We start from the raw sequence: 1,153,433 nt of genomic DNA on the forward strand, positions 1-1,153,433 counted from the left end.
ATGGACCGAAGTAAGGCAAGCTTGCAATTTAACAGAATTCTTGAAACGCGATTGGAAGGTTTTTGATTGCATGGGTTTCGGTAAGTACTTTTTTGCAATTTTGAAGTTGTGTTTATGTTTCATACATTTTAACATCTTCCATTGGAGAACGGGATTTTCTAGAGGCATTTCACATTCAAAAAAATCTTTCTGTTATAGTAAACGATCCTGATTCCAATCCATCTTCGCCTTCGGCCTTTAAAGAAATCATGTTTTAGTTCTGGTTTCACCAACAGATGGCGCCACTTGCTTATTATTTCTTATCTTCTTATCTTATTTATTATCTTGTTCATTTGCGGTTTTGCAGCTGAGGATGGTGGTTCGGTAAAACCATCGAAACTAATCCTGTGAAAATTTGGAAAATATAATGCTGATTTTTGTTGTTTGACTTCTGAATTAGTATTTATTCGGCGTGTTATTGTGTCTTAATCATTTTACCAGTTATCAACAGTCCAGTACTTTTAACTGCAAATCCACTAAAGCTGTTGTGGCGATGGTAATAAGAAGTACTTTGTCAGCCATCCAGTGCTTTTAATTTCAAATGATTAAAGCTGTCGTAGCTCATGTTCTCAACATATACTTGACAAAAGTCCTTCAAAAATATGTTTTCTATTCTGAGAATTTATTCTGAATTGTACTGCTGCTATGAATACAGCTACGCCAATGGTAATGGCTATGGTAAAGCACACGAGGGTTATCTGCCTAAAAGGACGGATAGCTTCGTTTTAAGGAACACTGACTCGTATTCGCGTTATAAATGGGGGATGGAATCACAAAAAGCAACCTTGCAGACAGGACTTTCTTCTGGATTCAAACTCGAGACTAACTACCAGCACTCAGCAACCCGGACATTGGTGATCAAACTTCTGCTGCTGTATTGAGCCTGATTGTTTAAATGATTCACCCACGTTCAGTTGAAGAAAACATTGCTTGACATTTCCAGTAACCTCGTTAATTAATGAAAGATTTCAGTTTTTCTTTCGAAACATCAAGCAAGATTCAGTGATGCTCTTGACATTTCCCCATGCGCCTTTTAGGGATGGGTTCAAAAATGTAGCGAAAGAGTATTTTTGTACTCATACGCAGTTGAAAAGCGCATGTTAATGTATCTTTTTCTAATTTTATTTCTTTCTATTATAACTATTTTCGCTTCCTTAATATACATATCTTCGAAAGATAGTATTACAGCTTTTGAAAGCAAAATTCTGTGGAGTATTCTTGGTGGTATAAATGAAAATAATATTTGGAGGAGGAGATATAATCCATTGGAAGCCGAAAGCGGGGCGGGTAGGACCGCAGTGCAGATGGGATGATTCAGTGGAGTCGAATTTTCTAGCAATTAATGAGAGGAACTGGAGACCAAAGGTAACAAAAAGGCCACCGTGGAGAGATCTTCAAAGGGAGGATAAAATATGCCTATTACAATAGTGATACTTAGTGTGAAAAGCCATAGTGTGAAATCACTCTCACGTTCTTGTTACAAGATGAGCCAGTGCTATCAAACACATATTTATCATGTAGCAATACCATGAGCTAATATATATCGCATTAAATAAGAACAAAAGTTAAACTTCTCACTGCCAAAGAGAAAAACTAACATATGTCATTAAATTATAATATGGCAGGATTACCTGCTGTTTGTATATGTCTGTACACGAATAATCTGGCTACTCTTTTCTTTACATTAAGAAAGGAATTTCGCGTAACCTGGCTTTTGCTAGGATATGGTTGCTTAAACCAAGTCTTTCACTTCTAATTAGTCTAGATGTTTATTTGTAGATTAGAACGTCATTTTAATGGCAAATCATTTGTGTATTTTATACTGTTCGATGCTGTCATTTGTCCATTTATTTATTTTTGTAGTATTTTGATTATTTTAAATAAAAAAAAATCTAACCTGTGTTAAATTGTTGTCAAATGATTCTCTTTAGAAAACAAACAGAATAAATTGGTAAAAATAAAAGCTTATATTATTGTGACACACAGAAACACAGCCTTGAAAATCTCTGACTCCAAACCAAGTTTAGGAATCAACTCACCATAAAGACCAACACGTTTTAAAGCATAAAGAGCTATTTGAAGAATTTTTTTTTTTAGGTCCATAGAATCTGGTCTCTTGATCCATAACCATCCTACTCTAAATCGCCAAATCTAAAGCTTGAGAGATACCTATGGTGTTGAATAATCTGGAATTTTTGCCATTTCGTGAAGAAACTCCTCAGTAGATTCATTAGTATTAATATTTGGAATTTACCAGAACAGGATTCTTGAAACTTAGGACTATTACGCATATCTTTTACGTGCATTTTCTGGTTAAATGCTCCTGCATTTCTTGCGTTTTCATTCTGCGTGCCAGCACCACCACCTATTAGGTATTGCTTTCAAAATGGTAATAGCAGCAATGTTAAAAACGTAACTCCCCCCCCGGTCTGATAATTGCTGACTCATATTATTTACTTTATGTAATTTAAGCGAAGATAAAAGTTTAAAAATGAAGTTTCGAATTTTATTTTGCTTAAAACGATTGAATTTTATTTTGCTTAAAAAATAATATTGCTATCAAAAATCATAAGTACGAAAATGAGCGATTTCAATTTTTTATTAAAAGAATATTGCCCATGGATGGCACAGAAGAAAGTGTTATTCGAAATAGCTCCACCTTAATTATTTCAGATAAAGAAGGTTCTGTCGTATGAGCTGCAGAAACATTTGTCGCACTATGACTCGAGCTTTCGCCAGTCTTGTCTGCAATATTAACACTGATCCTTAAAATATTTCATTTCTTCCACCACCTGTATGAAGTATGAATCATGTCGTGACACTTCCATCCAGGTAATGTGATAAGATTCCCAGTTGGGCTGCTATGTAGCGTTTTACCACTTATTCTAGTTCTAGTGCTTTTAACTACAAATGCATTAAAGATGTTGTGGTGACGGAAATAAACATCATTTTACCAATTCAGAAGTCAAACAACAAAAATCAGCGTTATATTTTCAAAATTTTTACAGGAGTAGTTTCGATGGTTTTACCGAACCACCATCCTCAGCTGCAAAACCGCAAATGAACAAGATAGGAAATAATGATTAGATAAGATAAGAAAGCCTGGACAAGAATAAGAAAGTGGCGCCATCTGTTGGTGAAACCAGGAACTAAAACATAATTTCTTTAAAGGCCGAAGGCAAAGATGGATTGGAATTAGGATCGTTAACTAGAACAGAAAGATTTTTTTGAATGTGAAATGCCTCTAGAAAATCCAGTTCTCCAATGGAAGATGTTTTTTGATTAATTTTGGCAGCAAAAAAATTGAAAGTGTGATTTTCGGACCAACAATGTTGAGCAACAGAAGACTTCTCTGTTTCCTTTTTTCTTACATATACCTCATGTTCCTTGACGAGAAATTTTAAGGCTCTCCTAGTTTGGCCAATGTAAATCAAACCACACTGGCAAGGAATCCTATAAATACCCCAAGAATTCATATCCGGAATGGGGTTCTTGAGTATGGAACTCGGAATTTTATTGATGGGAGAATAAACAACCCGAAAGTTAAATTTCTGCCAAATATGTGCTACTTTATAGCTAATTGATGGAAAGAAGTGAATGACAACAGAATTTTTATAATCTCCTAAAACAAGAGTGTGTCTTTTAGTGTGTTGAGACAAGAATTCTTTAACTGCTTGATTAATATGTTGGGTGAAAATCCCCTGTCAATAGCTATTGCTTTCAAATAATTTAGTTCTTCATCAAGGGCTAGTTTGGAGGAGCAAACTTGAAGAGCACGGAAAACATAGGAATAAAATGAAGCTAACTTTTGTTTAGTCGGATGACATGATTTGGAAGTGTGGTGGAAGGCAGACCGATGAAGGTTTACGGTAAACCATAGTACTGAAGTTGGATGTGTTACGTGTGACCAGAATCACGAGAAACGGGAGAGAATTGCAAGTCTCAAGTTCAAAAGTGAACTGAATAGCACGATCAATAGAATTCATTGTTGAAAGATCTTTACTTAAATCATCTTTATTACCTTCAAACAGGGTGAAAGTATCGTCTACGTAGCGGAACCATGCCGGGAAGTTTAAAGTTTCAAACAATTTTGATTCATAATAATGCATGTAGATATCAGCCAGGATGGGACAGAGGGGGCTTCCCATGGCTAATTCCTCAGTTTGCTTGTAATATTTATTTTGGAAAACAAAATGTGTTTGTTTCAAACAGAGTTGAGTGAGAGAAATTAGCTCATCAATTTCGATGCAAGAGAAATGAAATTCGCGAAGTCTGGTTTCTAGACATCTTAATGCACCCTCCACTGGAACATTGGTGAATAATGATTTTACATCAAAAGAAACCATGAGTAAATTTCTAGGAGAAATGTTTCTAACCTTTTTTACAAACTCTATTGAATTTTTTATTGTGTAAATTTTATTGTCTAATAGAGTTGAAAATCTAGAAACTAAATATTTAGCTAAGGGATACGAGGCAGTACCTAAATGTGATACAATAGGGAGGAAAGGAATACCACTTTTATGAATTTTGGGAATTTGTGCCATATAATCTGGCACAATTCGCAACAGATGGGATAAGCGAATGTTTTAAGTTGCTTGAAATGATTTGTGAAGATTTGATCGCAGTTTTTATTTTTGGCAAGTCCGAAGGTGAAGGATCTTTAGGGATCGGATTATACGGTCCTTCGTTTAAGAGTTTAGTGACACCATCGATGTAAGTGTTCTTATCCATGACGACTATCTGGCCACCTTTGTCGGCCTTTGAAATGATAATATCCGGGTTAGAATGAATTTCGCGCATTGTAGCTCTTTCTCTCGCAGTTAGATTTGGTTTCAAAGGTTTATTATTGAATTTCACATTATGAGCGATAAGATGCCTAATGATTTCTTTCTGTGAATCTGAAACCTTACTGAACTTGAAAGCTTTTTCGCTTGGACCCAAAATCTTTGGAATCGAGGGTTTACAGGTTTGTGAGAAGTTAAAATTATATTTTAGAATTCTCTCTTGCTTTTCTGAAAGACTAACATTAGAAAGATTAACTATTGGCTTGATGTTTACAATGGGAAAACTTTTTGAACTACTTGAACTGGAAGACTGTAAAAGAAGTTTTTCGAATTTAACTGCAAGGGTGTTTTTATGAGGTTAACTGCATTCTCCATTCTAGACCAAGACTTTTGTTCAAGGGCAGTGAATTTTGGATATGAATTAGCGAGTTCCAGATGAAGCTTATAGTTCATGTTCAATTTTGGAAAGTTGTTCACGTGTATCCCTTATGATGGACCGAAGTAAGGCAAGCTTGCAATTTAACAGAATTCTTGAAACGCGATTGGAAGGTTTTTGATTGCATGGGTTTCGGTAAGTACTTTTTTGCAATTTTGAAGTTGTGTTTATGTTTCATATATTTTAACATCTTCCAATGGAGAACGGGATTTTCTAGAGGCATTTCACATTCAAAAAAATCTTTCTGTTCTAGTAAACGATCCTAATTTCAATCCATCTTCGCCTTCGGCCTTTAAAGAAATCATGTTTTAGTTCTGGTTTCACCAACAGATGGCGCCACTTGCTTATTATTTCTTATCTTCTTATCTTATTTATTATCTTGTTCATTTGCGGTTTTGCAGCTGAGGATGGTGGTTCGGTAAAACCATCGAAACTAATCCTGTGAAAATTTGGAAAATATAATGCTGATTTTTGTTGTTTGACTTCTGAATTAGTATTTATTCGGCGTGTTATTGTGTCTTAATCATTTTACCAGTTATCAACAGTCCAGTACTTTTAACTGCAAATCCACTAAAGCTGTTGTGGCGATGGTAATAAGAAGTACTTTGTCAGCCATCCAGTGCTTTTAATTTCAAATGATTAAAGCTGTCGTAGCTCATGTTCTCAACATATACTTGACAAAAGTCCTTCAAAAATATGTTTTCTATTCTGAGAATTTATTCTGAATTGTACTGCTGCTATGAATACAGCTACGCCAATGGTAATGGCTATGGTAAAGCACACGAGGGTTATCTGCCTAAAAGGACGGATAGCTTCGTTTTAAGGAACACTGACTCGTATTCGCGTTATAAATGGGGGATGGAATCACAAAAAGCAACCTTGCAGACAGGACTTTCTTCTGGATTCAAACTCGAGACTAACTACCAGCACTCAGCAACCCGGACATTGGTGAGCAAACTTCTGCTGCTGTATTGAGCCTGATTGTTTAAATGATTCACCCACGTTCAGTTGAAGAAAACATTGCTTGACATTTCCAGTAACCTCGTTAATTAATGAAAGATTTCAGTTTTTCTTTCGAAACATCAAGCAAGATTCAGTGATGCTCTTGACATTTCCCCATGCGCCTTTTAGGGATGGGTTCAAAAATGTAGCGAAAGAGTATTTTTGTACTCATACGCAGTTGAAAAGCGCATGTTAATGTATCTTTTTCTAATTTTATTTCTTTCTATTATAACTATTTTCGCTTCCTTAATATACATATCTTCGAAAGATAGTATTACAGCTTTTGAAAGCAAAATTCTGGGGAGTATTCTTGGTGGTATAAATGAAAATAATATTTGGAGGAGGAGATATAATCCATTGGAAGCCGAAAGCGGGGCGGGTAGGACCGCAGTGCAGATGGGATGATTCAGTGGAGTCGAATTTTCTAGCAATTAATGAGAGGAACTGGAGACCAAAGGTAACAAAAAGGCCACCGTGGAGAGATCTTCAAAGGGAGGCATTGGCCCATAGGCTCTCTAGCCGCCTATAATGACGACTGTACATGTATTAGTCTTATAACAAGAGAAAGAGAAAAAATATTTGTTAACAGAATATTTTCTTTAGATAAAAAAATTTATGTAGCCATTCTTTGAAAATATATGAGACATACGTATTTTCGGTTTGAAATGCTTATTAAACAGATTGTCCATATTTAAAAGAAAGCAAAGGCAAGTTTTATTCCTTTTTTCGCACATGCATGGAAATCGAAGCTTAATTTAGAAGTCAAACAATCCCTGTTATATATAGGTTATTCCGTATGTTGTTCTTTGTTGCTCTGTCAAGAGATTTATTTTTCTTCAAACAAGATTCGAAAGTTTAGGAATAAGTCTCTCGTAACTAATCTTAAATTCGCAACTTTTGACTGCATTTTTTGGTACTTAGTTATTGTTGGAACCAGCTTGGTAGAAATCGCCAAAGTTTCAGAATGCGCAAACTCTAGCTACCATCCGCATGACAACTCTTCAATTTTAGCAAGAAACTTCGCCATTTTCGTATGTGTTATTTTTGTTGTAGTCCAAGTTCCAATGGTTTTTGTAGGCAATTCGTGACTATATTTTGTTGTAAACTCTCTATTTTAAACAGAGTTTTTGTGGGATTTGCTTTCAGTAGAAGAAACTGATGTAAAATTCCTGCAGAAACAAAATATTTTCCCACAAAATCGCTAAAGAAATAATTCTTATAATCTCTTCTCGGAGAGAATACCATGAATTTCCGCTAAACACAAATTTACGTTTATTGATCTTCTTTGGAGTAAAATATGTAGTTGAAAAACAAAATATATGTGTATTAATATGTATGTATGTAATATTTTTTTACAACAAAACGTCATTGTTCTTTTTCTCAAATAAAATTCGCCAAACTTAGTTAATACGTTGATAACCATTTTTGGGGGGATGACTAGGTTCTTTATCGCGTATTACTGCTGCAACTTTAATCCTACGCTCGCTATAACATTTATGATGTACTGAGAAAGATGATAGATATAAAGATGACACAGTTAATTTAAAGAAAAATTATGCTTCTTTCATATAAATTTTATCGCGAAGGTACTGTAAAAGCACTCTAAATCCATTTCTTCAACGTATCACATAAGAAATAATAATAATAAAAAAAAATCTCTGTTTTTTTCAAGGTTTTCTTTTAACTACGTGCTTTCAATATCTCGTGATTTACTTTTAAATAATAAACTTTTGCTACTGTTTCTTACAGATTTCAGGCTGAGAGCTGGTCTAGTATATAAGGCCACTGAATATTCGCAGTGCATACTGGGTACAGTGAATTGGCTGGCTGCATGGGGTTTCTGTCGTTTTTCTCGTGTATAATGGGAATGTAAGCGTCGTCTTCTCAGAAAAACCTCCACAAAGACGTCTCAGATGAGAGCCCTACTTTAATTCGTAATGTAATCATATTATGTTGGGATGATTACTATTTTCGATGCTACATTTTACATCGAAAAATATGTCCAGATAATATGCTACCTTTCACTATCGCCTCGTTGCATTATGTTTCATTTTTATTTACATTGTATTTCATTTTATGTTACAGTCCTTCACCTTCAACATGGACCTACAAAAATTTGATTAATAAATTACTGTAAAACTTTAGAGGTTGCTTGACACGTTCCTTAATAAACTAGTTCCCATTTATGTTACATTTGAAGGAAAAATCCAAATTTTATGAAACCAATCCATTAGCAACCCAAACCAGAGACAAACTACCAGTATTCATGACTTCAGCTATTAATTCCCTGATGGGTAGTAGCAACTACAAGCAAAACTTTTGTTTAAAGTGTTACTTATTGGAGATACTTCTCTCTTGTTGTTTCATGTTATCTCACTTGTCTGACAGTAACATCGCATCAAGCCCATGAATTTATATCGCAACAAGGAGCGCAGGATTAAGTCTCACTGGAATAGGCTTTACGCACTTTACAGGTAATACTATGACTTTGCAGATTCTTCTTTAATTCCCAGAGTTGTTTAATTAATTAAAAATTGTAATAATTATTGATATGTCTACCGGGGTTTGAGTCCTCGCGGCATAGAACTGGTTGCATAAGCATTTTCGTGATTTTCCACACGTTCAAAGTAAATATCGGCAAATTCCCATTACACGCTGATCTGTGAAAGCGCTTATATATCCATTATTTGGTTAGCGATAATCATATACTTATCACAATCTAATCAGTGATAGCAGAAAATGCTTTCCTGTTAGATTTTTCCTAGTTAACTGAGTTACTGCAACAATAGCGCAAATTGTTTGCACGAAAGGGGAAATCATAAAAAACTTTTCTCACAAACTAAAAGCTGCAAGCTGCAAAAACCTCAGTGCACTTGTATTTTTATTGATCTTAAATCTAAAGCTCATGTTTGCGTGATATAAGAAAGTCACGCACGCTTAGCCGCTGATGTAAGTTTACCGTAGACACTTTTTTGTAGGGAAAGCATACTGTAGGGTGAATAAACTCCAGGTCGGTTACTGTATTAATCTAAAAGACATAAGACATGCTGCTTTAAATATTTTTGCCATGTTCAATCTTTCCGTTAAAAGTACTGAGTGAAATCAAGAGACTTTGTGATTCAGTTCAGATTTAGCTAAATGCTATTTTTCTTACTTATTCGGGAATAAATCTATTTGGTTTTCTATTTGCTTAATTTACGCTGCTATATTAAGCCACATTCGCATTCAAATGCATTCTTTTTTAAAGCACAAGCATTTAAAAAGAAGTATATATATACAAACACAAATAATTTAAAGTAAAATCATTCTGTTTACAGAATCTCAATAGAATAGCTTTTTGTTATTCTTCAGAACTACATCTGTGCAGTGAAACTCTGTTCTTAACGTTGACACATCAGTGGAAGAATACATAAGACCGCTTAATACTGGCAATTTGATCCTGATCCGGGTGCAAATCCCAGCGAACGGTCTGGCTGTATGAACTCTTTCTTGGTTTTCCCTGTTTAACGTGCATACACAAGTTTTCCTCACGAAGTTCTCCACGAGTGCCTTTTCTCCCTTAAGAAAGAGCCCTATTATATTTTTACATAATCCAATCAAATTCAATTCTTACTTTAATATATTTTATAATTTCCAGCATTGCAAGTCATAATTGTGAGGTCCACAAATTTAGCTGTTTAAAAAGTATTATAATTTTTTCCCTCCCACTTCTCTTTTGAATTAACAAAATTCCCCAGCTTCACATTTTTTTAAATCGATGTAGTTTCTATAAATCCAAATTTTCTTGTGTAATTTGGCTAAAAATTTATCAGTAACTCCAGCACTCCACAAGGGAACGATGACCTTCAGTTTCTTAAAGAGTAAAAGTCACAATAACACAACCGTTTCGTAATTATCCAAGAAAATACAAAAATTTTTAATACAAAGGGATTTGAATCCCGAAGGACTATTAGTTTCGTTTTGGCATTTTGCGTCGGACTCATAAATGTCGGTTCACTTTTCAAACTGTAGCCACAAAATGTTAGAGTCCTGCATTATATTTGAAGAAATTAAATAATGAAAAATCTGCATAAATGTATGTATATTTCTCGTATTGTGATAAAACAACGGTACATAGAGTCATCGAATTTTGAATAACGTAATCCTCCAATGAATATGAGCATGTGGAAGACCAAATTTGAAATTTGAAATTTGTTTTATGATCGATTTCCTATTTTTTAAAACTTTGACGAATTTTTGATTAACAAACTCAAGGATTTCAAAGCGAGCAATGGCAACGTTGTGCAGAAAAAACATTTTTATCTCCAGCGCGTGAGTCTCTGTATCGGAAATTCTAAAGATATGCTCGTTTTAAAACTATTTTGCGATATTGCTGTTGCACTGGATCTTATGGTTTAAGTGCGAGGAACATGATATTTAGTAAAGAAAGGTAACACACAAAATGTTAAAAAACGCCCCTTTGGACGTAATTTAAAATCTGAAACATTTCAGATTTTTATAAAATTTAATAAATTTTGGATTAACAAAATAGACGATTTGAAAGCGAACACTGTTCAAAATAAACCATTTTTATTTTTTATTTTTTTGAAATTAGAGCTTTATTTGGATTTTAAAAATCTCTAATTTTTCTTTGGTTGCTGTATTAGAAAATTTGGTACTATTCCGTTATAAGGGCCGTAACAAATCGCCAAACTACTGTTGATGCCAATGCTGCCAAAAATAATTACGGTAACTCTAACGTAAGGAAGGAAACATAATACTAGTAAATAACTAAGATTATTGTTTTAGTTTAGATGAAAGGTTAATTTCAAGTAAATGCATTTTTTTTTTTGTTATTATAATTTATAAACAAAAGGCTAAACATAACTGAAATTAAAAGGGCTTTTATGTCTTCCAACATACCAGAGAATATTTCAGTTTTTTGTGCAAGTGTCTGTACATAAACTCGGACAAATAATGATCGAAATGCTGTTGAGCAGTGCGACTTTTATTACGCCATTTAGCACTGCCTCACAGCCGCTCTACTATTTGTCTATGACACTCCCTTTCGATGTCCACAAAAAATAATAGTTGTGATTGACAGTAAAATGTTCAAAACAGGCATTTTGCGGTTTATCCAACTTGTATGATTTCCAGCAGTCAGTATAAATTAATACTTCCTTCTGCGATATTTTCTTTTAAGACGTTCGATAAAGTTTTCGCCGATCGTTCTGGAACAGAGATTAAGAAACATTCAATCGATTCTCTGCATAATCCGCCGAAAACACATAGTGGCGGAAGAACACGTCCAACGTGATTCTTTCTTCTACTGAAAAGGCTTTCGTTTACTTCAATAGTTTTGCCCCATCCGCCGATTTTCAAGTTAGGCTGAGTAAATAAAGTTACGGGACACACCTCACGCATGTAACTGTTCCAGTTTACAGTTGTATTGTGGAGTTCACAAATTTCAATAGATGTCATCTCCTGATACCAAAAATAGGTGAACTAAACGGTTGTAAGGAAGGGGATTTTCGATCCTTCGAACCAATTTCGACTTAATCCTTTCTTCTCATTACAGGTTTCTTTCCTGCGCCGCCATTTCGCTACTGAGCTACCGCTAAAGCATAATTTTATCTCGTGGTTGTTCGAACATAATTTTCTATTATGAACGATGCCTGTTCTTTGAAAAAATTCTATTGCAGACTTTTCGTCATTGGGCAATTCTCAAATTGTTAAATCCATAGCGTCATTAGAAAAAAAATTAAAAATTAAAGTAGTATTTCAATGGCGACTTATAAATATAGAACTGTCTAAATTTACGCACATCGGCACGTTCACTAGATTTCGTTATGTTTTTCCCTTTGTTGTTGACAACATTACCTATCGCAGCTTCGGATATCGAAAAACCATGGCTTTCACAACGTTTTTTAATAGCTAGATACGAATAATTTCCTACGAAAAGAACACAAACGTAGCCTTCCATCCATCACCTCTTTAATTTTGCTTTTCCTTTCTCTCATTTTGCATGAAAACAAAACTGTCAAGTAGCAGACGATAATTTATACTTTCAAAAACACACTTGCAGTTAAAAAAATTTCCAAGCAAGACTTTTTTTTTCAGCGCAAAGCAAAATCGTCTAAAAAATGTGCGAACAGCCTCTGTATAACTTATTTCACTTTCTGCTCACTCAACCTCAACTACCCACATAGGTTTATTCCATGATTACTTCAGTAAAGCAATAACGATATGAAATAAAAGGAAACAAGAAAAAATAAACGCAGGAAATGTAGAACGTTATTTCAGTACCGACAATATGCATAATTCTCTGTTCTAATGATTTCTAGAACAATAAACGAGAAAGACTAACTGCTTCACCCACAAAACATTTTAATAGCTTCAATATCTTCATTCCCTGTGATCAAAACAAAACTTAATGAGGTACAATACTTGATGAGTTCTGCAACTTTCGTTAAGTGTCTAGTTCCTTCTACGAACTCCTTCTCTTGGAAGTCTTTTCCATTTATAGCATCAGTTATTAGTTTTTGTGTTATTTGTGGCCTTTTCATTTTTGCCAATATCGAATTTAAGCTGCTCAGGAAAAGTAAATGTAGGGATTAAATACAAAACTAAAAAATTTTCGTTTAGTACGAAATCAAAGTGTTTTTAGTCTCAGATTCCCCAATGTAATATTTCGCCTTTGTGATGTGGAAGGGTAATAACGTAAAAATTGCAATTCGAAAACTTCAGATACTTTCAGATTTGCTGAGAGATTAAACGTATTTTTGAAGAAAATAAGTTATACTTTACTACAAGCTTTTCTTATGTATAAAATAAAGACTGCACTTTAAACTTTTTATTTATAATCATAGTACATTATACATAACAAAGCACTGTAATGCTAACATTGTTCTATTTTTTATATGTGTATCCAAAAGTGTTGTCATTCACAAGTTAATAAATACTAAATGTTGCCATTTATAAATTACTAAGTATTAAACTGTAATCAAATCATTAAATAATTTGTGCATTGTGCATTTCTAAAACATATATATATATATATATTAAATTTCTGTAAATATTTAAATTCATTTGCTTGTATCCTTGCCTTTTTATTGTTGTAAAACTGTGACATTATTATTTATAATAAATTGACAGTTACTTTCTTCTTATTTGAAGTGATTCGGCCACAAACCTGTAACAGTATATTGCAGCAATAAATGAGTTAAGTTATGAGTTCAAAACCAATGATTTAGGAATTGTGATCAATACAAAAAGCACTCATAAAATGTTACGAACGTATCAAAATATATTCCCTCAAGTTTTAACATTTTGCTTCAAACCTTGGCTTCTGTCCACAACTTGACCAAGAAAATTAATAAATTCGATATTTATTATTTTATAGATTACAATATCGTTAACAAAAAATAAATAATAAAAAAAAAAGAAGTCCTATATTGTATTTAATACTGCAGAATATGAATGTGAAACCACTTTGTTAAATGGTCAGAAAGGAAAAAAGATCTTCACAAAAGCTATATTGAATATTCAAAAGAGCTATATTAAAGCAATGAAAACTAAAATAATATATAAAAAGATAAAAAATATGAAGGGTTTCAGATTTTAAATTACGTCCAAAGGGGCGTTTCTTTAACATTTTGTCTGAGTTTGTTAATCAAAAATTCGTTAAAGATTTACAAAATATCAAATCGATAATAAAACGAATTCCAAATTTGGGCTTCCACATACTCATATTCGCAGTAAGATTAAGTCATTCAAAATTCGATGGATCTATGTACCGATGTTTTATCACAATGCGAGAAATATACATATATTTAAGGAAATTTTTCATTATTTAATTTCTTCAAATATAATGCAGGACTCTAATAGTTGGTGGCAACAGCTTGAAAAGTGAAATGGACATTTATAGCGAATCAACGTAAAACAAAAACAATAGACCTTCAGAGATAAAGCCCCTTTCGACTAATAAATGCAGAATGCGATCATATGATACGAATATGTGGCACAATATCAGCTAAATATATCAAAGTGAAATAAAATATTTGGGAGTTCATTGTCCATTAGAGCATCATCATGTGCTCTAGGCACTATAATAAAGCATCTGTAATCCCATTAAGGTGAGTTTACCATCAAAATACTCTCTCTAGCAATAAACTGCAACTGTTCAAATCTGCAATGGGATTTGTGAAGGAAGAGATAGTTCATTTCACTCGTCATTCAATGCCTATTTGCAAAATTTCAACTTTCAAATTTCGCTGCCTTAGTTGTAAAAAAAAAAAAAAAAAAAAAAAAAAAAATTAGCTAATAGATAATTATATCTTGGAACCTGCAGCTTCAATCGTACCACTGTCACAGCAAGATGGTCATGTAAGAAATTATAACAGCTAAACAGCAAATAAAAATTACAGAATTGGATATGTATCCGCTTAACTAGAGATCTGCTCGTGCATTTATCACATGGCAACTTGTTCCCTGAATTAGTTCTCTGAGATGCATACTAACAGTCAGAACTGAATGAAGAATTCAAGAATTTAGTTCAATACTCACAGAGTACATATTCCACCATGCCTGGCTGAGCGGTAAGAGAGTTAAAACACTAGTAGTTCATCTTCCTTTCCTTTTAGGGTTAAAATTTTCTCGTGTGCTTAGTCAAAAATTTACATAAGCTGTTATCTCGTTTTCTGTTTAGTACTGCTTTTACACTTACTATATTTTCATAAAATCTTTACAAGGCATAAAAGTGGGTTTCATATTATTATTATCTTATGGTTTCAGGCAGAACTGATAAGGAACATTTAGAGATGTTAATCTAGTCCTTACCCGGCTGGACGTACATCCAGTCTGGGCCTACTCATATAAAACGGATTGTAAAGGGCCGTTCCCACTGGGGTGTATTGAGCTAACGGAGTCAGTTCCATGTGTCAACTAGCTCCACTATGCCTGCAGTTCCAGATTTTTCAACTTGCTCCCTAATGGGAAAAAACTGGTTTTGGAGATGGGTCAGCTATGTCATTTGTCTCTATTGGCTCAGATAAACCCCAGTGGGAATGGCCCTTAAAAGATTGCAAATGGCTCAGAACTGTGTTCAGAGTCAGATTACAAACTATCCCTGGCATGTCAGGCGAGGGGGGGGGACATTTATGAAGACTCTCAATATCCAAGTTTTGTAATATTGTATAACTTGCTCCATACCCTAAACATTCTGCCTCTATAATCTTACTATTTGCCAGCCATTGTACATTCTACACCTGACTTTACTATTTGGCAGCCACTGTATTTCTATATTGTTAAGTGTCTCTGCATTGATATTTTGCATTAACATTTGAAAAGAAGCAAAAGTTCGTCCTTTTTTTGTTTCAATTTTTAGTATCAGCTCAACAACTCACTAAATCTTACCTTTGAACTGGAATCAATCATGCGAAATCTATTGTTTAAAAAAATATATATTATGTAAAATTATATAACTATATCTCTCATCAGTGTGATTACAAGAAATTATCAAGTTACTATTGCAAATTGATTGGAAAGCCTAATTTTTTAGTTTGATAGGGGGTAGGGCTCTGTAGCCTAGGTGTGTACACCACTATACTCATGGTGGTTACATTCTGCTAAATGCGAATTTTTGAAAACTTCTGTGAAATACCTGGTCTAATGAATTATAAAAACATGGACTCTATTCCAAATGAGTTTAAAGTAAGAACTATTGCAGAAAGACCCAAGAAATGTGGATGAATTCCACTGTTTTATTGGCTTAGTGATAAATTACACAAAATTTTTGCTAGTACCATAACCCTGTAAAAATTACTAGAAAGACAACTCTGGAAGTGGAGAGATCAAAATAAAGGAGAGGGGGAACTCTTTGCAAAGTAACAAATATTATAAAGTTAGTCTTTATTAATGCATTTTGATAATGAGAAAGAACTGACATTTGCTTCTAATGCAAGTCCACGTGGACAATATTTTCTTTCTATTTGTTCTTTAAAAGACAGTTTTTTCCATTCCTGTTGCAACTGCTTCTGCTCGAGTTCTTTCTTGTTGAGCTCATTTTTATGATTTTGCATATATTCATAGTTTAACTTCCAAGTGCAAGGTTTACCTCGACACAAAACTGTAAATAACGAAAATTCCTAAATGTCGAAGGTCTTGTCTGCAATACAAACTGGTTATAATTTTTGCCATAGTGAACTTACTGTTGTTGTCAGGCTTTATTAACATGAATTACTAAACAATGAAAAATACTGTTAAAGAGTTCATATTCTGTATCAAAGGTTAGTTCTGGACACCTGAAATTCATTCATATTTAAATGTTCACAATTTGAGACTCTTTTGGCAGCTGCACTGGAAAAATGAAATGCTGATAATCCAAAAAAGTTCTAAAATGAAATTCAGTATATTTTAACTTTCTTATATGAATGCTGCACAAAACTGATATTATTAAATTCACTAAATTTTACTTATGTACTCAAAGAGCTTATCTACCTGAAGTGAAAACACCCTATTATTTATCCTGTTCATCCTCAATTCTTCAAAAAGTTCTTTCATTTTCATCCTCAATTCCTTTTTCCTGCTACATTCAATTACAAAGACTTTGCATACAGTGACCATTTCAGGAAGAAAACCCCCTTTCTTTGTTTCTTCTTAAATATATAAAGATCCATTTTTCTATTAGAATTGAATTTTGAATTAGCAATAAGCTCTCAGCTTGATTAAGACTTGAATGAGATTTCTTGCACCTAAATTAATAAGTGTTAATTTTTTCTTCAACTATTGATCTAAAAAAAAGTTATCCCCTTTTTTTACACAGGACGGACTGATAACTGAGAGTTCAATGCACATAAATCTTGAAATTAAATGGCTGCATTTGGCAAAACATGATTTAGTTTTGCAATACGTTCCCATGAAAATACTAATGAAAGATTAAGTCTGCACATAAATACATGGAATATTTTATATTGTAATTTACTACAATCAATGTTACTAAATTGAACTTTTACTCAATGGACTGTAAAAAAAATCAAGAACCCTTCCATTCAAGTGTTAAAACACTTTTTTATAAAATTATTTTTAAATACCTCATAAATGGAAATACATATTATCTATATAAGAAACTAATGCCACAACCCTTTTATGAAAATCCTGTATAATCATGAAACAAAAATTTATAGATATTTCTATTTTGTAATTACTACCCCTGGAATAAAAACCTTTCCTCAGGCAGGAAAAGGATATGCTGAATGTCAACAATAACAACAGTCAAAGAAATAAGTAATTCTTTACAATTTATTCAAATTCCTAGTATACTTACATAACTTACATCACATCACTTAAAAAATAAAAGTAAAAATTTGTTAATAAATGTAAAAACATTTTTCACATTTTACTTTTGTTATACCATACAAATCTTGGGTGAGGCAGCAATATTATACAGCATTATTTCTTTGCAAAACCAGTCTATAATAACAATAACAATAATTATACATTTTTAAACATACACTATCTTGTTTGCAAAGAATTATGCAAGCAGTATTTTTTACATTCACAGCACAAGGGGAGCTTTGCGTAACGTGAAAAATAGTCACACGAGATAAAACTTCACTCACTTTTTGTGCACATACAAACAAAAGAAAAACTTGAGGTCATTTATTTATCAAAACTAGGCACATCATATGTATATAATCACTAATTATCTTTTGTCACAATTAGTCTTCCTTTGATGCTTTACACAGCAGTTCTTGCTGATCAGTGCAGTTGACATCACAAAGGAAAAAATCAAAGAACTGCACCATCTGTCATGTATTTACTCAGCGATATGTAAAAGCACAGTTCAGGCAAAACTGCAGAGTTAAAACTATTCAGAGTAATTTTTTTTCCTAGTCTGAAAACATTTAACTACAGCTTTTATGCAAAAAGACTAGATGAAAAATTATTCTCGTGTTTTTGCTTTAATTTTTGCAAGTTCATAGCAGTATAAACAGCAGATAGTATGTAGAGTACAAACTCTTCAAAGACAGAAAACCTTATATGGAAAACGCAATGCTTGGAAAAACCAATTTTTAAAAAAAAATTATTAAAAAACTAATATGGCATGTTATTTCCCTTACCATTATTGTGATACTCCTGTTAAAATAATTAATACAAATCTTTTAAGATATTCCAACAGTATAATGATTGTAATTAAATCTTATTGCAAAGGTCAAAGATTGTATTTCACATTCACACTATTATTCCTTAAATTTAGACACATTCAAAAGAAATCAGTCATAAAACTGGTTAAAATATAAATGTAGTATCAAAAAAGTTTAGATAATTATATTACTTAAACACAGATACAGTCATATTGCAAATCAAATATACATATCAAAATCTGACACAGTCATCTCTCTTATATTTCAACTGATTTCTTTTATTAACATACTGTGATTTTGATAATAACAGCTTCTAAGCAACATTGAAATTCAACATAACACGTTTCAAATCCCCTCTGTTCTAAAATTTCTGTTAGTTACACCATGTTATATTTGATACATAAATAAATTCATTTGTTTTAGTAAAATAAATTCAAATTTTATACCTCCATGGCCTTATGATACATATACACAATCCCCTTTAATAAAATAGTAAGTTATCAAATAATGAAATAAATAAATAAATGAGTAAGTATAAACATTTCTCTTTACAAAAACTGCAAATAATTAAATTTTACAGCAGTTATTATATATGCATCACACAAATACAGAATAAAAAATTCCATTATATGAATTCATAACCAAAGATTAATCTAGAAGAATAATAAAACAACATAATCACAAAGGAAACTTTGTAAATTATTTCATATGTATACATTCTTTTAAAAAGTTAAATCAAAATTCCACACTTAATTTTATACATTTTAAAAATTATACTTTAAGAATTTTAAAGGCAGTAATCAAAAATATTTTTAAATTATGTAAAATTAATGCTCTAAAAAACTGTACACGAGACTACTTCAAGTTCTGTAAACCATCATTTCATAAAATGGAGAAAACACACATACAAAGATTTTTTGAGATCTATCAAGACATTTAAGTTTCCCTACTTTACTAGAAATACCTGAAAATAGAAATAGTACTATGTATGTCCATTCATGGACTCTGAAGCACCTATAAATTCATACGGCACTTGAAAAGTAATTTTTTAAGCAGAAGGAAGAAGTAAATATTCCTTGTTTTTAACAGTTAAATGAACTTTTAAATGATTGGGATAACAACCTTATATACTACTTTTCAAATATTCTCCTTCATTTATGAAAATAAAAATCAGCAAATTTCACACATTTCAGCTCAAGAAACATAATTTAGGATTAAAATTATCAGAAAACAGCCTGCTATTGCTCTAAAGTGCTATTTAAACTTTAAACAGTACTTCAACACAACAACATAAAAAGTACTTATTGAATTTAGTATAATTGAACGCTCAATGTAATGGAGTCAAACAGAGGAAGGATTCAGCCAGTTCATGGAAATTTAGTCTTAAAAGTGAATGATACTTATTTAGCTAATCTATCATTATGTAGTAACGGAGTTTGTAACATATTTTAGCAATGAATTGGTTCTTCTACACTTAAATCCCACCACTGAATTAAAATTGGAGGGAAAAAAGAATGAGGGGAAACAGAAACCCATTTATTTAGTACAGTACATAGCAAATTTATAGTGAACATATTTCATGAAATAATACAGTTCATCACTGATTTGATAATTAAAATTTATGTAAGAAAAATTCACTATACAGAACTTTATTTAATAACAATCCTATTAATGAAAATAGGAAGCTCTATTTAACAGATCTAAAAAGACTTCTGAATGGCTGCAATATATGAGAAATATACCAGAGATAATGAAAGTTTAATTTAAATTATATAAGCTAAGAAAATAAGGATCTTGATACTTTGATTTCTCTTAATATGCAATACATCTTAATTCACACCTTGATGATAGAAACTCTTAACCCTCTAAACAATCAAACTGTATATATATATATATATATATATATATATATATATATATATATACATACATTAAAATATTAGTTACATCTTTAAATGCACATAAGTGCATCTTAAAATGTGTCCAATTATAGTACCATATATGTTAGGGAAAAAAAGTACAAACTGGAAAGGTCATTTCAAAATTTCAACCAAGAAAATGTCACTTAGTCATTGCTTTTATTAAAAATTTAAGGGTTCAAGGCCAAACTCTTGGCTGCTTGAAGGGTTAATATGTTTTTAAAATCATGTGTGTAAAACATACCAGACCAGTTTAAAAAGTTTCAGCCTCACACTTAAATGGTACAGTACTAATAACTAAAAATTCTCGCATACTTAATAGTTCTCAAAATAGTAATAATTAACTCAAGGGTTTAACAGAATATAGAGGCTTGTTGCCATTATACCACTCTCTCTCTCTCTTTATTTATTTCTACTCAGCATACCTTATGCTGAACAACTGAAATGACATAATACAGAATTCTTAACTCTAGGTATATAAAAAAAAAAGAGAGGAAAAACTATACATGCACTGTACAAAATCATATCAATGATTTATATATTTAGACATGATTTTCATTTACAAGGAGAAACCATTTTTCTTAGATATTTTAGCAATGTTCATTTGGTTTTAAGAAGGATTTTTGAATCCCAACATTCATTTTTTCTTTAAAAAAAAATGATATTTTGTTTACTGCCTGACTTTTAAATCTCTGCACACTTATAATGCTCCATTAAAACAATTATCACAACAGTTCTCTCTTATTCCAAGGCAAGACAAATCTTCCACACTTTTTACTACATATAAATCAGCTAACATTTAACCTTCACTATTATTAAGGAAACAAACTGTATACATGAGATAGTAAAGCCAAAATTGAAAAGAGAAAAGCTTGATTAATAATTTAAGCCAACATTCAATCCCTACAAGAAAACTAAAAATGGTTGAGATGATGAATATGAGAAAAGGGAAAAATTACTGCAAGTTATATGTCACTGAAATAATATTAATTTCCTTGCATAAATAATATGCAAAACCTCTGTTATGATTAAAAAGTGCCAAAAGCACATATATATACAATAATATACCCTTGAAAGAGACGTTTAACAAAAATCCTTCTTTTGTGCTCAAAATTTTAGCATGTAAAATATTTTTAATTACAAAATACTTAAGAATTTCCCTCTCTAAAACATTTTATTTCAAAAGTTATTTTCACTATTAAAAAAAAAAAAAATCACTTTAGTATTACCTGCATCTGAAAATTCAGACATACAACCCATTTGAGTACCTCAGGCATACAAGACCTAGTTGTAACAATTACTTACATACAGAGGACAAAAATTTATATTTCATTTAAGTTTGGTTTAAGGAGATCACTGGTATACAACATATTAACATATCCTGTCTCAGCAGCAAAATCAACCAATCTTCTAAAACACGATTTCAAATTTTACATTAGAAAATAAAACACTCACTTTCATTCATTCAACATATTTAATACATTACTGAAAAATTTATTAAAAATATCTGTACCCAAAATCCAACTCTTCAGCTAAGCAGTCTTTCCTGCCTAACCTAGCACAAGACTAACGATTATAAAATGCAATTAAATACAAATAACAAATTAGTCTATGTACAAGAAAAGAGAATTCTGGCTAATAATTACAATAATAATTTCTCATAAAAAAGTTGGCACCAAATGGTTATAAATCTGACACGCAAATTCCTTGACTTAAATTTGTTTTTCACATCTAACACAACAGATCAATAAGCATATAACCATTAAAACACATAATTGTGTGTTATCATAAAAGTTAAATTTTAAATTGCTCAATATCTTGATAAGTTATAGATGTTTCCATGAACAAAATAAACTAAAGTTGAAATATGTTAAAAAAGGGCATAAAAATATTTCTAATGTAAAAAAAAAAAAAAACATTAATACACACAAAAGGGGGGGAGAACTGGCATGTGCAACTTCTAATTTGGATTCTTTTTTGGTATTCAATAAACTAAACTATCAAAGAGGTAAGTGAGAAAATACTACACTATTTCCCCTTTACTCTTTGTTTTGGTTGAGAAAGAAGAAATATCACTTCCTTCATATTAATGCAACTTTCTTGTGTTGTTCATGATTCTGAAAAAGTTTGCCAATTCATTTTAAAAAGACTACCTTGACTACACTAAAACAAATGCTAAATTAAAAAAATTTTGTGCACAGCAAAACTAAAGTCATATTAGGCATTAATTTCTAATGAAGCTTAAAACTTAACTTAATTTCTAATGACTGTAATATTTACCATAATAGGAGACACTTAAAACACTACAGTGCCAATAATCACTATATATTACTTAAGATTCCTTGACAGAAATTTACTTAAAACTTTCCAAGTGGCATGGGTAGTTTGAACAAGTTCAAATATTTACCTTCAATTTATATTACCTTAAAAAATATTTTGCTAATTAATGGTTTAGCTACCATTTTATGAAATTTTAGGCTATAAAGAGTAAATTTATACTACAATGCAATAACTGCTACCTAAGGATTCATACCCATGCCAATAAAAAGCTTACAATGCTTACGTAAAGTTTTCTCAACTACACAACACAAGGAAATAAACTGCAGCAACACTTAGTTAAAGTAATTACATTTTATGAAAACTTCAAAAGTACAAATCAACTATTACAATTTTTAAAAGTCTTATAGAAAGGAGGAAAATATTAATAAATTTTTTAAAATTTTATTAATTCCTATTAATATTCATTTCCAAAATTATTTTAATAATGAATGTTAAGAGGCCATCTTGATAAGAAGCAGCACAATATTACTGGTTATAGCAATGAATCACAGATTTCTTGAAGAGAAATTAAGTTTCTCTCAACAAAAAATTTCAGTATTACATAAAATTATATAAAAATTTCAACAATGAAACAGCCATGAACTGTAGATATGATATTTTAATGCCACACCTTACATCTTGCACAGAGCACATCTTAATTTAAAAACTTGTAACATAAAGTGACTTTAGTGCAGCATTACCTCTTAACCTGCATATCCCTACACCAATACTTAAATTCATACCTTTAAATAATTACAGACTTTTTGCAAGGATAAAAGTAGAATGTCTTTTCCACTGTAGGAATACATTTCAAGAAAAATACATGATGAAAATAATACTGAAAATATTCAAAACCAAATCAAATTATTACATTTATTTTACCTGACTAACTATGAATTCTGCAATTAAAAATACATTATATTACCATGTAAATTAGTATTATCCTGTTAATGCAAAAGAAATGGCAACTGGTATTTACAGTTTAATTGCACATTTTAGAAATTTTTATCCATAAAATATTTTGCTGGAAACATATAAAAATACTTTGCACTATATACTTTTCCAGTTATGAAAAGGAAAAGTTTTATTGAGTTAATTCCCAATGCAAAACTGAAAAATCACAAAAGTTACATTCCTTTGCACTTAAATTGGTAAACATATACCTTTTATAAACTTTTTTTTTTTTTTTTTTTTACAAACATATCAAAGGATACAGAATAAATAAAAATGTCCTGAACATATAAACACCTATTTTAATTATACATTAGCCAAAAAAAATATATATACAGAGTAAGAAAGTTATTCTAGTACCTTTTTTCAAAATGTTATATGCTAATGGTAAAACATAACTTTTCAAGAACAAGAGTAAGCTGCACAATGGAAATTTCCTTTAAATCACTGTTTTGTAGTTTAAATCTATGCAAAATGCTTAACAGTATTCAAACCCATAAAAAATGACCAAATGACTTTAATTCATATATGAGAACTATACAAGATTTTGAGTCAAAACATTTTTAATGAACCTAATGAAAAGGAAGCTAAGTTCATGCAATGGAAGCTTGTCCTTTCAACTGGCATCACCTAGAACAGCAATACAAAATTTCTATTCTTCAAACTCTTCAGTGGAGCTCAGTGCATGAAACAACCATGCCTTTTAATTTTAAGCACAGATTGAACTGGCCCCTCAAATAGAAAAATTCTTGTACAAATTTCAATATTTTCTTTTCAATTTTAACTATTCAGCAGTCCCCGAAAGCACAGGTCATCTCTGAGAATTTGGTTCTTGACCAGTTATACCTGCACGGGGAGTAGATCGGGTCCGTGATCGCATACACGGCATGGCGGACGGTAGAGGTACAGCAGCATGAGATGCAGCCACCATTGCTGCTGCAGATGCTGCAGGGGCAGGACCCCCACTTGCAGAAATAGCTTGTGTCATGTTCGCAGAAGCAGCTAGGTGGTGTGGTAAAGATCTACCAGTGGCTGGGCTGGCAGAATCTGGAGCTCCTCGCAAGCGACTACTGCTAGCTGTCGTGGGAGCTGGAAGTGCACCACGAGAGGTAGTACTCGTATGTTGATGATGTCGATCACGGCGATCTCTTTCCTCCTGCATTTCCTGTTTATTACGGTTACCACCCTAAAAATAAAAATATTTAAAATTTACTCTGTAAATATTTGCTTATATCATGTGCAGACTGACAAAAAGTTTTAAAAGATTTTGCATCATATTTAAGAAATAACAGTTCAATATAAAATTTGTAGATACAAATATATACTGTTATCCCAAATTTTATATTATTTGTTTTCATTAATTTTAAGTCATTAAAACAATTTCCAGGTTATTAAAGCAAATTACAAAAAGCAAGATACTTCAAAGGACATGATAAAAGAGGCAACGGCATTCAGCTACATTACAAAATAAAAATTATGGCCCAGGAACAGATTATTTTTAGCACTGCGCACAGATTCATTTTTATTCTTGGCCTTTAAAATTATGGCCAGAACTCCTAGAACAAAGAATTTTACTACAGCTGCAACAAGAAATTGATGAAAGCCTTTTTATGAGTGCTAAACAGGCCAATTTAATACAATATTTTAGCCTTATTACATCACCATATTTCTCATATCCTTAACAGAATGTATTTCATTAAATATGTTTAATAACATTTGATTTTACACAGTTAAAGGAGCCTAGTTTAACAAGTTAAAAATTTTACTAACTCAAAATTGTACGATAACAATAATTTTAATACTTTAAAACTTTTTTTTATAAAAATCCAAATATAGCCAATATTTAAGTTTCTCAACCTACCATGCTTTATAAAATATCACATTTGGTACTTACACGCGCATAACATCTGCACTTTAGTTTGATGTAACCCTGATTGATTTTTCATAAGCTACTTCCTTTTTTTTATGAACAATGATATAAAATTGTTATTGCTGCATTTTTGCCTTGTATTAAAAAAAGGGGAGGGGGAAGGTAAAGGAGATTAAAAATTTGGTCTTTTTACAGAACAGCAAGCAATGGATTATTCTCAAAGCTATATAATCCTATCGCAAAAAGTGCTTTTTTATGAATATTATGTGGTCGGCTAAATATGGCCAACAAAGCAATAACAATACGGAGAAATCACAAGTGGGAAGTTTATGCTCATAATATTCTACTTCCAGTAAACTGGAGAGCCTAACATAACAGTAGAAATTGACAAAAGCCCTTTTATGAAGTGTTAAAACGGAAGGGATCATAAATATTTATTTTTTACCAAAATAAAAAAAGCTTTCAGAATTCAGGAACAACTGGCGCAACTTTGGCAGAATATATATTACTTTTAGAGTTGATGGCAGCCAATTTCTGCAGCAGACCAGATAATATGTATGTGTATTATATATTAACTGTCTTTGTATATTTGCTGATAACATCTGAATGTAAGAAACAAGCTACACTAAATTTTAAATTTCAGGAAAACAAATTTAAACTGCCAGCTTCATATGATGGTTTTAAATACCTCATTATTGTTTCATGAAAAGGCAAAATAAAAATCCTCACACTAAATTCTCATTGAAATATTTAACACAGACACTCTCTTATGAACATTTGCAGATATGAATTATGTTCTCCAAGAGCGGGAAAAGATTCTGTAAAACCTAGATCCAAATTCTGAGGTGTTTGGTAAAGTGTATTGTGCACCATGCTATATAGTGCTATCGTCTTATTTACGATGAAAGCAAACAAAAACGAATTCAAACAAGTTTGAAAATTTACATGCTGACTTCTTCCACTTCTCATACAGGCTCCTCATTCTAATGTCATCTTTACTTGCTGACAAGTCAGCACAGGAAGATCCAGATACAGACTCACTCCCACCCATATAAGGATCTACTTGCCTCATCCTCACTTACCTCAAAAACTACAATTTAAAGTACATATTACATATAATAAAGTAATTATTTATTTATACTATATTGCATTTAAAATATATTTTTTTAGTGTTTTCAAGTATTTATAGCTCTTATTTCATAAACATTATTAACAGATATGTGTAACCAACCTAATAACATTTTATGAACTAATTCATGGCACAAATGTTCATTTGCAACTAACTCATTTGTAAAGCTGAGAAAAAGCCTATAATTTCGTATCTCTATTAGAGTACACAATAATTAATATAACAAATTAAACCAACACATAAAATATGCATTAACTTAAACAAAATTATAGATACGAAGGGGAAAAAATGCAACTTTATAAACAAAGAGAGAATTATGCATAGAGATAAAAACTTACAAATTTAAGCATATTCCAATCAAAAACATAATCATATGTAAATCCCTGTCGATGGAATAAATTCCTCAAAAGCTGCCGCAAGTATGAGTAATCGGGTTTTTCTTCAAACCGTAGAGATCTGCAGTAATTTAGGTAAGTGGCAAATTCCGCTAAAATATAAAGAATGAAAATCAAAAGGGAAACATGAAACAAGCATCATAAACAAATAAATAACCGAGCACATATAAAATTTCTCACCCACACAAGATAAATTATAAAAATTTGGGTGTAAATAAGCAAAGAACAGTAAACGCTAGAAATAGTTTAAGCTATATAACATATTTAGGAATAAATTACAGGACAAAAATAATTTTTTCTAACATATTTTCATTTCTTTACAAATAATGCTTTGAATTTATATGGATATTTTTTGGCCAAAATGGCATTATATCCATAGGATTTGAGAAGCATGTAGATTTGGTATTCTACATATATTTTCTGCTTGAAACGGCTCTTTGTGCACCTGGATTTTAATTATATACACAGAATGCGAAAGGCACTCTGTTCTGGACTCGCAGGCATCCTGATTGCTCTTTAAATGCACAAGTGCATGTTAATAAATGTTATGAGAGATCCCTTCCCTGAGAATCTTTCTTTAAACATGTACACAGTATTTATTACTGATAAGCATTGTTGGATATTTCCCCCCCATCAAGCATTTGCTGTTTGGATTTGCAATCCAGTTTTTAATCAAGAATTATAACTTGCATATGTGAAATAATTTTGTTCTGAGCCTTGAAAATCTTTAAACAAATTATTTAAATCTTTATGTGAAGAACTTTCGGGTCAAGGGTACCATTTATACTGTGATATATTTTCACGTCTTCATCATTGGTGGATGAACTCTTTAGATTTGGAACAAATACTTGTGGGACTGTACTGAGAAGAAATGGAAATATTGGAAATATTCTGCCACCTAAAATGAAAATTGGTGAGATGTTGGTTTTGCAGAAAAAACTAAATGTAACTACTTTTAAAGATAGAGGGGAAGTACTTTGTTACAATGAAAGTTCTACGAAAGTTCGATGCTTCGTCTTGCAAAAATCCTCTAAAGTAAATGACGTATTATGAATGTAAGGACTGTAACATATGACTGTGCCAACTTCTGTTAATCATAATAAAAATAGACTTTAAGTAAAATGTTTGCTGTGACTTGTATAATATCAAAAGTCACGAAAACAGAAGTAAAATACTGAAAAATAATTAATGTGCTATATTAAAAATATTTAAATACACAATATAAGTAAGAAACATGCAAGTTAAAAATATATAAAGCATATAGACTCTACAGAAAATTACTAAACAACATGTTCATGTTTCCAACACTTTGTGGATTTAGTAGCAAAAAACCCCCAGCCCTGGAGATATCTTCACAAAAGTAACAGTTGGCTCCAGCAGCATACGTACTGTTGCACCTTTCATCCTGAAAGGGTTTTACACTAGAATGGTTAAACTGTTATTATGGTTAATCCAAAATAACAGTAGAAGATACTGCCTTCTTTACGAAACATGGACTATAATTTTGTTCATAATAATTAATGTACTCCCCGCTTTAGATAAAAATGTTTCCTGTCTAATACCAGATCAAATTCAGTTGTTTTATGAATCCCACTGAAAAAACCCCCCAGTGATGTGCATTGCTATGGCTCATTGCAAATATAAGGTTTAACTGAAGATTTATTTTTCACACCTCATTCTTACACAATTGCAATGACTTTACATTTGTATTGGGTCATCCTATTTCTGCTGTTTTTTTTATAAATACAGATGAAGCAGTACAAAAACAATCTTCCACCACATAAGCATCATGTTATTGTATGACTTTTTGTCATCTTTCATGCAGTTCATTTGTAAATAAGTTAGAGATGCTTCCAGAGAATCTCCAAAGAAGTGAACGCTAGGTTGTTCAAAGAATTCCGAGGTGACACGTGAAAGACTGCACTTCAAAAATTGGTCAGTTCTGAGCATATGTTTTATCATAATCAATTCACTCAATAGCTTCAATTCACCCTAGAGCTTTCAATACTACTTGCGCATCTCACTTGCATCATTTCAAAAAAATTCAGAGCTATTACTTGCACACATGTTAAGACTTTGAAATGAAATACAGCTGCAGTTGTTTTCAGTCCGATATAGAACATCGCATACTTATAAAAATAAATAAAATAACAAGAACCATATAGCTTGACAGAAGGTTATTAGGTACTAAAATAAGTTGGCACAATCAGCTGACAAACAAACTTGGGGACTGGAAGGGGGAACTTGTACTACTAGGATAACAATTATATTAAATTTCTATACAATACAAATCTCAGTATTGTTCTGTTATCAGAATTGGACTCAGAAATGTATGCATGTACAGATGTATGTGTTCATGTATGCATGTATATATGTAAGCACGGATGCCTGTTCGTACACATATATGCATTTCTGAATCCAACCCCGATAACAGAACAGTACCCAATTTTCTCTTAGAAATACAGAAAAGCAGAATATATTTACCAATAATTTCAAGGGAGAGAAAATTAATGATAAATCTAATTTAATCATAAAAATTCATTATACTTACACTGATTAATTACTTTGCAGTTAGTAGTGTTACACTGCGATTGGCCTATGGTAGGTACTTTTCCCTGTTTTATTTAATTATCCAAGTATTTCTCCTCCTATCAGCATGCATGTCTCGTAAAGTAATTGTGACTTTTCTTTAGATATTATCACACATTATGACCAGTTTCACATAGCTTTCCTGGTAGTATGATTAAATACTGTTTAAAATAATTCATGGCATCTTCTTCTGTTCATGATAAATCTTGGATTTTTAACTTCCCTGCCCCACAAGCATAATGAAAAAATGCAAATATCACACCAATTTCGTAGAGAAAGTAAACGTACTGATTTATTCAACGATTCAATTATGTATTTAATCATTGGCATAAAATTTCCAATTGTGAGAACATTTAAAGGGATGGCATAATATTCTAGTTCTATGCCAATGATTAGGTAAATGCACAGATTTCCAGTGGCCCTTTCATGTTTAGTTTGCCTCATGAAAAACTGCTCGAATTTAATTTCCTTTTGTGTATTCAAGAGATGATGTAACATGGGATTTGGCATTAACAGAAACCAACAAAGCTATCATTAGTTTCAACATGAAATTTTACCACACTGTTGTAAAAGCAGTGAAAAAATGACATCTGAAATAAGTTAAACAATGATGATGCACCATTTCAAACTGCTAGGGCAATACATATTCGCAAATATCAGTAAAATACAATATATTGACAAAAACTCAATGTTCAGATTTCCTTATAGGAAATATTTTCTTAATAATAATGAATCATTATGAAGAATTAAATTACAGAGGAATTACATTAACAGAAAAGAAAAATAGTTCAGCTAATGAGAAACCTGAAGGCACACTTACATGGGAATGTTCTACATAGTTCTTCAATAGGCGTGGACATCTTTTTCTCACTTATTCTTTCATACTTCTGCCGTTTTGTTGCTGCTCTTAGACCTTGCCATGGTAAGCTGCCTCTATTAAAGTACATCAAGACATAGCCTAAAGATTCCAAGTCATCCCGCCGACTTTGTTCTAAAACCAAAAACATACCATAGTGAGGAACAGACATTCATACAAATTAAATAATAAAATGTCATTGGTCAATATGAGCAAGTTATTTTATAATTATATCTTTTAAAATAAATTTCAATGTGAAAGATGCCTCACACATACAAATTAGCTAAAATAATTTTTTTTTATTATGTTTTAATGTTGCATTTTTTACACATATTTTAAAATTTTAGTTTTTGAAGTTCATATTTTTATAACACAGTTTAAATCCTTATCACGCAATTTCTTTGTGAATGAATTTTGGAAACAGATGAAATACCAATTTCCATAACATCCTTGAGACTGAAAATTTATAAACATACTTTTGACTTAAGTATATTTTAATAACTAAATAATAATTAAAAAACTTAACACAGCATTACTTTAATTTTAACCAAATATAACACTGGGTTTTCCGAAGTAAAAATGAATTTATTCTCCTGTTCGAATTTTAAATTATTCAGAAATAAGAATTTCTCATGCTTCACACTTGTTAATAAAAACTAAACACAATGTGAAACTTGAATTTTTATTGATGAAAATTTTTTTTCTCTTCCCACTTCGCCTATCAAAACTCGAAGTATAATTGCACAATGAAATACAAAAACAAATATTTAAATCCGACAGTGTTCACAAAATTCCTTCATCATTACGCATCTACATTCTAAATTATTACATGCATATTTTTCTATATAATGTAAAAAATTAAACATGAATGTATGTACTTTTCTAGGGCATTAAAATGCTTATGTAATTTTATCTTAAAACATTATTTGCATTATTTTACATGTCAAGAGACAAACTTGAGATGGGGAACAGCTCTGTAAATGCATGATAATTAACACATCTTAGGTGGCTGTTTTCTCATCAAATTCTATATATAGCTGGCAATTTTTGTAACTATTGTGCAAAATTATCTTTGTTTCATGGCAAAACCAGGAGATTCTCCCGGATGTTTCTACTTATAATGTAAAATAAAGGTAAAAGAATTTTCTTTTTCATGAAAATAAAAGTCTTCATTAAGAATGAGTGCCAGATCTTCCATAACTGACGAAGTCCATCTCTTATCATTAATTTTGGATAAAACGGTGTTTTTGTACATGAATCTGTACAATAGTCATCTTTTCAGTCCTTACAATACTTCTCCCAAAAGAAAAATAAGGCCAAAAAATTTTCTTCACATGTCTTGTATTGTAATTCCATCTGAGGATCTTTTTGGGAGCTATGAATTTTTCAACATTTTGTCATACAAAGAATGAGGGGGGGGGGGAATAATGAATAAATAAAGCTACCCCAGGCACTAAACTATCCAGAACATTTTCTGTACTTATTTCGGAGCAACCTAAAAACTCTTCTAAGACTGGTGGACTTGTCTACTGATTGACAACATGACCATTTTCCTTCAGAATCATCCAAATCCAGGCTTCAAATTCTTGGTCAGACAGAAGTCCTAGGACATCGTACAATTTTACCATCACTAGAATCATCATTAATAAGGTCATTTGCAAAGGAAATAATTCCGCAAACTATCTGTACATAATTCTTCATCATCACATTATATTTCTGTCTATTCTTGGCAATTTATTGTAAAAAAAATCACTGTCACCAAAAAACCCACTAAAAATTCTTAGAAAACAAATTTTGTTATCTCCTGCACTTTAATAAGAATTTGCACAAAACGAGTTTAGATGTTTCCAATATTTCACAAGAAAAAATTCCAAAATTTGCTGAGTCTCAAAAACGTCCTTTTAGTAGTATTACATATTAATAAAATTAAAAGTAAGAAAAACTATAAGTGATAGTTAGCTACCCAACAAAAACTGGAAAGCTATGAAGTGAAAACCAATTTTTTTAGAGCTCACATTTCTAAATTTTCATAATTGGATGATCTTATTATGGGGAAAAAATCATGATCATATGTTGTGTAGCAAATTAACGTAATTAATCTAATTACAGCTAGCAAAATTTAATGTATTAATTACTCTAAATTTTACGCTAAACAACATGTATTTGTTCAATTAATTATTGGTATTGTTTGGTCATTAGCTAGAGTTATTCATTCTGGCTTGCATTCGAGATTGATTACTCACACAATGGATCTTGGTAAATTTTTACTTAATAAACTAGGATTTTCAAGACTTAAATTAAGTTTAACCCTTAGAATTTAATATCAATAGATGCAGAAAAATTAGCACTTTAATTTGGGTCTACTTTCATAATTCTACCTTTAATCAATTTTGAGTTATAACCATTTATTTAACGAAAACTGTTTTTCTTTAACAAAAAAGGGGGAAAGAAGCATTACAAAAGTTCACTTTCAACGAAAAAAATGTACGTTCTTTGGACTTGAAAAGCCATTTCCGGCCAGGGGAGTTTTATGGTTGCCATTCTGGGTCTCTTCACCTGTACAGGCTTGATCTTGTTTTGGTGTGATAATTAAGTTCTGGTTTAGTTCAATTCTCGGAAAAAAGTCGAAATTTTGAATTGTTTAAGGCGGGAGTTTTCAACAACTGATTTATTCACCTATTCGGGCAGGGGTTTATTTAAGGTGGCCGTCCCGTCATATCTAAAAGGAGTTGTTTTCGTGGAAATCTGCCCTTCTTGCATCACTTACACTTTTGGAAGAGCTGCTTTGCTTGACCTCTGTTCGCCGGAGGCTTACTATATGGATGCTGACTGTTTGCTGGGTTTTCGTGGCTTAGGCCCGAAAACTTTATGGCGTTTTTCAATGGCGGTAATTTCTCATAATAAATGCTACAATGCTTCTTAAACTTTAAGCATGCATCCACTATGTCTCCGAAATTAATCTACTGAAAGCGGAATGTTTTTGGCTCAATATGTTTTCCAACTTTAAACTACGTTACGAGACATCGAGGCTCTTCTTCACCTAGCTATATTATGTCTCTTCTAACATTTCTCCTACCCATGATCTCCAAGGAAAAACCCCAGCTGTTTGTGCAATCTGTTCTCACGAGGGATTCATCGTTCATCAAATTTTGGCTGCTCCTGTTGTATCCCGTGATCCAGAAGTGAATGTCAGGTATTCGCGCAAATTCTAATGCTGATGTGACCCGAGAGATTTCTCCAGCCTTTGTTTGTTCCTGCTAACAACATTAGTAATTGACCTTCCGAAGACCGGTTGGACCGTTTATGTTATTTTCAACTCAACTAGAATTCCCGTGCGCTATGGCTGATGATGGAGCTCCTGACTATGGACGGATCGTGGAAGATAAGTCTCCTTTCCTTTAAATTCATTTTCAACTTAAATTGATTACCTAAGTACTTGGTTGAGGGACAAATAGTTATCCTTGCCTTAAAATTTTTAGATGTTTCGTGCCTTTTTAAGAAAGACACTGAAACACAAGAAATTTAATTTTCCTAATTGACTAACCCAACTCAAAATTTAATAAGTCATTGCATTGTGTTTGATGTTTACTGGATTAACCCCTAATCTGTAGCCTGGTGAATGCATGGAGAAAGATAAAATAAAATCATACAATTAGATCTTCCAGTAAAAAAGAATGATTAACATAGGATATTTTTTAAACCTTGATTTTGCACTATTTCTATTCAGTTTACGTTTTCATATCTATTATAGTCTATTCGTAATTTGCATAGATTTTTGTTTTAACAAAGGTTAGTTGATAATGTTATGGTATAACAAATGTAATTTCAACAATATTGCACATATAAAAGTAATTAACCAAAAGAAAGAACAATGTTAACAAATTTCTAGGAGTAAACAAACTTAGAATTAACATTAACAAATTCTTGCCTACGGAATGTTTTCTTAAGTCATCTGAGACACTAAACGATTAACCTTAAATTAAATTAACTTTACAAATAAATAAATAAATAAAAAAAATAACTTTAACAATCTATTTAAGAACTCCCTTTTATTTTCCAATAGGTTCTAAGTTATCCGCTTGTACTAAAAAAAATGTTAAGGCAAGGATAACTATTTTTCCCTTATCCAAGTAATTAGTTAATCAAATTAAGTTGAAAATGAATTTAAAGGAAAGGAGACTTAGGAGCTCCATCTTCAGCCATAGCGCACGAGAATTCTAGTTGAGTTGAAAATAATATAAACAGTGATACCGGTCTTCGGAAGGTCAATTAGTAATGTCATTAGCAGGAACAAACAAAGGCTGGAGAAATATCTCGGGTAACATCAGCATTAGAATTTGCGGGAATACCTGACATTCACTTCCGGATCAGGGGATACAACAGGAGCAGCCAAAATTCAATGAACAATGAAGCCCTCATGAGAACAGATTGCGCAAACAGCTGGGGGTCTTTCCTTGGAGATCGTGGGTAGGAGAAATGTTAGAAGAAACATAACATAGCTAGCTAGGTGAAAAAGAGCCTCGATGTCTGATAACGTAGTTTAAAGTTGAAAAACATATTGAGCCAAAAACATTCCGGTTTCAGTAGATTAATTTCGGAGACATAGTGGATTAGAGCTTAGCCGATAATAATGAGTGGATGCATGCTTAAAGTTTAAGAAGCACTGTAGCATTTATTATGAGAAATTACTGCCATTGGGAAACGTCATAAAGTTTTCGGGCCTAAGCCACAAAAATCCAGCAAACAGTCGGCATCCATATATATAGTAAGCCTCCGGTGAACAGAAGTCAAGTAAAGTAGCTCTTCCAAAAGTGTAAGTGACGCAAGGAGTCAAGGGCAAGAAAAGAAGGGTGGATCCCCGCAAAAACAATCCCTTTTAGATATGATGGGACGGCCACCTTAAATAAACCCCTGCCCGAATAGGTGAATAAATCAGTTGTTGAAAACTCCCGCCTTAAACAATTCAAAATTTCGACTTTTTTCCGAGAATTGAACTAAACCAGAACTTAATTATCACACCAAAACAAGATCAAGCCTGTACAGGTGAAGAGACCCAGAATGGCAACCATAAAACTCCCCTGGCCGGAAATGGCTTTTCAAGTCCAAAGAACGTACATTTTTTTCGTTGAAAGTGAACTTTTGTAATGCTTCTTTCCCCCTTTTTTGTTAAAGAAAAACAGTTTTCGTTAAATAAATGGTTATAACTCAAAATTGATTAAAGGTAGGATTATGAAAGTAGACCCAAATTAAAGTGCTAATTTTTCTGCATCTATTGATATTAAATTCTAAGGGTTAAACTTAATTTAAGTCTTGAAAATCCTAGTTTATTACGTGAAAATTTACAAGATTCATTGTGTGAGTAATCAATCTCGAATGCAAGCCAGAATGAATAACACTAGCTAAAAAATTATTGTACAAGTTCAGATAAATAATTGACCAAACAATACCAATAATTAATTGAACAAATACATGTTGTGTAGCAAAAAATTTAGAATAATTAATACATTAAATTTTGCTAACTGTAATTAGATTAATTATGTTAATTTGCTACACAACAATATTTATGAGATACAATACACAGCATATTTTAAAAATTGCCAAATGCATTAAACATCTTCGAATTCGATTCATATATGTTTGATTAGAAAACTAACTTCTACAGAATACAGAAGCATACTGTAAGACAGATTAAATTACAGCATTCTGAACTACAGATTCTAATTGTAGATTTTTCATACAAATATAAATTCTGTTTTCTGTTTTTGATAACACTAAAAATATATATATATATAAATTCTGAATTTTTCTAGAAAGACCTTACAGCCTTCAAAATAAACTATTTAGAGCAGGTAGGAAGGAAACAGCAAAACTGATAATTCGACATACTTGAAACTTTGATATTGCCATGCTATTACACATGTACATGCTATTACACACAATAAATACTATTATATAAAAATTTTATATAATACCTGGAGCACAAAATTTATACCTATATCCACATTAATTCTGCATACATGTTTAAAAGTTGAAAAATACTAAAAAACTATACACAAATGACATGAAACTTTCTCACAAAATGAGTTTGGATGATTACTTACTTCTGTACCAACTTTTTTTTTTTTTTTAAAAAAAAGAATTGTACAGGAAACAAATATTTATTATTATACACTGCTACTGTGTTTTTCACAGCAAATTAAGAAATTTATTTTAATGCTTTGGTTGCCTCATTTTGAGTGATTATTACTTTACTTTTTGTAAGCTAACATAGACAGTTTACTCCTATTGCCACTTTTAAATAATTTTTCCGTAATACTCACATCTTCAATCCATTTAATAATTTTATTTTTTGAAAATGTGATTAGCAAACTATTCCAAAAACACCACTCAGTAATACACAGTGATTTACCACAGAACTATGAATATTTTCATAATATTTTGTGCTGAGAACTTAGCACATTATTGATTCAGCACATGTAAGACCCTCAGGCAAGCAGAATTTAGGAATTTATACATGCACAATAGATTACCAGACCTTCATTGTAATCTACAGAGAAATGACAAATCACATTTTATTAACACAGAATTAAAAAAAAAAAGAACGGGATTAAATACATAGGTTGCAACATTTTCAATAACAATATGTTGCATATTAGATTTTATATTGCACCTAAAGGGACTTTTTTTTAACGTTTTGTGTTACCTTTATTTACTAAATATCATGTTCTTTGTACTTAAACCATAAAATTCAATTGAACAGCAATATTGCAAAGTAATTTTAAATTGAGCATATCCGATACAGTCTCGTACAATGGAGACAATCTCCCCGTACAGCGCTGCCACTATTCACTTGGAAATCTTGAGTTTTTAATCAAAAATTCGTTGAAGTGTTACAAAATACGAAATCTATAATAAAACAAATTTCGTATTAGAGCTTCCACATGTCCATAGTAACGCAAGAAACATACATACATTTATGCAGATTAGTCATTTTTAACTTCTTTAAATATAACACAGGCTCTAATATTTGGTGGGAACAATTTGAAAAGTAAACTATCAATGGAAAATGCCAAAACGAAATTAATAGCCCTTCTGGGCAAAAGCAACCCCTTCGGCTAAAAAGCAACAGAATTAAAAAAATTCCACAGAAACTAATATATATTTCTTTCACAAAACTTAAACTGAAGAATAACAAAACAAGAGCAAGATATGATAGCGACTCTAGCAAAATGCATTCAGCTACATTTCAAATGAACCTCCAAAAACTGCAAAGAATCCTTACTTAGTACAAAATTCATAGCTACTGACCCTGAAATCTGAAGAAACTGGGAGTTTTCATGCTGTGTGCGATGTCATTTCAAAGACTCTCTAAATTAACTTAAATCCACTTGTTAATGCATGATTCAGGTTAATAAATTATTTACAAAACGAGTCTCATTATAAAATATATTAATAAGATATTTTAAAAGCTGTTCCCTGGCTTACTTTATTTTTTTATATCCTTATACTTTTATACTGAGGAAATCTTGAGTCTGAAAGAAAGCTTGAATTTACCAAAGCATTTTTAAAATGATAAAAATAACAGAAATAATTAATGCACATAATATTTGTGTGGATAAATTTTATAATGTACCATATATTGAAGTAAAACAAAATTAAATACAAATATTTACTGATTTTAAAGTTCCTCGAATCTTAAAATTCTACAAATGTTTACAGTTGATTTAGACAATTCAGATCAAATGAAATTTTAACATGAAAAATTTAATAAAAGAAAGATTACAATATGTGTTAAGAAAAAAAAAAAATAATAATACAACTCAGATGAAATAAAATTTAATAGGAAAAATAATTCTGAAATTCACTAGAAGTGGAGGAACACATTTGTACAATTTCATTAATTCCAGGCAAACATTTTCCTTAGTAAAAGTTAAAAACCAGGAGATTTGCTGATATACAGGAAGTATCCCAATATAACCAGGAGAGCTAGTAGCTTATGCAATGTAATCTTTCTCCGATCGCAATTTGAACTTGGTAGTTTAAAAACCAGCTACACTTGTTTGGTGCTGTAAAGTATGAGCATAATTTAAAATACTTTTACATAAATAACATCCAATAATCCAATATTTCTTTTCAAAGTTATAGAGATTAGAAATATAGTATATCAAGAGCTGTTTTTGCAACTGAATCCAACACATGCAATGGAATTGTAACATAGACATAAATAAATTTAGACAATGCAAAATTCCACTATTTGAACATATCATGTTAAGGAATCTTTTTGCATCTTACAATGATATAAAAACTGGAAATAGAGATTAGAAATATAGTATATCAAGAGCTGTTTTTGCAACTGAATCCAACACATGCAATGGAATTGTAACATAGACATAAATAAATTTAGACAATGCAAAATTCCACTATTTGAACATATCATGTTAAGGAATCTTTTTGCATCTTACAATGATATAAAAACTGGATTCACGTTTTAATTCGTAATTTAGGTTTTGAATTCAAAAAATTAGACTAAAAATTACCACACTAAACTCAATTTTTTTTTATCAATCCAATTCCCCCGGGCATTTTGTTTTTTGCAATTTAAAAGAATTTATATCAAACACACTACGTCATGTCTTTCATATGCGGACAATATTGATCAACTTCTGCAATGCATCCTGCATCAAGGAAATGGCCAGCCATTAAGAGTAAAAACATACTGACATCATATCATACGAATGCAAACAATTTTTCTTTTATGCTTACTGTATTTTGCATTGGTTGTGAAGAAAATAAAAAAATACATCTTCAATCTCATTTAATCAAATAAATTCAAAGAAAAAAATATTGCTATAGCAATTAACAACATCTATATTTTGTAACTCTGCATTACCATACCTGCCAACCTCTAAAGATAAAAATTCAGAAGATTTCTCCAAAATTCAGAAGAATACAAAGAATTAATATTAAAAAAATAACAATTTATACAAATAGAAAAAAGAAAATTGTGCTTACATTAGTAAATTTCAATTAAGTAGTAACTAAAAAATTTATTAGGAAACATAAAACAAGAACTTAATGTTACACAAAAAAATTATTGCAATGAATTTAGAGTGCATTTTTTGGCTTTAGCCAAAAATTCTTTGGAAAATTTCCTGTCATAACAATTAGTTTCCTCGTAACATTTGGCAATTAAAATGTTTTCTAGAGTTTTTGGTGAAATTGAAGAACGAAACATAGTTTTGTTTTTCTTCACAACACTGAAGACTCTCTCGCACTCAGCATTACTGTGTGCAATTACGAGAATAGCACATAAAACTCTAGCTAGTCTATCATATTTTGCTGTTCCATAAACTCTTTTTAAGGTACCAACGAGGACATCAAGCCTATCTTCTCCAGAACTGGCAAAGTCTTCAAACTGTGCAGCAGAAAATTGGTTCTGTAGTTCATCTAAAGCATCATTACGGCATTCATTTTCTTTAATTGTTAACAAAAATGGAAATTTATAAATAAAAAACCGAATCTTTTCAAAAGTTATTTCATTTGAAGGATTCTTTAATTGTTGGAAATTCGGCTTTGTAGGCAGGCTGAAAATATTGAGAATACGTTTTTTTTTTTTTAAAACTCATTTCGCAACAGCGACATATTAAGAAAATTCGTAGCACGTGCAAACAAAATAAATAAATAAAAAGAATGCGACAATCCACGCTCGCTGAGTAATTCCCTTGCTGCTGAAGCGAACGCGAAAAAAAATAATCTGGCGCCCACAAAGAAAAGAGTGGGAGAAACAAGTTCAGCGCATTGGATTGGCTGGTTAAGCGGTGAGTTGGGAGAAACCGCAGGTTACCGGATTCGAAGTAGTCGGTAAAACACGATGCAATTGGCGAAAAATTCTAAAATTTCGACAAAAATCACTAAAAACACTTGAAAAGAAAAAAAACGTAAAAAATGGATTACGATCATAAAATCGTAAAAACAAACGCATTTTCGTAAAAATTACGAAAAATTCATAAAAGTTGGCAGGTATGCATTACACACAGTAAGACCCAAAAATTAATTTCATTTAGAAGCTTCCAGTAATCTATTTTACCCGACAGTCAAATTTTTTCTTTAAGTATTAAAAATAAAGACAAAACAATTGTTTAGTAAAACATACTTAATTAAAGATCTTAATTTGATGATACTAACCAATTCCTAGATGTGTATTTATACTTGCATATCTTGCTGTGCCTGTGAGATTTTTATTTTCTCTGTAAGGAATATGCAGATGTGTACGAGAATCACGGTACTTTTTTGCTAGTCCAAAGTCTATTATGTACACTAAATTGCCTTTTTGGCCAAGTCCCATTAAAAAATTGTCAGGCTTTATGTCTCTATGGATAAAGTTTTTGCTATGAATATATTCTATTCTACTGACCTGAAAGCAAAAAACACAATGTTATAGAACATGTCAAAAAATTACACTTCAAATGAAAACACATCATAGTTTTCTCAAATTACTATTAAACAAATGTACTGAATTAAATTACACACAATGAAATAATATTACATGATATACAAGGTAACCAAAAAGATTCTTGCCATTTCTGATATGGAATGAAGTGGTTAGGACGGGAGTCCGGACATTGACCAAGAGTATAAAAATGCATTGCATCGGTACTTCAAACATAACTCGCACAGCGACTGATTGAAATGGACTCTTTATGCATCGCTCAAAGACGCTCGTTCAGAGTTGTTTGCTGTATGATTTTAAAGTAGGCCTGTCAGCAGCAGAATCAAGTAGCCAAGTTCGCCAGGCTTTTGATGGATGATGCCGTTAACGAACGAACCGCTAGGCAACGGTTCCAGAAATTCACATCATAGGATATGTCTCTTAGTGATGCACCACACAGCAGTCGGCCACAAACTCTGGACGATTGAGGCCCTGAGAGCAGCCATACAGAGTAACAGCAGCCAAACATGTGATGAGCTTGCTGCACACTTCTGATGAAACGATCAGACTCTATTTGCACCACATAGGAAAGGCATACAAGCTGAGCATGTGGGTACCCCACTCGCTGTCCAATGCACACAAGCAACAAAGAGTCACTGCCTGTTTGTCATTGCTTACTCGGTACCGCAATGCATCCATATTTGATCGAATACTCGCCAGTGATGACGAATGTGTCCAGTATGACACACCCAGGCGTTCCAGACATTGGTTGTCACCACGGGGCACTGTGCCTCGCACTGCAAGACCTTCCCTCTACTCATGCAAGATCATGCTCGTATCTGGTGGAATAGTCGCCAAGTGGTGCACTATGAGCTCCTGCCACTGGGCCAAACCATCATGGCAGGCATGTACTCGTAGCAGTTGGAACGTGTGCATCAGACACTGATTCATAAAGAGCCAGCACAGGTCAATCATAGGGGTGTACTCCTCCATGATAATGTGAGGCCGCATGTGGCTCAGGAGGCCAGGGATACTATTCAGCAAATGGGTTGGGAGACACTACCTCATCCACCATACTCCCCAGACCTCGTGCCAACAGACAACCATCTTTTCCATTCCCTGAGCAACTATTTTCGTGGAAATCCTTCAACAACCGGCCAGACCCCAAAAAGGCCCTCACAGATCTATTTGTGCCCATGACTCCCGAGTTTTACCGCAATGGCATCACACAGCTAGCTACTCATTGGCAAAAGGCACTGGATGCCGATGGTGATTATTATTTGTTTTATGACTTTTTCTTTCTGACCTTCCAAAACTGCAAGAATTTTTTTGGTTACCTTGTAATATTATATAAATTCTGTATGTCTGTCCCTTTCATTTAAGAAAATCGGTGCAACCTAGAGTTGCCAAATTTTGTACACACATTATTATGCACCTAAACACATGTGCTCTCACTCTAAATCCAAATCTTGAAATTGTTTTGTGCAAAATGAAATTTTCATCAACCAACTCAGTAATGTAAAAGCAATGTGCCACTGCAAGAGAAATACAAATTTCAAAATCAATGTAAACTTTTTTATACGTCAAAACTCCCCCCCCCCCAGTTTCAGCTCATTAGAGTTCAAATGTACATTTTATTAATAGATTTAATATGTTTAAGAAATTAGTTAAATTTTACCATATATCATGAAAAAGCATTAATATGCCTAAACAAATGAGCTTTTAACAATGGACGTAAAATACTTTTTTAGCTTCAATAATAGCTTAAACAGATATTAATTCACTTTTAAATTTTAAACCACTACTATCATAATCATAATGCCAAATTCATTTACATAGACATTTTAACATCAAACTGTATTGCATTACCAATATACGACTAATATCATTATACATCATTTCATTAATTTAGGACAAATTATTTATCCTGATGATATCAATGTAAACAAGCAAAACTGAAATTTTCAATATTTAAAAATTATAAAAACATTTAATTTTAAAAGTTTACACAGAATTAAATGAAATGGAAACATATTAAATGAAGCAATGAACTGCAAGTATAGGTAGCCAGTTCACCTATACTTTAATCACTGTACGCAATTCATACACTTTTCTGGTGCTTTAGCATAAACTTTTAGTTTAAAAACAAAAATTTTTAAAAGCATTATGTAAATGTTAAAAAATGCAGACAAATACTTACTAACTGATCAGCTAATAATAATACCGTCTTTAAACTAAATTTCCGGTTGCAGAAATTAAATAAATCTTCCAAACTTGGTCCCAGAAGCTCCATAACCATCACATTATAATCTCCTTCAGAGCCACACCATTTGATGGTTGGTATTCCAACTGCAAAGTCAAAATTACTTGATTTAATTATTACATTTACATTACTAAATAAATTACAAACATACTAAATTAATGGAAATACTGGATTAAGCTGCTGAATTATAACCCCTTTTTTTGGGGGGGGGCATTGAGAAAAAATTAAAAACACGAGCTTGCTTACATGACAGCTGAAATACCAGAAAATTCCTCCAAACATCATCAGCTGTTACATAATACTTTTCGTCATGTTATTAAAAGTAATGCAAAATTACATGATATATAGTAAACGTGATTCAGTTGGCTACTGATTACACAGCAAAGGGTTACTGTTCTCTTATCAGAGACTGAATCCAGAAATATATGTATGGATGTATGTGTTCATGTATACAAGTAGGCACAAATGTGTGTGACACATGCACATACATTCATACATTTCTGAATCCGATCCCAATAACAGAACAGTACCTAGTTAAGTATATAAAAGGCTATTTGCATCCAGTAAACCTTCATAAAAAAGATTCTTAAGCAGATTTTTAATGTAGCACAGTAAAAGAATAAACGAGAAGAGAAGGAACACAGACAGCCTGCAACACCATACTCTCTATTTTTGCTGCTTAACTATGTAGAAGTTACAAATATTTTATCAGCACAAACAATGATCTTCAGTTTCATGGCATACTAGATACTTTACATAAAATTCTGGTAATATTACATTTAAGGAATTACATGAAAACACACCCATTTAATTACAACCTTAACATAAACTTAGAACCAACAATCTTTTTTTTTGTTTTAGATTTAAGTTGCCAATGAAATAATAGCTCCATTTTTTGATAACCCTATGGACCTAACAATTTGGAAGTTGCCCAAGGATACAAAATCTACAAAGACATTTTTCAAAGAAATTGCATCATTTATGATAGAAAATTATGCTCAAAGAATCCCGAAATGAGACTGTGTTTTATCAGTAACTCAACAGTAAAATGGTGCTGCAGGAAAGAATCTTGTAATGAGAAGAAAGGATAAAAAACACAAAACTGGTTCAAAGGATCAAAAATCCTCTTTCTTACAGACATAAAGTTCATCCACTTTTGGTGTAAGGAGATGAACTCTATTGAATTTTTTTAATTCCAGCTGAAGTTGAACCACAATACAACTCTGCGGCAGTCATAGTCACAACGTTGAAAATCAACAGATACGTGAAGATTATTGAAGTTCATTTGAAGAAAGAACAATGCTTTTTTGTCGCTGTTATAAATCCAATCAGCAAAAACTTTATTAAATGTTATAAAGGAAAATATCACATAAAGAAGAATTATATCAAGTACTGCAAAGTAGTGAGATATTTGAGAGACGCCGGCTTTGAACATTTTAAACCACAAATATAACTTTGTGGATTCTGAAAATGGCTGTTGTAAACAAAAACACAGCAGCTGTGGGACTGCTAAATGGTGTAATAAATGACATCAGGAAACTGCTGAACAGTACCCTTATTCTTATTTGTCCGAATGTGGAGATGTTTAAGCACACATACGAAAAAAAATTACACGCAAGATTTAGAAACAGAAAACATTATAGGCATTGCATTTACTTTCACTTATGTTTAGCCACTTTATGGATTGTGATAAAAATTTAATATATGAAATTAACATTTTACATAAATTAAAATAATACAGTTATTTACTATTACGCTCCCTTTCCTTCTCTAGTTAAGGTTACCAAAATTATTTTTAGAATCACTGGTGTCAACAATAGTTTGGCAATTTTTGTACGGTCCTGGCAATGGAACTATACCAAAATTTTGGAGCTATAAAAAAAAAAAAAAAATTACTTAAGAAAAAGTATTATTTACATAATCATCACATCATGGAATCTTTTCCTTGCTAGTTGTATATTAATATTTTCAATATTAAAATATCCTGATATGACATGACCACCACAAAAATAAATGCGATAGAATTCTTTTATATACAGGGTGTATCAGTACAGCAGTGACAAACTTTTAGGGGAGATAGAGCAGATCTAGATAATAGGAAATCACATAGCAATGCATGGTCAGAAATGCTTTCCTGGCGTGGTAGTGACGACACAAAAATCAAGAAACAAAGGACACGAACGAGGGTGAGAAAACATGTTTATTATTCGGAATACAGCAAAAACAAAGAAAAAACAACATAAAGAGACAATGATCATCATCAAAGAAGGTGTTTGAAGTTGGTATCTGCTGTATTAGCATAATAAAACATATTTTGTCTCACTGTTTGTGTCCTTTTTTTACATTTTGTGTCGTCACTAATGTACCAAGAAAGTGTTTCCTTCCATGCATTGCTATATGATTTCTCATCATCTAGGTATAGTCTCTCCTGAAATTTGTCACCACTCTACTCGTACACCCTGTATAATGAACAACATACTATTTTAATATAATATACAAATTTCAATAATGCAGCATGCAATGTACCACTTTCAGTTAGTTATTTTAAATGGCATCATTAAAATAGTTGTTTTAATAGTTTTCTTCCCCATCATTTTATTTACACATTCAGATATGAAAGCTATCGAACTTTTAATTTTATGAAGCTTACTGAATTATAAAGCAACTGAAATTTGGAGAACTACACTATAAATGCATTCTCACAAAATAAAAGTGGTGACTGTTTCTGGCCATGCTGACCAAATATGACTGAATGATTAAAAAGGGGCTTGCTCCTGCTTTGTTTTGCATAATTGGAAGGAACTTAAATTTAATGGAATTAATAGGATTGCTGGAATCATTTCCATTTATGCATTTTTAACTACTTGTACTCATTTTAATATTTAAAAATACTGTTTTAGTGGCATCATTCGAGATATAAATAAATGAAAGCAATAGTTCACATACCTAAATTTCTTAGTCCAAACATTTTAGCATTACACATATTCAGTATCTAATAGAACTAGTAAATTTCAATTAAAACCAGAAAAGCATATACTGACTTTTACTATTGTGGCAATTACTTAAAAATAGCTATAAACTTACCGAAGCGTCATAAATACATGCTTCAGTAAGTTTGTAGATATTAAGTTATTTATAAAAAAATTATATAGTAATAGATTCACCCACATCTAGTTTTAACTTTTCCTACAAAATAATTTATTCACTAAAGACAAATGAATTCCACTGCTACTATAAAACCCAAGAATTTCTTAAAATGAAATTTGGGAATTATTCTTTCAAATTAAACAGCACTTGCAGGCAATATCACCACAGCACAAACAAGAATTACACCACCTTCATGTATAAAGTTTTATTTAGCCACCCAGATGCTATAGTGGTTATGGAAGACTACTGCAATACCGAAGGGCCCGGGTTCAAATCGTGGAGAAGGCATAGCTGTAACTATATGTCCCCTTCAAGGGAAGCAACAGTGGCCAATGCTGAATAGGTAAGTGCCTGCCAAATGTATATGCATAAAAATCTCCCTATTCCCCCCCCACAATTTGATCCTTATCAGGATAGGGAGATTCTAACAACCATTTTTTCAAACCTTGAATCCAAACTACATTAGTCTATAGCTACCAATGATATCAAGTGATTTTAGTATTCAAAGCTGATATCCATTTATGCCATCTAAAAATACCATTTCTAAAGGTAAGGTTCCTCATATCAGAGGTTTTACTGAATTTGCGACATAAAAATAGCAAACTGAATTGAAATCAATTACCCCCCCCCAAAAAAAATGTTCTTTTCAATATGAATTTTGTGTTTCCAACACCAAACAATCCTCAAAACTTTGATGCCATATTTTGAATATCTGTTTGATGTTATCCAAAACTGGAATTATTTCTAACTTAGATTCTGAAAGGCCAGAACTTCAATATGATTAAGCAGAAAAAAGATATCGATAATGTATTCAAGGTTGTAAAAATGTTCATTAATTTAAAACATTATTTTATACAGAACTTCATTGAAATTTAACAAATGGTAGCCAAATTCTATGGAAACTATTTGGCTTAAAAATGAAATTGAATATTCAGTATCCAACCAATCTGACATTTGTTACAACTCTAGTTTCATTCAAACTAGACTCCCTGTATGCTTTAAAACATTTTGTAAAACTTCACAGAAAAAATATGTGCAAGGGGGAAAAAAACAAAACACAGCTGATTGCACCCCTTGGCGGTACATGGATACGGACGGAGTTCGTGCAATTCTTTGATTTGTTATTTTGGCATGCAAGGGCAATTTAGCGCCCAAAATTGCCACTACACAAAGCCCCCCCCCCAAAAAGACAAAGAATTGCACAAAAATGGCATTGTGCACTTCCTTGACTTTATCCATGTACACATTGACCTATTTTCACTTAAAACAAATATCAAAGAATTGCACAAACTATGGATTGTGCACTCTCTAGACTTTGACCATGTACACTTCAAACTATATTATTCACTTAAAAAGTCAGAAGAGCAGCCAACAAATATATATATATATATATATATATATATAATCTTAATAAACTACATTTTAAATAAAGCAATGAAATAACATAAAGGAAATTCATCTTTGCACTACACAAAGGAAATATCCACTTACGTTATTTACGAATTAACACGTCTTCAGTCAAACACAATTCCTTAACAGCATTCAAAAACTTCCTAAAATTATCTGAACTAGAATCTATATAACGACGTCGCCACATAAACTCACAAAATAAGAGTAAAAAATATCCCCCATAGTGTCGTTCGACTGTATGCATTTTCTTCCTACAAACAGGACACCTAATAATGTCTATTAAGTAAACATTTACACACCAGTTGAATAATGCTCTTTTCCTCCTCCTTTCCAAATCATACAGAAACTTTAATCTTACCACATTCAGCCATTTTACCGTCTAAACCACAAAACAAGCAATCTACTTCTTAACCAACACACACAAGCCCTTACGAATTTACAGCAATCATGCAACCGATTATGTCATAATAGGGTTTCCATAACATTCAACTACTCAGGCTACCATAAATAAAACAACTTCACAATAATACAAGGGGTACCTTTCTCTCTACTCTAACCAATGACAAATTTTTATGAGCTAAAAGTACACTTATAATTACTATACTTTCATGCGTTAAAACAGACTGCAGTGAAAATGGTAGACTGGCACTGCATTTAGCTATCAAAAATGAGAAACTTAATAATGGTTAGTGATGCTTACTGCCGAAAGGGCCTGGATGTTTGAAAATGTATAATACTATGTAGCAAGGTAGTACTCGATGTACATGGAGAGCAAGAGGGATCTCTCGAGTGGTTGCTGATAGGAAAGAGGGGTGAGAGACACCCCAGACCCCATGGCAGTATTCTCTCTCTAAATTGAGATGAAGCTGTACAGTTAGTGCGGTGGGACTACACTTGCATAACCAATGGCGAAATTCTGGTATCTCGTCTATTCGTATATTTACCTACATTTGACAATTGAAATTTGCCCCTTAAAGATTAGGCAATATTTAAATTGCTGGCAGGAGGCGAAGAGAATTGGCATGCCAGCATTTTACACATTAGTATGCGTTATTTAATATTACAAATAGAAAAGTGGTTTGGATTTATGGCAAAGGCTTGTGAATTGACCATTTTAATAAGGAGAGAACTTTGAGAACTTTCCCGGTGGCCAATATTTCTGAGACTATAATTCAGTAACAGTATTCAGTACTACTGGCAGTTTTATTCCCTATGAAAGCCACCTCTAGAAGAGACCAATGCTGTATCTCATTTGACATAGGTATCAGTATAATTAATCTTTTTAAGCATTTAATTAAATCATACTTTAATTGATTAGAGTGCACAGTAAAGCACACAAGGGCTAATTACTTAAATAGAGAGATGACTTTATGAAGGACTTTTAAATGGAAATTGCACATATTCACACAGAAAAAGACAAAACTTCATGCAGCCAACCTGCTTAAAGGTAATACAAACTCAAGTCAAACTGCCAGTCAGTAGCAATTTCACTGGTCAGCCATATTGAATGGACTCAGATTTTCTTCTATTCTACAGTATGGGAAAATGAATTACGACAGAAAAAGTTCTTTAATTGAAATAATGGTTTAGTGTACTTCCGTAACATTTAAGTATCAACGAAAATTCAGTTGATACAAAGCACATAATGTTGCCTGAATTTAGCATAGGTACTTTTTTGAATTTCTGAATGAAATCCCTATAATTCTATTTACAATTTAACAAACCCAATGAAAGCAGCATAATTCACATAAGAAACACACATCGGCATGAACTGAGAAAATGAAAAATGTTCAGTTTCTTGAAATGTACCAAGCTTACAGAATTAACATTTCAAATCAATAATCCGAATTTCGTGAGTTACAACACTTAACACTGTAGAGTATTTAATGTTAGCCATAAGGAGACTGACAATATACTATCACATATTTCATGTATTATATAATAATATCACTTTAAATAGAAGTTTCCCTTATAAATAAACAATCTTAGTGAAAGAGAAGGGGGAAATGCAATGCATTTCAGATTATTCATAACAGTTAATGCAAAAATAGCCAGAAACCCTGATAATTTCAAAATGGTACAAAACAAATGACACTTCAGAAGTTTCAAAGGAACATAGCACAACATTTAAAACTAGATTTATTTTAGACAAAGAAAATTAAGATTCCCCCCCCTCCAATTTCATACTCATTTTTACCAAGATCCCACATTTCTCTTTCTTCTTCCAACAATTTATTGAAAGAATTTTTAAGACTGAAAATCTAAATGTCACTATCTCACAAAGACACTAGTCACAAACATTCATGCAGGATTCAGGAGCCATCAACCTTCTGTAGTTACCATACAATCCATTAAGAAAATAATAAAATTTTCAATCTTATTTTACCTCTGAAAAAAATCTACTGAAAGCTCCCCTCTACTATAATTTTGATGAAGGTAAGGATGTCAATTAAGACACATTGGCATTCATTCCAACAATATGGCAAACACCGCATAAAAAAATGATTAAAATTCATCTAAAAAATATATTCACCCTTGCAGCCTAATAATTTGTCTACACAATGTAAAGCTGCCATTTCTTCATACTTCCTCTTTCAATTTCACTTTCTTCAATGGTTCTTCCTGAATCACAAAACTCGGAGTGCTCTGGCATGATTTAGTCTTTCACCATCCTTGTTACTCTACAGCCACTCTTAAATGGTGTCTTCATTTTGAAAATCTTCAGCACTAGAAATTATTTCATCTATGCAGATACCATTCTCTCTTAAATAATTAACTTTTATATATATATATATATATACATAAGGGATTAACTTAACTCAAAGTCTTGGGAAAGAAATTTATTATAGCATAAATTATGGGTTCCTTCAAAGAACTTACATGGGTAAAAGTATATTTTAGGGTACCCCTTGGCGATTTTTGGTGGTACATAGATACCGAGTTTGTGCAATTCTTTGACTTATTATTTTGGCTTGCATAATGGCAATTTTTGTGACAAAAATTACCGCTATATAAAGCCAAAAACACATTGATCCATTTTCATTAAAAAAAATTCCCGAATATCACAAAAATGGCACTGCACACTTCCTTGAATTTATCCATGCACACGTCGACCTATTTTCACTTTAAAAAAAATCCAAGAATTGCAAACTTGCATTGCACACTCCCTTCACTTTGTACATGTACACATTGATATATTTTCACTTAAAAAGTCAAAGAAGCACCCAATTCTACAATACAGGAAAACAAAAAATACAGTCTCAATAAACTACATTTTACATCAAACAATAACATAAAAAAGGAAAAACATGTTATACATTTAAGCACTACAAAAAGCAAATATCCACTTACCCTATTTAGAAGTTCCTTTGTTTTCAGTCTGTGGCACACAAAATTCCTTAACAGCATCCAAAAACTTCCTAAAATTATCTAAACTTTAATCCATATACTGGCATTGCCACACCTGAACCTTTCTTCCTACAAACCCATCCAAATCCATCAAAACAGTTTTTACGTTTGACTAGACACATATCCTTCCTACATACAGGACACTTATAATGGCTATTAAGTAAACCTTCATTTAGACACCAGTCAATTAACGCTCTTTTCCCTTTTCATTCCAAATCGTACAGAAACTTCAAATTAATCTTATTACATTCAGACATTCTACCGTCTAAACAATAAAACTACCACAAAAGTGCTTACAAAACATCCCACGATTCAAAATTTCCCAGAATCATGCACCCAATTATGTCACAATAGGGTTTCCATAACATTCAACAGCCTAATCTTTGGAATATGGTAACAGGTAGTTTGGCAACATTTTGGTAAAGCGATAAAGGTTAATAGGAGTGTACATGGATAAAGTCAAGAGTGCGCGCACTGCCATTTTTGTGCAATTCTGGGATGTTTTTTTAAGTGAAAATAGGTCGACGTGTACATGGATACCGTGTATGTACAATTCTTAAAAATGCGGCAAGCAGTTTGCGATTCTGCACTTTCTCCCAATTTCGCAACTAATCTTTGTCATGATTAAGCACTTTTGTTCCATAAAAGTTCTAGCATAAGCGTAATTCGGTTAGCAGATTGCTGGAAAAAAATGTTGAGTTAAAAACAAACAAGGACAACTATAAAAGTCTGATATTACACACATGACATTTAATTTGAAACACTGATAATTTATGGCAAAATATATGCATCACCCAATAAAAAGATATTCTTAAATACTATAAACTACAAAAGTCTGAAATGGCTTTCATAGTTTACAGTCAATCATATTATCAATTAAATGGCATGTGACAATGCAACAGCTATTTAAACTACCCATATGCCAAGAAGAGACATTAAAATAAAAGAATCTACATTTAATTATTACATCAAATTAATGTATGATTGTAATCAATGTGAAACACTTATAAACATCTCTTTACTCTTAGATTTTATAAAGCTGAATGATTCAATTTATATGTGATTAACCATACTTTGCATTCTACATAAAATTTTTTGGAATGTAAGAATTCCTATTAAACTATTTTGATAAAATTAAATCAGTAACTCATAAGCATACCTCCACCCTGCATCATTCTGTAGAATTTGCTTTCTATATGTAGTTGTGGATGTTTAGTTTTCACACATTCCAACTTGATTGCAACTTCTTCACCAGTAGTGATATTAGTCCCTTTAATTAAAAGAGAAATATAGGTATATCATGATAGTAAGTAAGCATTACTTATATATTTCAAAATTCCACAGAGTACTTAATATTAGAAATAATGTTAACTTAAAAAAAAAAAAAAAAAAAAAAAAAAAAAAAAAAAAAAAAAGCAGCTAAAAATTTTAAGTTTACAATGATTTCTAGTCATGCCATTATTTAAAAACTAGAAACATAAGGTATAACGTGTATGAAACATCTGTACTATACATAAAACATGGTTATAATTACATAGAAAATTTAACTTCGAAGTAAAGCATACAATAATACACACAAAAACAAATTTCTTCGAATATATAAAAACGACATTTAATCATTCCATTATCTGAAATGTTACTATTTACATGTAGAAACATTTCATAAATATTACAATGATGATAACTATGCACAAAATATTCTACTGTTATTTGAATAATAACGCTATTTCATCATCAAGCCTTTCTATTACGAAAGAATGAATTTCTTCGTCTAAAAAAAAGGTTTTCATATAGAATCTATTCAGGACTTTAAATTAAACGGTCAACGTCAGCAAAATACCGAAACAGCGAAAGATGATCCATTCAAATGCCTTTTCAGTTAAGGACCCAAAATAGAATACACGGTCAATTTCAGCTGAAATATTGCGAAATAACAAGTACGTTTTAGAATTATAACTCATACTTAATTCTTTAAGAATCTCGAATTTGAGCAAGTCTTTTCAACACAGAATTTATATCATAAAGTTCAATTTTTAAAGTTTACTGAACACTTTTAAGTAACAAATCCTCTTTGTGTGAAAATTTAAGAAACTCACCCATATATATATCACCAAACGATCCACTTCCTATTTTGCGACCAAGACGGTATTTATTTCCTACTCGCAACTCCATGTTTTCCAATTGAGGAAAACAGAAGCACTTGCAAGGGAAGTAAAGCTAGTACAAAATTTCACTCAGATTCCAGGGTGGGCAGTATTCGCCATCTTGAAACTGAAAAGGCTGAACGACAACAATGAACGATATTTGTCAACTTCCACTAATTTTTCCCGTAACTGCTGCATTAGGAATTAGGAAAAGAAGCAGTTATAATGTTTTTATTGATATTCAAAAAGACAGAGATTATACTTCTGTGTTAACATAGTGATGATTTTTTCAAGATTAATTGGATTTTTAAATTGCATTGACCACAAACATTACAGCAGTCATTCTGCGCAGGCGCAATAGCTGCTGCAGTTACCCGGATAAAAATAAGAATTGTAACATTTTCAGCTGTTGATGACCTATCATAATTTGTCATCTGGACTCCTGTAAAAGGGGGAAATATTGTCCTTCATTTACCGCAATGGAATATTTTGAGATTTCGAGTTTCAAATACATGCAGTATGAGTCATATGAGTTTACCAAAACTGATCATTTGCAGGCGATATTATGACATTGTTTAGAGTAAAATAATCCAACTATTTTACAAAATATATAAAAATAAAATGATATATAAGTACCAAATGAGTATTAAAGTTCTTGCATTCCTTAAATGTTAAATCATTTTTCAGTGCGTATTAAATTTTTTCACGGAATCGGGCTCACGTACGTTTTGTCAAGAGACAATGTATGTAATCATTTAAATAAAAAAAATATAAATCCTTTACATATATTTCTTAATTTTCATATGTTTTGTTTCCATTTCGCAAATGAAAATTAAATATCCGTTACTTGGGAATTTATCCATTATTTTTTGTTCTTTTAAGTTGGCATTACTATGATGACACAGTTTGTTTATTTACGGATACACTGAAGCATGGAATCTGCTCATAATGATTTTTTAACTCAGTACAAAGCAATCTCCGCGAAGTTGAAAAAGTAAGTTTAAGTATGTGTTTTAAGAATGGCAGGGAAGAATATTTATCAAGTAGCTTTTCAGTTACGGGCGATATTTTTGTTAGGAATATAACATGTCACAAAATATAGCGCTAATTAAATAAAAACGCTCGAACCTATAATGATGTACATAGCAAGTGAGGAAGATTTATAAAAAGGTTAAACATTATTTAAACCATTCCTAATATTTGTTATTTATTGGAAGTTTAAGAGAGTTATAATTTTTCATATTGTAGAAGTTTTAACCTCTCTCATCAAAGATAATTATGTAATTACGCTTCCATATTTTTTCCCCCTTGCATTTTTAGAAGATATATCGGCACTTTTGGTGGAAAATGTCGCCAAAGGCCGTAGGCTATCCGAAACGTGCTTTTATGGCAACTGGTACTATACCACTCATACTGAAAATGAAGAATGTCGAAAAAGAAAATTTATAGATCTACCATCTCTGGAAAAGCTGGCCCCAGTTATCAGAAAACTGCCGCCATAAATAATACAGATTTAGTATCGTATGTGTTACAGTATTAAATGTCTGAAGAGCTAATATCCTATACAGAAATTTTACAGGTTTCTCTGAATCCATTAAGATGGAGTGAATAAGCCCAGTGAACATTGCTACTTGCATTTGTGTTAATTTTTGGAAGGCAAAGCCCACCATTGGCCAAGCTGTAAAGTCACTAAACACAGGTAGTTCAGTCGGATACGAATCCCAGCAATGGGCTGGCTGTGTGAGCATTTTCATGGTTTTACGATGTGTAGCGTGTATATGAGCCAATTCCTTTTGAAAGTTTTCTACAAAGGCATCCTTCTCTTTTGGTAGATAGCCCTCAAGTACTTTACCATAATCTAATAAACCAAACCAAACCCTTTCTGGCAGTTATGTCGAAATATGCTGGCTGATGAACAGTTTCACAGTTTTATTCTTGTAAATATGAATTGTTCCTCTGCAGATCTTTCATGAAAGCATGCCTTACCTTGCCAGATAGCTTGTAATAAAATAACCTATCTACTAGTTTCCACACAATTAACAGTGTTCTTATCCCTCAATATATAAATAGAATTAGGGCATTCGAGTTATGGAGAGCATTTAAATTTTAGTAAATGATAAAATTTCATGCATCAGGGAATCAGAATGTAGAATGTTTAAAACCCTTCCTTAATGAATAGGGACAGCTGTGATCCAAATGGAGACAAATGAAACAAATTAAGATTAGTGTAATTATTACAAGTCATATAATTATTTTAATTTTAGTGAAATATATTCTTAAGAGTTATGTTAGTATTATGTAGATCAAAGGAAATGTGCATTTTCTAATTTTGAAAAATTAAAAAATATTCTGGTGCTTCCTTATTAATGTGGTTATTGTACTTAGTTGTCAATATTTGCAAGCTTAATCACTTAGTCTGTAATGTGCAAATTTCAAATACAACCAAAGTTAAAGTGCAGGATTGCCCACTTATTTGTTTGGCGCTTTTTACAAGAAGAATTGGATTTTTGTTAATTTTCTTTAACTTTTTTAAGTGAAAATAGGTTGATGTGTACATGGATAACGAGTATATGCAATTCTTAAAAACCTGCCAAGCAGTGGGTGATTCTGACACTTTCCTCCAAAGTTTAATATTGTGCCAAATATCAAAAACTTTAATGTATGTAGATTTCAGGGTATTTCTTCTGTTTTATGTATTTCTTTCGAGCACTCACTTCATTCACTTATTCTTTAAGACTGCTTGTCGTAATCCCATGCTATTAGAATTTTATGAAAATCTCCAGTGTCGTGCTACCCCACCTTGTGTCTCATCTCATGTCTAATAAAAAAATTTTTCTTGAAATAAATATCAAATTAAGATTGAATTTTGCTCATGTTAAAAATTTTGATAATTCAATATCTGCTTCATACAGTAAAGCAGGTGATGTATTATATTGGTGTCATTTTAAAGAAGTATTGAAGTGAGGAGAAAAAGATAAAGGTATGTATTAGCATTTTTTTAATATGGTTTTGGGCTAAATTAGGCAGCAATAAATAATGAGAATTTTAGGATTACTTTATTGAGGAAAAGGAAGTTATATTTTGCAGTGTATAATGTAGAGATAGTTGGTGGAAGCATTATAATATTCATCCATTGCCCTAATACTATAGTAGATGCTTTAGCATGCAATTTTAATGCACCTTAGTTAAATCGTATAAAGCCATTTTTAAGCAGAAAGTGCTGTAATGTATAAATTGACCTTATTGATAGCAAAGAAATCAATTTTTTTCTCATGCATTATATAATTAAATGTAAATTCTGAATTACATTCTGTAAAACAGCTATGCTTAAATTCACAAAATATTACATGATGCATGTATAAGTGCTGCAAAAAATGTCTTAATTCATTTAAAATTTTCTCCTTGAGTATTTGTGATACTTTCTTTCTTCCAGTTTTAGTGAGAAGTGTTTAAGGTACTATTCTCTGAGGACCATAAAAAAATTGCCAAACTATTGTTGATGCTAATGCTGCTAAAAATAATTGCGGCAACCCTAATGCAAGAAAGGAAGTATAATAGTAAATAAATATCTAAGATTATTGTTTTAATTTAGATGAAAGGTTAATTTCATATAATACTTTTTTATTATTATAATTTATATAAAAAAATTAAACATAACTGAATGGAAGCATAAGAGTAAATAACTATTTCAGATCATTGTTATAATTTATATAAAAAAGTCTAAACATAACTGAATGGATTTCTACATTGCTATTTCGCCACCGAGTTATCGCTAAAGTATAATTTCGTCTTGTTGGTTGATCAAACATAATTTTCTATAATGAATGATGCCTTTTCTTTGAAAAAATTTTATTGCAGACTTTTTGTCGTGGGCAATTCCCAAATTGTTAAATCCATAAGATATCAAAAGAGGATTTAAAATCAAAAAGGGATTTAAAACTAGTATTTCAATGTCATCTGAAGAAATGTAGAGCTAACTAAACTTACGCAATTTGAAATCAGTGTGCATGCTAGATTTGGCACGCTGTTAAATGGGTGCATTTCCTAGATTTAGCACTTTTGCACATACATTTTCGCTGCAATTTTTATGGTCTTCAAAATGGAATAGTACCATGTTTAATTTCATAAAAAGACTGGGTATTTTCCAATTATCTGCACTCCCAATTAAAAGTCATGAGCTAATTGGCAACTTTGGAGATAAATTTTTGTTTGGATGATCATTTCTATTTCATTAATGCATCCAGTGCCACATTTTTCTTTCTTCCTATACAAGATGTAAATTTCTAGGTCTTTTGTGCTGTTCTCCATGTATGCTCAGTGATGTGTTTTCGCTGGAACAAAAAATCATATAATTGCTCTAACTTAGCATCATCCACAATCTCAGTACAAAAATCCTAAAATGAGAAGGAAAAAAAGAGGTGCATGATGATTTTAAGTGAGCCATGTTGCATATATATATATGCAGAAATATATTTGTATATATATGCAGAAAGCTAAGTTTGTAATTTCTGTGAAAATGCTGAAAGTTGCTGTATGTGGTCTGCCTCTATGCTGAAATGCTGATAGGTGAGCTCATAATGTACAGTCACGCTGGCGAAAATATCTGGGGAAGTGGAAAGAGGATGCTATGCCATACATGGGTTGCAACATAAAAACGTTTTGGTGATTTGGTGCATTGCTCGTCAGTGTATACACAAGCTACGTATAAGCTACACAAGCTATAGCTTAGAGCCCCACCCCCAAATTAAAATATCGTATAAATAGTATTAAAATATTGTTACAAAATGTATAGGCATGGTAGGATAGCTTCTTTGCAAAGCAGGTTTAGGGTTGCCATAAAATGGCAAGGGAAGGCAGGGTTGCCACATTTGGTGATAAATTATGCATTTGGCGACAAAATTGGCGATATACCATGGACGGATGGAGAACCTTCTGTAACGAATTCTTACTGGTTTAGCCCAGATTGTCTCGAACACAAGCCGAAAGCTATATAAACCCTGCTGGTCCACAGTCAGTTAGTCTCATTTTCTATTTACCGATTCGGAGCTGTGACGGCAAGCGTGTAGGACGTACTGAAGTTACTCTCCCGATTCTTGCAGATCTGTCCCAGTCCAGTAGGCAGACAGAGATTGCACAAAACTAATCCTTTCTTACCTTTGGGTAAATAAAATGTCCTTTTTTAGGACAGTCGGCGACACAGATGAAGACATTACGGACCCGGACCAACGGACCTATGATTTTACGGATACGGAATTCTCAGAAAAATCTTCAAATAGCAAGCAGAAATCTCCTTTAAAGATGAATGACTTTTTAATCCCGCCCGAACCGAAAAAGCATAAGAAAAAGAAAACATCGCACGAAGGGAAAAAAGAAGAACCATCACAGGAGAGAAGCATGACTCAATATACGGAAAATTTTAAACCCATCGAAATTGCAAAGCATAAAAGCGACATACATGAACTAGGAACTGAGGAAAAAATTTTTGAAATAATAAAAGAACACGGACCTAGCAAAATTATTGAATTACTTTCGAACAAGCGCGGGAAAACTCCCGAAACCCAGACGGAAGCATGGATCTCCCCCAAGAAAACTGCGAAGATCCCGAAAGAAACTACGCCTATGGATATCATCATGGAAAATAGATTTAAGAAATTAGAAGATAATGAAAATAGCATGGAGAACACCAGCGATACGAAAATTCCACCACCAATTGTATTTACACAAAAAGAAGTAAATTGGATGGAGATAAGAGAACTACTTTTAACGGTATGCACGGAAGAATTCGAAGCTGAAACGAAAATGCAATCCATTTATGTTAACATTAAAACTCCCAACGAATACAGAGCTGCCATACGCCTACTCCAATCTAGGAATATACCGTTTCACACATACAGACTCGAAAGTGAAAAACCCCTGAAAGTAATACTAAAAAATCTACCGGCTAGCATGAAAGAAGAACTCATCAAAGACGATCTTGAAAGACGTAAATTTCCAGTCTTGAAGGTAAAACAATTCACGCGCAGTCCAAAATTTAACCTCCAAAGATTACCCATTTTCTTAATTGAGCTGAAGAAAAACAAAGCAGGATATGCCATTTATTATCTTGACAATATGTTCAATATGAACGTAAAAATTGAAAAATACCAACCAAAGAAAAGAATCATTCAATGCTTTCGCTGCCAGGAATATGGGCATTCCCAGCATTTATGCACGAAACCAGAACGATGTTGTAAGTGCGGAGCACATCATCGAAGTAAACTTTGTCCATTAAAACCGGAAGAAAAGCCTACATGTATTTTTTGCTCGAATCAACATGTATCCTCGTATCGTGGATGTGAGGTTTATAAGAAAAAATATGAAAAGAAAAAACCTATACCAAGCGCACCGAAATTCAGCCATAACAACGAAGATTTTCCTCCTCTCCCGACAACATCAAGAGCAGAAAATGGAAACACGCAAAACGCTGAATCCAGTCGAAATTGAAGTAAAAATATCCAACCTCCACCTGAAGATCTAAAAGAAGCAATTGAATGGATCCCAAAATTAATAACCTACTAAATAATATCATCAATCATATACGAAAAATAAGAACAGCGAAGAATGCTGCAGAAAAATTTATGTTAGGATTCCAGGCAGTTATGTCGCTTATTAAGTTCGCTGAGGACTCTAATTAATGATTTCAAGTATCACAAATGAAGCTATTATCTGAAATATTAAGTATGAACTTTTTATCTTAACCTTAGGCTTCTTTTTCAAGCAGCAACCGGTGAGTCAGCACTTGGGTGGGTGACCACCCTCGTGACTGGCCTCGACGAATGACGACCCAGGAAGGCGAGCGAAGAAATTCAGGAGTCAATGATGAAACGTTTCGCCGCTCGGACAGCCACTGCTCATTTTGTTTTCGCCAAAAATTGCAGGATTTAATCCTTTTGAATTTTTCGCCTCAGTGCGGGTGCGTTTTGCACCACTATTCTCTCTATCTAACCGGCCGTATGGCATGACCAAAACAGATTGGATAAAGGCTCTTTGTAGCCAAGGCCATTTTTGTAAAAGTTACAGATCAGATCAGATCAGTCAGTTAGTTTGTGCCTCATCTAGAGTGCAAGATAGTGTTTCTCATCTAGTCAATCCTTGTGGTCTCGATCAAGTTGACAGCCAGGCAGCGAGTGCATCAAAGAGTCTCTTATTGTATTGCGGTTATTGCATCGTCGAGAGAGTGTGTTAAGTTCCGGAAACGACTGAACTGAAGAGTCAGGAGCTGTGCTCTGTGTCATCGAGTGTATCGTGAGCTGTAGCGTGGAGAGTTTTGAGAGTACGTGGAATTCTGAGAACAACCGAGCAGAGTCGGGAGCTGTACTCTGGTGCTTTGCAGTGAAGCTGTCTCCACCATTATTGCCTGACGGTATGAAGGCTTTGTCGCTGAACTTGTCAGCGTGTTTATAACATTTCAACAACTGTAAAAGTGATTTTGGAGCTGTCCTGATTAATATTGGTAAATAAAGCGTGTTTCGATATTCCATCAAGTGCTGTCGTTGTTATTCACTCCAAATCCACGATGTAACAACTGGTGTCAGAAGAAAATAATGTAACAATTGGTGTCAGAAGTGGGATTTGTGAGTGAATTCTAGTGATCCGCTTGCAGAGGAAAGCCATGGCGGAGGAAACAAAGGCTCTAATGGACTTCTTAGCCAAGATCAAAGCTGGAGAGGAAGAGATGAAAGCCGAACTGAAAGAAATAAAAGCCAGATATGTCGAGATAAAAGCCGAATATGCTGAGATATGAAGAGATGACAGCTGAGATCAAAGCCACACTGGAAGAGATGAAAGCGGGACTGGAAGATAAGAAAGTCCGGCAAGAAGAAATAAATGTCAGCCAAGAAAAGAATTCGATATAGAATACGTTCATATTGAACATATTGTCAAGATAATAAATGGCATATCCTGCTTTGTTTTTCTTCAGCTCAAAGGAGCAACCCCAACAGGTGAAAGTGGAGCTTACAGAAGAAACTGGAGTCGTAAAAGACGATGTGGAGATGAGAGAAATGGCTTCCGAAGAATCAAAGGATGAAGAAATGAAGGAACTAACTAACGAACTGTATGGAAAAGATCAAGAAATGATGGATGAAGCATCTAATGGGATTAACGAAAAAGAACAAAAACATGAAGAAATAAAAGACAGGAAAGAAGCTTTTGATTAAGTGAAAGCTTGAAGTGGAAGAAAGTGAAAATGCGACTGTTAAGTTCTTTGAAACTGATAATGAAGTTATGAAAATGCAGTCAGCAAGTGTTGAACCATTTGAAAGTTCATGGGATGCTGAGATTGAATAAGCTGATGTACAGCTGAAGCAGTGTGCTCCTGTATTGCAAGAAAATTCATCCACCTCATAAACTGTGTGTGCATCTCATAGTGCTGATTGGGCAGACACGGATTTGATTCTAAACCTGGATACTCCTGTTTGTAAAGGATCAGATTCTATTCATGACCCTGGTGCATAGATCGAAACTGGTTTTCAGGAAATAGAGGTAAATAAGCATGTGCCATCTGCTAAAAATACCAAGGGGAACTATACACAGGCTATGAATGATCTACAGAATGGTGAACGAACTGTTTTAGATCTTCCAGTGGATGGAAAGTCTGAAAGGACTGAAATTTTAGACTGTAATATGCAAAACAGAAATATATCTGAGAACTGCAGTGGAAAAGTATTTGACCCGGGTACAACTTAATTGCAAAGACTAAGACTGAAATTTTTTTTGAACTTTAATTTGTATAATTTGAAATTGTTATGTGTTTAATTTGTGCATAGTGTAAATATTTGTTTCTTTATGTTATTTATTTATACCTTATGCTTGTTTTATTATGTTTTGTTTGTATCGAATTAGGCTTCTGACCAAGGGTCATGTTCTTGCCTGGGACATGCAGTCCTTGGGAGGGGGCAGTGTTAGCAAATGCACAGGCGCACTCGATGACACACAGAGCACAGCTCCTGACTCTTCAGTTCAGTCGTTTCCGGAACTTAACACACTCTCTCGACGATGCACTAACCACAATACACTAAGAGACACTTTGATGCACTCGCTGCCCGGCTGTCAACTTGATCGAGACCGCAAGGACTGACTAGATGAGACACACTATCTCGCACTCTAGACGAGGCACACACTAACTGACTGTGGACCAGCAGGATTTATATAGCTTTCGGCTTGTGTTCGAGACAATCTGAGCTAAATCAGTAAGAATTCATTACAGAAGGTTCTCCATCCGTCCATGGTATATCGCCAAATGGGTAATTTATCACCAAATGGGGCAACCCTGCCTTCCCTTGCCATTTTATGACAACCCTAAACCTGCTTTGCGAAGAAGCTATCCTACCATGCCTATACATTTTGTAACAATATTTTAATACTATTTATACTATATTTTAATTTGGGGGTGGGGCTCTAAGCTATAGCTTGTGTAGCTTATACGTAGCTTGTGTATACGCTGATAAGCAATGCAACCAAATCACCAAAACGTTTTTATGTTGCAACCCATGTATGGCATAGCATCCTCTTTCCACTTCCCCAGATATTTTCGCCAGTGTGACTGTACATTATGAGCTCACCTATCAGCATTTCAGCATAGAGGCAGACAACATAGAGCAACTTTCAGCATTTTCACAGAAATTACAAACTTAGCTTTCTGCATATATATGCATGTATATTTCTGCATATATATATATGCAACATGGCTCACTTAAAATCATCATGCACCTCTTTTTTCCTTCTCATTTTAGGATTTTTGTACTGAGATTGTGGATGATGCTAAGTTAGAGCAATTATATGATCTTTATAGCTTCCCCGCAAAGCAGGTTTAGTGTTGCCATAAATTGTCAAGGAAGGCAGGGTTGCTACATTTGGTGAGAAAGCGTCCATTTGGCGACATGCCATGGATGGATGGAGAACCTTTTGGAATGAATTTTTACCGGTTTAGCCCAGAATGTTCTCAAACACGAGGCAAAAAGCTATATAAACCCTGCTGGTACTTGGAGAGTTAGTATTGAGTGTGTGCCTTGTCTAGCGAGCTGATAGTCAGTCATTGAGCGAGTGTCTCGAAGTCTAGCTCCAAGTTGGTCGGTTCTGGAACTAGGATGCAATAACAGTAGGCTGCCCAATTTTAGCTCTGTCTTTCAGTTTCTAGCTGATCGTCACTTGATCATCGATTCGGAGGGAAGATGTGGTGTGCGAATGTTGATGTGAAAGTGATTGCTCCTGCCACCAGATCCGGTCTGAACACGTGCTATTGAATGCAGCCATGTGCTACATCCAATGCTATATTTTGCTTATCCATTACCATTGCATGATAGCTTAGTTATCACTATAAATTGCTATTATTTTTAGCTTAGTAATTATTATTATTTTTTAAATATTTAATTATTTTTCCTGTATTGATCGTACAACTCACATAGTCATCCCAAGCTCTCGCTATCAGTGTGAGAGGCAGGAGCCATGTGTGTTTTCACCTTGCCCATCGATCTCCCAGGACACCGAGTGGGTCCGGTTACGGGGCGCAGTCTGCTTGCGAATTCTCGGGCACTGGATTTTTTGGTTTGATTAGGATCATGGACAAACTTCAGGTAATTTTCCAGCAAATTATTGCTGAATTTGAAAATGAACAAAAGTTAGGAGAGCTTAATAGCAGAAAGCGTAAAGAATTTAATTTCTTTATACAAATTACAAAACTGGCTTCGAAACACTCTTAAAAGAGTTAAAGGCTGAAGAAAATGTTACAAATAACAAGGGGAATTTTAATTCAATGGTTTCACGTGCAGTCACAAATAATCAAACTGTTGACAAAATTGGAATATGCACATGCACAATAGAGGTAAACAGTGACAATGAGCACTCTAGGAGCCCAATTAAATTTAACGAAAACATGGATAAAAACTCAGACAACGATATTATTCTAGACAAAGATGTAAGCTCAGAAGAGGAATTTTACTCAAAGCCTAGATGCGACCAAACAGTCAGGAGCAGGATTAAAAATAAAAATAATGCTAAAAGACAAAAGACTGAAAATACTATTCAAATGACCAATAAAACTCAAATTTCCATAGCTACCACTGAGCGGGTAAAAATTAACACAAATCTCATGACAAACACCTGTCAAGTTGATAACACTATGGATGCCAGCACTAATGATCAAACAATAAATCAAAATCCAAAAGAAAGTCAACAAAAAAATCGAGCAAGAATTTTCTAAGAAAAATAAAATCCCATCCATCATCATTACAGTTGGCAGTAAGGGATGGAATTATGTCAGAAATAAATTTAAGGAAAACAATATTGAATTCTTGCTACATACCATACCAAATGGTGTTAAGATTTTCATTAAAAAAGCCGATCAATATAGGTTAGACATAAAACTCTTCAAAGAAGGTGATATAGAACATCATTGTTTTATACAGTCCCAGGATAAGGATTTGAAAGTCGTTGTTAGGGGCTTACTGAGAGACGACGACCCCCAGGAAATTAAGGAGGAATTTGAAGCTAGAAACTATAAAATAACTTTGGTTAAACAAATGTCATGACGGAGAAATGGGGAAGTTAACAAACTGCCCTTATTTCTAGTTTCCCTACCTAAGGCAGCAAAATCTGCCAAAATTTCAATGAAAAATACCTACTGGACTTAAGTGTTAAGGTGGAGCAATACAGAGGGTGGGCAGGACCCCTGCAGTGTTACAGATGCCAGGGGTTCCACCATACCCAAAGCCGTTGTAACCACTCCCCAAAATGTGTTAGATGCGGCAAAAGCCATTTCTCATATGAATGCAAAAATAAAAACAAAGATACGCTGCCACGTTGTACCAAATTGCAACTTAGATCACACCTCCAATTTTAGGGGATGTGAAAAGTTCCCAAAGAAATCTAATAAAGACAAACCTAAGACCTACCCCGGTCGTATTGTAGAGAATAAATCCTTTGCTCAAGCTTTAACTACAGGACTCTACACAGACACCATTAGCAAAGCGAAAAAAGTTTTTGCAGATTTAGCGGAGCTAGTCTCTGAAAATAAAAGCTCCGACTTTCTCCTCTCACAGCAAGTAAGACTAATCCAAAGCCAAGTTAAAGACAAACCTACTACTGAACCCAATAATGAACAAACACACCAGTAACAAGTCTCCTGTTGTATTAATGTTCTGGAATGCTTGCTGCGTTCAAAATAAAATAATGGAGTTACAAAATTTTCTTATTAATCACGATGTTGATGTTGCGATAATCATGGAAACTCATGCAGCACCTAGTAGGAATATCAATATCACAAACTACTGCACGTACAGGTACGATAGAATTAGTCACAAAGGTGTGGGGGGGTCACTATTTATGTCCGCCATACCCTTCAGTCCTGTTTAATCAGAGAAAATAGAGGTAACAGTTATGAAACTGTTACTGTCGCAGTTCAGCTTCCCTTCTATGGCACTATTTACTTCACCTCTGTTTACAATCCACCAAATTCTCGACTTAATGATAATATTATTTCTTACTTCTGCCCAATGGACAAGCCGTTTATCACAACAGGTGACTTAAACACTAAGAATACAGAGTGGGCTGCTGTCTTACGAATAAAAATGAAAAGGCACTTTTAAGTTTATATCTCAAATAATCCAGGGGCAATCAATGCACCTGCAGAGTATACCTATAGACCTAGCAACCCACGAAGAGCTGACATTTTGGACATCATACTTACTAACATTTCAATTCCCATGGCCTTTGAGGTCATGCACGAACTCATGTCGAACCACATTGCAGTTGTTGTGATGCTTGGTACCTCTAAGGTATACAATAATGAAGAAATCAAGATCACAAATTGGGATCTCTACAAGGAGATGCTCCAGAACAACTCCCCAGCCCTTGGAAGTTTAAAATCTAGGAAAGACTTTGACACGGCTATTAACAATCTAAGTGACTGCATCAGCAATGCGATCAATAGCGCCTCACACTATATCACTAAAGAAAATATGTGAACAGGTTGCCCAAGGACATTAGAAATCTAATCACAGAGTGCAATCGACTGTGCAAAAGATGGCACTTTACTTGGAGTCCTAGCATTAAAAACAGAGCTGAATAGACTAAACCAAGGGTATTAAGAAATGGATTGAACAATTTAGAAATGATACCTGGGAAGAAAAAATTTTGAGCTTAATCCCTATGGATAGTTCCCTGTGGGCTTTCATAAAGAATTTAAAACGTAAGCCGAACAGCACGCGGCCCATTTTTACAGATGACAAAATAGCTTTTACTAACAAAGATAAAGCTGAAGTACTGGCCGATTATTTAGAGCAGCAGTTTATGCCAAATCGGATTTCATGTGACCTGGATTTCGTCTATGAAGTCTGCCATAAGGTAAAAGACTGGCTAAATGCACTCACCATTAGGAAGCAGATTAAGTTATGCCTTGCCTTTAGAAATCAAGGACTTAATCAAGAAGCTAAAAACACGGAAAGCACCCAGGCATGATGCTATAAGCAACGTTGCTATCAAGAAAATGCCTATGAATGTAGTCACGAAGTTCACTAGCATCATAAATGCATCTCTCAGTATTAGCTATTTCCCCAATGCCTGGAAGCAAGCAAAAATTATACTATTACCAAAACCTGGAAAAGATGCCACCAGGCCTGAGGGCTACAGGCCTATAAGTCTGCTCTCAGGTCTGGGGAAAATTTATGAATGAATCATTCTGAACAGGCTCAGGCCCTTCCACGACATGCTACCGCCTGAACAATTCGTATTCTGGATTAACTTATGCACCAAAAAACAATTTATTCGACTTGTGGAGCTTTGTGCAGATGCTCTGCACCATAGGCAGAATATTGCCATCCTCATGCTGGACGTGGCGAAAGCCTTTGACCGCGTCTGGCATGAGGGACTTATTTACAAGATGATAAACTTGTAAATAAGCCCCTCATGATATTGATAGAGAGATTATTGAAAAAATTGTCTCTTTCATTAACAATCAAAGTTTCGTGGTCTCCATTGGAAAGGATACTACTAATATTCGAAAGATTAATGCTGGGGTCCCCCAGGGGTCCATTTTAGGACCCATTTTGTATCTTCTATATGTTGCTGATTTTCCCCTGACACACCTGGACCGAAATAACTTCGTAGACTGTTCCGCAAATGACACAGCTCTAGCTGTGAGGTCTGCTAACGCCAACCACACAGTAAAGAAACTACAAGACATTATGCCAGAAATTGAAAGTTGGTGCACCAAGTGGAGAATATCAATCATTGCCCCAAAATCCTAGTTGCTTTTAGTTAGAAGGAAACACACTCCGACTCAGTTCAAGAGAAAACTCTACTTCTAATACTAAATCAGAAGTCAAACAACAAAAATCAGCGTTAATTTACAAAATTTTCACAGGACTAGTTTCGATGGTTTTACCGAACCATCATCTTCAGCTGCAAAACCGCAAATGAACAAGATAGGAAATAATGTTTAGATAAGATAAGATGTTATTGTGTCTTAAATATAATGTTATTGTGTCTTAAAACTCTACTTGTTTAACGAAGTGGTCCCACAATTGTCAAATGCAAAATACCTTGGGGTTACACTTAATGAGAAACTGGCCTGGTAAAACCATATCACAAATGTCAGAAAAAAGGCCTTCACAGTAATAAATAGCTTAAAGCCCCTGTTGAACAAATATTCTAGATTAGACCTACACAGAAAACGGCTTGTTTACATCATGAGCATAAGGCTGATTATAACTTATGCATCACCCGCCTGGAATACGGCCAACAAGAATGACTTACATAAGCTGTAGCTGCTGCAAAATAAGATTCTTAGACTGATCTCAAATACTCACTATTTTGTAAGTAATGCCATGTTACATAAGGACCTGGAGTTAAGTATCATAGAAGAACATCTTCATAAGCTGAATAGAAGTTTTTACCAAAAGGCCATTAACCGTGCACATCTGTCAAATCTGAACATGCTCAATTATATGATTCTGGTGGAGGACTGTAATACAGTCAAAAGTCGTTAATTCGGACACCCATAATCCGGACCTCAAAGCTACAAACTTTCTGCGCATGCGTCGCTTTGACGTAAGAACTCCTCACAGCGTAAGAACTTTACGGCTGCGAATATGCGTGTGCGCGTGCACAAAATACGTTTACGAATGTGCGTTTAATGTATAACGGACGGTATAAGCTAAGCTAAAATTATCTAATTCGGTTAATGTTACAGATTGCATTGTTCCTTAATCTTCGAATTGGATTTGGCTTATTATTTTTTGTCGACTGTTAGAGCAATTTTATAAAAGTAAGCTTGAACTTTCGATTATGTTAAATAGAATTTATGATATATATTTACTAATATGTAAAGGATCTACAAAGTGAAAGCATGTTTCGAAATCCATTAAACAAAAAGTGGAATTGCTGCAAAAAATGGATAAAAGCATATCCTTTGTTTATCTAAACTTTAATGTTTATTTATCTAAACTTATAATTATTAACTTATAATATTATAATATTATAATGACTTTGTAACTAAACAAGAAATTATATCTGTTTATAGAATTAAGGAGAATGTATTATCACATAAAAAATGAAGCAACTTAAACAACTTACATTGAAAGAAATGTTTAATAAAGTAAACAAATAAATATTAAGCTTTTTTTTTTTTTTTTTTTTTGTAAATTTTGATACCCTTTAGATCATAATTGTTCTTTATTTCATAAATTACGGTTTTATATTTTTAATTTTATAATTTCTGCATGCCATCTTACCAGATTTAAACTGATGATCTATAATACGGAAATATAGATAATCCGGAATCGCCGAAGTCCCGACGAGTCCGGATTAACAACTTTTGACTGTATTAGACCGTTAGCGGCTCAACTCACCAAAGACTCAAATTTTCCTACTTTGGATTACTGGTGCGTAGCTACATGTACATAGTGTATATATTGCACATAGACTTGTTATTGTAAAGTACTATTCTATTTTTCTTTTTTGTTTTCATATTTGCTTTCCTTTCTCACACAGAATTATGATGTTATTCTCACCACATTTTATCTGTTTATGTTCGCTGGATTTTCGACCGCACGATGTACCGGTCCCCTTTTACCTACCTCCTCATTACCTACGTGTTTAATGTACATGAAGTCTAACGTGATGCACCCATGTGGCAATAAATTGATTGAGCTGGAGTAACCGCACTTCGGTATTCCGGCAATACCTAATCAGTCAGTCAGTTAGTGTGTGCCTCGTCTAGAGTGCGAAATAGTGCGTCTCATCTAGTCAGTCCGGGCAGAGCCGATCAAGTTGACAGCCGGGCAGCAAGTGCCGAGTGGGTCGTCGAGTGCATCGAAGAGTCTCTTAGTGTATTGCGGTTAGTGCATAGTCAAGAGAATGTGTTAAGCTCTGGAAATGACTGAACCGAACAGTCGGGAGCTGTGCTCTGTGTGTCGTCAAGTGCATTGCGAGTTGTAGTGTGGAGAATCTCCGAGAACGACCAAGCAGAGTCGGGAGCTGTACTCTGGTGCTTTGCAGTGAAGCTGTCTTCACCATTTTTGCCTGACAGTGTGAAGGTTGTGTTGCTGAACGTGTCAGCGTGTCAGTTCGACAACTGTAAAAGTGATTTTGGAGCTGTCCTAACTAATATTGGTAAATAAAGCGTGTTTCGATATTCCATTAAGTTTTGTCATCGTTATTCCAAATCCACACGAACCCTGTACGAACGTGATAGAAGGAAATAATGTAACAACTGGTGTCAGAAGAAAACAACATAACAATATATTATAACAGACTTAGAAAGGGCCCCATATTTCAGATAGCTTAGGGTTTTATCAAATCTGAATCTGGCTCTTGTGAGTGTTTTGTGATGATGAAAATAATCAGAAAATTCCATTGATTCTAACAACATATCTTGCTTTTATTCCCTTTTAATTTATTTAATCTGAAAAAAAAAATGAGATTGTATACTTGGAATAAAAAAAAACTAGGATTAATGAGCAGTCGACCAAAAAGACCGTTAGCTGCTAATGGTCTATGTAGATTTTGTGTTAAAATTTAACATTTTTCTGTGAAATTCATATTCCACTGTAGTAAATAAAACTTATTCCACTAAAGTAAATTTATGAAGTTCCACTATAGTAAATAATTTAATGTTGTGTTTAGTGACAGATATGTAGCAGATGGAGAGTATACAGTATAAGTGAATAGTATAATGTTTAATTTGATTACTTAGATGTAATTACATAGATGAGACTTACTTAGATTATAAGATGAGTGATGAACACATATTATGAACAAATTACTATGAGTAATAGTCATATGTAAATGTAAGATCATGTGAACAAATTAAGATAGACAGTTCTTGTGCTACTGAGCAATAGGTTGTAGTGTTTTCTTTCCAGTGCCGTGGCCATCGAGTCCACTTCCCATTATGTTCATCCACCTGCACTTGGGATTTATGATCTGTTGCATTGCTACATAATAATGTACTGCAGTTTGGCACTCCGATTAAATTCCTACTATCACGTTTGTCATTTACCACCACAGTAGCATTCTGTGCTACACTATTAGAGAATAACACTTAGTCTAGTTTCCCACTAAAGATTTAACATGCTTTCACTGCATATTCTTTTCAGTATTGGACATATGTAAAGGGAATGCAAATTTCCTGACAAATACAATGCACAAATGTGAATTTCAAGTTAGATAATCTAGTTTTACCTTTAAAAAAATATTTAAATTTAACTTCCCTTTTACAGAGGCTTAGAAAGTTTTAGATAATAACATAGTGTTGTCTAAAATTACATAATGTGCTTTTTGTGTATTAATTTTTAGCGTAATATAATTAAAATCTATCAAAGAAAGTAATGGTAAGTAGATCTCAATTTATAGTTCAATGCAATGCATCCATTTTTATAATAAACTTACAAAAAATAATTAGATTGAGCTTGAGAAATGATGGCTGTTTGAAGTATCGTATATCGTAAGATTTTAAGATATTTGTACACATATATTATAGCAAGAATTTCAGTGGCAGTTCACATCATTTTACAATTGTGTAATTCAGCGCTTCAAAAACATTCTTCATTTATGGCCCTTTTTTATCCTTGAGAGTTTTTTGTGAATGATGTAAAGTATCCTTAACATTTTTCAGTGTTGAACAGCATTTTAATTTTTTGTCTCTTCACATAAACACATGATGCTGAATTGCAGAACATTTAAAACTCTTTTAAAAATGGTGGGAGACTTAGTTCGAGCTCCAGTTAAGGATTTTAGTAGAAACTCTTATAAATTTGAATCACTCAATAACTTGACGTTACTTTTTGAGGTTATATGGCAGATGGATTAATGTTAGTAATGTCAAGTTGTGTAATTTTTTTAAATTCATGTATCTGGGGTCGCAACCCACAGCTTAAGAAAGAAACCCTGGTCTAATCTAAAATAATTTATATGTGAATATTATCATATTTCTTTCAAACATTAAGTTTTCATTTAATTTTGTGAAGAAATATTCGAAGTTGATAAGGACTAAACAATTATGTGTAACTTACATAACAGTTAAAAAAATAATAAAACTATAAATTAAATTGAAAAGATCTGATATGGATTTTATCCATTTGCTAGTGTATATTAAAAAAATTCCCATCATTGTAATACAACACAGCATAAATGAGGAAAAAATGAATGAATTATTTATTAACTACAAACAAAATCTTTTTACAAAAATTATTATCATTTATTTCTGTTCACCTAACTTTTGAGTCACTAACTTTTTTCAATTATAATAAACAATTTATCAAAAATTTTAGTTCATTTTGATTATCTGCACCTCCCTGAGAATTATTCAAAAAGCAATGCATTATGTCGCCAAAGTAGGTAACCCACCAGGTCCTCAAAATGTATTTGTGTTGTGACTGAGGTATATGTGGGGAGGCAGCAGACCATGGATTTGGCATTCATTTATTCTGGTGTTTGTTTTTGTTGTATTGAGAATTTTTTTTCCTTGTAAATAATCATAATGCATCTGTGAGCATTGTATTTCTTCAGAAATATGACATTTTACCCAAGAGTAAAGAACACAAAAATAAATGTGAAAAATAGTAGAATGCTGAATTTTTGCAATCCTCTTATTTTTTTAATTTTTTTTAATATAGAAACACAGTTTGCTATATGTATGAGAAGAACAACAGCATGTGCATTTAAAGCAAAAACAGATTGTTGTATACATAACGGTGAAAAATATACAAAAGGATTTTTTAAAGAAGGTTAATATTTTATTACAGTTCCCTTTTCCCCCCCCCCTTTTTCTTTCTTTCTCTTTTTATTTTACTGATTCACTCTTCTTTTAGAGAATTCTTAATTTGCCAATATTTTCAGAATGGCTCTTGCCTCACATATTAGTTTGATGAAAAATTAGTCATGAATGAGTCGTCAACTTTTCAGACAGGGACCCAGATAATTAAAATACCTAATTTTCTCATCCTTATTTTCCAAATCTAGTTAATATTTTAGAACAGTAATTGCAATTTTATTAATTGAATTTTGTATGAAAAGTAAATTTCAATGTGTATTTTTTAATAAAATGCTGTACTGTAATTTTATTAATTTAATTGTATATTATTTTGCTACTTTCTTAGTAAAATGTGTTTCCCCCCCTCTAAATTTATAGTTCTATGAAATTCTAATTCAAAATTCTTCATTTATAGGCGATTTTTACGAAAACCGAATATTGCTGAAGCAAGTGCACAATTTGGTGAGTTTGAATTTACTCTGTTTTTCTTTGTATTTTGATTTTTTTTTTTTTTTTTTAAATAAATTATTCAGATTACTGATATCTAATTTCAGCTAAGCTTGCAAAAGATTTGGAAAACAGGGAGTGTCCACATTATGCTGCATTTTGTTGTCTTGCTGTAGCAAGGTAATAATTGGATATTATTAAAGTAATTTATTGTTAATTTAAATTAAATAGAAACTGACATATAGAGGACTACTTTAGTTGTGTATTGATGAAAAATTTGAATAATGGATTTAGAATTAAGTAATTGTTTACATGCCTAAAATTAGCTTTCTTAATCATTTTTTAAATTTATTTGTAGTTAAGTCATATATTAGAGTAAAATGTTATAATTAAAATGTTTCTTAATTTTCTTTCTTTTAACTTAACCCCTTCAGGGGATCATCTTGATGAGACGGGTGTCACGATCCTGGAGCCCCAGTGATCTATCCTCTTTTCCGTCTCCTCTCCTCTTAACTGGAACTTTTTCCCTTCCCTTCTCCCTTGTGGTTTCTCTCTACGGAGTTTGGGGCTCGTCACGAGAAACTGGAACAACCCTTGCGTCCAATTTTCAAATGGCGAGAAAACTGCCCACGTGTTTGCCGTGCGTGGAGACCCGTGTCGCTGGAAAGGAGGGTCCTGGTAGTTGAGGGGCGAGGTACTGTCCCCAACACACTACTTTGGCCTCTGCTTCAGCTAAACGGGAGGCACCTTAGTCGTCCTCACGGGTGTCAATCGGCTGGTCACTAGTCCTTGTGTCAGTGGCTTGAGATCAAGCTCTCGGGAGTACCTGCTTTCGGGAAAGCCGACTGTGGGGCTTCAGTTTGCGTATAGGTCCGGCTAGCCCTAACACAGGAATCTGTGTTCCCTTGTTGGGCTCCGTGGTGGGCGGGGCCGTCGGACCCGAATCTTTTCTTATTTCAATATGGCTAATTCTCAAATTTTTCTGATCAAAGACTTCGAAGTCACTCAAGTCACTCATTCTAGTTCTGAAACGTCTACAGCTAAACCAGTCACTCAACCTAGTTCTGAAACATCTACTGCTAAATCAGACACTCAACCTATTTCTGAAACGTCTACTGCTAAACCAGTCACTCAACCTAGTTCTGAAAAGTCTACTGCAAAAAAATTACGTACAGATACAAATGAAAAAAATCCTAACAATAGTCCCCGTTTCCTAGTCATCTCTAGTCCTTCTGGCGAAATGCATAAGATGTCTCCTTTCGTGATTAACAAATACATCCAGTCTTGTATTGGTGAACCGAGAAATATAAAGCGTCTCCGCTCCGGAGACTTGCTTATTGATACAAACTCAGCCACCCAGTCTGCTTCTTTACTTCAGATAACTAAACTTGGGCAAGCGAATGTCAATGTAACACCACATAAGTCACTGAACTATTGTCGGGGTGTAATCTCAGAATTCGACCTTCTGTATGTTTCTGAAGAAGAGATCGCTTCTGAGTTATCCGAACAAAATGTCTGCGGTGTAAGGCAGATCAAGATGCGTAAAGAAGGTAAGTTGATAGACACGAAACACGTGATCCTTACCTTCAACACGCCTGATCTGCCTAAGAATATTAAGGCCGGATATCTAAATATTCCTGTAAGACCTTATATTCCAAACCCTATGCGATGTTTCCAATGCCAGCATTTCGGCCATTCTAAGACGTCTTGTCGTGGCAGCCTCACATGCGCCCGATGCTCACAGATTGGCCACGATTCCGAAAATTCTACCGCTGCGCCTTCGTGTATAAATTGCAAGGGTCAGCACCCAGCATTTTCACGCCTGTTCCCAAAATGGAAATCCAAAAAAGAAGTACAGACTCTTAAAGTTACCAGGAACATCTCATATGCTGAAGCCAGAAAACTAGTTCAAAGCACACAGCTCCAATCAAACAAATCTTATGCCAGTGCAGTTAAAACAACACGTAGCATTGCCACCCAAACATCAATAGGCACGCAGACTAAACCAAATAAAACCCAACCGACTACATCCACCAAGAAAACAGAAAAGTCAACTCATTTAATACAAAATAAAGAAACAGTCATTCAAAGTAAACCCAAAACTGCCACTAAAAAAGTATCAAATAAAAATAGAAGTTCCAGCAATAGCTCTTTTGACGAAATGATTTCTGAATCTGCGGATTCAGACACTATGGAAGTAGAGGAGGGTCTAGAATTTCCCAGGCATCTACTTCCACGAAAAACCAAACAAGAGCACAGAAAGAACAAAAACCAGACTTAATGGCCACCCTCGTCTCATGGAACTGTCGCGGTTTCCACCGAAATTTGCTCGACATCAAAGCCATAATTAATGCTTATCATCCTGTATGTTTCGCAGTACAGGAAACAAATCTAAAACCAGAACAACAGGCAAAACTTCGGAGGTTTTCCTTCGTCAGGAAAGATAACCTTGCAGGTGAGCGTGCCAGTGGAGGTGTAGGTCTCCTCACCTCACTGGATTATCCCTCAAATGTGCTTTCTTTGATGACATCCCTCCAAGTTGTCGCTACTCAAACAAATTTTGATATTGTTGTTGCAGTTGTTTCTCTGTATTTGCCTCCAAATGAGCATATTGATCAGCAAGATTTAAATGGTCTTCTAGAGCAGCTGCCTGAGCCTTTCATCATAATAGGAGATTTTAACGGCCATAGTCCGCTCTGGGGTAGTAAAGATACAAATTGCCGAGGAAGACAAATTGAGCAGATGATCGAAGATCATAGCCTTTGTCTCCTGAATAATGGGCAGGATACTTACTTCCATGAGCCTTCAAGGACATTCCACGCTCTCAACCTTGCCATCTGTTCACCGTCTCTGTTGCCATTTTGCACTTTTAGTGTCGGAAATGACCTGTACAACAGCGATCATTATCCCATTTTTGTATCTCTTGCACGAAGAGGAGCAAACCCCATGTCGAGACTCCCTCGGTTTATACTGGACAGGGCAGACTGGGAAATCTTCTCTTCCTCCGCAGAGCTCACAGAGGAAATGGTAGAAGATGTGCATATCGATGACGCTGTGGAAGCTGTTACTAATACTATTATTCAGGCAGCTATGCTTTCGATTCCTAGAACATCAGGAAAAATACTAAAATATTCGAAACCGTGGTGGAATCGCGACTGTCATGAAGCACTGAAAAAACAGAAAAAAGCATGGGGTATTTTTCGTAGATATCCGACTCTGCGAAACCTCATAGCCTTTAAAAGAGCCAAAGCAAATGCACGAAAAATAAGAAGGCAGAGCCAGAGGGATTCCTGGATTTCATATGTGTCCTCAATAACATCCTCTACACCTAGTAAGCGGGTTTGGGAAAGAGTTCGAAAAGCATGCGGAATGTATAAAGACCACTCACTTTCCTTTCTGGAAAAAGATGGCCGAGTGATTAGCTCCGTAGAAGAAATTGCAAATACTATTGGTGAGACATTTGCTGCCTTCTCTTCCAGCAGAAACTATTCACCTGCATTTCTCTCTATCAAGCAGCACTCTGAAATAAATCCCACCGCATTCAACTCTACCAAATCTGAGTCTTACAATAGAGCATTTACAATGCTGGAATTAAAGAGAGCTTTATTGCAGACACATAAGTCTTCTCCGGGTTTTGATGGCATAAATTATGAAATGCTAAAGCATCTGTCCTATAAGTCACTGACTGCCCTTCTCGCTCTTTATAATAGAGTGTGGAAGGAGCGTATTTTTCCCAGTGCATGGAGGAGAGCTGTTGTCATTCCTATTGCTAAGCCAGGGAAGGATCCAAGGAATCCTGCCAACTATCGGCCAATTGCACTTACCAGTTGCGTATGCAAACTGTTTGAAAAGATGGTAAACAGCCGCCTAGTCTACTTCTTGGAAAAGAATAATATTATATCGCCTTATCAAAGTGGTTTTCGAAAAGGGAGAACAACCGTAGATAACATGCTCCTCTTAGAGACATCTATTTGAAAAGCATTTGTAAGAAGAAGCCACCTTGTCTCGATATTCTTCGACATTGAAAAAGCTTATGATAAGGCATGGAGATACGGTATACTCCGGGATCTTCACGAGAGTAGCTTGCGCGGCAACCTACCAATTTTCATTCAGAACTTCTTGAACACTAGAACTTTTCAAGTAAGAATTGGCTCTGTTTTTTCGGATGTTTTTCAACAGAAAGAGGGTGTGCCTCAAGGCTGTGTGCTTAGTGTAACCCTGTTTAGTTTAAAAATAAACTCAGTACTAAAAGAACTTCCTTCCACCATCTTGGGATCTCTATATGTTGATGATCTGCAGATTAGCTGTCGAGGGGCAGACATGAGATACGTAGAGAGGCAGTTGCAGATAGCTCTGAATAAGATCCAAGAATGGTTAAACAAACAGGGATTTACTTTTTCCAAACAAAAAACTGTGTGTGTGCACTTTTGTAGGAAGCGAGGTCTCCATCCTGAACCTGAGTTATATCTCAATGGTTCAATTATTCCAGTTGCGCCCGAAGTAAAATTTTTAGGAGTGACGTTCGACCAGAAATTGACTTTCCTTCCTCATGTTTTAAACCTGAGAAAGAAGTGTCTAAAAACACTAAATATCTTAAAAGTGTTGGCGAACACCTCCTGGGGTGCAGAGCGTTGCTCCATGCTTCGCATTTACAGAGCCCTGGTTCGCTCTAGACTGGACTATGGCTCAGTTGTTTACAGATCCGCTCGGTCATCAGTTTTGTTAAAACTCGATCCTGTTCACCATCAAGCTCTGCGGATTTGTTCAGGAGCTTTCAGAACTTCTCCTGTCCAGAGCCTGTATGTTGACTCTAACGAACCATCACTTTATCTGAGGCGTGAGCAATTGTCCCTATTGCAATATTTTAATATTCTATCACAACCTGAACATCCCAATAAACTGTACTTATTTGATGATGTGTGTAACACTTTATTTGAAACACGTCCATCCTGTGTTCCTACCTTTCCTTTAAGAGTTCGCCCTATCATTGAGGAACTTTCCCTCTCTGATATGCGCCCCCAAGCAGTACAGAATTTTGAATTCCCACCTTGGGGAAATGCACGGATTCAGCTTCTTGATGTTTTCAAGCATCACGTCAAGGCAAGCACCAATGACATCATTTATAGACAACTCTTCGCTGAGCACAGGCACAAATATAGCAGTTATCTTCCAGTTTATACAGATGGATCCAAGTCAACAGATCATGTCGGGATGGCATTTCTAATTGAAGACCACATGGAGGGCAGACGCTTGCACCATGCCTCCTCTGTCTTAACATCTGAATTAACTGCAATATATTATTGTCTTTTGTACATCTCTAGGCTCTGCCACAAAAAGTTTATAGTTTATACAGACTCCTATAGTGCACTGAAATCTTTAGAAGCTTTTTCTAACACTCAAAACCCAGTCATAGTGGATGTTCTCAAGATACATATAAACCTTACGAGTCGTGGATATGAAATTCTGTACTGCTGGGTTCCCGGTCATGTGGGAATTAAAGGGAATAAGCTGGCAGATATCACAGCCAAATCTGCTGTTGAACTGTCCAATCGCCTCATCCCTTTTGGAGACATCTGTGGTGTTGTAAAAAAGAAGATACGAAAAAAATGGCAGCAATTTTGGGATGTTCAGCGTCAAAACAAGTTAAGACATGTAAAGCCTAGAATTGAGCATTGGGATTTTGCTGGAAATCGTAAAGAAGAAGTTCTTTTGACTCACCTCAGAATTGGTCACACAAGAGTGACACATGGCTACCTTTTAAAAGCAGAGAATGAGCCTGTTTGTTCAAATTGTAATGTTTGTCTATCTGTCCGTCATATTTTAATTGAGTGTCCATATTTTAATAATCTTCGTCAGAAGTATTTTAATAGCTGTGACTTACCTCTCGACCGTTTAATCAGAAGGGAGGTGAATTGTAACTTATTTTATTATTTAAAAGAGACTGGCTTTTATCACCTAATGTAATTTGTTTTGAAAATTGTGTCTTGAATTTTAAATGTGTGGTTTTAACTTGTTTTTATATGACTTCATCCTCTGGATTTGACACATTTGTCTACTTGTTTTTATTTATTGTATTTTAATTTCATTAATTGTGCTCACCTCATCTCGCGTTTGGCGCACTATAATCAACTTTGGTTTTGCACCATAATCTCTCACTCACTCTTTTAACTTAACTGTAACTGTTTGTGTAGTTAACCTTGATCTCCAAATTACAGTGAACCTGTGTATTGTAATTACCTCTAAAAATGATCAGTATTTCAAGATTATTAATAAATTATAATATTCTTGAATAATATATAAAGAATATTATAATTTATTAATATTCTTTTCAAAAAAGACTATTTTCTAACTTGACAACTATTAAATACCCAACTGGAATAGAAATATGTCAAAGTAAAATTAAGTAAAAAATTACTTAAGGTTGGATTAAAGTTTGTGCTACTAAAAAAGAAGGACATATGTCTAGTTGTTCTTGAAATCAATAGAGTTTTTTCAAAATCCATGCCAAACCTAGGTTGCCTTTTTTTATTACATTATTTTAAATTACAAAAACTTTTATTTATGGCCACCAAAAATGCCGTAAGTCATAATTACGATATCAGCCTAACATATTTCCAACTACTAATTAAATTAAGAAATGTATTTTTAACAGAAAAAAATACTTTCAAAGTTTTTTTTTTTTTTTTTTTTTTTTTTTTTAATGCATTTCTGAAGCATAAATTTCATTTGCATCTCAGCTTAGTGTAACTTATTTTCTAGACTGATTTCTGACACAGTACACTTTAAACGGTTCATTTTATTTCTGAACGGTTAATGGTAATTTTCTATTTCCTGTCTATGCAAACTACTGTGATTAATTGATTGAAAAAATTAATAAATGATAACGATTTCAAGCCAATAACATTGATGAGGCAGTTCTTTCGTATTGCTTGATATCTACCTAAACCATTGACATTTAAATGCTGAGGGTACTAAAAGGGTATAGCAGAGATAAGCAATTAATTTCATCTGGAAGTTTAAAAATATGTATGTCTAAACTGAAAATGCAGTGATATGCAAATCAAAAATCCTAGATTTTGGAAGTAACTTTTTATAAGTTGTAAATTCTGGTAAACAAAGTGATTAGGTTGTGATCTCATTGTTTTAACTTAACTAATATAAGTTCCCAAGTTCCCTTACATGATTTGTAAGGAAATATTAAAGTGGTTGATTTATTCATAAAGTTTAAACTGCTATAGAAAAGAAGTGATTAACTGGTAAGAAAAATGAAAGTAGGCAAATTTCATTGCATGAGTAATGACTGTTTGTCAAATTATTAAGTCATCGTAATTTAAAATTTTTGCAATTTTTGGTTTTGGTTTTAGTTATAAGATCAGTTTTCTGTGTTTTAAAATATTATTCATTTAGTATACTTGAGGAAATTTATAAAATCAGTCTTTTCGTAAAATCTTTCATTTTATTATAATATTCTTTGTGATTAATTTGTAATTGTTTTATGTTATGTCATCATCATCATCCATGGCACGACAGCCCAGGTTAGGCCAAGGCCTTCTGTACTAGATGTTTCCAATCATCTCTACTAGCATCCCAAATCCCCCAATCTTAGTTTTAAGGACTAAACAGTCTTCCTCTACAGCATTTATCCAAGTGTAGGTCTTCCTTTTCTTCTTGTGTTACTTAGTCTAACTGAAATATTTCTTTTAGTAAGTTACTGTCATTCATACGGATAACATGCCCAGCCCAGATGAGGCGGCTTATTTTAATGTAATCAACCACATCTGGCTCTTTAAATATTTGGTATAATTTAGTGTTGCATCTTATACGCTAGGTACCATTTTCCAGAATTCTCCAAAAACACTTTTCAAGACCTTGTGTTCAAAAGTACCCAAGATCCCTTTCTCCTTCATGGTCATAGTCCAGGTCTTCAAAGCATGTAAGCACAGGACAAATTAGGGTAGAGTGATAGCTTTGTCTTTCCATATAAAAAGCTAAATAAAAGTGTTAATCCATAAAAAACTTTATTAGCTGCAACAGTAGGTCAGATAGGATTAAAATTGTTTTTGTTAAGCATCAATCCCAGATATATGAAATTTGTAAGCATTTTATGATATATAGTAGGGATGGGCAAACTTTTTCAGTTGTGGGCCAAAAATCGAAAAAAAAACTTTGGCGGGCCAAGATAAATTTTCTAAAATTTTAAAAACAATATACAAGTATTACAATTTAAATATGTTAAGGGGATGAATGAAATTGCAATTTCATTTTTAAAAGTTCCTTATATCGAGTTTCTAAGTGAGATGTACTGATTTTAAGGAACGAGGCAAATGCTCATCTGTCAGTCTGCTTCTGAAATAATTCTTTCTAAGTTTCTTAGTTGAAGACACTTGTTCACATATATAAGAGGATGCAAACATAGCCCTGATTTTCTTGGCGTGAGATATTAAATTTGGGAAACTTACTTTCGATAATGATTTATAAAACTCTAACTTTGGCACATTAAGAAACAACTGCTTGAGATGATTGTTAGATTGCAACTCAATTAATTAAAGCTGCAAATCTGACCTCACTGCTTCACAGTTTACATTGAAAGGCATGGTAAAAATATCCAATTCTGTTTGAATGGCACTGAAGTCTTGAAATCTTTATTCTATCCGCGGGCCGGATAGAAACTTCCTGCGGGCCATAGTTTGCCGATTCCTCTTATACAGCATTATTATAAATGTATTCTTAATATAGCATTATTAATAAACTAATCCACCACATTTAATTATTTTCCTTTTGACATATTCCAAGGCCTTTGAATAAAATAAATTCAATTACTTGCATATTAAAGAAAACACCTTGATACAATTGGCAGACTTGTTATAGGTGAAAAGGTAGAAGTTACTTATTGGGTCCAAGTTGGTTGCTTTTGCACCTTTTTTTGGCATACTTTAAAAGTTTAAAATACTTTTAATAATTAAATAAGAATTACATGATTTATTAAAAAAATAAAACACATTCTTATCCAATTCTTTCTGTAATTTTTTTCCCTTTATTCTTCTTCCCAAGTACACAGCGATCTGTTTTTGCTTAAGAAAGATGTCAGAAAATTGTGAAAATTTGGCTTTATGCAAAACTTAACAACAGTGGCTATCTAGGAAATGCATTTCCATGTTGTACCCTTTAGAAAATTTCCAGCAAGATTATGTATTCCTGCAGAAATTTCACTGCAGTTTCATCATTGCTAACAAATTCCATAAGCTTGTTATATGCCTTTTTCGGAAAAGACACATAATTAAATTTTCCTCACTACCTAACCTAGACAAAAAATTGCGTTGTGTATTAGCCGTAAAGACCATAAATCTGTAAACTGGTGGGTGTCAGTAGTAAAGTAAAATAAAACATACCATTCATTTCATTCAAATATAAAAATATGAATTTATTTTATTTTTTCCTCAAAGTAGTATTGCATCCAATAGGTTAAAATCTTAGAGCATAATATGGCTATTATAATCAGTTAAAGAAAAAAAAAATTACCCTTCCCGGGGAGATAAAAAAAAAAGAAAAGCAATTAACAATTTTCCTTGACAAACAGTGTAACCATTTTTTATTTTAAACACTAGTTATTAACACTGGTATTAAAGAACACTTTCAGATTTCAAAACAAAAGTACTTAATTATTGCAAATTTTCCAATTAACACAATAACACTAGGATTACTGGGATTAAATTAGATTTTACAAAACTAAAGAAAGCAAATCATCTTGATTATAACATTATAATAATGCTAGGATGACAGGGCAAACATTGGAGTACAAACATTTGTTTTTTCCCTTTTTTCTTAAGCAGAAAATCATTCTAATGAAAAATTACAAGAACTATTAATTGCACACAACCGGTTCGGATGTAAGTTAATTAACTTTTTATTGCACAGTTTTAAATTATTTAATTATCATCAAGAAGAAAACAACTTTAACAAATTCTCTAGGAGTAAACAAAATTAGAATTTACGTTAACAAATTCTTGCCAACAGAATTAAGGAATGTTTTCTCAAGCCGTCTGAGAAACTAAACAATTAATCTTAACAAAATTAAATTAACCTAATTAATCAATTATCTTTAATTAAAATCAATTTACTTTAACAATCTATTTAAGAACTCCCTTTTATTTTCCAATAGGTTCTAAGTTACTACTCCGCTTGTACTTAAAAAAAATTCTAAAACATGGAGAACTATTATTCCGTCAACCAATTACTTAGCTAATCAAATTAAGTTGAAAATTAATTTAAAGAAAAACAGACTTATCTTCCATGATCCGTCCAAAGTCAGGAGCTCCCTCATCAGCTATAGCGCATGGGAATTCTAGTTAAGTTGAAAATAACATGAACAGTCCAAAAGTTCTTCGGAATGTCGATTACTAATGTCTTTTAAGCAGGAACAGTTCTATGGTCTTAAAGCAGGAACAATAAAAGGCTGGAGAATGACTCGGTGTCACAAGTTCAACTTAAATTAAGGCACAGAAATCCTAGTTTATTACGTTAAAATTTACCCCATTCCATTGTGTGTTTCAGCGCATTTGCAAGTAATGAGTGAAAGAAGTTACCAATCTTTCGTACAAAAATTCCCATTTAAAATTAAACCAAACAGTACAATTAATTAATTGAAATACACATTGTGTAGCATAAATTTAAAATATTTAATAAATTAAATTTTGATAAGCAGTAATTAAATAAATCGAAGATTTTCCTACAAGCTCATAGTTAAAAACTAAGTTTAAGGCAAAAATGTCATGACTTGTTTATAATAAGCGTTTGAACTCGGAGTATGACAAAAAGAATGTGTACAAAAATGGTAGCATTGCTTGATTGTTATGAGCATGGTTGCCAGCACAATGATTACCAGAGTTTGGTACAATCTGAAAATTTGACGAAATTTGTCGGTGGTTGAATTAAAGCGTAATTACTTAAGCCCATTATGCAAATTAATAATCTCCATCATTGATAGTCATATACTCCAAAATTACCGTTTCTGCAGAAGAATAAAATTTTATGGAATTGGAGCTGCTGTTCTTAGAGATAATATTATATTAGATTCCTTAGAGATTGTATTATATGTATATATTTAGTGTTTTTATTATCAGTATAATACAGGGTGTCTGAATCAAATGTATCTATTTTGAACAGTCTATTAAAAAACAAAGTTTTAGTGCTATGAGGTCATTATTGGCCACGTGTGGGAGTTGACTTCGTAGAATTTGGTGACAATATTTTTTTCTTGTGCTTTTGCTGAGCCGACAAACAGAAACATGAAGAAAGAGAAGGCACAAATTGTTTTCTGGTATGCAGAGCTAAATCCATAGTAAAAGTGCAAAAAATGTTTCAAGCAGTTTATAAAAAAAATCCACTCCAAGCTAAGAGCATAAAAAAGTGGCCTAAAACATTTCTCAAAATGGGAAGTGTCTGGAAAAGATCCAGGGGTGATCGGCTTTCACATTCCGATTCACATGAGGAAGAAGTTCGACAAGCTTTCGTTCGGAGCTTGTCAGTCGATCAGGCAGGCAGCTTCTGAATTATATGTGCCACGATCAACTATTCATGATGTGCTGCATCAAAAATTGAGGTTGCATGCATCTAAAATGCAGATTGTGCAGAAACTGCAACCAAATGATGGGCTGCAGCAAGCAGCATTTGCTGTGGAGATGTTATCTCGCATCAAAAATGAACGCAGTTTTCTAAACTACATCTTTTTTTCAGACAAAGCTACATTTCATGTTAGCGACAACATTAATAAGCATAAATGCAGAATTTGGGGCTCAGAAAATTCCCATTCACTACACAAATTGGAATGGAGCAGCCCAAAAATCAATATTTGGTGTGCTCTATCACATGATATATGATATAGTCATAGGACCATTTTTCTTTGCTGAGACGTCTGTGATGGCAAACATTTACTTGGACATGTTACAAATTTACACAATACTCCAAATGCAACATTTACAACCCGCTGTTATCTTCCAACAAGATGAAGCCCCTCCTTACTGGGGCAAGCATGTTAGTGCATGTTTACTAGATATAACTTTTCCTAACCGATGGATAGGACACGGTGGCCCAAATGCCTGGCCACCAACATCTCTTGACGTGACACCTCTCGGTTTCTTCTTTTGGAGCTATGGGGAAGACAGTCTACTCGGGGAACATCCATGACCTTTGAGCCTCCATAACCGCGGCTATTGCTACTGTGACTCCAGAAATGCTACACCGGACATGGCTGGAACTGGAGTACCGGTTGGACATTCTCAGGGCTACTAAGGGAGCTCACATGGAATTGTACTGATTGTTTAATGAAAACTTTCTGAGTATTGTTATCTAATTTTATAGTTTTCTTATGCTTTTAAACTTTCTGTTAAGTAGAGCGACCTCTCCAAATTAGGTACATTTGATTCAGACACCCCGTATATTATAACAAATGCTGAATCACCATGTAAATTATTTTTAAATTTTAGATGTGAACGTTCAGATGGAAATGCTATTTTTGAATCACAGAATTTACTGCATGCTGCAAGGCTGTTTTTGGAAGCTGAGCAGCTTAATCATGAGCTGCTTTGTCCTTCATATAGTGAACATCTGCAAGCAGCTCTTAGTGCGTATGGTGATTGTGTCAAAGTGTATCTTGACAGTCAGCAACATGCTCTGGCTGCAGCTCTGTTATTAGAAGTCGGACAGTCATTAAAGCAACTTGGTCGGATCAGTCAAGCTATATCATATTTTATAAGAGCTGCTGAATTGCATCGTTCAGTATGTTAGCTTCACAGTTTTTTTCTTTTAAATTTTTTACTTTGAATAAGCACTTTAATTTTTGTTGTTTTTAAATTTGTATAAAATCAGAGAAGCATGCAGTTTATTTTTTATAAGAATATAAAGATATTTTAAGTGCATTTGAAACTGAGCCTCAAAGTTGTTTATTTAGAATCTTAGTTGTTCTTTGCTTAAAAAGAGAAAGATTTTATAATTTCTATTAAGGCAGTGTTTTTCAAATTTCTCTCATATGTGTATCTTATTAAATGAGAACATTATTACATGTCAGTTATATATATGTTATAACTATTTTACATTTTATGACACTGAATTTTTAACAAAAAGTACAGTTATTTAAAAAATAATTTTACAAGAAATTTTCTAAGAATATCAAGCGTATTAACTGCAACAACAAGTCTCTTTATTTCAGGTAGGATGTATAATGTATTGTCTAAGCATACAATGCATGTATTGTATCAACACATATTTAGGTACAATAAATTAAATCATAAACTATTTATATAGGTGCTCTTATTATGGCATACTGCTGAAGCACTTTGCTTTAATGCAGAAGCTGTGCTCTGTAATGGAACTTGTAATGGATTTTAACTTTGTTTCAAGAAATTCCAAATAAATATAAATATTATACATATAAATAAAATATAAATTTAAACAAATTTAAATTCTTAATAAATATGTATAAAAGTAAAAAAGTAAAAAAGCAAATTTAAATTCAAAAAAGGAAAAAAGCCAAAATAATTTAAAATAATTTAAAAATATGCAAACATGTAAAAGATTTAATTCTTGAACTAATCTACAATATCATTTAAATTCAGAAGCATAAACAAATCAAGTGCAATATCTATCCATGAAAATAAATCTACTAATTTAATAAATTAAAATGCAGACTCCAACACTAATTTAGTAGGTAAGTTAGAATTAAAACTTACTATTTACTTGCTTTAAGTAATTTTTTAAAAATTTTTTATGTAGTATCTAAGTATTTTCTAAATATGAAATTATATTTTTAAATATATATTTATTTTAAAAATTGTGAATTAGTTCTTTTTGTTTCTTTTTGTTTTTTATTTCTTATTGGTTTTTATGGATTATGTATAGTTCTTTTATAGTTTCTTTTTATTGATATGCATATTCGTGTAGGGGAAGTTTCTGTAGACAAGGATTTCTAAAATACATTGGTTTCTAGACTTTTTTATTATTTTATAAAAAATTAATTAAAAAAAAATTTAATTTTTTAAGAAAAAGTTTAATTCTTGACTTTACTTGCTTGTTTCTCAAAAGACTTAATTAGTATTTTCCTTTTTGAACTTTAATTCTTAAATGTTAATACTTAAATGTTAATTTCTAAAGTACCACTTTATTGGAATTACTTTTGGTTTTGACTTTTACCCTTGCCTGCATGAATGACGAAACACGAATTGAATGATTGGAGACTTAGGTTTGGAGGCAACTTCCCCTTGATAAGTCTGTCTCCTGCCTACTCTATGATCATTCACATATGCATTTTTTAAAAAAAATTGTTTAATTTAATTTTAATTTATTAAATTATTAGATTTATTTTCATGGATAGATTTTGCACTTGATTTGCTTATGCTTCTGAATTTAAATGATATTGTAGATTAGTTCGAGAATTAAATCTTTTACGTGTTTGCATATTTTTAAATTATTTTAAATTATTTTGGCTTTTTTCCTTTTTTGAATTTAAATTTGCTTTTTTACTTTTTTACTTTTATATGTATTTATTAAGAATTTAAATTTGTTTAAATTTAAATTTCATTCCTTGCAGCAATCGCGCAAAGAATATTTAATTAAATATGTATTTAAACTTAATTTTTTAATTAAACTCAATTTATTCTTATAAATAAAATATTATGTATGTGTTAAATATTCTTTTGAAGTGCATAAAAGATTTAATATCAGTATGCAAAAATTTTTTAATGTTTGTAGTTTCATTTTGCTGATATAATTACCAAAGGTATTTAGATTTTTTAATATACATATAATTAAGTTAAAAAAATGCATATTTATTTCCTGAGTTTGCTAATATTTGAATTGAGATTTTATCAAGAAGGTTTTGCATTTCATTTTTACATATGTTCCTGATCCTTTACACTGTAGCTATTATTAGCATGAATTTTGCTACTTATAAGATTTTAAAACTACTTCCTGCTGTGATTGATGAATGCAGTGTTCTATTCAGTAGGTTTTTCACAGATGATCCATTTTGTTTTAGAAGCAGTCCTCTTTCAATGTTAATACTAAATAAGGAAGCATAAAATGGCATTTGATACACTTTATTGGGTTATATTTTTACCTATGTTGAATTTTAGATTGCTTTGTTTCTTAAGATGTGATCTATAAATTTTAAGGTCATATGCAACTGCAATCTTAAATTTATGAAGTGCCATTAAAAAAAATAGCTTCTTATAATTTTGATTGATTTCCAACCTTGCTGTAATTTTATACAGTTTTTGAAACATTTTATTTATTTATTTATTTTGAATTTACATCAGTGTCTGAAATTTAATGTTTCACATTATTACTTGCTTTGGTTATTTAGATGCTTTTATGAAGGATTTTTCAACTCTGGATTAATTTTTATGAGTTAAAGATTTAATTAAATCCTATGAAAACAATATCTGAAGTAGGTATAAGGATAAAAAAGCATTATTATTCATTGACATTTATTGTACATAATCTGAGTAGCATGTATAGTGTTTCCACTTTATTGAAAAAGCAATGTCTTAATTTAGTTAAATCAAATCAATATTTTTAGTAAGTTTTTTTTAATTGTGTTTACATTTTATGCGACTGATAGATTTTTCCCCTTCTTCCATTTAGTGTGCTTTAGATTATTTGAATGACCTTAAAGAAATCAGTGACTGTCGAATACGATTAGGTAAAATCTTAAGATGCATTTATTACTAAATAATGTTTCATTTTTTCTTGACTAGAAGTTTTGGTTTATGAATTTAAAAATTCAGTATTAAGTATAATTCTGAACTAGAACGTAGTGAAACCTTTCATGGCAATAGCTTTCTAAGGAAGACTACCTCTGACCACCAGTATTTCTGAAAATATTATAAGATAATCAAATTCAGCATCATCAATGGTCATGTTCTAAGGCAATAACCTGTATAGAAATACCAAAGTAATATAGAATTTATATAGAACTAGCAGCTTTGCTGCCAGCCTTCGTCTGGCTTTTAAATGTACTGGAAAAATGGCTGAAGGAAACACCAAACGTTAAATTTAAAACTGCGTAGAATTTTACTCTGCAGAGCAACTTTATAAAAAAAAGTTATTATGTATAACAAAATTCAATGAAATAAGCAATATCCCTTAATACAAATATTAATTATCCTAACAAATAAATTAACCAACTTCCCTTTGAAAAATCTTAAGAGCTGAAATGGTATAAAGGAAGTTAAGAACTTTGTTTCCTAAAAAAATCACTCAAAACTTTTCAGTATCTTAAAAACAGTGAAATGAGCAATAAATAACATAAAAGAATAAAAAAAAATCTGAAAAGCAAAGTATAATTAATGATGTTTTATCTTATATTTTCAAGAGAAAAAAAATTGCAATGAAATAAGCTATATCCCTTAATACAAATATTAATTATCCTAATAAAAAATTCACCAACTTGCCGTTGAAGAAAAAAATCATGCAAAACTTTTCAATATATTACAAACAGTGAAATAAGGAAAAAAATAACATGAAAGCAACTCAAAAAAAGCATAAAATTCCACACAGAAGTTTACTCTGTAGAACACTTTATAAAAAAAAATCAATAAAAATATATTATATATATATATAAATGATAATGAAATATGCCAATCTCTTAAAAACAGTGACATAAGAAATATGATGAAAAATTGTTGCCAAACCCATATTTCTAAAAGAATGAAACTATTCAAAATGATGCGATTTCATCAAAAATCTATCAACAACAATAATAAAGGAAAATTGTTGCCAAAATCACATTTTTAAAGATGTGAGAAGTGAACTCGGAAGCTTCATTTAAAAATTTTTTTAAAAATACAAAATATTATCATTTTTCCAAATTTCTTTTTGTAAAAGCAGTCGCAAAGATGAAAGTTTAACGTATCCAAAAATCAAAGAAAAATAAACTGAAAATAACCTTTTTAAAAATAAACTTTTATTTTTATAAATAATAAAGAAAAATAACCTTTTTAAAAATAAACTTTTTTAGAAAAAATCCCGTTGAAAAGGTATTAAGCTCACTTAGTTAAATTAATTCATATTTAATTGATTTATTGAAACACAAAATTTATTTTAAGTTCATAAAATAGCTAAGTACCTACGTTTCATGGCGATGAGAAAATGGAGTGTGTAGAGTAAAATCTCACTTTCCTATAGCCTATTATGTCTCAAAATGACGCAATTTCGTCACAAAACATAAAGTAAAAAAAATTCTAATTCAAATTTCGAAAAAATCGCTTCGAAGTGCACTGGCTCTTGTCTAGATGCACCTATGTACAAAATTTCGCAGCCGTGGGTCTATTAGCTTACGCGCAGCGCAAACGAAAGACACACACACATACACCCACAGACAGACTCTTTCTTTTATTATATGTAAAGATGGTATATATTAATTTATTATTAGAATTGTATAGAATGGTACTTTATATATTTGATTAAGTCAAACACTGACCCTAGGAAATCAAAAAATTGAAATAAATGAAAAGGGAAAATTTATGAATTGAGGATAAAGAATAAATTTTACATCATTTAATTGTTCAGTTGCTGGCATCAAATGATTTAGATTTATCATCACTTTATTCTCTGCTGTTGTCTTACTGAAGATTTTTGTTTGTGCTTTCAAGTGTGTTCAAATGATTTTTTAGTATACCAGTGATGACTTTTCTAGAAATAATTATATTCTATGCATCGTCAGCATTTGAAATAAACTAGAATGCATCATAGTTTTGAAATCAAAAGCATTTGTTCTTTTCTGAAGAGTTAGCTCAAGTACTTTTTTTTAACTTGTCCTTGAATAACATTTTGAAGCAATCATTAAGGAACTGAGGTAATTCCATCTGGAATAATAGTTATCCAAATTTTCTCTATACTGCTGGTGTATGATCTAAATAAGATTCCAAGGCAAGAAGACTTGAAAACAAGGTTTCAGAATGACATTGCTACACCAGCTGAACCCATTTTATTACGATGTCTCAGTAACCCACCCACTTTCATTTGTTTTTGATGATGCTTTTATCATGCTTTCCAGAAATATCCCTGAATTTTGTGCAGTCTTGTATTTGAATGCAATGAATGGAGACAATTTAGGTCCTTCATCAGTGCATGTGAACATAACATTCATGTGCAGTTTTTACTTCTCATCTATATAATTTTAAATCTTTCCCCCTTTTTTTTTATTCTTTTTTATAATTTGCTGGCATGTCGTATTATACCAAAGTTTGGTCATCATTTCTTATCTGAACAAGGAGATAAATCTCTTCAGTGTTCTACTTTATTATGAAGTCCTAAAATTCTACCAATTTCTTCTTACAATTTCCTGGCTACTTCTGTGAAATCGATATATGGTTAAGATATGACGCTAAAACTTTTGAGTCGTAATGCTGAGTTTAATCCAGAGCTCACTTTAAAATTGTTAATTTTCTGTTTTCAAACAATTTTTTAACTTTAATTTGAATTATTTTGGCATCCATAAGTAGATATTTCTTATGACACTTGAAACAACTTTCACTGCATAGTGTAAACCATGTTTTGATCACAGGTTGTTTCTCTTTTGCATGTAAATATGGTTTTTCTCTTTCTTCACCATCTGATAGTATTACTATAATTCCATAAAATTTTTGCACAGCCAGATTTGATGTCTTCTATTTAACAAAATTACTTTGTTTTAAAATTCGTAGTATAATGACATTATACTCCCAATTACATGAATGTCTTGTTATAGAACAACAGCAAAAATTCTCAGTTAATAATACAAAATTGGTTATTCAACTTTTACATACTCAACAGTGCATACAAAAGTTCATGAAAACTTTTCTGCAAGACCTGTGATCATATTTTTTTGTTTTCTTTTTTTAAATTTTTCATATGCATTGTTAAATTGTGCCACCTACTTTACGGACTGTATTAATGATACCAGTTGTAGGCAAAGGGCACTTTTTGAACCATGAAAAAGTTAAAAAAAAAAAAAAATGAATAATAAATAAATAAAAGAAAAAGAAAATCTGAAAGGTTTCAGATTTTACATATAGTACCTTTTTTTAACATTTTGTGTGTTACCTTTATTTATTAAATATCATTTCTTTGCATTTAAATCATAAAATTCAGTTCAAGAATAATATCACAAAATAATTTTAAATTGAGCATATCTTTAGAATTTCCGATACAGTCTCAAGCACTGGAGATAAAAATGTTTCTTCTGTACAACTTTGCTATTAGTCGCTTTGAAATCCTTAAGTTTGCTAATCAAAAATTCATTAAAGTTTTACAAAATATGAAATCAATAATAAAACAAATTTCAGATTTGGGCTTCCAGATGCCCATATTCGCAGTAGGATTACGTCATTCAAAATTGGATGTCTCTAGGTACTGTTGTTTTATCACAATCCAAAAAACATACATACATTTATGCAGATTCTTCACTGTTTAATTTCTTTAAATATAACACAAGGGGATAATATTTGGTGGCAACAGTTTGAAAAGTGAAGCAGACAAAATCACAAAACGAAAACAGTAGTCCCTCAGGGACAAAACCCTCTTTGGACTAAAAAGCAGCAACAAAAAAAAAAGTTCAATTTGTAATCAGACAAATTTAATAGTCATTTTAGAGAAGTTTCACTGTATTAATGAAATATTTTTGTGAAATTCATTGCTGGGTAAGCATATAAATACATATCAGTCAATGAAATATTTATATTCTTTTGAATGTAAACACACTATATTGTGGAGTAATTTTAGTAGTACTTTTAGTAATTGTTATGTTTAGCTATCTGCCATATTCAGTAATTGATCATGAATTGTTATATTTAGAGATCTGTTATGTTCAATAAAAATAAAAATAAAATTAATATTCACCATGTCAAAATTGATATTCCTTCACTGAAGAACTTGAAATTTATGTTTTTATGTTTTGCACTTTTGAAAGTTTAAATAAAATGGGAACAGCATGGGAAGGTTAAAGGGATTGATGATTAAATATTTTGACCCAAGAGTACCTAAGTAGTTAAAATCATTGACTGTGGATAAGTTGCATCTAAGGTTCAATTACTAGTAACAGAATGTGGTACCTTTTTGCACATTTTTGTGAGTATATAAACCAATTTCATATCAATGCAAGTCTTTTTTTTTAATGCTTTTTTTATAATGCTTTCATCGTGTGGAGAACTTTTGAACATTTTGTTATTAATTATTGTATCCACCAAGCCTCCCCCTTTTTTAAAATAAATTTGCTGGTGGTGGATTCAGTTTCAATAACTGTCTTATGAGCTTAAAATGGCTTAGAAAGTGGAAGTAGTTCATTTAGTATTTTTTGATTTTGCTGTGAGCATCTAAATTAGCAAACTATTTCATTTAATTTTTCATTTTTATAGTGGGCTATTCATTTTTTCTTCATCATATTGCAAGTTAGAAATTCTTAAGAGGTTTGTTGTAGTTTTTAAAATGTAAGTTTTTTAACATTTATTTTCTGTTAGGCTCTTTATTTTTCCCCTAAGTTTATGCTATCACTTAAGTAATTTTTCTGAAATAGTTAACATATTATTATCTTTTGTCAGCTTCAAGATTTGATTATTGCTTGACAATGTTCAAATTCTCTTTCTTTAATATTTAAACTTTAAAAAAATTGTACAAGTTAAATTACTAATTAATATTACTTTTTGTGTGCATGTCATGTGTTTGTTTTAAGTGCTCGTTCAGTATATCAGAAACACAAATTTAAAAGAATTATATTAACATGCACACATATTAAAAAACACTAAAAAAGGACTTATTTAAGCGTGTCACCTGTGGCCAAGCGATATAGTCTTTGAACACTAGTAATTAATTCTAGGGTTTGAATCCTGGCAAATGGGCTGGCTACATGAGCACTTTCATGGTTTTTCCCTTGCATAACATGTATATAAACCAGTTTCCCTTAGAAAGCCTGTCACAAAGGCATCCCTACTCTTAGGCAGATAGCCCTAGTGTGCTGTGCTGTAACCTAATAAACCAAACCAAATCAACCTACTTAAGCACATAAAAAAAATTCCTGTTTATAAAGAGGTGGAAATATAAAATTATGTGCTTAAGTAGGTCAAGGTTAAAATTGTAATAATTAATTTTTGAAGGCAAAGAAAAAGTCAAAGGAAATTTGCAGAAATTAAAAAATAGTAACTGAAAACAGCAACTAATGTAAAACAATTCAATGGGAAAAAATGAAAAAAAAGAAAAAGAAAAAAATTTTAATAAAATAAATGCATAAGTGGCTACAATGAAATATTAAGCTGCAAAGAAATATAAAGAAAATTTGCTATTTTTGCCTTTGTAATTAGATGCAGAAAAACAATCAACAGAATCCAAAGTTGTGTTTCTGACATAGTAAAAAGAAATACCTGAAATTTTTAATAAAAGTATAAATTAAAATTGATAAAATTTAGAATTACTCATTTCAAAATTATTATTTTTATAGTTTTGAATAATATTATAATTATTCAATTTATATAATTATTCATATATAAAAAGCAAGAGAAAGAAGGAATAAATGTTTTTATTGATTTGATTTCATATAACTGTTCTTTCTTATTTAAATATTATTTATTTGTTTATTGATTTAAGAAGATATGAAATTTTTCTGGTTTATTTTTTGACTATGGCTATTTTCATATTTATTAACATGCTTGGATTAGTTTTAAAGCAAATAGCTATTAAATTTATATCTAATATGACTCTTATATAATAAAATTTTAAACTTTCCTTTTCATTCTAATATCAGAAATATGGCATTACTGAATTTTTCTACTATTCATTCTTTCTTCTCATATGAAGGGAATGGAAAAGATAAGTTAATTGTGTTTTTTATTCCTTCCCAAATATCCCATTAGCAGCCAAATGATAAAACTGCATAACATTGATAGTTTTACCAAATTTTAAATCTGTGCATATGGGCTGTTGTATGGGAGTTTTGTAGTTTTCGTTATGTTTAATGTGAATCTGAGTCAGTTCTTCTAAAACATTCTTCCTCAAAACTTCTTTCCTAACGCAGATAGCCATCAAATGTTATACTGTAATCTAAATAATCCTAATTCCAAACTTCTCAGATATTTTTCTGTTATTCTACTATACATTTGCATTTGGACTGTGTTCTCTCTTTTTGTTTGTTTTAATGCAGTTATTACATTTTCCATATTTTACTTCATTATGGCTTTTTTACTGTAATTTATATTGCTGTTTGGCATATTTGTTATTTTGTATTTTATTATTTTTCTTTAGCAGTATTGGCATTTTAGAATTTTTAGTATTACTTTTATTTTCTTTAATACATAATTAAAGATTAATTAAATTTGTGTATGTTTTTAATGTATAATTTTATTTTTAATCATTATTTAATAATTGTATAGGTGACTATGATGGAGCTTTAACAGTTCTGACTGAAATGCAGGTTATCGCTGAAAAAAGAGGTAAGAAGAAATTTAAATTTGTAGTATGTAGGGCATCCAGAAAGTATGTTTCCCTATTAAAAAAAAAGAATTTGCACTTTCAGGAACATATTTATTGGCAACAAGTACAGCAATGTTTTAGCTATTTTTCACATAATCATCACCAGAATTGAGACATTTGTTGTATCCTGAGATCATGTTTTGTATCCCTCTGTCATAGAACTCTGCCACCTCTGAATGGAACCAGTGTATGACAGACGTCTTCAGCTCTTCGTCGTTGCCAAAATGCTCACCAGAGGACAGGAATTTCTTGCATTTGAAGTGCAAGAAAACGTGAAAATCGCTGGGAAGATCAAGGCTGTAGGGTGGATGATCAAAAAACTCTCAGCCAAATTCCGTCGAAACAGCTGCTGTGCATCGAGCCGTATGTGGACAAGCATTGTCATAGAGGAGCAGAACACCTGTAGTAAGCATTCTACGCCTCTTGTTTTGAATGGCATGTTGCAATTTTCGCAGTGTTTCACAGTAACGGTCAGTGTTTACTGTTTCACCACGTGGAAAGAACTCAATGAGCAGAATGCTCTTCCTGTCCCAGAACACCGTGCACATCACTTTCCATACCGACAGCGTTTGTTTGAATTTTGTCCTGACCGGAGATCAACTATGCCACCAATGCATTGGTTGCTACTTGGTTTCCAGGGTGAAGTGCAAAATGCAAGTCTCATCGCCCGTGGCGATCCTGTCGAGGAACTCGTCGCCGTCATTTTGATACCGTTGCAAAAATGTCAGTGCTGCTCCTAAGCGTTCAATTTTGTGTTCGGGTGTCAGGTTTTTCGGCATCCACCTGGCACAGAATTTTTTTAACAGCAGGTGCTTAGTGATAATCTCATGCAACAAGGATCATGATATCTGCAGAAAATGGCTGCTTAGCTATGTAATCATGAAGCGATGCTTCTCCAACACACGCTGCCACACAAACTCAACAAGATCATCATTGATGAGGGACGGTTGCCCACTGCACTCTTCATCATGGACACTTTGATGACCTTTCGAAACCTGCCTACACCAACAACGCACCATCTGCTTACTCATGATGTCATCATGGACACTTTGATGACCTTTTGAAACCTGCCTACACCAGCAACTGACCATCTACTTACTCATGATGCCATAGACCTGACAGAGCTGACAATGAATTTCAATTGGCACAATGCTTTGTGCATTCAAGAACTTTATCACCGACCAAACCTCGCAGGTGGCGGGAGAAGGAATAAGAGCTTCCATTTTGGACCACTGCTACCATGCTACTGGCACAAGGCAGGACCTGTCTGGCTGACATATGATTGATATGTCATAGATCTGTTACGCATGCGCAAATGACACAGCTAATTATGTTTACTTTAAAGGGGAAAACATCGGGAAACTTACTTTCTGGATGTGCCTCGTATATTATATAATTACTGTATATTAATATATCATGATACATAAATTATTTTATATAATTATATAGAATATTTTAATTATGTATATATATTGCAAAAGTTATATATATACATATTTCCTTTTTCCTGAACTTTTTGGCCAAACTAGCAAGTTTGACATTTCGCCATTTTGTTCATCTTCTTAGTAAAATCTTCTCAGTAGTCATTTTGGAAAGCATTACCTTCTGATAAAGCAATTTTTGACCCTCAAATTCCGACATCCTTTTCTTCAAGAGCTCATTATTGGCATCCCAGAACGATTAAAAGAACACATAAGCTTTTCTACTCAGGTGACTATTCGTTTAAAAATGACTGTATTTACTTCTGATAACCTTTCTTCTCTGTAAAAACATGGCAAATTTTCGCAGCGGATCTTCGCAAATCATTCTTGCAAAGCCGCGCTTGTTTTTAGTAAGGTTTTTTGACTTGCTCTGTTCTTTATTTCAGATGATCTTTTAATATTTAGCAATTTGCTTTTTCAATTGCACATGTAATTCTTGTTCAATTTAAAATTTACACCTTTTCTAAAAAGTTTTTTTTCTTCTGAAAATATTGAGATACTCCTTTTTTAGTTGTACACAAGATTGTCTCAATAATTTTCAATTGCTGAGACTAATTTGAAATTTTGTACTTTTTTACATTGTATGACATTTTCGTATTATTTTTACAGTAATTTTCATCTTTTATAGAAAATTTCTTTTAAAGTCATTCTTGTATAACTTGTTTTTTAAAAAATCTTTCAAAATTCATTTTTTGTGTTAGACAACTAAAACTATTACGAAAAAGCAACAATGCAATGAGACTCTTAATTCTACTAATTCTATGACTATGTTCTACACTTCTCAGTCAATTAGTCGGAACGAAACTTGTTTTAGCTATCTAGTTGATCAACCTGGTATGGAGCTTCAAAACACTTTTCGCTTGACAAGTTCTGTTATGAAGCTCCAAACAAGGGAGATTAACCCATGTAATTGTGATTTCTTACTTTTTCTTTTTCTTTTTATACTTAACACATTAGATTAACTATTTGTTTTAGTGTTCTTGTTTTTTACCTTACTGCTATAATGTATTACAAAAAACTTTATGGAATTCATGTCTTCTTGCTGATTGGTTGGATACTCATCTAGACTTTTATGATTCATTTTAAATTTAGCAGCACTTAGCGCTAAGTTCTAACTTTTAGTACAACTGTGCTTACTTCACACTTGGTTGACTACTTCTTATTCTACTTGCATGTTATACACTCATGCTAGAAAAAGAGGAAAAAACACTAAAAGGAAAGAAACAAATCTAAAAAGAGAACATAAAACATACAATTTACACATGAGGTAGAGTTGCATCACTGAATGCAAATAGGCAACCAAAATTAGCATAAAAGGCAATCCTGCAATCACATCACACCACCTTAAAATAGGACATGCCTGACCTATGCGTCACTTTACAAACAGTGATAGTTCATTCTAATCTGAGGTAGCCCAAGCAGAAAGCATGAGCCGAAGACACCTTTTACATGATGAAATGTGTTGGAGGGCTGTTGGAATGTTGCAAGCTAGTGCAAGACAATCCACTGTTGAAAGAGAGAAAATCCGTATCCCACCAAACTGTGTCACATTAACTGCATGAAGGTGGACTGTATCTTTGGTGACATGTGGTTTGTGTCCCTTTTCCCCCATTGCACGTCAAAAAATGGTTGAATTGGGCCTGTGAACATTCCAGTTGGACACCAGAAAAGTGGGGCAACATGCTGAGTCTCAAGTTAACCTCTAGAAGCATTTCCGAAAGACAATGATATGGTGAGAGCCAGGGACACACTATTGGGGGCCAAGCATCATTGAAAGAGGCCATTACAGAGGAGGAGGCTTACTTGTCTGGGCTGGGATAGCAACGAATGGCTGCCCCGATCTCTGTGTAATTCCTGGTGGTTCTGGCACAGCCGCCCGATATCACAACGAAATTATACACCCTTTTGTGTGTCTCTTATTCCAACAATATGTACGAATGTGATATTTATGGACAATAATGCCTGCCCGCATAGAGCTTGAGTGCTGCAGAAATTATCTGGAGAATGACACCATTCCACATCTACAGTGGCCTGCTAGATCTCAGGACCTGAACTGCATAGAGCACATGTGAGACGCATTGGGACGACAGATAACAGGTAGCAGCATGCCGCCAAGCACCTTCTTTAAGCTTTGACATACATTACTACCAGAGTGGGTGCTATTACCATAACAAGCGATCAACAAGACTATTGCTAGCTTGCCTCACCATTGTCAAGCTTGCATTTCACCTAGAGGGTATCATACCTGTTATTAGCATGATGTTTCCATTGCACATTCTTTTGATCCATTTAGTCTTTTGCAAAGTGATGTTCGTAATACATGTGTGTGTCTTTTCTTTATTGTTCGTTATATGGTCTAGTAATGCCACAATCTCTTGGATTAGCTTTATAAGTATCCATAAAATAGTTTTCTGTTCGCTTGTTTTGCTTTTGTTGCCTATTTTTTTAGCACGAATGTATTACAGGATGTAAAATTGTCAGCTATTCTAACTGAAAGGCAGGTTATGTGTATTATTAAATAATGAAGTATTTGTATGCATGTTCCTTTATGGACAATGCCTGCCCGCATAGAGCTTGAGTGCTGCAGAAATTACATGAAAAACAGCACTTAGAGTCAATAAATTCTGAACACACTTAGTATTTCATGTGCATCTCAAAGCTCAAATTTTGAATTAAAAAAAAAAATATTTTACATTTCTTTTGAGCATAATGGAATCTTGACTAACAAACTGAGCGATTTTAAAGCAATGATTTCCCATTACCTGAAATAAAATATTTTTATTGTCTATGCACCAGTGTTTTGCCTTGCAGCAAAATGTAAGTTATTTGAATTGGCTTTCAAATTTAGTCTTTCTGTTGTTGATTAACAAAGTAAGCAATTTAAAAGCAATGATTCTTCATCTCCATAATTAATTAATTAGCTAATTAATTCTCCATTAATTACTTAGCTGGACCCATGAATCATGAGTAGTGACAGAATGTATAATTATTTTTCATATTTTATTTAGGTTTTGTTTATTTTTCTTCAGTTATTCATCCCTTTTCATAAGAGAATAGAGGTATAAAAGATTTCATTTTTGCAATAGTGGAAAAAAATAATTTTTTCTCTCTCTTTCTTTTCCGCGTCTATTATGAAAGTAAATGGTTTGCTAAAAATTGAATACTACTTTAAAGGGAAATCTCTTTCATCTTAAAGAATTCTCTGACTTTGATTATCTTTGGTAATAAAATTTTGCATTTAGTATTTAAAATAACCTAGTAATTTATGCAATGAATTATTGGTATTTAGGTGTAAAAGAAAATGGTGAACGTATTGGTGCTTTCACATCAATTTTAAATAATGTAGAAATTTCAAGGATCTTGCTGCTATTATTACTGAAGGTAAAAACTGAATACTTAATACTTAATACTATATAAGTATTTACTGAATACTTAATACTATATAAGTGAAGTTAATTTAATTGAAATGTTTTAAGATGTTTAGACAAATAAAAATTAGAGCTTATTTTCTATTTGCCTTTCTTTTTATTTATTTAACTTTACATTTATGTAATTAATTATAATAACTGCTGACTTATTTAATTAACTATTTGTTTATTTATTAACTGTTATAAGGGATATTTGTTTATACATTTCTTTTTGTTAAAATGATGCAGAATCTCAAAATTGTTATTGAAAAATTCATTTTTATTTGATTTATAATTTTATATATAATAATACTAGTGGAGAATGATTAATAATTTCAGTTAAACTGGCAAATCCATTAATTTTATAAATAACTACAAATAAAAATCATTCTAGTGAATATATCGGGTCAGTCCATAAGTTTGTGCACATTAAGAGTAAGCGTGGAATTCACTATGACGCATTTACTAAAACAATACAATTTTGAACCTGTTGAAACTTGTCATCGTTTGACTCAAACACATTTTAGTACCCATAGAAGATGAATATGGATATTCAGTACAAACGTGCTGTGCTACATTTTTTATTTTTGTGTGGTGAATCTGCCAGGTTTCCAGCGATAAAAATTAATAGTGTACGTGCTGAACACACTATCAGTGTAAGGACTGCCCAGAAATGGTTTAAAAAATTTAAAGTTGGAAAAAGCAGCATTGATGATGAAACCTGGTCAGGACTTTTGAACTGTTAGAACCAAATCAAGTGATTAATTCAGAATTTTATAGTGAACAACTTTGCCGTCTAAACTCAGAATTGATCAAAAAATGCCCACGATTGATGAATATCAAGAAAGTGTTGTTTCATCATGATAACACTAGACCGCATACGGCTCGAACAACGCTGCAAAAAATTAGTGAATTTAATTGGGAGCTTTTGCAACATCGTGCTTACTCCCAGATATTGCTCCAAGTGATTTTCACTTATTCCATGCCTTACAAAATTTTTTACTGGGAAAAAAATTAAATTCTAAAAGGATGAACAATGAACTTTTAAAATGAATGAATGATGAACTTCTAAACAAGGAACTTTCAAGTTGTTTTTGCATCAAAACCAGTCTTTCTACAGCAATGGCATAAAAAAGCTGCCTGTAAGATGGCGAGACATTGTAGTTAATGGAGGAAAATATATAATTGATTAAAATGTTAAATTTTATTTTTTTATATTTAAAATTTTACCAAAAAAGTGCACGAATTTATGGACTAGCCCAGTACTTTTCAGAACATGATTCAAGGTATTTGTAATGCTAGTTTGTAATAATGATAATATATTCTGTGATTTGAAACTTAGTTATTTATGTTTGAAATAATACTTTTTTGTGCATTTTTTTAAAACTTTTTATGAAGATCTAATTTTGAATTTTTAAAATAAAAATTTTGCATTTTGTCACTTGACTGTGAAAGTTGGCGCTTGTTGACCATAAAAGGTGGCCGAGACCCGCCTCAAACTTGCACCAATCATTTCAGCACAATTATATGATACAGATGACTCATGTTTAGTTAAATAATCACAGATCACTCTTAATTTATTAATATAATCAACAGATACAAATTACTATTGCAGCTTGTAAATGTCTCAAATAAGTATGAGCCCAAGCTTTGAAATTATCTGTTAAACAAATTGATTAAATTTTGTGCTAATCATTCCAGGAACCAAAAATCCATAATGGCATTTAAAACAGCAACAAAATATTATCTTCTTTGTGAACTTGGTGCCGCATAATTTGATTAAATCTGAAGTTGTACTATTCGACTCTGCAGTATTTTTTATTGTGTCATTTTCCCAAATCCCAGAGTCTTTCAGTATTTTCAGCATGTGTACTAGTATTAGGATCTACAAAATTATATTAATGATTAACTTTAAAATATTCAAATTCTGCTACTCAAATTTCATAAGTTTGTAGGCCTTCCAAAACAATTATCGATAAAAATGAAGCAGCTCATATATTTCCACTCTGGCATATCAAGAATTAATCAGAGTTATGTAAAATGAAAGCAAAGATCTTACGTGTAGGCAGTGATGTCAAGTTTCTCCATTTTTGATGAAAAATCTCATTGTTTGGGTACAATGTTTATTTGCTTAAATCAGGGTTTCTTAAACTTTTTGGTGTGGGGACCCCATAATATTTATGAAAATTTTGTGGGACCCTCCCCCATAAGTATTGCGCAAATCCGACATGCGTGTGAATGAAACTATCAGTTTCTTAACTTCTACTGTAACTATTGCAGTTTTAGGTCATTAACTTTAATTTTTAAATTAAAATGAATGTTTCTATTAAAAAAAAAATATGTTGAAACATTTTGATTTTTTCTTTGTCTGTATTGTCTTATCTTTATCTATTTTCAGATACATTATGTAAAAATGTTTGGTAATTGTGAAATAATGATAAATTAAAGAAATATCAAAATTGCTAAAATTTTTCCAACCTCCTACTGCAGGTCCCCACAACCCTAGTTGGGGTCACAACCCACAGTTTAGGAAACTCTGATTTAAATGGTCAATGCAATGTAAGAAGCAAAATATTAGTTTATTTTTTATTATAATTGTAATTTGTTTAACGAAATTACAAGGTCATGCCTTTCAGATATATTCTTTTTTCAAATATGTAAAAATTTTTTTTTTTTTTTTTTTTTGTGAAATGTAAGAAAGATTGAACATAAACCTAGTAATAATATATCAAAAATTTTAAATATATTGTAAAATTTTAATTTTAATAATTTAATGGCTTGGCATGCTTTATAATATGGCACTTCTTTCACTGAAGTTCATGATGTAAAATGTGCTGTTAAATGTGTTGCATTTTTTGTAATTTCTACTTAATCTTTATATATATATATATATATATATATATATATATATTGACTTTATATATTATTTGCTTTATTTATTTAAAGTGCTTTCAAAAATTCAGTAACAGTGTTGATAAGAGCAGTGGTCTCAAATTGGCAATCTGCAGGCTGCATGCAGCCTCCAAAGCAGTTTTAAGCTGCCCGTGAATACATTTCAATTATGTATTTGTTATAACACAGTGTTGCAAAAATTTAAAGATTTTAGTCATTTCAAGTCCAAGTTTATATGAATTTCATAATCATTAAAAAGTAAAGTGAATAATGCTCTAGAAAATCTGTAAATTAAGCTAATTCATTTACAGATATAAATCGTTTTTAAAAAATTTGTAGGTTCAGATTTGTCTAACTATTATTCTTACTTTTTTTTTAATATAAAAATGAGTGTGCACAGTTATGAATTTTTTGCATTGAGAATAAATGCTTTGTTTGGGAATACATTTATATGTGAACAGTTTTTTCCCTTTATTTTGACAGTTAAAAATTAATAAGAAAGGAACTGATTGACTATATCTTTAGTCTATACATCTATATCTATAGTCTGTGATGAAAAGGATTTCTAGAAATTTTTCTCCAGTAAATGGGCATCATACAAACAAATTTTGTATTTACATGCAAAATTTATAATTATTTACTTACAAACGTGTGTATTTTAATTTATGTATGGAGGAAAACTTTAATAAATAAGAAAAATTGTCATTATTTATTTTCAAATTTTTTCCCCACTTGGAAAGTTTTCATAATTTTTTTAATTTGAATTTGAATTAAAGTAGGTTATTTAATGATTAAATATACTATACTTATTTGAATCAAATATTAGTCTGAAGTTGTTGCTTTTGCTCTGGTTTCTGATGAAGTCAGACAAGATCCAAAAGACCTGCAAACCTGCTTGACCTAAGAAAGTCGAGCACAAGGAGGGTATTGAAGTAAATATCCTCCCCAGACAGGCCCAAGCAACTTAATATGTGCTCTGCAGATGCCTGATGTTCTCAGCACTTGGTGCATGTGGCAAAGATTTTCATACCCTCCTTGAAAGAGAGGCTTATAATATGACCATTGGCAATACGTGAGAGCACAGTTCGGGAGCACCTGTCGCATTCAAGGGTTAGAGTCCAACCAGGCTTGCCTCCCAGGTACCAGAGATGGGTGGGACAGCACCAACTACTCCAACATAATTTGTGATGCTTTCAGAGAAAATAAGATTTGAAAACAGCTGAGGGAAACAGATTTGAAACAGAGGAGGGATTTAAAAAGCCACAGCCCTCCTTTGCTAGTTTGTCTTCCATTTCGTTGCCATAAAGATCCACGTGGGATGGGATCCACTGAAAATAGATATGATGCTGAGAAAGTAGGTGTAGTTTTTGTAGGACAGAGATACTAGTCTTATCGCCCTTGTAAATCCAGTTACTAAGATATTGGAGTGAGCTTTGACTATCACAGCAGTCGCCAACCGCTGGTCCGTGAAAACATTTTGATAGTCCACAGAAAAATTGGAACGTTATTTATATTTTTATGAAGATTAAGTTTAAAAAATGACGAGTAACAAAACCTGTAATGGAATTGCAGTTTCAGTTTGAGACCTCTGGATAAGAGAATAAAACAAAAATGAGTGTTTTTTAACAATTTACTAAAAGCTAATGGAATTTAGGATGAGATCTTCTTATGTTCGTAATATCAAACAGCAGGAAAGAAAGCCATAGCATTTAATTTCTGGGTCTGGTATTTCCAAAAGTATTTAATACTTGACAGATACTTAAAAAAAGGGGGTAACTGAGTTCAAACATTTGGATATTGTGTTATGTAAATGGTTCAAGAGATTTTAAAGCCATAACAGGACTTTTGATATTAAAAGCTAAGCAATTTTACCTTAAAATAAATTTGATAAAAGATAGCAGTGTATTGGAAGGTTTGTTGAAGAAGGGATGATTTTCCATTTAATATAAAACATGACATGTATACATTAGATCAGGGGTTTCCAACCTTTTTGTCCCTAAGAGCACATTCTAGAATATCTGTTGGAAGGCTGGCACTTTTATTGTGATCACACAGCGGTGGGCACACGTTAAACAATCAGCGGGTGCCATAGTGCGTGCAGGCATAGGGTTGGGGAACCCCTGTATTAAATATTTCATGAGATCTAAAATGTAATGATTCCACATGTAAATAGTATGATCTAATAATAGAAGATAAGCTATCAACTTGTATTTTCAAATGTATAATGCGAATGAGACTTATCATTATGGTGGTGTTTTCCAAATTCTACATTAAAAATGCTTGAAAAGAAATGTACAAAAGGTTTTAAAATTAATGAAGACAGGTTGAGTTATTTCATTCTGTGGAAAGGCTTCTGGAAACTGAAACCTTTTGTTACTGGGAAATATAAAATGCCTGAACCATTCAAGACATTGATTTGCCTGTAATCTCAATCAAATGCCTGCGTGACTGCAGAGTTATTGAAAGTGTGGTTTCTAGCACTTTTTATTTGCATTTGAAAGTAATTTTGAAAAGCTTAGCCTTTTGAAAAACTCTAAAGCCATTCTATTTTTGGATAATTTTAGAACATGTATTATGATCTCTGAATTTGTATCAGGATAGACCAATGAGTTAAGGAGTCATTCAGAATTTTAAATATAAATATAAGGATTTATTTGGGCAAAATTTATTAAACTCCAGCTGCTGCATTAAAGAATTCTGAGTTCAATATCAAAGATGCAGTTTTAAGTGATGCAAGCCTGAAAACATGTGAAGAGTACAGCATTATAGAATGCTTAATGATGGTATCGTTTTATTAAAGAAGCTAAAAATATTGATGATTGACTGATCAACTGCTCTGAATTTTGAAAAGAGTTGAAAGGTCTTCCTTTTAATGCTCTGTTAATTATGTTTTCAGAAAATGAGATCATCAGATGGACTAAAAAAATGAGCATTTGTGCAAAAGGTATGTAATGATATCATAACAGAGTTGAATCCACAAACAGTAGAAAAAAATGAAAATCCAACCATGATTACTTGATATTAGGCTGGTGAAACATTAAATACATTTGTGAATTTGCTGACGATATAAAAAATAAAATAATGGAGGGGGAAAATTAATATTCTTTTCTACAGGGAGGAAGAATAGGATTGTGTGATGGAGCTGACAGACAAATTTTGTTAGGAAAAAATTTCATGCACTCCCAATAATGATGATTTCAAAGTGAAAAGTGATTAGATGTAATTTGAACAATGAATAAATTTATTTGTTAATAAGCTTTTCTCTTTAAATATGTTTGCAAAAATAGTGCCCAATAAACTGACATATTTAATAATCCGGCATCTCTAAAGTTTAAACGTGCTAGATTATTGAGCTTTTGCTGTATAAAAATTTGATTGCATTTTCACTGTTCTTTTATATCACTTTGCTATGTATAATGACCCAGCTCGAAAATACATAATATTTATAAAGTATATTATGGTATATATGGGTACAATATTTATAAAGTTTGTGATTATTTCATATCAGTTTAAAAACTGTCGTTTCCTCTATTTGTTACTCTGAATTACTTACTGTTTAACTGAATGAACTGTAGCTTCACAATCTTAATTGCTCAGCAGGCCATTTTTAGCAAGTAAAAGTTTTGTGTGATTGCTAAGACATAATTAATTTTCCATACGTATGTTAAATATGTTGAGTTTCATATTTAGCCTCTGTACACAAGTTATACAAATCTGTTCCATCAATTTTTAAGTGTTTAGCATTTTTTTAAATATAAATTTACCAAAATAAATATCTGAAATAGAACATAAATGTTATGCAATTCTTCTTTCATGTTAGTAGAGACAATTCCACTAATTTATTTAGTAATAATCCTGTTGCATATTTATAGTCATGGATTTTTCATAAGTGTTGAATGTTATTATTATTTTTTTAAGTTGTGCATTGTTCTATAAATTATTAATTTGCTTTTCATATTCATTTTTATGAATGAAACTTTTCACTAATCAATTTTATTCTGGATGAATAACGTTATCAAAACATATCACAGGCTTAGCGAAAAATAAATAATTTTGATGATTTCTAGCTAAATTTTTAGAAGTACTAGAATTTCAGAATAATTTTTCTGAAAACTACATTGTGTAGCTTTTAGAGTTCATCTGAAGTAATGATTTTTCTGAGAAAATTTTTGAATTTTTTTATTTGAAATAATAAGTAAATCAAATAAAGTATTTATTGAGTAAATTTTAATTTGCCTTTTATTTTTAAATATTGCTATACTTTTCTGTTTTGAGTGTTATTAAGGAAATGAAAGATGAAAATTTTAGTTTTTATTTAATTTGTCATTTACATTAACATTAAAGTACATTTTCAAAATCTAAATGTGTGTCTCTTCCATGGTACTGTAGCATTCAAGTTTTTAATGTATATTTCAAACTCAAAACTATAAAATATAATCAATTAATCTTTTCCACCAAGTTTCTATGTAATTTTGTCCTTTTTCACAACTTATCATTTATGGCATAAATTCACGTTTGTTAACTGTGTTATTATTTAAAAATAAGCAAAAGGAGTATCTCATCTTATATTTCTGGTATAAAATTATAATTTTCTTTGCAGCCACCTGAATTCAAATTAAGGCCTGAACATGCAAAATTACTTGAACAGTATTCTGATATTGACAGAGATCCTGGTAAGTTTATTTTAATTTGTCAAGTAGATTATATCTATTATTTCTTATTAAAATGTAATTGAGCGTGCATGGTGGAAACCCAGGAAATGGGTTCATTTTTAAACTAGATTTTGAAAATATGAAAGAACTTTGCTCTCTTTTTCTTTTTTAATATGTTGTTCAAATTATAAATATAGATAATAATTTGTTTCCTTTATATTTTGTCATTTTTTATTGTGAAAAACTATAACTTTCTTCTTTTCCTTTCCCCTCCCCTTTTTTTTTCTTTTTTAATTACCTTGGAACCGATCTAATAGGAATATGAAATTATAAACATTGCGTAAGGTTTCTTTTAGCAAAGTCACTGAAGAAACAAAGTCACTAAAGCAAAATACTAAAATACTTAGTGACTTTAGCAAACTAAGCTTTGCAACAACAAAGGTAACGCCTTCTTTTATTATTGCGAATTAAATCATGCTTAATCCATTCTGGAATTTATTCGAGGAAATAAGTGTTTCAGATTTACTTCATAATCTGTAATATAGATATTTTGAGTTTTTATGTATTTTTGCTTTGTTAGGAATTGAGAACTGAATTAATTGAATGAGAAATACTGAATTGTCTGTGAAAAACTGTTTCTTTTTTGTTTTGTTTGCTTAATTTCTTTTATACATCAGTTTAGATTTATTGTAGTATTTAAATAGAACTTGTGGCAATGATTAGATAATTCTCCCAGTGATATAAATTTATATGCATTCTGAGTTATAATATGTTAATAATATCTCCATCCCAAATGAAAAATGTGTTAAATATTTAGGTGTTTATCGCAATCAAAAACTAACCTTCAAAAACTGTATCAAAAATATCTGATCAAAGATAAAAAAGCCAACCAATAATAGGCAGTATCTATGCACTCATAGGGAGAAATTCTAATCTTAGTCTCGCTACAAAAAGAGTTATATATCTACAAGCTGTCCGCCCGCCGCGAAAAAATACAAAGAATTCAAAACAAGGCCATCCGAATAATTACAAATGCACCTTGATTCGTATGAAACAGCACTCTTCACAATGACTTAAAAATTAAACCCACGGATTCTGAAATTCTAAAAGCTTCTCATAACTTTTTTACGAAATGTACAGTCACCCTAAGAATATCATCAAAAAACTAGGAAATTATGATTTCACAATTGAACAATGTCACAAGAGTCCTTGCACTATTCACCATAATAGTTGGTGGTAATGTATATATTTTTGTTTTCTTCTTATTTAGCCAAGATTTTACTTCATTTTCTTTACTTGTAGTTTTACTCATCAAATTACAAAGTGCTATGGACTTTGTTCCTGCCAAAGCAGGTACACTTTGTGTGTAAATAGTTTTTAACCCTTGTGAAACGTGTTTCAATGTACTGCAAATTGAGTTTTTCATCATTTTACTTCATGCCAATTTTTGCTTATCAGAAGAATAATTTTTATGAAATTTTAAAAATGCCTTACAATACATCCTGCAAGAGATAGGGCCACCAGAGCTCCAGTCAACTAAAATGCTTTTCATCCCTACTAATAGATGACGCCACACGAGCACCTCATTTGTTCAAAGTTTACTTATTCTACAGACGGCGGCACCGGAGGCTCCGTCGCTAGTAATGTCTGAGTTCTAGCACAGCATGTGCACAAGTACTTCCATATTATTGAGTACAACTTATTCGATTCTTCGCGCATTTAAATGTCGAGTATATTTTTAAAGGCCGTTAATGGCCGATTGCCTCTTACTAAGTGATAAGACATAGACATATACATAGACATAGTTATAATATGGAAGAAATGTAACGCTGTTAAGTGAACGTAGCGCCAAAGTGTTGCTATGGTAAACAAATATAGTGAATTTTAAAAGAGTGCATTTTTTCTATAGTGGTTTATTCGCTATTGACGAAGTAGATTTAATTAAATTCAATAAGTTTAAATGAAATGCAAGAAAAAATGCGTATAATTTAATATTCCGTGCAAGGAAGTCATGTGGTGTACACATCAGATTTTTTTTAATACATAAATCTGAAGTCCTTCACATTGAGAATGTTGAAAAGTAAAAAGTTATTTCTGATATGTGAAATAAAAGTCATTGCTAGTAAAAATATAGACTTATCCAAAAGCAGACATAGTTTTGTATTTCCAGAATTATATTAGAGAAGTTTCTCAAGTTCTTGTGAGTGGAAGAATTGCATTTTTATTTCAGTAATTGTGTATTGCATTCTGACAAACATATATTGCTGTGTTATCCATATACATGGAACAATTTTGAATGGAATGTGACTATTTTGTTTAAAAACGAAAGGCAATCATGATAATCACATAATAATTTATTTACACATTGTTCTGTAAAGACATCAGAAAAATTAAATGTATATATTATACAAAATAAAATTTTTTGTGTACTGATCCTTCAACATGTCTAACTAGCTTGAGATTAAGGCTGTAAATATAAATGGTTTTCACACATTTTTTAGAATGATAAAGAATTTAAAAAAAATTTTTTTTTGAATAAAAATTTCTGGCAACAGCTTTTGTTTGAAATGAGAAATATCATCTGCTACTTTTAAATTTATTCTTCTTTCAAAATGCATATTGTATAAGATAGCATTGATTGCTATTGATATGGCTTTGGCATGTGTTTTAGATTGGCATTTATCCAGAGAAATCTGGATCCTTATGGACAGCAGTAGTATTATCCAATACCTAAATAATTAGAGAGGTATTACAGACGTGAAAGGAATTAAATTTATTGGGAAAACTTACGACCTTGCCTAATTCTTCTGTCTTCCATCTACAATGGATACCATCTGATATAAATATAATATATAATTATATAGGTGACAGATTAGCAAAGGTGGGTACTTCTTCAGTTTTATGCTTAACCTTTGACCTCTTTTGAGCTCTACTCGAGAAGAAATGCTTTGGTTTACATTTCTTGGAGACAACTACCTACACATTCATGGCATCATAGTGCATGTCCTGGTACTGCTATTTGCTTCAGGAATGATGGTAAAGGACCAAATGGCTCCGGCTTGGTTGACTTCAGGATACTTAAGAACTGTTAGATTTTTCTGTGGTTTCGGCTTGGTTGATTTCAGGACATTTAAGGACTCATATATTTTTCCGTGGTATTAAAACAGTCTCATTTTGTACCAAGTGAAATAACCATGAAACCACTGCACATCTACTTAATTGTATTGCCTTGCCTAACATCTACTTAGTTGTACTGCTTGAGGACCTGCTCATGAGACTTAATTTGGTGTTGGAAGTTATAAAGCTAAATGTACTTATGGGTCTGATTTGATTCAGATTAGATGGATTAGTAAGCTGAAGAAGAAGAAATGTCACGTGTTAACAAGCTGTGAATTGAAAGATATGTTTTTGCACTTTCTGAAGAAAAATATGGATATTTCATAATTAAAAAATGTTGTGAAATGCATGGTGTTAAAATTTCTAAGTGCAAAATAAGCAACATTTTTAATAAGAAAGGGAAAACTATGAATCATTACTTCTCCATAGAAAGGAGATTCCAAGCAAAATACCTGAAAAAGATATATACTGCTTTTAATTCTATTCTATTTGATATTAAATTCTATTTGACATAATCGAAAGTTCGAGCTTACTTTTATAAAATTGCTCTAACAGTCTGCAAAAAATAATAAGCCAGATCCAAGTTGAAGATTAAGGAACAACGCAATCTGCAACATTAACTGAATTAGATAATTTTAGCTTAGCTTATACCGTCCGTTATACATTAAATGCGCATGCGTAAACGTATTATGCGCATGCGCACACACATATTCGCAGCCGTAAAGGTCTTACACGCACGCTTAAACGCCTATGCGCATGCGTCAACGCGACGCATGCGCAGAAAGTTTGTAGCTTTGAGATCCGGATTATGGGTGTCCGAATTAACGACTTTTGACTGTACACGAAATTCAAAATAGTCATCTTCGGTACTGATGTGTGTTTCCACAAGTGCGAACTACAAAATGATACTATTAAAAGTACTTGATCTTAAATAAAGGATAACAGCTAAACGTAATGGTTTGTGAATGGAGATATTAAAAATATACTAGCATTTTATATTGTTCTAAATTAGTAAGCATTTATGCAGTATTTGCTTGTTTTAGGATTTTATATATTTTTGTAATGTTGTGCCTTAGAATTATAGCTTGTGAAAAATTTTTCAAAGATTATCATTGATTACAGCTCAAGGACATGGCAACAAAAGGCAGGGGAGATATTTCAAAAGCTTGCAATGGTATAAAAAATTAAACTACAATTTGCACTTTGTCCCTCTGAACACAAAACATTTACAAGAATTTAGAATATCCCCATACTTTCGTAACAAAATGAGTAAAAGTTTTCAAAGTTGTCCCAATCTGCAATGCTCTAAGAGTGTTTTACATACCAATTTTAAAAAGTAAATTTTTATCCAAGTTGCTCTGATAGATACCTTTTCTTGACAATTTTTGTATGTTTCCTAATTTTAGCTATTGTCCAATATTGGAAAGCATGACCTTTGTTGGCACATTGCCTAAACCCATGGACCAGTTCAGAAGTGTTATTGATAGAAGAATAAGAGAAGTTTGGAGAGCTGCCCACCTGATTATGAAATTTTTAACCCCTTGCCATTGTTACCTGAATCCAGTTTGGGCTACCCAGTCGCACCTAGTTGGGAATGCTCAAACTGACTTGGGCAAGACAAAATCAGTGTTTTTATTCTGTGAAGTCAAAAATGAGTGCATTTTCGTTTTTTCAAATGCTTAATATAGTGAAATTCACTGTTTTGTCAATCGATGATGATACTTATTTCACATTTATTTGAAAGTTGGATAGGAGTAGCTGTAAAGGCACTCATTGGGAGTGAAAGAGTAAAAAATATTTTCCATTTTTGACACATTTTTCTGAAATGTACTCCACGTATAAGTGATTAAATAAAGAAAAAGTAAAAAATAATAAAAATAATACAAAATAAAAAGGGAAATAAAAAAATGAAGATATTACATAATGTCCCATTTGTTAAGTATATAAATTCATATCATGTAAGTGTATTTTGGCTCATGGTCATAACTGTCATAGAAAGATAGTATTTATTTTTTCTTAAGCACTTGTTTTCTTCTACTTCCTGTGTTTTGATATTTATTATTTTCTTGGACATTGTTCACATATCAGTAGCTTTCATTCTAATATAAAAAATTATTTATGTATAAAATTGTTTGTTAATACAAAAATTAATTTATTGCAGATGTTTTATTTCAGAAAATTTAAAAAGAATTAGCCTGTCATGTATTTCTTAATCCTGTATTAATTTATTTCTATTTTGTTGCAGTTGATTATATTGAAGATGATCTTTATCTATTATTACAGTCTCTTATGGTAAGTCATTGTTCACATCTATCTATAAAAGATAAAATTATAATTAAGATGTGGCTGTTCTTCTTTGATGTTATTTATAAACAGAGTAATAATTTTGCAACAACAGAAGTTCCATGATTACTTTTGCAGATTTTAGAGGATTCTGTGAGACTCACTATAAAATACGAGGGTTGGAACTTTAATAGTGGCAACACAGCTGAAAAAACGCTACGTAACAAAACCAAAGAATATCGCGTATACCACACGTGAACTACATACCTACCTTACCTCTCAGCAAAAAGAATGAATCGTCCTGCCTACGTCACGCGCATGCAGAGTGACGCGAAGAACGGATCCTTGTATTATCTCGCGGTCTAAAGTAAGTGTTGTCAGGATGTTTTCAAAACAAGAATAATGATGTTGGATAAAAATTGAATGTGCCAGAGGTCGTACAGCATGACAGTGTCATCAAGGGCTTCAAGAGGCTTGCGGGGAATCTGCATTGCCTTACAGAACCGTAGCAAGATGGGTGAAAGCATTCAATGAAGGATGCCAAAACGTGGCAGACATGCTGCGGCCAGGTCATCCGAGTGTCAGCGATGCAGACGTGCAAGCTGTTGCCGCACTAATGGACAGTGATTGCTGCCAAACGATTCGTCAGCTGGCCGGACAAACAGGATTAGTGCATACAACTGTGCTGCACATTCTGAAGGAACGCCTGTCCATGAGAAAAATTGCTTCACGATGGGTTCCACATCAATTGACGGAAATGCAGAAATGGCTACGATACGATGCTGCCCAAACCCACCTGGAGTGCTATGAGCGCGAAGGAGATGCTTTTTTACACTGTATCATTACGCTGATGAGACTTGGGCCCAATCGTACCACCCAGAACTGAAACGCCAATCAAATGAATGACGTCATCACGGGTCACCACGACGTTCAAAATTTCGTCAGAACCCCAGCAATGTGAAAGTTATGGTGATTCTCGTGTACGACTGTGATGGTGTCATCCTAACGTATACCGCTGCCCCACAGCAGACCGTCACTGCGCAGTATTACTGCTCATTTTTGGAGCACAATCTCCAACCAGCTTTGAGAAAAAAACGGCGACACTTTCTGCAGAACGCTCCTCTCATTTTGCATGACAATGCTCGGCCGCATGCAGCGTAAGCTGTGACTGATTTGTTCAAGCGATGGGGCTGGGAAGTGCTTTACCATCCACCATACTCCCCAGATCTGAGCCCTTGTGACTATGACTTAATTCCTAAGATGATGGAACCACTTCGTGGAACTCGCTTCCAAACTGTTCCTGAGATTCTTGCGGCAGTAGACCAGTCCATTCAAACTATCAACAAAACAGGCGCTGCTACAGGTATTCTGCGACTTCCACATCGTTGGAAACGGGTTGTACACAATGCTGGCGACTATATTGAAGGACTGTAAAACATGGTGACATGAATCACTTTTGTATTCCTTGTAAATAAATAGTTGCCACTATTAAAGTTCCAACCCTCGTATATTTGTGAATTCTAAATTTTTTTTATGTTATTTCTTTTTAAATTTTTGTTTTGACAGTTATTTTTTATACTTAAACAATTTGCATACTACCTTACTTCAGAATATGCATGAAAAATACAGTAAATTTGATCCTATTTCAAATCTAGATCGACCATTGATTCTTAAATTATTATTTGCCAGTTTTTCTAAACTTTTGGAAGATAGCAAAAGATTATTTTTGAAAGTTAGACAAAGTCATTTTTCTTTGTCTTTTAATAATTCTAAACAGTTTTGATGCCAAATGATTTCTTTTTCTAAATTAAAAAGAATTAATGAAGAAAATGTCTATATTCAGTATAATGTATTCAAATGCTGTTGATCAAAATGAAAGTCTTCATGTCATATAACAGCTTGATTACATTACCAGAATTTGCCTGTTTATAAATATCAGTTTTAATCAAAAATGTTTACAGAAACTTCCCCAAGTTATATATCAAATGAGGAGTGTATTGAATGACCATTCATACCATAAATTTGTTTGTAAAATGTTACTAGTTGTGCCATTCATATCTCCTAACAACATTCGTGAAATAAGAGCTATAAATACTATCAAATAAGCAGTTAAAAATGCTAACAATAATAAAGTAATACATTTTAGTATTATAAATATAAAATTTAAATAACTAATGAAATACTTTACTGTACAGTGTGGATTGTAATTTTGGATTGTCATTTTTGAGGCATGTGAGGATGATGCGAGGGGAGGAGAAGACTAATGACAGGTAAAGGGCGCATTTGTGATGAGAAGTGGAAGGAGTTTGATCTGTTAGATAGGCCAGCAACATTGATTTTTGAAGAAAGAAAATAAGTGTCCAAGTAGATTTTCTTGTTCTTCTGTCATAAATCAGATGATGGTAGTATATAACATCATGTGCAGCAGAGTTTATTTTAACCAACCATTGGGTCTTGATTTTCTAAAGAGTGAGGTCTTCAGTCTTGGAAAATGCTGTTGCCATTTGTATCTAATTTTGTATTGCTGTGATGTATTTGTTAACTTTCTTTTCTACTCCAAACAAATTTTATTCTTTGAGAACAAGTTTGTGCACTTCTGTAAAATTTCATAAGTGCAGAGTGTCTATGGTATAATGCTTATTTAATTAGTTTTGTATTATTTATGTCTGTTTTTGCTACATAGAAGATAGATTTTTCTTTTCTTTTTTGTGGGAGGGAGGCAGAAGGAATGATAGTTCAAATCCTATTTGTGGTCAATAAAATTATTGTTTTAGATATTAGGCAATGAAATGTTGTAATTTATTCTGTGACTGACCATTTCATGAATTTTGCATTTTTTCTAATGATAAAAATGTTGCCTTATTTTTAAATATTCTTAATAAATATAGCTTTAACTTAATTATAATGTTACTGAGGAAACCATGTGTATAATTACAGATTGCTGTTAAAGAAAGGGATGAATCTGCATTGTTACACCTAGAAAGAGATTTATGGTAATTTTTTTTAATTGTTTCCAACATTATAGGCTTTTATTTGGAGAAAATTGTGGAAATTATTACCAATATATGTATAGAGGAGATCTTGCAGATTATTTAAAATCTGAGTTACCAGTGCCAGATGTAATTTTGCATTTCTTGTGAAATATAGTCATTTTTAAAATGTTCTAAATTTAAAAAAAGAAAGAAAAAAATTGTTCTTATAAATATTCTTCTTGCTTTTTTCCTGAAAGTGAATTAAATGTAATTTACTATTTTTTTGTGGCTGTGGAAAACGGTTATGTTTAATAAAATTTGTATGATGGGAGATTTAGGTAATAGCCCAAATTAAAGTGCAAAAATGAAAAATAAATTCATATTACTGCTGAAAAATATTCATTATATAGGACATTTAAATAATTTTTTTTAGTCACAATATATTACTATAGTATTTGTATAAAAGTTCATTATTTACAGAATATAATGCATTTTCTGTTAGTATGTGTTATATTTGTCAATCGCTAGTTTTAAACTAGAACTGTATAAGGTTTATTCAAATGAAAAATTAATGAGTTATACAAATCATTTTATGATCAGGATATTCAAAAATGCACACCATAGTGATTAAGATATTTTCTTCACTGGAGAGCCAGCTTTCTGTTTTCTTATTCATATAAGATGGTTGCCTTGTAATGAATACCTTGCATGTAAGTTTTTTTTTTTTTTTTTTCCTCAAAAGGAAAACAAAAAGTGAGTTCTGTTAATTATTATTATGCAATATCTTAATTCTGGATTATAGGAAATATCTCAGTAGTTGCCAGCAAATTGTCTTCTGTCAGCTTTAGCATTGATATGAACATTATCATGAAACAATGATGTTTGATGTTCCTTTACTTAAACCTTACTAACGTCTTGTTCAGCACTGCAAACTGTAAGCTTTTAATCTTTTACAAGTTGTTGAATTTCAGCTCAGAATGGCTTTGTTATAGATTTTAGTTCCTTTTTTATTATGCTTCTAATTTGAAATGCCATTTAGCTTTAAAGTGCCAAGCACCAAAATTACTTTGGGTGTTTTTGCGTCGATCATTCTACAACAGTAGCATCTTTTTCTAAATTTCATAATGCTTTAATTTAGTTCTTTTTTAATTTTGTGTTAATATAAAGACTCTTATTATGCAGTAGAACTTGTAATATTATTATAACGAATGATATTTTCATGAAATTAAATAGAAATAGTTCAAAAACCTACTTTTTACTAATTAAAATTTTACTCTTATATAAATCAAACATGTTTCTAGATTTATCCTTGATCAGGTATCTTTCATTTGTTAGGTGTGTGTATGAATGAGGCATCATAAATTTAATTATAAACTTAATTTTTTTAAAAGAAGTTATCTTTATTTTTATTTAAAAATAATGTAGCATTCAGCAGAATATTTTATTGGTATTATGTGAAGCATCAGGGAAGAGGAGGATCTTTATAAAGCAGGAACAAAATTATAACAATAGCTAAAGCATCCCATAATAGTAACCAAAATGAGATTAAAGAATTTGCATCAGTGCTGTAATGCATTATTTGAATGCAAATTATTGAACATGAAGTGTAGATTATTTGCTTAAATCCAATAAAAAATTGCATTGTTCAGATTATGGCAGAGTAGGCTAGAGCTGTCTGTCTAAGGGAAGAAATGTCTTCATAGAGGATTTGCTAACAGTCCAATATAGAAAACATATCATAATGAAATATATATATATATATTTCATGATAACTCAACCCTCAGATCAACAGAAAAACAAAGTAAACCAGAGTAATCATTAAGAATATTAAGCAAACAAAATGCATTCTGGATACTGTCTTACCCTAATAACACTAGCATAGCTAAAATCAGTGAACCTTGATAATATCATTTGGTTTATTATTTTCTAGCAGAAGGAGCTAAATGTATGGATATTTTTTAGTTTTCCCCATGGGCCATATAAATATTAACTAGTTTCAAATACACTGTAACATTTTTAGATAACAAGAAAAATTGAGATTTGCCTCTCCTGTAAACTGCTTCACTTTAGTAACTTTAGCAACTAAGTATATTATAAAATTTATGTCTGTAATATATTTATTACTGTAGTAGATATAATGGCTAAAAATAAAAATAAATCTAGAATAATATTTTAACCTAAACAACAACAACAACAAAAGATCTGTTCGACATTCCAAGCGGATAAGATTATTGAATATTATTAGATTACCTTTGTTCAGTCATCTTATCCACTTGGAATGTAGTAAAAAATTTTTGTTTCAACTTGGAATGAAGAACATATTTTTTAAAAATTCAAATCAGGACAAGGATTTGGTATCCTATAATGAGATAATTTGATTGCATAAGTATTTTATACATTTTCCTGTAAGCAACATAAATATAAATTGGTTTACTTTAATAAAAGCTATCAGCAAAAGGGTATCTTTTGAAGTAGATAAATGTAACATTCTTTGCCATATTAAATTACATGCTTATCTATGATATCATTATTTCTTCATGATGCAATCTTATTTTCTTTATATCAAATGATCTGTAAGTGTTTTATCACTAGGGCTTTATAAATTATATGCAAAACAGCGATTTCTTTTCTTTTTTTCTACCCAGTTGTGTAATTATTGTAAGCATGGCCAGTGCAGGATTTACGTATAAGCCACACACGCCCCCCCCCCAAAAAAAATTAAAATATAGTAATAGTATAAGATTTTTATAAAGGGCTCCATATCTCAAATAGCTTAGGTTCTTTATCAAGTCTAAATCCAGCTCTGAACATGGATATAGTTCAATAAATGTTACTTTTTAGTTTGTATTCATGCATTTTAAACAATATAAATCTTGACAGAAATGTACTTGCTTTATTGTACATTCTATAACTTCAGAGGAACTATTACACTGAACAGTAATAGTTCCTCTAAATGTAGGTTTTTTATAATGATGCTGTAATTTTAGTTATAAAATGAGAGTTCCGTTTTAGTACGTGAGTTCAATAATGTTAGTTTGTTTTGGATACTTATATCTCAGCCCCAATGTTTAAATTGAATTCTTTATGCAAATTGCTTTTTGTTATGCAATGCGATTTATCTATGAAATATTGATGTTCAGTATTTGGTCTAGTTTTTGTATGTAGTCTGCTCTCTACCCCCAATTTTAATTAATTTTTTACCATTTATATTTTTATAACTAGAAAATTCCATTCTAAAATTTATGATGTGAAATATATCTTTTTCAGTTTGGGCTTTAAGAAAATTTGTGATTAAAAATACTGCAATAGTTCTGTATTTCGAAATATATTTTAAGTCCTTCTCTAAGTTTTAGTGATGTGTGCTATTTTGTCCCACAAATACTTACGATTTATATTTTTTTAACAATGTATAGAATGCTATTCATCATAAATCATTCTTCCATTCCTAATTTAAGACATTTTCCATTTAATTTCACTGTTTATTATTTGGCTTACTTGTTTTATGTTTGTTGTTGTTTGTTACTTTATTTATTAGGAAAAAAAAAAAAAAAAACCACAGCAATACTACCAATATAAAAATTAAAAAAATAGTGTAAGCAATAAATAGAATACATGTATTCAGTGTAATTGTTAATGCCATTTGCTGCTTCAAAATCCATTCTCTATTAATTACTTTAAAAAACGATTCACTTTCTTTAGAAATCGCCCACACTTGTTTAAATCCTGGTAACTTTTTTACATTGATCAAGTTTGATTTATTTCTAGATTTTGTAAGTCTGTCTTTACTTAAATAACAATTGTTGTTACTAGCAGAATGATTGTCAGGTAAGACTGTTCCATTATCACTGCTGTGATTATTCATCTCATCAATTTTATCACTACATTTCTCTTCATTGCTGTCAACATTTCAGTTGTATTCCCTCTCCTCATTGGTACTGATCTTATCTCATGGATATCTTATCTTAACTTATCTGAAGGGTATCTATATTTCATCTTCATTTAAGTATTTTTTATACTTACACATTATTTAAAATTACAACTCTAATAAAACAAATCACAGTAAAGATAATGCAAGCATTATGGAGAAAATAGAGTTACACAACAATTAGTCATTACTTTATTTCATACTTGCTACTGGTTAAACAAACTGAGCTAACAGTTCATCTGTAAAAGTCATATTCAAGGTTAAATAAAGGAATAAAAGCGCTAGTTGACACTTCCTGTGTTCAATACACTAATCATGTTCTAAAACTGAGGCTAGGCAGAAAAGTGTGATTGTACATTTTCCAACAGGGTGTCATATGTTAGTGTAAAGATTAATAAATGAGATTTAAACCCCCTTTTGTCATGTGTATGTGTTGTGTATAGTTGTTATGTGTATGTGTTGTGTATAGTTGTTATGTGTATGTGTTGTGTATAGTTTTGTTATGTGTATGTGTATAGTTGTTATGTGTATGTGTTGTGTGGATAGGCATACCTTGTTTTATTGCATTTTGCAGGTATTGCACTTTTTTACATATTAAAGATTTATGACATCCCTGCATTTAGTCAATTATTTGGTGCTATTTTGTCAGCTGCATTTACTCCTTTCCAATCTCAGTCACATTTTGGTCATTATCACCATTTCAAATTTTATTATTATGCTGAAAGCGGACCAAATAATAATCATACAACCACCTGTAGGTGCTCAATGACAATTTCTCATTGATTATTATCATCAAGATTCAGAGACTGTTATTCAATTCTGTCTGTTATTAAAATCATGCATTTTATGAATTTCCATTCTTCAGATTATTGCAGTATTTTTGTAAATTTCATATATGTATTATATTGGTTTCTGATGCATAGTTTCAACATTTAGATTTAGATTTCCTTTTCATTAATATTACATTGAAATTATAACTATTACAGTTGCCTTAATTGAAAAAAAAAATGTAATGTTATCTCTCATTTTAAATTAAAAATTTGCAGTGGTTAGTCTTGGAGAGAAAGTATGAAGAATGTGATAGTCAATTGAAAGCATCTTGCATCAGAGAGAGTTACATTGTGAATACAAGCTTTTGAAATAAATTCATATGATAGCCTGTAATGCTCCATAACTATTGGCACAAAGTTTATTATTCACTTTTATGTACTTCAGTAAACTCAGGGGTAAGAAAATGATAGATCCTTTACTGATTTATAGATTATAGATTTATAACAGTAAAAATAGCATTTTATGTACTGGATGACTAAGAAATTCAGTTATATAATTTTATTCAATGGACGTTATCTAAATCCATTAATATAACTAGGTGGGCCTGTTTGTAATTTAGAGGAAATCTTTTTGTCATGTGCACATGGTTTCTGATCCTTAGAATATTTAATTAAATTTAGAAATCTCAAAAGAAATATATGATCTCGTATCTTTGAATCTATTAATTAACAGAAGGTTCTGCTCAGATCTTAGTTTTTGGTTCCCTTCTACATGCAGGAGTTTTATTCAATACTGCCATCTGCATTCATTCTTTCTTTTATGCTGATAGCAAATTATTCTTATAAATTTAGCATATTGATCATATGTTTTAAAAAAACAGAATTTGATAAAAAAAAAGTTATTTCCAGTTTTCGAGATATTGTTGTTATAATCTTTTTCCCCCACATGCATTGCTTTCTTAAGCATTAACATTGAATTAATTGAAAATAACGTTGAATTGAAAATAAACTACATATATTTTTTTTTTTTCAGGCCTCGTTTAACGCCTCTTCAGAATGATATATTAAGTAAAATTCTTGCTCAATATAGGGACTACTCTGTGAGCCTTCCATATAAATGAAAATTAGATCTTCACAGATACATATTTAACAATGAACACCTTCAATTCCCCGTGGAACATTCAAAGTGAAAAATTTGAAGAATTAGTTATGTCAAGTGTTTTGAGAACAAGTGCACATTTTAAACTAGATTTATGATTATCATATAAAAATTAGAAATTTTTGTGCATTCAGTGAATGAGTAATTTGTCATCAAAATTAATAACAAATGAAAAAATTTTCTCATATTTTATATTAAATATTTCATATAGATAAATGTTATAATTCTATTAAAATCACCTTTTAGGTAATGTATTAAAATTCTTTGTTAAGTGTGAGTGATAATTGAAAGCAAGAAGTCTGTTCAGTAGTTGATGAAATCACTTCCTGTTTGGAAAATTAAAAAGCAATCTTTAAAACAGTATTGTGTTTTCTGATTACTGTTACTGATTTTTCTGGGGCCTTCTATAGACAAAAGATTGCTTGCTTTTGTTAAACATTCTGCCTGATATCTTTATTAATTCACTCTTGAGAATTTAAAAACAAAAATTAAGGAGCACAATGATTGAAAAAATATTGTTGAATGTGGAACTTAAGGTAAATAAGCTGCAATTTTTTAATGTCAGTTTTTATGTCAAATCAGAAGACTTAGCCAGAAATCAGTAAGAGAAGCACACCATCTTGAATTTTAAGATTAGATGAAATTCAGCCTTAGGTTGGCATTCATTTTAGATAAATAGTATGGACATTTTAAGATAATATGATAGTATGCCTGGAGAATAATTTTACCTCATGGAAAAGAAAGACCTGTGTCAAATTATTTCATAGTGTAATAATAATTACTAATAACTCTTTAAAATTAATGCCAGTCTGAAACTGAATTTTGTCTAAATTTAAAGCAATAAAATAATTTGTTAACCTTTTTCTATGGTACTGTAGTATGTAGCTCGGTGGTTTTCAACCTATTTTGCCCTACACACCTCACCATTGCCAGAAGATTATTCCTCTTCTCTTCCTTTCCAAAACTTGAAAAATACATGCATATTTATTTTGATTTAGATTGTTTTTTAATGTGTTTTATAAATTAAACAACAAAAAGTACAGGAAATGTTGATAAACACTGAAAATTGAATAAAACTGGTGTTTTACATTCATAAACTAAAATACTTAAAAGCTGAATAAAAGGCTGGCCACATACCTCTCTCCAAATCTATGGTATTCCCTCCCAAAGGGAAAATCCCCCTTCTGTAGATGAATGCTAATGATAGAAGTAAGGTAATAAAATACATAATATTATATTGTGTTATTGTGTAAATTGAATAAAATTAGCTTTTAATAGTATATTCACACAAGGTGATATCCCTGAAGATGTGTTTCTGGTGTTTAGATACATGAGAGAAAATGTGTACTTTTTAATATTATAACCCTCTGATTCTCTGATGGAGCACTCAGAAGTTCTATATCAATCTTTGAAAATCTGTATGTTCACTTAAAGTAACTATCACTTAAAGTAACAATAATATAACTTTACTCTTTAGTATTTATAAGGAGAATATAGGATGTCAAATTTACGAAAAAGTTTGCATCTACCAGTTTTCCTCAATGTGCAGCTAATAATTCTTTAAAATTAATGAAAAATCTCAGGATTAAGTTTTGCCATTATTTTTATGTAATAAAATATTTAAAATCTTAAAACTAATTTTTAATAAATTTTAAGCAATTAAAACTTACATCTTTTGTTCCCTATCATTGATTTTTTGGTTTTTGATTTTCGATAGCCATTTTGTTTGGGCCCAGCAGAGGCTGAGAGGTAAAGTCACTGGGATTTTGACCTTGGTTTGATTCCTGGTAAATGGGCTGGATGCACGGTTCATTGTTTTCCTCATGTGTAACATAGATATGAGCCAGTTTCTCTTAGAAAATCCTCCACAAAAAGCATCCCTTTCCTTAAACAAACAGCCCTCGTGTGTTTTGACATAATCAAAATAAACCAAACAACCCTAAGCCATTTGGTTGCTTATTATACCTTTCTTTCTTCAGCAAATAATTTTGGACAATTTGAAAGTATTCAGATCAAAATTTCATTTTAGATTATCCCAGGAAATTTAGTAAGTGTCTGTTATTAAGTATTTAGTGTTAAATATTAGATTCTTCAAAAACAATAAATCTCTTTAGCATACTGTATTTAGCAGTTTTTTTAATATAAACATACTAGCATAATAATATATGCAACTGATAGATTTTTGTGAGCAATAGTTTGAATTAAATTATCAGCTAAACTTGAATTGCAGTCTTCTTGAAGTTGCACTGCAGTTCTTAAAAAATTGCATCAAGAAGTAATGTAGTCAAGTAAAGTTTTAATTAAATAAACTGTAATAATAATTTTAATATTCTTTGTAATTTTTGTATGTATTAGTACTTACAAGCTATGTATGTATATGTAAATATCCATTTATTCTATTTTATTGGCATGAATCAACAGTATTTTTCACAACATTAATAAATTTTTGTTAAATCTTTCAGCTGTTGATCTTTTCCCTATTTATTTATTTTTATTAAATAATGTGAGTGTAAGAAAACACATGATCATCTTCTTCAACTGCAACTTTACAGTTTCATTTGAAGAAGGCAGTCTTCTTTGAATCACTGAAAGTGCTTCTAATATCAAAATAAAATTTACATCAATTAATAATGCGTTTTCTTACACTCCGTTTTACTTAGCTTGTCATTCTTTCCCATTTCCTGATATGTATAAAATATTTTTTATCACACTGTTATGGAATCTATTCTATTATTTTCTTTTTATCTATTAAAATTAATCTATTAAATTATTTTATTCTATATTTTGTTTAAGCATTATTTTCTGGTACTATATTATGGGTATATGATTTCCTCCCTAATTACTATGACTTTTGTTGAAAATTTGAATTTTCTTCATCATTTGCATATCTATGAGATCTGTAAAATGTATCCAACCTTCGGCTGGAAAAAATATATTACTTACATGATAGTACTGGGACTTTAATCCCCTTCAAAGTAGGCACCTTGTGCCTCCACACAAGTAGCGCCCCCCCCATTTTTTCCATGGCTGAAAACACTTCTGGAAGGCTTCTTTTGTATTGAAGTTGAGCTTTGCCACTGTGTTATGCATTATCTCTTCTCCACTGTGAAAACTGGATCCTTTTAATGTGATTTTCAGTTATGGAAACAACCAGAAGTCACAAGGAGCCATGTCTGGAGAGTAGGGAGCTTGGCAAAGGACTGGAATTCCTTGTTTTGCCAAGAAAGTCTGTCTCAGGTGTGATGATTGAGATGGAGCATTGTCGTGATGCAACTGTCAGTTTTTCGCTGTCCTGAGGTCTGGTCTTTTGCACCAAATTACATCATGGAGCCATGCTTTTTTCGGCCTTGGGGATCCAGGATGTTTCCATTGTGACAACTGTGCTTTTGTTTCTGGTTGTACTTGTACACCCATGAGACTCATCTCCAGTTATCATGGTATTCAAGAACTCAGGTTCAATGTCAGTAGTGCACAGCAGCTCTTGTGCAACTTCAAGGCGGAGTTCTTTCCTGTTTCATCGACAAAAGCTTGGGCACAAATTTTGAAGTCACTCTGTGCATGTTCGGATCATCATGCTAAATTGTATGTTTAGAATCTTTACTGATCTCAACATCTTTGGCAATCTCTCGTATGGTCAAATGACGATCTCCCATTATTAGATTTCCTCTCAACAACAGTTGCATTCTGAGTAGTTTTGGGACTTCCTGAATGATGATTATTCACCACTGATGTATGGGCAATTTTGGATCGGTTTAGCCACTCCTTAATTTGTGTTACTTCCATAGCATTGTCTCCAAACCCTTGCAGAATCTTAGAAATTGTTTTGCTTTTAGAATCACCAAGCTTTTCACAAAGTTTGATGGAGTACTGTTGTTCAACTTTTTTAGTCATTTTAAGAGGGAAAAAAAAAAAAAAAATCCAGCGAACACTTATAAGAGCATTTCACTCAGCGGCCAGCAGGCAATGATGATTTTGACTGACTGACTGGAACACTGAGAAATTCAAGCATGTTGCATTAAGCTGTCTTCCACAGTGCACAGTGACAACAGCGTAGCTTCACTACTTTGTGCGGGAAAATTCAAGGTTAGATACTTTTTATACAGACCTTGTATATTTTTGTATGCATACTGTCAATTCCTCTGTTATATAATATATACCGTCAAAAGTCGTTAATCCGGACTCGTCGGGACTTCGGCGATTCCTGATTATCGATTTTTCCGGATTATAGATCATCAGTTTAAATCGCGTAAGATGGCATGCAGAAATTCTAAAATTAAAAATATGAAACCATAATTTATGAAATAAAGAACAATTATGATCTAAAGGGTATAAAAATTTACAAAAAAGCTTAATATTTATTTGTTTACTTTATTAAACATTTCTTTCAATGTAAGTTGTTTAAGTAAGAGGTCTTACGCGCACGCGTAAACGCCTATGCGCTTGTGTCAACGCGGCGCATGCGCAGAAAGTTTTTAGCTTTGAGGTCCGGATTATAGATCATTCCGAATTATGGGTGTCCGAATCAACGACTTTTGACTGTATTTATAAATAATGAAGGATGAAAATTATTGTTTACTCTTTATATTGATTTCTTTTGTAGTTCAATAAAATAGAATAATTAATTGTTCACAATCTATTTACTGTAATTATGATATCTGATAAAATGTAGAAGAGTTGTTACTCAGTTTTAAGTTACCATATTTCCCAACGTATAAGACACACATTTTTCTTTCGAAATTTCGTGTCTAAGAACTGGGTGCATCTTATAAAAGTGTGACATTGGTCATTTAAGACAAGACTATCTATAATAAAGATGAACTGATGTAATGCATTTGGGAAAATTGCGCTGGGCTAATTGTATACTTTACGGCAGTGGCCTGAAACTCAAATTGTGCTCAACCTAAAAACACAGCTGATGGGCTAGCTTTTTTTTAAAGCAAAATTAAAATTTTTCATAAGTAAATAAATAAATAAAAAACTAAATTGTAAATTTTGCTTATTAAATATTTATTAAAATATACATAAGCAGTCATAATAACAGTAAGGAAAAAATTTCAAATTTAAACTTCTTTTCAGTCTGAAATCTGAAGTTTGGTACTTGCAAGACATTCTTATTGGTTGCAACTTAATATATGCTATATGGTATAGCACGTGGCAGTTCTGACAGTGATGCCGACTTGTTTATTGAATAAACATTAATTTCAATAGCTTTATGTAATATTTTTCTTCTGTTCAACTGCAATCGAGCAGGTTAATAAAAATCAGTGTGTCAACCAAATAATTCTTTATTTTTTTTTTAATTTTATGGTCCCAGAATCAAATGTGTCTTATATAAGAGGAAACATGATAATAATTTTAGCTATGAATACTTAATTAACCTAACTGGTTATAAAAGTTATTAAATGCTTTAAAACTGATTGGAATAATATGTGAAAGAAAAAATAGTCATGCAGTTGAAATATATATCGACATTGCTATACTATTGTTTTATATAATAGGTACAATGTAATTTTATGTATCTGACTTTTTAGGGTTATGTGTATGTGAGGGTGATGTGTATGTGAATTTACTTTGTGTAGTTATTTTGAATGGGTAATGCAGTGTAATTTGCTTGTAAATAAGATGAGAATTTATTATTGTAAAATTGTGTTTCTGTGCAACAGATTATGCATATAGATGAGTCCAGTGACAGATGAAAAGAATAATGTAGTACTAGCACCAGGAAAACAGTTTATTCAAATTTTTGACATATTTTGCATCTTATTAAGTCTAACACATTGAGTTATATAAGATGATTCTATATTGTTTTTACAAATTAAGATGGGTGATAGTACTCATCCAGATGAGCAATAATTACCGTAGAACATAGGGTCGCATTCCACTCTGAGAGGCAGAAAAGAGGGATATTAGAATTACAATCCGAACTTACAACAGTTTTGGGAGAGGGAATGAATGAGATCAAAAGTTGCACAATCAGTCTAGTGAAAAACTCACACAGACTGCACAAAATGAATAAAGCCAAAAGCTTGGCGTTCGGGTATTAATTCGAGCTCAGACTTTGATGGCAAACACTCGAATGCACGTCTTTGGTTTTCAAGGTCTCAATCTTGCAAACGATTGCAACACATTAATTATCTAATCAAGAGCTGAATATTATCAACTAACTCCAACTTCTGCTGTATGCTGAGATTAGATGAAAAGTTCATGCTATGTTCTGGCTGTCAGAACTTCGTGTCCCATAGAAGGGCACTTCAAGTAGAATGAGCACAGCACAGTAAGTATAAGAGGGTAGGATAGAAGATGACAAAAAGGAAAAAAAAACTGCTACCTTGATTCCCTAATAGGTAATTTCCCCCAATAATTTAAATAATTAACTTGTTGCAATCGTTTGCGAGGTTGAGACCGTGCCAACCAAAGTTATGTATTTGAGTGTTTGCCATAAAAGTCTGAGCTCGAATTATCTCTCAAACGCCAAGTTTTTGGTTATATCCGTTTTGTGCAGTCTGTGTATGTTTTTCACTAAACTGATTGTGCAACTTCTGGACTTGTTTATTCGCTCTTCCACACTGTTGTAAGTTCTGGTTGGAATTCTAACATTCCTCTTTTCTGCCTCTCAAAGTGGAATATGACCTTATGTTCTGTGGTAATTATTGCTCATCTGAATGAGTACTATCACCCTTCTTAATTTATAAAAACAATTTTGAATCACCCTGTATAGCTTCCCCTTTCATCTGGCCCTGGGTATGCCAAATTATTTATTAATGAAACATTCCATTTGTTTATCCTGTTTTTTTGTACATTTTGTATAGATGGGAATTACTATAATAAAATGTATGAAAGTCAGATGTACTTGCCACTGGTCTGAAGATCATAAATCCAATGTTGTGTTCTCCCATCAAGTTTTTTTGGCAAGGAAATGAGAATAATTACCGACATAGCTGCTGTGCATTTACCTGTAAGCACCATGTCAGCCAAATGCATTCAGCTCTATTTCTAATAGTTCTTTGCTATTATATAATAATTTTCCGTTAATCAGGTTGTTGAAAAGAGAACATAACTTTCAGAAGGGCTGGAGTTTTTTTCCACTTAAATGCTGTAAATTTTGTTGTTGCCATAAACTTGATCAAATATTTAAATATGTTCTAAAATGTTCGAAAGGAAAAATGAAATAAATATAACAGTGTATATTTATTTAATTTATATAAATAAAATAACATTGAAATATAATAAAATAAACTATATACTAAATAAAAAATAGTATAAAATATAAGTGTAATTAATGCCTAAAAAATAACAGTGTAATTAATGCCTAAGTTGTAAATATTGTTGGTTAACAGATGATTTCGAGAGCTAAACATGATGCGTAACTAAATAAAAGAATAGGAAAATACGTGTGAAATATGTATAAAAATATGAATTTGCAGGTGAGTAAACAGTAAACCACATTTTAGCTATGTTTCTGAATTGTGCAACAAATAATCATAATTAAACCTAGAATATTTAATTATAGTAAATAGATGGGAATTCTAAAATGATTGAAATAGTTAGTTTTTGTATAACCTTATTTAATCTGAGGAAGCAAAAATTGGAACCAGCTGAAAAAAAGGAAAAATAGATTGGATTTAGCAAAAATTTGGGGAGGAGGGATGGAAGATATGCAGCACGAAAATCATTATAAATGAGGAAGGAATTTTATTTAATTTAGCTGACAGTGTTAATTTCAATGTTAGTATTAACATTTATTATTTACAACAAAACAAAAAAAAAAAAAAAAAAAACATTGGCCAACTGTGAAAGAGGAATGATCAAAAAGCCATTTCATTGATATTTATAAATGCATTGCTAACTAAAAGATTAATAAGATAAATAAAAAAACACTGAAAATACACAATTGCTGTGATTTAAAAAACAAAAAGTTTATAAAGTATTTCTCTCACCTTTTTAGTATGCCTTCGTAGTGTAATGGTCAGCACGCTCGCCTCGTATTTGAGAGGTCCGTGGTTCGAGTCTCGGCAAGGGCATTGCTCATTTTCATCTCTCCTGCTTAAAAAAATACCTAAGGTCTCTACAGTGGCGCCCGAACTAAAAGGGTGGTGATGATGGTTCTCCACCATCAGGATTTGGCGATTGGGTCCCCTAATTCAACACTTGCCCTTTAAAAGGGAGAAGTATATAAGGTAATTATCCCGTCTTCTTAGCATGCTTTTGTGGTGTAGTGGTCAGCATACTCGGCGTGTATTCGAAAGGTCCGTGGTTCGAGTCCCGGCAAGGGCATTGCTCATTTTTCATCTCTCCTGCTTCGAAAAAACCTAATGTCTCTACAAATTTATTTAAGAATAAAAGCGGGGAAACTAAAGATTTGCAAGGGTTGATTTGCAAGTTATCGAAACACATGATCTGTGGTTTTAAACCGAGGGGGGATAACGAAATAATATATAGGAAGAAATTATATTGAAATGACGGCTTGTATTAAAGAACAGAAGTAAATATTAATCCCAAAAATAAGAAATTAAGAAATACTTATTAATTAAAAAAGAAATTTAGAATAATTAAGATACATACCAGCCAATTCTAATGTAATATACACAGGGTGTATCAGTACAGCATTGACAAACTCTCAGGAGAGACAGAGTACACCTAGGCGATGGGAAATCACATAGCAGTGCATGGCCGGAAACTTTCCTGGCGCGATAGTGACGACACAAAAGTCAAGAAAGAAAGAAAACGAAGAGGGTGAGAAAACATGTTTATTATTCGGAGTACAGCAAAAACAAAGAAAAAACAACATAAAGAGACAACGATGGTCATCGAAGAAAACAATGTTCGTAAGTTGTAACAAAATCCAATGGGAAAGAAATGGTGGTCAGATGACTGACCCACCTGCCAAGGACAGTGATGTTATTCACATTGTGACCTGGGATCTCACTATGTGAATAGAGTGAAAACTTCTATCATTCTTAGTTCTTGCTAGGACTTGGGAGCAAAAGAAGTGTAGCTTTGTACTTGTGTATTATTTTTACATATGTTATCTATCATGACTTCAAAGAGGAAAAGATTAACATTAAAACAATACGTTGATCTCATTCATGTAACAGAAATTGAAAAGCTTAGTTTGAGAGATTTAGTGGAAAATTTTGAGGTAAATGAAAACCAAGTAAGTCATGCTGTAAAGTCTAAAGGATAGAGAAGAAATAAATATTAATTGAAATGAACCTTCTAAGACTGTTTTCCAATTTAGAAGAACTGAAACATGTGAAACTGATACAGTAGTGTTCAGTCGGTTTTGTTCTTTAAGAGCATGCAATATTTCTGTAAGTGGAGTATTACTACAAGAAAAAGAAGTTTCAGAAAGTCTGGGACTACATAACTTCAAAGCATCAAATGATTGGTTAGAAAATTTAAACAAAGACATGAAATTACTTTTAAGACTATCTGTGGTGAACAAAAATCAGTAGATATACAACATGTAACAAATTGGATAAAAAGGCTAAATGAAATTTGTGAAAGATATCAGGCTAAAAACATCTACAATGCTGATGAACCTGGATCATTTCATCGAATCTCGCCTAATAAAACTCTATACTTCAAAGGAAAAAAGTACTGTGTAAAAGCTCCAAGGAACGTCTCACTGTGCAACTTTGTTGTAGCATGGAAGAAGCGTGAACAACTGCATGTAATTGGAAAGAAAAAAAAAAAAAAAAGGGTGCTTCAAACACATCGATTCAAAAGCTTTGGCCCATTGGCATGACAATAAAAAGTCATTGATGACGCAAAGCATAATGTCAGAATAGTTGATTGCTCTTGATGCAACCATGTCTAAAAATAATTGAATAGTAGCAGACTACTATTTCTTGTGAATTTGCCAGCCCACTCACCAAACGTGAAACTGAAATTAATGTTTTTCTCATCTAATGCTAGATCAGTATTACAGCTTTTGTACTAAGGTATAATTAAAAGCTTCGAGGTTCATTAAAGAAAACTGTTTTTACGGCTTGTTCTTTGTCAAGCTGCTTGCGGAAGCAGCGATCAGCTTGCAAAGTACGTGATGTATTGAATGTCATTCAGTGGATAACATAGGCTGTTAAATCCGTATCACAAGATTATGTTCTGCAGTGTTTTAAGAAAGCAGACTTTGCAATTCCAATTTTGAGTGTCCTCAGTGAGAACGGCTACTGATGATAATGAATTGTTTGAACTTGTCAAAATCAGTGGCAGCGCTCAAATAAAAGTATATTTAGAAATCGAAGACACCCATAGCGACATGAAAGTTTTTATTTTAACTGTAGTTGATGATGTGAATTGTAACAAAAATAACTTGTAAAACAGTAAGGAAGACGAAGAAAAAAGGGGAGAAGCGTGACATAAAAAAAACTATGTAGATGAATCAAAATACACTTCCCAATTAAAAAATTCATAATAACTGTTGGTGACAGTGGAAGACTTATCAGTGATTTTGAAACCCGCGTGGAAAAAATGCTTGCAATGTTGACTTTCAAACTAGCCGGATTATTTTCAATAAATTTTTGTAAGTACAAAACTCTATTGTTCATTTCATACAGTTTTTTCAATAATTAAACTTTCTTTTTCATTAACTTCAAATTCAGATAGACATGTGTGACTATGTTGCGTATTTATATCATTTGATACCACCTGAATTTTTGATTTAATTACATTTTTTTAGTATGTATGTACCCTTTGACGAAGGTATACCTCTATTTAAAAAACAAAATGTCTGGTGCAGTGGGTGTTCCCTACTGAGAGGTAATATTTACAACGTGAAACATATTTGATTTTCAGGGTCACTTTAGACCTCGTGAGATCGATTTTTCCTTACTTCCTTTCAAATTTTGGCCGTTTTTAAATATCAGTCAAATGGGCTGGGGGAAGGCAGTATTTTTTCGCGATATCGTTCATTCTTTCATATTTTTTTTTCCCCCCTCCAAAATGTTAACAGTATTTAACTTTTCATAAACTGGAAAAGAAGCAGCATTTTTCTTCAAGACCACGGACTTCTGCGTAATGAGCGTAAGTGAAGAAATGTCCACTAAATTATTGGATGTAGCGTATTTGGAGATGCAAGTAAAAAACTGCAGTATGTTCGTGCCGATAATTTTTTTCATGATTCCGGTATTCCTTTTTTTTTTTTACTGTTTTGCGTTTCATATACTTTTGGGCTGAAGAACATGGTGCAATGAATTGTTAAATATGAGTGAAAATTAGAAAGTATCAATATTTGATTCTAGAATAGCGGAATTAGGGCCTTCACCAAGATAAATAAAATTTTCAACGTAAACTGCGGTTTTTCATATTTTTTGAGGTTCTAATAGTATTTCTGGTTTTCGCCAAAATAATTTTAAACATCCCCCAAAGAACTTGCAATGCGTAGCAGCATCACATGTTCGGGGTTCGATCTTCGGGCTGGGAAGGTTGCTTCTGCCTTTCATCCCTTGAGTGGGTCGCTAAATTGAGTGCCAAGTTCTCTTGGGGACTAAACACCGGGGATTCTGCTACAAGCTGACCACTTATCCAGGGTATATGCTCATGGACCTTGAGGCCACGGTCAAGAAAGTAGATATTAGGGCACTGTAGGCCATATCTTACTAAGGGATGTGCTCCATTTAGTTTAGTTTAGCACTTGCGATGGCCGCTTAACAAGGAAGTACCCAGAAAATTGATCTATATAAAGATATATAAAGATTATCAGTTAAAAATCAAAATGCAACAGACAGCCGGCTGTGCAATATAAGGCAGAATGAATATTGGTCAGATAGTCGGGAGTGTAGAGTAGCATAAAACTAGCAAAGTTCGGTTATTAATATCTCTTAAAATAAATATGTTGGAGCAGCGTTTTGATTATGAACTTAGCGTGCCAAAAGGCAGGCACAAGTATTGCTTATTGAAATCAGTATATAACTATTTTTTGATGCCTCAAATAGTAAAGTTAGATTCTTCCTTATAATTACGTCTCCAACTATGTAAAGGGCGTCAAGATTTTCGATAAATTGCGAATGCAAACTATTTTCGAATGGCAGCAGTCTTAACGAAGATTATTTATATTAGTTTGCTTATTACGAAAACTCTGAGTAAACCACGTATTATTTCAATTTTTTTTTTTTTTTTTTTTTTTTTTTTTTCCCCAGCTCACGATCACTCATAATTCTCTAGTCACGAGAAAAGCTCTAAGTATTTCACGTGTTGACGTCTTTTTTTTTGCGGGGGGAGGAATGTTTTACTGCGAAGTGAGGAAGATACGACATGTTTCATCCAAGAAAAACACACTTTAATCTCTCATTTTTTAGTATACGAAAATGGCCTTAAATAAGCCTTCATGGAAATACAACTCTTGATTGGAATAGTTATATGAGAGAGGGGTATTCCTTACATGTAACCCGACAACAAAATAAGTGAATATGTGGCCCTGAAAAATTTGTGAACGTAAATGAAAATGTGTTCGTACGAGAAAGAAACAAAGCCGGCAAGGCTTTTGCGCAGTACTGGATATTTATTTGGTGGGCTATGTGAAGAAATTGCTCAGTTTCTTCTCGCTCAACTTACAAAGCCACACTCATGACAAAAATCGTCAACCCTGGTATGTGAGGTGGAAATGTGCTTAAGACACACCTTTGGCTTTTAAAATCGCGACCCACATATGTCATATTACTTAAAGTAACAATAAGGATGTGGGTTAAAGCACCTTTCAGCCTACAGGTTCAAAAGGGATTGACGATTTTTCAGTTTTTAAGGTTCAGTCATATAAAACAAAGGAACTGGAAAAAGCAGGTTAGAAACATTTTATTTAGAACGATAAATTTCATTTTGTTGATCCAGGAGCTAATACATAAAATGTTGAAAGAAGATAATCAGTCATTGAAAAAAATAAATCACAAAAGAAATTGTATTTGCTATGAAAGAGTTACGAGATTATTGTATTTCTAACTTAATCATCACACATACATAACCTCAGACCGTGGCTATCTGAGTTTTGCTGTGTTTGTAGCTTAACGTTTTTCCCGACCTGTTCTGTTACCAATGTATTTTATAATTCAGGCTGGCTGCCAATTATTACCAATCCATGAGGCATGGGAAATTGCTAGATCTCTTAGGTCTTGCCGTTTGACGAGGTATAAAGTTTTCAAGTTAGCATTTAAATTAAAGCTATATAGAATGCTTAGCTAATTTTTGAAATTTATTTGCGTAAATCTTGTATTAAGTATTGAAACACAGACTTCAGGTTTTTTTCATAATATATTATTTTTTCTTTATTTTAGATCTTGCTTATTGCGAAATAAATATCATCAAAATAATCTGTGTAGTAAAATAGTTTATTCCAAAAGTGTTAATAACTCTCGCATAATTATTCGGACAATCGAAAGTTTTGTTGAAATGTTTTGGAAGTTGTTAAATGAAAGTATAACAAATTACCAAATAAAAATGAATTTATTTAAAGATGTATCTAATTAAAAAGTTTAAATAATTTTTTAAATGATACTCGCTACACTGATTAACATCATTATATATTTTTTCTTTTTTAAATAACTATTTTAAAGGCTGTAATCCGTTATCTTATAAGAAGTTTTCCAGTTTTACATCATGCCAATTGCGTTGCTGTTTGGTGTAATATTAATGCCACATATTCACTAAACAATTTCAAAAAAAAAAAAAAAAAAAGAAGTAATTACTGAAGAAGGAATCCATTAAAGAAAACAGATAAAATAAAATAAAGAGGCGAATTGCGCTGCTGGAAATAGTTTCAGTGGAAGCTCTTACTGTTCGAAGGAAGGAAATTCACGAAAAACATCATTTCTAAAAATTTGAATTAATGAGTTACGGCTTTATCGTATCGCTTCCGTTACTTGACTTATTTTTTGAAAAAATAATTAGACTTTTTGTCTCGTAATTTGAAACCAATTAAACTTTTTATCTTGTGCAAGCTTTGCATCAATTTTATTAATAGCTTTTAAGCTTACGATGAAATGCTGTTTTTAAGAATTACTGCAGTTCTTGCGCTGCATTCAATAGTTTTAAATATTTTAAGTTTTAAGTTTTCCTTTTGTATACCATGTCGTAGCCACTACGACATTTATTTCCTTAGATAATGGTCCTAGACATTTATTCCTAATTATATAGCTCCTGAACAATAAGATGCAGCTGGCGATAATTATGCTTGCCAATATTATGCCGATGCGTAATTATTAATGTTAAATCGTTACTGTAATATATCTCCATTGCATAGCATATTGATTTTCATGTTTTTACTTCCTTGCACGAAATATAGGAAGTATTATCATTGCGAAAAATTTCGGGTATCGTATTTTAACGAAAATATCCATTTTGACTGCTCTCAAGCGATGGTTTTGCACGTCGGCTGTATGTACGAATAAAGGACTTTTTCCCCAAACGGATTGTAAATCTGTTTTAAAATGGATTCAAAAGAGATTTTTTTCACGACGTCTGTACGAACGTACGTACGTATGTATCTCGCATAACTCAAAAACAATAACCTGTAGAACGTTGAAATTTTGTAAATGGAAAGTGCTATAACATGCAATTGTGCACCTTCGTTTTTCGATGCAATAGGTCTCACCAAACGTATATGGAATTTTTGCTGGGAGTTGTCTACTAAGAAAAAAAGAGTTAATAAAAAATATAAAGTTAAACAAGAAGATGAATGTTATAAATAATGTTGATATAAATCAGGTACTGACTGATCATGGGCTTTTCCCGGCTTATTTTAATCGGTTCCATCTACAGAATAATGATAAATGCTTAATTTGTGATAAGTTTGGGAACGCCAGGCACTTCGTCGATGAATGTACGCTTACCCGGAGTGCAATAGAGAAATATAGAAAGAATTTATAAAGATTTTAAAAGAAACTATTCAAATTTGAAAGATTTTGCAGATAAAATAATGAAGATTATAAATACGAACAAAAATGGAATTAGAATTCGGCACTGATATTCAAATTTTGGACTTTTATATGTTTTTTCTTATACTTGTTTTTTTTCTGGCCAGTCCCACTTTTTGATCATACGTCCGGCTTGTACCGACTAGGATGGTCGGGGATGTGCCCTTATAATAATAATAATATAATATATTGCCGCTTTGTTACCCAGTTCGGTGAGCTAATTTTTTTTTTCCTTATTTATTGCCAAATTGGGCGTTTTTGGCTTTAAAAATTACTGAAATAAGCCGTTCTTATGTTCCGGAATCTTTTTTTATGCTTTTACTTAATCTGCATGAAAAAGTTGCAGAATAATCAACAATTTAAAAAGTGCCGCTAACCCTAACAAGGTCGCCATTTATTTACATTTGAAACTGTAAGTAGAATAGTGAATTACGTCAGTTGGTGCACTAGCTAGAGTGTTTTTTGCACAGTATGACCAAAAGTTATCTTTCAGTTTTGTGTACCGAAAATTTTGTCTTCCTGCCCGCTGAAAGAATTGCTTGTTTTTAAGTAGAAACTTTAATTTCAATTATAAAAATAGTTTTTTTTGAACTGTTTTTAATTGTATTTGGTGCTTTGGGTTTCTCTGTACTTTACAATTTCTGTAATTTTTAATGAAGATTGAGTTTTTATGTATTTTTGCCTTGCTGCGGAGTGAGAACTGAATTGATTGAATTAGAAATCTATCTCTAATTAAATTCGAGGAAATAAGTTTAAATGAAATGCAGCAAAAAATGTGTATAATTTAATAAACCATACGTTATGTGGTGCCATCAGATTTTTTTCTACAACATACAGAGTTTTCATCCAAAATTAATGAACCAAGTGAAAACGTGATGGCGTTTAAGGGAAGCTTTAAACTTAAATTTTAAAGAAGTAAGAATAATTGATAAGATATGAGCATTTTAAGAAAAAAAGAAGTTTTTAACTGCGCATGCTCGAAATATATAAACAGTTTCCATTCGTAATTGGACAGCCAACTATAATCGTTTATTTTAAAATGGGAACTTTAAGGTTTATTCCGCCTCCCGACTTGCCTCGCAACCGTACAGACGACAGCTGAAGCAGACGATTTGTATCCGCCTAATATTTTTCTTAAATTTTATTTTCGCTTAACATGTTTCGCTTCATGATAAACATGTGAATGAAAGCTGAGTTTAACTGCAGTCTTTGATGCGGTCGTCCTTTACGATCACTAATGGAGATGGATAGTTACGGTCTTGAAGTGCCTATTTTAAAGTAACAGACTATAGTGTGTAAGACAGTTTATATAAACATTCCAGGCGAATATCGTGAAAATTCAAAAAGGTATCGTCGATATAGTGTGAGTTATTCCTGCAGTTACTTTCTAGATGATAAGGGGTTTTCCAAGTTTGTTGAAAATTCTGCATGTTATAAGGGGGGGGGATTGCAAAAGAATTAGAATTTTTAAAGGAAAACTTTATATTTTCGTTAATATAACGTGTTATTTTTACAAAAAAGTGTACGAACATTGCAGATTTTGTAAAAGTTACAGAAAATTGTCTGGTTTTTATTGTATTGATTAATTGAAAATATTTTTTCCCTTAATAATTTTGTTGTTAGGCCCTCTAAGTTCTTTCGTGACTGAAGTTTCGTTTTTAAGGTGTGAGTTCAAGTGTATTATTCGCATGGCTGCAGTTACGGTATAGTCTGTAAAGCATTTCTTAATAAATTCGAAAAAATATCTAGAATCTAAAATGTCCGGTGATGCATATAGCCAAAATAGCATATAGCATATTGTATAGCATAGCATATAGCATATTGTATAGCATAGCATATAGCATATTGTATAGCATATTGTATACCATAGCATATAGCATATATCGGTATATTTATTGTTTTCATAATTTTTGAATGTAATCACTAGCAAAATGGCACTTGGAAATCTTGTCTTATTACGCCTACTTTGATTAGTTATCCAAACTGTTTGCTAATTATAAGTTTTTTGAATAGTAAAAATTAAAAGATATTTTGGAATTTCGTACTGTTTAAAGTCTCTTCATTTGCCTTTTTGTTTGCTTGACATTTCCTGATTTTTTCAGCACTTGATACTCTTTTGATATTAAAAAGAATGTATGAACAATTTAAACAGTATTCTTCAGTATTCCATACTATAATGCAAGTATCTCTGATACGAAACAAAGCATATTACGTTCATAAATATTTATAAAATCTGCGCAGACGATATTTTAAAAATAATTCCCGTCATTTATTAATCTCTCTTTCGAAACACGATCCAATTAAAGTTGCATTAACAATGCGGAAACAATTTAATTAATTTTTCTCACATTTATGAATTTAATGATAACGAATATTTGAAGATTTTCTGTTTATTGAATATATTGTTTACGAATATTTGAAAATTTTCTGTTTATTTAATATATTGTTTTAAAATACCTTCCAGTCTCGAATTTTTCAGGAACACATTTAATTAAAAATAAGTACGGTAAAGAATTAATGAAAAACTTATATATAGAAAAGTATTCTTTGTTTCTCATTTATTATTCTTAATTTAAATAAGAAAGATTTGGTGTGTAGTTAATACATGTATTTATTATTATTATTATTATTATTATTATTATTATTATTATTATTGCTATTCTAATTTTACTAGACTGAGAATTCTAAAACATGATCCTTAATAAGAGTAGTTGTATACAATATGTTCTTAAATTTTTATTTTGAGAATTCGTAAGTTATAAAAAATAGTTCGTAGTTACAAATGATTCGTTTTCGACACTTTGTTTTGATATTATGGACTCTTTTCAAATGATAGTAGAAAATTTCTCGGAAAAAAAAAATTAAAGTAATTTCATTTAATCTTTAATCTCCAAATCTTCTTATGCCTTTTATTTTTCTTTTCAACTTTTTAAGTTGAAAAGTAAACTAATCATTAAAATTTTTGATTGAAGCCCTTGTAAATTAAAAGCTTGATCATAATTTATTCAAATTTAATTCTTTTTCTTTCGTCTTTCCCCCTTTTTCATTTTCTTGATGTGTGTATGCATGTCGGCAGTCAGCGTCGCTAACCGCTTGTCTCGCTGTATGACTTGCACAAGAGGAAAGTAGCACTATATTTGCTACACAGTGCCAACAATCTTTTGTCCTAAAGTCGTCAAAACATTGCTTATGATGCACAACCATTGCCGTATCACCGGCGTTGGTTGAGTGCATAACGTTTGTATGTAAGGTTGTATGCATTGCAGTCAGTTGTAGGCAATCGAATACGCGATGAATCAGTGAGCAGGTAGGCAATAACCTTGTTGACCCGGTTGTGCATGGTCAACAAAGTTACTGTTACCCCTAGTGCCATGACCTTGTTGCCGCAGACACATGTATCTGTATCTGCGACTGAAAACTTGAAGCAGTACGAAAGGAAAAGACCATGACCACTGATGTAGCGACTGAGTAGAATCACGGCAATGATTGATTGTAGGGCCATAGTCGTAAGTTCTCCCGCGCTCGCTGGTATTCTATTCATTCTGCCATTTATAATAACTGCCATTGAAATTTGTGACTCCAGAGAGAAAAGTGGGGCTGGAGAGAGAGGTACTGGAATGCATTGCAGTTACTAGCTGCCTTTGGGCTACGATACCCACTAACTCATTGCTCCCAAGTCCTACGTGACCTCTAATCCAGTAACGATTGACAAGGAAAGCTGCGTTGTACTTTATTCGTCTCTGGTTAACTGTGATAAGAAGTGACGTATGATGAGTATTACAAGATACTATTATTATCGAAGAGGTGCCTTTACAAAGATGCTGTAATTTGCATCGTCTAACAAAGGTGCAGCCTACTCCGACAGCGGTTTTGGTGCCTTCTGTATGGATGGCGGGCAAAGTTCGGTAATATTTGATTTGTATGTACTTTTAAACCTATGCAAGATGAACCTAAATGCCAATAGTTAGGAAAAAATCCACAACAGCTGAAAGTTTTCGGTGGTACATTGATGGTAATTAACTAACTCTACTTGGCTATAGGTATGACCGTTACACTGTATTTCGTGGTAGAGATGAAGCAGTTTCGCAATTATTGCCTCTTGTTATTATTTCATTCTTTTAGAAATGGGGTTTTGGCAACAGGTTTTCATTCAATGCTTTGTATACTGGACTACTGACTGTTGAAAATATGAGATACTAAAATATAATTGATTATACACGCAACACGCACGTCGCAATCTTATTCTGACGCGCATGTGTCTTGCGAGGCACAGCAGAAAGAATTTCTTTTTTTTCCCTCTCTCTCTTTATTAGCTAATGGCAAAGAAGTTTGTATATTTTGAATTACTCGTATGTCACCCATAAATCACAATGCCTTTCTGATGATCGTTTCATTCTTTTAGAAATGTGGTTTTAGCAACAGTTTTTCATCCATTGCTTTGGATACTGGACTGCTGACTGTTTTCTCTTGGAAATATAAGATTTATTGCTTATTTGATTGTATTTTTTATATTATATTTTAATTATATATAACTTAAATTATATAAAAAGTTTTGCATGGTTTTGTTCGGAAACAAAGTTCTTTACTTTCTTTATACCATTTGAATTCTTAAGAATTTGCAACGGGAAGCTGGTTAATTTATTTATTAGGATAATTAATATTTGTGTTAAGAATATTGCTTATTTTATTGTAATTTTTTTATAATACATTTTTATTTAAATTTCTGTTTTTTTTTTTTTTTTTTTTTTTTTTTATAACGTTGTTCTGCAGAATAAAATTCTGTGCAGTTTTTAAATTTAATGTTTGGTCTCTTTAGGCATTTTTCTTATACACTTAAAAGCCAGACGAAGGCTAGCCGCTTAGCAGCTACTATAAGAATAAAAAAACTGAGCTCATCGAGCCGGGTAACAGAGTGGGTATATATAAGTGAGTGTGTGTATATGTTTGGTTCAGCCGATTGCATTCAAAAAAGGTGTTGCACAGCTACATGTTATAGAAGTCCCATATACAAAATTTCAACGTTCTACGGCTAATCTAAAATGGCTACGTACAGACGTCACGCCAAAAAAAATTTAAAAAAGAAATCGAATGAAATGATAGGTAATAATAAATGAATATGAAGTAAAAATGCTATTTTTATTTCATATTTTGTAAAAACTTTTATTAACAAACTATGATTTGAAAGCGAGCAGTGGCAACACATTTCGTAATAAAGTAGTTTTTTTATCTCCAACTCACGAGACTGTTGCCACTCTGCAAAATGAGTGCGAAAATTAGCGTTTTCAGAGTTTTTATTTAATATCTCGGCTGATTAAAGTCGTACAAAGATGAGAATGATCGAAATGGCTTCCTACGAATTTTCGAAATCCTGAGGTACCTTTCTTGAAACTCAACTCGCTGCCGTTCCGAAGGAAATAATGTTACAAAAAAAAAAAAAAAAAAAAAAAAAAAACAGACATATATACGTGTATATATATAATATATACGAGATGAAACTAGTCAGTAAAGTTAGTACGATTTTTTACGTGTTCTTCACTAATTACTCAAATCCTGATAATTGCCTTTACCATTTTCAGAATTATTTCACGGATACGCATTCGGAAACATTATGCGTAGTGACATTAATGAGGGTTTTACCCAGTCTCGCAAAAGGTTAAGATCCGGGCTCTTAAGAACAACTCTCTCGACAAGAAGAAATCTCTCGCTATTACCCTTTCCATCCTAAAATATCGATCGCCTGAGAGCGCCTCTTGATGATGACGCCAGCTTTCTGAGTCCTGTGTCGTCAGCACAATTCATCGCACTCTCATAAGGATGGTTATGATGTGCTGTCATATTATGAAGCCGACGAAATTTCGAAAAATAAGAGGATCATTTACGACTGTTTGTCTGTGACATCTGGGATATCGTAATAATTCGTTAACAAAAGTATACTGCATTTCATAAACCAGAGTTTTATGAATAATTTTATGGTGAAATGGAATTTAATAAATATCTGCCACAAAATGGCTTGAAAATAATTTTGATTATGATATGCTTGAGAAGCTGAAAATATAAACAAAACAAGTCCCATTTTTTCGTCTTACACAATCCAAGAAATGCAGATAGGGTAGATAAACTATTTAAATTTGGATAAAAAGAAACAAACAAAAATTGAAAGCTTTTATATTACTCCCAAAGGGGCGTTTTTTGACGTTTTGTGTGTTACCTTTATTTATTAAATATCATGTTCTTCGCACTTGACCCATAAAATTCAATTCAACAGCAATATCGCAAAATAATTTTAAAGTGAGCATATCTTTAGAATTTCCGATACACAGTTTCGAGAGCTTGAGATAAAATGTTTTTTTTTTTTTTTTTCCTTACAGTGTTGCCATCGCTCGCTTTGAAATACTCGAGTTTCTTAATAAAAAATTCGTTAAAGTTTTACAAAACAAAACAAAAAGTAGATCATAAAACAAATACTAAATTCAAAATTCGGTCTTCATGATGGCGATGTTTGGATGGAGGATTACGTTATTCAAAATTTGATGGCTCTAGGTATCGTCTTTTTCACAATGCGAGAAACATACATATATTCATTCAGATTCTTCATCATTTAATTTCTTTAAATATATATATAATATAGGGCGATAATATTTGTTGGCAACAATTTAAAAACTGATTAGCCGTTTATAGTGCAACACCACAAAATGCCGTTTTGAGACGAATAGCCGTTCTGGGCTACCGCCCCTTTGGGCCAATAAGGTCAAAATAGATAATAAAAATAATTGTCAAGGGATAGAGAAATGTAGCCAAGTAAGGGATGACGTCACCAAACTTAAAACTAAGCAAGAATAAATAAATAAATAAAGTAACTTTAGTTTCGCGTAGGTTTTGAATAATTTTATCAACTTTGATGGCTGTTAGACACAGTTCCTTCTTCTTCAGGAGGGGGGGGGAATTCTACAGAATGTTTGTTTTTTCTTTCCCTTGCTCCTAAAAGAAATTTTCAAAATACCTACTAAGATAGCTATTTTTTTCTTTTTTTTTTTTAATCTGATCTCTAAGTATTAAAACTAAGGTTTCACCATTCGCAAATAACATACCGTACTATGAACATTTCGTAAATGAACTTTTACATTAAAGACATTTATAAACTGCCACATAAATCATAAATTTTTGAGTTTTTCTAATTAAAATGCTGTAAAAGTACCTATTTATATTTTTCTGGTTGCATTTAGATTAAAATAGTTAAATTTCAATGCAATTTCAAAGGCCATTTTTTATTATAGATTGATGTTATCTTTTGTTAATGTTATCAAATTATTCATGGAAGAACATGATCACATTAAGCGCCGCCTACAATTTTTTAGTAACTTTATGTAAATTTTAGTAACTTTATGTAAACTTTACTTGTTTGTGGCATCAGCAAACTGATCGAAATCTCTAAGCGACAAAGAACCTTGGAGACTGAAGAAATTTCATAATTTATCAGTCGATTTAAAATTCATTGCTTTTATTACCGCACGTTTATAAAGCTTTTCAGGCATTCTCATTATCTAATTCAAATGAAGATCTCTTCTAGCTCTCTCATGTGTGGAAAGCTTTAAACTTGTTCTAATATAAAAGAGAGATTTTTCCATATTTTAAAATCGATAGCCTAAACGCTTATTCTGTCACTATCAAATAACTGGAAAGACCAAAGCAAAAGCCTTTGTTTGACATCATTATTAAACGTCTAATTTTTCTGCGTTATGTAGCTTGAGAATATCGTCTGCTACCATTTTCATATTTATCGCGCACGCCGATTAGAAGAACAATATCCATCATATATATATATGTATTTCTTCACAGAAATTTCAAAAACTAAATTTCTATTGATTTATGTTCTTTAAAAGCATTTCAGTTTCATTTTCAACTGCGCTTCAGATTTCTAGAAAATTTACTTAGTACTATAATTAGAATTCCATGCCATATGGAACTTTAAAAAACATTCCAAACTTATTAACCAATTTCCTTCTCTGTTCTTAAATAACATAGGATTTGTAGGTATGTATATATGTATGTATGCATGTTCTGTGGAAAAACTGCAGCCTTAAAGAGCCACCATATTTTGAACACACAAACTCCTCCACTCGAACATGTGCACCTCGAAGCCGAAATTCTGAATTTATTTTTTTAATTCATTTCCCCCTGTTTTTTTTTTTTTTTTTTTTTTTTTTTTTTTTTCAAATTTAATGAACTTTTAATTAACAACGCCGTTCTTTGAAACCAGTGCGTTGCCATTCTGCAAAGCGTAAGATATTTATATTTAAAACTTCATCAAAAAACTTAATATAAAAATGTAAAAAGTGTGTTAACACTCGACAAAACGCAATGTATTTTCTTTCAAATTTAATAAAAGAACTCAGCAATTTGAAAGTAATATATTTCCACTCCCTGATGAAAATATTTTTACCGTCCATGTGGCAATGTGTTTATCGTTAAGTAAAGTGTAAAGTACTTAATTTTCCTTTCAGATTTATTCTGTTACTAATTAGCAAACTAAATGATTTAAAAGCGATAAAAGCGGATTCACGTAGTTCCCCGGAGACATAACCAATAATGTCATTTGACTGTTGTTGAAGATTGTTATAAACAACTGGACGGCTTCGAACGTAGTCGCATAGAGGGGATGCATGAAGCAGGTTGGTCATACACGATCACTAGGCCGCCACCTGCGACTTACGGACATGGTTATGAAAAGGTACTGGGAACAATGATTACTCCAAAATACTCATCAGCGAAATCAAGGCCGTGGAAGACGAAGCTGCATGAATGCAAGACAAGATCGCATGGTTATGCTATAGGCTTGAATAGCCGATGGCATCACTGTCTGGCCTGATCCATACGACCCATGGCTCCTTTCACCATCTTACGATACTTGGCTGAGGCGGAGTTGCGGTTTTTAACTCTTTCTTGCACGCTACCTTTTAAAGTTGGAATTTTGATTAAAAAATGTAGGCAGTCTAATTAGGCCTAGAGGAGTACACAAGTAAAATTTTGTGAAAATAGCACTTATCGTTTTAATTCTGTGGGTGTGCCCAAACTGGCACACTGATTGAATATAGCTTCGAAAAGTGTGCTGAAAAGAGCGTTGTTGTCAATGCACTGACCGATGAGATGCAGATAAACAAAGAATACAGACTCTCATTGTCCTAGATTATCGGTGAGCCAGGTCTGGGCGCACCTAGGGTTCGCCGTTTGATTTTAGGCAAGATTTCAAGATAAAAATTTAAAACTAATATAGAATAAGGATATTAGCATACAGCCAAAAAATAACATAGAAATTTCTTTTCAAACAATTCCTTTTATACCCTAAAAAAAATCTGGAAGATTTCTTTGAAAAATGAGGGTCTTAAAAGCTAAACATAGCTAATATATATGGACTGGTTTGTGTTGAGCTGTCATCTACTATAAATAAAGAAGGTTCAGAGTAACCCATAAATCCTTTTTCATTCAATTTTTCTGTGCATACAGAAGGAAATTTGTAGGTGTGTTCAGACCGGACACACTGTGCCGCAAAGGGTTAAGATGTCTGTCTTTTTACATTAACCCCATAACATTGAGAAAATCGTTTGGAATGACGTCGTATAGACGAATGGCATCGCATAATGTTCAACGATGAATCCCACTTAAGTTTGGAGCAGATGGCCATCGTTATCGTATGTAGAGAGGCCAGACCCAGTGGTCCCAATCAGCCGTGTTTTACAGAGGCACACAGCCATTCCCCTATTGTGATGATCGGAGTGCTATCTCTTACGATAGCAAGTCGACCGACTTCTGTCACCTTGCATACAACTCTAACAGCTTAACGATATGTTGATGGCATCCTGCGGCCGTTTGCGTTACCCTTTACGGTACAATATCCTGAAGATATTTTCCATCAGGATAATGCTAGATCACATACTACTTGCAAATCTCTAGACCAGCGATTCTCAACCGGTAGTACGCGTATCACTGGTGGTCCGCGAGAGAAAAATAGTTGGTACACAAAGAAACAAAGTAATTTTAACTATTAAATTGAAAAATTAAATACCCGAACATCCTGTTTAAGTTTCTTCTCTAACACTCGTAAACTTATGCGATGTGAGATTTGTTCAAGGTTAATAGCCGCTCATAGACTTTAGCAAAATAATCCGGTAACAAACATAGATTTCAAAATGAAAAAATGGATGGGATTGGATTGACTAAGAGGAGAAGTGATGGTTCACAGGTGATCCAGGACATTCTAATAGCACTACGAATATTGAAAGGAAAAGTAAAATTGTTTATAGAAAATATATAAAAGTTATTTATCATTTGAGTTTACTTGGAATGGAGATGAAATGGACCCTCAGCCTCTATGTGTTGTTTGCTGTGAATATCATCCAATCAAAGTATGAAACCATCGTTTCTTAGAAGACATCTTGAACCTAAGCATGCCAATTTAAAGGATAATTCTGAAGAGTATTTTAAGAGAAAATTATCGGAGTTCAAAAATAGCAAACAAATGGTGAAAGGTTTTGTTATTTCAAGTGAAAAAGCTTTGGAAGCTAGTTAGTTACCTAGTAAGCCTAAGAATTGCCAAGACTATTGAAGAAAACCAGCAGCTAAAAGTATAGCTTTAATATTATTCAACGAAAAAGCGGCTAATGAACTGAATAATATTTCGTTATTAAATGATACAGTAAATCAACCAACTCACGAAATGTAAAACCCCATGAAAGAGACACTTATTCAAAAAATAAAAACACAATAAGTATTTCGCATTGCAATTGGATGAAAGTACTGATATAACGAACTTTGTACAATTATTAGTTTACTTACGTTTCGAAGAAGATAAACGAATTGCCGAAGAGTATTTATTTTGTGAATCTCTTCTTGATATAGCAACTGCAAACGAACTTTCCAAAGTGATTGGCAATTTTATGTCTGAAAATTATATTCCTTGGAAGTGTATTCCCGTATGCAGTGACGGAGCTCGGGATTTAACAGGAAAACATTCCGGTGTTATTTCTCAAACAAAACAAAAACAAAAAAAAAAAAAAAAAAAAAATCTGAAATATTTCAGATTTTAAATTACGTCCAAAGGGGCGATTTTTAACATTTTGTGTGTTACCTTTCTTTATTAAATATCATGTTCCTCGCACTTAAACCATAAGATCCAGTGCAACAGCAATATCGCAAAATAGTTTTAAAACGAGCATATCTTTAGAATTTCCGATACAGAGACTCACGCGCTGGAGATAAAAATGTTTTTTCTGCACAACGTTGCCATGACTCGCTTTGAAATCCTTGAGTTTGTTAATCAAAAATTCGTCAAAGTTTTAAAAAATAGGAAATCGATAATAAAACAAATTTCAAATTTCAAATTTGGTCTTCCACATGCTCATATTCGTTGGAGGATTACGTTATTCGAAATTCGATGACTCTATGTACCGTTGTTTTATCACAATACGAGAAATATACATACATTTATGCAGATTTTTCATTATTTAATTTCTTCTAATATAATGCAGGACTCTAACATTTTGTGGCAACGGTTTGAAAAGTGAACCGACATTTATAAGTCCGACGCAAAATGCCAAAACGAAACTAATAGTCTTTCGGGATTCAAATCCCTTTGGACTAAAAAAAAATCGCACCGGAAACTAAATTTATTCACTGCTCCATTCAGTTTTAGTAGCCAAAACAATCCCCGAAAACCTGGAAATCGTTTTGAATCAAGCTGTTAAAATTGTTAATTTTATTAAAAGCCGAGCTTTAAATTCAAGAATATTTACGATTTTATGCCAATAGGTGGTCAGTGAATATGAAACGCTTTTGTTACATTCCGCAGTAAGGCTGTTTGTTATCCGTTATCCAGAAGCAAAGTTTTAAACCGTAAGTTTTGAACTTCTATCAGAAATTCAAATTTTCCTCCGTGATTCAAAATTTGAATTGCAAAATTGTTTCTGTAGTGAATTATGGTTGGAGTGGTTAGCATATTTAGCTGATATTTTTAAATGAATTTAGGAGTACAAGGATTAATTTGTTCACCATTCAAGATAAAATAAATGCAATGGTTTAAAAAAATAAATAAATAAATAAATAAATAAAAAAACCTCGAGCTAATAATCAAAGAATTGCATAATAATATTTTAAGCTTTTTCCACTTTTAGAAAGTTTTCTAACCGAAAATAATTTGAAAATAAAAGAAGAATTAGCCTCTGACATTAAAAATCATTGTTTTTCATTGATGTCCATTTCAACATGTATTTTCCCGAGGATAATGACAAAGAAAATTGGATTAGAAATCCATTTTGCTTAAATGTACCTGAAATTTCTATCTCGTGAAGAAAGAGAACAGCTGATAGATATTTTCTATGATCGAACTCTAACTGAAGATTTTAAAAATAACACACTTGTTAACTTTTAGCTGAACCGAAAAAAGAATTTAAAGGCATTTCAAATAAAGTTATTAAATTTTTATTGCCTTTATGCACAACCTATTTGTGTGAACAAGGATTTTCTTCCAAGTTATATTTGAAAATTACAGAACAAAATTAAAAGTGGATCTTAATTTACGGTTAAAACTAACTGAAATAAGACCAGGCAATAAAGAAATTGATCTCTCTTAAACAGACCTAAATTTCACACTAAATTTCAGGATTAAAGTATTATAACGTAAATTTTGATATTTAAAATTGTAACCAATTTTTAACATATTTTTATGTGTGCATATTTAATTCAAATAGCTAATAGGTTATGCAAATGGCAATATATATATATAATATTTCTATTGAGAAATTGAAAAACATTCATTGTAAAATGTACTGGTGGTACTAAAATTTTTCAATTTTTGTTTAAATGGCTCGCGTTAGTCCAAAGGTAGAGAACTGCTGCTCTAGACTATCTCTGAGCTGTCTGAACTTTTCCTTGCCCAGCAAAGTCACCTGACCTGTCGCCAATCGAGCATATATGGAATATGGAAGGCCGCCAGATTCGGGCACCCCAAAATGCCTCATCTGGAGCAACAATTGAAGAATTTCTGGCAGGTATTGCAGGAGAAAATAATCTTCATCACTCACTTTAACGTTTACAAGCAAGTATCTCCGCCAAGGAAGTTTTGCCAGTTACTAATTTGAACATTTAGTTGCAATTGCTAGCCACTGATGTGTCCTATTGCCTTGAATTTTTAATTATTTCATTACTGTACTTTATTAGTTTACACGTGTTTAATTTCAATAAAAAAAGTCACTTTTTTACTTCCTTGCATGAAGTAAAGGAAGTATAGTAATCGCGAAAAATTTCATTTATCATATTTCAACGATATCTACTTTGTCCGCTCTTGAATCTTTTTAGACGATTTTTTTGTGTGACATCTCTACGTATAGACAGCATAAAGGACCCTCTCTTCCCAAAAGGATAATAAAATGGATTTAAAAGTGATTCAAAAGGGATTTTTTTTTTTCGCAACATCTGTAGAACCTTGAAATTTTATATATGAGACTGCCATAACATCTAGTTGTGCATCTCTCCTTTTTTATTGTAATCGGCCTCACCAAACATGTGTCTACATCTATCTCTTACCTGTCTAGATGAGATATTTTTTTTTTTTTTCTTTTCCCTTTAGATGTTCGTAAATTGTGCATTTTTTGCTTTAAAAGTAATTGAATTATACTGTCCTTATGTTCCGGTTAAGGCTTTTTATGCCTTTAGTTAATCTGCATGCAATTGTTGTAGAATCATTAACAATTTAAAAGTTGTTTAAGCGGTGTGAAGTCTAACGCGCCGGCTCTTTGTTTGCATTTGAAACTCATAATTGCATTACTGAATTCAGTTGGTGCACAAACTTCAGTGTTTTTTAGCCCTACAGGACCAGAAGTTAATTTTAAATCTTTGTGCGTTGAAAATATCATCTTCTTGCACGTTGACCGAATTACTTGCTTTGACGCAGAAACACGAATTTTTATTTGTTTGGTTTGGTTTATGTTTTTTCAAAGTCTCGAGGGCTATCTGCCTAAGGGGAGACATGCCTTCGTGGAGGATTTTCTAAAAGGAACTGGTTCCTATACACGTTACACATGGGGAAAACAACGAAAACGCCCATGCAGCCAGCCCTTTCGCGGGATTCGAACCTGGGACCGAACTACCAGTGTTTAGCGATTTTGCCGCTCGGCCGCTGGTGGGCTCCGAATTTTAATTGCAAAAATTGTTTTCTGAACTGTTTTTGGTTTTACTGGTTTGGTTGGAACTTGTTTAGGTTTTTCTGTATTTTACAATTTTTAATGAAGATGTTTTGATTTCTTATGTATTTTTGCCTTGCCGCGAAGTGAGAACTGAATTGAGTGAATGAGAAATGATATTCTAGGAAATAAGTGTATAAATGAAGTGTAGCAAAAAATATGTATAATTTAATAGGCCGTACAAGGAAGTCATATCGTTTCCACGTCAGATTTTTATTTCTTTTTCATAAGAGATTGTCAACGACACAAATCGCCTCTAGTGTGCTGAGAAATAATAATAAATTGCGCAAATTTCATCGGTAAACAGTGATTATCTCCTCCTCGTATTGTATAACACAGCATCATAGAATTGCCTGTGTTTCGTCAGCTGAATGCGGTACGTTCTACAGCATGGCACTGTTCTCTTGTAGCGGGAAATTGGCAAAGAGCAACTCGACGTGGCAGATCACAAGTCATTTTGTTTTGAATTTCTGATCTAAAATAGATTTAACTCCAAATTAAAAACTGTTAATAAGGATTTTAAGTATTTGAATGAGTTAGAAAAATAATTATTTTTCCAGTTTTAAACTTAAGGTATGATTAAAACGGGTTAAACTGGTTTTTAAGGTCTCTGCGTATGCGTGACGATTTTTATGGCTGTTGTTGTTGCTCATATTAACTTGTAGTCAGCCCAAGCCCACGAAATTTCTCATGCCAAGGAGCGCAAGTTTACGCCTGTCGTTGGCAACAGCCTTGAGCAACCTATAGTGCGATTTAGCTCAGTTCCGCCCCCCCCCAATTTTGATGGAGAGCACCCCGGGGTGGGACGGGTCCGAGGGTCCCCCAACCCTGTACCCCTACCACCATCCTCTCGAGAGGACTTTCGGCTCGCCACATGTTTAGAGTGCTCCCATGCCGCACGGACACTTTCATTATTCTTAAATTTCCGGTTTTTTCAGTTGCCCACCAGTGGCCGAGCGGTAAAGTCGCTGAACACTGGTAGTTCGGTTCGAGTTTCGAATCCCGCGAACGAGCTGGCTGCATGGGCCTTTTTCGCGGTTTTCCCCATGTATAACGTGTATACGAGCCAGTTTCCCACGAAGGCATCCCTACCCTTAGGCAGATAGCCCTAGTGTGCTTTGCCGTGATTAAATAAACCAAACCAAGCCAAACCGGTTTTCCAGTTAAGGTTAAGACTAAGTTATTTAGGGTCAATACAACATAGTAGAATTACTTAAAATAACTGTTAGTCTAAAATTTAATATTTAGCTATCAGTACGTTTGAATTACAATTTATAACCAGTAGAATAGGTTTAATTTTGTTTGTTTACAGGTGCCAATTTTTAGACTTCAGATAGAAAGTAACTGTAAATTTGAATGTTTTCCTTTTTGCTATTATTATTAGCAAAAAGGAAATTATTTTATTTATTTTATGTATTTTTTGATACACAAAGAGGAAGATTTAAAATTTATTTTTTATTTTGTTTTGTTAAAAATGTTTTTACCCCAAAGGGCATTAGCCCAAAAGGGCTATTAATTTCGTTTAGGCATTTTGCGTCGAATCACTATAAACGGCCTATCACTTTTCAAATTGTTGCCACCAAATGTTAGGGCCCTGCATTATATTTAAAGAAATTAAATAATGAAGAATCTGCATTAAATGTATGTATGTTTCTCGCATTGTGATAAAGCAACGGTACCTAGAACCATCGAATTTTAATAACGTAATCCTCCTCCCGAATATGGGTATCTGGAAGCCTTAATTTGGAATTTGTTTTGTTATCTATTTCATATTTTGTGAAGCATTTATGAGTTTTTGATTAAGAAACTCAACAATTTCAAAGCGAGCAATGGCAACACTCTACGGGGGCGTGGAAAAAAAAAATCTCCAGCGCGCGAGACTGTGTATCGGAAATTCTAAAGATATTCTTTTTTAAATATTTTGTGATATTGCTGTTGAATTAAATTTTATGATTTAAATTTGAAGAACACGATATTTAATAAATAAAGGTAACACACAACACGTTAAAAAAAACCTTTGGGCGTAATATAAAATCTTAAAACTTTCAGATTTATTATTATTATTTATGCACCCAAAGGGGCAATTTGCCTTGAAGAACTATTAATTTCGTTTTGCATTTTGCGTCGAAACCCTTAAAAGACTGCATCACTTTCAAATCGTTGCCACAAATATTATCGCCCTGTATTATATTTGATTAGTTTGGTTTATTAGATTACGGCAAAGCACTCGAGGGCTATCTGCCTTGAGGGAGGGATGCCTTCGTGGAGGACGTTTTTAAGGGATTGGATTATTCAATTACGGCAAAGCACACGAGGGCTATCTGCCTAAAGGGAGGGATGCCTTCGTGGAGGACTTTCTAAGGGAAATTGGCTCGTATACACGTTACACATGTGGAAAACGACGAAAACACCCATGCAGCCAGCCCGTTCGCGGGATTCGAACCTCGGACCGAACTACCAGTGTTCAGCGACGTTACCGCTCGTCCGCTGGTGGGCTGTCTTTGTTTTGTTTTGTTTTATACGGGCGCAGCCCTTCCGCCTGGTTTGTTGAACCTTATGAAGAAAAGCAGGCGCAACCCTTCCAACAACAAATGACACGAGCCGGCCGTATCCAAATAAAAACAAAATCAATTTAGCAGCTTAACAAAAAGAAAAGAAAATTAAGTTAGTATACTAAAAAGAATAACACGGCACATAAAAACATTCAAGCTGTCCCTGCACCTTTGCATATAAAGTCTTTCTCTCCCTTTAAGGGTAGTTTCCATAAATTGAGCGCTTTCAGTACGCTGGTGGGCTGTATTATATTTGAAGAAATTAAATAATGAAGAATCTGAATAATTGTATGTGTTTCTCGCATTGTGATAAAAGAGCGGTATGTAGAGCCATCAAAGATTGAAGGACGTAATCCTACTGCGAATATGGGCATCTGGGAGCCCAAATTTGAAATTTAGAATTTGTTTTATTATCGATTTCATATTTTGTAAAACTTTAACGAATTTTTGATTAACAAACTCAAGGATTTCAAAGAGAGTAATGGCAACGTTGTACAGAATTTTTTTTTTTATCTCCAGCGTGTGAGACTGTGTATCGGAAATTCTAAAGATATGCTCAATTTAAGAAATGATTTTTAAGGTTTAAGTGCGAAGAACATATTATTTAATAAATAAAGATAGCCTATAAAATGTTAAAAAAAAAACGCTCCTTTGGACGTGATTTAAAATCTGAAACCTTTCAGATTTTCTTTTTATTATTATTATTATAGGTTTAATTTTGTTAGAAAGATGTTCTGGCTGCTTTGAAATCTAGCCTCCATGTAATCTGAGTTTTGAGATCATTGATAGAGGGAATATTACTATAACGAGAAAGTATCGTAAGCTGAATTATAAAGAAAAACAGAATCATTGCTGAATAATACGCAAAGTTAATTTTAGCAAAACTGGAGGCATTTTAAAATCAGCAGGCAGTTGTTTCAAAGAAAAGGAAAGAATTCAAATTTATCAGTTCGAAAATAGAGCAATTTCGTTTGTAATGCTTGTAATGCTTATATTTTCCTACTTAATAAAATGATAACGGGATTTCTATCTGTCAAGCATTTTACACAACAAACACTTGTAAAAAACAACATCGATAAAATGACAAAAGTTCACAGTATTATTATTTACACGCCCATCAAAGACATGCAAAAGAGTGTCCGATAACATTTCGAGTTCGAAAACTAGAAAAATAATGTCGGAATAGGGGTGAAAATGTCATAAAAACTAAAAGTTCTTTTGATATCAAATGACATACTTTACGTGACTGATAAACTGACAAGGTGAAAAACCGCACTTTATCTTCCTATGTATCTTCAACGAAATTTTGTTTTTGAAATATTCATGCATCGCAAATTCATCGTCTGCTTTGAAAATTTGATAAAAGTTGATTTTTCTCTGGATGTCGAAGTTGCAGGTACTGAAATCTGCAAATTGTGTGTTTTCTTGCTGTGCTGTTCGTTTGTTCTTTCATTTTTGAAGAATATATCCAGTAATACTTTCTTTTTGGTTATATTTAGTCATGGAATTTTATCAGATACATTGCTTTTTGTTATAAAGGAAGGAAAACAAACTATCATTACGCCTGTGTTACGTGACTTCCCGCTTTACATTGCGAGCGAAAAGTTCGCAACTAAATTAATCAAACATAATATATATATATATATATATAATTAAAAGTTAAGTTGTAAGAACAAACGAAAAAAGACCAATTTTGGTCAAAATTTTGCGCATTGTGCTGCAAAATTAAGATAGATATATATATGATATTTTAATGCGTAGTGGAAAGACAACAGATTCATCCGACACAATATGAATTATACGAATTCCCAGTCTTTATTTCCACGTATATAAAATCATCTCAGTAGATATTTATCCAACCATAATGAATTATAATCATTTCTTATGTACACAGATTGACAAAGGCGACATCATTTTAGACGGGCAAGCAGAGTAGCGGGGATAGTACCTTAGCAGTGGTGAAGCCAGGAAAAAAATAATGTAGTTTTTTATGTCAAACGTATTTATACTAAGTACATCCAGAAAGTACACGAAGCTATGGTTGGTTAATCTTAGGCTGTTATATAACAAATAAAAATTATCGTATTTAAATATGCTTGAAAACATATCCTGTCTACAAAATTGAACCGATGTGAATTACCGTGGAATAAAATGTTGTTTTGAAACGGCCACGTCTGATGTTACTGCTTTCTGTATCTAGTATATCTCTAACTACGCACCTAAAATACTACATATACGTGTGTACGTATATACATGTAAGCTAAATGTACGTAAACCAGCTTAATAATTTAATTTAATAATAATCTCTTAATTCTTGATTTTTAATCTGGGTATTTCCTCTTGTAAAGAAAATTAAAAACATTTATGGATGGCATCATTTCTAGATAAAGAGCTCCCAGAGCTTGCGTAACGCTTAATGCCGTAGTTGATTCGAAACCTAACTCTGAGAACTGAAATTTTTCTAACCTTCATCTTGGCGATCTTCCATATTCGATTTAACGCACGCTTCGCTTGTATCTCTGTTGCTGCTTGGATGCCATGTCGCTGCTGTCTTCCTATCGCAATAGTACATAAAATATAAATGTTCTGGAAATAGGCACGATTAAGAATGCTGAGTGAAACTGTGCATTCTTAATCATGCAAATGTGAATTTAAATAAAAATGTGAAATTAAATAAAAATGGAATTTAATCTACCTCGACTGCCAAGTTTCTTAATCATTACGAATTTTACATTTTAAGATTCTGCGCAATATTTTCCTTTTCAATATTCTACGTTCTTCGCCAAAAAACACTGCTTTTACGTTTTTTCGTCTTCAGGATATAACACAGTGAGAACCGACGTCAGTCTGTTGCAGCTTTGAAGCCCTTTTTGGGCCAATTTATTTGTGAATCCATATATCAAGAAATATATAGTAATCAAGCTTAGAAGTATTTCAATCTTCTCATAAAAATAATTACATACTATACATATAAGATAATCTGTATATATAAAGAAGAAAGTCTGTGTGTTTGTCTTCTAATAACTCAGTCACTACTATAGCTATCGTCACCAAATTTTCTACAGTTCTTTTCTGGGTCCTGAAAAGGGTCGACGTCCATTTTTTTCAAAAAAAAAGTAGCTAAAATCAGAGATATTAATTAAAAACTCGGAAAAACGATTATTTTCGCCCTCATTTTCCCGAGTGGCAAGTCTCGCAAGCTGGAGATGAAAATCTGCTTTATTTTGAAAGTTGCTGCCACTGCTCTCTTTCAAATTCCCGCTCACTTTCAGTGTTTGTTAATAAAAAATTTCTAAGTTTTACGAAGGAATAAAATTAGCATTGCCAAACATTAAATACATTATTCCCGATTCCAAAAATTCGTGGGAAGCCATTTCGACTATTCCCATCTTCGTACGACTTTAATCAGCCGAGATATTAATTAAAAACTCTGAAAACATTAATTTTCGCATTCATTTAGCCGAGTGGCAACAGTCTCGCGTGTTGGAGATAAAAATGCTTTATTTCGAAGAGTGTTCCTTCTGTTCGCTTTCAAATCGTACAATATGTTAATCAAAAACTTGTAAGTTTTGTAAGGATCTTAAGTTTTACTAACGTTTATTTTATTTTAAATCTTTACTATCACTTCTTATTTTCTACTTCCGGCCAGAATTATAAGCGTGAAGGAGTTTATGCAAAGTTGTCTGGCGAACGCCAAGTATTTAAGTGTGGCCTTTTTGCCAAGCAGAAGAGAGGAAGCCGTGAGTTCGAAGCAGGCCGCTTACCTTAGAAGTTACGCAGTTGCTACTTTGCCTTCCAGGCCAGAGGTTTTAATCCTCTTGATAAATTAAACGTATTGTAGTGTTCACAGTCTCTGTGCTACATACGCTTCCTGTTATTATAAGACCAATCTTATTCTAAAGTTAAATTAGAGTTTAGTTTTATTTTGATATCTTTTAAGTTAGACCCCGAGTGGAGGGTCATTGTATTCCGAAGTACGGAAGTCATTGTATATAAAGAAAAAAATAAAGGGTTTTGTATACCCTTCGTCTGTATCCTGTCTACTTACTACAATTAGTGAACATAGCTTTAGTAAGCTCTCTGTTCTAGTCAGGTCATTGTATGTTTCCGAAGAAGGTTAGAAGAAACATTGAACCTGATAGTTTTACAAAATCTATACATATAAAGAAGAATGTCTGTGGGTTTGTTTGTTTGCGTTATTGATTTCTGATCAATTATGATCCATTTTTTGCCACATTTAATCGACTAAATTGAATATATGTGAAATATTGGATGGAACTTGAGTGAGACAGAATGAGCTTATTTCTCTATCTAAATTTTTTAAGTGGCTTCCATATCGCATCAAACTGAAAAATCTATGACTGTGAATCGTATTTTTTGCATCGTTATTGAGAAGGATTATAGCGGTATCGTTCTCTCTGTTGTTAGATGCATTACTCCCAGTCTACTAACTTAATTGGCATTGGTTACTTCCGCTAGCACTTCATAAAAGAAGACAGAGATACTTACACATCATGGACTTTTACATGGAAAAGACTTTTACTTTTTGCCCTAAGAAATAAGTTTATTATAGATGAACATTTTTGTTGCATTATTGATAAATTGGTGCAGGAAGCGCTCCTGTTCCTTAAGAATTTTACATTTTTAAGATGTTGCTTAAAGCGACGATAGCAAACAACCATAGAGAGTGAATGTGATGTATTCAAGTTGAAATCCCCCTTCAGAATGATATAGTTTCAGTTCAGCTTTGCCCTCATTGAATAAGAAATTTATGTTCTAAAATTTGAAATCATCATCTGTTGAAGCGTTTATGTAAGCGTCATGGCATTATGCAAGAATCACGCGAGTAACATTAATTTTAAAATGACATATTTTAGAAAAATAGATGGAGGACTAAAAATATGTAAGAATTTTATTTTACCAATTTTTTTTAATATCACTTGCTAAAAAATGTAGGGTAAAATTATTTTTTTTTTGTTACTTCCTTGTACGAAGTAAAGGGAGTATTGCAATCGTAAAGTTTCGGTTATCAGATTTCAACATAAATATCCATTTTGCTTGTTCCTAAAACCATTTTTACTTTTTTTTTTTTTTTTTTTTTGAGTAACGTCTGTACGTACGAACAGAATAAAGGACTCATTATTCCAAAATGCAATTATAAATAATAATGAATAAAATGGATTAAAATTAATTTCTTCGTGATGTCTATACGTGACGCGCACATACTATATATCTCGCATAACTCGAAAATGATTAGCCGTAGAATGTTCAATTTTTTATATCGCATTCTATAACATCTAGTTTTGCATCTCTCTTTTTTGATCGGCAGAACCAAAGGTGTATATATATATATATATATATTTAATAAAAAAATATAAAGGAAAATTTTCCCCTAGGAAATGTGAAGTGATATTTAGAAAGCAAATGTGCACTATTATGGTAATTATTAATTGCAATTTGCAGATAAAGGCACTAGAATTGCCAATTAAATTGCAGAAAAAAGAACAGAATAAAATAAGAGACTTATTGCTGATTCCATAGAAAGGCCTGGATTCGAATCCCGGAGAAGGCAACGGAAGCCGCCTATTAGGTACCTCCAACAACAAAATGGCCACCACTCGTCTCGGGCATAGCCAATGCTGAATTGACAAGTTTATTTAAGATCTGCCATTAGATTAAAACTGTTTCGCCATTAGATCCCATTAGATCCGCCTAATCCCCATAATCCGCTTAATCGCCAATAGATCCCCATAATCCGCCTAATCGCCATTCGATTAAAAATGTTTCGAAAAGTTTTATACGCCACTTTTTCGAAAAATTTTATAGTTTCGAAAGTTTTTCGAAAAGTTTTATACGCCATTAGATCCCCATAATTCGCCTAATCGCCATTAGATCCATCTAATCTGCCATTAGATTAAAAATGTTTCGAAAAGTTTTATACACGTTATGAAAAAATAAAAGTACAAGAAGTTTGATTCTCACATGACAATAATTGACCGGGATATTCACTTTCAAAATTTGCAATTTTTGATGTCATTTTCTACTTACATTGAAAATTTGTCGAAATAGTGCAGGAATATATATATATATATAATTTCACAGGTAAGTACAAGGAAGTACCCACAACAGATTTTTTTCTGATGCTTTTCTTAAGCGATTCTGAGAAATATTCTCTGTTTAATATACATGGAAGAAGTACAAATAAATTTTTAAATAAGTGTATTTATTTTTTACTGTATTTTATGCAACATTTTGCATTCAACCTTCAATATGAACGGTGTTTCATGCATTAAATTTAACTCCAGCAGTCCTCTTATCTCAGCATACAAATTCTGGAAACATTCCAAATGTATGTATTCTGTTATTGAAATACATTGACTAAATCGCTTTAATACTTGTATTAAAGTTTTTAATCAAGAGTCATGTATCCTCATCAGTGTTTTAATCAAGTAATCATGCATTCACGTGTTTATTTATCAATCAAAGTGAACTCTTTATTTACCCCTCTTCCCTAAAAAAAGTTAAGCCTGACAACTGTAAGCTATACTGAAAACCTTGAAAGCAACATTTCGATTTGCATTTGCATTTGTTACAGCAACATGGCAACGTTCTTGCTGCGTATTTCAGCATGGCAACAAAGTTCTTCTGAGGGGAATCTATTAATGGGAAAATCAATATAATTTTCGATAATGATGGTACACGTGTATGTTATGCGCAAAATGTCTAATATTAGTTAATCTGACATAAATTACAGTACTAGAATAAAGTCTGCGGTTCCTTAAACAGTACAGTAATAATAACCAGAAACAGTGTCATCGTTTTTATTCTTTGTTTGTATACGTTTCTAGGCGAGATACGGAAGTGAGGATCACGCGATAAAAATTTCCCCATTAATGAGTGTGCGTTTATAAGGAAATCTTTTTCCTGTTGCAGCCCTTGAGTCACACACACCATGTGACAAAGTTTTGGGAGGGCGAGTTTTACCCTCGCGGAATGACAGCATAACAGAGCGACATCCTCGACAAAGACGAAAACAGGAAGAAAAGAATTCCAATTTCAGAACACTGAAAAATAGCACATCTGTTCTGCTGCAAAGCTAGGACAAAGACTGTGAAAGCAGATAAATCATTCAGATCGATACATCTCCTCTCAAAGCAAAAAAAAAAAAAAAAAAAAATATTGTATGTGGAAGAGAATTTTATGTTAAATTATCGAAAGTTTACAAAAACGATAACCTACATTTTTCCATGTGTAGGTTTCTTTCTGCATAAGAATATAAAATAAAAATATCTGATGTAGACACCACGACTTCTTTCTACGGCCTATTAAATTATACTCATTTTTGTTGCATTTCATTTCATTTATTAAATGAAATTAGTCATTTAATTATTTAATGAAATTTATTTCCTCGAATTTCATTAGAGATCTACTTCTCATTCAATTAAATCAATTCTCACTTTGCGGAAAGGCAAAAATACATAAAAACTCAAAGTATCTTCATTGAAAATGATAAAATACAGAAAAGCATAAAACATCAAATAAAGTTAAAAAAGAATTAAAAAAAGAGGAATTTTTATGATTAAAATTAGTTTCTGCGGGGGGGGGAAGGCAATTCAGCTAGCGGACACGAAGATAGGATTTTTCGGTGCACAAAATTTAAAATTTGTTTTTACACACTTGGCAAAAAAACACTTAAGTTGGTGCAGAAACTGACTGAATTCACTATTCTTCTAAGAGTTTCAAATGTAAACAAATGACGGCCTATTTAGCAACACTTTTAAATTGCTGATAATTCTACAACTATGCATACAGATTAAATAAAGGTATAAAGACCTTAACCGGAACACACTACTAACATAATTCAATCACTTTTAAAGCAAAAAAATGCACAATTTACCAACATATAAAAATTAAAGAAATGAGTTCATCGAGTGGGTAACAGAGTGGATATATTACATATATATACAGGGTTATCCAAATTAAACTTCACATTAAAATTTCATCACCTTATGACCCATACAACACTCTGCACAGGCCTTTGAGTTTATAACGTTGCGCGCCTCCAACTTGCACGCAACCAAGAGGTGACTGTGAAAACTTGTATAAAAGATAGAAGCTTGTGAAGGGTTTAAGTCCCTTTTTATTCAACGTAATAAATTACAATTGCGTTCTCTTGACGCTTACAGACGGTGCCAACTTGGCAGTCAAATAAAAATAATAACCTGAAAAGAAAATAAAGACAAGATTCTAACTACGAGGCTCTCTAAAATAACTAACTCACCGCGTTTTACAATACCGCTGCTAATTCAGCAGACTTGAAGCTCACTGGAACAATTTCCACTACTTCCCGCCAAGCACATAGGCCGCAACGCGGGGTTCTTCAATTCTCGCTAACTACCTCCGCGCTCGCTAAGTAAGAATATCACACACCGAACTCGTTTCCTTGCTATTTAACTCATACTACTTCCGCTGATAATTTGAATGCTTGCGCGTTCTACTCAAATTTACATATTCTGGCATTGGCAGTTCCAGGGGAAAGTAAGGCTTGACAGGAAAGATAGTTTAAACTTAAAATAAATGTTAGTTAAAATAAATATCAACCCTACATTTGCCGCTGCCAGAATTTGGAAAACTTGGAAGCAGGTCCTACAAACGACCTGTTGTAAGTTTATCTAATTCTGAACTAACTGGCGAGAACCTCGTTTACACAAAAAAAATCTTATGTAACAATTATACTACAATTCTGTTGATCTTATAAAGCTCTCTTCTTACAGCAACTTTTCCTGGACTTCATCAATCAATCTTGGTCTTTCCTTCCAGCATCTGGAAGGAATAAGTATCAGTATCTTTCTACATACATTATAATTTACACTTTCTTGACACAATAAATTTTTGTTTTTAAACGATTCGTTTCTCTTAGTTATTGCTTACTTCACATTCATTCAATTTTTCAAGCCTTAATTTAACTTTACCCTGGCTCTCCACCGTGTGTGGTGTCAAACGGGAATATTCGTGTTTTAGTCTTACAACACTTCCCCTAACCACCATGATTTGTTAGAATTCAACAACCAAATAGACACACCTTACTCGACATTCTACAACTCAATGAGCTACTTTAATATTCTTAAAATTTCAAATGTAGGTGGAGAACCCTACAAAACACATTCATTCTAACTTCCCCCTCATTCATCTTTAAACATGCAGGCTTTCACTCTAAAGCATGACTTTACCTACAATTTACTACTTAAATTTTGACTTCATTGCTTTTAAGCATTCACTTTTAGCATCTACAATTTTATGCTTCTAGACTAAATTCTACTTTTACATCACCTTCAAGAATTTACATACATTTACAAAAGTTTAATACATATGCTTTTTACAATTTACCATAAAATGAATAAGAGAAAATAAATTTTTACTTTACTCATTCTTCGCCAAGCTGGCGGCACTGAAAGTAAAATTCTTTTTAATACAAGAATACGAAGTTATTTTTATCTTCGGCCAAATTTTGGCTTTAACATAACAGAATTAGTCTTTCGACCAACAGAAAATGCTTGTTTTTAGCTTTTACACTTAAAGAAAATAATACTTTTGCCTTAGCTAAATAAAGTAAAACAAAACTAAGTCTCAACCGAGACATATTGACTTTCGTCAAAACATAGAACTTCGTACTTATGCATAACATTTCGGAACAATAGAGAAAAAAAATTTATAGAAGGTTTTAATTTATCTTTGAGTTTTCGATGCTTGAAACTCCGTCATCCGTTTTTGACAAAATTGATCCCAAGTTAGAGGTTTCATGGATGTCAATCTTCTCCTTATTGATCTCCGAGTGTCGTCCACGTTGCTTTTTCTTTTGCGTCCTCTACATGCTGGCCTCTTGACGGAGTAATCGTCTGGTTGTTGACCTTTCCGCTTCTGCCTGGGACGGCTGGTCCTGACGTCCTCCGGTCTGGAGTCCTTCTTGAATTTCTTCTGTTCCTCGTATTTTTGTGCCTCCTGCTGGCGTTTCAGTTTCCGAAACGGCGGCCTTGCTGGCACCTGACTCTGTGGCCGTGTGCGCGTTCGCCTTGATGTGTAATTTCTCCTGCTATCCTTTGTAGGTGGTGTTTTCCTCTTTACCACGGTTTCTTTACCCGGTTCATCTGTATTTTTGTTTTTCTTAAACGCCGGAGTTTGAAAATCATTTTTTCTTTTTGGTACCGACGTCCGGGTTGTAGAAGTGCTAGGTCTCTCTTCAGTTCTCCGTTTCTTGGGTGGTGGAATAGTTGTTGTAGTCTCTGACCCTTCTATTTCGTTTAGGCTTGAGTCCTGCAAGAAACTTTTAAGGATTTCAAAATCATTTGGATTATAGTATTTTTTCACCTGGTCGGGACTTGCTTTACAGATTTCCCCTCTGTCGTTCTTAAGATATAATACTACTCCTTTGATTTCCTGAATTACATAGGGGCCTTCACACTTTGGAGCTAGCTTTGCCATAAAATTGTCTGGGGCACTTGATAAAGAAAATTTCCGCTTCAATACTTTATCCCCAACTTTAAAATCTGCTTCACGGCGTTTTCTATCATAATATAACTTTTGTCTATTTCTTGCCGTATCCGAGGTTTTAAGCGCCTGATCAATCAACTTTTGCACATCTTGTTGTTTAAACTCCTGCTCTCTTTGTTGCACAAAGAATAATTTATCTAAAGGCGTAATTAACTTTCTGCCTAAAAATAATTCTGCTGGAGTTTTTCCCGTAGTATCATGATGTGCCGTTCTTAAAGCATAAGCTAATTCATTTATGTAGCCATCCCAGCGCTTGTGATGTGTGCTAACGTAACTGCGAATTATTTTTACAATGTTTTTATTAACTCTTTCTGCTATGTTAGCCTGTGGTCTATACGGAACCATTTTGATATGGCGTATGCCAAGTCCATTGCATATGTTTTCAAATATTTGACTAATGAATTGTTTTCCGTTATCGCTAATGACTTTTATCGGTGCACCGTATTTTAAAATGTATCTGTGTAAGAATGCATCTGCGACTGTTTTGGCTGACGCGCGTTTAAGTGGAACAATTTCTATCCATTTTGAAAAATGATCTACTATTACTAAAAGAAAACGATTTTTATTTAACTCGCTCTGGGGGAAGGGACCAAGGAGATCTATTCCTAAAATTTCATTCGGAAATGTAGCGCGAATGCTATTTAAGTACCCGGCCGGGCTGTAATTAATATCATTTATTAACTGACATTGATTGCAGGACCTGACATACGCCGTTACTGTTTTGTATAATTGCGGGAAATATACCGCCTCGCGTACCCTTTTTATAGTCTTTCTGACCCCGAGGTGGCCCGCTGTTTTTTTTTTTTTTTTTTCGTGCAACTCCCTCAAAATGCTTAATCGAAGCGAGGCTGGGATGACTGGCTTATACTCAAGATTTTCGTTTGTTGTTTTCGTATAGAATAATAAATTATCTATTATTTCATAGTTTTTTGCTCTATTTCTTATCGCCTCGATATCTGTGTGCTCAAAGCTTTCGGGGTCTTTCAAATAAGCATAGATATTTCCAAATTCAGGATCAGCTTTCAGTTCAGTAATAACCGTATCTCTAGAATCTAAAATTTTTGAAGTCAACACAGCGCATTTAAGTTCATTTCCTTCTTCGTCCAGTTTTATACGAGAAAGTGCGTCAGCTACATTGTTTTCCTTACCCGGTTTATATTTTATTGTGATATTATATTCTTGGAGTTTTAAAGCCCATCTTATTAACCTGGGCGTTAGGTTTTTTCCCGAGTAAAGTCTACCAACAGCCGCATGATCCGAAAAGACTGTTACTGGCGATTTGCCGAAATAAACTCGAAATTTGTGTACAGCCATTAATACGGCTAATGTTTCTCTTTCTGTAGCTGTATAATTCCTTTGTGTCTGATTCAATGTTTTACTAAAAAATGCCAGCGGATGGTTATTTTGCATAAGAACCGCACCCACCGCATAGTCTGACGCATCTGCTGCAATTTCCAGGTTTTCGTCCCCCTCAGGAAATTTTAAAACAGGGGCATTGATAAGCGCTTCTTTTAATCTTTCAAAAGCTGTGTTAGCTTCCGCTGTCCACGTAAATTTACTCTTTTTTCTTTTGATTACTAAGAGTGGTTCAACAATATTAGCGAAATCTTTTATGAAAGATCGATAGTAAGAACATAATCCAAGGAAAGACGAAAGTTTCTTGGCGGTGTTGGGCGGTGGGAAATTCTTAATAGCTTTTATTTTTGAATCTTGCGTTTCTATACCCTTTTGCGAAATTTTATAACCGAGATATTTAAGTTCTTTAGTTGCGAACTTGCATTTTGAGGCGTTAATTGTAAGACCGGCCTCTTTTAATAATTTAAAAACTTGTTCGAGGTCATTAATGTGTTGTTCCAACGTACTACTCGTTATAATTATATCATCTAGATAAATTAAAGTTGATTTTCCTAGGACAGGCTTTAGAACAATGTCCATAGCTCTCTGGAATGTTGATGGGGCCCCACACAACCCAAAGGGCATGCGTAAAAATGCATAAGTGCCCGATTTTGTTATAAACGCGGTTTTATGTATATCTTCGGGTCTCATAGCTATTTGATAGTAGCCAGACGTTAAGTCCAAAGTAGACATATATCTTGTCGATTTGATCTGTCTAATGATCTCGTCTATAACCGGCAAAGGGTAAACTGGAAATTTTGTAATACTATTTAGTTTTCTATAATCAATAGCAAACCTCCAAGCCCTTTTATCCGAAGGAGGAAACTCGTTCTTTTTCCTACATAGTACGACTGGACTCGCGTATTCACTATTTATGGGCGTTATTATTTTATTCTTTAACATCTCCTGAATATGTTCTTCGATGATTACGTCTTTTTGTTTGTCATAGCGGTAAGGTTTAGTCCTACAAGGTTTTTCGGCATTTAATTGAATCTTGTGAGTCACGATTTGACAGTTTCCTGGTTTTTCTGAAAACAAATGAGAAAAATTACTCACCACTTGCTGGATTGCTTTACTTTCCTGGTCATTCAGATGGCTAAGGTCCAATTCAGGTGTCTCCACAGGTTCCACCACCCTCTGGTCCATCTCCAATACCACGGAACTATCTTGAAAATTTAATTTGGCCCTCGCGGCCCTTAAAAAGTCCATACCTAAAATAAGAGAGTGTTGCAGGTGTTTCACCACAAAAATTAATACTTTGAGATTTTCCTCTTTTACCTGTAAGTTTAATGATACTTTCCCGATGCAGTGACATGTTTTTCCTTGCGCCGCTATAATTTCCGTATTTCTGGTTTTAAAGAGTCGTATCCTATAAAAATTCTTTTTGAAGAACTTTTCACTCATGAAATTTCCTTCTGCTCCTGTATCGATGAGGGCTTCTACTGGTACATCGCCAACCAGGACTTGTATAATTGGTAGCTGTGAGTTTTTTACGATGACTGTATTTAAATGTCTATTTGAGTGTTTTTTTAAAACTTCCGGGGTCTGGACCCTCCCTTTCACAGGCCCCTCTAGTCGTTTAAAGCTTTCCTTTCAATCTGTGTCTTCTGGGTACGCGGATGCTTATTTTCAAATTTTCTTTTTGGGCCTTGACCTTCGAGTTTCCATGCGTTAGCTTGATAGTTCTGCAGCGGCAGCGCCAAACAGGCGATACGGACTTAAAAACTGTACAGAAAAGCGCCAATTGGCGAAACAGTAAACCCGTTTGGCAAACCTACAGGCTGACGGAGAGAGAAGATTTTTCCCCGGCAGTCAAGTGGAACTACTTCAACAAATGTGTGCGTCTCTGTTTTCGCCGAGATATGTAATCTTGTGTACTCGCATCTGTACTGTGCTCTGAATTTCTTAAGCCGTTATAATGTACCCGGCAACTGTTACTTTTCCTTATTAAATTTGATTATTAATTGTAACATGTCTATCTTAACTAAGATTTCGGCTTTCCTAGTTAATGTTAGGGATATTTTCGTATGCACGTGTTACTCACACGTACATCATTGGTGACCCTGTCCCTCGCTCCTTCTGTTTCGATCCCTAATGACTATCTGTCTCAATCTTTGTTAAAAAACAAAAAATATGCCTTATTTTGATGTCAATGCTCTTCCTTATGACTGATAAAGGCTCAACCCTATTTATTTCCTCCTCATTTTATCGTACGGATTACACGTGGTTTATCACACTTAAGGAGGATTTACAGGTATGTGGTCAAATTATTTTAATTATCTGTGATTGGTCTTAATTATGTTTTTGTGATATGTTTTGCTCTAAAATTATAGTTTTAATTTAATTATTGATTGTTTAAAATTGATCTTTGGGTAATAGTTGTGCTCACACTTTTATTGAGATATTGAATGTCTTCATTATTTTATTCTAAATTGATACTGTTTTGATAAGGTATAGTGCAAAACATTAAGTTTACGATTTACGATATATTTATAATTGGCAATCATGCCAGGATCGGAAGGCCAAACCAACGAGGAATCGAATATGGCGGTTCAGGAGCCACAAATCTCACACGTGGCAGTTAAAATTCCCCCTTTATGGAAAAAAAAATGTTAAACTTTGGTTTATTCAAGTTGAAAGTAACTTTGCTTTAGCGAAGATTAGTAGCGATAGTATAAAATACAACCACGTGGTTTCTTCGATAGACCCTGAAACTCTTTCCGCAGTATCAGATATTTTATTTAATCCCCCAGCGACGGCTAAATATGATGCCCTTAAAGCTAGGTTAATAGTAGAATTCTCAGATTCGGAAAGCGAGCAAATACGCAGACTTATTTCTGAATTGCATTTAGGGGACGACAAACCATCTCACTTATTGAGAAAAATGAGAGAATTAGGTGGAAACTGTATAACTGACGAATTTTTAAAATCATTATGGCTGCAAAGGTTACCTTCCGAGGTGCATGCCATTTTATCAATAAGTTCGGAATCCTTAGACAATTTAGCAAAAATGGCTGATAAGATAGCTGAAGTGCGCACGCCAACGAACAACAGCGTGTTCGCGGTCCAGGCAGCTTCGGCGAGTTCCCCCAGAAACCCTAACGATTCTGGTGCCCCCCTCGAGGAGCTTAAGGCCTTAAGGAGTGAAATCTCTGCCCTAAGTAAACAAGTCGAGCGACTCTCCCGCGGAAAAACGAGGAATAATTTCCCCCGGGATCAACATAACAAAGCACGTAGATTTTCGCGTGGGCATTCCCGAGAGCGTGTGAACAATTATTGTTATTTTCATTCGCGATTCGGTAATAATGCACGAAAATGTCGAGCACCTTGTTCCTTTTCTCAGAACACTACGGCCCAGGAAAACTAGAAGTAGCGGCTGTCGATCGAAATTCATCGGCAGTCGCGCATTCATGTCGTTTACATGTTTACGATAACAGATTAAATTTAAACTTTTTAATTGATTCGGGCTCGGATGTTTCATGTGTGACACCGACTTCTAAGTTTAAGAAAATGCATCCTGATTCGCTTCAATTATTTGCCGCGAATAATTCCAGAATTTCTACGTATGGAACAAAATTGTTAACTGTGAATTTAGGACTTAGACGAAACTTTTCTTGGAAGTTTTTAATCGCCGATGTACCAGTGCCTATAATAGGAGCCGACTTTTTAAGGCATTTTGATCTTTTAATCGATTTAAAGCGAGGTAGGCTTATCGATAATACTACGAAATTAACTCGTATTGGTTCTCTTTTGGATTCCAAAAATTATTTTTCGGTAAAGTTAATATCTGGTGATTCACCATATCACAGAATTTTGAAAGACTTTCCGGAATTACTGAAGTTAAAATCCGATTCGGGTAGAGTAAAACATAGTACGGTTCATTACATCGAAACAAACGGTCCTCCTGTGCACAGTAAACCGCGTAGGTGAAGCCCTAAGTTATACGAAGCAGTAAAAAAAGAATTTCAATTTATGATAGATCAAGGTATTTGTAGACCATCAAAATCAGCATGGTCATCACCTCTTCATGTAGTTTCTAAAAGTTCGGGCGACATACGGCCAGTAGGAGACTACCGAAAACTAAACGCGTGCACCGAACCCGACAGATACCCTATCCCGCATTTACAAGACTTTAATAATACGCTTAGCGGAAAGACAATTTTTTCAAAAATTGATATCGTTCGGGCATATCATCATATACCAGTCCATCCAGATCATATACCGAAAACTGCAGTTTGCACCCCATTTGGTCTTTTCGAATTTCCGTTTTTAAATTTCGGACTGTGCGGAGCAGCTCAAACCTTTCAAAGGGTTATGAACGAAATTCTTGGAGATCTAAAATTCGCCTACGTCTACTTAGATGATATTTTGATATTTAGTGATACGGAAGATGAGCATAAATCTCACCTACGTACTGTTTTTGAAAGATTAACTTCATATGGATTGATAATTAACGCTTCGAAATGTGTTTTCGGCGTTCCGGAAATATCTTTTTTAGGCCATATAATCAATAAAGATGGTACCAAGCCTCTGACGAACAAAGTGGAACCGATACTTAACTACCCACTTCCTAAAACGGTAAAATATTTGCAGAGATTTTTAGGATTTTTAAATTTTTACCGTCGATTTTTACCCAATGTAGCCCAGAATCAAATACATTTAACTTCGTATTTAAAAGGGGCTAAGAAAAATGATAAGACAATCCTGAATTTGTCTGAGGAAGCGCGGAGTGAATTTTAAAAGTGCAAACAGCTAATCGCTAATGCTGTTCTTTTGGCACACCCGAAGAAAGATGCCCAGTTGGTTTTACAGGTTGATGCGTCAGACTTCGCGATCGGTGGAACGCTATCACAAATAGTTGATAGAAATTTACAGCCTCTCGCATTTTTCTCACGAAAGCTTTCGCAGGCGGAAAGGAACTATAGTGCGTATGATCGAGAGCTATTGGCAGCTTATGCTGCTATTAGGCATTTTAAACATATGTTGGAAGCACGGAACTTTTCTTTAATCACCGAACACAAACCGCTCACGTATGCATTCCGACAGCGTTTGGATAAGTGTTCACCTCGTCAGGCTAGGCAGTTAGACTTTATCTCACAATTCACCACTGAAATTCGCCATATAAAAGGTTCGGAGAATATCGCTGCCGACGTACTTTCGCGTATAGAAGCAATAAGCATGCCTAACCCTATCGACTATGAGGAAATCGCTAAAATGCAAGAAATCGACCCAGAATTACAAGCATTGCTTAAAGAGTCAAAAGTTCTACATCTCAAAAAAGTTACCTTACCGAATTGTAGCTTACCGATATATTGCGATGTGTCAACAGGTAACGCCCGTCCTTACATTCCTCCGGCATTCCGGGAGAAAGTTTTTGCCACCTTGCACAATTTGTCTCACCCCGGCATTCGCGCATCAACAAAGTTAGTATGTTCACGGTTTGTTTGGTCTTCCATCCGCAAAGATTGCGCGAAATGGGCACGGCAGTGCATTCCGTGCCAGAAAGCAAAAGTAAGCAGGCATACTAGAACCCCGTTAATGAAGTTTCCAGACCAACCACAGAGGTTTGATCACGTCCACCTTGATCTTGTTGGTCCCCTACCTCCTTCTCAAAATAATTATTACTGTCTAACTATGATAGATAGATTTACTAGATGGCCCGAAGCAGTACCCATACCAGACATAACAGCACGCACAGTAGCACAGGTTTTCTATGACCACTGGATTACTCGATTTGGTTGTCCGACTGTTATTACTACCGACCAAGGGCGACAGTTTGAAAGCGGCTTATTTTGAGCCCTTTCCCAATTATTGGGAATCAAGAGGATCAGGACGTCTCCGTACCACCCACAGGCGAATGGACTGATCGAGGAATTCCACCGTCCTTTGAAAGCTGCCTTAAAAGCGCACGATACCAGTGACTGGGTGGCTGCCCTTCCAACGCTGCTGATGGGTTTCCGCGCCGCTCTCAAAGAGGACATAGGAGCAACCACTTCTGAACTGGTGTATGGAAAGACTATCCGTCTCCCAGGAGAATTTTTCAATCCGACACCTCCGGATGCGTCCCCCAAACAGTTTGTGGAGGATTTAAAATCTCACTTTGCCAGTGTCCGCCCGACCACGACTTCTAGCCACGGCCAGCGAACATGTTTCATTCATCCACGCCTTCACAAGTCCACATATGTGTTTGTTCGACACGACGGAGTTAGAAAACCACTTCAAACTCCTTATGATGGACCATTTAAGGTGCTAGAAAGACGAGATAAAACGTTTGATCTCGAAATAAAAGGGACTAAGCAAACGATCTCCATAGATAGACTGAAACCCGCTTTTGTAACCATGGACTCTTCTCAAGTTGCTTCCAAGAGTGTGAAAAAAACTTCGGACAATTGTATCACCCGTTCTGGACGATTAATCCGACCCCCGCATCGGTATGTCACATTTCGTTGACACTGCGGAGAGAGTATGCAGCGGCAGCGCCAAACAGGCGATACGGACTTAAAAACTGTATAGAAAAGCGCCAATTGGCGAAACAGTAAACCCGTTTGGCAAACCTACACGCTGACGGAGAGAGAAGATTTTTCCCCGGCAGTCAAGTGGAACTACTTCAACAAATGTGTGCGTCTCTGTTTTCGCCGAGATATGTAATCTTGTGTACTCGCATCTGTACTGTGCTCTGAATTTCTTAAGCCGTTATAATGTACCCGGCAACTGTTACTTTTCCTTATTAAATTTGATTATTAATTGTAACATGTCTATCTTAACTAAGATTTCGGCTTTCCTAGTTAATGTTAGGGATATTTTCGTATGCACGTGTTACTCACACGTACATCAGTTCTTTCCCCCCATATGAGCGATTTCCATTTCTGGTTTCCTCCTTCCTTCGGGTATGTTGAGAATATGTTTCCCCTCTCGCTTTTTCCGCTATTCTGCGATTTTGAAACTTCACCGCCAATTCGAAAAATTCCTGCAGTGTGCTTGGGTTTCTAATTTCAAAGTAGTCTTGGACAGCGGGTAACAATCTTGGTAATATTATTTCAATTATCTCCGCATCGGGTTTTTTCCCATACAGCATATCCGTTACCTTGATTTTTCGTAAAATAAAGTCCGTCAATTCTGCTGTATCCCGTTGATAGAAACTATATAGCTCGGCTTCCAGCCGTGCGCGATCTTTCACTATGGGGAAGGCCTTTACTAACGATTTTTTGAAATTTTCAAATGTATACGTCGGGCTTCCAAATTCACCTAGTAGAAATTTGCCTATATTTTTCCACCATAGCGCGGCCTGTCCTCTTAGTGCTGACGTGGCGATTGCAACTTTTTGTCTTTCAGGCACAGGGTAGAACTGAAAGTGGTTTTCTATACCTTCGAGAAATACTGCCACCGAATTTTTTCCGTCGAAATGGACGTTTAGCTTGATTGATGCTCTCAAAGTCTGGACCAGGTATCCAAATCCTTCTAACTGAGTTGTCATTTCTTGGTGTTGTCCAGCGGCTTCCATACAATTTTCGGCCATTTCAGTTCGATAAGTGTTCGGGCGCCAATATAACGTTTCGCGCCTCCAACTTGCACGCAACCAAGAGGTGACTGTGAAAACTTGTATAAAAGATAGAAGCTTGTGAAGGGTTTAAGTCCCTTTTTATTCAACGTAATAAATTACAATTGCGTTCTCTTGACGCTTACAGACGGTGCCAACTTGGCAGTCAAATAAAAATAATAACCTGAAAAGAAAATAAAGACAAGATTCTAACTACGAGGCTCTCTAAAATAACTAACTCACCGCGTTTTACAATACCGCTGCTAATTCAGCAGACTTGAAGCTCACTGGAACAATTTCCACTACTTCCCGCCAAGCACATAGGCCGCAACGCGGGGTTCTTCAATTCTCGCTAACTACCTCCGCGCTCGCTAAGTAAGAATATCACACACCGAACTCGTTTCCTTGCTATTTAACTCATACTACTTCCGCTGATAATTTGAATGCTTGCGCGTTCTACTCAAATTTACATATTCTGGCATTGGCAGTTCCAGGGGAAAGTAAGGCTTGACAGGAAAGATAGTTTAAACTTAAAATAAATGTTAGTTAAAATAAATATAAACCCTACAAGTTGGGGAAAGTTTAATTTGGATAACCCTGTTTATAATTGGTTCAGCCAATTGCGACCAAAAAGGGAAGGGCACAACATATTATAGCATTCCCATATATAAAACGTTCTGAGATATTCGCTTTCGAGTTACGCGAGATATATACATACGTATTTGGGAAAAAAAAAGAGTTTTCTTCTGTCCGTACGGTGCAGAAGTCATGCAAAACTATCGTTCAGATGGATTCCAGAGCGGTCAAAATGGATATTTTCTTTGAAATATTACACCCGAATTTTTTTGTAGCTGCAATACTTCCTTTACTTCGTACAAGGAAGCAAAAAGAGAAAAGTATTTTTCATAACTTTAGGGGGTGAATGAGGATTTTTCACCATCAGAATTTGGCGACTGTGTCACCTAATCCCCAGTCGCCCTTTAACCCTTTCCGGCACACTACCTTTTAAAGTTGGAGTTTTTTGATAAAAAAAAAAAAAGTAGGCAGTCTAATTAGGCCTAGAGGAGCACACAAGTAAAGTTTTATGAATATAGCACTTACCTTTTAATTTTGTGGGTGTGCCCAAAGTCGGCACACTGATTGAATAGAGCTTCGAAAAGAGTGCTGAAACGAGCACTGTTGTCAATGAACTGACCGATGAGATGCGGAGAAACAAAAAATACAGACTTTCAGTTGTCCTAGATGATCGGTGAGCCCGGTCTGGGCACACCTAAAGTTTGCCGTTTGATTTTAGGCAAGATTTAAAGGTAAAAATTTAAAACTAATATAGAATAAGGAGATTAGCAAAGAGCCACAAAAATAACGTAGAAATTTCTTTTCAAACAATTCCTTTTATACCCTAAAAAAATCGGGAAGATTTCTTTAAAAAATGAGGGTCTTAAAAAACTAAACATGGCTAAAATATATGGACTGGTTTGTGTTGAGATGCCATCTACTATAAATAAAGAAGGTTCAGAGTAACCTATAAATCCTTTTTCATTCAATTTTTCTGTGCATACAGAAGGAAATTTTTAGGTGTGTCCAGACCGGACACACTGTGCCGCAAAGGGTTAAAAGGGGAGTATATAAGGGATTTTTGTTCGAATTTTTCAGCGGCATTATACAAAACACAATCACTGTGCAAAACTTGCTCCCGTTTAACAGGCAACGAATTGACTGGGCCTTGTCTACAAGTAGTTTAGTTTGTTTATCGTGGAGTGATGAAGAAGTTTTTAGACTAGAACGCAATTTCTACTGGAAATGCAAAAAAGAGGAAGCAAATGCGTGAGGTAACATCGGTAATGACAGATAATGTCATAACATTTAATAACTAATTTATCCAGAATAGTATAAAATTTAATTGCACACAATCTGGAATATATTAACCTTTTTAAATCACCAATTAAAAATAAATTGCTAAAGCTTAAAGAGAAATTGAGTATGTAGTCCCTTTATATGTATGTATTTTTTTTCCTGATCGAAATAACAACAATATTCTTTCTGTTAAGAAGTGTGTTCTTGTTTTGAGTTTTGAATGCTGCTTTAAAGCCGCGGAATGCCTTATTTAATTTACATAACTAAATAAATTAAAAATCTCTATAAATTAAACGATTTTTCTATCTTGAACAGGAAGCAGATATGAGAGAAGTTAAAAGGGTGTATGCAGATGCGCTCGTTTATCCCTAAAAAAAAGTAAACTGAAATAATTTTTCTGTTTTTTATTGCCCATTAATTTAGACCATTAAAGTAACAGGTATTAATGTCCATTAATTTCCGTAATCATATTGTTGCGGGTTACTTGTCGTTGATATCTCTCTAAATTCTCACTCCAGGTAAACAGGAAGAAATTAACATTTTATCATTAAAATTTACTAATACAGCGCAATAAATGACTGAGACTAGCTCATTGAGAACGCTGGTATTAGTCTTCCTCCTTCCAGCATGCCTTTGTGGTGTAACGGTTAGCAAACTCGGCGCGTATTTGAGAGGTCCAGGTTCGAGTCAACGCGAGGGCATTGCATATTTTTCAAGTTTCCTGCTTCCAAATAAACTAATAAATCTACAGTGGCGCCCAGCTGAAAGGTAGTGAAAGAGAATTTTTCACCATCAGAATTTGGCGACTATGTCAACTAATCCCCAGTCGCCCTTTAAAAGGGGCAGATTATAAGGTATTTTCTCCCTCCTTCCAGCATGTCCAGCATGTCGAGTCCTCACGAAGGCATTGTTCCTTTTTAATGTACACCTGCTTCAAAATAATCTAATATCTCTATTAAGCAATTCCTTTATTAGAGCACAGGAAACATTGTCATTTGCCAAAATTAGTTAGAGAGCAAACTCTGAACAGCAATTCACTTAATGCTGAACCTCACAGCTAACAGCTACAACAACTAGCTCATCCGAGCTCTCACAGCCGTATTTGTGTAATTTAACACGAGCATGGGCTTCTAGAAACTTCGGAAAGAATCGGTCCGCAAGGTCCATGAAAAAAGCATTCACACAATGGTCTAGTAGTCATTAATGTCACAGTGGAAAAGCCGTTAACGGAGCTCCCACCAATAGCACAGGGTTTAATCAGTAACCAATCAGAAAAGATAAAGTTGCGCATGCGTGAACGTGCAGCTGACTTATCAGAAACGTCAATCAAATATCAGTTCGTGCTTCCTTCAATGTGACCGGTCGGTTCTTATACTAAATTCAGCATAAAGTAGAACAGTTAGAACATTTAGACAAAATCGTTATGCCAGTTTCTGTGAGGGAACAAGGTCCGGTTCCTAGCAGTGAAATTTGGCTTATGCCGCTTGTGACAGCAAAGCCTTCGTGTGAACGCTTCAGGAGGAGCGTATTTGTTTATATTTAAGCGTTCTACTCTAGCTATTTTTATAATTTAAATGTTGCCACACTCAGAGCTGAATAATCAACAATTTCATATAAGAAACAAACAAAACATGTTGTCTCAAATGCAAAACAAACCCTTAAGGCAACAAATAAATAACAAAAATAAATCAATGCACAATACTACAACAATGCAATAACAATGATTTAAATATTTACAGATCTATAAAATAATATTTTGGGACACTCATAATCTCCTCTCAAGAGGTAAGACGATCAACAGGAAGACAATTTTCAGAACTTGTTTCGTCTAACAATCGGAGAGAGTGATAGAGTATTGCAAAGACATATCGAGGGTGCAAAGAGAAATGTTAAATAAATAACATCTGAAATCAAAAACGAATTAATTACTTCCTACGGTTGTCGGTTAAAAGCGCTAGAATATAAAAGAGGGAGGGGCAAAAAACGAAAGAAATATGGAAGCCTCTTGTGAAATTAAGTTATGTTACTCACATGAGTTTAAGAACATATGAAAACAACGAGGCTTCAAAATTAATACAAAAAATCATCCAACAAGAAAAGCAAGTAAAAAAAAAAAAAAAAAAAAACTTGTCAAGTACATACAGAAACGCAGTCTTGATTTATATCAACTGAAGATTTACAGCTTTAACGCTAGTTACTAAATTATCTAGATACCAATATAATCTTATTAGAACAAGAAATCCTGACAGATTTTTTCAAGGAGAGAAAAAGGAGTATCACAGAAAGAACAAATGAAAATATTTCCTATTTCGGGCAGAGATTGGGTGACAAGTTTTTTAGCACTAGAGGTATCATTAGATTCTCACATTTCTGTCCATCTTCAAATATTGCCATCATATATTATCGCCGCATATTATTTTTAAAGAAAGAATACAGCAATTATGAAATATATTTGGCAACACAAAAATAAAAGAATACTGTCACGAAACGTTATCCCCATGTAGTTTTTTAAAGAAACAATATAGTGAATTAAAAAGAATCATATGCAGTATTTAACACTCTATTGGGAATTCTAAGAATATGCTGTTTTTAAAGTGATTTTGCCATTAAATTTTAAGTAGAAAGGGATGTTTAATAAATATAATAAAAAAGACAAAAAAATTGTGCAATTCATCTTACTAAGAAAACTGAGGACTGATACGACGAAAATAATAATAATAAAGGTAGAAATATGTATGGAAGCACTTAACACTGTATTCAGAATTCTAAACATATACTACTTTTCAAAAAAATTGTTATTTTGCTGTTGAATTCTATATGACGTAAGTGTGAAGAAGATTATGTTTAATAATAAAGTTAAAAAGACAAAAAAGTCGTGTTAACACAGTCCAAAAACGGATTAGTAAACAAGCTCAGCGACAGCATAGCAAAACCTCAACAAATCCTCTGGTGCCAAGTAAAATCTGAATCCTTTAAGATATTTTTTGTAGGGGAGGGGGAGAGGGGATCATAGCGTTTGGTAACTGCGCAGGAAAGTACGTTATACGTTCACTCAGTCGAGAAGAATAGGAAAAAGTTTTTTTTTTTGATTACAAAGAGGAGTTTTGATGGCTCTTCAGAACATTGTTCCTTACGAAGAAGTATTCTATGGATCTGAAGCCAGCTATTCAGATGTTTTTATATCATCTGTTGCATCTCTTCCTTTAGTTTGTGATCCTGGCAGCAGCAATTCTAAAAATGTTTGACAAAATCCTCGCCTGTCTTCTACGAGGTGCTGTTGGCATTTGAAAATAGACTTCATTAAAGTATTGTAAACAAATTTCTTCGAAAGAAAAACAAATAGGATCGACGAAGAAATCAAACATCTGCGTAACAATGCTCTGATATACACCGGCTGTTCAATTTCAACCAATCATAATTTATTTTTTCAATAATTTATGGTAAGGTATGTAACTCTTTCATCGGTACTTTATCTACACAATACAGTTATATCTCTATTACAAAAAAATAAAAGAGTTTAATTATATGGACAGAATGAATAACAAAATGTAAACTCTTTAAACTGCCAATTTGGAGTATAGCGTTACACGGTTGGGTACGCTTCTTTGTATTCCTGCTACGCTTAGCCTATACGCTTCCAATAAAAAAGTGGCAAGCCCGAAGAAACGAAAAACAAGTTGTTGAGCGAAAGAAAAACTCGCATTCAAAAGCTATTTAGAAAAAATTTTGGATTGATCTTCGACCATCATTTGGCTATTTAAATGACGGAAACAGTACAACATGTATTTTGGCTAATCCTAAATTATTTTCGTAGATTACAAAGGTAGATGTTAACTGTCTAAAAATACATATAATTTTAATTGTTGCTTCATTAAAGTATCATAAAAAGTTAGCTTTGCTAAGTTTGAATGACATGCTCATCATAGTACATACTATATTGCAGATAAAATATAATTTAAAATAATTTTAATTCCATTTAATAAAATTTTTAAGGAACCGGCTAATTAAGACCGAGTTTTAGTGTTCCATACCCGAGAATGCAGCGTACTGAAATTTATTTGACTCTCAAAGGATTTTATTATTGTTAATGCATTATTTAAAAAGGAAAGAAACAAAATGTCAGTTCTATGAGAATTCTGTCAAATGTTTCGTTGATTTCTTATAATGGAATTCTTTGCCACCAGGAGGCGCCAGTTAAATTACTACTATCGAAGAACTATGCGCTACTTTAATTAAATTTTTCTTCTTTGTCGCGCAAATACTAGTTAACAATGAAATGTTGTCAGAATATAAAGTGCTTTATTTTCAAAAAGAGTTTAAAAGGAATTAGAAATTCTGTCGTTTATTCTTTCCGTGGCAAGATATAAATATGTTATTAACCAAAATCTTCGAAACTCTTTTTTTATTATCTAACTTGAACTGTTATTTGATAACGAAATCCTTTTAATAATAATAATAAAATTAAAGCAAAGAATGATTAAAATAAGTAAGTTTAATCAATGCTGAAAGTACAAGCGGCATAGAAACCAGGCTATAAAATGGAGAAATGTTCTGCATTCAATATACAGTTCGTGGAAGGATTAATTTTTACATTTGCAAAATAATTGGCACCCTTTTTTTTTTTTTTCTGTTAGCTTACACAAAATTATTAACAAAGTCTTAAATTTCATTAATAAAGATTTCCAAACAACGAAGAAAAAATGCGTATTTTCCGGATGTTTAATTTCGTCTTCATTCCTAAAATTTAATTTAAACATGAATTAATTCATTTTTATCAAAAAGGAAACGTTTTATTCGCTTTTATGCCATCTAAAGGCAGCGTATTTATAAATACAAAATATCAACGTTCTACGACTCCTAATATTTGAGTTATGCAAAGTACATTTATACGTACATACGTGTGTAAGTATGTACAGAAGTCACAAAAAAATAATCTCTTCTGAATCCATTTTAAATCCACTTTACAGAGCGTTTTGGGAATAAGTATCATTTATTTTGCCTTTACACGCAGTTGTCACGGAAAATATCGTTCAAAGGGATTCGAAAGGGGTCAAAATGGATATTTTAGTTGAAATATGATATCCAAAAATTTTCGCGATTGCAGTACCTCTTTTACTTCGTGTAAGGAAGTAAACAAGAGTGTCTTAGCAGGATTTCTATTTCAAAGTACATCTAAAAAATCAATTTACCATTCGTTCCAATACAAGACGCATTTATAGAGCTACAGAGTTGAATGGTTGATATACGGTATCTTAATAAAAAGGGATCTGAGACTAATGCCTTTTAAAAATAGAACATGGTTAAATGACCACAGCGCGCGCACATACACACATACAAATTGCGACACGGAAAGTGATTACTACATCTCAAAGCGTAATTTATTATTGAAAAGATATTTCTTTTAATGTAAAACATAACAAAAACATGTTTTTTAAAAAAGAAAATCTGAAAGGTTTCAGCTTTTAAATTAAGTCCAAAGGTTTTTTTTTTTTTTTCTTTTTTTTTAACATTTTGTGTATTACCTTTATTTATTAATTATCATATTCTTCGCACTTAAACCATAAAATTCAGTTCAAGAGCAATATCGCAAAATAATTTTAAATTCAGCATATCTTTAGAATTTCCGATACGCAGTCTCACACGCTGGAGATAAAAATGTTAATCAAAAATTCGTTAAAGTTTTACAAAATATGAAATCGATAATAAAACAAATAGGGCCTCGTTAGGCCTAGCGCCATTTAAACTTTAAATTGTTGATATTTCTATAATTGTTGCATTCAGGTTAACAGTAGGCATAAAAGCTTGAACCGGAACATAAAAGCAACATAATTCCATTATTGTTAAAACAAAAAATGCACAATTTACCAACGTATAAAAATAAAAAATAAAAAATTGAGCTAACGGAGCCGGGTAACAGAAGGGGAATGTATATATATATGTTTGCTGTGGTCGATTTCAAGAATAAGGGATACGCACAACTAGATGTTATAGCAGTTCCATATACGAAATTTCAGCGTTATATGGCTATTCGTTTTTCATTTATGCGATATATGTACAGACGATATACGATAGTTATGCGATGTACATACGGACCGATGTTACGGAACAGATTCTTTCTGAATCCATTTTACAGTCTTTCTGGGGAAAAAAGTTCTTTGTTCTATGCGTACGCAAAGGTGGCATGGAAAAACATCGTTGAAATGGATTCGAGAGGAGCGGCCGAAATGAATATTTCCGTTGAAATATGATACCCGAAATTTTTCTCGATTATTTCTTTACTTCGGACAAGGAAGTAAAAAGAAGATTAAATGTATTTTAGGCATTTATGTTCTTGAAAATGAAAAACCTGATGCACGCTAGCAGGCTATGGTAAGTGGGTTGATTCAATGCTAACACTTGTTTTGCGAGGTTGTCTAAGAAGTCTGCTAGTTTGAGATTCAGCCAGCTCTCAAAACATAAGAAGAACTCTGCAGGAAGAAAAATGAGTGCTTATGCCCAGATTCTTCATGTTGAGCAAGCCCTTCAAGGATCATTTGCACCAGGAAATCGATGGCTACACTTTAAAAAGAATGGAGAGTAATCTGTGTGGAAACTTTGCAAAGAGTAGCCGAAAGAGGTCGTTATTTCGGTGAAGAATTCATGGGGTAGAATCACTGATAGCTTTGTTACCAATGCACTATGGCTACATAGACAAGAAGTGGTAATTTAATCCGAGATCTATTACTAGACATGAAAGATTAGAGCAAATGGCTCGGCGAGAAAAGGAGTCGGAAGAAATCCGGGCCGAAAGTCGGTTTTGGAGATTTATGACGATGCTTTAGAAAAAGATGACCTGACTGGATTACATGAATCAATTCAGATTCTTGCACTTATATGTGAAAAAAACATTGATTGGCGTAAATGAATTAAATATAAGCTGTTGTGCATGAAAAGATAAGACATATCCCCAAAATTAGCCATAATGCCTCAAATGAAGCAAAGTTCACGCATGGTATTTGTCACTACGGTCAAAAGACTGAGATTACTTTTTAAACTACATCCTGCTTAACAATCGAGTTTAAATTTTGTACACACATTCTTTGTGGAAAACGATAAAATGTGGTAAAACAATCTTTTCAAAATCCAATTTAGATTTTTTTAACCTCAATGCTGAAAAGATTTTTTTGTACTTATCTTCGTTTAATGAATACACTAAAAATTTCGAAACTTTACTTTTTGCATCATCGGATAGAACGAAAAAAACTTTTAAATAAAATTTAGATGAGATCTTAACATGATTTCTGATGATTTTTTGGCAAAATTATTAGAGCATTTTTCGACCATTTGACGTAAATTTAATTATTTTATTTATTAAAACTAAAAAGATAAAAATAAATAAAAAGAAGAAAAAAAAAATCGGAAAGCTTTCAGATTTTATATTACGCCGAAAGGGGAGTTTTTGTAACCTTTTGTGTATTATCTTTATTTATTAAATGTTATGATCTTCGCACTTAAACCATACAAAATTCAATTTAACAGCAATATCACAAAATATTTAAAAAGAGCATATCTTTAGAATTTCCTATACACAAGTCTCGAGCGCTGGAGATAATTTTTTTTTTTCATACAGTATTGCCATTGCTCACTTTGAAATCGTTGAGTTCGTTAATCGTTAAATTTCGTTAAAGTTTTGCAAAATATGAAATAGATAATAAAATAAATTCCAAATTTGGACTTCCAGTTGCCCATATTCAAGTGGAAGACTACGTTATTCAAAATTTTATTTCTTTAGGTATAGTTTGTTTTTCATAATACGAGAAACATGCATACATTCACGCAGATTCTTCATTATTTAATTTCTTTAAATATAATGCAGAGCGACAAGCTTTGGTGGCAACAGTTTGAAAAATGAAACGTCGTTTATAGTGAACCAACACAAAATTCCAAAACGAAATTAATAGCTATTTGGACAAATTGCCCATTTGAGCTAAAAATAAAAAAATGTTTTTATAGAACAAGCTTTTATTTAAAACTCAATTAATTAATGAATTAAAAGTAGGAAAATAATGCATCGTATAATTTAATGGAAGCAAGAGATTAAATACAAAATTCACGTGCAGTTTTATTCACGAAAAATAAAAGTATGAGGGCTAAAATAACAGAACCTAATAATTGGATTGCATTGCCAAAATTATTAGCCATTAATTTTATAACTTTATAAAGGGCGGTAAGTTTCTATTGTTCTTTGTATAAAACTGTAGATAAAGAGAACTAAGCACTTATTTTTCCCTCTCAGAGGGAACCATTTGAAGACCCAACAGTATGAAAGGCGTTATTTGAAAGAGCCGGACACGTCGCTTGTAGCAATTTTCTTGGCCATACTGGATATATATTAGACTAGTAAAGAGAATTATTTAATCTCTTGTTTCATTAAACTATATGATAAACTATTTAATAAACTATTTTCTAGTAAGAACTACTTCTACTTTGTTCATAAATTATTTTGAGCATTAAATAAAAGAAACTTTATATTTTTTCTTTATTTTTTTAAACTTAAATCTAAACAAAAATAAGAAATTAAAAAAAATTAAATTAGAATAACTACACAACAGCTGTTCTCTCTCATTCGCAGTAGTACGCCGATTACCACTGTTTTGATAGTATATAAAACTATGATTAAAATTTGTGCTGAAGATTTCAAATTTAATTTTAAAAAAATCAGTATTCTCGTTCTGATTCATTACATTACCAATAAAATCAAGATTATAACTGCTCCCGCATAACATCATTCTCCTTTAACATCTTGTTTTATTACTGGAGGTAAATTCCATTTTTAAGATTCATCTTTGAGTCTTCTTTATACCATTATTTACTACTCGAACGAAAGATATTAAATTTGCTTTCTTCAACAAATATAACCATATTCCGATATTCAGATATCTTATTTCTTATAGGTTTTGAGAAGGAGAGTCGAAAAGGTTTCTGTTCTTCCCAATAACATAGAATCTTTTTTATATTCAGTGTATCGATTATTATTAGTACTCAGTGTTCTATATCTTAATGTTTCTGCTTGTAATAGTTTTGCATTCTACAAGGTAACCTTCCTTTTTTTCATCTCATTTTAATTTCTGTGATGATTTGAATAGCTTTTTATTATACATATAAAACTATTGAATGCTTTAATACAATCATTTTAAAAGGTTTTTTTGAAAGATTCCTCTTTTAAATGAAGATAAGGAACTGAGTTACAACCGTCTTCTGATGCTAGCTTTTTTAAAGCATCCAAAGAAACATTAAAATAACACAAATTTTAATAAAACTCTAAACTTGAAAGGAAGCGCCCTTTTAAATGTCATTATGGGGGCTGGTGCGCTTGTGGAGTGATTCTATCGTTCTGACTAGTAGTTAAATGGTTTGCATTTAGGTAAAGTTGCGTTTAAACTGAACATTGAATTAAAAATACACTTATTATAAATCTACGAGAAGCTCTATTAACAATATAATAATGAGAGTTGGCAATTAATATTATATGAATAGAGGCAATTGTTTGTATGGTAAGTTATGGTTTTCAATATGTGAACATCTTGCCAGAGATAAGAGTCTTAGACAGTTCTTAGTATTCGCTCTGTCTAGAGCATTTTTCGGGTTAAATAAATTGGCCATGCTTTTTAAATTTTTTTGGTTGTATTTTACGTCCTCAGATTTAGTTGAAAACGATATCAAGGAAGCTGTAGAATCTTCGATTGGCCACTCTCCTGAATTCGAGAAGCTTTGATGCAGATCACTAAAAGCTCCTGACCCTGGTCGTGAAATCATGGCGTTTGTTCCACTTATGCCGCGGTAACATGCGTTTCCCATGTTTTGTTCTGGCTGTGAATACAAATGAATACTGGAGCTGTTTCCCAGAGGACAACATTGGAGATGGAGAAGGAGTATGACTAGTTGTCACGTGATCCAAAGAATTCATCTCGTAAGAGGTATTAAGTTCGTGATACTGAAAATCAATGATTATGCACAAAACACAAGATAAAAAACACAAAATAATGATTAGATAAAATGCAAAAACATATATCCAAAGAACTATATACATATTTACAGAAGTCTAAGTTCAGAAACGTGCATATGAAGCGAATCAGAAAATAAATCCATGGCCACGTGGATGGTCACCCACCCAAGTGGGGCAGGCTCTGGCAGTTGCTGCTTGATTTGGTTCTTCGCTGCTAGATACACATAAACATATTTACAGTGTCAAGTGGAGAAACAAGTTATTGCTTTTGTAATGTCCGAGCATGTCGCCTCGCATCTCGTTACAATTCGAAGATTGCGGATTTGTGAGAAAAACAGGCACATGAATTTCTTATTTTTGGGGGGTTCGACGCATAGACTATGGAGGTGCTTCGGGAATCGCCCAAAAAAGAGATGATTCGAGGAAAAGGTTTAAATGAAATGCAGGAAAAAGGAGTCCTAAAATTTCTTACATCAGCGACAGCTCTTTTTGACTCTATCATCAAGTCAAAGTCTATTATCAAGTCAAGTATCATTAGTCATCAAGCTACGGCCTGAAGTCCAGGAGATCGGCAAGGTCTAAAAACAACTTGCGGCCTTAGTAAATTTTTTACTAATCAACGAGATATAAGATTTTTCATTTATCTTCTTTGTAACGAAAATGTTTTGCTCATTAACATAACAATTTAAGAGACGTAAATGAACACTTTAAAATGCGATAAAGTTCGGAAAAGTTGTACCACTCATTGTGTACACTAACAGACGTTATCTTTATGGATAAAGAAAACGAAAAACTGGCAATATGATGCTGCATACCTAACAATGACAAAATAGACAATGCAAAAATAGTCGCCCTGTTGTCAACAAACACAGAGAGACAACGTTAATGCAGCGAACTGTGATGCGTTTTTTGAGTAGCGAAGGTGTTAAACCTATTGAAAATTACCGTAGGGTGAAACGTAAGGTATACGTGTCCCAACAACAATCCGAGCGATATAGAAATTTGTAAAGCGTCGAACATTTCTGTGGACACGCTCATCCCACGGCAGGAAAAAACGCCCTGTATTACATTAAAAAAATTAAATAATGAATGAATCTGCATAAATGTATGTATGTTTTTCGCATTGTGATAAAACAACGGTACCTACAGCCATCCAATTTTGAATAACGTATTCATCCCTCTAACACGGGCATCTGGAAGACCAAATTTGAAATTTGGAATTTCTTTAATTAGCGATTTCGTATTTGTAAAATTATAACAAATTTTTGATCAACAGACTCAAACATTTCAAAGCGAGCAATGATAACGTTGTATAGAAAAAAAATTTTTATCTCCAGCGTGCGAGACTGTGTGTCGGATATGCTCATTTTAAAATTATTTGGCGATATTGCTGTTGAACTGAGTTTTATGGTTTGAGTACGTAGAACATCATATTAAATAAATAAATGTAACACACAAGATGTTAAAAAAACGCCCATTTGGACGTAATTTAATATCTGAAATTTTTCAGTTTTTTTAAAAATTTTCTTTGACAATTTTGATTTAAAATCCGTCATTCTTAGCGGCTCTACAATTTAATTTTTAGTTACATATGTCAAATAATACTACTAAAAATAACTCTGTAATTTTGGCTAAAGGTAAAATGAAAAAGCTATTTTTCTTTGCAATGTTATGTAAAGATTTACAAAAAAAAATTACGAAAATTATTTTTTTCTCTAAAAATTTACACACACACACAAAGAAAAAAAAAAAGATAAAGACTGATTTTTCTTTGAAAATTTTGATTTAAAATCCCTTTTCCTTAGCTGCTCCACAATTTTATTTTTAGTCATGTATGATCAATAATAGGACATAAAAAGACTATTTTTTCCTTGCGATTTTAGATGAGAGTTAAGTAAAAAGATTATGTTTTTCTTTGTAAACAATTTTGCTTTGCAACTAAGGTTTTGTTTGTTTGTTTTTTGTGAATTTTCTTTTACAAATTTTTGTAAATTATATGTTGAGGAATTTCTTTTACAAATTAACAAATTTCCTTCGTAAATTCATAAATCGTAAATTTTTTTCGTAAATTTCTTTTGCAAATTTACAACTTTCCTTCGTAAATTTACAGCTCTACAAAATTCTTTTACGCTGTAATTTTCCTTGTAAATTTTGTTTTGACAATTTTCCTTTAAAGTCCGCTTTTCTTGCCTTTTAGTTACATATAACCAGTAGTATTATGAAAACTAAAAAACGCTATTTTTTCTTGTAGCGCACTTAACTGAAACCGCGTAACTTATAAAGCTTTTATGTGTATTTTAAATTATAAATGAAAAAATTATCCTTTCTTAAATTTTATTTTTATAAATGTGGAAAGAAAGAATTAACTTACAGAAAGCTGAAAATAAATAACTGCTTCCTTTAATTAACATTTTACATGAAGCGAAATATAAAAAATAAAAACTCACATTGAAATATGGGATTTTCCAAAAGTTCAATGAAAGAAAAATATTGCTTAAAATGCATTATATTGCATTTTTTGGATTCACATATTCACGTAAAAAGATTATGCTGAGAATTAATAATTGCTTTGAAGAAATATAAAACCGCTAGCATTCGATATAAACCGCTTCACCGCTAGAATTTATTCAATTAAGTCTCTTGAATAGACGCTTGCAAGGAAAACAAAGATGAGAATAAGAAAAAGAATGAGAGAATTCTTCCGCATAATAAAAATAGATTAGATAAATACTAGGTTATAAAAAAAGGCAACAAGATTGCATTTTATTAATTTTCATTGCTTCCATTCGTTTCTGAACTTAAAAAAAAAGAGAGAGAAAAAACAATCTTTTACAAAGAGTACGCGAAATGTATTTCTATAGCATTTCCATGTATGTTTAAATCTGCAGGTTCAAAACGAAAGGGAAGGGGCCGAGGGAAACAATGGAATGCCCGAAGAGCAAAAATTTTAATAAAAATTGTGATTATAATAGTTTATTTTAAATGCATATTTTATGAAAATATAGCTCTTCTCAAATTCATTTCAGTTGCTTTAAATATTAATGTTTTTATTATCTAAGCTTATAGTTATAAAAAATTTGTTTTGTGGTTTTATTACATCATAAATTTTAATGTAGTATATTTCTTATATCTGCACAACCTATCTAAATTCATATATCGAAAATAACTTGTTTTGTTTCAATAACATCGTATTCCTCTGAATATAATAATGTACAATGATAAATACATATCAAATATAATAAAAGCACAAACCGGAGAAAATGTTTTATATCATACCATAACAAATATCAATATTGACGTAAAAGGACACCTAAAAGTAGAGCATGCTATAAATGGTATCGATATAAAAAGCGTAAATATTTAGTACTTTGGAAGTAACTTTTCTGATAAAAATATTTAAAAATAATATTAAAGGAAAAAGCAAGAAAATCTCAAAGGATTCATATTTTAAGGCAGCACCAGATGATATGTTATTGTTTTTTATGCTATTGTTAAGCAGAGCAGTTACCAATTTGCTCCTGAACTCATTTCTTCCAACATATTTCTTCTGGTTTTTTAACTCTGTTATTAAGCATCGCTTTCTTCATACATACGTGAGATGAAATTGAAGAAGCAGTCACAAAATGTTTAAAGATAGTATATCTTTAGAATTCCCGATAGATTGTTAGGGGTTGCCATACATTTTTTTTATATTCCTTGTATTATTTTCTTTGAAACCTAGCCGCTCTGTTGGCCAGCTACCTAAAAGTTTTACTTAAAAAAAAAAAAAGTAAATAATTATTTTAATGTGTCACCTAAAAATATTTAATGTATCTAAACGGATATCTCATGATTTTAAATGCATTTTTAGTGAAATCAGTCATATTAAAAAGTAGATAAAACGTTTTTAAGAACTGCGAACTTTTAAGATATTTAGTCCAAAGGAGCTTTGTCCCTGAGGGACTATTGTTTTCGTTTTGGCATTTTGCGTTGAAATCCTTAAAATGTTGTATCCTTTTTCCAACTGTTGCCACCAAATATTATCGTCCTGTATTATATTTAAAGAAATTCAATAGTGAAGAATCTGCATAAATGTATGCATGTTTCTCGCACTGTAATAAATCAACGGTACCTAGAGCCATCCAATTTTGAATGACGTAATCCTACTGCGAATATGGGCATCTGGAAGTCTAAATTTGAAAATTTGGAATTTATTTTATTATCGATTTCATATTTTGTAAAACTTTAACGAATTTCTGAGTAACAAACTCAAGGATTTCAAAGCGAGCAATGGCAACGCTGTACAGAAAAACATTTTTTATCTCCAGCGCGTGAGATTGTCTATCGGAAATTCTAAAGATAGGCTCAATTTAAAATTATTTTGCGATATTGCTCTTGAACTCAATTTTATGGTTTAAGTGCGAAGAACATGATATTTTATAACTAAAGGTAACACACAAAATGTTAAAAAAACGCCCCTTTGCACCTAATTTAAATCTTAAACTTTTCAGAATTTTTTAAAATATTTCTTTATATGAGAAGCTGATCTTCACAGTAAATAAAGCGGCAAGTGTAATAATACAGAAAATAAATTAAATTTTGACAGCAAGAAGATGCTGTTATGAAACCAAATTAGTTACGTGCATTTCATCAGGTGTCAATATCCACATTCACCTAAGTTGATGTTACCAGATGTTAGAAAAATTTCTTTTTCTCTTACCGTGTCAAACAAAATGCAAATTAATTTACAATAGTGTAAATTCAGAGATTTTTGTCAAAAGCATCCACCCGTTAGACCTTGAAATAACACTAAGCACGTAGTTTGTGATTAACATATTAATCAGCTGTTTATTTTGTGATAAAATGGTTGTGCGTCACTGGTGAATTGTTTCAAGCAACTTTCCGGAACAATAATATATTTGGTAAAGTGCGTCATCAGGAAACAGGAAAGTTCGTTTTTCCTGCCATACGTCAATCGATAAATCCTCCTCTCAGCTATTGCCTGACAATGCCTTTCATGTTATTTCCTTTATTCAGAGTCACCTCCAATTCTGTTAAAGACTTTTAGTATTTAGAACAGCGAAAGGGTGGGATACACTGAGGAAGGGTCGTATATGTTAAGAAGAGAGTTAATGTATCTAACTGATACGATTTAAAATACATTAATTTATATTATCTAATTGACATTTATGCTATGAATGTAGCAATAACAGGACACCGTATTATCTTCTCTAATTTAAAACAAGAATTTGTGTGTATGCATGTTGCTTACATTTATAAAAATCCCTGCGCTTGGAGCCACTAAATTTTGAATGCACACACTCCTTCCCACGAACATGTGCACTTCGCTAGCCGAATTTTGAATTTCCAGTTTGGTACTTCCTCATATAAAGTAAAGGAGTGTATAGTAATCACGAATCAATTCGGGTATCATATTTCCCCGAAAATATCCATTTTGACCGCTCTCGAACCCATTTAGGCGATTTCTATGACTGACATCTGTACGTAAGGACAGACTAAAAGACTATTGCTTTCCAAAACAAATGGATTTAAAATGATTCGGAAGAGATTTCTCCGTGACGACTCTACCTATCTGCGTATGTATACATCTCTCTAACTCAAAAATGATTGACCTCAAAAAACTGAAATTTTGTATATGGGACTGCTGTAACATCTAGTTGTGCATCTCTCTTTTTTTGTTGCAAATTGGTAGCACTAAAGTTATAAATATGTAAGATATAACAAAATACGATGGCTGCTATAATAAATAAATGGCGATCTCCAAAATATCTGTATTAAAAATTACGAAGTAAATTTTAAACACTTATTTCCTCGAAAAAATTCCAGAAAGGATTAAGCATGATTTAATTCGCAATAATAAATGAAGGCGTTATCTTTGTTATTGTGAAGCTAAGTTACTCTAGATTGGCAACAAATCAACTATTCTGCTGTTTCAAATGTAAAAAAGCAATGGCCGCCATCGAAAAAATTATTGGGCTTAGCGGCACTTAAACAACTTTAAAATTGTTGATAATTCTCAAAATATTGCATACAGATTTACTAAAGGCATAAAAACCTTAACCGGAAGATAAGAACAACATAATTCAATCATTTTTAAAGCAAAAAATGTACAATTAACAAACATATAAGAGTAAAGAAACTGAGATCACTGAGCCGGGTGACAGAGTGGATATATATATAAATATATTTATATACATTTGGTGCGGCCGATTGCAAAAAGTACGAGGTACACAATCGCCACGAAAAATTCTCTTCAGAATTCATTTTAAAGCAGTTTTATAATTTTTTTTTTTTTTTTTTTTTTTTTTTTTTTGAGGAAAAGAGTCTTTTATTCTGTCCTTACGTACAGATGTCACGCAAAAATATCGTTAAATTTCATTCGATAGAGGTCAAAATGGATATTTCCGTTGAAATATGCTGCCTGAAACTTTTCGCGATTACAATACTTCCTTTTTACTTCGTACAAGGAAGTAAAAATATCTTGTCTGCAAAAGGATGATTTTTGACATGTGCGAAAATAAAGATTGGTGATTTTTCAAAACCGAATTTTGTTGCCTTCATCTGTATGCCTTAACCATCAGGCATGACGGATATCGAAAGCTGCTAAAGTACCAGTGGCGCCTACACACTTAAAATACTATATTATATATATATATATCAACCTTTTTACCCGGCTCGGTGAGCTCTGTTTCTTTTTTATTGTTATATATTGGTAACTTGCGCATTTTTTTTTGTTCTTATATATTGGTAAATTGCTCATTTTTTGATTTAAAAGTGATTGAATTATGTTGTTCTTATGTTCGGTTAAGGTTCTTATGCCTTTAGGTAGTTTGTATGCTATAGTTGTAGAATTATCAACAATTTTAAAGTTTAAGTGGTACTACGCCTAACGAGGCCGCCATTCGTCGACAATTAAAACCCTTAGTAGAATAGTGATTTAAGTCAGTTGGTGCAACTTCAATGTCTTTATATCCATTGGGACCAAAGTTAGCTTTAAATTTTGCACCGAAAATTTTGTCTTCGTGCCTGTTGGCGTATTGCTTGTTTTGGTGTACCAATTCTAATTTTAATTGCAAAAATTGGCTTTTTATGTGTTGTTAACTGCATTTGGTATTTTAGATTTTTCTGTATTTTACAGTTTTTCTATGAAGATTCCTTAAGTTTTTTTTTAAATATTTTTGTCTTGCCGCGAAATGAGAACTGAATTGATTGAATGAGAAATATATCTGTAATGAAATTTGAGGGAATAAGTTTAAATGAATTGCAGCAAAAAATGGGTATAATTTAATAGGCCGTGCATGGAAGTCATGTGGTTATTCAGATTTTTTTTTTTTTTTTTTTTTTATCTGTATTTCATGCCAATTTAAAGAATTCTTCATGAATAATCTCAGTCATTTAAGAAAATTGTGTTGCCCTTCTGCAAAGCGTAATATATGTATGTTTCAAATTTAATCAGAAAACTCAGTGATATAAAATACGTATGTTGCCAATCGGCAAAACGTAGTATATTTGTCTTTCGAATTGGATCAATACACGTATCGATTTGAAAGAAATGTGTTGTTACTGATCGAATTAAAATAATTTTATCTTCCACGTGTCTTGTGGTGTCATTCATTAAAGTGTAATATAATTAACTTTTCTTTCAAATTTGTTTTGTTGTTAATTAAGTCTTAAATAATTAAATATTAAAATTTCTAGAATTTAGATTTCACGTATACATTCTTTTCCTTCTTTTTGCTTTTCTTTTTTTTTTTTTTTTTTTTTTTTTTTGTAATTTTATTCATTCCGAATTCCAAGAGTTACCTGATAACATGTAAGTCATGTATTTGACATCAACAGTGTTCTGAAAATTTTAAACCTAATATAGTTATTTGTTGAAAATATTTCCATTTTTCGCAGACGATACATTTGATGTTGTTGCAATATAATTTGAATTTTTCACTGCAGTTTCCATTTTTAATAAACATATTCAAGATTATTTTACTGCACTTTAGAAGTTTTTTGAAAAAAACCTTTTTTTTATTTTTCGCAAATGAAGCTGCATTAAACTTCGACTGTAATTAGAAAAGGAAATTCTAAAATTTGATTCCTTGTAAGATTGGAAAAATGCACTTTTGAAAGATTTAAATCATAAAATGAACTTCACTTCAGCAACAAAATCATTTTTCCATTTCACAGTTTCTATTAATCTTGTGTTAATGACTTGCCGGTCTCTAGCAGTTGTTTGCTTATAAGACTCTTTTTTTAGTGGAGGGGGGATTGCTTGGTTATCAAAACTGTACTCTCTAGTAATCAGAGAAATAATTTAGTAGCTGCAGAAAGTTTTGATTAAAAATGCAAAGAAATGATTATTTCTGTAGAAAACTTTCTCTTTTATTTCTTTCCTGTGATTCTACAACGGTAATAGCGGAACTTAGAATCAGCATTTTTAGCATTTTATAACACTGTAATATTCTCTGGAGTGAACAAGAATATAAGAATCACCAGCAAAGAGATGTTACCTTATCATCTTGATCCAGAAATATCAGTGAGCAGTCTGATAAAGCGAAAAAGAAAATAAATGGAAAAGAAAAGAAAATCTGAAACCTTCCAGATTTTTTTCTTTTTTTTTTTTTCTTTCTTCCCTCCCTCCCCCGGTCTGTTCTCAGTTCATCATATCAATGCTCAGGTTTCTTAGTAAGCTGGCTTTGGTCTTTTTATTAAAAAACATCACGTTCTTGGCGCTTATGCCCCAAAATATTCGATTCAACAGAAAATGCACGAAATAAGTATATATACATTTAAAAGCAGATTCTTCATTATTTAATTTTTTTTTAAATATAACGCAGGGTGGTGTTGCCACAATTTTAAAAGTGAAACGGACATTTATAGTGAAACAACGCAAGATGCCATATCGAGGCTAAAACCCCTCCTGGGTTAACTCGCCTTTGGGCTAATAAAAATGATAAATAAAATTAAATTGCAATCTAAAAATTTTAGTTACATAATAACACCTTAGAGAATTTGAAAATTTGAAAACTTAAGTAAAACTTATTTTAAAATGAAAAAGATTTTTAAATATTAGAAAATGCAAGCTAATCTTCGTATGCCGTTCCCTAAAACAATTTTAATATCTAAAGTATATTTATAGAGGCTGTTAGCACATATTTTAGACGATTTTCATTTTATTTACAGAAATATTTTACTGAAAACTTTTAGATTTTAAAGGTTTTTTTATAACCCTTAATCTTCACTATCTTTCTACACAGTAATTTCCAAACAATAAAGCTTTTTGTTTTATAGTAGCGGAACAGGTATTTTATCCAATTCATCTTAAACAGCTTTCCAAAGTCCAAGGAGTATTGTAGGTCGACATCTTGACAACCGCTTTTTAAAAGCCCCAAAGCGTAAAAATCCGTGGATGATAATCAGAAGATTTAGTAAAGATATGAATGAAGGGTATGACCTTGATACATGTTTTTTGTTTCATTTTTTTCCAGGAAATTAACAGTGGATTTTGATGTGCGGCTGCTTGTGTTGATACAGTTTTACTGATTGATGGCACTCTGGGTAAAGAGAAGGTATTTCATATTTGAAGATTGGGTATAAAATATGTTCCTGATAATATGTAGAGTTGACCTTAATGGTTTTCTGCATTCGATTTAATTTTTATTTGTCGTTATATCAAAAACCAGCAACAATCATAAATCACTTTTAAAAACTTTCTTTAGATACTTTGAACCGCGTTGCAAGATTTTTCACTTGTCTTTGGTGAAAATAAATGGGTCTCCTTTATTGCGGTCATTTAAATATACCTAATATTCATCTATTGTGACAACATTTCTCCATTTTTATTTGGATATATGTTTCATATAAAGAATTTTGCAGCTCGTTCTGAATTCGGCAATATGTCGTGTAGAAAGAAAAAGCACATTACGTTTTTTCAGCCTTTGAAGATCCAAATCAGCATTAATCACTTTGCTTATAGCGGACACTGAGCATTTTAATGATTATGCTATGAGGTATTTCTCTCGCTTTTTTAGTATGCCTTCGTGGTGTGGTGGTCTGTACGCTAGGCGCGTATTCCAGAGGTCCGTAGTTTGATTCCCGGCGAAGGCATTGCTCATTTTTCATCTTGCCTGGTTCCAAAAGTACCTGATGTCTCTACAGAGGAGCCCGAACTAAGAGGGTGGTGGATGATGATTTTCCACTCTCAGGAATTGGCGAATGGGTCCCCTAAAAACCCCAGTCGCCCTTTAAAGGGGGGAGTATATAAGGTATTTCGGTACTATTCGGTTTCGAGGGCCGTAAAAAATCTCCAAACTATTGTTAATGCCAATGCTGCCAAAAATAATTGCGGCAAGAAAGGAAGTATAATAGTAAATAACTATCTATGATTGATGTTTTAATTTAGATGAAAGGTTAATTTCATATAATACTTTTTTATTATTATAATTTATATGAAAAAGGCTAAACATGACTGAATGGAAGCAAAAGAGTAAATAACTATTTCAGATCATTATTATAATTTATTTATAATTTATATAAAAATTGCTAAACATAATTGAATGAATGCCTGCATCGCTATTTCGCTACCGACTTATCGCTAAAGCATAATTTCATCTCGTCGGTTGTTCAAACGTAATTTTCTATAATGAATGATGCCTTTTCTTTGAAAATATTCTCGGTAAAGTGCAGAATCGCTCATTTATTTGTTTGCCGCTTTTTACAAGTGTAAAAACAATTGGATTTTTGTCAATTTTCTTTTTACTTTTTAAGTGAAAATAGGTCGATGTGTACATAGATAAAGCCAAGGGTGTGCGCAGTGCCATTTTTGTGCAATTCTGGGATTTTTCTTTTAAGTGAAAATAGGTTGATGTGCACATGGATACCGAGTATGCGCAATTCTTAAAAACGCGTCAAACAGTGGGTAATTCTGCACTTTACCCAAACTTCTATTGCCGACTTTTCGTCATGGGCAATTCCCAAATTGTTAAATCCATAGGATATTAAAAAAGGATTTAAAATCCAAAAAGGATTTAAAAATTAAACTAGTATTGCAGTGGCGTCTTAAGAAATATAGAACTATATAAACTTACGCGATCTGAAATCAACGAGTACGCTAGATTTGGCGCGCTGTTAAATGGGCGCGTTTGCTAGATTTGGCGCTTTTGCGCATATAATTTCGCTGCAATATTTTACGGTCCTCAAAACGGAATAGTACCGGTATTTCTCCCGTCTTCTTAGCTTGCCTTCATGGTGTGTTGGTCAGCACGCTGGGCGCACATATTCTAGAGGTCCGTGGTTCGATTCCCGGCGAAGGCGTTGCTCATTTTTCATCTTTCTTTCTTAAAAAATACTCCTAATAGCTTTACAGTACAACTGTCGTTTGACTTCGCAGATTGTCCTTTAACATTAAAATTCTTACTCTTGCAACTTTCCAAACATACGATTTTGAACTTGGGTATGTATTTGGAACTATTTAATGTTACCACATGAAACCAAACGTTGACATTTTTCTCCTTTCTTGTTGACAGTATTACTTCTCGTAGCTTTAGATGGCCATGGTTAGACATGGCACCGATTAGTCATGGCTTTGAGCATGTTTTTTAATAACTAGGTACAAGAAATTTTTTTTGGAAAGAGCACAAACGTAGCCTACCATTTATTGCTTCTTGAAAAGCGTCATCTTACATAAAAACAAAGCTGTCAAGTACCAGACGATTATTTATACCTTCAAAAATATAGTTGCAGTTAAAAAAGGGACTTCTAAGTTTTATAGCGAAGCAAAATCGTTTGAAAAATGTGCGAACAGCTTCTGTATGTAACTCTCTCTCTCCCCTTTTTTTAAACTTCATAAATCTTAATTTATTAATCTTAGATTAAAATACTTTAAAATAAAAAATACACAAACGTTTTAAAAATTAAAAATGCGGTTTAAAGTCACTGAATATATTGCCGACGATAAAGATTTGCAGACGTTAGTGGATGAATATTTGAATAAGCAGTGAAGTTTTTTGAAATTACTGAGCAAAATTTAGCACTTAAATTTTAGCTAATTTTTTTTCTATCTTACATGAAAGATCAGTATTATTGAATGTTATTTAATTAGTGTATATTAGAAAATTTGACATTGTAATTCCTTTATATATTTTATTACAATATTCGCTACTTATCTTTGTAAGCAATTCCTAATTTTATTAATAAACTTTAGTAATTAGTGGATACAGTTCGGTATTGTTTTTTTAGCATATTCTAAAAGTTTTGAATAGAGTTAATTTCGTTACGCAAATCGATAATTTCAATCGGTGATTGTTGTTTTCTTTAAGACGACCAGACCCCACAGAAAACCAGAATTAACAGCAACAGTGGCTTGTCATCTTAGAGAGGTATTTTTCCCGCCTTCTTAGCATGCCTTCGTAGTGTAGTGGTCAGCACGCCCGACGCGAATTCTAGAGGTCCGTGGTTCGAGTCCCGGCGAGGGTATTGTTCATTTTTCACATCTCCTGCTTCAAAATAACAGAATGTCTCTACAGGTTCACTGTAGCTTAATTTAAATTTAGGTAACGATATATATGAAGAAAAATGGATTTTCTTAATTATACAGCATAAAATAATTTGAAGTAAAAAAATCTGATCTGTACACCACATGACTTCTTTGTACGGAATATTAAATTATACGCATTTTTTCTTGCATTTTATTTAAACTTATTGGATTGAATTAAACCTACTTCGCCGACGGCGCATAAACCACAATAGAATAAATGCATTCTTTAAAATTAACTTTGTTTACCATAGCGACACTCTGGCGCTAGGTTTACTTAACAGTATTATATTTCGTTCATATTATAACTCTGAATGCACAAAATTTATATCATTTAAAAAATTATCTAATCGTTGCCACATGTTCTATTCAAATACTATAATAAAGCTAGAACTATGTATAAAAGAAATTAAGCAAATAAAACAAAAAAAGAAACAGTTTTTCACAGACGATTGAGTATTTCTCATTCCATTAATTCAGTTCTCACTTCGCGACAAGGCAAAAATACATAAAAACTCAACATATCTGCATTAAAAATTACGAAGTAAATCTTAAACGCCTATTTCCTCGAAAAAATTCAAGAAAGGATTAAGCATGATTTAATTGGCAATAATAAATGAATGCGTTATCTTTGTTGTTGCGAAGCTAAGTTTCTCTAGATCGGCAACAAATCCACTAGTCTCCTGTTTCAAATGTAAACATCAATGGCCGCCATTAAAATAGGCTTAGCGGCACTTAAACAATTTTAAAATTGTTGATAATTCTAAAAATATTGCATACAGATTTACTTTATTTACTAAAGGCATAAAACCCTTAACCGGAAGATTAAAACAACATAATTCAATCATTTTTAAAGCAAAAAATGTATAATTTACAAACATATAAGAGGAAAGAAACTGAGATCACTGAGCCGGGTAACAGAGTGGATATATTTAGAAATATATTTATATACGTTTGGCGCGGCCGATTGAAACCAAAATACGAGGTGCACATCTATATATTATAGTAGTCTTATATACAAATTTTCAACGTTCTGAGGCTACTCGTTTTTGAGTTATGCGAGATACGTACGTACTCACGCACGTACATGCGTTCGTATAGACGCCACGAAAACTTCTCTTCAGAGTTCATTTTAAAGCAGTTTTTTAGTTTTTTTGGAGTAAAAGAGTCTTTTATTCTGTCCTTACGTACATATATCACGCAAAAACATCGTTAAATTGCATTCGAAAGCGGTCAAAGTGGATATTTTAGTTGAAATATGCTGCCTGAAGCTTTTCGCGATTACAATACTTCCTTTTTACTTCGTACAAGGAAGTAATAATAAAAAACTAAAGTGTTTTGCATTATCTTTAAGGTATTTTTTCTCTCCTTTCCGAATGCCTTCTTGTTGTGATTGCAAGCATGCTCGGCGTGTATTCAAGAGGTCCAGCGTTCGAGTCCCGGCAACAGCACTGCATATTTTCACGTCTTCAGTATCAAAACCCTAATGACTGTACAAATGGCGCCCGAATTAAAATTTGGTGGACGATAAGTCGTCACCAACCAGACGCGACTGAGTCCCCTAATCCCCAGTCGCCTTTTAAAAAAGGCGAGAATATAACTGTTTGCCTTCGTAGTGTATTTGGGAGCCTACTCGACGCGTATTAGAGAAATTCAGGGTTCGTTCCCCGGCCAGGGCAGTGCATATTTTTCAGGTCTCAGCATCAAAATCCCTAATGTCTCTACAAATCAACATTCTGTACACAATAAAAAAATCACTGAGCATCAAGAAGAAAAACATTATGTTATTTCAATGCTGTGTAAGGGGATATTTTGATGTTAGAATTTGAAGAAGATGAAAGAAAAGAAAGTAGTAATAACTTATGAGAAAGAAAAGTAAACAATCTTCATTTTCCTTCCTCCTTATGGAACAGCTTTTTACAAAAAGCTTAAAAATTATCTTTCTTATTTAATTTTTTTCCCCTTTTTGAAGGATTTTTAACCCAGTAATTAACTCATTAATTCTCTTTGCAAAGTATGTGGTAACATAATCTTACAAAATCACTTTAATAACTACTGGATCACGCTTTCCATTCATGTTAAAGTACTAGGGTGATGCTACAAATTCTTTTTCATTGCCCTAATTGAGAAGATGATGAGTTTGAATGTCACTCAGAGGGTACAGTTACCGTTAATCTGGATTAAAACTTTGAAATCTTTCCTGTTTCGAGTCCCGCTGACAGATGATGGGATTTATGTTTCACTAAAGACACTTCCTAAAGCCTTCTCAGATTTATTTGACGTTGCGAAAAGCCTGCCTGGAGTTAAAAGTTTGGCTTGGTACGCATTACCTTTTAGTGAGAGTTTTATAGGTAAAGTGCACTGGTATGATGCTATTAGTACTGTATTCCAGTGTGTATTTACGTGTTTATTGCGATACTGTACTAAATTTAGAGGGAAAATTTACAAGAATTATTTCGAAGTCTGTTGGCGCGTTATTAGTCCAAAGGGACAATTTGCCCTGAAGGACTATTAATTTCGTTTTGGCATTTTGCGTTGAAACCTTTAAAAGGCTGTATCAATTTTCAAATTGTTGCCACCATATATGATCGCCCTGTCTTATATTTAAAGAAATTAAATAATGAAGAATATGCATGAATGTATGTATGTTTCCCGCATTGTGACAAAAAGACGGTACTTAGAGCTATCAAAATTTGAATAACGTAATTTCCATAGAATATGGGCATGAGGAAGCCGTAATTTGAATTTGAAATTGATTTTATTATCGATTTCAGGTTTTGTAACATTTCAACAAATTTTTGATTAAGAAACTAAACGATTTCAAAGCGAGTAATAGAAACACTATACGGGAAAAAAAAAAAAAAAGAAAGAAAGAAAGAAAGAAAGAGAAAAAAAAAAAAAAAAAAAAACAATTTTATCTCCAGCGCGCGATTGTATCGGAAGTTCTAAAGATATGCTCATTTTAAAATTAATTTGCGATATTGATGTTGAATTCAATTTTATGGTTTAAGTGCGAAGAACGTGATATTTAATAAATAAAGGTAACCCACAAAACGTTAAGGCCCCCTTGGGCGTAATATAAAATCTATTAGAAGCTTTCAGATTTTTTTTTTATTTGAATAATTTCGAATACTTATTTCAAAGGATATTAGTGTATTTATTATTCGGAAGACGAATTACTATACCTTTCACTAATATACCTACTAAGTCTCGTGATGTATCATTCACGGATTTTTGCGCTTTTCAAAAGCGGATTGTTTAGACGTCGACTTAAATCCTCCTTGGACTTGGGAAAGCTGTTCAATAGGAATGGGATAAAATACCTTTTTTTGCTACTAAACTAGAAATATATCTCTAATGAAATTCGAGTAAATAAGTTTAAATGAAATGCAAAAATAAATGTGTATAATTTTATAATCCGTACAAGGAAGTCATGTGATATCCACATCAGATTGCTCTGTGTGTGTGTGTGTGCAGAGTGTATTATTATTTGAGGTGTGGTACTAGATTTTGAAATGTATTAGCGTATTATAATTCAAATTACTTCAAATCATTTTGAAATTTATAAATTTTCTGGTATTTATTTGACAGGAAACTTCATTAACAAAAACGATCGTAATTTATAACAAAGTTATGATATTTTTAAAATTTACATACACACTTAAAAATATGGTTGAAAATATAATTTCGGTAAAGACGTCTTAGTCGTCCATTTTTGCCACTTGTAAGTTCTTTAAATATAAAAATAAAACTGACAACTAATTAATAAACCTGACGAAGATTAATGAGTGACGACTGATATTTATAGGGATCGAATAGAACAATTAAATGGTATAACTAATTCTATTTTTTTGTGTATTAAATCCAAGTATCAATTAATTCTTTATATTTCATTTCTGTTATCTGAAGCATGGTTTTTCCTTGTCCAACCTCACGAACATAAATTTTATCATTTTCATATCATCATAGTATCTTGTCAGAGTAGATCATTATTTACGATGTTCGAAATCCCAGATGTCTGAAGTCTTGTCTCAATTATTTTTAATTAAATTTATTGGGTCATATAAAAAGTCTCCGCGCTTTTTTGGTATATTTTTGAACAAAAATTTTCTTTTTTAAAAATCAATTTTAATCAAATACATGTTGACGATTATTATCTACGATTTTTTGCCATTTTTCGGGTAGCTTCTTAATTCCATCGGTGTAGAACTTCTGTAGTTTATTGTCGAAAAACTTGGGCGAGTGATTTTTCAGCGGCTCTTCCATCGGCCAGTTTTTTTTTACCATCAAGAGAGTTTTGCAGAGACTGAAAAAAATGTAGGCAGACAATGCAAAGTTCGGACTGTATGGTGGATGCATCAAAACTTCCCAACCAAGTTCCGTCAATTTGTTTCAAGTCATCAAAGATGTGTGTGGCCGCGCATGGAACACAACTCCCTTTCTTTTGGCCAATTCCGGTCGCTCTTTCGGTATTGCTTCGTTCAAACGGTCCAGTAGTGCACAGTACAAAGCCGAATTGATGGTTTTGCCAGGTTGCAATTTATGTGGCACCTAAACATTGAGCTTCTTTTTGTAACCTGCTCTTTTCAAATGATTCCAAACATTCATGTGGTTGATGTTTAGTGTCTCTGCTATTTCCTGACAGCTTACGGGCCGGTCTTGCTCCATCAGTTGCAAAATTTCATCGACTTTTTCAGTGACTGGCCGACCAGAGTGAGGTGCATCTTTCATATCGAAATTTCCGGAACGGAATCGAGCAAACCACTCCTGGGGCCTTCGTTCACCCACAGCATTCTCACCATACACTTCATAAATTTTTCAGCATGTTTTTGCAGCCTTTTTACCTTTTTTATAGTAAAAACGCATCATATAACGCATTTCTTCAGATATTTCACTCATTTTCAAATCAATATAAAGTTTTACACAAGCAACGAATTAGAAAACTATTTTTGCAAACAGTGGAAGCTGAATGTCACCTTTTAAACACGTGTTCGTTTAAGACAATTGGGTGAGTGTTGCCGGATATATAAGCATCAACACCATCTAGTGGCAAAAAAAAAAGCGGAGACTTTATATGACCCAATATTTCCATGCTTTCAAAATACTCTCAAACATTTTTTTTTTTTTTTTTTTTTTTTCAAATTCGATCGTCATGTTTTAATTTTAGGTTTTTAAACTGTGATTATCTTCACTCATCTGCTCTTGAAATCCATCTTAAAAATCTTGAAATCCATCTTAGAAAGGCTTATTAACTGGGAAGTCAAACTGAAGATAAACCATCAGGAAATCATAGCCATATTCATCCGTACATGTTGAATGATCTTCCTTTTTTTATTTAGATGACCCAAGTAATGTGATTGTAACTATATTGTTGGGTAACAAGCAAGAATATAAGTTAGTTCATAAAAGCTTTCGTGAAAGCTTAATGCGATGAATCCATTTCAAATAGGAAAGTATTCCTTCTTGCACAACATTAAATCTACTGTCTTTCTTCTGAACTGTTTTTTTTTTCCAGTCGAACATTCACTAACACGGTTTTTATTTATTTCAAAAAGGGAAATTTATCTGACAGGCGCATTTTCATTAACCACGCAGACAACTGTTAGTTTTTCTGTGCCTTACAAGTAACTTTCATCACTAGATTCGTTAAAAAAAATTAGAGGCTACTGTCCACCACTTAAATCAAATCTTTGCTGCTTTTCGATTTTGAAATCACTTCTTCAGACATCGATTGCATAAATTCAAACAAAAATTTCCTTTTCAACTTGCATACGATACTTTAAAGGAAATAATGCTGAGATCTGTCTTTATTTATGATTTGGCAATTCAGTTCTGAAACTTTGCACATGCACTGAAATCCCGAAATTCTGTAATCCTCTATCTCTGTAGTCTTAAAACTGTAGACACTGCATCTTATTCACTGAATGCCGACACAAAACATTACATGGTTTTCATTTGACTAAAATCTTTTAAATTTTTCATCCGTTTACTTCTGATGCAGCAGCTCAATCCTGTGCCAGAAACTGCAAACTTGTCAGAGGCTCAAGAGGATGTAGCCGGCGTCGAGGTAGACATTGAGAAAAAATTTAATTCACATAAAATACGACATGATGTTTAGTTCATATTAGTGGCAATGAGGTCGCTGATAAACTGGCAAAAGAGGGTAGTGAAAGTGAAAAGGTCATTGGCTTCTCACTTACTTACCAAGAATTTTACTCAGATAAAAAATCTACATATAATATGGCGTATTCCACCTACGCACCAATGGTACACAGGAGCATTCCCTGGCTCCCTATTGGAAATCAAATGTGACCATGGCTTCCAGACTGCTCTGGCTAGACTAACAAGTGGGCACTTTAAATATTTTTCCTTTGACAGTGGCAGAAAAATTCACCCCGCTAGTACAAAATGCTCACACCGTCTAGCTTCACTGGATCACATACTGGGCTGCCACGAACTCTCTAAGGAGGACTTAACATCCGATCCATCTCACTGTTATTGATTTTTTGACGGTCAACAAACTTCTGGAACTGATCTGACATACGTCAGATCTTTCGAGGATAAGCAACAACAACACGACATGATGAGACCTAATCGTGTAAATTATATTCACATTATAAGATCTAATTAGCATAAAATACGATCGTATGACAGATTTCTGGCGGCTTCTTTTTATCCTTTCTGCTAGTTCTTTGTAGAAGGAGCTAATGTGCTAAGCTAAAAAAGTTACGGAGCCTGTAAGCAGTAAGTTTATTTAAATCACTAATATTTAAGGAACTCAGTCCATAAGAGTTCAATGTCAAACACTACACGGACTTCAGCCCAGCTGAGAACCTTCTTCTTAGGCAGGAGATGGGTCTCCAGTCAAAGTCTCCAAAGAAAGGTAGGATTAATTAATGAAATTTTAGATAACACATATAATAATCTGCACTATTAGTAATGAAGCTATTAAAATTTGCAGACATCAATCTCTCTGTAAGATAATTCTTATTTAAAGAACCAGCTTTTTATAATTTCAGCCCTTACTATAGATTCTTTTTTCCGTTTCATCAGCAGAATGCAGATTAGTTAGATAGTTTCAGATGTAAACAAATGGCGGTTCGTTAGGCTTCACTCACCGCTTTTAAGTTGTTGATAATTCTACAGCTATTGCATGCAGATTAAGTATAGGCAAAAATCCTTAACCGGAGCATAAAAACCATATAATAAAATCACTTTTAAAGCAAGAAATGCACAATTTACCAACGTATAGGAATAAAGAAACTGAGCTCACCAAACCAGGTAACAGAGGGGGAATATATATATATGATTGGTGCAACCGATTGTAACGGAAAAGGAAGATGCACAGATATAGCTGTCCCATATACAAAATTTCAGCGTTCTACGGCTACTCGTTCTTGAGTCATGCGAGATATATATATATATACGTACTTACAGACGTCAAGAGAAAAGCATTTCTTTTGAATGCATTTCAAATCCATTTTGCAAACTGTTTTGACAAAAACATTCATTTATTCTGTCCGTACGTACAGATATAACGCAACAACACTGTTCGAATAGTGTAGAGTCATTGGGTTATTTCGAAGCAAGAGAGATAAAAAAATGAGCAACGCCTTCGCCGGGACTCGAACCACGGACCTCTGAAATACGCGCCCAGCGTGCTGACCACTATACTACGAAGGCATACTAAGAGGAAGGGAGAAATGACTTATAATGGTTCCAAGAGCGGTCGAAATGAATATTTTCGTTGAAATACGACACCCGCAATTTTTGCGATTACAATACTTCCTTTACTTAGTACAAGAAAGTAAAACGGTTATTAAACGCAGGGCTGTGGAGTCGGAATCAAGGAGTCAGAATCGGAGTCGGGTAGATTTTTGGGTAAAAGGAGTCGGAGTTGGAGTCGCTAAAAAACACTTTCTCCGACTCCAGGTTTTGTTGAACAGTTTGGATTTGAAATGAAATTAAAGTGAATTGAAAAAAAATTAATGACAAACTGAGTTAATATTTTTATTTATAGACTATATTATAGACTATAAATAGTTATTTTCGATTTTATTGAGATATTAGTAAATAAATATAAGGTAGCAGGATGGATGTGATATATGCCATTATTGATTAAACTGATTCATTTAGTTACTAATCTCATTGGTGAATTGAGGTAAGTAGCAAGAACTCTCAAAATTGATGCCATTCTTAGGAAGCGAGCAGGAAAAGGAGCAACGCAATGGAGAAGTACATATTTTATGATATAGTGGTTGTTAGGATTAAGAAATTTTTTCAGAAGATGTAAATAATCCTAATATTTCACTAACAGAAAGACTATGGAATGATCTTGCAGAATTAGAAACTCTTCTTTCTATACCGTATATAGCGACTAAAAAGCTACAATCTGAAGAATTAACAAGAGGCAAGACTGGAAGAATGCGATGTTTGTTCTTTCTGAAATGGAGAGTTTATTGCAGAAGGAATCATTTCTTCAATGAAGAAAAGAGAAACTAGTTTGCTAGAAAATAAGATCGCGCTGTGTTCAATATATGTAGATCTAAAATGCCGAATTTTGTTGGATGACAAACAAATTAAAAAGGCAAAGAAAGCCATCTGTGAACTTTCATTAGGAATGAAATTATTCTCAGAACAACTGGAGTATTCAAATCAGGACAGTCAAACTGCAGATATTGCAACTGAGTCTCTATCATCTTCTTCGACTAATGAATTATATTTTGAGAAATATTTGGATAATATTGAAAAGGCTAAGGCAAAGCGAATGAAAGTAAAGAACCAAGAGCCTTTAGATATAAAAATGAAAAAATACAAACAAGATTTATACACGGCCTTTGAAGAAATAGATAAATATGATTGCTCTTGCAAGACACCTCTTTTAGAACTTACAAAAATCTATCCTGAAAAGTTAAAGGAACTAGCCGTAACAGTAACAGCTGTTCTTCCTGCTCAAGTCAGTGTATAAAGACTCTTCTCAATTCTGAAGTTTATCAAATCGGATCTATAGTCCTCTAACAAAGAAGATCTTGCCGAAGTTTTATTGTTTCTTAGAAATTACTAATGCCAGTTTTTCCATTTCATAATAAATGCTAATTAATATAAAAAATTTGCTATGCATCAATTTTTATCTGTAGCACCTACTATTTCTTTTATTAAAAAAATAAGTTGCACCCATTTTTATATGTTTACATATATATGAAGGATATATAGTCAGAGTCATTAAAATTTCAGGAGTCGGAGTCGGTCATTTTCCCTACCGACTCCACAGCGCTGATTAAACGACTTTATCGACTACGTCTTTCTACGTTTTTGTAATTTTTTTTCCTGTGCAGGTTTAAATTTATTTGTGTATTCCTCGACTAGTAGCGTACGTTTTAAATTGTAAATAGACTGAAGTTTAGTTGCATCAGCACAAGTTTCGGTTGATTCCTTTAGCACAAGAACGTGCACTTATGCTGTAAGTTCTGTTTAAATAAGAAGTTTTATCCAAGTCTCTGTAGTTATTTCAGATATAGCGATAACTCGCTTTACGTCTATTAGGATTTTGGACAATAGGACTGTTACTAGATCAAGTAAAATCTATAACTTTATAAATGGAAAAATCTTAAATATATTTTAAATGCCCCAACCACCACCTAATTACTATATTACTATAATCCTTATTTAAAAATTATATGTATATAGACAGATAGATATATAGCACCGTATAATCGCATTGTCTGTATTTTTATTTATCTGCTTGTCGTCAATCTCCAACATAGTAAAGAATAATTTATAACCAATTAAGTTATTCTGCCTAAGTCAATTAAGCTTAAAACATTCGAGGAGAATATTCATTCGATAAGGGTAGTGCTATCTGCACTGGTACCCTAACGGTACATTATTCGATCTGACAAAAGTTTTTTATCTTCTGCGCGCTAGCGCATTGCAGTAAAACGTAAGATATTGTTACGAATTTTCTACACAGGTGAATGATTTTAGTCACACATAGATAGTACATAGATAAATGATTATGTGAATTTGTTATATTTTTTTTTGTGTGTGTGTAATGTAACGCAAAAAATCTAACATGAGAAGCTATGCCGGTAAATTAAGAATAGAGAGGCAAGTCCATTTATCGTTGAATAAATGGGTATCACGGTAATTTGGCTATATTTCTCCAAGCTTACAACGGTTTTGGCAGCTTATTTTATCTCCAAATTTGGCCCAAAATCACCAAAATTGGTGACATTTTGGTCTTGTTCCTCTATTACCGTAATAGGTATTGTAATTGAATACATGTTATTGACCAGTATGTTAGCTGTAACCGTAATTCGACCTTCATATTGCTTTCCAATAATTTCGAGAAGCTGAAAGTACTAGAAATATCTCTGCGGCCGATTGAAAACTATATAAGGCCGGAGAGAGCGTCTGCTTTTAGTTGTTTAGTTATTGTTGTTGCGAGTTGTAAGTTCAGTGTGCGATCGGAGGTATTTCCCGATTAGATTTCTCTTTAGATGTGCTTTGCATTGCGTTGTGTTTAACGCTCTTAGTAGTTTGAAGCGTAACTATTGACTGCACTCTATGATACTGTGAACCTGTGATACCTCTGTGGGAAATTCCAGAACGTTCGGAATTCGAAAGTGTTTGATAAAATAAATTTTATTAACCTATCATCAGATCTATGGGCATTCAATCTATTACGAACCCGTATGGCCGCAACAATATTTAATTTTTCTTTAAGTTCAATCCGTCTTTTGGTGATTAACAAATCAAGCAGTTTAAAAGAAATAAACTCAATTCTTCATTTCTATTATTGTTAATAACTAACTGGACGCAAGTAATTGCAATAGTTGCAACAGTTAAAAATCATAATACATTTTTTAACCATTATTATTTCAGGAGTTGACTGCTCAGGCGGCTAGTTCCTAATAAAAGTGAAAATAGAAAAATATGCAAACTGACTTATTTCCAAAGGGAATGGAAAAGTACACATTTTTAAGAAATTCAAACAATAAGCAAACTTTCGGGATTTTTCCGTAAAAATCCTTTAAATTACTGGAAACATCCCATGATCCTTATTTTTAAATTGGGCATAAACTTGGATCTATTCTTTAGTATGATTCGTTCGCAATATATTTTTCTCTTTTTTCAATGTTTGTGTTTGCGCAATTCTCGTGGGAGGAACATTTGTTTGATTTTCTATTTCATTCTCGTTTACAGAAAGCCTCGTAGGCGGACTTACAAGAGTTCGTTTTGTTTTATTAAAAACAAATCGTGTTCCAGTTTGAGTTTACTTTGTAGGAGATTCAGCAACGTGAACCATTGTTATTGCATATACATTTATTAGTTTTGATAAAAATGGACTTTCCTTTTTTCTAAACCTTCTCATTTTTCTCGAATGTTTCAAATGAGAATAATTTAGAGTAAAATAAATTTGTTCAGCAATATAAGTTTCTAATCTGTCTTTAATGGAAAACAAAATTAAAAATACTACATTTAGAAGCACACATATATTTAGTAGGAAGACACAAATCTAATAAAAGAAATTCGTAATTAAAGTTCTTAAATCTTAGGACTAGTTTTGCAACATTATTTTCCAAAACATATTTGAGTAATAGTTCAGATTTCAATTAATAGTTCACAACTCTGGTGAGCCTTGGATAGTAGCCTTGACAAGGTCCACCAACAGCCGAACGGTAAAATCGCAGCCTTGACAAGGTACACTAACAGGCGAAAGGCAAAATCGCAGCCTTGACAAGTCCACTAACAGCCGAAAGGTAAAATCGCAGCTTTGACAAGGTCCACCAGCAGCCGAACGGTAAAATCGCAACCTTGACGAGCACCACCAACAGCCGAACGGCAAAATCGCAGCCTTGACAAGGTCCACTAACAGCCGAACGGTAAAATTGCAGCCTTGACAAGGTCCACTAACAGCCGAACGGTAAAATCGCTGAATACTGGTAGTTCGAACTGGGGTTCGAATTCTGGTGAACGGGCTGGCTTCTGGAGCGTTTACGGGGTTTTCTCATGAGTAACGTGTATACGAGTCAGTTTTCCTAACAAAGTAACATCAATAAACTTGCAGAGCTCTATTTATAGGCAACTGAAATAATGGATGTGAAGCATAAACCCTATAGCAAGAGTTATTTGAAATATCCAGTACCTATTAGTAACTGGTTATCAGACCTGTCGAGGGGGATTCGAGAGTTAGAGTTCTAGAATTTACAAGAAAATACGCCGTTTAAGTTACTTGAAGATTCCCGTAGATTCCGCTCACTCAGGACCTTTCAGGATATATAAGTGCGGTCCAGGTAGTTTTGAAACTGCAATAATCAAGTTAATTTTTTACGAATATTGTTACAGGGCTTGAAGGAAATTAATCTTTAGTTAAAACTTACTCTCCTGTCTCTCCTAATTTCAGCTTACAATTTCCCTACAAGAATGTGTTTTTAGAATCGCTTTTAATGCAAATGAATAAGAGCGGTATTTAAATCGAAGTTACATTGACTTTGTTAGAGAGCCAGAGATTCTGACTAGCGCGCGTACGACTTTTCGCTACACTCTCTCTAAGCTATTTCTACGCTCGGCCGTATTTCAGGCTTTGCCAGCTTAGTTGATAATTTATAGGCCAACTACTTAGAAATCTTGACAGCTTCGGCTATATTTTTTTTAGTTAAGTTTTATTTCTTATTTAGTTCAAGCCCAAGGGGAGGCTTTTCTGTACGTCCTGAGAATGGGACCGCATGTGAAAGTCTTATTTCGAGAAATAAAGAGCAATTAACCTTTCTTGAGTTTTACGAATTTGATTCTGAACTAAAGCAATTATTCGGTTAAGTGTTCACGAGGTTCTTACACACTCAGCTGTTATATAAAAGGCTGGAACCCTACAAGTTAAAAAATGTTTAACGAGGCTTATAAATTAGGATTTCAAAAATTCGAATGACGTAAAAGAAGCGAAGATTCAAATTTTTTAACCTCTAGCATTTTTAAAGAAAATCGCAGAAGTCGATTTAAACGTCCCTTGAATTTGAAATGTATTACAAATACAATGAATTACGTTTCGATAATTTGCTTTAATTTTTTTATATTTTTAAAGTATCTAAAGATTTAATCTAATAATTCTGCTTTTTCCTTAGCTATGATATCTAAAGATGGTGAATAAGAAAAAAGAAATAATAATTAAAAATGTTGCAAACTCGTAACTAGGTAGCGAGCAAATGATTGAATTTTGTAGCATATAAATTTAGTATAGCAATTCCTCGAAGTTATATTATTATTTTTCCTTTACTTTCGCTTCTAGTTTCATCAGCTCCCGCCAGGATTCAAATTAATTAATGTATTTAGGTGTAGAGTTCTTGATTTCGAAACAGAACTTTTGGCAACTATCGCTTTTCGGTTACTCTGTTATAACTTTCCGCTACTGAACTACTTTATTGGCTTTAACTTCGCTGGCCGTAACTGCTTCGTGAAATCTCGAAGCTCAAACCAAAGTGTTACTTTGTATTTAATATTTGAAGCTGATTTGAAGATTTGTTTGGAATTTTACACAAGCTGCGGAGTATGTTCTGTTATATCTTTTAAGTTTTGTGAAAGTCAAAATGACAAATAATACTTTTTTTTTCTTTCACCTGAATTTGTGGTTATTTATTTTAGAACGTAAGACGGAGCTCTAAGTCATCTGATTGTCTCTAAAGATCTAGGAGCTAACATTTATAGTATAGAACAGTTTAAGTAAAATTTCTTTCTAAGGCCGAAGACAAACATGGATACAAAGCGAATCAAGGCAAATGTTAACTTAGTGTAACTAAGACGAAGTAATTCAATGTTTAATTAGCGTAATCATTCGAAGTACTCGATATTATTAGTCCAAAGAGGCTTTGTCCCTAAAGGACTATAGTTTTCATTTTGCGATTTTGCGTCGTATCACTATAAATGTCCGTTTCACTTTTCAAACTGTTGCCACCAAATTTTAGAGTCCTGCATTATATTTGAAGAATTTATGTAATGAAAAATCTGCATAAATGTATGTATATTTCTCGCATTGTGATAAAACAACAGTACATACAGCCATCGAATTTTGAATGACGTAATCCTCCTAAGAATATGGGCATGTGGAAGACCAAATTTTAAATTTGGAATTTGTTTTATTATCGATTTCCTATTTTAAAAAACTTTAACGAATTTTTCATTAACAAACTCAAGGATTTCAAAGTGAGTAATGACAACACTCTATGGAAAAAAAAAACTTTTTTATGGATACACAGCGCGCGGAACTGTGTATTGGGAATTCTAAAGATATGCTCATTTTAAAATTATTTTGCGACATTGCTGTTGAACTGAATTTTATGGTTTAACTGCAAAGAACATGATATTTAATAAATAAAGGTAACACACAAAACGGTAAAAAAACGCCCCTTTGGACATAATTTAAAATCTGAAACCTTTCAGATTTTTTTTTATTTTGTTGTTATTGAAATATCGAACAGTTAAAAAGTACAATAATATACAAATTCTTTCCTAGACTGTCGAAAGAAATAGTGATAACGTAAATCGAGTAAAATTTTCCTCAGTTAATGAAAATTCGAACAAGTATTTTCATTAAATAAATAAAATAAATTATTAAAAAATATACTATTTTGTTAAAAGAGAGATTATACTGAAAACTTTGTTTCCAAGGCTATGAGTACAAACTTCCGCTACATCTGCACCTCTATGGTTTAATCATTTTCAAATAAAGTGCCATATGTCATCCATTAATACATACTTTTTATGGTACGATTCCGTAACTTTGAAGATGAACCGCTGCATGCTGTGAAAGGCAAGTCCCAAATTATAATTATTATGTTTTAAATGCACGAAAAAATATGCTGAGTCGTTAGGTTATATCGATGCTGGAACGTGAAAAAAGTACAATGCCCTCGCCGGGACTCGAACTCTAAACCTCTCTGTGCATCGAGTATGCTTCCACTTCCACCAGGAAGGCATGCGGAAAAGAAGGAGAAAATACATTATATAGTTCCTCTTTTAAAAGGGCGACTGGGGATGAAAGGACCCAAATCCTGCTGGTAACGAATTATCGTCCACCACATTTTAGCAATATCGCAAAATAATTTTAAATTGAGCATATCTTTAGAATTTCCGATACACTGTCTGGAGATTAATCACCCCCCCCCCGTACAGTGCTGCCGTTGCTTGCTTTAAAATCGTAGAGTTTCTTAATCGAAAATTCGTTAAAGTGTTACAAAATATGAAATCCATAATAAAAAAATTCCCAGATTCGTGCTTTCAGATGCACTTATGCGGTGGAGGATTACGTTATTTAAATTAGATGGCTCTATGTACCGTTGTTTTATCACAATGTTGTTTATCACAACACAAAAATACACACATTTATGCAGAATATTCATTATTTAATTTCTTTAAATATAACACAGGGCGATAATATATGGTGGCAACAGTTTGAAAAGTGAAACGGACATTCAGTGTGATTGGACGCAAAATCGCAAAACGAAAACAATAGTCCCTCAGGGACAAACACCCTTGCGGCTAAAACTTTCAATGTCGTGCAGTTAACTTTTATTCCCAGAAATGTTTTTGGCTTTAGTCAGATTCTTAATAAAACCGCAACTATGGCGTACTGAATGATACAAGGACTCTTCTAACTTTCATTTCGTTGCGTATATTTGGATTTAAAGCTGTAACATCTGTATATTTATGCATACACATGCAGTAAATAGATATATAAATATATACTATATGCATATATATAAAAAAATAAATAATAAAAAAACAAGACATAATACGGATATATGAAATATAAATTTTTTAAAAAATCTGAAAGGATTTTTAACAATCGTTTAAAGAATGGGTCTTTTAAAGTTTAATATGATTTATCAGTACAGATTATCGATAGAGATAGTCCAAATGGACTAGCGAAACATTTAATAGGATATTAGATGAATACGCATTTAGATTAACCTGGATTAGAGTAACGTTATATATCATCTGTATATTTGAAAAATGAAAAATATGTAACGTAATTCTGTGACAATACTTAATGTTTTTCTTTAGATCTATCATGAATTAAATGTATTTTTATTTAAATCAATCAGATTAAAAAGTAAAAGAAATAATATTTTTAAGAACTGCATCTGTTGTTTTTAAACAGTTTAGCTTCTAAATTTATAACAGACAGATTAAATAAGAAAGAGCAATGTTTTGCCGAATGGCAACAGGCTCGAATGAAAAGTGAATCAACATATTAAGCTGAAACAACGCAAAACTGGAATTTGAGACTAACAGTCCTTTTACGCTAATAACATGTGTGTATATGCAAAAATATTTTCTTCTTTGTATCTCTGCATTATACGAACTAAATATTAAAATATTTTAATTATTGTATATTTTAATTTAATAAAATCAAGTGTGAAAAGAATAATACTCTGGATTAAAACAGAAGTCATGGTATTCGTGTCGAAATTCAAATTAATTTCTGTCGGTTGCCTGATGCGTTGTTTCCTAGTTACACAATACATTTGACAGAACCAGTTATTAGGCGAATTTCGGGAGAGTTTGCGGGTAAACCAGTTCACATACTCAGCATTTAAAGTAATAACATAATTGAAACTTTCCATGATTGTTTAAACAACGTTAATGATATAACAGCACGCTATGATGATCCATAAACATTGTAATTTTTATGCTTATGCAACCGATAAAGCAAAATGTATTCTCTTTATTGAATGAATGTGATTTCCGTGCTCATTAATGCACTTCTGAAGCTTAAATTTGCATTTTCGTGGTCACTATTTTCCACATTAACTTTTTCTATATTATCAAAGAGTAGTTATAGTTCATAAATTAATTCACAAAAGTAGTTCACGTGTAATTCTTTAGAAATTAGCTTAGATAATGCTCAGAACACGAGACGCGAAAAATATGCAATGCTCTTACCGAGATCTGATCTCGTGACCTCTCTACTGCTAGCCGAATGTGCTTCCAATAACACTACGAAGGCACGCGGTATGAAAGGAGAAAATAAATTACAAGCTAAATATCAAGGATCAGTTTTGTATTTGAAACTCATTTTCAAGGAAAATTCTCCTTCCTTACCACGTGCCTTCCTGGTGTAATTGTAAGCATGTCCGACTAGCAATCGGGAGGACCAGATTTCAAATTCCGGGAAGGGCAATACACATTTTTCATGACTCTCGCTTCTACAATATTAATACATATACAGCATATACAGTACATAAAGTTTCGTAACATTATGTACGGTATGTACATAAAGTTCTAAACAGCATATACAGTACATGAAGTTTCATAACATTATGTAATGTTCAACGCAATATATACTGTTCATAAGTTTATATTCATATACAGTACATGAAGTTTTACGATATATTATGTACAATACGTACTTAAGTTCTAAAGAGCATACAATACACAAAGTTTTTATGTATATACAGAACATGAAATTTCATAACATTATGCACATTACGCACATAACAGTTCTATACGGCATATACAGTACATGAGGTTTCATAACATTATGTACAGTACGCATATAAAGTCCTATACGGTATATGCACTATATGAAGTTTCTGTACAAAATGTTCAACGCAACATATGCAGTACACAATGTTTTATGCATATACAGTACATGAAGTTTCATAACATTGTGTACAGTACGCACACAACATTTCTATATGGCATATACAATACATGATGTTTCATAACATTAGGTACAATATGTACATAAAAGTTCAGCCCATTATATACAGTATATAAAGTTTTTATACATATAAAGCAAACGAAGCTACATAACATTATGTACATTACGTACATGAAGTTCTAAACAGCATATACAATACATAAAGTTTTATACATATACAGTACATGTAGTTCCATAATATTATGTACAGTACGCACTAAATTCTATGTGGCATATACAGTACATGAAGTTTCATAACATTATGCACAATACGTACATAAAGTTCAATTGAATTGTATACAATGCAAAACGCTTTTACACATATACAGTACATGAAGTTTTATAACATTACGTTGAGCAAGTACAGAAAGTTCTACGCAGCTTATACTCTAAATCAAGCTTTTATGACTATTTACCTAATATGAGAGATAAGAAAACTTACTTTGGAATGAGGACAACGCTGTTATCTTGCAATGATTCAGTCTTTTCTAATGCATGTTGATTGCATCTTCTCTTACCTGGTATACTAAAATAAAAACATGCTATAAATCATGCAGAATGAAATTTTAAGATGTATCCGAAATATGAGTATTGTAAATTCACAAATATTTCAGAGCTGAATTCGTAGACGACGTAATCCTAAAATACCGGTACTGTGTTTTATGAAAGTTGTTAGATCTGTTAACTAAGGAGTACAGGATTATTATTCAACAACTGATAAAATATTCAAAGATACCAAGAAATATGTTCCATAGCGTAAATCGGTGATGACAACACTTTCTACTCTTTAAGTAACACTTTGCATTTTATTTCTTTGTAAGGAATATTCTCCTTCCTTAACGAATGCCATAGTTGTGTAATTGACAGCACGTCTGGTTAACACTAAGATGTCGGGAGTTCGAATCTCGGCAAAGACATTGCTGATTTTTCACGTTTCTTGCTCTGAAACAAATACAATAATTCTGCAAGTGACCCTGAACTAAAATGCGGTGATTTATAATTCGTCACTACTTGGATTTGGCACTTGCACCCCTTCCTACCAATCGCCCTTTATGCGGGTGAGAAGCTAAGGGATTTTTCTTTCGTTACCACGTGCCTTCATGGTGTAAGGAAAGCATCGGGAAGTCCGGAGTGCGAATCTTGATGAGGATATTGTTGACTTTTCCTGATTTCTGCTCCGAAATACATCTAACGAAAACATCTTTTCTACTTATTAATACTATTACAAAATATGCTAAAGATTATTGTCTTTCCGCAAATACTTGACATTCTAATGAAAATATGTGGAATTTCTTTGAAGTTTGCGCGTCATCAAAAATTGGGTTTGCATATTTAAGTTATTTCATTCCTTAATAAAGATACTCGATTTAAATATGTTAGATGACCTCTTATATTTAAAAATTAATGAAAAAATAGTTTGTGACAGACGGACAGAGTTGATGGAATATTACAATTCGCATTAAATTTTAAACTTCTCCAGAAATTAGGTGGAGAGCAAAGGGAAACAAAATAATTACTTCTCGCCATAATGGCACCAGGATAAATTCCTCGTACAGAAATCGATCCCAGAAACAGACAATTTGGCTGCCGCGTATACTAAATCATCATTTAACATAAATTAGTTAATGCGTTGCTTTCATGTGAATTAGCTAAAGTAGTTTTACGTATGGCATGCAAAGGTTGCAGTACGTATGTTTGATATTTAGCTGACTAAATCTATCCTGCCAAGCTTAAAACATATTGTTACAAGTTTGTATATAGAAAGATGATTTTAGTGCAATTATATGTGAAATTGATGTGTTTTTCTGAATAATGTCACATGAAAATCTAGAGAGACGAAGCTTGAGAGAAAAGCGAGACTACAAAGGCAAGTCTATTTAACAATGAGTAAATGGCTATCTCGCTAATTTGATAAGATATCGCCAAGCAGCCAACGGATTTGGCGACTAATATTTGGTCGCCAAATTTGGGGACAAATCGGCAAAAGCTACCAAAATTGGCGAACATTTGCCGACATTTGTGTACAGTCCCTGTATCACTGTAATATGTATTGCAATTGATTAACTGTGATTGATTTCATATGCAGCTGTAACCGTACCTGGTCTCACATGCATTCTAGTCATTTCGAGATGTACTAGACATTTTTCCGGCCTGGTGAAAACTATATAAGGCCGGGTGAAAACTATATAAGGCTGGAGAGAGCATCTACTCTCCGTTGTGAGTTATTGTTAGTTTAGTTTAGCGTTTAGTTCGGAGTATTGAGGTAACTGCGGGTTAGCTTCGCTCTCTAGATGCGTTGTGTTGTGTTTAACGTTCCTAGTAGTTTGAAGTGTAACTATTGATTGTACTCTGTAATACTAGGAAGAGTTGTAGAGTTGTGATGCTGTGAAGTGTTGTTGATTTGTGGGGAAAGTTTCAGAACTCTGAAGTATTTCTTTTGATAAAATAAATTTTATCAACGTATCATCGGACCTGCGTGCATTCAGTCTTATATAAACTCGTACCTACGCAACAATATATTACCTATTCCGCAGCATTATGAGGACAAAGTATTAAACGTTATGCGTTTCACTAGAACAATGAAAATACTGAGAAAGCATGCCTGAAAAATTCATTAAGTACTAGGTGGTCATAAAAAAACTCAGCCTGATATATATACTATATACTCAGTCTGATATATATACTATATACTCAGCCTGATATATATACTATAGCCTGATATATATACTATAGACTGATATATATACTATAGACTGATATATATACAGTCCGATATATATACCTAGCGACCTATCCTCTCAGCCAGGGTGTACAATATTTCAAGCTAGAGTCATCTCCCGTAACTTTTAAGTTTGAAGTTTTGCGCCACAACGATTTCCTGATCTCACTCCGATCGATTTCTGGTTCTAGGATTATCTAAAATCTAAGGTGTACACATCAAGTCCACGAGATTTGTCAAAATTGAAAGATACCATAAAATGCGAAGTTAAACATATTTCACCAGCGATTACGTTACGTTTGTAATAGTCTTTCACGTACAGTGCATTATCATCTGCGGCGGTGGCCGCGTTTAAAACTTGTAATTCCAATAACAGATTTTTTTCTTTTCTCTCCTAGGTTGTCACTGGTAGTTTACATTGTTTTTCTTTGCAAATATTGTGTGTATCTTCCAACGCCATTTGTAGTTTTTCAATGCGCTGATCAATTTGCGCAGAAAAGAAGTAGGTTTTTCCATTCAAAAGTTTCGAAATTTTTTCACCATAATAGTAACCATGAGGTTATCACAACCATGAGAGGTTGTGATTGTTGTAAATAATCACAACATCAAGCGCATACCTTTAAATAACAATATCTGAAATTTCATTTCGATTGGTTCAGAGGGATCAGAAAAAAATTCCCCGATATTTTATATTACCTCAAATGTTTTTATTTTACTCTCAAACTCTCCCGAAATTCGCCTAATAATTGGTTCTGTCAAATGTATCGTGTAACTAGGAAACAACGCTTTAGGCAACTGACAGAAATTAATTTGAATTTTGGCACGAATACCATGAATTATGTTTTAATCAAGAGAATTGTTCTTCAGGTGTGAACACTTGATTTTATTAAACTAAAATATACAATAATTAAAAAATTTTAACATTTAATTTGTGTAATGCAGAGATACAAGAAGTAAATATTTTTGCATGTACATACATATTATTAGGCCAAGAAGCTGTTAATCTCAAATCACAGTCTTGCCTTGTTTCAGCTTAATGTGTTGATTCACTTTTCATTCGAGTCTGTTGCTATTCGGCAAAACGTAAGATATTAATTTTTCCTATTTAATCTGTCTGTTATAAATTAAGAAGGTAAACTGTTTAAAAACAACAGATGCAGTTCTTAAAAATATTATTTATTTTACTTTTTAATCTGATTTATTTAAATAAAAATACATTTAATTCGTGACAGATCTAATTAAAAACATTGAATATTTTCATAGAATTACGTTATATATTTTTTCACTTTTTAAATACAGGAATGTACCGAATATACAGATGATATTCCTGTATTTACATGGATGATATTCCTGTATTTCCTGTATTTACATGGAGATGCATATGCTTAGTATTTGTGGTTTACCCTGTATAATACAAATAAAATAATATTCACACATATCATATTTGGAAAATAAAATTAGGGGGGGGTAAGTTAACATGAAGGCGTGTGAAATAATATCACATAAATATATATTTGGTTCATAGGGAAATTAAATTCATTAGTCATATCACCATATCAATAATTAATTAAATTCATTTGTCATATCAACTGACATATCAGCATAATTAAATTAGACAGTCACATCAACTGACGTATCGGCTTTATTAGCTTTAATACCATTTGTTGAATATTCTGTTCCAGAATTAATGTATATGACTATTAAAATACAAAGGTATGCAGTATGAAATCCTCGGTTGGTTACGGAAGAATAAATATATACATCCATTTATATATATTTACATCACCATTATAAATCAGCTAAACGAGCAGGTTATTTTAAATATATAAAATGCAGAAGTAGATTGAAAACTGTTATGTTTTAATACATAATTTTAACTAACCAAATCCCAGTTAACGAAACTGTAATTCTTACTAATATTATAAACCCGAATGTGAGTTTGTTTCTGTGATTATTAGTTTGGTACGCTTTCACGCTTTAATTACTTAACCGATCATCATGAATATTTCAAGAAATATTTTTGATATATTAGAAAAGGTTATAGGCTATAAAATATCTTCGTACGACTTTAATTAGCCTAGATATTAATTAAAAACTATGTTTTCCCTACATTTTTCACTTACTTTGTTGGGTTTTTCCCTATTAAAGGGATTTGGCTACGCGCCAATTATTTTTTTCACAAATATCTACGGAACGGCGGTTAGTTGACTTTTGAGACACATAATCCCTAATTTCTAAAATTCGTCAGAATCCATCGATACCATTCTCATCTTCGTATGACTTTAATCAGCTGAAATATTAATTAAAAACTCTGAAAACGCTAATTTGAATGAGACTCAATAGCGACATTAGGGATTTTTTATTAGGTCCTCCCGTGTGGGTCCAATACATTGGTGATATCGCACTTTTGAATGATAGGAACATTAGTGGCGGAACTGTTTTTTGTCGCTTAATCATTTCGAGCTTAATCGGAGATGAAACAATACTCCGCTTGCTATTGTTAACTCTTTGTTGACAGGCTGCGATTCGAAAGCGACGGAGGGGGGGGGTAGCTGGTATCCGGTCAACCGTTGGGTTGGCGAAAAGGTCCAAGTTCGACGAGCGGAAAATCATTTTAAAATTAATAACTTGATTTCTTATTAACTTACTTGAAACTATTATCAACATTTCGACTTTTGTGAAACATTTAATGTTTTTTTTTCCGTATTTTTTTAAGATCTATACATTCGTTTTATATATTTCTGTTATTATTGCTTGAAAAATTGCATTTACATTTTATATTTTTTACATTTTACTGAGTGCGATAACAACTATCTTATCATTTTAAGGCGCTCGAATGTTCTTTATTTTTAAAAATAACTCTTTGGTCAGGCGTAAATGCAAAATATCTGCGGCCTATAGGTATTGAAGAAAGGCAGTATTTACTGAAATCTTACACGGAGTGTATTTTTAAAATTCACGGGGAGTTGAAACTTATTTAAGGACATCAACACGAGCGAAACCGCGGGCGCAAAGCTAGTTTAGACATAAAGAAGAGTCTGCATGTATATTATTTAAAAATAGGAAAACTTTGCATAATACCTTTTAATTATTGAAACAGGTATTATAAGATTCTCAGAATTTGTTCGCAGTAGTAAGTTATATTTCATTAAATTAAATTTAATAATGTGAAATAAAATTTATAAGTGTGCTTAAAACACGAAAAATTACGTAAAGTTCTGGTTGTTTTCGTTCCGTAATTTTAAGCTTTCGTGTAAAACTATCTTTCCAGCAAGATCAGATGTATACACAGAAAGCCAACTTTCGTACAGTACCCTATCAAGATAATTAATTGCTATAAGTCTTGATTTAGTAACAAACTGTGCGTTTAATGTAGCGAATTTCCATAGTGCTTATAGTTTCATTTTAACTACAACCTATTTATCATTTGAGTTATGAATAATAGATGTATATATAATCTCCATATATAAGACTGCAAAACTATTTGTCTGCAGCAGAAATGGAAAATAACTGCAATATATTTGTTGAGTTTTGTAATCATTACTAACTTTTATTTTATTACTTTTGATGCTAAAAAACTGAACTTATATGTAATACAAAAGGAAAATTTGTTAACTGCTCTGTGTATAAGGATTTTGTCTCTGGAAGATTCGAAATTGAAATCTTCGTATGTAATTAAAATGCACCATTTTTCGAAAACTGGTCGTGACAGTGTCTAACCATGCTTATGGTTTAAGTTCTTTAATTCTTTCGCAACTACTAATCAACTAATTTATTCCAATATTGAAGATTTAGGATCAAAATTTTATTCATGTAAAAATTTCGAACTGATTGCTTCCAGACATCGTGGTAAAATTTTCGTTAAGTCCGGTTAAGATGGAAGCAATGGAAAAACATTAATTTTTTAATCCCGCTGATTAGTTTTTGGTTTGGAGAGGTAGAAGGAATATAGCGGGCTGCGACCAAATTAAAATTAATATGTTCTATTTACACCTGAAAAGAAAATCATAAAACATTTCAGCATGAATGAAATCAGTTCATTCTGTTCATTTCAAGTTTTCATGAAAAGATTATTTAAAATATTCTTAAGACTTTTGTTAAAAAATTTTAAATGGAAATATAATTCGCTTGTCAGTTTCATAAGATCTGATGAACTTCAGTTAATTCTACACAATTAGAACCTATAAACTGACGAACGAGCAGAACAAAGGAATCCAGAAGCAGCTTTAGAAAGTGTTGCCACTGTGCAAAATATAATATGTTTAATTTAACTTCTACGCACCCTAAGGCATAGAGAATTGTTAAAATATTGTCATTCTACAAAGCATAAGACCTTTAATTTTAAATTTAATCAATCTGTTATTGATTAACAAATTTAACGAATTAAAAGTAGTTTATTGCCGTTGTAAGAAACAAAAGAATTTCATCTTCCGCGCGTCTTCGCATATGTTCTGTTCTCAGAGTGTTGGCATTCCACAGCGCGAAAGATCTTTAATATATCTTTCTAATCAATCAGCTATTAAATAAGTAATTGAGCAATAAGCGCACTTATTTAACAATTTTGAGCTTTACTTTACTTTTTATTGAAGTAATTCTATTTGAATAATAAATGTAGCTAATTGCTAAAATTACTAAAATGCAACAATTACCAAAAGATGTTTTTAAGCTATGTAAGCTGTACCTTGTAGAAAACGTTTTCTTGCGAGCATTTGTAGATTTGTCATAATAAATTTTATTCTAACACCATACGTTGCACGACTGCGCAGAATCATTTATTTAAAAAAATGTACGCAGTTTTAACAGTTTAGATCTAAACAATTTTTTTTTTCTTCGTTTCGTTTTTTAGTCCAAAGGGATTTGAGTCCCGAAGGACTATTACTTTCCATTACTTTCGTTTTTACTAGTTATTTTCCATTACTTTCGTTTTGGCATTTTGCGTCGGACTCCTATAAATGTCGGTTCACTTTTCAAACTGTTTCCATAAAATGTTAGAGTCCTGCATTATATTTGAAGAAATTAAATAATAAAAAATCTGCATAAATGTATGTCTATTTCTCGCACTGTGATAAAACAAGGGTACATAGAGGCATCCAATTTTGAATGACGTAATCCTACTGCGAATATGGGCCTCTGAAATCCCAAATTTGAAATTTTGGATTTGTTTTATTATCGATTTCATATTTTGTAAAACTTTAACGAATTTTTGAGTAACAAACTCAATGACTTAAAAGCGAGCAATGGCAACACTCTACCGGGGAAAAAACCCTTTTTATTTGCAGCACGTCGAACTGTGTATCGGAAATTCTAAAGACTTACCCTTTTTAAAATTATTTTGCGACATTGCTATTGAACTAAAATTTATGGTTTAAGTGTAAAGAACATGCTATTTAATAAATAAAGGTAATACACAAAACGTTAAAAAAACGCCCCTTTGGACGTAATTTAAAATCTAAAATATTTCAGTTTTTTTTTTTTTTTTTTTTTTTTTTAAGTCCAAAGGGGTTTTGCCCCTGAAGGGCTATTGCTTTCGTTTGGCGATTTACATTGAATCACTATAAATGTCCTTTTCCCTATTCAAACTGTTGCCACCAAATGTTAGAGACTTGCATTATATTTGAAGAAATTAAATAATGAAAAATCTGCATAAATGTACGTCTATTTCTCGCATTGTGATAAACAACGGTACATAGAGCCATCGAATTTTGAATGACGTAATCTTCCTAGGAATATGAGCATGTGAAAGACCAAATTTGAAATTTGGAATTTGTTTTATTATCGATTTCCGATTTTGTAAAACTTTAACGAATTTTTGAGTAACAAACTCAATGATTTGAAGGCGAGCAATGGCAACGCTCTACGGCGGGAAAAAACTTTTTATCTCCAGCGGGCGCGAAACTGTGTATCTGAAATTCTAAAAATAGGCTCATTTTAAAATTATTTTGCGACATTGCTACTGAACTGAATTTTATGGTCTAAGTGCAAAGAACATGATATTTAATAAATAAAGGTAACTTTAAAAAAATGCCCCTTTGGACGTAATTTAAAATCTGAAACCTTTGAAATTTTTTTAGAACTAGTTTGTCCTACATATAAGTTATAACAATATACTGTTATGAATTTACAATGACTGTTGTTTGTTTTTGGAAGCTTGTATGTATTTCGTGATATTTATATGCAGAATCGTCTTTTAAACGTTTAAACACTGACTTCAAATTCTTTTCGAATCTATTGCTGTTTCTTTATTTTAAGCCTCGCTTTTTGCAAAAGAAATATCGTCGTCAAGATATTTTTTTATAATAAAGCAGTTGCTGCTGTGAGCGGTCTGTCAGACCGCGCGACATTCTCCATTAAATGTTTCCACCTCTTATAATAATTAATGGGTATTGCCATTCTTAGTACCTTCCTAAAACATTTGTCCAAGGTCACATACCAAGTTGCGTTTGGATAGCTCTATTTCTTCTTTTATTTTTTTTTAATTTCCCCCACTCAGCGGTCTGTGGGACCGATCACAGCAGATACGATTCAAATTTCGGCCGATAAAATTTACTTTTCGTTGTTGTTACATATTTCACTTTTTTATAAATTTTCTTGAAATTGCCTCAAATGCGTGCAGGAAACGTTATATATAGCTTACCGAAGACCAGTTTTAATAAATAGTTCGAAATTGGTCTAATTTAGAGTTCTCTGATGAAATTATTGAGAGCAACCACGACACAAGTTCAGAAATATATGCCGATGAAAATGAAAATCCATGTTCTCTTTCTGCAAGAGATTTTTTTATTGGAAAAAATGAATTCAAATAGTTTATTCAAGTGCCCAACAAAGGTGTTCGAACTCGTAGTCACAATACTATTCTTCGTTCAATCTATACAACTGCTCGTAGAACCCGACATTGGCCTATGGCAATATTCTTCAGAAACTTGGATATATGTGCGATAAATGCATTCGTATTATTTCAGTCTTATCCCATTGGCTCCGAAAATGAAACGAAAAGATTTCATTAGCAATTCAGTTGGTGCAGTCATGTAAAACGAAGTATAACTTCATCATTTTTACCTAAAGAACTCAAACTGAAAATTTCAAATAAGAAGAGTTTTCGGAATAAATGATGATGAAGGAAACACTGCGATTGAAGACGATAAATTAGATAAAAAAAGAACATGCTATATTTGTCCACAGAGGAAAAAAAAGGGAAAACAGCTTACAAACGTATAGAATGCAAAGAACCAGTATGTCTACAATGCAGTATAAAAGTATGTATAAAATGCAGCTCGAATTATAATTTTTAAAATAAATATTATTTTTCCATATTGTGATTAAAGCATTCTTATCGCAAATTTTAATGTAAAATAAAAATGTTGAATTTTAAAATTTACTTTTTCCATCCAGATTCGTAAGCGAAGGAATTATTATCATAGTATATATTTTATTCTAATGAACTGATTTAAGTATAAAAATTGCTTTATATCTTCATGAAAAAGTTAAATATATGAAAATAAATAACACTTATTTAAATAAGAAAAGTAAAACAATATCTTATTTTGTTTTTAGCAGAAGCGGTCTGAGAGACCGCTCACAGTAGTTATGCGACAATTTAAGTCACGGTAGTTAAAGGTTAAAAAGTTGCTAGTCAGTAACTCGCATAATAATTCCCACACTCGAAAGTTTTGTTGAGAAGGTTTTGCCGAGTATGTTCTTGTCATTACGTTTTACGCGAAGTTACATCCTCTGAATTATCGTCTGCATTTGTGAGTTATTATTTATTTACCAAACTATATTATCAACTCCATATCCTACAAGTTAATATCAAGGTTTTACAAATTAAAGACAAGATCTTTTAGAAATTTAATTAATAATCATTTTAAAGATAGTAAAAATGTTCTACATATTCAAAAATCCTTGACATAAAGTTTCAACTTTCTTCGACATCATAAAACTAAGGAAACTGCGTGGAACCGTTAAAAATCTGCTGAAGTTTGGACAGCATTCCAAGTTAACGCCAAGGAAACGGCAATATAACTTGCAGCAAATTTGAAAGAGGGTTTGTACTGAAAGGTAACCCTTAAACCATTTGGAGATTCATTAGGGCAAAATGAAAACAATAGGCGATCAGCTGAAATGAACGTTTTCGTCAAAAAGAAAACAAATAAAGTAGTATGTCTGGCGTTCACTAAATCATATGATCAATAGTATATGTGAGAAGAAAATAAACTCATTTCGCTAATATTGACAAATATTTGCGAATAAAAATGAAAACCACGTATGCCTGATAAGCCACTGTACATTTCTCTCTTGAATACTTAATACTCTCTTGCATACTAATTTCTCTTGATTATATTATCTTGCCTTTTAAAAAAATTAATGTTGTCTAATGTAATATTATGGGTACAGTTTCTGTTGAAAATGAAGGTATAAAGTTAAAAAATTACATTTCGCTAAAATTAAAATAAGTAAATAAATAAATAAAAATAAGATAAAAAAGGAGCTGATTTCCAAAAAAAAATGAGGCTAAGTAAATAAATAAAAAAAAGGCTTGGAAACTAATGTAAAAAAAAGGAAACACAGAAATTCACCAAATCGATGAACTTTGCCACAGCAGAGGAATCTTAGAATGACGCGTGGTACAAAAATTCCACAGAAAAATCGAAATATTCTCTTCCATAAACAGGCAGACGATCGTGATGGAAATGACGTCAGAGCCCGTGCAAACCATTTCGAGGGCACGGGGAGGTTGAAGGAATCATTTAAGCAACTCGTTCTTCGCGCTAATTTCCATTTCGCGAAAGTTCACGTCGGGCTTTTTAACAAGGATACAATTATTCTCAGTTACCGCTGTCTTCAATGGGCTCATAAATCAGCGAGTCATCTCGGATCCAGTCAACGTGCTTGTGGTATTTGCGACACAACTGAATTATTCATGCGTGTCATTATTTAGAAAGGGGCGTAACTTCGTAAAAGCGGGCGAATTCCTCTTACGGACAATGCCCATAAATTTACAATCACAAAAATAAATAAATGGAGACTGTTTACTTTATTTTTCGATGAAGTTTAATTGAAAAATATTAATTAGCATCTTATCGATAAATAAAAATTTAAAATGTGCAATACGTTTTACTTCTAATTATTCAATGCTTAAAATTCATTAGCTCTTAAAATTAGGATCTTTATTTCATGTGAGTCATATAAAGTTGCCATTTCATAAAATCAGAATTTACAAAGTAAATGAATAAAATTAGTTTCTCACTCAGAGCAATTACAATAGATATTCGAGCTCTCCTTCCCACAACGACCATTTTTCTGCATGGGCACCGTTCACTTTTTATAGTACCATACAAAGTTATAACATTCTTCGCTTCTGCTTCCATCGTTTCCCGAATTATCGTTTTATGGCATTAATAATTTTGTAAAGCATATTCCTGGCGCACTATTGTTCGGGAAAAACTTGTAAAGCGAAGAACTTATTTACTAGTATTAGCCTAAAGGGCGTTACCGTAGAAGGGTTATTAATTTCGTTTTGGCATTTTGTGGAGTTTCACTATAAACGGCGTTTCCCTTTTCAAATTATTGCCACCAAATATTTTCGCCCTGCATTATATTGAAAGAAATGTGTGTATGTTTCTCGCATTGTTATGAAACAACGGTACCTAGAACCATCCAATTTTGAATAACGTACGTCTCCACACGAATATGCGAATATGGGCGTCTAGAAACCCACATATAGAATTTATTTTCAGTTTGTTTTATGATCACTTATTTTATCACTTTTATGATCACATATTTCGTAAAGCATTTATGAGTTTTGATTTAAGAAATTCAACTATTTCAAAGCGAGCAATGGCAACACTGTGCGTAAAAACATTATCTCCGGCGCTCGAGGCTGTGTATCGAAAATTCTAAAAATATGTTCTTTTTAAATTATTTTGTAATATTGCTGTTGAATTGAATAATAGGGTTTAAGTGCGAAGAACATGATATTTAATAAATAAAGGTAACGCACAAAACGTTAGAAAAAGGCCCCTTTTGGGCGCAATATAAAATCTAAAAACTGTCAGATTTTCTTTTTCGTTAGCTTCTTTTTGCATTATAAATCTGGCAGCACAGTAATTCAACAACGCTTTATACGTGGTCCTCAGTTCCATGTTATTAACGTCAGTTTTCAAATATTATTCCAATAGTTAATTGCCTTAACTTTATTGCTGCTAATTTAGTCATTGCTGTTTCGTTTATTGCTTCCTTAGTTTCATCAGTTTACTTTTCATCAATTTATTCTTATCAGTTTATGGGCTTCAGTATTAGTTTATAGTATCGGTTTACAAACTATATGAAAAAAGAAGATAAAAAAGACAAGAGGTGGTGCCGATATTTATGAAACTTCAAAAAAAAGCTAAAGTTTATGTATACGCCAAGCGAAAGCCACCCGGAGAATGAAAACATTTCAAATCTCAAAATGCCGTACTTTGAAAGATTAAAAGAAGAGTCGAAATTCAGCTAAGAAGTAAAAGACATGCGATTTATTTTTCAGCCCAAAAGGACTATTAGTCTCGAAATGGCATTTTGTCTCAATCAATATTAATGCATCGTTTCAGGTTTCATTGGAGTCTGTTTCCATTTGGCAAAATGTAATGTTACGAATTTTGTACGTAGATAAATGATTTTAATGCAATTATATGTGAAACTGTCGTAATTTTCTGTGTAATGTAACATAAAAACACTTGAGAGACAAGCTATGAAAATTTAAAACGACGGTGGAATACGTGGATGTTAGAAGGTGAAAAACATTTACAAAAGGAAGCCAAAAATGTGTCATGCCAGTTTAAAAATAGTGTGTGAGTGGATAATAAAAGCATGGAATGGAATTAAACCCCACGTAATTTAAAAGTAATTAAAAAAGGTGCAGTATATCTAACAATCTAAATAGAAAAGAAGATAATTATCTGTTTACGGATATAAATAAACAACATTTAGGTACCTATAGAAATCTAATTTTTTTTATACTCATTCCTTATTTTTAAATCTACCACTTTTGACCCGACGTATAATGCGCACCCGTAAATTTATTACGTCAGGAAAACTGAATATCCATATGATGAACTGAGAAAAGACTGAAAAAATATAAAATTGTGGGTCAACACTTAGCACTGTATAGGAATTCTAAACATATGCTGCTTTTAAAATTTTGTGACTTTGTTGATTTTTATATAGCGTATGTGAAAAAAAAATGCTTAATAATTTATTATTAGCTTTTAAGCTAAAAAGACAAAAAATGTTTAGTGGTAGTGAGTGCAACAGTAGATTGCGAGCTCAGTGAGAGCAGAGAAAACCTTAAAACGCCCTTTCGGGCGACTGTTAAGATCTGAAACCTTTCAGAATTTTTTTTTTAGCGGACGTGAGTGCTACAGTAGACTGCGAGCTCAGAGCACAGAAAAACTTAAGAAGGTCTTTTGGGTAACCGTTAAAATCTGAAACCTTTCAGTTTTTTATTTATTTATTTATTTATTTATTTATTTGGTAAAGTAGTTTTTTAAATGTAGCGAAGGTAATAAATGTTTACAGCATGTTATTTAATTACAGTGTGCAATAGTGTTAATGCTTTATCGTTGTACGGCGACTCACAGTTTTTTCCCTTTATGTCAATGGAAAACCATTTTAGTGAAAGGATTGTTAAGTACTCTGAAATTAAATCAAGCAATACACATTGCAAGATTTGTTTCCCCAATTACCGGTTAGATACTATTTTCGCCCTGCTTTTAAACGTATATGTGTAGAGACATTAAGTTATTTGGAAGCAGGAGATGAGAAAAATGAGCAACGCCTTCGCTGGTAATCGAACCACGGACCTTTGGATACCGGCACAGTGTGCAGACCACCACACCACGAAGGCATGCTAAGAAGGCGGCAGATATACCTCATTTGTGAAACGGCTTTGTTAGCCATATTTGTTCAAGAGCGTCGAGGGTTTGAGTCAACACATAAAGGCGTACAGACTTCTGAATAATATGTAACATTTTAGTTTAACCTTTGTGTTCTGTTTACACCACAAGCCGCGAAGGCCTTCTGTCATCCCACGAGCCGTGTAAATTTGTTAAACAGCGAGGAACTAATAAAAAGGTTTGTTCTAAGCTTTCTTCTGAGTTTGATGTCGTTTCGCTGGAAAATAAGACGCATGGCTGTCTATATGGAAGCAGAAAATTAACCATTAAAACAGATATATTTCGTGCACATTATCACGAACATAGCTGGTAAGCTTTAGGTTTATCATCAGAGAATAATAACATTTATTTAGAACAGTAATAATTGCAGTTCTAATAAAAACCGAAACAGCAAACTCATAAAAATTATGCTTCTGGTTTAGCAGTTTAATAACAAAAAAAAAAAAAAAAAAAAAAAAAAAATCCGAAGGCCTTTCACACTTTATATTACTCCGAAAGGCCGTTTTTTTAATGTTCTGTGTGTTACCTTTAATTATTAAATATCATATTATTCGCACTTAAAAAACATAAAATTCAAATCAACAGCAGTATCACAAAATATTTAATAATAGCAAAACAGCACAGTTTTAGAATTTCCGATACACAGTCTCGCTCGCTGGAGATAAAAATGCTTTTTCCCGTGCAGTGTTCCCATTGCTCACTTTGAAATCGTTGAGTTTGTTAATCGAAATTCGTTAAAGTTTTACAAAATTTTAAATCGATAATAAAACAAACTCAAAATTCAAAATTCGGTCTTCCAAGTGCCCATATTCGATTGGAGGACTACGTTATTTAAGATTTAATGGCTCTAGGTACCGCTATTTCTTCACAATTCGAGAAGCATTCATTTATTCAAATTCTTCATTATTTAGTTTTTTTTAATATAATATATGGCGATAATATTTGGTAGCAACAGTTTGAAAAGTTTATTTTTTATTTTATACACTTATCGTTTTTAGATAATGAGAGTAACTTTCACATATGTATTAATTTTTTTAAGTGTGCTGTTACTGTACCGTGCTACCTCGCACTTTTCCTAATCAAAATAAAAAGTTGTTAGGTGTTTTCTTTTTAGCGCATCATCTACCAGGATTTAATCATAAAAGTTTCTGTCCTCAGGTAACATTATAAGGTATTTCTCCCGTCTTCCTAGCGTGCTTTCGTGATGTAGTGGTTCTGCACGCTGGACTGGTGTTCCAGAGGTCCGTGGTTCGATTCCTGGCGATGGCGTTGCTAATTTTTCATTTCTCCGGCTTCCAAAAAAAATCCTAATGTCTCTACAACATTACTGCTGCGCCAAAGAGTTGATTGTCCATATAATTCTTCCATGAATTGATTTTTTTCCTTCTAATCTGACAGGATTATTCCCTAAAAATTGTAGTTATCACATATAAGTTACACTGTTAATATATTATTCAACGAATTAATTTTAATTAATAATTAAGTAAATTAAGAAAGAAAACAGGGATACAAAAGAAAATTTATATCAATTTTATTTTGTTCAGAAAGATTATGCCTTTTTTCTCTTGAAAAAAGAGCGAGAAATGAATGGGCAGAGCGACATAATTACGATTCAATTGCTGGCTTTACTGCTGTTAAATTTTAATTTGTAGAAATTCTAGTAGATTTCCATCTTAGAACAACAATCTTTGAAATCGGGGTTACTCCATAAAAATGAAATTCTTTGTTACATTAAAAAATGAAAACTTTATTTCTAATTTCAAAGATTTTTATTCATTATTATGAATTTTGTAATCATTAGATTTCTGATAAAATACATTCGAAATAGTCAAATGACAGCTACGGTTTGAGGTACAAAATGGCGGATAAAATAACCTCGCATTTTATGCAACTCTAATTACTGCGTGATTGTCAAACGATAGCAACTAATGACCGTTTAGAAGTGGTGCCGCCAAAATATTTACAAGATTTCTGTGAATTTAGAGATAAAATTTTAAGTGCCATGTTACCAAAGGATGATTAAAATACGAGATCAATTGGATATTTTAAAATGGTTTTATTTTTAAATACGCAGTTTTTGTTCAAATTTTCGTTCATCTGTACAGATAATAACGGCTCATTCTCAAAGTGATGTAAAATTCTAATTTGTAAATATTCTATTCTATTCTGTTTAAAAATGGTCATTTTTAAACATGGAAAATAAATGCTATGATCTCAGGTGAAGTTTTTTTTATTATAAAGACAATATTTAGCTTAATCTGTTCAAACTTTTTTTTTTTTTTTTTTTTAAGCAAGAGACGTGAAAAATATGTATTGCCCTCGCCTGGATTCGAACCTGGATTAGAACTTAGAATGTACGCATGGCGAAGGCACGCTGGTAGAAAGGAGAAATACTTATCAGGGTTCCCAATGTGATACAAATAAGTTTTCTAGTTTTCATATTATCGTTATTATCGGCCCACCAGCGGCCGAGCGGTAAAGTCGCTAAACACTAGAAGTTCGATCCGAGGTTCGAATCCCGCGAACGGGCTGACTGCATGGGTGTTTTCGTGATTTTCCCCATGTGTAACGTGTATACGAGCCAGTTTCCCTTAGAAAGTCCTCCACGAAGGCATCCCTTCCCTTAGGCAGATAGTCCTAGTGTGCTTTGCCATAATTAAATACACCACGCTGTTATTATCACTATTATTATTCCCACACAGGCTACTAGCCTCGCTACTTACTTACAAATTTGGGCTTCCCCATGCCCATATTCGCAGGAGGATTACGTCATTCAAAATTGGATGGCTCTATCTACCGTTGTTTTATCATAACGCGAAAAATATACATACATTTATGCAGATTCTTCATTATTTAATTTCTTCAAATATAACGCAAGACTCTAACATTTGGTGGCAACAGTTTGAAAAATGAAACGGGCATTTATAGTGATTCAACGCAAAATCGCAAAACGAAAACAATAGTCCTTCAGGAAAAAAGCCCCTTTGGTCTAAAAAAAATTATGATGTCATTTTACTAAGAAAACTGAACATTGATGTGGTAAATTGAAAAAAGATTGAAATAAAAAATTAAAAAAGTGTATGCGCGTAACGCTTCATGTTACTTATACGCTCCATCGAGACTTAACGCTTAACGTTCTATCGAGAATAGTGAAGATATGCTGATTTAAAAAATTTTACGGTTTCTCTGTTGAATTTTATGTGGAGTGAGTGTGACGAAAATAATGCTGAATAAATAAAGTTTAAAAAAAAAGTTGTACAAGTATTATTAGTAAGAAAACTGAACACTTAAAATAAACCGAGGAAAGACAAAAAGGTGGTTAAGAAAAATAAAGGAGAGAAATCTGACGTTTTCTTACTTATTATGCTTTATATAATTATTTATTACATTTATTATTTATAAATTATATTTTTATAAAAAAAAATGACGTGCTTTCTAAGGCAGGGAGATTCAACCAGAGGAGAACTTCATAGTTTCGGGGGAGGGGAGAATGCGGTCGGCTTTTATTTACCATTAAGTATTTTGTTTCATTTCACGAATTACTTTTATTCAAGTTTTGGTATTTATCAATATTTTCTGTACCTTTTTTTTTTTTTTTTTTTTTTTTTGTTGTTGTTGTTTAATGTATAAGACACATTAAAATAGATCTGAAAGCTTTAACATTTTATATTACGCCCAAAGAAGCGTTTTTTTTTTTTTTAACGTTTTGAGTGTTACTTTATTTATTAAATATCATGTTCTTAACACTTAAACCATAAAATTCAATTCAATAGCAATATCCCAAAATGTTTAAAAACAACATATCTTTAAAATTTCCGATATGCAGTATCGTGCACTGGATATAAAAATGCTTTTTCCCGTATAGTGTTGCCATTGCTTGCTTTCAAATCTTTCAGTTTGTTAGTAAAAAATTCGTTAAAGTGTTATAAAATGCAAACCAGAAATGCGAAAGCATTATAAAATGCAAATTCCAAGTTCGGAATTCCAGGTGCCCATATTCGGTTGGAGGATTACGTAGTTTAAAATTTGGTATCTCAAAGTACCGTCGTTTTTATCACAAGACAAAAAACATACATACATTCATGCAGATTCTCCATTATTTAATTTCTTTAAATATTATGCAGGGCGATAATATTTAATGCCAATATTCTGAAAAGTGATTCGGACTTTTCGAGAGATTCAACGCAAAATGCCGTTTCGAGACTAATAGCCCTTCTGGGCTAACACTCCTTTGGGCTAGACGCAGTGATAATTCGCTTAACGTCTACCGAAAATGTTGATCACAAGTTATAACTGTGAAAGACTTTAAAACTTATAAAATGATATTACTTTTTTTTTTCTTAAGAGGAAATTTATATTATCCAAAAATCATTTAATTATTATAATAATTAACCCAAAGGAGCGTCAGACCAGAAGGACTATTAATCTCAAAACGGGATTTTCCGTTGAATCATTATAAAAGTTTGAATCACTTTTCAAACTGTTGCCACCAAATTTTATTGCCCTGTATTATAATTAAAGAAATTAAATAATGAAGAATTTGCATGAATGTATGCACGTTTTTCGCATTGTGAAAAACAACGGTACCTAGAGTTATTCCGAATAACGTAGTTCTCATATAGACACAAGAAAGCTAAATTTTAAATTTCGAATTTGCTTTATTATCTATTTAAAATTTTGTGAAGCATTTAAGAGTTTTTGATTAACAAAGTCAACGATCCCAAAGCGAGCAATGGCAACACTGTACGGAAAGAAACGTTTTTATTCTCCATCTCATTTGTCTTTTTCTTTGTTCATTTTTGCTGCAGATGCTGTAATTAAGCATTAGTGGGGAGATTATGGTGGAGTTGCTTTATCGACACTGTTGGGAACTTACTTTTTAACGACGATTAAATGAAATAGAAACTGCATGTTCAGTACCTTTCGACTGGGTATACATATATGTCATTCATAAGAAGTATTTAAAAAAAAGTGTGATTTTATTGTTCATCGTCTACTACAGTTTTTTTTAACTTAAAGTAAAACCCGTGACGCAAAAAATACAACAAGCCCTAAAGAAATGTGGTAGATAATTTCTGTATTTTATGTTTGTAAATACCAAAATACATAATATTGACCTTTATTATTGAGTTATAAACAGTCATCATCATTGTAACATTTATATTATAAGGTATTTCTCCCGCCTTCTTGGCATGCCTTCGTGGTGTGGTGGTCTGCACGCTGGGTGCGTATTCCAGAGGTCCGTGGTTGGATTTTCGGCGAAGGAGTTGCTCATTTTTCATCACTTCTGCTAAAAGAAATACCTAATGTCTCTACAATACAAAAGGCTTACATAATGCGCAGATGATTTACTTTGTAAAGGCTTTAGGTTATTTTGGTGACGTGACAAATGTTCAGTGCCCTCACCAAGACTAGAACCTTGGACCTCTCGAATAGGTGTCGATTATGCTTCCAATTACCCACCAATGCATGCGGAAAGGAGGGTGTATGGTGTATGGTGTATTTAATTATGGCAAAGCACATTAGGGATATCTGCCTAAGGGGAGGGATGCCTTCGTGGAGGACTTTCTAAGGGAAACAGGCTCGTATACACGTTACACATGGGGAAAACCACGAAAACACCCATGCAGCCAGCCCGTTCGCGGGATTCGAACCTCTCGGAAAGGAGGGAGAAAACACCTTATATACTCCTCCTTTTAAATGGGCGACTGGTGATTAAGGGAACCATTTGCCAAAACGGGTGGGGACGAATTGTCGTCCACCACCTTTTGTTTTTAGTTTGGGTGCCACTTGTAGAGTCATTAGAGTTTTTGACGCTGGATACGTGAAAAATGTACACCGCCTTCACTGGGATTCGAAGCCTGAACCTCTCGAATACGCGTCGGGTATGCTTCCGATTACACCATGAAGGCATGCGGAAAGAACGGAGAAAATACCTTATAGCATTTTTACAAACTGAGAAAAGAATGTGTCAGAGAATTCATCGGTGAACTGAAAGAAAAATTTTGCTCTAAAAAATGTGTGATAAATTTGTCATTTCAACAATTGCCTTTCTAAGTATAAATAAACTGAAAGTTTGAATCGCAATATAGTGTTTGAAAATAATGGAGTAATGCATTTAATAATAAATGTAATATTACGTAATAATATAAATTATTAACTCAATAATAAATGTCAATATTATGTATTTTGGTATTTACAAATACAAAAATGTATATGGTTTGATCATTTACAATAATAATATGATCATTTATAATAATAATATGATCATTTATAATAAAAATTACAAAGTTGCTCTAGAACAGGCTTAGTTATTACTAAGCCTGTTTGTTCTAGAGTAACTTTGTAATTTTTCCCTCATCGGGTTGTTTTGTTACCAGTCTTTCATTAGAAATTAATTCCATGTCTTGACAATTTTTAGTTTTTTGTTTATTTGCGCTTAGTTGAAGATGGCAGAAAACAGCTTTAATATGCTTCTAGAAGCCTTTGTCAAAATTTCAAGAAATTTTATAAGGTATTTCTCCCGCCTTCTTAGCATTCAATAATGCAGTAGTGTGCAAATTAATGTGAACACAGTTGATTTTTAGATATTTTTAATAAAATATTTAAAATTGTTACCATGTATTACATTTAGCATGAAATGTTACCACCTCTGATTTGTATGACTTGTTTGACACGTTTGGGAACGGATTTTATCAGGTTTTGGCACATTACCTTTTACTCATCTTCGTGAAGCCATACTTAGATTAAAGAAGAAATCATTCTTTTTTTACATGTACAGGGAATTTTCCTTATCCTTTCTTTGCCCGTCGATTGGATTAAGGTTCGGCGACTTTTCTGGCCAGTCTAAAAGCTTAACATCATTTTCTTCACCAACTTTTTTAATTTTTTCGACGGTGCAAGGTCTTGTTGTAAAAGGCCGTGTTCAGAGCTCCTTCAACTTAGGAATTATTTGTTTTTAACCCCTGAAATATATTTGTCGTAATTCATCATTCCATTGGCTTATAAACAGAAACGCATACACAAAACGTTTTCTTAACGCGGTATTTTACGCACTGGTTGATAAGTTTAAGAGACAGTTCCTAGCTATGTGATTTCCTGTCGCACGAGACTTTGCACGAGGAAATGGGTTTCATATGAAAACAAGAAGTTTTCTTCATTGTTTTCCACACCATTTTTAATATTTTCTTGTCCACGATAATCTTTTTTTGATCATTGGCTTAGCTAGGAGTTGTTTTTTAAAAAGGATGGACAAGCCTTACGACCAGCTTCTAGTAGACTACGACGAACAGCGGAGTCATGAACATGAATACCTGACTGTGGATAAATCTATCTGGAGGTCAAACTTGGTCAACCTAGGGTTTTTTTGAGTTCCTTTGTAAAAGAGTTATACCTGGCACTAGTTTTTCGCTTTCTCTCACACTTACCTTTCTGCTGGGGTGATAAACTGCTTGTCCCGTTAAACCATTTAATAATTTTGTTAACAGTAGCCAAGTTACATTACACACTTTAGCAATGTTCCTTTGTGTTATACAGCAGTGTACAGTGTTCTTCTCTGTTATTTAGCTGTGTGTTGTAGAAGAATGTTCACTTAATGCCACCGTGTTCTTTACTTTGGAATGAGGACTTTTAAAACTGAAAATACAGCTTTTTTAACATGGAATACAGCCTAAAAGAAACGAAAAAAACATCTGAAGAAAGCAATAATGAATCACTTAAAAGTATTACAGTACAAAATACACTCATGTCCATAAATTAAGGATAATTCGGAGTCACGCAGAAATCGAACTCTAAAATAAATATATCTTCTGTAAAATCACTACACACATCTTCAAGAATCATATGCAAATTTCAGGAAGTAACCAGATGACACCGATGCTACGTCACAATGACGAGAGTGTAAGAGAGTGATATATAAGGAACACAGGCAAAGAAGTAAAATTGTTCGCAGGCGCTTTATAAGCATTTCAGTGCAATAACCGAATAGTTATGACGCAAAGGACGCATTTGGATGATTTTTTACGTGGTAGAATTATCGGCCGTCTGGAATGTGGGCGTACCCAACTGGAAGTATCAGACGAACTTAGAATTGCCCCGAGTGTCATCTCCAGGCTTTGGAAACGATTTCAAGATGATGGTAATGTGAGTAGACGTTACAGCACAACGCCGAATGAGGACCGGTATTTGGCAGTTACTGCCAAAACGAAACAGGCGGAGCACAGCCTCAGACCTGTCTCGTCAGCTCTCTACAGCCACTTGTACGACAATTTCAAGGCAGACCGTGTACAGACGCTTAGGGCAGATTGGTCTATATGCTTGTAGACCTGTCAGATGCGTTCCACTTACTGCAACTCACTGTTGCCTGCGATTGGCCTGGAGTAGAGAGCATGCATTGTGAACACCGCAACAATGGGCTTGTGTGATGTTTTCCGACGAGTCCAGGTTTAGCTTGCAGTCTGATTCTCGCCGGACTTTCATATGGAGAGCTCCAGGTACCCGTTACCACTAAGAAAACATCATTGAACGACACCGTTACGGTGGTGCAGGAGTGCTGGTTTGGGGTGGAATTATTCTGGGTTCCAGAACTGACCTGCATGTTCAAATTGGAACCATGACAAGCCAAATCTATCGGGACGTCAATCTGGAACAACGTGTACGTTTGTTTCTGGGCGCCATGGGCACACAATTTCTGTTTATGGATGACAACGCCCGTCCTCACCGTGCAAACATCGTAAACGAATGCCTTCAGTGGGAAGATATCACCCGTATGGACTGGCCAGCATTCTCACCGGACTTCAATCCAGTAGAATACGTGTGGGACATGCTTGGCCGACGAGTTGCAGCCCGTCAACCTCTTCCTACATGTCTACCGGAACTTCGGAGAGTATTGCTTTTTGAATGGTGTAATATCACCCAAGGTCAGATCGATAATTTGATACTCAGCATGCCTAGGCATTGTACGGACTGTATTGCATCGTCTGGGAGACATACAATGTATTAACAATCATAACACCATGTAATATTGGTTTTTTGTAAATAGGTTTTTTTTTTTTTTTTTTTTTTTTTGTAATTTGTTCCAGGGAGAAAAATCGCTAATGTTTTTAATAATATCAAACATATAGCATCTTTTTTTGCTCTTTATCTTTTGTTTAATAAATAAGCTTTACAAATAAATCAAATTTACTTTGCTTCTAACTCTTCCTTTGCCTGATTTTGCATTATCCTTAATTTATGGACATGAGTGTAGTAAACAGAGGAGAGTAAAAATGATACAGTGCAAAAGAGTAAATAGGTGAGCGTAATCATAGTTAAATATCAGCTGTAAATTAGGCCTGCCAAACTTGGGAACTCAAATTATATGAAAATTCCCTCACGTGTGTACAAATAAATGTATACAAAATGCAGTAGTGGACAAACTCATGTTCACATTAATTTGCACTCTACTGTAATTCATCTCTCACTACTAACACTTCCACAGTAAGAACTGCAAACAAGAAAATGGATATATAAATAAATTTTATGCGTATAAATTTCATCACGAACAGGAAGTTTCTTTGATTAGTACTTTATCAGGTACACTTACTCTTCCAAGAAAAGGTTTCTCCACGTAGTTCACTTTCTCCTTCTTCACTAATACGTACTTTCTTTGATGCTTTATTTTGCACCGACGGTCCTGTAACACCTCCAACAGCAATTTCATTTCAGGTTCTTTCACTTTACATTTGGACTGCCTATTCTGACGGTCCAGCAGAATCAGTTTCATTTGAAGATCTTTTCTGGATAACACTATTCAAATCAGAGGCAATGAGATTTAATGAGTGACACTTGGTTTTGAGAATTTGCTGCTGTTATAAATTTCATTATTGTCCCTACTTTCACATTCAGTGTCACTAAACCATATTTCATCAGTCATTTCTACCAGTTGACTGTGTTGTTCCGCAATAAAAACTTTTTCACTACTTATTAGCCCAAAACGGACGTTAGTTTCGAAAGGGACATTAGTCTCGAAACGGCATTTTGCGTCGAATCACTATAGACGATTTATCACTTTTCATATTGTTGCCATGAAATATTATCACCCTGTATTATATTTAAAGAAATTAAATGATGAATAATCTGGTACAACTCAAAAAATGCGAATTTTGAGTTATGACTTTTCCCAAAATTGTAAAATTATTTTCTTTGTGGCAGCAGCAATGTGATATATTTTAATTTAATGACGTGCTAACAGATGACAGTGGATTCTATATTGCATTCTTTGTTTTCTCGGCTATATTGCAGTGGAAGATACCCATCAGTTTTTGTGAGACGACTTTACTGATGTAAGCTTCCCACAACTCAAACATGTCAAAATTATATGAAAGATACCAACTATGATGTGTGCACTTCGACAACATTTATATACTGGAAGTAGAAAAGTAATCACTAATTGTGTCTTCAGTAAAACTTCTTTTAAAGAAACAGATTTTAAAACTGTCAATTTGTAAACCTCCTGGCCGCCCGGTCGGTATGGTGGTCAGGGAAGCTGACTGCGATGCTGAAGGGCCTGGGTTCGAATCCCGGAGAAGCCATGCCTTCCCCTTCAGAGGAAAAGCGATGGTGGCCCACCTATTAGGTGCCTCCGTAATAAAGAGACCACCACATCCGGCGTTGTATAGATTAATGGACTGGGTTACATTTGTAATTGTTCACAATCTGCCATTGCCCCTCCCCTCCCAAAAAAGTATAAACCTTCTGACAGGAAAGGTTACAATCCTTACAGGAAGCAACACTGAGAAAAGTTTACAGGAAATGTCTTGAAATATCTAAGAAAAACAGTTTACAATCTACAACGTTTAATCGGTAACAATGCAATACCAAGCTATTATTCAGCATTTTACGGATAGAAATAGGTTCCGTTTTAAAAGTTATGTAAATATAGACTTTTCTTGGGAAAAACGTTCACTTTTCTTTGTATTGTGATTAGTGATGCAGAACTCAAATACTAAGAATGCCATTTTACAATTATGTAGTACATGTCATAATGTTGTAATATTGTTAATAAAATTTAATTTCATACAAGGAAGTAAAAAAAAAGCACTAATACAATTTTGTAAAACTTATTATTAAATGCTATTAATTTCATAACATTTTATAATTATTATTATTATTAACAGAACTTCTAATAAGCCTTTTAGAAATGCCTACTCCTTAATCTATCAATTAAGCATGTAATTTCTGCATTTCAAAACCAAGGAAAACTTTATCTCAAAACTTCACTTTTCAAGTTGGATCATTAACGCAGCCAGCCAATGAGCGATACTGGATGCTTGATAGTTTCAAATGAAAATAAGATCGGTGTTATTGAAAAGTTGTAGAGTCTCGTGTACTTAGGTAACAGCAAATGTACAAGAACTCTGAAGACTAACAGCGAATTTTCGCTATGTCTTGTAAGTTCTACATAGACAGGGAGGACGCTTTTATTTGGCTCAATTTAACAAGCGGCACCACTTCTGCTTACAAAAGCCAGCAATTATGGGCTAAATCAAAGGATATTATGAACTAAAACTAAGTAAGTTAGCTTAAAGGTTACACAAATGTAATAACGCGCAAGCTGGCTGTAACCTAAGATGTTCGTAACAAGCTAATGGCAAGAATAACGCAACGCCGCAGAATAGTACTCGCAAGAGAATTAACTTCGCAACGCGGCCTTAAGGCAGGCGGAATATGCTTTAATTCTACTTTCTAAAATCTTCCTTTGAATTTTGCTTTCTTTCTACCTGAAAGTTTTCAGATTTTATATTACGCCCAAAGCGGCGTTTATTTAACGTTTTGTCGTTACCTTTATTTGTTAAATATCATGTTCTTCGCACTTAAACCATAAAAGTCAATCCATCAGCAATATCACAAAGTATTTAAAAAGAGCCTATCTTTAGAATTTCCGATACACAGTCTGGCGTGCTGGAGACACATTTTTCCCTTACAGTGTTGCCATGGCTCGCTTTGAAATCCTTCAGTTTGTTAATCATAAATTCGTTAAAGTTTTACAAATATGAAACAGATAATAAAAAAAAAAAGTCCAATTTCCAAATTTGTATTTCCAGATGCCCATATTCGAGTCGAGGACTACGTTATTCAAAATTGCATGTCTCTAGGTAGCGTTGTTTTTTCACAGTGCGAGAAACAAACATACATTCATGCAGATTCTTCATTATTCGATTTCTTTAAACATAATGCAGGGCTGTAATATTTGGTGGGAACAATTTGAAAAGTGAAACGCCGTTTTAGAGTGATTCAACACAAAATGCCAAAAAGAAATTAATAGCCCTTCTGGGTAAATTGCCCCTTTGGGCTAAAAAAAAAAAGTGGAATTAGGGAAGATACGAAGATGATTAACATAAATAACTTTTTACAAACTAAACGTAAACTCTACAAAAATAATCCAAATTTACGTTAATAAACAGCGATACTCCTGCAGTGTAATTCTTATTATGAGTAATAATTTTTAACTTATTATGAGTAATAATTTTAAATAATAATTTTGTGAGAAGAGATCATCAGAAATGCAATGAAAGTTAATGAAGTAAATAATTCCCTATACTTTATGTTTCATTTGTTCCTTTTTTACACACTTTCAAAAATTTGTGAGTAAATTTTGCTAGGAATATAAATGAATATATTGTAAAACATTCCCAAATATAACGTCAACTTTGAGACTTATGAAAAAAAACTGAAACATTATAATAAGCAATCCTGTGAGGGTTACGATAATATTTCTCGATTATTTTCAAACTTCCCACTTTTAATGGGACGACAAAATTCAACAACAGATAATTCGTTTATTAGGTAATTTAAAACTGTCACCCATGTGAAATGTACTATTAATGGCTGCGGTAATGTTTACTTGCCTAATGGCGCAATATACATTCGTTAACATGGTTAAAACACAGCAATGCGATTAGAACGTTCTTCCAAACATTTATTGAGCATCGGAGACAAAAAGCAATTCCTTCCACGAAATTTGCTAAGCCATAAAATTATTGATCGAAGTTAGGTCATTAAGCTTCGTTATTATTTTAACGTCTTTTTCTTTACTCTGGTTAGGAGAAAACTATGTTTCGGAAATTTTAAAAGGCAAAAAATATATGCTTCCATTGAAAGAAGTTTGAAGACACTGGTTTAGTTTATTTGATTATGTCAATACACGCAACTGCTATCTGCCTGAGGTATGAGATGGTTTTGTGGAGGTCTTCCTAAAGAAAAATGGTTCATATACTCATTACACATGGGAAAAGCCACGAAATGCCCATGCATCAGCCAGTTCACCAGGATTCGAACCCCGGACCGAACTAACAGTGTTCAGCGGCTTTATTTCTCAGCTTCTGGTGAGCAACTAGACACATGGAGGTAGGAAGTAAGATGGAGTCGCCCTAAACAAGCTTCTCCGTACCCTGCTCTGAAGCACCGGCGATCCCTACGTGGTGACCAAAACATTGGGTCATTTACCATTGAGTTCTATGGGATTTGACGCATTCGGGTGTAAATATTTTGTAATTACGTCGTAAATATACATATAAATGTATATATTTTCTTTTTCTACAACACTTCAGAGTCCTAAGTATGTGAAAACAATTATATTTTTAAACAACATTTCATTCTGAATGGAATTAAATGCTATATTTTTCACAGGACAGTTTTCTCAGAATGGTTTAATTTGAATGAAATATTTTCTCAAGTTTTCGTTAATTACATTAGAAAAAAAAAATTAAGGTAATTCAATTTTATTCGGTTAAGGTACAAAAATTAAGATCAAAGTTTATTGTATTATTAATATTAAAATTATGCATTATTTCTTTTCTATTTATAGAGCTTCTTCCTAAAATACTTTCTTAAATATGACATGATTTGTTGGCTTCTGAGGCATCTTTTAAATCGAAAAATGTAAGTCAATTTATAATTAATGCTCCATTCGATTCATTTTAAATTAGAGAATTATTAGGAATTAGCGAAATACTTTAAATAAGTATTTAGCTAATTCCTAATAATTAAATAGGTATTAAATAGTACTTGACTTTCTCTGAACATTTCTGAAAGGGAATAAGTTTTTTTTTTAAAGTATTATTTAAAACTTGTAACTGAGTTATTATAAAATGTAAGGGGAATAATTCTTTTAATTATACTTATCAGATTTTTTTTTTTTTTTTTTTTTTTTTTTTTTACCCTTCATTCTAACAATACATATTCCAAAACTCTTTATTACGTTCTTAAGTGCGCATCTCATAGCATTTGCTTTACAATACCTTTTAACAGATTGCTTTCCAATACGAACAATTCTTGCTTAAATAGTTTTATAACGTATTTGTCAACAGGATTTCAATTTATGTTTACAATTCAATATTAAGGTTATTATATACTTAGATAACATTTATAATCATTATAAATTAGATACATTTAATAATTAGATTTCTTCACAGTACTTTCACAGTTGTTTATAAGTGAATAAATTTTTCATTTCAAATACATTTATAAATAATTTAATGAATATTTAAGTATTTTGTCAAAGGCAGATACATGCTTTTTGCAAGCACGTGCATAAATACCCATACATATTTCCTATTTTTCATTTCCGGCATGTGCAAATCTTTAATTTCTGTGCATTCACTATATTTTTCGTGTAAAGTAATTAACACTAATTTAGCATACACCCGAAAGTTTTACATAAAAATATATATGAATATAACTTGAATGAAAATTATAAGTATTAATTTTAATACCCACTCAAAGGTCAGTTTTTCTTCAAAATTCCTCCACGATGGCATCTCTCTCTTTAGGCAGATAGCTCTTGCATGCGTTACTCTATTTAATAAAAACTTAATCTTACCTATGTGCCTAATTACAAATATTTTAACATACATAATTTTATATTTATAAAACGTGTAAGCCCAAAGTGATTATTTCTCAGACATATAAAATTAAAACGATGGGTTTAAAATGAGCAGCAGTAAAGCCTCTCCTCTAAAAAATTTTAAAAGGTACATGTTACAATAATATATGGATGTGAAAAAAATTTGTTTTATTTAAAACATTTTGACGTTTGGAAAATAAAATAAAAGTAGCGAATACTCTATCAAGGGTATCGAAAGACGTATACAATTTCAAATGTACCGTAAGGTATTTTTCATTCTTTAAGCATAACATTTTTCTTAAAATCTATATTTTTGTAGTGCAACAGCTTATAACTTTATAAAACAAATTCATAATCAAAATCGCTGTTGTTAGTTATTAAAAAATAACCAAGATGTGATTTTTGCCTAAATGTCACTAAACTATACAAATTGCTATTGTCAATCACACTATGAATGTTTCTTTCATGCGAAAGTGTCCCTTTTTCGATTTCTATGGAAATGTCGTGTGTCGAAATACTATCAGAATCTTGTCAAACGAGCTTCTGAATGTAAACAAAGAACACCCCATCTGGTGACCCAAGCTTCAAAGCAGTGCTTCACTTTTAGCGCGGGTTGGCCCCTCCTCCCTTTCCTACCTCCATGACTAGACAGGGGGGAATTCACCCCTTGAAGCCCCTGAAACTATTAAACTTCCTCTTGGGAAATTTAATAGGGGAGGAATGCTGTCAGCCTTTTATTCTTCTGTTAATTATTTAGTTTTAGTTTATGAATATGAAAAACTACTTTTATTCAAATTTTGGAGCCCACCAGCGGCCCAGCGGTAAAGTCGCTGAACACTGGTAGTTCGGTCCGAGGTTCGAATCCCGCGAACGGGCTGGCTGCATGGGTGTTTTCGTGGTTTTACCCATGTGTAACGTGTATACGAGCCAGTTTCCCTTAGAAAGTCCTCCACGAAGGCATCCCTCCTCTTAGGCAGATAGCCCTCGAGGCTTTGCCATAATACACACACACACAAACACACACAAATTTTGGTGCTTCTCAACATTTTCTGTACTTTCTGTTTTTTAATTCATGAAACACGCTGAAAAATCATCTAAATCTAAACACATATATATGTATTTACCTTTCGAGGCTTGGAAAGGAGGGGGGTGATGGAAATAATCTTCTAGCAACGGTGAAAGGGCTGCATAAGGCAAAAAATGTTGAGAAACCCTGAGCTAGACATTTAAACACTCAATGAATGTAGGAAAAAACCATGGGTTAATGTGTTTAGACGTAAATAGCAGTAACCATTTTACGTCAGCATTACATATTGATCAACATATCGAGTTATGTAAAAACACACAGTAACGATTTTGCATGGAAATATGTTTAGCAATGCAGCCTCGAACAATGCAATGATTTTTTTAAAAAAAAAAGATTTTTTCTTCCGCTAAGAATGTAGTCAAAAATACTTATTTAGCCAGTAATGTATGCTTTTCTGTTACATTTGCGCTTTCTATATAAAATATAGGGCAATCTTTCTAAGCAGATATCCCGTGGTTCTAGACGATTTTAATTTTCTGAGGTGATGCTTATTTAAGTAAACTGAAATTGAATACTGATGTTTGTTTCTGTTTTCAAAAATGTTGATTGTTTTCAGAGGAGGTGGTTTCAAAGAGGTTCTTCCATAAAATGGTTACTGATTAACTGAAAGATTTTAATTCAAAAGAACTTAAACTAAATATCTTCAAGACACTTATTTTTTATTCGAAACGGCATTTTGCACTGAATCATTAAAAGATTTGCATCACTTTTCAAAATGTTGCCACCAACTATTATCGCCCTGTATTATATTTAAAGAAATTAAATAATGAAGAATCTGCATGATTCTAGCACTGTGAAAAAACAACGGTATCTAGAGCCATAAAATTTTGAATAACGTAGTTCTCCACCCAAGTATTACCATTTGGAAGCCCAAATCTGGAATTTCGAATTTGATTTATTGTCTATTTCCTATTTTGTAAAACTTTAACGATTTTTTGATTAACAAACTATGATTTCAAAGCCAGAAATGGCAATACTGTACGGAAAAAAAAAAGTTATCATAGGCTGCGAGACTGTCTATCGGAAATTCTAAAGATAATCTGTTTTTAAATATTTTTGGTTCAAATGCTTTCAAAACTTGTATATGCGTGTAAATGAAGAAAACGTCCCTTTGGGCGTAATATAAAATCTGGAAGCTTTAAAACCTTTTTTAATTGAATTTTTTATTTTCGTATTGTAATAGGAGGATCGGAAAGTAATGTAGTTTCTGCGCATGTCGACAACAACATGCTAAGGGCAGAATTGGAAGCAAATCCATGTCAAACACTCTTAACTAACCTTGGTCGACCATCCGAGAACATTTAAAGCAGAATAGAAAAATTTAAAGCCGAGAACATTAAAAGATCCGAGAACATTTAAAGCAGAAAAGAAGCAAAGCAGGTGTTTGAGTCCCCCATAATCTGTCCGAAAAGAACAAAGCCAACCTATCCATCACATGCAACGTATTGCTTCAAGGGCACCATACAGAACCGTTTTTTGATCGTTTGATTAGTGGAGACAAAAAAAAACGTCCTATAGGATAATCCAAAACGCAAGAGGCAGTTTTAATAGGGGTTACAAAGGGTTTACATCCCGAAAAGGCGCTTCTGGGTGTTGGATGAAGTATTCGCGGAATTGTTCATTTTGAATTGCTGAAACCTGGACAAACTGTTAATGCAGACCTTTATTGTGGATGGAGTGAACCAACCTTTAATCGAAAAATATCAATTGTCAACAGAAAAGGCATCATTCTGCAACACAACAATGCAATACCGCACTGTGCAAGACGAACACTGGAGAAAATTAATGAATTGGGGTGGGAGGTACTGCCATACTCACCCACCATACTCGGCCGATATTGCAGCATTGGATTTCCATTTATTCGGATCCCTACAATATTTGCTTAGTGGCAAAAAATTTGAAAATTTGAATGATGTCCAAAATGTCCTCTCGACATATTTTACTCAAAAATCAATTGATTTTTATCGGTCCGGGATTGAAAATCTGCACATTAGATGGCAAAAGGTTGTTGATCACGAGGGTGATTATATTATTCATAAAAAATAAAAACTTGTTAAAAATGTATTCGTGTGAATTTAATGTAAGAAAGCGACATTACTTTCCGGTCCCCTATTATTTATTTATTTATTTATTTGTCACCGAAGGAACAAATGATAGAATGGTGGCTTGTGAAATCAACGAATCATTGCTGTTATGCGGCATTTTCAATGGAATTTTTAAATTGTATCAGTCTGCTTTTTATTAGTGTAAATGAAGTAAGCTAACATACTTCTTAATGATATTTTTATTTTCTAACCGACCAAAGACCCTTAATAAAATATTCAACTCAATAGCCATTTCCAGGCAGCAACTTATAATAAGTGAATCCTCTCTGAGACAACCATTCATGTTTCAGAGGACTTAGGCCTCCTGTGGAGGTGGTAGTTTTAGAAACAATAATTATCAGTAACTATCAATATGCGTTATGAATCTGCGTATCTAATTCGAAGTTCTTGAAGTTTATTAAAGAAAAATATTGAAGCATAATATATCAGTTTATTAATACTGTAACATTAATATACTTATCAATTAATTGCAAAGATTGGCAGAAAATAATGTAATAAAAAATATTTCAAATTTAATTTTTTTAAATACTGTGAGTGGGTATAAAATAAGGAATACAGTGCTTTATGTTTTACAGTGGAAAACAAATGACAAATACTTTATATATTTAAACATTCTTTAGCTATTGCAACAGTACTTATAGCTGTATTCCTCCACTCTGCAAGTTAACAACTTTCTTCTATAAAACGCTCTGAACTTCCTAAAGTAAATCAATCATTTTATTTACCATATTAATAGCTTTGAGTGGCCATCCGTCTAATATGTATTATAAAACGAAAAGATATATAAAGATTTTGTTCAGTTTAGGTAGTAATTAATAATAACAGATAAGAAAATTTGCATTTATTGTTTTAAATTGCTTAATTTACGAATTAATATCGGGCAGATTAAATCGGAAACGTTAAATAACTTAGAAAACACATACCGGTGCGTGGAAGACAAAAATATTTTATTTTAAGAAGTGGCAACACATTTCTTTTAAATCGCCGAGTTTGTTGCCTAAATTTGAAAGATAAATATCTTACGCTTGACCGAGTGGCAGCAACCTGCTTTTAAATCGCTGAGTTTGTCAATCAACGTTCATTAATTTCGTGGAAAACGTAAATTACATTAAAAAAACCAATTCAAAATGCACATGTTCGTGTGTTCAAACTTTGGTGGCTCTAAGTGGTGCCATTTTCCCACAATGCAAGGGACAAATATATAAATATGCATTCGCACATACAAATATAAGAATTCTTTATTAACTCGTAATAGAAATTTAAGAATTATTTTACTTTTGAAATTTATAACTGATTATTAAATTAAGAAATTAATATAATTTAAGAATTGAATTAAGGTTTTGAAGTTTATAAACTTAAATATCTGTACACGAAGCAGTAATTGCATCAAATTCCGTTAGTTTTAGAAGCTTAGAAAACCAACAAGTCCTGTCTTTAACTATTTAAGACCAGAATACCTATTATTCATTGATTTATCTGACCTTAACTTTCGTTTTCGTTCTTCAAAGAAGGATGAAATTTTTTTGCTTAAAATAATACATGTAACATATTGAGGATTTTAGTTACAAAGGAATTCATTTATTAGAAGATATAGGTTTGTCTTAGATGCAAGAAAGTAAAAAGAAAAATTACGTATTTCTTTTATCAGTTTATCGACAAATGGAACCCTTTGTTGGAAGATAATCCTCACCCGAAGAGTTTATTCTGTTGTATTTCGCTTTGTGTTGTTGTCAGCTTGTTCTTTTGTTAAGTTCCTATATGGACAAAGCAGTGTTTACAGAAGTAAAGTTACGTCTTTATCACACAGAAATCGCAACCGTATCACATAGAAATGCAAACACCTTTTCTGCTCGTCTGAGACTATAAAAGAGACGGGAGAGTGGGTGGACAAAAATTAGGAAATAATTAGGGAAAAGCGTGTCATGTTGCTCCGCCCCCTTCTTCAAGAACCGAGACATTCGTTACGAATACAATTTGTCTACGTTTTATACATCAATACGGATATATGCGTTTCATGCAAAATGGTTTTAGTACATTATTAGCCCAGAAGGACTTTTAATTTCGTTTTGGCATTTCGTGTTCATTCGATCTAAACGGCGAATCACTATTTAAAATTGTTGCAACCAAATATTATATCCCTGTATTGTATTTAAAGAAATTAAATTATGAAGAATCTGCATAAATGTATGCATGTTTCTTGCATTGTGATAAAACAACAGTACCTAGAGACAGGAAATTTTGAATAACGTACTCCTCCATCAAATACGGGCATTTGGAAGCCCAAATTTCGAATTTGGAATTTGTTTTATTATCGATTGCATATTTTGTAAACCTTTAACGAATTTTTGATTAACAAACTCAACGATTTTAAAGCGAGCAATGGCAACACTACATGAAAAAAGAAAACATTTTTATCTCAAGCGCGCGAAGAGTGTGTATCCCAAATTCTAAAAATATGCTCTTTTAGATATTTCGAGATGTTGCTGTTGAATTGAATTTTGTGATATAAGTGCAAAAAAAAAATGATTTTTAATAAATAAAGGTAACATACAAAACGATTAAAAAACGCCCCTTTGGGCGTAGTATAAAATCTGAAAGCTTTCAGATTCTTTTCTTTTTTTTTCTTTCTTTTTTTTTTTTTTTTTTTTTACTTACTTTCATACCTAAAAGAGACTATTTAAGACCAGAATACCTATTATTCATTGATTTATCTGACCTTAACTTTCGTTTTCGTTCTTCAAAGAAGGATGAAATTTTTTTGCTTAAAATAATACATGTAACATATTGAGGATTTTAGTTACAAAACCATTTTCGTTTAGAGAAAAATGGTAAGTTTTACGTAATAATTTTTTATTTATTTACTTATTCCTCGTTTTAAACATTGAAATGAATTTTAGCAAGATTCATATGGGAATAACTAAAATTTAATAATTAAATTATTTTACTTTCTTTGAAAAAATGAAATGTCTAGACATTGTTGTGAGTTAAAGCGACACAGATGTCCTTTTGAATAACCCTCCAGATGACTAGCAAAAAATTGGTAATTTATTGCTATTAATAACACTATGCAGCAAAACAAATTGAAGGAGGGCACAAAGTTAAGGCAAATTCAGCTTAACACATGAGAAATATTGTAGATTACCGATATCATACAGTTAAGTCTTTGAAGTCTGGGAAGCAGCTCCGAGGTAACTGATTGGCTCTCGGAGTTGCCGGGATCGGTATCGTTTCTCTCGATACTGGTGTCGATTACTGTGAATTTTCGACAGAAAAATCCACATTTTTGCTCTAAGGCCACTCACGGTAGTTAGAAAAATACGGAAATGGTGCACAGGCACCATTCACCCGAAGGCGAGAAAAAGGCCCTTGGTGACAAAGTCAGGCGTTTAAAGGTGTAGAAAACTACGAAAGAAGTCCATACCGAGGCAGAAAAACGGAAACTGAAACGCGAGCCCGGGAAACCCGCAAACTTTGTCTTCGCTTGTCTGCGCCTGCGCGTTAAATTCGGTGAGGAAGTTACTTCTCCAGGCTCCTGGGCATCGCCCTATCCTCTGCTTATCACGTGAAAAATATTTTAGACATACCTTTTGTAGACTTAGCATTGCAATGATAAGCAGTTGAAGTTTTTAACCTATTTTAGTAGTAAAATCAATTATTGACAAGAGCGAAATAGTGTGGAGTAGAAAAAATCGAGAATTCCTTATGTGCTTGAACGCACGCGACAATTCTTTCTTCTATAACCTCGGAGAGTCACTTACACTGCTAGCTGCATACCAAGTCCGTGTACCAATGGGATACGAATTCTTCCTTCGGAAACGTAAAAAGTGAAGTCCTTCGTGTTCGTACAGTCTATTGCAGTAACATCAGATTTCCTCCTCCGTGGAACGGTATACACACCAGAGTACCTAGGGGAGTGACCTTAACCCCTAATCGAATAGAGTTGTACATTCCTTATTAATACCAAAAACATAAGCTCATTCCAAAATAATAATATCTTTTTTGGTAAAGAATAAATTAGCAAAAATAATATGTGAGCTGAAATAATGAGTGAAATGAACTTAGAGAGTAAGAAGTGTAATGGAGCTGTCGAGTAACATCAACAGCTGTTAGAAAACCTGCTTTTACTTTATCCGCTGGAGTTTTAGTTTCTTTAATTTTACCGATGTGTAAAATAGTGTTTCCACGTATTTTTTATATTTTTTATTTATTATTTTTTTCATATTGCAGCCACATCAAAGCTTCATTTAATTCTTCGGGTAGGGGCGGCTTGAATTTATTCTTAACGTTTTCTCTATATAGCGGATTTTGCTGCGTTTTTCTTTAGAATTTCGTCCATATCAGCAGCACAGAAAAGTCTTCTATGTTTAACACAGGAACTGCAGATACGGTCATGGGTTTCTCCTTTTCAGAACCACGGAACAAGACTGCCATGGGATATACAGGACTGGCTGTCCTCCTGGCAGCTTCGGGGAAAATCGTTCCTGTGGCTTCGAAAATCAGAACATCACAATCAGAATAAAAACTTTTCTTTGAAATCTGTAAAATTAATAACTCAGCTCTTTCTATGGGAACAATTACAACGACATGGTGTACATTTTAGTAACAAATACAGTGAAACAGGACAGGATGACCACCTCTAAAAGTGGGAAAGAGTTTACAAAAATTAAACAAAGAATAATATTAAACATAACCGGCAACCGTATTATCCGAGGTGATCATCCTCGCTGATGATTGAATGATTCAAATCGTTTGGAGCCGCGGAATCTTTGCGTGTTTTTCCTATAATATGACACCAACAGAAAAAAAACTGAGCGTATAATTTTTTTAATAATAAAATTATGCTTCAAACAAAAGCGTCTTTTGTTTACTGTCTTGTTATGCAATGATTTCAGAAAAATCTTGTTAGTTCAAAGGGGCTTTGTCCCTGAATGACTATTGTTTTCGTTTTGAAATTTTGCGTTGAGTCACTATAAATGTCCGTTTCACTTTTCAAACTGTTGCCATCAAATGTTAGAGTCCTGCATTATATTTGAAGAAATTAAATAATGAAAAATTTGCACAAATGTATGTCTATTACTCGCATTGTGATAAAACAATGGTACATAGCGCCATCGAATTTTGAATGAAGTATTCCTCCTACGAATATGGGCATGTGGAAGACCAAATTTAAATTTGGAATTTGTTTTACGATCGATTTCAATTTTTGTAAAACTTTAACGAATTTTTGATTAACAAACTCCAGGATTTCAAAGCGAGCCATGGCAACACGGCAACACTCTACGGGGTACCAAAAAAAAAAAAAAAAAAAAAAAATCTCCAGCGTGGCGGATCTGTGTATCGGAAATTCTAAAGATATGCTCATTTTAAAATTATTTTGCGACATTGCTATTGAACTCAATTTTATGGTTTAAGTGCGTAAAACATGATATTTAATAAATAAAGGTAACACACAAAACGTTAAAGGCTCGGTTAGACTGGTGCAATGCGAGTCTACTTCAGAATGAAACAGAACTTAATGTCTCTCAATATTAATGCGACAGATTCCACTGGTTTTAGCTAGAATGACAGTAATTACTCTGAATCCTGAGCTTTTATTCGGCGGTTACAGGAATAGATTATAGGAATATGGCAAGACACACGTGGACTATCTGTCTAAGGAGAAGAAATCCTTCGCGAAGGAATTCCTGAGGGAGACTAGCTCGTATTCCCCCTAAACATGGGGATCGCGAAAAACAAATCTGCAGTCAGACCGTTCGCCTAGGATTGAACCAGTGTTGACCTCCCGGTATTCAGCGGTCTTAAGCACTAGATCACTGATGAGTTTTTTATTTCTAAATGATGGTGTTGTGGGGATTTATTTAGTTTACTTAACAGTTCATTTATTTTGAAGTAAGCTTTCCTATCGCTCTTGCTATCAAACCACACCTTCTTGCCAGAATGTAAATGAATTAGCGCGCGTGTATTTAAATGAGGTAGAAAGAGGTTAGTATTGACGGGAAGGTTTTGGAAGGTGAATTTAGAGTTTTAGTGTTCTACCTGCCTAAAGGTCACATTGCTATCTTGGATTTACTAGCGATTAGATGTCTGTGGCGTTGAGCGTTTCTTGCCATACGGCTTGCTTACGCTGACTTTCACGAGTCAGAGCCTGCCTATGCATTCAGTAACCTGTGAAAAGCCATTAAATTAACTGAATTCTCTTATGCTTTAATTTATTTATTACTTCACTAGATACAACTCTATGAAGAAGGAATACTGTCATGGAGGAATAGAGTACTCCATAAAGAGCTTAACCACTGAGGAATGGCTCATATTCACGTCATGCATACATGAATGCAACGTTACATACTTCTACGTTGCACAAAAGATAAACAACAAAAATGCCTATGAAACAACCCCGCTTTTACTTCCTTGTACGAAGTAAAGGAAGCATTTATTATAAATTCGAAAAATTTTGATTATCATATTCCAATGAAAATATCAATTCCATTTTGAGCAATGTTTTTTCGTGACATCTGTTCGTACGAACTGAATAAAGGACTCCCTAAAATGGATTTAAAACGGATTCAGAAGAGATTTTTTTCGTAACGTCTATACGTACGTCTATACGTATATAAACCCTGCTGGTCCGCAGTCAGTTAGTGTGTAAATGCCTCGGCTAGCGAGCTGATAGTCAGTATCGAGTATGTGCCTCGTCTAGCGAGCTGATAGTCAGTCATTGAGAGTGTGTCAGTCCGTGCCGAGTTATCGAGTTAACAGCGGGCAGCGAGTGCCGAGTGGGTCGTCGAATGAACCGAAAGAGTCTCGTAGCGTATTGCGGTTAGTGAATTGCCGAGAGAGTGTGTTGAGCTCCGAGAACGACAGAACCGAAGAGTCGGGAGCTGTGCTCTGTGTGTCGTCGAGTGCATCGCGAGTTGTAGCGTGGAGACTCTCGAGAGTACGTGGAGTTCCGAGAACGACCAAGCAGAGTCGGGAGCTGTACTCTAGTGCTTTGCCGTGAAGCTGCCTCCACCGTGATAGCCTGATAACCTGGAGGCTGTGTGGCTGATCGTGTCAGCGTGTTTATAGTAGTTCATCGACGACTGTAAAACGTGTTTTGGAGCTGTCCTGACAATACTGGCCAATAAAGTTTGTTTCGATATTTCATCAAGTGTCATCTTTATTCACTCCAAATCCACACGAACCCCGTACGAACGTGAAGGAAGAAAATAACGTAACAACTGGTGTCAGAAAAGAAAAATGTAACAATATATACTCACTCTGCTGCTCGGATTGGTGAGCTCAGGTTTTTTATTATTGTATATTGCGCATTTTTTTGTTTGAAAAGTGATTGAATTTTATTGAGAGGTCAAAATTGATACTTTCATTGAAATGTGATCCAGTTAGTGTTTTGATGCGTTTAATTAATCTGCATGCAACATTTGTAGAATTATCGGCAATTTAAAAGTTAAGCCTAACGTTTAAGTTAAGCCTAACGCTATTTGTTTATATTTGAAACTCTTAGTACAATAGTAAATTAAGTCAATTTGTGCATCAACTTCTGTAGCTTTCTGATGAGTGGGACTAAAAGTAAATTTTGAATTTTGTGTACCAGAAAATCTGTCTTCCTGCTACCTAACCGAATTGCTTGTTTTTGCGTAGAAACATTAATTTTAATTTTTTTAAATTATTTTTAGCTGTATTTGGTGTTTTAGGTTTTTCTGTATTTTACAATTTTTAATGAGCATGATTTGAGTTTTTATGTATTTTTGCCTTGCTGCGAAGTGAGAACTGAATTAATTGAATGAGAAATTCATCTCTAATGAAATTCGAGTTAAATTAAATGCAGCAAAAAATGTGTATAATTTAATAGACCGTACAAGAAAGTCACGTGGTGTCCACATCATATATTTTGATGATTTGACTAAAGATGGATTCGGGCATCTTATCTATTCTGTCATTGGGGAGGTTAAGAATCACGAAGTATCATATGAAATCAAATTGAGGAGGCAGCTGTTCTTACGCTGCACAGATTATTCAAACACATTACAAAGAGATTTCAGCAGCTTGTTATTCATGATATTCCTTCTTTCAGGTAACATTTGAATAAAACATAGAACTGTCAATTAAATTGTGATCACTATAGCAGAAATTATAAAGAATTCCTCATTGAGAGACGATAAATATTTCAGAGTTTTATTTCTGTTACTTCTTGGTGAGGTGAAACAAACAGGTGGAAGTACAGTTTTGAATTTTTACAGTTTATTCTAAAGTATATTTTCCAGAGCGCATTTCCTGTAAGTAACGCTTGTCCTCACAACTGCTGTAAGTAGTACTTGTTATGAGAGGAATTTTTTCTAAATATAAATTAGTTCAGAAAGCGCCCAAGTCCTATGAATGAGTACTTTGCATTTAAGAAATCTTATTGTATTGTTTACGGAAAAGCAACTGGAGTAGCGAAGCAGACTTTTAGAGGTACTTAATGTATTATTGCATCCACCTTAATAAAATCGCCAAATTTTCAGAATTTCTCAAATTCTGGCAACCACGCTCATTGCAGTTCTTTAGGTAATCATATCCATTGTAAGTCGCAATCCAAAAATTCACCGAATCACCTTTTTCTTCTGTACAAATGCCAGATTGAACACTGGTAGTTTGCTCCAGGGTTCGAATTCCGGAGAACAAACTGACTGCATGGGAGTTTTCGTGGTTTTCGGAGCCAGTTTTCCTTAGAAAGGTCCTCCACGAAAGCATCCCTCCTCTTAGGGAGATAGTCCTCAAGTGATCTGCCCTAAACAAATAAACCAGACCAACCTTTTAGAAATATCATGGATGATTCTGCTAACAGAAAGGCAAGCGAAATAGCGCTTTACACCGTTGGAATTTTTATTCCCTGTATATGTTGCTTAGACTATATATATAGTATATTTATGTATTTGGAGTGCATTGAGAGAGGAGTCAAAAGCTTTGGTTACACTACTGGATGAATGTTTTTAAACTTTTGGTAAGACCTTTTTTCTGGGTTACTTTAAATCTTAAATGATAATTTTAATGTGGTAACCCTGCACGTGCTGGAAAGCAAATGCTCAAAAAGGAAAAGAAATAAAGTGGGGAGAAGAAAATACTTTTTCGGGAGAAAGAAACGGTTCTTCTTCGACTGCGCCTCGTGATGCAATCACTATTACGTCAAGGCCGACGGTATCGGCGAAAGATCTATGTCTAAGTGGCTTAAAAAATGCACGCCCACTTGGCAGGCGCGGAAGAATGCAAAAGTCGTTGGAGCGTTATTATTTCTTTCCCTGAGTTTGAATTCTGAGGCTGCATCGCCAAGAAATATGAAGTGTGTTTTCGACAGCAAGTGGAAATGTTTACATGCATCTTTCAACCTTACGGACAATATATTTGGTTAAAACCTGGATAGTTTTTTGCGATTCAGATTGGGGTCATGCAACAATTGATTATCGATTAACCTAGGTAATTCCTAAATTAACATCCACGGTAGTTAACGAAAAAAAAAAAAAAAAAAAAAGCATCAGTTAAGAGAAAAATAATAATAAATAAATAAAGTCTGAAAGGTTTCAGATTTTAAATTACCTCCAAAGGGGCGTTTTTTAACGCTTTGTGTGTTGCGGTTATTTATTAACCCTTAAATATCATGTTCTACGTATTCAAGCCATAAAATTCATTTCAACAGCAATATCGCAAAATAATTTTAAAATGAGCATATCTTTAAAATTTCTGATACAGAGTCTCGTGCGCTGGAGATAAAAATGATTTCCCCCCCCTGTAGCGTTGCCATTGTTCGCTTTGAAATCGTTTAAGTTTTTTTAATCAAAAATTCGTTGAAGTGTTACAAAACATGAAATCGAAAATCAAACAAATTTCAAATTCAAATTAGGGTTTTCTCGTTCCCATATTCTATGGAAGATTACGTTATTGAAATTTTGATGGCTCTAGGTACCTTTATTGTTTTATCACAGTGCGAGAAACATACATACATCCATGCGGATTCTTCATTATTTAATTTCTTTAAATATAATATAGGGTGATAATATTTGGTGGCAACAATTTGAAAAGTGAAACAAAGCTTATCGTGAATCGGCGCAAAATGCCAAAACGAAATTAATAGGCCCTCTGGGCAAATTGCCTCTTTCGACTAAAAAAAGAAGAAAGGAAAAGTAAGCCATATTATAACAAACAGAAAAATACTATTAACAATTTACCTGCGTTTTAAACAGTTTGATTTGGAGATTAATTTCATTTGGTTATATAAATTAAATCAGCATTGAAAACAAGAACACATTTTAAAACAAGAAGAAAAATTTTTGTCAACATTACTCTCTTATTTTGACAGGAATCTGTGGGAACCAGAAAACTAGTAGCTGTACTCTTATATATCTTAAAGATTCAGCAATGTATTTATCAGATGATTTAAGCATATTTATATATTATATATTCCTAAATATTATGGCATCGTGTGCTACCACTACTGTTATCCGACACATTTGTTTCTCCATTTTGCATGACTCTTATAAAATTTTTCCATATTCTACAGTAAACAAATTTAATTCTTTTTAAACAAGGCTTGAATAATCCTCTATCCGTGTAATTCACTCCATGTTAATATAGAATTAACTGTATTTTGAAATACATAAAATCCTGCGTTAATATTTCTGAGAATTATTAGCATCCTTTATTGGAAATTTTTAATGGAATAACTAACATAAAAATTCTGCAGATATAGTCCTTAGCGTATTCAATTCATGTATAAACCTAAATTTATGCTTTTCATATGCCTTTTACCCATAATAATTTGGCACGCCATAAAAAGGTGAAAAAAAAATTAGTACTCTAATAGCAGTGAATTAACTTTACACCGGTGCATTTCACATCGGATCAGATTTAAGAAGATTATTCTTTTTTCCCACCAGATGTCGCTACTTACCTTTTCAGAAAGCTAATCGTAGTTGAATTCAGAGAATTTACACAATAAACGTACTCAAAATTCAATTAACACAGTCGGTAAAGCAAAGAGTAAATTATTAAATTAAATAAAACACAATTTGAATGTATCTAATTACATATTTTTTTTAATGAAATGGGAAACTAGAAGGGAGAGCGTCGCCATAAGGGAACAGCTAGTTTAGCACAAAAAATCCTAGTTTGAATGAGAATTTTTTTTTTTTTTTTTTTTTTTTTTTTTTAGTGACAGCTTTAGCAACTGGATTTATTAGATTATCCCACAGTGCACTAGGGCTATTGTCCTAAGGGCAGGAATGCTTCCGAGGTTGGTTTTCCAAGGGAAAGCGGTTTGCCCATAATAATAAGTTCCACATGTGGAAAAACTTGAAAAATGCGGAAGACGTTCTCAGGAATTTGAACCCGCTCCGAATTCAATGTTCAGCATTCTTATCCACTAGACTAGAGTCTCTAGACTGCAAATGAAAATTTAAATAATACGTAATATTTCATCTAAATGATATTATGTCTCAGTATCATCAAATCGTAGCTTTATCAGCAATGAGTACCTATCAATTATTTACAGACTAACAGCTAAAAAATTCTGTAAAAAATGCTTCAGAAGAAACTCATTACATTGCATTAACTGACTGAGACAGTTTTTTGGTGCATGTTGTTGTTCTCTTCATCAATATTTAAGCACGTTGCTGTGGACATCGTTACGGCCTCTCCCGTCAATTGCATGCGATAATTTGATTACGCTGTTCTTCAAAGGGGAAAAAAATAGCGAGAAATTTGAGAAGCTTGTGCTTCCCAGTAAGCACAAACCGTTCAGCCAAATGTAACTGCGCTGTTTAATGCAAATCTTCTTTATTAACTTACTAATGGAAGTACCCGAAGCCAGTTAAGTTGGATTGAAAGTAATGTCTCTAACAACAGAGAGAACGATACACGGTAATCCTTCTTTAATAACGATGCAAAGAATATTAATTCATATTCACACATTACTGAATATGATGCAATATGAAACCTACATAACAAATGTCGATAGAAAAATTAACTAATTATCTCTCATTATATCAGTAATCATAGCATGAAGTTTTTAATGATTATAGTCTTTCTAATCAAATAGTCGAAAAATCTGAAGTTCCATCCTCTATTTCACCGGGCCCACCAGCGACCGAGCGGTAAAGTCGCTGAACACTGGTAGTTAGGTTCGAATCCCGCGAACGGGCTGGCTGCATGGGCGTTTTCGTGGTTTTCCTCATGTGTAAAGTGTATACGAGCCAGTTTCTCTTAGAAAGTCCTCCACGTAGGCATCCCTCCCCTTAGGCAGATATCCCTCGTGTGCTTTGCCATAATTAAATACACACACCACCTCTATTTCACCTATATTCAATTTAAGTCGATTAAATGTGGCAAAAAATTTATCATAAACCAATAACGCGAACAAACCAACAAACAGACATTCTTCTTTATAATGTACAGATTTCTTAAAACATGCAAATTTTTAATTAACAAACTCTACGATTTGAAAGCGAGGAGTATCAACAGCTTTTGGAATAAAGCATTTTTATCTCCAACGCCCGAGACTGTTGCCACTCGGAAAAATAAGTGCGAAAATGAGTGTTTTTAATTAATATCTCGGCTGATTAAAGTCGTACGAGGATGGGAACAGTCGAAATGGCTTCCGAAAATTTTTGGAATCGGGAATAATGTATTTAATGTTTAGCAATGCTATTTTTATTTCATCGTAAAACTTAGAAATTTTTTATTCTAGGATTTTTAATTCTAGGATCTGAAAGCGAGCAGTGGCAACAACTTTCGAAATAGAGCAGATTTTCAACTCAAGCATGCGAGACTGTTGCCACTCGGAAAAATGACTGCGAAAATGATCGTTTTTCCGAGTTTTTAATTAATATCTCTGATTTTAACTACTTCATTTTGGAAAAAAAGTGGACGTCGACCTTTTCCAAGCCCCAGAAAAGAATTGTAGAAAGTTTGGTGACGACAGCTGTAATAGTGACAGAGTTATTAGAGGACAAACAGACAAAAAATTTCTTCTTTATATGTATAGATAGCCATGTGAAAATAAGAAAGCTACTTTTTTTCAAAAATTAAGGAAAAAATCTTTTGTTCGCCATTTTAAATTAGAAAACTAATGATTGACCCTAATAGTGAAGTACTTTGAATAAGGTTGAATCTGATGCATTCAAGTCCCTTAAATCAGGGATAACGGAATTCTTAGATAGCCAAAAGACAACATATTTACAGCCAATGCCGTTTAAGATTCCACTTTCTCAAAACCGATTTTGCCTTTTACCGTAAGAGTTTTAGAAGTCGTTAAGTGGCGAGTGTGAAGAGCATTTCCATCGACATATTTACTACTATATAAAGAAAACACATTATTGAGAACGATGGAGTTATGGAATGCTAATGCACTCCTGTCGGACTTGAAGATGGGATGCATTTGAGGTAAATTATCGAAGAAAAGTGACTAAAATTTCATACATAAAAAATTGTCCTTCTTTGCACCTTTACATGTTAAACTAAAGTGCGTTACTAAACTAAACTAAAGTAAAGTAGCGAGTGGACGCTTCGCTGTAAGCCCGAGAAAGGGGCCAACTGGTTTGTTTTATTTTGAGTGAAATAAGAGGTAGTTAACTCTTCTTGAGTCTACGACTTCTGTTATTTGAACTAAGTCGCTTAACAGATCGCAGGGTTCCATGACATGTACTTAAGCAGAATCAGAATAAGGAGCTAAACAATATCCCAGAGTAAATTAATCAGCTCCATTTGCAGATTTTTGGGGCGTTACTTCCGTTCATTTTAATGGCAACGAAAGTAATGAAAAACTGGCCTAAAAATAATTAAATTCTTCGCGTTCTAGCCGTAGTAATTAATTTCATAATTACTACTAATTAACTTACTGAAATGGACTGTATAAAATTGCTTCGGTGACGCATGTTACCTGCGGGCTGGTAATATGAAATCACTGCTTTAAGGTACAATATGAATGTGTTTCATAGTGTGGTAAGTCTTCGCGTAAAAGTGATCAAAGCACTATATATTCAAATCAGGTACAATTTAAATGCAAATATGTTATCTCTGAGACTTGGATTGGTTTTGAAACCGCCGGGGGCAGGCTCGAGGCTAAACGTGCGACATGTTTAGTTTTATCGTTCTTGAAAAATTAAAACTCGCAAGAAAGCAATAAACTCATTTTTTCTCTGTAAATTGAATAAATAGGTGACATCTATGCACAAGCCGGGTTAAGTGTAGCTAAGTTTAAACAGCGCTTTTCTTTTGCTGTTTAATTGTATCTACTTACGTATTCAAGCGGCCTTTTTTTTCCAGTTCTTTAAATGTTTGGCAATACACCAAACAGATACTTAAACCGAGAACACTAGAAAAGTTGCCAGCAATTTTCGTTTCGCTTGTCAGTTATTCGGTTATTTATTGTTATGAACTTTCTGAATGACGACTTATTGCTGCGCCCTCGCAGCTTCTAGGAATTTTCTCTTGGAGAACTCCCGCATTTTTTCCCCATTTGAGGTTAATTACTACGAATATATAAAGGGGTGAGGAATATCACACATTCTTGTTCTTGCCTTTACGGTAGAGAAAGAATACAGCAATCGTCCTCTCACATATACGTTAGGGGCAACAGAGCTTAAACTGCGCCGGAATCTGCCCGAATCCAGATCCGTCATTTTTCAGTTTTTGAGGTAAACTGTAATTCTAGGCGGAACGCACCGGAACCCTGAATAGGAGAGAAACTATACCACAGTTTCAGCCAAAAATTCTTTTGATCTCGTGAAATGTTATTTCAAAAATTTTAGAGTCATTAAGATTTTTGAAGTAGGTAACACGAAAAATAAGCAATGCTCTCGCCAAGACTCGAACCTGGACTTTTCTAATACGCGCCGAGTATGCTACCGTTATACCACCGTTACACCATTAAACATCGAGGGCATGCAGAAAAAAAGGAAGAAAATATTTTATATACTTCTTTGTTAAATTATATACCCCTTTGTTTTCCTTTGTTGAATTGAGCGTGGCCTGTTATGACCATGAGACCAACTTGTTTGGTTAGGTGGATAGAGCTACGCCCACTTCTGATACCTTATATACTCCCCGGGGTGAGCCCGTTACAGTCATAAGACAGTCCTTGAGATGGTTGGGTGAACTGGGCTTCTCCCGATGCTGGTAACATAATATACTTTACCTTTTAAAGGACGACTGGGGATGAGGAGACCCAATCTCCAAATCCTGGTTGCGAAGAATCATGATCCACCACCTTTTAGTTCGGGCGCCACTGTATAGTCATTAGATTCTTTTGATGCAGAAGACGCGTAAAATATGCAATGGTCTCGCCGGGACTCGAACCTGAACCTTTCGTATACGCGCCGAGTGTGCTACCGTTACACCACGAAGACATGTAGAAAGGAGGGAGAAAATACCTATATAATAAGTAAATGTTAAAAATCGATTGTTGTTGTTGTTGTGTTGTCCATGTGATTCATGAAAGAATGGTTGCCAGAGCCTCAAGATGGCTGGACTTCTACTTCCACCTTGAGGAAGTTCACTTTGGGAAGGGGAAGGGTAGACCGAGGGTCTTTCATCCTTCTCTCCTAACCAAATTAGCTTCTGCGGTACCGAAGGGCTCGAGTTAGCCCTTCGGTACCGCAGAAGCTTAAAAATCGATTCCAGCTTTTGAATGAATACCTCTCTTTTTCTGGAAAATAAACTCTTGGACATCGGTTGAGATTTTAAAGACAGAATGCCCCACTCCGTGTCAAAACCTTATTTTTCAGAACGAACAAAGAATTCGTGATGTTTGAGAACGAGGAAAAAGTTTGTTTCCGACGGTACTGGAAATGAATTCCCTGGTCATGCTGTCATATCGGCTAATTCGGTACTAGTGGTTTCACTTATTCTTGGTTTGCGACAGAACGAGGAAAGGGAACCAGCTGAATATAGTGTAATACTGAGTTAAATGCTCAAGAATGTTCGCATGGAAAACTAATAAATAAAACGATGTAACCAAATATGGGGGATGAGGATTGGTCACTTGTACAGAACCTTTTGTTCTTAGCTTACAGATCAACTCTCGGATTCAAGGGCAATTTTTTTCCCCTTGCCACACTCTTCTTGAAAGCTAGAATTATACTGGATGACGATCGTACACAGAAATTACTAGAATCTTCTCTCTTTGTTTTACCTACGCTTCTCCGTTAAAATTTCCATACACATTCTCATACTGTTTCTAACGTTCTCTCTACTCTCATGTGACACTTTAATCATGTCACCTTTTCTCATAAGTGTGACAGAAAATAGAATGATTTTTGTGTCTATCATTCCTTGAAATAGTGCATTATACTGTATATTCAGAACATAAATTCAGCCGGAGCTCCAAAAGGATGAGGTTCGGTATTTTACTTTATTATTTAACTATTTAGCATTAATTTAATTTATTAATTTTTAAAAGTTTTCTACATTTTGTTGAATTTAAATTTGAATTATTTTATTATTATTCATTATTTTATTAATTACTTTGTTTATTTTTTTCTTCACCTTTCCTGACGGTCCTCCACAGGCTCCTTAATTTTAGACAAATAAATGTATGACTAGCAGTGTATGAATGCAGACATTGTATAAAATTCCTAGGCAGTATGTACTGCATTTGATGCCAAACATTGGACGTTAGAGTTTCTACAAAAATTTTCTAGTCATTCTATGTAATGCCAAAACACAAACCGCAAAGTATAAAATAATTCCAATAATGAGTTTAAAATGTTACGTCACAAGACATGCTATTTTCAATGCTCACCTCAGACTTAGAATTCCTCACCTGCATTTGTCTTTTTTGAGAAGAGAAGAAATCCGCTACTTTGAAACTGTAGCAAAGATTTCATCCTAGTACTGTGCTATATGAATATGAAAGAGCGAAGAGTGCAAGGCCAATTGCAACAACAATGTTTTTTTTTTTAACCGAAATTACCCACCAGAAGCTAGTGAAGAAAAGGCCAGGAATATGTTATGAAGAAACCATGGAGCTATTGAACGATGACATTGCGATGCTAGTGGAAAATTAACTGATTTATCTTATTAAAGAATTCGTTCATGCTATCGAGATCTACATCATGTCTTTTCAAAAAATGCCTTTTCCTCACTGTTTTTAATTAGTTTCCCTAAATAGCATTTGTCATTCTAATTAATGGCTAGATTATTTATATTCTACACTCATGTCCATAAATTAAGGATAATTCGGAGTCACGCGGAAATCGAACTCTAAAATAAATATATCACCTGTAAAATTATTACACACATCTTCAAGAATCATATGTAAATTTCAGGAAGTAACCAGATGACACCGATGCTACGTCACAATGACGAGAGTGTAAGAGAGTGATATATAAGGAATACAGGCAAAGGCGCAAAATTGTTCGCAGGCGCTTTATAAGCATTTCAGTGCAATAATGGAATATTTATGACACAAAGGACGCATTTGGATGATTTTTTACGTGGTAGAATTATTGGCCGTGTGGAATGTGGGCGTACCCAACTGGAAGTATCAGACGAACTTGGAACTGCCCAGAGTGTCATCTCCAGGCTTTGGCAACGATTCCAAGATGATGGTAATGTGAGTAGACGTTACAGCACAGGTCGCCCCAGAGTTACAACGCCGAATGAGGACCGGTATTTGGCAGTTACTGCCAAAAGAAACAGGCGGAGCACAGCCTCAGACCTGTCTCGTCAGCTCTCTTCAGCCACTGGTACGACAATTTCAAGGCAGACCGTGTACAGACGCTTAGGGCAGATTGGTCTATACGCTCCTAGATCTGTCAGATGCGTTCCACTTACTGCAACTCACTGTCGCCTGCGGTTAGCCTAGAGTAGAGAGCATGTATTGTGGACACCGCAACAGTGGGCTTGTGTGATGTTTTCCGACGAGTCCAGGTTTAGCTGGCGGTCTGATTCTCGTCGGACTTTCACATGGAGAGCTCCAGGTACCCGTTATCACCAAGAAAACATCATTGAACGACACCGTTACGATGGTGCAGGAGTGCTCGTTTGGGATGGAATTCTTCTGGGTTCCAGAACTGACCTGCATGTTCAAATTGGAACCATGACAAGCCAAATCTATCGGGACGTCATTCTGGAACAACATGTACGTTTGTTTCGGGACGCCATGGGCGCACAATTTGTGTTTATGGATGACAACGCCCTTCCTCACCGTGCAAACATCGTAAGCGAATGCCTTCAGTCGGAGGATATCACCCATATGAACTGGCCAGCATTCTCACCAGACTTGAATCCAGTAGAGCACATGTGGGACATGCTTGGCCGATGAGTTGCAGCCCGTCAACCTCCTTCTACATGTCTACCGGAACTTCGGAGAGCATTGCCTTTTGAGTGGTGTAATATCCACCAAGATCAGATCGATAATTTGATACTCAGCATGCCTAGGCGTTGTACGGACTGTATTGCATCGTCTGGGAGACATACAATGTATTAACAATCTTACCAACCATGTAATATTGGTTTTTTTGTAAATAGTTTTTTTTTTTTTTTTTTTTTTTTTAAATTTGCTCCAGGGAGAAAAAATCGCTAATTTTTTTAATAATATCAAACACATAGCATCTTTTTTTGCTCTTTATCTTTTGTTTAATAAGTAAGCTTTACAAATAAGTCAAATTTGTTTTGCTTCTAGCTCTTCCTTTGCCTGATTTCGCATTATCCTTAATTTATGGACATGAGTGTATATAATAGCTAGATTATTAATAGATATATACAATGCCTGAAAGTATTGCTACGAATTTTGTGCATAGACAGATGATTTTAGTGTAATTATATGTCCAATTTTTGTATTTTTCTGTGTAATATAACATGAAAAATCTAGAGAGAAATTCTGTGCTTAAAAAGTAAAAACACAGGGGTAATTCCATTTAACATTGAGTAAATGGGTTTTCGGTAATTTGGCGAGATATCCTCAAGCTGGAAAGGTTTCGGTGACTTATTTTGTTGCCGAAATTGACATTAAATCGCCAAAAGTAGCCTAACTTTGCGACAGCACATAAATTACTATTTGTAAATACTTATTTGTGATGATATCGTGCTGATTTGTGAAGGAGTTAACTTTCGCAATCTTGATCTATGTCTTGATTCTGTTTTTTAATTCTATACCTAATATACCTTGATCTATATACATCTCGTCTTTCTGCAGCATTATTAAATGGTTAAAGCAATGCGTTCATTCAAAGAGACATCAAACTCTGATTATCTGCGAAGTTGATTATTTGGATTACTGCAAAGCACGCGAGGGTTATGCTCCTAAGGGAGAGGATGCAACAAACCCGCAGAAGATGCGAGGTTGGTTAATTATAAAATTAAAGGGATCGAGTAATATAAATTACGGTTGATGGAATATTTGTCCAAGGAAAATTATGTGACTGAGTCACATCGGTCAATAAGCTTAAATGTGACTATAGCATCTTTGCGGATCTTTTATACGTGACTGTAGTATATTTATGCCTTTTCCCCTCTTCAGAAACTATAAAATTAACAAATTTGAAATTTTTATCATGAGTAATTATTAGTAATTATTAGCCCAAAAGGGCAATTTGCCTAGGAGGGCTATTAATTTCGTTTTGGCATTTTGCGTTGGTTCACTATAAACGACGTTTCACTTTTCAAATGGTTGCCACCAAATAATAGAGCCCTTCGTTATATTTAAAGAAATTAAATAATAAAAAATCTACAGGAATGTATATATATATATATGTTTCTGGAACTGTGAAGAAAACCCCCTAAAGAAATCAAATTTTGAATAGCGTAATCCTCTACTCGAATATGGGCATCTGGAAGCCAAAATTTGTAATTTGTAATTTGTTTTATTATCTATTTCATATAGTAGAATCCAGTAGATTAACTTCTGTCTGAAACTGGAGAAGCAGGAAACTACACAGGGAAGGGTTAAAGTACCCTTTATTAAATCTTTGAAAATTTACAATGCGTCAACTCGACGCTAACAAACTTTACCTCTGCTTGGGCGGTAATGTCAAGTAACTAAAGTAAAAATTTGAAGATGTTAACAAACGATAGAACTAGACTACAGAGCTCAGCGAAATTCCGTAACTTCGAAGCTAGTGGCAGCAAATAAATGCAATTAAGCCACTTGAACTAGCAATAAGCAAACGTACCTACGGCAGACGTTGCGGCTGGATCCTAATTCTTTCTCTTGCCGAAACTCGGCTTTCAAATACTTTCTACAAAGTAGAAATTTGCATTCCTTCACGCGCGCTACAACATTTAACTATTCTGGCAGTGACAATTAGGGAAATGAAGGCTTATAGGAAAAGTTTGAACTTAAACTTTAAATTGTTAGTTAAAATAAATATAAATCCCTACAGTATTCTATAAAACTTTAACGAATTTTTGATTAACAAACTCAACGATTTCAAAGTGAGCAATGGCAACACTGTACGACGTATGTATGTATCTCACATAACTCAAAAACGAGTAGCTGTTGAGTCAAAAGCGTTGTCAAAAACGGTGACAAAGAGAGTCAAAAACGTTGAAATTTTGCATATAGGACTACTATAACATATAGATGTGGACCTCATATTTTGGTTGCAATCGGCCGTACCAAAAAATTTTTAATTATACGTATATGCATTCTGTTACTCGGCTCAGTGATCTCAGTTTCTTTATTCTTATATGTTTGTAAATTGTGCATTTTTTGCTTTAAAAATGATTGAAGTTATGGCTAAGATTTTTCCGTCATTAGTTAACCTGCATGCAATAATTGTGGAATTGTCATCAATTTAAACGTTTTTTAGGTGCGGCTAAGCCTAATTTTTGATTATCATGGCAGCCATGTTCGTTTACTTTTGAAACTTAGCTGAATAGTGGATTTGTTGCCAATCTAGAGAAACTAAGCTTCGCAACAATAGAGTAACGTCTTCTCTGGAATTATGATTTAAGTTATTAGCTTGTTGGCGTACAAACTATAATTTTAATTGTAAAAAAAATTAATTGTTTTATCTGTACTGGGTGTTTTATGTTTTTCTATATTTTTCAAATTTTAATGAAAATATTTTGAATTTTTATGTGTTTTTGCCTTGCCGCGAAGCGAGAACTGAATTAATGAGTAGCGCGTGAGCATTAGATAACCGCCGCCGAATCGTCTGTGGAAAACTGTTTCTTTTTGTTTCATTTCTTTTATACATCGTTTGAGATTTATTATAGCATTTGAATAGAACTTGTGGTAATTCTTCAGATGACATAATTTTTGTGCACTCTGAGTTATACAATGAATGAGATGTTAAGTGAACGTAGCGCCGAAGTGTCGCTATGGTAAATAAATATTGTTGAACTTTAAGGAGTGCGTTTATTCTATTGTGGTTTATGCGGTATCCACGAAGTAGATTTAATTCAAAATTCCTTAACTTTTAATTCAATATGTTTAAATGAAATGCAGGAAAACTGCGTATAATTTCATATTCCGTGCAAGGAAGTCATGTGGTGCACACATCAAATTTTTTCCTTTTAACCATAGAAATGGAGTTGAAGCTAGATTACTCATGAGCTAGTTATGCACGAAACTTTTGAAAGCTGGTAAGAAATCCAAACTGATGGATGAATTTTAGTGAAAGCAATATTGACGGGTTCCGAAAACTGAAAATTATGACTTTGTTCTGTTAGATTCTGAGTTGCCCTACAATGCAATACTACTGCAGACTTTTCGATTTACCATACAACTATACTGTGCGATTCTGAATTTTAAAGGCCAACAGATTTGCACTATATACGAAACCCGCATTCGAATGGATGAGTTTTACCTATGTCCTATGAATGAAAGTTCGGTGGCAGGTTTAAAGGAAACTAGGAGTGCCATACTTTTTAAAGCATTTAGAAAGAAAATAGCTACTATTCTTTACAAAAATTGTACGGTGTATAAGGTATTTCTCCCGCCTTCCTAGCATGCCTTCGTGGTGTGGTGGTCTGCACTCTGGCCGCGTATTCCAGAGGTCCGTGGTTCGATTCCCGGCGAAGGCGGTGCTCATTTTTTGATCTCTCTGGCTTCCAAATAATTCTAATGTCTCGACAGATGAAGCCCTAAATACACTTAATCTAAATACGGGATTAATTGCTAAGTAAATTCCCTTGCTGTCTTTCAACTCAGAATCTAACAGAACAAGGTAGAAAATTAATAAAACATTTACATATACTTCTGTTTACTGTTATTATAAAACTAAAATCTTAATTAAGAACTCAACATCGACACGACGGTAAGTAGAATCTGTCGGTAAGTAGAGTTACAACGTCCTGTCTTAAGCTGTCAATATTCTTCTCTAAGCTTAGATCCTAAACACATTTACACTCTTTCGTAAAGCTGACGCGAAAAGAAGAATTTCAGAAAAATTCAGCATCAGAGATAATATATTAAATAAAAAAATCTAAAATTATTTTTTTTACCTCAGTATTTTAATGCTAGTAACGATGCATCTTTGATTTTCAAGGAGCAGCTGTTATGTTTTTGTAAGCTTTGTAACCAATAAACCATGTTAACGAAGTTGTAATTCAAGAGTGATCCCCCCTGGGGTCGATGAAATTTTAAAGGGTGTCAATGTAGATCAAGAGATCTGTTGGGGGTCAATAGCCTAATATGCTCCGGCAATTGATCGGCATATTCAAGATCCTATATATGAAATAAATATAAGGGAAAATATAAACTAAATTTGTTTAATATACTTTCAAAATCAATAATAATTTTTAAAATGGATTTTTTATGCAATAAATGCAATAGAGGAAAAGTATAAAGCTAGAACATACGAAAACATCATAAAAAATGAGAAGAGCACAAAACTAGAATGATTGGTAAATAAATAGCAAATGTGTTGAATATTTTTGAACGAGATGATTAAAAAATTAAATTAAGCAATTTTATACCAAATATTAAACACAAAATTGCATCAAATCATCAAGCGCAGCCCTCGCATTAATTAAATTCGAACTTTTGTGCAATTAGAATATGTAAATTGTTTTCTGGCAATGTATTTATATTTAAAAAATTTTTAAAAATAATAATACAAAAATAATTAAACATAAATCTAATAAACCATTTTTCCAGAACACTCATATACTTAATCTGCTCATCTAATTTTTACTTCCTTGTACGAAGTAAAGGAAGTATTGTAATCGCGAAAAATTCCAGGTATCGTATTTCGACTAAAATGTTCATTTTAAAGCATCTCAGCGATGTTTTCGCGTGACATCTGTACTAGGAACAGAATAAAGGACTCTTTTTCCCAAAACGGATTGTAAAATGGATTTGAAATATATTCAGAAGAGATTTTTTGTGACGTCTGTACGTACATACGTATGCATATATCTCGCATAACTCGAAAACGACTCGCCGTAGAACGTTGAAATTTTGTATATGGGGCTGCTACAACATGTAATTGCGCAACTCCCTTTATGGTTGCAATCGGTAGCACCAGAAGTATACACTGAAGTGACAAAAGTCATGGGATACCTCCTAATATTTTGTCGGTCCTCCTTTTGCCCGGCGAAGTGCAGCAACTCGACGTGGCATGGACTCATCAACAAGTCGTTGGAAGTCCCCTGCAGGAATATTGAGCCATGCTGCCTCTATAGACGTCCATAATTGTGAAAGTGTTGACGGTGCAGGGTTTTGAGCACGAACTGACCTCTCGATGATGTCCTATAAATGTTCGATGGGATTCATGTCGGGCGATCTAGGTGGCCAGATCATTCGCTGGAATTGTCCAGAATGTTCTTCTAACCAATCGCGAACAATTGTGGTCCGGTGACATGGCGCATTGTCATCCATAAAAATCCCATCGTTGTTTGAGTATGTGAAGTCCATGAATGGCGGTAAGTGATCTCCAAGTAGCTGAAGGTATCCATTTCCAGTCAATGATCGGTTCAGTTGCACCAGAGGACCGAGTCAATGCCATGTAAAAACAGCCCAGACCATTATGTAACCACCACCAGCTTGAACAGTGCCTTGTTGACAACTTGGGTCCATGGCTTCGTGGGGTCTGCGCCACACTCGAACCCTACCATCAGCTCTTACCAACTGAAATCGTGACTCATCTGACCAAGCCACGGTTTTCCATTCGTTTAGGGACCAACCGATATGCTCACGAGCCCACGAGAGTCGCTGCAGGCGATTTCGTGCTGTCAGTAAAGGCACTCGAGTCGGTCTTCTGCTGGCATAGCCCAAGGAAGACAAATTTCGCCGCACTGTCCTATCGGACACGTCCCTCGTACGTCCCACATTGATTTTTCTGCGGTTATTTGACGCAGTGTTGCTTGTCTGTGAACATTGACAACTCTACGCAGACGTCGCTGGTCTCGGTCGTTAAGTGCAGGTGGTCGGCCACAGCGCTGTCCATGGTGGGATGTTATGCCTGAAATTAGATACTCTCGGCACACTCTTGACACTGTGGATCTCGGAATGTTGAATTCTTTAACGATATCCGAAATGGAATGACCCATGCGTCTAGCTCCAACTACCATTCCGCGTTCAAAGTCTGTTAATTCTCGTCGTGCGCCCATAATCACGTCAAAGCCTCTTCACATGAATAACGTGAACACAAATGAAAGCCCTGCCAAAGCACTTCGCATTTATACATTTTCTACGCTATACTACTGCCATCTGTATATTGGCATATTGCTATCCCATGACTTTTGTCACTTCAGTGTGTGTGTATATATATATATATTGAGAGAGAGATGTATGCATGTATGCTTACTCTGTTACCCGTGAGCTCAGTTTTTTAAAATGTTTATATCTAGGTAAATTGTCCATTTTTTGCTTTCAAAGTGACTGAATTATGTTGTTCTTATGTTCCCGTCAAGGTTTTTATACCTTTAGTTAATCTGCATACAATTGTTGTAGAATTATCAACTAATTAAAAGTTATTTAAGTGCTACTAAGCTTAACGAGGCCGCCATTTGTTTACATTAGAAAATCTTTAGTAGAACAGTCAATTAAGTCAATTTCTGCACTTTCAGTGTCTTTTTGCCGAACCAAAATTAAATTTTCAGTTTCGTGCACCGAAAAATCTGCCTTCTTCCCCGCTGGCCGAATTACTTGTTTTTGCGCAGAAACTTTAATTATAATTGTAAACATTGTTTTCTAACTGTTTTAATTGTATTTTTTGTTTCATGTTTTTCTATATTTTACAATTTTGAGTTTTCTTTTGAATTTTTATGCAACTTTGCCTTGCCACGAAGTGAGAATTGAATTAATTGAATGAAAAATATCTCTCTAATGAAATTCAAGGAAACAAGTTTATATGAAATGCAGCAATAATTGTGTATAATTTAATAGGTCGTACAAAGAAGTCATTTACTGTCCACAACAGAGTTTGACCTTTTGTTAATCTACTCAAGCTAATTCTCATGCTTAATCTAGGGGTCAATGTAGAAAAAGGTTGGAAATCCCTACAAGGCAATAATTTTATGGTTGGGAAAAGTGTGCTATGGGTAATCTGCGACTGCAACATTTTGCAATCCCTGCTTTTATTTAAACAGTCTAAGCGATTTGAATTTAAATTTGGCCACATGATTCCTGAGCGATCAATATTCTTCTCTGCGTATTAGAAGAAATTCTTCTTATCAGCTTCCCCTCATTCTTTTGCATAGTTTCTGGATATATGAAAACATAAATTTTCGGAATATTAAACGATCTCAAAAGTAATTTCCAGCATATCTCATCTGAGATCCGGGTATAATGGGCCAGGCCTTTATTCACAGAAGTAATCAGAAAGATCAAATCTATCGACTTCTTTTTCTCCTCCAATAATCAACGCTGAATTTGATGGTAGAAAGGAAGTCCTTTGCTGAAGAAAAAGAACAGCTGGTGAAGAATACATTTAAGAAGAAAAATCGATTCTTAATTTAATGGGGACTTTTCCTTTCTCTCTCCTTTTCTTCTCCTGAGGAGACCTAGACTTACCCAAATAATGAATCAAAATATAAGCGCTTTTGGCTGTCCAAAAAGGCATAAATTTAGGAGAATTTTAAATTAATAACAGAAAAATTTAGAGACTAGCAAAATAATGTTTCCTCTTTTAACGTCTTATTTTGTTTTATGTTAACTTGTCTAACGTTAAGAAATGCAATCTTTATCAAGTATCTAATCATCAGTCAAACAACACACATAAATGTTTTTGTCCGACTTTTAAACGTACCCTTTTTTATAATATTGGAAATACGTTTAAATAATTCCTAAATCATACTGATTTGTATGAATTTTACTTGCCCCTCTTTCTTTTGAGACTAGCCGCTAGCGCAGTCGGCTGCTTAAAATAGTTATTATAAAAAAGAGATGACGTGTACTATGCAATGGATACCTGCACATGTTGGTATCGATGACAACGAGGCAGCCGATGAACTGGATAAAAAGGCAAGGAATCTCAACAACTCAATCACTGTCACTCTTGAAGATGCTAATGCCATTGCCATATATAGACTTAAATCTATTAAGAAAGAGCATCAGATATATGAGATCGATGCGAACAGAGAAATTACAAAGACTATTACCAGATTGAGAACCCACCATTTTAGAAGAATGAAAATAAATGAAGATGGTACCAGATCATATAGAACTTGTAGAAATTACCTCGGAATGGAGCTTTCTCCAGAACACATCTACACCTGTCCGGCAATACTTGCAACTCTGCAAGGCTTGAGGGAAGGGGATTTCCTTTCCAGGGAGAGCTGTGTATAGTGAAAAGTTTGTCCATGTATGAACCCATTTGACTTCTCAAAGGACACGACACCAACTAACCAGATGTTCGTGTGTTGTTGTTGTTGTGATTTACCTCATTTGTCTGACAGTAACATCAGAACAAGCCTACGAAATTCATCGTGGCAAGGAGTGCAAAATTGCGCCTGTCATTGACAACAGCCTTGAGCACCATATAGGTGACGGTACGACTTTGTCCGGTTTCGCCCCCCCCCAATTTAGATGGAGAGCACCCCAGCAGGACGGGTCCGATAGTCTCTCACCCCTCTTCTCCTACCACCAACCTCTTGAGAGGACTTGCTGCTCGTTGCATATTTAGAGTGCATTTATGCTGCACATACACTATACGTCTACAAACATCCATGCATTCTCCGGGATTCGAATTCGGGCACTTCGGAACAACAGTCAGCGTCACTAACCCCTAAACTAAAAACAGTACACAAATATTTAAAATAGCTCGAACTACTTAAAAATAGACAAAACAAACGAAATAAACAAATGGTATATTAAGTCAAAAAATAAGAATTAAAGAAGCAAAAGCTGTCTAAAACTTGAAAAGTGAATAAATTGTTAATAGTCGATGTACACAGTACAAAAAGAAGGGCTGGCTCTATATTACATAAAATTTCTTCTTTTTTGTGAGAATTGAAAATTTGGGAATTTGATTTTCAAAGGGGAAACTTATTAAGTTCAGGAATTTTTCTTGAAGGTAATCTGTATCATTGCAAACTTTTTTTATTCTAACAATTTGCGTATTAATAGTATAAAGTATACCTTTCTTGGAGATGTTGGAAGTCCAATTGATGAGTTTAATGGTATGAAAATTAAAAATCTCTTCTTTTGTCATAGAGTTTAATTCCTTTGTAGTTTTAAAATCTGTAAACCAAGGTAACTAATATCTTTTTATTGTAGGCTAGTTTTGTTAAGTTGTTAAGCGATTAGGATAGATATTTGCTTCTTCTATCTTATTAAAGTTATTGAATGCGATGATGTCATCGTCATGTCTGTAAATGTTTGAAAAATAAGTACGTTTTTCATTAGTAAGTGAACTTTGAAACTGATATTCTTGTGAGAAGAGAAAAAAATTATAAATTGCCTATGATGTACTCAATCCCATTGGAATGCCCTGTACTTACTTAAAGAAAATATTATTAAAATTGATGTAATTGCGAAGCAAAACAATCTTTATGTAGATTTTCCATTCTTCCTTGGAGACTATTGTAAGAATTAGTGTAAACAAATCTCGTAGAGTGAGCAAACTGTCAAATATTTTTTCTAACGGTAAAGTAGAACAAAGATTTTCGAAATCACGGCAGTTTTATGTTCCTAATATCTGAAAACTGGAGAGCTTAGATGATCGGTTTCTTGTTATTAGTAATCCAACTGAAATTGTGGCCTTGAAAATTAGTATTATTGATAATGCATGGAACTTGTTTTAGTCAATTTCTTTTTAAAACTTTTTGTACTGTTGGCAATGAATCTGAGCATGGCCGGGATTTTGTGAAATTAAAGTAGCAGATCTGTTGTAGTAGTTCTTAGTCGTAATTTTAAGTCGTCGATGCACAGGTTTCAAACATTTGGGGACAATTTGAGCACTTGTATTGATTTGTTGATAAGTATTAGTACTTAGGAGTTCTTGCTTTGATAAATTGTAGTAGAAGTCTTTCATAACATACTGAAGTTGTTGCTGGCTTTGTGCATTTTAGTAATAATGAATTTGTCACGTAACTGTATGATTTTAAGTTCTAAATCTTTCTTATTATGTATGTATTGAAGCTTGTGGGAAATAGAAATTAATAAATAATAAATTAAAGTTAAGAATTTCCTCTTTCCATTAAGGATAAATAGTGGACAAAATTTGTTTGGTAACTAGCGTTGACAATGAAAATGTTTAAATCATTATTGAATTCTTGAATGCAATATTTTTTGCTAACGTGAATGGAATGGTTCCTAGTTGCATTATTGTCGCCTTTTAGTTTACAAAAATGTAGGCTTCTAATACCGTACAATATGTTGACTACAAAGTTTCGTATTTTAACACTTGTCTGCATCGAAATAAAATTTGACTTTATAGTAAGTAACATACTGCTATAATAAGCAATATACTGCTTCCGCTCTTTCTCTCTCTCTCATAGTATGAATTTAATTTTATTCAAAACAAATCTTTTCTTTTAAACGGTAATATACTTTTTAATATGCTAGTATTATTTTATAATTTACAGTCTTTTAATAGAAAGAGATGCAGAAACAAATGCTGGAATTTAAAAAAAAATATTTCAGATTTGCTTTCACTCAAATATAAAATTTATCTGTTATTGACAGTAATTAGTATTTTTATTTATTTAATGCTAAAAGGTCGCTGACTATTTATTTGAAGTTTTTAAGATAAAAATGTATTTATACAGCTTTTTAGGAAACTAATAAATCTTCTCAGTAAATAAAACACTGGTGTTTCTATTCCACAGAATACTTTAATACTCGTAGTTCCTCTACCATAAATAATTACTTTATATCAAACGTATAAAGCAGCTTCATTCATTTAAACTCTTCTTGAATGATCCACTACAGCGTAACACTAAGTAAAAAAATCTGATATAAAATAAGCATGAAGCAGACAGACATAAAAAATATATAAACAATTTATATAACAAAAAATAGTGACTACAGAAATGTATTATATTTATGCATTGTTTCATACTGTTAAATTTTTAGACAGATGTCTAAAACTTTTTTTCAGAAAAGGAAAATTTATATCCAAGAGAGAATAAAAGAAACAATCGTCTGCTTTTAATCCACTTTCATGTTCTCATACAAATCTCCTTTCTTCCAGTAATATTTGGCATTCTTTAATATCGGAGATTTTTCTGCAAGTCTTCCGCTCACGTTAAATTCTTTGCTTTAGAAAACTTCTTTTTGGTTGTCATCTGCACCATATAAAAATAACAAAATGAATAATGGCAAAGAATTTTGATCGAGGAAAGCTATAAAAGAGGTTTTATTATAGCTATGAAATTATAATACAGTGGCGCAAATTATAGTTTTCTCGTCAGAAAAGTTAAAAAGTGTAATATCATTTTAATGTTATTTTGCGATGTAATCTTAAAGAGGAGCTACCGTAAGGAGAAGATATTATATGTTTATACTTATTCTGTCCGTCACTTATTAAGCAAAAATTAATTAGTCCGATTAAAAAATCGAAGCTAATATGCATTATAATAATTTCGTCAGCAAAAAAAAAAAAAAAAAAAAAAAAAAAAAAAAAAAAAAAAAAAATGTGGGGAGAAACTCAGAGAAAATTTAATTAATAAATTAATTTTTCACAGACTTTATTAAATAATTAATGTTTGAATTTCTTGAACAAAAAAATTTTGCTTTTTAAAAAATGACAGCTTCGCTCGTCCTTTTCATAGAAGCTAAAAGCACTTTGCAGATTTGCCATTTAACAAAACAAAGTTACTAGTTAAAATTTTTATTTGCTTCGTTTAAAAACGCGATGCAGCTGCTTTTATTAGGAAATTACCCAGTGCCAAAAAATTTTTAGAAAAATACAATAAGCTGGAACTTTCTATCATTTTGAATCGTTGATTAATTATGAACTTTTTTAATTTAAATTTTAATTAGCAAAAAAGCAGGAGATTAGCTAGAAGCTTTACAAGGGAGCAGCCAATAGAGTTTAATAAGTATTTTACCAAGCAATAAGCTGTAAACAGCCTTCATCTTTTTTAACAAAAACATCAGTAATATAGCGATAATTTTATTTGTCGTTATATCAAAAACCAGCAACAGTCGTAAATCACTTTGAAAATTCGTTGATTCTTTGAACTGCGATCTAAGATTTTTTTCCTCTTTGATGATAATAAATGGGTCTCTTTTATTTCGGTCATTTAAATATACCCAAGATTCATCTATTGTGACAACATTTTTCTATTTTTGTCCGAATAATTGTTTCTCATTGAAGAATTCTGCAACGCGTTTTGCTTTGGGCGATATATTGTTGACAAAGACGATGCACATTATGTTTTTTCGCCTCTTTAAGATTCATATCGACATTAATCACTTTGTTTACAGTTGGCACTGAGCATTTTAATGATTATTCAACTTTTCTTTGACTTCGCAGATTTTCTTTTAACATTAATGTGCGTACCATTGCGACATTCGAAACATTCGTTTTGTCCTTGGATATGTATTTGAAACAATTTTTTCCCTTGAAACCAAACTTTGACGTATTTTTTTCCTTTCTTATTGACAATACTAATTATCATTGCTTTAGATACAGAAAAACTCATGGCTTTCGTAGCATTTTTTAATAATTAAATACGAATAATTTTCTTCGAAAAGAGCACAAACATAGCTTTCCGTCCATTGATTCTTTAAAGGCGCCATTTTGCACGAAAACGTAATTATCAAATAGCAAACGATAACTTATACTTTCAAAAATATAGCTGCAGTTAAAAAAGATTTTCCAAGCAAGCGATTTGTTTTTTACAGCAAAGCAAATTCGTCTAAAAAATGTACGAACAGTCTCTGTACGTAAGGTAAGGGTGGCAATGTTTCCGATCCAAATTTTCGATAGTGAGTTTTCAGCGAATAAGCATAAATTACAGTTCCCACACATTTTTAGCATTTTTAAAATTATGTTTATGTGTGTGTATGTATGGAGCGATTTTTTTATCCTTGGTAACTTTTATAATAAACTTCTTAAAATTTCTACTTTTCAAGATTCAACTTTCTAAGCTGTGTGCATTCATATAAAGAGTTGATTAGATTTTTGATAAATTTGGACAACCGGAAGTAGTACTTTACTTGAAGTCTACAACAGTTTTCGATCGCCAACAAGAAGTGGTATTCTCCTTGTCGCCCACAACACCTTTTAATTAAAACCTATATTAAAACTAAAACAAAACTTTTCAGTTTTAATATTTAAGGCTTTTATATTTTATATCAATGAAGAACAAGGTCTCAGATTTTGGCCGAAATTGATAAACCAAAAGCAACACTTTACTTGAAGCTCTGGACAGCTATTCATGAAAAAAGATATTACGATATTATCCCAAATTTCTCAAATTTGTTATCTGAAACTCGTATATGATTGAGCACATTATATTAGATTTTGTCCATATAAAATTACGAATTTTGTATGTACGTAAATAATTTTTGTGAAATTATGTATGCGAAACTATGCATAGTGTAACATGCATAGTGCATAATGTAAGTCTGAAGAGATGCAGCTCTGCCAAAAAAATAAGATTACATGGATTGGTCTATTTAACATTGAGGTAAATGTCTATCTCGTTAAATTGACGAGATATCGTAAGGTTGGTGACTAATTTTTGTCGCCAAATTTAGGAAAAAAAATCATTAAAAGTCACCAAACTTGGCGACTATTTGGTAACATTTTGGTCCGGTCCCTGTACAACTGTAATTGATCCCTATATGTAACTATAACCGTATCAAAACCTCATTTGTAACCTTTTTGGTGACATTTTGGTTTACTATTTGGTGATATTTTGGTCCAACCCTGTATAACTGTAACTAGTACTGTAACTAAATAACTGTAATTTATTTCTATATGTAACTGTAACCGTATCAAGCCCTCATATGTAACTATATATGCTTTTCAGTAATTTTGAGAAAGGGAAGGTACCAGAGAAATACCGTATATGCTTTTCAGTAATTTTGAGAAAGGGAAGGTACCAGAGAGTTCCCTGCGGCCAGAGAAAACTATACAGTGGCTCCCAAAAGTGTTCGTACACTTATGATTTTCATTGAAATAAGGCTCTATCCATTAATTAAAAGTAAACTTTCTGAATCAGATTTTAATAATAAGAATCTATAATCTATTCGTAACAAAATTACATGAAATATTTTTAAAATAAGCGAAACTTTATTTTTAAGAAATTAATAATCAAAAAATGACAAACATTTTATCTCACAAAAGTCTTCTTACACTTCAAAAAAATCTTGACATATTAGTAGATACTTTCATTTTTCGTTAAATTAATATTTATTAGGATATCCTTTGGCATCCACAATAGCTTTTAAACGTCTGGGAATAGATTTTTTTAGTTTTTTTTTTTTTTTTTTTTCGTAATTTTTGTATCCATGTTCATCCATTCTTCCATCATGACGGTTTTGAGTTCGCTTTTCGTTTTGATGTCGTGCTTTCGTACTCTAACCTCCAGTTCTTTCCAAATGTGTTCTATGGGATTTAAATCTGGCGACTGAGGTGGTGTTTTTATATAGAGACACTACAAGCGAACGTTGAGAGAACTTAGAATCTTTATCATGATTAAAAATAAAGTTGTTTCCGATACCCAAATTTTGGGCTGATAATTTTAAATTGTCTCTTAAAATATGTAAATAAAGAGAATGATTCATTATGCCATCAATAAATACCAAATTACCTAGTCCTGATGCTGTCATACCCTCCCCCCCCACACACACACACAACACCTCCACCGCCATGTTCCAACTAAGTTCTTAGAATGAATTCCTCATTTTTTTTTCCTCCATACAGTTATTCGATCATCGGAACCAAAAATGTTCAGTTTTCTTTCGTCAGCAAATAGGATATTATTCCAGTACGTTTCGGAGGTATTTATCATTGATTTTGCGAATGAAGGCCTAAGCTTTCTGTTTTTCTCACTAACAAAATTCTCTTTTACGGGCAGAACGCCCATGTAATCCAGCTTCTGTGAGAACTCGTCGAACAGTTTAAGGTGAAATTGAAGTAGAAAATTTTGCATTAAATTCTGCAGAAACTTTTGCAGCACTCAAATGTGGGTTTTTCACAAATTTTCTAATAATAAATCTCTCATCACGTTTAGTTAATTTTCTCGGTCGACCTTTTCTTACCTTGTTTTCAATCCAATTTTCTTCTTTAAAGCGTTTTATCACATACTGCACAGTAAAATGGGATAAATTAACTAATTTAGCGATATTTCGAATTGATTTAAAACTACTGTGGTGAAAAATTATCAATTTTCGAATGCTGTTTGTAATTTCTTTACGACTGTGACCTATTTTTCAATAATGAATAGAATATTATGAAGTAAACAATAAAAAATTAAAGCAAACGATTTTTTAAATGCCACCACAAAGCAAAAATTAAAAAAAAAAGCGGCAAACGGTAATTCTAATTTTGATTTTATCCAAAAATATTTCAGTGTACGAAGACTTTTGTGAGATAAAATGTTTATCATTTTTTGATTATTAATTTCTTAAAAATAAAGTTTCGCTATATTTTAAAAATATTTCATGTAATTTTGTTACAAATAGATTATACATCTTATTAAAATCTCATTCAGAAAGTTACTTTTAATTAATGGATAGAGCCCTATTTCAATGAAAATCATAAGTGTACGAACACTTTTAGGAGCCACTGTGTAAGACAGAATAGGGCATCAGTAGTCAGTTGTTAGTTCAGCATTAAGTCGGGAGTATTGGGAGATCTTCGTGCGAGCTTCGCTCTTTAGATCCACTTTGTATTGCACTGAGCTTAACATTCTTCCTAGTTTGAAATGTAACTACTGATTTTACCCTGTAATACTGAAAAGAGTTGCATGAGTATTCTTTGTCGAAAGTTCCAGAACTGTAAAATGTTTCTTTTCGTAAAAATAAATTTCATGGAGCAATCACCTGTCCTGTTTGCATTCAATCTATTACGAACCCGTAGCCCAAAGGAGCGTTTTTTCAGCCCAAAGAGGCAGTTTTCCTAAAAGAGCTATTAATTTCGTTTTGGCATTCTGCGTCAAAAACTTTAAAAGTCTGTCTGAATCATTTTTCAAATTGTTGTCACCAAATATTATCTCCCTGTATTATATTTAAAGAAATTAAATAATGAAGAATCTGCATAATTGTATGTATGTTTCTCGCATTGTGATAAAACAACGGTACCTAGAGCCATCTAGTTTTGAATAACATAATCCTCCTCCGAATATGGCCATCTCGAAGCCCAAATTTGAAATTGGAATTTGTTTTATTATCTATTTCATACTTTGTAAAGAATTTATGAGTTTTTGATTAAGAAACTCAACGATTTCAAAGCGAGCAATGGCAACACTATATAGGAAAAAAAATATCTCCAGCACGCAAGACTGTGCATCCAAAATTCTAAAGATACACTCTAAATATTTTGTGATACAGCAGTTGAATTGAATTATATAGTTTAAGTTCGAAGAACATAATATTTTATAAATAAAGGTAACACACAAAACGTTAAAAAAATCCTTTGGGCGTAGTATAAAATCTGAAAGCTTTCAGTTTGTTTAGAATCAAAAGGTATTAGTTCTTATTTTTTTTTAAATTATTTTTACTTGCATTGTATCACAAAAATGAAGTCCACTTGTAATTTTTGTAAAAAAAAAAAAAAAAAAAAAAAAAAAAAAAAAAAAAAAAAAAAAAACAGTAAAAAAAAACTTTAGAATAAATTAAATTGAAATTTTAAAATTCGGTTTTTTTTTTATCAAAGTAAGCGTTAGCCCAGTGTTTGTTCTTTGTGCAGTTATTTTTTTCCTACTAATAAAACGTTATGCTCAAAATTTTTGTATTCAAGACGGGAAAATGATGTGACAAACATTCTGGGAGACAATTCATACTGCAAGCAAAATCGTCTGCAGTAAATGTAATCTCTGCATTTATGATATTATTTTGCATCGAAGAGCAATCGACAATATCTGGAAAACCATTTTCTTGAACTCTTCGATAAAAGTTTCTTATAATTTATGTTATTTTATTATTTCACTGTCATATCATCTTCAATAAAGCGTATGCAAATAGAAATTCGCCAGTTTATTCTGTTGTAATTACAAAATGCGAAATCCGTTGGAAAAATTGCTGAAATAGTTCATTTTCTAGAAAACCATTTCCTTGAACATTTCGATAAAGGTTTCTTAGAAATTATGATATTTTAATATTTCATTGTCATGCCATCTTCAGTAAAGCATAGGTACATAGAAATTCGCCATTTTTGCCTTTTAATTCGAAAAAGCGAAATCCGTCAGAATACGTCATTTTATTTAAAGAATTTATGGGTTTTTCATAAGATAAAATATTATTCAAAAGCAATTTAGGATTCAAAATGTAATTTAGGAAACCGTCCCAGATGTTCTGCGGAGTGGAATACGACATTGTCTAAAATAACTAAATATGAATTAATCGGTTTTAGATACAGTAAAATATTATTCGAAACACGATACATTTCAAACTGAAAGACGATTAGGAGACCATCCAAGATGTCCCATAAAACGAAATACGATATCGTCTAAATTAATTAAAATAATCGAAAATTTGCTATTCCCAAACATGAAGTATAGACTATTATTAATCATGTAATCTATTCATTAATTGAAAGAGTTTTAAAATGATCTTTCGATAAATCATTTAAAACAAATAATAATCCCTTTAAGTTAAGCTATAATTCATTTTCAATAACTAATTTAAAGTAATAATCTGATTAAGCTATAATTTAATTTCAATAACTAATTTGAAATAATAATCTGATTAAGCTATAATTTAATTTCAATAACTAATTTGAAATAATAATCTGATATTCTGTGTGTTATGGTCAAGTGGCAAGCTAAAATTCCTATGCCAGAGACAGAATAGAAAACCTCAGCATTTCTTCTTAAACTATGAGTAGTTCCTTAAACTATGAGTATGTTAAGTTCTATATAGTGAAATGGGGTAATAATTGAGGACAAATTCAATTTAATAGCTTTTTTCCAGTTTTAGGTCCCAAGCAAGAAAATATAGATTCTTAAATTTACAGTTGCAGTCGAAACCCGCTATAAAGAATACGGCTTATAACGAACGAAGCTTTCGGTCCCGTACAGTTTCGTATATACTTAATGTTATTTTATACTTCTATAGCGAAGGCATGAAAATCCGATATAAGGAACTATATCTTCGAACGAACCTTTTTTGGGTTTCTGTATTTTCTTATGATCTTAACGATTTCAAAGCGAGCAATGGCAACGTTGTACAGAAAAAAACATTTTTATCTCCAGCGCGCGAGACTGTGTAGCGGAAATTCTAAGAGATATGCTCAATTTAAAAGTGTTTTGCAATCTTGCTGTTGAATTGAATTTTATGGTTTAAGTGCGAAGACCATGATATTTAATAAATAAGGGTAACACACAAAATGTTAAAAAAAAAAAAAACGCCCCTTTGGACGTAATTTAAAATCTAAAACCTTTCAGATTATCTTTTTTTTTTTTTTTTTTTTTTTTTTTTTTTTTAACAACTGGATTTTTTAAAAAAATTTTCGACCATAAAAACATTGAAAAATGCTTTTGACTGCTTTAGCCCAATGAAAGTCACGCATTTTTATGCGGTCAGGGGCGCAAATCCTTTCGGCGTGTAATTTAATGTTTTAATTTCTTTCTATTTTCTCATCTCAGTAATTATATCCCAGAAGTTAGGAACAAGTATTTAAAACAAAACTACGTTAACTGAGCCAACGAAACTCGTACACAATAGAGTTAAGAATTAAGTAATTTGCTTAAACCGATATTTAGGTTCTTTCCCTAGCAACCGGTTAGATTGGTCGAAAAATAAGACAGGTGATTTGAAACAATTGGTTAATCTTTATATCTCTTCCAATCGATCATTTTATAATTTGTTTACTTTCTTTTTTCCCGTGTAAAAATAATCACAAACAATAACATCGAAATGAATTATCAATATCTATCACTTCACAGGTCATAGCTTTCTTTTTATTTATTTTTTTGTTCTTCTCGCAGTGAATGCAAACTTGAGAAACGTGATTGATACATTGCATCGGATTGGCATAATTTCTCTGAATGTTAAAGAGGTCATGGGAGGTCACGCAAGGGCTGAATCAGTATTGAACTCCTTAGCAATGTTTTGAGTTTATGTGGGTAAAACGTGCTCTGATATGGATGCAAAACTCACTGCACGAACCTTAATGGAAAACTTCATAGCATTTTTAAAGAATTTTATATTCAGATGTGAACAAACACTTGGACTTAAATAACATTAATAATATAATTATAGGCCTAAATTATCAATTACTTCAAAATGTGTATTTTCTTAACACATTACACCTCCCCTCCATTACAAAACATGAAAAATACATATGCATTTATTTAAATTTAGATTATTTTTAACGCGTTTATGAATTAAACAGAAAATTAGAGAAAATGTTAATAAATACCAATTTTGAATAAAAGAAATTTTTTTATTTAAAAAATAAAACTAAATACTTAAAAGGTAAGTAAAGGACTGATCGCACTCCCCCCCTAAAACTTTGAAATTCTCCCCCATTAGGAATTCCTCCCTGGTTGAAAATCCCTGTTTTAAACAAAAGAAGAAATATAGTATTTCAGTCTGAGTTCATTTATTTTCTTTTATACTCTAAAAACCAGTCATGTTAGACTCTTTTTTTTACTTATTACTCATGGATTATAATGAGAGAGAAATAATTTTTTTTAGACAGGAAAAAAAAAAAAAGATTAAATCATCGAATGACAGTACAGGAAAAAGGTCGAAAAAAAGCCTCTTTCCCTCTTCATTTTGTTAAAGAAAATAACGGAATAAAATGCTAGATTTGAGAAGAAGCTTTACATATGCAGTTAGCGTAACAGATGGTTTCGAATTTCGTCTGAGAGAACTCCTGAAGAAGCCTACATTAAATGACACACACAGAGCGAACATTTAAATTGAAGAAGCAAAATGCCTTTGTTAAAGACGGGTATTAGAAGTGCCTTTCTTGAGAATATATTCGAGAATATCTTGCTTAAAAGATATTCTCGTAGAATGGTGTCCCCTTTCCACCAATTATAACAAAAACGACTCAGAAACTCGAGTAAATCAGCATATGGCCTTCCCACAAAAGCCCCTACCCGGACTCATTATCACAGCCATCAGTCGTAGACATATGCTTCCAATTACAAATAAGTTCAAATTCCACAAAATTTCATACACTGACATTTTTAAATTAAAACAAGAAGAAAAAATCTGAATGGTTTCAGATTATAAATTACGTCCAAAGGGGTGTTTTTTTAATATTTTGTTTGTTACCTTTATTTATTAAATATCACGTTCTTCGCACTTAAACCATAAAATTAAATTCAAGAGCAATAACGCAAAATAGCTTTAAATTGAGCATATCTTTAGAATTTCCGATACAGAGTTTCTCGCGTTGGAGATAAAAAAAAGTTTCTTCTGTACAATGTTGCCATGGCTCGCTTTGAAATCCTTGAGTTTGTTAATCAAAAATTCGTTAAAGTTTTACAAAATATGAAATCGATAATAAAACAAATTCCAAATTTGGGCTTCCACAAGCCCTTATTCGCAGTAAGATTAAGTCATTCAAAATTCGATGGCTCTATGCACCATTGTTTTATCACAATGCGACCAATATGCATACATTTATGCAGAATATTCATTATTTAATTTCTTAAAATATAATGCAGGACTCTAACATTTGGTGGCAACAGTTTGAAAAGTGAAACGGACATTTATAGTGAACCAACACAAAATCGTAAAACGAAAACAATAGTCTTTCAGGGACAAAGCCCCTTTAGACTAAAAAAGAAAAAGAAAAAAAAAGAAAAATCTGAAACCTTTCAGATTTTAAATTACGTCTAAATGGGTATTCTTTGAACATTTTGTGTGTTATTTATTAAATATCATGTTCTTCGCACTTAAATCATAAAATTCAGTTCAACAGCAATATCGCAAAATAATGTTAAAATGAGCATATAATTTAGAATTTCCGATGCATAGTCTCCCGCGCTGGGGATAAAAATGGTTGTTTTTCTGTACAGTGTTGCCATTGCTCGCTTTGAAATAGTTTAGTTTGCTAATCAAAAATTCCTTGAAGTGTTACAAAATATGAAATCTCTACATCTAATAAAAGAAAGAGTCTGTCTGTGTGTGTCTTTCGCTCACGCTCCGCGTAACCTAATGGACCCAGGGCTACGAAATTTGGTACATAGGTGCATCTACACAAAAGCCAGTGCACCTCGAAGCGATTTTTTCAAAATTTGAATCAGATTTTTAAAATTTTTTTATTTTATCTTTTTTGATGAAATTGCGTCATTTTGAATGGTTTCGTTCTTTTAGAAATGGGGTTTCGGCAACAGTTTTTCATTCAATGTTTTGTATACTGAACTACTGACTGTTGAAAACCAGCACTGTTGCCACTTGGAAAAATGAGGGCGATAATTCTGTGCAGCTGTTAAATTTAATGTTTCTCATGGATACCGGAATTTGTTGAGAGAAAGCTACGGGAAGTTGATTAATATATTTATTAGGATAATTAATATTTGTATTAAGGCATATTGATTATTTCATTGTAATTTTTTCATATGTAATACATTTTTATTGAAATTTGTGTCTTTATTTATTTATTTATTTATTTATTTTTGATAAAGTTGTTTTGCAGAGTAAAATTTAAATGCAGTTTTTAAGTTTAATGTTTGGTGTTTCTTTTAGGCATTTTTCCGGTACATTTAAAAAGCCAGACAAAGGCTGGCCACCTAGCGGCTAGTCGATAATAAAACAAATTTCAAATTCAAATTAGGGCTTCCACATGCCCATATTCTCTTCTACTTAAGATTACGTTATTCAAATTTTGATGGCTCTAGGTGCCGTTTTTTTATCACAATGCGAGAAACATACATTCATGAAGATTCTCTATTATTTAAATTCTGTAAATATAAGACAGGGCGATAATATTTGGTGGCAACAATTTGAAAAGTGAAACAACGCTTATCGTGAGTCGACGCAAAATGACAAAACGAAATTAATAGTCCCTCTGAGCAAATTGCCCCATTGAACTAAAAATTGTAAAAATTACAAAAGCTATCATTTTTAGTCCAGAGGGGCGTTAGTACAGAAGGGTTGTTAGTCTAGAAACGGCATTTTGCGTCGAATCACTTTTCAAATTGTTGCCACCAAATATTATCGCTCTGCATCACATTTAAAGAAATTATAATAAAGAATCTGTGCGAATGTATGTATATTTTTCGCCCTGTGAAAAAGAACGGTACTTAGAGCCACCAAATTTTGAATAACATAGTCCTCCACCTGAACATGGACACCTGGAACCCCGAGTTTTGAATTTCGAATTTGCTATACAGTACAAAGTACGTAACTCGGAGTCGTCGGGACTTCGGCGATTTCGGATTTGGGATTTTTCCGGATATTAGATCATTAATTTAAATGTAGTAAGATGGCATGTAGAAATTATAAAATTAAAAATATGAAATCGTGATTCATGAAATAATGAAGTATTTATGATCAAAATCAAAATTTACAACAAAAAAAAAGCTTAATATTTATTTGTTTACTTTATTAAACATTTCTTTCAATGTAAGTTGTTTTTAAATTGTTTCGTTTTTTGTGCTAATACTTTTTTCTGTAGACAGACATAATCTATTGTTTACTTACATTGTTGAAGTCCTGTAACTGTTGTATCGAGAATTACGACTAACTTGTCAATCGAAATTTTCGCGCTTTGAGTAACTTCTCTGTCACTTTCTTCACTATCGTTCGCTGTATTTTCTGGATCTAGAACCATACTACAGATTTCGCATTCATTAATTGATTGATGATTGAGAACCATTATCATCACAATGAAATACTTCTTTTATATCATCTTCATTTATTACCGCTTCTCCACATTTCTTTACAAAATCCTTTAACTGGAAAATTTTACCTTCGTTTTGCGATATTCGAAAACCTTTAAAATTACCGGCTATCATCATCAAATTTAGCTATCCTTCACTATAAAATTTTTGGCAGGAGCTTGGCAGCTAACGACAAGTTGTTCCGTTAAATTTTATCGTGCTTCTATCCCGCACCTAGACAATTAAGCCTGAATTGTATTAGTTTAGTTATTTATTATACTTATGTCTATTTCTTGCACATGCTTAAGGCTTATCAGAGTTCTGAATAAATAAATTCCCACATATGCTTAAGCCTTTTTGAGGGCCGGCGCTACATATCTTACCGCTTGATGCAGTCTCTGTCTCTCTGTGAGTCCTAAATTCTGCGATCTGGTGAGGCCATACGAGCCCTGGCGCTGGTTCTGTGTTTATGTGAATAAAAAATCAGTTATTCTTAATTCAAATAGCCCTAAATGTAATCTTCGGGGGTCTATGAGTTTCATCAACAAAATCTATTTTTAGCCATATGGAAAAAAACATTTTTGATAAATGTTTCCTCGTCAACATATTTTAGCATATTTTATTGTTGTTTGACTTCTGAATTAATATTTTAGCGCATTTAACTTAAATCTGTAATCATTGCCAAGTGTAATGTCAGCATAAAAGGTTACCATACTCCTTTATTGTTCAATTACTAACATAAAAAAAAAAATGTTTAGGCATCGCTACATGAGTCATTACTTTTGATAAACATGCGGTGATGATAGGAAAGTATAATAAATAATGGTTCGGCAGGTTGGCGTCAGATCAACGATGTATCTATGTGGAATGTTTCGGTTTGAGATTTGTGCCAAGCAGATACGCAGCAACGGAGGCAAATTACTGATCGTACAAATTTATGCGAAAATGATTGTTTCTTCAATAACAAGGTATTTTATTTAGTGTCCAAGTGAAATTAAGAATCGGGACTCTCCAGATGTTTTATTATGCGCGGAGGGAGGAATCAAATGCTCATGCGTAAAGCCTAGGAGAAAAACGTTGTTGGTGGTTTTGAGGTCCGGATTTTAGATCATTCCGGATAATGGACGTCCAGATTTCGGACTTTGTACTGTACTATCTATAATATTCCATAAACCTGGGCAGACCCTCCTTCGCAATCCATGTATAAACCTTAGGTAAAAGAGAGTATAGCGAGTGAAAGAGCTAAAGCTTCTCGGCTTAATAATCGATGAAAAACTCTCCTAGCTCCTTCATCTGCGAGCATAACGCATTAAAGCCCATAGAGTAGGTTCTCGAATAAAGAACATGGGGGCTCCGGCCTCACATTCTAAAGAATCGTTTATTATGAAAATAGTTGAACAAAATTTTAATCCCTTTCTCAAAATTGCTTAATTTACTGTATTCCCAAATATTTGTTTTATTTTATTCAATGCACTTGTTTTCTTAATGAAATGTTTCTAGTATCGGAAGTAGCTGAGCAATTTTTTAAAGGTTAAAAAAAATTAAAGTATCCTGTGAATTCCGACAGTTGTTCCTAAAAAAAAAAAAAAAAAAAAAAAAAAAAAATCAGATCCGGAAGGAAAAAAAAAGTTTTGAAACAACTAGGGGAAAGGGGAACTACCCAATAACAAATTTAAGAGAAACGAGTTGCTAAAAGATTCATTGCTGTTCTCTCTGAAAGGGAAAAAAAAGCACTTTTCATCTCTTTGGTTTTTAAAAGCTCACGGGAGAAACATTTGCTGAAAGTATTAGTCTTTTAAAGCTGTGTGTATAAAAAAAGTGTCGTGCCAAATAATTACCTTCGTTAATTCTTTTACTTTAAAGAAAAAGACATAACAAAAGATTTGATTTCTTTTTTCCTGTAATCATTCATCAGAATCGCAATCGATTTATTAAACAATGAGATTGTAATTTGTGAATAATTTCAAACACAGGAAATTATTTACTGAAAATTACTATTTCCGTATAGAAGAACTGTTTAAAATAATAATAATAATCTGAAATCTTTCAGATTATTATAAACATGGGTGCATTCTAAATATGCGGCGAGCCGAAGAGAGGTTATGGTAGGAAAAGAGGGGTGGGAGACCCTTTGACTCATGGAGGTAGGAAGTAAGATGGAGTCGCCCTAAACAAGTTTCTCCGTACCCTGCTCTGAAGCACCGGCGATCCCTACGTGGTGACCAAAACATTGGGTCATTTACCATTGAGTTCTATGGGATTTGACGCGTTCGGGTGTAAATATTTTGTAATTACGTCGTTAATATACATATAAATGTATATATTTTCTTTTTCTACAACACTTCAGAGTCCTAAGTATGTGAAAACAATTATATTTTTAAACAACATTTCATTCTGAACGGAATTAAATGCTATATTTTTCACAGGACAGTTTTCTCAGAATGGTTTAATTTGAATGAAATATTTTCTCAAGTTTTCGTTAATTACATTAGAAAAAAAAATTAAGGTAATTCAATTTTATTCGGATAAGGTACAAAAATTAAGATCAAAGTTTATTGTATTATTAATATTAAAATTATGCATTATTTCTTTTCTATTTATAGAGCTTCTTCCTAAAATACTTTCTTAAATATGACATGATTTTTTGGCTTCTTTTAAATCGAAAAATGTAAGTCAATTTATAATTAATGCTCTATTCGGTTCATTTTAAATTAGAGAATTATTAGGAATTAGCGAAATACTTTAAATAAGTATTTCGCTAATTCCTAATAATTAAATAGGTATTAAATAGTATTTGACTTTCTCTGAACATTTCTGAAAGGGAATAAGTTTTTTTTTAAGTATTATTTAAAACTTGTAACTGAGTTATTATAAAATGTAAGGGGAATAATTCTTTAATTATACTTATCAGATTTTTTTTTTTTTTTTTTTTTAATTCCAAAACTCTTTATTACGTTCTTAAGTGCGCATCTCATAGCATTTGCTTTACAATACCTTTTAACAGATTGCTTTCCAATACGAACAATTCTTGCTTAAATAGTTTTATAACGTATTTGTCAACAGGATTTCAATTTGTGTTTACAATTCAATATTAAGGTTATTATATATTTAGATAACATTTATAATCATTATAAATTAGATACATTTAATCATTAGATTTCTTCACAGTACTTTCACAGTTGTTTATAAGTGAATAAATTCTTCATTTCAAATACATTTATAAATAATTTAATGAATATTTAAGTATTTTGTCAAAGGCAGATACATGCTTTTTGAAAGCACATGCATAAATACCCATACATATTTCCTATTTATCATTTCCGGCATGTGCAAATCTTTAATTTCTGTGCATTCACTATATTTTTCGTGTAAAGTAATTTACACTAATTTAGCATACACCCGAAAGTTTTACATAAAAAATATATATGAATATAATTTGAATGAAAATTATAAGTATTATTTTTAATACCCACTCAAAGGTCAGTTTTTCTTCAAAATTCCTCCACGATGGCATCTCTCTCTTTAGGCAGATAGCCCTTGCATGCGTTACTCTGTTTAATAAAAACTTAATCTGACCTATGTGTCTAATTACAAATATTTTAACATACATAATTTTATATTTACATTTAGCCATCAAGTTTCAAACTTTTCAAATCTTCTAGAAAATAAATTTTGGCAGATCTCTTTTAGCAATTTTCTTAAAATCTATATTTTTTGTAGTGCAACAGCTTAGAATTTTATAAAACAAATTCATAATCAAAATCGCTGTTGTTAGTTATCGAAAAATAACCAAGATGTGATTTTTGCGTAAATGTCAGTAAACTATACAAATTGCTATTATCCATCACACTATGAATGTTTCTTTCATGCGAGAGTGTCCCTTTTTCGATTTCTATGGAACTATCGTGTGTCGAAATACTATCAGAATCTTGTCAAGCGAGCTTCTGAACGTAAACAAAGAACACTCCGTCTGGTGACCCAAGCTTCAAAGCAGTGCTTCACTTCTAGCGCGGAATGGCCCCTCCTCCCTTTCCTACCTCCATGCTTGGACTCGCCCCCCCGGGGTGCTCTCCATCAGAATTGGGGGGGGGCGAAGCTGAGCTAAATCGCAAGGTGCTCAAGGCTGTTGCAAAACGACAGGTGTAAACTTGAGCTCCTTGCCATGAGGAGTTTCGTGAGCTTGGGTTGGCTATAGCTTTACAAGTCAGACAAGTGAGCATTAGCAACAATAACAACACTTAAAGTAGTACTATTTTATATCGATGACAAGAAAAGTATTTTATTTTGTTCAAAATAATTTACATTTGAAACATAAAATAAGGGTAGCAAATGCATTATAAAGGATGTCAAAATAAGCATACAAAATTTCCAGAGCATAACCCAGTTAAATATAAGGATACTGAATTTTAAAGTTTGTTAAAATGTGTTTTTGTTCTACACCGACAATTTAAAAGTACCTGACACCTTAACGAGGAAGTGCTAATATAATCTTATTCTATATGTTGTTTAAAAAAAAAAACATAGGGAAAGAAGAGTCTCTGAAAGCTCTTACGATGCTTAATTTAAAAAAAAAGTAGAAGAAATTTTATTTAAGATTTATCGACGGAAGTTTTTCCATATAGTTCTTTAGTACTTGCTATTTTTATGTGTTTAAGGCTGGTTCTTAATTTACTGCAAAATATGTACTCCACATTAAAGCTATGGTCGGTATACTTAAATATCTGGTTAAATCCTAAATTATGATAAACCATCAATGATTTTCCTTAAAATTGCCAGTTTAGCGATAAAAGATGCTAGAGCTATTTCCTTTTTTCTGTGAACTTACCTATTTCTTTACAAAATAATCATCGTCTGAAAAGAACTGCTTGCGTCATTTAAACTTCATTTTTTCGGAATGTCAATCAACAGAATTTTTTCAAATGTTTTCTGCATTCATATTTACAGCTTGGCTGTTTTTTTAAAGCGTTTTAATATTGACTTCTTAAGTAACAAACGCTTCATACTAAAATTCACTGTTGGCACATTTATTGAGCCTTTTTGTGGACTTCCCGTAAAAACAACGAAATACTTAAATACAGCAAATACAGTCATAGTTACATTTCATAATTACTTTCAGGAAGGAAGTTGACTAATTTCCTTGTTATTGATAAAACATTAAGAGCAATCTATCATAAATTTCACAAAAGTAATTTCGAAAGCTTGTTACAATGAAAATTTCAACATGCTGTCACGTGAAAAGTTTATTTTGTTGTTATGAATATTTTATAATCTTTAATCTTTTTTATTAAATCATGCAACTGTGAAAGATAAGGATTAATAGATAGGAGGAATTGTTTTAAATCACATTCTTGTATTTGAGAAAGTGAAAAAAAAAAAGGGGGGGGGAAGGAAAGAAAGAAAAGAAAAAAAAAAAAAAGAAACCTGCGAAAAAAAGAAGCAAGAAAAGAGGTTTGATAAAATTTTTATTTGAGAAAGCGAAAAAATTTTAATCTTTTTTTCGCTAATGACATGTATTTTTTGTTTACATACAGAGACAATTATGCTATTTCTATAATCGTAATCTAGGAACCTTTCTCCTGATTTCCTGAAAAATAACGAAAGCGAAAATATAATGATGTACAAAATTCGGTGAATTTGCATATTTTGGAGATTTTCTCGAAGCATTAAAGAGCGGAAAAGGCGCTAAATACTAGTAGTTTGACCTAAGTTCCAAACCAGGTGAACGGGCTGGCTGCCTGGGCGTTTTAGCGATTCTCTCCATGTGTAACGTGTATATGAACCAGTTTCCCTTAGAAAGGTTCTCCACGAAGACATCCCTTCCTTTAGAGAGCCGGCATAATCATACAAACATACTTTACCAGAGCATAAACATACTTTACCAAGTCATTTCATATAAAGATTGTTAAAACCGCATATAGTATTTTCCATGCGTCTTCCGCTCCCACTCCTCCGTCACTTTTGCAACATTTAGTGAAATTCAAATTCCCGGATTTAAAATGAGTTTTAATTCTCGCGTTAATTAATTAAACGTTGAATTACCAATGTTTCGATGATTTCAAATGAATTTAATTAAACATTGAACTACTAACATCGCTTTGATTTCAAGTTAATTTAATTAAACGTTGATCTACTAACAATTCGATGGTTTCAAACTAATTTAATTCAACGCTGAAAAGCAGCTTTGAAGCAGCGTTGTAATGCAGCATTTCGGTAACAGAGTGAGGAGAAGAAGGTTTGAGGATTGCAAGAAGGCAGTCTCAAATTCAGCTGTAGATTTCGTTGATTAGCGGAGATTTGATTAATGTTTGGATTCATTCTGAACGTTTTACATTGTCTGCATTAAATAACAAAATTGATAACAAACATATATTAAATCTTTTGGGTTCCTGAACAGATTTTGTTACATTTCCTGTTTCTCTTTCTCCACCTTTTTCGTAATGATAACCACTCCAGTGTTTTGACAGATAAAATTATTGTAATGTTTCTAACTATTTTGTCTATGCTTAACTTAGAAGTAACTTAAACCTTGATGTAGCGATTTATCACTAAGTCAAGCACGTAAATGAAAAGTCCAGAGAAGGGTTAAACTCACCCTTTATTATCTCAAACTAAGAACGCAGATGGGCCCTATCTCGGGTTGACAGAAATGTCTCCACTTGGGCTTTAATTCAAAATAAGAAAATTAGAAACTAATTAATTTCTTAACGTAGTTTGCCCTTAATTAAATTAACCGGCGAATATCAGCAGACACGTGCAATACGGTCGAGTGTAGTAAGCTTTAAGCAACGAAGTAACCTGACGGCAAACACGCGCCACTTAGTACTCCTCAGCTTTTCAGCTCAAGTAAGCGATACCTTTCTTTAAATACTCTTTCTACCTCATTTACATGCAACGGGATACTAAAATCTTATTTTGATAAGGAATAGTAAGGGAAAAACGAAAATCAATAAAGCATGCTTAAAAATTAAAATAACTGTTAGAAAGTTAAAATGACCTCTGTAGGTAAAATTAAAACATCCACTAAAGAAAATGCACCTACTTTAAAATTTCTGAAGTAGAGTCATCACATTTAAATTAAGCTCTTTCATTTTTCACACAAATCACAACACATACCAGGAATAATGAACTGTCAAAACACATTTTGTAGGCATCACACAGAGACTGACCTGGATTCACAGTGTAAGACTGCGGCAAATTTGCTTCAGTTTAATATTAAACATCGTTTCAACATCAAACGACGGATGACTAGCCTACAGAATGACATTACGCGGCGTTAATAATGTAGCTATATTCTTCTTTGTATTATTGGATGTAAATTAAAAAATCTGATGTGTACACCACATGACTTCCTTGTACCGAATATTAAATTATACGTAATTTTCCTGGATTTCATTTCAACATATTGATTTATCAGTTAACGAACATTGAATTAAATCTACTTAGTGGATAGCGCTTAAACCACAATACAATTCACGCACTCTTTAAAGTTCACTATATTTATTTACCATAAAGACACTTCGGCGCAGGGTTCAGTTAACAGCGTTACATCTCATTCATTTTATAACTCAGCGTGCACAAAAATTATATCATCTGAAGAATTACCACATGTTCTATTCAAATACTATAATAAATCTAAAACGATGTATAAAAGAAATTAAACAAATAAAAAAAAAACAGTTTTTCACAGACGATTCAGCACCGCTTGCTTACCTAATGCGCATGAGCTCCTGATTAATCCCGTTTTCATTTCGCGAAAAGGCAAAAATACATAATTCAAAATATTTTCCTTAAAAATTGAAAGATATAGAAAAACATAAAACACCAAGTACTGCTAAAACAATTTAAAAAAAAAAAAAAAAAAAAAAAAAAAAAAAAACAATTTTTAGAATTAAAATTACAGTTTCTACACAAAAATCTGCTGATAACTTAAATCATATTTCCAGAATGAATTACGCATAAGTTAATTCGCAATAATAAAAGAAGACGTTACTTTTCTGTTGTGAAGCTTAGTTTCTCTAGACTAGCAACAAATTCACTATTCTGCTAAGCTTCAAATATAAAGGCTGCTATGATAAACAAAATTAGGCTTAGTCCCCCTTAAAAAACTTATAATGATGATAATTCCACAATTATCGCATGCAGATTAACTAAAGGCATAACAACTTTAACCGAAAGATAAGAAAAACATAATTCAATCTCTTTTAAAGCAAAAAATGCACAATTTACAAACATATAAGAAACTGAGCTCATTGAGCCGAGTAACAGAGTGGATATATATAGTATACTTTTGGTGTAACCGATTGGTAACCAAAATGGAAGGTGCACATCTACATGTTAAAGCATGTTATGTACAAAATTTCAACGTTCTGAGGCTACTAGTTTTTAAATTATGCGAGATACATACATGCATACGTAAGTACGTACAGACTCCACGAAAACAATCTCTTCAAAATTCATTTTAAATAAGTTTTATAATTTTTTAGGGAAAAAGGGTCCTTTGTTCTGTCCTTACCCACAGATTTCACGCAAAAACATCGTTAAATTGCATTCGATAGTGGTCAAAATGGATACTTTCGTTGAAATATGATACTCGAAATTTTTCGCGATTACAATGCTTTCTTTTTACTTCGTACAAGGAAGTAAAAAGAGAACCATTATACGCTATTTATTATTTATTATCAGAACGTGTGTTTTTTTAGAAAAATGTATATAAAGCGTATAAAAATATATTCATAAATATGTCTTAATTTTTTATCGCCATATTAAATTTTCAAACTTACATCTCCAAATTTTGCTGCCCAAGCAATTATTTTATTCAACTTATTTATTCAACTTAACCCTGTCCCTTATTTTATTCAACTTAACCCTGTCCCTAAACCCATCCATCCTTGTAAAAAGAATTCACCTTCGAAGGCTTTCGCGTCGATTAAAATCGATTTCAAATAAATCGATTTGTAAAATTGATTCCTCATTTATCATCAGCACTCAACTACGCAGTATAAGAATATGTTATATGTGGGTCTTCCTGTCATTCTAAATTCGGATCGTGCAGAAAAGTGAATTTATTCATAGTACCTTTAGTACCAAACTAATTCAATTCCACAGAAATTTTATTTGCAAAGCATACATGCTCTCTTCCCTTAATCAACAGGTTAAGAAAGAGAGAACTGAAATTCAGGAATCATTAAAATGCATTTCCTGATTTGAAAATGGATTTTTGGTTATCTAAAAATTTTTAATATTACACTGTATCCCTCTTTCGAAAGCTAGATAAAATATATACAAATAAATTAAAATACAAAGAATTGTCCATGTGTTCGTGATGGCTTTCCTAAAAAATCTGGTGTGGATGGTACTAGGGGAAAAAAAACACACAAGAAAAACGTCCACAGGAATAATGCTCCCAAAATAATGCTCACAGGAAAAAAGCCCACGCAAAAATAAGCCCACATAGAAAAATATTCACATGGAAAATTGCTCACTTAGAAATATTCTCACATAGATATATGCTCACATGGAAATCAGCTCACTGCTGGACAGGGAAAATGCAACACCAAGAAGGAGTGGTCAGAAAGTGATGAAATTTGGAAAAAAGACAGAGACAGCAAGCAGCAATAAGTGATCTTTATTTCAAAATGATAGTCAGAATACAGAGCGAGAACGGCATCGGCTAAGTAGGATATAGGACCACCGCGGACAGCTATACACGAAGAAACATGTCTAGGCATAGACTCAACAAGAGTGCGAATGGTGTCCTGAGGAATGGCTCTCCATTCCCTTTCAACCATTTTCCACAGTTCGTCTTCTGAACGTGGCAGGGGCAGAGTCTGCAAACGGCGTCCAATCACATCCCACTCATGTTCGATTGGTGACAGGTCAGGAGAGTACGGTGGCCAGAGAAGCATCTGTATACCTTGCAGAGCATGTTGGCAGATGCGAGCACTGTGTGGTCGTGCGTTATCCTGCTGAAAAATTGCATTAGACAACCCTTGAAGCTAGGGGATTGCCACCGGCCATATCAAAGTATTGTTGGGCAGTCATAATGCCCTGAATACCAACTACAGGTGACCTGGAATCGTAGGCAATAGCTCTCCAAACCATTACGTTGTCACGCAGTGGGGCGTTCCACAGTTACTGCCGGATTAGATCTATCTCCACGTCGACGCCACACACGTATGCGGTGACTATCACTGGATAAACAGAAGCGTGACTCATCTGAGAACACGACGTTTCGCCATTCTGTCATCCACATCGCACCAGTCCGGCACCATTCTAAATTAGACTAGAAAAGAAACACGCTAATGTGACAATCAAAACCGTGAAAACAACCTTGTATTTAGCGTAAGTATATTGAAACACTCAATCGATTTCGAGGGCAGCTAAAGGTCCCTCCTTATCAGGAAAAAGAAATACCTAGAAAGAAGAAAAATAAAGGGGGGAAGGAGTCTCAGAAACACGTGGCACGTGGTCCTTATCAGCACTGCACGTGGTTATGACCGGATTTTTTAATTAGAGTTACACTGGCCGCCTACTTTTACTGAGCCAGGCTATCTGATCGAACATGTAACACAAAGGACAAGAAAATTAGCGAAGTTAAAAATAGGGAGCGAGGGGCAACTGCACCTTCACGCTCAAAATCTGAACTTCGAAGAATGGAAAGCAACCACTGAACGGATTTTTATACCCTCTGGTAGTACCAAACGCGAGGAGGTAAAGCCATCTATCGGCAAAAATAGTAACTGAATTAAGATAGTAGAATTTTAATGGCATTAGGAAGGACAGGATTGGACTTAAAATCATTAACTAAACATGCTAAATCTATTAATTAAACATGCTGAACATGCTTAATTAATTTCGACTTTGCGAAATTAACAAGTCTTCAATAATGTATCATAGTTGGACATTTAACCATAATTTTGACATTGGGTCTGCAAAAATTATCCAAAAGGCTTCTTCCATAGGTGAATTGGATTTTCTTGAGGTTTTTCATATTCACAAAGATTTAGCTGCTGACGTCACTCTGGCTGCACCTGCACCCCTCTTTCTTCCCACATTTCCTTGTTCCAACCATGTTCGCCATAGCCGATGCACCGTGCTCGCATCCATGTGGGTATCAGTTGCGATTAAAGACCAACCCGCCCTTCGCAGTCCAATCACTATACCCCTCGTAAAATCGTCTATCTGCTGGAAGTGCCTTCCTTGACGGCGGCCTGGCCATTCTCTCCTAGTACACGTGTCCTCCGGGAGAAAAACCAAGTTTCTTCGGTAATTTGTCTGGCAGAAATAACGACACTAATATTGCCCATTCTGCACGTTCCTTCCCTTATATCTTACTTCACGTGCGCCGGAGAGCTGTGCATTTCACATAATTCGCATAACTCAGTGACGTGCGTTTACTCTAAAATTTGCATAAATTTCTGACCACTCCTTCTTGGTGTTGCATTTTCAATGTCGAGCAGTGTAAAATGCGTAGAAATATCGTTACATTAATCAATCAATAATTAATAGATTTGAACATCGTACACCTACTTGAATTTTTTAAAGAAAAATTATTTGATCATTTGAAAAAATTATTGGACAAATGCTCATATTAACCTTTTCAGGGGCGGTATATAAAAGAATGAAAAATATAGTAAAATTTTTCATGTACTGTAATATTTTATACCACTGCCCCCTGTACGACATTTTTCCCCCTGTTAACTGCCAATAGTTTATTTATTTATTTTTTATTTACTCTATTTTTGTGCGCTTATTTCCATGTGAGCATATACGTATCTATGTGAGCTTTTTTCCGTGTGAGCATTTTTCAAAGTGAGGTTTTTTCTATGTGGGCGTTTTTCCTGCAAGCATTTATACCTGTGAGCATTATTCTGTGAGCATTTTTCCTATGGGCATTTTTCCAGTCACCGTTGTGGACACCTTATGACTTCCTTGTACGGACTCTTAAATTATACGCATTTTTTGCTGCATTTCGTTTAACCTTATTTCCTCGAATTTCATGATATATATTTCTTATTCAGTCATTTCAATTCTCACTTCGCGGCAAGGCAAAAATATATAAAAACTTAAAACATCTTCATTAAAAATTGTAAAATATAGAAAAACCTAAAACACCAAATGCAGTTAAAAACAGTTTAAAAAAAACATTTTTTTAAATTTAAAATTAGAGTTTCAACCCCAAAACGAGCCATTCGGCCAGGGGAAAGGAAGACAGATTTTTCGGAGCACAAAATTTTAAAAAAAAGTTTACTTTTGGTCCCACTCCAGGAAAAAAGGACAGAAGTTGGTGCACAAACTGACTTAATTCACTATTGTACTAAGAAGATTTTCTAAAGCAGCAGGCTTATCAGGTATTTGATTACATATGAGATAAACCATAAAATCCATGCAGCCAACCTGTTCACCTAGGTTCCGAGCCAGGAAAAACAACCAGTATTCGTCGAACTTAACCACTCGGTCATTGATGAAGCTTTTCAGCTATTAATACCCAATTATGAAATACATGCAATTATGCTTTTAAATATTTTCTTTTATTCTTCCGAAAGGTGTAATTGAGTCCAATTTGTCCCCTGCATTTTTGACCAAAGAACCATTCACGCACATCATGATGCAATGCTGATGGGCAGAATTCTTAAGTACTTCCTTAGTATACATTTTCCACCTTAGAAAGGACATTTGAATGAACAGTTTAGCTCTTTTACTTTTGGTGCGGTCAAACTCCTCCTTTGCCTGAATTTTCAAGGACGAGCTCTTTTCTATACTATTTGTTTATGATACTATACTGCTATGTTCAACACCGCCTAGCTGATGTATTGATTAGTCATGATTCACTCCATTCGAATCTCGGTGACAGCATGGATATTTGTAAGCGTATATTATCTGTGCGGCAAGGGGCTACTAGAAATGCATAGCGAGCCGAAAGTCCTCTCGAGAGGTTGAAGGTAGGATAAGAAGAGTGGAAGACTCTCAGATCATCCTGGGGTGTTCTCCCTCAAAACTGGAACGGGACTAAACAGTTAGTACGACGGACTTATACGACCAATGATGAATTTCTGGTGTCGCGCGCATTTCTACTTGTATTTGCACCAGAACAAAGCATGTGTTGTAAACAGTGGCAAGTTGCATTGACGACTTCGTGTAAGGATTGGTAACCGACTAAGTTGCTTTTTGTTTAGTACATTTGTTGAGGTTGCTTATTTCCTACTGCATTTTTGAACGTAAAATACGTTTATTACAAATTTCTGAAAAGCTCTATTGCAATATATAATAACATGCAATATATAATAACATGGATATAATAACATAAAATTTAAATTATTCTAAGTAAATTTATCGTCCTCGTTACGTGAGGATCGTGCTAACAACTAGTCTCTCCAGTCGAGAGTTCCAGAGCATTCTGGCGTGTGGTTCCTCTGGAAATAATCTGTAGACTGAATTAGTCAAGCCTCCTTAATTTTTCAGTTGTATTTTACATCCTCTTATTCGTTATATCTGGAACGATAACAGAGGAAAAACAAGATCATTGGTTCGTCAGCCTTCCTGAAATCGAGAGGATATGACGATAGACACAGTGCAGAACGCTAAAATCTCTCGACACTGGTCATGAAGCTATGTCTCTTGTACTGTCAACTGGAACGAGTTATTGCATCTGCGATGCCACACCATGTCATCTCACACATCGTAGCAGCTTGAAAACAGTGACTTGCAGGGCACCGCACACACGATTTTCTCATCTCTGTGTGGTCCACCGCACATGATTTCTAGCTTCTCCATAAAAAGCATAAGCCATCGTATACCGTTTTTAATTGCAACATATTACATGTATAGTATGAATTTTGTGTGCAGCTGTAATAAGAACTAGTAAGTTTTTCGAAGCCAGAAAATAGGAAGAATCAGTCCTACTCCCTCGCCGTTATTCGACCCACGGATCTCCAATTTGCTTGTAGTATGTCCTCTTATACTGCGAAAGTGCACAATTTGATAATTTCTGGCACTGTAATTGTAAAGAATTGTATGAAATTAACTTCCAAAGTTCTTGGTAGCTATATTTAATTTAAACTAAAACGCAACATTAATTCTTATAAGAAATACGGAATTACAAATCGTTACCACTTAGTGCATCAAGAAATCACCGACAGGAGAAACTAATTGATAATACTCGACGCCAGCCAGGAAATAAATGTCTAGACAAAGATCCGTATTTCAACTAAATTGAATTTCAACCCCAAATGTAGACACATATTCTCGTGGTGGTAAATAATTGCTCTAATTCACGTCTTTTGGGAAGGTTATGTATAAAATAAACTTGACAACCACTTAAGGTGCAATTTCCCTGTATTCTAATTTGATGTAAATGAAGAGAAGACATACAGAAAAGCTTTGCTCATGAAGATGGAATTAGTGCTTTAATTAAGAATAACTGTTTCAATCAATAAGAGCTGAGATTTAAAATGTTGATAAATTGATTTCTGCTTCAGTTCCGCTCAAATATTACTAACTTAAAGAATGATTTCATGTATTTTATTAGGAAATTGCCTTTTGCGGCAGGAAAATTGGATGTAGACAGGGTTTCTCCTTTGTGGTAAATTTCGGGGTTTTGAAAGAAAATGTTTGACCTCAGATTAGTATATTCAAACAGTAAAAAAAAGAATATGAATATAAAAAATCTGATGAGGACTCCACGTGACTTCCTTGTATGGCCTATTAAATTATACGCATATTTTGCTGTATTTCATTTAAAAATATCTCCTCGAATTTCGTTAGAGATATATTTTTTCATTCAATCAATTCAGTTCTTACTTCGTGGCAAGGCAAAAATACATAAAAACTGAAAACGTCTTCATTAAAAATTGTAAAATACAGAAAAATCTAAACTGCCCAAAACGGTTTAAAACAGTTAAATTTTTTTTTTCACGATTAAATTTAGAATTTCTGCGCAAAAACAAGCCATTAGGCAAGCAGGCAGAAAGACCTATTTTTCGGTGCACAAATCTGAAAATTTACTTTTGGCTCCACTCGGTAAAAAAAGAGACTGAAGTTGGTACACAAACTGACTTAATTCACTGTTCTACTAAGAGTTTCAAATGTAAACAAATGACGGCTTCGTTAGTAGCACTTCAACAACTTTTAAATTGTTTATAATTCCATAAGTATTGCATGTAGATTAACTAAAGGCATGACAATTTAATCGGAACATAAAAAAACATTCAATCACTTTTAAAGCAAAAAATGAGCAATTGAACAATATATAAGAATAAAAAAACAGCTCGCCGAGCCGGGTAACAGAGTGGGTATATACGTGCGTGTGTGTGTATATATATACATATATAATTACAAAACAATTTTTTAAAAACAAAATATAAACATGCCTAGTATTTTCGCGCACAACTACATGTTATACAAGTCCCGTATATAAAATTTCAACGTTCTGAGGTTACTCGTTAGAGTCATGCGAATACGTACGTACAGACGCCACGAAAAAATCTCTTCTGAATCCATTTTAAATCAGTGTTATAATTCGTTTGGGGAAAAATAATCCTACAGTCTGTCCTTACGTACAGATGTCACCCAAAAATATTGCTCAAATGGATTCGAGAGCGGTTGAAATCGATATTTTCATTCAAATATTATACCAGGAATTTTTTTGCGTTTACAATTCTTCCCTTACGTAGTATAGAGAAGCAAAAATGACTAAAAACATTAATCGCGGGCATCTTGCAAGAGTAATAAAACCCAAATGAAGTTTCCTCAATGTAATTATAAATACATAGCACTAAATAAATAGATATTATATGTTTGTTATATTCAAATACGAAATCTTGAATTTATGCACCTATTTTTGTAGTATTCTAAAATAATATATTTTCATTTTCGCATTCTACCGTATTATTTACCTGTAATTTAAAGAATAAAAAATTTCATATTATTATGTACAATAACATTAGACCGCTTGAATAAAAAATTCCATGTTATTACCCTGACTAAAAAAAATCTTAAGCCAAAATGGCATATTGACACATGATGAAAATGTGAATGGTTTGAGAAAGACTAAGAAATTCTGATTAGTTTGTAAGGTTCTAGCTGAATTGGTTGTCTTTGACAACTAGAAAATTTGACACGTGTGCAGCGACTAATCGCTTACTTCTAAGAATTTAATAGCAAGTCCAAAAAAGGGTTAAATTACCCTTTTATTTTGCTCAAGAATATTCACAGATGGTCCCTTTCGGGCTTACAGGAAGCCTCCACTTGGGCTTAAGCTAGAAAATAAGAAACTAATCTACAGCTAACTAACTAAACACTAGCCGAAGCTGCACAGAAATAACTAACAGGGTTGGCCCTCATTTAAAGCTCACCGGCGAATACTAGCAGGCACGTAACAATATGGCCGAACGTATTAACATTTGGCTTAAAGCAGCGACGTGGCCAAGAGGCAGAACGCGCTGTTCTAAGCTCTTCTGCCGAAGTAACCGAGACTTCTCCTTAAATACTGGTTCTACCTCATTTATATAAAACGCGATCCTGAAAACTCATTATGGCAGAGAATTGTAGGAGGAAAACAAAAAAATAAGGAAAGCAGTTCAAAATTAAAAATAACTATTAGGAAACTTACATAACCCGTACGAGATTATTATATTTCCTACGTGTGCAAATACCCTGTCAAAGTCTGCGAGAAAACTGTAATTTTTCTCATTTAGAAATACAAAATAATAATAATAATAAAGTTAGAATACTGACTAATTTTTTTTTCCTTAAATTCATGGCTTCAGTTGAATTTATGTCCCTTTGAGATAATATATGAATAAATTTTTCTAATAATAAGTTATATATATATATATGTGTGTGTGTGTGTGTGTATGTGTAAGATAAAAAATATATAACTATGAATTATGCATTAAATTAGCAATAGCCCCATAATTTTCCTCTTTAATTTGAGCACTCTTTCATCTATATTCTAAAAATAGTAATAGCTTTATCGAAGCGGCTTCCTATCTGAAAACTAATGTCGCATTATAGTATCTTAACCTTCTGCATTACAAATAGCTCTTAGCCAGTCAGACTAAAGAACAAATTTACTATAAATGCCACTGCAATCCAACTACGCTCTCTTTCGCCCTTCTTTCCTGCTCTAGCTTCACTCGCCGCTCGGGTCGCTGTATCGTCTATTGTTTGAAAATGGGCTAAATTATAAAACTATGAGGTGTGTACTGCACCCATAATTCTTTGTGAATCAAATCCGTCCTTTATTTAGTCAGAGCAAAATAGGATTGTCAAGAGTTATAATTGGATAACTTGGGAGCAACCTAAAACCTGGGGTCTTGTGGATCTAGACAATAAACAGGCAACTTGCGCAATGCTTCTTTATATGTATGCAAAAGACTAAATGCAATTTTTTACACATTCTTATTAGAAACTCGATGCTCTCTTTCAAAAGTTTCTCAGTCTTGTAAAATGCGTGCTAGTTGTTCTGACTTATCTTACTTGTCTAACAATCTTACTTGTCTTACTTGTCAGATTAAGTCCTCAGACCGTCGCAAGGATCGCAGGTTTGCTTCAGTCGTTGCTAGGGGTTTTGGGCACATAAATAAGTGACAGCAAGACTTTAGCCCAGTTTCTTCCCAATTTTGCCGGGAAATCTCTAGGGGGACAAGTCCAAAGGTCTTCTATCTCTCTTCACCTACCAACATGCCGCTCAAAAAGAAGGCTTTCGTCTCGCCGTGCATTTTAATTACTCTTATCCGGCGAACACGCTATGTACTTAAAAACATTCAAGCCTTCTGGCTTAGAATGCTTGTAACTGAACAGAGTCTTTCCCACATGAGGCTTAACGATACGGGAGTCAGCAACTCGGGTTTATTAATACGGAAAGCAGCATAGCTAGTCACTATACTGTCATAACTGGTAATATTCCTGATATGGTTACGCCTTCTGTGGTGTGAAATAGCATTAATACTTAACGACTCTCTGAAGAAGTTATTTGTATAGTTATCGCACTGACACTATTAACGCAATATACAGTCAAGTGAAAAATAAATCAGAAACAAGTTAGCCGCTGCTGATGGTTTTACAAAAGTTAAAAGGACACTGAAGAAGCACCGAAGCTCCCAACCAAGAGACAACAAGAGCAGTTTCCATAAAGATTAAATACGCCAATGCCTGAGGTGTTCAGTCTAGCAATCACTCAGTCCGCGTCAGACATGACAGTACCCTTAGAGTTCCTGCCGAGTCTAAACGGACTACCGAACAGAACGGTGGCTTAGGCTCCTTTCAGACAGTGGTATAAATGTCATAAAGGTATAACCATGTGGCATAAAATGCAAGAGTTCCGTTCACACCTGCGCGATAGGGTCTAAGCCGTAGGCAATCAATGAAGCTAAATTTGCACATGCTTGGATGTGTCTACAGCTTTCTTGTTCTGATTTCTCGCTCAATAAGTTTCGCACGTTCGCTCTGATTGGTAGACTTTTATACCAAGTCGGCACAAAGCTGAAAACTTCGAACTTTGCCAAGACCCCTAAACCAATTTTTGTGATACAGCAAGCAACCTATCTAGCAACAAAGATCGGCTTAAACCACTTATGACATTTATACCACCATCTGAACGGAGCCCTAGTTCTGTGATGGTAGCTCATCTCTCCCATAATTGGTCACTTTCAAGGTATGGACAGAAAAAATGACCAGCTCAGGGGTGCAGATGCCATAAAGCCGCATAAACAGGGGCACCCACTTATGTTGCCGCCTTTTCCCCGCGTCGATAAAGGATCCACGGAGGGAACTACACAAGGACAAGGCGATTTGCTTTGATGTTAAGATTACGATTATTTACAACAATAGCATAAATCTAAAATCAACAACACCTATATAGGATCTGATGTTATTAACTTATTGAAAACTTAGCAGACAAAGACACGACTTCTCGGTATGTCATTTACAGTTACTACAGATGACTTACAAATGTGAAACTGCAGGCTACGATAGCCTTCTAGTTAAGATTAACATCCTTGTTTTAAGCGATGACACCACCAGGATTCCAACTTCGGGTATTCCAACTGCTAGCTGGACGTAGTATCAATTACACTATATGTATCTTAAATTTAAATTAATAAACATAAGAATACATTCAATGCGAGTGGACTGTAGTTTGACTTTTATTTTAGCGATTTCAACTTTAGAACAACAACACAGCAAAAAGTAAAGCGAAAGTTACTATTAGCGTTTGCAAGAATGCAAAAACAAAATGCAAGCTACGTATGCGAACTGCGCGTTGCGAAATAAGATCTCACAGACAGGGCAGACGACTCTGGTGGCCGAAATACTATAAGAGAGCGCGCAAGGGAATGTGATGATTCTTTACTATAAACATTGTGATAACACATGCCATTCTTACAGTATGAGCATGAATGAAATTTCCTCTTTCGTCAAAACTAAGATCATCGCATTTGCCTTTATTTTACTCCTCTTACTCTTGCATTATGAGGACGCTTTAAGTATTTTGTTTCGGCGGCTTCAATGAAACTATCCAAAAACTGTTGATAAAGCTGATATTTTTGAGTATATTTGACGAGCTGATGGTCCATGATATATATATTAGTCCAAAGGGGCTTTGTCCTTGAAGGACTATTGTTTTCGTTTTGCGATTTTGCGTCGATTCACTACGAACGGCGAATCACTTTTCAAACTGTTGCCACAAAGTATTATCGCCCTATGTTATATTTCAAGAAATTAAATAATAAAAAATCTGCATAAATGTATGTATATTTTTCGCATTGCGATAAAACAACGGTACATATAGCCATCGAATTTTGAATGACGTAATCTTACTGCGAATATGGGCATGTGGAAGACCAAATTTGAAATTTGGAATTTGTTTTATTATCGATTTCATATTTTGTAAAACTTTAACGATTTTTTTATTAACAAACTCAAGGATTTCAAAGCGAGCAATGGCCACATTGCAAAGAAAAAACATTTTTGTCCCCAGCGCATGAGTGTCTGTATCGGAAATTCTAAAGATATCCTCATTTTAAAACTATTTTGCGATATTGCTGTTGAACTGAATTTATGGTTTAAGTGCGAAGAACGTAATTAAAATCGCGTAGATACGGAGTGTAATATACGTAATAAGTGGGTATATCTGGATATAATTAATACATACAAATAACTATCTTTTTTATGAAGCTGAACAAAATATATTGTGTTGCGTTAGAAGACTGCATACATCTTAAAAGTTCTCAACCACTGCATTATATATACATAGCATTGGTTTAGGGCTCATCTGGATATCGACCAACAACAACTTGTATAAGGATTTATTTAGTTTTTTTATTAAGTTTTAGCAACTTTTATAAGGATTTATTTAGTTCATGAATGGTGTTTTATCGTTATGGTCAGAACTGTCATCGATTTGTAAACTTCTTCCCGATAAGCTATCGAGTTCAAAATTTTGTACACGCAACCTTAGTAGATGACGACAGTGCAATGTGGTGAAGCGATACTTTCAGAATTTTATTTAGATTTTTTTTAATTTAATGTTAAAGCGATTTTCACATATATCTTCATTTAAAGAATAAACTAAAAATCTCAGAGCAGACAAAAAATTTCTAAATGGAGTTCATATGAAATTTTAACATAATTGTGAATTTTTTGGCAAAATCGCTGGATTTTTGTGGATCATCTGACGTAAACAATTGTTCGAAGTAAAAGAGACATTCTTTATTATTTTTGAATTGAGAAATTTTATTCACAACGGATCATGGAAACTAAACTGAGAAAATATTTTTTTAAAAGTAAAAAGGTTTTTTAAAATCAATTATTAAAAACTCACAAAATAATTAATAAACTAAAAGCAGAAGAATAATTTATAATGTAGCTGAATTGGAACACGGAATTAAACAATTCCTTTTGCAAAAGTACGCCTGCAATATAATTAATATCACGAATAATAAAAGCACAAGAATTTTGTCAAATGTATAAACCATTAACTTTTTACATTTATGAAGGGCATCTCACGCTTTTATTACTTGCGATATAAAATTACAGGTGACTTTTGTAAATATAATTATTTAACATCTTGTTCTTATTAAACTGTATGGTAATTTTTTTACTTTTTAAATTATTACACGAGTTTTAAACAAAAGCTTATTTTATAAAAACTTAATTTTTTTTATTTGCGAAACATTTTGCATTCTTACTTATTATGATTCATTTAAATTCACACACTGTGTTTCTAAACACAATATGTTTCAATTTATGACTGTTTTTTTAGGGAAACTATCAATTAAAACACATTCCATTATTATAAAAAAAATGCAGCTGAAAAATATTTGTTAGCCAGCAATTAAACGATTTCCTTTTCTTTTTCAAACAGAAGAACCCTTGAATCAATATAGCAAATACAAAGGTCGCTTGGCAGCGTCATGCAATGAATCAATCACCTTGCTTTTACAAAGCGATTCAAAAAGGCTTAGATCGCGAAGACCCCAATTTCTCCTGCGTCATCATCTCCTAAAAGAGCTCGAAGAGATATTTGCTAATGTTTAACGATGTAAGAAAGGCCAATGTTTACTTCTCTCCGCCATTTTTTTTACCAATCTTTTAAACTAATTGACATACATAAATATCGACCCCAATTACATAATCTACGCCACCAATAATTGATACAAAGGGGAATATTAAAAAAACGCAACATTGCCAAGCTCACGTAAAAGCAAAAGGTAAATAACAAAAAAGGAAAAACAAAAAGATAGCACCATCCATCAGGGGATAAAAGAGTAAAAAAGAAAAGAAGAAAAAACGTAAATTGTTTTTATTCCTCACCATCAAATCGTTCTTGTTTAGTCGTGATTAGTGGAGTTCAAAGTCCATACACCCCCTGCCTACTGCAGAGGTAAGACTTGCTTACTGATATTCTGGTATTTTTTCATCTAGTGACAGGTCGTCACGGGGGATGGCGTGTTTTTCATGTATTTGCGGTTTTTTCGGAAACCTGTGACACGTAGAAAGAAAAGGCAGGTGTCTATTTCTATTTTATTCGATTCAGTAGCTGCAGTGGAGGCTCGTCTGCTTTGACAGCTAAAAAATGGATAAAAAATACAAAGGGTTATTCTATTAAAATTACGGTTCAGAAAAAAAAAAAAAAAAGGAGAGAGATTTTATTGCAGTTTTATATTTATCTGTTTAATTTATTTTTTTTTTCCTTGTTGCGGGAAATTACGTATTTAAAATTCAGAAGCTAAGTTCTTCTCATTATCCGGGCTGCAGACATCTGCAACTTCTGTTATCCGGATCACTTCATATTCTTTCTGTGTCAAATACAATTCAACTGGTTGTTGACTCATTTACGTGTTTTAGATTTTTAATGTAATAAACAAGTTTAAAATTTATTACTACGCAGTATGTTATTAATTTTGTAATTTCACGTCAGTAACTAATTATATATATAAAAAAACCTTTTCAATGCAGTTTTAATCAAAATTTACTAAATGGAAAAAAGTAATTTTTTAACTGTCATAGTATTCTTGACTATGTGTTGCTAAAAATACAGTTGTGGAGTTACAAACAACGGCGAATTTTAAATAAAAATTTCCGACAATAAATTTCAGCCAATTAAATGTAATCGTTCTTATATTACATGTCATTTCTATATTATCACTTTTGTTCTGCCATTGTTATGTTTTTAATGCAATTCAGATATGAAACATTAAAACTGAAAATGTTCTTAATTTAACTCGGATATGGGAAAACACGATTTTAATTTTGATTACATATGATGGTAGCTAAAAAAATTATTCTTTTTACATTTTAGTTCATTTTATTTAAACCGTCTAATTCATAAAGGTCTTTATATAATTTTTATCTACAGAACATGAAAAATCCTTGAGTTTTTTAATCCAAAATTCATTAAAGTTCTACAAAATATGAAATTAAAAATGAAGAAATATGATTATGAAAATTATTAAATAGTTTTAATTCTATGAATTCTGTGTTCTCATTCTATGAAATTATTAAATAGTTTTAATAAGATAAACCATGAAATAAATGAATATCTGTTATTTAAATCAATCGATTCAAAAATAAAAAACGATTTGATAGGATGATGTCAAAGCACTGGAGGGCTCAGAGGCCTTCGAGGCGGGATGCCTTCGTTAAGAACTTTCCAAGGGAAACTGGCTTGTATAGACGTTACACATTGGGAAACACACGAAAGCGCTCCTGTTGCCAGCCTGTTCGCCAGAATTCGAATCCCGAAACTACCAGTGTTCTGCGGGTTTACTGCTCCGCCACTGGTAGGTCCCGAAATTTAAAAAAAAATCTTATGTGTGCCCCACATGACTTCCTTGTACGGAATATTAAATTATACGCACTTTTTCTTGTATTTCATTTAAACTTTATTGGACTGAATTAAATCTACTTCGTCGATAGCGCATAAACCACAATAGAATAAATGCACTTTTAAAAATTCACTATATTGTTTACCACAGCGACACTCTGTCGCTAGGTTCAATTAACAGCGTTACATCTCATTCATTTTATATCTAAAAATGCACAAAATTTATATCATCTGAAGAATTATTTATCATTGCCACATGTTCTATTCAAATACTATAATAAATCTAAAACGATGTATAAAAAAATAAAAAAAGAAAAGAAGCAGTTTTTCACAGACGATTCAGTATTTCTCATTCAATTAACTCAGTTCTCACTTAGCGACAAGGCAAAAATACATAAAACCTCAAAATATCTATATGACAAATTACGAAGAAAATCTTAAACACTTATTTCCTGGAATAAATTCCAGAACGGATTAAGCATGATTTAATTCGCAATAATAAATGAAGGCATTATCTTTGTTATTGCGAAGCTTATTTTCTCTAGATTGGCAACAAATCCACTATTCTGCTAAGTTTCAAATGGAAACAAACATGGTCACCATGATAAAAATACTTAGGCTTAGCCGCACACAAACAACTTTTAAATTGTTGATAATTCTACAAATGTTGCATTTAGATTTACTAAAGACATATAAACCTTAACCAGAAGATAAGAACAACATAATTCAATAATTTGCAAAGCAAAAAATGCACAATTTACAAACATATAAGAATAAAGAAACTGAGATTAATGAGCAGAGTAACAGAGTGGATATATATATGTAAATATATTCGGGAGCGGGAAGAGAAATGGCGTAGAAGTGTTGATCCACTATGACTAAGAAATTAAAGACAAAGGAGATTAAAATCTTCAGTTTTATTTTCAGCTCAGCAACATGTTGCGATTACACGCAAGTCGGCACATTAAATGTGCCTGTTCCAAAAGGCTTACATTTTTCATAGATTTGCAGCAAAAAAGGAGGAGCATACAGACTGCAGTCCAGCTAAGGCAAAGCGTAGAAAGCAAGTGCTATTTTCAGGGTGAAACCTTAATTCAGACTGAGTTAGTTTTGGTTCTCAATGCATTTTGATTGAACAGTTAATATTGCTGTAAAATTCCTATTGGCTGGTTGAGTTTTAGTTCCACGTACATCACCAGAATTACGTAAGAGTCATATGACATAGATTTTTCTCGAAATGGCGCAGTGCAAATAGATGTTGCTATTTTTTGATACAGAAGGGAAATTCACTTTTACGCTGCTAATTTAATATTTTACGTATTCCTTATTTTTCTTAAATATATATATATATACTTTTGGTGCTGCCGATTGCAACCAAAATACGAGAGTGCTCAACTACATGTTATAGCAGTCCTATATACAAACTTTCAACGTTCTGAGGCTACTCCTTTTCTGAGTTATGTGAGATACGTACGTAGGCACAGACGCCACGAAAAATTCTCTTCAGAATTCATTTTAAATCAGTTTTATAATTTTTCTGTGGGGGACGAAAAGTGTCCTTTATTTTGTCCTTACGTGAAGATGTCTCGCAAAAACATCGTTAAATTGCATTCGATAGCCGTCAAAATGGTTATTTTCGTTGAAATATGATACCCGAATTTTTCTCGATTACAATACTTCGTTTTAACTTCGTACAAGGAAGTAAAAACGAATATTAAGAAACGCATCTATTGCTTTCAAATACCTTATTTTGTTAATGCAGATCAGTTTCAAGGCTAAATGTTTTACATTTTGCAGAATGGTAACAAACTCGAATCAAATCTGAAACGAAGTATTTATACTGATTTCACGCAAAATCCCATTTCGAGACTAATATTCCCTTTTTGGCTAAAAATAGGAATATGATTAGTTGTTTAGTTTAAACCGTTTTTAAGTAGATATTAATTTGAGCATTTTATTTTTTAAATAGAAATGAGTTCCGTGTTAAAGCAAATAAAAGATAATAAAGGGATAAGATAAAAGGGTAAACTCTTATCTTATCCGAGTGTCAATAATAATGCATCATGATGCTCCAGGTGACACCCCAATGTTCGCTAATAACTAATTGGCTGTGGGTTCAGTTTACCTTTTGTAAGCATTTAATTGAACTTCTGCATTATAATATTATTTTATATATGTATTATGTTTTATATATTTATTTTATATGTATTAATATTATTTTATATATGTATGACATATAAAAATGCGATTATTTTTTTCAATAAAAGAATGTATACCGTTGTATCCTTTTTAACCTTTTGACTTCCTCGCACGAAGTAAAGGAAGTACTGTAATCGCGAAAAATTTCGGGTATTATATTTCAACAGAAAAATTAATTTTGATCGTTCCCAGATCCATTCGAACGATTTTTTCGACGTCTGCATGTACCGACGGAACAAAGGACTCTTTTTTTAAAAAACGGATTTTAAAATAGATTTAAAATGGATTCATAATATATTTTTTCGTCACGTCTGTACGTATGTACGGATATATGTATCATTGTAATCGGCAGAACTAAACATATATATATATATATAATAAGCAATATAGTATACATATATATATATATATATATATATTGGTTACTGTTAATGGATATTGGATTGATTTGTTCCCTTTCACAAGTCAATCAATCTACGGTCAATGACAGTAGCTACGTTTATAGTACTTTAAATTTTACCTTTTTAGAATTTTTACGGTTCAAAATATTATTTCTTTACAGTTTAAAAAGAAATTACTGCAATGAAAATCTAAATAACTTATGCTTAAAATACTGAGTAAATTCATCGCTTTTCTTTTTTCTTTTTTCATTTTTCTAATAATTCATCGCTTTAATAAAATTCTGTTCCTTGGAGATGATATACAGAAAACCTTTTCTATTAGTAAATTTTATATATATATATATATACTCACCCCTTACCCCGCTTAAAAGTTCTTACCCGGCCTTTAGTTTCACAACGGTTGGTCACAGTTATAAACTTTCAATTACAGAAGTATTTTAAATGACTATTATATTCATGTTTTTGACAATGTCAAATTTTTTTAAAAAAATTAATTTTCGACAAACATCTAAATCTAACTTTTAGTGCAGTCTCCCGAATACTATACATGTATCTGAGAAGGTTTAATACTCGATATGAAAAACAATCAAAATATGAAAAGTTCGATTCTCGTGTGATAAAAATTTATCTGGATGTTTAATTTCAAAATTTGCAGCTTTTGATGTCATTTTCAACTTGTCACTGAATCAATGAATTGAATCATTTTCACTGAATTTTCAAACGTTAACGGACTTTTCGATTACCCGGTATATGTCTACGACTAACAGTTGCGAAATTAAAGGAAATTAAAGGCCTCGCAAATATATGTGGACGCAGTGTGTATTTGGGAGATGGGATTAATTTGTATGGGAAGTATATAAACAAAAGTTTACTAGTCTTGAAAGCTGAATAACACTAAGAATTTTGGAAAACATTTGACTGCATAAACTATAGAACAACTGTACCATCCTTTCCACAACCGAATTAATTTAGTTTGTGACGAAATGAGAATATTCGTACTATCGTGGGAGAATTAGATGCTAAACGAATAATCTGTTTTCGAAAACAAACTTCTGCAGCGGATCCGAAATCTGCTCTTTATTTATCGTTAAATCGAACACTGGGAACAGAATGTACTTTGTTCACTTCTCTAAACACATCTTAAAACTCACGCGAAATCCTTGCAAATGCATTTTAGATACTTCAGCTCTCGTGAAGTATCCATTTTATGGCTTTTGATGGAAAAGATTCTTTTGTTTCTCTTAGGAGATTTTTGGAGAATGCGAGCAGATTTAAAGATCAGCAGGATATGAATGATAAAAAGGAACAAGAAGCAGAGCACTTCCCATTCATCCTCGACTGAGTAGGAATTTTGCATTTTATACAGGAGAAGAATTGAGCTGAATTCCATCATTTCCGCACAAAACAGACTGTGAATTTAAATTATATGGGAAAGTTATACAAGAAAAAGTAGTCATTAGATGAAACAAGTTCTTTTCAGATGGTACATATTGTTCTGTTCCAAGGTATTTAATATACAATAATTAGAAACATCTTTTATTGCTACAGTAATGGCAAGAAATAGTGGTTTTAATCCTTACAGTAATGTTCGGTAAAAAACAGAGCTTAGGTAAATAACAAATCACATAAACTAAAAGTTTTTTTTAAATTACATCAGTTAGAGATTTTGTTAAAATATAGAAAAAGATCTGATGACACCACATGACTAATGTGTACAGCTTTATTTTTTTATTATACGCAATTTTGCTGCATTTTATTTAAGCTTATTTCCTCGAATTTCAGTAAAAAATTATTTCTCATTCAATTAATTGGGTTATCACTTCACTTCAAGGCAAAAATACATAAAACCGCAAAATATCTTCATTAAAAATTTTTAAAATACTATATAAAAAATGAAATACCAAATGCAGTTAAAACATTTAAAAATCTGTTTTTACAATTAAAATTAGAGTTTATATGCGGAAACAAGCAATTCGACCAGCGGATAAAAAGGCATATTTTTCGGGGCACAAAACTGAAAGTTTACTTTTAGTCCCACTCGGCAAAAAGACACTGAAGATGCACAAACTGACTTAATTCAACTATTCTGCTAAGTTTCAAATGTAAACAAATATGGTTGCTAAGTTAGATTTATCAGCACTTAAACAATATTTAAATTTTTGATAATTCTACATTTATTGCATGTAGTTTAACTAAAGGCATAAAAACCTTAACCCGAACATAAGAACAATAAAATGCAATCATTTTTAAAGTATAAAATGCACAATTTATCAACATACAAGAATAAAAATTCTGAGATCACTGAGCCGAATAACGGAGTGGGTTATGTTACGATTCCAAATGTGTAGATGAAAACATTGGAACTTTTAACATCTTTCGATACTGCGTAGATGGCCGAGAAGACCGTAATCGCTTGAAGGTAGGGCCGAGTGGAAAAGCATGATGACGCATTTAGCACAACTGAAGTTTGAAGAATCTCAATCTTTATTTTTTTTTAACGTATATCAAATCATCCTTTTGCAGACAAGATACTTCTGATTTATAGTAGAATACAATAAGTTCCATTTTAAATGTACGACGTCATCTTAGGCAAATAAGCAACAGCTAGCGTGTTGCCATGCGCTAGCCACTGCGCCACCGGGCCTCAATGTTAATTTTTGAGGTCGCCAATTATTTTTTTTAAAGCATGTATCATATTTTGTTATATGTTACACACACACACACACACACACATATATATATATATACTTTTGGTGCAGCCGATTTCAACCGAAAAGGAAGGTACATGACTACATGTTGTAGTCGTCCTATATACTCGTACAAAATTTCAACGTTCTTGGAGCTACTCCTTTTTGAGTTACGTGAGATACATATGTAGGTACAGACGTCAAGAAAAGAAATCTCTTCTCAGTCCCTTTTGAATTAGTTTTATAATTCGTTTTGGTAAAAAGACTCCTTTATTCTGTCCTTACGTACAGATGTCACGCAGAAACATCGTTAAATTACATTCGATAGGGGTCAAAATGGATATTTTCGTTGAAATATGATACCTGAAATTTTTGCGCGATTACAGTTCTTCCTTTACGTCGTACGAGGAAATAAAAATATACTGATACGGATTTTGCATTTCGACAGCTATTTTCGGTAGAATTGTAATTAAAATTGTTTTATTGCCCCGTGCAATGTAGCACGTGACGAGTTTTAGGTGAAAGGTAGGCCGAAAAAGTAAAAATAGCGGAGAACGCGCATTTAACATTTAATAAATTAATATCTCGTAATTGTACTCTTTTGCTTTGCAGCAGAAACCTCGAGGAAATACCAAATAGTTCTCGTGCGTGATTAGAAAGCTTATAAAAGCCGGAGGAAAACATCTCAGTTTAGTTGTTTACTTAGTGCTGTTATGGATTGTAGCGAGTTCGCGGTGAGATCGGATTAGATTTCTCTTTGTTTTGAGTTGCGTTCTATTTGAAGTTTTAGTAGTTCAAAATGTAACTGCTGTGAGATGTTGTGATATGGTACGAATGTCTCTGAGGAAATATCTCAGGTTTTTTGTTTTATTTCCTGGGATAAGAAGAAATTTTATTAACTTTTATCGACTTGTGCATTCAATCTGTACGCACGCAGCAATACATTATTAAAATGTACGTATATTTCTATAAAATGGGTTACTGTACTACTATGAATTTATTCTCTACCTGAAAGACTGCTCTGGGAGCGTGTGCTTAAAATGAAGCATAATTAATGGTTTTTATGTAACGTCGAATGGTAATTCTTATGAGAACTAGAAATTTTTTATGATAAATGAAAGATCTTGTGACAGATGGAATGGCAGATATTTCCAGGTATGCTGATGATATGTGGCCTGCTCGCGTAACATAAAGCAATGAAAATGAAAACTGGGAAATGAAAGCTACGGAACATTTCTAACGTAAAATATTAAGGAACCAGTTTTCGTTGAATTAGCAACAAGCCTTTAAAAGCTTTCTGTTTCAAAAAGGCCTTAGAAACATGTTTCTAAACGCAGTAAAATAATGTTAGCCCGAAGGACTACTCGAAATGGCATTTTGCGTCTATTCACGATAAATGCTTGTACCACTTTTCAAATTAATGCCCCCAAATATTATCGCCCTGTATAATACTTATGAATGGTGTGTACGTTTGACGCATTGTAAAACATAACGGCACCTACAACGATCAAATTTTCAGTGACATAATTCACCACCCTAGTGTGAGCACCTGGAAGTCTGAATTTGGAATTTCGATTTTGGAATTTTTATTATCTATTTCATATTTTTTAATCTGTAACGAATTTTTTATTAACAAATTCAACAATTTCAAAGCGGTCAATAGCAACACTGTACGGAAAAAAAAAAAAAAAATTTATCTGCAGCGCCTGAGATTGTCATCAGAAATTCTAAACATATGCCATATAAAAATATTTTGAGCCCAAACGCTCTCGAAACGTACGTGTGTGTATAATTAACAGAAAACACCCTTTTGGATATATTATAAAAATCTGAAAGCTTTTTGGAAAATTTTATGGATGTAATATTAACATTATGCTCTACATGAGCTTAGCTTTTGGAATGCAGATGTTATACCCCAGGTTTCCACTAGCGCCAATTTGGCGACGTGAGAAATTAACTCAATCATACACCAGAGCCAAAACCGAGAAAAAAATGACGCGTTTTATCCCCTTGCAAAGTGCTCACTCGTTCCTTTGGCTATTCGCTAACCGTGACAGCATTTGCTATTTTCAAACATGCTTTTCACATGTTTACAGCGCACCATTTATAAGGTATTTTTCCCCCTTTCCTGACATGCCTTCGTGGTGCAGTGGTCTGCACGCTGGGGACGTAATCCAGAGGTCCGCGGTTCGATTCCCGGCGAAGGCGTTGCATATTTTTCACCTTGCCTGCTTCCAAATTACCTAATGTCTCTACACAGTTACCAATAAAGAGATGCGGTAGACTGCATATTTTTCTAAAGTCCAAGCGTAAAATGAATAAAGATTATGTTACTTATGCTCAATTAAGAATGCTGAAGATACTTTAATTCTCAACAGATGGACATAGTATCGCCATATTATTTTCATTTTGCCGTTGTGTAAATACGAGAGGCACTACGTATGACGTTACATAAAAATCATATCACAAGGATTAATTTCGAAGTGACGCACTTCAGAAAGATTAATTATAAGATTCGGTTTCGGTTACGAATTTCTAAAAAAAACGTTTCTTATACACGTTACATATGGGTAAAACTATGAAAACCCTATACAGCTAGTCGTTGTCGGGATTCGAACTTTGGACCAAACTACCAGTGTTCAGCGATTTTTCCGTTCGGCCGCTGTTGAACCGATTTATTGTCAAAGTTTTACTACTATTCTTAAAGCAAAAACGGGAAATAACCAAATCAAAAAAGAGATATAACGGACTATTGCAAACTAAAGATAGAATTTTATCTTACATATTTAGCAAAATGTCTTCAAATTCTTCGAAGACTATTTATTTAAGGGGACTCGTACACCTTAAACCCCTCATGATCTTCGAATATGTGACTGTTGCAAGAATTGGGATATTTTATTTCTTTTAAAAGCAATTACTTCCAACTTTTTACAGCTGACGACATAATATAGCTGCTTTGGAAACTAGTAACCAGAAAGTTTGTGTTGCCACAAATATTTTTGTAATTCAATCCTCTTTGTGACAAAATATTTCGCCGTGTTTCCACCTTGCGCGCATGATATTTAAAAAATGGCTAATGGTACATACTTGAAATTGCTATATTTATGTTATTTTTGGTGCGCTATTCTATATTTCAGTATCCAGCTATAAATTATAATCTTTAATTTGCATTCTTTTTTAATTGAATAATTTATTCTGTCACAATCATCATATATATTATTCCAAAATTCACTTTGAAATTACGGTTACAGCTAACATAGTGTTCAATTACATTTATTCGATTTAAAAACGAATTACTGAGATAAACTTTTATTCAATATTAAATGCACGTGCTCCTGTATTTTTAATTTTCCGACACAAATTTCTCTTAAAATCTGTCTCGCGCTGCTTTCTATGAGGAAATACAACAATTTTAATTATAATTCTATTAAAGCTAGCTATCTAAATACAGATTTCGTAACAATATTGATCATATTAAACTACATTTAGTAGTTATCCAATTCATACATGCATTCTTCTGACACTAAAAATACAACGTTTGTTGCCAATAGAGAATATAAAAATTTTCTAAGAAATGGAAATTATTTTTTAAAAAGGAAATATCGTCCATCCTGATTTTACATTTGATCTCAGTTGAACAACATTATAGAGTACTATGCTTAAATAAATATAATAGTTAAGGGGACTCATACACCTTAAACCCCTCATGATCTTCGAATATGTGACTTTTGCAAGAATTGGGATATTTTATTTATTTTTAAAGCAATTACTTCCAACTTTTTACAGCTGACTACATAATATAGCTGCTTTGGAAACTAGTAATCAGAAAGTTTGTGTTGCCACAAATATTTTTGTAATTTAATCCTCTTTGTGACAAAATATTTCGCCGTGTTTCCACCTTGCGCGCATGATATTTTAAAAATGGCTAATGGTACATACTTGAAATTGGATGGAATTCTTTATATGGGCACTATTTTCTAACGGAACCAACAATCTGATGAATATTTTAATATTGAAAAATTTTATGGGCGATAACATTAAAATTTTTTTTAATAAAATACATTTTATAAACTCAACTCAAAATAAAATAAAAATTTAACATGAAATTCTTAGAATTTTAGGTTCACAGTAGTTTCCAAATGTTATAAAAGCTATATATTAAATATGGAATTAAATTACGAAACAGAATGTTTTAAACTGTGCGCGCAAGTTGTAAACATGACGAAAAATGTTGTCACAAAAAATCTAAGGAAGAATTTATTTTTTGATCTAAACTTACTTACTTTACTGGAAATCATTTCTGAACCTGGAATTTGAAAAGTAGGCTATTTTGGATAAACCAACTGCTCGAATTTAATGTGCAAAGATGTATGTGTTTGAGTTTTACTATAACTATATTGTTTGTATAATTTCATTCTAAAACTATGCGCTGGATGTGTATGTTAATTCTGGATACAGAAAAGCAAGGATTTTTCTTACGAAAGAGGAATTGTAATTGAATTCGATGAATCCTCCTCCTGACGAAGTCATGTCGAAGTTAATTGGATTCCTTTTCACAAAAAGGACTAAATTATAAAAATATTTGTGGCAACACAAACTTTCTGATTCCTATTTCAGAAAGTAGCTATATTATGTAGTCAGCTGTAAAAAGATGGAAGTAATTGCTTTTAAAATAAATAAGTTATCCCAATTCTTGCAACAGTCACCTATTCGAACATCTTATGGGTTTTAAGGTGTATGAGTCCCCTTAAAGTCAAACGAAGAATAAACTCTTTTTAGTTTCGATATATATATCAAAAGGGCTTTATTTGGTTTAGTTGATTACGACAAAGCATACGAGGGCTGTTCGCCAAGGAGAGATGCCTTCGTGGAGGTCTTTTTAAGGGAAATTGGCGCATCTATACGCTAGACACAAAGAAAACCACAAAATTGCCCATACAGCCAGCCCGTTCTTCGGGATTCCAGCCCCAGACTGAACTACCAGCGTTCAGTGACGTTACCGCTCGATTGCTGGTGGGCCCATATATCTAACGAGAGAGTAAAAGTTTAGGTTAAGTTAGGTTAGCTTAAGCTATTTGAATGTAGCAAGGCAGATGAGGGCTATTTGCCTATGGAAATTGATACCTCTGCGGAGAACCTCCTGAAGAAGACTGGCTCATATTCACGTTGCACATAAGAAAACCCACAAAAAACCACCATACAACCAACCCGTTCACCTGAGTACGAAACCGTGTTGAACTACCAGTAGTCAGTGATCTTATAAACTCGGCACTGATAAAGCAAATGGGATTTTCAATCAAAGTTATTTTATCCGAAATAGCATACTTTGACACAAAGAAAGTGTTTTATATGTATATATTCGAATCTGCAGCAATTGCGCAGATCGTCTCTTATTATTTTTTAAACTTTGCTTTAACTATCTTTTAAGAAAACTCTGAAACTTAAAGAAAGAAATTTAGAACCAATTTTTCACAAAGACAAAAAATTAAATTTCAAATAAATTTCAAAAAATCCTATAAATGTAGAATTAGAATTCAGTAAGTGTTAAAAGAAAAATTAAAATAAATAAAGTATAAAAAAAAAAAAAAAAACCATGAAAGAAAAGGAATCCAATTAACTTCGACATGACTTCGTCAGGAGGAGGATTCATCGAATTCAATTACAATTCCTCTTTCGTAAGAAAAATCCTTGCTTTTCTGTATCCAGAATTAACATACACATCCAGCGCATAGTTTTAGAATGAAATTATACAAACAATATAGTTATAGTAAAACTCAAACACATACATCTTTGCACATTAAATTCGAGCAGTTGGTTTATCCAAAATAGCCTACTTTTCAAATTCCAGGTTCAGAAATGATTTCCAGTAAAGTAAGTAAGTTTAGATCAAAAAATAAGTTCTTCCTTAGATTACAATTCTCAACATATTATAAGCATTATAAAAGAGTATGGCTACCGGAAAAAACATTAAAAAAATCGGAATAAAATGCAGCAATAAAATAATTCATTGATAGCTTTGAAACAAATCGCTCCCTTAGACAGGACCGCACAGCTTATACAACGTCTATGTATGTATGAGAAAATGTTCCGAGAAAAGCATTTAAAATAAATATATAATAGATAAACAAATAAGAAAAATAAAAATTATGATAGAGTGCAAAAGAAAGATAACAATAACAGTCAATAAATAAAAATGGCAGACGAAAAAGAAAATAATAGCAGAAAATTGTATCGAAAGTGGCATGACAAATAAAAAATTCCTTAAAAAATAGTTGCAAAAGCTCAACGAGATATCACAAAAAATACACTAATGTTTGCGTGCACATGTGTCCTAACTTCGAAGTCACGAAACTGAAAACTCGTTGAGTTAAAAAAAAAAATTAAAAGTTTAGCATGAGCTTAGTTTTAGAAAACTTGCAGCTTTAAATTTAGTAATACAATAATTCTCATACGTCTTCTTATAGACTATGCTTCTTTTTCTTTTAAAATAATGAAAAACATTAAAAAAGTTAACACAGAAAGTGAATGTAAATGAAGCTAGCAAAAAATACGTATTCGTGACTTTGGCATGGAATCGATAATATATTTTACGATACAAAGCTCACACGAGCTAAGCTTCAAAGCGAGGAAAGGAAAGAAGAGTAAAAGTTTGTGAAATTTATTCACTGCTACATGATCTATGAATACACACTTTTCTAATAAAAATAAAGTGATAAAGTGGGACGATATTTTTCCTTCTCTTAGCGTGATTTATAACTTTATGAAAAAGTTTTGCTCGATATACTAGAAATATTGTTGCGTGTTGCATGATTCGCGTAGACTGAATAAATAGCTTTGAAGAAATCGAATCAAAGGAAAATTTAAATCTTTATAGTAACCTCAAAACAATAAACACAGTTGACAAGAAAACAGAACATATATAGGAAACAGAACATATCGAAAAGATAATGCTCATGGCATCTCCAATAATATCCATTTAGAAGTTTTTAAACACTCTGAAGAAGCTGCTATTGTTTTCATACACGAAATATGGTAAAATTAAAATTGTTGCCGATTCGTTGGCGAGAAATGTTTGTTGCAAGAATCTTTCGCAAATGATCCAAAGGAAAGAATACACAGCTCTAGTTTAACTAATTAATTTTTCTGTATTTTAAATAAATGCAAAAGTTTTAATGTGGCATAAATTTATAAAAAAATCATATTATGAGAAATTTTTTACCCTATTGTTTAGCACTGCTATTTTAAACAATTCCTTTGAAATATGTTATTTTAAATTCTTTATTACGAATTTCTTGAGATAAATTCTTAAGCTCGTTAGATCTGTACCTAACTATTTCAATAGTTTCGGATATTAAATTTGACTTAGATTTTAAGAGTTAAACTGGAATTTTCCTTTAACACTTTGTACTTTTTTACGATTTTTTACATTTTTAGCCCAAAGGGCATTAGCCCAAAAGGGCTATTAATTTCGTTTTGGCAATTTGAGTTGATTCACTGTAAACGGCGAATCACTTTTTAAATTGTTGCTACCAAATATTAGAGCCCTGTATTATATTTAAAGAAATTAAATAGTTAAGAATCTGCATAAATGTAAGTATGTTTCTTGCATTTTGATAAAACAACGGTACCTAGAGACTCCAATTTTGAATAATGTACCTCTCCACCCGATTATGGGCATCTGGAAACCAAAATTTAGAATTTGGAATTTGTTTTATTATCTATTTCATATTTTGTAAAGCATTTATGAATTTTTGATTAAGAAACTCCACGATTTCAAATGAGCAATGGCAACATTGTACGAAAAAAAAAAGTTTTTATCTTCGACGCGCGAGACTGCGTATCGGAAATTCTGAAGATATGCTCTTTTAAATATTTTATGAAATTGCTGTTGAATTCTAATTTATGTTTTAAGTGCGAAGGACATGATATTTAATAAATAAAGGTAACTCACAAAACGCCCCATTTAGCTTAATTATAGCTTTCAGATTTTATTTATTTTTATCTATTCGTTATCTCTTTCTTATTATTATTTGATACTGTTAATGCTACAAAATTTATAATAGTAAACTGTTTTTGAATTTCTATAATCTAAAATTTTCAGATTGCGCTCACCTCAGAGAAAGTATTATTTTTCTTCAATGCATAGTTTTAGAATAAAATAACACGAACAATATAATTATAGTAGAACTCAAACATATACATAGTATATAGGCCCATCAGCGACCGAGTGGTAAAATCGCTTAACACTGGTAGTTCCAACCTGGGTTCGAATCCAGCTCAATGGGCCAGTTGCGTGTTCGTTTTCGTGGTTTTTTCTATGTGTAACGTGTATACGAGTCCTCTACGAAGGCACCCATCCCTTTATCCATCCCCTTAACACAGATAGCTCTAGTGTGTTTAGCAATGATGTTAACTATCATTGCTAAAAGCATTGCTGACAGCCTGGAGTGACTTCTTTCCTTGGACACCTTGACGTCAACAGCCCGCTCTATATATATTAATTTACTTAATGTCTTGTATTTTTTTTTCTTGTTGTTTTTTGTTTTTGCTGTTTTTAATTATATTTAATATTGTGATTAATACAGAACTCATTTAATGTATTCAAAAATTTATAATGTATTTGATCATCTATACATCTGTACCTGATTATTATAGCACATCCTTAATAAGTGTATGCCTAACATGTACCATAATAGTGTTCCGCTTAGCCTCAGCAATCCCCACCATGCACCTTCTTTCCACGTTCTGGTCCTTATTTCAATGTTTCTCGTTTCGTGGCCAATCCCCGGAGGACACAGTACTAAGCTCTTTATTTATATTTATTCATGTATTTATTTTTAATGCCATCGACGGGATCCAACAGGCTGAAAAGCACCTAACCCAGTGGGCCAGTTGTTCCGTCGATTTTGAAAAGAAAGAATGTTTTGCGATAACCACAAAACCATACATATATACACATTATATTAGAGCAGCTCATATAAACGTTAATAAGCAACGTTATAAACTTTAAACATATAAACGAACTGTTTGAAGCTATGTTGTTGTGACTTATCTCAATTGTCTAATAGTAACATCAGTAAAATTCCAGGAACTTTATCGTGGAAAGGAGCGCAGAATAATGTTTGTCATGGCATGAGACATTAGTATTATGTTGAATATCATGTAGAGGACAGTATGAGTTTGTTCGGTTACATCCCAATTTTGATGGCGAATCCTTCGCAGACGGACGGAACATGGATCCAAGATCTCCTGTTGTTATTATCACCAAACCAGTCGAGAGGACTTTTGGCTCGCGATATATTTTAAGTGCCCCCATGTCACAAAGGCATACATTTAAGACAAACATTCAAAATTTGCATTCAAAGCCGATTCTGTAACAGGCCCATCGATACGGCAGTACAACCAACCACCGTACCGAGCAGTACAGTGGTTAGTGATGTTGGCTGCCGTATGGATGGTAGTGGTAAGTCACTCCATACTGGTAAATCAATATATATAATACTGGTAAGCTAACATGACCAGCGTTAATACTCAGCTAGTAATAAGTAGGGTGTTGCATTACCTAAAGATGTATGTTTTACGTTATTTGCTTATGAATGCATTTATGGTACGTAGGACCATCTGAACAGAGCTTTTCATTCCAAGCAATTTTGCGCCATTTTTAATATGTGACTTAAAGAATCCTTTTTCTTTATGAATTTTCGCCTTTAATGGTGACATTTAATTTTCAGACTAAGAATGCTTTTAATCTTTTAAAATTCCCGGCACTAATTTTAGAAATTTCTATTCCTAAAGAAGAAAGAACGTGCATAATATTTGTAAATAATTTTGTCAATCGGCGTGGAGTGGAACTGCTCCTTTGTAACATTAAGTTGTTATTGAAAGGTAACCAATAAATTTCTTTTTTGACATATTCTCAACTAGCTCAGTTTTAAATAACTAGAAATAACCAAATAGGGTCTATTCATGCAGCTAGTAATGTCTCAAATCAACAGTTCATTCAGAGCTTAAATTGCGCCGGAGCCCTGAACAAGAAGGCTCCTGCACTTCTTTAATGTAACTGAACTGCAATTTTAGCAGAAATATGATCTCGAAAATTTAATTTTTAATAACAAAATTATATTAAAAATCGGTTCTAACTTCTGAATGTATGCTTCTCTTTTCTTCGGAAGCAAACCCTTGGATGGAGGTCGAGACTTTTAAGGAAAAAAAAAGTCCCTACCTTCATTACATGTCAAAGGCTTATTCTCCAGAAAGTGCAATGAATTTATGACAGCGGGTAAATATTTTTTTTTTTCAAACGCTAGTGTCTTCCCACAAAAAAGAACACCTGTAGACTTTTTGGAACGATGTTACCAAGATAGGGAACAGAATTGCCAACTGTTACTCTTTTTTCAGCTAACTCTCTGAATCGGTGAAAATTTGTTCCCTGTCATATTCTGTTTGACAGCTAGAATTACACTGAGAGGAGTCATGGTCAGTAAACGTTGGATTCTTCTTTTTTTGTTTTCATAACTACATGTCATCCGTTAAAATTTTCTTTGTATTGTTTTACAGTTTATAGTTTATCAATTTGCATTTTCATTAGTGACACTTAAACCATTTTTACATTTTTCTTTGGTATGCTGAAAAAAGAATGGTCTTTATATCTATTACCCCTTGAAGTAGTAATACATTATACAGAGCTTAAATTAAACTTGAGATCGGTTGAGCTGTTTCTTATGTTTTGTGGGTGTCCGCCGATAACATCGCGGCAAAATCATCGCGGGCGAAAACGTCGCAGAGAAAACAACGCAAGGCGAAAACGTCGTGCTACAAAACATCGCAAAGAGAAAACATCGCAGTTCTAAAACATCGTGGTACAAAATATCGTCGTCGAAAATAAAGCGATTCAAAAACTTCGCAGTTTAAAAACATCTTCTTCGAAAATATCGCGGCAAAAAATAATGTATCAACAAATCATCGCAGGACGATAACATCGCAGACCTGCTTTTTTTCAGGCTTTAATTGTAAATGGATATTCCCATAATGATTTGTGAGCGCGAGATGGAAAGAAAGATAATTTTTACTTTCATATTTTTTATTAACTAATCAATTCTTGCTAAAAAAGTAAGAAGGAAACTTAATACTTAAGAATAAACTGAAGCAGAAGAAGAAATAATTTTCATTAAGAGTATTAGATTGACAAAAGTGAAGAAAAAATCTCATAATTAGCAATTTCTTATAGATAAGTTCATGCAGTTACGTAGCTTCCTTTGTCTAAACATTTTTAGATTATACTTTTAATGAACAATTACCAGTACAAACTTTATAAAAAAATGATTTATTAATGACCTTTGTTAGTTAACTATGTCAGTTTAAAATTATATTAAGTGCTATAAGTTGCCTTAATTTTCTATGCTTAAATTTCCTTCTTACTTTTTCAGCAAAAATTTATTAGTTAATAAAAAATATGAAAGTAAAGAATATCCTTCTTTCCATCTTGCGCTCACAAATCATTATGGAAATATCCATTTACAATTACTAAAGCCTGAAAAAAGCATGTCTGCGATGTTATCGTCATGCGATGATTTGTAGATACTTTATTTTTTACCACGATATTTTCGACGACGATGTTTTTAAACTGCGAAATTTTTTAACCGCTTTATTTTGGACGACGATATTTTGTATCACGATGTTTTAGAACTGCGATGTTTTCTCTTTGCGATGTTTTCTCCCACGATGTTTTGTATCACGACGTTTTCGCCTTGCGTTGTTTTCTCCGCGACGTTTACGTCCGCGATGTTTTCGGCTGTAACCGTTTTGTGTGAAATTGTTTAGTCCGGCCGAAACCCCAAATAAGTCAAATCTAGTGCTTTATTTTATTTTTTAATAATTTACTATTTATTTAATAACTTATTATATTTTCATTTATCTCTTTACATTTTATTAATTTTTACTATTAATTGTTTAATTCCTGTAATAATTAGTTATTTAATTTTAATAATTAGTTATTTAATCGTTTAATTATTAATTATTTTACTAGTCATTTTGTTTATGTATTTTTTGTTCTTCTTTCCTGCCAGTAATCCATAGAGCTCCGGCACTTCTAATTTTAGAAATTAAGTTCACTCATAAGTTCATTCCGATATAATTCGACGAAATTTTGTTGTTTTGATATATTTCCACGACTCATATTCGGTAAAAGTCAAATTTAAGCTTATGAAAAGAAAATTTTGCAGTAGATTTCAATAGAAAAGGTAGTATTTCTTTTAAATCTTATTGCTAGCCGATGAATGATGGTAAAATTGCACCAATTAGGATAATTTTTCAACCGGTTCTTCATTTTGGGATAAAATTTCACTAAAAAAAAAGGTTTTTTTTTTTTTTTTTTTTTTTTTGATTGATCATGTTTTTGGTATGGAAGAATTCTAAAATTTGTTTTAATTTCATACTTATTTTATCAGAACGGCAGCTTCAAAGCAAAACTCAGTTTTAAACGTCTATAATAATTTTTTTTGGACTGTAACAGAGAGTTCAGACTTTATTTTCACTGTTTTTCACATTCTTTTACAGACACCACTATTCTTTCTGAAAGATGTTCATTAATTAGCTTAGATTTAGCTTATTTAATTATGGCCACTCCAGAGCTACTTGCCTATGGGAAGGAATATCTTCGTGGAGGACGTTTTGAGGGAAATTGTCTGGTATCCGGGTTGCACATGGGGAAATTACAAAAACGGCCATGCAGCCAGCCCGTTCGCCAGGATTCGATTCCCAGCAACAGGATGGGATCCCCGAACTGCTATGGGATTTTTTTCTTCATGCGTATTTTGCATGTTTCGATTGGCTTGTGTCACCTGATACCAAGGCAGATAGTGGTTCGGGAGGTGAATTTTATTTTGTCAATTTCATTTTTCCACCTTCGCAGCACATTTCTGGTGCTTCATTCTTAAATTTGAAAGATCTACAATTTCCAACGACCACACTTGAATAAAGATTGTAATCACAATTAGTGTCGTAATGGAATACACCAAGATTAAAATAAACATGCAGTGTTCGTCTGGATCGAGCATTGCGAGCTCGAACGTTTTCCACTCTTGCTTCCCTTTTCTTGTCTCTTTCAGACGAATGGGCTTGAGGAGTGCATACTCGAAAATTCCCCAGTCTTGTTTCCAGTTGCTCGTTTGTTTCATACGAACGCGCTTGAGCATTGCGTACTCGAACGTTTCCCAGTCTTGCTTCCTGTGGCTCATTTGTTTCTGAAGCTCGTAATGCTTTTTTTTTTTTTTTTTTTTCGTGCTTAAGGTGTAGATCGAGCAATAGATTTTAATTTTCGTGGCATAATTGAATTCACAGCGAATGTAATGATTTGTGACATTTATTACAAATTTAGTTTCAAAAAGCAAAGAAAATGCGTGTGATTCAATAACACGCATGTTAATGCGCGAGAATTTAAATATTTTACGTTGAACGATAGATAATACGCTCTAAAATACTTTAATTTGGGCAATGGCGACACATTTATCTTATAGCCGAGTTTGTTTATTAAATTCGAGATAAACTAATATAATTGCGGTTTCCCTAGTGGCAGCACAATTGTTTTTATCGCCGAGATTTTTTGATTAAATTTGAAACATAGTGTTACGGATTTGGTATTTAAATAACTAACATTAGTTAAATTATAAATTAAATTGTTTTATTCCCCGTGCAGTGAAGCACGTGACGACTATTAAAAAAAGAAAGCTAAGCCGGAAAATTAAAAATACAAGAGCACGTGCATTTAACATTTAATAAATAAATATCTGTTTTTGATTTCGAGAAAGTTCCAGAAAGTTCTCGCGCGCGATTTAAAATATTATAAAAGGAGGAAAACCTCTCAGTTCGTAGTACTGTGATCTCACCACGCCCACTGCTGTGGTTCTACTCCTGATTACCTGCTGGACTGCGCACCCTATCTCAGTAACCTTACGCTACTATCCTGACCGAATGCATCATGCATGGACTTGAATGCTGGATGATTTTGTTTTCCAAGTACTAATTTCCCAATTTTCGTATATTCAGCTTGACTTCGCCACGGAATGATTGCACCTTGTTCTAATGTCACGTCTCCGGGCGAGGTGCAGTAGCACCTTAATGTTCTAAAAACTGTGAATGGCCTCCATAGGCTGCACAGATTGAACAGGTCAAAACTCAAAGTAGTTCTATACCTGAGGTGAATCAGAAATAAATAAATAAATTAGTTCGATAATAATAAATTTTGTTTATTTTTCATCGGAGTTGTGCATTCATTTCATAACGAACCCGTACGCCCGCAAAAATACTTATGCTTCGCAAAGGGAAAACGCGAAGCTTTTAAATCGCTGAATTTTCAATCAAAAGTTCGTTAAATTAGAGTAAAGTATATGTATATAAAGAGTGCGAACTCCATGGGATGGTTTTTGAAAAACCTTATGTAGACAGTGACCTTCCTCTTGTTTTGAAGGTCGAGTGGGGCAACTTTCGTAAAGATCGGAACTAAACTGTAGATTTATATTAAAGATAAACAAACGAACAATAATTTATATATATACATATGAAGAAAATAACTAGCCCGTTTACTGAGATTTCATCCTGGATGGAGTTACTAGTGTTTAACGATTCTCACTCACTCGGCCAGATTAAAGAAAAGTATGTGTTTATTTTTTTTACTTGGCTTGCTTTTATAAAATCAATAGACAATAATTAATAACATAAGTATAAAATGATAAAGTCTCACCTCTATAAGCATATTAACTAGAATAAAAAGACAAAAACCAATTGCTTACAGCTTTGTTAAATGAAAAGCGGTTTATTAAAGAGAAGAAAATTAAGCCTCTTCATTTCTCTTTCCCCCAAACTGCAATATTGGATTCATCCCCAACCTCAAACTATCGATTTTGTTGTAAATAGTTACTAGGTGTTTCAACTCTGTTTGGTCTGCAGCAAGTCTTAATGTTGTAAATCTCAGTCTGTAACTTCAGACTGGCTGTAAATAAATTTAGATTGTATTTTAGCTTTCCGACTGTATTTCTATTATATTCTAGTGGATGTAAAAACACATCAGCCGGAGTTAGTAACAGTCTAGCTGAAGCTTATCCAAGGAGGATTGAAGCTATGCAATCATTAAAAAATGTAAAAAGATCGTCTTTATAAACATTACAACCCAAAATTTTAGCAATTTCAAGCCCTTTTCTCTAGGCATAAAAAAAAATTCTGAAAGCTTTCATATTCATATAGACAGTCTCTCACGCTAGAAGTAAAATTGTTTTATTCCGTACAGTGTTGCTACTGCTCGCTTTGAAATCGTTGAATTGTTAATCGAAAATTCATTAAAGTAATACAAAGTATAAAATAGATAATAAAACAAATTCAAAATTTCAGGTTTCCAAGTGGCCATATTTGGAGGACTATGTTATTCAAAATATGATGGGTCTAGGTACCGTTGTTTTTTCACAGTGTGTGAAACATACGTACATTCGGGCAGATTTTTCATTATTTAAATAATAATATAATACAGGGCGATAATATTTGGTAGCAACAATTTAAAAAATGATTTAACACTTTTACTGATTCAATGCAAAATGGCTTTTCGACACTAACAGTCCTTCTGGGCTGAAATTAAAATATCTTAAAAAAATTGGTTATTATTAAAAGTAAAATAGCATTTGCTTTTAACAATACTTTCATATTTTAATTACTGTAAATTTAGTATATTATAAATACTACCATTTCATTATAATGGTTTGTCTATGATTTTAATATAAGGAAGATTACTGGTCACCGCTCCAGCTGGCCACCAACAGGAATATTAGCCATCAAAAATTTTTATAATGCTTTATATCATAATCTCTGCTACCTAAAAAAAAAAGAAAATTATAAATTAGAAGTCCCCGCATTATCGAATAGTTAAAGGCACTGAATACTGGTAGTTCGACCTAAATTCAAGCTCAAGCAAACCAGCTGGCTCTATGTATTTTTCTCATGTTGAATGTTAATAGGAGCCTGTTTCCCCTAAAACGTCGTCCATCAAGGCATCTCTTCCCTTAGGCAGATATCCCTGTTGTGCTTTTCTGTATTTAGATAACCTAACCTTATTAAATTAATCAAAGCAGCAACCCTATATTGGAATGAAATGCCATTAATTTCAAGACACAGATCTCTATTCTTCAAGAGCAAAAAAATCCGATGTGGACATCATATTGCTTCTTTGTACATCTATTAAATTAGAAACCTTTTTGCTGTCCTTCATTTAAATTTCCTTCAATTATTTTAATTTAATTGACGGATCCCTGCAGCCAAATCGAAAATAACATCAAAGCTTGCAAATTTTCAAATTAAATATCATTGACAAATTTTGTCTTGGAGCCAAATTTCTTGTATTTTTATTTTTTCTAACGAGTATAAAACTATCCCGAATATACTAAGTATAGGAAACGAGAGACAGCTTTAAATCTTCGTTATTTGCCCAAAATGAAATTTCCTAACTTGAAATTACCAAAATATGAATATTTTCGTCACTTAAATGTCTACACCCAACAAATGCGAAAATAAAGACCAGGTAAGGACTTTTAAGTTGGGTTACGGGGTACCGGCCAACGCCAAAAAAGGAGAGGTGCACAACTACATATTATACCAGTCTCATATACTACGTTCTACGGCCAATCGTTTTTGAATCATGCGAGATACATATGTGCGTACAGACGTCCCGAAAAAACCCATCTTGATTCTATTTTATAATCCGTTCTGGAATAAAGAGTCCTTTAGTCTGCTGATACCAACAGATGTCACGGGGAAAAAAAAAAAAAATCGTCAAACGGGAATGAATTCGAGAACGGTAAAAATGGATATTTCGGCTGAAATCTTTTCCTCTAAAACTGTCACGATTACAGTACTTTGTAAATGGAAGAAAACTCGTTTATACTCCTTTTGCGTTGATTCACGATAAGCGTTGTTTCACTTTTCAAATTGTTGCCACCGAATATTACCGCCTTTAAAAAGAAGAGAAAAGAAAAATATTTAAAGAAATTAAATAATGAAGAATCTACATGAATGTATGTATGTTTCTCGCATTGTGATAAAACAATGATACTTAGGGCCATCAAAATATGAATAGCGTAATCTTCCATAGAATATGGCCATGTGGATGCCCTAATTTGAAAATTTTAAATTTGTTTTATTATCGATTTCATATTTTGTAATTTGTATTTTCAAAGAATTTTTTATTAACTAACTAAATGATTTCAAAGCTAGCAATGACGATACTGTACGAAAAAAAAAATTATATCCAGCGCGCGAGACTGTGCATCGGCAATTCTAAAGATATGCTCAATTTAAAATTATTTTCCGATATTGATCTTAAACTGAATTTTATGGTTTAGGTGCGAAGAACATGATATTTAATAAATAAAGGTAACACACAAAACGTTAAAAAAAGTCCCTTTGGACGTAATTTAAAATCTGAAACCTTTCAGATTTCTTTTTTTAATTTATAATGTAATACGAAAATCTAAAAAGGCGATGCCTTGCCGGGAAAGTAAGAACACAGGGTACGTCTACTTAATATTGAGTGAATGGCTATCTTGCTAGTTTCGTGAGATACTGCCATGCTGGCAGCGGTTTTAGTGACTAAATTTGTCGCCAAATTTGGCAACTATTACGAGACATTTGGGTTCGGTCCCTGCAATACCGTAATATGTATTGCAACTGAATAACTGTAATTAATTTTATATGTAACTGTAACCATATCCGGCCCTCATATGCCTTCCATTAATTTCGAGAAATATTAGAAATATATCGGCGGCCGGTTGAAAACTATTAAGACTGAAGACAGCATCTACTCTCAGTTGTTAGTTCAAAGTCTTTTACGAAATATTGAAAAATTCCCGCGTTTGCTTCGCCTTATAGATGCGCTTTCCATTCCGTTGTGTTTAGCGTTCTTATTAATTTGGTGTGTAATTACTTATTATACTCAGTATCACAGAGTACGAGTGAAAGAAGAAGCCGTACGAGTATTTTTGTGGAAAGTTCCCGAAATTGTGGCGTTTTACTTTTCGTAAAAAAATTTATCATGCTATCATTCTGTTACGCAATCAATCTAGCATTCAATCTATAACGAACCTATACGCAGCCAAGCAATAAATGTATTTCCCTTAATTTATTAATTTTTTGTTAGTAATGAAATTAGACTTAAGTTTAACAAATGGTGAGATTCAAAAACCGATGTTTATTATGTTTGTGAAGGTTTATCTATTTATTTTTCACAAATAGTTAATTTTGTGTAAAGTAACTTTCCTGTCGCTCTCCATTTCACCCACACTTTTCATGCCAGAATGCAAATGAGATATCGAGAGTTTATTCAGAGTGGGAAGGGAGAAAAAAAATCCTATTTAAGCGAAGGTTTCACAAGTTGATTTCAGAGTGTGTATTGCCTATTTGATGCCACGTTATTACCGCGACTAAATAGCGGTTTGATTCTACGCCGCAGAGTGTTTCTAGCCACTAGGCTTGTCTCACCGGTTTTCTACAAACCAGAGCCTTCCTGCGCGTTACTTTATCTTGTGAGCCGTTAGGCTAATCTAACTACATTTAATTATATTTCAACATTGCTTGTTAAGTCAGGCTAGAAGTGTCGGCTTCTTTTTCTCACTTTGCCTGCCTACAGTTTAAGACAAGATTATTATTCCTCTCTAGTCTTTCTCATGAGTTGATGAGTCTAAACTCATGAGTTGATGCTACCAAAGAAAATGAAACTCAACATGTTCTTCGTATACAGACACAGATTCTTGAAACTTTCAGGATTTATTAAATTACTAAAAGAGATTCGGATTTTACGTAACACTAAGAAAATTTCAATAGTGAGTAGCATAACTAAGAAAATATGACTAAATTCTGCTAGGACATATAGTGTCAATCATGATGCGAGCACATTAAATAGCAATGATTCTTCTCTTCCCGTGTGATACATAAATGATGCTGCCTTGAAGAAATGATGTTAAAGTTGACAAAAAATTGGTTGGTTGATGTGATAAAACAACGGTACATAGAGTCATCGAATTTTGCATGACGTAATCCTACTGCGAACATGGGCATCTGAAAGCTCCAATTTGAAATTTGGAATTTGTTTTATTATCGGTTTCATATTTTGTAAAACTTTAAGGAAATTTTAATTAACAAACTCAATGATTTAAAAGCGAGCGATGGCAACACTCTACGGGGGAGAAAAACCTTTTTATCTGCAGAACGTGCAAAGAACATGATATTTAGTAAATAAAGGTAACACACAAAACTTTTTAAAAACGCCCCTTTGGACTAATTTAAAATCTGAAACCTCTCAGATTTTTAGTCCAAAGGGTCTTTGTTCCTGAAGGACTATTGTTATTACTTTATATGTATATCGAATATGTAGCCTAGTCTAGCGTCAATGAAGATTGTTCCTTGATCCGACGCAAAATATTGATTTCGTACTGTTTTATATAGAGTTTTTACTCTTAAATCCAATTCGTCTGAGAGATAACCATGCAAACTTATTCGTTATCCTGAAAAAAGTAATATTTTATTGAAATTTTATTTCATATGCATGCATTCGCAAACTCCAACGAGCCTGATGGAAGGAATAAATAAAGTTCTTTTTAAGTAGGCGGCGTAGAGAATTTAAATTCAAGTTTAACGAACAAAAGCTACAAATAAAAGAAAAAACTGACGAGAAAATGAACTACCGGAGAAAAAAATAGTACTTGCGAGAAGACCGTTAGCTCCAAGGCCATCAGGTTCTGTCTCGTACGTTATCAAACGCTTAGGCTTCTTGCGGCGAGGAAGCTCAGCTCCGTCGAATCACATTTTTCATTCTCCACTGTTAAAGAATGAAGAAAGAAGGAAGGGGGTGCCACTGCCTGTCGTTAGGCTGAAGGGCGTGACGCCTAAGACGAAGTCATCATCGAATATATTCGTCCGCACCTACCATTCTATCCACCACCGGACTCTGATCCAGGCTTATTTATTGTTAGGCGCCCTTAGAAACATAATCTTTAAGAGCAAGTCAAGTAAATAAACTCGATAATCTCGGCAGATAATAGAAAATGGAGAATATAATTGTGGTATAGACGGGGTCGAGAATAGAAACGGTGCAACCGATGTGGGAACGGGGCGGCATAATTTAAGGGGGCAAAATTTTTAAACTCGCAGAAAAACTAACCAGCAAAATTTAGGGATGGCAAAATTTTTAGAATGTAGGGATTTAGAGGCGACAAAATTTTTATAATATTTTGAGTATCGTCAGCAAAATTTAGGATCTGCAGAGATTGCGCCAGATAGCAAAATGTCTAGCACTGGCCAGTACAGATACAGAATGTTAAAAAAAAGAGCCCGAGCAAACTATTATGAAACAAAATTAAGCAATTATAATATTATTATGCATATTTTGTACTTTGACTTCCTGCAGCCGATGGCAGACCTACGGTCGAGTGGACTAATCTCGGCCAACAAACTGGCTGTTTCATTACCGTTTCCGATCGGAAAAGACATTTACCTATAAACATTCTTCCATGAACGCAATCCTCCTTTCACTCAGATAGCCTTCACTGCTTTTCTATAATCAGTTAAGGAAACGAATATAAAAAAATCTGATATGGACACCACGACTTCCTTGCAGGGCCTAACAAAATATACGCATTTTTTGATGCACTCCATTTAAACTTTTTTCTTCTAATTATTATAACTTAATTAACCGATTCCTCAAGGCAAGTTAAAAATGACACCAAAAATTGCAAAAATGTGAAATTTAATATTTTGGTCAGTTTTGTGTCGCACGGAAATCAAACTGCTTGCATTTTTATTGCTCGTTTTTTCATAATGAATATAAGACTTTGTCAAATATAAGTATAGGAATCAGGAAACCAGCCAAAACATGAATATGTTCATCATTTAAAACATTTCTGTAACTGGAAGTTTAAATATGGCTACCCTCAACGATTATATGACTACCCCAACAAAGGGCGGCTTGTATATGACTACCCCAACAAAGTATATGACTACCCAACAAAGGGCGGCTAAAGGGGTGAGTGTATATGTATATGTATACTTTTGGTATTGCCGATAACAATAAAAAAGGAAGATGCACAATTAGATGTTATAGCAGTCCTCTATATAAAATTTCATACGATTAACCGTTTTTCATTTATGCGAGACACATACGTACGTACGTATGTACAGACGTCAGGAAAAATTCCGTTTTCAATAAGTTTTGAATCCCTTTTACAACCAGTTTTGGAATATAGAGTCTTTTATATTGCTCGTACGTACAGACGTCACGCAAAAAAATAGTCAAAATGGATATTTCCATTAATATCTGATATCCGAAAATTTTCGCGATTACAAGACTTCCTTTTAGAACAATGAAGTAGAAAGGAAGGCGAACTTTACAGTTAGTACATTATAAAAACAGCCAACCAGGACGCCTATTTAGCTACATTGAAAATCACCTCTCTTTCTCTCAGCCGCTACTAAATCATTTACTATAAAAGTAAAACTTTGAAGTTGGAATTACGTATCTAGTATCCAATATTTAAGCTAATAAGGAACACAGACACCTTTTACAAGCATCCGATAAGCGATTTTATTATTACTCAAATCTAATCTGCTAATTTTAAAGTTTTTTACTGCATTTCTGTCCTTTAAAAAAATCTGCGAAAAATGTATATTCGTGAAGCGCAGGAAGATATACATGTATTAGTACTTAAAAATTACACATTTGTTTTTTATTACTTCCTTGTACGAAGTAAAAAGGAAGTATTGTAATGGCGAAAATCTTCAGGCATAATATTTTAACAAAAATATTCATTTTAACCGCTATCGAATGCAGTTTAACGATGTTTTTGCGTGACAGCTGTACCAAAGGACAGAATAAAAGACTCTCTTCCGCCCCAAAAAATTATAAAACTGATTTAAAATGAATTCTGAAGAGAATGTTTCGTGGCGTCTGTACGAACGTATGTACGTACGTACGTATCTCGCATAACTCAAAAGCGAGTAGCCTTAGAACGTTGAATTTTTGCATATAGGACTGATAATATGTACATGTGCACCTCGTATTTTGGTTGCAATAGGCCTCACAAAACGTATATAAATATATGTATATACATCCAATCTGTTAACCTGCTCAGTGATGTCAGTGTCTTTACTCTTATATGTTTGTAAGTTGTGCATTTTTTGCTTTAAAAATGATTGGATTATGTTGTTCTTAACTTCAGGTTAAGGTTTTTATGCCTTTAGGAAATCTGCAAGCAATATTTGTAGAATTATCAACACTTTAAAAGTTGTTAAAGTGCAGCTAAGCCTAAAATTTTTGCGAAGGCGATTCAGTGAGAATTGAATTAATTGAATGCGAAACACTGAATCGTCTGTTAAAAATGTTTCTTTTTTGTTTTGTTTGCTTGATTTCTTTTATACATCGTTTTAGATTTATTTTAGTATTTGAATACAACATGTGGCAACGATTAGATAATTGTTGAAATAGTATAAATTTGTATGCATTCTGAATATAAATTTATACTATTATTATTTTATACTATTGAATATAATATGAACGAAATGTAACTCTGTTAAGTGAACCTAGCGCCAGAGTGTGGCTATTGTAAACAAACATAGTGAATTTTAAAAAGTGCATTTATTCTGTTGTGGTTTATGCGCTATTGACGAAGTAGATTTAATTCATTCCAATAAAGTTTAAATGAAATGCCAGAAAAAATGCATATAATTTAATATTCCGTACAAGGAAGTCATGTAGTGTACACATCAGATTTTTTTTAATGCAATGAAGTATCTTTTATGCATTGCATTTATGCAAAATTTTTTTTTTCGATTTAGTAATGTGTCAGTATGACTAAAAAGATAAAACCAATAAATAAATAAAATAAAATAAATGTTTTCTGAAAACAAACTTTTATTTAAAACTCGTAATAACTAATAAACTAAAATAATAAAATAAATAAATAAGTAATATAAAACTCATAAAATAATTAATGACCTAAAAGCAGAAAAATAATTTATCACATAGCTTATCGGGAGCAAGAGATAAAATAATTCTCTTTCAAAAATTCATCTACAATTTTACATCACGAATATTGAAAGTTGGTTGTGGGCGCAACAACCCCAGGGTGCTGTTGTTGTGAATAATCTCGCTTGTCTGAAATCAGATCAAACCCTTGAAATTCATCGTGGCAAGGAGTTAAGATTGTGCCTGTCGCTGGCAAGAGCCCTTGGGCACAATGCAGGTGACAGTACGACTTTGCTTCATACCATTTCCAATTTTGAAGAACAGCACCCCTGGGGGACGGGTTTGAGGGTTTCCCACCCTTCTTCCCCTACCAGCAAACTATCAATCACCATTCCTGTTGGATGACCATAATAAAAGTAAAAAACAAAACTAGTGATCGAATGTCATTGTCAAGAATATAAGTAATTAACTTTATATATTTCTAACATATGTCCCATGTTTTTATTATTTGCTATATAAAATTGTAGATGAGTTTTGAATACAATTCCGATTTCGGGATCGTACGAAACCTCAGCGTTCTAGATAGATCTAATAATTCCGGAACTTCCCAAGGACGAAAAGACTGCAATAGAATATTTTGTCGAAGAAAAAGCATCACTCAATAGAAAATTGTGCCCGAAAAATCACGAGATGAAATTATGTTTTATCGATAACTTAACAACGAAATGGCGCCGAAGAAAAAACGTTTGGTTTGTTTATTTATGTCAAAGTACACCAAGGCTAACTACCTAAGGTACGGGATGCCTTCTCGGAGGGCTTTCTAATGGAAAATGGCTCGTAAACACGTTACACGGAATAACTACGAAAATGCCCATGCAGCCAGCCCATTCAACAGGATTTGAGCCTCGGACCTAGCTACCAGCGTTTAGAGACTTTAGTGCTCGGCCGCTAGTAGGCCGAATCCTGTAATGAGAAGAAAGGATTAAGAATAGAAAATTGGTGCGAAGGAATAAAAAAATCCCTTCCTTACAGACGTGAATTTCATCTAATTTTGGTGTCAGGAGATGAGATGTATTGAATTTTGTGAACTCCAACTGCATATAAAACCAGACTATAACTGTAATCTGGAATAGATAGATGTGAAAGGTGTGAGCCACAGCTTTAATTACTCGACCTAAGTTCAAAATCGGCAACTACTGAATCGGAATTATTGAAAATCGGCAATGAAAAAACTTTATTGAAGTAGATGAAAGCCTATTCACTCATAAAAGGAACAACGTTGGACGTGTTCTACCGCCTCAACGGATTTTCGTCGTACTGTGCAGGAAAAAAAAAAAAAATGAATGTTTTTTTAGTCGCTGTTCCAAATCGATTGGCAAGAACTTTTCGGAATGTCATAAACGAAAATAACAAAGAAAGCATTTTATACTGATTGCTGGAAAGCGTATAAGTTGGATGAACTGCAAGATACCGGCTTTGTGCATTTTATTGAAAAGCCACAAATATAATTTCGTAGATATATATTTATAATATATAAAATAATACACAAATATAATTTTAGTATACACAACGATACAGCGGTTGTGGAGCAATCCTAAATGGCATAGTAAATGCAATGAGGCAGTGATCCACAGTAACTCCATCCGTATTTGTCTGAATTTATGTGAACAATTTTGCACAAAAATAAATAAATAAATAAATAAATAATAATAAATAAATAAATAAATCTTAAAGGTTTCAGATTTTAAATTACGCCCAAAGGGGCTTTTTTAACATTTTGTGTGTTTCCTTTATTTATTAAATATCAAGTTCTACGTACTCAACCTATAAAATTCAGTTCAACAGCAAATATCGCAAAATAGAAGGTTTTTTTTTTTTTTTTTTTTTTTTTTTTGTTTTTTTGTTTTTGTGTGTGTGTGTGTGTGTGTGTATACAGTGTTGCCATTGCTTGCTTTGAAATCGTTAATTTTTTTAATCAAAAATTCGTTAAAGTGTTACAAAATATGAAATCGATAATAAAACAAATTTCAAATTCAAATGAGGGCTTCCACATTTTATATTCTATGGAAGATCACTTTCTTCAAATTTGGATGGCTCTGGGTACCGTTATTTTATTACAATGCGAGAAACATACATACATTTACATACATTTATGCAGATTCTTCATTATTTAATTCTTTAAATATAAGACAGGACGATAATATATGGTGGCAACAATTTGAAAAGTAATACAGCCTTTTAAAGTTTTCAACGCAAACTGCCAAAAAGAAATTAATATTCCTTCAAATTGCCTCTTTGGTCTAATAAATGTTCTCTGCATTACTGGAAGAAATCAAAAATTGTATGCCCCTCCTTAAATTTCAATTATGTTTGGCCTTTTTTTAATTTTATGGATGTAGTAAAAATGTAATACTGTAATCGTTCTTAAACAGGCACCAATTAATTTAATACAGCACAGGAACAGTAGCAAAGAAAATATACGTAAGAACAGAACATACACCAAAACGGAGTACCTAATATTTAGAATTAGCATTTAAAATTAACGTTAGAATTAAGGGTACATAATAATGGAGGACCTATCCTTATTGCGGATGGAGGGTCGACTGACTGTATAATGTATTCGTCCACTAGATGGCATTGGATAAAATTGTTCGGTTACAGCTAAATAGTTCGGCTGCAATAAATGAAATGAACCTTTTATCTAAATTAAAATAATATTCTTTGAAAGTTATTTATTATAATGCTTATTGCCTAGTGTTAAGCTCTCATTTGCGTCATCATTGGCATTAGCGTTTGGCGAAATTTCGGTCCCGATAACGGAACACAAATCTTGTAAAGAAAATTTTTTGTTATGAATTTTAAATAAAAACGTATTTTATAAAAACTTTTATTATGTTTTTTTTAAAACCTAAAATATTTCTTTAAGACGATGGTGTTTGTTCTAACAGATTCCTTCGATAAAAATGAAGAGATGAGGACCATTAAAGGAATCTTACAGCAATACTTCTAAAACTGACTAATAGGATTCTGAGGATCCTAAATGGTACCTTTCATGATGTAACCAAAAAATGGTATTCCACGAGGGAGGTTATTTGTCCAGTTTATTAGTTGTTCAGTGCATTGAAACACGATACTTGTTTATAAACAGTGAAGATAGTAATGATGGGTATTTTCGTTGTGACAAAAAAAGACTGTATAAGAAAAAAAAAAAAAAAAACTGTGAAAGGTTTCAGATTTTAAAGGTCTCCCCAAAGAGTTTGTTAAGGTTTTTTTTTATGTTTTCGCCGAGCTTCAGAGTGTACCAGTTTGCTGCTACCCTCACTCATAACAAGCCTTTTTTTTTTTTTTTTTTTTTGTCTTTTTAGCTTTATAATTAAGCATAATTTTCTTCGCATTTAAGCCAAATGCAAATCAAAAGCAAAATTACAAAAATATTTAAAAGCAGCATAACAGTATACGCTTAGAAATCCCGATACAGCGTTAAGAGTTGACATATTTTTTTTTTTTTTTTTTTTTTTTTTGTCAATCTTTTCTCACTTTATCATATCAATGTTCAATTTTCTAAGATGGCTTTACAAAAATTTTAACCCAAAGAAGCGTTAGCCCAGAAGGGCTATTAGTCTCGAAACGCCCATTTTGAATTGAATCACTAAAAGCGCTGAATCGCTTTTCAAAATGTTGCCAGTAAATATTGTCGCCCTGTCTTATATTTAAAGAAATTGAATAATGAAGAATCTGCATGAATGTATGCATGCTTTTTTCATTATGAAAAAACGACGGTACCTAGAACCATCAACGACTGAATAACGTAATCCTCCATCCTAGAGCACCTGAAAACCCGAATTTGAATTATCTGTTCTTCCCTTAAGTTAAAGCTCAAGTAGAGGCTTTCCTGTAAGCCCGAGAGAGGACATTTGTAGTATTTCTTTGAGTGAATAAAAGGGTTTGGGGATTATATTTTACAGTTCTAAGAATACCAGCGAAACGTTGCTAGACACTTCACTAAAGTTCTAGTAGTAAATTAACTTAGATCTTTATATAGTTATTGAAGTGTTATGTTAATTCCAATTTACCTTGCCTCTCAAAGAGTTCTCTTAAAGTGAATAAAAGCCGCGTGTAAAAGGTTTTTAATAAATTATTAAAAGAATTTTGCAATACATCACAAAGGAATTTTTCTTATTCCACGGGGAAATTTGTCAGTGGGCAAAAATTATATTGACAATATTCTGAAAAAAGATTTCTGAAACTGAAGACGTGGATTAACAGTTTTCTAGTTTCGTTTAAGTGACATGGCTGTAATAATTAATAACTTAACGCTAATTAATAACCTAGAAGTTATAGCTGTAAATAAGTAAGGAACATTTTTGTAATTAGAATCGCAATTTTTCTTTTATTAAATTTAAAAGAAATTAAAAATTTAGTATGAAATTTTAAGAAAAATGTCGAAAATTCTAATATACTAAAATCATTCATCTCAATTTTTTTACTAAAACGAATTTGACCATGGAATAGCCGAAACAAATGCCTTATCCGAAATCACTGTGCCTCGATTACTTTGGCAAAACGGCGCTCCTCTGCACGTCTTCCTGCCTAGAAATAAAGGAAACGTTAATAATCAAACTGCCTAGCTAGCGTAATTAATTCTTCCTCTTCCTGACGCTTACTCTAAATAGGAAGCATGCAATTTTTGACTCTCTTAATTTTTAACGTGGACCCGATGCTCCCGTAGCGTCCACGACTTGATATCACTTCAGTACGAAACCCCATTCATCCAAGAGTCTTGCTATAATCATGCTGAAAGTGACGCCCCCCCCCATTTACATATACATTTAAATTTTGAGAGCATTTAGGCTATAGTCTCTCTGGGTTAAAAATATTTAAAACAGTATATTTTAGAATTTCCGATAAACAGTCTCACGCGCTGGAGATAAAAATGTTATTTTCCGTACAGTGTCGCCATTGCTTGCTTTGAGTTTGTTAATCAAAAATTTGTTGAAATTTTACAAAATATGAAATAGATAATAGACAAATTGGAATTCAAAATTCTGGTTTCTTGGTGTCCGTGTCGGGTGGAGGACTACGTTATTCAGAATTTGATGTCTCTAGGTGGCGTTGTTTTTTAACAGTTACATACATTCATTATTTAATTTCTTATCTATAATACAGGGCGAAAATGTTTGGTGGCAACAATTTGAAAAGTGATACAGCTCTTCTAATGATTTGACGCAAAATGCCATTTCCTCTTCCTGAGACCCGGGCTAAACGCCTGTAATAGCCCAGGCGTCAAGTCTGGGCTATAAACGCCTGTTTGGGCTAAAAATCGTGAAAATTTCAGAATACTCAAAAATACGATAAAAGGTTTTTAAATATTAAAAAAGAGTGTTTGCAAATTTTTATAGTTCGGATCCTTTTGCTGTTTCGCAAAATATATGCATATTTATGCTTGTCTAAGTATTAAATGATATCGGAATATTGGGTTTCCTTATTCATCGATCATCCAACCGCAGTGCAAAATTTTAAAGCTGCACGAACTATGTTAATCGCTCTAGTGGGCCAATCAGTGGCCGAAAGGTAGAACCGCTAAGCACTGGTATTTCCAAACTGTGTTTAAATCCTGGTGAACATGTACGAACATGTGTAGTTTTGCCTTGTATAATATCAAAATGCCTGGCGAACATGTGTAGCCTGGCGAAACTGTACATGCCTACAAACTACACATACCTGGCGAACATTTGTAGTTTTGCCTTCTATAATATCAAAATGAGTCTGTTTCTCATAAAGAAACCTCCACAAAAACATCATCCTTTACTCAGAAAGCCCTAGAATATTTCGTCATAATCTAAGTAGTCCCCGCCAGCTGCCAAGCAATAATCTTTTTTAGCCCAGAAGGGATATTAATCTCGAAACGGCATTTTGCGTCGAATCAATAAACACGTTGAATCAGTTTTCAGATTGTTGCTCCCTGTAAAGAAATTTAAAGAAATTATACAACAAAGAATCTGCATGAATGTAAGTATGTTTCTCGCATTGTGAAAACACAGCGGTACCTGTGAAGGTAGCCATCACAGCGCTAACTATCAAATTTTGAATAACGTACTCCTTCACTCGGATATGGACACTTGGAAACCCGAAATTTTGAATTTCGAATTTTTTTTTTTTATGTGTTTCATATTTTATGAAACTTTAACGAATTTTTGATTAAAAAAACTTCAACGATTTCAAAGCGAGCAATGGCAACACTGTACAGAGTAAAATATTTTTATGTGGAGCGAGCGAGACTGTCTGTCGAAAATTCTAAAGATGTGGAGTTTTTAAATGCTTTTAGACCAAAGGGACGTTAGCCCTGTTGTATTGTGCATTAGCACGTAAGGCGTAATGAGTATATTTCGTGTATTTAGCGCAGTTTTAATCAAAGAATTATAAGTCAAAATAACTACGAAATCTTTATTTAACAAGTATGAGAATTCTGCTTAACTTAAGTAGAACACGAATTAAAGTAACAATCTTCACTGACATTAGAAATTGAAGTATTGAAAAGAATAACTGACATAGAATCATCATCAGGCTTATCTATTTAGGCAATAAAACAAAACAGGAGCATTACTTTGACACAGTACCTGGAAGAGAAAGCACTGACCGAATTAGATCTTTTGCCCAGGTACAAGTAGCTAAGGGAAGAATCAAATGCACACAACCTTCGCTTTCTCTTCCTAACATATATCTCGACGCACGTTCGTGTTTTACGCTTTTGAGTTTCATTATGCAAAAATACCTAAATTTATACTAACAAGTCCAAATGCTCTCGAAACGTGTGTCCGTGCGTAAATGAAAAGACGCCCCTTTGGATGTAATATGAAGTCTGAAAGCTTTCAGATTTGTTTTAATACTTAAGCCTTTTTTTTTAAACTTGCCTTGTTACATTGCCTTGTGTCTCTTGCCACAACATTGCCTTGTGTCTCTTCCGCGTGTATTCTATATATTGTTAACACTGTTAACAATACATAGCTTGCAAAAAATTACAGTTGTCTAAAGCAAATTAACTTTGAAGAAGTTTGTCCTGCTTGATCCCTTACGGTCTACGGCCTGAACAAGTTTGAAGAAACTTACATACTTCTTGATTAAGTAAGAAATTTTCCCTCCCTTGCCGCATGCCTTTGTGGCGTAAGTGGAATGCACGTGGGATTAGCAACCGAAAGCTCCGGAATTCGAACCCCGGCGAAGGTATAGCTAATCTTTTTGGCCTCGTTTCAAAAATTCTGAAAAAGACAGCCTCTTCAAGTGACTCCCGAACTATAATGTGGTTAAAGATTACATGTTTCCATCTGAATGTGGCGAGTGGGTTTCCCTCATTCCCAATCTCACTTTAAGTAGGGAAGAATATAAGGAATTTTCTCCTATCTGAGCGAGGAATATAAGGAATTTTCGCCTTCGTACGGCGTGATCCGGCTACGAATTGGGAGATTCGGAGTTCAAATCTAGAAGAGGGTATTGCTTATTTTTCAAGTTTCAGCTTCTATAAGTCTGCTGCATTCTACAAGTAGAACTCGAACAAAAAGTGTTGTCAACAATAATTGAAGGGCTTGCAACAAGAAGGACCCAGCTCTACATTTTTAAATTTTCGGAAAATTTTTAAAAAGTCATTTTTTAACTCATGTTCTAAACGTTTGTCCTCGTTAAAAGTGCTAGTAAATGGTTTTTTACGACTACTCCAATGCAAAGAATGATTTTTTTAACAAAAAAAAGACCCATGAACATAAAACTTACCGCAAAGTGGAGCTAAGCCCTCTTGCTGCAAGCCCTTCAATTTTCTAACACCGAAATCTGGTGTTTAAAGCATTAAATAATATAATGATTCTAAAACATCACAGATCTTTTATTACGAATTCTTTCGAAGTGTTTTAAATCTTTCGAATGTGTCGGTTTAGCTCCTTTCATTTTCCTTCACATATTTTATAAAACATATAATAAGATCAAATGTTTCATTATTAAACCATATCATTTCTAAAATAGCTGTTGATCTGTTCGCTGAACTTAAATATTAATAGTTAACATTATATTGGTGATTGCCAGGCTGTGTGATGTCCAGATTAATAAAATCTGAATATATTATACGAGAGCAAAATGCTTTTAAAAAAGAATGAAATTGCTTTCAAAAATAAAATATTAGCGTAATTTATACGAACCGACAATTATTTTACATTTCATTTGTCATATTCATTGCTGTGATTTTATAAACGAAAATTTCATTTCTTCTTCTTGTCACAGCTGAAAAGATTGCCTACATAAATATTTATACAGAACTAATTATTAATTAGCCAGCTTTCGATCATGAAGTAAACATTTGCGAGGCTGTTTTATTTATCTAATCTTGTATTTTAACTAATTCAGCTTTATGTTATTGATATTATACGCTATAATTCATTCATAGTGAATTATTATGCCAGCCCTTTGCAAATACTTCCAATAAAATACATCGTCTTCTCCCAGTTTAATCGAAAATAATATTGATAATAATCGAGATTGGGTGGCTTTAAATAGAAACACCGAAACGACGCTCCTTCGGACGTAATTTAAAAGCTGTAACCTTTCAGACTTTTTTTTTTTTTTTTTAATATTTTAGTGTAAATTTTATTGCAATGTATTTGATCGTGAATATTTATTTTGTGAATTTTTATTGTAAAAACTTCGATGGGTTAGATCGCAATCTCATATTTTCAGATTGAATTTCAATTGTATTTTTCATTATTACTTTTTATTTATTATGTGAAATTATTGCACATTTAATATTTCTGTTGTTATGCATTATATATCGCATTTAACTTTTGTTACTCTCTTGGTTATAAATTTACTGTTATTATATTGTTATTGCAATAGAACAGCCATTTTAACTGTTAATATTTATGAATATTGCATATTTATTTTACTGCTTGTTTTACTATTTTCATTACTGCGTATTTATATTGAGTTCAATGTTATTGTAATTACTGTGTATTCAATATCACTATCTAAGTATTGTTTTTATATTTATATTGCATATAAACGTAGCTTTTTTCTTCATAGTTGTTACTATATTTAAATTCATGCGTATTGAACAAATTTAATTTTTTAGTTTAAAAAATGGGCTGTTAAAAATAAATAATTTTAGGTTTCGAACTTTAAATTGAAAGTTTTTTTATATTATCCTAATATATATTTGTTATAATATCCTGATTTTTTAATTACATAACCCTGATTTGTTTTTAAATCAGACAGCAAAAAAAGCCTTTATTAGTTACTTAATTTATCATAAGACACATTCACAAATTTTCTTTTTGAGAATAAATCGAATCACTGACATTTTTACCGGGAACTAACACCAGTGACAATAAATCGGTTGGCTCAAATGCTTGCCAATTTTTTTTTTTTTTTTTTTTTTTTTTTTAATGGGCAACAAACGCGCTAACATGGCTAACCCGATATTTTGAAGCTGCGCTCTTATTCAAATTGTTGCCACTAAATATTATCGCCCTGCGTTATATTTAAAGAAATTAATTAAATTGTTAGGTGACTCCATATTTTGATCTTAATAGTGGCGAAAGCCTAAAGTAGTTCATACCAGCCATTTAAAAAAAAAAATTCTAAAAGCTTTCATATTTTAACGTTTTGTGTGTTATCATTATTTATTAAATATCATGTTCTTCACACTTAAACCATAAAATTCAATTCGCCAGAAGTATCCCAAAATATTTAAAAACAGCATATCTTTAGAATTTCTGATACACACTCTCGCGCGCTAGAGATAAAAAAATAATTTTTTTTCCCCAGTACAGTGTTACCATTCTCGCTTTGAAATCGTTGAGTTCGTTAATCAAAAATCAGTTAAAATTTTACAAAGTACGAAACAGACAATAAAACAAATTCCAGATTCCAAATTCGGGCTTATAGACTCCCATATTCGAGTGGAGGACTACGTTATTCAAAATTGGATGTCTCTAGGTGCCGTTTTTTCTCCACAATGCGAGAAACATACATACCTTCATATAGATTCTTCATTATTTCATTTCTTTAAATATAACGTAAAGCTCTAATATTTGGTGGCAACAATTTCAAAAGTGAAACGCCGTTTTATAGTGAAATACACAAAATGCCAAAACGAAATTAAGAGCCCTTCTGGGGAAACTGCCTTTTTCGGCTAAAAAAAAAATAATAATAATAATAATAAATAAATAAATAATAAAAATCTTTCGTCTTTACAGAATAAAGGTATAGCTGAGTGCGTTGATTCAGTTTGAAAGTCTTTCATTTTGCTAAATGGCAAGGAATTGGCATTTCGAAATTAAAGATGTTTTATTTCAAACAGTGGCAATATATGGCTTCTAAATTGCTGTATTGGTTAATCAAAAGTTCATTAGATTCACACAAACTATGAAATAAATAAAACATATCGAAACTGAAATTTCGGACTTCGAGATGCACATGTTCGGGTGGAAGAAAGGCAGGTTTAAATTTTAGTGGCTCTACGTGCGGTCGCTTTTTTCGAGTTCCGGAGGAAACCCATATAGATTCAGATTCTTCCTAATTTAAAAGCAGACATGAATTAACCAATTAACTGTTATTTATTTCACAAAACTCAATTTTAAAATCTGAATTTTGCCATTTGAAAAATTCAACAAATCATTGCTTATTTTTATTTCCTTGTAAGAAGTAAAAAGTATCATATTTCAACGAAAATATCCATTTTTAAGGGCTATCGAATACAATTTAACGATGTTGCGTGACATCTGCACGGAAGGACAGAATAAAGGACTCTTTTTTCCAAAAAAAATTATGAAACTGATTTAAAATGAATTCTGAAGAGAATTTGTGGCGTCTGTGCGTACGAACTGTACTACTGCTAAGATAACTATAATAACAGCTATTTAAAATTAATCAAAAAAAACAACCTTAAATTGGCATAGTTTTAAACGTGTATGGTTATATATGGCAAAATTTCTGCTAATCTAAGTTTGAGTTTCAGCCTAATTGTAAATTTTACATTAGCATATTTTTCTCCCGATTCATTATAATAACATATATTTTTTTTAAATAATTTTGTAACTTAGGCTTACATCAATATTTCATTTAAATAAATACATGTAAGATTGTTATCTTAATTTAGACAAAACAACTTTACTCACAGTACCTAAAATAATTATTTAATTTTTCAAAAGTGGGGGTTAAGGGGGCAGGTCTTCTTATGCCAATTACTTTATATTATACTTTATATATATTTTATCTTGAATGCTAAGCTAGCACAAAATCGAATCAATAATAACAGAGGATACAATAAAAATAACTGTAACAATAACTTAACAGAATTAGTTCTCATTTGAAATATGCTTTACGCTATTAACTTCTAAGATGCAATCTAGAAATATTTCAAATCAAAACATATTATATATACTTACTTTTTGTCTCTCATTTCCCTTGACCATTAAATAATTTGGTTTTAGTTTGTGACACAATTTAATTCTCTTTAATAATATCAACATTTAAAACAGTTCCATCTTCTAAAACAAATCCTTTATCTAAAAAGTGGTTTCTCAGTAATTTGAGCCCACCAGAGGCCGAGCGGTAAAGTCGCTGAACACTGGTAGTTCGGTCCGAGGTTCGAATCCCGCGAACGGGCTGGCTGCATCGGCGTTTTCGTGGTTTTCCCCATGTGTAACGTGTATACGAGCCAGTTTCCCTTAGAAAGTCCTCCACGAAGGCATCCCTCCCCTTAGGCAGATAGCCCTAGTGTGCTTTGTCATAATTAAATACACCAACACTCAGTAATTTGAGGCAGTGCGCTAAATCTGCAAAAACCCATATTTTTTTCGTTTGGAATACTGGATTTGGAAAATGAGAACTATTAATCGAAATCTGCAACTCTTTCCACAAAGTAGTAGATCCTCCTAAATCAGACACTATTGCTTTCACTTCTACTCTAGATGATTGAATATGTCTTATGAGTGAAAAAAGAAGTTCTTTCTTCATTGGAGTGTTAAAATCAAAAAATATTGATTGTTTCCACTGCGAAATGAGACCTCTGATTAAAACAAACTGCACTTTTTGAAAAGGACCGATTTTGGTCCAGTTTAGAGTCATAGCAGAGTTTAGAATCTATGTGCATTTCGTCGAAACTGAGAACGCATATTTTTTCTACAGAGTTCAAATATTGGCATCTTTCCTTCATTACAGCAAGAACATCACTCTGAATTCCTGGACTACATGAAAATTTAGCGCACCATCTCTTTAATGTGCTAGTGCTAGGTAAAGGAATTCCCATTTTTTCTTTCCAAAAATCGTAGCTTTTAGATGACAGAGCTCTTATGACAATGCAACGTGAAATATCTTCACTAGTCCACTGGATTTTTTCCTTCTTTTCTAGCAATGCGTTAATCTGCGTCTTTGTAAAAATATGCTTTAGACGTTTTTCCAAATTCTCCGCTCTGTTCTGTTTTTTCCTAAATTTCGCTGTTTGGAATTTTAATTTCTGAATTTCCTATACAAATTTCTTTCTAGATGTCGTCCACCTTCTTTGTCGCTGAGCAAACATTCTAAAATTTTTCTTTTCTCTATTTTTCAATATTTTATTACAATTTTCTAAGGATATTATTTTGTTCTTCAAATTATCAATACATTCTTGTTTATCTTTACACTTAGGGCACTCAGGGATATTGTCACATAGGGCATTGTCACTTGTGAGTTTTATTTCAAAATCATTCATATTTGATTTATTATTGTCAGCTTCAATTTCGTTCTCGGCCTCAAAATAAATTTTCTTTGGGCTTAATTCGTGTAGTCTTTCAAAAGCACTCTGCATTAGTTTTTTCAAATGTCTCCGATTTCTTGGTGTTATTTTGTTTACTGCACACGATAAATTTACTTTCGGCACAGCATTTCATTTCAACAGTTTCTTTTGCGACAATCCAAGCAAGCGATTTCTCATGTCATCTTCATAATCACTGCACAGAAAATGTTCGCTGCAAATTCTTGCGTTTTTCACATTAATAGAATCCTGTCTTCGACATTTATGTATCCATTCTTTCGTCAAAAGCAAATTGTCCTTGGGGAAAGCATGAAATACAATATCTCTTCCTTTCGTATTTCTATAAGTGTTACGGCACGTTGCTACAGCACAAGAAGCCATATTACATAAAGGATACTTTAAATATAGAATTTAAAAGGAAAACTGACTAAAACTATATATACAAAATTATTTTAAATATTTGCATTATTAGAAAACAAATATGTATGATTAAAATTAATTTGGGATATGCGATTTCCAGAAAATCGTCTCCCAAATGAATGAAACTACAGTTTTAAAGGCGCGAAATCAGAGCAGGTGCAACAGAGATACGTCAGATTACTTCCGGTTCCCCCCCCCCTCTATGAGACTCGCGTCGGCGAGGAGTCGAACAAAGGAATGACCTAGCCCTTCTATTTATCCCTGCGAACGTACCTCGCATTACTCAAAAACGAGTAGCCTCAGAACGTTGAAATTTTGTATGTAGGACTCCTATAACATGTAGATGTGCATCTCGTATTTTGGTTACAATCGGCCGCACCAAAAGTATATAAATATGTATATATATATCCACTCTGTTACTCGCTCAGTGAGCTCAGTTTCTTTATTCTTATATGTGCATTTGTTTCTGTAAAAATGATTGAATTATGTTGTTCTTATCTTCCGGTTAAAATTTTTATCCCTTTAGTAAATCTGCATACGATATCTGTAAACTTATTAACAATTTGAAAGATGTTTAAGTGCGGCTAAGCCTAATTATTTTACCGATAGCTGTCATATTTGTTTACATTTGAAACTTAGAAAAATAGTGGATTTGTTGCCAATTTAGGGAAACTAAGCTTCGCAACAACAAATATAACGCCTTCTTTTATTATTGCGAATTAAATCATGCTTAATCCATTCTGGAATTTATTCGAGAAAATAACTGTTTAAGCTTTACTTCATAATTTTTAATATAGATATTTTGAGATTTAAGTATTTTTGCCTTTTCGCGAAGCGAGAACTAAATTAATTGAACAAGAAATACTAAATCGTCTGTTTTTTTTTTTTTTTTGTTTGTTTGTTTGTTTGTTTGTTTGTTTTTATTTAACTTCTTTTATACATCGTTTTAGATTTATTATAATATTTGAATAGAACATATGGCAACGATTAGATAATTCTTCAGATGATACAAATTTTGTGCATTTTGAGTGATAAAATGAATGGAATGTAACGCTGTTAAGTAACCTAGAACCAGAGTTTCACTATGGTAAACAAATATAGTGAATTTTAAAAGCGTGCATTTATTCTATTGTGGTTTATGCACTATAGACGAAGTAGATTTAATTCAATCCAATAAGTTTAAACGAAATGCAAGAAAAAATGCGTATAATGTAATATTCCGTACAAGGAAGTCATGTGGTGTACATATCAGATTTTGTAATAACAGAAAGGCTTATGTTGAACTCGCATCATTATGTTGGACAATTCTCTTTTACATAGTTTCTCCTACCGCGCTTGGACTTGAAAAGAAAGAACCAGAACACGTGCTTCCTTCCAAAACAACTGACATCAGCACATCACTTCTAAAAAGCGATGTATAGGTACGACAGTTATTTTCATGACAAGGTTAACTTAACTTCTCCTAACTTATTCAAGCTGATTCCAGACATCAAATAAAAAGAATCAAACCACTTAAATACAACGGACAAGTACATCACAACCGTCACTTGTTTTGCATTTGAGGTCACACAAATAATCGCAACTGAAATGCTTTTTTTTTTTTTTTTTTCCTTCCTATATTTCCTACTCAATTAATCATGACAACAAAAAATAATCTAATTGTTCCTTTATCAGCTACAATAAAATATTTAAATTATAGCCTTAAAAATCTTGTGCACACATTTAAATCAGTTTACCGCTCTAAAAGAGTTAACCGGTTGTGCTTCCTGAAGAACCAGTTCTATTTTCTCACAAAGATAAAACAAAATCTTTGTGTAAGCCCAGCTAATACTTTCTTTCTGTTTTACTGCGAGGGTAAAAGACGTTACTCGAATCCTTCTTTATATGGAAAATAACAAAGAAAGGATTAAAAAAACATTAAAAGATTTGAATGCGTTTCCATGATGGGGTTTTGTGTTTGCATGCTAAAAGCCTACTCGGGGATTTTCCTTTCGTTTCGTAGGATTCTAATATTTTTCTTGAGTTAGTGGCTGATTCTTTTCATTCATATCCATTAATTTATTTATATATTCTATTTGAAAGGATTTCATGAACTAATTTATTCAAGAAAGTATAGCTAATGTAAGTCCAATTAAAGACAAATCTTCCAACCATACGCTCATTAACTTTATATTTTACTAAGAACATCTTTATTCTCACAGGGAACTAATACACTAATGGAAACATCTTTCAGCAGAATATACGTCTTACAAGAAACAAGATCATACTGATAAGAAATGAAGTATTCTTCTTTCATACTGCTGCATATCGAATTACAATCAAATATGAAGTTTTTTAGCTCTTACCCTATTTTGATATTGTCCTCGAATGGATGGATCAGTGCAATGGGATGAATACAGATAGAATAAATAACGGATTTTGAGGTAGATATTTACACGTTCCTTTACCTCTACCGTTAGATAAATTTCTGTTTTTAAGGTTACCTTAGAATGTAGTAACGTTTCTTCAGAAAACATTAATTATTAAACGCTGATTACTGCCTGTGCTTACAGGATTCGGGCCTAGAACAACCAAGAGGCCCTAAAAATAATCCTGTATGTCCTTATGACCCTATTTTTCTCTCATGAAAACAAAATAAGTGAGCAATGGAGGTTTCTGAAAATATTCCATGCAACAGATCCTAGACTGTTTTAATGGAGCCATATTTAAGATTAATAAACATTTTAATCATATGAAAAGTATGCCGGAAAAGTCAGTAGACAATTCTTCAGTGAAAAATAACGGAAAGAAATAAAAGTACCTGTTTATATCCAATGATATAAAGACATGATTATGAGTTTATGATGCCAACCGCTATATAACACATCTGAGACCCTGCCTGTTCGATATTAATTTTTACTTCTACGCAAGAGAAGGGCTGTTAAGGAACGAAAACATTAAGCCTAACGATTTTGAAGGCGTAATTAGGATAATTCTTGCTGTCAAATGTTATTTTAGCTATGTAAATAAAATTCACATATTTGTGTGAAAGTCACTAACCTCTAAATTTAATGGATTGAAGGAATATTACTTTCATTTAAAAAAACTCAGAGCAGCGTCGTTATAAACATAAAGAGACAAGAAAACATTATGCGCATTAGAGGAATTGAGCCTTGGAATGCATAACAATTCACTGCAATCTCATCTTTAGGAAAGTTATAACAGCCCTGATCAGCTTCGTTTGCAAAATTATCAGAATTTTCAATCTTTATTAGACATGGCATAACAAACTTGATATGGTTAAAGCTTAATGTTCTTTTACAAGTTCTCTGCTGTGCTTTGAAATTGACCATCTCAGAAGATCCTTATAATTCTGGAAAAAGAATTCGAAGTCAAGAATTAGTCAAAGAATCGACATCAACAACAGCAGTATTAAACCCGTGACAGAATTAAAATAGTTGGGCCTTAGGTGGGATCGAAGTTTGACTTGGATTTACCACATTAAGGAACTTCAGCAACGTACTAGCGCGAAAACACAGGAATTTCCAGAGAAACAATTGGGGACTAAACTCACACGTTCAAAAAACTCTCTACTCAGCTGTTATCGAAAAAATGGTTAATTATGCTGCTCCGGCCTGGGCCTAGCCTATGCAAAGGAGGAAAGTAAAACAGCTCAGCATCCAGCACCCACTTGCGCTTGAACATTGCAAAGTAGCTTCCCAGACGGTATCGCGGTTAGGGAAGCCTACTGCGTTATCGAGGGGCCTGGGTTTGAATCCCGGAGAAGGCACGGATGTTTATAAAAGTATAGTGTCTTTGCAGCAGGGGGCACTTGAAATATATGGCGAGCCGAAAGATCTCTCTAGGAGCTGCGGTAAAGCAAGGCCCTCGGACCTTTCCACTCTCCGGGGCGTTCTTCATCAAAACTGGGGTCAGAACCGAGAGAAGTCGTACTGTTATCTGTATGGTGTTCAAGGCTCGGTTACCTGTATGGTGCTCAATGGTGCTATTGCTAACGATAGCGCACATTTGCCTTCATTGCCAAGATGAAATTCGGGGACTTGCTCTGATGTTACTGTCAGATACGTGAGATAAGTCACAATACACAACAACAGTAAATATCGCAAAGTAATTTGAGTGTCTGAAATAATGTAATAATCATGTAAGTTATGTAATTATATGACAACAATGTTATTAGAATGCTATTTGATGTAGTATCTCCTAATGCTAAATATGCGGGGACGCGAGAGACTACCACCTAACCTCTTGGTAGAATTATCTCTCCGTTTTCCATCAATTGTTCTAAAAATCTATGACCAGATGAAAAGTAAGCTTTCTTTAGGGAAATAGAAAGGTGTTATTGTACCTTGTTCAAAGTTTAAATGCAGCCCTTTCTTCAATAAGAAACGACAGCTAATCCATAGTCTTATTCCAAATAAGCTATTTTGAACCAAAGTCTTTTAATTCAGAATAGGAAGTTAAGGACATTTTTTTGTCGTGACTGATAACCATGGCAACGACTGCTGTAGAAAAAATGTCGAATCCTGTAATTTGCTGAAATCTCCTATTTCTCTCTGCTTGGCTAAAATAATGCACTTTACAATCATTAATAAGGGAAGGGTCGATAAGACCTTGAACTGCCTATTTTAAAGTAACAAACTATAGTGAACTTCTATGAATAAAATAATGACTGCTGTCACAGAAATTCAATGCATTGAATATGTACAAAGCTGAATACAATAATAACTAAAATAATTACTAGTGCTCACAGGTCTGTTGATTACAGAACAAAATTTCTGCTTATTATAGTTAAAAAAAATCTGATGTGTGCACCACATGACTTCCTTATACGGAATATTAAATTATACGCATTTTTTTCTTGCATTTCATTTAAACTTATTGGATTGAATTAAATCTACTTCGTCGATAGTGCATAAACCACAATAGAATAAATGAACTCTTTAAAATTCAATATATTTGTTTACCATAGCGACACTCTGTGGTAAACAAATATATTGAATTTGAACTCCGGCCCTAGGTTCACTTAACAGCGTTACATTTAGTTCATATTATAACTCAGAATGCACAAAATTTATATCATTTGAAGAATTATCTAATCGTTGCTTGATGTTCTATTCAAATACTGTAATAAATCTGAAACGATATATAAGCAAACAAAACAAAAAAGAAACAGTTTTTCACAGACGATTCAGTATTTCTCATTCAATTAATTGCGTTCTCACTTCGCGACAAGGCAAAAATGCATTAAAACTCAAGATGTCTGCATTGAAAATTATGAAGTAAATCTTAAACACCTTTTTACTCGAATAAATTCCAGAATGGATTAAGCATGATTTAATTCGTAATAATAATAGAAGGCGTTATCTTTGTTATTGCGAAGTTTACTTTCTTTAGATTGGCAACAAATCTACTATTCTGCTGTTTGCAATGTCAACAAGCAACGGCCGCCATGGAAAAAATTATTAGGCTTAGCGGCACTTAAACAACTATTAAATTTTTGATAATTCTAAAAATATTGCTAACGGATTTACTAAAGGCATAAAAACCTTAACCGAAAGATAAGAACAACATAATTCAATCATTTTTAAAGCAAAAAATGCACAATTTACAAACATATAAGAATAATAAAACTGAGATCACTGAGCCGAGTAACAGGGTAGATATATATATACGTATATTTATATACTTTTGGTGCGGCCGATTGCAACCGAAATACGAGGTGCACATCTATATGTTATAGGAGTCTTATGTGCAAAATTTCAACGTTCTGAGGCTACTCGTTTCTGAGTTATGCGAGATACATACGTACGTACGTACACACAGACGCCACGACAAATTCTCTTTAGAATTCATTTTGAGTTATTTTTACAATTTTTTGGGGAAAAATAGTCCTTTATCCTCTCCTTACGTAGAGATGTCACGCAAAAACATCGTTAAATTGCATTCGCTAGCGATGAAAATGGATATTTGCGTTGAAATATGATGCCTGAAACTTTTCGCGATTGCAATACTTCCTTTTTATTTCGTACAAGGAAGTAAGAAGAAATGCATATAATTATTAGCAATTTAATGTAAGTAATTGTGTATAACCTAAAACTTTTTCAAACACCTTACTCTGAAAAAATAATTTACTATTTTAACTTTCACCAAATTCTAAAGAGCAAAAGGGTTAGGTGAAATCCTGCCAGTTTTTCAGTACGTTAAGTCATATATAATGAAAATCCTGGCAAATCTCCATCTGAATCTTGCTGACGCCTACGTTTTAAAGATCTTTGGTAGTACGACTGTAGCATGCCGCTGTATACACAAGATGGATTCGGTTTCAGTTTTGGGCAAAGATGTTAAAATAATATGCCCCGCAAATAACACTGCAAGATTTTGAATCCTCTTATTAGACGAGACTATTTAATATTGAGTATTATTGCAACAGTGGACGTACTCCTCGTTTGATGACCTACCACCATGATTAAAAGCAGAATATCTAATAACATTGCTTATTAAATCACACGAAAAGCAGTAATACTGAAGCTGTCCGCACATTTTACATTAAACATTGTAATGATTGTATTATTTGTACTGACTGCATTCTGTTTCACTGGTAACACCCGCAGAGTATTTCTGCGGGAAGTTCCAGAACTCTGAAATGCACTTTTTATAAAATAAATTTTATCAACCTATCATAGGATCTGTGTGCATTTGATTGTTACGAAACCGTACCCACACTACAATATGCTATTTGTAACTGAAATATATCTGACAAAACGCAGTGTTTAAACACTCAGTTAAAGTTAAATGCCTGAGTAGGCAAAAACTTCAAAAGAAAAAAGTCATTTTTACAGTTTGTCAAACCTAATTTTATAATGTTTAAAATAAAACTTTGGACAAAAATCTCGGAAATGGAAAATATTTCATAACTTCCAAAATTCCTATTTTTAGAAAGGACCGGATCTATAAGATTATTATTATTATTTAGAAGGATCCGTTATCTATAAGATTTGCTACCGCTTTTATAAAACCAGCTAAAAATAATTAAGAATTTGTTTATTTCGGTTTTTTCTGCATGAAATTATTTAATGGAATAACGAGAGAAATATGTGCAACGACAAACGAAAATAGTTGTAGAACTAGAGGAATAATGGAAATGAAGAGATGAACGAAATGTCGAAAACGAGATGGAAAGCCACGAACTTCCCATTAATGCTCAGAACGAACTGTAGTTCATCATTATCATATTGTTCCGTTTTTCTATTCTTCTGACACCAGTTGTTACGTTATTTTCTTCCTTCACGTTCGTACGGGTTCGTATAGATTTGGAGTGAATAACGACGACACTTGATGAAGTCTCGAAACACACTTTATTGGACACTATTGTCAGCACAGCTCCAACACCGTTTACACGGTCGTCGAAGAACTACAATCAACACTCTGGAACAATCAGCGACATAGCCTTCACACTGTCAGGCGATAGCGGTGGAGACGGCTTCACTGAAAAGCACCAGAGCACAGCTCCCGACTCTGCTGCGTCGTTCTCGGAACTCCACGTACTCTCGAGACTCTCCACGCGATGCACTCGACGATATACAAGATTATAGCTTTCGACTCAGCACAGTCTAAGACAAAATTCGACGATGCACTAAAAGACTCTCTCGATGCACTCGACGACCAACTCGGCGCTAGACTTCCAGACACTCGCTCAATGACTGACTATCAGCTCGCTAGACGAGGCACACACACTCGCCCTCTCAACGAGGTAAACTCTCTGACTGCGGACTAGCAGGGTTTATATAGCTTTCGGCTTGTGTTCGAGGACATTCTGGGTTAAACCGGTAAGAATTCATTCCAGAAAATTCTCCATCCGTCCATGGCATATCGCCAATTTTGTCGCCAAATGGGCGATTTCTCGCCAAATGTGGCAACCCTGCTTCCCTTGCCATTTTATGGCAATCCTAAAACTGCTTTGTGGAGAAGCCATCTTACTCCGCTTGTACATTTCGTAACAATATTATATATATTATATATATATGGGGAAGTTTTAAACTCGTTATGAAAAAATAAAAATAGAAGAAGTTTGACTCTACGACAAAAGTTGACAGGGATATTTAGTTTCAAAATTTGCAGTTTTTGATGTCATTTTCAACTTGCCTTGAGGGATCGGTTAATCGAGTCAGAATATCGAGGAGATAAGTTTAAATAAAGTGCAGTAACATATACATATATTTCTAATTTACTTATTTTGCAGCATATTGCGCAAAATGTTATCTAAACCAAATTGGTCATACATTATTGTATTAACTACCTTGCTTGTCATATTATATATATATAATTTAATAGGCCATACAAGGAAGTTATGTGATGATGACATCAGAGTTGTTTTTCAAGTCATACGCAACAAATACTAAACTATACCAAAGCCATTTCGCCTAAATACTAAACTATACCACGTTCGATTACTTAAACACTGTGGTTCCTTACATTCAAAGGGTTCTGTTCACTCTCTTAACTTCGATGAATAAATGCTCTTACACGATTTTTTATGAGTCATACAAAAGCCCTTCTTTATCCTTAAATTTGATGGTAATTCTAACGTCGAATACCTATCATAGCAATGCATAGCCCTTTGAGATATGGTAATATGTTAGGTAGTGTAGATGTTAACTTAAATACTTTTATGCCCTGTTAAATTTCAAAGTGTACAAGTGAAAAATTTTCTATTTCTACCAGCAGCAGAGTGAATAAGAACTACTGAACACCAGTACTTCGTTCAGTACCAAATGACTGAACAATTGGCTTCAGGGGCTTTTCGAAATTTTCTTCATGAGCAGCGTGAATATGGTAGTGTCGCTTAAATAGTCCTCCACAAAATTATCCTTTCTAAGACAAACAGCTATAAGTGCTTTGCCCAGACTTCAAGTAGCTTAACGTATAGAAATATACAGGTATGATAACGGCTTTGCGTTTTGATTGGAAGTTTACGTATTTTGCTTTTATTGGTGAATAATAACTTTTATTTTAATCCTTAACTAGAAAGATATTATGAAATGTTTCCCAATTAATGATAGAAATTATTAATTTCAGTCGAATATTAAGAAAGCACATAAACTGCTATTCTGTTTATTTTTATTTACTTTTTAAGGTAGAGATTTATGACTTCTTTCACGAACCTTTTAAACAATTAGACAGAAGTCGCACTGGATCAACTGAGTGCGATTATTTTGTGCTAGACAATAAAAATGCTATATTATATATTAGTGCTGATTTAATTAAAGGATATATTTTCAGGAATTTGGTTTATTTTAGTTAATGGAAAGCTTTTCCTCTCTTACTGCTTCAAGTTATTCATGGCCTTCTACGCAATACAAAAAGTAAAAGCACTTTTCGAGATAATATAACAAAACTGCACATTACAAAACAAATCATAAATTACAAATCAAAAGAGCGCCATACCAAATTCAGTGTTAAAATTTTACGCGAGGTTGCCTATCATATTTGTTCCAGACGACCGGGCTGGGCTTAGATGTGTAGGACTAGTTCCTAATACTTTTAAATTTTGTGTAGATAGCTGATCAATTTTTACTTACTTGTACGAAAGTACAAAGAGATATTGTAATCGTGAAAAATTTTAGGATATCATATTTCAATAAAAATATACATTTCAACCACTCTCGAATCCATTTGAACGACGTATTTGCGTAACATCTGTACGTAAGGACAGAATAAAGGTCTGTTTTTTTTTTAAAAAAAAGTATTGTAAAATGAATTTAAAATCGTTTCAGAAGAGTTTTTCCTTGACGTGTGTACGTACGTTCGTATCTCACATAACTGAAAAACGATTAGCTGTAGAACGTTGAAAGTTTGTATATGGGACTACTATAGCATGCAGTTGTATAATCCTCTTTTCCGCTGCAGTCGGCAGCACCAAACGTATATATGTGTGTGTGTATGTAATAAAAACAAAATTTAAAAGTACTGATGTAGGAACACTGAGACTAAGAAACGCAGAAATACCAGTGGCGTAGATACTAGATAGCTTAGAACTTATATCCATATTGAACAGAAAGAATTTCGATTGCGTAGAATGCTAATCCATAATGAATAGGAAACTTGGCAGTAGAGGCAGATTAAATTGCATTTTTACTTAAATTCACTTTTATGGCCTCGGTTTACTTGGCACTCTCATCTTGCCTATTTTTGAGAACATTTACAATGTTCAATACTGTTGCGGTAGGAAGAAAGCACGGCGAAATTAGGTCCAAGGAGCACAGAAGGTAAAAGCGAAGTACGCATTTATCCAATATGGCTATCTCTTAAGGTTTTGGTTTAGTTAGAAAGGTTTCAGTTCTCAGACTTTAGGTTCCGAAATAACTACATCACCAGCGTTACGCAAGCTCTGTGGTACAGATTAATCTAGAAATGGCGCAGTCCAGAAATGTTATTATTATTTTTAGAATTGTGAGACATAATACTCAAATTAAAAATGAGGAATTAAGAGACTATTATTAAACTAAATTATGAAGCCCATTTACATATTTTTTATCTTACAAAGATAAAATTATGTAAATATGTAAATTACTTATCCCTTCGAAGAAATAAATGCTTGGCGATAGAAAAGCTTTTTTAAAAGAAAGCATTAAAGCATTAACGAAACAAAGAAAATGCAATTTTGAAAAATAATAATAATAATAATCATAAAATTTTGATCTAAATAATTTTTTAAACAAAAGTCTTGTAGATGTCAGTTTTTCAATAGATGTACATTGAAAATCCTATTGAATATTTGAAACCTGCAAGTTCATATTTCTGTAAAAATGCTGTAAGTACTGTCCTAATTTTTTCAAAAAGTGACTGGAAGATTTCACTGCTCTTCAAAATTTATGCTTAAATATCATAATCGCAATATTTTGTAATCCTTAGGTTGAAAGTCTTTCGTAAAACTGTTGTTGTCAGTATAACACCAAAATTTTCTTTTACATGTTCATGAATTTTGTATTAAAATTAATTATTTAACACTTGTAAAAAAATTCCACATTTTATTAGTTGTAAATCAATGTAAAATGGAATTTAGAACGTAATACATAGAAAAGCAACAAAGTCAGTACAATAACAAAATAAACTTTGATGAAATTGTACAATTCCTCTACAATCAGTGTAAGAAATGCTTAAATAGTACAATAGCTTTGGTATGCTTAAATAGTACAATGGAAGCTAAAAATCATCCTTCCTGAATAAAGGTTATAATAAATAAATAACTTCTAGTATAGTATCAAAGTTTGAATTTATAAATTATGGCCACAAAAATTTTCATATTAGTTAATTGTTATAAAAAATTACCAAAATTAAAAATTTAATACTAATAACTTGTATATTCAAATCAAGTCTTTTAAACTTTGTAAATGAAATTCTACGCTGTCTTACAACAGTAATATGAACCATATAATTTTGTGAATATAAAATGAGAAGATAAATTCCACGATTATATCTACGTAGAGTTTTGCTCGCTTTTCTCCGCAACTTGCTTTCAGAATGAAAACGATCGTCGCTCCTCAAATTTTAGGAAGAAGGAAAACAAAACAAAAAAAAAAAAAAAAAAAAAAAAAAAACTGAAGGCTTTCAGATTTTATATTACATTCAAACTGCGTTTTTTTTCATTTACACATACATATACATTTGAAAAGCATTTGGGTTAAAAATGCATAAAAACAGCATATTTTTAGAATTTTCGATAGATTGTCTCGCGCGCTGTAGATAAAAATATTTTATTCCGTACAGTGTGTTGACACTGCTCGCTTTGAAATCATGGAATTTCTTAATCAAAAATTTGCTAAAGTTTTACAAAATATGAAACGCACAATAAAACAAATTCGAAATTCAAAATTCGGGCTTCCAGATGCCCATATTCGGGTGGAGGACTATGTTATTTAAAATTCGATGACTCAAGGTATCGTTGATTTTTCACAATACGACAAACATGCATACATTCATGCATATTCCTCATTATTTAATTTCTTTAAATATAATACAGGACGATAATATTTGGGGGCAACAATTTGAAAAGTGATTCGCCGTTTATACTGAACGATCCAAAATTCAATTTCAAGACTTAGAGGGCTTTAATCCATTCGGGCCAGCGCCCTCTGAGGCTAAAAAAAATGGTGCTGAAGAAGAGGATGGGTTGTCTGATGCAGATACTGGCTAACGTCTGACGAAATTATTCTTAATGGCTTCCTGCGCAAGTAAAGTCATCTTAGCGAAACTGAACAAATCTTGCAGTACGGTAACATTTGGAGTAAAGCTTAAAATAGAAACATGGAAAAAACATTTAATTCTTGGGGAAATTGATAATCCTGAAAGATAAAGATGAATAAATGCTAAAACATAATGAGACTGAGACTGAATTTTTTTGTAAAGAACGAATGACATAAACTGTGCCAACAAACAGGAAAAAAAAATCTAAATGACATGGTTTTGATGAAATTCACTATAAAGCAAAGGACAATTTTAATAATATGTGACTGAAAATACAACTATTGGTGGAACTACAAACAACAATTGATTTTAAATCACAGTTACCAAAAAGAAATTTAAGCACATCAAATATAATTATTCTTATGCGTATGTATGCATTATTTCTACACTGTCACTTGTATTTTACCTTGAAATACTTTTAATGATCTAATTCGTATATGGGAATCTCACGACATTATTTTTAATCACATATGACCGAAAGTATTATGTTAGCAAAAAAATTATTTTTTTACTTTCTAGTGCATTGGATTAAAACTGTGTCATTTTAAACAACCTCCAAAGTTCCATTATGTTAATTTAACAAATTATTACGATTTAGATCTTAACTGTCATTTCTCCTTTCCGTTTCCCTACCAGAATGCAAATCATTTTAAGAGTATTTAAGCTGAGATTTTTCGGATTGTTTGACAAAGCGTGTTTTTGCCCCTTGAGGCCACGTTGCTAATTTTTATTAGCTCTGCTACGATTGTAATTCTTCGCCGTGGCATTCTAGTTGCGGACATTAAACTCTTACGCCTGCGAGAAGTTGAGCCAACTTCGCGTTAAATCAGTTGTGTAATCTTGCGCTACTAGACTTAGTTTGAAATCTTGAAAATGAATATTACTTTAAATTTCGTTGCCACTAGTGGGGGGTTGATTTGTAAGCACGATTCGTGCGTTTATGTTCAAGTTCTGATTTAATAAAATGTCTTGTTTTTAATGCTCAAGTTCTGATTTAATAAAATGTCTTGTTTTTAATGTTCAAGTTCTGATTTAATAAAATGTCTTGCTTTTGATGTTCAAGTTCTGATTTAATAAAATGTCTTGTTTTAAATGTTCAAGTTCTGATTGAATAAAATGTCTGGTTTTAAATATTCAAGTATCGATTTAATAAAATGGCTTGTTTTTAATGTTCATGTTCTGATTGAATAAAATGTCTTGTTTTTAATGTTCAAGTTCTGATTTAATAAAATGTCTCGTTTTTAAACCTTCTTAAGACCTAAGAAGCTGCACCTCCCCTTCACTAATACTAACATCTCCGAGCATGCAACTGAATCCAAGATGCCAAACACGGGCTTCAGACATTTTTTAAAAACAAAAGAATATTTGTCACTTGATACGCCAGCCAACATGATCATAGGTCACAATTTACTCCAAGAAGGACGTAAGTTAATATTCATTACATTTTTCCAAGCAAAAAACAAAGTAAATACGACATCTTTCAGAGGGAATAGTTTCTGAAAATCATCACTTCTCTTTGCAATGTTCCCACACATCGACGAATGAAAAAGAGTTCAGTAGCTCATCTTTACCTTTTGGATAACGCTCTGGTTCGTTGATGAGATAAGGCTTGTTATGTGTGTCGGCAAAAAAATAACGAATGTATTTTCCAGATTTAAGTTCTCAGATTGTTAACCCACTACGCCACACAGAATTCAATTTCAGATTTAAATTTACACCTCCAAAAGGGTCATTATACAAGAGATTTTACTGTAAATATTACCGGCAAAGTTTGAAATCCGGCATTCCTAGAATGTAATGCCTAACAATGCCTAGGCATTAGGCATTGTTAGGGAAAGTATATAATAATTCTCATATTTCATACATTGCCTAAAATCCTCCAGCATTATGTACAATGCCTAGTGCCGGATTTCAAACTTTGCCGGTAACATAAACATGAATTTGGGTGAAAATATCCAAATGAAAAACACCTTTATCGAATTTTCAAAAATATTTCTGTTTAACAATTCGCTGCCACCGAATACACGCACGTGTCAAAATATTCACAGAAATCACTTCCACAGAAGAAAGCCAAAAATTAATTTCAAGAGTCTGAATAAAAGAACAGAGAAAACTTGTTAAATAAAACTATGTGATAATAAATACGACGACCATCTTGAAAACGAAATCTGGCAACTTTTACGAGAAGCATGGATTAAACTCTTCGCAGTGTAAACGATAAGTAACGCTTACACGCTTACAGTGAGATCTTTAAAAGCTATTGAAGGAGAAAGCTTAACCAAGTATAAATTATGAAAAGAGGGCTTAGCGTTGTTATTGAGCTCCTTAATTAGGCATCTTGTTGAGAATATCATATTAGCCTGCACTCGTTTAAATTTAATTAAGGAGCCCACTTCGAGTAAAAATAGAAGCTATTTTGCTCGGAATGCTCACAAAGATCGTATTTTTGATTTTGTGGAAAGCTCTAAGCAGCATTAAATTTCTTTTACAGTTCTTTCATTCTTAAATGAAAAGATTTTTGATAGCTACAGTCTGATTAAATGTATTTTGGGAAACTATGGCAATGAATTTTATTTCAGTATTTTCTAGGTAAAGGTTAAATAGCATTTTAATTAAATTAATTTTCCTTTCTCTTTGAATGAATGATGCATGAAAAAGGAAAACGCACATTTGCATTTGTATTCGGTACTTCCGCGAACATTAGAAGTCTCGGTTAATTAATCAGAGACAGACAAGTAGTTCGAGTGTGTTTTATTAGATTTCGAATTTAATTATTTGCTGTAATATAATTCGCTGCAAAGACGTACCGTATTTATTACGATATTTCTTCTCTTCGCCTCTTCTCCCCCCCCCGCCCAGCTATTTCGAACTTCTGACTGAATGTAGCAAAGCGCATTTAAAGTAAGGAAATAATACCAAAAAATCTGATATGGGCACCACATGCCTTCCTTAAACGACCTATTAAATTATACACATTTTTTGCTGCACTTCATTTAAATTTCCAGAAATTTCATCAGACATATATTTCTCATTCAGTCAATTCAGTTCTCACTGCGCTGCTAAGCAAAAATAGGTAAAAACTCAAACCATCTTCATTAAAAATTGTAAAATACAGAAAAACATGAAACATGAAATATAGTTAAAAACAGGTAACGAAAAAAAAAATTATTTTTTTAATACGATTAAAATTAGAGTTTCTACGCGAAGACAAGCAATTCGGCCAGTTGGCAGAAAGACAAAATTTTAGGTTCACCGAAATTTAAATTTTAACTGCTGGTCCTACTGAGCAAAACAACGGTGAAGTTGTTGCACCAATTGACTTAATTCACTTGTAGGGATTATTTTAATTTTCTAATAGTTATTTTTAATTTTGAAACCCTTTTCTTTAAATCCTTGCTTTCCACCTGCCAGAATGAGATTTCAGTATCGCGTTTTGTGTAAATGAAGAAGAACCAGTATATAATGGGAAGTTCAGTCACTTCTATAGAAAAGGTCTGAAGTTCTCGTAGAGCGTGTTCTGCCTTCGGGCCACGTCGTTGCTTTAAGCCTACCTTATTACGTACGGTCGTAGTCTTACTTGCCTGTTAGTATTCGCTGGCGAGGTTTAATTACGGGCCAACTCGATTAGTTATCTTTGTACAGTTACGGCTAAAGTTTAGTTAGCTTGAATTAGTTTAGTTTCCTATATTCTACCTTAAGTTAAAGCCCAAGTAGAGGCTTTCCTGTAAGTCCGAAAGGGGCCGTTAGTTAGCATTTCTTTCAATCAATAAAAAGATATTTTAGCCCTTAAAAAAACCTGCGAAACTTTACATTGACGCCTGAACAGAAAAGCTGGTGGACGATAACTAGTCACCACAAGGATTTGGTGGACCAGGATTTGGAAGCCCTAATCCCCAGTCGCCCTTTAAACGGGGGATTATTTTCTGTATTTTCTGCCTCCTTCCAGCATGTCTTCGTCGTGTAACGGTAGACTCGGCGAGGTCTAGGTTCGAGTCCCGGGGAGAGCATTGCTCATTTTTCACATCTCCAGCATAAAAAAAAACCTAGTGACTTTACATATTACACTACTAAGAGTTTCAAATGTAAACAAATGGCAATCTCGTTAGGCTTAGAACCACTTAAACTTTTAAATTAATGATAATTTTACAACTGTTGTTTGCAGATTAACTAAAGGCATAAAAACCCTAAACGGAACATAAGAGCAACATAACTTTTAAAGTAGAAAATCCACAATTTAGCAATATATAAGAATAAAATAATTAGCTCACCCAGCCGGATAACCGAGTGGCAATATTGTGGAAAACAACCATGCAACTGTAACTGAAAGTCATAACTTTCACGCGCCGGCTAGATGAGCGCACAGACAAGATGTTAATGATGGCAAAAGTAGACGTGTGAGAAAGTTGTGGCAAGGCTTCTTCTTTTCTTTTCTTATTATTTTTAATACGTGCAAATAAATCAAAGTTTAGTAATAACTCGATGTTTATTAGTGAAATTCTCCGTACAATATATTATATACAGCGTGTCCCGTAAATGTTGCGATAAAGTTCTGGGGGAGTTAGGGCACATTATAAGGATTAAGAATTGCATAGGAACCCATATCCAGAAATATCAGAGGTAAGTGTTAGCAGAGGTAGAAGATGGGAAAGGAAACAAGAGAGTGATTAATTTGAAACATTTATTCGACAATTTATGAATACAAATGGTGTACGACAGCTTGAATGTTTTGACAGATGCTCGATGTTTGCACCATCAGACACCAAATATGCGTGACACCGACGGAAAATTGATTGCTAGACATGTTCAAACACACCGGGAGTTTCTTTGATTGTAGCAGCTGCGTAGGCAAGTTTTGCCACGAGATCCGTTTCAGACAGGCTCGTGATACACGACACTTTTGATGGCTTACCACAAAAATAAATCAAGGCTCGATAAATCCGGTAAACGTGGGGACCAAGGAACCGGTCCACCACGCACAGTCCATCGATGTGGGAATGATCTGTTCAAATGGCTACTAACATCCTGTCCAACATGAGCAGGCGTCCCATCATGTTGGAGCCACATGTTCATAAGCTCTCCGTTCGTATAGCATTCCATTCTCGTGGTATGGCGGCCGCCCAAACGGTATAGAGTTAGGGGCTTTCGGGCTTAGCAGGGGTCAGTGTAAGAAAAGCAAGTGCCCACCGAAAAAAGAAAGAAAAAAAAAAAAAAAACTAAAAGTTTTCAAATTGTAAATTACGTCCGAAGGGGCGTTTTTTTTTTATTGTTTTGTGTGTTACCTTTATTTATTAAATATCATCTTCTTCGCACTTAAACCATAAAATTCAGTTCGACAGCAATGTCGTAAAATAATTTTGAAATGAGCATATGTTTAGAATTTTTATACAAAATTCCGCGCGCTGGAAATAAGTTTTTTTTTCCTCCTGTAGAGTGTAGCCATTGCTCGCTTTGAAATCTTTGAGTTTATTAATCAAAAATTTGTTAAAGTTTTACAAAATATGAAATAGATAATAAAACAAATTCCAAATTTCAAATTTAGGCTTTCAGACGCCCATATACGCAGTAGGATTACGTCATTCAAAATTGGATGGCTCTAGGTACCGTTGTTTTATCAGAATGCGAGAAACATACAAACATTTATGCAGATTCTTCATTATTTAATTTCTTCAAATATAATGCAGGACTCTAACATTTGGTGGCAACAATTTGAAAAGTGATACGCCGTTTATAGTGATTCGATGCAAAATCGCAAAATGAAAACAATAGTTTTTCAGGAACAAAGCCCCTTTGGACTAAAAAAATACATATATAAATAACTTTTACGCACGGGAATTAGTTTCTCGTATATGGACTATCATACGTTATGTTAAGAAAGTTATGCTCATTCTTACGTTGTTCTAAACAAGGATGTGATTCTTGCCCAGGCGCCTGATAAAACATGGGCTCAGTACCTGAGTCTTCGTATGGTGTCTACCGCTTGAACGTGGCAATCCTCACTTTCCACTAGCAGTCTCCTGTACAACACCCTCTAGCGGCGTACAATGACGTTTGTCAGCAGGGGTTCCTATGCAATTCTTAATCCTTATGATGTGTTCTAACTCCGCCAGAAGTTTGTCGCAACATTTATTAGACAACCTGTATATATGCTTTAAAATAAAAATTTTTGATACTATATACGCATATATACGGTTGGTGCGGCCAACTGCAACGAAAAAAGGAGGTACACAACTATATGTTATATCAGCAGTCCCATATAAGAAAATTTCAACGTTCTACAGCTACTAGTTTCTGAGTTATGTGAGATACATACATACGTACAGACGTCACGAAATAATCAGTTCTGAATCCATTTTAAATCCGTTTTAGAATCCGTTTTGGAAAAAGGAGTCCTTTATTCCATCACAACGTACAGATACCCTAAAAAATCATTCAAATGGATTCGAGAGATGCCAAAAATGATATTTTCTTTGAAATATGATACCTGAAATTTTTCGCTATTACAGTACTTCCTTTACTTCGTACAAAGAAGTAAAAACATTAACACTAGTTTATTTTGAAATATAGAGTAATATTTAAACCTTGTCCTCAGATCTGGTACATACCGCGTAGTCTTCTTCCTCGTTGTGTTTCAAAAGATAAAATTAGCAGAAAAAGAATGAGGAGAAAATATGAGATCAAATAAGGTAATATTTTAGATTTTTCACTTAAGCTATAAAACTATTCGCAAAAGTATTACTAAAATCCACGACACTAATAAATAAACAAAATTTCGTAGCATGTCGAAATGTCAATTAAAAGTGAATTTTGTAAAGACATTGATGACTTTAAGCCAAAATTATGTTGTTAAAACTTTATTTTAATTTAATATGCCTTCACTTTTAAGTAACTCGTCTTTCAGTTCTGTCATTTTAATCTAATGCACCATGGTTTCTATAAATAAATAAAGTTAGCAGTAAATTCACAGAAATGAGGTTAAATTTGTTTCTCTTATGTCAGCGGATTTTAGTTCCATGTTCTGCCCTTCATTTTACTCATTTATCTAACTCACTAACTGATTAAGCTAACTGAATTATTAAGTTCGGTTAGGTTGTTTGAATATGGTAAAGCACGCGTGAGCTATTTGTGTACTTAATAAGGACGCCTTCGTGGAAGACTTCATGAAGGAAACTGACTCGTATTCATGTGACACATGGATTCAACCACAAAAACCAACTAAGTAGCCAACCCTTCGCCTGGGTTCGAACCTGGCTAAAATTATAAGCCCTTAGCGGTCTTAAACATTCGGCCATTAATGGAACACTTCTAGCAAAATACTCGTATTTTCTTGCTTTTCGTGATTTATTTCACTCGTATTTTTAACTAAAAGAAATAAAATATATATATAAAAAATCTGAAAGGCTTCAGATAAAGTCCAAAGGGGAGTTTTTCTAACATTTTGTGTGTTATCTTTATATATTATATATCATGTTCTTCACACTTAAAGCATAAAATTCAGTTCAACAGCAATATCGCAAAATAATTTTTAAATATGCATGTGTTTAGAATTTCCGGTACAAAGTCTCGCGAGCTGGAGATAATTTTTTTTATTCCCTCGTACAGTGTTGCAATTGCTTACTTTGAAATCGTTGAGTTCCTTAATCAAAAATTCTTTAAAGTTTTACAAATATTAAATAGATAATAAAACAAATTCCAAGTTCGGACTTCCAGATTCCATATTCCAGTGGAGGACAACTTATTGAAAATTTGATGTCTCTATGTACAGTTGTTTTTTCGCAGCGCGAGAAACATACATACATTCATGCAGATTCTTCATTATTTAATTTCTTTAAATATAATGCGGGCTCTAATATTTGGTGGCAACAATTTTAAAAGTGAACCCATAGTTATAGTGAAACGCATCAAAATACCAAAACGAAATTAATAGCCCTTCTAGGCTGTAACTAATTAAATCAAATGAAATATTCAATGGACTCTGGAGCTCATAATTGGGAAAAAAAAAAAAAACTGAATTGAATTGAGTGAACTTTCGCGCTTCCGTGCTAATTAATTCAGAAGTAACCGGGAAGGGGAGGGAAGAAAACAGAAGAAATTACAAAAGAAAGCATATTACAAAATTACAAAATAGAGCATAAGAATTTCTGATAGACTGTTAGGGGTCGCCGTACATTTATTTATTTTTTTAAATATATTCGCAATATTATTTCTTTAAAAATTAGGCGCTCGAGCGGCCAGCCTCCTAAAACACATATCATAAAGAAAAAATAATGATTTTAATGAGTCCAGTTAGTGTCGTTTCATAAAAATATTTAATATTTCTAAATAAAAATATTTTTTGAGAACTGTATTTTACTCCTTTTCAGAGACTTGGTTTCCTACTCAAACAGAAGAATTAAATTTGAAAGTTAAATATCTTATGCTTTACTGAATAGCCAAAAGCTGATGCGTGGAGATAATAAGTATTGTATTTGAGGCAGTGGCAACACATTGTTTTTAAATAACCGAATTTGTGGATTAAAAGTGAAAGACAAGTATTATCTCATATTTTGCAGCATGGCAATAATCTGGCGTGCTGGAGATATTCACTAATTTATTTGAAATTGTTTTGCCACTTCTCTCTTTCAAACAGCTGAATTTATTAACCAAAAATTTGTTAAACTTGTACAGAATATGAAATAAATCAAAAACAAATTAAAAATTAAAAATTCGAACTTCGAGGTGCTTATATTCTGGTGCAAGACTACGAGTATTAAAAATTCGATGGCTCTAGGTTCTATCGTTCTTTCACAATGCGAGAAAAATACGTATCGTAATGCACGAGGTTCTTCGTTATTTTTTTTAAATAATACATCGTGATGACATTTGGTGGCAGCAATTTGAAAAGTGTTTCCGAAGCAATAGTGGTACAGATAAAAAGGGAATTTCGAAAGTCCTGGTGTTAAAAAAAAAAGGAGGTTTCAAAAAGTGGTCTTCTGTAAAACTGCGTTTACAGGGTATTTAAATGAACGACATAAAATAGTTGTTAAAAATTATATGTAATTAAAATTGCAATAAAATCTTAAAAGGTTAAAAATCTTAGAAGGTTTTTCCTGCTTTTTTTCCAAAAATTGTTGGTCATATTCCTTTTTAACACCTCAATACATAACGACATTTCGTGACCTGGCAAAATAAGAAGTCGTTGCCATTTGATGAGGTCTAAGATATTATAAAAATAAGTTTCTGAAACAAAGTGAATCATTTAAAATGCAGTTTTATCCTTAATTCGTAATAACGTTTTAAAAATTCTGCAAGCAGTTTTTTAAACACTTCGAAGAGATGCTTATTGTTTTCAGCAAGCTAATTTCGCATCGTGGCAAAATAAAATCTGTTGCCACTTGGAGAAAATATTTGTTACTGTGCGCAAACGATATAGAGAAATAATGCACAGTTATGTCTAGAATAATTAAGTCATTTTTATTAATAAATAAATCTATTAACTACCCATGTGCTCCTAATTTACGAACGAAATAATATCCTAGCAAATTTTTATATGCCATTAGACTTACCGATTTTGAACAACTCATTTTAAATACATGATGTTATGTTCAGTATTTTTTAATTTCTTTAGTTGTTAAACTGAAATCTGTATGCAAAGATCATATTGCGATTTCATTTTTATTCTTATTTATAAAATATCAAAGGTTTCCTATTGTGGAAAGAAATAAAATGCTCTCAATTTACATGTTCTGAAAAAATACATTTTTTTAAAACGTAAAAAATAAAAATTTTTAATGAATTTTTGAAGAAATGGATAACACTTCAGTCAGTTTTGAATAAAATTATTATATAGTGTGGTCTAAAAATTCGTAAAGATTTCAAAAATTTACTAAGAAAAATCAAAGGAAATGAATTGTTAAAAGAGAGATATTTTTGGCAGTGAGGTAAATGTTTAGTTTAGCTTTTCATCGACAGAGGGCGTAATGCCACATCACTTGGAATAATCCCAATTGTAATGCCACCGCATTATAGTTTATAATTCATCAATACATTTATCATACAATATTAAACAAATTCATTTGAATTTCCAAAATTCTGCAGAATCGCCAAGATACCGAAAACTGTAATTAAAACAAATATTTGCATTTTATTAAATTAAAGAAACCGAAACGACATTGTTACGTAAACGTGTTATATATGTAAGAACATGCAGTATTTTTAAATTCCGAAACGTAGCCTACTCTAAATGAACTATTGAATTATTTGTGCTTTCAGAAACCACGAATTTAACAATCCGTACAAATTCAATGGAGTATAACGACGGAACTAAAAGTCAGTTCTATGAGACGATAATTACAGAAAGTTCGCAATCAGATATTCCAACAGTTAGAACCACACTGCTTGATATTACTGAAAGAATTCAAAGCTTTTAAAAATTTTCACCCAATTGTAACATTTAAAACTAAATTAGCTAATAACAGAATAAAAAATATATTCGATTATAAACTAATTAACTAATAATAGAATTAGAATTTCATTGAATTTGACTTTAGCTTATGAAGAATTTGTATCATTCCGGAAAACATCGTGTTCTGAAGTCAGTAATAATTAGCAATAATATTATTATTAATTTTATACATTCTCTTAATTGTTAATACTTACATTACATGCCTTCTTTTCAAATTCAAATTTTGATGGCTCTAGGTACCGTTGTTTTATCACAATGGTGGCAAAGATTTAAAAACTGATACAGCCTTCTAAAGTTTTCGACGCAAAATGCCAAAACAAAATTAATAGCCCTTCAGGACAAATTACTCCTTTGGACTTAAAAAAGGAGCCTGACAACACGGTACTACGACTGAATCTGGCAACAGTGAAAATGCAAACATCGCAGAAAAAGAATAACAAAATTCGACAGAACAGCATAAAATTTAGACAGCTCACTGAACATTAGAATAAATTGCAATTTTAAATTTAAAAGAATATTGTAAAATTACGTAAATATTAGATCAAGCAATTCCCTTTTTCCTTCCCTAATGTACGTAGTATTCATTAGGAGAATATTTTAGAACAAATGCTTGGAATATTTCAAATGTTAAATGTTTTTATGCTTCAGAACTCGTATTTACTCACTAAGATGAATGCTTCAGTTCACTGTACAAATTTTTTAACATGACAGTATCATTAATTACGATCGGAAAAACTCTTGGAGTGAACAAAAGCGTTTAAAAACGTTTTATTTTCCAGTGCACAAAAGCATCTTATTCTTTAATAATTAAATATGGAATACAAAATATTGATCAGCTTTTTTTTCCTTCCTTCAGACCCCTTCAGCTATATTTATGTTATTTTTGGTGCGCTATTCTATATTTCAGTATCCAGCTATAAATTATAATCTTTAATTTGCATTCTTTTTTAATTGAATAATTTATTCTGTCACAATCATCATATATATTATTCCAAAATTCACTTTGAAATTACGGTTACAGCTAACATAGTGTTCAATTACATTTATTCGATTTAAAAACGAATTACTGAGATAAACTTTTATTCAATATTAAATGCACGTGCTCCTGTATTTTTAATTTTCCGACACAAATTTCTCTTAAAATCTGTCTCGCGCTGCTTTCTATGAGGAAATACAACAATTTTAATTATAATTCTATTAAAGCTAGCTATCTAAATACAGATTTCGTAACAATATTGATCATATTAAACTACATTTAGTAGTTATCCAATTCATACATGCATTCTTCTGACACTAAAAATACAACGTTTGTTGCCAATAGAGAATATAAAAATTTTCTAAGAAATGGAAATTATTTTTTAAAAAGGAAATATCGTCCATCCTGATTTTACATTTGATCTCAGTTGAACAACATTATAGAGTACTATGCTTAAATAAATATAATAGTTAAGGGGACTCATACACCTTAAACCCCTCATGATCTTCGAATATGTGACTTTTGCAAGAATTGGGATATTTTATTTATTTTTAAAGCAATTACTTCCAACTTCTTACAGCTGACTACATAATATAGCTGCTTTGGAAACTAGTAATCAGAAAGTTTGTGTTGCCACAAATATTTTTGTAATTTAATCCTCTTTGTGACAAAATATTTCGCCGTGTTTCCACCTTGCGCGCATGATATTTTAAAAATGGCTAATGGTACATACTTGAAATTGGATGGAATTCTTTATATGAGCACTATTTTCTAACTGAACCAACAATCTGATGAATATTTTAATATTGAAAAATTTTATGGGCGAAAACATTAAAAAATGTTTTAATAAAATACATTTTATAAACTCAACTCGAAATAAAATAAAAATTTAACATGAAATTTTTAGAATTTTAGGTTCACAGTAGTTTCCAAATGTTTTTAAAGCTATATACTGAATATAGAATCAAATTATGAAACAGAATGTTGTAAACTGTGCACGCAAGTTGGAAACATGACCAAAAATGTTGTCACAAAGCGGATTAAATTATAAAAATATTTGTGGCAACTCAAACTTTCTGATTACTATTTCAGAAAGCAGCTATATTATGTAGTCAGCTGTAAAAAGTTGGTAGTTAATTCCTTTTAAAATAAATAAGTTATCCCAACTCTCGCAACAGTCACCTATTCGAACATCTTATGGGTTTTAAGGGGTATGAGTCTCCTTAAATGAAATTTAAAAAATCTGATGTGTACACCACATGACTTCCTTGTACGAAATATTAAATTATACGCAATTTTATTGCATTTCATTTAAACTTATTGGATTGAATTAAATCTACTTCGCCGACAGCGCATAAACCACAACAGAATATATGCATTCTTTGAAATTCACTCTAGTATTTGTTTACCATAGCGACACACTGGCGCTAGCTTCACTTAACAGTATTAATAATTATATAACAGTTAACTTATATAATAATTATATAACGGAAACTAAATTAACTGTTATATAATCCAATAATTATATAACAGTTCACTTATATATTTCGTTCATATTATAACTCATAATGCACAAAATTTATATCATTTAAAGAATAGAATTATCTAATCGTTGCCACATGTTCTATTCAAATACTATAATAAAGCTAGAATGATGTATAAAAGAAATTAAGCAAACAAAACAAAACAGAAACAGTTTTTCACAGACGATTGAGTATTTCTCATTTAATTAATTCAGTTCTCACTTCGCGAGAAGGCAAAAATACATAAAAACTCAAAATATCTATATTAAAAATTACGAAGTAAATCTTAAACACTTATTTCCTCGAAAAAATTCCAGAAAGAATTAAGCATGATTTAATTGGCAATAATAAATGAATGCGTTATCTTTGTTGTTGCGAAACTAAGTTTCTTTAGATTGGCAACAAATCCACTAGTCTCCTGTTTCAAATGTAAACATCAATGGCCGCCATTAAAAAAAGGCTTAGCGGCACTTAGACAACTTTAAAATTGTTGATAATTCTAAAAATATTGCGTACAGATTTACTAAAGGCATAAAAACCTTAACCGGAAGATAAAAACAACATAATACAATCATTTTTAAAGCAAAAAATGTACAATTTACAAACATATAAGAGTAAAGAATCTGAGATCACTGAGCCGAGTAACAGAGTGGATATATATATAAATATATTTATATACGTTTGGTGCGGCCGATTGCAACCAAAATACGAGGTGCACATCTACATGTTATAGCAGTCCTATATACAAAATTTGAACTTTCTGAGGATACTCGTTTTTGAGTTATGCGAGGTACGTACGTACAAACGTTCGTACAGACGCCATGAAAAATTCTCTTCAGAATTCAGTTTAAAGCAGCTTTATAATTTTTTTGGAGGAAACGAGTCTTTTATTCTGTCCTTACGTACAGATATCACGCAAAAACATCGTTAAATTGCATTCGATAGCGGTCAAAATGGATATTTTCGTTGAAATATGCTGCCTGAAACTTTTCGCGATTACAATACTTCCTTTTTACTTCGTACAAGGAAGTGAAAATCAGTTCAATCTACACACTCAGTAATTCTTCACAATATAATCATAGTTAATAGTCAAAAACTTTTCATTCTAAGATAACGTACTCGTACTAATTCTTTATTTCGTACTTAATTCATAATTATTACTTATTTCGTGCTTATTATTATGTACTTATTACTTCCTCGTACGAAGTAAAGGAAGTATTGCAATCGTGAAAAATTTCAGGTACCATATTTCAACGAAAATATTTATTTTGATCGCTATCGAATGCAATTTCACGATGTTTTTGCGTTATATATGTACGTAAGGACAGAACAAAGGACCTTCTTTCCCCAAACGAATTATAAAACTGATTTAAAATGGATTCAGAAGAGATTTTTCCTTGGCGTCTGTACGTACGTACTTACGTAAAGAAATTTTCTTTAACAGCAAAAAAAAAAAAAGAAAAAAAAAAAAAAAAGAAAAAGAAAAATCACTTAATTTTTTAGAAGTCAGTTTTTTTATTGTACATTTTTCATAATAAAAAAGGTTAATATTATAAGCATTTTCTTTTTAAAAGTGTACACTCATTTTTGAGTTATGCGAGATACGTACATACATACGTACGTATCTCGCATAACTCAAAAATGAATAGCCTCAGAACGTTGAAGTTTTGGATGTAGAACTGGTATAACATGTAGATGTGCATCTCCCTTTTTGATTGCAATCGGCCGCACCAAAAGTATATACTAGATATCCACTCTGTTACTCGTCTCAGCTCAGTTTCTTTTTTCTTATAAGTTTAAATAAAATGCAGGGAAAATTGCGTATAATTTAATATTCCTTATAAGGAAGTCATGTGGTTTACACATTAGATATTTTTTATTTCGTACTTATAACTGAGCACTTATTTCTTAGTTATTTTTTATTCAGATTTCATAGATTCTTTTTCTTTCTCTCGTGTGTAAAAATAGTTTTAGAACCATTCGTTAACACATCATCATATTGTAAACTGTGGAAAATTATTCTCTCCAAGTTACTTATTTTATGACTATTCGTTGTCTTTTCTCTGAAATTTTTCGTTAAAATTGTCAAATTATGCTTCTTTGCTTTACCAAACATGAACATTTTTTAAAAAATTTTAACTTCATTCTCTTTAAAATAGCTAAATATTGGCGTTTAAAATTCTAACATATGTTATTACAATTCATAATGATTAAGCAAACGATTTACCAAATAAAATAATTCTTACGCTCAAATATAACAGTAATTCAAAAATTATTTTTCGTTCAAACAGTTTATCTACAGCTAATATAATCATCAAACAAATATAATTAATTTTCAGAACTTCTGCGCATCTGAAAATTCTTTATTTAGTAAGGCTTTGAACATAAAATAGTAATATCCTTTACTGTGCTTTAATGTATTAGCTATACTGTAATTACATTCCTGAAAATTTGTTAGCTTCTATCTTCTTAAATCAAACAATACTTCAGAAAATAACAACACTAAGATCACAGGAAAGGATAGAATATTTAATAAAGGTCATTTCTATCTTGTTAAATGTACTTTAAGCTATATTTAATCATCCAACCTACTCTCTTTTAAAATCAAAAAGGAATCTGTTGCCAAGGGAGAATATGAAAACTATTTAATAATAGAAATGCACTTTTAAAAAGAACATGCTTATAATACTAACGTTTTCTATTATTATGAAAAATGTACAGTAAAAAACTGAATTCTAAAAAATTAAGTGATTTTTTTTTTTTTTTCCTGTTAAAGAAGATTTCTGCTAAGCAAGTTTGCTCAAGGAAAGGCTTTTCCTGTAATCGAATCGAGAGCTTATTAATTTTGTAAATAACAAAATGCAAAATGGAGCTATTAAATTAATATCTTCTTCAGCAGAAATGTGTCTAATACAGAAATTCTTAGCCTTATTTGTGCAGGAACGTTTAGTATTATTATCTTAAAAATATAAATTAATAAAAAAAAAATATGAAAGTTTCAGATTTTACATTACGCCCAAAGGGGCTTTTTTTAACATTTTCTGTGTTATCTTTATTTATTAAATATCATGCTCTTCGCACTTAAAGCATAAAATTCAATTCAACAGCATTATGGAAAAATAATTTTAAATTGAGAATATCTTTAGAATTTCCGGTACACAGTCTCGCGCGCTGAAAATAATTTTTCCCTCTTGTCGCCATCGCTCGCTTTGAAATCGTTGAATTTCTTAATCAAAAACTCAGAAAATATGAATCAGATAATAAAGCAAATTCCAAATCTGGGCTTCCAGATGACCATATTCGGAGGAGAATTACGTTATTCAAAATTTGATGGCTCTGAGTCATTTTATCACAATGCGAGAAACATATGTACATTTATGCAGATTCTTTATTATTTAATTTCTTAAAATATAACACGGGGTGATAATATTTGGAGACAACAGTTTTAAAAATGAATCAACGCAGAAGGTGAATGGACGCAAAATACTAAAACGAAATTAATAGCCTTTATGAGCTAACTCTCCTTTGGGCTAAAAAAAAAAAAAAGAAAAGGCCCTTTTTTTTTTAACGTTTTGTGTGTTATCTTTATGTATTAAATATTATGTTCTTCGCACTTAAACTTCGCGAGGAAGATAAAAATGTCTAATTTCAGCAGTGGCAATGCATAGTTTGTTAATAGCTGAGTTTGTTAATTAAAAATTCATTAAATTTGCATAAAATATGAAAGAAATAAAAAAATTCGAGCTTCGATATGCACATGCTCGGTGATGGACTAAGTATTTACAAAATCTGGTAGCTCTAGTTACCGCCGTTTCTCCGTAATGCAAGAAACATACATACATACATATATGCATACATATTCTTCACCCTTTAATAATAGAGATAACAAAGAATAGGTTAAAAGGATACAAATGGTTAAAAATAAGCAAGAAACAACCTAGACTGGCGTAAATTTTGAATACAAGCAAACACTACACTGTAACAAGACCTGAAAGCTTTCAGATTTTTTAGGGGGCCCTTTTTCTTTTTCATTTACATACACATACATGTTTCGAGACATTTGGGATAATGTTCCTTTGGGCTAAAAAATAGGCAGTCTCGAGAGCAGGAGTTTTTTTTTTTTTTCCATTTCTCACTTTGAAATTGCTGAGTCTGTTAATCAAAAATTCATCAGAGTTTTACAAACTATGAAACAGATAATAAAACAAATTCGAAATTCAAAATTCGGGTGTCCAGGTGCCCATGTTCGCGTGGAGGATTACGTTATTCAAAATTGGATGGCTCTAGGTGCCTTTGTTTTTTCACAATGCGAGAAAAATACATGGATTCATGCCGATTCTTCATTATTTTATTTCTTTAAATATAATACAGGGCGATAATATTTGGTGGCAACTGTTTAAAATGTGATTCGCCGTTTATAGTGAAAGCCACAAAATGCCGTTTTGAGACTAATAGCCCTTCCGAGGTACCGCTCCTTGATGTCCTTTCTTTTGATGTCCGCTTCTTGATGATGTATTGATGTCGATGCGCTCCGATATAGGTCCTTCTTTTTCAGAAGGAAAAATATGTTGCCTGAGACTATCCATAATGAAAGTAAAATGGCGATCAAATAGCTAAATGGAATGTGCGGAGCAGACAAAAAAATGAGAAAAAATCTGTCGAAAATGCCGGTTAATCGCAAAAACTCTAATTGGGACAGAAACAATATAAAAAACACAAAGTAGGGAAAAAATAAAAAGTTAGCTTTTTTGCCTATTTTAAACTTTACACTGGCGTGTTTCTCTTCCAGTTAATTTGTTTGAGAATTTAAAACTTTTTGATGGAACCAAGATTTTTTGAACAGTCGACAATCAAAGCAGGTTTAGGCATCTTTGCAAAAGAAGCAAATAAATCCAATAACAGAATTCTTTTGATCTCTGAAAATATTGCTGAGCAAGCATGAGAGTTTATTAAGGAGTGCGAAAGAATGTTTAACTGCTAAACTGTGGAGTGGACTGGCTTATTTGATTAGGGAAAAAAAAAAAACACTCAAAGACCTAAACGGGGGGCTAAAAACGAGCCAAATGTTAAAAATGCAAGTCGAATGACGAAATTCACATTGCGTTTTCCATGTCTCAAAAGAGCGACTTAGGATATGTCTTAGATTTATATATAGCGTTATGAGAATTATAATTCAAGGAATGAGTAAAGAAGGATATAAAATAAAAAATTGAATATAAGCAGTAGAGTCGGGACTCGAACTTGCACTTCTCGAATACGCCCCGAGTGTGCTTCCAATTACATCGCGAAGGCATGCGGAAAGAAAGGAAAAAATACATGATAAAAAATTACACCAGTTATTTCAAAATGGAATATTATTCAATTCAAAACAGTTGTAACGGAGAAATAGACTATTTCGTTGGTCATGAGTTCCTTTTGAGATAAATTAAGGAATTGCGCAGCACTTCCTCGGAGATGATTATTATTTCAGAATTTGAGAAATGAGTTTAAAATTAATTTTAGCAATCCTGTTTTAACATTTATTGAATTTAAAAATCTTTGTGGATTAATTATAAAATCTATTAACAGTGATCGCCGGGCAGTTGGCGTTCTTCTTTAGGGTTGGTTATGTTGGTGTTTATGTTCGTGTTCGTGTTTGTATTTACGCCTTTCGTGATTGTTGTTATATGTGTTTTGTGTTGTATTGTCCTTTTTCTTATATTTTAGTTTTTTTATTAATACTCAATTATATTTGGTTATCTTTGTTTGCGGTTGGACCGGGTGGGACCCGTTACAGTCATAAGACCGTCCTTGAGACGGTTAGGTGGACAGCGCTTCTCCATATTCCATGTTCCACTTTATGCCGTGAGTAGCTAGCTACTAGCTGCGTTCTGGATCAATTCAAATAGGAGAAACCTGCAAGTAGAAGAAATACATAAACTAAAATACAATTCCTAAATAATATTTGAAGGGAAGAGCCAAAGCATAATTGTCTTGAGTAGAAAGAGGCGTCAGAAGTGTAGTCGTACAGAACTGAGTTTCTTCCAATATTGGTAACTTTATATACTCCCGCTTTCAAAGGTCATTAGGGGGCTCAATCGCCAAATCCTGGCGGGGTCGAATTATTGTCCACCACCTTTTAGTTCGGTGCCCACTGTAGCATCATTAGGATTTTTGAAGCAATGTCTTCGCTGGACTTGTCTAACTCGGACCTCTCAAATACGCGCCGAGTGTGTTACTGTTACACCAAGAAGGCATGCTGGAAGGGGGGAGAAAGTATCTTCTTATAAGGCAAGCAACAAAAATATGTTGACATGTAAATGAATGAAGTAAATTCAGAAGAATGGATAATCTTCAAGATTTAATCTAGACATTTCACTTGAAGACCTTTTTAGGCAGTTCCTTAGTTTCATGTGGAATGCTTGGAAACAAAGATCATAGGCGACGTAACAGAATATACGATGCGTCTGTCCTATTTGTGTTGAAAATGAGGAAAATCACGAGCCCATTCACCAGGATTCTAACCTGGGTCGAACTACTAGTGCTGAGCGGTCCTCATTACTCTATACAGGGTGAATCAAAACTTTCTGCAAAAATGTAGAAGAGGCTAAGCATATTTTATAACGGAATGTGTGTGCGGAAATGGCTCGTTGAAGTGGTAAATGAAAACATTCTGCTTGCGTAAATCGTTATTCCCCGTGCCAGTTTCTAGTGTTATGCATCGTGACATGAATTTTTAGCTCGTTGACATGCAAGTATGGGATAACGATTAAAACTGATCACTCAAAAAGAGGTGTGGAGAAAGATTCCCTAGTATTTTCTTTGACCAGCTGCATCGTTTCTGTTTCAATGACAAAATGCATGGAACGCTACATATCTGCTTTGGTGCATCGATACATACCGCTCGAAATTCGCCTGGGGAATGAAGATTTACGCCAACAACACGCTTTTGTTTGCAGCTTAATAATGCCCTTAAATAAGGAGCCATTTCCGCACATACGAGGGCTATCCAGAAAGTAGATCACGTTTTGGAATAAAAAAATAAACAAAGTATAGGAAACAAATTTTATTATATACAGATGAAAGCCACACTCAAATACTACTTTTCTACATAGTCACCATACAAATTAAGGCATTTATCGTAGCGATGTACGAGCTTGGAAATTCCTTCGTCGAAAAATTCGGCCGCCTGCGCCTTCAACCACTTCGTTACCTCTTCTTGCCTTCCATCCTGCACAAAACTTGTGGTAACCAAGCTTTTCGCTGATGATTTCGTGCAACAAATTTCGCGAAATTTGTGGAAAACTCAAAGAAAGTTCCGTTATTGTGAAATTTCGATTTCACGGACTTTAGCATCGACTTTTTCGAGAAGTTCGGTGGTCACTATGCTGAGTCTCCCACTTCGATCTTCGTCGTGAACATTGGTTCGGCCATTTTGAAATCTTATGACCCACTGACGCACTCCACCTTCAGTGATAATGTTGTCCCCATACACTTCACGAAGCTGCCGATAGATTTCTATCGGTTTACAGTTTTTTGCAGTCAGAAACCTTATTACTGAGCGCACCTCGCGGGATTTTCAATTAACGCAGACATTTCAAACCGTCACAGTATCTGAACGGAGCACAGCACGAACCTCTCACTAGCACGGCTAGATGCAGACTGAGCTGCGCAACGCTCTGACCCCAAGATGGCCGCGCTAGCCCCGCCCCTAGCGGACACAGACGGAAACGTAATCTACTTCCTGGATGGCCCTCGTATGTTCTACTACAGAATCTGCTCATTTCGATCCTTTGTACCTATCTGTCTTTACATTTTTGCTGCATACTTTTGAGTCATGCTGTGTAGTTAAGAAAATATGGCAAGCATGTCAACCACGAGTTCGATTTCTAATATCGTGAAACTTCACTCGAGGACTAAGATATTTATTGGTCCGTATGGAATAAAAAGTATGAAATATTTTTATTTTATTTGCGGTAATCTTTCACAAAAGGAGATAATAGTTTGTATTATAGATAACTCAACACTGAAGAACTTGCCATGCTGAAATTTTTCCCATGCAAGAAAGATAAATAAATACTTTACCTTGAAATTAGCCTGAGTAAGCATTTTTTTTTAAATATATCATTAAAATAAAACTAAGCAAGCGTGTTTCCTTCGATATCAAAGCTAACGATAAGCAGTACATTATCTTAATATGTTTTTACATGTCTCACTGGGTACATAAAAAAAGGTGCGACTTTGCCTTAATCTTTTAGGGAGGAAAGCGTTTAAAATATGTTATCTCTATTATTAAATAATTAAAAATATGTTTCTCTATCTATCTGTATTATGTATGTATGCATATATTCTAATCGCACTGTGTAAAAACAGTGGCATCAAGAGCCACCAAATTTTTAATACTCATAGAATACAATGTGCATCATTTTGAATACAGTGTGCATTCTGTGAACTTATGTGCACCTCAAAGCCTGAATTTTGAAGTTCGAATTTACTTTTTTTGTTTATTTTATGTTTTATTCGAAATGAATATAATTTTCATTAATAAAATAATCGATTGAAAAGCAATGTGTTTGTCATTAATAGAAATAAAATATTTTCATCATTCGCGAGCCAGTGCATTGTCATGAAGCGTAAGATCTTTCAAATTTAATCAACAAATTCAGCAAATGAAAATCTGCGCTCTGAAATTATGGAAGAAGATACTGTCTCTCTTTCACTCTCTATATATGTGTGTGCATTGAAAAGCAATGTATTGCTATTTCCAGAATTCAATTTAATTCGTGATATATCTAATTAAAAGTAATAAACTTTTTTTCGTAATTGCACTAGATGGATTCGTTATCAAAACCTCATATATTTCATCTTTTTTTTAGAAAAACTATTTTAGACGCCCAGCTGACAAAGCGGCTAATAATTATCTCGCTATGTATAACATTAATACAAATCAGGTTCCCTTAAAACATCCTCCAAGAAGGCAACTCTCCCTTTCGACAGGTAGTCTTCACGTGATTTGTCATAATCTTAATAATCCTACCCAAGCGTAAGAATACAAAATTCCAATTTCTGCAATATACTGGGAGCTCTTTGCTTATTCATTGTGCTTCTTTAATAAGGATAATAAAAAAAATCTGGACGCTTTCTGATTTTATCACGTTTCGAGAGCATTTGGGCTAAAAATATTTAAAAACAATATATATTTAGAATTTTCGATACACCAGTCTCGTTCGCTGCAAATAAAAGTGTTTTATTCCGTAGAGTGTTGTCAATGCTTGTTTTGAAATTGTTGAGTTTTCTAATAAAAAATTCATTAAAGTTTCACAAAATATGAAATAGATAAAAAAATTCGAAATTCAAAATTCGGACTTCCAGTTGCCAGTATTTGAGTGGAAGACTACATTATTCAAAATTTGAACGGCTCCAGGTACCGTCGTTTTTTCAGAATTCGAGAAACATACAGATTCTTCTTTATTTAGGCGACAAAAATGAGTCGTCAGTAACATGAAGAACAAAATTAAAGCAAATTAATACAAAAATAAAACAATAATCAGTAAATATTAAATAATAAATAACAGTTGATAACCCTTAGTCTCTGTAAAGGAGCAGCCAAAAGGATTATCAACATCAATATCCAGATGAATTGCAAAAGAAATTAATCAACGAAATTATTTTTTACACTTTAAGATAAAAGTCATTAAATGATAATATATTGCACAACATTTAAAAAAACCTTTTTTTTAAATGTTTAAAATGTAGTCGTCAAGATATAACCTGCTTCAGTATGACTGAAATGAATGTATGTATATAATGTATAAGGTATTTCTCCCGCCTTCTTAGCATGCCCTCGTGGTGTAATGGTCAGCAAACTCGGCGCGTATTCGAGAGGCCTGTGGTTCGAGTTGCGGCTAGGGAATTGCTCATTTTTCACGTCTCCATTTTCCAAATACCTAATGGCTCTACAAATGTACAAAAAATAATAATTCAAATAATAGGGTAAAGACAAAAAGTTAAAATTATGTAACAAGGGGAAAATTTCTTGTTTTAAAGTTTTTAAAAGGCTATTAACTTCGATAATCAATTAGGTATGATTGTGTATGTTACTAAGAATAAGATATCACTGGAAAAACCAAAATTACATAAAAGCAAAATTCGTTGGTTTTGCGAATGCGGAAACAGAAAACAATACAATGCTAAAAAAAGCAAACTGCAACTTAAATATCCAAATATATAGAGGAATATAGTAAATAGGGGAGTAAAATATATATATATGTATGTATTATTTACGTAATGCTATTTTGTAAATTAATCGATCGAATATTATTTAAATCTAAGAAATGCGAATCTGGGAAAGAGAAGAATTGCTTACGGAGACTTTTCTTATTGGTAGGTTTCAGTTTGAATGCTACGGCTTTTACGCACTAACGTAACCACAAATTTGCATAGACGCGTAATACTTAAGTTGGGAAGACACTGTATAAGAATTCTCGATATCCCATATATCAATACTTCTTCGGGAGCGACGTATTTTTGCTCTTGAAAAAGAGCAGCTTTTATCCTACCACTCTCGAAATCGACATATTTTCATTCATAATCTGAGACAGTCTAAGGTAGCACTTTTACTTAATTTTAAATAGGATACTTACGTAAATTAACCGTTCTTAAAAATGAATGACGTCCGAAGGATTAGTAATTCGAAAAAAACTAAGGCGCACACTGATTCTGAACTAAGTTTATGTTAAAAAAAATAAAAAATAAAAAAAAAAAAAAGTGAGCTTTAGAATCGAAGAAATAAGGCATGTACTGTAGTAGCCCGAATATAAGATGATGTTTTTCCCTTAAACGGCCCAGTGACCGAGTGGCTAAGGCCATCGAATGCTGATAGTTCTACTCGGCTTCGCACGCAGGCGAACAGGCTAGCTGCATGGTTGGTTTTCGTGGTTTTTTCTGTGTAATGCTTCCCCTGAAAAGCCCTCCACTCAGCTATCCATCCTCTTAAAGAGATAGCCATCGTGGGCTTTAACCTGAACATTAATTAACCTTCTAAAGCTATTAATCCAACCTTCCAAAATTACAATTAATCAATAAAAATTATACCAATAAGTTAGCTTGGTTACATTAATATTGGTTAATTACCATTAACCAATGAATTAACCATTAATCTAACCTTCTAAAAACTATATTCGGCTTATATTGCAACTTTACATTTAGAAAAATATATTATGATTATCGATCATTTATCAGTTATCATAATATATTTTTTATCTTAATAGATTTTATTTTGATAGCAAACATCTGTTTTTTACGTTTAGAAAGTTTTTACTATTTTTATCTTAATAGAAAACGCCTTTGCTTAATTTTCCAGAAAACATGTACTTTTACTTTTAGAAATTTTAAATCATTTTTATCTTAATAGAAAACATCTTTACTTAATTTTCCAGAAAACATGTATTTTTACTTTTAGAAATTTTTTACCATTCTTATCTTAATAGAAAACATCTTTACTTAATTTTCCAAGGCGTTCATGTGATTTATTTCTCAGAATATACCAAGGTCTTAAATACAGATAACTGCGCAATTTTTAGAACGTCTTACAAGTTAAAAAAAAAAAAAAAAAAAAAATGCTTGTATTTAAAGCATCTTCACATACTATCAGTCTGATATGTGTAAAATGAATAGGAAAAATATGAAGTTATCTTAACACAATAACGTTGTAGAGGAATTGACTGAATATGTTTTATTTTAAAGGAAGTGTGGTAAATTAATTCCTATCTTTTTTAAATACTCGACTCTGAATGTGAGATGGAGATGGTTTATTTTTCAGATGGTCATTTGAATGAATATAGTCATATGTTCTGACATTATAGTTCTCTTAAAATACTTTAAATATATCAAACGAAAAAATCTTTTACATTTAACAAATCTTTTAACACGCCTTTAAAAATATAACTTCATAAATGAGACTGCCTTTACAACGGCCTATGCGGATCTAACCACTGAGCGTAAATTGCTGCATTAAGGGCAGAGCTTCCATCCCTTCGTTCCCATCTAGCACCATCCCTAAACACGGAAGTTACCCAGATAGTTTCCCAGCTGCAGAGGACGTTTCATGGGTACAGCCTTCACCCTCGCTTAAAATCCGGCGCTTAAATTTATCAAACGCAAGCGAAATCGGCATTCTGTCATCTTCTCGAAAGCCAAAAAGAATCGTGGATAGCGGGAGGGAAAACTGCATATTCATTAAAATCTTTGTTCGCGGATATACATAATATCGATTCCTTCAAACTCACCTTGTGACCTGGATTCCAAGATGGCGGCATTCTTCAGAGTGTTTATTTAAAAGACTTGTGTCATCCTCAAAACAAAAAGGGGCACATAGCGATCGATCGTCTGCCACAGGGATATGGCAGGCGTCTAAATTCTTCCTTTCGAACTCCTAGTTGAGGATAAATACTTACACGTCGAAATCGTTTTGTTTGCGGATGCAAATATTTGACGGGAGGGTTTTTTTCTTGGCGACAGTTGGCTGCTTATTACAAGGCGAGAATCGATCGCCAACGGCTGCTCTTTCGCCAAAGCAATCGAAGAGCAAACGAAGCGGGAAGATTCCGAATATTCGAGGATGAGGAGCAACTGAATTTGCTCTGATGTGAGAAAGTATCTTCTAGATATCTTTAAGTGAGTATTTTTCTTAATCAGTAGTTTTTAACCCTTTGATTTAAATCACACTCAAGTGTGTGACAAGAGAGTTAAATCAATAAATACATAGTATCTTTCCTTACGATAACCATCAAGGTTTTGTAAAAAAATGTTTAAAAAAAAAAAAACCACAGTTCTTTTGAAGTAATTTATCAAACTAAATGATGTCACAATGATTATCATCCTTAATTTCAGATACACAATTGTATCGGCAGGAAATATAGGATGGTAACTTGTTGTCATTTTTGATAAAATTTTGGCTCGTTATTTTATCTCTCAGAAACCATGTGTTGCAGTTGCAGTGTTACTTCGCAATTATTTGGTTGGAGGGACGTGTACAGAACTTTATCCTGGCAATTTCCAAGAAATTTGAAGACCCTTAGTCTATGATATGCAGCTATGAGAAAACTTGCTCAAAAATGTGTTTTATTACGTATTTGAGCATTGTAAAATGAAATACTAGTTAAAATCTTTTAAACATTTAAGCAATCATTACAGTAGAGGAAAAGTTTAAAAAAATTAAATCTGTCTAACATTTTAATTAACTAAGATTACTACCGATTAATGAAGTAATTAAATTTACTAAATTTCATAAATGAGTAAAAGACTAAATATTATTAACCTTGTAAAGACGACTTGTTTATTAGTTTCAAAAATATTATTCAATTAATTACTGACTTAAATTTTAAAACATTTTCCCTTAAAAAAAGAGAGACAGAAAGCGAGAGAGAAAAAATGATTTTTTTTTGGGGGGGGGAAGAAGATCAAATTAGCAAATTTATCAAGAATTTCTTCATTATCTGAATATCCAACGAATCGATAGTAAAGAGTAACTTTATTAAAGCGGAATTTGACGGATAGAAACAGATTGGAAAGACGGAACAGAATAGAACAACGAAACTCAGATTTCGAATTCCTTAAATTTGATTTTAATCAATTAGGTACGGAAAACCTTCCTTTAATAGTAGCAACACAAGTAGGCAAAGCAAATAATACTTTATTGTATTTACAGAAATATTTTACCTACAATTTTTGTATTTTAATGTTCTATTTAATAACCTTTATTCTTCCCTGCCTTTCTACCAGATGATTTTGAAGACAGCCTTCTGTAGTATAGGAAGAGATATTTTATTCCTCTTGAACAGGTTTCTGGAGTCCAAGGAGGGTTGTTGCGCCACGTTTGGTCAGTCCTCTTTTTAAAAGTTCAAAAGCGCAAAAATCTGTAGGTGATCCATTAAAAGATTTAGCAGTGATATGAGTTGAGTGTATAGCCTTAATACCCGCTTCTTGTTCCATGTTTTCCAGAAAATTAACAGTGGAATTTGACGTCTGGCTACTTTCTTTGTCTTGATGCAGTTCTATCGATTGATGGCTCTGTGAGCGAAGAATAGTTATTCCATATTTGAAATTCGATTACAAAATATGTTCCTGATAACATGTGGAGCTGATCTTAACATATTCCTCCCCTCTTTTTCCTTTTAATTAGCTGTTATATGAAAAACCGGCAGCAATAGTAAATCCCTTTGAAAAACTTTTTATAGATACTTTGAACCATGATTTAAGATTTTTTTCTCCCCTTTGATGATAATAAATGGATCTCTTTTTATTTCAGTCATTTAATGCAGCCACGATTCCTCTATCGTGACAACATTTTTCCATTTTTGTTCGGATATATGTTTCACATAAAGAATTCTACAGCGTATTCTACGTTTGGCGGTATGTCGAGGAGAAAGACAATGCACAACGCGTTTTTTCACCTTTTTTAAGATTTAAATCAGCATAAATCATTTTGTTTACGGTTGGCAGTGAGCACTTTAAGGATTTTGCAACTGTCCTTTGACTTGGCGGATTTTCTTTTAACATTAAAGATCTTACCTTTGCAACATTCGAACCATTCCTTTTTTTTCCTTACATACGTATTTGGAACAATTTTTCCACATGAAGCCAAACCTGGACTTTTCTAACTTTCTAATTGGCAATATTACCTTAGTTTTAGATATTGAAAATCCAAGGCTTTCAAAATGTTTTTCAATAACTAGATTCGGATAATTTTCTTTGAAAAGAGCACAGGCATAGCCTTCCATCCATCGCTTCTTTAAAAGCGCCATTTTGCATGAAAACAAAACTGTCAGGTAGCAGACGGGTATTTATACCTTCAAAAATATAGTTGCAGTTAAAAAAAATTGCTAGCAGACGATTTTTTTATAGCAAAGCAAAATCGTCTGAAAAAAATGTGTGAACAACCTCTGTAAATCACGACACGCTTCAATGTCGTCAGGAGCAGTTACGAATATGTCCATTTCTCGGATCCATTTCTCTCTATATAATGGATATTCACTCTGAACTACCTAAAAATGTGTTCCAAGCATAGATCTTTCTGGTAAAATGTGACAGCTATCTCCGTTGACAAAAAAAATCATCCTGGAATTCAGAATCCGGGAAGAACGCATTGCAGTGAGATAAGTGTTTTTTTAAGAGACTGGTAGCAATCCTGCCTTTCCCCAACTTCCGAAGAAGGCCTGAACTGTTAATATACGTTTATGTAACTATTCTGCAAGTATTCCGTTCTCGGAATACGTATTCTCTTCCGGAAGTTATGCCATAAAAGGAACCTGACATTATGAAAAACCAAAAATTGATAAGCTTGACCATTTTTAAGTTATCAATGTAGTAGGGATTCAAAGAGATAAATATGCTTTATTAAAACCGGAGTTGAGTAATTTTACACTTTAAGGAACTCAAAGAGATAAATTTTACCTTAGGCAGTCAAACAATTCTACTCTTATATAAAGAATCTTATTTTAGGGTAATGGTAATCTTTTTCCATTTAGAAAGTCAAATAGCTTTGCCTTTTTTAGAGACCCGTGAACTCGTCTATTTCCATTAAACGCGCCCTTTAAGGTAGAAATTATTATATAGTTAACCATTTAGAAATCATGAAATTAAATAACTTATACGATGTAAATATTTACGAGATTCGAGAAGAAATTTATAAACATGTAATATTCTATCCTTTCTAAAATACTGGTGGATTATTTATATGGAAGCCGAAGAGAACAGTCTCAAGAACTTGAAATGTTTTCTATTAAAAACACTGACGAATTGGAAATATTTTAAGAAACTAAAAATCCTAATTCTGTTTTTGTTAAGAAAGGAAAATGTTTCGCTTTCTTTTTGCTCTTTCTTCCAGCGAATACGCAGAGTTCTGTGAAGTCCCTTCCTTCATATCCACAGACGTACAATCACTAAGTGTATGAATTTATTTTCAAAACTGTTATGTATGTACTTGCGATTATTCTCTCTCTCTCATGTATGAAACTATATATATGTAAGATAAAATGTATGAATCAGAATTATAATATAACTATAAACATTAATTCTTCCTCTGTATTCTAAAATCGTAATAACTTATCTGCATTGCGTCATTCAAATTAATCATGCGATCTTACGTAACCGGTAATACCAGATGCCTCTTGACGACCAGTCACCGAATTGTAAACCAAAACTTTTCTCTTCGCGTGCTTCCATCTTTCATAACTACGCACTTCAGCTTTTGCTCTCTACTGTCCTAAGATGTAATTTCGCTGGCTTGCTTTCTATCCCAACAATATCAAAAATGTAAATCTTCTGTGGAAAGGCACGACTAGAGTGCCAAGTGATTGTGGCCACAAATATCAGTTGCAAATAAAAATGGAATTAAAACTGCCTCGACCACCAAGTTCTTTAGATATTACCAAGTTAGCATTACTAGCATACTACGCAATCAAAATTCTTCTTCAATATGGGTCTAATCACTCATCTACAGTGTTACGTCATTTCCTTTTGCTTTTATTATGACATATATATATATATGTGTGTGTGTGTAAGATATAACAAAATACGATATCTGCTTTAAAAATAATTGGCGACCTCAAAATTAACGATTCTAGGTTTTACGCTCTCCCCCTAAATTCTCCCAAATTCGAGATCTTTTCATGTTACGTAACGCTTAATGCAGATACCTCTTATCCAACAAAATAATTGTAATCCAAAACTATTTAACTCGGAATTGAAACTTTTGACTCCCTCTCTCTTCCTTTGAATTGATGCGACCCTTTTCGCTTGCGCATTTCTCCTGGAAAGACGCTTCTCATCCACGTTGCTGCTTATTTACCTAAGATGACATCGTACATTAAAATCCGTGTACATGGAAATTATTGTATTCTCCCCATGATTAAAAAATATCTTGTCTGCAACAGGATGATTTTTGATATGTGCGAAAATAAAGATTGTTAATTTGTCGAAATCAAGTTTTGTTATCTTCATCTGTAGGCCATGACAAATATCGAAAGCTGCTAAAAGTACCAGTGGTTTCCACGCACTTAAAATATTACACACACACATATATATATAATGTATGTATATACTTGATGATGTAGTTTTTAGCGGAAGATGAAACCAATGCACATTTTAAAGTCATGATTGGCAAAAACTGCTGCGTAGATCTGACTGGAGAGAAAATCACAACCGGTCTGATGCTTAAAACACCGCTTTTACTTTGAACAAGAACAATTAATTATTTAGAAATACATTTTTGCTTAGATTGATACTACACTAGAGGTGCTAAACGCACCCCCACAATTGCGTATATATGCAGTTTACGTTCTACATAATAGAAAAAGAAGCTTAGCAAAGAGACGTGTCTTTCCTCGGCAGAGATATCGGCAAAAAAATGTGCGTATATGCTGTCTGGAGTATAGTTTCAGAGCGTTTTGTTTTAGTCCTGAGCACCACCTCAGCAAAACATTTTGCATTGAGGTTACTGCAGGGAAAGTGTGATGTAACATGGGCAATATGAAGCCTTGAAAAGGAGATGTATGCAACTAAAATTAAGAATTTAAAGGTCTTTCTAATTAAATTTAATTTGGCAATAAATTTTTATTTTATGTTTTGATATCTTACCTATATATATATAATAAGATGACTTGGAGTAAGCTGGAACAGATTGACGATGGTTCTCTGTTCTTATATCCAGGAGAGACCTTTACTGCGGTCTTCTCAGGTTTCAGGTTTGAGTTTAGAAAGATGACACTCGAAGGAGAGACTTGTAGACATATGTGGCCGAAATGAATATCACTTTTATTGGTGGATACGAACTAATTTTCAAAAACATATTTTACCATCACACATGATCATGGGCGCAATACGCACCCCACAATTTTATACAGAGTATCACATTTTAGATAATGTCCTAGGAACAGTTACTAGCACGACAAAGCAAAGGAGCGAATTAACAACTTGACTGCAGGAGAGCCGAAGCTAAAAGTGCGCAGTTATCCAATGTGGAGCCTCATCAAGAAAAGGTTTGGGTTTAGCTTAGAAAGGTTTCAATTCTCGAAACTGTGAGTTTAGGTTTCGAATTAGTTACGTCATCAGCTTACGCAAGTCATGCAAGATGGATTGATCTAGAAATGACGCAGTCCAGCAGAGTTATGATTTTTAGAATGGAGAGGGGGAATTACGGGGATAATTTTGATTTACATATTGTTTATCTTACATATACATATACAGAGAGAGAAAAGAAAAAGAGCGATGTTACGGTTAAAATATAAAATCCGTTGTTTTACAGGATACCTAATTATTTCAAGAAATAAATGATGAACTCAGTTAAAGTATGTCATAGATTTTAATTTCATGCTATTAAATTACTAATTCTAATTCCACACTAGTTATTTTATAGGAGAACGATCTTCACCACGTTAAAGTGGAAATAAGTGACATGATTCATCCCGCTTGTTAATATTACCGATGTGTAAGATGATTTTAATTAAAGTTTTAAATTCAGAAACCTGTAATGTGCGAACTATTGGTCAGAAATAGCACTCCATTTTGAACTCATATTAAAGTGTTATATAAAAGTAACGATATTGACTTTTTTTGTTGATTCATAAAAGTATATGGGGAAGTATACTTCATTATTTATCATCTCAGAATATGATAATGAGGTGCTGGTCGGAAAAGCAAGGTTAAATAATGCCATTAGTAATGTACGTATACTTTGTTTGCAGGAATGCAGTGACGTAATGAGTCGTCGATATATTATATATAGAAGACCATGTTTTGGAAGATAATGTGTAATATAGAAGATCTGCAGATTGTCTCTTAATGAACTTGAATGTTCGGGCGAAAACGCTAAACAATGCTTGAAAATTCAAGTTAAGAAAATGATTTTAATTTTAACAGATAAATCTTATTCTGAAGCCTTCGTCCACAAAGCCTCAAAATAAGGTTCATTTGAAATAAAAATACTCTTCTTAGCTTGAATTTTCAAACATTCTTTACAATTTTAGGCTTTAGAATAAGATTCTTATTACAGTCCGTATTACTTTACAGTCCGTTTCCCAGTACCTGAAGTTGACATAGGAGAGAGTAACGCCAGATCTATTTTAGTTATTACCATAAAAATAACCGATAAAGGTCTTTTTTTAACTAGAAACAAGAATCTGCCGTATAACCTAAAACAGCTATTTATTCGATTCCAGCTCAGCATTGAAAACTTAGAATGAAGAAGTGCGGGATATAGAAAAATAGCTCTGGTATGTTTCTGCTGCTGTAAGTCTAAATATCGGTCAGAGATCTAAAAAAAGTTCTCGTGAAACCAAGTGTATCAACAAAAACTGGATTTGTTTCATAACTTACTATGCAAATCCAAGTACCATTTTGGTAATTCTTATTGTAATAAATGATTTTATTGCGTCTTATAAGTAACATTTTGTTGGCTTTATAATGCAATTAAATTGTTCATTTTACACTTTACATTTTAATACATTTCTTAGTTTACAGAACTAACTAATTATTCTATGAAACAACTTTTTAAAGTGTATAATTATTACTTGATCTGTTATTTCATAAAGTAACCAAGTATTCTAAGACTTGCGAAACAGGAAATATTTTTTATATGTCTTGCAGTGAACATTAATATTTAATAACAAATGTTCTATCAATAGCATAAGTATTAAACTAATGTAATTGACAAATCTTAGACAACTGATAAATTATGAAACATTACTTTGTTAAGATATCATTAATCGTCAACTTTGTTATATATTCGGAAGGCGGGGGAATAATGGCTGAGCACTTCCTCACCTCCTGTATTTACTATTTGGAATTTGATATAAACTCACTTTTTTCCCTTTATAATCATTTTATATTTTTATAATTCATATTTTTTTATTATTAGCAATATTATTTCAAGTATAAGCATTTAAAAAATTTCAGAGCTTTAAAGTATAACCTTTTTTCAGATTGCACCATTTGTTGTCTTAGAGTAGTGGGCGCCATCAGAATTCCTCCAACTAGTAATGATACAATGCGCTTCAGGTTTACTGTACGAAGCTCTCTTATCTCTGGTAATCCCATATAATGGGGGGGGGGGGACAGATACATATATATATACATATATAGATAGATAGATCTGTATTAAGTAGTTATATCCCTCTGAGATTTCTGTCTCTTATTTTATCCGTGACACAAAGTTATGATTGCATTTATTTTAATTTCAAATGCAACAAAATATAAATATAATCTGAAGGGTTTCAGATTTTAACGGTCACCCAGAAGGGTTTGTTAAGGTTTCTTCACGCTCTCTCAGCGCTCGCAGTCTACTAGACTGCTGTTACACTCACTCCTGCTAACTCTCTCTCTCTCTTTTTTTTTTTTTTTTTTTTTTTTTTTTTTGTCTTTTTAGCTTTATTATTAAGAACTTCCGATAGACAGTCTCGTGCGCTCAATATAAAAATATTTTATTCCGTACAGTGTTGCCACTACTCTCTCTCATATCGTTGGTTTTGTTAATAAAAAATTTGTTAACGTTTTACAAAACATGAAATAGATAATAACATTAATTCGAAATTCAAAAATCCGGGCTTCATGTTCGAATGGAGTACTGCGTTATTTAAAACTGGATGTCTCTAGGTACCGTTGTTTCTTCGTAATGCGAGAAACATGCAGACATTTTTGTAAATTCTTCATTATTCAATTTCTTTAAATATAATACAGGGCGACAATATATGGTGGCAACGATTTTAAAAATAATGCAATGCATTTAAGTGTTTTGACGCAAAATGCCGTTTCGAGTCTAATATCCCATTCGGAATTAACGCCCCTTTTGGACTCTGAAAATTGACAACAAGTAAAATCTGTTTAAATATATTTAACTTTTTTTTACTAATTGTTAGTCGATAAGCCGAAATTGAAGGGAGCAAGGGTATTTGCCATGTAATCGAATATTTGAGTTAACGTGACTTTCAGCAAATCGCAGCTGACAGATATCTCGAAATCTATCGGGTATGCCTACATATGTAATTAACGAGTATATATTTATATTATATATAAATGTATTTAACAAAAGTTATTGAGCACATTAATGTTGAAAACTATTTTGTAGCATAATGAATGTTGTTAAAAATTAATTAAAAATAAAAAAAAATTCAAAATTTTAATCCCCTATTTATATTGTGAAGATGCTACTTTAAGTGATAAAATCATGTGATTCTAATGGAAAATAAGACACTCTATATTCATCCTGAAAGGGTGAGCGATAGTTATTTACTTGCATTAGTAATCTTTTTCATCCAAACAACAGAAATACTAAATAAAAATATTAATGAAAACAGTTTAACAGAAATGACAGTTGTAAAGGCGTTACTTTCAGTTTCTTAAAGAAAACATATTTTTTATCTTTTGGGATATAAAATGAAAACATAAAATAGCAAATCGCTTCGTTTTATCAGGTTAGAAATTAAAATATAGATTTCATGCTTAATTGCATGCCAAAGCAATAAGCCAGTTGCTTGTGGGCATGTCTAAATAACCCATGAAACCACAGGAGTGCAATTTATCTCACATTTACGGATTCTGCAGGAGTTTGGGCAGTGACCTCATGTTTTTTTACCTATTATCTCACTTTAGCTGGTGTAGAAAGAACTAAAAAGAAAATAATTGCAGCTTCATTCAAAAAAGTTTCCTTAGCTAAATAAATATTTTGAATTAAAGAATTGTGATTTATCCGAAAAAATTAATTGCAATAAATTCCTTTAGTGGGAAACATGACGTCTAACCGAGATAGTGGTAAGCAAAGCGACTGCCTTACCGAAGAGCCCGGATTCAAATCCCGCAGAAGTCATGGATGTTTATAAATGTACAGTGTCTCTGCGGCATGGAGGTACTGCGAGCGCAAGTCCTCTGGAGAGGTTGGTGGTAACGGAAGACGGTTGGGAGAGCGTTTGACCCCATCTCCTGAGATTCTCTTCCCCAAAACTGGGGTGGAACTTGGCAAAATCGTACTGTCACCTTTATGGTGCGCTAAGTGGTTGCCAACGACAGGAGTAATCTTGTACTCCTTGGCACAATGAAATTTGTGGACCTGATATCATGTTACTGTCGTTCGGGTGGGATAAGCCACAACATTGGGAAACATTGTGCGTACGACTTTTGGAAACAAGAAATGTGAGTCGAATCAACTGCTGGCTCCATGTGTCAACCATTATATAACAAGCGCCCGCATTAGTGGATTGCATTTGATGATTTGTTTACGGTAAAGCACGCTAAGGCTAAAGCGGATGAATGCCATCGTGGAGGACTTTCCAAAGAAAGCTACATCAGACTCACCGCCTATCCCTGATAAGCGGGAAATCGAAAAAATGCCTATAGAGACAGCCCATTCGTCGGAAACCGAATTCGAGTCAGTCTAGTACTGTTCAGCTACCACATCCCCTCGGTCACTGCTGTGCTTGCGCACAGGAGGAATGTTGTAACCTCTTGCGATATTTAGCTATATTTCCAAATTATAAAAGTACGAGCTTAGAAAAACTCATTCACTAAGCAAGAAGTCATAAATCTTTTCTAAGTTACTTAAAAACTGGAACTTCAGTGAAGTCTATCTAGAGTTAAGGTGAAAAAGCCGGTGGGACGGTGGTAGAGCCTTGAAGTTCCCCTCCCTGCAGCTGAGAAAGCTAGCTGCGTCAGATTTTATGGTTTTCTTATGCATAATATTAATACAGCTTTTTCAGAAATTCCTACCAGAGGGAAGATAGCTCTTGTAAGCTTAGTTGGGCCAGATTTTAGCAATCCAGTCCAGAATTCAATATAATTGATTCTCCATTTCCATTAATTTAAATAAATATAGAGTTACTTCACAGCAAAACATTATCTATCCGAATTTATTGGATCGGATAAATTTCAAATAAACAACGTAACTATTTTCGGTTAGTTAAAAATGGAAATGTTTTTCCAGTTTCAGAAATCCTCTCTTTATATACTGAGAAATCAATGGTTGGCCGGTGAACAAATACTCACAGAATGATAAAAATTCTCTGTGGGTATTCTGCAAAGTCTTTTCATAATTTATTGGAATCTTTCATGTTCCACTTTGTTTAGCTTTCTGTATAGCGTGGATTTTAACTGACATAATCCAGTGATAAACAGAGGTATCCGACGTCATTTTTTGAAGAGAGTTTTATTTCGCAATTCACTATTATTGCATAGGATATACTTACATTGTAAAATACAATTGCTTCTGAAGAATGCAACAGTGAAAAACGTTGTTGCTTTAAAAGTTATAGATGAATAGTTGTCAGACTCACTCATGCAGTGTTGTTTTTCATCTGCACATCGCTTTAAGCGGAGTTGTTTTATTTTATTTATTGCTTCTAGTATGAACACCTTTATGTATAATTTCGTTTCAAAATGGTGTAAGCTAGAATACAGTAGTCTAAGATGAAAGTGAAAACTTTGTATTCCTTTCCAAAACAAAATATAAAAAAACCCGACGTCATCAATTCTCTCGAGATAAAAGAGGTAAGGAAAAAAATTCACAAATAAATAGAATAAATTCAGTGTGAAAACGAGACGACTGAAGTACAATCGCTTGGGGAGTATACATTTCGTTCCGCAAAAAGGAACCACACGAAAGATTGCCTAGTGACTTCAAAACGTATCTTACCTATATTTTCCGCATATTATTTACCTCAAATTGTAAACATTTGCGTACACAACATTCGGCAAAAATATTAATTTATTAAAAATATATAATACGTAGTTCTATTGGTACAAATAATAGAGGCAAACTGAAGTGCCAATTTTTATAATATTATAGTTTAACAGTATTTTTATTGACTACAAAACTGTAATTTAATGCTCTTAAACTAATCATCACATCTGTAAAAATTAACTGCCATTTTTTTATGATTCCTTGTAATACTGTTATTGTAATTCCATTATGATTCCTGTTCCTTCAATGTGAATTTTCTATTCTTTACGAATATTGTGAATCATGCAAAAAATATTTATTTATTTTATGATACTTATTTGTGTCTTATAATTTATGGCAATGCTTGGAATGGCTATTTGAGGCTAACATGCAGTTAACCTGTTCGCCGGGATTCCAACCCAGGACCGAACTACCACTATTAATCCCGGAGAAGGCTTGGATTTAATAATTATGTACTGCATGTTTGACATGGGCTCTTTAAGAGCAGAAATGCTTTCGTGGAGGATTTTATAAGGAAACGTTTATATTTACATCACACATGAAAAAATCCGCATGTAGCCAACTCAGGATTTGAAAGCCGTCCCATATACAAAATTTTAACGTTCTGAGGCGACTCGTTTTTGAATTATGCGAGACACATGCATATGTGCGTGTGTAGAGGCGTCACAAAAAAAAAAAAAACCTCTTCTGAATCCATTTTAAATCCACTTTGCAATCCGTTTTGGGAAAAAGAGTCCTTTATTCCGCCCGTATGTACAGATGTCACGCAAGAAACATCTTTCAAATGGATTCGACAGCCATCAAAATGGATTTTCGCTGAAATATGATACCCGAAATTTTTCGCGATTACAATACTTCCTTTACATCGTACAAGGAAGTAAAAAGTGAAGTCGTTACTTCTTCGTGAATGGTAGGGAATAAATTTAAGCGGGAAACCAAAATGGTCGACTTTCTCTAGAATCATGCTTGATTTTCTGATAATTATTTATTTCCACTCCCTCGAGAAATTTTTGCAAAAGTTCTTGCAGGACTGTCACGCGGTCTTTTTTTTTTTTTTTTTTTTTTTTTTTTTTTTCCCTCCCAAGTGGGTTTTTTCCCATTCAAAACTGGAAGAGAACTGCGTAAATTCGTCCTATCCTCCAAGATGCCGAAGACCTAAAGCAACGTCAAGCGAAACCTTTGCCGCTTCGCTACAATTAAACTGGTGGATTTGATCCAAGGTTTAATTATTTCCTATAGGCCTTAGATATGTTTTGCTGAACTTTCATATCAGAAGTATTCAAAACAACAGCAAAAGATAGTAGAATGTGTGATGATTCACAAACAATCTTTTGGCGGCAACAAATTATCCTGATGTTCCTTTTAGCCAATATTTTGGGATGTACTAATTATTTTTTACTTCTTGTTACAAAAACTATATTTTGCAAACAACAAATGTATATAAATAAACAAATGAAAAATGTAACATTTTTTTTTTAAATAATTTTATAAATCAGTAAAATTTTTGGCTTTTCTCTGCTGTTTGTACAATAATTTTACATCCAATGGAAATATCCCATTCTTTTTATTGGAAACCTATCACCTTGTTTACAACACGAGTCAGTTTATAACGCGGGTTTAGCTCCTACTCATCTCCGGGATTAGAAAATCAAAGAATTTTTCTTTTAAAGTCATAAAATAAATTTTATCATGAATTCGATTTATTCGATTTAGAGTAGCGATTCAGTTTTTCAGCTACGTATTTTGTGCTACAAGCATTAGTTTTCGTAAAGAATTTCATTCTTTCATTTATCGCCTTTCTGTCACTCTTATGTTTTTAAAAAGTAAATTAAGAAAGATAAATATAGGTTAAGTAGAAACATTATGGAAAACCATACGAGAGCTATTTCTCTAGAAGTGTGTATTTAACTGTAATTTCGTGTTCATTATTCTCGGGAATTGAGATAAATTACTGTTGCAGTGATATATATAATTATATAATTATTATATAATTAGTGGTATATATAATTATTCTCGGCAATTGAGATAGATTACTGTTTCAGTGAAATATAATTTAAGCAAAAATACAGCTTTCGAATAAATAATAAAACAGATTCTTTTCATTTTAAAAAGTTAGCTTTTTAGTGTCCAATAATATGCGCTCCTTCTAATTTGAGGAATTTGATGTTTTATTTATGACGTTTTGTCTTACAAAAATACTGTCAAAAGTTACTTATGTTTGTTTACTGAAGAATGTTTAAAAGTTATTCTATTATATTTTTTGCTTGGTTTGTATGAGGTATTAATTTGTAATGTATTGATGTACAAGTTGCTCCCATAAAGTAACCAGACCATTTTATATAAATACGAAAAGGATTTCTAACCTCTAAATAAATGTATCTCCTTCAAAATAATCGCCGGAGGAGCCTACAAAATTTTTCCAACGTTTCTTCAGGTCATCGAATCACTGTTCAGTCATAACGTTTATGAATATGCAATACAAGTGAATTAATTTGTTAATGCGTAATTTTTATAAGCTGTATTGAGAAGTTCCCAAAAATGAGACAAGTAAGAACCGAAAAACATTTCCCCTCATAACGATTATGGTGGTTCTTTTATGTACTTGCATAGTAAAGGAATAATAATAAAGGAAAAACAAAAGAAATGCTATCTGATTTGCGTATTTAGACTCCAATTTAATAACTTCCAAATGTATAAACGACAAAGTCCAAAGAAGGGTTAAAGTACCTTTTTATTCACTAAAAGAAATGATCATAGTCGGCCCCTTCTCGGGCTTACAAGAAAGCCTCCACTTGGGCTTTAAATTAAAATATAAAATAAAAAACTAATCTAATGCTAAAGTAAACAACTGAGCCTATACGCAATTACCTAACGTACTTGGAGCTTGACTAAATTAACCGGCGAATATCACTACGCACGTACAATACGGCCAAGCGTAGTGAACTTAATAACGAAGTAACCTGACAGCAACCACGCGCCACCGAAGGGTTCCTAAGCTCTGCTGCCCCTGAAGTAAGCAAAACTTCCTAACCGGAATAGCGGTTAGCGACACTGACTGCCGAAGCGCCCGGGTTCGAATAAGTGTATAGTGCCTGTGCGGCAGGGAGGCACTATACACGAGTTTGCGGCGATCTGTAAGTCTTCTCGAGAGGTTGACGGTGGGGAGAGGGGGAAGAGACCCTCGGGCCTATCCCCTCTCCCGGGATGCTCTCCTTCAAAATTGGGGGCGGAACTGCGCAAAGTCGTACTGTCACCTGTATGGTGTTCAAGGTTATTGCCAACGATAGGTGTCATCTTGCCCTCCTTGCCACGATGAATTTCGTGGGCTTGTTCTGATGTTACTATCAGACAAAGTCAGTAGTAAACAATTGTAAAATCACAACAACAAAGTTATACTCTCTTTTACCACTTATCCCATATGAATACAACGTACATTTCTAGTCAAACTGTTCTTTTTTATTCTCTTACCGTGCTGTTTGCGATCCTTGTTTCTTAATTACTCGGCTACTCGTTAATGTCCAGCTATGCCTGCGTAGCTTATGAGAATCTGTACTCCACATCAGATGCCATCCAGCTAAACATCAAGATGTATGATGAAATGCTGAAGAAATAAATCATTACCGGACTGATTAGGATTATACAATGGAACATCAAGCCTTTTATTAGAGAAGCAGCATTTGCAAAACACTGGGAAGATAGGCATGCCTTGTTTAGTGTGCGCTTGTGATGATAGTATCTGTGCAATTATGGAAAATGGTAGACGGACGATAATTGTAGGATGGTATTTACAATGCGATAAAAAAGAACTTTGTCAAAGTGTCATTCAAGGGCCGGTGACGCATATTTTCCCATCTAGGGTAAGAGACCTTTCAATAACCTTTGTTGAAAAGTTTGCATTGTGAGCGCTGTCGTTATCGTGGTTTGCCATTTTAAATGGTTCAAGACCACGCTTATGTCTCGGGAAGAAACAGAGTGATCACTCGTTATAAGGCGAACAGTCCCGAATAGACTCCCGTTAAAAATAGATAAACCGAAGAGTTTGTCAATGAAGAAATTGACCTCAGTAAACTTGCAGATGGCAAAAATATTAAAGCATATTAAGAAAATCACAAAAATACAAAAATCTGAAAGTTTTCAGATTTTATATTACGCTCAAAGAGGCCTTTTTATTTATTTGTTTATTTTTAATGTTTTGGGTGTTATCTTCATTTATTATATATCATGTTCTTCGCACTTAAACCATAAAATTCAATTTAACAGCAATACCGCAAAATAATTTAAAAAGAGCATGTCTTCAGAATTTCCGATACACAGACTAGACTCGGGCGCTGGAGATGAAAATGTTTTTTTCTGTACAAACGTTGCCGTTCCTCGCTTTGAAATCCTTGAGTTTGTTAATCAAAAATTCGTTAAAGTCTTTCAAAATATGAAATCGATCATAAAACAAATTCCAAATTTCAAATTTGGGCTTCCACATGCCCATATTCGGGTGGAGGATTACGTTATTCAAAACTTGATTTCTGTAGTACCGTTGTTTTTATCACAGCGCGAGAAACATACATACATTCATGCAGATTCTTCATTAGTTAATTTCTTTAAATACATCGCAGAGCTCTATCAGTTGATGGCAACAATTTGAAAAGTGGTACCGCCTTTTTAAAGTTTTCTTCTTAAAATGCCAAAACAAAATTAATATCCCTTCTGGACTAAAAATAATAAATTAAGCTTTATTAAAAAATTAAGCTCCATTATAAAATACTTTTTTTAATTATTTATCTTAAAAAAAAAAGAAAATTCTAAAGAAACAGAAGGATCTAGCCCACTGTTTAACTAGTTTGTACTCGAGACCGTTGTTTAAGTTCTCTTGTAAATATTGTTGTTTCATGCCATTTAATAATTTATTTTCTTCATTTCTAATAATATTTATTTTTGGTTTCAATATTCATGTAGTTTATGTAACCAAATGAACTTATTCTATATCTTAAATTAATTGAAATGGAAATTTTCTGTTAATTATATCATATGTTTTTCATCTTTCCTGTGTTTTTGCTTCGGGATTAACCTTGATCTTGATGTGACCTTTGACGTCGTTTTCGGTATATCCCTGAAAATATGCAATATGCTGTAATTATGCAATATATGTAAGATAAAAATATGAAATATAAATTATAATTTAAAATAGCAATAGTCCTATAATGCTTAGTTTTAATTTGGTGTTACGTTGTACAGAATTTTTTTTTTTTTATCTCCAGCGCGTGAGACTGTGCATCGGAAACCCTAAAGGTGTGCTCAATTTAACATTATTTTGCGATATTGCTCTTGAACTTTAATTTTATGGTTTAAGTGCGAAGAACGTGATATTTAATAAATAAAGGTAATCCACAAAATGTTAAAAAAAACGCCCCTTTGGACGGAATTAAAAATCTGAAACCTTTCAGATTTTTTTATATTAATTTTTATTTTATTTTATTTTTTTAATATATATGTGTATGTGTGTTTATTCTTCTATTCGAAAGCTTATTGACGCATTTTTTCATTAGATGATGTTAAAAACTTCTTAAATTCTTTCGTCATTTGCATAAACTCAAGCCGAAAAGTTAACGCTTATTGCTAAAATTTGCATTAAATAGTACCTGTACACTGTGGCCCTCTTATATATATGCAAGCAAAGTACCTTCGGGTTACTGGAGGAAATGCACTCAAATTTTATGAACCATTCCGGAAAAAATTATCTGAAACTGTACTGGAGAGAGAAAGCTTTCGGAACTTAAGAGTATGATGATCCTTTCTAGGCTCGTGAATAGTAACGATAATGGCACCCTGCAGTTACTCAGTAATGGCACTGAATAACTGAAATGTGGCACTGTTCTCTCTAATTTACAGATGGGAATTCTGCGTAATCCCCCCTTTTTTTGGTACGCATTCGGACTCGGATATCTCTTATTAATCCCTTTAAAAGAAATTTCATAAATAATTTATGTGTGGTGGCTGTGCTATATAATTTATGCTATATAATTGATTTCAGTTGTTAGCCACTGTGTTAAAATAATAGTGGGAGAACCAGCTGTTGTAGTCTTGGGTTTAAATCCCAGAGAAGGCATGGATGTTTGTAAATGTATGTATAATAGGTTTGTGGCGTTGGGGGCCACTGAACATCCTGTAGAGCCGAAAGTTTTCTCAAGTGGTTGATGGTAAGGATAAAGGCATAGGAGATCCTCGGATTCATCCTCCTCCTGCGGATGCCTTCCTTCAAAACTTGGTCGGAGCTAACAAGCTCGTACTATCGTCTGCGTCCAAGGCCAGCCTAACAGTTATATCCTATTTCAGACTGTCCCAATTTTTTTTTTTTTTTTTTTTTTTTTTTTTTTTTTTTTTTAAATTTTAAATACCGTTTCATCCATTTTGATAGTATGGGGAGGTTCATTCACGGTCATTGAAAAATCCGAATGCGCGGTAGGAGGTCAGGAGACTGTGAACGTAGTTACGTGGCTTGGTTGTAAAAATTTATATCATTCTAATAAAAAATAAATATATAAATTAATATTTTTTTAATTTTTTTAATTATTTTGATATTTGCTGTTGTTGTTTAGCTGAATATGGCAAAGCATCTACCTACGGGGAGGAATGCCTTCATGGAGCACTTTCTACGGCTTCACTTTGGTTGAAAAATATATCCTCCTAAAGCTTAGTTTCCTACAACAGTAAAATGAAAAATCAATAGTCAATTCATTAAAAAGGAGTTATATATAACTGCATCTTGAGAGACAGATATTAATAGATAGCTAGATAGATAGTATAATGTAAAACTTAAGTTAAGGACTTTTAAAACAAAAATCAAGGGCTAAAACATTTTAACATTTTAAAATCTTTCCCATTGTTATATCTAAGAATTCCGAGTAAGTGTTTCAGTTATCTTTGATAGTTAAAAGTTACCCTAAAATTCCATTTTAATTAAGGGGGCTGTAGGGGTTTATTTTGATTTCCAAATAGTTATTTTTATTTTTGAATAAAAATTTCCTTTATATCCTTATTTTCTCACATACAATTCCCTGCCAGAATGCGTTTTCAGGATCGCGCTTTTTGTAAATGAGTTAGAACCAGTATTTAAGATGAAGCTATCTTGTATATATACAATACTTTTCAGATAATACTCATTTTGATACTGTTTTGGTATTTGAGAGTAATTATTATTTTATAGAGAGATTTTGTTAATTGGAGATTTTCATATATTTCTTAATTTTTTAAATAAATTTAAAAGTATACCTCATACAATTTTAACGTGTTTATTTAGAAGACGACTAATAAGTATTTTATTGATCTTAAATACAAAATATTCACTAAATTGCAGTGCATAGTGACAAACAATAATTATTTAGTGCATATTTTGCATTAAAGATTTTAATGCAAAATATGCACTAAATAATTTTAGTATAATTTTGTTCATCCAAAGCATAAAAGACTAAGTACTTTTCTCAATGGAAAATTATTTCATTGGATTAATTTTGTTATACTTAAAATTTTATTAGCTTTTTTTAAATATTTATTTGACAGTCCATTTCTTTCGAAGGTTTATACTTTCAAGACTATTTCCGAACACTTTTATTTATATTTAACTGCTTTGAAAAATTTATTTTGTTTACGTTTGACAGAACACATATTTATTTCTTCTCAGTCACGTTCAATAAATATATTCCCTTACCATCGACCGAGCGTTCTTTGTATCTTTTTCTAAAACTATTTCTCTTTTTAAGGAATTTTTTATTTGAGATATATGTTTCGTCTTTTCTAAAGAATATAATATTACGAAAACATTTTGTTTTCTGATCTATTTCAAATGCATTTATCTATTTGGAAATAAATTATTCTCATGAATGAGGCAATATTTTGTATCTGGTTGTAACGAAAGTTTTATGCCAAACAACGTTCTTTATAAAGTTAGGGAAAAAAAAACATGAAATCAGTACCTTTAGTGCGGATAGTAATAACCTCCCAAATCTATGACTTTCTGCCAACGTTCTGGTAGTTTTTCAAAGCCTTCGTCCCAGAAACTTGATGACCCCGAGTCCAAAAACAGATGAACCTCTTTTCGGGCGTCCTGTGCAGAATGGAAGATAGCACCAGCAAGATGTAGCCGCAGGTGTGAAAAAATCTGAAGGAGTGATGTCGGAGTTATAGGGTGGATGTGGCAAAAGATCCCATTCGAGTCCGTGCAGAGTCCAGCCGGTGAATTCAGACACCTGTGGTCTTGATGGAACATTACCTTTCTGCGCCGGAACTCAGTTCGACGCAACACGGACTACCATCTCGCTGTTCACCTTACTGGGGAGGATTTTACCTTTTTTCAGATATTACGGATAATACCACGGCAATCCTACCTGATACAAAACATAATCTTTTTGTTAGTCAAATTGCGCTTTGCGACGCTGCCGACGGGCTCACCGGGCGCAGACTAAGCCCCTTTTTTGTCCTGTGTTGTTGAAGTAAATCCACTTTTCATCACAAGTGACGATACGGTCCAGAATTTTGTCCTTGCGTTTATATTCGAGCGGATTAGTGCAAGCCCGAACACGTCTGTCCTTATCTGCCTGCTTGAGTCAGCTCATGCGGCACCCAGCGATTGAACTTGTACGTTAAGTTTATGTCATGCATAGCGAGACTAATGGACATAGAACTAACGTCTAACTCTTTAGCAAGCTCTCGAGTGGTTGCATACTGATCTTCCTCCACAAGTACAACATTAGTACCTAAAGCTGTAAACATCATTTGTTGAAATTCTGTAGCTGACGTTTTGCAAGAGAACTCGAAGTAAATAATGGTTCTAATCTAATGATAACGATATATTTTTACAAATTTCACAACACAATGTTCTAAAGCAAGTCTCTTTCTTTCAAATGCCAAAAATCGTTTAACAAAATATGACTAAACACCCGAACGCGAACTGTTTGCGCAGACGATATTTGGGGTGGCGGGAAACTTTCGTTGAAACTCGATATGTTTCTACTTTTTTTAACTCACTGTGGCTTCATTAAAAAAAGAGTATTTATTCGTTGATAATTACATAAAAATTCGACATATCTATACTTCACTAGCATAAGCATTGTCTAATCTCTTTGATCGGATTGAAACTAGAACAATTTTCTTGGGTTTTCATTCTAAAATTGACTTGTTTATATCGATACTAAGGCGAAAAGAATTCGTTACTTCGCTAACTTATAACTTTATAAACGAAGTTACTTCGCTAACTTCGTTTCAATAATGCAGTTGTCCATTATTGAAAGAATTGTATATTGTCGGAAATTAAATTGTTGTATACCAGCTACTTGCAAAGATTAAAATATTTTAATGTTCACTTCAAAAACTTTGAAAATCTGAATGTGCCAGCATGACTTATAGAGCCGGTGAACTGTGACATATCTAATGCTGCTATTATGATCCAAGAAAAGTTGATAGCACCAAATAAAGGATAAAACACAAATCTTATCCAAAACACACGGATATGCTAAGTTTTTAAATTTAAAAGTCATCCGAAGGATATATCTCCAAATGAAAATAGCTGCTGAGCCAACATTATTGATTTTTCCCTCTTCTTACCGAATAGAAGCAGGCTTTGGTCAAGTCAAACTACGGAAAACAAGAAAAGGTAGATTATTTTTAATTAAGAATTGAATTGATTGAATTTTTATTCATAGTTTAAAATTTAATTTTATTCTTTTAAAAAACTGCGTCAGTGTGTCAATCGTACACATTACATTAGTTAGAAACGAACTTAGTGCAATTAGAATCTATCATTTTGTTTCTGAAAACGTTTTTTAAAAGCCATAATAATAAAAAAAAGAAGCTTTGCACTTAAACCATAAAATTCAATTCAATAGCAATATCCCAAAATAATTTTTAAAAAGCATATCTTTAGAATTTCCGAATACATTTTTCGCGCGCCGAAGATAAAAATGTCCCCCCCCCCCTCTGCCGTAATGTATTAACATTGCTTGCTCTTAAATCATTGAATTTAGTCAAAAATTTGTTAAAGTTTTACGAAAGTAGATAACAAAACAAATTCCATATTTGGGCTTCCAGATGCCCCTATTGGAGTGGAGGACTGCGTTATTCAAAATTTGTCAATGTCTGTATGGGTACCATTGTTTTTTGACATTGCGAGAAACATACATACTTTCGTATAGATTCTTCATATTTAATTTCTTTAAATATAATGGAGGATTCTAATATTTTGTGGCAATAATTTGAAAAATGAAACGCCATTTATGGTGGACGACACGAAACGGTAAAACGAAATCAATAGCCCTTTCTGGGCTAATTACTCCTTTGGACTAAAAAAGAAAAGGAAACCCACCATTGGACAGAATGACTTGAAATTTGACATGACTGTGCATGAAGGAATGGGAATTTATCAGGCAAAAGAAAATAAAAATTAGTTTAAAATTTATCAGTAGTACTCATTATAGTAATACGCTAATTTAAAGACGTGACATGCGCGCCACATTCAAAATGGTTGAATTTCTTCATATTATATATATATATATATCACAAGAATCAAATTTGGGTTTAACAGTGTTTTGACAAAGAAGTAGGGTGACGCAGCATAAATGTGTTTATCAGTTTCTGTGGTAGACGACATCAAGGTCGTACTGAAACCAAGTGAATTCCAGTCGATGTTTAAATTTTGAGTCTTGTCAAACATTGACAAAGAACTCATTGTCTAGGGTAGAATCAGAGAAAAGGTTTTATGACTAAAAATATAGTCGGAAAGTTGAAGCAGATTTAAAAAAATAAAGTATTCTTCTCTAACGCCTCAATTCTTAAGCGCAGAGTTTCAGTTTTATTTATTTTTTTTTCTGATATTAGTAAGTTTTAAGAGGAGTTTTCCAGATTTCCTGTGCCGTTACATTAATCACAGTATAATGTACCCATGACATCTGTCATTTGTGCGAAATGTAAGAACTTTATGCCTCTCATCGCTTCATAGTTCTCAGAATAATAACGTTCGCTGAAACGTAAAATCTTTATTTTGTTTTTCAAATTTAACTAGTCTGTAATTGGTTTAATAAATGAACTATTTAAAAGCAATAAAATATTTTCTAGAAATATTTGCAGGGTTACGTTACAATGCATTTATCTTTCATCCACTGAGTAAGTGTGGTCATTGCGATAAATAGCTTTCTCTCACAGTGTTGCATTTCGACAAAATAATAAGAATCTTTCAAATTTATAAATGTTTAATAAAATGGTCAATTTCAGAGCAATAAAGACAGTTTTTCATAACTTAACTGTGTGTTTTATTTTAATGATATATCTAACTGATATACAAGTAATTCAGAATACATTTCATTTATAGCTCACTTATTTGAAACCTTTATGAGGATTTTCAATTTTAGTAGAATTAAAAAAGATATTTTTAAAGTCTATATTACGTACCTCAGTGGAGAATTTCTTTAATAATGTACCTTTGACATTTAAGATATTTAATTTGTAATATAATATATCATTTCATAATTATTAATGTTCACAGCTTTACTGTAATTAATTTAAAAGTGTTTTAATGACATTTCTTTATTAACATGCGTTATTACGCATAACGTAATAACGCATGTTAATAAAGAACCGTTTTTCTTTTTCATCTTCAATGATGACTTGAAAATTAACTTCCAGCTAAACACATCGAAATCACAGCTGACTCATTGCCGTTATAGTAGCCAGGGCAATGGGAGCTTGAAATGTGTTTCCAAATGCGCCATTGTCTACTCATTGATATATATCAAATTATAACCTGCATATTTTAAATTATCAGTTTCAATTCACAGTTGTTTGTTTTAAGTTATTCCATCCTTAATTTTTAAACAAATTTATGTCACTTTTTTTTTGCTTGATTTAAAATTAGTTTTCAAATAGCTCATTTTTTTAAAAAGAATATGCCCCTTTATGATGAAGGGAAGAATATTCATTAGCCAAAAAGGGGCGTTAGCCCAAATGGGTTATTAGTCTCCAAACGGGATTTTGGCGGTGTATCAGTTTAAATTTCTACATCACTTTTCAATTGTTGCCACGAAATATTATCGCCCTGTATTACATTTAAAGAAAATAAATAATGAAGTATCTGAATGTATGCATATATGTTTCTCGCACTGTGAAAAAACAACAGTACCTAGGGGCAAAATTTTAAATAGCGTAGTGCTCCACTCTAACATGTGCACTTGGAAGTCCGAATTTCGAATTTTCTATTTCCTATTTTGTAAAACCTTAAATGGATTTTTAAAAATCTCAAAGCTTTAAAAGCGAGCAGTATCAACACAGAAGAGATTAAAATATTGCTATTTCCAGCGCGCGAGGCTGTATATCGGAAATTCCAAAGATACGCTATTTTTAAATATTTTGTGATTCTGCTATTTAGCTGAATTTCATGTGGAGTAAATGCAGAAAACATATTTAATTAATAAATTTAACACAGAAAACATATTTAATTAATAAATTTAACACAGAAAAGATATTTAATTAATAAATTTAACACAGAAAACATTAATAATAAAAGGCAAAAAAAAGAGTTTTGCAAGGCATCTTAATAAGAAAACAGTACATTGATAAACTGAGAAAAGATTGAAATAAACAGAAAATTGTATGTCGACACTTAGCACATTATCGGGAATTCTAAACACATGCTGCTTTTAAAATTTCTGTAATTTTGCTGTTGAACTGTATGTGGCGTAGGTGCGAAAAAAATCATAAGCTAAAGAGATAAAAAAATGAAGCTATAAAAGCTAAAAGAAAAAAAATCGAAAAAGCTAAAAAGACAAAAAAGAAATGAGTTAACAGGAGTGAGTGCAACTGCGAGCTCAACGAGAGCGTCGAAGTTAAAATCTGAGTCCTTTCAGTTTCTTTTCGTCGTGTATATTTTATATTGCTATAATCGGCAGAAATGTTTCCTCTAGAAATATAGCTGTTTAATATTAAAAGTACGAAAAACTCTTTTTTAATGCGTAATCAGTTAGCAGGACTGAGTGAAAAGAAACTACTACTTCCCACTTTAAATGAATGTCTTATTAGCTAGCGTGATTGTTTTTCATGTTAAGCGAATTCTTCTTTGCGAAGGGAGAAGGACTGGCAACGTTTGTCAAATTAAAAAAAAATAGTTAATTCAGTAAAAACCTCTGATAACATTTTTAAAAAATAATTAGTGCAATTATGGGAATAAACTTGAATTTAATGAATTGGATGATGAAAAAGCGGAAAACTTTCTTCAATGCACAGCAATAATATTACGAATAATGGAAAAATTATTCCCAAGATGCATTGATATAATTGTTTATTTCATCATAATTGATACGCCAGTCTTTTTCTATTGTAATCGAATACTAAGTAATCTCACATTTGATCCCTACTCGCAATATTCTCCAAACTGTCCCTTTTCTATTTCCACATTTGAAAGCCAAAGCGAAGATTTTTGCCAGCCGAAAATGAAAACGAACAACTATGTTTTAATTAAGAGGCTTTCAAGGTGCATTCTAATCTCCATTAATGCAAGCTTTGGGATCGGTAAGGAAATGCAAAAGACTATTTTAAAGCTTGTCACATTTAATTCAGATAAGTTTTTAAAAGTTCATTCTCCTTGTCCTTTTTTTTTTTTTTTTTTTTTTTTTTTTTTTTTTTTTTTTTTCACGAATCTGGTGTAACTCTATTCGTGCAACAAGCATACATATGGTTAATTGATAAATTATGCCTATTAACATGCTGCTAGCATTAAATAATGCATATAATAAACAACAGTGTAGGCCGCCCAACCGGTATAGTGGTTAGCGTGCCGTTCGAATCCCGGTTAAGGCATGAGTGTTTGTAAATGCGTGGTGTCCGTGCGGCATAGGGGCACTGTAAATTTGCGGAGAACCGAATATTCTCTCGAGAGGTTATGGTAGGGAAAGAGAGGTGGGATACCCTCGGAACCGTCTCCCCGGGATGTTTATATAAAAGTGTGAATCTGGTATTTAATTCATAACGGGATCTATTAACTCGTGCTACTGTAAATTTTGTATTTAATTAATAATGTGCTCTGTTAACCCTTTTGCAAAGTAACGTCTTGAAACTGTTTAGTAAAATGAATCTTTAGTAATTTCCAACAAACAGGAAATTTAACTGCTAAGTAAGGCATAACAAATTGCTGTATTTAACATCCTAGCATCGAAACTGTATAGAATTATATGTAAAACTGTACATATATGTGGCACTGTAACCTTTTGGAGAATTGTTAAAAATGGCATCCTGCCTGCTAGCTGTAACCACGGATAGCAGATATTAGATGGTATCGATCAACATGATAATTACATCGAGAGACTCGTTAAGTCCTAGGGTCGGTGGTCATATGGGTAGTGATTCTGGGAATGCTCTCTATCAAAATTTGGGAGCGGAACTGAGATAAATCGCATTGTTACCTGTAAGGTGCTCTATTGCCACCGACAGGCGTAAACTTGCGCTCCTTGCCACGAGGAATTGCGTGGGCTTGGGCTGACTACGGGTCAGACAAGTGAGCATAAGCAGCAAGAACAATATAACACTGTAAAAAACAGCGTAACGTGTGTTGCACATTTACAGTGAACTTTCTGTGCTCTTCCTGTTCATATTGTCTGGAAAGAATTAAACATTTCTGACCACGAAACATGAAAAATCAATTTTGCCATCACCAGAATTCAAGACAGGAATCTTCCAACTTCACTAGCTTGTCAAGCTGACTATTTATGCCATGAGTACGCACGAAGGAATGCGAAAGCTGCTTAGTCATGGATTCTGACATCATGGACAATCATGGATTCTGACATCATGGAAAATCATGGATTCTGACATCATGGAAAATCATGGATTTTGACGTCTTAACATTGTCACCGATAGAATGTAAAGTAATAAAAAAATTGTCTATATATTTAAGATATTGAAAGAATGTTTAAGAAAGCAAAATTGTATTTCTTGCAAAGCACTGCATAATCAACAGCATGTCGCTATAAAGCTTGCTATATTTGTGCTGATAATCGGAAACCGTCTTGGGAGAGGGGTTGTTCTGCTCTTTTTCCCGTATTACGGCGATTCTTGTTTGCAATCCGTTTTTGTAATTTATAAACATTTTATTTCTTTAATTTTCAAATTTTTGAGGAGTTACGGTAAACCTCAGACCTGGGGAGCACAAGTTTACTTCTTAAGAACAAGTATCTGACATTAAACTAACCAGCTCAGAAAATGTACAAAAAAAAAAAAAAAAAAAGGGTACAACCCCCTTTTTATTAGGAATATAATTAAATATTAAAAGTAAAAAATCTTAAACAAAATAAAAATGGGGAAAAGGTTCGAAATTAAAATTTACATTTATATAAGCGAAGATAAATCGTGTGAAAAATAATCATTTACCAAGAAGGGAAAAAAATAGAAATATGGACTCATTAACTGAAATTATATAAAAATTATCGTTTCAATTTTTTTAAAACAGGTATGATTTATATGTTTATTTATATAAATGTAATTTAATATAAATTTCTGATAATTGCCCTGTATCTAATTGCCCTGAAAAATTTTATACTTTATGTACAGTATACAGCATAATCATAATACAAATATTAGTATACAACATAATAATACAAATATATGTATACAACATAATAATACAAATATATGTATACAACATAATTATAATACAAATATTAGTATTCAACATAATCATAATATAAATATTAGTATACAATATAATAATACAAATATTTGTATACAACATAATCATAATACAAATATTAGTATACAACATAATCATAATATAAATATTAGTATACAACATAATAATACAAATATTTGTATACGACATAATCATAATACAAATATTAGTATTCAACATAATCATAATACAAATATTAGTATTCAACATAATCATCATACAAATATTAGTATTCAACATAATTATGATATAAATATTAGTATACATTATAATAATACAAATATTTGCATACAACATAATCATAATACAAATATTAGTATACAATATAATTATAATGCAAATAATTGCATATAAATAATTAAAAGCTAACAATTAGATAAAGAAGATGAACAGAAGTTTTGGAAAAGATGGTTTCTTAGATTTATATTTCATTATTACTTTTTATTATTATTTTAAATTTTACAAATATAAGCACGTTTTCAGAAACAAATTACAAATTCTAATTGCAGAGAAGCTAAATTTTAATTAAAAGGTGACTGCACTTCATATATGTAAAAAAATTGTTTAATATTATAGTTGGCATAAAACTGATTAATTTTTAAATCACTTCGCTGAAATATATTCAAGATATTTCTTGCTTTTCGTTTAAATTTTTCGTTACTTGTATTTTTTACTGTGTGCTTTTGTTTTCTTGAGTTATACTTTTTAATATTGCACTCATTGCTACGCCTTAATTGTATGTTAATCGCATATTTTATTTTGTGTTCTTGTTTCCTTCAGTTACACTTTTTTACGTTGCACTTATTGCATAAAAATTTATGTATTTAAAAAATATGTTATTGATTTTTTAAATATATTAAACAATTTTAGTGTATTTCTCCCTTACATTTATTTCAGTTCGCCCTTGCTCTATCAATGAATAATTAATTATCAATTTTATTAATGAAATTTTACATATTCGGCTATGGTCATTGACTATCTTTAAAATGTTATCAACGCTCAGAGGTTTGTTTAATAATGACTCCTTTGGAAACCCTTGTTCTAAAATATGTTAATATTGGATTTTTTAGTCCAAAGGGTTTTCAAACTGTTACCACAAAGTATTATCGCCCTATGTTATATTTAAAGGAATTAAATAATGAAAAATCTGCTTAAATGTATGTAGTATATTGCTCGCATTGTGATAAAACAACGGTACCTAGAGCCATCGAAATTCGAATAACGTAATCTTACATAGAACATGGGCATGCGAAATCCCTAATTTGAAATTTCGAATTTGTTTTATGATCGATTTCCTATTTTGTAAAACTTTAACGAATTTTTGAATAACAAACTCAACGATTTCAAAGCGAGCAATGGCAACGTTGTACAGAAAAAAACATTTTTATCTCCAGCGCGCGAGTTTCTGTGTCGGAAATTCTAAAGATGTGCTCATTTTTAAACTATTTTGCGATATTGTTGTTGAACTGAATTTTATGGTTTAAAGTGCGAAGAACGTGATATTTAATAAATAAATGTAACACACAAAACGTTAAAAAAACGCACCACCCCTTTGAACGTAATTTAAAATCTGAAACATTTCAGATTTTCTTTCCCTCCCCTTGTGAAATTTCTATAAAACATTTCCGTGATGGGAAAATCATGTTTTTAGATTCTTATCTCGAAATGTAGTTCACCATCATTTTTGTAATGTTGTAAAAGTGATTGAAACTCCGAACGCTTTTTTTTTTTTTTTTTCTTTCTCTTTTTGCTTATAGTATATTACCATGACATTTAGAAAAGAAATGCTTAAAAATAAATGCTTTCCATTGTTCCTGGGAAAGGACCTTCGATTTCAAGATAACACACTCTTCGCTTAACATGAAACATTCCGTGGAAATTTTCTAGATCATATTTGGCTTTTTGTATCAGTACTCCTTATCAGCATGACTCAGAGCAGACAGAGAAAAGGGTACAGTCATCTTTCCACTTGGTTGTGATCTGGATAGTCCCCAGTGACTCACATTCGTGTGATTTCCCGTTGCTTGGAAGAAGCTTCGTCACCGACGCACTGCTTCTTACGTCACTGAGACTTACATGGAAGAAAAAAAAATTTTTTTTAAATACTTTTCCCTATTCTTCAAAGGAATTATATTAGTTTTGCTGTCTCATTATTTCCTTATATTCGTAGTGTGTCTGGTTCTCATTTAAAAAAAATCAACAACCAACATAAAAATGTGTCCATAATTATTCGTTATTAAAAGAAAACAAATAAAAAATACTCCAAATAGATTGTTAGAGGCTCACAGCGATCATTCTGCACGTGTACATTAATTGGAATAAAGCAAGGCACGACAGAGCGGTGCCCCTTTGTCGAGGCTTTCTTATGTTAAATTATTAAGTTAAATATGAGCAAAACCATAAAACCCCATGCAGCCAGGCCAATCGTCGAGATATGAACCCGGTTGAGTTACCAATGTTCACGGTTTTATCCGCTCGGCTACTTAACATGTGCATAATTATGGTGTTAAAAACGTTCTTTAATAGTTTATAACAAGCCGATATGCAGTGTTTTACAAGTGTGAGGCTTAAAATTTTATGTAGCCACATGCTGGTTACATCATGAAATACTGTGAGATGTGTTGTAAAATTTTCAAATTTAAACGTATGTTTTGAGATTTTTCAACAGTTTTCAATGCTAGGTTTGTACTACACAGAATTTTCTCGCAATAAAGACAGTGAAATTTGAGCAGAAAATCGGATTGGAGCATTTTAAATATGGTCTGCGTGTTATTCTTTCAATCTTAAGTAAACATTCGCAATGAGACTTCAGATTAATAGTTACGTGTTAACATAATAGTTATAATAAAACGTCTAAATTTCTATGTCAAAAGATTTCCTGTATTCAGTTAGATGCGTCATAATTAAAAAAGCCGCCTAACCGGTATAGCGGTTAGCGACGCTGGCTGCCGTACCGAAGGGGCGGGATTCGAATCCCGGAGAAGGCAGTGATGTTTGTAAATGTATAGAGTCTGTGCGGCGTAGGGGTACTCTAACTATGCGGCGAGCCAAAAGTCCTGTCGAGAGGTTGGTGATAGGAAAAGAGGAGTGAGAGACCCTCGGACTCGTCCTCTCCAATGGGGTGCTCTTTATCAAAATTGGGGGCGGAACTTAGCAAAGTCGTACTGTCACATGTCATCACCCAAAGCTCTTGCCAACGACAGGTGCAATCTTGCACTCCTTGCCACAATGATTTTCGTGGGCTTGTGCTGACGTTATTATCAGACAAGTGAGAAAAATCAAAACAACATAATTTTAAAAGAATGACTGTATTAATAGTTTAAATTTTCATAAAAGTTACTGCAATTTTGCATACATGCATTTATCTTAATTGTTTTCGTTTAGTTTGCCCTTTAGAATTTCATTCATACGCGGTACGCTGCTTCATGCCATAGAGTGTCAATCTAATAGCATTGCATCCATAGATGTTTTATTCCTCCTAGCCTAACACTCCTTTATCCCATCAATGGATCAAGGGATCGTAAAAACATTCCAAACTCTTTATTCCAGGCATGTTTATATGTCTGAAAGTAAAGCACTAGACGCAGGAAGAGCACCACACGATAATGGTATTTTAGGAGCTATAATGTTCTTGATAAATTGGAAAACCTTATCAGCTACTATACTTCTAAACTGTATAGCTAATCATCGCTGAGTTTACGTGGAAAAGTCAAGTCCAAAAAAGTGTTAAATTACCCTTTTACCCAACTCAAAAATGATTCACAGATGGCCCCTCTCGGGCTCACAAGAAGCCTCCATTTGTGCTTTAGAACTTAAGATAGAAAATAAGAAACTAATCTAATGCTAAGTAAAACTAGCCGAAGCATCCATAGAGAGACATAATTAATAGAGTCAGTTTGGAAATAGGGTCAGTTTGAATAAGTAGGCATCAGACCACATAGAAATAACTAACAGAGCTGGCCCTTATTCAAAGCTCACCGGCGAATACTAACAATCACGTAACAATACGGTCAAACGAGCCATGTGAATAGGAGGGACAAACTACCTTATATACTCCTCCCTTTTAAAGGTGATTGGGGCACCAAATCGCCAAATCCTGTGGTGACGAGTTATTGTGCACCACTTTTTAGTTCGAGTGTCACTGTAGACTCGTTAGAAATCTTTTCGATATCATGAAACTGAAGAAATGTGCAGAGCCCTCGCTGAGACTCGAACCTGGACCTCATGATTACTCTCCGAGTGTGCTACCGGTTATACCAGCACGAAGGCATACTGGAAGGCAGGCAAAAATACCTTATATACTACTCGTTTTAAAAGGCGACTGGGGATGGGGGAGGACCCACTCGCCAAATCCTGGTGGGACGAATTATTGTCTAAAACCTTTAAGGTCGAGCGCTATTGTAGAGGAATTAGAACTTTTTCTCCGATGTTCGGAAATTAAGGAAATGAGCAATACCCTACCCGGGACTCGAATCTGGACCTCTCGAACGTATGCCGAGTGTACCACCGTTACACCACGAAGGCATGAAGAAAGAATCGAGAAAATACCGTATAAATTATATAAAAATATATAACGGTATACTACTTTTATACTTTGGTAGATAACATGTAAAAGCATGTCTACCAACAGAAACTGAAACCAAGGAAATCATGCAAATTACAAAAGTAACTGGCTAGGAAATATTTTTAGATATAAAAGGAGAACAAGTCAAAGAATTAATCGAGAAACTATGAATGAAGAATTTGATGATATTATAACATCAGCTGACAATGAAAGCAAAAATAGTGAAGAAAACAAAGCGTCTTGTAACTTACAAGAAATTAAACCGAATTGTTAAAAAAAAGCGCAGGAAATATGGATTTTGCTATGGAGATTAATCAAAATGCAGGAAAGTTAGATCACTTTAAGAGAAGCTTAAAAACTTAACTAAAAAACTCTGGTCGTTAAACAAATGGTCTTTAAGTCTGGTGACTTTTGGCGATTTCTCCCCAACTTTTCTGATACGATTTTTCTTGTTCAAATTGTTGCTAACTTGGCGATATCTCGCCAAATTAGCAAGTACTCAATATTATATAGATTTGCCATTGTATATTTTTCGGCCAAGCATCGTTTCTCTCAGACTTTTCTTTTAACTCTATACAGAAAAATAGAACGATTTTACTCCAATTATTTATATATGTGTAAAATTCGTAAGAATACTTTATTAATTTGGACTGTACATGACACAGTCTTTCCTTGAAAAGTTGCCTTTGTGAAACACAGTTTTATCGCACACGCGATATATTAATGACATAACCCCTGGCGGTCTGCAAGGGTTTGCGTTATGTGTACCATCAGCGTCATAGGAAAACTATATGGTTTATATGTAGCTTGGATGATGCACTTCAGAAAGATTTATTATAGAAGTTTACCATTTTAGAGATGGAAAAGGGAAATAGCCAAAATAATAAAGGCAACTTAAAGGGCTTTACGAATTAAATTAAAAATTTTATTTCACACACACCAAAATCGTTCATAACATTTTTAGAATTCTCTCTAAAAATATATTCTCGAATTTTTAAGGTTAAAAATGTGATGCGAAAATCTATAGGCTTTTATTTGATTACTGTACCAATATTAACCATCATTTTAGTTGTACAGTTTTATCATCCTGATTTAGTTTTAATGGCATCTTTATTTTAAAAAATTAATTATTTCATTTTTAAAATCATAAAAATTCAAACTGAATAGTATTTAACATGAAAACGAAAATGACAGTACCCTTATTTCAGTGTCCATCTTTAATAATTAGCATTATTTTTTTAAAAACAATTTTAACATATATGCGGATTTCACTTTTCTCTTAAATAAAAATAAATAAATAAATAAACTGAAAGGTTTCAGATTTTGAATTACGTAAGAGCGTTTTTGTAACGTTTTGTGGGTTACCTTTATTTATTAAATATCATGTTCTTTGCACTTTAACCCTAAAATTCAGTTCAATGGCAATGTCACAAAATAATTTTAAAATCAGCCTATCTTTAGAATTTCCAATACACAGTTCCACACCCGCTGGAGATAAAACAGTTTTTTTTTTTTTTTTTTTTTTTTTTCGTAGAGTGTTGCCATTGCTCGCTTTGAAATCCTTGAGTTTGTTAATCAAATATTCGTTAACGTTATACAAAATAAGTAATCGATAATAAAACAAATTCCAAATTTCAAATTTGGTCTTCCCCATGCCCATATTCGTAGGAGAATTACGTTATTCAAAATTGGATGGCTCTATGTAAAAAAAACTTTTTTTCCCGCACAGTGTTGCTATTGCTCGTTTGAAATCGTTGAGTTCGCTAACCGAAAATTCGTTAAAGTTTTACAAAATATGTAATAGATAATAAAACAAATTCCAAATTTGGACTTCCAGATGACCATACTCAGGTGGAAACGTACGTTAGCTGAAGAGACGAAAAGAACTGGCAGGAACGAGTGCAACAGTCAGACTGGTAAACTGAAAGCTCAGAGAGAGCGTAGTGAAACCTTAATAAACCCTTTTGTGCTACCGTTTAAATCTAAAACTTTTCAGCTTTTTTTAAGCCAAAGGAATAATTTAACTCACTAGGGTTATTAGTTCCGTTTAGGTATTTTGCGTCGTCCACTATAAAACGGCGTTTCACTTTTCAAATTGTAGCCACCAAATATTAGAGCCCTGTCTTATATTTAAAGAAATTAAATAATGAAGAATCTGCATAAATGCATGTATGTTTCTCGCACTGTGAAAAAACAACGGTACCTAGAGACATCAAATTTTGAATAACGTAATCCTCCGTAGTTTGAATAACGTAAATATGGGCGTATGGAAACTAGAATTAGGTTTATTATCTAGTTCATATTTTGTAAAACCTTAATTTTTTATTAACAAACTCAACGATTTCAAAGCGAGCAACGGCAACACACTGTATGGAATAAAACATTTTTATCTCCAGCGCGCGAGACTGTGTTGGAAATTCTAAAAATAATATGCTGTTTTTAAATATTTTTGCGTTTAATATAATATCTGAAAGCTTTCAAATGTTTTAGTCCAAAGAGGCAATTTGCCCTGAAGGACTATTAATTTCGTTTGGGCATTTTGCGTTGAAAACTATAACTTTTCAAATTGTTGCCACCAAAAATTATCGCCCTGTATTATATTTAAAGACATTAAATAATGTAGAATCTTCATAAATACACGGATGTTTCTCGCATTGTGATAAAACACCGGCACACAGAGCCGTCAAAATTTGAATAACGTTATCTTCCATAGAAATGGGCATGTGAAAGCCCTAATTTGGATTTGAAATTTGTTTTATTATATCGATTTCCTATTTTATAACGCTTCACGAATTTTTGATTAAAAAACTGAACGATTTCAAAGCTAACAATGGCAACACAGTACGAAAAAAAAAAAAAAACATTTTTCTTTCCAGCGCGTGAGACTGTGTATCGGAAATTCTAAAGATTCCCTTTGGAAGTAATTTAAAAGAATTTTTCAGATTTTTTTATATTACTTTTTCCCCTACTAAATACAATACTGCGGTAAAAATAATTTTTCAATCAATGCTTAACATTCCAAATCTCGCAGTGTGTGATACTCAGCGAGGATGTGAAGCGATATATCAAAATTACTTTTAAAAACCCTTCGCACACTTTATGCTAAGTCTCATTTGTTTTTTCACTGCTATCTTAGTCTCATATCGCATAATTTTTATTTTTTTTTTAAATTTGTTATTAAATATAGGCTTGTGTTATTTCTAAAATCGGTTTTCGAAATAATAAATTCTTTTTCCCCTAGGTTTTTTTTATTAGTATTATATATTTTACAAATTTCAGAAAAGAAAGGGCTTAGTTGGAAGGAAAAACTTAATGATGAAATATTTGTTGGGAAATATTTTCTAAATAAACATTTTTCATCCAATTTGCTCTCCTATTTGAAGATCTGGGAACAAATTGCTTTCTTTTAAAGATTTGCTTCTGTGAATGCATAGACAATCCGCCCATAATAGGCTTTCCAGTTTCGCTTTAATATTAGAGAAAATAAGGAAATACTTTGTATAGCATCGAAAGAGTAGGTTGTTGAAGAAAATTTGGAGGGGATGACGACTAAGCTTCATGAAGTTCATTCATATGCGTAAAAAGGAATAAACTCAGTCAAACAAATAGAGTTTTATCTGAATATGATCATTCCATCGTAAGGAGCAAAAAATTCAAACAAGAACTTCATATGTACTAAACGTTCTTTACTACAAAATTTATATAAGGATTTCTCGTGAAATACAAGCGTGAGAAAATTAGTTTAAACTCACAAACATACATGTGTGTGTATATCTTTTATGCGCATGTGTATACAGAGATAGACAGATAATTACACATTATACATATCATGTGTATATATTATATATACTGACAGGAAAAGACTGATAGATAACTAACTTTTCTGCATGAAGGGATTTGAATATATTTTTATGAATTTTGTAGTGCCTAGCTCTCCTAAACATTAATCTTTAAATTAAGTAGCACCTTCTAGATAAAAGAAAATCTCAGTTGCAGGCTGGCTTTCGGAACCAGAAGCCGGATGTTCAGTAGAGCGAATTAACTCCTTTATAATCAGCGATTCTATTCCTATTAATATAGTTTTTTTCTTTATTTTATTTTTTTATTTTATTTTATTTTATTTTATTATTATTTTTTTTTATTTTTATTTTTATTTTTTTTTTTTTAAGTCCAAAGTTGTTTTTAGTTCCAAGGGTCAATTTGGATAGAAGGATTATTAATTTCTTTTTGCCATCTTGCCTTGATTCACTATAAACGGCGAATCACTTTTTAATTGTTGCCATCAAATATTATCGCCCTGTATTATATTTAAGTAAATTAAATAATGAAAAATCTGCATAAACGTATGTTTCTCGCATTGTGATAAAACAGCGGTACCTAGAGCCATCCAATTTTGAATAACGTACGTTTCCACCCGAATATGGGCATCTGGAAGCCCAAATTTGGAGTTTATAATTTGTTTTATTGTCTATTTCATATTTTGTAAAACTTTAACGAATTTTTGATTAACAAACTCAACGATTTCAAAGCGATCAGCGGCAACACTGTACGGTCAAAAAAGCATTTTATTTCCAACAGCGAGACTGTGTATCGGAAATTCTAAAGATATACTGATTTTAAAATTATTTTGCAATATTGCTGTTGAATTGAATTTTATGGTTTACGTGCGAAGAACATGATATTTAATAAATAAAGGTAATACACAAAACGTTAAAAAAAGTCCCTTTGGACGTAATATAAAATCTGAAAGCTTTCAGATTTTTTTTTTTTTTTTTTTTTTTTTTTTTTTTTTAAGTGCATATAATCTACTTAGTGCTTTGTAAATAAAAGGGAAGATTAATGTGGGTGGCGTCACGTACTGTATACAAGATAGAACACCGGCCACATACATTGGCGTACTAGGCGTCAGGATGCAAATCAAAACTGTACGTCTCAGCTAAAAATCTGGAAGTGGTTTAAGCTTACCTATTACTTTTAAAGCAACTCTGACTGCAAATTATAGTTACTAAACCTGTATAATGATATAAAATTAGAAGTTACTATAATAGTTTGAAGTAGTTGGTGTTATATTACAAAAGATGTAAGTCATAAAATGTTGGCGGTTAAGGATTTCGAAAAACAAGATTTGCTGCTTTTAGCTAAAGAATTAGGTCAGGATTCTAGTCAGTCTTACAGTCACGGAAATGAAAGATAAAATTATTAATTATAATGATCAAAAACTGAACCTAAATTCGTTAACACAGTGCTTATATCCATAATTGACAATAGAAAATCCTCTGAAGAATTACAAGCTCAAAATATGCAGCTAGAAAATTTTAAACTGGAAAAAGAACACGAAGCCTAAGACTTACAATTTCATCTAATTCTATCCTTTCGAAAAAAATATCGTTAGAAAACTTAAAGCATAAAAACTTTAATAATATCCGTTTTAACTCGCCCGGAAGCGGGAACAATTTATTTCTTCTCGATAGAACGAGCGTTAAGATTTAAAATGTGCAAGAAGAGTTCAAAGCCGAAATTTTGGAAAATCTATAAGGTATTTCTCCCACTTCCCTAGCGTGCCTTCGTGGTGTAACGGTAGCACGCTGGGCCGGTATTGCAGAGGTCCGTGGTTCGATTCCCGGCGAAGGCGGTTGCATATTTTTCATCTTTTCTGATTCCAATTAACCTAATGTCTCTACAAGTGGCGCCCGAACTAAAAGGGTTGTGGATGATGATTCTCCGCACGGATTTGGCGACTAGGTCCCCTAAAAACTCTAGTCGCCCTTTAAAAAAGGGAGTATATGAGGTATTTCTCCCACTTCCCTAGCGTGCCTTCGTGGTGTAACGGCAGCACGCTTGGCCGGTATTCCAGATATCCGTGGTTCGATTCCCGGCGAAGGCGTTGCTAATTTTTCAATCTCTCTTGCTTCCAAAAAATCCTAATGTCTCTAAAAAATCTTTCAGGTGGAAATGAAACTAACGTTTTAAAAAATACGATGGGGTAAAGAATAAAATATTAAAAGAATGTTAGCCAACTACTCAAGCATGTTTAGACATGTTTCAAAAGGCTAAACGTCAGCCAGGGGAAACACACACACACACTTTGCAGACCGGTTAACAGCACTGTGGAAATACTATTGCAAATTAAGAAATGCGAATGATCGAAATACAACTCATAAATAAATCGTAGCATATAAATTGATACAAACTCTTGATCATAACACAGCCATGCGTATAAATGTAAAATAAGGTGATAGTTAGTTGAAATCCGAGGAAATCGGAAAGAAATCCGTTCTTTGTTTGCAAAAGAAAAGCATTAAATGAGACTTGTAATTATTCTCAGGAAACGTCCAATATTGAAACCAAAAGTACTCGCTATGTACCCATCTAGTGAGAAAACCGGATAGTTTGTCGAAAAGTAGCAAAGTTAAAAAGGATTCTTACATTTGTGGAACTTTTAAAGATTGCCAGAAAAAAAAAATTAAACGCTAAAATCAAAATAAAACTAGTTCCGAAAGTAATGAATTACAGAAAAATACCGCTGCTCTTTACCAGATCAACACAGACAAGAAATAAGACAACATCGATAAGAAGCAAGTCAAAATTCAGCATTTTAACTTCCTTGACCGAAGTAAAGAAAGTATTGTAATCGCGAAAAATTTCGGGTGTTATATTTCAACGAAAATATCCATTTTAACCGCTCTTGAACCCATTTGAACAATCACGTATAATCCGCATCCGAATAATCGAGAGTACACTGCATTGAAATTCCGAGAGGAGTGGAAGTCTTACGGTACTTTAGAAGAAGTAAGAATTAATTTGAAACATTAAGAAAGAGAACTTTTTTCGAACTCGATCATAAGAATAAAGTAGTGGGAGATTCATTTCAGAAGCTAGGAGGGGGTGACCATAACTTTAGCAAAAGCAATAAATGTTAAAAAAATACCTCGTCCACATCAAATATTATTAAGTGTTTTCCTTTTTTTCTTTCTACATACGCGTTATAACGTTCGTTATTTAATAGGAAGTTGTAGCACTTCGTTTGCTTCAGTAGCAACCGCTTTCGAATAAGTATTTTACTCATTCTGTCTTCGCTATCCGGAGCTGTGGATGATTAAACATCCTTTTCCCGTTCACCTTAAATTTGAACATGGTGAATCGCCGTTCACTTAATCTATAAATTTCAAGGCTTTTGCAGCAACATCACATTATGCAGATATTTCGAAGAGCTTCAGTTTCATCATTTTGTTTTTAATCTTGGAGAAATTAAATCCGCTTTTTCAAAAATAATGCTAATCGATCTTCTGATGGCATCTCAACTTATTAGAAACTAACTTATTATCTAATACATTTATTCTGCAATGTTTCCAACGTTTCAGTTGGCTACATTTCAACAAAATTTAAGCGACATTGAGGCATGATTTATTTTAGCTTTCTGGCAGTATTTCCGAATGATAGCAGTGTTAACAACGTTTCTGTATTAAAGATTTGTAATACTGAACTTTAAAAGGTCTATTTTTCGGATTGTAAGTTGAAATGTTTCACTTAAAAATGTCGTCTGTAAATTATCTGGGGAAGTATACATACCTTGTACGAAGTAAAGGAAGTATTGTAATCACGAAAAATTCTGTGTATCATATTTCTACGCAAATATCCATTTTGACCGCTATCGAATCCAAATCAACAATGTTTTTGCGTTACATCTGTACGTAAGGACAGAATAAAAGACACCTTTCCCCCCAAATGAATTATAAAACTGATATAAAATTGATTCATAACAGACGTTTTCGTGGCGTCTGCAAGTACGAACGTACGTATGTATGTATATATCTCGCATAACTCTAAAACGAGTAACCTTAGAACGTTGAAATTTTGTATATAATACTGCTATAACATGTAGTTGAGCACCTCCTTTTTCGGTTGCAATCGGCTGCATTTCACATTTCACAACGGTCAGATTCATTAATTTTTTTCGTGCATTTGCAAGTCTTCCAGCACTAAAATATGGCAGTTTTATCGCGCTTATACAGTTTTTCCAGTTTTACTAAACAAATTTCTTATTATTTATGTAGTACTATGTTACAACATTTCTTGGAGCTACAGCTCCTGGTAACTTTTTAGCAAGGTTGATGCAATGTTCCTACCTACTACTATTCTTTCAAATCTTTTTGCAGCATTATGCGCAAAAGTTTTTGAGACCAGATAGGTCTTACGTCTAATTACCTGTTAGCTTTACATTTTCTTTTTCAATTATATATATATATAACCACTCTGTTACTCGACTCGGTGAGCTCAGTGTTTTTTAGTCCAAAGGGGCTTTGTCCCTGAAGGACTATTGTTTTCGCTTTTCGATTTGCGATTTCGTTTTGCGATTTTAATTTAAAGGTTAATATTAGTTACATCGATTACTTTGATATATACTGCGCCAAAAAAAGGGGGGAGACAGTTCTATATATCTCGTTCTACTCGGCCGATTGATGAAATTCAAACTGCGTTTTTCATGTCTCGAAAGCACGACTTAGGATATGTATTAGATTTATACACAGCATTGTTCTAATATAGCAGTTTTAACTGAAAATCGGACTTTTTCTGAAACGACATGCCAATTTTTTATATATTTCGATTCTACGGCTCAAATTATGCCAAACTGCCAAGTTTTGTAAAAAATCGCACGGGTAGCTTTTAAAAAATTAGCTCACAAAATTTTAGCTCCTGACTGTTAATTGAATTTGATGCATATTTATTAATATCTCTTTTTTATTAATCTTACATGATTCCTTCTTCAAGATTTCGAAATGTGGACTTAATCCAAATATAATTCGCACATTTTTATGACTTATTTTTTAAATTTGTATTTGTATATATTTTTTAAAATTTTTCGAAAAATGTTTGTATTATAACCTATAAAATTTTTACCGTCATCTTAAACAAGATGTATTTTTAGGCACACCTGCAAAACATTAGAGTTTTTAAAATTTCCTAAGATATACGTAAATTTACATATTGGACTGTTTTGAAATTTGACATATTCGTTACAAGCGATAATAGCGCCCAATATTATTTACGCACTTTGTTAAAATTATTTGAAAGTAATGAACGTGACCTTTTTTCCGCTCGTGTGCAATGATATAAAATGAAAGGAAAATAGGTTGCAATAAATTAAGAAGTTTGCCAGGTGAATTATTCTTGGCGCAAACTGAAAACATACGCCGATATAAAGTTTTAAATTTCTCCATAAATTTCGCACCAAATTTTACAAACATTAATATTTAGGCATAATTTGAGTCGTAAAATCGAAATATGAAAAAATTGCTATGTTATTTCAGAAAAAGTCCGATTTTGCGTCAAAATACTTATGTTAGAACAATGCTATATATAAATCTAATACATTTATTCTAAGTTGCGCTTTCAAACATGAAAAACGCACTTTGAATTTCGTCAATCGGCCCATTAGAATGAGAGATATAGAACTGTCCCTTTTTAGTTCAAAGGGGCTTTGTCCCTGAAGGACTATTGTTTTCGTTTTACGATTTTGCGTTGAATCACTTTTCAAACTGTCGCCACCAAATGTTAGAGTCCTGCATTATATTTGAAGAAATTAAATAATGAAAAATCTGCATAAATGTATGAATATTTCTCGCATTGTGATAAAACAACGGTACATGGAGTCATCGAATTTTGAATGACGTAATCCTCCTACGAATATGGGCATGTTAGACCAAATTTGAAATTTGGAATTTGTTTTATTATCGATTTCATATTTTGTAAAATTTTAACGAATTTTCGAGTAACAAACTCAACAATTTAAAAGCGAGCAATGGCAACACTCTACGGGGAGGGGGAACCATTTCATCTGCAGGACGGGGAACTGTGTATCGGAAATTCTAAAGACATGATGATTTTTAAATTATTTTGCGACATTGCTGTTGAGCTGAATTTTATGGTTTAAGTGCAAAGAACATGATATTTAATAAATAAAGGTAACCCACAAAACGTTAACAACAACAACAAAAAAACAAAAACAAAAAAAAAAAAAAAAAAAAACGCCCCTTTGGACGTAATTTAAAATCTGAAAACTTTCAGATTTTTTTCGCAGTGCACGTTCTTTAAACATTGAATCCTACTTCGTTTAAATACGATATACGTATATACTGTGTATCATAACATTCGAAACGTTGTCCTTTCAGTTTGGTTACTTCATTTCGCTGCTTTAGAGTGAATGGTCATAAAGAACAAACTTGCAACGATTTGAGATTCTCATACACGAAGTTTACTCTTTTGTTTCGTGTCCCGTTATTACGCCCGAGTTCCTTTAACTGCGATAACAAACAGATTACCGCTTTTCGTCATAAAGAGATCAGCATAATGAAACTGCCGTGAAAGATTACAGTGAACTTGTCATTAAATAATATGATGAATAGGAGTCCGGCATGGCAGATCTTTCATTTTTTCAATATATCACCATTGTACTTGGGTTGCTAATCCAAAATTTTCGGAAAGGGAAGAAAATGACACAGTCTCTAGTAAGGTGCAGGTAAGCATAAATATAGTATAAATCAAAAAGATCGTATGTAGTTGCCGAGTAAATTTATAAGCCAATTCAATATTTCAAGAATCTCCTTTCTTCTGTTTTTGTAATTTTTTTAATGAAAACGCTATTTTAAAAAGAATTTGAACATTTATGCTTATTTTATTCAGAAAACAGCCCATTTGCTGAGATTTAAGCTGCTTTCTCTTTTTACACGTCACAACTAGCCTAAATCATTATACAGGGTGACTCGAAAGTAAGTAACTAGTTTTATAAAATTCGACACTTTTTAAAAATCTCTGATCTTTACACCACATGACTTCCTTGTACGGAATATTAAATTATACGCAAAATTATTTTGCAATATTGCTGTTGAACTGAATTTTATGGTTTAAGTGCGAAGAACATGATATTTAATAAATAAAGTTAACACACGAAATGTTAAAAAACGCCTCTTTGAACGTAATTTAAAATCTGAAACCTTTCAGATTTTTTTTCTAAGTCCAAAGTGGCGTTATCCCGGAAGAGCTATTAGTCTCGAAACGCCATTTTGCGTCGAGTCACTGTAAACTGCTGTAATATTTTTCAAATTGTTGCCAACCAAATATTATCGCCGTGCATTTTATTTAAAGAAATCAAATAATGAAGAATTTGCATGAATGTATGTATGTTTCACGCACTGTGAAAAAACTGCGATACGTAGAACCATCAAATTTTTAATAATGTAGTTCTCCACCTGAATATGGGCACCTGTAACCCCGAATTTCGAATTAGTTTGATTATCTATATCATATTTTTCAAAACTTTAACGAATTTTGGATTAACAAATTCAACGATTTCAAAGCGAACAGTGGCAACACTGTATGGAAAACAAAATTTTTATCTCCAGCGCACGAGACTGTCTATTGGGAATTCTAGTTTTTAAATATTTTAGTCCAAAAGAGCGCTAGCCCAAATGCTCGCGAAATGAGTAACGAACAAAAACGCCCTTTTGTGTCTAACTTAATATCTGAAAAGCTTTCCGAATTTTTTTAGGAGGTAGGGGTCTGAGTGCATGATGAAATTCCTACTCTAAGGACAGAGACAAGAGGTAAAATTTAACTAAAACATGTATCAAAAGCTACGTCTTGTAATATGAATAAAAATTTTTAATAGCAGCCACCACTATCTGCAAGGGTCTTAGTAATTCACATATTTAAATATGTATGCCACAGAAGACAATTTTCAGCGACTAATCAAATAGATTCCAAATAACGTGGACTCTGGTCCTGTGCTGAAACAAATAAAAAAATCCATTCGCTAAAACATACGGGCCATAGGTGAGCTGAGTATACTGATTTTAGAGTACACATCTTTACAGGGTGATTGCCACAGCACTTTAAATTATAAATATGCTCACAGTTTACATATATTTAACCACATTTGCATTCTGATAGCGACTGACATAATGAATAAAAAGTTTATAAAAGAATAAACATAAAAATAAATTCTCAACTATAAACCCCTAGAGTTAATAATTCAGTACTTTTTTGATGGAATTGTTTAAAGGTAATTACAGAACTTGAGTGTATAAGACTCAAATTGAAATAAAAATGCTATAAAAAATTAATCTCCTTTATTTAACGCTTTAAACAGAACTTGTGAAGGGAAAAATGTTTTGAAGCCTTAAACCAAGCTGATTAATAAGTTCCGAAAAATTTTTCGTTCCTTTGAACCATTTCGAGACTTTAAACCGCTTTTTCATTACTTAAAATTTAAAAAGAAATCTTGAAGTAGTCTCAAATACTCAGATCTTTCCCCTACGTGCATTCGTACTCAAAGCAAACAAAAAATGTACAAAAGGTAAACATTCAATATTCTTGAAGCACATTTTCAAACCTAGAGTTGATTATAACTTCGTATCTTCTATATTGCTAACTACCAAACTAACGAAGTATGACTTAAAAAATAAATGCAGTATACATATTACTTCTCAATGGGTCCCCCATTTTTCGCCCAATTGTGAAGACCACCAGTGTATACCAACACATTCAACCAACACATCAAATCCTTCCCCCAATGGTCAGCCCAAGATGTCCGTAGACATTGGTCACTACTCAGGCCGAAAGCGGCGGTCATTTTATTATGGAGATACCTAATAGGTGGGCTACCGTTGCCTCCTGTGAAGGGACAAACAATTTACATCCACGCCTTCTCCAGGATTCGGACCCAGGCCCTTCAGTACGGCAGTCAGAGTCGCTAACCATTTTCCCGTCTGGGCCGCCTTCATTACAAATTAGATTGATTTATTTGACAATAGAATATAACACTAGAGCTATCTGTTTAAGCAAAGAGCTGCCTTCTTGAAGGATTTCTTACAGAAAGTGGCTGGTATTCACGTTACATATGGAGAAAAATGCTAAAATGTCCATGCAGCCAATTTATTCGTTGAATTTCGAAACCGGGTCGACTTACAACTGGTCTGTAGCTACTTGCCCGCTGCCCACTTTAACCACTTGCCCGCTGATAAGAACTTTCCGATAATTTTTTTATAACATAAAATTGCAAATAGTGTATATCATAACTGTTAACAATTTATTCAAGTATAATTTCAGTTTTAACTGAAACTAAATGTAGCAATTAGTTTTAATAGCGAATAAAACTAATAATAATGGAACTGAGAGCGAGCACTTGAATAACATAGTCCTCCACCCGAATATGGGCATCTGGAAACCCAAATTTTGAATTTCGAATTTGTTTTACTATCTATTTCATACTTTGTAAAACTTCAGCGAATTTTTGATTAACAGAGACAACGATTTCAAAGCGAGCAGTGGCAACACACTGTGCGGAATATTTTTATCTCCAGCACGCGAGGCTGTGTATGGGAAATTCTAAAGGTATGCTGTTTTTAAATATTTTTATCCCAAAGGGGCGTTAGCCCAAGAAAACATGTGCATATGTGTAAGTGAAAATAAAAACGCCTCTGTGGGCGCATTCTAAAATCTGAAAACTTTCAGTTTTATTAAAGTTATTTATTTTGCGAATTTCCTATTAATGTCAGGAATATCGGATTAAAAAGAGCTACCTTTATTCAAAATTAAATCTGTTTAGACAATGTATTGGCAGAAATATAACAGTAAAGCGTTGTTCGATATGTTTCAGAACTGTGTATAAAATGAACCTATAGTTCAAAATATTGTAAATTATTAGTTATGCGAGAAAGGTAATATAAAGACAGAAAAGATAAGTATTTCCGTAAGCTGCATTATTAATTAACATAACAAATTTGTAACTGCAAAAGAATGTTGATATCAACGGATTTTATGGAATAAATTGTATTAAATTTTCCTCGTGTGTGCTTAGTCACTTTTCTGGTTCATCAGCATCTCATTTATCTGATCTCCAGCATACTGTACACGTCAATATTTGACTTTCCCATCTTCTGCGGTGATAGCGTTTTCCAGACAGAGATGGTTGGCAGCGGCATCTCACACAACAACGAAAAATCTCTCATGTGAATTTTCGTCTGACATTTATTGATCGCGACTGGAGAACCTGTAGAATTTTGTTTCTTTCAAATAGCATAGGCAAATGGTTAAGCTTAAAAGGTTATCCATTTTCTCTAAAGCTTAACGGTACAAATAGCTTTGCAATCAAACATTGTAACAGAATTGGAGCTTAAATTTGTATTCAGTACGTAGTGTACAAATAATTAAGCATCATTAAGTTGCTGCAAAAAGTTCCTCAACTGAAAATTAAGAATGTCTGAAGTCACTGAAAAAGAATACTTGCAAAACGAAAAACACGTATTCCTTCAAAACTGTTAAACACTTCGATATGTTTTTGGTGATACAATACGGAAAAGCAACTAAGCTTTAATGGATGTATAATAAAAATATCATTGCGTTCTACGGGTTCGTGGATTAGGAGTAATTGCCGGTAGCACTGAATGAAGAATCAAAACACAATTTATTCGCTAACTTTACACAGAATAGGTCTAAAGACACGTTTAGAGTCATTGAAAAACTACGACAAACACGCTGAAACAATCAACAGCACAGCCTTCAGGCTATGAACGCAGCTACATGGCAAAGCACTAAAATGCAGCTCCCGACCCGGGCGATCGCTCTCGAGCTAATCTCTGAACTCAGCATACTCTTCTACTCCGCGTACAGGCAGGGTATATATATAGCTTTTGACCAACCTTCGAGAATATTCTGGAGAAAACCGCTAAGAATGCATTCTAGAATGCTCTAGTTCCGTTTATTTCCAATTTTGTTGCCAAGTGGGCGATGTCGAGCCAAATCTGACAACCCTGTCTTTTCCTGTTACTTTTTGGCAACCTTAACCCGGCTTTGCGGGGAATCTATATTACCCCAGCTGGGCATTTCGTAACAATATGAATAAAAGGTTCCTCAATCCATGAATTTAAGAAAAAAGAGCAAAGCAGTCTTTCTGTACCCAGAAGCCTCAATCTTATTGATCCTTGTATTTAAAGTTCCAAAAGGTGCCTGCTGTCCTATCCCGAAGGATCTATTTTGCTGGAATAAACCAAACATATTGTGTATAATAAGGCCTGCCGCAACTGCGGGAGTGAAATATAACCATCGCAATTCTAATTCTTTAATTCATAGAATTTGATCTATCGCACTAAATTCAATCAAATGTCGAACCATACTAAGGTAAAATGGTGGCTTCGGATATTTCTTAAATACTTTTAACATTGAATCATTTTGAAATCTTTAACAGTTTTTAAGTTTATACAGAGGCTGTTCGCACATTTTTCGGACGATTTTGCTTTGCTGTAAAAAAATATCTTCTGCTTAGAACTTCTTTTTTTAATTGCAGCTATATTTTAGAAAGTGTAAGTTATTGTCTGTTACTTGACAATTTTGTTTCCATGCAAAATGGTGCTTTTAATGGAACAATAGGCAAAAGGCTATGTTTATGTTCTTTTCCAAGAAAATTATTCATATCTAATTATTAAAAAACGTTGTGAAAGCCATGGGTTTTCGATATATAAGCTAGGATAGGTAATGTTATCTACAACAAAGGAATAAAACGACAAAATTTAGCTTCAAGCCTAAAAACTGTTCCAAAACCTTATCCAACGAAACGGAATGTTTCGAATGTTGCAAAAGTAAGATTTTTATTTTAAAAGAAAATCCACTAATTTAAAGGACATTAAACATTCAAATTAAATCATTAAAATGCTCAATGACAACTGTAAACAAAGTGATCAAAGTCATTAATGTTGATTTGAATCCTAATTTGATTTGACCAATGTAATTTTACGCGTTAGGACCTTTAAAATGCGGGTTGTCTTAAACGTCAACCTACAACCTCCTTACAATTTGAAAAGCTGTTCGAAAGCAATGCTATAAAATACTATAAAAGGCTTTACTGTCTTGGAAATTATGGTGTATAACGATAGTGAAACATAAGGGTTATTAAATAGAAAATTTAAAACATAAAAATGTAGGAAAAATATTTCTGTAATTACAATGAAAATCGTTTAAAAAATCTGATGTGTACACCACATGACTTCCTTGTACGGAATATTAAATTACACGCGTTGTTCTTGCATTTTATTTAAACTTTTTGGATTGAATTAATTCTAAATCTACTTCGTCGATAGCGCATAAACCACAATAGAATAAATGCCCTCTTTAAAATTCACTATATTTGTTTATACACAAAATTTATATCATCTAAAGAATTATCTAATTGTTGCCATATGTTCTATTCAAATACTATAATAAATCTAGAACAATGCATAAAAGAAGTTAAGCAAACAAAACAAAAAAGAAACAGTTTTTCACAGACGATTCAGTATCTCTCATTCAATTCATTCAGTTCTCCACTTCGCAGCAAGGCAAAAATACATATAAAAACTCAAAATATCTATATTAAAAATTACACAGTAAATCTTAAACACTTACTTCCTCGAAAAAATTCCAGAAAGGATTCAGCATGATTTAATTCGCAATAATCAATGAAGGCGTTATCTTTGTTGTTGCGAAGCTTAGTGTCTCTAGATTGGCAACAAATCTACTATTCTACTGTTTCAAATGTAAACAAATATGTCCGCCATGTTATTTAAATTTTAACCACACTTAAACAGCTTTTAAATTGTTGATAATTCTACAAATATTGCTTGTAGATTTCCTAAAAGCGTAAAAACCTTAACCGGAATATAAGAACAACATAATTGAATCATTTTTAAAGCAAAAAATGCACAATTTACAAACATATAAGAGTAAACAAACTGGGCTGAGCCGGGTAGCAGAGTGGATATATATATAAATATATTTATAGACGTTTGGCGCGGCCAATTGCAATCAAAATACGAGGTGCACATCTACATGTTATAGCAGTCCTATATACAAAATTTCAACGTTCTGAGGCTACTCGTTTTTGAGTTATGCGAGATACATAGATACGGACGTACGTACAGACACCACGAAAAATTCTTTTTAAGCAGTTTTATAATTTTTTTGGAGGAAAGGGGTCTTTTATTCTGTGTTTACGTACAGATATCACGCAAAAACATTGTTAAATTGTATTCGAGAGCTGTCAAAATGGATATTTTCGTTGAAATATGCTGCCTGAAACTTTTCGCGATTGCAATACTTACTTTTTACTTCGTACAAGGAAGTAAAAATGGTGCGAGAAGCCTCTGTATTTGGGGTTGGAAGGTTAATCCTAACAGAATACAGCAACTTATATATGCAAGGTTTTAAGAGACTATATAGTAAACGTGTAATCTTTTATACAATAGTATACGCTCGTTCATTGAACGCATGTTTGATTTATAGCTGAAGCTGAAGACAAAATTGCCTTTCATATCATTTATTCAGAAAGACAAAGCAGGTAATGGGTCTTAGCACTAAATCATACGAAAGGAGGTCAGAAGTGTCCATAATGTTCTCCTCTGGTTTACTTTAGACGGCTGTAGAAAATATGGTTTAGAATGGGGCGTATTGCAACATAATTTTACACCCCGGGTTAGAGAATTTACTCCAGTTTTCCAGGTTATAATACCGTGCCATAAAAGCGATTCAAATGAGTAATATTTGAAAGCGTAGCAACTGATGAACTTCCCTTCTACTTCACATGTAAGCGTAGTCATATATCGTAGATTAATTAATAATAAAAATGTGTACGTAAATGAAACTGGACCATATGGTTTAATATTAGAGGTAGAAGAATGGTTTGTTCTAAAGGAATTTTAGGTTATAAATGTTTCTCCTATGCTGTGTAAACACCTTCTAATCTAGCCGAAAGATAAGGACTTTAGCCACTTTAACTCAAAACCAACCAGCCCATCAAAGTCACAATTTGATGTATGGTAAAGTTATTTACAAATTCAATGTTAGTAATTCCAATATCTAGTGGTTTAGTACTCTGAAGTGCGTACTAATATTGAACGTATACGTTCATAATTGAACATTGCGGTTCCATTAAACATTATTGGCACAAAATAACATTTTGTTGAAAATTTTTTTCTCGTTGTTTGTTCTATGTGGTGCAGGATGCTGAGAACTGATTGATAAATTGTATTGATTGATAAATTGTGTTGTTTTTCAGCTATCTTTCTCAATTGTAATTCGATTGTATCTCACTCCAGTATCTACTACCATTGTAAGGATATATTTTAGTATAAACAATTATATTTAGTTTCTCTTTCCTTTCCCTCTTAATTACAGTTTCTTGCCGGAACATAAATTTTGTTATGACGTAGCATTCAAATTTAAACGTGTTTCAGAAGCAGTATTTAAGCTGCGCATCAAGAGTTCAAGAACAGTAGTAGCGGACTTAGTTCCGAGTTTATGCTGGGTGTTTGAATTTAGCTCTCTTAGCCGGTGTTAGACAACTTTCAGTTTAGACTGATATTCCTCGGCTCGGCTTTGCTGTGTGCAACCGATTTAGCGTTAGTTAAGCTAAGGAACCAGTCATCATTAGATATCTTAATTTAAGTAGTGATTTGTTACATTCTTAAAACCACTTCTTCAGCCTTTATTCTTCAAGACATGGCGAGAATTCGCTACTTCATCTTTTACATAGAGTCAAAGTTGTATGCTACCAAAGAATACCCAAAGACTCTATATCGTCAGTGAAATATTTTTCCCGAAGATGCCGAAATCAGTATTTTTTAGTGTCCAATCAAAATCCGTATAATGCCGAGATTACAATTCGAAAATGCATGGGACTGTTATAATAACTACTTTGCTATGTCTTATTCGGAAAAACTTTCAAACAACTCGAAAATTCGACTTTTTCTTGCACTGGTATTTTTTTCATTGCCGCACACTTCAAATCGAGAATGAGGTCCATGAAGAAAAGGTGGCTATTTATAGGGTAAAGTTGCGCAAACCCTACCCCCTGTGACAAAATAGGTGCAAACCATAGAACCTATAAAAAATAATAATTATATTAGTAATATGTATCTTATGTTGTCATTGCTGATGTTCATTACAATTAAAATTTCATACAGTCTACTGTCTTGGGTAAAATTTATGAACACGAACTTAATACGACTTAGGCAACCTATTGTATCAGACCGATATCTTAAGTCATACCATGTTAAAAATCGGACAGTTCAAATAAACCCTTCTTTTTCTCTTAATTTATTTAAACAGTTAATTACAACAATGAGCACAAAGATATTTTTTTCATTTTCTTGTCAACTCCAGCACGTAAATTCTTTGCATTTTAGTCTTTTGCTTTTTGTTTCCTTTCTTTCTTTCTTTTGGTTTCCTTTTTTGAGCCTAGAGGGGTGTTAGACCGAAAGGGCTATTAGTCTCAAAACGGCATTTTGCGTCGTTTCACTTTCTGCCTTGGTTCACTTTTCAAACTTTTGCCACCAAATATTATCGCCCTATATTATATTTAAAAAAACTAAATAATGATGAATCTGCATGAATGGTTCTAGCATTGGGAAAAGCAACGGTACCTTGAGCCATCCAATTTTGAATAACGTGTAGCCCTACAACAGAGCATAGGCATTTGGAGGCCCGAATTTTGAAATTGTTTTATTATCTACTTCAAATTTTATAAGACCTTACCGAATTTTTAAGAAACTCAACGATTTCAAAGAGAGCAATGGCAACACTGTAAAAAAAAAAAAAAAAAAAAAAAAAAAAAAAAAAAAAAATTATCTATCTCCAGCGTTTCAGACTATGTATCAGAAATTCTAAAGATATGCAGTTTTGCTATTTTTAAATATTTTTGGATATTTCTGTTGAATTGAATTTTATGTTGTTTAAGTGCGAAGAACATGACATTTAATAAATAAAGGTAACCCACAAAACGTTAAAATAAACCTCTTTTGGGTGTGATATAAAATCTGAAAGGTTTCAGATTTCTTTTTTTTTTTTTTTTTTAGCTGTCTCTATTTTTTTAAAACTTTAGTTGGAATAGATTATGAGTATAGACAATTAAAAATAATTTCATCCTTTAGTTTTCTTGAAAAATATATGCCTTATATGCCCTTTTGACGGAGTACAAAATATTTTTTTTTTCATTCAATAGTACAATCTTTATTAAAGCAAATAATAATAAGCGAAAACGGGAAATTACCCCTCTTGCCTGCATTACAGTAAATACTTATTTTGCCCATAGAAAAAAAGGCAATTAGTTATTTCGATTTTTCGTACGGTATTGAGTATTGTCCCATTGGCTCCAATTACTTCGAATTTCTCCTTCGACGAGACTTTCATGATACGGTTGGGAAAAGCTGAATGAGGCTTTTCAGTATTCCGTAATCTGTTCTCTGGAAGCGGTGGCTTTTTGTTTCTTCTTTGATCTGTAGAATTTTTGGGTTCTCTAATCACGCGTCATTGGACATTACATTAATTCAAGAGCCTCCTTTCCAGAACTTTATAACGTGCTCCAGAGTATTGTAACGCAGGTTGCTTCACATACAAGCTCATTATTAACTCTCTCATTGGTTATGTAGTAAAGTCGATTTCTTCTGTGTTTCTAGGTAATAAGTTTTATGTTTTAATGCAGACGATACTGAACATCACGTACGCGTAACACGATATTCATGTAACAGGCTTAAATACAGTAACGTGTAGTTAATAAATTCCGCACAGTAAAACATTATTAGTACTAAGTAAGGTAATAAAGAAGTATACTGTACCCTGCATTGTACATTTACACTTTGCTCTTTCTGTATGGATGAGATTATGTAAGAGATTTAGATATTTAAATTAATACTCTCAAGAGATGACAGAGTAATGAAACAAGTAATATAAAAAAAAAATTAAAGTCAATTCCTACGTAGGTCAACAAAGAAAAGTTTTATTTCAGTTTCTTGTTATTTAACATTATCAACATTTTTTCGCTTAGGCTACATTAATGGGACATTCCATCCGCTTCATCCAACTCTATAAAACTACAATTCTTTAATTCCATACACTTTAAAAATCTTTAGAACTCTGTCTTACCGTTGCCACTTATTTTTGTTAAATGTTACAATCCCATTTAACACTATTATTTATAAGTTGTTATAAAATTAATTTTTGCAGCACGTGAGAATTCATAATAAACGGTCAGTATTTGTAATAAGTCATAATATATGAAATAATATGTGAAATTTTAAATATGTGAAATTTTCTATTTTAATTATCTTTAATATCTAAGAAAAATGTGTTAACATCAAGTGTCTTCCATTACAAGTTAAAAAAATGTATTGGAGCTTGAGTGAAGATATAAAAAATATTTTATTAAAGACTGAAAATTTGAACAAAATCTAGGGAGAATGTAAGCTAATAGTAGGAACTCAAACATGTATTTTTATTCTGTAGATCCATCAAGAAGTTAAAGAACAATAACGTTTTTACTTTTTATCAAAAGATAGCCAAATCAATAATATACTGTGTTCGTTTTGGAACTAACTGTACTAACGGTGCTAGGTTTACAGTAGAGGAGAAATGTGTGCAAGTTTAATTGTTTAATTCTCAGTGGGGTTTCATTCCCCTCCAAAAGGTTAATTTTCCCAGAAGGGCTATTGATTTCGTTTTGGCATTTTGCGTCGTCCACTATAACACGAAGTTTCACTTTTCAAATTGTTGCCACCAAATATTAGAGCCCTGCATTATATTTAAAGAAATTAAATAAGGGAGAATCTGCAGGAATGTATATATGTTTCTCGCACTGTGAAAAAACAAGGGTATACCTAGAGCCATCCAATTTTGAATAACGTACGTCTCCGCCCGAATATGAGCATCTGGAAGCCCGAATTTATGCCCTTTTAAATATTTTAGGAATTAAGTTCGAAGAACATGATATTTAATAAATAAAGGTAACAGGCAAAACGTTAAAAATACGCCCCTTTGGGCGTAATATAAAATCTGAAAGCTTTCCTTTTTTTTTTTTTTTTTTTTTTTTTTTTTTAATTTGCGCTGTAACTTGAAATTTCAAATTACAATGCAAATTTCCATAGCACGTTAAGAGAGAATAATTTTTCGCTAGTACTGAAGCATTTACGCTTGTATTCGAAGTTACTGAATGATAACTATGTAAATGAAATTTTTTTCTCGGAAGCTAAGCTTTTAAATTTCCTGATTATTGCTAACGAAACGATAAAATAATAAGATTTTAGAATTCTTAAATAGAGGAGCAAAATAATTAGCAAGCAGACATTTAGTTTTTTAGCAAGAAACCAGAGATCCTTGAAGAAGTGAAATTGTCTGTGCTAGAAAGAAAAAAGCCTGTCGCGAATGCAAATAGAATATCTACTAATTAGTAAACCTCTGAAACTACTTTTTTAAAGAAAGGAATTTGTGTTCGGTAAGACTTGAATAAAACTAAGCACGATCTATCTAATGAAGAAATCGAATATATTTAATGAGAAGGAATCATTTTTTATAATCTTTTTCCAGATTCGTTGCTAATTGTCTGTGTCTGTTATGTTGTCGGTTAGTTGCTTTCGTACTAAACATGTTGTTACGAGATCTGAAGATTTTTCTCTTTCAGGAAGAGAAAGTTTAAAAGGTTTTTGATTGCCTTTCTCAAGCTATTAAGTACGAAGTCTTCTTCTAAACTTTTAAAAAATATTAGATATCGTACACATCGTTTTGCTAAAAGATCAAGTGTAAAATTAAAGCAACATTTAAAAGGTAGTGGGAAGATAGCAAATAGTTTTTGAACATATTCGATTGAAAGAAAACAGGAAATTCTATTGCAGAGTTATAAATCATCTGAGAAATGGAAAATAATGTTGTTTATAAAATCAGTGTCATCAATGCTGAACGCTTTTATTCATTTCATGAAATGTTTGCTGTTTTAGTTGAAAAGGGAAAACAATACACACTTTCATTTTTAGCCCTAATGGGCTTTAGCCCAGAAGCCACCTTATTATAATAATTTTACAATTACCAAATATTTTTACACAATGTATCTGGAAATAGATAAAGATAATACAATACAGACAAAGAGAAAAACGAAAACATTTCGATGAATTCTTTCGATTATATAAAGGCTCATTTTCCTTGTTTTGCATGTGACGCTGTGATTTCATCTGTTATTTAAAATTTTTCACATTGTTCTATGTCTTAAAATTAGAAATTAAAGTTAATGACCTAAACTGCAATAGTATATTACAATACAAGTAAAAAAATTGACAGTTTCACTTACGCGCGTGAACAGTGTCACTTATGCGTGTAACAGTTTCACTTACGCATGTGGACCTGCGCAATACTTATGGGGTCCCACAAAATTTTTGTAAACATTATGGGGTCCTGGGGGTAGCGAGAAAATCTCTGTGATAAAAAGGGATCACGATGGAAAAAAGTTTCAGAAACCCTGATCTATTCTATTAAAATCTGTTAGCGTCTGCTTTGTTTGTGGCATTATTTCCTCCGGTGCAGCAGGGAATTGAATTTTGAGGGAGGTACCCCCCCGCCCGGATTCCAAAAATTCCTGGACAGCCATTTCGACCATTCTCACCTTCGTACGACTTTAATTAGGGAAGATATTAATTAAAAACTCTGACTACGCTAATTTTCGTCCTCATTTTTTCGAATGGCAACAGTCTCGCACGCTCGGGATAAAAATCTGCTTTACTTCTAGAAGTGTTGCCGCTGCTCGCTTATAGAGTATCGTAGAGTTTGTTAATAAAATTTTCTGAGTTTCACAAAATATGAAATAAAAATAACATTACTAAACATTAAATATATTACTCCCGCTTTCAAAAATTCGTGGGAAGCAATTTCGAGTGTTCCCATCTTCGTACGACTTTATTCAGTCGAGAATTAAAAGCTCTGAAAAGGCTAATGTTCGCTTGTTCGCTCTCATTTTTTTCGAGTGGGCCCCACCAGCGGCCGAGCGGTAAAGTCGCTGAACACTGGTAGTTCGGTCCGAGGTTCGAATCCCGCGAAGGGGCTGGCTGCATGGACGTTTTCGTGGTTTTCCCCATATGTAACGTGTATACCAGCCAGTTTCCCTCAGAAAGTCTTCCACGAAGGCATCCCTCCCCTTAGGCAAATACCCCTCGAGGTTTTGCCATAATCACACACACACATTTTTTCGAGTGGCAACAGTTTCGTCCACTATAAAAATGCTTTACTTCGAAAAGTGTTTCCACAGCTCGTTTTCAAATTGTCGATTTTGTTAATCAAAAATTTGTAAGTTATATAAAATGGGAAATAAAACCTTGCCAAACATAAAACATATTATTATTATGTAAGCTCATAATAAAAAATATTACTTCAATATTATATAATATATTAAATAAGTAACTAAGTAATATAGTGTTTTTTTTTTTTTTTTTTTTTTTGTTGTTGTTGTTTGCTTAATTTCTTTTATACATCGAAATACATTTTATACAAATTATTTGAATAGAACATGTGGCAACGATTAGATAATTCTTAAGATGATCTAAATTTTGTGCATTCTGAGTTAATGGATGAAATGAAATGCTGTTAAGTGAATCTATTGCCAGATTGTCGCTGTGGTAAACAAATATAGTGAATTTTAAAGAATCCATTTATTGTATTGTGGTTTATGCGCTATCGACGAAGTAAATTTAATTCAATCCAATAGGTTTAAATAAAATGCAAGAAAAAATGCGTATAATTTAATATTCCGTACAAGGAAGTCATGTGGTGTACACATCAGACTTTTTTTTTTTTTTTTTTTAAAGTCGAAATGGGCAATTTGCTCTGAAGGACTATTAATTTCGTTTTGGCATTTTGCGTCGAAAACTTTAAAAGGCTGTATCACTTTTCAAATCGTTGCCACGATATATTATCGCCCTGTCTTATTTTTAAAGAAATTAAATAATGAAGAATCTGCATAAATGTAGGTATGTTTCTCGCATTTTGATAAAGCAACGGTACCTAGAGCCATCAAAATTTGAATAATGTAATCTTCCAAAGAATATGGACATGTGGAAGCCCTAATTTGAAATTTGTTTTATTACCAATTTCAGATTTTGTAAGACTTCAACGAATTTTTGATTAAAAAACTAAATGAAAGCGAGCAAAGGCAACTCAAAGCGAGCAAAGGGAACACTGAGCGGGGGGGGGGGGGAACATTTTTATCTACAGCGCGCGAGTTTCTGTATCGGTAATTTTTAAAGATATGCTCAATTTTAAAATTAATTTGCGATATTACTGTTTAACTGAATTTTATAGTTTGAGTATGTAGAACATAATATTTAATAAATAAAGGTAACACACAAAATGTTAAAAAAACGCCTTTTTGGTTTTAATTTAAAGTCTGAAACCTTTCAGGTATTTTTTTTTTTTTTTTTTCGAAGTGTACATTAATGTCTTTCGTAATCACTTAGATTTTCTTGAATCAAATAAAACCCTGGAGTTGAAAAGGAATTTAAATGTATACATGCTTCCAAAAATTTAAACTAAAAAAATATTTTTTCAGTGGAAAATTCATCCTTTTTTAGCACAAAGGGTCAATTTGCCCAGAAGAGCTATTACTTTCGTTTTGTCATTTTACATCAACCGCTATAAAACAGTGTTTCACCTTTCAAATTGTTGCCACCAAATATTTCAAATTGTTGCCACCAAATATAAGCCCAAAGAACATGATATTTAATAAATAAAGGTAACATAGAATCCATTAAAAAACGCCCCTTTTGGTGTAATATAAAATCTGAAAGCTTTCAGATTTTTTATTTATTTAATTATCGCAAATCTCGAAAATTTTCTGATTTATTAAACCTACGTTGTAGAGAAACCAGTTGTGTTTTGTATATGTTATATATAAAGTCAATTTTCATGATATCTTTAAGAGTTTGAAACAGAATATGCTGTGTGATAATACAAATCACCGAAAAGACATAAGTAAATGTGAATATTATATGTTGCGAAAAACCATGTAATATTATTTCCGTTAAGTGTGCTGTATTTATCTTAAAACGAGCCATTAAAAATCTAAACATGTATAAAATTTTAACTTTTTTTAATTACTTAAACTATTTCAGAGATTAAAAGCTTTTCACCTCTTTTAGCCCCACTGATATCCTCCCCCCTCCTATAAAACATACTACAGATTCAACTACAGATTCAAACTCAATTAAAAGAGGCGTAATTTTGCTCTAAAGGAGAAAAATTATTCTTTTAAAATTAACCGTTAAACATAAAAACAACTTCTATTTTAAATTAAAAAATAAATAAAAAGATTCTTCGATTCTAAAATGAAAAAATTCTTTCTTAGCGAACAAAAGAATTTAGACAGAGGGAAAAATTATGAATTATTTTATTTCTTGTTTAATTACAAATTCATTGTTATATATCCTTTCCCATTGCTTATGACTTACTTTATTTTAATATTAAGAAAAGGAAACATTCGAATCGTATTATTATTATTTTTTTTTTTTAAGAAAAAAGTTCATTCTCGCCGATAGAATCAACGAGGATTTTAATATTTTTATACCTTCATTCTGTATTGGCAACAGTAGTAAAGTTTATATATCTTTGGAATGCATTTAATTTCGCTCTCATATGTTCACTCTCGCTGTTGGAATGCGTGACGAGTTTAGAATTCTTTGTTTCATTGTAGTTACGTTTGCAACTGTAATTAAATTTAAATATCGTTAAATGCATGTAATTTAATTCCTTCTTTAGTATATCGTGGTTATATTTTGTAACCGCATTTATTACAGAATGCACGCATAATGTTTATTGCCGGTTTTATTTTTCTCATTGTATAAATATTGCATTTCAAAATATATTTCTTCCTTTTGTTAATCTGAATTCCTATTATTTGCATGGAATCAGAAGTCAGCAATAAGCATATTTATTTTACTGACATCATAATTTTAAGAAATGCCTACCTAAGTAGTAAAATAATAAAATTTTAAAAGTGCAATCTGAAAAACTTCAGATTTTTTGTAATAACTCAAAAAAAGAGTTCACCATTTAGAAGTTTCAAAATACTTTTAAATGTTATTTTTTTTTTTAAAGAAAAAAAAATCATCGTTTTCCTTCTTAAATAAAATATTAATGTTTAATATTGAGAATTCATCAAATTAAATTAAAACTCAGCTCAAAAGGAATTTCATTTTTAGAGTTCCGTGTTCTTCTGCATTATTTTTTAATGTTAATTAATATAAAATGAGAAATGTCAAATTATTAAAAAAAAGTATTACGTTTGAGCAAAATTAAAAAGAGAAATAAATACAGGTACAGTCTTGAAATTGTATCGTATATTGTTATTAGATTTTACTGTGGATGCATAATGCATGCAAGAAATAATTTTTGCAATAAATATTTTTCTTATTATTTATACCCACTAAATGTCTTTGCATCGTATTTGATATAATATTGCAGATTTATTGTTTTAGTAACACAGTACAAAATTATATAAACAATTTTGTAATTTTTCTATATACATTACATAATACGAAGAATTTTTTTACTTCCATACGAAGATTAAATTTACTTCCAAACAAAAATAAACATACAAGTGTTGCCATACACATATTTTACGTTTTACTTTTTCAAATCGCTTGCAAGTTCTTTGTTTAGAATATTTTGTTTTCTGCTTTGATGCGCAGCCACTTTTCTTTTCTTCTCCATCTTTTAATGCTAGTTTCTTATTAATTCTCTTCCATGTATTAGATTCTCGGATCAATGTTTTATTAATGAATTCTGGTTACTTACTGTTTAAAAATACGAATTTGTGTTGCTTGGCAACCAGTTTTATCAAAGAATAATATCGCTGTCAGATGGCATTTTATTCGAAAACTTAAGCTTTCCTAATGTGTTATTAATTAAGATTTGGTTTTAGGACTATGAAAAACAGATGAATTTTAAACAGTCTGTACTCGTAGTTTTATATTGAGTAGTAATACTTTTTTATTTTAAAACGAGAAAATCTCTTCTAATATGAATTAAAAATTCTATTAGTTTTTATGCACTGCAGCTGTATAGTAACTATATTTAATAATAAATTAATTATTAGAGGGATTATTCACCACAGCTACTATTTATTGTATATTATTAGTCCAAAGGAGCAATATCCCCAGAAGGACCATTCATTTCGTTTTGGCATTTTGCGTTGGTTTACTATAAATGTCGGTTCACTTTTCAGATGGTTCCCACCAAATGTTAGAGCCTTGCATTATATTTAAAGAAATTAAACAATGAAGAATCTGCATAAATGTATGTATGTTTCTCGTATTGCGATAAAACAACGGTACCTAGAGCCATCAAATTTTAAATATTGAACGTTTCCACCCGAATAGGGGCATCTGGAAACCCAAATTTGGAATTTCGAATTTGTTTTATTATCTATTTCATATTTTGTAACCTTCAACGAATTTTTGATTAACAAACTCAACGATTTCAAAGCGAGCAATGGCAACACTGTACGGAAAAAACACTTTTATCTCCAGAGCACCCGACACTGTGTATCGGAAATTCTAAAGCTATGCTTATTTTAAAATTATTTTGCGATATTGCTGTTGAACTGAATTTAATGGTTTAAGTGTGAGGAACATGAAATTTAATAAATGAAGGTAACGCATAAGACGTTAAAAAAAATGCCCCTTTGGGCGTAAGATAAAATCTCAAAACTTTCAAATTTTCTGTATTATTTTATTATTATTACATTTTAATATTATTGTTCTGCAAGACCACGTTGCGTTTAACAAAGATTGGAGTTAATACTTCTTATGAATGCGTGCAAAGTTTAGTAATCATAATAACAATAATAATAAAATTGCAGATTATAGTCCAACATCTTAAAAGCTTACTACTAAAGTTTTTACTTTCTTGTACGAACTAAAGGAAATATTGTAATCCCGAGAAACTTCCAGTATCATTACTTCAAGGAAAATATCCATTCCAACCCCCTCTCGAAAAAGGAGTGTAAAATAGATTTTAAATGGATTCAGAAGAGATTTTTTTTTTTTTTTTTTTTTTTTTTTCTTGATGTCTGTACGTACGATTGTATGTATCTCGCATTCAAGAATGAGTAGCCGTAGAGCTTTGAAATTTTGTGTATGGGACTGCTATGACGTAGTTGCGCACCGCCCAGTCTCGTTGCAGTCGGCTATATTATATATATATATATATATTCTCACTCTGTTACATGGCTGTGTGAGCTCAGTTTTTTTTATTCTTATATGTTGATAAATTGTGCATTGTTTGCTTTAAATGTGATTTAATTATGTTGTTCTTATGTTCCAGTTAAGGTTTTGGTGCCTTTAGTTAATCTGCATGCAATAGTTGTAGAATTATCAATAATATAAAAGTGGCGAGTTAAGAATAAGGAACCTCCATATAAATTGCGGTTCCTTCCAAAAATATGCATTCTTGTACCCTTTTCGAATTCCTTTTTCTTTTTCTCGTAGAAACTGCAATTTTAATTGTAATTTTTTTAACTACATTTTTGTACTTTATGTTCCGCATTTTAGAATATTTAATGAAGATGTTTTAAGATTTTATATATTTTTGCTTTGCCGTAAAGTGAGAATTGAATTAATTAAATGAGAAATATATCTCTAATGAAATTCAAGGAAATAAGTTTAAATAAAATGCAGCCCAAATGTGTATAATTTAATAGGCCATACAAGGAATAAATATGGTGACCACATCATTTTTTTTTAATTTTGAAATTTAAAATGCAAAAAACATAAGATTAAAAGGACATTGCAAGGCTGACTTTATATATAGGTTCCAGTTTATTGTTTATTCCAGGTCCACTTGGGTTTCAAGCTTACAGCGTTATTTTCACGGAAATGGCAAGATTTCCTGTTTTACCAGGACTTGTAATTTCTAACTGATAATGATAAATGCCTCGAAATTTCTTCCGCATAATTAAAGCGTTTTATAACTGAGTCCTTTTCATAATTTGCATAATAACTCATTTATTTCAGTTGCTATTTAACTCGATTGATATTTGAAATAATGTGTCGAGGAAAGCATAAAGTTTAGTTATTTATTAGTTATTGTAAACATTCGTTTCAATTTAAATATGATTTTCTTAATAGGTTTCGTTTTTAAAACAACAAAATTTTTAAAAAAAAATCTGAAAGCCTTCAGATTTTACATTACGCCCAAAGGGACGTTTGTTTAACGTTTTATGTGTTACCTTTATTTATTAAATACCATGTTCTTCGCCCTTGAACCATAAAATTCAATTCAACAGCAATATCACAAAATAGGTTTAAAATGAGCATATCTAGAATTTCCGATACACAGTCTCATTGTATTGAAGATAACTTCCCCCCCCCGTAAAGTGCTCGCTTTGAAATCGCTGAGTTTCTTAATCAAAAACTCTTTAAACTTTTATAAAATATTGAAAGAGATAATAAAACCAATTCCACATTTTGGCTTCCAGATGCCCATATTCGAAAGGAGGATTACGTTTTTCAAAATTTGATGTCTGTAGGTACCGTTGTTTTTTAGCAGTGCGAGAAACATACATGCATTCATGCAGATTCTTCATTATTCAATTTCTTTAAATATAATGCAGGGATGCAAGACTTGGTGGCAACAATTTGAAAAGGGAAACGCCGTTTGTAGTGAACCAACGCAAAATGCATAAACGAAATTAATAGCCCTTCTGGGCAAACTGCCCCTTTGGGCTAATAATTATTATTTTGTGTTTATTTAAAACGCATTTTGGAGATCAAATTTCAGTATGCTGTGCAGCTGAATTAATTAAGAAATATGCAAGTTAGATGCGGGTGGATTCCAACAGGGCAAAAGAACTAAACTAACCTTCATCCCCTTCTTAATAGTTAAGTTTTTCCTTTGACTACACAGTAATAGCACAGAAAATGCACATAACATAAAAAGCGAGGAGGAGGGAGTAAAACTGTAACTGGATTTTAGCTGGTAAGCGATTAATATTTACTACTGCGATTGTTTTCCATAGCGTATAATTAACATCAACGCTTAGAAATTTATTTTTATATATGGCAATACCGTTGACGTAGAGGATATGGCTGAGAGAACAAGTATAAAAGACTTTTCCTCTTCCTGTTTTCGCCCCTTTGAGACTTATACGGAAGTCAGAAAATTTCCCCCCGTCAAGGGTTTACTTAATACTGTTGAACTGATATCTGCGGTTCTGTCTGTCATGGGCCATTTAAGTCGCTTTCAAGTGAACAATTACTGCCCAACTTTAGCAAACAAAGCCAAGTTTTAAATCATGGTAATAACTCTCGCATTTTTAGACTGCAAAGACCGGGGAAGAATATAGTTTTTACAAATCTTCTCAAGTTTTCTATCGTACTGTCATAATACTGAAACAGGAAGGAATTTCTTTCGTTGGGCATCGCTGCTGCTGTACATAACATGAATAGGTATGCCATTGTTATGACTTTTTTTTTAATTAGGTTTATTAGGTACTGCGTTTTCTACAAATCTAAGAGCTATGACAATTTGCACCGACGCTATTACCCAAAGATTAATAGCCCGGAAGGGCTATTCGTCTCAAAACCGGATTTTGCGTTGAATCACTATTCCGAATCACTTTTCGAATTGTTGCCACCAAATATGCTAAAACCCACATAAAAAAGATCCAAGTTATTCAAAATAAAACCCTTCGTGAAATTATTAATGCACCCTGGTTCATCCCAAATTCATATATTCACAGAGATCTTCAAACTGATACTATACAAAATTATATCAAAAAACTCGCAACATTTTTTTTTTTCCCTTTCTGTACTATTACATCCAAACAGCTGTATCAGCTCTTTGCGATGCTCACCTTTTCCTAGAGCAAAACACAAATATCCTTTTGATATTCTAACCTAACATTTTGTTAATTATTTGAAGTACCTACCTTACTAATCCAACTTTTTTTTCACATTACTGGTCTATTTTCATTCATTTCATCTTTCTTCGCCGACTGATGGCGGCTAAGTGAAATATCTTATTCTACCATCTTGATTCTTCGTATTTTCCTTTTGTTGTTTCAGACATTCTTTTATCTGATGCAGAGTAAAAGCGCTGTCACTCTCTTTCCATTCGACACAAGCAAGCCACCAAATATCATCGCTTAGTTGGTTAATTAGTAACAGCCGAATTAAATGTGAAAAAAAAAGTTAAGTTTTCTGTTTAAATTTGAAACATAAATGCGTTACACTTTGCCGTGTGACAATACATTGCTTTTAAATCCATTTTAATTTAAATTTAAAAAAAAAATTCATTAACTTCTCACAAAATATGTAATAAATAAAAAAGAAAACTGGAAATTCAAATTTTGGGCTTCGAGGTGCAGATGTTCGGGAACAGATTATGGGTGTTTAAAACTGGGTGGTACACTGTGGAAAAAAAGGGGGGAAACATTTCTGTATCTCCCGTTCTATTGGGCCGTTTGACGATATTCAAATTGCGTTTTTATGTCTCGAAAGTGTTACTTAGGATATATATTAGATTTATATATAGCATTATTCTAACGTACGTACTCTGACATAAAATCGGGCCTTTTCTGAAATAACATATATATATATATATATATTCCATATTTCGATTCTAGGACTTAAATTATGCCTAGATATTAAATTTTGTAATTTTTAGGGATAATATTATGGTGAAGTTTAAAAATTGATCTTCGCGGATTTTTTTCAGTTTGTGGCAAGAATAATTAATTTGGTGGAATTCTTAATTTATAGTAACATATTTGCTTTCCTTTTTTTCATTGATGCACGAGAGAAAAAAAGTTCCATCGTTCATACTTTCAAATAATTTTAACAAAGTGCGTAAACCACATTTTCGTTATTATCGCTTATATTAAATACGCCAAATTTCAAAACGGGCCAAACGTCATGTATATCATCGGAAATTTTGAATAAAAAACAATTTTTTTGCGGATATGCTTAGATACTTTAGACATACTACTTTAAGATGATGTTAAACATTTTATAGGTTGTAATACAAAATTTTTTCGAAAAATGTTTTTAAATATAAATTTTAAAAATAAATCACAAAAAGTGTGCGAATTATATTTGGATTAAGCCTAAATTTCGAACTCTGGAAGAAGGAATCAAGTAAGTGTAATAAAAAAGAGATATTAATAAATATATATCCAATTCAATTAACATTGAGGAGCTAAAATTTTGAGAGATGATTTTTAAAAAAGTACTCGTGCGATTTTTACAAAACTTTGCAATTTGGCATAATTTGAGTCGTAGAAAATTTGGCATAGTTTGAGTTGTAGAATATGACAAAATATTGGCATGTCATTTCAGAAAAATTCAGTAAATTCAGTGTTATTCAGAAATACCTATATTAAAACAATGCTATATATAAATCTAATACATATCCTAAGTCGCGCTTTCGAGACATAAAAAACACAAGTTGAATTTCGTCAATTGGCCCTGTAGAACGGAATATATAGAACTGTCTTTTCTTTTTTTTCTTCCTTTCTTTTTTTTTTTTTTTTTTTTTTTTTTTTAATAAATCCTTTCTGAAGCTGTTAAGTTTAAAAAAAAAAAAAATCTGGTTTTACGTTAAGTTGTTGCTAGTTTTAACTTAGAAGGGTACTTAATTTATGACCTCTTACGTAAGTTACTAATGAAGATGAATTAGTTTACAACCTCTACGTAAGTTACTAATGAGCAGGTTGTAATTCGTGTGTTTGCGTTGCTACTTTGTAATTAAGGCAAAACGAGTTAGAGCTGTCTGACGAAGAATAGATGAAACGGGCTTGTGTTTCATGTCGCGAAAGGGAAAGCCATGAAAACCGCATCCAGCTTTTTCATTCACTCACCAGGACAGACTTCTGTTTCGATGATCAAACCAACCGCTCGACGGATAAACTATTCTGCGTTTTAGTCACTCGGAATGAAGATATTCTTTGCATGTGCATTTGTGGAGTATAGACATAGGTTTCGCATTAGACTTCAAGCAAAAGCACGGTTTACTTCCAAGTATTCCTCGCATTCAGACTCATCTTTCTTCAACAAATTAATAAACCTCAAGATTAAAATCAAATTAAAAGATAGATTTAGAATTTTATGAAGGTTATAAAAATCTATACTATTAAAATCTGTGCGCGTCTGTCTGTCTGTTTATTTGCGGCAGAGGTACCCCCGGATTCCAAAAATTCGTGGGAAGCCATTTTGGCCATTCTCATCTTCGTACAACTTTAATCAACCGAGATATTAATTAAAGAACTAATTTTCGCACTCATTTTTCTGAGTGGCAATAACCTCGCTAGCTGTAGACAAAAATCAAAGTTATATTCTGATGTTGAAGAAAGCACTCGCAGTGTTGCCGAAAAATTTCAGCTAAAATAGCAAAAGCAGACTCAAAAATCGCAAATGACGGCAGAGATCACATGATGATTGTGACGTCATAGTTGCGTATGCTCACATGACCTCTGACGTCATCACAAATTTACTATCTATTGGTTCCGTTAAGTTATAGACAATATTCATTTCTTAGGCGTTTTAATTACGTATCTTAGCTTCAACGAAAAAATTTCAAAACTGTATTGCTCATTTTCATTTAAATATCCACTTTCTTTTAAATTAATGCTTATTTAATTTAGGTTCTATTTTTAAATTAATATGTGCCTATCCATTCTTAACAGATTCCTCGCGTTTAGATTGTTAGCGCTTTTGTACTAAATTTTTTGAGTTGGCAAATTAACTGCCAACTCAAAAATTTTTGCTTAATTGTGAAAATTTTAATTGAGGAATGTTTTTCAGTGAGTTTTCCGTTCTGCCTGGTGGGCTTATTTCAGATTCTGATTACTTAACAATGCCCTCTTCTTTCCCGGTTAAATTTACTTGTGTTGTTATTTAGAAAAAGGCTTTGATTTTTAAGTCATTTCCATTGCTTAGTTCTTAGCAATGTTATAAATCAGTAGAATTAATTTCATTTCTTTCTCTGTTTGGGTACCCAATATATGTCGCATTTCATTCTCTGTGTGGGTACCCAATATATGTTTCATTTCTTTCTCTATTTGGGTACCCAAGCTGCAAGTTCTTTTGTTCGATTCGTTATCACCAAAGAACTGGACTTAAAAACAAAACTGACTTAAAACTTAAACAGAAACTGACTTAAAAACGAAACACACAGGAAGGGAGGTGAGAAGGTCTCGAAGCAGTTTTTTTCTTTCTTTCCCACTTTTCCTCCCTTCCCCCTTCTCGTTATCATGGAGCATCTCCATGTCATGGAGGTAGGAATTAACCTCCTTTCTTACCTCCATGTTCGTTATACTGGGCTCAAGCTGTGCAGCCTTAAAGGAAAGCCCACATGTAAATTGGATTGCTAGATGCCAACTTTCATTTAAGCCTAAATAAACTGTTTTTTCTAATGTTAATTATTTTTAATGGATACATTATTTTAACATGTAAGCATTTTACGATATATTAAAAAAACTTTGAAGTCGCAAAAAGTAGTATAAGGAAATGGAAGTCGCAAAATCGCAAATACTAAAATTTTAGTAGCACAATAAGTTTGTCAAAAATCGCAAATTTGCGAAAACTCGCACGATCTGACAACACTGAGCACGCGATTGCATATGACGTCATTGTATACCGAAAATTCTTTATAAATGTTAGCATTCTGAATAAATAAGCTGCTGTTGGCAACGTTTTTTCTTTCAGGTTTGCATTAAATTTAAATCATGACGCCATACGTATTAATCTGAAGTGTCCACAGTTTTTGCTTACTGGTTTGGCAACAAAAGAATTATTTACGAATTGGTTGTTGCTTAGAAAAAATGAATTGATTTCATTTATATTAAGATGTTTTTATACATTTTCTTTTCAGATGTACATAGAACTTAAAAATTTTGCTTTAGCCACAACCTGCTCGTCTGGCGGGCTTGCCCGCTAGTTTAAATATTATTATTAAAAAATTATTTAAAATATTATTATTAAAAAAGCCGTATTTGACAATTTAGTTAAAATTAAATTAAAAACAAACAGATTTCATTCAAATAAATTAATATTAATTCAAATGATTAAAATGAGCTTCAGATAAATTAAGAAGATTAAAATGAATTAATATGAGATTCAGCTGAATTAAGATGAAATAAAGATGAAATTATTTTCGTGAACAGGAAAATGTAAAACGAAGTACAACGTTGAGGGTTGCATAATGCAATGCCAATCACTAGCTTTTGTGATTGTTCTCTTAACTATCTCGCACAGTGCTGACTGACATCCAGAAAATTTGCATACCTGGCTGTTCTCCAGTTCTAAATTTAAATTTCTTCTCTCAGGTCTGCGAGGATGAAAAACTGTGATAGGTGAATGGAAAGAACGCAGGGTTCAAAGTAAAACTTAAACTGTTGATAAAAACCTTTTGTGATGCTAAATCCGATATTCCTGGGATCCGAACGAGAACAAATGTCGGAAAACAATTGGTAATTGGTCCTTAAGAACCACATTTGCCAAAAACCTTAACGCTGGACTTATCAAATCAATTTCTGAGAATTATTGCGTGTAGGGCTCCCAGAACAACTAAGACGTAGACTCGAGAAGGGTTAAAATACCCATTTATTCACTCAAATAACAATAACAGTTGGCCCCTTCTCGGGCTTACAACAAAACCTCTACTTGGGCTTTAACTCGAAATAAGAAAATAAGAAACTAAACTATAATTAACTGAACCAGACTAAACCGAAGCGAAACACAATTATCTAACGTAGTGTACCCTTAAATTAAAGTAGCCGGCGAATATCAATAGGCACATATAATACGCTCGAGGGTAACAACTTCAGGAGTGTATTAGCCACAAGACAAACACGCACCACTAAGGATTCCTAACACTCTCTATCGAAGCTAGTTAAACCTTCCTTAAATACTTTTTCTAACTTATTTGCATTCAACGCGATTTTAATTATGGTAGAGAGTTGTAAGCGGAAACAAGAACTGAAAAGAATGGAGTTTCAAAATTAAATTAACTGTTATAAAATTAAAATATACTTTACAGCCGGGAACTAGAAAATGAAAGATTCGATGTCAGAATCTCGGAAGGCTATAATCTATCTTTTCAAGTTTCACGTTCTGAAAAGCTTAATGGTCTTCATAGGCTCAAACTAAAAAGTGGTGTACGATAACTTGAAAATATTTGGATTTGATAGACTGGACACTGTCCTTTGCAACATCATGTCCTTTGGTGCTATCAGTTCTGTCTGCCTTTGATACTGCTGCGATATTTAAAGTGATCATCTGATCACTTCAAATATTTGTTTAGTTTGTTAAAAAAAATCTGATATGTACACCACATGACTTCCTTGTACGGAATATTAAATTATACGCATTTTTCTTGCATTTCATTTAAACTTATTGGATTGAATTAAATCTACTTCGCCGACAGCGCATAAACCACAGTACAATAAATGCATTCTTTAAAATTCACTATATTTGTTTACCATAGCGACACTCTGGTCCTAGATTCACTTAACAGCGTTACATTTCATAACTCAGAAAGGACAAAATTTATATCATCTGAAGAATTATCTAATTGTTGACACATGTTCTATACAAATACTATAATAAATCTTAAATGATGTATAAAAGAAATTAAGCAAACAAAAGAAAAAAAGTTTTTCACAGACGATTCAGTATTTCTCATTCAACTAATTCAGTTTTCACTTCACGACAAGGCAAAAATACATAAAAACTCAAAACTTCTGCATTGAAAATTATGAAGTAAATCTTAAATTTCCTCGAATGAAATCTAGAATGGATTAAGCGTGATTTCATTAGCAATAATAAAGGAAGGCGTCATTGTTGTTATTGCGAATCTTACTTTCTCTAGATTGGCAACAAATCTACTATTCTGCCGTTTCAAATGTAAACAAATATTGCCGCCTCTGCAGAAATAATTAGGCTTAGCGGCACTTAAACAGGTTTTAAATTAAGATACAATAACACGCCGAACAAATACTAATTCAGAAGTCAAACAAAAAAAATCAGCGTTATATTTTCAAATTTTCACAGGACTAGTTTCGATGGTTTTACTGAACCACCATCCTCAGCTGCAAAAGCGCAAATGAACGAGATAGGATATAATGACTAGATAAGATAAGAAAGCCTGGCCAGAAAATAAATTAGTGGCGCCATCTGTTGATGAAACCAGAACTAACACATAATTTCTTTAAAGGTCGAAGGATTATCTTTAAAGGTGGATTGAAATTAGGATCGTTAACTAGAACAGAAAGATTTTTTGGAATGTGAAATGCCTCTAGAAAATCCAGTTCTCCAATAGAAGATGTTTTTTAAATAATTTCGGCAGCAGAATAATTGAAAGTGTGATTTTCGGACCAACAATGTTGAGCAACAGAAGACTTCTGTGTTTCCTTTTTTCTAACATATGCCTCATGTTCCTTGACGCGAAGGCTCTCTTAGTTTGGCCAATGTAAATTAAACCACACTGGCAAGGAATTCTATAAATACCCCAGGAATTCATACCCGGAATGGGGTCCTTGAGTATGGAACTAAAAAATTTTATTGATGGGAGAATAAACAACCCGAAAGTTAAATTTCTGAAAAATATGTGCAATTTTATAGCTAATTGACGGAAAGAAGGGAATGACAACAGAATTTTTATAATCTCCTAAAACAAGAGTGTGCCTTTAAGTGTGTTGAGATGAGAATTTTTTAACTGCTTGATTAATAATGTTGGATGAAAAGCCCCTATGAATAGCTATTGCTTTTAAATAATTTAGTTCTTCATCAAGGGATAGTTTGGAGGAGCAAACTTGAAGAGCACGGAAAACATAGGAATAAAATGAAGCTAACTTTTGTTTAGTCGGATGACATGATTTAAAGAGTGGTGGAAGGCAAACCGATGAAGGTTTACGGTAAACCGTAGTACTGAAGTTGGATGTGTTATGTGTGACCAGAATGTCGAGAAACGGAAGAGAATTGTATGTCTCAAGCTCAATAGTGAATTGAATTCATTGTTTAAAGAACTTTATTTAAATCATCTTTATTACCTTCAAACAGGGTAAATGTATCGTCTACGTAGCGGAACCATACCGGGAAGTTACAAAATTTTCAGAAAATGTCAACAACATTTTCCAGCTACTAAAGTACAAATCTCACCAGCTTTCAAGTATTAAAAACTCTTAGCAAATTGCTAATTAACCACCATGATCTAGCTTCTACAGCCCACTGATACTGGAAAGAACTTCAATATAAAGACTACGTAGACGATTTTCATAAACATATTGTTACTGGCAATTTAACAATAATTAAGAACCAGCTTTTAAGAAATTTAATCAAAAACGGCACAAAATTTTGACCTGTACTGAAAATTGGCAAAAATCAATGTTTTAGAAGTTTCGTAAAAAATCTTGACGAGTTCATAGTTAAAACTAGTTACAAACTAAATATTCCAAATTCTGTCTTTATGGCTTGGAAACATGAAGTGTTAGAAGAAATGAAGCAAGAAATGCAAAGGATAGAATTTAACAGCAATTTACCATGGAATTTTCTCAGTCCTCTAATAGAAGATTTGAAGCAAAAGTTTGTAATCACCAAAATTGACAAAGCCAGTAATAATTTCAGCATTATTTGAAATTTTTTTTTATGTCTCACTAGTTGATACTGAACTGAATAATGCCATTACTTACAAACTTACCAATACGCAAGAAAATGTCACAGCAAAAAAGATTAAAGCAATTCATAAGAAACTACTAATTACACAACCATCTAACTACAATAGATTAGCAAATTTTTATGCTCTTCCAAAATTCCATAAATCACCACTCAAATTTAGGTTTATAGAAAATGATACAAATAATTATAAAAATAAATTAGATTACATATTTGCAATTAAATTTTAAAAAATCTGTATTTTAATTCTTCAACTAGTTAACAAGCAGCACAATTATTATTGGATTATTTAAAATAACGCTCCAGTTCTCAACAAATTTAAAAGTTTAGAAGTCAAGAACCTTAACTGCTATGACTTTGAAAACCTCTATACTTCTCTACCATTGGACGAAATTTATACTAGTTTAATGCAACTCCCACAGCTTTTTTCTGACATGCTAAGCATCCTCTGAATTGAAAGATGGAAAACTTACCTGCAATGTGCATTATTTAATAATTACATTAACTTCAATAATAAGATCTTTCAGCAGGTGAAAGGAATTCCAATGGGAGCGAACAGTTCTACACAAATATGCAACCTATTTCTTTTTGCTAATGAATATAAATTCCAACTTAGTTTGAATAAGAATTAATTAAAGTTATTTGCAAATACATACAGATACACTGATGATATTATAACTTTCAATAATAATTCCACTTTTGAAGAATTTAAAATTTACCCAGATAGTGTGACACTTAATAGAACTAATACGAATCAAGATAATATTGAATACCTAGAGCTGCTCATAATTAAACCCAGTAAAATTAAATTATAGAATAAAAGGAGGGCATTCCAGTTTGAAACTATTAAACTAATTAATTGGAACTCTAATATCTCTAAAAAAGTAATAGGTAACACTTTTTATAGTCAAATAATTAGAATTAAAAATATATGCACTGAAATAGAAGATTTAAAGGAAGAAATAATAAAACTAATTAATGTTTAAGTTAATAACCAGGTTCCAAAAATTTTATTAAATTCTATTTTGAAAAGGCAGACATTAACTTTTCTTTTTAATTTTTTTAACTCTTTATGGTATGATAATATTACCTTAAACCTTAACTGGAGGGTAATGGAGTATTTTGAAGAGTTAAGGGATTACTTGTAAATATTTTGTAAAAATGTATATTTTATCAATATTGGATTCTTTCCTTTTACTAATGAAGGGCCAACTCTTTTCAAGAGTCTCAATTATAGCCTGAATTGAGTGAAGATTTTTATCTAATTTCCCATTTTCCTTACCTTTGGCCAGTATTTAGTTAAATTTAGTTTAAAGTTTTGATTGAACTTGTAACTTCAGTTTTAAATAATGCAGTCTAGAACAAAAAAATTTCTTACAATAATTCTGTATTTCAATTCGTAATTTTCTTTTCCATCCTGTTCAATTTAAATTTATTCGAATTCAATTAAATTATTGTTATTATTATTTTTTTTTTTTTTGAAATTTTACTAGTTGTTTGCAACATTTATTTTCAGAAACAGTAGCAGTGATTTTTTTACACTTTTTTGCTTTTACACTTTTTACAATGATTCATAGTTGTCAGCATTTTTGCACACTACAAGAATTTTACTTTTTACATTTTTGGAATTTACAACATGGTTTTTACAATAGCTCTCACAGGTAGCAGCTTTATATTCAACTTTACATTGTATTAGAGACCTCTATTTTTGAAGTTAGCAGTACAAACTACTCAACTCAACTTGTTTAGCAAATAGTGGTACGGTTTAGAAATTCAAATAAGTAACTAAATAAGTTAAATTAAAACTTGCTATTTACTTGCCTTTTTTATTATTTTTATTTTAATAGTTATATATAGTTTATTTTATGTTTACATGCATAATTCGTGTAGGGGAAGTTTCCAGTTGGCAAGAATTTCTAAATTACTTTGGTTTTCTAAAAAAATTGTTTTTCTACTCTTAATTGACTTTTAATTAATTTAATTAATTTTAACTCTAGCCATTTACGTGCTATTTTCTCAAAATTCCAATGTTTAAATAATTTTTTTTTTTTTTTTTTTTTTTTAATTCACAGCATTTGATTTTACTTTTGGTTTTGAATTTTACTTTTACCTTTGCCTATATGGATGACGAAACAAGAATTGAGCAATTGAAAAGTTAGGTATGGAGGCAACTTCCACTTGATAAGTCTGTCTCCTGCCTGCTCGATAATTATTCACTTATGCAATTTTTAGGAATAATAAATTTAATTTTTTGGAATAATATATTTTTAATGGTTTTAGATAAATGCAATTCATTTACATATGCCTCAGAATTTAAATGATATTGTAAATTAGTTCGCAGCAATAATAATAGTTTTTATTTTTACTTCTTTACAATTATCTTAATTAAATTTTAATTTTAATTTTATATTTGCTTTATACGAATAGAGAATATTTGTTAAATTTATGTGCAGCATATATATATTAGATAGAGTTTTAAAGAGCTTTATTATTAACAGGGTAAATATATATATATACGTATATTTAATCTATTATAATTAAGCTGGCGAATGCATAGATAACCTCTTAGCGAAATGAAAGGGCATCAGCGTGCATCAGCGGGCATTATATTCTAAAATTCCACAGCATAACATTTTCCTTTTATTAATGTGTATTGCTGATAAATTAATCTAGCTGTGACATATTTTTTATTTTGAGAACGTTTTGCCATATTCGAATGGCCTAGTAACCTGACACCTCCCTCCACTTTACGAAAACAAAACGTTCTTGTTAACTAGGTGTGAAGTATTAAAAATAATGATAGTAAATATATTGAAAGAATAACTTATCATGTTTGAATAAAAATAATGTTGCAGACAACTGCTGCCATATGATAAAATTAAAGCTCTGCAGCTAAATAAAATTAAAATTCAATATAAAAATAACTTTAGATTTGAAAAAGAAATGTATATTTCTGTACTTCCATTTAGAAATCTGCAAATATTAAAATACTATTAAAAATTATGTAATCGTTTGAATAAAATTAAGAAAAAAAATAATAAATATATATTCTGAAGTAATCTAATTATTTCTGCTGAATATTATCATAACCGTGAAGTTTTGGCGCAGATGATAGTATACTGGGAACAGAGAATTGCAAATTTTTGGAATCATAGTCTATATATTTTAAGAAAATTCTCATTTATTACATTATTACTGGTTAAAATCCTAATGTGATTGTGTACCAGTATTAGGATTAGGATTTATTACCTTAAGGGCAAAAACTTTAATAGTATTCGTTGTAAAATGTTATAAAAAATTACTCGTTGCTCCCACATTATTTACATAGTTAAGCTGATAAGAAGTTCATTTTACAATGTGGAAAATAAACGAAAACCAATAAATTTAATAAACGATTAATAAGCCAATAAACTTGTCGATTGACAACAATCTCCGTCAAGACCGGTAATTTTATTTTTGGCGCAGTAAAATAACAAGTTTCGGGGATGGAGAGGACGACTATATAGAATTATTTTTCTCGTAATATTTATACTTTTCTACTAATTCTATGATATCAGTATAGAAAATATTAAAAAATTAATAAAATCTTCACTGTAATAGAAATCCAAGAGCATCATGTAAAATTACCCTGAAATTTCGCAAAAAAAAAGCCCAGTCATTTAAAGCAATAGTATTTCAGATCAGCAGAAATAATTTCGTGTACAAAATATTAAATATTCCAGTTTTATTTATCACCGTATTTAAATAGCTTAAATTGTTCCGAGACGTGCGTGCAAGTCATGCGTAAATCTATTCGATGGCGCCCAGCATGAAACATTGTTTCGCCAAACATGTCTATTTGTAGCCAAATGTGGCACGATTGTTATCTCTCTTAAAATAAAAAGAAATAAGTTTAGAGGAACAACGAGGAGGCAGTCTTTGGCACTCTGCCAAAATGTGGACACTGGGAGTTGTTCGCAGCCCAAAGGAGGCGGAGCTTATTGTTTGAGACACTGCGGCACAAGACGAAACTTGTCCTTCCACTTTTGGCGGAGTTTTGCCCGCGGACTCTTTGCCAAATTTGGCGAACACTCCGCAGCTGGAGAATCGATATTTTTACCTGTCGCGGCCCGTTATTGATTGATCGAAAGTTTATTGGTGTTTCTTTTCATCTTTAGTAGGTTCTGCGCGTGCCTTCGGGCTCTTTCGATCGAAGTTTCTGCGTCCTCCTCCGGGATGGGAGACTGGAGAGATTGCGATGACGTCATTGCGCCCCCGCAGCAGGTGCGGTGGGCCGCCAAAGTCTGTGCGCAGCGATTTTGAAAATATCAATTGAGAAGTACGCCATAGATACATAAAATTTTTGTTTTCGGCAACATATGTAAATATTAATAACTGTAATAAAAGAATAACGGATAAAGACGTCATATATATAACATATATATTTGTGACAAATAAATTTTGAGAGCAGTATTTGACGTATTTTCTATCGATAATTTTATTCCAGAAATGATATCTGACATTAAAATAAATAATTTAATTTCGTCAATAAAGTTTGGTATTTCTTTGTATTCCTTGAGGAACACTTTCAACAAATAAAGCCTATTTTCGATGAGGTACATTTTCAAATTGTAAAATATATTTTTTTACCTTGCAAATTAAAATGAGATATTTAATTTTGACACGTCAATTATTGTTTTTATGTGTAAAAAAAATCGTTTAAAGGAACTTATAGAATTAGTTAAAAATTCCATTAAAAAAAAGCTACTGTGGAAATAATTCTTTTTTAATTTATTTTCACTTCGTACTCGAAAACTGTAAAAACTTATTGTTTATTCTAAAGATATTTGTTAATTACTTTTGTTATTAGACTTGCCCCTTTGCATTTTAAGTTTCGAAATTGTCAGTCCTTAGATACACGGACTTTTTTTTTATAATTTATGTTTAACCTCAAAGGAACTGACTATTTGTCTTAAAATGAGATTTTGGGTTGGTTCATTATAAACGGCATACGTTTTTTTCATACTGTTGCCACCAAAATAATATCGCACTATATTATTTTTAAAGAAATTAAATAATGAAGAATCTGCATGTTCCTCTCATTTTAAAAATATAATGGTACGTAGAATTTGTTTTATTATTTTTTATTTCATATTTTGTAAAACTTTAATGAATTTTTGAGTTATAAATTCAACGATTTGAAAGCACGTAGTGGCACCACTGTTCTGTTAGAAGTAAAACATTTTTATGTCCAGCGCGCCAAACTGTTGCCATTCGGGAAAATGTAAGATATCATTTATCTTTCAGGTTTAATTAACAAATTCGGCTCTGTGTAAGCAATGTGTTTCCGTAGCCGGAAATAAAATACTTTCATCTTACACGCGCCAGCGTATTGCCATTTAGTAAAGCCTTAGATACTCTGTGTAATTAGACATATTCAATGTTTTTATGAAATTATTCTAGAATCGATATTTTTACCTGTCGTTGTTTAACTCGTTGAAATCATTATACGATGTCTCTTTTCTATGACAACTGTTTGAGGCGGTAGCCGCGCAAGCGGTTAATTTTAAAGAAATAATATAGCAAATATATAAATATGCATGTAGTGCAGAATTTACGTACGTATAAGGCTACAGCTTGTGTTGCGTAAGTACGAAGAACGTGATATTTAATATATAAAGTTAGTGCCTAAAAAGTTCGCAAACAAAAACACAAAAAAAGTTAACAAAAAAATTTCTTTTTAAAAATTTGAAAGTATTTAGATTATATATTACACCCAAGGGGCTTTTTTAACGTTTTGTCTATTACCTTTATTTATTAAATATCATGTTTTTCGCACTTAGACCATAAAATTCAATTCCACAGCAATATCGCTTAATAATTTAAAAAGAGCATATCTTTAGAATTTTCGGTACACAGTCTCGCGCGCTGGGCAATTTTGTGTGTGTGTGTGTGTGTTTGTGTGTGCGTGTGTGTACAGTGTTGCCATTGCAAGCTTTGAAATAGTTGAATTTCTTTATCAAAAACTCATAAATGCTTTACAAAATATGAAGTAGATAATAGCACAAAAATTCCAAATTCCAAATTTGGGCTTTCAGATGTCCAAATTCGAATGGAAGACTACGTTATTCAAAATTTGATGTCTCTAGGCACCATTGTTTTTCACGGTGCGAAAAACATATCTACATTTATGAAGATTCTTCCTTATTTAATTTCTTTAAATATAATGCAGGGCTTTAATATTTGGTGGCAACAATTGGAAAAGTGAAACACCGTTTTATAGTGAACGACGCAAAATGTCAAAATGAAGTTAATAGCTCTTCTAGACAAATTGCCCCTTTTAGGCTCATGAAAAGCCAAAACAATAAAAAAGTGTTAGCCATCTTTACTGATAAAACTGAATACTGATATGAGGAACTGAAAAAATATGTAAAAATGTGTGCCGACACTTAACACGACATCGTGAATTCTAAACATATGCTGCCATGCGATGGTTTTAAATATTTTGTGATTTTGTCGAACTGTATGTAGCGTAAGTGCGGTGAAAAAGATGCTAATAAAGCTCTAAAGAACCCTCCCCCCAAATAAATAAATAAATAAATAGCAAAAGTGAGAGCAGACTGGTACACTACGAGCTCAGGAAGAGTGAAAAAACTTTAACAAACTCCTTTGGACGACTGTTAAAATCTGAAACCTTTCTGACTTTCCTGTGGTATGTTTTTTATTTTTATTTATTTATTTTTTATTATTATTATTATTATTATTATTATTATTTTTTTTTTTTTTTTTTTTTTTTTTACTATGTTTGTACTTGACGACAAGAAGATAAATAAACAATACCGAAAGTGTGATTATATAGAACTAAACTGTATGTATTATATATATATAATTTTTTAAATATTAATTAGGGTAATGTAGTAATTAGGTGGAGATAAAGGTATTTAAAATATATTAGGTTTCTTTTGATGTTAATAGAGTCATTGTCATCATAATTGCAAATTTAATTTGCTTCATTACTAACAGTGACAAAGAGAAAAAGTTCTTCCTCAGTTTCAAGAGTAAGTACGAGTTTTCAGTAGCGCAGTTTTTCTTTTATTCAGTTTGAAAGATATATATTTTAAACTTTCCCGAATAGATGAAAATGTCGAATAAAAATGAAAAACTGTATCATCGCTTCTAAATAGCTTACTTTGTTGATTAATAACTGACAGTTTAAATTTGGGGGGAGGATTATCTTACATTTTGATGAATGGCAACATACTGGCGCATGGAAGATAAAAGTATTTTATTTCGGTCAGTGGCAATACATGTCTTCTAAACTGCGAGTTTGTTAAAAATCAGTTAAAATACCTTACGCTCGGCGTAAGTTACTTAGCTGCTTTTAAACTGTTTTCGCTGCTCTTAACACTACTTTTAAATCACTGAGTTTATTAACCAAAATGTCATTAAATTCTCAAAAACCATAAAATAAGTTTTTAAATATTCAACATTAAAATTTCGGGGTTCGAGATACACATGTTCTGGGGGGAGGAGTATGCAGATTCAAAATTTGGGGGCTCTAGGTGCTGCTTTTTTTCCGCAATGCAAAGAACAAACATACAGACAGAGAACAAACAGAGTTTCCATTCTTTAATAACAGAAAACACAGATCTAGTCCTAATCGTTACATACCTAGTACTAAAAGAGAAAAAAGAAACTTAATACTCACTTGCAGTAAAGGAATATTTTTAACTATGTATTTATATAGTCGATGCTTTTATTATAAAAGAGTATACAATAAGACGGGAAATATTATTTTAAGAGAATTATAGCAGAAAAGAGCTACACATAATAGCTTTAAATATTTACTTTGGCAGAATAGAATAAACACGGCTTGATGCAGAGTGAAGAAGTATTAAACGTGCGTAAAACGCCCAGAAAATCGAAAATACAAAGGCTGTTCGTACATTTTTTAGACGATTTTCATTGTGTTTACGGAAATATTTTGCTTAAAAATTTTGTGTTTTAAATGTTCCATTTCATAACCCTTATTCTTCGCTATTTTTTACGCCGTAATTTCTAAGATAATAAAGCTTTTTTTTTTTTTAGTAGCAGAAGGGGTATTTTATACCATTGCTCTTGAAGAGCTTTTCAAGTCCAAGGAGAGTTATAGGTCGACGTCAGGATAATCCACTTCTTAAAACTCCAAAAGCGCAAAAATACGTAGATGGCATATTAAGAGATTTAGTAGGATATTAGTTAAGGGTTATAGCCTTGATAAAAGCTTTCTTATTCCATTTTTTTTTTCCCAGAAAATTAGCAGTAGATTTTGACGCGCGACTGCTTGCTTTGTCTTGATGCTTTTCTACCAGTTGATGGCACTGTAGGTAAAGAGAAGGTATTTCATATTTGAAAATTGAATATAAAATATACACCTGAAAATATGTGGAATTGGCCTTAGCCGTTTTCTGCACTGTCTTTAATTTTTATTTGTCGTTATATCAAAAACGAGTAACAATCATAAATCCCTTTAAAAAACATTCTTGACATTCTTTGAACCATGTTCCAAGATTGTTTTCTTCTCTTTCATGATAATAAATGGATCTGTTTTTTTATCACGGTCATTTAAATATGCCCAAGATTCATCTATTGTGAAAAAATTTGACCATTTTTGTCCGAATAATTGTTTCTCGTAGAGAATTCTGCAGTAAGTTCGGCTTTCGGCGTTATGTCGTGGAGAAATACGATGCGCATTACGTTTTTTCGCCCATTTAAGATTCAAATGAGCATTAATCTCTTTGTTTACTATTGACACTGAGAATTTTAATGATTATGCAACTGTCCTTTGACTTCGCAGATTGTCTTTTAACATTAAAGTTCTTGCCTTTGCAACATTCGAAACGTTCCGTTTTTATCTTGGATATGTAATTCGAACAAGTTTCTCCTTGAAGCCAAACTTTGACACTTTTTTTTTCCTTTCTTTTTGATAATATTATCTATCGTTGCTTTAAATGCCGACTTTCACAGCATTTTCTAACAACTGAATACAAATAAATTTCTTCGGGAAGACCACAAACATTGACTTCTGTCCATTGCTTCTTTAAAAGCGCCATTTTGCATGAAAACAAAATTGTCAAGTAGCAGACGATAATTTATGCTTTCAAAAATGTAGTTGCAGTTTAAAACATTTTCCAAGCGGGTGATTTTTAGCCCAAAGTGCGTTAGCCAAGAAAAGCTATTAATTTCGTTTTGGCATTTCGTGTTCATTTACTTTCTACGTTGATTCACTTTTCAAACTGTTGCCACCAATTATTACAGCCCTGTATTATATTTAAAGAAATTAAATAATGAAGAATCTGCATGAATGTGTCTATGTTTCTCGCATTGTGATAAAACAAAGTTATCTACAGCCATGAAAATTTGAATAACGTGATTTTCCATAGAATATGGGCATTTGGAAACTCTAATTTCAATTTAAAATTTGTTTTATTATTGATTTCATATTTTGTAACACTTCAACGAAAACGAACTAAACGATTTCAAAGCGAGCAATGGCAACACTGTAGGGGGGAAACCTTTTTTTCTCCAGCGCGCAAGACTGTGCATCGGAAATCCTAAAGAGATGCTCATTTTAAAATTATTTTGCTGTTGAACTGAATTTTATGGTTTGAGTGCGAAGAACATGATATTTAATAAATAAAGGTAACGCACAAACTGTTTAAAAAACGCCCCTTTAGACGTAATTTATAATCAGAATTTTTTTTTTTTTTTTTTTTTAGCAAGCAAAGTCGTCTGAAAATTGCGCGAACAGCTTCTGTATACTAGATATTTACTTAGCTACAAAAATTCCTTCCCTTCTGTATTGTTATCCGAGTAAAATTATTATTCTTCCATTTTTGTTTTTGTTAATTATGGAAAACGGTTAATAGAAAGTAGCAGAATTATAGGACTAACAGAAATACTTCGTGGTTTGAAGTCATTTATCTGATTTTGTTAACTATGGTAACTTTACTTTATTGTGGTTCCTCTTATTTACTGTGTATTCATTAAGCACGATTCGTTCTCTAAAATTATCCAAACTATTATCTATTTCAAAAACGAATAGCTGAGATGGAAAGCATATTAACTCTTTAGAACTATTTAGCAAACGTATTTCTTCTTTGTTCTCTTTACGAGATTTTTTTAAAAGGATATTTGTTTAAATATTTTTCAAGATGGCAGTTATTTTAAATATTAAAAGGGATGAAATCTTTTACTAGTCCTTTGTTTTTCCTATATTTCTGCCCAAAATAAGAAAAGTAGAAACCATTTATTATGCTTAAAAGATTTTTATTTCTGCCATATCTATCTGCAAACATTTGTTTATTATTTGATTCTAAACACTGTCTTGGAAATGTCAGTTTTTCGTTTAAAAGAATTAATGTCTAGATCGATTTTTTTCAATACACATTAAATCCATGAATCTTTTATTACCGAAATAATTATTTATTAAACACTTCGAAGAAAAGCTCTTTCGAAGTCTTTATTGATTCAGTAAGAGGGTTGCGCCCAAGTTATCCAATGACATAAAAGGAAGCTACATCTTGAATAATTAAATACTTTATTTCCGTGTATGTATGTATGTATGTATACATGTTCTTCGCATTTTAGAAAAACGACGACAACTACAGCAACCAAATTTTGAACGTATAAATATCATCCACCATCCGAACATGTGCACCTCGAAGCCCGAATTTTGAGTTCCGAATTTGTTTTCTTATTTATTTCATATTTTGTTCAAATTTAATGAATTTTTGATTAACAAACTCAGCGATCTGAAAGCGAGAAGCAGCGTTTTCGAATTAAACATTTTTATCTCGAGCAGGCCAAATTATTGTCATTCGGCAAAATGTATGATGCTAATTAACAATTAGTGTATTTATAATCACATTATGAGAGGACTTTTACGTTTCAGCAAGATCAAACACTGAACTTTATCCAATTATTAGCCCAAAAGGCGTTCCCCCAGAATGGTTTTTAATTTCATTTTGGCATTTCGCGTTGGAAACTTTAAATGTCCGTTTCACTTTTCAGTTTGTTGCCACCAAATATTGTCGCCCGTTTTATATTTAAAGAAATTAAATAATGAAGAATCTGCATAAATGTATGCATGTTTCTCGCATTGTGATAAAACAACGGTACTTAGAGCCATCCAATTTTGAATAGCGTAATCCTCCACCCGAATATGGGCATCTGAAAGCCCTAATTTGGAATTTATTTTATTATCGATTTAATATTTTGTAACACTTTAACGAATTTTTGTTAACAAACTCAACGATTTCAAAGCGAGCAATGGCAACACTGTACAGGGTAAAAAAAAAAAATTATCTCCAGCGCGCGAGACTGTGTATCGGAAATTCTAAAGATATGCTCTTTTTAAATTATTTTGTGATACTTCTATTGAACTGAATTTTATGGTTTAAGTGTGAAGAACATGACATTTAATAAATGGAGGTAACATACAAGACAAAAAAAAAAAAAAAAAAAAAAAAAAAAAAAAAAAAAAAAAAAAACTTTGAGCGTAATATAAAATCTGAAAGATCTCAGAATTTTTTTAAAATTACTATAATTTATTTTCTGGTTTTAAAGACGAAGTCTGTTTGTCAGTTAATCTGATATTTCCAAACCCATATAGCAAAAGTAATAATCATTATATTGGTTGTTGTAATTTAATCTTGCATATTCTCATTGCTCTGTGTATAAGTGTTCAACATTTTTAGCTCTTTCAAGTCATAGGTAATTCAAATATCATCCATACGGCTCAGTGCATATACATGTGCTTATCGAAAACGTATCTTATCTATCTATCGGAATGTGTTTAAAAAGGTAAGATTGATCAAGATGCAATAGCGTCCTTTATGACAACAATACCAGGATTTGCAAGTTAATAAAACCAAATATCTTTATTCATAACAACTTTCGCATAATTTGTAACAGTATTATCCATGCCATCTACATTGTATCGTAATTTTTCTGCGGGTGTGCACTGAATTCGAAATGAGCATACTTTCTCCTTTTCTCCTAAAATTAAGTAAACCAAACGCGCCGCGGCGGTCCTTTTGGTTCCATCTAGCCTGTGACAAGACTCTTGGCGAAATCTCAAAGAGCTGTAGACTGGAACGATTTTCTTTAATGGGAGACACGCGACAATGGCTGCGAAGAAGCTTAATGTCTCCGAATGCATGATTGTTGTCTTCTGCAACAAAGTGTCTTTTCGAGAAACATTTCGGGAATTCTGCCGTTGAAGCGTCAGAGCTGTTTAATTATTAAATTCAGACATTTGTTTTGTGGCGTCGACTTGTAAAAGTCTACAGGGCGTTATTGTTTGGTAACATTTCTACATTGCAATTTTTGGAGATCTTGTGTTTAGTGCTAGGCGATTCCAGTGAATCGGAAAGCGATTTACATGTTCATCAAGAAAAGCATTTCGCATTAATAATTTTTGTTAATGCAGTTAGCTGAATCCTATTTCAGCTTACAGTTTTTGTTACAACAACAAGAGGAACGTGAATTATTTAAAGCTATAACTGCAGAGTAATTGGAATAATCATAACTTGGGAATAATCGGTTTTGAATTTCATATTTCTAAATCGTTCTAAAGTATTTTCTAAGCATGATTATTTCTCTATATTATAAAAACGGCGTTTTAATTATTGGATCTTTATGTGTCTTATCTACCCCTCTTACTTGTTTAACCTGGCTGTTTCCAAGTAGATGACGGTGATGGTTGATTCATTTTATAATTTTGCCAAACAAACGCGAGAGTATCGATCTAAAGAAAGGGATGCTTTTGTGGATGGCTTGTTAAAGGAAACTGGATAGTATCGACATTACGTATGGAGAAAGCCGCAAAAACTGGTGATTCGCCTGGATTACCAGTGGCGGTAAAATGTCATTCCTGTAATAAAACGGCGTTTCTTTATCATAATTTTCTAGCTCAAAGGGGCGTTAGATCCAAACGGCTATTAGGCAATCAAAAATTCGTTCAGATTTTACAAAATTTGAAATTACATAATAAAAAAATTTCAAAATTCGGGCTTCCAAGTGCCCATGCTCGGTTGTAGAACTACATTATTCAATATTTGATAGCTCTAGGTAGCGTTGTTTTATCACAATGCGAGAACCATACATACATTTATGCAGATTCTCCATTATTTAATTTCTTTAAATATAATACACGGCGATAAAATTTGGTGGCAATAGTTTTAAAAGTGAATCAACGCAGAAAGTGGAACGACGCCAAATGTCGTTTTGAGACTAATAGCCCTTTGAGTCTAACGCCCCTTTGGGCTAACAAATTGAAATCTTTTAAAAAATAATTTTCTGAATTGGTTTAGACATTTATCGTAATGAACAGATTTTGGATGTCGTTCTCAAAGACCGCCGTGGTGGTAGAGATCCATGAGGAGCGTACTGTCGTTTTCAATTCTCCAATCAGTCGTCTTCGATACCCCATGCCATTTGCCCAAATCTCCTGCTTGCGTGAATGTGTTGGCCTCAAATGACTGCCCGAAATCGTCAGTGCTTAGAAAATACCGGCCAGAGGGGAATTAGTCATGGATGTTTTCCTATTTTTCTTGAACAATATCAGCCATTTTCTCACTTTAATGCCACTCATTGCATTGTTGTCGTTCAGTTCACATATTTAACTATCAATATAGTGCTTTTATGTTTTCTGCTGTTAAGAATCAGGAGATTTATGTTATTTCGCAGTCACCGAGGCACTCGATTTTCGTATGTTTTTTAATCAAATACAGGGTTATCCAAATTAAACTTCCCCAACTCAGAGGCTTGTGTAGAGTGTTGTATGGGTCATAATGTGATGAAATTTTAAAAACAGACACTTCAAATAATGCGCTCGAGATTTATTAAACAAAAAATATTAGTACAAGAAGTTTCCGATAGGTGGCGCTGCAAATCAACAAGACATTCTACAGATGTTCTATATGTGTGCCGTGGTTCTCCACAACTCTTTTCATTCGCAAAGCAGTGTGTTCCACAGCGGAACGCAGTAAGCCCACATTAATTCCACGAACATGTCGAATAATTGCGTCTTTCAGATGTGCCAAGGTTGCTGGATGTTCTCGGTAGACACTATCCTTTAAGAATCCCCATAACCAAAAGTCGCATGGCGTGAGATCAGGCGAGCTGAGGGAAGCTGTAGGGAAACAGCGGCTGGCCACACTTGCATCGGTAACACCTGTTGAACGCCACCAAGAATATGGGGAGGTGCACCATCCTGCATAAATATCGTGTCCTGGAGGCGGCCACGTTGTTGCAGTTCAGGGATCACAAACGTTGTCAACATGTCCTGATACCGTTCTCCTGTTATAAAACAGATTTTGAGCCCTGTTGGGGTCACCTCTTCAAAAAAATATGGCCCAATGACGAATGTTGCAGTGAAACCGCACCATACAGTAACCTTTGGAGGGTTAAAGGGCATCTGATGGATTGCGCGCGGGTTTTCACTTGCCCAAATGCGGCAGTTGTGCGTATTCACTTGACCATTCAGGTGAAAATGAGCCTCATCCGTCCAAAGGATGTTCCACGGCCAAGCAGCATCGACTTCCATTCTGGCAAGGAACTGCAACGCAAATGTTTACCGAACTACAGGATCCCCTGTCTTCCACTTTTGTAGGGCTCGTCTTTTGGATACGTTGCGCAGAAGCTTTATTTCTGCAAATCACGTTGCTGCAATATGCACATTAATAGTGTTACAGCGCTACCTATCGGAAACTTCTTGTACTATTTTTTTTTTTTTTTTTTAAATAAATCTCGAGCGCATGATCTGAAGTGTCTGTTTTTAAAATTTCATCACATTATGACCCATACAACACTCTGCACAGGCCTCTGAGTTGGGGAAGTTTAATTCGGATAACCCTGTACTGCGAAGTATACAGACTAAAGCTGTGAATGCAAAATGCGCTGGATTGTGTACAGAGAATGCCGGAAGCTCAAAATTTCGAACGGTATTATTCACAATTGGTTTCACTTCTGTCGCATTTTTATTACTGGTAAGTGAAGAAGAGGATTTGGTCGGACTTCCGAAACGTATTCGGTGAATTCAGTATTACTCATTGCTATTAACTGTCAGACTTTTCTTAGTCAATAGTATTCCCCTTCTAGATAATATTGTTGCGTGCGTACGGGTTCGTTATGAAATGAATGCACAAGTCCGATGAAAAATGAACAAAAAAAAATTTATTATTATCACAACAAAAAAATGCTTAAATTTTCTCAAATTATCATGCAGTATTACAATATCTCACAGTAATTATCTTTTAACTACTCAAATGTCCAATAGAACGCGATTAAAAACAGCTAAAGAACGCTAATCCGCGAATTCGCTACAATCAACAAGAGCAGTTTTCTAAACAACAACAAACTAAGCAACTACTACAAACTGAGATGTTTTCCTCCTTTTATAAGATTTTAAAATCACGCGCTAGAATTTTCCAGTACTTTCTCGAAATCAAAAAGAGATATTTATTTATTTAATGCACGCGCTCTTGTAATTTCAATTTTACGGCTTAGCTTTCTTTTAATATTCGTCACGCGCTGCACTGCGCGAGAAATAAAATCATTTAATTTGTAATTGAACTAACATTAGCTTTTTAAATACCAAATTCGTAACAATATTTTGAGAGTTTTAAACAGCAATAATTTTATGCATGTACACTGCGAAAAAAAATGAGACAGTTCTATATTTCCCATTCTACTGGGCCGATTGACGAAATTCAAATTGTGTTTTACTTGTCTCGAAAGCGCAACTTAGGATATACATTAGATTTATATATAGCACTGTTCTAATGTATGTATTTTGACACAAAATCGGACTTTTTCTGAAATGACATGCAATTTTTTTTTTCATATTTCGATTCTACGACTCAAATTATGCCTAAGTATTATTATTTTTTTTTTTTTTTTTAATTTGGTGTGAAATTTAAGGAGAAATTCAAAACTTTATCTTTGTGTATTTTTTTCAGTTTGCGCCAAGAACAATTCTCTTGGAGAACTTCTTAATTATTTAATATAGCAAACTATTTTCCTTTCCCTTCCATCGTTCAAGCGTTACATCGTTCAAGCGTTACAAAAGTTACATCGTTCCTACCTTTTTTACATTGGGCATGTGAGCTTCAAATAAAATTCTTGGCGCATTTTTTTTTTTTTCCAGTTTGCGCCAAGAATAATTAATTTGGTGAAATTCTTAATTTATAGTAACGTATTTACTTTCCTTCTTTCCTTTTTTCATTAATGCACGAGCGGAAAAAATCTTTCATACTTTCAAATAATTTTAACAAAGTGCGTAAAATGGGCCCACCAGCGGCCGAGCGGTAAAGACGCTGAACACGGTTCGAGGTTCGAAGCACGCGAACGGGCTGGCTGCATGGGCGTTTTCGTGGTTTTCCCCATGTGTAACGTGTATAGGAGCCAGTTTCCCTTAGAAAGTCGTCCACGAAGGCATCCCTCCCTTTAGATAGATAGCCCTCGTGTGCTTTGCCATAATGGAATAATCCAATTCAATCCAACGAAGTGTGTAAACCACATTTGGCGTTATTAAGTCTCAAGAAAAAGATGCCAAGCTTCAAAACACGCCAATATTTCATTTCATGTATATCTTGGAAAATTTAGAATAAAAAGCTCTCCGTTTTTGCAGGTGTGCCTAGAAATACATCTACTTTAAGAGGATGTTAAAAATTTAGTAAGTTATAATACAAAATCGTTTTCGAAAAATTTATTTAAAATATTTAAAACTACAAATTTAAAAAATAAATCATAAAAATGTGCGAGTTATATTAGGATTAAGCCTAAATTTCGAATCCTTGAAGAAGAAATCAAGTAAGTTTACTAAAAAAAAGAGATATTAATAAATATATATCCGATTCAATTAACATTGAGGAGCTAAAACTTTGAAAGCTATTTTTTTAAAAAAACTACTCTTGCGATTTTTACAAAACTTAGCAGTTTAGCAACATTTAAGTCTTAGAATTGAAATGTGGAAAAAAATTGGTATGTCATTTCAGAAAAAGTCCGATTTTGTCTCAAAATATGTATGTTAGAATAAAGCTATCTCTAAATCTAATATATATCCTAAGTCGCACTTTTTGGACAAGAAAAGCGCAACTTGAATCGGGCCAGTAGAACGGAAGATACAGAACTGTCCTTCCCGAAATACCTTCTTTAAATAATAAATTAATCTTTATGTCCATATATTACTGTACATGTGCACATACGAGGGGTCCCAGAATAAAGTCGCCTAACACTGAGGACGCTGTCTGCTGTGGAAGTAAAGGGAAAAGTGTCCTCCAAATATAGGAAAGGTGTAATTTACGAATTACAGGCCATTGCAAATCAGTATTCATATCTTAAATATTCAGATCCATTTTTCAATACTTCCGGCAGACTATTGTGAACGTTTCTCAACGCATGATGTGATCTGTCAATTAAAGGACGTCACTGCAGGAGGTGGAACTATAAAATCTTTATGGAATGAACTGAACGTCATGTTTTACTTATTGAATTAAGTTTCGATAGGTAAAACAGGACGTTCAGATCCAGCTCACCATGTTGAACAAACAAACAAAATAGGAAAATGATAGCTCGTTAAGCTCATTAGCAAAAGAATGAGGAGTCATCTAACATGTATTGATGCATGACCTCTATTGTGTTTCTCAAGTCAAAATACGCTACGAACCACACCCTAAATGATATATATATATATATACTATAAAAAAATACAGACACAACCCTCCCGTTTTAGAATTAAATAGTTGTTGTTATGTATGCAATATTTTCATTTATTGGCAGACAATTATTTAAATGTTTCATTATTTTCATTATTTCCATATATATATATAAAGGTATAATAATTAAATAAAAATTTTTGTTAGGCATTGTAAAAGGAAAACTATATATATCAAAACTGGATCAAAAGTAAGACAAGTCACTTTAATTCATTTTAAAATGTTTTTCCTATCATCAATCACCAGTTCTGATTTAATTATTGTATTTTGATTATTTAATAAATGTCGCAGCATTCTGCGCCACTTTAATAATTTATAATCCTAATTTTGAAATTTCTTTCTGTTTATATGTATATATACTATTTTCTAGTACATTATTTAACATATCACCTTTGAAAACAATATCTAAAATTCTATGAAATGAATTAATGAATTAATTCATTAGTATATTTAAAATAGTAGAATTATTAAAATGGAATAGCTAAAAGCGAAAATGTAACCAGCAAGCTAAGTAATTATTGTCAATTGACCGGAAATTAGTTGACTTTTCAAGGAGAATAAACCAACTTCTAATTAGTTAACAATAATTAAGAGAAGAGAAAGTTTCGTCTTTTTCTCATGTGAGATCAAGACTAAAAAGCTGTTTAGTAAAACTGAGTTAAAATTTTTCAAAGTGCTAATAAAAAATCAGTAAGAAATTGGCGAATCTGTCAAACTTTAAATGCCGTCTCCATAGTCACTCTTGTAAAAATTACATATTCGGATTTGAATTAAATTAGATATTCCGATTTTGGGTTCATTTGGTATTCTAGGATTACAATACGTATATATTCGCAATACGAATACGATATTTTAGAATACTCTTAGGATACTTTTAGGATTTCTTCTTAGATTTACTTTAAAGTGCAGGTTCTAATATAAATATCTAATATAATATAATATCTGTTCTAATATAAATAATAAGTAAATAGAAAAGAGTTTGCTTATTTATTTACATAAAAAGTTTACGCTCACTTATTTACAAAAGGACCAATAAATGTTTGTGTTTATTTAATTACATTCGGGCATTTAAATGCTTGCTTCATAACATACAGCCCGCTTGAATAAATAATCTGGGAAAAGAATTTCAATATTTTTAACCGCTTCAGAAGCTATTGCTCTGAGATTTCAGTATTTAATTCAGCTGTAACTGAAACCAGCAGCATTCTGCTTTAATATTGTTCAAGGATTGTACTGCCCGGGACATGCAGTCCTTGGGAGGGGGCAGTGTTACGAAATGTGTAGCTGCGGTAAAATAGCTTCCCCGCAAAACAAATTTGGGGTTGCCAGAAAATGGCAAGGGAAGGCAGGTTTGCCAGATTTGGTCCTAAATCGACCATTTCGCAACAAAAATTGGCGATACACTGCAGACGGATGGAAAACATCCTGTACCGAAATGTTACCAGTTTGGCCCAGAATGTCCTCGAAGGCAAGCCAAAAGCTATATAAGCCCTGCTTGTACGCAGAGTAGCAGAGTATCACGGGTTGGTGCATCGAGAATGTGCATCGTTGAGGCTATCGAGTTGTATCGTCGAGTGCATCGCGAGTTGTAGCGTGAAGAGTTTCGAGAGTACGTTGAGATCCGAGAACGACCGAACCGAGGCGGGATTGCCGTGAAGCTGTCTTCACCGTTATAGCCTGATAGCCTGAAGGTTGTGTTCTGATTGTTTCAGCGTGCTTATCGTAGTTTTTCGACAACTGTAAAAGTGTTTTTTGGAACTGTCCTGAATAATACCGGCTGATAAATTGTGTTTTCATTTTTCCTCAAGTGTTGTAGTCAATCACTCAAAATCCACGAACCCGTAGAACGCAACAATATGATATGTATTTCGAATCCATTTTAAATAACATTTAACCAAACAGTTCAATGTGCTTCTAATCTCTCAAAAACTTAACACATAACATTTTATTGACCCTTTTTAGTTGAAAGAATCTTTGTTAATGATATTTTCATCAAGAATGAAAAGGTTTTCAAGAATCTCAGCCACTCCTAGCTTTCTGCCGGACTGTTTAGTATAATTAATGTTTTCCGTCATCCTTTTGAATGATGGCATTCATGTTTATATAACCCTTCCCGTCAAAGAAATCCTCTACGCTTATCTTTTTGCTGTACTTAAACCTGAACACGGCATGCTAATATTCAGAGTCTGTGTTGTGCTGGAGTACGCAGTAAAATATTTAATAAGGAAGACGAGCTTCATATATGTTGTGAAGAAGTGTCCTGATATAATTAGATTACATAATTGATGAGAATTCACGGTGCTTATATTTTCAATGGGATGAAGGTTACTTTGATGAGGAAAAAGTCTTAGCTATAATTAATTATACTAAAGAATTTTCTTCATCTATTAATGTTGTTTCATAGGACATGCGAAGTTTAATTCGCAATATATGAGTATATCTTTGCGAATAGTAAGACAGAAAGAACGTATTCGAATTTTTAGCTGAATTATATAAAAAATGTATGTTAATATTATAAAAAAATAATTTTTAAAGTTAAGAAACCTAATAAAAATCTCTGATAAAAAATAATTTGATTAACGCTTGGCAAATTTACTTTAGCCACATTATGGAACTTTTTATTAGCCCAAAGGGGTGTTAGACTCAAAGGCCTATTAGTCTCAAAACGGCATTTTGCGTCGTTTCACTTTCTGCGTTGGTTCACTTTTCGAACTGTTGCCTCCAAATACTATTTAAAAAAACTGAAAAATGAAGACTCTGCATGAATGTTTCTTGCATTGTGAAAAAACAACCGTACCGAGAGCCATCAAATTTCGAATAACGTGGTCCTCCAACCGAACATAGGCACATGGAAGCCCGAATTTTGAATTTATTTTATTATCGGCTTCAAATTTTTTGCAAAATTTTACGAATTTTTGATTAACAAACTCAACGATTTCAAAGAGAGCTATGGCAACACTGTACGGGAAAAAAAAAAAAAAAAAAAAAAAAAAAAAAAAACTATCTCCAGCTCGCGGGACTCTGTATCGGAAATTCTAAACTATGATGTTTTCCGTTTTTAAATATTTTGTGTGATATTGCTGATGAATTGAATTTTATGTGGTTTAAGTCTGAAGAACATGATATTTAATAAATAAATATAACATACAAACTGTTAAAAAAACGCCCTTTTGGGGGTCATATAAGATCTGAAAGCTTTCAGATTTTCTTTTCTTTTTTTATTAGTCCGTCCAATAAAAAAAGAGGCAATGCGCCCTGAAGGACTATTATTTTCATTTTGGCATTTTGCATTCGTTCATTATAAATGTCCGATTCACTTTTCAAATTGTTGCCACCAAATATTATCGCCCTGTACAATATTTAAAGAATTAAATAATGAAGAATCTGCATAAATGTATGTATGTTTCTCGCATTGTGATAAAACAACGGTAGCTAGAACCATCCAATTTGAATAACATACGTTTCCACCTGAATATGGGCATCTGGAAGCCCAAATTTGAATTTGTTGTATTATCTATTTCATATTTTGTAAAACTTTAACCAATTTTTAGTTAAAAAACTCAACGATTTAAAAGCGAGCAATGGCAGCACTCTACGGGGGGCGCCTTTTTATCTCCAGCGCGCGGAACTGTGTATCGGAAATTCTAAAAAATATGCTCATTATTTTGCGGCATTGCTGTTGATCTGAATTTTATGGTTTAAGTGTGAAGAACATGATATTTAATAAATAAAGATAAACAAAACGTTTAAAAAACGCCCCTTTGGACGTAATTTAAAATCTGAAACCTTTCAGATTTTATTAATTTTTTTTTTTTTTTTTTTTTTTTTTTTTTTTACATGTTCCCTTTAAATTTATATTAAGGTAATAATATATGTTCCTGCACAAATAAGGCTAAGAATTTCTGTTTTAAACAAATTCCTGCGGATGAAGATATTAATTTAATAGCTCCTATTTATATTTTGTTATTTACAAAATTAATATGCTCTCAGTTCGATTACAGGAAAAGCCTTCTTGATCAAACTTGCTTAGCAAAAATCTTCTTTAACAGAAAAAAAAAATCGCTTCATTTTTTTCTGAATTTTTTTATTGTAACATTTTTCACGATAATAAAAAAGAATGTAATGTTGTTCAACTGAGATCAAATGTAAAATCAAGGATGAACGATATTTCCATTTTAAAAACTAATTTCCAATTCTTAGATAATTTTCATATTCTCCATTGGCAACAGAAGATGTATTTGTAGTGTCAGAAGAATACATGTATGAATCGGACAACTACTAAATGTAGTTTAATGTATGTCTATTATGATCAATATTGTTACGAAATTTGCATTTAGATAGCTAGTTTTATTACCAGAAAGGCATGCGGAAATTAGGCAAAAAGTACCTTATAATACAATTCAAATATCCTTTTAGGTACAAATTGTAGATATCCATCGCATAAAAGAAATTTGGCCACGAGCTTTCATGATCAAAAATGAGGATCGTTCCACTTGCAAAAACTTGACGGAATTTCAGAGCATTTTCCAACCACTTGCCAGTATATTTTAGAATTCTCTCACATTTTTAAAACTGCAAAGAATTTCTCCTCAATATTTTATAAGTACCCTGTGTCAAACAATGAATTTTTTTTCACCAATCTCTGCATTGTTATTTGTTTTGTTTAAAATATATTCAACAGTTTCTTGGGTTTCTGCTTGTCGAAACGAACAGTTAAAAATTGCTGAATACTTTCATCTTGTTTCGAACCTAGGCAAAAACGAACCTAGTTTCGAACCTAGGTTTCGAACTTAGTTCATCTTGGTTTCGAACCTAGGCAAACACTACGAGACAGTTTCCTTAGAAAGTCGTCTACGGAGTCATGCTTTCTCTTAAATATATAATTCTCGTGTATTTTGCCACATTTAACTAACTAACTGTTTATCAAAAACTGGACGTCGAGCTTTTTTTCTTCATGATTATATGATATCTCATCTTTATAACTCAACGAAGTTGATATTGATAGGTTTTGTTGCATAAAAAGTAAAGGAAGTTGAATCCTGTCTAGAAATATCATGCGATATTTCTTTTTGAGGAATGTTTAGCCGTTTCTATTTTTCATATAAAAATAGTTCTATAAATGTGTCAACCCCTTCTGTATTTATTTAAAACGTACTACTATAATATTCCGCATTGTATTAAATACGGTTAAAAGAAAATCGCACATTCTGAATACTCTGTGATAAACAGAAGCTCAAGAAATGAAGGGTTATCTGAATGTGTAAACTGGATTATCAACCTTTCTTAATGAATTTTTCATGACAATACATATTTAACGTGCGGATATATCAAAGCTCTAAATTGCGTAATAAATCTACTCTGAATTCACCTGTCATTCATGGATGGCTAACTCTCGCATCCATTACGGGCAGTCAACTAGCCAGTCTCGTGAAGTTTACGTGCAGTCAACTAGCCAGTCTTATCAAGTTAACAAGCCGTAGTTAGCCGAATTTAACCACTAAATCCCCTTTTAGTTTTTTTCTCCTTCTTTCTTTACATATTTCTTGTCTTTGTCAGCATCTGGGTAAGTAACCTACGATGATTTTCAGCGCATAAATTTTGTTGCTGTTCGAAAGAATGATCGCGTTAGTAAGCTTAGTTATAAAAATGTTTGCAGTTTTGTATATTTGTACACTTATTCCTCAGTAATGGTTTTACCATTACTGAGGATTTATGCTCATTTAATTTGTATTTTATATTGTGTTTGATTCTGTGCGTGTTTGTTTTATCTTAATGATTTTATTGTTTTTAAATTCGTAAAATGTTTTGCAAGCAACCCATTATAGCTTTTAAAGGTAATTTAATTTAAGTTGACTTTTATTTTCTTATCATATTTCAACGAAAATATCGGTTTTGACTGTTATCGAATACAATTTAACGATTTTTGTCCCGTGACATCTGTACGTAAGAACAGAATAAAGTACTCTTTTTCCCAAAACGGTTTGCAAAAAGATTTAAAATGAATTCAGAAGAAATTTTTCGTGACGTCTGTACGTGCATACGTATATATCTATCTCGCATAGCTCAAAAACGAGTAGCCTCAGAACGTTGAAATTTTATATATATTGGACTGCATTGAAATATAGGACACAAAACCTTTTCAACGATTTTTTTGCGTGACATCTGTACGTACGGATTGAATAAAGGACTGTTTTTCCCAAAATGATTGAAAAATAGATTTAAAATAGATTCACAGAAGATTTTTGTACGTACGTATGTATGTATCTCGCATTACTCCAGAATGAGTAGCCTTAGAATGTTTACATTTTGTATATGGAACTGCTATAACATGTAGTTGTGCTCCTCCTTATTTCGTTGCAATCGGCTTCACCAATCGCATATATGTATATATTCCCACTCTGTTACCTAGCTAGGTAAGCTTAGTTTTTTTTATTTTTATGTGTTGGTAAATTGTGCATTTTTTGCTTTAAAAGTGACTGAATTATGTAGTTTGATATTGCAGGCAACTGGTGTAGAATTATCAAGAATTTAAAACTTTAAAAAATGTGACGAGTTAAGCCTAACGAAACTTCATTTGGTTACATTTGAAACTCAGTAGTATAGTAAATTCAGTTTCTGCACCTTCAATGACGTTTTGCCGAGTGGAACCAAAAGTATAATCAGTTTTGTTCACCGAAAAATCTGCCTTCTTGTCTGCTGACCGAATTGCTTGTTTTTGCGTAGAATAATTTTAATTGTAAGAATTGTTTTTTAACTGTTTGAACTGTATTTGACGTTTCATGTTTTACTGTATTTTACTATTTTTAATGAATATCTTTTGAGTTTTTATGTATTTTTGCGTTGCAGCGAAGTGAGAACTGAGTTAATTCAATGAGAAATATATCTCTAATGAAATTCGGGGAAATAAGTTAAAATGAAACGCAGCTAAAACAGTCTATATTTTAATAGGCCCTACAAGGAAGTCATGCGTTGTCCACATCAGATTTTTTAGCTTAAGTCTGGTGGCAAACTCACGACATTTTGGAAAAAAATTTGCCAGAGGCATAATTTTTTAATTTTCTTGAATTTTGTTTGGTAGTCTCTATGAGCCATGAAAGCGAAGATGCGGAAATATTTAGACATAATTTGAGTCGTAGAATCGAAATGTGGAAACAAATTTGACATGTCATTTCAGAAAAAGTCCGATTTTGTGTCAAAATACCTATGTTAGAACAGTGCTATATATAAATCTAATATATATCCTAAGTCTGGCTTTCGAAACCTGAAAAACGTAAGTTGAATTTCGTCAATCGGCCCAATAGAATGGAAGATATAAAACTGTCCCCCTTTTCTGATCAAGTTACTTAGCCACAAAATAATGGTTAAATTTTGAGCACAGAGTGAGTGCGTTTTGTTCAGTTTAGTTAATAAAAAAAAGTTATTATAACCTTCTTGTGCAGTCATCTGTTCTTTCAAAACCTAACGAGGATTCGCTACATAGTCTTTTAATAGTGTCTTACCAGTTGATGATTCCGAAACACAGAAGACTTCACAATGTAGCCCTCGATTCATTCACTGTATTCAGCCGATTCTGCTGTTGCAGATTTCTTTCCGTTACTGCATCTAAAGCAAGTCCTAAAATGAGAAAAATGTTTGGATACTCAGATATTTAAAGCTATGTGACCAGAGTTCTCAATATTGTTGCGAAATGCCCAGATGCGGTAAGATAGCTTCCCCACAAAGCGGGGGAAGGGTTGTCAGAAAGTGGCAGGGAACAGCAGTGTTGCCAGTTTTGGCGCGAAATTGCCCATTTGGCAATATTTGACTATAAAATTGCCAATATGCCACAAACGCAGCGAGAACATTCTAGAACGAATTCTTCCTGGTTTCCTTGAAAATGTTCTCGAAGGTAGGTCAAAAGCTATATATATCTTGCCTGTACGCTGAGAAGGAGCGAGAGTATACTGAGTTCAGTACTACTGCTCTGAGTTCAGAGATTAGATTGACAGTGACCGGACCGAGTAGAGAGTTGTTCTTTAGTGCTTTTCCGTGAAGCTGTCTTCCCCGTTGTAGCCCGAAGGCTGTGTTGCTGATTGTTTCAGCGTGTTTAGCGTAGTTTTTCGACGACTGTAAATGTGTGTTTTTGGAACTCTCCTGTGTAATACTGGAAAATAAATTGTGTTTTGATTCCTTATCAAGTGTTGTCATCAATCAGTCCAAATCTACGAACCCGTAGAACACAACAATATGATACCGAAAAAAGGAACTGCAAAGTCATTGTCAGAAATGCACTGCGAACGACGGACGTTCCTTTGAATGAATATAAAACTCCCCCCCCCCAATTTAGGAAAGAATCTTTCGTTTATGAACATATTCACTGAACATTATTGTGTGTGTATGTATATAAATGTATATATACGCATTCTTCCCGAGCATTAAATAACTAGGTCTATTTTTATTTATTACTCCAAAGGGACTTTGTTCCTGAGGTACTATTGTTTTCGTTTTGCAATTTTGTATCGAATCCCTCTCAATGTCCATTTCAATTTTCAAACCGTTGCCACCAAATATTATTGCACTGTTTTATATTTTGAAGAAATTAAATAACAAATAATTTGCATAAATGTATGTATGTTTCTCAACAACGGTACCTAGAGCCATCCAAAGTAGAATGACATAATCCTACTGCGAATATGGGAAACCCAAATTTGAAATTTGGAATTTGTTTTATTATCGATTTCCTATTTTGTAAAACTTTAACGAATTTTTGATTAACAAACTCAAGGGTTTCAAGGCGAGCCATGGCAACTATGTACAGGAAAAACATTTTTATATCCAGCGCGCGAGACTGTGTATCAGAAATTCTAAAGGTATGTGCTCATTTTAAAATTATTTTGCGATCTTGGTCTCGAACTGAATTTCATGGTTTAAGTGCGAAAAACGTGATATTTAATCAATAATCGCAACATACAAAATGTTTAAAAAACGCCCCTTTGGACGTAATTTAAAATCTGAAACGTTTCAGATTTTCTTTTTTATATATATTTTTTAAATTTTATAACAGGTTTGGTTACCTGGGAGAGCTCTGGGATTGAAACAACTAGAATATCCCCGATATTTTTAAAGGAATATATTACTTAATGCGAATAATAGTTTATTAATATACAAATAAATATTAATACGCTAATAAATTTACCTAAGTATCCTTTTTGCAAACATAAAACTGATACAGATAATTTTGAGAAAAATATTTTCCGAAATGTATTTAATTTTTTCCAAAATTCAACTAATAAATATAAATTTGTATTGAAAGGCAAAAGTTTTTAAGTTAACTGCCCTTTACGTTTTCGTATTTATGAACTTCATTTTCTGCAGTTTGTCAAATTTAAAACTGATAAGATAAGAATTTAGGGAAGCGACATCTTAAGTATGTTCTTTATCTTAACAATGGATTACAGACATGAGATCATCTCTCTACTATCTTTCGACAATTCACATCAAGTGCTTTCGCTTTCGTACATAATAGCTGGAATAACCGTTATAACAGATAGTATATCTAGACGATCTCTTTCTGGTTACTGCTTCTACTGCAGTACATAGTCCAACAGAAATACAATGACTTCCTCCCTTCCAGTGCCCCATTCAGGTTTGTCTTGAGAGGTATATACACAGATTTTATTTGCTTAAACTAGCGGGTAAGCCCGTCAGATGAGCGGGCTGTGGCTAAAGCAAAATTTAGAATTTCTATGTACGCTTGAAAAGAAAATGTGTAAAAACGTTTCGGTATGAATTAAATCGGGTCATTCTTTCCAAGCAACAACCAATTCGTAAATAATTTTTTGTTGCCAAACCAGGAAACAAAAACTTTTGACACTTCAACTTAATACGTATGACGTCATGATTTAAATTTACTGTAATATAACTGTTTCTCAATTTTAATAAAAGAATTAACATAGCAATAACGTACCGTGTCAATTATCCTAACCCGAAATGAAATGTTGTCAACAGCAGCTATTTATTTAAAATGATGACATTAACGACACATTTTCGACGTACAATGACGTCACATGAAATCAGGTACTTTCTTCACCGACAGAATATTACTTTATATAATAATTTATATAATAATAATAATAATATATTTAATGTTTGGCAATGCTATTGTTACGGATTTTGTATTTAGTTAGCTATTTTTAGTAGAATTGTAATAAAAACTTTCCCCGTGCCATGCAGCGCGTGACTAGTTTTTAAATTGAATAAATGTAATTGTGTGTTAGCTGTAACTGTTATTATACTCTTTTGCTTTCCAGAAAACTCGAGAAAACAGAAATTACCAGAATATTCTCGTGCACGTTTAAAAAGCTTTAAAAAGCCGAAGAAAAACATCTCAGTTGAGCTGTTGTTGTTTACTTAGCTGCTGTAATTTTTAGATCGGATTAGCTTTCTGAGTTTTGGATTGCGTTCTATTTAACGTTTTAGTAGTTTAAAATATAACTACTGCGTGATATTGTATTATATTGCGATATTGTGCGAATAACTTTGAGGAAAAATCCAGCGTTTTGTTATATTTTTCTTGTGACAAGAATGAATAAATTTTATTAACTTTTCATCAGACTTGTGTATTCAATCTATTACGAACCCGTACGCACGCAACACTATTTTTATTTCCTACTTTATAAAACTTACAAATTTTTGATTAACAAATTCTACGATTTAAAAGCGAACAATGGTAACACTTTCCGAAATAGAGCATTTTATCTCCTACACGAGAAACTGTTGCCACTCGGAAAAATGAGTGCGAAAATTAGTGTTTTCAATTAATACCTCGACTGATTAAAATCGTACAAAGATGAGAATAGCCGAAATGACTTCCCACGAATTTTTGAATTCCGAAGTAATATAGTTAATGTTTAGCAATGCTATTTTTATTTCATATTTTGTAAAACTTCCGAATTTTTTATTAACATACTCTACGATTTGAAAGCAAGCAGTGGCAACACTTTTCGAAATAAAGCAGATTTTTATCTCCAGCGCGCGAGACTGTTGCCACTCGGGAAAACGAGGGCGAAAATTAGGATTTTTTCAGAGTTTTAATTAACATCTCGACTGATTAAAGTCGTTCGAAGATAAGAATGGTCGAAATGGATTCGAAACTGATCTCCCTGTCGTTGCGAAGGAGATAACGCCACAAACAAACAAACATAAAGTCGCACACAAATTTTAATAGTATAGATACTGATTCTAGACATGTTCTCTTTGTCAAATGTCTTTTGAAATAAGCTTAATAATTTTATGCACCTAAGTTTTAGCAAATGCAAATAATTACGCATACGCATATAGGTCTCATCTGAAAATCTCGTATAGCGTTGTAAATAAAGAAATAAATAAAGCAAATTTGTTATGAGAAATATAACAGTCATTTTATTTTGATACCAACAAGAAGCAGCCCGTGATTGAGTTAAGAGGTGTAATTTTTTTAACTATGATCATCTAGTTATACTTTACGTATGGAATTTTATTATATTTCAGCATATTTTCATATTATGAGCCGTGCAACATAGAAATGATATCACCGGGGAATAGAATATTCTGTTTGCTTTACAGGATTTCAAACTGCATATTTATAATAACCATTGTTAGAAAAACGTATTTTGAAAGACTAGTTCTGTACCTGAATTTTACTGGGACTCTTTTTTTATAACTGTTGGCCAGATGAATTACCGCCATATATGCAAGTTTTCATCTTTCCTTCTAAAACTTTCAGCAATTAAAAGTTTAAATTAGCTAAAAATTTATTAACTTAAAATTATAGAACAAAGATAAAAGGCAATTTAGAAGAAAAAAAGCGCAAAGGGGAATTTTTAACGTTTTGTGTGTTACATTTATTTATTAACCCTTTGACTACGAATTAAAAAAAAAATTACCCCGTGTTTAAAGAAGTGAACAAAATATGTCATAAATAAGGTAAATTGAGCAATTGGGATTTTTTTGACAAACGGTTTTCAAGCCAAAGGCTGGGACACATATGTCATAGCCGTAGTTAATGGTGGGATATATATAAGTCCCACACTTACTATAAGCAAACCTATTACTCTCGAAAGCTTCATTATATGAAATAAATTTTACATCGTATGGTACAGGGTAAAGCACTCTTTGCATAACCCAACATTACACATTGAGCAACTCATATGTGTTCTTTGCTCTATGTTTATTTGTGTACAACGAGCATAGCGGCGTCTTGATTTTCCAACTACTGCACAGTAATCCCCAACATTCAGGAGATTCCAAGTACTTTTTGCACTAATTTTTGAACTTTTAGTGGAACATGTATGTCCTGTTAGTAATTAAGGGTTAAATATCAGGTTCTTCGCACTTAAACCTCATAAAATTCAACTGAACATCAATATCGAAAAAATATTTAAAAACAGCATATCTTTATAATATCCGATAGACAGTCTCGCGCACTGGAGATAAAAATTTCTCCCCCCCCTGGTACAGTGTTGCCGTTGTGCTCGCTTTGAAATCGCCGAGTTTTGTCAACCATAAATTCGTTATGGTGTTGCAAAATATGAAGCAAATAATAAAACAAATTCCAAATTCGGACATCCAGATGCCCATATTCGGATGGAGGATTACGTGATTCAGAATTGGATGGCTGTAGGTACCGTTGCTTTTTTACAGAGCGAGAAATATACACATGCAGATTCTTCATTATTTAATTTCTTTAAATACAATACAGGGTGGTAATATTTGGGGGCAACAGTTTGAAAAGGGATCCACCTTTTCTAGTGAAACGAGGCAAAATGTCATTCAGCCCATCCGGGCTGACGCTTCTTTGAAACTAGTTCTGCTTCCAAAGACATTTAATTTACAAGTAAGCTTGTGAAGACATTAGCTAATTTCGAAACAGGAGACATGAAAAATGAGCAATGCCTTTTGCTGGAACTCGAACCACTGACTTCTCGAATACGCGCCGAGTGTGCCGTCCACTACTCCCCAAAGGCATGCTAAGAAGATGGCAGAAATACGTTATAAGCTGTCGGTCTGCATCTCAACTATCACCAAATCGACATCTGGATGGTCCGAAAAAATACTTCGAATAATAATTTATATTAAGCATGTAGGTTGAGTAGACAGAACACGAAGGACACACAATCAAAGGATCAACTACTTAAGTTGTCTGATGATAACAGAGGACTTAAGACAGCTTAAGCTTTATGACAATAAAACTGCTCACGTCAGATCTCGCTTAGTGATTGAGCTTGTTGTGCATGAACAGCAACGAAGCATTTGCGGTTAAAAAACTACCTGTATTTAACTTGCTTTCTAATGCCTTCAATTTGCGTAATCTTCTGAAGGAGTATTTCTGGGAGAAGATATGAAACAATATAGATGTATTCGGTCTTAAATAAAAGGATTCCCAGATCAAGTTTCAGTACAACACTATTTTATTAGTGTAAATCTAACACGATTATGCATGTAATATACCGCAATGTAGTCAGCGTAATAGCATATGGTTCTGCGATTTCAAATCCAAATTCAATGCCATTATCCTGTGGCACGAGGAGCATGTAACTCCTGTTTGCTGTTGTAATCGACGTGTTGATTTCTGAGGCGACTGCAACATGCGATTACCCGCGTCATCAGTGTTCTCTGACTTACGAATACGCTTGGTATATCGTCTTTCCATACTATTCCACTGAGCTTGTCCGACGCCACATATTAGCAAACTTGCGAATATCAGCCTTGATTGATAGTATAAGGAAACACTCAGCTTGAAATGAGTCTCCAGATCATTCACAGTCATTAACAAGATTACTTGCAGTGCTGCTTTCCACCTTAGAACTAACAAACCGCAACTTTAAAAAACAGGGCTTCTCCAACGCGATTCATATTAACATTCATTCATATTCAATATGGGTATATATTACTTTTATCTGGGGCGTCCAAAATTAATTAGCAAGACTTAAAAATAATTATAAGAAAATTACTAAAGCCAAAAAGAAAAAGAAAGTAAGAAAGAAAATCTGAATGCTTTCAGATTTTTATATTATGCCTTTCAAATTCACAATTTTTTTTTGGCAAATGTAATTTTTTTATTTATCTAATTTTATTTATTTATTTATCAGCTCTAAAGGGCGTTAGTCCAAATGGGTTATTAGTTTCGAAACAATGCGTAGTCCAGTATAAATGGCTGTATAACTTTTCAAATTATTGCCTCCAAATATTATTCCCATGTATTATTTTTAAAGAAATTACATAATGAACAATCTGCATGTATATATTGTATGTTTGTTAATCAAAAATTCATTAAAGTCTTACAAAATGTGAAATATAAAATTCGGGCTTCCAGGTGCACATGTTCGGGAGGAGGTCTGCGTTATTCAAAACTTTACGGCTCTGGGCACAATCGTTTTTTCACAATGAGAGAAGCATATATACATATATGCAGATTCTTCTTTATTTAATGTCTCTAAAAATAAAACAGGGTTATAATATTTGATGGCAATATTCTGAAAACGGATGCAACCGTTTATAGCGGACGATGCAAAATCTTATTTTGAGACTAATAACCCATTTGGATTAACGCTCTTTTGGACTAAAAATAAAAAAAAGTGTGTCCCAACCCTTAGCACTGCATCCAAAATTCTAAACATGTGCTGATACGCTGCTTTTAAACTTTTTTTGTAATTTTTCTTTCCAATTGTATATGGCGTAAGTGCGAAGAAAATGATACTTAATAGTAAAGGTAAAAGGACAAAAAGAAATGGGTTCGCAGGCGTCAGTGGAACAGCAGACAGGTAGACTGTGAGCTCAGCGAGAGCTCAATAAAGCTTAACGAATCGTTTTTGAGAGATCGTTAAAATCTGAACCCTTTCAGACTTTTTTTTTAACAGTAGAAGCATTTCATAACTTTGCGACTCAAGAAAGGAGATCCTGTTTCGTGTCCTTTGACTTTTAAAATTAAAGTTACAGATGTAACATTTAGGTAACACAATTAATTAATTGTTAGGAGAAAAAACGTCAGTTTAGCACTTTGAAAGAGCTGAACCCCCAGATTTCCTTCCTTCCTTTCTTCCTCCCCTCTCCAATCTCTTTTAACCGATAGTTCTTTTTTTCCCTCCTTGAAGCATTTAAAGAATTCAATTAGCTTTATAGTAATTAATTTTCAGCATTTGTAAGAGATGCTATTGTTTTCAGTTAGCGATAAACTTGCTTTCGTTATAAATAGACATTGTTGCCAATCGACGATGCTTAGGATGTTTCATTTCCACTTGTGCTTTGCTCATCAGCGGAACGATATTAATCATTTGAAAATTAATTTGGTTTGTACTACTTAATAACATTTTTCAGAAAATGTTATTTTGTAACGTCAGTGTGATAAATAAATATGTTCCTACTACCTTGTATAGATTTTATTTTCTACAAATTAAAAATATTTATCTACAAAATTTCGAACTATTACTTTTTGTATACACTGTCTTTTACATATAGATTTAAATCGAATCGTGATGATGAAATTTCGCATTACATTTTAGATTGCAGTGCTCCTCATGTATTTATTTATTAGTCCAAAGGGGAAAATTTGCCCTGAAGGACTATTATTTTCTTTTTGACATTTTGCGTTGGTTCACTTTAAATTTCCGATTCATTTTTCAAATTGTTGCCATCAAATATTATCAAACTGTATTATATTTGAAGAAATTAAATAATGAAGAATCTGCATAAATGTATCTACGTTTCTCGCATTGTGATAAAACAACGGTACATACAGCCATCCAATTTTGAATAACGTACATCTCCCCCCAATATTAGCATCTGGAATTTGAAATTTGGAATTTGTTTTATTATCTATATCATATTTTGTAAAACTTTAACGAATTTTTGATTAACAAACTCAGCGATTTGCAAGCGAGCAATGGCAACACTCTACGGGAGGGAAAAAAAACCGCCCCTTTGGACGTAATTTAAAATCTGAAATTTTTCAGGTTTTTATTTATTTATTTATTTTTGGATGATAATATTCTTTTCAGCACTTTAATATTCTATTTGTTTAAGTAAGCAAAATTTTAAGACTGAAATTCTTTTTACTGAACTACTGAATTTACTGATACTTTTTACTAAATTATTGTAATCTTTTTAGAATAGTAAACTACTTTTTAGACTGTAACCTGGAACTTTAAGCTTGCAAGTAAATTTTTCCCTGATTTTTGAAAAAAGTTACCTAGCAAATTTTCATGCTAGTTGTGAATACCGACTTTCCTCAGTTTTAGTAAAACTGCTGTTTTGAACCTTTTAATTTTTAACCGAAACCCACAAACAAATTCTATAACTGTTTCGCTTTACTGACCTATTTTATCACATTTGATTTTTTATTTAAAAACAAAATTTTCCGCTATGATAAACGCATATGTAAGATAAAATATAGCTGATTTGCCTTTTAGCGATTTCCCACGGAGCTCTGACCCTTCGAATAAACGGAGAACTATCGTATCAGAAATCGAATGAATGTATAAATGATCGAATTTAACGGAGGTAGAAACAAGAACATCCTCTCAGAACAAAATACAGAGCGGCAAATGGATAATGAGATTTTCTTTAAAAAAGACGTGAAATTAACAGTTCAAAACTGCACTGAATTTTGAAAAGTCATTTATTATCAGTCAATTTTAAATGCTGCGTTTTATATCAGTTAAAGAAAAATCACTGTTTCAAATGCTTTCCATTACACGAAAAAGCATGTTACAACAATTTAAATCATGTACTTGATCCTAGTCCTATTTTCTAAATTTAAACCATTGTGTAAACACTTTAGAATATGCATTTCAAGACCATTTCTTTTCCCCAAACCATGTCTCATAACAATAATAAGAAATACTATAAAAAAAAAATCCTCTAATTTGCTAAAACCTCCTAATTCCTTCTGCTCGGAGATGACGACACACGTTACGATCGTAAATGAGGAGAAGGCGTTTAAATGATTTTAAAGCGCACAAGTAAAAAACTATAGTTACCTTGTCTTTCTGAAATTGGAACATCCTCTCAAAGGAAAGCTTTTTTTTATATTGAAGAGATCCAAAGAACTGTGACATCCGCTGGTATTGTTATACCATACGCAGGCCTCCTAGGTTAGTTTCTTTCGTTATTTGGATGTGTCAGTATTTGAACTTATGCAGAAAGGTCTATTTCGAGTAATATAAATTAATCTAAGTGACTTTTCTTTTTGCTTTTTCATTTCTTTAAGGAGTATCAGCAACCGATTTTCTTTAAAGAGTATCAGCAACCGATTTTCTTTAAAGAGTATCAGCAACCGATTTTCTTTAAAGAGTATCAGCAACCGATTTTCTTTAAAGAGTATCAGCAACCGATTTAAGAAGTATCAGCAACCGATTTCTTTAAGGAGTATCAGTAACCGATTTCTTTAAGGAGTATCAGCAACCGATTTTCGATGTACCTTTCCTCAAAATCTGCTGTATATACACGCTTGAAATTTTTTGTGTGATTAAAGTATACCTATCAGATTATACTAAAATGAGCTTTTGAAACATTTTGAATTTTAGAGTAATTTACAGAATATTTAGTTGTTTTTTGTTTTGCATAGTAGAATTTAGCGCTTTTCTAACACACACACACACACACACACACACAAAAAAAAAAAAAAAAAAAAGTTAATTTTTTCCTTAGTTTATCACAAAAAGCTCATTTCAGTAAATATTAGGAAGAATAATAAATAAGCCGTAAAAATTTTAGATACCTGTGAGCAGTAGTTCCTGAGAAAAGGTACATCGAGTATAAAAAAATCACGTTTGGAGAAAAACGCGTTTATATGTAAAAATCCTTATTTATCAAAGCATTCGATGTCAAATTAAAACTAGATTTTTTTTACAGTTCTAAGATTCATAGAGATTAAATAATGGTATTTTTAGAAAGATAAAAGTGTAGAGAATTTGAAAATGCAAAAATCCGAATCATTTTTTGAAGATTTTTGGGTTCCAACACCCCTCAAACAAATTTTCTTGTTGCCTTAACACCACCAATAAAATTTTCAGTTTTTAACCTCCACTTTGTGTAGAATATTATTAATAACAATATTTTGTTTCAAATTATGCGAGAATTTGATGAACAGATCATCATTCTTAAATCAGATTCTCAACCCCGAATGTTTTCTTTCTCCAACAAAATAGAAACACGAATACTTAATCCCCCCTACCTTCAAATAGGTGTCACCATTTTGAACATTGCCCACCGTGACTTGATTGTTAATACATTACAGACAACTAAATATGACTAATGTGAGGCTTTTCGTTTTCGCTCTATGAGATCCTTTTATTGGAATTCAGAGAGAATTCCATGCGAACTTTTGATTGGAATGGTTGTTGATTGGAGCTCAAACAGTAAGATAGGTAAGACAGATAGCTTAATCTTTGTCAATTATAGAATATCTTGTGGTAACAAAGGCCTTAGGTGCCTCTTCTCATCTTATCTCATCCAAGTTTGATAACGACAGTTCGCAGTTTTCTTCTAAAGCCGACAGGAGAATAACGAAGTTTAAACTGGTGCACGTCTCTCAGCTTAAATATTTTATTTTTATTGAACATTAATACTTCTTTCAAATACAGTACAAAGTCCGTAATCCGGACTCGTCGGGACTTCGGCGATTCCGGATTAGGGGTTTTTCCGTATTATAGATCATCAATTTAAATCTGGCAAGATAGCATGCAGAAATTATGCAATAAGAATATGAAACCGTAATTTGTGAAATAAAGAGCAATTATGATCTAAAGAGTATCAAATTTTACAAAAAAAAAAAAAAAAAAAAAAAAAAGCTTAATATTTATTTCTTTACTTTATTAAACATTTCTTTCAACGCGCGTATCGTATGCGTAATGCGCGTAATGTATGCGCGCGCATTCCTTACGCGCATGCGTAAAGCATACAAAAAAAGTTCGTGGCTTTTAGGTCCGGATTATAGATCATTCCGGATAATGGACATCCGGATTACGGACTTTGTACTGTATTCGAACTTAAATTATAATAACTCTGAAATTTGATACGCAGCCCGTGAAATCTGAATTTCTTACTGAATTTTTTGATTTAAAATTTAGAATTTAAAAAATGTGCCATTTTAAATTCCCCCTAAAAGCTTAATCTTTATTCAAGAAGCTGTATGCAAGTTCCTCGTATTGCACAAAAATCGGCAGCTAGAGCCACCAAATTTTGAACAGATTCTAGTCCTCCACCCGAACCTGTGCGCCTGCAACGCCGAATTTTTGAATATCGAAGATGTTTTTGATTTATTTCTTGTTTTGTGCGAAATGAAAGATATTTTGGTTTGCAAACTCTCAGTGTTGCCATTTCGCAAAACGTAAGGTATTTATCTGTCGAATTTAATCAACAAACTCAGAGATTTAAAAGATATATGTTGCCACACCCGAAATAAAATATTTTTATCTTCCACGTGCTAGTGTACTGCAAGTAACTGTAGTAAAAATGTAAGATTTAAATTTACTTTCGAGTTTAAAGTCTTAAGTCACCTCTATCTTTCGAATTAAATTTTCTTTCGAGTTTAAATAGAGAGATTGTTTAAAATTTAACAAATATATAACTTTTAAGAAACGCGTACACTGCTCTCAGATCGTTCAAGTAGTTATGTAATGTGCCGTTTTAATTTTAAGTAATCAATTATAGATTTTGTACTTCATTAAATAGTCATTCTTTCCAATCTAAGTGAATGATAAATAACCTGGTAAAGTAACATAACAAAAGCTAAAAATGGTATAGGTATTTTCTACCTGCTTTCCGCGTACATTCGTGGTGTAATTGCAAGCATTCTCTACGTGTATTCGACAGTTCCAGGATTCGAATTCCGGCGAGAGCACCAAAAACTCTAATGACTCTACAATAAAATTAACTACAGGCGTTTATAGCTTCCGAGATTCAATGGATTTCAACGATGGAGTGTCTGGAACAGATTTCGAGGAGGAGGAGAATATATGCTAATTCTAAAAAAAAAAAAAAAAAAAAAAAAAAAAGAGGGGGGGAGAGAGAGAGAGAGAGAGAGCAACAGAATCAAACGGTTAAATTTACGGCGAAATTCAAAAATATTCAAAAATTTCTCTTCGGCGATATAAAATGTATATTTATTTATATATTTTATCTCCAGAGTGCGACACTGTGTATCGAAAATTCTAAAGCTATGCTTATTTTTAAATTATTTTGCGATATTGATGTTGAACTGAATTTTATGGTTTAAGTGCGAGAAACATGACATTTAATAAATGAAGGTAACACATAAGACGTTAAAAAATGGCCCTTTGGGCGTAATATAAAATCTCAAAGCTTTCAGATTTTTTGTATTATTATTATTATATTTTAATATTATTGTTCTGCAAGACCACGTTGCGTTTAACAAAGATGAGAATTAATACTTCTTATGAGTGCATGGAAATTTTAGTAATCATAATAACAAAAATAATAAAATTGCAGATTGTAATCCAACATCTTAAAAAGCTTATTACTAAAGATTTTACTTTCTTCTACGAAGTAAAGGAAGTATTGTAATCGAGAGAAACGTCCTGTATCATACTTCAAAGAAAATATCCATTCCAACTCCATTTGAACGATGTTCTTACGTGACATCTGTAGGTGCGACAGAATAAAGGACTGTTTTTGCCTAAAAAGGAGTATAAAATAGATTCAGAGGAGATTTTTTTTCCTTGGCATCTGTGCGTACACTTGTATGTATCTCGCATAACTCAAGAACCAGTAGCCGTAGGTCATTGAAATTTTGTGTATGGGATTGCTACGACGTAGTTGTGCAGCTCCTAGTCTCGTTACAATTGGCTATACTAATCGTGTATAAATATATATATTCTCACTCTGTTACGACGTTTCGTAAGCTCAGTTTTTTATTCTTATATGTTGATAAATCGCACAGATTTTTCTTTAAAAGTGATTGAATTATGTGGTTTTTATATTCCGGTTAATGTTTTTATACTTTTAGTTAATCTGCATGCAACTGCTGTAGAATTATCAACAATTCAAAAGTTTAATTGCTGAGTTAAGCCTAACTAACGGACATTTGTTTACATTTGAAACTCAGCAAAATAGTGAATTAAGCCAGCTTCTGCACCTTTAATGTCTTTCTGCCGATAGGGACCAAAAATAAACTTTCAGTTTTGTGCACCGAAAAATCTGCCTTCTTGCCTGCTGGCCGAATTGGTGGCTTTTGTGTAGGAACTCTAATTTTAATTGTAGTTTTAACTGTATTTGGTGTTTTATGTTTTTTTTTAATTATTATTTTACAATTTTGAATGAAAATATTTTGAAATTTTATGCATTTTTTCTTTGCCGTAAAGTAAGAACTGAATGTATTGAATGGGAAATGTATCTCTAATGAAATTCGAGAAAATAAGTTTAAATGAAATGCAGTAAAAATGTGTATAATTTAATAGGCCGTACAAGGAAGTCAGGTGGCGTCCTCATCAGATTTTGTTTAAAATAAAAACTCCAGAACAGGAATGTCTGCGTTATTTAAAACATTTTTGTAATTGGATATATATGTGTATGTGTGTGTTTACAACCAACGGGTTTGGAAATAAGAGCTGTGATTTGTACTGATACTTTTGTTTTTATTTGGGTTTAAATCATAATATTAATAATCTAGAACCCTGCTTATAGATTGTGACCACACTAAAATCTGAAAATGTACACTTTATTTTCGTGATCATGAACTGATTTGTTTTCGTCAAACATAGACAAATATATATTACTACAGCTAATGTCAATATCTGCTTTCTGGGTTTATTATCTTATTCTCGCTTGTTCAATATGCTGTTAAAGTGTAAGGTTTTTACGAACTAGCTATGCTTGCGGGGGGGGGGGAATAACGTGAAGGTATCATTCAGTAGTTTCTTGGTAGATGCTCATTTCTGCCTTATCTCAAAAAGTGAGTTCAGTTTCTTGGTGTTTAAACTCACCGCCTTTTTTAAGTAGTCCTCTCGAGTTAAAAGCCGTCTTTTAAGTACTTTAAATATAGAAACAAATCTTATCTCTAGCTTAGTCTGTTTTCAGAAATATCTTCCAAAGTTGTCCTTTATCCATTATTAAACTCTTAACGCTGCCCCTTTTTCATTTAAGTCTTTTATTCGGCAAATTTACTAAAATTTTTTTAGGCCGTAAATTGAGTCCCAAAAGTTGCGTTGCCTTTAAAAGAGTAAAGATTAAGAAAATAAATCCTGTTATAAGACTTCAGTGAACAATGTGTTGCTTGTTGAGTAAAAATGGCTGACTAAGAATGGCTAAGAAGAGTGATTAAAGAAAAATGATATTTTTAAATTTCGAACTGTAAATAAACAAACTAATATAGTGTTGTTGCTGTTACTCATGACTGGCCTAATGAATAATAACTTTTGTTTTTCATAGATTTTTAGCCGAAGCAAAGAAAATGCAACTCCCCTTTCTTTAAACATGTTTGCATGAAAACATTTTCTGGTAAAACAACAAAAATAAAAGTCTGATGTGTTCACCACATGACTTCCTTGTATGGAATATTAAATTATACGCATTTTGTCCTGCATTTCATTTAAACTTATTTCCTCGAATTTCATTAGAGGTATGTTTTTTTATTTTAATAATTCAGTTATCTCTTCGAGACAAGGCGACAAGACAATACATAAAAACTCAAAATATCTATATTAAAAATTGAAAGATAAACACCAAATACAGTTAAAACAATTTTTAAAAAAATTTCACAATCAAAATTACAGTTTCTAAGCAAAAATAAGCAATTCCAGCAGCTGGCAAGAAGGCAGATTTTTCGGTACTCAAAACTAAACGTTTATTTGATCTGGCTCCGCAATAAGATGCTGAAGGCGTGGAACCTGACTTTATTTGTTGTGTACGCTATGCTCAGTCAATATATGGGATAATTTAATAACTTAAATTTTAATTCCAGAATTGATTAAACGTGATTTAATTCGCAATAATAAAAGAAAACGTTACTTTGTTGTTGCGAAGCTTAGTTTCTCTAGGTTGGTAACAAATTCACTGTTCTGCTAAATTTCAAATGTAAACGAATATGGCTGCTATTGTTAAAAAAAAATAAAATAAAATAAAAAAAATTAAGCTTAGCCGCACTTAAAATACTTTGAGAATTCTACAACTATAACATGCAGGTTGACTAAAGGCATGAAAACCTTAAACAGAAGATAAAAACAACATAATTCAATAATTTTTAGAGCAAGAAATGCACAGTTTGCATTTCTACAGTTGCACACAATATATAAGAATAACGAAACTGAGCTCACTGAGCCGAGTAACAGAGTGGCTATATATATATATATATATATATATATATATATATATTTATATACTTTTGGTGCGGCTGATTTCAACGAAATAGGGAGGAGCACAACTACATGTTATAGCAGTCTTATATACAAATTTTCAACGTTCTGAGGCTACTCGTTTTTGAGTTAATGCGAGATGCATACATAAATACGTATACACCACGAAATAATCTCTTCTGAATCCATTTCAAATCAGTTTTATAATTCGTTTAGAGAAAAAGAGACCTTTATTCTGTCCTTACGTACAGATGTCACGCAAGAGCATCGTTAAATTGCGTTCGATAGGGGTCTCAATGGATATTTTATTCATTTTTTCGTCTCAATGGATATTTTATTCATTTTTTATTTCATTTTATTCGTTTTTATTCATTTTTATTTAACATCAGATGATCTAGAATATAGTTGGGAAGAATTTTCTTATTTCTGTTATCTCTCGGTTTGATCCTTTGCAAATAAAGTGTCTCCGTAAGTTTTTAAAAAATGGAGGGGGGGGATTGGCTGCAAATCGCAAAGCATTGCAACATTTCAGGAAATATTTGAAATTCCGTATATTCCGGAGTATAACGCGCACTTTTACCACAAAAAAAATTAGGTCGAATGTGCCGGATATAAAAATGATGAATTTAAAAATAAGGAAAAGATGAGCATGCAAAATGGTACTTTCTTAAGCTTTGTATTATGCCACATTTAACACCATTACTAAAAATCATTTGATTTTAATTTTATGTGGCAACTTTGTATAAGTTAGATACTAATAAAACGATTTACTTCTTATCCTATTTTGATTTAGGTTTCTCTTACATACAGTAATTCCAAAAATTTTTAAAAATCCAGAAAATTTAAATTTATTAAAAACTAGCGGGTTATGGCCAAAGCAGCATTTATAAGTTCTATGTATTGAAAAACTGAAAATAAAATAAACTGTTGATTTACTGTACTGTATACAAGATGCTAGCTGTGACGAAAGCAAAATTTAAGAGTTCTGTGTACAATTCAAAAGAAAGTGCATTAAAAACCTTTCAGTATGAATGAAATCATTTAATTCATTCCAAGCAGCAACCAATTTGCAAATAAGTTTTTCGCTGCCAAAGCAGGATTCACAATTTTTGGATTCCTCAGGTTAATGCGTATACGTATGACGTCATGATTTAAATTTAATGCAATATAACAACTTTTTCTCAATATCAATAAAAGAGTTAACGTGGCAATAACATACCTTGTCAATTATCTTAATCTGAAAAAAAAAAAAAAAAAAAAAAAAAAAAGTTGCCAACAGCTTTAAAATGCTGACATTAACGAAAAATGTTCGACATACAAAGACGTCATATGCAATCGCTTGTTTTTTTTTTTTTTTTTTTTTTTTTTTTTTTGTTTCTTTTTTCAACGTCAGAATATAACCTGATATAATAGTAATATATTAATTATATTGGTAATGATTTTTTTATAAATTTTAGAATACCAGTTAGTAAGTTTTAGTGTATGAAAATTGAAGTCTCTGCGTTTGTCAAATATTTTAATAAGATTGTAATTAAGAATTTGAAGATCTAGGTAAACAGTATCATTTTGATTAGCATTAGTGGCATTAAGTTTGAGGCAAAAAGGGTAAATATTTGCATTTTCTAGTTTGTTAAAGTTGTTAAAGGCAATAACATCATCAATATATCGAAAGATGTGTTGGTAATACTTTCGTTCTTCAAGATTAAGTGAATGTACAAATTTAAATTCTTGCTGGAAAAGGAGAATAGCACACAGAATGCAGTTGAGCAGTTTCCGCACATTGGTATTCCCTGTACTTGCTTAAAGATTGTGTTATCAAACTGCACATAATTGTTAAAAAGTACACTTTTGAGAAAAAGTTTCCATTCTTCTAGAGAAACTATTGTAAGAATCTGCGGAAATAAAATGAGGAAAGTAAGGAGGCTACTATGAATTTCTTCTTAAGGTAAAGTGGTATAAAGGTTTTCGAAGTTGTAACATTGAATATGTTCTATTTTAAGAAAATTTAAATTATTTGCAAATATTATAGTGCATATATAAATGTTATATATACTATATATAACTGGGTTAAGACTGGGAATGCAATTCCTGAGTGTCATAAATCGGTTGTCCAAGGGGATACAGCGGGTTCGTCCGGAATGAAGGAATAAAAGGGATTTCTTCCAGCTGCACAACAATGCACCCGCTGATCTGTTGAGTTGTCGGACACGGACCAGTTCTTAAATTGGTCTTCACCTTCCATGATCTCCCGACTTGATACCAAGTAACTGTTTTTCATGTTCGAAATTCAAACTTCGCATGAAGGGTCAACGCTATGACATAACCGACATCCAAAGTGACGCGCAAGTTGAAGAACATCCCAAACAAGGACCTTTCTTTTTACAGTTTTATACGGTTATATGAACGTTCTATGCATTGTACTCAAGTGGAAGGAGGGAGACTATGCACAACACATGAAGCATTAAAACCTTCATTTTAAGCGTTATCTAGTTTTCATTAATTCAAACTCGGAACTTCTTGGACATATATAATACATATAGAAAAGAACGAAACAGGTTGTACACATTGTGAACCTCGTGTATGTTCATTTTTGGTAGGAGGCAATTTTAAATTGATGAGCTGCAAAGAATGAATTGCATATGTTACAGCTTCTGAGCATTTACCTAAATACAGATGTAAAAAAAAAAAAAAGAAGGTTTTCTCACAGTTGCTGTGAGACACCTTCAGTATCTGACAGAAACAAATGTAGGCTTGGCTTATAAAACGTATTACTCAGGTTGTAGAGACATTAGGTATTTTGGAAGCAACAGATGTGAAAAATGAGCAACGCCCTCGCCGAGAATCGAACCACGGGCCTCTGGAATACGTGCCCAACGTGCAGACCACTATACTACGAAGGCATGCTAAGAAGGCGGGAGAAATGCGTTATATACTCCCTCTTTTAAAAGGCGACTGGAGTTTTTATGGAACTCAATCGCCAAATCCTGGATGTGAAGAGTTCGGGCCCCACTGTACAGACATTTGGTATTTTTTAAAGCAGGAAAGAGGAAAAATGAGTAATGCCTTCGCCAGGAATCGAACCATGGACCTCCGGAATACGCGCCCAGCATGGAGATCACTACACTACGAAGGCATGAATGCGGAGAAATACGTTATAAGGTTGATAAGGAAAATATGACTAAAAAGTGAGCTAATAGAGCCAAGGCTACTAAATTTGGTATATATGTGCATCTAGACAAGGGCCAGTGCACCTCGAAACGATTTTTTCAAAATTCCAATCATATTTCTTTTTTATTTTATCTTTTTTGATGAAATCGCATCATTCTGAATAGTTTCATTCTTTTAGAAATGTGGTTTTAGCAACAGCTTTTCATTCAATGCTTTGTGTACTGGACTGCTGACTGTTGAAAATGACATAAAATATTATTAATTATACACGCAACACGCACATAGCAATCTTCTTATTCTGACGCGCATGTGTCTCGAGAGGCACAACAGAAAGAATTTCCTTTTTTTTTCCCTCTCTCTCTCTTTATTAGCTAATGGCAAATAGATTTGTATATTTTGAATTAAGTCACCCGCAAAGCGCAATTTTGATCGGTTATTGCTTTCTGAGGATAGTTTCATTCTTTTAGAAATGTGGTTTTGGCAACAGTTTTTCATTCATTGCTTTGGATACTGGACTGCTAACTGTTTTCTCTTGAAAATATGAGATTCATTGCTTATTCCATTGTATTTTTTTATATTATGTTTTAATTATATATAATTTTAATTGTATAAAAAGTTTTGCTTAATTTTTCTTAGGAAACAAAGTTCTTAACTTCCTTTATACCATTTTAATTCTTAGAATTTTGTAACGGGAAGTTGGTTAATTTATTTATTAGGATAATTAATATTTGTAAGGGATATTGCTTATTTCATTGTATTTTTTTAATATGTGATACATTTTTATTGATTTTTTTTATAAAGTTGTTTGTTGTGCGAGAGTAAAATTCTGTTGCAGGTTTTAAATTTAATGTTTGGTGTTCCTTTAGGCATTTTTACGGTACATTTAAAAAAGAAGAATGGCCGAGTAGTTACTAATAAAACAAAGACGTTCTTTGGATTTTTTGGGATCATAACGTGATATAGTGCACTGATTCTCTAAGAAGCCATGCGGACGCTCTTTAGATGGTCAATGATGCCGCGAAAAGAGGAATTACTCTGATAAAAAAATTTAACGAATCTGTCAGGGATGGACCCCCCGAAAAAAAATCTTCTTGAGGGTATTCGAATATCACGTAAAAGTATTCGTCATTCGTCAAACAAACGAAAGAAGGGATTGCCTCTTTCAAATTTGTTTAATATAACACATGCTTTGCCTATCACACTACTTTCGTGATTTCTGGTTTTCCTAATAAAAGTAATTAACATTGAAAAATCGTATTTTTTGCCTACTTTCACAAACCAAATCAAACTTTGAAACTTTTAAATATTATCCAGTTTTCTTGAAATTTCGCATAGATATCTTTTACATCATTAAAATTCGGGGAGTAAGCAAAATCTGCAAAATATTTACATTTTATGAAACACCCTTATACTACATATGTGCTAGAGAATCGATTATTAAAAGATTGGGTATGTAACATATACGCATATCGTATATAACATATACGATATATATATAATATAGCAAAAGCTCAAAAGATAGTTGAAAAAGATTTCTTAAAAGAATTTCTTAAAACAAAGCTTAAAAAAACTAAGAGACGAATCTACGCAATTGCTGCAGGTTCAAAAATGATAAAATTATTAAAAGAAGAGTTATACTAGGAGCGTAAATCAAAGTTTACAATTTCTTTTCTATGAAGGTCCTAACCATTTTATTTCACGAAGATAGTCGTACCCAAAGGTTGTGCAAGTAAAAATTACAAATACTGATACTATACTGCACTGTAAAAAAAAATCTGTAAAGTTACTAAGAAAAGTCCTGGAAACTGGGATGCCATGGATTATTTGAGTAATCAAAACAGGAATTTTCTTAGTAACTTTACAGAGATTATACCTGTAATGGTTACAGATGTTTGACATGTAATGTTACAGGAAGTTATTCTGTAGGCATAACAAAGTTTTTGTATGTTGATTACCGAAGCATATGCCTGTAAAGGTTACAGATCTTTGATCTGTAATGTTACAGGAAATTATAGTGTAAGTATAACATGTTTTTCATATGTGATTTACCAATGTAAACATCTGTAAAGATTACAGGAAATAATAGTGTAAGTAGATCGTAATTTTTGAATGTGAATTACTAAAGGGAATATTTGTAGATTACTAGTGTTCTGCTTGTAAGGTTATTGCAAGTGATTATGTAAGAACATGTATTTTCATGTGAAATTTTAAAGGATATATATGTAAAAGTTGCAGATAATTTACTTAAAAGTTCTTCCAAATAATTATGCATATAGAACATATTTGTCTTATACAAAATACAAAAATGATGTATTCCTAAATATTAAATATTTTGATTGTAATATTACTGTAAATAATTACACATGTAGAACATATGTTTTATGTGAAATGTCTACAGCTACTGCTTGTAACAAAATATGCTGCATTTATTTATTTGTGGGGAAAGGGAAGTTATGTAACTTTAAATATTAAGTTTTTTTTTTTTTTTTTTTTTTTTTTTTTTTAAAGGAAAAATACCTTAGATTTTCTAAAAGATATACAACATTTTCTTTCAAAATATTTCCAATGTTAAAAAGAAGCTCAAATTTTATGTTTTTCTTACATCTGCATTACTTTCCTTTATTGAATTTTAAGACATCTCAAAGTTACATATGCATCACGAAATAGCTGGAAAAAAAACTTGTGTATTAGACTTAATGGTTTTTTGGCAATAAATTAGTAATGTTCTAGAATTCCCCCACTGAACACTGGTAGTTCGGTCCGAGGTTCAAATCCCGCGAATGGGCTGGTTGTATGGGTATTTTCATGGTTTTCTCCATGTGTAACATGTATATAAGTCAGTTTCCCTTCGAAAGTCCTCCACAAAGGCATTTCTCCACTTAGGCAGATAGTCCTAGTGTGTTTTGCCATACTTAAGTAAACTAAACCAAATCATTCTCCTTATACCCAACAGTGTAATCTAAAGAGACTGCAATTGGATATGATTACAGTAAAAAAATATTTTAATGAAATTGTTTCAATAAACAATTCTAAATATTTTTTTCAAATTCTAAAAAAAATTACTTATGTAACTCAACAATGAACTTAAATTCAGTTATCACAAGTTATACAAAATTATTTTCATGCTTAATTGCATTATTCATTTTAATTACAACATATAATTCTTTTAGGCATAAATGCTTTCTAATCTCTTCTGCTACTGACCATTAATTGAAATAATAGATTAATTAATCGGACAGTTGTACAGGTATTTTCCCAGATTTAAAACTTTATTAATAAATTACATTCTTCTCATTGAATACAAAATTGAAGAATTAGTTAGTCCTAAATTTAATTTTTCAAGTATTCCTTCTACTAAAACATTTATTGCCTACAGGCAGCCAGACAGTAAGCTGAACACTAGCATTTGGCTCTAGATTTAAATCCTAGAGAATGGGCTGCCTGTGTAAATGTTTGTGTAACATGAAGTTTTCCTTAAAATATTCCTTTCCTTGGACAGATGGCCCTCTCTTGCTTTGTCATATTTCAAATAATCAATTCAAGCATTTAATGTAGGTATGACTTCACAACTTTGTCCCAAATTCTAACTGAAAAATTGAACAGAATCCCCTGATACTGTGTCTATAATACATGATGAATATAGAATGATCTTAAAAATTTAAGGAAGAAAATATAATGTATTTGGAAATGCCTTGATCCTATAATTATATTTTTCTCTACTATGCCTAGAAAATTAAGAAAAGAATGTAAAAACTGAAGATAAAGAATTCAGCATTAATAATTGATATGATAGTAGTAATAAACTAAAAATTTTTTAATGAAAAATTGATAATGCATAATGGCTCCTTAAAATTTTAATTTTCTATCCTACTATTAATGGAACTAATTTATCACTATAATCAAAATGACTCAGATTTTCTTTCTTTAACTGATGTCAAAAATACGATGATTATTTCAAAATTCCTGTGGATGATTTAATTGTTCTCAAAATTTTCTATTCATTTATTAAATGGTTCAGATTAATGTTTTTGTTATCATTATTTCAAACGACTTTTTAAATCTTCGGGAAAAATGTTTAAATCTTCATTCAACAAAATTATATTATTAGATAGATTTTTATGGAATAAAAAATTCTGTAAGATAATATTCATTCACACAAGATATTAACTTAGTATTTGCTCATTACTTTACAAATATTCGATGAAGCCTTTTAGTGTAACATACAGGTTACATAAGGAACCATTTCATTTTAACGTAATATTCCATAATCATATATTTTATTTCAAAAAATATCATATTTTGAAAATATTGGATATTGCAATGGATTTCGACTCTTTATTCCAATACACAGAATATAGAAACAAAAATAGGTTTATTTTTATTTGAAAACTATCCAAAAGGAAAATAAAATAAAAAATAGGTAAAATTTATATTATTGTTATTTTTAATTAACTAGTTGTGAAGGTGCAGTCCTCTTCTTCTTAGGATTCAAAGCATGGCTCCTAAATAAAGAAAAAATCGCATTCGTTAGAAGTACATAACATATTCTAAATTTGTTATGTGACATTTTAATTTAGAATCTCTTCATAATAATTGCATGCACTTGCACATATTCCAAATGATTTAAATCTTTTTTTAAATTAAATAATTAAATTGCAAACAAGATTCCTTTTGGTCCTTTCATGAAATCATAAATTGCATGTATCATCCATTTTTGAAGCAGAAACAGTACAAATTTAAATAATTCATTTTGCAGAAAATAATTTGAGGTTTATTAGATATTTACTATATTTATTTGTAATATAAAATAAATCTGTAAAGTAGTTTTAATAATGATCAGATTTTTTTTAAGATTAATTTCTCTAGAAATTGAAATGTATTAAGGTAGCACTTCTCAATCTGTGGATCATACAGCTTGCCCTCATGGTCCTCCGAAGTTTCCAAAGGAGACAAAAAAATTTAGTTGAAAAATCTCAGAGTTTAAAAAGTTACATATGACAATCATCTATCACCTTTTCTCGTAAGATAGACATTTTATGAAATTTATTATTAGTTACCCTACTTACAGACTTCCCACTCAGTCTTAGCAGTAAAAGATGGATTTAAAGCACTATAACTGTGGTACTTACCACCATATATCCAAATATACTATCATATATCCACTAAGACTGTGGTCTTACCATCATATATCCAAATATAGAAGAGCCATGCAAGAATTACAAATCATCCTTCTCATTAATAATCTTGAAATATTAGAAATATAACTTTTCTTCAATGGACTTAATTATGAAATATAACGGATTTTAATTATATATTAAAATATAAGTGTACTAGTAGTAATATATGCTAAAAAATTGCTTTCGAAGGGAACAGCAGCAAGGTGATTCACAAATTATGATAATTCACATAATCTCTATTTGAAAAAAGTTTGAGAGACGCTGAAACAGGAGAATAATTAAATTATGGTTAATGCTGGTAATTTCAGCCATATGCTTTAAGCTTGATGATCAACATTAAAAAATTCTCAGAAAGTGTTACTACTAAAAAAAAACTACTTTTCCACATAATATGAACTTATATGTAACAGCATTTAATACTTAGCTCACTGGCAAAATATACAAATGAAATGCAAGTATATATATTTAAGGCCAATAATATAGTTATCAACAATTAATGCATGAACTTCAATACTTACACAATTAACAAACACATGAACAATGATGTTACATGCATTCATCCTCTGAATTAACTAGTCAGTTTGGATATTTTCTATCTTAGATGTCGCAAAAATTGATCATGGATTTAATATTTTAAATGTTCCTCTCATAGACATTTTAATACTTGTATTTTTTACATAGAGTGTCATCTTTAGTTTTACAGATATTCATTTGTTCACTTATTACGATTAAGTTTTACAGACAGAACAGATGATACCTGATTACATTAAGTGGTATTTAAGACAAACTTACTTACTGGTACTTAACACAGTTGCTAGAAAAATATTACATAGTGAAAGACAGGGTACAAAGTCAGAATCTGAAAACTTATTGACTTACACTAAGCTATTTAATGCTTGAAATATTTATGATTAGATAATATCTTTTACATCATCAATATCTAACAGTGATATGATATACTTTAAGTATACAGTAAAACCACTCTATAACTTTTCCATAATTTTGTACAATTTTGATATTTAATGGAGGTGGTTACTTCACAAAGCATGATTCTCAGTGATAATTAATATCAATGTTTGTATCACCAGAATACTTGACATAATCACTTAAAGAGGTATAGTTGCTAAGGAAGGTTTTTCTATACTTCAAACAATGGTTTACATATTTTAAAAAGTATATTTTTCTGACACTGTTATTTAAAAAGTGTATAACTCCTTCTACTCTTAAGCATAAAAATTTGAAATTTTTATGCTTAAGAGTCATTCATTTAGTTGTAACTTACAGGAAGATATCTTAAATGCCTAAAATGTTTTAATTTATGAAAAACAGCAGTTAAAAGTATATTGAAGGGTGCTCCCTGTATTATCAAGGGAGCGCAAGTTTGTGCAATTCTCTGATGTTTTAAGTGAAAATAGGTCGATGTGTACATGGATAAAGTCAAGGGAGTGCGCGATGCCAAGTTTGTACAATTCACAGATTTTTTTTTAAGTGAAAATAGGTCGATGTGTACATGGATACCGAGTATGTGCAATCTGTCTTCGTGTAGCGGCAGTTTTTGGCACACAAATCGTCGCTACACAAGCCAAAATAACATGGTCAAAGAATTGCACAAACTCGGTATCCATGTACTGCCAAAAATCGCCAAATTTTGCCAAGGGGCACCCATAAATATGCTTTTACCAAAACAAGCTTTAAGGCATACTGTCAATTACATTTTAAATTCCAGTGATTTTTCAACACTAGTTCAAATACTCTAAGCATATGTTTGCATAAGTTACTAACTTTTGCATCAGCAAAATTTATAACTTCGCAAATATGAACTATGAAAAAAAATATTTGAGCTTACCTTGACCCTTGGATTTACTAAATCTATGACACTTTTAACGCCAAAGAAATTCGATGACCGAAAATACGCGATGATTTATTTAATCTGGTTTTAAAATGGGTCATTTTAAGTTTGGCTATATCAACAACATATTACTCAGTATTGTTGGATAGTGAATTTGTAATTCTTTTTCATTCTTGAAATATACACACATGAGAGAATTGGAATAAAAATTTTAGGTTTTTCAGATGAACTCATAGATTGAACTAATTTGTTGAATTTTATCAAGTAGTTCTTAAAAATACAACCAACGATTAATTAAAACCAACTGCAATTCAAATGGATACTCTTTGTCAAAAAGGAGCAGTAGAACAGTTTCAAACATAATAAAGAGAACAACATTCATTCTAATGAGGATAATTTTGAAAATAATTCACATTAAAATATATCTGAAAGAGATTTTTAAATGAAAAGATGACACAAAATAATTATTTTCAAAAAATACATGTTATCTCAGATATAGAAGAAATTTGGCATTGAGCTGAGTATTGAAATTAATATATGCAACTGACGTATCATTACTAATATTTCCATGATTTGATATTGAATGCTATAACTATTAAATATTAGCAAATGCATTTTATAATGAACTTTGCACCAAAATGTATAGTAAATTTATATGTAAATTTGCATTGCAGTACTAGAATGAATGTTGTACCATTTTATTAATATTTTACTTTTCAACAAGCATAAAGGAAAAAATAGAATTTTTTTTCTTTAATGTTCCTAGTATGTTACATCATAGTTAAAAATATGTCAAAGTCACGGCATTTCGATTGCCTTTTGTAAATGTTGGTTATAATGTAACTTAATAGATGCTTTATAAGTTGGTAAAAACTGTCCTGGATTAAAACTATCTTTAACACAAAAAATAATATACATTGAATACTTTTACAAATATGTAATTGCTATCCGACTATATAATCTTTTAAGGCGAACTTATCGCATGTATTAATGAAATGATATTCCATTTTTAATGTATGTTAAGTTATTTTGTCGAATTTTTTAAATATATTACATTTATTTTTTCTTTTTCGTTGAGATTAATAATAACATACATAGTGTAATAATGCTCTGAAAAATATTCTAAAGCAGTTCACGCTGGGATTAATGATAACATGTATGGAATAATAATGTTACATCTGTCAACAAAATGAAAAATATGAATATTCTAACGCGATACGTTTTAAAAGATACATAAATATTTAACATGAGAATTATTAGACTATAGAAAGAACATTAATATTAAGCTTATTTGTTTTTAAACTAACATATTAACAAATTTGTTTCTGTTTATAAATATGAGCAGTTTAACTGCAGACACCTGCAGATGTAACGAATAAAAGTTGTTATTTTACTAAATGGAACACAAGCTCTGTGATTTGAACTCTAACAATAATTTAACACAGGTTTATTTAGGAGCATTAGAATTATAAGCTAAACATTAAAAGAATTTAATTATAGATAGTGTAAAGAACATAACAAATACATTACATAAAATTAGTAAAATACACGTCAAACACTATTTCGAACTTACCACGTCAAACACTATAGCAAAAATAATGGCTAACATGGCGACTATCGTTGAACTCTCCCGCTAAGACGCTGTTTTTCCACCTTCTTCCTGATTGGTTCTTCTCTCTCAGCCGTTTTAAGCCACGTGATCACACGCTACGGACAAAATCCAAGCAAAACTTCTTGAAAAACTCCTGTAGAGTTTACAGTTTCGTTTGGTTCTGTGTTCGTTACAGGTATTTCCTTCGTAATTGTTCGCATTTCTGTAACTATACAAGACTTTTGTCTGTAATCTTCGAGGTTTTTTTTTACAGTGTGAAAGCATTACACAATAAAATAAGAAATAAAAATGAGGTATTAATCTCCTCAGTTTAACGTTTCAAACAGAACTTATCAAAGGGAAATTGTTTTGAAGCCCCATTCCTTTAATATTTATTATTGCCATCTAATAAAATATAATCTTTGGGAAAAATGAAAATTGTCGACAACAATATTTTCAGCTATATCGAAGCAACTGCAAGTAAAGAAAATAAGTTAAATTAATTTTCAAACGTCAGTTTTTTTTTTTTTTTTGTTTGTTAAAACGATAATCATTTTCATCTTTTGTAATACTCACTAATCTGATAATTTTATTTCTTTACAGGTTATATTATCTGTATGGGATAGAGCTGAAAACTCATCAGTACTGGAGATTTTCTGCAACTCCTGTATCGCTTTTGACCACAGGCGAATAAGCTGATGAAAATCAGTAAGTATGTATTGAAAAAAATAGTTAATTCAGTGCAAAATATGCTTAATTGAATGAATAAATTATTTTTGAAACTCTTTAGTATTCCTCTATAAAATTCTCCATAATATTAAACTGAATGTTTAGTATTCTGCTCAGAGAAGCTTGCACAAATTTGATGTAAAATGACCAAACACTGAAATTTTCTTTCTTTTTGTCATTAACTGCCAATCCAGCAGCCGACCAACGTTGAAGACGCTAAACATTAGTAATTAGGTCGAGGGTTCGAACCTCGGCAAATGGGTTGACTGCGTGGGAGTTTTCGTAGTTTTCCCAATACGGATACGAGCGAGTTTTGCCTTAAAAAGGCGAAAGTAAACTAGCTGACTCTGCGCATCAACAGATACCAAAAGCGAATTTTTTTTTTTGAACAATTAAGTGTTTAATTATTTTTTACTTATATTTGAAAGTCTTTGGCGAAAGTTTTTTTTCCCCCAAAAAAGACGTTATAAAGAAATTAAATAAGACCGAATCTGCATGAATTTATGTATGTTTCACGCATTATGAAAAACAACAATACCTAGAGCTATCGAATTTTGAATAACGTAGTTCTCCACCCGAATATGGGCACCTAGAAGTCTGACTTTGGAATTTGGAATTTTTTATTATTGATTTCATATTTTGTAAAGCATTTATGAGTTTTTGATCAACAAACTTGACGATTTCAAAGCGAGCTATTGCAACACTGTAGGAAAAAAAAAAAAAAAAACATTTTTATCTCCAGCGCGCGAGACTGTGTATCGGAAATTCTAAAGATGTGCTCATTTTAAAATTATTTTGCGACATTGCTGTTGAACTGAATTTTATGCTTTAAGTGCGAAGAACATGGTATTTAATAAATAAAGGTAACACACAAAACATTAAAAAAAGGCCCCTATGGGGCTTAATATAAAATTTGAAAGCTTTCATATTTTTATTTTTTTTTTCATTTCCCCTCCCCCTTTTATTCTATTCCCCCCAAAAGGTGGGCAAAAGTAAATTTTTGCAGAATGTGATTGATTCTGAGTGCAAGATTGTTCCGTTTTATCATATTTATGTTATGAAATATTGATCGAATATTTTTTGTTTGTTTGTTTTTTTATCTTCTTGGAAAATAAAATTCGCTTATCCGTCTACTAAAAGATTTTGAATTCAAAATTATTTGTTCGTGTTACTTTAAATTCTAAATCTACCCTTCCTCATCGCTTCGCCATTCTTTAAACTTCTAAAACAAAGAGGAAAAACAATTATTCTTGATTCAAGTTAAAGATCTCTAAACGAATCCGTAAATTGTAGCGATGTGGCATAATGAGGTCTTTTTCATACAGAAGGCAACCGGCGCCGATGTGAACAACTGCATCCACGGCGAAATCCACTTCCACGCTCTCATTTGCTTTAGCGTAGATCCTTCTGGCTCCTCTGATACTCCGGCGCGCTGCCGTAGTAATCAATACATTAAAAGGCTTAGATAGTTACATGAGGCTCCCGTATTTTTTTAGTATTCTTAATATAATATTTTCCTGTATCGTTAAAGACATATTATAGGTGATAAGAATTTTTAAAAAATTAAATTAACTCCCTGATTATTGGCAGGGAAATTTATATACCTCGCCGAAAAAGACGTTCGTTTAATGTGAGAGAAATTCACGAAGACATAACACCAATTAGAAAAATCACGATAAACAACATTTCGAATATAGTGTGTATGTGTATGTGATTATGGCAAAGCCTCGAGGGCTATCTGCCTAAGGGGAGGAATGCCTTTGTAGAGGACTTTCTAAGAGAAACTGGGTCGTATACACGTTACACTTGGGGAAAACCTTGCATTGTGATAAAAGAACGGTACCTAGAGCCATCCAATAATGAATGACGTAATCCTACTGCGAAGATGGGCATCTGGAACCCCAAATTTGAAATTTGGAATTTGTTTTATCGACGATTTTATATTTTGTAAAACTTTAACGAATTTTTCATTAACAAACTCATCGATTTCAAGGCAACTAACGGCAACGCTGTACAGAAAAAAACATTTTCATCTGCAGCGCGCGAGACTGTGTATCGGAAATTCTAAATATATACTCAATTTAAAATTATTTTGCGATGTTGCTGTTGAACTATATTTTATGGTTAAAGTGCGAGGAACAGGATATTTAATAAATAAAAGTAACACGCAAAACGTTAAAAAAAGTTTGGACGTAATTCGAAATCTGAAACCTTTCAGATCTTTTTTTTTTTTTTTTAATTATTTTTAAAATTTATGTTATGCGTGCTTATTAAAAAATTAAATATTTTAAAATTGTTCCTGTATGTCTGAATGCTCGATTGTTTAATAACTATTGCGAGCATTATAACATGCCAGCTCAGGTTCCTATAACATCACAAAAAAGTGCATGACCTGTGACGTCACGTGTTATGTTTTGCTACTTTTCTATCCTTCTTTTGCTGTTTTAACTGAAAGCATTTCTGACAACACTGCTTTCACTAAAAAGGAGGTTTATTCTAGCCTCCCCCTTATATGATAGGAGGGGGTGCATTGCATACGTAATCGCTTTGTTCAGGGTTTTAGGATCATCATTCATAGGTACTTAACTCTGATTCTCTAAAGCGTGTTAGCTGAAGGTGGTTTCCACTGTTCTACAAGTGTGAACGAAACGTTTTCGTTTCACGGTTATTAATTTTTTGCGCACGATCCGTCCCTAGACCCTCTCCCGCGTTGGGATGCAGGACACTGCCTTGCTGACCTCCCATTTCGTCCCCGGGGATGATAATTGCTTCCTTCTCATCGTCTGCAGTGCGAGAACACAAAGCTTGGGACGCAAAGCGGGCAAAACTGCATCCCGGGAGGGAGGGGCGGAGTGTAGTCGAGAGCGAAAGGCTAAAACGCGACACAGCTCGTCGCGTATTTGGGACACCTCGACATTAATCGACGATTTGATTTCTAAGGGTGGAGCAGCGGTTCGAACGAAGAATGGAATACTGCCTCGTGAAGGTGAAGTGTTGGTGATAATGGGACCATTTATGGGGAAAGAAATCGGTTCCGACATTCGGACTCGTCGTTAATTGAGCGAGCGAAAGAAAAATGGAAAGGGAGGATTTTATTTTATTTTTAAAGTAAACGCAGCTTTGCAGCCATTCCTAGGAAGAAACAAACAAAAGATTTTTTTTTTTTTATCTATGAGTCATCTTTGCAAGAATTGCCTTCGAAAGACGAAATTGGGTAACGGTTTTCGTTCTAGAAAGGAAGGTAATGTCTGCTTGTGTGTACATCCGTTAGTATCATTGTTGCTGGCTATTTTTTACTTTGCTATAATTTATTAAAGTGTTTGTGTTAATGTCAGTTTGCGCAAAGAATTTAGTCTTTTAAATTTCTCAGTTAGTCTTTGTCAATTTGGCCATTCTGCATAGCCGAGCCGATAGCGTGGAGCTTGGGGCAATTGTCAGTTCAAAAATCAAATGCAATAAATTCGATATACAAGGAAAACAAAATTATTTTGATGAAGCATTCAAATCTGCCGGTGTAATTGTGCTATTTTAATTTTTTTTTAAAAAAGTTTATAAATTTATTTAAATCTGAAAGCTTTCAGATTTTATATTACACCCAAAGGGACGTTTTTATAACGTTTTGTGTGTTGCCGTTTATGACTAAATATCATGTTCTTCGCCCTTAAAACATAAAATTCAATTCAACAGCAATGTCGCAAAATATTTAAAACGAGCATATCTTTAGAATTTTCGATACGCAGTCTCACGCGCTGGAGATAAAAATTTTTTTGTTCCCCGTGCAATGTAGCCATTGCTCGCTTTGAAATCGTTAAGTTTGTTAAACAAAAATTCATTAAAGTGTTACAAAATATGAAATAGATAATAAAAGAATTCCAAATTCCAAATTTGGGCTTCCAGATATCCATATTGGAGTGGAAGACTACGTTATTCAAAATTTGATCTTTCTAGGTACCGTTGTTTTTTCACCGTGCGAAAAACATACATATATTCACGCAGATTACAATACAAAATATAACGTTGCCACTGTAAATATAATTATTTGTTAAATAAAAAAATATTACAATGTGTATATACATGTGTTTCTCTCTCTCTCTCTCTGTGTGGTGTAAGATAAAGAATATGTAAGAGTAATAACAAACTTTTAACTAACAGCGATTCTTAAGTCTCAGTTTTAATTTGATTCTTTCTATCCTAAAAATAGTAAGAGGATTATAATAAATCTCTCTTAATTGGGCCATTTCAAAATTAGTCCTCTATGTTTCTATGCAATTCTTACATAACGCTCAGAACTTAATTTACTTACTTAACGCAAAAAGACTTTTAACCATTAATAAAATTAAAACTTTCAAACCAAATCTTAATTAACCAACAGGAAGGAAGTTAAACCATAAGTGTGTTATTTTTTACCTAATCTCCAATTCGTAATCCACCCATTCTTCTCTGGCTTGCTCTTTGCAAATACGCAATTAGTTCTTTATATTTCTTACTTCAAATATATTATAAAAATGTGAAAAGTACAAATGTAGTTGTTCAAGAACATACGCGCCTATCGCACCAATTTAGTTGTGTTTGTCAAGAATGTTTTTTTTTTTTAAATAAAGAAAAAATGGACAGGGTATATACGCCAGCTACATCACTATCATTCACCACAAAATTTAATACACACAAATGTGCGTGTATATATATGTAATAGTAAAACATTTTTACTTTTACGAAATAAAGGAAGTATTGCAATCGCGAAAAATTTCGAGTATCATATTCAACGAAAATATCCCTTCTGACCGCTCTCGAATCCATTTTAACGATGCTTTTGGGTGACACCTGTATTTATGGACAGAATAAAGGACTCGTTTTTTCCCAAAACGGATTGCAAAATTTAAAATGGACTCAGAATGTCTTTTTTCGTGATGTCTTGTACGTATGTATGTATCTCGCATAACTCAAAAACGAGTAGCCTCAAAACGTTGAAATTTTGTATATGGGACAGCGATAACATGCATTTGTGCACCTCCCTTTTTTCAGCTGCCCCAAACACACACACACACATATATATGTTATCCAGCTCAGTGATCTCAGTATTTTATTCTCATACGTAAATTATGCATTTTTTGCTTTAAAAATGATTGAATTATGTTGCTCTTATGTTCCGGTTCACGTTTTTATGCCCTTAGTTAATCTGCATGCATAAGTTATAGAATTATAAACAATTTAAAAGTGTTTTAAGTGTTACTAAGCCTAAAGACGCCGCCATTTGTTTGCATTTGAAACTCTTAGTAGAACAGTGAATTAAGTCACTTTATGCACCAACTGCAGTGTCTTTTTTGCAGTGGAAACAAAATTAAATTTGCAATTTTTCGCACCCAAAATATGTTTTTTTTTTTTTTTTTTTTTTTTTTTTTGTGTGTGTGTGTGTGTGTGTGTGTTTTATGTTTTTCTGTAATTTAGAATTTGTAATGAAGGCGGTTTGCGTTTTTACATATTTTTACCTTGCCGGGATATAGATCTGAATTAATTGAATGAGAAATATATCTCTAATGAAGTTCGAAGAAAATAGTTTAAATGAAATGCAGCAAAAAATATGCAGAATTTAATAGTCCGTAAAAAGAAGTCATGTGGTGTCTATATGAGGCTAGAAGAGAAACATGCTAATGTGACAATCAAAATCGTAAAATCAAAATCGTAATAGATTTCACGCAAAAGCATCGTTAAATTGCATTCGATAGTGGTCAAAATGGATATTTTCGTTGAAATATGATACTCGAAATTTTTCGCTATTACAATACTTTCTTTTTACATCGTACAAGGAAGTAAAAGAACCATTATACGCTATTTATTATTTATTATCAGAACGTGTCTGTTTTTTATAAAAATGTATATAAAACGTATAAAAGTATATTCATAAATATGTCTTAATTTTTTATCGCCAATTTAAATTTTCAAACTTACATCTCCAAATTTTGCTGCCCTTATTTTATTCAACTTAACTCTGTCCCTAAACCCATCCATCCTTGTAAAAAGAATTCACCTTCACGAAGGCTTTCGCGTCGATTAAAATCGATTTCAAATAAATCGATTTGTAAAATTGATTCCTCATTTATCATCAGCACTCAACTACGCAGTATAAGAACATGTTATATGTGGGTTTTCCTGTCATTCTAAATTCGGATCGTGCAGAAAAGTGATTTTATTCATAGTACTTTTTGTACCAAACTCCTTCAATTCCACAGAAATTTTATTTGCAAAGAATACATGCTCTCTTCTCTTAATCAACAGGTTAAGAAAGAGAGAACTGAAATTCAGGAATCATTAAAATGCATTTCCTGATTTGAAAATGGATTTTTGGTTATCTAAAAATTTTAAATATTACACTGTATCCCTCCTTCGAAAGCTAGATAAAATATATACAAATAAAGTAAAATACAAAGAATTGTGCATGTGTTCGGGATGGCTTTCCTAAAAAATCTGGTGTGGACGGTACTAGGAAAAAAAAAAAAAAAAAAAAAAAAAAAAACAGGAAAAAAGCCCACAGGAATAATGCTCCCAGAATAATGCTCACAGGTATAAATGCTCACAAGAAAAAAACCCACCCAGAAATATGCCCACATAGAAAAATATTCACATGGAAAATTGCTCACTTAGAAATATGCTCACATAGATATATGCTCACATGGAAATAAGCTCACTGATAAATACACTGCTGGACAGGGAAAATGCAACACCAAGAAGGAGTGGTCAGAAAGTGATGAAATTTGGAAAAAAAGACAGAAACAGCAAGCAGCAATAAGTGATCTTTATTTCAAAATGATAGTCAGAATACAGAGCGAGAACGGCATCGGCTAAGTAGGATGTAGGACCACCGCGGACAGCGATACACGAAGAAACATGTCTAGGTATAGAGTCAACAAGAGTGCGAATGGTGTCCTGAGGTATGGCTCTCCATTCCCTTTCAACCATTTGCCACAGTTCGTCTTCTGAATGAGGCAGGGGCAGAGTCTGCAAACGGCGTCCAATCACATCCCACACATGTTCAATTGGTGACAGGTCAGGAGAGTACGGTGGCCAGGGAAGCATCTGTATACCTTGCAGAGCATGCTGGCAGATGCGAGCACTGTGTGGTCGTGCGTTATCCTGCTGAAAAATTGCATTAGACAACCCTTGAAGCTAGGGGATTGCCACCGGCCATATCAAAGTATTGTTGGGCAGTCATAGTGCCCTGAATACCAACTACAGGTGACCTGGAATCGTAGGCAATAGCTCTCCAAACCATTATGCCACGTTGTCACGCGGTGGGGCGTTCAACAGTTACTGCCGGATTAGATCTGTCTCCACGCCGACGCCACACACGTATGCGGTGACTGTCACTGGATAAACAGAAGCGTGACTCATCTGAGAACACGACGTTTCGCCATTCTGTCATCGACATCGCACCAGTCCGGCACCATTCTAAACTAGACTAGAAAAGAAACACGCTAATGTGACAATCAAAATCGTAAAAACAACCTTGTATTTAGCGTAAGTATAATGAAACACTCAATCGATTTCGAGGGCAGCTAAAGGTCCCTCCTCATCAGGAGAAAGAAATACCTAGAAAGAAGAAAAATAAACTGGGGAAGGAGTCTCAGAAGCACGTGGTCCTTATCAGCACTGCACGTGGTTAAAACTGTATTTTTAATCAGAGTTGCCGCCTACTTTTACTGAGCAAGGCTTTACTTTTACTGATCAAGCATAAAGAACAAGAAAAATTAGCGAAGTTAAAAATAGGGAGCGAGGGGCAAATGCACCTTCACGCTCAAAATCTGAACTTCAATTTTTGTGAAACATCCTGCTTACACCATTGTTGCTGATATAGTGAGAGAGAATTAGTTTATTTTCTTATTGAAATTTTTTATGCGGGTTCCCTACCGCATCAGACTGAAAAATGCATGACTATGAATCGCATTTTTTGCATCGTTATTAGAGAAGGATTGCAGCGGTATATCGTTCTGTCTGTTGTTAGATGTATTACTCTCATTCTAACTTGACTGCCATCGGGTACTTCCGCTAGTTAATAAATAAATTATGAATGTTAAAAATCCGTAGAAATGTTAAAATTATTTCAGTTGATTTTTGCATGAATATTTATTAGTTTCAGCTTTTGCCTTCTTCTTTCTGTAACCTGATTATCATAATATAGGTGTAAATAAATATCTGAATTAAATGAATGAATTAGACTCCTTATTAAGAAATTTTTATCTTCCGAAATAATCTTTAAACAGATTAGAATAGTAATCTCTGAAATTAAATCTTTCCCTCTTTATTAAAAACAGAAATTATATTAAATTCAGTCGCTTTCACTTTCACGTTATCTCTAATTCATAACATGTTATTTCGTGGTAGGTATATGTTTTTTTTGTGCATAAAATTTATTAATATCAAACTACAAATAATTAGCAACTGAAGCGTTCAAATTAGGAACTAGTATTTACTTCCGATTAGGCAAAATTAGATTTAAAAAATTCCATAATTAGGCAAAACGCAATCTTAGAATGATGATCGTTTGTTGAAAAATCTTGCGAATTTCAAAACAGACTGGATCATTTTTCTTCAAGTAGGAAAAAATTCTGATTCACATTTGCATTACTTAAATGGAAGCAAAGAAAATAAATGAATAAATTATAGTAATAAAACTGTAATATCTGCATCGTCTGTTATTGAAAAACTAAACAGTAAAGGAGGGAAAATAGTATAAAATTTTAAGTATTTTTGAAAAAAAAAAAAAAAAAGACAAGGCGAATTAATGTCATTAAGTTGCCATTAATTAATGTTGACTAAATCAATTAATTCGCGAGCTTTCTCCTTCCTTTGCGCGAGCTTTGTCTTTTTGAAATTCAAAACTTCTCCCGTTGAAAACTTACCTCAGTACTTTATACAAAAGGAGCAGACGAGATACCTTAGTATCTTAAATAACCAATCATATTCTGTCATTTGGTTACACAGTGAATGTTGCTTCGAAGTTCAGATGCACGTTTTCTCATGCAAATTCAGCTGAATAAACATGCCTCTAAGAACCAGTCTTCAGAGTTTTATGCAAGACGTGAAAGCGCACTGTTATTAAGCCTCAAGTCCATTGTCGTCTAAAGTGCTGTCTGTTGAGGAAAATTTAAAAAATAAAATAAAATAAAATAAAATCTGAAATCTTTCAGATTTTTACATTACGCCCAAAGGTGTGTTTTTTAACATTTTGTGTGTTACCTTTATTTATTAAATATCATGTTCTTCGAACTTAGACCATAAAATTCAATTCAATAGCAATATCGCAAAATATTTAAAACAACATATCTTTAGAATTCCCGATACATAGTCTCGCGTGCCGGAGATAAAAGTGCTTTTTTAGGGCTTCCAGATGCCTATATTCGGGTGGAGACGTACGTGATTAAAAATTTGTTATCTCTAGGTACCGTTGATTTATCACAATGCGAGAAACCTACGTTTACGCAGATTCTTCATTATTTAATTTCTTTAAATATAATACAGGGCTCTAATATTTGGTGGCAACAATTTAAAAAGCCATTCGCTGTTTATAGTGAATCAATGCAAAATGCCAAAACGAAATTAATAGCCTTTCTGTGCAAACTGCCTCTTTGAGCTAAAAATACATTTTTATTTAAGACTAATAAAAGAATTGATGTATAGAGCCATTAAGTTATTTTAAAGCAGAAGGCGTGAAAAATTTTCAGCACCCCCGCGAGACTCGAATCTTGGACCTCTCGAAGATACATCGAGTATGCTTCCAGTTACACTACGAAGGAATACAGAAAGGAGGGAGAAATACCTTATAAATGAAGTAAAAGGAGAAAAATAATTTATCATATAGTTTAATGAGAAAAAGAGATTCAATATTTCTGTTTGCAAAATTCATCTACAACTTAACATTCAAGAAATACATGTACAATTTGACAATGCATTTCGGTTATTAGGATTCATTATTTACTATTTGTAATGTAAAATCATAGAATAATTTTGTAAAGAGAGTTATTTAATATCTTGTTGCTGTTAAGCTTTATGATAAATTAATTTTCTAATTTTATTTCACTGATGGTTTTATGAGTTTTAAATATAAGCTTATTTTACAGAAAATTTTCTTTTTCTTTTAATTTTTATCTTTAAAGTCTTAATTACACCATATCAATAAAATTATTTAATTAAAAAGTCAATTTTAACAATGAACAAATGTTGTTTTATCTCCAACAATCCTGTTATGTCAAATAATCTAAAAGTAATTCCAACGATTTTTCAGAAAGTAAGCAATTACGATAAAAGCTCGAAAAAATTTCATTTAAAATATTTTTGTCTGCTTTATCCGATGATGCAAGCAGTAAAAATCTGAGATTTTTTAATTTGTTTGTTAAATGAAGATAAGTGCAAAAAAATCGTATATCATTAAATTTTAAAAAAATCTAAATCGAATTTTGAAAAAAAAAATCGCTTCGTTATATTGTACTGTCATATACAAGTTGTGTTGTTGAGACATTAGGTATTTTTGGAAGTAGGCAAAAGAGATTGAAAAATTAGCAACTGCCTTCACCGGGAATCGAACCACGGACCTCCGGAATACGCGCCCAGCGTGCAGACCACCATACCTCAAAGGCATGCCGAGAAGGCGGGAGAAATACCTTATATACTCCCCCTTTTAAAGGGCGCCTGTGTTTTTAAAAGACCTAATCGCAAATCCTGGGTAAGGAGAATCATCATCCACAACCCTATTAGTTCGGGCGCCACTGTAGAGACATTAGGATTTTTTGGAAGCAGGCAAGAGAGACTGAAAAATTAGCAACCGCCTTCTCCGGGAATCGAACCTCTGGCCAGCATGCAGACCACCACACCACGAAGGCATTTCAAAAGACGGGAGAAATACCTTATAGTGTATGTACAAAATTTGAACGCGTTATCTTATCTAAATCAAGTTTTGAAAAAAAATTGCTTCCTTACTTTATACTGTTTTGTACAAGTACTATGTGTACAAAATTTGAACCCGTTAGCTCATCAGAAAATAGTTTAAAAATCGATGACACATTTTTACCATAGCGTCAAACACCATGAATGAACTAAATAAAAGCTTAAAGAAACGAATATTATCGAGTTTAGGACTTATCATTTATTATTATGAATACTTATGAATTAACTATTAGGAAGTGATGTAACGCGAAGGCTATTTAAATCTGACGTACAAAGCTTTCAGCTAGCTTAATATGTATATTGAAAAATGTAAAAAACTGTTTAGAAATATCCAACAAGACGTAATTGATTCTATTATATTATCATCTTAAATGTCCAAAATGAAGTCCTTTGACGTCATTTTGACGTCAAAAACGCTTTTAATGGAATCACTTCAAATATTTGCATCGTCATGCTATGTCACGCTACTGTTCATGAATCACACGACCTGTACTTACTGGTATTACAGGAGATGTAAGATCTTCTATGCGCTTGGCAGCAGTTCTGGTAGTGTTGTCTCTGGATATAATATAAGATCTTTAATATTTTAAGTTATAACTGCATTGCTTAAGAAACGGAGCGGCTTAAATGCACTCAGTAATAATTTTAATCTATTTTATTTTTACTTCCTTTTACGAAATAAACAAAGTATTGTAAATTGTATAAAAATTTCGGGTATCATATTTAAACGAAAATATCCATTTCAACAGCTCTAAAAACCATTTGAACGATGTTTTTGGGTGATATCTGCACGTACGGACAGAATAAAGGACTGTTTTTGCCAAAGACGCTTGTAAAATGGATTTAAAATCTATTCAGAACGGATTTTTTTTTTCTTAATGTCTGTACGCACGTACATATGTATATATCTATGTATCTCGCATAACTCAAGAACGAGTAGCTATAGAACGGTGAAATTTTGTATATGAGACTGCTATAGTATGTAGTTGTGCATCTCCCTTTCTTCGTTGCTATCAGCTGCACCAATCGTATATATATATAATTACAAAACAATTTTTAAAAAAATATAATCATGCCTAAAACTTCCCCGCATGAAGTTGCTGAAAAATTACCATTAAAGATATAAGTAAGAAATTTAGAACCAATTATATATATATATATATATATATATTCCCACTGTGTTACCTTGCTCGGTTAGTTCAGTTGTTTTTATTCTTATATGTTGGTAAATTGGGCATTTTCTATATGTGATTGAATTATGTGGTTTTTATGTTCCGGTTAATGTTTTTATGTTTTTGTTAATCTGCATGCAGTAGTTGTAGAATTATCAACAATTCAAAAGTTTAAGTGGCGAATTAAGGCTAAAGAACCCCCTTGGCGAAAATTGGCGATTTTTTTGGCGCCATTCGTGTTTATGTCGAATGTCCTCCCCAGTAAAATGGCACCCAAACATAATTAAAACAAAAATATATAATTTCAATAAATTGCATTTTAAATCAAACAAGAAATAACATATAAGAATGGAAATACATGTTATCTAATCTACGCATTACAAAAAGGAAATATCGACTTACTTTACTTAAAAATTTCTGTTTCTTCTATATGTTTGACACACAGAATTCCTTAACAGCATCCAAAAACTGTTTAAAATTATCTAAACTAGAATCTGTATGCCGCCGTCGCCACATTAATTCACAAAAGTAAAAATGAAAAATATCCTCCGTACTGCCAGATTACCTTTAGCATGTCTTTCGAAAATCCCTTTTTTTTACGACCCCACATGCTTTCCACTGATATGAGCTCTGGTTTCGAAATCCTTAAATCTCACTGCGTGATTTACCAAGAGGTGAACGAAGCTATTTAAACCTTCATTTACACACCAGTCGATCAATGATTTCTTTCCTAATCGTTCCAAAGCGTGCAGAAACTTCAGGTTAATCATACTACCAGCAGACATTTTACGGTGTAAAGAATAAAATAGGCTACGTACTTCCTAATCAACATCCATACATAAGTAAGCCCTTACAAATATTTTCCCATCAGTTAAAATTACGCATTACAACCAGTCACGTCATAACATTGTTTCCATAACATTAAACTACTCAGGTTACCATAAAAGTGTGTGTGTGTGATTATGGCAAAGCCTCGTGGGCTATCTGCCTAAGGAGAGGGATGCCTTCGTGGAGGACTTCCTAAGTGAAACTGGCTCGTTTACACGTTACACATGGGGAAAACCACGAAAACGCCCATGCAGCCAGCCCGTTCGCGGGATTCGAACCTCGGACCGAACCACCAGTGTTCAGCGGCTTTACCGCTCGGCCGCTGGTGGCTAGTTACCATAAATGAAACAACAACTTGGCGATAATCCAAGAGGTACCTTAAATATGGACTAACCGTCTCTTGTTATACATCTGGGGTGCACGAGGAGATTGTTTGCGTTACAGAAAAGGAAATATATATATATATATATTTATCATCGAAAAATAACCTAAAAAATATCCTATTTTGAATTTGAAATTTAATTAAATCGTAAAAGTTGTTAAATTTTGAGCATAACAGGGCCTTCGTGTTAACAATTTGCATGCTCACAGTCGACGTTGTCTGAAGTCCTGAGTAAAGATATTTACTTTTCAGTTTTAGCATTATTTTGAAGAAACGATACTAGGAAAGAGTAGTCGATTAGAAACGAAGGAAAGAGTCGTACCGATTCGTATATCTTTTTCTGAAGAGGTATTCTACTTTTTTTTTTTTTTTTTTTTTTTTCAAACAAAATCGTTTTAGATATGGACTTCCTGAAATGATTTTGTTTTATCTCTTGATTTACGATTATTCCATTGTCGTAAGATTCCATCATATTCAACATAAACGGATGTCGAAAAAAGATTATTTTCAAATTTATGACAAAATCCATTGTCATGTCCTATATTTTTATTGCTTATGATATAAAGCGATATTGGGTAACTCATTTTTCACATCATAATTTTACCTCTTTACTACTAGTTTTCTCTGGTTCTTAATTTCTTTTGAAACTCATTTTTCCGATTTTAAAATTTGTCATACAATGATTAATTATAAAAAATGCTAGATATATGTTAGTGTCATTACGTTTAGGTTTGTTTTTAAGGTTAATTACATATATAATTACTTACTGCGATATCCTGCTCAAAATATTTCAAATTTCGCAGGAGCTTTTCACTTTAAAACTGAATGTTGCGCCATCTACATAGTATATGAATGCAGTGGTAATTGGCAGTTCGGCGCGTGATACCAAAAGGGCTATTACTCTTGAAACGCCATTATGCGTGGAATCACTTTAAACGGCTGTATCACTTTTCAAATTGTTGCCCCCAAATATTATCGCCCTGTATTATATTAAAAGAAATTAAATAATAAATAATCTGCATGAATGTATGTACGTTCCTCGCATTGTGAAAAAACAACGGTACCTAGAGCCATCAAATTCTGAATAACATAGTCCTCCATCCGAAAATAGGCACTTGGAAGCCCGAATGTCGAACTTCGAATTGATTTAATTATTTATTTCATATTTTTTAAACTTTAACAAATTTTTTATTAAGAAACTTAATGATTTCAAAACAAATAATGGCAACACAGTGTACGGAATAAAATATTTTTATCTGCATCACGCGAGACTGCCTATCGGAAATTGTAACGCTATCTTGTTTTTAAATATTTTTAGGCCCATTACTCTCAAAACGTGTATGCACGTGTCAATGAAGAAAACACACCTTTAAGAGTAATATAAAATCTGAAAGATTTCAGATTTTTTTTTTTTATACATCATCCTGAGTTTGAGAGTCACAGCACAGTTGTTTCTATGCTCAAGCTTTGAAGCACAGGATGCCGGTTAACCATCATAAATAACAATAAAACTATTGCTATTGAAACATCATCTGGTAATACTCGTGCACACATAAAAATAATAATAATAATCACATTTACTTTAAAATAACTAAATTTAGCGCAGACATACATATGATTACATTAATTTCTTTTGTAATACACAGCGTGAACACCGAATGGCTGACAGGCCCAAACCGTTCTCAGACTTTGGCCAATACTAAGATCAGAAGCCGTGATCACTTTATTACGGAAGCACCTAATAGGTGAGCCACCCTTTACCTCCTATGAAGGGACAACAATTATAACCATGCCTTCTTCAGGAAATGGGTAAACATAAAATTCAATTAATGCGTACGCCATACTATAGTTGAAAACCTCAGAGTTTGGAAATTGCACAAGGTAATCGTCTGTTATTTTTACTGCCAAGGCTTTTATGAAATTTATTGCTGATTATCCTAGTGACTTTCCATTCTCGTCTTAACAACGAAAGAGGGATTTAAAGCACTATAACTATGGTGCTTCTTACCAATATACATCCAAACACAGATCAGCTATGCAGTAATCGGCAGGCTCATGCATCTCACTAATGTGAGTACCAACATTTATTTAATTTTAGTTTATAACTTTCTCTAACGTCACTGAAGTATTAAAAACAAATATAAATTTTCTTCTTTTAACATAATCACTTTAATACCAATGCAGAAGTAATTAAATTTTGATTAACTTATAGGGTTTCGTATTCTTTGGCAATATAAACTAACGAGCTCTAGAAAGAACTATAGAGGAATTATCCTCGTATCTTAAGATACAGACAAAGGGTGTAAATAACCCTTTATTCAATCACAAAGCGTTCACAGACGACCCCACTTGGTCACTTGGCCAGCCAATGCTTCTGGCTTGACTTAAAACAAGTAATGTTAAACTTGACTAACGACTCACAGAATTCAACTAGTTAATTCAACTAGTCTAACGACTCACAGAATAATAATTTGATCGCGCAGGAAGGCTCTGGCTCGTAGAAGCCGGCGGAAAAAGCGTAATGTGTGGAAGGACCCACGCCTCAGAATCAAATCGCTCGGTAAGCTAAAGTAACATTGTGACCTTAAAGCAGGGATAACACGCTTCAAAATCAACTTCTGAAACTTTCGCTTAAATAGCACTTCTTTCTCCCTTAATTTTAATAATAAGTTTGAATAACTGGTTAATATTCTGGCAGGAAAGCGTGGGTGAAAAGGAAAGTGAAAGGAAAGTTTAAGTAGAAAGTCAAACTAAATAAATAAATCCTCACAAACTCTGTTTTAAAAATATAAGTACACTGGCAGGGAGCAACATACACCAAAAAATTGCTTTCGAAGGGAACAAAAGTGAGGTGTACGCAGAATATTAAGTTATAAAAGCGCTTCCTCCTTAGAAAAAAGTTTGATAAACGCTGCTTTAAATGAATTTTAATTGAGAGGTTTATTTTCAAACCTGTTTCAAAATCCAACATTAATTGTTCATATTTTTTGTGCTTTGAATAAAATGTCGCTTGAGCAGTTTTTGTATCATAATTTTTATCTCGTTGTTGGCACTTATCTTTGGGCTTATTCTTTCGAAACATCGTGTTCTAATTTTTAAAACTTCGCTTACGATACTTTTAAAAATGCACATTTGTAAGGTTGTGACACACGTTAAAAGAATGTGTTAAAAGAATTGGAAAAAGCTATTTTAGTCTAATTTAACTAATTAAGGAACAATTACAAATGCTCTTTATCTTTCTTTACGTTGCTTCCACTATAGTTGAAGGTAAGGGTAAGGGTCAGGGTCAGGTTATAAGGGTACATAAAAGAAGGGAAAATTTTACAACCCTTTTCAGAAAAGAAAAGAATATCTTCTGTCTCTGTCTGTCTGCCTGTCTGTATCTTTCTCAATATATATATATATATATATATATATATATATATATGTATGTATGTAGGAAGTAACATAAAATGGAAGAACTATCTCGGTGTACTGAATAATTGCAAAACTTCTAAGAAATTAAAGGTTAATTTTTTTCTTTAAATTTGTTACGTGCTTTAAAAGTGTTACGTGCTTTAATACGAAATGTTAATTCTTGTAAGAAATTTGAACACCAAAAATGCGTCTAATTGTCGCCAAGCAACTCTTTGCATATTTTATTCAAACATAAATTTTTTTAGTGGTTGCCGAAAATGGCTTTTGCTTTTGCTTCGAATAAATGCTTTACCGATAAACACAAACCTTCCTTAACTCCCAAAATAAGATAGTTTCCTATGATTCCGACATTTGTCATCACAGTCAAGAAGTACTATGAACAATCTTTCAAAAATGTTGGCATTTTCTCCAAGCATGGTGTTTTCCCACGGATCATTTTGCGTTGTCTTCAACAAATCAAATATAACGAGAATTTGTAAATGTTTTATCAAAAATACGATGTTGAGCACATCCATTGAGAAGTATAAAATGTATTTGTGAAAATGTATGTAAAAATGAAATGAATGTATGTATGAAATGAAAAAAATTAAATGTATGCAAAAATGAATGTATGAAATGTATATATGTGTGAAAATGTATGTAAAAAAAATCTGATGTGGACACCGCATGACTTCCATGTATGGCTTACTAAATTATGCACATTTTGTGCTGCATTTCATTTAAACTTATTTCCTCGAATTTCATTAGAGATATATTTCTCATTCAATTAATTCAGGTTTCCCTTGGCGGCAAATCAAAAATAAATAAAAACTCAAAACATTGTCGTTAAAAATTGTAAAATGCAGAAAAATATAAAACACCAAATACAGTTAAAACAGTTAAAAAAAATTTTTAGAATTAAAATCATAGTTTTTACGCAAAAACAAGCCATTCGGCCAGCGGGTAAGAAGGCAGATTTTTCAAAACTGAGGTTTACTTTTGGTGCCACTCGGCTCAAGGTACAGAAGCTGACTTAACTAACTATATTCTGCTGAGTTTCAAATGTAAACAAAAAACGGTTCGTTATGCTTAACTCGCCACTTAAAGTTTTAAATTGTTGATAATTCTACAACAATTGCATGCAGATTAACTAGAGGCATGAAAAGCTTAACCGGAACATAAAAACTACATAATTCAGTTGCTTTTAAATCAAAAAAATGCACACTTTACCAACATATAAGAATAAAATAAACTAAGCTCACCGAGCCAGGATGTAAATGTATGTAGGATGGCATCGTCTACAATAATCAGATAGGTCTGCAAGCTGTGTGAAAGGACTTTTTTTTTTTTTTCGGGTGATAGAATTCAGACGATTCCGCCATCAATCCGATGACTCCATTAAGATGAAAGACGCTTGTATGGAAAAGACTTTAACTTCACTACATCTGTAAATATTTCATCTATTTCAATCTACCAATGTAACCATTAGTATGTAGTAAATATTCGTGTTTTCGTTCAATAGTTAAGTTATCTATAAATCGGACTCTAAATTCAGACTCCAAGAAAAGTAAGTACCGATCCCACATATATATTTATATATGATTTGGTGCAGCCGATTGCAATGAAAAAAAAGGAGATGCACAACTACATGTTATAGCAGTCCTATATACAAGATTTCAAACTTCTACGGCTACTCATTCTTGAGTTATGAGAGATACATACATACCTACGTACAGACGTCAAGAAAAAATTCTTTTCTGAATCCATTTTACAATCCTTTATGGTAAAAACAGTCCTTTATTCTGTCCGTACGTACAGATCTCACCTAAAAACAACGTTCGAATGGTTTCATGAGCGGTTGAAATGGGTATTACCGTTGAAATATGATGGCCGAAATTTTTCGCGATTACAATACTTCCTTTTCTTCGTACAAAGAAATGAAAATATTGCTTAATATATGAACTGTTAAACATGTAAATTGTGATAAAATGTTTAGTTGAAATGAGAAATAAATCTCTTAATCATTAAATAAATAAGAATCCGCATGTTTATATATGTTTTAACATGTTTGCGTTGCTACGCTACGAACATAATTCTAGATAATAACAACATAATTCATGAAATGTAATATTCTAATATTACAATATATATCTATTTATCTGTTCCTCGCATTATGGAAAAACGGCGGTACTTAGAGCCACCTAATTTTTGAACACACGTGCTCCTCAACCTAGGCGTGTGCGCCTTGAATCCGTAATTTTGAATTGCAGTTGTTTCGCTTATTTTGTACGAATTTAATGAACGTTTTATTAAAAACTCAAGGATTTTTTTTAAAAAAATTGTTGCCACTCTCCAAAGCGTAAGATATTTATGTTTCAAATTTAATCAGAAAACTCAGCGATATGCCGTATTGCCGCTAGTCAAAATGCAATATATTAGGCTTATGAAGATACTCAACAAACTTAACGATTTAAAAGAAATGTGTTGCCACTGCTCGAATTAAAATATTTTTATCTTCCATGCGCCAGTGTATTGCCGTTCGGAAAAGAGCTTTTCAATTTTTCTTTCAAATTGATGCTGTTATTAATTAACAAGCTAAGCGATTTAAAAGTAATACACGCTAGTTCATTTTAATTACTTTTAACTAGCAGCCAGACCCGTGAAATGCCGTTATCTGTATTCATTAAAATATTATATGCATTTTTCTTTTTTGCAATAACAATTTTAGTGGGCAAAATAGTATACACATAGAGTGAAATTCCGTTTTAGAAATGCTTCGTTCCTGATTCTGAAGATCACACGCAATTATTCCCATTCTCGGTTCGTTACAAATTTAAATAATCGTCTGGCAAACATCTGGTTAGACCCCCCTCTCCCAATATTTTTTCTACAATTATTATCCGTTCATTTTTCAACGGGTTACCTGCTAGTTATCTGATAAAGAGCAGAAATTTTGACGGTTAGTTTTAGGCAAATATTAAATTTTATTTGGCAAAGAATATGTATGTATGTTATCTGACAACAAAACTGATTTTTTTTTAAAAAAAAGGAATGGTCTTTGCCTCGAATTTATATAGGATTTTTAACTTCAGTGTGAGAAAACCCAAGTATGAAATAAAGCCACAAAAATGCGCATGTTTATTCCTGAAACTTTTGTAAATGATACTATATATATGTACAACAAATCTCACACCACAAAAAGTAAGTAATATTTGATGTTTTTGTAGTATTCGAAATACTTGATGTTAATATTTCACGTTACCAAAATTTTCAGTTATTCATGAATATATCGATCTACATTTTGTCGAATATTCGGAATGTTACAATAATATTTTTATTTCGTACAGCAAAGTAAAGGAAGTATTGTAATCGCCAAAAGTTTCGGGTATCATAGTTCAACGAAAATATCCATTTTGACTGCTCTCGAATTCATCTGAAAGATGTTTTTGCGTGACATCTATACGTACGGACAGAATAAAGGACTCGTGTTTCAAAAACGATTGTAAAATGGATTTAAAATGGATTCAGCAGAGATATTTTTGTGACGTCTGTACGTACGTATGCATGTATCTCTTATAAGTGAAAAACGTGCAACCTCAGAAATTTTATATATTAGACTGCTATAGCATGCAGTTCTGCGCCTCCCTCTTTGGTTACAATCGACCGCACGAAAAGTATATATACAAATATATCCACTCTGTTCCTCGTCTCGGCTCACTTTTTTTTTTCTCATTCTTACATGTCGGTAAATTTCTCATTTTTGCTTTAAAAATGATTGAATTATGTTGTTACTATTTTCCGGTTAAGTTTTTTAAGCCTTTAGTTAATCTGCATGCAATAGTTGTAGAATTATCATCAATTTAAAAGTTATTTAAGTGCGGCTAAGCCTAATTTTTTTTTCCAGAGCAGTCACATTTGTTTAGATTTGAAGCAGCAGAATAGTGAATTAAGTCAGTTTCTGCACCAACTTCAGTGTATTTTTGCCAAGTGTTACTAAAAATAAATTTTCAGTTTTGTGCACCAAAAAATTTGCCTTCTTGCCCGCTGGTCAAATTGCTTGCTTTTGCGCAGAAACTCTAATCTTAATTGTAAAAACTGTTTTTTTAATTGTGTGAACTGTATTTGGTGTTTTATGTTTTTCTATATCTTTCAATTTTTAATGAAGATATAGTGAGGTTTTAGGTATTTTTGCCTTGCCGCGAAGTGAGAATTGAGTTATTTGAATGAGAAATCTATCTGTAATGAAATTCGAGAAAATATGTTTAAATTAAATGCAGCAAAAAATGCATATGATTTAATATTGCGTAGAAGGAAGTCATGTGGTGACCGCATCAGATCTTTTATTTTGATGCAAGTATAATAACTAAATCGGCCCAATGTACGCTCTTGATCAGTTGACATTCGTGCCTTTTTTTACATCTTTATGTTCATTTGATAAAATAAAGCGGAGGCATGCAGGGCCAGCTCTAGAGCCAGTGCAGACCGCACGGCCTCCCCGAGGAGCAGCATTCAGGAGCGACAAAATTTTAGAATTTACGAAGACAATGGGCGGCGGAAAGCCTAGCGCTGGCCCGGCGATATGTTAACACAAGAGCAAGCGAAAGAAACAAACATGCATGGGTTTTAACATGCATGGGTTTTCTACGCTAAGACATTTTAAAGTTATTAACTTTGTTATGCTCATGAGTAACGCCCTTATGATACCGATGATAAATAAAGATTAAAATTTTATGCATCGTCAATTGATAACAAAAATGTCTTAGAGTTGAAAAGTTTTATCACTACCTAAAAACAATAACACGCTTTGACGTATTAAAAGTATCATTTTTTATTCTGAAAACAAAATACAATGCACATTTTTAAACGGGCCTCTGAAATTACTGTGCTTATACAGTAATACAGAACTTAGTTTTTAAAATGCATGACGTGTTTCCGTTGAACTAAAATCCAATTAAAACACTTTATTTTTCATTGATTTGCAGCTAGTCTAGCCTTAAGTATAATCGACTTATATCAAAATATTACGATTTGACGTTTGTTTTCATTGATGATATCCGAAACATATAAAAGTAATATCAACCAAGGATCTTGTTTTATAAAAACGAAAAGTTTCTAAAACCATTTGACAGCGTATCCAGCTCTCAAATCACATTAACGCTCATATTCCTCCTATGTGTTATTCTGAAGATTTCGCAAATGGAAATTTGTGAATCGCAAACTGTGGAAGAAATTTATAATGAGAAAAGAACTGTTGCCAAATCATCTGATACCGGAAACGAAACTTTGAATAAACTCATTCGAAAGTCTACTGATTTCATCTACTGAAGAAGATGAGACTACAGCGTAGGATTACCAAAATACTTATATTAAGGTAGTACGTAATCTAGTGGTGCTATAAATGTGTTTCATTAACTGCAGTCCCGCTGCAAAGGTTCAAAAAATTATCAGTTGGTTATAGAGAAGCTGTTCTCTCAATTTTTAAACAATTTTCATTGTATTTACAGATATATCTTCATTCATTGTTTCTTTGAAAGCGGCATTTTGCATAAAAACTAATAATCTGTCAAGTAGCAGACGACTATTTATACCTTCAAAAATAATAGCTGTAATTAAAAAAAAACAAAGAATTTTCAAGAAGATTACTTTCTTTTAAGGCAAAGCAAAATCGTATAAAAAGTGTGCAAACAGGCTCTGTATTTTGTGTTTGTATTATTTAAAAAAATTTTTAAATTTAAAATATGAAAGTTTTCAGATTTTATATCACACCTAAAGGGGCGTTTTTCTTAACGTTTTAACGTTTTGTGTGTTACCTTTATTTATTAAATATCATGTTCTTTGCACTTAAAACATAAATTTCAGTTCAATAGCAATGTCGATTTTTAAACTTGTAGGTTGCAGTCTAAAGAGCGTAGATTTAATTTTTTTAATTAAAAATTGTTTTTAAAATTTAAAAAGTATAAAGCTTTATTATAAAAAATTTAAATTAATGAAAATGATTCTGCATCCGTTACGGAACATACAGTATTAAAAAATTTTAATCCACTTTTAAAGAGCTATATTTGAACTGCGTTTCTAGCTATTTGCGAATCTTATTTTAAGTATGTTGTACAATCTTCCATTTATTAGGATATCATTTAAATCAGCAAAGAAAGTATGAAAAAGGTACTTTAAATAACAATGTAATATACACTAAGCGATAACACAACTCCTAAATGGATAAAAGCCCCCTTACCATACATAGGTTAATTAAAACAAAGCTGCAAAAGTTCATGTAACTTATCAGTTGAATTATTTACAAATTAGGCATATTTTATCTTACAACAATTATTTTTAAATACGTTATTAAAAATGCACTGAAGATTTAAATTATTAAGAAGTATGTTTAAGGCTTTTAAATCTCTCAGTTTGTTAATCAATAACATATTGAATAGCTCTGAAAGATAAGTTGAAGATCTTACGCTTTCTCGAACGGCAAAACTTTGAAAATGGGTTATACTCGCGAGCATGAGGAAGGTAACTTAAATACCTTATGTATAACGCATTAACAACAGTTCCGAAGGGTGTTAATGAGAAATGCTGCGTCTTCGACCTTTGGTTTCCAAGAATGAATCGTGCATAAGATTTTATTTTCCACGAACTCAATTTACATATTAATTGAAAGCATCACATCCCTCTGTAGGTGTAAGAGAGATTTAAATTGTTAGAAAATGTGTTTATTGTTTTGTTAAGTGGTTACAAGTCGATTTCATTCGAAGGGGTTTTACCCTTCAAATGAAATCTTTTATGCTTTACGGATTGACAAAACTTTGAGAACTGGCTCTGAGCGATGCAACAGGGAAGATAAATTAAAGATCTAAAGCTTTAATTTATTTAACGCAATGTCAACACTTGTCAAGACGCTTGGATGATAAGTGTATGCTAGCTTAATAAAATGAAGCGTATTAATCCATAAATTTTGAAAAGACATACTAGGGATATTTCTCAAGTAAAAGCATTGAATAATATTAGGACCAGACATTAATAAAATCGTATTTTTTAACACAATTACTACTTTTTATTGCTATCTAGTGTTGTTCGAAGGGATTTTGCAGGATTTACCGCTCGATCTCGAAAAAAAGGTGCTGTTTTACATTTGAAACCACAGTTGAAAGGTGAAAAACATCCTCAAAGGGAGAGGAGTGTTTGAGCTACAGTTCCTAATTATGATTTCTCTACATAATCATCTTTTATATGAATGCACCTATACATTCTGTGCTACAATTTGTTTGTAGTCCCTGTTATAAAATGGTTTATCCTGACTCTCATATGACTAAATAACTGCCCCATCGTCTTTAACCTCGCAGCCACTGGTGAGGGCTTTAGAATAATTCATGCTTCTAATTTGGATTTTGGTATGAGATAACTTGCAGAGTATTTCTGCAGAAGTTCTAAAGGAAAATAATATGAAACGGGTTTAAATATAAAAATAATCTTACAGTTAACATAGAAATAAAAAATCCAAAATTCGAGGATTTATTCAACATTTACGAGAAACATTGATATGCGCGATATTTTAGAAAAAATATTCTAAATTTCACAGAATTTCACGTTGCGATAAAATACTGCTCTTATGCTGCAAAATTTTACGACCTTTATGAAGAAACTCCGAAAGACTCTTATCGTGTTCCTTTAACATATGGTACTTACTGCTATGCCTAAATAATGCACTAAACCCATAAAATATAGTATATTCATATAAAACTCATTCTTCCATACGTATTTTCACGTAAAAATATATGCGTGAGATAGCACTTATATATTTTTTTCCATAGCAAACTTTATATTCTTTTCGTAAAAACTGTGGCAACACCGATGTTTAGAATTTTAAAGTATAAAATTTTCAGATTCTTCGTATTAGGGGCAGACGATAATAAAAATACGTAGTATGGGTTTTCTCCTTAAAATATTTGGACTTTTATTGCATAGTATTAGAGCAATAAAATTAATTTTAAAATGCTATTCTATAAAATTTTTATTTCTGAAATGTTTGTAGCGTCAGAGTTAAAGAACTGTATTAGAAAGTACTAGTCCTTGTAGTTTACAAATGGAAATTAAAAAACAAAATGTAAAGGAAAAGAAATAAATAATGGCTAGAGAATTTCTTCGGAGAATGAAGGAAACGGAACAGAAAGCGAAAATGAATTTTATTTCTCTTTCAAGAACTATAAGGAAGTAACAGAATTCGGTTGTGAATTTTAGTTGTTTACTTATCTGTAATTCATTATTAACATTGTACAACTCAAATAATTCTATACTGTTACTATGATTAAAGCAAACTTTTGTTCTAAGAATATAAATATAACTTTATAAATGCAAACCTTTGACAAATCATTGTTTTAATTTTTATGAATCAAAAAGTTTCGTAAAACTGGGGTAAATGTGCTTACAATGTCTCACAAAAGTGATGGGACACTTCTGCTTTACAAAAGGAAACTGTAATAAAATAAATTTAAAAAACATGTAAAAATTTTTTGTGGGTGTGTTTCATACTTAAATTTAGTAACAATTATCACATGACATACATTTTCTCAAAATATTAAAATAATAATTTAATAAAAATACAATTGTTTAGAACGGAGCAAAAAATGGCTCACATAAGTGATGGGACACCATTAGATACTACTACGTACTACAATAAAAATATTTTTTGGGGTTTTTATTTTTACTCAAAAGCAATTAGCAATAATTTATAAAATCGTCTGCAGATTTTCTCTCCAGTTTGTTTTCGAACTTTTGTGTTTTTTAGCTCTGTGCAGCCATGAATGCTAAACGAAAAGAAACTTTGCCTGAAATTTGAAAATTAGTTATTAATTTGCATATTGAACGTGAAAAATCTATTAGAGAAACTGCTGAAACAGTTAACATGAGTCATTCAACAGTTTTCAATATCATTAAACAATACAAAAAGAATCATATGATTCAGGATAAAAGAAGACCTGGCCGACCATCAAAGCTATCCAATGGAATAACGCGAATCATTGTTCAAAATATTAAAAAAATCGAAGAATGAGTGCTCCTAAAGTTGCTGCTGATTTAAAAGCATTATATGGAATAATTGTTAATCCTGAGACTATTGGAAGAGTAATTCGATCTGCTGGATATCACGGTAGAGCAGCCAGGAAAAAATTCTTCGTAAGTGAAAAGAATAGAAAACTCAGACTGGCTTTCGCAAAATCCAACATAAATAAGAACTCTGATTACTGGAATGAAGTTATATTTGTTGATAAGAGTAAATTTAATATATTTGGTTTTGATGGTAGAATCTTGGTGTAGAGAAAACCCAGGAAAGAATTTCGCCAACAGAACTTGGTGCCAACAGTAAAACATAATGGAGGAGGAGTTATGGTATGGGGGTGTATGTCGTCTGCTGGAGTTGGTAATCTTGTTTTCATTGACAGTATAATGGATCAGTACAAGTATATTGACATTTTAAATCAAAATTTGAAATCTTCAGCACGAAAATTGACCCTTCATAACGATTTTAAATTCTACCAGGACAATGACCCCAAGCACACTGCTCTGAACGTTAGACTCTGGCTGCTGTATGACTGTCCTGAAATAATAAAAACACCACCACAATCTCCAGACTTAAATCCCATAGAGAATATTTGGCAAGAATTGGAATCAAGAATTCGCAAACACACCATTTTTTCAAAACAACAATTAAAATCATTGCTTCAAGAAGAATGGGGTAAAATCACTCTAGAAATCACAAAAAAATTAGTCGAATTCTTCCCAAGAAGATTAAATCCCGTTTTAAAAGTAAAAGGAAATCCAACAAAATATTAAAACATTTTAAGAAGTAAAATTTTTGGATAAATATTTGATGGAAAAGTAAGTGTCCCATCACTTATGTGAGCCATTTTTTGCTCCATTCTAAACAATTGTATTTTTATTAAATTACTATTTTAATATTTTGAGAAAATGTATGTTATGTAATAATTGTTACTAAATTTAAGTATGAAACACACCCACAAAAATTTTTGACATGTTTTTTAATTTATTTTACTACAGTTTCCTTTCGTAAAGCACAAGTGTCCCATCACTTTTGTGAGACCCTGTATATTAAATTATAATATTATTTGTGATCAGTTCTTTGAAACGCACTTTCACTTCAATTATCTGAATCCCAGATATTCGGGACTTCACTTATCCAGAATTCTTTTCATATTTTCTAGGTTAAGCAAAATTAAGCACTAATATATTTAAATGCTTTATTTTTTTCCGTTCATTAGTGTAAATATTAGCACGCACATTACATAATTTTAAAGGTGCTTTTAAATTAATGTAGATTAGTTTAATATGTACAAATGTAAAATTCGCCTACTATGTTCGTAATGTAAAATGTAAATATAAAATTGGCCGTATATTGTACTTACAAATATGAAAGGAAAAGTTATAGAGTATATGCTTATGATTCTTCTAAAAAGCCAATGCATAAAAAGCCTTCAATTTAATTTTAGTTCTATAGAAATTTGTTAAGTGTTTTGTTTCACGTAAATAAAATTTAAAAAAAAAAAATTACTTTATTAGTTTTAATGGAGTAAAAATTAAAACACTATTATTTATTCGCTTTCTGAGACTATTTGAAATTGAATCTCATTACTATATTTTAAAAGAGGAATGTTGTGGGCATTTAGGCAAATAAAAAATAATTTCGTCTCAGAAATTGTCCGAAAAAAAGTTTATTTTGGCCTTTTTTTTACGAAAATAAGAAATTTTTTAAAAATTTTTTATTTTTGAAATAAACCTCAATAAATAGAAAAATAAAATTCCCTCATAGACATTGCAATAAATTCCTTGCAGGGAAAGGAAAAAACTGAAAGCTTTCAGAGTTTTTTTATTTATAGACACATACACGTTTCTTGAGTATTTGGACCAATGCCACATTGGGCTAAAAATGTTTTACTCCTTACAGTGTTGTCACTGCTCGCTTTGAAATTGTTGAGTTTTATAATAAAAAATTCCTTAAAGTTTTACAAAATATAAAATAGACAATAAAAGAAATTTCAAATTCAAACTTCCAGGTGCCCATGTTCGGGAGCAAAACTACATGCACTACTACTGTATGTTATTCAAAATTTCATGACTCTAGGTACCGTTGTTTTTTTCACAATGCGAAAAACATGCATACATTCATACAGGTTCTTCACTATTTAATTTCTTTAAATATAATTCAGGGCGATAATATTTGGTGGCAACAATCTGTAAAGTGCTTCGATGCAAAATGCCGTTTCCAGACTAATAGCCTTCTAGGCTAAAGAGAGACAACCCAGTTATCCGGATGAGGTGTGATCGTAGCTATTCCGAACAGTCGGAATATTTACTGTATATTAAACAATTTTTGTCGTCTATTTTATTCCCTTTGCTCATGAAAATATTTAACTATATTAGCTTTACATGTTTTAATGCAATTCTTATGCTTGTTTCTATTCTTTTCTTGTTCCCATAGCTTTTTCTAACACGGCAGCTATCGTTTATAGTTTTTATCTCTTATGGTACTACGGGGGGATATTTTGTCTTATGACAAAATTGTAATGAGATATACACAATGACTCAAATATAGAACTGTCTCATACATTAGGCGATTCTTTATTTTTAAAGCCCTTTCAAGAAAAAAAGGCCATGGCATTATCATCTTATATTTGGCCAAAAACAGAGAGTGAGTAAATTCTATTATGGTAAAATCTCTCGTAATCGGCACCCAGCTAACTGGTTATCTTAAAGTAATGGCATTCTTGAAGATCTAAATTTAAATGAGTTAACAAAACATGCAATGGGCTAATAATTTGACAACCACGGTGCTTCAAAAGTGTAAAAAAATTCCTGTACATTATAAGTCACAAAAAATCATGTGATATATATTCAGAGGATGGTTTCATAATGCATCATAGCAAATGTGAAAGGAGCATTTAAGAAAGAAAGGTTTACCGCCAGACGGAAAAATCATTCTTTTGTTGGACAACTGATGAACTCATCCCCTAGCTAAGGACCTCAATGTGAAAAACATAAATATGTTCTGATTCTGCCGCTCAGTGTAACAAAACTTATCCAACCGACGGACCAAGGAGTTACCCAGAATGCAATAAAATAAACTCTCAGTCCTTTTTTATGCGCCTATGTATGAATTGTGAAGATAGTGTCCATGAGTTTCAGAAACAATTCACATTGAAAAATACCGTATTTACTTCGTCGGTTGCTTGGAAAACTTTAAAGAATACAACGACGCTGTTGTCTAAACCAGGGTTTCTTAAACGTTTTTCAGTCACGACCCTTTTTTATCACTTTTTTATCACTGAGATTTTTTCGCGACTCTCAGGACCCCATAATATTTACAAAAATTTTGTGAGACTCCGTAAGTATTGAGCAAATCCAACATACGTAAGTGAAACTGTCAATTTTTTCTCTCGTACTATAATATAATATTATTGCAGTTTTAGGTCATTAACTTTAATTTATAATTTTAAGACATAGAACAATGTGGAAATTTTAAATAAGTAACAGACGAAAGGACAGCGTCACGTGCAAAGCAAGGAAACTGAAAATTTGTATTATAAAAGGAATGCGTTCCTTTATGTTCAACGCTCGTACTCTCTGCATGCGTTAAAGACTCCTTAGCGACTTTTAACTGCTCTTCCCTTTAGCTTTAGCGAATGCTTTTCTCTCAATTATTTCAGTTTTTATTAACGATGATGTGGAGGTAATTGCAATTGTTTTTGCAAAGGTACTTCGTAACCCAATACCTTGGTCCTTGATCGAAAAGTTTTCGTCTTTTTCTTTGTCTGTATTGTCTTATCTTTATCTATTTTCAGATACATTGTGTAAAAATATTTGGTAATTGTAAAACTATTATAAAAAGTTAAAGAAATATCAAAACTGCTAAAAGTTTTGGCGACCCCCTGCTGCAGGTCCTGCGACCACCAAAGGGGTCGCCATAAACAGTTTAAGAAACCCTGGTCTAAACTATGGGCTATGATCATGTTCTTCTGTAGATGACGAATCGAGTGACGAAAGTTTTTTAGCCCAGAAAGGCTATTAGTCTCAAAACGGCATTTTGAGTTGAATCAATTTAAATGCCTGAATCATTTTTCAGATTTGTTGCCACCAAATATTATCTTCCTGTATTATATTTAAAAAAACTAAATAATGAAGAATCTACATGGATGTATGTAGGTTTCTCGCATTGTGAATAAACAACGGTACCTAGAGTTCTCTACTTTTGAATAACGTATTCACTCAAAAGTGGGCACTGGGAAACCCGAATTTGGAAATTTGTTTTATAGTCTATATCATATTTTATAAAACTTTAACAAATTTTTTTTATTTAAAAACTGAACAATTTCAAAGTGAGCAGTGGCAACACTATAGGGAATAAAACATTTTAATCTCCAGCACGCGAGATTGTGTATCGGAAATTCTAAAGATATGCTATTTTTAAATATTTTAGCACTATGCGGTGTCAGCCCTAATGCTCTCGAAACGTTTAGGTGTCTTTAAATTTAAAAAAAAAAAAAAAAAAAAAAAAAAAAAAAAATTAAGTTTAAAATTTGAAAGCTGTCAGAACTTCTTTTTGGTCGGGGGGGGGGAAGCTTGGACATAAACAATTCTGCTCTCGTGACACTTTTTCAAGATGACGATGAAATAATCGAACGCATACTGGGAAAGAAGAAGTTGTGTAGAAAGGGGATCATGAAGACGAAGAGGGCAACCTAGACGGAAGCTAACGAAGGATTTCATAAGATTTGCCAAGCAATGTTCATGATGTTATGAAGCTACACAGCGAATTTGTAAAACTCCAATGACAGTCTTTTAAGTGGGTAGACATTCGAAGCACACTAAGAAATTCGTATCTTTCACATGGTGCTATACACAGTAATTTTAAAATGTTGTTAAATTTTGTTTTTCATGAATATAAAACCACGTATATGTGTTTTAAATTTAAATCATTTGTGCAATTTCCGATATTATTGATTTCATTGCGGCCGATAATTCAAAAAAAAAAAAAAAAAAAAAAAACACGACCAACGGACTTCGCATGTTGCAGTTTCTACAGATGGCATCACAAAACATTGGACAGTTAAATTCTAGAAATACATTATATATAACTATTCAGAAAATCTGTTATCCGGAATAAGCGACGTAAGGTTAAGAGAGAATCTTCTGCACATGCAAATTAAATGGTTTTTCATTTTTTTATTAACAATAATAATAATTATTATTATTTTTATTACAATAATTCCTTTTTAAAAAAAATTAAGTTTAAGAAATGAAATATTCAGCACAAAACGTTTCCAGCTAAAACATGGGAAATATATATGTTTCAGCCTTAAATTTGAGAGAAAGTTATACCGAAGCGTGATAGGCGTAGGGGGAGAGGAGGAAAAAAGTTAAATCTGGCCTTCGAATCCCGCCAAATGGACCCTCTTCAGAGCGAGCGAGTGTCGAAAAAAGAAGTATGGTAACCCTGGAGAAGCAGGCAACTCGATCTGGATCGCTCAGTGCGTCATAATCCAGTGATGCAGTGGTAGAGCGATTCACGGTGCAAGCGATATTTTCCGGCGCTGTTATAGGATTTAATTTGGAGTTGTGGAATCATAATCGGCGGTTAAAGGTAAGTTCTGACTTCTGTCTGTATCCTTACCGCATGTTTGAAGTCCAAACCGCGAGAAAATTCCATAAATTTGCGCTTTTCTGAAGTCCCGAACGCCGATGGTAGCGGTAGTAGCGGCCGAGGTTATGCGGCATTACCTCTACACTCCGTTAGAATCGTCGTACAGCAGGAACCGGCATTTGAAGGTTTTACTTGACGCACTCGACGATTAAGTGTTTTTATCTTTTAACTGTAACCTTACCGGGTTAACTTTAAAAAATTAATATTTTTACCGTATGGTAAAATTCAGTCAGCCGTATGGGAAAATTTAAAAATAACATACCAAAATTATACTTTTCTTCTTTTCTGAAGTCATAAATTTTAAAGTAAGTCTCCCAAAGAAATTTTGGGTTTCCCTAAGCAACAAACTTGAAATTAAAATTTTTACGTAAACAATTTAAGAAATAAGCATTGACTGCGCAGTTATGATTAAATCGTTACTAGTTATAATTTCTGTGTCTGTTGCTGGCATATGCTAGCTCTTGAAAAATGTATTTGAAGTTTTTATCTTTTGTTTCATTTAATTCACGAGTGTTCTTATTTCATGATATGTAAACAAAGTTCAAACTAACGAAAACTTTGCTTCCATACAATTTACATTCTAACATATTGGGCTTATTTTCGGTAAAAATAATAGAAATTTTTGAACGTATATTTCGAACCACAGATTGGATGATACAAAATCATGAAATTCTATGAAGGGAAGAGACGTTGAATGTTTTTTTAGTGAACAGAAATGTATTCTAAAGTAACAGAACAGATCAATAAATTGATACATTGTAGTTCGCAAAAGGAAGCCTTTCGAAATCACAGTTGGGTACGGGAGCGCTGCAAGAAAGGGAGGAGAAATCTGATTTTTGCTTCTAAAGCCACGTGTCCTTAAAAGTGTGGAAAGCGATTATTTGCTGTGATTTAGAAGTGTTAAATTGGTTTATTTTTTTGTTCGTTTTATTATGATTAATGAATATTTTTACTATACATTACTTTAAAAATGTAATAAAATTATTCTTCTGTAATATTAAATATCGAATGAAGTTTCGAAAGCATCAGAAAAAATAAAACTGATTAGCCTGGAGGGGGGGGGAGAAAGAAGGGAAAAAAACTGGTTTCATACTTCCATGGATTTATAATACTTATTGTTTAAAGCTTTTAGTAATTTTAACATAAATCATTTTGTTTTTAGTTTACGAATTATGTTACAGTATTTTTTAACACTTATCAGTCTGTTACTAAGTAGTTATGTACAGATATGTAATACTGTAGTTTAAAATATTTTATTGCAGTAAAAATAACAAAACTTTTAAGCTAAAATGGAATATTTTCCATTTCTCTCGCCTTCTGGATGTTTATGTTTTAAAAAGTATTTTAGTGATGGTCATTTTTCTTAGTTTTGTAAGAATGGTTTCCAAAAATATTTCATAATATTTTTTTAATATCTCTGTTTGTCTACCTATCTTTATTATTTCATATGTCTGTATTTAAAATAAATGGTAATGTATGAGTAATAAAATAATTAAAAGGTACTAAGACAATACTGTTACATAATACCTTTTATGATCAGATTTCTACGGACGCTTTTATATTTCATTTTTTATACATACTACATACATCTATTTGCTGTCTGTTTAGATAATAGAATTTGTATATCTGTCTTCTGTTGCCTTCGAGAGTAGTTAATTACACTACTTGACATATAATAGTTAAAGAATCTGACAAGAACTTGATGTTCTGTGTAAATCCATTCGTTCTTGAGAAGCCTCCAGTGGTCAAGTATTTACAGTGGCAAAAAGACTGAATGTATAAGCATTTTCTTTGTTTTGCCCATGTGTAGCCTGAATACAGACCATTTTGCTTAAAATATTCCTCTTCGAAGGCAACACTTTCTTGACAAATGGCCTTCACATGATTTATGTTATTCAAAATCAACCAGCCATCCGTTCTCGAATTTTTCTTCTACGATTCTTTATTTAAGGTACAGAATACAGAATGTAATACCGTTTTGTCTTAAGGGAACTACAAAAACAGGTATTTAATATAATAATCACCATATATTTGTTTTGCTATATGGGCCTCAAATATGCATCTCTTGCCGTAGCGTTTGTGCATTCACAGAAGATAAATGAAAGTACTTATACAGAGGCTGTTAGCACATTTTTTAGACGATTTTGCTTTGCGGTAAAATAAATAAATAAAAATTTAAAAAAGAAAATCTGAAAGGTTTCGAATTTAAAATTACCTCCAAAGGGGCTTTTTTTAACATTTTGTGTATTACCTTTCTGTATTAAATATCATGTTCTTCGCACTTAAACCATAAAATTCAGTAGAAATAGTCTTAAATTGAGCATATCTTTAGAATTTCCGATACACGGTCTCACGCGCTTCAGATAAAAAAAATTTTTCTGTACAATGTTGCCATTTCTCGCTTTGAAATCGTTGAGTTTGTGAATCAAAAATTCGTTAAAGTTTCACATAATATGAAATCGATAATAAAACAAATTCCAAATTTAAAATCTGGGCTTCCAGATGCCCATATTCGCAGTAGGATTTCATCATTCAAAATTGGATGGCTGTAGGTACCGTTGTTTTATCACAATGCGAGAAACAAACATACATTTTTGCAAATTCGTCATTATTTAATTTCTTCAAATATAGTACAGGGCGATAATATTCGGTGGCAGCAGTTTGAAAAGTGAAACGGACATTCAGAGTGATTCCACGCAAAATCGCAAAACGAAAACAATAGTCCTTCGGGGACAAAGCCCCTTTGGACTAAAAACATACGCTTGAATTTTTTTTAAACTGCAGCTATATTTTTTAAAGTATAAATTATTGTCTGCTGCTTGACAGTTTTGTTTTCATGCAAAATGTCGCTTTTAAAGAAGCAATGAATGGAAGACAGTGTTCTTTTCGAAGAAAATTATTAAAACAGGTTGTGAAAGCCATGGTTTTCCAATATCTAAAGCTACGATAGGTAATGTTATCAACAACAAAGGGAAAAAACGTCAAAATTTATCTTCAAATGGAAAAATAGTTCCAAATTACCTATCCAAGAGAAAAAAATGGAATGTTTCAGTTGTTGCAAAAGTAAGATCTTTAATGTTAAAAGAAAATCCGCCAAGTCAAAAGACAGTTGCATAATCATTAAAATGCTCAATGTCAACTGTAAACAAAATGATTAACGCTGATTTGAATCTTAAAAAGGCGAAAAAAACATAATGTGCATCGTCTTTCTTCACGACATATCGCCGAACGCAGAACGCGCTGCCGAATTCTTTATGAGAAACATTTATCCGTCCAAAAATGGGAAAATGTTGACGCAGTAGACGAATCTTGGGTGCATTTAAATGACTAAATAAAAAGGAATCTATTTATTATAATCAAAGAGGAGAAAACAATCTTAAAACATGTTTCAAAGAATCGAAAGAAAGTTTTTCGAAGAGATTTATGACTGTTGTTGGTTTTTCATATAACGGCAAATTAAAAATAAATAGAGTTTGGAAAAATATTAAGATCAACTCCACATATTGTCAAAACATATTTTATGCGTAATTTTTCAAATATGAAATACTTTCTCTTTACCAACAGTATGATCGGTAGATCTGAAACAAAACAAAGCATACAGCGACACGTCAAAATCTGCCGTTAATTTCCTGGACAAAATGGAACAAGAAACGGGCAGCAAGACATTCACTCATCCCTACTAAATCTCCTGATCTATTACCAATGTATTTTTGCGCTTTTGGACTTCTAAAAAGTGGGTTGTCCAAACGTCGACCTGCAAACTCCTTAGACTTTAGAAAGTTGTTTGAGAGCAGTGGGATAAAGTACCTCTTCTGATACTACAAAAGGCTGTATTGTGTTGGAAATTACCGTGTTGAAAGATATTGAGGAATAACGGTTATCAAATAGAACATTTAAAACATAAAAATTTAGGTAAACAATTTCTGTTAGTATAATACAATTCGTGAAAAAATTGTACGAATATCCTCCGCATTTGTGATATTATAAACTTTCTTCTGGCAGAATTATTTAGTGAATGCTTGCGAAATAGACTGTGGTGAGCCTTGTTCTTAGTGCAGCCGGGTACAAAAATCTATCTGCGATTCTTTAGTTTTTGTCTGTACGAATCTCACTCCGATTCTATTATATAAGCAGGGTATTGTTATATTAAATACTTGTCTTATTCCTAGGAAATTATTTTTAATGAAAAATGCCTCGATATTAGAGTATAAAATCTAACTTCCCCGACGAGTTTTTTGTCTATATCTGCGATTGTCAACCGGTGGTATGTAACAGAAAAATAGTTGGTAGATAAAAGAAAGAAATATTTTTAACTAGTAAATTAAAAAATAACGTAAAGAAAAAGAACAAATGATAGAAATTTCCTGTGGTCGAAACTCTAATTAGATTTCAAAAATAACACACTTGTTGACTTTTGGCTGAACCAAAAAAAGAATATAAAGGCATTTCTAATAAAGCTATTAAATTTTTATTGCCATTTTGCACAACCTATTTATGTGAACAAGGATTTTCATTCCATGTTATATTTGAAAAATAAATACAGAATAAAATTAAAAGTGGATCCTAATTTACGGTTAAAACTAAGTGAAATATGACCAGACATAAACAAATTGATCTCTCTTAAACCGGCCCAGATTTCACAGCAAATTTTTTAATTGAACTATTATGACATAAATTTTGATAATTAAAATTGTAATGAATTTTTAATCTAATATTTTTTATGTGTACATATTTAGTACAAATAGCGAATATATTGTGCAGATGGCAAAATATTTTTTTTAATATTTCTATTCAGAAACTGAAAAATAATCATTGTAAAATGTAGTGGTGGTACTAAAGGTTTTCAGTTTTTGTTTAGGTGGTACGGCGTTAGTCAAAAAGTTGAGAACCGCTGCTCTATAGGATTCTCAGAATCTAGTGTATAGATATAAAGTATTGAAACTGATAACTAGTCTGGTTCCTTAGAAAATTAAAACAAAGTATGCCTGGTAAATTTCAATATTATAAGTCTAGCACGGAATAAATATCATAATCTGGAACTGATGTTTCCATGGGTCTCAATCAAATTCCAGTGTTTAGATATTCACTTTGTGCAAAACCGCGAAGATTGTGGAGATTGTTAAAATTTAAAAAATGAAATTGTGTTGGGGTATTTTTTTTTTTTTTTTTTTTAGCAGCATTAAATATTCTGCCGAAAGGACGTTAATGCTGCGAGGCTTTTATAGTTACAGAGTCAGTCTGCTCACGCCGTGCTCCAGTGTTCAAGTATGAAATAGTTACTCTAATAGTAATTTGCACCATGCACCCCTTTAATCATCGTAGATCTTTCCTTCCTCCTCTCCAATATATATAATACAAACACTCGTCTGCAAAATTAAGAGAATTTTCAAATTGTCTGTTTTTACGAAAAGTATTGATCCAAAGCTACTGATTATGCAGCCGAAGAACTATGCAAATATATAGTCGAATACATAAGCAAATACGTGCATATCTGCATAGCATTAAGTGTAGAGGGGATATAAGCACAAGAGGGCATTTTCAGCGGTCTTTCTCACAACAGTTGGGTAAATTTTATAAGCTGTCTGGTAAAATGAATCGCCGCAAACATATGGTTGATGGAATAAGATGGAGAATTGTCGGTAAATTGGAGACATCCAATCACAAGCGCAGATGCCTACGAGGCAGTGTAACGCCTGGTATGGTCTGCAGCTTGTGAAAGCAATTTGAAGACACTGGATTCATATTGAGAAGATCTTTGCAAGGTCGGCCAAGATCTGCAACGAAGAATGAGGAACCTTTTTTTGGCACATTCAGCGTGGTGAGGTAAGTTTGCTACAACTTCACAACTTTCACGTGAGCTATATTCTGCCACTGGAACCCGAGTTTCACGGTCACCGGTTGCCCAACGTCTTCATGATATAGGACTGTAATACCAGAAGGACCTCTGTTTGCGTCGCTCTCATGGCAGTACACAAGAGAGTGTGCCTTGGCTTTTTACACATGAGTGAAGATTCAGCCTAGACACATTCTTGGCGTACCTTTATCTGGAGAGAGCATGGAATACGATACCATTCCTCCTTCGTCGGGAAAAAGGATCATTATGGTGGTGGAGATGTAATGGTTTGGGCATGCATTATGTTGGATGGCCGCACACTTCTGCGTATGTTTGACAAAGCCTGTCTGACTGTTATGAAGCTTAGAAAGGAGATCTTAAAGCTGTGTGTTCGAATTTTCAGGGCATTAGTATATTTTGGAGTTCTTGTTAATGGACAACAGCGTTCTTCCACATGGAGCTTAGATGTCGACGATTAACTGTAAAATAAGGATATTCGCCGCATGAATTGGCTAGCGAGATTTCCTAACCTTAACGCTAGAGAATATGTCTTGGTCGCTATTGGGAGGGCAATTTTCTCTCGCCATCGCCCTCCAAAAATCATCCTGGAGTTGTAAACTGCTTTGCTGTAGGATGCGGAATCAAGTGCCACTCAACTGCTTCCTGTTCAACATGCCGTCACATTGCGCGACTTGTCTGACTGTGAGAGAAGACCAATACTTCCCATTAGATTCATTTACATTTCAATATTACAACGTAGATTTTGGACCTCCCAGCACTAAGCTTTACTGATAATCATGCCGACATAAAAGGACTTTTGAATGGTACATCTTTTGCTCTGTTATAAGTGTATATTCTTACCAAATTTCATAGAGATCTGTCCACTAGTTTTTCACAAATTCGACGTAATATGCAAATTCTCTTAATTTTACACACGAGTGAATATATATTTAGATTTAGATCATTTTCTAAGGTGTATGAATGAAACAACAAAAAATATGGAAAAGTTGATAAATAGCGTAACTGAAATTAAAGTATTTTTTAATATTCATAAACAAAATAAATACTTAACAGCTAAATAAAATTTTGACAACATTCGTCCCCTGAAACTATGAAATTCCCCCCCCCCCTCCGCTCTGGTTGAGAACCCTCTCAGATGATAACATAAACATATAACCTTTGTAAACTGTGAGATCTGTTTAAAAAAAAAAAAAAAAAAAAAAAAAAAAAAAAAAAAAAAAAAAGTGGTTCCAATAATGCCGTGGCAACACTGTGATTTTTTTTTTAATCAATGAAATATTGAAAACCCCTTTAAAGTAAAATAATTTTTTATAAATTTTATATAGATGTTATTTCTTTGAAGTCAAATGAAAAAAATAAACTAAATGACTCAAAGTTTGACAGTTAATGACTCAAAGTTTGACACTTTGAGGGCGATAAAACAAACATTTACATTTAGAAACTTATGTTTGAGCTAGCCTCTCCCCTGTCATTTCTTGGAGCTCTTTTTTCGTTTCATTAATAATTCATTCAGAAGAAATAAGGAATGGGGAATTGAAATCATTAAAAATGCCCCGCTTCTGGCTTCTGATACGACAGAAGCGAAATTACTTCTCAACGCTGACTGGAAACTGACACTGTTTTTTTATTCCGTCTAGTGTGGTTACAGATAAAGTGCAACTCGCTTGTAACGAGCCTTGATTTAACTAGAACCGGGATTTAACGAGGAAATCGGAAATACTTGGTTGGTACAATGTTAAGTTTTTGGGAGCATAACTCGCTTTTAACTAGTCAACCCCAGTTATAACGAGCGTTATTTTTGTGATTCATAAAATTTCTGTTGACTTCCACCTCTCCAGCTCAGCCAATCCTTTCTTTAAATTCCTTTAACATTCCGAAATCAACCGAAAGTTGATTCATATGGATAGAAAGTTAGTGCTTTTCCAGTTCCGAAAAAGTTCAATCTCTTTTCGAAGCCAGGCGTACAAATCACGATGTTTATCGAGCCATAAGTCTTCTCCGAAGAACAGTAACACAAGAAGGAGATGTAGAGTCATAAACTTTGATCGGGAGACGTGAAAAAGGAGCAATGCCGAACCTTGCCTGGACCTCGAACGTGGACCTCTGGAATACGCGCCGAGTGCGCTAACCGTTACACCATGAAGGCATGTTGAAAGGAGAGAGAAAATACCTTATATACTCCCTCTTTTAAAGGGCGACTGGGGTTTAAGGGACCCAATCGCCAGATCCCTGGTGCTGAAGAATCATTATCGCGACATTTCAGTTGAGGAGAGTCATTAGGTTATTTTTATGCTGGAGACGTGAAAAATGAGTAACGCCAAAACATGCCCCTTGCCGGGACTCGAACCTTCACCTCTCGAATACGCGGCAAGTGTGCTTACTGTTACACCACAAAGGCATGCAGAAAGAAAGGAGAATAAGACAGTTCAGAACAAATTAACCACCACCTTTTGTACTGTACGGAAATAAAAAATAAATAAAATAAGTGTATATAATACAGTAAATATGTATGAATTTTTATGGTTTTTCACAAAGCCCTTTTTTACGTGCACTTCATTATAACGATCAAATATCGCGGTTCGTTATAAGCGAATTCGACTATAATTACAAATGCTTTGATAAGTTTCCTTGGACCTAGAGAACTTCCGTGGTACTAGAGACGTGGAAACTCCACAGATCCCCCCCCCTCCAAAAAAAAATAACTGCTTTGTTTGCATTTCTCCGGATTTTAGTAAGATCATTTATAAAATGACTTATAATTAATCGATTATTAATCGATTTTTTCAAAAAATGACGAAGGGATTGGATATATTATTGCTAAGTTCTATTGGATATATGTATTCTCCGAGTTGAATGTTCTGAAAGTCGGAGAATTTGTTCGTAAGTGTTGCTTTAGTAACGTTTTCTGAGTGTATAAGGGACTTGCAGAGCCAGGTTACGAAATCCCCAGATCAGGTATGTGTGTGTATATGAGTCAGGTAGTTTATTAAGTGCAGATCTGACAAGCGATAAATTCATAATCCTCAGACATTTTATGACGCGTAACAGCCTGATATTCTTTTTTGTCACAGCTCGTGAATCATCCGCGTAATTAGCGAAATTGGATTCTAATAATTGTACTTATACCGTGATGGCTTATTTGTTAATTAATTTGTTACGTAACAGCAGCTTGTTTGACAAAAAAACGTCATTTTTAAATTTCATTGAAGACTCAAGAAATGCAATAAAAACAATTACAGAAATAAAGAAATACGCTTTGAAAATTGTGAAGATCAAGGAGTTGATACTAGATACAAGATTAATTCCACCAAATCGTTTTTGATCGTTTCGATTATAAATGTGTTAGACAAAATTAAGGATTAGAGAGAGTCTCAGTCGACCGACTTGCGATTGCAGCAGCCTCAAAATTAGTTCCGTTTCGAACTGTAAGATTTCTGACGTGTTCTGACAGCTAATTTCCTGGTCAGTTTCCTGTAGAAAGTGAAAGACATGCATGTTTGGGAATAGAATTTGTATTCAGTGTAATCTAGTATATATTAACGGGGAAAAAAAAAAATCTGAAAGGTTTCAGATTTTAAATTACGTCCGAAGGGGCATTTTTTTACATTTTTGTGTGTTACCTTTATTTATTAAATATCATGTTCTAAATACTCAAACTATAAAATTCAGTTCAACAGCAATATTGCAAATTTTAAAATGAGCATATCTTTAGAATTTCCGATACACAGTCTCGCGTGGAGATAATTTTTTTTAATTATTATTATTATTCCCGTACAGTGTTGCCATTGCTCGCTTTGAAATCGTTTAGTTTTTTAATTAAAAATTCGTTGAAGTGTTACAAAATCTGAAATCGATAATAAAACAAATTTCAAATTCAAATTAGGGCTTCCGCATGCCCATATTCTATGGAAAATTACGTTATTCAAATTTTGATGGCTCTAGGTACCATCGTTTCATAACAATTCGAGAAACATGCATACATTTATGCAGATTCTTCATTATTTAATTTCTTTAAACATAAGGCAGGGTGATAATATACGGTGGCAACGATTTGAAAAGTGATACGAAAAGTGAAGCCTTTTAAAGTTTTCGACGCAAAATGCTAAAACGAAATTAATAGTCCTTCAGGGCAAATTGCCCTTTTGAACTAAAGGGAAAAAAAAAGAACAGAAAGAGAAAGGAAAACTAATAAAAAGAAATTTTGAAAGTTTTCAAGTTTTCAGATTTTACATTACGCCCAAAGGGACTTTTTTTTAAACTTTTTATATGTTACCTTTATTTATTAAATATCATGTTCTTCGCACTTAAACCATAAAATTCAATTCAACAGCAATATCGCAGAATAACTTGAAAAGAGCATATCTTTAAAATTTCCGATACAGACTTGCGCTCTGGAAATAAGAAATTTTTTTTTCCGTACAGTGTTGCTCGCTTTGAAATCGTCGAGTTTGTGAATCAAAAATTTGCTAAAATTTTACAAAATCTGAAATACGTAAAATAAATTCGAAATTCAAAATTCGGGTTTCCCAGTCCCATGTTCGGTTGGCGGACTACGTTATTCAAAATTTGGTGGCTGTTGTTTTTTTCACAATGCGAGAAACATTCATGCAGATTCTTCATTATTTAAATTCTTTAAATATAATACACAGCGATAATATTTGGTGGCAACAGTTTGAAAAGTGAACCAACGCTGAAAGTGAAACGACACAAAATACCGTTTTGAGACTAATAGCCATTTGGGCTCCTTTGGGCTAAAAAAAAAGGGTCATTTCTCATTCATAGAACAAGACTTCAGAAATTTGACACTTAAAATCTTGATTAAACTTTTAGTAGTATCTCTGATTTTAGTAGTATAGTTATATAAAAGCTAGGAAATACAATACGTCATAAGTTAATTTTTATTTTCGTTCATAATGCTGCTCGAAAAAAAATATTTTACCATTAAAAGAATAAAAAAGAAAGTAAGCAAACCCAATTTTGTGTTTTATTTGATCCATGGGTAACGCTATTATAGTGTTATTGTAAAACTAATATAACGCTGCATCTAAAATTATTATATGGGTGTTAGTTTCCCGTATAGGAAGGATCGGAAAAATTACACTTTTTAAAAATTTTTGTATGTTTGTTTCATTTTACCTTTATATTTAAATTTTTGTACTGACCTTATCCTGGCTATCATTGAAGGTATGAAAATCTTACCGTAATGTATTAATTAAGAAAAAAATTAGTTTTCTTAAATTTGGAACTAACTTTATAAGATACTTTCTTCCTCCTTTCCGCTTGCCTTCGTGGAAGCATGCTCGATGCGTATTTGAAAGGTCCAGGGTTCGAGTCCCCGCGAGGGCATTGCACATTTTTCACGCCTCCTGCTTAAAAAAAAAAAAAAAAAAAAAAAAAAAAAATCTAATAACTCTACAACTTGTATGTAGATATAACAGAGGGTAGCTGTAAAAAGTTCCACATTATCATATTTTAAAAAATTCGATTTGACTGTACTGTTACGGTTTGATTCCTCTATTCCTTTTCCAAATACTACTTTCTCCTCGTCTTTTATGTGATGAGCATTCAAAAATTGTTGGAATTCGAATCCCAGCTGTTGTTAGCAAAGAGTAATTTGAAAACCTGGAGCATTGTGCGGATTTTCCTAATTTGTCTGCTTGAAATCCACATTGAAAATACGTTCAGAGAATATGTCATGTCCATTGCACCAGATCATCTGAAATTCTTGAAGAATGGCGTCTAGTAGTTTTAAAAACTGACACCCAAATGCTGAAAATCATAGTTTTGTAAGATTTTTGTTGCAATTGTTTGTTCAGCAGCGTTGCAGTGAATAAAATCTTTAGTTTCATCACAGTTATTTTTTAGTTACGTCACAGATGGCGAAATTAAGAATGTAAATTCAGTGTATTCTGTAAATATGGTATATTTAACTCATGTCTTATGAAAATTATAAAATAATATAGAAGCAATAACTGCGTATAGTTTTTCGCAACTTCGAAACCATTTTGTTGCAAGTGGAGTCTGCGAGTTTAGTTGTAGTTTTCGGTATTACTGGGAAAAACTGAAAGTATTAAAAGAGCGGATCGTCTGACGTCTACAAAATAATTCATCTCAGTCGCAATACCAAATCCGTCGAGATATTACCGCTTATTGAATTCCATGGGTTTCGGTTTTAGCTCCAAGAATGTTCGTGTTTCGCTGTCTCTGTATAATTTTTATCCGTGGGAATTGCAGTTTCAATAAAATTAGTATCATCATAAAGTGATAGATTTAAGGAGTCATAAACATCCTCAAAACTTCTGAATGAATCATTCATTAAGTTCACGAAGCTCTGAACGAATTATTCGTTTACTCATTATAATTCCTTAACCTCTGTTTGTGTTAGTTATAAAAACTCTACATAATAATAGTTAAAATGAACGTCTGTTGTGAAGATCTAAGAACAAATATGAAAGGAATTACGGATTATTGTCACCAAACGATAATGCGTTGATTGATATTGATATAGCAACTGCACATTTTCTAAATTCCCGATCGGCAACAAAATATTGTTGCGAATTTTGTAATTAGATAGCTAATTTTCGTAGAATTACAATTAAAAATCGTTGATTTCTCAGTGCAATGCAGTGCGAGACAATTTTTTAAGAAAAAGCTATGCCGGAAAAGTAAGAATACAGAGGCACGTGCGTTTAACATTGAGTAAATGGTTATCTCGGTAATTTCTGTTAAAATTGAATAAATGTAATTGATCACTATATTAGCTGTAACCGTAATTCCATCCTTTTATTGCTTTTCAGTAATTTCGAGAAGCAGAAATTGCTAGAAATATCTCGGGACGGGTTGAAAACTATAAAAGGCGAGAGAGAGAGAGCGTCTGAGCTCATTTGATATACTAGCTAAGAGCGGCATAATTTATAAATAAAGTGCCTTCTGATATATTTCTTTTAATAAGAATAAATTTTATTAACCTGTTACCGGACTTGTGCATTCAATCTATTACGAACCCTTACGCACGCAACCATATTATATCATAAAAGTATTTTTAGTTAACTAAAAGTGGTAAAAATTTCAACGTGATATAAATTGTGATAATTACAAACTCTTTATGCTATTTTTTTATGCCTAAATATATCTGAGAGGGGAAAAAAAAACCTACTTTGCAGGGATCGTCTGCATTTGGGCAGTGTGTTTCAGTGTATTGACAAGTACTGTTCAGAAGCACACATCTAGAACGTGTTATTGATTAGGTAATTTCTAACAGTATAACTAATAATGTCAGGAAGTGTGATAAATGACTTCAATCAAGAAATCAAGGAAAATCTGTGCTTTCTGTAAATATTTGTATCTTTTTATCTGTATTAAATACTTGTACTTTTTGTTCCGTGAAGCGTGCAGTTTTTGATGAAAATAGTAAAAAAAATAACTAAATATAAAATAAAATAACTAAAATAGATATTTATTGTAGCGTTAAGCAATTACAATAGCCTGGCTATTAAAAAAAAGATTCCCTTTCTCCGAAGTTTACTAAAAGTAATAAAAAAAGGTTTAATTTTTTTTTGAAAGTACTCAGAAAGAACAAAGAACAAAATAATCCTAGGCCATAATCTAACTATATTTATCAAAAACGCGACTGAACCGAAGTAAATATTTGTATCTTTTTATCTGTATTAAATACTTGTACTTTTTGTTCCGTGAAGCGTGCAGTTTTTGATGAAAATAGTAAAAAAAATAACTAAATATAAAATAAAATAACTAAAATAGATATTTATTGTAGCGTTAAGCAATTACAATAGCCTGGCTATTAAAAAAAAGATTCCCTTTCTCCGAAGTTTACTAAAAGTAATAAAAAAAGGTTTAATTTTTTTTTGAAAGTACTCAGAAAGAACAAAGAACAAAATAATCCTAGGCCATAATCTAACTATATTTATCAAAAACGCGACTGAACCGAAGTAAATATTTGTATCTTTTTATCTGTATTAAATACTTGTACTTTTTGTTCCGTGAAGCGTGCAGTTTTTGATGAAAATAGTAAAAAAAATAACTAAATATAAAATAAAATAACTAAAATAGATATTTATTGTAGCGTTAAGCAATTACAATAGCCTGGCTATTAAAAAAAAGATTCCCTTTCTCCGAAGTTTACTAAAAGTAATAAAAAAAGGTTTAATTTTTTTTTGAAAGTACTCAGAAAGAACAAAGAACAAAATAATCCTAGGCCATAATCTAACTATATTTATCAAAAACGCGACTGAACCGAAGTAATGAAGAAAAGTAAAATTGAATCATTGGATCTCTAAAACCAGCCAAGTAACAATAAGCGTGATCTCAGAGTATTGCATTCTAAAACTGTCTAGGAAATGCCATTCTTACACACTGTCATAAAATAGTGGTGTGTTGTAATTATTTGTAACTGCTCCTAGAAAGCAATTCAAACCTGTTTTAAATTTATATATATATATATATCTTGAAATCTTAAATTTTCTTGTGCCTATCAGTGGGCAAACGGATAAAACAGCTGAACACAGGTAGTTCGAACCCATTTCAAATTGTGACAAACGGGATGGCTGTATGGGCATTTTCGTGGTTTTTTTTACGTGTGAAGCCAGCCAGTTTTCTTTTGAAAGTCCTTAGGAAACCATCCTTTCCTTACGCAAATAACCCCATATTGTTTTTTTATCATAATTAAATAAATTAAGTTCTTATTTTTCCTAAATTCGAATCTTTCATATACGAATAAGAAGGAAAGTATTTTTGTTTTTAAAGCAAAAGCATGTTATGAAAACTGTATTTCAGAATACAGGTTTTAAAAGCGCACTGATGTTTACAAGAAGTAGATGAATCTTAGTAAATGAAGTACATATTTACAGCTTTTGATATCTTGAGATCTAATTTTTTAATGTAATTTGACATAAAATATGAGTAACAGTTTAATTTTTTTCCTTCTTTCCTTCCCCCCCCCTGCCTGTTTTTTAATCCCAAAGTCTGGAAACAGCATTTTCCTTCGGTGGTGTGGCTAGAGCGGACGTGGTCAGAGCGGACATTCTTGCACCTGTTGTGTTATTTCCCTAATCAGTCAAATGTGATCTATTGTGTAGTTTCGAGTTCTGCACCTGCTGTAGAGATAAGCCGATACTTTTGAGAGAGAAGGCCTTTCTCATTTTCTCAGTAGATGTTCGATTCTGAAGTGTGTATGTCGTTTTATATCGTCGAAAAAATCTGTGATGGAACCCATAGCCATTTCAACAAAATTACTCTCTACAAAAAAAAGAAAAAAAAGGAAAAGAATGTTTAGTTGTAGATGATTACCCACACCGTTTACACCGAAAAAATAAATTAGGAATGAGTTGGGTATGTGTAAAAGAAAAGACACATCATTGTAAAGGAAATGTGAAGACAAATTTTCAGTACGAAGTACTGAAGAAAACTGAACATTCCTGCCCGCCCAACGTTGCTGAGATCGAAGTTAAAAGGAAGTTAGAGACTTGCAGAAAAAAAGTCCGAGAAGAAACATCAGTTCCCGTTCCCCAGATATTTCAAGAAGAACTTTCAGAATTATATCAGAAAAGTTATGATTTCGTTGCTAAAATACCGACATACTCCAATGCCAAAACTGCTTTATGTAAGGAGAGGAGAAAGGCTTTGGGAGCTCTTCAAAATCCCCAAAATGCCAATGACATTCAGTTTGCAAACGATACACTTTTGCTTTCTAATGGAGAAAACTTTCTTCGCTTAGACTTTCAAAATGACCATGGTAACAGGATTTTAGTATTTGGAGGAGAAGAATCTCTGCACTTTTTGGAAAATGGAAAGACTTTTTGCTTAGATGGAACATTTAAAAGTTGACCGAAACAATTTGCTCAAATATATACAATACACGTCGATTTAAGGAGTACAGCAACTGAGACCAACGTTTACCCAGCGCTTTTTGCATTTCTGCCTGATAAGAGACAAGCAACTTACATTGCAATGCTTCAGGAAGTGAAACGTTGGTGCCCTAAGTGGAAGCCGGACATTATAAAATTGGATTTTGAAGCCGCAGCCATCAATAGTTGTATGATAGAATTTCCCAGTTCGACTATTTCCGGTTGTAATTTTCATTTTAATCAATGTTTGTGGCGTAAGATACAAGAAGTGGGTCTAGTAAAGGAATATAAAGAGAACGAAGATATAAGAAATGTCTGTAGAATGATTTCTGCATTAGCTTACTTGCCAATGGAACACATAGATGATGCTTGGAGCATTGTATGGGAAAAAGCTTTTAGCATTGACAAACTTACCACATTCATTGATTATTTTGTCGAGCACTGGATGGACAATCCAAATCTGCCCATTAAAGTATGGAACGTATATGGACAGCGTCATAGGACAAATAATTCTGTTGAAGGGTGGAATTCCAAATTAAATGCAATCACTGGCAGAAACCAGCCTAATGTCCACTTATTAGTCAGAATACTAAAAGAAGAAACACATAAAGTGTCTTTTAATTTGAAATCAAGAGAATTAGGCGACCCTGGAATAAAAAGGAAAAAAGCATACGTAAAATTGGATGAAAGAATTGAAAACATCCTTAAGGAATTCGAAACATCAAACAATTTAGAAAAATGTTTGAAATCTTTAAGTTTTGTATCTAGGTTGGACTAAATCCAATGGTAAATGATATTTATGCCTTTATAATAAAGGTTAATTAGTATTCATTTACTTGTATTTATTTTTCTTTTATTTACTTGTATCTGTTTTATATATTTTACTTTTAGTATTTATTTTTACTTACATTAATGAAACTAATTAATTTTATGGCAGTTGCATCTGTTCTAATATTTATTTGACTCTAAAATACAGTTTTCCACAAAATCCCATGAGTTCGTTCATACCCTTCATTCTATTGTTACTTACTATTAATTTTTAAATATTTCTCTGAAAGTTTTTATTTTTATTACATTTTGCTATGTTTAAAATGCATTTGAACTATAATATCTTAACAATTTAATATAAATAATTAAATTTGATTGGCAAAAATGTATTTATCCTTGTAATTCGATAATCGAGTGCAAAAACAGAAAACTTCGGTGAAAAAAACGTTATCCCACGTGAAAGAGATTTGCCACTTAAAATACTGTTTTAAACTATATTTGTGATTTTTAAAAGTATTTATTTACTTATTTATCTGCACCCTTTATCTGTTCCATGATGGGGAAAAAAATGTGTCCGCTCTGACCACGATGAGTTTCGCAGTGTCCGCTGTAACCACTGTCCGCTCTGGCCACGTAACCTTTTCCTTCAGTCCACTATAAACGGCGTATCATTTTTTAAATTGTTGCCATCAAATATTATCTCCCTGTATTACATTTAAAGAAATTAAATAATGAAGAATCTGCATAAATATATGTATAGTTTTCGCATTAGGATAAAACTACAGTACCTAGAGCCATCCAGTTTGGAATAACATAATCTTCACCGAATATGGGCATCTGGAAGCCTTAATTTGGAATTGGATATTACCTTTTTCATATTTTGTAAAGCATTTATGAGTTTTTGATTAAGAAACTCAACGATTTCAAAGCGAGGAATGGCAACATTGTACCAGCGCGCGAGACTTGTGTATCGGAAATTCTAAAGATATGCTCTTTTAAATATTTTGTGATATTGCTGTGATATTGAATTTTATGGTTTAAGTGCGAAGAACATGATATTTAATAAATAAAGGTAATACACAAAACGTTTAAAAAATGCCGCTTTGAGCGTAGTGTAAAATCTGAAAGCTTTCAGATTTATTATTTATTTATTTATTAGGTTGTTGAATGCCAGTAGAACTTAACTTTCCAGAGTATTGAATTAAAGCGTTTAACGATTTTTGTTTTGTTTAAAATACATCAGTATTAATTAAGATTAAGATTCGAATGACAGGAAGGAAGGAAACAAGACGATTCGAGTATTTGAATGTCCACATTTACCCCTCTGACCCCTTCCTAAAAATATCGGAAACGCCTTTGCTTTATTCATTTCCGAAAAACGAGGGTTTTCTTCTGAATTTTACTTTAAGTGATGCTGAAAGAGGACAAAATATCATTTAAAATTGGGTAATACCTCTTAATTTATTATTGTATGAATAAAAATCAAGATTAAAATTCGTCACATTGCGTGTTAGTTTCCTTAACATTTTATTTAAGATAAATCCCAAAAAATCAACTTGATAAATATAATCTTTTTATTATTCTGGGGTATTTTGAATTTCGTAGTAATTTTAAATACAATTTGGTGCGCTCTTGTTTACCTGTTTCGATCGTGCAAACTTGTATACGCTACCGTTAAAGTTTGAAATCCTTTATTTCATAAAATATCAAGTTATTTCATGAAAAAATTAAATGAATGTGTTAGTTACTAAGTAAGTTAAATAATTTAATAATTAGTACTTTATTTATTAACTAGAATAACGATCTTCACTCCTTTAAAGTGTGAAATAATCAACACGCTTCATTTCGGTTATTAGTATTAGCTACTGTCTTGCGATTTTGGAAAGGAAAGTTATACCAAAGATCTTAAAATTATGTTTTAATGAACTGAATTGAATGGTGGTAGGTAAAGACAAAACTCTGGAGAAGTTTGGAAATTCAAGACAAGAAGATGAAACTAATGTCAGCTAAATCTCATTTTGAAGCTTCTGTGGGGTTTACAAACCGTATCCCAGTATCTGGAATTGCGAGAGGAAGAAGTGACGGCAGGTTTATTGTAATTGTTGCCGTGGAAATAACTGAAGAAGAATTTTTCGTTGCTGTTGTTGTTTGCAACCTAACCAGGATAGTATTAGCGAAACTGACTGCCGTACCGAAGGGCCCGGGTTCGAATCTCTGAGATGGCATGGATTCCACGGCATGGGGGCACTCTAAATATGCGACGAGCTGAAAGTCCTCTCTAGAGGTTGATGGTAGGGAACAGGGATTGGGAGACACTCTTCCTCCAAGATTTTTGGATCAAAATTTCCTTTCCTTCAAAATTTTTGGGGGGCGGAACTGAGCAAAGTCATGCTGTCACCTGTATGGTGCCCAAGGCGCAATCTTTCTTCCTTGCAATTCCAAATGCCATTTCAGTAATCTCTATTGTAAAGAATGATTTTCTTGTGTCTTTATGTGAACAATATTTTGTGTTTTAGTTAAATTTTACTCTTTAATCTTTCTCTCTATTACTCTCTTTTAAATTTTTACTCTTTAACCCCTTCTGGCACGCTACCTTTTAAAATCGGAGTTTTGATTTTTTTTTTGAAAAAAAAAAAAAGGTAGGCAATCTAATTAGGCCTAGAGGAGTACACAAGTAAAATTTTATGAAGATAGCACTTATCGTTTTAATTCTGTGTGTGTGCCCACTGTTCGCCGTTTGATTTTAGGCAAGATTTCAAGGTAAAATTTAAAACTAATATAGAATAAGGAGATTAGCACACAGCCAAAAAAATAACATAGAAATTTCTTTTCAAACAATTCCTTTTATACCCTAAAAAAATCTGGAAGATTTCTTTGAAAAATGAGGGTCTTATAAAAGAATTTTAGGTGTGTCCAGTCCGGACACACTGTGCCGCAAAGGGTTAACAATTTGTCATTATTTAATTTACAAAATAACTAGTTATTCTGTGGAATAAGTGCGCAAAACAATGGAATTAATAATTTATTACACTAAACACTTGAGCAGTTATTTCATAAAATAACTAAGTATCCTCTAAAATAACTGAAGTATATACTTTAACAGTAGCATACATAAACAAGTGCAGCACAGAGTGGTATGTAAGACAGTTTCTTGGTATTTCATGTGCTGTGTGAATAAAATAACAGTACTGAATGCAAAGCTTGAAAAAGGATGAGTTAGGCTTGCTTCAGATGAGCACTTTTTTCTGATGAGTGAGTAAGGGCACCAAATTAGCCGCGAAATTTAAAAAATGCTTTAAAAAAATTACAGTCGTTAGCATCAACGTTGAAACATACTGAGAAAGATCGTTTTTGAAATATCATATAAAGCAATGAAAGGCACTATGTTGTTGAACACTTGCCCATAAATATTATTGAATAGAAATGCAAAACTTTTAATTTTAGTTCTACTACTCTTTGTATTTGTATTTGAGGTTTTCAATGTTATATGCCAGAAAGGTTATTTTTAACGTTTTCATTTAAAAATCATAAATTCTTATAAGTTTCATTTTTCTAAATATGTAAAGCTACAATTAAAAAGTATTATAAGATTTATGGCATGATATATAATAATTACCATTATTAAATATAAAATTATATTGATATTGTTAATTTGTGGTATTAAGGGGCGCATATTTACTTTTTTGCCTCAGGCTGAAAAGTACCTAGGCACAGCTGTGTCTATAGTACTTGCTGTTCTCCCTGACTTCCAGCAAAATAAGTGAACGAAATTTTTCAGTACGCTCATCTACTGTTATGAAGTTACTGAAATTACTGTTATTCGAATGAGCAAGTATTAAAAATGATTTTCAGCAGCGCGCATGGGAGCACCTTGTTAAATACAACTAATATAGTACAACAAAAATATATCAGTTTTATTTAAAGACAAGGCAGAACCCACAAGAGAAGCTACGAAGAGTTACAACATTTACTTGCATCCCACCCCAAAAAATAACTCCTATTTAATTTCTCACACTTTCTCATTCCTGAGTTATACACAGCCTCGGGCAAGGTGCTTGTAATGCGGGAAAAGTTAAGTACAGGCTTCAAAAACTACCTGAATGGAACTAGAGAAAGAGAAAACGATGGGCAGGTGCAATAAAGCTTAAACCCACCCGTAGTGCTTCTCGAATAGCCCTGTTCTCGAAAAATTGCTATTCCATCCCAAAGTAGGTTGGGTATTGGCATAGAAAAAGGGGGAGGCAGAATCCACGTAAAAAAAAAATAGGAACTCCCCCCCCCCTCTCATTCACAACATACCCTTGTACCCGGAAGCATATTTTCCTCTTCCTGTCCAATAACCACAAGAGTACTCTCGACCACACACTACATTACAGCCGGAAGCGGAGGGTTGCAGCTGGTGGTAGCGATAGGGGAAATGAAGGGCAAGAAGGGGGACACTTTTAAGTAACCGACTACGGGTTTAAAGGGATCGTTGAGAAGAAAAGGGGGGATCGGATGGCTGTAAATCTTAGAAAGTTGTGGCGATTCTTGGTGCAGCCTTTGTCGGAAGGTTCTCCTGCCAAAAATTTAATGACGCCTGAAATGCCAAATAATGAGGTAGAATTGCTTCACAATTGTAAAAAATGTATACCACATACCTAACCGGCCTAAAAAGGGCTGGTTAGTGTATTTTTTTTTTTTTTTTTTTTTTAATAAATGTTCTATTATGTGGAAGCTATTTCCACACAAAAATAAGGTTAAGTTCCAAAACCTAGTGGTAAAAGTCTCAAAAATATGTTTATTGATAATTAATTTCATATTTTGTTAACACTTATTTCTTTCACTATGCGGTTTAATTAGCCTGAGCAGAAAAAGCGTGCCCTGTCAAAGTGGGAAATTGTTACCCTGCACGAAACTTACGGATGTTTTAACTTTCGTCAGTAGGGTCTTCTCTTCTCACTGCTGTGAACTTTGCTAAGCTAATTGAGATACTAAATGGTCTGGTAGCACGGTGATTTCGATATTGAATCGTTGCCATTACATCCTAATTATATTACTGTTCACTTAACTTAATGAAGTCTATATCTGGCATATGTCTACCAGAGAGTTTATTGAAATATGATTATCTGTTTTGGCTAACTAATGTGGCCTTATCGCTCTTAAAATGCCCCACTAATTCTCTCTAAATTCCACTGTTTTAATTGATTATTTTTCGTACTTCTGTGATGCTGAAAATTCGAATTTTCCTGTGTACCATTTCTGTTATTCTAAGATACATTACACATAAATCTAAGCAGACAGTAATGAAGCGTCAAACAGATTTTCCTTTTGTGAAAGAACCGCTAAACCAAATGGTTCTCAACTTTTTTTACACCATATACCCCTTTCACCGAGACCCCCTTTCCTTTCCAAAACTCGAAAAATAACTGTGCGTTTTTTAAATTTTAGTTTATTTTTTAATATATTTCATAAGTGCAACAAGAAAAACTATAGACAATGTAGATAAGTACCGAAACATGAATAAAAGTAGTTTTTTATGTTCATAAACTAAATACTTAACAGGTAAATAAACATTGACTGCATCCCTCTGTGAAACTATGAAATCCCCCCTAACGGAAGACCTCCCTCTGGTTGAGAGCCCTGCGTTATACAAACCAAGCAAATTTATTAGCAATGTATATTTAACACTGCTAACAGCCCTCTTCCCATTCAAATTCCAAGACTAGGCAAAAACAGCGGATAAAACATAGTTAAAAAGCGGACAAAACATACTTACTAATGCCTACAACTGTCTTTAAGTAGTAATGTCTTCATCGTAAATAAGTAATATCATTTAAGGCAGAACTTTCGAAATCTTATATAAAATTTTGAATTCGAAAATTCACGTCACATTGGCTGAAAATCCGTGGTTTAACTCGTGTTATACCCATTATTAATACTTATTTAACCTGTGTTAAAAAGCGAAACTGTATTGTAGAAATACCGTGTTATAAGGTTCTTACCTGCGCATTTTATTTCTTGTTCAGTTTCGATTACAGTTCAGAATTCGAATCTGCTGTCCTTTTGAAAGCAAGACAGAAATACATAAAAAAGTGTAATCACTTTTTTAATCCTAAAAGATGAATTTAATGCCTTACAAACTTTCAGTGTCGATACTTTAAGGTTCGCAACATAAAGACAACTCGCTAATATTTTAATTTGGACTTATCATGACTCTTGTAAATCTAATAGAGAGCAATTACCAAACAGAACAGAACTGCGTTCTGAGGCAGAAGACGAACTCACCTTGGTATGGCAGGAAAAATAATATTCACGAACAGCTAAATATTGTTCAGCGCAAAACGTACTATTACCACCTGGCAAGAAGACTTTCATTTAAAATTAAGAAATCTCAATAATACTGAACTCATATATAATTACAATTTTAAACATATTAACAACAAAAAAAAATGTCTGAAAGCTTTCGGATTTTATATTACGCCTGAAGGGGCGTTTTCTTGACGTTTTGTGTAACGTAAGTGTTTTAACTTGAGATTTCTCTCTTGACGCCTGTACGTACGTATATACGTACAGATATATGTATCTCGCATAACTCAAGAACGAGTAATCGTGAAACGTTGAAAATTTGTATATTTGGGACTGCTATAACATGTAATTGTGCACCTTCCTTTTTTGTTGCAATCGGCTGCACCAATCATATATAAATATATATATTCCCATTGTTACCTATTGTTAACTGGCTTTGTTGGTAAATTGTGCAGTTTTCGCTATTTAAATGATTAATTATGTTTTTCTTATGTTCCCGTCAACGTTTTTACGGCGTCATTGCATAATTGTAGAATTATCAACAGTTTAAAGGTTTGTTTAAGTGGTTGCTAAGCCAAACGAGGCTGCCGTTTGTTTACATTCGAAACTCTTAGTAGAATACTTAACTAATTCGGTTTGTGCACCAATTTCATTGTCTTTTTGCCAAGTGGGACCAAAGTAAACTTTCAGTTTTGTGCTCTAAAAATGTCTGTTTTCCTGTCCACTGGCCGAAATGCTTGTTTATGCGTAGAAACTAATTTTAATTGTATAAATGTTTTTAAAACTGTTTTTAACTGTATTTGGTGTTTTATATATTTCTGTATTTTACAGTTTTTAATGAAGATGTTTCGAGTTTTTATGCATTTTTGCCGTGCTGCGAAGTGAGAACTGAATTGTTGAAGGAGAAATATATCTGTAACGAAATTCGAGGAAATAAGTTTAAATGAAATGCAGCAAAAAGTGTGTATAATTTAATATTCTGTACAAGGAAATCATGTGGTGTCCACATCAGTGATTTTTCCTTATATGATCAAAGGTTGCCAGTTATTACACAAAATTCAGTATACGATTTAAGTGTAAAGTCTTTATAGTAATGATTTTCCTTTTAGCATGTTAGTTTCTGTGATGAAAATGTTGAAATCCTCGTGTTCAAACCCGAAATGTTCAGCAATATGTTCTAATCATCTAAATATGATGGAATATCTTAAAATATTTGTATTATAATTTTTGAAAGAGGGAGAGGGGTTAAAAAAGTTAATTGCTGTAAGCTGTGGCCTAAATTGAATGTACAATAGATTAGAAGATTTTTTATATCGGCAACATATGACGAAATTTATACCTAAAAATAAGAAATGGAGTTTATACACCCTGGGTTACCAGAAAAATAAATATTTATAACCCACTGAAGGAAGCCGACTGCGATACCGAAGGACCCGAGTTCAAATCCTGGAGCATGGATGTAAATTGTCTGTCCCCTCATAGAAGATAAGGGTCGCCGCCTATTAAGTGCCTCCACAATAAAATGTCCATCATTTCTAGCTTTAGGAGTGGCCAATGCTGATAAAAGTCAAGTGCCCGCCGATTTAAAAAAAAAAAAAAAAAAAAATCTGAAAGCTTTTAGATTTTACATTACGTCCAAAAAGGCGTTTTTTTTAACGTTTTGTGTGTTATTTTTATTTATTAAATATCATGTTCTTCGCACTTAAACCATAAAATCCAATGCAACAGCAATATCGCAAAATAATTTGTAAACGAGCATATCTTCAGAATTTCCAATACACAGTCTCGCGCGTTGGAGATTTCCCCCCCCCCGTACAGTGTTGCCATTGCTCGCTTTGAAATCGTTGAGACTGTTAATCAAAAATGCATTAAGTTTCACAAGATTTGAAATAGATAATATAAAACAAATTCGAAATTCAAAACTCGGGCTTCCCATGTTTGGTGGAGAATTACGTTCTTCAAAATAGAATGGCTCTAGGTACCGTTGTTTTATCATAGCGCGAGAAACATACATGCATTTATGCGGATTCTTCATTATTTAATTTCTTTAAATATAACACAGGGCGATAATATTTGATGGCAACAATTTGAAAAGTGAAACGGATATTTAAAGTTTTTGACGCAAAATGCCAAAATGAAGTTAATAACACTTCTGGGCAAATAATAATAATAACCCACTGAACAATAGTTGTAAAATAAATGGCTTTTTCTTGAACTAGGCAAAAGAAATACATAATCCAAGACTGGCTGTGATTCCAGTTACCTTGTTAAAAAAAAAAGTGAAAGGAAAGGAAATGCTTATTGCTGCACAACTGAACATTCATCATATTATTCACAGTCGCGGTTTAACGGTTTTAAACCATTTTTTTTTTTTTTTTTCCTTGAGATTATTGAGGTTGAATTCTTAAACATATCAGAGGTATAAACATACACAAACTGCCTCTTTATGGCGCAGTTATAGTATTTAATTAAAATAGAATTTCTTAACGAATTATAGCCTTGGCCCAAATCTGAACGATGGTCGTCGATTAACAATGTAGAGATAGGTAGGAGGAAATTTCGATAGTTAAGTATAGTCTGTGATTACGAGTTCTTGAATTTCATTATTGATTGAGGCAATTATCAAAATTAGGAGACAAAGGAGTATTTGCATATGAGCATCTGTTCATTTCTTGTATTAAAATGAAACCTGTCATAAAATAAAAGTTGATGGGAGTACAGTGGATACATATTTTCTTCGCCTTTTTCAGACAATGCAATCACCCAGAAACGACCTAAAAGAAACCAAATGCGAAATACTGCATGTTTTAGCACTTAGCGTTGCCTAAACAATTATTTCGAGCCCAATGTATTTTCCGTTTCGTTTCCAGCTTTTCTCTTGTATAGTTTGCACTAAAATGCACTAATAAAGATGCAATAATAAACATTTGCACTAAGAAGATGCAAATGTTTTTGTAATTATTATTAAATATATTGAAAAGTAGTATAACAAAAAAAATCTAAAAGCTTTCAAATTTTATATTACGTCCAAAGGAGCTTTTTTTTTTTTTTTTTTTTAACCTTTTGTGAATTAGCTTTATTTATTAAATACCGTGTTTTTCGCACGTAAACCACATAAAATTCAGTTCAACAGCAATATCACAAAATATTTAAGAACAGCATATCTACAGAATTTCCCATACACAGACTCGCGCGCTGGAGAGATTCCCCCCCCCCCGTGCAGTGTTGCCATTACTCGCTTTGAAATCGTTGAGTTTGCTAATCAGAAACTCATAAATGCTTTACAAAATATGAAATCGATAATAAAACAAACTTCAAATTTGGGCTTCGATGCCCGTATTCGGGTGGAGACGTACATTATTCAAAATTGGATGGCTCTAGGTACTGTCGTTTTTTCACAATGTGAGAAACATACATATATTCATGCAGCTTCTTCATTATTTAATTTCTTTAAATATAATACTGGAGGATAATATTTGTTGGCAACAGTTTAAAAAGTTATTCGCCGTTTATAGTGAAACTCCACAAAATGCCGTTTTGATACTAATAGCCTTTCTAGGCTACTACCTCTAAGGGCTAATAATTTTCCTCCTCAAAGTATCTAAATATTTATTCTCCCCCCTTTCACTAACAAATCTTTCATTTTCGGTATAACATTCATAAAAAACTTACACCTCTCCTCTCTGCATTATAACGAATTCCCCCCCCCCGCAAACAATATATGGCATTAAAAACACCTTTTGTTATTTAAGTTTTTTAGATCGAACACGAAAGTGAATATTCTGTTGATAATTTTATTCCGTCGAAAAGAATACAAGTATATTGATTTTAAATGCCGCAGTTTGTTGTGTTCGTAAGCAAGTGGCCGCGGGGCTTGGCAGCACACTGTTATTAGCAGCTCTGTCAATAAATCTTGACGTACCAGAGAAACTGAAATTATCTCATGTTAAATGTTTCTAAATTCGAAACGCCACAAATTCTCCGCCCAATCCGAAGGACATTATTTGATACAACCGAAAAGAAAAGATAAATCTTTTTTTTTTTTTTTCCATTTTTATTTTTTTAAAGATAAAAGTGCTTTTAAAGGAAAACGCAGACTGATAACGCATTTCACACACACTGGATGAATTTGCGTTTCTGCCCGTTCCCGGACAAATGACAGACAGCACGTGTTCGTTATGCAAATACGTGTTCGGTGTTCCTATGCAGCGGAAATGTCAAATGAGATTTGAACAGGTTTCCTCTGTCTTTATGATAAGCTTCTATAGTTGATACGGCAGATAAAAGTCGGCAAGAGCACAGCGATGAACGAAAACTAAAAAATATACAGGTTTTTGAGTTTTGTGGTAACAAAATATATGCATTAAATCTATAAAAACAGTTTTTTTTTTATTCCTTGTACGAAGTAAAGTATTGTAATCGCGAAAAATTTTCGGGTGTCGTATTTCAACGAAAATCTCCGTTTTGACCTTTATGGAATACAATTTAACGATGTTTTTTGCATGACATCTGTACGTAAAAACAGAATAAAGTACTATTCATCCAAAACTGATTTAAAATTGATTCAGAAGAGTTGTTTCGTGACGTCTGTACGTACCAAAAAAAAAAGGGGGGGTAAGTTCTCTTTCCTGTTCTGCTGGGCCGATTGACAAAATTCAAATTTGCCTTTTACATGCCTCGAAAGCGCGACTTAGGATATATATTAGATTTATATATAGTATTGTTCTAACATAGGTATTTTGACACAAAATCAGACTTTTTCTGAAATGGCATACCAATTGCTTTTTCCATATTTCGATTCTACGACTCATATTATGCCTATATATTAAATTTTGTAAAATTTGGTGCGAAATTTACGCAGAAATTCAAAAATTTATCTTGCGCAATTTCTTCAGTTTGTGCCAAGAATAATTCACTTGGCGAACTTCTTAACATATGGCAACCAATTTTCCTCTTTTCCTTCCATTATGCCGGAGCGGAAAAAAATTTACATCGTTCCTACCTTTTTACATTGTGCATGAGCGGAAAAAAAGTCACATCGTTCCTACTTTGAAATAATTTTAGCAGAGTGTCTAAACCACATTTGATGTTTTATCGCTTTCAACAAATATGCCAAATTTCAGCGGCAATATATAAATTAACTTATATCTTGGGAAATTTTGAATAAAAAACTGTAATTTTTTGCAGGTATGCTTAGAAATACGTCTACTTTAAGATGATGGTAAAAATTTTATAGATTATAATTCGAAATTATTTTTGAAAAATTTAACAATTGTTTAAAAATACAAATTTTTAAAATAAATCATAAAAATGGGTGAATTTTACTTGGAATAAACCTGAATTTCGAAATGTAAAAAGAAGACTCAATTAGTTTTAATAAAAAAAAAAAAAAGAGAGATTGTTAAATATATAGTAAACTCAGGAGGAACTAAAGTTTTAAAAGCTAATTTTTTAAAAACTACACGTGCGATTTTTACAAAACTTGGTAGTTTGGCGTAATTTGAGTCTTAGAATGGAAATATGGAAAAAAATTGGTATGCTATTTCAGAAAAAAGTCCGATTTTTTGTCAAAATACCTATATTAGAACAGTGCTACAATATAAATCTAATACGTATCCTAAGTCGTGCTTTCGAGAAATGAAAAACGCAAGTTGAATTCTGTGAATCGGCCCAGTAGAACGGGAGATATAGAACCGCTTTCCCTCCCCCCTTTTTTTTTCTTTGCACAGTGTACGTACGTATGTATGATGTCGCATAACTCAGAAACGAGTAGCCTCAGAACGTTGAAATTTTATATATAGGACTGCTTTAACATGTAGTAGTGCACCTCCCTTGTTGGAGCCGCACAAAAAGTATATAAATATATACATACCCGCTCTGTTACTCCGTGAGCTCAGTTTTTTTTATTCTTATATGTTAGTCAATTGTGCATTTTTTGCTTTAAAAATGATTGAATTGTTTTGTTGTTATCTTCTGGTTAAAGTTTTTATGCCTTTAATTAATCTGCATGCAATAAGTTGTAGAATTATCAACAATGTAAAAGTTGTTTAAGATCGGCTAAGCCTAATTTTTTCCCCCATAGCAGTCATATTTGTTTAGATTTGAAGCTTAGCAGACTAGTGAATTAAGTCAGATTCTGCACCTTCAGTGTCTTTTTGCCGAGTGGGACCGAAAGTAAACTTTCTGTTTTGTGCACTTAAAAATCTGACTTCTTGCCCGCTGGCCGAATTGCTTATTTTTGCGTAGAAGTTCTAATTTTAATTGTAAAAATTATGTTTTTAGTTGTTTTAAGTGTATTAGGTGTTTTGTATTTTCAATTTTTGTTAAAGATACTGTGAGGCTTTATGTATTTTTGTCTTGCCGCCAAGTGAGAACTGAATTACTTTAGTGAGCAATATATCTGCTATGAATTTCGAGGAAATAAGTTTAAATGAAATGCAGCAAAAAAAAAAAAAAAAAAAAAAAAAAAAAAAAAATTGCGTATAATTTAATATCCCGTGCAAGGAAGTCATGTGGTGTTCACATCAGATTTTTTTACTTCAAACGAAACACAAATTAAAAGTTATAATTTACTGCAAGATTTCAAATGCCTAAAAAAGAGAGAGTACTTTTTAAGAAACGGTAGTCCGCTGCATTGATGAGAGACTTTGGATGCAATTCCAGATTCACAACTAAAATTAATACTTTCCAAAACTATATCTAACTCTCAAGATCGGAAATCTTAGAAGACTAAAATGTTTTCAATGCGCAAAATGCTGCAACAGTGTCCTGTGCTCAGTTTGATTTTAATCATCCATAAAATAGCAAACAAGAAAGACTATGTATACCGTTAATTAACAGATTAAAAGCAAAGCAATTAAGATTTTATATTCGGCAACTAAATTAAGTGAAATCTAGGTTTTAATTTGAATCTATATTCGGTAAGAAATGTTGCTACTTTGTCTGACCATGTAATGTATGTAGAAAATTGCTCGATATTATAAAACATACAGCCAGTATATTACGATGTTTTAAATACATTTACTGACAGACACTATTTGCGTAGTATCAAAGAAGCTTGAAATCTGAATCCAGACTGACTAGTCATACTGCTTAAGTATCCTAGAGCACTTATTGGTAATGTCTTGGTGTTTCTTAACACTGAACGTACGGGTCGACTGTGCTCAGCCTTTTTCAGTTTCAAGGCATTTTTTAGGAAAATTAAATGAACATGTACGTATGGGCCTAAAGCGTTATAGTTTTATTAAAACAACACCATTTCTTATAATATTTTTCAAAGTTACTTATTAACGCGTTTAGTATTTTTTACGAGGGAGATCTTTTGTAAAACATTCAAGTACTACCTAAAAAGCAAAACTACGCAGTAGAATAATCAAACAGATGGTACTAATAGTACCAAAAAAAAAAAAAAACTGACAGAGTGTGCATAAAATGAAAAACTTACGTAGCAAACTGAAAATTCAAGCAAAAACGTAAATCCACGTAGCCCATCCTGGGAAGTCACAATGGAAAAACGTAAATTTACGTGACTCGTCCGTTAAGCGTAAATTTCTACTGTCTGCTATTCTGTGACACTTCCAAGTATTCTTACCTCACTTATCCTTCACATATACCTGTTTCCGCTCCCGTGAGAAGTTGTTTATGTAATAGTCGCTCAATTATGAATGGAATTTTACATTTCCTTAAATACATTGGATAGAGAGGTATATTTTGGGTAATTTTTATACAGTGACGTAACTAGGGGTGGGGCAAGGGGAACATCTGTCCCCGGGCGCAGCATCCAGGGGCGCCAGATTGATGTTACGAAATTTTGGAATGAATCTTTTTTGGCACACTAAAGGGGCGCACGATCTTCAGTTGTCCCCGGGCGGTGAAGCCTCTGTTTTAATAGCAGAACTCCCAAGTCTGATATCCTCATATCATAGTTAAGAGTCGAATCGTGATTTGAGGGTATCAGGCAAACAAATGATATTACAAAATATTTACCTTTGAGCTAAATTATATTAATATAATACAGTGAAATGGGAATCAAGGTATGAGCGTATTAGATTTAATACTCCAAATGTGATACGCTCAAATCATGATTATCACTCCAAATGTGATACTACTGATTCGACTCCAAATATGATACACTCAAATCATGCTTAAGAGTCGCACAAATCATGATTAAAACTTCAAGTATGATACGCTCAAATCATGATTAATACATGTGCACAAGTATTATCTGTCCAACATTTGTAAAATATGTTGTCGTTACCCATCTCACTTGTCTGATTGTGATCAGTGCAGGCCTACGCCATTCATCGAGGCAGCCTTGAGTACCATTTAGGTGATAGCCCGACTTTAGCTCAGTTCTGTTCCCCGGTTTTGAGACAGAGCACCCCTGGGGGACGAGTCTCAGGATCTCCCATCCCTCTTTCCCTTCCCCCAACCTCTCGAGAGGATTTTCGGCTCACTGCATATTTAGAGTGCCCTCATGCAGCACAGACTTTACACATTTACAAGCATCCATGCCTTCTTCGGGATTCGAACTCGGGTCCTTTGGTATGGCAGTCAGCGTCTCTAACTACTATCCGGGTTGAGCGGCATTTGCAAAATAATTTACAAGCAATGACAGAAAGCTGCGACTGTCTCTTTTCAGCATTAAGATAGTATTACCAGGCCTGGCCAACTCTGGTAATCTTAATAATGCTATAGACGGATACCTGAAATCTATTCATTGCGAGGTATCCTTCGACATTATTATATCATTATTACATAATATTACTGCGCACAGGTAGATCGCAGGTTCGCATGTAAATCTTCACGCTTACTATAAAGTTGGCCAGGCCTGATATGAAAATGTAATTCATAATGCAGAAATGATACTAGACTCTTCTGTTTCTGTGTCCAGTTTAATAACTTGGCAGAGTTATGATTGTCGTGACTACCATTATTCCCTTCTGTATGACTTAGAAATTCTTCTGTATGACTGTATGACTTAGGTATGAGAAACTTAAAGAAAAATGTTTTATATTTCTAACTTTGCAGCACTAACATAGCCATTAACTAAATCGGCATTACGGAAGTTATTTTCTTGCAGGGTTTAAGAATCACCAAATTCCATACTACTGAAATAGCCATACAAATGTTGCTGATGTTTAAAAATATTTTAAAGGGAAATTGCAAAGCAAGGACATTAATTTAAACACATGTGCATAAAATTATGTAAGCGTTTGCAGTTTCTGGATTCTCTAAAGAACATTTTGTTAAATGATTTGACAATGTGTATTATCATCAGAATAAAAAATTATCATGTAAATCACACGATTCGACAAATATGTATAAATTAAATTATGCAGTAAAAATTTAAAACACGAAATCAACGTTTAAGTAAAATTAAAAATAGATTTCTTAAATTTTATGAACGTTTCCTCTTCAGTTTTTGTTAGTTCTGGTAGATTACTTCCCAGAACAAAGGAATTCGTTAGTAAACGTTCGTACGTTTCAGCTAGAAGAGGGGATTCTGAGATATTGCTCGCTTCCATATATAAAATTATTCAAAACTCTTTAAAAACAATCTACTTTCTCTCGTATTACGTAGTAATGAAATGGTAGGAAAGCGTAAAATTCTAGTTTTACTCCCAATCACTCCTCAAATCAATTTGGCTGGAAAAAGTTCCGGGAAATACTTCAGAATACTACGAATAAAAGAGAGAAATAAAAAGAAAGAAACTTGAAAACAAAAAGAAGTCAGAATTTATTGAGTAGAATGTTGTTTGGTGAGCTTTCAGAACCATTATCTTCATACATCATTTCCTTTATTTGGTCATCCGAAATATTCCTGTACAAACTTTCCTTACTATGTTATCTCTTGAGGTCAAATCTTGAAATTAACATATATGTGCATATACAGCAATATTAATAAAAAACAAATTCCAAATTCTAAATTTCGTCATCATGATGCACATGTTCGCGTGCAAGACTACGTACATGTACTCAAAATGTAGAGGTTGTAGGTGCTAGTTTCTTTACGCAGGGAACATTTTGCAGATTTTTCATTTTATAACAACAGAAATCATGAGACAAATTTAGGTGAATGGAAATGATCTTAACCAAAGAATAGATTATAATACCTTTGAGAATGGGGTAATCTGAAAGGTTTCAAATTTTAACTGTCAACCAAAAGGATTTCTTATGGTTTTTCTGAATTCGCAGTCACTCATTCCTTCTAACCCCATTTTTTTGTCCTTTTATATTTATTATTAAGCATCGTTTTCTTCGCATTTAATGACATATACAATTCAACAGCAAAATTACAAAATATTTGAAAAGAGTATCTTTAGAATTTCTCAACAAAGAGGTTAGAACAAATGGAGTAAGCCTTCTTTGTATAATAATATATTTCTAAACAAAGAAGAATCAATAAGAAATATCCGTTTGTCTTTTCAAGATAAATTTAATAACATAACCAATGCTAATAACACTTTAACTCATTCTGCGTCAAAGGAAAAAAATGTCGCAGTAAATTCCAAAAAGTAATTTTAAAAAGAATTCATAGCGGAAGTCCAGACGTACGTTAGTTCCTTGATTGCATTCCATCGCCGAACGAAGAATGGAACAGATTCATTCTACGAACGACTCTGGAGTAAATATATATGCAAGTATATTTAAAATAATAAATATTATTTAATAACACATTTGCGAAGTCGTGATCTAAATGCTACCTGAATTCGGAATTACTTGTAAATGGGCCTTTTCTCGCTTTTGTAACAAGTCGCAACGATGTGTAAAATTTGCCTTGTTGATTATGGAGAAGTTATTTACTCCACTGAATTTCATTTATCTCTCTGCCTGAGATAATTCACTGCCCTCCTTGGTATGTTTAAACGAGGGGAAAATAAATGAATGAAAAAGGATCTCATTTCATTTCTTCAAAGGACTGTTCAATGGGAATTTTTTTCATTTTCAGGTGAATAGAAAAGACATGTATACGCGGTACGAAATGATTTTGTTCACTTCCGAGAATTACTATTGATATTATCAATAAATACAGATTTTTGCCTCTCTGAAAAAGAAGCTTTATTACGTTAGAAATACATGTATGTCAATCAAAATTTCTGAAACATTTTAATCGCAGGGGTTGCGTATTTGGATTCGCATGAACTATATTAATTTTTGTTGTTGTTTTTCCAGTCTCACCTGTCTGAATGATCAGCACAATCGCAAGACATTCGTCATGGCAACGAGTCAGACGTGCCTGTCGTTGGGAAAAACCTTAAGCACGATATAGGTGACAGCCCGAATTAAGCTCAGCTCCGCCCCCAATTTGATAGAGACCGTCCCGGGAAGGCTCCCTTTCCATCAACCTCTCGAGAGGACTTTCGGGTCGCCGCATATTTAGAGTGCGCTCATGCCGAAAACGAACTATACATTTACAAACATGCATGCCATCTCCGGGATTCGAACCCGTATAATTCGGTACAGCAGTTAGAGTTATTATCCCGGTTGGACAGCGTACGCTTAGGCGGTCTGAGAGAGAAAGAAACTCGTTGTAAATTTTTTTAAATTGGTTCTTAGTTTCATAACGCATCATCTTGGTCGGAATAAATATTTAAATTTTCTGATTATTGTCAAATGCATCTTGGAGTCGCATCATACAAGATTTTGTTTTCCGTCGTCACAAGGGCCGAGCGGTAAAGTCGCTAAACTCTGGTAGTTCGAATCCCTCGAACGGACTGTCTGCATGGGCATTTTCGTGGTTTTTCCCATGTGTAACGTGTATACGAGCCAGTTTCTCTTAGAAATTCCTCCACAAAAGCATCCCTCCCCTTAGACAGATATTTCTTCACCAGTACCAATTACAGTCAAAAATCGATTATCTGTCTTCTTAGCAGTTCAGTTTCCATTATCCGTCAGCACTGAAATATGCCGAAAGACCGAATGAATGATGAGTTTGTTAATCAAAAATTCGTTAAAGTTTTACAAATTATGAATTAGGGCTTCCAGATGCCCATATTCGAGTGGAAACGCACGTTATTCAAATTTGGATGGCTCTAGGTACCGTTGTTTTATCATCAAAGCGAGAAACATACATACATTTATGCAGATTCTTCATTATATAATTTCTTTAATAAAAGGCGATAATATTTCTTGGCAACAATTTGAAAAATGAATCCACGTTTACAGTGAATCGACGCAAAATGCCAAAACGAAATTAATAATCCCTCTGTGCAAATTGCCCCTTTGGACTTTAAAAGTTAAAAAGCATTAAACGTAGAATATCTAATTAAGCGTTATATATTTTACATCAGAATCAGATTATAAATAGTTCAAAAACTTGAATTGTCCTTTTAGAACGGATCGTCGTGCAGCCCCAAAATCTCCCGTTTTTTCATATTTTAAGGTTGTCAGCTTTGATCCGGCTGCGGAAAAATAGACAGCGAATTACTATTGTGTTGAACTGTTTCCCTTGGTTTTTCACACCAGAGGTGTTAAAGTTCGTAGAATATTAGATATCTCTTTCCTTATAGAACGCTGGACATTGAATCGACAACTGTTCCATTTAATTGGGTATTCTGATCACGTGTCTTCCCTGATGACCTTGTTAATTTCAGCTAATTAATTGATACTTAAAGTCCTAGTTTCTCTTATAAGGATGCAAATCATTTGTTGGCTCGAAAGACAAATGTGCATTTATTATGTTTTCAAATGGGAATGTGTCAATCTGAAGCACATATCATAGGCGAGGTACAAACTGGAGAAGATATTAAATTCTTTATAGTCCTAGCAACGTCAAAATAACCTGATCAGGATACCCATTTTTTGAAGGATAGGTTTCTTTTCCATTTTTTTAGTGTTTCCAGAGACACAGTAATCTCGTCATTCGCCTCGTCACTGTGGCTTACAAAAGCGTTCGTACACTTACTTGTTTCAGTGAAAAATTGCTTTATTCATTAATAAAAATTAATATTTTCGAATGAAAATTTTTCGATAATATCTATAAATTTCTCTTAGCAAAACTGCATTAATTGTTGTATGAAAATATTAAAACTTTTTTTGGTAAATAAATAATAAAAAAGTAACAGCAAAGTTACCTCACAAAAGTCTTCGTACGCTTTAAAGAAATCTGCGGATATTAGTAAATGTTGTAGTATTTCTGTCAGTTAGTATTTTATAGTATAATATTGTAGTATTTATGACAGCTTTCAAACTTCTGGGCATAGAGTTCACCGGGTTTTGTAGACCAAAGGGGCTTTGTCCTTGAAAGACTGCTGTTTTCGTTTTGGCATTTTGTGTTGAAATCTTTAAAAAAAAACCTGTATCATTCTTCAAACTGTTGCCACTAAATATTATCGCCCTGTAGAGCCATCCAATTTTGAATGACGTAATCCTACTGCGAAGATGGGCATCTGGAAGTCCAAATTTGAAATTTGGAATTTGTTTTATTATCCATTTCATATTTTGATAACGAATTTTTGATTAACAAACTCAAAGATTTCAAAGCGAGCAATGGCAACGTTGTACAGAAAAGACATTGTTATCTCCAGCGCGCGAGACTGCGTATCCGAAATTCTAAAGATAGGCTCATTTTAAAATTATTTTGCGATATTGCTGTTGAACTGAATATTATAGTTTAAGTGCGAAGATGATATTTAAAAAATAAAGGTTGCACACAAAATGTTAAAAAACTCCCCTTTGGACGTAATTTAAAATCTGAAACCTATCGGTTTTTTTTTTTTTTTTTTTTTTTTTTTTTTTCAGTTCATGTGCTTAAATGTTCCTCCATTCTTCCATCATTACTGTTTTTAGTTATGTTTTTGTTTTAATGTTGTACTCTAATCTCAAATTCTGTCCATTCAAATTCTCTCTTTTCTGTTGGGTTTAAATCTCGTGACTGAGGTGATGTTTTCAGAAATTGCGGGTAATTATAGATACCCAAAAGGCGAACGTTGAGGGCCGTGTGCATAATCGTTATCCCGATAAAAAATACAGTTGTTTTCAGTATCCAAATTTGGGGCAGGCAATTTTAAATTATCTCTTAAAATATTTAAGTAAAGAGCATAGTTCATTGTGCCATCAAATAAGTACTTAAATTATATAATCCTGATGCTGACACTCTCACACAAGAACACCCCCCACTGCCATGCTTTACTGTACCAATCACGGTCTTGGGATTAAAAGCTCCTTATTGTTTTTCCTCCGTACAGCTATAACGAAACGGAATAAAACATGTTAAATTTGCTTTCATCTACAAATAAGACATGATTCTATTACGCTTCGGGCTTATTTACCTTTGATTTTGAGAAGAAAAGCCTAAGCTTCCTATTTTTTGCCCTTCCAAAAAATTTTCTTCGAGCAGATTGCAGTGTAATCCAGCTCGTGAAGCAGTTTTTTGTGAAATTGAAGTAGAAAATTTCAATGAATTTTGTAGAAATCTTTAAAACACTCAAACCATAGATTAGGATAAATTTACTAATTTAGCGATATCCCAAATGGAATTTCCATCCTTATGATAAAATTGATCAATTTTCGAATGTTGTTCGTTGTTTTCTTACGATTACGAGCCATCTTTAAACATTAATAAAATATAATGTAGTAAGCAACAAAAAATAAAGGCACACAATTAAAATTTAAACGTCACCAAAATGGAGGGGAAGGTGGTAGGCGATAATTTTATTTATGAAATTTACAAAATGTTTCGGTGTACGATCACTTTTGTGGCTTGTTTTAGCGTATGCCGCTTTACATTTTCAATTTTAGAAAAATAAAATAAGTCAGTATTAAAAAATTAGGATGGAGATGATATGAAAAACTATTGGGTGTTATATTCAAATTCAGTTCCGGGTTGTGAGACAATGTATATTAATGTTCTATTGCATTATCTTTCCTGTATAAATCTTAAAATTACCAATTTTTATTTTAGAATTCTTTCATATGAATAAGAATTCCTATATTCGTAGACTTCCTAATATGAAAATAAAGGGTGTTTGAAAAAGAAGTAAATATTATATGTTATATTTTTTGTTAATTCTTGTTGGATCTTCCATTATTAAAATGTATCCATGCGTCATGAAGTAGAGAAAAGAAATATGTTCCCATGAGCCAATTACCAGTTCAGTGTGTTATTTATACTTAACGTTTCTCAGTTCTCTGGACCATAACGAGGATTCCCAATTCTCTGAATTTATGAAGAGTTACGAGTTTACTGTGTTATTTATTCTTAACGATTCTCACGAATTTTCTGGATCAGGTGTGCAAATTGTGTGTGGCGCCTTTCACTTCGACGTCTGCAGACCTCATTGTTGACCGTTTTCAGTCTGCATTCCGTTTGAGGATTTATACAGTGTATAGATTGCTACTGCAAACTTCATTTGATGAATATCGCCAGCGATCTGTTCCATCAGTGCTTTCTATAATATATCATGGAGCTAGAACGCACGTGGCGGGAAACAGACTGTCGCTGTGATATACGTCGACTTTTACGCGAGTTGCGCGCATTGAATGTTTCACACAGCAGACTTTTTACTTTTCTGTCTAAGGTATTTCTCCCGCCTTCTTAGCGTGCCTTCGTGGTGTAGTGGTCCGCATGCTGGCCGCATTTCCCAGAGGTCCGTGATTCGATTTCCGGCGAAGGCGTTTCTCATTTTTCATCTGCCCTGCTTCAAAAAAAAAAAAAAAAAAAAAAAAAAAAAAAAAAAAAACTAATGTCTCTACACCTATACCGCGGCAAGTTTTGTGTTATTTAAAAAAAAAAATTGCAAACAAATTATTAAGTCTGCTTCTGAGATCGTTTGGAAACAACTTAATTGAAAAAACATCGATGTATGAAGAATTCTGATTCGTAAAGAACCATTCTTTTACATCGATGAATCAATTAAGATATGAGGCAGTTTTCACATCTGATGTGGGAGATATTTTCAAGACCTCATGTTAAAGACATTTTTAAGACATTTATGTAATTGAAAAACTGTTGTCATGTTCGATTTTATGATTTAAAGGGAAAAAAATTCCAATAGGAAGCAGCTTTCATTTGGTCTGAAGTTGAATATGAGAAAATCTAAAAATACGTTTGGAAATATGTTTCCAGGGGTATTGATTGACAGCAAGATAAGGTTGGAGGTTACGGACGCATCAGGCTGTCTTTATTCGAGATGGCTGCTTCGAGCAAACCAGTTTTGAACTTTTAAAGTGCCACAGCGAGCGGTAAACCCCAGATCTGAGGAAAGTTATTATTAAGACCAGCTGGCTGATTGGCGCAGACTGGAATCGATGCTTCTTTTCTACGCCTCTTACGTCGAATGCAGCCCAGTTCTGAAGTACCGCTATTTCTTTAGTTGTCTGCTGCCTATATGTGAGACAAAAAAAGTTGTCAGAAAAGCCGTTGTGTTCAACAGAAGTATTTAAAAAAAAAAAAAAAAAAAAAAAAAAAAGCGATAATGTTAATAGATTAATATAGATCATTTTAATGCTTCATGATCGTTAATTTGTTGCTGCCAAGTAAGCACAAAATATGATCATTTTTTTTTTCAAATATCAAATCAAATGATATAGCTACCAACCTTAAAGTATAAAAAACCAGAGATTTCTGGTAAGTTTTCACGCTACGCAACAACGCTATTTGAAAAGAACTCAAAATTGGCTTCATAAAGCATTATTCAGGTTACTAAACTGTTTATTCTGTGATCCCGATGTAAAACTTATTAACAAATTCTCTTATTAACAAATTCTTCTCAAATTCTCAAATTAAAGAATTCTCTTCTTTCATGCCTTCGTGGCAGGTCCAGTAGCCAATCGGGAGGTTCAGGGCTCGAATCCTGACGACAGCATTGCTCATTTTTCATGTTTCATGCTCCGAAATAAACCTAATGACGCTGCACATTAATTAGATATTCTAAATTTTATCTTCTGTGGCTAATTTCATTTGTAATTTTCTTACGTCAATTTACTGAGAAAATCTTGAGTAGGGGCAGAAAGGGTTTTCAGCGCTTGGAGACGACTGAAGATTTTGAGCTCCTTTCTATGTGCCAAGAATGGGAAACATTTCATTCTAAAATTTCGTAACATTAAAATTTGGCGGCCTTGGATGCTGCGCCCGGAGGACAGACGCCCCCCTTGTTGTGCCCTAGCTACGCCACTGGTAGGGAAGTTCGTTTATTTATCAGAATACTTTTAAATACTATGGAAATAAAAAATTCTACAAATGTCTACAAGTAGATAAAGGAATTCAGATCAAATTAAATTTAATAAGAAAAACTGTGTTGAAAAGCACTAAAGTATTTGCAGGATTTAAGTTTCATTAATTCGCTAAATTTCATTTATCACTGAAAAACTTTTCCTTAGTAAAACCTTCAAAAACCAGGAGAATCGGTGATGTTGTAACAGACTGGAAATGTGACGAAATCTGGAGTTTCCTGTAAAATCGGCACAGATGGGAGGCATGAAATGATATTACTTTCTGGCAATATCTGGTTTCATCCTGCTACGGAACATTTTTTATGTTTGATGCAAACACTTAAATGGTTCATTACAGCCTTTTCAGAGGGACTGGCTTTTTAACTCTTAAGTAAAAGAGAAAACGTAACAAAAAACAGAATTCGATGGTTGGGTCAGTAATGAATGCGAAAAACTGCGAGCTTGTGACGTCGTGTAACACTTGCATCGTTAAAAATGGAGAAGAATTATAGATGCATTGCATTTAAAAGTACCTTCTTTGGAGGAAAAGGTGGGAGGATCTTGAATATAATTTAGAAGGGATGTTGTAGACTCTGTAAGAAACTTAATGGGAAAATATGTTAAGCTTTAAAATGCAGATTATTGAAATTTCGGTTCTGAAAAAGAGGAAGAGCAGCTGGTCTGAAAACTTGAAATTTAGCCCATCTCCAAGACAAGGAAAAAGAATGAAAGAGGGGTGGCGAAATCTTTAATTTGTTTATAGATCGACAGGAGTATGTTTTTACAGGTTTTGTTTTAAACTTAAAGAACGTAACGGTGCGTTACAATCAAAACATTTCTTTAGAAATTACTCATATGAACACAAAACAAAAAGATAACTGTGTGCTTATAATGAAGCCTTCACACGAGGGCTTTGTGGTTACAAGTGGCGTAAACTGAACTTCGTTGCTAGACAACCAGACCTCTCTACGTCAGGAAACTGATATAATTAAATGTTCTAAATGTTGAATTTAATGCCGACATGGTTATAGATCGAGCAATCACAGTGAAGTAAACACAGTCTGACATTTGATCTATGATTTGAGTTAGCCGCATATTCACGCATGCGCGACTTTATCTTCCCTAATTAGAGAAGATAAAGCTGCGATGTAAACCGTTTCCACTGATGTAAACAGAACTATCATAACTTATCTCTTTTGTCTGAAAGTAGCATCAGAACAAGCCCACGAAATTCATCGTGGCAAGAAGGAAGATTGCGCCTGTCGTTGGCAAGAGCCTTGAACACTATGCAAATGACAGTCCGACTTCGCTGAGTTCTGCCCCCAGTTTTGATGGAGAGCACCCGGGGGCGGGGGAATTGGTCCTAGGGTTTTCCACCCCATTTTTCCCTGCCACCAACCTGTCAAGAGGACTTCCGGCTCGCCGCATATTTAGAGTACTCCCATGCCGTACGCACACTATTGCATTTACAAACATCCATGCCTTCTCCGAGATTCGAACCCGGGCCTTTCGGTATCGCGGTAGGGCTTCCCTAATCCCTTCATAGCTCTGCCGCTTTGGCTTGAGAGAGAATGGTAACTGTGAATGTGAGGAGAAGGGTCATCCAGACCATTTTGTGTTCTCCTGCCCACACACAGCACTTAACAGCCTCAAGCAACCAGGAGCCAGATTCTGGCCAAATTGGTTCCAGAATCTACAAAGTAACAGAGTTGCCCAGCGGAATCTAAAAACAATAATTGACTATTGTATATATCTGTATCTGAGTTGGTATTTACATGTATATACATATATTTAATTGTATTCTTCTTCAAGTGCCTTGTATGCACATGTATATTTCTTTGTACATTGTTGTACTCTTCTTCAAGTGCCTTGTATGCACAGATATATTACTTTTTGCATTTTATAAATGTCGTCTGCTCAGCCGGCTGCCCAGGGCTGCGGCCTGGTAGCTAGTCGTTGACTCCCGCTGAGTTGGTAACCAATTCTGCATGGATATATCTATACCTGGGTTAGAAGCCAACTCAGCGGTTTACTCCCCTTATCACTTAAAAGTCATTAGTTCTGTTCATCATTACCTCAGTGAACAGAACCAGTGACTTTTACATGTCATATAGTAATGACAATTCTGCCGACTGGACCGTCATGTGAACGCTATCTTAAAGACCATTCATACGATAGACTAGTCATTATTGTCATAGGCTAAAGGCTTAAAAATATTAAATCGGTTCATACCTGGGGAATACGGTGTTTAGGGCATAGCCAATCGGGGGAAGGTAAGGTTATTACGTATACATAAATTCGAAGCTGCCTCAACGGAACCGTGGCCCAATTATCAGTTCATGTTTGCTTCGCTGTGATTGATTGGCTCTTGTACCAAGTTGGCACAAATTCGAATTGTGAAACATTCAGGTAAAATTCTTAGACAGGCTTTTGTGACATATCAAAATGTTTTTGCGTAGCAACGAGACTCGGGTTATTGCCTCTTATGACCGCGAAGCCTTCGTCTGAATGAAGCCGTAATTGCAAAAAGCAACTAGAGAAATTATTAACGTGTTCCGTCGTAAGGCACTACACGGAAAGGAGGAATGCCTTCGTGGATTACTTTCTGAGGGAAAGTGGCTCGTATTAGCACGTTACACATGAGGAAAACCACGAAAACGCCCATGCAGCCAGCTCTTTCGCGCGATTCGAACCTCGGACCGAACTACCAGTGCTCAGGGACTTTACCGCTCGGTCGCTGGTAGCCTTTTGAGAATTTATTTGGGATACATACATGTTTTTGAAACTTTCAAAGAGATACGTTTTGTTCCTATTGCTCAAAAACAGCAGATCTTACGACACTTAATAACTGTTTAATTGTCAGTGTTACTGAGACAGTGAATAAAATTTTAGGTACAAGGAATATTTCATTTGCAGGTTATTGGAATCAAATATCCTTCAGAGTAGATGAAGAAGGATTATGAATAGAGACGAATTAGAGGACGGTTTTAAAGAAAGAGTAAAATTTTTCCCCGTTGTACCTTTCAGTTTCATAAAAATCTCTGTATGAGGTTTATTTAGGTGAGATTGCAAAACGTGTGAAACTGTAAAGTAGGTCATTGAAAAAGATGTTGTGTGTCCATATTCTTATCATATACGATAGCAGTCTGGTGTGAATAAATTTGAATGGCCTTACATTTATCTGTAATTGATGGCATCATATTTATCTATAGCTCTATAAATAACGTCATTTTTAACATGAAGCCGTAGCAGCTTTATTTGCGTTCGATTTCTTACAGAAGAGAGTTGTGGAAATAAGATCTCTCTGTGTCCTTATGTTTCTTTAAAAATGTTTGATTCCATGGTCAGCTTTATCAAGTTTTTTGATTCTCAAGAGCCTCTGAGTAGACCTAACAGCTTAAGTGTTATCCTTTAAAAGATAAGGTGGTGTAGGAATTCTTAAATTTCATCTCCTGTCATTTGGAAAGTTAATATTTTTTCCTCGGACTTACAACGTTTGCTTACTCCCGAAATGCATTTTATGCTTAGAAATGGGAAGGGGAATCTTGTGATAAAATGTAGCATAAGTTTTAAAAGTAGGCTAAAGAGCAATCTGAGAATGGTGCAGATTTTGAATAAAACTCAAATATCATAACTGTAGTATTAGACAGTTAAAAAAAGTAACCGTGTCTTATTATTATTTTTTTTTATTAGTCAAAGGGAAATTTGCCCAAAAGGACTATTAGTTTCGTTTCGGCATTTTGCGTTGATTCACTACAAGCATTATTTCACTTTTCAAATTGTTGCCACCAAATATTGTCGCCCTGTATTATATTTAAAGAAATTAAATACTGAAGAATCAGCATAAATGTATGTATATTTCTCGCATTGTCTTAACAACGGCACCTACAGCCATTTTGAAGAACGTAATCCTCCTGCGAATATGGGCATGTGGAAGCCCAGATTTGGAATTTGTTTTATTATCGATTTCATATTTTGTAAAACTTTAACGAATTTTTGATTAACAAACTAAACGATTTCAAAGCCAGCAATGGCAATACTGTACGGGGGAAAAAAAAAAAAAAAATTTATCTCCAGCGCGCGAGACTATGTATCGGAAATTCTAAAGATATGCTCAATTTAAAGTTATTTTGCGGTATTGCTCTTGAACTGAATTTTATGGTTTAAGTGCGAAGAACATGGTATTTAATAAATGAAGTTAACACGCAAAATGTTAAAAAAACACCCCTTTTGGACCTATCTGATTTGTTTTAATTATTATTTTTAATATTATCATTAAATGTTTAGCCTAATCACGTAGAATTTTTTTGTTCCAATATCTTACTAGGTTTCTTGTCGAGCGGACTTCTGCCTTTAAGTTAAAATTAAATGTAATTGCAGAACTGAAGAGCTGGAAGGATTTTCGTCATTTCACAGTTATACGTATTTAAAGTGGTATTTTCATTATTTTGTTTTTAGAATGTTTACTTAGTTACTTTCTAGACGATACCATCTTGAGGTTTGTGTCAGACATCCGTTTTAGATGAATGGTTAAATATTGTTAATTGCAGTTAATGCGCTTCGAAGAGTAATTTGTCATCGCATTGTCTTTTAAAAAGTTCGCTTGGAAAGTAACAGGCAGTACGTTCCAGTATAGTGGTGGGCCCTCTCGAGCTTTTTGGTAGAGGAAGAGGGATGGGTGACCTGTGGACGCCATACCCAAGGAGTGCTCTCCATCAAAATTGGGGTGGAACTAAGCTAAGTCGCACTGTCACCTTGTAAGGTGTTCAAGTATCTGTTGCCAACGACAAATGAGCATCAGTCATCAACAAGAGAACGTTAACAGTTTGGTACTGATAAGCACTTAGAAGCTTTTGTGCCTTACAACCTGTCCTATAGCTAATTTTTATTTTCTGTTGTTGCAAGCAAGCCACGTGATCAGCGTGTCGACTGTTCTGCGCCAGCGTGCAGGATTGGATTCTTCTTTCACTCGGGGAATAACTCAGCAACATTCTGTTATTCACCGTAAGCTGTTTCTGGTCGCTAGTCTACAGGGACAGTACCAGCGATTCAAAGTAATCTTTACAAGGAATGTGCATTGTAGTTGTGAACATTGAGTGCATTCAAAGTAATGTGTCTGTGGCGTCAGGTGCTGAGATGTGGTGATTGCAACATCCAGAACCAGCCATTGTCAGATGGACCTCCAATCTATACAACCGATGAAAATGCTGCAGTCATTCAGAAACTCTTCCAAAATGACAGCTACCACGAGATGGATCATGGAGCATACCGATATGACAAAAGTAATTGTGTATAGCAACATTTTCTGTCGGGTTACAGCAAAATTCATGCTTAGTTTGTTACAAGACTCTTGGCAAGGTAGACAGATGACGCAAATCAAGAGGAACGTGTGTGTGATGTTCGGAAGTTTCTCTGGAGATTGCTGAGAACGCTTTCATGGTGCCATAAGCAGTGAAAAAACAAACTGCTTATTGAAAAGACCATTGCTAAAATTTCATTTTGTTCAATTTCGTGCAATGCTTAATTGTTAACTGAAGAATAATAGTGAGATTAGACTTGAAAATGCTTGTGAAAGATATTCCTTGTTTCTCTGAGGTGATTTATATTTGTGAAGCAAGTATAGAATGGACACCTGTTGTTTAAACTGCTCTATTGTTTTGTTCTTGTCCACGTAATTGCGAGGGGGTAGGAGGGAAAAGTAAAGAGGAAACAAAATTGGATAAACAGGACATTCTTACGCTCTAGAGCATTTTTATTAACCAAGATTCGGAAGTTTACGCTACTGCTTGTATTTTTGATTAGCATTCTCGACTGCGATGTGTGCGCTCAAAACCTGTTTTTCGTGCTGTTTGGATGATGATAATATGCTAATCTATCAGGGTATATAACACGGATTGATGATAATCCTATGTGAAAGCTACACGTGAAGCTTTACTCGATTTTTGTGTATTAAAATTTTTTCTATATGTGCTCATTTAAAAACATTTAGAAGTGTTATAGTATTTAGTAATATGCAACAACGAAGAATTCTCGGGAAAAAAGTTTTCGAATTTAATTTTAGCGGAAGTAATTTTTGTATTTCTTTAATCGTTGAAACTATTTTTTAAAATTTGGCATATTTGTATTATTTGTGTTTTAAAAAATAAAGTGTAGGAGGTGGGTTTCACAGTATATTTATTAACTTAAATATGCGTTCAATGTTTGATAAGTGTAATTTTTTAAACATTCCCGAAATTGACCAGTCTCTTAAAGGTGTATCGTTGTATTTATATATTTATTTATAGTAATTTTAAAATTTTATTTACTCTTCTCTCCTTCCACTCTACCTAGTTGCATGATTTTGTTAGCAATTAACGTGTGAAAAAGAATCTTTAATGTTCAAATAATCACATTTTATAAAAGCATTTTCGTAATATCCGAAGCCACAGCAATCGCACAGCGTTATAACAGTGAAATGGAATAAATGATAAATGTATGGCGTACCGAAGTGCATTGTGTTATAGAAGTATCTTTAATTAATACAGAAATTTTGCCTAGCGCCACTTTTTATGTTTTTTTATGTTATGGTTCTTCTCAGACATGAAATATATTTCAAGTTACATCAGTAAGATATGTTACTAAAAAATTATAATTTTAATTATTGAAAAGTGCATTTATTGTTTTTAAATCGGACTTTGAAGTCTTTATAATATAAAATATAAATTAAAAATCTTAGAAAGGTAACTATTTTGTGAACTAGCCGTTTGGCATGCTGCTTTGGAAATAAATGATATATTCTTTTGGTTCGGAATGGCAACATTAGCTAGACTGTAGACTGCGTGGATTATGAATGGTGTGATAGCGAAACTTACAATGTTTTTAGACAGCTTATAAAATATATTTTCGTAACATGAACTTTTCCATTGGTGGGAAATAAAACGCAAGTGAGATAATATCCGATATAAGAGGGGAAAATTATATTTTTGTTATGACAGATTTACCTCTTGTAGGAAAAAATAGGATCATTATTTAAATTCGGAGAAGCTGAAACACGGCCAGTTTAGCGCGCAGAGCAGAAACACCTGCCCGCTACCCATACATTACGTGAACGGAACGCCTATCCCCTTCACGGTGAGGCGGCTTTTCTGCATTGTGTCATGGTCAAGGTCATTTCCATGCACAGGTTGAATTTGGCGGATGCTAAATCCGAGGTACTGCGCAGTGTTTTAACTTCGGATAGGGCACGAGTTGCATTGTTTGTTTTTTAATAGGATGCGTTTCCTTCGTCAACATTTGCTAGTTTTTACTTCCTCGTTGTAATAAAAATTGTTAAAGAATAGTCGATAAAAACTTTTGAAGGATACTCAATAAAAATGTAAGCTGATTAATGTTTTCCATTATTTGATAGAACCAGAATTATAGAAATCTCTGTGAAGAATAGATGTAATGGAACTTTGTATCTGATTCCAAATTCTGGATAAATCTTGTAGAAGAAAAAAAAAAAAAAAAAAAACTGAAAGGCTTCAGATTTTAAATTACGTCTAAAGGGGCTTTTTTTTTAATGTTTTGTGTGTTTCCTTTATTTATTAAATATCATGTGCTTTGCACTTACTTAAACCATAAAATTCATTTCAACAGCAATGTCGCAAAATAATTTTATTTATATTAATTTTCTGATACACAATTCCGCGCGCTGGAGATAAAAAGTTTTTTTTTCTCGTACAGTGTTGCTATTGCTCACTTTTAAATCGTTGAGTTTGTTAATGAAAAATTCGTTAAGTTTTACAAAATATGAAATCGATAATAAAACAAATTCCAAATTTCAAATTCGGACTTTCAGATGCCCATATTCGCAGGAGGAATACGTTTCTCAAAATTGGATGTCTCTAGGTACCGTTGTTTTATCACAATGCGAGAAACGTACATACATTTATGCAGATTCTTCATTATTTAATTTATTCAAATATAATACAGGGCGATAGTATTTGCTGGCAACGATCAGAAAATTGATAACAGCTTTTTCGTGTTTTCAACGCAAAATCGCAAAACGAAAACAATAGTCTTTCAGGGACAAAGCCCCTTTGGACTAAAAAAAGCCCGAAAGCTTTCAGATTTCATATTCCGACCAAAGGTGCTTTTTTTAACGTTTTGTGTGTTACCTTTACTTACTAAATATCATGTTCTTCGCACTTAAACCATAAAATTCAATTAAACATCAATATCACAAAATATTTATATATATCTTTAGAATTTCCGATACACAGTTTCGCGTGCTGGAGATAAAAAAAGTTTTTTTTTTTTTTTTTTTTTTTTTTTTTTTTTTTTTTTTTAATTGTTGTTGTTGTTGCCTTCCCTTCCTCGTACAGTGCAGCCATTGCTCGCTTTGAAATCGTTGAATTTGTCAATCAAAAATTCTTTAACTTCTGACAAAATATGAAATAGATAATAAAACAAATTCCAGATTTGAGTTTCCAGATGCCCATATTCGGGTGGAGACGTACGTACATTATTCGAAATTTGATGGGTCTAGGTACCGTTATTTTATCACAGTGCGAGAAACGTACGTACATTTATTCAGATTCTTCATTATTTTATTTCTTTAAATATAATACATAGCTGTAATATTTGATGGCAACAATTTAAAAAGGGAATCGCCATTTATTGTGAATCAACGCAAAATGCCAAAACAAAATTAATAGCCCTTTAGGGCTAACTCCCTTTGAGCTAAAAAAAAAGTATACTACTATGTAATAAGAACAAATTTGTACTTATTTAAATAAAAGTGAAAGAAATTACACCAATTGCAAAATGATTGATTTTATTGATATATTTCGTTAATTAAAACATGCAGCAAATATTCACAAAAATTATCAGTTGAGTCATATTGCGGTTAAATTTATATAAAATTTTATCGGTCAGATTATTAAAAAATAAAAGGAAAAATTATTAAAAGGTTATTCTGAATGTTTTAGAGCAATTACGTATCGAATAAATCCGAAAAATAAATTTTCAGTCTTAACGTTTTACTGAAGGGCAACACTCTGAAAACTAAACATGCATGCCAGGTGAAAGATTTTGTTTTTCGCAGTGGCATCACTTCAAAGGGTAAGTTTCCTACGTATTGATGAGTAGGTATTTATTATAAGTTAGTAGTTTGATTAATAAATTAAACTGTAGTTTGCAGCATTTGAAGGAAAATTAAAATTTTTCAAGAAATCGTCTGCCTGGTTTTTTTGAGGTTTCGATCAAGGCCATTTACAATTATCATAAAAATATATAAAGAAATGAGTAAGAGCAATATATACATATAGATAGAGAGAAAGAACTATACTAAAAAAAGTCTGAAAGCTTTCAGATTTTACATTACGCCCGAAGGGACTTTTTAACGTTTTCTGTGTTACCTTTATTTATTAAATATTATGTTCTTCGTACTTAAATCATAAAATTTAGTTCAACAGCAATACCGCAAAATAATTTTAAAATGAGGATATCTTTAGAATTTCTGATATACAGTCTCGCGCACCGGAGATAAATCAACCCCCACTTCCGTACAGTGTTGCCATTGCTCGATTTGAAATCGTCAAGTTTTTTAATCAGAAAATATATGAAATATGAAATAGATAATAAAACAAATTCCAAATTTGGCCTTCCGCATGCCCATATTCGGTGGAGGATTACGTTATTCAAGATTTGATGGCATTGTTTTATCACAATGCGAGAAACATGGATACGTTTATGCAGATTCTTCATTATTTATTTTCTTTAAATATAAGACAGGGCGATAATATTTGGTGGCAACATTTTGGAAAGTGAATTAACGTAGAAAGTGAATCGACGCAAAATGCCAAAACGAAATTAAGTAGTTCTTCTGAGCTAACGCTCTTTTGGGCACAATACATCCAATATATTTCACGAGTAGTATTCTAATGAAAACTGTAAAAATATATGTCTGAAATTCTCCGAATAAATGATGAGAGTTAGTTAATTGCGAACCCCCTTTTCCTTTGCTGCATCAGCTGAGTGTAATTTATGTATTTTTGGGGATCAAAACTTCTTAGTTTTTAATGTTGTTTTCCTTTTTGTTTGACGCAATGTTTTTCACGAAACATTTGTTTGCGCAGAAGTACCTCTCTCTTAGCTGTGCAATAGAGCTTCTATCTCAGATCATAAATTAAATATCTGATGTTCATTTTATTTTCATATGGCCTTCGGTTTATTCGTAATAGTTACCATGTGTTATAGCTGTTATTAATATGGCCTTTTAGCAAGTGTTTTGACATTTACTTTAGTATTGTAGTGTCGTCGGTTGCTTAGCGACTAAAATCGTTTGCTCAAAAGCTTTTGGTTTCGAAGGGGAGGGAAAAAAATATGTGTGTCGAGCTCTTTCTCTTTGCTCGTCGGGTTTTTGAGGCAGCAGCTTCTTGCCCCCCTCCCCGCATTTTCAATTAATTTATAATGTAGGGATATAAATCGATCTTCGTTAACTGCGAAAATGGGGACGTGGGAGAGTGACAGTAAACATGCGAGGTTCTGTGGTTGTTTTCCACTAAGATGTAGCATTATGTTTGAGTTACTTTTGTAAGTTTTTTTTTTTTTTTTCAATTATTAAAAAGCGAGAGTTGTACGTGAAATGATAAGAGGTATATCGTTATGATAAATCGTGAAATGATAAGAGGTATATCGTTATGATAAATCAGTTATAGTTAGGGTTCTTTCATCAATTTCGATAGTTCTTTTCTTTTTTTTCCTCTTTTATTTCTTTTTTTCCCTACCTTCATCCTTTTTAGTGGTTTTTTATTACAGCGATTCAATGAAATTATGTTTTCATTGTTTCAGAGTCGTAAATGTTGTCTAATTTAGTGGAAACCGAAATATGTTTTCAGTAATTCTCTTTGTTTATAATAACAGAGGTATGTGTTTTAACATTCCAAATGATTATTTTATGTTCAGATTTTATCTCTGTGTATTTTATATTCTTTGTATAGTACGTGATATTTTTAGGGATATAAACATCCCCAATATTAGCGAAGCCATGCTGCCGGAAATTCTGGTGCGGTATTTTAATACGTTTATCTTCTTGCTAGATTTATTGTCATTAAAATTAAAAAGTTTTTAAATGTGTTAGAGAGTTATTTCCTTTTAACTAGAAAAATTGAATTAATTTTATCAACAGTTTACATCACTTCAGAAAAAGTGGAGACTTAGAAGATTTTAAAATTTATATTACGCCCAGGGGGCGTTTTCTCCGTATAGTGTGTTTTGTCACTACTCGCGTTGGAATCGTTGAGTTTCTATACCAAAAATTCGTTAGAAATTCAAGCTTAGGGCTTCTAGATGTCCATATTTGGGTGGAGGACTATGTTATTCGGAATTTGATGGCTCTAGCTATCGTTGTTTTTTCACAATGCGAGAAACATGCTTATTTTTTTAATATAATACTGGGCTATAATATTTGGTGGCAACAGTTTTGAAAAGTGATACAGCTGTGTATAGTGATTCGACGCAAAATGCTGTTTCGAGACTAATAGCACTTTAATATGAAGTAATATTTTTAGGATTTAAGAATTTTAGAAAATATTTTCGGATTAATTTTCCCATATTTGTGCACGAGATCATTGCCATTTTTAATTTGGTTTTAAAAGAACCTGCAATCGTTAAATTTTGCTTAATATTTCTTATTTATATGTTATTCATGTGTTTATTTTCATACTTTCTGACCGTTTTCTGATAGTAAATCTAGAACTGCGATAGTAAGTAAAACGCAAGTGAAAATTACCAAAAGTTACTTGATCGTTTATTTACCACTTCAGTTTGAGAAAGCTATTTTTAAATAACGAATATAAACTTAACGCGTTTCGTAATGACTTGGAAATAATTCAGGAACTGTATTTTTCTTGTGCAATGCTGAGCAGATCATGGACTTCTAGGTTTTCACTTCCTTCCTCCTCTCCTTTTTCTCTCTCGTCCTTTTTTTAACCAGATTGCCTAAGCATCATCATATTATGTGGTTAATTCCGTTAATTGGTAGACATTAACCAATCCGTGCATGGACTAAAAAGAAAAGAAATCCTGGGTTATTAAAATCACGATTGCAAATTTCATACTGCAACAATTCCACTAGAGATAAAGACATTATTAAGTTTTCGTAGCCAGAAAAAGTGGTAATTAACTGTTCCTTTGCCAGGATTTGGATCATGGGTGTTTTGTTTGCTAATTGGAGTTGCTAACCACTTACAGTGCAGGAGCACGCATCAAGGTTTGGTTTATGTGAATACGGCAAATCCTCGAGGGTTGTATGTCTAAGGGGAGGGATGCCTTCGTGGAGGACTTTCTAACTGAAACTGGCTCGTGTACACGTTACACGTGGGGAAAACCGTGAAAGAGTCCACGCAGCCGGCTCGTTCGTGGAATTCGAATCTCAGAGCGAACTACCAGTGTTCATTCACTTTCCTGCTCGGTCGCTGGTGGGCCCACAAAGAAATGGGATGTACCTATTAAAACAATCTGACGAATGTGATTCAAAATTTCCCTTGTTGCAGTTACCGACCTCTTCCCCCCACACGGTTGGGCGATAATTTTGGTTTCTAAAATATTTACTTAGGATTCCGTGTATTTCAGGAGCCACCATGGTCCAAGAGAGTTGCGAAGCACAATTTTCGCGGGTTTTGCCCCTGGCGGCTAATCAGGCTAGCTGCTTGTGTGTATGCAATGTAGTCCACATATGCATTTGCAGAGCAGACTTTTCCTTAACTTCTCTAAAAAGCATTTATTTTTTTCCTTAAGAATAATAATGCCCATGGACGATCATCTCCGTGATTTCTAAAATTTTATTCGTTCATTCCAATGGCCGGAACTCGCACTTGTGCATTAGTCAAACATGCCCGGAAGCCACTGTACCAGGATAAGGCTATATGGATAAGGTACCAGACTGTAAGTCTGTAAGACTGCATTATAAGACTGCATAGAAACTAGTGTACAAATAAGGTACCAGGAGTGGGCGCAGCCCGACGCATCTAACCAAGCAAGTTGGTCTTAGGTTATAATTTTCTCTCTCCTTTCTGCATGCCTTCGTGGTGTAACGGTTAGCACACTCGGCGCGTATTCTAGAGGTCCAGGTTCGAGTCCCGGCGAGGGCATTGCATACTTTTTAACGCATTCAGCATTAAAAAAAAACCTAATAAATCTATAGTGGCGCCCAAACTAAGAGGTTGTGGAGGACGATTCGTCACCACCAAGATTTGGCGATCGGGTCCCTTAATCCCGAGTCTCCCTTTAAAAGGGTGAGCTCTCTCCTTTCTGCACGTCTCTTGGTGTAACGGTTAGCACACTCGGCGTGTATTCGAGAGGTCCAAGTTCGAGTGCCGGCGAGGGCATTGTTCATTTTTCATGCACTCTTGCTTCAAAAATACCTAATGTCTCTACAGTCCTTTTATCGTCTGTTCAGGGTGCTCCACAACGGATAGATCAATTCCAAACAGCCATGCTTTACTTTGGGATCGAATCCGCGCCCTCGGTATCAGAGACTAGTTCTAAACTTTCGAATCTGCTTAGCATTCGAGGCGGGCGGTGGGAATGCAATGTCTGCGCACCTTGTCTTTGCGGATAGACGTTAAATTATTAATACAAGATGTTAAATTTATTGTACATTTGTATTTTATAGTCCATTGTTATAGGGTAGTTTTATCTGTCTGTGCAAAAGGAGCGTCATAAGATGCTTTGCTTTCATTGGTTATCTGCAATATAAAAGTTTTAAGAAATTGAGTTAAATATGAATTGAAATTAAATGTAGTTCCAGGTTTCAGTTTAATCATAGGATATTAAGAAATAACGCTATTTCTTCTGTAATTTATTTTTAATTTAAAGAAAAAAAATTTCCCGAATTTTGTAAACATACGGAAAATAGGAAGACATTGTAGAGTCGTTAGGATTTTTTTTTATGCTGGAAAAGTCAAAAATGAGCAATGCCGTCGTCGGGACTCGAACCTGGACCTTTCAAATACGCGCCGAGTGTGCTACCGTTACACCACGAAGGCATGCAGAAACGAGGGAGAAAATACCTTATATACTCCCCCTTTTAAACGGCGACTGAGGATTAGGAACCCAATTGCCAAATCCTGCTGGTGAAGAATTATCATCCGCCACCAGGATTAGGAACCCAATTGCTAAATCCTGGTGGTGAAGAATTATCATCCGCCATATTTTAGTTCAGGCGCCACTGTAGATTGATTAGGATTTTTCAGTGTCCGGAAACTGGAGAAATGAGCAATTCCCTCGTCGGGGCTCGAACCTGGGACCTCTCGAATACGCGTCGAGTGTGCTACCGTTACACTACTAAGGAATGCAAAAAGGAGGGAGAAAATACTTACATTTCAGTTCGAATTTCATTATTGATTTGCTTTTCATCAGAATTCTATTGTTAATTGAAGCAACTGAAAGTAGATTTTGCTTTGAATTTTGATATTATTTGAGTAAGGAAAATTGGCAGCTCTTCCCAGGGAAAAAAAAAAAAGTATATTTATAAGAAATGTTTTTACTTATATAAAGAATTATGTGCTTGCTGAACAATGGAAGGTAATATAGCAGAGAAGACAAAAGTGAAATTCGAAGTCTTTTCTAATTCATGCATTTTTGCCACTTTGCAGTCCCCCTCCCCCACTTTCCTTAATTGACCTCGATTTTTGCCCCCCCCCGATTGGAGTAGAATGATGATAATACGTGCGGTAATTGTGCAACCTTCACAGCATGCTAAAAAACGTGAAGCTAATAAATTCAAATAGCTATTTAATCTTCACTGTAGGGGGACGGTATGTTACGCCCTGCGGTTTTCAATTAGCATTATTCGTTTATTCTTTTGAACTCCATTGGAACCTCTTGTTATTTTTTCTACGTGCAGTGAAATATTAATTTTTATATCTAATTTATATCATGTGAACCCGGTATAGCGCCAACATTTACTGCAGTCATTGGAGCTCATGGAGTCTGCAGAATCTTTTAAAAAAAGTAGCTGTTTGTGTATTTTTTCAATGTATTCGACATAATACACACAAACTTGACGAAATGTAGAATTCGAAAGTAGTGTTAGTATTCTTTGGTAAGTCGAGTTTTCGATTACTCGAATTTTTTTCGTTGCTGCGTTTAAATGTGGCTTAATTTAGCTCAGCTGTATTTCTGACTGTGGAACTTTTATTAAGAGGATTCTGTGCATTAAATGTATTCACTAACACATTTCCAAAGTTAAAACTACATTGAGTATGACTGTAAAATTTAACAGTCATACTTAGTGTAATTTACGAATTAACATATTTCAGGTTGAAAAATTAACAATTTTAACTGCATTATTTTTTATTATGTGTAAAGTTTACTAGTCTTGATTTTCAGTTTTCAAAAGTTAAGAACGCAGTTACATAGTGAGCTTAAAATCAGAAAAGTACATTAACAGAAAGTATATTTCCGTATACCTTAAGCCTTACATGTTTCCGTTAACCTTACTTATCATTTTTTAACGGAAAATTAAGTTAAAAGCCTAAAAGTAATATAAGTTAAAAATGTGAAAGACAGTTGTTTTTGTTGCTCTTGCCTTTTGGATGATCTTACCTGCGTTAGTGGTGTCTTCCTGTTTCCGCGGTTGTCAAAAACGTACCTTTTTCCGCGAAATCATCAGTCTTCATTATCCCCTTCCCAAAGGGCCTTACATAGTGGAGGGGGCGAGTGGACCTTGGCTTAAAGGGGTTACATAGTGGGGGGGGTGGACCTTGGCTTTTCCAGAAATATAGGAAAGCAAAAAGTTTTTAGATTTAAGAAAAGAATTTCTAAAAGAAATAATCGAAAAATATTTACGATCTCAGATTTTTGCATGAAATGAAGCTAATACTGTATTTAAAAGGAGAGAGAGATATTCAAACTCTGCGGTGATTACTAAAAGATCGTGTCCTAAGTAAAAAAGAATATTTTTCCGAAATTCTGCTTAAAGATGAGGTATAATAAAATCTTTCAGAATAAATATTCGTTCTAAAAGGAAGTTCTAAAATGACGTTTTTTCTTCTAAAAGGACTTCTGCTTTGGTCTTAATTGCGCCTTTGCTGCTTTTAATTCTTTCATTTATGCAAATTGAGTAAACTACGTTTTCCTTATTTCTATTCCGAATTCGATAATAATAATTTTTATAAAGTTTTTTTCCCCTTTTCAATATTTCTAAAACATTCATATTAAATATGAAAATAGCAGCTCATATTGTAGCAGAATTGCATATAGAATGAAAGTAAAGATTTCGAGAGGAGCCTAAACTAAGACACATCTTTCAATCTAATGAAGACTAACTTATTCACAAAGAATTCAGGAAGAATTTTGAAAAACGCGGGAAGAGAAATCGCGGAAACAGAACTAATTCGTGTTAGATGCCACTTCCATGACTGTCTATAAGCGCCAATGAACCCGGATTCGAATTCTGGAAAGGCAAGGACGTTTGTGAATGAATGCATTGTCTTCAAGGAATGGACTCCGAGTCCCTGGACGTTTGCATTCCCATGTGATCAAAATTACTTTAAAGCTGGAGCAGTCTATCAACATTGTTTAAAATTTTATGGCTAATTTTAAGCACTTACTGTAGCCAACGATCATGTCATCCAGTGTGGTTGTTAGACTTGGAAAATGAGACTGGCAACAGCAGCATATCCTGTGTACATTTCGTCTCTGTCGTGCGCCTTTCCTACGCAGTTTCGAAAGCGTTGGTTTGATTAAACGGATACAACGCTAATATGGTTTCCTTCAGGTACTTCCCCTTCCCCCAAATCGGAAGTGAAGTGTCTGAAATTTAAATGGGAGTAATCGTGTTTCGAATATTCATATTCCTTTCTCAGAACATTTGTGCAAGCATGCTTATCGCTGGGAGGGCTGAACGCGCTGTTATAATAATATCCTCCTGTCTCTCCTCCCCTGTGGACATACCGATGAAGTTCTAATTGAGTGAGTAGTATTTCTAGGTCTCTTGCAACTCAGATTATTTACTCTGAGACTACACCCCGCGGTGGTGACTTACCAAGAGAGAGAGAATGCTGAAGTAGATATTTCCTTATGAATGCTTTTATTGGAGAAATGTATTGGTCAGTTATTGTAGAGGGTATTTGCTGTCAAGGAGTTCTGCGATTACTTGAAATGTGTTAATGTTTTTCTTTAATCTTTTCGCAACTGGAAGATGTGATTGGGTTTCGCGTCGGTATATTCTTTTAATATGCGCTAGATATGTATACCACTTTGACTGTCAGTAGAAAGTTTAATTCAATTGCTCGTCAAGTGACAAAGCTGGGTGCTTTATATATTTTTAACTTTCTTTATTAACTCCAAGTCGAACTAAGATATGATTATGTTATTTTCGCAGAATTTTCATAAAGTTGGTAGACATTTTTAAGAATTCTTCATGAAAGAATTTTCATTCGTAAGAAAGAAATAAAACTCTATCTGGGTAATCTTTTATAATGTAATCCGCTTATAAATAAATCAACAGAAATGCAGTCTTGGTGCTAAAGTAATTATTATCATATCGTATTTGGGCCATTTTAATTTGGGTGTTTTTTAAGATGTTTGCTATTATAGCTCAAGCTAATTGTTAAAAGGCTGATTGACTGAAACAAATTTTAAGGCGGTTTAAAATTTACAAAAATACTGTTATTTTTATAGATGATTTGTTACGTCATTTTATGTGAACTGAGTGGAGGCTATGAAAATTTCTCAGCTGCAGTTTTTTTAACCAACAAAGACCGTTTTAATTTTTGATGTTGTGTAATCCTAAGAACATCTGACTGTATTCCATTAGATAATTAGATTACTGTATCTGCCGGCGTATAAGACGCACCCCCTTTTTAGAAGCATTTTTGAAGGATAAAACTTCTATTACTGATCATTATTATGAATTTACAGTATTTTAAATATAAATACAAATACAAAGTAATACTTTCTGCAAATACCCAATCTATCTGGGAAAGAACACTTTCTAATCTCCTTTGTCAAAACCCAGGCACTCATCTCCCGAGCTCAATGAAGAGTCACCTGAAACCTCTTCTAAATCAGCATCCGAGTCCTCATACAACAAACTGTCCTCTGTACCATCCAGTGCATTACTAATGCCACACTTCTTAAATGATGTCCTCTGTACCATCCAGTGCATTACTAATACTGTCCTCTGTACCATCCAGTGCATTACTAATGCCACACTTCTTAAATGATTTACCACTGTCTCTGTTTTCACAGAGTAATATCACAAATTTTTTAAAGACAGCAAAACGTATCTTTAGAATTTCCTATACACAGTCTCGCGCGCTGGGGATAATTTTTTTTTTTTCTTCTTTTCCTTTCTTTCTTCGTACAGTGTTGCCATTGCTCGCTTTGAAATCGTTGAGTATGTTAATCAAAAATTCGTTTAAAGTTTTACAAAAAATAAAATAGATAATAAAACAAATTCCAAACTCAAAATTCGGGTTTCCAGGTGCCCATGTTCGGTTGGAGAACTATACGTTATTCAGAATTGGATGGCTCTAGGTACCGTTGTTTTTTCACAGCGCGAGAAACATTCATGCAGATTCTTCATTGTTTATTTTCTTTAAATATAATACATGGCGATAATATTTTTTTGAAAAGTGAATCGACGCAAAATGCCGTTTTGAAATTAATACTCCTCCTGGGGTTACGCCCGTAGGGCTTAAAAAAATAAAATGAGAACCTCTGATTTAGAAGATCTATTCCGTCTGTATTGAAAAACTTCCGTCTGTACTCTTTATGTATAGATATGAAACTAAGTTTTTTTCCCCTCTTTACCGGTACTTTCGGTGGATTCTTAAGCTACCATTGTTAATTTTTTATGAAATAGATAAATACTTTCCTGTAGTTATGTAAACCTATTCTTATGTTTCGTATATTTATATAAATGTGCTTCTGTATTTATATAATTCCTTTACATTATGCCTTCGCTTACTCAGTTTTCGAAATGAAACAGCAGGTTGTTAAGCGTATTGTTGTAGAGTAGGGACTGTTGAATTCACATGTATTATCCTTTTTAATGTTAAAAAATTTTTTTCCATCATTAATTTATAAAGCTTAGTCGTTTGGATGTTATATATAGAACATCATTCCAGTATTTATGGAAGTTGAACTTAAAATAAATGCTTCTGAAGATCTGTCCTGTGGATGTTTTTTAAATGCCATCGCAAATTCTGTTGCCACCGAAATTTCTATTTTGCATATTCTTTATATTTATCGATGGGCGATAACTGAAAGGCACAATTATATTATGTTTTATTTTGCAGCATATTTACTTGTTCCCTTTAAATTTCATCTCAAGGAAGGGGGAGGGAGGGATATTTCCTTTCTTTCTCCATTTACGACATTTCATGCAGAAATCGCGGTGTTATCAACAGAGAAAAACCCTTTATCATCCGCGAAATGCTCTCTTTATCTTATCTTGCTCTTCTGACGTCGTGTCCGCGAACAGACGCAGTAAACAACTTTAATTGCTTTTCCCTTTTATTTCAATTGCTGTATAGCACGTGGGATTCTCAAAACAAACCAGAATGGCAGATTAAATTTCGAAGGATAACTCGGTTTCTGAGACGGACAATTTTTTCGCTTGCTGGAATCAGCCAAGTGAAAAAGTGAATTATGCTGGCGATATTTTTGAAAAGAACTACGATAAGTGGTGGAACTCACGCAGTGGTATGTGCTCAAGTGACGAAATAAAGAATGGTCGGAGCTAACAGATAATCGGACCCCCTTTTTTTCCCTCAATTTTTTAAAAAAAATATTTGGTAAACTGAGGTACAAATGAATGCTAGAATACAAACTTTGATCTCATATTTCAACTTTTTTAACACAAGGCAAATATAATGGCTGTAGTTACCTGTAAAGAAGTTAGTTTTTTCTGCTTTCGGTATCTTTGTTATGTGGGCTAGCTAATTTTATATAATACATTAGGATAATTAATCATCTTTCACGTTTATCTCCTATGTTAAAAGAAACCTTATATTTTCTTTTACGAAGTAAAGGAAGTATTAGAATCACGAAAAATTTAAGTTATCTTATTTCAACGACAATATCCATTTTGATCTCTCTCGATTCCTTGCCCACCAGCGGCCGAGCGGTAAAGTCGTTGAACACTGGTAGTTCGGTCCGAGGTTCGAATCCTGCAAACGGGCTGGCTGCATGGGCGTTTTCGTGGTTTTCTCCATGTGTAACGTATATACGAGTCAGTTTTTCTTAGAAGGTCCTCCACGAAGGCATCCCTCCCCTTAGGCAGATGGCCTTAGTGTGCTTTACCATAATTAAATAAACCAAACCAAACCAAACCTCTCTCGATTCCATTTGAACGATGTGCATCTGTATGTAAAGACAGAATAAAGGACTCTTTTTTTCCAAAATGGATTTAAAATAGATTCAGAAGAGATTTTTTCGTGACATCTGTACGTACGTACGTATGTATGTATATATGTATGTATGTATCTCGCATAACTCAAAAACGAGTAACCTCAGAACGTGGAAATACTATAACATGTAACTATGAATACATTGAACTGCTATAACATGTAGATATGCACCACCCATTTTGGTTTCAATAGGCCGAACCAAAAGTATATAGATATGTGCATATACATACCCACTTTGTTACCCAGCTTCGTGAGTTAATTTTTTTTTTTTTTTAATATTCTTATATGTAGGCAAATTGCCCATTTTTTAGTTTAAAAGTGATTGAATTATATTGTTCTTATGTTCCGGTTCAGGTTTTTGTACGTTTAGTTAACCTGCATGCAATAGTTATAGAATTATCAACAATTTAAAAGTTCTTTAAATTGCACTAAGCCTAGCGACAACGCCGTTTATTTATATTTGAAACGTAGTGACATAGTGAATTAAGTCAGTTTCTGCGCTAACTTCGGTGTCTTTTGCCGCGATGGGCCAGAAGTTTTGTGCACCGAAAAATCTGTCTTTCTGCCTAATTTTAATTGCAAAAAAAATTTTTTTAGCGGTTTAACTCTGTTTGGTCTTTGCGAAGTGAGAACTGAATTGATTGAATGAGAAAGATATATGTAATGAAATGCAGCAAAAAATTTGCATAATTTTAATAGAAGGAAATAATGCGGTGTCCACATTATTTCCTTCTATTAAAATTATGCATCAGATGTTTTACTTATTAGTTTTACCTCAGAATGTTGTATTCAGACAATTATTTATGAATATCCTGCGTTAGAAAGAAAAGGCGAGGAATTTCTATAGCATAAAATGTAGGTTAAAATTTTGATTATCCTTGTGAGATTCTATGTCATTCTATGTGGCATCCCAAAAAATACCTTTGAATCTATACAGAAGGTAGTAATTTAAAAAAATAAATAAATACATTCATGATTTTTAATAAAATAAATTTTGCAACTAAAGCTTTGAAGTTAGAAGTTAAACTCGTTTTAAAAAATGATTCTGTTCTTAAATTATTCTTTATTGTGTTGTTTGAAAACAAACAATATCAGGTCATTCCCACATTGTGACCTTCAGTATATATTGAGAGAACACATGAAGCTGTTCCGACGAATTTTTGAAATGAGCTGAATAGAAAGGAAAGGGCCAAACAGACGACCAGCTGGGAGGATTGATGGAGAGGGACTGGAAGTCGTACAAGGACGGACAGATTCTTGAGAACTGTGCAAACCAATGATCCTTTCAGTTTCGCTTGGCAAAAAGAATGCGGCAGAAAGCTGAAAAATCGAGAGAGGGCGCCCTGTAAGCGATCTCTCGCTTCTGTGTTTTCTTTTGCTTCGTTGTTAGGTCTGTCCTTCGCGGTATTTGACTTTTGTTATCATTTTCTCTGTTTTTATATTTGTTGAATCGTAATCTCTGCCGCCTACGCTGACAACCCTTTGCTGAAGTGTCGAAGGCAAACAGGTTGACAGAAATACCCAAGATGGAGGCGAACCTATTCAACAATTGCGGAAATGCCCATTTTTTAATTTCCTGTCCTTTTCTTACCCCTTCTTCTATCCTGCATTAAGGTGTTATATATATATACACATCCCCCCTTGATTTCCCACAAACACAAATTTCGTAAAATGGTTGTGTGAATTGAGAAGATCGATTGTGTGTGTTTTTATATTTAAAAGTGAGACCAACAGAGGAAGAATAAAACATTCCAGAGGCTTTTTTTTTCACATTTTTTAGACGATTTTAATTGTATTTACATAAATACTTTATTTAAAATTTCTGTGTTTTAAATATTCCATTTAATCCTCCTTATTCTTCACTATTTTTCTAAATTTCCAAGACAATAAAGCATTTTTCAGAATCGAAAGAGGTATTTTATCCCATTCCTCTTGAACAGCTTTCCAAAGTCCAAGGAGGGCTGTAGGTCGACATTTCCACAATTCGCTTTTTAAAGTCCAAAAGTGCAAAAATCTTTGGTTGATACATCAAGAGATTTAGTAGAGATATGAGTGAAGGTATGGCTTTGATACATGTTTCTTGTTCCATTTTTTTTTCCCCAGGAAATTAACAGTGGATTTTGAGGGGCGGCTGCTTGCTTCCTCTTGATGCAATTCTGCCGATTGATGGCACTGTGGGTACAGAGAAGGTATTTCTTATTTGAAAAACTGGGTGTAAAATATGTTTCTGATAATATGTGATGTTGACCTTAACAGGTTTCTGCACTCTCTTTAATTTTTGTTCGGCATTATATCAAAAACCAGCAGCAGTCATAAAAAATCCCTTTGAAAAACTTACTTTATATTCTTTGAATCATGGTCTAAGATTCTTTTTCTTTTCTTCGATGATAAAAATGGATCTCTTTTTATTGCAGTCATTTAAATACGCCCAGGATTCATCTATTGTGTCAACATTCTTCCATTTTTATCTGCTGGTAGAGAATTCTGCAGCCGGTTTTGATTTCGGCGATATGTCGTGGAGAAAGACGATGCACATTACGTTTTTCTCGCCCTTTTAAGATTTAAAATCAGCATTAATCATTTTGTTTACAGTTGACAATACTGAGCATTTTAATGATTATGCAACTGTCCTCTGACTTCGCAGATTGTCTTTTAACATTACAATTCTTACTTTTGCAGCATTCAAAATATTGCATTTTTACCTTGGATATGTAATTCGAACAATTTTTCTCCTTGCAGCCAGATTCTGACTTTCCCTTCTTATCAATGTTATCATCTATCGCTGCTTTAGTTATCGAAAAACCGTGGTTTTCACGGCATTTTTTAATAACAAAATACAGTTTTCTTCGGAAAGAGCGCAAACATAGCCTTCCATCCATTGCTCCTTTAAAAGCGTCATTTTCCATGAAAATAAAATTATCAAGTAGCAGACGATAATTTACACTTTAAAAAATATATTTTTAATTAAAAAGTGTTTTTCCAAGCTGGCGATTTTTTTTATGGCAAATCAAAATCGTCTTAAAAATGTGCGAACAGCCTCTGTATACTTACTCAAAAAAAAAAAAAAAAAAAAAAAAAAAAAAAAAAAAAAAATCATTTGCTGGAAAGTGATTAATTTTTTTTTTATTGTATATGTATATATTTCATGGACTGTTTTCGACAGACGAAAAGTAGTTGCGATTTAGCGACAATAACGGATAACTGCGAAGATCTTTTGACGTCACATAATATTCATGGGATCTTTGCCTTGGTTTTATGTAATCCTGATTAATCTTTAAAGTAAAGAAATATTTAAGTCAATAGTTATTTCTTCCAAATTTCCTTCTAAATGGCTGACGTAAGTTTGAGATCATATATATTTAAATTTTTATATGCAATATTTGTACCTTGAATCACCTTATTATTTAATTAAATGAAGATCTGCTTCTTCAAATGTCTGCTTTTCCTGGTGGATATAACTTTTGAATCACTGAAAGTAAGACCCATCACTGAAAGTAGCCATTCTTTGATAGAATGAGTGAATACTAATATAATATTCGTATTGAATATCACCTCTCTAGAACGACCACTTCCCCAGAAGGCTTAAAGTCACCCGCAGCTTCTTAGAGAACTACCAGAGCGTCTTAGAGATTGTGCATACTGTTTAATAGTATTAATTTTAGTATTAACATTAGTAGCAAAAGAGGGAGGGAAATTATGTTATTTTCTTCTTGTATGCATATGTACTGGTTATTATTATCTGTTATTATCGAAGTTGTATGCTACAAGTAAATCTATCTGTCCTTGGATTTTTATTATAAACTATCCCAAAAAAATTATTATTGATTGGTAAAAGTTTACAATTGGGTGCCCCTTGTTTTTTGGCGATTCTTTTTTTGATGCCAAGATCGGCACCAGGAAAGTACAATTTCTTGATGGTCGCTACACAAAACCAAAATAAGAGGTCAAAGAATTGCACAGACTCTGTGTCCATGTACACATTGATCTGTTTTCACTTTAAAAAACATCCTAGAATTGCAAAAACTAGGCATTGCGCACTGCCTTAAATTTGTTCATGTACACATCAATCTATTTTCATTTAAATAACATCAGGAAGCTAAAATAGAGTTAAAACTATCGTGGCAACCAGAAGTGAGGTTTCATCGCCAAAATTAAAAAAAAAAAAAAAAAAAAAAAAAAATTGTCGCTAATCAAAGGGACACCCAATTCTACACTAGTGCCTATTGATTCCTAGTTACATTTCCCTCTTTTCTGGCTAAAATATATTATTGCAATATTAAATATATACTAGCAAAATGCATGAAAAGATTTTAATATGAATAAAATCAGTTCATCCTTTCTAAGCAACAACCAATTTGTAAATACTTTTTTGTTGCCAAACCAGGAAACCAAAACTTTGGACACTTCAGGTTAATACCTATACGTATGACATTATGATTTATGTAATATAAAAATGTTTTCTCAATATCATTAAAAGAATTAACGTGGCAATAATATATCGTGTCAGTTATCCTAACCCGAAAAAAAAAGTTGCCAACAGCTATTTATTCAAAACGCTGACATTAACGAAACGTTTTTGACATTTAATGACGTCACATGCAATCCGCGTACTTTCTTAAACGTCAAAATATAACATTATATAATAATAATATATTTAATGTTTGGCAATGCTATTTTTTATTTCATCCAATTTTTATTAACAAACTCTACGATTTGAAAGCGAGCAACGGCAACACTTCTCGAAATAAAGCAGATTTTTATCTTCAGCTCCCGAGACTGTTGCCACTCGGAAAAATGACGGCGAAAATGAGTGCTTTCAGAGTTTTTAATTAATAACTCCAATGATTAAAGTCGTACGAAGATGAGAATGGTCGAAATGACTTCCCTCGAATTTTTGGAATTTGGGAGTACCCGCCGTTCTGGAAGATATGATGTTACAAACAAACAAACAAATAGACGCGCAGAGATTTTAGTAGTGTAGATTTTAGCACTTTTACTTTGCGATTTTGCTGTTGCCACCAATTCGTTCGTTAATCAAAGTTGGTCATTTTCTGTGCTTACATGTGGGTATCGTCTTCTGAGGTTTTTTTTTTTTTTTTTTTTTAATATATGTAGAAGCAGTTATCTTATCATAGACGAATTCGGGTTGGAGTGTCGAACGAAATGACTGTTAGAGCAGCTATATAGTATTTCACCTCAGGGTCAAAATTTCTAAAATTAGAAATGGTTGAGCCACGAGCAAGGGTGTAAGAAGCGGCAAAGAGGAATAAATAAAATGAATGGTAACTTTAATAAAATTTTTAAAAAAGTAAATCAAAATGCTTATGAATTAATTCCAGTTAGCGGCATGATAACTTAAATTATTGCATTCTAAAAATTAAATAAAATTAAAAAAACAAAGGTAATTAAATTGGTGATAAAAAGCTATTATATACATCAAGGAATAAAGGTTTCGAACTGTGTTCTTTTGGCTTCTAATTGATTTTAAAGTCATTTTAGTATTTCTGTTCCTGAAGAGATTTCATTTAAAAATAGGTGATTTGTTCTTAAAATTCCCTGCTTTTTTGCTGTTTAGAGAGAAAATGATACATTTGGTAGTCTAAAATCAATGCTAAAAGAAATGCTGCATTAGTGCAGGGCTTTCTTGTATTGTTTTCAGTTTCATAACTAAGAACCAAAGCTAATTTTCCTAGGGAATCCGGATGGAATTACTGTGTCGCTTGAAACCTGAGAAATATCGTATCCGACCGCCGGCTGCATTTAAATTGTGGAGTTCTTTATTGCTTCTTTCAAATCCATCGCTTTTTGCTGTACTATAGTCAAGATTAAGATTCAAGTCAGCATTAATCACCATTTACAGTTGACATTGAACATTTTGATGATTATACAACTGTGTTTTGATTTCAAAGATTTTCTTTTAACATTAAAGTTTTTACCTTTGCGACATTCGAAAGATTCCGTTTCTTCCCTGGATATGTGTATTGAACAATTTTTCTCTTTGAAGCCAAACTTTGACGTTTTTTTTCCTTTTTTAATGACTGTATTATCTATCGTTTTTTAGATACCGAAAAGTCATGGCTTTCACAGCAATTTTTAATAACTAAATACGAATAATTTTCTTCGAAAGAGCACAAATATAAGCCTTCCGTCCAAAAATGCCATTTTGCATGAAAACAAAATTGTCAAATAGCAGACGATAATTTGAACTTCCAAAAATATAGTTGTAGTTAAAAAATTATTTCCCAAGCAGATGATTTTTTATAGCAAGGCAAAGTCATCTAAAAAATGTACGAACTGCCTCTGTACATTACCATTCTTTATGAATTATATTTCCGTTGTGTAAAAGTTTATTTAAGACAATATTATGGTTCTTGAAATATTTCTATGTCGAGAAATTCGAGAAAATCGACAAAAACATATGAAGGTTTAGCCCAAATTCCAGGTTTTTCCACAAAGTAATCCTATTGCAGAAACTGGACTATTACTAGTTAAACTGTAAAGTCATATAAAATAAAGAGAAGTACGGTTTTACGTCAGTGGTATAAAATTGCTGAACTTTTCAAAGCTTGTTTGTTTGAAACCGCGACTATGCGGGTTTTTTTAGCTCAAGGTTTCATATTAAGGACGTCTCTCTTAAATCTAACTAACAATGATTGTCGTCTTCCTATTTTCTTTATTTTTCTACTTAACCGTCTAGACGAGACTTCCGCAAAATCTTAGGTCTGGTAAAGAGAGAGGAAGGAAAAAAAAAAAAAAAACTTGAAAACATTACTTCAGTTGTTTAACTGTTTTAAATTCTCAATAAATATTTATAACATTTAAAGATTCATAGATTCATTGTAACTTATCTGCTGTAGAGATCCGTTATATATAGAAAAAGTAGTAATGTAGGTTATTACGATTGAAGGGGGATAAGCAAAAAGTGAAAATGGCTTGCATTCAAAATATCCATCTCATCGTGTTTTTCATTATGCATGGGTATAAAAATAATTGTTGGATATGTCATAAAGAAGGACGATTAAATTGGACTGTCCTGACTGGATTGATTGAGATCATTTTTAACGATTGCTATAGCTTAATGACTTGGATAAATTGATAGAAGTATTTTTGATTGATTGCGATACAATTATCGATATGATTTTTAAAGATTGAGATAAATTTATTGAATCTTCATTGAACTCTGTCATGGCTATATCTTCCGAAAGCGACCCGTATTTTATAAATTATGGATTATTTCTTTTATATAACTTTTACAGATTTTTATTTCATTAATTTTTTTTTTTTTTCAGTAAAACTTTCTATGAAAATTTCGTATTTATACCTATATGTACAAATGTATAAGATAAAAAAAAACTGAGTCAAAATTCCAACTTTAATTTGCAATAGTTCCTTAACACTTCTTTTCAGTGTGGTTATTTTCCTTTTTTTTTGTTCTAAAAAAAGTAACTGCTTATAAAAACCTCTCTAGTTTGTATCTTTTAAAAATTAATATTCCTCGCATGCGTCTTACATAACGCTGATGACGCAGATATTTGCATAACGTTTTCGCCAATGATAATTTTAATTGTGGAAACAGAAACCTAAAAATTAACCTACAGGGATAAAGCTTAATTGAAACTAAATTATTTTGAACCAAACGTTCGACACGTCGCGTTGTCTTTCTGGCATCTCTGCTGTCAACTTGTTTGACAGCTGCTGCTTCTTGATTCAAATGTATTTCAAAAATCTAAAAAGGTATCTCTGTAGTTCTCCAAGAATTGGTGATCTTACTACACCACTTTATATGTGTTTGCTTGAAGAATGTTTATCTGAAAAAAAGGGGGGAAAACATTATTTTGTAAAGAAATAAAAAGTATGAAAGCTGCCACGATTGCATTTAAGTTCTTCATAAATCAAATCGTTAACGACGACGGTATCGATTTGATGTAACAAAATTTACTAACAGATATGTATAAATGAATTGTAGTTTTTGAAAATTCGTTCTTTATTTTAAAATTGCAAGTTAGTGGACCGATATGTCCAGACTGAAGTGTGCGTGATATAGCTTCTAGTAAACAAGGAGAGACTCTTTCGCATGGAGAGAAGACCAAATGTGTTTTCCTCAAACGTGGAAAACGCTCGTGTGTATGAATTTCTCTTGGAATGGTTTTCCTTCCCCCATGACAAGCAGAATGCTACAGCGCTAACAGTAACCTACTTAAGTAAATCGACAGCTTCTTTCTTGGACGCTTTTATCACATTGTGCAGTTCCCCCTTGGAACAGGATTGCAACTGCGGGCATCAATGGCTAAACGTTGACAGTAAACAAAGGAAAAAGAAGGTGCATTAAAATAACTACTTTTAGTCGCTTCAAAAGAATGATTATCATGTCATTTAACTACTCCCAAAAAGCGATGCAGTAACGTGATTAGAGGAAAGCACTAGGTAGAGAATCAAAGAATCTTTAGGGATGCCCTAGAGATTCTTTGTAGAGAATAATAATTCAGGCGTTTGGTGGGGGGGGGGAAGACCTCGATGCTAAAGAGCATGGTGCATATACTGTAATTTTCCGCGCTGTAACCGCGCTGTAAATTTCATTACTCTTTCTTCATACCCAGTATATTTCTGTCTTATGTTGTCTTTCAATATACTAATTTAGAATAGCCGAGAGCTAATGCTTCGCAGTCATTTGAAAGAATGCGTCTTATATGAATGCCTTATTTCTGATGATTATAGTGAATTATTAAACGCTTTTTAGCCCAAAGGGGCAGTTTGCCTAGAAGGGCTATTAATTTAAAACAGTGTTTCACTTTTCAAATTGTTGCCACCGAATATTAGAGCCCAACATTATATTTAAAGAAATTAAATAACGAAGAATCTGCATGAATTTATGTATGTTTCTCGCACTGAGAACAAGGATACCTAGAGACATCGAATTTTGAATTACGTAGTCCTCCACTCGAATATGGGCATCTGGAAGCCCAAGTTTGGAATTTGGAATTTGTTTTATTATCGATTTCATATTTTGTAAAACTGTAACGAATGTTTGGTTAACAAACTCAACGATTTCAAAGCGAGCAATAGCAGCACTGTACGAAATTTTTTTAACGTTAAGTAAACGCTCCTTTGGGCATAATATAAAATTTGAAAGCTTTCAGTTTTTTTTTTTAAATATTATATATATATATATAACTGTATAGAAACTCTTAAGTTATTTCGAAGCAGGAGACTTGAGAAATGAGCAATGCCCTCGCCTGGAATCGAACCATGGACCTCTCAAATACGCGCCAAGACTGTACACCACTGCACAACGAAGGCACGCTAAGGCGGGAGAAATACCTTACAACTGTGGTTTTTTTATTTTCTTAATATCTTTCTGAATACTCTCGTCATGGAGAAAAGGGGAGCATGATGATGTGCTGCTGAATTATGGAACACGTGGCAGCAGCTTTCTTAGTAAAATAAGCAGGTTTTCGTGGCTGTTTGAATGATAAATGCTGAGGTGGCATTACGTAATTGTTCTTCGCAAGAAATGACGCAGAGAAAAAAAGATACACGGGGGATCATAATAATGGACTAATAATAATAAATATTTATTCAAAGTTAATAAATTTAAACTAATTAATAGTTTTAAGTAAGTAAATATATATAATTAAATGGCAAAACACAGAAGTGTAAAAACTTTTCGTGACCCCACATTTTGAAAATAGACTAACCTAATAAGCATGATAGTGTAAACTGTAGATGTTTTGTAGTTATTGTATGTCGCCTTCTATTGTCACCTTGTGCAAAGATTTCCTGCTTGCTGGGGAATAATTATCCGTATCTTCATGGCTATTGTTTCATGCTATTAATTTATTATACATACTAATTACTTATTTTCTATATTATGTAAACATTGCGGATGGTGCAGAAAAGAAAAGATTGGGTAGGGGGAGAAATTAATTATGTTTTTAAAAAGAAAGAAACGTATTTGCTTTTTCGTTCGAAAAGGAGCTGCAAATTTTACCTATTTTTTAACTCAACATATAGTTTAATTCCTACGTATCTCCAAATAGCGTGACATAATTTTTGTTTTCCCGGTCTTTTAGCGGTTCCCATCGTAAAGAGCGTTACGAGAGTTAAAAAACCGACAGGATTAAAGGAGGGGGAACTTGACTTTGACCCTAGGAAGGGGATCAAAAGGGGGATAGAATGATTCTTTCCCCCCTCCTCTTACCTCTCTTGGGATTATAGAGTTCGTTCTGAAGTATCCGAAGATTACGGAAATGGATCCCTAGGTGTTGGTATTTAACTTGAAGTCTGGAATCCTCGCGTTCTTTCGGTTGAATTAACTCTTCCAGTTCCTCTCTAATTGGGTAGGATTTTCGATGCCGTTTTGGGGAGGAGTTATCGATACTCTTGCTCTTTTTCTTTTTGTTTTTTCGTGTGGTATTAGGGGTGTGTGTGAAAAAAAAGAACACGGAATTAAGTATTGAACAGATCATCCAAGCATGATAGGGTTGGTGGGTCGAAGAGTCGTTTTCGACTGAGAACGACTTCATTTCTCCTTTAATTATTTCAAATCATTAAGGTTTATTTATTTTTATAAGGAACAAAAAAAAAAAAAAAAAAAAAAAAAAAAGTTTAAAAGAAAGAGAGGGGGAGGCAAAGTCTTTTTGAAATTTCCAGATAAAGGGATCAAGGTTGCCAGCTTTTTTAAACATATTTTTAAAATCTTCTTAGGGGTTGATGCCAGAGTATTGGTTTTTTTATGGCCTTTTTATTGTGCTAAAATAGTTCGCATGAAATGATGTGTAGTTTTGATTGTAATCTTTCGTCCAAAAGTTGTTTTTCCTTTCCAAAAATTAAACCCTTGTAAGTTTTTTAACTTCTCACTCCCCAGAATTTTCGCTTTTGTAGCAGATCCAAAATTTAGAAGCAAGTTCGTCTTTGACCTAGGAAATATTTAGATGCCAATCACCCAGTCATGCAAATTATTCGTGAAATATTTTTTCATCACATTTCCGTTTACTTGTCTTACCATCCCCGTTGGTAAAATCGTTATAAAGAGAGTGTTCTCCCTTATGCATTCGGTTAAATTAAAGAGAATAAACAGAACATACTTACTTGAATGTGGGTGAGACAAACTGTGAATTACAGCTCTCAAATACTGTTTAACAACAGCTACATTTTGTGTTCAGAAATGACAAAGGTCAGTTCTACGAAACGTGATATAACAATATGCTCAAATTTGTGTGCTTATGTATAACTGTTTCGTTTTTCCTTTGTTCAGTGTCGTGAAGCTTTAAGATAATCCCCTACCATTAGATGATTTAGGTCTTCTGTGGAGGTAGCCTTCCCCTCAGAGAACGTAGATTGTCACTGATGTTAGTACTGTTATTTAATTATGTTCTCAGAAACGCTTATTACTATTACAGATGGCTGTTTATGGGAGATGACGTCCATAAGAAATTTTTAGCCCAAAGGGCCAGTTTGCCTAGAAGGGCTATTAATTTCGCTTTGACATTTTGGCATGTCACTATAAACGGCGAATAACTTTTTAAATTGTTGCCACTAAATATTACCGCCCTATATTATATTTAAAGAAATTAAATAATGAAGAATCAGCATAAATGTATGTATGTTTCTGGCATTGTGATAAAACAATGGTATCTAGAGCCATCAGATTTTGAATAACGTACGTCTCCACCCGAATATGGGCGTCTGGATACCCAAATTTGGAATTAGTATTATTATTGATTTAATAATTTTTAAAGCATTTATGGATTTTTGATTAAGAAACTCAACGATTTCAAAGCGTGCAATGGTAACACTCCTACTGGGGGGGGGGAAGTAGGAAATAATATATGAAGCATGTCGAAATAAGTATATGAAATTTCACAATCATAAATTAGTTATTAAAATATTGGATTTAAAATGTGTTGTATGTGTTTTTGGCATGCTTTGACATTTTAAAGGTACCTTAAGGTATTTACTATTCTTTGCGCCGCGTAAACGGGATATTGGTTAGTAGCTCTCTCTGACTGCCGTACCGAAGAGCCCGAGTTTGAATCCCGGAGAAGACATGAATGTTTGTAAATGTATAGTATCTTTGCGGCATGGGGGCACTCCAAATATACAGCGAGTCGAAAGTCCTCTTGTGTGGTTTGGTGTAGGTGACCACATTTCATGATGTTCTCCTTCAAAATTGGAAGTGGAAGTCCAAACTCCTTGAGACTGTGGCTGCCATTCTTCCATGAAATATGGACTCGACAACAAAAAACAAGAAAACTGTTCTCTAAATGAAATATTGACTAGTCACTTCCTTCTTATCAAAACTGAAAACACTAGGCAAAATATAGGTAGGATACTTATTTTCGTTAAGTTTGTTCTGTTTCATTTTTATTTTTTTCGGCGTAGAATTTTTTACTTGAATTGCAACAAGGAGCTAAATTTCGGAATAAAAGCGGAAGAATATCGCTGTAAGCTTGTCCTGTTGAAGAAGAGATATTTTTTCGCAGTTTAAATCGAAATACATACCATTCTCAACCAGAGCATCGACTTTTGTCGGCAAGTTCCACAGAAAGAAAACTTTAGAAGATTTGTATTTCTTAAATCATTAATCCGAAACTTACTGTCTATAGACTTACTATAGATATTCGGAAACACGAAGAATGCGTGTTTTTCTTTTTGAATTATTTGTTTATAGTCTATTTCGTAACTTCTGGACTGCTGGTTCCTCTTGAATAGCTTCAGGCTGTTTACTCCTTGTTTTGCATCCGCTAGACACACCATGCAGAATGAATACCTATCTGCTAACCAACGAAGGGTAGAATCACTATCTCCCCCCCCTGGTATTTAGTACCGACTGGCCAAGCCCCTGGAATTTTAAGCCCGGTGTTATCTCTTAAAGTTTACATCCATGGCTCCCCTGCGTGTCAAATTTGAAAGGTGGTCTTCCAAGCTATTTATGGTTGGTATCTTTTCCATTCATAGAGCATTTGCTTTCTAATTTTAGTTCAGTTTTTATCGATCTTATCTTAATTCACCGAACTGGATATGACAGCTAGACGAAGTATGTACTTAAATTGTCGGTATTCTATCTTTCCGTTAGTGGTCTTGAGAACAAACATCGTTTGTCGTTCCTCCACGGAATTTTTTTTTTTTTTTTCCCTAGCCCAAAGGAGTGTTAGCTCAGAAGGGCTATTAATTTCGTTTTGGCATTTTGCGTCGAGTCACTATAAACGGCGAATCACTTTTCAGATTGTTGCCACCAAATATTACAGCCCTGTATTATAGTTAAAGAAATTAAATAATGAAGAATCTGCATAAATATATGTACGTTTCTCGCATTGTGAACCTAGAGCTATCCAATTTTGGAATAACGTACGTCTACACCCGAATATCGGCATCTAGAAGCCCAAATTTGGAATCTGTTTTATTATCCATTTTATATTTTGCAAATTTTTAACGAAATTTTGATTAACTAACTCAACGATTTCAAAACGAGCAACGGCAATACTGTACGGGGGGGGGTATATCTCCAGCACGCGAGCCTGTGTATCGGAAATTCTAAACATATGCTCTTTTAAATATTTTGCTATATTGCTGTTGGATTGAATTTTAAGGTTTAAGTGCGAAGAACATCATATTCAATAAATAAAATAACACAAAACTTAAAAAAAGGTCCCTTTGGGTGCAATATAAAATCTGAAAGCAGATTTAATTTAATTTATGATTAAGATGTGCTCATTTTAAAATTATTTTGCGATATTGTTCTTGAACTGAATTTTATGGTTTAAGTGCGAAGAATATGATATTTAATAAAGGAAGGTAACACACAAAATGTTAAAAAATCGCCCCTTTAGACGTAATTTTAAATCTGAAATCTTTCAGTTTTTTTTGGGGGGGGGAAGATGGGTATTGTTTTTACATTCCATGTACATGAAAGGCGGGTGGCCCTACCAATCCAAACCATGCGCATGAAATACAGACGTTATAAGTATTATTTTGTCTAAAAACTACATGGAAAATAGGGATACTTCTGTTAAATGAGTCGGTAAACCTGTTTATTGAATGTTTTGCATTTCTTGACGTCTTGTTATATGTCACATCAGTACATCTTGGTAATGATTGAGAAGAGGGAGGAATTGTTAATTTTAAGTTTTCTGCCTTCTGCACCATTAGTTTTTCTATGAAGAATGGGTGAATGTTTTGCACTTTTTCACATATCATCAAGTTATACACTGACTACCAATAAGTATTTGGACACCTATGCAAATGACGATATCTGCTGTCCTAAGGTACGTCACAGATTCCGCCCGTATATATCGTATAGGAAACAGCATCGGCTTTTGTCGCATGCAAGATGCCTCGCAGTTTGGAGCTCTCTGATTTCGAGAAAGGTATAATTATCGGGTATCACAAATGTGGCCGATCCATAAGGGACATATCTAGCGATCTGAAGGACCCAAAATCGACAGTGGCCTATGTGATTAAGAAGTGGAAGGTGAGCGGTGACTGTCGGAATGTGCCCTGAGTCATCAGACCAACGAAACTGGAGATAGAGACCGACGAGTGCTGTCCAGAGAAATTCGGAAGAACCGCACCCAACCGATGGCCCTCATCCGCGACAGCCCTAGTTTTTTCAACAGGCATCCGGGAGTATTGTTTCAATGAATATCATCCATAAGGAAACACATCTGCTTGGTTTTCATGGTCGTGCTGCTGCCCATAAGCCTTTGATCACAAAGTCCAACCGCGCTGCTCGGTTAATGCACATCGAAATTGGAGTTAATGCACATCGAAATGGTGCAAAGCACATCGAAATTGGACCGTAGATCAGTGGAAACGGGTTCTTTGGAGTGAAGAATCAAGGTTCACCCTTTACTGTTCGGATGGCAGGGTCTGGCGTCTACCTGGAGAACGTCTCCTGCCAGAATGCATTGTGCCAACAGTGAAGTTCGGTGGAGGTGGAATTATGGTCTGGAGGTGTTTCTCCTGGTATGGGCTGGGACCCTTGGTCCCCATTCATGGTAAGCTCAACTCCGATGCCTACTGCACTATTTTGGATGACAATGTGCTTCCTACGTTGTGGCAGTTTTACGGGTTGGACCCCTGTTACTTTCAGGACGACAATGCCAGTTGTCATGTTTCGACGTTAACCAAGGCTTGGTATGGTGCCAATGGAATTCATCGAATGGACTGGCCTGCCCAGAGTCCAGACCTGAACCCTATCGAGAACCTCTGGGACGAGTAGCATCGCTGAATTCAGGGGTGCACTACCCGTGCAAAATCGGTGAAGGAACTTCTATGTCTTCTCCAAGCCGAGTGGAAGAAAATACCACTAGCTGTAATAGAAAGAACCCGTGGAAAGTATGCCCCAGAAGGTCCACGCTGTAATTACCTCTCGTGGAGGTTCTACCAACTATTGATTTTGAATAAAGTTAGTTTTTCTTTTCTATCACAGGTGTCCAAATAAATACTTATTGGTAGTCAGTGTACTACAGAAATAATGTGCACCAATCATGATACAGAAAAAACACAGAGCAACCTAAACTCTTAGCTTTCGTGATTTTCCATGATCACGAATTCTTATTTAAAAAATCTAACTACATATTAGAACTAGAAAAAGGCTAATTAATATCATTTGCAGTTTAGATTCTTATTCTTAATTCTAAAGGCAAAAAGAAATCGCTTACTCTTTCTATCTTCCGGGTACCGAGTTTGTTCCATTCGTACTGAAAGAAATCCTAATTCAAATATTCTTCAAAATAATTCACACTGCCACTTCTAGTAAATCTAAAGGTAGAATATATACAATTATTAGATTACGTTTACATGAACATTACGCGCTTTCCCTCATACAAATCTTTCTAGTTCTGGTTCTAGTTCTATTTCAATGTAAATAGGAGTTCTGTTTACATTTTGGTTATGATTATTCTGTAGTTTAGATGTAACGGCGCTGATAGTTCAGAGTTTAGATGCAACATGCAGATTCATTGGAAAACGTAAATGCATAATTTTAAATCTTATTTTATAATCGTAGTTGCCATTCGAAGAATAGTTTATTGAAATTGTCACTGTTGCCATATTTATTTAAAGATTTCTTTCGATCTTACTTTAGGCATCACTGTTATTAAGAAAATTATTTTATAAATTAGAGTTGTCAAGGGATTGAAGTAAGTTGATTTAAAGTAGTAGGTAAACTTTTATTTATAATCAGCAAATGCTAAAAGATCAAAATCAAAGTAAATTTCGGAATTCTAAATTCACTCTGTTGATATTCGTATAACATTTTCCCCCCCTTATTAAGCTCATGTTATTGTTATGTGCTAAGTGCAGGCTTCTAAAATTTAATTTTTAAAAGAAATGCACGGATGTGTTAAAAATGTACATAATTATTAGGCTTAAGTAATAAAAACTGTAGCGATTTATAAATATTATCTCCTTTTGTCGAGTACCATGACTCATCGAAATTCGCTACGTGACCAAATATGGTTCCGCGATTGTTATTTACGCCGCTGTCATTTTTATTTTTCTGAAGGGGGGTGGATGTGTTCACGTGATATGCAGTTGCGGGATCACGTTAGTATATATTGTTTTCCATCACTCCCGCCCCCACTTCCGTGAAGAAACATCTGCCACTCGTTTGAATTCGCGCATCGAATTTAAATTGGCCAGACGATCCAGTCGGACCTCCGCGAAGCGAAGTGTTCGTTCGATTGAGTAGTAGCTCGTGGAGAGGGAGGGAATGGCTGGGGAAAAGAAAACGAATGGCTATGTTGTCTCTCCAAGAATTTTTTTTTCCCTGCCCACTTCCCCACAACACAGCGATAAAAGTAAAAAAATGAAGTAAATCGCAGTTTGCTTCCCCCCTTGAAGACTTTTTTTTTAAAGAATTTGAATTAATAATGGTTATAGTATACTTTCCAATGATAAATGGACAAAAGTACATGATTTCCCCCCCCCCCCGTTTATGCAAATAAAATAATAACAAATAAGTAAAATCTGGAAGCTCTCAGATTTTATATTACGCCCAAACGGACGTTTTTTCGTTTACAGGTGCAAAGACGTTTCGAGAGAATTTTAGCTAACGCCACATTGAGCTAAAAATTTTTAAAATCAGCATATCTTCACAATTTCAGATAGACATTCTCGCGCGCTGGAGATAAAAATGTTGTATTCCCTACAATGTTGCCACTGCTTGCTTTGAAATTGCTGAGTTTTTTAATCAAAACTATATTAGAGTTTTACAAAATATGAAATAAAAAATAAAACAAATTCCGAATTCCAAATTCGAGTTCCAGGTGCCCATATTCGAGTGGAGGACTATGTTATTCAAAATTTGATGTCTGTAAGTAGTGTTTTTTCACAATGCGAGAAACGTACATGCATTTATGCTGATTCTTCATTATTTAATTTCTTTAAGTGTAACACCCATTTGGACTGAAAAAAATAGCTGCGTATCTGATGCTGTGCAGTGCATGCACATTTGTTCCATAGCTAAGGTGCATAGTGTTGTCACATCAAAAACATATATTTCTAAAAGCCATCATTTAAATATATTATAAGTAGCGTATTTAAATAAACTATTAAAACATGTCGAAATTGTTAGAAGATTATTAAGTAAAATTGTTATAAGTAAAAATTATTAAAAGATTCTTATGTTTGTATTAAAATCTGGAAACCAGCGAAAAATCACCAGGCAAATACTGCATACCGAAAAGAATAGTATTATGATAATGCCTGTGCTGTAGATAAAGATTTTCCTTTTCTTCCATCCTACGTCAGGTGATTGCAGAAGCCATGAAAAAGCAGAGCACAAGTAGATTATTTTGTTTGTTGCTGTCAAGAGAAGCCGTATGGAAGCACATTTCTTTCCTGTAAATCTAGCAATTTCCTGTTAGGGCTGCAAAACGTGTGACTTTTAGCGTTTTTAAGGGAATATTTACTCTAGTATTCCGTTTGTATTCAGTATACAAATCCTACGTGTAACGAATCGAGTTTTAATAAGGCTTATTTTCTGCAATTTTGCAAAGGCATACCACATGTTTGCGAATTTTAGAAAAGATTTGCATTTGTTTCGATAAATGAGATAGTAATGCCGGTTTTAGCTATGCTTGTACAAACCGCGGAATCAGCTGAAACGTTTTTTAGTAAAAAATAGAGTACGCATTAAAACTAGTAGCGAACACGGACTTCCGGAACGCATTATTCATGCAGATACTATCTTAATTGTGTCCATTGAATTTACCCAACACGAGAAACTGTATTATTGAAATTTGGTCGCGTCTGTCTGTTTCTCTGTTTGTGGCATTATCTTCTCCGGAACGGCGGGAAGTTGAGTTTTGACAAAGGTACCCCTGGATTGCAAAATTCGTAGGAAGCTACGTATATCGATCATCCTAATCTTCCTACGATTTTAATCAGTCGAGATAATTAAAAACTCTGAAAACGCAAATTATCGCCCTCATTTTTCCGAGAGGCAACAGTCTCGTACGCTGGAAAGAAAAATCTGCTTTATTTCGAAAGGTGTTGCCACTAATATTAAATATATTTATTTCGACCGTTACCATCATTTTTGAACGCCTTGAATCAGCTGTAATGTGTTCAGCACCAGTTTTCTGCGATGTTTTATAAATATTTATACTGATGCCCTATCTGCGCTTCAGGTACTCACCCAACCAGATCATAAAAATTGACTCTTGTCTTGTTTAAAAAGGCTGAAAGAAAACATATTGTTAAATTACACTGGGTAAAGTACACAGTGGAATTGTCGGAAATGAAGGGCGGACACCTTTGCTAAAATGGCGGCACTTGGGGATGGGACGGATAATTTTGATATCCAAGATTCAAGAAATACGACCATTGCTGAAATGGAAAACTGGATTTATACAGAACGGAATTTTTGCTGGAAGTCGTCTAATAAGAAGAAAGAGTTAATTAAAAGTATAAATGTAAACAAGAAGATGAATATTCTAAATAATATTGATATAAATCAGGTACTGACTAATCATGAGCGTTTCCCGGCTCATTTTAATCGGTTCCATCTACAAAATAATGATAAATGCTTAATATGTGGTGGTAAGTTTGGGGACGCCAGGCACTTCGTCGTTGAATGTACACTTACCCGGAGTGCAAGAGAGAAAAGAAAGAATTTTAAAGAAGATTTTCAAAGGAACAATTCAAATTTGAAATATTTTGCAGGGACAATAATGAAGATTATGAATACGAACAAAGATAGAATTGGAATTCGGCACTGTGACTCAGATTTTGGACTTTATATGTGTTTTTCTGGTCCCATTTTTACTTCCTTGTACGAAGTAAAAAGGAAGTGTTATAATCGCGAAAAGTTTCAGGCAGCATATTTCAACGAAAATATCCATTTTGACCGCTTTCGAATGCAATTTAACGATGTTTTTACGTGATATCTGTACGTAAGGACAGAATAAAAGACTCTTTTCCTCCAAAAAATTATAAAACTGCTTTAAAATGAATTCTGAAGAGAATTTTTCGTGTTTTCTGTACGAACGTATGTACGTATCTCGCATAACTCAAAAACGAGTAGCCACAGAACGTTGAAAATTTGTATATAGGACTACTATAACATGTAGATGTGTACCTCGTATTTTGGTTGCAATCGGCCGCGCCAATATATATCCATTCTGTTACCCGGCTCAGTGATCTCAGTTTCTTCACTCTTATATGTTTGTAAATTGTACATCTTTTGCTTTAAAAATGATTGAATTATGTTGTTCTTATCTCTCGGTTAAGGTTTTTATGCCTTTAGTAAATCTGTATGCAATATTTTTAGAATTATCAACAATTTTAAAGTTGTTTAAGTGCCGCTAAGCCTAATAATTTTTTTGATGGCGGCCATTGCTTGTTTACATTTGAAACAGCAGAGTAGTGGATTTGTTGCCAATCTAGAGAAACCTAGCTTCGCAACAACAAAAATAACGCCTTCATTTATTATTGCGAATTAAATCATGCTTAATCCTTTCTGAAATTTTTTCGAGGAAATAAGTGTTTAAGATTTACTTCGTAATTTTTAATACAGATATTTTGAGTTTTTATATATTTTTGCCTTGTCGCGAAGTGAGAACTGAATTAATTGAACGAGAAATACTCAATCGTCTGTGAAAAACTGTTTCTTTTTTGTTTTGTTTGCTTAATTTCTTTTGTTCATCGTTCTAGCTTTATTTTAGTATTTGAATAGGACATGTGGCAATGATTAGATAATTCTTTAAATGATATAAATTTTGTGCATTCTGAGTTATAATATGCACGAAATATAATACTGTTAAGTGAACCTAGCGCCAAAGTGTCGTTATGGTAAACAAATAGAGTGAATTTTAAAGAATGCGTTTATTCTAGTGTGGTTTATGCGCTGTCGGCGAAGTAGATTTTTAATTCAGTCCAATAAGTTTAAACGAAATGCAAGTAAAAATGCGTATAACTTAGTATTCCGTACAAGGAAGTCATGTAGTGTACACATCAGATTTTTTGATCATACGGTCGGCTTGTGCCGGCTAGGAGGATCGGGACTGTGCCCTTATAATAATGATAACAATACTGTTTCTCCGTTTGCTAACTTAAATGCTAATTAAATGCTTAGGATGGTTTCAGCTGACAAACCATCTGTATACGCTAGCACAAAGTTACTCTTTGAAAGAAGCTTGTTTTAATTCAATTTGTTCAGATTTTGTTAACTTTTTTGTGGGAGGAGCGCATATCTCTATGATATCGAGATTTATCATATATACAAGATCCGAGATAAGAATTTATTTTATCATCGAGTCTTATTTGATTTGTGAAACGAAAAGCTTCAAATCCTGCCTGCTTTCGTATGTTACACATATTGTTGTATTATGTATGTGATATAATTCTTGTATATCATTGATAACATAATGATCGATACCTTTAGGAAGAAATCTATCTTGCAGTACATTTTAAGGTGATTCCTCTCCTCTGAGGTCAACTTCTTAGGACCACTCTTATATAATTTTGTTGTAAGTAATTTATCTAGCAAAGCAGTAATAACAATTTTTGAAATATACAGCCACCTGCATTAATACTACAGAATAATTCTTGCACCATTACAGGCGGATCCTTGTAAACTTTTATCATTATGATTATTTCTTTGCTGCTTGATTACGTCAATATTCGCATTTAGCCGAGGCGTGTCTTCTCTCGCGTGAAAAGATGGTTGATCATTTTTTTGAAGGCTGGTCCAGCCCGTGAAATAAGTGCGTGATTGCCGATATCACGCACGTCGTCTGTTTGTTTGTGTAAAGTGTTTCCTCTTTGAAGTCGACTCTCTTTCTCTGTATTCGCTTCAGCGTGTTTTATTTTCGTTTGTATCCAAGTGATCATTACAATATTTCAATTAGGAATGGCTGTGCTCTGTGTTTTTTTCTGGTTTGCTGATTTAATAAACATAGTTACAATACACGAAAGCGGGTTCAACTACAGGTTTGGCTTTTCGATTATGAGCGAATAACAGCATATTTTTTTTAACATGCTGATGTTTGGTAGGCGTTCATCAGCACGAATTATCGCATTTTGTGACAAGTAATCTGTTTGTAAACACGTTGGAAAATCGCGTTTGTTCGGCATTTCTTCTTAATCGGTTAAATGATGCACAGAACATTCTTTTTCTTCTTAACCGGTTAAATGGTGACAGATACCTATTTCTTCCTATAAAGATACCTATGTATAAAGGCCTTAGACACGTATTTATTAATCTATTTATATTTCTTCCAATAAAGACACCTATTTATAAAAGTCTAAATTTTTAGACCTTTCTAAAAAACACCTTTTTTCTTTTTAATCAACGAAATGGTGCATAGACATCTATTTTGTAACCGATTAAATGGTAAGAGACAACGCCTGCTTTTTTTATAAAAAAGACACCTGTTCCTAAAGAACGAAGGAAACAGGCTAAAATAATTAATTGCACAAATTGAGGGGGGGGAATGCGGTGTTTAAATACAGTTTTTCGATTAAATGCTGTATAGGCATGTGTTTTTTCTGAATCGATCAAATGGTACACAGACGCATAGACACATATTTTTTCTAAAGCGATTAAATGGTGATAGACATTTTTTTTTTCCTTCCTATAAAAACACCTAGTAATATTTCTTCCTAAAAACCTATTATATTCCTTCCTATGTTCCTTATGTTTCTTTCTAAATTTCGTATGCCTGTCTATAGTCTTCATACATTCCGTATGCCGATAAAGACATCTATAGTTCGACCGCCTCATCCGCAACCATGAGCGCAAACACGCATGCGCCATTCAGACCGAATTATTCTCAAAATGGTGGAAGGATGGGGATTTTCTTTTTTTCCAGCATAGCTCTTTCCTGAGAAGAGAAGACCTTTCACGTCGCAACAAGTAATACCGCCCCTTTTGGACGAATTTATGTGTTTTGGCAGAATGCCAACCAGGATTGCGCTTCAGACGGTTGAACTATACTTGTAAAGACCTTAGACCAGCGATTCTCAACCGGTGGTACGCGAGAGAAAAATAGGTGGTAAGCGAAGAAACAAAGTATTTTTAACAATTAAATTCAAAAATCTCGTGAAGAACAAGAACAATTGATAAAAATTTCCTGTCATCGAACTCTAACTGAAGATTTCAAAAATAACATACTTGTTAACTTTTGGCTGAACCGAAAAAAATAATTTAAAGGCATTTCAAATAAAGCTATCAAATTTTATAGCTTTTTTGCACAACTTATATTTATAAACAAGGACTTTCTTTCATGCTATAGTTGAGAAATACAGAACAAAATTAAAAGTGGATCCTAATTTACGGTTAAAGCTAAGTGAAATTAGGACCACACATAAAGAAATTTCTCTCTCTTAAACAGGTCCAAATTTCACACTAAATTTTAAAGCTAAGGTGTTATCAATCACTCAAACTCCACGAATCCGTAGACCACAACATTTTCTTCGAACTAATTGAATGGCTACTTGCTGCATCCTTTCCGAAAGTAATTGTAAGAACAATTCTACCAAAGCTGTCATCGTGTCAAGCAATCATGTTGCCTTTTGTTTTGGGCGGAGGGACACTCTGTATATTAAAATTAGTACGCTTATGTGTTCTAAGACTTAGAATCTAAGTAACATGACGAAACAGATCGAAAGAAGAATTTATGCATCTGGTGGTTTGATTGTAATTCGGAATGGAAAGTGTCTGAAACGAATGGTCTTATCTTCGAAAAGCGAAGAGGTACTAAAATATATTTTGATTGGTTGGATGTAAGTTATATTAGCTTTTGTATCGAATTAATCAAATTCCAACTTTTTCATTTGTTTTGGAGCCTCGTATTTCGTTTATTGGTTCGAAAATGAATGGCTCCAACTCCAGTTTCTCTATCGAAAAGAGTTCTTGACTAGAATTCATTGATCTCTTGGAGCTGCAGCCGTCTGCTTTGTTAAGCTTAGCGAGATTATGCATAAAAAATATTCCCCGAAACCATCTGCTGAGGGGAATCTGAGAAGAGTTTTACAATGCTCCCCTTACTTTCTTTTTTAATTAATACCTTTGGTGCTGGTACATAGCCGACCATGAACTCCGATTTCACCCTAGTAACCTCTGACCCTGGAAAAGATGGGGGGAAAGTGGGAACCAGGTTGCTGCTTCCTGTTCCATGTATACCCAATCCTTTTCACCGCTAACCTTATGTCTCTACCCTTTTTAGAAGGGGTGTTTTTTATCTCTGCCCTCCAATATCAGCCAGGTGTCTAAGAAGGAATGCTTTTTTGCCTTCGGGAATGTTTAAGGGGTATGACTGGAAAGGGTAAAAATTATTTTACATCTTAAGGAGAGTTAAGATGTTTATACTATCCCAGTTGCAGGTAATGTCTTTAATTTATTAAATACCAGTTTTATGAATCTGTTCTTATTTAAAAGTATTATTATTATTTTTACTACTTTAGATGAGTATTTACTGAGGACTGTAATATTTATATTTAAGTTGTTTGTAGTTAGGTTTGCAACTTTTACGTTTATACGTTTTCAAATGATCAAAGTTGTTGAATTTTAAGTGACAGAGAGCAGTCTGTTGTCTTCAGTAGCAAATTGCTTTTTAGCGACCTTTCAAAAGCGCATTGAAGCTCCTCCTTCTTTGTTTAGCTCAAAAGAGACATTTAGTCCTGAATGGAATATTAATCTCGAAACCGAATTTTGTGTTGAATCTTTATAAACGGCGTATCACTTTTCAATTGTTGTTACCAAATATCATAGCTCTGTAATGCATTATATTTAAAGAAATTAAATAATGAAAAGTCTGCATGAATTTATGTATGTTTTTCGCATTTTTCGCAACAACGGTACCGAGAGCGATCAAATTTTGAATAATGTAGTCTTTCACCCGAACATGGGCATCTGGAAGCCCGAATTTTGTATTTCGAACTTGTTTTATTATCTATTTCGTATTTTGTAAAACTTATTAACGAATTTTTTGTTAACGATTTCAAAGCCAACAGGGGCAACACTGTTAAGGGGGGAGGGAATTTATCCCCACCGTGTGAGACTGTCTGTCGGAAATTCTAAAGATGTGTTAGTTTTAAATAGTTTGTGATTTTGCAATTGAATCGAAGTTTATGTGGTATACGCGCCAAGAACTGGATATTTAATAAATAAAGTAAACACACAGAACGTTAATAACAAAAAGACCCCCCCCAAAAAAAAAGATTTATAAAGCCATCTTAATAAGAAAACTGAACATTGATATGGTGAAATGAGAAAAGACTGGTGGGGGGAGGAATACAAAAATACGTATGTCAACACTTAATACTGCACTGGGACTTCTAAATATACGAGTATAATTAATTTTAAAATTGTTCGACATAAACCTGCATGTAATGTACTCAAAAAAAATTCCTTTGAGCAACAACACAGTTTAAATGCGTATCAATGAAATGAGTGATAATTTTGAAACCCGAAAGCTTCTTTATCTTGAAACGATCCATTTCTTCATGCAAATTGGATGAGTCAACTTTAACTGGTAATGAAGCACTATTGTTGGCGTATGTTCGTTATGTTATGAACCAAGAAATCCACGAAGAACTATTCTTCGCGACTACAAACACAAAAGGCGAATCAATATGCAATGTTTTGAGAGATTATTTCATGGAAAAAAGCGATCCATTTATCAAATATATTGTCAGCAACAGCAGATGGAGCACCTGCCATGTTTGGACGCTATTGTGGTTTTGTAGCCATTTAAAACAAAATGCAACCGGCTTATTTGCTGTTCGCTGCGTCGTCCGTCCACAACGCTAAAGATCTGAGTGGCAGATTGCTCCAATTCGTCCTAAACGCAATAAACAAAGTCCAGAGCAACACGTTGAATTCTAGCTTATTCGCACAGTTCTGTAGAGAAAATGACGAAACTTTCATCGATTACTCTTTCACAGGGAAGTACGATGGCTGTCAAAAGGCTTACTCTTGACAAGCCTTTTTTTTTTAACTCTTTGAGATGGTTTTAGAGTTTGGGGATGCTAAAAATTCCACTTTAAAAGAAAATTTAATAAACTAGAAACCAGACTTTGCCTTTTAATATATTTGTTTACGAAATTTAATAAGGCTAACTTGCAATTACAAGGTGGCAATTTTAAGTTGATGGAAGACCTAGTCCATCATTGCGTCTTTCCTTGCCAGAATTAACCTAATGAATTTTCCCAGTTTCCCAATTAATTACAGACAAACAGCTGACGTTTCGGCTTATATTCAATTCTTAAATGCCTTTCACACAGATTTTAAAACAAGATTTGGGGTTGTTTGACTGTGGAACTACCACAGTTGAAAACCAAGTCATTTCTTAGTTAATTAAGTCTACAAGTCTCCAAGTGCCGTTAGTTTACGACAAAGTAATATCATTAAAAATGTTTTCGCTTTGCCATTTTGAGCAGCTCATTTTAAGTATACGATATGTAATGTAATATCTCTAGGCCTTTCGCAAGTGTTTATCTAAACATTTTTTCAGTTGTTAAACGGAAGTTTGTATACGAGAAAGCGATTATAATTTCTTTTTAATTTTACAATTTTTATATTTAATTTTTTTTCCAGGTTTTTGTATTTTTGATGGTAAACACCTCGAGAAACTATAGTGTGAAGTTTTCAGGTTGCAGTTTTTATGTGATCTTATTTTTTAAGATTTCCTAAATTTTAGAAGATGTGTCAAAAAGTACAGTATTGTTGCTTTGAAGATTAAAATGGACTTTTTATGAAAATTAAAACTTTAGAGTTGACTATAGTAACGGTTTCTTGAGTATTAGGAAAATTCATTTACCTTTTGAAGCTTTTTTTTTTTTTTTTTTTTTTTTTTTTTTTTTTTTTTTTTTTTTAAATTTTATTTTTTTTCAGTAATTTTTTAGGTTTGTTACTAAAATGCTCAATCAACGTAGCTATTAAAATCAGTTTGACTTGAAATTCATATTGACTTGTTTCCTTTTCATATAAGACTATTTGAGTTGCTTTACTGAAAACCAAGTTACGGTTTTAATATTCATGTTAGGAATGTGAATTATTCAAATTTAATTACTGTTAAATATTTTGTTTAGATTTATAAATGACACGTTCAGGTGCATATCATCATCACATAACCAAAATCATGAATCTGAAATTTTTGCTGTTGTTAGGAATTATATCATTTTGCAGATCAATTGTTGATTATGTTAAAAATGCGTATTCTATGAGATGTATAAAAGAATTGTTATAAATATTAGGCTTAGATGTACAAATATTAGCTTAAGATTTATAAATGGCACGCTCTGCACATCATAAGATCATGAATCTGCAATTTTTGCTGCTGTTACGAATTAACTCATTTTGCATGTTGGTTATTGATTGTCGATTGTTTTGTACTATGTTAAAGGATGTATATTATATGAGATGTATAAAAGAATTATTAGCTAATAGTCGTAATTTCATTTTTCGAAAACCGGAGCCTGTATGTAGTTTTTAAATGCGTTTTAATTGAAACAGCTATTTTTCAGATTCGTTCTTCCAGCCTGGTATTTGAATTTCGGTTATAGTTATTTAATGATATGCATTTTGTTTAATTTAATAATTAATTCATGTCATTAACACCTTAAAAGTGAAGCTTGTTTTGCTTGCCTAAGTTCGTGCTTGCCCAAGTTCGTGTTTTCTCAAGTGTTTGATGTATTAATAAGCTGAGAAATTCTGATACTGTGGTAATAATCGCAATAGAGTATTCATACGAATTTAGGAAAACTGTTACGTCCACGACAGCCGATCGTGTCTGTATCTGAGAGCTGATGCTGTGTAGAGATATATTCATTTCATGTTCTGAAAATGAAACACTGTTTCTACCTTTTCGGTTTGCGTGTTACTATTCTAAAAGAGGATCCCCTTCTCCGAAGTGAAACCCTTGGCTTTACCTGGGCGGGGGGGGGGGGGGGGTGAAATTCGAGAGGAACAAAAAATGAACGACTAGAAGTTCAGGGACGTCACGTATTTCGTATGACATAACGCGAAAGGGTTGTCACAATTGTAGTTGGGAGAGTTTTTCAACAACAGGTATCGCCAGTAAATTTCGCCAAAGCTACAAACGGCTTTATTTTATTTCTTGCAGATTTTTCAGCAGCCGGTGTGGATTAACTCGTATTTGTACTATCATTAATTATAAAGTATTTAAATGAAAGGTAAAAGCAATTAGTTTTGATATAAATGCATGCGAAGTTATTTACGAATTGTTTTTTGGCATCATTGCGTATCGAAGTGTTTTTTCGCGCTATCTTCATCTCTAGCTCTCTCAGAATGTTGCATCAGCAGATAGAGCGGAAAAAAATCTTTCAGAGTTTATATGAGATTTTATCATAAATTTTGATTTTTTGCCAAAAATTGATGGATTTTTTTTCGACCCTTTGACGTAACATTTGGAAGTAAATGAATGATCATTCATTGTTGAAAAATGATTTTTAAGGGGAACGATCTGACTGCGAATGTGTCTTTGAGACTAAAAAGATGAAAATAATAATAATATTTAAAAAAAGTCTGAAAGTTTTTAAGATTTTATATTACGCCCAAAGAGTTTTTTTTCTTTTTCCCATGTTCTTCGTACATAAACCATAAAACTCAATTCAACAGCACCATCGCAAAATAATATAAAAAGAGCATAGCTTTGAAATTTCCAATAGATAGTCAGTCTCGCGCTGGAGATAAAAATGTTTGTAATCCAAAAGAACAGTTTGTCCAGAAGAACTATAAATTTCGTTTTGGCATTTTGCGTTGAAATGTCGGTTCACTTTTTAAATTGTTGCCACGAAATGTTATCGCCCTGTATTATATATAAAGAAATTAAGTAATGAAGAATGTGTATAAATGTATTTATGTTTCTCACATTGTGATAATTGGTTTTCCCCATGTGTAACGTGTATACGAGCCAGTTTCCCTTAGAAAGTCCTCCACGAAGGCATCCCTCCCCTTAGGCAGATAGCCCTCGAGGCTTTGCCATAACCACACACACACACACACATTGTGATAACACAACGGTACCTAGAGCCGTCGAATTTTGAATAACATAATGCTACACCGAATATGGGCCCAAATTTGGTATAATCCCTCCACCGAAGCCTAAATTTGGGATATGGAATTTTTTTATTATCTATTTCATATTTTGTAAAACTTTAACGAATTTTTGACTAACAAACCCAATGATTTAAAAGCCCATGTTAGAGTGAAGATTACGTTATTATTACGACTGTGAATCGAAAATTTAAAAAGGAATTGTGTTATTTTGCGATACTGCTGTTGCATTTAATTTTATGGTTTAAGTCCGAAGAACATGATATTTATTAAATAAACGTAAGACACAAAGCGTTAAAAAAAGTCCATTGATCGTAATATAAAATCTGAAAGCTTTCAGTTTTTTGTCCCCCCCCCCTATTTTTTACTGAATTCTTGTAATGGACATCAATAAAACTAATTTTTCCAGAGTTTTGAGTTTCACGATTAATCACGAATATTTTTCTTCAGTATAATTAATAGTGTTATCGAATGAATTTTGGAAGAAGAATTGAAAGGCAGATGGGTATAAAACTTCTAAATTAATGCATTCAGTTGCAAAAATCGTAGTATATTTGTAGTGTAAAATTAAGAATTTTAAGTGCTATCAAATAAGACTCAGGCAAATTCCTTTTTAATTTCAAAAGATAAAATCGTAAATAAAAAGGCTTCTTAAAAAAAAATATATATATATATTTGGTTACTTTATAGGGTATTTCTCCCACGTTCTTAGTATGCCTTCGTGGTGTAGTGGTCGGCGTGATCGACGTGTATTCGAGAGATCCGTGGTTGGATTCCCGGCGAGGGCATTGCTCATTTTTCAAGTCTCCTGCTTCGAAATAACCTAATGTCTCTGCAACTTATTAAAAACAAACCCATTTTAACTGTAGGGAAGGATTGCAGTACTCCAGTCATTGTTTCCTGTATATAGTTTGATTTTTAAAAAATACTATGTAATGTTTTTGGATTTATTCAGCTTATAAGGTATATCTCCCGCCTTCTTAGCATGCGTTCGTGGTGTGGTGGTCTGCACACTGGGCATGTATTCAATAGGTCCGTGGGTCAATTCCCGGCAAAGGCGTTGCTCATTTTTCATCACTCCTGCTCCCCCCCCAAAAAATACCTAATGTCTCTACAAGTTATTTTCGATATTACATGAATCGGTGAAGAAGGCATAAATATTTGTAAATGTATAGCGCCTGCGCGGCATAGGGGCACTCTAAATATGCGGCGAGCCTTAAGTCCTCTCGAGAGGCCAGTGTTAGGGGAAGGGGTGGGAAGACCCTCATACTCGTCCCCCTCCTGTGTGATCGATCTCCATCAAAATTGCGGGGGTAACTGAGAATAGTCGTACTGTCACCTGTATGTGACTAAAGGCTCTTGCCAAAGACAGGCACAATCTTGCAGTCCATGCCAGGATGAATTTTGTGGGGTTGTTCTGATGTTATTGCCAGACGAGTGAAATAAGTCAAAGCAGTAATATATTATATTATGTAGAATAAATTGTGTAATATGCTATAGAGAATTATGAAATTATTCTGAGGAATAATATATAAATGTGATAATACACGTACTTTTAGAATATACGCTGCTCTGCATTTTAATCGCAATACCGAGAAGGAAAAACCATAATGTTATGCTAATTTAATGGAGCGGTGACTGTGGGTGCAGATTACATGCAAGTGATAAAATTTTTAAGCTCCTAGCACCGTCAAGGACATGCCAGAGGAATTTAAATACTGTAAAAGCTTGATCTAGTGCGTGTTTTTTTTGGGGGGGGGAGGGTAACATAAAGCTTTTTTGTGTGTTATTTCTGTTCTTATTGCTCAGTAGTCGAACTTAATTTATAAGTTAATATGATTCAATTATATTTGAATCAAAACACTGATTTCTTTGAGAAATTGTTTAAAAATGATAATGAAATATTCTCGAACTTCTTGGGATCCCTGTTCTATTTTAACCCAATTTTGGTTGAACCCTTCTCTCGCGAAAAGCGTTTAAGGCAGCACCTTTTTTCTAAGACAATATCCATTTGAAATTTGTACTAAAAAATATTCTTTTTGGATGAAGAAGCTGCTAGATTTTATAAATATAACAAACGAATTTTTTTATCTTAATTAGTGAAGTAATTTTAATGTACACATTTTCTGCGTACCACTAAAAATACTGTACTAATATTGTGCACCCCAACGAGTACTTTACCTCTGAAATGGCGAATGAGCGTTGAAGTCTTTTAAATGTAGACATGAAATAATCAAATTCACGAATTTTGAAAAAATAAGAGGTGAGAAAATTCGAATCTTCATTCTATTTTCGTCATTCGAATTTCGAATACCCAACCTAAAAAAGCATGGTAAACATTTCAACGCAAAAATTTTAATTAGTTTGATTGATGTCTATATTAAAAGCATTCATTCAAAAATGCAATTATTGTAGTTTTATATGACTTTATTTATTAGTATCTGCCGACCGTGAATTCTACATTCTAAATTTTTTTAATAGAATTTTGTGTTTATTTTTGTTATTCTTGAAGTACCCCTCCCTGCATTTCCGTTGATTTAAATGGCTCTGAGAAAAAACAAAAGATTTGAACAACTTCTCGAAGAGATTTTGTCAAATTGCAGAAGCTATTCGCACATTTTTTAAAAGACTTTGCTTTCCTATTAAAGAAAAAAATCGCCTGCTTGGAAATTTTATTTTAGCTTCAAATAAAATTGAAAATGTAGATTATCGTCTGCTATTTGAATTTTGTTTTCATGCGAAATGGCGCCAATGGACGGAAGGCTATGTCTGTGCTCTTTCCGAAGAAAATTATTCGTATTTAGGTTATTAAAAAATGATGTGAAAGCCGTGATTTTTCGGTGTCTAAAGCAAAGCCAGGTAATATTGTCAATAAGAAAAGGGTAAAAATATAATTAAGAATGTTCCAACGTAAGTCACACTCTCGTGTATTTGAAATAGTGACATATTATTTTCTTCGTGAACGATATGTCTTTTTATCTAAGGTTATAAAATAAAAAATTGTTTAAATGACTAAAACTCTTATAAAGATTTAATTAAAAAACATTATGGTTTGCCTCAAAGCAACTTAAAACTTTATTTAAAGGTGGGGACGGGGTGGATTCATCTTTCATGTAAAAAGAGAATTGCTTATTCCTGAATAATTAAACAAAATATCGTTTGTATTTATAGTATTAGTGATAACAATTAAATATAGCAGATGTAAAAACAAATTCACAGTTTCTATAAATGTTATTTTATGTTTCTTTTAACCAAAAAAAGTTAGAACTTCTTTCAATTATTTGAAGATACTTCGCCAATATGGAACCCCGTATATTGTAAGCCCAAAGCCAACGTCTCCCCCCCCCCTCTGCGATATTCAGAGTTTTTTTTTCCCTGTAACTTTCTGTCCCCCGTTTTTTTGATACAATAGGCCAAGGCTGTATAGTAATAAGTAGACGTGTATTGACATTTGTGCTACTTTTTTTTTTTTTTTTTGCCTGTGTGTGTGTGTGTGTGTGTGTGCGCGTGTATGTTTCATTATTCTGGTCGCGGTCTTTACAGCGTCACAATGAGCTTAGGTGACAGGCGTTTAGATTTTAAATGACTTGACAACTTCATATATTTTTCGATAATGTTGCGTTTGAGGGCTTTATGAATTTTTTTATCCATGAAATTGCAAAAAGATAACACGTTTCCTCTCCCTTCTGACCCATAACATAAGTAACTAGGGTTAAGATAAAATAGTTTGTCTGCAATTACAGTTTCAGCAAAGAATATATTTCTTGAACTATGTATGTATATGTAATGAATTTTGGATATGTAATGAATGAGTCCAGTTGGTAATTAACACTAATAAAGAACTGTGTTCATGGCTTTTAAATTACTTTATTATTATTATTATTATTATCAATATTACACAGATTACATTTGAAAGAAAAACATCTTAGGTTCCCCCACATGGCAACAAAACAACATGGGAATACATTTTAAAAATAAAAAAATAAAATAAAATCTGAAAGCTTTCAAATTTTATATTACATCCAAAGGGGCGTTTTTGTAACGTTTTGTGCGTTACCTTTATTTATTAATTATCACGTTCTTCGCCTTAAACCAAAAATTCAATTCAACAGCAATATCCCAAATTAACTTAAAAAGAGCATATTTTTAGAATGTCCGATACACAGTCTCGCGCGCTGGAGATAAAAATGTTTTTTCTGTACAACGTTGCCTTTGCTCGCTTTGAAATCGTTGAATTTGTTAATCAAAAATTCGTTAAAGTTTTACAAAATTTGAAATCGAAAATAAAATCAAATTTCAAATTAGGGCTTCTAGATGCCCATATTCGAGTGTAGGACTACGTTATGCAAAATTTGATATCTCTAGGTACCGTTGTTTTTTCACAGTGCGAGAAACATACATGCATTCATGCAGGTTCTTCATTATTTAATTTCTTTAAATATAACACACGGCTCTAATATTTAGTGCCAACAATTTGAAAAGTGAAATGCTGTTTACAGTAAATCTACGGAAAATGTCAAAACAAAATTAATAGCTCTTCCGCGCAAATTGCCTCTTTGGGCTAATATCTGTGTATAAACTATAGAATTTTTGTTTTTTTGACGCTGTCATGATACATGTTAGCCCATTTTAGATTTCTTGATCCTTTTCTGTATATGGATTGAAAAATTATATATTGTAGAGTTCCGTTAACTGAAGTAAAATTCTTCTGCGTAATATAATTGCTATAATGTTGTTCTCATTTTGGATAAGGTTAAACATTTATAGATCAATAATTATTAAATAAATTAATTAACTATTTTGTTGCTTATTTCTTATTTAGGCAACCTTTTATTTTTTAATATAAGATGATTTATAGTGTTTTATTTTTTGTTATTGCTACATGGTAAAGCTTTGAATATCTGATAACTTTTTTTTTTTTTTTTTCTTTACAGGTAACTTTTTCTTGTATTCTGATGCGTCACTCAAACTTACAAGAAGTGTTATCAATGTTTAACGTGTAAGTACTAATATGTAATCTTTCAAGATGTGTACTTAGTTCGGTTTGTCATAAAGCTGTTGTATGGGATCGACTATCAGACTACATGCATAGAACGACTTTCATTTTCACTTGCTTGTAGGAAATAAAGGAAGTACTATAATCTTGAAAAATTTCGGGTATCATATTTCTACGAAAATATGCATTTAGACCGCTCTCGAATGCAGTTTAACGATGTTTTTGCGGGACACCTGTATGTAAGGACAGAGTAAAGGACTCTTTCTCAAAACGGATTTAGAATGGATTCAGAAGAGATATTCTCGTGACTTCTGTACGTACGTACGTATTTATGTTGGTATTATCTCTCATAACTCCAAAACGAGTAGCCTCAGAACATTGAAATTTTGTATATAGGACTGCTATGACATGTAGTTGTGAACCTCCCTTTTTGGTTACAATCGGCCGCACTAAAAATATACCCACTTTGTTACTCGGCTCCATAAGCTCAGATTTTTATTCTTTCTTATACGTTGGTAAATTGTGCAGTTTTTATTTCTTTAAAAAAATAATTTATGTTGTTCTTATCTTCCGGTTAAGGTTTTTATGCCTTTAGTTAATCTGCATGCAATAGTTGTAGAATTGTCAAGAATTTAAAAGTTGTTTAAGTGCGGGGCTATGCCTAATTTTTTTTTTTTTTTTTTTTTTTTTTTTTTTTACCGTAGCAGCCATATTTGTTTAAATTTAAAACTTAGCAGTGAGTTTCTGCACCCTGACTGTCTTTTTGCCGAATGTGACCAAAAGTAAGCTTTCAGTTATATGTAACGAAAAAATGTCCCTTCTTGCCGGCTGGCCGATTTGCTTTTTTTTTTTTTTTTTTTTTTTTCTGGAGACACTAATTTTAATTGTAAAAATTACTTTTTGATTGTTTTAATTCTATTTAATGTTTTATATTTTTCTATATTTCTCAAATTTTTAATAAAGATGTTTTGAGGGTTTATGTATATTTGCCTTGTCACGAGATGAGAACTGAATTAATTGAATGAGAAATATATCTCTAAAGAATTTCGAGGAAATAAGTTTAAATCAAATAAGGCAAAAAATGCGTATAATTTAATATACGCATTTTGTATATGTCGTGGTGTCCGCATCAGATTTTTTTCTTTAAAACTATGAGCTGAAGATGAATCTCTATAGGCGGAAAGTATTATAATTCATTTTTACCTAGATTTTTTAATCTGGCATATGCCCAAATATTTTAAATTTCTTTAATTTCTCTTAATGTTTTACTGTCTGCAGCTTTTCTGAGTCATTCGCCGCTTAAGGGAGTAGGGAAGGGCTGAAGCTTAGGTGTGTTAACTAGCTAGTAATTGTTTTGTGTCCCTATATTGTGGAATGAAAACACGGAGAAATTTACCTTCTTTATCTCACTATAGACCGACATCGTAATCTGCACGTATCAGCAGAGTTGCTGTAGCCTGTTATCTAGATCAGTAACGATCATCCGATCTTGTTTTTATGTGTATTGACGAAATTGTGAATGAGTCAGATAAGACAGGCATGATCTTCTAAAATCACGCTTTCCGGAAAATAACAAGGGTGGAAAAACTTCCGAGTATACGTATTTAGTATGTTATACACAACTGTTTTTGGATTACTTCCTGATCTTGTATTAGCGATAAGAAAACACGAAGACTTTCTGTTCACCTTTTCGGAAAACTAGCTCTTCTTTTATTATGAAAGATGAGATAGCAGTTAACGTTGGTCGTTCTTTCTAGTACAGGAAGAATTCATTTCTCTCTCTCCCCCCCCTTCCGTCGTTAATTATCTTTTTATAAAACTTCGAAGTCGTTAATAATTTTATCGCATTGAATTTAGGGCGTATGGAATGGGGAAAAAAAAAGAAGTTAAAAAAAAAAAAAAAAAAAAAAAAAGAAAGAAAATCCGAAAGCTTTCAGATTTTACATTACGCCCAAAGAGACTTTTTTTGAACGTTTTGTGTATTATATTTATTTATTAAATATCATGTTCTTCGAACTTAAACGATATAAAATTCAATTCAACAGCAATATGACCTATATTTAAAAACAGCCTATCTTTAGAATTTCCGATACACAGTCTGGCGCGCTGGAGGGAGGGGATTTTTTCCTCTCCCCCCCCCGTACAGTGTTGCCATTGCTCGCTTTGAAATTTTTGAGTTAATCAAAAACTCGTTAAGTGTTATTAAATTATAAAATAAAAAAAATTATAAAATTATGAAATAGGAAATAAAACAAATTTGAAATTCGAAATTCGGGCTTCCAGGTGCCCATGTTCGGGTAGAGGATTACGTTATTCAAAATTTGTTGGCTCTAGGTACCGTCGTTTTTTCGCAATGCGAGAAACATACCTACATTCATGCAGGTTCTTCGCCCCCAGCGGCCGAGCGGTAAAGTCGCTGAACACTGGTAATTCGGTCCGAGGTTCGAATCTCGCGAACGGGCTGGCTGCATGGGTGTTTTCGTAGTTTTCCCCCATGTGTAACGTGTATACGAGTCAGTTTCCCTTAGAATGTCCTCCAGAAGAAGAAGTGATTCGCGTTTATAGTAAAACGCCGCAAAATGCCGTTTTGAGACTGAGAACGGAGCTACCTCCCCTAATAATAAATACATAAATCAAAGACAAAGCCTGTAAAAAGTTACACTAAAACAAAAACAAAGATGTGTGATAAAAACAAAAGTGGCAAACGGGCAGAACAAAGATTAAAAACATGCAATAAAACAAAATATTTTTTAAAGGGGTTGGAAGCTATTATTCCTGATTAGAGTACATAATGTATGGCATTAGAAACGTCTTTTACGAATTATACTCAATTTGCGGTAAACAGAAGTTAATGAAGCGTGTTAAGGGGGTGGGACCGAATCATGGAGTCTTCGAGTATATTTGGCTTCGAATGAATCTATTAACGTTATTTGCTACTGACCCCAGAAATTGCTGCAAGCGTGGTGTTTCTTTTCTTGATTATCAGTGCAATATTTCTCACTGATGATAAGATGTATTTAAATATATGTCAAAAGACATTCATATTCTGTGTTGGATCCATTTATGATTGCTGAGATTGTAATTGAGAGAAACAAGTATTTCATCATTGTTGCGAAATGGCTGATTTCTCGTGTTTAAAGGGCTACTTTCTCAGTTTGTTGTATGTTATGTAACAGTCTGTTGACTGTATTTCTTCTTTTCTGTGAATATGAGCAAATATCGACTGATAAGTTGGACATGCGGGTGTGAGATAATTAAAAAATTGCTGATTAAGATGTTTTAAGATTCCTAACAAACCTTTTAGGCTTTATCTTACGTAGATTGCTTATAACTTAAAATTACCTAGACTAATTTAGATTCTGTACATTATCCGTTTGCTTTTATGTCAAAACATAATACGAGGGATACTCCGATGAATTTCGATATTTTTAGCCCAAAGGGCGTTAGCCCAGAAGGGCTAAATCAGAAGTCAAACAACAAAAATCAGCGTTATATTTACCAAATTTTCACAGAAATTCACAGGGCTGTTAATTTCGTTTTGGCATTTTGTACCGTTTCACTGTAAGCGGCGTTTCACTTTTCAAATTGTTGCCACCAAATATTAGCGCCGTATATTATATTTAAAGATATTAAATAATGAAAAATCTGCATAAATGTAAGTGTGTTTCTCGCAGTGCGGTGAAATAACGGTACTTAGAGCCATCGAATTTTGAATAACGTACGTCTCTACACAGATATGATCTTCTGCCTAAATTTGGAATTTGTTTTAATATTTATTTCATATTTTTAAAGCATTTATAAGTTTTTGATTAAGAAACTGAATGATTTCAAAGCGAGCAATGGCAACATTGTACGATATTTTCAGATATTGCGATTGAATTGAATTTTATGGCCTAATTGCGAAGAACATGATATTTAATAAATAAAGATAACACCCAAAATGTTTAAAAAAGGCCCCTTTGGACGTAATATAAATAAAATAAGAAAACTTTAAGTTTTTTTTTTTTAAATGTTTCATCTATTTATTTCATATTTAGCGCGAATTTAATGAATTCTTAGATGACAAACTGAACGCTTGAAAAACAAAGCTTTGCCACACAGCAAAGCATAACATACGCATATTTCAAATGCAATCACAAAACTCTGCAATTGAAACGAAATGTGTTGCCACCCGAGAGAACACAAGATATTTGTCGTTCAAATTTAATTAAAAATGTTCATTCGATTTTAAAGAAATGTGCTGCTTTTCCTCAGTAAAAAATATTTTTACCTTCCACGCTCCAGTGTGTTGCCAATCTGCGAAGCGTAAAGTATTTAATTTTTCTTTCAAATTTAATCTGCCTGTTATTGGTTAACAAACTAAGAGATTTAAAACCAATAAAAGCAGTTCTTCATTTCTTTTATTATTAATTAGTAGATGGACCGTAAAATGACACAAACCGGACTAGTTAAAATTACGCGTATTGTTATTTTTATAGTAACTATTTTAAGCGATAGGCCGAGCTAGCAGCTAATAATAATAATAAGTAATTTAAGTATTTTTAATAGTTAGAAATTAGCATAATGAAATTGGTCTTCCTTCACCGCGCTCCTAGATTACCTTCAAGGTTTTTATAAACTGTAATGTCGTTCCTCCCTTCAACACTTACCCGATCGCCTTAGCAACATAGACCAGACAGTGTGTGTCAGATGGCAGGTTGGCTGTTGTTTTTCTGAAGCCACAGCGCATAGTGGTTGGTGGTTCTATAGTGAGATTGAACTTCTAAAGCCAGCGTAGAACTCGTTTGACTAGATTTTAAGACAGTCGTTTTTCGGCATGTTTCCCTCCTCCCAGCTTTCTCCTTGTCACTTCCATCCTCATCGTTATCCAAGAAATCGCGCGCGAAGCCTGTTGTTCAACTTCAAAGTATGCTCACGAAATCCACTTACTGCACTTAACTGAAATTTCAGTTATACAGATTGTGTGTTCTTATCTAAACTAAGCAAAATTCAGCTTGGTTTTCATTTAAGTTTATTATTATAATTATTATTATTATGAACTAATGTAATGCGTTATTTAATGACTGTTACATTTTTACCAGTGTTGGTTTGAGGCCGTTTTCAGAGAATACTTTATTTTCCAGACGTGTTCGAACGTTAAAAAAACGTGTTATATAGTGTACTTTTCATCACTGATAATTTTATAAATAATGCTGTATCCACCGCAATTAAATAATTCTAGAGTTTTTTTCAAGTTCAAAGGGCGTTAGCCCAGAAAGGCTATTAATTTTGTTTAGTCATTTCGCGTTGGTTCACTATAAATATCGGTTAACTTTTCAAATTGTTGCCACCAAATATTAGAGCCCTGTATTATATTTAAAGAAATTAAATAATGAAGAAGCTGCATAAATGTGTGTATCTTTTTTGCAATGTGATAAAACAACGGTACATAGAGCAATCCAATTTTGAATAACGTAATCTTTCACCGAATATGGGTATCTGGTAGCCCTAATTTGGAATTTATTTTATTATCTATTTCATATTTTGTAAAACTTAAACGAATTTTTGATTAATAAACTCAAAGATTTTAAAGCGATTAAAAGATTTTTAAATTAAATTATGAGTACCAAATTATAAACTAATTTTTTCATACGCAGTTCTTCATGAATAATTTTACGTTTAGCTGTGGTCCAATGTTAAGTTCTTTCTACATCATTTGGTAGGCAGAACGATTATCACTGATTATCATTTTTCATATGGTCGACACATTTTCTGGAACTAAGTTGCCAAAGGTCTTCATGTGTGCTGTTCTTCATCCAAGAAAAAATTTTGATCTCTGCCAAATTCTCTAAACCGTCTAAATACTGTGGCGGAAGATAAGAGCTTCATTTCTATATACTATAAACGTTGATGACATTCTTGATCTTCATTTCTACATACTAATGACTTCTATATACTATAGACATTGATGACATTCTTGATTTAGAAGAAAATCATAACCTGATAATGCTTTCGCGTCAGCTCCAATTTTTTTTTTTTTTTTTTTTTTTTCCTTCAAAACTTATTCTACGATAGATAAATTGCAATTTAATCGCAAATTATCGTCTCCGGACATAAATGAGAGAACTGATATTTATATATCTACCAAAGAATGTTTTTCAGGACATACTACCATCTGCCTCATAAATTGAGTTACCTAGCTATTAAAGTACTTTGCAAAGACCTAATTGTATGCATGTATTTTACAAATCGGTATGAATTTTACAAAAATTTAAAATAAATAATAATACTATCAGAGAATTTAGTTCTTTCAGTAACTTATCCGTATAATGTACAAAAGTGTTTATTATTGTTGTTGTGGGTGCTATAGTTAGTTATACGACATACAGCTCTTATTTTTTTAATAATAGCTTATTTTATGATGAAATATTTCCTCTGGTTAGTTTTATATTACTCATAAACACATCATTAGGCTTAAATACAGCGAGTTCAGTGAACGACAAAATTTAAGCAAATGAAAAATAAAGAAAAATAGTTAACGAAATAATAGATAATGTTCTTTGTACTCTTAATGTTTCTTCTGAAAATTTTACTTAACTACGTACTGTATGCTTCCTAATTATTTCTTAGAATATTTACTGAGGGAAAAACAGTCTGCAGAATTTAAAAAAGTACGATGACCGTCGTTGTTTGTTCTGTTTAGCATTTTGTTTTGTTTTTTCATCGTCGTTCCACTTACGGTTGTCTGTTTGCCAGAAAGATTCACGTGACGCATTTCCTTTTCATTCTCTGCTGATAGTGACATCACGAATTATCACGTGAGCGAATGCCACCATTATGAGTGTTGTTTTATTTCTTTGTTCAACGGCTGGTATTTAAAGAGCAAGAGTTTCATAAAAGCGTTGTTTTTAATTTTGTTCGAAACTAATAGCATAATTCTTCTTCTTTTTGACTTTTGATTCAGACATGCACCCAAAAAGAAAAAAAAAAAGAAGGGGGGAGTGACAAACGTTGCAGACTGCCTTTCGTTTAGCAGTTCTAGTCACGATTATTTGTTGTTGCAAAATGTGTGTCAGTTTTATTTTAAAGACGAGAATTTTATGATAAACTCTTCTTAAAATTGAGGTGATAAAATTTTTATTTTAATCGCCTACTTCCTGTCATAGAATTCATTTAACCTCTCTCCATATTAGGCAACACCCAATAATTCACTCAGTGTGTTTTATTTGAAATATTGAAATAAAATCTGAAAGCTGGGGCTTTTTTTAACGTTCTGTGTGTTACCTTTATTTATTAAATATCATGTTCTTCGCACTTAAACCATAAAATTCAATTCAACAGAAATATCACAAAATATTTAAAAGGAGCATATCTTTAGAATTTCCGATACACAATCTCAAGCTCTTTTTTTTCCCGTACAGTGTTCCATTGCTAGTTTTGAAATTGTTCAGTTTGCTAATAAAAAAATCTTTAAAGTTTTACAAAATATGAAATAGATAATAAAACAAATTCCAAATTTGAGCTTCCAGATGCCCATATTCGAGTGAAAGATTACGTCATTCAAAATTTGATGTCTCTAGGTATTTTTTCACAATGCGAGAAACATATATACATTCATGCAGATTCTTCATTATTTAATTTCTTTAAATATAATGCAGGGCTGTAATATTCGGTGGCAACAGTTTGAAAAGTGAAACGTCGTTTTATAGTGGACGCCGCAAAATGCCAAAACGAAATTAACAGCCCTTCTGGGCAAATTGCTCCTTTGAGTTAATAATAATACTATAAAATTTTTAAAAAATATTTAATTTTTAAAAATTTCAAATTCACAATTGGAGCTTTGAAGTCCTCATGTTCGGGTCGAAGGCCATGTGTATTCAGTATTTGGTGGCTGTAGATCGCGTCGCTTCTACACAGTGCGAGAAACATATATACTACATACCTTCATACATGCATAAATGAATCAATTAAATAAATGAATGTATGACGTTAATGAATGAATTGTTTCCACTTTATGTTATTGCACTTTAAATAAGTAAAACGTTTATGAAATCTGCTGTCGTAGTATATTGGAATAACTTGGAAAAGTCTCGTGCCCTATTCTTTAAAAAACGATATAATTCAGATATATTTTTACAATATAAAGAAGTAATTTCCTAATGTTAAAATTGCTTCTTTACTGTACTCTCCTGTATGGCAAGTAGAACTATATTTAAAGGTTATTAAAAATATCGTAACAGCGTAGAATTTTTAACTAAAAATTATTTTACTATTGTTGACATGTATATAGTCTTATAGAACTTAGCAAAAGTGTTGTTGCAGTATTTTTAGCCCTAAGGCGTTAGACCAGAAGGGCTATTAATTTCGTTTAGGTATTTTGCGTTGAAAACTTTAATTGTCCATCCAATTTTAAATAACGTAATTCTCCACCGAATATGTACATCTGGAAGCCCGAATTTGGAATTTGTTTTATTATGGATTTCATATTTTGTAACACTTTAACGAATTTTTGATTAAGAAACTCAACGATTTCAAAGCGAACAACAGCAGCAGTGTACGGGGGGGGGATTAATCTCCAACGCGCGAGATTGTGTATCGGAAATTCTAAATATATGCTCAATTTACAATTATTTTGCGATATTGCTGTTGAATGTAATTTTATGGTTTAAGTGCGAAGAACATGATATTTAATAAGTAAAGGTAATACACAAAACGTTAAAAAAAAAATTGCTGCTTTGAGCGTAGTATAAAATCTGTAAGCTTATAGCCCCCCTCCAGTGTTATTTTTGATAGGTTATTCAAATGCCGTAAATGCACATATGTAATAAAACTTCCCTTACTTTAAAAATGTTTTGTGTCAAAGAGTTGGAGGTTTTGGCACACATACTTTTAGCACTTAACTCCTTTTTTGTAATACCTCTAACATAACAGATCATGTAATGGAGCAATTTCTTTCGGTATAGGTAGGTTCTTGCTTATAATTTAACCTTTGCTATGCAGACGATTCATGTATGTCCTTTCTGGGGTGATCAGAACAGAAAAATCTTCATCTCGTGATGATTTTGACCTCGAGGAAAAGTTCTCGATGATGGCCATGCTGTTGTATGAAGATGATTCCGCTTGAAGATAGATTTAGAAAAAAAAAAAAGTGAAGAAGGGGGATTAATGTCCCCCAACCAACTTGGTTGACATTTGTGGGCGGTGGGATTCCCTTCCTCTCAACATCCCTCCTTCTTTACTTTAGCCTGTCATCTGAGCGTGCCTTTCCAAAAAAGAAATCTGGGAAAGTGATGCGAGTTCTTCTTGTTCAAGTGTTCTAAGCTTGGATGCGCCATTTAGTGTGCGTCATTGTCTGTACCAAACTATGTCAGACATATAGGTTGGCAACTGGTTTGTGTTTGAGAGTCGTGCATCAGCCGAGAACGATACCCCCCCCCATTCGTCGATGATGATGTCATAGGCTTCCAAAGATTCAGGGCATCCGTTCCACTCGTGGAAATACAATTAGCGCTTTTGGTAAGAAGAGTGAAAAACGACTACCACCAACCACCAAAGCAGGCGAACTATCACCTGGCGTGATATTAGTAATGGTCAAAGATCTCTACCAAAGAGGGAATTTTAATAAAATAAATAAATAAATAAAATGCAAAAATTGATAACTGGTTTTAAATAATAGTTCACCTGCTGTTTACCTTGCACGAAGTGAGATTTGTTGTTATACCCTCACAACTAGAATTTGGTGTTATACTCAAGCAAGGTAACATTAAAGAATTGTGTCGTTTATTTATTTATTTAAATATTTATTTTAACTTTTATTCAGGAGGTGAAAATCAACGATCCCTTTAAATTTTACTACTTTCTGACTGAACGATTTATTCATTGGAATATTTGTTACTGAGAAATTGATAACAGGGTTTTACATCTGGATTGTCAGCTTGCCGAGTTCATAACGCGTTTCATTCTTTCTGTTTTCTGTTCTTTCCATTCAGTGTATCTGACAATTTACGTGACATGCGAACCAGTGATGTAGAGAGGATTTGGATTTGCGTGACCAGCAAGTATCGAAGGTCGTCGAAAGCTTTCATTACTTGTTTGTTCGATCTTTTGCTTATTCCTTTTGTCTTCAGAACGCTGGAAGAAATCACGTCTAAAACATTCTTGTTACTTTTCTTGCTGAATTATGAATGCAAATATTTCTGCCCTGAAGCCTTAAAAGTTCTACAAGAATGCTGTTGGCTCTTTACTATGGTTAGTTTCACTTTTCTGTTCATTTTTAATGTTGCATCATGTTTTATTTTTTGGCTGGCAAGTTAGCTGAAGTTTTGGTTTGTTTTTATGTGATTCCGGCAAAGCCTCGAGGGGCTATGTGCCTGAAGGGAGGGATGCCTTCGTGGAGGACTTTCTAAGGTAACTGGATCGTATACACGTTACACATAGGGAAAACTACGAAAATGCCCATGCAGGATTCGCCACGTGGGATTCGAACCTCGTATCGAACTTACAATGTTAAGCGACTTTACCGCCCGACCTCTGGTGGGCCCAAGCTGAAGAAGAAAGCAATAGTGCTATACATTCGTATATACGAGTGGGGGAAAAGCATGAGACCAGTCGACAAATACTAGTGATGATGAGTAGTTGTCTACTATATATTTTTAATTTGGGCATTAAGACTATTAGACTTTCTAAGAGCCAGAAAAAAAGTGAGAAATCAATAGTGCGCTCATTGGAGTTAGAACGACGGATTTTACATTTACAATCATCCATGCCTTCTCCCGTATTCGAACCCCGGCCCTTCGGTACGGTAGAGCGTCGCTAACCACTATCCTGGTTGGGAGGTAAATTATAAGTTGAAGACACTAGTAAATCACTAAAGAATACCATTGAAGAACATTTAAGGGGGGGGGAAGTCAACCTGCAATTAATTAAACTTACTTATTAACCGAGTTTTCAATGCAAATGGAATATGACGTCAAAACCCACAAATTTCAAAGTTATATATGTTCAGTTTTCGTTATGAAGGAGTCAAACTTTTAAATTTATATATAATGAGTGTAAATTTTCCGAAATATATAAGTTTAGGTACAAGGGAACGTATGAATGTTAAGATTTCCTAATTTTTGCATAACTGACTCCTTTAAATTTACAAATGCCAAATTCTGAATATTTGGGTCATTTAAAAATATTTATACCCTATATTTATTGAAAGTATAATTGTAAGTATATGTCTGCGGACAGCGGTTCCAAAAGTAAAGGTCTAGAAGGATTTCCGTGAACACAGTTTATGTTGCTAATATTGTGGATGTATAAAAAAGTACGTACCAGAGTTTCTTCTTTTTCCGATGCGCTTCGTGTAGAATTACAGTTTGAAGTACTTACTTACTTTGGTACTTACCAGTCTAAGTGCCGGATCTGGATTCTGGCCTGGTTGTGGAACAGGAATTAGAGCTTGCTTGACATTTATTTTTGAGAGCCTCTCAGCGTTAAGTTCTAGAGACATTAGGTAATTTGGAAAGCAGGAAAGATTGAAAAATGAGCAAACGCCTTTGTCGGGATCGAACCGCTTACCTCTGGAATACGCGCCCAGCGTGCAGGCCACCACGCCACGAAGGCATGCCAAGAAAGCGGGAGAAATACCTTATAAAGTTATGAATTTTTTCCCCCATTCAGTTGTTCTGAAACTTCGCTCTTCTTCGACGTGCAGTTCTGGTATGTAAACAAGTTGTTAGAATATGCTGTTGTATTCATTGTAAATTTAAAATTTATTTAAAATATGAATAAATATTTTGAGACTAGGTTTTGGCTATAAATTCTCACTATTTAGCGTTGCAGACGCTGTGAATTTATTGGAAAATGAATATGTTTTGTTTTATTATTTGTTTGTTTTAAAAATTAAAAGAATGATTCCTCAGTTTGACGGCAGTAGATGATAAACGTCCTGCAAATTTATATGTTTGACTCTTGCGGTTCAGAAAGGCGTGGAAAACATCAAATTTTCCCCCCCTCCTGCTTTTATGGCTGATGGAGGGAAAAATCATTTAACCGCAGGATTTGTCTTTTAATGGCAGTGAAAATCGTCACATGCGAGGTGAAAAGATGAAGGAAGATGTTGCTTCTGTTAATTATTTCCCCACCCAGAGCAATATGATAAGGATTTTTTTTTTTTTTAAATCATTATTAGCCCAAAGGGCTGTCATCCTCAAAACTGAATTTTACGGCGGTTCAGTATAAACGGCGAATCACTTTTTAAATTGTTGCCAAAAATATTATCGCCTTGCATTATATTTAAATAAATTAAATAATGAAGAATCTGCGTCAATGTATATATGTTTCTCGCACTGTGATAAAACGACGGTACCTAAAATCATCAAATTCTGAACAACGTAATCCTCCACCCGAACATAGGCACCTGGAAGACCGAATTTGGAGTTTGTTTTATTACCTATTTCATATTTTATAAAACTTTAACGAATTTTTGATTAAGAAACTCAACGATTTCAAAGCGAGCAATGGCAACACTGTACTGGGGGGGGGGGAATTATCTTCAGTGAGCGAGATTGTGTATCGGAAATTCTAAAGGTATGTTGTTTTGCTGATTTAAAATATTTTGTGATATTGCTGTTGAATTGATTTTTATGTGTTAAGTGCGAAGAACATTAATCAATAAATGTAACACACAAAAGGCTCAAAAAAGGCGCTTGGACGTAATAATAAAATCTGAAAGCTTTCAGATTTTTTTTAGTTAATTATTAGTGTGAACAATTTTAAATGGCCTTTTTGTTTTTGGAAATTGGTAAAAGCCATTTGAAAGTAATATTGTTTTATTATAACATTTGAAAATTAGAAGAAAAAAAAAATTTCAAGAAGTATCAGGTACTGTCATCGATGATACCGATGTTATTCGTTTACGTTAACATTAACATCTCAATAGCTGTCTTGTACTATTCGTGATTTCTGATTCCGTGCTTGTACGTTTCAGATACCTTCAAGATCTTTTGAGAAAGCGAGTAACACTTAAAATACAAAACGAAAAGCGTGAAACATTATACATGCAAGATTCACTTTTAGATATATCTTCTCGCATCGGATGAAGCCAAGCTTAAAATTTAATTGACATCGCACTTATTTTTCTCTGCTCCATAGAACGATCGCACAATGACTGTATTGAAATTTAAAAAGGCGAATCACAATCTCGGTTCGAAATCGCCCAACCCTTCGTTGATACTTAGCTATGGCCCTCACCTTGGACTTTTGACCCCATCTTCTGCGCAGCGCTTAGTTCCGTTTTTATTTCTTCGGCTTCGGACCAATTTCTTTTTAATCGCCAAATGTAGGGTTGCTGTATTTCTTTCAATCGTTTTTACTTTTTCTTCTGTTAAAAAAGTGATTATGCAATATCGCCATTTGCATGCGTGAATGGACCCATTCGCCAGATGAAATCTCGAAGCCGCCTTTGACGGGCTGTTGGTGCGTTAAGTCTTGTGGACAAATCAAGATTCTAACAGGTTTTTAATACAAGCATCGGGTTCTGTACCTGGCTATGGAACGTGCTGCCTGGATATAGTTTTAGCAATGGACGTGTAACGTAAATTCTTGACTATTTTCATAATTTTGTCCCTGTCCCTATACAGGTTGCTAATCTATTTTGCATAATTAAATATTCCTATCCAGTTTCATCTGTTACAGATATAAAGAAACAGTATTTCGCTCGATACATTGTAAGGTATTTTCTCCGTCCTTTCGGCATGCCTTGTGCACACTCGCCGCGCACTCGAGAGGTCCAGGTTCCAGTCCCGGCGATGACGTAGCTCATTTTTCATGTAACCAGCATAAAAAAAAATCCCAATGACTCTACAACATTATACAAAGAGCAGATAGATTTAAAAATCTATTATGTAGTTTCCAGTTTAATATATATCAGTAGTTAATTTTTAATGAATTATCTAATGATATACAAAATAATTATATTAATTGATAATAAACGTTAATAAGAAGTATGTGTATTATTCTTAAATCGCTGACGTTTTTACGATGACAAGCAGTTTGCTGTCTTAGTTTGAAATATATAAAATTAGAAATTGTAATTTAACAGTAGCTTTCGAAATTCACAATTTGCATCACTTGTTAACCCTCTGAGTATCAGGAGTATGAGTATGTTGGAATAAATGCTGGTTCAAGAAATGGTTCTCCACCCCCATGGTATTAATTATTTACATATATTTCAAACTTGATATATAAAATATTTTTTAATTTATAAAAAGCTATTATCCCGAAAGGGCAATGTGCCCAGAAGGGCTATTAATTTCCATTTGGCATTTTTCTTTGAATCATTATAAACGGGATTTCACTTTTCAAATTCTTGCCACCAAATATTAGAGCCCTGCATTATATTTGAATAAATTAAATAATGAAGAATCTGCATGAATGTACGTTTGTTTCTCGCACTGTGAAAAAACAATGGTATCTAGAGGCATCCAATTTTGAATAACGTAGTCCTGTACTAGAATGTGGGCATCTGGAAGCCCCAAATTTGGAATTTGTTTAATTACCTATTTCATATTTTGTAAAAATTTATGAGTTTTTGATTAACAGTCTCAACGATTTCAACGCGAGCGATGGCAACACTGTACGGGAAAAAAAAAAAAAAAAAAAAAAAAAAAATTATATCTATTTCGTGAGACTCTGTGTCGGAGATTCTAAAATTATACTGAATTTGAAATTATTTTGCGATATTGCTGTTGAATTAAATTTGTACTTTAAGTGAAAAGGACATTATAATTAATAAATGAAGGTAACACACATAATGTAAAAAAAAAAAAAAAAAAAAAACCACGGCCCTTTGGGTATAATACAAAATCTGAAAGCTTTCAGATTTTTTTTTTTTCCCGTTTTCTATTTAATTACCAAATTTTAATGAGCAGCAGAAAATATCAAAATATTTCTCCTATTGATAATTGGCATTATTTTCAGAATCTGATGAATTACCATAGTCTTTTTTAAGTGCGGACAAATTATAAATAAAGACAACTAAAAATGAAAATAAATGCATACATACATACGTACAAATTTGCAATTTGATTATCAGATTCTAATTTAACACTAAAAAGCAGAAACGCGTTTCCTGTGTAATGTGAAACGTATATCATTTTAAATAATGAATACGAACAAAACAAATGTCATTTTAAATAATGAGGAATATGTACTTTAAAACATTCACATATTTAGTAAGTAAACGTACAGAAATAAAAAAATAAAAAATCAGTCTGACTTAAAATCACACCCCAGGTTAGCTTCTGAAATCTCATATTAATCTGTATATCTGCAGTGTGAAAATAATAATAATTAAAAAAAATACAAACTGAAAGAGTTAATTATAAAATCAATACTGGAATGGATGGAAGATGAAATCTTGAAATACATATTATCTCTCTAAAACAGGAATTCCAGGAAAATATCTTCATTAAACGAAATAAAGTAATCAGTTAGGAATTAGCGGCTATGGAATGTGCCCAGTTCTGCCTTTATTTGCGTTGCCAACCTGTTAAAGCGAAGGCAATGGCACAGGCAATTCGGTGGCATAACCCGAAGCGAAAACTGGTGAGACGAGTTGATAAAATGGAGGTCTCAATGGTTAATATCCACGGGAGTAAGGTTAATTTAATTAATTAAGGCAAAGTACTCGTGAGGTGCCTGCCTATGGGGACGGATGCCTTCGTAGGAAACTTTTTGGAGTAAACTGCCTGGTATCCACGTTAAACGTGCGGGAAACCTCGGAAAGTCCCATGCAGATATATATAAAGTAGTCAATCATAGTGACAATCCCAGTGATATATATGTTGTGTTAGAAGTATATGTAGCTAGAAATTATCCTTCCCCTCCCCCCAAAAAAAACTTTATAATTAGAGTTTTAATAAGCAAGTTCACTAGATTTCGAACCCTAGTCAAAATACCACCATTGAGCGACATTATCGCTCAGCCATTGGTGGCTTTTCGAAAGATTCGAATCTTCGTATTTTTATCCTTATTCGAATTTTAAACCAAAGGAACCATTTAAACATTTTAAGTCAAAACTTTTACTTTTATTACCGTTAAGTTCCCCATTCTACTCTTGCTTTGTTTGAAGAAGATTCAGGAAAATTACTTAAATATTCAAATATTTTCTGTCAAATTATATGAAACAAATTAGTCTGACAAATTATATGAATACAATGAACGTTTAGCTTTTTGATAGTTCTAATTGTATATTTTATGTACTAAATTTCTTTTGCATTTTCTTAATTAAACATGATTTCGACGTCTACTTGAACTAATGCAACACATAAACACTTTCATATATAAATACCGTATTTACCCGCGTATAAGGCGCAATTTTTTTTCTTTGAAAATAGCTATGAAAAACGAATTGCGTCTTATACGTCGATACTCAGTTTTTGATTACATTCATTTCTCGAAATTTCCTCTATTGGGAGTTATGGGATTCTTTTCTTGTTTTTTTAGCGGAGTGTGGGAATATTACATTTACGTAGAGTTCAGCGAATATGCATGCATGCACTGTCATCGGCGAGCACAGCTGGACTTGTTTAAAACCCTCTAAGCGGCAAGGCCGTCTATATACGGCCTAGAATATTTTTTGTGATATCTGTAAGAACGTATATATACGTGCATATTAAAATATGTCAAAGAAATATATACGTGCATATTAAAATATGTCAAAGAAATTAAGGCAATATATCAAAAGTACATAAATCCACGTATGTAATACCAGGAGAGTTTTTACATTAAAATAATAATTAAAAAAAATTCTCCTAGTAGTTTTAGCAAATTTGTGCTTTCTTTGCGAAAACCCTGTCCGCTCAGAGGCTTAAAATCTGCAGCTTTTAACGACTTTTAAGTGTATGAAATTTCTACTGTTCAGTTTCCTTAAATTTGTTTGCAAGTTATGGCTCAAAACCAATGTCGGCATTGCTATAACATAGCATACAATCTACGTGTGATTACGAACATGAAAACAGGGCTGCAGAGAGACATTTCAGGCCATCCCCAATTGAAAAAATGATAATAACTTGGCAAAATCAGGAAGAAGATCTAAAAAATGTAACTCACAGTATACGTAACTTACAAAAAGGAACTGCATAATTACCTAAAATTGAGGTAGAGCTGAATAGTTAGATTTTAGACCACAGAAAAGCGTGACTTTCAATCTCTGCAAAAATGATTATTCATCAAGCGAAAGCGATAGCGACTAGTAGAGAGATTGCCGATTTTACTGGTTCAGCATCATGGTGTTCAAGATTCATGAAGAGAAACCAGCTATGTTATGTATACGGTAAAACACAAATATCGCAAAAGGTGCCAGATTATATGTTTGTATTACTTTACATTTAAAATACCGTAAATTCATTATAATGATCAGTAATAATGTTTTATCTTTCAAAACTGTGTATGAAAAAGGGGGTGCGTCTTATAGGCTGGTGCGTCCTGTACGCCGGCAAATACGGTATATGCTTAAATTAACACAGAAACTTAACTTTGCACGAACATGAGGAAATAGTGTAACTTTACATTATATCTTTAGAATTCTGAAATTTTATCATTTCCAGTTTTAAAAAAGCAACCTTTGAAAAAGCAACCTTTGAAAAATATACAGTACTGTCAAAAAAAGCAACCTTTAAGTAACCTAAGTACTGTTTAAAAAAGCAACCTTTGAAAAATATACAGTACTGTCATTTATTGGCAGACGATTTAGTTAAATGTTTTGTTATTTCCGCAGAAATATATTTGTATTTTTTTTAAATTACGTGCAAAGGGGCTTTTTTTTTAACATTTTGTGTGTTACCTTTATTACTTCGCTCTTAAACCATAAAATTCAGCTCAACAGCAATATCCCAAAACAATTTTAAAATGATTATATCAACGTATATCAGTATCTTTAGAATTTCCGATACATAGTTAGTTCCGCGCGCAGGAGATAAAAAGTTTCCCCCGCGTAGAATGTTGCCATTGCTCGCTTTGAAATCGTTGAGTTTGTTAATAAAAAATTCGTCAAAAGTTTTGCAAAATATGAAATAGATAATAAAACAAATTCCAAATTCGGTCTTCCAGATGCCCATATTCGGGTGGAAACCTGCGTTATTTAAAATTGGATGGCTCTAGGTACCGTTGTTTTATCACAATGCTTGAAACATACATACATTTATGCAGATTCTTCATTTTATAATTTCTTTAAATATAATACAGGACGATCATATTTGGTGGACACAATTTGAAAAGTGAATCGGACATTTATAGTGAACCAACGCGAAATGACAAAACGAAAACAATAGTCCTTCAGTGCAAGTTGCCCCTTTGGACTAAAAATGTACAACGTCATTCTTTGAAAATATTGTATATTTTTAATTGGATAAGTCACGAATTGAATGCACTTTTATTATTGAAAGCAGTTCGATTCAAAAATAAGAAACGATGATTCTTAAGAATTGCATCTATTGGTTTCAGTTAGCCGAGTTTGTTAATCCGCAGCAGACAGATTCAACTTGAATATCTTGCATTTTGCCGAATGGCAACAAATTCGAACGAACAATAAAACGACGCATTTCTAGTGATTCGACGTACAATCTCGTTTCGAGACTAGCCTTTTTGAACTAAAATGAAAACTGTGGGAGAAGAATGGTAACGTATCATTCCAGTTTTACCTTAAATGTTTTGAAGTTTTTGAATGTTTGAAGTGTTTTATTTAATTTAATTCAATCATATTGGGTTAAGCATTTGATGCGACATCGCGAAGCACAACCTAAAGTACATTTTAGAAATAAATCATTATATGCCAAGAGAGGAACAACAGAACGTACATCTTTTTTCGGACTTCCATCAAAATTGCAAAAGTTAGTTGCCATCATTCAAAGTGCGTATTTTCTCTTAGTCGAAATCGAACCATAGTAACAATTAATCATCACATCAAAAAGTTAATTGAAATTTTTTGTTTTCTCTCCCTCTTAAGTTAATGGTCTAATTATCTTCTGAAAAAAGACAGCCGTACTCATCATCATTTCAATATTGTAACTTGGAGTGTAATTGGGTTTTGTGTTTTAATTAATTGCACGAATTCGCATTTCTCGTCAGCTTTGAAATAACAAGTCTTATTCGTGAGCAGACGAACTGGTGGAATCCCAGACGATAGTAAAGTGCAGTCGTGTTGATTCTTTTTCTTTCTTCATTATTCTTTAATGATTATTTTATACAACGGTTAATTCGAACACTGGATTATTAGCGTTTTTTTATTTGACCTCAAATTTACATTTGCTCTAATAAATTACAAATAATCGTGCATTTAATTCTGGCAGTTTTCATAATATTTACATAAAAATTTGGAAACTAAATATCATTTTAGTCGTTTCATCAGTATTTTTTTCCCAATGGCAGATTGTGAACAATTACAAATGTAACCCAGTCCATTAATCTGTACAAGGCCAGATGTGGTGGTCTCTTTATTATGGAGGCACTTTATAGGTGGGCCACCATCGCCTTTCCTATGAAGGGACGGACAGTTACAACCATGCCTTCTCCGGGATTCGAACCCCTGCTCTTCAGTATCGCAGTCAGCTTCGCTGACCACTATACCAACTGGGTGGCTGTTTCATCAGTAATAAGCAGGGAAACCTCTAAGAAAACCATTAATTCTGATTTAAGTTTTAAGCGTGCCGACATGTGTCACGAAGTGTGTGACACAACATGTTACATGCTGCTTGCAGCTTTAAAGCACTCTCACTCTATGGTGCTCTGCGATTTGAAGTACATGCAAATGTTCCATTTTTTGTCGGGAATATTGTACAGTAGGACGCATATTCCCGCTCAATGAAATAAGGTCCATAGGGCACGTGACAGTAAGGTATTCGTGAAGCGTGGATTTCCAGAAAGCAGCGATGAGGGACAAGGGTGGGGCGCAGAGCATCACTGCCCGAGAATAGCATTTCTTCAGCAAGTATAACTTTTCTAAATCTTGACCAGCTTTGCAAAACAGTTAAAGGTAAAATATGAATTATAATACAAAATACAAAATTACAATAGTGAATGTAGACACGTGACGTAAGTGACGTCATCAAGATTAGTAAAAGCCCAAATTAACTAAAAGTCACATGGTAAAATTGTCTTCGTAGAGATGGTGTGACAACCAAAGAAATGGCTGAAACAACATTCCGAGCTAAGCAGGTAGAAATAGCACAGTAACATGGACCTTATAAGAAAGAGTCCGTGCACAGAAATTGCTGAGGACAGCACGAAGCTGCAACCTGATTGGTTCGTGAGCTACCAAGTAAAAATTGCGTGCAAATGTAAACACGTGGTTGTTTCTGATGCACTATAACAGTTTCAACTTGTCTATCTAGCCGTGGCCAGAAATAAGTAAAACAAATAAAATTTAACTGGAAAATAGCTAATAAATTAGTTATTTGTCTTGGTATAAAAAAGCAACGAAGAATATTTAGCATTTCACATGTATGTGTTTGTGTGTAATTGATATCAATTTAAAACACTGATTCCAATTTCAATGCGATATTCAGTGAGTGTGAGAAGTCAACTTAAAGTAAATTCATTTTGTTAACGGACGCAGTTAACAAGTTGAATTACTGCTTTGAAATAAGCAGTTATCGTAGGAATTAATAATGTTATTATTGTTCTCTATTTGTTTTGGAATGGGAAGTTTTGTCTCTTTAAAAGAACCATTTATTATATCTCTCATAATAGAGCGTCATGGTTCAGAATATATTTAGAGACGTTTTTATTTATCGCTTTTATTACAGTCGTGTTTTTGCATATACAAGAATAAAGAAAAATGAATTTGCCCTCAATAATACCTGTCGATTAGTGCGCGTCATTGCGATTGCTTTTTTTTAGCCCAAAGGGGCGTTAGACCCAAAGGGCTATTTATCTCAAAACAGCATTTTGCGTTTTGAGATAAATAGCCTTTTTCACTTTCGCTTTCACTTGCATGGGTTCACTTAGACATGGGCCACTACTAAGGCCAGAAGTGGTGGCCATTTTATTGTGGAGGCACCTAAATAGGCGGCCACCGTTACCTCCTGTGGAGAGACAGACAATTTTACATCCATGTCTTCTCCGGGATTCGGACCCGGGCCCTTCGATGTCGCAGTCAGGCTCCCCTAATACTATACCGTCTGGGCGGCCTTCTGAGTGAATTCTGATTCACTGTACCGTCTAGGGGGCCTTCTGATTTCTTCTGGGGCTCTAACCACTATACCGTCTGGGCGTCTCTGAGAGTACTCGAAATTTCTTGATAAAGTTTCCCAGGATGACATTCCTTCTAAGCATTCCATGAAATGGTTGTCTTAGCGGGCCACTTTTATAAAAATCTTGGTTATATAGTAACACAAAAGGGGCCAAGTAGCTGGGGGGGAGCTTCTTTTAGTTAATGTGTCAGTTACATACGCCATACAATGTTTTGGGAACTCCATTGATCATTGAATGGATTTTTATCAGTTTAAATAAAAGAAATATCATGTGGGAAGTTTCAGGTTTGGTAACTTTTTCTACCCAGTCTAATGATCTGCCTTTTATAATGAAAAATCAACATTTCTTCTCCAAAATTAGCAAAAAAGTTGGCGGAAAATAGTGATGTAAAATGTGTCCATTACGTGTGGTTTAAATGTGTTCGTGTCCCGTTATCTAAAGAGATCTTGATACTTCTCCAACACTTTTTTTTGCTTCCTTTGAGAATCTGCCAACTTTTTCTAAAAAGAACATGAAATATAGAGTGTCTTGCAGCTGTTTCTTTTTTCTTTTCCTCTTTTTTTTTTTTTTTCCTCCGTCATCCCTTCTCTTTACGATGAGTGACAAGATAACATGTGGCGTTACCACATTTTTTTAACATGGTTACTTGATTCCATTAAGTAGACACATCGTTTTCTAATTCAAGTCCAACTATTTAACATGTATTAAGTGTTTTTAATTACGCCTGTAAAATAAATCAGGAAAGAATTACACCTCGCAAGCATAGCATCTCGAGCTTTTCTTTTTAAGCACTTTTTTGTGATACTAAAAGTGGACAGAATTCTCAGAAGTACAGTCTACTTTTAAAGAAGGTCACCATCGAGAGGCCTCAAAGTATTTATATCGATGCGTTTGTAGTGTACGTAATATCAGTGGTGGCCAAAATTGTGGACACTTTTGGAAATTTTTATGTTTTTGAACTTTGTATGCTTATAGAAAACATTACGTTTCACAAAGTGCAAACTTGTATATATCATTTTAAAGATAATTTATTACTGAATTCAATACAAAATACAAAATTCAATTATTTGCAATACAAAAAAAGTTAAACGATAATAGTTATCGATATACATTAGATAGTGATGATTGCAGTGAGTTTTCAGTACTTAGTAGGGTACCCTTTATTTTTGATTACAGCTTCACATCGACTTTCCATTGAGCTGACAAGAGTTTTAAGCTCTTCTTTCGTTATTACATGATGCCAGGAAAAAATTATAGCCTCAATTAGTTCCCTTTTATTTGATGGGCGCCTCATTCGGACAAGAGTTTTCAAACGGTGCCACAAATTTTCGATAGGATTAAGGTCAGGACTTTTTCCTGGCCATGAAAACAATTTAATGCTCTTTGTACGAAACCACTCTTTCGATATTTTTGGCCGTGTGGCAAGGAGTAGAATCCTGCTGAAAAATAAACGAAGCATTGTTGGGAAAGAGTTCTCTGATGGAAGGTAGAAGTTTTGGTTCTAGAATAGTATCAATGTATTTTCTGGCATTCAGTGTCCCATCGATGACATGAAGGCGACCAATACCATCTTTTGACATGCATGACCAAATCATAACACTAACTGTGTTCTTCACAGTTACTTGAATGCAGTCAGGATGTAGTTCTTCTCCTATTCTACGTCTTACATATTTTCGCCCATCACTACCGAATAACGATATCTTAGTTTCATCACTCCATATAACTTGTGACCACTGATCATCTGTCCAATTAATGTGTTCCTTTGCCCACTGTAGTCTTTTTTTTCGTTGCTGAAAATTAAGATAAGGCCTTTTTTTGTGGAATTCTACCTCTCAGTCCAACATCTGTTAATCTTCTCCTGATTGTTCTTGAACTGACAGAAACGCCAGCATCATTCAGATCACTTCTAATGGGCGCTGATGACATTTTTCTATCTTGGAGACATAGTCTTTTTATTCTTCTGTCATCAATAGATGTGGTGCACCTTTTTCGGCCTTTTCCTTCTTTGTTTTTTATTGAATTTGTCTCCTGATATCGTAAACAGAACTTTCGGACTCCAGATATAGTCACTGAACCACCCACCTGTCTTGCAATTTCAGCATAGAAAAGACCACTTTCTCGTAACACAATAATATTACATCTCTTTCTAGGTGTCCAATCTACTCTTTTATTTGATGTCATTGCTTCTTGACTAAATGACTCGTTTTAAAAATTTTTACAAAAATTTCTACTTGTAATTGCAGTATATAAGAAACAGGTCCTCCTTCTACAGAACAAAGCAAAATAATGGATTGTTTCAAGTGTAAACATGATGTCAGCTTCTACTGGCAGTTACTAACATTTGATTGGTTCTCAGAACAAGAACAGTGATTGGCCAGGAAAGCTAGACATTACAAAATACTTAATAACTGTGTTTTTTATTTATATTAAAGTACATATAACTTTTTTTGTATTGCAAATAATTGAATTTTGTGTTTTGTATTGAATTCAGTAATAAATTCTCTTTAAAATGATATATACAAGTTTGCATTTTGCGAAACGTAACATTTTCTATAAGCATTAAAAATTTCCAAAGGTGTCCACAATTTTGGCCACCACTGTATATGTTTCACTAGGTTTTCCAAGCCATGGAATGTGATGAATCAGCAATGCACTTGCCGAGATTCGAATCCGAACGTGAGCTTTTTCAATTAGACTACGAAGGAAGGTGACATGGAAGAAGAAAATTACTTACGTTCTTCCCACTTAAAGGATGACTGAGAAGGGCACCCATTCGCCAAATCCAGGGGTGACAAATAAAACGCTCATGACAGTTTAGTTCGAGCACCACTTCCAAAGTTATTAGGTTTATCTGGAAGCAGAGGATATGAAGAATCAGCGAATGGCGTCACCGAGATTCGAACTCAGACCTCCCGAGTGCTAGCCGGACGCGTTTGCAATTGCACCATGAAGGCAAGCGATTAAAAAGGAGAAAATTCATTACTCCCTGTTGTTGTGACGTATCTCACTTGTCTGACAGTAACATCAACTCATGGCGTAGAATATTGCGCCTCTTGTTGGCATGGCCATTGGACACCGTACAGGTTACTTTACGTTTCTTGTCCAGTTCCGTCCAAATTTTGAAAGAAAATTCATGCAGGGAATGGATCCAAGGATCTCCCACTCTACCATCAAACCTCTCCGGAAGACTATCGGCTCGCCGTGTATTTTAAGGCCCCTGATGCCCAAAGATATCGCAGGCTAACAAGCATTCAAATTTATTACTATTATTATATCATTCTGAATATAGTGTTTCACCGAAGTGTTTGTTATTAGATTATTAGTGTTCGTTGAAAATATTTTCTTTTGGATATTAAGTTTTTCTCACATTCTCCAATATTTTCAATAAGGAATGTATTTAAAATTCTTCTGCTGGAAAAGAAATCCAGAAATTTCAATCCTGAAATTTTACAGTACGAACGACGTTACCTATAGCCACGAAGTTTTGATTCCGAATATTTGCGCCTCGAGGCAAGAATTTTGAATTTCGAATTTTTTCTTACTTACTATTTAGTATATTGTATAGATTTAATGAATTTTTGATTAACGATTTAAAAAGCAGTATGTTGCCATTTGGCGGTTCATAAAATATTTATACTTCAAATTTATTTAAAAAGCTTAAAGATTTTAAACAAGTTAAATACCATAGTCCAAAATAAAATATTGTTATTTTTCAAGAAGCATTGTTTTACATCTTTCTTTCAAAATTATTCTGCCTGTTATTGATTAAAAAAATTAAGTGATTTAAGAGCACACGCGGTTCTTTCATCTCTGCTATTGTTAATTTTTAGCTGGACTTATTGAAATTATTATGTGTTTATAATAACTATTTTAGGCGGTTGGCGCGCAAGCGTTTAAGTAATGTAAAATTGAATAGACAGATTATGCAGTTAAGGCATGTTGGAAAAAAAAAATATCATAGATGGGTTTAACATGTAAGCATAGATGTGTTGCAAATCTCAATGGATGACGTATGTTTTCCATGTTAATTTTCCAAAACCTTAAGTGGGGGGGGGAACACTGTCTGAAAGGAATTTATGAAATCATGAAACCTTTGTTTAACGCCCCAAAGGGGCGTTTTTTAACGTTTTGTGTGTTACCTTTATTTGTTAAATATCATAATTCTTCGCACTTAAAGCATAAAATTCAATTCAACAGCAATATCACAAAATAATTTTAAATTGAGCATATCTTTAGAATTTCCGATACACAGTCTCGCGCGCTGGAGATAAAAATGTTTTTTTTTTTTTTTTTTTCTGTACAGCGTTGCTATTGCTCGCTTTGAAATCCTTGAGTTTCTTAATCAAAAATTAGGTTAGTGATGCTGTCATTTCATCTGTTACTTATTTCCTACAAATTTTTCGTAAATATTATGGGGTCCTCGGAGTCGCAAAAAATTCTCAGTGATAAAAAGGGATCGCGACTAAAAAAAGTTTAAGAAGCCTTGGTTTAGGATAATTCTATAAAAATTACGTGACACTAATGATAACATCTGTAAATGTTATCATTAGTGTCACGTAATTTTTATATAGTTCCTTAATGTTATTCTTAATTGTTAATTATTACTGTAATTCCTGTAATTACTATTATTATTACTGTGATTACTGATGTAATTACTTCTGTTAGTTAACGCTATAATCAATTCTGTTGCTACTGTAATGTATCGCTAATTATTGCTGTATTAATTACTACTAAAATTCCGCACCATTAATAATAATTCATCTAAAAATGCTTTCGGAACTGTATTAATAATAACTCATTGACTGGATAATCTCTAAATTCAGTAGCTTTGATATGATATTAAGCTAGAGACTTGATTTCAATGCAATCAATTTCAATCAATTCAAGACAATCAATTTCAATCTTTTATTAATAACTGGAATATATTCCACATCCGAGAATTTTTGTGATGTGTTTTAAGTTACAGCAGATTTCAATTAAATGTATTTGTGTTTATTCAAAGAGTTCGTGATTTTTGTGGAAGTTTTTATGGAAGTTCCGTGAAGCTAACTGAAAGTTTTAATGAAGTGTTTATTCAGAGAATTGACATTTTATAAATAATATATTTGTTTGCGTTTGAGATTGGGAATCTTAACTTGTGCAAATGTTTGCAGATGAATAATTAATCTCAAATGTTTGTAAAGAGGGGTAGTAATGATGCATTTGGAGTCATTGTGATTTACTGAGGTGATTGTTATCTTAAGGAAATCATAATTCTTTTTCTGTTTCATTTAACACTACAGACTTGAAATGGTAATTGATTCCGCTCATTTTAACACATTCTTTTTATTTAAGTTAATTTTTTTTATTTTAGTAAATATGTTATTTAATTCACTAATGAATGTTACGAAAGCTGTTAGTAAATTTATTTATTTGTTACTTCTACTTCATTGCGTAGGAACTAAACAAGTAAAAGGCGTGTTAAAGCACGGTCGAACACTGGAAATAGTTGGAAAAATGGGGGGGGGGGCAAACTTAGCTTACAGTTGCATTTTCATCTTAAAATATTGTTATTCTCAAATACGTACGAAAGCTAATAAATTTAATAAGTCAATATATATAGTAATGTAATAAGTTAGACGTTAATGCATGAAGAAGCTAGTAGACATATGTAGCCACAAATAACTTAACGCAGAAAACACGCCTTTTCTTAAAGAACTAGGCCGCTGCCTCACAAATTTTTAAAGCAATTGAAACAGCCGCAGCAGGCGTTAGAAAGCTAGCAGTAGTGAAGTGGGTTTTTTTTTTTTTTTTTTTTTTTTTTTTTTTTAAAATCGAATGGCGGGAATTTGCCTTTTTTCAGCATTGGTCGCTCCTAAGGGCAGAAGCGGTGGCCATTTTATTATGGAGGCACCTAATAGGCGGCCACCTTTACCTCCTATGATGGGACAGACAATTTACATCCAGGCCTTCTCCGGGATTCGAATCCGGGCCCTTCGGTATCGAAGTCGGCTCTCCTAATCACTATACGGTGTGGGCGGCGGTAGTAGTTAAGTGAAAAAGAGAATGTGACAAGTGGTAAGATGAAAGCTTTATTCAGAAGTAATCGTTTTTCCAACTATTTCCAGTGTTCGACCGTACTTTAACACGCCTTTTACTTGTTCAATTTAGGTTAATTCCTACAAGCTAATAATGAGCTTCAGTTTCCAGATTTGAAATCGTTATTAGTTGAATCCTTATAGCGTCATTAGCGTTATGAAAGACTAATATGACATGGAGTAATCTTGAAGTGATGCAGTTAAGAAAGGTTTATTGTAAGCAATTACTAATTTTAGGCCACAAAGAGGAAATATCCAAAAAGGGTTGATTCACTATAAATGTCCGCTTTACTTTTCAAACTGTTGCCACCAAATGTTAGAGTCCTGCATTATATTTGAAGAAATTAAATAATGAAAAATCTGCATAAATGTACGTATATTTCTCGCATTGTGATAAAACAGCGGTACATAGAGCCATCCAATTTTGAATGACTTAATCTTACTGCGAATATGAGTATGTGGAAGCCCAAATTTGGAATTTGTTTTATTATCGATTTCATATTTTGTAAATCTTTAACGAATTTTTGATTAACAAACTCTAAAATTTCAAAGCGAGCAATGGCAACGTTGCACTGAAAAAAAAAAAAAAAAACATTTTTATCTCCAGCGCGTGTGACTGCATATCCGAAATTCTAAAGATATGCTCAATTTAAAACTATTTTGCGATATTGCTCTTGAACTGAATTTTATGGTTTAAGTGCGAAGAAGGTGATATTTAATAAATAAAGGTAACAGACAAAATGTTAAAAAAACGTTCCTTTGGACGTAACTTAAAATCTGAAACCTTTCAATTTTTAGTCCCAAAGGGATTTGAATCTCGAAGGACTATTAGTTTCGTTTTGGCATTTTGCGTCGGACTCATAAATGTCGGTTCAGTTTTCAAACTGTGGCCACAAAATGTTAGAGTCCTGCATTATATTTGAAGAAATTAAATAATGAAAAATCTGCATAAATGTATGTATATTTCTCGTATTGTGATAAAACAACGGTACATAGAGTCATCGAATTTTGAATAACGTAATCCTCCAACGAATATGAGCATGTGGAAGACCAAATTTGAAATTTGAAATTTGTTTTATGATCGATTTCCTATTTTTTAAAACTTTGACGAATTTTTGATTAACAAACTCAAGGATTTCAAAGCGAGCAATGGCAGCCTTGTGCAGAAAAAACATTTTTATCTCCAGCGCGTGAGTCTCTGTATCGGAAATTCTAAAGATATGCTCGTTTTAAAACTATTTTGCGATATTGCTGTTGCACTGGATCTTATGGTTTAAGTGCGAGGAACATGATATTTAATAAAGAAAGGTAACACACAAAATGTTAAAAAAACGCCCCTTTGGACGTAATTTAAAATCTGAAACATTTCAGATTTTTTTTTTTTTTTTTTTTTTATGCACAACTCGAGAAAGTGGGCCAGTGAGGCGTGAAAAATGACTCGGAAGTTAGTAGGATAGATTAATCTTGCGGATGTCACTGTATCTTTTCCATTTAGATGTTAGCGCAGTGTGTGGCGTTTCCTGCCGGAATCATTGAAAGTGGCATTATTGCAGCACGTTCTACCCTTTTTTGTATTTTGCCTTTACATGCAAGATGCCCTAAGACTCCTTGCGTATTTCTGCGAAATCGTATAGCTTTAAAAAACTTTAATAAAATCACTGAATCAGGAACACGTGTGTATTTTTTTATGGGGAAAGACTTATGCTTGCGCAGGGTAAAAATTCTATTGCATTAATAATCTGGAAATTTTGCATTTACTTCATTCATATAAAAAGGTTAAATTTGTGAGACGTATGATCCGGTTTCTCTTCTTCAGGAGCAATGGTTCAATTAATAAGTTTAATAGTGTTTTAAATTAGAGATGCGAAATTTGAATCGTAGGAAACGTGAAAAGGGTTCTGGATGCCTGTTTTCTAGCCTTTTTCGTCATTCGACTAAACAAAAACTACGCCAAATTTTTAACTTAAGCTTTGGAAGAATTAGTATTATTAAAATTGTTAACATCCAATAGAAGCGTCCTTTCCAAGGGAGGGAGTTTAAATTTATGAGCGCTAATTCTCGAAATAATCTTGCCTCATTTGCACGTATTCTGATGTAAGAGATTCTGAAAAATTTTAAAAGGTTTGAAGTGATATTGATTTCTTCTTCATCTAAGTTATGTTGAAGAAATGAATTTTAAATTTCAAGTTTTAATTGTGTGCTTCATTTAAGAAATTTCATTTATATCTATTTCATGAATAAAAACTGTGTTTTTAAATTTATTTATATTGAAGCGCAGATTTGAAATTTTTTGCTTTAGTTAAAAACATTTAAATTTTTCATTTGAAGAATTCTTTAGATTCGATATGGTTTTAGAATATGGAATCGAGAAAACTTAGGATTCGTCCTACTTGTTCTTAATAGTTTAAAAAAAGTTTTACGAATTTTTGAGTACTTCTTTTCGTTCTTAATTATCCATTACGAATGTTTAAAACAAATTTCTACTACTACAGTAATCGTTCAATATGAGTGCTAAATGCCTAACAAACGTCGGCGGTTTCACTAATGAAATTGAACGTCGGAAAAATTACATTAAAATATAGTAGTAACTAGTTAACTAATAGTATTAACTAGTTTGATTAATTAAAAATTAAAGTACCTAACCGAGCTAATTTGTTTTGATCCTTTTTTTTATTGGAAAAAAGTAATTTAAATAAATAAAAGGAAATTAACGAACGTTAAAAAACGGATAAATTAACGTTAAAAAACGGATAAATGTTGACTGTTTTGACTCTGTTTATTGAGTAGAATTCGAATATAAATAGGGATTAAAGAGTATTAATGATGAAACGGTTAAACAGATGTTTAAGTTTTGTCTGGAGTTTTTAAAAAATTAAAAAAAATTGCGAACATACATAAACAGTAAAAATTACTGAGTTATCAAAAGAGTACAAACGGTTTGAATCTGTGTTTTGATAAAAAACTTAATTTGCGTTTGAGTTATTAAAAGAGAACCAATGCTTTGAATTTAATTTTAATAAAACTGAATTTATGTTCAAGATGAAAAGCCTTGCTGTTCGAAAAATTAAAAAGAGCCTAAATTCTATTTAAATAACTCTTAAAAGATTCTAAAATTTCATTTAAGAAAAAATTATATAAGCTAAACTGTATGTGTTAGTGAAAATAAAGAATTAAAAAGTCTTTTTTGGGGGGAGGGGAAGGAAAGAAAGAATGGTGTAGAGAATATATGCTTCAAATTATAATTACGGTCTTAATTTTATGAACAGCAGTTTACGAAAGAGCGCATTTAATTTATTCCTTGATGCTTCACTAGCAAGTCGGCGTATTATAAATTGCTGCCCAGTTGCAAGAACGAGTTTAAGAGTTCTCTGCCTGCTTATCTGATGAGAAAATTACGGAGTATAATGCACCAGACTAGCAACGTAATTTCTTTTGTTCATCCGCTTTTAGATAACAACACTGCAAAGTTCAGTGCATCTTAAAATGCCAAGATTTTGCAGATAGGCGTTCTAAGACTCAGAGGAATAAAAATAGTTCTTAACGAAAAAGTTTCATCCCTATGGCTTTTCTCCCTGTAAACATTGTTATACTTCGTTTGGCGCCTTTTTTACGAATATTGTTTCACATTCAGGCCATTCCGAGCCAAATGTAGTAACCGTATGGCGTCATTTCGTTTTTTTTTTTTTTTTTTTTGATGGTCAAGGGCATATGTGTCAGCCGGTCGTTGCCAGGTTTGCTTGACGTCAGCGGCTCTGACGATCCGCGCATGCGTGGTTGAGTGAAAATCCCACTTCGCTCGCTCCACCGTATCCTTTTCGCGGAAAAGAGTTAAAAAAGTTTTGCTTTCTTTTAATACATTTTAAAGAAATAAAGGAGGAAAGTTGAAAAGGATGTGTAGGTGTTGTGAAAGTTTGAAACAGATTGTAAAAGATTTAAAAGTTGCAGAAGAAGTTGAACGCGTCAAGTTTAAAAGTTCGAGGATTAATGCCCAGTTGACTGTTCAAGCACCAGATGTATTTATTTTACAGTACAGTACCCGACGTGTATTTCCCATGAATAAAAAATGCACCAATGCAAAACTGAAATAGATTTAATTGGAATTAAGCTGCGTTTGATTTTATTTATTTAATTTTTACACCCAGGTTTAAAATCGTAATAACCGCTGTAGTTTTGTTCATAAGAATAACGCGTAATTTTGCGACTACAAAAATAATAATAGAAAATGAATGAATATTTTTAAGGGTCAGGTGATTTTAAAATATCAAAGTAAACCAAAAATATAACACATTTTAAAGCTCATACCTAGCTTTGATTGTGAAAATCTGCATTTTGTTTTTACTTATTTCAATGCCTTTAATGTTTTTTGTTTATTTATTGATGTTTGATGCAATATTATATCTTTTACTCATTGTTTCAGTTATTAAACTACTATAAATAAAATACAAATAATAATACTTTCTTTGTGATCGATGTAAAATTGTAGAATAAAGTGCTCGCAGCATTATTGGATAAACAAATAACTATTTTTAGCTGATTTGTTTTCCGCGTTAAAAAGTAATATACAATTAAAATAACTTAGTTTAATGATTAAATTATATTTTAATTTTTTTTTTTTTTTTTTTTTTTTTTTAACATTTAAAAAGCAAAAACGGACATTTTAACCCAAAGGGGCATTTTCCCAGAAGGGCTATTAATTTCGTTTTATCATTTTGCGTCGTCCACTATAAAACGGCGGTTCAGTTTTAAAATTGTTGCCACCGAATATTAGAGCCCTGCATTATATTTAAAAGAATTAAATAATGAAGGATCTGAGATAATGTATGTATGTTTCTCGTATTGTGAAAAACGACGTTACCTGAAGACATCTAATTTTGAATAACGTAGTCCTTCACTCGAATTTGGGCATCTGAAATCCCAAATTTGAAATTTGGAATTTGTTTTATTATCGATTTTGTAAAACTACAACGAATTTTTATTTTAACAGGCTCTTAGCTATCTCAAAGCGAGCAGTGGCAACACTGTACGGGGGGGGGAAGGAAAAGAAAAAAAAATTTTTTTTGTCTCTAGCGCGCGAGACTCTGTATTGGAAATTCTAAAGATATGCTCTTCTTAAATTATTTTGTCATATTACTGTTGAATTGAATTTTATGGTTTAAGTGCAAAGAACATGATATTTAATAAATAAAAATCACACACAAAACAAAAATAAAAAAAAAAAAAAAAAAAGGGGGGGGGGAAAAAGAAAAAGCTACTTTGGGCGTAATGTAAAATCTGAAAGCTTTCAGATTTTTTTAAGTACATAAAATTAAAAGTAATATCTAAAATTTTAATGCGAGAAGCAGTCTAGTTTTTCATTTTATACTTATATAGGGTTTGTACAGCAAATTTTGATGAAATGCTAGCCTACTGTTTTAAGAGAAATTATACGCACCAGCAGAAGAATTATGCTTTTGAAAATCTTGTCTTTACTGTATATTTATTTTCAAATTCTATAAATAAACGCACATTAATTTCTTAATAAAGAAATATAAAAAATTTATAAATTAAAATTTAGGAGTTAACCTAATTATGCATTTAAATAGTATGGGATCCATAGTCGAAATGATGAAGTACGATTTCAAATTTAATTAAAAAAGTTCGTATGTCAAAAGCTAATGATTGTGCAAGGCCATTTATACGGATATAGTGCAGGCACAGTTCATCAAATTTGTTTGAAGTTCTAACCAACCAATTCAGAGAAAACATGTGCGCAAGAGGGGAAAAAAAACCAACATTTTTATGAAATCTTATTTGAAAAATAAATTTACCTTGCTAACTCGTGAGTATATTATTTGTTTAAAATTAATAAATATATACATAGAAACACTAGTAATTTAATTTTTTAATAACGTGCAGCTGTGTACTTGTACAAAATTGTATGCAGAAGTATTTCATGTATAATTCTGGAGATTTTAATATGAGAAATTTGCTTAAATGGACATTTAAAAACCCATCTGGAAAAATGGCAAATACTTTGAAGAATTTTTTGCCATAACGTTTTAGTTCTGAAGCGAATTTTTACATGTTGTTTTTAGTCCAAAGGGATTTGAATTCCGAAGGACTATTAGTTTCGTTTTGGCATTTTGCGTCGGACTCATAAATGTCGGTTCACTTTTCAAACTGTTGCCACAAAATGTTAGAGTCCTGCATTATATTTGAAGAAATTAAATAATGAAAAATCTGCATAAATGTATGTATATTTCTCGTATTGTGATAAAACAACGGTACATAGAGTCATCGAATTTTGAATAACGTAATCCTCCAACGAATATGAGCATGTGGAAGACCAAATTTGAAATTTGTTTTATGATCGATTTCCTATTTTTTAAAACTTTGACGAATTTTTGATTAACAAACTCAAGGATTTCAAAGCGAGCAATGGCAACGTTGTGCAGAAAAAACATTTTTATCTCCAGCGCGTGAGTCTCTGTATCGGAAATTCTAAAGATATGTTCGTTTTAAAACTATTTTGCGATATTGCTGTTGCACTGGATCTTATGGTTTAAGTGCGAGGAACATGATATTTAATAAAGAAAGGTAACACATAAAATGTTAAAAAACGCCCCTTTGGACGTAATTTAAAATCTGAAACATTTCAGATTTTTTTTTTTTTTTTTTTTTTTAAGTCTTGAAAAATTTTGATTTAAAAAAGGAAACTATTTAAAAGTACCTGCCCTTTTAAGTTTAAATCATCTGCAGTATAGCATAAGCTTAATTGTTGATTATCGGGAAAATTCAGCAATTATTTGGCCTTGATTTCGGACGAAAAACGTCAGTGTTCTTTGAGACAGGCGAAGGACAACCATCAATTCACAAAAGTAAAATGTTCTTCAAGGAATAGTTGCGAAATAGCTTCTTTGTAAAGAAAAGAACCCACTCGAAATGAGACTCAATAAATTTTGGAAGAAATTTATTGTGTTTGAATCAAATAGAAATTGCATTTGCTAATTGTTGATCGCATATTTTTTAAAATACGATAGTAAGCGTAAGGAAACTTGGAATTATGAATTGGTATTGAAGATTAGCTTTAAATATTGTTCTCAAAATGTTGTTTCTGTATAAAATTTTATGTGTTCCTTTTCATTGCCCTATACTTAAAAGCTTTAGAGGTGGAAACTATGTTTTATTTCTAAGTATCATTAAAATACATTCCATCGTACATTATTTTCTTTTAAATTCCATGGTTAAGAGCATTATATGCCGGTAGATTTAATCTTTGATGCAGTTAGTCAGTGACATTAGCTAACTGCATTGTAGAGTCATTCGGTTATTTAAGCAGGAGACATGAAAAATGAGAAATACCCTTGGCGGGACTTGAACTTGGACCTCTCGAGTACGCGTCGAGTTTGCCACCATTACACCACGAAGGCGTGCTGGAAGGAGGAAGAAAATACCTTATATACTTCCCCTTTTAATGGGCCACTAGGGAATTAGGGACGCTCTTCCCAAATCCTGGTGTTGACGAATTGTCCACCTCTGGAATACTCGGCGAGTGTGCTATCATTGCACCATGAAGGCATGCTGGAAGGAGAGAGAAAAATACCTTATAGCGTAAGAATTCCAGTAGTCTGGCATATGTGAAAAGTAAATACGAACCTACTTTATTTAGACAGTTTTCCATGATGACATCCCTTCCAGAGCAGATAATCGTCACGTGCTTTACAGTAGAAAATTGCCACCTTACATCAGTGGCTTAGCTAGAGGGAGCGATCTGCCCGGGCAGCTCATTTTTGGAGGCAACATTTTTCATGTGAAACATATTAAGGGGTTAGTCGTATGAATCCTCGAAGTAGAAAGAAGCATTGGCATTTATAATAGCAACGCTCACTTATGTTTATCTGTCTAACGGGAGAGATGTCTTCATGGAGTAATAAACGTATTCTCCACGTAGGGTTAAAAAATTGTAAAGTTCCTCATATTTGCGTTACGCATGCTCAAATACAAAGTTATATATCATATTTTACTCATAAGGCAAAGCATGAAAACACGCATGCAGCCATATATTTTTTATGGGATGTGACCCCAGGTCGAGCTACCAGTACTCATCTATCGTATCCGCTCTGTCATTGATGAGGTGACGAATCACGAATTCTCGTACGAAATTGAATGGACGAGACAGCTGTTCTAACTTTGTGCAGAATATTCAAAGAAAATTACAAAGGTATTTCAATAGCTTTATCTTCTTTCTATTTCTTTCTTTCTCCGTCAAAACTTTTGAATGAAAAGTACGAATGCCAATTAAATTACAATTACAATGACATAAACAGCTTCTCATTGAGAGAGAAAACTTTCAGAGATTTATTTCTGTTACATATAGTAATCAAATAAACCAAACTTTTATAAAAATGTATTTCTTTTCTCCAACTTTTGCGATCATTCCTTTCAAATTGAAAATGTGCTTTCTTGAGATGGAGTTTTGGCATTAGCCATGCAAATAGGATTCGTAGGTGATTGTGTAGAGATAGGTGTAAGCCTATCATCAGTCGGGAATTCGGAGGTCTGGCACCGTTCTTCCTGAACTGCCAACAATCTCGAAATAAATACTTTTGGACAGACGATTTTTCAAATGTCCCCACTTCGCAAAGGTCACAAATATTCATGTCTTCGTTTTAATAATTTATAATTCAAGATTTGCTTTAATTCCGATACTGAGATCTTCGAGATGTATTTATTCAGTGCATATATTTATAAAGAAACTGTAATTTTCACATATTATTTGAACAGTTTTGCAGAGAACAAATGAATGAAGTATATCCTGGGAGACCGTATTTGTCTGTGAAGTAATCAGTATTGCTTTGAATTAGTGTACATGTGGTGAAATAGTCGTCGGCCTTTATTTTTAACGAGAAAAGCTGCTATTAACTCTTGCGATTCATTTTGACGAGAAAAGCTGCTATTAACTCTTGCGATTCATTTTGGTGTTATCATCTACAAACAACTTTTGAGACCTTAACCATCTGCATTTAGTTTATTTTTGTTTAAAAGAAAAGTGGTGTTTAGGGATGTCTCAGTTTGGTTTGAATTCTCAAAATGTTTTTGAAGTTTACAGACCTCTTGATTTAATTATCTGTTGCCAAATCCCGCTTAACAAGAGTAGCCTGAAGAATATAATTCTAAAGCTTTCGATATCCTCCCCCACCACTATCTTCTTCGGAAAACATTCTGATCGATGGACTTTGAATGACTTCAGAAATATTAAACTATTGCAGACAATTATACTAGGGCCGGATTAAAACTTTTAAGAATCCTAAGCATTTAGAGGATTTGGATGGTCCAATAGCCGCAACATTTATTACATGGTATAATCGGCATTGGGAAATTTTTGTGGTGCTCTTTTTACTAGAGTCCCTAAACACCTTTTTGTGTATTCCCTTTCCTCGAGGTCTTAAGCACCTTGTTGTGGTGCTGCCTTTACTAGAGTCCCTAAGCACCATTTTCTGGTACCCCTTTCCTTAATACTGTGAACATGTGTTTATGCAACACCACCTAGAACTAAGTTCTAGGAGGTGTTGGTTTATGTCGCCCAGACGATATAGTAGATAGGGGAGCCTACTACGGTACCAAAGGTCTCGGGTTCGAATCCCGGAGAAAGCATGGATGTTTGTAAATGTATAGTGTCTTTGCGGCATGGGGGCACTCTAAATATATATGTAGATCAGAAAATCCTTTTGAAAGGTTGGTGGCCAGGAAAGACAGGGGAGAGACCCTCAGACTCCTCCTCCCGGAGTGCTTTCCATCAAAATTGGGGGCGGAACTGAGCAAAGTCGTACTGTCACTTGTATGGTGCTCTTGCCAACGGCAGGCGGAGTCTTGCTCTCTTTGCCACGAGGAATTTCGTGGGCTTGTTCTGATGTAATTGTCAGACAAGTGAGATAAATCAGAACACAACACACGTACTTATTTTGTTTAGTGACTAATACAGTGTGTGTGTGTATGTGATTATGGCAAGGCCTCGAGGGCTATCTGCTTAAAGGCAGGGATGCCTTCGTGGAGGACTTTCTAAGGCAGTCTGGCTGATATACACGTTACACGTGGGGAAATCCACGCAAACGCTCATGCAGCCAGCCCATTCGCGGGATTCGAACCTCGGACCGAACTACCAGTGGTCAGCGACTTTACCGCTCGGCCGCTGGTTTGGCTGGCTAATACAGCTCTGATTCATACTTTATAGATGCATACCTGAGACCATAGAACTCTGATATATGTTTGGTATTCAGTCTTTTGTTAATTATAGGAGTCTGAATTGATAAAAAGTCGTAACTATCGGCGGCCTTTACTATATTTCTGGTACCTCAAAAAATGTGTATTCTTTTGTCAGATTTATTTTATCTTTTGTGTTGGTACCAGTTGGCATGAAGAATTTCTATTAGAAGAGAATTTCTTTTAGAATCTCTGTTGGGATGATTAGCCATAAATGCTCATTTCGAGGAGGAAATCTGTGCATGGCCTACGCTGGGCATTGTGCCGTCTAGTGCTACTTTGCGAGTCCGAAGTTCTGCTGCTCGTACTGGTGAAATTCAAAAAATTTTTTCGTTCCTAAATTTTGCTCTTCTGTGCTTCTTTAAATTCAAAAAATTTAGCGGTGTCTGGTTCTATGTGAAGACACGTGCTGTGCATTGAAATTGCAAGTATCACCCATTTCCACCGCTCTGACCTTCGTTGACTTTGGTTTCGAGAGAGAGTGTGTAACTGCCTATCCAGCCGTCATCCGCTGCACTGTTTCGCTTCTCCAGACCGGGGCCACCCCCGTAACAACCCACATTCTCTCGGTCGCACATCTCGATCCGGTGAAAAATCTTTTCCATCCGGCTGCACGCTCTCCACTTCTCAGTCCAGTGAACTACAAAAGCTGGCACTTTTAAAAGAGCTTCCAAACAGCAGAGGGCATTGTGAAGGACATGCAAAACAGCTCACACACCTTTTCGCTTCTCGTTTTGTTTCGTTTTATTTGATCCCACGGTACGTCACGTGATAGGTCCTTAACGAGCCTGCAGAGCCAGGCTCTGTTCCCCCTCCTGTCCATCCGTATGCATGGATAAGTTAGATCGCATTCGGAGGACCATTAAGATGCCCTAGAGTTACATCGGTTGTCGCGGTTTTTTACCGGGGTGCAGGATTGCGTGATAATCGTGGCGGGATTGACTTAATGTTCGCTGCAGAAATATCGTGCGCGTGTCATGATATGTTGCTTTCATCTGTTCGCAGCTCTGTTGGGAATCAAGATTGCTACATTTACCATTATGAAATAAGAATTATAGCCAGCTTGCCGGAATTGTTTAAGTTTTACTGGACAATAAATGTAGACGGGTAATAACTATTTTGGGGTCGCACATTTTGTTTTCTTGAAATGATAATTAGTATGTAATTAAAGGGTTTATTGTAACTTAAGTATGCAAAACGATTTTGTAAATAGCGTATTATAATCTCTAAAAGTATTTCTGTGTAATTAATCCAATTTAATGTTTATTAAAATAATACACAGAAGAACAAATATTAAAGATAATCATACCAACAAAAATCGGCTAAGTTGCACTTATATAAATTCGTAAGACTAATTGTTTTATACTCCTGCAGCTGAAGCTAAAATTGTTTTTCCAGTTCTGCAGCTGAAGGAGGAGGTTTTGTGTAACCTTTGAAACTTCTCCTATAAATTTATGCAAATTAGGCTGATTCTTGTTGCTATAGTACTTATCCAATTAATTTCATAAATGGCAAAAGCTTTCTCTTCTCCATTAAGAAACGTTTTGCATTCTTTAAATTTCTCCTCGCTTGTATTAAACATATTGTTCTGTATATGCACTTTATATCATTGATCCCCCTTGGCCCCAAATAGTATAGTAAAATGAGATATTAGTTGTCTGATTATGAAAATACTCATCTAGGGGAATGCTTATGGTGACTATTCAGTCCAAAGGGGCAATTTGCCCGGAAGGATTATTAATTCCGTTTTAGCATTTTGCGTCGGTTCACGATAAGCGTTGTTTCACTTTTTAAATTGTTGCCATCAAATATTCTCGCCCTGTATTATATCTAAAGAAATTAAATAATGCAGAATCTACATGAATGTATGTGTGTTTCTCGCATTGTGATTTCTCGCATTGTGTATGTGTGTTTCTCGCATAGCGGTAGTTGATGGCTCCAACTACCGCTGGAGCCATCAAAATTTGAATAACGTCATCTTTCGTAGACTATGCGTATGTGAAAGCCCTAATTTGAATTTGAAATTTTTTTATTATCGATTTCATGCTTTGTAATGCTTCAACGAATTTTTTATTAACACACTAAACGATTTCAAAGCGAGCAGTGGCAACACTGTACGGGGAAAAAAAAAAACTTTTTTTATCTCTAACGCGCGGAACTGTGTATCGGAAATTCTAAAGATATTCCTTATTTAAAATTATTTTGTGTTATTGCTGTTGAACTGAATTTTATGGTTTGAGTACCTAGAACATGATATTTAATAAATAAAGGTAACACACAAAACGTTAAAAAAAAACGCCCCTTTAGACGTAATTTAAAATCTCAAACCTTTCAGATAAAAAAAAAATTAATTGTAATAATTCTATGAAATTATTTTAATAGTACTGCATTTCCTCGCGTATTTTTCGTCGTAGCTTTTTAGCGCGAAGTTCCAAAAATTTTTAAAATACGTATTTTACCCTTTCTCTGTTGTACATAGTTTTCCTGTGTAACGGCTAGTTTATTGGCAAATTCTTTCCTCCCCCTTTTTTTTAAATTTTCATTCATTGTATTGTATTTGCATTTTTGTATTAGTCTTTCATCCATTTTATTTTCTCATTCATTTATTATTTGAAACGTATTTTGTGCTGATTCTTCGTTAGTAAATTGCCCGGATGTGGCACAACATGTGGTTTGCAATGTGATTTCACCTTACTACTATTATTTACATTCCAACTCACAGAAGCCTTACCTACTGCTGAAAAGTAGAGAGCAAAAGCTGAAGTGCGTAGTTATGAAAGATGGAAGCACGCGAAGAGAAAAGTTTTGGTTTACAATTCGGTGATTGTTCGTCAAGAGGCATCTGGTATTAACGGTTACATAAGATCGCATGATTAATTTGAATGACGCAATGCAGATAAGTTATTACGATTTTAGAATAGAGAGGAAGAATTAATGTTTATAGTTATATTATAATTCTGATTCATACATTGTTATCTTACATATATATTTATTTTATTTACTTATTATTTATCGGTAAATAATTTTAAAATAATTTACCAATGGTAGGCTGATAAATTATACCATCGGACCTGTGTGCATTCAATCTTTTGCGAACTCATACGTTTACAACGTTATGTTTTTAACTGTAACAGCTTTCTTCGGAAAATGAATTACTCGCATAGATTTCCCGCTCGATTTTCGGACGATAATTAGATAAAAAAAAAAAAAAAAAAAAAAAAAAAAAAAGAAGAAGAAGAAGAGAAAATACGTGATGAAATATGACATTTTGAATTTAGATAAGTAACGCGCCATTAAAAACAATCTGAACTAGAGTTTTTTAGTCCAAAGGGGCAATTTGCCTTGAAGGTATTTTCGTTTTGGCATTTTGCGTTGGTTCACTATAAATGTCCTATTTACTTTTCAAATTGTTGCTACCAAATATTACGGTCCTATGTTATTATATATGAAGAAATTAAATAATGAAGATAAAACAAGGGGGCCTAGAGCCATCCAACTTGGAATAACATACTTTTCCATCCGAATATGGGCGTTGGGAAGCCCAAATTTGGAATTTGATTATCTATTTCATATTTTGTAAAACTTTAACGAATTTTTTATTAACGATTTTAAAGCGAGCAATGGTCAAAGCAAGCAAGATATGCTAATTTTAAATTTATTTTGCGGTATTGCTCTTTAACTGAATTTTATGGTTTAAGTGCGAAGAACATGATATTTAATAAACAAAGGTAACACAAAAACGTTAAAAAAACGCCCCTTTGGATGTAATTTAAAATCTGAAACCTTTCAGATTCCTCCTCCCCCCCTCGTCCGCCCAGTTCGGATAAAACAGGGTTTGATTACAGAGATGAAACTCTTTCCCCTTCAAAAATGCTATGCACTGAAAGCCAATTTTAAATCATACTGTATTTATATGATACCTTGTTCAACCCTACAGCTTTTGATCTGCTCTTCTGCCCGTTGAACAATTCATATAAGGGTAAAGAAGATAATTTTCCTTGACATGAGATACCTAGTTTTACGCGGAAAATGATATAGATACCTACCTGATTGCGGTTTCTGCTCAGTTTGAGCTTCGACCTCTAACCGCAAAATGGTAGTAGTTAAAGTAAGCATAAAAGGTTTCAAATGTTACCACTACATTTGCGCGTGCCTGCGACTGTCGGCTGACAGCCCCGCGCTACACTGCTCTCGTCATCTCCTTGTTATGAAGGAAGGAGTGATGGCGAATAATGAAGCATTTATTTCGAATCACAACTCTTCCCAGCTTGCCGTGATCCAAACCTGAAACATTTTTTTTTTTAGGTTTTCGGTATCGTTTTTGCTTTAAAAAAAAAAAAAAAAAAAAAAAAAAAAAAAAAAAAAAAAAAAACTTTTTCAGTTTTTCCTAACATTTTAAATTGTCGATCGTTAAATTTTAATTGATTCAGGTGTTGATGAAAACTATTTTATTAGTAATGATGTATGATCATTTTGTTTATATACATGTATGAACATTATACTCATGTACACAGTCATGCAAATGTTGATGGTCTGTCTATCTTCAAGAGAAAAAAATTTTGGTTCTGAAGAAGAGGAACCATTGTTATTAGTAATGGTGTATGAACATTGTGCTCATGTACATGTATGAGCGTTGTATTCATGTACATGTATGAACATTATACTCATGTACAGAACCATGCGTATATTGATGGTCTATCTTCAAGAGAAAAAATTTTGCTTCTGAAGAAGAGGAAGCATCGTCTCATCGTTCGAAATCGATGGAGTTTTATTCAGAAACGCCGCCTAGCTAAGATTGATTTTTTTTTCCTAAATTTAAATTCTCCAGTTAGGAAATAAGTAAAGGATGTAGGTTGAACCATAGCAGGATGCCATCGTTGAAAGACAGTCAGTGAAACAAGTTAGCGAATTATTTTATTTGAATATTAGTAATTTAAAACTTTTTAGGCATTTGAATTTTTTAAACATTCGGCTCATTTATTAACTTAAGAAATGTGGCTTATGATATTCATATTCCAGTCAGCGACCAAGCGGTAAAGTCGCTGAACACTGGTAGTTCGGTCCGAGGTGCAAGGGCGTTTTCGTGGTTTTCTCCACGTGTAATGTGTATACGAGCATTCCCTTAGAAAGTCCTCCACGAAGGGAACTCTCCCTGTAGGCAGATACAAGAAACTATCAATGGCCTGCGGTTTTAATCACATAGTCTCTGGCCATCCTCCATGATAAATTATAATATTACGTAACAAACAGCGAGAATATTTTTTGCAAAATTAATTGTGTATTGGCGTAAAACTCGAGCGCAGAAATGTCTTGCACTTATATTGGCACATCCTTAAGAATGATTTTTCAGATAAAATTCATTTCTGATTTATAGGCAAGTTCAATTAATTTCTTTAAATACCGGTATATTTTGTTTAAAACTCTGAAAGACACATATCCAAACAGCTTTGTGCGTTTATTACTTCTATATAAAATACTTGATTTTTAATTCAAAATCGTGTTGTGTCTTAAGTAGATAGAGTGCCCTAAAACGCGTGTTTACATTTTTTGATGATTATAAACACATTGCTTTTTAAAATATGATTTTAAGTTTTGTAATCCGGATTAAAAAGGATGAATGTAGAATATTTTAAAATTATGGAAAATGTTTTAATTGTGCCCATTTTCATTCAGGCATTGCTGATGCCATAAACCATTATAACTGCCAGAACACGGCCAATGATTTCTTTTTGTATATGCGCACAGAACATGGCCAATGATTTCTTTTTTATCCGGGCGTAGAACACGACCAATGATTTCTTCTTATATTTGGGCCTAGATCACTACCAATGGTTTCTTTTTACATCTGGGCATAGAACTCGACCAATGATTTCTTTTTGCATTTGGGCATAAAACACGGCCAATGATTTCTTTTTGTATCCGGGCTTAGAACATGATCAGTGCTTTCTTTTTGCATCTAGGCATAGAACACGACCGGTGATTCTTTTTTGCATCTGAGTATAGAACACGGCCAATGATTTCTTTTTACATTTCTGCATAGAACACAGCCAGTGATTTCTTTTTATATCTGGGCGTAGAATACAACCAGTGATTTGTTTTTACATCTGGGCATAGAACACGACCAGCAATTTCTTTTTATATCTAGGCATAGAACACGACCAATGATTTCTTTTTATATCTGAGCATAGAACACGGCCAGCGATTTTTTTTTTTTTTTTTTTTTTTTTCATCTGGGTATAGAACACGGCCAATGATTTCTTTTTACATCTGGTTATAGAACACGGGCAATGATTTCTTTTTGTATCTGGGCGTAGAACACGACCAATTATTCCTTTTGCTATATGAACATAGAACGCGGACATTGTTTCCTTTCTGTGTTTGGGCATGTTCTCGTTCATTGGCAGTTTTCAGATTCATTGATTGCTATTGATTAAGTTATAAATCTAAAATTTTGATGAAAAAAATTGGTTAAGGGGGTGAGATTGGTGAATGCAGAGGTTCTTTAGTTAATGCAGTCCGATAAACTTTTCAAGTTAGGCCGTCATGTCTCGACGCTAACGGGTACAGTCTAAATAAGTACTCCGTCATTAGACATAATGTTGAATTTTATTTCGTTTGCTAGAAGGTCTTTATGCGTTTTGAGGACTCCATGTATGAGCGCTACAAGTTACATTTCAGGCAAAACAAACATGCAACATCACATTATCTGACCTAAATTTTTAGCAGTTTTAAGATTTTGGAAACTCTGCTATGTAGTTGAATTAAACCCTATCCTAACAGTAATTGGAGCCGTGGAATTAATCGTGGAATCTCGGGTTTTGAATTATATACTACAACTACAGACACCTTCCCTTCCGCATGTTAGATATTAACAATTCATTCATTCCCTTTGCTTTCTGATGCAGTTAGTACAATCATTCCTCACCAACAAAGATTTCAACGCATCTTCTCAACCACCACGTATCTTGCCCTTAACTACAAAAACGTGCTTGGATTTGATGCTGACTCTTGACATTTCCCAATCGGTAGATCGTGAGCGTGCTCATACTGCACTGTGAATTAAGGAACATAAAATGCGCCTCCCCGTCTTATTCTCTTGGGTCTCACCTTAACCGGAATTTCTAGAGAAGACGTTTGCTGTGCGCGTTTATTCGCCCCCATGTGGAGCCTCAGCAAGCCACGAGCAATTGTTATGTGCCTTTTCCGGCTTGAAGGGAGGGAGATGCGAATGACTCAGGTAACGAAAACGGCAGAAAATCACGTAACCAGGCTCAGAATGTGCTTCGGAGTTGTGCGAGACTTGATGAATGCAGCCTGTAATTAAGTGTTGTTTCGTGTTGCCGAGGTAACCTCTGACAAACGAAGTATAAATGTGTACTTTTACGGCATTTGAACCTTGAAGAGAAAAATAAATGTAGTAGTAGTGTCCTAAAGACAGCTGTGCTGAGATGTAGTTGTATTACGCAGCATTATTTTAATACGTGAAATCAGGTGCGATTGCTTTTATTACGCGAAAGGTATTGCCTTCTGGCAAAGTGGAGAATTGTTGACAATTGACAAAGGGTAAAATCTTTCATTATTATTCTGAGATTGCTGCCCTCCTTACTGCCTGTCTCCCGCCCTCGAGCGACCTCTTAAGTGGTAGCCGGCCAAATTTCTCTTTCACATGATAAAGTACTCTGCCCTTCAAGGTAACAAAATGAAACTTTATAAACAATCTGCGCTTAATAGTTCTGCTGCAAATGTTAAACATATATACCACTAATTAGGTCATATTGCCAAGAGTTATATAATTAGTTGTTTCTAACGTCATGTGATATGTACCTGGAGGACAAAATTTGTTGCCGTTATTCTGTACCTAGTAGTTGAGTAGCTAAGACCACTCAGTATTGCAAGTTAGACAGGGTTGCATAATTCTATAGTTGCGTGCATCAGTATCGCAATGAGTGGAGAGATTTAGAGTCTACAACTTATTTCTCATTTGTTTCCCAATATCCAGCATGTATTTGGTCAACCAGCGGCCGAGCGATAAAGTCGCTAAAAGTTCGGTCCGAGTTTCGAATCCCGCCGACGGGCCGCTTACATGGACGTTTTCGTGGTATCTCGCATGTGTAACGTGTATACCAGCCAGGTTCTCTTAGCAAGTCCTCCTCGAAGGCATCCCTTTTCTTAGGCAGATAGCCCTCGAGTGCTTTCCCATAATCAAAAAAGCCAGACCAAACCAGCATGTAGTTGTATTCTTTCAAATTATTTGAACGAGATAGGGAAATCTTCAAAATTATTTAATATTTGAACTAATTTCGCATTGGAAAATTTCTTGCAGATTACTTCGCTTCTGGTGAAGAGGGACCTGTGCCGGTGACGGAGCTGTTGACTAAATCTACGCCAAATACAAGGTTTTGCTTCGCAAATTTGAAGAAAAAGTATTATTTATTATGCGTCTTCCAAGATTTGGAACGTTAACATATCTAAGCTTTCTTCGAAAGTTTTTTTTAATTTCAGGGAAGGGTGAAGAGGAGGAAGGGGAAAAAATTCTTTAAATAATCAGTCTTGTTTTATGCAAATCTTGTAAAATTTTAAAATTTTGATAAACAGATTCATTCTTTTGTTTAGTAAATCTGCATCAACAAAAGAAAAAAAAAAAAAAAAAAAAAAAATTCCTCTGTTTACACGAAGAAAAAACAGTTCCTTCATTTCGATTTGACAAAATTGTTTAAACGTTTCTTGGAAGCTTCGGAATTCTGAATTTGTTTGTATTTTATTGCTCGCAAGTCATACCAACAAAACTAGTGTAGAAGCCTGGAGAACTGAGTGTGAAGAAGAGATAGTCTTCTTTTGTGGTTGCTGTGCGAGGAAATTTTGTTTATCTTGGAAACTTTTCCTTACTAACCTTGAAAAGGGAAATCGGTCACATACTGTTCCGCATGATCAAGAAACTGTTAAGTAATCAGTCGGCGTAGCTCCATTTGTTCCGTGTTGGCATTCAACTTTCCAACTCGTTGAATATCCTCTTGTTTACGCCGTGAATGTGACATCTTCGTCTGTTGGTCTTGCGTTATTTCACCGGATTACAGTTTGAGACGCTGATTGAAAGGAAAAGTGGGGAACACCGAGTTTCACAGACGCTTTTATCGTTATTGATGGTATTATATATATCGTTATCGTCAATAATCAATAGCGATATTATATCGTTATTGATTATTGACATTAGATACTTTATTTAATGGAGTATTTCTAAAGATTTTTATTTGGACCATTTCGTTACGTTACCATGCATTTATTACCTGTGCAATCTGATACATTGCTATTGGGAGATTTACGGAATCTTTGTCTTTTGATATCTTTCACTGTATCTCTTTAACAAACTCAGTGATTTAAAATGAATAATTGTTGGCGTACACTAGTTGACATTGAAAAAAGCAACTTCACCGTTGAAATCTGTGCGCGTCTGTCTGTCTGTGACATCATCTCCTCCGGAACGGCGGAGAGTTGAGTTTCGAGAGAGGTACCTTCCAGATTCCAAAAATTCGTGGGAAGCCATTTCGACCATTCTCATCTTCGTACGACTTAAATATTAGCTCAGATATTAATTAAAAACTCTGAAAACACTAGTTTTCGCACTCATTTTGGCCGAGTGGCAGAAGTCTCGCGCGCTGGAGATAACAGTCTACTTTGTTTCGCAAAGTGTTGCCATTGCTCGCTTTCAAATTGCGGAGTCTCTTGATCAAAAAATCGTACGTTCAAAATCTGAAATAAAAATAGCATTGCCAAACATTAAGTATATTATTATTATTATAAAAGATCATATTCTGACGTTGAAGAAAGCCCGCGATGGCATGTGACGTCATTATATGTCGAAAGTTTTTCGTTAATGTCATCATTTTAAATAAATAGCTGCTATTGGCAACTCTTTTGTTTCAGGTTAGGAGAATTGACACGATATGTTATTGCCACGTTAATTCTTTTATTGATTTTGAGAAAAAGTTGTTTTAATACATTAAATTTTCATGACATCATACGCATACCTGAAGTGTGAAACGTTTTTATTTCTGTTTTGGCAACAAAAAAATTTCTTACGATTTGGTTGTTGCTTGGAAAGAATGAACTGATTTCATTCATATTGAAATGTTTTTACACGTTTTCTTTTCAGGTGTACATAGAACTTATAAATTTTGATTTGACGCAGCCCGCTAGTAATGCTGTAAAATTCGCGAAATTGAAACCTGAAATATGAAACAACATTAATGCGTACTTATTATTTTAACTGCTTTTACTTTTGTGGTTTATATTTTTTCACAAAGCAGAACTTTTAAATTAAATTGAACATAACGCATTAGAACGATAGAACATTTCAATGGGGGGATATATTTTATTTTAGTCCAAAGAAGCAATTTTCCCAGAACGGCTATTAATTTCGTTTTGGCATTTTGCTTCGCCCACCACAAAAAGGCGTTTCACATTTCAGATTGTTGCCACCAAATATTAGAGCCCTGCATTATCTTTAAAGAAATTAAATAAGGAAGAATCTGCGTGAATGTATGTATGTTTCTCGCCTGTTGATTAAATGTGAAACAATAAAACCTTACGGTTTTACATGACAGCACGTTTCTTTTAAATCGCTAAGTTTTTAATCAAATTTCATTAAATTCGAACAAAATATAATAAAAGAAAATCTGAAAAATTTCAGATTTTAAATTACGTCGTCCAAAGGTAAAAAGGTCCAAAGGTTAAATTACGTCGTCCAAAGGGACGGTGTTTTTTTTTTTTTTTTTAACATTTTGTGCGTTACCTTTATTTATTAAATTTCATGTTCTTCCCACTTAAACTATAAAATTCGGTTCAAGAGCAATATCGCAAAATAATTTTAAATTGGTTATATCTTTAGAATTTCGGTACACAGTCTCACGCGCTGGAGATAAAAATGTTTTTTCTGTACAACGTTGCCATTGCTCGCTTTGAAATCCTTGAGTTTGTTAATCAAAAATTCGAAAGTTTTAAAAAATATGAAATCGATAATAAAAAAATTCCAAATATTAAATTTGGGCTTCCAGATGCGCATATTCGCAGGAGGATTACGTCATTCAAAATTGGATGGCTCTAAGTACCGATGTTTTATCACAATGCGAGAAACATACATACGTTGATGCAGATTCTTCATTATTTAATTTCTTCAAATATAATACAGGGCGATAATATTGGGTGGCAACAGTTTGAAAAGTGAAACGGGCATTCAGAGTGATTCGACGCAAAATCGCAGAATGCTAGGAACGTAGATGCATGCATACATATTCTTCATTTTTAAATGCTAAAGATTAGGCTATTTTTTATAGTTTCGGATGTAATACTAATATAGAGTAATTTTTAAAATTATTTCAATTACATTAAAAATGCAATCTCATTATTTATTGTTGTGCATTGAAATTAAGTCATTTGGAATGTAATTAGTATAGCTGTATATTAATTAACTTTCAGAATTTCATTTGAATGGTTGAATGTTTATTAATCATTCATAAGGCAAGAAGACCCACCAAAATTAAGTACCAGGAAACATCGAAATGCTTATAGTTCGTCCAGGTATAAATAGCTCTAACATGTTTGGACATAATTTGCTGTTATTAATTAACCAATAGACATAATAAGCGAAGAAGAACGTTAAGAAGAGATGATTGCTGCAGAAAATCAATTATCTCTGTAAATAATTCTTTTAAATTTGCAAATAGGAATTATATAACTTACTATAATTAACTTACATAGATTAGACATCAAGTCTACGGTAGTCGTCTGAACTGTCATTATTCACTGTATAATTACGTTTGACTTCGTCATTGATTCTAAGATCTATTTAATAATTTGTAAGGATTTTTCTGACGTTTTTCATCATCTTTTCTTTTCTCGCCAAATAAAAATGGAACACGTTTAGATAAATAGTTTCTCTTTTCATTCATAGAAATCGAACATCCTATAATTTCTTCGTGACACGCAGGGTCACGTGATGCTGAATTAGTGCTCCATTAAGAGCTGACACAAATTGCCATTTGCTCTTTCGCTCTTAAATACCTTTAACTCTATGGATAAAAATATGTCACCTTATGATTGTATTGCTCCTGCTGCATCGATTTCTCTTTTCGTTGCTAGTGAAAAGAAGCTGACATTGTTGAGGTGTTACTTTTTTAAGCATTGCCCCCGTTCTCTTTTATTTGTGCACATGAATTTTTACTTTTTACTTCCTTGTACGAAGTAAAAAGGAAGTATTGTAATCGCGAAAAATTTCGGGTATCATATTTCAACAAAAATATCCATTTTGACCTCTATCGAATGCAATTTAACGACGTTTGCGTGACGTCTGTGAGGAAGGTCAGAATAAAAAAATATTTTTCCCTCCACAAAAATTATAAATCTGATTTAAAATTAATTCTGAAGGGATTTTTTTTTTTTCGTGGCGTACGTACGTATCTCTTGTAACTCAAAAACAAGTAGCCTCGGAACGTTGACTGCTATAACATGTAGATTTCTTCATGTAGCTCGGTTTCTTTATTCTTATATGTTTATAAATTGTGGATAAAAAATGCATTGCTTTAAAAATGATTGGTGTTGGTGTATTTAATTATGGCAAAGCACACTAGAGCTATCTGCCTAAGGGGGTGGGATGCCTTCGTGGGGGACTTTCTAAGGGAAACTGACTCGTATACGCGTTACACATGGGGAAAACCACGAAAACACCCATGCAGCCAGCCCGTTCGTGGGATTCGAACCTCGGACCGAACTACCAGTGTTCAGCGACTTTACCGCTCGGCCGCTGGTGGGCCACTTAAAAATGATTGAATTATATTGTTCTGATTAAGATTTTTATGTTAACCTTTAGTTAACCTGCATGCAATAATTGTGGATTTATCAACAATTTAAAAGTTTTTTTAAGTGCGGCTAAGCCTAATTTTTTATTATCATGGCAGCCATGTTCGTTTACATTTGAAACTTACCAGTATAGTGGATTTGTTGCCAATCTAAAGAAACTAAGCTTCGCAACAACAAAGTAACGTATTCTTTTATTATTGCGAATTAAATTATGCTTAATCCATTCTGGAATTATCATTTAAGTTATTAGCTTGTTTTGGCGTAGAAACTGTAATTTTAATTGTAAAAATTGTTTTTTAGTTGTTTTAACTGTATTTGGTGTTTTTAGTTTTTCTATATCTTTCAAATTTTAATGAAAATATTTTATTTTATTTTTTATTTTTTATTTTTATTTTTTTTTATTTTATTATTATTATTATTTTTTTTTTTTGCCTTGCCGCTAAGTGAGAACTGAATTAATTAGTAACGCAGAATTAATTAGTAGCGCATGTGCATTAGGTAAGCGGCTCTGAATCGTCTGCCAAAAAGTGTTTCTTTTTTATTTGTTTAATTTCTTTTATACATCATTTTAGATTTATTATAGTATTTGAATAGAACTTGTAGTAATTTTTCAGATGATATAATTTTTATGCCCTCTGAATTATAAAATGAATGTTAATGCTGTTGAGTGAACGTAGCGCCGAAGTGTCGCTATGGTAAATAAATATAGTGAGCATTAAAGAGTGCATTTATTCTATTGTGGTTTGTACGCTATGGACGAAGTAGATTTAATTCAAAATTCTTTAACTATTAGTTCAATATGTTTAAATGAAATGCAGGAAAATTGCATCTAATTTAATATTCCGTACAAGGAAGTCATGTGGTGTACACATCAGATTTTTTACTTATCGTTTTTAAACATTAGTAGCGTAATTATTCCTGATTTATTGTTCATTTAAAATAAAACTAGCGGCTTACACGAATAGTAGCCTAAAATAGTTATATAAAAACGAAAAAATACATGAACATTTTAATGACTAGTGTCATTTCAGGGTAATCAGTTATAATACAGTAATCAGTAATAATACAGATGAAGAACTACGTATTTGCTTTTAAATCGCTTAGTTTGTTGATCAGAATATACAGATTAAATTCGAAAGAAAAAGTGAGTGTCTTACACTTCGCCAAAACTGGCTCATAGTAAATAAAAACGTTTTACGTTGGGTACAACACAAGTTTTAAATCGCTCAATTCTTTCATTAAATTAAAAAGATAAATAAAATTTTTGTGGATAAATTTTTGTAGATGTCAGTGACGGTTTGTTTGCTTTTAACCTCAATCTACGTTCGAAAATAACAAACCCATCATGTGAATTTCGTTCAGATAAAACGAATATAAAATAATTTCATGTTAAGTAGAGTTTTCTATAACTCTGAGGGGGAACGAAACATGGTAGACTTCTTAAGTTACATAAAATCGTCTGTTAGTACTTATAGCCAGTTTTTCTCAGAAAGTCCTCCACGAAGGCATGTTATCAGTACATACAAACAACGCGGATGATGAATCAACCTTTTCTAAACTTAGAAACATGTTATAGGGCGACAGACACTGTCTTAAAGCAAAACATTTTGTATCTGCACAATGTCATTTATAAAAGCGTCATCCGTTTAAATTGAAATTTAAATCTTAAGGAGACGTGGGCAATATTGCAAGTGTTTGATTGGTTTATTATGAAGTTGAGTATCAGTTTGAGAAATGTGTAATGTAATGCTTATTAAGTAATAATTATTTGTATCATAACTTCATATAAGCAATAGACTAAAGCATAAGACTCTTTTAAAAGTGTTAGTGTTGATCCTTGACTTCGAAATATACTGTCTCTGCTAAGTTGCAGAGCTTTGACAAATTGCAGCGATTTATCTCGCGAATTTTGCCATTTTTTCCTGCGATAAAATAATTGTCTTAACTGTAATTTTAAGTTACAGTTTTAGTATCTTGTAATTATTGTTATGTGCGGTGAAATGAAAACGCAGGGAAAGCTAAAGAGAAGTTATAAATTCCTTAAGATAGATAAAGTTTGAAACATGAATCCAAAAATAGAAATAATCAAGTGTGAGTGCAATGAGGATTGAATAAAATAAAGAATGTTCAGTTTTCTTTTAACTGTGTAAAAAATTACGAAAGAAACGAAAATAACGAAAATAAGGTGAATCGTTTTGAGATAAAAATTCATCCAATGATTAAAATTGTTTTAATAAAATTCTAGATCTTCGTTAACTAACTAATTTGACAAGCAGATTTATTTGAAAAGTTAGGTTTGTGGCAACAACATTACCTATTCTCTAACTCAAAAGTGCAAGAAACAACAGGTGGTTTTATCTCCTTTTTACAAAGTAAAAGGAGGAAGTATTGTAGTTCCGGAAAATTTCGAGTATCATATTTCGACGGAAATAATAAATTTTGACCGTTCTCAAATTCATTTGGACGATTTTTTTTTTTTTTTTTTTGTGCATGACGTCTGTACGTACGCGCAGAATAAAGGACTAATGTAAAATGGATTGAAAGGAGTTTTTTCCGTGGCATCTGTATGTACGTATGTATCTCACATAATTCGAAAATAATCACGTAATTAGCAATAGAACGTTGAAACTAAGTATGTGGCGCTCTGTAACATCTAGTTATGCACCTCCCTTTTGTTATAGTACCGAACGTATCCAGCACCCTCACCCGGTTTAAAAAAGTTTCCCCGGCTTTTATTTTCGTGATCATCGATCGTAGTCATATGCTTCCAGTTGCAGAAATATTTTAAATGACGAAAAACTTCATGCAATGCCAAATAAAAAAAAAAAAAAAAAAAGTTATGGACAAATAACGAAATCTACCTTTTATGTAGTCTCCCTGTACTTATATTTGGAAAAGTTTTATACTCGTTATGAAGAAATAAAAATACAAGAAGTTTGACTCCCGTGTGAACAAAATTGACCGGATGATTTCTATAGTCGCAGTTTTTTATGTCATTTTTAACTTGCCTTGAGAGATCGGTTAATTAAACTTGGAATAATTCGAGAAAATCATTTTAAATGAAGTGCAGCAAAAAATGCCCATAGTTACGCAGTACACGGAAGTCACGTGGTTTCCACGTCAGACTTTTTTTTAAGCACAACTTCAAGCTTGATATACAGTATGCTTGTAACTTGAGCGTAACTGACACTGTAATTAGCGTATAAACAAGAGTTTATATACTAAATAAAACAAACATGCTTAGAAATTAGTATACATTAATGTAAATAGTTTTTCTAGATATAGCGCCTCGTAAACAGTTATTAGATATGCAAACATAAATTATATTAGAGCAAAGAGATGTATGAAAGGACATCCATCACTTTTTTTTTTTTATTTTCTTAACATGAGCAAAATTTTGACCGCTGAATGCAGATTTACTGCTTCCCATACTTGACCCTTTTTCGCATCAGTTGAACAAGCAATTAATTATAACGCAAACAGTAAACAAGATCTAAGGACTTGAGATGCTTCAATTCAGCGGCAGCAGCATTAAGCAAAAGAACATCATTTTGCGTTGTGACAAACATTTTACTTGTATATGCAAACTTTACCGTATTTTTAATTAGGAATGGAACATTCGAATCTTGAGATTCCCACTAATCCTAAAAAATATTTAAGACTAGAAAATTCTGAGCTTGACGTTTTTTCGGGGGGATGGGGGGCTTTCGAATTCAAAACTTAAAAATTAAATTAATAAATAAATGTTTTAATTCAAACTTTTGAAAAATTAGTTTTATTGACTTTTAATGGAAACCTTCTTCGCTAATTTTGCAGTTTCAGCTGATATGCCTTACTTTTTTTTTTCACCTAGGAGAATAATTTATTTTATGATATTTTATCTGAAATTTCTGGTACAAACATTTTAAATTTAGTAAATTTATCACTCAACGTATGCGTACAAAATATAGCGCAATATAAATGTGATTTCTGATAAATCACTAATAGTGTTTCGATTAGCGAATGATATTAATTTCGTGGAGAGAAATTAAGCGTTCCGTGTTTAGCATTTATTTGCGTTAATTCTTAAAACAACTTGTTTTGATTTAAATCGGTGTGTGGGAAATTTTTTTTTTTACTTAAATAATTGTGGGCAAACTAAATTGTGAAAATGAACCTCAAAATTCAAAAGTAAGTAAGTACTTCAGCTATTGAATTCCGCTTATAGTTTTTTGATAAACCAGCAGCCTATAATAGTTTAAAAAGAGGAAAATATATAACGATTTTAACCAGTTTCTAATGTAATTCCACAGATCCAGTTACTATTAACTGTAGCCAAAATAAAGAACTGCGTTTATTACTTTGAAATCGCTTAGTTTGTTAAACGGAAACAGAGCGATTAAAGCTGAAAGAAAAATTAATTATCTTACCGTTTGCAGAATGGCAACACAATGGCATGTGGAAGATAAAAATATTTTAATTTTAGCCTTGACAACAGATCATTTTTAAATCATTGACTTGTAGACTAAATTTGAAAGTCAAATACCTAATACTTTGCAGAGTGGAAAAACATTTCTTTTAAATCCCTGAGTTACTTAATTTTTAATGATTTAATTGATTAAATTTGAAACATAAACATTTTTGGCTTTGCCCTAAACTTTTTAATCAAAATTTCACAAAGTTTGAATAAAGCATAAATAAAAAATCAGATGTGGAATCCACATGACTCCCTTATACGGCCTATTAAATAATATACCTCGCCCCCCCCACCTGCGGGGGCTACTCTCCATCAAAATTGAGGGCAGAACTGAGCTAAAATCGCACTGTCACCTGTAAGGTGATCAAGGCTATTGCCAACGGCAGGCGTAAAATTTGCGCTCCTTGCCACGAGCAATTACATCCTACTGTCAGACAAGTGAGCATAATTAACAGCAACACAAGAACAAATAATACACATTTAATTGCTGCATTTCATTTAAACTTATTTTCTCGAATTATTCTAACTTTAATCAACCGATCTCTCAAGTTAAAAATGATATAAAAATTGCGAATTCTGAAATTATGCGGTCCATTTTTTTTCCAAACTTTTTGTAATTTTACCTCTTCATAACGAGTAGAAAACTTTGCCAAATATAGTAGAGGGATCGGGAGACCGCTTGGAAGTTAGATTTCGTTCACGTCACGCAAAAAGATAGTGAAAATGGATTCGAGAGCAATCAAATTGAATATTTCCGTTGAAATCTGGTGGATCGGTGCGGCTGTTTTTTTCCACAGTGCGAGGAACTTAAGTGCATGTATACAAACAGATTCTTCATTATCTAATAGTAGAGGTATGAAGTTGTTTTTAAGAATTGTTAGATTTCAAAAGTATTTATCATTTACTGAGATTTAAAATTTTAGTTTAGTAAAAGTGTCGTTGTTGTGACTAATCTCGCTTGTCTGGTATCAGAACAAGCCCACGAAATTCATCGTGCCATGCAAGCAAACCATACAAATGAGAGTACGACTTTGCTTAACTCCTTCCCAATTTTGAAGAAGAGCCCCGGGTGGGTTGACGGGTACTAGGGTATTCCTCCTTCTTCCATTACCACCAACCTCTCGAGAGGACTTTCGGCTCGCTGCATATTTTGAGTGCCCCCATGCTGCAGGGATACTTATACATTTACAGACATCACGCCTTCTCCCGGAGTTGAACCAAAGCCATCTTGATGGGAATCAAGGCCATCTTGATGTTGATCCCATCAAGATAGCCTAGGTTGAACCCGGGCCCTCCGATACGGCAGCCAGAGTCATTAACGTCTATCCCGTTTGGCGTAATCTTAAATAATAAATAAATAAATAAATAAATAAATAAATAAATAATTCTTCTTAATTGTTATATGAAGGACCCGCGAAATTATTAATACATATTTTAAGTCCTCGTATTTTAATCTGTATCTTTTAATACGTTTATGTATTTAAGTCTGTACTTTTAACATGCCTTCTCCCGGAGTTGCACCAAGGCCATCTTGATGGGAGGCCATCTTGATGGGAATCAAGGCCATCTTGATGTTGATCCCATCAAGATGGCCTTGGTTGAACCCGGGCCCTCCCGTACGGTAGTCAGAGTCATTAACTCCTATCCCGTTTGGCGTAATCTTAAATAAAATTTAAAAAAAAAAAAAAAAAAAAAAAAAAATATTCTTAATTCTTATATGAAGGATCCGCGAAATTATTAATACATATTTCAAGTCCTCGTATTTTAATCTGTATCTTTTAATAAGTTTATGTATTTAAGTCTGTACTTTTAACACGCATTTTTAACGTATAGTCTTTCGAAGTCTAATTTATATTATTATAGTCTTATTTTATCTCATTTATTGGGATTTACAAATCTTATTTTCTCTCATTTATTGGGATTTACAAATCTTATTTTCTCTCATTTGTAGGGATTTACAGTTAATTGTTTGCTGTTTTGTTTTCAGTTATAAGACTTGATGTGTGTGAGTGTAATGTATTAAATGATGTGTGAAGAGTTGTAGTTATTACAGGAAAAAAAAAATTAAAGTTACTTGCGAAATGGAATTGACTTTTCTGCTGAAAACAACAGCTGTTAATTTTGAGTCAGGGCCAAAAGGCTATCGAAAAGCAGCTAAAGTCATGGTAAAAGGGAAAACAACTTGTAATTAAGTGCAATTACGTCTTTTTTTTTTTTTTTTTTTTTTAATTTTCTGTTTTCTTGGGGAAAAAAAATGGTTACGAGAAAATGAAGTTTTCATGTACAAAGAACTTCCGTTTTAGAAATAACCGAACCGTTCGCGATACAAGGAAAAAAAATAATAATGAATAAAAATAATAAAAAAATATATAAGAGGTCTTTTTTAGTAGAGTCTTTTGTTTCATATTTTTTTAATTTATTTATTTATATATCGTCTGCCGTTACTTTGTGTGAATTCGAAGGTAATTCGCCTCCGGAATTGCAGTTTACCTTGATCCTCTGGCGGGAAATGGTACCATGATCTTCATTGCCACTGTTCTTTGTTCGTGGTCGCGCATGCGTGATATGTCGCATCTAATAATTGTCGGTGGAGTCGTGTTTCTGTCATTAAATTAGTTGTTGGCGTCGGTAGTTAAGCCTTCCATTTTCCGCAGGAAAGCCTATCTTTGAGGAAACAATGTATTTAACGGAAACATGAGTACAACTTAGAGATTGGTCTTTGTTTGAGAACATGAGTTATACCTGACTTGAGCAAAGGATCCATGAAATGTTACCATTTGTTTCTCTGTAGTAGTTTTCGTGCTAGCCTTTTCAAAAGTTTATGCTGAAAAAAACAACTATGTATTATAGTTATCTCTGTTTTCGGTTACCTGTGTTTTTGAGTTTTATTTGCAAATATCAATTTTATTAGTTTCTATGGAGCGTTAAACCCAAAGGGCTGTTAGTCTCAAATCGGCATTTTGCATCGTTTCACTTTCTGCGTTGATTCACTTTTTAAAGTGTTGCCACCAAATATTATCCCCATGTATTATATTTAAAGAAACTAAATAATGAAGAATCTGCCTGAATGTTTCTCGCATTGTGAAAAAACAACGGTAGCTAAAGCCATCAAATTTTGAATAGCGCAGTCCTCCAACTGAAAACGGGCACTTGGAAGCCCGAATTTTAAATTTCGAATTTTGTTGTATTATCGATTTCATATTTTGTAAAACGAAATTTTTAACAAACTCAATAATTTCAAAGCGAGCAATGGCAACATTGTACGAGAAAAATAAAATAAAATAAATAAATAAATAAAAACACTTTTATCTCCAGTGCTCGAGATTGTGTATTGGAAATTCTAAAGGTATGCTGTTTTTAAATATTTTGTGATATTGCTGTTGAACTGAATTTTATGTGGTTTAAGCGTAAGGAACATGATATTTTTAAACACTCGTAATAAAGAAAGGTAACACAAAAAATGTTTTAAAAAAAAAAAAAAAAAAAAAAAAAGAAAGAAAGAGTTCTTTCGGGCGTAATGTAAAATTTAAAATTTTTCTTTCGCTTATATTATTGATCATCCTGTTTAAAATCTATTTGATTTAAAAAAAAAGTTGATCCAAACATTTTTGGTTAAAAAAAATAATTTATTCAAAAAAATTTTGAAAATGAATTCACATAAATATTCGAAACTCTGAATGAATAGTATATTTTTTTTTTAATTAAAGCCTGAAAATAACGGGGCATTCTATATTTTGTTGGATATCTATTAGGTAAACTTGCAATTTTCGTATACTTTGGCATGGATTGAGCAAATTGTTTCGTGTAAAAAATGTTCCATTTTGATCCATTCTTTCCGTATGAATTGCTTTTAGATAGGATTTTTTGGAATATTTCGAATTCTTTGAGTATGTTTAAAATGATGAACAAAAAATTTCTAGCAAAACTTATCATTCATTTGTAGCGTCTTGTCACGTTCACTTCAGGTGTACTATTAATATGTTTTGCTGAACAAGTACGAGTAATAATTTACAAATGCATATGATAAGTGTGATGTTTTATCATTTAAAACAAAAAAAATATTACAAGAAACATCGTCTGCCGAAATATCGCAATAAAACTTTCCAGTACCCAAATTATTGTGGAAGTTATTGATTAAAACTTTTTGAATGAATTATTTTATTACAAGGAATATTTTGATGATTTTTTTTCAACAATTTAGGCTTAAAATAGAAATATATATACGTACACACACACAATTACATGTAATATAAAGGTTGAGCTTGTGGATGTTGATTCATTCATAAAGAAGAGGACAAAATTTGGCACTTGTTCAGGTTTAATATTAATTTTTATTTGACCTTTAAAATTTGCCGGGTTACAAATACACTAATCAGATAAGTAAATAAACTAATCAGTTACTAATACTACATAGCTCTAGCACACTAATTGTGTATGCCCCGTAATAATTATATTTTTGATATTGTTGTGGTAAGAGGAAAACAGTGCAGCACAAGCGAAGTGCGATGTGCTCAGGACAATATTTTAAGTCAGAGTGAATTAATTTCGATTTCGATATCATTTTGATTGGTTAATGAATAAAGGTCTAAAATTATTATTGGCTGAAGGCTTATGTAAGTTAATTTTGTCAGAGTGTTATTTAAAAGTGTTATGGTATGTATTAAGCTAGTAATGACGCAGTTCAGAAAAGTTTATTATAAGCTGTTATTATTTTTAGACTAGAACAGGGAAATACCGAAATTTAAATGAAAAGTTAAGAAGCTATTCTAAATTTAAGTTAGAATTTTGATTTACTTATTTTTATCTTACGTAAAATAAAAACATATGAAATTCAAGATTAATAAATCTTTTATTTTAATTTGGATGCTTAATATGGTTCTTGCTAGATGGAGTTTAAATGCAAGTGTTGCGTACTGAAATTCGATGTGTATGTGTTCTTACATATGTCTTTTAAGTGTTTCTTGGTATCTGTGCATTGTTAATCGAGCCATATCATTTAGAATGTACTAGTTTCCATTGTAGATACTGCTTTTAACATATAGATGAAATGATAACACCCCCTTCATTTTAATGAATTTTTTCCTTCTCCATAAACACTTATTATTCTTTTTTTTTATAACTGCGTTAAAAATCAGCCGACTTTTTATGGCTTATGGTTTTATAACCAATGTCCCATATCTTTCCTGATTTAGAACATCGATAAAAATTATTAATGGAGAACTTTTCCTAACAAACATGTTTCTTCAATTTTCTTAGCTATTGAGGTAGTCAGTAGAGCTGAAATTGCGGCAATTATAGATCAGAGGGCAAAGTATGTGTTGGTCATTATTTGTGTAATGTTAAAAAGGCTAAGAGAATGACAGGTTATTATGATCAAAGTGCATGCAGAAGTTTTATCTTTTAGATGTGAAAACGTGTATTGCAACTATAACGTACAGCAGGTTACGCTCTGTTGATTGCTTTGGTGGAGTGTCATTTCGATCGCGAGAAGGGTCAGTAAATCTGTAATTTGATTAAAAGATCCTACGGTATACGGAGGTCACTCTGAAATTTTTTAGATACGGCAGAAAAAAAAAAATTAGCGATTAGCTTTGAAAAATGGGAACTATTTTACCCTAGCGGACGATTTTTTATTGGCCAATTGCAAATAGTTTAGCGCAGAATAAATATTAGACAGAACAAAATGGCGTTCGTGTGAGAACATTATCTCGCTGATTTTCTGTGATTTTTAAAGTGGGATTAAATCAAGCAGAATGAGGAGTTCAACGTCTACAGTTAGCAACTGGAAATGAAGGTCCATCTCGTTCTACTGTATTCTAATGGTTTGCAAAATCTCACATAGGTCGCAACTCTCTACAGGATGAAGAACATACAGAAAGGCCGGTGTCAACAGTAAACCTGGCTAATGTGTCTTGCTATACGGAAAATGTTAAATCGATGATGATCGCTTCACCTACCAAATGATACAGGTGGAACTTTAACATTTGATCCGCAGTTATATATAAAATTATTCAGGAAGAAATGCTTATGAAAAAAACTAGTTAGCCTTTAGGTGGCCCATAATTTAACTGAGCACCAAAAAGAGAAGCTTTTCACAGTCAGTAAAGAAACCCTTCTTGAAGATGGTGGCCACCGCATTATTTCTAAAATTGTAACTGCTGATGAAACGTATATACCATTTTTTCACGTTCCAACACGTCAAGAAAGTAAAGTATGGTCTTTGAAGACGATCCCAAACCCACAATGGTAAAAAGACAACATGCCAAAAAAAAAAAAAAAAAAAAAAAAAAAAAAAAAAAATGAAAAAGTAGTATATGCCGTTTTCTTCAGAAGTATACAGGACTGGTCAAAAGCCATCAAGCTGGAAGGACAAAAGACGGTCACAGCTAACTGCTACACCACTAACTGTCTTTCAGAAATTCCTCCGCAAGAAGTGAATGTTAGACGACTCATGCGATGCACCATGACAATGCATCTTCCTATTCAGCAAGATTGACAGTTGAGTTTCGTGAACAAAACCACATCAGAGTGATTAAACATCTACCCTATTCATCCGATTTAGCTATGTGTGACATATGGCTATTTTTTAGTCTAAAAAAGAACTTGCATGGGCGTCGTTTTCATTCCGAAGATGAAGTTGATGAGTCTATAAATGCATTTTCCCCCATCGATTCCAAGAAATGAATGTCTTGAGACATTTAATCTTTCGAAAATTCGCGTACAGAAGCGCATTGATGCTGGAGGAGACTACTTTGAATGTTCCTAAAATTTCGTAAGTATAATTTTAAAAATCTTTGTGCATCTCAGAAATTTCAGAGTGAACCTTGTATATACATAAAATTTCGTATCGAATCAGCAGATTTTAATGGTAGAAACGGTTACTCAGCCACCTTGCCGACGCTTACAGTTACTAACTCTATGAGCGCCTACACATGTAACTTGAATACAAGCTAATTTTTATTACAATTTCTTAGCGAAGGCATCTCTTCGCTTTGACAGATAGTCTTTCCATGGTTTTCCAAAATCAATTAAACAAACCCTAAATATGCATTAGTTTTAGCATTAGGTAACAGTAGTTAATTTTAGTTACGGAAATTAAAAAATAATATGTTTGTTTTTAGCCAAAAGGAGCATTAGCTCGGAAGGGCTATTAGTCTCGATTTTGCGATGAATCACTGAAAAAGGCTGAATCACTTTTCAAATTGTTGCCACCAAATATTATCGGCCTGTATTATTTTAAAAGAAATGAAATAAAGTAGAATGTGCATGAATGTATGTATGTTTCTCGCATTGTGAAAAAACAGCGGTACTTGGAGCCATCAAATTTTGAATAACGTAATCCTCCACTCGAACATGGCCACCTGAAAGCCCTATTTTTGAATTTTGAATTTGTTCTATTATCAGTTTCACATTTTGTAAAACTTTAGAAAAATATTTGATTAACAAACTCGACGATTTTAAAGTGAGCAATGGCAGAGCTACACAGGAAAAAACATTTTTGTCTCTAGCTTGCGAGACTGTTTTATCGGAAATTCTAAAGATATGCTATTTTCCTGTTTTTAAGTATTCTGTGATATTGCTGTTGAATTGAATTTTATGTGGTTTAAGAGCTAAGAACGTGATATTAAATAAATGAAGGTAACACACAAAACGTTAAAAAAGTTTCTCCTTTGGACGTAGTATGAAATCTGAAAGCTTTCAGATTTTATTCTTTTCTTAATTAATTCTGTTTAAATTCCATTTTTAATAATGCATATATTCGATGTAATTTGTGGTATATCTTATGATTATTTGTAATATATTTAATTGGCAGATTTTATAAATATTCATAAAATTAATGTTAATTACAGATGTTGTTTCAAATGTCGTATGTTTTACAGAGGCTGTTCGCACATTTTTAAGACGATTTTGGTAAGAGGTAATAAAAAATCGTTTGCTGCAAAAGAAGTAATTGCAATTGTACTATGTTTTTAAAAGTCAAAATTATCGTCTGTGGCTTGAAAGTTTTGTTTTTATTCAAAATGGCGAATTTAACAAAGCAGTGGTTCGAAGGCTACATTTACGCTCTTTCCGAAGAGAAATACTCCGTTATCCAAAAACGATGTGAGAGTCATGGTTTTGTGATATCTAAAGCGTCGATAGGTAATATCATCAACAAGAAAGGAAAAAAAACGTCAAATTGGAGCCTCAAGTGGGATAAAAATTCCAAACAAGTATCCAAGGAAAAAACGGACATCTTTCGACTAATCTTCGACTATTGCAAAGGTACGTTGTTTAATGTTAAAAGAAAATCCCTTTAGTCAAAGTACAGTTGCAAAATCATTAAAATGCTCGGTGTCTACTGTAAACAAAATGATAAACGTTGATTTAAATCTTAAGAAAGCGAAAAAACGCAATGTGCATCGTCTTCTTCCAAAGCCTATCGGTCAACGCAGGACACGCTACAGAATTCTGTATGAGAAACACTTATCCAAAGGAAAATGGAAAACAATTGTCACAATAGATGAAGCATGGGTGTATTTAAATGATTGTAACAAAAAAGAGCCATTTATTATCATAAAAGGGGGAAAAGTACATGGTTGAAAGAATCGAAAGAAAGTTTTTCTAAGGGATTCATGATTGTTGCTGGTTTTTCTTATAATGGCAAGTTAAAAATAAAGAGAGTGCAAAAAAATGAAGATTAACTCCAAATACTATCAGGAACATATTTTATCGCCAATTTTTCTGAATGAAATACCATCGCTTTACCCACAGTGCCATCAATCTGTGAGACTCCATCAGGACAGAGCTAGCAGTCACACATCAAAATCCACTGTAAATTTCCTAAAAGAAATGGAACAGAAAGCTGTTATCAAGGCCATAACCCTTCACTGATATCCCTACTAAATCTCCCGATGTGATGAATTTTTGTGCTTTTGGACTTTTAGAAACTGCATTATCCAAACGTTGTCCCAAAACCCTAACAGGACTCTGGAAAGCTGTTCGGGAGGAATGGGATAGAATACGTCTTCTGCCACTTCAAAAGGCATTATTATCCTGGAAATTGCGGTGTCGAAAGATAGTTCAGAATAAAGGATGTCAAATAGAACATTTAAAACACAAGAATTTTATGTAATTTAATTTTGTGAATACAATATACATCGTCTAAAAATTGTGTGAACAGCCTCTGTATATTCAGTTACAGAGTAACGATTGCTCATTGCCTAAGCAATATGTTTACTACATTGTCCAATTAAAACTATTTTACTATTTTTGAAAAGGAGAGAATAAAAGCATTGCAAAGCATTTTAATATGCTTATTTTTATTTACAAATACTTACATGTATGTGTGCATGTTTACATATATTAATCTGGTTAATCTACCATATCGATGGACCCGGGTTCGAATCCCAGAGAATGCAATTATGTTTGTAAGCGTATAGTGTCTGTGAAGTAAAGGGGCACTCAAAATTCGCGACGAGCCGAAAATCTTTTCGGGAGGTTAGAGGTAGGAGAAGAGGGTTCAGTACTCTCGGATCACCGCTCGAGACAACACCTGTGCGAGCAGTGGTGAAAATCTGGCGTTCCGCCCGCTTCTAGCTGTATCTGTAAATTTCTTTGAAGAAGCTGAAGCGAAAATAAAATGTAAAAACTTTAAATCCATTGAAAATTAAACGAAAGTTTCTTTCATTTCCGAAAGTTCTAGCGTTCGTTTTTAGGTTATGTTAGATTAATCTGGTAGGACCATGGCCTGGAGGGCTGTGTACTTGATGAGAGATGCCAGCCGTCCATGCAGTCAGGCGTAATCTCCGACAAATTTTCCTATGGCCGCTAAAGGTCGAATTCACTTTTTAAAACCTTCGTTTACTTGTGTGGCGGGAGGAGAGTAATGAACTAATAATGCGAACTAGAGGTTCAGTGTTTCTGACCCTGTACCTTCCGTTCTTAATTGGCTGTCAAATAATCTTCCACCACTCCCCAAACTACTTTGCGCGTGTTGCAAAGCGTATGCTCCTAAATAAAATTTTATTGCTTATTACCTTGTAGTATAAAATAAACAAATATATTGAACATAAAAGTGCAGTTTCAAAATGTCTTTGTGTTCAATCTCTACGTGAGTTTTTCCCGAATTCATTAACTTCGCGACCCACATGTTCAGAGTTGCTCTGGGCTCTGCTTGTCGTTCCAAGTTTCATTAAAAGTGTAATTGTGTAATAGTTGTCAAGTGAGGTTTTTCAGTCTTGCAGAAGAGGTTTCTTCATAAAAAATCATGCCTTTACCCCCAAAAAAATTTGTTTGAAAGAAAAGTATGAAATCTGTCAGATTTTATAATATGCATAAAGAGCCATTTTTTTTAACGTTTTGTGTGTTACATTTACTTATTAAATATCGCGTTCTTCACGCTTAAACCATAAAATTCAATTCAACAGCAATATCACAAAATATTTAAAGAGAGCATATCTTTAGAATTTCCGATACACACTCTCGCGCGCTGGAGATAAGAAAAAAAATTTTTTTTTTTTTTTCGTACGTGCTTGCTTTGAAATCGTTGAGTTTCTTAATGAAAAACTCATAAATGTTTTACAAAATATGAAATCTCTACGTATAATAAAAGGAAGAATTTGTATGTGTGTGTCTTCCATTCGTGCTGCGAGTAAGCTTATAGTCCGACGGCTACGAAATTTGGTACATAAGTACATCTAGACAAGAGCTAGTGCACTTCGAAGCGATTTTTTTCAAAATTCGAATGAAATTATTTTATGTTTTTTGATGAAATCGCATCCAGTTCTCTCATATCAGAAACAATGCTGATATATCACTCTTACCACTGTTGCTGATATCAGCACTGTTGCCATTCGAAAAAATGAGGGCGATCGTTCTGTGCAGTTTTTAAATTTAATGTTTCTCTTAGATACTGGACGTGTGTTGAGAGAAAGCTACGGGAAGTTGGTTAATTGATTTATTAGGATAATATTTTTATTATAGGATATTGCTTATCATTTTTATTATAGGATTAATATTTTTATTATAGGATATTGCTAATTTCATTGTACTTTTTATATGTAATACATTTTTATTGAATTTTGTGTGTGTGTTTTCTTGATAATGTTGTTCTACAGAGTAAAATTCTGCCCAGTTTTTAAATTTAATGTTTGGTGTTTCCTTTAGGCATTTTCCTGATACATTTAAAAGCCAGATGAAGGCTGGCCGCGTAGTGGTTAGTAGATAATAAAACAAATTCCAAATTTGGGCTTCCAGATGGACCCATATTCGGATGGAGACGTACGTTATTCAAAATTGGATGGTTCTGGGTACCGTTGTTTTTTCACAGTGCGAGACGACACAAAATGCCAAAAAGATATTAATAGCCCTTCTGGACATCTTGTCCCCTTGGGCTGATAAATGGCCTTTCAAATCGTTCAAATTCCGTGATTACGAATCAATATACAATGCAACTCTGTATTGTGTATGATGGGCAGACGTTTCTGCAACTTTTTTTTCTCTGGAAGCTGAAAAATTGCAACCTTTTTCCGACACGCATCTGGGTTTGCTGAGTGAGATGCAACGTAATGCCTACTGTGTTTAAACTTTCATTTACTTCGTGCGAGACGCTTTAGTTGCACATAAAAATGCCGAGTCATTATGTGAGCTTTGCAACCCTTTGTTCCGTTCGAGTTGTCGAAATCGTATATCGCCACCTAATTTTTTTATTTTAACCTTTTTCTCCACGTGCTGTGCTCCACCGTGATGCAAATTTGTAAAGGTCGTTGGCATCGTGACAAACGGTCAACGGTCTTTGTTGTTCGGCTATGTTCGTGTCTCTGACGTTTGTAGAAATTTTTGTGGTATTCTTGTATGCACTATGTGCGATTTCGAAGAGTTGGTACGTTTGCTGACAACCATGATAATTTCCCGATTAACGCGTTTGTTTGTTAGTTGTGGATCCTCTTAAATAAGTGTTCTTATTTTATTCGCTGTTACTTCATTCCGTGTTAATCAAATGAAAAACGTACCATCACCCTTCTGAATATCAAGCATATCTCGTTTTGTACCCCTTCTTTTTAGCCCAAAAGGGCTATTAGTCTCGAAACAGAATTTCGCATTACTTCACTTTTCAGTCGAGTGTGTTGCCATTCAAAAAAAAAAAAAAAAAAAAAGGGGGGGCGGGGGGAAGATATTAATTAGCCCAGAGGGCGTTATCCCAGAAGTGGTATTAATTTCGTTTTGGCATTTCCCGTTGATTCACTTTTCAAGCTGTTGCCACCAAATATTACAGCCCTGTGTTATATTTGAAGAAATTAAGTAATGAAGAATCTGCATAAATGTACGTATGTTTCTCGCATTGTGATAAAACAACGGTACTTAGAGCCATCCAATTTTGAATGACGTAATCCTACTGCGAATATGGGCATCTGAAAGCCCAAATTTGGAATTTGTTTTATTATCTATTTCCTATTTTGTTAGACATTAAAGAATTTCTGATTAACAAATTCGACGATTTCAAAGCGAGCAATGGCAACACTGTACGGGGGGGGGGATTATCTGCAACGGCGAGACTACGTATCGGAAATTCTAAAAATAGGCTCATTCTAAAATTATTTTACGATATTGCTGTTGAACTGAATTTTTATGGTTGAAGTGCGAAGAATATGATATTTAATAAATAAAGGTAACACACAAAACGTTGAAGAAAACGCTTCTTTAGCCATAATGTAAAATCTGTAATTTTCAGATTTTTATATTCTTTCAAATATTGTGTGCTCTTGTTAAATAAACTGAGCTATTTAAGAAAATGGATGCAGCTGTTAATAGTATGTTTTTTACTTTTTAATTTTATTAAGTATTAATTTATGATGGAGTGAATTAAAAACATTAAATGTTTTTATAAAATTGCGTGGTATATTTTTATACAGAAGCTGTATAATATTCTAGTATTGTATAAAATGTTTCGTTATTCAACCTGAGCCATCTCTCTTGATAATAATTGCCGACAAATAATATTAAACTTTAAAAGTTTATCCGCGGATGTTAAAATCTGAACTCTCTCAATCTTTTAAAATTAATTAATTAATTCTCTTTTTCACAATCGCGCCATTTTGCCTACTGCATATGCTTGCTTTGTTACATTCTGACAATTTTCAGGGTGTTTGAAAGTTTTCATAATTATTGTGCGGTGGAGTTCTGCAAAGTCGATTCTTAATTCTTTAACCCTTTGCGGCATAGTGTGTCCTGTCTGGACACACCTAAAATTTTCCTTCTGTACACACAGAAAAATTGAATCAAAACAGATTTATAGGTTACTATAGGTTACTCTGAGCCTACTTTATTATTTATAGTAGATGGCAGCTCAACACAAACCAGTCCATATATTTTAACCATGTTTAGTTTATTAAGACCCTCCTTTTTCAAAGAAATCTTCCAGATTTTTTTTAGGGTACAAAAAAAAATTGTTTGAATAGAAATTTCTATGTTATTTTTTTTGGCTGTATGCTAATCTACTTATTCTGTATTAGTTTTAAATTTTTACCTTGAAATATTGCCTAAAATCAAACGTTGAACCCTAGGTGTGCCCAGACCGGGCTCACCGATAATCTAGGACAACTGAGAGTCTGTATGCTTTGTTTCTCCGCATCTCATCGGTCAGTTCATTGACAACAATGCTCGTTTCAGCACTCTTTTCGAAGCTCTATTCAATCAGTGTGCCCACTTGGGGTACACCCACAGAATTAAACGATAAGTGCTATCTTCACAAAATTTTATTTGTGTATTCCTTTAGGCCAGATTAAATGAAAACTCCAACTTTAAAAAATAGCGTGCCCGAAAGGGTTAAATCGCTAAACGATTTTTGCTGATCAATAGAATATTATCTTTGAAATAATGTGATGATGTTTATTAATAGCTATGCGAAACATCACCTAATCCGTCTATGCTGTACGGTACGAACAGTGTAAGTACATTTTAATTACTGAATCGTTGTGATTACAATGTTTATGAATATTGATTGCCCCAGTGTTTACCTGTTCTCTTCAGAAATTTGTTATGTATTCTTAGTTTTGCAATTTTCTGTCTTTTTCCCTTTGTGGCATGCTTCACTTGTGTGGTTAAAACCGTTGAAGAATAGGAGTTTTGCTCGGTATCATGCCCTCGTGTGCTTTATCGTATTCACTTAACTTTTTGCGTGAATACTTCTCAGAACCTGGTGGAGCTTTCGTTGGTGAAAGGTTTTGCTACTTCCACGGAAATCCTAATCTTACCCCATTTGTCCTCTTAGTAACAAAGTGGTGGCCATGCAGTCGCTATCGAGTACCATTCCCTTTATTTTCGATTGCTAGCATTAGCAGGTTTTCCTGAGAGTTACTAGGTTAGTACATCCAGGTATACAAGTCTTATATTGTTTTCATGCGCAAATGAAAATGCCGAACGAAAAAAAAGAAAACAAATCAGCATGATAGTAAGAGACTGGACGAAGAAGAAATTATTAATAAAATTGCCATGGATTTTAGGTGTCAGACGAAATATTACGAGTTGTGACTAACCCCTTGTCCTTTTGTAAAACTCGTCATTTTTGGTAACTGAGTTCGTAGGCCTTTTCTGTATTAAAATTATGTCCACTATTAATCGTAAATGATCATTCTTAAGCGTTCACCTGAAGACAGCCGAAAAAGAATTTTAGTTTTGTAACATTGGTAACAAAATGTACTTCGTTTCGAACTCACCCACGGTAGCTGAAATATCTCGCTGCGTGGTGTGTTCTTCATGTACAGTGGAGGAAAAAGTATCTGAACCATGCAAATTTATGCAGTAATTTTATTGCAACTGGTGTAAATTAAATTCTTACATAAAAACTAGTTCACATAACTTACGTAATAAATAAAAAATAGAATGTTTGTTGTCACCCATAACATACAGATATCAAGATATGCAAATGTTCAAGAGGAAAAAAGTATTTGAAATAAATAATTATAGCTTAAAATTAAATGAAACCAATACTAAAAACAAAATTTAATATTTCGTAAGAAGTCCTTTGTTTTCTATAACAGCCTGTTATAGTGTTCTTGACATTGATTATACTAACTTTTTGGTTAGATTTGATATGACATATTTTCCCATGTTTTCAAAAGAATATTTTTGAATTCTTTTTCATTTGAAAATGTATGTTTTAGCTTCTACTGTGAAAACGTACCATAGATTTTCAACCGGATTGAGATTAGGTGATTGGGATGAAATTCCATTAATGTATTTTACATCCGACTCATATTATAGGTAGTTCAGTAACTTATGACAAAGCGAATTTCAATCAATTTGGATTTCTTTTAAAGTTGTACCACTGCACAAAACCTCCCGTATATTCCCGTTTTTGGACGCTGAACCTCCTAGATTTTCATATTTCAAGGTTGGTAGGTACGCCTCATATTCCCTATATTAAACGTGTTAAAAAGTAATTTTTTGCTAGGAATAATCTAAACTGAGCCAAAAAATGAACAAATTTTGCGATAAAATTCATCAAAAGTAAAGCCTTTGTGGGTGTATTCGGAATATAAATGACAAGGTAATTTTATTCAGTATAATGTAAAAGAAACGTAATAATAACATTTTGATTAGCAAATCTGTCAATTTAGCATTTATTTTAAGAAACTCTGTTGCAGTCATTGAATACTTATTTACAAATTAAGCTTTTATTTTAGGAAACTTTGTTACGTACTTAGAATACCTTATCTGTTGGATCAATGATTAAAAATAAAATTCAAGGGCAGTGTCTGTTTTGTTCCTGTGGTGCTGAATATTAACAAGAACATTTGTGACAAGAATATAACTTAACGGTACTGATTAAGTATTATTCCTGCCACGCTGTCGTAGAAAGTAACCATTTTAAAATGTAATTTGCTTTCAAGTGGCAAGTTACTTTCCGATGTTAGCCCTGAATAAATCTAATTTACATTTTCATTTAGTTATACTCCTGGCGTTTGCAAGAAATTTGCATTTATTTACATATTTTAAATGCTTCATTTAATAATTTTTTTCTTTTGATCCTTTGGTAAAGCACGGCTTGAACAAAAAGGTGCTTTTTATGAAATGTGGGAGGAAAAACTGAAGTTAAATGTCTACAAAACTGAAATAGCTGGAATACTGTGATGTAGTTTGGAAGAGGGTTGCCAGAAATTTTTCAACTAAAGTAGCAAAAGAACACTCGAAAAGTCGCAAATGACGTCAGAGATCACGTTATTTTTGTGACGTCATAGTTACGCATGCTCACATGAAGTAGAACAAGTTTGCCAAAAGTCGCAAATTTGCGAAAAATCGCATGATCTGGCAATACTGTCGAGAAGATATTTCAGCCAACTTTAATGCGCCTGTGTGAATCTTAGCCGCCAGTTTTTTTCTGAACATTTTAGAACTAAAGAGATAATTTCTGCTTTTTGGAATATCATTCTCATTTTATATTGAGTTCTCTTTATTTCATTATTTTATTATCCCAAAGGGACAATTTGGCGAGAAGGCTATTAATTTCGTTTTGGCATTTTGGGTTGATTCACTGTAAACGGCGAATCACTTTTTAAATCGTTGCCACCAGCTATTAGAACCCTGTATTATAGTTAAAAAAACAAAATAATAAAAAATCTGCATAAATGTATATATGTTTCTTGCATTGTGATAAAACAACGGTACCATCCAATTCTAAATAATGTACGTCTCCGCCCGAATATGGGCAACTGAAAGCCTAAATTTGGAATTTGTCTTATTTTTGTCCTATTTCATATTTTTTAAAACATTTATAAGTTTTTGACTCAACGATTTCAAAGAGAGCAATGGTAAAACTGTACGGGGGGGAGGGGACATTTTTATCTCCAGCGTGCGAGTCTTGTGTATCGGAAATTCCAAAAATATGCTCTTTTAAATATTTTATGATATTGCTGTTGAATTGAATTCTATGGTTTAAAGGCAAAGAACATGATATTATTTTAATAAATAAAGGTAACACGCAAAAAGTTAAAAAGGTCACTTCAGATTTTTTTTTTTTTTTTTAATTTTTTTTTTCCTTTTAGTTTTCTTATTTATTTATTTATTATTAGTCCAAAGGGGCTTTGTCCCTGAAGGACTATTATTTTCGTTTTGCGATTTTGCGTTGTTTTACTTTAAATGTCCGTTTCACTGTTCAAACTTTTGCCACCAAATGTTAAAGTCCTGCATTATGTTTTAAGAAATTAAATAATGAAAAATCTGCATAAATGTATGTATTTTTCCCGCATTGTGATAAAACAACGGTACATATAGCCAAATAATTTTGAATGACATAATCCTACTGTGAATATAGGCATGTGGAAGCCGAAATTTTGAATTTGTTTTTATTATCGCTTTCATATTTTGTAAATCTTTAAGGAATTTTTGATTAACAAACTCAAGGTTTTCAAAGCGAGCAATGCAACGTTGTAAGAAAAAAAAAAAAAAAAAAAAAAAAAAACCTTCAGTGTGCGAGACTGCATCGGAAATTCTAAAGATATGCTCAAGTTAAAAATATTTTGTTATATTGCTCTTGAACTGAATTTTGTGGTTTAAGTGCGAAGAACATGATATTTAATAAATAAAGGTAACAGACAAAATGTTAATAAAAAACGGCCCTTTGGACGTAATTTAAAATCAGAAGCCTTTCAAATTTTTTAAAATTTTATTTATTATCTTTGATGGAACCATGATTTGTCGTCTTACAGAGGGTGCTGCACTGTATAAATGAAACCTTCCATGCATGTTATCTTCTTATGATGAACTCTGAAATTGACAAGTATTTCCCAAAACGCAGTTAAATAAAAGTATTGAACATTAGTGATAGACATGTTTTCTTAGACGCTGCCGAAACTACGGGCGATCGCCTTACGTAGATTTCATTGTATATGCTTTGTAGACAGCATATAGGGGCGTCTAAATTTTCTTTGTTTAGAGGCTTCAATTATTCTTGAACCGGCCGTAATGGATGTTCGATTGAGTAGGTCTCTGCAAAGCATTTTGAAGAAGGATAATTGGATTCACGTTAATAGTAGAATTTAAGAAAGGAATTAGGTAGAATTCATCTAAATGTCCTCATAATTTTTTAAAAATTATTTCAGGTACATGACTTTAGTTCCCTTGAAACAGCAGCTTTTGTTTCATTGTTAAGTCGGCATTTATTTTGCATCATGGATTCCCTCCTTCCCCTCTATTTTCCAAAACTTTCTTCTCTTTTCAGCAAAGATAGAGAGAGATCTCTCTTTCAGCGCGTGTCTCCAGCGAACCTCGTTTGTCTGGTGCGAAGGAAAAATCGTTTGGAATAGCAATGGAGGGGGTCTCGAAAGGGGAGGGAATTGACTCCGCACTGAGATCTTACGTACGATCGAACTAACGAGCTTCCCTGTCACGTTCTTGCTTGTCTGTTCTCTCTTTTTTTTTTTCGCTTCTCTCATCGCTGTTCGAGTGGTGTTCGTTCCTCTGCCCTACCTTTTTATATCCCCCCCCTCCTTATGTGTGTCGTGGAATAAATGAATTCTGTTTCGTATTCATAGCGTGCCGTAAATTAGGCGCGAAAATGAACCGAGCCGCAGAGTCCATTTGGGGGTAGTTGTCCGACCCCCAGAACACATCTTTTTTGCTGAGTATCTTAAGTTGCGAGCGAGGGTGAAGTAGTTCTCTCGGTCGTAAAATGAAGTTGGGAAAAGGTTGATTAATCTTTCGTCTACCACATGTGGTTTAAAGAGTAGTGACTTGCTTTGATATAGATATGAGTTTTAGTGCTGTTGATTTTTCGTGGGTTTACGTGGTTAGTTATATTTTAGGACAAATCCATAAGTTTTGTGGATTTTCAAATCGAAGCGCGTTTTCTTCTAATTATTTCTGTAAAATCTGTCGTCAATGTTTAGTATACTATATGTTGGCTTGCGATTGTAACCTTCCAGTAGAACTCGAGCCGCCCAACCGGTATAGTGGTCTGACTGCCGTGCCGAAGGTCCCGGGTTAGAATCTTGGAGAAGGCATGGATGTTTGTATAATAATTTTTGCTTCAGTGTAGTGCTAGTTCGTCATATTACGATCTTCTATTTAAACAAACAAACAAACAAACAAAAAAAGTGCTAGTAAGATTGTTCATAAAATTTCCTCCATGTATGGAAAGGTGCTGTTTTGGATGACACAGTTTAAAAATAGTTTGAGAAATGATGAAATTCCAGCTTGGAAGATTGCGCCTGCTCTGGATGATCGTCCTTGCGCCTGCTCTGGATGATCGTCCTTTGTAAGCAAAGGCCTATTTAAAAAAGCTATGATTTAAAATCCAAGTTATACAGTTCATGAACTGTAAGACACAATAAATATTCCAAAAAGCAAAGAACATGATCATTTGAAGAAGATTGGATATGTTATTTAGTTGGTACGATGTATGTATGGCTACTGCAGTCCTCAACCGAGCGGAAAATGCTTGCTCGAATTTCGACATGTGACTTCTCCTGGGGGGGGGAGGGGATTAAAATGGCTCATTACTGTAAACGAGAATCGGTTGCTATAATGCTACAAGAAGGAGATCATGAGGTATGTCAAAAGAACCTTCTTTAGTAATATCGAGATAGGAGCTGCATACTGTAGATTGTTGCCACCAAATGTAGAAGTAAATTCGGAAAAACATTGTTCTCAAATGGCAGTTTTAAAAACAAAAGTCGATGTAAAGGCCTCTAGCACTGATTAATGTTCGAGGTGTTGTCTTTGACAGTGCTCGGCCTTAAATTTCTATGAATGTCAAATATAAACTTATTGAGTATGGCAGAAATGTTATGTATCACCGCCACATTAACTAGACTTTGCCCTCTCGTATTTTCATCTTTAAAGTCACTGCAGGGAATTCTCTGAATAATGTTGGAGTTTACGTTTTTGGAGGCTGTCAAACAAACGCCGATAATATCTTTACTAATAAGCCTAATGCCTTTTTTAATAAAAAGGAATTTTCCAGATACCCGAAAGATGATAAAAAGTCATAGATAAAATGGTACTTATGGGATTAAATAAAAGTTTCGTCTGTTCTTATAACTGCTTCGTTTATATATATCATTGAAAGAAAAGTTGAAATTTTCGCATGGCCCAATATTATCGTGCAGAAAATAGCATAATTTCCAGTGACTTGATATTTGAGACATTTTATATAACGGAGCATAAAAAGGTTCAACCTATCAATTTGTTACTAGTTCCGGGACAATCTAATATTTTTGTACTTTTAAACTCACAAGTAGCAGAAATCTGTTATGAATATATGAATTAATTATACTCGATATCTTAAAAGTATGTATATTTGTATTTTCAATTTTAGATGATGAGAATTTAGTGTTTGTCCTACAGGCATGTTATTCAAAACTGTCCGTCCTTAAACGCGCTTTCCTGAAAGAAAAATTTCAGCGTCTTTTAATTAACATCTCTGAAAGAAGAACTAGAACTGATTATTCTATAACTGATTTAAAATGGATTAATTTAAAACTGGAGGAGGGAGGAACCTCAAAAACGATGTGCTAATAATGTAATGCGTATATTTTCATACGTGAGTTTTAAATAAAAGTAAACATTGAAATAGCATATTAAGGTAGAACTATATTATGATTAAATATGCTTCTTAAAATGGCGAGAATAGTATGTTTAAAAAATTCAATTTATAACTATATATGTTTCTAAATTTTAAAAAATTTCCATTTGTAAACCTAACTTTTCACTTATTTCTTAAAAGAATTGTAAGGATTTATTTATTTTTATCTAATCAGTTATTTTATGTTCAGTACCTTTACTGTTATTCTTCCTAACGTTTTCCTGCCAGAAAGCTAATTTTTAGCTTACGCGCATTCAGATAAGTTAGAAAGAGATAGTACTTACAGAAAGGTTGTTTAGTGTTCCGCTTGCTGAAGGCCACGTAATTTGAAAAATGATACATTGCATTTAAGTGATTCAACACAAACTGCTGTTTCGAGACTAATAGCCCTTCTGGGCTGCTCATTTCAGAATCACTTAGTTTTAGTTCAGATTTGCCTCCATTGGCTAATTTTAAGTTTTGGTTTGCAAATTTGAAATCATGATTGACTGAAACATTATGTAAGTGTCTGCGTCGTGAGCGTTACGTAAAAATCATGTGAATATTTATTAATTTTGAAATAACGTAGTTGAGAGGGATGTATAATTAACAGTTATTATTTTTAGGACAGAAAGGGGAAATACCCAAATTAAAATGAAGGAGCTTTTGCGAATTAAAGGTAATTTTTGATTTATATATTATATCGTATACATGTATGTATGTGTGTGTATGTATAAACGGATGTATTTGAAATATATTAGCACTGAAATGGCTATATGAGGCAAGAGATTTATTTTCGATTGTAAGGCCAGGTGGAGATTCGAATTCCTTTTTATTTCGATCCTATGTCCCAGAAAACGCGCATATAAAGTGTAGTGAACCCTCTCGTAGTGACCAACCTCTGATAATAAAATTTATTATTTCTGAAAAAATAAAGAAACATCAGTATTGAATATCATCTCTGTAAGACGACCATCTCCACAGATGAATAAAATCATTTACTGTTGTAGGTGAGTTTAGAGAGTGTCCAGTGTCTTATCTCTGTAGGTTGCAAAACTAGTACATGACGCATTAGTCTGTAGGTTACAAAACTATTACATGACGCATTAGTAAGATGACCTAAGAATTACATGACTTCCACCAGTTTTAGAATAATTCTTTTCAAAAGGGTTAATTATGAGCATTTTGCTATTGTTTGAATAGGGATGAGTGATAAGGAAATAATAAAAAAAAGTCCTTAGGGACTGCTGCAAATTAAAGCTCGAATTTTATATTACATATAGTATGTTCTAGCGTCAGAATTTTTTTTTTTTTTTTTTTTTTTTTGTAACAAATAGACATCAAAAGCGAGCAAAACGGTGGGGCGAGTGAGGTATTTTGGTAAAAACTTAAGATATACTGAATTAAATTTTAATGCGAAAGTGATGGAAAAAGTATTACCGAATCGCAGTTTTCAGATTTGCCTCTTGTGCTAATAACTGTCACTTGGGTTGCACCAAGTTTTTATAAGGGTATAACACAGTTCCCAACTATTTTGGTTTTTTGTAAAGTCTCCCGATCTCACGGTATATCACATTATCTTCCTGTTTTTAATTTTTAGCCTTTACTAAGGAAAATGTTCCCAGCGTTAACTGAAATTTATGGACTTAATAAAATTTAAATTGTGCAAATTCCATCCTGTCGTTTTGATGATTTTCGGTATAATATTTTCTATGAACTTTCATTTGTTATGAATTGTCTTAAGGTACTGTAGACTATTGTAATCTATTGAAGACTTTTTATGAAGATTCAACCAATGTTTAATCAATTACTATTTGTCTTTGAATTTTATTTACGTTAATAAATGGTAAATTTCTACTTTTATCCAACACAATAGTATGTGCATTAGTTATTAATTTTATATTTATCGTATTTAAAATACTTAAGTCGAAATGTGCGTGAAAATTACAAAAGAATTTAGCCAGAAAATATAAAATTTAGACTTGTAGAGCCATTAGGTTATTTGGATGCTAGAGACTTAAAAATGAGCAGTGGCCTCGCCAGGACTCGAACCGGGACCTCTCGAATACGCGCCGAGTGTGCTACCGTTACACCACGAAGGCATGCAGAAAGGAAGAAGAAAATACCTTACATACAACTCCTTTTAAACGAAAATTCCTGGGGATGAAAAATCATCACCCACAACCTATTTTAGTTCGGGCGCCACTGTAGAGATATTAGGTTATTTTGATGTCAGAGATTAAAAAAAAATGAGCAGTGCCCTCACCGGGGTTCGAGCCTGGACCTCTCGAATACGCGCCGATTGTGTTACCAAGAAGGCATGCAGGAAGGAGGGAGAAAATACCTTATAAACTAGTTAATTAAATGTTAATATATTTTACTTCAGAATTATATGTAGTTGAATAGCCCAAGTAATATATAATAAATTGAATTAAAGTTTATCTGGAATTCTGTCGCTACAGCGCAGCGCGAAAAACTCCCGAAAACGCTTGGGTTTTGGCCCAAGCACCTGCCGGTGTTTCATACTTTAAGACCAACAGTTATGGTGTAAGAAAATAGGAAACATTTTTACCCTTCATTTCACACTTTAATTTATTTCCGTCTTTGATGGATACGAACTTTAGGTTAAGAAACGTAGGTAAAATATTGAAAACTGTGTATGCAATCGATTTTCAGTCTCTGGGGTATGTGGCTGTATTTTATAAATATGTCCAAATCACTCAAAATACTACAGATGTAGTAATTTTAAACAGCTTCTAAGAAGGTTCTATAAATTAAAACATTTTTATGGAAATACATTAGAAATCCGGTGCTTTAGTTGTGACATGAGTGGCTTAAGTTTTGGTATCACACTTTCTCCGTTCTGCTTTTATTGCAATGAAAAGGTTAATACAGATATTGAATGAATAATAGCAACAGTGCCCGTTTATTGAAGTTAAGCTTCTGTCACTTGTTGCTATGGAAAACGAAAATGCACACCTGAATGAATAACGTCATCCATCATGTGATTATATTGAAGAGAACCGAACATTGTGTAATTTAACATTTAAGAAACGAAACGAACAGAAATGTCTTACTGATGCTCACATTCATCTGTTATATATGACAGATAGATTAAAAATAAATTACTGATCTCTTTCAAAATGTATTTGATATTATTTAAAATATATTTAAAAAAATCTGAAAGCTTTGAGATTTTATATTACACCGAAAGGGGTGTTTTTTTTAACGTTTTGTGTGTTACCTCTTTAGTCCAAAGTGGCTTTGTTCCCGAGGGACTATTGTTTTCGTTTTAGCATTTTGCGTTGAAATCTTTAGAAGGCTGTATCACTTTTCAAACTGTTGCCACCAAACATTATCGCCCTGTATTATATTTGAAGAAATTAAATAAGGAAGAATCTGCATAAATGTATGTATGTTTCTCGCATTGTGATAAAAAACGGTATCCAGAGCCATCCAGTTTTGAATGACGTAATCCTAATGCGAATATGGGCATCTGAAAGCCCAAACTTGAAATTAATTTTATTATAGATTTCATATTTTGTAAAACTTTAACGAATTTTTGATTAGCAAACTCAAGGATTTCAATGCGAGCAATGGCAACGTTGTACAGAAAAAACAGTTTTATCTCCAGCGCGTGAGGCTGTGTATCGGAAATTCTAGAGATATGCTCCAATTAAAAATTATTTTGCGATATTGCTGTTGAATTGAATTTTATGGTTTAAGTGCGAAGAACGTGATATTTAATAAATAAAGGTAACACATAAAATGTTAAAAAAACGCCCCCTTGGACGTAATTTAAAATCTGAAACCTTTCAGATATTTTTTTATTTGTATTTTTAAATATTTTTAAAAATTCTTTTATTAAATATCATGTTTTTCGCACATAAACCATAAAATTCAATTTAACGGCAATATTGTAAAATAATTTTAAAATGGGTACATCTTTAGAATTTCCGATACACAGTCCAGCACGCTGGAGGTAAAAATGTACCCCCCTCCCGTACTTTGTTGCCGTTGCTGGCTTGAGTTTGTTAATCAAAAATTCGTTAAAGTGTTACAAAATACGAAATAGATAAAAAGTTCCAAATTAGGGCTTCCAGATGCCCATATTCGATGGAGGATTACGTTATTCAAAATTTGATCTCTCTAGGTTCCGTTGTTTGTTCACAATGCGAGAAAAATACATCATTCGTGTAGATTCTTTATTATTTAGTTTCTTTGAAATATAATGCAGAGCTCTAAGATTTGGTGGCAAAAATTTGAAATGTGAAAAGTCTTTTATAGTGAACCAACGCAAAATACCAAAACAAAATTATCAGCCATTCTGGGCTAACGCCCCTTTGGTCTAAAAATGACGTCTCTATCGAATCGGTGATGTTTCGCAACATTTCATTTTATCGTTGTTCTTCCTATACTCTTATAACATATGTCGTGGTTTGTACGTTAAATTCATCGAATTCAAATTTCTTCCGTAACGGAAATCTTCTTCCATCTTAACAATCTTTTGTTGTCTACCGATTACACACGGAAGTAAAATCCGAGGTTACAGGAGCAAAGTAATTTTTCTAGATCATAACGCCAGTTGTGTTGGTGAGGTTGTCGTCCTCACTTGCAGATCGTGAGTTTTCTGAATTTTAATATTTCACCGGGTATTAATGGTTCCGTATTCATTTGTGGTTTCCCACCGTTAACCGACCAGAAAATACGAGTTAAGAAAAATAGAATTCTTTTTACAAGAACATAACACTTGAATTGTTTTATTTTTTCTTCTCACGTTTTGTTGTGAAGGCATTCGCTGCCATTTCAGAGAGTATCTGCTGCTGTTGAGGAAGTTGTTGCCAATGTTTGTCACTTTGTTGAACAAAATATGTGTGAATGTTACCCATTTTTGTCTATTTTCATTTATAAAGTAAAGGTAGTTTATTTAAAAAAACATAATTAATTTAATTTATTTATGTTATTATTATTATTATTATTCCAAAGGAGCAATTTACTCTTCCCATTGTGAAAAAACAACGGTACCTAGAGACATCAAATTTTGAATAACGTAGTCCTCCACTCGAATGTGGGCATCCGGAAGCCCGAATTTGGAATTTGATTTATTATCCATTTCATATTTTGTAAAGCATTTACTAGTTTTTGATTAAGAAACTCAACGACTTCAAAGCGAGCAATGGTAACACTATAGGGGGGGAATTATCTCCAGTGTGCGAGACTGTGTATCGGAAATTCTAAAGACATGCGCTTTTAAATATTTTGTGAGATTGCTGTTGGATTGAATTTTATGGTTTAAGTGCGAAGAACATTACATTTAATAAATAAAGGTAATACACAAAACGTTGAAAAAAAAAGAAAAAATGTGCGTTTGGGGGGAGGGGCGGATGTATGTTTATGATTTTCGCGAATAAAATGTAAAGCTTTCTTCCTTGAGGAAAGGGTACTGCTATAAAGCTGAATTTAATCCCTTTTTTTAAAGCAGAAAATACGGTTTGAAGTGAGGTCGGTGCCTGTGCCTGTAAGTTATCGCCGGGGTTAAGCTCTCGCCCTAGATAGAATTCAGAGAGTGAACACCCCAGAGTGCTGTCTGAGTGTCTCCCACCCTCTTCCTGTACCACTAACCTCACGAGAGAATTTCGGCACCATTTCTATTTTGAGTGCTTTCTTGCTGCACAGTACTCACAGACACTGTACTCATAAAAACATCCATGTCTTCTTCCAGGGATTCGAACCCGGGCCCTTCAGTATGACACTCAGCATCACTAACCACTGTCGCATCTGGGCAGCTTCTAAAGTAGATACTCGATGAACACATTTTTTTTTTTTCATCTTTGCGTATGTGTAACAGCTTTAGTTCCAAGTAAATGGATCATAAACCTCTCGCAGCGTCTATTTCTCTGAGGAGGTCGGCTTAGAGACAGACAGTTATGGCTAATAATTAGCAGTAATCATGATCATCGGAAAATATCTCTGAAGCACTGAGAACACAGTAAAGTAACAGCGTCGTACATTATCGGTAATCATGTTCGCTAAAACGATGAACGAAAAGCCAAAATTATCTGGAGTCGTGAGTGGTCTCCTTACGGAGGTTTCATTGCGGGAAAAGTTAATTGATACTGATAGGTTATTCCGAAAAACACCGAGGGATTTAGATAAGCATATTGACGTTGAGTATAGTCGGGGGAAAAAATCCATGTTTACGTCAAACAACTTTATCTACACCGAAGTCAATTAATTTTATCTCTTAAGTATCAAGAGCTGCTGAGAAAGTATTTTAAGAGTGAAATCATGTTTCTAACAATATGAAAGCCTTTGAAGCCCTATTTCCTTAATTTCTTTTCTTCCTGTTCATTAATATCTCTTGTCAGTTCCGAAAGTTATTTTGCTAAAAGCATCGTATTTTTGTCCCGTTAAAAGGCTTCTATTTCCCTTGTTTTTTTAAAGAAAGTTAGCATTTTTAAAAAGGTGCAGCAAATGTTTCAGCAGTTATCGTATATGAATTTAAAACTTATTTAATATTATGTAATTAAATTACACAAAAATTATTATGGTTCATAAAAATTAAGATTCGCAGAATTAGTCTCGAAATATTTTAATTCAGTGTCGTAACGTAGAGTAGATTTTTAGTTTTCGTTCGAAAGAATTTAATAGATGGCAGCAGATTATTTTGGGCAAACTCCATTTTATGTCACGTATTATTGAAACAGATATTTTTTATTTCCCGTTTTTTCTTTCGTTTTCTCCTCGTTCTTTATCTTATCAATGTACAAACTGACTTAAAAGTCTTAACATTTGAAAATTCAATTATTCATTGAATAATGTAGGTATAGATGTAAAAACTGACACATATTATCCTTGAAATGTCATGGGGTTTTATTTAAAGTAAAAAAAGTGCTAAAACGTCCAACAGATGACGCTTCATGTGATAACAAAAGCAATAATTACCTTAATAATTGATTTTTTCATCAACAGTACCTGTAGTCGAGGGACAATGTTGTGACGAGCACTCTATAACGTATATGTAGGAATGCAGAAAAATTGCCGTCGGTGTTGTCTTTCAGCATCCCTATGAAGTCGGATGATCGTGGTAGACGTGCGATTTCAGGTAACTCCACAACCAATAATCTCACGGATTGAGATCTGGGGACCTTGAGAGGCCAAGCATAACGAAAGTGTCGGCTGAGCACGCGTTCCTCACCAAAGATGTGTGCAAGAGATATTTCACCTGTGTAGCTATATGGGATGGAGCGCCATCCTTCACAAGTCGTACCTACCAACAGATGTTTATCATCCAGACTACTGATGATGCAATTCTGTAAGGCCTACCTCGGCCTGCTTTGCACCATCAACCTACCTCGGTCCATCGTCCCGTCGACCTACCTCACACCCGTCACGCTGACAGTCTGAATAGTAGAATCACATGGATACAAGCCAATCTCCCGTGAAAAGTCCTCTTCGGGGCATTCCTTTCTTTCCCTATAGTGCGGCTAATGCCGGTGCTTGTATTAAAATGTATTTTAAGAGAAGAATAATTCACTTTAGAATGAAAATTTCTTTTTTTAATTCTTAGACGTATTAGCGAACACGTTAGTCGCATTAACACGTTGAGCCCTGCGCCGGGCCTCCTCACGGACTTTCCGTTAGGCCGGCGTCAGTCCCTGGGGACCGGCACTGAAATTTTTGTTTGGCCGGCGTCGGTCCTGGACAGGCGTTTGGATGGCGTCGATCCGCGGAACCGGCAGTATTAACATTCGCGGCCACGAGCTTTGTCACGCACAGGCAGGGCTTGTATGTCGGTAGCCGACAAAGTCGACAAGCGGATAAGCTCTACTCAGTGCATGAAGTCGCAGATCACCGTGCAACATTGCACCACTTGATCGCTCGTGCTGGCTAAACGGAAAGGACAGCAAATTCGGCGCCGGGCTCAACGTGTTAAAATTAATTTTATGAAGGTAAGAATTGGTGTTTATTAGCTTCTTGAATATGCAATATATTTCAACAGAATGTACTTACTGTTTGCTTTTATTTCCCTTTTGCCATTTATCTTTTCCTACATTAGTAAACTCTTATACTTTTATCGCGTATGCTTTTTTAGCGAAAGTGCGTTTTCGATAAATTTTCAACATATCCTTGGTGCCATATCAAAGTAACGATCTCTTAAACCATTGCTTGGAGAGACAGGCGTTAAATGGTTTAGCATTATTTGGTGTTTCGGGAAAATTGAATTATGATTTCTGAGGATTAAATCTCAAATATTTATTTCATAAAATGTACATTTTTCACTTTTGACATGTCTGAAAATATTGAAGTGTAATGCAAAAGCGTCGAAGTCTAAGGCAAAAAAGGACAGTTCTTTGTTTTGGCGTGATGCTGAGGATATCTTATATCTTAAACCATCTGTTTTCCTTTCTACTTGCAACAGGCAGTCTCCTTCCCCAAAGTAAAAACCGTATGGTTGGTTCGTAATCGAAATTTTCCATACTTTTAAGTAGGAAACGGTAGTTATCCTTTAAAGGTGTCTGAATTGCAACCCCACGAAATCTCTAATTCAGATCTGTAAAACCTGTGCATAAAATCCGCAGTGTCGTTCAGGAATGGTTGCATGTATGTTTTTGGTTATAGAACCTGGGTAGCTGTGATGACAGTTTAAATGTCACAAAATGGTGCTCAAATGCCATGGTCTGTCGGGTATTTGCCTGTATTAAATATTTAGAGTTATTTCAAGCGTGCAAACGCTAATGGTTTTCCAATTCTATTGTGTATGTTGAGGTGTTTTACCATTTCCTCTGTCTCATAAATATCAATCATTCAGCGTTAATAATCCTTGAAGACAGAACCTTAACGTCTGAGATTTATATCATAAACAGGTGTATTAAATTATTGTCTTGTAAGCCTGTTCCAGAAGATAAGGAGGTATTTTCTTTTATAAGCAACGGGCGTTTGGGAAATTGGCCTTCGTATGAAGTCCCCTCGCAGATCTGTGCGTGGCTTTGGGAAAACAAATTCTTATAGAAACGTCTATTATCCATAGTGACTGTAATGTGCCTGACATTCTCAGTTTTCTAATTATTTTCTTTTTATTTCTAGGTATTTCAAAGAACCGCTACACTAACCTGTTTTAATCGACTTGAATTCAACACGTGCGGCGTCAAGTTTTAACAGAAAGACGTACTTTTCCACAAACCATATCTTCTGTGATTCGTCTTGTGAGTCCTTGTTTTTGAAAACGAAATGGGTCCGTTTCATCGGAAAGCTTTCACTCCAGGGGAGAGCCCGCCCTAGAATGGTTGGTCCGTAGTTTCAAGTTCTTTCCACTCTCCGCACTGGCCCTTGTTTATTGTTAAACTGTTCGTCTGTTAACTATTATAACTGATTAACCTTCGACGGTGGACAATGGACGGGAGGCATGACCTGACGGTAGACCACACTAGATTGTTAGCCAATGGTGGCGGTTACACGGCTATGGACAATTCGGCTACTGGTCACCCAAACTCTCAACAGTTAAGGCCTCCGTACGGGGACTTGTGCAGACCTCCAGGAACGGATACTTCGACCTTGTCAGCTGCATATCATAGTCGATACCTGGCATCGATGCCGCTGTCCACAGGTAAGTGTCTGTAAACATATCAGCAGATGGAAAATGCTATGCTTTATTTTTTGCTTACAGAGGTTAAGGCTTGTACGAGGGCCATTTCAAATGTATTGCACAATGTGGCACGTGCCGCCAAGTATATTATGGCATAATCATTTGGGTTCCCCTTCCCCTCTTGCTTGGTCTATGAGACTAGAGGAAATACTAGTTGTTTTAGTGTTTCTGTAGGAGATGTTGTGTGGTTTTGAAAAGTGTGACTAGTTTAGAAAGCTGGTATTGTAAGAGATTATCAGCGGTGGTGAATCAAAAACAAAACTTTCCGAGAGGAAAATATAGCAGAAATTCGTAGAGTAGTGTGTGTGTGTGTGGAGGGGAATTCTTCATTAGATTAGTTTTCCGTGAAGAAAGAGACAGTTTCCTACTTGAAGGGCAAGTCTAATTTCAACTGGAATTCAGCGCTTGAGACAATTTAAGAAAAGCGATATTTTAATTGCAGTTGTTGACTTTTTAAACCTCTGGTACGCTGTTTGTCAGAGAAAGGAAGATTAGATGGCAAAATATTGCGTAAATGTATTCATAAGAATATTTTGTAAAAATTAATGTGCATTACTTTTGAAATGACCGCCGTGTATTTTTATTTTTGGCTCACTGTAAAGGGAAATGCATTTGTTTTGCATAAAACCATCATTTTATGCGTTTAGAACTGGTTTTATTTTCGTTTAGGCAAACGCGATTTTATTCAGCAAAGCGTGTAAATTATTATTTGTTTTCAATTTTTAGTCAGTGCGTTAATTTAAGATTTTATTGTTGCTTTGTATATTTTTTCACGTCCGCTTAACTATATTATTACTCTTTTTTTTTTTTTTTTTTTAATTTCTGTTAATATTCGAGGTATTTTTGGAACGATTTGTCGCGTTTTTTAATATGAAAACTCCCAATTCCTTTATTTTTGGGGAGGAGGGGGAATCATCCAGCATACATGTTGGTAAGAAGTAGGTATAGCAGATCCGCAGTAACATTAATGAGATAACAACAGCATAGCTACTGAAGGCATTCGCCAGTACCTTCTTGCTGTAGTAACATATACCAGAACGCTATAAAACTTTATTTCTATGTAAATATCATTCATATGTACTCTTGTTTTGCAGTTTTGATTGCATTATACTTTTTTGCCTTCTTTTTCAGCTTATTCGGTGTCTGAAATCAATTGGACCCGATTACGTGCAGTGTGATCTATAGAGAGAAGTTATCCATACCATTTCCAACATACTTGAAAATATAAAAAAGATGAAAAAGTGTTATTATAGGCTAATTAATGGGATTTTTACCTAAAAAGCACACTTTTACCCTGTAAAAGAACTTTGAGTAGTGGGCATTTAAAAAATAATTTAATAAATAAAAATAAGTACACTCTATGGCTTTATTGTTAATAAACACTTTTAAAGGTTCAGTTAGTTAGTTATGTATGAAATAAAAATGAATAATTTGAATTCTAAATAACTATTAAACGGTCAGAACTTAATTAATGTGGTTTTTGAATATTCTTTTTGGGCTAAGTCATCTCTATTAGGATTAATTCTTGAAGATGCTAACAAAATTTGGTGTTTTAGGTGCATATCGGTTAATCTCGAACGATATTTTGATTTTATTATGTTCATAATAGAAAACATTTGTTCACAAACATATGTGATCCAAACCCTCAACAATATCTGACAGCCAAATCGTGAAAATGTGGAAAATTGCTTGTTGGTACAAATATCGAAAATTCAATATAATTTGGATCTTCCGCAGTTGAAATATGTTCCTTATACTTGCTTTTCGGTGTATCATGCTGCTGTGGGTCAATAATTTCGATTTGGATTTCAGTTGGGTAATAATTAACGTCTTGCAGAGAAACCGAATTATTATATTTATTGTAATGTGTTTATGTGTGTATCTATCGACGGAGTTAATAGAGACGATATTATTATTTTTCGAATCGTTTAATTCAATAAGTCTCCGTGTGCCACTGTTAAAACTCCGTCGTGCCACGAGTTGGCCATGCCAGGTCTAGTACCATCTTTTCCAAAATTTTTAATCTAGGGATGGCACGCAGATATCCTGACACTTGCATGTAATTGCTTTGGGCAGGATGGAGAGGGAAAAAAGAGAGTTTTGTTTAGAAAAAATAATGTAATAGTGAAGTAATAACAAATAAAAATTTATAACTATTAATAATTAATTTGCTAATTATAAATCAGTTCGTACTTCAGATTATGATATTTGTAAACCAAGTAGATTTGTGCTGAACTTAAATGTTTGAGGCGATGTGATTAATATAAAGAAATTACTTAATAATAATCTAGTTTGTAATTATAAGTACGCCATTTTTAAACGATCCTGGATATACTGTTGATATTTATAGTATTACTAAGGTATTTTTAAACATTAAACCATGCGTAAGGAACTGTATTCGAAAAAGTGCGCCTGGCAACGCACAAGTAATTATTTCAACTGTGGGTAACATTAGGTTAAGTTGACTGTTTGTGTGGAAGCAATCGACGAAGGATTTTTCTGGTGGAAAATGGCTCATATTTACGTTACACATGGGGAAAGCTTTGGAAACGTCCATGCAAGAGCCCTCTTCGCCGGGATTTTAATCTTGGTTTGGTTTATTTGGTTATGGCAAAGCACTCAAGAGGTATCTGCGTATGGGAATGGATGCCTTTGTGGAGGACTTTCTAAGGGAAACTGGCCTGTATACACGTTACACACGGGGAAAACCACGAAAATGCCCATAAATCTTGGTCGAACTACTAGTGTTTGGTGATCTTATCCACTCGCTCACTGTTGAGCATTATTCGAATTCCAAATTCTCTTCTAATGCAGAACGCACTTTCATTCGCTTTCAGTTTAACAGCTTAAAATGAACCTTGGTTTGCGCGAATTTAAAAATCAACTGCAATCAAAAGCTTAAATTTGCAATCGAACTACCTATGTTTAACGATTGTATCGCTTGGCCGTTTGTTTTGTTTTATGTGATTATAGCTGTTGGGAATGACATCATCATGCCAAGGAATCAAAGGCCAGATAGAGACTGACGTCAGGGGACGCTAGAGAAAAACGAATAGTTGCGGTTTAGATAGCTAAGGACGATGTTTGCGTGAAATAGATAGATATTTCTTGTTCATTTAACTTGTACAGATGTATAAATAAACCTTTTTCCTTAAGTTTAAGAGATTTGAAGTGCTCCGTTTATGATAAGATAGCTGTTAATTCATCCGTTAGATGACTTATGAATCCCTTCTGAGCTGGCCATTGTTTGAAACGTAACGCCTAACGTAACATAACATAGCAAAGCACTTAAGAACTATCTGCATAAGCGGAAAAAGTACCTTCGTGGAGGACTTCCTAAAGGAAACTGACTGATATACATGGGGAAAAACACAAAAACGCCCATAGTGTAGATAAAAAGGCTTTTTTTTTTCCGTACAATGTTGCCATTGCTCGCTTTGAAGTCGTCGAGTTTGTTGATAAAAAATTCGTTAACATTTTACAAAATATGTAATAAAACAAATTCCAAATTTGGGCTTCCGCATGCCCATATTCGGGTGGAGACGTACGTTATTAAAAATTTGATGTGTCTAGGTACCGTTGTTTTTTCACAAAGCGAGAAACATACATACATTCATGCAGATTCTTTATTATTTAATTTCTTTAAATATAATACAGGGCTCTAAGAATTGGTCGCAACAATTTGAAAAGTGAAACGTCGTTTTATAGTTGAGACGCAAAATGCCAAAACGAAATTTAATAGCCCTTCTGGGCAAATTGCCCCTTTGGACTAAAATTGTAGGGGGGGGATAAGGGAACAGTTAATTTTGTGTGGCATCTCACAAAATTGGCAAAAATAATTCACTCTATGATAAAATCACCACCTAATTGATTACTAATAATATTGTATATTGTTACCAACTACTTACGCTATGTGGTTCGTGGATAGAATTGAAAGGATATTTTTATAGTCGTTTTTTCTTTTATGTCCGCACTTAATATATTAGTATGTGCCATTTCCTGTGGCTTATAGTTTTCTCTGGATTGTGCTCTTGATCGAAATGAAGTCGAAATTGAAGTACGTGTGCAGTGCTTTCAACGATCGAGTAAATCAGCAGAGATACCCCTTCGTTCGAAACCAAACGATTTGCGGAGTCGTAAAAACCCTGAAATGTGTTATAAATGCTGCCTTTCCGACGGCAGTGTTCTTTTTTTAGCGTATACTCATTTTTATTTCCTCGTACACCGCCTTTTACTTATTACTTCCTTTCTGTGGCATCAACTCATCCCTCCCTGAATCGTTTTTCCAATTTCGTTTTCCTCTCGCTCTTATTATTTCTGCTTTAAAAAAATAATAACAAAAACAATAATAATACTAAAAGGAAAGCTGTATTTTTTTTATTATTATTGTTATTCGTTGCATGGATTTCTCCTACTCAGCAGGCATCACTTAATTGCAAAAGCACCTCACCACCTCCGCAGTCCCTTCAGCTCGAAACTGTGGGGGGGAAAGTAAGAAAAGGGGAAAGGATGAAGACTGAAGAGCTTGGATATTTATGCCTGCGGAGACTGAGGTTTAGGAAATGCGGAAAACAAACACAAAGGGCAAATTAAAACAACAAGCAAACAATAAATAAATGAGGTCAGTAGAAAACGGTTGAAAACCATGGGAAAGAGAAATTGCCTGCGGGGGCTTTGGGCTCGTGTGTGTGGTTTTACTGCTAAAAGATAACTTCCTTCGGTAACTGCAGTTTGACGTAGCGATGCAACGGGGTCGGAGGGAAATATATGATTGCTGTTTTACATCCTTGTTAGACAGATGGTTTCTGAACTATGCTGTTTACTTTTCCTGACAATTATCCGTTTCAGGAGCTGTATTTGGCAGCATGCAGTCGCTTTAAAAAGCAGAGTATTTTGTATAAAAAATCGGAGCTTAATTAATTACTCTATTCCTGCACGTACTTCTCGCTGGGGAAAGGCGGATTAGTTAAAATTAAAAATGTAGTTGGTAAAATTTTGTTTCCTTCTCACTGATATTATTTTCAAAGACTCTAACGCAGTTATCCGCCTGCAATAGTTATTATAAAAAAGAAAAAATATATATATATAATGATTTTAATGAGTTCAGCTAGTGTCATTTCACAGTTTCACTTGGTAGTTAATAATAATGAATACGAACTGCGTTTATTGCTTTTAAATCATTTAGTGTGTTCATTACTAACAGAAATATTAAATTTGAAAAAATAAATATTTTACTATTTGCTGAGTGGCAACACACTGGCCCATGGAAGATAAAAATATAGTATTTTGGGCAGTGATCGCCCATTTGGGCTTATAAAATACAAATTTAAATTTTAATAGATGCGTTTATTTCTTTTAAGTCATTCCATTTGATAAGCAATTAGAGGTGAATAAATTCGAGAACTAAAAACGGGATAATTATGCTTTTCTGAATGGAAACACTCTAAGAACTGGTTGATTAAATTCGAAAGATAAATGAAAGATATTGCTTTGAGAGTGCTTTGAGCGTTAGAAGATAAAGTGTGAGGGGGAGCAAGAAAAGTGGCAACATTTGACAAGTCAAGTGGATGGATGATTTGGACATGGCAGCATAATTTAAGGAATATGATTTTTCGTCGGAAAGTCTTTATTAAAAACGTTCCTAATATCAAAACTCGTTTGTAGTTAAGCCTAATTTTACTAAAGAATACGAAGAATAGCATTCTACAAGATAAAAGTCCGTGTAGTTGGTATTTTAATGTTTTTACTACTTTAAATCTGATAGAGTGAACTTCAAAGCAGGCAGTGAACATGTACCTTCACTTTTGATCCAATTATTTTGTGCCACGTGCCAAAATAATGTTAAATAAATTGGGCGTTACACGACCAATTACGAGAAATGATAATTTGCATTCATGCGGTTTACACCCTTTCTTACTTTGTAACCTACAAAATTTCCAAAATTTTACAGGAATAATAAAAATACCACATGCATTCCCGGATAAAGTTTGGGAGTCTAGTTCTAGTTCGTAGTCTGCCATACTAGGTTTGACCTAGTAACCACTCGAACGTGTATGTACGTGTACTTCGTTGTTCGTAAGTGGGAGACAGTGAAAATAAAATAAAGTAACAACATAAGAATAAAAATGGTTAAGTAAATAATAATATTAAAAAGAAAAAGTTAAAACAGACAACGAAAATCATTCGCTGTCTTCTCTCCAATGAGGTTACAGTCGCTGTCAATGACCGCGCAAATTCTACTTACTAGGGCAAGCCGACGCCCAAGCGGAGTTGAGATGAATTTTTAGTGTGCCGCCCGTCTGGCTCGTTCGGAGTCTTTTTGTGCGGAGGGTGATGAGTCTGAATGATTAGTCCCATGACTGGGGATGATAGATACAATGCATTCTTTTATCGACCAATTAGTTTCTATTTGTTGATGAGTTACGAACAATAATAATGTTGCAGAAAAGAAATTAACTGGTGGGTGATTGTAATTTATCTCTTCCTGTGGTACATGTTTGTTGTTGTTATTTCGGGGAATGTAAGAATTATTCCAAGAATATCTCCCTCCGCAGTTTTCTATTTTGGTTGGGGGGGGGCACATATCGCAGTTAGTGGGTATGCTTGCAAATATTTTATGAGTTTTCAGAAACGTGTGATTTAAACCTTGCATTGTTGATGTAATAAGCATTTAATATAGTCTTCGTCTTTTCATTACCGTACCACTAAAATGGCACACACCGTGTTACGTGTGCCAGTGAAATGGGACATTGCCGTGTTACGTGTGGTCTTCGTTTTGCAAGCATAATGTTGTTATCATTTCAGCTTTGAAATTTGAGACTTGCAGGGAAAATTGTCATTCATTTGGTTTACAGTTACAAGAAATTGAAAATATGATAATCTGTTAATATAAAGATCTGAAGATGCCCTTCAGCTCAAAGAACGTTAGACCTGAATGGCTTTTAATTCGTTTTGGCATTTTCCGTTGTTTCACTATAAACGGCGTACCACTTTTCAAATTGTTGCCACCAAATGTTAGAGCCCTGTATTATATTTAAAGGAATTAAGTAATGAAGAATGTGCATTAAATGTATGTATGTTTCTTGCATTGTGATAAAACAACGGTACATACAGCTATCAAATTTTCAACAACGTAATCCTGCACCCGAATATGGGCATTTGGAAGCCCAAATTTTGAATCTGGAATTTGTTTTATTATGTATTTTATTTTTTGTAAAACTTTAACGAATTTCTGAATAACAAACTCGACGATTTTAAAGCGAGAAAGGGCAACACTGTACGGGAAAAAAAGAAAAGAAAAGAAAGAAAGAAAAAATATTTTTATCTCCAGCGCACGAAAAAGTATATCAGAAATTCTAAAGATAGACGCTTTTTAAATTATTTGCGATATTGCTGTTGGATTGAATTTTAAGTGCGAAGAACATGATTTTTAATAAATAAAGGTAAGACACAAAACGTTAAAAAAGTCCCTTCGGGCTTAAATTTTTTTTCCATGTTTTGCACAAATTTTTACGAATTTTAAAGAATTCAGAAATTTGAAAGCAGCTATAATTTGCAAATCTATTCGAAATAAAACATTTTTATCCCCAGCGCCAGACTATTGCCATTCGGCAAAATGCTAAATATTTATTTATCTTTCAATTTTAATCCGCAAATTCCCCTCTTTCAAGGCGCAGTGTTGCCACTACTTCAAACGGAATATTTATTATCTTCATGCACCAGAATATGGCCATTCGGTAAACGGAAGGCATTTAACTTTCAATTTTAATATTTCTGGTATTGAATAGCAGACTAAGCGATAGAAAAGCAATAAACGCAGTGCTAAAAAAATATTTTTTTTTAACTTTTTCAATCTTAATCGATTTAAATAAAAATGTATTTAAATCATGAGATGTCTAAGTAGAAATAATAAAAGATACAAGAATAAGCAGATCTCCCGTCATATGAAATATAAATACTGTATAAAATTAAATCCAAATGAAATAAATTCAGTGTCCTAAAAGCAAAAGTAAAATATACAGTAACAAATATTAAAATTCAAATTAAGAGTAATAATTACTAAATAAATAAAAATGAACAAAGAACAGCAGTTCAAAAGGAAAGAGTAGACGATGATGGTTGCCTGCTCGGCGCCATTGGCGAAACAACTAGGCGATAGAAAGTTTGGGAAAAAAAGTATGAAATTGTAATATATTCTATATATATATATAATGATGCAAATTTAGATGTAATGATGTAGAAACATTGATAGCATACATACTTAAATGTTCTACCATACCATACCATTTCAATATGGTAAACTTGGCAGCCGAGGTAGATAATTATTTATTTTTATTTCGGCAACATTTTGGTGGCCACAAGTAAATTGGCACGCTACTTATGCCTATTTCAAAGGGTTTACATTTTTGATAACTTTGCGGCAAGAAGAAAGCAGCAAGCAGCAGTCTATCTAGGCCGAAGTACAGAAAGCAAATGACTTGTGTTCAGAATGAAATCTTAATTCAGAATGAGTTAGTTTCGGTTTTCAGTGCATTTGATTGGATAATCAATAACGCTGTAAAATTATTATTGGCTACTTATGTTTTCGTTCCATTTGCATCACCAGCGTTAGTTAGACATGGATTAATCTCGAAATGACGGAGTATAAAAAAAGGGGGTTATTATTTTTAGAATAGAGAGGGAAAATACCCAAATTAAAATGAAGCATTAGGAGTACATTAAATTATTAAAATCAAGCATTAATTATACCCAAATTAAAATCACCAGCGTTAGTTAAAGTTATACGACATGGAAAAGACTCGAAATGCATAGTAGTAAAACGTATTATTGTTTTTAGAATAGAGAGGGGAAATACCCAAATCAAAATTAAACATTAAGATGCTATTGCTAATTTAAATTACATTTTAGATTAGCAGTTCGAACTATTGAGAGGAAAAGGCATATAATTTAATATATCATATTTTGCTGAAATGTTTTAACCAGGGTAAGTACAGCTTAGTTCACGTTTTCTTAAAGATGAAAGAATTTTAATTATTGCATTCGTTCATTTTAACTGCAACCGTCTTCGAATTGAATTAGCGATTACGATAACGTTTCCGACTTCGTAAACCGTCAAAAAAGACTTCCCGTTAAAATTTCTATATAAATACCATCAACAGCTGGTATCTGTCATTATCAGGCGTTTACGCAAACGAGAGGGAGATGGGTGAACCACGTTCAAACATGACCCTTTCAATTACTGCATCAGTCCATAATCGAACTTCTGTCCCACCTGAGACCACACTGATCCTCCCCCCCACATGGAATCAACCGTTTCCGTTGCCTAATTGATAGCTTAGTGTGTAATCGGGGGTATGATGAGCCGATAATGATCTAGGGCTGACTCCTTCAATTTTACTTTTTTTTTTTTTTTATTATTATTAGTCTTTCTCGTTACGCCTGTGGATTGTGTAACCCTCAATTGTACCGTCGTCGTCACGCCAATTTATTGGTTATCACCCGTGTGCTAACCCCCTGCAGTAAATGAACTTCACTCCCCCGGTTCACTCAATTCCCGTTTCAACCTCCCCCTTTGACGGCAAGTCTTTGTTGCGAGGACCGTTATGTGGGTGTATTGATCGCCTAGCCCGGTTCCCGTGTCGGCGGCGGTGGGGTCTATGTGGGCTGGAAGAAAAGGTCAGAGGCACGCTTCGTTTTCTCTTTTGATAGATATTTATGGATGTAAGAAAATGTCTTTAAAATATCTCCATCAGCTGCTGTATGCTTTGTAATATGTTTACATGAATCGTACAATTCGCTTTAGTTAATTTATATACTTGCGATATTTGTTATATTTGTCGTTGAAACTAAAATCCGAGACTTGTTATTTACCGTAGTGAAACTTAAAAAAATAAATAAATCTCTACATAAAAAATAAAAAAAAAAAAAAAAAAAAAAAAAAAAAAAATTCAAATCTGAAATGTTTCAGATTTTAAATTACGTCCAAAGGGGCGTTTTTTAACATTTTGTGTGTTACCTTTCTTTATTAAATATCATGTTCCTCGCACTTAAACCATAAGATCCAGTGCAACAGCAATATCGCAAAATAGTTTTAAAACGAGCATATCTTTAGAATTTCCGATACAGAGACTCACGCGCTGGAGAAAATGTTTTTTCTGCACAACGTTGCCATTGCTCGCTTTGAAATCCTTGAGTTTGTTAATCAAAAATTCGTCAAAGTTTTAAAAAATAGGAAATCGATCATAAAACAAATTTCAAATTTCAAATTTGGTCTTCCACATGCTCATTCATATTCGTTGGAGGATTACGTTATTCAAAATTCGATGACTCTATGTACCGTTGTTTTATCACAATACGAGAAATATACATACATTTATGCAGATTTTTCATTATTTAATTTCTTCAAATATAATGCAGGACTCTAACATTTTGTGGCAACAGTTTGAAAACTGAACCGACATTTATGAGTCCGACGCAAAATGCCAAAACGAAACTAATAGTCCTTCGGGATTCAAATCCCTTTGGACTAATAATAAAAGAAAGAGTCTGTGTGTCTTTCGTTCGTGACTAATAGACCCAGAGCTACAAAATTTGGTATATAGGTGAATGTAGACAAGAGCCAGTGCACCCTCGAAGCGATTTTTTCAAAATTCGAATCAGATTTTGTTTAAAATTTTATCTTTTTGATTTTATCGCATTATTTTGAATAGTTTCATTCTTTTAAAAATGTGGTTTTGGCAACAGTTTTTCATTCAATTGTATACTGGACTGCTACTGTTGAAAGTCAGCACTCTTCCACTTGGAAAAATGAGGGCGATCATTCCGTGCGGTTTTTAAATTAAATGTTTCTCTTGGATACTGGACGTTTGTTGAGAGAAGGCAATGGGAAATTGGTTAATTTATTTATTTGGATAATTAATATTTGTATTAAGGGATATTGCTTATTTCATTGTAATTTTGTTATATGTAATACATTTTTTTTTTAATTTCTGGTTTTTTCCTTCTTTTTTAAATTTTATTTATTGATTTAATTTTTATTTATTTATTTATTTTTGATGAAGTTGTTCTGAAGAGTAAAATTCTGCACAGTTTTTAAATTTAACGTTTGGTATTTCCTACAGACCTTTTCCCGGTACATTTAAAAACCAGACGGAAGGTTGGCAGCGTAACTGCTAATAAATAAATAAAGGAAAAAGAATCAAAAAGAAAATAGTCGTATGTGAAAAATGCAGCGTCGAAAAATTTACTGAAGCAAAAATTAAAATCTAAACACCAAACATTTTTATTTTGTCTTCTAGCTATTATAAAAATTTTTGAAATGTTAAGCTTCTACAAATGCCACAATTTTTAAAAATATGTGGATTTTTCTTATAATATTCATGTTTTTGTTTTATAGGATTTTGCAAATTTTTTATAACTGGCGGGAGCTTTGAAAACTTTTGTAGGACTTTCGGTAAATATCACTAATTGTTGAAAGTAGTATGGCTAGATTAAGTATTTCGTTTTCCTTCTTGAAGTTCCATAGAATTCTAAATGGAAGGAAGCATCTCGTTTTCTTAAGTCTTTAACACAGTTTTTATTTTTAGCCCAAAGGGATGTTAGCCCAATAGGGCTATTAGTCTCCAAACGGCATTTTGCGTTGAATCTCATAAATGCGATGTATCACTTTTCAGACTTTTGCCGCTAAATATTATCGCCCCGTATTATATTTAAAGAAACTAAATACTGAAAAATCAGCATGAAATTTATGTATGTTTCTTGCACTGGGAAAAAAACGGAGGTACGTAAAGGCATCAAATTTTGAATAATACAGTCCTGCACCCAAACATGGGTACCTGGAAGCTTGAATTTGGAGCTTGTTTTATTGTTTATATTTTGTAAAACTTTAACGAATTTTTGATAAAAAAATTTAACAATTTTAAAGCGAGCAATGGCAACACTAAAGGGAATAAAACATTTTCATCTGCAGTGCGCAAGACTGCTTATCGGAAATTCTAAAGATGTGCTGTTTTTAAATATTTATAGCCCAAGTGGCGTTAGCCCAAAAGCTCTCGAAACATGTATGTGTCTGTAAATGAAAAAAACGCCTGTTTGGGCGTATCTGAAAGTTTTATTTTATTTATGTATTTAATTTTCTGTAGTCATAGTGGCAAATACGTACATTACGGTCTCATTAACTATCTCACTAAAGTATTTGGTTATGCTTAATTAATTCTTTTAGCTAATAGGGGACATGAGACGCTAAAACAAAAATATCCTTTTTTGCGCTTAAAATTTAAAATATTTTAGAATTATATGTGTTGTGCATATTGTTGCATAGGTATATAGTTTCATACTGATAGAGCTAATATTTTTTGTTAAAAAAATAAATATAATGATGCATATTTTACGCTTTTATTTGCGCATCAAATTTAATCAGAATTATGCAATATTTTATATTATCAGTCTGCATTAAATGGGATGTAAAATAACGAATGGCTTTTAAAAAATGATGACATGCCACTAATAAATAAATTACTCATTAACTTTTACAGAAGTATTTGTTATTTTTCTTTTAATTTTTAATTGATGATTATTTTACGAAAAGCTTAATAATTCCTGCTTAATAATTCTTAATAATTCTTATGAACTGCTCAAGCAGTATTAGGATCATATAAAGTAAAGTATGAAAACAGTTGGATGGAAATAAAAACGCAAGGAACAATTTAAATATCCAAAATCTTCAGGTAGCTTAAATGTCCTTTAGAAGAATTCAAATGTCCATGTTTATAGAAAATTCCTTATAAAATTCATCGCAGTTAAAAATTCTTTTTTGTACACATCACTTATAAATTTCTTTGTTTTTGGAAATTTAGAAATTAATTTTTGAAGGAAATTTCCAAATTTAAATATCCCACGCCCATTAATTATTTCAAGCATCTTGCAACATCCTGTGGTCTTAGAACTGTTTTCGAACCACTTTAGGCCCTTCGAATAGGTTCTCAAAAGTAGCTCTGATTGACATGTTTAAATGGTAACAATTAGTATCTGTATTTTATTATATAATTGAAAATTAATGGAATAATGTAAGAAACGCTTCTGCATGTATTTCACATTTTTATTACGTATTAGCCAAAAACTAATTTATAAATAATTTTTCGCATCGTAATGCAAAACCGTTGCATTTTAAATGAGGAATAGTCAACCTGGTGCCTACCGCCCACTAGTGGGCAATTTAAGCTTTAATGGTGGACGGTAGAGACTTTTGTCCATCCGATGATGAAAGTCCCTTCTCTCCGCTTGCTGCTCTCTCCTGTTTTCATATATTTATAAGGCTTTGCCACTTTTCTTAGGTGTTGTTTTGTGATTGTAGCCCGCATAATGGTATTATCACATCTTAACAAAGCGTGAGGCAAGTTTCACTAGAATCGATTTCACGCCTAGCTACGCTGGACATAAATTTTCTGTCTCTTATAAATATAAGCAAAATATGAATAAGTCTATAAATTTAATATATATATTTTACTAAGCCTATAATATTAAGGTTCAGTTGTAGTTTATAAAAATGCAATGTTGAAGTCTGATTGATTTCGTCATCATGACCATCAGCACATTTGGCTAACTTGGAATTTAGTGTTTCTGCCATGTCGTTTATATATATGTTAAACAAGGTCGGAGCTAAAACTGAACCTTGTGGTACGCCCGCACGGATTAATTTTTTGCTTGAGAGAGTGTATCTTCTACTTGCATCTGGAAAGTTCTGCATTTCAAATAAGACTTGAGTAATTTAAGTATCCTGAGAGGCAGTTGGATTGTTGCAAGTTTATAAATCAGCCCTTAGTGCCAGATTTTATCAAATGCCTTTTCCATGTCGAGGAAAGAGACAGCCACACATTGTTTTTGTTAAATGCTTCAGTGATCTTTCCTACAATGTTTAAAATTTGCCTAATTATATTTAGGCCCTTTCTTTTTTATGTCCAGCGTAGCTAGGCGTGAAGCCAAATTAATTGTTTTTGATAATGTTATTTTTGATGAGGTGATATTCAACCTTTGATGAATTATCCTATTGAAGATCTACCCTAAGCAGGGAAGTAGACTTATAGGTCTGTAACTTATGCAAAGGTGTGAATTTTTACCAGATTTTAAAAAGATGGTAATTAGACAGCGTGATTCTACTATTGTGAAAAGTAGGAAAGCCTAAGAGACGCATTAATTATGATGTTAACAAGGATGACAAATTTCCTGGCGGGGGGGTTTCGTTAATGGCTGTGCGAGATTTTATCACATCCTCATGCTTTCTTCACATTAAAATTTTTATTGATGTTGATTACTTCATCGGGCATTGCATGCTGTAAAATGTCAGTAGAATCCATACGCGTTAAGGAGATTAATTCATCATTGTCTAGTTCATCTTCATGAGTCGTATCGTTTATGTTAAGAATGAAGGTTTCTTCTAGAGTTTTGTTAAAAACTTCCGTCGCAATTTTCCACCCTGTTTCCCGTTCAAATGCCATATTAATCTAAAACTGATTCTCATCTTTCAGTTCTGTATTGAACAATTAGATCGCTTTTTTCCCTGACCATGAGTCTTCTTTTGATCTTAGAATCTTTGATGAGCTTTCAGTGTTTTCTTTTTTGAATTTGTGCCGGATTTTTTTAAAAATGTGAGCTGGTAGGGTATTATGATTTTCTTGACGGGCGGCTCATCTAGTGCAAAAGTATATATAAGATTTCTGCTGTTGAGATTAATGATGGTACGTTCTTTATCAAAGATAGTACACCCAAGTCTGGGACTGCGAGTTAATGAATCCAGTTTTCCTCGGAATTTAGGCCGTTTGGTAATAAGTCCTGTTTTTTTGGTATAGGGGAATATAGTCAATAAAAAAAGAAATTTACAGGAAAATGGTCCGAGATTATTTCTTTTACTATCGCTAAGCGGGGAGTTATGTTTTATAAATCTTTTGATAAAAGTAGAAACTTCTGTCGAAGCATTGTGTTCAGATGGGAGCATTTGGTCTTACGATTTTTATGCCATTCTGTGTAACAGAATTCTGGAGAATTCGACCATTTGTGTTGAGACGTCTAGAATTCCACTTAGGAATTTCTGAGTGTAAGTCCCCAGCTATTAAACTTTTGATTACTAACGTGACTCATATATCCCACTTGACTTAAAGTTTAATCATTTCTGCTGGGTTAAAGTATTTAAAATCTCCTGAATGTTGGGAATCATCTTCCAATAGTTGGGAAATCAAGACGCCGCTGTGCTCGTTGTACACAAATGAACATAGAGAAAAGATGTAAAATACCATATATGTAAAATCTGGTACCATCGTATGATACGGGGTACTTACTATACGATGGTACACATTTGGGTTATACAAAGAAAATACTTTACCCTGTATCATATGATGTAAAATCTATTTCGTATAACAAATTTTTCAGAATAATAGGTCTGCTGATAGATCGCTACGTGTGGGACATACATATTAAGTTTGACTGGGACATAATGTCCCAGCTTTTGGCTTGAAAACCGTTTGTCCCCCCCCCCAAAAAAAAATTCGCAGATTAAATTGTGAAGACCTTGGTTTACATAGTGTGATTACGTGTGACTGAGATAAACTATGTTTATATGTTCTTTGAAATTTTTCTTAAATAAACTCATAACATTGGCTTTCAATCTAATGAAAGGCGAGGGTATGACTTATTTATTAATATTTTATTTTAATATTAATAAATAAGTCATACCCTCATTATTTCATTTGAATGTGCAGAATTGCCGTTTCCAAATTTTCCCACATTGCTTTGTGCTTAGAAATATTACTTCTTGTGCGAATGCAACAGAACTATTCAGCCGAACTAATTTTGAATATATTTTTCTAGATGACACAACTTTTTCGGCAATTAAATTCAGAAATTGATATATGCACTATTTTAGGAGCGGTATGTTTGACATTGCATTTACAAGTTTATATTACAGTACATTTACGTATTCATCTTATAGTACATTTCGATATCAACTATTAAGAGCAATAAGTATTCTTCTTTTAAATTTAGGATAGTTCGTTTCAAGCATTCCTATTCAGAGTTTATAAACCGATTCTTATTGTTAATTCTGAATAAAATTTTTACGTGAAATCACTGGAGTTTGAGTTTTATTAATATATTTTTCTTACTTGGAGATATCGTTTGAAGGAAATATGTGAGGATGTGTAATTTGAAATTAAGAGAAATACGGAACTTCTTAGATTTGTGATTAAAAATTAAGCTCAAAATTATTCTCTGATCGTTTTCGCTGTCGTTCGTATAGTCTCTTCGAAGTTCTTTGGTTGTATGAACATGTGGCGCCATCTATTTATGATTACATGAACTGTTTCAAATTTCTTCGCCAAAGTCCGCTTGGGATGAGATTTCATCGGCACGGTCAAGTCTGAAAAAATAATTTTACATGTTGCCGTGTTTTTTGAAACCATATGCTAGGACTAATTTAATTGTAGGGAACAGGTTCCAATAAGTAATCCATTCATTATAAAGAGGAAAATAGAAATCTGTATGACAGTTGGCAAAATGTGAAAGGTCTCTTCTAATCACTTGTAATGGAAACTTTTTCTAAATTTGGTTAAGGGCGAATTGGAGAAAAATTGATAATATGTGCAGGAAAAAAAAAAAAAAGATACAGAATTTAAAAAAGAAAAAAAAGTTTTGAAAAATCGGAGGTAAGTGGCAAATGATATTAATATCGTAATAAATATTATATTAATTTTAAAATGTTATCTGAATTTTCGGTACTTAAGCTGCTCCTGTTCTTGCTAAAAATAAATTTCATGTGTGAAAATATTTGCTCGAATATTAGACGTCGAATCGAATGCGGACAAAATGCCAAAGACAATATTTTTCGCTGCTGAACAGATCCTACAACTGAGAATGAACTACTACATCGACATTGCCAGACTTACCGATTTCTCCTTGAAATTGATGTTACATTAAAAAAATAATTAATTTACATTACATACTGCAACTTTGTAATAAAAAAAGGCTATTGTTATTGTTTAAGTTTAATTTTTTATGTATTCTTCAAGTGTTCGTTTCATATTTTTGTGACATAATTTATTTTTATATCTTAAGCTTTATTTTCGGAATTCGCTTGAAATTATGAAAAGGGGTTATTCGATGACCCGTGGGTCAAAGGTTGCTGAGGCCTGTTCTGTATCTTTTGATTTTTGAGAAACAAGTATTGGGGTGGTAACTGGCTGGCTTAAAAATTATTTCTGTTGTTAAACTAAAATCTGCGAACCGAGATAAGATTGTTGCTTCTTTTTAATCTTATGTTTTTTATATTTTTTAATTTAAAAAATTCTTTTTAAACTTCTTGAAATTTTAAATAATAAATTCTTTGAGGTGTTAATCTGCATTATAAAGTTTCCAGTTTGCAGTTTTTTTAATTTTTTTCATTTGTAGAGGTTTTGCAGCAGAGAATAAGTTTCTAAATTAGTAACGCATTACTACTTTTTAAAGCTTTTGAAGAATTTTATTTCCGTACGCAGAATAGACAGCGTTGCCACCTTCGGTGGTAGAATTGTTTAATTTTTTCAACAGCCGACAAATTAAACATCGAAGTTAAATATCTTACACTTTTCCGAGTGGCAACATGCTGGTGCCTGGAAGATAAAAGTGTATTTAAATAGCCGAGTTTAGCTCATTTATTAAATTTGATAAGCTCAATTTGCGAAATCATGAAAATTATAAAAAATGTAAATAACATGTTTAATAGCATGAGTTCATGAGTTTATTAGATATAATATCAAACGTTATAGTGCGTATGCCTGAAACCAAATGGCATAAAATTCTACTGACAAACGTATTGTGCTTTTTTCGATATTTTAAGAGGTTTTTTTAGCTCTTTAGCTGTTATGAATAACGGCTCATAATCCGTCAATAATATAAAATGTCCCTCGGGAATTTTTAAATGAGCATCTTATTTAAGAGAACAATATTAGTTTGTCTAGCTTTCCTACTATAATGTTTATTCTAGTAAAGTATTGTTGCATTATAGTATAAAATTAACTATAGTAACTACTGAAGTATAATAATTACTGTAGTTACTCATAACTATAGTTACTAGTTACTTATAACTGTAGTTACTTATTACTGTAGTTACTTATAGCTGTAGTTAAAGTATAGTAGTTCCTTGACTACTATAACTACTATAGTATAGTATTTACTGTAGTTACTTCTTTAGGAAAGTAGGCACACATGCATAATTAAACATTACTATATTCAATTATGTATTTATGCCTACTTTTCTAAAGAATTCCTTGTAACTATTCTTTGGACATGTAACAGGTTTCTTATAATGAGAATTCTTTTAACAGATGTAATTCGCAATGAAAAATTTAATTCGATAGGGATAATCCCTTGGGCACGGGCACCCTGGAATCGCATCATTCTTCTCCGATGGTAATTAAATTTGAAAGATAAAAGTAAATCAAAACATTTTAAACAAAAGTCAACGATATACGTCTGCTTACGTGTAAGATATCGGAATTAAAATACACATTTAGACATGATGTACGGACTCTTTTCTGACCTCGTTACAACAGATCTTTATCGTGAGAGTCAAGTGTATCAGTAACGTTTTATTTGGAATAAGGATTAGCTATCGCAGCACGTTCAGCATCAAGATATGATGAAAACTTTCTGATAAGACTTCTTCATCATCACAGGTATGATAAGTTAAGCCACATCGTGCTAGCTTCTTTTATCACTAAATTTCCGTGTTCTCCTGTTAGCTGTACAGTCGGCCTTGTTTAGAACGTGATCGCGCATGCTAAGTAAACTTAATATCGATGAAGTACTTACTCCTTTTTGTTCTGGTTTTAAACATATTTAATAATTAATAACTTTATTAGATATTGCGTTTTTGGAAAGTAATTTCGTTTTTTCCTACCAGGATTTGGCAACGGGCTCTCCTAATCTTCAGTCGCCGTTTAAAAGAGGGAGTATATAAGGTATTTTCTTCCTCTTTCCAGCATGCTGTGTAACAGTGGCACACTCGGCGCGTATTCGAGAGGTGTAGGGTTGTGTTCGGCGAGGGCATTGCACATTCTTCATACCTTCTGCTTCATAAAATCGTAATGACTCTACTCCTTATAATCAAAAATATGTCGATCAGGGGTTTTCAACCAGGTAGGAATTCATTCTGAGTGATGCGGCCACTTTTTACTTAGCTCTTGTATATTTAGTTTTAGTTTTTGAGTATTGAAAAAAATACTTTATTCAAATTTTGATAGTTTTCAACATTTTCCATACATTTTGTTGCTTAATTTATAGAAACACTTTAAAAAGAAATGTGAATCTAAAAAAATGTATATGCATTTTTAATTTTGGAAAGAAGGGAGCGGGCGAATGATCTTCAACCAATAGTGAAAGGAGTTCATAAACCAAAAAAAGATTGAGGACCATTGATCTAGATTACTACCATAACACTGAAAAGAAGTATCAAATTTATATTGTCTGAACTCTTGGCTTGAAACTTTGCAACCCTTCCAGCGTATGAAATAATAAGAATGAATGAATAAATAAATACGTAAATAGTTGTGTCTTAATGGAGACGAATGGCAGTGAATCTACTCAGTGAAATAAGGGCATAATCGTTGAGCTGCATACGTGAAAGTGAAAATAGGTATGACGCATAGGTATAATGGTTTTGTTTATCTTTTCGATAATTGAGATCGATTGACGTTTCTGAGTTGAAAGTTATATACTTTAAGAAATTTTTATTTTCTCTTTATATTTTTAATATGAATCCCTAAGATATGTATTCTTTTTCCTTCAATTGTTGATTTTTTGCCCAAAATAGTCTCGAAACGGGATTTGGCCTGGAATCACTGTAAAAGGCTGAATGGCTTTTCAATTTGTTGCCACCAAATATTATAGCCCTGAATTATTTTAAAAGAAATTAAATAAAGGAGAATGTGCATGAATGTAGGTATGTTTCTCGTATTGTGATAAAACGACTGTACCTGGAGTCATCAAATTTTGAATTACGCACGTTTCCATCCGAATATGGGCATCTGAAAGCCAAAATTTGGAATTAGAAATTTGTTTTATTAGCTATTTCACATTTTGTAAATCTTTAACGAATTTTTGATTAACAGAACGATTTTAAAGGGAACAATGGCAACACCGTACAGGGAAGAGTAAAAAAAAATAAATAATAATAATAATAAACACGTTTTTATCTCCAGTACGGGAGATTGTCTATCAGAAATTCTAAAGATATGCTGTTTTTAAATATCTTGTGATATTGTTGTTGAATTGAATTTTGTGTAGTTTAAGTGCGAAGAACATGGTATTTAATAAATAAAGGAAACACCCAAAATATTTAAAAAACGCCGTTTGTGGTGTAATATAAAATCTGAAAGCCTTCAGATTTTTTTTTCTTTTCTTGTAACAGACGAAAGAATCCGTAATAGAATGAGAAACTTCTTTTGAGAGACGTATATGTTTATAACAGCTTCAGCTATTTAGCAGCTTCAGCTAGCAGCGGGGAGTGACTAAGATCAGCTTGCGCATGGTCTTAGTCACTCCCCACTTTTCTCCCAAGTATGGTTATTTTTTTAAAAGTTGTTTAAAAGTCACATTTTTCTGTTGAATGGCGCCTTAGTTTAAAGGTTGGACGTATATGTAAAAGTCCTCTATATACTAAATGCCAACGTTCTGAAGCTACTTTTTTTTAGTTATGCAAGATATATGCATACGTACGTACAGATGTCACGAAAAAATCTCTTTTGTGTCCGTTTTAAATCGATTTTACAATTCATGTTGGGAGAAAGAGTTTTTTATTCTGTCCTTACGTACAGATGTCACTCAAAAATATCGTTAAATTGCATCCGATAGCGGTCAAAATAGATATTTTCATTGAAGTATGATACTCAAATTTTTTGCGATTACAATACTTCCTTTACTTCATACAGGGAAGTAAAAGCTTTTGGTTTTATTCAAAATCGCATGGTGATGATATAGAAAAATATTGCGCTTTATATTCGAATTCAGTTCCGGACTACAGCGCATTTTCTACAAATTCTTGAAGAATAGGAACATTTTTGGGAGCCCACTGTATGTGTGAAAAAAATATCAAAGTTTATTTTCTTAATGAAATTGCCAAACTTATCATATTTGGAATAAATAATGCCGTCTGGCCTGTAAATAAACCCGTTCTGTAGATAAAAATTCAGCAGAACTGAATAATCGTTTGATTTGCAAGAGAATAATGGTTTAGTTAAAAAACACTAAACGATTATTCTCTTTCTATATACATAATATGTACCGTTAGAAGCATCTTTTACTAATTACAGTAATGTTGCAAATATTCGCAGAACTTTTAAGTTGTGTGTTTCAAATTATATAAATTAAATTAATTTTAAAGTATATATGTTGGGTATTTATTGAAAAAGAGATACAGATTTTTAAGAAATATGTTTATTGTTTTAAATTGCTCTAAGAACCTTCAGTTATAATTCGGAAGATAACGATCTTATTCCAAGCCAAATAACTTCAATGTGACAACTAACTATTAGGTTGCGTGAACGCTAATGTGCTTACTTTACTTAGAATTCTAACATTTGCCAGGCCGCATGAATGATAAATGTGCTAAACCCTAACGTAACGGGGTGCGAGAAGCTTAATAAGCTTCCGAGTTTTAAAAAGGAAAAGGACAACCACAGATTGGCTGTTGGAGATCGAAAATTCATGTAGTAGGTCAGTGAGAGGTACTTGCCTGTAAATCTAACTTTTTGGCCAATGTCTGACATTTGCAGAGAAGTTAAATTTACAGGCCAACAAGTCTTCACCTTTATGCCGTACTTAACCTGGTTTATGAATGGTACTGGCTAATGATTCAATGTAAAGTGAACGAATTACGTTGTAAAGCGTAGACTTCTCGTTTTCTGTTATAATATTTATGAAGAAAAGAAGAAATAATTAAGGCATCCTACCTAAATAAACTTTATTTATTTATTTCAGTTTTAAGACACTATCACTTTAAGGAATATTACACACACACATACACATATGTGTAATACTGTCAAAATGGTTTGTATTTGTATGTATATGAATACATACTATCTTTGTATTTATACATAAAGCTGAGATGTATACAAAGTTAATGATAAATCATATTTGTTCTTTGGTTTAAATGAAATAGAATGTAAATATGAATAAATGTTGCTATGTCAAAAATTCGAACTCTTTTTTTCTTTTTCTTTATTAAAAAAATACACTTATACAATATAAGCTTGACTGTTTCCTAAAGCCATTCGACTGTCAAGCAATGACAAATCATTTCATTTTCTAACAAAATTGTGCATTTGAAAGTTTGTATATTTTAATTACGAGCTGAAATGAAGAATTCCCTCTGTTTAACGTGTTGAGCGAAAATATACTGTGCTACTTTTAGAATCCTCCCTTTTTGGTTCTAATAAATTTAGAGAAATGTGTAAACTAATTATAAACTGATAATATTAAAAGAGCAGCACTGATTTGAAGGGAATTCACTTTGTGAAGCCAAACTTGATTTAAATATTTCATTATACTTATACATAAAGTTTTAAGAGCATAATGCATCAGTTTCGAGTTACTGTTGCAACGAATATGTAGTCATTAGATTATATCGATGCAGGAACGTGAAAAAAGTGCAGTGTCTTCAGGAGGATTCGAACTCTGGACCTCCCGAATGCTCGTCGAGTGTACTCTCAGTTACACCACGAATTGCTTTTAATTTTTTTTAGCACCTATTTCTTCGCAATGTCTTTAAAATCCACGATTTATTATGTAACTGTGTAAGGCTTTTATTTTAAACTAACCAGTTATCTTTACTGTACAGTGATCTTACTGTAACATCTTCTTTGCATATTCCACACCAGAAAGCAAATTAGTTTGTAATATATTTAGGCTAAAGTTTTGGTATCTAGCGAGAGGGAAGGATTTTCTGGCAATCGCTCTGCGTGGTTAGATTTAGCAGCTGATACTTTATACTTACTCGTCGTTAGGTTATTTAAGCCAGCTTGTAGCTCAGTATTTAACTATGTAGTCTTAAACTACTCATCTATACTATTAAAAATCTGCGCGCGTCTGTTTGTTTGTTTATGGCATCATCTCCGGAACGGCGGGGAGTTGAGTTTTGAGAGAGGTACTCCCCGCATTCCAAAAATTCGAGGGAAGCCATTTCGACCATTCTTAGCTTCGTACGATTTTAATCAGCCGAGATATTAATTAGAAACTATTAAAACGCTAATTTCCGCACTCATTTCTCGGAGTGGCTACACTCTCGTGCACTGGAGATAAAAATCTCTTTTATTTCGAAAAGCGTTGCCACCGCTCACTTTCAATTCGTAGAGTTTGGTAATACAAAATTTGTAAGGTTTACAAAATATGAAATAAAAATACCATTAGCAAACATTAAATGTATTAATATTATTATATAAGGTCATGTTCTGATGTTGAAGAAAGCACTGGATTGCATGTGACGTTACGGTATGTCGAAAATGTTTCGTTAATTTTTGCATTTTAAATAAATAGCTGCTGTTGGTAACTATTTTTGTTTCACGTTAGGATAACTGACACGATGTTAATTCTTTGATAAATAGAAAAAATTGTTATATTACATTAAATTTAAGTCATGACGTCATACCCATAACTGGAATGTCAAAAGTCTCTCTCTCTCTCTTTTTTTTTTTTTTTTTCCCACTGGTTTGGCAACAAAAAGGTTTTTACTAAATGGTTGTTGCTTTGAAAGAATGAACTAATTGGACTCTATCCTATTATTTGTGTTGCATCTTATACTTATGTTAATCAAGAAAATTTTTTATTCAAGATTTTTATGTTACTATTTCATTTTTTAAAATTATTTTGTATGAATTTTTACTTTATCGTATGATTCTACGAACTTTTGAACTTTTTACGGCCTATCTAACTACTGCATACTTCTGAAGGACTTTGAACTCTTATGCCATTCACAGCTTCAAACTGTCTTCGCGCCATTTTCATGATGTCTCACTATTGCTTATCCTGCACTCTTATTAGCTATATTGAGCTCACCACCTGCATTTGCCATACAACTCACTGAACCTGCCTACATGCTTCAATTTAATGCCATTGCTTACCACTGCACAATTTTTATGATGAACGCCTACTTTCGTAAGTATTAAGATATGCCTGCTCACGCAGCTGAATTTTCTTCGCCCACGGGTGTTGGTACTTCCCTAGTACCATTTATTTGAAAATATCTTTGCCTAGTGCACTTTAATGCGATCTACTGGCGAAAACTCTTTAGTAGTTAATGACCAGAAAAAAGTAAGTCATAAGTCATAAGCCATAAGAATGAACTGATTTCATTCATAGTGAAATGTTTTATACTATTTTTTTTTTTTTCAGGTGCATATAGAACTTATAAATTTTGCTTTCGCAGCAGCCCGCTGATCTGGCAGGCTTGCCCGCTACTAAACATTAAAATTTTTTTGACTATTCTTATATAATTTGCATTGTCACAAGCAGTAGTTATCTGTAACGTGAACCGTGTCTTTTTTTGTTAAAAGTTTAGCTCAGTAGAAGGTTGTTTAAAATCTTTACATGTCTTCTCTAGCTATTTTTACATAGTGGTAACTCGTTACCAGTTTAGTACGGTTACAGAACTAAGGTTCGATTACCGAACCACGTATAACATTATAACTCTTTTTTACGGAACCATTAGCAATAGAATTATTGTACCTTATAATGTATACGGCAGTGCTGGTCACGTAAAGCCGAGTAAAAAGTGTAACTTAGCGAAGCTGATACAAGCTCTTTTGATTTAAGAAACGTTTGTAACTTACAGTTTACGTCTTTCTCAGCCGTTGTCTTACATTTAACTGAACTTCCAGGCCATTTGTTATCCACACCATCTGACAAGCATTGCCATTCCAATCGCGTAATATCATTAATTAAATTATTAAGGAGGCGTAAGATTTTTAATTTATTTTTCGAACAGCCTATCAAGTTACCATTTTTCAGAAGTGTAGCCATTCAACACGACATGATATTTAAAATTGCGCGCTACTTTTAAGTGACTGTGGTTAGCGATGCTAGCTGGGATGATCTTGGTTCGAATCCCGGACGAATCTGGGTTCGAATCCCGGACAATGCATGATTGTATATAACTGTATAATGTTTGTGTGGTATGAGGCCGTTAAAATACCGGCGAGACGCCGAAAGTCCTTTCGAGTAGTTTGACGGCAGGGGTAAGAGGGATGGGAAATTCTCGAAGCCGGTACCCCACTTTGTGTTCCATCAAAATTGGTTACTATGGTAGGACAACGGCTTTGAGAGGATTTGGTTTGTACTGCGTTGCGCAGGTGATTAAATCATTAAAGCAGTTCTTGTAGTTCTTCGTAATTTTTTGTTTTGTTTTATTTTAGTTTTTACCGGCGGAACTACCCGATGCCACTTGAGTTAGATTGTGAGTAATGTATTTAACAACAGAAAGAATGATACCACTGTAATCCTTCTTAATAACGAGGCAAAAACTACGATTCATGGTCATATATTTTTCACTCTGATACGATATGGAACCCATATAAAAATTTCCATAAAAAATAAACTAATTTTCTCTCATTATATCAGCAACAATTACACGCAGTTTTTAAATGATTTTCATTTTTCTAATCAAATCGTCATAAAAGCTCATGCTCCATCCAGTATTTCATCAATTTTAGTCGATTAAATGTGGCAAAAAATTCATCAGAAATTAATAATGCGAACAAACAAACAAACGTACACAAACATTCTTCTTTATATATATATAGATTTCATAAAAATCATAAGTTTTTGATTAAAAAACTCTATGATTTGAAAGCGAGCAGTAGCAACACTTTTCAAAAAAATCTGATGTGTACACTACATGACTTCTTGTACGGAATATTAAATTATACGCATTTTTTTCTTGCATTTTATTTAAACTTATTAGATTGAATTAAACCTACTTCGCCGACAGCGCATAAACCACAATAGAATAAATGCATTCTTTAAAATTCACTTTGTTTACCATAGCGACACTCTGGCACTAGGTTTACTTAACAGTATTATATTTCCTTCATATTATAACTCAGAATGCACAAAATGTATATCATTTAAAGAATTATCTAATCGTTGCCACATGTTCTATTCAAATACTATAGTAAAGCTAGAACTATGTATAAAAGAAATTAAGCAAACAAAACAAAACAGAAACAGTTTTTCACAGACGATTGAGTATTTCTCATTTAATTAATTCAGTTCTCACTTCGCGAGAAGGCAAAAATACATAAAAACTCTAAATATCTATATTAAAAATTACGAAGTAAATCTCAAACGCTTATTTCCTCGAAAAAATTCCAGAAAGAATTAAGCCTTATTTAATTGGCAATAATAAATGAGTGCGTTATCTTTGTTGTTGGGAAGCAACAAAGATAAAGTTTCTCTAGATTGGCAACAAATCCACTAGTCTCCTGTTTCAAATGTAAACATCAATGGCCGCCATTAAAAACAGGCTTAGCAGCAATTAAACAACTTTAAAATTGCTGATAATTCTAAAAATATTGTACACAGATTTACTAAAGGCATAAAATCCCTAACCAGAAGATAAAAACAACATAATTCAATCATTTTTAAAGCAAAAACTGTACAATTTACAAACATATAAGAGTAAAGAAACTGAGATCACTGAGCCGGGTAATAGAGTGGATATATATATAAATATATTTATATACGTTTGGTGCTGCCGATTGCAACCAAAATACGAGGTGCACATCTACATGTTATAGCAGTCATATATACAAAATTTCGACGTTCTGAGGCTACTCGTTTTTGAGTTATGCGAGATACGTACGTACGTACATACGTTCGTACAGACGCCACGAAAAATTCTCTTCAGAATTAATTTTAAAGCAGTTTTATAATTTTTTTGAAGGAAAAGAGTATTTTATTCTGTCCTTACGTACAGATATGACGCAAAAACATCGTTAAATTGCATTCGATAGCGGTCAAAATGGATATTTTCGTTGAAATATGCTGCCTGAAACTTTTCGCGATTACAATACTTCCTTTTTACTTCGTACAAGGAAGTAACAAAGTATTTTTATCTCCAATGCGCGAGAGTGTTGCCACTCAGAAAAATGAGTGCAAAAATTTGCGCTTTCAGAGTTTTTAATTAATATTTCGGCTGATTAAAGTCGTACGAAGATGGGAATAGTCGAAATGGCTTCCTACGAATTTTTGGAATTTGGAATAATGTATTTAATGTTTGGTAGAGCTATTTTTATTTCATCGTAAAACTTAGAAATTTTTTATTAACAAACTCTAGGATTTGACAGCGAGCAGTGGCAAAAATTTTCGAAATAAAGCAGGTTTTTCATCTCTAGCTTGCGAGACTGTTGCCGCTGGGAAAAATGAGGGCGAAAATTGTCGTTTTTTCCGAGTTTTAAATTAATATCTCTGTGTTTTTAATTAATATCTGATTTTAGCTATTTTTTTCGTAAAAACGTGGACGTTGACCTTTTCCAGGACCCAGAAAAGAATTCTGGAAAGTTTAGTGACGATAACTATAGTAGTGTCTGAGTTATTAGAGGACAAACAAACATACTTTCTTCTTTATATATATAGATTTATATTTTTAAATACTGTTATTTGTAATATACGTAGTTATTGTGATTTACTAAGTAGTGTACGTAATGAATAATGATACTAACTTCTGCATCATTACTGCAATTTATAAAAGATGCGGTGCATCAAACGATATATATTGCTTATCTCGGTATGGAGTTGTCGTTTGCACGCCACTAAGCAGAGAATTATTTTAATGGCATAAAATTCGGTATTGTTTTCATATCCAATCTAAAGTGTGTAATGTCAAAACAAAACTGAAGCTAACTTACATTTTATGAATTCAGAAATGTCTGTAGACAGTTTCTTTATGTATTTTTTTGGCCACCCCAAAAAAAGAGAGATTTATGTGGCCACACGCGTATGAAAATTCCAGGTATGAGTTGCGTCTTTTAAAAAATGCTTAAAAAAATCTGCTGAGAAATTAATAAAAAGTTCCCTTGGATGTCTTAGTACCATTTTTCTCCGCATCGCTTCGCTAGTCTTGCATCCTCTTGGAAAAAAGTTTAATTAGCGAAACCAGAAGTCCGACAAATTCTCTGTCTGGCTGGCTGTTGGGTTCAGTGGACGAAGAAAAGAATGATGTCTCAGTGGAGGCCTTTATGTTTCTCTTTCAGTTCTATAAAGAAGGGGATGGAGATAGATACAAATATATACTTATGTAACGCTGTTGGATCATTCTTCTTGAAGAAAATCACCCTGAGCTCTCTTTCTGGTTAAAGATGAAGGAAAAGATATTTATTCAGCGAGTTGGTTTCCATTTATTTCAATGTCTTTTTGTCTCCTTCTCTGGAAATATTATTCTTCATGTTATGTGATGTATGCAAGTTCCCTGTGATGTGTAAATTAATGACAAAGAAAGAGAAGACGCTTAGGAGATAGGCTTGGGTGGCTAATTTCGGCAAAGAACTCGAAAACTCTGTCTGTCTGAGAGATAGGCTACCTTCGTAGAAGACTGTAGGGGTTTATTTTAATTTCGTAATAGTTATTTTTATTTTGGAACAAGCTTTGCTTTACTATCTTATTTCCTACCTACGATTCCTTGCCAGAATGAGTTTTCAGGATCGCGTTTTATGTAAATGAGGTAGAAACCAATATTTAAGTCTCTGTCACTTCAGTAAAAGAGCTTAGAAGTTGATAAAAATAAACTAATTTGGGACAAGTAATGCTTTAAGTATAATCTTGCGACTTTTTGGCCGAATAATTCCTTTAAGTGTAGTCTTACGACTTGTCGGCCGTATTGTTACGTGTCTGCTAGTATTCACTGGTGATCTCTGATAAAGGCCAACTCTGTTAGATATTGTGCAGCTTCGGCTGGTTTTAGTTTACTCAGCATTAGTTTCTTATTTTCTATCTTATGTTAAAGTCTAAGTGGAGGCTTACTGTAAGCCCGAAAAGGGGGCCATCTGTGAATCTTGGTGAGTTGAAATAAAGGGTAATTTTTTAACCCTTCTTGGACCTTTTAAGTACGTGAACTCTGCAATGTTTCGCTACACATAAGTACACGTAATGTTTCGCTACACATTGTTCATAAGTATTCTAACTTTCAAAGACTACTAAATTAAGAGACTAAGTCTAGTATCTTAACTAACTAGTTCATAAGTATCCTAACTTTCAGAGGACTACTAAATTAAGAGACTAAGTCTAACAACTAACTAGTTCATAGGTATTCTAACTTTCAAGGACTACTAAATTAAGCGACTAAATCTAACAACTTAACTAACTAGTTCATGAGTATTTTAACTTTAAAGGACTACTAAATTAAGCGACTAATTTCTAACAACTTAACTAACTAGTTCATAAATATTTTAACTTAAAGGACTACTAAATTAAATGACTAATTTCTAACAACTTAAGTAACTAGTTCCTAAGTATTCTAACTTTCAGGAACTACTAAAATAAGAGACTAAGCCTAACATCTTAACTAACTAGTTCATAAGTATTCTAACTTTCAAGGACTACTAAGTTAAGCGACTAAGTCTAACAACTTAAGTCTTAACAACTGTCTAAGAGAAATGGCTATCATTTGTGTTTTTCTGGAGGAAATCCCGAAAGCCATTTATTTTTCAGTTGCCTGAAACTGACCCGTGGAAGAACCATGAAAGGTTTTCGGTTGTAGCGCCACGTTGGTAGGAAAAATGATAACGGATTAGGAGCTGTTAATAAACGTTCATAAAACTTAATTATAATTCAAAATAAATTATAGAACATTTTCTTTCTATCATAATCCTTTAACCTGTAACTTTTTTCCCCTATTTCGTTTGCACCTGCCAGTATGAATATAGTTTTCAAGTATCGTGATGTTTTAGTGTCTTTGTGAGAATTTATTTCATTGGTTTTGTTAACTACAGTCAACTCTTGATTAAGCCGCCCAACCGGTATAGTGGTTAGCGTCGTTGACTACCGTACCGACGGGCCCGGGTTCGAATCCCGGAGAAGGTATGGATGTTTGTAAATGTGTAATGTCGATACGGCATGGCCGCACTCTCCTGAATGGTATTCAAAGCTGCTGCCAATTGCAGGCGTAATCTATCGCTCCTTGGCACGAGGAATTTCGTGGGGCTGACTACATCAGACAAGTCAGCAACAACATCTTGATTAACCGGCGATGATACTGGGAACGACCTCCATCCACCATTAGCCCCAAATCGCGGTTAATCCGAGAGCAGCTGAAAATAGACACACAATAAATGGGAATAACGTATCTTGTAAATAGAAATAATACTGTTAGCAATTTATCTGGTAATCTGAAGAATTAAATTCGCGTAGTTATATAAATTAAATCACAATTAAAAATAAAAACGCACATCAAAACAACAAGAACTACAGTGTCTCACAAAAGTGATGGGACACTTGTGCTTTACGAAAGGAAACTAGTAAAATAAATTAAAATAACATGTAAAAATTTCTTGTGGGTGTGTTTCATACTTAAATTTAGTAACAATTATTACATAACATACATTTTCTCAAAATATTAAAATAGTAATTTAATAAAAATACAATTGTTTAGAACGGAGCAAAAGATGGCTCACATAAGTGATGGGACACTTACTTTTCCATCAAACATTTATCTAAAAATTTTACTTCTAAAAATGTTTTAATATTTTGTTGGATTTCCTTTTACTTTTAAAACGTGATTTAATCTTCTTGGGATGGATTCGACTAATTTTTTTGTGATTTCTGGAGTGATTTTACCCCATTCTTCTTGAAGCAATGATTTTAATTGTTGTTTTGAAGAAATGGTGTGTTTGCGAATTCTTGATTCCAATTCTTGCCAAATATTCTCTATGGGATTTAAGTCTGGAGATTGTGGTGGTGTTTTTATTATTTCAGGACAGTTATACAGCAGCCAGAGTCTAACGTTCAAAGTAGTGTGCTTGGAGTCATTGTACTGGTAGAATTTAAAATCGTTATGAAGGGTCAGTTTTCGTGCTGAAGATTTCAAATTTTGATTTAAAATGTCAGTATACTTGTACTGATCCATTATACTGTCAATAAAAACAAGATTACCAACTCCAGCGGACGACATACACCCCCATACCATAACTCCTCCTCCACCATGTTTTACTGTTGGCACCAAGTTCTGTTGGCGAAATTCTTTCCTGGGTTTTCTGTACACCAAGATTCTACCGTCAGAACCAAATATATTAAATTTACTCTCATCAGCAAATATAACTTCATTCCAGTAATCAGAGTTCTTATTTATGTTGGATTTGCGAAAGCCAGTCTGAGTTTTCTATTCTTTTCACTCACGAAGAATTTTTTCCTGGCTGCTCTACCGTGATATCCAGCAGATCGAATTACTCTTCTAATAGTGTCAGGATTAACAATTACTCCATATAATGCTTGTAAATCAGCAGCAACTTTAGGAGCACTCATTCTTGGATTTTGTTTAATATTGCTTTGATGGTCGGCTAGGTCTTCTTTTATCCTGAATCATATGATTCTTTTTATATCGTTTAATGATACTGAAAACTGTTGAATGACTCATGTTAACTGTTTCATCAGTTTTTCTAATAGATATTTCATGTTCACTATGCAAATTAGTAACTAAATTTCGAATTTCAGGCAAAGTTTCTTTTCGTTTAGCATTCATGGCTGCACAGAGCTAAAAAACACAAAAATTACAAAACAAACGGGAGAGAAAGATTGCAGACGATTTTATAAATTATTGCTATAATGCTAATTGCTTTTGTGTAAAAATAAAAAAACCCCAAAAAATATTTTTATTGTAGTACGTAGTAGTATTTAATGGTGTCCCATCACTTATGTGAGCCATTTTTTGCTCCGTTCTAAACAATTGTATTTTTATTAAATTATTATTTTAATATTTTGAGAAAATGTATGTTATGTAATCATTGTTACTAAATTTAAGTATGAAACACACCCACAAAAATTTTTTACGTGTTTTATTAATTTATTTTATTACAGTTTCCTTTTGTAAAGCACAAGTGTCCCATCACTTTTGTGAGACACTGTATGTTGTTATTGTTTAAATTAATTTTGTATTTGCGGTATCATTATCAATGATTATTAAAATTTTTATTTATAATAATCCTGATTTCTAATAGTTTCGAACACTACAGAGTCCAGATTTTTAATAGTGTATTTTTAGAAACATTAAGTATTTTACTGTGTATAATCTTAAGTATGAATCTTAGTACTGTTGTATCTGCAAAATGTTTATAAACGTAACTTGAAATTAATGTGATTGATATTTTAAGAAATTCTAGCGTTTTTATTCGAGAACATCTTCCATATTATTGATTAAATAATGTTGTGTAGCCCTCGGGATCAACACATACGTTAATTTGGCCGTCAGACGTGTTCCCTCCTCACTGTCGCGTATAAAATGATGCTTTGTCCCCTTTGGTCGCCTGCAGCGGCTCATTCGTTATATGAATTATGATTTCAATTTTTTTTCTGTTTCGTTTTATACTAAAACGTTTGGTGAATATAAATTAGTACAGAGTTAATATTTATAGAACCGCTTCATGGAAATTTCCACTCAGTCGGCAGGTATATTTTTAACTATATTTGAGAACTGTCATATTAAAGAAGAATTCTGACTGGTATTATTCAGAGGTTATTCGCGTATTTTTTAGACGATTCTGCTTTGTCGTAAAAAAATCTTCTGCTTGGAATTTTTTAATAATTGCAACTATGTATGGAACGTATAAATTATCGTCTGCTACTTGACAGTTTTATTTTCATACTGAATTTCGCTTTTAAAGAAGCAAGACGTGGAAGGCTGTGTTTGTGTTCTTTCCGAAGAAAATTATTCGTATCTAGTTATTAAAAAACGCCGTGAAAGCCATGGGTTTTCGGTACTTAAAGCTGCGAGAGAAAATGCTGTCAATAACAAAGGGGGGGGACGTCAAAATTTAGCTTCAATTGTGAAAAATTGTTCCAAATACGTATCCAAGGAAAAAACGGAATTTTTCGAATGTTGTAAATGCATGATCTTTAATGTCAAAAGAAAATCCACTAAGTCAAAGCACAGTTGCAAAATCATTAAAATGCTCAGTGTCAACTGAAAACAAAGTGATGAATGCTGATTTGAATCTTAAAAAGGGTCTAAAACATAATTGCGTCGTCTTTCTGCACGGTATATCACCGAACGCAGAATGCACTGCACAATTCTTTATGAGAAACATTTATGCAGCCGAAAATGGAAAAATGTTGTTATAATAGAGGAATCTTGGGTTTATTTAATGGCTGCAATAAAGATAGGTCTATTTATTACCATCAAAGAGGATTAAAAAAATCCTAAAACATGGTTCAAGGGGTTATAGTCGAAAACATCGCGGACGAAAGCATGGCGGAGAAAACAACGCAAGGCGAAAACGTCGTGCTACAAAATATCGTGGGAGAAAACATCGCGAAGAGAAAACATCGCAGTCCTAAAACATCGTCGTCGAAAATATCGTGGTAAAAAATAAAGTATCTACAAATCATCGCATGATGATAACATCGCAGACATGTTTTTTTTAAGGCTTTAATAACTGTAAATGGATATTCCCATAATGATTTGTGAGCGCAAGATGGAAAGAAGGATAATTTTTACTTTCATATTTTTTATTAACTAATAAATTTTTGTTGAAAAAATGAGAAGGAAACTTAAGCATAGAAAATTAATGCAACTTATAGCACTCAATATAATTTTAAACCGACATAGTTAACTAACAAAGGCCATTAATAAATCATTTTTTATAAAGTTTTTACTGGTAATTTTTCATGAAAAGTATAATCTATAAGTTGAATTTAATTGTCTATGCTTAAGTTTCCTTCTTACGTTTTCAGCAAAACTTTATTAGTCAATAAAGAACTGTGAAAGTAAAAATTATCCTTCTTTACATCTTGCGCTCACAAATCATTATGGAAATATCCATTTATAATTATTAAAACTTGAAAAAAGCATGTCTGCGATGTTATCGTCATGCGATGATTTGTAGATACTTTATTTTTTACCACGATATTTTCGACGACGATGTTTTTAAACTGCGAAGTTTTTGAACCGCTTTATTTTCGACGACGATGTTTTGTACCACGATTTTTTAGGACTGCGAAGTTTTCTCTTTGCGATGTTTTCTCCCACGATGTTTTGTAGCACGATCTTTTCGCCTTGCGTTGTTTTCTCTGCGACGTTTTCGTCCGCGATGTTTTTTCCGCGATGTTATCGGCGGACACCGGTTCAAGGAATCTAAAAAAAGTTTTTCCTAAGGGATTTATGATTGTTGCTGGCTTTTCATATTATGGCAAATTAAAAATAAAGAGAGTGCGGAAAACTATTAAGATCAACTCCACATATTATCAGAAACATACTGTATGCCGATTTGCAAATATCAAATACCTTCTCTTTACACATAGTGTGATCAATCATTAGAATTGCATCAAGACAAAGCAAGCAGAGATACGTCAAAATCGACTGTTCATTTCCTGGAAAAAAAATGAACAAGAAACGGGTATGAAGGCCATATTTTTCACTCATATCCTTACCAATTCTCCTGATCTGTCACCAATGTGTTTTTGCGCTTTTGGACTTTTAAAAAGTGGGTTGTTCAAACGCGGACCTACAACCTGCTTAGATTTTGAAAAGCTGTTCGAGAGCAATAGGATAAAATACCTCTTCCGATACTGCAAAAGTCTTTGTTTTCGCTTAAATTACGATGTATAAAGTGAATGTATAAGGTAGTGATTTCGATGTATAATGTGAAAGTTAAATTACGATGTATAAAGATAGTGAATAATAAAGGTTATCAAGTAGACTATATCAAATATAAAAATTTTAGGTAAAATATTTTTATAATTACGATGGAAATCGACTAAAAAATGTACGAACAGCCTCGTAATGACGAACTTAACATTACATACTATTACAATCTGAAGTATACGTTAAAGGGTCAGGTGCCTTTTAAATAATTCAAAAATATCGCATTTTTTTAATGCTTTTATATTAAACTTTAATTTCTTACAATCATTTTGAAGCAACCCGCTTGTAAAAATTCTCTCTAGAACTAAAGTTGCGATAATACATAGCTCTAAGCTTTTGCAATTAAAAAGGTCCGGATGGTTTGTTTGCATTTACATTTTAGCGAATTCTTTGTACTAAATCCCCTGAACTATGTATCAAATGTTTCTGTATGCAATTTTATTAAATTCCAAGATAGTTTCTATTATAAAATGATCATCTGTTATTTTATAAAAATGTGATTTTCCTGGTTATGTGCACGATTCCTTTGAACTGCCTGATTAGAATTTCAAAAAACTTTGGTGAATTAATGTAAACACTGTATAACCCGAGATGACCAATTATTGTGTTTCTGACATAAGAATTTTTAAAACTATAATTAAATTACTATAATGTTAAAACTATGATTAAATTAGTATGTTACAAAGTTATTCTCTTTAAATGAACTAAAATTTCTTTAACCCTATTAACACAGCCTAGGGAGTTACGGTTTCGTCTGAGATAGTATGACTGAGTTCTAAGAAAATTTTATGAGGTAATTTCTCTCTCCTTTCCGCATACCTTCGTGGTGTAATTGGGAGCATACTCGAGGCGTAATCGAGAGGTCCAGGTTTTGGTATATTAAGTCTTTCTCAAGGTATTTCGTTCCTTAAAAATGCGGTGTTGTTGGTGATGATTCATTATCTAATGCTACTGTTTAATTTATGACGTAATAATCTGCCTTGGTAGTTTTGAGTTCTTTTATATAGAGAATAGGTGTTTTAGAAGTATTGTGTTGTATCTTTTTGCTTACTGAAAATCTTAGAAAAAATGTTAGAAGTAAATAGTATGATAAGGGAGACCTTTACATTGCTTCAAACTGAAACCTGCTGAAGTAGCTTAATTTTTCAGTTTAGTTCAAAGGGCTCCCTGAGGGACTATTGTTTTCGTTTTGAGATTTTGCGTCGAATCACTCTGAATGTCCGTTTTACTTTTCAAGCTGTTGGCACCAAATATTATCACCCTGTATTATATTTGAAGAAATTAAAGAATGAAGAATCTGCATAAATGTATGTATGTTTTTCGCATTGAGATAAAACAACGGTACCTAGAGCCATTCAGTTTTGAATGACGTAATCCAAATATGGGCATGTGGAAGCCCAAATTTGAAATTTGGAATTTTTTTTATTATCGATTTCATATTATGTAGAACTTTAACGAATTTTTGATTAACAAACTCAAGGATTTCAAGGCGATCAATGGCAACGTTGTACAGAAGAAACATTTTTATCTCCAGACTGAGACTGTGTATTGGAAATTCTAAAGATAGGCTCAATTTAAAATTATTTTGCGTTATTGCTCTTGAACTGATATTGCTGTTGAACTGAATTTTATGGCTTAAGTGCGAAGAACGGGATATTTAATAAGTAAAGGTAACACACAAAATGTTAAAAAAACGCCCCTTTGGACGTAATTTAAATTCTGAAGCCTATCGTTTTTTTTTTCTTTTAATTATTTTGTTTTCTTTGTGTGAAACTGAGTCATGATCGCAAATTTATAAAATGCTGGTGTTAATCTATTTTACTTGTACCGTTTTTTTAAGGTGTAAGACGCGTGTTTTTTTTTTTTTTTTTTTTTTTTTCCTCCCAGGTGTGTAAATGTTTCAGCAGCTGTTTCAAGTGTTGCAGATCTAATTCAAAAATTGTGCACTATCGACCGCAAGAAGGCGTGTTATTCGTATGAAAAACGAGAACACGGCGCTACTACCTGCCGTATCGAGGGGATGCTGCTATTAAAAAAATATAAAAAAAATCTTTTTATTGTTCTGCCTTCGGAATCATTAAAAGGCTTCCTTTCCGTGACGTTTTATGGGCGACCTTGTCGTAAAAATGAGCGGGACCTCGTTTAGCTTGTCTCATATATCCCTAAGGGTTGGATTTGCTAAGTGGAGTGGTTCTTTATGTGTATGTATCGGGGACATAAGCGCAGATGGAGCCGCTGTTGACTTATCGATCCGTTCGTTGACGAACTACGACGCTGCTGTTGGTGAAGGTATTTCATCCACCGACGCATCCCGGCAACGTTCAGATATTAATGTGCACTTACAAATATGTTGCTAATTGCTTCTGTGTTTAATGTCCATATGAAGGATCCAAGAAGGGTAATAAAGCAGTGGGTTCGTTTCCAATCATGTTTGTAATAAAGTTTCAATAACGATAGGAAAGGATTGTTTTAAAAGCAAAATTTGAACTTACGAAATAAAAGGAAGTAAATCTTACACAAGAAAAATTCCACATTTAGTTCATTAATTTACTTACTTTCGTAACTCTAACTCCTCGTGTTCCATGAAGTATAACCACGAGGCTTACAGAACTAGCAGAGTAACTAAACCAATATAGAATAGCACTGCAAATGAGGGAAAAAAATATTAAAAATAAATACTTAAAATCTGAAAGCATTCAGATATTTTATTACGCCCAAAGGGGCTTTTTATAACGTTTTGTTTGTTGTCTTTATTAAGTGTCATGTTCTTCGAACTTAGATCATATAAATTCAGTTCAACAGCAAATATCACAAAATGTTTAGAAAGAGCATATCTTTAGAATTTCCGCATATCTAGATTTCCGCATATCGAAATGAAAATATTTTTATCTCCAGCGCACGAGACTGTTGTCATTCGGAAAAATGTAACATATTTATCTTTTAGTTTTAATTAACAAACTCGGCTCTATGAAAACAATGTGTTGCCGCGAGGGGAAATAAAAAAAAAATTGTCTCCGACGTGCCTGTTTGTTGAAATTTAGTAAAGCCTAAGATAGTTTCAAATTTTATCTGGAAGGTTATTGAATAATAAACTAAGCGATTTAAAAGCAATAAGTGTAATTCTTAAGATATTTTTTCTTCTTTATTATAATAACTATTTCAGGGAGCTGACCTCGCGAGCGGCTAGTTCTTGCAGAATAATATAGCGAATATAAAAATATGCATAGCAACTTCTAACAGTCTGTTAGGAATTCTAAGACATGCTTTAAGTATTTTTTATTTTGCTATTGAACTGTAGTGGCATAAAGTGCGAAGAAACCGATGCTTAATAAAAGCTAAAAAGACAAAAAAAAGTGGGGTTAGCAGTAGTGAGTACAAAAACATACCGGTAGACTGCGAGCTTAACAAGTACGTAAAATGCTTTAGGAATCCTTTTGGGCGATCGTTAAAATTTGAAACTTTTAAGATTTTATTATTATTATTATTATTATTATTCACTTTCTAATTTTGATGGCTGATATCAACTGGGTTTGCACTTCCTTGCCGTGTTCTGTTGTCTCTCAATTCAACTCATTTACATTCGTAAAATGAGTCAGGGAATTTTATCTGCTGAAGCAGGTTAAAAGTGTTTTCACAAAATTTCTGTAATTGCTTGAAAACTGTATGACTTTTTGGTAATTTAGATTCTCTTATAAGTTACTACCAGAATTTATTTCGTAAATCAGAAGTTTTCGTTAGGATTAGTACGTTATATACCGTGGTGCTATACCATGCCCTCTCCGGGATTCGAACTCTGAACCTCTGGAATACGCGTCGAGTATGCTTCCAGTTACATAACGGAGGCATGCGGGAAGGAGAGAGAATACCTTATATACTTCCCCTTTTAAAGGCCAACTGGGGATTGGGAGACCCATTCTTCAAATCCTGGTGGTGATGAATAATCATGCACCATCTTTTAGTTCGGGCGCTACTGTAATTAGGTTATTTTGAAGCAGGAGACGTGGAAAATGTACAGTGCCCACGCGGGGATGAACCCTGTACCTCTCGTATACGTATAGAGTATGCTTTCCACTTACACCACAAAGACATGCAGAAAAGAGAGAGAAAATACCTTATAATTTAATAATAGGTTCAAGAGATAGAGATTAGAATCAAGGAGTTACATTTTGCGATTTAATGAAAGATCAGACTAAGGTAGTACATTTTTTTGTATTTTTATTAATATTCAATAATTTAAGATGGTGTTTTTAACACCGATGATTTAAAAATACATTTTGTGCAAGAAAAATGCGCTTTGCTACTGTATGGAATGCTACTTTTTGTTTTACGCTTTGTGTAAAATCCTTTTAAATTTAAAAAAAGAAAAATATATATATATATATTTATAAGTGTAATAAATTGAATGGCCCAGATTTTGAACACACAAAGTATTCCACCCGAGCATGGCTCTATCGAAAACCAAATTTTGAATTTATTTATATAGAATTTATTTATTGCGAATTTAATGAACTTTTTATTAACAGATTCAGTCATTTAAAATAAATGTGTTGCCACTCAAAAAAATGAAAGATACTTATGTTTCAAATTTAATTACAAAACTCAGTGGTATAAAAGCTTTGTGTTGCCACTCTGCAGAGCTTATTTCAAATTTAATGCGTTATAAAAGAAGTGTGTTGCCACTAACGCGATATATTTGTCTTTCTAATTTAATGAACAAACTGGAGGATTTAAAAGAAATGTTATCCCTACCTGTATTAAAATATATTCACACAAAGTTGGTAGGTAGGTAGGTATACGGTAGTACGTTGTTTAGCAAAAACTAAGAAAAATCTATTTAAATTCTCTTGCAAATTTATTCACTTATTAATTTACAAACTAAACGACTTAAAAGCAATAAACGCTGATTCATTTCAGTTTTTATTTATTACTAACTGGGCCATGAAACTATGAAACCATATTAGCTAGATACATTAAAATCATTATACAGGGTGTTTCATAGATCATGGGACAAAGTTGGAGGAGTGGCATGTTTTAGTATGCTCCGCCACCTCTCCAAGTTTGTCCCATGATCTATGAAACACCCTGTATATATATTCTTTTTTATAATAACTATTATTGGCACCTGGCCTCACATGTGGCTAGTAACATTAAAAGTGTATCGTCTTGTGCGTATTACATGTGTGTCACTGATTTGTAACTCTGTTAATATTAGAAAATTACGTTTGTTAAATCTATTCGAAAAGCTGTGCGATAGTAAAGTCTCTGTAAATGGTTACGTTTCCATCGGTCTGAATCTTTTCGGGGCTATGACCTGTTATACTAATAATTATTAATTATTATTCATCAGTTAGCGCCTGTGTGCCCTTTTGTGGAAGATTTGACTTTTCTAGAATTCTTACTAAAGTCTTGTTTTTAATTTTGAGCATTAGAAAGTTAACTTGTTGCCCATTAGCAGAGCTTTTTTTTTTTTTTTTTCCCTTTCTTTCTTTCATTTCATTTGCCTCTTCTTTCTTTTTTTTTTTTTTTTTCTTTTTTTTTTTTTTAAAGAACACGCAAACGAAACTGTAAAAGGAAATATTAGTCAATACATGAGATGTCGCGGTGGATTTCGCATAAATATTCATCAACATTAGGTGCGAATTTTCACGAATTTCAACGAGCATTATAGTGCAATAGAATTTTTTTAAGTGCCTGAATTATCTGAGACCACAACCACTTGGATAATTGAAAAAAATTGGATAACTGGACTTTTTTCCCTAGTGAAGAAATGCGTATTTGCTGCAGTTATCGGGAGAAAGTTATATATTTTTTCGTTTATATTATTTTATTTCAACGCAGATTATGTAATTAAAAATGCAGTTTTATTTCCATAAGACAAAATAACACATTTTTCGACAAAATTAAGTAACAAGCCTATTTTTGTTTGCCGAAACATATAACCCGTTTCTGTTTACACTAAAACAAAACAATGTAAAAGTTTATATGCACGCATATACCTAAAGCCGAAAGTCTAATCTGGTTCTCTTGGCCCACTAGTGGGCGAGCGGTAAAGTCGCTGAACACTGGTAATTCGATCTGAGGTTCGAATTCCACGGACGGGGTGGCTGCATGGGCGTTTTCGTGGTTTTCCCTATGTGTAATGTGTATACTAGCCAGCTTCTCTAAGAATGTCCTCCACAAAGGCGGTTCTCCCCTTAGGTATAGCTGCATAGTCCCCCGTAACCGTAGTTACTTTGCCATAATTAAATAAACCAAACATAATCTTATTCTTAATTTCATTATACTAATGCAATGTAATTTTTTATGTTAAAAAATAACAAACAGTTTATTCTAAAGGTAAACTGAGACGATATCCTTTTTATTCACGTAAAGTAGTAAAATAACATAGCAATATAATATATATTATTAAATTTTTACCTATGTAGTTTTCCGTGTATATATGATGAAAACAATCAAAAGAACTTTTTTAGATGGGGGAGGCGCATTAATGAAAAATATCACACACACACAATTAAATTATCAGAAGGTTTCATTTTATCTGTCTTTGAAAGGAAAGCAATTCGAATAACTGGAATTTTAGATATCTGCAGTTTGAATAATTGGAATTTCTCCTATCGTATCTGAATGCAAAAGATCGTATTATTTTCGCAGTATTCAGTATGTTACCCCGATTTCAGCTATTTAATAGATTTCGAAAATATTTAGACGTATTAATAAATATTTAGGAGAGATCGATAAGTTTGGCAATGCCGAATCCGTAATTCCAAAAAAAGCTAGCTTTGCCATTTTGTCCGCCCGTCAACTTAAAATGCGAACAAATATTCCCACATATGAAATTTATTTTAAGAGAACAGGAGCAGCTTAACAGACGAAAATTCAGGTGCTTGTATTCGTTTAAGACGGCTAACAATTAGCCAGGCTTAATTAAATTCACATCACAAGTTCAGTATCAGGGAAGCTGCTGAAACTGGGTGTCGAAGAGAAAAACTAAAGTTCATCCAGTTGTGTTTGTTTTTATAATAATTATTATTAGTTCAAAGGGGTTTTGTAACTGAAGGACTATTGTTTTCGTTTTGCGATTTTACGTTGAATCACTATAAATGTCCGTTTCACTTTGCAAACTGTTGCTACCAAATGTTAGAGTCCTGCATTATATTTGAAGAAATTAAATAATGAAGAATCTGCATAAATGTATGTATGTTTCTCGCATTGGTATAAAACAACGGTACATAGAGCCATCGAAGTGTGAATGACGTAATCCTCCTACGAATATGGGCATGTGAAAGACCAAATTTGGAATTTATTTTATTATCGATTTTATATTTTGTAAAACTTTAATGAATTTTTGAGTAACAAACTCAACGATTTGAAAGTGAGCAATGGCAACAATCTACGGGGGGGGGGGAGCTTTTTATCGCCAGCGCGTGCAACTGTGTATCGGAAATTCTAAAAACAGACTCATTTTAAAATTATTTTGCGACGTTGCTATTGAACTGAAATTTTTGATTTAAGTGTGAAGAACATGATATTTAATAAATAAAGGTAACACACAAAACGTTAAAAAAACGCCCAATTGGAAGTAATTTAAAATCTGAAATCTTTCAGAATTTCTTTTTTTTTTTTTTTTTTTTTTTTTTTTTTTAAAATTCACTGCAGTCATTTTAATGAATAGCATTTTAGTTAGCGATACTTAATTAAGTATGTTTGTTTCAACTAGATCTAGAGTTAAAAACAAACTTTCATATATATGTGCGGTTGATATTTAACATGTGAATTTAATATAACAAGTACTTTTTAATATGACTCAAATTTACGCTGAAATGCATAAATAATGTACAACATCTTAATAGTTCTTCATAATGTCTTACTTTCTCAATAACCAGACAATATACATTTAATTTTAATTTTTATATTTGAAGTTTAAAGCGTATTGTAGTTATTTTCTCAATAAAAATTTTTCTCATTCACCCAAAAGGCTGTTCTAAAATGAAAATACCAGTGACCTGAAACGTCTTACATTTTGGTTGATTTTGACCTGCAACCAAAAAAAAAAAAAAAAAAAGTTGCCGACGCCCTGGGATTAATGTATAATTTGTGTTTTCTTTATGGCGTTGCACCTCCCCATTATTTCGATAATTTTATCTTTTCACTGCACATGGTCTTCTGTAATTAATTAAAAAAAAAGAATAAAAACTTATCAACGAAAAAAGCTGTTTGTTGCTAAAAAAAAGATGGTGGATTTAAACTCTTAATCGTAGTCGACTGTGATAAACTACTGCGCCACGGAAGTCGTCTTTCATCCTCGAAGTAGAAACAAACTATCAAATAATGCTTTATTTTATAGTGCTTTTAAAATGAGTCATAAAAGATTTTGCATCTGCGAGACATTTTCATACTGACTACTACTACTACGTAGCAATCTGTAGCAATCTTGCTTTTGAGCAAGAAGAAAGGAGGTGATGACTTTGGCGAACGCCGTTTCCTCCAGTCCGTGAGGTACTACTACGTACTTTTAGTAATCAAACATCATTTGTTTTGCCGTGGTATTAAAAATGCTGCCAGATGAATTATCAGAGAGAATTATGCAGCAGAAAATACTTTTTAACTATATGTTATTTTTGGGTAACATGGTTGATAATTATAGTAAAGTTTATTGGTATATTATATTACTGGGGTAAAAAGATATTTTGCGCACTTAATAATAATTTGCACTCCCAAGTATCGAGGAGTTTTTATTTTCAGTGGCAACAAAACTGTTAATTGTTAATAGAATATTTACTGCATGAATTGCTAATTTCGGGCAATCATTCCATCATAATTATTAAATACAGATTAGAATGTTGAATTCTATCTGTATCGGTGTGCTGGTATCATTTTCTTGTGATACTGGCACGCCGATCTGAAAAATATATTTTCAAATGACAGTGGAATTATTGCATCGCCATTGTTTGGTATTTTTTGCCGCTCAAAGTAAGGAAATTCATGTGGAGAAAGATTCTTGATAATATACTGTAGTGAGGTGAAATGTTCGAAGAGTATTTTCCAGTATATATATATATATATATATATATATATATATATGTACTAATTCCAGTAACTTTCAAAAAGTAATTTTTTAATCGTGCCGGTGTTTTTTATATGCTTGTTTACTTGTTGAAATGTTTCAAGTTATAATAGTCTTTATTACTGAATTGTGTTGTCGATACTGAGATAACTATTTACTACTTATTTTAATTTTTTTAATTAATTTTATTGTAAGAAATTTTTTTTTTTACTTGACATTTTTTGAAGAGTTTTATTTCTGTAACAATTATAAATTATTTCTCTAAAGTTTGTAAAGTTTAGAAAATGTTAATTTTTCTTGTTGGGAAGTTTTTAAAAGAGATAAAATCGAATTTAATATGTTGGGGCTACTAAACAGAGAAAGATAAATTATTCATAAAAATATGCAAAAGGTACCAAAAGAGACGATTTCTGTAAATTGATAGGACAAACATTGGAGAGACAATTATTGCAAATTCGGAGTTTTGCATAAAAGAAAATTGCAGCTGTAATTGACCAGAAGTAATATGTCTAGATTAGATTTTTTTACATAATCATACTTAGTTGCATCTTCAGAGGGTTCTCTGGCTAACATATTGGAAATTTCGACAAGTAAAACACCCAAAAGATAAGCCACACATTCTTAGGGACCTGACACATTTCAGCTCTTTTCTCGAAATTTATTAAATAAGTGCCATTTCATTCTTTTTTTTCCATCAAACTTTAGCAATTTCTGCTGATTGGATTTTATTGCTCGATTCTACTATATTTACTGCTGATTTTCTAGCCCGTATTTCTTGATGTTGCAATTCAAGTCACTTTCTAATATGAGTGCCCTTGTTTCCAGAGCCATGCATTTATTTTTTCATTTCCTAAGGCAGGCTTTCTTTAGCTTTGTGATTAGCAATTTATTGATTTAGAATTAACTTCTTTCTCATCACAAAACTGAATTCCAGTAATTATTTTTTTAATTTATGAGACCTTACTTGTGAGTAGCGCATACTCGTCTAACTCATCTCAGAATATAAGTTGGCCTGGGCGATCTAGCAATTTATTTTTTTATAATTAGAAATTTAACTATGACATAAAGTATTTTATTTCAAAGAAGTCAACTATATTTCTCATATTAAATAGAAACATGTGCTTTCATTCAATAAAAATCTGCCAAGATTGCTCTTATTGAAGGGTTACTAGAGTAAATAAAGGAATGCAAGCCTACTTGATTCACACAAAAAAATTCTTAATTTGGGACTCTAATACAAGAATTTCAAAATGAATATTATGTAATAAATCTGCTGTCTAATATAGGAGGTTTTTTTTTTTTTTTTCCTTATTTGGGACTTTAATACCAGAGCTCAAATTTCAGTTGGAAATATTTCAATATTACATAATAAATTTTCCACTGTAATACAAGAGTTCAAATTTTGGTTGATCTTTACATTATGGTAACTTGGCGATTTTTTGGCGAAAATTTGGCAACCAACTCTCCTACAGCAACCCTCTATTTTTTTTCCCCGCCGCCATTTTGTCTTCACAGAGTAAAGACATGTTTCTTTTCTTCTTATCTACTGAACACTTCTTCCAACAATCTACTAGCCGAATTACACTTATGCTAGAAATTTTATCAAACAAAACTGCTTAATCATGACAAATATTCACTGCAAAATTGGGTAAAAGTGCACAATACCATACACCTTACGCGTTTTTCAAAATAACACATACACATAAACCATGTACACGCCGACTTATTTTTACTTAAAAAAACATCCCAGAATTGCACAAAATGGCATTGCGCACACTCTTCACTATATCCATGTACACTGCTTTTTTTTCATAAATTAGAAAAATTTCACGAAAATACATGACAATTTTCTCAATCTTTAAACCCGGTAAAAAGAACATATATGAAACTACCTGATAGCGAAAAAGTATTTAGCCTTTACAAATATGAACATTTCCACATATAAAATAAATAAAATATCCAAAAACTTTTACCTCTAAATCATCTATTACATTATACACGTCACCAACGAATTCATACCGCAAGCATTACAAATACTTAGTATCAAATATTTAAATTATTTCCATGCACGTTTATTTCAACTTAAACGTATACCAAATACCTACAAACATAAAATTCACAAAATAACTATCATTTAATTAAAATATCACTAAACCATGTACATGTCGACCTATTTTTACTTAAAAAAACATCCCAGAATTGCACAAAAATGGCATTGCACACACTCTTCACTATATCCATGTACACTGCTTTTTTCTCATAAATTAGAAAAATTTCACGAAAATACATGACAATTTTCTCAATCTTTAAACCCGGTAAAAAGAACATATATGAAATTACCTGATCGCGAAAAAGTATTTACCCTTTACAAATATGAACATTTCCACATATAAAATAAATAAAATATCCAAAAACTTTTACCTCTAAATCATCTATTACATTATACACGTCACCAACGAATTCATACCGCAAGTATTACAAATACTTAGTATCAAATATTTAAATTATTTCCATGCACGTTTATTTCAACTTAAACGTATACCAAATTCCTACAAACATAAAATTCACAAAATAACTATCATTTCATTAAAATATAATTAAATTCAAAAACACTACTTAAAATATAAATGAGCACATACATTAAATTAATAAAAATTACCTTACAATCCTAATTACTTTAAACTAAATCATTGCTAATAACAATTTTCCCAATAATACCAAATTCCTTTCCACCTTACATTTAGAACAATGCATAAAAATAATATCCTCAAATAATTAAAAATACTAACTTACCTAATCTTCTTCAGAATCTTGATTACGTGGCGGATACACTTTTCTAATTCATTCAATAAAATTACTCAAAGATTTTTTCTGCGAATTTTTCCTCCATACTTCCTCCGCTAAATAAAAAGCAAACTTCTCTTTATCACAATGCCTAAATACCCATTTCGAATCACTTTAGTTAGGGCCATGGGATCCAAAAATTACACAACACTGTTTCACACAACACAGAATAAAGCTAAATACAAAATTTCCACATTTTTTCCCGATTTCCCCCCTTTTCCGATTAAAGAACCGTAATTCGTCCATTAATATCACATGACATATCCCATGATCTCTCATTTCCCTCACGCAAAATAATGCGTAATCGGAACTGAGTACTGCTCACATTATTACCAAAGTCCCAGGTAGTAACCTTTATCGCCTCCAAAATGTCGCCAAACTACCAGTTACCATATTGTAAAGATCAACCCAAATTTTAAAAAAGAACACTCTAATCTTACTAATTAATATGAACTTAGAAGCTCAAATTTAGAATATCGTACTGTTAGTTTCATTTGGTAATGAGATGAACCATTTTCATGGAAAACGGCAGTATTTCATAAAAAGGCTAGTACTCGTGTGTCCTGTATTCCTTTCACCATTAAACATAGAGATGGTTTCAATTTTTGTTTCCAGTGACCACCATGAACCTACTAATGAAAAATTATAGCTTCTAATCCTGTTATATTTCTGTAAAAAGTTTTTGAAAAATAAACTAAGTATTCTTATTTTCTGATTTAACTTTTCTTCATATTATTTAATAATTAATATATTATTAGATAAAATATGCATGGATGAGTGAGATAAAACTAAAAAATTTTAATCATTAATTTACCAAAAATGTGTTTAGCATATAATAAGTGTTTTAACTTGAAACAGTAGATTAATTGCAATTTGGCACTTTGACAAGATGGTACTTATTAAGTCTGTTGACGAGCATTATGATTAAAAATGCTCATTAACTTATTCTAATGTGGATTATTTTTTTCCCCTAAAAAAGTTACTAGTATGTACTAACTGAGTAACATTTAAACTGAAGTCTGGACAAAATTTGAAAGCAGAAAGCTTATTTAACTTTGCTCTATCCTTATTTTTGCTCACACGAGTATTTACTGCTGTGATCAATGAACTGTTGTGTGGAACTGTATGTAGCATTTCATATTCCTTAGCACTGCCTTCCAGATGAAACGGTGGGTGTGGAAATGGCACATTGAAGTGGTAATTTAAGCTGTTGAGATTGGTATATGAAAACAATCTTTTTCCATAAATTGTCATTCCAGGTATTAATCAAAAAAAATATGCTTTGCCATCTGAATATGGAACTTAATGCAATGTAGAAGAATGATTCTCAGGTTCAAACCGCCAAATGTTTGAGTGTATTAACCAGGAGCTGTGTGAGAGTGAATCTTATTTTCAAGAACTTAATGTAAAAACCGAATGATTGACATGTTTGCTTCATAACTTTTGCAGTCTTTCTTTCTTACTGTTGTTCATATTTTCCGTATACAAAAATTCTGTTGACTTCATTTATGCTTTGCAGTACAATTAATTTGCTGATCAATATTTATAAATTATGCCTTTGTAACATTATGCAAGGAAATTTTTTTAAATCTTTATTACATATTTTCCCCAATTTAAGCATATGTAAAAATATGTAAAACAGTTTTATAATTTAATTTAATGATAGCCTCTTAAATCCTCGTTTGTGATTTGGATATTTCTTCTGTATTCTAATAGTAGTAATAACTTTTCTGAACTACCCCATTTCTAGATTAATCTATGTCACATGACTTGCATAACTCTGATGACAATGCTAATTCGAAACTTGAACTCAAAATTTTGAGAACTGAAACTTATATATATGTAAGAAAAAGAATATGTAAAAGATTAAATTAGCAGTATAAATTAAATTCCCTTCTCTATTCTAAAAATAGTAACTCCTCTCTGCACTGCATCATTTCGAGAAAAATCTATGTCATATGACTTTTACGTAATTCTGGTGATGTAAACGGAATTAAAACTCCAATGATAAACAGCCAATAATAATTTTACAACTAAACAGCCAATAATAATTTTACAGCACTATTAACCATTCAATCAAAATGCTTTGAGAACCAAAACTAATTCAGTCTGACTTGAGATTTCATTCTGAACATTACGCACTTTCTTTCCACGCTTTGGCCTAGCTACACTGCTGTGTGTCTGCCTCTTCTTTTTTGCTACAAAGTTATTGAAAATGTAACCTTTTGGAACAGGCACATTTAATGTGCCGACTTGTTTGTAACCGCAACATGTTGCTAAAAGTAAAGCTGAAGATTTAATCTGCCTTCGCCTCCAATTTTCCTGGTCATTGCTTCTGAGTTTGAATTTATTACATATATATATATATATATATATGAGTTTGAATTTATTACATACATATATATGTGTATATATAGGTTTTCAAGAAAATTTAAATGTTTTGATAAGTTAATATGTTGTTATAAATTATTTTAAAAAATAGTATTAAAAATGTATGCTGTGTTTAATCCTTGACCAAAAATGTCGATTTTTTAAAGTTAGTATTAGAGGTCATGGAATGAACCATATGTCTAATAGGTTAATATAACATCAATATGGTATTTTTTAATCATTTTACTTGATGTGTACATGTAATAAATATAATTCAGTTTTTTTTTTTTTTTTTTTTTTTTTTGTAGGCTCCAGCTTTCCATTTCTGGGTAGCATGTTCACTGGTACTTTACCTGCGCCACCTACCAGTCCATTCCGTGCTCCATCTACTCCAGGAGTCAACAATTTAAGGTTTTGGCCACCGACACCTCCACCTGATGGTATGTCCTTTCAAATTTAATTGCCTGGCTTTTAATAGAATTAACAGTTCATTTCAAATTAAATGGCACTTTCTCAAAAATTCATCATACTTGGGCAGATGATACTTACTGATACATACTGATTCCCACAGGGCTATGTGTTAAGTCCTGTTCTCTTCCTCCTGTACCATTGATTCTCACATCAGTGCAGAAGCTAAAGTGGATTGCTTTGCTGATGACATTGCAGTCTTGTATCCTCTTGTATACAATATGTTGCATAATTTTAAATATAGGCTTTTCATATTCCAATTGCAAATATACTGATTGTTTTTATAATTTTAGACTGGAAATTTTAGTGTCCATTTCTGATTATCTATAGCCACACCAAAAAGTCCTAATAAAATATTGATGAGAAAATGCTCCATGTTGCCAATCCACAATTTGGGCAGAGAGTATTAAGTGACAGCCCAGTTATATTTGTAACATCCTTCAAGATGGCTTTCCACTTCCAGAGATTTTTAGCATAGTGATTTATGATATACTACATGTTTTTAGCATAGTGGTTTTATCATCTTTTTTTGTTGACTTTTGTAAAATCTCAGACTTTGCTTTCTATATAGCTTTAGAGTAGAACGTGGCTCACTAAAAGTCATCATGTGACTCTTTTTTTGTGCTGAAATTGCGAGTGATGCCAATTTTGTGCAACTCTCTGGTTTGGTTTTTTAGTGAAAGCAGATCACTGTATACATGGTGAGAACAAAAGGTATACATGGTGAGAACCATTCCCTCCCCCCAAAAAAAGTGTGCATGTCTTGTACGGGGGGGGGGATTTTTTAAAAATATCACTGGATACATTGTTGAAATAGATGTAAAGATCTCAAAGGAACATTTCTCTCCAAAGTCGTCTACAAGTTCATAACTTTTTAGTGTAGATATGAATAATTAGAAAGTGCTGAAATTTTTTTTTTTTTAATCATGAATTGCGTTTTCTATGCACTCAGCTATCCAGAATTTTCAAGGATCTGCATTCAACATTTGTGCTTTCTTGATAGTCAAGCTTTTATTGTATTGTGAGTGTTAGAGCTTTATTATTTAAAAAGATTTATTTTCATTAAAATCTTTGTAAAACTATGTATTATAAGCCATTCCTTTAAAACCTTTTTCATATTTTATAATGTACAGAACTGTTTTCAAATTACCTGTTGATTATTGTTATCCACACATAAAGGGGATAATAACTAGTTCAGTGAATTTTATTATTATATATATAAATAATAATGGAAAATCATAATATCTGGCTGTCATATTATCATATTGCTTAAACTTTTATTATTTTACACTGATTGGCTTTTCAAGCTAAAATATGTTAAAAAATTTTTGGTAAAAGTATATTTATGGGTACCCCTTGGCGAACGTTGGCAATTTTTGGTGGTACATGGATATCAAGTTTGTGCAATTCTTTGACTTGTTATTTTGGTTTTGTATAGCGACAATTTTAGCTCCAAAAATTGCCGCTACACAAAGACAAAATAACAAGTCAAAGAATTGTACAAACTCGCTATCCATGTACACGTTTACCTATTTTCACTTTAAAAAAATCACAGAATTGCACAAACTAGGCATTGCAAACTTCCTTGACTTTGTCCATGTATACATCTATATATTTTCACTTAAAAAGTCAAAGGAGCACCCAATTCTACAGTAGAGGCAAACAAGAAATACATAATCTCAATAAACTGCATTTTAAACCAAACAATAAAATAACATAAAAAAGGAAAAACCTCTTATGCATCTAAGCACTACACAAAGCAAATATCCACTTCTTTAACAGCATTCAAAAACTTACCTAAAATTATCTGAACTCGAGTCTGTATATCGGCATCGCCACATGAATTAAAAAAGTAAGAGTCAAAAATATCCTCCATAGTTTCGGACTGTCCAGGAAATGGCTACTAAGTAAACCTTCATTTACACACCAGTCAATTAATGCTCTTTTCCCCTTTCATTCCAAATCATACAGACATTTCAAATTAATCTTAACTGCATTCAGCCATTCTACCATCTAAACAACAAAATAAGCCATGTACTTCTTAACCAACATACAGTACAAGCCCTTACAAAACATCCCATAATTAAAAATTTATTGGAATCATGCGACCGATTACATCATAATGGGGTTTCAGTAACATTCAACTACTCAGGTTACCATAAATGAAACAATAACTTGGCGATAAACGAAACAACTTCGCGCTAAAGGGGTACCCTTCAGTCTACTCTGACCAAATTTTCATTTCATGCAGTTTTTCAAAAGCCAGTTATTAATCATTAGTCATCTGAATTTTTTTTTTTTCATAATTTCAGTTTTAATAATTTGCATTCAAGAAATAAGAAATCCATTTCTTGATAAACAGACAACAATCAAGGTGTATTTTGATTGGCATAAAAATTAAAAATTCAGTTATAGCTATTAATTACAGTTCAGTATCATTATGAAGATAATTACAGGAAACTTCGCTGTATTTACATTTATGATATATAATGATGAATTTTTTTTATTTAATTGATGAACGGTATTTAAAAAGAAGGGTAGATTATTAAAATATTACAGTGTATTAAATAATTCTAAATTATATGGTCATTGCTAATTAAATTTATTTGAATTTTAACTTAATTTGATAATTTATAGTATTATTCCTGATAGAATTTTATTTGTGTTATAATTTATCATATTTCTATTTTACTGAAGATTATAAAGTTAGGAAAAAAATAGAATATTTTGTTACCTTGAAACAAAATTCAAAACAAATTAATTTTGATAAAATGAAATTTAAATTCTTGTTTTTGTTTCAGCCTTTTCACATTGAAGGAAATTACAATAAAGTGTACTACTGATAGTATACTTGTGTACTTTATAGTAATCAGTACTATAATAGTATACTACTGATTACTATAAAGTACTCAATAAAGAACTGGTTGTGTAGCATATTTTACTATTGTGTGTACCTATCTGATATATTTTGAACTGTTACATTTGAAATTAAGTTGGTGAATTTTGTAATTCTTATGTATGAAATAATTAATTCTGTGGAAATACTTTTTATTGGTAAAAGTCTTATGTTTATAAATTTATTTGAAGGTTATGGACGGTACTCGATGAACACTAATTTATATCCATTGTTTGGTGCACCATCCCCAGACAATGGAGCATTCCTCACTCAAGGACTAGTCCCACGGTTGGGTTTGGCGACAAATTCCATCATGGATCATAAAGGTAAATTGAATTATACGGAATGCCATTTTAAAAAAAAGTATCATTTTGTTCATTATTTTTTTCCCCCTCTACTACAAGAATTAGCCTTAATAAAATTTTTTGTGCTTCTGTGTGCTCAGTTTGGATAGTGGTAATAAACAGCACAGGAATATGCATTTATCAGATTTCTAATTCTTGAAAGAGCATGTGCGAGTTAATGAACGTAAATTTCAGAAATAAATAAATAAAAGTATGAAGGTTTTAATTTATAGCTAAAAGTCCAAAAAATAAGTATTGTATGTTTATTATATTTTATATATGCTATATTATTATATCATGTTGTTCTTTTTGGTTGGATCTTGTATCATAATTAAGAGTTAGTTTTGAAAATATGAACTATTTTAGCGTAGCAGGCAATTTTTTTTATTGGCTAATTGCAGGTAGTTTAGTGAAGAACAAACTTTAGGCAGAAGAAAAAATGGAGTTGACACAAGAATATTCGTGCTGATTTTCTATGATTAAATTAAGTATGAAGAGACATTCTATTCAGATATGGTTTACAGAATTTCACAACTCTCTTCGGGACGAAGAACGCACAGAAAGGCTCTTATTAGCTGTAATCCCGAATAATGTGTCTGCCATACAGAAAATGTAAATTGGTGATAATCACTATGCCTACCAAATGATACAGAAGGAACTTAATATTGGATATATTGCCATACATAAAATTATTCATGAAGAATTGTATATGAAAATCTAGTTTGCAGTTGGGATACCCATACCTTAACTAAGAATCAAAAAGAGGAGCATTCAGATTTAGTAAAGAACCCTTAAATTATTTAAAGATGGTAGCCACTGCATTATTTCTAAAATTGTAGTATACAATTTTTTGACATTCCAACATGTCAAGAAAGTTAAGAATGGGTCTTTGAAGATGATCCCCTGTCCACAATGGTGAAATGACAACATGCTATAAAAAAAGTAATGTATACTGATTTCTTGAGAAGTACAGGCCTGGTCAAAGCCTTCAAGCTGGAAGAAGAGAAGACAGTCACAGCTAAGTGGTACACCACTAAGTGTCTTCCGGAAATTCTTCCTAGAAGTGAATTTTAGAGGAGTCATGCTCCACCATGACAATGCATCTTCTTATGCAGCAAAATTGACAGTTGAGTTTCTTGAACAAAAAACACATCAAAGTGGTAGAACATCTGCTCTATTCACCTGATCTAGCTATGTGTGAAATTTGGCTATTTTTTAATCTAAGAAAGAACTTAGGTGGTGTCATTTTGATTCCGAAAATGAGATTGATGAGGGTATGAATGCATTTTTTCCATCGATTCCAAGAAATTACTTGTTTGAGGCTTTAAACTCTGAAAAATTCACTCTCAGAAATGCATTGATGATGGAGGAGAATGCTTTGAACACTCCTAAAATTTTACAAGTATAACTTTAAAAACCTATGATGTCTCGAAAATTTCAGAGTGACCCTCGTATATCACTTTTAAGCACCTACTGATGGCCCATCCACATGACTACATTCAAAACGTAGCTGACAAACACGCTTTTATGTTACCAGTGAAAAACCATCCGAACGAGTGCGCTTGCAAAGAGTGCGTTTAACCAATAGAATTATTTTGCACAAAAATCACGTGGCGCTGTAATATAACGTCAATGGAGCTGTATTTTGTTACTTCGCTGTTTCTATATGTTTGCAGCAAGTTGTTAGAATCAGATGATTTTTTTATAGCTGAAACTTTATTATTAAGTACGATCATTAAGTAGTAAGACGCAAAAAACGGGGATAAAGATTTATTTAGAATGACCTGTTCAAAGAGATTTTTTTTTCTTTAATGTCTCATTAGCGAAATAAATATCCGGAGTTATTAAATTCCTACTATTAGCTTATACTCTCCCTATATATATTGTTGAAATTTTCAGTCGTTAATAAAATACTTTTTATTCATCCACTCAAGTTCAAATACATTTTTTTAAAATTTGTAGTGGATGACGCTTGATGTTAATACAGCTTTTTCACATATTACACATACAGCTTTTTCACACATACTCTTTGTATTTTAAAATATTTTCTCTGTTGACCTAAGTAGGAGTTGACTTTAAATTTTTTTTAATATTACTTGTTTTTTAATTACTTCAGGATGCGTATCGACTAGTTCAACAGACTTGCAGATTCCATATTGTATGAAAATTAGTATTTATAAAATTGGTTTGGAATACAGTATATAAAGACAATTAAATTGCTTAAAACACCATCCACCATATAATAAAATAAACTTCATATTTTTTAAACTCCCCCTTCCCTTGGTCTGCTTGTTTATGCGTGGTATGGGAGTACGCATAAAGGAATCTGTGTAATAAGTAAAGCGTTCTATAATTTGATTATTTTCTATATATTATCACACAAATAAATTAAAAGTTCATCTAATTAAATTTCTAAAGATATGCTGCTCTTTTAAATATTTTTAGCGCAGTGTGACATTAGCCCAAATGCTCTCTCAAAATGTGTATTTGCGTGTGAATAGGAAAAAAAAACCCATCTCATTTGACTGTAATATAAAATCTGACGGCTTTCAGCTTTTTTTTCTTTTGTTTTTCTTTTTATTTATTTTTGAATATAGAATAAGGTTCAAACTTTGGACAGTTCGTGAGAAATTATGTGCAGGATAAAATATGCAATAAGGTAAAAATAAAGAGATAATTTATACAAGAGATGCAGATATATCATTATATAAGGGTTTAATGGTTTCTATTTGCACTGCACATTTTTAAACTAAATAAAAAACAATAATAATAATGGATAAAATAAGAAATGAAAACAATAATAATAATAGGTAAAATAAGAATATAATGATTCGTGATTAAATATAAGAAAAACGTATCAAAATGAGAAAAGCTAACTAAATTATACCAGCTACAGGTGAGGTTCAAACTCGCCACCTTTGCAATCCAGCGCGCTGACCCAGGACTAAAGAGAAGGGCTAGCTCATAGAGCGTTTCCCCCTGAAACATTCAGTGAGGAGTGATGACGTAGCAATGATGCCACCGAGCGCGGAGATGCAATTGACAACATAGAAATTAGCGTTTTAAATTTGAAGAACCAGCATTTAAAATTAGCTGTGTGTGAAAGATAGCATAATTTGGAAGAGACAATGTTACTGCAGTATGCATTTTACATTGAACATTACAAAATTTAATAGTACTTACTCAATTTTAAAATAATAGATAAAGTGCGCTACTCTTAGCATAAAGTTCCTGTTTTTATTTGCAGGGATTTTTTTTTTCTTTAAATGCCTGTTTGTTTCTAATCATTTCTTTATCTGCATGTTAACTAAGAGAACTGTACTACTGCTTCTAAGATAACTATAATAACAGCTATTTAAAATTAATCAAAAAACAACCTTAAATTGGCATAGTTTTAAACATGTATGGTTATATATGGCAAAATTTCTGCTAATCTAAGTTTGAGTTTCAGCCTAATTGTAAATTTTACATTGGCATATTTTTATCCCGATTCAATATAATAACATATATTTTTTTTAATAATTTTGTAACTTAGGCTTACATCAATATTTCATTTAAATAAATACATGTAAGATTCTTATCTTAATTTAGACAAAACAACTTTACTCACAGTACCTAAAATAATTATTTAATTTTTCAAAAGTGGGGGTTAGGGGGCAGGTCTTCTTATGCCAATTACTTTAATATCATACTTAATATATATTTTATCTAGAATGTTAAGCTAACACAAAATCAAATCAATAATAACAGAGGATATAATAAAAATAACTGTAACAATATCTTAACATAATTAGTTCTCATTTGAAATATGCTTTACGCTATTAACTTCTAAAATGCCATCTAGAAATATTTCAAATCAAAACATATTATATATGCTTACTTGTACAGTCGCAATGCAACTACAAGTTGTTGAAACATTATTTATTGGCTGCCACATTCGAAGCAATCCATTTTTTTTGCCTTTTGGGTTGCTTTTCTTTGGGAAAAAACATATGCATTTCTATTTAAGAAACGTATTCTAATAAAAGTTCTCACTCTGCAAAATAAACGAATTGCTTCTCTGTTAACTTCAGGATAATATTTCTCCAGTTTATTAATTAAAGAGCCAATTACATGCTTCCCTTTATAGTAAGTTGTACCATGAACTGCACAAAATATGTTTTTGAACTCATAAACTGTATTCATCCATGAATGAGAAGGTGTAGTCAAACCTCCTAAGGACAATAATTTAATCCATTCTGAATTAAATATTGGTTCATCAGCACTATTTTTAGATATTGTTCCCAATGATGGGTCTTTGTCTCGTACACGATAGGCAATATAACCTGCAACATATGTTAATGCTTCTTTTTCGGCTGTCGAAAATTGTCTGTCGGAATTCAATTCTAATTCCCATGCCATAGGAGAAGGTTTCTCTATGAAATCCAAATCCAAATCATCAATAGTATTTAATGGAAAAGCATCTTCCTCCTCAGTTTTCAAAGCCTTTTCAAGTATTTCGGATGTTAAATATGAATCAATATTTCTGCTTTCTTTAGTCATGCATACTTTTGAAGATAAATTTGGCAGCTTATTAGCGAGTATTAATTGCTTTAAGCGGCGTATAACTTCACTAGGTGATGGATGGTCATTAAACCTACCAAGCCCTCGAATCTGACTAAAGAGACTTTCAAGTGCATCCTGAGTTAATCTAGAGGTTAAAATATATTTAGCATCATACGATGATTTCAAATCCTGGTGTAGGCCAAAAAGAGAATTTATTGAAATTATTATTTCTTTTTGGAAAGGCAGTAAGTTGGCTTTTCCCTGAACTCTTAATCCACCAATGACTTTCTTCATTAATTCCAAAACTTGAATTTGTTTTTCATGATGTTCATTTAATCCAAATGCTGCTTTAAGTATTTTATCTGAAGGAGGGTATGTTTTCGTACTATTCATAATATCGAAAAAATTGTCGATTAACTCAAAGAAGTCGGATGCTTTTTTATCTCCTGTGAGGTGGAGTATACCTTTTGCTGTAGTTCTTGAAAATAATGTTTTCGCTGGAGCGACTTTTTGTCTCTTGTTTCCCTTGACCATTAAATAATTTGGTTTTAGTTTGTGACACAATTTAATTTCTCCTGAATCTTTATTTAAAACCTCTTTAATAATATCAATATTTAAAACAGTTCCATCTTCTAAAACAAATCCTTTATCTAAAAAGTGGTTTCTCAGTAATTTGAGGCAGTGTGCTAAATCTGCAAAAACCCATATTTTTTTCGTCCGGAATACTGGATTTGGAAACAGAACTATTAATTGAAATCTGTAACTCTTTCCACAAAGTAGTAGATCCTCCTAAATCAGACACTATTGCTTTCACTTCTACTCCAGATGATTGAATATGTCTTATGAGTGAAAAAAGAGGTTCTTTCTTCATTGGAGTGTTAAAATCAAAAAATATTGGTTGTTTCCACTGCGAAATGAGACCTCTGATTAAAACAAACTGCACTTTTTGAAAAGGACCGAGAATTTGGTCCAGTTTAGAGTCATAGCAGAGTTTAGAATCTATGTGCGTTTCGTCGAAACTGAGAACGCATATTTTTTCTACAGAATTCAAATATTGGCATCTTTCCTTCATTACAGCAAGAAGATCACTCTGAATTCCTGGACTACATGAAAATTTAGCACACCATCTATTTAATGTGCTAGTGCTAGGTAAAGGAATTCCCATTTTTTCTTTCCAAAAATCGTAGCTTTTAGATGACAGAGCTCTTATGACAATGCAACGTGAAATATCTTCACTAGTCCACCTGATTTTTTCCTTCTTTTCTAGCAATGCGTTAATCTGCGTCTTTGTAAAAATATGCTTTAGACGTTTTTCCAAATTCTCCGATCTGTTCTGTTTTTTCCTAAATTTCGCTGTTTGGAATTTTAATTTCTGAATTTCCGATACAAATTTCTTTCTAGATGTTGTCCACCTTCTTTGTCGCTGAGCAAACATTCTAAAATTTTTCTTTTCTCTATTTTTCAATATTTTATTACAATTTTCTAAGGATATTATTTTGTTCTTCAAATTATCAATACATTCTTGTTTATCTTTACACTTAGGGCACTCAGGGATATTGTCACATAGGGCATTGTCACTTGTGAGTTTTATTTCAAAATCATTCACATTTGATTTATTATTGTCAGCTTCAATTTCGTTCTCGGCCTCAAAATAAATTTTCTTTGGCCTTAATTCGTGTAGTCTTTCAAAAGCACTCTGCATTAGTTTTCTTTTCAAATGTCTCCGATTTCTTTGTGTTATTTCGTTTACTGCACACGATAAATTTACTTTCGGCACAGCATTGCATTTCAACAGTTTCTTTTGCGGCAATCCAAGCAAGCGATTTCTCATGTCATCTTCATAATCACTGCACAGAAAATGTTCGCTGCAAATTCTTGCGTTTTTCACATTAATAGAATCTTGTCTTTGACATTTATGTATCCATTCTTTCGTCAAAAGCAAATTATCCTTTGGGAAAGAATGAAATACAATATCTCTTTCTTTCGTATTTCTATAAGTGTTACGGCACGTTGCTACAGCACAAGAAGCCATATTACATAAAGGATACTTTAAATATAGAATTTAAAAGGAAAACTGACTAAAACTATATATATATGTATACACACACAAATTATTTTAAATATTTGCATTATTAGAAAACAAATATGTATGATTAACATTAATTTGGGATATGCGATCTCCAGAAAATCGTCTCGCAAATGAATGAAACTACAGTTTTAAAGGCGCGAAATCAGAGCAGGTGCAACAGAGACACGTCAGATTACTTCTGGTTTACCCCCTCCATTAGGCTCGCGTCGGCGAGGAGTCGAACAAAGGAATAACCTAGTCCTTCTATTTATCCCTGGCGCTGACCACTCAGCTATCGGTGATAGCAATGTTTACGAAAAATAATGTAACAAATAGAAGTCACTGCAAAGGTGATTTAATTAATAATCAATAAATAATTACCGTATGACCCAAGTTGTAACTTTCCTCCAAAATTTCGTAATTGTATTTTATTGAATAGTCTTTCACAGTCAACTGCTTTATATTAGAACTTTATATATTGCTGAAGTTAGTTTTTAGTGTATTTAATATTGGAATATTTATAGAGCTTTTTATTATACATGATATAGCAAATATTCATAATAATTAAGGAGAATTTTGTAAGACAGAAACTTTGATTTCGTAGAAATTGTAATTTATTTAGGTTCATATTATACTTACGGTGAGTATAATACGGACCTAAAGAAATTACATTATTTAGAGTAACATGTTGCTTAACTGGTTTTCTTTTATTAGCATAACAGCAGGAAGAGGATAAAAAATTGAGATTTCAAGGCACTTTAATTAACATAGCAAATTTTTCAGTTTTCTGATTTAGTATATCTTATTTTTTTCAATATGTTACATTAATCTTATGAAAATTGAAATTTTAGTAAATGATAATACTCTTTCTCCAAAACTGTATATCCATCAATTAGCCAATAGACATTGAAATTATGTGTACACTGAAATACGAACATAAAATAGTTTTTTAAAAATTGATGCAGCAGTAAGAACATCCAAGAACTCTAGAAATAATTTAATGTAAATCTGATGTGTATCTGTGTGGGGCATTTTAAGAGCATGAGAAAATGTATGTGCAGATATTTTTAAAACTGCTTGGCCATAATATATAATCAGCTATGAAATTTTGTGATGAAGCCATGAAATCTGGAGGTTTTCAGGTATCACAAATAAAAAGCAAAATTTTTTTTATTAATCAGATATGAGAAGAAATGCTAAATGAAGACGATACAGTTGAAGTCCTGATATTGATATGGCAATGCCTCAGTCATGAATCAATCAATCAAAGGAACAGTGATTTTCTGTTGTATGGTTTAAAGTTCAAAATGGATTGCCGTTTTGGCTTTGAGTGGGTATGTGGTAGGGATTCAGAAGAAAATCTTTATGCAAAATACCTCTTTCTTAAAAAAGTAGGAACAAAATTATTTTTTAAAATTTTATAATCTCTCAGTATCATCTTATTACATTTAAACTGATGATTTAAAATCTGGACATTTCCAAAATCCTGAATTGCCAAAGTCCAGATGATTCCACATCTCAAATTTTATATGTACTGAGATGAGAAATAAGTAAACAGGTTATGTCTTTATTCTTTAAAGAAGTACATATCTTATCTTAAAAGTATATATCTTAAAAGTGTCTTGGAGTTTTTGGCTAATCTTTAGATTTTGGTAACAGGTAGTTTGGCGACATTTTGGTAAGGTCATAAAGGTTACTACCTAGGACTTTAGCAATAATCTGAGAAGTACACAGTTCGAATCACAGATTATTTTGTCTCTGAGAAATGAGAGATCATGAGACATGTAATGTGAAATTTTCCAGAAAATTCCGATCGTGATTTTAGCTAATAAGCACTTAGAAACAATTTTGCTGCTAAAGTGAAGAATCGCCCACTTATTTGTTTGGCATTTTTTACAAGAGTAAGAAGAATTGGATTTTTGTCAATTTTCTTTGACTATTTAAGTGAAAATAGGTTGATGTGTACCTAGATAATGTCAAGAGTGTGCGCAATGCCATTTTTGTGCATTTCTGGGATGTTTTTTTAAGTGAAAATAGGTCGACGTGTACATGGATACCGTGTATGTGCAGTTCTTAAAAACGCGGCAAGCAGTTTGCGATTCTGCACTTTCTCCCAATTTCGCACCTAATCTTCATCATGATTAAGCATTTTTGTTCCATAAAAGTTCTAGTATTTCATAAAAGTTCTAGTATTAGCATAATTCAGCTAGCAGATTGTTGGAAAAAATGTTGAGTTAAAAAAAATGCCTTTACTTCGTGAAAACAAAATGATGTCCAAAACAAAACTAGCTGGTTGCTGTAGCAGGGTTAGTCGCCTAATTTTCGCCAAAAAATTGCTAAGTTACCATAATGTAAAGATTCACCGAGTTTTTTAAAATTATTTCTCTTTTTCTAGCTGCTTATTTTCCTTTGGTAATTCAACATAAATTACTTACATCATGACTTAGTAAAACTCTATATATTTTTATAACAAAATATTTGGGATAGTTGGTTTTATCTTATATTTTCCATAATTTCAGTGTGTCAGGGAAGACAGATTTTCTTAGTCAAGGCATTTTATATTAAAAACTCTGTTGGGTGATAATTAAAATTTTATAAATAGATAATTAAATATAAAAAGTTCTTCTTATTTGGAAATTTTTGGTTGTTCGTATTTTAAATTTGCTTATTGTTAGCTAACAAGCTTTTTGTATAACTGCTATTGTGTAATGTTTTATATTTGAAAATGGATTATAATTGATGGAGTATGCTGATTATATGTTTAAAGTTTTACCATACTTGATTGTTGTATTTTTCTCTTCCCATATTCTGATTTTCAGTTAAATAATGTACATGTAAATCATCCATCTGGTCACAGGGGATGCTAGAAATTCTTGCTTTTCATATTGAAGCTAGGTTATTATTTTTTAATTTATTTTAAACAATTGCAATTGTTTCTTTTGTTTTTATTTTCTTTCCTTAACAAATGAAACTAAAGAATTCAGTTTATCATAAAATTTGAAAATAATTCTTAATGGAAATGTATAGTTTATTATATAACTGTTTAACTATTTCATACTATCTTTAGAAAATTGAATTTTTGGAGTATGCTAAGCATTTTACTTATAACTTTTGTTTAGTAAATATTAGAGATACCACCCTTCTCCCTTTTAAAAAACAATAATGAAAGTAAATTCAGAATTCAAGTGTTTCTGGGCGAAAGAAAGGCAGTCGTTTGAGCAGCGAATTGATTAAAAATTAATTTAAATGGAGCTGTTGGCCAAATTAATCTAAAATTTTAAATTCACTTATGTTTATATCTGCAACAAATAGTAATTCATTCTTAAATTTAGTATTTACATCAAAAGTTAACTGTCTATTTTTATATTGTAAAATTAATCTATGCGTGGTTAACTGTTAACTTTTTGTATTTCGGATGTCTGATTTTATTTTTTCTATTTGCATCCGAAGCAAGTTTTGTGAAGGAACTAATCTAATGATGTTGCAGTGTGAGATATTAAGCTGCTTTGTCGATCATACTATCCAGAAACACTAAAAATTTCATTCTGTTTTATTAATAAAGCACTTATACTTTTATTCAACTAGAAGCACCTAAATATTTAACATATTCGAAATGTATATACTAAAAATACTTATACTAAAAATTTCATTCTGTTTTATTAATAAAGCACTTATACTTTTATTCAACTAGAAGCACCTAAATATTTAACATATTCTATATTTAAGTTTCTGAAGAAATATCTATTGTAATGCATTCACATGGATATATCTATTTAAATATAGGACTTTTGTACAAAATATTTATTTTAATATTTATTTATTATAAAATACTTTTTGTAATACTAATTTTTTAAAAATAAGTTTCTGTTATATTGAATAATAGAATAAAAAAAATGGTAAATTAAAAAAAAAAAAAAAGAGCTAGAAAGTAGCCTTAAATATTAAAAAGTGATTATAATGTAGCATAGCTATTAATAAAAATACTTTAAATCTTTCTTAATAGTGCCATTTTAAAATGCATAAAGTCGGTGGTCTCAAACTCCAACTGTATGCAGATCAAATAGCTCATCCAAAAGATACTGTAATTCTAAATGATAACATAATAGGTATTGATATAATGTAGGTAGGAATGTGTACATCAGAATTTCTAACTCAAACGGAGGGAGGGGGATAAAGAACATCAGCCTACTGAAATTGCACTAGTTGTCGTCTATCAAATTAAATTTACTGGTTGTACCAATGGGTAAAGTTCTCCCACCTTATCTTAGTCATGTGGTCTGGCATACGAACATACAGTGACAAATCTCCAACCTATTCATTTTGTTTTTCTTCGTTCAGTAGTAGCTGTACACATAGTCCATATATCTAAATCTTTAATTATAAATACTTGTTTGCTACAAATACATAATTAAAATGTATTCGCGGGGGCTATTGCTTCAGGGATTTATGTGTGCTATAAGTTTGAGACCACTGCATTAAACTACATTCAAATCTTTAAATATTAGTAGAAAATTGAGATTATTTTAAATTAAGTGTATATCCCATATATTAAATTAGAATTATGAACTCAGTGGTGGATTACTTGAAGAATTTCGAGATAATTTAATCTAAAAGTATAATTTGTTTTAAACTCTACTTTTAATAAGTGATGAAGTTATTCATTGTGTGTGGTTAACGTCAGTAATAGCATCTGTAGATGTTAATTGGAGACAAAGATTTTCCATAGTTTAATACCGGATCATAGATGTATCAAGTCATGGGTAGATACTATAGGGATGAGACTGCAAGTTTGTTCATATGTTTTTGCGTATGAACGAAATTGCAACATGTACAGCAAAGGTTTTAATCGGTGGTACGCAAGAGAAAAATAGGTGGTACGCAAAGATGCAAACAGTTTTAACTATTAAATTAAAAAATTAAAAACCCCAACATCCTCGTTGAGTTTTTTCTCTAAATTTATGCAATCTGAGCTTTGTTTAAGAGCAGTGGCGGTAGTAGTACTTTGTAGTGGTGGTACTAAAGGTTTTCAATATTTGTTTAGATGGTACGCGTTAGTCAAAAGATTGAGAACCTCTGATGTTACAGCATGTGAGATAATGTGTAGGGGTAGCAAACCCTTTATTGTGTGTAGCTAAGTGCATTGTACAACTGCTATAAATGAGTAACGCTTGTTGGTATCAAAATGTATCTGATCCACCACTGTTTCAGTTCTTATTATTAAAAAAGTGTGTATTTTGTAAAACTTTAGTTTATTCACTTTCAGTGGTTTAAACTTAGTTAGAGGCTTCTTATATTTTCCTCTGTAAGTGTTAGATTATAATAATTTACAAACATTGATAGCCTGAATTCTTATGTTATTTAGTTTTTACTTTATTTATTTTATTAATTTTTCCGATTAAATTTTGTTTCATGGGTTAACCCTTTGGATACAAGTGAAACAAGTCTCTATTTTTCTTCTACAGAACACAGTTTGTTTTCTCACGGAATTGGTTTAGGCTCCCCTCTGACCCCAACCAGTCATGTGACCTCACCTTCACCCTATCCTCATCTTATCCCTTCTTTAGAAAGGCACCCAGCATATGGTGGTCACATGACTTTGGGAAACAAGGAGCTTGAAGATCTCCAGCATGATGCTGATGAAGCCCGTCTCATGAAGAATCATATGGACTGTATCATGAAGCATGACATTCCCTCCTCTCGGCAGGATCGCCAGAAATCTAAAACTGATTCCAGGCACTGTTGTGAAAAATCAAGTGATGATTGTTGTAAAATGTCTCCATCCTGTATTTCCCGTGATAATGGAAGGTCTCATGATGACTTAAGGAGTATTTCAAAACTAGATGCCAAGAATCACAGTCGTCATCCAACAAATAAAGTTCAGCCATGTAAAATTGAAGTGAGCCATTCGCCAACCTTAAAACCAGACCTTTTATCACCGCCAATTGAGTCTCCAAAATCAGAAACTACATCACCATGTAGGAGTTCCAAAAAAACATCTGTGTCACCTTTTTCAGTCAACCTGTCTTCACCTGTTACTACTCCAGTCACCATGTTTGATAGTTGTCCAGAAACAAGATGTTCTCAGTGTGCTGCTAGTATGAAGGGTATTGGCATTGCAACTAAATTAAATACATGTGAAAATAAAGAGACTTCAGAGCCAGTAATTTCAACAACCTCAACTGTTGAGTCTTTTATCTCTCAGAAAAGTCATACATCTGTTGTCTCTACATTGTCCACAACTGCTGCCAGCCCTGTGTCCACAGCTATCAACCCTGTCAACACAAATCATTCACGAGTCGCAACTTTAAATGACAGCAAACAGTGTTATCCTAAATCTCCAAGTTAGTATATATTTTGATTTTTCATTTATATTTAACATATTGCTGCTAATATATAAATTAAATGTGAGTTGATGTATTTCTGACAAAATGCTTTTTTTATTTCTTGACATTTCTTAAACATTTATTATACTTTTGTAGGGTGTTCTCCTGTGATAAATGTGGTAGAAACTGGTGAGAAATCCTTGTCTGATCAGTTATTATGTAAATCTAATAGAAGTAACTCCGAAACACCTCCTGCAAAATTAACTAATAGTTCATCTGCATCATTAAAGCATGTAACTGCAGCTGTAATACCCACTGCTCCAAAACAGACAGTCCACCGCGAGATCCATCCAGAAACAAATTGTTCTTCATCTATGCAAGATCTTTCAAAGAACAATGCCAATAATGAACAAGCTGTTATTGTTCCTGAAACTAATATTTATGCAGAAAGACAAAATGTCAAACTAGAGGTAATTGAATCAAATGGCCTTCCTGACAAAATTCCTTCTGCACAAAGTCAGTTAGCAAATCCTGTCTGTGCCGCATATTCTAACAAATCTTTAAGTAAGAATCCATCTACAAGTTGTAAAGTCAAAGATATGATAAAAAATTCTTGTTCTGTAAAGCAGTTAAGTGCAGAGAGGGTCTCTGACATATCTCCATCCAAGAGCTTGGATAGCGATGCATGCAATAAAACATCACAGCCAAATTCTTCAATTGTGTCCTCTTGTGTTGTTTCCAGTGTTGTTAGTCCTACAGTGATATCTAAAAGTACATGTAAGTCCGGAAACATGCCATTTTCTACCATTGAGAATGCTAGAAAATGTAGTCCTTTCAAAGAAGATCTTCCTGTGATGAAAGCGGAAACTGCGAGTGCCCGACTAGATTGTGAATTTTCTCAAAAGTCAACTTCTGGCTGGACCAAAGCCACTGTTTTGCCATTTAATTGGCAGAATGGTAGTGGACATGATGACCAAGCGATAAATTTAACAGTTTCTAAGAAATCTGTGAAACCTGAACCCAGTGAAACAACTACTACTCAAAACTCTGAGATCTCTCAGGCTTCAGTTAAACTTGGAACAGAAAGCACAACAGTGTCAAATTCTGGGGTTATTGGTGTTTGCCATCCAAATCCAAATCCTAATCCAAGCAAAATTAAAGGTGCATCTTCTGTAAGTTCTATCAGCAATTTTGCATCGATTTCTGTTCTAAATCAACCCACTGAACAGGCAACTGAGGTACATATAATGCACAGATCTTCAAAAAGCTCATTCCCCATTGTGAATAGAAATGCAACACCTCCAGTATCATTAAAAAGTACTATATCTCATGTCACTGCAAATACTAATATTCACAGATCTTTGAAAGCAGAAAAACTGACTACAAAGCGGGGTAAACTGAGTGATGTTGATAAACTTGGCCATAGTGGAAGAGCTACATTAGCCACTTTGGCTCCAAAGCTATCAAAAAATATCGGTTTTGGAAAAGAGGTTCAGACTTCCCATACATTATCAGCAGCTTCATCTGTCTCTTCTACATCCATAGTATTTCCTGCTACAGGTATTATTTCTTATTCATGCTCATTTATTTAAAATTTTATCCATGTAATTAATTATTTTAAAATCTTTGTATATATGTATAATTATTTGCTTATATTAAGTTCAAATTTATCATACAGAATGCATAAAATCTAATGGCCCTGACTGTAATTGCAAATAACATGAAATATACAATACAATTATCACTAATTTGAAATTGTTCTTTAGAAGAGCAGTAGAGTTAAACAAAAAATTAATGTGACAGGGCACAGTGTATTAAAAATGTATTATCAGTATATAATATTACATTACTTCTGTGTAGAATGCTTAACATGATTCCATTCCTCAAGAAACAACTATAGCTACATTATGAGAATGACATCTTAATGAGAAGAGATCATAAATAAATAAATCTGTAGTTAAAAAGTATATATATATAAAAACTATATCCTGCATTAACATACCTCTTAAATATAAAAATTGGTCAGTATATTTTTCTGTCCTATCAATTTAATTTATCATCTTAAAATATTATCCATTGTACTTATCTTTACAGTATGTATCAGAATGTTTAAAAGCTAAGTTCTCTGGAACAAAAAAGAATTTTTAAATCTTGTTATCAAACTTAAAATTACTTCAGAAACATCAATGAAAAGGCTGTATTCATTAACAAAATACTTAAACACTTAAATACTTGAACAAAGCATTAGTGTTATAACTTATTGTATTATATTGGATTTCTAGGAGAAAAACCATTTTTGTACTACCTCACTTTGAACAGAGAACATAAAATTAAATTTTGTGTCTTATCACTTTATATTATAATTTAAAAAAAAAAAAAAAATTTATGATATCCAATCACTTGCATTTAGATGAAATGAAAATATGGGATTTATACATATTTAATGAAAATAATCAATTCCTAGTTTTATGAAATAGGAATTTCAAGAACTGGAAGTGGAAGCTTAGCTTATTCATAGTTGCAGTTATATGCATTATAATGATACCATATCATCAACAACACAGTTTTCTGAAATAAACTCCCAATTTTATGAAATTTGTGTTGTTTTATGAAGTCTGTTTTATTAAATAATTATGACATTAAACTATGCTTGCCTTATATTAATTAATACAAATGCTGTTTTGTTAATACAGATTTTAAAATTCCTGTTATATTTCTGTATTTTTTAAAGTTTGTCCTTGGCTAATCTGGCTTTCCGAACATTTATTATAAAAACAGGTAACAATTTTGAGAATTCTATATGATTGCCAGCACTTGTATAGTAATTTGTTTTACTGTTTTTTCAGTAAATCCATGTATCCCTGTTGGCATAGCTATTGCACAACAGAGGCAAGATTCTTCTGCAACTTCAATAGGTGAGACTTAAATTTTTGTCTGTTAAAAATACATATATTATAATATACTTTTTTAAGTATGAATAATTAAATATACAAATAAATTTTTAAAATGTTGTATTCAATTTTTTTTTTTTTTTTTCTTTTTCTTTTTAAGTACAGTACTGTGCAGAAGTGTTACAGCAAAGTAGTTTTTTTGATTTCTTGTGGTTATGTAAAAGAATAATGCAAAACACTTACCAATATGGGTAAGAACTTGTTTATTCGTTTCCTTAAGACAACAAAAGCATCATTAGCATTGAACTATCAATACAAGATAGCAAGAAACTTCTGTATTTTGTGAAAAAAACTATTTCGTTTTAGTCACAGCTTTCATTCTTCCTGACATGAGATTAGCTTTCCTACAATTATTTAATCTCTCCATAGTTTTATTGTATTTAATCCCATAGGGGCACAAAATATCTATATTTTGTTATCATAGTTTTTCCCCTTACCCTAGATGTATTGTATTTATTACCGTGGTATTGAAAAGAACTCTGGCTTTAATCCTTGTGTTTTGTAGAAAACCAAACAATTTGTAAAATTTAATTTGCATAAATACAGTTTTTTGGCAGTTACTGTTCAAAAAAATTATTTTTTATTGAGTATTCTTATTTGAATTTGCAGTCAGGTTTTGCAAACTATATTTCTGCTTGGGATGGCATATTAAATCTATTTAACACTCAGAGTCAATAAATAAGTTCTTTCAGTAAATTAAGTCAAATAACCATCTTATATTCGGAAAGAAAAAAAATAACCAAATAAAGTTCCACAGAAGAATAAAATATTTGAACTTTTATGAATTATCCCATTGACAATATTTGTGAAAATGGGAGAATATACAAAGAAATTTATAGTAAATGTAATTGCAAGAAATTAAAATTAATTATTTTGTTGTAATACTTTTGCAGAGTACTGTGTGTGTAAGTTTTGAGTAAGTGTGAGAAAATGTGATTAAATTTCATATTTCAACATCCTTTTTGCCATTACTTAATCATTAGAAAAAGATGACAATCATGTTTACACAACCAATGAACTAAAAACTCTCATTATTTCCCATATTGGACTTCAAAAATTATGCAATATCTTCTCCTCAATTGAATTTTATTTACATTGATGATAAAAATAACAAGTTTTATTAAATTTGCTTCTTTGTTGGGAATAAGTTGACATGGTTTTTATGAGAATAATCCTTTGGAACAGAATATGTGAATCAGCATTTAATTATATGTAACAGTCTCAGGGTACAGTTTAATTTAAACCTTTAATTAAATTAAAATAGTTAACTAAAACTTAATTAAATGAAAATTCTGATAAATATTTAAAAGGATTTTTTATAGTATGTTTATAAAAATATTTAATCATGCAGATCCATCAGGAGGCAAACAAATACAAATCGTAATTGAAGTAATATGTGAGGGTGTATCAGACTTTCGGTCTCTGGAACCGAAGTTCAATAAAATGCATGAGAAAATTGCTTGCTTAGATTGTAAATTCTTAAAAATCAATCTCTGAATTTTTTCCTAGTGAAAGGAAATGATAAGAAGTTATAGTTGAAGCCTTATTTAGGGAATTTCTTGAATTACTATTCTTTTTCTGTATTTTTAACAAAGGTGGAAAATATATATTTAATGAATATTTTATTCTATTTTAATAAATTGTTAAAAAGTTAATGTTCCCTAGTTTTGATATTTTCTTCCCTTCTTTCACTTTCTCTGAAAGATTAAGCTAATTTAATCGTTGTGTTTCGTCTTCGTCACTGTCATCAGATGGAAGGAGAATTTATTTTCATTTCAAACACTGGGATATCCAGATTATTTTTTCTCACCAAGATGTGCTAATGAATGAAGCTGCTGGTTAAAATTAGGTGTCAAAATAATTGCTCTGATTAATACTGAAATATTTGGAAATAATATTACATTTAAAATTGAAGCTGTTAATGCAGTGAGTTTTGTTAGATTGTCATGGAATGAAGTGGTGTTTAATGCTGCCAGTAATAAATTGGTTTTTATTACAAAGTATAACTGAATGTGAACTGTTGTAGAGAGTTGTAGTAAAGAGAATACTCTAAATGACTGAATTAAAAAGGTCACTAAATTATGAGCTTTTGTAGTGTGTTATCAAACTTATTTTTTTATAAATTTTTATAACATAAAATTTTTTTAATTCTTTTGTTTTATTTTGCATAAAAATAGTCTATTTTGCAAAGATCTTTACATTTATTTGTGTAAATATTCCCCCTCCCCCATAACCTTTTTATATATCCATTTTAATGTCTCCTAATTTCACGAATTTTACCTCTAGGCCTAAGATATTTATTATATCTGGATTTGACTATATTTGTTAATGATTAAATGCTGCCTGTTCGAGATTTGCAAGAACTAACCGTTCTCCTCTCTCCTAATAAACTTAAAATAAAATAACTTTACATATAAAATTCTACAGCATCATATTTATTTTCAAAATCCATAGAACTGCAACAAACTACAACAAAGATCAGATGGTTGCCACTCTTGCAGTGACAAACTATGAAAAGAAAATAACAAATGAGGCTGGGTTCTAACAATACTCTCACCTTTTGATTGATGACATATACTTAATCAATCAAAACAAAATATAATAAAAAATACTGTCCATACAAATATTAAGGCTAAATAGTAAACAAAAGAAAAAATTAAGTTCTTGAATTTCTACTCTAAAATAACTCAAGTAGTGTTCAGGTTAGAAATCTAGATGGAATTTTGATTTGTCGTCCACTTCTAGTCACGACAATCTTAATGTCCTTTGATAAATCTGCAGCTGAGTTATTCTTTGGCAATTTTGAGACTAAACTGTCTTCACCCTGTATCTCAGTTTCATTTGCCTCATCTGACTCCAAAGAAAGATGAAGGTATTTCAAGAGGGAATATTCTCTGGATTGGTCGAACTAATTCTCCAGACATGGTTTTGACACGAACTACTCGAATGTTGCCCTCCTTTCCGGAATATAGTTCAATTACTTTTGCTAGAGGCCACAACACCTTGCGTTTGTCATCACATTCGATAAGAACTATATCACCGATTTTTATCTGTTGAGAAATCGGCACTGTAGATGGACGTTGCACTAGCAGGCCGAGATATTCATTTCTAAATCTCTTTCTCAAGAGCTCTCGTAAATTCTGTAAATGTCTCAGTCTCTTGTTGAAATCAACTTTATCAAGATGATCCAAGTCAGGAACTCCAAAGACTGGAATTTCACCTAAAAACAAGGATGGTGTCAAGGGGATGAGATCATCAGAGTCCTCTGACACATAAGTGAGTGGTCTGGCATTCACAGTTGCTTCGCAGTTGCACAGCACACTCATCAATTCTTCATAATTCAGACATGATTGGCCTAGGACTCGACACAAAAGCTTCTTAATCATTTGACCAAGTCGTTCCCAAAAGCCACCCCACCATGGTGCTGCAGGTGGACTGAACTTCCAATCGATCTTGTTTGTGGCGGCTTCTATCTCAATGGTATTCCAATTAATCGATCTCAAGAGATTATTGGATCTGACAAAATTGCTTCCCTTATTGCTATAAATTATCGATGGCCTCCCTCTATGGGCAATAAATCTTCTAAGACCAAGTAAAAATCCTTGAGTTGAAAGGGACAAAATCATTTCCAAATGGACCGCCCTGAAAACAGCACATGTGAAAAGTAAAATCCAAGCTTTTCTTTTATCCTTCAAAATTAATGGGCCAGCTAAATCAACGCCGACAATCTCGAAAACACGAACCTCTCTAACTCTGTTTTCTGGTAGAGTAGCAGGCACAGTCTGTAGTCGTTGTCTCCTGCACCTGACACATGCATATAAAGCTTTTCGAATCGTAGCTCTACTTTTCAGGATCCAAAATGTCTCTCTAAGTGTTGACATCAGTACGTGAATTCCTGCATGAGACATAGAGAGATGTTTATCAATTATCAATTTCTCCACAATCTTATGATTCTTCGGAAGTAACATCGGATAAATAAAATTTTCATGGTCTTTCCTTTCAGTCAACCTAGACTTGACACGTAAAATGCCTTCGTCATCTTTGAACACACTTATTGACTTCAGCTTCTTAATATCATCAGATGAAAAAGAATCATGTTGAATAATCTTCACGATATATTTCTCAGCCCTTATTAATTCATAAATTTTTAACTCTCCTGATTCTCTTTCTTCTTTCCTCTTTCGGGTATTTCCTATGAATCTGTGTATCCACCCAATCATTCTAAGTATTTTCTTATACTTTGAAAAATAGCCAAAGAATTGTGAAGACATATCGCTAACATTGCTTAACGAAACTATAACTGCTTTACGTTTTTCAGTATTAACGTCTTCTTTATTATCGATTGGGAGAACGAGGCCATTCTTCTTCCGGCAGTGCCAACCAAGGTGGGCCCTCCCACCATCTTGATTCAATGAGTTTTTTCACAGAACATCCTCTTGATGGCATATCGGCTGGGTTTTCTGCACCTGGTACATGATGCCAATTTTCACGATCCGACAGGATTCTAATTTCTGAAACTCTGTTATTCACAAAAGTGCTCCAAACTTCTACGTTCTTTATCCAGAACAGTGCTGTTGACGAATCGGTCCAGTAATATTCCTTTGAAATTTTGACCTTAAGGTTCTTCTTGACAAATGATGCTAATCGCACCCCAATAAGACAAGCAAGCAATTCAAGTCGTGGTATACTTATTTTTTTCAAGGGAGCCACTCGTGCTTTGGCTTGCACTAGGGTCACTTTGACTTCTTTATTTTGACTTCTCAAATATACTGCACTTGCATAAGATCCCTGTGAAGCATCGGCAAACGTATGCAAACTAAAAGATTGTCCTTCTGTCAATGAAAGTAGTCTGGGAATCTTCACAGAGGATAACAAGGGTAATTCTTTGACCCACTTCAAGAATTTTCTTTTTATATCTTCAGGTAGCTCTGCATCCCAGCTCTTTTGCAAGTATAACTTTGGAAGGAGTGTAAAAGGGCATGTGAAACCTTTTGGGTCAAAAACTCTCTGTACAATCGATAGAACGTTTCATCTTGTCACTGAGAGATCAATCAAGTTGATATTAGGGATGTCACAAAGCAAAGAATCTTCATATTTATCCCACAGAAGACCAAGTACTTTCAATGGTTCACTCATTGTAGATTTTCCACTGTTCAGTTCTGTTTGCTCCCACCCTCTTAAGTCAAAGTTAGCACTTGCCATTAACTGAGTTGATTTTGCAATAAAGTATTCTGCTTCTTCATTTGAATTCACTGAAGTGACACAGTTGTCAACATAGAAGGAATTTTTCAATTTTGTAGCCACTTCCTTCAAAGAAGGTTCACATTGGTCTAAATGAGAGTTGATCACTGCTTCTAAAAGAAAAGGCTTGCATTTTAGTCCGAAGACTACTCTGCAATGGCGAAATTTTCTTGTTTCCTTTTGTTCCGAGTTTTTCCACCATAGGAATCTTAGGAAATCGCGATCAGATCTTTGAACAGATATTTGAAGAAAAGCTCTTTTAATATCTGAGATAATCCTTTATTTTTCCTTGCCTAAATTCAAGAAGCAATCTAGGTATTAATTCAATTAAATTTTGACCTTTTGCTAAACAGTCATTAAGTGACAGGAAATCTTTTTGCTTGCACGAAGCGTCAAATACAGGCCTTACTGCTGTTGTACAGTTATCTTTGAAGACCGGTCTGTGGGGAAGATAATGATTATTAACTCGTTCCTCTTCTTCTATTACTCCAGATTCGAGCCATTCTTCGAACACTGCACTGTATGTTTCAAATTTATTTTTCAACATGAGCTTCTTTGTCGTGGAAATCAATCGCTTTTCAGCAACTTCTCTATTACTTGTTAAAGCTTCTTTATCGTTGATTCAAAGTAAACTGACTTCATAGCGATCATCCACCCTCTTCAGTCTTGTGAAAGGGATCCCACACTGCTTCTTCTAACTCTGAGTCAGTTTTACTTTCTTTGGCATCTGTAATTCCCAGTGCTTCTAGCTTCCACAAGTTTTCTATGTCACTGCTGTGAGTCAACATCGACGTTATGGTTGAAGACATGGACAAGGAGTTTCTTTCTGAAACGTTATCTTTTATCTTTCCCATGATTGTCCATCCAAGTAGTGATTCCACAGCAGTCAGCCCATTTTCTAATTTCTGAATTCTTCCGGTTAACAGAACATCTGCGACGTCAGCTCCAATAAGAACTTCTATTTTCAAATCCTTTTTCCTACATCAGATGCATAGATATTCTTCTGTCTTAGTTCTTCTATCCATGGTCCAGGCTGTGAACTGACTACTGGTCCACAAATCTTCGACTGTTCCAACAAGATTAGTCGTCTAGAAAAATCACCTCTTAGGCTTCTAACGTTCACTTCATAGCGTTTGTGAATTTCTCTCTTTGTTGTTACTCCTCCAAAAAGTGCATAGACTAAAGATTCAGATCCAATTGCGTGGCACCCTATGTCTACAGCAGTCTTCTTTAATATGTATGAATGTTGCGATCCTGTATCGATAAGTGCCCTTACTGTCTTCTGCTTTTTGTTTGCGTCTATATTAATAGATAGTGTTTGAAGAAACACTTCATCTTGGAAATTAGTGCTCGCAAGTGATATATTTTGTGTTTCCTCTTCTTTATTCTTTTCAACATCATTGCTCTTTTGATTGGTGGGCAAATCCTGACACATGACACCCCAATGTCTTTTCGAGCATATCAAACATCATACATTTGTCTTGCATTGCTTGGCCCTGTGCCCAATTTTGAGGCAGAAGAAGCGCCCCTTCTTTTTCTTAATTTCATCATTCTTTTGACTCAAAGGCATCTTCTGAGCAACAAAGCAATCTCGACTTTCATGAAATTTTTCACAAAATATGCAAGAATTCTTCTCACTATAATTCGTTGCTTTATTTTGGCCTGAGAATAAATCATTTGCTGTAGGCATGAAATGTTCACTCTAGTACCTTTTATCTCTTCTACCTTCTCTCTTGGCACACGAATCAATTAATTTAAATCCAGCTTTTGCCAAAGAAATTCTCTGCTCTCCTTCCACTTCATTCTTTAAAAACAATAATAATTGTTTCAATTTATCAGAGTGAGAATTTTCTGCTGTAATTATTGATGCATAATTTCTAATCCAAACTCGTAAAATTTCCTCTGGAATGCAAGATTCCACGAGCGGAAACAGCATTGCAGCGTATTTATCGCTTGTCATTCCTATTGACTCCAACGAATGCAAATATGATTCTGACTTGTCATACAATTCTGATATACTGTATTTTCCCTTTTGATCAGTGACATTTTTAATAATCAAACCTAATAATTCCCGAATATAGAATTCTACCAACAATTCTTCCCTGCCAAACCTATTTTTTAAGCTTTCTATAACTTTTTCATAATTTTCGGCAGTTGCAAGGAAGCTGTTTACAATATCCCATGGTCTCGTACCGGGTACGGTCGCTTGAACGAGATAATGAATCTTATCCTTGTTTTGAATTTCTTTATCTTCATGTATTCGCCAAAATTGCCCCCAAAACGGTAACCAATCTTTAATTTCGCCACCGAATTGTTTTAACTCAATTTTAGGTAATTTCAGTTTCCGTTTGTTCGAATTCGGCGGAACACTGCCTATGGATAGTGTCGTTTGGCGATTGAAGAATAATTCCGTTTCTACTCGTATTAAATCTAATTTTTCTTTGTATTCTTCAATTTTCGCCCATTAACTTTCAAACTGATCATTTGAAGAAAATTCCGAATTTAATATTTGAGTATCAACTGCATTAAGTTCAACAGATAAACGTTCTAAAGTAACAAGTTTCGTTTTTACAGATTTTTCATCAGGAATTTCCTTTTCTAATTCTTGCAAAATTGCATTAATTGTTCTCGTAAAAGACGCTCTGACAGGTTTTCGTTTCTCAATTAACGATTCCATTTCAATAAAAATAAATTCAATAAAGTCAAACAGAATTAAATTCGATAAAACCAACAAAATTACCTTGACTTGTTTTACCGATCACTTCCGTCGTCACCAAAATTGTTCGAGATTTACAAGAACTAACCGTTCTCCTTTCTCCTAATAAACTTAAAATAAAATAACTTTACATATAAAATTCTACAGCGTCATATTTATTTTCAAAATCCATAGAACTGCAACAAACTACAACAAAGATCAGATGGTTGCCACTCTTGCAGTGACAAACTATGAAAAGAAAATAACAAATGAGGCTGGGTTCTAACACTGCCAACAGATGAAATAAAATTGATTAGTTTATTTTTTTTAATACTACTAACATCCTGTTTTTTTGGGGGGAAGAGGGCAACCCATTAAATATTTAGCTGCAGCAATCCTACTAAGAAAAGTGGGCAAAATATTAAAAAGCAGAGCAGGAATAATGATAATAATGATTTTATAGCAGTTATAAATGAATCAGTTTATTTATTAAAATATTCATAAGATCTCTACTTAATGAATGGACAAATGTGAAAAATTAAAGGTTGTATTAATTATTTGTTCTGAATGAAAAGTTAACAAAAATTAAGAGATGACTATTCAGTATGTATTATTATTATTAAAGAATGATTAAAAATGCAGGAGGCAGACAACTTTTAGTGTGAAAATTTCAATAAAAGGACTTTTGCGTCAACTCTTTATTACCTCGTGTATTTTGTTAGACAGCTATTTAGATGTCCACACTTGTGCAATGATTCATACCTAATTAACTCTTCTGATCTACACTTACATGGTGGTACAAAGCTAACTGGTGATCACAAAATTTTGTGCTTTCTGTTTTTTCACTCCAACAAAAAATAAATTTTAATACTCTACTGATTGCGATACAGTTACCTCAAATGAGTTTTGTTTTCTTAGTCCATTGAGTTCTATATGTGATTTTTCACTACATTTCCAAGAAATGTATTTTCAAAAATAATACAGTTAAAAGTCGTTAATCCGGACTCGTCGGGACTTCGGCGATTCCGGATTATCGATTTTTCCGGATTTTAGATCATCAGTTTAAATCTGGTAAGATGGCATGCAGAAATTACAAAATTAAAAATATGAAACCGTAATTTATGAAATAAAGAACAATTATGATCTAAAGGGTATCAAAATTTACAAAAAGAAAAAGCTTAATATTTATTTGTTTACTTTATTAAACATTTCTTTCAACGTAAGTTGCTTCTTTCATGTGATAATACTTTCTCTTTAATTCTATTAAACATACATAATTTTTTGTTTAGTTACAAAGTTCCGCTGTTCAAGTCCTATAATTGCTGTGTTGAGAATACCGACTAATTTGTCAATCGAAATTTTTTCGTTTTCAATAACCTCTGGGTCACTTTCTTCTCTATCGGAAGCGAATTATAATGACGAGGAACTTGATTTAAATCATAGCAAAAATGGAGTACATTGAGATGAAATACTACATTTAGTAAGGAATTATAAGCCAAATAAAATAAAAACATCTGCCCTGAAGATAAGGATAGTGCTGACAGATCAACTTCCAATTCATTGCGCGAAGCGGCGTGAAATTGATAAACAGATTTCGGATTTCGAAACATACTTTCGCTTTGTAGATTCTTTAGATATTAGTAAATATATAGCGGAAATTCTATTTGACATATACGAAAGTTCAAGCTTACTTTTATAAAATTGCTCTAACAGTCTGCAAAAAATAATAAGCCCAATCCAATTCGAAGATTATGGAACAACGCAATCTGCAACATTAACTGAATTAGATAATTTTAGCTTAGCCTATACCGTCCGTTACACATTAAATGCGCATATTCGCAGCCGTAAAGGTCTTACGCGCACTCGTAAACGCCTGTGCGCATGCGTGAACACGACGCATGCGCAGAAAGTTTGTAGCTTTGAGCTCCGGATTATGGGTGTCCGAATTAACGACTTTTGACTGTATTTATATTTTGTTCCAGTTACATGTATCAAACTACCATTTTTTTGAGAAAATTATATCTTTCTTGTCCTTGCTTTGGTGAATTTGAAATTTTTATAATTATACTTGCCCACTTTTAAACGCTGAGTATTTAAAATGTCGCATTTATAGAGAAATAACTTTTAACAGTGATAAAAGAATAACTACTGTTTTAATCACATTAAAAATGTAAGATTTAATGAAAAAGAGAGGGAAAATAAACTACGTATTTGGCAATTTCTGTTATACTTGGCAATGAAACATTAATTGAGGTATTTTAAAAGAAAAATGGAATTTTTCTGACCTAATTCCTCTTGGAATTTAACACAACTACAAAATAATTATTTATTTAACACATTATCTACATTTATATGTATAATATAAAAGCAAATTTGTATAATCAATGAAGTTTTTGTATAATCAATAAAGTTTTTGTATAATCAATGAAGTTTTTGTTAAATTGTATCTATTTCCCTACTCCCAAAGGTAATTTAAAAGCACTCATTTACATTTCTAATAAACAAGTAATTTAAGTGATTAATTTCAGATACATAAATATAACAGTATAATATGTGTTAAATTTTTGCAGAAAACTTATTTATTTGAGGATTTTTAGTCATTTAATATCAATTTAAGATGTTTTAGAAAGTAAGACTTTTAAAATTATGCTGTTTTGTTTTTTTGAATTTAATATTTCTTAGGATTTTTTTAAATCAACTTGCATATGAATTTCTGTGTTGTGAGGATTTACGGGCCATGTGTTAAAATTATTTATGTTAGTGTGTAATACTTCAATTTCTGCATATGAGGTGATTGAGAAGATGTACTTTATTTGATGTAGAATTTTGTAGAAGTAATTTGAAATGTCTTGTACTCTGATCTCTTTCTGATAAGATTCGTGTAATTTTAAGCTACTGCCTTTTTTGGCAGCTAATGCATGTTATGCTGTTCTTCAAAGTTATCACCAATATCCAGTATTTAACAGTTATGCAGACATTTATTGTTATGCGTGTTTTACAACTGATACTTCTGAAATCTATTTTTTATTGATGTTTCAAATCATAGAAATGAAATAATTATGTAATGTAAAGTTTCGAAATGTTACCCAACACATAATTAACAGTTAAAACATTTATTTGGTAGTACATGTAGTTGATTATTACTAATATTCAGAATAGCAGTTTAATTTTCTGTTAGTCTTGTTATGCTTGATATTTAGGTGTTACTAGTTTAGTTTTGTTGAAGTCTTTGAAATTTGTGACTAAGATCCGTAGTTAATTTTTGAAAGTGGATGTTGAAGATGTGATACAATATGAAACTATTGGTGAGTCATGTGACTTGGGGTATAGTTTTAGATCGGCAACATTTTACTTCCCAGTTTTATTGATATGGTTGTAGTGAACTAGTTTGTGATTTATGGAATATTATTTAAGTTATCATTATTTTTCCAAATTTGTACTTATGTAAGCAGACTTTAGTCATTTTATTAACTTTCAAACGAAACTGTTGGTGTCTTCCTTCTATATATATTCATCAACTCTTATCATCAGTACGAATAAAATTTTATAATTAAGAATTTATTTTCAAATTTTTATCTCAAATTAGTACTGGAAACCCTTGACAGACAAATGTCGTGTTTTCCACTAGCTACTATTTGAATTTGTTGGAGTTTAAGTTATATATTGTTTAAGCATGTTAAAAGTTTAGTATGAAGTAGATAGAGCCTCTCATTTTTGAATTCTTTTGAAGTCTTACTCCTTATTAAGAAGTGTAATGTTTCTACGTTTTAACATAAACTGCTACATTAGTCTCATTGTTAGCAGATAATTTTGCTATTCTTAGTCTTTGGTAGTTATTTATTATTCTTTAGATTTGAATGTATGTACTTATTTGTCTCTCTGTAGTTTCAGCTGTGCATTCTAAATGCATATGTTTTAGACTAGCTACTATTTGAATTCCACTAGCTACTATTTTCCACTAGCTACTATTTGAATTTGTTGGAGTTTAAGTTATATATTGTTGCTGTGCATTCTAAATGCATATGTTTTAGACTAGCTACTATTTGAATTCCACTAGCTACTATTTTCCACTAGCTACTATTTGAATTTGTTGGAGTTTAAGTTATATATTGTTTAAGCATGTTAAAAGTTTAGTATGAAGTAGATAGAGCCTCTCATTTTTGAATTCTTTTGAAGTCTTACTCCTTATTAAGAAGTGTAATGTTTCTACGTTTTAACATAAACTGCTACATTAGTCTCATTGTTAGCAGATAATTTTGCTATTCTTAGTCTTTGGTAGTTATTTATTATTCTTTAGATTTGAATGTATGTACTTATTTGTCTCTCTGTAGTTTCAGCTGTGCATTCTAAATGCATATGTTTTAATATTAAGTTTGAAAATTTTATGTAATAATAGTTATTGCAGTTTATGGAAGGTGAATGAATATATTAAGTCAAAATATTTATAAAAGTGAATGTATTATTTAAGAATACTCCTTACCATTAAAAGTAGTTAGTTTCTAACATTAAAAATTATATTTTATAATTGCATAAAAGTTTCTAGGATTTCTAGAATTTTCAGATTGGGAATTTTATGTAAAAGCAGTAAAAAGTCAAACACCAAAATTTTACTCTATTAAAACTTCTTTCTTTATTAAAAATTGTGATCTTTATTTGGAGAAATAATGCTCGTTTTTAATTTTTAGCTCTTACTTTTTCCTTTCTCTTTCAGTCAACTACGCGGAATTGGACTTTGTGGGACTACTTGTACCTAAATTCAAAACCATGTCACAACCTTGCTGGGATCACAGGACTGCTCTGTCCTTTTATTCCCTTTAAATTACACCTGTCGCGTTAAGATGGGCATTATTACTTTAAAGAATATAACCATAAAACAGCAAATCTTTTTTTTATATATAAAAGAGGGTTTGTATGTATGTGGGAATGTTGGTCATTTATTGGCACAGATTTAAATTGTTTGAAACAGATAAGGGCACTCTTTTGTTATAAGAACCACATTCAGAAATGTATGTATGTATGCATGGAGGAATGTGTTCAGGTATGTATGCATGTATGTATGGATGGAATGTGTTCAGGTATGCACAAATGTGTATTTGTGAATACATATATGCATGTATATACATATACGCATGTACATACATTTCTGAACCTGATCCCGATAACAGAACAGTACCCAGATAAGTCAGTCATTTTCCCTTGTAATGTTGAGCCTAGCACCCACTTCTTTCAATTCTTAAAATAAATGTTATTAAAAAAACTTTAGCTTTTACTTCCCAATACAATAAGATCTAAATTTTATTGAAGTTGTTATGCAATTTGGATATTATTTTTATAACCTTATTTTACATACACATAAGAAAAAATTGTGGTTTTGTCTTTCTTATAAATTTGAAAAAGCTGATAAAGTTTGAATGAATTTTTGCTTTTTCTATAAAGGGAAAAGTTACTCTCTTTTCTTCTTATCTATTTTATTTTTTAAATATTTATTCTAAAAGTTGTGTGTATGCTTCTTGTTTGGAAGTAAGAATTAATGGAAGCATTAATGGTGTGTGTGTGTTTTAAGAGAACATTTTATTGTATAACTGTTTTAATAATGTAAACTTCACTGTTTTTTTTTTTTTTTTTCCTACTTTGCTTTTTATCTTTAATTTACTGCCTGCTTGTGAATTAATGTTTTCATTTCATTTTGCCATTTAAGTAGTGACACAGCTTTTTATAATAATTTCATAGAAAGTTCATTTGGATTTCAGAAGAAATAATTTATTCATCTCTCATATGTTGCTTATTTTATAAAGGGAGGGGTATAATTTGGAGCTAGTATGGGCAATAAGCAAGTATGGCAGTTTGAGTTCTGTTTTCGAAACATTTATGTAACTATACTGTAGCATTTAGAAGACAGGCAAAGATATTGGACATTTTGTAATATTTGTACGTTAAGATTACAGGTTTAAATACTTAAACAAAACCTTAAAACCCTGTCATCAAGGTATAAAATGGCTTTGATGTAGTTTTGAAAAGCAATGTTTCTAATTAGAAGCATACATGTAATTTAAATTAGTGAAAATAAACTTTAATTCTCAAATTCTGTGGTGGCTCACCATATGGTGGGGAATTCTTTTATTAAAGAATACATATACATGTTTTAATTCAAATTCTACTAGGCCTACATATTTTTAATTTAATCCAAATGAATGAACGAATGAAAGCACATACAGGTATCAAAGAGATTTATTAAGTGTTTAGATTAAACCATTCTGCTTAAGTCTATCCATTTATTATCATTAGTTAGTTGACTTTTTGTTATTTTTTCAAGTATAATGACTTACATATTGAGTTAAATCCAGGCTGCTTTATAACCAGCTGAAGAGTTTACGTTAATCCTATTTATGCAAATTTTCTCCATTTTTTTATTTCCTTTCTAAACATATCTAAGTATTTTTTCATTTGCTTTCTTCCCCCTTTTTTCTTTTGGATTAGACTGATCTGAATTCACATTAAAACATATACAGTGAAAAGTCGTTAATCCGGACTCGTCGGGACTTCGGCGATTCCGGATTATAGATCATCAGTTTAAATCTCGTAAGATGGCATGCAGAAATTCCAAAATTAAAAATATGAAACCGTAATTTATGAAATAAAGAACAATTATGATCTAAAGGGTATCAAAATTTGCAAAAAGAAAAAGCTTAATATTTATTTGTTTACTTTATTAAACATTTCTTTCAATGTAAGTTGTTTAAGTTTTGCTTCGTTTCATGTGATAATACTTTCTCTTTAATTCTATTAAACAGACATAATTTCTTGTTCAGTTACAAAGTTCCGCCGTTCAAGTCCTATAATTGCTGTGTCAAGAACACCGACTAATTTGTCAATCGAAATTTTTTTGTTTTCAATAACCTCTGTCACTTTTCTTCGCTATCGGAAGCGAATTATAATGACGAGGAACTTGTTTTAAATCATATCAAAGACGGAGCATATCGAGATGAAATACTACATTTGGTAAGGAATTATAAGCCAAATAAAATAAAAACATCTGCGCTGAAGATAAGGATAGTGCTGACAAATCAACTTCGAATTCATTACGCGCCCGCCTCCGAGCAGCGTGAAAATGATAAACAGATTTCGGATTTCAAAACATACTTTCGCTTTAGATCCTTTACATATTAACAAATATATATCGGAAATTCTATTTGATATAATCGAAAGTTTAAGCTTACTTTTATAAAATTGCTCTTACAGTCTTCAAAAAATAATAAGCCGGATGCAATTCGAAAATTAAGGAACAACGCAATCATCAACATTAACTGAAATAGATAATTATTTAGCTTATACGTCCATTATACATAAAATGCGCACGCGAAAACGTATTCTGCACTTGCGCACACTCATATGCGCAGTCGTAAAAGGTCTTACGCGCACGTGTGAACTCCTCTGCGCATGTGTCAACGCGGCGCATGCGCAGAAAGTTTTTAGTTTTGATGTCCGGATTATAGATCATTCCGAATTATGGGTGTCCGAATTAACGACTTTTGACTATATTGCATGTTTTGCTATTTAACATTAACATATTGCAGGTATTTTAAGTAGATTTATATTGTTCTTTTCTTGCGTTAATTCCCATAACATTCTTAATGCATGAGTAAATAATTTTGAAGTAAAATTAATGTGTTTTTATCTTTAAATTTACAGGTAAATCGCAATCTTCTGTCTCATCGAGTGCTTCTAATGTAATGACACCCAATTCACATTTGGCACCTAATCGGGTGACATCTGAGTTGCAGACGCAAGAAATTATTAGGTGAGAAAGCTATTTATTGAGGAAGTTAAACTTATTTTTCGAAGTTTATTATTAATATGCATTTAATATTATGAAAAATTATTTTGTATTTTAGATGGAATTGTATTTGTACTACGGAAGGGGGGGAAATGAGGGTACTTTTCCGTTTCGCCAGCGCAAATCTCGTCAAGCAGACTTTATTGGCGAAAACACACGTATGCCCATAAAAAATGTTAACAAATGCTAGTTCTAAGAATTTTTTTATTTTGAAAGTATAAATATTTTTAATGTCGTATAAAATTTTGTAAAAAAGGCAATAAATAAAGACAATAAATTTGTAAAAAGACAATAATTTAAGAATTTACTACGCTTTCATGGTACAACATCCTGATTCGCTGTTTCATATCAAGTGATCTCATGTCACGTAAACTACGCTACAAAAATATAATTTTCTCAGTAATTATCTACATTAATTTAAAGTTCAATCTTAACTTGGAATACAAGTTTAAATGCAAGAATTATTCCAATTTGTATGAATAGCTTACTCAGAAATTATGTAAAACCGCAGTACTTTACTTCGCTAGTGCATTCTCATTAGAATTAATGAATTTAACCCTTGTCTTTGCCTTTTCTATATTTTCGTCATCAGGTGAGCAGTGCGATTGCATCCTAATTGACTTAATTACTGCCCGCAAATGGCTATAGGGCATAAAATTGAACTATCTGGTAAAAATTCTATGTAATTGTATGCCAGTGTTTAAAGAAACAATCAATCTGATAAGAAATGGCTGTGGCTTGTTTTGAAAATGAGGAGTAAAAGTTTACCAGCGAGGACATTTCGTTTGGCATCAGTTGTACCATTACTGGCGACTTTATCACTTGCGCCGTCAAAACGGAAAAGTACCAAAATGCGTGCTTATTTACAGTTTTTATGAATCATTAGTTTTAAAATTTTGTTAGATGCATCAGAAGACATATATATATGTATGCATAAAAGGAAGTTTTAATCATTTCTGTAATTTATTACAAAATATCATTTTATATATACTATATATGTACACACAATGGTATTTCACTATACATCTACTTTGAGATAAGTCCTGTTTGGATGTGAAAACTTTTATTTAATATATGATAGTTGTTTGAAATATGATTCAAGTTTGATGAGTCATGACTGCACCCATTATTCGTGTTTACTTCTTTCGAAACAATGCTATGACTGCCGATGAGTATTCAGTATACCTTTTGCTGTTATTTATTTGCAGGCAACATATTAGCACACTTAAAAAAACACAAACCATAGATCTGGAATACAATGAGACATTTTGACACAATGGCATACAATGAGACATTTTGAGTTGAAATAATAATGCCAGTAGCCCTTTGAAGACGCTGTTCCAGAAAAATGTTTATAGTGTTTCTTCTGACTGTTAGTGTTAAATACGAATCCTCATTTTGTGTTTTTTCACCTTCCCCATTTTCCAAAAGCTAATTCTATGTTCCGGAAAAGGCACTTTGGGACACTCTAAAGCCTTCTGCTATGATGGGTTGTGTTTGACCCACTTCTAAAAGTTTGATGTCCCTCTTGGCTAAATCATGCTATTGAGGTATCATATTGATTGCTACAAGGCACTCAGTGCATGTCACTTGTTTCTAATCTTATCTATCATAACAAATGCTGGAAGTCACTTTTCTCTTTTGTATCAAAAATTTGTAATTTTTGACATCACGAACAAAATTTGCTTATTCAGAAGTTTTTAAATATGATCATTTTCTTTTGTTATCTTTCTTTTATTTTTATTAAAAATTTAATTGGTTTTATGGTTGTTCCATAATGAACTCACAATATCCCTTAATTTTTCTAGTAGTGTATTATATATACTATAATGTAAGCTTAAAAATACCAAGCATTTTTTAATTATTTATTAAGAAATAGTTTTTATTTCTGGAGACTGCAGTAATGATGTGTATTTTTAGGGATCAAAAGAGTCAAGATTTGTCTTGCTCTAACAATCCAACACCTGTGGATACAAATTTGCTAGTCACCCAAGGTATGCTATATGATTTTAATTATTATAAATTTTTCATATTCAGATCCATTACTAATATTGATTTTTTTATAGATTTTTATTTTTAATAATTATTTTCAAAATTTTTTTGAAATAAGTATGGTATGATGAAGGTAAACTATAAGCAATGGAACGTGAAACATGCGACCCCAAGATACTTTTCCACTTGGTTCTGTAGCTGTATCTTATTAAATTTTGTTTTAAAGGGAAGATGCCATATTTTCAGATCTCTAATTTTATTCTTCTCAAATTCTAGCAAGATTTAAGAGCATATTAGCATATTGTATGTATTTTTTTATTAGTGAAACAAGCTTTGAGGTTTAATACTTTTGAATTACTCTTGATTTGATTATGAATTTTCATTTTTATTTCAATTTATTCATAATACTGTCTCAGGTTTTTAAAATTTCTTCTGTTAGTCAGTTCTGAATAACTGATATTAAATCGCAAACAGATGAAGAACTGTATGTGAAGCTAACTATACTATACTGAGTATTTTAAAATGTATTTTTAATACAAAAGAGTAATGATTTTTCCCTTTTCTAATATATAAAGCAGTATTTAATGTAACAACATTATTATTAGCCTACAGAATATGTCTTTGATATATCAGCCCTCTGTAAAAAATGAGTTGAATCCCCTAAGGAAAACAATAAATTTTGAGTCCAGGGAAAACTATTTTAATAAAAATGTTTGTTTAAAATCTAGGACCAACAATAGTTTCTCGGCAGTGGGAATCGGAAGCATTGACTAGAGCAGCTTTACCTTCTTCGTGGGTAACTCATGGATCTATTGTTGCTCCTGCAGTTTGGTTAGGGCAAAGTGCATATGCTGCAGCACCAGCCCCTGCCTCAAACACTGTGCCAAGTGTTGCAATGAATTCACTTGAATCTTCTCCTATTTCTTTGCCTCCAGGTGGTTACCAGCTTGCTCGTGATTCTATCACTGGTCATCTATTACTGATACCAACAGCTAACATAGGTAAGATAGGTCAATATTGTTGGATATTATATTACATCACAGTAGCAAGTCTGTGGCATTTTTGTGATGGAAGGTGGTGGTTGTGGTTTCAAATAATGTACAATTTAATTTTGGCATCTAAACTAAAATAGATTTAGTAAAATACATTAAGTAAAGTTTTTAGTAGATTTTAATGAAATGCATTAAGTCTTTTATAAAAAATTTCCCCGTTATATCTCTTGTTTGATACCCTGTTAACATGTTTTAGTATTTATAAAGAATTTTAATTACATATCATATTTTACATATTACATTGATGAACTTTTAGAAATTTCATCTTTTAAATAAAAAATTATTAAGTGTCACATTATTGATCAATAATCAACACATACCTTTCTTAAACTGGATAAATAATATATGTATCACAATATTTATCAATCATATTTTAAGTTAAACATGTGGTGTATATTTTAATTTTGTTTGCTTCAAGATGATCATAAATTTTATATATATACTATATATGTGATGATTTATTTCATTGTAGATATTAGATGAGAGCTTGACTAAGAAAGGCACCAATTCACTTTTTAATCACAACTGAGATAGCTTTGCAGGTGATAGCTGTAATGGACTGGTGATGGTTTAATGCATAGATGTAACTTGGACATGTTTACTGCATAGTCGGAATGAAGGACTTGCCAAATGGCCAAATTCAATATAATTTTATTGTTGGTTTTGGGCAATTCTGGAGACACAGCATTTACTTCACACATGATTACAAATGCAATAGACACCCCACAGTTTTGTCGAGCAATTACATTTAAAACAGTAGAGAATACAAATAAGCGACAAGACTTGGGTTATTCAAGGCAGAGCAAGCAGCAAAAGAGGATGCATAGAACGTAGCTGAAGTAATTATAGCTCAGAAATTCTTTGTTTGTGTTCTGGATAATGATTGGGCAAGAGCTTTCGCATTGCTGAGAAATGATGAATCCAAACGGTGCAGTACATATCCTCGAAGAGAGGATGTATATATTGAAAGTAGAAATTTAAATGTTTTTAAACAAAATGAAGTTTTTTATCAACAAAATAAACATAATTTTGACTAAATTTTAAATTTGGCTTACTGAATATTTATTTATTCAGACATACAAATACAATAATAATAATAATAATGCAACGAGAATAATAATATATTTTCTATCCAAAATCTGTTGTGTTTAAATAATATTAATAACTTACTTTAAATTAAACTAAAAATAATTTTAAAAAAATTATAAAAACTTCCTAAGTTCTCAGATAAAAACTTTTCAAGTGGGATAAAAACTTGGTAATAAATAATGACAACCTTAGTTTAGCTCTCCTACTTATTAATTTTTTGACACACAAATAAAAACACAAGATTTTGATTCTGATAAAATTTGTAGACTTGGAGAAAAATTACTGAAAATTATCTTTATCATAAATTGTAGATATCCGTCAGTAAAATTCTTTTCTTAACTAATGTTCAACCATGAAAAACCACAAGGTGAAGATGATACAGAAGCCAATCTGCTTAAGAAATACTGCTCATTATTATTCTCTTTTCCATGTAATATTCTAATTTGCATCTCATGAGAGTGAGTATGATTTGTCCTGTTGAATGAATGAGCTTCACATAAATGGTATCGATTTTAAACTTCCTGCATCTCTTGTACATTTGCTGCAGGAATACATAAAATCAAAAGATTGTGCTTTTATCATGCAATAAATTACAGTTGGTTTAACCTCTTCACTTTTCATAAAACACATTGCAGATTGCTGTTGTAATGTAGTGTATGTTGACAGTGGGGGCAGCCATCATTGTACTGATGTTTCTTCTTTGCTCATTGATTCAGCATCATATTGCCATCTGTTAATCATACTTTGAGCAACAAAGACAACTCCTGGGTGCTTACAAATAAGTTATAGATTTTTTTCAATTCTGTTAAACTTTTAAGATTTTTATTTGATTTATCTGTGTACTAGGTGTATAGGCAAGTCAGTGTTGAGAAGACAGAATTGGCTGTGTTTACCTTTATCCATTTGACTTGCTAACACAGGGAGTGAATTTTGTAACTTACATGAAAGGGTTATTTTTTTAATTTTCAGAATTTGTTTTTTTAGGGGGGGATAATCATAGGTATGGGAAATAAAATTGCATGCATCTTACAAAAATGATAAAAGACTGTTGTTATTTTGTAAATGTGTAGGTATTTTCATGTCATTTAACTTTAATGTACTTTCCTAAGAAACTTATAATATTTTTAAATGCAAGTCAAGAGATTTTGCTGCAAAAATTCAACCAAAATTGAAAAATCTATGTATAAACTGAATTTAAAATTGTTCTATAAGTTTTATTATCAAAAACTGTTGATAACTGATCATTTAACTTGACTAGGCCTATCGACTAAGTGAGTGTCAAATCCTTATCCATTCAAAAATTTAGCATTCAATATTAATAAATCTGATGAATGTGTATTAGGATTAAATAAAAGAAAAGTATTTTTTCAGGTATTTAATTTGATCAAATTATTTGGAACCCCAAATTTTAGTAGCACCGTTTTACTAAAAATTCTTGGTTTAAACATGAAAACATATGGTAAGTTCTCTTTGAGTAAAATTTAGTTAAGGTCTAAATGGCAGAAAGATAATTGTTAAGAGCAGGTTAGATAATAGCTCTTTTGTATGCATTAATTTGTAATTTCCATGCGTTAGAAAATTTAAGCATATCTGAATACAATTTTATTAATCAACACTGCATTTTCCATTTTTGTTCTTATATACTTTTTTTTAAATCTAAGATTGATTATTTTGCATTGAAGTTCAAATTTATATTTTAATTGATTCCTGTGGAACTCAAAGGCATCATTTTATATTAGGGTGTAAGAAAAACTTAATAATAATAATAATAATTTTTTTTTATCTCATTTTTTTCTAAATTTTCATAGCTTCAAAGTTAGCATTTATTTTCTACTAACTTTGTAGCAGTAAAGTAGAAAATATTGTTTATTTTTAAAAAGTGTGCTGTGATTTCCATTGTGGCATGAAACAGTGTTATCGGAAAATTGTAGTGAATCAGTTTTTTAGTGGACTCTTTGCTGAATATGCAAGGCACAATGTCTTTCACATAAGTATTTATAAGTGTCTCTGCAATCGTATAAGCTTCACTATTTTATGCAATGCTGTAATTTGCATCTGTGTTTTCCTTTTGTGTTTAACATTTCAAATTGAGTTTTTTTTTTTTTTTTTCATTACGTTGTCTCTTAATGAGAAATGTATAGTTTTTTCCTGTGTAATCTGGCTACTTCATTTTGAAATGCTTACAAGGTTTAGCTGGATTGAAAGAACAACTGTTAACTAGAATTTAATTATATTCAATACATATTGCTTTAATGGCATTTTTATTGCCAGCATACATAAAGCCCCAATTCAAGCCACTCTTTATAGTTTCGTTTTGGTGTGCTGTTTGATGACACTTGCTTTTAGGATGGAACTGCACTGTTCTTCCTCCATCCCAGATGTATCTTAAGAATAATTTGCTCTTTTTTTCTTTCAAAATTTCTGTTTCTAATCGATAATTCATATTTTTAAAAATTAAATGGAGACAAACAAAGGACAAGAAGAAAAAAAAGATAAAGGTTAAAATAGGTACAATATGCTTGCGTTTCAGTTTCAGAAGATGAAATTTAAAAAAAAAAGTATAAAATGTTCAAAGAAAATGAGCACTTTTAAAATACTAAAATGACACTGAAACATTTCTTTACTTCTGAGCACAGAGATTAATGTTTTCGTTCCATTAATGTTTACGTTCTGCATGCAAATTGTCAACGTAAGCCATTTGATTTTGTGTCAACGTAAGCTATCTGATTTTGTGCTACATTAATAAATTTACTACCCATGCCATTTAAATTACTTTGTTTTATGTGTTTAAATTTCTTGTAAAAGTTGTTTTAAATTCTATCAATACATAAATAAAAGCAAAGTATGTTTCATTGTTTTCTAACCTCAGTTTCATAATTTTGTGCAGAGCACAGTTTGGGAGACATTGGTTTAGAAAATGTGTGCATACAATTTTATGTAAAAATTGCTATATTTATGAATAAATTTGATAAAGAAGAGAAAGTATTTAATAATAATGTCTTAAAAAAGAATTTTTAAGTATGTCATTTTTTTTTATTCCTCTTTTAGCTGTAATTAATTTAATTTTACAGAATTAATGGACAGACCATCTGTATGGCCATCATTCAGTTCTTCCTCTGGTAACCTACCAATTCAGCAGCTTGTTACACAGCAGCAGCACACACAGTTTGAACAAGTCATTCCTCAGGTATATATTTTATCCAGATGTTTTGTTGTTACTGTTTGTGAATTACTGTTAAGTTTTCAGTATGTTAAGGAAGATTTGTATGTCTTGCATTGAAAAGAACTTCATCATCTACAAAATTTGTATTACTTGCAAAAAGTTAAAAAAATATATAAATATTATTATTATTATTATTTACTATTAATTTCATTCTGATACCTTGTCAAGCAGTTAATTAAACTTCAGGTTTGTTGAAAGCTGAAAACAAAAAAGTGAGAGTTTTTAATGATTACATCCTGATCATATTTGACATAAATGTGCATTTAAACCAGTATTTAAATTATGAAGTTTCTTATATGCATTTTAAAGTTTTGAGCACTCAGATTTGAAGAATGTTATAAAAAATTATCAAGCTAACCTTAAAAGCATATATATTAGTAATTTCTCATTTTTATTTCATCTTCAAGATCAAATGTGCTTGAGAAATATATTTAGTTTTCCCAAATGCACGGTGCCTGTGTGTGCTAATTTTTTTGGAAATGTCTAGATACGTATTGTACTGTTATATCATTACTCCGAGTGTCAATTCCTGAATACAGTTTGTTCCAGGCAGACTGTTCGTAAACTGAAATTATTTTCTGGATAGGTTTTATGTAAAATACATTTAATCTTTTCCTGGAACATAGATGATTGCATAATTAGACTTACAGCAACTTTACAACTGTACTGTATTACAACAGTACTTTATGAATAGGTTTGTAACACAAAGTGAATAGAAGTTTGGAAATTATTAAATCTAAACACTGCCCCTCCAAAAAATATCTGTATAAAATTATTAGTAAAATATTTGAAAATTCAATTTATTTTTATAGTACTTTTATGGCAGTTGATGACATAAATGGAAAAATGGAGAGAAAGGAAAAGGATATTCTAGTTTGGATGGGAAGTCCCGTCATCAAGTAACTATTTTTTGGAGGATTTTTTGCTTTTTTTGTCTCATAGTGGAACTCAGCTCTGCTTAGAACTTGCTCAGACTCTCAGGCCATATCATGGTGATACTGTTCCATGAAACTTTACATCTTGACCCCATTTTGCATAAATTTCTCAGGAACTAGGATCATCTTGTTTTCTTTCCATTTTTTTCACAAACTTTTATTTGTTACTGCTTCTGAAGTTGATTGTTCCATACTGAGCTCATTTTTGAAATTTTCCAGAAACTCTCTCACATGTCATTGTTTACTACCAAGCCCATGGTTTTGCTTAAATATGTAATAAGTTATTAAAAAAGTCCTTAAAGTCTCACCTTAATCACAATCTCTCCATAATTTCCTCTAGGCAGAAATCATGGTCTTATAAGTCACTTGATACCATACTTTGCCAGTTTAGAATTATGCAATGAAATATAGTTCAGGAATGTTGTTAGAAGTCTCTGGGTGTTCAGTCTGTGTCAGAGGTTAATACAAACCACCTTTGAAAGTCTCTGTTGGTGGCTTGCATATTTATAACTCTATACATTGTTCATCATTTGCAATATTTTTTGTTCTTGGGATAAGCGACATACAGGATTTGAGGTTCCCCTATATTTAATAACCCCTTTTTTTATTTTACTTTGTGAACAGCTGCAGACATGCCTTGCTTCTGAATATTATATGAGTAGTAAATATTGTTTCTATGTGAAATGTTTATATTTTTGTTTTAAAGTTAATATTTTATATTAAGTATTTTAAAATGATTTCATTTTTTCTGATGAAGAGCTCTTAAGCAACTTTTTGCTTTTGGGGATGTGAATTCTTTTAATAAACGGTTCTGAATCCGGCAACTTATCAAAATTTTGGCAATTTTAAGATCAGTTTCTGAAGAAAATTTTTTATTTTGAGATCTGAGAATTTTTCAACACTTTTTTTAAAGCATTGTAACATGGATAAATTTCATTAAAATAGTGGTAAAATATTGAAATTATGTTTAAAAAATAACATTAAAATGAAACATCTTTAATTTTCGCTGTCATATTATAAAGTACCATTTTGGTGGCCACTTATTATACAATATTTTGAATCTTCAAAATAAACAAGGTATAATGCTCTAAAGCACAATTAATGAAACAATTTTAGCAAAAGCTAAAGAGCTATGTAAATAATTTAAAATGTCTTTTTAAATTTTTTTCAGATTAAGAGTTTTTCCCATGTAATTGTTTCAGAATTCTCAGAATATTCAGTTTTCTCTGTGAAATTAATTTTACGCTTTTTCCCTCTGATATTTTTTCTCAAAATATTTCTGCCTTTTTACTGTTACAGAATTTTACTTTAGGATTTTAGACATTGCAGCTTGGGAAGTTTAGAAGGATTTGAAGGCAAAATTTATGGACCCATGTCTCCATGCTATTAACATGTAACGAATGTATTTTGCAGAAAATTTGTGATGTATTTCTTACTTTTTGGAGAAGGTCTGGAAGAGAGGGGGAAAAAAAAAAAAAAAAAAAAAAAAATATTTGAATGTTTTACTTCTAATACTAGAATCTTTTTCTTAACACATTTATCTTCCCTATATTTTCTCTACTTTTCACTAGACACAGGCATGGAAAATATCAAAAATGCTTTTATTCTTATCACAAGGACAGGCGTTATAGAAAGAAATTTTTTTCTTAGTAAAGAAATTGAAAACTGACAATTTAAATGATTCGTATATGTCTGAATGCATCATACACGAGGCTGGCACTAGGCATTTTCCCACCTGATGCAATCTCTGTGGATCCTAAATTCTGGCAATGTAAATCTATAATGAGTTAGGGTATCTAATTACTTAATTTAATTATTTATAACTAACTGCTTACCCTTAAAAATTATCATATTAAAGCAAATTATTGCCTTTCATTAATCCTTACTGGGGTCACAAGAGAAAACACAAAAATGTGAAAATTAATGTAAAACTTATTCGTCACATCTGGTGAAACTTAAAATAATACAAAGCAACTGATCACGCCTGGTGCTTTATTGGCTTATTGAAACCTTAATGTATATTAACTGGGTTACAACCTCTGGAACGTGAAGCTACGACACTAACTGCATCAGGTAGAGCCCAACTAGCTTTCAAAACTTGCCAGCCTGGCCTATATCAGGCCTTTCAGGTTTGTTCTGATTGGCAGGTTTCTCTCTAGACAAGCAGCAGCGACAGCCAATCTTTTGTTACGAATCATGCTGATTATGATTTTACATCTCATTTTAACTTATGTTGCTTGGCATAAAATCTACCTACTATTTACTAAACCTTTAGACTGAGCAAGTATCTGGCAAATTCATAAAGTTTTATTTTAGTCTATAACTTATTAATAATTATGTTAATTAAGTTATAATGCATCCTACTTTTATTTTTAAGATGGTATTACAAAAGAAGTTCATGCACAGATAGTATTTTTAATTGAATTTGTTTAGTTCCCATTTGCTCATACGTCCTTAATTTTTTCATTAATGGTCCTTAAAAGTACTTAATTTCCATGTGCAGAAAAGTGTACAAACCCTGTAAATGTAAAATTAGGTTTCATATATAATTTTTTTTTTTTTTTTTTTTTTTTATTTATTCTCTCTGCTAGAGTTAGATTACATTTTCCCTTTTTCTACTATGCATTTCTCAATTAAAAGCACATGGTTTGTAATTTTATAGTGAATATTTCCTAAAATTGCTTATTTTTTTCATTTACATAGGCTGAATCACTTAAAACTGCTGATGTGATGGATAATAATTGCAATATAACTGCATGTGATACAGCCAAAAGTGAAGATAAAGTGGAGGATGTTAGTGGGCAAGTGCCAAGCGTACCTTTGGCAACTGGACAGACGTACGCTTTCACCACTTTTCCCACTCAGTGTGACCCATCTAGTTTTTCATATGTTCTTCAGTCCTCAACAGTCATGCATCTTGCTCATACTCAGACTACTGCTTCTATACAAACTGAATCTGGCAGGCGATCCCAAGGAACATCTCCACTTCACTGTGCAACCCCTTCACCACCACCAAATACCTGCTCAGTCCAGGTTTCTGTTACAGAAGATGAGGAGAGTGACAATGAAAGTGATGATGTTGCTTGTTGTGAAACAACACAAGTTCAAACTTCTTGTCATAGCCAATCTGTTACAACAGCCATACAAGTAGATATGGATTCTCAAACCAATTCTGAAGAAGATGAAGAAGAAGAAAGAAAAATTGAGATTGATAAGACTGAAGAAAATAAAGTTGAAATGTCTGATTCAGCTAATCAAACAGAATCTGTTCCATCTGAGAGTCCAAAATCTGATGTGGAATTGGAAGATGTTGTTTTGCCTCAGGATGAACAAGTTGGGAAAGAAATTTCAGAAAATTTGCCATCTACAGCTGTGTTTGAATCAGCAATTAATTCTGATATTGAAACACCAATTGGGCCAAATATTAGTATTAAAGAAGATATTGTACATTCTGAAGCTGGGTTAGAAATAGTTACTTCTGAAACGGAGCTTGCTCCATCATTGCCCGTAGAAAGTAAACCAGTAATGGATTTCATTGACCACCATGGTCTGAATCTTTTAGTGGATAGTATAGAGGAATTTGCATCAAGAGAGCAAGAAGCACATCACAAGCAAGAAGATGGAAAACAAACAGTTATGGCACCAGCAAGTATTTCATCAGATGTTGCTAAAGAAGTTGTAAATAATGAGCAAATTGTAAAAGCTGAAACAAAAGAATCTGATTGCAGTTTGTCTGTGAAATCATATACTCCATCATATAAGACAATAGACACATCATGTACTGATGGCTTAGGCCTTCTTTGTGCTCTTGCAGAACAGAGGTTTTTTGAGGAAGCTATGAATGTGGATGAAAACAAAGCAAAACAACTGCAGAATAATAGAGATTGTTATTCTTTTGAAGAAGAAATGGACAATAATTCACATTCAAATGTTTCATCAGTTAAAGAACATTTACAGCAGCCAAATTCTAATGATTCATCTCTACATTCTTCAGGGTCATCATCTCCAGATCACGGAGAAGCTACCGAGTTAGAAATGAGACTCCGGCTTGCTGAGCTTCAAAAGAAGTACAGGCAAAAACAGCGTGAACTAGAATTGTTAAAAAATAAGAAAGAAAAAGAGTAAGTTTTATATTTTTTATTCATTTTGTAATGTTAGCACTTTAAATATCATTTCTGTAAATGTTTAGATCATAATGCAGCATTACATTTAGTAGATAACCATTTACAGTAAAATCCCTTGTAACTGGCAGCTAGTTAAGTAGCGATATCAAAATAATGGCACTGTTGAAAGCCTAAATTTTAATCCAAAATTAAGGCCCGTGAGGTGTAGAAAGTTATAAGCTAGCAAAGACTTAAATGCTGAAAATATTCGTGTTATGTTTCTGCTACGCAATGTAACAAGCCTTATGAAACTAGTGATTCAAATAATTATCCAGAATAGAAAGATGAACAACCAATTCCCTTTTATGTGTCCATGTTTGAACATGAAGTAGAGTCTACAATTTTAAGAAAAACTGCACTCTGGAGGACACCATATTTATTTTGTCTCTTTCGTGGAAAGATATAAATTTACTTTACATTGCAGTTGGTATAAATTGTGGCCTATCATGTTTGTAAGTGATGAATCAAGTGACGAAGATACTCTTGGTTTTGAAACAACTCCAGCTTCTGAACAGGCATTTTGGATTTACTTACGTATTCAAAGATTAGTGTGGGTGAAAAGGAAGTGCAGACTTGGATGGATATAGTCACACTATTTCTGTCACACTTTCTTGTGATATCAATTAAATAATCAGACATAATGGAAAATGATAATGGTGAGGAGTAGGAGGATAAAGATGAAAACAACATGCAGAACAAGAAAATTATATGAAAAGAAGCTGAAAAAGAATTGTAGCTTAAGTCCTGAAAATTGTTCAACTATGTCCATATGTGATATTAGGAAGCTTCGTTGTACACACAAGAAATTTTATAACAATGGCAATAATCTAGTAAGCAGACAGATATTCGAACTGATATGCCTTCGTACTAAGAAATTTGTGACTTACATCTGATAATAAATATTTTAGATTTTAAATGTTGTTTAATTTTGTTTTTCTGATATATAAAATTATGTTATTTGTTTTCATTTTAAATAATCACTGTGATTTTTGATATTTCTTTAATTGTGGCTGATAGATAAAGAACACTACCGAAGGACTTTGCATGTTGTAATACCTACAGATGGCATCACAAAACATGATCAAGTTCTAGAAATACATATTCAATTATCCGTAATCAGCACAGCCTTATTGCTGTTCAATAAAAAGGATTTTACTGTATTTTTAAAAACCTTACTTTTGATTTCTTACATTAACTTGGATTTGTGAAAGTCATTATTTCGTTATGTAATCAGGATGCATTTTGTTCTTGTTGCAAAGAAGGATACTTACTCATAAGTTTTCCATAAAGAATAGTTTCAAGGGTAATATTTGTTTGAGCAAACAGTCTATTGTATCATGGAGTATCACTGTTGCTAATTAACTTCCTTGCAGAATAACTGCATAATAGAATGACTTTTGGACTTAATAGAATAACTGCATAATAGAATGACTTTTGGACTTAATAGAATAACTTTATAATAGGACTGCATGACAGAATAACTTTCAATACTGCTAAGAAGCACTGAAATTGCAATTCATGACATTTTTTATCTTTAAAGTTAAAAATTATTGATAATTATTTAATTATTATAATGAATTCTTTAATAATATATAATGATAAATATTTAATTATTATAATATTCTTTTAATTTAATTTGCAGGAATAGTGATGATGATTTAACATATCTTGCTAAGCCATCTAAAACCAGGAAAACCATATCACCAGTCAGAAATGCATCTGCTTCTCATGTAAAATATTCATCTGGATTTAATGAAGATAATATTTATTCCCAAAATTCTGTCTCAAAGCCATGGCAGAAAAAGCAAAGCAAATCTCCTGAAGAAGCTCTAATGAATGAAAATTTAACTTGCAGTTTGAATGTTGTGAAGCAGTGTAATGCAGAAAATGACAAGGTAAAAATAATAATAATAATTGTGTATAGAAAACTTTGTACCATTCTCCCTGTTTTTTCCTTCTTATTTAAAAGGTCCTATTTAAAATTTTCTGTTAATAATTATTTTCTTTTGTTCCAGAAGTGTTTGAAAGAAGATCAAGTAGAAATAACAGGTGTGTAAACAATTTAATACTAAAAGTAACTAAATTTTTTATTGGATTTTTCTAGTCTTTAAGATAAACCATAACTTTTGCAAGGCATTTAAAAAACTGTTATTCATAAAATAATAGAAAATGTGTAATTATTAAGGTGGGTCAAAAATTTATGCTGTATGTAATATGAAAGGTCAAGTGTGTATGGATATTATATAAACTTGCATTATATGGAACTATAAGCCATTCCTTTTTTTTTTTTTTTTTTTTTTTTTTTGTCACCTATCACTTCTGAGCAATTGGATATTGGTATCTGATTTAAAGGCCAAAATGCTCAAGGTCTGATTTTTAATTTTTAAAGAACTTTTTTAGCTATAGTTTGCAGTTCCTCTGAGGCTTCTTCTACATCAAGCACATTTTTTAAAAAACAGTTTTTAACTGATTTTAAGAGTGTAACCACTTGCATGGACTATAATATGCATGGCCTCTAGCAGAACTATCAATTTACTTATTTCCTTCAAGGTGCTTGCATTTTTCATAAGATTCAAATCTGTTCATCATTTTCTAAACACCATTTCTGCAATGACATTTGAAAGCTTTTATAGTACCTTGGTTTAAAGGAGGGAGTTAAAAAGTTTATTTGCAGGAAGCGATACTAATGTTTTTCAGAAGGTATGTATGTGCTGCACAGTTAACTAATTAGTAATGTATTTCACCTACCATTTTTCAGTTCACTGTCCCATTTCAATAGAAAGTCAGTAAAAAAACTACCTCACGTCCATGAGTTCTTTTTTATATGATAAAAGTAAATTCTTCGCTCCTTTCAAACCTTGAGGTTTTCTGCATTTGTCAGTAGCCAGTGTTGTCTTCATAATTGTCAGATTCATTATTGCACATTAATAGCACAGTGACTCATTCCTTCAGTTTCTTAAACCAGTTGATGTTGTATTGTTAAGTATAAATGTGTGTTCTGGTATGGTTCTGTAACACAGTCGCACTAATCTAACATTATAAACTTTGTGTGGCTTGTATTCATTAGCAGCTCTAGTCTTCTATCCAATTACCAGCTGTTGATAATCTGCCTCTTCTTTCTCACCATGCAATTTCAAGTGACCGATATTGGATTTCTCTTTCTCCAGCTTGTGACCCATCTGTTGATTAAGGAATTACTGAAAAATACTCTAGATTTCACTCTCTAGAACATTTCTTAATTTTATAGCTTGAAACCATTCTAGCAAAACAGTTTCAATGTTTCTCGATTTTCTGTCATTTTTGCACTTTTTTGAGACATTTGCATTTTATTAGTTCTTCATTAATTATAATTAATTATTAAATACAGATACATTGCTTTGTGCCATTTAACTTTGAAGTGTCAAGATTTTGGTAATATAGTCTTTATTGCATTCTGATTAGTTAAAAGTTTATTAATTCATATAAAAATGTGTCTATTAGAGACCGACGATAATTTAATTGCCAGTTGATACAAATCAAAGTATTTGCAACAAAATTTCTCTTGCTCATTTTTTTATTATAATAATTTCACATAAAATTATCAACTTTAGATAAAGAAGAAAAGGTACCAAGTGTAAGGACATCTCCCGAGATCAGTACATCTCTTTGTGGAGATTCAAACACTTCAATTCCAAGCTCTGATTTATCAAGTAAGATTCAAAAGTGTATTTTTGAGCTAGCTTTTAATATTTTTTTTACTGAAAAAGTGATAGCTGAAGTTACTCTCTGTCACACAGGATAACTATTTTTTAATGTTAATTAGTTATCTAATCTTTAGCTTTCGTCTTTTTCAGTAAAACAAAAGAGATAAAGAAATCTTTTTAAATTATGAAACTTAGTTCATAATATTTGTAGTTTTAAAAAATGATATATAATAAAATATGACTTATAATTTTAAAACTTATAAACTTAAAATGACTGACTTATAAACTTAAAATGGCTTATAATTTTAAAATGACAGAATAATAATAACAATAGTAATGCTGTTATATTACTTTTCACCTTAATAATTGCTTTATTTTCTGTCTTATAATTATAGCTGTGAATGATGGAAAATAAATTGGGGCTGCTTAGCAATTTGAAATGTTAGTGGAAATAAATAGTAAATTTTTAGACTTCCATGTAAAAAATTAAATTAACCCTTTTGCGACAGGTACCTCAGTCACCAAACCACTCTCTTGAAATGCCACACTAAGAGGGATGCAGTGTATTATTAGGAGGGATAATTTGTGCTGATAAGCCTAAATTTGGAAAACTATTTGCATAAATTAAATTTGTGGTCCAATTGTGTCAATTTTTGGCACATTATGAGAGGAATACTCAGATAGTTGTCATAATTAATTTGAAAACTTTATATTTTCTTTGTCATTTGAAGCAAAAAAACTATTTAGCTAAAGGATACAAAAAATATTTGCTTCAGTGCTAGCCAAACTGTAAGAGAAATGAATGAAACCTCTAAAACAATAGGACATATATCTCCATAATGTCAAAGATAAAAACAAATGTGTTCAGAAGCATGACAACATCCATATGTATTTGTATCAGCTAATGCAGTTAATAGCCAGCTCTGTTTATGTACATTACTCAATCCAGGATTTTTTCTTTGATTCTGAAACAAAATACCAAAAATAAAAAATACTGCAACTGAATGAAGGTCAGCATTCTCCAGTCTCGATAAATTCCATCATAACAGACCTAGGGCTACACCTAGTAGGGAATACTAATTAAATGTTTTGTCTGAAATTCATATGAGTTATACATGTTCTAAAAGTCCATTTAAACAGCATGCATGACACATCAGGCTCTGTAATACAGTTGGTGCCGATGCATATGTGACACACTCATCCTGAAAAGGTTAAGGAATTTTATTTATCTTTTGTGATGATTCTTTAAAGTAAGAGAGAGTTTCAAAATTTCTTGATTAAAATTGCTCAGTGAAAACGCGATGTCACTGAGCAATTTTAATTTGCTTATGAAAGTGAAATGATTTGATAATTGCAAAGAGAATCTTATCTGCAAAAAAAAAAATATAAAGTATTGGCATTCAAATGCTTCATGACTTTGCCATTCTGCAGACTCAAGCATCAGTTTATTTGTATTTTGGGGAATGTTTAAAATTCTAAAAGGATTTTAAACCCACTTGAATCTGTCACTTCTGTAACATTAATGTAATTAGGACACATTTTGTGATTAGGACACATTTAATAAGTGGAATGTTTTAATTAGTTTTGTGTTAAAAAAATGGATGTTCCCATCCATTAGAATAACTAAAAGTTGTCTTATTCTTCATGGGTTAAGGTTCTCAACTGCAAAATGAAAGTAAATGGCAAATGAAATCCAAATTGTTTTCTTGAAAACTTAGATATATAGATATATTAATCCCTTTAAGAAGCAGTCAAAAATTTCTGCATCTCATTGTACCACTTGTTTCGAAATATTTATCACATCTAATAAAAAATGAGGTTATTTTCTTTGGGTGGTTTGTTGTTCATATGATTTGGCTGTTGTTGCTAATTGGCAGTGTGTACATTTAATATATTGCTCAAAAAGGTCTCTAGAAATTTTACATTATTTTGTGACGGGCAAGTATAAGGTTTTTTCTGGCATATAATTAAGGGAATTTGATTTATTATATTTTTTCTATACATTTTAATTCTGGTAAATTTGTTTTCTTATAACAAAATAATTCACAAACAGTCATTTTTATTAAATGATGGAAAAGAGTATAAAAATCGTGATACCAGGCAACAATATTTATGTTAGTGTTAAGCAAGCCATTTTTATATATTATGCAGTTTGTAAAATGGCTTTCAACAAAATTTTCATTAAAGAACCAAGTAGTAAAAAATAGTTACTTCAGCTAGCCATTAATAAAATCTGTTAATTTTCTAGTATATTTATATTTGTTGCATAATTTGTTTCCTTGTGTAGTGTACACTGGCTTCCAGAAGTTAAGCACACAATGAAAATTAGCAATTTTCAAAAGTCTTATTTGATTTTGAGTGGCTAAAAATCGCTGTGTATGCAGATGACAGCATGCAAATATGGCATTTTATAGTCAATCATGATTTACTATCTGAGTATATGTTAACTAAGCAGTAGTTGAAGACACTATTTTGAAGGGTTTTTTTTGGGGGGGGGGAGTCATGTAAATGCTTATACAAAATGTTTATAATTTTTTGTGATACTCTGATATTTATATTTGTGATTTCTGTGGCTTTTCTGTGGCTGAAAGAATACAAATTGTAGATAGTGAGCTCTGGCATGCTGTCAAACGCATTGAAGCAGAACAGTCAATCAAAGATGTTGCTGCTTTCTTTGCCATTAATCATTTGGTAATTTCTCAAATGTGGAAATCATTCTAAATATGTCAAACAGTTGTCTGGAGTCATGTGACTGGTCACCTGAGAGTAACCATCTCTTTTGAAGATCAGTATATTGCTGTAGTATCCAAGAGGAATCAATGAGCAACCTCCACAGCCTATAGTTGCTACGTCACTTACAACAATTTCTGCCATTGCTCTGCACTGAAGGCTTCTTGTAAAGGGTTTGTAGACCGAAGTATGAAGTATTTGTGTTCCACTTAACCACACAGTCCAGAGGGGTAGGATTAAAGTGGTGTTGTCAACATCTTAATTGGACCATCTGAGATTATCACATCGTCCTGTTCATAGATAAGTAATGATTTGGCTTGGAATCATGATAAGTAAGTGTCTGAAGAAAATGAGGCTAACAGAATCAGGCCTAAAATATGAAACACAATGCATTTTGATGTAGCAGCATAATGGTTTGTTGGACTGGACTTCCAATAGAATATAGCACCCAGCTGAACATGTTTAATTCCCTGAGCATTACACAGGATTTGCCCTTTTCCCTGAAATTTTAAACTTTCTCAAAATGTCATGATTAAATGGTATTTTTTTAATTATAATTAAAAAATGACTCTCTCGCTTTTTACCTTGATGCCTTTTCTTCCGGTATACATTCAACACGAAATCGGATACATTAAAAGCTGGCAAACATTTTCATGTGTAAGAAAGCACTCTTCACATGGAATTTTCTGTCCATAATGCTGAGAGGGTTAAAGATAGTATTGGGACAGTGCTGTATTGTGATGAAATCCTGCTATTCCCTTAACCCCTTAACTGCCGCGGGCGTATATACACGCCTTGCTCAGCTGATGCATTAACTGCCCTGGGTGTATATATACGCCCTTCCAAAATACTATCATTTGCTTTGCGCTACTACCCGTAAAATTATTCCCAAAGCTTTGGAATGCAACACCTCAATGACCTTGACAAAGTATGCGAAGGAGGATACTATTTCAGAGAAGTGTGGGGAGAAATTGGATAGAGGGGTGTGTCTAAAGTGGTGAAAGTAATGACTGCACGGTATTGGCTGGTGTTGTTGGAGTAAAACTTTTTTTTTTTTTTTTAATTCTGTGTCCTCCGTTTTCGTTTACTTTTTGTAGTAGGTTCTAGGAATAAAGAAAGATATAACGGATGTTTCAAACCCATTTATCTTTTTTGAATTATTTTTTAATGAACTGCTCGTGGTTCATATTGTTACTGAAACTAACCGTTTTGTAGATGAGTATATGAACCAACACCTTGCAAACGAAAAATCAAGAACAAAATCATGGCATTCAACCAGTTCAAAAGAAATATGTTTTTTTAGGCATACTGATTTCACAACGTACAGTCAAAAATCTTTAATCCGGACTCATCGGGACCTCATCGATTCCAGATTATTGGTTTTTCTGGATTATAGATCATCAGTTTAAATCTGGTAAGATGGCATGCTAGAAATTATAAAATTAAAAATATGAAACCGTAATTTATGAAATAAAGAGCAATTATGATCTAAAGGGTATCAAAATTTACAAAAAAGCTTTATATTTATTTGTTTACTTTATTAAGCATTTTTTTCAACGCGTGCATGCTTAAAGCATACATAACACATAGTCGAAATTAGAAAATTGCAACCAGAAAACTGTTTGATGTGTATTTGTGATATTTATAATGAAGAGGAATTTGATTTAAATCATATCAAAGATGGAGTACATCGAGATGAAATACTACATTTAGTAAGGAATTATAAGCCAAATAAAAACATCTGCCCTGAAGATAAGGATAGTGCTAACAGATCAACTTCCAGTTCATTGCGCACCGTGTCGCCCCCCCCCCCCGGCAGAGCAGCGTAAATTTGATAAACATATTTCGGAATGATTAGAGAATCAAAGGATATGCCTTTATCCATTTTCGCAGCAATTCCACTTTTTGTTTGATGGACATCGAAACATGCTTTCGCTTTGTAGATCCTTTGGTAGCTCCAGAATTGGAAATTCTTTTTGTCATAATCAAAAGTTCAAGCATACTTTTAAAAAATTGCTCTAACAGTCTGCAAAAAATAATAAGCCGGATCCAATTAAAAGATAAAGGAACAACGCAATCTGTAACATTAACTGAAATAGATAATTAGATCATTTTAGCTTAGCTTATACCGTCCATTATACGTGCATACGTAAACGTATTATGCGCATGCGTAAAGGTATTATGTGCAAGCGTTGACGCATGTGCAGAAAGTTTGTAGCTTTGAGGTCCAAATTATAGATCATTCCAGATTATGGATGTCCGGATTAAAAACTTTTGACTGTATAACACTAAAACTTGATATTACACTTTACTGGTCTAAAAATAACTTGATCAAAACTCCATTTTAGGGATCTTTTTTATTATAAAAACATTATTTTTATTATACTTAGATCTTTTTATTATACTTTTACTCAAAACACTAAATTTTGTGCGTTCATTTTTTTTCTTTTATTCTTTATTTTGTGAAAGTAAACAGTTTTTAGAAAATAAAACTTGCACTTATTTTCCCCTAATACATCGCATAACTACGCGCGCCTTTGTGAAAACCATGGCACTGAGAATCTTGTACATTTTCCGCACAGTTAAGGGGTTAATCCCATTGAAAATCTGTGGAATCCCTCACAAGTGCTGCCTCTGCATGTTTTCCTCCTCCAAGCCTGTCTTAAACTGTTAGGAATTGCTCTAATGGAGGAATGGGCATCTGTGATGGTTAGTAATCTCATTGGCGTGGCCATTTGCTCTAAAGTTTGTATGAAGATCTGAGGTGGCCATATTCTTTATTGATGTAAACTTCACGTGATTTTATTTTATATATCAATTCATTGATGACCTAAATGTGACATCATAGTTTACAAAAAGTTTTTTTTTTTTTATTGTTTATTTTATTTCACGCATAAACATATTTGCTATCTCAGTTCAATCTGGTAAATCAAAGCTTTACTTTCTCATGTTAGTTGACTTTTCCATCACTTCTTAACTTTTTAAAGACGGTGTGTGATGTCCATTTATATAAGCCACTGCAATCAATGTAAGGATCAGTGATGCTGTCTGTTATATCATTAAGGTCCAAGTTTGAATGTCTGAGAAAACATGGATTTTGTATTAAATGTCTCTGCAGCATCAAGGAACTTAAAATAATAGGGAGCTCAAAGTTTATGGAGATTTGGAAAAGGAATGAGAGACCCTTCCTCCTGCCACCAAAGTAGTAGTGTGTAATATAAAGTAGTAGTGATTGTGTAGTGTGTAATATTCAGTTAAATATTTTATAATGTGTGCAAATTTTTTTTAATGTCTGCAATATCTTTTTTTTTTTTTTTTCCAGATGAATCATTTTGTAAAAAATCTGCATGTGCCATTAAGAAATTTAAAAGTGAAAATAGTTTAGATTCAAATAGCAGTATGAGTAAAGATGATGGCAGCTCTCAAGATCAAGATTATGACAAGGTAGAAAATTCTCATGATAATATTAATTATTGTTATTAAAATTAAAATAATAGCTGCCGTGAAAAGGGAATTTACTATTGATGTTTAATCAGGGAGTACTAACTGTAATTAAAATCATGTTAGTCATTAATTTCTTTGCCATTAAAAATTCCAATAGCTCAAACTTTTTTTCATTTTGTCCTGTCATCTTATGTTTCTGAGGTAACATTCACTCACGTTGTCTGGCAAGTGTTGCCATAACTGAGGAATAAGATCTTACTGCTGGTTGCATTCAGCATGAAGATCTTTTATTGTCCAAATTTAAGCAATTTATTGCTTTATTAAGCAGTATATATACTTTATTATAAAATTTATCTTCATATTATTTTTTAAATATGTAATTGAGGCATTTTGAAATACATATTTAACTCGTGTGATTACTAGCATGTGTAACTGTTAATTTTTATAACCATTTCCTTTATTACTGTAATTATAACAAAGATTTTTAAATGTTGTATCCAGTGTGTCTTGGCATAAAACTATTATTTACATAATCACCTGAGTTTTTATTAGGAAGGAAAAGGCTTTTTATTTAAGTGGGAGTAAAAAGAAATATTTAACTCTTTCACAGGTTTCAGTGCATGTTAAAAATGTTTATATAATTTTTAACTTCTTAAATAGTCTATTTGTCATCCATTTTTTGGGGGGGGGGGACATATGAGTGTATGTACATTTTTTATATTTTCTTTCAAATTATTTAAAGTATTAGTGATTTACAATACTTACAAATTTATAGCATTGCAATATTGCAAATTATTCACAGTTTCAATTATTGTAAATGGCAACGTTTACAGTTATTATCATTTTTATTTATATATTAAAAGAATTAACAATAATCTAATTTTATTTACCATCCTGCATTATTCTCCTTGTGGTTTAAAATAATTCAATAATTTTGTAATGTATTATCTTAGTATAAAGTTAGAAGTTGTGTGATAAGTAAGATATAAAATATGAAAGAAAATTACTGATTTAATTGGCAATAACCCTTTTATTTCCTGATACGAATTTAGATACAACCCCCTTCAAAGAATGCGTACTGCATCACTTACATCATTCCTTAATCTGCAGTGATTCGCAATGCTCTGAACTCTTATCTAGTAACCATTTAAAACTAAGTTTAAAAAAAAAGAAAAAAATGCCTCAGCTTCTCAATATGTGCCCCCCCCTTGCTTTTTCTCATCTGTCTAGCAACTGTTTGGCTCTCTGCAGCTTTCATCTATCATCTAAAACTGTGATGTGTTTTATATAAAGTTGTATGATGCATATAGCACCCAGAGTGTTGTGTCAATCAAGAAGTTGTTATAATAGATTATGTTTTAATAGATTTAGTCATCAAGAAACAAAGCTATGTTGTGATTATTCAGTTATTTATGGTTCCCAAAATTCTATTTAATTATGATATAATCTGCACATCTGTCACTACTCTGGCCATGACTACAGAGTTAGAGTTGTAACATGGCCTTACTTCTGGAATGGAAAATGATAAAAAGACAGGTTGTCTTTTAAGATTTATTGTAAAACATAACAGTGGAAGATTTATTTTAAAGCTTAACAAGTGAAGTTCCAGGTTATAATAAGGTCTGAATTAGTGTACAAGAAGAACATTACAGCATAGTTTTACAGAAGGGAAAGTGAAAACTTCCCAGGTGTAAGACACCTCTTACTCCGACACCATCTTTCAGACAAAGGCCTCATTTTCTTCTGCTCTTGCTAAACAACAAATGGACACGCAGCAGGGATGCAGTCCAAAACTCCCTTCAATTACTTTAACTCAGGCTAGCCTAGAGCTAGCTAGCAGAGGCAGAGGTTTTTCCCATCAGAAAAGGAAATTCATTCACACGTTATTTGTCACGGTGTCTTCTACAGTCAGTTATCCTGTCCACAACTAAATTATCACCTTTATAATCAACAGGTTATAAGATGTGATAATTTAGTTGTGGGTAGGAGAACTGACTAGGGAAGGCACCACGTAACCATAGGCATGACAAGAGTGGTGATAGATGTGGCAGACATGCAGATTCCATCGTAATTAGATGGAATTTTTGAAAACCGTAAAAAATAATCACAACATAGATTTATTTTCTTATAACTAACCTAGTAAGACATATCTTCTTAATTGGCACAACACTATGGATGCTATAAGCTCCTTATAATTTTGTATGTAAGACACATCACATTTTTAGATGATTGATGAAAGCTCCAGAGCACAGAACAGATCCTAGTTAGACGAGGGAAGGCAGAAAAAAAGAGGCTGCATGTTGATAAGCTGGAGTATTTATAAGCTTGGCTCCTTTTTAATATTGTATTAAATGGTGATTGGATAAGAGTTTACAGTTCAGTGAATCACTAAAGATTCTTTGAAGGGGGTTGTGTCTAAATTAATGTCAGGATTTAAAAGAGCTATTGCCAATTAAGTTAGTAATCTGTTAGAAACTTTCTCTCATATTTTATATCTTGCATATTCCCCCTTCAAAGAAAAGTCTTTGTAGAAAAAGCATAATTTGTTAGAAAAGAAAGAGAAACTTTGTACAATATGTACAGTAAATATGAAAGCAATCATGTAAGTCGTTAGGTTTCACTGTGCTTCGTCATTTTGGTTCATGAACTTTCTTATATCTGACTATATAAAATAACGCAGGAAAATGATATTTGGAGCTATTAGAACAAAATATTATGTAATCTCTAAGTTAAATGTGTCCATTTTGAAAATCACTAAAATATAAGTTTTTAAAGTTCTTAACATTTTTTCTCCAGATAATGTTTTTTCCAGATAAGTGTTCTAAATTTTGGATCTATTTTTTCACAAAATAGTTAAAACATGCACAATTCTTGAAATGCTGTTTGAATATCACACTATAACTTTAACAGTTCTTGTTGTTTGTAAGTGTTTTGTAAAACTAAGAGTTGTAATCATTAAAATTGAAATATTTCTATTATATATTCATGAAATTCTATTAAAATTTATCCTTATACACATTATAAAATAAAACCATATTTTCTAATTGTAAACCATTTGAATATTAGTACACAGAAACTAATAAAATACAATATGATATAATACTAAATGTTGATGAAAAATGGGGCTGGTCATCTACAGCACAACTGCTTGCTGATGGATGCAGGATGCTTAAACACAAACTTCTGTTCTTCATACAAGGATTGTTAAGCGTTGTATAAATATCAAAATTGAAATATTAAGCATAAGTATACAAAAATTAAAATTCAAGTTAAGCCAAATAGCTTCTATACTCAAGTTAGATCTTACAAATTTTGTAAACAGATTTTTTTTACATTACCGTATGATTATAAAAGCATGATAATAATAATAATAAAATTAAATGTGTCTAGTGTGTGTGTGTGAGGTAGTGCTATGTGCATGGCCAGAGAAATGTGACTGGTGAAAATACTAAGACTCATTCAGTTCATAGCTATAGCTGGCTCTTCTTTAAAAGTAAATAAATAAATTTGGATGTTAGAAATATTCTTAGGGGGACAACACAGGTGTGTGCAATCATCTACAACTAAATTATTACACTTATATATTATGTGTGTATTTTGTTTTAATATATATATATATATATATATATTTTTTTTTTTTTTTTTTTTTTTTAGAATGACAAAAGCAAAACACCATTTTTTGATGAGCAAGCGTGGTTTGTTCGAAGAAGTGAACGAATATTCCTTAGTGATGCTCGTTCTACTGCTGTCCAACAACAACAGTCTGCTGTTACTGACAAAAATAAGCGTAGTGGATCAAATGCTTCTCAGAAAATATCAGTAGATGTTAATCATAAAGAAAAAAAAGAGGTAGGATTATAATATAAAACATTATGTTTGTGAATACAAGAATAATAATCGTTCTGGCCATATGATGACCAAGATATTTATGTGAAAATGATAAAAGATTCTGATTTCAAATTAATTGTAAAATTTTATTTCATTTATTATTTATTAAATCCTTTCTTGAAATCAGAAACTTTTAATCAGAAGAAACTTAGTTTGTAAATATATGTAAAAAAAATAGTATATTATGTAATTAATACAAACATTTAAAGGATTCAATAGTTGAAATGGTAATGAAATTCAATTTTATGTATGCATTTCATAAAATTGTCTGAATGAAGTTCAGTTGCATAAGTAATTAAAATTGATTTAAAACAAAGTTTGTAAATATGTAAAACATAAATAGTGTATTATAAAATTAGTACAAGCTTTTAAAAGATTCAATAGTTGCAATGGTAATGAAATTCGTTTTTATGTATGCATTTCATAAAATTGTCTGAATAAGTAATTAAAATTTATATGGGGAAAAATCATTCTCTTATTTGAAAAGGAAAATAAAATTTAACATAACATATTTTGGTCCTTCCTGATTATTTCAATATTCTACCAAAAAGTCACAAAATATTCTTGAGGCAAAGCAGTGTATTGCCAAAATAGTTGTGTGACAACTCATGATGTTGCCAAAATGTATTTATGCTACAACCCAGGTATGCACACAGCACGTGTCTGTTTTGACCAGTGGGCAATTCCAAAGTTGTATGATACCCAGTTTAATGCTGTTTAAATTTTTTATTGATTAACTGTTCTTGTATGGAAATTGTAATGTGCCAACATTTTGAAAGTTGAAAACATTTGAAAGCTGCCTTTCATGCATTAGCTTTCATACATTACTAGTGATGAAAAAATTTAATCCCCAATGAGTTTTCAAATGCTTTCCAAAGTAGGTAATGAGTTTGCAATGTTTCAGTAGGGATGCTGATAATCAGGATGTAGCTAAATGTTTTATATGCCTCAAAAGCATTATTTTATGTATGTATTTACTAATTTTACAGTCCACATAAAAATCTTGTGTACATTTGAGAATAGCTTCACTGTTGATTATTTTTAAAAGTCATACAAATATATATTTTATAAAACATAAAAAAATTATGCTTTTAGTCAACCACAAATTGTTACTTTAAAAATACTTCAAATGCTATGCATATGTTATTACTTTAAAGAGATCTAATCTGTTTTGTTCGTAGTATAACAAACATCTTACATAAATAAAGCACAGCTTTTTTCAATGAACACATTTAAAAAATTAAATCACTGATCCTTAACTGTACATCGAGAAAGTTAAGAAATTGTAACTTTGTCTTCTTAAGTCAAATTAGAAGAAGTAGTAGCTGACATTAAATAAAAGGAAACTAAAAATGTATGGCACAAAACTTTTTAATTCTTGAATCTCTTTTTTTCATCTGAATTTTGTATTTAGAAGTTAGGTAAATGTTCTCCTTTTCATTTTAGCATTCCATAAAATCTACCAATGTACATAAATCACAGGATGATAGTGAAGGGAAGAAAGGGAAGTGCAGAGGATTAAAAAAATCTGTAAGTCAACTGAATGTGCCTTTTTATTTTTTAATTCTGTTTCTTAGTTAAAGTAAATTATTTCTGTGTGTTTGAATATTAAATTCAGTTGTGTTATTTATTTATACTTCAAATTTGAGGGTATTTTGTAGTAACTCGATATAGAAATCTGTTTATTATCTGTTCTTATCATAGTGCCATCACTCCTGCTAGCTTTGAAAGAAAAGGTTTAAGACATATTTGATTTTCTGCTAGATGAATAATGTCTGTTTTTTCATGTAATTTTCACTGATTAAATCTAAAATTAATGTCTTTGGATTTCCATGAACGTTGATTTTACATGCTTGTCTAAATTATTTTAAAATGTACTGTATTTTTCTTTTCTTTTTTTCAGAAATCAAATTTGCCAAAAAAGCGTTCTTTAAGTGAGAGCTGTGACTCAGGTAGTAGTTGTGATGAGGAAGTTTCTTCTTCTGATAGTGAACATAGTGATGGAGCTTCAAGTACCAGTGAAAATTTGCCTCTTAGTATATTTGTCGAACAATCGTCCAGTAAAAGTAAGTAAATATGTTGTAGTCTTTTTAAATTGTTAGCATTTTGGTCTGATAATATGCCGTAAAAACTGTTATAACTTACTTGGTTTGTTTCGGAAGGAATTCCTCTAATAGTACTTTTATTTTGAATTAGATTTATACATACTGCATTAGTTATTTTATGGTATAATTATATAGTAGAAAAATTGCATCTTCATACTTTTGAAACAATTTATGCTTATTTTACATTTAAGTTTAACATGTATTTGTGTAAGCCAAGATGAAAGTTTGTTTCTGAGGTAACATATTTGCTGGTGTAATATTTAGTATTTCTGAAAAATGTTTACATTAAAAATATTATTTTATTATAATATAATATAGTACTTCAGTACTTTCTTCTGTCGAAGAGGAAGTAGAAATTAATTTTAAGCTAGTGTATGTGAAATGTCAGCTTTTGAGGGAAAATTAACACTAATTTTTAGAAAACAAATTTGGGTAAATCAAAATAATTTTCATCTGCCTGAATGTATGTGATAATGGATACAGGGAGGCATAACTATGATTTTTTTAAATTATTTATTTGAAGTTTTAGACATAATAAAAACGTTAAGTGGAGCCTTTGATTTCTTCTCCATTCAGAAAATGTTTCTTCTTTAAGAAGATATCTAAATGTCTGAAGACTATAATGTGTAGCAAATAAGTGTAATGAATTTGGAAAATGCTATTTAAGTTCATAGTTTATGCCAGGGGTCATCAAACTGCAGCTTGCTGGTAAAATCCTGCCCACCAACTGTTTTTAATCTAGCCTGCAGGTTCATATAGCTTTTTACATTAAAAATTATAAATAAAATAAAGTTATGCTTCTGAAGTTAATCAAGTTAAACCAAGTTGAGGATAATGAATGCATATTCACATTCTATTATTGGCTATTTCCATTGAACAGTGTTGCCAATTTTCTCTGTTTTGCTGTAGCGACACACATGGCATTTTTTGCTCTGTAATATTTTCTTTGCATTTTATTTATCACTTTACTTTCAAGATGAGATAGGAAAAGAAAAGTGGGCTTTAAATGTTATGCTTTTAAAACAGAATGACGGGAATTATTTTGTCATAGAATTAAATGACACAGAAAATAAATTATCACTAAAATTGGGAAATGTAAAACAGAATGCTTCATCACAATGCAATTTAATTTGTAAAAATAGTATAGCAGCTGTTCTTTTTATGGCTAATAAATGAGCTTTTTATAAGTCAGTATGCAAATAGCTCATTTATTAGTCATGAAATGAAACCATTAAGCAATGGTAAGTTAATTAAGTCATGTTTGCTTGTGGCAACTGAAGAAATGTGACCAGAGGAAATGGATTTGTTTCAATCTGCAAGAACAACTGTTAGAAAAGTTGAAGACATCAGGAGTCACATCTGCAGTCAATTAAAGTACAAAGAAAAAAAAAAATAATGCATTTCTTTATCTGTCAATGAGTCTACAGACATCACTAATACTGTCCAATTTTTTATGTTTATTCGAGGAGTTAATACTAAATTTGAAATCATTAAAGAATTAATTTCAATGATTACTCTGTATAGAGCAGCTAAAGGTGAAAACTCTTAACGCTGTACTATTTGTAAGGGAGTCGATTAAAATGGGTCACCACTGATGGTGGTAAATGTAGGTGTGGAATGAAGAAAGGATGAGTTTGAAAAATTTTCAAATCTTGTGAAGAAGTTAAATGTTCAAAATTTCTGGTATTACATTGCATTATTCACCAGCAGGCTGTTTGTGTGAAGCACCTAAATCCGTCATATTATCCTAAATCTATCACCTAAATCTGTTATTGAACCAGTCATATCAGCAGTTAACTTTAATCAGTCTCATGAACTTAACCATTATCAGTTTCATGATTTTTATTTAGAGATCTTAGTTGACTATTCTGGCTTAACCTGCTATTCAGAAGTTTGATGACTGAGCAGAGTTCCGTCAGAGCTTTCCATGGATGTGGAGGCATTAAGCTTTGTATGTATGTAGCCACTGATCTGCTTATGATTCTTCAAACATACACATTCAATTAATTCACCTTGTTTATTCAGAAAGTTCATGAGTTTATCTGTGGCATGTTCATCTTCTACTGAAGTCTTAAAATTTCATAATTATTAGAGTTTCAAGCTTGAAGGCTTATATTGAAGTGATTTATTTTTTGGATCTAAACTTTTAGAACTAACACTGCAAGTTTTTATATTTAAGAAATCTCTCCTCTTTTTTATGATTCAAATCAAAATTATGGCACCACTTCCACGTTTAAGATCATATTAAATCACACTGATATTTATATTGTTGATCATAGACAAAGACCACGTGTAAGTAGTCAATACTTGAACAAAGAAGATTCTACTTTCACACAGTATTAAGATCAGCTGAATATTAATACTTCAGATTTTAATTTTTATTACAAAACCTTTCACAGTATTGTATAGTGTATTGAGACTTTGTAAATCTGTCATTGAATGCGTACCAGACCTGATAGTTGCATATTGAAGAATGAGATGAATATCTGTTACATTCTTTTAACCTTCTGAAGCACAGCATTTTAGATCTGTCATGAAGACCTGTATTTAAGCAGCATTTATGACCTAACTTTGTATATTTTCATAAACTTTTGTCATTAAAATGACATTTGCATTATTAAAGAAAGTAAGAGAGCCAAATAGCTTAAATTATAAGCTAATCCAATCATGGCACTCAGAAGATTAATGTACTACATGTAATTTGAGGTATTATTTATAATAATAGCTATGATTATACATTAACAAAGTGCATAAATATCATCAGAATTTTTAAGATTTGGTAATATGCATTTTTTATTGTGCAGCTCCAATGCCAGAAAGGCAGAAAAGGTTGTCAACAGACAGCGAATGCAGTGACTTCAGTTCTGGTCAAAGTGAAGACATTCCATTAAGTGTATTAATTGGCCAAAAAAGCATTAAATATCCTGAGCTGAAATCCTGCATTCTCACGCCAGATGAATTGCAAGAAAATGCTCGTCTTCTGGTTTTAGATGAAGGTTTATTTTATGCGGGCTACATAACAAAAAGTGAAGATCCAGATATGTGAGTATAGAAATTTTTAAATGCTTTAAATTGTACTACAAATTTTACAGTTGTATTTAGTGATAATTAAGGCGTGTGATAATGTGTGGTATTTTGAAATTTTTTAGGTTTTAGAATATTTTGCTATAGCAATGTGTAAACGTAATAAGTTTCAGTGTAAATCAGTTAAAAAAAAACCAATTTAATTTATATTTCATTTTTATAAATACTTGGCATCATCATATAGCATTTTATGTTACAGTTAATAGCTTTATCCATTCCTTGATTTTTATTATTCCATGTATTATTATTAAATATATAACAGCAATATTTGATAGTGTAAACCCATAAATTAAATCACTTCATTCATTTTTCAAAATTAATTTGATATGAAGTTAGAATATGTAATGTAAACTTATAAAATTAAATTGACTTAAGTCAATTTTAAAAGCTGTGTAATTTTCAAAGCTGTTTTTGAATTTCTCTTTTCGAACTTGAAATGATAAATGAGAAAATATATTCAGAATATCAATATCTGCAATACAGTTCATTGTGTTGATACAGATCTTTTTGTTCTGCCATATCAAGCAGATGTAAATAGAAGACACTGACTAAGTAAGTTAATTTGAGAGATGAAGCCATCTTTGTTGCATGCAGCTTTAAAAGTTTTTCATAATGCTTTAATAATTAGATGTGCAAGCATGTAAGTTGATTAAAGATGTTTGAGGTAGATGGTAGAGGAATCTGGCAGGAGTCATAATTTTGGCATTTGATATGAATGTTGTGGAAATTATTTTGATTAATTCATAGATGGTGCTAGCGTTGCATATGAACGCGATGCAACATGCCTTCTGAATTTCCATAGACTCTCCACCGGCAGCTGGAGAAATGGATGTTTGATGCTTCGCACACTATTTGATTAGGAACACTTCAGTTCCTATTTAAAAGATTTCGCTTTTCGATTATGAAAGCATATAAATTTGTTTGTCAACTGAACCCCCATGTTTTGATCAATGATCTGTAAATATTGTACATATTAAAAGTTACATTTTAAAAGTGATTGATGTCGATTTATAGCAGTCTTAGAATATTTTGAAACAGCTGGTGCATAACGGCCGACAATTGGATTTAGCACATTGCAAGTGTGCGAAGTCAGCAAAAGTTAAGACTAAATTTTCTAATTTGTAGAGTAACCATGGCGGAAGAATCTGTTGCTAAATTAAAATCGAAAAGAAAATTTATCAGGACCACCGTGTCTAAGATTCTCAAAAAAATCGAATCGGAGTTGAATAAAGAAGAAATTGATACAAGTACATTAGAAGAAAGTTTAGACCAATTAATCACAAAATCAAAAACTCTGAGTGAATTAGATACTCTGATAGAGCGTGACTTGAAATCAGGGGCTGAAGAGTTTGAAACAGAAATTCTATGTTGTATCGAATACGAAGAGAAAATTCAGTTATGGCAATTCAGAGGAAATAAAAAATTGAAAGAATTAAATAAAGTTAACAAATTCGGATAATGAAAACTCTTTTAACGAAACTAATTCTAAAATTGAAAGCAATAAATGTACGCCTCTGCCAAAATTAACCATCGCTAAATTCTATGGAGATTATACTCAGTGGGCAAGTTTTTGGAACTCTTTTAGAGTAGCAATCCATGATAATGAATCTTTAACAAAGACCGAAAAATTTAATTATTTAAAATCGTACTTATGTGGCAACGCTGCAAACGCGATGGAAGGTTTTTGCATTTCGGAACCAAATTACGATGAAGTTGTTGAAATACTTAAAAAGGGGTTTGGCAGGAAAGACATAATTATAAACTTACATATGCAAAAACTCCTGAATCTTAACCCAGTAAACAAATCCAGTGACACTTTAAAACTTCGCAAACTTTGTGACACTATAGAAACTCAAATACGCAGCTTGAAATCATTAGAAGTCACACCGGATAAATACAGTTATATGTTGATTCCAGCCATAATGAAAACTCTGCCATGTGATTAGGACTTTAGAATTCAATCGTAAAACGGATTCGTCATCTTTTTTTAATGTTGACGAATTATTGCAGTTTGTTTGTTCAGAATTGGAAAGTCGCGAGAGAAGCCAACTTTTGCTCTCCACTCATAAATCAGAAAACACTTCCTGTGTTTATAAAGAGAAGGGAGGGAAGGGGAGCATCGCACATTCCACTTACCAGCTCTTGGTGCCAGTTAAAGAAAACGAAACTACCAATTGGTGTCTGTTTTGTAATAGATCCACACATGTTACTGAAGACTGTGAATCACTGACAGTTGATGAGAAGAGAAATTTATTACCTAAATATGCCAAATGTTACCTTTGTCTGAAATCAAACCACCGCCTAAAGTAATGTCGAAGCAATCTTGTCTGCTCCAAGTGCAAAGGTCGACATAACCATTCAATATGCTTTCGCGCTGAGAAAGAACTAAATGAAAAAAAATAAAAGTGTAGAAGATTCGCATGTTCTTTCAGCGTTCTCATGCAGCAATATTAAAACTATTTTACTTCAAACGTGTTGCGTAACACTTCGAACAGCTACGCAGTCGGTTTTAATTAGAGCTCTACTGGATTCAGGTAGTATGCGCTCCTTCCTAAGAAAAGAAATCGCGGATAAATTGAAGCTTCCTGTTATTCGAACTCTTTCAATATTTATGTTTGGAAATAAAGCACCCATTAGAAAAACATTTCACGTTGTTAAGATAAAATTACAGAACAAGGAAACACCGAATTTGAAAATTGAAATTGAAGCTCTCATGACTGAACAAATTTCAAGTTCTGATTTACCACCTCCTAATCTGGATAGACACAGTTTAGGCAAACAGTTAGATGGTTTACAACTCGCAGACTTTTGGGATTGCAAATTAAAAATTACTCTTTTGATAAGAGCTGATCATTATTATGATATAGTGACAGTGAAACTTAAGCATATAAACAAACATTTAGTAGCTGCTGAAACGTTATTTGGTTGGTCTCTGCTAGGTTACACTAAAGGTACAACACACACGTCCACAGATTTTAATATCATAGTTGAAGAAGATATAATATCTGATCAGATAAAGAAATTTTGGGAGCTTGAAAGTTTAGGTATAAAACCTGAAAATGAATCATCCGACCCATTAGACAGTATCATAATGGAAAAATTCAAATCGGAAATTTTATACAAAAATTCTTGTTACAAGGTTAGGCTGCCATGGAAGTCTGATAGACAATATGAGTTAAATGACAATAAAGCGATTGCGCTGAAACGATTTGAGAAACTTGTAAAGCAGTTTTAGAATAACCCTGAACTCTTTTATTCGTACCAAACAGTTCTACAAGATTATTTACAACAAAACATCGTTGAACCAGTTCCAGACACTGTTGATAGTGAATCTCAAATCACATTTTATTTGCCTCACAGAAAAATCGTGATCGAACTACTAGTAAACTACGTATCGTATTCGACGCGTCTTCACATGGACCTGGTGAAATCTTGACTGCTTGCATATTGGTCCAAATTTGTATCCTGACATTTTTAAACTTTTGTTGGCCTTCAGGCTTCATTCTGTAACACTTACAAGTGACATAAAGCAGGCTTTTCTTCAGATAGAAGTAGATGAGAAAGACAGAGATGTAACACATTTTCTGTTTACTAAAAATTTTTTATTCCATTTTTACTGGCTGCAACCATTAAACACCATTTGAAACAATATGAGAAAACCTACCCTGCCACTTGCGAATTTTAAATGATCACATTTATGTAGATGACATCATTGGAGGATACCAAAACATTGAACTTGCTTTCAATACCAGTTTAGAATGCGTCAGCATTTTTACAGATGCTAGTATGATTCTACATAAAGGGCGCACCAATTCTCAAGAACTGCACGAATTATGGATTAAAGAAGGTATTGAATCCGAGGAATCTCCTCAAATTTCGGAAGCTAGAAATCCTCCGTTGAAAGTGTTAGGAGTCGCTTGGGACAAACAAAGTGGCATAATTTACTTTGATGTAAAAAATTTGATAACATTTCTATCAAAACAAGTTAATACTAAATGTTTTGTCCTACAAGCAATAGGATGAATTTTTGATCCTGTAGGTCTATTATCACCGTTTGTACTTAGAGTCAAAATCATATTGCAGCAAATTTGGACACTTGCTTTAGATTGGGATGATGAACTACCAGAAAATTTATGTTCTGTATGGAAAACTTGGTGCAAGGAAGTTTCCAATTTGGACGAAATCAGTATTCCACGATATTATTTTTCTGCAATCGGTTACAGTGATGTGGAAATGATTGAACTGCATTGTTTTTCTGACGCTAGCAAAAAGGCGTATGGTACAGTAGTGTATCTGCGTATAATTTCTAGCAATGAACAAATATTTATGGTTTTTGTTGCTTCAAAGACTAGAGTAGCGCTTTTAAAACCGCTCACCTTACCTAGGTTGGAACTAATGGGAGCTCTTTTATCAGCCAAACTGGGCACTAGCATCACTAAAGTTTTGAAGTTACAACTTTCTTGTTTTTTCTGGACTGATTTGAAAATCACACTTTTCTGGATAAAAGACTGTGCAAAGAAATTTAAGCTTTCCGTTAAAACTCGAATTAATGTAATCCCGCTGATTCGGCTTCGAGAGGAGATAAACTTCATAAGTTGGAAAACAATCCTATCTGGTTTCAAGGACCAGAATGGATTTGAATGCCATCTGAGTTGTGGCCTCGACAGAATGAAGAGAAACCTGTCATTGAAGAAGAATTAGAACACCACAAGAATATTATTGATATTTATGAATTTGTGTGCCAGCAGTTGAAGAAAGGCTTATAGACATCTTAAAATATAGTAATTTAAGAAAATTGTTGAGAATAACTGGTTGGATGATGCAATTCTGTGGTAAAATTAGGAAAACAAACCATTTGACAGGTCCATTAACGACTGAAGAAATAGTAGATGCTGAAAATTATTGGATTCAATCTGAACAAGAACGTTTTTATCCCAAAGAAATCAAGTCTCTGAAGAAAGCGAATGAAGTCGAAAAGAAATCATCTGTATATCTTTTTAACCCATTTGTAGACCAGAACGAGATACTGAGAGCAGGTGGAAGATTAGAACATTCTAGTTTGTCACATGATGAAAAACATCCGGCAATTCTTTCAAGAGGGTCCTGGCAAACGAATTTGATAGTAGAAAGTTGCACATGTTAAAATGATGCATGGATCAGTAGCAGCGACCTTAGCTGAAATTCGAAGTCTCTTTTGGATCCCAAAAGGATGTCAATTTGTCAAGAAAATAATAAACAGGTGTCTTATTTGTAAAAGATATTCATTGAAGTCTGCTGACCAGACCACTTCTCAACTTCCAGAAGACAGAATCAATGAGACACCACCATTCTACGTGTCTGGCATCGATTTTGCTGGGCCGATTTACGTAAAAAACATTGAAGGAAGTCAAAAAGCTTATATAACATTATTTACCTGCACTATCACTAGAGCCATACATCTGGAACTTGTACCGAATCTCTCTACAGATTCTTTCTTGATGGCATTCAAAAGATTCACATCTAGGAGAGGCAATTGTCAAGTAATTTATTCGGACAATGCAAAATCTTTTAAAAAGGGAAAAAAGGAACTTGAACATTTCTCTAAACTATTGTCGAATGAGAAATTCCAAGATTTTCTGTCGAATGAAAAAATCAGTTGGAAGTTTATGATAGAATGAGGGGCTTGGTGGGGAGGCTTCTACGAGAGATTAGTAAAATCAGTGAAAGGGTGCTTAAGAAAAATTCTGGGTAAAGCTTTACTAACGTCTGAAGAATTGTCAATGGTTTTAGCACAAGTGGAAGCTGTTTTGAATTCTCGTCCTTTGACATATGTATACAATGAGCACAAGGAACTGTTGCCACTGAAGCCAGTCAATTTTTTGATTTTTGGAAACAAGGATTCTACGTTACCTATTAGCTTTAACTCCATTGTTAAAGATGGCTCTACTAAGTCCTCTCAGACCAAAAGAAAGATTTACCAAGATTTATTGGTTAGACAGTTGTGGACTAAATGGAAAAAACAATATTTGATGGATCTTCGGACAGCTCATCAATTAAAAAATCCTAACGTTTATGATGATAAAAAAGTTGATGATCTTGTATTAATCAAAGGCAACAACAAGTGCAAACTTTTGTGGAACTGTGGTAGAGTGATAAACGTTTTTCGTGGTCGTGATAACAAAGTTTGTTCTTGTGAACTAAAAACTGCTCATGGAACAATAATAAAATGACCAATTCAATTATTATATCCTTTAGAACTTTAAAAACATTTTTTATTGTTTAATAATATGAATATGATTGAATATGTTTTGTGCAATTGTTTATTTTGCTAATTTATTTCATATGATTAGATTAAGAATAGTTTAGATTTACTGATGTAGTGTCAAATTGTATTTGATGATAACATAGATTGTTTAGAATTTAGTATAGTGATTATAATTTGAATATATTTTCTATACATTTAATATACTTATTAATTGTTTTATCATTATATGTTAAAATGCTTATTGAAAAAAAAATTTGATTGTTGTTAGATTGTTGTGAACTCTTGACTGAGTTCAGGTGGGGTGTGTGTGGAAATCATTTTGATTAATTGATAGATGGCGCTAGTGTTGCGTGGGAACGCGACGCGACGGGCCTTCTGAATTTCCACCGGCAGCTCGAGAAATGGATGTTTGATGCTTCACACACTATTTGATTAGGAACACTTCGGTTCCTATTTAAAAGATTTCGACCAGCCTTTGGTGTGGAAATATATATTACTTACATGACAGGATTGGGATCTCAATCCCCTTTCAATACGTCTGTTGTGCATTCACTCATTTAGCCCACTGAGTTTTCCACTGCCACTCCACACTTTGGATGGCATCTTTTGGGATGGTGTTTATCTCTGTTGTCGCTTTCTGCATTATCTCTTCTCTGCTCTTAGAATAGGATCCTTTCAATGTCGTCTTCAGTTTTGGAAACAACCAAAAATCATATTGAGCCAAGTCTGGAAGAGGTTAGTGAACAACTGGGAATCCATGTTTTACTAAGAAAATATGGATCATGTGTGAGAATGTGCTGAAGCATTGTCATAATATAACTGCCAGTTTTTTATCATCTACAGGCCTGAACATTTGCATCGAACTGCATCACAAAGTCGGTGGGGAACCTGTTGATAGTACTTTTTTTGTCACTCTTTGTCCTCTTGGTGGTGCAATTCGTGATGCTCGATTCCTTGGATATCAAAAAACAGATTTAGCATCACTTTGATTTTGCATGTTTCTTAGTCATACTTGTAGATCTGTGACTCAGTTATCACAGTGTTTAACCGCTTCCCTTACAAATTTTTTTTGAAAAAAATTGCAAAAAAATTCATCACATTTTTTTTTATTTTATTATTATAAATGCAACAAAATGAAACAAATAAAAATATGTGCCTTTTAAGTTGAATTTTTAATTTTTTGAAGGGGTAAAAGCATTTAGTTTTAATATTAGTTTACTATCCCAAGTTATCTCGGGCAAGCGAAAAAAAGGTTAGATACAGTAGAAGTCCAGAAATCTTCAAAGCTTCGGACTAGAGACTGTGCGGATTTTAGGATTTTCTGGATTTCAGGATAGAAAAGATAAATCATAATTTTCAGAGTAAAAGTGCAAAATAAATAAGGCGTATTAGATACTTTTAATTAAATTATTATATACATTATTGCAATAACTTATTATATGCATTAAATTATTATTTCATATATAAATTGATTATATTATTCATAGTATTATATATACACAGCATCAAGGTTTGCCGATTTCGCCTCATGCAAAGATTTCCGGTTTCGGATTCCGGTGTTAGAATCAGTGTTGCTGTAAAATTTCAACAGCTTTTCCTTATTTTTTATTTTATATCATACAACCGTACACATACGCAATTGTGTCGCAATTCCATACAATTCTGCTATAAACCAAGGAGTAGCACCTGTCTCCATCTTTTGCAGAATTTGTACTTTTTGCATTACTGTCAATGCAACGTGTTTACATTTGTCAATGTTGCAAGCAGTAAAATGAGTGCGTTTCTTATCTGTGATTGTATTAAAAATGGCTGAAATGTAAAATATTCTTAATTTATCCACAAAATATCCAGATTAAAAAAAAAGGCAGCTCTTGATAGTCTTGTGAAATAACAAAGCTCAGAAAATACAACAATGTGAATCATGAACTTGAAGGAAGAGTTGAGTGAATTGTCTGCTTTTTTACCTCGATGCAGCTTAGAGGGGGTAAAACTTTTATCATAATGTCAATAATTTGGTATTTCCGTTATTACTCGTTATTATTCAGTAATTATGCCGTCATTATTTGGTAAGTATTTTTTCTTCGATATTTCGTACTCAATGTTGTGGTTTCCGGAACCAAAAAACTGAATGTTTATATTTTGAAAGGCAACGCGGATTTCAGGAGTTGGCGGATATCAGGTAGGCGGATTTTCGGTATTTGACTGTATTAATTTTTGTATGATAATTTTTAAAACAAGGGACAACACAAAGTGATACCCTGACATTCTACACTGGTATCTGGTTTCTTTTCTTACTGGCTCACTGCTGGAATATCTTTCACGGGAGCACAAAGTACACTGTTTCATTAAATTTGATTTTTTTTAAAAATTTTTTTCACCTCTTCATAATCACTATCTGAAAAATCATCGTTTCGCCATCTTGCACCATCGCCATTTTTTTATTTTTTTCAACACATGTATTCTTCTTTATGCATTACTAATCCACAAGCCGACGTATACTATACAATAAGGAAACACGTCACCAAAAGAACTGCGCAACCAACAAAATTTGGCAAACTGCCAATCAAAGCTAAATATTTCCTTTCATTTCCTCCAGGCTGAGTAAACCCGTGATAAAACAAATCGTACTTAACAACTTCTGCTTCGCCCAAGTTTTCACGGGATGATAAATAACTTCATTATATACGAACCCGAGATAACTCGGGATAATCAGGCAAGCGGTTAAAAACGCATGGTCAGTGCTGGTAGTATCTAGCAGGTTCTATCTAACCTCAAGACAGAGTTCTTTCTGTTCCTCTGACAGCAGCTTGGGCTTAAATTTCGCAGCCACTCTATGTATATTCAAATCAATATGCAGAATTGCATTTGTGGGATCTTTTTTATTTTTCCACCTCTTCAGCAATCTCTTGGATGGTCAAACGATGATCTTCCTTTAACAGATTTCCACCCTCTCAACAATGGCTGCATTCCAAGTAGTTTGTGGCCTTCCTGAACACTGATAGCTCTCCGCTGATCTGTGGCCATTTTTGTGTCAGTTGAACCGCTTCTTAATTTGTGTTACTCCCATAGGATTGTCTCCAAATATCTACTGAATCTTACAAATTGTTGCAATTTAAGAATCACCAAAGTTTTGAGAAAATTTGATGCAATATCTTTGCTCATTTAATCATCCTGAGAAAAATCAAAAATCCAGTGAATTCATGTAATGGTCAGTACCTTACTTGATGGCAAGCAGGCAGTGATTGCCACATTTGAACATGGAGAAAAAATTCAAGCATGTACATTAAACTGTTTCCTTCCAATGTGCATAGCGGTGCCACCCTACATGAATAATATTATGTTTCAAATATTCAGAATTTAAAGCAAATAATCAGAATAATGCTTGGTGCCTGCAATTATCAAGCTGTAAAAACTGTTATTAATATGTATTATTCAACTTTGTTACTTTGGACTTGATGGTCCCCACACTGATGGTATACAATTTTGTTTGGTTCATGTCCGTGATCAGAAGCCATTATAGCAGTGCAGTCATTCACTCACTATGTGCAGGAAAATTCGAGGTTGGATACTTTTTAGACAGATTTCGTATGTTATGTTGTTAATGGTGCATATACTGAAATTTATTAATTTTTTTAGTGATCTTTTAAGTGACTGAATTAAATAAAAGCACTTCATTTCACACAATACATACTTGAGAGAGACCTCAGGAAATCCCATCATTCTTTCTCAGAGGACCATTATGTAGACCTTTTTTTAAGCAACAGCATATATTGCACTATATGTACGTATTAAGTTATGTTTATATATCTGTTTCATTTAAAAATGTGAGTTTTTCTGGAATTCTTCTACTTCTGCTGCACTGCATCTATTACATACTGATATATTGTATGAAATTCTCAAGCATAAATTTGTAGCTCTGAAATCATAAAGCTTCTAGTTTTCAAAATCTAAAATATTGTCTTCATGGGTGGTTACACTGTGTACTGTGATTTTCATCTTAGAATGACAAAATTTCTCTAGAGATGTTCTGTGAAATTGTTTTCTTAAATATTGGAATCTTTGATGCTATTTTTTGGTAATTTACTACCTTCTTTTAGAAACTTTTTTGTAATGTAACAAGATTTTTTAATTGATGCAATCTATCATTAAAGACATGATTAAGACTGATTAAAGAATCATTTTTACGGCAAAAGGCCCTTTAAAAATATTCAAAGTGACTGATTTTATTTAAGAGGGTTACTGCATAAGTAAAACACTCTTATTGGGATAGAAATTTATAATGCATTTTTATCTCCTTATCGTTCTTTTTTATTTGCTTAATCATAATTTTAAAGGTATTTTATTTATTTTTAAGGTATGGTATTTTGATTGATGGTGAGAGAGCTGCTCGACCTCACATGTTTTCAAAGGAAGAAATTTTGAATGCAGCTGTAAGTATTTAATAAGTTTATTGTCTTTATTTAGAAGTTTTTCTTAACTCTTTTGCAATGGAAGGCACAACTTGTTAGTGACTTTTAGCATTATACATTTGGCAACTAAAAATTTTACTTAAAATTTATTTTTAGTATGGTAAATTAAAAAAAAAAAAGTATTTTATTCACAGTCCAGTGTTACAGTTTTTGTATTCATAATAGCTCATTTGCCTTTTTGGAGAATCTTTGCATGAGTGTGAATAAGCAAAGCATCACTGTCACATTTTCTTAACTTTAGATATTGCACTTTCTTAACTTAGATGTCACAGTTTCTCAACTTAGAACTTTCATTTGAGCAAAGCACTTTCCATCTAACTTAGAAAACAGTATAGTTCAGGTTCTTCTTCTGCTAAATCAACATTTCACTAATTTTAATTAAGGGCAGCAGAAAATTTTTAATAATTCATTTCGTTCTCATCATTTCGGTCTCACAAGTATTTGTTTCAGATCTAAAGAGTTCATCTACTAGTGATGGAGACATGACAAAATGATCACTATATAAATTGTACTGTTGACCACAGAATTCTTCAACTAGAGATCTAACATCTCTTTCTCCACATAACCGTGAAGAATGCCACATACACATTTAACCCCTTAACTGCCACGGAAAATGTACAAGATTCATTTCCCAGTGCCACAGTTTTTCACACAGCCGTGCATAGTTATGCGATGTATTAGGGGAAAATAAGGGCAAGTTTTGCTTTCTAAAAACTGTTTACTTTCACAAAATAAAGAATAAAAGAAAAAAATGAATGCACAAAATTTAATGTTTTGAGTAAAAGTATAATAAAAAGATGTAAGTATAATAAAAATGATGTTTTTATAATAAAAAAGATCTCTAAAATGGAGTTTTGATCAAGTTATTTTTAGACCAGTAAAGTGCAATATCAGACTTCAGTGTTAGTCCTTGTGAAATCAGTATGCCTAAAAAAAAAAAATATTTCTTTCGAACTGTTTGAATGCCACGATTTTGTTCTTGGTTTTTCGTTTGCAAGATGTTGGCTCATACACTCGTCTACAGAACGGTTAGTTTCAGTAACAATATGAACCATGAGCAGTTCATCAAAAAATAATTCAAAAAAGATAAATGGGTTTGAAACATCCGTTATATATTTCTTTATTCCTGCAACCTACTACAAGCAGTAAACGAAAACGGAGGACACAGAATAAAAAAAATACATTTTACTCAAACAACACCAGCCAATACCGCACAGTCATTACTTTCACCTCTTTAGACACATCCCTCTCTCTAATTTCTCCCCACACTTCTCTGAAATAGTATCGCTCTTCGCATACTTTGTCAAGATCATTGTGTTGCATTTAAAAATCTTTGTGAATAATGGTACAGGAAGCAGCGCAAAGCAAATGATAGTATTTTGGAAGAGCGTATATATGCGCCCGGGGCAGTTAACGCATTGGCTGAGCAAGGCGTATATATACGCCCGCAGCAGTTAAGGGGTTAAAGAGCCTTCAGGAAGCCTTAGCCCAGGACATGCCTTTTGTCTATCGTTTATATAATCAAATTCTAAGTGCTTATGAGTCATCTTTGTCTCATTTAGAGTAGAAGACCAAATCTGCATGTATTTCAAATTTTATGAACATATAATCCCATCTTATGCCAAAAATATTAGTTTCTAAAATGTTCCGTAACTGTAACACAAATGTGTGACAGACAGGGGTGAATGAGAAAATGCTTAGTCACACCAGCATCCTGCAGGGAAATGAGTTCATTTCATGCTGGCATATCTGCATGCTGCTCAAAATAGTTAAATGCATAAGTGTTTCCCTTCATATTAAAATATTTAGCTATTGTTTATTTTATTACTACAGTTTTTGGCAGTCTTCTTGTAGATTTTCTTTTTAATGATTAGTTTTAATTTTTTTAATGTGATTACAGCTTTTAAAAGATTTAAATTTTTTTAGTAGACTAGCTGCTTGTGTGGTCAGTTGCTGAAAATGGTTACTGTACAAAAGGGGAAAATATATATATATATATATATATGATGCTTTTATTGAATTCAGTTGGTGTAATTTCAGTACCTGTAATTGACAGTGATAGAAATGATGAGGTGTGTTTATTGTTATTAAATCATTTAGTTTGTTAAATAGTAACAGACAGATTAAATTTGGAAGCAAAATAAAATATAACAAACTAACATATGGAAAGATAAAAATATTTTATCCCATGCAGTAGCAATACATTTCTTTTAAATTGCTGATTGAATTTGAAAGACAAATATCACTTTGTTTTCAGTATATTTCTTTTAAATCACTGAGTTTTCTGATTAAAATTTGATACATAGATTTTGCTTTGCAGAGTGGCGACATTTTGTTTATAAATTGCTGAGTTTAATCTAATTCTAAGTAATCTAGGATTCATTAAATTCATACAAATATGAAATAAATAAACATTCAAAATCCAGGCTTCGAGGTGCACTTATTTGGGTAAAGAACTATGTATGTTCGAAATGTGGTGGTTATCATGCTGCCATTTTTACATAGTGCAAGGAACATGTATACAGATGCTTCAATATTTAATAATAAAGATGTAATGGGTTTGTGAAATCTACCTAACTACCTTAAATCTACTTAATTTGCATGATAAATCTTTACTTACTGTAATCTTACCATATAAAATTGTTCATAACTTTCTCTTCATTTAAGTTTACTGTATTTAGCCACTTCATTGTTTCCCTTGAGAGAGAATTGTCGATTAGAAAAGTATTATCGAATTTCAGCATCACACAATCGTCTGAGTTAAATGTGGGCTAAAAGAGATTCATTGCACCATTTTTTTTAACATCCCAGATTGCAGCAAAACTGAAAATGCTGATTGATGGCTTAAATTGGTCATGCTGTCTTCGTAGCAAAGGGTTGTATGAGGATCATACAAAGAAATTGGTGAAAAAGATGGAAAACAGGAATGCATTTTTTGTCCCTTTCAACTGGCATTGCAATGAAACTACTGCTTTTTTTAAGGCATGCCTTTAGGGAATAGTCTTTGTTAATTTTCGAATAAGAAACTAGTGCAATAGAACTTTTTTCCTAACCAGAGAGACAGTATTCAAAATACTTGAGTGTGACATGTAGACGTTTTACTAAATAGTTTTAACAGTTGGTGAAAGGTGGAAAGACACATTTCTAAGGCCAATTTCCAAATCAAAATGTTTATATTTGGAGGAAAGGGGAAAAAACAAGTATTTGAGTTTTGCACGATAGTTAAATGGTTAATGTTACAACTAAAAAAAAGATCAATTTTAGCTTTGTGCTTAATATCTTCCACATATTGATATTTAATAAGAGAAAATATATGTTTAATTTAATAGGGTCTGAAAGAAACCCTGTGCTTTAATAATCACATATTTTGTGTAACATTCATTTGTATAATTTTATATCGAAAGTATATAGATATATATATTTTGGGGGAGGGAAGATGTTCAGCATACATATATAAAAACTAGAAGATGTTTTATCTAAAATAGTCTTTTGAATGCTGTGCCATAAGGAATTAATGTCCTCACAAAATAGTTTTCTGTTCTAGGTACTTGAAGTAAAGCCAACCCATAAACAACAGCTACCTGAAGGATCAAGAATATGTGCTTTTTGGAGCCAGCAGTATCGATGTTTGTATCCTGGAACAATTACAAAAGGTAAGTACTTCAGATTCACATGTAATATAAAAAAAATTCTAACAAAAAGAAGAAAAAATTTTGAGAAATTTAATGAGCAAAAAAAAAACAAAATACTTTTTTAAAATCAAGATATAATTTTAATTGCAGAATTGTTTTAACTGAATTAGACAAAACTGTATCATTTGTAATCTGGTAGAATCTGCTGTTAAAAATATGAAATAATGGAATATATATTCACAAGTGATTCAAGCTAAAAAATTGTAGATAAATATAGTTTTAGTTCAACAGATTAAAAAAAAAAATTCTAGAAATTTAATCTTATTGACAGATTGCATGCACTCATGGTTATTAAAAATTTATTTAAAAGAATTAACTGTACCTATGCCACTTCCACATATAAAATTCTTAACAAGTAATTTATGTATGCATGCATACTCATCCATGTATTTGCATATGTGCTGTTAAACTACAAGACCTATTGACTTAAAATTTTATACATAGGGTAGAAAATTAACACAGCTCTTATCAGCTCTGCTGGTAAGGGTTGACAAGAAAACTGCATACAGTACTACTTGAAATATTCGTAACTTTAATATTCATGTTTAGTATTTCTCATTTACAGTATCTATTTAATAGTTACATGATAGTCATAACTAACCAGCAAGACTGCGAGTTATCAAATCCTGATGTGATGGTGTTGTAGCTTATTTTGACTTTATTAGCAAATTTCAAAGTTGTAAATGTATGTGAACATAGCAAGTATTTAACACAGATTTTTTACTAAGAAGGCTGTAGAGATTCCATTAAAATTTATGCATGATAAATAATAAACAATTATAAAAATAATTCTGAATATAAATTAAATAATCTAATAAAATATGTATTAATAGTAGCCCTAAATAATCTGATAAAATACATGTTCATGGTAATAAAACTAAAACATTGCTGATTCATTCAATTTTTTTTAAAGCAAGCTATCAGATAAAAATTTTCCATAACTATTCTTTTGTCAAATAACACATTTGCTGTCTGAAAATTAAGGTCTGAGTTTGAATGAGTTTATGCCTTTCATTTAGTTTTAGAATAAAATTTTAAGTTTTCACAATTTTCCTTTTTGCACCATCTGTTGAATTAATTTTGCATTGAGTTGAGTGCTATTTCCATGATATCTGTAATAGTGGAGCTACAGAAACATGTTACATAAATTCCATATTGCAAAAGCACTGTGTTTTAAAAATATACTGTTAAGTAGAGACTAATTTATTTTTTAAAAAATTATTTTAACCAATGTTTGATTATTTCATAAGCTCTTTCTACTCTAACATTATGCTCAACATTTTACTAAAGTCTGAACTCTCTTTAAGTCTTTGACTTTGTTCTCATAGTTAAACCCTGCATTATTATGATTTATTAATGCAGTATTTTATTTACATTACGTATAACCAGCCGAATGCTTGGAGGTCAAAAACACATTGCCACTACATGCACTTTACACTGTCACACTACTTCTCATTCTTCATCTACCAATTATGTCTCTTTTACAAGGCCATCTATTGGCAGATTGCAACAAAAGTTAGATACTTATTTCTATTAAATTATATAATCCTTTGTTACCATGTAACATATTTTTCATTTTATATATACGTATAAAAATTACATAGTACTTAGTTTTGTATCTTTTTCTTATTGAAGCAATTTGTCGTGAATATTATAAATTATAAAGAAAGTAAATTTTAGCCCCAAACCAGAAAAATAATTTTTCACTTTTATAATATTGATAATTTGTAACATTATTATTAAATAGATTGTCTTCAGTATTAAAATGTTTTTTCTCTATTCAAGCATCTAGTCCATTGCCAGACCCTTCTATGTTGTATGTGGAATTCGATGATGGGGATTCGGGTCGAATTGCTCTAAATGATATAAGAATGTTGCCCCCAGATTTTCCAATAGTGTGTAAGTTATCAGCTTAATTGCTATCTCATATTTCTCATTGTAAAAATATATAAATTTGACAGTGTTTCAAAATAATGCAAGAATGTGAACGATTTTCATTTTTTTATAAAGCTTTCATTTGGTAAGCAGTTTTTTTATTCATGTCATAGTTACTTATTATAGTTTTTGCCTTAAAAATCAGTAAATTTCATCTCATGTTAACAGCAGTGTATATATAAATAGGCAAATTAAAAGCATGAATGTATACAGAACTTATTTCAAGTTTATAGTTCTTTAATTACATGAGTTCTGAATTGGAGTTTCAGTAAAAGGAGATTAATTTTTATTATATTTTTATAATTTTGTATATTTTTCCTTTTTGCATTTTTATTTTTTGAATTGGTTCTACTAATGAATTCTAATTTGAATTTTGATAAATTTAGAAATTGTGTTAAACCTCTTATATACTGTTGCAATTATTAATATTAATGAGGAATTGCCTTGCTTTGATTCCAATTTAATTTAAACTTTAGATGCTTTAAGTTTATTTTATTTCAGTCCTCCAACTATAGCGCAGGATGAGTTTAAAAATTTTGTTTTTAATTTTTAGCCTATTATTATGTCTTTATATATATATAGAGAGAGAGATTGTAAATAAATAAATATGTATATATATAATTGTAAATGATTTCAAGACTTCTTATCCAAAAAATTTGTCACAGTTATCATGACATCATAACACCCTTTAATGACTTCTGTATTGAGGCAAATGATTGTATGATAATGAGGCAGTAGTGGTAAATGCTTTGTGATACATTTTTTTCACTTGAGAAATTGAATTTTCCACTGCTATTATTTTGTGCAGTACGTATGTGATACCACTTGTAGGTGAAGGGTCTTATTGTACTGTATATATACCAAGAAAATCAAAATCTGTGTTCATTAGTGCAATCAGCTTTAGCCACAACTAACTATATTCCTTAGGTATTCAACATCAGCAGAAATGAAATTGCAGTGATCTAGAAAATAATTATCTTCATGGAAGGCATCACAGATAATGTCTTCCTGTGGTCAAGCTGGAATGTCTAAACACAGTACCCCCACTTATTAAAGTCACTTCCATTCCAGTTTTTTATAAAAATATTTTTAGATTTACATTTGTGATGGAATTTTCTCTCTTACAAATAGCTATTGTATATGTTTTTGTTTCATATTGTTCAACAACAGTTATTCAGTTGTATTCTTTGTTTTGTAAAACTGCTGACAGACTTTTTGATTAGTACCTTTCAGTTCAAGAAATTTTCTCACAATTTACAGTGCTTTTGTAGGCTGTATCATGTATATAAACTAATATCTCTGTAGCTTAACTCTGAACGTCTGACTATATAATACTAAAATTAGAATTTTGACAAAATACTTGGAATAAACTGAGTGAAGTTTTTTCAAATTAATGATAAGAGAAAAGGCATTATAAAAGTACGATAATGCAGAGATCTGTATCGGAGATTCTAAAGATGTGCTCAATTTAAAATTATTTTGCGATATTGCTCTTGAACTGAATTTTATGGTTTAAGTACGAAGAACATGATATTTAATAAATAAAAAGTAACACACAAAATGATTAAAAAACGCCCTTTGGACGTAATTTAAAATCTGAAACCTTTCAGATTTTTTTTTTTTTTTTTTTTTTTTAAATCTGATTTAGCCTTCTATTGATGATGGTAAGTCATCACTCTTTTCTGTATCACTTCAGCTGTCAGTCTCTGCAGTCTTTTAACACTTTTGTAGTCAGTTTTTATGCACATTGTCTCAGCATTATTGTCAGTTATACAACATATTCTAAAAATGAATCTCCATATCCTTCCTCACTGGGGCTTGAAAAATTACCTATAGTTTGAAGTTCCTTTGAAGAAGCTTCTACATTAAACCCACATTTTGAAAAAAAGTTTTAGCTGATTAATATGCATGGTCTGTAACAGAAATATTGACTTACTTATAGTCTGTGAAGTGCTTGCATTTTCACAAAATACAATTTTGTACATCATTTACTGAACACTTTCTGTAATGACATTTCAAAGCTTTTATAATATCCTGAAATTAAAGTCTAAATGGTAAAATTGTATTTTCAGGTAAATACACTGATGTTTTCAGAAAGAGATCAGAGGCATATGTGCTGTATAGTTATCTAATTAATAAAGCTCTTTTTTCATTTTGCTGTCTCTTTTAAAAAAAAAAAGTCTGTAAAAATGCCACTTGTGGTCCATGAGTTTTTGTTGCTATGGTAAGTTAGAAGTTAATTCTTGACTCCTTTCGAACATTGAGGTTTTCTGCTTTTATCCATAACAAGTGCTGTCTTATTAATTGCTGGGTCCATGTTAATAAGACCTTCAGTTTTTTAAACCATTCATTTTAGTGTGACTTATATTTAGTTAGCAGCCTGTATCCAGTTAGCTGCATAATGATCCACTTCTTCCTTCTCACTTCTCATTATGCAGTTTCTGATGGACAGTGTTGGATTTCACATTCTCCAACTTATGAGCCATATGTCAGTTGATATAAAATTCTCCCTTAGCATTTAGCAAGTTAGCACATTCTCCAACTTATGAGCCATATGTCAGTTGATATAAAATTCTCCCTTAGCATTTAGCAAGTTAGCAAAAAAAGCTTAAAAATAGTTTGATTTTGGAGTTTTATAACTTGAAACTATTCTAGAAAAAGCAGTTTTAACATCTTTTGCTTTTCTGTCTGTTTTTCACTTTCTTGAGACATTTTTTTTTTTATTAGATCTCCATTAATTATATTTATTGCTTAAATAAATTGCATAATGTTGTTTGGGAAATTTCCAGTTTAAATGTAGTTTTTCTATGGTTGCAATTAACAAAAATATTAAAATATTTTAACACTTTATCCTTAATTCAGGCCAAAATCTGTAAATGCTTGGAATTTCAATGTCTTCCGTATTAAGCACTCAACAAATTGAAAAAAATGCTTCTTCCAATGATTGGTTCAAATTTCAAAATTTATTTCGAATTTCAACTCAGGAGAAAGATTTCACTTTGTCTGTTTAGTCACTCTGTCTCTTTACAAACATGATTACAAACGTAATCAATATTTTCCTTTCCATGACCAATGTTTTTTGTTCTGTCTACAGTTACCATTACTTCCTTTCCATTTAAAGACTCATAATGTTTGGTGTAACTTAGAAGCATTTCATGGATTTTGTTATAACTCTGTATGAACATAATGTGTGTATCCCAAAGGAAAAATTTTGAATGTGGAAGCTTTAAAAGATGAGATACAGAATTTGCATTTCCACCTTCCTTCAGCTGTTATGTGAGATGGAAATCCTCAGTCATTTACTGTGTCTTAGTTGCTTATTGAGGACTTTTTTTTTAACCTTAAGGGGAAAAAATTGCATCTCTTAAGTTCATTGCTGATAATGAATATTGAAAACAAGATAGTATAGTCTACAAGAAACATGGATTAAAAAATCGTTGGTGAAACCCATTTGATCAAAGTATTACAAACCTGAATGATAAAGCCATCATCTGCAGTAGTTAAATGAATGAACCATGAAAAGCTGATATATACAAGTAAGCTACTTTGGCATTAATAAATCGGTCTTTTGCTCATCTGAGTTTAATAAGCAGTGAGTATAATAAACGGTGGCTTTTCTATTGATTAGTGTATGTTTTCATTCCTGGAAATTTGAATGGTATAAACATCTTATTTTGTTGACCAATGAATTTAATAAGTGGCAGGTACTATGCTAAATAGGCAGTTTTGTTATATGTAATGTGAATATGAGCCTCTTTTCAACAAAAAAGTTCTCCAGAAAGCATATAATCCTCTCATGCTTTGCTATAATCAATTATTGAACCAAGATTTATCATTATATTAACAATTGGAAAGTGTTCGTACATCAAAATAAGAAAATAATGGGGAGAGGTAAGGAAGGCTTAGATGCATGAATGGAACGAGTTTTAATTTAATATGAAAAATAGCCAGAAGAATGCTAGATAAATTAATACTTTCAGTCATCAAGGTGTAACTTTGCTGCCACATCCTGAACTATACCTTTCACTCTCAAGTTTTAATCTGTTCCATTATTTTGTCCCCAAAAGCCAAAGCTTTAACTATTATTAATAACCTCATAACTTGACAATAAATTTTTGGTATAAAATTATACTGTTTGTGTAACATATTCTTCATATGACATTTGTGCTGATTAGTGATATGTGACATAATATCTATCTAACAAAAAGTATGATATATGTGACATGTCTGTGTAACAATTTTGGGGGTGGGTGAAATGTCTGATTATCTGGTAAATAATGCTGTGAATTATCATGCAAGTTTTTTCTATTATTAAACATATTAGAAATTTAAGATTAAGTTTAATAATTTTTTTTCCACCTTCAATTAGCAATGGAACCTAACCCATTCATGATTTTGGGTAAACGAAGAGCTCGAGCCCAAAGTCAGAATGGTAGCACAGTAAATGATGCCAAAAATGGAAGTGAGGCAACAAATCAGAAGAATGATAAAGAAAAGAGTGAGCATAAAAAGCACAAAAACGTTGTCAAAGCTAGCAAAAAAAGTATGTTTTCATCAGTCATCATACATAATTATTTTCATTTAAATGCAACTTACTTTTTGATTTTCCCTCATATTTAAAGTTGATTCAATAAAATTTTTGTATGGAAAACTGTACCTTCATTTCTTTCATAATGCTATTATTTAATGCTTTATATATGTAATACATAAAATATGAAAGAAAATTGCTTACTTTAATTTAACAGTAGTTCTTTTCCTGATTTTAATTTGGCTGTGTTCCTTGCTGGAATCTAAAATGTGCCACTTGAAAACTAAATGGTAGAAATTACTATTACAAATTAATTAGGTAGAAATTAATGGTAGAAATTACTATTATAAATTAATTTAATTACTATTACATCATCTGCAATGTGCTAAGCTCTTGTCCAGTAGCAATCTGAAAATTAAACAAAGAATTCAACTTTATTAATATCCCAGATGCTGAATACACTTTTCCTATCTTCCCCTTGTTGTGCGAACCTGCTTCAACCATTGTCTAATGATGTGATCTATTATGCAGGAGTGTGGAATGTGCTTATTGCACCCAAAATGATATGTGGCTTGCCAGTGGCCAAGCAGTAAAAGCTGCTGAACACTGGTTGTTCAGTCTGGGGTTCAAATTTTGATGAACAAGCTGGCTATGTGGGCGTTTTCGTGGTTTTCCTTTGTGTAACTTGGATACGAGCCAGTTTACCTTAAAAGTACCTCTACAGAGCATCCCTCTCTTTCTGTGTATTGCTTAATGGTGAACCACATAATAAATAAATAACTAAATAAATGATGTGTGAACATGTTTATGCTTATCAAGACTGTCCAGGGATAAATAAATATGTTGTCTAAATCAAATCTATGTCCTCAATATCATCTTGTGAATCTACACATGTAAGCCTTTCCAAGTAACTACAGATAAGCTCTCATTGCTAACAGCTAACTTTTAATCTGAGCTTCTAAGCTAGTCATCAACAAAATTGTCACACACAAACACGCATGCACTCACACCCATATATATATTCTGTAAAGTAAATTTTTTTAACTTGTATACTAAAAACTTCCTTGAAGAGAAGATTCTGAATTTAGTTCACTGTCTTTTCTCCTCTTCATTTAAAATAAATATATTATGACAAATGGATATATAACAGACAGCAAAAAATGGCATTCATTTCAATGAATTTATGCTAGATTGTTGTGTGTGAATATTTTAAATACTTTCGTCTTCAGTAAGAAAATGAGACGTTTAAAATTAATGTAAATTTTCCTCATTTTCATTGATAATTTCCGAATTGTAATGTATTTGCAATTAAATTTTGAAGTTAATAGGACATTATGAATGTAAATAAATGCAAACACAAATTAGTCATTTGATTTGAATTTAAATTATTGATTATCAAAAAGAATATCTTTTAAAATTTTGCTAATGTCAATTCTATCCCATATTTTATAATTCTGGCTTGTATGGTATATAAGCTTGCGTATAAAGTTGTACATATCAGAAGTGATGAATGTTTGCGACTTTAAAAACAAATTAAATGTGTAGACGTCTTTTAATTTGTAACTCTGTTGAAAGCAAACAGCATGGGTAGAGGAGGCTTTGACCTTACTCTTTCCTGCTTCTTGGATTAGGTCATGTGTCGAAATTTTTCTTCAGGTTTGTAATTTGTCATGATAGAAATTGGTTAACGAGTAGAGTTACAAGTTACTTTGATAATAAACGTTGAGTGCCTTCATTCCTCAGTAAAGGAACTTAATTCACCAAGACAGTCAATATATCTCTGAGATAACAATGGTTTTGCCATTTTTGACTTTGCTACTTGCTGATGTCTTTCATCCTGTTCCTGAAGTTTCTTCCTGTGTAAAAAATGACCAGCATTCTTTCAGCAGAGTGATTTTCCTTAATTAATTTTCCTTAATCTTCAGTGCAGGACTTCATTATGTTCAAAATCACAAAGACTGTTAACATGGTGATGATATTTTCTCTACACTGTTTTACATGGCTATATTGATCAGTTTTAAGTAGCTACTAGTAAATAAATTTTCACATGTGAAATGCAATTTTGTTTCTGATTGGCACTGCAGTTTAGAGTAAGTATAGTTATTATTTCATGCTCTATGAATAGATTAAGAAAGGTTAATTTTCATTATTCCTTAAATTTTTGGTTATTGCATCAACACAGTGCAATGTATTGGTTTCTACATAGGGAATATTTGTTTTATTAGGTACATACAATTTTTATAACGTTATCCACTCATTTATAGCATTTTTTTAAAATTAAATGTAATTTGTTAAAATGTTTCAAATGTTTAAAAACTTTGTTTCTTCTAAATTAGGTCATATTGAAGGCAAAAACAGCAAGGAAATGTCTAAAAGCAAAAGCAAATCACCATCTACCTCAAATCGCTCTCGCAGCTCGTCAAAATCGTCTTGTAGCAGTCACAGTGAAGTTAAGAACCAAAGCATCGCTGGAAAAAAAGAAACCAGTGAAGAAAGTAAGAAGAAAACTGACATGAAATCAAAACACTGTCTTAAACAACAGAACTTTGAGAGCAAAACTGATGATATGTGTGCATCAGTATCAAAACCAAAGAAACACAAAAAACATAAAGAAGACCATCATAAACATCATCATCACCATCATCATAAGCACCATCATCATAAAAAACATAAAGCAGAGAAACAAGAACGTCATTCTGTAGATGCTGTGATATCTTCAAGCACTTTACCCTCTAGTGAAGACTCATCGAACTGTCTTTCTTCACCTGCAGACCAGAATACATTTATTTTAGAAAATTCCAAGTCAGAACTTACTGTAAAAATTAAGAAATCTCCATCTCCTCATACAGCTCAAGAAGAAGCTGCAGCGGCTTTGGTTGTTTCATCAGCAGCTGCTGTCACTAGTAAAACGAGAGCTCTGTCACCCAGTGGCTGCAGTTCTGCAGATGATGATGCTTCTTTGGAACCAGCAAAGAAAAAAGTGAAGAAAGTTAAGGTAACTAAAGATAACTAAAAAAGTACATCCTTTTTGAAATATTTTTGTCTGATACGTCACTTGACAGAACCGAATGCAGTAGTTTTCTTAACCTTTTGTACTTCAGAGATATTTTAATTAAATCCAAGAATAGTGTGTATATATATATCATGTGGCCCAAAATAGCTAAAACCAAAGCAAGTAAAGTCTCCCATGTCCAGTTTGGTGTATCTTGAGCTGCCTACTGAATTTATCAAAACCAATTGCATATATGTGAGCTTTAACTACAATCTTTGTGATCATTTTTAAATAGATCAGTTAATTTAATAATATTAATCTTTACTTGGCAGTCAATTTATGCTTCAAAACCTGCTTACTTAGTTGTAACAAAGATTCGCAAAACCTTCTTTTTCAGTGCAAGTAAATTTAGTTACATGAATATTTTCAAAAATTTAATGTGTGTCTAAAGATATTTTTTAGTAAGAGGCATGGATGGTAGATACTGTTTTTATACTCATTCTGTTCTTGAAAACTGGTGATGAAAGTAATTTCCAAGGCAAAATTGTGTGTGTAATTTTACATGCTAACTGAAAAACAAAACAGAACAATATATATATATAGATATTCTGAAAACTATGCTTTTATTAAATGTTTTGAATAAGAACCTTTAAAAATCATTTTATAATTTTATATATTTTAATGTGTATAATAGATTATTTTTAAACATCAGATTGTTATATAATATCCTGGCCCCTCAGTGGCTGAGTCTGCATACTGGTAGCTCAACCTGGGTTCAGATCAGGCAGCAGGCTGGCTGCATGATTTGTTTTTGTGGATTTCCTCATGTACAGTGTGAATACAAGCGAATGTTCCTTTGAAAGTCTTCCTTGAAAGCATTCCTTTCCTTAGGCAGAGAGCCCTCATATGCTTTGCCCAATTCAAGTAACTTAACCCATATAATATACTGAAGAAATAAAAATTTAAACCATAATTTGATAGCTTGAATATTAATTCAGTGCACTGGCTTGAATATATTTACAGATTTAAATATATTTATTAGAAGATTTCTTAATATTTATTACATTAAAATCTCTATTAATTTATATACAGACATTATGATTATAATCATTGAACAGAATATTGAAACTATGGTACAAATGGAAAATAGCACACAATGAAAGAATGCTTCCACAAGAGTATTTCATGTAAATATTGCAATATTTAACAGCCTATTTTGCTTAGTGTTCCATTCATAATGCCTTCTGTTGTTAGGTGGAGCTAATGGTGTGTGATAAGTGAATTATAAACAAGAGATAAGTTAATGAAAAATAAGTTTAAATCATGCTGGGATGACCAAGAAAACTCACAAGACTGATTTAATTTCTTTCACTGAATCAACCAGGTTTGTTGTGATAAATATAGCAATTCAGGATTATTCCATTTTAAGCCTTTAATTTTGAACTAAATATCATGCAAGATGAGATGGGACATTAAATAGAATTGCTGAAAGTTACCTTAAAAACCATGAAATGCTTTAAAAAATAATTTAATACTTACTCCTAACATTATTTTTTCTTGATTTTGCAATTAATCTTTTTTGATATACGTTGCCAAATATATAATAATTTTAGTATAATATGAACAATGATTATTTTTGAATGCATCAAACTGTTTGCTATCTTTGTAACACAACCTCTCCAAGTCCTTGGGTGTAACCAGCATCTCTGAGAATGTAATGAAATAACAGTGTTGAGCATTGTAAGGCAACCATCTGAACAAAATATAAAAGTCATTAAAAATGTCTATAATTGTTTTAGACAGGTTCTACGGTATATTATAAGGCAGTTTTGAATCTTTTCTCCCTAGTTACATCAAAACTTTCTGATGTTTAACATTGTAAAATCTGTAATGAAAGTATGATTTTATGACTTTACTTTTCATATTTAGGTTAACCAGATTTCTTTAATCTTTTTCTAAAAACATTTCTTAATGTAACTTGTGGTATAGCTTTTATAAATCATAACATTTTAGTTTATTACTGTAATCAGTTATGTATTACTATAATTTTTATTGCAGCAACAAATTACTCAAAGTAAGCCTGCAAAAAGGAAAGACCGCATGCCTTCAGTTGAAAAGAGTAAAATAGCAGGTATGAAGTATAATTAACAGTCAAGATAATATTGCTTGCAAAATTTTGTAAATTTTCTGTTGTATAGCATTCTTTCTTTATCTTAACCTTTTACATGATTTTTTTTATGTTATTTAAAACTGTTCATCTAATCTAAATTTTTCTCTTTATATTTTAATGAAAATGTTTTACTGATGAATATTTTGGCAGGTTATGCACCTTCTAACTGCATTCTGTCTACACTTCTGTAATATACTTTCATATGTGAAATTTTTTTCTCTGCATTTTGATTCTCTTACATTGCTGTATTAAAATTATTATTTTCTCTGCAAGTAATGTGTCTAAGCCTAACTTATAAATTGGCATACTTCTTGCTGATGTTTTTTTTTCCCCCTCCAAATCATAATTTCATACTTTTTTTATTTTATTTATTTTATTTTATTTTTTGTATTGTGTGTATTTGAAGCTGGTTGTAGTTTTCCATCTTATATTTATCTTCATCTGTAGCTTCCTGCAACTCATTTTTAGGCTTTCTCTTATCTTTATATAAGAAAAGTCTCATATCAGCTCAAAGTTTACTGATTATATTCCTTGTTATATATATATATTAAAGCAAGTCTGATTGATAATTTGATTATAAGCTTGTTTTGCAACAACTACATGAATTCGCAACAGACATTTCTGTTCCTGTTCATCACTTATATTTAACTGAAAACATTTTATTCAGCATTTTTGCCGGTACGTCAGCTGTGGAGATGGTCGGGAAAAAGCTTCCGCAGACCCGGGGCGAAAGGAAAAGCTAAAAAAGAATTTTATAGGGCTATTCAACGTGGCAAAGAAACAATAAGGGTAACTTAGTCAATTTATTTTTCTTTAATGCCTAACAGCTTAAGGAGTGTAACGAGGTTATACTAGGCCTTATAATTGCTTTTTTTTTTTTCGTAATTCTGAAAAATTTAGTTGCATGCTATGTAAGGATTGTGTGAGAATATTTTTTAAGTATGTAAATATATTTAGGAGGTCCAAAAGTAATTAGCTATTTTTTTGCAATTTTTGATAGTTATTCCATTTACAGATTTAAATATATTTATTAGAAGATTTCTTAATGTTTATTACATTAAAATCTCAATTAATTTTTATACAGACATTATGATTATAATCATTGAACAGAAGTTTGAAACTATGGTGCAAATGGAAAATAGCACACAGTGAAAGAATGCTTCCACAAGAGTATTTCATGTAAATATTGCAATATTTGACAGATTGTTTTGCTTAGTGTTCCATTCATAATGCATTCTATTGTTAGGTGGAGGTGGTCGTGTGTGATAGGTGAGTGATAAACTAGAGATAAGTTAATGAAAAATAAGGTTAAATCATGCTGGGATGACCAAGAAAACTCACAAGACTGATTTAATTTCTTTCACTGAATCTACCAGATTTGTTGTCGTAATAAATTCCAAGTTTTTTTTTTTTTTAATTAGTCTGAAAATGCTAATAGAATGAAAAGGGGGGATTAATTTTGCTATCTTAAAATCACCATCTCTGTATATTGCTTTCATATGAAGACAGTAATTTGTTCAAGAATAAGCATTTAATAATTATTAAATAATTATAATAATATGTTGGTGATCAAGATTTCAAGTGGTTTGGTTTTGTAACCTTTTCTAGTGCATATGATGTTGTAAATAACTTAAAAGTTCAGAATTATGTAAATGTAAATAACTTCTGTGTTGCTAGTTAATTGAGAAAATGGTTGAAGATAACTGAACAGGCAAATATACATGCTAATGAAGGCAAATATAATCCAACAGAACTAATGTGTATTAACAAATGCATAACACCATGTCATGTATGAATTTTATTTCAACAATGCATGCACAAATATGCAAACAAAAAGACACACGAGTGGAATAAAATTTTAAAATTTTGTTTGTTTGGATGTATATCCAGCTTCTATGTCTACAGTGGCAGAGTTTTTTATGAAGTGAATAGGACACCAGAAATTTAAACATGAAAAATGTATTGCAAAAGAAAGCAGAGAAAGAATTACAGTTTTTTAAAATGGAGAGAAAATAATTTTTTATTGCTGTCTACCGAAAATTCAGCAGACATTGAAACTGTTAAAATGAAAATAAGATTTATTTCTAAACTAAAAAACAGTTACTGTCTATAATATGGGGAACAAATATACTGATCTTTCAGAACAAATGATTACTGTAAAAACGCATTACAGAAATCAGTAAAAAGATACGGGAAATAAAGTTTCGAACTTTTACCGAACACTGCTGTTGTGAATATCTTTTTTTTATTAGTTTTCCTGGAAACTTCAATTGAATAAAACCAGTGTCACTTACATGATATGTTGAATTTTGTCAATATTCAAGGAACATTGTGCATGGTGGTGTAGCATAGATCTGAATGCTGTGGCTAGTTCCCAGGGACCAGTGTGACTTTACACTGCATTTAACAGGCTGAATAGTTATTTTATTACAGTACTATAGTTACAACAACAAAAGAAATTTATTTGTTGCTAGATGATTGTCAGTGGAGTGAATTTATATCTTTTGATATGTAGCTCATCAAATGTGGTACAATAGTTGCTTTCATAATCATTTCAAGAAAAAACCTCACAAAAGATCACTTGTTTTAAGTAAAGATGTACAGTAAGGGAGGGGAAGGACAGTTCTTTATTTCCAAATCTAGTTGGCTGATCAACAGAATTCAGCTTGCTTTTTTCATATCTCAAATATGCAGTAATAAAAATTTTTGTTCTGTAATGTGAAGTAAATCTGGTTTTATACAGTCAAAAGTCGTTAATTCGGACACCTATAATCCGGAATGATCTATAATCCGGACCTCAAAGCTACAAACTTTCTGCGCATGCGTCGTATTGACCTTTACGGCTGCAAATATGCGTGTGCGCATGTGCAAAATACGTTTATGAATGCATGTTTAATGTACAACGGATGGTATAAGCTAAGCTAAAATTATCTAATTCAGTTAATGTTGCAGATTGCATTGTTCCTTAATCTTCAAATTGGATCCGGCTTATTATTTTTTGCAGACTGTTAGAGCAATTTTATAAAAGTAAGCTTGAACTTTCGATTATGTCATATAGATTTTCTGATATATATTTACTAATATGTAAAGGATCTACAAAGCGAAAGTATGTTTCAAAGTCCATTAAACAAAAAGTGGAATTGCTGCAAAAAATGGATAAAGGCATATCCTTTGTTTATCTAAACTTTGTTTATCTTTAACGCCGGTGGTGCGCAATGAATTGGAAGTTGATCTGTCAGCACTATCCTTATCTTCAGGGCAGATGTTTTTATTTTATTTGGCTTATAATTCCTTACTAAATGTAGTATTTCATCTCGATGTCCTCCTCCTTTGATATGATTTAAATCAAATTCCTCGTCATCATAATTCGCTTCCGATAGCGAAGAAAGTAACAGAGGTTATTGAAAACGAAAAAATTTTGATTGACAAATTAGTCCGTATTCACGACACAGCAATTATAGGACTTGAACAGTAGAACTTTGTAACTGAACAAGAAATTATGTCTGTTTATAGAATTAAAGAGAATGTATTATCACATAAAAAACGAAGCAACTTAAACAACTTACATTGAAAGAAATGTTTAATAATGTAAACAAATAAATATTAAACTTTTTTTTTTGTAAATTTTGTTACCCTTTAGATCATAATTGTTCTTTATTTCATAAATTACGGTTTCATATTTTTAATTTTATAATTTCTGCATGCCATCTTACCAGATTTAAATTGATGATCTATAATCCGGAATCGCGGAAGTCCCGACGAGTCCGGATTAAGGACTTTTGACTGTATTTGGAATTTTTTTATATTTTTTACTTTTATTTTTATTTTTATTTTTTTTGGGGGGGGTAATCTGAAGTTAGTCTTCTGTAAAATTAAGAGTTTTTCTCACTTATTTAAGGAAATTTAATTTTTTAATGTATTCATTGAAAACATTTTAGTTCTAAAAAAGACTGCATGTCATTAACATAATATATTTAATACTTTAAATTAAAAATATGAAAAACTAACAATTTATTTTGTAAAACTGGAGCTGTATTAAAAATTATAAGACTTTAAGGAAGCATAATAATTGATTAAATTTGAAAGAAATGCTTACTTACATCTGGTAATGTTTTTATTTTATTTTATTTATTCATTTGTTTTATTTTCTGATTATCTGCATCCTCATGAAAAGTTGCCATGAATTATATCACATATGACTATGTGCATTGGTGTGAAATATATATATATATATGGTTATTTTTATGGCTCAGAAAATATTATAAATTTTATGAAGGGGGGGACAAAACCTGCATGGATGATTTTTCATTTTTACAACTGGTGGATACTTTTCAAGAAAAAGCTGGTTAAATATAAAGCATGAAATTCACATGTATGCTTGAACATTTGTTATGAGTAATCAGAAAGTACCATTTATTTATTTGTCCTGTTTTCATCTAAATAAATTTTGACTTTAATGTGGTTGAAGCCATTGCACTCTAGAAAGATAGAAGTAAATTAAAAGTAATAGAAAGGCAGTTTTTCAGTTTGCATAAAATTCACAATGATTTGCATCATGCAAGAATATAAATAAATGCTTTAATAAATTCTTTTTTAATTTATAAATTTATGAAAAGTGATTTTTGTTCCACTTCTTTTTCCAGTTTTATTAAATTTTGATTTGTCATTTCTTTAGGTCATTTTGAGATGTAAATAAAAATTGCTTCATGGCTTACTGGATAATATTAACTTTTATTACCATGAAAATTTTGGTATCATAGTTAGTTACCCTGGAACTCATAGTTAAAATTACTCTTTTTGATAATTGTTTGATCTGTTATCACATATGAGAATTACTTGTGTAAAAGTAGAGATATCTTCATGGAGAATCTCTTTCATTTATCTGTTAGAGGGAAACTGGCATGTATTTGTGGTATGTGTAGGAAAAATCATAATAAACCTATCCTATCAGCCTATTTGCCAGAATTTAAACCTGGCTTGTATTACCAATATACAGCAAGCTTTTATCGACTTAGCTACTAATATGTTTATTTTTTGTAGATACTTTTCAACTATGTAATTAGTTATTCAAAATAGTCGCATAAAAAATATTTGCATTTTATTTGGAAGTAAAATAATATTTTTGACGAAAATGATGATGACAATGAGAAACGTGTGATTATCCTCTATATAAAATAATAGTTATATAAACTTCGATGCTTCAGCTCATTAGACCCCATACCATATCAATTAAAGGTTATATGTTTGCTGCCAGGCAACAATGCATAAGATCTTTTATTTGTCATCAAAATAGTAAAAGAGCATGGCTTATGTTTGGTAAAAAAGTTAATCATTTAAAAGAATTATCATATCTGATGTTCTTCATGACATTTTACAAAAAAAAATTCATTTTGTACCATAAGCATGATAAATAAAATAATTTTAAACATTCTGTGCATCTTTTTCTAATATGCTGTATTTAAATCTGTGTGCACCGACTGCAAACTTTTAAACTATATTTCATGTGTATGTAAACTTGTTTTAAACTATCATCTGCATTCAAAATAAAATCTATAAAGTGTTAATAAAATTTTGCTGCAATGGGTGACTGCATTCATTTCTCTCTATATATAGCTTTTTTAAATAATTTTGAAGTAGTAATATAATTTTTTGACATTTTTCATTTTATGCCATCTTAGATTTAGAAGAGAAAATGTCAAATCTAGGAATGGGTTCTCAAATTGAAATTTTCTTAGTTGAGTTTTTATTCAGCAACAGTCAAGATTTAGTTTTATGAATTGACATTCGATGATGTGTTTTTTAAAAAGATAAAGTAGATGTACAATTTGCATATTTTAAATTTTAAGACTTTTTTAATGATAAAGTATTAGACTGCTCTCTGAAAACTTCAGATTACAAGATAATTATTAATTTGTTCAATATTTTTTCTTTGAAATGATTCTTTTATTTAAAATTTAAGAAAACTAAATATTATTATCCTATATAAGTTTGTTAGATGGTCATTTAGCAAATATTTGAAACAATCCATTGTTAACATAAATTAGAAGTTCCTCAAATGAAGTTATTTTTTTGATATCAAATTGATTTCAGGTGTCTTCAAGTGATGACTTAACACTTAAAATACAAAACTCCTTGCACAGTTCTAACAGAGTATGGTGTTTAGGTGTTAGAATCAAAATATTAGGAAAATTGGCTTTCATTTCAGAAAATATGCAATTTTTCGTAAAAAAACTGTTGTATTATATATATATATTGCACTTTTGAGACAAGAAATGTCCAATTTGAATTTTGTCAATATGCTGACTAGAACAGGAAATACAGGACTGTCCCTATACGCCATTTCTACCTTTGCTATATTATAATATTGTACGTTTGCATAACTATGCTGTAGATGACTTCAGTTGCCAAAAATAGTTCCCACAAGTTATCAAAAAATATTGTTATTTGTCTTTATTTACTTTGGTTCTGATAAATGGGGTTTTATTTAATGTTAAAGTCTTAATCTAATGTACAAATGTTGTGTACTTATTTTTGGTAATTGTGATGCACTTGCTGCAGTAGGTAGGAATTTTTAAGGTAAAAAATGCAAATATTGAAGTTTATTGCATTTATTCATAAAAATTTGGGTTAAAAAAACATTTTTATTGAATTGTCATTATTGCTTTTTGTTTGTTATCTTCTGCACAATGACTTTATCCATGTGTCTCAGATCTGCATTTACCAACAAATCCTGAAAAATAAAGAATTATAGGTTTGGTATTTTAAGTTTGACATTTTTTATTACTCACAGAAAATATGGGTTTGATAAAGCTGTGTAATTAATAACATTTTTCAAAATTTCTGTTTTGTTTTTTACATTAAAGAATAAACTAAAAGTGTTATTCTCTGAAAAATGCATGATTACTTTTGCACCTCCCTATTCATAAAGAATATGTATTTGTTTGTTAGTGCTTATATTTATTTAAATCAATATAACTATAGATTTTTCTAAGCTCTGACTTGCAATATAATATTTTTGATTCTTTCAAATTCTTTAACAAATTATTTTAAATGTAAAAATATATATATATATATATATATATATATTGTATGTTTTTTCTGTTTTTGATTTTAAACATATTTTATGAATCTTTGGTAGATCTATGTGTCTAAAATAAATCTTATTTGCATATCTGTATGTATAAGCCAATAAACAAACATAGAGAATGATATAATTTTAATAGTTATGAATATAATAAATATTAGTAACCATAGCTACCATATATGCCTGCTTTAAAAAAAAATTTTAATAATATTAAAAAAAAAAGTAGAAGGAGAATACTATCTCTTTCTTCAACTGCTTAAATTGACAATTTTTATGACTAAATTTGTTCATTTCTTAAATGAGCTTTTTGGAAATTGAGGATTTGCATATTTTTGGATTAAAATTTGCGCAGTCTGCAAATTTTATTGTTTCATAGTTTAAATTTTGTTGTCTATTTACTGCGTTATTTAAATGCTTAACAATCTAATAAATTTCCATATTTGTATTAATAGAATCTGTATTTAATTCTTTGGATAAAAAATGGCAATCTATTTTTATTGTTATTAATCATAGATTTACACAGCAAGTTGAGAAATAGAAAAATATTGCTTTATATACAAAACTGTTAAAAGCAATAAATATCAAGCTAGTGCTTTATAAAATTTTCATATCAGTTTAACAAGAAATTATTATTGATATTTATATATTTTAGGTTTCAATGACAGATATGTAAAATTTAAACAGTATGATATAAATGTTGAAAAAAATTTAAATATCGGGAACAAAATATTGTTTGAGAAAAATTGTGCTAAATCTTTGGTCTTCATTGCACCCCGTTCTAAATTTATGCCAGTGTTTTCAAATGTATTTCAGTTTTCTTAAAATGATATAAAAGAAGTGATTTTTGTTTTAAAATTTGCAAATTGATGTGTAGCATGCATGCCATTCAAACCTAGAGAATCTGTTGCAGACTTAGAACCTAGTTTAATTTCTTTCTTAAAAATATAGTTGAACAAGAGAGATGTGTGTAACCAGTTTCAGTGTAATTGGTTTTCAATTGTGGAGCATTATTTATTAGTTTATTTTATTCGCTTTGGTCTTTAGATGATATTCTAACATACTTTGTATCAAATGCAGCTGTTCAATTGATTATTAACTTATTCATTTAACTTTGTGTATCTAAAAAAGATTGAATTAAAGGCATAAAGATCATTCTTATCATTTAATAGACTAATGAGTTTATATTTATAAACAATGTAGGTAGGGGACTGTGCTGTTTTCTTATCAACTGGACGACCACACTTACCATACATTGGTAGGATAGAAACAATGTGGGAATCGTGGGGTGGTAAAATGGATGTTAAAGTCAAATGGTTTTACCATCCTGAAGAAACCAAAAGTGGAAAGAAACTCAGTCAAATAAAGGTAAAAATTATTATCTAGTAGATTTTTCTTTGAATTGTTCTGATATTTTTATATTTATAATTTATCAAATTTTTTTAAGCCAGGCTGTAATGAAAATTTGGTAAAATCATCCAATAATTCATTTCTTGCTGTTTCTAATCTGCACTGTATAGAATAAAGTATAATATTAAAAAAAAAGTTGCTATCTGTCTTCATATAACTGTGATGTATTTAACTAAAATATTCAGTAGTCTTCTAGATTTCATGCATTTATTTATTAGAGTAAAAAATCGGGGGGAGGGAGAGAAATGGCTTATAATTGCATTTGAAATATTAGATCAGAAATTATGAATACCATATTTCCTTATGTATTTTCTCCCGTTATTTTACTAATTTTATCGTTCGAAAATCAAAAGGGGAAATTCATGTGAATAATTTAAATTTCCAAAGGCCATAGTTACAGTAAGGACTAGCAAATGAAAAGTAGTCATGGATAAGCTTAACTACCACAAGATTATTTTTTTAAGGAAACCTACATTCCAATAAGAATATGTAGTAATATTAACATTATAATATTTAATAAGATACTTTCATTTCTACTTCCTCGTAACCTGAATCTCATCTATTCTTATTGTAGTCTATGGTACTCCTTAGGTCTGAAATCATTCATAAATAATTATAGAAGATGAATGTGAGGCTAACTCCGTAAAATTTTAGACTGAATGTCAGTTCACTGCGACTGGTAGGTTCTTGAATTAGGCTGGCATAAAGTTGTACAGTTAAAAGGGAAAGATTTGGCGTGACTTTCGCAAGCAGTTTGAGAGAGTTTAGCTTTGTTAGTAAAACAAAAAAAATCACTGTATGAATGAATCTGTTTTAAAATTTAGGGAAGCTCATGCTTGTTGCCTAAATGCATTATGAAAAAGAAAAATATGCGTGTTTTTTTTTTTTTTTTTTTAAATTTAATTTTCAGAACCTGGAATTAAAATGCAAGGGGGAAAATACACAAGGAAATACGATATATGTTTTCAGCATTATCCTTTTAAGGCTTTATTGTATGGGAAACATTTTTAAATATTCTGAAATTTCAGGCGTTTCAGGATGGATTATCTAGTTACGAATATTTGGGAGAAAAGATTTGTTCTTTTCTCTTCCCACCCTCGAAAAATTATCCCAGAATTTAAATTGTTTTGTTGTTTTAAAAATAAAAGTTCTTAGTCTTTGTAGCCTCAAATGAAATAACTGAAAACATTTCCTCTAAGAAAACTAAATTGGAATGGAATGTGTCTGGAACTAAATGGAAAGGGAATGAAAATGATCATCTTTTGAACCTTATGTACATTCTCAGATTACAAGTAACTTCTTAGTGTTGCACTCAATTAATCTTTGCTCTATGATGGTGTAAAAATTCCACAGGAGACCAAGGTTATCAATGGTCAAAACATCTGACACCTTCCCTTCTCCTGTGTACTCAGATTTTCCCATTAAATTATTTCTCTCGTCTCTGCTGTAACAATCTCATTAATAACAGTCGTAGTCAGAAATTTCTTATTTAGATTGCATTGGTTTCCAGTGTAAAAGTTGTGATGCTTCTACCTCTTTAAAATTTTAAGAAAAGCTATGAAATTTTATCCATTAAAAGGAAAACTAAAATTTTGGAGAGTAAATTGTACATTATTTTATATTAATAATGCAGTATATGAAGTGTTATAGTGTACAGTGTATTTCATTGTTATTAATACTCGTAATGTCTTATGATGCCAGATTTATCAATTAAACTTCACTGAATTTACATATGTTATGCACATCCTGTTTGGCATAGCATTTATTATTATTTGTGGTTATGTGTTGGACCAAATTACTCATGGATATAGGGATAGTTCTGTACAGATATACATACAATATGTACACATACATTTGTAGTAATAAGTTAATTCTTTTGTCAAAATTCTATATGAATCGTAAGGGACTTTTCAAAAAACACTTTGCTGTTTGTACATAAAAGTAAGCTTAAATTAGCAAAACAAAATAGTTTTAAGTATGTCATATGTTTACTAAATTAAAAAAGATACAATAATGCATATGGAACTTTTGGCATAGTCTTTCTAAACTTGTAGTAATAAATAATAGATGCTAATGTAATAATTTTTGAAGCTGGTAAATAAAATTTCTTTTTCTGTTCTTCAGTGGAAATTGAATTTTGTTTTCACTCTTGTTTATTAATAACGTGTTAATTAAATTATTCCTTCCTTAATCTTTTTGAATTTTGTTTTCACTCTTGTTTGTTAATAACTTGTTAATTAAATAATTCCTTCCTTAATCTTTTTAGTTTATAGACATTAGAATTTTGCTTGAATGAAGCTATTTTGTTATTAAAGTGCTTTTTTAAATTTTCTCTAGGGAGCACTGTTCCAGTCTCCACATTTTGATGAAAATGATGTGCAAACGATATCTCATAAGTGTGAAGTCTTATCATGGGAAGAATATCAACAAAAGAGGCATCCAGAAAATAATTATGGATCTTTATTTGACAATAATGATACATATTTCCTGGCTGGAACTTATGATCCAATTATGGGAACTCTCATACTGGAACCTGGTGTTCCAGCTATACCTTCAACCACATCATCGGATCTGTAAAACCTAGTTTGTGATCAGACTGTTTTGTTTTGTGCTGTGTCACAATTTTGCTTATTTGTTAGTTGTTTTTAAACTTTGTTTCAGTGAAGCTGTGTCATTGCTTAGCAAATACTTCACTGGCATTGGTCTAGTTATTGGTTAAGTGCTTGTCATTGTTCCATTTATTTGTTACATTTTGCACTGTGTGTATGTGATTTCCTTGTTGCTTACTTCAACTGATACAATGAGGGGCTTCCCGGTGTACAGTAAGAATCATTTGTGTTTACTTTTCTCATGCAGTTAACTGTACATTAGATATTATCACTTACATACAGTGAGTACCTGAAATGTAGTCTATTGTTATTTCTTTTTTTGTTTGTTTTTGTTTTATAGAAAATCTTTTTTGCTATGCTGGAAAAATCAAAGTGTTGTTAGCCGCAAATGCACGTAGCACAAGATTTTCATCATGCTGTATGGCAATTATTGCCAACTATTGGCAGTAGCAATATAATGAATAATATCTATGCTGCGTACAGCTTCCAAATTAAAATTTTAATGGGCTATATTGCACTTGAGCACTTCTTTCATAACTTGGGGAGCCCCTTAAATGCTCCTGTGTAATTAAAGGGAGTTCATGCTGATATTATTCCTAATGATGATCTATGATAAGTCTTGGCTCAAAGAGTATGTAGGTTGAATGTGTAAACATTTGTATCCGTGCATTACTACTGATGTTAGTTATAAACAAGGACATGTCTTTCCCTTGGACTTTTGGTTGGGGAAAATTTTGTATCATGTTTGCAAGACATTTTGGAAGGTGACAAATATACTGGTGGTTGTCATGTCCGCCGGTATTTCTTATCCTCTTTAAAATGTTTTTCTATTTGAAAAAGAAAAGTGATACAAAGAGGTTATTTTTAAACATTTTTGTTTTATAGTCGAGAATATTTCAGGCTGTGAATTATTTCTTAACCTGTAATCTCTCCACTCTTTAAAAAAGGCAGTGCCTTACTTTCTACTTTCCTCTTTAAAAAAGGTCAAATAGTTAACAGATGGCCCTCCCATTATGCAGAAAATTAGATTTAAAGTGGTTAGCCTTAATTAAAAATTAAAAATTATTATTTTTTTGGTGATTTATTATAACTAGCTCCACAATGTGTGCAAATGAATAATTATTAATCTGCTAAGAAATTCTATACCAAATTAATCTTCCTGTCAGGAATATCTTTATACATTTAATGTCTATGAACAAATTTCTGCCAAGAAAAATACTTTATGACAAACATTCCTATTGAAATTTGATATTAGAAGCACACCTTAAGAAGAAATGGACTTCATTTATTCATGTGTGTGTCTATTTAGGATGAATATGTTGTTTATGTCTAGAACATTCTTTAAAATATTTAAAATCAAAACCATATATTTGTCACCTCTATTGAAAGACAGTATTACGGCATTAGTCTTGTGCATTTTAGTTATTGTTAATTATGTTTACACTTAAGCAAGAAACTGAGAAGTCATTTTCAAGCCTTTTCTATCTTAAGGTCTCGATTTCCTGAAATGCTGTATTTATGTGTGTTTTTCCTGGGTTATTTAGATAGCAATAAATGTATCTACACTTTGTATCCTATTTTAGTCACTTTCTAATGTAATTTTATGTACATGACCATTTTTAATATAATACTGTATAACTAGACAATTTTTTTACAATGGCCAATTATGCACAATGAAATTTTTTGCTATTTGTATTACAATATCATTGTACATGTGACTTGAATTTTCTTACATCAAAGGTGTAATTAAATTAATCATGAGACAAATTTTAATAGCCAGGGATACCTTTTGCATTTTGCATCTGATCCTACTGAAGCATAACTGCATTTTTTTTTTCTAAATCACTAAAATGAAGTTATGTTTGTCCAGTCTAACATATTTGTTAATCAGAAAGTACAACTAATGATACCAAGTGTTTGCCTTACATGTAAATTGGCTTTTTAAGGCCAAGCACCTGTACATTGTGCAATTTTGGGAGGGAATAGAAATATCAAAGTTTTGCCTTTAACTTAAGCTATGCACTTCATCTTTCATCAAAGTTAATCATAGTTGTCATCATTATTCATTGCTGCTGAAAAATTTCTAATACCTGTTTCATTATCACTGTAGAATATGCAATAACAATGCTTAGAGTAATGCAAAGAATTTTGAAATCTTGCTCTGCTGCAAGTGTCTTTTCATCACACTCTTCTTATTTTTAATGAAATGAAAGGTCAGAATTTGTAAATTCCTTTCTAATTATCAAGTTTCCTTCTCTTGTTACATTATTATATCACATTTTGTCAATTAAATTATGTGATTCATTCTCATTTACAAATGTCTTTTAAAAGTGTGTTGATATGAAGCCTATTTTTAGAAGAATGAAATACCAGAGAAGGGTTGGTAATATTTTAATACTAGAAAAATTAACTTTTTCTCCTCATACACGCACATAGATACAAGAGCAAGTAAGAATAGTCTCAGGTAATTTTTTGTAATTAGGTATATTCTTTAAAAATTTTTTTGTCTAAGTAGTAAATGTTACTTATGAAGTTTATATTGAAGTTAATATAGCAGTTCTTCATTTTTTCAAAATTCATATCTAAAAGACTGATTTAATGATTGATAGAGTTTTTTTTGTTTGTGTGTTGATATGCAGAAAAATCAATGAAAAGTAGTCGTAATTCTGGCCCCTTAATTTCAGAATGTGGTGAGTGAAATTTGTCTGTCAGATTGTGAATGAATTGGATATCAAATCCATACTGATATGAAACCTGAAAGCTTTAAGTGTGATAATAAGCCTTCTTCGAAACGTGATCGTTAAGAATAAACTAGATGGAAATGAGTTGTGACAAACAGTAAACTAATTACAAATTTTAGGATGTTTTTATGTGTTTTTTTATTCCACCTAATATAATTTTATTGCCTTGATATTTCCTTTGATTAAACCTCTGATTTTAATTCCCCTTTGCTTGCATAATAGTTGTGTAATTCTGACCCATTATTTTGAATAGATGGTGACTTAAATGTGTCAAATTATTCAACAGATTGAAAATAAAATAAATCCCAAATCCCTACTGATGTGAAACCGATTTTAAATAAAAGCTTTGTGAGAAATAACTCGTATTTGTAAAATGTGATCGTTACAGGTAAACTAAATTGAAACAAATTATGACTAATTGCATCAAATGCCAAGTAAAGGATTACTTTTACTATGTTTTTTTATATCTGTATTCCACCTAATATAATTCTGCTGTTTTGTTTGATAAACCAATATGATTAATTGCTTGTGCTTGTATAATCATCTTGCTTCTACGAACAATTAGTAAAACTGGTCAGAATCAAAGAATCATTATAAAATGTTACGTCCAAATCTATAGTCTAAAGCAGTTCCTCCCCCCCCCAAAAAAAAATCAGGATTGCAACCCATCAGAATTTTAAAAAGAATAATGAAATATAGCAAATCATCATTTATAGCAGTGCTTCCCAAACTTTTAGTTGTGTAACACTCATACATATAGCTGCAAATTATCGTATTGTACCTGAACATAATTGGTATGGAAAAGAGGGAGTGAAAAAATTTTAGTAGAAGAAAATATAATAATGAAATAATAATTATTATATACAGTTATTAGCTATTAATATTTATAAATTAATGATTATAATTTAACATTCATAATTAGGTATTCTTGCATGAGGTTGATTTACTGCTCGTGATCATGATCAAAACAAAAGAAACAGATAATATTGTCATTCTAAACCTTATGAAAAGCAGCAGTGTCCACAAATAAATAAATAAACACAAAGAAATTACATGTACTAATTACATTACCAGAACATTTATTATGTTGCCAGATTACTATATTATACTGCATTACTAGAAGAATGAAGTGATGTAATACTGAAGAGGACCTGTTGTATTGTTGGACAAACAGAAAAAATTATAGGACTGTACTCTTTTTTTTATATATTATTATTATTAAACTTTTACCATTAAATTAATGTGTCTTAAGACAGAAAAGAAAGTCTGAAGCTGTATTCTTTTTTGATGAATAATTAAATTTCTGCCATTAAAATACAGTGTCCTAGAATAATACCATTAAATTATAGTGTTTTTTATGATTCTATGAAATATTTTAATATTTTGTTACAAATAAAGTAAGCAAGTAATGCCAAATTTTATTATACAGAGAAATAGACTAATTATTTCTTTTTTTACACATTTTGCAATTTATATGCGTTCACTGATTTCTTTTGGCGAAGTAATGAGGTGTTATAAAATGTGGTGAGGTAGGTCCACTAAGGCCAAAGAGGGAACCAATTACAGCCAAATCAAATGGGTAGTTCATACACATAATCGGGCACACCAGTGGCCAAGTTGCTGAACATGGGTAGTTTTTTCCAAGGTTCGAAACCAGTGAACAGGCTGGCTGCATGGGCATTTTCATGGTTTTCCCCATGTATAACTTTATATACAAGTCAGTTTCCCATAGAAAGTTCTCAACGAAGGTATCCCTTCCCTTGGGCAGATAGCCCTCGAGGCTTTGCTGTAATAAAATAAACCAAGCCATACGCATTAATCAAAGGCAAATACAAGGTGGATCAGCTGTTGATATAGATATAGCCCAGTAGGTCATCTGTTGCAAGAATACCCATAATTATATAACAAAACAAGAACTTCCTAAACTTTTAGGAGCCATAGATTTCTAGGATCATTTAGGGTAATATGTATTCTTCCTAAAAATAAAAATTGTATTTATAGTTATGAAACTTATAATCAAAAATCACTAAATTATTCACAAACCGTGGAAGTACTGCGGCTTAGCATAGGAATAAATATTTAATTTTTCTCTTGCAAAATTTTTTAAAAAGTTATGTATTTCCATAGTTTTTTTCCTATAAATTGAATAGTTTTCTGAAAAAATAACTAAAATTTCTGAAAACACATAGATTATTTACATACAGTTATCTGATCATAAATTGTTTTATCTCTGTGGTATGTTAGAGAATGTGATTTCTTTGTTTGAAGTTTTTTGTTTCATGTATTTCTAATAATGCATTGGAGATGAATAGCTAAGAATCCTATCCTTATCCTCAATATTGTTAAATACAATATCTGTGTAGATTTCTTAAATATACTCTAGTCCATTTTTTAAAAATTTCATTTCAGAACGAATTTATATTTTATTTTTAGTCTATTTCAGGGCAAAATTTTGTTCCTCACATCTTATAATAATCCAAATTTAAATTTCAGTTGGGTGCGATTTACATGCCAGTTATTGTGCCATTTTTTTCACCTCCTTTCAACCTTGCTTGTTGCCAAATATTCATATCACAGCTTTAAATGCTTTTTTACAAGTACAATGTGCCATATGTTTCTATATGTGTGTGATTCATTTCATGTGAATGAAACAAAAGAATGCAGCCTAGTTTTTAGTAAAAGAGCTATTAGTTCTTTTAATTAATAAATGAATGCATGATCAGTGAAGTCAGAATTTTTTTCCCCCAGTAGGGATATTTTAAATACTTATAGCTTGAAGAGAAAATTTTTAAAACATCTCATACTTATTGCTTTTCCATGTGTGCCATACATGTCCAAAGACTATCACTGTTAATGACTTCCATCTTATCTATGCAATACAAAGGTTTATGTAAAAATGAATACAGCATTTCGGGAAGTTTTAGTCCTATTTAATATACATGAAGTAATTGTTTGAAATTGATCACGATTGTGTAGTATTTAGATGAGCATCATAATCTGAATGTTTAATTGTTATGGTATTAAGAATAGTTCCCATTTACTTATACTTGTCAGCTTATTGATATTTTTCTCTTATTGTTGTACAATATAGTTTTGTTTGTGCAGAAATGGTAATAACATGTTTTAAATTATGGTTATGTGTTTTGACAAATGTAATTAATGCATTCAGATGTTCTAAATCAGTGGTTCACTGTATTGTAATGAATTTCAAATTGCTTATTACTGTCAGGTATTAAATGAAAACTTTCATATTGCTGTAATTTATTGCGAGATAGATCTAAATGTTGAGTTCAGTTTGTAAAAATGAATGTAGTATATTAAAATAACTCTTTATTTATTGATCTGTAAATGAAACAAGAAACCCTTCTTTTACTAAAAGAACAAAAAGGAAAACCTTTTTTAAAAAAACATTTTTATGTATGTTATGAAAATTTTCATATCTTTTATAACTTGGATACATTTCATCATGTGCAATTAGCTGTGAATACCTAACCTTCTTTTCCAAATAAGCAAGTATAATATAAATTGAATTCTTTGTAAAGAATTTGTAATGAAAACGGAGAACCACTAGTGAATTACTAATCAAAATAGCTTAATTTAAAAAAAAATTTCAATTCTAATGTATATTACATGTCTCAGCACGCTTAAAGCTTAAGTAGTAATGGAAACATACATAAAACAAAAATAAATAAATTTAAAAAAAAAAAAAAAAAAAAAACTGCAAAGCCATCGTAGATTTGTGCAACGCATTTTGATTTCTTGTACAGTGTACATAAATAATGCGTGTATAATGTATGTACTATCTGGGTGTCTTTTGCCATGTAGAAAACCCTATTTTTATATATAAGAAAAGCCATTTCGAAGGGAAGCTATTGTGATGGTGCTGGTTTGTATATTCACAGGAAAATATTGTAGTTAAAGTTTGGTATGAACCTATTTTGTCTATGTAATGCTGTTACTAGACTTCTAGTGTTAAAGTCTAGAATGCATAAAAATGGTGCCTGCTTGTGATATTAATTCATTTTATTTAAAATCAGCTCCTTTTATTATGATAATATTCTGTTATAAATGTTAAAAATATTGGGTATAAAAAAAGGCTTGAACATTAAATATTTTTATGGATTAACTCAATGACCTAATTTATGGAACTAAAGCTTGCTTTTTATGTTTCATTTTTATGACACTTATTTATAGGATTTCTTGAAAAAGTTGTAATCTTTTCTGTATAATGTGTACAAGAGAATAAAGTTTTTAAGAGAAAATAATGCAAAAGTCAGAAATCAAAAAAGAAAAAAGATTGGGTTTTATCATTTTTTAAACATACTGAAAAATCTGTTTGTCTGTTAACAAACTCCAGTGTTACCTCAGTTAAATAAAATACTTGAATTGCTGTATCTTTAAATATTAGAAATTTTAGTGAAATTTAGAAATTTTTAGTTAAATTAGAAATTTTGACATAAATTTGTTTCAGTTGGAAAAATAGAACTTTTTTTATTCCTGCAAAAGTCATTTTCCTTAGCAAAATTTTTAAAAGTAAGCAAGAAATTACAGTAACATAAATATACCAATAAAACATACTAAATAAATATTTTAATGTAAACCATATGTTGGTGAGAAGGTGAAAGGGTTTGAATTGGAACTCTCATAATCACTTTTCTCCCCTTGAAATTTGCTCCAATTTAATATTCTGCAGAATTTTTTGGAAAAGTAATAGTTAGTTCTAAAACACTTAGGATTGACATGAACAGTATAAATACAGTATGAAAATATATCAATGAAAAATATTAAAATTATAATTTTGTGTAATCCATTTCTGAAATAAATACAAGAACGTAGCTGTTTGATCATACCATTCTTTTTCCCCATTAACAGATCAATAAAGAGACATCTCCATGTATGCATGTACTAAAGCTTATTTTTTATTAAATTTCAATTAAAAGTCAAATAAAATCTGCTTAAAATAATATCCCGCACCCCGATCTATTAGAAAATACCATATTTGTTATGTTGCTGAAAATTGAAATTAGAGCATTTGTTGTATATTCTGCAAATACATCAAATGCTGTAATTGATAAAAAAATATGAAGCTGTCTTGAGTTGTGCAACTCTTAAACCTAACTGAGGTTCTACTGTGTTTTTCAGTGTAATTGCAAAGAGTATTTTCTTTATTTTAAATTTGATTTCAGTTTCATTAAACAATTTCAGTATTTTTCTTTTGTTTCTGAATTTTCACCTTCAAATGTGTGGACCAGAAATTTAAATAATTAGTAAATATTTTTGTTAATATTTCACCAGTCATCACTTTAAAATGACAGTAAGCTAAAATGTTTTTCATCTTTTCGCAATCATTTTTAGTTTTATTATATTTTAAACAATGACCATGTTTAAGACATTTTACTTAACCGGAACAAAACCAATTAAAAAAAATCACAAGTCTTCATTACATTGACAATGTATTTGTAAATATGATCATTATTTGTCCATTTCATCGCAAATGTGATTTTTACATGTTTTTATGTGCATGTGTATATTGTATTATAAATTGTTTTTTTAATGTTGGTTATGTAAAAAAAAATACTGTTACAGGTTCGAAGGTAAAAAGTTTTATATGAATGTTAAATGCATATGTAGTTAAAAGCATTTATTGTTTAGCAGCATATGTTCTTTCACTGGACAGGTATTTGAACCTGTAGCAGCATTGGTTATGATGAAGCAGACATCATCGTGTGGTAATGTGCAAAATTTTATCAATGGATGATTGGTCTGTTTTAAGACATTATATAAATTGCATATTTTAATTAAAATTATTCATTTAAATTTACCTGTTAATTTGAAAGTTGAAAATGAGAAAACTAATGTTGTTGTATGTTTGTTGCATATGTATCTGAAATACATGTGACTGATACTTTCCTGTTAAAATGGCTTTTTCAATTGTACTTATACTGCTCTGAAAAAGAGAAAAAAATGTAAAAAGCAGATGATTTGACAGTTTAAGTTTTCCTATGATAAATGATATTTTTGACTTTTTCTTATCACAGGAGACTAAACATCACACATCACAAATTGTATGACTGAAAAATTTATCCCATTTGTATATATTAAATTCTTTAAATAATTAAGTTTTTGACAAGGAACCTCTTCTATCGGGAATAAGTTGGCTTTCCTCATGTGATGAAGTTGCAGTTACATAAAAAGTAATAAAATTGTTGTTAAGTAACTGACTGAAATTATTTATTCTCATTTATTGAATTTTCTGAACATTTTTCATACAAATCCACAGAAGTTCTTCAGTCCTACAAGAACTGGCCTACCAGTACAGCAGATCAAATATACATTTTTAATGCTGAGAATTCTGGTGTTACAATTTCAACTTAATTGCAAAATTTTGTTTACATTCTGTTGTTGATGTTTAATATGATATTAAATGAGATATTACGATAAGCATCATTAGAATGTAAACTAAATTTTACCACATCTAATATTCTAGCAATTCTTCTAATATTATTATTTATGAAAAAATGTTAACATATCTACAAAAAACTTAAAAGTTTCACATTATCTTTTCTTCCCACCTCAACAATCCTTGAAACTTTGTTACATGAGAAACCATGCTTAATTAGAGAACAGTGGTATGCTCTTAAAGAAGAGAGACTCCTCAAAATACAGTTACCCGTTTTAATTAAATTAATGCCAAAGTTTGAATTTTACCTAGTGTGCACTGAATTTACCTTCATATGCAATCATCTCATCTGTTGACTCTTAAATGAGTTTTGGGTACCAGCAACTGAGTGGTGAAGTCGTTGAACTCAGGTAGTTTGACCTGGGTTTGATTCCAAGTGATCAGGCTGACTGAGATAGGAGTTTTCATGGTGTGCTTACATGTGTGACGCGTATATGAGGCAGTTTCCTTTAAAAAAATCCTCCCTTTAGAGAGACAGCTGAAGTGTGCTTTGCTGTAATCAAATAAACCAAACTTAAATGAGCTTTTAAATGCATCAAACTTATACAATTATTACATTTCTTTCAGCTTATTATGCCCATGTTATGTATTAATTTTGGAAATTTATTTCAATTTTTGGTTTCTGTCATTAACTGGTTTTATCCATTTAACTAATCAAATACTTAGTGAAAGTGATTATGAGATATACAGGATGAATTTGAAAAAGTGGGCTAAACTTTGTGGGGTGATAGAACGCAGCTATATAAGCAATATTCATCATACAATGTTTGGGCGGAATGCAAATGGTGAGCCGTTATGTGGCATGGTAAATATGGTATAAAAAGGGTCAGTCCTCGCACCTAGGTGTACTGAATCCTTTCCAGCTATCCTCCTGGACCCTTCAACCAAGTATTCACTGTACTTCAAGTGCCCATCAGCCCTAAGGGCATTTTTGTTGTTCTTGCTAATTCTCAAGTCCAGCTTCTGCAGGTGAGATCCACAAGTTTATTCACCTTCAAAAAGTCATAGACTAAAGGACATTTTTAATACTCACGACTCAAACACGTGGACATCTATAAACCTGCATGCCACACGTCCTCATACATTTCAGTGGCAGTTCACCGTAAATGTTTGTGCAGAATCCTCCATCACCACTTGATTGGTCCATGCCTCCTGCCACACTGTCTGGATGGTGAATCATATCTCACATCCCTACTTGAGGTGTTACCGGAACTGCTACATTTGATTCCAACTCCAACTGGTTGAGAATGTGGTTCCAGCAAGATCATGTGCTTCAGCTTGGATGTGCGGAACACTTTAAATGCAAAGTTCCTTGGCCCTGGATTGGTTGAGGTAGCCCCATAACTTAGTCACCAAGACCACCCAATCTTTCGTGTTTGGACTTTTTCCTGTGGGGTCATATGAAAAGCCTAATCTATGAGTGGCCCGTTGAAACCAAAATGGATGTAGTCGCCAGGATCGTAGTTGTTACCAGCTATGCTCAGGAAATGCCTGGTTTCTTCACAAATGTGGGTCAGTCTGTATCCAGCAGGTGTGAAGCCTGCATTACAGCTGGTGAAAGATCTTTTTAGAATTTCTTTGAGCATGTACATCAATTACATTCCTGTTAATAAAATGTTTTCTTAAGTAGTTCCTCTCATTCTTGTGTTAATTCTTTTAATGCGACAGTGGAAAACTGATTTTTAACTTCTCAATACTTGCATTCTATGATGAAAATTGCTTGTATAGCTGAATTCTATCACCCTATAAAGTTTTGCCCCCTTTTTTAGATGCACCCTGTATAATATCTGAGATATACAGGTGAATGCAAAATTAATGGCACAACCAAATTGTATCTAATATATAGTGAGATAATCTACATATACATAGGATACTTTATTCTTCTAAACATATTTTCCTCATATAAGGGATTTCTAAAAATGCAGTTTATGCAATTAAATGTGGGAAGATTGAATGGGTAAAAATTGTCCAACCCATAAATCTTTGTATTTTTATGGCAAATGGTGTGTGTTGCAAGAGAAAAGGATAGAAAATGGCATAAGGTGGAACATTTGAAATCACTATTGATTTATTTATTGTTTTTTACTTTAAACAGTATAATTATTTTATGTGGTTTATTATTCAATACAATGGTATGTTTTTCACAAAATCAAAAATATTTTTATAGAAATAGTAGGACAAATGTTAGATACCATTTCACAAAATAAATAACATTTTTCCCTTTACTTTTATGCAATCTTTTTATTATTTTTAAAGCTTTTATCATATTTAATATTGATAAAATTTAATTTGCTTAAAAACTTTTCTTCCCCTTTAAAAGATTAAAGTATCTTCTGTTATCCTATTGTTGTTCAACGTAATAATGAATTTCTTTGAAGTATAGCAATCAATATTTCTTAGTATAGGACTTTCTCCTGGAAAATCCTAAAAAATTGGGAAGAGAAAAATATTAAGGGAAAATCGAAACTTCTTTTTATTTTCCTGGAACAGCTTTTGAAATTTCCTAATAGTGTAATTAAGACATTATTATGTAGTAGCACATTATAACAAATAATTATTACACAGTTTTTTAATCTAGTGCAGTTTTAAGCACAAAGAGTTATATTTCTTATGAACGATGTAGTGTTTTTAATTCTTTTGTAGAATGAGTAATTTTTTCTAGAGTTTTGTATCTCTTTTTTTTTTTTTTTTTAATTGCTTCATGGTAATAAGTAAGTTAAATTAAATTTTTCATGTTGTGCTTAGTTATTGCGTTGTATTTTGTAATTATATATAAAATTATTTCATTACTCTTATTTAAATATGAGAATTAGATCATTATATTTGGTCAGAGAAATTGCTCTTCTTGATTAGGTAAATCAAAAGTTAAATTTCAATGAAAACTCTGTAATAAAAATTTCAAGTTAGAAGGGAGTTCATTCAATAAGGGTACATCACAACCTACCTGGCATCCCAAACAGTCGTCCTGTGATTATAAAATTGGGCTACACCCGCACCAGTAACAAATGAGGACAGACAGGAACCTAGCGGACAGGAACACTATTGTGCCATTCATTTAAATTAGCTATTTATAATAGAGCTAAATCATTAGAATTACTTAAAACATTTACAGGTGCAGAGATTCTATACTATGTGTCCCTTTGGCCATCTGGTATAGTTTTTGTGAATTATAATTTTTGCTGCCCGGTGTCTCCCTAAGCTCTAAAAATTTCAATGTTTAAGTTCTGTCACCCATTGCCTTCGTAAATTCTAAATATTTTGCTTCTTGGAAAAAATTCTGCTATCCGGTGCAGTTGAATCAGTTGCACTGTCTCTTACCCAGGGTGACTTAAGAGTTGTAAAATCACAACTAAGGAATATGATAAAAATACAACCATTCAGCATATTCCGCAATTAGACGCTGGCAACGGACGGCACAATATGAAAGAAGAAAAACGAAAAGAACGTACTTAAAATAACATAGTGTAGAATAGGGGTGTGTGAATTCTCACCACATTTTAACACACATATTTGCATTACATCGTAGAATATAGTGAGTCCTGGGTTTATGAATATAGTTTTTATATAGTGTAGTTTATTCCTGTAAACTGTTTGTCATCAGAAATGTTCATAAAACAAAAATATTTTCTTCACTAAAATTAATGTAAAATGGAAGCTCTATGGACCTCCAGATGGTAACTTTGCAACATCACTTTGTGAACAATTTCATGATACAAAACTAATAAAATAATTATATCCAAGACAGAAAGGATAAACACAATATTAAATAGATAAAATAAGTTAAAATTTAATTTTCCTCTTTTACCAAAAGTAAAAAGTGATCCATCTTTATAGCTCTATTATTGGATTTTTATATTCTAAATCTAATATAAAGTCTAAATTATATTCTTACCCTTCGCTCCGATAATTTTAGAGATGGTTCTGTTATCATTATAATTACCCTACCAACTTTTACAGGTTCATTACTCCAGTGATTAATCTGTATTGACCAGATTTTCGTAAATACATTTGCAAATTTAAACCTTCACAATTTTCCACTTCTCTAAAGGTCTAATCCAGCAGTAAGGCTTCCCAAAAGTTCTGTAGTATGTACTTTCCAGAGGCTCCATAGCGCTATAAGAAAATTCAATAAATAAAAATTGTTGAAATTAAAGAATAAGAAACAAAAGGTAGAATCCAAATTAAAACCGGAAACTACATTCTGCACAGGAATTTGGCTGTTTGGCACCTTCGCTAGGAGATTTATACATCGTATGCTAGAAGAGGTATAAAATTGTGTTGTAAACCACATATTTAATATGTTTCTTTATATATTTTATATAATGAATATATTATAATATAAAAACGAATGTTTTGGATCTCAATAACACATTTCTTCTCCCCTTTTTTGTTTTGTGTGAGAATTTTTAATCGAAGCTTTATTTAATCTGTTTTGTACTCCTTTTATTTTGACTATTATCATAAATTGGTTGAATACAGACATGTGTGTTTTAATGTCTTTTTAACATTTTGTACACAGTTAAACAGTGTTTAAATTATAATGGCTAAAATTTGTTGCTTTGAAATATTCTTCATAAATGGCGAGTGCAAAGAAAACTAAACGTTTTACTAAAGCTTCCAGGTCAGATCCGACAGTGTTTTCTGGCTTTATTTGATGATAATAGATATTTAACACAAATCTAGAGCTTTTACTTTTTCATCATACTGCTGAAAGTTTTATTACGAAGGTTGCTATTTATATTTCTAGCCGTGGCAACAGTAAGTATTGCTAGGCGACCGCAGACGGTTCTAATCGAAAGTTTGATATTTTTAACCATAACTTCATAGAACATTTTGTTTTTTAGCGTGACTGGTGTTTACAGTAAATTAAAAAATTCATCTCTAGCAAAAAAGGGAACTGAATCGTAAACATTTTCGTGCGATTTTTTTTTTTTTTTTTTTTTTTTTTTTTTAACTTTTGAAGTGAATTATCAAGGCAAGATTTCTTCGATGAACTTAATTCTTTATACAGCGGTAAGCAACCATCCTACAGCACTGTAACAATCTGGTATAACGAATTCAAATCGTGGTCGACAGGACGAATTCAGTGAAGGTCGTCCAAATTCGGTTGTTGTGCCAGAAAATAGCGATGCTGCCCGTAAACTGATAAAGCAAGATCGTCATGTGACATACCTTGAGCTTGAGGCATCGAGTATTAGGATGACAAGCATCAGTAAGGTATTACTTGAAAATTTGGCCGTAAAAAAGTTTTGTTCGCGTTGAATCCCGCATAATCTGACAAACGCTCAAAAGAAGGCTCGGTGTAAAAATTGGTGTAAAAATTCGATGCTCGTGTCGATTGATGTTTGAAATATACGTTCAAGGTGCATCGAAGGCTGTGTATAACATCTACACAGGTGAAGAATCATGGGTGTATGCATATGAGCCCTTAACAAAACAACAAAAATGGGTCTCCCAAAAGACGAGCCAAATCCAACAAAAGTTATTCTCAGAAGAAGCACGTCGAAACAAATGGTTGCCTGTTTCTTCGGCATTACCGGTCACGTGGCGACAGTGGCATTAGAGCAACTCAGGATGGTCAAACACGACCATTTGTTTGCCAGAAGTCAGTGGAGAAATTCGAAAAAGCAGAAGAGGCGAATTATTCTGCATCATGGCAATGCGAACTCTCACACATCGACTCAAACAAAGGAATTTTTGACGGGTCAAAACATCGAATTCACGGGTCATCCGCCGGACAGCTCTGATCTGGTACCAATTACAATTTTTTATTCCCTCAAATCAAAAATAAATTAGGAGGTGAGCGATTTGCGACACCCGAAGAAGCAATTGATGCATTCAAAACGCATGTTTTGGTGTTACCTCAATCGCAGTGCAAAAATTGCTTCGAAAAATTGGTTCAGACGCATGCAAAAGTGTATTTATCTTCATGGAGAAAATTTTGAAAGAAAATAAAACTGATTTCGATCGTAAACATTTGTTTTTCCATTATTAGGCCCGAAATATAAATAGCAACCCTCGTATTGTGTGGGAAAGCTTAATTATAAATTCGCTTAGCCAAGAATCGGAAAATCAATTTTTAATTATAAAATGAGGATTCGATAGCTCTACCGCGATATAATTCTTACAAAGTAGTAATACTGTGGGTCTGAAGGCAGTGATTCAGCTGCGTGTATAACAACTATTGTAACCTTCCAAAGTAGTTATTAATTCTAAAATAATTTTGTGCAAAGGTTTGGTTTGGTTGATTTACACTGGAACCTTCGATCATGAGCAAAAATTGCCTCGGATCATGAGCAGTTTCTCTACTTACGAACACTCAGGTCGACAGCATATGATCTTCGAAGGTATGCTTTAAGGTAACCTATGGCATACAATTAACACTCAGGGACATCTGCAAAAAATCATTTTAATATTTTCTATTGCTTAACAAGAGTGGAAACAAATGACTTATAGGACCGTGACTTCGGTCTTTAAGAAATTACGGCCAGGCTGAGACGCTGAGCACTTTGAAAATTGCATGAGCCCTTGTTTTCGTTTTCTATAATATTGTGTCTCTAGACAAAGTCATGTGTTAGGAAGTTAACAGAACATATGGAGAAGTTAGTAAAAAACCATAAAATTGAGCTCAACAAGGAAAAATTACAAAAACTTCAAAACAGCAACAAGAGGCGATTATAGAAGAAATGTCTTTAGGAGAATCAAAGGAAAATGACCCTATGTATCTGATCGGCGATTTTGTGCAAAATGGGATAAGATACAAAATTTTGGCATAATGACAGTACCCTGATTAAGCAGTAGCAAACTACAGCATAAGCAGTTTCAGTGAGAATGCCATGTCTCACTTCAGAAACATTTTAAAATGTAGGAAACAACAAACCGCATTAAATAAAGTTAGAGTGTAATAGAGGCCTATTGAATAGCACTTAGAAGTAAAGGAACGATGACAGAAGATGCTCTCCTAAAGAAAATTGTATGTGATGTTTTTATGGAAGGAAATTTAGCATCCAAACAATAACATCTTCCTTATCATTTCCCACTCTCATTTTTACAGGTAAAATTAAATAAAGATTCCATTTATTTTATCTGTTTAATATTCCCAAAGTGATGTTGTAAACGTTAAATAAGCAATCATCTGGGTCCAGAAATGAGTTAATCCATTTAAATCATGGAAAATGTTATTTCGGTTTACAAACGTTTCGATTGAAGAACGGCCTTCAGGAACGAATTAAGTTCGAAAACCGAAAAAAGGTTAGCGCCAATTGGCGCAGCTTTCTATTTCAACGGAGTACACGGAAAAAAGAACATAAAATTCAATTATTTGTAAAAGGTGATTCCAGTAGTGTCACAGTGTGTCTGTGACCATGGAGGTAGGAAAGGGAGGAGGGGCCATTCCGCGCTAGAAGTGAAGCACTGCTTTGAAGCTTGGGTCACCAGACGGGGTGTTCTTTGTTTACATTCAGAAGCTCGCTTGACAAGATTCTGATAGTATTTAGAGAAGAACTATAGAACACGACAGTTCCATAGAAATCGAAAAAAGGACACTCTCGCATGAAAGAAACATTCATAGTGTAATGGATAATAGCAATTTGTATAGTTTACTGACATTTACGCAAAAATCACATCTTGGTTATTTTTCGATAACTAACGACAGCGATTTTGATTATGAATTTGTTTTATAAAATTCTAAGCTGTTGCACTACAAAAATATAGATTTTAAGAAAATTGCTAAAAGAGATCTGCCAAAATTTATTTTCTAGAAGATTTGAAAAGTTTGAAACTTGATGGCTAAATGTAAATATAAAATTATTTATGTTAAAATATTTGTAATTAGGCACATAGGTCAGATTAAGTTTTTATTAAATAGAGTAACGCATGCAAGGGCTATCTGCCTAAAGAGAGAGATGCCATCGTGGAGGAATTTTGAAGAAAAACTGACCTTTGAGTGGGTATTAAAAATAATACTTATAATTTTCACTCAAATTATATTCATATATATTTTTTATGTAAAACTTTCGGGTCTATGCTAAATTAGTGTAAATTACTTTACACGAAAAATATAGTGAATGCACAGAAATTAAAGATTTGAACATGCCGGAAATGATAAATAGGAAATATGTATGGGTATTTATGCATGTGCTTGCAAAAAGCATCTGCCTTTGACAAAATACTTAAATATTCATTAAATTATTTATAAATGTATTTGAAATGAATAATTTATTCACTTTTAAACAACTGTGAAAGTACTGTGAAGAAATCTAATGATTAAATGTATCTAATTTATAATGATTATAAATGTTATCTAAATATATAATAACCTTAATATTGAATTGTAAACATAAATTGAAATCCTGTTGACAAATACGTTATAAAACTATTTAAGCAAGAATTGTTCGTATTGGAAAGCAATCTGTTAAAAGGTATTGTAAAGCAAATGCTATGAGATGCGCACTTAAGAACGTAATAAAGAGTTTTGGAATATGTATTGTTGAAATGAAGGGTAAAAAAAAAATCTGATAAGTATAATTAAAAGAATTATTCCCTTTACACTTTATAATAACTCAGTTACAAGTTTTAAACAATACTTAAAAAAAAAAAAAAAAAAAAAAAAAAACTTATTTTATTCCCTTTCAGAAATGTTCAGAGAAAGTCAAATACTATTTAATACCTATTTAATTATTAGGAATTAGCGAAAATACTTATTTAAAGTATTTCGCTAATTCCTAATAATTCTCTAATTTGAAATGAACCGAATAGAGCATTAATTATAAATTGACTTACATTTTTCGATTTAAAAGAAGCCAAAAAATCATGTCATATTTAAGAAAGTATTTTAGGAAGAAGCTCTATAAATAGAAAAGAAATAATGCATAATTTTAATATTAATAATACAATAAACTTTGATCTTAATTTTTGTACCTTAACCGAATAAAATCGAATTACCTCAATTTTTTTTTTCTAATGTAATTAACGAAAACTTTTGAAAATATTTCATTCAAATTAAACCATTCTGAGAAAACTGTCCTGTAAAAATTATAGCATTTAATTCCGTTCAGAATGAAATGTTTTTTAAAAATATGCTGTTTTCACATACTTAGGACTCTGAAGTGTTGTAGAAAAAGAAAATATATACATTTATATGTATATTTGCGACGTAATTACAAAATATTTACACCCGAACGCGTCAAATCCTATAAAACTCAATGGTAAATGACCCAATGTTTTGGTCACCACGTAGGGATCGCCGGTGCTTCAGAGCAGGGTACGGGAGAAACATGTTTAGGGCGACTCCATCTTACTTCCTACCTCCATGTCTGTGACGGTCTTATGTCATCGGCCTCTAATGGCAACTACTCACGGAGCCGGATACATCGTGCTTTGCGCGAGATTCCGGCGATGCTAGTACCGACTAGAGTAGTAGCTAGTTTCTCTATAAATTGTCAGCAGATATGCCAGGCACCTAAAAGTAGTAATTGCACCTAGGTGATCTTTGTACGAGTTAAGAAAGGTTTCTTAATTTATCTCCTTGACTTGCCACCATGTCAAAATTTTTCGTCCCTAGGACGCGGTGCAAAAATTTGTACCTTTCACTTAATTTTAAAAATCCTATGGTTTTGTTTACTACAATTATTTAATCGTTTACTGATAATTTTGTCATGGGGCGCTATCTGTTGTCGTATGATGCAAGCAATAGCAATGGCTATTTAAGCTAAGTATTTTTGAACTATAGGTACTCCGTAACTTATAATCATTAGCATTGAGGAAGTATGACATTTTTCTGGATTAAGCAGTTTCAAGAAAAAGCAAGTGCTTATCGTGAGATAAGCACAATTTTCCAAGGTAAAGAACAGCATTTATCGCTTTTAAATTGCTTAGTTTGTTAATTAGTAATAGCCAGATTTGGATGAAAAAGTAAATATCTTACGTTTTGCCGAATGGTAACACAAGGGCGCATAGAAGATAGAAGTATTTTACTTTCGGCAGTAGCAACATATTTTTTTCAAATTGCTGAGTTTGTTGATTAAATTGAAAAGTTAAATATTTTAAGCTTTGTTGAGAGGTAACCCATTTCTTTTAAATTGCCAAATTTTCTTATTCAATTTGAAACGTAAATATCTTACGCTTTGTCAAGTGGCAACTTGTTGCTTTTAAATCGCTAAGTTTTTTTAATTAAAATTTCATTTAACTTCGCACAAAACATAAAATAAATAAATAAAGTGTCTGAAAGCTTTCAGATTTGAAATTACTCCCAAAAGAGCGTTTTTATACCCTTTTGTGTGTTACTTTTATTTATTAAAAGTTCTTTGCACTTAAACCATAAAATTCAATTCAACAGCAATATTGCAAAATAATTTTAAAATGAGCATACCTGTAGAATTTCCTATGCACAGTCTAGCGCGCTGGAGATAATTATTATTATTTTTTTTTCCCATACAATATTGCTCGCTTTGAAATCGTCGAGTTTGTTAATCAAAAATTCGTTGAAGTTTTACAAAATCAATCGATAATAAAATACTATTTCAAATTCCAAATTAGGGCTTCCAGATGCCCATATTCGGTGGAAGATTACGTTATTCATAACCGGATGGCTCTATAGGTACCGTTGTTTTATAATAATGCCAGAAAGATACATACATTTATACAGTTTTTCACTATGTAAATTCTCATTCTTCATAATATAATACAGGGCGATAATATTTGGTGGGAACAATTTGAAAAGTGAATCGACATTTAAAGTTTCCAACGCAAAATGCCAGAAAGAAATTAATAGCCCTTGGCTAACGCTCTTTGGGTTAATAATAATAAATTCAAAATTCGGGCTCCGAGGAGAACATGATGGAGTGCAGAACTACCTGTATTGAAAGTTAGATATTTCTAGGTGCCGCCTTTCTTCTACAGTGTAAGCAGTAGACATATACACATAGATTCTTCGTTATTTAATAAAGATCAAGAAAATGGCATTTTCAAACAATGGTATATTTAAACGTATCAAAATAAAAATAATTTTCATTATTCTGGTATTTAATGACTAGCATTCAATGAAATCTTCCTTTGAAAGTTCCTTCAGTTTTTTATACTCTTCCTTTTTGTGTGTGCATCTTCCAAAGACGTGATAAGGTCTCTTCTCTGATAGAATCCAAGAAAGTTCACAACTGCATTTCAAAGGGTTATCTGTTGAGAATAGAGAAAGCACAATTTTAGTATTAAGCATAAAAAATAAGATGAGAAAGCGCATACACTGATACAATAGATAAATAGATCATTGTCCAAAATGATCGGGAGGCCATGATTTTAACGTGGCATCATAGCTCTCGACTGTGGGAAAGTGAGCAACAAAATTGCTTACGGCAGGAAAATCTACAGAATAGAAAATCTTCTGAAAAAACTCGCAATAGCACTGATGTAATGATTGCCAGCGTTCAAACCAGCAAGCAGTTTGCAGCAATAAAATGAGATTTATTAGAATTGTTGTATATTTTATTCAGTCTGAAGACTTTACAATAACGCAATTTCATTGCCCGCCTTGCTAATATTGCCATCGCATGATGCAATCAAATGTGTAGCTGTGTTTCTAACTGACCTTGTAATTGTATTTAGAAATTTGCGATAATGTTAAAAACACGTATTTTAATATCACAAGATTTACATTTTTGGGAATTTAATAACATATTTTTTTAATGTTTTGATGACTCGTTCTTTTTTTTTTTTTTTTTATCTAATACATTTATATCAAGTAACAAAGTGGAAAAAGAAAAAAATTATTCGAATTCATTGAAACTTTCGAGGTCATGGAGTATAATAAAAGACACCAGCCACTCGAGCGACTGAACCATGTAAATGTGCATTCAAAAACATTTGTCATGAAACAATTAGAATGCAAACACGCTTCTTGAAATATTCCCAGACTATTTTAGTTTTATGTATATTGGAAGAAAGGGAGTTTAAACACAAAGTGGGAGAATAGCTTTAGAATTATTACACTGGTGTGCAAAAATTAAGGACGAGACGGTTTTTTCAATATAACTTTGTACAAAAGCTTTCCAAATCAACACATTTAATACCGTAAGATCCCCAATACGTAAGGACATGAATAATGTAAGCAACACTTACTAAAAGAGAAATCAGAGGGATAAAAAGAAGCTTTATTGAAAAAGTAGCATGGAGCGCAATGCGACTGAAGGCCGAAACATCCCTGTGATGAGTATCCAGCAAGAAACATCCGGTCTTTAATAGGGGATATGATCTCCCCTGACTGCTAGGCAGGTTTCACAGCGTCTGCCCATGCTGAGAATGAGGGTGTCAATGAGTTGTTGAGGCATTACTGCCCATTCGTCTTGCAGCGCCAATCGAAGCTCCGGAATCGTTACTAGTGGTAAGCTACGAGCTGCCAAGCGTCTGCCTAGAAAATCCCATACATGCTCGATGGGATTGAGATCCGGAGATCGTGCCGGCCAATCCATACGTTCAATATCCTCACTCTCTAAGAGCTGTTCGGCAGCTACTGTGCGATGACATGGTGCATTGTCGTCCATGAAAAGGAACTGCGGACCCATAGCGCCTCTAAAAAGACGCACATATGGAAGAAGAATCTCGTTACAATAACGGGTCCCGTTGACTAAACCTGCGTCGAAGATGTGAAGGTCTGTACGACTACCAAACATGATGCCTCCCCAAACGAGAACACCGCCACCTCCATACCTCTCCCTTTCAATGATGTTCGAGGGATGATTGCGGCTTCCCCGCTCTCTCCAGATGAGTATGCGATGAGAATCGCTACTCAGACTGAATCTGCTCTCATCTGTAAAGAGTACTCGTCCCCATTCATTCTCTCTCCAATTCCGGTGTTCCCGGCACCACAGAGAACGCCTTCTCCGATGAGCAGGCGTTAGAGGTACACACCGTACAGGGCGTCGTGCAAACAGACCACCACCGTGCAGTCTTCTGGCCACGGTAAAACGCGATATCGGTTGCCCTGTCGCCTGTGTCGTGTGTCTAGCGATTTCTCCCGCTGTCTGCCGCCAGTTTCTTCTGGCCTGTAAGGCAATATACCGGTCATCTGCGGGTGTGGTTCCTCGTGGACGACCACTACTAAACCCCCGGATAGCTGTTCTTGTAGTTTGAAATTGTCTCCAAAGTCGTGAAACGATGCTGTGAGCAATTCCGAACTCTGCAGCCACACTTGTCACACTGCGGCCTTCTTCCAACTTCCCAATGATTCGACCTCGGGTAAAAGCATCCAGATGTCGTCTAACACATTGATTATTCGCCATTTCTCGCTGAGGCAGCAACTCGGTGTGATTTTAACTGCTATACGGCGTGCAATCTCTTTGCCAGAAATACTGATCCAATGCCAATGATTTGCAATTTTCGGAGTGCCTATGGTTCAAAACCATGTACCTCCACATCAGAATTACTAAAAGTGAGCAGAAATAGGAAAAATTTGGCATAAGTGAGTTACTTGATGCTCAATAGAGGGAGCCACAGGCTCGAGAAAGTTTAGGGATAGGGATAAGAAAATAAAAACTTAAATATCATAATTTTTTATAAGTTTTTAGGTTTTTATAATTTTTTTTGTACTTTTATATTTTATACTTTTTTTGGTTTTTATAATTTTTTAATACACGATACAAACACTAAAGCAAAAAGCGGATAGGAAAGAGTTTACGATTAATAGGCTCATTGGCATGTGGCTTGTGTAGGAAAGTGCAAATAATAAATGGAAACGCGATGAAAATATTCTTAGGCTGATCTAGAATCTGCGGGAGATGTGATTCTTAAGTAAACAGATTGATAACTTTGCTTGAAGATCTTGAATTGCCGTTGTTGAAGATGTAAAAGCAATTATATGGCAGCTCGCTGAAGAGACGTCCTTCCTTCATGGCGCGGGGGCTGGAACTGTTGTTGAGAGGGCGTGTCTTGCCCTTTTGGACGGCGAGTAGATGCCGAACTCTCGGCCAATCACGGCTCTCGGTCTCTGAAATACTGATCTTACACCGACAACATGCTTTATACTACTCAGACACTACCCCATTACGTCTACCTGCATATCTGCGCATGTGCTACCGTACATCACCTTACTTAATCTCCTGATTGGTTTTTCTGTCCGCTCTGCCTCTTCGTTCAGCTGATATGCTAATTTTTCGACTTCGTCCTTAATTTTTGCACACCAGTGTACTAAGAATATACGCCTTATTTCATAGCATTTTTTGGGAACCTTAGGTTTGGGACCTAAATCGCTTGGAGGGCTAGCGTAAGAAAATACAAACAAAATTATCAGTAAAGAATTAAATAATTGTAGTAAACAAAAACATAGGATTTTTGGGTGGATGAATTGCTTTTTATCGGAGGTCTGTCAATACGGAATGTAGTCATGTGTGTTGAAAACACAATGTCTACAGCATTCCTTCATACCATGAATAAGATTATGTATGGCGATTATGAATATCTGTGCTCATCCACAGAATGTTAATATTCTTGGCACATAAGGGCTCAAGAATCATGGAGAAAAATATTTAACACCTTCCAAGACGTTTCATACATGGTCATAAGATTCAAATCATATGATCTTGATGGCCGTTCTGTACCAAACAGATTTTTCGATTCTAAGTACTGACCGACATTTCAAACCTTATGAACTCGCGCTCCGTCAATCATAAGAATGGCACAAGACCCATATCCTTTGAAATAGATGAATATAATTGAGCAAAAATGTGCGATACTATGGCGTGAAACGTGTGGTTTCACTGAAGTTACAGTACGCCGACCAGCTGGTGTCTTGGTTAGAAACGTTGACTACCGTACCTATGGGCTCGAGTTCGAATTCTGGAGAAGGTATGGATATTTGTAAAAGCAGGTAGTGTCTATGCGGCAAATAGACGCTTAAAACACATTGCGACCCGAAATTCCTCTCGAGAGGTAGTGGTAAAGAAAGAGGGATGGGAGACTTTTTGGTCCACTTCCCGGGGTGCCCTCCTTCAAAATGAAGCGGAAGCTTAACAGTTAGCTAGATTCAGCAATATCTCAATCAACTATGGTACTACAGAGCTGCTGAAGTAGCTTCTACTTGCACCTTATAAACACAGTGCCGCGAGCTATGGGGAGCTGTGCTGCCGGCCGCCAATTGCAATCCCCACCCAAACCTTTGGTACTGTATGCGTGCATTTCGCGGATGTTACTGACATGCTAGTGAATTTCAGATATTTTACGGAACAGTAATTTTAGGTAGTCAGTCTGTAGATCAAATTACGATTCATCGGAAAAAAGCACAGTCTGTATGTAGCCTGTGAGCAGTTAGCGAAGATACAGATTTTTTAATCGATTTGCAAGGTCTGAAGCAAGTTGATGTACAATGATCCTCCAGTGGCGGCGTGCGTGCTGACACAGAAAAACGGTTATACTGAGTGATCGTGATTCTCGTATGTCTACTTTCCGATTTTGCGAAACAGTTGCTTCACTTTGACAGTAGTTTTACAGACGGCAAACAACGGGACGTTGATAAATAAACGTCACCCTACTTCTCGAATGTCGCTGGCCCGTTACGAGACACATTGTTACTTTCCATTATCTGGCGTCTCTCAAAAGATATTTGTAAGGATCATCAATTATAAATAAAAGAAAGAAGAACGCTTGTGATTTAAAATTAGAGACAGGGCAGGTGCTACGAGAGAACGGAAGCAGAAGTGAGCGCTGCTCACCGTGATTAATTAATCACCTATCGTTTAAATTTCTTTGTATATGTTAATAAAATATGCTGTTTGTTCTGTAAAAAAGTCTGGATTAATGGCTCCTGTCATTTGGAGTATCTACGATCTCTTCAGCGCGCCATCATAAAGAAGAATAAAAAATATTTCTGTTAGCCGTTGTCCACAACAAAGAAAACAGTTCTACTATATTGAATCTTCATTTTCCAAAATTTGGCTATTGTAATTTTCGTTCTGAAATCCATAAAGTAGAAATGCAGACTTTGCACAAAAAGCAAGTCACTTCTAAGCTTAACAAATTCCTTTGATTTGTTATGGGAAATTTTTTTGCGGGTTTCTCTCTGCGTGTATTCATTTGTAATATATGAAAATTTTGTAGCTACCTGTTTTATTTTCCTCCATATATGCTGATTTTCCAGTTTGTTGCTTATTTTTTGGAAGTGTATATTATAACTGTCTTCTCAAAGTAACATTCCCCCAGAGAAACATAACACGTATCTGCTAATGAATATTTTCTAAACTGCATAATTTTATTTTCATTCATGCCTTTTGTTATCAGGTTTGTTGCATACTTCATAATGTTTTCGCGCTGTAAATAATCAGGCGCTGATTTTTGTTTGCAAAATAAAAATGCTCTTGAGAACAAAAATTCTAGTTACTTTACTGTTAGAATTAATAAAAGCAATTTCCTATTGGTAAAATTACATAATATGAACGCTTGTCAGTCGCTGATTTGCAAACCTAGAAAATTACTGAAGATCTGATATGGATATATTGTTACGAAATGCCTAGTCGCGGTAAGAAAGCTTCCCCGCAAAACTTATTTAGGGTTGCCAGAAAATGGCAAAGAGAGGCAGGGTTGCTATACTAGGAGCGAAATCGCCTATTCGGCGACAAAATTGGCGATATGCCATAGACGGAGCGAGAACATTCTAGAATGAATTCTTACCGATTTACCCCAGAATGTTCTCGAAGGCAGGTCAAAAGCTGTATAAACCCTGCCTGCATGCGGTGTAACAGTGTATTTTTGAGTGCATCGTGAGCGTACCGTGAAGAATATTGAGAGCACGTTGAGTAGTGTCTTGAGCTCCGAGAGCGACCGAACCGAGTCGGGAGCTGTACTTTAGTGTTTTGCCGTGAAGCTGTTTTCACCGTTCTATCCTGAAGGCTGATTGTTTCAGCATGTTTATCGTAGTTTTTCGACTACAATAAACATGTCTTTGGAACTGTCCTCAATAATACTGGCTACTAAATTGTATTTTGATTCTTCATGAAGTATTGTAATCAATCATTCCAACGAACCCGTAGAACGCAACAATATATTCAGCGAATGGTTAAAACAAAAAAGTATTATTTTATCCATGCATAAACCACTGCTATTCACATAATAATTAAACTCGTTATTCCATTAAATGAAGTCAAAAGAGGAATTTTAATCCCCCACCTGTGCTAAAAAAAATAACATTAAAAAATCTAATATACGATCATAAACGGAAAATACCTAGTGGCGTGATATTCAGTGTTAAATACTAGTTTCTGTTTTTGATTTCCGTAATCGTATAAAGTGACTGAAAATGGCTTCGGTTGTTCTTTCTACCATCTGTAAGTTGCTATACTAAAAACTGCTGTGTTTATATAAATCGTGCAGATAAGGTATGGTTTCCTCCCCCCCCCTTTAAAGGAGTTAGGTACAAACATATGCAGTCAGAATTTTTTTTTTAAATTTTTAAAAATAAGACTGTAAAATCGTATTAAATCCACACATTTACTACAAACAATACTCAATGTTCTACAACTCACACATGCACTACAAACACTACACAATGTGCTACAATTCACGCATGTACAAATACACATATGAATTAAAAAATAGTAAGTATTTTGGAGCTATTGGAAAATTTAGGTTAAGTAATAACTATAGCAAATAATTAAATGCGAAAAATTAGTACTGCATAGAGTGAATTCGAGTTATAAAAAGCTCTCTGTCTAAATTATTAAGTAGTTACACGTTTATTAAGTAACTAATAAGACATTTTAAATAATTTTCAATTTGCACATTTCTTCTTTTTTACTTCGTTTAATATTTTTTATTACATTAATTGTAAAGGATATTAAAACGAAACACACATTCTTACTTTCTACATCAAAATAGAACAAGGTAGGAAAAACTTTCTCCATATAGGTTTTCTCAAGAACATTGAACACATTTCCTCGAAGAATCAAGGTATGGAGTTCCGTAATCCCTTCAAACATATCACTTGGTAGTGAGGTTAAGCGGTTGTAACTGAAATCGTTTATAAAAATGGCAGAATTATTCTCTATGGCAAAGGTTATATTTAAAAGACAAAGTATACACATAATTAAAGTACAGCACACTATTTTGCATCAAGTTCAAAAACACAGAAAAAAAAAAAAAAAAAAAAAAAAAGAATAATGGTAATAATTTATAAACATAAAATATGTAAACCAAATGATGCATGTCAAAACACAATTTCTAGATATGCCTTCTGTATACAGTTTTATAAAATTTATGGCAATAACTTAAAGGAAAGTAGCACATCAAAACATTCTTTAAAAAAATATCTGAACAGAACAAAAGCGGGAAAATGCTAGAAGAAGGCTATCTGGCGTTTTTTTTTCTAAATGAATGTTTTTAGAAAGTCTACGGCTTTCTCAGAGCCATACAGCGCTCGGAAATTTGAGTCGGAATTCTTGAATCTAGAGCAGAAGAGCTCTTTTGCTCTAGAGGCACAGGATTCCACTCCCATGTTACGGACTCAAATTCTCTCCCCGAAGCTAGGCGTCATCTCGCATCGCACTTCTGATTCGACACACAAATGTCTCCACGAGCAAGGCGCCCGTAAAACCACCAAAACGTTGAACACCACTGAAAGCCATAAATAACGGCTTCGCGGCAACCATAGGCTCATTAGTTGCACAGCAGATTTCTTCTGTGACACGTCTATTTACAAGTGCTGAAAAGCACCTTATTAAAAGCATTGCTAATTACACCGTAACAGGTCGCCCTGACTATTATATTATAGTAATTAACATCGCCAACTGCTGTATTGCTGAGTCCAGGCACGAGTCCCGAAGAACGCGTGGTTGTTTAAAAGTGTATAGTATATGTGCAACACAGGAGCGCTTAAAATACATGGTAAGTTCTCTCAAGTGGTTTGATGGTAGGGAAAGAAGAATGTAGAACCCTCCGTCTGGGGATTCTTCATCAAAACTGGGGCGAAGCTTGCAAAATCGTACTGTGACCAATAACATTCCCGAGACCCACGCCAAACGACAAACACAATCTTACATTCCTCACCTTTATAAAATTCATGGTCTTGTTTTAATGTTACTGTGGGATAAGTGAGGATAACTCACAGAAGCAGCATAATAACTTATTAAGATGTCCTGTGAACAATTCCCCGCCGGACAAGATGCCGGATCGCACCATATCAAAATAAATGTTTGCACAGCCAGCAATTGTGAAACGAGAACCTTCTAGGTCAGCAAACAGGAAGATCTCTTTCAAAATGTATGAGAATTCCTAAAATGGAAAACCGTCCTGCATATTGAAAAACATCCACAATTCGCATCCATGCGTTAGAAAACAAACACAGAAGCTTTGCATGCAGCATGGATACGAATTATAGCACGGTATAGACAGGTTTGCATTGAAGACAGTTGCAATACTCCCATTATCAAAGAGTTCATATACAAAGAGCTAAGGATTATCCTTGTCAAACTTCACTCGCTGGTTTATCGGATTTACTCCAGAAAATAAGACCTCCTTTTTATGCTATATTTTTGTTCTAAAATTTGGTAAATTTTTATAATCGGGTATTTTGATAAATGAAATTATATAATAATAACAGGAAGGATTATAATTATCCTATTATATAAAATAATTACATCACTTAAGCATCAAATAAATTGCTCAGGTAATTACTGTATATTTAAAATGCATAACTGTCGCTAATTATAATAGCTATGCCTAGTTGAATGATTTCAATTTAGGCCGGCATCCGATCACTGGTATACTTGAATACAAAGAACTAACGATACCGTTACTTCATGGAAATTCTGAAGGAAGAGGGAAAAAAGTTAAGTTTTCTTTCACGAAGTTCCTGCAAGAAAAAAAAAAAAAAAAATCTATAATTTTATTTCTAAAAATTTATCCTAAAATATAAGAAAAGTCTTGTTTTTGGGTGAACATGGTATACATGTACACAGCGAGGAAAAAAAAAAAAAAAAGAAAAAGAAGGAAAAAAAAAAAAAAAAGGACAGTTCTATATCTCTCGTTCTGCTGCGCCGATTGACGAAATTTAAATTGCGTTTTTCATGTCTCGAAAGCGCGACTTAGGATATGTATTAGATTTATATATAGCATTGTTCTAATACAGGTATTATTTTTACATAAAATCGGACTTTTCTGAAATAATATACCAATTTTTTCCATATTTCTAGATATGCCTAAATGTTACAACTCCAATGTTCTACAACTCCAATTATGCTTAAATGTTAGATTTTTGTAAAATTTGGTGGGAAATTTAGGGAGAAATTTAAAAATTTATCTTGGAGCGTTTTCTTCAGTTTGCGTCAACAATAATTCAGATAGCGAACTGATTAATATACGGCAGCCTATTTTCCTTTCCCTTCCATTGTGCAGGAGCGGAAAGAAAGTCACATCATTCCTACTTTCAAATAATTTTAATAAAGTGCTCAAACCACATTTGATGTTATTATCGCTTTGAGCAAATATGCCAAATTCCAAAACGCGCCAATATACAAATTCACGTATATCTTCGGAAATTTTTAATAAAAAACTTTAATCTTTTGCAGGTATGCTTAGAAATACTAACATGATGGTAAAAATTTTATAAGTTATAATTCAAAATGTTTTTCAAAAAATTTATAAAATTTATTTAAAAATACAAATTTTAAAATTAAATCATAAAAATGGAGTAATTTTATTTGGAATGAACTTAATTTTCGAAATGTGAAAGAAAGAATCATATAAGTTGAATAAAAAAAAGAGAATAATAACTATATACCAAATTCAATTAATCTAAAATTTTAAGAGCTAATTTTTTAAAAACTACTCGTGCGATTTTTACAAAATTTGCCAGTTTTTCATAATTTAAATCGTAGAATCGAAATATGATAAAAAAAAAGGGGCCATGTCATTTCAGAAAAAGGTTCGATTTTGTGTCAAAATACCTATATTAGAACAATGCTGTACATAAATTTAATACATATCCTAAGTCGCGCTTTCGAGACATGAAGAATGCAAGTTGAATTTCGTCAATCGGTCCAGTAGAACACAAGAAATAGAACTGTCATTCTCCCCCCCCCCCCCGCAGTGTACAAGCTGAAGTGAGGCCGACTTCTGTGCGTCGATGCACGCATATTAGATATCGCAAGGTTTTGTTCCTTCCATGTCAGTTTGGAGATCCAGGGAGAACACCGCGGGGGAGGGGGAAACAATCAGAACCTGGGCTCTTCGATACGACCAACATCATTAGCCATTATCCCATCTGGACAGTGACGTACGGTGTACACATACAGGTAGAAATGGGAGACACACCAGAATTTCTCTATATGTCGCACAGGTATAGTCTAGCCGCATTAAGTGTTATGTTATGACCCAGTTTTGAAGTAAAACATCCCCGGCGAGAAGTCCGAGGTCTTCTATCCATCTTTCCCTACCATCAACTTTAGGCTAGCCTTGTATTTTGAGTGTCCCCTTGACGCAAAGACACTTAAACGCTTACAAACATGTATGCCTTCTCCGGGTGGGCCAATAGGTAAGGCAATCAGCGTCACTAACCACTATACCGCTGGGCGGCGAGTCATACGATATGTAGGAGAATGCTAAGTAGTCGTATTTTCTGGTTTATGTACTGTTCACAGATAAAACGGTTTTTTTTTTACGAAATGGAGAATTCATTGTATCCAGAGACGAATGAGGCCATCGACGCCTCTGGTCCCAAATCCTTGTCATCTAATATCGATTAGTTAAAAATGGATGAAACATTAATAACTGCAGCATTCATGCAATAAAAAACAACAAGCTCATTGGAAGAAAACGATTGGGACACGCAAAAATGAAATAAAATAAATAAATCCGTATCACACTCATAGTTTTAATGTCATCGTCATTAGCTCGCGTTAGATTCATAACTAAAGGACCTAATTCCTTACCTCAAAGTGTGGAATTTTCATGTCCCACAACTCCAACGAGTTCATAACGATGCTGGCACTTTTATACAAGTCGGCGACTATTTACCTAGATTCTCATATCAGCGTTCCTGAGATTTTGATATAAAGGTTGCATTCTTCATGAAATAAACTAACTCATAACAGTGCTGGGCATTAATTACGTCTTGGTGAACAGCGGCCAATTTGTAAAAGATGCCCGCATCTTTATGCAAGTTGGGCCGGTCAGACCAATCTCCTCTGTCTCTTACCTTGCGTTCAGACCAAAGAACGTCTATATAAAGAAGGAAAAGCTCCATAGACGTAATGTAAACCAGTTTGTCTTCTACGCCACTAGAAAGAAGAGGGAGAATTCGCCAAGGGATTTGGCGACGGAACCTGTTGGCCAGAATTTCCCCCTCTGTGATGTACCGGACCTGGCCGAGATTTTCTTCCTCCGCGACGTGTATAGGAAATTGAGGAACACAGGTTAAGATGAATAAGAAAATTAGGTGAAGTTTCACTTTCACTGGCTGTTGAACTTTCATTATCCATACAGCAGTTTGATGTCTGATTTTATATCCATCAATATGGAGGGAAAAAAATGGAGTCAAACAACTTTAAAATCTTGATAAACGTGACCGTCGAACCTGTTCGAACTTCAATATCAGCTTCGAGGTTTGGCGCTTTTTTGGCGACAGATATTTCACGCATACGCAGCTGTTGCCCTTTTCGTTCGAAGGGAGCCACTCTTGCTCCTCGAAGTTTTCCTTCTTAACAATACATATTCTTTGGTTCAGACGGCGACGTAAATGTCATAGAAGCATAGTCACAAGGAATAAAATGCGGGAATTCCATTCACATCTGCGACACAGGGTCTAAGCCTCACCCACTTAGAAAAGCTAATTTTACTCATGCGAAAGGATGTGTCTACAGCTTTCCCGCTCTGTTTTCTCATTCAAGTTTCGCGCGTTCGCTCTGATTGGTCGACCCTTATCTCAGGTCGGCATAAAGTTGAAAACGCCGAACTTTATGCCAAGAGCCCTAAACCAGATTTTGTGACGGAGCACACGCTGGTTGCCTTGGAAATGCAGTTCGGCTTAAAACCACTTATGCCCTTTATATCGTCGTCTGAACGCACAAGTGTACCCAATACTTGCGGAAACAGGAATCCACGCACTATATGGCCTTATACTAATCAATAACGATTCTGTGTTAATTTTGGGGCTGATACTGTGAACGAGTTTTTGATGAAATCTAAAAAATTCAAAACCTTTGATTAAACCTCAACTTTATTATCTCCTATCAAAGCAGCTCGATGTATATTTTTCTGGTAAACAGCAATGCTAGTGAGTTGCATTAGCCATCGTTGTTGAATGAGATTTTAGCATGGTGCAGCTCCAGCATATTTTAGCCCAAAAGTGTATAATTATTTGAATACCTCTTTACAGAGCCGATAGACTAGTCGATGTACACTTAATAGCTTAGCCATATTCATTGCTGTATTTTTCTAGTCTAATTTTATGATGAGAGTATTTGATGAGCCTTGAATAGAGACTCTCACTAACTCTGCTGGGATTTCATCTGTATGGTGGTTTCTTCTACTGTTATGATTTTACATCATATGCCTGGTATCTTCGAGAATTTAGGATAATGTATGAGTCAACGATACCAGGCTTGTATTTTGGTCAGCGGTCTTTTGACTTACTTCATTTGTTGTAAAATGAAATAAATAAAACGTTTCGATCTTCCCATTTCAGTTTCGATTATGCATATAGTATTTATTACAAATATGTTCGTTTTGATGTGTTCAGCCCTCGTTTTTGTCCCATGAATTTAAGAAACGCCTTTATAAATAAATGTCAGGATTTTGTTTTCTTTGATGTTTTAATTTTGATCTGGTTGATTTGATTTGGTCGTTTAGTATGGCTACTAATTTTATCAATTCAAAAATAAGCTTACATCGTAATAATTTTATGTACTACATGTATTAATCTTGATTATTTGTATGATTTTTCTTCCTTCATCGATACGGAAAACATTAATTTTGTCATCCTCTTTATTTTTACGAGATGAATGATAACAAACATACTTTTTGCACCATACAGCACCTTAATTTATTAATTGTACTGTAGAGGTACCATTTATTTTTCGTACTTCACAAATCAGGTAACTTATATAAGCGTTTTTTATTAGAATAAATTTTAATGTAGCCTTTGTCACTAAATTTATTTGGTCATCACCTTCTAAGATGAAATATAGAGATGAAAAAGTATAATTATTGAAAGATTTAGAACAACTGAAGCATTCTCGATCATCGAAATGCTTTCCAGCAAACAGATTTTTGCTCTGAACTTACGAATTTCTTTGTCGAAAGTAAAAATCGTATAAATAAGTAAGCAGGAAAAAGATTTCATCTTGTATACTGTACTTTCCTAAGAAAGTATAGCATACAAGACCACTTCTGTATTCATCACAGGTATTCAGTTGTTCTTACGTTGATAAAATAACCTCCATTCAAAACATCAAGTGAAAGACAGTAGTTCGAAAAAAGGAACTCCGAAGTTACTTTTATAGAATGAAAGTAAATGCGTCTGAAATTCTGTTTTATGAAACACTTAAATGAAAACCTTTTTAATTGTAGCTAAGCAGTGACTTACATGGTGATCCAAAAATCCGCTTACTATTGAAAATTGAATAATTTATGGAATAATATAGGTAGAGAGGTAAAAATTGACACTTGAAATGACATGGGATTTTATTGAAAGCAAAAAAAAAAGGGGGCGCAAAAAAGCCAAAATATGGTGCTGGGCTGCAAAATGTCCGTAAATGCCGCATGAGAATCATGTATGAAATGAGCCATAGTGAAACAGGGAATCAGTACTTTCATAGTCACTTTTCTATCCTCTCCTCTGGGTGTTGGTCACGGTGTGAATTGGATTTAATACATCAATCGTGATCGGACCCTTTTTCTTCGAGGAAATGCGTATTCAACGGTACGAAGTAGGCTGATATGTTACAGAATCGCATTGTCTCGAGTCTGGTTGATAAACACCTGTTGGAAAGTATGACTTTTACGCAGGATGGCGTTCCACTCCGTATTGCTACACATGTCAAAGATCTCTTGCACACATTATTTGGAGAGGATCGCATGCTCAGCCGCTACTTCTGTCAGGCTTGGCCTCTCACAAATCCAGATCTCAATCCGTGTGATTATTGGTTGTGGAATTATCTGAAATTGCAAGTCTACCGAGATCGTCCAACCTCATTAGGGATGCTAAAAGACAACGTCCGACCGCAATTTCTCACCATGTCAACAGATATGCTGTACAGTGCTGATCAAAGCATAGTCCCTTAACTACAGGTATTGTTGATGAACATTTATCAAAAAGAACATACTCTTTGCTAAAAATCAACTGCTATGCTAATTTATACTTTTTTATCATATGAAGCGCCATCAGTTGGCCGTTTTAAGCACTTTTTTTTTTTTTTTCATTTTCAATAAAACCTCAAGATAGTTCAAGCACATATGTCAATTTTTATCTCTGTACCTACATTATTCAGTGAATTATTGAATTTTAAAATGTTAACGGACTTTTGCGTCACCCTGTATATAAAAGCATCATGGCATCTGCAGACAGATTTGAAGATCCTTTTGTAATAATAATTACCAATGAAAGTGACTTATCGAAAATATCAATGCATCGTGATTTTCGAACTTAAACCTTTTTCCTACGACTAAACTTGTATTTTAGCATCTTAAGTTTATATTTTTCTCTTTTTATTTATTAGCCAAAATATATCAAATCTTAATTCTTAGCATTATAGTTAGGAAAAGTTCAAAATAAGATTAGATTTAATTTTGACAACCATTTCCAATTAATAATAGCACACATCCTCTCTTCTTCACGAAGCAAACAATGCTGCATGTCAAACAATTTGCTAGAGCTTTGCTTTATCAAGTAATCCCAAATCAGCAATACTTTTTTTTTAATTACATCATTTCTTTTTTTACGTAATAAATTTTTAATGAGCTTATAGAGTCTCGTATTCTTTGGTAACATAAACTAAAGAGCTCTAGTAAGACTGTAGAGGAATTATCTTCGGGTCTTGACAGCAGACAGAAGTCAGAAGAAGAGTGTTAAACGACCCTTTATTCAATCACAAAGAGTTCACAGACGACGCTACTTAGGTTTACATACGCCAACACTTCTGGCTTGACTTAAACAAGTAATGTTGAACTTAAAATAAAATGTAATTAAACTAGCCCAGGATAGTTTAACAGCGCAGGAAGGCTCTGACTCGTTGAAGACGGCAGAGCAAGCTTAATGGCTAGAAGCACTCAACACCACAAAAGCAAATCAAAGTAACAACGTCAAGTAATAACAACATCAAGAAGTCAAAGTGACAACGTAGCCAACAAGCAGGCGTAACACACTCTAAAATCAACTTCCGAAGCCTTCGCTTAAATAGCACATATTTCTTTTTTAATTTAAATACACGCGCACTAACTGATTTGCATTCTGGAAGGAAAGCGTGGGTGAAAAGGAGAGCGACATGAAAAGTTACTGTGTCTAAAAATTAACTATTAGTCCTATAATGTATTTCTTGCCCCTTGTTAGCATGCCTTCGTGGTGTAGTCAGCACGCTGGGCGCATATCTAGAGTCCGTGGTTCGATTCCTGGCGAAGGCGTTTCTCATTTTTCATCTTTCCTGCTTCAAAAAATCCTAATATCTCTACAGTGGCGCCCCAACCAAAAGGGTGGTAGATGATGATTCTCCACACCCACAATTTGGTTATTGGTCCCCTAAAAACCCCAGTCGCCCTTTAAAAGAGGGAGTATATAAGATTTTTCTCCCGCCTTCTTAGCATGCCTTCGTGCTGTAGTGGTCAGCACGCTCGATGCAAATTCCAGAGGTACGAGTCTCGGCGAGGGCATTGCTCATTTTTCACGTCTCCTGCTTCGAAATAACCTAATGACTCTACACTCCAAATAATAAATAAATCCTCACAAGCTCTGCTCCAAGATCTTTTAAGGCTACCCTTCTCTATATAAATAAAGTGCACTTTATTTCACAGAGCGTAAATAAATACTCTGCATTGTGGATAGCTGTTGATGTTACACCAAATGGCTGGACATTTTTAAAACTTATTGCATTCTTTATGAAATGGCCGATACCCATCAGTCATTTAGTTGACTTTTTACCGAGAATATTGTCCCGGTAACGTAAAGGTAGACTGCACATGCCCAGCACAGTACGTTGACAAAATTATAATGGTGGCAAGATTTAGAATGAGGTAAGTGCTCAATATGAGGAAATGGTTTGGTTTATTTAATTGTGGCAAGCCACTCGAGGGCTGTCTGCTTAAGGGGAGAGATGCCGTCATGGAGGTCTTCCTACGAGGAAGTAGCTCGTATATACGTTACGCACAGGGAAAACCACGAAAAATCCCATGCAGCCAGACTGTTTGCCGGGACTCGAACCCTGGACAAAACTACCAGTATTCAAAGACTTTACCGCTCAGCCGCTGGTGGGCCACCATTGGATACGCAATGATATATCGTCGTTGGCACTTTTCGCAAGTGTTGCGAACGACAATATATAGTCGTTCGGCTCTAAAAGGGTTAAGTCTAGGTTTATTTAATGTAGTGTTTATTAATAACGACAAGAAAAATTAGTTCTCTAATTATAAATTAACGTAATACAAGAAAATAGTTATTAAATTATTAAGTGACGTTTGTTTGTTTTTGCTGTCTAGGTCATATTTCATGAAAGAATGGTTGCCAGAGCCTGAAAGACGTTGCACTTCTACTTTCCACCCGTCATTTGAGGAAGAGTACCCCAGGAGGGGATCCAAAGGTATCCAAATCCACTTTCCTGTCACCAAGCCACAGGAGAGACAACATGGGATTCGAACTCGGGCCCTTCGGTTATGGTAATCAGAGTCACTAACACTATCCCGTGTGGGCGGGATTAAGTGATGCGGCTAAAATTATAATGTCAGAGAGTTGTAGCCAATGAATAAATTGTAAAAATAATCCTGATAAAATTTAATTAAAATTACTAAGTAAATTATAAAATGTGTTAACAAATTAAGTAAAAATAATTATTAAACACAATATTTACGAATAATTACTGAAAATAGCATACGTTAAGAAACTTAAATAAAATACTTAAATACCGGCTTAGAGCAATTAAAAAAACAATTAATGTGAGTGTTCAGCAAGGATTAAATATTATTTCGAAATAATAGTAATCATTGTAAACATCAGTCAGAGGCGATAGGATTGATAAATAATCCAACGCTCTCGAAACAGTTTTCTCTGCAAATTTCATTCATTTTGATCCAAAGTTATCCACTAACACACGCAATAAGCGAAACTTGTTTTGCAGTGGCTACGTTTTGCCATTATGCTTCCGCGTTGGACCACGAGAGGTGAGACACTAGTGAGAAAGGAGAAACATGCCAATAAAAACTGAAAAGTTTACTACCGGCTTAAAGATAAAATTACAAGGAAAATTTGTTTACTTTATCGATTAATGATTTCGTATTGAGTAAAGTAATTCACGTAATTCAGTTTACAGTTAGGAGCTTTTAGAAGATTATTTATGAATACCAATGCGAATTTTATACATATGGAATACGTTATATATTTACGAATTTTATACATTTAAATATGGAATACGTTATATATTTACGAATTTTATACATTTAAATATGGAATACGTTATATATTTACGAATTTTATACATTTAAATATGGAATACGTTATATATTTACGAATTTTATACGTTAAAATTACAGAAATAATCCACCCAGAATGTTTGAACAGATTGCATGAAATTCTTAATTAAATTTTGAATAACTTTGAATCTGGGAATTCATATCTAACTTGAAGCAAATAAAGCATCTAACCACATTTTTCGAGCATCCGTATAATTTTCTCATTCAGTTGCATTAAAATTAGCTAATATGTAAATATTTTTTCCTTATACTGTATAAGTACTCGATATCTTCATTAACGAATACTTTTCCAGCACAAAGCGGAGTTAATTCTGCCACCGTCTTTCCCGCGTTTAATGAGAGAATATTGTATAAAAATGTTACGAATCCATGTAATTTTATTAAATTAGGAGCCATCGAAGTAGCCAAATGCATTATTCACAGTGCACGCACAGTCTTTGATATATATCATGTTTACAACTTACCTGAAATCTAAAAATTGCACTCCGGAAGTGGGTTGGGGTAACATGCTGCGATTAAGTTTGCTCAACAAATTATTATCCAATTTCAATATTTTCAAGTCTTTTAAATTGTGGAAAGCATATTCGTAAATGAATTTGATACCGTTATTTGACAAGAAGAGCGATTCCAGCGGTATTTTCAGTTCCGAAGCGTCGTAATAGATCTGCTCGATGTCTGACCCATTGACGATAAGTATCTGCAACTTTTCGAGATTTTCCAGCACGCTCCAGTCTAAGCCCCCTTCAAATTCTATGTTTTCTAACGTTATTTCTGTTATGGAATCTGCTGAGTATTGAAGGTCCCGATCAAAGAGATAGAACATCATTGAATTCTTTATTCTTAGTCGAGCCACAGTGGAATTTCTGAAGAGATCATGAGAGATATGGGTCAGATTCGAGTTTTCAATTTGTAACTCTGTTATGTCGTAACCGCTCATCACGCGAAAAGCATTGAATAACTGTTGACGATTTTTTAAACTCGTACATCGCAGATAAACTTTACCATACGCTTCCTCACACAAGCAAGGATCAAGATCTTTAGATGGACATCGATAATTTAAGCCTGAAGCAGGTATAATGGCTAAGTAAACTGCAAGTAAAGCAATGATGATCTTAAACGCCATCATGAAACTGCTACCTTTCAAATGCGCTTATTAAGTAACAATATTTTCACAAATGAATTTTTTCTTATCGACGTCCAGCTATACTGATAAGTGTTTTCTCACATTTAAGTCTTGGTGACGTTCATATTAAAAGATATTCTATTTTATCGCCATTTTATTGTGAGAAATCACAGATGCTGATTACCACAAAGTTAAACTCAGAATTACAATATCCTTAAATGGGGAAAGCATTGATTTGCTTGTGACGCTCGGAAATATTATAATAATAATAAAAAATATGCCTTACTATCATTATAATATAAATACTCAAAAAAAATCTGAAATATTTCATACTTAACGGCAGCCCAAAAGGGTTTGTTACGGTCTTTTACGCTCTTGTTGAACTCGCAGTCTACCTAGTCCGCTGTTACACTCACTCCTACTAACCTTTTTTTTTTTTTTTTTTTTAGCTTTATTATTAATCATTGCTTTATTCGCACTTACGACATATACAATTCAACAGCAAAATCATAAAGTATTTAAAACAGCTTACCTTTAGAATTTCCTATTGACAGTATCGGGCGCTGAAAATATAAGTGTTTTCTTCCGTACAGTGTTGCCAATGCTAGTTTTGAAATCGTCGAGTTTGTTAATCAAAAATTCGTTAAAATTTTAAAAAATATGAAATAGATAATAAAACTAATTCAAAATTTAAAATTCGTGCTTGCAGGCGCCAGTGTTCGGGTGGAGGACTAAGTTATTCAGAATTTGATGTCTCTGTAGAGACATAAAGTTTTGGTACCGTTGTTTTTTTCACAGTACGAATAGGTACCGTTGTTTTCTCATAGTGCGAGAAATATACATACATTCATGTAGATTCTTTATTATTTAGTTTCTTTAAATAAAATGCAGGGCTCTAATGCTTGGTGGCAAAAGTGAAACGCCCTTTTATAGTGGATAACGCAAATTACCAAAAAATTATTAATAGCCCTTCTGGGCAATTGTCCCTTTGGGCTAAAAAAAAGATTTACATATCGCTTACAGGAGCGTTTTTAAACGTTTTGTGTGTTACCTTTATTTATTAAATACCATGTCCTTTGCACTTAAACCATAAAGTTCAGTTCAACAGCAATATCGCAGAGCAATTTTAAAATGAGCATAACTTTAGAATTTCCGATACACAGTCTCGCGCACTGGAGATTTTTTTTTTTTTTTTTTTTTTAATTTTTTCGTACTGTGTTGCTATTGCTCGCTTTGAAATCGTTGAGTTTGTTAATAAAAAATTCTTTAATGTCTGAGAAAATATGAAACAGATAGTAAAACAAAGTCCAGATTACAAATTAAGGCTTCCAGGTGCCCATATTCGGTGGAGACGTACGTTATTCAAACTTCGATGGCTCTAGGTACTGTTGTTTTATCACTATGCGAGAAACATACATACATTTATGTAGATTCTTCATTATTTAATTTTTTTAAATATAATACAGGGCTCTAATAGTTGGTGGCAGAAGTTTGAAAAGTGAATCAACGCAGAAAGTGAATCGACGCAAAATGCCAAAACGAAATTAATAGCTCTTCTAGGCTAAAAAAGATGTTAAACATTATCCTCTATCTTATTAAACTGTTGGATGTTAAAATTTAATTTTTTTTTTCATGTTAGAATTTGCTTTTCTTGATAATAGCAATTTATATCTAACTATGTCATTTTATTATGACCTGTCTTTTTTTTAAACCGGTAATGTAGTCCTTCGTCCAAAACCTTTTCTACAGGCCTGGTTAAAACTATCGATACTTATACATCATCAGATGCATACATAAAAAACGCATGCCTTTTAACACAACGTCTTCTAATCCACTGAAACGAACACTTTTTTATATTGATTATTCTTCGATCAATAAATTGAGCTGAAAAATCAATATGCTGTTTCCAACATTGGTTTTTATAGGAAGCACTTACATCAAACTCTTGTCATTATTTAATACACAAAACTCTTACAGATAACATAATGCTATTGATCCAAAACTTTCAGGAATATTAATCGGTCCTGAATAATACTCGATTTTTTTTTCGAACCTAAGCCGATTTTTTTCGAAGATTTTCATCAGGATAACAGGAGCAAAGTTTCCCGCTTTATTCGAGAATGATAACTCGTAGAACTCAAAGTCAAAATTTCTAAGCTGCGCAATTTAATAGCTGAAGGAAAATTATGGCAGAGATTGAAAACAATAGTTTCCAGCCACAGTATGTACAGCAGACGACAGTAAATTGCTCATCAGCTACGTATAGCGAAAGCGCATTCTTGTGGAAATATCTGTGTGCAACAGGAATACCAGTTAGTGAGAAATATATACCAAGGAATTTTATTCGCATATTCTATCTTTACTGGTTTCCTTTTGTTATGCACTTTATTTTGTTGGCAAATACCTCGCTTTTAATCACGGCAATCAACTCTGGTGTTTGGGATGTTAAAATAATTGTAGCTTGTGCTTCTCTAAACCTGTTGTCAATTGTTATTTGGCACTGCATGAAAAAGAGCAAGGACAATTTAAAAGAAGTTGCCATGAAGATCCATAAATTGCACCAAATGAATAATTTAATTTGCTCTAAGTCGTATGATACTATTATTACGAATTTGAGCTTACTTTTGTATACTGCAACTCCAACTGCATTCTCATTTATTTGCGTTCGCTACGTTAGTCCGAAAACAAATGATACATTCTGGACTTACGGATACAGTGTAGAGGAGTTGTCTCCTTATGGAGGTTTCCTTCTGTTTTTCAATGTAAATGCTTATACTTCACTCCAGATAATATTCCCTGGCTTGATGACTTGTGTTTACTGCACATTTTGCCATCAGTTGAGCAGACTGTTGAATTCTTACGAAAAGGAGCTATTACTTATGTGCGAAGATGAGTTCTGTCTGCCTTCCAAAGAATTTATACTGAGGTATTTCAAGATCTTGAATGCCATAGAACTGCTTCAGAAGACTTTCTCGAATCCGATGTTTTTATTAGTTCTAATGCACTTTCTGCATATGTTTTCATTGTTGGCCTACTTTCTCACGTTCGAGAAACAGCAATTTTCACCTGTTGTTATTGGTGAAGTAGTTGTAATTGTTTTCACAAGTATGTTCTCTACAGTCGCCATCATCGTATTTGCTGCCGAAATACCAACTAGCATCCAACGTGTGAGACAAAGACTGCAACATATCCATGAGAATTCTACTCTCGAGACAGGGGCATTCAATAAAACGATCAGAGTTGTCCTTGACAGAGACGCTATCGTGATGACAGCTTGCGATATTATTTATTTTAAACGAAGTTTCATTTTGACGGTTTTCGGAGCTCTTCTTACCTATAGCTTACTGGTTCTTCAATTTAATAATGAATAACAGCAATTAATGATCAAAAGCTGAATCACTTCTAACAGCACTAAAGACGAAGGATCTAATATGTATGTAATATGTAACAGTTATTTGTTAAAAGCAATTGATGGCTTTAGCTTCTTCCAGATCATTAATTCCAGATACGCCACTAGTAAAATTCAATTATTTTAAATCGTGTGTTATAAATGCCGACAGAATAAGTAATAAAAATAAAATAATTCTTATATTTCGGAACTTATATGAATAATATCTAAGGTATTAGCTTTTCTTTATAATAACTTCCACAGAGGCTGTTCGCACATTTTCTAGACGATTTTCTTTCTATTTACAGAAATATTTTACCTAAACATTTTCTGTTTGATAACCTTTATTCTTCACTATCTTTCTACACCGTAATTTCAATAGTCAGCATTAAATAAAGCCTTTTATAGTACCGAGGAGCTATTTTATCCCATTCTTTCTTAAACAAATTCCCAAAATCCAACCAGGGTTATAGGTCGACGTTTGGACAATCCGCTTTTTAAAAGTACAAAATCGCAAAACTCCATAGATAATATATCAGGAGATACAGTAGGGATATGATAGATAATATATCAGGAGATATAAGGATACGGCCTTGATAGCCGTTTCTTGTTCTTCTTCCTTTTTTTTTTTTTTTTTTTTCCTTCTAGAAAACTAACAGTGGATTTTGATGTTGATGTGGGCTGCTTGCTTTGTCTTGATGTAGTTCTACTGATTGATGGTGGTACTGTGGATAAAGAGAAGGTATTTCATATTTGAAAATTGGGTATAAAATATATTTAAGATAATATGTGGTGTTGATCTTAACATTTTTCTCCACTCTCTTTATTTTTAATTTGATGGTATATGAAAAACCAGCAACAAACATAGATCCCTTTGAAAAACTCTCTTTCGATTCTTTGAAACATGTTTTAAATCCTCCCCCCCCCTCTTTGATGATAATAAATGGATTTCTTTTTACTGCAGTCATTTAAATATATTCAATATTCATCCAGCGTGACAAAATGTTTCTATTTTTGTCCGGATAAATGTTTTTCATAAAATCTGCAGCGCGTTCTGCGTTCGGCGATATGTCGTGGAGAAAGACACGATGCGCATCATGTTTTTCGCCTTTTTGAGATTCAGTCCAGCATTAATCAATTTGTTTACAATTGACATTGGGTATTGTAATGATTTTGCAGCTGTCCTTTGAATTTTCACATTTTCTTTTAACATTAAAGATCTTACATTTGCAACATACGAAAAATTCTTTTTTTTTTTTTTTTTTTCCCCTTGGATATGTATTTGAAATAATTTTTCCACTTGAAGCCAAACTTTGACGTTTCTTTCTTTTTTTGTTGGCAATATTACCCATCGTAGCTTTAAGTATAGAAAAATCATGGCCTTCCCAGCATTCTTTAATAACTAAATACAAATAATTTTCTTTGGAAAGAGCACAAGCAAATCCATCCACTGCCTTTTAAAAACGCCATTTTGGGTTAAAACGAAACTATCAAGTAGCAGACGATAATTTATTACTTCCTTGTAAGGAAGTATTGTAATCACGAAATAGTTCGGGTTTCATATTTCAGCGAAAATATCCATTTTGAAAGCTATCGAATGCAATTTAATGATTTTTTTTTGCTTGACATCTGCACGTAAAGACAGAATAAAGGACTCTTTTTTCCCCAAACGAATTACAAAATTGATTTAAAATGGATTTAAATGTTACTCACATATTTGCTATTTCGCTTGAGCTCAGTTTTTTTATTTATTTTATTTTATTTATTTTTTATTTATTTATTTATTTATTTATTTTAATTCTTATATGTTGGTAAATTGTGCATTATTTTGTTAAAAATGATTGAATTATGTTGTTCTCGTCTTCCGGTTAAAGTTTTTGTGCCTGTAGTTAATCTGCATGCAATAGTTGTAGAATTGTAAGCAATTTAAAAGTTGTTTAAGTAATGCTAAGAATAATTTTTTTACGATAGCAGCCATATTTGTTTACATTTGAAACTTAGCAGAATAGTGAATTAAGCATTTCTGCAGCTTCACTGCCTTTGAGGAATGGGACCAAACGGAAACTTTTAGTTTTGTGCACCGAAAATTCTGTCTTCTTGCCTGCTGGCCGTATTGCTTGTTTTTGCGTAGAAACTGTAATTTTAATTGTAAAAAAATAATTAATTGTTTTAACTGTATTTGGTGTTTTATATTTTTCTATATCTTTCAATTTTCAATGAAGATATGTACTTTTTTCGCCTTTCTCTAGACAGTCTCGTTAAATGGAGATAAAAATGTTTCATTCCCTACAGCGTTGCCACTGCTCGCTTTGCTTTTTAATTGCTTGCACTTTTTAATTAAAAATTCGTTAAAGATTTACAAAATATGAAACAAACAATCTAAAGCCATCACATTTTGAATAATGTAATCTTTCACCCGAACATAGGCACCTGGAAGCTCAAATATTGAATTTCGAATTTTTTTTATTATCTACTTCATATTTTGTAAAATTTCAACGTATTTTTAATTAACAAACTGAACGACTCCAGAGCAAGCAGTGGCAACAGTCTACGGAATGGAGCATTGTTATCTCCAGCGCGAGCGACTGTCTATCGGAAATTCTAAAGGTGTGCTGTTTTTAAATATTTTGTGATTTTGCAGTTGAATCGAATTTTATTGGCGTAAGCGCTAAGAACGTTGTATTTAAAAAATAAAGTAAATACACAAAGCGTTAGTAATAAAAAGACAAAAAAAAAATTATAAAGCTGTCTTAGTAAGAAAAAGACTGAGGAAAAGAATTGAAAAATGTATATCTATGCTACATCAGGAATTCTAAACATATACCACTACGCTGCTTTTAAAATTTTTCTAATTTTGCCTTGAATTGTATATTGCAAAGTGCGAAGAAAATTATTCTTAATAAGCTATAAATACGAAAAGAAATGGGTTAGCAGAACGGCAGACTGACAGACTGCGAGCTCAACGAAAGTGTAGAAAACCTTAACAAACCCTTTTGGGTGACAGTTAAAATCTGCAGGCTGTCCGATTTTTTTTTTTTTTTTTTTTTTTTTTCTTTCTTATTTATAATTTCTTGACAAAATTTCTCCATTGTAGATTAAATGGCTGATAAGCACAATCAAAAGGAAGGAGATTAAGAGCAAGTTAGGGAAGGAAAATTACTCTTCTTCAACTGCGAAAACAACTAAGAAATCGAAGTGTATTTATCCGTTTACAGAAGAAATTTAAGTAACAGTAACTTGATGTAAAATGATTGGATTATCAGAAGATAAAGCTCTCAGGATATTTTGTTCCGGGGTTTGGGGAAACCCACGGAAACGTTGATTATTGCACCATGTTATCAAAAAGTAGAAACTTCAGTTATCTTTATTATTAACGAAATTTTCCTAAATAGCTGCAGGGCCAACAGTTGTGAAAGATATTTGCAAAGAAAAGATACTCCTTTACTTCCCCGCTTCATACTATTTTTTAGTTTTATAATACATTTATATACAAACTGAAAGGTTTAAGATTTTAACGGTTGCCAAAAACAGTTTGTTAAGGTTTTTTATGTTCTTGCTGAGCTCACAGTCTACCAGTCTGCTGTTACATTCACTCGTACTAACACTTTAGTTTTTTTATCCTTTTAATTTTATTATTAAGCATCATTTTCTTCGCATTTACGCCATATACAATTCAAGAACAAAATTACAAAAATTTTTTAAGCAGTATACGTTTAAAATTCCCCATGCAGCGTTATGTATTGCATGCATTTTTCTGTTTTTCTTTTTCTTTTTTTTTTTTTTTTTCCAGTTTTTTCTCCGTTTGTCATATCAATGTTCAGTTTTCTTACCAAGAGGGCTTTACAAAACTTTTTTTGTCTTTTTATTTGTAAATCTTTATGTGTTAACTTTATTTATTAAATATGACGCTTTACGAATTTATGCTACATCAAATTCAATTCAACAACAAAATCACAAACTATTTAGAAAACAGGATATCTTTAAAATTTCGGATAGCTAGTCTCGCGCATTGGAGATAAAAATGTTTTATTCCATATAGTGTTTCCAGTGCTCGCTTTCCAGTCGTTGAGTTTTTAACCAAAAATTCCTTATAATAATCAATTAATTCCTTATAATAAATAATTAAAATGGGAAACAGATAATAAAGCAAATTCGAAATCCAATATTCGGACTCCCAGGTGCCCAATTTCGAGTAGAGAATTACGCTATTCAGAATCTGATAACTTCAGGTATTTTTTTCTACGTAATCTGATAGCTTCAGGTACTTTTTTGATAGCTTCAGGTTTTTTCAGAATGCGAGAAACGTATATACTTTCATGCAGATTCTTCATTATTTAGCTTTTTTTAAATATAATAGAGGGTGATAATATTTGGTGGCAACAATTTGAAAAGTGATACAGCCTTTTTTAGTGATTCAACGCAAAACGCCACTTCTAGGCTAACAGTCCTTCTGGGCTAAAGCCCCTTTGAGCTAAAAAAAAAAAAAAAAAAAAAAAAGTCTAACGTTTAATTACCAAAAAAAAAAGTGACAGTTTTTTGGCGGATGGTCTGATGAATATGGCGAGTGATTAAGACTGCTGAATGCTACAAGTTCGACCCGCGTTCGATCCCAGGTGACGAACTGGCTGCAAACTTCGTTTTTGTGGGTTTCCCTCTATGTAAAGTCACTTTAAAATGTTTAGTAATTCTACTACAACTATTGCATGCAGATTAAATAAAAGGATAAAAATACTTAACCTGAAGATAAGAACAACATAATTCAATCATTTTAAAAGCAAAAAATACATAATTTACAAACACAGAAGAATAAAAAAATGAGCTGACGAAATTGAGTAACAGAGTGAGCATATATAAATTTATATGCTTTTAGTGGTGCCGATTGCAACCAAAAAGGTCAATGCACACCTACATATTATAGCAGTCCTATATACAAAATTTCAACGTTCTAAGGCTACTAGTTTTTGAGTTATGAGAGATACCTACATATATACGTACGTACCGACGTCACGAAAAAATCTCTTCTGAATCCATTTTAAATCCTTTTTGTAACCCATTTTGGGGAAAAGTGTCCTTTATTCTGTCCTTACGTGCAGATATCACGCAAAAACATCGTTAAATTGCAATCGATATCCGTCAAAATGGATATTTTCGTTGAAATGCGATACCGGAAGATTTCACGAATATAATACTTCCTTCACTTAGTACAAGGATGTAAAAAGTATCTAGATTTCATTGATTTCCGTATTTGATCCATTCTAGCATAATGAAATCTATAAGTCAAATAATGCCGTAAGCATAGCATATATATTTACATTATAATATCAAATACATTGGCAGTATTTGGCTCTGTGTTATCGAGTGAAAAATCCTTTCATCCTCAAATATGACATTTCAGGTGCATTAAGCTGATTACACATACATGAGAATAAATTAAAATACACTATTAAGCTGATTACACATACATGAGAATTAATAAAATACACTATTAAGCTGATTACACATACATGAGAATTAATAAAATACACTATATTTCCTAGATTAGCATATGGGATTGGATAATGCGAAGTCAAAAAATATATTGTCTTGTTTGTTACCGCTTAATTTGAAAATTATTCTCAAGAATTTAAGTTGCCGGGTGGTAATACACTCCACCCTTTACGGTTATATACAGATTTTAACGCATAAAAGTGCGTAACTCTTTGTGAATTAAGTATCAAAGCCGCATTGATTTTTATTTCCCGTAACATTTAAAGTGAATGCAATGAAAAGAGTTGTTCATCAAAACTTATAAATTCTGGAAAAGTAAATTAATAGCCATAATAGTAGCTTTCATTCGATGAGAACATTAAGGTGTAGTTTTTACCGTGGATAAGGTAATAAATACATCGAATTTTTATCAATTTTTAAAACCTTACCATTCATTTATAAACACCCTGTATTTTTTTAACAATTTCATACTTGATGAATACCAGTAAAAATTTTGATGAGGCCTGATTGCTGTCACTTTTTTATCAACAGAATCTTTTTCCTTTATGATAATCGGGGATCAGTTTTTCCCTTAACCAACGAATTAATGTAAAGCTTCTAATTACACTTTAAGCCTTAGGGATGAAATTCATGGCATCAAAAATCATGAGTTTTGGGAAATAATCACTAATAACATTTAAGCAAATAGCTCTCACGTGCTTTGCTATAATCAAAGAAACCAAACCAACCACCAATAACATTTAGATAACATTTAGAGGAAGCGAAAATATTTTATAATACTTTGAACCAAGGCCGAATGAAAATGAAAACGCTCAGTCTGATTTTCATGCACGATTAAATATGTTGTATATTAATCTTATTACAAGAAATTAGATCAATCAATGTGCATGAATAGAAAGACATGCTACGTTTAATTTCCTCAGAGTACATCGCTTCATTTTCTTTCGTTCCCGAAGCCCCGGATCTCGAGTTGAACAAAAAAACCTCTTTGATAAACAGATAATGTTGAAATTGTGTTTCTGAAGTCATTTTGCTTTATTAAAATCGATCAGTATCGGAAAAGTTTGATAGACTGCGCATTATGTGCATCCGGTGTTTCAATAACTTAAATGACTCTCATATCAGTATCATGTCTTCAGAACAGAAATCAATTTAGTTTCTTTTTAAAAGCATTGCAGGTACATGAACTAACAGCAAAAGTGTTGCTTTTGTTATGTGTGTATGAAAAAGCAAAAATTGAAAAACCTGTCTCATGTGATATCGCGTAGCAAAAACTGGCAACTTTTTAAAGGAAAGTGAACAGATTAGTCGTACCGAATTACGTCTCATTGAAAGCAAATGGCGTCTTCAGGAATTACAAACCTGATGCTTGGAAAGGTGAAGTTATTTCATATAGTTTCTATTCCTGAATCCAACTCTTACATGGGTTATGGAGCTTTGTGGAAAATTTTCAGAATTATTGGAATCAACGTATGTGCAGAATCAGAAAACAAGAATATATTTTTGCAAATAATACAGAAACTCATCCTAAGTGCTATGCATATAACTGCAATTTACTTAACTTATATTTTAATAAAAGTGATACAAACCCAAAAGTTTAGAATAATCGTTGGACTATCAATTGTGATTTCATGTTACATATCTATTCTCCTATGGTATATTTTGAACTCGAGAAAATCCTCCTTGCGAAATTTGATTTTATCCTACTTTGAGTACGGAAATACCTGTAATTTTTCTCCAAAATGTAGACAGCGGGCTATCAATATAAGTCTGAACTGTAATATTCTTCTGTCTGTTGCCAGCAGTACGCTCTGCGTTGCTGCCATGCCTGGTGCACCAGAATCATTCAGGGTATGTTACAGCTTCTTTCAAGATTTGGAAGAAAATACCATCCAAACTTTACTGATGAGATTCGTAATTGTTTTCTTTAATTTTATAACGCTTTACTTATTTCCATCCCTCGTTGCCGTTTTATGCTGCGTGGTCTATCTGAAATGCAGTGACTTGATTTCTTGCTATGTCCAAGCTGTGAAAGTCTTACATAACAGAGAACTTCAGCGGAAAGATATTCATGAGCTATTGCAATCACAAAGCAGACTTCTGAAACTTGTTCAAGAAGTGGAAAATTTTGCTTCACCAGTAACTTTTATCCTGCTGGGCTGCCACTTGTTAAATATGTATCTGTGCTTGATAACTTATACTACTACTACAACCTCTGAAGTATCGATTTCCATTATCTGTGAATGTATTTTGGCAATCGTAGCAGGTGGGTTTTCGATAACTTCCGTCATCCTTTGTGGCTCTAAGATAGCGTGTCAACTGCAGGAAATGAAATACAGCTTTTATTTTCTTCATGAAAAACTTTTAAGCAAGCCGGAAACAGACTACAAAGTACTAGAAGTTGTTGAAGCTATGATGTCCAAAGAATTTCCTCCCGCATCTGCCTGCAAAATTGTATACTTAAAACCCGGTCTTATACTTTCCGCTTTGGGATCCCTTCTTACTTATGGCCTCCTAATTCTAAGCATTCAGAGAAACTGAGATCGTGTATTTTCGAGTGCATTAGAACGAAGCTTAAGAATGATTCAATTACTTAATCCGAAACGCTTTCTAGATATAGTAATCAATTTTTTCATTAGACAGCAGCAGATCTCTGCTTAAAAGCAAATATCATACAGTTAGATACATTTCACTGCATTAACTCTATCGATTTCTTTTGATTACAGTTTTCTGTGAACATTATTTACAATTGTATTTGCATTCCTAAAATAAAAACCTGCAATTAAGCTTAGGCTGACTGTAAAAAATTGAAGTTCAGAAATGGCCGAGCGGAAACACCACGCAACAGAGGACTAAATCCGTGGTCTTCTCGAAGGCCACGCTAAGTCTCGGTTACCACTTAAATGAACGGATCAGCTGCGTGACTTTTTCCCATATTTGACATGAATGCGAGTCAGTTTGTCTTGTAAAACCCTCGACAAAAGTCTCCATCCTAAAAGACAGGTGGACATCAATAAATAGTAAGCTGAACAGACTTGGAAGGCTTTAAGTCTGAAGTATGTTGCTAAATACAAGTACGTTTGTAGAAGATAATTTTAGTTAAATAACAATTAAGAATCATACAATAGAAAGAGTAATAAATCACTGTACGTTATATTTGGAAGCAAAACTGAAGATTATATAATAAGTGAGCATAATATTGTAACCGAAAAGGTTACCAGCGGATTTAGATTCAGAGAGTGTGTTTGAAAGATCTGCTGTTTTAAAAAAATCTCTGAACTTAATTATAGTGGAGTGGGCATAAAGGCATAAATACATTGTCATATGAATGGCTCTCGAAAGGAAAGAACATGATAATCAATAAATTAAGGAACATTGGATAGCAGGTATAAGAGTCACACACTAAACTAAAAATAAAAATTTAATCAAATTCTCACTTTCCTTGGATTTAATAACTGAAAACTGTGTAAAGTCGACAGGTATGAAATTTCGTATCCAACAAAACGCATCTTAATATCCATTCAAAAATGCGTTGAACCCTTTCTAATATTCCCACGGTTCTAGATGATTCTATATGAGTTAAGTATTATGTCTAATTATCCTGTTGTGTAAATTGACAGAAAAGGCTTTATTACATCTCACTGTAAACTCTTATTGCGTGTGCCTGGATTCGTAATAAATTGAATGCACAAGTCCAATAAAAAGTCAATAAAATTTATTCTTATCCCAAGAGATAAAACAAAATGCTGGAAATTTTTCCTCACAGATATACGTACAATATCAAAATATCACACAGTAGTTATATTTTAAACTACTAAAACGTTAAATAGAACTCAATCCAAAGTGCAGAGAAAGCTAATCCGATCTCACCGCGAACTCGCTACAATCAACAACAAAAACTTAATAAGCAACTGAACTGAGATGTTTTGCTCTGGTTTTTATAAGCTTTTTAATCATGCACGAGAATATTCTAGTATTTTCTCGAGGTTTCTGGAAAGCAAAAGAGTACAGTTACGAGATATATATTTATTAAATGCTCGTGCTCGTGTATTTTTTTTATCTTTTCGGCGTAGATTTCTCTTAAACCTCATCACGCGCTGCATTACACGGGGAAACAAAACAATTTTAATTATAATTCTACTAAAACTAGCAAATTAAACACAAAATCCGTAACACTCTTTACCCTTTATATGTGCTTCTGTCATTAATACCTGCTATTATGTCATTAATACTTCGACATGTGATATTTAGTGCTGGTGTTTTTTTATGGTCTTGGAAATATCGATTCCATGCAAAGGTGGTCGTTGTGTAAGGCAGATGGCTTCATACCTACAAAAGATCAAAATGCCCTAGAATCATGGAGTGATCGTCCTAGAGAGAGTTCACTATGAACGTTTGGTTTACATAGAAGCAAAAATTCAGTTCTCTGAAATTTTGGAATATAAGGAGGGTTATTGTCTCCAGTCCCCTAAAAAAATTATATGGAGCATTAGCTAATTTTTTCAAACAATTAATGCACTTAATTAAGTTTTTCCCATCTGCTCATATGTTGCTATAAAACATCCTGACAAACCTCTCAATTCTAGAAGATTTCGTTCGGTCTGCTGTGAAAACGTTCGTGTAAAACTATATGACTATCGCTGATGTTCTGTTTCATAAGGGTGTTTATTTAAGAGTTCAAAAGTAGTCCACTTTTAGAAGGGGTCTCCACGAGAGGTTTCGCTGTATTTATTACAGCACTCGGTGTTATAGATTTGGGGAAGGTAGAAAAAAACGAAAAAAGAGCAAAGAAAGAAAAAATCTGAAAGAATTTAGATTTTAACAGTTGCAGAAAGGGACTTTCTTTTAATAGTCTTAATCAGAAGATATTTTGTATATCTGTATATATAGAGTTAGCCCAGTGGAATAGCGAAATATTTTGTAGGATACTAGACAAATATACACATTTAGACTAACAAAGCAACGTTATACATCCTTCTGCATATATGGAAAGTGAAAAAATATGTAATGTAATTCTATAAAAAATATTTAATGTTTTCAATTAGATTTATAATGAATTAAATGCATTTTTATTTAGATCAATCAAATTAAAAAGCTTAAAAAAATATTCTTCAGAAATTCATCTGTTGCTTTTAAAGAGCTTAGTTTGTTAATCAACAGATTAAATTTGAAAGATAAATATCTTACATTTTTTCAAATGGCAACAGACTCGAATGAGAACGGAAACAACGCCTGCTGTAACTCCTCAAGAGAAGGAACACAGAAGATTCTAGATTATAGTCGTAAACTAAATATTTTATTTCATACTAACTTTGACTAACTTGAAAGTTTTAGACAAGCTACTCACAAATTAATTTTATCTACAGTATAAGACATCTCGTTGTAATACATACACACAAAAGAAATACCCAATTCTAAAGCCGATAACAATGAATATCGATATACAACATCCTCCAACCTTTTGGTCTCGTACATCTAGCTGTTACAAGACAAAACTGATGTATTCCTTAAAAATTGTAATCATTGTAACCAATGTTCGTAAAGGTAGATTACTTATAAATTCAGTCTTTTGCTTTATCTGTCGTTCATACGAGTAGGTATCATTTTAGAATGATTAATGTCAAGTCTGAAGGATGCGGTTTTGAATCATCACTACTGGGTAACGAATCTCCTCTACGCACTTGAGGGCATAATCTGCGCCCTGAGCTTCCAGCTTTATCCTGAAGGGTTAAATCTGACGACTCAATCTATGCAAAGGGATATAACCGCTGAAGGGGACGGCTAATTTCTACATTTGCAAATTTCAGTCGAACTACTCGCTATTTTCTCTTATAAATAGTTCCATCACTCTAGCTAAAGGCCAGTTAATTCTTTTGGAGCTATCAGATCCAATAAGCACCATATATCCTACTTAAATATCACCTCTTGCCTTAATGGTCGGATTCCTTACAAGCCCAGACAGATATTCTTTTTGGAATCTTTTTCAGAAACAATCTCGAACACTTTGCAAGTATCGTATCCTTTTCTTCAAATGACTTCCACCGTTTCTATTAAAATCAAGAGTATGGCAATTAGTAGAATTTGGAATTTCACGTAGGAAATGTGCCGGTTTTAAAGGTAATGTTCCTCTGGATTTTTTATTGATTGTAATCTCAAAATAACATAAAACCGCTGACATTTCCTCGTAATTTATACCATTTCTACTAATAATTCTTTTGAGTAGATCTTTCATACTACGTATCATACGCTTTTACCATCCACCGTACTATGGTGGATTAAAATTCTGTTTTATCTTCTTTAGTATTCTCTCTTCTTGAATGATATTCCAATCTATTGTTTGAAGAATCTCTGATGTGCCCAAGAAGTTTTTTCCGTTATCAGTGTAGATGATCTAAATTCTGCCTCTTCTAGCCATGAATCTTTGCAAAGATAGAATAAACGCTTTCGTGATCAGTGTAGTTATTAAGTCTAAATATACCGCACTAGATACACAGCGCAGCTGAATAGGACGGTCCAGACTTTCACCCCTCTCCGAAGGAAAATGGAACCGGGTAGAATCCATTTCTTCTTGAAAAGGGGCCACTCTGTGCAGTTGTTCTAGTGGAAGTGGAACTTTGTTGAAAACTATGGCTTCAAACAAATGTCTCCTACATAGAATGCAGAAAGATATAAGCTCACGAATAATTCTACGCCTACATGGTATCCAAAACCTTTCTCTTAGCTGCGATAAGATTGTTTGTACTCTAGCATTAGATTAGACTCAATTAAATGTCGAACAATGGGATGGCCAGGTAGAACTACAGGTCACTTAAAAAAACCATCAGTACTGTCTGCAAAGAGGAGCAGAGTTTACACCCTTAATAGTCCTTCGTCTTCGTAGAACTTCATTAAAACTTTGTATTTCTTTTTGTCATCTGCTGATCATTCCCTCTGAATAAACACGATAAGTACAGTTTTCAGCCCTTTCTCACTGGTTTTATACATAGAAACGTTTGATATCTGTTTTCTTAAGTAGCCACAAAATCTAATTATCCAAACAATCATACGTAATAGTTTAAAATATTTCGAGATATAGTACAACAATCGATAACTAAAATTCTCAGTTCCTTGAACTACCACCGTAGAATATGTCTTAAAATACGTTTTTAAAAGTAAATTTATGTCTTCCAAAATAGACTTTGCTAATCGTGCCACAATGATAACTCCAAGAAATTCCATTCTAAGCATAGTAGGCCGGTTCATCGGGACTACTCGAGCCTTTTCAGATGCTAAATGTAAGAATGCTGCAGCTTTCTTCTCACAGCATAAGAATGCACAACAAGCGTAGGCATCTGTAGATGCGTCAGAAAAGATATACAGTGTTGCAGCTTCACTTCGTCCAGGCAACATCTGCAGGAGAATACAAATATGTTCAACAAAAGAAATATGTTTGACTATTCATTACATTTCACTAGAAGATATTCCGGGAGCCCAACTAAATTTCCTTTTCCAGGCTTCTTGTAACAAGAACTTCGACAACAGCATTGCTGAACATCTAAAACCGATAGGATCGTACACATTGTTGATCACAGAAAGTAAATTTCTTTTCGGAACTCTTTTTTGTAATTTCACTAAAGTCTCCGACAAAGCACAGCTGAGCTCACAATAGGTAGTACTCTAATTAAGATCAAGTACCTTTTGATTCCCATCTTGAATTTCTGTGAGATCAGCAATAGAAATTAAATATTTATTATATTTCCATTATAGTATTTGCAGTACATTTGTAGTAGTAAACTGTAGAAGTCGGTGCAACTCCTCCTCATCATCTATATTTGTAACTAAGTTGTCACTACAAAAACCTGCTTTTAGCTTTCCTATGATAATTTTCAGCTCTTCTTTATGATATTTTTATAAACTTAAATGTTGCGAAATAGTCGCATTTAGCAAGAAAGGGCTTGTTGTAATGGGCAAACAGAACACGACAATGTCTATATCAGGGGTGGCCAAGCTCCTTGACAGTCCGAGCCATTTTTCAAAATTTGATATTTTTCGCGAGCCGCAATTAAATACGTATTTAAAAGGTACGCAAAAAAATATTAAAATTTTTTTTACAGAAATTACATTTATTGAAAAGATATAAGTAAAAGTACAAAATATGTGTATTGAATTTAAATATTAAAAATTAAACACATTTATTTTACTTTTCTCGATAATTCTTTAAAATTTGGTGAAAAATTGGTGACAGCACTTCTCAGTAATTCTTTGAGATGCCGGTTAGTTAATACTGATCGGTGTTTGGATTTCACGAATTTTAAAGAGGAATAAAATGATTTACATAAGTACGTTGTTCCGAATATTGAAACAATTCGACAAGCAGCCTTTTTAAATTCAGGATAGTTCGATTCTGGTACAAATTTCCAAAATTCAGTAATCGTCTTCGATTTATATTTTAATTGTAGAGCTTGATTTTCTTGCATCTCTATTAATTATAATTCTACAGACGCTTTTTGGGTCATAATTATAATGGAAACGGAAAACTAACCTTGAATTATGTTAATTTCAAATGGATTCAGAAAAAAAAAAAAAAAAAATCAAGAGACTATGTATTTATGTGAGTATCGTTTGCTTCATTTTATTGTTGCAAACAGCGTAAATTCCTTTTGCTTTTCTTCCTTTAGTTTTGAACTTTATGTGTGGCAACAAGATAATTGATTGATAGAATTGTGTTTGTGACAGCCATGTAGAATGGCTCGCTTATTTTGTATCAATTATTTTGCATCGCTGACAAGTGTAATTTAATAAAAGTGTAGGAATACAGTCCATTTGTTGATTGATTATAGTTTGTGAAACATATTAAGTTTAATAGAATACATATTGTTGGTCAAAAGTCTAGCCAGAGAGCTAGTGAAGATAGTGACTGTTCTAAGTGTATTCTAACAACGCAAATATGCAAATGGTTTGTGAAAATTATCCACTTTGTGAGGTAAGTGGATTTTGAACAAAAATTCGTTTAATTTGTTGTTAAATTTTAAGAACAATGTTGTAATACAACATAGAATTCGATTTCATTTTAATAATAGTGTTAAGTGATTTAAGAACAATTTCTGTTTTTGAATTGATCAATTATGAGTGAACTTATAACTTTTAAAACAAAAAGAGCGGTCTTACGCAGGAGTGTTACTAATTATGTAAAGAAAATTGAAACTATTTTAACTGCAGATGAAATTAATTTAATAGAACTAGAGGAATGTGTCGAATTATTGAAACAAAAAGAAACTGAGTTAAGGAAGCTTGATTCTGAAATCGAAAGTTTAATTACAGATACTAAAGAATTAGAAAACGAAATAGATAATGTTCAGGAGTACACAGATAAAATTTATTTGTGGAAATTTAAAGGTGAAAAAATATTAAAAAATCAAAATAATAAAAATAATTCTAATAGTGTAATTTCAGAACAGGTTCTTGACAATATTAAATTACCCAAGTTAACATTACCGACTTTTGGTGGTAATATTACAGAATGGATAGCTTTTAAAGATCTTTTCAGTGCTTGTGTAAGAAATAATACAAATTTATCTAATGCTCAAAAATTGCAGTATTTGAAGGCTTCGTTGAAAGGTGAAGCATATCGCATTATTCAAACCATTCAAATTTCGGATTGTAATTTTGAAATAGCATGGAATCTGTTAGACGAAAGATATTCAAATAAGAGAGAACAAATTTTTGCATATATTAAACGTTTTTTAAGTTTACCAACTATTCAAAATGAATCAGCATTTGCTATTTTAAATTTAGTTGACAATATTAATGAAATAATTTGTTCTTTAGAAGTATTGAATCAAACCATTGATAATTTTGGTGACACTTTAATGACTTATTTAATTTTGCAAAAATTAGACCCTGCTACAAAATTAGGGTGGGAACGTCAGTTAAAATCTAATGAAATTCCAAAACTTACGACTTTAATTGAATTCCTAAAAAACTATGCAAGAACACTTCAAAATAGCAAATCAACAAGTAATAAGGTAGCTAAATCTGTGTTTCAAAATAAGAATAATGTTCTGGTTGCTACTTTGGGTTGTGGTTATTGTAAAGAAGATCATAGTTTAGTCAAATGTTCGAAATTTCTAAATTTATCGGTTCAGCAAAGGATAGATTTTGTAAAATCTAATCGTTACTGTTTTAATTGTTTATCTAATATGCACTTGCTCAAAAAATGCAAGAGTTTAAATACATGTCGACATTGCTTTAAGAAGCATCACAGTATTTTGCACATTGTAAATAATTCAAAAAATAAAACTCAGTTAAACAGTATATCTCCGCCTACGCAATCTATCCCTAAAAGAGATGAATTAACGAGTCCTAAGGACGTTTCAGCCACAGTTTGTGCCTCTCATTATGATTCGAATGCAAAAGGTAATCAAACCAGTCACATTTTATTGTGTACTGCTTTAATAAAAGTTCAAAATTCTAAGCAACAATTTGTGAAGTGTAGATGTTTATGTGACACTGGATCTCAGAGATCATTTATTTCAAGGGATTGTGTGAAGAAATTAGGATTACGAGTGAAAGATAATTCCATTTCTGTATCATGTCTAGGAGAATTTAATACTATAAGTAATGGGGAAGTCGATTTAGTATTCACTTCTCATTTTAAAAGTGATATTCGTGTATCAACATCAGCGTTTGTACTGGACAAGGTGACAGATAACATTCCCTATGTATCTTTGCCATCAATCATCTTCGATAACTTCAGTGATTTACAATTAGCTGATCCATTATTTTACAAGTCACAACCAGTTGACATTTTATTTGGAGTAAATGTATTTCTGCATTTAATGACGGGAGAAATTGTCAAACGTGGTCCTGATCTACCATTTGCTCTAAATTCGAGGTCGGGATGGATAATTTCGGGTACTACAAATTTTGAATCTACAAATTTTGAGCCAGTATATGTAAATCATTTGAATACAAACACAGATGAGTTAGTAAATTCTTTCTGGGAGTTATAAAAGTTTCCAAATGTACAACCTTTAACAAATGAAGAAAAACTTTGTGAAGAACATTTTAAAAACTCGCATTTTAGAGACACATCAGGTCGTTATTCAGTTGCATTACCATTCAAACATAATAGAGATATTCTAGGTGACTCCCGTGAAGTGGCGTACAGAAGATTTCAATACTTGGAGAAGAGGCTGTTATCTATGAAAGAAATTTACAACCAGTATATTCAGTTTATGAAAGAGTACTTTTCACTAGAACACGTAGAATTAGTGCCAGACACAGATTATGAATTAGAGAATAAACACTATTATATCCCACATCACTTTGTGTTGAAGGACTCTAGCTTAACAACAAAATTGAGAGTTGTTTTCGATGCGAGCGCTAAAACAACCACAGGTGTTTCTTTAAATGATATACTAATGATAGGCCCAAAAATACAAGATGACTTAATTTGTATTTTACTAAGATTTAGACTTCATAACATTGCAATAACCGCTGATATTAAAATGATGTACAGACAGATAAAGGTTCATGAAAAAGATAGAGATTTTCAGAGAATATTATGGAGAGATAGCCCGTATAAACAAATACAAGTTTGTTTTTTGAAAACAGTTACATATGGAACTGCAGCTGCTCCATATCTTGCAACCAAAGTGTTGAGTCAGTTAGCGATTGATGAAGAATTGAACTTTCCAAAGGCAAAGAATATAGTTTTAAGAGATTTTTATGTTGATGATATGTTAACTGGTGTAAAAGATAGTTCGGAAGGTATTGCATTGATAGACGAATTGCAACATCTGCTAAAAAGTGGTGGCTTTTAGCTTCACAAATGGTCGACAAGTGAACCGTCATTGTTAAAAACCTCTGGCTTAACAAACACAGATAGTGACAATATTCATCGTGTAATAGAAGACAAACCATTGAAAGTTCTGGGATTGGAATGACATCCGGACAATGATGAATTCGAATGTAATGTCGGTGTAATAGAGTATCAAAGTGTTCCGACTAAAAGAATTATTTTGTCATTCGTAGCAAAACTATTCGATCCATTGGGGTGGATAGCTCCGTTTGTAATTCTCGCTAAAATGATCCTTCAGCAATTGTGGAAATTACAGTTATCATGGGATGATCCTGTAACAGAAGAGATTGATCGAAATTGGAGAAATCTATGTAGAGAAGTTAAACTTTTGAATTCTATAAATATACCTAGGAAAATTCTGCTACCTGATTATTTTCGATGTGAACTTCACGGATTTTGTGATGCGTCTGAAAGAGGTTATGCAGCAGTTATTTATATCAAAATTTGCAATAACTCTGACATTAATGTTAAACTCGTAACAGCTAAAACTCGTGTAGCACCATTAAAATCTATTACGATTCCAAGACTGGAATTATGTGCAGCAGTGTTATTGGCACGCTTGATTCAGTCTGTAAAAGCTGCATTAGTTATAAATTTTGATTTAGTGCAAGCTTGGAGTGATTCACAAATCGTGTTGTCATGGCTAAGGTCAGATCCTAAAAAATGGCAAGTATTCATATCCAATAGATTTTCTGAAATACAATCCATCTTACCACCTGAGAACTGGAGTCATGTTGATGGAAAGGAAAATCCAGCTGATTGTGCTTCACGTGGATTATTTCCTGCAGAACTATTATCTCATCAATTGTGGTGGAATGGTCCTTCTTGGTTAAAGTGCAGTGAGATTGCCTTATCTAAAAATATTCTTATAGATGAAGAGGCATTACCAGATGCATGTAAAACAGTCTCATTTGTAATTTCTGAACCTGTACAGGAACTTGCTATTATATCAAATATATCTTCATTTCCAAAGTTACAACGCATATTTGCTTGGATATTAAAATTCATATCGAATTCTAAAGTAGCATATCTAGAAAGAAATACGTCTTTTTTATCTAGTAATGAAATTCGAGCTGCAACTTTCTGTATTGTCCGAATAATACAGCGATTTCACTTTTTTAAAGAAATTCAATGTTTGGAGTTGGGAAAGGACTTACCTACAAACAGCAACCTCCTTAGCTTGTGTCCAATTTTAGATGACAACAAAGTGTTACGTGTAGGAGGAAGACTGAAAAATGCGCAACTATCAGAAAATGAAAAACATCCAATCTTATTACCTTCAAAACACAATCTGACAGAAATCATAATTAGACACTTTCATGTCAAATATCTGCATGCAGCATCGGAACTTCTTCTATCTTTAATTAGACAGCAATTTTGGATCATAGCTGCTAGATCTGCTATCCGAAAAGTAGTAAAATCTTGTATCACGTGTTGCAAACTTAGAGCTAAAACTGTAAGTCAAATAATGGCTGATCTACCGGAATCTAGAGTAACACAATCGCGACCATTTCATCGAACTGGAATAGATTTTTCTGGACCGTTCATGATTAAACATCGCGCAGGACGTGGACAAAAATCATTTAAATATTACGTATACTTATTTGTGTGTTTTGTAATCAAGGCAGTACATCTTGAAGTGGTAGAAGATTTGTCAACAAAGGCATTTTTAAGTGCATTGAAACGATTTATTGCAAGAAGAGGGAAACCATTTGAGATTTATAGTGACTGCGGTACTAACTTTAAAGGTGCAGACAAAGAAATCAGAAAATGTTTTTTGCAATGTAAGCAAAATCAAGAAATTCACAAATTTTTGTCTTTAGAGGAAATAAAATGAATATTCAACCCGCCATCATCTCCCCATTTTGGTGGACTATGGGAATCGGCAGTAAAGTCAATGAAATTACATCTAAAAAGGACTGTTGGTGATACTGTGCTGACCTATCCGGAATTTCAGACCTTGATAGCGCAGGTTGAGGCTTGTCTCAACTCTAGGCCATTGTGTCCAACATCGGCTGATCCAAATGATTTAACTGCATTAACACCTGGTCATTTCCTAATAGGAACGTCTTTAACTGCCATACCTGAACCAGACCTAAATTATAGTTCCTTCAATCACATTGACAGATGGCATGTGAGACAGTTTATTTTTCAGCACTTCTGGAAAAGATGGAGTCGAGAATACCTGTCTCAGCTTCAACAAAGACCTAAATGGCAAAAATGTCAAAACAATTTAGAAGTCAATGACTTAGTCCTCATCAAAGAAGACAACCTTCCGCCTCTTAAATGGAGGTTAGGGAGAATAATTGCTGTTCATCCGGGCTCAGATCAAAGAGTCAGAGTTGCTAGTATTAAAACTGGTCATGGTGTCATAAAACGACCAGTCGTGAAATTGTGTCCTCTTCCTATTCAGACTAAAAAACTATGAACTGCTTCGCATATAATATTTTGTATTATTTTTCTTATGTTTATCTTTATTACAGACTAAGAAGTTTCAAAATGCTCCAACTGTTGAAATCCCCTGGGATTTCAACGAGGGCCAGGATGTTTATGTGAGTATCGTTTGCTTCATTTTATTGTTGCAAACAGCGTAAATTCCTTTTGCTTTTCTTCCTTTAATTTTGAACTTTATGTGTGGCAACAAGATAATTGATTGATAGAATTGTGTTTGTGACAGCCATGTAGAATGGCTCGCTTATTTTGTATCAATTATTTTGCATCGCTGACAAGTGTAATTTAATAAAAGTGTAGGAATGCAGTCCATTTGTTGATTGATTATAGTTTGTGAAACATATTAAGTTTAATAGAATACACTATGGATGGAAATGAAATTTGTTACAACGTTGCACTTAGTCTTTCATATTTGTTGCCTGTAATTTAAAAGGCATTTTGAAACACATACGGAACGATAATAACTTTTTAAAATATAATAACACAAAAATGAAAAGGGAACTGGGGTACATTTATCGAGAGCCACGAATAATCCTTCAAAGAGCCGCATGTGGCTCCGAGCCGCAGGTTGGCCCCCCTGGTCTATATTCTTTTAATTTTCGAGGAGCCTTTTACCATAAAAATCGAAGTAAATCTCGATCCCCATGACACTGCAGGAAAGTTTGTTTGATGTCTGTTGTTATTCCTACAGCCTGCTGTCGGAATCTGTTTAATAGGGGAGAAACCAGTTGTGTAAGACTAGGTCCCGTACTCCGTACAGTACTGTACATACTGTCGTCCGTACTGTACTCCGTACTGTCAACTGTACTTCCGTACAGTTGTGTAAGACTAGGTACGTAATTATTTCCGGAAGCACAGCCAGCAATCTTTATCAAGGCATCGAACACAGGGCGGATCTTTGTGGTTCTACTTGATAACTTAATTGCCGCTTTATGAGGTAAGCAATGAATGCTACTCTTGATAGCAGATGGTTCTACTTCTTCTATTATGGCTTCTTTCTCCCACTGCAAAAAATTTCATAATATTTATCAAAGATGTCATCTCTTCGTAACCATTTAACGATAGATTGCAACCTCGTTTCAGTTATGTCTGTAGTTATCATAGAGAGGAGAAAGCCCCCGTATCCAAGACAAAGCCACCTTATAACGATTAAAGTTTCCTTGAAATGCATTAAAGTTTCATCTTCTAGACCCCTTTTGCCTTTCTGTTCCATCGGATCAAGGATGCCCAAAGTTTCTAACTCCCACATATCTTTCACCTGAAAGCTTTTAGGCAGAGTCTGATGCTGTTAACTAATTCTCTTTTCTTTTAGAGGTCTAGAATGGTAAAGCCAAGCAGGGTCTCTACAGCTGAAACTCCCGATGATAATACCTGAATTTCGCCCGTTAAAATCCTCCATAAAATATCCGAGCCAAAGAGAACTCTTATTAGTGGTGAATTATCGTCAACGTCTGTACGTGTTATTCCACGAATTAGTTCCGAAATTAGAAGATTGTTACGAATTCTAGGTAGGGTTGTGCAAATTTTGGGCCGTTCCGGAAAAGAATTTCTGGTGAAAAACCCTTTTATCTGAATTCTTTACAGCTACATCGTATCTTCCGCGTTCTAGGGCAGGAATATTTCCACCACCAACTAATCCTTGTGACTGCACCTCTGTACCTGCAAGAGAAAGTTTCCGTTCTTTTATTAAATCCCTTTCGATGTATGATCGCAGTGAGCCATCATCCAGCAGAGTGAGTACCGTAATTTGGCGTCCTTTATGGCTAACATTAATCAAGACTGTCTCTAAATAGTTTTCTCGTCAAGATGATTCTCCTGTGAACAATGTCGTGAAGTCGCTATATGTAGAATTTGCTTGAAAAGCGGATTCGTTAGACCTTTCCTTACGATCTGGACAAAGCAGAGGGTAATGTTGTCCTCCATATATTACAGTATTTCTACATCCCCTCCCCACGTTCGCACATTTGATGTGTCTCTTCCGGGATCGTTCTTGAAAGAGAATTATTGAAGCGTTGGCAACATCTGTGGGAGATAAAGACTACTGGTAAAATAGTCTACAGACTTTTCCCACCAAATATTATTGCCCTGTATTATTTTTAAAGAAATTAAATAATGAAAAGTCTGCATGGGTGCATGTACGTTCCTCACATAGTGAAAAAAACAACGGTATCTCTAGAGCTATCAAATTTTAAATAATGTAATCCTCTACCGGTATATGTGCTTCTGGAAACCTGAATTTTGAATTTGTTTTATTATTTTTTATTTCATATTTTGTTGGAGTTTAATGGATTTTTAATTAAAATAAACTCAAAGTTTTGAAAGTATGCAGTGGCAACACTATACGGAAAGAAACATTTTTATCTCCAGCGCGCGAGATTGGCTATCGGAAATTCTAAAGATACGCTATCCTTAAATATTTTGTAATTTTTTGTTAAATTTGAGTTTTATGTGGCGTAAGGGCGAACAACGTGATATTTAATTAATAAAGTTAACACATAAAACGTTAAACTAAGAAAACGGAATATTGACATGATGAACTGAGAAAACACTGAGAAAATATAAAATTGTGTGCCAACACTGAACAGTATATCGAGAATTCTAAAAATATGCTGCTATGCAGCTTTTAAAAATTTTGTGATTTTGTTGTTGAACTGTATGTAGCGTAATTGCGAAGAAAACGACGCTAAATAATAAAGCTAAGAAGACAAAAAATAGCAGAAGTGAGTGTGAGAAGAGATGGCGAGCTCAACAAAAGTGCAAAAACACCCCGTTGCAATCCCTATTAGGTTACCGTTAAAAATCTGAAATCTTTCAAGCTTTTTTTTTTTTTTTTTTTAAATAATAGAAATGTAAGTAATGCGATTCAAATCATCTTGCTTGGAAAACTCAAAATATTAAAACATTTACGGAATGTGAGTAGGGCTGGCATTAGGCATTTTGCAGCCCAGTGCAACATTTCCTTGTCCTAAATTCTGCTGCCCAGTACCTGATAAAATTTTAAAAATTTTGCTGGCTCTAAATTCTAGTGCCTAGTGTTTCTCCTAAATAAAAAAAAAAAAAAAAGAAAAGAAAAAAAAAAGAAAAGAAAAAAACTTGTCATCCCTAAATTTTGCAGCTCGTCACTTTTCTTAATTTTTGCTTACTGCCCACTGTGGCTCGGCATTTTCTGGGACACATCCTGAAATGTATTAGTCCCCATGAAAGTGACAAAAAACGCATTTATGCCCATCTACTGCAAACGATAAGGATAAATTTAAATTAGTAATATATAGTTCTACTAGATGGCAGCACTAACGAAAAACTTTGAATTTAACGCTAATACGTACTGTAGAATCCTACAATAAATACAAAAACACTTTGGCTTATTGCTAAATATTAAAAGTCTGTACATTCACTTATTTGAAATGCCATTAGGAAAATTTAAACAGCAGTTTGAAATTTATGAATTCGACCACACAATGCATCCTTATTTTGGCGCAGATTTTGAATAAAACATTTTTCTTCCCCTTAATATTCACGCTCTATTTTGAATGTTAATTTGAAAGTTTTAACGTATATTTATATATCTACATGCTTTAAAAGATAATAACGTAATATTTATGTATCTTAAAATATATTAAGGGTTTTATAACTTACTTAATTAAAACTTATAATTTTAAAGGGGGGAGAATTTAGAAAAGAATTGGTCAGAAATTTTTAGTCCAAAGGGGCTTCGTCCCTGAAGACTACTGTTTTCGTTTTGCGATTTTGCGTTGGTTCACTATAAATGTCCGTTTCACTTTTCAGACTATTGCCACCTAATGTTAGAGTCTTGCATTATATTTGAAGAAATTAAATAATGAAAAATCTGCATAATGTATATTTCTCGCATTGTGATAAAACAACGGTACATAGAGCCATTGAATTTTGAATGACGTAATCCTACTGCGAATATGGGCAACTGGAAGCCCAAATTCGAAATTTGGAATATGTTTTATAATCGATTACATATTTTATAAAACTTCAACGAATTTTTGATTAACAAATTCAAGGATTTCAAAGCGAGCCATGGCAACGTTGTACAGAAAAAACATTTTTATCTCCAGCACGTGAGACTGTGTATCGGAAATTCTGAAGACATGCTCAATTTAAAATTATTTTACAGTATTGCTGTTGAATTGAATTTTATGGTTAAGGTGCGAAGAACGTGATATTTAATAAATAAAGGAAACAGACAAAAATGTTTAAAAAACGGTCTTTGGACGTAATTTAAAATCTGAAACCTTTCAGATTTTTAGTCCGAAGAGGCTTTGTCCCTGAAGGACAATATTCTCTGATATATTTTCTCATCTCTTTCTTAACATATTTTCTGGCTGCACCATTTTACCTTCCCCCTCCCCTCCACACACACACACACTCCAATGGAAAACTTTAAAAGTCATCAGTGTTTTATCGTCTTGCTGCAGTGGCCCAGAAAGTTGCGAATAAAATAATTCTGATCCAAACTTTCTGTTATTTGTCTTTTAAGCAAGTTTTAAATACGCATCTAGTGCGTTTTAAAAGTAGCTCAGTCAGGAGATTATTTTGAACTTGCATACCCCCTTCCCCTAGTTTTTGGAAAATGCCTCTTTTCTTACAATTTTCTCCCTCCTCCCGAAGTCTAAGAAAAGAAAGTACTTTTCTGGGCTCCCCCTTGCCAGGTGTATTGCAGGGTTGGGTGAGCAAGGGAGGAGACTGAAAAAGGGAGCAACTCAAGTTTCACTGTTGCAAAGAATATAGCAAAGTACGGCGAACGCGGTGCACAGGACAGGTGCTAGACATAATATATGATGTAGAAAAGCCTCTTGAAGTTGTTTGTTATTGAATATCCTGGAAACGTACATATCAGACATTGCATATATAGACACAAAATTAAGAATTACAGAAAAGTTTTCCCATGAATTGCTCCAGATTGCGTTAAATTATTTGGTACATAGAGAAAACGTGCATATTAGGAGTTGTAATGATTTTGCGACAATTAACCTAAATAGCTTTTGCTCATGTCTCTTTCACTTTTTAAATGTTAAGACTAGCTGAATGAAGTGAAAAATTTTTTGGCCCAAAGGGAGTTAGAGCAGAAGGGTTCAATATTAAATTTCAAAAGACCATTTTGCGTCGATTCACTTTTCAAACTGTTGCCTCCAAATATTATCGCCATGTATTATATTTAAAGAAACTAAGTAATGAAGAATCTGCATGAATGCACGAATGTTTCTCGCATTGTTAAAAAACAACGATACCTAGAGCCATCCAATTTTGAATAACGTAGTCCTACAAACGAACATGGGCACTTGAAAGCCCGAATTTTTAATTTGTTTTATTATATTTTAAAAATTTTATAAAACTTTAACGAATTTTTAATTAACAAATTCAACAATTTCAAAGCGAGCAATAGCAACACTGTACCCCCTCCCCCCCCCAAAAGAAAGCATTTTTATCTTCAGCGTGGGTGACTACGTATCGGAAAATCTAAAGACTACGTATCGGAAAGATTAAAGATTCACAAAATATTTTAAAACGGCGAAACTTTAGATTTGCCGTTTGATCTTTAGATAAACATGATATTTAATAAATAAAGTTAACACACAAAACGTCAAAAAAATGGGGGGAGCGTAATATAAATTTTGAAAGCTTTCAGATTTTTTTTTTCCTTTTTTTAGTCCAAAGGGCCAATTTACACTGAAGGACTATTAATTTCGTTTTGGCATTTTGCGTTGAAAACTAGAAATGGCGAATCTCTTTTCAAATTGTTGCCACCAAATATAAAGAAATTAAATAATGAAGAATCTGCATGAATGTACGTATGTTCCTTGCATTGTAATAAAACAACGATACCTATAGCCATCAAAATTTGAATAACGTAGAATATGGGTATGTGGAATCCCTAATTTGTGTGTGTGTGTGTGATTATGGCAAAGCCTCGAGGGCTATCTGCCTAAGAGGAGGGATGCCTTCGTGGAGGACTTTCTAAGGGAAACTGGCTCGTATACACGTTACACATAGGGAAAACCACGAAAACGCCCACGCAGCCAGCCCGTTTGCGGGATTCGAACTCGGACCGAACTACGAGTGTTCAGCGACTTTACCGCTCGGCCGCTGGTGGACCGAATCCCTAATTTGAAATTGAAATTTGTTTTATTATCGATTTCTTATTTTGTAACAATTTAACGAGTTTTTGATTGAAAAACTAAACGATCTCAAAGCAAGCAGTGTCAACATTGTAAGATTTTTTTTTTTTTTTTTTAAATCTCCAGCGCGCGAGACTCTGCAACATAAATTCTAAAGATATTCTCATTTTAAAATTATTTTGCGATATCGCTGTTGAACTGAATTTTATGGTTTGAGTACGTAGAACATGATATTTAATAAATAAAAGTAACACACAAAGCGTTAAAAAAACGCCCCCTTGGACGTAATTTAAAATCTGAAAATCTTCAGATTTATAATATTTTTATTTTTATTTTTCTTCATTCCGTGTGCTATTGCAAATGTTTCACAATGATGAGATTTACAGTGGCTAAAAGTAAAAGCCAGACACTTGTATGTTTGCATTTTACAAAGCAAATTTCAACATACGGAATAATTTAAATAAAATGTAAAACAGCCTTTATTCATCAAAGTTCGACTATATATTGATATATCATAAGCAAAAGGGAAAAATTAGGCACCGCTAATTTTTGAAACATTTTTAAAACTTATAAAGACTTATATAATTTTACTCTTAGAGAATTTATAATATTAAGCCTTATTATTTTTAAATTTATAATTTGGACACTAGTCTCAAAAAAAAGTTGAATAGTTCATAATGTATTGATAATTCTTATTTAAAAATGTAAAAAATTTCATGAATTCCTTGTTTTCAATATTCAGATATTTGTTTAATTTGTTCTTTGCTAGTTAATTTTCCTTTTAATAATTAAAAATATGAAGGCAGTCTGGACAAACATCTTTGGAAATTCATGAGCTTATAAGTATTAAAGATGGATTGCCAGTAAGAGGTATTGGAAAAATAGTAAAACATTCATTGAACCCTTCATGACATAGTAGGCGGTTTAAAACAAGAAATACGATCAAAAATTACAAAACCAAGCAAAAAGAAAAAAAAAAAAAAAAAGATTTTTTACAGGTTTTTGAAAAGTGTTGAAGTAATCATACGAGAAGAAAAGAGAAACCCCAAATTAAATACTTCAGCTCTGCTGAGGAAGCAGAAAAGTATTTTGGAAAAAGACATACTAATGCAGAAACAATGAGAATTATCCTCCCCGCCTCCCCAAATAAAAAAAAATAAAAAATCATTGAACAAGATGTTAGGAGAAAGAACTTTTCGTTAGCAAGATCAGTTGTTCAAAAGGATTGAAATTTATAAAATTTCATAAAAATAAAGGTTTTTTTTTTTTTTGAAATATGCAAATTTAATGTCTTTAGTCTGGATGAGCAAACATACGTTTGGAGAACGCGAACAAAGTTTATAAAGAATAATTTTTTAAACGTATTCTTATATGGGGTGGTGAATCGTTAATGGTATAGGGATCAATTTCAACCACTTGACCAGGTAGCTTTCATATCATCGACTAAATAATAAATGAAAATTCATATTTACAAATTCTAACAGAAAATGTTTAGGGCATTGCTTTAAAATTGGATACAGGCGGTTATTTTTATTTTTATCAAACTAAGGACCCGAAATGTAAAGCCTTGAATATTGGACTGTGATTGCTTTATAGTTGCTGGTATGTTACAGATACGCCTCTTCAATTTTCAGACTTAAATGCAACTGAAAATTTATGAGCACATTTGGGAAAAAATATCAAAAATCATGCCGTATCCAGTTCAAAAGATTTAGCAAAGCAATTAAAATAAGAATGGTTAAAATTACTTTTAATTATTGGAAAAAATTATTCTTTTCATTGAATGTCGAATAAATTGAAAACTGTTATGGCAAAGGTTTACCACCAACCAAATATATTTCAGTTAAATAATTAAAATGGATTACAACATTAATAATGTCCGAGTTTTATTCTGAGGTTACGTTTCATTCTTTGCTTAACTTTTATTTTTTCAAACTTAATGCAAAAAGATTTTGCTTTACTGTTTTTTATTTATATGTATTTTAAAAGAATAAGTAAAAATAATGCCCAATTTTGTTTAATTTTTACTTCCTTGTACGAAGTAAAAAGGAAGTATTGTAATCGCAAAATATTTTGGGTGTCATATTTCAACGAAAATATCAATTTTGACCTCTGTCAAATGCAATTTAACGATGTTTTTGGGTGACATATGTACGTAAAGACAGAATAAAGGACTCTTTTCCCCAAAAAAATTATGAAACTCATTTATAATGAATTCTGAAGAGATTTTTTCGTTGCGTCTGTACGCACGTACGTATCTCGCACAACTCAAAAACGTTGAACGTTGAACGCCTCAGAACGTTGAAAGTTTGTACATAGGACTGCTATAACATGTAGATTTGCACCTCCCATTTTGGTTGCAATCGGCCGCACCAAAAGTATATATACATATAATTTATTTACTAAAGAATATTGATTATATTATCCCCAAGATTAATTTTAGTAGAATTATCTTAAAAGAGTGAATCCATACTTAGTAAGTTCAATTGCGAAAAATGTTAAAAATGCTTAACGGGGACTTGAATTAAATCATGAATAACAAAATTTCAATTGTAAAAAGAAATAAATTAAAAGCAAGTAATTAAATTAAATGCAAGTAATCATTGCCATTGATCGGAAATTAGTTGACTTCTCAAGGGGAACAAACCAACTCCCGTTGAATGAACAATAATTAGGAAATAAACACGAAAGTGTTTCGTCCTTTACTCGAGCTATAAGGCGATACCAAACCGGCAATTCAGGCTAGGCCAAACATTTCCGTGAATAGAAGGGATGAAGAACCATTGCAGAGAAACAAAGAACTCATTCCGATTAAGCATTTTAGCTAATTCAATTTTGAGTGAAAAGCAATTTCTGCACTAAAATTGATATCGCTCGAGTAATTGTCCCCCGACACCCTCGTGTTTATGCATTTTAGTTCAAATAGTTCAAAACTATTTGCAAAAATTAAACATTGGAAACTATCATTATGAAATAGAATTCAAAGTAATTGAAATAAGCATTAGAAAATTACAAAATATAATAAAAATAATTATATATTCACTCTGTTACTCAGCTCAGTGAGCTCAGTTTCTTTATTCTTATATGTTTGTAAATTGTCCATTTTTTGCTTTAAAAATGATTTAATTATGTTGTTCTGGTTAAGATTTATATGCCTTTAGTTAACCTGCATGCAATGATTGTGGAATCATCAACAATAGAAAAGTTTTTTAAGTTCAGCAAAGCCTAATTTTTCATTACCATGGCTGCCATGTTTGTTTACATTTGAAACAGCAGAATAGTGGATTTGTTGCCAATCTAGAGAAACTAAGCTTCGCAACAGCAAAGATAATGCCTTCATTTATTATTGCGAATTAAATCATGCTTAATCCATTCTGGAATTTATTCGAGGAAAAGATTTACTTCGTAATTTTTAATATATAATCTGGAAAAGTTTAGATTTTAACAATCACCCAAATTTGTTAAGGGTTTTTACGCTCTAGCTGAGCTCGCAGTCTACTGGTCTGCTGTTGCACTCACTGCTGCTAAAGCATTTCTTTTTGTATTTTTAACTTTATTATTAAGCGTTCTTTTCTTCGCGCTTTCCCTACATGCAATTAATTTAACAGCAAAATTACAGAAATTTTAAAAGCAGCATAGCAGCAAACATTTAGAATTCGCGATGCAAGTTAAGTGTTCGGATACATTTTCTATTTTTTTCAATCTTTCCTCGATGCATCATATCAGTGTTCATTTTTCCAAGCTTGGCGGCCATTTGACGATATTTGGATCCAATCTCTGTATAACTGCAATTGTTTCCGACCTTATGTAACTGTAACTGTATATGCCTTCCAGCCATTTCGAGAAATCGCAAGTACAGGAAATTTCTCAGTGGAAGGGGCAAATTTATAGAAGATCGGATCGAGTATTAGTAAAATTAAATTGTTTAGCGTATAAAGACCCTTCTAACTCAACAGGGCCTACTGCACAATTCTGCAAATGCAGTCAGTGTCCTTGCAGGGTTTTCACTTTTGCACATAAAAATTGAAGAAGCAGCAGTCTGTCAACTAGTCAAACAACTGCAAAACCTAGCAAGCCTAGATGATGAAGTATTTCACCCAGACAAATGCGAAAAGAAAGCTCCACACCAGCACATATATCCATCACAAAAAGAGAAAAGAGCCAAAATCAAATTCAGCAATATAGACAACATAGATTCTACCTTAGTTCCAGAACTTGTTAAGGGAAAAGTGTTTTGTCGGAACGAAATTTATTTTAGCCTGTCTAGCTTGGTTTGAAGCTTTAAAACACTTTTCCCTTGACAAGTTCTGTTTGAAGCTCTGAATAAAAGTGATTAACCTATGTTTTTAATACGCCTAGGTTGCCATTTTAATGTATTTAGCAATTTCGGTTCTAAAGTTTATTGTTCACATTTTGTTTATTATAACAAGAATTTCTTTAACGATGTATTTCGAAAACAGAGATAGGTAGAGTCCAAATATTCTTACAGCTTCTGCTAGGTATTTTAATCTTGGCTTTTTAAAGCCATATAATATATACACAGCAAGTCAAAATAAAAACCGAGATTTGCATGCCATTTTAAATCCGCAATATCCTTCGCCAGTCACTACTGCCAAACGACATAAGAAGGTCCCACCAACGGCGGAGCGGTAAAAACCGCTGAACACTGGTAATTCGGTCCGGGGTTCGAGTCCCGGCGAACGGGCTGGCTGCATGAGGTTTTCGTGGTTTTTTCCCATGTGTAGCGTGGATACGAGCCAGTTTCCCTTAAAAAGACTTCCACGGGGCATCCCTCCCTTTCCGTGTAATGCCTAAGGGCGGAGCACGTAATAAGTAAAAAAAACGACGTAAAAAATCATAATATCACACTGGAATGGATTAAAGCACATGCTGGCAGTCACAGTAATGAGGTAGCATATCGTCTTGCGAAAGATGCTGCTACAAGAACAACGACGACGATCATACCTAGAAAAGCCTAAACTTAAAAGTAACAGCCAAACGGCAAGAGGAATATGACCCTGTTAGAAATTTAGGCCTAAGAACATGTTAACACATTCCTCGTGCAGACATACATCGTAATATAAATAATTCGCAGCTAGCAAGGTATATCTCGGGACATGGTCCATTCTCTGTTTATTTCACTCGGCAGCTATGGAAAAACAAGAAATCCAGAGCACTAGCACTACTTACCGAGTTACTCTTTAACCAAAAGTCAACTTATCAAAATTTCTACAACAAATAGTCAGGCATGTTGTAAATACTAATCAAGCAGCGATTTTTAATTAAAAAGGTCACATAAGTCATGGAAAAACTCTCCGCACTTGGAACAGACTTGTTTTCACTACATCAGTGTAATAACATAAAGTGCACTTCTTCCGCAGTAGATAAATATTAAATAATTTATTAATATAAGGATTTTTGAATAACACTGGATATATGACTTTGAATGTAAATAATTCACGTATATATGTTTCACCCCATGTGTATGTGTATATTTCACAATATGTATATGTAAGATAAAAACTATGAAAGCAAACTTCTAAATTTAATTGGCTATAACCTCTTTTATTTTTTATTTAATTCGGAGACTTTCTCTCTCTGTCTTAAAAATAGCCCTATAAGTCTAAGCTGCGTCATTCAAATTAATCATGTGATCCTACGTAACGTTTAATGCAGATATCTCTTGCCCAATTATCCAATTGACAAAGTGTGAAAAAATTTTTGGAAATCCTTCCCTGAAGTATCAAAATTGTGATGTGAATGTTCCAGAAACAAGAACGTTTTACATATCGGACTAAAATCTTAATAGAGATCTAAAAATGTGCAACTATTTTAAAAGAATATAGTACTTAAAATTATTATTAAATTCAAAATTTTACGACTTATAATTTTTTAATTGTTCAAAAGTAAAATTTTATGTTTGTATTTTCTAAATTATACCTCTCATATTTTGCTGCTCTATTGCTTTCTGTCTCAAAAAAGGCTTCTCTATCGCTCCTCCTTTTTTCTTTTTGAAAAGGGGGAATGCATAAGATAAAAAATATGAAAGGAAACTTATAATTTTAATTGGCTATAACCTCTTTTATTTTTTTTTATTTAATTTGGGACTTCATCTCTCTATTTTAAAAATAGTGCTATAAGTCTAAACTGCGTAATTGAAATTAACTTGCGATCAACAAATTATAAACCAACACTGTTTTATCTCCACCTGAAATTTTTCGACTCCCTCCCTTCTTCCTCAATACTTTTTCATTTTTTCTTGTGCTTTCCTCCTGGCTAAGTTCTTTGTTCACTGAATATGCGCTAAACTAACAAAAATGTAGGGCGCATATGACGCCCCTCCGTATGTGAACCAGATATTGCGCATCCCCAATTACTTTCCTGAATAATAAAATTATCTTGGATCCATCCGGTCATGTCTGTTTGTTTTTGCCAAGTTAAATTCTAATTATCTATTACGCATCACTTGCGATCTAAGTTCCAGATCATTCAAATCATGACATTTCAAATCAGGATTGTAATAAAAAAAAAAGAATTTTAATCCGGCTCTACTTGTTCCTCTTCAATATAGGTCAACGCTCTAAGGATCAGTGTGTGGTGTAGTGACCGAAACCACTACACAAACCCCGGGTTGTGATGCAGGGTTGAAATGAACTTCAAACTCAAGTTCTAACAATCACATGAATTTTAATAAGATAAAACATTAATAGTTGCGATTCTTGACAGTATGGGATTTGGATACATTTAATCCCGTAATTTCAGAATTTTGTTTAACAGGAAAAATACTCTTTCGCATTATACACGAGGAATTATAGTTCTAGCGGGCCAACTTGCCCATAGCTCTAAACAGGAAAGTTCTCCTCTCTTCTCAGGAAACCACCTAATAAACTCTGTGTGTTTACCTTGCGCTGAACTCCCGTGGGGGGGGGGGAGATTTTTTCACTCATACACAGCAAAGTGTCCATCTCCTGACCCTGATGAAAAGCTTTCTTTTATCTCTGTCCACTGGAGTGACCTACGAGGCTGCAACCGGAATCATTAACAAAGGCACAGCATTTTACCACGGATATGAAAACTATTGCGCTCTGAAATCACTCATCCTAGACAAAGAATCTTTATGCCACCTTATCATAAGTGCTTCCAAAAATTGTGCTTTCATTACATATATATATATATATATCTAAAGTAAAAAATATGAAAGCAAAGTTCTAAGTTTAATTCACTATGCTCTCTTATATTTTTTATTTCATTTGGGAACTTCATCTATCTGTTTTAAAAATAGCGCTTAAGTCTAAACAGCGTCATTCAAATTAATCACGCAATCTTACGTAACCCCTAATGCAAATGCCTCTTGACCCATCATCAAAATGCAAACCAAAACTTTTCTCTTCGCGCGCTTCCATCTTGCATAAGTACACACTTCAGCTTTGCTCTCTACTGTGCTAAGATGTAATTTCGCTGACTTGCTTTCTATCCCAACAATATCAAAAATGTAAATCTTCTGTGGAAAGGCACGACTAGAGTGCCAGGTGATTGTGGCCACAAATATCAATTGGAAATAAAAATGGAATTGAAATTGCCTCGACTGCCAAGTTCTTTAGATATTTACCAAGTTAACATTATTAGAATACCACGCAATCAAAATTCTTCTTCAATATGGATCTAAGCAAGCATCGACACTGCTCTGGCTTTTCCTTGTGCTTTTGTTATTTCATATATATATATTTATGTATATTTTTAATGAAGATAAAAATGGAGAAGGCGCTATACCAATTAACAATATAGTAGAGACATGTTGCCCGCGTTCTTCCGGCACTCAACTCATTTTAAGCATATGTAAGTCATATTTTCATGGTAATGCACAATAGGAAGGCCGTTATATAAACCAATACTGACAAAGAAAAGGTCGAAAGATCATCGCTAACATAGCAAATACCTGACCATTAAGCGCCGGCCTCGTGACTCAAACCAGAATTTTATTATATTTTTACATATAATGTATCATTAAAATTATTTTATTAAAACAAATTTTGTGAAATAATGATAGAATGTAAATCTTATATGCATGTCCAATAATAATATGGATAACATACTATAATATTGTTACGAAATGTACAGGCGCGGTGAGATAGCTTCCCCCGCAAAGAAGGTTTAGGGTTGAAGAAAGAAGGTAGCGTTGCCACATTTGGCGGGAAATCGCCCATTTGGCGACAAAATCGGCAATATACTATGGACGGATAGAGAACCTTCTGGAACGAATTCTTACCGGTTTAGTCCAGAATATTCTCGAACACAAGCCGAAAGATATATAAACCCTGCTAGCCCGCAGTGCGAGTTAGTGTGTCTCATCTAGTTAGTCCGTGCGGGGTCGATCGAGTTGACAGCGAGTGCCGAGTGGGTTGTCGAGTGCACCGAAAGAGTCGTAGTGTATCGCGGTTAGTGCATTGTCCAGAGAGCGTGTTGAGCTCCAGGAACGACTGAATCGAATAGTCGGGAGCCGTGCTCTGTGTGCCGTCGAGTGCATCGCGAGTTGTAGCGTGGAGAGTCTCGAGAGTACGTGGAGTTCTGAGAACCACCGAGCAGAGTCGGGAGCTGTACTCTGGTGCTTTGCAGTGAAGCTGTCTCCACCGTTATTGCCTGTTAGTGTGAAGGCTGTGTCGCTGAACGTGTCAGCGTGTTTATAACAGTTCGACGACTGTAAAAGTGATTTTGGAGCTATCTGATTAATATTGGTAAATAAAGTGTGTTTCGATACTTCATCAAGTGTCGTCGTTATTCACTCTAAATCTACGAACGTCGTACGAACGTGGAGGAAGAAAATAACGTAACAACTGGTGTCAGAAAGAGAAAAACGCAACAATATAATAAGAATAACATATTTTGATTCCTTTTAAAGCAAACAAAATGTACAATTTACCAACATATAAGAATAAAAAAAACTGCGTTCAAAATGCAAATTATGTTTGAAATATGTTTTCCTGAAAGTTTTCGCAATTACAATACCTCCTTTACTTCCTGCAAGGAAGTAAAAATCAGCAAAAATTTATTAAACTATAATATTTTTAATTAATAATTTGTGTAAATTATATTACAAGTTGGCAGTATGAAAATATTGAAGTTTTGCTATTGTTTTCTAGCACAAGAATTCCATCAGGTTCTGTAAATAAGATTTCCATTTTCAAAAAAAGTATCTTGATCAATACTTTTTACTACAATCTGCACAGAAATGTTTACCATTCGATCTTTTAATATTCGAAACCATTTTGTAAATTGATACTTAATTTTAGTGACATGCGAATGGAAGGATTAGCTCTTCAATTTGTGCACTTTCTTTAAATATCATGTCCAAATTTAATATGAAATCTATCGGTCAGTATTTGCCGTACGGGAGTCACATGTTTTTTATTGTGCTTTTTATAATGAGTGTAACATTTTCGTATAAATAGGTATAGAGTTAAAAGACAGCATAAATAGTTAAGGTTTCGTAATTTTTACGTTACTGAATCCGTAATGAGTTATCATTATTAGTCCAGAGGGGCTTTATCCCTGAGGGACTATTTTTTCGTTTTGCGATTTTGCGACGAATCACTCTGAGTGCCCGTTTCACTTTTCAACCTGTTGCCACCAAATGTTATCGCCCTGTATTATATTTGACGAAATTAAATAATGAAGAATCTGCATAAATGTATGCATGTTTCTAGCACTGTGATTAAACAACGGTACCTAGAACCATCCAATTTTAAATGACGCAATCCTACTGCGAATATGGGCATTTGGAAGCCCTAAATTTAAATTTGTTTTATTATCGATTTCATATTGCGTAAAACTTTAACGAATCTTTGATTAACAAACTCAAAGATTTCAAAGAGAGAAATGGCAACACTTAACGGGGGAAAAAAACCTTTTTATCTCCAGCGCGCGGAACTATCGGAAATTCTAAAGATATGGTAAATTTAAAATTATTTTGCGATATTGCTGTAGAACTGAATTTTATGATTTAAGCGCGAAGAACAGGATATTTAATAAATAAAGGTAATACATAAAATATCAAAAATCTGAAACATTTAAGATTTTTTTATTGTTATCATTATTATTATTTTAAATATCAAAACATGAAAAATTTGCTTTCATTAAAGCATTTTTATATTTGGAAGCATATGTTTACGACCAACGATTTCGAAAATTTAAAGCGGGCAAGGATTTGTGAGGACGCATGTCCACAATGCATCCAATCTTGATGTTTTCCTTAGCCCAAATTTATGTTTTTCTTTTCTTTCACATTTTACTTATGCGGAATATGTAATCCTATTTATTTAACTTTAATTCGAAATGAATCTTTCATTCATCTTAGTCTAGATTGTGGCGCATGTTTCATTCCTGTTTCATGAGATATGTAATACTTATTTCCTTTCGATTTGAGTTTATTGATACAAATGGTTTCTACGTTTTTACTTCCTTGTACGAAATAAAGGAACTATTGCAATCGCGAAAAATTTCAGGCATCATATTTTAACGGGAAATCCATTTCAGCCACTCTCGAAAGCATTTGAATGATGTTTTTGTGTGACATCTGTAGATACGGACAGAATAAAGGACTGCTTCTGCCAGAAATGATTGTAAATTGGATTTAAAATGGAATCAGAACAGATTATTTCTTGATATCTGTACGTACGTACCTATGAATGTATCTCGCATAACTCAAGAACGAGTAGCCATTGAAGGTTTGAATTTTACATTTACATTATTACCTGCAGCACCTGAAATATTAAATATATAGCACAAACTAAAAACAATCTTAACTTTCGAATCAAATAACCATAGAGCTTACATTAAGAAATTCAACGCACAGAACAAGACTAACACTAAAATAAGTACACCTTCACAGATCAATACAGCAGAATTAGAGCACTTTAAACACCATAACTTCAACTCTATTACAGATATTAGACATAATACCCAATCACAAAGAACGAATTTTTCAGGAACCACTCTTTATCCTAAAACAACGTTCACTTTATCCCTATGGACTTAACACTTATAGTCACAAAGATCCTTCCAATAAATCCATTTTCAGCCAATTCAAACTTTACAGCAACAAAACGCAAAGAGGAAAAAGAGGAAGCAAAATAAATAATACAAGATTTTTTTCCAACTTTGGATACAATTACATTGAAAAAACAATTGAAATGGTTTTTTTTTTTTTTTTTTTTTTTTTTGATAGCATTGTTATATTTCTTAGTTTTCTCATGTTTATTTCAATTACTTTGAGTTCTATTTCATAATTCCAATTAAGATTACTACTGTTTATTTTTATAAAAATAGTCTTGAATTAACATGCATAAAAGCGAAGGTGTAGGGGAACATTTACTCAAGTATTTTGGAAATTTTACTTCATAAATAGCTTTTCACTCAAAATTTATAAAGAATCATATATTATCGAAAATGCTTCATTCAGAATGAGTTCTTTGGTACTCTACTTTGGTTATAAATCCCATCACCTGACGGAACTGCAATTTTGGCCTAACTTAATTTGCCAGTTTGGCTTCATCATTCTTACTCGAGTAAAAGACGAAACACCTTCGCATTTATTAATTATTGTTCACTGAACGGGAGTTGGATTGTTCAACTAATTTCCGATCAATAGCGAGAATTACTTGTTTTTAATTTTTAATTTCTTTTTCAAAGTTTGAAATTTTGTTATTCATGATTTAAATTCAAGTCCCCGTAAAACGTTTTTTTCATAATTTACATTCAAGTAACTTTAAAACAAAATTTACAGAATTAAACTTCCTACATATGCGTTCCTTCTTTTTTAATACTTCTACTAAATTTATATTAGGAGATAATATAATCAATATTTTTGTAGTAAATATATATATAAATTTTAATTGTAAACATTGTTTATTTTAACTGTTTTAACTGTATTTGGTGTTTTATGTTTTTCTGTATTTTACAATTTTTAATGAAGATGTTCTGTGTTTTTATGTATTTTTGCTTTGCCTCGAAGTGAGAACGGAATTAATTGAATGAAAAATATATCTCTGATGAAATCCGAGGAAGAAAGTTTAAATGAAATGCAGCAAAATATGTGTAGAATTTAATAGGCCATATAAGGAAGTCATGTGTTGCCCACATCAGATTTATTCAGTAAGTATTTGATTGCCATGCATTTTCATCATGCGATGAAAAAAGAGTTAATATTAAGATTTTCATTTATTATCTAGGAGGAGGGAAGATATTTTTAAAGTTTTATTTACGAATTAATGAATATTTTTAACAGTTTTGAAAAAGAAATGTTTCATTAAAAGTTCATTTCTCTCCGATTAGAACACTGCCATCGTATAAAAAGCTACCATTACGAGTTTTCCTTTATAGCTTTATATTTTAACGCTTTCAACTGATGTATACAATCCCCACACACCCCAAAAAATGTTTTAAAAAAATTAATCGCTTTTTCCAAAAATCTACTGGAAGCTACACGTGCGGGAATTAACTGAGAAATATGACGTATCCTCTTATAGAAACTCAAAAAGTGTGACAAATGGTTCGTGGCATACACCCTCTCACCCATAACGTCTGCCTCCTCCAGCTCCAGAAAACCCAATTCCCACGCCTGGCGCCTTCTGGAAAAAAAATTTGCTTATTTCCTCAACCCCCTCTAGACTTCCTTCGCACTTTGGCCTTACGCTCAACGACCCCCTCTGTTATTATTCATTGGCTTCCCCCAGCTCCTTTGAACTACGCGTAGCAGCTGTTTTCCAACAGTAAAATACTATTATTTTGTTCACTACATAGAACGGTAAGATATCAGCTGTAAATGTTAACCAGCGTTCTCTCCCGACAGAGTTTTTCGTTTTTTTCGTCTGCTGTTACCACTATATATGTAGTGATTTTAGTGATTCTTAACAGCTAAATCAAAGACAGCCAGAATTTTGATTTCACGGGAAATGCTGAAGCAGTGAAAGCTCTGTTTACGAATTTAATTCGTTTCTGAAGTTAATTCGTTTCTGCGTTCTCAACAGAAATGTTTATGAACCGAAATTTGAAGTCCTGGAGGAAAAACAATTTATGTCCATTGAATAACATGAGTTTTGAGAAAAACTTCTACGATACCTTATACCTTTATGAATTAAATATCATGTTCTGCGTACTCAAACAATAAAATTCAATTCAACAGCAATATCGTAAATTAATTTTAAAATGAGCATTATCTTTAGAATTTCCGATACAGAGTTTCGCGCACTGGGGCTAAAAATGCTTTCTTTTTTTTTCGCACAGTGTTGCCATTGCTCGCTTTGAAATCGCTTAATTTTTTAATAAAAAATTTGTTGAAGTGTTACAAAATCTGAAATCGATAATAAAACAAATTTCAAATTCAAATTAGGGCTTCCACATGCCCATATCCTATGGAAGATTACATTATCCAAATCTTGATGGCTCTAGGTACCGTTGTTTTATCACAATGCGAGAAACACATATACATTTATGCAGATTCTTCATTATTTAATTTCTTTAAATATAAGACAGGGCGATAATATACGGTGGCAACGATTTGAAAAGTGATAGAGCCTTTTAAAGTTTTCAACACAAAATGCCAAAACGAAATTAGTAATCAGCGCAAATTGCTCCTTTGGACTAAAAATGGAAAAAATCTGAAAGTTTTCAGATTTTATTTTATTACGCCCAATAAATGTGTTTTAGTGTTTTGTGTGTTACCTTTATTTATTAAATATCCCGTTCTGTGCACTTAAACCATAAAATTCAAATCAACAGCAATATCGCAAAATAATTTTAAAATGAGCATGCAGTTAACAAAATAAATCGAGTTATGAAATTAATCAAAAACTTCACTGTACACAATACTTCGGCTCAAACCATTTTTAAACACTTATAAACGTTGTTAAACATTAATAAACATTGATCATCAGAGCGCTTTAGAGCTACACGCGTTTTTCAAGCCCTCTTCGCCTTTCCTAATGTAAGATGCTAATGGTATAAATGAGTCGTTTTACAATAGAAAAGTACCAAATAAACGTTGAGAAGTATAGTTAATTTTAAAATGTCTGGTTTGTGTTTTATAGAAAAGCAATTTACTGCTATACTTTGCAAAATATATGACAGATATTGCTTAGTGGACTGGCAATGGTTCCTTTTTTCAACAAGACTGGTAAAAACGGATGGGACATTAAAACGTCACCAGTGGTTTTACAATTATAGTCCCACTTCACTTACTGTTTAGCTATACCTCTATTTTTTTACGGAGAAAAGTATAGGACATAGATCCGATGCTCTTCTAACCTTTTTACCTTACCCCTAACCTCTCTGCAGGACTTTTGGCTAGCCAGGATTTAAAGTGCCCCTTACCAAACATATATCATGGGTCGACTCAATGTTATCGTTTTCAATGATACCACCATGCACAGTCCGCATGCAATCATCCTTCTCGCTGCTGCAAATGTGCTGAGGACCACGAAAGCCGTTATTGTCCAAAACCTAAGAAAATGGAGCCAAAATCTTGTAACTGCTTAGGAAAACGTACAAGCAACTGGAGGGGATGTGACGCATATCTTAAGCAAAAACCTGCTGCAAACCCTATTCCTAAAATAGAGGACCGATTTGTCGTCAACAAATCATACGCCAAAGCAGTGAAATCGGTCATATTTGCCGATAAAATTTTCAAAGCCGTTATTGAGGCCCAGACGGTTATGAAAAATCTAACAGGAACTCATTTCACTCCTACATAATTCTCAACACATGGTCGCAGACCCAAAATTAGTGAGGCCTCTAAAATGAAACTTATGAACCTTAGGCAGCAGCAGAAAATTAATTCGGTGACAGTTTTGACATGGAATGCTCAAAACCTCACTAACAAAATGGGAGAATTAGAAGACTTTATGCACACACATAACATCGACATTGCCCTCATCACAGAAACACACGCTACACCGGCACACTCACTTCCTATACCAAATTATCACAGCTACAAATGCGATAGAATTAGACATAGAGGAGAAGGAACACTCATTTATAAAAAAGAAGTTTCGACTCAAGCTTCCATCACGCTGACAATAGCAAAGGATCTGAAGAGATTAGGGCCATTGTGCACATTCCAAACTGGGGCGGCGTGACTGTGTGCGCCCTTTATCATACCCCTCACTTAATGTCCAAGACCAACAAATTGTTAATCGACTAAGCAATCCCTTTCCCACATTATTAGGTGGCGACATAAACGCCAAGCACACAAGCTGGAAATGTAAGACAAACAAAAAAACGGCGAAATTTTTTACAACTTCCTTTTCAACAATCCATTTTACCTGCACCCACCTAATGACTTCACATTCCGCCCCACTAATATTAGACAATATCCAAACATCCTAGACCCTTTTTCTCTCCTCTACAAACCTCCCTATCGCCGCGGAAGTGATAGACGATCTATCATCAGATCATGTACCAGTCTTTGCGCACTTGGGAGTCTATAAAGTTAAGAAGGAACATAGTATTAAAATTACGGATTTGCCAAAATTCGAAAACCTCACAAACAAACAAATCCCATGTACTTTCCCCCTGAAAACCATAGAGGTTATTGATACAGTTATTCAAAATATTACTAATCACATAAATAGCGCCTATGAAAATGCTACTGTGGAAATAATCACAAACAAAAATCATTTAAAACTTCTCCACGACATCAAAAATATCATACGCGAACTCAACAGACTCCGTAAACTTTACGTGTATTGAAGGGACCCAACAGTAAAGTCATTAATCAATAGAATGAACAGGCAGCTCAAAAAACAATTGATGAACACCGCACCGCCATGTGGAATAACAACATTGATAACTTTAATGTAGAGGATGGCGCATTTTAGAAATTTATCAGAAATCAGAAAGCAAACAGAACTAAGAACGTGCCCCTGAGGAATAACGCAGAACAGTTATACACGGATGAGGAGAAGGCAAACCCTTTTGCTAAACATTTTACCGAACAATTCACATCCAACGCAAATCCTTCTGACCCGAACTTCATTGAACAATAACACGATTGAAAAATGGCTACTTCAACCTACCACCAAGAATTTACCAAATTTTACCACTCCAACTGAAGTTAGCAATATTATCTCAAAATTACACAACCGTAAAGCCCCGGGTAAAGATAATATCTCAAATAAAATGGTCAAAAATCTACCCAGGACATACATTCCCAAACTAAGTGGGATTTTCGTTGCATGCCTCTTTATGAACCATTTCCCAAAAGCATGGAAACACGCTACTAGAATTCTCATCCTCAAGCCAGGAAAAGCCAGGAAAACACGGGTATAAAACCACCGTCCGATAAGTCTACTACCAACACTAGGCAAAATCTTCGAAAAAATTCATTTATAAACGTCTGGATTCAGTACTGAGCTCGCTGCTCGAGCAGCTGTACGGTTTTCGAAAGGGGCTTTCCACATCCATGCAGCTAGTCAGGATAGTAGAGTTCGTAAGTGTAGCAATTCATAACATCAAACGACGGCGTTCCTTATGCTAGACGTGGCCAAAGCTTTTGACCGTGTTTGGCATAACGGACTCGTATATAAAATGATCCCTCTCAACGTCACCAAAGAGATGTTTATCCTTATTTATTAATTCATCACCAATAGGTTCGCTTTAATTCCACCCTGACTTGGAACATTTCAGAGCCATCTGAAAAAGCAACTGGGGTTGCTCGAAAGCTTATTAGCCCATCATCATCATTAGACCTAGCAAAAAAAAAAAAAAAAAAAAAAAAAAGAATTTATACAAGTAATTATTCGGCCTATTCTGGCATACGCTTCACCGGCCTGATGTACTGACTTACTCAACCTACAAACATTTCAAAACAACTTCTTACGAAATATCACAGGTGCACCTTAGTCGTAACGAAGATTTGCATAAAAACCTCAAAATTGAAGATACAAAATCTCACATCAGAAGGATAAATAATCAATTTTTCACTAAAGCAGTCACTAACAACACCGTAAACTACGCAGACAACTTTAAATATGAATTGCTTGATGAAGATTTCAGTTTAAGACCTTATGCCACTCATCTACTTACATTTGACATTTAATCTTACCATAATATCACATCTCAGTGCAATACCAACACAGATGATACAGGCATTGGCCTTATTTTATATACGTCCTCAGGAAATTCACCCATTAGCGGCAAAATAAATAAGGTTACACACGCGGTGGTATACCCATTATGGGCCAAATGAGGTGCTGGTAAGAGCGCGATGAAATTCGCGCTGACACCAGCTTAAAAGACTAGTATCATAGTATCACATATATCACACAATTTACAAACATCCAAGCCTGTTCCAAGATTCGAGTCCAGGCCCAACGATAGGGCAGGCAGCAGCATTAACACTATACTGATCAGGAAAGTAATAGTGATCAGGCTTAATAACAAAAACAACAATAATTCCAGGTGTAATAATTAAGAAGCTAAAGGCTTCTGGGCCAGGCTATTAGAAGCAGGCTTTATTAATTAAAACTGCATGCAGCTAGCAATATGCTGCAAGCAATGATGCTACATTTTAATTTTTCGATTATGTATATTATTTAAAAATAAAAAATCTAAACTATTAACAAGTACGTTTTTCTCGCTTTTAAATCACTAAATTTGTTAAGAAATTATAGACAGATTGAATTCAAAACTAAACATATTATATTTTGTCGAACGGAAACATTGTGAAAGTTCGCTGGCCGCGTAGTTGACAAATTTGAGATTTTTTCCGGAAGTGGTAACATCTTGACAACGCAAGAGGATCATAAATTTCATGGAAGTTAGAATAGATAGAGTAAGCATAGCGTCACAAAATTTTAGTGAATCGCTTTACAATAGAAATATGTAGAAGCTAAGGATATATTAGCAATGCGACGTCAAGATTTATCATGGCCACCGTACAGCGTACGGGTAAGATAGACTGTTATTTTTATTTTATTTTATTTTATTAAAAAAATTTTTTAAGGCCAGGTGTTCTATTTAATAGCGGCACTACTGGGGCCGGAAGTGATAAGGTAGCCATTTTTATTGTGGAAGCACCTAATAGGCGACCACCGTTGCCTCCTATTAAGGTGACGGATAGTTACAACCATGCCTTCTCCGGGATTCGAACCTGGCCCATCGCTACAGCTGTTAGGGTCACTAATCACCATACAAGTTGCGTGGCCATATTGTTAAATAAAATTACACTTAATTTGAAAGCAAATACGAACATTCGCAAGCTCAGAAAACTGTCTAAGCATAATTTGCATAAAATACCATAGAAACTTCCAGTGATCTTCCGTGCTTTACCATGTATACATTTGTGTTACAGTTACCATTTACACATTTTCATGTATCTAGATTTGATTAATTCTGAAACATGTTATTTGCAATTCTTACGATTTTTCTGTATACTAAGTAGAAAAATCTGGCTAATACCGTATTTATGCGAATCTAATGCGCCATCGAATCTAATGCGCATCCCCATTTTAAAACTTTAAATAATAAAAAAATTGTTTGTCGGCGAATGTAATGCGCATCAATGGTATGAGGAATTTATTGAATCTTATTTTATACAACAATGGATTTGTATATAAACTATCAATCAATGGTATGATAATTTTATTTAAATTTAGATACCATATTTTATACAACAATGGATTTATACATAAAGTAACAGAACATAGAATTAACCTATTAGTGAGCTATTGTTATGTGAAACAATCATTGTTAATTACCACTACCGTATATACGGTACATATCGTAAAGTATGAACGTGAAATAAATGGTAACATTTCTATCTAGCTAACAGTTTCTACAATCAGTGATTAATAGTAAACGTCTTTATTCACTATTTTGATGATAACTTTTTTAGTCCCCTTCTTCGTAATGGTGTAGTTACGAGGCATATCAAACCAAATTGGCGTCTCATCAGCGTTGCCAATTTGCCCCATTGAAAAATTCTTTTCCTTCCGAAGTGTGATGACATATCGCTAAAATGTTAGTAGTTTTCCCTCAAAATCTGCAGGAAGCTTTTGGCATATTGTTGTACGGCGTCTTAGAAATAAGCCCATTCGCTTCATAAACCGATCCACCCATCGACGGCTAGCTTTAAACTCTCGTTTCGGTATTCCAAGAACTTCAGCCTCCTCTTTTGCTTTATTTCTTATAGTGTCGCTAATCACAGGTTGTCCATTCTTCCTCCTTTCACGTACAAATTCCAAAACTCTTTCTTCAATTTTAGGGTGTCTTCCTTTGCGAGGATCAGTGAATTTCTTTCTACTAGTTTTAGTTGCAAACAGTGCCAATTTCTGTTGCCGCCACAAGCGAACATTGCTCTCAGCTACGTTTAACTCTCTCCCAGCCTTTCTATTGCCATTTCTTTCAGGGTAAAGAATTACTTTACGTTTGAAAGTAGCGTCATATGACATTCTTCTCAGCTTGTTCTCCATCTCGTGACTACGTACTCTGCAGTTTGTATCCTCTATGCAATAATGTGTCAACGATAAATGTAACGGTAAATGTAATCGAGAAATACAGTAATCCATTGTTAAGATTTAATTCGGTTGACGTCATCGGCGAACTTTACACTCGAATCTAATGCGCCATCGAATCTAATGCGCACCCCAATTTTGAGTACTACATTTGGCCAAAAACGATGCGCATTAGATTCGCGTAAACACGGTATTCCATAAGCTGGCGCCAAACTATTTTGGCCTTCAAAATTTGGCGAATTTTTTGGGCGGCAATGAAAAGCACTAAGATGTGATTTTTAAACGTAAAACAAAATAGTAACCTTTACGTTTTGCAGTAGTGAAACGCTGTTATTTTATGTAAACAGAACAGTAAAATGAGGTGATAAAATACTAGATGAGTAAAACAAAGTCCAACAGCTTTGAAAGTAAAAACATAGTCATATCTATGTAATTCATCATAAAATAGTAAAATGAACAATTCTTGTAAATAATTATTGAGTAAATAAATATATATACTTATCAGATCAGAGCACTGCGAAGTGAGTTTTAAACGTAAACAGAATAGCAAATTTTTGTTTACAGTGGTGAGCAGCAATTATTATGTGCAAACAGAATAGTAAATGAAATTGATTAAATGATAGTACAACGTCGTGGAATTCAACACACTAAACAACTTTCGTTCAAAACTTTAAATATTCCACTTTTCGATTGCCACATGCAAGAAACATATCTAAAAAAAATTAACTAAATAAAATTAAATGAAAACATTTATAACTTCACGTCATCTGAAATCCAACATTGTCCCACCAACAACAGCTTAAATTTCTCCAAATATTTATATAAATATAATATTAAACATATATAATAATATTAAACAGTAAAACTTTTAAAAACAAACACGGTATTTCAAAATTAAATTTAGAAAAAAAAAAAAAAAATCTAAGTTAGCACTCTTATAATTACCGAAATAAAGCTCTAGGTTTGCCACAAGAAAACATACAGCCGGAAACCACAACCAAATCAAAATCGCGCCAAATAAAAAGCTCTCGCCAAGTTTGCCACTCACCCTGATTATGGAATATTAACCGAAAAATCTTGTATGTTAAGATAAAAATTGAACGAGAAACTTAAAAACGTTCAATGATGAACTGTAAACAACGCCGAGTAGAATGTAAACAAAAACCAACCAGAAGTCCGCTCCGCTTATAGTGACGTCATACCATGATTATGGTGACGTCATGGTGACCGCATATGGTGACGTCATGACATTTCATGCATGGACCTTTTAAGAAATAGACTAACCCAAACGGGTTTTCTCCCTCGTCTGAGGCGTTGCCGGCTGTCACCTTGATCACATCCGGAGGAGTAGGGACGACTTGCAGAAATTTAACACTGGTTGCCTATTGCAGCGTGTATAATTGTCAAGAAAAAGCTGGTTGTAGCGCCTCATTTCACAAATAAGAATTTCTCCATATTTTTATTTTTAAAATTGAGATTGATTTTTTTAAAATTTAGCATATTTATCAAGCATTATTAAAGTTCCAAATAATTATAATATAAATAAATTTAATAAAAAATCTAAGTTAGCACTCTTATAATTACCGAAATAAAGCTCTAGGTTTGCCACAAGAAAACATACAGCCGGAAACCACAACCAAATCAAAATCGCGCCAAATAAAAAGCTCTCGCCAAGTTTGGCACTCACCCTGATTATGGAATATTAACCGAAAAATCTTGTATGTTAAGATAAAAATTGAACGAGAAACTTAAAAACGTTCAATGATGAACTGTAAACAACGCCGAGTAGAATGTAAACAAAAACCAACCAGAAGTCCGCTCCGCTTATAGTGACGTCATACCATGATTATGGTGACGTCATGGTGACCGCATATGGTGACGTCATGACATTTCATGCATGGACCTTTTAAGAAATAGACTAACCCAAACGGGTTTTCTCCCTCGTCTGAGGCGTTGCCGGCTGTCACCTTGATCACATCCGGAGGAGTAGGGACGACTTGCAGAAATTTAACACTGGTTGCCTATTGCAGCGTGTATAATTGTCAAGAAAAAGCTGGTTGTAGCGCCTCATTTCACAAATAAGAATTTCTCCATATTTTTATTTTTAAAATTGAGATTGGTTTTTTTAAAATTTAGCATATTTATCAAGCATTATTAAAGTTCCAAATAATTATAAAGCTATTGCCTGCTTTCAGGGCTGGATATTCCTTTAGCTTTTCCTATGCTGTAAGGTAATTTGTAAATACTTCTTTTAGAAAATAATATTTTAAATCTGAACCATTAGAAAATTTCAAACAACCAATTTTTATGCTTTTTATTCGTGTAAATAAGTAAAAAACACTAAAATATTTAAAAACGAATTTTTGAAAGTTTTGTTTAAAATTCTAAATTGTGCGTCTTTTTTAAAATTATAGATGAGTATTATAGCACAGTTTCTATAAAGGAATTTTATTTCAATTATATTTCATAATACATCATAGTGATAAACACTTTTGACTCCTTAAAAATTTTTATACATTTAATTCTAATATTAAAATTGTATTTAACCGTAATAATTAATTTTGCTTGTATTTTATTGTGATTATTTTTTTTAATTTATTTTTAATTTTGTATAAGATTTTTTTTTATTTACTGTTAATTTAATTTATTAGCTCAAAGCGGCCGCAGCCTAGAAAGCTGTTAGTTTCGAAGCGGCATTTTGCGCTGTTTTACTATAAATGTCCGTGTCTCCTTGCAAATTGTTGTTACCAAATATTATCGCCCTGTATTATGTTTAAAGAAATTAAATAATGAAGAAGCTGCATGAATACATGTATGTCTCTCGCACTGTGACAAAAACAACAGTATCTAGAGCCATCAAATTTTGAATAATGTAATCCTCCACCCGAACATGGGCATCTGGACGGCCCAATTTCGAATTTGTTTTAATTTAATTCATATTTTGCAAAACTTTAACGAATTTTTGATTAACAAACTCAACGAGTTCAGAGCGAGCACTGTACAGAAAATAACTGTTTTATCTTCAGTGCGGAAATTCTAAAGATATGCTGTTTTCAAATGTATGTGGTTTATGGGCGAAGAACAGGATATTCAATAAATATAGGGTTACCTATATTATACAAACTCATATACACAAAACTTTAAAAAAATGTTCCTTTTGTGCGTAATATAAAATCTGAGTACTTCTAGATTTTATTTTATCTTTTTCTTTCCCTTCATTAGGCTCAGAAAATTTTATGCTCCGAAATTTATGAATTATTAAAATAACTAATCCACTTTAATGTTAATAATTTAATGATCATATAATCAAATAAATATGATCGTTTTGTAATGTTATTATAGTTTGGAAAATCACTGCCTGAAAATGTTCATTAAATTTTTTAAAAAAATTATCAGATCTTGTTTAATCTTACCTTATTTATTTCAAAGCATCACGTACTATCAATCTTATTTAATTTTAGTTTATTTTTACGCAAAATTAAGTTCATAAATTTTGCGCTTAGAGTTTTTACCGTTTTATTAAAGATGTTTGTACAAGAACTACGCGTGAAAAAAATGAGCGAAATGCAGTAAAAAGTGCTTTAAAGAGATATATTAAATCCTATTTGGAAAAAACTGTGGGTTTTATAGTCTCATCACTATACAACGTATCACATTTAAAAATTAAAAAGAGTTATGTGATACAAACGCCATAGATTTCAGTGTTAAAGTAAACCAGACCGTCCCTACTCTTTCTTGCCGACATGTCGGTGACGCGCGTCCCGCCCACTGGGTTAGTCTATCTCTTATAAGGTCCATGATTTCATGCCTTCATTGTCATGAGATTTCATGCCTTTATTTTCATTGCTCGTGATACACAGAGAAGGCTTACTCTATTTATTCTAACCCATATGATATGATTAATTATGGTAACGTAACACAGCTGTTCAAAAAATTTGGGGAGGACTTCGCTAGGAATGTTTTTAACGTCAAAAAGGATATATTAAATCTTAAAGCTCATTCTCTCCACTCTTATGGGGCAACCTTTGCAGTTACTAATTGTTTCTACTCATTCACTTTGAATCGATTAATTTCTGTTCATTATGCTGTGGAAAGTGCATAAATTAAAGAATCAGGTTACCATTAAAGTGATGAATTAAGCATGCCTTGAGAGCCATATGCGCTGTCTCATTTTACTCTCGGATTATCGTTCGTAGCTCCCTTTCAAACAAGTTACGGTTTCAGTTATTGAATAAACATTGTTTCCTTTCTAACCTCATTTACCTCTTTTAAAATCTGATTAACATAAATCGATACGTTGTCTGTTATCGTATTCATTTAAATAAATCTGCATACTATGTGAGCCTTAGGTAGCAACTGTTTTTCTTACTCTTTGATAATCGATTATGGTGTGTATATGAATCTAAATGTAGCATATGTAATGAGCGCACACACATACAAAAAGAAGAATCCTCACAGTTGGTGGGTCAGACTAACTACATGTCAAAGAAGTATGTCCGATTTTATAAGATAACGGTTTAACATGGAAAGTTATCATTGTTTTACACTGAACTATCTTTCTAGTAAACATCAACAGTAACAATACATGCCAAATATTCGATGTAATTATACTAAAAATACAACACGGGGAAGTTATAGTTTTGTTAATTTAGCAATCTAACTGTCATTAACTGTTGTTATTGTTGTGACTAATTTCGGTCGTCTGAAATCAGAGCAAGCCCTCGAAATTCATCCTGGTAAGGAGAGCAAGACTGTCCCCCCCCCGAGGGGGGGGACGGGTCCGAGATTCTCTCACCCCTCTTCTCCTACCATCAACCTCTCGAGAGGACTTTCGGCTCGCCATGCCGCAAGGACACAATGTCACAATACTTGTACAAAAATCCATGCCTTCTCCGGGATTCGAACCTGAGCTCTTCGGCATCGCAGTAGCCTCCCTAACCATTATACCGTCTGAGCTGCTGATTCATGATTCCTCTTCCTTATTTACCATTTTGCTGACTACATTCTGTTGAATTTAAGAAGTATACTCCCTAAAGTGAAATCTTGCGTAAAAATTTTATTTTGGCAGCATTTCAATATTTCACAAAAGTGTGACAACAAACTGAAACAGCATTCCTATGCTGTTACTGCGAAAGTATCCAGTAGTATCAGTATCGTATCAATATACTAGAGAGTATTTACACATTTTTATAAAGATTTCGACAAAGAATTTTTTTAAGGGCCAATATTTTGAAATGAAAAATTCTTAGCAACAACTTATTACTTGAAATGAGAAAGAACGTCTGCTACTTTTACATTTATTCTTTGTTCAAAATGTCGTATGTAAAGAAGCTGTGGATTGAAAGGTATCGAATTTTTGAGCTTTTCGAAAAGAATTATTCCAATTTCATAAATAAAAAACGCTATGACATGATATTAAAATTTATCAGCGCAAAATAAGCAACATTATTAATCGAAAAGGGAAAAACCGCCAATCATTTTTTGTACATGGGTAAAAGAGTCCAAACGAATACTTGAAGAAGGTGTGCACTGTTTCTAATGCTTCTAAAGTTAAGTCGTTGTTAATCAGAAAAAAAATCCGCCGACGTAAAAATCAACTTCAAAGTCTTTAAATACATTTGTAACAACAATAAATAAAACTATAAACCAAGATTTACAGCATAAAAATTTAAAACGTTTACTGTGGAGTTAAAAGACCTAAACAATGAGGTCTTTCAGAAAGCCTTTAGAATTCCGTAAAAATCTATATAACTCGAAAGAAGTCAAAATGCCATAGTTATTGGATCCAAAAACTACCTAAAGTAAAATTTGAAATGTTCCCGGTATAAATTCATATTCCACTTCAAATATTTTCATTTGGAAACTAGATTAACCAACTCAAGCATTGCTTAAAAGAATGGTATTGTTACTAATAATTTAAATGCAACGGAAATAAACATCCCAAAATGATGCATATATTTTAAAGTACGAATATGATAAATGTAAAAGATTGTAATTAATAACTTAATTATTCTGAAACAGAAATTCTATGTTTTAAATACTTTTCTTTGTGAAAGTCCAAGCCAGCAAGTTAAGAATTTTCTCAACAAAAATCTTCCGCTTGTCTCATACATTGATGATAGGTGTGATGCACTAATAAATAATAGTTAGTTTTGATTGACGTAGAAAATTAACTGAGGCTAACGAAACTTTGCTAGCTGCGTGTCACGATTTTTTCCTTTCTCACGCGCATTATTGTTTTCAGGTCATTATTGTCACCAGTTAACCTTCAGTTAGTACGGTACTGACTTTTTCCTCTTTTGTTTACTATGAGAACGTCATGTGTATCTCGATACCATCATTACTTTCCATAAATGTACTTCAGGCTTTTTACATTAAATGAAATTATTATATAATTGCCATTATTATTATTATTTGTAAACAGCAACTACGCAGAAACTTCTGATTATTTCTTATTTATCGTATCAGGCTATTAGTAATCAAACTTTTAGAGGGGGCAGTAATGCACAGATTTGCAATCGTGAAGGATGGTGGACCTGCTTAACCCTTCGAAATCAAGCGGCAACTACATCAGTTTTTGAAAAAGGTAATAATAGTAGAGGCAGAAGCTAGTTTGAAATAACTGGAGATAGGATGTTTTACATTTAACGATTCGATGCTGTTTGGTTGCTCTGTCATTTTAATCAAAGCTACAATTAAGCAAGTTCGGCTTTCACGGAGATCAAAAATCGAAGATAATAATAATAAGAAAAGCAACCAGATAAACGCTGCCAAATAATTCCAAATTCTTGAATGAAAGCGCCAAATAACAGAATCATAAGGAAGGAGTTACAAAATCAAAAGGCAAAAATTAGATTTAGCCTTTTTTATTATTATTCCAAAATTCGGTTGCCAAAAGTAACCAAATAATCTTTTCCGAATAATTTCAAATTCTTAAATGAAAAGGCCAAAGTACAAAATCAGAAGGCAAAAGTTAGAAACTTTGGCTTTTGTTATCCCAAAATTTGGATGCCAAATAGTATGCCAAAGTAGCCAAATAAACTCTGCCGAATAATTCCAGGAAAAAGGCAAAAGTATAGCATCAGAAGGAAGAATTTATAAAACAAGAAAGCAAAGGTTACATACTTTGCTTTTTTTTATTTTTTTTATTCCAAAATTTCATGCCAAATTAGCAAAATAAACTTTCCCGAATAATACCAAATTTCAGGATAAAAAGGCAAAAGTACAGCATCAGAAGGAAGAATTTGCAAAATCAGAAAGCAAAGATCAGATACCTTGGCTTTTTTATTCCAGAATTTGATGCCAAATTAGCAAAGTAAACTTTGCCGAATAATTCCATATTCCAGAATAAAAAGGCAAAAGTACAGCATCAGAAGGCAAAAGTTAGATACTTTGGCTTTATTTTGTCCAGAATTTGACGCCGAATTAGCAAAATAAACTTTGCCGAATAATTCTGTAACAACAAAGTGCAAAATCAGAAGGAAGACGTTACGAAATCAGAAGGCAAAAGTTGATATTTTGGCGGTTTTTATTCCAGAACTCGCCAAATCAAATTCTTAGCATCTTGTAACAAAACGTTCCTTAGCTTATTAGATTGTTGATACACTGAATATTCCATTGTTAAAAAACGCACATTTATTCTCATATTTTTCATCGATTTTATCAGCTGTTTCTAACTGTTCCGCTGATGTCAGAAGCGTACTAAGACGTCATCATACGACGTCATACCAACTGTTACACGGGGCGGAAACTGCGAAAGGGAAATGCGTTTTCAACAAGCATACTATGAAACTTTAATCATTTTTTTGTTATATTAAACCAAGACTCTTGTTTTTGCAATGAAACATGGCTTACGATAAACATTCCTTTAAAGATAAGAACTAAAACCAACGATTTTAATTTAAAAAAAAAAAATCTAAAAGCTTGCAAATTTTATATTATGCCCAAATGACGTTTTTGTAACGTTTTGTGCGTTACCTTTATTTATTAAACATTATACTTTTCTCACTTAAACCACATAAAATTCAATTCGACAGCTGTATCACAAAATATTTACAAGCAACGTATCTTTAGAATTTCCGATAGAGTCTCGCGGGCTGGAGATAAAAATGTTGTTTTCCGTACAGTGTTGCTACTGCTCGCTTTGAAATTGTTGAGTTTGTTAATCAAAAATCCATTAAAAGTTTTACAAAATATAAAATAGATAATAATACAAATTTAAAATTCAGGCTTCCAGGTGCCCATGTTCGGGTGGAGGAGGCCAAGGTTATTCAAACTTTGATGGCTCTAGGTACCGCCGTTTTTCACAATGCGAGAAACATACATACATTAATACAGATTCTTCAGTATTTAATTTCTTTAAATGTTATACAGGGCGATAATATTTGCTGGCAACAGTTTGAAAAGCGAAACGGACATTTATAGTGAAGCAATGCAAAATGCCGTTTGGAAACCAATAACACTTCTGGGATTCCGCTTATTTGGGCTAATTATTTTAATAAGAAAGTTTTCGAGTTATTGTAATGTTACACATGTTCCTCGAGAAGTCTAATGAAGTAATAAATCCTAACTAATAAATTATAAAGTCAAGATAATGCGATATGAAAGCTAAAGTAAGATTAATATAGTTTAAAAAAATCTGAAAGCTTTGGGATTTTATATTAAGCCCAAAAGGACTTTTTTAACGTTTTGTGTGTTACGTTTACTTATTAAATATCATCTTCTTTGCATTTAAACCATAAAATTCAATTCAACGGCAATATCACAAAATATTTAAAAGAGCATATTTTTAGAATTTTCGATATACAGTCTCATGTGCTGGAGATAACTTCCCCCCTCCGTACGCTCGGTATTGCCATTGCTCGCTTTGAAATCGTTGAGTTTCTTAATTAAAAATTCTTTAATGACTGAAAAAATAGGAAATAGATAATAAAACAAATTCCATATTTAGGCTTCCAGATGCCCATATTCGAATGAAGGACTACGTTTTTCATTCAGAATTTGATGTCTCGAGGTACCACTGTTTTTTCGCAGTGCGAGAAACATAATACATTCCTGCAGTTTCTCCTTTATTTAATTTCTTTAAATATAATGTAGGACTCTGATATTTGGTGTCAACAATTTGAAAGGTGAACCGACGCAAAATATTTGAAAACTATAAAAGGTCGGACACAGAGCATGCTTAGTTATATTTGTTGCGAGGTGTTTAGTTCCGCGTGAACTGAGATATCCGAGTTAACTTGCTCTTTAGGTGCGCTTTGTATTGCGTTGTGTTTAACGTTCTTAGTAGTTTGAAGTGTAACTACTGATTATACTGTGCGATACTGTGAACACTTGTACGAATATTTCTGTGGAAAATTCCAGAGCTCTGAAATATTTTTTTTTTTTTTGGATAAAAATAAATTTTTATTAATTTATTATCGGACTTGTGCATTCAATCTATTACGAACCCGTACGCACTCGACAGTATATTGCTTTTACATCCCTCGCTTTATCACACTAATGTATACGCAATGTACTGTTATAATTTGAGAGAGAAAGTAATAGTCTCATGAAAGTTCGCAGCATCTCTCAGAAATGACAGTTCCATGCATTTGATTAACGCTATTATTAATTTATTATCGGACTGTTATTAATTTATTATCGATTATCTGTTATTAATTTATTATCGGACTTGTGCATTCAATCTATTACGAACCCGTACGCACTCGACAGTATATTGCTTTTACATCCCTCGCTTTATCACACTAATGTATACGCAATGTACTGTTATAATTTGAGAGAGAAAGTAATAGTCTCATGAAAGTTCGCAGCATCTCTCAGAAATGACAGTTCCATGCATTTGATTAACGCTATTATTAATTTATTATCGGACTGTTATTAATTTATTATCGATTATCTGTTATTAATTTATTATCGGACTTGTGCATTCAATCTATTACGAACCCGTACGCACTCGACAGTATATTGCTTTTACATCCCTCGCTTTATCACACTAATGTATACGCAATGTACTGTTATAATTTGAGAGAGAAAGTAATAGTCTCATGAAAGTTCGCAGCATCTCTCAGAAATGACAGTTCCATGCATTTGATTAACGCTATTATTAATTTATTATCGGACTGTTATTAATTTATTATCGATTATCTGTTATTAATTTATTATCGGACTTGTGCATTCAATCTATTACGAACCCGTACGCACTCGACAGTATATTGCTTTTACATCCCTCGCTTTATCACACTAATGTATACGCAATGTACTGTTATAATTTGAGAGAGAAAGTAATAGTCTCATGAAAGTTCGCAGCATCTCTCAGAAATGACAGTTCCATGCATTTGATTAACGCTATTATTAATTTATTATCGGACTGTTATTAATTTATTATCGATTATCTGTTATTAATTTATTATCGGACTTGTGCATTCAATCTATTACGAACCCGTACGCACTCGACAGTATATTGCTTTTACATCCCTCGCTTTATCACACTAATGTATACGCAATGTACTGTTATAATTTGAGAGAGAAAGTAATAGTCTCATGAAAGTTCGCAGCATCTCTCAGAAATGACAGTTCCATGCATTTGATTAACGCTATTATTAATTTATTATCGGACTGTTATTAATTTATTATCGATTATCTGTTATTAATTTATTATCGGACTTGTGCATTCAATCTATTACGAACCCGTACGCACTCGACAGTATATTGCTTTTACATCCCTCGCTTTATCACACTAATGTATACGCAATGTACTGTTATAATTTGAGAGAGAAAGTAATAGTCTCATGAAAGTTCGCAGCATCTCTCAGAAATGACAGTTCCATGCATTTGATTAACGCTATTATTAATTTATTATCGGACTGTTATTAATTTATTATCGATTATCTGTTATTAATTTATTATCGGACTTGTGCATTCAATCTATTACGAACCCGTACGCACTCGACAGTATATTGCTTTTACATCCCTCGCTTTATCACACTAATGTATACGCAATGTACTGTTATAATTTGAGAGAGAAAGTAATAGTCTCATGAAAGTTCGCAGCATCTCTCAGAAATGACAGTTCCATGCATTTGATTAACGCTGAGGCAGAGCAACGTAAGCGGAAATATTTGTACTACATAAACTTTGTAACATAAAAAAGTTCAGATTCTGTTAAAGAAGTTTTCAAAACAAGTTATCAAACAGTTATTTAGTCAGAAAGAATCAGTACCTCGGTTAACCAGTTAGCCAACAAAGCCTTAAAAAAGATCCCGTTTATTATTCAGATGTGCTAAAAAGCCATCTCTATTATACGACCTTAGCAAGCGCACGAAAACTTAATTGATCGCAATTGAGAGCCACTTTTTGATTTCCTAACCACAAGAAAATAATAAATCATGATACTCGAATTCGTGATTCTGCAAGCATGTTCGCACTTTTAATCAGTAGGCCATTGCGTTCTGGTTAGAAATCTACAAAATATCCAAACGAACAAACCAGCCACCACAAACCCAAGCAATTAAATCATAACCAGATTCTTTATTTTCCCGTTTTCTCAGTCTTTGCTGCAGTGAGAGGAGCGGGCGGGAAGGAAGATTACGCTGCTCAAAGCAAATTTCTCGCTGACCTCCAGCTGAAAAGAGGTCAAAAAGATTTTCGGATCTGACGTCACTCAGTCTACAGCTAGTAGACTACGATAAGGTTTCTGAATTCCAGTAAACATGCTTCAAGTATCGGATTTCTGATAAATGTTACGAGTCGGGAAAATAACAGTATGTTTCCTTACCTAATTATGACTAAATTTGCTGTGGTGGCAGTCGAACGCCAGCACTTAAACATCCGAAATGAGCCGGAAAACGAATTGGTTTGGGGTTTCAGTTCTAAAATTTCTTCGGAAATTGACTCACCCCCCCCCCCGAAAAAAAAAAAGCACGCATAAACAAGCGGAAAAGGGGGAAGAACATTTTTCAAAACAACTTTAGGGATAACTTGAAACATTTGCTTCTTTGGGAGGATGGAATACACCTCTTTCGTGGCGACCACCTCTGAGAGGAATCTGTATTTCTGAGAATATAATAAATCATTGATATCGAATATCACCTGTCTATGGTGAGACTAGTTTTCACAGAAGACCAAACTCATTTGGAATGGTAAGAGGTCGTTTTAGGAAGTATTTGCAGAATTTAAATTCAGCAGATTTCCATTCAGCTATCTCGTCTACACGTTCTGTTTTTCTTGGCTAGGTAAAATTAATTAATGAGTTTTTAAAATTTTTCTGTTGCTTAATATTTTTCGAAGATGAATAGATGAAAATAGGCAATAAATTAGAGATAGTGATTCGGCGAAAACAAAGTACAGCTTCAGCGTTATACAGAGGCTGATCGCACTTTATTTAGACGACTTTGCTTTGCTATAAAAAAAAAAAAAATCGTCTGCTTGGAATTTTTTACTGCCTTGTACGAAGTAAAGGAAGTATTGTAATCACGAAAAATTCCGGGTACCATATTTCAACGAAAATATCCATTGTGACCGCTATCAAATGCAGTTCAACGATGTTTTTGCGTGACATCTGTACGTATGGACAGAATAAAGGACTCTTTTTCACCAAAACAATTATGAAACTGATTTAAAATGGATTCAAATGAGATTTTTTTCGTGGCGTCTGTACGTTCGTGCGTATGTATGTATGTATGTATCTCGCATAACTCAAAAACGAGTAGACTCAGAACATTGATACTTTGTACATAGGACAGCTATAGCATGTGGCTGCGCACCTTCCTTTTTGGTGGCAATCGGCTACACCAAAAGTAAATAAATTTACATATACCCACTCTGTTATTCGGCTCCGTAAGCTCAGTTGTTTTATTCTTATATGTATGTAATTGTGCATTAATTTTTTGCTTTAAAAATGATTGGATTATGTTGTTCTTATCTTCCGGTTAAGATTTTCATTCCTTTAGTTAACCTGCATACAATATTTGTAGAATTAACAGCAATTTAAAAGCTGTTTAAGTGCGGCTAGGCCTAAATTTTACCATAGCAGCCATATTTGTTTACATTTGAAGCTTAGCAGAATAGTGAATTTGTTGCCAATCTAAAGAAACTAAACTTCGCAACAACAACTGTTTCTTTTTTATTTGTCTAATTCCTTTTATATACATCGTTTTAGATTTATTATAGTATTTGAATAGAGCATGTGGCAACAATTAGATTATTAGTCAGATGATATAATTTTTGTGCATTCTGAATTTTAAAACGAATGAGATGTGTAACGCTGTTAAGTGAGCCTAGCTCCAGAGTGTCGTTACGGTAAATAAAAGTAGTGAATTTAAAAGAGTGCATTTATTCTATTGTGTATACCACAATAGAATAAATGCACTCTTTAGAATAAATGCGCTAGTGGATTTGATTCAATTCAATAATTTTAAATGAAATGCAGAAAAATGCGTATAATTTAATATTCCGTGAAAGGAAGTCATGTGGTGTACACATCAGATTTTTTTATATAACTGCAACTATATTTTTGAAAGTATAAATTATCGTCTGCTATTTGAGAGTTTTGTTTTCGTAGAACATGTCGCTTTTAAAGAAGCGATGGATGGAAGGTTATATGTTTGTGTTATTTCCGAAGAAAATTATTCGTATGTAGTTATTAAAAAACGCTGTGAAAGCCATGCTTTTACGATATCTAAAACTATGAAAGGTAATGTTTTCAAAAACAAAGGAAAAAGACGTCAAAATTTAGCTTCAAGTGGAAAAATTGTTCCAAATACGTATCCAAAGAAAAAACGAATGTTTCGAATGTTGTAGAAGTGAGACCTTTAATGTTATAAGAAAATCCGCCGAGTCAAAGGAAAATTGCAAAATCATTAAAATGCTCAGTGTCAACTGTAAACAAAATGATTTATGCTGATTTGAATCTTAAAAAGACGAAAAAACATAATGTGCGTCGTCTTTCTCCGCAACATATCGCCGAAAGCAAAACTCGCTGCAGAATTCTTTATGAGAAACATTTATCCGTCCAAAAATGGGAAAATCTTGCCACAGTAGACGAATCTTGGGTGTACTTAAATGACTGTAATAAAAAGTTAATTTCCTTGAAAAAATGGAAGAAGGAACGGGTATCAAGCCCATAACCTTCACTCATATCCCTACTAAATCTCCTGATCTATCACCAATGTACTTTTGCGCTTTTTGATTTTTAAAAAGCGGGTTGTCCAAACGCCGACCTACAACCTCCTTAGATTTTGGAAAGCTGTTTGAGACCAATAGTATAAAATACCTCTTCTGATATTACAAAAGTCTTTATTTTCGCTTAAATTACTATGTATAAAGATAATGAAGAATAAAGGTTATCAAATAGAACAGTTAAAGCATTTTAAGTTAAATATTTTTGATATTACAATGAAAATAGATTAAACAATGTGCGAAGAGCATCTTTATACATATTTTATACTAGTGCAAGTACCGATGCCAGTTAAGTTAGATTGAGAGTAAGGTATCTAACAACAGAGATGAGCTGCAATGCTTCTCTAATAACGATGCAAAAAATTCGATTCACAGTCATACATTTTTCTGTCTGATGCAATATGGAATTCACATAAAAAGTTTCGATAGAAAAATAAACTAATTCTCTCTCATTATATCAGCAACAATGGCACTCAGTTTTTAATGATTTTCGTCTTTCTAATCGAATGGTCGTAAAAGGTGAAGTTCCAGCCAATATTTAACCTATATTCATCTTTAGTCGATTAAATGTGGCAAAAAATTGATCATAATTGATCACAAATCAATAATGTGAACAAACACAAACACACACACAAACAGACATTCTTCTTTATATATATAGATTTTGTAAAACTTACAAATTTTTGATTAGCAAACTCTAAGATTTGTAAGAGAGAGCAGCAGCGACACTTTTCGAAATAAAGTATTTTTATATCCAGCGCGCGAGACTGTTGCCACTCGGAAAAATGAGTGCGAAAATTAATATTTTGGGAGTTTTTAATCTCGGCTGATCAAAGTCTTACGCAGTCGGAATGGCATCCCACGAATTTTTGGAATTGAGAATAATGTATTTAATATGTTTGGCAATGCTATTTTTATTTCATCGTAAAACTTAGAAATTTTTTATTAACAAACTCTACGATTTAAAATCAAGCAGTGGCAGCAACTTTCGAAATAAAACAGATTTTCATCTCCAGCTTGCGAGACTGTTGCCATTCGGAAAATTGAGGGCGAAAATTAGCGTTTTTCCGAGTTTTTAATTAATACCTCTGGTATTAGATTTCTTTTTTTTTTTTTTTTAAGTGGACGTCGACCTTTTCCAGGACCTAGAAAAGAATCGTAGAAAGTTTGGTGACAAATGCTATAGTAGTGACTGAGTTATTAGAGGAGAAACAAACAGACGTCCTCTTTATTTATCTATATGTAGATTTCCTATTATTTTATTATGTGACAAGTTATTGTAGTTATATATTTGCTGTTTATTATGATAATAAAATACAAATATCATTTTATTTATTATGTCTGATAAATTATTGCCGAATAATAACTCATAAAACCCTCTTTATGACTACCACCTTTTTGCATAAATAAATATCAAACATCAAGTGCTGAGACGCAAAATGTCGTTTCAAGACTAATATTAATTCGTGACTAACGTCCCTTTTAGGCTAAAAACTATGTTTCTGTCAATAGGGCGCCAAGGAGAGCCAAGCATAAATATAATATTTGAAATATACCAGGAAAGTAATATTATCAGTTATACGAATTACCCGCTATTAACATATATAAATACAAATTTATGTATTTATTATTGTAATCATTAAAGAATTCAGAACGTTTAATTAAATAAACTGGCCATTTGAGTTAGGCAATTTCTTAAACATTGATGATCCCCTAAAAGGACGAAGATGAAGGTCGCTAGATATTCCCACAGGCCATTTCAGCAAGACAGTAAACCATCACTTCGCGAATCAAAGACCAGAAAGCTTATCACTCCAGGATCTTAAATTTAAGAAAGGTCTATTTCCTAAATACATTCAGAAGTGTTTTCCCATTAGGCGTCTTTCAGGAAACCCTCTTCGGCTATCTACGAAATCACCCTCTTTCCTCCATCTTAACCACTGCGAAAGCTGACAGGTTGTTTACTGGATCGTGACCGATTCCAAGAGATTGAGGCACCTGCGTTGGTCTGCAAGAAACATGCAGAGCCTTTTCAAGGGCCTCATTCCCTGAGAGGCTTCACTTTACGGCTTCCGCGCCTGCCCCCTCGTGTGTAAATTCCCCTGCAGGATTCTCATGTCTTTCATCGGAAGTTTCTTGGCGTTGAAAGACAGCATTGCAGAGTGAAATGTCAGTGGAGATATAGCATTTCCAGCCAGAAGTACCACGACACTTTTCCACTGCCACGATATCCATGCAAGAACTGATATAACAAATAGTTTGGAAAATTTATAGTGATGTCCCTGCATATTTTCTTCCTTTCTATCAGTGGTGAACTAAAGTAGTATTGCAAAATATAGGATTAACTAATGCCAGGTTTAAACGAAGTAGATGTCTTTCATTACTATACACCTGCAGGTGATAGGATTTTAATACACCAATCGAGGTAGCTTTAAAAGTAAAATCCTTTTTCTATAAAAATGGCTTCGATTCTGTTGTTTAGTTAAATTTAATTTCGTGAGTTATTAAAATAATTAAAAAAAAGGTTCATCCTTGATTTCATAATTAATTTTCAATTAGTTAAATTTTGTATTAGTTATTTATTGTGGGGGGGGAGAGGGAAACTGTCATAGAACACAATTATGTGATAATATTTTGCAACACTCCGGAATCAATAACTATTAAATAATACTAGAATAAATGTAATAAATTAATGGGATTTATAATACAATAAAAATTACAGAATATATACAGAAATTACAAAATATATAATGTACAAAAAAAAAAAAAAAAAAAAAAAAAAAAAAAAAACTGAAAAGGTTCATATTTGAACGATTACACCCATGGTGTAGAGACATTAGGTTATTTCGAAGCAAGAGATGTGAAACATGAGCAATGCCCTCACCGAGACTCGAACCTCGGACCTCTCAAATACGCGCCGAGCTTGGTGACTATTACACCACGAAGGCATGCTAAGAAGGCGGAAGAAATACCTTATAAGGGTTCTTTTAAAGTTTAATATGTTTTATCAGCAGAGATTACCGATAGAGCTAACCCAGGTGGAACAGCGAAAATTTTATAGATTTATACTACATAAATATGCATTTAGACTAACATGGTAGCGTTACAAATTCTTTATCATGAATTAAATGCATTTTTTATTTAAATCAATCCAATTTAAAAATAAAAAATTAATATGCTTAAGAACTGCATCCATTGCTTCTAACGAGCAGATTAAATAAGAAATAATAATATCTTATGTTTTTCCGAATAGCAACAGACTCGAATTAAAAGTGAAACAACGCAAAATCGCTCTTCGAGACTAATAGCATTTTTGAGTTCATTAATATAATACATAAGAATTAAATAAGAATACCTTTTGTATAAAAATTGCCTTTGTATAGCTTTTTGGTATCGAGAAATAAGTTTCAAATTACAATACGTATTTAACTTTTTAAAAGAAAGGGTGCGCGGGGAGAGAAATGCAATTCAATCGTGATTATTTCCACAGATAGCACAAATAATGTTTACTGATTTATGTAACAAAGACATCCGAATTTTAAAGAAATCGACTTTAAATTGCATAGTTTATTACTTAATACTTTTCTAGATTAAATTTGAAAATATTTTAGATTTTACCGAATGCAAAATGCTGGCACGTGGAAGATAAAAATATTTTATTTCCGGCTGCGGCAACACACTGCTTTAATAGAGCCGAGTTTGTTAATTAAATGTGAAAGACAAATTTCTCACATTTTACCGAATGGCAAAGGTCTCGCGCGGTGAAGATAAAAATGTTTTATTTCAAACAGTGTTGCCGCTGTTCGCTTTTCAAAATTCGGGCTTCCAAGTGCCGATGGTCCGGTGGAGGACTACGTTGTTCAAAATTTTAATGGATCTAGGTACCGTTGTTTTTTCACAATGCGAGAAACATGCATACATTCATGCACATTCTTCGTTATTTAATTTATTTAAATGTAATACGAGGCGATAATTTTTGGTGGCAGCAATTTGAAAAGTGATACGCCGTTTATAGTGATTCAACAAAAAATGCGCTTTCGAGATTAATATTCCATCTTAGATTAACGTCCTTTTCGGGCTAAAAATCCGAAATTCATAATTTGGGGAGGGGATGAACATATGTTCGGGGAACTTTGCGAGTTCCAGGTCATTTTAAGTGCCGACTTTTCTTTTTTTCTTTTTCCCCCACATTGCGAAGAAGAAAAATGCATGCATACATACAAATTGTTCATTGTTCGGTAACAGAAATTGCAATATAAATAACCATTTAGAACATTTATAGTTGGCAAAATAATAAGTATTGTCCAACAAAAGTGCTATTAAATCACATTAAAATAGTTATAACTTATATTCTCATTGTAAGAGAAGCTAAACAAATTTTGAAAGATATAAAATCAGGTTTTAATATCACGAGGGCCCACTAGAGGACGAGCGGCAAAAGCCGCTGAACACTGGCAGCTCGGTCCGGTTTCGAGTCCTGCCGAACGGATTGTCTGCATGGGCGTTTTCTTGTTTTACCCCATTTGTAACGTAGATAGGAGCCAATTTCCCTTAGAAAGTCCTCCACGGGGCATCCCTCCCTTTCCGTGTAGTGCATAATGACGGAGAATGATAATAATAATAATAACAATAATAAAATATCAACAAAACAGAAAACTTAATGTTTTGGCTGAAAATCACGTTTTAGGCCCACAGATATCTAGTTTATGACCTGTGATCTACCTAAGGGCTGGGTTTCGTGGAGGGTTTTCTAAGGAAAACGATAACGTATTCACCAAGGCGTTGTTAGGAGATAATATAAATGCTAAGTGCTCCACGAAATCGAATAGTAATTATTGCATATTAGTGCAAGCATACAACTTGTTGCAAATGTTTTAAATACATCGACCTCTCGTGTAAATACTTGTACTGAAAATTACCTCTGTATGATCACTTCCACAAATATACAAATCGTTTGGAACCGCGGGCTAATCGATCGTCTTAGACAGCGTTCACTGCAATTTTTTCTGAGCTAGTGAAAAAAAACAAATTATAGAATTTGTGTTAAATTTTCCCAAAGTTGTATGAACTTAAATTATATTTGATTTAATTCGAACGGTATCATTTGAAGCAAACTGAAACAGAACACTAAGCAAAACATGTATCTGAAATAATACGTTTTCTTAATAGTAAATGATGCATTAGAAAGTTCCCGGAAGAACTAACTGCTTTCGGAAAAGAAAAAAAAGTGTTAAGTGATGTAAACTAGCGTTCACATCGTGATTACTCATTTATATATAAGAGTCATTCACAAACTGTTTGTGCATAGTAATTTTCTTAATGCTGTCTTTTTGATTCAGTAATCTCTTTCTCTTTCTTTCTTTCTTTTTTTTTTTCTTTTTTCTTTTTTTTTTTTTTAACTCATAATATATATATCGACAATAACAGTTTCATTCAGAAAATTTCTCTTGAAACGCTAAGTACAACGGGAAATAACTTCCTATTCTGACATCAGTTTTCGACTACAAACTATATTAATGGGTTTTTCTCATACTACCAGAATCAATGTTTGGTGTTTACTTGATTGACTTTTCCCAGTTAAATATGTAAAATTTCACTGTTTTACATTTGTTCATTTATATATATATGCGTGTGTGATGGAAAGACTTGTGTGTGTATAAAATAAAAACATGTAAAGCACACTTTTAATTTTAATTTACAATAGCCTCTTTCATCCGTCATTTTAAGTCGCTATTTCTCCTTTCAATAAAAGTAGTCACGATTAATAATACAGTGTCACGGATTTTCTATACAAGGAAATGATTTTAGTGGTATTTGATGTAAATCAAAGTATCTCACATGTAATATAACATGAAATGCATTAAGAAATGGAAGCTTCGCCGGAAAAACGAATTACAGGTGAAAGTCCATTTAACATGGAGGTAAATTTATCTCCATGTTAAATAGCTATCTCGCCAAATTGGCGCCCAGCTAGTGATGATTTTGGCAATTAATTTTGTCATCAAATTTGGCGAGAAATCGCCAACTTCACAATTATTTGACGACATCTTGTTCCGATTTCTTTATAACTGTAACTCGCCCTTCCCTATGTAGCTGTAACTGTATGCAGTCCTATGTACCTGTAATTGTATATGCCTTCCAGCAGTTTCGAGTAATTGAAAGTACTGGAAATTTATCGGCGGACGGGGAAAAGACCGGACAGAGCATCAATTGTCAGTTGAGCTCAGAGTATTAAGAGTATTGAGAGATCAAGGTGCAAGATTACGCGCTGAGACCTTTTATATCATTTTGTGTTTAACGTTTTTAGTAGTCTGAAGTGGTAACTAATGTTTGTGCTCTGTCATACTAAGAAGAGCTAAAGTTCCAAACAGTAAAGTGTTTCTTTTTTTTTGGGGGGGGGGGGACAAATCCATTTATCATTCATTTAACATGGTTCTGCGGGTATTCAATCCATTACGAACCCATATACGAATAACACTGTTTGGTGTTAAGAGTAAGGATCAATACCGGTAATGCGAGAGATGGACGAGCAACCTTAGACAACTGATGACAACCTTTGCTGCGTTTAAAGAAGAGATGAAATCGGTGAACAATCTATTAAAGAAGAGATCAGGTGCTCCAAGACTCCTTTAAGGAAGACATGAAATATGTCCAAGAAAAGACTGAAGCAAGTCAAGAAAAAATTAAAAGAGAAATTAATGCCATATTAGAAAACAAATTCGAGGCTATGATAGGAAGAATAGACACATTTGAGAAATTTGAGTTGGAGAAATTTTTTTAATGGCTGGACGCTTTATTTAGTAGCAGTTAGTAGACATTAGCCATTATGGAAGCACCTAATAGGTGGTTGCTGTTGCCTCCTATTGAAGGGACGGATAGTTACTAATAGGTGGACACTGTTGCCTCCATGCCTTCCTTGAAACCGGATTCGAAACCGGGTTCATCGCTACGGCAGTCAGAAACCGGCTGGGCGGCATGTTGGAGAAATTAAAGGTAGAGTTTCTGCTATCGAACAACAAATCTGTAGTAGAGTTTCTACTGCTGTCACCAAGGAAGCTGACGGCTTTAACAAATCCATAGTGGCAGATGAAAACCATTCTGACATCTTTAAATTCGTATCTATTCTTGACCATGTCTAAGGCTATTCGTGTATGATGGAAAGACCTGGCAAGTGTATAAGACTCAGTTCTCGACAGTGGTGGATGAAAACCAGCAAATATCCTTCAAACTCTCCCCGAAAGCCACAAGCTAGACTTCTAACGTATTTCTGGCGCGCTGGAACTGCGGTTTTGCGAAAGGGTTTAAAAGATTGTAACAATTGAAATTTGAACAACAGAAGCTAACACAAACACTCTAGGAGCTCGTGATGGATCTTCCAAGGTGATCCCAGTTGTCCTTCAAGAAATACATAGCAATCCGGTAGGAGGCCACTTTGGAATAATGAATAATTTACATAGAATTCGAGAGCATTTCTACTGGAGTCATGCAAGAGTTGACTTCCAAAAGTGGTGTCAATCATATGATGCCAGTATGGGAAGAAAGGACCGAAGAAACGCAGCCTAGGGAAGTTGAAACATTACAATGTAGGAGCGCCTCTGGAACGTATCGCCTGCGACACCGTGGGGGGCCCACCAGTGGCCGAGCGGTAAAGTCGCTGAACACTGGTAGTTCGGTCCGAGGTTCGAATCCCGCGAACGGGCTGGCTGCATGGGCGTTTTCGTGGTTTTCCCCATGTGTAACGTGTATACGAGCCAGTTTCCCTTAGAAAGCCCTCCACGAAGGCATCCCTCCCCTTAGGCAGATAGCCCTCGAGGCTTTGCCATAATCACACACACACACACACACACACGCGCGACACCGTGGGGAGTCTGCATCGAATTGCTGATAGCAACAAATACATCCTCGTTGTCACTGATTACTTCACCAAATGACCTGAAGCATCTCCTATTCCTGGTCCACGCGCTGTCATCGTAGGAGAAATAATGATACAGCATTAGATTTTCAAGTTCGGAGTGTCTCTTCAATTGCATTCCGATCAAATAAGTCATTTTATCTCGGGTGTAATTAAAGACTCAGCAAAGTACTCGGCACAGACAAAACCCAAACGACACCTTTACATCCGCAATCAGAAGGCATGATAGAGAGGTTGAATCCAACCATTCTAAACAATTTCTCGCTGATGGTTTCCAGAAACCAACAGAACTGAGACCAGAAGTTAGCATTCTTGGCCTATCTCAGTGCTGTCTACGAGACTTGTCCCGGGAGTTGCGGCAGGAAAATCCTCCAGCATCAAAAACCCTAATGATTCTACATATCTTCCCGTGAAGTGGTGCGACGAGGAGGTTGGAATTGCTCCTGTCCGTCAGTCATTCCCTCCTGCATTCACGGATTTCATATTACCATGACTGCTTGGCTATGTCTGTCATGACGGGCGATTTCCTAGAAGGATAATCCGCTATTTCTATATGCAAAGATTCTGCCTCGGTCAAACTCAGAAACGTTCTCGAATGTTGCTCGTGTTTTTCTACGAGACATAGTGAAGGTGCACATATAAAAAAATCTCACGAGGGAACAATTCACGTTATTCAAAACGGCAATTTTTCTTTTCTATATATACGGAGTACTGCAGTCGCTCATGAAGTGCGGGTGCCCTGAAATCGTAATCATTTGCATATTCCATCACGGTATATGTGTGATGCAAGTTTCATGCTGTTTGGATGCTTCATTCGCCTTGTTGCATTTTGGATGACCATACGATATTAACATACGAAAGGCTTACTGAATTGTAAGTGCAAAATATAAGGAGACGTTTTTCTTCCACGATCTGAAACTCTTTTATTTGATTAATGATGATTTCATAACCAGAACTTATAACTCTCCATCCATTTTCCATCGTTAATCGCCCACAGCAATTAAAAACATTCATAACCTGTCGGCCACTGTACATTTTATTATACATTTAAATAGTCTTTTAGAGTTCTTTCTTTTTTCTTTTTTTTTTTTTTTTTTAATGCTTGAAATTTATCTGCTAGTCTAACACGTTGTTAAGAAATATAAAGACCGGAAACCAGCTTTCAGTATTCATTTTCAGTTCACATTCACCTGGCATAAATATCAACAATTATAATTAATGAACAAAGATCCTCTTTAAATCAGATTTGAATCAGGAACGTGTTAGCACAGTTTAACAGAGACGTTATCATTACATCTAAAGATGATAAGGAAAATAAAATATATAAAAAATAAGAAGGGAATGGAAGAGTTTAATGGCCCGGATTGTGATCTGATTTCAACAGGAAACAATCAAGACAAGCGACAGGAAGTTCAACTAGCAGTAATGGAAAGAGTTTGTCTCTAATACGTAGTTACTGTTTTAAAAATTGTTGTAGGGGTACACAAATCTGGAAGGTGTTATCCTAAATTATGTTTTCCTTGTAAACAGAAAAACGAAATTTAAAAAAAAAAAGAAAAATTTGCATTTGCAAGGAAATCTTAAAAAAAAAAAAAAAAAAAAAAAAAAAAAAAAAAAAAAAAAAAAAAAAAATGAAAAGGAATATTTTATTCCTCCATTTGAAAAGCATTTTAAAAAGTATGTCGGAGGCAAACATAAAGGAGAAATTCGGCAGAAAATTATTCTGAAGCAGGTTTCTTTTTGTTCTAATTTGTAGGTTTCAGCTGTACTAAACATAATAAAACATGTTTTGTCTCACTGTTTGTGTCCTTCCTTTTTGCGTTTTGTATCGTCACTACCGTGCCAGGAAAGCGTTTCCGACCCTGCATTGTTAAGCGACTTCCCATCATCTAGGTGTACTCTATCTCTCCTGAAAGTTTGTCACCTCTGTACTGATGAACCCTGTATATATTCTTATATGTTGGTAAATTGTGCATTTTTTGCTTTAAAAATAATCGAATTATGTTGTTCTTATGCCTTCAGTTAAGATCTTTATGCCTTTAGATAATCTGCATGTGATAGTTGTAGTTTTATCAATAATTTAAAAGTTGCTTCATTGCGGCTAAACCTAATTTTGTTTTACTATAGCAGCCATATTTGTTTACATTTGAAACTTAGCAGAATAGTGAATAAAGTCTTTCTGCACCTTCAGTGTCTTTTTGCCGAGTAGGGTCAAAAGGAAACTTTTAGTTTTGAGCACCAAAAAATCACCTTCTTGCCTGCTGGCCGAATTTCTTGTGTTTGCGTAGAAACAGTAATTTTAATTGTAAAAATGATTTTTTGATTGTTTTAACTGTATTTGGTGTTTCGTGTTTTTCTATATCTTTCGATTTTTAATAAAGATATTTTGAGGTTTTTTATATTTTTGCCTTGCCGCGAAGTGAGAACTGAATTAATTGAATGAGAAATATATCTTATATCTCTAATGAAATTCGAGGGAATAAGTTTAAATGAAATGCAGGAAAAATTGCGTATAATTGAATATTCCGCGCAAGGAAGTCATGTGGTGTACACATCAGCTTTTCTTTTTTCAGGACACCCATGAAAAAGAGGTGAAACGGTTAAGTAGAATAGAGAGAATGATATGTGTAGATATAAAAAGAAAGAGAGAAGAGTCCAACACTTTCTAACCACGAAGCTTAGCTTAGAACAAATGTAAGGCTGTGTACAAGTGATAATTTTCGTCCCCTCATTTAGTTACGCCGTTGACGATATGCCTGTCTTTCCGCGAGAAGTCATTAGCTTTGGATGTGTACAACCAATATGATAACTTCTAGCACTCCGGAATTGGCTGTGGTCATTACATATACAATATATAATGACGCACATGACGACAGTATAATTACTCTTATAATTGCTAGTAGTCATTATAAAAACTATTAGTCATTATAATTCTTTGCAAAACTTAAACGACTTTTTGATTAACGGCATTTTGCGTCGAATCACTACAAACGGATGTATTACTTTTCCGTTTGTTGCCATCAAATATTGTCTCTCTGTATTATATTTAAGGAAATTAAATAATGAAGAATTTTCATGAATGTATGCATGTTTCTCACACTGTGAAAAAACAACGATACCTAGAGCCATCCGATTTTGTAAAAAGTAGGCTTCCACCCGAATATGGGCTACTGGAAACCCGAATTTGGAATCTGGAATTTGTTTTATTTTCTATTTCATATATGTAAATCTTTAACGAATTTTTGATTAAAAAACTCAACGATTTCAAAGGGAGCAACGGTAACACACTGTACGGAATAAAATATTTTTATCTCAAGCGCGTGAGACTCTGTCGGAAATTCTAAAGATATGTTTTTTTTAAATGTTTTTAGCCCCAAAGAGCGTTAGCCCAAATGATCGCGAAACGTATATGTATATGTAAATGATAAAAACAAGGCCTCTTTGGGCGTAATAAAAAATTAGAAAGCTTTCAGATTTTTTTTTTTTTTTTTTAGTCTAGGGTAAAAAATTTAAAATCTTAAAATAATCAGTACGTGTACTTCTAGAATACCAAATTCAGATATCTTTTTTCCACCCCCCCTGTCTGTAACGGAATAAATTTTAGTAAAACAATTTTGGAAATTTCCCACGCTTGTTAAAGAGGAATTGCTGACAGCTGGATGTACAGTTAGGCTTAGGAAAACTGCTATACACATATTCTCTATTTTTTTCAGAGTTTAAAATCTTGAAAAACCCTTTAAAAAGCCGAAAATGGCGGCTTCTCGGGTAGTTAAATTACTTACACGTAAAAGGTAATAGATAAGTAAAAGAAAACCTAGAGAAATTAATTCAAATGAAACAATAGAGGCTTTTTAACGCATCATGATCTGCATACCATACTGCACGTACAATGAAAAGTAAACCCAAACTAATGACAAGACATTTGATACACCGTAGCAACAAATGATCAGTCAGCTGAACCACGGTTGTTGTGGGAACAACACAAAGCTTGAATAATGATAGTTTAATAGAAGCCGTCATAAGGTTCCATAACGTGTTGCACAACATGCGCAGTTGCAAAACGTATGGTCACTGCATGATGACACAATGCACTTTATTCAGACATCATTTAACCTTGAAGAACGAGGGTGGCAACACAATTACGCTGTTGTCTCCTCGTAAAACGTGACACATTTTTGTTCTTTTTTTCAATTTTCTTCCGTCCAGTTTTGTTAGAGTGTTTGTTGCGTAACCACGCTAATGTTTCCCAATATGTAAAAGAGTAACTGCTGACAATGCAGTGGGGAAACATGTTGCGTATTGAGTCAAGCTTTCATGTAAAGGGTCTGTCATTCACATTCTTGTAACAACTTCAAGTGTGCAACAGGTGTTCCTGCTTTAACGATCAAAGGAAAAGGTAATAAATAGCACCTCGTAAGGTTTTCTTAGAACTGCCTGCCTCATTAACTGAAGGTTTTGCTCAATAAAGAATCCCATAAAATTTAATTATTCATTTACTTAATTGAAACACACCCAAATGACTTAAAATAAGAGCGCGATTAATTTATTGTTCTGAATTGAACGTTCTAAAAGGAATTAACAATATATTTCTTTGGAATAGAATAAAATTAATTAATTATTTAATTAAGCTTATAAGGTATTTCTTCCGCCTTAGCATGCCTTCGTAATGTACTGGTCAGCACGTTGGGCGCGTATTCCAGAGCTCCGTGGTTCGATTCCCGGCGAAGGCTTTGCTCATTTTTAATCTCTCCTGCTTCGAAATAACCTTATGTCTTCACAAGCTTAGTACTCAAAGTCTGCTTAAATGTATAGTCAAATTAAATTTAATTAAAAATCAAATTGCGTTTTGACTGTAAAATAAATTTTTATTTCAGCCATAAGGCTAGAATTGAAATGAATGCTCATCAATTTAGTTGCAGAAGTTAACGCTTAATGAGGCAGGGAGTCTTGCCACAGATTGCGGAGGCTTGGTTCTATAACTCAGTTTTTGCATCAGTGAATTAAATAACAAATTTGAGGTGAACACAATATTTGATACATTCAGGATAGTGCGCATTGATATATAAACCCATTCCAAGCGTGAAAGACTTTCTGTCGACGTCACAGGACATTCGCACCAATTCCATATAACTGAGTCCTTCATGTATGACGTCAAAGCCAAATTTCGCTTTTGTATTGTTTCGACAAATGGTACATCAGTCGGTTATTGACACGGATGACTTTCGCCACACATGACGCGAAGTACCACTATTTGTATTTCGGCGTTTCGAACCTCTCACCTCAAAAATTGTTTTCCTACATTTCCGACAGCACCAGCTTTTGAAAAACCGTTTAAGGATCGTATGAATAACAAAGTCGTTTACTTTAGAAGCCAATTTAAGGAACAATGGGACAATAGAGGAAAACAAGCAATAACCTGCATTATTATTTCTAGGACTGTATATATATTATCCTTTTCAGAAAATTACCTTCTACTTTTATTGCCTAAATCTGTTTTCTTTATTCTAAATGCATTCAAGTTAGCTTTAAAATCTGCAGAAAAACAGTGAGGATTTACATAGAAACACTAAGCAGTACTCAGTAAAACGTTTTAAAAAGCTGGCTGACTTTCGCAACGTAAGTAAAAGGCAGTTATTATTATAACGATGAAAATTACTAGCTAGAGGATTTAAAATACACGTTAAATTACATTTTTTCAAATGCAAACGAAGTGATATGATGTAGAATTATAAACCGTTGCTATAGGTTGCAAATTAAAATATCGTTTCTCAAAAGTAACATACATTCGAACCTCGAATTATGAATGGCTCGGATGATGGACGATGTCCCGAATTACAAACTCGACTATAAGTGATTTTTCAAAGGTCTTTTAAGGCAACCTAATGACACATAACTAACATTCAAGAAGTACCTAAAAAAGCATTTTAATACATTCGTTAACTACCATTCAGCGAATACATGAAAAGTCATTTTAATACTACCGTTCTGTAATTATCACTAACAAAAACTGGCAAGAAGTAACTTGGAACTGCACGAATTAGGCCTAGAGAAAATTAGGGGCAGAGTATATTACAGGCAGGTACAGGTAGAAGCTAGGCCAGCACCTCCGTAATACCACAGATATTGTTGAACCTAGCTAACAGTTAAACTTTCCACCTCAATTTTGAGGGAGAACACGCCGGGGGGTGGTCCGAGGATCTCCCGCCCCTCTTTTTTTACCATCAACCCCTTGAGAGAACTTTCTGAGATTGATTTCTGGTATTAATAGTGTACACAAATCATACTGAGAAAAGATTGTCCTTGAAAAGTTCAATAACTGACGCTTCCAAAAGTCTAAATGTATAAACAAATGTCCTTTCTAAGGCGAAAGGTGCAAGTCTTTAGAGCTCCCGTCCGTCAGCACTGCGTATAAAAATGAAATTATTGGCACATTAAATTAAAAAAATTAAATAAGTATATTTTAGTAATATATGGAGATGAATAAGCATTAGATATGACAAATATCCATTCCGAGTCTTTGGATATGTATAAGAACGTCTCTTATTTTGGCCCTAAAATGTCTGTTCTTTATTTCGTATTTGGTATACGATTGTTGTTAGGCTTAATCAGATGTTTACCGTCTGTTAGATTACAGTCAAAAATGTAATGATCAAGTCACCCCTTTCGCCACATATGCAGAGATCCGTGGGCACATGCCTCTGTCATGGAAGTAGATGGAGAAAAGACCAAAGGACGTGCCCTGTGGTATACTGATTCAGAACATGGTCATAGTGCAGTGCCTCTTTGTCACTTCTTGGGAAAAAATCGTGGACTCTTCTGCCTTGCAATGCGGAATCCCATTCTTCTTGCCACTTTGAGTCGACAATTGCATTCATTGTAAATTTTATATGGGACTTGGGCCACGGGACACGAATCACCTCACTGTTGATATTGTACATTACAGGGACAAGACTTTCAGCACTTTGGCAGGTCGTTCCAAACGTACGGCCTATGAAGCAATTTTGTGTGGCCCGCGAAGACATTTCAACTACGCATTTGTTGCAAAGATTCCCAGGTTTTATATATTTGAAGTCCGAGTTTACATTATTTTCGTTGCCATTAAAAACGAACATAAATAGGAGCCAGAAAATCTTAAATAGAGCTAATTAATTTACAGGGTAATATAAATCTTACTCAAAGATTTGAAGATAAGAGATTTTATTAACTTTTATTCGTATTTCATCCAAAAAATTAATAAGCTCAGTTACGAATATTCGTACTAAGAATAATCACTTTAATTTAGGTTAAAATAATCCTGATATCCAGTTCACGTTTGAACTTGAGACATCCAATTCTTTTCCGTTTCTCGACATTTTGGTCACACGTAACACATCCAACTTCAGCACTACTGTTTATCGTAAATCTTCTTCGGATTACCTTCCACCACACTTCAAATCATGTCATCCAACTAAACAGAAATTAGCTTCATTTTATTCCTTTGTTTTTTGTGCACTTCAAGTTTGCTCCTCCAAATTGCCTCTTGATCAAGAACTAAATTATTTAAAAGCAGTTGCTGTTGACAGAGGCTTTTCACCCAACGTTATTAACCAAGCAACCATTAATTCTCATCTAAACACATCAAAAGGCACACTCTCGTTTTGGGAGATTATAAGAATTCTGTTGTCATTCCTTTCTTTCCATCGATTAGCTATAAATGCACGTATTTTACAGAAATTTAATTTCAGGTTGCTTTTTCCTCTTATCAATAAAATTCCTATTTCCATACTTAAGAACCCCATTCTGGATATGAATTCCTGGGGTATTTACAGGGTTCCTTGCCAGTGTGGTTTAATTATCATTGGTCAAATTAAGGGAGTAAAATCTCGCATTAAAGAACGGGAGCCAATTTTTTTGAAAAAGAAAACACAGATGAAGTGCAGTCGTGGCCGGATTAATATTTCTTTATTTTCGCGAAAAACATAATTTAAAATTTTTCAAAAATATATCGGGGCAGTAAGCGTGCCTGCCTGAAGAACGGCATCAGTACGTTTTGAATTTTTGAAATGTATTCGAAGATAGAAAGAGCAGCCGGCGTTAGGAAGCTGGCAGTCAGGAAGAGTGAGAGAAAGAGAGAGAATGAGAGGTGTTCAAGATGAAATTCTCGTTCAGAGTGATGCAGTTTCAATTCAGACTTTTCCCATTGGTTAAATTTTAGTTTTGGCTTCCAGATTTGAAATTATTATTCGCTGAAGCTTTATGTAAGCATCCGAGTCATAAGCGTTATACAATAATCATATGACATGAAACGATGCAATTTAATGCGATTTATTACGAACAGTTGTTGTTTTAGGACATAAAGGGGAGCAACTAAATTAAGTAATAGTTAAGGCACTATTGTAAATTAAAGTTAGAATTTTGATTTACATGTGACGAACATGATGCAGAATTTTGATTTTACCTTGCATATATACGTGCGAATCTGCTCACGTACAAATACATAGTCACTTTTTGGGCAAGAAATAGGTCTAACATTTTATATTAGTTTAAACGTGCGGCAGCCCAGAACGGCTTAGTTTTGAAAGAGCATTTTGTGTTGTTTCACTATAAATGTCGGTTTCACTTTTCAGATTGTTACCATTAAATATTATCGCCCTGTATTATACTATTTAAAGAAATTAAATAATGAAGAATCTGCATGAATGTCTGCATGTTTCTCGCATTGTGAAAAAACAACGGTACCTAGAACCATCCAATTTTGAATAACGTAATCCTCCACCCAAACTTCGGCACCTGGACGCCGAATTATCTGTTTCATATTTTCTAAAACTGTAACGAATTTTTGATTAACACGCTCATTTCAATGTGAACAGTGGTAACACTGTATGGAAAATTAACATTTTTAGCTCCAGCACGCGAGAGTGTTTATTGGAAATTCTAAAGATATACTGATTTTGAATATTTATTGCTGTTGAATTGAATTTTACATGGTTTAAATACGAAGAACATGATATTTAATAAATAAAAGTCACACATAAAACGTTAAAAAAAGACCTTTTTTGCTTTATATACAATCTGAAAGCTTTCAGATTTTATTTATTTATTTATTTATCTTATTTTTATTTATTTTATTTCATTATTCTTACTCTTATTCTTATTCTTATTATTATTTTGTTATCGTATCACCTGTTCATACAAGGATATAAGGTCCGTCTACAAGGAAATAAAAATCACGTATAATATCAATACATCATGTAATTAGACCAATACAAATAAATGATATAAAATTATATAAATTCAAATATATATATGTATGGATAGATAAATGTAAATACTTAAATGTCATATTGTTGCATTATATAAAGCAACTTTCGTAGACACATAATTTACATTTATTATAAGTATTACATTACCACAACAACACTCTACTTATATGCATAATTTAAAGCTCCAAATAAATTTTTTTCGCCTTTATATATGCCAGGCATATTAACTTCTATATTATCTACTTATTTACAATAATATCATGAATAACATTTAGCACAGCTTGTAATATAGAAGCAGGAAATTTTCCATTCCCCCTACAAATGTACTGGATGTAATTATGGGATATTAAAAGCGCAATAAATTACCTGTCATCCTACAGGCATGCGCAGCGCTACAGTAATTCTTTTCTTCACTGTTATTTCCAATCCTACAGAATGTTCTACAAATTAGGCGTATAAATGAACCTGTATCATAGTACAATCATCCATAACTTATAGCTAAGCAAAATCTCCGTTATAGGAAAGAATAAATAATGAGCCTATTGTTTTCTCCAAAATGAATGGCAATAAGTATGTAGCATAACCCCCTTGATTCGTTGAGGAAATTTTCTTTTGTTTGTTAAGTTTGGTAGCGATTTTAGCCATTTCATAATGGCTCGTTTGAACTGTTCTCTGAATAAAAGAATGTAATCTGCCAGTCATCAGCTTTAACATTTCTGTCGTCAACACTTCTTGAAATAATTAGCCCACAAACTGCCCTGCAGTTGCTGCAGAGAGTTGTTCGATTGATATCGATCTATTAATCTGCTTGTTATTACAATACTGTATAGTCTACTACTCATATCTTCTTTTTATGACATTATAATCATCTTCACCTAACTTGTTCTATCATTCAAACTGTTTTCAAACACTTATCGTCACCTAATTCTATTTACCCTTGTTCGCTTATTATTATCAGTGTAGTAAAAATTTTGCTTATGACATGCATTCTTGGGCAGCATATTCCACGTTCAACGAAACGAGTTCTGAAGCTACAATACATAGAAATGTTCTTAGAATGTTCAGAGGGTTATATGTATAGAAGCTGCGTGCCCATTTCTGAAGGGAACGAGTTCTGAAGCTACAATGCATAGAAATGTGCTTAGAATATTCAGAGGGTTATATGTATAGAAGCTGCGTGCCCATTTTTAGAATGGTATTGAAAGTACAGTAGGACCCTTATACCCGCGGATAGTACTGGTGCAAGCCTACGGTGGTGTGGTGTATTTAATTATGGCAAAGCACACTAGGACTATCTGCCTAAGGGAAGGGATGCCTTCGTGGGGGACTTTCTAAGGGAAACTGACTCGTATACACGTTACACATGGGGAAAACCACGAAAACGCCCATGCAGCCAGCCCGTTCGCGGGATTCGAACTTCGGACCGAACTACTAGTGTTCAGCGACTTTACCGCTCGGCCGCTGGTGGGCACAAGCCTACGGATTCGTCAAAGTTTGAATTCACACAGAATCGATGAACACTCGATAAAATTTTTTTTAAAAAATCTTAAAGCTTTCAGATTTTATATTACGCCCAAAAGGACTTTCTTTTAACATTTCGTGTGTTACCTTTACTGACTAAATATCATGTTCTTTGCGCTTTAAACACATGAAATTCAACTTAACAGCAATAATATCACAAAATATTTAAAAACAGCAAAACGGCATATCTTTAGAATTTCCGATACACAGTCTCGCGCACTGGAGATAAAAATGCTTATTTTCCGTAGAGTGTTGCCATTGCTCGCTTTGAAATCGTTGAGTTTGTTAATCAAAAATTCGTTAAAGTTTTACAAAATTTGAAATAGATAATAAAACAAATACAAAATTCAAAATTCGGGCAAATACTGACGCAGCTTCCTAATGTTAAATTGAAAAATGTTGAATATTTTTTTCCAAATACTTTGAGTCAATTTTTTATTACTTACTTATTCTTTATACAGTTCGATTAATGGATTAATCGAATAAATAAACAAAAGAATAAGTAATTCCTCCTTAATGCATTGATGGAGCATTAAAAACTGCAAATAAACAAATCGCTGAATTAACGCCCAACTGCACTTCTACATAAATCATTTAATTTATTAAATTATTCACGTAAAGAAAGCTTTTCCTTTTAGCTTCTCTGCGTGCGACAAACGATAAGTAAAAATGCATTCCCACAGTGGCGCTGAATATATACTTAAATACTAGTACATTACTAACTTAGAGCATGGGTTATCACCGACTGTTGAAAGCATTTGTAGCGGAACCATCTTTGAAGGTTTGATGACTTTGGGAATAAAAAGAAAGGAGATTACAAAGAGTAAAGAACAGAAAGAAGCCTCTAGGATTCACTTCTAAGACACTTTCGTTTCGTTTCCTGATTTTTCGGCCTAAGCTAGCGTTGAGGAATTGGAAGAGTAATTTCTGTGACGTCATCTCTTGTGCGAAAGAACATGGGCTTCATATATTCTACAGATCTAATTCGCCAGTGATGGTGAGTGAGCAGAAATTTACTGCAGGGCACCTTGCCTTTTTCTTCAATTTTTTTTCTCCCAAATCGAATTCTAGAAAGGGTGTATCTCCCCTTTAGATCACTTGTTCAATGTCTCATTTGTTCTGAGGTATTTGGAAGCTCTTCCGCGTTCATTATGAAAGCAAACGCGTAATTTAGCATAAATCATTGCAAGGACAGTAATATATTAAATAATAATAAAAGAAATTTGAATAATAATAAAGCTTTCATATTTTATATCACGACCAAAGGCGCGTTTTCCCCCCTCCCATTTACCAACATACACCTTTGCATTTGGGCATTTGGACTAACGCCACCTTGGGCTAAAATATTTAAAAATAGCATAGCTTTAGAATTTCCGATAGACAGTTTCTCGTGCTGAAGATAAAAATGTTTTTTCCGTGCAGTGTTACCGCTGCTCGCCTTTTGTTAAGTTTATAAGGTGTTTCTCCCGCCTTCTTAGCATGCCTTCGTAGTGTAGTGATCTGCAACCTGGGCGCGTATTCCAGAGGTCAGTGTATCGATTCCCGGCTAAGAGTTGCTCATCACTTTTCCTCTCTCCTACTTCCAAAATACCTAATGTCTTTACAAGTTTGTTAGTCAAGACTTCGTTAAAGTTTAACAAAATATGAAATAGACAATAACACAAATTCTAAATTCGTCCAGGTACCCATATTCGGGTGGAGGCCCAGGTTATTCAAAATTTGATGGCTCTAGGTATCGTTGTTTTCTCACAATACGAGAAACATACATACATTCATGCAAATTCTTCATTATTTAACCCTTTAACTGTCAAGTTATTTTGATGATTTGGGTACACAAATTGTCAAATTTTTTTATTGCAAAAACCAAATGTTTAGTACAAAATAAAATATACTTAAGTAGTTAAAAATTGATATTTTGACGTACATGGGTAAAATTTTTAAAGTTTTGTAGCCACTGCATATTTTCTTTGAGGCAGCTGTCACTCAACATGGCAGTTGCAAAGTTCGCTTCTAGTGGAGCATTATTTTCTAAAAATGAAAAAAATTAACTATTTTCTAAAACATAAATAAATATAAGTGAATACCTATTAGTAGTTCAGTAATTCAGTCTTATGTGGTACAACTGGAAACACTTTTCCAAGCACAAACCAACTCCACAATCACTACACCAGAATCGTGATTCCTTCCTTATCTTTTCCCCATTTTTATCCTTTTTCGAACAACACACTTTGCACTATCTTGTAGGCTCACGTTTCGCAGGAATAGGAGGAAAATGGGATATAAAATGTCGTTCAGTAAGACGGGCAGGGTTATCTATTGTAGGTGGTCTGCCAACATTCTTTTGTCCAGAAGCTGCATCATCATATTTATGTAAAAGCTCTTCTACAACTTGGATTCGAAATTCTAAAAATGTAATACGTTTCCCAACTACATTTTTATAGAGCAAATATGAGTTCCAGAGTACCTTGTCTAGTAAATGTAAAAGTATCTTTTTATAATATTTTATCTGACGTTCTCGGATTGTTGGATGAAAGGATATTTCCTGATCACAGCGATCTACACCACCCATAGTTAGACCGTAATTAGAAACAATCTTCGGCTTGAGTATATCTCCATTTTTTATTTTTGAGGTTGACCATGGAAGTATCATGAATACTGCTCATCAAACACACATCCTTCATCTTCGGTTGAAGAATCTAGATCATCTATATAACGGTTCAAAGAACTGGACGCTATTTTCCAACAAAAAGATCCCATGCACCTTGAACCAAATAACCTCTAACCTTTGAAATCTTCAGTAAAGTGCTGTCATCTATTGAACTGAGCGCACATTAACATTTCCCGAGATACAGTCGGGTTTGACAAAGAGATGAAGCCGAAATAAACGTCTACCGATATATATTCGGGTATAACAATACGATGCACTCAAAAGAAAATTACCCCGAGTAATACTCGGGCGTGACATTTTCGAACACTAGTGCTGTGCCCGAGATTATCTCGGGCATGACAGTTAAAAGGTTAATTTCTTTAGATATAATACTCTAAACTGAGTGCCGTAACAGCCGTGGTGGGCCAAGGCCTGCAATGCCTGAAATTAGCTTTCTTGATCGTGGGCCTCGGGGTGTGTGAGCATATGCCCTGGACAAGTAGTCAGCTTGTCGCAGGACCTCCCAGTGTTTAGTCCCCACGCGAACTTGGTATTCGAACCCCAAGCAAATTCCAGATGCCCATATTCGGATGGAGGATTATGTTATCGAAAATTTGATGGCTCTAGGTACCTTTGTTTTGTCACAATGCGAGAAACATACATAATTTAGGCACATGCTTCTTTTCTTAATTTCTGAAAAAGTGAACCGAGGCAAAATGCCGTTTCGAGACTAATAGCCTTTTTGGGCTAATGCCTTTTAGGCTAAAAAATTGTACAGATTAGATATGCATCGCATGGCATCGATGAAGGTAACTTTTGACGCAGACGAGTAAAACTATAAAAATTAAAACTAGAAATTTCAAGAAGTATTTACAGGAATATCAGACATCCGGGATTTTGTAAGTACGTCTAGGGTCTTATCTGGGATTGAAAAATGTACAGGACTTTTAAATGACCGCTAAATGCATCAGCTATAATACAAAAGATTTCTTTCAACTAAAAACAACATTTGATGTTCAGGATAACGTTCATTATAAGTTAATTACAAGGGCCGACAATAACAGAAAATTTAAAGTTCAGAATGAATTCCAAATATTCATGTAATCATTTTCATGAATCTTTAAAATCCTACAAAGATTTTCCATGGGAAATACTGCCTAAAATAATATGGAGAAGTGCAACAACAGCAAGAATCCCAGCCATCGACATCATCTTTAGAGTAGAAATACTTTTGTACAAAGGATACAGTCTTTGCAGTATGTTGAATATTTTGTTACATGTTACACATATAACTTTTATTTTTTCATACCAAAGTTTATCCATCATGCAGGCTTGCATAACGTACACAAATTAGACTTTTCAATCATTGAAAGGAATATTTCATGAAGTCTCCTGAACATGAACATTGGTAGAAAACTGTAAGGGGGATAACTGGAGACAAATAATTACTACATCAATAGGTTTCCATTTAATTATTTAATTGCGACTTCATGAGTAAATTTTCGTATTTAGTATTTCATTAATAAAAAATGTAAGTATCACACAATGATAAGGTCGCATTTTTTTGTGTAGGATGATGATTCCAGAATGCAATGGTAGCTTTTTCGGATCGGTGGTGAAATTCTGTTGCAACGAGATGCCTTTTTATGATTCCAGTTGCAGCCTCGAAGGTTACTCCAAGGGACAAAGAGATAAAAGTAGTCTTTTTATCAGGGTCAGAATATGGACACATTTGTTATGAGCGAGGGAAGGAATCCCACACCCCAGGAGTTCAGGGCAGGTAACGACGCAGTGAAATATAAAAGGTTTTCCCTGAGAAGAGCCAGGACTTTTCCTACTGAAGCTATGAGCATATTGGCCCGCTAGAACTGTCACTCCTCGAGTATTATGTTAGTAGCGATAGCGCATTCTTCCTGTTAACAAAAATCTGTATTACGTGCATTAATATGAAATATATTTTTGACCCAATTCCAGTGGTGTCATATGCAGCCAGGCTTTGAACCCGGATCGAAATATAAGAGTTCAATGATTTTACGCTCGGCCGCTGGTGGACTAGAAGACGTGAGAGAGCTTTTTAAAAGTTATAAAGTATTTTCTCTCTCCTACCAGCATGCCTTCCTGGTGTAAAAGTTCACTGGCGCGTATTCAAGACGTTTAGCCTTCAGTTCCGGAGAGGGAATAGCACATTTTTCACGACTCTAATGACTCTACAGTAACGCCCGAACTAAATGATGGTTGAAGGCAATTCATCACCACCAGGATTTGATGATTGGGTCCCCTCATGCCCACAGTCACCCTTTAAAAGGGGGAGTGCATAAGGTATGTCTTGTTTGTTGGTATATTTATGTTTCTGTAATTTCTTATTTTCTCCTCCTTTCAGCATGCCTTCGTAGTGTAACAGTAGCATACTTGGCGCGTATTCGAGAGGTTCAAGTTCGAGTCCCGGTGAGCTCATTTTTCATGCTTCAAAAAATCCCAATAATTCTACAAAGTTTAATCGAAATAGCGATTATTTGTGAGTAAAGATATCTCAGATTCAATACCGAGGCTAAAGCTGGTCATGCGGTCGTCAAGTCAACCAGGTGGACTGGACTGCGCCGGTATCTGTACCTAGACTAAAGCAAGATAGCCTAATGTCACCCAGTTCAACTAAAATCCTTAGAAGGACGGGTTGGGAACTTGATTGAAGTTTTTGTATCGAACGGAACATGTTTTTCTTCAGTTAAAAAAGGGGTGAGTTTTAGGGAATCCAGACTAATAGGAAAACTTTCAAGTCGAAGAAATAATTATTTGTTTCTACAGCTTAGTGATCTTAATATTTATTGCAGACTGAAAAGTCCCAATCATTATTCCTGGCTATACCAGATCTTTGCAGTTTCGTTTAAGCTTCGTTATTTCATAAGCATAATTGATAAATTTCTCCCTTTACTTATTTTTTAATTTCGACTAAAATTTTTGAATATATTTCGAAAAACAATTTCCTATCACTCTCAAAAGTAAGTAAATGTGGGCAGGCGTTAGGTTGTTTCTGCTTAAGTCTTGTGAATAATTAGCACCGCTCTCTGTTTCTTAAGATAGAAAAATGGAGTAGAGGTTGAACCGTGAAAGTACAGGTGGCCAGAAAGTCCCGTTACACGTAGAATTATTTCATTGTAACTTTAATAACCCTTTCAATTATTTGTCCAAAATGTCTTTATGTGCGCCACCATTATCCCTGCACAGCTTGACACGCCTGAATGTCCTCCTTTTCATCCGCTTCAGCTGCAGTATCACATGCTGGAAGGCTTCAAGCACACTTGCCCGCAGAACATCATATGCAACGTGCTGCTTCTTCCTGAAGTATAATTTGATGATCCCAACAGGGCATTATCTGGTATGATAAGTTCGGGACTTCGAGACAGCCAAGAATAAAAGGCTGGTGAACTTGGCGACCAACGTCCTATCCACAGGCCAGGCACCAATTTATTCAAGCGTTCACGAACAGCAAGTGTGAAGTGGGTGGGAGGTTTGACGTGTTTGTAAACAACCGTGTCGTTGGTGCCCGAATTCTGCAGCTGTGGGAAAAGCAGGTCTTTCAACATCTCCGGATAAGTAAACTGGATAACAAAAACCTCAAAGAAACACAGACGTATTCTTCAGTCATTCCCGCCAAAAAGCTTTCTTCTGTCACGTGATCAAAGTTTGACGATTTGGTGGCTCCTTACCGAACCGTTCACAAAATCTATTGGGAAAACATGTGCATGTCACTAAAGAACTTCCCATTCTCTTGGGAACAAATCCCAGTTACCACTTAAACAGTACCCAGTATCCACTTATTGATGCGGGGTTGCTGAAAGTGATCAAGAAAGACTCGTAAAGGATACCTCCCTTTGGCGGTGTATACGTTTCTCCTTTTGTCAGGGTAAGAAAAAGAGGCTTTTGTCTGCAAAATGCCTAAAGAGTAAGATGCGATCGGGCGTTGGGAAAGCTGTTGTCTTTCCCTTCCTGTAATAGTCCTATCATGTTACCTTTTTGATACTATTCCAGTTGTGATATTAACCGAGTATGCATTTGTTACGTTTTTAAATAAATCTAAAAAGACAGCCTATCTTAATTATTTCCATCCCGAAAGTTCTCTATCCCGAAAGTTACACTATCCATCACTTATGTCATATTTTCGTTGCTGTGCTTCCGATCATGGACCCACACATACTTGTCACTAAGCCCTTCTCCAGACTGAAGTCGCTGGTGCTCTTTATCAAGCACAGAGACAATGAACTGGTCAGCGAACAAACTTTATTTTCCTCTTCGGGCAGTCCCGCGGCAATCATACTGAAATTCACGTGAGGAGCACCGTTACCATATCAGTGATCAAGATAGGAGATTCAAATCTGTGTTGTGACTTACCTCACTTGCCTTACAGTGACATCAGAATAAGCCAACGAAATTCGCCGTGGCCAGGAGCGCAAGATTGCACCTGTCGTTGGCAAAGTCTTGAGCACCATACAGGACACCATAGAAGGTCCTAAGGAGAGCACACCGAGGAGGGACGGTTCCACAGATTCTTCCCCTACTGCAATTTTTCGAGAGGCCTTTCGGCTCGCCGCATATAGAGAGTAGTCCCCATGGCGCACACACATTATACATTTACAAACATCCATGCATTCTCCGAGAATCGAACCCGGGTCCTTCGGTATCGCAGTAGGCTTCCTTAACCACTGTACCGTCTGGGAGCAGATTCAAATCTTAAATATCTTACCATTTTACACTGAATACGCATTTAGTTCAGGCGTAAAGGGACTTTCTGGCCACCCTGTACGTGAATGACCTTGTGTAGTAAGTACTGGAGTTAAAATTATCAAACAAATTTCCCAGATTTCTACTGGGAAATTTTGGTGCTATTTTAATTGGCAAAAAATTTTAAAAACGGTGAAGAGAGTAGCTATGATTATCAACACGATTTACTGACACCTAACAGTAGATGCCAGTGTTTATACTCCGGGGGAAAAAAATCGGTATCCTGTCATAATGCAAATTCGCTGCTAATCTCCTATCTGGGCTGCTTATTACGGGGAAGAATCTACTGCTTAGTCTCCGCCTGGGAAACATGTGTTGCAAATCTCGTACACGGACGATTGAGCTAATAAATGTATCTAAATGTAAATATTTTATCACCGATGCAATATCGAAGGATGCTTATTTGTTTACCAGCATGTGATGTATATTTCAATAATTTTAAACTATTGTAGAGTCATTAGGTTACTTTGATGCTGAAGACGTGAAAAATGTGCAGTGCTCTCCCCGAGACACGAACCTGGACTTCTGGAATACGCGCCGAGTGTGAACCGTTACACCAAGAAGACAAGCAAGAAGCAGGAAGAAAATACCCTATACTATGTTATAATCATAAGACCAACTTGTTTGGTTAAGTGGGTCGAGCCGCACCCACTTCTTGTACCTTATACTATTTTTATTAATATAATTTAAAAGGATAAGTTTCCCTTAATAATATTTTGATAATTTTTCGACGGTAGCAACTTTTCTTTTGATCCGTTTTCATACGGAAAACAAATTCAAACGTCACAATGTCAAAACTATAAGAAACAGCGGAGAGAGAAATGTTGTTGAATTCAGTACCTAAATATCCATCGATATTGCACGTCACCTCTCTAAGCGGACCATTTCTGCAAAGAAACAAAATCGTCTGGAACCGTAACTGGCGTTTTTAAAAAGATTCGCTGTAGTTTGTTTTTGTTTACCAAAAATCAAAACTTTGCATATTATCACATGTCTTGTATGAATATTATCTGTAGTTGCTGAAAATAATGCGCAAGAAGATTATTTGACAAGATACGGTCAACATCGGACATTTTTATACGGATATATATTATACAGATATTTTTATATCTATATTATACCCATATTTTAACCGATTTTGTCAAGATCGGATATTTTTATCAAAGATAGTTTCTAAATTTAAGCCAAAACTATTTTTTTCCCTTGTACAAGTATATGCATTCCGTAGAATAATGAAGTATAATACCAATTTTACTTCGACAAGCATTTTTACTTAGCAAAAAAGAAACATATTTACTTTGGGAGAAGGGGGCATTACGTTCGATTCACAATCATGACTTAAGGGATTGAAATTAACAGTCACTTATTTTTCTTGTTTGCGGGGAAATTATTCTTTTCTGCGAAGAAAATGTGCAGGAAATTAACGAAGAATAGCTCCACATTTTTCTTTCTGTCTTTTTAAGTATAAAATGTAGATCGATGCAAATCTTAAGTAATAAATTAACAATCACTTATATCTTCGGATTCGGACTGATAAAAAGTATAGCACGAATCTTTTTCTCCCTCAAAATATCATACTAAAACCCATACTCGTATGATACTCGTACTGATAAAAAGTATAGCACGAATCTTTTTCTCCCTCAAAATATCATACTAAAACCCATACTCGTATGATTTGCAAAACTTGATATTTACAATTTACGCTAATTTCTTGACTTTCAAGTTTAAATAAGACACTTACATTTACATTAAAATGTAACGTTCTGATTTCTTAATAGTTTTCTTGTTTTAGTAAGGTGTTCAGACTATTAAATAATCTTCCTATTAGGAAATCTACAAATTATCATGTTCATGTATATAAAGTATTTCATATGCAAACTCTTCCTTCCTTGCGAAACTTACCTTATAGCCGAGCATTTTAGCCATGGTTCGAGAAAATACGTTAGCAAGCGTTCGAGCGTATGTTCGAGCAACTACGTTTTCTTGAGAATTTAGTATCATTAAAGCAAGCACTTGACTGTAAAGGGTCCCGCAAGTGGCCGAATGGTTAAACAAATTCAATACTAGTAGTTTGACCGGTTTCGATGGCAGGCGAACGGGCTAACTGAGTGGTTAGTTTTAATGGTTTTTTTCCAAGTGTAACTTGAATAGAGTCAGTTTCATTTGGAAAGTTCTCCACAAAGGCATCCCTTCCCTTAGACAGGTGATCCTTGCGTGCTTCACCATACTGGAATAACCTAACCTAACTCTGACATTTATGAACTTGATTCCCATGTTTTAGTTATATTTCAAGGTATTTTCCCCCTTCTATTCGTTAAATCATTTCTATTTGTTTAAATCTTGCCAAGCATAACGAAGCCGTCATTTATATACATTTGAAACTCTTAGTGGAATAGTGAATTAAGTCTGTTTGTGCACCAAGTTCAGTGTTTTTTTGCAGAGTGGGACCAAAAGTAAACTTTCAGTTTTGTGCACCGAAAAATATGTCTTCCTGCCCGATTGCTTGTTTTTGCATAGAAACTGTAATTTTAATTAAGAAAAAATTTTTAACTGTTTTTAAACTGTATTTTGTGCTTTTCTGTATTTTACAATTTTTAATGAAGAAGCCTTTATGTATTTTTCCTTGCTGCGAAGTGAGAATTGAATTTATTGAATGAGAAATATATCTCTAATGAAATTCGAGGAAATAAATTTAAATGAAATGCAGCAAAAAAAGTTTATAATTTAATAGGCCGTACAAGGAAGTCACGTGGTTTCCACATAAGATTTTTTTCATGGTTATAGATTATTTTCATGGTTTAAATGCTTTTCAATTTTCAAATTGTTGCCACCGAATATTATCGCCCTGCATTACATTTGAAGAAATTAAATAATGAAAAATCTGCATAAATGTATATATATTTCTCGCATTGTGATAAACAACGGTAGATAGAGCCATCGAATTTTGAATGACGTAATCCCACTGCGAATATGAGCGACTGGAAGCCCAAATTTGAAATTTGGAATTTGTTTTATGATCGATTTCATATTTGTAAAACTTTAACGAATTTTTGATTAATAAACTCAAGGATTTGAAAGCGAGCAATGGCAATGTTGTAGAGAAAAAACATTTTTATCTCCAGCGCGTGAGACTGTGTATCGAAAATGCTCAATTTAAAATTATTTTGCGATATTGCTCTTGAACTGAATTTAATGGTTTAAGTGCGAAGAACATGATATTTAACAAATAAAGGTAACACACAAAATGTTTAAAAGAACGCCCCTTGAGACGTAATTTAAAATCTGAAACCTTCAGATTTTTTTGTTTTCTTTTTATACTATGAATTATTTTAAACATAAGTTGCCCAAAAACATTGAGTGTAATGTATCTTACAGCGGCTGAATCTCTTTCAATATATTATGTGTAATATCTTATACATAATAATAATCTCTTTTGACGTAGTACGGCATACTGCGTATTGAAGTCACGAAGCTTTTACGAATCATTGGGCAGCAAACATGTAACATTTCTAGCATAAAAAAATAACTTAAAACAACCTTTATTCCTTATGGACTTTTATTCCAGCGCAAAAGAATTAAATAACGTCTATCTACATTAAAAAGAAAAGAAAAGAAAAAAAATTATAGGCTTTTTAAAGAGAATACCTTAGCATGAAATTGAAAAAGAAATTTCGATGCTTGAAATGGTGAAGACCACTTGATAAAAAAGCAAATAGAAAGGCAAGTGACTTCTGAAATGAAAATTCTCTCGTTTGGCTGTCGCTTTTAGACATGCAGATAATTTAATGTATTTCTTATTTCAATAAGGAATATTTTGCATAACTCTAGTGCCATCTACTGAGCAAAAAAAAATCGAGAAATCAGCATATTTTTCAAAATAAGTGAATTAAATGAATTCAGGATATTTTTGAAATCGCAAATTCTTTAAAGATCTGAGCTATGTTGTCTGCAATATTTGGATGAGCAATTTCTTTTTTTATTCGAGTCATTGGGGTTACGATTGTAAATTCATTGCGGTCCTAATTTCCGAGATTAATTTCGCGAAATTAATCTCGGAAATTAATCTTAGATCTGGGGGATTATCTGAGAATTAGCAAATTATTCTTTTTTTTTTTTTTTTTTTTTTTTTATAATTTTCACGAATGAATGACTTCAGGAAATTTAGAATTTTTTAACCAGTAGTTAAGAAATTTTTAGCCGAAAGGGGAGTTATATCCAAATGGCTATTAGTATCAAAATGGCATTTACGTCGTTTCACTTTCTGCGTTGATTCGCTTTTCAAACTGTTGCCACCAAATATTATCGCCATTTATCATATTTAAAGAAACTAAATAATGAAGAATCTGCGTGAATGTTTTTCGCATCGCGAAAACACAACGGTACCTAGAGCCATCAAATTTTGAATAATGAAGTTGTCCAACTGAACATGGGCACTACTTGGAAGCCCGAATTTTAAATTTTAAATTTGTTTTATTAGCTATTCCAAATTTGTAAAACTTTAACGAATTTTTTATGTATAAACTCAGCGATTTCAAAGCAAGCAATGACAATACTGTATAAAAAAAAAATTATCTCCAGTGCGCAAGACTGTGTATCAGAAATTCTAAAGATATGCTGTTTTTAAATATTTCGTGATATTGCTGAATTGAATTTTATGTGGTTTAAATGAAGGACATGATATTTAATAAATAAAGGTAAATTGTAAATTCATCGCAAATTTCAACACAAAATGTTAAAAAAAAGCCCTTTGAGGCGTAATATAAAATCTGAATGCTTTCAGATTTTCTTTTTCTCTCATTTTCCTTTTTTTTACACTTTTTTTTATTATTCATATTATAAAGATAATTTTAATAATCAGAATAGTATTGGTCATATATGTGGCTGAAAATAAAATCAGCTTGCGCTAATACAAGACCTGGAAACGTATAGTTACAGAAATTTAAGAAAAACTAGAAGTGATATCATAAAAGGATCATATAAAAAAAATGACTGCTTTTAATTTATAGGAATTGAACTTTAATTATTTTGATTTAAAATCAGGCATGATTAGTATCCCCACTATTTTACAAACAAACCGATGAAACATTTATGAGTTTTTCGTAGGGAGAAAAGTGAAAAGTTAGTTGTGTTCTCGACCCGGGAATATAACCACGGATTTTTCATTAGCTAACTGGACAAGCAACCACTTTTTTAGAGGCATAATGAGAGTATGCAGTATATATTTATATTAATCTCCATTTAAGGAGCAACGGGGCAGAGGCACGAGACCCAGCCGAGCAAAGTCAAGTGGTGACGAATTATTATCCACCACATTTTATTATGTTACATTGCATTTCTCAGATTATTTTTTTCCTTATGCAGAAGAAAAGGTACAATAACAACGCGTTTTTTCTTAATCTTTCCAAATTTCTGATTTTCACTGCGGAAAATAATTTAATGTTTTCTAATAAGTATTTTGAATTAGTCGCCAATAAAGAAGTTATTTTCAAATTATAAACGAAACTATTTTGTTTACAAGCATTGAATGCGTGCCATCTATTTACGCAATTATTTAAAAAAAAATTGAGGAAAATTTTTAATTCAAAGAAACATTACGTAAAACTGAACATCTTTAGTTCGCAATGCTCCTAACCCGAATATCAGAAGAAAAACGTAATTATAATTAAGTATTTTTTTAATACTAGGACATCTGATGTATAAATGAAGTTTAATGCTCTAAATATTTCAAGATTCGTATAAAAGAACACGGCAAAAGAAGGGAAAAAAATAAGAATGATAGATAGATTAAATTGAAGCTTCAAAGTAGAAACATAAAAAATAAATAAAAAAGTACTTCTTAATCTTGCAGCACTCATTTAATGAATGATAATATGATGTTTTAGCAGAAAATGAAAGGAATATCTTTCAGCTTGACACGGAAACTTCATGCTCTGAAAATTCTCCCCAAAAGCGTTTTCGCTGTGTGTTACTAACCAGATATAAACGTAATACTGAATGCTAAGTTTTGAACAGGACAATAGAAACAGGAGTGTACGTTCAATCAAATCCTATCTATAACTCTCTGTTCGATAAGAATAGATATGAGGAATTCTGTAAATAGTTTTGTTTCTAGAATTTGCGGTTGGTAGAGTATTGGAGCAGTGTTGGAAACCATTGTAATGCATCGCATCCGTTAATGCTGCAAAGTTGGTATTGATCTAAATATTGATTTAAGTCGGACGACCCTACTAGACAGGTTAGCGAGATATCGGTATGTCTGAAACCGTATAACAAAGACTTACAAAGATTTTAAATAACCTTATTAAATCTTCAACTCAGAACATAAAAGACACGACTTTTGCTATAGACAAGAACCACTAGTCATAACTGTGTAAATAATTTAAAAAAAAAAAAAAAATGTGAAAGCTTTCAGATTTTATACTCCACCAAAAGGTGTTTTTTCTTTTCTTTTCTTTTCTTTTTTTTTTTCCAGTTGCACGCGCATACACGTTTTGAGAGCATTTGGGCTAATGCCACTTCTTTTGGCTAAAAATATTTAAAAAGAACATATCTTTAGAATTTCCGATAGACAATCTCGCACGCTGGAGATAAAAAATGTCTTATTCCCAACAATGTTGCCACTGCTTGCTTTGAAATTGTTCACTTTTTTAATCAAAAGTTCGTTAAAGTTTTACAAATTCCGAACTCCGGCTTCCATATTCCCGTATTTGGGTGGAGAATTACGTTATTAAAAATTTGATGGCTCTAGGTATCATCTCTACTTCCTTGCACAAAGTAAAGGAAGTACTGTAATTGAGAAAAATTTCGACTATCGTATTTCAACGAAAATATACATTTTGACCGCTATCGAATGCAATTTAACGATGTGTTTGCATGACATCTGTACGTGTGTTTGCGTGACATTCTTTAAGACAAAATAAAGGATTTTTTTCCCAAAACAGATTATAAAATAGATTACATAGTTTCAGAAGAGATTTTTTTCGTGACGTCTGTACATACGTACGTATATATATCTCTCATAACTCAGAAAGGAGTAGCCTCAGAACGTTGAAATTTTGTACGTAAGACTTCTATAACTTGTAGTTGTATACCTCCCTTTTTGGTTCCAATCGGCGGCACCAAAAGTATCTACACACCCACTCTGTTATTCAGCTCCGCGACCTCAGTTCTTTTTTTTTTTTTTTTTTTTTTTAATTCTTATATGTTGGTAAATTGTACATTTTTTGCTTTAAAAAATGATTGAATTATGTTGTTCTTATGTTCCGGTTAAGGTTTTTATGCCTTTAATTAATCTGCATACAATAGTTGTAGAAGTATCAACAATTTAAAAGTATTTTGAGTGCGACTAATCCTAATAGAGCAGCCTTATTTGTTTACATTTGAAACTTAGCAGAATAGTGAACTCAGTTTCTGCACCTTCAGTGCCTTTTTGATGAGTAAGACCAAAAGTAAACTCTCAGTTCTAGGCAGCGAATAATCTGCCTTCTTTCCCGCTTGCCGACTTGATTGTTTTTGCATAGAAACTCTAATTTTAATAATTTTTTTAATTGTTTTAACTGTATTTGGTGTTTTATATTTTTCTATATTCTTCAATTCTGAATGAAGATATTTTGAGTTTTTGTGCATTTTTGCCTTGCCACGAAATGAGAACTGAATTAATTGAAAGAGAAATTCAAGGAAATAAGTTTAAATGAATGTGTATAATTTAATACGCCGTACAAGTCATGTAGTGTTCATATCAGATTTTTTTCCCACATTGCTAGAAATATATATACAGTGGTGGCCAAAATTGTGGACACTTGAAACATTGAAATTTTTATGTTGAACACATTGAAATTTTTATGTTTTTGAACTTTGTATGCTTATAGAAAATGTTACGTTTCGCAAAATGCAAACTTGTATATATCATTTTAAAGAAAATTTATTACTGAATCCAATACAAAACGCAAAATTCAATTATTTGCAATACAAAAAAGTTATATCTACTTTAATATAAATAAAAAACACAGTTATGTAGTGATTTGTAATATCTAGCTTTCCTTTCCAATCACTGTTCTTTTTCTGAGAACAAATCAAACGTTAGTAACTGCCAGTAGAAGCTGACATCATGTTTACACTTGAAACAATTCATTATTTTGCTTTGTTCTGTAGAAGGAACACCTGTTTCTTATACACTGCAATTACAAGTAGGGAGTTTTGTAAAAATTTTTAATATTTAGTCAAGAAGCAATGACATCAAATAAAAGAGTAGATTGGACACCTAGAAAGAGATGTAATATTATTGTGTTACGAGAAAGTGGTCTTTCCTATGCTGAAATTGCAAGACAGGTGGGTGGTTCAGTGACTACATCTGGAATCCGAAAGTTTTGTTTACGATATCAGGAGACAAATTCAATAAAAAAACAAAGAAGGAAAATGCCGAAAAAGGTGCACCACATCTATTGATGTCAGAAGAATAAAATGACTATGTCTCCAAGATATAAAAATGTCATCAGCGGCCATCAGAAGTGATCTGAATGATGCTGGTGTTTCTGTCAGTTCAAGAACAATCAGGAGAAAATTAACGGATGTTAGACTGAGAGGTAGAATTCTACGAAAGAAGACTTATCTTAATTTTCAGAAACGAAAAAAAGGACTACAGTGGGCAAAAGAACACATTAATTGGACAGATGATCAGTGGTCACAAGTTATATGGAGTGATTAAACTAAGATATCGTTATCCGGTAGTGATTGGGGAAAATATGTAAGACGTAGAATAGGAGAAGAGCTACATGCTGACTGCATTCAAGCAACCGTGAAGAACCCAGTTAGTGTTATGATTTGGTCATGCATGTCATCGATGGGACACTGAATGCATTGACAATATTCTAGAACCAAAACTGCTACCTTCCATCAGAGATCTCTTTCCCAGCAATGCTTCGTTTATTTTTCAGCAGGGTTCTGCTCCTTGCCACAGGGCCAAAATATCGAAAGAGTGGTTTCTTACAAAGAGTATTAAATTGTTGTTATGGCCAGGAAACAGTCCTGACCTCAATCCTATCGAAAATTTGTGGCACCATTTGAAAACTCTTGTCCGAATGAGGCGCCCATCAAATAAAAGGGAACTAATTGAGGCTATAATTGTTGCCTGGCATCATGTAATAACGAAAGAAAAGCTTAAAACTCTTGTCAGCTCAATGAAACGTCGATGTGAAGCTGTAATCAAAAATAAAGGGTACCCTACTAAGTACTGGTAACTCACTGAAATTATCACTATCTAATGTATATCGATAACTATTATCGTTTAACTTTTTTTGTATTGCAAATAATTGAATTTTGTGTTTTGTATTGAATTCAGTAATAAATTCTCTTTAAAATGATATGATATATACAAGTTTGCATTTTGTGAAACGTAACGTTTTCTATAAGTATGCAAAGTTCAAAAACATAAAAATTTCCAAAAGTGTCCATAATTTTGGCCACCACTGTACATCCATGCAGATTCTTCATTTTAAAATTTCTTTAGATATAATAGAGGGCAATATTATTAGATAATACAGGGCAATATTATTAGATAATACAGGGCAATTCTTTATATATAATATGGCGGCATAAAATTACAAAAGTGACACAGATCTTTAGTGATTCAACACAAAATGCCGTTTCGAAACAAATAGCTCTTCTGAGTTATCGCCCCTTTGCGCTCATAACAGTCAAATAAATTTAAACATTGATAAATTAGTCCAAGATTACACAGTCAATGAAACTAAACTATAAGACTGTATCAATAATTTACCATCGCCTAAATGTAAAGTATTAGCTGCGAGAGGATACTCTCCAAAAAAGCCGAGATAATTACTTTTTTAGACAGCGAAAGCAAAATTGTAACAGCGCTACCCATGAGCCAGAAACTCTCTGACTAAGATTCAAAAGCTCTCTCTACTTATGTACTTGATAAGCTAATTTGTATTCTAAAGAGGAATACGGAAGGAAGAAGTCACAGTATAGATCAAAATCATAGTAACAGGTTAATTAACATAAAGCAGGTTACAATGTATGCTCTATATATCTTGCAGTTATGGCATTCAGTTTTTTCAAATTAAGTTTTCGCAAAGTAATTTTTTTGTAGGCCAAAGGGGCTTTGTTCCTAAAGACTATTGTTTTCGCTTTGGAATTTTGCGTTGGTTCACTATAAATGTCCGTTTCACTTTTCAAACTGTTGCCACCAAATGTTAGAGTCCTTCATTATATTTGAAGAAATTAAATAATGCAAAATCTGCATATATGTATGTATGTATATTTCTCGCATTGCGATAAAACAGCGGTACATAGAGCCATCGAATTTTGATTGACGTAGTCCTAGTGCAAATATGGGCATGTGGAAGCCCAAATTTGGAATTTGTTTTATTATCGATCTCATATTTTGTAAATCTTTAACGAATTTTTGTTTAAAAAACTCAAGGATTTCAGAGCGATCAATGCAACGTTGTATAGAAAAAACATTTTTATCTTCAGCACGCGAGACTGTGTATCGGAAATTCTAAAGATATGCTCAATTTAAAACTATTTTGCGATATTGCTCTTGAACTGAATTTTACGGTTTAAGTGCGAAGAACGTGATATTTAATAAATAAAGGTAACACACAAAATGTTAGAAAAACGTTTCTTTGGACGTAATTTAAAATCTAAAACCTTCCAGATTTTTTTTTTTTTTTTTTTTTTTTTTTTTTAGTATATGAAATGAAACACACAGATCCGATAAAAATTTTCAGGTATTTAAAAAAATAATAGAAAAAAAATTATTTTATGCAGTTATTAAATGCAGATCTATTATATGTACTACCCATCTGTGGCTAAGTGAATGAACTCCTGGATATTAATAGTTCGGTCTGGGTTCGGATCTGTGAGAACGGGCTGGCTAAATAAGCTTTCTAATGGTTTTCCCATAGTATAACGTGAAGGGAACTAGTTTTCCTTAGATAGTTCCCCACGATGGCATCCCTCTCCTTTGGTAGTAAGCCTTGCGGTTTTGCTATTACTAATTAAACTAAACCAAAGCTATAATGTGTTTACAAGAGAATCATTTATACAAAAATAAGAAGCACGAGAAAGGATTTTCATTTGGACACCAGGCAGTAAGTTCTTACTGTTATTGCTAGGAGTATGAGCTTGCTTTTCTTCAACTTATCATTATTGCTAGCAATGAAATCTTTCTAACCCTGATTTTATCTCGTGCTCCTAAGTGTGTGAACTTCCATTTCATTAATAATACAGCGACTTATTATTAGCAGAGAATGCTACTGAACAGAAACTGTTGTTGGACTTTTCTTTCGCAACATCAAATTTTTTAAATCAGTTAATGATTGATTTGTGAAATTGCATATAATTGATGAAAAAGGAATGAATGAATTAAATGAATTAATAAAAAGGGGAATAAAAATTTGAAGCAATTACAAGTGCTCTTCCCCGCCCCGGGAAAAAAAAATTCTTACAGTAACCATTCATCAGCATACGGAAAATAGATCATATCTCTCTTGCAAGCACTTCTTATAAACTCTTATTACTACATATACGCAGATAGTATGCGAAAATTTAAAGTACATCTATTGAGGCAATTTTTTCCGGAAATTAACATCACATGAGCTAAAAGTGCTTAAGCTTAATTTAATTATCATTTATGGTTAGCTGGCTCCCCTCCTTCTTGAATCTTCTTTCTCCCTGTTTACATCATATACTAAACAATCTGCATTCGATTTCATGCAAATAATACAATATTTAAAAATAACAGTTTATATTTTTGGGGAATAAGTGGATGAAACCAAAAAAAAAAAAAAAAAAAAAAAAAAAAAAAAATTCAAATCTGAAATGTTTCAGATTTTAAATTACGTCCAAAGGGGCGTTTTTTAACATTTTGTGTGTTACCTTTCTTTATTAAATATCATGTTCCTCGCACTTAAACCATAAGATCCAGTGCAACAGCAATATCGCAAAATAGTTTTAAAACGAGCATATCTTTAGAATTTCCGATACAGAGACTCACGCGCTGGAGATAAAAATGTTTTTTCTGCACAACGTTGCCATTGCTCGCTTTGAAATCCTTGAGTTTGTTAATCAAAAATTCGTCAAAGTTTTAAAAAATAGGAAATCGATCATAAAACAAATTTCAAATTTCAAATTTGGTCTTCCACATGCTCATATTCGTTGGAGGATTACGTTATTCAAAATTCGATGACTCTATGTACCGTTGTTTTATCACAATACGAGAAATATACATACATTTATGCAGATTTTTCAGTATTTAATTTCTTCAAATATAATGCAGGACTCTAACATTTTGTGGCAACAGTTTGAAAAGTGAACCGACATTTATGAGTCCGACGCAAAATGCCAAAACGAAACTAATAGTCCTTCGGGATTCAAATCCCTTTGGACTAAAAAAAAAAAAAAAAAAAACCATCAGCCGCCTCACTATCAAACGTTGAGTCACAGGACATCAGAGTTTTGGAAGCATCATGTGACCAATACCTTGTGTCATGCAGCTGCCTCCCCTCCTGATTTTTTTCTTTCTAATACTTGCGTTGCCACTCTGTACATATTAAAATTACTTCGGAATAGAACATGACCGAAAACTGATTTTCAAAAGCAGTTATGATACATCTTTCCCCTCCGGGATTGGGACTATACACATTTCTATGCCTCCTCCCTCCTTCGCACACATTTTTATTACTAATGTACAGTAATAAAAATTTGTCGTGGGAAGTTTTCTTCTTTATAACCCTCTCTCCCGACATTTTCAATTCAGAAATATCTGTGTAAACGACTATATGATATCATCTTATGTACTCCAAGCCATGACAAAATCATGGCCCAGCTGAATACAGAAAAATTTTGTATCTCGCGACGACAAAAGCATTCCCTCTAACAATAATTTAGGGAATGCGTTGCGGATCTGCGTAGGTGTATCAAAGAAGTTCGATTGGAAAGTAGGCGTTGCACGAGCGAAAGCCGCCAACTTTCAAGGCAAATGTTTTTGAAAGAGAGCACATATCCCCCCCCCCTTCTCTGAACCTCTCCTAAAACCATTGTTTTCTTTTTTCATTATTATTTCGCTCTAACGTCGAGGTTGTATGAAAATGGAAATATAGGTACGGGGGGTTCTCTTTTATTTTTGGCTACAATGATGGTTTTGTTTACCTGCAATCGGGAACTGCTGTTTTCCTGAGGGAGTTTGAAACGTAAGCTGGCTTTGTCTTCTGAAATGATAATTACAGGATGCATGTACCATTAGTCTATTATGCGCAAAATATAAATAAAAACATCAGTAGTTTTTTTTTTTTTTTTTTTTGTTGAAATTTCTACGTCGGGGAACGAGTGTAAGAAGATATGTTAGGGAAAAATAAATAAAACCGTATCCACTCTTTGTAGATATAATTTATTCGGAAAACCTTCTCCGAAAAAAATGGCAATTCGTATATTATCTGATCTTATTGATTAAGTTGTAATTAAATGTCAATTTACCGCTTAGTCCAACAGGTCTCTAAATTAGGGGACAAGATTTTAAAAAGCCCAAATTTGTTCTATAAACCTTTAAGACCGTATTTTCCCTCTCAAGAAAATAAGGAAAATGAACCAACATACGTCCCTGAAAATAGGTTGTGCCTAGGACCTTAAATGCTGTTAATCGGGCTCCGATATTAATTTTAACTCATCAGGCGAAGGAATTGTTAAACTACGTTGCTTCGCAGGTTTGGAATGACGTAGAGATATACGATGTCATAGGGTTTTACGTTTGTTAACAGCTTATCTTATTACTTTGTCTGTACTATCGCTTCTATTGTTTTACTTTCGTCGGCTCTCACCAGGATGCAACTTAGTTAATGTATAAAAGAACAGAGTTCAGATTTTAAGAGAGCTTCTGGCAGCGACTGCTTACCATCTCAATTCTATTTTCGACCAGCTCCTAAATTTTAACTACTTAAGTTTTACTTGAACTTTTATATTTTTTATGTGTGAGGGGGATTATGTGTTCTGTTAGTCGCAAGCAGCAAAGTCTTCTGTTAATCTACGAGTTGTGTAAATTTATTAGAATGAAGAACAAATAAAAAGGTTGGTTTTAAATCTTCTTCTGTGCCTAATATTATTTCACTGGAAGATCAAGACGGGCAATAAGTCTCCTAACTTCCAATGACAGGAATTCCCAATCTTCTTGCACTGTCGCATCTCCAGCGGCCGAAGGGTAATATCACTGGACACTAGTAGATCGATCTGAGGTTGGAATCCCCCCGAACGGAGTTTTCGTGATTTTTCCCCATGTGTAACACGTATACCAGCCAGTTGCCCCTTAGGAAATTCTACACTAAGGCATGCTTCCTCTTAAGCGAGCAGCCCTCGAGTGCCTTGCCACAATTAAATAAACCAAACCATATGTTTCAACCATATGTATGCAATAAGTCGCTATTCAGTTCTTTGATATTCTAGCACTCAAGGTCTACTAATTGAGCTAGGATATTACACAACTTAGCCGATAATCGGTACCTTAGGCGCATGCCTATATCTCCTGTAGCTGCAGCAGACCCTATAGTTATAAGTCTGTGGTTGCAAAAGTAAGTGACAGAACAATCGGACTTTACCATTCGCGATAGGGATGTAGTTCTGTTTCAAAATAGTAGTGCATAGAGATATTTCAGGGCATGATGGTATTCAGAATAGGGTAATTAAGTAGTTTTTACCCCTGGACTGTACTATTAATTTGCAGAACCATGTCTTACTGCACTACTGCATTAGAAGTGACGAGACAAGTAGCTTTCGCATGGAGAGCGGGTGGTGCTATTCGAAATTTGGAAAATTTCCCAAGGCGCCAGTGAAGGTGGCGCCACTTTATTACCTGATATAGAAGGTTTACAAAAGATGAAACTATAGTCATAACTGTAGAATTCACGCAGCAAAAAGAAATAATAAACTCATAGGAAGGAAAGGATTTAATGACATTCTTAAAAGTCGAAGGATATACTAACAGTAACCGTATTAAACTCATCATCTTAACCTCAACTTCATTAGCTCGTCGCCAATTTATGACTATTGGATCTAATTCTTTATTTTATTGCATAAAAGTGAGAAATTTTCATATTCCTCCACCTTCATGAGTTCATAAAATACCATAAATATGGCGGCACTTTTATACAAATTGGTGACTGTTCGCCAAGATAAAGACCTTCACATTGGTGTCCCATAGCTTGATGAAGATTTCTTTCTTTATGAGCCGCCCAGACGGTATGGTGGTTAGACGAGCCGACTGAGGTGCCAAAAGGCCCAGGTTCGAATACCGGAGAAGGCATCCCTTCATAGAAGGCAAAGGTGACCTACTTATAAGGAGCTTCCATAATAAAGTGGCCAGCGCTTCTAGCCTAACTAGTGTCCAACGTCTATGATGATGACTTATGCCCGCCATTGGAAAAAAAATCTTTAAAATTTAAAATCCATTTCATTAAGGGGGGCGCTAGGCACCTTCGTGCCTTTAGGCCAGTCCAAACTTGTGACTTGGCACACAATGGCCAACTTGCAAAGAGTACTGCCACATTTATCGACCGCACCAGTTAGAGCAACCCCATCCACCTATGTTCGGAGTTTCAAAAACAGAAGACTCAAATCATTAATTGCCAAGAGAAAATAACAAAATGCAACCTGTGACGTCGGCGCAATAAATCTATGATTAATCTTAATGATTCTATTTAAGTTTTACAAAAATATATAACATATAATTTTTATAATTATTTGAAGTTTTTTTTTCAGCCATTTCTTTGAATCATTTTGCATGCTTATAACTTCATTTTTCTTCCAGCATTATCTGCCGTAGGCGGGATACCACGGTGGAAATTTCAGTACAGCAAACTACCCAGTAATCCTCTTACGCATTAGGAAGCTTGCCAAGCTTTCATAAAGTCAAGTGGTAGAAGCTAAACACAGCATGAATTAACAGTAACAACTGTGTTACCAACTCGGCCATTTAACGAAAAACGAGTTGAATTTAATAAATTATTTTGTGAAGTAAAGATTCACGGTTTCATTGAAAGAATAATTTTTCAGTTTAGTTCGAAAACATCAAAAACCCATTAATGAAATATTTTGGCTATTCGCACACTTCTAGACGATTTTGCTTTTCTATAAAAAAAATTCATCTGCTTGAAAATTTGTTTTTTAACTCCTTAGATTCAAAATGGCGGTTTTTAAAGAATCAGTGGATGGAAAGCTACGTCTGTGTTCTTTCCGAAAAAAATTATTCGTATCTAGTTACTACAAAACATCGCGAAAGCCACGGTTTTTCAATATTTAAAGCTACGATTCATATTGTTACGAAATGTACAGGAGCGATAAGTTAGCTTCCCTGCAAAGCAGTTTCAGGGTTGCCATAAAATGGCAAGGGAAGGCACGGTTGCCACATCTGGAGAGAAATCGCCCATTTGGCGACAAAATGGGCGATATGTCATGGACGGATGAAGAACCTTCTGGAACAATTTCTTACCGGTTTAGCCCAGAATGCTCTCGAACACCAGCCAAAAGCTATATAAACCCTGCTGGTACGCGAAAAATTAGTATCGAGTTGTTGTCTCGTCTAGCGAGTCAATCCCTGCGGAGTCGATCGAGTTGACAGCCGGGCAGCGAGTGCCGAGTGGGTCGTTGAGTGCACCGAAAGAGTCTCGTAGTGTATCGTGGTTAGTGCATCGTCGAGAGAGTGTGTTGAGCTCCGGGAACGACTGAACCGAAGAGTCGGGAGCTGCTCTCTGCGTGTTGTCGAGGGCATCGCGAGTTGTAGCGTGAAGAGTCTCGAGAGTACGTGGTGTTCTAAGAACGACCGGGCAGAGTCGGGAGCTGTACTTTGGTGCTTTTTAGTGAAGCTGTTTCCATCGTTATAGTCTGATAACCTGAAGGCTGTGTCGCTGATTGTTCCAGCGTGTTTGTAGATCTTCGACGACTGTCAAAGTGTTTTGAAGCTGTCTTGATTAATAGTTGTAAATGAAGTGTATTTTGATACTTCATCAAGTGTCGTCGTTATTCACTCTAAATCTACGAGCCCCGTACGAACGTGAAGGAAGGAAATAACGTAACAGCTGGTGTCAGAAAGCAGAAAATAACGTAACAATATTGTTGTCAACAACAAAGGAAAAAAACGTCAAAGTTTGGCTCAAGTCGAAAAACTGTTCCGAATACATATTCAAGTTTTAAATTTGGAAAAGTTAAAATTTTTAATGTGAAAAACAAATTCCATGTTAAAAAGAAATTCCGCTAAGTCAAAAGACACTAGCAAAGTAATTAAAATGCTTACTATCAATTTTAAACAAAGTGATTAATGCTGCTTTCAATCTTAAAAAGGCGAAAAAATGCAAGGTGCATCGTCTTTCTGTGCGACATATCGCCAGACGCAGAACCTGCTGATTTCTCTACGAGAAACATTTATCTGGACAAAAATGGAAAAAAATGTTGTCATAGTAGATGATTCTTGGTTTTATTTAAATGACTGCAATAAAAACGTGATCCATTATTATCATCAAAGGAAAGAAAATTATCTTAAAACATGGTTCAAGGAATTGAAAGAAAGTTTTTCTGAGGAATTTATGATTGTTTTAGTTTTTCATATAGTGGCAAATGAAAAATAAGGCGAATGGAGGAAAATATTAAGATCAACTCCACATATTATCAAAAACATATTTTCATACCCAATATTTTAAATATGAAATACCTACTCTTTACACGCAGAGGCATCAATCAATAGAACTGCATCAAGGCAAAGCAAGCAGCACACCTCAAAATCCACTGTTAATTTCCTGAAAAAATGGAACAAAAACGGGTATCAATTCCTTACCCTTCACACATATCCCTACAAAATATTCTGATGTATCATCCATGGACTTTTGCGCTTTTGGACTTTCAAAAAGCGGATTGTTCACACGTCGACCTACAACCCTCCTTGGATTTTGGAAGGCTGCTCAAATGAATAGGATAAAATACCACTTACGATACGATACTATAAAGGACCCTATTGTCTTTGAAATAATGATGTCGAAAGATAGTGAAGAATAAGGGTTATCAAACAGAATATTTATAACACAAAAATTTTCGCTAAGTTGTTTCTGTAAATACAAGAAAGGTCGTCTAAAGAATGTGCGAACAGCTTTTCTATTGACATCAGTGAAAATATTGTTACGAAATGTCCAGGCGCGATAAGATAGCTTCTCCGCAAAGCAGTTTTAGGGTTGCCATAAAATGGCATGCCCGGCAGGGCTGCCACATTTGGCGAGAAATCGCCTATCAGGCGACATTTGGTGACAAAATTGGCGATATGCCTTGGACGGATGGAGAACCTTCTGGAACGAATTCTTCGGTTTAGCCCAGAATGTTCTCGAACACAAATCAAAAACCATATAAACCCTGCTGGTACGCGGAAAGTAGGAGATAGTCAGTCCGTGCGGAGTCGATCGAGTGCCGAGCAGCGAGTGCCTAGTGGGTCGTCGAATGCATCGAAAGAGTTTCTTATTAGTGTATCGCGGTTAGTACATCGTCGAGAGGTGTCGCTGAGTTTCAGCGTGTTTATTTTAATTCTTAGAAGACTGTATAAACGCGTTATTGGAGCTGTCCTGATTAATATTGGCTAAATAAAGTGTGTTTCGATATTTCATCAAGTGCCTGTCGTCGTTATTCACTCCAAATCTGTGAACCCCGTACGAACGTGAAGGAAGAATTATGTATGTAACGTAACAATTGGTGTCAGAAAAAAACGTAACAATATTATTAAAAAAGCGTTTTTTTTTCTTGACAAGGCGTCTGACAAAATAAATAAATAAATAAAATTCAAGAATTTTCTCACGCTGTTAGGAGTTTTGATAATATTTACCATTAAAAATGCCACACATAAAAATATCAATTTCTTGCTGACATAAAAACCGTTCTGAAGGTAAAAAACATGCAGTAATGTACACACTATCTGTATGAAAATGTTATATGTTACAGTCAGCTGTATGAATTTGGAAGGCAAAGTGTATTTTGACGTTTAAAACAAATGTCTGCAACAACGATTCTCAACCGGTGGTACGCAAAGAAACAAACTATTTTTAACTACTAAATTCAAAATTCATTAAATAATTATACTAAATTTATTAACTAATTCTACTAAATTAAATAAATACCCCAACATCCTGTTTCATTTTTTTTTTAGCAGGAGTCATTTTATTTATTCTGAGTGCAAGTTTTGAGGCCTGCATTTCGATTTCAACAGTAATTTTTTCAAAGATAACTAGAAATGAAATAAGAGCATATTCGGCTTAGTTTGCTTTGTGAATTTAATTACATAACTGTTATCAGGAATATTAATGCAATATATGGACAGTAAGCTTAAGCCAATATCAATGGTATTTTCAGAAATTCCGAGTCGAAAGCACACTTAAGAAGATGAGCCTCGTCCTGAAAAATTTGTAAAGCTCCACGAGGACATCCTGCAAACCGTGGTGGAAAAAATCTCAGAACTTATACAATGAAGGAAAGTACATTTTAAATTTAAAAGAACTTGTAGCCCAAAACTTTCATTTATGCTCGAGATCAAATATGTCAGTATTCTGTGGGGAGGAGGACAACTTTCTTTTCTGAATTCGCACTTTTTGAATAAATGTGGATGTAATGAACCCCATATTATAAATGCAGAGAGTACCTGCAATATCATGAACACTCAGATGCGTTAGGATTCGTAGAAATGAATACTTTGAATTTAATGTAAGTTAATGTGTTTATTTCTCAAGAAAACCGCTAATGAAGTAGACTAAAAATATACTCCAATCTACAGCTCTCTTTAAGAACATTGCGGCCAGATTACTTAATGTTTTGCATGCAGTCTTCTTAGAAGTAAACTTAGTACAGACAATGAAATGGCATTTGGCCAAATGACGCTTATCTTTGTCTTCTGCTGCAGATAAACATTTCAGCAAGATTCTAAACTTCTAATATGTTGTAATATCGTGTATGTTGCAAGCTAGGTAAATGCTATGCAATAACGTTCCTAAATTTTCAATAATTTTGACATTACTGACAGGCCAGTATAAGATATGACGTAAATGAGCGACATAAAAGGAAAATTAAGAAATTTTACTATCTTTTTGTTTTGTAGTTACTGCATATATAGCAGTTATCTTTCAATATTTCATCTCAGGGCAAATAAAATCTCCACACATTTTTAAATTCCATTTTGCTGTTATCAACAAAATATTCCCTTCTGTCATCTTACGTTACCTGGGCAGATGATATTTGCTTCCTGTTATGTAAGGTTGCAAAAGCAAAAAGGGAACTATAAAATTCAAAAGAAAAGAGATGGTACTGGAAAGAAGAGTGTATGCAGGTGCTGTAATGTTGCGCAAAGACTGTTGGTTTAGAGTCTTGTGCTATGGTTACAGTTTTGTGTATATAGGCTCAGTTATACAGAATGTATATGGGCAGCTGTTGACTTAGTTATTCAAGCATAAAAATATAATTTACAAAACGTGCAAATGCAATGTGTTTCACGAAGGAACTTTGAAAATAAATAGCTCCGAAACGATGATAGATAAAAGCATGAAACAAATGGTATGTTTATAAAAAAAAAATAATAAGAAGAATCTGCCACGGAAACCTAAAAAATTACAAAATTACAAATGGCGCTGCGAGTTGCATTAACGTAAGTAGGTTACGCTTAGTGGCTAATGCAAACTTTCGTTGCATTCACATCAAAAGAGATTCGAAATGTGAACCTTTCACACGACACATGTCGCAAATGAAGAATGAAATTCTCAGTCACTTTTTCTGTAGTGTATCACAGGAAATTGACGCATAAGCTTAACAAATAGCCTCCTCATTAAGTGTTAAAGGATTATTACGGTAAACAATGTCCTTCAGTGTGCCTCACAGAAAGTAGTTACAGGGGGTGAGGTCAAGTAAATAAGGAGGCCAGTCCATTCCTTTCCCCTTAACTGTAGAATAGTTCAATGCAATAACTCTATCATCGAGGTATTCGTCCAAAAAATCAAAAACATGTTGCGTACGGTGTGGGCGAGTTCCATCTTGCGTGAACCAAGCTGTATCTGGTTGATCATCGAGTGCTTGTTGAGTTGCGACAAAGGTTTCAAAAGCGCAATATATTGGTCAGTCCTCACCATTTCTCGCAAGAAAAAAAGCCCAAATGATGCCTTTGTAGGAAAGTGCAGCCCAAACAGTAAGTTTGGGACAATGAAGTAATCGTGCATGTGACAAATGTGGGTTTTCGGTACTCCCAAATCGCAAGCTGTTTCCATTAAGGACACTATCCAGACAAAAATGGGTCTCGTCTGTAAACCACACTCGGCCGACATCGAAACCAGAAACATTAATCATGTCAAGCATCTTGTTAACGAAATCCTTTCTTTGTCGTTGAGCTTGAACTGGTATACCGTGCCGGTATTGAAACCGTGTACGGAAACATGCGTAATGTCTTCCACAGGATTCTGTAAGTACTGGATGGCTGAATTCCGGATTCAGCTGCAAGTCTGCAGACAGATTTACTGGGATGAGGCTCAATAACTGCAGCAAGCCTCGTTGTATTTTCAAGTGTAACGACAGAGTGGATAGTGCCGACACGCCCACTCCATTGCCCCAAACTTCTCCTACAAAGGCATCATTGGGCCCTTTTTCTTGCGAGAAACGGTGAGGTCTGACCGATATATTGCGCTTTAGAAACAAATCGTCGCAACTCAACAAGCGCTCAATGATCAATCAGATACAGCTTGGTTCATGCAAGATGGAACTCGCCCACACCGTACACACCACGTTTTTGACTTTCTGGACCAATATTTCGATAATAAAGTTATTCCATGGAACTATTCGACAATTAAGGGAAAAGTAAGGGACTAGCCTCCTTATTCACTTGACCTCACCCCCTGCGACTACTTTCTGTGAGGCACACTGATGGACATTGTTTACCGTGTGAATGCAACGAGAGTTTGCATTAACCCCTATGCACAGCCTACTTAAGTTAATGCCACCTGCGGCGCCATCTGTCAGCACAATTTGTAAATTTGTAATTATCAGCATAATTTGTAATTTTTTAGGTTTCCGTATCAGATGCTTACGTTTTTTTTAATAAACATACCATTTGTTCCATGCTATTATCTATCATCGTTTCCGAGTTATTTATTTTCAAAATTAGAGGTCCTTCGTGAAACACCCTGTATAAAAATAAACTATACCAAAAAATATGCTCTAATTTCTGTTCGGGTTTCGAAACCAGACTCAACGAAATAGTAAGCGAATCTGCTAACCGCACTACACCGCCCATGCGAAATAGTTTGAGGGAATTCACAAAATCAACAAAACTATTAATTACGAAATGCAATGAATTTGCTGATGGATCGATCTACGGGCGAAAAAAAATGGAGGATGGTGTTTTCCTTTAGTAATGACAGTGTAAACTGCTTTAATCACTAAATCTTTTGTTATTTTTAATACGTTAGTCTACTCATACTTCGCGAATACTATCTATTGCCATTATTTATCAATGATATTGTCAGTTATTCATCTCTTACTTATTGAACTTTAGAATGAAAGTTTATACGCTAAGCAAACATAGTTTCTTTAAAATCTACCAAGTACATTAAAATGAATAAACGTATCCCGCGCAAGCAAACACGTTTCTGTTTTTATTACTCGGTTTTTGAACCCAGATATTATTTTAACCGCAACAAGCTTCTTTAAACATATTGTCCGCATATCTGCACAACGCGAAAGGTCTTCCAAACTTCGTCTGCCATCAAAATGGTGAAATTCATATAATAATCTGTGTAGGGGGTTAAATAGGATAATCACAGATCTAATGTTTACCAGATTCAAGTAAACATCCAACAGAATAGATTAAAAATGACTGACAATCATATTCATTGGGTTTTCAGTTGGATGTATTTACGAACGAAAAATAGATTTCTTTTTTAAACATTCGAAGAGAGATTAGAGTTTACCATGTAAATAAAACTAACAAGATCGGTCCACGCGAATTCGTAAAACCGTTTCATCATTACACGAAACATTTAATGAAATCAAACATTTAGCATTTTAAGCTTTTTGGTAGTGGTAAATAATTAGAATACCTTTCACAAAACGCGTAGAACACTTCGGTTTCAATAAATTGAGAGAAATAAGGTGAATTTTTCTTATCATGTATCTCGATTTGATTGTTTGCGATTGTATCAGTATCAAAAGCATATATCAAGCGGCCACGGAGGATGCTATTTTTTCGTAAACTTACCTTAATACTTACTGTATATTCCGGCGTATAACGCGCACTTTTAATACAAAAAACAATATCAAAATTTACAGGTACGCGTTATATGCCAAATTTTAAAACGATACATTTAAAAATATACATATATTAGATTTCTACATGTACTTGAATGCTGTTTATTTAATAGAAATCACACACCTTAGGAACTTAAAAATTTTAATTATCGGATAATTTTCTTTGCGTAAAGTATGTTAATTATTGCGCTTTCATTCATTTAAGGAAGTGCATTCTTACCAATAAATACTTCCCCTTTTTCTCGAAATCCTAAAGTAACATTCTTGTGCACTTTTGCATTGAATACAACCCACCCTCTCTGCAGAATTACTTACTCCCCCAATCCTTTCCCCCCACTCACATATAGTTCCCCTTATTACTTGTCAATTCAGTATACCTTTGTTCGAAACTCTGGGAAAAGTCTTCGAATGAATGACTTCAAAAGATAACAGCATGGCACATGTCTCTTTCAGACTTCTTTTTAAAGAAAAGTGGGCTCGTTATACAGCGAACATAGTTCAAAATTTAAAAAAAATGTAGTTTGAAATTACAAGTGCGTGTTTACGCCGGAATAAACGGTATCTTTTGTTCGAAAATTTAAAAAAATTGTTTATTTGTTATGATATAGCCTCTTGTCTACCTACCTACAACAATTATCATTATATATATGTAAGAATATATATTAATATCCACAAAAAAGTCTTTCTGAATTCATTTTATATCCATTTCACATTCCGTTTTGGGAAAAAGAGTCCTTTATTCTGTCCGTACGTACAGATGTAACACAAAACATCGTTCAAATATGATCAAGGGCGGTCAAAATGGATATTTTCTTTGAAATACGATACCAGAAACTTGATTACAATACTTCCTTTACTTCGTACAAGGGAGTAAAAATAATAAATAATGCTATATCGTCTTCTGATCTTTAATATTCATCTGCCTCTCATCTGTACGAGTTACTTAAAACTCGAATTATAGAAAATCAAACTAAAGAGTAAAAAATAAAGATTGTAGATTAGACAGTAGATAAAATTTGCAGATTTTGTTAAGTATTAAGCAACGCAGTTGTTCAAAACGCACTAAATTGAAAACGGAAATAATTTCTAAAAAGTCTAGAAGATTATCGAAATACTAAGAACACGTTGAGATATTGAGATACTGATACATTTTATTCAACAGAAAATCGAAAGTGAAAGCCACACGAGTAGAATTTGTTTATGAAATTTTCAGCTTAAAACTTTGCTTTTAAAAATTTAATTTACATCGATCAATGGCTTTTAAGAATAGTTTCTACAAAAAAAAAAAAAAAAAAAAAAAAGTGATTAATGTTTACTATAGCCACATTTATGTATTACGTTTCAACTGTTTTTCATATTGCTCTGAAAAGCGCTTTGACTGGATTTAACGGGATATTTTATGCGTTACAGCTTTCCTTCTCGTTAAATGTTTAATACTTCTATGATTATTTCGTAATTTTCATCGGTGGAACTTTTTTACATAAATTTACCATTAGAATTTAGCGAATTGCAGAGGCTAATTGCTAGTCGAAAATTAAAATATGAGTGCGTTCTCTGAGTAAGATTTAACGGTATGCATTACCTTTCCTCCAATCCTTATAGGTGTTATATGGGGACTTCTCTGTGATTATGCTGGGAAAACATTCTTGGTGATAAGATGGCTTCGGATGGCGAAATTCTTGGGGAATGCTTAACTAGCAAGTATTTGGCTGGGGATAAAAAAAATAAAAATTAAAAAAGAGGGGCAGAAGAAAAACTTTTTTTTCCTAAAACGTTTTAATGGTTTGTTACTAATTTCAGAATGTTTCTCAATTTAATTGGCAACTTTTTAATGCAGTATAATTGGCATCTTATCTACTATTACAAATCACACGTAATTTTTAAATATTCTCAAAACTGCAGATTTATTACTGTTAATATTTAGAGCTATATCTTGTTGCGAATTTTGTATATATTGTTACGTTTTTTTACTTCCTTCACGTTCGAACGGGGTTCGTATGGATTTGGAGTGAATAATGACGACACTTCTTGATGAAATATTGAAACGCACTTTATTTAGCCAATATAAATCAGGACAGCTCCAAAGTCACTTTTTACAGTCGTCGAAGATCTACTATAAACACGCTGACACAATCAGTGACACAGCCTTCACACTATCAGGTTATAACGGTGGAGACAGCTTCACTGCAAAGCACCAGAGTCCAGCTCCCGACTCTGCTCGGTCGTTCTCGGAGCTCCACGTACTCTCGAGACAACACACTCTCTCGACAATGCACTAACCGCGATACACTAACAGACTCTTCGCTGCACTCGACGACGCACTCGGCACTTGCTGCCCGGCTGTCAACTCGATCGACTCCGCACGGACCGGATAACTCGAGACTAACTATCTCGCACTCGACGAGGCACTGTCACACTGCGGACCAGCAGGGTTTATATAGATTTCGGCTTGGGTTCGAGAACATTCTGGGCTAAACCGGTAAGAATTCGTTCCAGAAGGTTCTCCATTGGTCCATGGCTTATCGTAAATTTTGTCGCCAAATGGGCGATTTCTCACCAAATATGGCAATCCTAAACCTGCTTTGCGGAAAAGCTATCTCACCGCGCCTGTACATTTCGTAACAATATGTAAATAGTTTTAGTAAAATTATGTTAAACATTCTAGGATTTGTAGTATAAAGTAACCTGAAAGGCCTCAACAGTGAAGCTTCGCCAGCAGAATAAAGGTATAGGGGCAAGGTCATTTAACACTGAGGTAAATGCCTCTCTCGCCAAATTCCCGAGAGTGCAGGAAGCTGGCAGTGGTTTTGGCAACTAATTCTTATCGTCAAATCGGCAAAGTTGGCATACTTTCAAATTCGGCGACATTTTGGTCCGGTCCCTGTGTAACTGTAATTGCTACTTTAACCGTATTCGTCTTCCAGTAATTTCGAGAAATGGAAGGTACTAGAGAATTCTTATGGGAAACTCTGTAAGCCCGGAGAAAGCATCAGTTCTCAGTTTTTAGTTCAAAACTGACTTCGGAGTATTCAGATCTCCGTGCGAACTTCGCCTTTTAGATGCTCTTTGCATTGCGTTATGTTTAACATTCTTAGTAGTTTGAAGAGGTAGCTACTGATTGTGGCTTTCTGATACTAAGAATAGCTGTATGACTACTTTTGTGAAAAGCTCCAGAACTGAAAGGTTTCTTTTCCGAAAATAAATTTTATCTAGCCAATACCTTTCTGAGTTTATTTAGTGCATTACGGGCACATGCGCATGCAGCAATATAAAGATAGTGAAAAATAGTGAGCAATGTAATTTTATATGTAGTATTTATGATAAACTAATTTAAGGAATATCTACAGTTGTCATATACATTCTACCTCGGTCTATCTCCATACGGACATATACCTGGTTTTCTTGAAACTCTTGGTACTATTAATAAGCAAAATTCAATGCATTTTTTTCGTAGACATTACTCAATCCGAAATTAGTTTCATCTGCATTTTCATCCTTATTTTGAATAAATCTAATGCAAAGTGAATCTGACGCTACGTTCCACGACGGTATAAAGCGAATAAGCGGTTTAAAAGGAGTGGAAGCCCCGTTGTGCTGATTTTTTCATGCTTCCTTCTCAGATAACCGTAATAGACTCTACGAATGGTTGCCTAACTAAAAATGTAGTAAACGATAATTCGTCACCTTTCGTCGTCTTTCGTCCTGATTTTTATTTCGAAAATTTTCCAAAATTAAATAAAATACAGCTTGTATATGATTGTAATGATAAAAATAAATGAATAGGCGTGTATATAGTAATTAAACTAAAAGCAAAAATTTTCTAAAAAAGGCCTTCCTTGAAAGAAATTATAAGGAAGTGAAATCAGCATTTTGCCATTAATTTTTCTCTCATTTCGAATACGGATAACATAAAGCAGAACCAGGATAAGAAAATACTGACTTGACCTTTCCAAAGAAACTCACTTTTAATCTTGTTGTTTAGATACGTGAGTGGTGTGACAGCAAAATAACTTGAGAAGTGGGCGGAGTTCATAGACTTTCACTTCATAAGACCACAAGGACAATTTCAGCCATAGCAAACGCAATATAAATTTCGAATGTATTGACATAAGGCATGAATGTCAGATGAAAAATATTGATCTGTTCAGGAGTGTTTATCTAACTTTCCAGCGGATTCTAGTTTATTTATTTTATCGTTCATTGTAATGCTAGTCACTCAATCAGCGTGATCTAGTGCTGTCGTTTTCATTTGACGTTTAGGTGGCCAAACAATGCAGGATTCGCGTTTATTATTGTGATTCCACCCTTGCTAAAATTCTGAAGCAAAATACATGTTGATATAACACCGGCTAACAAAAGATTTCAAAATATAGCATAAGTTAGGTGTTTTTACGCGATGAATTGAATATTACAACCTTATTAGCCCAAAGGGACTTTAGCCCAGATGGGCTATTATTTTCGAAAGGGCATTTTGCGGCGAATCACTTAAGTTCGATGGATAACTTTATATATTGTTTCTACCAAATATTATCTCCCTGTAACATATTTAAAGAGAAACTAAATAATGAAGAACCTGCATGCTTGTATATATGTATCTCGCACTGTGAAAAAACGAAGGTACCTAGAGTCATTAAATTTTGAATAACATAGTCCTTCACCCGAACACGGGTACCTGGAAGCTCGCATTAGGAATTAGTTTTATTGTCTATTTCATATTTTCTAAAACTTTAACGAATTTTTTATTACAAAAATCAATAATTTCAAAGCTAGCAATTGCAGCACTGTAGAGAAAAACATTTTTATGTCCAGCGCACGAGACTATCGTGTGTGTGTGTGATTATGGCAAAGCCTCGAGGGCTATCTGCCTAAGATGAGGGATGCCTTCGTGGAGGACTTTCTAAGGGAAACTGGCTCGTATACACGTTACACATGGGGAAAACCACGAAAACGCCCATGCAGCCAGCCCGTTCGCGGGATTCGAACCTCGGTCCGAACTACCAGTGTTCAGCGACTTTACCGCTCGGCCGCTGGTGGGCCCGAGACTATCTATCAGTAATTATATACATATGTTGTGCTGTTTTTAAATACTATTTTCAGCCCAAATGCTCTCGAAACGCGTAGGTGTCCATAAATAGGGAAAAAAAAGTTCGTTTGAGCATAATATACAATCTGAAATCTTTCAGATTTTGTTTGTTTTGTTTTTTCGCCACTAGCGGACGCTAGCCCTGATATTTATATTCATTTATTTATATTATCTTTCATTAATTTTAGAGTCCAATGACGTACACTGCCTTATGGTGTAGTGCTTTGACTGTGTATTGTTGTTTTTATACCCTTGAAGTGGGGTTACATAGGTATGGAGTTATATCTTTAGAAGAGTAACGTAAGCCCACAATAACTGTGTGGGGCTCCTGCGACTTTAGCAAAAAATTCTTGTATAGAAGAAAAATAATTAGCAATTCAGACATCGGTATATAGAAAAAGTACTGAGAATTCTTACGTTAAAAAACAGTAAGTACTTGAAACGGTAAATACAGTATATTTTGGCTTATAATTCGCTCAGGTATATAATGCTGACCTGTAATTTCAAACTACATTTTCAAATTTTTAGGTATATTCGCCTATCCTTTTCTTTAGGAAGTATCCTAAAAGATACATGTGCGATGCCGTTATCTTTTGAAGCAGTTCATTGGAAGATTTTTCCCAGATTTCAAACTCGTGGTTTTCAACATGTGTAACGTGTATACGAGCCAGTTTCCCTTAGAAAGTCCTCCACGAAGGCATCCCTCCCTTTAGGCAGATACCCCTCATGTGCTTTGCCATAATTAAATAATCCAAATCCAAATCCAATCCCAGCTTTCGAACAGTGGTATACTTAATTCACGGGCAATAAGGGGAACAATATGCGCGTGGGGAAATGCTTGAGGGAATAAATAATTCTGCAAAGACGGAGGTTGATTCATTTCTGCATCGCAATCAGGGTTGACCATGTCCTCTTCTAGACTGGATTTTTCTTGCCAGACACCTGTCACATGAACGTTTCTGTCTTTTCTTCAGTTGTATTTGTATGTATCTTTTAAAATGTACTTTTATCTCTTATCCTTATGTTCGGGTGATTTTACTCACTTTATCCATATTTTCACATCTTGAGACTCATGGCATGATTTTTGTAATTGCGGAACACTTCGGTACGACGTTACTTTCGAAAATCCGTTTCGTCCTCAAGCTACTATATTTCGTCCAGTGTATATAGACTCAACTACTCTTAACTAGTTGTCTGTTTAGTTACTTTACGTATTATGCAAATTCTGTAGATGAGTGATCACTACTACAATAACTAAATTCTTAAAGCGAGAGACACAGATATACTTTAAATATATTCTACCTCTCCACTTGTGAGGATTAAATTAAAATATAACACAGAAATACTAGAGACCTGGAGCTGGCTGAAAACACAAGTTTCCTTAAACTATACAAATTTTATAAATAATTTAATTTACTTTAACAGAATCTACAAGTTTCACCAAAGATCTCAACAGTGATTCAAGCTTCTGTCTTAGGAACCCACATCTACCTTTCTGCTTTTCTAACTCGAGGCAGCGATGATTCGCCAAAAGAGACTCCGCGGTAGGAAACATCGGCATTGAATATTAAAACTCTCACATACATCTCGGTGCAATACTTCTACGCAATTGTAAAACTGCTTGTCACTCAAATCTACATAAATTCTGGACTGAGCGAACTTCGTCGCGCGGTGGCGCAAATAGGAAAGATGTAAATTAAACAAACATTTGTTATTAAAACTCAAACGTACTGCCACAAAATAATGTTACTAGTTGCGTACATGCCAATACTGGAGCCTGCTAATGTTTTTAAAACACGAATTCTACAAGATTCTGTTCATAAAACCACCTTTTTGAAATACACAAATGGCAGTAAGAATGAACATGGATACATTGGCAACGAGGTTTTTGTTAAATTCGGTGTGGAAGAAATATCTTTCAAGCGCAGAAATACCGATTTCTGTTTCGTTTTCAGCTCTGAATTGATTACTGTTGATATGGCTTTGGACTGTGTTTTAGAAGGACATTTACCTGGGGAAAACCTGGATCCTTAAGGAGCCGAAGTGTAATTCAAAACCTAGATAACTGGAGAAATAAATCTAAAATATAATGACATAACTGATAGACTAGCAAAGAAGGGTACATTCATGCCTCAGGTTTATGCTGAATTTTTCACCTACCTTAAACTATACTCGAAAAGAAAGGCTTAAATTAACAGTTCTTGGCGACAGCTACCGACACAATCATGGTATCCTAGTACAGGTCCTGGTACTGTTACTGGTTTCAGTGGTGAAAGGAAAACCAGACTGTTCTGGTTCGGTTGACTTTAGAACATTTAAGGACCCTCAGATATTCTCGTGGTACTAAAGCATTTCCAACTTGCGCCAAATGTAAAAACCATGAAACTACTGCGCGACATCCACTTAGTTGTGTTGCCCTGGTGCATGAAGATCTGCTGAAGATACCTAATTTCGTGTTGGAAGTTATGAAGGCGGATGAACTTATGGATTTGATCCGATTCGGATCAGAGGGATTAGTAAGATGAGGACCTTCGTTGGAAAAACTTGATCTATACATTTCATGATAATCCGCACAGAAATTTCTGTCACTTAGTCGGTTAACACCAGAAACAGTTACATACAAATTTCGCTATTCAGTTTGAGTACGACCTCTGAATATGATCTCCAACTTTGAAATGAAGTGCTTTCGGCAATTTTTGTCACGGGAAACTCTCACACTTTTTTGTGTTTTACTTTTTATACTGAGTTACCCAGACGGTATAGTTGTTAGGGGAGCCTGACTGCGATACCGAAGAGCTCGGGTTGGAATTCCGGATAAGGCATGGATGAAAAATTGTCTGTATCTTCATAGGAAGTAACGGTGTCCACCTATGAGGTGCCTCCACAATAAAATGGCCACCACTTCTGGCCTTAGAAATGGCCAATGCCGTTACGGGCATGTGCCCGTCATTGGAAAAAATTATAATGCGTACAGAATTATCCTAAATATAAGTACAGGGAACCAGAAAGGTACTATAAAAAGTTACATTTCTTAATTTACAAAAGAATGATGTTTTTAAATTTAAAAATTTCAATTATGTCGGCGACCAACGGTTGTATAAATAAATGGCGGGGAAGAACTTTTGAAAATACGCTGTATATTCCATATAATAAAGACAGAGAGGAAATTATTTGAGCTGCAGACAAAGATCTCTATAAATAGAAAGATTAACTGAGAGACCCAATCTCATCTGCTCGTCGCTCGCTGGGGAAAAGAAATAACTTCTCTCCGCGTAAGTAAAAAATGTGGGATTACAAGTTTTCATGAAAAAGGCTTTCAAAGAAAGAGATTTAGAGCAGACAGATAATGCTATTATTCCAGATTTGTCCAGAGAAACACCAGATCAAGATTTACGAGAATTCTATGTTCAGTTCAGTTCGGTTCGCTTTAGGGAGCCATAAAAAGGTTGAGAACCCCATTTGCACGTGAATGTAATAATCAAGATACAAAATAACTAGTTGTAATAATAAAATTCCTGTTTATTGCCTAAGATAACGTAATTCCACGAAAATAAACTATGGTGCATATCTTTTTTTTTCTCAACATCAAAAGAATTTTCCAAGTGTTGTTGTTCTCACTATACTTAGCTTAAAATCAGAGACAAAACAAAATTGTTGTAAATAATATTAATGTAAAAAAGTAATGTAATAATGTAAATAGGTATAATAGTATATAGCGAGTTTAATTTAAGAAACTATTAAATTAATTTGGTGAATGTATATGACATATGACTGTATATGACTGGGATTTAAATAAACGACAGCTACTGAAAATAGCTACAAGTCATCAGGCAATGGATTTTAGACCTTTCCGAATTTCTAGAGAAATGCTTGACGAATTTAAATTCGTTGTTAATTTTAAATTTAGGTTTATCGACCTCGTAGTTTTAAATATATAGCATATATAACGATGTTAATAAGAAAAAATCCAAGATGCATAATTAAAAATTTTAAAAAATCTTTTAAATAAAAAAAATCTGAAAGCTATCAGATTTTATATTATGCCCAAAGGGGCGTTTTTTTAACGTTTTGTATGTTACCATAAAATTAAACCATAAAATTCAATTCAACGCAGGAAATAGGTAATAAAACAAATTTCAGATTCCAACTTTGGGCTTCCAAATGCCCATTCAGTGGAAGATTACGTTATTCAAATTTGGATGGCTCTAGGTTTTATCACAATACCGGCATGGCGTTTTTTAATCACAATGCGAGAAACATACATACATTTATGCAGATTCTTCATTATGTAATTTCTTTAATTTTTTAACCCTTATACAGAGCTCTAATATTGGGTGGCAACAATTTAAAAAAACGATTCGCTGTTTATAGTGAATCAACAGGAAATGCCAAAATGAAATTAATAGCTTTTCTGGGCTAACGCCGTTTGGGCTAGTAATGATTTTAATAAATGTGATTAGTACAACTTCACCAGGTCCAGCTAGAATAATTTCCTAAAAGTATATATTGATTTTAATGAAAAAACAAAAGTATTGTTATTTTTAACTATGCTAATTTAATCTTTCGTTCCATTCCAATGATTCTAGACTTAATATGCAATAGAAATAATACGCTGAGCTCTAATAAATGTTGTAGCTCACTGCATTTTTTTTTTTTCTTTTTTTGTTTGTTTGTTTTAATACGGTAACTACCTTCAATTATGCCCCCCCCCAAAAAAAAGAGATCCGGAAGGAAGGAAAATGTTTTAAAGAATTTTATGTTTCAGAGCACAAAAGCACCATTTATTGTTTAATAATTAAATGCAGAACGTGAAATATGGATCAGGTTATTTTTCTCCTTCAAAGCTTCTTAGCTGCATTTATATTCTTTCTCGTATGCTATTTTTCAGTCTGTATTGACAGTACTGATATGAACTTTAATATAAATTATTTCATTTTATTAAAGGGAAATTATCCCAAAAGGGCTATTTAGTATTTACGTCCAATCACTTTTCAAATTGTTGCCACCAAATATTATCTTTCTGTATTATATTTAAAGAAATTAAATAATGAAGAAGCTACATGAATGTATGTATGCTCCTTGAATAGCGAAAAAACAACGGCACCTACAGACATCAAATTTTGAATAACGTAGTCCTCCACCCGAATATAGGCATCTGGAAGCCCGAATTTTGAGTTTCGAATTTGAATCGAGTTTGAAATACTTCATTTCTGAGGTCAACTATAAAATAATATTAGTGATACAGGTGAGACCTCTTCATACGAATATTATATGGCACCCTTATACAGGTCGGCTGCTGTTGGAAAATACAGAAACCTTTATGAGAGTCCCCAGCATTAATTTAAGTACCTTAAAGCAGAGGCACAGTTACGTATCTCCAATTTTCTTCCGTATTACTGATTAATTAATTAAGTACGAGATGAAATAAACCTTCAGTATCCTAATGAAAAACAGGGTCTTTGCAAAAAAAAAAAAAAAAAAAAAGGCATTGGCATAAATTTGCCCGTACCTTTGCGAAGTTTGCTTTTTTTAATTTCGAAACTGATCTTCATAAAGGTGTGGCACTTTTATACCCAAACACGCTTGTGAAAGCTTCTGTGTTTATGTACAGCGGTCGATTTGGGCTGGGTGGCGAAGGCAAGCTTTAAGTTTCACAGGTACGTTTATAATGGAACCCTTTGGACCCTTTGCGAGCACTGTTTCGAGGTGGCCCCCTACAAAGGTTCTATCGAAATTGTAACAATCGTGTCCACTTTTGAATGATCGTTTCCTGCGAACATCAATACAGCTTTCGCCTAGACAGTATAGTGGTTAGGGGAGTAAACCGCTGAGTTGGCTTCCGACCCAGGTATAGATATATTCATGCAGATTTGGTTACCAACTCAGCGGGAGTTAACCACTAGCTGCCAGGCCGCAGCCCTGGGCAGCCCCGGCAGAGCAGACGACATTTATAAAATGCAAAAAAGAGATATACATGTGCATACAAAGCACTTGAAGAAGAGTACAATCAAAACATATGTATATACATATCAGTACCAACTCAAATACAGATACATACACTCTTACATGCATATACATTCCTAAACAAATAAAAGTATACATACTCTCACTTATATTTATATATACATTTAGACATATACGTTATCATGATAGTTAAATTTTACATGAAGCATGCCATTGAGGTACGCGTGATCCTTAGTATAAATTAGGTACCATAAATAAAATGTTTGGTTTATTTAATTACGGCAAAGCACACTAGGGCTATCTGCCTAAGGGAAGGGATGCCTTCGTGGAGGACTTTCTAAGGGAAACTGGCTCGTATACACGTTACGCATGGGGAAAACCACGAAAACGACCATGCAGCCAGCCCGTTCGGGGAATTCGAACCTCGGACCGAACTACCAGTGTTCAGCGACTTTACCGCTCGGTCGTCATTAATAAAAGATATAAACATGTGCAGATATAGTACAGCATTCAGATACATTACAAACTTTGTGTATGAAAACATGGCACAGTATAAATACAAAATTACATATTGAACATACAAATAACATAATCTGTTGCTAACATATTGAACTAGCTTATATAGTTCTAACGTGCATACTGCTATGCTTCGCAGAGCAAGTAATCTGTCTTCAGGTTAATAAACGTGCCAGTTCAAGAAGAGTTAATGCCATACTGAAGGTGCGATGTCTATTTCTAAGAGAACTGTGTTTAGAAATGGCATTGTTAGAACTTAATGTGTGTTAGACACGACTCAAGTTTGTACTTTATGGCTACTATCTTCCAGCGTCAGAAGAGTAATGTCTAGTACAATAGTCAATTATTATTTTCAGTTTCCGCTGGGCAACTCTGTTACTTTGTAGATTCGGGAACCAATTTGGCCAGAATCTGGCTCCTGGTTGCTTGAGGCTGTTAAGTGCTGTGTGTGGGCAGGAGAACACAAAATGGTCTGTATGCCCCTCCTCCCCAGTGTGAGTGGTTAGGGGAGCCTATTACGGTACCGAAGGTCCCGGGTTCGAATACCGGAGAAGAAATGGATGTTTGTAAATGTACAGTGTCGGTGGGGCATGGCGGCACTCTAAATATGCGGCGAGTGGAAAGTCCTCTCGTGTGGATTGGTGGAAGGGGAGACGGGTGGGAGAACTTCGAATGTCAGAAATCGAAAACTTCGAATGCCAAAAGTAACACAAAAATTTGAATTTTCGAATCTTAAAGAGTTGCAAGATTCGAATGTCCCATTTTTAGTTTTCAGGTTAGGATTCAAATGATTAACAATTATTCGAGATTTGGAATCTGGAAGCTTGCCCATGATTGGCCGAGATCGAGGGTTTTAAATGTCCCATATTTAATCAAAAATTAAATGCTATATCAGTTGGTAATCAAAAGTAAATTAACTTAGCTATAAGACAGGATGATGATGATGATGGTGACATACATTTGCTAACACCGGAAGAGTTTTCTAAAGCAATTACTTTCTTTTATGAACTATCGTCAAATATTTATTCTAAATTATAATCCTTTTTTTTTTTTTTTTTCCCTTAAGAAAGAATAGAGAGAGCCCTTTAGAATCATTTTGTCCACGCATTCCATGTTTAGAAAACATAACGGAGAAAACTACCATAACTCGGCGAGGAGGCAGTTATCCCGAAACCGGTTTTTATAATGGATTCTGTCTTCTTCCTTCTCTTGTTATTCATTTAAGTCATTTTGACAGCATCCCCAGCATTACTGGAAGTCCCTCAAGCGTTAGAAATAACATGTTTGGAATTTTCTTCTCTCTCTAGATTTGTATTTTCCGGAAAATTAATACCTATAAGCACGAGGAAGTGTTTTCTCCATTTGTCTGATATTCTTCGGGAAACATGATACATACGAGTTGTTGACCTTCACGACTGTTGAGCAGACAAATGCTTAAATATTATTGTTGTTTAGGTAAATAATTTTTGATGCCATCATGTTTACTAAATGGTGTTTATTTATTTTTCTTTGAGCAGCTTTGCAATATTTCTTATATTGTTTTCTAGTAATCTGCATCCCTGAATTTGGTTTCTTTTCTCCTTTTCTCTCTCTGTCTACCTGCCTTTCTGTCTATCTCTCTTTATACGAAATAAATACTAAATAATGCAATGAAACAAACTAAAGAAGTAACTAATTGTAATTTACCAAAAGTAAATAATAAATTTAATGATTTGATATTCAATTGATAATTCATAAGCTCCCCCCCTCAAAGGCGGGCCCGATCGTCCACAGACGGCCACTACTAAGGCCTGAAGCGATGGTCTCTCTATTATGGAGGAGTCTATAGGATAAACTCACGATACACTACTACTCCGCGAACAGGCAGAGTTTATATACCTCTTGACCTGCCTTCGAGACCATTCTGGGGCAAACCGGTAAGAATTAGAATGTTCTCGCTTCGTCAATGGCATATCGCCACTTTTGTCGCCAAATATCGCCAAATCTGGCAGCTCTGCTTTACTTACCATTTTCTGACAACCCTTTCCCCGCTTTGTGGGAAAGCTATCTTACCGCAGATGGGCATTTCGTAACAATTTTGGCAATGCTTCTCCACTCCCCAAAAAACAAATATAGTTGGTAAGTTAAATTAAAACTTACTATTTACTTGCCTTTTTGGTACAATTTATGTATTATTTTTATAGATAATGTCTAGTTTCTTTTTGATTTATATACATAATTCGTGTCGGAAATGTTTCTGTAGACAAGAGTTCCTAAATTACTTTGGTTTTCTAAAAATTTGTTTTTCTACTCTTATTTATTAATTTTTTAATTTTAATTCTAGTCTTTTTAATTGCTGATTTTTCAAAATTCCACTTGTTTAAATTTCTTTGTAGTAATTCACCACATTTGGTACTACTTTTGGTTTTGGCTTTTACCCTTGTCTACATGGATGACGAAACACGAATTGAATGATTGAAGAGTTAGGTTTGGAGGCAACTTCTCCTTGATAAGTCTGTCTCCTGCCTGCTCAACAATCATTCACTTATGCATTTATATGAATAAAATTTTTTAGGGTTTTAGGGTTAATTTTTGGAATTTTAATTTTATATTTATTCGTGGATTTTGATACTTGCACTTGATTTACATTTGCTCTCAGAATTTAAATGATAGTGTAGATTAGTTCGCAACAATAATTAATCATTTATTTGTTTACTTTAAATTTGCTTTTTACGAATAGAGAATGTTTGTTTAATTCATTACTTCATATTTCAAATTTTTGTTATTTTTTATAGAGAACAATTACAAATTTATTTTACTGTTGTTGTGATTTGAGCGTTGCCAATTTGAGCGTTAGGCAGCGCTGAAGTGCATAACTTGATTTTGCATACTTTAGTGGCAACCCTGTTGCATTCCGTTCTTAGTAAATTGTTTGAAGAACTGATCAAGTCGGTAATAATGATTTTGAACTCTCTCGTTTTAAGAGTAATTTAGAATAGCTAACATGCTGTAAATAAATTTCGTATATAGTTTTAGTTCCTGTGTGAATTATTGACATACTGAAGTGATTTTATTGAACCATATTTTGCGCGGTAAGAATTACTTAGACTAAGTGCTTGGAAGTGCAAAATGTGCTTCAATTGTTATGCTGTTATACTGCACTATAGGCCTAAATTAAAATATAACATTAAAAAAAATGTAAAAATTTAAATGAGTCACTTGTGGTTGCTTTTTTTTTTTTTTTTTTTTTTAGGTTCAACTGTTCATGATTGCTGGGAAGGCCTTATTGTACACTGACACGGACTCTGTACATTATTTTGGCATCTGTACAGGCAAACAGCATCCTGTTACTTAGTGAGGTGTACTTGAGAAAGGTAGCAGTGATAATTTTACTTTTGTAAGAAGATTTTGAATTCATCTTGTATTTAGCCAAAACTCCAGTAGATTGTGGTTTTGAGAATGAATTTTGAATTCACTGTGTGATGTCAAACCTACGAGGACCTCGCATTCCGTTCATTTTAAAGTGTATAATTTTTGTATACACGGAATACGTTCAAAACACATTCAAAGTTACTCCAACAGCTTTTCTTGACCTGTCGGAATATAAAGTTCAAGTGACTCTTTCAAAGCTTCCAGATGCGCTTCGAAATTTTTCTGTATGTTTTCTTGAATCTTGATGTTATTTTCTTCCAAAAAGGTTTTTGTAAGAGAAATGCAATCATTATTTTTCTTTTCTACGCACTATAATCAATACATAATTTCCTTTCAAAAGAAGCCACTTTGACATTTGCAGCCAAAGCTGCGGCATTTTCTCCTAGGAAAGACTTCATTTAGCTCATTTTGTTACAAATTTCGGCCACTATGCTAGTTTATCCACCCAGTCCTTATTATTTAAACCATCCTCAATACAATATCTGGGTTCATTAAAAGTACTACTCGAGACGACTACCTTGTACTACTACCTTGACTACCTCGAGACGACTACCTTGTTTCAACATGCAGCGGGACAGACTCATAGTGGCTTTATATTCTTCAGACATTAATTTACAGTCTGCTTATAACAGGTCGCGATTTTGCGGAGTTCGTTAATATATTTATGGATGAACACTTACTGCCTACACTACTAAACCTCACAAAGAACTCAAACGCACAGAAAACTCGTGAAAGAATCGCTAAGAAATCACAATATTATCGCTTCGAACATTCACTATGAAATGACTCCAAATCGACTATTCTATAAGTCATTTCTCCCTTCTTCTTAGCGTGGCTTAGTGGTGTAGTGGTCTGCACGCTGGGCGCGTATTCCAGAAGTCCATGATTCCATTTCCGGCGAAGGCGTTGCTCATTTTTAAAATTTCTTGCTTCTAAATAACCTAATGTCTCTACAAGCCATCGGTTTTTATCCAAGTTACTTACTTACTTACCAACAGGTGAGTTGTCGCCTGTTATATAACTATCAGCGTTTGTACTCAACTGGTGGATCATTCTGTTGTCGCTAGGCCCAGCCAAAAATCTCCATAGAATATGAATATTTTACTTCGGAAGTTGGATATTTGTGACCTGTGGTTATTTAAAAGATCCTGTCAAGGCTTTGACTGTGCCGAATGAGTATTTTAGCAATGTTTCATGCATTGTGATTCCGAGTTCACAAAGAACATTTACACTAAAAGTCAGTGGTCACTTGGATATAAGAAGTTATTCAAATGCATTTACACTGAACAATATCAACTGCGTGTATTTATGTAGATCATGTGTGCTGTACCCATATTTGCTTGCAGATTTCTTATGTAATATTTACTTGTCCCATTCATAGTAGTCACTTGTGTTATTCACGTATTTATAGTTAGTTCACTTGCAATTCACGTATGTATAGTCTGCCTAATCGATAACTAAAGATGATGCTGAGAAATACAAAATCAGTGTGTACAGCTGAAAATTTATGTGTTCATTGCAAAACATGTCCAGTTCACTTATATACAGAGCACCGTTTTATATCTGCCGGGCATTTTGTACTGGTTACTGCTACAGAACGCTTCAAGATGGGACTAGAAAATATTAAGTTCAAAGTCAGAAGAAGTTTCGAGCGAATAGTAGAAATTCTCAAAGGATCGAGAATGAGCAAGAAGCTTCTCAAATGCGTAGTTGTAACGAATGGCCAAGCATCGTTTGCTAGAGAAGACGCGAAATTCAACTTGATGAATTTCCGAGCGCCGAATGTAATTTCTGAATGTTTTATTTTCGTTTTACGTTTCTAATACTTTAATTTTATTCAGTTTTTATTAAATTTATTTTCTTACATTATATCGAAACTCTATGAAGATTCGAGTAGAAGTCCTGTCGCTAATTCTAGACTAACTTCCTAGCCTACCGTTGCTTCACTAGGGCTTGCTTCACTGAATTAGAAATGTCTCGTTTTTCCCCTTACTTATTATATACATATTGATAGTATTTTGTACATAGATAGATGATTTTAGTGCAGTTCTATGTGAAATTGTTGTATTTTTCTGTGTAATGTAACACGAAAAATCTCAAGAGAAAACTACGCCGAAAAAGTAAGAATACAGAGGCAAATGTATCTAACATCGAGTAAATAGGTATTTAGGTAATTTGGCAAGATATCGCCAAGCTGACAACGGTTTTGCTGACTTCTTTTATCGTCACATTTGGCAACCATTTGAGGAAATTTTGGCAGGTCCCTGCATCACTGTAATAAATATTATAATTGAATAGCAGTAATTGATAAGCGTATTAGCTGCAACCGCAATTCGACCCTCATATTGTTTTCCTGTAGTTTCGAGAAGCAGAAAGTACTATAAGTATCTCGGCGGCCGGTTGAAAGCTATATAAGAAAGAAGAAAGCATATGTTCTCAGTTGTTGTTGTTTTTATTGTTGCAAGTTGTTATTTCAGCATGAGATTGGAGATATTTGTGGGTCAGCTTTCTCTTTAGATGCACTTTGCATTGCGTTGTGTTTAACGTTCATAGTAATTTGAAGTGTAACTACTGATTGTACCCTGTGATACTGTGAACACCTGTACGAGTATTTCTGTGGGAAATTCCAGAGCTGTGAAGTGTTTTTGTTGATAATAAGTTTTATTTACCTATCATGTGATCGGTGTACATTCAATCTATTACGAGCCCGTACGCACGCAACAATATATATTACTATTAGAGATTATTTTCGTGGTCCATTTTGCATAATTATACTTTATTAGAATGAATCTGATCTGCTCTTGCGCAGACAAAATTTTGTTTTAAATCACGATGTTTTTATAATAATTAGTGGCAATATATATGTGTGTAACTCTAAATGCCGAAAATCCATTCTGGACATAAACATAACTGTTCCAGTTAATATTTCTTTACATTCTAATCGTAAACAGCATTCGCACCTCTTTTTTTTCCCTTTGTTAACAAAATAATCACGAAATTTCCGTTTTCTGCTTGTTATAACGAAACTTTATCTCTCAACTGCCCCACATGAACTTCCTTTAACACATAATTCACACAGGTAACAGAATTCAAATAGCGGGAAGGAAAAAATTTTTAATTTTTAATTTAACTCGATTTACTATATGCATGAATGTTTATCAGCCAACGTATAATGGATCTGAACTTTCTGAAAAAGGAACATTCGTCCCTGAAAGAGATTAAAAAAAAAAAAAAAAAAAAAAAAAAAAAGTGCCTGGTTTCAGCGGTTGTCTCTGACTCTCTCTCCACATCTTGTTTCGTATCTATTTCAAAAAGCACAGGAAGTTCCTATTGAATGGATGCAGTCGCGGTCCGACACAATGAAGGGGTTAGGAGGAAAAAAAACCGACAAAAGGATTTCTTTCCGTAGTTCACAGTCGTCATGTAACAGGATAATCTCTTTTCAGGGTGGAGTTCGAAGGATAGTTCCGCTATTAGTGCTTCAGATAAACCTCTACGGTTAATTAGTTTTTGTTTCTTTTTGTTTTTAACTTTTTAATAATAAGACTCATTTTATTTGTTTTTCCCTGTTAACATCGTTATGCAGAGGCTGTGCGTACATTTTTTCGAAGATTTTGCTTCGTTATAAAAAAAATCGTCTGCTTGGAAATTTTGTTTAACCGCAGCTATATTTTTGAAAGTATAAATTATCGTCTGCTACTTCGTAGATTTGTTTTCATGCAAAATGGCGCTCTTAAAATAGCAATGGATGGAAGGTTATATTTCTGCTCTTTCCGAAGAAAATTATTCGTACCTGGTTATAAAAAAACTCCGTGAAAGTCATGGTTTTTCGATATCTAAGGGTAATATTGTCAACAAGAAAGGAAAATTGTTTGGAATTTTGCAAAGGTACGATTTTTAACGATAAAATATAATCCGGCAAGTCAAAGGGCAGTTGGAAGCTTATTAAAATGCTCAGTATCAACTGTAAATAAAATGATAATGTTAATTTGAATCTTAAAAAGATGAAAAATTTTCCAAAGTGTAATTTATCATTTGCTACTTGACAATTTTTTTTTTTTTCAATCAAAATGGCGTTTTTAAAGAAGCAATGGCCGGAAGGTTATGTTTGTGCTCTTTCCGAAGAAAATTATTCGTATTTAGTTATTAAAAAATGCCGTGAAAGCCATGAGTTTTTGGTATCTAAACCAACGATAGATAATAATGTCAACAAGAAAGGAAAAAGAAAGCGTCATAGTTTGGCTTCAAGTGGGAAAATTGTTCCAATTATATATCGAAAGAAAAACGGAGTGTTTCGAATGTTGCAAAGGTAAGATCTTTAATGCTAAAGGAAAATCCGCCAAGTCAAATGACAGTTTCAAAATCATTAAAACGCTTCATGTTAACTCTAAACAAAGTGATTATTGCAGATTAGAATCTTATAAAAGGCGAAAAAAACATAATGCGCATCGTTTTCCATCATGACATATCTCCGAACGCAGAACTCGCAGCAGAATTCTTTATGAAAAAAAATTTATCTGAACAAAAGTTAAAAATGCTGTAACAGTAGATGAATCTTGGGTGCATTTAAATGGCTACAATAAAAAGGAATCCGTTTATTATAATCAAATAGGAGAAAATAATCTTAAAGCATGGTTCAAAGAATCTAAAGCAAGTTATTCAAAGGGATTTACGATTGCTGCAGTTTTTCATATAATAGCAAATTAAAAACAAAGAGAGTGGAGGAAAAATGTTAAGATCAACTCCATATATTACCAGAAACACATTTTATACCCAATTTCCAAATACAGTGTCTCAAAAAAGTGATGGGACACTTGTGCTTTACAAAAGGGAACTACAATAAAATAAATTTAAAAAACATGTAAATTTTTTGTGGGTGCGTTTCATACTTAAATTTAGTAACAATTATTACATAACATACATTTTCTCAAAATATTAAAATATTAATTTAATAAAAAAAACAATTGTTTAGAACGGAGCAGAAAATGGCTCACTTAAGTGATGGGACACTAAGTACTATGCAACAAAAATCGTCTGAAGTAAGCAATAAAAATATCTTTTGGGGTATTTATTTTTACTCAAAAGCAATTGCCAATAATTTATAAAATCGTCTGCAGTATTTCTCTCCATTTTGTTTTGGAATTTTTGTGTTTTTTAGCTGTGTGCAGCCATGAATGCTAAACGAAAAGAAACTTTGCCTGGAATTTGAAAATTAGTTATTAATTTGCATATTGAACGCGGAAAATCTATTAGAGAAACTACTGAAACAGTTAACTTGAGTCATTCAACAGTTTTCAATATCACTAAACTATATAAAAAGAATCATATGATTCAGGATAAAAGAAGACCTGGCCTACCATCAAAGCTATCCAATGGAATAAAGCGAATTATCGTTCGAAATATTTAAAAAAAATCCAATTATGAGTGCTCCTAAAGTTGCTGCTGGTTTACAAGCCTTATATGGAGTAATAGTTAATTCTGAGACTATTAGAAGAGTAATTCGATATACTGGATATCACGGTAGAGCAGCCAGGAAAAAATTCTTCGTCAGTGAAAAGAATAGAAAACTCAGACAGGCTTTCGCAAAATCCAACATAAATAAGAATTCTGATTACTGGAATGAAGTTATATTTGCTGATGAGAGTAAATTTAATATATTTGGTTCTGATGGTAGAATCTTGGTGTGGAGAAAACCCAGGGAAAAATTTCGCAAACAGAACTTGGTGCCAACAGTAAAACATGGTGGAGGAGGAGTTATGGTATGGGGGTGTATGTCGCCCGCTGGAGTTGGTAATCTTGTTTTTATTGACAGTATAATGGATCAGTACAAGTATATTGACATTTTAAATCAAAATTTGAAATCTTCAGCACGAAAATTGAACCTTCATAACGATTTTAAATTCTACCAGGACAATGACCCCAAGCACAGTGCTTTGAACGTTAGACTCTGGCTGCTGTATAACTGTCCTGAAATAATAAAAACACCCCCAAAATCTCCACAATTAAATCCCATAGAGAATATTTGGCAAGAATTGGAATCAAGAATTCGCAAACACACCATTTCTTCAAAACAACAATTAAAATCGGTGCTTCAAGAAGAATGGGGTAAAATCACTCCAGAAATCACAAAAAAATTAGTCGAATCCATCCCAAGAAGATTAAATCATGTTTTAAAAGTAAAAGGAAATCCAACAAAATATTAAAACCTTTTAAAAAGTAAAATTTTTGGATAAATATTTGATGGAAAAGTAAGTGTCCCATCACTTAAGTGAGCCATTTTCTGCTCCGTTCTAAACAATTGTATTTTTATTAAATTAATATTTTAATATTTTGAGAAAATGTATGTTATGTAATAATTGTTACTAAATTTAAGTATGAAACACACCCACAAAAAATTTTACATGTTTTTTTAATTTATTTATGGCAGTTTCCTTTTGTAAAGCACAAGTGTCCCATCACTTTTGTGAGAGACTGTATGAAATACCTTCTCTTTACCTTCTCTCTCCCATCAATCAGTAGAACTGCATCAAGACAAAGCAAGCAGCATACGTCAAAATCCACTCTTAATTTCCAACAAGGAAACGGCCATCCAGGCCATACCCTTCATTGACATCCCCACAAAATCTCCTGATTTACCACACATGGATTTTTGCGCTTTGGGACTTTTAAAAATCTGATTGTGAAAACGTCGACCAACAACCTTTCTTGGACTTTGGAAAGCTTTTCAAGAGTAATGGGATAAAATACCTCTTCAGATGCTACAAAAGGTTTTATTGTCTAAGAAATTACGGTGGCGAAAAATAATGAAGAATAAAGGTTATCAAATAGATTATTTAAAAGACAACACTTTGTAGATTCCAGTGAATGAACTTCTGTCTGTATACTGGAGTAGCAGAAAACTACAGAGGAGAAGGGTTCACGTACCCTTTATTAACTCTTTAAAATTTACAATGCCTCAACTCGACACTTCTACTTAGGCGGTAACTGAAAGTCAGATAATTGAAACTAAAAGTTGAAATATTAACAAGTGATAAAATTAGCCGGCAAGGCTCAGCGAGATCCCGTAATTTCAACCCCCCTCTAAGCTAGTGGCAGCAAAGCAATGCAATTAAGCCACTTGAACCAGCAATAAGCAAACGCACCTACGGCAGAGACGGCAGCTTGAGACCAACTCTATCTTTCCCCTACCGAAACTCGGCTTTTAAAAATACTTCCTTCAATATATAAAATTTGTATTCGTTGACGCGCGCTACTACGTTTAACTATTCTGGCACTGACAATTAGGGAAATCAAGGCTTATAGGAAAAGTTACAAATAAAACTTTAAATTATTAGTTAAAATAAATATAAATCCATTCAGCTTTTAGATAAAATATTTGTTGAAATACACACATGTCCACAAATTAAGGATAATTCGGAGTCACGCGGAAATCGAATTCTAAAATGAATATATCACCTGTAAAATCACTACATACATCTTCAAGAATCGTATGCAAATTTCAGGAAGTAACCAGATGACACCGATGGTACGTCACAGTGACGAGAGTGTAAGAGAGTGATTTATAAGGAATACAGGGAAAGAAGTAAAATTGTTCGCAGGCGCTTTATAAGCATTTCAGTGGAATAACCGAATAGTTATGACACAAAGGACGCATTTGGATGATTTTTTACGTGGTAGAATTATCGGCCGTCTGGAATGTGGGCGTACCCAACTGGAAGTATCAGACGAACTTGGAATTGCCCAGAGTGTCATCTCCAGGCTTTGGCAACGATTCCTAGATGATGGTAATGTGGGTAAACGTTACAGCACAGGTCGCCCCAGAGTTATAACGCCGAATGAGGATCGGTATTTGACAGTTACTGCCAAAAGAAACAGGCGGAGCACAGCCTCAGACCTGTCTCGTCAGCTCTCTTCAGCCACTGGTACGACAATTTCAAGGCAGATTGTACAGACGTTTAGGGCAGATTGGTCTATATGCTCGTAGACCCGTCAGATGCGTTTGCACTTACTGCAACTCACTGTCGCCTGCGGTTAGCCTGGAGTAGAGGGCATACATTGTGGACACCGCAACAGTGGGCTTGTGTCATGTTTTCCGGCGAGTCCAGGTTTAGCTTGAAGTCTGATTCTCGCCGGACTTTCATATGGAGAGCTCCAAATACCCGTTACCACCAAGAAAACATCACTGAACGACACCGTTACGGTGGTGCAGGAGTGCTCGTTTGGGGTGAAATTATTCTGGGTTCCAGAACTGACCTGCATGTTCAAATTGGAACCATGACAAGCCAAATCTATCGGGACGTCATTCTGGAACAACATGTACGTTTGTTTCGGGACGCCATGGGCGCACAATTTGTGTTTATGAATGACAACGCCCGTCCTCAGCGTGCAAACATCGTAAGCGAATGCCTTCAATCGGAGGATATCACCTGTATGTACTGGCTTGCATTCTCACCGGACTTGAATCCAGTAGAGCACGTGTTGGACATGCTTGGCCGACGAGTTGCAGCCCGTCAGCCTCCTCCTACATGTCTACCGGAGCTTCGGAGAGCATTGTTTTTGAGTGGTGTAATATCCCCCAAGATCAGATCGATAATTTAATACTCAGCATGCCTAGGCGTTGTACGGACTGTATTGCATCGTCTGGGAGACATCCAATATATTAACAGTCATACCAACCATGTAATATTTTTTTTTTTTTTTTTTTTTTTGTAAATTAAACGTGCTATATACTGTCGTACACCTTTTTACCAAGGAAGAAGTTAATATAAGGAAAATAACAAGATTAACTTTACCGTAAGCTGTAAAAAACAAGCAATTCGGCTAACTGAAATTCTGAATAAATCCAATCAATTTCAAGTATATTTTCTTGCATTTTACCAGCACTGTACATAGCAGAGTCAGCTACAAATATAGGCGATATAGACATAAGCCTAGGGCGTCAATTTTCTGAGGCGCCAACTAAATTATTTCAACAAACCACAACTTAAAAAAAAAAAAAAAAAACCTGAAAGGTTTCAGATTTTAAATTACGTCCAAAGGGGCGTTTTTTAAACATTTTGTCTGTTACCTTTATTTATTAAATATAACCTTCTTCGCACTTAAACCATAAAACTCAGTTCAAGAGCAATATCGCAAAACAGTTTTAAATTGAGCATATCTTTAGAATTTCCGATAGGCAGTCTCACGCGCTGGAGATAAAAATGCTTTTTCTGTACAACGTTGCCATGGTTCGCTTTGAAATCCTTGAGTTTTTTAATCAAAAATTCGTTAAAGTTTTAGAGAATATGAAATCGATAATAAAACAAATTCCAAATTTCAAATTTGGGCTTTCACATGCCCATACTCGCAGTAGGATTACGTCATTCAAAATTCGATGGCTCTAGGTACCGTTGTTTTATCACAATGCGAGAAATAGACATACATTTATGCAGATTTTTCATTATATAATTTCTTCAAATATCATGCAGGACTCTAACACTGGATGGCAACAGTTGTAAAAGTGAAACGGGCATTTATAGCGAACCAACGCAAAATCGCAAAACGAAAACAATAGTCCTTTCAGTTTACCTTGATTTATTTATTAACATTTTGATTAAAATAGTGCGCCAACTCTACGGGCCGGCTACGGTGACGAAAGTATTGAAGCGGGGCCTTATACATATCTGTTATTAAATAATGAAGAATGTGTATGCCATGTATGTATATTTTTCCAATTGTAGTAATGTAAATTTACAGCCACCTAATTTTGAAGGCACATAGTCTTCCACCCGAAAATAGGCGTCTCAGATACCAAATTCGGATTTATTTAAGTGTATTCGGATTTATTTATTTTCTATTTTGTACAAACTTAATGATTTTTTTTTTGGGGGGGGAGGGGAGGGGTTAAAAAACTCGGCTATTTAAAAGAAATGCTTTGCTACTGCTGGAAATAAAGTACCGTATTTGCCGGCGTATAAGACGCACCTCTTTTTTATACACATTTTTGAAGGATAAAACTGTGTTACTGATCATTATAATAAATTTACAGTATTTTAATAATAAAGTAATACAAATACAAAGTAATACTTTCTGCAAATATCCAATCTATCTGGGAAAGAACACCTTTTAATCTCCTTCGGCAAAACCCAGACACTCATCTCCAGCTAAATGAACACTTCAAACCTCTTCTAAATCAGCAGTCAAATTGTACTCGGTACCATCAAGTGCATCACTAATGCCCCACTTCTTAAATGATTTAACCACTGTCTCTGCTTTCACAGAATCCCATGAAGCTTTGATCCATTCACACACTTGCGAAATGCTAGGTCTCTTCCTTCTATTCTTCTACGTATAAGATGCAGTATCGACGTGTAAGACGCACACCATTTTTCAGATTTATTTTCAAAAAAAAAAAAAAAAAAAAAAAAAATAGTGCGTCTTATAGGCCGGCAAATACGGTAATTTCATCTTCCACGCACCAACGTATTTTTATAGAACCACATTACATATTTTTTCCCTTTTTAAATATACAGAAGATATATAACTTCCTCGTGTTAGTCTAAATGCGTGGTCATCTAATATATTTTGTTAGTCCACATGGGTTTTCGAGCTCATCAGCGGCCGAACAGTAAAGTCGTTGAACACTGGTAGTTCCGACCTGAATTCGATTCCAGGCGAACGGACTGGCTGCATGGGTGCGTTCACAATTTTCCCCACATGGGTAATGAGTATACATTTCTAGGGCAAACTATAAGCCAGTTTGCCCTAGAAAGTCCTCCACGAAGGCATCTTTCCCTCTGACAGATAGCTCTAGTCTGACAGATAGCCATAATCAACTAAACCAAACCACATGGGCCCTCTCTATCGGCAATCTCTGCTGATAAGCCATATTAAATTTTAAATTAGCCCTTTTAGGCGATAGTTAAAATTTGAACTCTTCCAGTCTTTTTAACTTCCCCCCCCCCATAAGATTAGCTCTAATATACGTATACTCTTGTACGCTATTTAAGCTCAGGTTTGGGGATTGTTTGCCAGAGCATGTTTCTGCGTTTTTCTGAACTCTGTTAAACAGAAAGGTTTGTTTTAAACCTTTTCAAGACTCTGCAATTTACTTCAGACGCGGCGATAATTCGCTCCAAGTCTGTTAGGAGTTTGGAACTAGTGCGTGCTACCAAAGCAAGTCAGACTCTGAAAATGTAAGGACGAAATTAAAGATCGCAATCAAAGTAGGTTAATTATTTTCAAATTTCTCCCTTGCTGTTTTCATTTTCCGTGTTCGTTGCTGGTATGTATCGTTTCTATGGTGACGAGCCTTGAGTGAGATTCAACGCGTATATTCTTGAGTGCCATTCACTGCATTTAGATTATCAGTATGAATCTGTAGTTGCAAATTTTTGGAAGTAATATTGTTGCGTGCTGGGGAGTTCGCAACAGATTGAATGCACATCGGTCCGATGATAGGTTGATAAAATTAATTTATCAAAAGAAGCACTTCAGAGTTCTGGAACTTTCCACAGAAATACTTGTACAGGTGATCACAGTACCAAAAAATAAATCAGAAATTACACTTCGAACTACAAGAACGCTAAAAACAGCAGAATGCAAAGGGAATCTAAAAGGCAAAACTCACGCGGAGATCTCTCAGTACTCCGTACTCAACGCTGAACTAATCAACTGAAAAACTTACGCTCTTTCCAATCTTATATAGATCTCCCGAGCCGCCGAGAAATTTACGGTACCTTCCACAAGGCATATGAAGGTCGGACACGATTACAGGTAATACAGCAATCAATTACATTTATTCAATTACAATACCTATTACGGCGATACAAAGACTGTACCCAAAAGTCGCAAAGTAGTCGCCAAGTTTGGCAACTTTTGGCAATTTTTCGCCAAATTGGGTGATAAAAATTAGTCACTAAAATCGTTGCCAAACTTGGTTAGTTGCCAAAACGCCAAAAGCGTTGCCAAGCTTGGCGATATCTCGCCAAATAAACGAGATAACCATTTACTCAGTGTTTAATAGACTTGTACTTTTATTCCTATTTTTCCAGAAGAGCATGATTTTTGTCAGCTTTTCATGTTACGTTATACAGAAAAATACAACGATTTCGCATAAAATTTCACCAATATTATCTATTTGTGTACAAAACTGGTAACAATATGAGCTAAATATCTAATAGCAACAATCAGGGCAGTCGAAATGCAAGCCAGTCAAGCACGTCAAATCTCCTATCCCAAGAACTAAAAGTGAAATGAGTTCCAGAGAGCTCATAAATCTTGGTTAAAAGGATGATTTATTTCGATTGCAAGTGACGGAGGAGTTCAACGGGAAAAAACAAATATGGCGACCCCTTCAACAGATAGCAGTGCAACTCAACGCAGCATATCTTTCAAGCAGGTTTTTATACGCGTTGAAAAACGAATTACCGCGATAATTTTCAAGCTAGGGGTTAAAGTAATCTCTTGGGATTTCATCGTGAGATTACTGTAAAAACAAAACTCTCTTAACAACTGCACTTTGTGACAAGCGTAATTACAGAATGCTGACGGTTTATTGGAATTTGGCACTTGAGAGAGCTTCATTTTATAAAAAATAAGGGTTTGATGTTTTTTATCTTCTCTTCTTACCACTTGACGGTAGATAAAAGTGATATTATTAAGTTTGTACAGCTTTTAAGAATATTTAGGAGCGTAATATTTCAGCCAGGGTCAGCTGACTATGTCAACCAAAATCAGTCAGGAACCAATGTCAGCCGGAATTCGAATTTTAACATCCCAGTTGCCAGTTGGACGTGCTTCCAAAGTTCAGTCTTCTCCGGGATTCGAAACCGGGCCGTTCTCTACGGCAGTCAAAGTTACTAACCGTTATCTCGGTTGGGCGGTGGCTATCTATAAAAGGGATGGCCAACCCGCGGCACGCGTGCCACACTGTGGCACGGCGGAGTTTCAACAGTGGCACGCAAAGACTTATTGAAAAATCAAAAGATTAAAAAAAATAAAAAATAAATAAAATTCTGAAAGCTTTCAGATTTTACATTACGGCCAAAAAGGCTATTTTTAACATTTTCTGTGTTACCATTTTTTATTAATTATCACGTTCTTCGCACTTCAACCATAAAATTGAATTCAACAGCAATATCGCGAAATAATTTTAAAATGAGCATATCTTTAGAAATTCTAATACACAATCTCGCGCGCTGGAGATATTTTTTTTTTCTTCTTTTTTTTTTTTTTTTTTTTTTTCCGTACAGTGTAGCCAATGCTCGTTTGAAATCGTTGAGTTTCTTGATAAAAAATTCGTTAAAGTGTTACAAAACATAAAATTGATAATAAAACAAATTCCAAATTCCAAATTTGGGCTTCCGGATGCTCATATTCGGCTCTAGACTTACGTTATTCAAAATTCGATGGCTCAGGGTACCGTGGTTTTTATCACAGTGCGAGAAACATACATACATTTATGCAGATTCTTCATCATTTAATTTCTTTAAATATAACACAGGGCGATAATAGTTGGTGGCAACAGTTTGAAAAGTGAATCAAAGGAGAAAGTGAATCGACGCAAAATGCCGAAACGAAATTTATATACCTTCTGAGCTAATGCTCCTTTGGGCTAATAATGGCGTCTGTATCAACTCCTTCGATGGATACACGCTTAAACACGTTCGAATAAATATAATAGCCCCCAGATGGTATAGTGGTTAGAGGAACCTACTATCGAAGGTCCCGGGTTCGAATTCCGGAGAAAACATGGATGTTTGTAAATGTATAGTGTCTTTGCGGCATAGTGTTACTCTGAAATACATGGTGAGTCGAACATCCTCTCGTGTGGTTTGGTGGGAGACCCTCGGACCCCCCCCCCGGTGTTTTCTCCCTCAAAATTTTGGTGGAAGTCCAAAGCCTCCTTGAGGCTCTGGCAACCATTGTTCCATGAAATTCATGGACAAGACCAAATATATATATATATAACTCTGAACTTTAGGTTTATTTCACTATAGCGACACTCTGGCGCAATTCTCCAAGTTCCATTGCAGCTACATACAGAAGTGGAATGCACAAATATATGACGTGATGAGTTATCGAATCGTTGCTACATTTTCGATGCAAAGACCACAGTAACTCCAATGGTATAAAATAGAAATTAAACAAATAAAACAAAAAGATATTCACAGACGCTTGAACGACGCTTGCAATTAACGTGCATGTGCCGCTCCTAAACGTTCTTTGATTCAAACAAACTGGCGACATATTCCTTCGGTATTTCGTTCAGTTGATTTTAAACTGCTGAGCAAGATCTTAAGCTTTTTTCAACTGCTTTTAGATTCTGAGGTCAAGAGTTGTTGTTTTAAAAATTTTATTTTCACTATGCCCATGAGTAAACCTTCCACATGGTAAAGAAAATATGAAGAGGATATTGCAATTCGTGATTTTAAAACTCCCTAGGAAGAACAATTTTTGTTTACTCATCAAAATACTTCCAAGCCTGTTTGTTTGATATATGATATTTGCGTTTTTCACTGAACCGACATTTCAAACAACTGCGTACTAATTTCAACAGCAAATATCCTGTCGCAAGCACTTGCAAACGGAATTTATCAAAAAAAAAAAAAAAAAAAAAAAAGAAAGAAAGAAAGAAACCTTTAGCCCGCCAACAATCCTTGTTCCAGAAGAGAAATGACAAAATGGAAACTATGGTGAAGGTTTCTTGCGAACTTTTTTTGTTGGTAGAACGGAGGGGGGGGGGGAACCCTATTCTGACGGAGAGGAGATAATAAATAACCTTTTAATATTTGCCCAAAATGGCGGTGATATAAATTTTTTATAATTATATGCCATATATTTTATGTACAGATCAAGCACGGCCAAACTGAGACTCGGAATTCATAATTTACTCACGTAATAAGCAACTCACGTTGTTTTGCTTTTGAAACAGAATTTGTGTGTCTTTTTAATAATTACTAATTTAATTTTTTGAAATCACATTGTGTGTATAATAATTTCAAACTATGCCTTATTTGCTAATCTCTGATAAATAAAAACAAAAGTTGAACAGTTCCATATCTGTAACCACCATGTTGATATTACTCTTGAAATGTGTAGTGGTCACCAGCGTATCAGAAAAGATAAATGTCTTTTTATCCTGGTAGCACCTGCATTCATAATGTACCTCGAATATTCTCGAGAAAACCGCTAAGAATGTGTTCGAGAATAATCTCGTTCCGTCTAAGGCATATCGCCAATATTGTTAATGGGCGATTTCGAGCCAAATATGGCAAAACGCTGCCTTTCTCTGCCACTTTCTGGCAGACCTAAGTCTGCTTTGCGGGGAAGTTATCTCACCGCAGCTGGGTATTTCGCTGCACTATAAATAAAAATTTTTCACGTTTTTATATTTTTAAGTATGTTGGAAAAGTTGGAAGTGGCTCGCATAACTTTTTTTTTTTTTTTTTTTTCTGATAGTGACATGCTTTCCGAAAAGGTTGGCCACCTTTGATCTAGAATAGGAGTAGATTAATTATCGGTTTCTTTTTATATGTCGATCTATGAATTTTGAAAGTAGTGCCCATGAATTTCAAACAGATCATGAGAAACGGCGTATTTACTTCAATTCACTTATGCCTGGAAAGATGGAAAGACCATTACTTTACGTTTCTGCTTCTGTAAGTTGTGACCTATGATAATGTTCGCAGATGACGAGACGCGTGATCAAGATTCTGTCAGTTTTAAAACATGTTCAGGCTTATGTCCAACGTCTTGGATTCATTTGCTTGTTCGGAGAAGATTAATGTTAGTGAAGAAGAGGTATAGGCTTGAATGGATTCAGACAATATTTTTTTTCCGGACACACTCTCTCAAGATGACAATGAAATAATTAAGCATGTACTGGGAAAAGAGTAAGATTAAGAGGAAGAAGGGGCGAATGAAGACTAAGAGAACACTTAGAGATACACTATTGCACTCACTTCTGCTAACCCATTTGGGGGGGGGGAGGAGGTCTTTTAGCTCCATTATTAAGCATCGTTTTCTTGGCACTTATGCCATATACAGTTCAACAGCAAAACCACAAAAATTTAAAAAGCAGCATATGTTTAGATTTGCCGATGCAGTGTAAAGTGTTGGCATATGTTTTCTATTTTTTCAGTCTTTTCTCAGTTCATGATACCGATGTTTAATTTTTCAAGTAAGATGGCTTACAAAAGATTTTTAACCCAAAAGGGATGTTAGTCCCGAATGGAATACTAGTCTCGAAACAGCATTTTACATCAAAACACTTAAATGCGTTGTATCACTTTTCAAATTGTTCCCACCAAATGTTATCCCCTTTTCATTATTTAAAGAAATTAAATAATGAAAAATCTGCACGAACGTATGTATGTTTCTCGCATTCTGAAAAAACGATGGTACCTAGAGCCATCAACTTGTTTAATAAGTAGTCCTCCACCCGAACACGGGCACCTGGAAGCCCGAATTTTGAATTTCGAATTTGTTTTATTATCTGTTGATATTTTGTAAAACTTTAACGAATTTTTGATTAAGAAACTCAACAATTTCAAAGCGACTAATGGCAACACTGTACGGAATAAAACATTTTTATCTCCAGCCCCTCAGACTGTCTGTCGGAAATTCTAATGATATACTGTTTTTAAATACTTTGTGATTTTGCTATTGAATCCAAGGAACGTGATATTTAATTAAAAAAGAAATAAAAGATAGAAAACGTTAATAATAAAAAGATGAAAAAGAGTTTAGTAAAATCATCTTAGTAAGAAAACTGAACACTGATATGATGAGAGGTGAAAAGACTGAAGAAAACAGAAAAATATGTGCCAAAACTTAAGGCTACACCGGGAATTCTAAATGTATACTGCTATGCTGTTTTTAATTTTGTTGTTAAACTGTATATGGCGTAAGTGCCAAGAAAATGATGCTTAATAACAAAGATAAAAAGACATAAAAAAAAAATGTTAGTAGGAGGGAGTGTAACAGCAGACTGGTAGACTGTAAGCTCAGCCAGAGCTTAAAAAACCGTAACAAACCCCTTTCGGCGACAGTTCAAATTTGACACCATTCATATTTCTTTTTCTTTCTTTTTGTTATTAAAGCATTTTGTATGTTGACTTTTTTATTTATTAAATATCACGTTCTTCGCACTTAAGCCACAAACAAATTCAGATCAACAATAAAATAACAGAAGATTTAAAAAATAGCATATGTTAAGATCTTCCGATAGAGTTTCGCGCGCTGGAGATGAAAATATTTTATTTCGTACTGTGTTGCCACTGCTCACTTTGTTAAGTTTACTAACGAAAAATTCATTTAAAATTTTACAAAGTGTAGAATACATAATAATAAAAATCTGAAAGCTTTTCGAGTTTACATTACGCCTAAAGGAGCGTTTCTTTAACGTTTTGTGTCTTAACGTGTCTTAACGTAACGTGTTTTAACGTTAACGTAACCTTTATTTATTAAATATCATGTTCTTTGCACTTAAACAATGAAATTCAGTTCAACAGCAATATCGCCAAATAATTTTAAAATGAGCATATCTTTAGAATTTCCCATACACAATCTCGCGCGCTGGAGATAATTTTTTTTTTCGTACAGTGTTGCCATTTCTCGCTTTGAAATCGTTGAGATTGTTAATCAAAAATTCGTTAAGTGTTACAAAATATAAAATCGATAATAAAACAAATTTCAAATTCCAAATTTGGGCTTCCAGATGACCATATTCGGTGAAGATTACGTTATTTAAAATTGGATGGCTCTAGGTACCGTTGTTTTATCACAATGCGAGAAACATACATACATGTATGCAGATCTTCATTATTTAATTCCTTTAAATAAAACACAGGGCTCTAATATGAGGTAGCTACAATTTGAAAAGTGAAACAACGCTTATCGTGAACCAACACAAAATGCCAAAACGAAATTAATAGTCCTCCAAGGCAAATTGCTCCTTCGGACTAAAAATATTCGTTCTATGAAAAATATCGAAGATTTTTCAAGAATTAAATGCATTTTAATTATTTAATTCAATCCGATTCAAAAGTAAGAAACGAATATTCTTAAAGAACTGTTGCTATTGCTTTCAAATAGTTGAGTTTATTAATCCATAACAGGCGGGTTCAGTTTGAAAGATAAATATATTACATTTTATTCAATGGCAACATACCCGAATGAGAAGCGAAATGACGCATTTACAATGATTCTATTCAGTATTCCATTTCAAAACTAATAGCCGCTTTTGGGGGAATAAGATGAGTTGCATTTCTGCTGCAAAAAGAGTTTACATATTCAGATATTCTTAAAATTGAAAATAATCAGAATCGAAATTTTTAGCATGTTTTTATGAAAAAAATAACCATGATATAAGAGGGAAAAAAAACCTTTCGGACTCAGTGTTTTTTTAAAAGCATAGAAGTATTTAGTTTAAAACATGACTTTGTTTGGATTGTTTGGATGAATGAGTACTTTTACTGTAGATGCGAAAAAAAACAGAAATCATTAAACAAAAATATTCACAAGAAGTATGTTCCTGAAATTAACGTTTACTCAGGAATGGGATATTTTGATGCAAGGATTGGTATAGTAAACTACCACTCTCTCTTAATGGCGTTCCGACTCATTGCTCTGATAGAAGGAGGTTTCTGCATAGATGGCTTACGAACTGCAAGAAATACGATGCGATTGTGTTTGGTATGCAGAGTGTAACAGTGGAAAATTGGATTGAAAATGACTCATTCGTATTTAAGTAATGGAAACAGTAGAAATATTTTACATAATCAATCATTAAATCACTAAACGTTAGCAGAATGAAAGGAAATAGTTCGATATATTGTAGTGCTCCTTTTATACTGTTTTTCTTGGCATTTAAATTATGTAAGACACATCTTGAAATTAATTTTTTGTTCCTCTCTCTCTTCTACAACCCGATATTTAGAAAATTTTCGTATATACTCATTTGCAATGATAATACATAATCTACAGAAACATTTTTCAAAATTAGGCATAGCTTCCTTTTGCTTACTGTTGAATTTTTTCCGGACATAGCAGAATTTTTTTTACACCTATAGATAGACCAAAAAATAATCTTAAAATCCGAGGTCTTTTAGAGTTCCAAACATAATTTACGAACTTTGCCTATATTTCAAAACTCGTTAGATTTTATGAATGATCGTCTAGTTGCTAATACTCGTAATTCTAGATTATTAAATCAAATCTATTCTTTCATTTGTTGCTTGCGTATGGGTTGGTGTTTGTTTCTTGCGAATAAATTGAATGCAGGTTTATATTAAATACAGGTATAGAATACAAGTTTGTTGCTTGAATGCACTCAGAATAGATAATAGCTTGATAAAAATTATTTTACCAAAAGTTACACTTCACAGTTCGGGAACTTTCCCCAAAAATACCCGTACATATCTTCACAGTATCACAAACTACAATCAATAGTTACACTTAGAACAAATCATCTTGTTGCTCACACTAAGAACGTTGAGCACAATGCAATGCAAAGCGCATCTAAAAAGCGAAGCTGACCCGGAGGTATCTCATCCCTCCGAACTCACGCTGAACTAGCAACTAACAATGCTCTTTCCAGTCTTATACAGTTTTCACTCGCTTGTCGAGATATTTCTAGGTCTTTCTGCTTCTCGGAATTACTAGAAGGCATATGAGGGCCGAATAGAGTTACACAGCATCAATTACAATACCCGGTGCAATTATTCAGGGACCGGACAAAAATGTCGCTAAATGGTCTCCAAGTTTGGCGACGTTGGCGAGTTCTCGCCAAACCAGGAGACAAAAATGAGTCGCCAAAACCGTCGCCAGCTTAGCGATATCTTCCCAAGTTAGCGAGATAGCCATTTACTCGGTGTTAAATAGACATGCCCCTGTATTCTTATTTTCCCGGAAGAGCATCGTTTCGCTTTATGTAGCTTTACGTTACATTATACAGAAAAAGTAACATGAGAAAACTTGCTCGTCTCCAGAGCTGCAGAGAGCTGTTGAGTAGAATTCGGACAAAGGTTGCTTTCCAATGGCTGCCATCACATTGTGTCCTAAGGTAAAATGAGATGGTGGACGTTTTGGCAAAAAAGGTACCGATGTTCTTTAAAGTTCTTCCGGAGACTTCACTCTGCTAAACTTGAAATGAATAGGATTTATAAAAAATCCTTTCGCAATGCTGCTGTTAGTGCTACTGAAAATAAGTTATGGAGTGTGCTATTAAAAGTGGACACTGTCTCGGACTCTCCTCGTGCTACAGCTGCAGCTGAGTTTAGACTAATGACTGGACATGACTGCCTTGTTGCTCATTTCTTTCGTTTTAATCTGACTGCCTCACCTTTATGTGCTTTGTGTGATTCTGGACAAATCATGGACGCTGCTCATCTGGACGTGTGCTCTGCACTTAGAAGTTTGGACTGTATTGTAATGAAGTATTCGAGAGCTCGTTGCCTAATGACCTGATGGTCAATGATCAGGCATTTGATAAGTAAAAAATATAAATTATGCAGAAAAATACAACAATTTCACATATAATTTCACTGAAATTATCTATCTGTGTAATTCGTAAGAATAAGACATTGTTAAAACGCCTATGATTTTTAAGTGAGAATAAGCTGGATTTCTAAATGAAACAGAAATTTATGTGAATTGAATTTGAACTGAAGCTTACGCCAGATTAAAAAGAACAATTTTTGACCATTCAGAGGCAGGTTATTTTCTTTTTTATTACTTGTCCACATTCCATAGATTAAAAATATCTAAAGTGCTGAAATATATATTAAAAAAATTAAAATACACAGTTTTGATCAAGCGCATAAAAATTTGAATACCATTAAAAATAAATCACCATATGCATGGGGAGTGTGAGAGTAAAAATGCACGGGAATTCTCCACGTTAACAAATAACTTATCCTGGTTAGATATAATTGCAATATATCTGCCGATGTAATTAAAGATAACTTTTATTCCATAAATCCAGCAAGTTCATTCATTACAGAATCACTGTCCTAAGTATTCTTGCCAACGGATATGGCAAGCAAAATTTTATTAACTACGGTGGAGCCTTGGATTACGAACACCTAATTTCACGAACAAATTATCTGAGCAAAAAAAATTCCTTGCAGTGTGTCAATCCCAGTGTCTCGATTTACGAACACTCAAACACACACTGATTTTCAAAAGTGTTTAGAGCTTGCCACATAATTGGCAGGTACTTCTAGAAACATCATTTTAAAATCTTCTATTACTTAACTGTCATGCCAAAACCTGGCTGCAAGTACATGAATCGTAAAAAGTACACGATCTGGGAACAAGCACATGAATTCGTCTTAAAGGAAATTATGACCAGATCGGACTGAAGGTGGAGGTTTATATCACTTTGGCGCTGACGTCTTTTTTATTACTTAACGATATTTTATATCCAAGCAAAACCATGGGCTTGGATGTTAACAATGAAGACGGGGGAAAATTAGCGAACGACCTTAAAAATGAGCTCATCAAGAAAGAGTTAAAATACCTTCAGAGGCAGTTTATAAAAGGAGATTCTGGAGAAAATATCTCCAGAGAAAGAGGAATATGATAATACGAATTTAGTTCTTTGATCCTCGAAATTTGTGCAAAATGGTGTAAGATGCAAAGTTTTGTGGAATGATACCATGATAATGTAGTAGCAGGCTACAGCACCGCGTTTACGACGACAATACCAGCCTTGCTTTAGAAATGGTGTCTTCATTTTCCCGCGATTCCTATTTCCGCGGTTGTCGAAAACGTTCCTGTTTCCGCAAAATCATCAATCTTCATTACCCCCGTTCCCAAAGGGGTTACATAATGGGGAGGTCGAGTTGACCTTGGCCTCTCCTGAAATGTAGGAAAGGAAAAAAAAAAAAAAAAGATTTAAAAAGAAGAATTTTTAAAAGAAATAATTGAAAAATATTTACGATCTCATATCTTTGCATGAATGAAGCTAATACTGTATTTAAAAGGAGACATAGAGATGTTCAAACTCTGTGATGACTTTAGCAATGAATTAAAAGATTATTTCCTAAAGCAAAAAACAATATTCTTCCAGAATTCTGCATTAAGGTGAGTTATAACAAAATCTTTCAGAATAAATATTCGTCATAAAACCACGTTCTTTCTTCTAAAACGACGAATTCTTTGGTCTTAATTGCGCTTTTGCAGCTTTTAATTCTTTCAGCTATGCAAATCCAATAACCTACATTTTCCTTACTTTTATTCTGAATTCGATACTGATAACCTTTCTAAAGGGCTAATTTTTTTTTTTTTTTTTTTCCTTTTAGTTCCAATAATGTCTAAAACATCCATATTGATTAACATAAGATGTGAAAATTACAGCTAATATTGTAGCAGAATTACAAATGGAATGAAAGTAAACATTTCGAGAGGAGCCTAAACTAAGGCACGTCTTCAATATTACCAAAGAACATCTATGCATATTCAATACAAATATAACAATACATATTCTTTGATATAACGAAGACTAACTTATTCACAAAGAAACTGCCCAGCTCTTCTTAATGACTCATCACGACATCTCCTGAGGAGCTGTAGGAGGGGGACTGTAGTCTCCGATTTCGCGGGAACCGGACGAATTTTGAAAAACGCGGAAAGAGGAATCGCGGAAAAAGAACTAATTCTTAGAAACACTTTAAAACGTAGACAACAACAAAACGGATTGAATAAACTCTGAAATGGAGCTCCAGTGAATCTTAAGCAGAGTGGCGCTAAGAAACAAAGGAAAGATAAAAGACGATATCCCAGACAGACCCAGTTACCTGGTGTTCTTAAGATATTTTTTTTTAAATAGCCGGACGCTTTATTTAATAGTCATAAGCCTTGCACCACTACAAGGGCCGGACATGGTGGCCATTTCATTATGGAAGCACCTGATAAGTGGCCACAGTTGCTTCCTACGAAGGGACGGACAGTTACAAATGCCTTCCCCGTGATTTGAACCCGGGACGCGTAATGGCAAACCGCACATTGAGTTGATCAATGTTAAACGAATTTCGCTTACTGCGCGTGCCCAAAAGAGAATTTGGCGCAGTTACGACTTTGGCGCAATTTAAAAAGAAGATAAATACGGTATATGGTTGATATTGTATTATCTTGGGCGTAAACAGTTCTAGGTTTTAAAACGTGTCAGAATGTAAGCTGCTTCATTACTTGGAGTGTAAATGTCGATTGTAAACTACCCAAATTTTCTTTTAAAAAGGATTACAAAACAAAAAACATTACAAGATATATTAGCTGATTATACTTCTGAGGAATAAAAACAATTGAGTATTTACCATACGTTCCATTCATATATACTTTAACAAATTAAGCATTAAATCTAGTTTAAATTACTGAATTAAAAGTCAAATAAATTACTGTAAGTAAATGAAAACCACTACGCCGGCTGGGCGACCTGAAAGGATAAATTATTTCTGTATTATAAACTTGTGCGCAAAGTACAGATATCAGTTTTAAGAAGCGATCATTTATGGCCCCAAAACGGATTAATCCATTTTACATTAAATTCTGTGGGGGGGGGGGATAATTTCGGTTTACGAGCATTTCGGGTGATGACCGGCTTTCAGGAACGAATTATGTTCGTGTACCGAGGTTTCAGTGTATTACTTTAAAGAGAAAAGTAAAAAGACGGCGAAATTCAGTTGAGGTTATCTCAGTTTTGCTCGTATGAAATGATCCTGAAGCATTAGCCCCAAATTTAAGTTTCGACTGCGCAACGCGCCCATGAACAATAACGTTACCGCACACAGAAGCGGCAAGCTATTTCTTAAGCCTACGGCGATAGTTTTTCAGAGGTGCGGGGAGGGTGATCCTAATCATATTTTGATACTCTACAACGGTCAAGGCCACACTTTTTCTAGCACTGTAATTGGTTCAACGCCTCTCTCCCTCGCACTAAGAAATTTCTTTTTCTTTCGATTCCCCCGCAGTATTTCTTCTCGCCTCTATGGCCGTCTATCTCATTAGTCGGCTTGTAAGAACTTCGTGATCGCCACTTAATGAGATTGAGAAACTTTTATCCCGTTTGCTGATTAGTTTGTTTATCTTTGTTAACTGCATTGTTGTTGTGTGTCATGTGCAATAGTGAATATTCTTTAATGTACGTATTTAGATATTACGCCTAGTTTGGTAATTAGTTCTTTCAGTGTAATGAACGTCTTAAAGGCGAACTTGACAAGCCTTTAAATTAACTACGATCTAATTATCTAACTAATAGCACTGTTCGATGCCAAATTTTCGTTAAGCTATGAAAAAAGTCTCAGGTGAAATTATGGACGAATTCATTATAATCAGTTTTTTTACTTTATTGTACGTCCTTGTGAAGTATTGTAACTACGAAAAATTTCGGGTATCAAATTTAAATGAAAATATCCAATTTGACCGCTATCGGATGCAATTTAACGTTGTTTTTGCGTGACATTTGTACGTAAGGACAGAATAAAGGACACTTTTTGCCAATACGGGTTGCAAAAAGGATTTAAAACGGATTTCAAAGACATTTTTTCGTGATGTCTGTACGTCCGAAGAGATTTTTTCGTGATGTATGTGCGTTTCGTATACGTACGTAGGTACTACCTTTCTGCACCGTAATTTCCAAGACAATAAAGTCTTTTTACTTCCTTGTACGAAGTAAAAAGGAAGTATTGTAATCGCGAAAAGTTTCAGGCAGCATATGTATATACGTACGTATCTCGCATAACTCAAAAACGAGTAGCCTCAGAACGTTGAAATTATGTATATAGGACTGCTATAATGTGTAGATGTGCACCTCGTATTTTGGTTGCAATCGGCCGCACCAAACGTATGTAAATATATTTATATCTATATCCACTCTGTTACCCGGCTCAGTAATCTCAGTTTCTTTACTCTTATATGTTTGTAAATTATACATTTTTTGCTTTAAAATGATTGTATTATGTTGTTTTTATCTTCCGGTTAAGGTTTTTATGCCTTTAGTAAATCTGTATGCAATATTTTTAGAATTATCAGCAATTTTAAAGTTGTCTAAGTGCCGCTAAGAGTTCTTTTTATGGCGGCCATTGATGTTTACATTTGAAACAGGAGACTAGTGAATTTGTTGCCAATCTAGAGAAACTTAGCTTCGCAACAACAAACATAACGCCTTCATTTATTATTTAAATCATGCTTAATCCTTTCTGAAATTTTTTCGCAGAAATAAGCGTTTAAGATTTACTTCATAATTTTAAATACAGATATTTTGAGTTTTTACGTATTTTCGCCTTGTCGCGAAGTGAAAACTGTATTAATTGAATGAGAAATACTCAATCGTCTGTGAAAAACTGTTTCTTTTTTGTTTTGTTTGCTTAATTTCTTTTATGCATAGTTCTAGCTTTATTATAGTATTTGAATAGAACATGTGGCAACGATTAGATAATTCTATTCTTTAAATGATATAAATTTTGTGCATTATGAGTTATAATATGAGCGAAATATATAAGTAAACTGTTATATAATTATTGGATTATATAACAGATAACTTAGTTTCCGTTATATAATTATTATATAAGTTAACTGTTATATAATTATTAATACTGTTAAGTGAATTTAGCGCCAGAGTGTCGCTATGGTAAACAAATACTACAGTGAATTTTAAAGAATGCATTTATTCTATTGTTGTTTATGCGCTGTCGGCGAAGTAGATTTAATTCAATCCAATAAGTTTAAATGAAATGCAAGAAAAAATGCGTATAATTTAATATTCCGTACAAGGAAGTCATGTGGTGTACACATCAGATTTTTTACTATTGGAAGATATGTTTTATCCCATTCTTCTTGAACAGCTTTCCTATAAGTCCAAGGGTTGTTATAGGTCGACGTTTGGAAAATTCGCTTTTTAAAAAGTCCAAAAAAGCCTTCATGCACGTTTCTTGTTCCCATTTTCTTTTCTTCCTAGTAATTTAACAATGGACTTTGACTTCTGGCTGCTTGCTTTGTCTTCATGCAGTTCTACTGATTAATGGCACTGTGGATAAACAGAAGATATTTTAGATATGAAAACTGGGTATAAAATGTACTCCTGATAATATGTAGAGCTGACCTTACTAATTTTTTTGCACTCTCTTTAATTTTTATTTGTCGTTATATGAAAAATCAGCAAGAGTTATAAATCCCTTTGAAAAACTTTTAGATTCTTTGGACCATGTTCTAACATTTTTTGTTTTCCTTCTCTTTAATGATAATAAATGTATTTCTTTTTATTGCGATCATTTAAATATATTTAAGATTCATCTATTGTGATAACATTTTTCCATTTTTGGCTGAATAATTGTTTCTTATAGAGAATTCTGCAGGGCGTTCTGCTTCCGACGATATGTCGTGGAGAAAGGCGAGGCACATTACGTTTTTTTCCTCTTTTTTAAGGTTCAAATCAGCATTACTCACTTTGTTTACAGTTGATACCGAGCATTTTAATGATTATGTAACTGTCCTTTGACCTCGAAGATTTTCTTTTAACATTAAAATTCTTACCTTTGTAGCTATCGAAACATTTCGTTTTACCCTTGGATATGTATTTTGAACAGCTTTTATCCTTGAAGCCAAATTTTGACTTTTTTTCCCCTTTTTTATTGACAATATTATCTATTGTTGCTTTAGGTACCGAAAAATCATGGATTTCATAGCATTTTTAATAACTAAATACCAATAATTTTCTTCGGAAAGTGCACAAACATAGCCTACCGTCCACTGCTTTACTAAAAGCGCCATTTTGCTTGAAAACAAAAATTGTCAAATAGCAGACGATAATTTACACTTTAAAAAATATACTAGTTGCAGTTAAAAAAATTTTCCAGGCAGGGGATTTTTTTTTTTTTTTTTTTTATAACAAAGCAAAATCGCCTAAAAATTGTGCGAACAGCCTTGGTATTTGTGCAATTGCGTGAAAAATCAGGAAAAGTTACAAATTTTTAGTCATAATGTCATAATGTTGTCATAATGCTGTCATAATGTCGAAGCTTATAAGTCATAATCATAATGCATCATAATCATACTGTCGTCATAATGCTGTCATAATGTCGAAGCTTATAAGCTTCGACATTATGACAGCTCATTAAAACTGATAATTATTTGAGCGGTAATTTATTGACCGTATGAAATACAAAAATATGTTCCAGCAATTCAAAGCGTTGTTATACTTTAATATATCAAGCTTGATTTAAAAAAAAAAAAAAAAAACCGCTTCCTTGTTGATGCTGCTCTCAAACCAGTCAACGAATTCCACTTTAGGTATGGAATATTTGGACAGAATACCCATTTAACTTCTAAAGAAGACTACATAATTTAGCCTGAGTTCTGTTATGAAAACATTAGAAAAATGCGAACGAATTCTAACCTATTTCTTCTCAGTACTCTGGGTTATGTTTTCAAACATTCGTTTGACCCTTTCCATGATTAGGGGAGGAGAATCTTTGGCATTTTGTTTTCTTCCACGGGTAGAACTGTTTTGTTTTAAACGACGCCCTGGCACAGACTTCTGCGGGCCACGTGACCTAGCAGGCAAACTCGTTTGTGTTCGATCTCGGAGAACGTGGTTATTATCAGAAGAACCGTTGTTGATTCCTTGTTCCGTGACCAGTGACGATCGTAACATTCTGCATCATCCATCCAACCGTGCATGTCGAGAACATGAGACTGATACGGAAGATTACCAACAGGTGGAATGAACGTTTTATCTCGTTCTGCTCAAATTCACGCAGAGGGCAATTTCTAAAGCAAGTCCATTTGTTTAAAAGACCACAGCTATCACCATCACTGAAATAGGGGAAAATAGGTTTAAGACATTAAAATGTACTACCTCTAAAAATGGGAGATGAAATATATCCAGACAAATTTTAATCATTAAAGTTGCTGATATTGAGATTTAGCTAGTAGGGGCACAGCAGTGCTCCGCAATATACAGCAGTGCTCCGCAACCGGTGTGCCGCGGCACACTGGTGTGCCATGAGTAGGATATAGGTGTGCCACAATTAGATACATGTATTTGACATTTTGCAATTTTCTATCATGTATTTAATACACAATGACAATTTTTTTTCCTTAATAATGTCTATTTTAAATGTTTTTATATATTTCACTGTTGTGTGGTTGTGTGTGTGATTGTAAGTGTGTCAGCATTTGAATTTTTTCGGCACTTCCTTGATAACTCGGAACTCTTTGGTGCCACGAAATTCCAGAAAGATTTTTTGTGCGTCGCAGGTGAGAAAAGGTTGCGGAGTACTGATATACAGGAAACATTTCGCTAAGTACAAAGAAACTTTCGTAAATCGCATACAGAAACAATAAAAGCCTCCTTGGAAGTCCGTTTGTCTATTGTTTACAATTAAATTTAAGATGAAACTATCAACTTTGCTAAGTTTTCATTTGTATGACTGTCACCATTATAAACTTAAAATTAAAAAAAAAAAAAAAAAAAAAAAAAAAAAAACTGAAAGCTTTCGGATTTTATATTACGCCCGAACGAGTTTCTTTCTTTTCTTTTCTTTTTTTTTCTTTTCTTATTCCCCCCCTTTTTTTTTTTTTTTATTTTACAGACACACACACGTTTTGAGAGCTGTTGGCAAACGCCACATGGGCTCAAAATATTTAAAAACAGCTTATGTTTAGAATTTCCTACAGACAGTCTCGCGCGCTGGAGATAAAAATGTTTTATTTCTACAGTGTTGCCACTGTTCGCTTTGAAATCGTTGAGTTTTTAAATCGAAAATTCGTGATATGCTTTATAAAATATGAAACAGACAATAAAAAAAAATTCCAGATTCCAAATTCGGTGTTATAGAAAAAACTTAAAGAAGATGTAGGGGGTGTTTAATTTTTTAATTTAATAGTTAAAAATATCTTGTTTCTTAGCGTACCACCGGTTGAAAATCGTTGCACTAGGCTGTGCTACAATCCGTTACTTTACTGTAGAAACTTCAACTAACCCTAGTGAGCCTTCCTAATTTATGATCGTAACATATTTTGTCATCACCGCTTAGGGGAAATTAGAGAACTAGAGGATGCTGCTCTGGCAGAAAGTGATTACTGACCGTGACTGTCACCGAAGGGGCCGAGTTCGATTCCCAGAGCAAGCATGGATGTAATATGTCCATCGCTTCATAGGAAGCAGCAATGTTTCACCTACTAGGTTCCTCTATAATAAATAGACCGCCGCTTGCAGCCTTAATAGTGGCCAATGCTTGTAAACCCCTGGAGACCGTCATTGGGGGGGGGAGAAAGAAAGGCAGGAAATTAGAGGATTCAACCCTTTTTTTTTTTTCCCAGCAATCGTTACCATGGTTATGAGGTTATGAGGCATGGTTTGGAGAAAAATGGCCTTGATGTACTTGTAAGGCAACAAACTATAGATTCAAAAACAAATTAAACAGTGAGTGCTTTTAGTTCTACCAGGGTACGGCGGAGATAGTTTTAAGCCTGGGACAGACAGCTTTGGACATATTTTAATATGACAGTACAGAAAAAAAAAAAAAAAAAAAAGAACTGTGTATTTATTCATGTATATTAAATAACAAACAGACAAAACTGAAGAAAGCATGTGATAAATAGCCTGTGAATCAATAATAGCCTGGTTCAATATTTTCTTTAAATTAACATTTTGATTCATATCAAATCTGACGTTCCACTGAAATAACGGCTCGAAGTACCTATTCCTTAGTCGAGAGGTGTGCTTCCAGCCCAGCATGATACGAGATTTCGCGCTGGATGACTAAGTTTTAGATTCCCAACTTCTGCTTCAAATAATTCATGAATTTGTAATCAAAGTGCATTATGGATGAAATAAATTATGGAACAGACATTGATATTTCCGATAAGATATGTAACAAAAAATTTTATGCCGTCTCCAAAATGTTTATTTATTTTCTAAATGGATCTAATAATTTCTACCATTATGAAGTCCATACCTCACTTTCTCCTAAATGTTATGAAGGTTTTACATTAACGTGAATATTTATTTATTTTTTTATGCACCAAAATAGTTATTCGTGTCCGAATGTTGTTATCGAAGTCCCGACGGTGCTTCTGTCACGCGTGTTTTCGTGACAAAAAGATAATAATTTCTTAATTAATATGGAAGGATTCCTGTCATATTATTATATTATACAGAAGAGCTATCGTGATCTTGTGAGCTATAATTTGTCACCTAACATGGCTTTTAATTCATTTTCAACTTTTCAAACATCTTCTACAGAAGACAAGAGTAATAATTAAATACGAAGGGATCTCGAAAACTGACTGCATTCTCAGAGAATTCTGTGCTCGAAAAGAATAAACAAATCAACTCTAATAGCTAATCATAACTGGTTGCTTAACAAAAAATTTTAACTTTGGTTTTGCTAGAATAATTCACGAAGCTTCAGCAGTTGTCGAATAGGACCTCCTTGAAACCATTCATATTCATACCTCTTTACATATAAGTTTAGTTACTGACTCCAATATAATTTTTCCTAAAGCTTTTAAGGGTTTTTAAGGAGCGGTAAAATTGCTGAACACTAGTAGTTCCGACCTGGGTTCGATTTCAGGCGAACGGGCTATTTGCATAGGCTTTTTCGTGGTTTTCCTCACGTGTAACATGTATACGAGCAAGTTTACCGTAGAACTTCCAAAATCCTCCACAAAGACATCCTTCCCTTTAGGCTACATAGCCCTAATGTGCTTTGCAATAATCGAAAAAAAAAAAAAAAAAAAAAAAAAAAAAACCTAAAGCTTTCAAAATTTTAACAATCTATATTTTAATTCTTATTTTGCTCTGTAATTTTCGGTTTATCCCTTTCGTTTATTTCCTTATAAGCTTGGTTAATTTGCTTCAGCTACCTGATTTTTTTTTTTTTTTTTTTAAAGCCCAAAGGTTCGTTAGCCAAAAAGGGCTATTAATCTAAAAACTAAATTTTGCGCTGAATCACCATAAACTAAAGCACTTTTCAAATTATTGCCACCAAATATTAGAGATGTGCATTATATTTAAATAAACTAAATAATTAAGAATTTGTATGAATGTGTGTATGTTTCTCGCATTGTTGAAAAACTACGGTTACTAGAGCCAGAAAATTCTGAATAAAGTAGCCTCCACCCGAATATGGATACATCGAAGCCGGAATTTTGAATTTGTTTTATATCATATTTTGTAAAACTTTAACGAATTTTTGATTGACAAACTCATTAATTTCAAAGCGAGTAATGGCGACACTGTATAAGAAAAAACACTTTTATCTCCAGCGCGCGACACTGTCTATTGGATAGTCTCAAGATAGGCTGCTTTTAAATATTTTTAGCCGAAAGAAACATTAGCCCAAACGCTCTCGAAACATGTATGTGTATGTAAATGAAAAAAATCTGATGTGTACACCACATGACTTCCTTGTACGGAATATTAAATTATACGCATTTTTTCTTGCATTTCATTTAAACTTATTGGATTGAATTAAATCTACTTCGCCGACAGCGCATAAACCACAATAGAATAAATGCATTCTTTAAAATTCACTCTATTTGTTTACCATAGCAACACTCTGGCGCTAGGTTCACTTAACAGTATTATATTTCATTCATATTATAACTCAGAATGCACAAAATTTATATCATTTAAAGAATTATATAATCGTTGCCACATGTTCTATTTAAATACTATAATAAAGCTAGAACGATGTATAAAAGAAATTAAGCAAACAAAACAAAAAAGAAACAGTTTTCACAGACGATTGAGTATTTCTCATTTAATTAATTCAGTTCTCACTTCGCGAGAAGGCAAAAATACATAAAAACTCAAAATATCTATATTAAAAATTACGAAGTAAATCTTAAACACTTATTTCCTCGAAAAAATTCCAGAAAGGATTAAGCATGATTTAATTCGCAATAATAAAGGAAGGCGTTATCTTTGTTGTTGCGAAGCCACGTTTCTCTAAATTGGCAACAAATCCACTACTCTGCTGTTTCAAATGTAAACAAGCAATGGCTGCCATCAACAAAATTATTAGACTTAGTGGCACTTAAACAACTTTAAAATTGTTGATAATTTAAAAATATTGCCTACAGAATTACGAAAGGCATAAAATCCTTAACCGGAAGATAAAAACCACATAATTCAATCATTTTTAAAGCAAAAAATGTACAATTTACAAACATATAAGAGTAAAGAAACTGAGTTCACTGAGCCGGGTAACAGAGTGGATATATATATAAATAAAAATATTTATATACGTTGCACCAAAATACGAGGTGCACATCTACATGTTATAGTAGTCTTATATACAAAATTTCAACGTTCTGAGGCTACTCGTTTTTGAGTTATGCGAGATACGTATGTACCTACGTTCGTACAGACGCCACGAAAAATTCTCTTCAGAATTCATTTTAAAGCAGTTTTATAATTTTTTTGGAGGAAAAGAGTCTTTTGTTCTGTCCTTACGTACAGATGTCACGCAAAAACATCATTAAATTGCCTTCGATAGCGGTCAAAATGGATATTTTCGTTGAAATGTGCTGCTTGAAACTTTTCGCGATTACAATACTTCCTTTTTACTCTGTACAAGGAAGTAAAAATGCCCCTTTGGGCGCCGCTTTTGGAGTAAGAGATCTAAAAAGCTTTCTTTCTTTTTTTTTTTTCTTTAGAAGACGGATCTGTATTAAATTGATCTCGAAACTGATACATTTTACTTGAAATCCATACTAACATCACGCTGCTAAGTTAAAAATGCATTTAATGCACAGATATATTCAGGCTACAGGACATCACAGCATAATCCAGCTTTTTTTATATATAGCAAAAGACTTAACTTTCATTTCGACAAAATCGTTAAACTCAAAACCTCCTTTGTAAATAAGTTTCGATTATCACATATAATTTATTGCATATTGTAAGAAAATTAAAAAGCATTATAGTAGTATACATACTCATTAAAGTACAGAACCCTTAACACACAATGTATAAACTATAACTAAAACGTTGAACTCATATTAATTGCTAAATGACGGGAATGCTATAGTAAACAAGATCATCAATTTCACTTTCTTTTGATGAGGCTTCAAATAACTGTTAGAATGTAACAGATAAGGAACTTTTGTTGACGACGTAGTGCTCTTCAGAAGAATATCAGGTTTTGACTACATAGTTCATTTTCTTCTTTTCGTTATGTATTTCTCTGTGGCTAGCCAGAAGCACCTGGCAGCTCTCGTTTGCATGCGTTGTTCATATAGCATCGAACTTTATTTTGGATTTATCCCGACAATAATGGAGTTTGCATTCCAGTTTGAAGTTCCTGCTTTTAATTTCATAGCAAATGTTTGCGAAGAAATCTAAAAATTCAAACTTTTATGCCATATATACTTATGATTGTTTTCCTATCCCGAATGCATGTAAAATTTACTTAATTTTTTAAAAATTCTTATCCCAAACGGGCAATTTGCCCAGAAGGGCTATTAATTTCATTCGGGCATTTTGCGCCGTCCACTTTGAAACGGCGTTTAGCTTTTCAAATTGCTGCCACCAAATATTAGAGTTGTGCATTACATTTAACGAAATTAAATAATGAAGAATATGCATAAATATATGTATGCTTCTCGCATTGTGAAAAAACGATGGTACATAAAGATATGAAATTTTCAATAGCGAACTCCTCCACCCGAACATGGGCGCCTAAACTTCGAATTTGTTTTATTATCAATTTCATATTTTGTAAAACTTTGGCGAATTTTTTATTAACAAACTCGACGATTTTAAAGCGAGCAATGGCAACACTGTACGGATAAAGAAAAAAAAATTGTCTCCACCCCGCGAGATTGTGTATCGGAAATTCTAAAGATATGCTCTTTTTAAAATATTTCGTGATATTGCTGTTGAATTGAATTTTATGGTTTAAGTGCGAAGAACATGATATTTAATAAATAAAGGTAAAACACAAAACGTTAACAAAAACGCTCCTTTGGGCGTAAAATAATAATAATAATAATAATAATAATAATAAATAATATCTTAAAGCTTTCAGGTTTTTATTATTATTATTATTATCATTATTATTTTATTTTTCAACAAAACTCAGTGCATACTACAGGAAGAAAGAGAATCCGATTAGAAGTAATGATAGCGGATATTCCATAACAGGAGATATAATTATAATTGATTAAATAAATGTTTGACCTGTGAGACGCATCCTTTAAGTTTTCAAATGTTTTTCAAATGATAAATGTAAATTAAAGTAATTTTTATTTTTTATTTTATGAGATTCACATCCTAGGTATTAAACGCTTCTAATGTATATATTCGATGTAAATTTTTAGATTTATAAACCTGCTCTAAATCATTTCAGATTACATCATTGTTATTATCCGAGTTCGTGTGTCTGGCCAGTTCCAGTTTTAAAGTAAATATCCACCCCGGGTTGGAAGAGATTATGGCAGCTATATATTGAATTTCGATTTCAGAAAATCCCCTATCTAAAAATCTATTCAATGTTCTAGAAATTATGCAACTGGATATGAAAATGATTTTTTTTAAAAATCTGTACAAAAGTTAACGGGCCATCCAACCGGGATAGTCGTTAGCAACGCTGACTGCTGTACCAAAAGGCCTGAGTTCGAATCCCGGAGAAGGCATGGATGTTTCTAAATGTATAATGTCTGTGCGCATGGGAGTACAGTACATAAGCGGAAAACCGAAAGAGTTTGATGGTAGAAGAAGAGGAGAGAGAAACCCTCGGACCCATCTCTCCGGGGTGCTCTCCATCAAATTTAGGGGGGGGGATGAGCAAAGTCGTATTCTCACCTTCGGGTGCTCAAGGCTCTTGCCAACAACAGGCGCAATCTTGCACTCTTTGCTACGATGAATTTCGTGGGCTTGTGCTGATATTACTGTCGGGAAAGTGAGATAAGGCACAACAGCAACAGTTACTGTTACAACTTCAGTCTGCAGAACACTTTAATTATGAAATAACAATTTAAATAAATTAATAATTTAACTATGAAATAACAATTTATTACAAAATAATAATTTAGTATTTTTATTTATTAAAAATTACATTAATATTTGTAATAAATTATTATTATTCATTAATAATGTATTATGAAATAATTAAAATAATAATTTATTTATCAAATAATTATAATGAAAGTGATTTGGCTTACACCAGAGCAGGTTTTCATCATTTTGAACATAATATACTCGTAGTTGTGCAGATTCGCCAGAAGATCGTGTTCAACTATTACTACGAGTGTTAATACAGCAAAGTAAAATAATAAATAGATAAATAAAATAAAATAAAAATATACTTTTAAAACAGAATTACAAGAGTCAGCAAAACAAAGGACAAAAACACAATCTTACTGCTTTTTACGACAAAATTCATTAAAAACATTTACAACTCAATTCTTCACCATTGATTATTTTGAAACTGAAAGAGTCCAAACTTCTCAGAAACAAATTAAGGTAATAAAGACTTAATAATTATATTCAAATTTACTCAGAAGAATTGAGAATTGGATGAAAGTTACTAACAACCGACATTTTTTTTAATGTCTTTTAGAATTACAAACTGAACACAATTGTTTGCAAGAATTTATTTTTTAAGACGCTATACATGGAAAGGCCATGGAAGAACAAAAACAAACTACGAGCATAATTCTTCCATTTATTTTCCAGAATGGCATTTTAAACTGGGCGGAAAATGAAAGTGACTTTTTTCTTTGTATTGCTGGCATCGTTAAAAAGGAATAATAAATAATAATTCGTAATTATTATTTCGGAGGACATTCTTCTTGAACTTCCTCATTGGATTCCCTTGAAAGACAGCCAAATTACACCACCATCTTGCGTTACGCGATGTCTCGCATTTTGTTGCTGTTGTTGCATTTTTTTTTTTTTTTTTTCCAAAAGTACAGGCGATTTGTAATCTAAAAACCTTTAAGCATTTAGTAAGTTCGGATTGGAGACTGTCTATGTAATCACCTACCTCTCTTTTTAAATCTCCGTCTTTTGTACGCTCGCATGCAATATTCTTCCTTTCAACGATTACGTCGTTATCAATGGAAATTTTTTTGTTCTCAAACGGCTAGACAAATGGTGAAATTATCAAAAGAATATTTCATGTCATCAAAGACCACTGTTTTTTTTCACGTGCTTCCAAATTTTAATTTTGCTGCGCTGAGACCTATCCGTCGTACATTCATATTAAAATTTCAAGTACAAATAAATAAAATATTTATTTTCATTATTTAACATATATAGGGATACTTACTGTATAACTATCTGTCGTAGACGTAACGGTGTCTAAACTTAGTCGGGAAACAACGATCAAGAAATGAAGTTCGTATACTATACACCGTGCTCACAAAAGTCCTTGGTACCTAGAGCCATCGAATTTCGAATAACGTTATCTTCCATCCGAACATGGGAAGCCCGAATTTTGACTTTCGAATTTTTTTTTATTATTGATATCATATTTTGTAAAACTTTAACGAATTTTTGATTTAGAAATAAATATATATATACATATTTAAAAAAAAATATATATATATACATATTTTTATCTTCAGCCCCGTGGGAGACTGTCTATCGGAAATTCTAAAGGTATGCTGGTTTTAAATTTTGTGATATTGCTGTTGAATTGAATTTTGTGGTTTAAGTGAGAAGAACATGATATTTAATAAAGAAAGGTAACACAAAAAACACTAAAAAAATGCCCCTTTGGGGGTAATTTATAGAATCTGAAAGCTCCAAGATTTAAGAAAAATATTTTAAATTTTATTTTTATTTTTTGTCTGTGTTTTATTTTTTATAACGAGTATGAGATTTTCCTAGACATAAGTACAAAGACCGGAATTGCGCACATAAAAAGTTAAATTTAGAAAATTTTACAAAACTTATTTCTTTAAATTTAATAATGCCAAACATGTATATTTGAATCATTTAAAACATTTTTGCAATTGTAAGTACACGTCTGTAATTAACTGTGTCGGGAATAAAAGCCGGGTAAGGAGTTTTGTAGGCACTCTGTATAACATAACATTCTATTTTGCAGAAGAAAACAGAATTTAAAAAATAAAAACCGTTCATTTTTCTAACACTGATAATATTCTAGTAATTTCCTAACGCTTGCAGCATAGTTTTGAAGCCCTTATTACAGTAAATATAACAGTTACTAATAAAAATGGGTGAATGTTAGACGAAAGAGCAGAAGCAAATTTAGAAAGGGGAAAAAAACTATACGGAAATAAACTAAGTCAAACATCCTCTTTGCACTGAAAACCCAGATTTCTTCTTGCCAATATAGTAATTATGACGATCGAGCCTTGGTGTAAGCCCAGAGTTTGAGAGTTTTTTTATAACCTGAGAACAAGCGTAAGGTTTCAATCCCCCATGCTTAGATAGTTCAACCGAAACAAGTAATATAAATAGGATAGAAATTTCTACGGCGCAATAAAAATTCTAAGCCTTTTCTTGGAACTCAGTGAAGCTTATTTACACAAATTTAGAGCAATATTTTGTAATAATTTATTATTTCCACGTAGTTTATCATTTCGATTGAGTTACCAAAGAATAACTCTTTTTTTATTTCAAAATAAATAAATAAATAAATCAGTATACAGGTAATTTTTCCTTGATTAAAAAAAAAAATAAAATATGAAAGCTAGAATATATCCAAAGAGGCGTATTTTTAACGCTTCGTAGGCTACCTTTATTTATTAAATATCATGTTCTTCGCACTTAAACCATAAACTTCAGCTGAAGAGCAGTATCGCAAAATAATTTTAAATTGAGCATATCTTTATAATTTTCGATACACAGTCTCGCGCCCTGGAGCTAAATATTTTTTTTTCGCACATTGTTGCCATGGCTCGCTTTGAAATCGTTGAGTTTTAATTTAGAAGTCAAACAACAAGAACCAGCGTTATATTTTCAAATTTTCACAGGACGCTGAATATAACAAACGTTACCGTTATATTCAAAATATAACGCTGATTTTTGTTGTTTGACTTCTAAATTAATACTCGTTCGGCGTGTTATTGTATCTTAATCATTGAGTTTGTTAAACAAAAATTCCTTAAAGTATTACAAAATATGAAATCGATAATAAAACAAATTCCAAATTTCAAATTTGGTCTTCCACATGCCCATATTCGTAGAAGGATTACGTCATTCAAAATTCGATGGCTCTAGGTACCGTTGTTTTATCACAATGCGAAAAATATACATACATTCATGCAGATTTTTCATTATTTAATTTCTTTAAATGTAATACAGGGCTGTGATATTTGGTGGCAACAGTTTGAAAAGTGAATCGACATTTAAAGTTTTCAAACCGTCATTTAAAGTTTGTTTTTTAAACTGTAGCTCGTGATCCCAAATGGGGTCGCAAAGCAAAATGTTGGAGGTGGCGAAAATTTAATTCAGCTATATAAATTTAAAGAAGCATTTGTCGCAATCCTTTCATTATCTTTAATATCATATTGTTACGAAATGTCCAGGCGCGGTAAAATAGCTTCCCCGCAAAGCAGGTTTAGGGCTACCAGAAAATGGCAAGGGAAGGCCAGGTTACCACACTTGGTGAGAAATCGACTATGTGGCGACATTTGGTAACAAAATTGGCGATATGCCATTTGGACGAATGGATACTGGAACATCGATATGCCTACTGGAACGAATTCTTACTGGTTTAGCTCAGAATGTTCTCGAACACAAGCCAAAAGCTACATAAACCCTGCTCGTACGCGGGAGTCAATCAGTGCTTAGTCCATCGAGTTGATAGTCAGTCGGTTTCTCGTCTAGCGAGTTGATAGACAGTTAGTGACTAGCTAGTCGAATCAGTTAAGAGTTAGCGGGCGAGTGTCTCGTAGTTTAGCGCCGAGTTGGTCGTCGAGTGCATCGAGAGAGTCCCTTAGTGTATGTATCGCGAGTTACTGCAGCGTCGAATTTGATCTTAGAGTGTGTTGAGCTTCGAGAATGACCGAAAAAATATGGAGCTGTACTCTAGTGTACCGTCGAGTGCATCGCGAGTTCTAGTGTGAAGAGTCTCGAGAGTACGTAGAGTTCCGAGAACGACCGAGCAGAGCCGGAAGCTGCACTCTGGTGCTTTGCCGTGAAGCTGTCTTCACCGTTATAGCCTGATAGACTGAAGGCTAAGTCGTTGATTGTTTCAACGTGTTTATAGCAGTTCTTCGACGAATGTAAACGTGACTTTGGAGCTGTTCTGAGAATACTGGCTAATAAATTGTGTTTCGATACTTTATCAAGTGTCGTCGATATTTACTCCAAATCCACGAACACGTACGTACGTGAAGGAAAAAAGTAACAATATTTTCTCTACAAATATTAGCACTGGCCAAATTGGGTTGTAAATTATATTTACTTATTGAAAAATACCATCACGTGCATCATAATAGAGGTGTCGCATTGTAATTTCAGTATACAAGTTATTTCAGAATTAAAAAATTCCGCAAATGCGCAGTACCTTATGTCCTGTGCTGCACAGAAGTGCTGAGAATAACGCTGGTGCCGCTGCAACTAGTGTAATAACAATGCTTTTCTATAATGTGGGTATAATTTCAGTTGTTGCATTGCAACAATTTCAAGAATAAACATCGTAAGAATTTACTGTTTTAATAAGAATGAATAAGATAGGACTACATTATTTAAATAATTATAATAAGATATTATTCCATTCATATTTTAAGATAAAAAAGGAGTAGTGTTTTACCCGTGGATAAATGGTTGAACGTGAGTAACAAAGGTAACGACGCTTGTGTCAATGCTACAAAGTCTCTTCAAGCAGAAGCTAGTAATTAGAAACAGGCATTTAAGATGCGAAAAAGAAAATAAAAAAAAAGACTTCAGATATGACGAGACGAGAATGGTTAGACCAATTTACTTTCAAAAACTGTGATGGTAATGAACGACCTCTTTGCTTAAATTGAAATAAAATTTTACGTTTGGAGAGAACAATAATTTGAATAAGCATTTTTGAAATCCAAGCATTTTCCATACGTCAGTAAGTCAAAAGAATATTTCAGACGATTGTTGAAATCCTCAAATAAAGAAATTAATATTTTGAGAAATTCATCACTGTTAGCGAAAAATATTTATTCGTGCCGTACAATGATGAAAATTATTAATTGTTGAAAATGAAAAGCGATACACCATTGGAGTGGATTTTGTGTTACCTAGTATTATTAAAATGGTCTAAAGGAAGTAAATATGCTGATGAAATTCAGAAAATTTCATTGTCAGTGATACTATTGCCAATACAATTCCTGGAATTAGAAATGATCAATTTAGAGCAACTTATAACTAGGCTCAAAAACCCCCAAAATGAACAATTTAGTTGGACAAAACATCTAGTATTTAAAAAAAAAACATATAAAACATTTCAATAAGAATAAGTTTTTATTTAAATCTCATAAAATAATTAGCTTTGGAAGATTATAGAGAAAGGAGAATTTATATGCATCGGATTGGCGATGGTTCTCTGCGTCATGATAACTTGGAGAGACTTTATTGCGTAATTAGAAAGATGACACTCGAAGACGGAAGTAGTCGTAAATTCCACACATAATTTTATTCCAGGATAATTAATTCTGAAAGCACCTTTTCCTTTCACATCATCACTGTGGGTGCGCTATCACTGTGAATGCGCACCTCAAATCTTATACAGATTATATTTTTTAGAAGAATGGACAATAGCTAGCAGCAGCTAAGCGACCGAGCTAGCGTTTTAACTCTTTGAGGAGCAGGAAAAGGCAATTAATTTTTTCAGCAAAACTCTTGTTTTATTTACTATATCAAGTGTTATAATGAAATTATTTACGACAATTACACATATTTTGTACAAGACGCATGAAAAAAAAAAAAAAAAAAAAAAAAAAAAAAAAGACCACGTCAGGTGGTTAGTGTCAATGACTACCGCCCACAGAATACATCCCTACAAATCAGTCTCTATGATACTCATGGAAACAGTTTTTCATTTTCAAGCAGAGTGCAAACTTTGCATGTGCTGCATTCCCACACTGTTCTTACAAGTTTCTTCTTGGTGCTGCAGAGAGCATATCTTCGTGATGTTGTCTTCGATGGCTGATGCTTATTTTCTTGAAGACGAATTGCTGCATCAACTATTGGCTTATGTTTTTTTATTGGCTTATGTTTCTTGATTGCCATCATCTACTGAGCTACGAGGGAACTTCAGAAACGGTCAGTCTTGAAAACCACTCACACGAGTGAGTAAAAGACATTCAATAGTTACTGTAAGTAACCACCGCCCCTTCAAAGAGTTAAAGGGAAGAGAGCTGAAGCAAAAGTGCACATTCCTCCAGCGTGGAATCTCACCAAGAGAAGGTTTCAGTTTAAGTTTCTTATTAAGCAAAAAAGTTTGAGTTCTCGAAATTTTGAGTTCAAATTCCGAATTAGCTACATCATTACCATTACGTAAGTCATATGATATGGGTTTATCTAGCAATTACGCAGTTCAGAAAAAGGCATTACTAGAAAAAGGCTCTATTATTTTGTGATGTTGAGAGGCCCCAACTTGTCAGCAATAGTAGTAGTGACTGCTATGAACTGGAAATTACACAGACTCTTAAGAAGGGTTTAACTCCCTTTTTATTTCACTTTAGAAGTCACAGTTGCGTTCACTCGACGCTCACAAACTACGCCGACCCGGCGGTTAAACAAAAATAGAAAAAAGTACAACTAAAAATGAATGACAGGATGAATAACTAACGAAGTCACTATCTACGAGGCTCTATAATTGTAACTATCTTAACCGCGTTCTAAGATACAGCTGAGATTCAGCAAACTTTCTGATTAAGAAGTTGAAAGATTCAAATAACTGCCGAAGTAGGCACACAGGCCGAAATGCGCGGTTCTTAAATTTCTACCTAGCAACCTTCACGCTCGTGATTCAAGAAGCCCACACTTTAATCTCGTTTCCCTTCTATTTAACTCAAATTACTTCTGCTAAAAATTTGAATACTCTGCGCGTTCTACTACGATTTACATACTCTGGCATTGGCAATTCTAGGGGAAAGTAAAGGCTTGACAGGAAAGATAGCTTAAAATAAATGTTAGTTAAAATAAATATAAACCCTACAATTTTAATAGAGTGAAGGAATTAAAAGGCTATTGCTAGTTTAAGTTGTATTTTTGATTTACGTATTTTTTATCTTACATATACATATATATATATAGTAAAGTTGAGTAATGTTTTAAAACTGAAAGTTTAGAATTGAAAAAAAAATTGCAAGCGATGAGGAGTGTAAATATTGGTTTTAAATTATTTGTTCTCTTTATTTTATTAATTCTTTTATTTTATTTTTCTTCTTATTATTTTCCTGATATTTTTTTCCCTATTTGCTGTGCTGTTGTACATTTGTTTATTTATTACTTACTTGTGTAAGCTTCGTAGTATACTTAGTATATACACGAGTAGTCAGTTGCAATTAGAGTTAACAACGACAACAAATATTTATAAAACGCCGCTGGTAATGATCATGAAACCTTTACACACTGCCTGTTCAAGAGGTCCTTGCAGCAAAAAAATTAGCAACGCTATGTTTTCAGGGTGCTGCGTAAGCGTTATTAAAAGTCGTGCTCTGCTGTTTATTTATTTTTTTAAATGAATTTTAAGTGTTTGTAGAATGTTTGAGAAGACGGCCTCCCATTACAAAAATTTATTATTATATACGCATAAAATAAGACGTATGTCAAGAAGACGAAGCATAAGAGGATTATCGTTAATAAAAGATGAAATTATATCAGTAAAAATCTCATCTTGCTCTTTTTCAAAATGACACGATCTTAAGCTGTGCTATTGTTTTGAAGCTATTTGAGGAACTAAATAATCTCAACTTGTCCCTTCAAGGAAAAAATGGCAATATATTTATTTCGAATGATAAAACTGGAGGTTTTGTTAAAAAGATCAGTATTAACAGAGTAGGATAGACAGATGATTCATTCGAAATACACTGCTCAAGCAATTAGGGGATATTATGATTATGGATATAAATTGCGGATGAGGAGATGTTTTGGTTACTGATATATGATGCATACGTGCTGTAAGATATGAGAAAAGAAAAAGAACCAATTAACGAGGAATAATGATTTGTCAGTAAACAAAAAGTTCACAATTTGTGCATATTATACAAACAAACAAAAAATATAATAGCTCGGATGCATATGAGTTACAATAAGGGGTATGGCTCTCTCTGACCGAAAGCAATGTCGCACAGCTACGAGGCGTGGGATCAATGAGGGACTTGGGTATTCTTACCCACTCCTGTAGAAGAAAGGTTTCAAACTTCTGAATTATTTTTGGATGTGATAAGCAACCCTTCTTCCTTGAATGTCCCAAACAGGTTCTATTTGGCTCATATCTGGAGAACATGCTGCCCATCCATTCCGCAGGATTCCTTCATCGAAAAGAAAATTGTGCAGTATAGCTGAGCACGATATAACCTGGCGTTATCATCCATGAGATTGAATTCATCCGCGATTACTGCAGCGTAAAGGACCACAACAAGTCTGATTATTGATTATCTCAACCCTCTATTACTGAGCCGTTAGTGCTCCATTCCTGCAAGGTCCTTGCGGCCATTGATAGAAATACCGGCTCAGACCATAACTGCGCCTCCGCCAAATCGGACACTTTCATGCACAAATACAGGAATATTCCGTGTGCCAGGTTCACTCCAGATGAGAATCGACCGATTATCAGACTGCACACTATAGCGGGACTCTTCTGTGAACAGCACTTTGCTCCACTGATCTTGTCCCCATTTGAGATGCTCCTGCGCCTACCTTCTGCGGGCAGCACAATGGCCCAAGACTTAAAAGTCCTGAAGTAGAAACAGTTGTTTCAGAACTTTTTATTTATCCCTGCAGTGGTCCTGTGTCAAAGAAACACAAACCTTAGGTTATAAGGTATTTCTCCCGCCTTCGTAGCGTGCCTTCGTGATGTAGTGGTCTGCATGCTGGGCGCGTTTTCCAGAAGTCCGTGGTTCGATTCCCGGAGAAGGCATTGCTAATTTTTCATGCGTCCATAAAATACATAATGTCCCTACAGTAGCTCCGGAACTAAAAGGGTGGTGGATAATGATTCTCCACAAACAGGATTTGGCGACTGGGTCCCCCAAACCCCAGTATCCCTTTAAAAGGGGGGCATATAAGGTATTTCACCCGCTTTATTAGCGTGCCTTCGTGGTGTAGTGGTCTGCACGCTGGGCGCGTATTCCAGAGGTCCATGGTTCGATTCCCGGCGAAGGTGTTGCTCATTTTTCATCACACCTGCTTCAAAAATAACTTCATGTCTCTACAATATCTGCTAGCTTACAAACCTACATGATGGAATCGGTTTCGAACAGCTTGAGTCAAAATTCTGGTTACCGGTAGCCCTTCGAAGGTGCTGTTGTAAGGAAGCGGCGTTCATAGTGAGTTTTCTTTTGACCGTTAGTGTTGAATACCAATCCTCATTTTGTGTTGTTGCAGGCATACTACATAATCCAGATTTTCGGCGAACATTTCCAGTTTCCAAAAACCGTTTCCATAGTCTGGAATTTGCACTTTAAGAAACTCTTAGCAACGGATACTCGCTGAAACGGATTGCATTTGACGCGCTTTTAAACGACCGATGGCCGTCAGAGCTACCGATTCAGCTAAGTCATCCTGCTGAAACACCGTATTCATTGTTCAAAACATCCAACGCGTGTCAGTTGTAAATAATAATTTCATATCAAACTCACAATATCTCCTAATTGCTTTGAACAGTGTATTTTCGACTCGGAAAAAAAAAAGTAAAACTTCAATTTAAAAAATTATTAAAGATCACTCAGAAACCCTATTAAGACAGTTTTGCAAATACTTTACAACGAATTTTGATTTCAAAACGTTATCATGGATTTAAAAAACATTTTTGATTGATATCAATAAGATTAATAACCAGCCATATAAATCCGAAGAGGAATTTTCTCAGCTATCGAATGACTCTTACTTAAAACTTGAGTTTCGAAAATAACCTTTAACTGAATTATGGTTGGGAATAAGAAATGAACCTCCCACAATATTTGAAACAGCGTTAAATTCGTTTGCTATTCAGTACCACATACTTATGAGAAACGAACTTTTAAGCTTCATATCAAACGGCTTCATATCATACGGCTATTACATCCAAATATTGTTTAACGATGAAAATCATTGAAGTTGCATTCTCAAATATTGAATCAAGATTTAATTCGTTTTGCTGCAGAAGGCAAACCCATCCAATTCATTAAAACGTGACTTTCTTTCGTTAGGTTTTGTACAGTTGAAACAAATCTTGAAACTACTTTTCGTATGTTTATTGTTAACCGAATAAATAAGCTACTTATGTAAAATATAATTATAGCTTTATTAGCCCAAAGAGGCGTCAGTCTCGAAACGGCATTTTGCTTCGAATCACTAAAAGCGTTGAATGACTTTTCAAACTGTTGCCACCAAATTTAAGTTAAATAATGAAAAATCTGCATGAATTCATGCATGTTTCACTCATTGTGATAAAACGACGCTACCTAGACCCATCAAATTTTGAATAATTTTGGCCTAATATGGGCACTTGGAAGCTCGAATTTGAAATTCAGAATTTTTTTTATTATCTAATTTATATTCTGTAAAACTTTAGCGAAATTTTGATTAAAAAACTCAATGATTTGAAAGCAAGCAGCGGCAAAACGGTACAGAATAAAACATCTTTATCTCTAGGGCGTGAGACTGTCTATCAAAACTTTAAAGATATGTTGTTTGTAAATATTTTTAGCAAAAATACTCTCGAAACGTGTATGTGTGTGGGAAATGAGGGTGGAAAAAACCGCCTTTTTGGGCGCAATATAAAATCTGAAGGCTTTCAGATATTTATTTTTTATTTATTTACTAGCCTTGGTCTGGGTTTTAAATGCACCGGAAAAAAACATCGTATCCAAGTACCTCTCGACAAACGTCCCATATTCAAGAGAAACATTAAATTTAAAATCTGCTTTCATTTTTCCGAGTGGCAACAGTGCTGATATCAACAACAATGGCCAACAGTAATATATCAGCAACAATTGCTGCGTGCCATCGATTTGATGCGATTTCATGAAAATCATATAATTAGAGTAAAAAAAATCTGAAAGGTTTCAGATTTTAAATTACGTCCAAAGGGGCTTTTTTTAATGTTTTTGTGTTACTTTTATTTATTAAATAACACGTTCTACGTACTCGAATCGTAAAATTCAGTTCAACAGCAATATCACCAAATAATTTTAATATGAGCATATCTATAGAATTTCCGATACAGAATCTCGCGCGCTGGAGACTTTTTTTTTAAAATTTTTTATTATACGGTGTTGCCATTGTTCGCTTCGAAATCGTTTAGTTTGTCAATCGAAAATTCTTTGAAAAATATGAAACTGATAATAAAACAAATTTCAAATTCAAATTAAGGTTTTCACATGCCCATATTCTGTAGAAGATTACATTTACTCAGATTTTAATGGCTCTAGGTACCGTCGTTTTATCACAGCGCGAGAAACATACATATATTCATACAGATTCTTTATTATTTAATTTCTTTAAATATAATACAGGGCGATAACATTTCGTAGCAACAATCTGAAGAGTGAAACAACGCTTATCGTAAATCGACGCAAAATGCCAAAACGAAATTAATAATCCTTCTGGGCAAATTGCCCCTTTGGACTAAAAAAGTCCCTTTGGGAGCAATGTAAAATTTGAAAGCTTTCAGATTTTATTTTTTTGCAATTTTAAATATTTTAGTGGTACGAAGAAAACTCGATAATAAAAGGGATCATGAATGGAAAAAGTTTAAGAAGCGCTGATGTAGAACAAGGCTTATTTTTAAGCTGCGCGCATTAAGGCCACAGGTTTCCACACGTGTTTCCGAACGGCTTATCATTAACCCGGAGAGCGATTCTTAAGGCGACTAAACATTCTGTTCGCTTGTTGAGTCGCTATTTTTATTCGTTGCGTAGGTGCGTTGCTTCTGTACCGCCTAACTTAGGTGAGGTGTTTCAAATAACAATAATATAATTATCCAAAACCACGGTATATAGAACAGTGATATAACAGAAATATTGTATATGGAACATATTAATATTTTGATCAAACTAATTATACTTTTATGATAATCCAGAGAATTCAAAATTATGACACACTATAATAATTTATCAAGAAAAAAAAGTTTACGCCATTTATATTTGCTAAGCGTTATTCGGCAACAGTATCTTTTCTTGAGTCTGATAAAAATGGAGTTGTCTGTTACCATGACAACAGACATAACTGGAAACAGCCAGATTTTAACTCTTCCTTTTGGAAACGGAAAATCAGGTTTCTGGCAATAGGTGAATCATTCTCATTTGCGCAAGATGATAAATGAATGCATATAATTGATGAGTGATGAATGTTTACGATGACGAAACACATGAATAATCAATACGATGTAAAAAGAACTTTATATACTGTGGAATCTAATCCGAAACAAAACGGGCGAAAACATTTTGTTTAAAACTTTTATTCTGGTAACACAAATTTAGACTCATCTTTGTAAAATAAAGTTCATGTTTATTTACCATTGAAGAACATTATTTTTGTATACATTTTGCATGAAATGAACTTCAAAATTTCCCTTGTAAAGTACACATCACCGAAACATACCACATTTCTTCGTTTTTAAGAGCTTCAGATTGCAAGACTTACCCCTTGATTTCAATCTCATCCGTACAAAACGATTTTGATTCTAGAAAATAAAACGAAGGAAGTCAGACTTTAAAATACAATCATCTTTAATATTTATAAGCTATCTCATATTTATGATTAGGATTTGTTCTATAATTTCACCTTTCCTCAACAGAATGCAAATAAATTAATATTATTTAAGACGAGATTTTTGAATGTTTTATATAAACGACGCTTTCGGCAGCGACTCCCGAAGTTTTGTGTTCTTTCCTTGCCCAGCTCTGCTAAGTAACATTCCGACATTAGCCATTTTACTAATTCAGAAGTCAAACAACAAAAATCAGCGTTATACCTACAAAATTTTCACAGGACTAGTTTCGATGGTTTTACCGAACCATCATCTTCAGCTGCAAAACCTGAATTAGTATTTATTCGGCGTGTTATTGTGTCTTAATTAGCCATTTTACTAGCAAAGGTTAAATCGCGCCGTTTCAAGTGTTAAGCCAGCGTTTAGTTAGACAAAACTGTGTAGTTAGAGGTTACGAATCTATTTTAAATTGTAAATTCAATTGCTTCTCATGAAATCATTTTGCATTTCTGAACAAAATCCCTATTCCAATTTAAAATTTTCCAATAAATTTTATAAAATCTGAATTTAAATCAAAAATAATTTTGAAATTGATTAACTAGAATAGGAATTATATTCAGAAATGCGAAATGACGAAATACGATCCTCATGAATTGGTGGTAGTTGTATGGAGAGATTCCAATTCCGCTTGAAATGTCGAGATCTTTCTATGGAATCAATAATCATTTTCTTTCTAGTGTTAATTGTTTAAATTTACTTTTTCTTAATTAAGCATATTAATTACCATTTCCAGTTTAATTAATTAAAAATTCCAATTTTTTATCTAAATGAAGCCGTTTCACCTGGGTGTTATATAGCTGGACACCCAGGTTCAAATCTCGTAAATGATTTGGATGTTTTTAAATATTATAGTGTCTTGTATAGCGGTATGGGGGCACTTAAAATATACAGCGAGACGGAAGTCCTCTCGAATGGTTTGGTGGTAGGAGAAGAGGCTAGGGAGATTCTTGATCCTGTCCCCAAAGGATCCTTGAAACTCGGACGGTACTGAGCAAAGTGTTATTATCACCTGTAAAGTGACCGATAGGGGCTATCGACAATAGACGAAATCCCGCAGTCCATGCTGGGATAAAATTCGTTAATTTGTTCCTTTAAGAGTGATAAGTCATAATAATAGAAACACATCTAAATGAAAAAATAGCAAAATAATCTGAAATTCTGAAGTCTGTTACATAAAGATTCCATTACACAAGTATTCTTGGAGCCTAGAATTATCTCAATCGTTTTCTAGTCGACGTAACAGAATTTCCATATTGTGGAAATATCCTCCATTGCCTCACGATAACAATGGATGTATCTTAGGATTAGTTTCAAGAAATGAATAATAGATCGTTGTAGTGAAAGCATCTCCTTTTGTCATCAGGATGTGTTAACAAATCACCCCATTTCTCATGATTTGCTAGTCTTCTAAACATACCCATTAATCATAAAACATTGTCCACTTCTTTAGAAACGATAAGCTTTTGAAAGAAATATCTTTAAGTTCAGCAACTTTCCTCTGTTCTGTTGCCAAACAATTAGTAATAAATTAAGGCATCAAGGTTCTGTGGATTAAGCACAACGGGTTGTGACATGACACACAAACTAGTGAAAAGTGAAGCAACGCAGATCACTCTCACTAGGGGTCTTTCATCCCACCGTTGGACTAGAAGAATCACAGCACAGTTGAAAGGTCTGTATGACAGGAAAAACTTTTTAATTCACTACAGAACAATAGCTAGAAAACTTTTAAAATTTATTCCACGGAATCATCGTCCTGCTATTCTAGAAACGGAGAGGCTAATAAACGCACCCTTCCGTAACGGATTCTGCCATTCGCGTGACACATTAGACGCCTCACGCGACGAACCCATGGAAATCTCCACATTTACGCACCAGCGAGTAGGTGGTTTTGTATTTTTAGACATTGGTCGAGGTCAAAATTTCCATCCTATTGGCACCGGGGATACTTCGAAAGGAATTTTATTTGATATTTTTGAATAAATTATCTTAAAATTTATGGGTTCGTTTCTTTATTCAAATACAGATGCTTCTCAAATTCTGATGCCGTTATAGCATAAGCATTATAGTATGACGCAATATAGCCTGATAAATTCATGGAAAAGTTAAAAATATCTTGAGTCAAAATTGCATCTGAAATAAATAAGAAAATTACTCATTTTGATGTATTTAATTTATTCAAATTCTTTATTAATTTTTCATTATTCATATTGTTTCCTGCGTATAGGTTCATAATAGACTAAATGCACAAGTCCTATAAAGAGATAATAAAAGTCATTCTTATCACAAGAAATATACCAAAACGCTGGATTTTTCCCTCAAAGATATTCGTACAATATCGCAGTATCACGCAATATAGTCAGTAACTATATTTTAAACTGCTAAAACGTTAAATAGAACGCAATCCAAAGCGCAGAGAAAGCTAATCCGATGAACAAAAATTACAGCAACTAGGTAAACAAAACAACTAAGCTGAGATGTTTCTCAGCTTTTATAGCTTTTCAAATCGGCCACGCGAGATAGTTCTAGCAATTTCTGGAGAGCAAAAAGAGTAAAATTACGGTTACAGTTAACATAGCAGTCAGTTACATTTATTCAAATTAAATATCAGTTACAGAGATAAACTTTTATTCAATGTTAAATGCACGTGCTCTTGTATTTTTACTTTTTCGCCGTTGTTTTCTCTTAAAACTCGTCACGCGCACTCATTGAACGGGGAAATAAAACAATTTTAATTATAATTCTACTAAAAATGTTTAACTAACTACGAAATTCGTAACAATATATTCATTTTAACACTGTAGAGACAACATAGGTTAACGCTGCTTCAAAATAATATAGGTTATTTTGAAGCAGGAGACATGAAAAATATGCAATGCCCTAACCAGGAATTGCATAACCACGGAACTCTGGAATACGCGCCCAGCGTGCAGACTACTACACCACGAAGGCGGGAGAAATACCTTATATACTGCCCCCTTTTAAAGGGTGACTGGGAATTAGGGGAACCAATTGCCAAATTCTGGTGGTGAATAATCATCATTCACCACATTTTACTTCGGGAGCCACTGTATAGTCACTAAGAATTTTTTGGAGCAATGAAACTGAAAAATGTGCAATGCCCTCGCCGGATCTTAACCTTTGACATCTCGAATGCGTGCTGAGTGTGCTACTGTTACACCACGAAGGCATGCAGAAAAGAGGCAAAAAATACCTTAAAACACCTTAAGATTATTTGTACGCAATTAGTATTTTCTCTATCCCTTTGATATTGCCCATACACTGCAGTTTTTTTTTAAATCTGCCCCTCTCTGGGACATCTCAGGGTTCACCAGCAGCCGAACGGGGGTGATGCTCAACATTGGTTATTCGATCAGGTTCGAATACCGGGAAAGGGGCTAGCTGCATTACTACGTTTTTTGTGATTTTTCATGTGTGACGTAGATGCAAGTCAGTTTCTCTCAAAAAGCCTTCCATGATAGCATCTCTTCCCTTACGAAGATAGGCCTGTCGTGCTTTAGCCATAATCAAACAAAATCAGTCTGAGATATCGCATGGTATTGATATATACCGAAATATATACCTGAGATATCATATAATCATGAAGAAAAAAAAACCCGACGTCCAGTTTTTGATAAATAGTTAGTTAGTTAAATGTGGCAAAATACACGAGAATCATATGTTTAAGGGCAAGCATGACTTCGTTGAAGACTTTCTGAGGAAACTGTCCCGTAGTGTTTGCCTAGGTTCGAAACCAAGATGAACTAAAAGTATTCAGTAATTTTTAACTATTCGTTTCGACAAGCAGAAAGCCAAGAAACTGTTGAAAATATTTTAAACAAAGCGAATAGCAATGCAGAGATTGGGGAAAAAAATTCAATGTTTGACACAGGGTACTTAAAAAATACTGAGAAGAAATTCTTTGTAGTTTTAAAAAATGTGAGAGAATTCTAAAATTCCGTCAAGTTTTTGCAAGTGGAACGATCCTCATTTTTGATCCTGAAGTGGTCAAATTTCTTTTATGCGATGGATATCCACAATTTGTACCTAAAAGGATATTTGAATTGTATTATAAGGTACTTTTTACATCCTTTCCGCATGCCTTCGTGGTGTAATTCGAAGCATACTCGACGCGAATTCGAGATATCCAGGTTCGAGACCCGACGAGGGCAATTGCACATTTCTTCAGTTGCCTGACATCGAAAAAATTCTACATGGCTCTACTAGTGGCATCTGAATTAAAAAGTAGTGGACGATAATTCGTCACCACTTAGGCATGGCCACCAGGTATGGCGATGAGTCACCTCATCCCCAGTCGCACTTTAAAAGGTGGAGTATATATAAGGTATTTTCTCCCTCTTTACCTTTGGAGTGTAAATGGAAGCATACTCGACGCGAACTCGAGAGTTCCAGCGAGGGCATTACATATTTTTCGCAGTGTTTTGAAAGTGAAAAGCAGAATGATTATATAGTTAATCACGGTTAATTTGTGCAAATGAAAGCACCCGGAGCCTAAGGAATGTTAGGAGCACAGAACTTAATTCCTGGATGACTGGGGTATAAAAATAACAAGATTACTTTCTGTTTATCCTGATGGGTATGCAGCATCAACTCCAAGGATAACTGGTAGTTAGCTGGCGAGCATAGGCACTGGTTAAATATTTAGTAGATACTGTGCTCTTCACGAAGATTCACGAGTTTGTAAAGATTTTATGGTAATTAACCAATTATTATGTTTTAAATCTTTACTAATTTTTCACTTCACTTTACTTTTACTGTTCTTCACCAGAACGCAAATTAATTGTCCGAACATTTCAGTCGAGAGTTTTGAATGTTTTAGAGTTTTTAGTAGCCTCACCTGATGATTATGTCCTATCTCCGGCTCTGCCAGAGACTTTTCCGGCTTTAGCCATTTTGCTAGACGACGTTAAAAATCTTATCGTTAAAATATTTGAGCTAGCTTAAATAGATAGATCTTTCTCTGACACTTTTAACTCTATCGTTCTTTTCCAATACTATCTTTCTTTCTGTACAGTCTCCGTTTACGCTGCTCGAATTTGAATTTTCAGCTTTTATTATATTGTATACCCACAAGTTGAGGCGTTTTGTTTGTAAACACAAGCGGTGCTTTCTGTTAAATATAAAGAAATAATAAAAAGGTATTTTAACCTCCGTAGGACTTTTCATCTTAATTCAGACTGGAGTGACAACTCGCTTGTCTATCTAGTAGGGTATGAAGGTAGTAGGGTATGAAGTTTTTCTGCAAATCACAGGCGCTAGAGCGGCAAAATCAACCACCACTACTAGTTCGACCCGACAAATTTCGACGAATGGGCCTGGTTTCATGAGAATATTCGAAGTTTTTCCATATGTGACGTGAATAGATAGCCAAGTTTCCTTTGAATATCTTGCACGTGGGCGTCCCTTCCCTTAGGGAGACAGCCCTAAGGTAAGAGTACTGCAAAACTGCAGAGTTCAGTTTAATCTAACAGGCTAACTAACCTACATCGTTAGGATAAACTTTCCGATATATTCGTTCACCCTAACTAATTTACATCCTGGAAATGAAACGCGAGGGGAGTAAGAAAAGAGAGAAAAGGCTAACAAATTCAAATAACTATTAGTAAAATAAATGAAACCCTACAAAGTAACAAAAAAGTGTATCTGTGCATTCATATACTCTTGCAGCGACTAAAGAAGGAATTACATGTACTACTACTTTAACAGAATCTTTCATAAGCTTTGCAATACATTTTGGAAGTGGATGGTCCGTTTATTAAGTTGCTATGTCACATTATTATCGCACGCAATGATTTAGTTCGTCAATCAAATACAAAGGTGTACAATGTCCGGGGCAAGGTCACGCAAATTTCACGGTTCAACAAAGTGTTAATAGCCGAACTCGCTTTCGTATGCTAATTTTATATCATTATCATTTTGAAAGCTGTTTCTAAAGATTAAGTCATTAAGGAGTGTTGAAAAGTTTTAGTTTAAAAACAGCTATGTTTCTTGACTAATCATTTGTTTTCTTCCTGTTCTATGTTGAAGATAAATAGTAGTCGTCTAAAAGAAAGAAGTTTCCAGTAATACTTTCTTTACTTTAAAAATATTTAAAGGTCTAAGCATTGAAAAAAGCTGCTACATTGAAGTTGCGAGTAATTTTTATCCAATACCATTTGAACCAATACAGCAGCTTAAACTTTCTAATAAAGTCTTCAACCAACAGAAAAGAAAACTGTGCCAGGCCAAAAAAAGGGTACTTTGGTATTATCCCAACCAGCTTGGCGCAATTTGGCGATTGTTTTGAAGGAAAAAAAAAAAAAAAAAGAATAGTAGTTTTAAATCGGAGAAAACTATTTATTTCATATTATAGGTACATATTTTAATTTTAGTTCGATTTTTATCCCAAAAAACAATTTATTAAACTACTTACAAAAGGCATCTTCCGCATGTTATTTTTGAAGTCTACCACAGTCTTACCTGCCATTTCTAACTCTTTCAAGCAACATTTAATATTCGTTAATCTTCCGCTAGCAGTACATAAATCTGACTACTGTAGTAAATGGCAGACGACTATTCTCGAACCAATTATCTCTTCGAATGTCGACGTGTTCGTTACACTTCTTCACACACACAAAAAAAAAAAAAAAAAAAAAAAAAAAATTACATTTCCAAAAAGGTTGTTTTCCAAAATACGACATCATCAAATGCGAATCTGAACATTTCCGTCTTTATGCCAAAATATTATATTCCTCCAAAAATTTCACAGAATTATCTTCGTTTCCAGGCAAATCCTCCAGGCGCATATTTCAAAATTCAACTGAAGACCAAAAATATCGCAATTTGCCTCTAAAGCTTCTAAGACAACCAAAAAATCATGCACGAAAATGGCGACACCGCTTATTCAAACTTACAATTATCGATATGATTACCTGAAGAATTGTTATGAGCATGGTTGCTACAATTTGGCAATTTTTGAAAATTTGACGACTTCTACCAAAGTACCAAAAAAAGATCTCGGGTCTAGCTGTAATTTAAAAAAAATGTTCTTCCCAAATCTGGCAATGAAAACTAACACTCAAGGAATGACATAATTGAAGACACGACTTATTATGATTTTACACAGAATTTCTACTCTAAAATGCTATATTTTTATTTCTCTTCCCTCTCTAAATAGAAACTAAGCTTTTTTTTTTTTTTTTTTTTTTTTTTTTAACTAAAGAATAATTAACTAAGCACTTTCCACTGATGTATTTACAAGGTTACAGCCGAAAACATCGTGAACAAAAACGTCGTGGAGAAAACAACGCAAGGCGAAAAGGCGAATACGTCGTAGGAGAAAATAAAGCAAAAAGAGAAAACATCGCAGTTCTAAAATATCGTCGTCGAAAATAAAGCGGTTCAAAAGTTTCCGCAGTTTAAAAACATCGATGTCGAAAATATCGTGGTAAAAAATATAGTACCTACAAATCATTGCATGACGATAAAATCGCATACATGCGTTTTTCAGGCTTTAATAATTGTAAATGGATATTCGCATAATGATTTGTAAACGCAAGATGGAAAGAAGGATAATTTTTTCTTTCATATTTTTATTACCTAATAAATTTATAAAAAAAAACGAGAAATTTAAACAAAAAAAGAAATAATTTTTACTATATTAGTATAAGATTAACAAAAGTGAAGAAAATAATCTCATTAGCAATTTTTTATAGATAAAAGCATGAAGTTACTTAGCTTTCTTTTTCTAATCTTTTTTTAGATTTTATTTTACATGAAAAATTACCAGTAAAACTTTTTTAAAAAATTCATTAATGACCTTTGTTAGTTAACTATGTCAGTTTAAAATTCTATTAAGTAGTAGCATTAATTTTCTCTGCTTAAGTTTCCATTTTACGTTTTTGCCAAACTTTTAAACTTAGTTTATATTATTAAATACTACGCGGTATATGGTGATATAGACATATGGTGCATAAGAGTTTCGCTTTTATGAAATAAGCGAAGAATTATTCGAAATATAATCAAGTTTCAATAAGCCAGAACTGAAAGAAAACAACCCGCATAAACACACACACACACACACACATATATATATATATAAAATAAAAAAAAATAAAAAAACTGAAAAGTTTCAGATTTTCAATTACGTCCAAAGGGGGCGTTTTTTTAACGTTTTCTGTATTACCTTTATTTATTAAATATCATGTTCTTTGCACTTACCCATAAAATTGAGTTCAACAGCAATGTCGCAAAATAATTTTAAAATGAGCATATCTTTAAAATTTCCAATATACAGTTCCGCGTTTTGGAGATAAAAAGGTTATTTTTTCTAGGTAGAGTGTTGCCATTGCTCGGTTTTAAGTCGTTAAGTTTGTTAATTAAAAATTCGTTAAAGTTTTACAAAATATGAAATCGATAATATAACAAATTCCAAATTTCAATTTTGGGCTTTCAGATACTCGCAGGATTACGTCATTGAAATTGGATGGCTCTCGGTACCGTTGTTTTCAAGTATAACACAGGGCGATAGTATTTGGTGGCAACGATTTGAAAAGTGATACAGCTTTTTAAAGTTTTCAACGCAAAACGAAAACAACAGTCCATCAGGGACAAAGCGCCTTTGGACTAAAAATTATACTTTGAATCAGAATCGATTTCGAATAGTATGTTCCGATATTCACTTATCTTCGAATTTTCAGTTCCGACAGCAATTGCGTCAAAAATTTCGACTAACTGAAGTTCAAGTAATCAAAATTGCAGTGTATATCCCCGGTAAGGCAATTAAGTAATCAGAATGTATTAAAAAGCTGAGCTACGTCTTACTTTTTGTATAAAATTCGAAGTCCAGTCAGAGGCCCATATAAGCGAGGTCCAATATTTTATTTCTTTTATTTAACTGTTTATCATTAGTTTAATAAGTTATTAAATTGTTATTTATATCTTTATACTTATTTAATTTTATTAATTGAATTATTTTAATTATTGGTTGTTTTATTTATTTATTCCCCCCCCCCTTCTTCCTGACAACCTTCCAGAGAGCTGCGTCACCCTGCTCGCAGACGGACTGGTTGCATGGTTTTCTCTCCTATTTGTAATGTGAATACCTGACGCCACTTTTCCGCAGAAGAATCTTTCACGAAGACATTCCTCCCCTTAGGCAGATATAGCCTCCATGTGCTTAGCCATATTTAAATAAATTTTATGCCAGATTTAAAACTACGAAAACTGGAAACTCACCGAAAACTACTTTAGTTATCCAGTCGGGAGGAATATGATAGAAACAATAAAAAATAATATGGTTTGGTTGATTACAGCAAAGCATACGAGGGCTATCTGTCTAAGGGAAGAGATGCCACCGTGGAGGAATTTCTAATGGAAATTGGCTCATACAATAATAATATGAAAGTAAATGTAACAATAATCATCATTATTATAATCATAATCATCATCATATATTAGTAATGATTAAAATTCAGATCTTTACAAATCCCAATTTGACTTTTAAAAAATGTGTTTACGCTACATCCTATGTTTACATTACAAATATATTTCACTTTGGTAAAATAAATAAATAAATAAATAAATTAAAAAAAAGAGTCTTTGATGATAGTTACTAGCTGCCCTTTTAAAGGTAAACAACATGCTTAAGAAATTTATTATGCAGTTAATGCCATTTTTGGATATTGAACATCTTTAGAATCATTTTTATTTGTTGTCTTTGCTGCACACAGAAAAGGAGATTAACATGTTCTAGTAAATTTTGCCATCCTAAGTCGCGTTTTCGAAACACGAAAAACTCAAGTTGCATTTCGTCAATCGGCCGAGTAGAAAGGAAGCGAATAATATGGTTTGGTTGATTACAGCAAAGCATACGAGGGCTATCTGTCTAAGGGGAGAGATACCTCCGTAGAAGAATTTCTAATGGAAATTGGCTCATACAATAATAATATAAAAGTATAAGTTTCTAATGGAACTGTTAACTTTTTTTAGGCCAAATGGGCGTTAGCTCAGAAGGGCTATTAATTTCGTTTTGGCATTTTTCATTGATGGCGTTTCACTTTTCAAATTATTGCCACCAAATATTATCGTCCTGCATTATGTTTAAAGAAATTAAATAAGGAAGAATCTGCATGAAGATATGTGTTTTCCGCACTGTAAAAAACAACGATAGCCAGAGACATCAAATTTTGAATAACGTACTCCTCCACTATAATATGGACATCTGGAAGCTCAAATTTGGAATTTGTTTTATTATCTATTTCATATTTTGTAAAACTTTAAGGAATTTTTGATTAACAAACTCACCAATTTTAAACCCTTCCATTAACATTGACATCAACATCTCGTGCATCTTCAAGCACGGATATTTTATATGCGAGGTTTCTTTACATTTCTTACTGGTATTATGTTGGTAGCGTAGTAAAGCAAAGACGTTACAATGTGTAACGATATTTTGCGTCGAATGACTTTGAATGTCTGTATCACTTTCCAAATCCGGTTTTGAATCTCCGGAGAAAAAAACGCCCCTTTGGGCGTAATATAAAATATGAAAGCTTTCAGACTTTTTTTTTTTTTTGAATGGGCGTGCATACTGTGCATAGCAGTTACGGTTTACTGCTATGCACAGTACGGCATTACGGTTTTGCATTTCGTACTCAACACTGCATATTCGCTTTTTTATTAAAACGAACTGGAAAAAAATTCTTTAATTTTTCCCAAACGACCTTTAATTCCCCCCCCCCAATGGAGGGCTCAAGCTTTTTATAGGCATTGGCCACTACTAAGGCCGGAAGCGGTGGTTTCTTCATAATGAAGGCACCTAACAAGTGGGCCACGTTGCCTCCTATGTAGGGGACGGACAAATTACGTCCATGTCTTGGCTCGGATTCGAACTTATTCCCTTCAGTACTGCAGACAAAATCATTTTCTCGTCTGGACGGCAGATATCTTTAATGTAGTTCTGGATTTTTTTTTTTTTTTTTTCTTTTACTGTAGTTCTTTTAGACTCTTTTGTTGAGAAAAACAAAATTTTCAATTATATTGACCAGTCAAAAAAATTCAATGGAATTGCTGTCTTTAAAAAAAAACTCATTTCGGGGACACGCGACATAAGAACTTTGATTAATTTTAGAATTACAAAGAACTCTTGCGTTCTTTTCCTTTCTTTCGTCGTAATAATAGATTCTCCACACATACACTTTCCATATCTCCACTGGACCGATACGATCGAGTGCTTCCATGTCTGTAAATTTAGAACGCTGTCATCGACAAGGTCGGAAAAACGCGGAAATGTTAAGTTCCAGTGACATGTTCCGAGGTAAATAGTGTTCTGTCATCACTGCATGACTTGAGTGACATGTCCTTGTTGGACGGAAATAAGCCATTTTTATTTCGTGTAACGATTACCTTTTCCGTACACTCATCTTCGTGAGGTAGAAGAATGCTAAATTACTGCTAACGAAAAGGCATTGTCTTCCCCTACAGGTGGAAACAATAGGTTTTTTTTAAATTGAAATAACTTATTCTTAGTTAGTCTAATTAAAAAAATGACAAAAAAAAAAAAAAAACCTGAAGGCCTTCACTTTTTATATAACGCCCAAAAGGGTGTTTTTTTAATTAACATACACATACACGTTTCGAGAGCATTCGGGCTAGCGCCCCCTTGTGCTAAAAGTATTTTAAAAAGCATATCTTAGAATTTCCGACAGACAGTCTCACGCTCTTGAGATAAAAATATTTTATTCCGTACAGTGTGTTACCATTACTCCCTTTGAAATTGTTGAGTTTGTAAATCAAAAATTCGTTAAAGTTTTACAAAGTATGAAATACACAGTAAAACAAATTCGAAATTCGGGCTTCAAGGGGCCCATGTTCGGGTGGAGGATTACGTTATTCAAACTTTGATGAGTCTAGGTGCCGTTGTTTTTTAACAATGCGAGAAAAATACATACATTCATGTAGATTCTTCATTATTTAATTTCTTTAAATATTATACAGGGCGATAATATTTGGCGGCAACGATTTGAAAAGTGATTCGACACAAACTGCTGTTTTAAAACTAATAGCCCTTGTGGGTTTAAAAAAAATGAAAACTTAAATAAAAGAGTGAAAAATAATATTTTGCTTTTATATAGCACTACAGCTGTGAAAATTCAGTTTTGTTACATGCCTACCCTTCCAACTCCTGAAAATACGGACAAAATGGTTTTTTTTTTTTTTTTTTTTTTTTTTTTTTTTTTTTTTTTCTCCAAACGGTTTGTAAAGTGGATTTAAAATGGTTTCAGAAGAGATGTTCCCGTGATGTTTGTACGTGCATATGTATGTATCTCGCATAATTTAAAAAGCGATTAGCGATAGAACGTTGATATTTTGTATATGAGACTGCTATAACATCTAACTGTGCATCTCTTTTTTTGCTGCAATCGGCCGCTCTAAACATATATAAATATACCCACCGTCTTAGCCGCCTCTGTGAGTTCTGTTTTTTAATCTTATATGCTGGTAAATTTTGCATTTTTTGCTTTAAAAGTGCTTGAATTATATTACTCTTAAGTTCATGTTAAGGTTTTTATGCCTATAATTAATCTACATGCAATAGTTGTACAATTAGCAACAATCTAAAAGTTATTAATGGTGCTAAGACTAACGAAACCGTCATTTGTTTACATTTGAAACTCTTAGTAGAATAGTGAATTAAGTCATTTCCTGCACCTTCAGTGTCTTTTTGCCGAGTTTGACCAGAAGTAAATTTTCAGTTTTGTGCCTCGAAAAATCTGCCTTCTTGTCCGCTGGCCGAATTGCTTGTTTATGCGTAGAAACTCTAATTTTAATTGTAAAATGTTTTTTTTTAACTGTTTTAAACTGTATTTGGTGTTTTATATTTTTCTGTATTTTACAATTTTTAATGATGATGTTTCGAGTTTTTATGTATTTTTACCTTGCCACGAAATGAGAACTGAATTAACTGAATGCGAACTATACTCGTATCTCTAATGAAATTCGAGGAAATAAGTTTAATTAAATAAAGCCGGAAATGTGTATATATAGTGTAATTATATAGCCATACAAGGAAGTCATGTGGTGTCCACATAGGATTTTTTACTTTTATGTAGCATTTCTTTATTTTTGCGTAATGTTTTCACTAAGGTAGGAAAGAGGTTTAAAGTGATTGTTATGTGATTAGAGATGGAATTGATTAGAGATGGAATTGATTAGAGATCCTCAAATCTCACAAATTTCTAAAGTGTGTATTTAATTTAATTTAATTATGGCAAAGCACACGAGGGCTATCTGCCTAAGAGGAGGGATGCCTTTCGTGGAGGACTTTCTAAGGGAAACTGGCTCGTATACACGTTACACATGGGGAAAACCACGAAAACGCCCATGCAGCCAGCCCGTTCGCGGGATTCGAACCTCGGACCGAACTACCTGGACCGAAGCTGGAGACGTGAAAAATGTGCAATACCAGTGTTCAGCGACATTACCGCTCGGCCGCTGGTGGGCCACAAATTTCTAAAGAGATTCGAAGTTCAAAAAATTCAGATCATTCTCATCATTCGAATGTTTCGAAACTTAATCTAAAATATCATTAAATATTTAAACTGCGAACCAGGATCATCAATAGAGTATTACCTTGGGGCGGCGCGTTTGAATTTCAATGATTTAGAAAGCATTGAATGTTAATATCATTAAATGTTTAAACTGCGAACCAGGACCATCAGTGGAATATTACCTTGACGCGGCGCGTTTGAATTTCAATGATTTAGAAAGTTTTGAGTGTAATACCATTAAATGTTTAAACTACGACCCAGGATCATCAAAAGAGTACCTTGGGAGGGCGCGTTTGAATTTCAATTATTTTAGAAAGCATTGAGTGTCAAATAAAGATCTGTTTCATTAACATTATAAATGTTCGTGAAGTCATACTAAATTCGATATATATATATATATTTTTTTACTTAATGTTGAATGCTTTCTCTAGTCCTTTGTTTAACCGTTAAACTAATCCAGCAGAATTTGAATGAACTTTATGCCGTCGAACAGACAGAAAATGGTTTACGTGAAACAATCTAATTATATCAATTAATTACGTCAAACCATCTAAAAATGGTTTGACGTAATTTCTCCAACTTTGGCGATTTCTCAAAAATTGTTCGATTTTTATTTTCACTTTTCTTCAAGTACAAACAACGATAGATTTTTACACCAGCAAGTTTCATCCATCATTGTTAATAGTTGCAAGAGTTTTATGTGAAGTTAAATCAGATTTCTGTCAAGCAGAAACTCAAGTGAATGTAGTCTTACGCCTTAAAGAATAATGTTCCTAGCTCAGAAGAAATGAATTTCTTTAATTATTAATTTTATGCATTCTATAGACTAAATATAAAATAAATAAAGTAAAACATATTTTAATTTCCACTATTTTAATGAAATGTACTAAAAGGGAAAAAAGGCTTTTTTATCTATAATATTCTTAGCCGTATGTGACTAAAAATAAAATCCCAGAACTGCTAACAAAACGGATTTTAAACCAAACGATTGAATATAATCATATACGAGGGCCATCCAGGAAGTAGATTACGTTTCCGTCTGTGTCCGCTAGGGGCGGGGCTAGCGCGGCCATCTTGGGGTCAGAGCGTTGCGCAGCTCAGTCTGCATCTAGCCGTGCTAGTGAGAGGTTCGTGCTGTGCTCCGTTCAGATACTGTGACGGTTTGAAATGTCTGCGTTAATTGAAAATCCCGCGAGGTGCGCTCAGTAATAAGGTTTCTGACTGCAAAAAACTGTAAACCGATAGAAATCTATCGGCAGCTTCGTGAAGTGTATGGGGACAACATTATCACTGAAGGTGGAGTGCGTCAGTGGGTCATAAGATTTCAAAATGGCCGAACCAATGTTCACGACGAAGATCGAAGTGGGAGACCCAGCATAGTGACCGCCGAACTTCTCGAAAAAGTCGATGCTAAAGTCCGTGAAAATCGAAATTTCACAATAACGGAACTTTCTTTGAGTTTTCCACAAATTTCGCGAAGTTTGTTGCACGAAATCATCAGCGAAAAGCTTGGTTACCACAAGTTTTGTGCAAGATGGAAGGCAAGAAGAGGTAACGAAGTGGTTGAAGGCGCAGGCGGCCGAATTTTTCGACGAAGGAATTTCCAAGCTCGTACATCGCTACGATAAATGCCTTAATTCGTATGGTGACTATGTAGAAAAGTAGTATTTGAGTGTGGCTTTCATCTGTATATAATAAAATTTGTTTCCTATACTTTGTTTATTTTTTTATTCCAAAACGTAATCTACTTTCTGGATAGCCCTCGTATATATAATTTCTATAATATCACTTCTACTGTTTCCCGAATCTGTTTTTAATCATATACGATCAGGACGCTATGATAATTGGAATAATTATTTTTATATTTTATTAAAATGCCTTTTATTATAACCATGTAGTTTCAAAGTTTTTTTTAAACATATAGTGTTGTAAATTTCTATAAATATTAAAATTAATTTGATTGTATTGTTGTTTTTGTGTATCGTGTTGTCTTATTTATTTATTTGATTAATTTTTGCATTTAATGTAACAGTTTTAGAGTTTATTTTGCTTGTAATTGAATTTGTGGCAACATATTTTGTATATAAATGTTTATTCCATGTACAGATGTGTAAATGCTTCAATTCTGAGTCCGTTAATTATTATACTGTTAAAATAGCTCAGTTATATAGAACGCAAGATATAGGCATAAATGCTCCTGATGGTTCTTAACCATAATTTTTAGCGCGAAGTTCGTTCTATTTGGCAATTTTCAATTAGCAAATTGATTTTTTAGAAGTTTCGAGAAAAGGCATTTTTGAAGCTCGCTGAGAGATTTTTTGTGAAGTTTCCAAAACCTGAGCAACATTATATAAATATGGTTCCGAGAGTCACGATCAGTCAGTTTTTAATTACTTCTAATAGTTCTTCAGAGCGATGGCTAAACTGAATTTTAAAGTTTATTCTGCGAGTGCTGAGGGGAATTTATAATATTTTTGACTTGTTAAAAACGATTTGCCTAATAGCCGTATTGTCCTGGAGCTATTAATAGCTATTTATTTGCTGTGTTTCATTATCACTCCCCCTTATATAGAGTTATTATTTCAAGAGGCATCCATGAACCCGTAGCTCGCAACGATATATATTTTACTTCCCGTTTGGGATATAATATTGAAAAGAAATGCTATACAGCAGTTATTACTTTTAAAAGTGGGGCTGCTTAGGTTACTGATGTATTTTTAAAGGGAGAAAGAGACAGTTCATAGTTCATCATTATTGATGGATGAGACTTTGTTTCTCATTGTTGGGTCAGTGACATTTAAATAGGAATTAAGTCACTGTGGGACACGGTTTATAAAATATGTACAATGTTTCCTGCTACATGGTAACTGCTGTATAACTCTCACGGGCCGCTAACGAGATTACAGTTTTTCCTCTTTTGATGGGAAATACCATGTGTAAAAAAAGGGTGGAGTTTTGTTTTCGTGTCACGGATGCGAACGCCCTAAGTCACCAGACGGACTCGTTTCCATTGACATACCCGAAGTTAATAAAGTTTTAGAATAATTATTTAGGGCTGCAAATAGGGTAACGTGTTTACCTAGGCAATGAGTTACGAAAAATCTTTCATTATTTACCAAAGTAGAAAACATTTTAATTAAAGGAATGATAATTAACATTGTTAAAAATATTGTAGTGTCATTAGGATACTTTGAAGCTGGAGACGTGAAAAATGTGCAATGCTCTCGCCAAGACTCGAGCGTAGACCTCTCGAATACGTGCCGAGTGTGCAACCATTATCCCACGAAGACATGCTGGACGGAAGGAGAAAATACCTTACCCTTTTTAAACGGCGACTGGGCCGCCCGACCTGGCACGTGGGCACTCTAATTATGCGGCGAGTCGAAAGTTTAGTGCATGGAGGTAGAAAGTAAGAAGGAGAAGCCCTAACAGGTTTTCCACATACACTGCTTTGAAGCACTAGCGATCCCTTCGTGGTGACCAAAACATTCAGTTTCTTACCATTTAGATCAATGGGTTTTGACACGATCGGGTGTAAATATTTTGTAATTACGTCGTAAATATACCCATAAATATATATTTTTTCTTTTTCTGCAATATTTCAGAGCCTAAGTATGTGAAAAGAAGACATTTTCAAACAACATTTCATTCTGAACAGAATTAAATGCTATACTTTTTGCAGAACAGTTTGCTCAGAACGGTTTAATTTGAATGAAATATTTTCACAAGTTTACGTTAATTACATTAGAAAAAAGTTTTAAGGTAATTCGATTTTATTCGGTTAAGGATTATAAAAATTAAGATCAAAGTTTCTTGTATTATCAATATCAAAATTACGCATTATTTCTTTTCTATTTATAGACCTTCTTCCAAAATACTTTCTCAAATATGACATGATTTTTTAGCTTCTCTGGCATCTTTTAAATCGAAAAATCGAAGTCAATTTATAATTAATGCTATATTCGGTCAATTTCAAATTAGAGCACCTTTTATTTTAATAGTGAAGTACGTTAAATATTGGTGCTCATTTCCACGAACTTAACTTTCCCTGAATATTTTTGAAAGGGAATAAACAAAGGATTTTTTTAAAAATATTATTTAAAACTTGTAACTAAGTTATTATAAAATATAAGGGAATAATTCTTTTAATTATACTTATCAGATTTTTTTCTACCCTTAATTTCAACAATACATATTCTAAAACTCTTCTTTATTACTTCCTTAAGTACCCACTTAAGTACGTATCTCATAGAATTTACTTTACAATACCTTTTAACAGATTGCTTTCCAGTACGAACAATTCTTGCTTAAATAGCTTTAAAACGTATTTGTCAACAGGATTTCAATTTATGTTTACAAATCATTGTTAAGGTTACATTGAATTGTAAACAAATTACATATTTAGATAATATTTACAATCATTATAAATTTAGATGCATTTAATAATTAGAATTTTTCACAGGAGTTCATGAATGAATAAATCCTTCATTTTAAATATATTCATAAATAATTTAATAAATATTTACGTATTTTGTTAAAGGCAGATACATGCTTTCTGAAAGCATATGCATAATACCCATACATAATTCATATTTTTCATTTCTGGCATGTGCGAATCTTTAATTTCTGGGCATTCACTATATTTTTCGAGTAAAGTAATTTACAATTATTTAGCATATACCCGAAATTTTTACAGAAGAAATACGTATAAATATAATTTGAATGAAAATTACATGCATTATTTTTCATACCCACTCAAAGGGAAGTTTTTCTTCGAAATTCTCCACGTTTATCCGGTTTAATAATTCTTCGATAATATAATAAATAATAATTATCCATTTCACATTTAAATTTTAACCCCACTGTCATCAGATCGCAATATTGATTGCCTTACTCTGTATAATATTGCTTCATTCGCCGAGTTCGCAAACGTATTTGTCTTCTGTTTCACACATTTGTGTAAAACTGTACATAATTTTACAGAAATGTATGGTTACAAACCAAGGAAAAGTTATTAGGAAGGCATATCTTTGTGTATATTAATTAATTTTGAATAGGATTGCAGCCTATGGTGGTAATTTTGTTTTTTAATTAATCCAAATAACTAGAAAGTGTAAACACAAAGTGATTATTTTTCAATTATATAAAAAGTAAAATGATGAGTTTAAAATGAGCAATTATAAAGCCTCTCCTCTAAAAATTTTTAAAAAGTACATGTTACAATAATATGTGGACAACAAATAAACTTATTTTATTAAAAACATTTTGTCCTTTGGAACATTAAAAAGAAAAAATCTGAATGGTTTCGAATTTTAAATTACGTCGAAAGGGGCGTTTTTTTAACGTTTTGTGTGTTACTTTTATTTACTAAATATCCTGTTATTTGCACTGAAACCATAAAATTCAGTTCAATAGCAATGTCGCAAAATAAAATTCAATTCTATACCAATGTCGCAAAATAATTTTAAAATGAGCATATCTTTAAAATTTCCGATACACAATTCCGCGCGCTGGAGATAAAAAGATCTTTTTTCCCCGTAGAGTGTTGCCATTGCTCGCTTTGAAATCGTAGATTTTGTTACTCAAGAATTCGTTAAAGTTTTACAAAATATGAAATCAATCATAAAACAAATTTCAAATTTGGTCTTCCACATGCCCATATTCGTAGGAGGATTACGTCATTACAAATTCGATGGCTCTGCGTACCGTTGTTTTATCACAATGCGAGAAATATACATACATTTATGCAGATTTTTCATTATTTAATTTCTTCAAATATAATGCAGGACTCTAACATTTCGTGGCAACAGTTTGAAAAGTGAAACGGACATTTATATTGATTCAACGCAAAATCGTAAAACGAAAACAATAGTCCTTCAGGCTCCTTTGGACTTATAAAAGTAGCGATTATTCTGTCAAGGGTATCGAAAGACGTATACAATTTTAAAGGTACCGTAAGGTATTTTTCATTCTCCTAAGCATAGCATTTTTGCGTAACATTTAAAAGTCTATATTTTTGTAATTCAACAGCTTAGAATTTTACAAAACAAATTCATTATCAAAATCGCTGTTGTTAGTTATCGAAAAATAACTGAGATGGGATTTTTGCGTAAATGTCACTAAACTATACAAATTGCTACTATTCATCACATAAAGAATGTTTCTTTTATGCGGAAGTGCCCCGTTTTTCGATTTGCATGGAACTGTCCTGCAGGACAGTTCCATGTGTGGAAATACTATCAAAGCGCTGTCAAGGGAGCTTCTGAAATGTAAACAAAATACACCCCATCTGTAGACCAAAGAATCTCTAAAGAGACCTCAGAGCCTCAGACCGAGACCTCAGAGCAGTGCTTCAATTGTAGTACGGAGTTGGCCCCTCCTTTCCTTCTTACCTCCATGGGTTAGTGCATGGAGGTAGGAAGTAAGATGGAGTCGCCCTAAACATGTGTGTCTCCCGTACCCTGCTCTGAAGCACCGGCGATCCCTACGTGGTGACCAAAACATTGGGTCATTTACCATTGAGTTCTATGGGATTTGACTCGTTCGGATGTAAATATTTTGTAATTACGTCGTAAATACACATATAAATGTATATATTTTCTTTTTATACAACACTTCAGAGTCCTAAGTATGTGAAAGCAACATACTTTTAAACAACATTTCATTCTGAACGGAATTAAATGCTATACTTTTCACAGGACAGTTTTCTCAGAATGGTTTAATTTGAATGAAATATTTTCACAAGTTTTCGTTAATTACATTAGAAAAAAAAAATTGAGGTAATTCGATTTTATTCGGTTAAGGTACAAAAATTAAGATAAAAGTTTATTGTATTGTTAATATTAAAATTATGCATTATTTCTTTTCTATTTATAGAGCTTCTTCCTAAAATACTTTCTTAAATATGACATGATTTTTTGGCTTCTGAAGCATCTTTTAAATCGAAAAATATAAGTCAATTTATAATTAATGCTCTATTCGGTTCATTTTAAATTAGAGAATGATTAGGAATTAGCGAAATACTTTAAATAGTACTTGACTTTCTCTGAACATTTCTGAAAGGGAATAAAGTAAGTTTTTTTTTTTTTTTTTTTTAAAGTATTATTTAAAACTTGTAACTGAGTTATTATAAAATGTAAGGGGAATAATTCTTTTAATTATACTTATCAGATTTTTTTTACCCTTCATTTCAACAATACATAATCCAAAACTCTTTATTACGTTCTTAAGTGCGCATCTCATAGCATTTGCTTTACAATACCTTTTAACAGATTGCTTTCCAATACGAACAATTCTTGCTTAAATAGTTTTATAACGTATTTGTCAACAGGATTTCAATTTATGTTTACAATTCAATATTAAGTTTATTATATATTTAGATAACATTTATAATCAATATAAATTAGATACATTTAATAATTAGATTTCTTTACGGTACTTTCACAGTTGTTTATAAGTGAATAAATTCTTCATTTCAAATACATTTATAAATAATTTAATGAATATTTAAGTATTTTGTTAAAGGCAGATACATGTTTTTTGCAAGCGCATGCATAAATACCCATACATATTTCCTATTTTTCATTTCCGGCATGTGCAAATCTTTAATTTCTGTGCATTCACTATATTTTTCGTTTAAATGTACCGTAAGGTATTTTTCATTCTTTAAGCATAACATTTTTCTTAAAATCTATATTTTTGTAGTGCAACAGCTTAGAATTTTATAAAACAAAATCATAATCAAAATCGCTCTTGTTAGTTATCGAAAAATAACCAAGATGTGATTTTTGCGTAAATGTCACTAAACTATACAAATTGCTATTATCCATCACACTATGAATGTTTCTTTCATGCGAAAGTGTCCCTTTTTCGATTTCTATGGAACTGTCGTGTGTCGAAATACTATCAGAATCTTGTCAAGCGAGCTTCTGAATGTAAACAAAGAACACCCCGTCTGGTGACCCAAGCTTCAAAACAGTGCTTCACTTTTAGCGCGGGTTGGCCCCTCTTCCCTTTCCTACCTCCATGGGTTAGTGGTAGGGGAAGAGGGGTGGAAGTAAGGCTACTACAAAATACATATCAATCACCCTATATGTGGTCAAGTCGTAAGTTTAGAACCCCTCTTTTCACGGGGGGGGGGATAGTCTTGTTCGTTGTCTTGAGAAAATGTGGGGGTCGTTTAAATATCTAACTTCTCTACATTCAGTTTATATACAGAGGAAAATACAAATTGAATTCTTCGAAGGAATGCAATTTTGTACAATGAAAATGGATTAGTGAACTATAAACTGTAAGGCAAATAACATCTTTTTTTAAAGTAGGAATAGAAAGACAGATATTTGCTACATCAATGAATTTGTAGTAAATATTGAATTTTTCATTTTGAACGCTATGTTCCATGTATGCGAAGTAGCTGAGTATCTGAGAAAATAGTCTTAACCCAAATAGCTTTCAACCTTTTCACGTCTAAAGGACGTTTTCCAATTACATTATGGTCGCTGCGTTTTGGTTAATTTTATAGTGACCTATAAACATTAAATTGTTTTTAATTTGAGACTTATGAATAAAATAACGCAAACTAGACTGCAGAAAATTCTTCAGAATGAAGTTAATACTGAAAAATACATTTATCCTATTATACAATTTTATCCTACCATAAATCTTTTAAAAAGTGTGGAATTAGCAGTGCACTAGGTGGAAATAAGGATGACATTGTGTTTTAAGAAAGTGGCAAATCTAGTTACAGTGACAACCTAAGTGAAAATAACTATGATTTTAGCAACAGTCATGACGAATTTCTGGAATTCTTAGAAACACTGATGTATTTGCTAATTTTTTAATATACCAGTTCCGTTTTCGTTGTATAAAGTGTTATCATTAAAATAGGTACTTAATCCTTTTCTGTCTAAGTATTTTTCCCAAGTTTTAACCTGATAAATCACTGCGCGTCTTACAGGCCAGGAAATTGAGGTATGGTATAAATCGCCCTTCATTTCGTATCAGTGCCGACGATTTCGATGAAAAAAGGGTACCTTTTTAAAAACGAACTTCTTAACGAAGAAAAGCCGTTTTATGTACAGCATAATGTCTAAAAATACCGTCAAATTAAACAGTAATCTTGACTTTAATGCTTTTGTATGCATTTCTTGAATTGATTAATAAATGTAAATTTGTAACTTAAAAAAATGTGTGATATTTTATTTAGTTACATGCTAGTTATCTGTGTTATTGCTTCGTTTCTGGTATAGACCCCCCCCCCTCCCAGAAAAAAGCGCTTTGCTCCTCGATAGCAAAAATTTCTCGATTTTCCATTACTTAACCAGTGGAATTTCCTAGTTCCCCCCCCCCAATAAAATTACAACTCTGCCACAACTGAGTGAAATATTTCCAGCTATCTACACATAAATGGAATGTTTATTTAAAAATAAAATATTTCCTAACTTTTATATCCCTTTTCTAGTTTATATGAAATTTCAAAATTTAACGATATCCGTTAATGAAATACTTGCAAGTAATATAATGGTTCTGCGAAATATATTCTTGATTCCAAACCCTTATTTCTAGGCATCAGCCCATCGCTCTTAGAATACACTATTAGTCCAAAGGAGCAATTTGCCCAGAAGGATTATTAATTTCATTTTGTCATTTTGCGTTGAAAACTATAAACGGCGAATCACTTTTCAAATTGTTGCCACCAAATATTATCACCCTGTATTATATTTAAAGAAATTAAATAATAAAGAGTCTGCATGAATGTATGTATGTTTCTCGCTTGTGATAAAACGACGTACCTAGAGCCATCAAAATGTGAATAAGGTAATCTTCCATAGAATACCGGCATCTGAAGGCTCGAAGTTGTTTAATGAATTTTTGATTAACAAACTCAGCGATTTCAAAGCGAGCAATGGCAACACTGTACGAAAAAAAAAAAAAAAAAAAAATTTTATCTCTAGCGCGCGATATATATTCCTGATATACTGATACTAAATGAGACCTAAAAACACTTTTCTTTTAAAATATATCTCCCCTTATGATCCCTGACACAGCCGTTTACTTTCCCCTTTCGTAATTAACGTCAGTCTCTTGCTCTTGACCGCATTTGCAAAGGCACCACTAGAAGAGAGAGACCCTGGGACCCATCCCCCGGGGTGCTCTCCATCAAAATTGGGAGGCGGAGCTGAGCTAAATCGCACTGTCACCTGTAAGGTGCTCAAGGTTGTTGCCAACAGACAGATGTATCTTGTGCTTCTTGCCAAGTCGTGGGCTTGCGCTGGGTCAGACAAGTGAGCATTAGTCAACAATAAAAAGAATAGCAAAGGGCAACTGGGGATTAGGGAACTCGCCTAATCCTAATGACGACAAATTATCGTACTTCAGGTGCAACTGTAGAGTCATTAGTATTTTTTTGAAGCAGGAGACGTTAAAAACGTGCATTGCCTTCACCAGAACTCGAACCAGGACCTCTCGAATACGCGCCGAGTGCGCTACCGTTACACCACGAAGGTTATGCTGGAAAAAGGGAGAAAATACCTTATAACATAAATAAATAAAAGTCGAATGCTGATATAACAATTTTATTTGCTATATCAGCATTTTTATTCCCAATGGATAGAGAAAAATTTTGTGTTCACTGTAACTGCAGGGAAAGAATTCAACTCTTTATCTTCCAATATTCTCAATCGAAACCATTTAATAATAAATTGTTTGAATTTATTGTTTTTTAGATTGTACGCAGCAATTCCTTTGATTTAGTTATTATTTCAGAGAAATTGGCTGAAAAAAAATTGTGAAATTATTTTATAAAATGAGCTTTTGTTAGGAATTCATAAAACTATTAACGAACTAAAAAAGAAAAATATTTTACCGCATAGTTTAATTATAACAATAACAAAATTTAAATAATGTTCTTTACAAAATTTGACTTTAAATTTATATCATGAATAATAAAGGTATGATGCGCCCTTCATAAATTTGTAAAAAAAAATGGCTTATACTTTTAGCAATGCAATTCGATTATTTAATATTATATTTCGGCACTTACGCCTTCATTAAAGTATTAGATGAATTTCTTTAAAAAATTATTTAATCTTTTTTTTTGCGTTAAACTATATGATAAATAATTTTTTTTCATCTTTCTATTCTTAATGACTCATTGTCAATCAGTTATTCAAATGCAAAATCATTTTTCGCAATTTCTAACAATTCTGTTGTCTCAAATGGTCAAAAATAATTAGAAACTACTCTAAAATCTCATGTAAGCTTCATTTAAGAGGTGTCCCCGCCCCCCCCCCCCGCTTTTTCAAGTGTTTTTCTATTTATCTATTTTTTTTCTCTCTCTATCGATAGTAAAATTATGGGAGTTTTAGTTTGTTCATTAAACGATGATATGTGTGAAAAAAAGTTTTAACAATAAATTTAAAATATCAATGAAATTTTGAAAAATTCTCTTCAACATACTGTATTGTCATCTACAATGAATCCATACAAAAGTTATGCTTGATAGCTTATGCTCGATAGTTAAAAATAAATAAATAAATAATCTGAAAGGTTTCAGATTTTAAATTGCCGAGAGGGTGGCTGGAGTATATTTTCATCTGGGAGGGCGTTTTAAATATCCACAACTTACACACGTGGGCATCTACGAAGCAGCATACCACATGTCCTCATTCGTTCCAGTAGAGGTTTTCCGTAAATGTTTGGGCAGGTATCCTCCATGACCATTTTTGGTTGGCCCATACCTTCTACCAGACCGTCTGGACGGCAAATCGTATCACGCGTTCCTACGAGAGGTGTTGCTGGAGCTGCTGCGTTCGATTCAAGTCGAGAATGTGGTTCGAACACGATGGTGCGGCTGCACACTTCAGCTTGGATGTGCGGAACACTTTCGATGCGATGTTCCCAGGGCGAAGGATTGGTCGAGGTGGTCCCATAGCTTGGCTACTAAGCTCACCGGATCTCTCGTGTTTGGACTTTTTCGTTTGGGGGCATATGAAAAGCCTAATCTTCGAGTGCCCCGTTGAAACCAATATGGATGTAGTTATCATGATCGCCGTTATTGTCGGCGATATTCGGGAAATGCCTGGTGTCTTCGCAAACGTCCGTCAGTCCCTTTCCGCAGATGTGAAGCCTGCATTACAGCTGGCGAAAGGTCTTTTCAGCAATTTCTTTGAGCATGTACATCAATTACATTTGATAAAAAGTTTCTGTAGTTATCTCCTCTCATTCTTGTGCTAATTCTTTAAATGTGACAGTGGAAAACTACCTTTTAACTTCTCTACGCTTGCGTTTTCCGGCCGTACATTCTTTGACGAATATTGCCCGTATAGCTGCGTTATATTACCTAGTAAAGTTTTGTCCGCTTTTTCATACTCACCTTTTAAACAATGCCTACACTGTAAAAAAAAAAAAACTCGAAGTTTGCATACAAAAGTCTTGTATAGTTACAGAAATGCGAACAATTACGAAGGAAATACCTGTAACGAACACAGAACCAAACGAAACTGTAAACTCTACAGGAGTTTTTCAAGAAGTTTTGCTTGGATTTTGTCCGTAGCGTGTGATCACGTGGCTTAAAACGGCTGAGAGAGAAGAACCAATCAGGAAGAAGGTGGAAAAACAGCGTCTTAGCGGGAGAGTTCAACGATAGTCGCCATGTTAGCCATTATTTTTGCTATGGTCGAGGTAAGTTCGAAATAGTGTTTGACGTGTATTTTACTAATTTTATGTAATGTATTTGTTATGTTCTTTACACTATCTATAATTAAATTCTTTTAATGTTTAGCTTATAATTCTAATGCTCCTAAATAAACCTGTGTTGAATTATTGTTAGAGTTCAAATCACAGAGCTTGTGTTCCATTTAGTAAAATAACAACTTTTATTCGTTACATCTGCAGGTGTCTGCAGTTAAACTGCTCATATTTATAAACAGAAACAAATTTGTTAATATGTTAGTTTAAAAACAAATAAGCTTAATATTAATGTTCTATCTATAGTCTAATAATTTCTCATGTTAAATATTTATGTATCTTTTAAAACATATCGCGTTAGAATATTCATATTTTTCATTTTGTTGACAGATGTAACATTATTATTCCATACATGTTATCATTAATCCCAGCGTGAACTGCTTTAGAATATTTTTCAGAGCATTATTACACTATGTATGTTATTATTAATCTCAACGAAAAAGAAAAAATAAATGTAATATATTTAAAAAATTCGACAAAATAACTTAACATACATTAAAAATGGAATATCATTTCATTAATACATGCGATAAGTTCGCCTTAAAAGATTATATAGTCGGATAGCAATTACATATTTGTAAAAGTATTCAATGTATATTATTTTTTGTGTTAAAGATAGTTTTAATCCAGGACAGTCTTTACCAACTTATAAAGCATCTATTAAGTTACATTATAACCAACATTTACAAAAGGCAATCGAAATGCCGTGACTTTGACATATTTTTAACTATGATGTAACATACTAGGAACATTAAAGAAAAAAAATTCTATTTTTTCCTTTATGCTTGTTGAAAAGTAAAATATTAATAAAATGGTACAACATTCATTCTAGTACTTAAAATGTAAATTTACATATAAATTTTGGTGCAAAGTTCATTATAAAATGCATTTGCTAATATTTAATAGTTATAGCATTCAATATCAAATCATGGAAATATTAGTAATGATACGTCAGTTGCATATATTAATTTCAATACTCAGCTCAATGCCAAATTTCTTCTATATCTGAGATAACATGTACTTTTTGAAAATAATTATTTTGTGTCATCTTTTCATTTAAAAATCTCTTTCAGATATATTTTAATGTGAATTATTTTCAAAATTATCCTCATTAGAATGAATGTTGTTCTCTTTATTATGTTTGAAACTGCCGTTACGCTAAAAAATATATTCAGAAAACTATTTATTGCTGAATGTTTAAAATAAGTTCTACTGCTCCTTTTTGACAAAGAGTATCCATTTGAATTGCAGTTGGTTTTAATTAATCGTTGGTTGTATTTTTAAGAACTACTTGATAAAATTCAACAAATTAGTTCAATCTATGAGTTCATCTGAAAAACCTAAAATTTTTATTCCAATTCTGTCATGTGTATATATTTCAAGAATGAAAAAGAATTACAAATTCACTATCCAACAATACTGAGTAATATGTTGTTGATATAGCCAAACTTAAAATGACCCATTTTAAAACCAGATTAAATAAATCATCGCGTATTTTCGGTCATCGAATTTCTTTGGCGTTAAAAGTGTCATAGATTTAGTAAATCCAAGGGTCAAGGTAAGCTCAAATATTTTTTTTTCATAGTTCATATTTGCTAAGTTATAAAGTTTGCTGATGCAAAAGTTATGTAACTTATGCAAACATATGCTTAGAGTATTTGAACTAGTGTTGAAAAATCACCGGAATTTAAAATGTAATTGACAGTATGCCTTAAAGCTTGTTTTGGTAAAAGCATATTTATGGGTGCCCCTTGGCAAAATTTGGCGATTTTTGGCAGTACATGGATACCGAGTTTGTGCAATTCTTTGACCATGTTATTTTGGCTTGTGTAGCGACGATTTGTGTGCCAAAAACCGCCGCTACACGAAGACAGATTGCACATACTCGGTATCCATGTACACATCGACCTATTTTCACTTAAAAAAAAAATCTGTAAATTGTACAAACTTGGCATCGCGCACTCCCTTGACTTTATCCATGTACACATCGACCTATTTTCACTTAAGAAAACATTAGAGAATTGCACAAACTTGCGCTCCCTTGATAATACAGGGAGCACCCTTCAATATACTCTAACTGCTGTTTTTCATAAATTAAAACATTTTAGGCATTTAAGATATCTTCCTGTAAGTTACAACTAAATGAATGACTCTTAAGCATAAAAATTTCAAATTTTTATGCTTAAGAGTAGAAGGAGTTATACACTTTTTAAATAACAGTGTCAGAAAAATATACCTTTTAAAATATGTAAACCATTGTTTGAAGTATAGAAAAACCTTCCTTAGCAACTATACCTCTTTAAGTGATTATGTCAAGTATTCTGGTGATACAAATATTGATATTAATTATCACTAAGAATCATGCTTTGTGAAGTAACCACCTCCATTAAATATCAAAATTGTACAAAATTATGGAAAAGTTATAGAGTGGTTTTACTGTATACTTAAAGTATATCATATCACTGTTAGATATTGATGATGTAAAAGATATTATCTAATCATAAATATTTCAAGCATTAAATAGCTTAGTGTAAGTCAATAAGTTTTCAGATTCTGACTTTGTACCCTGTCTTTCACTATGTAATATTTTTCTAGCAACTGTGTTAAGTACCAGTAAGTAAGTTTGTCTTAAATACCATTTAATGTAATCAGGTATCATCTGTTCTGTCTGTAAAACTTAATCGTAATAAGTGAACAAATGAATATCTGTAAAACTAAAGATGACACTCTATGTAAAAAATACAAGTATTAAAATGTCTATGAGAGGAACATTTAAAATATTAAATCCATGATCAATTTTTGCGACATCTAAGATAGAAAATATCCAAACTGACTAGTTAATTCAGAGGATGAATGCATGTAACATCATTGTTCATGTGTTTGTTAATTGTGTAAGTATTGAAGTTCATGCATTAATTGTTGATAACTATATTATTGGCCTTATATATATATACTTGCATTTCAAAATTTTGTATATTTTGCCAGTGATCTAAGTATTAAATGCTGTTACGTATAAGTTCATATTATGTGGAAAAGTAGTTTTTGATCTAACACTTTCTGAGAATTTTTTAATGTTGATCATCAAGCTTAAAGCATATGGCTGAAATTACCAGTATTAACCATAATTTAATTATTCTCCTGTTTCAGCGTTTCTCAAACTTTTTTTGAATAGAGATTATGTGAATTATCATAATTTGTGAATCACCTTGCTGCTGTTCCCTTCGAAAGCAATTTTTTAGCATATATTACTACTAGTACACTTATATTTTAATATATAATTAAAATCCGTTATATTTCATAATTAAGTCCATTGAAGAAAAGTTATATTTCTAATATTTCAAGATTATTAATGAGAAGGATGATTTGTAATTCTTGCATGGCTCTTCTATATTTGGATATATGATGGTAAGACCACAGTCTTAGTGGATATATGATAGTATATTTGGATATATGGTGGTAAGTACCACAGTTATAGTGCTTTAAATCCATCTTTTACTGCTAAGACTGAGTGGGAAGTCTGTAAGTAGGGTAACCAATAATAAATTTCATAAAATGTCTATCTTACGAGAAAAGGTGATAGATGATTGTCATATGTAACTTTTTAAACTCTGAGATTTTTCAACTAAATTTTTTTGTCTCCTTTGGAAACTTCGGAGGACCATAAGGGCAAGCTGTATGATCCACAGATTGAGAAGTGCTACCTTAATACATTTCAATTTCTAGAGAAATTAATCTTAAAAAAAATCTGATCATTATTAAAACTACTTTACAGATTTATTTTATATTACAAATAAATATAGTAAATATCTAATAAACCTCAAATTATTTTCTGCAATATTTCTGAATTATTTAAATTTGTACTGTTTTTGCTTCAAAAATGGATGATACATGCAATTTATGATTTCATGAAAGGACCAAAAGGAATCTTGTTTGCAATTTAATTATTTAATTTAAAAAAAGATTTAAATCATTTGGAATATGTGCAAGTGCATGCAATTATTATGAAGAGATTCTAAATTAAAATGTCACATAACAAATTTAGAATATGTTATGTACTTCTAACGAATGTGATTTTTTCTTTATTTAGGAGCCATGCTTTGAATCCTAAGAAGAAGAGGACTGCACCTTCACAACTAGTTAATTAAAAATAACAATAATATAAATTTTACCTATTTTTTATTTTATTTTCCTTTTGGATAGTTTTCAAATAAAAATAAACCTATTTTTGTTTCTATATTCTGTGTATTGGAATAAAGAGTCGAAATCCATTGCAATATCCAATATTTTCAAAATATGATATTTTTTGAAATAAAATGTATGATTATGGAATATTACGTTAAAATGAAATGGTTCCTTATGTAACCTGTATGTTACACTAAAAGGCTTCATCGAATACTTGTAAAGTAATGAGCAAATACTAAGTTAATATCTTGTGTGAATGAATATTATCTTACAGAATTTTTTATTCCATAAAAATCTATCTAAAAATATAATTTTGTTGAATGAAGATTTAAACATTTTTCCCGAAGATTTAAAAAGTCGTTTGAAATAATGATAACAAAAACATTAATCTGAACCATTTAATAAATGAATAGAAAATTTTGAGAACAATTAAATCATCCACAGGAATTTTGAAATAATCATCGTATTTTTGACATCAGTTAAAGAAAGAAAATCTGAGTCATTTTGATTATAGTGATAAATTAGTTCCATTAATAGTAGGATAGAAAATTAAAATTTTAAGAAGCCATTATGCATTATCAATTTTTCATTAAAAAAATTTTAGTTTATTACTACTATCATATCAATTATTAATGCTGAATTCTTTATCTTCAGTTTTTACATTCTTTTCCTTAATTTTCTAGGCATAGCAGAGAAAAATATAATTATAGGATCAAGGCATTTCCAAATACATTATATTTTCTTCCTTAAATTTTTAAGATCATTCTATATTCATCATGTATTATAGACACAGTATCAGGGGATTCTGTTCAATTTTTCAGTTAGAATTTGGGACGAAGTTGTGAAGTCATACCTACATTAAATGCTTGAATTGATTATTTGAAATATGACAAAGCAAGAGAGGGCCATCTGTCCAAGGAAAGGAATATTTTAAGGAAAACTTCATGTTACACAAACATTTACACAAGCAGCCCATTCTCTAAGATTTAAATCTAGAGCCAAATGCTAGTGTTCAGCTTACTGTCTGGCTGCCTGTAGGCAATAAATGTTTTAGTAGAAGGAATACTTGAAAAATTAAATTTAGGACTAACTAATTCTTCAATCTTGTATTCAATGAGAAGAATGTAATTTATTAATAAAGTTTTAAATCTGGGAAAATACCTGTACAACTGTCCGATTAATTAATCTATTATATCAATTAATGGTCAGTAGCAGAAGAGATTAAAAAGCATTTACGCCTAAAAGAATTATATGTTTTAATTAAAATGAATAATGCAATTAAGCATGAAAATAATTTTGGATAACTTGTGATAACTGAATTTAAGTTCATTGTTGAATTACATAAGTAATTTTTTTTAGAATTTGAAAAAATATTTAGAATTGTTTATTGAAACAATTTCATTAGAATATTTTTTTACTGTAATCATATCCAATTGCAGTCTCTTTAGATTACACTGTTGGGTATAAGGAGAATGATTTGGTTTAGTTTACTTAAGTATGGCAAAGCACACTAGGACTATCTGCCTAAGTGGAGAAATGCCTCTGTGGAGGACTTTCGAAGGGAAACTGACTTATATACATGTTACACATGGAGAAAACCATGAAAATACCCATACAACCAGCCCATTCGCGGGATTTGAACCTCGGACCGAACTACCAGTGTTCAGCGGGGGAATTCTAGAACATTACTAATTTATTGCCAAACATTACTAATTTATTGCCAAGTCTAATACACAAGTTTTTTTTCCAGCTATTTCGTGATGCATATGTAACTTTGAGATGTCTTAAAATTCAATAAAGGAAAGTAATGCAGATGTAAGAAAAACATAAAATTTGAGCTTCTTTTTAACATTGGAAATATTTTGAAAGAAAATGTTGTATATCTTTTAGAAAATCTAAGGTATTTTTCCTTAAAAAAAAAAAAAAAATTAATATTTAAAGTTACATAACTTCCCTTTCCCCACAAATAAATAAATGCAGCATATTTTGTTACAAGCAGTAGCTGTAGACATTTCACATAAAACATATGTTCTACATGTGTAATTATTTATAATAATATTACAATCAATATATTTAATATTTAGGAATACATCATTTTTGTATTTTGTATAAGACAAATATGTTCTATATGCATAATTATTTGGAAGAACTTTTAAGTAAATTATCTGCAACTTTTACATATATATCCTTTAAAATTTCACATGAAAATACATGTTCTTACATAATCACTTGCAATAACCTTACAAGCAGAACACTAGTAATCTACAAATATTCCCTTTAGTAATTCACATTCAAAAATTACGATCTACTTACACTATTATTTCCTGTAATCTTTACAGATGTTTACATTGGTAAATCACATATGAAAAACATGTTATACTTACATGATAATTTCCTGTAACATTACAGATCAAAGATCTGTAACCTTTACAGGCATATGCTTCGGTAATCAACATACAAAAACTTTGTTATGCCTACAGAATAACTTCCTGTAACATTACATGTCAAACATCTGTAACCATTACAGGTATAATCTCTGTTATACCTGTAATGGTTACAGTTACTAAGAAAATTCCTGTTTTGATTACTCAAATAATCCATGGCATCCCAGTTTCCACGACTTTTCTTAGTAACTTTACAGATTTTTTTTTACAGTGTACGTAAAGTAAATAATAATTCTCATAGTTCATGCTTCGCCTAAAAACTCTAAGGTATTCTATAAAATGCGTACGTATTCTATATAGAATGGCGGCTTTTCATGCTTTGCCAATAACTTATACAATAAAATACTGCGTAATATGTGCTGGTGGTTATACACAAGAAACTTGACACTGAGTATTTCTGAATAAAAGTTTACGACATCAAAATGCTTGGATAATCATAAATAGAAAGGAATCCGTCTCACCTTCAAAAAGTAAACAAAAAATAATATCAAACCTAGTATCGCTGTCAAAGATAAAGTTTTTTTCCCACTCGTGGTGGGTTAAAGTGGTTCATTGTGGTGGATACTTGTGATGATTGATGGGAAAGTAGCCTTTTGTTGAATAAAAATGACGTCATTTCCGAACTTAATCTTTGCCACCTACGCAACAGTTAATCAAATTCAGACAAAAGGACTGCGATTAAGATTCTTTTATCGATCAGCTTCCCACCGAATTCGCCTACTGTATTTATTGACAGGGGAAAGTTCAATGGCTATTTACTAACTTTTATTTCCTATTTGAGATAAACTGATAAAAGAAGAAACATTTTATGAAATATGCTTGCGTAAAGAATTTTGGCCTTCGACAATAAACGCAGTAGGAAAAAAGAAAGAGGGGGCAGTAGGGAATTGTTGTAATTTGTTATTCAATTGACTTATAAATTATAGCTTTTATTACTCAATTAGGTTATAAATTATAGTTCATACATTCATTTGGAATAAAGTAATTGTATTTATTTTGGAATTTTAATAATTTGTAATTCAATTTACTCTAAAATAATACATATATATAGGAAGAGAACATTAGGATCTGAAATCTTGTAAGCTTTGAATTACAACGCATTTATATTTATTTATAACAAAAATAGCCGAACTCTGCTGTAAGGGACTCTACAGAGGGAAAGTTTACTATGCTGTATGTGGTGGTTTGCTATTATGCATTGAGATAAAGTTTAAAATAAATAAATAAATAGAATAATTAAATCACATCACAAAATAATATAAAAAATTATTGTTGAACCAAAATAAATAAATATATATACATATTAATAAATACACTATAAATAATATATATTCAACGGCAATATCACAAAATAATTTTAAAATGAGCATATCTTTAGAATTTCCGATACACAGACTCGCCCGCTGGAGATAAAAATGCCCCCCCCCCCCGTATATTGCTGCCATTTGAAATCGTTGAGTCTGTTAATGAAAAATTCGTTAAAGTATTACAAAAGATGAAATCGATAATTAAAACAAATTCCAAGTTCCAAATTAGGGTTTCCAGATGCCCGTATTCGGTGGAGGATTGCATTATTCAAAATTTGATGTCTCTAGGTACCGCTGTTTTATCGCAATACGAGAAAAATACACACATTTATGCAGATTCTTCATTATTAAATATAATACAGGGCGATAATATTTGGTGGCAACAATTTGAAAAGTGAAACAACGCTTGTAGTGAATTGATGCAAAATGACGAAACGAAATTAATAGTCGTTCTGGGCAAACTGTCCCTTTGGACTTAAAAAGAGCACAGCATTGTCATATTTCTTAGAAGAAATAGTGAAATAACACTAATTTTAAAAAGTATATATATTAAGGATTAGTTACAATTATTATTACGCGCGCAATTTTCCAAATTTCTTTTTCATTGCTTTTCAGTTTCAACCTTTGTTAATAATTTTACAGTATAAATTATTTAGCATAAATATAATGGATTTGGATTTGGATTATTCAATTATGGCAAAGCACACGAGGGCTATCTGCCTAAAGGGAGGGATGCCTTCGTGGAGGACTTTCTAAGGGAAACTGGCTGGTATACACATAAATATAATGATCATCCCTCCAATAACACATCTCTATCTGAAATCACATTTATAATTAGCCTTTCCCTAGATGGCTGCAGATTCTGGCCTCTTTGTATGATGAACCATTTAAAAATCTTCAATATCTTAATGCTTCTACCAACCGTTCAATTACATTTTTCTTAACAGCTCATGGTCCATTTAGAGAATACCTTCATAGATTCGGACTTCACCATACAAATCTCTGTACCTGTGGGAATGAAGGGACATTATCTCTTTCACTTCAACCTTACTAAAGATTATCACCTTAAAGCATGCAATTTAACTTCTGCTCAGATATGGTTTCAGCAGTTATTAAAAAGTAATATTCTAAAAAATCATCTTCAAAATATAATAAATTATATCTCCGCAAACATTGATAATCTTAAAGGAACTTGAAATCATATTATTCTATGTTCATTTACCTTACATAATATTCTATCCGTTTTGCTACCTCAGATTAATTACTTACTTTTTAAAAATACATTGCTATGCTTTCACTCAAGATTTATTTAAGTACATCTTCATGATCTCTCAAGTTCAATCAAGAATTTAAGAATATTTTCTAACTCCATCTCCTTAATACATTAATCTTAAATATATTAATAAAGTCTCAAGATTATTAGTTAAGACTTTTACTCAAGAATGACTCTCTATCAAGAATTTCCAAGAACTTTTCCTTCAAGTCATCCTAATTCATACAAATACTATTTCTCATCAACTTTTATTCAATTACTGCTCTTCACTCTCCATAATCAAAAACTATACTCTTATCAAAATTTGTAATGATCTTCTTAAGTATTTATGTTTCATTTACTTATTATTTAGGTATTATATATTTAAATATTTAATTTTTTTTTAAATTTTTATTATACAATTCTCAAAATTCTAATACTATATTGATTTCATACATAACAACATTGTATTTAGGCTTTTATGTAATTCTAAATTTTTTATTTGTATTTATTGTATCTATTTACGTATTTATATATTAATTTAATTTTTATTATGTAATTATCAAAATTTGAAAATTTTATTGTATTTTATAACAACTATAACAACAAAGTTGGTAGATGATTCCGTCAGTTGAGCATAAAAGCCAAATATCTTAAAGACGGTGCAGCTGCTCATCTGATGATAAATATCTCGATGCTAAATTTTGAAACTTTTTTCCGTATCCCCCCCCCCCGCATGCTAAGAAGTTATTGTCTCGATTTTTGCACAGGTTAGCAGTTGCATCTGGATGAGCTGTAGTCCCAGTAGATATTAATTTGACTATATCCATTTTGTAATTTTTGAATAACATTTATCTTCAATACGGAATGCTGTACGTTTACCGTTAAGCATACGGAGGAATTTTTGACATCGAAAATTTCCTCAGTTCCGAGTAAAGAGACTTAGTAAATGTATAAATGAAGTTCCACGCCTATGGGAAATTTGAAAAGTTAATATGATTTCTTCATTAATAGTATTCTAATATCATCTTCATTAGTATGCAATGCTCAGGGAGAATGCATCGAATTTTGAACAGAACAGGTTTGCTTTAGTGGTATTTAAGTCAAATTTTTCAGCACCTTGTAAAAATTATTGAAAACAAAGGATATCGTTTTCTTTTTCATTATATAGAAGGATCGATTAAATATGATCTGTATAATACGATTATTATCATTATCATGATGATCTATTATCATTCTTATCATGATCTATTACTATTATTATGTGATTTATTATTACTCTTCTTAGTATATGATTTCTTACACTATTAAGAAAACTTTACGGATGTTTTTCTACGAATGTTGCTTATCATAATGTAGAAAACAGGAGACAAATTTTTTAGTCTTTCATTCTTTCTTAACTTTTGAGCATACGTATGACAAGCACCTCTCCTCATGAAGCACCTCTTCCCTTTTATTTTTTTACCTCACAGAGAAAAACAGATTAAGAACACTTTAAACACTTTTAGCGGGGAAATAATTAATTTTTCTTGCGAAGCAACTCAAGCAAGTTTCTTACCATCTTTAAGGAAGGTTTTCCAGAAAACAGTAGGTAAACAATTCTTACGAGAAAACCACCCTTTACCCAAATCTCAAAACCGACTTATATCTTCGGTCTAAGTAAATACAACTCCACCACATTTCTTTGTTTATTTAGTAGATTACAGCAGCAAATCGCGTTAGAGCTATCGAATTACGCTTGCTTAAACCAAGTTTTGGTTAACGAAAATCAAATACAAACGTCTCTCCACGTTACAACACGCAGCTTATGTGCCCGGTTGCATAAAATAGTGGGGAAAAAAATGAAAAAAGTTTAAAAATCTGAAAGTTTTCAAATTTTATATTGCTCTCAAAGGGGGAGTTTTTTTTTTAAAACGTTTTGTGTGTTACTTTTATTTATTAAATATCCTGTTCTTCGCACTTAAACCACAAAATTCAATTCAACAGAAATATCGCAAAATAATTTTGTAGAGACATTAGGCATTTTTGGAAGCAAGAGAGATTGAAAAATTAGCAACGCCTTCGCCGGGAATCGAGCCACGGACCTCTGGATACCGACCCAGCGTGCAGAACCACTAAACCACGAAGGCACACCAGGAAGGCGGGAGAAATACCTTATATACTCCCCCTTTTAAACGGCGACTGGAGTATTTTACAGAACTCAGTCGCCAAATCCTGGGTGAGGAGAGTCATCATCCACAACTCTTTTAGTTCGGGCGCCACTGTAGAGACATTAGGCATTTTTTTGGAGGCTGGCAAGATGAAAAATGAGCAACGCCTTCGTCGGGAATCGAACTACGGACCTCTGGATACCGGCCCAGCGTGCAGAACCACTATACCCCGAAGGCACGCTAGGAAGGCGGGAGAAATACCTTATAATTTTAAAATGAGTATATCTTTAGAATTTCCGATACACAGTCTCGCACGCTGGAGATAAAAATGTTTTTTTCTGTACAACTCGCTTTGAAATCTTTGAGTTTGTTAATTAAAAATTCGTTAAAGTTTTACTGGGCTTCCAGATGCCCATACTCGAATGGAGGACTACGTTATTCAAAATTTGATGTCTGGCACCATTGTTTCGACACATTGTGAGAAACATACATACATTCATTATTTAATTACTTTAATGCAGAGCTCTAATATTTGGTGGCAGCAATTTGAAAAGTGAAACGCCGTTTTATACTGATATTACGCAAAATACCAAAACGAAATTAATAGCCCTTCTGGGAAATTGCCCCTTTGGATTAAAAAATAAAATTCAAAATGCACATGTTTAGGTGGAGGACTACATGTGTTTAAAATTGGAATGTGGCGCCAGATCTCGTCGTTTTTCCACAGTGCGAGGGAGAAACATACATATATACACATTATTCAATACTTAATAATATATATACTGTATATATACAAATTATCTCTGTTGCTATTATTAACGAAAACAAACTAAACTACAAGTAGATTATATTTTATGAGTAAAATTATAATGAATGAGAATTTTTTTAAATTTTCACATAAAATAGACAGAATACAGATGCATTGTCAATGGTTTTTTTAACATTTACTTTTCTGAGAAATGCAATTCACCGGGAGATAGTACTCAATTGTAAGATTACTAAATTTGACTTTTACGTTTCATTTACCGTTAACGCAACAAAAAATAAATAGTAACTTTTGAATAATTAAATATTTTTCCACAGATATATGAAAAATGTTTTCCGTATTTCTAGATATATTCATTATCATCCAAATCTTAGAGCTTGAATCCAACTCAAAATGACAGATAAGTTATTTAATTTTACTGACAAACGCAATCCTTAAAATTTATCCAGTTATCCAGTTATTTGGAAATAGAAAAATCATTATTAAATTTATAAAAAGTGAAAAGAAATCACTTTTAAAATTAACTTAAATTGCGCTGTTTAGATCTTATTTGTGTTACGGAAAAGCAAATATATTTTAATAAAATTTATCAAAGTAAGTAATAAGCCGGTTTATTTAGGTTTATTTTCGCAATATGTTTTAATACGAGAGAATTAATTTTTTATTTTCTTGTACTGTTATAAATCAAATTTCTTAAATTTTAAGTGCTTCAAAGCTTACGGTCCGATACAGATTCGCGCGCTGGAGATAAAAATGATTTTTTTTTTTTTTTTTTTTTCCCGTACAGTGTTGCCATTGCTCGCTTTGAAATCGTTTAGTTTTTAATTATAAATTCGTTGAAGTGTTACAAAATCTGAAATCGATAATAAAAAAAATTTCAAATTAAAATTAGCGCTTCCACATTTCATATTCTACGTTATTAATTATGCCCATATTCTACTACGTTCAAGATTACGCTATTCAAATTTTGATGGCTCTAGGTACCGTCGCTTTATCACAATGCGATAAAAATACATACATTTATGCATATTGTTCATTATTTAATTTCTTTAAATATAAGAAAGTTCGATAATATATGGTGGCAACGATTTGAAAGGTGATACAGCCTTTTCAAGTTTTTGACGCAAAATGCCAAAACGAAATTAGCAACTGCCTTCGCAATTAATAGTCCTTCGGGGAGAATAGCCCCTTTAGACTAAAAATGTTATATCTTCGGTCTAAGTAAATACAACTCCACCACAATTTCCAATAATTTATTACTGATTAGTATCCAGACTCGTAATATGACACTATCCGGACTCATTAAAACTATTATATATTTCTGTTTGTTATAATACTTAATTACTTTAAACAGTTAATAAATCGAAAAAGCAACAATCCTTCCCACGCCGGGAATTGAACCCGGGCCTCCTGGGTAAGAGCCAGATATCCTAGCCACTAGACCACGTAGGACTCGGGAAAAGATTCCTTGACGTAGTTCTTATTAGATAAGGCACTGCTTTGTTATCTAACGCATAAAAATTCCGCAAGTTGCCCACGTATAACAGAAATAGTAAAGTAGAGATACTCTAAAACTTTAATCATATAGTAAAGAGATCAGTAAAAAAAGCCGGATCTATCGGTATTGTGGACATGCATTTGCATGGAATGGCAGGACTTTTGAGGGCTTAAAAAGTATGAAATTCAAGCATTTAACAAAAGTTATATTATAAGAAAAGTCATTCACTCCTTTATCGTTGAACCCACTCTTTAGATATCGTTCAGTATATTTTTCCACACTATAAAAAATGTCATTATTAGTCCAAAGGGGCGGCAGATTAGAAGGGCTATTAGTTGCGAAACAGCATTTTGCGTTGTTTCACTATAAATATCCGTTTCACTTTTAAAATTATAGCCACCAAAAATAAGCGCCCTGTATCATATTTCAAGAAATTAAATAATTAAAAAATCTGCATGTATGTATGTTTCTCGTATTGTGAAAAACGACGTTTTTTCTAGAGCCATCCAATTTTGAACAACGTAAGCCTCCACTCAAAAATGGGCACGTGGACGCACGAATTTCAAATTTGTTTTATTATCTAGTTCATATTTTGTAAAACTTTAACGAATTTTTGAAAAACAAACTCAACAATTTCAAAGCGAGCAATGACAACAAACACGGTACAGAGAAAAACATTTTTAACTTCAGCGCGCGAGATTTTCTGTCGGAAATTCTAGCGATATGCTGTTTTTAAGTATTTTGTGATGTTGCTTTTGAATTGAATTTTCTGGTTTAAGTGCGAAGAACGTGATTTTTAAGAAATAAATGTAACACACAAAACGTTAAAAAAAAAAAAAAAAAAAACCTTTCAGCGTAATATAAAATCTGAAATCTTTCAGAAAACTTCTTCAGAAAAACCAATGTAGCAGTCTTAATCAATTCAGAACATCTAATTACCGAAATGCTCAATGAAGATAGACATTTGAGACCGCTTGCAGCATTTATGCTCGGCTACTTTCCTACCTAATAAATAAATAAATAAATAAAAATCTGAAAGTTTTCCGATTTCACATTACGCCCAAAAGGACTTTTTAACCTTTTGTGTGTTACCTTTACTTACTAAATGTTCTTTGCACTTAAACCATAAATTCAATTCAACAGCAATATTCGAAAATAAATTTAAAATGAGCATATCTTTAGAATTTCCTATACACAGTTCCGCGCACTGGAGATAAAAAAGTTTTTTTTTTTTTTTTTTTTTTTTTTTTTTCCCGTAGAAGAGTATTGCTATTGCTCACTTTCAAATCGTTGAGTTTGTTAATCAAAAATTCGTTAATGTTTTAGAAAATATGAAATCGATAATAAAACAAATTCCAAATTTGGGCAAAACAAGACTTCAGAATGAATAATGAAGTAAATATCAGCAATCCAGAGAATGGAGGTACGCATGTAAAACGCCATTATTTAGCATTTATTTATTGTTTTTAAAATGCTTCCTGTTTAGATTCAAGGTTGTACTATTACTTTTCACAAACTCGCCTTCATTGTTTTATTATTTTGTTTAAATGAGCCAAATCCAAATGCTGCCTTCAGGTTCATTAGGCGATATAAAAATGGTAGAAACTAATATATGAGTGCAAAACATAAGAGTTTTTTTTTTTTTTTTCCATTTGTGTATGTGTGTGTGTGTGCACAATTCAGAGCATTGACATTCAAGCTCGAATCTCGTTTCCACCTGGTAGTATTTCTGTCTCCAAAAAACCAAACGATCATGACCTTAATGTTAATCTTTCATTCGCTGCACGTTTCTATTCAAGACTCAGACCTGACTCGTTCTCTCTTTTCCTTACTACCCTCTCCTTCTCTTCTTTCGCTCTTTCAGTTCTCAAATAGACTGCTGAATCGTCCAAAACCATACCCCGGGCGATCGTCCGAAAGCTGACCCATCAAGCCCTACTTCCGAAACAGCATTTTTCAAGTTGCTTTATTTCGTCATCCTTTGCTCCTTGTGTTTTCTAAATGAAAATATTTAGATCGCTGCCTCAATTGGATCTCAACACACAAACAGAAAAGAGAAATAAGAATTAAAAAAACAATCTGAAATGTTTCAGATTTTAAATTACGTCCAAAGAGGCGTTTTTTTAACGTTTTGTGTGTTACTTTTATTTATTAAATATCATGTTCTTTGCACTTAAACCATAAAATTCAGTTCAACTGCGAAGTCACAAAATAATTTAAAATGAGCATATCTTTAGAATTTCAGATACAGAGTCTCGCGCACTGGAGATAAAAATGTCCCGTCCCGTACAGTGTTGCCCTTCCCGGCTTTGAAATCGTTGAGTTTGTTAATCAAAAATTCGTTAAAGTGTTACAAAATATGAATTCGATAATAAAACAAATTCCAAAGTAGTGTTTCCAGATACCTATATTCGGTAGAAGATTACGTTATTCAAATTTCGATGCCTCTAGGTATCGTTATTTTATCACAATGCGAGAAACATACATACATTTATGCATATTTGTAATTATTTAATTTCTTTAAATATAACACAGGGCTGTAATATTTGGTAGCAACAATTTGAAAGTGAAATGCTGTTTTACAGTGGACGACGCAATATGCCAAAACGAAATTAATAGCTCTTCTGGGGAAATTACCCCTTTGGGCTAATAAATAAAAATAATAAATTATCAGGGTATTTCATGAAATAATTTACTTAATTCGCATTAGTGGTATATTTGCTATGTTGAAAACAATTAGAGATAGCAGTCTCTGTATGAGGCTTTGCCCTAGGCTTTCGAATTTCTTTCCACGCACACGCTCAAGTAATTTACGAAACTACTACAACTCTTTGTTTAATCGTTTATGCACAAGTTCTGACCCTTTAATTGCATGTAAGAATATTTAGGGAAAGCCGAAACGTCGTCTAACCATTTCATGATGAAAAAAAGTTCCAAGAAACAAACATTATGCACAATTACATCAAGAAGGGGGAAGTCGAAGTGGAAAAAGAGACGGATATAATAAACATACAAACGACCCGAAATGACTGTTAGTGACCAGACAAGGCAGGTCGAAAGTAATGAACAATGCAATGACAAACGAATTAAGGATATCGCCATTAAAGAAAATTACAGGTCATAATCTAATGGTAAGCAGATTAGAGATTCGTGATGCATTTGAACGAAATGGCTGTATGTGACATTTTAGAGCCTCGACGGTGTTTATGGGCTAGTGTTATACAAAAATAAACCCCATTTGAAAATATGGTAATGGAATAGTTATGTTTATCACTAGTTATGGTCTAGCGCTCTGCGCAATCCTATGAGAAACAATAGTATGGTGCCATATGCCAGACCTAAAATTTACCGTTATCTCCTTTTTAAGAAAACGTTACAGTGCCTTCTCAAGTCCCTCCCCCTTCATCAATATAATGAAGTTCCAAGTAAGTTGGAAAAGTTGATTCGAAATAAGAACTTAAAGAACGGGTACTCAAAGTCCTTGCTACGTTAAGGCTGTGTTCAGACGGTGGCGTAAAGGGCATAGAGGCGTAAAATACGTAAAATACGGGCATAAAATACGGGAATTCCATTCACACTTGCGAGAACGGGGTGTAAGCCGTGGCCAATGAGAGAAGCTAAATTCGGGCCTGCGTGGATGTGTCTACAACTCTACTGCACTGTGCAGAACGCCGCTTCGTTTTAGCTTCGCTCTGATTGGTTGACGCTTATCCCAAACTCGGCGTAAAGTTGAAAACTTTGAACCCTATGCCACGAGCCCTAAACCAGATTTTGTAACGTTGCACAGACTGGTTGCCTTGGCATCGGAGCTCGGCTTTAACCACTTATGCCCTTTATGCCCTCGTCTGAACGGGGCTTAAGACTCCGTTCAGACGGTGGCATAGATGTCATATGGCATAAAATGCGGGATTTTCGTTCCCACCTGCAAGGCAGGGTCTAAGACGTAGCCAATTAAGCTTCGTTCAGACAACGGTTTTGCCATGATAAAGCTTTGAGGTTTAAGGCATTAAACCATTCACACCTGTTTAGCAGGATTAAAGGCATAACCAATCAGGGAAGGGAAAGTTACACATGCGTAAACGTGTAGCTGACTCAGGAAAAACCGTCGACCGATGTTTGGTTCGCTGTGATTGGTCGGCTGTTATACCAAGTGGTATAAAGTTAAAAGGTAGAACATTTAGGAAAAATCCTGAAGCCAGTTTTACTAACATAGCAAAGTCTGATTGCCTAACAACGAAAAATCGGCTTAGACCACTTATGATTTTAAAACCCCCGTTTATACGAAGCTTTAGAGAATCTCAATTTGCGCATGCATGGATTGTGTCTACAGCTTTCCCGCTCTGTTTCCCCGCTCAAAAGGTATCGTGCGTTCCCTCGAATTGGTCGACTCTTATATCAAGTCCGCAGAGAGTTAAAAATTTCGAACTTTATGCCAAAATCCCTAAACCAGGTTGGTTTTGTGACGTAGCAAGGTCTGCTTACCTAGTAACGAAGTTCGGCCGATCCGATCCAAATAATTATTGCTGGCATATCGCGCGATGTTTCTAGCTCGTAAAGGGTCGCCAAAAGGGCACGTGACTTATATCTGACGTAGCAATATCTGACATAGCAATTAGGAGATCTAAGGTGTGGAACGAAGCTCGACTTAAACCAGTTGTGACATTTATACCACCGTCTGAGGCTCCGTTCAAAACCAAACGTTCAGAGCGTCACAAAACCTGGTTTAGGGAGTCGACCACTCCGAGCAAACGTGCGAATCTAATTGAATAGGAAAATAGAGAGGGAAAGCTGTAGGCACAATCCACGCATGCGCAAATTTAGATTCTATAACTGGCTACGGCTTAGACCCTATTCTGCAGATGTGAACGGGACTTCCGCATTTTATGCCTTATGACTATGCCTCTAGGAAATTTATACCACCGTCTGAACGATGCCTTACGGTTTCGCCAGTGATTCATATAGTTTTTAACGACGTATAGTTCAAGTATTTTCACACTTCATATACAAAATTTGTGGAAGTTTTAAGATAAAAAGATATTCACATATAGCATATATGTGACAGCCTTACTTTCGCCTAGCTGCATAGCAGATTTCACTGAAAATACCAGAGGGATAAAATCGAAGGGTCTTGGATGCCTTAGAGCTGCGTAGATTCACATAAAGACATAACGAAGAAAACATTTTCAGACATGGCGTAAATAACAAGATACAATTTTCTTCCTTGATAACTTGTAGTTATCAAGGAAGATCACAAAATCAACTTACACATACATCACAATGGCTGCAATATTCCTCCCCACAGGTTTTCGTATCACACCATATTTTTTAGACACTGGACGACACAGAGAACAGCGATGCACAGCACATCTTAGCGCAGCGAGAGGAAGTCACAATTCCGCAAGATGTATTTATAGAGAATATATGAAACAGAACATATGAAAGAAAACTACAAATTTTAATTTAGAAATAGTCCTTTTAATTTGGGTATTTCCCCTTCCTGTCTTAAAAATATGAATATAAACTGCGTCATCTGAAAACTATTCCGCTTTATGTCATAGCATTGCAGAATTAATAAGGTATTTGAACGATATCAATCACCGTTCAAACTGAACGATACCAATCACAGTAGAATTTGAACGATATCCAATCATAGTTCAAAATTTAAACAAAGAAATCAGTTTTATAAATACCTGTTTCTGAAATGCGAACTAACATTCTTGCCTTTTTCTTGCTGTACTACGATGAGCTGTAGCATCGCTCTTCGTCCATTGTCTAAAAAAGGTGATATACTAAGAGAAATAGTGGGATGCTTGTCGCATCCATAGTGATATGCAAACCAAAATTTGTGTCCTCTGAATTACTTATCAAGGAATAAAATTTTGTCTTGTTATCTACTCCACGTCTGAAAGTATTTTTTTACCCGTCATTATATCACTTTTCAAATTGTTGCCATCAACTATTATCAACGTGAATTAATTTCAAGAAATTAAACGATGAAAAATCTGCACGAATTGTATTTTTCTTCCACTGGCTAATAACAACTGTATCTAGAGCCATCAAATTCTGAATAACATAGTCCTCCACCCGAATATGAGCACTTCGAACCCGAAATTGGAATTTGTTTTATTGTCTATTTCATATTTTGAAAAATTTCCCGAATTTTTGATTATAAACTTGTAGAAACATTGGATTATTTCGAAGCAGGAGAGATGAAAATGAGCAATGTCCTCGCCGGAACGCGAACTACGGACCTCTCGAATTCCCGACGAGCGTGCTGACCACTACGCTACGAAGGCAAGCTAAAAGGCGGGAGAAATACCTTATATACTTCCCCTTTTAAAGAGCGACTGGGGTCCAATCGCCAAATCCTCGTGGTGAAGAATCATCATTAACCACCTTTTTAATTCGGTTGCCACTGTAAAGACATTCGGATTTTTTGGAAACAGGAAAGATGAAAAATGAATACGCGAATACTCTCGAATACGCGCCGAGCGTGCAGACCACTACACCACGAAGGCATGCTAAGAAAACGGGAGAAATACCTTATAAACTCAAGGATTTTAAACCAAGGAATAACAATACAGTACGGAAAAAAAAAAAAAAAAATATTTGCAGCGTGCGAAACTGTCTATATAACATTCTAAAGGTATGCTGTATTAAAATAATTTATTGTATATTTCCAATTTTGTAAAACCTGAACGAATTTTTCACAAACTCAACGATTTCAAAGCGAGGAATGGCAACACTGTACCGAAAAAAAAAAAAAATTTATCTCCGGCCCACGGGACTGTCTATTGGAATTTCTAAAGATATGTTGTTTTTAAATATTTTTAGCCCAAAGGGGCATTAGCCCAAATGCTCTCGAAACGTGTATGTGTGTGTGTAAATAGAGAAAAAAATTGGAGTTAATACAAAATCATTCTGAAAGCTTTAAGGTTTATACATTTTTTTATTGTATTTTCTTTTTAATTGTCCAGACATTGTGTATAGGAGCGTGAATTTAATTCTTTGCTTCAAGTGAAAAGAAACGTAGGTCGGTACCTTTTTGAAAAATCCATACTTTGCAGTTGTTGTTTATAGAATAAAAACTGAATACGAGGAAAGAGTTTTAAAATGCCAAGATAACAATAATGAAAAAATATTGCTGAAATGGTTCGCCATCGATGATGCTGTGGTCTGTCTTTATCTAGCTCAGGGATTATGCTTTTTCTTGCATCGGTCCCTTTTAAAAGGAGGCCACCAGCGGCCGAGCGGTAAAATCGCTGAACACTGGTAGTTCGGTCCGAGGTTCGAATCCCGCGAACGGGCTGGTTGCATGGGTGTTTTCGTGGTTTTCCCCATGTGTAACGTGTATACGAACCAGTTTCTCTTAGAAAGTCCTCCACGAAGGCATTCCTACCATTAGGCAGATAGCCCTAGTGTACTTTGCCGTATTCTCAATACACCCTTTTAAAAGAACGGCTTCCTTCATCGATCCCTTTGCATTCTTGTCTACAACATACAGTAGCAGCGCAATCGTAACACAATTGCACATATATAAGTTAGAGAGAACGGACATTCAGACTAAGAATATGGACAGAAATTTTGGAAAAAAAAAATGATTTATTAGATATATGGTTTATTTTTGTATTATCATTAATAATTTTACAAATGTAAGCTAGCATTCAGAAACAAAATCACAAATTCTACTTGCCCGAAAGTTCAACATTAATTAATGTGATGGCTTACGCTTGATGTATTCATGCGATTGTTTACTTCCTTGTGCGATGTAAACGCAGTATTGTAATCACGAAAATTTCATTGAAATTTCATATTTCAATGAAAATATCCATTTTGACCACTACCGAATGTAGTTTAACGATGTTTTTGCGTGATAGCTGTACGTAAGGACAAAATAAAGAACTGGTTTTTCCCCAAACGACTTATAACACTGATTTAAAATGAATTCAGAAAAGATTTATTGGTGGCGTCTGTACGTACGTACGTATATATGTATCTCTCATAACTCAAAAAACCGTAATCACATTGTAGAGACATTAGTTATTTAGAAGGAGACATGGAAAATGAGCAATGCCCTCGCCGGGACTCGAACCTCGGACCTCTCGAATACGCGCCGAGCATGCTGACCGTTAGACCGCTAAGGCATGCTAAGAAAGCGGGAGAAATACCTTATAATTGTAATCAACAAAACGGTTAATATCATCGAAATATCATGCAATACATTTTTAGACTGAAGTAAAATCTTCAAATAAGTTCCAAAGATTATAAAAATTGTCGTGTGACGAAGAAATGTCGCCAAACAATTTGATTTCAATTTTAGCAGCTATTTAAAGTAAGCTTCCCGAAAAAAGTGCCTTAGTTTAACGTGGATTTTGAATAACTATTGATTTTGAGGACTATCAGACACAAGTCCCTGTTCTTCAGGGGCAAATCTTCAAGGGTTCTTCAGGGCCAAATTTTTTTTTTTTTTTTTTTTTTTTTTTTTTAATCTGTGAAAGCATTTGTACCAAACTAAGGGGGCTTTTTTGCCCAATTTTAAATTTTCAGTTGGCACGTTCTCTTCCAATGAGTGATGCTCTCCGATAAGATTTTAATTTTAATCTCCGATAAGATTAAAATTTCAGAATCGGTTAAATAATTTCCAGAAACATTATGAATAGTTCTTAATAAAGCTTCTGCACTTTCCTAATGTAAATGCTGTGAACATATATTTATATTTTTCTAGTTATAATTGTATTAAAAAAGTTAAATTGCTATTTTGAAGGATATTTTTTCTCATCTTTTAACGTTATCAATCGATTAATGCTATCGAAATAGCCGTGAACAAACTTGGTCACACTGAACGGCACTTGCTATATAGTGCTGTGAAATCTCAGCACTTTTGAGAATAGATTAATATTATTTATTCTTTCCTCAATTAAACTGGATTGCTTATAAAACAAATTGCTTGGCACTTCTTAACGTGCTCCAAAGTTGAAAGCAGACAATTATACTTTACTTTTTCAAATGAATTTGTAAATGTTCGCAGCTAATTTGGCGCCCTTTCTAGATGTAAACCTGAATTTCAGCTTTGTCCTGGCTGTGTTGTTAAGACCAGCCCCCAGGTTTATGATTGATCTAGTCAGTGGCGCACATGAAGGTAAGAAAGGTTCCTACCTCCTACCTCCATGGTGGCGTAGCCAAGGTGGGGCGAGGGGGGACATCTGTCCCCGGGCGCAGCATTCAGGGGGCGCCAAATTGATGTTACGAAATTTTAGAATGAAATGTTTTCCGTTCTTGGCACAAAGAAGGGGGCGCAAAATCGTTAGTTTTTCCCGGGCGCCGAAAACCCTAGCTACGCCACTGGATCTAGTCAATGCTATTCCTCCAAAATTCAATTTGATGATGACAAAAGACAGATCCTTTCTTTCAAGCAATTCTCAGCTCACCTGTAAACTTCTTTGCATAAATCAAGGCTAAGTGCCCCTGCAAGTAAAAGTCACGTGAACAGCTATGCGCTTTGTGGAATTTCAACTGTTTTGTACGTGACCTATCTATGGTATCTTGGACACTATCATTAAGGTCTTTGTTGAATGTCTGCATGGAGGTTAGACCTCCTTGGATGTTTGAAAGATTCTGGAGAATAAAGTAGCCTAAACTATTTAAACATTTACCTGAATTCCCAATATCAATCCTTTATCGGTACGAATACGAACACTGTTAATTTTTAAGTATAAAATGTACGTTTATTTCACACCGAAAATAACAGCTTGCTTTTAGCCCAAAAGGGGCTTTTTCCTTGAGGCACTATTGTTTTCGTTTTACGATTTTGCGTCGATTCACTATAAATGTCCGCTTCACTTTTCAAACTGTTGCCACCCAATATTATCGCCCTGTATTATATTTGAAAAAAATTAAATAATGAAAAATCTGCATAAATGTATGTGTGTTTCTCGCATTGGGATAAAATGACGGTGATAGAGCCATCGAATTTTGAATGACATAATCCTCCTACGAATATGGGCATGTGGAAGACCAAATTTGAAATTTGGAATTTGTTTTATTATCGATTTCATATTTTGTAAAATTTTAACGAATTTTCGGTTAACAAACTTAACGAATTTTCGGTTAACAAACTTAACGATTTGAAAGGGAGCAATGGCAACACTCTACGGGGGGGGGAGACCTTTTTATCTCCAGCGCGCGGAACTGTGTGTCGGAAATTCTAAAGATAGGCTCATTTTAAAATTATTTTGCGACATTGCAATTGAACTGAATTTTATGGTTTAAGTGCAAAGAACATGATATTTAATAAATAAAGGTAACACACAAAATATTAAAAAAACGCCTCTTTGGACGTAATTTAAAATCTAAAAACTTTCAAATTTTTTTTTTTTTTTTTTTTGTGATTTTTTTAATGGTTATTTCTGCATGCCATGTAATAGCCCCCTCTGTGTACAATGTTGAGATTCTTGCACGTGTATTCTTGCAGGTATGTTTTATGTAAAGATGTTTAACATAGACCATACCAGATATTTGCATAAAATATAGCATAACTGAGCGTGAGTATGAAATACATCAATTTGGAAATCCGAAAAAATTAAACTGCATGTTTAAAATCCTTTACAGTAAAAAAACTTTTGAAATAATAAAGAAACTTTTTACAAGCATGCAGTCATTTCCTCCAAAATACGAATACGAGTATGAAAATTCGGTTCTTGGATAAACTCGCGCTGCAGGTTTAACATATCCGGAAATATTTAAGTTACGAATTTTAGTTAACAACTCTGGTGGCTTGATCAGAGTAGTGTGGTAATTGCTAATTTCAGGCTGGAATAGCCCCTGAGGTACGGTTATTTACGACTGCGCTGATGACACTTAAAATTCTTTAGTTTGGACATCTTATGGTGCCGAGGGAAAGAAAGGTAGAATACCTTAAAAATTCCAGGTGGCACAATAAAACCATAAAACTGACCTGTTGGCCAGGTTAGGCTGAGCTGCGCCTAATTTCAGTACCTTAGAATTCCAATCTACAGAGTATTTTCAATCAAGATTGGAATTGTGAGAAGCAAATTCGTATTCCCCCTGCTGCTTGATGTCTAGGTGACAGCAAATCTTTTATTGGTTGTCCTAAATGCGCCAACTCATAACTGTCCATGATCTCTGCTGCCCTAGATAATATCGATAAGAAATAACTTAAAAGTCATAATATTCTTGTAAGGATCTTTGAAAACATGCATCGCTATTTTGTCGCAACGTAAAAAACGGAAGGAGAAAAAATGGATAACATTATTTGCTATCTCATAGATTTTATATGTATGTCATGTTTTAATGCGCAGATGAAGGAATCCGGTACTTTAATTTCTGGCTTCCGAAGACACTTTACTGAGTAGTTGGAAGGATGAATGCATGACCCAAAAACTTCCAGATATGGCCGTTTCGAAACATAATTTTAATGCAGGATAATTCACATCAAATCATCTTTCAGTGGATAAGATATTTTTCAATCATAGTCGAATACAATAGTTTCCATGTACACGGGTTTTAAACTACGACGTCATCCTAGGCAAGTAAGCAGCAGCGTGGATGAGGAGCTCTTGCCAGGAGAGAAGCGTAAGCGAAAAGGGTCGCAGCAATTCACAGGAAGAAGGGAGGAAGTCAAAAGTTTAAGTTCGAGTTAGAAAAGTTTTGGTTTAGAATTATTTTGGTTGGACAAGAGGTATCTGCATTAAGCGTTAAGTAACATGGAAAGATCTCGAATTTGGGATAACAGATGCATTCAGGGGGAGAACACCAAATCTAGAATAGTTAATTTTGAGGTCGCCAATTATCCTTAAAGCAGCCATTGTATTTTGTTATAGCTTATATATATATAATAAAGTAGTCAAAAGGCGTCTTTAAAAAAAAAAAAAAAAAAAAAAAAAAACACGAAAGAACTAATGACACATAAAATTAGCGATATGAGCTGCTGAATTTCATTTTAAAATAGTATAGAATTCAAAACCCAACTAATACCGCTTAAATATATAAAAGCATCCTATCTATCTATGTATATACTAGAAAGCCCGGCGGTCATACGAAATGACCGCTGTTCAAATAAATAATTCAAATAAATTGTAATTAAAATTATTTGTGCAAGGGTGTCTGCTAATTCAGACTGCATTCAAGACTGTATTCACTGTATTCAAGACCAAAGAGCAGGCGGCGAGGATGCACCTTTGCTTACTGCCCCACGGGGTTTTCCCCTTAAACTTGCTTAATTGCTTAAAGTAGAGTGCAATGAAGGAAACCACTGGCGGTACATTTCTTAAGAGCCACCGCTAGCTCAATAAATAAAGGTGATTTAAATAATAAAATGTTAATTCACATGTCAAAGATCTCTTTGTGCACAACATTTCTTGCGTAAGAAAGTGTAAGAAAGAGTTTAAAAATGATGGAAAGATTTCCATCATTTTTAAACTCGCCTTGCAAAGGACCATCAATTATTTTAAATTTTACATCAGTTCTTTCACGAACTCTTCAACAGGCAACATAAAGTTGAGGTAAAAATGCAGTCCGTGTCCAAATGCAGGTTCAGGTAAAAAAATGCCAACACGCTTGAACGTTTGGCCCTGAGACGTTTTGATGGTCATAGCAAAGACAAGTTTTACAGGAAATTGCCTACGTCTCCATTGAAACGGCAACCCTGTGCCGTGGCAACTTCAGCCCATTGGCTAGTACAGTTACGCAAGCAACCAATAAACTATCGGCGACAAACAGACACTTAAGCCACATATATATATGGGTTGAAGTAACATCATCTCCTCCGAAACGGATGGCTCCTGGGCTTAGCGAAGCACTTAGTTGGATTCCGCAGGTCCGTGGCACGCCATTTTAACCATTTCGCGTCTTCGTGGGACTTTAATTAGCCGAGATATTAATTAAAAACTAATTTTCCCTTACGTTTTCCCTACATTTTCCACTTTTTCTAGGATTTTCCCTATTAGAGGGATTTGGCTACGTGCCAAATTCTTTTTTCTCGAATATCTGCGGAACGGCGCCAAGTTGAAATTCGAGACGCGTATCCTCGGATTCCAAAAAATTCTCCGAATCCATCGATACCGTTCTCATCTTCGTACGACTTTAATCGGCCGAGATATTAATTAAAAACTGTGGAAACGTTAATTTCTGCCCTTATTTTTCCGAGTGGCAACAATAAACTATCGGTGACAAACACTTAAGCCGCTTATATATATAAAGATGTGGAAGGGTGTAAAACAAGAGTTTAGAAATTCGCAATAAATGAATGAAAGTTTTGCTAGATTTTCTTGCATTGTCCAAATACGTAATCACCCATGACGAAAATAACAAATATTTCAATTTTTTATGGTTATACTTCTGATCCAAATTAACGCATTAAGAGCTACAAAAAAGGAAAGGTTGTACGTACTATGTATTTTTTAAGCATTACTTAAACGAAAAGAATTATACAGCTCAATTTCTACAATGTGATCTATTTAATAATACCAAATTTTCTGGTTCATTAACTTCATGAATACATTTACTTAAAATGCATTTAAATTTACATAATCTGCTTTAAGGATATACCGAAGTATATTACATAAAGAAGTTGATTAGTACTTTAAATGAACCGTAACGTTTAAAATTACCTCGATCAATGGTTTCCAATGAAAAAGAAATATGTATCAGAGGTTCCATATATATCTTTCGTTGAGAACAAATCGTGCACATAAAAGCATTAAAAAAGAAAGAGTTTCTAGAAAGTAAAAGCTTTTTACTTAATAATGAGTTTAAAGCAAATGCAGCCATTTTACGTTTAATTTTTGTGTTTATACTGCCAGTGCTAAATACTGCACATATTTTCAATATATGTATTGCTCTATGCCATATACTGTTTGGAAATACCGCATTGTCCCGTGCATACTGTGGCAGTGTAACTAGTATATATACTTAGTTAGAAACTGAAATATTCCTGGTTCGAGTCCAGGCGAAAACGCTGCAAAAATGACATGTTTCTAACTGCGTTAGAAAACCTAATATTTTCTATAAAACTAAATCAGAAATGTAAATTAATTGTATAAAGATTTGAAAGTAAATTTTGACTGGAGTTTCACTTGATTGTTCCTTTAAAGCGCATCCTTTCTTGGTGCTTCAATAAGGATCAAATTTTTATACAAACTAGTGGGCTGCGGCTAAAGTAAAACTTATATATTCTATGTACACGTGAAAAGAAAATGTATAAAAACATTTCAATATTAATGAAATGAGTTCATTCTTTCCAAGTAACATCCAATTCGTAATGTTTTTGTTGCCAAACCAGGAAACAACATATTTTGATACTTCAGGTTAATACGTATGGCGTCATGAATATAACAACTTTTTCTCAACAGCAATAAAACAATTAGCGTGGTAATAATATACCGTGTCAATTATCCTAACCCGAAATGAAATGTTGCCAACAGCAGTTATTTATTTAAAATGATGACATTAACGAAAAAATTTTCGACTTGCAATGACGTCACATTCAATCGCGTGCTTTATTCGACGTCAGAATTTGACCTTGTATAATAATAATATATTTAACGTTTGGCAAAGCTACTTTTACTTTATATTTTTTAAAATTTACAATTTTTTATTAACGAACTCTGTGCGAAAATTAGCGTTTTCAGAGTTTTTAAATAATATCTCGGCTGATTAAAGTCGTACGAAGATGAGAATGGTCGAAATGGCTTCCCACGAATTTCTAGAATCTGAGAAACACACTGCGAGGAAAAAAAAAAAAAAAAAAGAGAGAGAGAGAGAGAGAGAGAGATAGTTCCTATATCTCCCGTTCTTGACGAAATTCAAATTGCGTTTTTCATGTCTTGAAAGCGAGATTTAGGATATATGTTAGATTTATATATAGCATTGTTCTAACATAGGTATTTTCTCACAAAATCGGACTTTTTCTGAAATAGCATACCATTTTTTTTTTTCCATATTTCGATTCTACGACTCAAATTATGCCTAGATATTAACTTTTGTAAAATTTAGTGCGAAATTTACGGAGAAATTCAAAGATTTATCTTGGCACAGTTTTTTTTCAATTTGCGCCAAGAATAATTCACTTGGCGAACTTCTTAATATATGGCAACCAATTTTCCTTTCCATTCCATTATGCGAGAGCGGAAAAAAGGCACCTCGTTCCTATCTTTTTAAATTGTGCATGAGCGGAAAAAAAGCAACTTCGTTCTAACTTTCAAATAATTTTAGCAAAGTGTCTAAACCACGCTTCATGTTTTATCGCTTTTCAACAAATATGCCAAATTTCAAAACGCGCCAGTATATAAACTAACGTATATCTTCGGAAATTTTGAATAAAAAACTGTCATTTTTTGTAGGTATGCTTAGAAATACGTCTATTTTAAGATGATGGTAAAATTTGTATAGATTATGATTCAAAAAGTTTTTGAAAAAATTATAAAAGTTATTTAAAAATACAAATTTAAAAAATAAATCAAAAAATGGGTGAATTTTGTTTGGAATTAACGTCAATTTCGAAATGTGAAAGGAAGAATCAAGTAAGTTTAATAATAAAAAAAAAAAAAAAAAAAAAAGAGAGAGAGAGAGAGAGATTAATAAATTGACCAAACTCAATTAACATTGAGGAGCTAAAATTCTGAGAGCTAATTTTTTAAAAATTACTCGTGCGATTTTTACAAAATTTGGTAGTTTGGCGTAATTTGAGTCGTAGAATCGAAATACGGAAAAATTTGGTACGTTGTTTCAGAAAAAGTCCGATTTTGTGTCAAAATACACTAAATGAGTTTAAGATCATACAACATTTATATTAGAACAAGGGTATATATAAGTCTAATACATATCCTAAGATGCCCTTTCGAGATATGAAAAACGCAAGATGAATTTCGTCAATCGGCTCTGTAGAATGGGAGATATAGAATTGTCCTTTCCCCCCCCTTTTTTTTTTTTTTTTTCGCAGTGTACCTCTCTCGAAACTCAACTCTCTGCCTTTCCGGAAGAGATATGCCACAAACAAACCAAACAAGGAAAAGTTCACAAATTTTGATAGTATGCATGGTTATTTAGTGCGAACCGCTGTAAATGTAACAGTGCTTTCTTAGAAATTACTATTCAAGTGATTCTACAGTACTTCCTCATAATATGCGGTTATTCATAACTCCGCGAAACATTTGAAAATTTTGTAATTATAATCTGTTTCATCTCAGAGGTGTACTTGTAAATCCCGATCGACCACAGCCATAACATGAATGATATGGTTGTGAAGAACCTGGACGTTACAGGGGAAAGGAGGCAGAATCCGTGATATTCCCACTTGAAAGAGTCACATGAGATTAAGTCCGAAGACCAGGGTGCCAACTGCATTTAACTCGTGGCCTCCTCGAGTGTCCTGCCCAAATGAGGCAAATTTTGATTGAGGTGCTTCTGTAAATGCTGTCGACAATGATTTCTGTAGTTAAAAACAGGACAAAGTGGAAAGATGTGTTCATCGTTATTTTCATTTAGTTGAAGAATCACGTAGCTTCCCAACGTGTCCAAATAAATCTTCTCATTGAAAAAGCAGGCTAGCAATTTCTCACTGAAAGAGCTAAAAGCAGGCTACCAGAATTTATTGCTGTTCAGATAATTCTATTCTTCACAATCTTCGGAATTGAACTTTGGAATTACAGATTTTTAGTTCAGTTGTAACCTCAAGATGGAGACTGGTACTCAATTTTAGTTAGATTTTGGCTAACTGTAACTGCATAAATTCAGTTTAAGATTATTGTAAACATTGGATATATTTTCCTGATCACGCAAATATGAGATAACACGAAAAACAATTAAAGTTGACAGTATCTATTTATCGATTAGGAAAGCATATTCTTTTTAATATTTTTCTCATAGATTTTCGTTGAAAGAACTGTAAACAGGAATTTCAGCTTTACTAAGAAACCCTTTTGTGTTTTATTCAAATGAAATTTATCGCCTTTGATTTCTTTTGTTGTTGCTGAACGACTCGTGATATGATGCTATCGAATTTTTGGAAATTATAAATTTATGACGTCATTTTTCTTTCAGGCACGAGATGATGCACCGTTTATGTTATCACGTTCTCCTCTTTCTATCATCTTATCAATTCCTTCTTTCCCCATAATAGACGGGGAAAATTACTATTTTTCACTCTATTGTGAGTCAGAAGGGTGGGAGATCCAAACAAAGATGGCATTGTGGATTTTCGGATTAATAACCAGTGTAGAGCCCCCGCGTTATTAATTCTGCTCGCATTCGATTGAAGAAGCAGAATATAAAAAGAACCGTTTTTAGATGCGCAATAAAAAGGAAACAGTTAAGATTAAGTCAGTTACTTAAATTTGTCTTTGATCTGCCGCTCTGAGTAATTTTCGTAAAAAATCTGATGTGGACACCACGACTTCTTGCAGCGTATTAAATTATACACATTTTTGCTGCTTTTCATTTAAACTTATATCCTCGAATTTCATTAGAGATATATTTCTCATTCAATTAATTCAGTTCTCACTTCACGGCAAGACAAAGGTACATACAAACTGACAACATCTTCATTAAAAATTGTAAAAAACAGAAAAACTGTTCACTGCCACGCCTATCGAATTAATTTCTACCTTTTCGTTGCCCTGCGTTGGCAACATGCTTTTGAGATTTGTCGTTCGTAGGATTCGGTCGCTAAAAGCGTAGCTGGCCTGTAACGGTTGTAATTATTATTTTATGCTTATCTGTACTCCTGAATTATTACTAAATGTTTACGTGTGAATGTTATATTATTAAATGTATTCAGTTTGGTTGAAATAGACCGAGAGTGGCTGAATTTATTAAGTATAATCAAAGTCGAAACTGCGTCATCCATGTCGGCGCCATTCTAATACGAGGTACGTAAACAACAAAAACATTTTTAAAAAATTAAAACAGTTTAAAAAAAACAATTTTTGCATTTAAAATAAAGTTTCTACGCAAAAACTAACAATTCGGCCAGCGGGCAAGAAGGCAAATTTTTCGGTGCACAAACCTGAAAGTTTACTTTTGGCCCCACTCAGCAAAAAGACACTGAAGTTGCAGAAACTGGCTTGGTTCATTATTCTACTCAGAGTTTCAAATGTAAACAAATGGCTGCTTCGTTATTCTTGGTAGCACTTAAACAACTTTTAAATTGTTGATAATTTTACAACTATTGCATGCAGATTAGCTAAAGCCAATAATTCAGACACATTTAAAGCAAAAAATGCACAATTCACGACATATAAGAATAAAAAAAATCAGCTCACGAAGCCGGGTATAACCCTTTACCGACATCCCACTAGAAAAAACGTAAGTTAATGCATTTTCTGGCCTTTTATATCTTCATGTACATTTCACATTTTTTCTTATTCTATATATATTAATTTTTCACTTTTTATTATTTGATTTGTTTTGCAAGATAGCATTATGTTTCTTAATTTTCTAATGTTTATTTCAATTACTTTGAGTTCTATTTCATAATTCCAATTAAGATTACCACTGTTTAATTTTTATACAAATAGTTTTGAATTAACATGCATAAAAGCGAAGGTGTCGGGGGATATTTACTCAAATATTTTATAAATTTTACTACATAAATTGCTTTTCACTCAAAATTTGTATTAGCGAAAATGCTTAATTCAAAATGAGTTCTTTGGTACTCTACTTTGGTTCTAAATCCCATCACTTCACGGAACTATTTGGCTTAATCTCATTTGCCAGTTTGGCATAACCATTCTTACTTGAGTAAAAGATGAAACACCTTCGTATTTATTAATTATTGTTCATTGAACGGGAGTTGGTTTGTTCCCCTTGAAAAGTCAACTAATTTCCGATCAATAGCAATAATTACTTGCTTTTAATTTAATTTCTTTTTCAAAGTTTGAAATTTTGTTACTCATTATTTAATTCAAGTCCCCGTAAAACATTTTCAATAATTTACATTTAACTTACTTTAAAACAGAATTTTCGGAATTAAACTTCCTACCTATGGGTTCACTCTTGTTTGATACTTCTACTAAACTTATATTAGGAGATAATATAATCAATATTTCTTTAGTATATATATCTATATAAATGTTGTTGCGTGCGTACGGGTTCGTTATGAATTGAATGCACAAGTCCGATGAAAAATGAAGAAAATTTATTATTATCACAACAAATATGATTAAATTTCCTCAAATTATCATGCAGTATTACAATATCTCACAGTAGTTATCTTTTAACTACTCAAACGTTCAACAAAATTTAATTCAAAACAGGTAGAAAAAGCTAATCCGCTACAGTCAACAAGAGCAGTTTTCTAAACAAACTGTTAAACTGACTAATTGAGAGTAACTGACTAACTGACTAATTAAGAGGTTTTCCTCCTTTTCATAAGCTTTTTAAATCACGCACGAGAATTCTCGAAATCAAAAAGAGATATTTATTTATTAAATGTTAAATGCACGTGCTCTTGTATTTTTAATTTTCCGACTTAGCTTTCTTTTAATATTCGTCAAGCGCTCCACTGCACGGGGAATAAAACAATTTTATTTATAATTCTATTAACATTAACTATTTAAATACCAAATCCGTAACACTATGTTTCAAA

General features: G+C 33.0%; 4 protein-coding genes, 1 long non-coding RNA gene and 1 other non-coding gene across 13 annotated transcripts; 2 read left to right on the forward strand and 4 right to left on the reverse strand.

Moving 5' to 3' along the window:
- Positions 1-17,520: 17,520 nt before the first annotated feature.
- LOC118183329 (casein kinase I-like) lies at positions 17,521-53,574 on the reverse strand. The gene is made up of 7 exons (XM_035352831.2): positions 53,165-53,574; positions 52,228-52,338; positions 43,041-43,189; positions 40,597-40,825; positions 30,376-30,546; positions 26,910-27,058; positions 17,521-24,758 (listed from the first exon to the last, which is right to left on the reverse strand). Exons 1-7 carry the CDS (start codon positions 53,238-53,240, stop codon positions 24,384-24,386), a joined length of 1,260 nt encoding a protein of 419 aa, XP_035208722.1. The 5' UTR covers positions 53,241-53,574; the 3' UTR covers positions 17,521-24,383.
- Positions 53,575-54,099: 525 nt separating this feature from the next.
- On the forward strand, positions 54,100-122,459 carry Hap40 (Huntingtin-associated protein 40 kDa). 2 transcript variants are annotated; one of them, XM_035352833.2, is made up of 12 exons: positions 54,292-54,382; positions 72,916-72,962; positions 73,055-73,127; positions 80,478-80,596; positions 85,430-85,721; positions 88,584-88,641; positions 95,339-95,398; positions 100,209-100,300; positions 107,819-107,891; positions 113,233-113,279; positions 116,208-116,263; positions 121,971-122,459. In XM_035352833.2, the coding sequence occupies exons 4-12, from the start codon at positions 80,508-80,510 to the stop codon at positions 122,056-122,058; spliced, it is 855 nt and encodes a 284-aa protein (XP_035208724.1). In that variant the 5' UTR covers positions 54,292-54,382; positions 72,916-72,962; positions 73,055-73,127; positions 80,478-80,507; the 3' UTR covers positions 122,059-122,459. The 2 variants fall into 2 exon arrangements, with proteins under 2 accessions (XP_035208723.1, XP_035208724.1); XM_035352832.2 differs by lacking the exons at positions 54,292-54,382; positions 80,478-80,596 and adding an exon at positions 54,100-54,206.
- Positions 122,460-161,913: 39,454 nt separating this feature from the next.
- LOC146998321 (uncharacterized) lies at positions 161,914-391,831 on the reverse strand. Its single transcript, XR_015040444.1, has 3 exons — positions 391,617-391,831; positions 215,768-215,851; positions 161,914-162,608 (listed from the first exon to the last, which is right to left on the reverse strand). It is a non-coding gene; the product is annotated as an uncharacterized LOC146998321 (long non-coding RNA).
- LOC118199512 (uncharacterized) lies at positions 391,445-888,669 on the forward strand. Of its 6 annotated transcripts, XM_085814058.1 has the most exons (31): positions 391,445-392,004; positions 516,272-516,376; positions 641,597-641,661; positions 726,131-726,650; positions 776,137-776,268; positions 779,384-779,518; positions 791,612-792,490; positions 792,629-794,032; positions 795,319-795,387; positions 811,049-811,157; positions 813,114-813,187; positions 813,914-814,186; positions 818,398-818,513; positions 822,188-823,605; positions 825,290-825,542; positions 825,663-825,696; positions 827,238-827,336; positions 833,383-833,504; positions 837,159-837,353; positions 838,839-838,922; positions 839,296-839,458; positions 842,302-842,539; positions 853,180-853,255; positions 856,839-856,947; positions 858,772-858,885; positions 863,291-863,464; positions 865,786-866,444; positions 868,500-868,572; positions 869,279-869,400; positions 876,896-877,060; positions 879,440-888,669. In XM_085814058.1, the coding sequence occupies exons 4-31, from the start codon at positions 726,437-726,439 to the stop codon at positions 879,677-879,679; spliced, it is 7,743 nt and encodes a 2,580-aa protein (XP_085670184.1). In that variant the 5' UTR covers positions 391,445-392,004; positions 516,272-516,376; positions 641,597-641,661; positions 726,131-726,436; the 3' UTR covers positions 879,680-888,669. The 6 variants fall into 6 exon arrangements, with proteins under 6 accessions (XP_085670184.1, XP_085670183.1, XP_085670187.1 ...); XM_085814059.1 differs by lacking the exons at positions 391,445-392,004; positions 516,272-516,376 and adding an exon at positions 547,681-547,760; XM_085814060.1 differs by lacking the exons at positions 391,445-392,004; positions 516,272-516,376; positions 641,597-641,661 and adding exons at positions 547,682-547,760; positions 717,670-717,722.
- An 11,165-nt stretch (positions 888,670-899,834) lies between these two features.
- LOC118199511 (lumican-like) lies at positions 899,835-918,721 on the reverse strand. Of its 2 annotated transcripts, none has more exons than XM_035371393.2 (3): positions 918,021-918,714; positions 906,749-906,897; positions 899,835-900,084 (listed from the first exon to the last, which is right to left on the reverse strand). In XM_035371393.2, exons 1-3 carry the CDS (start codon positions 918,680-918,682, stop codon positions 899,942-899,944), a joined length of 954 nt encoding a protein of 317 aa, XP_035227284.1. In that variant the 5' UTR covers positions 918,683-918,714; the 3' UTR covers positions 899,835-899,941. The 2 variants fall into 2 exon arrangements, with proteins under 2 accessions (XP_035227284.1, XP_035227285.1); XM_035371394.2 differs by having other exon boundaries at positions 899,869-900,084; positions 906,741-906,897; positions 918,021-918,721.
- Positions 918,722-1,133,712: 214,991 nt separating this feature from the next.
- Positions 1,133,713-1,133,784, reverse strand: TRNAK-CUU (transfer RNA lysine (anticodon CUU)). The gene has a single exon. It is a non-coding gene; the product is annotated as a tRNA-Lys (tRNA).
- Between the last annotated feature and the right edge of the window lie 19,649 nt (positions 1,133,785-1,153,433).

The sequence above is a fragment of the Stegodyphus dumicola genome, chromosome 3 (assembly GCF_044657685.1).
Source record: "Stegodyphus dumicola isolate Sdum_Otavi_A_Nest chromosome 3, ASM4465768v1".
Classification (NCBI taxonomy): Eukaryota; Metazoa; Arthropoda; class Arachnida; order Araneae; family Eresidae; genus Stegodyphus; species Stegodyphus dumicola.

Excerpts from the sequence above, each read along its gene's own strand:
- LOC118183329 (XM_035352831.2), bottom strand. The coding sequence starts at position 53,240 with ATGGAGTTGCGAGTAGGAAATAAATACCGTCTTGGTCGCAAAATAGGA. Across the intron at positions 40,826-43,040 it reads TATTATTAGCTGATCAGTTA|GTCAGTAGAATAGAATATAT; the intron begins GTAAGTATTTGT and ends TTTTGCTTTCAG. Across the intron at positions 24,759-26,909 it reads ATTGGAATATGCTTAAATTT|GGTGGTAACCGTAATAAACA; the intron begins GTAAGTTTTTAT and ends TTTTATTTTTAG.
- Hap40 (XM_035352832.2), top strand. The coding sequence starts at position 54,145 with ATGGAATCTGCTCATAATGATTTTTTAACTCAGTACAAAGCAATCTCC. Across the intron at positions 72,963-73,054 it reads TGAAGCAAGTGCACAATTTG|CTAAGCTTGCAAAAGATTTG; the intron begins GTGAGTTTGAAT and ends ATCTAATTTCAG. Across the intron at positions 88,642-95,338 it reads TGACTGTCGAATACGATTAG|GTGACTATGATGGAGCTTTA; the intron begins GTAAAATCTTAA and ends ATAATTGTATAG.
- LOC118199512 (XM_085814058.1), top strand. The coding sequence starts at position 726,437 with ATGGACGGGAGGCATGACCTGACGGTAGACCACACTAGATTGTTAGCC. Across the intron at positions 794,033-795,318 it reads CATAGTATTTCCTGCTACAG|TAAATCCATGTATCCCTGTT; the intron begins GTATTATTTCTT and ends CTGTTTTTTCAG. Across the intron at positions 853,256-856,838 it reads AAGAAATTTTGAATGCAGCT|GTACTTGAAGTAAAGCCAAC; the intron begins GTAAGTATTTAA and ends TTTCTGTTCTAG.
- LOC118199511 (XM_035371393.2), bottom strand. The coding sequence starts at position 918,682 with ATGATGGCGTTTAAGATCATCATTGCTTTACTTGCAGTTTACTTAGCC. Across the intron at positions 906,898-918,020 it reads GTGCAATTTTTAGATTTCAG|TTACAACCGCTTAACCTCAC; the intron begins GTAAGTTGTAAA and ends AAACGATTTCAG. Across the intron at positions 900,085-906,748 it reads GTTCTATTTTGATGTAGAAA|ATAACCCTTTGAAATGCAGT; the intron begins GTAAGAATGTGT and ends TATTCTCAACAG.